Below are 1,153,433 nucleotides of genomic sequence, written 5' to 3'. Positions count from 1 at the left end.
GAAGCACAGTTCCTGCTCAGCCCAGTCAAAACTGTTCGCTGCTCTGGCACCCCAATGGTGGAACAAGCTCCCTCATAACGCCAGGACAGTGGAGTCAATCACCACCTTCCGGAGACACCTGAAACCCCACATCTTTAAGGAATACCTGGGATAGGATTAAGTAATCCTTCTAACCCCCCACCCTCCCCCCCAAAAAAGATATAGATGTACTATTGTAAAGTGGTTGTTCCACTGGATATCATAAAGTGAATGCACCAATTTGAAAGTCGCTCTGGATAAGAGCGTCTGCTAAATGACGTAAATGACGTAAATGGTTTTGGAGCAGTGGCTTCTTCTTTGCTGAGCGGCCTTTCAGGTTATGTCGATATAGGACTCGTTTTACTGTGGATATACAGTGGGGGGAAAAAGTATTTGATCCCCTGCTGATTTAGTACGTTTGCCCACTTACAAAGAAATAATCAGTCTATAATTTTAATGGTACGTTTATATGAACAGTGAGAGACAGAATAACAACAAAAAAATCCAGAAAAACGCATGTCAAAAATGTTATAAAATGATTTCCATTTTAATGAGGGAAATAAGTATTTTACCCCTCTGCAAAACATGACTTAGTACTTGGTGGCAAAACCCTTGTTGGCAATCATAGAGGTCAGACGTTTCTTGTAGTTGGCCACCAGGTTTGCACACATCTCAGGAGGGATTTTGTCCCACTCCTCTTTGCAGATCTTCTCCAAGTCATTAAGGTTTCGAGGCTGACGTTTGGCAACTCGAACCTTCAGCTCCCTCCACAGATTTTCTATGGGATTAAGATCTGGAGACTGGCTAGGCCACTCCAGGACCTTAATGTGCTTCCTCTTGAGCTACTCCTTTGTTGCCTTGGCCGTGTGTTTTGGGTCATTGTCATGCTGGAATACCCATCCACGACCCATTTTCAATGCCCTGGCTGAGGGAAGGAGGTTCTCACCCAAGATTTGACAGTACATGGCCCCGTCAAATGATGCGGTGAATTTGTCCTGTCCCCTTAGCAGAAAAACACCCCCAAAGCATAATGTTTCCACCTCCATGTTTGACGGTGGAGATGGTGTTCTTGGGGTCACAGGCAGCATTCCTCCTCCTACAAACACGGCGAGTTGAGTTGATGCCAAAGATCTCCATTTTGGTCTCATCTGACCACAACACTTTCACCAGTTGTCCTCCGAATCATTCAGATGTTCATTGGCAAACTTCAGACGGGCATGTATATGTATTCTTGAGCAGGGGGACCTTGCGGGCGCTGCAGGATTTCAGTCCTTCACGGCGTAGTGTGTTACCAATTGTTTTCTTGGTGTCAATGGTCCCAGCTGCCTTGACATCATTTACAAGATCCTCCCGTGTAGTTCTGGGTTGATTCCTCACCGTTCTCATGATCATTGCAACCCCACGAGGTGAGAGCTTGCATGGAGCCCCAGGCCGAGTGATATTGACAGTTCTTTTGTGTTTCTTCCATTTGCGAATAATCACACCAAATGTTGTCACCTTCTCAACAAGCTGCTTGGCGATGGTCTTGTAGCCCATTCCAGCCTTGTGTAGGTCTACAATCTTGTTCCTGACATCCTTGGAGAGCTCTTTGGTCTTGGCCATGGTGGAGAGTTTTGAATCTGATTGATTGATTGCATCTGTGGACATGTGTCTTTTTTACAGGTAACAAGCTGCGGTTAGGAGCACTCCCTTTAACCTCTTGGGGCTAGGTGGGACGCTAGCGTGCCACCCGTGGTGCACTCCATCAACAGCAGGTGCATTTCAAGAGCGGCAAATTTGAATCCAAATAAATGTCAAAATTCAAATTTTTCAAAAATACAACTATGTTACACCATTTGAAAGATAAACATCTCCTTAATCTAACCACGTTTTACGATTTCAAAAAGGTTTTACGGCGAAAGCATAAATTTAGAGTATGTTAGGACAGTACATTTACAAGAGTTGTGTGTAATGTTTTGTCAAGTCAAAGACAGGGTCACCAAAACCATAAAACCAGCTAAAATGATACACTAACCTTTTACAATCTCCATCAGATGACACTCCTAGGACATTATGTTAGACAATGCATGCATTTTTAGTTCTATCAAGTTCATATTTATATACAAAAACAGCGTTTTACTATGGCATTGATGTTGAGGAAATCGTTTCCCTCCAATAACCGGCAGTCAAGTCAGCGTCACAAATTAAATAATTAAAATTAGAAAACATTGGTAAAATATTATATTGTCATTTAAAGAATTATAGATTTACATCTTTTGAACGCAATCAACTTGCCAGATTTAAAAATAACCTTACTGGGAAATCACACTTTGCAATAATCTGAGCACTGTGCCCAGAAAAATACGCGTTGCGATACAGACTAGACGTCATGTTGGGGAGATCTAAAATCGAAAATACTATGTAAATAATCCATTACCTTTGATTCTCTTCATCAGATGTCACTTCCAGGTATCACAGGTCCATAACGAATGTAGTTTTGTTCAAAAAAGCTCATCATTTATGTCCAAAAATCTCCGTCTCGTTAGCACATGATGTAAGCCAGCCGGACTTCTCGTCATGAACGAGGGGAAAAAATATATTTCCGTTCGTTCAAACATGTCAAACGTTGTATAGCATAAATCATTAGGGCCTTTTTTAACCAGAACATGAATAATATTCAAGGTGGACGAATGCATAGCCTTTTATAACGTATTGGAACGAGGGTACCCAACATGAAGTAGCGTGCCAGGTGTCTAATGGGACATCACCGTTCCATGGCTCTTGTTCGGTCAGATCTCCCTCCAGAAGACTCAAAACACTTTGTAAAGGCTGGTGACATCTAGTGGAAGCAATAGGAAGTGCCAAAATATTCCTAAACCCCTGTGTTTTTCAATGGGATAGGTTTAAAGTCAATACAACACATCAGGTATCCACTTCCTGTCAGAAAATGTCTCAGGGTTTTGCCTGCCAAATGAGTTCTGTTATACTCACAGACACCATTCAAACAGTTTTGGAAACTTTAGAGTGTTTTCTATCCATATATAATAAGTATATGCATATTCTAGTTACTGGGTAGGATTAGTAACCAGATTAAATCGGGTACATTTTTTTTATCCAGACGTGCAAATGCTGCCCCCTAGACCCAACAGGTTAAGAGTGTGCTCCTAATCTCAGCTCGTTACCTGTATAAAAGACACCTGGGAGCCAGAAATCTTTTTGATTGAGAGGGGGTCAAATACTTATTTCCCTCATTAAAATGCAAATCAATTTATAACATTTCTGACATGCGTTTTTCTGGATATTTTTGTTGTTTTTCTGTCTCTCACTGTTCAAATAAACCTACCATTAAAATAACAGACTGATCCTTTCTTTATCAGTGGGCAAACATACAAAATCAGCTAGGGATCAAATACTTTTTTCCCCCACTGTAGATTATTTTGTACCTGTTTCCTCCAACATCTTCACAAGGTCCTTTGCTGTTGTTCTGGGAATGATTTGCACTTTTGCACCAAGGTATGTTCATCTCTAGGAGACAGAACGTGTCTCCTTCCTGAGCGTATGACAGCTACTTGGTCCCATGGTGTTTATACTTTCGTACAATTGTTTGTACAGATGAACGTGGTACCTTCAGGCGTTTGGAAATTGCTCCCAAGGATGATCCAGACTTGTGGACGTCTACAATTTTTTTCTGAGGTCTTGGCTGATTTCTTTGGATTTTCCCATGATGTCAAGCAAAGAGGCACTGAGTTTGAAGGTAGGCCTTGAAATACATCCAAAGGTACACCTACAATTGACTCAAATGATGTAAATTAGCCTATCAGAAGCTTCTAAAGCCATGACATCATTTTCTGGAATTTTCCAAGCTGTTTAAAGGCACAGTCAACTTAGTGTATGTAAACTTCTGACCCACTGGAATTGTGATATAGTGTTTTTATAAGTGAAATAATCTGTCTGTAAACAATTGTTGGAAAATTACTTGTGCCATGCACAAAGTAGATGTCCTAACCGATTTGCCAAAACGATACTTTGTTAAGAAATTTGTGGAGTGGTTGAAAAACAAGTTTTAATGACTCTAACCTCAGTGAATGTAAACTTCCAACTTCAACCTTTAGCTAGCTAGCTACATGTCTTAAGTTAAAGTGTACAAGACCCGTTGAATATGGCCGGTGTCAGTTCACATCTGCAAAAAAGCGTAATGAAATTGTTGCCAGCTGAGCTGGTTAAGCTGTTCTCCATAAGTAAAGTGTGCGCTCTGAATGCTCCTCAAGCAAAGACTAGATGGGTGGGGCTAAAGTTTAAGAGGGTGTGAACGAAACTGAATGGGTGTAGACAAAGAAGAGCTCTTCACTAGATACCAAAACATTCAATAGCCATTTTCTCAAAAGTGAGAAAGTTTATCAACTTTCAAAGCAGAATTACTTTCCCAGTGTTCCACAAAAATGCAGTGTATGATAAATCATGTTGTAGCTATGAGTCTCTCCTTTTATCCAATGTAAAAAACACAATTTCAAATTTTGCTACATAAGACTGAATCCAGGTGGTGAGTCACATATTATTTATGCATCATCTCAGCTCTGACAGAGTCGAGATGAGAGAGCATTTCCCAGACCGACTGAGTGATTCTCACCCTCCATTGATTGTGGCGTCTCCAGTCACATTTTAAAATGCCAGGACTCTTTTATCCCCTCACTCTTTCATCTACTTCCACCAGAGCTTTGCATTCCCCCTCTCGTCTCTGGAGGAATGATACTATATTTGTTTTGCTTTTCAGTGAAATAACTTTACTCTTATTTGCCCTTGAGATCTATGAATAAAATGATTTCCACTGTCACTGTCCTGCAATATCATTTATTGTGTTTTACAATTTCAGCAAATTTAATGAAAAGCAAACAATTGTTTCAAGATTATTCCTTATACATTTCACAGCATTAAGTCAGTTGACATGGTTGCTATGGAATTGTTACAGTAGCTTTCATTCTTACGGGTTGTCAATACTACATTAAATTATGAAAATCATCATTAAAAAGGTACAGTAATTCAAATACCATTACGGAAAAATAAACCCAAAATTCACAATTTTGCGTCAAAGAAAAACAAAGGCTTTCAGCACAACTACACAGAGTAGTGTCAGGGAACAAAGGCGAAGAAGTTTTGTAGAGGTATAATAGTGAGGTGGAGATGCCAATTGGGGGGGTTTTTACAGCCAGTGTGCGCTGGCTGGGTAAGTCTCTAAGAGCTTTGCACACCTGGATTGTACAATATTTGCACATTATTATTTGTTTAATTATTCAAACTCTGTCAAGTTGGTTGTTAATCATTGCCACACAGCCATTTTCAAGTCTTGCCATTGATTTTAAAGCCAATAAGTCAAAACTTTAACTAGGGCACTCAGGAACATTCAATGTCATCTTGGTAAGCAACTCCAGCGTATATTTGGCATTGTGTTTTATGTTATTGCCCCGCTGAAAGGTGAATTTGTCTCCCAGTGTCTGTTGGAAAGCAGACTGAACCACGTTTTCCTCTAGGACATTGCCTGTGCTTAGCTCTATTCTGTTTCTTTTTATCGTAAAAAACTCCCTAGTCTTTTCCAATGACAAGCATACCCATAACATTATGCAGCCACCACCATGCTTGAAAATATGAAGAGTGATATTCAGTGATGTGTTGTGCTGTATTTGCCCCAAATATAATGCTTGAATGCAAATCATTTGGATGAAAAGGTCGTTTCTTTGCCACATTTTTTGCAGTTTTAATTTAGTGCCTTATTGCAAACAGATTGCATGTTTTGGAATATTTGTATTTTGTACAAGCTTCCTTTTTTTCACGCTGTCCATTATGTTAGTATTGTGGAGTAACTACAATGTTTTATAATAGGTGCCATTCTTTGCGAGGCATTAGAAAACCTTCTTGGTCTTTGTAGTTGAATCTGTGTTTGAAATGCATGGTTCGACTGAGGGACCTTACAGATAATTGTATGTGTGGGGTACAGAGATGAGGTAGTCATTCAAAAATCTTTTATAAACTACACTGCTCAAAAAAATAAAGGGAACACTTAAACAACACAATGTAGGAAGCAACACTGATTGACAATAAATTTCACATGCTGTTGTGCAAATGGAATAGACAACAGGTGGAAATTATAGGCAATTAGCAAGACCCCCCCAATAAAGGAGTGGTTCTGCAGGTGGGGACCACAGACCACTTCTCAGTTCCTATGCTTCCTGGCTGATGTTTTGGTCACTTTTGAATGCTGGCGGTGCTTTCACTCTAGTGGTAGCATGAGACGGAGTCTACAACCCACACAAGTGGCTCAGGTAGTGCAGCTCATCCAGGATGGCACATCAATGCGAGCTGTGGCAAGAAGGTTTGCTGTGTCTGTCAGCGTAGTGTCCAGAGCATGGAGGCGCTACCAGGAGACAGGCCAGTACATCAGGAGACGTGGAGGAGGCCGTAGGAGGGCAACAACCCAGCAGCAGGACCGCTACCTCCACCTTTGTGCAAGGAGGAGCAGGAGGAGCACTGCCAGAGCCCTGCAACATGACCTCCAGCAGGCCACAAATGTGCATGTGTCTGCTCAAACGGTCAGAAACAGACTCCATGAGGGTGGTATGAGGGCCTGACGTCCACAGGTGGGGGTTGTGCTTACAGCCCAACACCGTGCAGGACGTTTGGAATTTGCCAGAGAACACCAAGATTGGCAAATTCGCCACTGGCGCCCTGTGCTCATCACAGATGAAAGCAGGTTAACACTGAGCACGTGACAGAGTCTGGAGACGCCGTGGAGAACATTCTGCTGCCTGCAACATCCTCCAGCATGACCGGTTTGGCGGTGGGTCAGTCATGGTGTGCGGTGGCATTTCTTTGGGGGGCCGCACAGCCCTCCATGTGCTCGCCAGAGCTAGCCTGACTGCCATTAGGTACCAAGATGAGATCCTCAGACCCCTTGTGAGACCATATGCTGGTGCGGTTGGCCCTGGGTTCCTCCTAATGCAAGACAATGCTAGACCTCATGTATCTGGAGTGTGTCAGCAATTCCTGCAAGAGGAAGGCATTGATGCTATGGACTGGCCCGCCTGTTCCCCAGACCTGAATCCAATTGAGCACATCTTGGACATCATGTCTCGCTCCATCCACCAACGCAACGTTGCACCACAGACTGTCCAGGAGTTGGCGGATGCTTTAGTCCAGGTCTGGGAGGAGATCCCTCAGGAGACCATCCGCCACCTCATCAGGAGCATGCCCAGGCATTGTAGGGAGATCATACAGGCACGTGGAGGCCACACACACTACTGAGCCTCATTTTGACTTGTTTTAAGGACATTACATCAAAGTTGGATCAGCCTGTAGTGTGGTTTTCCACTTTAATTTTGAGTGTGACTCCAAATCCAGACCTCCATGGGTTGATAAATTGGATTTCCATTGATTATTTTTGTGTGATTTTGTTGTCAGCACATTCAACAAAGGGGTTGAATACTTATTTACTCAAGATAGTTGAGCTTTTCATTTTAAATGAATTTGTAAGCATTTCTAAAAACATAATTCCACTTTGACATTATGAGGTAGTGTGTGTAGGCCAGTGACGTAAAATATACATTTAATAAATATTACATTCAGGCTGTTACACAACAAAATGTGGAAAAAGTCAATGGATGTGAATACATTCTGAAAGCACTGTACATCATTGTGTTTGGGGTACAGTTATTTTGAGGGCAATTAAATCTTCAATTGCTTATGACTGACCTGCACAGTGGCAGTGGTGGAAAAAGTACCCAGCTGTCATACTTGAGTAAAAGTAAAGATACCTTAATAGAAAATTACTCAAGTTAAAGTAAAAGTCATCCAGTAAAATTCTACTTCAGTAAAAGTCTAAAACTATTTGGTTTAAAATATACTTAAGTATCAAAAGTAAAATTATAAATCATTTCAAATTCCTTATATTTAGCAAACCAGATGGCACCATTTTCTAGTTTACAGAAAGCCAGGGGCATTCTCCAACACTCAGACATCATTTACAAACAAAGCATGTTGGTTTAGTGAGTCTGCCAGATCAGAGGCAGTAGGGATGACCAGGGATGTTCGGTTGATAAGTGCGTGAATTGAACTATTTTCCTGTCCTGCTAAGCATTCAAAATGTAACGAGTACCTTTGGGTGTCAGGGAAAATGTATGGAGTATAAAGTACAATATATTTTTAAGGAATGTAGTGAAGTAAAAGTAAAAGTAGTCAAAAATAAAAATAGTAAAGTAAAGTACAGAGCATCCGACCGCAAGTCACTACAGAGGGTAGTGCGTATGGCCCAGTACATCACCGGGGCCAAGCTTTCTGCCATCCAGGACCTCTGTACCAGGCAGTGTCAGAGGAAGGCCCTAAACTCCAGCCACCCTAGTCATAGATTGTTCTCTCTGCTACCGCACGGCAAGCGGTACCGGAGCGCCATATCAATGTCCAAGAGGTTTCTAAACAGCTTCTACCCCCAAGCCATAAGACTCCTGAACATCTAATCAAATGGCTACCCAGACTATTTGCATTGTCCCCCCCATCCTCTTCTACGCTGCTGCTTCTCTCTGTTATTATCTATACATAGTCACTTTAATAACTCTACCTACATGTACATATTACCTGAATTACCTCGACACCGGTATCCCCGCACATTAACTCTGTACCGGTACCCCCTGTATATAGCCCAGCTATTGTTATTTACTGCTGCTCTTTAATTATTTGTTATTCTTATCTATTTTTTGGGGGGGTATTTTCTTAAAACTGCATTGTTGGTTAAGGGCTTGTAAGTAAGCATTTACCTGTAAGGTCTTCACCTGTTTTATTCGGCGCATGTGACAAATACAATTTGATTTGATTTTAATTTGATACCCCAAAAAATGACTTAAGTAAAAATACTTTAAAGTACCACTTAAGTACTTTACACCACGGCACAGTGGCTATGTAAACCAACTGACAATACTACTGCAGCAAAGCAATTTGTTCTAACATACAGCATGGGGTTAGGTTAATCAAACTACCCTCTGAATTAAAGCTATTTTAAATTGTAATTGTAGTTCATCAGTTTTTTGTGTGTAGTTAATTTAGGCTCTTATCCTGTCCAACATAATTGTAATGTACAACATGTACATGTCTTAGTCATAGGGCTGAATAGCATTTGACATGGGCTTCTCTTTTCCTGACAGGTAAGCAGGATGCTGATGGCCTTAGATATAATGCTGTCTCCATTATTCTTTTTAATTAGGCGGTGATGTTTATAGGCCCCGAACGCCACCTCTAGACAATAATGAATTCAGCTCCAGTTAAACAACATCCTGCTGGAGGCTCTGCCAGGATTACAAAATGTAATTAGCAAACCCATAAATCTTTAGTCTGTGATGCTCGATCAAGGGTGAAAACGCATGGAATGCAACACTCAGAAAGAACCGTCATCGATTGGTTTGTGCAGTAAAGGTGTGCGATAATGGTGTGCTATCCTGTACCTTGTCTTAGACTTAAGAGACCAGAATAAGCCGAGCCAATCAAAGTGCATATGGCATGCTAATGACTACTAACATGCTGTTTGGTCGACACAATGTCAAAGCCAGTCGGTGGCGCGGTGTGTAGCGACAACGCCACCGCAAGGCGTATGCTCTTGTTTGTATTTGTCTCCCTTGGATCTTTGCCTCAGAAACATCAAAGGCTACTAAGGAGAGTACCTGTGAATGCCTCCAAAACCGGTGAGGTGTCGGCGCGCTGAAGGTGCAGCAAGAAAAAAGACATACTCATAAACATAGAATGGCCAAATATTTCATTGGAGTAGGCTAATCAAAATGACACAAATTGTGTTTTTTTCCCTTTCATTTAAGTGGCTTCATTGGTAATGACATTATTTTAGATATTTTCTGGTGAATCTTTTGTCAGCACAGTTTTCAATTATAAGGTGCTATTTTATTTTCACCATAACCTCATCTCTGGACTTTCTATGCCATGAAAACTAGCTACCTTTTCTAAAAGAATTGCATTTCTCCAGCAATTCTAGTCAATGTTGGGGTGGTTTGTTCCATTAATCCATTGCATTCAAAAACACTTTCAAAAACACATACACAAAAATCAGCACACAATCAACTTGGTGATGAAATTGGGGGACAAATAATAATTCTCTGTACCCAAAAATAAATGAATGGCATACTGGTGCAACCTGCATCATCTTGGAATTGGGTCTCAAGATTGAAGTGGTTTTCAAGAAGAGGGATGTCTCCTTCTCAGAAATGATAAGTCACATCTGTATTTATGAGTGGATTAACATTGACCCGGTAGCAGAAAACATAATACGATATGATAATGAGAGATAGCTAGTGCCATAGAAACCGAAGCGCAGAGGAGCTTCCAATCACAGTTTATATTCACAAGCGCATGGATGTTGCCCTACATGATGAGGAATCACCAGCTTTGTGTTTTGCTGTTGCTTTTTACACATCGATTCAATACCTTCAAAATGTTGTATGTGACAGATATGAGAACAGATGTGAACAGATGATTGTGTTCAACTCTTTAAAATGTTGTTTATCTTCAACTGTCTAGGCCTATTGGTTACACTGATGAAGAATAGTTGTGTGGATTGCAATGAAAAAACTCGGGATCAGATTCCATCAGTGAAACCTTCACACAAGTCTTTGATGTCATCCAGATGCTTCCCTTTGTAAAATGTTCAAATGCTCTTCATTATAGTTTTCCCCTCAACCTCAGCAACTCACTGACAGAGTTCACACAGTAGATAGTCAATGCTCAAGGATATGATTATTCCAGAAATCAAATCAAATGTTATTGGTCACATACACATAGAGTTTAAGTCGGAAGTTAACATACACCTTAGCCAAATACATTTAAACTCAGTTTTTCACAATTCCTGACATTTAATCCTAGCAAGAATTCCCTGTCTTAAATCAGTTAGGATCAACACTTTATTTTAAGAATGTGAAATGTCAGAATAATAGCAGAGAGAATGATTTATTTCAGCTTTTATTTCTTTCATCACATTCCCAGTGGGTCAGAAGTTCACATACACTCAATTAGCATTTGGTAGCATTGCCTTTAAAATGTTTAACTTGAGTCAAACGTGTCAGGTAGCCTTCCACAAACTTCCCACAATAAGTTGGGTGAATTTTGGCCCATTCCTCCTGACAGAGCTGGTGTAACTGAGTCAGGTTTGTAGGCCTCCTTGCTCACACACGCTTTTTCAGTTCTGCCCACAAATTTTCTATAGGATTGAGGTCAGGGCTTTGTGATGGCCACTCCAATACCTTGACTTCGTTGTCCTTAAGCCATTTTGCCACAACTTTGGAAGTATGCTTGGGGTCATTGTCCATTTACGACCAAGCTTTAACTTCCTGACTGATGTCTTGAGATTTTGCTTCAATATATCCACATAATTTTCCTTCCTCGTGATGCCATCTATTTTGTGAAGTGCACCAGTCCCTCCTGCAGCAAAGCACCCCCACAACATGACGATGCCACCCCCGTGCTTCAAGGTTGGGATGGTGGTCTTCGGCTTGCAAGCCTCCCCCTTTTTCCTCCAAACATAACGATGGTCATTATGGCCAAACAGTTCTACTTTTGTTTCATCAGACCAGAGGACATTTCTCCAAAAAGTACGATCTTTGTCCCCATGTGCAGTTGCAAAACGTAGTCTGGCTTTTTTATGGTGGTTTTGGAGCAGTGGCTTCTTCCATGCTGAGCGGCCTTTCAGACTATGTGGATATAGGACTTGTTTTACTGTAGATATAGATATTTTTGTACCTGTTTCCTCCAGCATCTACACAAGGTCCTTTGCTGTTGTTCTGTGATTGATTTGCACTTTTCGCATCAAAGTACGTTCATCTCTAGGAGACAGAATGTGTCTCCTTCCTGAGCGATATGACGGCTGCGTGGTCCCATGGTGTTAATACTTGCGTACTATTGTTTGTACAGATGAACGTGGTACCTTCAGGCATTTGGAAATTGCTCCCAAGAATGATCCAGACATGTTGAGGTCTTGGCTGATTTCTTTTGATTTTCCAATGATGTCAAGCAAAGAGGCACTGAGTTTGAAGGTAGGCCTTGAAATACATCCACAGGTACACCTCCAATTCACAGAAATTATGTCAATTAGCCTATCAGAAGCTTCTTAAGCCATAACATAATTTTCTGGAATTTTCCAAGCTGTTTAAAGGCACAGTCAACTTAGTGTATGTAAACTTCTGACCCACTGGAATTGTGATACAGTGAATTATAAAGTGAAATAATCTGTCTGTAAATAATTGTTTGAAAAATTACTTGTGTTATGCACAAAGTAGATGCCCTAACGGACTTGCCAAATCTATAGTTTGTTAACAACAAATGTGTGGACTGGTTGAAAAATGAGTTTTAATGACTCCAACCTAAGTGTATGTACACTTTCAACTTCAACTGTATGTGCTGTGTCAAAAAAGTTAGTGAAAAAAGGGTCAATGCAGATTGTCTGGGTCGCTATTTGGTTAACTATTTAAATAACTATTTAGCAGTGTTATGGCTTAGGAGTAGAAGCTGTTCAGGTTCCTGTTGGTTCCAGACTTCCGGTCAGATTCCAAGCAGTTTCCATACCAATCTGGGATGCAGCCAGTCAAGATCCTCTCAATGGTGCAGCTGTAGACCTTTTTGTGGGTGTGAGGGCCCATGCCAAATCTTTTCAGCCTCTTGAGGGGGAAGAGGCATTGTTGTGCCCTCTTCATGACTTGGTGGTGTGTGTGGACCATGATAGATCCTTAGTGATTTGGACACCGAGGAACTTGAAGCTCTCGACTTGCTCCACTGCAGCCCCGTCGATGTCAATGGGGGCATGCTCGGCCCTCTGTTTCCTGTAGTCGACAATGAACAGCATTGTCACATAGGTGTTCCTCTTGTCCAGGTGGGAGAGGGCAGTGTGGAGTGCAATATAAATTGTGTCATCTGTGGATCTGTTGGGGTGGTATGTGAATTGGAGTGGGTCCAGGGTATCTGGGATGATGGTGTTGATGTGCACCATGATCAGCCTTTCAAAGAATTTAATGACTACAGATGTGAGTGCTACGGGGCGATAGTCATTTAGACAGGTTACCTTGGTGTTCATGGGCACAGGGACTATGGTGGTCTGCTTGAAACATGTAGGTATTACAGACTGGGTCAGGGAGAGGTTCAAAATGTCAGTGAAGACACTTGTTATCTGGTCAGGCATACGCTGAGTATGCATCCTGGTAATACTGCTGCCCCTGCGGCCTTGTGAATGTTAACCTGTTTAAAGTTCTTACTCAAATTGGCTATGGAGTGTGTTATCAAACAGTCCAGAATAGCTGGAGCTCTTATACATGGTTCATTTGATTGCCTCGAAGCGAGACTAGATGGCATTTAGCTCATCTGGTAGGCTTGCGTCATTGGGAAGTTCACGGCTGGGTTTCCCTTTGTAATCCGTGATAGTTTGCAAACCCTGCAACATCCGACGGGTGTTAGAGCCGACGTAATAGGATTCAATATTAGTCCTGTATTGACGCTTTGCCTGTTTGTTGGCTCGTCGAAGGTTGTAGCAGAATTTTTTTTAAGCATCCAGATTTGTGTCCCGCTCCATCGAAAGCGGCAGCTCAAGCCTTTAGCTCAGTACAGGTGTTGCCTGTAATCCATGGCTTCTGTTCCTCAATGCCATAGGATGAATCCTTGAACATATTCCAGTCTGTGCTAGCAAAACAGTCCTGTAGCTTAGCATCCACTTCATTGGACCACTTCCACATTCAGCTCCTCACTGGTACTACCTGTTTGAGATTTAGCTTGTATGCAGGAATCAGGAGGATAGAGTTATGGTCAGATTTGTCAAATGGAGGGCGAGCTTTGTATACGTTTCTGTGTGTGGAGTAAATGTTTTGTCTCTCCTAGTTGCACAGGTGACATGCTGGTAGAAAATAGGTTAGACGGATTTAAATTTCCCTGTATTAAATTCACCGGCCATTAGGAGTGTCGCCTCTAGATGAGCATTTTCTTGTTTGCTTATGACCATATACTGCTCGTTGAGTGCGGTCTTAGTGCAAGCATCGGTTTGTGGTGGTAAATAGACAGCTACAAAATATAGATTAAAACTATAATAAGGTATTCTAACGCAGATGAGCAGAACCTCAAGACTTCCTTAATATTAAAGATCGCACACCAGCTGTTGTTAACATAGAGGCACACCTCAGCCACAACTTTGAGAAACATAGGATATTACCGTCCTTCAAGTCCCGTTGACAGGATAGTCTCGAACGGAGCTTGTCCAGTTTGTTCTCCAGTGATTTACATTCACCAATAGAATGGAGGGTTGAGGCGGATTATTTATTTGCTAATGTAGTTTTGTCGCTATCGAAGTCATTTCAAAGTGTAGGTTTAACAGAGCAAATGAAATATAACCATACTCGTACTCATATATAATCAATGATACTATTTAGGTGTATATGGCATTTGCGAAGTCATCAATAGCTATTGTTTCAATTCAACCCAGGGTTCAACAACAAAAATAGCTAAGAAACAATAAATATAGGCCTAGGGTTTCAAGCTTTGGTTGATGACAAATATAATTTTCAAGTTAATAATGAATATGTTGGATTCACATCTCCATTTCAACCAAAAATCAAAGTTAAAGAATAGGACTAAATCAAATAAAATGTTATTGAAAGTCCGTTTAAAGTTTGATTTGGTTGAGATGAAGACGTGAATCCAACAATTTAAATATTAATTTGTAGACAAACTGGAATTAAACTGGCACAAAATATACATGTCCTTCAAATGATGATGACCGACCACCTTAATTTGGTCTTATGTAGCAAAATGTGACTTTTATTTTTACATTGGATAGAAGTAGACTCAGAGCTTTGAAAGTTGATAAACTTGTAACCCCAGTTTTTAGAAAATGGCCCCTTACTGTTTTGTTTTGGTACACTTACATCGTTCACACCCTCTTAAGCCTTAAGCCTCTCTTTAAGGATTCACATGTGAGGCCATGTGCTAACCAGTGTGAGTGCGATAATGTACTAAACAATGTCTATCGACATGTCTGTAGACAGTTGTTGCAGTGACATCATGAACATTCTGTTGTCGTCTGACATCAAACTTGTTGTTGTTGTTATGAAAAAGTATAAACACAAAAATGACAGGTTGCATGACATCAGCAGCTTGCATGTCCAAAATAGCATAACTGGTGTATTTAAAAACAAAAACAAATGTGCAGGGGTGGATCAGCTTAATATTGCGGAAAGAATATTGCTTCCATCAATGTAATTGTCTGCATCATTTCCAATACCCCATTTATTTTTTTGGTAAATATATATATCCATACACGCATGCATACATATACACATATATACATACCTATATAGACATACATACTTTTTTAAAGAATATACCTTTAGTATTATTCCCCGTAAACCCTACCACCGATCGCCCAATTGGAGTAAACTAATAAACACTTCGGCTTTTACCTTCAATTTATTCATGTTATACACATTTTACAGACAGTCTATTTTACAATAGTTATTTTTGTTTGTTTTTAGTCCTTCCTCTATTTCTGACGTCCATCCAGTTTGATTTCTATTTGTAACTGTGCTATATCACAAACGTTCTGAACCATTTTACAGACCCCGTATGTTTTACATTGTTTATCTTGTTATTAGTCCCACCCTTCAGCGCCATTCAACCCCTCCCATCTATCCATCAACATCATCCATTTCGGATTTCTATTTGCCATATATTTTTCAACTGTGCTGTGATGCTTCACAAAACAATTGAACCTTTCTATTCTCATAGCTTCTACAGATTGTAAATTAAAAATATTTTTTTTTTTGCTAAAATAATTATTATATTATTGATTGATTGATTGATTGACTATGGCTTTTCAAATCACCCAGTATTGCTATCGGCAGCGTTAGTTCTAGGCAAATGTTGCAATTCTTCAGCCATTCCTGGACCTGTGACCAAAAACGAGCTACATATGGACAATACCAAAATAAATGATCTAATGACTTTGCCTCCTCACAGCAGAATCTGCAGAGCTGGGAAGATTGTATCCCCCATATATATAACATTCTATTAGTTGCAAGAATTTTGTATCGTAATTTAAATTGAAAAATTCTAAGTTTTGAATCCGGCGTTGTTTTGCGTATCAATTCATAAACCATGTGCCATGGAATGGGCACATCGAAAATCTCTTCCCAACTATTTGGCAATTTATATGGCACAGCTATCAGTTTTTTGGTCCTTAAATGAAAATGCTATATGTTTTTATTTATCACACTTTTCTTTAACCATTTATGTTCTTCAATACAGGGCCGACATACAAGTTCCTTACTTTTTTCCCCTTCTACTTGCCTCTTCCATTTTTGTGGTAATGCTGCAATTAATTGGTTGTAATTTTGGGTAGAGCAGACATTTCCATATATCTGTGTTAGCTGCATGTGTGATATCACTCCACCAGTCCTATTTATAATATCATTCACTAAAATTATACCTTTTTTAAACATTTCTTCGAAAAATACAGTTTTTTTACTATATTTGAATTTAACCACAATATTTGTTGTATTATTTGTTTTGTCTTTTCAGGTGGATTAAACTGAAATTGAAACCAATTTTCTAAGGCTTGTTTAAAAAATAAAGATATTTTGGAGATTATTTCCTTTTCAAACAACCGAAAGTGGGCAGGTGTAATCTGAATAAAGGGAAAAAGGCTCTTCTTGAACATAGGATTAGACATTTGTACCAATTTTCTAGAAAACCAGTTTGGATTTAAATATAACTTTGGTATGACTAATGCCTTTAGTGAGAGGACTAATGCTTTAATATTTAACCTCTTCACTATAGGGGGCAGTATTTTCACGGCCGGATGAAAAACGTACCCAAATTAACCTCTTATGGACAGACGTTCCGCTAGGGGAACGCCTCACCAATATCCAATAGTAGCTCCTGGCGCGAAATATGAAAAACCTTAAAAATGCTATAATTTCAATTTCTCAAATATATGACTATTTTACACCATTTGAAAGATAAGACTCTCCTTTATCTAACCACATTGTCCGATTTCAAAAAGGCTTTACAGCAAAAGCAAAACATTAGATTATGTCAGGAAAGTACCCAGCCAGAAATAATCACACACCCATTTTTCAAGCTAGCATATATGTCACAAAAACTAAAACCACAGCTAAATGCAGCACTAACCTTTGATGATCTTCATCAGATGACACTCCTAGGACATTATGTTATACAATACATGCATGTTTTGTTCAATCAAGTTCATATTTATATCAAAAACCAGCTTTTTACATTAGCATGTTTTGTTCAGAACTAGCATACCCACCGCAAACTTCCGGTGAATTTACTAAATTACTCACGATAAACGTTGACAATAAAACATAACATTTATTTTAAGAATTATAGATACAGAACTCCTTTATGCAATCGCGGTGTCCAATTTTAAAATAGCTTTTCGGTGAAAGCACATTTTGCAATATTCTGAGTACATAGCCCGGCCATCACGGCTAGCTATTTTGACACCCACCAAGTTTGGCACTCACCAAACTCAGATTTACTATAAGAAAAATTGGATTACCTTTGTGGTTCTTCGTCAGAATGCACTCCCAGGACTTCTACTTCAACAACAAATGTTGTTTTGGTTCGAAATAATCCATAGTTATATTGAAATAGCTCCGTTTTGTTCGTGCGTTCAGGTAACTATCCGAAGGGTGACGCGCCGGCGCGTTTCGTGACAAAGAAATTCAAAATATTCCGTTACCGTACTTCGAAGCATGTCAAACGCTGTTTAAAATACATTTTTATGCGATTTTTCTCGCAAAAATAGCGATAGTATTCCAACTGGGAGACGTTGTTTTCGTTCAAACAGTGAAAGAAAAAAATGGAGTCGTCTCGTGCACGTGCGCACCAGTGTCATTGTCCTCAGAAGGACCACTCACCAAAACCCCTGCTGTTTTTCGCCCAGAGACTGCAGAGCTATCATTCCACGTTCTGGTGCCTTCCTAGAGCCAATGAAAGCCTTAGAAAATGTCCCGTTACAGCACAGAGGCTGTATTTTCGATAGAGAGGCTATAGAAGGACAAGAAATGGTCAGACAGGGCACTTCCCGTATAGAATCTCGTCTACTAATAAGTCTACTAATAATATGCATATCCTACCTTCTGAGTCTGAGTAGGAGGCAGTTTAACCTGTTTGGGATAGGGGGCAGTATTTTCACGGCCGGATAAAAAACGTACCCGATTTAATCTGGTTACTACTCCTGCCCAGTAACTAGAATATGCATATAATTAGTAGATTTGGATAGAAAACACTCCAAAGTTTCTAAAACTGTTTGAATGGTGTCTGTGAGTATAACAGAACTCATATGGCAGTCAAAACCCTGAGACAAATCCTAACAGGAAGTGGAAATCTGATTTGTGGAATCACCTTCTACACTTTGCCTTTGAAACACACCGTGAGTTAGGATTCATTTACAAATTGGTTTGAGTCTTCTATGGTAGAAACTGACCCAAAGAGAGGCTTGGGAAGTTGGTCACAGGGGGAGGGCCATTACTACTATGACGCGGGCGCCCATGGGAACACTTTTGTTCCGAAATGTTTAGTAAGACAATGCAATCGTCCGCCTTGAATATTATTGAAGCTCTGGTTGAAAAAGGCCCTAAAGATTTATGTTATACAACGTTTGACATGTTTGGACGAACGTAAATATATTTTTTTGCACATTCGTGACGACAAGTCCCGCGCGCTTCAATAGATTATGAGTAGCCTTCGGAATGCGCTAACAAGAAGGAACTATTGGAACATAAATTATTAACTTTTTCGAACAAAACTACATTTGTTGTGGACCTGGGATGCCTGGAAGTGCCTTCTGATGAAGATAATCAAAGGTAAGGGAATATTTACAATAGTATATTTGATTTTAGATGGTTCCAAGATGGCGCTAACATGTATCGCCTAGCCTATTTTTCTGAGCATACCACGTCGTTTATTGCAAAGTGTGATTTCCCAGTAAAGTTATTTTTAAATCTGGCAATGCGGTTGCATTCACGAGATGTTGATCTATAATTCTTTGAATGACAATATTACATTTTAACAATGTTTTCGAATAGTAATTTTGTAAATTGTAGCGCTGCTCCACCGGAAGCATTTGAGGGAAAATATTTTCTGAATGTCACGCGCCGATGTAAAATGCTGTTTTTATAGATAAATATGAACTTTATTGAACAAAAAATGCATGTATTGTGTAACATGATGTCCTAGGAGTGTCATCTGATGAAGATTGTCAAAGGTTAGTGCTGCATTTAGCTGTGTTTTGGGTATTTGTGATGCATATTAGTTGCTTTGAAAATGGCAGTGTGTTTTTTTTTGGCAGGGTACTCTCCTAACATAATCTAATGTTTTGCTTTTGCTGTAAAGCCTTTTTGAAATCGGACAACGTGGTTCGATTCAGGAGAGGTGTATCTATAAAATGGTGTAAAATAGTCATATGTTTGAGAAATTGAAGTTATAGCATATAGAGGTATTTGTATTTCGCGTGATGCAATTCCATTGGCTGTAGACTAGGGTGGGACGCAAGCGTCCCACGTTCCCAGACAGGTTAAAATCCTTAGAGATACGGGTGCGGCGCAGTCGTTTATATTGTCTGATGTCTTGCCCTTATCCGACAATACATACTGTGGTTCCAGTGTGTTAGTTCAGGGTATTGAAATGGGTTTTGTCCCAGTGCCATTGCACTTTGTGAGTGTACACTCTGAGTTAATCAGTGGAATATTCAGAGTGGGGGTACGTCCTATGTTGCCAGTAAAAGGTGTGACCTTTATAATGGGTAACGATATTGCCGGAGGAAAGGTAGTACCCGTATTGGAAGTATTGGATAAAAGTGACCACTCTCTCTCCAATGAGCTGGCACAGAGTTATCCACATGTGTTCCCTGCTTGTGCTGTCACTCGTGCTCAGGCATGACAAGTGGGTGACGTGATAGACTTGTTGAACACTGTTCTGTTCAAAGAGTTTGATCAAGAGGATGGGTTGTGTGCTACCTCTGGGAAGCTGATCACCTCTGACAAACAGCCCAGGGAAGAATCGAAGTATGTTGAACTTATTGCTGATGCAATACAGTTACCAGTCTCTCGTGAGCAGCTGATTGCTAACCAAAAGGTTGACAACAGGCTTGCTAAATGTTTTTCTAGGGTTGTCTCATTGGAAGAGATAAAGAAGAAGAACGTGGCTTACTTCATTGATGGTAATCTCCTCATGCATAAATGGACATCCCATGTTGACGCGGGCGGAGTTTGGAATGCTGTTTAACCTCTCTGGGCTAGGCGGGACGAATTCGTCCCACCTACGCAACAGCCAGTGTAATCCAGTGGCGCAATTTTCAAATACCTTAAAAATCCTATTACTTCAATTTCTCAAACATATGACTATTTTACAGCTATTTAAAGACAAGACTCTCGTTAATCTAACCACACTGTCCGATTTCAAAAAGGCTTTACAACGAAAGCAAAACATTAGATTATGTCAGCAGAGTACCCAGCCAGAAATAATCAGACATCCATTTTTCAAGCTAGCATATAATGTCACAAAAACCCAGAAGACAGCTAAATGCAGCACTAACCTTTGATGATCTTCATCAGATGACAACCCTAGGACATTATGTTATACAATACATGCATGTTTTGTTCAATCAAGTTCATATTTATATAAAAAAACAGCTTTTTACATTATCATGTGACGTTCAGAACTAGCATACCCCCCGCAAACTTCCGGGGAATTTACTAACAATTTACTAAATTACTCACGATAAACGTTCACAAAAAGCATAACAATTATTTTAAGAATTATAGATACAGAACTCCTCTATGCACCCTATGTCCGATTTTAAAATAGCATTTTGGTGAAAGCACATTTTGCAATATTCTAAGTACATAGCCCAGCCATCACGGGCTAGCTATTTAGACACCCTGCAAGTTTAGCCTTCACCAAAATCAGATTTACTATAACAAAAATGTTATTACCTTTGTTGTCTTCGTCAGAATGCACTCCCAGGACTTCTACTTCAATAACAAATGTTGGTTTGGTCCCAAATAATCCATCGTTATATCCAAATAGCGGCGTTTTGTTCGTGCGTTCCAGACACTATCCTAAAGGGTAAATCAGGGTTACGAGCATGGCGCAATTCGTGACCAAAAAAATCTAAATATTCCATTACCGTACTTCGAAGCATGTCAACCGCTGTTTAAAATCAATTTTTATGCAATTTATCTCGTAAAAAAGCGATAATATTCCGACCGGGAATCTCCTTTTCGGTAAACAGAGGAAAAAACACAAAGACGGGGGCGGCCAGTGCACGCGCCTAAGCCCACTGTCCCTTGATCGGCCACATGAGAAAGGCGATAATGTGTTTCAGCCTGGGGCTGGAATGACGACATTCAGGTTTTTCCCGGGCTCTGAGAGCCTATTGGAGCCGTGGGAAGTGTCACGTTACCGCAGAGATCCTAAGTTTTGGAAAGAGATGTCAAAGAAAGACAATAAATGGTCAGACAGGCCACTTCCTGTAAAGGAATCTCTCAGGTTTTGACCTGCCATTTGAGTTCTGTTATACTCACAGACACCATTCAAACAGTTTTAGAAACTTCGGAGTGTTTTCTATCCAAAGCCAATAATTATATGCATATTCTAGTTACTGGGCAGGAGTAGTAACCAGATTAAATCGGGTACGTTTTTTATCCAGCCGTGTCAATACTGCCCCCTACCCTCAACAGGTTAACAAATAGTGATTTCTACAGCCTTTCGACAAAATGTGTTATCCCATGCTCATGATATCCAGTGGTCCGGTCATTTAGGAATCACCAAGACTTCTGATCGGGTCCTTCGACATTTCTTTTGGCCAGGTTTAAAACAAGATGTGGCTCAGTTCTGTCGGACATGCCACACATGTCAGATAACAGGAAAACCAAATCAGGTTATTCCTCCCGCTCCTCTTTGTCCAAATACCTGTTATAGATGAACCATTCGAACATGTGGTGGTTGATTGTGTTACCGAAGACAAAAATCGGGTAACCAGTTTCTGTTAACGGTTATGGCTATGGCAACAAGATACCCCGAGGCCATTCCTCTGTGAAGGATTACAGCTCCGGTGGTGAGTAAAGCCTTAATTAAATTCTTCACGACATTCAGGTTACCTAAGGTGGTACACAGTGATCAGGGTACCAATTTCCTATCAAAGCTCTTCAAGCAGGTGTTAAAATCCTTGTCAATTATGCACCGTGTGGCAAGCGCATATCACCCAGACTCTCAGGGTGCGCTTGAACGTTGGCATCAGACACTGAAGTCTATGCTACGTAAATATTGTTTGGAATCTGAGAAAGATTGGGATGAGGGAGTTCCTCTAGTTTTGTTTGCTGCTTGTGAAACTGTACAGGAGTCCCTAGGGTTCAGCCTGGCTGAACCAGTGTTTGGTCACACAGTGAGAGGACCAATGAAAGTCCTTAAATAACAGTTTTTGTCCCAAGAGTTGTGTGCGGGAGATGAGAATGTGTTGGACTATGTTAGTCGCTTTCGTGAGCGCCTACACCAAGCCTGTGCTCTCGCAAAGGAAGTACTGTCTTCCTCGCAGAGAAGTATGAAAAGACACTATGATAAACAGGTTGTTTCTCGTCCACTACAGCCGGGTGACCAAGTACTGGTGTTATTGCCTGTTCCAGGATCTTCACTGTCAGCTCGTTTCTCTGGTCCATATTTAATTGAAAAGAAATTAAGTGCAACTGATTATGTGCTTCAAACTCCTGATAGAAATCGCAAATCTCGTGTGTGCCACATGAACATGTTATAAGCATACCACACCCGACCCATCACCTAGTTAGATAGTTCAAAACAGAGGCAGGTACTACTGTCTCCTCTACTTCTGCTGCTATGATAGTGGGCTGTCATATTGATGATGTTGATGGAGATGGATTGGAGTTGCGCAATACTCAGCAGCAGTGCGTTAGATTGCCCAACTCAGAAATGCTGCTGTCTCTCCAGTCATTTCTGGTTCATTTAACGGACAGACAGGCCGACGATATTGTGAGGCTACTACACAGATTTCCATGTCTCATTAATAACGTTTATTTAACCAGGTAGGCAAGTTGAGAACAAGTTCTCATTTACAATTGCGACCTGGCCAAGATAAAGCAAAGCAGTTCGACAACATACAACAACACAGAGTTACACATGGAGTAAAACAAACATACAGTCAATAATACAGTAGAAAAATAAGTCTATATGCAATGTGAGCAAATGAGGTGAGATAAGGGAGGTAAAGGCAAAAAAGGCCATGGTGGCAAAGTAAATACAATATAGCAAATAGAACACTGGAATGGTAGATTTGAGGTAGAAGAAAGTGCAAAGTAGAAATAATGGCGTGCAAAGGAGCTAAATAAATAAATACAGTAGGGGAAGGGGTAGTTGTTTGGGCTAAATTATAGATGGTTTATATACAGGTGTAGTGATCTGTGAGCTGATCTGACAGCTGGTGCTTAAAGCTAGTGAGGGAGATGTGTTTCCAGTTTCAGAGATTTTTGTAGTTTGTTCCAGTCATTGGCAGCAGAGAACTGGAAGGAGAGACGGCCAAAGGAGGAATTGGCTTTGGGGGTGACCAGAGAGATATACCTGCTGGAGCGCGTGCTACAGGTGGGTGCTGCTATGGTGACCAGTGAGTGGAGATAAGGGGGGACTTTACCTAGCAGGGTCTTGTAGATGACCTGGAGCCAGTGGGTTTGGTGACGATTATGAAGCGAAGGCCAGCCAACGAGAGCGTACAGGTCGCAGTGGTGGGTAGTATATGGGGCTTTGGTGACAAAACGGATGGTACTGTGATAGACTGCATCCAGTTTGTTGAGTAGGGTATTGGAGGCTATTTTGTAAATGACATCGCCGAAGTCGAGGATCGGCAGGATGGTCAGTTTTACGAGGGTATGTTTGGCAGCATGAGTGAAGGATGCTTTGTTGCGAAATAGGAAGCCAATTATAGATTTAACTTTGGATTGGAGATGTTTTATGTGAGTCTGGAAGGAGAGTTTACAGTCTAACCAGACACCTAGGTATTTGTAGTTGTCCACATATTCTAAGTCAGAACCGTCCAGAGTAGTGATGCTGGACGGGCGGGCAGGTGCAGGCAGCGATCGGTTGACGAGCATGCATTTAGTTTTACATGTATTTAGGAGCAGTTGGAGGCCACGGAAGGAGAGTTGTATGGCATTGAAGCTCGTCTGGAGGGTTGTTAACACAGTGTCCAAAGAAGGGCCAGAAGTATACAGAATGGTGTCGTCTGTGTAGAGGTGGATCAGAGACTCAACAGCAGCAAGAGCGACATCATTGATGTATACAGAGAAAAGAGTTGAACCCTGTGGCACCCCCATAGAGACTGCCAGAGGCCCTCCGATTTGACACACTGAACTCTATCAGAGAAGTAGTTGGTGAACCAGGCGAGGCAATCATTTGAGAAACCAAGGCTTTTGAGTCTGCCGATGAGGATGTGGTGATTGACAGAGTCGAAAGCTTTGGCCAGGTCAATGAATACGGCAGCACAGTATTGTTTGTTATCGATGGCGGTTACGATATCGTTTAGGACCTTGAGCGTGGGTGAGGTGCACCCATGACCAGCTCTGAAACCAGATTGCATAGCGGAGAAGATGCGGTGGGATTCGAAATGGTCGGTAATCTGTTTGTTGACTGAGCTTTCGACGACCTTGGAAAGGCAGGGTAGGATAGATTTAGGTCTCTAACAGTTTGGGTCAAGAGTGTCCCCTCCTTTGAAGAGGGGGTTGACAGCAGCTGCTTTCCAATCATTGGGAATCTCAGACGACACGAAAGAGAGGTTGAACAGGCAGGGTAGGGGTTGCAACAATTTCGGCAGATAATTTTAGAAAGAAAGCGTCCAGATTGTCTAGCCCGGCTGACTTGTAGGGGTCCGGATTTTGCAGCTCTTTCAGAACATCAGCTGAATGGGTTTGGGAGAAGGAGAAATGGGGAAGGCTTGGGCGTGCAGCTGTGGGGGGTGCAGTGCTGTTGACTGCAGTAGGGGTAGCCAGGTGGAAATCATGGCCAGCCATAGAAAAATGCTTATTGAAATTCTCAATTATAGTGGGTTTATTGGTGGTGACAGAGTTTCCTATCAGTGCAGTGGGCAGTTGGGAAGAGGTGTTCTTATTCTCCATGGACTTTACAGTGTCCCAGAACTTTTTTGAGTTTGTGTTGCAGGAAGCAAATTTCTGCTTGAAAAAGCTAGCCTTGGCTAGCCCTGCCTGTGTATATTGGTTTCTAACTTCCCTGAAAAGTTGCATATCACGGGGGCTGTTCGATGCTAATGCAGAACGCCACAGGATGTTTTTGTGTTGGGTAAGGGCAGTCAGGTCTGGAGAGAACCAAGGGCTATATCTGTTCCTGGTTCTAAATTTCTTGAATGGGGCATGCTTATTTAAGATGGTAAGGAAGGCATTTAAAAAAAATAACCAGGCATCCTCTACTGACGGGATGAGGTCAATATCCTTCCAGGATACCCGGGCCAGGTCGATTAGAAAGGCTTGCTCGTTGAAATGTTTCAGGGAGCGTTTGACAGTGATGAGTGGAGGTCGTTTGACCGCTGACACATTACGGATGCAGGCAATGAGGCAGTGATCGCTGAGATCTTGGTTGAAAACAGCAGAGGTGTATTTAGAGGGCACGTTGGTTAGGATTATATATATGAGGGTGCCCGTGTTTGCGGCTTTGGGGTGGTACCTGGTGGGTTCATTAATAATTTGTGTGAGATTGAGGGCATCAAGCTTGGATTGTAGGATGGCTGGGTCGTTAAGCATGTCCCAGTTTAGGTCACCTAGCAGCACGAGCTCTGAAGATAGATGGGGGGCAATCAGTTCACATGTGGTGTCCAGAGCACAGCTGGGGGCCGAGGGTGGTCTATAGCAGGCGGCAACGGTGAGAGACTTGTTTTTAGAGAGATGGATTTTTAAAAGTAGAAGTTCAAATTGTTTGGGTACAGACCTGGATAGTAGGACAGAACTCTGCAGGCTATCTCTGCAGTAGATTGCAACACCGCCCCCTTTGGCCGTTCTATCTTGTCTGAAAACGTTGTAGTTAGGGATGAAGATTTCAGAGTTTTCCTAAGCCAGGATTCAGACATGGCTAGGACTTCCGGGTTGGCAGATTGTGCTAAAGCAGTGAATAAAACAAACTTAGGGAGGAGGCTTCTAATGTTAACATGCATGAAACCAAGGCTATTACGGTTACAGAAGTCATCAAAAGAGAGCGCCTGGGGAATAGGAGTGGAGCTAGGCACTGCAGGGGCTGGATTCAACTCTACATCACCAGAGGAACAGAGGAGGAGGAGGAGGATAAGGGTACGGCTAAAAGCTATGAGAATTGGTCGTCTGTGACGTTCAGAATAGAGAGTAAAAGGATCAGGTTTCTGGGGGCGATAAAATAGCTTCAAGGTATAATGTACAGACAAAGGTATGGTAGGATGTGAATACAGTGGAGGTAAACCTAGGCATTTAGTGATGATGAGAGAGATATTGTCTCTAGAAACATAATTGAAACCAGAAGATGTCATAGCATGTGTGGGTGGAGGAACTGAAAGGTTGGATAAGGTATAATGAGCAGGGCTAGAGGCTCTACAGTGAAATAAGCCAATAAACACTAACCAGAACAGCAATGGACAAGGCATATTGACATTAACTCTCTAAGGGTAGTATGTGAGCGTTTGGCAGCTGCTTCTCTAACCCTGAACTTGGCAAAGTGCGAGTTTGGGAAGGCTACTGTTACCTATCTCGGCAAAGAGGTCGGCCATGGACAGGTGCGCCCTGTTGATGCCAAGGTCTTGACTATAACTGCATTCCCCGCACCTACCACCAGACGAGAGCTACGCCGCTTTTTAGGGATGGTTGGCTACTACCGTAGTTTCTGTAAAAATGTCTCTGCGGTAGTTGCTCCATTGACCGATTTGCTCAGTCCTAGATCTAGATTGTTTGAGTGGTCCCCTGATTGTCAGGTAGGTTTTGATACTGCTAAAGCACTCTTATGTAATACCCCTGTACTTGCTGCTCCGGATTTTGAACGACCGTTTAAACTTGAGGTAGATGCTAGTGCCAGAGGTGCTGTTCTACTGCAGCAGGACAAGAGTGGAGTGGATCATCCTGTTTGTTATTTTTCACGAAAATTTAACAAATGTCAGGCTAACTATGCAATTATGTATATACTGACCATAACACCTTAGTGTTTCTCCACCGTATGTACAACCAGAACCAGCGCCTTATGCGTTTGGCACTTATTGTGCAGAATTATAATTTGGAGATCCGCCACAAAAAGGGTTCTGAAAATGTACTGGCAGATGCTTTGTCTCGTGTTTAAAAATGATGATTTTTGTATGTCTCGTCAGGTTGCCTTTGCTTGTTAAACTTGTTGGTCTTCGTTGTAAATACTTTGGTCGCAATCCTTATAGGGTTGCTCTTTTAAGGGTGGGAGTGTTACGGATACAGGTATCCTGTGTGTATTTCTTTTCTCTCCTTCTCCCCTACTCACAGGTGGCAATCATCATTCCCTAATCAGTCGCCAATCAGTAGCTAATCAGAAGACACACCTGCTCCTTTTCCCTTACCCAATCACATCCCCTTTCCCTAGGTTTAAAAGTATCCCAATCAGATCTCTCTTTTGTTTTTGCACCTACATGTCACTTTGTCCGTATTGTATTGTTATGGTGTATGACTGTTTGTTGGTGGGAAAAGGGGATAAGCAGCCAAGTCGCCTAAGGGCCTACATTACCTGTAGGAAAACAGTGTCTAAAAAAACCCTAGTTAGAACTGGGTGGACCACCCACTGTATTTTTGGTTAGTTAGCTAGCTGTTCTTAAAGCAGACTAGACTAGCTTACGGGTTTGTTTGGATATTTCTTATTTCTTTCCTTGGGTCCAGCTCAGCCCCTTTTCCCCCATTTACCGTGTGTTTGAAATAAACCTGAAGTGTTTGACAGATTTAAGTTGTCTGTGGTTTTTCGTTCTCACTGTTACTTTTTCACTGGGGTGATTTGCATGAGATATGATACAGGTCTCGTTTCCATCCCCCCCCTAGACTGCAGGGCAAAAGGGGTTCGTAACACTCACATTGAGGGAGAGGTTGTTGTCCTGGCACCACACTGCCAGGTCTCTGACCTCCTATGGGCTGTCTCATCATTGTCGGTGATCATTTCTACCAATGTGTCGTCAGCAACTTAATGATCGTGTTGGAGTCGTGTTTGGCCACGCAGTCGTGGGTGAACAGGGAGTACAGGAGGGGACTAAGTACACACCCATGAGGGTTCCCAGTGTTGAGGATCAGTGTGGCAGACGTGTTGTTGCCTACCTTTACCACCTGGGGGTGGCCCGTTTTGTTGCGGAAAGACGTTCCGCTGGCGGAACCCCTTGCCAACAGCCAGGGAAATAGCAGGGCGCCAAATTCAAAACAACAAATCTCATAATTCAAATTTTTCAAACATACAAGTATTATACACAGTTTTAAAGATAAACTTCTCGTTAATCCAACCACAGTGTCTGATTTCAAAAAGACCATTAGATTATGTTAGGACAGCGCCTAGACAAGAAAAACCACACAGCCTTTTTCCAAGCAAGGAGAGGCATCACAAAAACCAGAAATATAGTTAACCTGTTATGGCTAGGGGGCAGTATTTTCACGGCTGGATAAAAAACATACCCGATTTAATCTGATTATTACTCCTGCCCAGAAACTAGAATATACATATAATTATTAGCTTTGGATAGAAAACACTCCAAAGTTTCTAAAACTGTTTGAATGGTGTCTGTGAGTATAACAGAACTAATTTGGCAGGCCAAAACCTGAGAAGATTCTGTACAGGAAGTACCCTGTCTGACCATTTCTTGGCCTTCTTTGTCATCTCTATCCATTACAAAGGATCTCTGCTCTTACGTGACACTTCCTACGGCTTCCATGGGCGCTCAGAGCCCGGGAAAAAGCTGAATGACGTAATTCAAAGCCCTGGCTGAAACACACGAGCGCTTTTGCTAAGTGGTCTATCAGAGGACAAAGGGCTTAGCTACGTGCACTGGCCGCCCCCGTCTTTCTCTTTTTCCCTCTATTTACCGAAAAGCAGATTCCCGGTCGGAATATTATCGCTTTTTTACGAGATAAATTGCATAAAAATTGATTTTAAACAGCGGTTGACATGCTTCGAAGTACGGTAATGGAATATTTAGAAATTTGTCACGAAATGCGCCATGCGCGCGACCCTGATTTACCATTTCGGATAGTGCCTAGAACGCACGAACAAAACGTCGCTATTTGGATATAACGATGGATTATTTAGGACCAAACCAACATTTGTTATTGAAGTAGAAGTCCTGGGAGTGCATTCTGACGAAGAACAGGAAATGTAATAACATTTTTGTTATAGTAAATCTGATTTTGGTGAAGGCTAAACTTGCCGGGTGTCTAAATAGCTAGCCCGTGATGGCTGGGCTATATACTTAGAATATTGCAAAATGTGCTTTCACCAAAAAGCTATTTTAAAATCGGACATATCGAGTGCATAGAGGAGTTCTGTATCTATAATTCTTAAAATAATTGTTATGCTTTTTGTGAACGTTTATCTTGAGTAATTTAGTAAATTGTTAGTAAATTCCCCGGAAGTTTGCGGGGGGTATGCTAGTTCTGAACGTCACATGCTAATGTAAAAAGCTGTTTTTTGATATAAATATGAACTTGATTGAACAAAACATGCATGTATTGTATAACATAATGTCCTAGGTGTGTCATCTGATGAAGATCATCAAAGGTTAGTGCTGCATTTAGCTGTCTTCTGGGTTTTTGTGACATTATATGCTAGCTTGAAAAATGGGTGTCTGATTATTTCTGGCTGGGTACTCTGCTGACATAATCTAATGTTTTGCTTTCGCTGTAAAGCCTTTTTGAAATCGGACAGTGTGGTTAGATTAACGAGAGTCTTGTCTTTAAAATGGTGTAAAATAGTCATATGTTTGAAAAATGGAAGTTTTCGGATTTTAGAGGAATTTGTATTTCGCGCCACGCCCATCATTGGATATTGGAGCAGGTGTTCCGCTTGCGGAACGTCTAGATGTAAGAGGTTAATAATGTTCAGAAATGTTTTGCCTCCAAAACCTCCGGTGAATGAGCACATCAATTTACAGAAATACACATCAACTTTGATTAACCTGTTTGGGATAGGGGGCAGTATTTTCACGGCCAGATAAAAAACGTACCCGATTTAATCTGGTTATTACTCCTGCCCAGAAACTAGAATATGTATATAAATAGTAGATTTGGATAGAAAACACCCTAAAGTTTCTAAAACTGTTTGAATGGTGTCTGAGTATAACAGAACTCATATGGCAGGCCAAAACCTGAGAAGATTCTATATGGGAAGTGCCCTGTCTGACCATTTCTTGGCCTTCTGTAGCCTCTTTATCGAAAATACAGGATCTCTGCTGTAACGTGACATTTTCGAAGGCTTTCATTGGCTCTCAGAAGGCGCCAGAATGTTGAATGATAACTCTACAGTCTCTGGGCGAAAAACAGTAAGGTTTTGGTGAGTGGTACTTCTGAGAAGAATGACACTGGTGCGCGCGTGCATGTGATGACTCCATTTTCTTATTTCAGTGTTTGAACGGATACAATGTCTCCCGGTTGGAATATTATCACTATTTTACGCGAAAAATCACAAAAATTGATTGTAAACAGCGTTTGACATGCTTCGAAGTACGGTAATGGCATATTTTTACATTTTTTGTCACGAAACGCGCCGGCGCATCACCCTTCGGATGGTGTCTTGAACGCACGAACAAAACGGAGCTATTTGGATATAACTATGGATTATTTGGAGCCAAAACAACATTGGTTGTTGAAGTAGAAGTCCTGGGAGTGCATTCTGACGAAGCACAGCAAAGGTAATCCAATTTTTCTTATAGTAAATCTGAGTTTGGTGAGTGCCAAACTTGGTGGGTGTCAAAATATCTAGCCATGGTGGCCGGGCTATCTTCTCAGAATATTGCAAAATGTGCTTTCACCGAAAAGCTATTTTAAAATCTGACACCGCGATTGCATAAAGGAGTTGTGTATCTATAATTCTTAAAATAATTTGTTTTTTTGTCAACGTTTATCATGAGTAATTTAGTAAATTCACCGGAAGTTTTCGGTGGGTATGCTAGTTCTGAACAAAACATGCTAATGTAAAAAGCTGGTTTTTGATATAAATATGAACTTGATTGAACAAAACATGCATGTATTGTATAACATAATGTCCTAGGAGTGTCATCTGATGAAGATCATCAAAGGTTAGTGCTGCATTTAGCTGTGGTTTTGGTTTTTGTGACATATATGCTAGCTTGAAAAATGGGTGTGTGATTATTTCTGGCTGGGTACTCTCCTGACATAATCTAATGTTTTGCTTTCGTTGTAAAGCCTTTTTGAAATCGGACAATGTGGTTAGATAAAGGAGAGTCTTGTCTTTAAAATGGTGTAAAATAGTCATATGTTTGAGAAATTGAAATTATAGCATTTTTAAGGTTTTTCATATTTCGCGCCAGGCGCTACCATTGGATATTGGTGAGGCGTTCCGCTAGCGCAACGTCTGTCCATATTAATATGGGTACTTTTTTCATCCGGCCGTGAAAATACTGCCCCCTATAAAGATACGAGTGTTTTACATATTAAATAAACTTCTCCTTAATGCAACCGCTTTGTCAGATTTCAAAACAGCTTTACGGCGAAAGCACATTGTTCAATATTCTGAGTACAGCGCTCAGCTATCAAAGCAAGATTCAAAAGGCACTCGCACATCTGAGCAATCTTGTTACAGGTGCATGGCAACAGTTGAAACAGGATGAATGAAAAAAGGAAACCGCACACTGTTCTTGATAGTATCACTGATATTTAATAAGCTTACGTATCGGCCTAACGGCCTTCGTCAGAGCTTTTGTGAATTTTCAGAAAACAGCACCTCTATGTAGACCTAGCCCCACCCACATCCGTTCCACGTATGGAAAGGGGTTGGAGGCAAAGGAAAAATAAATAAGTGCTACCAAACATAACAATATGCATTTCACAAATATTACAAAAGTGTATAGACAAGACGTACCGAACACGTCCATAAAATCACAACGAGGACATAGCAAGTTTTCATTAATCATTGGGTACATCATACGAAAAAACAAAGTAATCTTAAATAGGAACATATTTTAAATTCACAACATAACATACATAGGCATTTCATCATTAAGTCCTTTAGGAAATAATGTCTGGAGGGTGAAAATCCAAAAACATTCTCTTTTGCTCAGAGTATTATTAATATCACCTCCCCTGTCTGATATCTTGACTTTCTCTATACCACAAAATCTAAAGGTAGAAATGTCATGCTTTTGGTCATTAAAATGTACTGCGACTGGATAATCCCTGTCGTTTCTCCTGATTGAACTTTTATGTTCACTAATTCTCTGTTTGAGAGAGCGGGAGGTTTTACCGACATAGCAGAGCCCACATGGACATTTAATAATGTAAATAACATGGGTGGTGGTGCACGTGATGATATCGTTAATTTGAAACCGTTTTCCTGTGTGTGGGTGGCAGAAATATTCACACTTCATCATATTGTTGCACTGTGCGCATCCTCTACATTTATAGCTACCATTTGGTAGCGGGCGTAAAAGAGCCTATACAGTTACCCGCCAAGTTGTGGAGTCAACAAAAGTCAGAAACAGAGTTATAAATCTTCACTTACCTTTGCTGGTCTTTGGCGGAATGCACTCGAAAGACTCCCAGTTCCACAAATGTTCGTTTTGTTCGATAAAGTTAACTTCTATGGGCTAGTTCACAAGGCGCGGGCAAGTCCAGACGAAAGTCCAGATGAAAAGTCAAAAACGTTATATTACAGTTCGTAGGAACATGTCAAACGATGTATAGAATCAATCTTTAGGTTGTTTTTATTATAAATCTTCAATAATATTCCAACCGGACAATTCCTTTGTCTTTAGAAATGAAAATGAACGCAGCTCGCTCTCACGGCAGTGCGCGTGACTTAGCTCATGGCATTCTGCCAGACACCTGGTTCAAACAGCTCTTATTCTGCCCCCCTTCACAGTAGAAGCCTGAAACAATGTTGTAAAGACTGTTGACATCTAGTGGAAGCCTTAGGAAGTGAAATATGACCCAACAGACACTGTATATTGGATAGGCAATCACTTGAAAAACTACAAACCTCAGATTTTCCACTTCCTGGTTGGATTTTTCTCAGGTTTTCTACAATATGAGTTATGTTATACTCACAGACATCATTCAAACAGTTTTAGAAACTTCAGAGTGTTTTCTATCCAATCTACTTATAATATGCATATATTAGCTTACGGGCCTAAGTAGCAGGCAGTTTACTCTGGACACGCTTTTCATCCAAACGTGAAAATACTGCCCCCTATCCCAATGAAGTTAAAAGGTCTTGCTCACATCGGCTACCTAGAGCGTTATCACACAGTCGTCCAGAACAGCTGGTGCTCTCGTGCATGCTTCTGTGTTGCTTGCCTCGCAGTGAGCATAAAAGGCATTTAGCTCATCTTGTAGGGTTGCGTCACTGGGCAGCTTGCATCTGGGTTTTGGCTTTGTAGTTGGTAGTAGTTTTCAAGGCATGCCACATCCTACGAGCGTGAGAGCCGGTGTAGTAGCATTCAATCTTAATCCTGTATTGACGGTTTGCTTGTTTGATGGTTTGTCTGAGGGCATAGCGGGATTTCTGATAAGCGTCCGGATTAGTGTCCCGCTCTAGCCTTTAGCTAGATGTGGATGTTGCCTGTAATCCATGGCTTCTGGTTGGGATATGTACGTACGGTCACTCTGTGGACGATGTTGTCAATGCACTTATTGATGAAGCCGATAACTGAGGTGATGTATTCCTCAATGCCATTGGATGAATCCCGGATCATATGCGGAAGACACATTTCAGTTGAAGGCATTCAGTTGTACAACTGACTAGGTATCCCCCTTTCCCTTTCACCACTTCCGTATTGAGCGAGTCACTGGTCCTTCCTGCTTTAATGCTTACCCTGTAATAATGCACTAAATCAAGATTTGGCACATCATTACACATCATGAAATACATTGAGCTAAAAAATGTGAGAGTATCATACAAATAGATTAGTAAAACTAAATTTAATTAACATCATTCAAATATATAGTTTTATGTAGTCTTTACTGTGTTTATATTTTAATACAGTCATTTCGGTTTTGATTTGCGGTGTCTTTATATCCTTCGCTTGTTATGCAGTGAAATGGGCAACATTGTACTTGTGACATTCATTCGGAAGTTATCGGTGGTCACAGAAAGACAGATAAACGTCTTGATTTTGTGTTTAGCAGAGATCTTTTCTGTATAAAGTGACGAGGAAGGGCAAAAAAGCATTTAACAACGTACTTCACTGTTCTAGGAGTGGTATGAGGCAGTTGATAAATAACAAGCGTTTTCAAGAGCAACTTTATTAATGATGGTTTTGGGAAACAGCTTGGAGAGAACAATGCTCCTACGATGGTTCTAACAATGAACGTAGCCTTAAGATGCTTTTGGGAAACTGGGCCCAGGTCATTTGGTTGCGATATTAGATGAAGCACAGTGATAACATACTGTATTAAGTTGTTGCATAAATATAAAATATCTGACATTGTATTCCCATTTGAACTTTTTGTGCTTTTAAATGGTTGAAAGCATAGTGATAACAGATTGGGAATTCAACAAACTTATGGCTGTCTTTTTGAGTGGGTGAATAAAGGTTGAAATCTCATTGATCAACGCCTCAACCGAAAATGTCCACATTTCCACGTTGAACTGACACGGTGTGCCCAGTGGGTTTGGCCTGTGAGGCCTAATGCACTGCAAAGAGGGACATTAGAAACACATATCCTGTTTTATTAATGTGGTCAACACAGTCCATTAGGCTGAGGGATTTAAAAAGCTGTAAAGCATTGCCTGCTCTCATGTCCATTAATATTCTCTCTCTCTTTGTCCTATGCTGCCCTGCTTTGTTGAGGAAGGCAACGTTTGCCTTCCGGTTCCCCGAAATGCTCCTTTCAATGTTCAATGGATGTAATATTTAAATGTTGTTCAGCTTTAGTTTAGATTGTGCTGTTATAGGTTACCTATAAAGTGGTTGTTGGAGAGTCAAATGTAAAGTTAAATGTGAAGGCATTCATTGGGTTTGTCTCCTATTCCAACTCCACTGGATTATTCAACTGCATACTAAATCAAGCAAAGGTCATTTGGGTTCACAGTTCAAAAACGTAAATAGTGAAGTGAAGCTACAATCTGTACACAAATCTACAAAAAATCATAAAATATACAAAACATTTTACAGATGTATGTACATAGTAATAGCTAGCAAGGATATATTTAAGCTTTTATAAGCAAACATTATTACATTCAAATCCATTACCACCTGGAACAAAATACGCACACTTTTTTTGTTCTTTCTTACTAGCGCTGGCTTTGTTGATAACTACTTTACTGAGAGAAAATGTACTTACTCTGACTGTGATATGTGGTTGTCCCACCTAGCTATCTTAAGATGAATGCACGAACTGTAAGTTGCTCTGGATAAGAGGATCTGCTAAATGACTCAAATGTAATTGAATGCTAAATACAGTTTTGCGTAATGTATTTTAAAGAATTACACATCACAACAGTAAAACAAGTTGTATTTCTGAGAACTACAATGACAGAAAGCTGGTCTTTCTTCCTCTCTCCTCATAATGAATTCAGGAACGTGAGATGTACCCTGGATTCAGTATCAGAGATGCATGCTTCCAGTAAGGTTTGTCGAATCCAGTGATTCAGCAAAGCGTGACCGGTTTTTGAGAATACCCATGGCTGACATCCACTCTAATCCAAACAGTATTGAACTGACTATTGAACCATTTCTCCAAACAAGGAGGAAAGAAGTTGCAGTTTCACCGTGCACAGTCTGCACACTGTCCTGGGTATGAGGTTTCTATTGTCACACATTGCCGTGTTGAGAGGTATGTTTTTAGAAATTGAGTAACACTAAAGTAACGATCTCTGAAAAAGGTGGACTAAAAGAAATGTGACAAGGAGATGTATTCGATTTTCCATCATTATTGTGTATATATATAATATTTGATATACAGCATTCATTTTGTGTTCCTCATGCTCCTTATTTGACCTTTATGGTTCCAGAGTCCAATGAAAACATACTGTATCTGTATTTTGATTGTCATCGTTGTGTACAAAACAAGATGATGACTTCAGGGGCTGGTTGATAAAAATTCTGTGGTGCCAAACTGGTCTTAAATCTTAATTTTGCTTTGAGAATAGTCTATCATCTAGCCTGCTGCATAAAGACTACACCACACAACCTTATGGTTGATTTTCTAAAGTGTTACTGAACTGAGTGTTCTAGTGTTGTTTGTTCCTTTCTGATCGTGGAGCTTCATCTTTGTCCTGTTTGTGACCAGTTCTATCACCACAGATTCTGCTCAATATTGCCAGTACACCACAAAACACCAAAAGGGTAGAATTGACAGTAAGGTCAAAGTAAACAGTTCTGTACCACTCTATCCTCTCTGACTTACTATGGCAGTACTGACAATATGTTTTTGTTTTTCCCTCCCAGTGTAGTTATTTATAACGGAGGGAGCTGCTCTATAATATTAAAGGTGAACAATTTCCTCAGTTTATTAAGTTGTGTCAGTCAATTCAGTCTCAGTTTCTTGGCAGGCTCTGCCATGGGTAAAGCATGGTGAAGGGAAGTGAACAGCGCTACCTTTCCAATTAACTTTGCCATTGTGTAATAGACTCTTCCTAATGAATATTCACTGGGACTGGCAATCCATTCCCTGGCCTGTTGACAATGTGGCAGAAAGAGAGACAGATGGGTTTACAACAAAGGTCAACGTCTGTTTGTGTCTAGTCACATTTTTCATTGTAGGTTGTTTTCTTTTCACGGAAGATTCACTTGTGCCACATTCATTTGTCCCTACGAGTACAAAAATATAATCTTTGACAGTGCAGTCTTTCAGTGGTTATGGAGAAATAACTGATTCATTATGAACAAATGGGTATGTTATACCCTAATTCAAAAGGTTTATCGATGCATTGATGGAATTAGAATATGAAATTAGGAAATTGACGTGTTTTTCAGTGTTTCAACCAGTTACCAGGCAACCATCTTGCTTCAAGGCCTAGCTCTGAGCTTTAAATGTAAAATTAACAATATGTGCTTGTTCTCTCTAGGAGACAATCTATAAACATGTTTCAATTAAAAAACAAAAACATTTAATAACTCAGTTCGTGCAATTTAAGGGAAACATCATCTAACCAGTATAAATCTCCATAGCCAACGTAGGCTTCTTCTAACCCATCGCTTTTCTACTACATATAATATGATTCAATTATATCTTTACATTAAAAACCAGTCTATCAGAATTCCAGTCATTCTAATAAATGTTATACCCCTTGATCTTCAAGAATAGGACTTGGAAATATGGAATTATAGATTAGCCAAATTGTTTTACCTGAGCATAACCCCAAAACGAAGGACTTATTAACCAGTCCCACTCTGTTGTTTATGATTTTGTTGTCATGGAGGACTGATTGGGCTCATTGATTTGAGTTGAAAAATAAATGCTGCGCTCATGGAATGGCATGCTTTGCCAAGAGTGTGCAAAGCTGTCATCAAGGCAAAGGGTGGCTACTTTGAAGAATCTAACATTTGTTTTAACACTTATTTTGGTTACTACATTATTATTTATGTTAGTTCATAGTTTTGATGTCTTCACTATTTTTACATTTACGTCATTTAGCAGACGCTCTTATCCTGAGCGACTTACAAATTGGTGCATTCACCTTATGATATCCAGTGGAACAACCACTTTACAATAGTACATCTATATCTTTCTTTTTTTGGGGGGGGGGGGGTGCGTTAGAAGGATTACTTTATCCTATCCCAGGTATTCCTTAAAGAGGTTGGGTTTCAGGTGTCTCCGGAAGGTGGTGATTGACTCCGCTGTCCTGGCGTCGTGAGGGAGCTTGTTCCACCATTGGGGTGCCAGAGCAGCGAACAGTTTTGACTGGGCTGAGCGGGAACTGTGCTTCCGCAGAGGTAGGGGGGCCAGCAGGCCAGAGGTGGATGAACGCAGTGCCCTTGTTTGGGTGTAGGGACTGATCAGAGCTTGAAGTTACGGAGGTGCCGTTCCCCTCATGGCACCGTAGGCAAGCACCATGGTCTTGTAGCAGATGCGAGCTTCAACTGGAAGCCAGTGGAGTGTGCGGAGGAGCGGGGTGACGTGAGAGAACTTGGGAAGGTTGAACACCAGACGGGCTGCGGCATACTGGATGAGTTGTAGTGGTTTAATGGCACAGGCAGGGAGCCCAGCCAACAGCGAGTTGCAGTAATCCAGACGGGAGATGACAAGTGCCTGGATTAGGACCTGCACCGCTTCCTGTATAAGGCAGGGTCGTACTCTGCGAATGTTGTAGAGCATGAACCTACAGGATCGGGTCACCGCCTTGATGTTAGCGGAGAACGACTGGGTGTTGTCCAGGGTCACGCCAAGGCTCTTAGCACTCTGGGAGGAGGACACAATGGAGTTGCCAACCGTGATGGCGAGATCATGGAACGGGCAGTCCTTCCCTGGGAGGAAGAGCAGCTCCGTCTTGCCGAGGTTCAGCTTTAGGTGGTGATCCGTCATCCACACTGATATGTCTGCCAGACATGCAGAGATGCGATTTGCCACCTGGTTATCAGAAGGGGGAAAGGAGAAGATTAATTGTGTGTCGTCTGCGTAGCAATGATAGGAGAGACCATGTGAGGATATGACAGATTCTCGCCATGCCACCTGGTAGGAGCGACCTGTCAGGTAGGACGCAATCCAAGAGTGAGCTGCGACGGAAATGCCCAACTTGGAGAGGGTGGAGAGGAAGATCTGATGGTTCACAGTATCAAAGGCAGCAGATAGGTCTAGAAGGATGAGAGCAGAGGAGAGAGAGTTAGCTTTAGCAGTGCAGAGAGCCTCCGTGACACAGAGAAGAGCAGTCTCAGTTGAATGACCAGTCTTGAAACCTGACTGATTTGGATCAAGAAGGTCATTCTGAGAGAGATAGCAAGAGAGCTGGCCAAGGACGGCACGCTCAAGAGTTTTGGAGAGATAAGAAAGAAGGGATACTGGTCTGTAGTTGTTGACATCGGAGGGATCGAGTGTAGGTTTTTTGAGAAGGGGTGCAACTCTCGCTCTCTTGAATGTAGAAAAAAGTCAAAATAAAGAAAAACCCTTGAATAAGTAGGTGTGTCCAAACTTTTAACTGGTACAGTATATATAATCTATACATCCAAAAATGGATGTAGCAACTAAAGATTGCACCTTTTAAGTCTATCAAAAGTTTGAAAGTTAAGCATGTGTCGATTAGGCCTATGGATCTTTTTTGTTATCAGCATGAATTAGACTGAGCAATAAAAGCCCCATTTTTATTCCATAGGCTGGGATCCACACTATGCAGCTGTCCACTGGTTTCAAAAACAATGATTGATAGGTAGTTTAAACTTCTTGAATGCAACCCTTATTGGGTTCAAATACACATTCAAATACACAACCACAATCCGTAATGCGCAAATAGCTAAATGAGAGAGCAGCAGTGTGATTCACATCAATATGCTATGTATATATCAACAATAAGTGATATCCGTCTACCATCATCCTTACCTCCAAGCATTTATTCAAGTTGGATAATCTTTGGATGCCGACAGCAGTCGCACCATTCGAAGACATAGCTTGGACTGTAGCCTACAAAAGCCTATTCATGCTCTTTTCCTGCGATCCATCAAACACATTTGGTGTGTCTTCATAGTGGCCTCTGACTAGCGGTCAGACTTGCTTAGGTGGAACAAACTTAAACTTGTGCCTTCTTTCAATGCTGATTTGAATGTCATTGAGAAAACAGAAGTGTCAGATTTTTTTTTTGCTAACATCTTTTCTGAATTTAAAAGTAATCAAGTTTTTCAAAAGTTTTGGTAATCTGATTACAATATTTTTGCTAGTAACGGATTACAGCTACCGGTTTTTGTAGTCCCTTACATGTAACAGATTACTCACTCTTCACCAACTCTTCACCAAGTTTGAAAATGCTTCAGTGTCTTTTCAGAAGGTGAGGAGTAGCAGACATCATTACTTGACCTTTCCAATAGTTGTGCTAGACTCTAAAGTATTCCCATAAGGTCATTGTTAAGATAGGTTTCTCTGTGGACTGAACTTTATTGGACTACCTCTGTGAAAATTTCACTTGCCAGGATACTTTATAGAAGTTGTCAGAGGAAATGCTGTGAAGTTAGTCTGCCAAACTTATGATTTAGTTAGAATTTTAAATGTCAATAAATTAATAAATATTTATGTTATGAGTTTCAGCCTTCAGCCATAACCTGCAGCTATGCCTTTTGGGTAACGATCAGGCAATTAGGGCAAACTCTGCAATTTTCCATCTATCATTCATGGTCACTGATATTGAGAGGTGTATAATGTGGCAGCATGTTATGTTATGTGCATGTTGAATGTTATTCATAACCATCTGATTAGCTCTAAAATGCAATCCCCTCCCTAACCCTATCCCCATAACAGTCCACAACTGAATCCACTATGACACAGGTCCAATTTCACTGTGCATAGCCTGAACTCATTTAAGAATGATACATCCATAAACTATGCCATACATTTTGCAGTAATGACAAACATGCAATTTCTGAATGACGCTATTGACTCATCTCAGAAATTGCACATTTTAATGGTTACCATTTCAAATCAAAATTTCATGATTGCGATGAAGTATGTTAACTCTTGACGGGCTCGTCCCGTATGCGGGACGGACATCCAGCGAAAAATCCTATCGCTATTAGCATAACGAAATGTAATATATATCTTTTTTGAAATATAGGACTATGTTATATCGTTTTATAGATACACCTCTCCTGAATCGAACCAAGTTGTCCGATTTCAAAAAGGCTTTACAGCAAAAGCAAAACATTAGATTGTTAGAGGAGTATATCGTAAAAGTAGCCACATAGCCATTTTCCGACCAACCACATGCATCACAAATAACCAAAAAACAGCTAAATGCAGCACTAACCTTTGACAATCTTCATCAGATGACACACCTAGGACATCATGTTACACAATACATGCATTCTTTTGTTCGATAAAGTTCATATTTATATATAAAAACAGCATTTTACATCGGCGCGTAACGCTGACTATTTTCCCTCAAATGCATCCGGTGAAACAGCGCTACAATTTACTAAATTACTATTCGAAAACATTTTTAAAATGTAATATTGTCATTCTAAGATTTATAGATGAATATCTCTTGAAAGCACCTGTAATGCCAGATTTAAAAATAACTTTACTGGGTAATCACACTTTGCGATAAAAGGGGATGCGATACTCAGAACAATAGGCTAGCAATACAGGTCAGCGCCATCTTGGAACAATCGCATATCAAATCTAGTCTTGTATACTATTGTCAATAATCCCTTACCTTTGATTATCTTTATCAGAAAGCACTTCCAGGAATCCCAGGTCCACAACAAATGAATTTTCGTTCGAAAAAGTTAATCCTTTATGTTCCAATAGCTTGTTCTTGTTAGCGCGTTCTGAAGGCTGCACCAAAAGTTCCGTCGTGCGTGGGACTCCTCTTTCGAAAAAATGCATTTTTTATTTAGGTTCGTTCAAACATGTCAAACGTTGTATAACATAAATCTTTAGGGCCTTTTTCAACCAGAGCTCCAATAAGATTCAAGGGGGACGATTGCATTGTCTTTCAAAAAGTTTCGAAAGGGGAGGGTAGCCAGGGGCGCCGGCGTCATAATGGTGATGGCCCTCCTCATGTGACCACTTTCCACAGGGTCTCATTCAGTCAGTTTTCACAGTAGAAGGCTCAAATCACTTTGTAAAGACTGGGGACATCTAGTGGAAGCAATAGGAAGTGCTCAATGAACCATTGCTCACTCTGTGAATTAAAGGCAAAGTGATGAAGTTGAGTCCGCAATTCAGAATTCCACATCCTGTTACGATCTGTCTCGGGGTTTTGACTGCCATATGAGTTCTGTTATACACAGACACCATTCAAACAGTTTTAGAAACTTTAGGGTGTTTTCTATCCACAAGTATTAATTATATGCATATCCTAGCTTCTGAGTTTGAGTAGGAGGCCGTTTAAAATGGGCACGATTTTTTTTCAAAAATCGCTGTAGCGCCCCCTATCCTAGGCGACAGTCAAGAGGTTAACCCCCTAGAGTCAATTGTCGCACCGGTGCATCAATCTAAGTTGCATTACAAAAAAATCTGTCAGTTTAAGTTAGAGATATGTTTTTTTGCATTGGATGTGTCTCAATCCACCACTTCAGTTAGTGACTAGTCTGAAGGTCTCAGAGCTTGCTAAATAATTAGCTACAAAGCCTGCTTCTGATGATTCCTCTTTCCAAGAAGAGTTGTTGGACAACATTTTTTAATAATCTTTTACATAGGAACATACAGACCCTATTTATTGGAGCCGGAATACACTGAAAAGGATTTGAGACAGCGAGACCAGCAAGCAGCAGCAGCAACCTAGACCAGCTGGACCAGGACTCAGGAGGGCAAATGACAAACGAGGAAGTTGTTTTACTGTAGGTAGCTAGCGCGTACAGTACAATTTGGTGATCGATTCGGCCATAACTGGGCTTGCTAATACCACTACAAGCCAAGTTTATCTGTGTTTGCTAAACCTAAGTGTACTGTAGTCTAATGTTATTGCTAGTTAGCTAACTAGCCTAGCAAAATACGAGGTCAAATCATGACGTCAGTGATCCCGAATTGGAATTCCGAGTTGGATGACCGTTCAAATAGATTTCTCCCAGTCTGAGCTAATTTTTTCTCAAGTTCCCAGTTGTTTTGAATGCACTGAAGTCGGAAGTCTGATATCTGAGTTCACAGTACAGAATGAATGCCAAATAGCATTTTAGTTTTTCTTTCACAGACAATATAGCTTGGATACAAAAAAGTTGATGACTCTCAAGAGGAAATGTAAAAGGTCCCATAACAACAATCTCCCTTTAATGGTTCCGTAATGACAGACGCTGGGAGATGGGAAGCAAGTACAGAGTGAGGATTTAATAATAAATAGACACGAAACGAAACAAGAACAGTGTCTGGACAAAACAACATCAATGCAGACACGGGAATAAAACAGAGGAAGTGACAGATATAGGGGAGGCAATCAATGAGGTGATGGAGTCCAGGTGAATCCAGTGACGCGCTGGTGTGAGTAACAATGGTAACAGGAGTGCGTAATGATGAGCAGCCTGGTGACCTCGAGCGCCAGAGAGGGGGAGCGGGAGCAGACGTGACTGTACCCCACTCTAGGGGCGCCACCCCGGCGTCCTACCTAGGCGAGCGAGCCCGGCGGGCCGGCCGAGGCATGGAGTGAGAGCCTGCCGAGCCGGCCGAGGCATGGAGTGAGAGCCTGCCGAGCCGACCGAGGCATGGAGTGAGAGCCTGCCGAGCCGACCGAGGCTTGTGAGTCTCTCGAGCCGACCGAGGCTTGTGAGTCTCTCGAGCCGACCGAGGCTTGTGAGTCTCTCGAGCCGACCGAGGCTTGTGAGTCTCTCGAGCCGACCGAGGCTTGTGAGTCTCTCGAGCCGACCGAGGCTTGTGAGTCTCTCGAGCCGACCGAGGCTTGTGAGTCTCTCGAGCCGACCGAGGCTTGTGAGTCTCTCGAGCCGACCGAGGCTTGTGAGTCTCTCGAGCCGACCGAGGCTTGTGAGTCTCTCGAGCCGACCGAGGCTTGTGAGTCTGCCGAGCCGACCGAGGCTTGTGAGTCTCTCGAGCCAACCGAGGCTTGTGAGTCTCTCGAGCCAACCGAGGCTTGTGAGTCTCTCGAGCCAACCGAGGCTTGTGAGTCTCTCGAAGCAGCTGAGGCGTGGGAGCTTGACGAGCCTGCTGAGGCATGGCTTTTGAGCCTCTTGAGCCAGCTGAGGCATGGGAGCCTAACGAGCCAGCACTGGTTGCTTCGGCAGTGGCACCCGTACCCGACGTCACCCAATATATGAAATAAAAATAACTCCCTTATGCTTCCATTTGTGGTGTCTGTAATGGTTCCATAACGACAGACGCTGGGAGACGGGAAGTAAGTACAGGGTGAGGATTTAATAATAAATAGACATGAAACTGGACAAGATAAACAAAACAACATCAATGCAGACACGGGAATGAAACAGAGGAAGTGACAGATATAGGGGAGGCAATCAATGACGTGATGGAGTCCAATGAAGCACTGGTGCGCGTAACGATCGTGACAGGTGTGCATAATGATGAGCAGCCTGGTGACCTTGAGCGCCAGAGAGGGGGAGTGGGAGCAGACGTGACACTCCTCTTGTATTGAACACCTCATTGATCACCCAAAGACACCATATGCAAGTTTTCCCTTTGTAGCTCTGCGTTATTAGTACATTTTTCTTCTACTGTATATATGCCATTCATTGCCATAACTGTTCCTTCATACCGCTGTGTAAACTCACCTCAGTCTCCAGAGCAAATAAACTTTCTCTTGAATGCAAGCCAGGTCTACTTATTTGCTACATTGTCAGACTAATCTATTGTTTTATTGATGCATGTTTAAATGCTTCAATAAAGCATTTAGCTGCACGATTTAGCTGTCAGATTGAAGCTAGTTTATCCAAACACATTTCATGAATATCACAATGAATTGATCCAGAAGTTGAAGTCAACAGTTTATTGATTTCTGATGCAGCTGGAATAATTTAGTCACTTGTCAATACACTTGTAAAATAATATTATATAAAACACCAATATATACATATAGTATGTATGCTAGCAATAAAGTATGCTAGCAATATCTATACCACAATGAATTTGTGAGCATACTAGGCATTCTATATTATTCTACAAAATCAGTCAAACTGGATATGGATGTTGTTGGTTGAGTGTTCCAGGCAGGTTCCAGAATGTTCTTTTTACAACGGGTTGGTCAAAACAAGCATTGTGATTGGTTGAGACGTTTCTAAGCCATACTAAAAAAAACATTTAGCATGGGTAAGCCTGTGATGCAAAATGGGAATCTTGTTCTCTGTTCCTCTTTTAGTCCCCATTTGGACTAATCTTCCAAGAGTCCTTAAACATTAAAATACAATTTATATACGAACACATTTTCACATATAACACACTATTACAAACATACATAATATACTAACATAATGAACCAATAAATACTCAATCAAAAAAAATATTGATTCTTCATCTACTGTAATCCCACAACATTTCTATGTATTATATTTAAATCGTTTTAAAATAATGTTTACATTTATATATTGAAAGGTTTCTGGTTTGCTCAGTTAATTTATTCCATTTCTTTATTGCTCTAAATCGAAATGTTCTTTTGCCTATTTCTCTTTTCTGTCTGGATAACGCATAGATGGTGGACAATCTATTCCTAGTATTTACGGAATGTCTGTCTCTTACCAACTGATTACCGTTGTGAATAGAACTTGGCCGTTTTAAATTATGTATATTATGAAATAAAATAAGCATGTTTTTTTCAATTATCTTGTCGATTGATGACCAACCAAGAACATTGCGCATGACTGCAACAGAAGAACCATATCTCCCCCGTAAAACAATCCTTGCTGCTTTGTTCTGTGCAATCTGCAGCCTCCTAACTTCACTTGATGATGCATTTCCCCAGACCACAGAACAGTAGTTCACCTGACTCTCAATTAATGCTTGTGTTATTTGCTTAAGAATTTTTATGGTAAATATTTAGCTATCCTTCTGATTATGCATGCTGTTTTAATATTTTTTTTTTTTTTACATAGATTAGTTATTTGAGACGACCATGATAAGCGGTTGTCTAGCTGCACTCCCAATAGTTTGGTTTCTGCCACTTCTTCAATTTGTACTCCTCCCATATTTAATTGTATCCCATGCTGTTTTGGCCTTTTCCTAGTGGAACAGACCAACATAACTTTGGTTTTCTTGGTGTTTAAAACAAGTTTGTTCTGGCAAACCCACTCCCTGATATTCTCCAAATCTCCTTGTAAAGCTTGCTGTACCTGTTGAACCGATTGTCTTGCTGCATAAATTGTAGTATCATCTGCAAATATAGTAGCTTGAGTTTCAGCTAAAGCATAGGGAAGGTCGTTGGTATATATTAAATAAAGAAGTGGCCCAAGGCAGCTGCCCTGCGGTATTCCACAGTTTAACACATGAGGGGAAGAAACTGAACCATTGATATAGGTGGACTGTTTCCTGTCAGTTAGATATGACTGTACCCAATTCAATGCTACCTCCTTAAAACCATAATGCATTCATTTTGTCAAAATTATTTCATGATCCACTAAATCAAATGCTGCACTGAAATCTAAAAATGGTATACCCACAAACTTGCCATTATCCATAGCATTGAGCCACTGGTCAGTCATGTCAACCAATGCAGTGGTGGTGGAATTGTTTTTGCAATAAGCATGTTGATTGGCTGTAATCAGATTATTTTCGATGTACCCCCATATTTGTCTACTCACAATACCCTCCAATATCTTACTGAGTGTAGGGAGTAGACTAATTGGTCGACTATTGGCAGGAGAAATGGGTTCTTTGCAGTCTTTCGGAATAGGACACAGTTTCGCATGCTTCCATACATTTGCAAACATCCCCTTTTCCAGTGACCAATTAAATATGTATCTCAGTGGAACTGCAATCTGGGGAGCAGCACAGCGAAGCAAAAAAATTGTCCATAAGATCATAACCTGTAGATTTCCCATCAGATAATGACTTCAATAAGTTTAACACCTCCACTGACACCATTTGCAGACTAAAAGAGCAGATCTTGTTGCTCATAATATGATCATCAATCCATTAGACAATAGCTTGTTTGGAAGAATGTATGTTTACATTGTTTCCAGTAAATTAATTTTCTTTGTAAAAAAAATCTGCAAAATGATTGGCAATATCAACTGGTTTTGTTATTATTCTCCCGTCAACCTCCACACTAGATGGGCACCAACTGTACTCTTTCTTATAGGGGCATGATGGTCCATTACCTCAGTGAGCAAATCAATAAAACATTCTGTAGCGTGATTTAAATCATTCTCTAGATAAATCAGCTCCCAGGGTACAGTAGCCAAATAATTTTGAAATAGCTCATGATTAAATGTTTTAAAATTTCTCTTGACCACAATCCTACGGGGTTTCTTTGGAACCTTGGTGTTCATGGTTATGATCACAATATTATGGTCTGTCCAGCCAACTGGCATTGATCTGGCTTTTAAGCATTGCAATGGTATATTACAGAAAATCAGATCAATGCATGTGTCTGAACGATGACCCAACTTAATTGATGATCTAGTAGTATCATTAACCATTTGTTTCAAACCACAGTTCGCGGCATATCTCATAAATTTTGTTCTATTCGAATTATTATGATCCTTCCAATTTATATTAAAATCACCCAAGATAAATACATCTCTGTTGCTATCTGTGGCCTGGTCAAACCCAGTACATAAGTCATCCAAATAGGACACCTTAGAGCTAGGAGGTCTATACACACATCCCACCAATATGGCTGCCTGGTGAGGCAGATGGACCTGAGCCCATAGTGCCTCTACTTGACATACATTAAGGTCATCCCTCCTCTTAAAAGGTATATGATTCTGAATATACAGTGCTACACCCCCACCGTTCCTATTCCTGTCCCTTCTAAGTAGACTATATCCATGAATGTTAATTTTCCCATCATTTACAGATGCATCTAAATGCGTTTCGGTCAAAGCCAAAATATGAATGTTATTTATGTTGTTCATGATGGGATATAGTTTTTTCTCCTTTCATTGATCTTGATGGGGAAGTGATCATTCATTACAAAATCTGTATTTCTGAGTTCTCTGCCCATGTTCTTCGTCATTTCCTTTTGCTTAAATTTGTCAAAACATGCAATAATAGCCCGTGGCCTATTTCCAGAGGCCTTACCTATTCTATGGACTCTGGAGAAAGTGACATTACGCACAACATCAGTGGGCAGTTTTAGTTGAGTTGACATAAAGTCTCGGAATGTGTCCTCACAGCCTCTGCTGTTGTCATTCTCCGGTATCCCTGAAAATATTAGATTGTCCCGCGTTGATCGACACTGTACATCAAGCAAGATTTCTTTAAGTTGTTTGTTCTCCCTTTGTCCCACCTCCACCTTGCTATGAATAGAGTCTACAGTACCTTTCAGCACCGTGTTCTTTTTCCTTAGATCATCAATCTGATGTTGGCTGAATTCTAGACTAGCACATAATGCATTGATGTCCTCTCGTAATATATCCAAGATATCAAGTTTGGCAAGCCTTTCATTGATGGATTTTAACAAGTCAACATCCATATCCGTAAACCTCTCCCCATTCGCCACACGTGCCCTCTTACTAGGGGATGGTTTGATTCCATCATTGATACCTATTGGCCAACCTGGTTTTGGTTTGTTTTGTTGATTGGGTTGGTTGTCCTTAACAATGCTTGAGTCCTCCGAAGCCAGCGACATGTTTCTAAGAGTTCGTAAGTATCTCTCATCAATGAATCGTTCAAGCTCTACAATGGATTCTGAATCATCCAGCATGTTTGCAGACAGAGTTAAACACACAAACAAATTGTTCAGCCGCAACTGCGGGGCCTAGCGACTGCTAGATGCTATGTTGATGTAACATGCCACTGTGTATGTTTTCCTCCAAGCATCCCAGCTCTAAAAACGTCTATTCATTGACCTATTATGAGACCATAAGTGGAAAAAATACGCCCCAAAAATGCAGGAAATAGAAAAGGAAATTAGTTACAGTTACAGTCACTGTTGCGTCACCAACCACCAAACAGGAAACAGGCTGTCTTCATCGCTTGAACTCGATCGAACATCTCTGGAGAGACCTGAAAATAGCTATGCAGCAACGCTCCCCATCCAACCTGACAACACTTGAGCAGATCTGCAGAGAAGAATGGGAGAAACTCCGAAATACAGGTGTGCCAAGCTTGTAGCGTCATACCCAAGAGGACTCAATGCTGTAATCGTGGCCAAAGGTGCTTCAACAAAGTACTGAGTAAAGAGTCTGAATACTTATGTAAATAAGTATTTCAGTTTTTTATTTTTAATACGTTTGCAAAAATGTCAATCTGTTTTCACTTTGTCATTATTGGGTACTGCTCATGGATTGCTGAGGAATTAAAAAAAAAAAATCGATTTTAGAATAAGGCTGTAATATAACAAAATGTGGAAAAAGTAAAGTGGTCTGAATTCTTTCCAAGCCACTATATATGTTTAGATAAGGTTTGTATCACAACTAAAGTGACCAAATAACTTCTTAAAATTAAGCATGTTAATCCGCTTTACAATGGGTGTAGAGCCTAACTGGCATACATACGGAGCACATGGGTTTCATGTTTGGAGAAGATCATTTTCACCAAAAAAAACACCTTTCTAATAAAAGCATTACATGCATAATCGCATTTGTGGTCACTTTTCAGAATGGTGTTTTCCTGCATTTTGGAAAATTCTTGCTTATACTCTACTGTCATGTGCGCATTGCTGTGCTTATAATATGAAGAAATAGCCTCATAGTTTATCAACATTTTAAGCTAAACTTTCTGATCTGTTACATCAGCATCATTGCTTAGAAAAATAATTATGCTAGTGGTTGTATTGATTTGGGATCTATCGCATCCCACATCTGTCTCAAACTATGTTTAGAATATTTATTTATCGCACAGAATTGACAGGCTAGTGCTTTTACTGTTTGTTAGGCCTACTCATCTTGTTGGCTGACGAAAAGAAAATGTGGACAGTTCTTCCAACATCTTCAACATGCTCCTAGGAATTTGATAACGCACAGTTGTATCCCCCATGTGTCTATATTTACTCATAGCCTGTGAGAAGGACCCGTTCACATGACAGGTATTGGTCAATAACAATTGAGAAATCTGAGAAATCCTTTCAAAACAATCTGGTTTCCTCCAGACCCGACTGCCCTTGACCAGCACAAAAACATCCTGTGGCGTACTGCATTAGCATCGAACAGCCCCCGTGATATGCAACTTTTCAGGGAAGTTAGGAAAGCTAAGAATAGCTTTTTCAAATAGAAATTTGCATCCTGTAGCACAAACTCAAAAAAGTTCTGGGACACTGTAAAGTCCATGGAGAATAAGAGCACCTCCTCCCAGCTGCCCACTGCACTGAGGCTAGGAAACACTGTCACCACTGATAAATCCACTATAATTGATAATTTCAATAAGCATTTTCTACGGCTGGCCATGCTTTCCACCTGGCTACCCCTACCCCGGTCAACTGCCCGGCATCCCCCAGAGCAACTTGCCCAAGCCTCCCCCATTTCTCCTTCACCCAAATCCAGATATCTGATGTTCTGAAAGAGCTGCAAAATCTGGACCCCTACAAATCAGCCGAGCTAGACAATCTGGACCCTCTCTTTCTAAAATTATCTGCCGAAATTGTTGCAACCCTTATTACTAGCCTGTTCAACCTCTCTTTTGTATTGTCTGAGATTCCTAAAGATTGGAAAGCTGCCGCGATTAGCCCCCAGACACTCTAGAACCCTAACTGCTACAGACCTATATCTATCCTACCCTGCCTTTCTCAGGTCTTCGAAAGCCAAGTTAACAAACAGACTACCGACCATTTGGATTCCCACCGTACCTTCTCCGCTATGCAATCTGGTTTCAGAGCTGTCATGGGTGCACCTCAGCCACGCTCAAGGTCCTAAACGATATCACAACCGCCATTGATAAGAGACATTACTGTGCAGCCGTATTCATCGATCTGGCCAAGGCTTTCGACTCTGTCAATCACCACATTCTCTGTATACATCAATGATGTCACTCTTGCTGCTGGTGATTCTCTGATCCACCTCTACGCAGATGACACCATTCTGTAAACTTCTGGCCCTTCTTTGGACACTGTGTTAAAACCTCTTGGGGCTAGGTGGGACGCTAGCGTGCCACCCGTGGTGCACTCCATCAACAGCAGGTGCATTTCAAGAGCGGCAAATTTGAATCCAAATAAATGTCAAAATTCAAATTTTTCAAATATACAACTATTTTACACCATTTGAAAGATAAACATCTCCTTAATCTAACCACGTTTTACGATTTCAAAAAGGTTTTACGGCGAAAGCATAAATTTAGAGTATGTTAGGACAGTACATTTACAAGAGTTGTGTGTAATGTTTTGTCAAGTCAAAGACAGGGTCACCAAAACCATAAAACCAGCTAAAATGATGCACTAACCTTTTACAATCTCCATCAGATGACACTCCTAGGACATTATGTTAGACAATGCATGCATTTTTAGTTCTATCAAGTTCATATTTATATCCAAAAACAGCGTTTTACTATGGCATTGATAAAGAGAAAATCGTTTCCCTCCAATAACCGGCAGTCAAGTCAGCGTCACAAATTAAATAATTAAAATTAGAAAACATTGGTAAAATATTATATTGTCATTTAAAGAATTATAGATTTACATCTCTTGAACGCAATCAACTTGCCAGATTTAAAAATAACCTTACTGGGAAATCACACTTTGCAATAATCTGAGCACTGCGCCCAGAAAAATACGCGTTGCGATACAGACTAGACGTCATGTTGGGGAGATCTAAAATCGAAAATACTATGTAAATAATCCATTACCTTTGATTCTCTTCATCAGATGTCACTTCCAGGTATCACAGGTCCATAACGAATGTAGTTTTGTTCAAAAAAGCTCATCATTTATGTCCAAAAATCTCCGTCTCGTTAGCACATGATGTAAGCCAGCCGGACTTCTCGTCATGAACGAGGGGAAAAAATATATTTCCGTTCGTTCAAACATGTCAAACGTTGTATAGCATAAATCATTAGGGCCTTTTTTAACCAGAACATGAATAATATTCAAGGTGGACGAATGCATACTCTTTTATAACGTATTGGAACGAGGGTACCCAACATGAACTAGCGCGCCAGGTGTCTAATGGGACATCAACGTTCCATGGCTCTTGTTCGGTCAGATCTCCCTCCAGAAGACTCAAAACACTTTGTAAAGGCTGGTGACATCTAGTGGAAGCAATAGGAAGTGCCAAAATATTCCTAAACCCCTATGTTTTTCAATGGGATAGGTTTAAAGTCAATACAACACATCAGGTATCCACTTCCTGTCAGAAAATGTCTCAGGGTTTTGCCTGCCAAATGAGTTCTGTTATACTCACAGACACCATTCAAACAGTTTTGGAAACTTTAGAGTGTTTTCTATCCATATATAATAAGTATATGCATATTCTAGTTACTGGGTAGGATTAGTAACCAGATTAAATCGGGTACATTTTTTTTATCCAGACGTGCAAATGCTGCCCCCTAGACCCAACAGGTTAACTAACCGCCAAACGACCTTCAATGCCATACAACTCTCCTTCCGTTGCCTCCAACTGCTCTTAACTGCAAGTAAAACTAAATGCATGCTCTTCAACCTATCACTGTCTGCACCTGCCCGCCCGTCCAGCGTGACTACTCTGGACGGTTCTGACTTAGAATATGTGGGAAAGTACAAATACCTAGGTGTCTGGTTAGACTGTAAACTCTCCTTCCAGACTCGCATTAAGCATCTCCAATCCAAAATTATAGAATCGGGCTTCCTATTTCGCAACAAAGCATCCTTCACTCATGTTGCCAAACATACCCTCGTAAAACTGACCATCCTACCGATCCTCGACTTTGGCGATGTCATTTACAAAATAGCCTCCAACACTCTACTCAACAAATTGGATGCGATCTATCACAGTTCCATCCGTTTTGTCACCAAAGCCCCATATACTACCCACCATTGCGACCTGTACGCTCTCGTTGGCTGGCCCTCACTTCATACTCGTTGCCAAACCCACTGGCTCCAGGTCATCTACAAGTCTCTGCTAGGTAAAGCCCCGCCTTATCTCAGCTCACTGGTCACCATAGCAGCACCCACCTGTAGCACGCGCTCCAGCAGGTATATCTCTCTAGTCAACCCCAAAGCCAATTCCTCATTTGGCCGCCTTTCCTTCCAGTTCTCTGCTGCCAATGACTGGAATGAACTGCAAAAATCACTGAAGCTGGAGACTCATATCTCCCTCACTAGCTTTAAGCACCAGCTGTCAGAGCAGCTCGAAGATCACTGCACCTGTACATAGCCCATCTGTAAAATAGCCCATCCAACTACCTCATCTCCATACTGTATTTATTTACAGTATCTTACTCCTTTGCACCCCAGTATATCTACTTGCACATTTATCTTCTGCACATCAATCGCTCCAGTGTTTAATTGGTATATTGTAATTACTTCGCCAACATGGCCTACTTATTGCCTTACCTCCCTTATCTTACTTCATTTGCACACACTGTATATAGACTTTTTTAGATACTGTATTATTGACTGTATGTTTGTTTATTCCATGTGTAACTCTGTTGTTGTGTGTCGAACTGCTTTGCTTTATTCTTGGCCAGGTCGCAGTTTTAAATGAGAGTTCTCAACTAGCCTACCTGGTAAAATAAAGGTGAAATAAATACATTTGAGTGAGAAGTGCTTCGGCCATGCAGCCGGGAGAAGGGAATTATAATTATTATATTCAGCCCAAGTGCACAATGGTCACTGGCCGCAAAAGGCTGAATATAATAATTATAATTCCCTTCTCCAGGCTGCATGGCCGAAGCACTTCTCACTCAAATGTATTTATTTATTTTTTATTTCACCTTTATTTTACCAGGTAGGCTAGTTGAGAACTCTCATTTAAAACTGCGACCTGGCCAAGAATAAAGCAAAGCAGTAGTACCATGGTCTTTTTTTCATTACCATGGTACATTTTTGTAAGGGATAGTAGCCTATGAATACATTTATCAAAATAATGTTTCTAATATAATTGGTAGCCCGTTGTAAAAACCCTTTAAAATTGCATAAAATGAGCTGCTCTAATCGAGTGCTGAAGTTGAAGTGACATTTGAATATAGTGTGGATATTGTCCTTCGGGAATAATTTTGCTCCACCATTTTCTGCATCCCTTGGGACAGTGGGATGACCCTGGTAAAACATTACAATAACACGGAAAGCGGTACCCAATCTATTGACCCCAGGATGTAATGTGTAAAATAATTTAATTATCAGGACCTCGAACACACACGCACATGGACATATCCTGCAGTGAGGAAAATGGAGAAGACACACATGGTGCAATAAAGATGTTGGACATGAACCACTTTGTTTGGTAAATACATTTTTTAAATTCCACAATATCATGGCTTAATTCATGCAACAATTACCAATATAGGCATACCATGTTTAAATGTTCCCCTACTCTGGCCTATTTTCAAATATTGCTAGTGTCATCAACTTACTACTTGTTGATTCTCATAAGAGAACTGGGTCATGTTCATTAGAACATGTTTTTAAAAGGAAAATTAACATGAACATTCTTAGGGGTGTTGAGGTAGTGCCTCTTCAGTTTCAAAGTGTTTACTCCCATGCAGTGCCTAACCCTGGTTTCTCTTTAAACCTAATGCCTCATGGGGAAACAATTCTGTTTTAAGATTGCACATACAATTTCAGACAACTTTACTAATCAGGGCATGGTCATACCATTTCATTAGATAGGACTCACATTTTGTAATGCATCATTTACTTACTAAAAAAGGAGGAATGGGAATGAAGGTTTCAGTCTATAACATGCAGAGAAAATAAAGTGGCTATAGAAAGACAACACAAACATTTCTGCACCTATGTAAACAAGAGTCACATTTTAGCCCCATTAGTAAGTCTATTTGTCATGTGTCCCGGCCAAAGCAAAGAGTCCCTCCCTGTACACCTGAACAGATTTAGCATATTAGACATGACTTACTTAGTATGCATTATTCTCCCTATAGGCATAGGAAGGAAAACCTGCCTGCAAAGCATCATTAATCTACATACAAGCATTATTTGCCCCCTCCCTTCTTGTCTCACTGCACTGGCCTGTTTAGGTCATACTGTAACTAACCCTCAACGCAGCCACAGGAGAATTCTCGCCATAGAGAGAAAGCATGAGGTTGCACTTTTTGTTTTCTCCTTTAGGGCCAGATGTGGCTCGTGAAGTTTCAGAGAAGCTTCATGCTGAGAGGCGCTATAAGGTAAAAACTCTTAGGTCAGCGAGTGGAGGTTGGGTCAATTTATGGCACCTTCTCTCAATTTTTGAAATACCCATAGTTTGTTTTAACTGTCAAATGTTCTTCAGTTACAATGTAACATAGCATCTCGTTGACAACGCACTGTTTTATTTGGTCATTGTTTCCCTGAGAAAAATAGACACAATTACGATTCAAGCTCACTGTTCAAACAGTAATCCTAAATGTTGTTGAGTTGAAGAGGAATGAAATCAACCAAATAGACTGAGAAATAACACATGGATTACCCGTAGTGGATCACCACACAGTGCACCAAAGTGTTGTATATTGTATCAGAACAGAATTTGTGAGACCGAATAACACTGAGTATATAAATAATGTGAGTAGATGTATTTTCCAGCTCGGCTGGCTTGTACTGGAAGCAGTGGAATTGAGGCTGTTTGTTTATGCGTTACTCCTTTAATTCTGTTGATAAGACCTGTCTATGACAACAGCAGTTGTCCCCCCCCATTCAAGAATCTCAACGACATCCCCTGTCATCACACACAACATTCACTTTCATAATTCTGCTTTGTGACTGACAGCTCTGCCATTTTGTCTCCATAATTATGGCAAGGTCCCGTATTGAAGACTTAATAATGTCACAACTGTCACTTGGTTTTCAGGCGCAACTAGCAGAGCCTATTCATTGCCCGAGCAGACATCTACTTTGTTCTCTTCGAAATAATTTAATGTCTGTGTCTCTCCACAGCCTACAGCTCCTTCCAAGGATGTTTTATTTCATTGCTAGTGTCTTGGTCCCTGACCACTAGCCTTGGACAGGAAGGTGAATTAGACCTAGTAGGAGGAATGATCACAATGGGGTCTCCGGAGTACACGAGTGTGATTGTGTGTGAAAGTAGGACTTGATCAATTGTTGCTTGACCTTTCATATTTGACCCCCGGAGCCAGAGTCCCACCTCTGACACGGCTGTGACGTAAGTAACATTGAGGCACTGAGTAAATATTGGACATCGATTGCACTATGTTTGGCTCTAAAATCTATAAATTCAATCCAATTTTCTTAAATTTTTTACATCAAACCAGTCACACCGACGCACATAGTTGTCAAGTTGTCACATTGAGCACACACCTATAGTCTGACTTTGAGTTAAATCATATTACATATTATTGAAACGACGACATACTGTATGCAAAATATGACATTTTCATTAAACTGCAATGTTTGATTGTCAGACAGTATTACATGAGTCATGACATTTCTAATTAAGGGAGGGATACAAGTTACAGAATGTAGTGATCTTTAAGTAGGGGATTGTGCTAGAAAAAGCAATTAGATGAACAGAAGAAAGAAACACTACGGCAGAGTTATATGTGGTATTCATTATGGAATAGAACAGACGGGAGCTGTGTGTCAAGCTGTTAGATTGGCTTTGTAATTTCCTGAGAGAACTAGGCAAACACGGACTGCCACTCAGTATCATGCTGTAAGACATGTGGATGTATCCATCGCACTTGAATACAGTTACTGTTTGTAAGATCATGATTTAAAGTAAATGGAATGGTGTGCATTACAAATGTAGGATAGCATGCAAGAAAAGGAGCAGGAGAGCAATATATAGCCTAACAATTTCTAAGTGAACAGATAGTACTGTTCAAAATGTTAAATGGAAGTTTTAACTTGATGAAGCCAGAGCTGAATCACTTTTTGGCCTTACGGAGAGAACTACAACAGGACAAGCCTAGCTCTGAAACATCCATTAATATGCATTCTTATTGAGTATCTGTCAAAAATAATATATTTTCATGGGCAGCGAAGAGAGAGAGAGAGGATGTACACTAACAGAGACTATTGCCCTAAGGCACATGCATAAGAAAGCAAGGACAGCACTCCACAGAATCCGTCTTTCAGACCTGTCACTGCATTGCATTGCAAAGAGAGGAGGGGCCGAGAGGGAAATAATAAGTACTCAGATTTAAAACTGCCAATCTGTCACATTTCAAAAGGATCGAGCATTAATTATGAGCTGTTTGCCTACAAACAGGAGGTCAGTGCTGAACAGGCAAGTCATCTGCCTCGGTGTGTTGCAGGGCCGCAGCTCCAGTAATAAAGACACAACACACAGGCAGGACTGATAGACAGTATCAGGACTAGCCAATCACTGGTAATCCCAAAGAGCCATATTTGCCTTTTGCTGTCAGTGTGAAGTTCATGTTGCTGCTGCAGCAGCAATCTCCTTGCCACTGCTTCCTTGGTTCTCTCCCTAGGAGTGTAGCTACTGGTTGCCTCTGTTTTTAATTATGTTGTCTAGAGTCAGTGTAAAATGTGTGCTGTGTCTCGCAATTACCACCACCACCTAAGTAACTGGCACCTCCATAGGTCGCAAATCTGAATAATTGGAGATGACTCACAAATTCTTATTGTACGTCATGTGTTTGAATTAGATCATATTCTACTTGACTAATTGTTATCATTGTTTTCAAATTAGGTCATTTTCTGCCCAGTAACAATTTATGCTTGTATACAGGGTTTCAGACGTCAGTCGGGAGTTATCAGAGTGGCAGTGTATTTCAGGTTTTTAGCCATGCACAGATTTACACAAACTAAATTAGACATTTCAATGTGCTCTTTTTTTCCGCATAGAGAGGGGGGGGCAGAGAGGGAAATAATAAGTACTCAGATTTAAAACTGCCAATCTGTCACATTTCAAACAGAACGAGCATTAATTATGGGCTGTTTGCCTACAAACAGGAGGTCAGTGCTGAACAGGCAAGTCATCTGCCTCGGTGTGTTGCAGGGCAGCAGCTCCAGTAATAAAGACACAACACACAGGCAGGACTGATAGACAGTATCAGGACTAGCCAATCACTGGTAATCCCAAAGAGACGTATTTGCCTTGTGTAGTCAGTGTGAAGTTCATGTTGCTGCAGCAGCAATCTCCTTGCCACTGCTTCCTTGGTTCTCTCCCTAGGAGTGTAGCTACTGGTTGCCTCTGTTTTTAATTACCTTGTCTAGAGTCAGTGTAAAATGTGTGCTGAGTCTCGCAATTACCACCACCACCTAAGTAACTGGCACCTCCATAGGTCGCAGATCCGAATAATTGGAGATGACTCACAAATTCTTATTGTACGTCACGTATTTGAATTAGATCATATTCTACTTGACTAACTGTTATCATTGTTTTCAAATTAGGTTGTTTTCTGCCCAGTAATAATTTGTGCTTGCATACAGGGCTTCAGATGTCAGTCGGGAGTTATCATGGTGGCACTGTATTTCTGGTTTTTAGCCATGAACAGATTTACACAAACTTAGGCATTTCAATGTGCTCTTTTTTTCCACATAGAAAGGAATAATAGTCAATGATTTGTTTGACATCTAGCTTAGCATTAACCATGGATTTCTTTAGTAGTTTAGAACAGAGCTTTGTGATGCCATATTTCATTCCCAGAAGGACATGCCATTCTCTGTAATATAATTTCAACGATGAAATTTTCAATTAGTACAATGTCTAACTGTTAGGGTCAGAAATTCAAATGATTCACCTTATCAAGGTACAAAGTAACACATGAAGACCGAATGTCATTGAACTTTAACTTAGTCTGAACCCACAGTGTCCTATCTTACATAGATGATTGAATATGTTGACCAGATAAGTTATCAATATTATGTACAAACATTCCTTTTTAATGTTATTTTCCCACCACAGTTGAAAATTCTTTGTATTTTGTTGGATATCTGAGACAAAAGACATAAAGCAAAATCATCAATAGATTTTGAAGTGTTTAAGCCATTAATTAAAACTATGTCTGCATGGCTGTTTGAAGATTAGACTGGAGAGTCCACCCAGCCAATCTCACTAGTCAGGAAAGCTGTTTCCAAGCTGTTGTTTTTCAAGATAGGCAAATACTCTCACAGGCCTTTTAAGTAGCCCAGCCTTAAACACAATAATGCCATTTTCTAACAATCATCATTGGTCAAAAATTGGGAAACAGTGGCTGAACTATACAGTAGATGACCTGATGTGGCAGAGCTTGCAAACAATTACGGACCACAAAGCCGCGAGCTGCCCAGTGACATTAGCCTACCAGATGAGCTCAATGTCTTATATGCGCGCCTCGAGGCAAGCAACACTGAAGCATGCATGAGTGCACCAGCTGTTCCGGACGACTGTGTGATCACGCTCTCCATAGCCGATGTGAGTAAGACCCTTAAATAGGTCAACATTCACAAGGCCACAGGGCCAGACGGATTACCACGACGTGTACTCAGAGAATGCGCTGACCATCTGGCAAGTGTCTTCACTGACATTTTGAACCTGTCCCAGAGTCTGTAATACCTACATGTTTCAAGAAGACCACCATAGTCGTAGTGCCCAAGAACGCCAAGGTAAGCTGCCTTAATGACTACTGACCCATAGTATTCACATCTGTAGCCATTAAGTGTTTTGAAAAGCTGGTCATGGCTCACATAATCAACATCATCCCAGAAACCCTAGACCCAATTCACATACCGCCCCAACAGATCTACAGATGACACAATCTCTATTTGACTCCACACTTCCCTTTCCCACCTGGACAAAAGGAACACCTGCGTGAGAATGCTGTTCATTGACTACAGCTCAGCGTTCAACAACAACAGTGCGCTCAAAGCTCATCACTAAGCTAAAGACCCTGGGACTAAACACCTTCCTCTGCAACTGGATCCTGGACTTCCAGACGGTCCACCCCCAGGTGGTAAGGATAGGTAACAACACATCTGCCACTCTGATCCTCAAAATGGGGGCCCCTCAAGGGTGAGTGCTTAGTCCCCTCCTGTAATCCCTGTTCACCCACGATTGCGTGGCCAAGCATGACTCCAACACCATCATTAAGTTTGCAGATAAAACAACAGTAGTAGGCCTGATCACCGAAAATGAGGAGACAGCCTATAGGGAGGAGGTCAGAGAGCTGGCAGTGTGGTGCCAGGACAAAAACCTCTCCCTCAATGTGATCAAGATGAAGGAGATGAGCGTGGAATACAGGAAAAAGAGGGCCGAGCACGCCCCCATCCACATCGAAGATGCTGTAGTGGAGCAGGTCGAGAGCTTCAAGTTCCTTGGTGTCCACATCACCAACAAACTATCATGGTCCAAACACACCAAGACAGTTGTGAAGAGGACACAACAACGACGATTCCCCCTCAGGAGACTGAAATTATTTGGCATGGGTCCTCAGATCCTCAAAGTTCTACATCTGCACCATTGAAGGCATACTGACTGGTTGCATCACTGCCTGGTATGGCAACTGCTTGGCATCCAACTGCAAGGCACTACAGAGGGTAGTGAGTATGGCCCAGTACAATCTTCCTGCCATCCAGGATGTCTATAGCAGGCGGTGTCAGAGGAAGGCCCTAACAATTGTCGAAGACTCCAGCCAGCCTAGTCATAGACTGTTCTCTCTGCTACCACACGGCAAGCGGTATCGGAGTGCCAAGTCTATGTCCAAAAGTCTCCTAACAGCTTCTACCCCCAAGCCATAAAACTGCTAAACAGTTAATCAAATGGCTACTCGGACTATTTACATTGAAACCCCCTTTTTGTACGCTGCTGGTACTCGCTGTTTATTATCTATGCATTGTCACTTTACCCCTACCTACATGCACATATTACCTCAATTACCTTGACTAACCTGTACCTCAGCACATTGACTCTGTACCGGTACCCCCTGTATATAGCCTCATTATTGTTAGTTTATTTCATAAATATTTTCTTAACTCTTATTTTTCTTAAAACTGCATTATTGGTTAAGGGCTTGTAAGCAAGCATTTAACGGTAAGGTCTACACCTGTTGTATTCGGCGAATGTGAGAAATACAATTTGATTTGAATTGAATGTTATGTTCTCTTGTTTATTTTAATCTTTACAGTATTCTTACCATAAGTGATTAGGTGACATGCAGTGCTTTCAGAAAGTACTAACACCACTTGACTTTTTCCACATTTTGTTGTGTTTTCAAAGTGTGTCACGGATCCCTCCAGTACTGCTGCTCATTGCGTGCACCAGTTCCGGAGTTCTACATCACCGGCTTCTAGGTGTCACTGAACTGGTTCATTACCACCAACCCCGGACTGTCTTGTCTAATTACGCACACCTGGTTCCTATTTCCCCCTGATTAGTAATTGTATATATGTGCCATCTGTTCACCATTGTCTTGTCGGTTATTGTTACCATGTCTGTTGGTCCTGTGAGTACCTGTGTTGTTATTTCGGCTTATGTGTTTTGTGCAATTGTTATCACGGGTCTTGTCCCGTGCAATTGTTATCACGGGTCTCGTCCCGTGCAATTGTTATCACGGGTCTCGTCCCGTGCAATTGTTATCACGGGTCTCGTCTCGTGCAATTGTTATCACGGGTCTCGTCCCGTGCAATTGTTATCACGGGTCTCGTCCCGTGCAATTGTTATCACGGGTCTCGTCCCGTGCAATTGTTATTACGGGTCTCGTCCTGTGTATTTGAGGTTCAACCTCACTCTTTTATTTGGGTTACATCCCTGTGTTTTGTATATGTGTTTGTTTTGGGGTTCGTCTCCGTGCCTTTCATGGCATGTTTTGTAATTTGGGTGGAGTATTAAAGCCCCATATTACGTATTCCTTTGCCTGTCTCCAATCATTCATACAATGTGACAAAGTGGGATTCAAATGGATTTAATGGTCATTTTTTGCCAATTATCTGCAGCAAATATTCAATTCAAAAATGTATACTAACAAATTGAAAAAATAAAACACTGATTAGATAAGTATTCAACCTCCTGAGTCAATACATATTAGAATCAGATTTGGCAGCAATTACAACCCTGAGTCGTTTTGGGTAAGTCTGTTAGAGCTTTCCACAACTGGATTGTGCAACATTTGCCCATTATTCTTGTCACAGTTCTGTCAAATTGTTTGTTGATCATTGCTAGACAACCATTTTCAGATCTTGCCATAGATTGTCAAACAGATTTAATGATTACAAGCACACTCATAACATGATGCATCCACCACTATTCTTGAAAATATGGAGAGTGGTAGTAAGTACTGGATTTTCCCAAAACTTAACACTTTGTATTCAGGACAAAGCAAATTGCTTTTCACCATTTTTTTTGCACTATTACTTTAGTGCCTTGTTGCTAACAGGATGCATGTTTTGGAATTTTTTCATTCTGTACAGTCTTTTTCACTCTGTCAATTAGATTAGTATTGTGGAGTAACTACAATGTTGATCCTTCCTTAGTTTTCTATCACAGCCATTAAACTCTAACTTTTTCAAAGTCACCGTTGGCCTCATGGTGGAATCACTGAGCAGTTTCCTTCCTCTGCAGCAACTTTATTGATGCACCATCCATAGTGGAACTGACAGCGTTTTAAATACTTTGCGGATATGAAACAGACAATCATATGTCAAAAATATAAAATTCCAGTTTATGCTTCAAAACCAACTTATAAGAGGTTGTACAAAAATTGGCTCTATTTGACTCAATAGTCCATGACATATAATGAGGCATTGTTGGCAGAATGGATGTGTCACATCAAGAAGCTGATTAAACAGCATGATCATTACACAGGTCCACCTTGTACTGGGGACAATAAAAGGCCTCTCTAAAAGGTGCAATTTTGTCACACAACACAATGTTTTAGAGAATTTGGCAGTACGTCCAACCGGCCTCAACCGCAGACCATGTGTAACTGCGCCAGCCCAGGACCTCCACATCCAGCTTCTTCATAAGCGGGATCGTCTGAGACCAGCCACCCGGACAGCTAAATGAAACAGGATTTCGGTCTGTAATAAAGCCCTTTTGTGGGGGAAAACAAGTTCTGATTGGCTGGGCCTGGCTCCCAAGTGGGTAGGCCTATTACCTCCCAGGCCAACCCATGGCTGTGCCCTGGCCCAGTCATGTGAAATCCATTGATTAGAGCCTAATGAATTAATTTCAATTGACTGATTTCCTTATATGAACTGTAACTCAGCAAAATCGTTAAAATTATTGCATTTTGCGTTTTTATATTTTGGTTCAGTATACATAGCCTCTCCCGAATGTGTGATGTCATGTAATTTGCATAGCTAACGTTACACCTGACAATGAGGTTTCGGCTCCCGAGTAGCGCAGCGGTCTAATGCACTACATCTCAGTGCAAGAGGAGTCACTGCAGTCCCTGGTTCGAATCCAGTCTGCATCACATCCGGCCGTGATTTGGAGTCCCGTAGGGCGGCGCACAATTGGCCCAGCGTTGTCTGGGTTTGGCCGGTGTAGGCTGTCATTGTAAATAAGAATTTGTTCTTAACTGACTTGCATGGTTAAATTAATAAGGTAAAAGTAATATATTCAAAATTGATAGGATGTAATAATAACCAGCTTGCTATTGATAATGTTTAAACTCAAACTGGCTAGCTAAGAAGATCCCTGCTAGCTAATGTTAGCTAGCTAGCAAATTCATTTCAACCAAAGTATGTGAGCGGAGCGTGCCTAATTTGACTGGAGCGCAGAGCGAGATTCCCAAAGGCTGAAGAGTCAGCCTTCTCTCCCTCTCCAATTTCGCTCCAGTAGTGCTCACTTCACCAGCTCAGGGCAAGCCCGTCCCAGCATGCATTTGTAGTCTACTTGTGTACTGCTATAGCCCCTTGCTTTAGCTACTGTGATGGAGTTCACTAAATATTTTGATAAAGATACTAATAGAACACACAGGTGCTAAATCAAGGTGACGAAAAAAGATGAGGACCAAGACTAAGAGAGGGAGTGTGGCGATGTAGTGTCCACAACTAAAGAATCATTGTGGAATCTGAAAAGACAAGTGTCCCGAAAGCATGATGGTGTACTTATTAATATGTGCACATGCTAAAAGAAAGGAATGAGGTGGGTATATACAGTGCCTTTGAAAAGTATTCAGACGCCTTGACTTTTTCCACATTTTGTTACATTACAGCCTTATTCTAAAATTGATTAAATGAAAAGAAAGTCCTCAACAATATACACAAAATACCCCATAATGACAAAGCAAAAACAGGTTTTTAGACATTTTATCTACATAAGCATTCAGGACCTTTGCTATGAGACTTGAAATTGAGCTCAGGTGCATCCTGTTTCCATTGATCATCCTTGAGATGTTTCTACAACTTGATTGGAGTCAACCTGTGGTAAATTCAATAGATAGAACATGATTTGGAAAGGAACACACCTGTCTATATAAGGTCCCACAGTTGACAGTGTATGTCAGAGTAAAAACCAAGCCATGAGATTGAAAGGAATTGTCCGTAGAGCTAAAAGACAGGATTGGGTCGAGGTAGAGATCTGGGGAAGGGTACCATAAAAATGTCTGCAGCATTGAAGGTCCCCAAGAACACAGTGGCGTCCATCATTATTAAATGGAAGAAGTTTTGAACCACCAAGAACCTTCCTAGAGCTGGCCGCCTGGCTAAACTGAGCAATGGGGGGGAGAAGGGCCTTGGTCAGGGAGGTGACCAAGAACCTGATGGTCATCCTGACAGAGCTCTAGAGTTCCTCTGTGGAGATGGGAGAACCTTCCAGAAGTACAACTATCTCTGCAGCTCTCCACCAATCAGGCATTTATGGTAGAGCGGCCAGACGGAAGCCACTCCTCAGTAAAAGGCACGACAGCCCACTTGGAGTTTGCCAAAAGGCACCTAAAGGACTCTCAGACCATGAGAAACAAGATTTTCTGGTCTGATGAAACCAAGATTGAACTCTTTGGCCTGAATGCCAAGCGTCATGTCTGGAGGAAACCTGGCACCATCCCTACGTTGAAGCATGGTGGTGGCAGCATCATGCTCTGGGGATGTTTTTCAGCGGCAGGGACTAGAAGACTAGTCAGAATCGAGGCAAAGATGAACGGAGCAAAGTACAGAGAGATGAAAATCTGCTCCAGAGTGCTCAGGACCTCAGACTGGGGTGAAGGTTTACCTTCCAACTGGACAATGACCCTAAGCACACAGCCAAGACAACGCAGAAGTGGCTTCGGGACAAGTCTCAATGTCCTTGAGTGGCCCAGCCAGAGCCCGGACTTGAACCCGATCAAACATCTCTGGAGAGACCTGGAAATAGCTGTGCAGCAACGCTCCTCATCCAAACTGACAGAGCTTGAGAGGATGTGCAGAGAAGAATGGGAGAAACTCACCAAATACAGGTGTGCCAAGCTTTTAGCGTTATACCCAAGAAGACTCGATGCTGTAATCACTGGCAAAGGTGCTTCAACAAAGTACTGAGTAAAGGGTCTGAATACTTACACTACCGTTCAAAAGTTTGGGGTCACTTGAAATTTCCTTGTTTTTGAAAATAAAGCACATTTTTTGTCCATTAAAATAACATCAAATTGATCCAAAATACAGTGTAGACATTGTTCATGTTGTAAATGACTTGTAGCTGGAAATGGCTGATTTTTTAATGGAATATCTACATAGGCATACAGAGGCCCATTATCAGCAACCATCACTCCTTTGTTCTAATGGCACGTTGTGTTAGCTAGTCCAAGTTTATAATTTTAAAAGGATAAATGATCATTAGAAAACCCTTTTGCAATTATGTTTGCAGTGCTGAAAACTGTCGTGCTGATTAAAGAAGCAATAAATCTGGCCTTCTTTAGACTAGTTGAGTATCTGGAGCATCAGCATTTGTGGGTTCGATTACAGGCTCAAAATGGCTAGAAACACAAAGAACTTTCTTCTGAAACTCATCAGTCTATTCTTGTTCTGAGAAATGAAGGCTATTCCATGCGATAAATTGCCAAGAAATTGAAGATCTCGTGCAACGCTATTTACTACTCCCTTAACAGAATGGAGCAAACTGGCTCTAACCAGAATAGAAAGAGGAGTGCGAGGCCCCGGTGCACAACTGAGCAAGAGAACAAGTACATTAGTGTCTAGTTTGAGAAACAGACTCCTCTCAAGTCCTCAACTGGCAGTTTCATTAAATAGTACCCTCAAAACACCAGTCTCATAGTCAACAGTGAAGAGGCGACTCCGGGATCTCAGACTGGCCAATAAAAATAAAAGAACACAGACACTGGAACTCTGCCTAGAAGGCCAACATCCCGGTGTCGCCTCTTCACTGTTGACCTTGAGACTGGTGTTTTGCGGGTACTATTTAATGAAGCTGCCAGTTGAGGACTTGTGAGGCGTTTATTCCAGTTCAGAATGAAATTATTTATTGTATTTTAACCGCAACAGTTCCAACCTAGATAGGTTTGTAAGAGTGTTTTTAATGGGGGAAAATAAACAAAATATATTTATGGGTACTTCATTGTTATTTGTTTTGTCTATATATTTTTTTAGGCATAAGGGCAATGAAATATACCAATATTTACATATAGTTGCATATTTTCCTAAGCTTGGGTCCCAGGAAAACACAGAATTTCTCATTTGGGTCCTAGGCTGAAAAAGTTTAAGAACCCCTGGTGGAGAGGATATTCTCCGCCAGTGGCGGAGAATATTAGATTAGATCTTGTTTCTAAAAATGATTTGTAAAAATGAATTCAAAGGCACTAATGAGTAATCTATCATTTAATTTGTATTTAATTCGAAATGTCACAGCCTATAGTAGAAATGTATAGACAATAATTTAATTCAATAAAATGTTGTTTAAATGCTTAGTGCTTTATGTCTTCACCAGCCAGTTGTGTCGCACTCGCACATTTTTCACAATGAATTTCTTTGTAGGCTTTAGACTTGAAATAATTGAGATAATATAGCCTAAATAATTCATTTTCGTTCCTTCCATTCTCATTCCTTAGACTCCCTGTTTGGCTCCTGATCTGTGTTTATATGCTGTTTAATGTCACATGTTGCCTGAATTGATGTGTGCTTCTTACATTCGCCTTTTCATGTTTATTCAAATCAGTTTCATTCAAATCCATATGGTTTGGTTTCAGTACTTTTAAACCAATTGGTAGGTCCAGGTAGTCACAAAAATAGATGGTTAAATTGTGATTTTATTGAATGGAGCTGCAGTTTTTTTCTGTGAGCGTGGAGTGGTTTTTAGCGGAGCGGTTGGAAAGGACATGGAGCACCGGAGCGCCAATCCATGAGTGATAAGCGGGATTTCCAACCGCTCAACTCCGCTCACATGCTCTGATTTCAGCATGTACAAAGATATTGATAATAACGAATCTGGATTTTCAAGTTAGGTAGCTCACTACTTTTATGAGAACAGACATGTTGTTTGGGTTCGTACTTGCTCTCAATAACTCAGGCCCTAGCGGCATTCTGCCTTAACTGTAATGGAACTGGAAGTCATGATCAAGGGCTAGGTTAGTTAACACTAGCTAGCTAGCATTAGGTAACTTTGTCTGCTACTAGTGCTAAAGAAAAACATGCCTGTTCCTATATAAGTCTATTGTGTATTTTCTATGGAAAAAATAAATGAAGGATGGTACTTGTGTAGCCTGGTAGCCTAGCCTACCAGTCCTTTTAGCTAACATGCTACACATACAGTACATGCCAGCAAGCATTCAGCAACATAACATTACACAGCTGGTTGCATAGTAATGGCGTCAATTAGTATAATTCCTTACAAACTAGAGAAAATACATTTTTCTCTCTATATGTTTATTGAGTGATATTTTATTTAATTTCCAAGATACACACAAAACCTGGTGGATTTGTTGTTCAGCGGTGTCATGGGAACCCTCCCTACCATATCAGGAGCATAATTCTGAGGCAGTACTTGGCCAGGCACCAGTTCCACTTCAGGTTGGACACATTTGATGTGGTCATAGGTCAAAATTCTATCACTTGTCTGTCCTGGAATTCATCCAACAACCATGTATAGTCAGTGATGTAAAGTACTTAAGTAAAAATACTTTAAAGTATGTTTTTTGGAGAATCTGCACTTTTTATATTTTTGACAACGTTTACTTTTACTACACTACATTCCTAAAGAAAAGAGTGTGCTTTCTACTCTATACATTTTCCTTGATACCCAAAGTACTCATTACCATTTCAATGCTTAGCAGTACAGGAAAATGGTCCAATTCACGGACATCTCAAGAGAACGACACTGGTCATCCCTACTGCCTCTGATCTGGCAGACTCACTAAACACAAATGCTTAGTTCATAAATTATGTCTGAGTGGTGGAGTGTGCCCCTGGCTGTCTAAAAATTATTAGAATAATAAGGAAATCGTGTAGTCTGGTTTTCTTAATATAAGGAATTGTATAGCATTTACTTTACTCAAGTATGACCATTGAGTACTTTTTCCACCACTGTAATTTAAGTACATTTAAAACCAGATACCTTTTAGACTTTTACTCAAGTAGTATTTTACTGGGTGACTTTCAATTTTACTTTAGTCATTTTCTATAAAGGTATCTTTACTTTTACTCAAGTATGACAGTTAACTTATTTTTCCTCCTGTTTGTCACACCCTGATCTGTTTCACCTGTCCCTGTGATTGTCTCCACCCCCTCCAGGTGTCGCTTATTTACATTTTAGTCATTTAGCAGACGCTCTTATCCAGAGCGACTTACAGTAGTGAATGCATACATTTCATTTCATTTTCATTTCATACATAATTTTTTTCTTTCTTCTTTCTGTACTGGCCCCCCGTGGGAATCAAACCCACAACCCTGGCGTTGCAAACACCATGCTCTACCAACTGAGCTACAGGGAAGGCTTATTTTCCCCACTGTATTTATCCCTGTGTTTCCTGTCTCTCTGTGCCAGTTCGTGTTGAATGTTTAGTCAAGTCAACCAGCATGTTTTTCCCCGTACTCATTTTCAATTCTCTTTTGCTAGTCCTCCTAGTTTTGATCACTGCCTAACTCTGGACTACTTTCCCGCCTGCCTGATCACCCTGCCTGCCCTGACCTTGAATCTGTCTGCCCTTCGGTACCTATTGGACTGGTTTTGACCGTTTGCCTGTACACGACCATTCTCTTGCATACCCCTTTTTTGTATTAATAAACATTGTAAGACTCCAACCATCTGCCTCCTGTGTCTGCATCTGGGTCTCACCTTGTGCCTTGATAGTTTATAATGTAATCAGTGCTGTGTGTATTAACTCAACCTTGTTTTTCTACGAAGGGACAGGAGAGATGGTTTGTAATGGAGTCCCTTGACTAAAAGACAAGTTGATACAGATGTTTGAACTGGACGGGACCTTGCACTCAGCATTACAATTATACAAGACACATCTATTACTTTGTATCATCTTTTGTTATTATTGAATGGTAGGTGTATTCTTCAAACATGTCAGGGAACTCTCTTCTATGGGACACCATATGAAGGGATAACGACTAACATGTACCACCAGACAAAATGTTGATAGGTACAGTATCTGTATCGGCTGTGAATGACAATATGAGATGAAAGACACGTAACATCTGCACATTGTTATATTAGCAGAACACTGCTTCTACAGTATTATGAAGGATGGTTTATTCTACATAGAACTGTTACACTTGAAAGTTATCAAAACACTTTTTAGAATATTTAAATACGTTCATAAATTGCACTCTCCATATATTACTCTGTAGGCTACTGACCGATTCAAAGCATCATCCTGGAGGAAGCGTGATCAGCAGTTACAGAGTGGTATGGGAAGAGTGCCATCTTCCTGCATCTCACATCTGCCTGTACTTATTGAACTCTGCCTACTGGATCCATGAATTGAGGTAAATTCTGTCATATCAAGGATGGAGTGTCATGCACTCTACCCATCCTGCCACCTTACTGCGCCTGTCCATAACCTGTAATTTATTTAACTTTTATTTTTTTATCAGGGAGTCATACTGAGACCAAGGTCTCTTTTACAGATGAGCCCTGAATTACATACAGTGCATTCAGAAAGTATTCAGACCCCTTGACTTCTTCCACATTGTATTACATTACAGCCTTATTCTAAAATGGATTAAATTGTTTTTTCCCCCCTCATCAATCTATACACAATACCCCATAATGACAAAGCAATAACAGGTTTTTAGACATTTTTGCAGATTTATTAACAAAACACTAAAATATCACATTTACATAAGTATTCAGGACTTTACTCAGCACTTTGTTGAAGCACCTTTGGCGGTGATTACAGTCTTGTCTTTTTTGGTATGACATGACAAGCTTGGCACACCTATATTAGGGGAGTTTCTCCAATTCTTCTCCGCAGATCCTCTCAAGCTCTGTCAGGTTGGATGGGGAGAATCGCTGCACAGCTATTTTCAGGTCTCTCCAGAGATGTTTGATCGGGTTCAATCTGGCCTCTGGCTGGGCCACTCAAGGACATTCAGAGACTTCTCCCGAAGCCACTCCTGCATTCTCTAGGGTGTGTGCTTAGTGTCGTTGTCCAGTTGGAAGGTGAACCTTCACGCCAGTCTGAGGTCCTGAGCGCTCTGGAGCAGGTTTTCATCTCTCTGTACTTTGCTCTGTTCATCTTTCCCTTGATCCTGACTAGTCTCCCAGTCCCTGCCGCTGAAAAACATCCCCACAGCATGATGCTGGCACCATCCCATGCTTCACCGTAGGGATGGTGCCAGGTTTCCTCCAGACTTGATGCTTGGCATTCAGGGCAAAGATTTCAAATGCTGCAGACATTTTTTTTGTACCCTTCCCCAGACCTGTGCCTCGATACAATCCTGTCTCGGAGCTCTACGGCCAATTCCTTTGACATCATGGCTTGACTTTTGCTCTGACATGCACTGTCAACTGTGGGACCTTATATAGACAGGTGTGTGCCAATCCAATTCATGTCCAATCAATTGAACTTAACACAGGTGGACTTAACACAGGGGTTGGGTTAAATGCGGAAGACACATTTCAGTTGAATGCATTCAGTTGTACAACAGACTAGGTATCCCCCTTTCCTTTTTGCTAGTTGGCTAACAAACATACTGTGCATATATTGTATATCTACAAATTCACCTGGGTAATTGATAGTTTGAGGAGGAGTGACATGATTCGTTGTTGTTACATTTGTAAATGACCTGGTATAACAGAAAAATTTGCTAAACTGAAACATCTGCTAAATACTTTAATCATTGCATTATTGCAAATGCACAGGCAGCTACCATTTTCCATTGGGGAAACAAAAATGGCCCTGCATTTACCAGAAAAGGAATCTCCACACAACGAATGGTGTAAGAAATAGTTTAAACATCATAGATATCAACTCCCACTGTGACCATGACAAAATGCAATGTGAATTGTGTTATACTATTGAATGAAACTGTGAGGATTGCACTCAGACCAGCCTTTGTGATTGAATTCTGGCAGCCTAGTGTGTGAACTATGTGGAATATTTTTGGACCATTGGCTTCACTGAAACTGACAGGAGGTGCGTTGAGAACACTGATCCAGTGTTCTCAAGACATTTTCAGATGTTTACTGTTGCAGTGCCAAATTTGGGAGCATGTGGTCCTTGAAAAACTCCTCTAGTCCAGCAATATGAGTCTGCCAGAGGTCGTCACGCTGGATGGGATGGTGATGGAGGCTTTGGAGGTCCACACAACGAAGAAGCAGGGCTCCCTTCCAGTGATGTGGAGCTGACCTTGGACCTGGTGCCAGTGAGGATGGTCTTCACGGAGGTTGTAATACCCTTCCTCCTCCTGGATATAGAAATTCTTCCTCCACTGACTGCACCTGGTTGGGCACGGCTGGCTTCCTCCACTCGCATTCCACATCCGTACAGCCGATATTGTGAACCGCAAAAATAGCCAATGCAGCCACATGGCTAAACTGATGAGCTCCACGGGGGCATTCACATTTGGTAAAGACAATCCTCTGGTCACCTATAGAGACCTGCCAAGAGGAAGCATGTTAAGTGCCATATGCCTTTCAATGCATAACTTTGAACACCTTGAAATGCATTTTTTGTAAGAAATGTGCTATATAAATAAAGTTTCATTAGATAGATGACATTAAAGATGTAGAATATTTAATTAACTAATTTTCACGAGGACGAGCAGTTTTTCAATCAGCTTTTATTTGATAACTTGGCATATCGTTCATTTACTGTAATGGGAAGGATCCTATAAATCAAGACTGTGTGAAAGCATGTACCACTCCAAATAAATGAACACTGTGTCTTTTGAAGTCTCTGGTCATGCAAGTAGAATAGAAGTTGGAAGTCTAAATAAAGGTTGCTGAAAGTGTCAGCTAGAGATGACGTGCAGGAGCTTCCTGCAGGAATTTGTAGTCTTGCTGAGGTCTTCTCTGTTGCTAATTTGCATTTAAAAATGTTGAGAGTAAATTGAGGCGAAATACTGATAAAACTCACCTTGTCCAAGAGAGAATTACACAGTTATCAAAACGTCACACGAGGGTAAGCCTACACGAAACACAGACCTTATATGAAGTAGTTCTAAAATCCTAGATGCAAAAATGAATGGTGAAAAAACTATTGGAACCATTACCGGGTTTTACCGCTAGGTTTTATGGGTATAATAACGCATCCACTGTGCCGTACTATTGGACATACAGTTTACATACAAATCAAATACAGTTCCATTATGCAATTAAATTGACTATCTCACCCACCTCCCCACTCCCTCATCATCCTCTCCACTCCCTCCTACTCCCTATCCAAACGGTATGTTGCTAGCATACAGTGAGGGAAAAAAGTATTTGATCCCCTGCTGATTTTGTACGTTTGCCCACTGACAAAGAAAGGATCAGTCTATAATTTTAATGGTAGGTTTATTTGAACAGTGAGAGACAGAATAACAACAACAAAAATCCAGAAAAACGCATGTGAAAAATGTTAGAAATTGATTTGCATTTTAATGAGGGAAATAAGTATTTGACCCCTCTGCAAAACATGACTTAGTACTTGGTGGCAAAACCCTTGTTGGCAATCACAGAGGTTAGACGTTTCTTGTAGTTGGCCACCAGGTTTGCACACATCTCAGGAGGGATTGTACAAAAGCTGTCCTCAATCTTCAGCAAAAAAATATGTCCAGTTAGTTATGATGTTGCCAGGTTATGTTCTTTACTGTATGTGTGTGGTTTCTGAAAGAACAGAATAAGGAGGAATTATTAGTAATTAGAATAAAACATCAGGATATAGCAAGAAAACAATATTATAATGAAGTAACATAATAACTGAAGAGCTCCACAAGAGCACCACAAGGCATCAGGGATGGGCAGCGCTATGCTAAATAGGACAAATTAATACACAGGCCAATGCAATGGTAATGATAAGGCCAGGGCAGCTTCAATGGATACAATACAAGCTAATACTTCTTTGACACCATTAGCATTACAGAATTAATTGAAAAATGTAACTACATAAGAACAATTGAGTATAACACCATAAAGGTTATGAAATCAGTACCTCGCGTGTCTGCGCTTATAAAGGAATACACACAGAATACATTATGCTTCATACATAAATACGGTCTGCTACAGTAGAAATAACATAACACGATATACAGAAACTCATAATGCAATAAGGCACTTACTTTGATAGGAATGCACATAGTAATTATTAATAAGGAAACAACAATGAAGGCAATGCGGGCACCAGCCAGAAAAGGAGCCAGTGGGGAAAAGTTTGGGCAGCTTCTGTTCTGACTGGAGATGCGCAAATGCCTGCATACTTGACCTGAGGAAACACTGGGGTTGTGCGTGGGCTTTCATCAAAGAGAGAAGTTTGTCCAACTCATCTAGCTAATCCTCTTCTTACAGTAGCATAGCATGCCTCAAACGTAAATTGTCCACCACAGTGAAATGGGCTACTTCTATGTGAATGAATGTGGAGGCGGAACGCAACCTCATATAAAACTATTGCAAAAGAATTATGTAAAATGATAAATTGGTAGTCTATAGATAATTAGCAGGCAGCGTGCCTTTGCTTCAGGTCAACTGTGAGGGAACGGTGAGCGAATTCTGACATCATGCTGGGGCATTGTTAGAGATATTTGGAACTCACACAAAAAAGGTGTGGGCAAGTTTTCTTTTACCTGGTTCTGCAACATATTTTGTGTACAGCTCAACTCTATATTACCTCAACATGTTTTTGCCACCTGCACGTTGGGACACATCTGTGGCACATGCTCACCATGAACAGTCCTTACTCTATCCCTTTCGTCGTAATCGCCCAGCGTTTGTGTTTACCTCAGACACTGAACACTGTGTCAAGTCCCCACCCCCTTCCAGATCCTCCATGGCAACCTAAGGGCATTAATTGCTCTTGAATCTATGAGACTCCAGGGATGAGTGGGAGTTAAGGGGTCTGCATATCTGACAGTGTGTGAGCACAGCAGCCTCTCGCCTTCTCATCAATCTGGATTGATTTTCATTACTTCTGTCATGGATGATTTAGATACTAGTAATAGTGTTGTCCACCATGTCAATATGCACAATACTATAGACACGGGAACAATAATACCATGATTTTGCTATATTCATTCACTATACACTGCTTCTAATGTAACATATGATTGCATCTTTCCCAAAGAGCCATGCTGTGTGTGGACATTTTGTTTTCCCGTTACATTGCCTCTCTCTTTGAAGTGTATGTTCCTGGTTGTCAGCTGTAGCAGACAAGCTGCAGTCTCTTTTCAGAGTTACAGAAACACTGCCTTACCCTACATCTACTGTGGGATGTAAATTAAGTTACAGAAGCTTTCTGAGAAAGTTCTAGCACTGAAAGAAGAAAAAACATGTCACACCAACTGTCTGCCCACTTTAGTGTTGACACAATTACGGCTTTCACATATGCAGTTAAACCAACAGAGGAAAGCTGCTATTTTCCCACATGAAGTGTATTTTTGGCCTGATCCTAACAAGAGGGTTCACATTGGAAAGGTTGCACGGTGAGATGGAATAACACATTCCCCTGGTAGCAACAGACGTTCCCCCACGGGAGCATTCAACACGTTACAAATTCCATGGGGATTTAATAAAACAGATTTGAGGGATTGAGGTAATTTCAGACTGTCTATTTTTTTTAATTTTTTTTTACATCATGCAGGGCACACATTTTTTTATCGGCCACAGCTGTGTACACTAAGCTCTCATTAAAAAGTTATGTCACTTGTCTTGACAGTGTTTTGAGAAGCGTAAGAAACAAACTAAACTTAAAAGAAGAAGTTGATATAAATGAACATTTTGAAGCTCTGCTTTCTTGTGAAGATAGCTAATTCCCAAGTGTACACAAAGTAATAACTTGATTCATTATGTGTCACTGGGCAATGACTAAGGGAGAGTAGTGATTGCATTGGCACAATAGTAAAATAATTGTCTGATCTCAGTTGTGATGCTGGAGAACATACAGACAAGATGCAGAGGATGAACTGAAAAAAATAAAAGTTTATATGAATGTTAAATTGTATGGTACTTACACCTGTATCATGAGGACAGGGATCCAGGCATAAAGAAGAGCGTTAACACTTGCTATTCAACAATCACTCTTCCAGCGTGATTTATACATCATTATAAATTATGGTGTTCATATATTATGATCTTTCTCTTAGCTACAATAGTTTTTGCCAATCATTTGGTTTTAAGTGTGAGTGACAGATTGACTTATCTGAGGCACAATTTTAGTCTTTAAATGCATTCAATTAGTAGACAAACTTGATTACTTTGTGGCTAAACCACAATTCAAGTGTCATGCTCTTAAGGGTTGTTATACGGATGCCAATATATTAAAGTATGCTCTAAATATTAAATGAAGCCTTACTCGTTTATTGAATCCCATGTGGAAAGGCACCCAGATCTTTTTATCAGTGCACCGTCACGCCATCTGACTTGCTCTCTTCAAATTCTCTACCAGTCTTTGCCAATAAATGTTAGGTTGCAGTGCAGAGTAGCTTTTCACAGAACAATGCACTAAATCTGCTATATAATTCCTCCCTTTGAAAATGTATAATCTTGCATTCACTGGCACTGCTCAGTTACTTCAAATGCAAATCAAGTATTACCCTAAACTGTTTTCCATTTCAATGGTTTTTGACATGAACTTTGGCAGGCAAAGTATGTTAGTTCTCATTTTAACCATGACTTAATACAATGGGAGCTAATCATTGGGAGTTAAAATACAGTAATGTATAGTTCAGGTCTTTTAATCATTCTTGTGGATCAACAGCTATTTGCTTAGGGGAACAAGGCATTAACTAAAATAAAAGTATAAGCTGGTACATATTAAGATCGCATTGAAAAACAAATGAAAACTGCATGCTAAATTCTGACACCGTAAAGTGACAACATTTCAAATGGAGTGTAGCAATAAGCGTACTGTAAGGATGCTATATTTGAGGAGCCTGATTTTGAATCAAAGCCTAGTCAAAGATTGGGACAGCTTGTAGTCTTTCTTGTGACTTTTGATAGTGAGTCCCAGTTTTTGTTTTCTGTTTCCAAAACAGCCATTATGTTATCAACAAGTTGCTCAAACTCCTCCTTGTTGTTTGTATCCTTACATTTGACAGCTTTCCTTCGCTCCACATCTTACTTACACACTAAGACCTTGATGCTGTCAGTTAGCTGTGGACCCAATGTTCTATCCACCTCCACCATTTTCTGTCACAGTAAAGCGTGGGTATTTGTGACAAGCAAGTAGACTTTTTCTTTGAGAGCTTGTCAAGTGCCAGTCACAACAGATGCAGGCCGTTCAGCTTTGTTTCCTGGGTAAACGATTTGATAGGGAATCTTATAATGAGTCCTGGTAGTTGCTATTTTAGATCTTATATTGTTCTGTGTTGCTGTTCCCTACTTCCTGTCTTGCTGTCCTCTGATTGTCCCCATGCTGTAGTTGTGTAGAACATCTGTTGTGTCACTCTGGTTAACAGTGTCAAAGCTTGTTCACAACTCTGCCATTGACATGACTTCCAGGAAATGTCAGGTAATGGTAGATAAAGTAAACTAACACACTAAAGTGTATAGTATGACATTACAAGATGCCAATGTGTATCAATTCAACTTTTGTGGCGATGGGAATTACATGGAACAGCAAGGTGGATACCATCCGCTTGAGAAATGGGACAACCCATAAGTTCCTTAAAGAAAGACAAGAAAGTGTTCAATTAACTCCTTTTTAATAAATGAGACAATGTATCTTCCCACAAAGTTCCATTCTGTTACTTAGCAACACTTCTAATAATCCACTCTCCTCTGAGAGTATTATAGTAGAGATAGAACAATATCTCATAAACCTCACAGGGAATAATGTTCCTTTCTTCCTGTGTCACGACCTGTCTTTTTACTCACTACTAATCCAAATAAAAGACACCTTCATAGAGAAGCCACAAAATAATATTTGACATGACGTGATGAAACAACATTCCACTGAGGTTCTGGTGAGATTTAATCAGAGATAAACATTTAGTGGTGTATCAGATAAAGAAATAAAGGGTTTTAGCAATGAAACTATATATATTTTTGTATTTCAGGATGAATAACATAACCATTTCACCACTCAGATCATTATTTCCCCGGAGGTCAGGATAAAAACCTGCTATCTATTCTAACAAAGGGATGTTATATTGTTTCACACATCCACATGCATGAATAAAATGCTCATGCCACCAGCATAGCAAAGACATACACATGGTATCATACAAAGGACAAGATATTCTGAAACTGTTCTTACCATTCACGGCTCAGTACAAGACACATATTTAGTAATCAGCATAAGATGCTTAGGCAGAACATAGACACAAATCAGACCCACATCCCTGAGAAGTTAGCTTTAATGTATACCCAGCGGAGGTTTGCCAGGGGGCTAAATGCCTTGGAGCAAAGTTATTGAGAAGCCTGCTGATGAGATTCAGAAGATAAAATCTAATTGAAAGAATTTAAATAGGGACCTTTTAATTGAAAATAAGAATTCACAGATGATGAAACAACACACAGTTGCAAAAAAAAATTGTAAACCAAAGTGGGTTTTTTTGCACAGTAATCCTATACTGTTGAGATCAAAAAATGTATAAATCGCCTCAGGACAATCTCCTACATATTTTGGTGCCCCATATATATCTTGTCCTTCTGACATGAAGATGGGGAAGGGCCTTTCATTGTGGATTGTAGGATAAAATAAGGTATTTTGATGTCCATAGATAGATTCACTGTGGCTGGTGAAGGGGGTGTCTCCGCTGTGGATGATGGCGGGTTTCTGTGAGGTGAAGACATTACAGGAGACAATTCAACAACTAAAACTGCCATACTTTCAATGAAAATAGCTTTCTAGTGGACATTTGTTTTCAAAGTAAATACAAAGGAGTGGACATGAAGAGATTTATTCCAAAATGCTATATATACATTTTATGAAATGTTGGTAAATTTGCTTTTATTGTTTAACCCTCGAATCAATTTCTGCATCCCGCTGAAAATAAATGAGCATAATAAAAATATTCCCATAATAAAATTCCCCATAAGAATCTGTCTTTTTTTTCACAATTTAATCATGGCATGTTTTTTTTTAATGACATTACTTTTTTTATCAATCACTTATGGTTTCATTTCAGAGACAAATAATCATGTTTTTTTGCAAATATATATATATATATATATATACAGTATATATCTGCCTCACTCTCAGAGAAACAAATAGTACTGCTAGGTTTTACACAGTCAAACATAACAAATAACAACAATTTTAATAAACAAATTTACAAATGATACATTTGTGAAATCAATATGCAGTATTGATTCCCAAACTCGGTCCTATGGACCCCAATTGGTGAATGTTTTGTTTTTTGCCCTAGTACTACACAGTTGATTCAAAGAATCAAAGCCTGATGCTTAGTTTATTTATTATTTGAATCAGCTGTGTAGTGCTAGGGAAAAAAACAAAATGTGCATCCCTTGGGTCCTGAGAACCGTTTTTGGGAAATCCTGCAATAAAGTAATATGAGATCTGTATGAAAAGCATTTACTGTACATTTCACATTTTAGTCATTTAGCATATGCTCTTATCCAGTGACTTACAGTTAGTGCATTAATCTTAAAATACCTAGGTGAGACAACCACATATCACAGTCAAATATACAGGATACGAACATTCCATTCCAGCTAAACAATGGATATGTAGTATTTTACACAAAAAAATAAAACATTTTCATACACATCTATGAATAAAAAATCTGAGAACAGTAATATTTTAAACACACATGAAGGAACTCATAAGCATTCATTTCTGATGAAAAAAATTGATTTAAATTTTTTAAATAGCGTTTTGGAAATAAACACTTCACATGTTAAATGACCCATAAGAGTGTGTGCTTGTTAACTAATTACAATCGCATACTGGTGTAAGGTTTATGTTACATAAAATGTGGGAGATATTTCTTATTGGTCCTTTTGCAGAAAACCCATGGGTCGGCGCTTTCGTGTGAAATCAGATGCTAAGAGCGGAAAGTTGGCACTAGTACAAATGTCCAGATCCATGTTACAAGTAATAACAGCTTCCTTTTCTTCAGAGACTTTTCACAGCATTGGGTTGGTATTACGTTTTAATGACTGCAAGTGCATAATCCTCCTCACTGTTTGGAAAAGGCTTAGGGTCCGGTTTACAGCATTTAACTCGCCAAAGCTGACATTAACCGAATGAAGTTATCTGTGACTGCTTCTTTAGCCGCCACACTAATATTCATCCATTAATCTGTATTTACAAGGAGAGAAGTCTCGCTTCATCTAAGGAGCTCCCAAAATAATAAATAGATTCAGACTAGCAAGACTGCAATTTCCCATATATTCAGAATTTCTCACAAAGCTTTTTTTTTCCCTTCCTTATTTCTGAACGTTTGCTGCAATGCTTCAGTGAGTCTGTGAGGTGATTACTGCGGCATGATTTAAAAGTATAAATAGTTCTACTGTTAGCATAGCATATGAGGAGTCACGTCTTAGCAACAGTAATGCATGGATGCACATGAATCCAAGATGTACTTGGTGAGAAGGGAGACATTTGACAATACTGAAACGGTGCACATATAGAACATAACACATAGTAACAGGACTCTGTTTGACGGTCAAACCCCATTCACATGAATACTATATGGTACAGTGGTCATCACTGCTCTCTATGGTCATGAAACTGCTGAAGGTAATGACAGGGAATTTGAATTTCCACATGATTGACTCTCTCCTGGAAATTACACGTTAAATATCCATGGGGAGAAATGAGCGCTGTTCCCTCATCCTTCTACAACCAGCATTCAGACAGACAGTTTCACAACCCTGAGCGGATAATGGACATAAATGGTCCTTGTCCTCTTGACACATAGCAATTTCTACATAACCCAGTGTCAATCTTCTGAAAACTAGCCTTTTGATTAATATGGGAGGCCTACTGTATATTCGTTCTGTATACAGTTTGTATTTGAAACCCTTTTTATATGCACAGTAGTCAGTGAGTTTCAGACCGACCCATGTGTTGCAGAACAGGATGGAGGGAGTAGTTGTGGTGTTCTCAGAAAGAGTGGACATACTTCACACTGGGTGCTGTGCTGACACAGGGAAGGTGTAAGTACAACCAGTATTGGGTGCTTTTCTTAGATTCCCTGGTGGTTACTCTATAATAATGGTAAAAACTTAAATTGGAGTAAATACACAATCAAAGAAGTTGAAGGAACCCAACTGTCACGACTTCTGCCGAAGTCGGTTCCTCTCCTTGTTCGGGCGGTGTTCGGCGGTCGACGTCACCGGTATTCTAGCCATCGCCGATCCATTTTTCATGTTCCATTTGTTTTGTCTTGTTTTCACACACCTGGTTTCAATTCCATAATTACATGTTGTATATTTTCCCTCTGTTTCCCTCATGTCCTTGTCGGGAATTGTTTATTTTGGAAGTACTCGTATTATGTGTTACTGGTGCGCTACGAGTTTTGTACCCATGTGTTTGTTGTTTTGTATGCTGTTAGTTTTATATATTAAACTGCTCTGGCTATTCACCAAGTCCTGCTCTCCTGCGTTTGACTTCCCTGCCACCAGTTACGCACCCCTTACACCAACAGACTATAACACAGTTGGCGATCCACAGTAACGTCGGGCATTCGCTAGCAGTTGGGTCTATTAATCTTCTTTGTCAAATATGCAGTAGCAAGGACTGATAGGTCATTTTTTCCTTTCATATTAATCAACTAAGGCCTGCTGGCAGCAATGAGGTGTTTATTAAGTGAAGCTCGCTAGGTAAGTTGACCATGGGCCTTATTCCTTTACAGAGACTCGGCAACAAAAACTGCTTACCTTCACAACAGATTAGAGCCTCTAATTAATGATTATCCTTCGTAGGAGCACAATCACTCTCACACTAAGGAGAATATTTTCTATTATACTCTCTTCTACCGGCCATCTGCAGCCTGCTCTCCTCCCCTTAGTCAACAATGTATGATGTTCATGCCACGGACCCAGTGAAAACTTTGACTGGTTCCATCTCAACTGGCACTATTTCTCTATGTAGTGACAAAAACCTTCTTATGTTTTATTGTCAGTCTTATTATCCATTGTACATCAGGATGCTAGCCCAGTAAATGAAGTTCATCCCACCACTCCTACCATCTGAAAAACATGTTTTATTGCTTATACAGTGGGGGGGAAAAGTATTTGATCCCCTGCTGATTTTGTAGGTTTGCCCACTGATAAAGAAAGGATCAGTCTATAATTTTAATGTTAGGTTTATTTGAACAGTGAGAGACAGAATAACAACAAAAATATCCAGAAAAATGCATGTCAAAAACGTTATAAATTGATTTGCATTTTTTTTCAACTTGGATGACATCTGACAGAAATTTGAATGTCAATCACATTTTTATTTGGCGTACCCCCGATTCCACATACCCCTGGGGTGGGAATACCTGATTTAGTGGAATAAGCCCGTAGGCCAGCAGTAGACTGGAGACCCTTACTTGTCCAGTGGGAATGGTGTTGTTTAGTGAGGTTTTGCCCAGGAAACAAACAACTGATCACATTTTCTAAATCCCTTAGTCCTGTCCTTGTATATGCACCGAGTGCGTACTGGGCACAACATATGAAACCTGATGTACCGGTCAGGAAATCGGTGGGGGATAAAAAGCTACCAGCTCAAGGGGAAGACGCATCAAAAATGGGTTAATAATCTTAGGGATTAAGGCAGGGTTATGCCGCAATGATACCCTATTGTTACCGGGTGCAAATTGTACACATGACGAGTGCTCTATTTCCTGTAGAAACTACAGGATTACCGGGACAGAGCACTGGAATGGCACTGTCTGTGATTTAGAGCACCGTTCCACAAACACGCGCCATTTACAATTGTAAAGGGACCTGGTGGTTGAGGCTCCACCACTCTGAATAGTCTAAATGACATTTTGGGGAAGCCCGGCAGTGTTCAAGTTGAACCATTCACAGGCCAGGGCCAGAGTGCCAAACATTCTGGATGAATATTGAAAATCTCCCCTTGCGCATGGCACAGTAGGTCCCTACGCAGGGGGAGGGGCCACGGTAATAGTAAGAGGCTTCTTAGACCAGGGGCCCTTAGGGTTCAAGGTTCTGGGGGGCTGGGCGTCTGGGGATCTTAAAGATCGAGGGGGGTCGATCTGCTGCAGCCTGGGCGAAGGTGCGGCGAGGCATAGGGGAGGCACAGGGCTGTGTCTTCTTGGGCAGGCAGAGCTGGAGGGCTTCACCCTCCCTCTTTTTTCCTAGCACCGTTTCCGCATCATCTTGATGGTGGGACAAAAGAGGTCTTTAGGGTCTACTGGAGCATCCAGGATCTTAACCTCTATGGGCTATGTGGGACGCAAGCGTCCCACCCCTGGTACACCCTATCAACAACAGGTGAAATATCAAGAGCGCCAAATTTGAAAACTATTAAATGTCATAATTCAAATTTCTCAAACATACAACTATCTTACACCCTTTGAAAGATAAACATCTCCTTAATCTAACCACGTTGTCCGATTTCAAAAAGGCTTTACGGCGAAAGCATAAAGTTAGATTATGTTAGGAGAGTACATTGACAATAGCTGTGTGTAATGTTTTGTCAATTCAAAGACAGGCGTCACCAAAAGCAGAAAACCAGCTAAAATTATGCACGAACCTTTGAAAATCTCCATCAGATGACACTCCTAGGACATTATGTTAGACAATATATGCATTTTTTGTTCTATCAAGTTCATATTTATATCCAAAAACAGCGTTTTACTATGGTGTTGATGTTGAGGAAATCGTTTCCCTCCAATAATCGCCAGTCAATCAGCACGACAAATTAAATAATTACTATTCGAAAACATTGGTAAAATATTATATTGTCATTCAAAGAATTATAGATTTACATCTCTTGAACGCAACCGGATTGCCAGATTTAAAAATAACCTTACTGGGAAATCACACTTTGCAATAATCTGAGCACTGCGCCCAGAAAAATACGCTTTGCGATACAGACTAACCGCCATGTTGGAGAGATCTAAAATCGAAAATACTATGTAAATAATCCATTACCTTTGATTCTCTTCAGCAGATGTCACTTCCAGGAATACCAGGTCCATAACAAATGTAGTTTTGTTCGAAAAAGCTCATAATTTATGTCCAAAAAGCTCCGTGTTGTTAGCACATGATCTATGCCAGCCGGACTTCTCGTCATGAACGAGGGGGAAAAAAAAATATTTACGTTCGTTCAAACATGTCAAACGTTGTATAGCATAAATCATTAGTGCCTTTTTAACCAGAACATGAATAATTTTCAAGGCGGACGATTGCATTCTCTTTTAAAATGTATTGGAACGAGAGTACCCAACATGAACTCGCGCGCCAGAGTCTAATCGGCCACCACCGTTCCAAGGCTCTTGTTCGTTCAGTTCTCACAGTATAAGACTCAAAACACTTTGTAAAGGCTGGTGACATCTAGTGGAAGCCATAGGAAGTGCTCAACAATTAATAAGCCCCTGTGTGTTTCAATGGAATAGGATTAAAGGTAATTCAACACATCAGGTATCCACTTCCTGTCATAATTTGTCTCAGGGTTTTGACTGCCATATGAGTTCTGTTATACTTACAGACACCATTCAAACAGTTTTAGAAAATTCAGAGTGTTTTCTATCCAAACATGAACAATAATATGCATATCCTAGCTTCTGAGTTGGTGTAGGAGGCAGTTAAAAATGGGCACATATATTTTTCAAAATTCTCAATACTGCCCCCTAGCCCCAACAGGTTTTAAGCTTCTCACTGTCAGATACCGTGGATAGGTTGAGCCATTGAGCCCTCTCCTGCGATATCATGAGCCCCATCGCTCTTCCTGACTCCTGGACAGAGGCTTTAAGGAGACGTAGGTTGAGATCTGTGGCAATACAGATCTCATCCCACAGACCCGGCTCCGGTGTGAAAGCTAGCTCCTCCTGTAGCTCAGCTTGGTATGCCGAGAGCATGGAGGCGGTGCTGAGAGCGCTCACCATTGTGGCGACCGACCTGTATATCTTCTGTGTTGTAGAGGACTGGAAGCACTCATACTTGGTTGGTAAGGTGGGGCCAACTGAGGTCATGGAGGACTTCTGGCTGGGGTGTAGATGAGAAGGCACCAGGGGTTCGATTGGGGGCATGTGGGCAAGCCCAATTCCCACCATGTCAACACAGTCCAACAACGACCCACCTTGGACAGGGTTCTTGGAGGAGAAAGGTGTACTCCAGGGACGGGTACCCTCCTCTGGTAGTAATTGCCTGGCTGCCTGTTTGGCTTTGGGCTTTAGGTAGCCTCTTACCCTCGTAGCGGGATTTGGTGGTTTCTGCTACTTCATTGGGCCAGGGAATCACCAGTTTATTCGCAGCATGTTTGCACACGTCCTGCAGGTTACTAGTACTGTGTAGCTAGTAAAACACTTTTCTTGTCGAAGTAAAACCACAAAAGCTAGCTACAGTAGCATCGTGGCTAGATTGCTAACAACTAGTCACTGTTTGGTTACAACTAACTCGGTTGTGAACAAGTTAGTCGTGTTACAGCTGTACTCGTTCCTCCCTCAAATAATTTTCCTCTAACTATGGTGAAGGAAAAGGAAAATTGTCACCACCTTACAGTCAAGAGAATAGCGCACGGCGAGCGAGATGTAAGCTCATGTCTGTGGACAATTTAGCTAGTTCTGGAAAATGCAGTTGTGTCAAGGTAAGCTTTCTGATGAAAAGCGAGAAGAGGTGTTTGAATGACTCAGAGATTCTGCGTTGGACCTTTTATAGGGTAGAAGGGACACCCTTCCCGACGCACACATCTCAACGTCCAGCCAATCATGGCTGGTGTACTGTAATAAAGGCTTCTGACGAATACGCTGGGGGCCTATTCCATAAGTGAAATACCGAAACTAATACTTGAAAGAGAACTGTCATTGTTTGCATTCGCTGGTCAGCAATTTAGAGCGCACCCATTACTGTTTTTTTATGTCGGAATTTGATTTTATCAAGCTAGAATTTATATGGAATTGATATGGAAATGTCGTTAGAAGCGTATTTATTTTATATATGTATGTAATAATATTTCACATAATATAATTGTGTGTGTTTACGTGTGCCATGCGTTGGAAGGATTGTATATCCATTGTGAAAGGCTTTGGAGTTTGTGTTGCGAACTATTCGGATGAAATGTGTCCATATATTGGTCTTTTAGTGCCACCTATAGGTTGTAACTGTGGATGGCTGCATCGGTCTACAGCTGAGCTGAGTTGAGCAATGTTATTTTGTTGGATGATATGAAATATGCGGCCATCGGAGGTTATCACTTGTGTATCTTGACTACGTTGGTATTTAGGTCTACATTTGTGGATTTTTTTGTTGCTTTAGCTATCTGTTGTGTGGGTTCATCAAGGTTTATTTTTAAGTAAATCTGGCTTTGATAATAGCCAGTGCCTACCCAGCCACCGACCTCACCACATGTCACTGGAGTTGAATGGCTAACATGCCAAAGTGATGTTATAGAGTGATTGACTATCCCATGGAAACTTTGGCCGGAAATAAGTTAAATGTATCTCCGTATTAATTTCTGTTTTACATAAACTAATATGTCAGTTTTGAATTATGTTTTATTCCACATCAAATGAGTGCATGGCAGACTCCATTTAAAAAACTGTTGTCATTTTCACAACACCAGATACGCAAGCTATAAGGCCTCCCCTCAATGACTACCATAACTTGCCTGTTGATTCCTTATCATATGCAGTCATCAAGGTGCAGTCTTTCTGCTCAGCTCCAATATGGTGTCATTAGAATAAGTCAAAATAATGACATTAAACTATTGTAGTTATACACTGAGTGCATAAAACATTAGGAACACTTACCTAATATTGAGTTGCACACCCTTTTGCCCTCAGAACAGCCTCAATTCGTGGGGACATGGACTGCAAGGTGTCAAAAGCATGTTAACTCTAATGCTTCCCAAAGTTGTGTCAAGTTGGCTGGATGTCCTTTGGTGGTAGACCATTCTTGATACACACGGGAAGCTGTGTATATCAAACCGGTGAGCCTGACACCAACTACCAAACCCTGTTCAAAGGCACTTACATCTTTTGTCTTGCCCATTCACCCTCAATGGCACACATACACAATTCATGTCTCAAGGCTTAAAAATCCTTCTTTTTACCTGTCTCCTCTCCTTCATCTACACTGATTGAAGTGGATTTAACAGATTACATTAATAAGGGTTTCACCTAGATTCAGCTGGTCAGTCTGTCATGGAAGGAGCAGGTGGTCATAATGTGTTGTACAGTCAGTGTATATAAGGTCTTCAGAAATAATTCACACCCTTGACTTTTTCCACATTTTGTTCTGTTAGACAGAATTGATGTACCTAACCAACCAGGTTATCTGGCTATAACTAGTCAAGCAAATGTGTCTGAGATTCGAAGAATAAGATCATGCACATAACGTTAGCTAGCGACCCTGCCAGCTAACGTTAGCTTCATTTCAGTACACTTGAAATGAAACCACTTTCTGTCAAAATTAGAAACGTGTAATATCTGAAAATCCTACCAGAATACATCGTGGTTGGACGCGTCTCCTGTCTGATGCCATGCATGGTTGACTTAGGTTTACGATATAATCCAGGCTGGTGTTTTCTCCATATCCTTAGCTATCATAAATGATTTCCACTGATTTCAGAACTCGGTCCTCCAGAAAGTGGTGAGCATACACATAACGTTAGCCAGCAAGCCAGCTGACAGTACACTTTAACTTGACATTAGGATTATGCAGTTTTACAACACAATATATATATTTTTAAAGCAGCGTTAGACAGGATTACCTAAACATACTGACCAGCCCCAATAGATAGACGCGTGCTATATGGTAGACCAATCCAAACTCATCTCTCAGCATTTCCAGCCCACTCATTATCTCAGCCAATCATTTACGTTCAATCAGCTCTCCTGTGAAGTTGTGACATGCGACATAAACCTAGTTTCCTGAATTGGGTCACAAATGTCCTTGTTTTTGAAAGATTTTTTGTAGATTAAAATAACATCAAATATATCAGAAATACAGTGTAGACATTGTTAATGTTGTAAATGACTATTGTAGCTGGAAATGGCAGATTGTTTATGGAATATCTACAGTGGAGTCAGAGGTTTACATGATTTATTTCACCTTTTCTTTCTTTCATCACATTCCCAGTGGGTCAGAAGTTTACATACACTCAATTAGTATTTGGTAGCATTGCCTTTAAATTGTTTAACTTGGGTCAAACATTTTGGGTTGCCTTCCACAAGCTTCCCACAATAAGTTGGGTGGATTTTGGCCCCTTCCTCCTGACAGAGCTGGTGTAACTGAATCAGGTTTGTAGGCCTCCTTGCACGCACACGCTTTTTCAGTTCTGCCCACAAATTTGATATAGGATTGAGGTCAGGTCTTTGTAATGGCCACTCCAATAACTTGACTTTGTTGTCCTTAAGCCATTTTGCCACAACTTTGGAAGTATGCTTGGGGTCATTGTCCATTTGGACGACCCATTTGCGACCAAGCATTAACTTTCTGACTGATGTCTTGAGATGTTGCTTCAATATATCCACATAATTTCCTTTCTCATGATGCCATCTATTTTGTGAAGTGCACCAGTCCCTCCTGCAGCAAAGCAGCCCCACAACATGATGCTGCCACCCCCGTGGTTCACGGTTGGGATTGTGTTCTTTGGCTTGCAAGCATCCTCCTTTTTCCTCCAAACATAACGATGGTCATTATGACCAAATAGTTCTATTTTTGTTTCATCAGACCAGAGGACACTTCTCCAAAAAGTATGATCTTTGTCCCCATGTGCAGTTGCAAACTGTTGTTTCGCTTTTTTTATTGCGGTTTTGGAGCAGTGGCTTCTTCCTTCTGAGCGGCCTTTCAGGTTATGTCGATATAGGACTCGTTTTACTGTGTATATACATACTTTTGTACCTGTTTCTTCACAAGGTCCTTTGCTGTTGTTCTGGGATTGATTTGCCCTTTCGCACCAAAGTACGTTCATCTCTAGGAGACAGAACGCGTCTCCTTCCTGAGCGGTACGACAGCTGCGTGGTCTCATGGTGTTTATCCTTGCAAACTATTGTTTGTACAGATGAACGTGGTACTTTCAGGTGTTTGGAAATTGCTCTCAAGGATGAACCAGACTTGTGGAGGTCTACAATTTTTTTCTGAGGTCTTGGCTGATTTTTTATTTATTTTCTCATGATGTCAAGCAAAGAGGCACTGAGTTTGAAGGTAGGCCTTGAAATATATCCACAGGTACACCTTCAATTGACTCAAATTATGTCAATTAGCCTATCAGAAGCTTCTAAAGCCATGACATAATTTTCTGGAATTTTCCAAGCTGTTTAAAGACACAGTCAACTTAGCGTATGTACACTTCTGACCCACTGGAATTGTGATACAGTGAATTATAATAGAAATAATCTGTCTGTAAACAATTGTTGGAAAAATGACTTGTGTCATGCACAAAGTAGATGTCCTAACCGACTTGCCAAAACTATAGTTTGTTAACAAGAAATTTGTGGAGTGGTTGAAAAACAAGTTTTAATGACTCCTACCTAAGTGTATGTAAACTTCCGACTTCAACTGTACGTAGGCGTACAGAGGCCCATTATCCACAACCATCACTCCTGTGTTCCAATGGCATGTTGTGTTAGCTAATCCAAGTTTATCGAAATGCATGATTTGTCACCAGAACTTGAAAACTTGAAAAATAGTAAATAAAGAAAAATATTGTCTGATATTGATTTATTGATACAAGTGGCCCTTGCCGGTGTTATGATACTGATGATTTGTCGCCATAGATGTTTTGTTTATGTTTCTATCATTGAGGTTAGGTGTCGTAGCTAGGCCTACAACAGCTCTTTCTAGTGGTTGCGTCGGGGACAACAGTTGCTGACAACTGTAGCATTGTAGCAAAGCCTAAACATAACATTTTTCCTAACCTTTACGTCATTATCTTAATTTCCTATGTTAATTCACCTAACCTGCTGTGTAAGTTCTCTTAACCTGCCACATTAATTATCCTAACCTGCCACATTAATTATCCTAACCTGCTATGTAAACAAACCAACTCTGGAGACAAATCATCAGTTACACTCAGTGTTATTGTTTATGTATGTAGCTAGTGGGCTAAGCTGTAGCATTAGCAATGTCTTTCAAAAGAAGACAACTCACAAATTGGAACATTTTGGAGATTTTTGTAAATTCCAAAAATGATTGAGTATTGAGACATTGAGAAATCAGATTCTGACAGTGAGGAGCTTCGCCCCAACCTTGTGTCCATTGAGAACCCTGAATCAGAGGACCCCTTGCCCACCAACAAAGTCCCAGGTCCCTCTGAAGATGCTGATGGAGCCAGACCAACAGTGGATGACGTACTGTACAGTAGGTTTGCGGTAGCTGGAAGGCCTCCAGCCTTTTCACCCCTCCTGGCCCTGCTGTTGGCTTTGATGAGTCCCAGTCTGGAGTGCAAAGCCCCTCCCTTTGAGGCAGAGTGCTTCAAGCTGTTTCTGACATAGGAGCTGGTGGGAGACATACTGGAGGAGACCAATTGCTATGCCTTGGAGCTACAGGAGAAGACCGAACCCCAGGGTAGGTGGACCACCTGACGGGAGAGAGAAAGATCAAATCAGACTGTGTGGTTGACTATAATAGCAAAATGGGGGCAGTGGATAAACAGCTTTGTGGCATGCGCTCAGAAAACCACCAAGTGGTATAAGATTTTTTTTCTTCCATCTGATCATTTGGGCAGGTTCTGTTCTGACTGGAGATGTGCTAATGTCTACTTACTTCACCAGAGGAAACACTGGTGGAGTTCTTGGGCTCTCATCAAAGAGAGAAGTTTGTCTGGCTCATTTACCTAATCCTCACGTTAGCATAGCATGCCTCAAACATACACTACATTACCAAAAGTGTAGTGTACGTCGAACATCTCATTCCAGAATAATTGGCATTAATATAGAGTTGATGCCCCTTTGCTGCTATAACAGCATCCACGTTTTGGAAAGGTGGCAGTCACAGACGTTGAAAGTCACTGAGCTCTTCAGTACAGCCCATTCTACTGCCAATATTTGTCTATGGAGATTGCATGGCTGTGTGCTCGATTTTATACATCAGTCAGCAACGGGTGTGGCTGAAATAGCCAAATACACTAATTTGAAGGGGTGTCCACATACTTTTGTATATATAGTGTAAGTTGTCCACCACAGTGAAACGGGCTACTTCTATGTGAGTTAATGAGGAAGCAGAAAGCCCCTAATTTTAAACTGTTGTTAGAAAATCATGTAAAATTGACAAGTTGAAACATAGCCAATAGATTAGCAGGTAGTGTACCTTGGTTTGAGGGCAGCACAGGTTAACTGTCCTGTTGCGTAATGATTACATTTTGGAACAGTGAGTGAGTTCTGACATCACTCACATAAGAAAACTCACGATGGGAGGACCCAAAAAGATATTTGGTGTGAAAAGGTTAAAAATGAAAAGATGAAATGTCTCTCAGTATTCAACCCCTTTGTTATGGTAAGCCTAAATAAGTTCAGGAGTAAAAATGTGCTTAACAAGTCATAATAATTTGCATGGACTCTATGTGCAATAAAAGTGTTTAACATGTTTTTTGAATGACCACATTTGACATTTTAGTCATTTAGCAGACGCTCTTATCCAGAGCGACTTACAGTAGTGAATGCATACATTTCATTTCATACATACTTTTTTTTTTCTTCGTACTGGCCCCCCAGGGGACTCGAACACACAACCCTGGTGTTGCAAACACCATGCTCTGCCAACTGAGCCACAGGGTGTCTATAACCACCTCATCTCTGTATCCCACACATACTGTACAATTATCTGTAAGGTCCCTCAGTTGAGCAGTGAATTTCACACACAAAGACCAGGGAGGTTTTTCAATGCCTTGCAAAGAAGGGCACCTATTGGTAGATGGGTAAAAATAATAAAAAGCAGACATTGAATATCCCTTTGAGCATGTTGTAATGAAAGTGGAACTGAAAGCGTTTTAGCAACATGAAATATTATAAAAATCTGTTCATATATACCCCAGGAAGAACACCACACTTTTCTTTTTACATTTTCTGAGAAGTAAGCACTTTTCACATTTTCATAAATTCATAGAACGTTTGGGAATTTGGCATTTGTGACCGACCGGCTCGATTTGGTCCTACGTAGCAAAATTAGATAAAAGTAGAGACTAGAAAATGGTAAAACATACACTGAGATAAGATGAAAGTTGATAAACTTGTAACCCCACTTTTGAGAAAATGGCCCTTCAGAGTCCCTCTTTGTATACACGAATTCAATATCGTTCACACCCTCTTAAGCCTTAGCCCCACACCTCTCTTTAAGGATTCATATGTGAGGCCATGTGCTGAACAGAGTGAGTAAGGTAGTGTATTAACAACCAAATATTTCAAGACTAAAAGTGGTGAAAGTAGTAGCAAAAATACACTTCATCTAGTCATTGGCCTATATCCTAATCTGACTTTGGTGCAGGTCATGTTGTTATTAACGTTACCGTCTCTGGTAAACACACACCATAGCAATTACAGCCTCGAGTCTTCTTGGGTATGATGCTACAAGCTTGGCACACCTGTATTTGGGGACTTTCTGCCATTCTTCTCTGCAGACGCTGCCAAGCTCTGTCAGGTTGGATAGGGAGTGTCGCTGCACAACTATTTTCAGGTCTCTCCAGAGATGTTCAATCAGGTTCATGTACGGGCTCTGGCTGGGCCACACAAGGACATTAATAACCTGTTTGAGATAGGGGGCGGTATTTTCAGGTCCAGATTAAAAGTGTGCCCAAAGTAAACTGCCTGCTACTCAGGCCCAGAAGCTAGGATATGCATAGAATTGGTAGATTTGGATAGAAACCACTCTAAAGTTTCTAAAACTGTTACAATTATGTCTGTGAGTATAACAGAACTTATTTGGCAGGCAAAACCCAGAGGACAAACCATCCAGGATTTTTTGTTGTTGTTGAGGTGACAGTGTTTTCAATGGGTTTTTATGTGGATCTAGATTTCTAAGGCACTTGCTTTCAGTTCCTATTGCTTCCACTGGATGTCAACAGTCTTTTGAAATTGATTGATGTTTTTCTTTTGAGTAATGAAGAAGTATTGCTGTTCAGAACGAGGGTCAAGTCTAGTGTACTGTTGTGGTTTTATCGATTATTTACGTTACAAATTCCTTAAAGTTGTACTAGGAAAGTTGTTTGAAATGTTTGGATCAAGATTACAGGTAACTTATTAGATATTTTGTAGTCATGTTGCGCGAGTTTGAACCAGTGTTTTTCTGAATAAAACGCGCCAAATAAATTGACATTTTGGAGATATAATGACGGAATTTATCGAACAAAAGGACCATTTATGATGTTTATGGGACATATTGGAGTGCCAACAGAAAAAGATCTTCAAAGGTAAGGCATGAATTATGTTGTTATTTCTGAGTTTTGTGTCACGCCTGGCGGGTTGAATTATGATTGTCATGTGTTTGTTTGATGGGGTGCTGTCCTCAGATAATAGCATGGTTTGCTTTCGCCGTAAAGCCTTTTTGAAATCTGACATGGTGGCTAGATTAACAAGAAAGTAGGCTTTAATTTGGTGTATTGCACATGTGAATGTATGAAAGTTAAATATTTTTATATATATTTTTTGTATTTCGTGCTCTGCAGTTTCACCGGATGTTGTCGAAACGTTCCGCTAGCGGAACCCCTATCCCAAAACAAGAGACTTGTCCCGAAGCCATTCCTTTTTGGTTACAGTGACCATTCTCTGGCTCAGGAACACATTTGAAACCAATGCAAGTTAAAAGTTAATCAAACTACAAACAAACCAAAAAGACAAGAACCAAAAACGGCACACGGGAAGTGATGCAGCCCAGGAGGCCGACGCCCATTTTCTTTAAACATTTCATATCACAATCTCCAGCACGTGGCAAACAGTGCTCCATCATTCATCTGGACTGCATCCCTTCCTGCATCCCTAGATCAAAAAAGATGGGAGTTTAAATTCAAGTAGGGAATATACAATTTATCCAATGAGATCACTTCCTGTATTAACAAAGAAATGCTCAATAACATAGATTTAAACAAAGATGTACACAACATTTGAGAGAAATTAGCTTTTTGTGCATATGGAACATTTCTGAGATCTTTTATTTCAACTTCTGAAACATGGGACGAAAACTTTAACTGTTGCGTTTATATTTTTGTTCAGTATATTTAGTTACTTACATCACAGTATCAAAGCTAGCTTGCTACTCACCACACACCAGCCTTATTCTAAATGGATTAAATTATAATTTCTTTCCTTCATCAATCTATAAACTATACCCCATAATGACCAAAACAATTTTTTTTAGAAATGGTTGCAAATTTATAAAAAATAAACAACTGAAACATGACATTTGCATAAGTATTCAGACCCTTTACTCAGTACTTTGTTGAAGCACCTTTGGCAGTGATTACAGCCTCGAGTCTTTTTGGGTATGACGCTACAATCTTGGCATACCTGTATATGGGGAGTTTCTCCCATTCTTCTCTGCAGATCCTCTCAACTTCTGTCAGGTTGGATGGGGAGCGTTGCTGCACAGCCATCTTTCCCTCGATCCTGACTAGTCTCCCAGTCCCTGCCGCTGAAAAACATCCCCACAGCATCATGCTGACACCCCCATGCTTCACTGTAGGGATGGTGCCAGGTTTCCTCCAGACGTGACGCTTGGCATTCAGGCCAAAGGATTCAGTCTTGGTTTCATCAGACTAGAGAATCTTGTTTCTCATACCCTGAGAGTCCTTTGGGTGCCTTTTGGCAAACTTCAAGCGGGCTGTCATGTGCCTGGAGCTTCGGGACCATCGGGTTCTTGGTCACCTCCATGACCAAGGCCCTTCTCCCCCGATTGCTCAGTTTAACCAGGCCGCCAGCTATAGGAAGAGTCTTGGTGGTTCAAACTTCTTCCACATAATAATGATGGAGGCCACTGTGTTCTTGGGGACCTTCAATGCTGCAGACATTTTCTGGTACCCTTCCACAGATCTGTGGCTCACAATCCTGTCTTGGAGCTCTGACATGCACTGTCAACTGTGGGACCTTATATAGACAAGTGTGTGCCTTTCCAAATCATGGTCAATGAATTGAATTCACCACAGGTGGACTCCAATCAAGTTGTAGAAACATCTCAAGGATGATCAATGGAAACCGGATGCACCTGAGCTCAATTTCGAGTATCATAGCAAAAGGTCTGAATACTTGTGCAATTATGTTTATTTTTTGTATTTTTTTTAAACAATATTATATTATTTTGAAAACATTCCTACAAACATGTTTTTGCTTTGTCATTATGGGGTATTGTGTGTAGATTAATGAGGAAAACAATGTATTTAATCCATTTTAGAATAAGGCTGAAATGTAACAAAATGTGGAAAAAGTCAAGGGGTCTGAATACTTTCCGAATGCACTGTATGCTGGGATATATGCTGATGTTTGGTTAAAGTTAAACACTTCAATTGATTTATTTTCCTTTCAGGAAGTGACTAATGCCGGCAATAAATACAGAATCCCAACAGCCTTTGCAACTCTTAGTGAATTCATTTCGCAGTCAATTCGCATTCCAAGGACCTGCTCCTGAAGACTTGCTCCTGAAAATGAGAAGCGTCAGGAAAACATCTTCATGGCTCTTGGGATTTTGTGGGAATTGTTTTTGGGAGCTTACAGCTAAAAGAAAATTGCTTACCTAACAATACTTTTAATATCAAGAATCTTCTAAAAATAAAGACCTTAAAATACAAAATGTACAATCTTTTAAGATCCTCAGCAGTCAATCTCATGACAGCTTTATGACTGTATAAAATGTTTTGTGTTACGAGTTGTCTAAAAAACACACTGTCAGTGAAATCATGAACTGCTCCTTCAAAACAATAGATTGCTCAAAATAATGTGCATAGTCACATACGTTATTACATTTATCAAGATAGAACAACAGTATACTGCCGCAGAATCAAGGCCTATGGTGAGCTTCCCCTCCTAACTGGTTGTAAAGTGGCGTCACAGGCGCGGCCTCATTAGGCGATGGGGCGGCACATTTGCTAACACAGCAGTAGATGCTGGCAGATGGGTAACATTCACCAGTCATCATGATCTCACAGGAGGGCACCCGCCTCCATCAGAAAGCAACGTTAATTAGATCAGTGTATTCTCCAGGAGGCCTCAAACAGAAACAAATGAAGGTTAAAATCAGCACACATTCAGCAATTAAAACCAAACACTGTTAAAATTAATTCCCTTAAGCAAAGATTGTGGAACTGTATTATACTCTGGGGTAAGGTAAAACGTTAAAGCCACAGTATCACAATGGGATTGCAAGTAGGGTAATCTGCCATTTTAATGTTTCTGTTCACATTGTGCGTCCGGCCTTTTGTATGATTATAGTACATGGCAACAATTCACATACAGGTACTGTATGAATCAGTACCCACTGGGCAGACACTAGTTGAATCAATGTTGTTTCAATGTAATTTTGTCAACAAATTGTGTTGTAGAATCAATGTAAAAAATACATTGGATTTGAAACCAGTACTGTTTGCATCTCATTTCAACATGCATTGTAAACATTGACATTTAGGTAAAACTTAAACTTAAATACATTGACTTAACCTTAAACAGAACTATGTCTATGTTGAAATTGCATTGAAAATTCCACATAAACACATTAACCTCTTGGGGCTAGGTGGGACGCTAGCGTGCCACCCGTGGTGCACTCCATCAACAGCAGGTGCATTTCAAGAGCGGCAAATTTGAATCCAAATAAATGTCAAAATTCAAATTTTTCAAAAATACAACTATGTTACACCATTTGAAAGATAAACATCTCCTTAATCTAACCACGTTTTACGATTTCAAAAAGGTTTTACGGCGAAAGCATAAATTTAGAGTATGTTAGGACAGTACATTTACAAGAGTTGTGTGTAATGTTTTGTCAAGTCAAAGACAGGGTCACCAAAACCATAAAACCAGCTAAAATGATACACTAACCTTTTACAATCTCCATCAGATGACACTCCTAGGACATTATGTTAGACAATGCATGCATTTTTAGTTCTATCAAGTTCATATTTATATACAAAAACAGCGTTTTACTATGGCATTGATGTTGAGGAAATCGTTTCCCTCCAATAACCGGCAGTCAAGTCAGCGTCACAAATTAAATAATTAAAATTAGAAAACATTGGTAAAATATTATATTGTCATTTAAAGAATTATAGATTTACATCTTTTGAACGCAATCAACTTGCCAGATTTAAAAATAACCTTACTGGGAAATCACACTTTGCAATAATCTGAGCACTGTGCCCAGAAAAATACGGCGTTGCGATACAGACTAGACGTCATGTTGGGGAGATCTAAAATCGAAAATACTATGTAAATAATCCATTACCTTTGATTCTCTTCATCAGATGTCACTTCCAGGTATCACAGGTCCATAACGAATGTAGTTTTGTTCAAAAAAGCTCATCATTTATGTCCAAAAATCTCCGTCTCGTTAGCACATGATGTAAGCCAGCCGGACTTCTCGTCATGAACGAGGGGGAAAAAATATATTTCCGTTCGTTCAAACATGTCAAACGTTGTATAGCATAAATCATTAGGGCCTTTTTTAACCAGAACATGAATAATATTCAAGGTGGACGAATGCATAGCCTTTTATAACGTATTGGAACGAGGGTACCCAACATGAAGTAGCGCGCCAGGTGTCTAATGGGACATCACCGTTCCATGGCTCTTGTTCGGTCAGATCTCCCTCCAGAAGACTCAAAACACTTTGTAAAGGCTGGTGACATCTAGTGGAAGCAATAGGAAGTGCCAAAATATTCCTAAACCCCTGTGTTTTTCAATGGGATAGGTTTAAACTCAATACAACACATCAGGTATCCACTTCCTGTCAGAAAATGTCTCAGGGTTTTGCCTGCCAAATGAGTTCTGTTATACTCACAGACACCATTCAAACAGTTTTGGAAACTTTAGAGTGTTTTCTATCCATATATAATAAGTATATGCATATTCTAGTTACTGGGTAGGATTAGTAACCAGATTAAATCGGGTACATTTTTTTTATCCAGACGTGCAAATGCTGCCCCCTAGACCCAACAGGTTAAAAAAAAATTGGAGTGGTTGATAATATGTTGAATTTCAGATTTTAATAGACAACTTTTCTTGCACAAACTGTATGTGAAAGTAAATTCAGAGTGACATTGTGTTTATGTAGGCTAAATGGACATATGATATGCCCAACAAAGAACACCATAATTTCAATGTGTAGCTAGGTATACTATCATTCATCCATGGTTGACTGGATACACAGAAAATTTGAAAAATCTGAACACTCGTCCAGTGTTTATATAGGTCCACTCTCATCAGTGTTAATTTAACACTTTTTGTAGTGTTAATATTGAAACACTCCGAGTGTTAAGATATAATACTTCAGGTGTTGTTCAAATGACCCATGGGAGTGTTTTTTCAACACTCATCCAGTGTTTATATAGGGTCACTCAGTGTTAATTGAACACTTTTGGTAGTGTTCATTTTTAAACACTTTGAAATATAACACTTTAGATGTTGGTCAAATGACACATGGGAGTGTTTTTTCAACACCCTCAGTATTAACCTGTCTGGGAACCTGGGACGTTTGCGTCCCACCCTAGTCAACAACCAGTGGAATCACGTCACGCGAAATACAAATACCTCATAAATGCTATAACTTCAATTTCTCAAACATATGACTATTTTACACCATTTTATAGATACACCTCTCCTGAATCGAACCACGTTGTCCGATTTCAAAAAGGCTTTACAGCAAAAGCAAAACATTAGATTATGTTAGGAGAGTACCCTGCCAAAAATAATCACACTGCCATTTTCAAAGCAACTAGCATGCATCACAAATACCCAAAACACAGCTAAATCCAGCACTAACCTTTGACAATCTTCATCAGATGACACTCCTAGGACATCATGTTACACAATACATGCATTTTTTGTTCGATAAAGTTGATATTTTTAAATAAAAACAGCATTTTACATTGGCGCGTGACGTTCAGAAAATATTTTCCCTCAAATGCTTCCGGTGAATCAGCTACAATTTACAAAATTACTATTCGAAAACATTGGTCAAATCTAATATTGTCATTCAAAGAATTATAGATTAACATCTCGTGAATGCAACCGCATTGCCAGATTTAAAAATAACTTTACTGGGAAATCACACTTTGCAATAAACGAGGTGCTATGCTCAGAAAAATAAGCTAGGCGATACAGGTTAGCGCCATCTTGGAGTCATCTAAAATCAAATATACTATTGTAAATATTCACTTACCTTTGATTATCTTCATCAGAAGGCACTTTCAGGAATCCCAGGTCCACAACAAATGTAGTTTTGTTCGAAAAAGTTAATAATTTATGTCCCAATAGCTCCTTCTTGTTAGCGCGTTCCGAAGGCTACTCAAAATGTACGAGGCGCGCGGGACTTGTCGTCACGAATGTGCAAAAAATATATATTTACGTTCGTTCAAACATGTCAAACGTTGTATAACATAAATCTTTAGGGCCTTTTTAAATCAGAGCTTCAATAATATTGAAGGCGGACGATTGCATTGTCTTACTAAACGTTTCGGAACGAGAGGGTACCCACGGGCGCCCGCTTCATAGTAGTAATGGCCCTCACTCTATGACCAACTTTCCAGGCCTCTCGTTGGGTCAGTTTTTACCGGAGAAGACTCAAACCACTTTGTAAAGACTGTTGACATCTAGTGGAAGCCTTAGGAAGTGCTAAATGAATCATAACTCACGGTGTGTTTCATAGGCAAAGTGTTGAAGGTGATTCCACAAATCAGATTTCCACTTCCTGCATGGAATCTTCTCAGGTTTTTGCCTGCCATATGAGTTCTGTTATACTCACAGACACCATTCAAACAGTTTTAGAAACTTTAGAGTGTTTTCTATCATTCTATCATTTCTATGCATATTCTAGTTACTGGGCAGGAGTAGTAACCAGATTAAATCGGGTACGTTTTTTTACGGCCGTGCAAATACTGCCCCCTAGCCCCAACAGGTTTTAAGCAGCAACACCTTTCAGTGTTGATGATCAACTCTAGAGAATGCATCCTGCACCTGAATTGACGCTAGGAAAACCATTTTTTGTCTGGTTCTCTCACACTCATAAATCAATCCTGCAAGTTATAGGTGAGTTAAACAGGAGCAATAAAGGATTTGTTACAAGAGTAGTGACTGATTTGTTTAATTTATTTAGGCCACAAAGAGAGGGTGCATCAGAATGAAATCAGTGCATCACAGACACATTAAAATAAAATCAGTGCATCACAGGCGCATCACAATGAAAACAGTGCATCACAGCTGCATCAGAAAGAAATCAGTGCATCACAGGCGCATCAGAATGAAATCAGTACATCACAGGCGTATCAGAATGAAATCAGTGCATCACAGTACATGTACTATATGAGAAAAATAGTATTTGCAGAGTTGCTATTTAACGCAAGGGGAAGACTAGGTATGCAATTTTCTTGACAAAGTTGCCAATAATCTATTACTCAATCATGTCAAACAAAGAAACAACGTAAAGGCTCTCATCAGCACCATAAGCACTTTGAAGGACAAAAGGCTTATAAAATTTCAGATCATCAACTTACACAACAACTTTGTCATAAACACCATCAACCACAGTGAATGCATGGTAATGTCCACTGAAATTATCAGTATGCAACTTGTCAAGCAATAGGTATACAATATTGTCAACCATAATGATCTTCGTTATTTTACAAAAGACTGGCATTTCATGCTCCATCTTATTGCAAACTAACAGTCCCTCTCTGTACTCCGTGCCATCTATCTTAACCAAGCTGATAAAGAAAATGGCTTTCTGCATAGTGACCTGAAGTGAGGCTGCCAACTCCTCACCACTAGTATAATAACTCAGGGGAAAATGCTTTCATCGGTACATACTCAGTTTCTGACAATGGTGATGTCTCCCTAGCAAATCTGTGTTTTTTGGCAAGGGACTTAGTAATGTTCTTGAGATTTTTTAGTGCGTTCTTAAAGAGTTACTGCTTTGCCTCTAACCTAATGCTCCACATACAGTTGAAGTCAGAAGTTTACATACACTAAGGTTGGAGTCAATAAAACTCGTTTTTCAACCACTCCATAGGTTTCTTGTTAACAAACTATAGTTTTGGCAAGTCGGTTAGGGCATCTACTTTGTGCATGACAAGTCATTTTTCCAACAATTGTTTACAGACAGATTATTTCACTTATAATTCACTGTATCAATTCCAGTGGGTCAGAAGTTTACATACACTAAGTTGACTGTGCCTTTAAACAGCTTGGAAAATTCCAGAAAATGTTGTCATGGCTTTAGAAGCTTCTGATAGGCTAATTGACATCATTTGAGTCAATTGGAGGTGTACCTGTGGCTGTATTTCAAGGCCTACCTTCAAACTCATTGCCTCTTTGCTTGACATCGCGGGAAAATCAAAAGAAATCAGCCAAGACCTCAGAAAAAAGATTGTAGACCACCACAAGTCTAGTTCATCCTTGGGAGCAATTTCCAAACACCTGAAGGTACCACGTTCATCTGTACAAACAATAGCATGCAAGTACACTGCTAAAAAAAATAAAGGGAACACTAAAATAACACATCCTAGATGTGAATGAATGAAATAATCTTATTAAATACTTTTTTCTTTACATAGTTGAATGTGCTGACAACAAAATCACACACAAATAATCAATGGATATCCAATTTATCAACCCATGGAGGACTGGATTTGGAGTCACACTCAAAATTAAAGTGGAAAACCACACTACAGGCTGATCCAACTTTGATGTAATGTCCTTAAAACAAGTCAAAATGAGGCTCAGTAGTGTGTGTGTGGCCTCCACGTGCCTGTATGACCTCCCTACAATGCCTGGGCATGCTCCTGATGAGGTGGCGGATGGTCTCCTGAGGGATCTCCTCCCAGACCTGGACTAAAGCATCCGCCAACTCCTGGACAGTCTGTGGTGCAACGTGGTGTTGGTGGATGGAGCGAGACATGATGTCCCAGATGTGCTCAATTGGATTCAGGTCTGGGGGACGGGCGGGCCAGTCCATAGCATCAATGCCTTCCTCTTGCAGGAACTGCTGACACACTCCAGCCACATGAGGTCTAGCATTGTCTTGCATTAGGAGGAACCCAAGGCCAACCGCACCAGCATATGGTCTCACAAGGGGTCTGAGGATCTCATCTCGGGAACCTAATGGCAGTCAGGCTACCTCTGGCGAGCACATGGAGGGCTGTGCGGCCCCCCAAAGAAATGCCACCCCACACCATGACTGACCCACCGCCAAACCGGTCATGCTGGAGGTTGTTGCAGGCAGCAGAACGTTCTCCACTGCGTCTCCAGACTGTCACGTCTGTCACATGTGCTCAGTGTGAACCTGCTTTCATCTGTGAAGAGCACAGGGCGCCAGTGGCCAATCTTGGTGTTCTCTGGCAAATGCCAAACGTCCTGCACGGTGTTGGGCTGTAAGCACAACCCCCACCTGTGGACGTCAGGCCCTCATACCACCCTCATGGAGTCTGTTTTTGACCGTTTGAGCAGACACATGCACATTTGTGGCCTGCTGGAGGTCTTGCTAATTGCCTATAATTTCCACCTGTTGTCTATCCCATTTGCACAACAGCATGTGAAATTAATTGTCAATCAGTGTTGCTTCCTAAGTGGACAGTTTGATTTCACAGAAGTGTAATTGACTTGGAGTTACATTGTGTTCCCTTTATTTTTTGAGCAGTGTATAAACACCATGGGACCGCGCAGCCGTCATACCGCTCAGGAAGGAGACACGTTCTGTCTTCTAGAGATGACCGTACTTTGGTGCGAAAAGTGCAAATCAATCACAGAACAACAGCAAAGGTCCTCGTGGAGATGCTGGAGGAAACAGGTACAAAAGTATCTATGTCCTATATCGACATAACCTGAAATGCCTCTTAGCAAGGAAGAAGTCACTGCTCCAACACCGCCATTAAAAAGCCAGACTACGGTTTGCAACTGCACAAGGGGACAAAGATCATACTTTTTGGAGAAATGTCCTCTGGTCAGATGACACAAAAATAGAACTGTTTGGCCATAATGGCCATCCTTATGTTTGGAGGAAAAGGGGGAGGTTTGCAAGCCGAAGAACACCATCCCAACCGTGAAGCACGGGGGTGGCAGCATCATGTTGTGGGGGGTGCTTTGCTGCAGGAGGGAAAACAGCACTTCACAAAATAGATGGCATCATGAGGAAGGGAAATTATGTGGATATATTGAAGCAACATCCCAAGACATCAGTCAGAAAGTTAATGCTTGGTCGCAAATGGGTCTTCCAAAGCTTATGGAAGGCTACTAGAAACATTTGTCGAAATTTAAACAATTTAAAGGCAATGCTACCAAATACTAATTGAGTGTATGTAAACTTCTGACCCACTGAGAATGTGATGAAAGAAATAAAAGCTGAAATAAATAATATCTACTATTATTCTGACATTTCACATTCTTTAAATAAAGTGGTGATCCTAACTGACCTAAGACAGGGAATTTTTACTTGGATTAAATGTCAGGAATAGTGAAAAACTGAGTTTACATGTATTTGGCTAAGGTGTATGTACATTTCCGACTTCAACTGTATGTAATAAAGGACCTACAGTATTTGTCTTATGCATGCTGGGTAACGCATCATAAAGTGATGTTTGGGTATTACGTTTTTATGTGGGTACAACTGTTTGAAACGTGTGTTCAATTATCAAATGCTTCAGACACACAGTCATGCCCTGGCTAAGAAAATGGGAAAACAGAATGTTGCTTATTTGCAGTAAGATGAGCAGCAAATTCCAGTTCTCATTTCCTGGTTGAACAACATCACCCAAGGGAACATTTCTTACAAGACACAAAGTTTGAATAGAATTAAGTGCTATGCTATTTCTACTGTTCTCTAGGTTGACTTTTGTTGGACTGTCATGCTTTATGTCCACATAAAAATGACTACAAACATGGAAGTGCTGCAAACTGTTTAGCTTAGAATTTGTCTTTACACCATACACAGATGGGAGCTGTGGGTCTGATTGCAACTGATTAAAATGCATTTCAAATTGATCTTTACCATGCAAGACAGTCTTATGGTCATCCTCACTGTAAACCGTCTGAGTCAATGTTTCCAGTATATGAATATATACAACAGTGTCTTTCACTGGGATTTGATCATTCATGTCTGTTTGTTTATTTCGACTCCTATCATATCTAACTACGAAAACTACTTCTACTGGCTTTACAACAACACCCGGTATTGGTTGAAGTACTTTGTTCTCTTGGTTTCTTTATTAAAACTGGCAAATGGGTTTTCAATTTCTCAAAAATATCCTTTTCAGCAGATGTAGAGCAGTTATCCATAGGCATAACTGACAGAACATCTTGTTTAACTTGGGAGTGCATTTCAGTAGTAAGCTCTTCTAAATCACACACTATTGTTAACGCAACACTATTTGCAACCCCGCTAGCTTGCAACTTGGCAATGATGGAGGCACACATATCTTTAGCATGACTATGTCTATTCTTCTCAAACCAGTCACTTTGAGTGTTATCATGTGGGACACCGATGTCGCCACCCATTTGTGGGGCTTCTGACTGGACTGGAGAATCAGCAACATGAGAGGGCCCTTCTAAGCTTAATGCTACTTGACCAATATCCTTCTGAATACTATTCAAATGTTTTCTAAATGTTTTCTGAAACCTGAGTAGGTTGAAAACTTCCATCCACAACCATCTTGAGCACAGACCAATCTAAACTTGGTGGAGGGATAGAAGCTATGCTCAATTCCCAAATGAGATATCAATGACTGGCGATTTCTGTGCAACGCTTAACAACCAAAGCACCGTAACATACATTTATCAAGTTAAGAAGTTTTGTCCTCAACTCTGTCACGCTAGGGGCCTCTCTTGTTTTGCCTACATCAATGTTGTAGATGGTTGTCAGCACATATGTGTAGAATTTGACATTTGATACGTCAGGTTAAAGACAAAGTGGGCTTTGAACAGTTCATCAAACACACACAGACCTATATTTGCCTGGCAGGGAACAAGCCTCTTGTCCACCACGATGTAGTAGTTGTCAATCTTGCTCTGTCTTTTTCCGACGGCAAGGAGGTATGGCTGTCGACCATGGCTCCCATCAAGATGGTCTTCAGTGCTGCATCATGACTGCAACACACAAAGGGCATTTTTAAGTCACTCTCCACATGTTAACCTGTTGGGGGTAGGGGGCAGTATTGACACGGCCGGATAAAAAAACGTACCCGATTTAATCTGGTTACTACTCAGAGCCCGGGAAAAAGCTACTACTCAGAGCCCGGGAGGCAGCCCCAGGCTGAAACACATTTACGCTTTTGGCAAGTGGCCGATCAGAGGACAATGGGCTTAGGCACGTGCCCGAGTCGACCCCGTGCTTTATTTTCTTTCGTCTGTTTACCTAAATGCAGATTCCCGGTCGGAATATTATCGCTTTTTTACGAGAAAAATGGCATAAAAATTGATTTTAAACAGCGGTTGACATGCTTCGAAGTACGGTAATGGAATATTTAGAATTTTTTGGTCACGAAATGCGCCATGCTCGTCACCCTTCTTTACCCTTTCGGATAGTGTCTTGAACGCACGAACAAAACGCCGCTGTTTGGATATAACTATGGATTATTTGGGACCAAACCAACATTTGTTATTGAAGTAGAAGTGCTGGGAGTGCATTCTGATGAAGAACACCAAAGGTAATAACATTTTTCTTATAGTAAATCTGACTTTGGTGAGTGCTAAACTTGCTGGGTGTCTAAATAGCTAGCCCTGTGATGCCGGGCTATCTACTGAGAATATTGCAAAATGTGCTTTCACCGAAAAGCTATTTTAAAATTGGACATATCGAGTGCATAGAGGAGTTCTGTATCTATAATTCTTAAAATAATTGTTATGCTTTTTGTGAACGTTTATCGTGAGTAATTTAGTAACTTTTTTGTAAATTCACCGGAAGTATGCTAGTTCTGAACGTCACATGCTAATGTAAAAAGCTGGTTTTTGATATAAATAGGAACTCGATTGAACAAAACATGCATGTATTGTATAACATATTGTCCTAGGGTTGTCATCTGATGAAGATCATCAAAGGTTAGTGCTGCATTTAGCTGTCTTCTGGGTTTTTGTGACATTATATGCTAGCTTGAAAAATGGGTGTCTGATTATTTCTGGCTGGGTACTCTGCTGACATAATCTAATGTTTTGCTTTCGTTGGAAAGCCTTTTTGAAATCGGACAGTGTGGTTAGATTAACGAGAGTCTTGTCTTTAAAATAGTCATTTTTCAAGCTAGCATATAATGTCACAAAAAAACAGAAAAAAGCACTAACTGCAGCACTAAATGCAGCACTAACCTTTGATGATCATCAGATGACACACCTAGGACATTATGTTATACAATACATGCATCTTTTGTTCAATCAAGTTCATATTTATATCAAAAAACAGCTTTTTACATTAGCATGTGACGTTCAGAACTAGCATACCCCCCGCAAACTTCCGGCGAATTTACTAACAATTTACTAAATTACTCACGATAAACGTTCACAAAAAGCATAACAATTATTTTAAGAATTATTGATATTTTAATTATTGATACTCCTCTATGCACTCTATGTCCGATTTTAAAATAGCTTTTCGGTGAAAGCACATTTTGCAATATTCTAAGTACATAGCCCGGCATCACAGGGCTAGCTATTTAGACACCCAGCAGGTTTAGCACTCACCAATATCAGATTTACTATAAGAAAAATGGTCTTACCTTTCCTGTTCTTCGTCAGAATGCACTCCCAGGACTTCTACTTCAATAACAAATGTTGGTTTGGTCCAAAATAATCCATAGTTATGTTCCAACAGCGACGTTTTGTTCGTGCGTCCCAGACACTATCCCAATGGTAAATAACGGTCGTGCGCACGGCGCATTTCGTGACAAAAGATTTCAAAATATTTCATTACCGTACTTCGAAGCATGTCAACCGCTGTTTAAAATAAATTTTTATGCCATTTTTCTCGTAAAAAAGCGATAATATTCCGACCGGGAATCTGCAATTAGATAAACAGCCGAAGGAAAATATATCACTGGGTTGAATCGGGCACGCGCCTAATTCCATTGTCCTCTGATGGGCCACTTGGAAAAGGCGATAATGTGTTTCAGCCTGAGGCTGCCTCGTCATCGTTCAGGTTTTTCCCGGGCTCTGAGAGCCTATTGGAGCCGTGGGAAATGTCACGTTACAGCTAAGATCCTGACTCTTCAATAAACAGAAGCAAGAACAACAACACCTTGTCAGACAGGCCACTTCCTGCATGAAACCTTCTCAGATTTTTGCCTGCCAAATGAGTTCTGTTATACTCACAGACACCATTCAAACAGTTTTAGAAACTTTAGGGTGTTTTCTATCCATATGTAATAAGTATATGCATATTCTAGTTACTGGGTAGGAGTGGTAACCAGATTAAATCGGGTACGTTTTTTATCCGGACGTGAAAATACTGCCCCCTATCCCAAACAGGTTTTAAGACAATGAGACAACCCAAAAAAAAGAAATTACATAACAATTACTGTATCATCTTACATTATGAAAGTGCACTTGTCTGCCCACAGCATTACTTGTGCTCATCTTCAAATCAAATCAAAGTTTATTTGTCACGTGCGCCGAATACAACAGGTGTAGACCTTACAGTGAAATGTTTACTTACAGGCTCTAACCAATAGTGCAAAAAAGGTAATAGGTGAACAATAGGTAGGTAAAGAAATAAAACAACAGTAAGATTACAGGCTATATATAGTAGCGAGGCTACATACAGACACCGGTTAGTCAGTCTGATTGAGGTAGTATGTACATGTAGATATGGTTAAAGGGAATATGCATATATGATGAACAGAGAGTAGCAGTAGCGCAACAGAGGGGTTGGCGGGTGGTGGGTGGAACACAATGCAGATAGCCCAGTTAGCCAATGTGCGGCAGCACTGGTTGGTCGGCCCAATTGAGGTAGTATGTACATGAATGTATAGTTAAAGTGACTATGCATATATGATAAACAGAGAGTAGCAGCAGCGTAAAAAGAGGGGTTGGGGGGGCACACAATGCAAATAGTCCGGGTAGCCATTTGATTACCGGTTCAGGAGTCTTATGGCTTGGGGGTAAAAACTGTTGAGAAGCCTTTTTGTCCTAGACTTGGCACTCCGGTACCGCTTGCCATGCGGTAGTAGAGTGAACAGTCTATGACTGGGGTGGCTGGGGTCTTTGACAATTTTTAGGGCCTTTCTCTGACACCACCTGGTGTAGCTGTCCTGGATGGCAGGCAGCTTAGCCCCAATGATGTACTGGGCCGTACGCACTACCCTCTGTAGTACCTTGCGGTCAGAGGCCGAGCAATTGCCGTACCAGGCAGTGATGCAACCAGGTTCTCCTCCCTCCTGCTGGTGGTGGGAGGAGATGAAGCAGCAGCAGCAGGGAGGACATATCATTGTCCCAGTCTGAAGGCAAGGAAAGGCAAACACCCCAAATCACATAAAACAATATCGCTGAGTTTGAAACATTGCACTACCAATGAGATAATCCATTTACTGTTTTTCTGCAGACTTCTGGAGGTGACGCAAATTGGTGGTCATAGTCAGGGATTTTGACAGTTTGATAACTTTAGGCTTCAATATAGTGTCCCACTTTTCAAGGAGCTTAGAGGATGTTTCATCGTCGAACATCCTGATTTACCTAAAACAAAGTGGATCAACTCAACTTCATGACCAAACAAAATCATGTTCTCAATCAGACAAATAGCCTGTAGTTCTGATTCCAAGACATATTTCATCACTCACCAATCCTTTGATGCCCAGAAACCTGGGAAAGACTGTGAGGACATCTGTGCTTCTGTCTGGACTATAAACTAGCTCCTGGCGATACTGGAACACTTCCTTCATCTTCTGATAGATTTGTTTTTCATCAGTAGAGTGGACAAGGAATTATATGGCCTTCTTGCAAGCATCACCAACAAGCTGGTGATCCAGGTCAGTCTTCCTCCTATGGGTTGGGCCTCCAGATTGGGTGAAATACTCTTCTTGATGGGTCGAAGTGAGGTCTTCATTGATACCGTCTTCACGCGATAATTCAGAAATCCTTTGCCTGTGTCAGTATCATAGAAGTGTTCCTTAGATGTGGTAAAAGATGACCAACAAGTCAAATTATTATTATTTGTAGACTTGATTCTATGACTGTTTGATGCCCCTTTCAGTCCACAGAACAAGTGTCAAAATATTAAAGCAAGCATGCTCTATCAGCACTTACATAATCTTTGGTGGAAAAAGGATCTCTTAAACCCTCTCTGGGATTTGTGGGACGCTAATCCAACCACAGTGTCCGATTTCAAAAAGGCTTTACGGCGAAAGCACACCATGCGATTATGTTAGGACAGCGCCTAGCCACAAAAACCATATAGACATTTTCCAGCCAAGGAGAAGGCTCACAAAAGTCAGAAATAGTGATTAAATTAATCACTAACCTTTGATGATCTTCATCTGGTGGCACTCCCAGGACTCCATGTTACACAAATGTTCATTTTGTTCAATAAAGTCCCTCTTTATGTCCAAAAACCTCAGTTTAAATTGGTGCGTTATGTTCAGTAATGCATTGTCTCAAATAACATCCGGTGAAATTGCAGAGAGCCAAATCAAATTACAGAAATACTCATCATAAACATTGATGAAAGAAACTTCTTGTTAATCCAGCCACTGTGTCAGATTTCAAAAATGCTTTACGGCGAAAGCAAACCATACTATTATCTGAGGATAGCACCCCATCAAACAAACACAGACAATCATATTTCATCCCGCCAGGCGCGACACAAAACTCAGAAATAACGACATAATTCATGCCTTTGAAGATCTTCTTTTGTTGGCACTCCAATATGTCCCATGAACATCACAAATGGTCCTTTTGTTCGATAAATTCTGTCGTTATATCTACAAAATGTCAATTTATTTGGCGCCTTTGATCCAGAAAAACACTGGTTCCAACTCACGCAACATGACTACAAAATATCTCATAAGTTACCTGTAATCTTTGTCCAAACATTTCAAACAACTTTCCTAATACAACTTTAGGTATTTTTTAATGTAAATAATCAATAAAATTTAAGACGGGATAAACTGCGTTCAATACCGGACGAAAACAAAGTGGAGCATGCTTTCAGGTCATGCGCCTCTAACAAACACTCGACCCTCGTTCTGAACAGCAATACTTCTTCATTAAACAAAGGAAAAACATCAACCAATTTCTAAAGACTGATGACATCCAGTGGAAGCGATAGGAACTGCAAGCAAGTGCCTTAGAAATCTAGATCTCCATAGAAACCCATTGAAAAGAGTGACATCAAAAAATAAAAATCCTGGTTGGTTTGTCCTCGGGGTTTCGCCTGCCAAATAAGTTCTGTTATACTCACAGACATCATTCAAACTGTTTTAGAAACTTCAGAGTGTTTTCTATCCAAATCTAATAATATGCATATCCTAGCTTCTGGGCCTGAGTAGCAGGCAGTTTACTTTGGGCACGCTTTTCATCCGGACGTGAAAATACCGCCCCCTAGCCTAGAGAGGTTTGAAGGAAAAAGGGGCACAATTTCAAGAGCATAACGTTCTCTATGTTCACGTGTGGGAAGCCATCTGCTCAAAAACAGTAAAGCATACACATGTCAAATATGTTTAATAACCTCTTACATCTAGACGTTCCGCTAGTGGAACACCTGCTCCAATATCCAATGATGGGCGTGGCGCGAAATACAAACTCCTCGAAAATCCGAAAACTTCCATTTTTGCTGATGAAGGTACTGTATCTTTCTACAGTCTCATAACGATGGCAAATAACTGTCATGCTAATCACATTTGCGCACGTTAGCTCAACCGTCCCGGTATAGGGACACCGATCCAGGATCAGACCCTTTTTTTCAATTTTCACAAAAAATACCCAAATTGAACTGCCTTTAGCTCAGGCCCTGAAGCAAGGATATGCATATTATTGGTACCATTTGAAAGGGAAACACTTTGAAGTTTGTGTAAATGTGAAAGGAATGTAGGAGAATATAACACAATAGATCTGGAAAAAGATAATAGAAAGAAGAAAAAAACTTTTTTTGTACCATCTTTGAAATGCAAGAGAAAGGCCAAAATGTATTATTCCAGCCCAGCTGCAATTTAGATTTTGGCCACTAGATGGCAGCAGTGTACGTAAAACGTTTTAGATTGATCCAATGAATCATTGCATTTCTGTTCAAAATGTTGTACCAAGGCTGCCCAAATGTGCCTCATTTGTTTATTAATAACCCTGTTGGGGACACCCCTTCCCGTTCTTATCCCGGTAACGGGATTGCTTGACGAGATACATGGCGCGAAATTCAAAACAGCAAAAATCGAATAATTTCAATTTCTCAAACAATCAACTATTTTACACCATTTGAAATAAACATCTCCTTAATCCAACCACATTGTCCGATTTCAAAGAGGCTTTACGGCGAAAGCATAAAGTTAGATTATGTTAGGAGAGTACATAGACAAAAAGTTACACAGCCATTTTCATTACAAGGACAGGCGTTACCAAAAGCAGAAAAACAGCAAAAATTATGCACTAACCTTTGACAATCTTCATCAGATGACACTCCTAGGACATTATGTTAGACAATACATCGAGTTCATATTTATATCTAAAAACAGCATTTTACATCGGCGCGTGACGTTCAGAAAATGTATCCCCCAAAACTGCCGGTGAATTTACAAAAATACTCATTATAAACGTTGATAAAATATTAAACTGTTATTCAAAGAATTATAGATAAACATCTCCTGAATGCAACCGCATTGACAGATTTCAAAATAACTTTACTGGGAAAGCACACTTTGCAATAATCTGAGTACTGTGCTCATAAAAATACACTAGGCAATACAGATAGCCGCCATTGTGGAGTCATCTAAATGCATAAATAACATTAGAAATATTCACTTATCTTTAATAATCTTCATCAGAAGGCACTTCCAGGCATCCCAGGTCCACAACAAATGTTGTTTTGTTCGATAAAGTTCATAATTTATGTCCAAATAACTCGATGTTGTTAGCGCGTTCTGTAAGCTACTCAAAATGTAGGACGCACAAGGAAAATGTCACGACGAAAAGTCAAAAACAAAATCTATTTACGTTCGTTCAAACATGTCAAACGTTGTATAGCATCAATCTTTAGGGCCATTTTAACGTGAAACTTCAGTAACATTTCAACCGGACCATTCCTGTGTCTTGAAAAACATTTCGGAACAGAGGTTCCTCCCCCATGAATGCGCGCCAATGAAGTGATGTCATTCCCTGGGTTACCAACTTCCCAGCCTTCTCATTCGGTCTCTGTTCATCATAGACGCCCCCAACAACTTTATAAAGACTGTTGATATCTAGTGGAAGCCTTCGGAAGTGCAAAATGAATCCTTTGTCACTGTGTGTTCCATTGGCAATGACTTGAAAATAGTACAGCCACAAGATTTTAATTTCCTGCTTGGATTTTTCTCAGGTTTTTGCCTGCCATATGAGTTCTGTTATACTTACAGACACCATTCAAACAGTTTTAGAAACTTCAGTGTTTTCTATCTAAATATACTAATACTATGCATATTCTAGTTTCTGGGCCAGAGTAGTAACCTGTTCAAATTAGGTACGTTTTTCATCCGGCCGTGAAAATACTGCCCCCTAGCCGCAACAGGTTTTAATAACTTTTCATGTTCAAAACTGTGCACTCTCCTCAAACAATAGCATGGTATTCTTTCACTGTAATAGTGACTGTAAATTGGACAGTGCAGTTAGATTAACACACATTTAAGCTTTCTGACAATATCAGATATGTCTATGTCCTGGGAAATGTTCTTGTTACTTACAACCTCAGGCTAATGTGATTAGCATATGTTATCTCAAATGTCCCGCAGGGGACCCACTGATCCTGAAGAAGTCTCTTTTCCAAGCTTAGTATGATAAACATTCAACATTTGCCATGCTGTCAATCCAGCATGACTTCTGCTGTATTCAAAACAACTGGAAACTCAGAAACCTCAGACTTCAGTGAGTTCAAGACAACTGGGAACTCGGGGGAAAAAACGAGCTTCGACTGGCAAAATATGTTTTGAACGGTCATCAAACTTGGAATTCCAAGTTGGGAACTCGGGCCTCTTTCTAGAGATCCGACCTGAAAATCATTAAATGTAGGTTTTTTCCGAGTTCCCAGTTGTCTTGAAAGCAACATAAATCCAGAGAATATCAGACTTTGATGACAAAGTTTGATGACAATATTTGCCCACGAAGGACCGCCATGCCACCAAGGTGAGTCTAAAAAGGACTTGTGTGCTGCTGCATAAATGATGTAATATGCCAGGGAGATTGTCACGCCCTGACCTGAGAGAGACATTTTTCTCTGTTTAGTTAGAAATAAAATACATGCCCACCCCATATCACACCCTGACCTATGTTTTGCCCAGTTATGGTTTCCAATCAGATGCAGCTGTCTATCGTTCTCTCTGATTGGGAACCATACTTAGGCAGCCTTTTCCCACCTGTGTTTTGTGGGTAGTTGTTTTCTGTTTTACCTGACAGAACTGTGCTCTTTCGTTTCCATTGTTTATTTTGTTTTTAGTGTTCAGAAGAAAAATAAATATCAAGATGAACACTTACCACGCTGCACCTTGGTCCCCTCATTGCGACGGTCATTACAGAACTATCCACCACAACTGGATCAAGCAGCGTGCCCGGGAGGAGATGGATTCCTGGTCTCTGGAAGAGTGGGAGGAGAGAATAGACTGGATTTGGGGGCAAGTAGTGGATAAATATAGAAGCCTGCCGGGGAGGCAAGGAAGGAAGCATGAGAGGCAACCCCCAAAAGGATTTTTGGGGGGGGGCACATGGGGAGATTGGCGGAGTCAGGGTTGAGACCTGAGCCAACTCCCCGTGCTTCTCGCACTCTCCCTGTAGTGCGCCTCCACAGCCCAGTACGTCCTGTGCCTGCTCCTCACACTCTCCCTCCAGTGAGTCTATTCAGCCTGGTACGCCCTGTGCCTGCTCCACGTACCAGGCTGTCAGTACGTCTCCTCAGTCCGGTGAGACCCGTTCCAGCTCCACGAGAGAAGCCTCCAGTGATGATCCATGGCCCGGAGCCTGTAGGGATAATCCATGGCAAGAAGCCTGTGGAGATGATCCATGGCCCGGAGCCAGTAGGGATGATCCATGGCACAAAGCCTCCAGTGATAATCCATGGCCCAGAGCCTGTAGGGATAATCGATGGCATGGAGCCTGCAGCGATGGTCCCCAGTCCGGAACCTACAGCAACGCTCTCCAGTCCGGAGCCTCCAGCGATGCTCCCCAGTCCGGCGCCTCCAGCGACGCTCCCCAGTCCGGCGCCTCCAGCGACGCTCCCAAGTCCGGCGCCTCCAGCGACGCTCCCCAGTCCGGAGCCTCCAGCGACGCTCCCCAGTCCGGAGCCTCCAGCGACGCTCCCCAGTCCGGAGCCTCCAGCGACGCTCCCCAGTCCGGAGCCTCCTGAGACGGCCTGCAGCCTGGAGTCGTCAGCAGCGGTCTGCAGCCCGGAGTCTTCAGCGGCGGTCTGCAGCCCGGAGTCTTCAGAGGCGGTCTGCAGTCCAGAGTCTTCAGCGGCGTCCTGCAGCCCAGACTAGTCAGCGGCGGCCTGCAGCCCAGAGTCTTAAGCGGCGGTCTGCGGCCCAGAGTCTTCAGCGGCGGCCTGCGGCCCAGAGTCTTCAGCGGCGGCCTGCGGCCCAGAGTCTTCAGCGGCGGCCTGCGGCCCAGAGTCTTCAGCGGCGGTCGGCAGTTCAGAGCCTCCGGCGATGATCCACGGTCTGGTTCCTCTGGCGACACAGAAGCGGGGGGATCAGCGGGCGGTGTGGGGGCTACGCCCCGAACCAGAGCCGCCGCCAAGTATAGATGCCCACCCGGAACCTCCCCTATAGGTTCAGGTTTGCGGCCGGGAGTCCGCACCTTTGAGGGGGGGGGTGGTACTGTCACGCCCTGACCTGAGAGAGACGTTTTTCTCTGTTCAGTTAGGTCAAGGTGTCACGTCCTGACCAGGTAAAGAGGTCATTTGCCTCTTTACCTGGGGTTGTTTTTGGGGTTTTCTGTTTCTATGTGGGAGTGTTTTAGATTTCTATGTGTTGTTTTTCCATGTTGGGCCGGGTATGGTTTCCAATCAGAGGCAGGTGTCTTTTGTTGTCTCTTATTGGAAGCCATACTTAGGCAGCCTGTTTTCCTGTGGGGTTTGTGGGTTGTTGTTTTCCTTTTTAGTCGTAGTACCTGATGGGACTGTTGTTGGTCAGTTTTTCATTAAAGAATTAAGAATGAGCACTATCCACGCTGCGTCTTGGTCTCCATTCCACGACCCCTGTGACACAGGGTGTGATATGGGGTGGACATTCTATGTATTTTATTTCTATGTTTTGGCCAGGTATGGTTTCCAATCAGAGGCAGCTGTCTATCGTTGTCTCTGATTGGGAAACATACTTAGGCAGCCTTTCCCACCTGTGTTTTGTGGGTAGTTGTTTTCTGTTTTGTGTTTTACCTGACAGAACTGTGCGCTTTCTTTTCCATTGTTTATTATTTTGTTTTTAGTGTTCTGAGTAAAAATAAATATCAGGATGAACACTTACCACGCTGCACCATGGTCCCCTCATTGCGACGGTCGTTACAGAGATATGTATACTGTAGCTAAGAAAGTAGCTAAGAAAGTCTGCTTATATACCCTGCTTTATTTATCCTACAGTTCTGACTTGGTGTACAGGGAGAGCACTGTAAGAACGGCCCATGTTCTGAATTCTGTCGCTGTACATTTCAAAAGTGCTGAATAAATAATTATATTGACTACTTCCGTCCTAGCTCGCTCATTAATGTTGTTGTGGAAATTGTTACACAGGGACACCCGAAGTCAATCTTAAATGAATCATTGTTTATTATCAGTTAACTGGAGAGGTTCCAACAAACTTGATGCACCATAGTGAACGTCTGTCAGGAGCTTTCTCGCAGCAGTCCCGTTAGTTCTCTTATATACTTACACAGAAAGTAATATTTACATGATGTAGCTTATTCATTATTCATAATTCATTTATGATTAATGTTTGCTATCATTCATGTGACCGACCAATACTCGTTCATGCATGTGTAAGACCAAAATCTCACGAGGCTTCTTCTCTCCAAGCTGAGACCATGAAATTGAGATTTCGTTCTCAAAACAAGGGTCTGGGCATACTGCCAAATTGCAGATACTACAGTGAGGATTTCTTCCAGGCATTCAATCAGTCACTTGCATAACACAGAAATTGGTTATTAGAAAAGCATAAACATACACATTCCATCCTCTTATCTATTCAACTTTTCACATGAGCTCCAAATATCTCTAATGGTCGTCCCAGTGTTTTTTACGCACGTGATGTCAGAACGCGCTTACTGTTCCAAAATGTGATTGTTACGCAACAGGACAGTTAATTCACGCTGCCCTCAAACTAAGGCACGCTGCCTGCTTTTATTTATAGGCTGTTTCAACTTGTCAATTTCAAATGTTTTTCGAACAAGTTTTAATTTCTAACAACAGTTTGAATTGAGGTGTAGGACATTTCACTTTTGCGGACAATACATTTTTTAAGGCATTACTGAGCCGGACAAACTTCCCAAGCACTTCCCTATTGTTCCCCAGATCAAATATGCAGATATTTGCGCATCTCCAGTCAGAACAGGACCTGCACAAACTTCTTCACATTATCTGGCTGGTGCCTGCTTCGCCTTCACTGTTGTTTTCATTACTACATGATAATAACTTTTGACATGTGTGCGTTTCTATCAAAGTAAGTGCCTTGTTATGTTATAATAGTTTCTGTATGTCGTGTTTTGACGTTTCTACTGTAGCTCACTGTATGCATGGAGCATAATACAATTGTTTATATTCCTCATAACCGCGGACACTCGCGAGGTAAAGTTACACATTTCATAACCTTCATGGTGTTATACTCAATCGTGCTTATGTAGCTAGCTACAATCTTCTATTAGCTCTGTAAAACAATGTTAATTGCATCAGAGAAGTATTAGCTTGTGTTGTCTTTTGAAGCTACCCTGGCCTTATGACCATGGCTTGTTTTCATTTGGACTGTTTAGCGTAATTCTGCCCTGCTCTGCCCCCTTGTGGAGCTCAACATTTACTGTTTCTTCCTATTATAGAACTCATATTTGTTGTTTTTTAATACAATATATTATTTTTTATAGCAGTGTTATTATGTTACTTCTTTGTAATATTGTTGTATTGCTATATCCTGATATTGTATTATAATTACTAATAATTCCTCTTTATTCTGTACTTTCAGAAACAACATACACAAACAATATTGAACATTATTTGCTAATATCACAAGTGGAACTGGACGTCTTTCGAGCTGAAGATTGAGGCCAGCTTTTGTATGCTAGCGTACACTCCTTAACAGTTTTACTGGATGAAAACAAAGCAAGAAAACACATAGGCCTATATGTAATAGTTGTTTATTTTATTTGAAGTATTGGCGGTGGTTAAACAAAAACAACAACAAAAACTTGTTTTACTACAGGACAAAAAACTGCAAGAAAAGACTGACAATTTAGGGGTTATGCATAACGCATATTTCATATTCATGCAGTGATTGAACAACAACTGCATTTCCACCCCCACCTCTAAAGGCATAATATCATGGCAGATCAGCAGTCATGTCACCTGTCACGTCAGTCAGTAATTGATGCAGATGTGCTCAGTAGTGCTTGAGCATATGGTACCCCCCAAAGCGTGATGAAACACATAGAGGTGTGTCACAAGCTAAACACTTGTACTTTGTCAACTTCCTCTGCTTCCTTGTCCTGGTGCCAGACAGGCAGACTTTGCAGTGCCTCCGTGTGTGACCACCTTGAGCAGCAGTTTAAGGGACTTGCCGCGCAGTGAGGCGTAGGGGATTGTCTGCAGCAGGGTGGCCCCCAGTGGATGGGCGTCGAGGGGTGTTGTGCACCTCCAGCAGCTCTCGCATTAGGTTCTCTGTACTTTTGGTAGGTAATTACTTTACCAATGGGGGAGAGGGAATGGGAGGATGAGGGAAGGGAGAGGATGATGAGTGGGTAGGTGGGTGAGATATTTTCACTATAATTGCATAATGGAACTGTATGTGATTTGTATGTGAACTGTCCAATTACAAAACATACCTTGTTCGGTAATCATTTGACCTGTTAGTTGGAGGTGAACTATGTGGCCATTGAGGCAGCAGTGTCGATCAGATGGGAAAATATCTTCTTGTACCACTTGGCAGTTTTCCAAGCGCATTCCACATAGATATTTATCATGTCGGCCTTATCCGCTGCCCCCATTTTGAAGTTATAGTCAAGCACACAGTCTGGTTTGATCTTTCTCTCTCCTGTCAGGTGGTCCACCTTCGCTGTGGCCGACATGGTTGCTGTATCGACAGTGGGCAAGACGTGGACATCTCGTTTGTCATGCCACTTTACTGCCAGCTGTTGACCATTCTCCTTGAACTCCACCTCCCCTCTCTGCATCTTTCTGCATCCGAATGCCGGCATCCCCTTCCTGTTCGACCTGACTGTGCCACAGACCACTGTGCTGCAGGAGAGCAGATGCTGGAAGTGTGTGGGACTGCTGTACCAATTGTCCTCATATAAAGTGTGTCCCTTGCCGAGATGAGGAGCCAGCATAGTCAGCACCGTAGACCCGGACACCCAAAGCCCATCATAATGTTGGATGTTAGTGGTGGACCCTGTTTAGACTATAATGTCCTGGACAAATCTTGTCTTCACATCGCACATAACAAAGAAGTTGACCCCAAACCTGTGCCTTTTGGAGGGAATATATTGATGGAACGCCAGCCTATCCTTCCATAACATCAGGGACTCATCAATGCATAGGTCCTTGAATGGCACAAAGACCCAATCAAATGATGTCAAGCTGGTAATAACATTTCTTATTTTGTGTAACGGGTCATTTAGGTTGGCAGTGTCCTTGCTGACAAATTACAGGCATCGCAGCAGAACTAGGAAGCGGTCTTGGGAAAAGAGGGTGGCAAAGAAGGGAGTTGCAAACATAGGATCTGTCCTCCAGTATTCTCTTAGGGAGTTATTCTTTACTATTCCCATGACATGGACGACCAGGAAGGTATACATTTCACTAATTGTGGTTGTCACCCATTTAGCGAGTTTCCCCCCCACTCCTGGCTCTCTCTTCTCCTGTAGCTCTAAGGCATAGTGATTGCTCTCCTCTACTTTGTCTCCCACCAGGTCCTCTGTCAGAAACAGCTTGAAGGGAAATGGCAAGGGGCTTTGCACTTCAGACTGGGACTCATCAAAGCAAACAGCAGGGCCAGGATGGGTGAAATGGCTGGCGGCCTTCCTGCTACCACCGACCTCCTGTACTTCATCCATTGTGGGTCTGCCTCCATCACCACCAGCATCTTCAAAGGGACTTTGTCCACTTCGTCAGTGGACAAGGGGTCCTCAGATTCAGGGTTCTCAATGGCTAAAAGATTGGGGGGCAGCTCCTCACTGTCACTGTCAGAATCAGATTCCCGACTTTCAGACTCGTTGTCAGAATTTATAAAAAGCTCCAGAATTTCTGCATTTGTGAGTTGTTTCCTTTTGAAAGACATTGCTAATGCTACAGCTTAGCCCACTAGCTACATACATAAACAACAACACTGAATGGATCAGATTGGGAGTCAGAGGTTACGTGATTGACTGCCGGCACGCTCCACTTGTGTCAATAAATCACTATCAAAAACTGTTTTGTGTGGTAATGGTTTATTTATGTACTGTTGTACATTCCGATTTTGCATAGATTGTAATGGACACATATTATGTATGTAACATACTTTTTTGAAGGTTGTACTGATAATGATGAGCTAAGCTAATTCCAGCTATGTGTGGAGCCATGTTTGTTGATATACAATGTATTCTGGGTTTCATATCAATGTCTGTCGGACGAAAAATTTTATAACAAAATGAGTTAAGTAAACTTCCAGAAGTGAATGATGGGATGTGAACGATGGTAGACAACACACCCCCTTCAACATGCATACTGTAAACAGACCAAACTCATCTTGTTGCAAAAAAACAAACATGGCGGTGTGGACAAATTACCCGTCTTTGGATTACTTTTGATTTCAAGAAAGTGTTTTACTCAAATATTTCTATCAATAGTGAGCTCACCCATGATGTGATGAATTATAAATAGTAATTTCCATTAGCTAATTCATATTGTAGTTTCTATCAGGCGAGAGTTATCTAAATATGACCACTTGTGTTACGTACATTTTTCCTCAGTTACATTGCAGAATAATAGTGAAGACATCCAAACTATGAACTAACAAATATGGAATCATGTAGTAACTAAAAAAGTGTTAAACAAATCGAAATATATTTTAGATTCTTAAAAGTAGACACCCTTTGCCTTGATGACAGATTTGCACACTCTCTCAATCAGCTTCACCTGGAATGCTTTTCCAACAGTCTTGAAGGAGTTCCTACGTATGCTGAGCACTTGTTGGCTGCTTTTCCTTCACTCTGCGGTCCGACTCATCCCAAACCATCTCAGTTGGATTGAGGTCAGGGGATTGTGGAGGCCAGGTCATCTGATGCAGCACTCCTTCACTCTCCTTCTGGGTCAAATAGCCCTTACACAGCCTGGAGGTGTGTTGGGTCATTGTCTTGTAGAAAAACAAATGATAGTCCCACTAAACGCAAACCAGATGGAATGGCGTATCGCTGTGGAATGATGCGGTAGCCATGCTGGTTAAGTGTGCCTTGAAATCTAGATAAATCACAGACAGTGTCACCAGCAAAGCACCCCCACACCATCACACATCCTCCTCCATGCTTCATGGTGGGAACCACACATGCGGAGATCATCCATTCACCAACTCTACGTCTCACAAAGACACGGCGGTTGGAAACAAAAATCAAACATTTGGACTAATCAGACCAAATTACAGATTTCCACTGGTCTAATGTCCATTGCTCATGTTTCTTGGTCCATGCAAGTCTCTACTTGTTTTTGGTGTGCTTTAGTAGTGGTTTCTTTGCAGCAATTTGACCATGAAAGCCTGATTCACGCAGTTTCCTCTGAACTGTTGATTTTGAGATGTGTCTGTTACTTGAACTCCGTGAGATGTGTCTGTGGAGATCTTCACAATTGCCGTAATAATCTGTGCAGAATGCTGAACAGCATTTATCACTTGCACTATATACTTTTAATGTTATCGCAACTGCAATCTAGGTAATTTGGTTGTGCTTTTAGATGAAGCACAGTGATAACACATTAAGTTGTTGTATAAACACAAAATATTTGACATTGTATTCCAATTTGAACTTGGTTGTGGTTTCAAATGGTTGAAAGCGCAGATAACACATTTAGATGACAAATAAAGCAAAAATCGGACATTGAATTTGGTTGTTCTCTTAGATGGTTGAAAGCATAACGAAAACACATTGGGAATTCAACAAACTTCTGGCTGTCATTTTGAGTGGGTGAATAAAGATTGAAATCTCATTGATCTACTGTCTCAACCAAACATTACCCAGAAGTCCATGTTGAAATTATCTGGTGTGCCTTGTGGATTGTTTGTCCTATGAATGTAGACTCCATCAGGTAAAAGCTTGAGAAGGGGAACCCATCCCTCCTTGGTTTGGCCCTGCTGTGCTGTGCTGTTGAATGTGGCAGGTTTGATAAAACAGCATCTGTTTCCTCTTTGAGTCCGATTTTTGCTACCACTGCACACGTCAAGTTTTCATTTACATTTGGTTGAATTGTCAACTAATGTGAAATTATCGTGAAATCAACAACAAATGTTACCATGTCATTGAATTTAGGTTAAAAGCTGGGCAATGTTTTTTTTTAGATACGTTGATTACTTTTTGCAAATCCAATCAGTTTTCCACGTTGATTCAATGTCATCACATAGATTTTGGGGGGTTGAAATGACGTGGAAATAGCATTGATTCAACCAGTTATTACCCAGTGAGATGTACCAACCTGTTAGTCAGGTTAAGTCAATGTATTTAAGTTGAAGTTTTACCCTCATCTCAATGTTTACAAAGCTGGTTGAAATTAGATGAAAACAGTACTGGTTGATTACTTTTTTCAAATCCAATGTGTTTTCCACGTTGATTCCGCTTCACAATACATTGACAAATTGCGTTGAAAGAACATTGATTCAACCAGTGTGTGCCCAGTGTGTATACACTCAGTTGAATAGTTGTGGAGAAGCCTGTCTTTTGCTTTTTGTTGTCTCAAGTTGACTCTCCTAACACTGCTTAGGCTTTATGTTCACTGGAGAAAAGCCAAATAAAGAGTTTTCGCTTAACCCTTCAAATCAGCTGGGATGTCTGTTCAAAGCATTCCTACTGGGAGAAACTTATTTTATATGTTCAGGCCTTAACTTATTCATGAAGTCAACTAACATGGGATGCTCTGTAACATAGCTCAGAGAGACAATAGGTGAGGGCATTTGTTGTTTTAAAATGTCTTGTGTTATGTTATTGATTACTTTCTTTTGGCAGCATACTGTATGTAGGGCTAGTGCGAAGGAGTACCACATGTGATTATGCTTTCTTGTGGTTGTCTTTCTGTGTGTGTGTGTGTGTGTGTGTGTGTGTGTGTGTGTGTGTGTGTGTGTGTGCGTGCGTGCGCAGGCTTTTCCCTTAAGCTGTGAAGGATGCCTCCACTGTAAAGTGTTTGACTTGAGTTTCTGTCTGATTAGGATTTGGTTGCACAGAGCACAGCAGTTGGACATCCAGGCGGATCGGGAGGTTATGAGGTTATGAAGCACAAACAAACTCCCAAAATCTGAGCCATCTTTGACAGTATCCATAGAACATAATGGCATTATTTACACTTTTGTGCCAGCCCAAGGAAAACATTGCCTGATGTTAGCCTACAAACAATAAACACTTCCCAATAAACACATTGAGGAAATATTGTGTGAGTAGATATGTGGGAGGATATGGACAGTGTTAGCTGAAATGACTCACATTAACACCTTGATACAGTATGTAGCTATCACTTATGGAACAATATCAAATGTTTGCTGTCTTTGATATAGTTTTGACTGAAAATGAAATCAACGTTAATTCTCATTGTGAACAATAAGCTTTTTTGGCACAAGCATATTGATACTTTGTTGCATGCTTTCTGGAAAGTCCAAATATTACTTAATTGAAAAAGTTCTCTGGTGAAATTGTACTCATACTGTATATGATTATATATCTTTAGCATATCCCATATCAAACTTCTTACTTTACGAGAATGACAGTCTTGTTTGCCCTTTGTTGATCAATTATTTTGAATGGGTGACGTCAACAACAAGTTTTCATCAGCTTCCTGACTACTTCATGTTTACTTTTGGAAGTTTGGAGATGTAAGGAGGGTGTAAAGGAGTACAATTTGTATTAGGCACCAGGCAGATTGGTAGACACCTAGCCAATTGTCATTCTTGACGGACCACTTGCTGTCATACACTGTCTCCATGGCAACTGATTACTGTCTGGGCAGTGTGTACTCGGCAGTTCTAGGAAGAGAGCTGTGAAATAAAGTGTTGAATCCCTCTGACAGCTTTTCCAAACAAACACACACAGAAGGAAAGGGGAGACAAAACAGGCTGAAGCAATATTCTGAGGCCTGCTGAGTTGTTTCTTCTATATCTTCTGCTGAAAATCTAGAACCGGAAACATGAGGCAATAAGATTAAGAGATGAGGAGACAATCATACATTTTTCAGAGTGGTTGATATGCAGTTAGTACTGTTATTGTTTTCTTTTGAATACATTTGATATATTAGCGCCAATTGAATGAGTTGGTAATGAATTTATGAGGCTTTACTTGACACTTATGTAGCCATCAGATTGATGATGTCGACCATGGTCTTTTTCTTGAAATTCTTAACTTTTGACAAGCTAATTTCACATGGTACAGCAAATGTGACAATGGGGCGGAATTTTAGACATGATCACTTAATGTAGGTTATGCTACGTTTTTCTAATTACTCAACAGGGCTTACTTAAATTGTAGACCTCCACTGGCTCTCACATCAAAGCTTATTTCCTATTTGAACCACAAATTGTCTCACTTGATCACTTCAAACAGAATAACACAGCGGCCACAGCAAAGGGAAATCAATACAAATGAAATACATACCTCCCATTTGCTGAGGTGATGATACCCACCATTTCCCCCTTCGCTCCTCCCTAAACCATTCGGCACAACACAGAGCCTTTTCAGTTGGGGCTGTCAACCACATAAAGCAGCAAATGACGAAGAAGCACAATTTGGCCCCTGGGGGGGCGTGGCAGCCACAAAAACATTTAATTTCATATTTAGCTTCCAGTCAATGTGTCCATATCAAGATGCAAGCTGTTTCTTTCAGATGCAATTGGAATTGAGTTTATAGCTCATTGTTTTCTGAAGTTAGAGCTAAAAGTGGCACCACCGTCCATATTGCCCATTTCAGCCGCCATTTTAGGTCCTACCGGTATGTACAATCCCCAATTTTTCAGCCTCTGATTATCACAGAAACACGACGCTTTGCATAAGAAAGCTTCTATGGAAAAAAATGGAAATAACTGTTCAAAACATGAAAAATATACAAAACGTATATCTTTAAACTTCATCGGGGTAGGCGGCAGTATTTTGACGTCCGGATGAAAAGCGTGCCCGTAGTAAACTGCCTGCTTCTCAGGCCAAGAAGGTAGGATATGCATATTATTAGTAGATTTGGATAGAAAACACTCTGAAGTTTCTAAAACTGTTTGAATGATGTCTGTGAGTATAACAGAACTCGTATGGCAGGCAAAAACCTGAGAAACAATCCAACCAGGAAGTGTGTAAATCTGAGGTTGTAGTTTTTCAAGTGATTCCCTATCCAGTATACAGTGTCATTGGGGTCATTTTGCACTTCCTAAGGCTTCCACTAGATGTCAACAGTCTTTAGAACGTTGTTTCATGCTTATACTGTGAATGGGGAGAGAATAAGAGCCATTGGAATCAGATGACTGAGAAAATGATATGAGCTCAATCACACGCACTCACGCGACAGTTAGCTGTGTTCCTTTTCATTTCTGAAGACAAAGGAATCGTCCGGTTGGAATAATATGGAAGATTTATGATAGAAACATCCTAAAGACCGATTCTATACATCGTTTGACATGTTTCTACGAACTGTAATATCACTTTTCGTCTGAACTCACTGCGCGAGCACAGTGGATTTGGATTAATCGACTGAATGCGAGAACAAAATGGAGGTACTTGGATATAAAGATGAACTTTATCGAACAAAACAAACATTTATTCTGGAACTGAGATTCCTGGGAGTGCATTCTGATGAAGATCATCAAAGGTAAGTGAATATTTATAATGTAATTTTTGTCATTTCTGTTGACTACAAAATGGCGGGTATCTGTATGGCTTGTTTTGATATCTGAGCGCTGTACTCAGATTATTGCAAAATTTGCTTTCACCGTAAAGCTTTTTTGAAATCTGACACAGCAGTTGCATTAAGAAGTGTATCTATAATTCTTTGAATAACAGTTGAATATTTTATCAACGTTTATGATGAGTATTTCTGTAAATTGATGTGCTCATTCACCAGAAGTTTTGGGATGCAAAACATTTCTAAACATTACATTTATATAAATATGAACTTTATCGAGCAAAACATACATGAATTGTGTAACATGAAGTCCTATGAGTGCCATCTGATGAAGATCATCAAAGGTTAGTGATTCATTTTAGCTGTATTTCTGGTTTTTGTGACGCCTCTCCTTGCTTGGAAAATGGCTGTGTGTTTTTTCTTGTCTAGGCGCTGTCCTAACATAATCTAATGTTATGCTTTCGCCGTAAAGCCTTTTTGAAATCGGACAATGTGGTTGGATTAACGAGAAGTGTATCTTTAAAATGGGATATAATAGTTGTATGTTTGAGAAATTTGAATTATGAGATTTTTGTTGTTTTGAATTTGGCGCCCTGCTATTTCACTGGCTGTTGAATAGTGTGTCCCGCAGATGGGATGCTAGCGTCCCACCTACCCCAGACATCAAATTTGACTATACATTTGAGAATTTTTTTAAATATGCATATTAAGGGGAATTAAAACCGTTTACTTGTGTTTAAAAAGGTATCTTTGCAATCATTACCCAGCTGGTGCTTTCAGGGTTATAAATATGTTGTCCCTTTAAGGGTTAACAGTGTTTCTAGCGTTCACACTCACCAAAAGACTGGATTAGCATTCACAATTATATAAGCCTCTTCTGACTTCAGTAGCAAGAAGATTAACCTATCTGAGCAGCAGTTACCTTAAATCGGTTTTGCAGTCAATGTCGAATATGAATGTATTGGTTGTATACATGGTAGTATTTCAATGTGTTTCTCTGTGTGCCTTTATTATGCAAGAATGCATAACACAGACAAACTGGAGAAAAATGGGCAGCCTACCTCCCCTGGTGGGTGGTTGTGAGAGTCTTGACACGGTTCAATTTTAATGATTAGGCATGCTGCAATACATTTCAAATCAAATCAAATGTCTCGGTCACAGACACATATTTAGCAGATGTTATTACTGGTGTAGCAAAATTATTGTGTTCCTAGCTTCAACAGTGCAGTAGTATCTAACAATTCACAACAATACACAAATCTAAAAGTAAAGAATGTAACTAAGAAATATATACAGTACCAGTCAAAAGTTTGGACACACCTACTCATTCAAGGGTTTTTCTTTATTTGTACTATTTTCTACATTGTAGAAAAATAGTGAAGACATCAAAACTATGAAATAACACATATGGAATCATGTAATAACCAAAAAAGTGTTAAATAAATCAAAATATATTTTATATTTGAGATTCTTCAAAGTAGCCACCCTTTGCCTTGACAGCTTTGTACACTCTTGGCATGATCTCAACCAGCTTCTCCTGCAATGCTTTTCCAACAGTTTTGAAAGAGTTCGCACATATGCTTAGCACTTGTTGGCTGCTTTTCCTGCACTCTGTCGTCCAACTCATCTCAAACCATCTCAATTGGGTTGAGGTCTGGTGATTGTTGAGGCCAGGCCATCTGATACAGTACTCCATCACTCTCATTCTATGTGAAATAGCTCTTACACAGCTTGGAGGTGTGTTGGGTCATTGTCCTGTTAAAACAAATGGTAGTCCCACTAAGCGCAAACCAGATGGGATGGCATATCGCTGCAGAATGCTGTGGTAGCCATGCTGGTTAAGTGTGCCTTGTCACCCACAAAGCACGCCCACACCATCACACTTCCACCTCCATGCATAATGGTGGGAACCACACATGCGGAGATCATCCGTTCACCTACTCAGCGTCTCACAAAGCCACGGTGGTTGGAACCAAAAATCAAAAATTTGGTAGTGGTTTCTTTGCAGCAGTTTGACTATGAAGGACTGATTCACACAGTTTCCGCTGAACAGTTGAAGTTGAGATGTGTCTGTTACTTGAACTCTGTGAAGCATTATTTGGGCTGCAATCTGATGTGCAGTTAACTCTAATGAACTTATCCTCTGCAGCAAAGGTAACTATGGGTCTTCCTTTCCTGTGGCGGGCCTCATGAGACCAGTTTCATCATAAGGCATAATGGTTTTTGTGACTGCACTTGAAACTTTCAAAGTTCTTGAAATGTTCTGTTTTGACTGACCCTCATGTCTTAAAGTAATGATGGACTGTTGTTTCTATTTGCTTATTTGAGCTGTTCTTGCCATAATATGGACTTGGTCTTTTACCAAATAGCGCTATCTTCTGTATACCACCCCTACCTTGTCACAACACAAGTGATTGGTTCAAACGCATTGAGAAGGAAAGAAATTTCACAAATTAACTTTTAAGAAGCCACACCTGTTAATTTAAATGTATTCCAGGTGACTACCTCAGGAAGCTGGTTGAGAGAATGCCAAGAGTGTGCAAAGCTTTCATCAAGGGAAATTATGGCTACTTTGAAAATGTTTCTGCCTAAATAGACACTTTTTTTACCTTTATTTAACTAGGCAAGTCAGTTAAGAACAAATTCTTATTTTCAATGACTGCCTTGTTCAGGGGTAGAATGACAGATTTTTACCTTGTCAGCTCAGGGATTTGATCTTACAACCTTTCGGTTACAAGGCCACCACTCTAACCACTAGGCTACCTGCCACCATATCCAAACATAATTATTTTCATGAGATGGCCATAAACAATAACTGGTAATGTTGCTTGGTTTTAGAAACTTGATGAGGTGTACTCACTTTTGAGGACACAAGCTCTAGTAGATAGGATAAAAATATGAAAATCATAAGATTTTTCCCTATTCAACAAAATTAGGGCTTGAAATGACTGAAATGCTTTCTAAATATACAATCAAATGTTAAACTACTTACTATAAGATTTCACATTTGCTATAAGTGTAAAATACAGTGCATTCAGAAAGTATTCAGACCCCTTGACATTGTCAAAATGTTGTTACGTTAGAGCCATATTCTAAAATTGATGAAATTGTTTTTTCCCCACATCAATCTACAAACAATATCCCATAACGACAAATAATTTTTTTGTTTAAATGTTTGCAAATGTATAAAAATTATAAAATGTAAATATCACATTTGCATAAGTATTCAGACCATTTACTCAGTACTTTGTTAAAACACCTTTGGCAGCGATTACAGCCTCGAGGCTTCTTGGGTATGACGCTACAAGCTTGGCACGCCTGTATTTGGGGAGTTTCTCCCATTCTTCTCTGCAGATCCTCACAAGTTCTGTCAGGTTGGATGGGGAGTGTTGCTGCACAGCTATTTCCAAGTCCCTCCAGAGATGCTTGATTGGGTTCAAGTCCGGGCTCTGGCTGGGCCACTCAAGAAAATTCAGAGACTTGTCCCGAATCCACTCCAGCTAAGGGTCGTTGTCCTGTTGTAAGGTTAACCGTGGCCCCAGTCAGCTCTCTGGAGCAGGTTTGCAAGAAGGTTCGCAAGAATCTTTCTGTACTTTACTTCGTTCATCTTTCCCACGATCTTGACTAGTCTCCTTGTCCCTGCCGCTGAAAAACATCCCTACATCATAATGCTACTATAACCATGCTTCACTGTAGGGATGGTGCCAGGTTTCCTCCAGGCGTGACGCTTGGCATTCAGGCCAAAAAGGTTAATCTCGATATTATCAGACAGATGATCTTGTTTCTTATGGTCTGAGAGTCATTTAGATGCCTTTTAGCAAACTCCAAGCGGGCTGTGCCTTTTACTGAGGAGTGGATTCCCACTGGCCACTCTACCATAAAGTTCTGATTAGTGGAGTGCTGCAGAGATGGTTGTCCTTCTGGAAGGTTCTTCAATCTCCACAGAGGAACTCTGGAGCTCTATCAGTGTGACCATTGGGTTCTTGGTTACCTCCCTGACCAAGGCCCTTCTCCCCCGATTGCTCAGTTTGGCCAGCTCTATCAAGAGTCTTGGTGGTTCCAAACTTCTTCCATTTAAGAATGACGGAGGCCACTGTGTTCTTGGGGACCTTCAATGCTGCAGAAATGTTTTAGTACCTTTTCCCAGATCTGTCTCTACACAATCCTGTCTCTGAGCTCTACGGACCATTCCTTTGACCTCATGGCTTGGTTTTTGCTCTGACATGCACTGTCAACTGTGGGACCTTATATATATATATATGTAAATGTTATAATAAATTATCTAAAAATGTTTAAAAAAAATTGTTTTTTTTGTAAATTTTTTTTTAAATCCATTTCAGAATAAGGCTGTAACATAATGTAGAAAAAGGGAAGGGGTCTGAATACTTTCCGAAATCACTATAAATACAGTCATTCTTAGTGACAGTATAATATTGGCACTATTTCTGTCACGCCCCGGCCATAGAGAGGGTTTTATTCTCTATTTTTGGTTAGAATGCCCACCCTAGTCACGCCCTGGCCAATGTCCTTTTTTCTATGTTTTTGTATTTCTTTGTTTTGGCCTGGTATGGCTCTCAATCAGGGACAGCTGTACATCGTTGTCGCTGATTGGGAGCCATACTTAGGTAGCCTGTTTTTCTGTTGGGGTTTGTGGGTAGTTTATTTTCCTGTTTAGTTCTTGATAACCTGACAGAACTGTTGCTAGTCGTTTTTTGTTTATTTTGTAGTGTTCATTCTTCCTATTAAAAGTCAAGATGAACACATTCTCCGCTGCACCTTCGTCCCATCCTTTCAACGGCTGTTACAATTTCATATAAATTACAACAGAACATTTTCTCCTAAACGTCCACTGAGCGGCGCAGAGACACCATTCAGATATGTGCAGACGCGTTATAACTTCAGCTTAATGTATGACGTGATTTTGTCCGTCTATGATCGAGAGAAAGTGTTCTTCTTTCAATTCTATGAAATTTGTTAGTTATTTTTCATGTTTAGAGCTCTAAATCTAGTGGAGAATATGGTAGCGAGATGAAACCACAATGGCTGTAGTCGCTAGACGGTCACCGTTCATATACTATCTTCCAGGCTGTGCTCACTCGCTCAGAGGAAGAGAAAATGTATTATTTGTCTGGATAGGCCAGACAATGTGACACGTCACTCCCTATGCAAATGAAGGGTCTGAAACCTGACACTTCAAGTCAGCTCCGTTAAAACCTGTTGGGGCTAGGGGGCAGTATTTGCACGGCCGGATAAAAAACGTACCCGATTTAATCTGGTTACTACTCCTGCCCAGTAACTAGAATATGCATATAATTGTTTGATTTGGATAGAAAACACCCTAAAGTTTCTACAACTTTTTGAATGGTGTCTGTGAGTATAACAGAACTCATTTGGCAGGCCAAAACCTGAGAATATTCCAAACAGGAAGCGCTCTCTCTGACCATTTCATGGCCTTCTTGATCATCTCTAACCAAAACAGGGGATCTCTGGCATGACGTGACATTTTCTAACGCTCCCATAGGCTCTCAGAAGGCGCCAGAAAGCTGAATGGTGGCTTTGCAGGCCCTGGCTGAAAAACATTAGCGCATTTTGTAAGTGGTCGATCTGAGAACAATGAGACTGGAGGCGCATGCCCAAGCCAACACCATGTTTACTTTCTCTGTCTTTGAACGAAAACAACCACTCCCGGTCGTAATATTATCGCTTTTTTACGAGAAAAAATAGCATAAAATTTGATTTTAAACAGCGGTTGACATGCTTCGAAGTACGGTAATGGAATATTTTGAATTTTTTGTCACGAAACGCATCGGGCGCGTCACCCTTCTTTACCCATCGGATAGTGTCTTGAACGCACGAACAAAACCCCGCTAATTGGATATAACTATGGATTATTTTGAACCAAACCAACATTTGTTATTGAAGTAGAAGTCCTGGGAATGCATTCTGACGAAGACAGCAAAGGTAATCAAACTTTTCTAATAGTAAATCTGAGTTTGGTGAGTACCACACTTGGTGGGTGTCAAAATAGCTAGCCTGTGATGGCCTGGCTATCTACTCAGAATATTGCAGAATGTGCTTTCACCGAAAAGCTATTTTAAAATCGGACATAGCGAGTGCATAAAGGAGTTCTGTATCTATAATTCTTAAAATAATTATGTTTTTTGTGAATGTTTATCGTGAGTAATTTAGTAAATTCACCGGAAGTGTTCGGTGGGAATGCTAGTCACATGCTAGTCACATGCTAATGTAAAAAGCTGGTTTTTGATATAAATATGAACTTGATTGAACAAAACATGCATGTATTGTATAACATAATGTCCTAGGATTGTCATCTGATGAAGATCATCAAAGGTTAGTGCTGCATTTAGCTGTGGTTTGGGTTTATGTGACATTATATGCTAGCTTGAAAAATGGGTGTCTGATTATTTCTGGCTGGGTACTCTGCTGACATAATCTAATGTTTTGCTTTCGTTGTAAAGCCTTTTTGAAATCGGACACTGTGGTTAGATTAACCTCTTACATCTAGACGTTCCGCTAGCGGAACACCTGCTCCAATATCCAATGATGGGCGTGGCGCGAAATACAAGTTCCTCTAAAATCCGAAAACTTCAATTTTTCAAACATATGACTATTTTACACCATTTTAAAGACAAGACTCTCGTTAATCTAACCACACTGTCCGATTTCAAAAAGGCTTTACAGCGAAAGCAAAACATTAGATTATGTCAGCAGAGTACCCAGCCAGAAATAATCAGACACCCATTTTTCAAGCTAGCATATAATGTCACAAAAACCCAGAAGACAGCTAAATACAGCACTAACCTTTGATGATCTTCATCAGATGACACACCTAGGACATTATGTTATACAATACATGCATGTTTTGTTCAATCAAGTTCATATTTATATCAAAAACCAGCTTTTTACATTAGCATGTGATGTTCAGAACTAGCATACCCCCCGCAAACTTCCGGGGAATTTACTAACAATTTACTAAATTACTCACGATAAACGTTCACAAAAAAGCATAACAATTATTTTAAGAATTATAGATACAGAACTCCTCTATGCACTCGATATGTCCGATTTTAAAATAGCTTTTTGGTGAAAGCACATTTTGCAATATTCTAAGTACATAGCCCAGCCATCACGGGCTAGCTATTTAGACACCCGGCAAGTTTAGCCTTCACCAAAATCAGATTTACTATTACAAAAGTTTGATTACCTTTTGTTGTCTTCGTCAGAATGCACTCCCAGGACTGCTACTTCAATAACAAATGTTGGTTTGGTCCAAAATAATCCATCGTTATATCCGAATAGCGGCGTTTTGTTCGTGCGTTCCAGAAACTATCCGAAATGGTAAATCAGGGTCGCGCACATCGCGCATTTCGTGACAAAAAAATTCTAAATATTCCATTACTGTACTTCGAAGCATGTCAACCGCTGATTAAAATCAATTTTTATGCAATTTATCTCGTAAAAAAGCGATAATATTCCGACCGGGAATCTCCTTTTCGGCAAACAGAGGAAAAAACACAAAGACGGGGGCGGCCACTGCACGCGCCTAAGCCCACAGTCCCTTGATCGGCCACTTGAGAAAGGCGATAATGTGTTTCAGCCTGGGGCTGGAATGACGACGTTCAGGTTTTTCCCGGGCTCTGAGAGCCTATGGAAGACGTAGGAAGTGTCACGTTAGAGCAGAGATCCTTTGTAATAGATAGAGATGGCAAAGAAGTTCAAGAAATGGTCAGACAGGGTACTTCCTGTACAGAATCTTCTCACGTTTTGGCCTGCCAAATGAGTTCTGTTATACTCACAGACACCATTCAAACAGTTTTAGAAACTTTGGAGTGTTTTCTATCCAAAGCTAATAATTATATGCATATTCTAGTTTCTGGGCAGGACTAATAATCAGATTAAATCGGGTACGTTTTTTATCCAGCCGTGAAAATACTGCCCCCTAGCCATAACAGGTTAACAAGAGTCTTGTCTTTAAAATGGTGTAAAATAGTCATATGTTTGAGAAATTGAAGTAATAGCATTTCTAAGGTATTTGAATATCGCGCCACGGGATTACACTGGCTGTTGAGTAGGGGGCAAGCGTCCCACCTAGCCCATAGAGGTTAAGAGAGTGGAAACGGAGAGCAGACAGATGGGGCTTTTTGGCACTATAATGCACAATATCACATTTTTGAACAAAACATTTGTCTGAACCGGTCCAGAACCGCTCAAAGTCCCCTATATGGGGGACTTAACATCTAGATCTTACACTGGAACCTCTTGCCGGACTGGAGCATGGAGAACAGTCCAAGTCTCAGGTGACAGAACTGTTTGGCAATTTTTCAGGCCCCCAGTGATGGGCTGGGCCGTCAGCACCACCCTCTGTAGGGACTTCAAGTTGAAGGCGGTGCAGTTTCCATACCAGACAGTGATGCAACCAGTCAGGATGCCCTTGATGGTGCAGCTGTAAAAGTTCCTGAGGATCTGAGGGGACATGTCAAATCGTTTCAACCTCCTGAGGGAAAAGAGGGTAATGGATAAGGGCAGTGAGACAACTGATGCAGCCACAACTGCATCTGGTGAAATGCTCTATCTCTCTGCCAGCATGGTTACTAGCTCTTCCTCAACCCAGAGACACTGTTGCTAGCTCCACTGTCACACCCTGATCTGTTTCACCTGTCTTTGTGCTTGTCTCCACCTGTCTTTTGCCTGCCCCCTGTTTGTGTCAATACACATCATCTGGGTCTTATCCTGAGTTCTGATACCACTGTTAATGGTTTGATAGCTATAACTGAAACATTTCAACAGTTTGCATATCATTACATTATGTTAATGAGGGGCAATACACCTAACTTCAATATCAGTTCATTTGAAAAGTCTGAAGTAATGTCAAAATTGCCATGTTACAGAACGTTTTAAAATGGATTCAGCACAGCTGAAACTATTTGATAGTCTATGCACTTTAGAACTTTGCCCCTCAGCCTTAGTTGTTTCTTTAAGCTAAGTGCTTTGACATGATTTTGTGTACTGAGATAAATGTAATGCTTTTGCTGTTTGTTGTTTTTCACTGGCTCAAATACTCAGTGATTGTCAGGTTCGTCGTAAAGATGGGACCAAGGCGCAGCGGGAATATGTCTGCTCATCTTCTTTATTTAATGAGAAGAAAACGAAACAAAACACTTAATAATACTACGACGACGACGACGACGACGACGACGACGACAACAACAACAACAACAACAACAACAACAACAACAACAACAACAAACAGTCCTGTAATGAACACAACTACACAAGGAACAACTACCCACAAAAACCCATGAAAAAACACCCCTACTATATAGGACCTTCAATTAGAGGCAACGAGGAACAGCTGCCTCCAATTGAAGGTCAACCCAATAAACTACACATAGAAATAGAAAGACTAGAACGAACATAGAAATATACTAACATAGAACATTAACCACAAACACCGAAACACATAAAACAACCACCCCCTGCCACGTCCTGACCAAACTACAATAACAAATAACCCCTTTACTGGTCAGGACGTGACAGTGATATAATATGTACAATTACACATGCAGTATTTTATAATGGAAATATAATGAAAAACCCACATAATGGAAAACTTTCCAGCATTGCAAAACTTTGAAAAACCATTGTGTTGTTTAGAAGTTGACATCTGTCCTTTTTCCAGAAGATTACTTTAGAAACTGGTTTATTTAACCTTTACAACCCAGAGTCACAACAACAATTAAAAAAAAATATTTATTCATCATTATCCATCTTTGTCAGGAATACAACAGTGCACGTTGACAGAATCTACAGCGAAGTGACTCAGACGACAGGGCTAGAACATAACATCACAGACGCAAAATACAGACTCATGGGATACTGGGTGGCATCTAGAAATGACATGTGAAATGTTCTCTCTTTGCCAGCTGGGGCACACTGGCAGAGGAAGAGTGGACAAGAGTTTTCCAGTCAGCTGCTTCCCTGACCAATCTTCTCTTGCTTCTTTCCTCTTCCCTCTCTCCTATCAAAGTTTTTATCATCAGTTGACAAGCAGTGGACTGAACAACACATGGACTACACATCAGGAGATATAGCAAGCAGTGGTGTGCAAAGCAAACCAGGACTCCTGGGCATCTGGCTTTTCATTTTCGCACCAGCAATGATGGCAAGGGGAAGTGAGGGAGAGAGAGACAGTCCCAAATCAAAGATAACCTTGGAGTGGAAATATACAGAAGTAGAGCGGGAAATTAAGATGAAAAACATGAAAAAGACAGACGCTGACCTCGATAGCTTATTTATGTGATGATTACATGGAAATACTGTATGTGCTTATTGCCCATAAAACCTTGGAAAAGAGTGAAGGAAAGCAAATTTATGTTTTATAAGGTAAACATTGAGAAACAACATTTGTATGACTCAAAGATATATATATTTTTTTACTCTTTCTTAGGAAGGGAATTTTAAAGTGGAGCAGAGCCATGGGAGCACTGGTTCGAAATAAGATTATCAAAAAATGCAAGTACTTATAAAGGAGTCACTAGAAAAAAAAGAATGAATCAAAAACCATTAAAGACCTTTTGTATCACAGGATATGGAGATAGGTTGATAAAGAAAAGCTGTCAAACAAATGCCATGAAACCAAATTAATCTCCTGCTCAGGCAGTGGCGGTCGGTGACGTTTAAGATGAGGGAGGAAGATAGCTTTTTTCATGAGCATGGCCTTATTTCTATTACAGCATATTGGATGACTGTCATTCATATTCCATTCACCCAGCTCAATTTAACATCGATAGGTTTAGACTACTACATGATACTCGAATTCTAGAGTGACAGACAGTGATACATTCAATACCGCTTTGCACACTCTTGCCTGCATCTAGCTGATCTGAGGTGTAATCATTAGTCCAACAGTTGCAAACGAGGGTTTCTATTCCAAAAATTCAGCTACTGTATGTTTGTCCCCGTTTCGTTCTGTTTGCTTCTGTTTAAGAAATGTTTTTAACATAATCGATGGAATGAATACAACCCTGATCACACGCATACATAGTTCACTTTTATGGCAGCCACATGATAATTTTGCTCGTTGCATATGTCATGACGTTGGCCTGTTGGGGGAGGTTTATGACCCCCATAAATATCTTTCCCCTTTTCTCTCTCTCTACTTTATAGAGCTGACTCTTGTAAAGCCTTTGTAACATAGAGGGTCTGGTAACATCGGAAGGTGGAAACGGAACCATATTTCCGTAATCCAACCAGTTGAAAATATGCGTTGGTACTTAATATGATCTCAGATCAGTTGTTGTCTGAGACATTACTACTAATGACAGAATGACACAAACTGTATCTTGGAAAGTCGACACATTCTAGTTATCAGATTCACATGGAATTGTTGTGCAATTTAAATGTTTAAATATTAAACTATTTGTGAAAAGATGAAATGTAATTTTAGCTTTCTAAATGAGAGAACGGTTTGTCATAGAGAAACTCTGCTCACTCAGAGCCTAAGTGAACAGACTTTGGTTGTAAACTATGAAACACGCCCTTCTTTCACCACTATAGAAACCCGTTGACGAAAATTTAACTTTCTGTTCCGAGGACGTTAAAAGGGCTCAGATAATAACCTAACGAAATTAGCATCATGTTCAATGTGACGATCGACACGCCGAAAGGATGAATTTCGACTATACCAGCCAGAATATAGCATGAGCTTAAAAGTATGGCATGAACTTTGAACTCTTATTCACTAAAGAAGTGTCACGGCCCCTCCTCTGCAGTGCAGAGGAGGGTCGTTAGTGATTGGAGCCACCTGGGTTCAGGGTATTTAAACTGCTTCACTAACCACTCTTCTCTCTCTCTGCTCCTCCAGGTATGATCCTGTTTTGTCTGTTTCTTTGTAGTTTCCACTCAGTCATATTCACACGCACAGATTCATGCATCCCTGCACTTTACATACACCCTACATTATGACATTTCCACACTTCATTCCTTTTTCTTTGTTTAAATGTAATAGTTTTTGGTTTATAATAAATAACCTTTTTGATTGACCTATACCTGTTGTTCGTGTCCCCTCATTTTTGCCACAGGCTATGAGCCGGCCTGTGACAAGTGGGGGCTAGTCTGTAAGTTAAAGTTAATTGTACTTTAGTCTTACTTTAGTATTTTAGTTTACTTTAACATTTTTGGCATAGTTGTTTAAGGTTTTGTCTAGATTGTCTTTGCTTTATTATTGATGTTTGTTTATTTGTAATTTGGCTTATTTGACTATTGTTTTATAGTTAACTTGGGTTAGTTTAGTTCAGATTGCCAAAATGTTTTGGTTGAGGGGATGTTTTGGTTGGGCCAATATTGTTGAAGAGAGCGTTGAGAGCCATGTGCTCTTTTGGTTCAGTTAGCTTGGTAGCTACATTTGGTTAGCAATTCACTCTAGGTTTTTCTGGGTTTTTGTTCAAGTGGGAGTCCTCTCCTGTTCAGGCTTATCAGCGAGTGTCAATAGGAGGCTCGTGGTGTTTTTGTTTTAGGTGGCAGTGAACGTGGGTAGCGCTTCACTTTTCCTTTTCCCCTACATCAGCTCGGGAGCACCTCCGTGGTTATGGGGGGGCCGCCAGTTCTGGTTGTCTTTTCCACTCCACTGGTTTTGTGTGCATAAAACCCCACCACATATGACTGCACGAAGACGAGGGCCAGTTAGTTGTTTTTGGAGGATAGTGGGGTGTGGCTCCTGTCCTTGAACCCAGACTGACAGCAGGTGAGTTGTGTATTTTGTTTTGGAGCATTTGTAATAGTTGTATTGGTTGAGGAAAATGTCTTCCATTCTGAGTAGTTTTGTTCAAGCTCCTTCAGAGGTAGCCTTAGAGTTGTGTACTAAGGAGCAGTTAATTGAAATTGCTGAACATCGTCAGATTGAGATTGTTGATAAAAAAATTCAAGAGACTGTTAAAGTTAAAGCAGGGTCTTAGGAAAATAGGTGTTTTTTGAGGTCAGTCTGCTAGTAGTGAGGGTACAAGTTTTCAGTCTAGCCCTTCATTAACTTTTTGAGCAGTAGAGGGAGCTGTTGCAAATGCAGTTGGCGATAGCGCGATTGAGAAATGCTAATAGACCAGAAGGACTACCACAGTTTGATGTTTCACAGAATCTGCGTTTGTTGCCTACATTTGATGAGTCAGTTCCAGACACATACTTTGCTTTATTTGAGCGTATTGCGGAAGCTAGAGCTTGGTCAGATTTGGACATGACTATGTTGTTGCAATGTGTACTTACAGGTAAAGCACGTGAGGCATTTGCAGCACTGAGTGTAGCTGACAGTAAAGTGTATGCTAAAGTTAAATCAGCAGTTCTGAAGGTCTACGAGCTTGTGCCAGAGGCATATCGTCAACGTTTTCGTTACAGGAAAAAGTTCGATTCACAAACCTATTCTGAGTTTGTTCGTGATTTGATTTCTGCATTTAATCGTTGGTGTACAGCTTCTGAAGTTAGTACTTTTGAGGGTCTGTCTAATTTGATTGTTAGAACAGTTCAAAAATTCTGTGTGACCAGGTTTCTACATACATGAATGAATGTAAAGATAAGTCTCCAAGTGATGCAGCAGTCCTTGCAGATGAGTTAAGGCTAACACATAAAAGTCATTTTGAGTCAAACAGTGACATGTACCAAAAAATAACTTTACTTCTAAGAATAGTAGGTCACCTTTTTTGGAGCTTCTTTCCAAAGGTCTCAGCAGAAGTTTGGGTCTGGAGGACTTAAAGCACCGGTTAATGCTAATACCTGTCGCTACTGTTAAGTTGAAGGACATTGGAAGAAAGATTGTCCTCTACTTAAATAAAAAAAGTCAGGTCAAGTTAAACCTGCTGTGATGGCAGCTCCTGTTTCCGCCTCTGACCACCAGTCTCAGTCTTCCCATTGTGATTTTTCAGCCTTTATTTCAGATGGTGTAGTGTCCCTGGTAGATGGCAACCAAAATGTTTCAATCAAGATCTTAAGAGACACTGAAGCTGTACATTCTTTTATTCTGGAATCTGTTTTGCCGTTCTCTAAGGAGACTGATACTGGCAGTTGTGTAATGGTACGTGGTATGGGTTTAGTTCCATTCTCTTCTCCTTTACATGAAGTTACCCTAAAATGTGGTCTGGTAGAGGGTGATGTAGATGTTGGGGTTAGACCCCAGTTGCCAGTAGAGGGAGTCCACATGATTTTGGGGAATGGCTTGGCAGGTAGTAAGCTGTGGGCAGATGGCAAACTAAACATCTTTATGAAGCAACCTTCAGTGTCCCCAGCAAGGGTATCTCCAGATCGCAACTGTCTCCTGAGGTATTTCCAGTTTGTGCTGTTACCCGCGCTGCCTCTCATAATAAGGTTGAGAGTAAGCCAGAAAGTCTTGAGTTGCCAGTCAAACTCCAGACAGAACAGTTGACTAGTTCAAGAGATTCATTGATGGCTGAGCAAAAGGCCGATACTACATTGGCTGATCTGTTTGATGAAGTTGTTCCTGATTCAGTGGTGAGGAATAGTGCTCAGTGTTATTTTCTTCTTGATGGGCTGTTGGTTAGGAAATGGGTTCCACACTATAATCAGGGTCTAGGAGAACCAGTCTTTCAAATAGTTGTACCTACTACTTCGCGAAATAAAGTGTTGCAAACTTCACATGGTGATGTGGCAGGTCATAAGTTTTACGAACACCCATATGATCGCATACTCCATTACTTTTTCTGGCCACGTTTAAAGCGGGATGTAGCTCAGTTTATTAAAACTTGACATACGTGTCAGCGCACAAGCAAGCCAAACCAGGTTGTAAAGCCAGCACCTTTGTATCCAATACCAGCCGTAGGGCAACCTTTTGAGCATCTTATTATCGATTGTGTTGGGCCTTTACCACGGTCCAAGTCAGGTCATAGCTACTTATTAACTGTTATGTGTCAAGCAACTAGATATCCGGCAGCTTTTTCCTTGCGTACCATAACTTCAAAATCAGTAGTTAAAGCGTTAACTCAATTTATTTCAACATTTATGATTCCAAAAATCATCCAGTCAGATCAGGGGTCTAACTTAACATCCCATTTATTTGCTCAGGTTCTCAAACAGCTTAAAGTTAAACACAATAAGTCTACTGCATTCCATGTCCAGAGTCAGGGAGCTTTGGAACGTTTTCATCAAACTTTAAAATCCTTGCTTCGTGCATACTGTACAGAACTGTATGCAGATTGGGAGGAGGGGTTACCTTGGCTGTTACTAGCTGCTCGTGAAGTAGTGCAGGAAAGCACAGGGTTTAGCCCAAATGACTTAGTGTTTGGTCATAAGGTGCGTGGGCCTTTAGCAGTGCTGCAGGATGGTTGTTTTCCTGAGGAACCACCTCGGAACCTTATTGACTATGTAAATGGTTTTAGGCTGAAGAACTGGCGAAAGAAAAACTAAAATGTTCTCAATAGAAACTGAATATGACGGACAGGCTGAGCTGCGTGAGTTTAGTCCCGGTGATCGTGTACTTGCTCTTCTGCCTCTTGTAAGTTCACCTTTTCAGGCAAAATACTGTGGTCCTTTCACTGTGTTGCGGAAAGTGTCAGATTTGAATTATCTTATTGAAACCCCTGGTCATAGGAAGTCCTCTAAATTATGCCATGTGAACCTGTTAAAATGTTATCACTCCTGTGATCTAAGCAAAGTGGAAGGCACTCCAGCGGTGAGGTCAGTGTTGACTGCTGCTCCAGTCACTGCATCTTGTGGCTTTAACTTTGGAGGGGGGAGAAGAGGAGGTAGTTAAGGTTTCGGATGAGGTCTTACAAGGTCGGTTGAAAAACTCCCAGACTTTGCAAAACTTTGGGGTTTTGGTAGATCATTTAGACTCCGAAAAACGTGATGAATTGGTAGCTCTTATTAGAAACTACCCTGTTTTGTTTTCTGACACTCTATCGCGAACTCACTTAACCTCTCTGGGCCAGTGAAGTTTGCATCCCACCCTAGTCAACAGCCAGTGGAATCGCGTGGCGCGAAATACAAATACCTCAAATGCTATAACTTCAATTTCTCAAACATATAACTATTTTACACCATTTGAAAGAGAAGACTCTCGTTAATCCAACCACGTTGTCTGATTGCAAGAAGGCTTTACAGCGAAAACAAAACATTAGATTATGTCAGGAGAGTACCCTGCCAAAAATAATCACACAGCCATTTTCAAAGCAAGCATATATGTCACAAAAACCAAAACCACAGCTAAATGCAGCACTAACCTTTGATCCTCATCAGATGACACTCCTAGGACATTGTTATACAATACATGCATGTTTTGTTTAATCAAGTTCATATTTATATCAAAAACCAGTTTTTTACATTAGCATGTGATGTTCAGAACTAGCATACCCACCGCAAACTTCCGGTGAATTTACTAAATTACTCATGATAAACGTTGACAAAATACATAACATTTATTTTAACCTGTTAGGGCTAGGGGGCAGTATTGACACGGCCGGATAAAAAACGTACCCAATTTAATCTGGTTACTACTCCTGCCCAGTAACTAGAATATGCATATAATTATTGGCTTTGGATAGAAAACACCCTAAAGTTTCTAAAACTGTTTGAATGGTGTCTGTGAGTATAACATAACTCATATGGCAGGCAAAAACCTGAGAAGATTCTGAACAGGAAGTGGCCTGTCTGACAAGTTGTTGTTCATCTTGGCTCTTTTTATTGAAGACTGAGGATCTTTGCTGTAACGTGACACTTCCTACGGCTCCCATAGGCTCTCAGAGCCCGGGAAAAAGCTGAATGATATCGAGGCAGCCTCTGGCTGAAACACATTATCGCGTTTGGCAAGTGGCCGATCAGAGGACAATGGGCTTAGGCGCGTGCACGAGTTGACCCCGTGCTTTATTTTCTTTCCTCTTTTTATCTAAACGCAGATTCCCGGTCAGAATATTATCGCTTTTTTACGAGAAAAATGGCGTAAAAATTGATTTTTAAACAGCGGTTGACATGCTTCGAAGTACGGTAATGGAATATTTGGATTTTTTTTGTCACGAAATGCGCCATGCTCGTCATAGTGTCTTGAACGCACGAACAAAACGCCGCTATTTGGATATAACAATGGATTATTTGGGACCAAACCAACATTTGTTATTGAAGTAGAAGTCCTGGGAGTGCATTCTGACGAAGAACACCAAAGGTAATAACATTTTTCTTATAGTAAATCTGACTTTGGTGAGTGCTAAACTTGCTGGGTGTCTAAATAGCTAGCCCTGTGATGCCGGGCTATCTACTGAGAATATTGCAAAATGTGCTTTCACCGAAAAGCTATTTTAAAATCGGACATATCGAGTGCATAGAGGAGTTCTGTATCTATAATTCTTAAAATAATTGTTATGTTTTTTGTGAACGTTTATCGTGAGTAATTTAGTAAATTCACCGGCAGTGTTCGGTGGGAATGCTAGTCACATGCTAATGTAAAAAGCAGTTTTTTTATATAAATATGAACTTGATTGAACAAAACATGCATGTATTGTATAACATAATGTCCTAGGGTTGTCATCTGATGAAGATCATCAAAGGTTAGTGCTGCATTTAGCTGTGGTTTGGGTTTATGTGACATATGCTAGCTTGAAAAATGGGTGTCTGATTATTTCTGGCTGGGTACTCTGCTGACATAATCTAATGTTTTGCTTTCGTTGTAAAGCCTTTTTGAAATCGGACAGTGTGGTTAGATTAACGAGAGTCTTGTCTTTAAAATGGTGTAAAATAGTCATATGTTTGAAAAATTGACGTTTTAGCATTTTTGAGGTATTTGAATATCGCGCCACGGGATTACACTGGCTGAGTAGGTGAGACGCAAGCTAGCCCATAGAGGTTAGGAATTATAGATGCACAACTCCTTTATGCAAACGCTATGTCAGATTTTAAAATAGCTTTTCGGCGAAAGCACATTTTGCAATATTCTGAGTACATAGCTCGGCCATCACAGGCTAGCTAATTTGACACCCACCAAGTCTGGGGCAACCTAAACTCAGAATTACTATTAGAAAAATTGGATTACCTTTGCTGTTCTTTGTCAGAATGCACTCCCAGGACTTCTACTTCAACAACAAATGTTTTGGTTCGAAATAATCCATAGTTATATCCAAATACCTCCATTTTGTTTGTGCGTTCAGGTCACTATCCGAAGGGTAACGCGCGAGTGCATTTCGTGACAAAAGAATTCTAAGTATTCCATTACCGTACTTAGAAGCATGTCAAACGCTGTTTAAAATCCATTTTTATGCTATTTTTGTAAAATGGCGATAATATTCCAACCGGACAACGTTGTACATTCAAAGACTGAAAGAAAAAAATGTAGAAGTATCGTGAATGCGCATCTCAGTCTCACTGTTCCCAGGCAGGCCACTTACAAACTCTGCTGCTGTACTTTGCCCAGAGACAGGAGACACGTCATTCTGCTTTCTGAACGCTTTAGAGAGCCAATGGAAGCCTTAAAGTGTCACGTTACAGCACAGATGCTGTAATGTCGCTAGAGATGCAACAGAAGGACAACAAATTGTCAGACAGGGCACTTCCTGCATGGAATCTTCTCAGGTTTGTTTGAATGATGTCTGAGTATAACAGAACTCATATGGCAGGCAAAAACCTGAGAGAAAATCCAACCAGGAAGTGGAGGATCTGAGGCTGTAGTTTTTTCAAGTGATTGCCTATCCAACACAGTGACTTAAGGTTAATTTTGCACTTCCTAAGGCTTCTACTAGATGTCAACAGTCTTTAGAAAGTTGTTTGAGGCTTCTATGGTGAACAGAGAGCCAACAAAGGAAGTTGGAAGTTGTTGACTCAGGAAAGCACATGAGTTCATTGGCGCGCATTCACGTGAGGGGTAGCTGTGTTCCAAAACGTTTTCAAGATGTTGGAATATTATTGAGGTTCTAAGTTAAAAAGGCTCTAAAGATTGATGCTATACAACGTTTGACATGTTTGAACGAATGTAAATATAACTTTTTTTGACTTTTCGTCATGACATTTTGGCGGCGCTTCCTACACTTGGAGTAGCTTACTGAACGAGCAAACAACAAGGAGGTATTTGGACATAAATTATGGACTTTATCGAACAAAACAAAATTTATTGTGGACCTGGGAATTCCTGGAAGTGCCTTCTGAAGAAGATCATCAAAGGTAAGTGTATATTTCTAATGCTATTTATGATTTTAGATGACTCCAAAATGGCGGGTATCTGTATTGCTTGATATCTTTTTCTGAGCGTAGTACTCAGATTATTGCAAAGTGTGCTTTCCCCGTGAAGCTTTTTTGAAATCTGTCACAGCGGTTGCATAAAGATGTTCATCTATAATTCTTTGAATAACAGTTTAATATTTTATCAACGTTTATGATGAGTATTTTTGTAAATTGTTGTGCTGATTCACCCGACAGTATTGGAGGCAAAATATTTTCTGAACATCACGCGCCAATGTAAAATGCTGTTTTTGGATATAAATATCAACTTGATCGAACAAAAAATGCATGTATTGTGTAACATGATATCCTAGGAGTGTCATCTGATGATCGTCAAAGGTTAGTGCTTAATTTTAGCTGGTTTTCTGGTTTTTGTGATGCCTGTCCTTGCTAGGAAAATGGCTGTGTGCTTTTTCTTGTTGGAACTGTCCTAAAATAATCTAACTTTATGATTTCACCGTAAAGCCTTTTTGAAATCGGACAATGTGGTTACATTAAGGAGACGTGTATCTTTAAAATGGTGTGAAATAGTTGTGTGTTTGAAAACTTTGAATTATGACATTTTGTGGTTTTGAATTTGGTGCTCTGATTTTTCACTGGCCGTTGAATAGTGTGAACCGTGGGTGGGACGCTAGCGTCCCACCTCCCCAAGAGAGGTTAATTGAGCATGACATAGACATCAGAGATGCTAAGCCTATCAAACAGATTTTATCGTGAATCTGAGGAGAAGAGGCTGCAATTGGAAACAGAGGTGCAGTATATGTTGGACAATGGTATTGCGGAGCCATGTTGTTCAAATTGGGCTTCACCTTGTCTTCTGGTCAAAAAGTCTGATTCCACTTTCAGACATTGCACTGATTATAGAAAAGTGAACAATGTTACTAAAGCAGACCTTTACCCTATTCCTAGGATGGAGGACTGTATTGATCAAGTTGGGTCAGCAAAGTATGTTAGCAAATTTGATCTTTTAAAGGGATATATTGGCAAGTACCCCTTACCAAAAGAGCTTGTGAGATTGCTGCCTTTATAACTCCATCTGGTTTGTTCTCTTATACAGTGATGCCTTTCGGCTTGCGGAGTGAATCGGGTGGTCTCAGGTCTGGAAGGGTCTGCCGTCTATTTGGATGATGTGGTCGTCTACTCAGACTCCTGGGAGGAGCATGTCTGGATTGTGCAAGCCCTGTTAGAAAGACTGGTGTGGGCCAGGTTGACTATCAATTTGGCAAAGTGTGAGTTTGCCAAAGCTACAGTCACATACCTAGGCAAGGTTGTTGGTCAGGGTGTTGTCTGTCCCGTGGAAGCCAAGGTCCAGGCTGTGAAGCAGTTCCCACAGCCCTCCACAAAGAAAGAACTGATGCGCTTCCTGGGAATGGCAGGGTATTACCGTGCTTTCTGTAAAAACCTTTCGGTAGTAGTGTCCCCACTGACCAATCTGTTGAAGACCAAGGCTGAATTTATCTGGTCCACCCAGTGTCAAGATGCAGTTAAGGCTCTTGTGTTTGGCACCTGTGTTGGCAGCACCACATTTTGGGAAACCTTTCAAATTGCAGGTAGACGCCAGTCAAATGTCCAGTCAGTTTCTTTTCCTGGAAATGTAATAAGTATCAGCAAAACTATTCTGTAATTGAAAAGGAGGCTTTAGGTCTCATTTGGGCTTTACAGCACTTCGAAGTCTATGTTGGTTCTGGTTTGACCCCTTTAACTGTGTTCACTGACTACAACCCACTTATTTTTCTGAAGTCCCTGCAAAATCCCAACCAGTGCCTGATGCGTTGGGCTTTGTTCTTGCAACCATTCAACCTCGATATTAGACACATTAGTGGTAAGGATAATATCATTGCTGATGCTCTGTCCCGTGCTGTGCTCCTTTAACCTAGTTTGTATTTTCTCTTTGCTGACCCCTGCGGGCTGTCTGCGCCTCTTTCCTCTTAAATTGCTCCCCAGGTACCAGGGCTGCTGAGTTTGAGGGGCGGACAGTCAGCTAGGGGACACTGGAATACTGCTAGGAGCCGGGACTGGTATCTGTATTTTTTTTTTTGGGGGGGGGGGGGACTTTGGATTGTTTTAAGTATGTTGGGTCTAAATTTGGGTTGAGGGTGGGACCCTCATTTTAAGGAGGGGTGGTTCCTCCTGCAGGCAGAGGAGGGTCGTTAGTGATTGGAGCCACCTAGGCTCAGGGTATTTTGTCAGACAGACAGACAGACAGACAGACAGATTCATGCATCCCTACATTATGACATTTCCACACCTCATTCCTTTTTCTTTGTTTAAAGTTAATAGTTTTGGTTTATAATAAAGAACCTTTTTGATTGGCCTATACCTGTTCGTGTCCCCTTATTTTTGCCACAGGCTATGAGCTGGCCTGTGACAGAAGTGATACCTCCTAGCCGTTGCGTAAACAACAGCAGCTGTAAATGTGGGCTACTAGAGGACGGACAGGGTATCCAATCTACCCCGCTCCAGTTCACCACTAGATATTCTTCAGAGGACAAGAGATCCATGCTGGACAACCCGGCCATCTATCTACGACCAATCTACCGAAGCGCAGCTCAGAGTAAATATTTATTGCATTTTCCTTTTTCAAAAGGGCGGTTATTGAGAATGCACAGATACTGTATTTACGATAGGCCCTATAGAGAGACAAAATCTCTTTGTTCCTCAGTCTTCCCGCTCTTTCATTCAAAACCCAACCCCCTTTCTTTGTGTAACCAGCCGTCGTATCTGTTCCGTCCGCTAAGGATGTTTTCCTTTATGACATAATTTGTAATCGATGTATGATCCATTCTGTGTAGATGTAAATCTGTGTGATTATTTAGGTATTTAGTAAATAAATGATTAAACCAAATTTTGTATTGCTGATTCCACTTGTTAGCTAAGGTTCATGAAGATAACCAAGAATTTACTACTTTCAGATGAGACTGAATAAAGTGACGATTAAATATTGACAGCTACTGATAAAATTACTAGGTCTTTAAGAGTTTATTCGGAAGATAACAGCTCTATAAATATTATTTTGTGGTGTCCCGACTTTCTAGTTAATTACATTTACCTGATTAGCTTAATCAGGTAATATTAATTACAGAATAGCATGTCATATCACTTAATCCGGCATAGCCAAAGACACAACACATACATTCCTTCTCGCATCTACTCGCTGTCCTCCTCTCACCTTTTCCCCTTCGCCTGTTGACTTCAGTGCACTACACATCAGCTATCTGTGACCAGCCCCAAAAGACTTTCCAAACCAAACCTTCATATCATAACCGCTACACACAGCTTACATTTGTCACCATATTAACTAACGTCATGGTCAACATAGCTACTAGAACTAATGTGTTAGTAAAACTGTTACAATCATGCAGCACAGTGTAGAGTCAGCAAGCAGTTTAGCGCTTACAGCGGCGGGCTCCGGTGGCAAGAAATGTATAAAACCAACGCTTACCTTGACCTGGAAGAGTTCCAGTGTTGGATACCATAGCCAGCTAGCGAACATAGCATCCCTCTCAGTTTATGCCGGGTGTTTGAGTAGGCTGAACTAGCTAGCTTCATTCGCTATCTTAGTCAAAGTTAAAGAAAAACACAGTGAAATAAAGCTCTCTCTCTTTCTCATGCTTTTCCTTAATTTTTAAAGTTAAACTATGCAGAAATCACTCAGCCATTGCTTGGTTGCTAAAACTCAAGTACATTTATGTCATTTAACAGACGCTCTTATCCAGAGCGACTTACAAATTGGTGCATTCACCTTATGATATCCAGTGGAACAACCACTTTACAATAGTACATCTATATCTTTTTTTTTTTTTGGGGGGGGGGGGGTAGAAGGATTACTTAATCCTATCCCAGGTATTCCTTAGAGGTGGGGTTTCAGGTGTCTCCGGAAGGTGGTGATTGACTCCGCTGTCCTGGCGTCGTGAGAGAGCTTGTTCCACCATTGGGGTGCCAGAGCAGCGAACAGTTTTGACTGGGCTGAGCGGGAACTGTGCTTCCGCAGAGGTAGGGAGGCGAGCAGGCCAGAGGTGGATGAACGCAGTGCCCTTCTTTGGGTGTAGGGACTGATCAGAGCCTGAAGGTATGGAGGTGCCATTCCCCTCACAGCTCCGTAGGCAAGCACCATGGTCTTGTAGCAGATGCGAGCTTCAACTGGAAGCCAGTGGAGTGTTCGGAGGAGCGGGGTGATGTGAGAGAACTTGGGAAGGTTGAACACCAGACGGCCTGCGGCGTTCTGGATGAGTTGTAGGGGTTTGATGGCACAGGCAGGGAGCCCCGACAACAGCGAGTTGCAGTAATCCAGACGGGAGATGACAAGTGCCTGGATTAGGACCTGCACCGCTTCCTGTGTGAGGCAGGGTCATACTCTGCGAATGTTGTAGAGCGTGAACCTACAGGATCGGGTCACCGCCTTGATGTTTGCAGAAAACGACAGGGTGTTGTCCAGGGTCACGCCAAGGTTCTTAGCACTCTGGGAGGAGGACACAATGGCGTTGTCAACCGTGATGGTGAGATCATGGAACGGGCAGTCTTTCCCCGGGAGGAAGAGCAGCTCCGTCTTGCCGAGGTTCAGCTTGAGGTGGTGATCCGTCATCCACACTGATGTCTGCCAGACATGCGATTCGCCACCTGGTTATCAGAAGGGGGAAAGGAGAAGATTAATTGTGTGTCTGCGTAGCAATGATAGGAGAGACCATGTGAGGATATGACACAGCCAAGTGACTTGGTGTATAGCGAGAATAGGAGAGGGCCTAGAACTGAGCCCTGGGGGATACCAGTGGTGAGAGCACGTGGTGCGGAGACGGATTCTCGCCATGCCACCTGGTAGGAGCGACCTGTCAGGTAGGACGCAATCCAAGAGTGAGCCGCGCCGGAGATGCCCAACTCGGAGAGGGTGGAGAGGAGGATCTGATGGTTCAAAGTATCAAAGACAGCAGATAGGTCTAGAAGGATGAGAGGAGAGAGTTAGCTTTAGCAGTGCGGAGAGCCTCCGTGACAGAGAAGAGCAGTCTCAGTTGAATGACCAGTCTTGAAACCTGACTGATTTGGATCAAGAAGGTCATTCTGAGAGAGATAGCAAGAGAGCTGGCCAAGGACAGCACGCTCAAGAGTTTTGGAGAGGAAAGAAAGAAGGGATACTGGTCTGTACTTGTTGACATCGGAGGGATCGAGTGTAGGTTTTTAAGAAGGGGTGCAACTCTCGCTCTCTTGAAGACAGAAGGGACGTAGCCAGCGGTCAAGGATGAGTTGATGAGCGAGGTGAGGTAAGGGAGAAGGTCTCTGGAAATGGTCTGGAGAAGAGAGGAGGGGATAGGGTCAAGCGGGCAGGTTGTTGGGCGGCCGGCCGTCACAAGTCGCAAGATTTCATCTGGAGAGAGAGGGGAGAAAGAGGTCAAAGCATAGGGTAGGGCAATGTGAGCAGGACCAGCGGTGTCGTTTGACTTAACAAACGAGGATCGAATGTCGTCAACCTTCTTTTCAAAATGGTTGACAAAGTCATCCGCAGAGAGGGAGGAGGGGGGGGGGGGATTCAGGAGGGAGTAGAAGGTGGCAAAGAGCTTCCTAGGGTTAGAGGCAGATGCTTGGAATTTAGAGTGGTAGAAAGTGGCTTTAGCAGCAGAAACAGAGGAAGAAAATGTGGAGAGGGATTGAAAAGATGCCAGGTCCGCAGGGAGGCTTGTTTTCCTCAATTTCCGCTCGTCTGCCCGGAGCCCTGTTCTGTGAGCTCGCAATGAGTCGTCAAGCCACGGAGCAGGATGGGAGGACCGAGCCGGCCGGGAGGATAGGGGACATAGAGTCAAAGGATGCAGAAAGGGAGGAGAGGAGGGTTGAGGAGACAGAATCAGGAGATTGGTTGGAGAAGGATTGAGCAGAGGGAAGAGATGATAGGGTGGAAGAGGAAAGAGTAGCAGGAGAGAGAGAGAGCGAAGGTTGCGACGGCGCAATACCATCTGAGTAGGGGCAGACTGAGTAGTGTTAGAGGAGAGCGAGAGGGAAAAGGATACAAGGTAGTGGTCGGAGACTTGGAGGGGAGTTGCAGTGAGATTGGTAGAAGACCAGCATCTAGTAAAGTTGAGGTCAAGCGTATTGCCTGCCTTGTGAGTAGTGGGAGAGGGTGAGGCCAAAAGAGGAGAGGAGTGGAAAGGAGGCAGAGAGAAATGAGTCAAAGGTAGACGTAGGGAGGTTAAAGTCACCCAGAATTGTGAGGGGTGAGCCATCCTCAGGAAAGGAACTTATCAAGGCGTCAAGCTCATTGATGAACTCTCCAAGGGAACCTGGAGGGCGATAAATGATAAGGATGTTAAGCTTGAATGGGCTAGTGATTGTGACAGCATGGAATTCAAAGGAGGAGATGGACAGATGGGTCAGGGGAGAAAGAGAGAATATCCACTTGGGAGAGATGAGGACTCCAGTCCCGCCACCCCGCTGACCAGATGCTCTCGGGGTGTGCGAGAACACGTGGTCAGATGAGGAGAGAGCAGTAGGAGTAGCAGTTTTTTTCTGTGGTAATCCATGTTTATGTCAGTGCCAAGAATTCAAGGGACTGGAGGGTAGCATAGGCTGAGATTAACTCTGCCTTGTTGGCCGCAGACCGGCAGTTCCAGAGGCTGCTGGAGACCTGGAACTCCACATGGGTCGTGCGCGCTGGGACCACAAGGTTAGAGTGGCAGCGGCCATGCGGTGTGAAGCGTTTGTGTGGCCTGTGCAGAGAGGAGAGAACAGGGATAGACAGACACATAGTTGACAGGCTACAGGAGAGGCTACGCTAATGCAAAGGAGATTGGAAAGAAAATTAACTAAACAACTGGGGAAGCTAGAGAGCATGGCCTCCCTCACTAACCATTCACTGAAACACTCAAATATAACTATTCCAACTTCCACTTAGAAATTATAATTGATGAAAACTACAGTGGTTCAATCTTAGTTTATTCAGCTAGATAACTTGGTACAGTATTCTTCCGTGAAACCCACCCAGTGCACCGTGTCTTATGACGCCGTAGCTAACTAGCATGCTAGCATCCTATAACACACGGTTAGCACCAATACTTGGTTACAACAAACTATCAATGGATCATTCGTGTCTGTGTCTAGTTCCTTTCATAACGCAGAAGTAATTAAACGTTGGCTAGCTAACACAAAGTCAGTCCTGCTAGCTACACAAGTGGACTACACAACTCGAAAGCTTACGTTGCAAAAATCGTATTGACTAAAAATGATACAGTGCTGGTAGCTGGTAGAGTTGGCTAGCTAGCAGTGGCTGCGTTTACCTTTATCTTTGATACAAAGACAACTATGTAGCTAGCTAACGTTACACTAATCAAATCCGTTGTAATGTATTTACATAGTTTGCCTAATTTCAGTTGATGTGACAAAATAAGCTAGTATAATGTAGAGAATCGTAGTACCATCTAAACCGTTGTGAAATATATTTTTCATAATCAAAAATATAGTTGTTTCAGCTGTTTGAAGCTGGTGTACAAAAGTAAGAGGCAAACACAAAACTTAATCACGGGAAGCACAGAAATAATGCATGTGGAACAGATCTACCGCTTCTTAGACTTCCTATCAAGTAGAATGATAGATCTATAACTCACACTTCTATGTGAATTTGGTTTGGTCATCCAAAAAGTTACATATTGACACATTAAAGAAATTAATTTGTTTAAAACTGTTCAACTTTTGTCTTTCTCTTTTTGTCAACTACTCACCACAGTTTATGCACAGTGCTAGATAGCTTTAGCTTATGCTTTCAGTACTAGGACAACATTCCAGATCATGCTGCAAGAGCTCTGATAGGTTGGAGGATGTCCTCTGGACATTTTCATAATTACTGTGTAAGTCAATGGAAGGGGGTGGGAACCATGAGCCTCCTAGGTTTTTTTTATTGAAGTCAGTGTACCCAGAGGAGGATGGAAACTAGCTGTGCTACCCTACAGAGTACTGATGAGGCTACTGTAGACTTTCATTGCAAAACAGTGTTTTAATCAATTATTTGGTGACGTGAATATATTTACTATTGTTTTATCTTAAAAGGATAACTATTTAAGTTATTCACTTTTTATTTTTATGAAATTCACTGATGAGGATGGTCCTCCCCTTCCTCCTCTGAGGAGCATCCACTGTGCTCAGCGGTATACTTGAAATCCACTAACAAAATCAAATCAAAATGTCATATGCTTTCGTAAACAGGTGTATACTAAGAGTGAAATGCTTACTTACGGGTCATTATTAAACAGTGCAAAGTTAAATAACTTTTTTTCTTTTTTTAAATAGTGACATGAGGAATAAATACACAGTGAAAAACAATAACGAGTAAAAATAGCATGGCTATATACAGGGAGTAACAGTACCGAGTCGATGTGCAGGGGTACAAGGTAGAGGTAGCCATGTACCTACTGTATAGGTAGGGGTAAAGTGACTAGGCAACAGGATATATAAGACTGTAGCAGCAGCGTATGTCGGGAGTTTGAAAGTGTGTGTGTGCATAGGTGCACATATTATGTGTGTGTGGGTGAATGTAGTGTGTATATGTGTGTTGGTGTCAGTGTAAGTACAGTGCATTTGAAAAGTATTCAGACCCCTTGACTTTTCCACATTTTGTTACATTACAGCCTTATTCTAAAATGGATTGAATAAAAAAAATCCTCATCAATCTACACACAATACCTCATAATGACAAAGCAAAAACAGGTTTTTAGATTTTTTTTCAAATTTCCTAAAAATAAAAACATAAATACCTTATTTACATAAGTATTCACACCCTTTCCTATGAGACTCAAAATTGAGCTCAGGTGCGTCCAGTTTCCATTGATCGTCCTTGAGATGTTTCTACAACTTGATTGGAGTCCACCTGTGGTAAATTCAATAGATCAGACATGATTTTTAAAGGCACACACATGTCTATATAAGGTCCCACAGTTGACGGTGGATGTCAAAGCAAAAACCAAGCCCTGAGGTTGAAGGAGTTGTTTGTAGAGCTCCGAGACAGGATTGTGTCGAGGCACAGATCTGGGGAAGGGTACCAAAAAAATTCTGCAGCATTGAAGGTCCCCAAGAACACAGTGGCCTCCATCATTCTTAAAAGGAAGAGGTTTGGAACCACCAAGATTCTTCCCAGAAATGGCCACCCGGCCAAACGGAGCAATCGGGGGAGAAGGCCATTGGTCATGGAGGTGACCAAGAACCCGATGGTTACTCTGACAGAGTTCCTCTGTGGAGATGGGAGAACCTTCCAGAAGGACAACCATCTCTGCAGCACTCTACCAATCAAGGATTTATGGTAGATTGGCCAGACGGAAGCCACTCCTCAGTAAAAGGCACATGACAGCCTGCTTCGAGTTTGCCAAAAGGCACCTGAATGACTCAGACCATAAGAAACAAGATTCTCTGGTCTGATGAAACCAAGATTGAACTCTTTGGCCTGAATGCCAAGCGTCACGTCTGGAGGAAACCTGGCACCATCCCTACAGTGAAGCACGGTGGTGGCAGCATAATGCTGCAGGGATGTTTTTCAGCGGCAGGGATTGGGAGAGTAGTCAGGTTGAGGGAAAGATGAACGAAGCATAGTACAAAGAGATCCTTGATGAAAACCTGTTTCAGAGCACTCGGGACCTCAGAATAGGGCGAAGGTGGCGCCGCCGATAGAGATGGCCACTTCGCTTCTATTCCTCATGAAACTGAGCAGTATTTTGTTTTTTATGTATTATTTCTTACATTGTTAGCCCAGAAAATATTAAGTGTTATCCAATACTTCTTCCCAGCTGTATGTAATATCAGAGAGATGTCAATTTACCAGCACAACCAGCATTATGACCAGGAATACGACTTTCCCCAAGCGGATCCTTTGTCTGCACCTCCCTGGGCATTTGAACTGATTCCAGAGGCCAGAGGAGAGGGTGCTGGAGCAGTCTTCTAGTGAGGCTTTCGGATGCGCACACACCATCGCGCATGCACTTCCAAGTATATTACTCGCTAATGTCCAGTCCCTAGTTTAACAAAGTCGACGAAATCTTTGCAAGAGTTGCTTTCCAAAGAGATATCCGGGAAATTAACATACTATGTTTACGGAAACATAGCTAGCTTGGGACATGCTGTCAGAGTCAGTACAGCTAACAGGATTTTCAGTGCATCGCACCGACAGGAATAAACATCTCTCTGGTAAGAAGAAGGGCGGGGGATGTATGTTTCATATGTTAAACAACTCATGGTATAATTGTAACAGCAAAGAGAAACTCAAGTCCTTTTGTTCACCTGACCTAGAATTCCTCAATCAAATACCGACCACATTACCTCCCATGAGAACTCTCCTCGGTTGTCGTCACAGCCGTGTATATCTCCCCGCAAGCGGATACCAAGACGGCCATCAAGGGACTTCATTGGACTTTATGCAAACTAGAAACCATATATCCTGAGGCTGCATTTACTATAGCTGGGGATTTAACCTCTCTGGGCTAGGTGGGACGAATTCGTCCCACCTACGTAACAGCCAGTCGAATCCTGTGGCGCGATTTTCAAAACGTTTGAAATGCTATTACTTCAATTTCTCAAACATATGACTATTTTACAGCTATTTAAAGACAAGACTCTCGTTAATCTAACCACACTGTCCGATTTCAAAAAGGCTTTACAACGAAAGCAAAACATTAGATTATGTCAGCAGACTACCCAGCCAGAAATAATCAGACACCCATTTTTCAAGCTAGCATATAATGTCACAAAAACCCAGAAGACAGCTAAATGCAGCACTAACCTTTGATGATCTTCATTAGATGACAACCACAGGACATTATGTTATACAATACATGCATGTTTTGTTCAATCAAGTTCATATTTATATAAATAAACAGCTTTTTACATTAGCATGTGACGTTCAGAACTAGCATACCCCCCGCAAACTTCCGGGGAATTCGCTAACAATTTACTAAATTACTCACGATAAACGTTCACAAAAAGCATAACAATTATTTTAAGAATTATAGATACAGAACTCCTCTATGCACTCGATAAATGGTCTTACCTTTCCTGTTCTTCGTCAGAATGCACTCCCAGGACTTCTACTTCAATAACAAATGTTGGTTTGGTCCCAAATAATCCATCGTTATATCCGAATAGCGTCGTTTTGTCCGTGCGTTCCAGAAACTATCCGAAATGGTAAATAACGGTTGTGCGCATGGCGCATTTCGTGACAAAAAAAATCTAAATATTCCTTTACCGTACTTCGAAGCATGTCAACCGCTGTTTAACCTCTATGGGCTAGGTGGGACGCTAGCGTGCCACCCGTGGTGCACTCCATCAACAGCAGGTGCATTTCAAGAGCGGCAAATTTGAATCCAAATAAATGTCAAAATTCAAATTTTTCAAAAATACAACTATTTTACACCATTTGAAAGATAAACATCTCCTTAATCTAACCACGTTTTACGATTTCAAAAAGGTTTTACGGCGAAAGCATAAATTTAGAGTATGTTAGGACAGTACATTTACAAGAGTTGTGTGTAATGTTTTGTCAAGTCAAAGACAGGGTCACCAAAACCATAAAACCAGCTAAAATGATGCACTAACCTTTTACAATCTCCATCAGATGACACTCCTAGGACATTATGTTAGACAATGCATGCATTTTTAGTTCTATCAAGTTCATATTTATATCCAAAAACAGCGTTTTACTATTGCATTGATGTTGAGGAAATCGTTTCCCTCCAATAACCGGCAGTCAAGTCAGCGTCACAAATTAAATAATTAAAATTAGAAAACATTGGTAAAATATTATATTGTCATTTAAAGAATTATAGATTTACATCTCTTGAACGCAATCAACTTGCCAGATTTAAAAATAACCTTACTGGGAAATCACACTTTGCAATAATCTGAGCACTGCGCCCAGAAAAATACGCGTTGCGATACAGACTAGACGTCATGTTGGGGAGATCTAAAATCGAAAATACTATGTAAATAATCCATTACCTTTGATTCTCTTCATCAGATGTCACTTCCAGGTTATCACAGGTCCATAACGAATGTAGTTTTGTTCAAAAAAGCTCATCATTTATGTCCAAAAATCTCCGTCTTGTTAGCACATGATCTAAGCCAGCCGGACTTCTCGTCATGAACGAGGGGAAAAAATATATTTACGTTCGTTCAAACATGTCAAACGTTGTATAGCATAAATCATTAGGGCCTTTTTTAACCAGAACATGAATAATATTCAAGGTGGACGAATGCATACTATTTTATAACGTATTGGAACGAGGGTACCCAACATGAACTCGCACGCCAGGTGTCTAATGGGACATCATCGTTCCATGGCTCTTGTTCGGTCAGATCTCTCTCCAGAAGACTCAAAACACTTTGTAAAGGCTGGTGACATCTAGTGGAAGCAATAGGAAGTGCCAAAATATTCCTCAGCCCCTGTGTTTTTCAATGGGATAGGTTTAAAGTCAATACAACACATCAGGTATCCACTTCCTGTCAGAAAATGTCTCAGGGTTTTGCCTGCCAAATGAGTTCTGTTATACTCACAGACACCATTCAAACAGTTTTAGAAACTTTAGAGTGTTTTCTATCCATATATAATAAGTATATGCATATTCTAGTTACTGGGTAGGATTAGTAACCAGATTAAATCGGGTACATTTTTTTTATCCAGACGTGCAAATGCTGCCCCCTAGCCCTAACAGGTTAAAATCAATTTTTATGCCATTTTTCTCGTAGAAAAGCGATAATATTCCGACCGGGAATCTCCTTTTCGGCAAACAGAGGAAAAAATCACAAAGACGGGGGCAGCCAGGTCACGCGCCTAAGCCCACAGTCCCTTGATCGGCCACTTGAGAAAGGCGATAATGTGTTTCAGCCTGGGGCTGGGATGACGACATTCTGTTTCTTCCCGGGCTCTGAGCGCCCATGGACGACGTAGGAAGTGTCACGTTAGAGCAGAGATCCTTTGTAAAAGATAGAGATGGCAAAGAAGTTCCAGAAATGGTCAGACAGGCCACTTCCTGTAAAGGAATCTCTCAGGTTTTGACCTGCCATTTGAGTTCTGTTATACTCACAGACACCATTCAAACAGTTTTAGAAACCTTAGGGTGTTTTCTATCCATATATAATAAGTATATGCATATTCTAGTTACTGGGTAGGATTAGTAACCAGATTAAATCGGGTACGTTTTTTATCCAGCCGTGAAAATACTGCCCCCTAGCCCCAACAGGTTAAACAAAGCTAATTTGAGAACAAGGCTACCTAATTTCTATCAGCATATCAATTGCAGTACACGAGCGAGCAACATGCGATGCATACAAGGCCCTCCCCCGCCCTCCTTTTGACAAATCTGACCATGACTCCATCTTGTTGCTCCTCTCCTATAGGCAGAAACTTAAACAGGATGTGCCCGTACTTAGGTCTATCCAATGCTGACCAATCAGATTCCATGCTCCAAGATTGCTTCAATCATGTGGACTGGGATATATTCTGGGTAGCCTCAGACAACAACATTGACGTATATGCTGACTCGGTGAGCGAGTTTATAAGGAAGTGTATAGGAGATGTTGTACACACCATGACTACTAAAATCTTCCCTAACCAGAAATCGTGGATTGATGGCAGCATTCGTGCAAAACTGAAAGCATGTACCACCGCATTTAATTATGGCAAGGCAACTGGGAATATGGCTGAATACAAACAGTGTAGTTATTCCCTCTGTAAGGCAGTAAAACAAGCAAAGTGTCAATATAGAAAAAGTGGAGTTTCAATTCAACGGCTCAAACACGAGACGTATGTGTCAGGGTCTACAGACAATCACGGATTACAAAAAGAAAACCAGCTCCATCGCAGACATCAACGTCTTGCTACCAGACATATTAAACAACTTCTTTGCTCGCTTTGAGGACAATACAATGCCACCGACGCGGCCCACTACCAAAGGCTGTGGGCTCTCCTTCTCCGTGGCCAAAGTGAGTAAAATCTTTTTCTGTGTTAACCCTCACAAGGCTGTCGGCCCATCCCAAGCCGCGTCCTCAGAGCATGCGCAGACCAGCTGGCTGCTGTGTTTATGGACATATTCAATCTATCCCTGTCTGCTGTCCCCACGTGCTTCAAGATGGCTACCATTTTTCCTGTTCCCAAGTAAGCCAAGGTAACTGAACTAAATGACTATCGATCCATAGCACTCACTTCTGTCATCACGAAGTGTTTTGAGAGACTAGTCATTGATCATATCACCTCTACCCTACCTGTCACCCTAGACCCACTTCAATTTGCTTACGCCCCAAAAGGTCCACAGACGATGCAATCGCCATCTCACTGCCCTATCCATCTGGAGAAGAGGAATACCTATGTAAGAATGCTGTTCATTGACTACAGCTCAGCATTCAACACCATAGTACCCTCCAAGCTCATCAATAAGCTTGAGTTCCTGGGTCTTGACCCAGTCCTGTGCAACTGGGTCCTGGACTTCCTGACAGGCCGTCCCCAGGTGGTGAAGTTAGTAAACAACAGCTCCACTCCGCTGATCCTCAACACTGGGGCCCCACAAGGGTGCGTTCTCAGCCCCCTCCCGTACTCCCTGTTCACCCACGTCTGCGTGGCAGTGCACGCCTCCAACTCAATCATCAAGTTTGAAGACGACACAACAGTGGTAGGCTTGATTACCAACAATGACGAGACAGCCTACAGGGAGGAGGTGAGGGACATCTGAGTGTGGTGTCAGGAAAATAACCTCACTCAATGTCAACAAAACAAAAGAGATGATCGTGGACTTAAGGAAACAGCAAAGGGAGCACCCCCCTATCCACATCGATGGGACAGCAGTGGAGAAGGTGGAAAATTAAGTTCCTCGGTGTACATATCACCAACAAACTGAAATGGTCCACACACACACAGACAATGTGGTGAAGAAGGCGCAAAAGTATTCACACCCCTTGGCGTTTTTCCTATTTTGTTGGATTACAACCTGTAACTTAAATTGATTTTTATTTGGATTTCGTGTAATGGACATACACAAAATAGTCCAAATTGGTGAAGTGCAATGTAAAAAAATAACTTGTTAAAGAAATGTAAAAAATGAAAAGTTGTGGGTGCATATCTATTCACCCCCTTTGCTAGAAGCCCCTGAATAAGATCTGGTGCAACCAATTACCTTCAGAAGTCACATAATTAGTTAAATAAAGTCCACCTGTGTGCAATCTAAGTGTCACATGATCTGTCAGACGATCTCAGTGTATATATACATCTGTTCTGAAAGGCCCCAGAGTCTGCAACACCACTAAGCAAGAGGCACCACCAAGCAAGAGGCACTCTGAAGACCAAGGAGCTCTCCAAACAAGTCAGGGACAAAGTAGTGGGGGATCAGGGCTGGGTTGTAAATAAATATCTGAAACTTTGAACATCCCACGGGGCACCATTAAATCCATTATTAAAAAATGGCAATAATATGGCACCACAACAAACCTGCCAAGAGAGGGCCGTCCACCAAAACTCACAGACCAGGCAAGAAGGGCATTAATCAGAGAGGCAACAAAGAGACTTGGGAACAGGAACCCTGAAGGAGCTGCAAAGCTCCACAGTGGAGATTGGAGTATCTGTCCATAGGACCACTTTAAGCCGTACACTCCACAGAGCTGGGCTTTACGGAAGAGTAGCCAGAAAAAAAGTAGCGAACACGTCTGGTGTTCGCCAAAAGGCATATGGGAGACTGCCCAAACATATGGAAGAAGGTACTCTGGTCAGATGAGACTAAAAGGGAGAGTTTTGGCCATCAAGGAAAACTCTATGTCTGGCGCAAACCCAACACCTCATCACCACGAGAACACCAAGCCACTGTATGTATGAGTGTATGGGTAGAGTCCAGTGTGTGTGCATAGAGTTAGTGCAAAAAAGGGTCAGTTCTGGTAGTCCGGGTAGACATTTGGTTAGCTATTTAGCGGTCTTGTTTGGCAGTCTTATCATCTGCATTCTAATCAAATCAAAGTTTATTGGTCATGTGCACATATTTGCAGATGTCATTGCATTGTGTTTCTATCTCCAACAGTGCAGTAATTCCTAGCAATATTCACCTTCTGTTGATGTCTGATCGCTATTTATTTTAGTAAACTCTTGAAGCATTCAGTCCTTGTATAGTGGTGAAACCTCTACATTGCGCAATGTATTTCAAAATACACCAGCTAAACCATTTCGGAGATACAGGTTGTGAGCATAGTGTTTCCGATCGGGTTGACAATTATCTTCCAATGTATTTGTCTAGCTACGATGCCGTCTTTAGCGCACATAATTTTCTGTTTGGTTTCCAGAGAAATTAATTGAAAGAGAGAAACTACTACCAGGTCTAATAGATCTAACTTCTAATGTTTTATGTTTTTTCATTCATGATGCATGGATTTGATCAATGTATTTTTGGTGTATTCAAAATAACTAATTGTAAGTGCCAGTGGCATATCCAGGTGTGGCTCAGGGTTGTCATGTTTTTGGGTAAGCCTGGCTTCCCATGGCATCCATGAATATACATCACTTTGTAGGCTGAATGTCATTCCACGTAAAGTATGTAGATTGTTTGTATTTTGGATTTGTTTTGGAATTTGTTAGATATTAGGTTTTGTTATGGAATTGTTAGATATTTCCTGTTAGATACTGCTGCACTGTCAGATCTAGAAGCATACGCATTTTGCTACACTCACAGTAACATCTGCTAACCATGTGTATGTGACCAATTACATTTGATTTAATTTGAGGTTCACCTTCCAACCAGACATTTCAACCCTAAGCACACAGCTAAGACAACGCAGGAGTGGCTTCGTGACAAGTCTCTGAATGTCCTTGAGTGGCCCAGCCAGAGCATCTCTGGAGAGACCTGAAAATAGCTGTGCAGCGACACTCCCCATCCAACCTGACAAAACTTGTGAGGATCTGCAGAGAATAATGGGAGAACCTCCCCAAATACAGGTGTGCCAAGCTTGTAGCGTCATACCCAAGAAGACCCAAAGCTGTAATCGCTGCCAAAGGTGCTTCAACCAAGTACGGAGTAAAGGGTCTGAATCCTTATGTAAATGTCATATTTCAGTTTTTTACTTTAATACATTTGATATTAATGATGCATGGATTTGATCAATGTATTTTTGGTGTATTCAAAATAACTAATGCTAAGGGCCAGTGGCGTGCTCAGGGTGGCCACATTTTTGGGTAAGCCTGGCTTCCCTTGGCATCCATGAGTAGACATCACTTTGTAGGCTGAATGTCATTACACTTCCAGTACAGTATGGTGTTTGTAATAGATGTCCCTTTTTATTCAAATGGTGGGTGCACAGTACCCTGTTCGGATACCAGACTTATTTCAGAGTAGGTGAACATGCACAGGTACCCTGCTTAACCTAGTTTTTGAAGGGATTTGTTAGATTATCAGGTGAAAACATCACAAATGGTTGTTCATGACACGTTAAAATACATCTCAACTAAGATGGCACATTCAAATGAATTTTCTGCTGTGTGCTAATACTCTTATATACAATCCTGACCTTGAATGCCAAACTGTAAGAATACTTTTGGAATAGATTCATGACTTATTTGAACAGGGAAATGTACCAAACCTAAGCTGAAGCATATAATGTGTTGAACCATCATAATTATATTGAAAAAATCCACCTTGCATTCATTAAGGTTCAACATGTTCTGCACACACCACTGGTAAGAGCATGCAGCCAGGCAATCCCTGGCATGTACTGTACACTACATGACAGGAACTAATGTGTAGATCTCGTGCACTAAAAGATGCCAGGTTAGAATGTAAGGATTCTGTGCCTTTCTCCCCTCGAAGAGGACGGCAGATGTTAAATTATTCATCTATGAGACATACATTGACACTTCAAGTCCAACAAATAACAAGGTTGTTTTCAATCCTCCTTAGTTTCCCTTTAACAAGGTAGTACTTTTCCACTGAACAAAAATATGAACCCACATGCAACAATTTAAAAGATTTTACTGAGTTACAGTTCATATATGGAAATCAGTCAATTTAAATAAATAAATTAGGTCCTCATCTATGAATTCAGATATGCATCTGGTGATCACAGATACCTTAAAAAAAGGTAGGGGCGTGGATCAGAAAACCAGTCAGTATCTGGTGTGACCACCATTTGCCACATGCAGCACGACACATATCCTTTGCATAGAGTTGATCAGGCTGTTGATTGTGGCCTGTGGAATGTTGTCCCACTCCTCTTCAATGGCTGTGCGAAGTTGCTGGATATTGGCGGGAATTGGAACACGCTGTCATACACATCAATCCAGAGCATCCCAAACAGGCTCAAATGTCAGGTGGATGGATTATCTTAGCAAAGAAAAAAATGCTCACTAACAGGGATGTAAACACATTTGTGCATTTGAGAGAAATAAGCTTTTGTGCATATGGAACATTTCTGGTATCTTTTATTTAAGCTCATGAAACATGGGACCAACACTTTACATTTTGTGTTTATATTTTTGTTCAGTGTAATATTAACTAATATTAACTTCTTGTTAGATGAAGGTAGAGATATACTGTATTACATGTGATATTAAGTTACATTTATATTGGAACTATTTAGTACGTGATAAAACAGTGTTACTGTCAACATAGAATCGGGGGAAACAGTTCACTTGTTCTAATGTATTTCTTATTGACAATAAAAGGAACAGTTGACCAGACACTCCATACATGTCCCTGATAATGATTCACCAGCTGATCTCTAGCAGTAGTCCAATTAAGCAGTGATAATTACCGCGACAGGTATTTCCAGATTGACCAGGGCCTCCCCTCGGTTGAGTAAATTGAGCTTTTAAAGTGTATGACAACGTGGTTTACAGCGGAAAAGTTGATGATCTAATCCCACTCTTACTGGCCACAATTGAAGCAGAAGCCCAATATACACATTTAATTGAATCAGAGGCTGAGGCTAAGGGCCTCCAATGAAGGCAAACAGACAGTTAATGAAGAGTAATGGAGGGGATATCCACTTTCAGGGCAGGTAGTCCAAGGACAGATTACATTTGGTCCAATCAGGATAGTCCACTATGCCTAGATAAGAATGAGAGTAGGCTAAGCCACATCAGGGAAAATTAAGGAAGCAGGCTAAATGGTTGGGGAACATTGTGTAAGTTTGGGAATTTTCACTAATTTATACACTGCTCAAAAAAATAAAGGGAACACTTAAACAACACAATGTAACTCCAAGTCAATCACACTTCTGTGAAATCAAACTGTCCACTTAGGAAGCAACACTGATTGACAATAAATTTCACATGCTGTTGTGCAAATGGAACAGACAACAGGTGGAAATTATAGGCAATTAGCAAGACACCCCCAATAAAGGAGTGGTTCTGCAGGTGGTGACCACAGACCACTTCTCAGTTCCTATGCTTCCTGGCTGATGCTTGGGTCACTTTTGAATGCTGGCGGTGCTTTCACTCTAGTGGTAGCATGAGAGCATGAGAGTCTACAACCCACACAAGTGGCTCAGGTAGTGCAGCTCATCCAGGATGGCACATCAATGCGGGCTGTGGCAAGAAGGTTTGCTGTGTCTGTCAGCGTAGTGTCCAGAGCATAGAGGTGCTACCAGGAGACAGGCCAGTACATCAGGAGACGTGGAGGAGGCCGTAGGAGGGCAACAACCCAGCAGCAGGACCGCTACCTCCGCCTTTGTGCAAGGAGGAGCAGGAGGAGCACTGCCAGAGCCCTGCAAAATGACCTCCAGCAGGCCACAAATGTGCATGTGTCTGCTGAAACGGTCAGAAACAGAATCCATGAGGGTGGTATGAGGGCCCGACGTCCACAGGTGGGGGTCGTGCTTATAGCCCAACACCGTGCAGGACGTTTGGCATTTGCCAGAGAACACCAAGATTGGCAAATTCGCCACTGGCATCCTGTGCTCTTCACAGATGAAAGCAGGTTCACAATGAGTACATGTGACAGACGTGACAGAGTCTGGAGACGCCGTGGAGAACGTTCTGCTGCCTGCAACATCCTCCAGCATGACCGGTTTGGTGGTGGGTCAGTCATGGTGTGGGGTGGCATTTCTTTGGGGGGCCGCACAGCCCTCCATGTGCTCGCCAGAGGTAGCCTGACTGCCATTAGGTACCGAGATGAGATCCTCAGACCCCTTGTGAGACCATATGCTGGTGCGGTTGGCCCTGGGTTCCTCCTAATGCAAGACAATGCTAGACCTCATGTGGCTGGAGTGTGTCAGCAGTTCCTGCAAGAGGAAGGCATTGATGCTATGGACTGGCCCGCCCGTTCCCCAGACCTGAATCCAATTGAGCACATCTGGGACATCATGTCTTGCTCCATCCACCAACGCCACGTTGCACCACAGACTGTCCAGGAGTTGGCGGATGCTTTAGTCCAGGTCTGGGAGGAGATCCCTCAGGAGACCATGCGCCACCTCATCAGGAGCATGCCCAGGCGTTGTAGGGAGGTCATACAGGCACGTGGAGGCCACACACACTACTGAGCCTCATTTTGACTTGTTTTAAGGACATTACATCAAAGTTGGATCAGCCTGTAGTGTGGTTTTCCACTTTAATTTTGAGTGTGACTCCAAATCCAGACCTCCATGGGTTGATAGATTGGATTTCCATTGATTCTTTTTGTGTGATTTTGTTGTCAGCACATTCAACTATGTAAAGAAAAAAGTATTTAATAAGATGATTTCTTTCATTCAGATCTAGGATGTGTTGTTTAAGTGTTCCCTTTATTTTTTTTGAGCAGTATATTTATTCCATACTAAGCCTAACCTGTGTGCCAAGTTTATGTTAGTATAAAGAGGCTTGTATGTGTAAGTGCACTTATTTGACATGACAAGGTGCAATAGACATTTAGATAGAGGTTTTCATCTGGCATTACTATTAACAGAGAATTCATGTCACTCGAATAGTTATTTCCAAATTGTCAGGTGGATGTTCATTAACAAGAGTAGAGACATAATATAATAATCTACAGGTAACTGTCAAAATAAAGGAAACACCAACATAAAGTTTCTTGATAGGGCGTTGGGCCACCACGAGCCGCCAGAACAGCTTCAGTGCGCCTTTTGCATGCAACACCATTCTTTCACGAGAAATGCCAGAATTTGGTGTTTTATTGATGGTTGAGATCTGGTGACTGACACACACACAGTTTAACCCCCCCTTTCCTTTGAGAACCCTCTTTCAAAGTTAATGAGATCTATTCTTCTAGCCATGGTAGCCTAATATTTATACACGACCCTAAGCATGATTGAATGCTAATTGCTTAATGAACTCTGGAACCACACCTGCGTGGAAGCACCTGCTTTCAATATACTTTGTATCGCTCTGTTACTCAAATGTTTCCTTTATTTTGGCAAATAAATGTATATAGCTAAATTGATCATTACAAAATGAGAAACGCATTTTATTCCTGCAAGAGTGGAAGATTTGTTATTTTCCAACCTCTGGTCAAATCACATTTAAGTGGATGTTACCCCTTGTCAATGATTTTATGTCATATTAATATAACTTCCATCTTGAACTATCAACAAGAGCTGAGTACCACTTAAGAATCTTTCGACCTTTAACCCCCTAATAGACCGTTATATTGACCAAGCAAAACATACAGAATGAAGGAAAACAAGTCTGAGTTACAAAAAAAACTCTAGAGTACATGCTCCTTATCTATGTACACCTATGGAAGAAAATGGCTTGAAGCAATGAGACTGACTCCAACACAACATCCACAACAACAACAAAAAGCCAGATAGCTTAATAGATTGCTCATCAAGTGAACAGCATCAGGAAACGTGTTGGATGTGAGTTTAGCTAAACAGAAATAAGTAAAAGGTGGGCTGAGGCATGATGCAACTCCTGGGAGGATATAACTTCATTTGTTGGTGATTTATTTTTAGGGAACGTTTCCTTGTGGCTTTTAGTGTATCATTGGCCTTGCTTGTATCTGCTCTACAACTATTTAATATGTATAACTTTTTAACTGACCCAGGCCAAGCTTTGCATGCATCGACCCATGTCTGCCAAGTCAAATCAAAGTGTAAGAGACAAGTGGTGTGTCATAGCCTCAGAAGATATATTCCCCTTTCGGCCATATTAATGCAGATGTAATCCAGAATTAGTGAACCAAAGTGGGTTCCTGACCGAAATGCAATTACACATCCAAACCCTCTGGTGGACTCCAAAACACCATGCAGCTCACTGTTGAATTTCGGACTAAATCCAGAAATATTAGCACCTGATAGAGCAACTTAGCTATTAAAATAACCAGTCTGCTCAGGGATATTTATTTTTCCCCTCTGTCACCAGATCTAATTACTTTTTAAAACTCACTGATGTTTAGTTATTGCAACTCTGCCTTTTTAGAAGTTATGGGTTCAATCATTTAAAAGGTCTCAGCATCCAACGTTATTTCTGGTTGGTAATTGGACTTACAGGATTGATTACTTATTTCTATTCACATATACGCAACGCCTATTAAGAATCTCACCATTAGTTCATTTCTCTGTGGTGTTTTTGCTTATAAGTTGGAAATTTGAAAGGCTAGTCTACAAACTCCCAAATATACTGTTGTCAGCAGTCAAAATAGGAAATATTGGTGCAAAGCAAGCCTGAAATAGGGTTCAAATATGGGTGTCATCTAAACCGAGCGGAACTTCTAACCAGGATTGACATACATTATATCATGCCATTGATGTTTGTTATTTAAACCAAACAAAATAGCACAACAAAATTTGGGCCTGTGTTATTGAGTCATTTCTGGCATGCACACTGTACAGTACTTAAACTACATAGAGCACATTCTTCAATGATGAAACGTGTGTCTGTGGCAATGGAAACAATGGCTCATTGGTCAGGGTTGGGTAATTAGTGACAGCTGAGATAGGAGCAGCTGCCCAGTTGAAAAGGGATTAGTCAGTCTGGCCTGTGTGTGTGTGTGTGTGTTCATGCTGATGACAGGGCTACAGTGTCAACGCATCCTAACCCAAATCAAAGCCAGCCTTGACGCACTCGAACTCTCTAACACACAACTCGGAAACACACAGACTATCCACCCATCTCACGCACGCACGCACGCACTCACTCACACACTGCAGCTGGGATTCGTTTAATCAGTGCCAAACACTGCGGTTAATGTGGCTCAGTGGCAGAAAGGTGGACCCATGTGAGGCTTCCCTATTGTTAGAACTAAACCTCTTCGTACACTCATTTATGAGTATCACCACTGAATGCAAAATACATGCAGTAAACATACAAGGACTTCTGAAAATAGTCCAAGCATAAACGACATGATAAAGTGGATGTTACCATCAAAGTATTATACTAAATTGGAACAGGGCTACTGTGTGGTATATTTTCTGCTGCAGTGAAACTGAATGCTGAATACCATAACTGAAAACAGTCAATAAAGCCATTATTTCCTGCACTAGTGTACTGATACTGTATTCTGATATATTTGCTCATCATATTTAGCCCCTGGGGTTCTAATATCATGGTGCTTGTGCATTCTAATTATGGGTTTTTGCTGCCCCAACTTCTACAGAGTTTCCATGTATGAATGATTATCAGGCACATTCCAGTGAAGGTCAGTGCAGGGAATACACCTGTTTTTCCTGCATGTACACTATTGCTCTATTATCTATGCAGAGAGCTACATTGACCATGTTGCCCCACTCATACAGGACCTGGCTCCAAATGAACTCAATGTAAAAATCAGCATATTTCACAGATGATCACAGAGTATATTCAATACTGACCCCTGCTCCATGAGGCCAAGGGTAAGTAGGTTCAACAGTGTTGTGGGAGGATAATGAATGAAGGGTAATGAAGTCCTGAGTAACAAGAGAGTATATTTAAACAATAAGGTCCAAGGGGTTTGGTATGTTGGCCAATATACCACGGCTAAAGGCAGTTCTTAGGCACAAAGAAAAGCGGAGTGCTTGGATACAGCCCTTAGCTGTTGGTATATTTGCCAATATACACTGCTCAAAAAAATAAAGGGAACACTTAAACAAAACAATGTAACTCCAAGTCAATCACACTTCTGTGAAATCAAACTGTCCACTTAGGAAGCAACACTGATTGACAATACATTTCACATGCTGTTGTGCAAATGGAATAGACAACAGGTGGAAATTATAGGCAATTAGCAAGACACCCCCAATAAAGGAGTGGTTCTGCAGGTGGTGACCACAGACCACTTCTCAGTTCCTATGCTTCCTGGCTGATGTTTTGGTCACTTTTGAATGCTGGCGGTGCTTTCACTCTAGTGGTAGCATGAGACGGAGTCTACAACCCACACAAGGGGCTCAGGTAGTGCAGCTCATCCAGGATGGCACATCAATGCGAGCTGTGGCAAGAAGGTTTGCTGTGTCTGTCAGCGTAGTGTCCAGAGCATGGAGGCGCTACCAAGAGACAGGCCAGTACATCAGGAGACGTGGTGGAGGCCTTTGGAGGGCAACAACCCAGCAGCAGGACCGCTACCTCCGCCTTTGTGCAAGGAGGAGCAGGAGGAGCACTGCCAGAGCCCTGCAAAATGACCTCCAGCAGGCCACAAATGTGCATGTGTCTGCTCAAACGGTCAGAAACAGACTCCACGAGGGTGGTATGAGGGCCCGACGTCCACAGGTGGGGGTTGTGCTTACAGCCCAACACCATGCAGGACGTTTGGCATTTGCCAGAGAACACCAAGATTGGCAAATTCGCCACTGGCGCCCTGTGCTCTTCACAGATGAAAGCAGGTTCACACTGAGCACATGTGTCAGACATGACAGAGTCTGGAGACGCCGTGGAGAACGTTCTGCTGCCTGCAACATCCTCCAGCATGACCGGTTTGGCGGTGGGTCAGTCATGGTGTGGGGTGGCATTTCTTTGGGGGGGCCGCACGCCCTCCATGTGCTCGCCAGAGGAAGCCTGACTGCCATTAGGTACCGAGATGAGATCCTCAGACCCCTTGTGAGGCCATATGCTGGTGTGGTTGGCCCTGGGTTCCTCCTAATGCAAGACAATGCTAGACCTCATGTGGCTGGAGTGTGTCAGCAGTTCCTGCAAGTGGAAGGCATTGATGCTATGGACTGGCCCGCCCATTCCCCAGACCTGAATCCAATTGAGCACATCTAGGACATCATATCTCGCTCCATCCACAAACGCCACGTTGCACCACAGACTGTCCAGGAGTTGGCGGATGCTTTAGTCCAGGTCTGGGAGGAGATCCCTCAGGAGACCATCCGCCACCTCATCAGGAGCATGCCCAGGTGTGGTAGGGAGGTCATACAGGCACGTGGAGGCCACACACACTACTGAGCCTCATTTTCACTTGTTTTAAGGACATTACATCAAAGTTGGATCAGCCTGTAGTGTGGTTTTCCACTTTAATTTTGAGTGTGACTCCAAATCCAGACTTCCTTGGGTTGATAAATTGGATTTCCATTGATTATTTTTGTGTGATTTTGTTGTCAGCACAATTCAACTATGTAAAGAAAAAAGTTTTTAATAAGATTATTTCATTCATTCAGATCTAGGATGTGTTATTTTAGTGTTCCCTTTATTTTTTTGAGCAGTGTACCATGGCTAAAGGCAGTTCTTAGGTACAAAGCAAAGCGGAGTGCCTGGATACAGCCCTTAGACGATTGTATATTGGCCATAAACCCAACAACTAGTTACCAACATAAATAGAACAGTAGTCCAAAAATGTGGCGTCACACCCGTGGTATGTAGTCTGAAATACATACGGCTGAAATCCTGTATCAGCCAATTAACATCCAGGACCCAAACTACCCAGTTTATAATCAGGGTTATCTTGCTAACAACACTGTTACTATGGTTTGTAAAGGCAAGTGTGGTTTTGTTAGGACAAGTGCTGTTATTTTACCTTTTAGCCACTTGCTTCAGCATCTGGCCATGTAGAGCCAAGTAGAACAACTGGTCTATTAATGTCTCCAATCTGATCACTGAAACCATTTTGGACAGTAGTTTGACAGTGGCACCAGCCAGTGCTAAAAGTCCACATGAATACAGTATGGAGGGATGAGACAAGGATGTGCTCATGGACTCTGAGGTTGCAATATCGGCACGCCATCTGTAGTCAATCCACGGGAACTTAAGCAGCACCATTTATTGCACATATGATTACTGAGTGGCATGCTGTCTATTTTACAAGCCATCTGCTCAGGAGAAGCTAGATGCGATCTTGTATAAAACAGCCACGGGGATGCTTGACACAACATTACAACACTAAAATTGTATATTTAACTGCATTTAACACATACATTATATCCTAATAGTTGTGTGGGATCTATTTGCAAAACTGCACAGGTGATGGTTATGGTTTCATTAGATTTAAAACCTGGGAAAGTGTGTTTGATTACAGGATTATTTCATTATGAAATACTATTTTTAGAATTTAAAATCATTTAAAATGTTGTTTGTGGTTGCGTAATATTGACAGATTTGGTATTTTATATTTTATTAGGATCCCCATTAGCTGTTGCAAAAGCAGCATCTACTCTTCCTGGGGTCCACACAAAACATGAAACATAATACAGAATTACATAATACAGAACATCAATAGACAGGAACAGCTCAAGGACAGAACTACATACATTTTTTTAATGGCACACGTAGCCTACATATCAATGCATACACACAAACTATATAGGTCAAATAGGGGAGAGGTGTTGTGCCGCGAGGTGTTGCTTTATCAGTTTTGTGAAACCAGGTTTGCTGTTTATTTGAGCAATAAGAGATGGAAGGAAGTTCCATGCAATTAGGGCTCTATGTAATACTGTACACTTTCTTGAATTTGTTCTGATTTGGGGACTGTTAAACACTCCTGGTGGCATATGGTGGGTAAGTGTGTGTGTCAGAGCTGTGTGTAAATTGACTATGCAAACAATTTGGGATTTTCAAAACATTGATGTTTCTTATAAAAATAAGTGACGCAGTCAGTCTATCCTCAACTCTTAGCCAAGAGAGACTGGCATGCATAATATTTATATCAGCCCTCAGATCACAATTAACAGCAAAACGTGCCGCTCTGTTCTGGGCCAGCTGCAGCTTAACTAGGTATTTTCTTGCAGCACTGGACCACACGACTGGACAATAATCAAGATTATACAAAACTAGAGCTGCAGAACTTGCTTTTTGGAGTGTGGTGTCAAAAAAGCAGAGCATCTCTTTATTACGGACAGACCTGTCCCCATCTTTACAGCCATTGAATCTATATGTTTTGACCATGACAATTTGCAATCTAAAGTAACGGCAAGTAATTTACAAGTATGATTTACAAGTATGACCTAGCAATAGTCATATGTACGTACCGAAATGAGCACTAGCACAAAGAGCACTTGCACACAGCAAAAATAATGTCCAGTGTCGCTTTTAAAAGCTAGCTCTAACAAGGCATGCGTCACACTGTATCTAATGCTGAGAGATAGACAAATATTGTGCAAGAAGCCCACTTTCTGCCCAGCTCTGGGGCTAATACTTTTTGAATTGACTGACAGACTTAGATAAAAAAAATTGTCAAGTGCTAAAGAGGGAGATATCTGCTCATGGTGACATATCTTTCAATCTGCTCCATCTGCTGCACAGAGTGATGGGTTAATGAGGGCCACACATGTCTTGTCCTATTTCCAGCAATCCGCTCACTCAGACATTTTGACAGGAGGCAATTATAGACAGAAAATAGGGAGGAGGGGAGGCTATATCCGTGAGACATACATATACACAGATATCTCTATTTGGATGGTCAAGGCTATATATAGGGGAGAAAGTTCAGCACACCTGATTGGCATAGGGTTGAAAACAAAGCTGTGGAAACACTAAAGAATTTCACCAGATGCATTATGGGTAGGCTACTGTGATCGACTGTGGATAGTGAACATATGGCTAAAAGTGAGTTAGTTGGTTTTGTAGAATAAATACATCTGGTACTTCTCTTTGAAAGAGAGATGGAAACATATTTTGTTGATTAAACGATCAAAGCAACACAACAACATTACATGACATTGTAAGCATACAGCTTCTTTTGGAGAAAATAGAGAATTGTGCCAACAATGGGAAAGCATTACTCTTGTTTAAGGTCTCCTGAGAACTCTCCACTGAATCATCTAGGGTCACCAGGGCCAAGCACAGTACTATTTCATTCCAACAATAAGCATGATGTTGTGTGGTGTCTTTTGTTATAAAATGCAACCAAAGTGAGTTTACAGTCTGACACTATTTCAATAGAGCTAGGATAAAACTGTTGGAAAGAGAGAGAGATTAAAACCTCTCTGGTATCATTGGGACGCTAGCGTCCCACCTCGACAACAGCCACATTGCAGGGCAACAAATTCAAACAACAGAAATCACATAATTAAAATTCCTCAAACATACAAGTATTATATACCATTTTAATGATAAACTTCTTGTTAATCCAACCACAGTGTTCGATTTCAAAAAGGCTTTACAGCGAAAGCACACCATGCGATTATGTTAGGACAGCGCCTAGCCACAAGAAACCATACAGACATTTTCAAGCCAAGGAGAGGACTCACAAAAGTTCAAAATAGCGATTAAATTAATCACTAACCTTTGATGATCTTCATCTGGTGGTACTCCCAGGACTCCATGTTACACAATAAATGTTTGTTTTGTTCAATAAAGTCCCTTTTTATGTCCAAAAACCTCAGTTTAAATTGGCGCGTTATGTTCAGTAATGCATTGTCTCAAATAACATCTGGTGAAATTGCAGAGAGCCAAATCAAATTACAGAAATACTCATCATAAACATTGATGAAAGATACAAGTGTTATACATAGGATTAAAGATAAACGTCTTGTTAATCCAGCCGCTGTGTCAGATTTCAAAAAGGCTTTACGGCGAAAGCACAGCATGCTAGGATAGCGGCTAGCCACAAAACACCATACAGACATTTTCCAGCCAAGGAGAGGACTCACAAAAGTCAGAATTAGCAGTTAAATTAATCACTTACCTTTGATGATCTTCATCTGGTGGCACTCCCAGTACTCCATGTTACACAATAAATGTTTGTTTTGTTTGATAATGTCCCTCTTTATGTCCAAAAACCTCAATTTTGTTGGTGCGTTATGTTCAGTAATCCAAAGGCACAAAGCGCGCTCTCAACATCCAGACGAAAAGTCAAAAAAGTACAATAAAAGTTTGTAGAAGCATGTCAAACGATGTTTAAAATCAATCCTCAGGTTGTTTTTGTCATAAATAATCAATAATATTTCAACTGGACAAAAGCTTCGTCAATGGATAAAGAGAAACAAGAAAGGTGCGCTCCCGATCACGCGCTGGACTCATGTCTGGAAATTTCCACTGTCCACTCATTGAAAGTGCTGTATCTCCCTCATTTTTCAGAGTAAAAGCCTGAAACAATGCCTAAAGACTGGCCACATGTAGAAGAAGCCATAGAGATCGTGAACTGGGTCCTAAGTCTTTGTATGTTGGATAGGCTTTCAATGGAAAAACGGCCTTTCAAAATAATAGTACTTCCTGGATGGATTTTCCTCAGGTTTTCGCCTGCCATATCAGTTCTGTTATATTCACAGACATTATCTTAACAGTTTTGGAAACTTTCGAGTGTTTTCTATCCAAATCTACCAATTATATGCATATCCTAGCTTCTGGGCCTGAGTAGCAGGCCGTTTAATTTGGGCATGCTTTTCATCCAAAATTGCGAATGCTGCCCCCTACCCTAGTGAAGTTAAGGTTAGCTGTCATGCTGTTGACTGGGGAAGAGGTTGGGATCATGAAGGCAGTTAGCCGTTAGGTCTCCATCTCCTTGACTGATAGAATGACAAGGCAGAGCCACTAATGATGCTGGCTGGTCATATATCATCTCAACACTATGCAATATTGTTTCCTCCCTTGGTGGAATTGAATTGAGTATGATGTAGAAAGGCAAGCCAAAATACTAAGACTCAGCATCTCACTATCCTAAATTCAACACAAATGACACATTGGAGAAGCATCTATAGTGGGTTTTGTGGGTCATATTATTCGATTTGGTGATGGCTGTGTACTTGTGCCAAATGGACAAGTTGTCACGGTTGTCGTAGGAATGAGCGGACCAAAGTGCAGCGTGTGTGTCGTTCCACATTTTATTTATAGTGTGAAACTATGCAATACATAAATAAACTGAATGACAAAAAACAACAAACCGTGACGCAGAGGTGAAACATACACTACTCAAAATGAATCTCCCACAAACCCAGGTGGGAAAAACACCAACTTAAATATGACCTCCAATTAGAGACAACAATGACCAGCTGCCTCTAATTGGAGATCATCTCAAATGAAGCCCAACATAGAAATACAAAAACTAGAACAACCCAACATAGAAATACAAAACTAGAAAACCCCCCTGTCACGCCCTGACCTACTCTACCATAGAAAATAACAACTTACTATGGTCAGGATGTGACACAAGTCATGTAATACAAAGGCTGCTTCAAAACATTACATACTTATGCATATACCTTTTGTCTTTCATGAGTAGTGCAATAGTCACTAATTAACTATCAATTAATTTGCTACTGTCTACAGGCAGGTGCTTGCATCTGACTCTTAACACTAACATAATGTCATTATGGCTATCAAAATATATTTAATAGGATTGTTACTTTCTGGAAAGTGTGCCTATGTACATTTCCAATTGGTTGAGGAAAGAGGCACGACAAAAAAGGAAATTGTGAAAGAACAATGTGAAACTGTCTGCCGTCTGACAAGAAACAGATAAAACCCTTTAAGAGTTTTCTAATCTGCCCTCCACCCAGGGCAATCAATCATGATTGACAGCATGTGTGTTCCAGTACAACAACACCAACATCCAATCTGACTGCCGAGGCCCCCAAAGGCATTTAATTTCCACCAATAAGCCGGCTCGGGAGACAACTCTGTGATTACAGGTGCGGCAGAGTTAAAGTTCAGCGCAGCAGGACTCTCTGGTGATTTCCCCCCATTAACATCCAAGACGCTCAGATGATTTGTGTGCACTGTCAGCACTTCACACACTGGCGCCGGCACAGGCGTTCTGCACTGGGGCCAGGGGGCTCACAACCCTCACACCTCTCTGTCTGATTTGCGTTGCTAATAGTGATGGGGTCTGTGAACCCCATAATGGGATGTTGTGGTGGAGATTAAATTGTTTGTCTTGAATAAGATAGAAAAGTATTTGTGGTATTGTTATGATCATTTTAAGACTATAAGATAATCTTAACCCTTTACACTCGTGGGAATTGGCCTACATGGATAGGGCTAAATTGAAATATTTTCTTACAGAAGAAATATGAAATTCATACGCATAAGCATGGTAGCAATTGAAATCGAACAGTTTGGACAATATGGGGAAAATATTTGACCAAAGGTGAGGGCACAACAATTCACCTGACAGAAGACTAATAACAACATTACACTGTTGATGTTATGTGCATTTTACATTTACTGTGCATTTTCCCACATTTGTTGATAACAAAATCAGAAAACTATGTAACATGAAATTAATATTCCTGGAAAATGTGGGGTAGGTGCAACATAAGACAAAAAAATGACAAGGGTTTGAGTGAGAGGACTAACGGGTGTCTCCAAGTGGACACACACCTCTCCAGAGTGTGAACAGTGCCTAAGTAATTTCAATGGACTTTTATGACTGAAAAAAGTCTTCAACTATAAGGTGCTTTTTTGAACTCTCCTAGCTGTGCCATTGAGAAACTAGAGCATGCACACGTGTAGTTGTTTTGTTTGGAGCACAGCCCTGCATCCCTGCCATCACACATTACTGTTGTTGTTTATGTAATCCAAAAATGGCCCATTATAAATCACAATCTGGGTCAGATGGGCGTCATTTGAAAGCTTGTTTTATTGCCAACATGACTAGCTAAGTTATAAAATACAATCTTACAGTGTGTTAGGCTTTCACAGGGCAATTCAGAGAAAACAGATTGTAAATTTGGTGTCCATAGAAAGGAGTCTTGCGTGCATTCAGGTGTGTGTTCCATGGTGAATTTTCTTCACAATAGACAAACAGGCTCATTCTGTTCAGAACAACCCAGGGTATGACACCATGTCATCTTGTAACTGTACATCAAACATAGTGGTCATAAACCTTGACACGACTTTTGGACGCAGTGGTGTTTGGCTTGCTTGTATGGCATCAAAGCAGTATTTATTATAATCCTCAATGTCTCCTCTTTCGAAATACATAGTCATCGTCTTTTACAGAATTTCCCTCACTCAGACAACAATAAATGTTCAAAAGTAGCTCAATTAACGGAGGAGGAATGGGGACAACTTAACTTAAGTTCAGAAAGGCTGTCAGTCTCAAAAAGTTAAATAAATAAAAAATACTATAGTAAGTGCCTATTAAGTGCCAAATACAGTAACAGAGTTGACCATAACAGGGTTGACAATTTCATCTTAAATCAGCCATAAATCCCCTTGTGACAGGGGGAATGGAAGCTTGTTGTATGCAACAGGGAGTGGTATTTAAATGCAAGCTTCACCAAACAATTGAAAAAATTAAAACATTTCTAGCCTGTCTATCTAAGGGCAGCCTTAGCGGAGTTGCCAACAACCGGATGTATCCGGTTTTCAGGGATAAAGCTAATTCAACCTAGCTTCCTTTTCCGCTGAAAACCAGATGTGGGAACTCCACTCAGGCGTTTTCTTTTATGCCTGCTACGTTAGGTTAATGTATGTGTAACAGGGTTGACGTATTATGCTCAACCCACTCAGTTATCCACCACAGTACACCAGAAAAAGCAAAAATGAGTAGAACCAGCTCACCTGCTTTTACGCTATGATTATTATTCAATATTTGAAAAAAATATTTCAAAAGGAATACTTTTACCATATTAAAATGAGCATTCAATTGTTGTTTTTAAAACCTTTATTTTGACAGGGAAGTCAGTTCACATAAAAGGGTTGACCTTAAAATATGGGACAGACATAAATGAATAACTAATCACATTAAATTAATTCTAATCTTCAGAAATGACTTTGTCAAAGCAACAAAACAACTAGGGCTTTACAATGATGGTGAAAATTTGGTGACATTTTGTGGTTAAGTGAGTTAAAATCTTCCTAGAGGTGACATAGGATGAAATGCTGAATTCTGTCACCTTAGCAAGTCTTTATTCATATAAAAAATCAGATGTATTGAATTCTCCATGTTGTATACACTAAAGGGCACTTCATTTAATATAACAGGTTTTTGAAATGCAATATTGGAACACAATTTATATGTAAAATATCAAAGGGTCACAAAAGGCACTCTTTTCATGGAATGACCTAATTATCATAATTGCTTCATCCTTGTTCAATATGTCTGTGTCTCTCTTCAGCAAAGACATTTATTCCGTGACAGGAGGGAGGTGAACTGAGTTTACAGCGAATAACAAAATGTATCCGTTAACTTGATAATTGAAGTGCTTGAGCACACCGGCAGATCTCAGTGCGTCATTCGCTATTTCAGCAGTAGAGAAAGTAGTGCTGACACATCCCCAAGCTTTAATACAACACTGAATCAAATGAGGGCAATTAGGAGGATTTAAGAACACGCTGTCCTTCCTGTCTCCTTCGCTGACTCACCTTTTTAGAATTTGGAGTGCGGCTGTGTCCCTAGACCTGTTGTGATAAACGAGCTCAGCATTTGTAATACATTTGGATGGATGGCTGACTGGAGGGACAATGTTTATGCTAATTTAGCCATAACCTTTCGGTTCACAGATAAGGCCTACAGCTTTTCTTACTCTTATTTTCTCCTCTATTCTCTTCTTTCATCTTCATGCTTGTGGTATCCTCCCACAGTCCAAAGAGAGAAGCATTGGTTTTGTCTCCTGATGTCACATTCATTAACATGCTAGACTAATAATGCACCATTAACACTCATGTTGATGTTGTTAATACTCAGGTTGTTGATGTTTATACTCAGGTTGTTGTTTATACGCAGGTTGTTGTTGTTGTTTATACGCAGGTTCTTGTTGTTATACTAAGGTTTGTGTTGTTGTTGTTTATCCTCAGGTTGTTGTTGTTTTCACATCATTCGACTGCCACAGTAAACTGCAGACAACAGCTGAAAACCAGTCATAGTTCACACCAATATTTACAGTTTACACCATATTACTCATACATGTACTACTCACCCAGAGTGTAATGCTATCCACAGATGTGGCTGTCGGCCTGTTTCTCTGGAATTGCACTATTTTGATCCTTATCTGACACTATTCAGATGTCTTTCATATTTTGTGAGTGTGTATGAGATGTCTGCTCCATCAAGTACTCTGGCCAGCTGTGTCCACTTAACCCTCCTGCTGTGCTCCGGTCGAATTGGACCGATTTACAAGTTTTCTCTCTGAAAAATGTAGGTAATTTAGTCTGATTGTCATGAGGTTCCATGACTTTGTCCACACGGGGCATCTGAACACACAAAATACATGTTGATGATTTTCATAACATTGTGGGTGTTTTATTTAACTTTTGTACACCTGTTGTTCACGGTCAAAAATGACCGGTCATTAGAAATGAATGGGTGAGACTACAATTAGTGTATAAAATTGAGTTTAGGCACATGCCCATTTAATCAGATGGACACACTACCTCTCCCAGACCCCCACATACATGTGTGTGTTTGAGCACACACACCACACACACACACACACACACACACACACACACACACACACCTCACTGCCCTTCTTGGCTTCCATGGCAACTCCCACTGGAACCTTTCCCCAATAGAATCTTTCCCCCATAGGAACCACACCTGTTGACATACTCACAAACAATCGCAACATTGTTTCAAGCCCCCTCGCGGGGGCCCCTTTTTTTTTTTGATTGTGTTGCTTGTCCGGGTTTTGTGTGTTCGTGAAGAACGTGTATTTAGTTTTTCCTTCTGCCAGTGGTTTCTTTTATTTTGTGTACACCACCGCAGAATCGTTCAGGGCTGCGCCCCTATACCTTGTCGACCACGTACAGTGCTTCAAATAAAGAAGGGTGGTCACGAACTCTCTCTGTCTCCTGCGCCTGACTCTACCTCTCCTGTTGTTCCTCGAGCCAGCCCGTGACAGAAATCACGTACCGTAACTAAATGGAGTCAGCAGGAGCTTCAGCGCCAGCCATGTCCATGGAGGAAACCGTCGACCAACACTCCACCCTGCTCCACCGGCTGGGGAACGCCATGGATCAGGTGTTGGCGCGCCTGGAGAGCTGGGACCGACGCGCTCTCGGCCCCCTGAACGCGGCAGGCCAACAGCCTGCGCCCCCACCAGCACCCACAGCACCCAGTACCAGTGGGGTGAAACTCGCTCCCCCAGGGAGTACGATGGAACGGCCGCTGGGTGTAAGGGCTTCTTGCTCCAGTTGGAGTTATACCTGGCGACCGTTCGTCCCTCTCCCTCGGGGGAGGAGAGCGTCAGCGTCCTCGTCTCCTGCCTCACGGGTAAGGCCCTGGAATGGGCAAACGCCGTGTGGGACAGTCCGGACTCAGCCAGGGACAACTACCCAGAGTTCACCCGCCGCTTTCGGGCAGTATTCGATCATCCCCCGGAGGGGAGAGCGGCGGGTGAGCGGCTGTTTCACCTGAGGCAGGAGACGAGGAGCGCGCAGGACTTCGCTCTCGAGTTCCGGACCCTGGCCGCGGGAGCAGGGTGGAATGAGAGGGCCCTTATAGATCACTACCGTTGTAGTTTGAGGGAGGACGTCCGCCGGGAATTAGCCTGTCGGGACACGACCCACACACTGGACCAACTGGTGGATCTGTCCATCCGACTGGACAATCTGCTGGCCGCCCGCGGACGTCCGACCCGGGCCCTGCTCATTCCACCCTCCAGTCCTCCTGCTCCCACGCCTATGGAGATAGGGGGGCAGCAGCCAGGAAGACTGGAGGGGGAGGTCGCTCCTGCACCTCATGTGGTCGCAGAGGGCACACTGTGGACCGGTGCTGGGGAGACTCCCCTAGGAGTCCAGAGGGCAGGCAGAGCGCTCCTTTGACACCTCAGGTGAGTCAGCACCAGCCTCACCCAGAGCCCCCTGTCCGTCACATGTATGTGTCAGTGTCCTTTCCTTGTTTCTCCCCTCACTCCCGGTTTAAGGCGCTAGTCGATTCAGGCGCAGCAGGGAGTTTTATGGACCGTGGGGTCGCGGCTAAGTTAGGGATTCCCCTGGTCCAGTTGGACCAACCCTTCCCCGTGCACGCCCTAGACAGTCGACCACTAGGGTCAGGGGCTGGTCAGGGAGGTCACTGTGCCTCTGGTCATGGTAATGCGGGGGGTCATGAGGAATGGATTAGTCTTTTCCTCATCGATTCCCCAGCATTTCCAGTGGTTCTAGGGATTCCCTGGCTAGCCACTCACAACCCTAAGATTTCGTGGGGACAGAGGGCTCTTAAGGGGTGGTCAAATGAGTGCTCGGGCAGGTGCATAGGAGTTTCCATCGGTGCGACTACGGTGGAGAGTCCAGACCAAGTATCCACCGTGCACATTCCCTCAGAGTATGCCGATTTGGCTATCGCCTTCAGTAAAACGAAGGCGACCCAATTACCACCTCATCGACGAGGAGACTGTGCGATAAACCTCCAGGTGGGCGCTGCCCTTCCTCGTAGTCACGTTTATCCCCTGTCTCAGGAGGAAACAGCGGCTATGGAGACATACGTCACTGAGTCCTTGAGGCAGGGATACATTCGGCCATCTCACTCACCCGTCTCCTCGAGCTTCTTTTTCGTGAAGAAGAAGGAGGGAGGTCTGCGCCCGTGCATTGACTATAGAGGTCTAAATGCCATCACAGTGGGTTTCAGTTACCCACTACCTCTCATCGCCTCGGCGATGGAGTCATTTCACGGGGCGCGCTTCTTCACGAAATTGGATCTCAGGAGCGCATATAATCTGGTGCGTATCCGAGGAGGGGACGAGTGGAAAACGGCATTTAGTACCACATCTGGCCATTATGAGTACCTCGTCATGCCGTATGGGTTAAAGAATGCTCCCGCAGTCTTTCAATCCTTTGTGGATGAGATTCTACGGGACCTGCTCGGTCAGGGTGTAGTGGTGTACATCGATGACATTCTGGTCTACTCCACTACACGCGCCGAGCATGTGTCTCTGGTGCGTAAAGTGCTTGGGCGACTGGTGGAGCATGACCTATACGTCAAGGCTGAGAAATGTGAGTTTTCCAAACCAGCCGTCTCTTTCTTGGGGTATCGCATTTCCTCATCAGGGGTAGTGATGGAATGTGACCGCGTTTCAGCCGTGCGTAATTGGCCGACTCCCACCACGGTGAAGGAGGTGCAGCGGTTTTGGGATTTGCCAATTACTACCGGAGGTTTATCCGGGGCTTTGGTCAGGTGGCGGCTCCCATTACCTCACTGTTGAAGGGGGGCCCGGTGCGGTTGCAGTGGTCCGCGGAGGCGGACAGGGCCTTTAGTCGTCTGAAGGTTTTGTTCACCGACGCTCCGGTGCTGGCGCACCCGGACCCCTCTTTGCCCTTCATAGTGGAGGTGGACGCGTCCGAGGCTGGGGTAGGAGCCGTGCTGTCCCAGCGCTCGGGCGCCCTCAAAGCTCCGCCCCTGCGCCTTCTTCTCTAGGAAGTTGAGTCCGGCGGAGCGTAACTATGATGTGGGGGACAGGGAGCTGTTGGCTGTGGTCAGAGCCCTGAAGGTGTGGAGACATTGGCTTGAGGGGGCACGTCACCCTTTTCTCATCTGGACTGACCACCGCAATCTGGAGTACATCCGGGCGGCGAGGAGACTGAACCCGCGTCAAGCCAGGTGGGCGATGTTCTTTACGAGATTTCGGTTTAACATCTCGTATATCCCAGGTTCCCGGAACACTAAGGCCGACGCACTGTCTCGTCTCCATGACGCCGAGGAACGGTCCACCGATCCCACTCCCATACTTCCAGCCTCCTGCCTGGTGGCACCGGTGGTCTGGGAGGTGGACGCGGACATCGAGCGGGCGTTACGGACGGAGCCTACTCCTCCGCAGTGTCCAGTGGGTCGTAAGTACGTTCCGCTCGATGTTCGCGATCGGCTGATTCGGTGGGCTCACACGCTTCCCTCCTCGGGTCACCCAGGGGTTGAGCGGACAGTGCGTGGTCTTAGTGGGAGATACTGGTGGCCCACCTTGGTGAGGGACGTGAGGCACTATGTCTCCTCCTGTTCGGTGTGCGCTCAGAGTAAGGCTCCCAGGCACCTGCCTAGAGGGAAATTACAACCCCTCCCGGTTCCACAACGACCATGGTCCCACCTGGCGGTGGATTTCTTGACCGATCTCCCGCCGTCTCAGGGCAACACTACGATCCTGGTCGTTGTGGACCGGTTTTCTAAGTCCTGCCGTCTGCTTCCGTTACCCGGTCTTCCTACGGCCCTGCAGACCGCAGAAGCCTTATTCACCCACGTCTTCCGGCACTACGGGGTGCCCGAGGATATCGTCTCAGATCGAGGCCCCCAGTTCACGTCCAGAGTGTGGCGGGCGTTTATGGAGCGACTGGGGGTTTCGGTCAGTCTGACCTCGGGGTTTCACCCCGAAAGTAATGGGCAGGTGGAAAGGGTAAACCAGGAGGTGGGCAGGTTCCTGCGGTCCTACTGCCAGGACCGGCCAGGGGGAGTGGGCAAGGTTCGTGCCATGGGCCGAAATGGCTCAGAACTCTTTGCGCCACTCCTCCACCAACATATCACCATTCCAATGTGTGTTGGGTTATCAGCCGGTCCTGGGGCCATGGCATCAGAGCCAGACGGAGGCCCCTGCGGTGGAGGAATGGGTTCAGCGCTCAAGGGAGACCTGGAACGCTGTGCAGGAATCCCTGGAACGAACCAGGGTACGACAAAAAGCGAGCGCTGACCGGCACCGCAGCGAGGCCCCGGTGTTCACCCCAGGGGAGAGAGTCTGGCTCTCGACCCGGAACCTGCCCCTCCGCCTGCCCTGCCGGAAGCTGGGTCCGCGGTTTGTGGGGCCATTTAAAGTCCTGAGGAGAATAAACGAGGTGTGTTACAGATTACAACTTCCTTCTTATTATCGCATTAACCCCTCGTTTCATGTGTCTCTCCTCAGGCCGGTGGTAGCTGGTCCGCTGCAGGAAAATGAGGTACGGGAGGTCCCTCCACCCCCCTGGACATCGGGGGCCCCGGCGTACACAGTCCGGTCCATCTTGGACTCCAGACGCCGGGCGAGGGGCCTGCAGTACCTCGTGGACTGGGAGGGGTACGGCCCGGAGGAGAGGTGCTGGGTACCGGTGGAGGACATACTGGACCCAGCGCTCATCCGGGAGTTCCACAGCCTCCATCCGGATCGCCCTGCGCCTCGCCCTCCGGGGCGTCCTCGAGGCCGGCGTCGGCGCGCTGCGGGAGCCGCGCGTCAGGGGGGGAGTACTGTCACGACAGTGACGGATGGTGGCGCCCCTCCTCGGCCGGGCGGAGCTCGGCGGTCGTCGTCGCCGGCCTACTAGCTACCATCGATCCCTTTTTGTTTCACTTTCGTTTGGTTAGGTCTAGGTAGGCACACACCTGTTTTGGGTTAGTCATTAGTAAGGGGGGTTATTTAGGTTAGCGTAGGATGTATGTGGTTGTACGTGATTGTGTTGCTTGTCCGGGTTTTGTGTGTTCGTAAGAACGTGTATTTAGTTTTTCCTTCTGCCAGTGGTTTCTTTTATTTTGTGTACACCACCGCAGAATCGTTCAGGGCTGCGCCCCTATACCTTGTCGACCACGTACAGTGCTTCAAATAAAGAAGGGTGGTCACGAACTCTCTCTGTCTCCTGCGCCTGACTCTACCTCTCCTGTTGTTCCTCGAGCCAGCCCGTGACAAATATATAGAACTTTTCTCGCAGCTCTGGTATATAAAGCTTTTTTGAGGCCTTGCTGACAATTCATTCTGTGGCAGTACAATGACCAAACAATATACTGTATGTGAGGCTCTTGATCATATCTTTGATTATGACACTGGTAAGGAGGAGAGAGTCCTTGTTAGACTTTGACACAAAGTAGTCTGTAATAAATAGCACAATATGTTTCTTCTGAGTATTTGTAATATAGTCAAAATAATCCATACATTGTTTTTCTTACTCAAAAAAGAGTTGTATGAGCTCAGGTCAATGAGGCCTACAGGCCATAAATAGCAAACAGAAGTTCAAAACCTGTAATGTTCACAAGAACAGTATTATTATGGATTTATAATCATCTATAATGGGGCGGTCATTTTGGACTGGGAACACAGAATGAATTAACATGAAATGAACACAACAGGAGGGTTAAACTAGATAGGAGTGAAACCCTATTCTGATTAGACTTGCACGTATCAGATCATTCTCGAACCCTTTTATGAAGTGCTGTGTAAAACCCCAACTGATATCAAATGGATTTCAATACATTTTATATCACCCTGACATTGGTATTTGTGCAGGTGTCGAAAAATGTACCAAAACTTGTTATCGCCACACTTTCCTCTCTTTCTCCTCCATAAAATAAACTGTATAGTTTATACTGAAGTTATACCATGTAAGCATATTCACATTTCAGCAGATGAAAATGGAGCACAGTCATGTTCATAACAAATAGTGTTGGTGTCCTCAATTTTGGACACCGACCATAGCCGCGGGAAGTAGGGGTACTTGAGGGTGCTGCAGCACCCCCTGATAAATCACGATTAAAAAAATAATTTATGTTAATTCTTTTTTTTTTTATCACCAAATAAGTGAATTAGGCATTTATTACTCCTGTATGTGAAGAGAAAAATTCTCGTCAGCAGAGTGGGAAGAAAAAGACCTCCCTCGACAGAACCCCCACCCCAAAACATCTTCCCGCGGCCATGACACCAACGACAGACAGTTTTGTACATAATCTTGCATTTGTTCCCTCATCCTATATGGGCCCGTGCTATGTACATACATTTACAGTACCTTATCATAATGTGGTCCTTATCTTGAACAGCCCATGCTGCTGCATGTTAGATACACAGCTGTATGTAAGATAGCATTGTATCATTATTTAATTCACAGTGTGACTGTCAGTGTGGTCATGGTATCTGTGGTATCATATAGTACAAAGAGAGCTCATCAAAAACATTTGCGTGTCAAACATTTACGACATGGGGCAATGACGATCTTAGAATGTGAATTCATCAGACACCACAGAAACGTAACAACACATCAAAGAGAACATACATTCCCATATCTGTGGTAAAACTTGACCTTGATACAACAACCCTAATTCCAACAATAGCATAAACACACACCTACACTCCAGATGTTAATATAGAGACACCAGAAGAACATAGCCTCAATAAGAGGCCCATAATCCATAATTGTTGTCAAGTACATGTGAAGGAAGGCTTAATTACACTGGGAATCCTCTTCCATCCCAAGATGAAAGTCAGCCAGCAATTTACCCCCATATGTGATTAAATAACAACTGTTAATGTTAAAGACCTGGTGAACTGTGCAGGGTTCTCACTCACAAACACTTGAAAGTTCCACTGCCTTGTGTTAGCTTTTGGTACTACTACTACTATTGTAAGATTTGATATTTCTACAAATCATCTCAGCTTTCAATTATAATCCATGTAGACCCCATACCATGGTGAAGCCAACAACCATGGTATGGGGTCCAAATCTTCTGGCTATAGCGTAAATGTTCATGTTGATGAAAGGGAGACCCTGGTTTGATTTATTGGTGACTTAATGTCTAATCCAAAACTTCCCCTGTCAACACATTGTCTGCCAGTTAGCCTACTGGGGTTTTAAGACAGGGATGTTTAGAGAGAGAGTCTTGTCCCTTTTCATAAGAGGATTTACTGAGAATTGGACAGGCCATGTCACACCAGGGGAACCAAAGTTACATTCAGATGCATATTCAAAAGCTCAGCAAGATCTCACTCGTCCTGCCAACTTCCATGCTGTGTCTGTCCATCTCAGCCGACGTACAAGACAGCAAGATGGCTTCCTCTTATCATTGACAACACCACGTAGAGCAGAGAAAAAAGTACTTTTCTTATTTCAGTATGACAGTTGATTCAACTCATTTTGAAACACAAATGCAAGAAAGCTGGCCTTGACTCAGAGTTATCTAAAAAGAGTTATCTAAAAGTGTCTACATTCAAAATGAGTCATATTAAATGCCCTGCCTTATATTGTAGTTGTAATCAATGATGACCACACAATCTGAGTTTTTATAAAAAATACAGCTATACTGAACAAATATGTCAAGCGCTTTTTAAGTAAATTGTACTTAGACATGTTATAGTATGCCATCAGATTCGGAGTTACTTTTTGTCTGAGGCTTATGAAGTATTTATTCCTGACCCATCTTTTGTTTTGAGTTAAACTTCAGATGTGCTCTTTAAAAAAATCCACAAGGCATTGCATTTTGAATCAAATTACAGACTGAAATAGGCCATGCCCATGGTCTATTGAAAGAAAAACAAAAGTCTGCTGCACAATATCTCAATATGAATCACCACCTTAAGATGGAGCCGGAGCAGAAGGCAGACGTTTTACGTGCCCCCAACCGATTGTTTTTTTTGTTCGTTTATCTGCGTTGTTTGTAATTTTTTTTTACTATTTTTGTACATAATGTTGCCGCTACCATCTCTTATGACCGAAAATAACTTCTAGACATCAGGACTGCGATTACTCACCGCGGACTTGCAGAATCCTTTTTATTCTTTCACGACTCTGACGAGCCTGAGGCGGAGGATATACGGCTCCCTCGTGAACAGGCCCCGACCCCAGTGATCTGCGTGAAGAGGAGGCGGAGAAAGAGAGGCCGGAGGGTGGGCTGCCTTATGAAGAGTAGGAAGCAATCGAATTAACCCCCACTCCCCTCAACTCTGCTAGCAAACATGCAATCTTTGGACAATAAAATGGACAAGGTATTGGGAAGATTAAACTACCAACGGGACATTAAAAACTGAAACATCTTATGCTTTACGGAGTCGTGGCTGAACGACGACAATATCAACATACAGCTGGCTGACTATATGATGTACCCGCAGGATAGAACAGCGGCGTCTGGTAAGACAAGGGGCGGCGGTCAATGTATTTTTGTAAACAACAGCTGGTGAACGAAGTCTCAAGCTGTTGCTCGCCAGAGGTAGAGGTTCTCATGATAAGCTGCAGACCGCATTACCTACTGTGTTAAGGTGATGATTATGAGGTAGGTGAAGGAGTCAAGCGCCGGAGAGCAGAGATGTCCAAGGAGCGTCTTTTAACCTGTTATGGCTAGGGGGCAGTATTTTCACGGACGGATAAAAAACGTACCCGATTTAATCTGATTAGTACTCCTGCCCAGAAACTAGAATATGCATATAATTATTGGCTTTGGATAGAAAACACTCCAAAGTTTCTAAAACTGTTTGAATGGTGTCTGTGAGTATAACAGAACTCATTTGGCAGGCCAAAACCTGAGAAGATTCTGTACAGGAAGTACCCTGTCTGACCATATCTTGACCTTGTTGATTATCTCTATCTATTACAGGGGATCTCTGCTCTTACGTGACACTTTCTACGGCTCACATGGACTCTCAGAAGGCGGCAAAATGCTGAATCGTGGCTTTGCAGGCTCTGGCTGAAACAAAGTAGCGCGTTTGGGTAGTGGCTGGTTACAGTACTGTGAGACTCAGGCTCGTGCCCGCGTCGACCGAAAGCTTTGTTTTCTTTCCTCTGTTTAGCTAAATGGAGATTCCCGGTCGGAATATTATCGCTTTTTTACGCGAAAAATGGCATAAAAATGGATTTTAAACAGCGGTTGACATGCTTCGAAGTACCTTAATGGAATATTTAGAAATCTTTTGTCACGAATTGCGCCATGCTCGCGACCCTGATTTACCATTTCGGATAGTGTCTTGGAACGCACGAACAAAACGCCGCAATTTGGATATAACGATGGATTATTTTGGACCAAACCAACATTTGTTATTGAAGTAGCAGTCCTGGGAGTGCATTCTGACAAAGACAACAAAGGTAATGAAACTTTTGTAATAGTAAATCGGAGTTTGATCAGGGCTAAACTTGGTCGGTGTCTAAATGGCTAGCCGTGATGGCTGGGCTATCTACTGAGAATATTGCAAAATGTGCTTTCACCGAAAAGCTATTTTAAAATCGGACATATCGAGTGCATAGAGGAGTTATGTATCTATAATTCTTAAAATAATTGTTATGTTTTTTGTGAACGTTTATCGTGAGTAATTTAGTAAATTTGCGGGGGGTATGCTAGTTCTGAACGTCACATGCTAATGTAAAAAGCTGGTTTTTGATATAAATATGAACTTGATTGAACAAAACATGCATGCATTGTATAACATAATGTCCTAGGGTTGTCATCTGATGAAGATCATCAAAGGTTAGTGCTGCATTTAGCTGTGGTTTTGTTTTTTGTGACATTATATGCTAGCTTGAAAAATGGGTGTCTGATTATTTCTGGCTGGGTACTCTGCTGACATAATCGAATGTTTTGCTTTCGTGGTAAAGCCTTTTTGAAATCGGACAGTGTGGTTAGATTAACGAGAGTCTTGTCTTTAAAATGCTGTAAAATAGTCATATGTTTGAAAAATGGAAGTTTTCGGATTTTAGAGGAATTTGTATTTCGCGCCACACCCATCATTGGATATTGGAGCAGGTGTTCTGCTAGCGGAACGTCTAGATGTAAGAGGTTAATAGGCAAGTCCACAACAAAAAGACAGGTACAATACCAACAACAACGCTCATGACAAAAAGAGAATACAGTTACTCACGGAAGGAGGAAAAAACAACGCTCCTCAAACTTATACACAATCGGTATATACGTGAAATAAACTGAGGCACAACCTCAACGAGCAACCTGAGACAAATAATCCCGCACAAACCTAAGCAGGCAACAGGGGTGAAATATACACACAGAAATGAAAGCAAATGATACCAGGTGTGAAAAAACCAAAGACAAAACAAACAGAAAAAGAAAAATGGATCGGTGACGGCTAGTAGGCCGGCAACGCCAACCACCGAGCACCGCCCGAACAGGGAGAGGAACCACTCTCAGTGGAAGTCGTGACATACCGAGAGAGTTTTCGTCTATATTCTTCGTAGCTGTTTACATACCACCACAGTCAGAGGCTGGCACTAAGATAGCATTAGATGAGCTGTATTCCGCCATAAGCAAACAAGAAAGTGCTCACCCAGAGGCGGTGCTCCTAGTAGCCGGGGACTTTAACCTGTTGGGGGTAGGGGGCAGTATTTACACGGCCGGATAAAAAACGTACCCGATTTAATCTGGTTATTACTACTGCCCAGAAACTAGAATATGCATATAATTATTGGCTTTGGATAGAAAACACCCTAAAGTTTCTAAAACTGTTTGAATGGTGTCTGTGAGTATAACAGAACTCATATGGCAGGCAAAAACCAGAAGATTCTGAACAGGAAGTGGCCTGTCTGACAAGTTCTTGTTCATCTTGGCTCTTTTTATTGAAGACTGAGGATCTTTGCTGTAACGTGACACTTCCTACGGCTCCCATAGGCTCTCAGAACCCGGGAAAAAGATGAATGATATCGAGGCAGCCCCAGGCTGAAACACATTTGCGCTTTTGGCAAGTGGCCGATCAGAGGCCAAAGGGCTTAGGCTTGTGCACGAGTCGACCCCATGCTTTATTTTCTTTCGTCTTTTTACCTAAACGCAGATTCCCGGTCGGAATATTATCGCTTTTTTACAAGAAAAATTGCATAAAAATTGATTTTAAACAGCGGTTGACATGCTTCGAAGTACGGTAATGGAATATTTAGAATTTTTTGTCACGAAATGCATCGTGCTCGTCACCCTTCTTTACCATTTGGATAGTGTCTTGAACGCACAAACAAAACGCCGCTGTTTGGATATAACTATGGATTATTTTGAACCAAACCAACATTTGTTATTGAAGTAGAAGTCCTGGGAGTGCATTCTGATGAAGAACACCAATGGTAATAACATTTTTCTTATAGTAAATCTGACTTTGGTGAGTGCTAAACTTGCTGGGTGTCTAAATAGCTAGCCCTGTGATGCCGGGCTATCTACTGAGAATATTCCGAAAAAAGCTATTTTAAAATCAGACATATCGAGTGCATAGAGGAGTTCTGTATCTATAATTCTTAAAATAATTGTTATGCTTTTTGTGAATGTTTATCGTGAGTAATTTAGGAAATTTCTTGTAAATTCACAGGAAGTTTGCGGGGGTATGCTAGTTCTGAACGTCACATGCTAATGTAGAAAGCTGGTTTTTGATACAAATATGAACTTGATTGAACAAAGCATGCATGTATTGTATAGCATAATGTCCTAGGGTTGTCATCTGATGAAGATCATCAAAGGTTAGTGCTGCATTTAGCTGTGGTTTGGGTTTTTGTGACATTATATGCTAGCTTGAAAAATGGGTGTCTGATTATTTCTGGCTGGGTACTCTGCTGACATAATCTAATGTTTTGCTTTCGTTGTAAAGCCTTTTTGAAATCGGACAGTGTGGTTAGATTAACGAGAGTCTTGTCTTTAAAATGGTGTAAAATAGTCATATGTTTGAGAAATTGAAGTAATAGCATTTCTAAGGTATTTGAATAACGCGAGAAGATTCCATGCAGGAAGTGCCCTGTCTGACAATTTCTTGCCCTTCTTGATTATCTCTATCCAATACAGGGGATCTCTGCTGTTACGTGACACTTCCTACGGCTCCCATGGGCTCTCAGAAAGCGGCAAAAAGCTGAATCGTGGCTTTGCAGGCTCTGGCTGAAAAAAAGTAGCGCGTTTGGATAGTGGCTGGTCACAGTACTGTGAGACTCAGGCTCGTGCACGAGGGCATCCCATGCTTTTATTTTCTCTCTCTTTGTACGTATACACGCTTTCCCGGTCAGAATATTATTGCTTTTTTATGAGAAAAATGGCATAAAAATTGATTTTAAACAGCGGTTGACATGCTTCGAAGTAAGGTAATGGAATATTTAGAAATCTTTTGTCACGAAATGCGCCATGCTCGTGACCCTTATTTACACTTCGGATAGTGTCTTGAACGCACGAACAAAACGCCGCTATTTGGATATAACAATGGATTATTTTGAACCAAACCAACATTTGTTATTGAAGTAGCAGTCCTGGGAGTGCATTCTGACGAAGAACACCAAAGGTAATCAAACTTTTCTAATAGTAAATCTGACTTTGGTCAGGGCTAAACTTGGTGGGTGTCTAAATAGCTAGCCGTGATGGCTGGGCTATCTACTCAGAATATTGCAAAATGTGCTTTCACCGAAAAGCTATTTTAAAATCAGACACCTCGATTGCACAAAGGAGTTCTGTATCTATAATTCTTAAAATAATTGTTATGTTTTTTGTGAACGTTTATCGTGAGTAATTTAGTAAATTCACAGGAGGTTTGGGGGGGTATGCTAGTTCTGAACGTCACATGCTAATGTAAAAAGCTGTTTTTTTATATAAATATGAACTTGATTGAACAAAACATGCATGTATTGTATAACATCATGTCCTAGGTGTGTCATCTGATGAAGATCATCAAAGGTTAGTGCTGCATTTAGCTGTGGTTTTGTTTTTTGTGACATTATATGCTAGCTTGAAAAATGGGTGTCTGATTATTTCTGGCTGGGTACTCTGCTGACATAATCTAATGTTTTGCTTTCGCTGTAAAGCCTTTTTGAAATCGGACAGTGTGGTTAGATAAAGGAGAGTCTTGTCTTTAAAATGCTGTAAAATAGTCATATGTTTGAAAAATGGAAGTTTTTGTATTTTTGAGGAATTTGTAATTCGCGCCACGCCTATCATTGGATATTGGAGCAGGTGTTCCGCTAGCGGAACATCTAGATGTAAGAGGTTAAGCAGACCACCATAGTGCCTGTGCCCAATAACACTAAGGTAGCCTGCCTAAATGACTACCGACATGTAGCACTCACGTCTGTAGCTATAAAGTGCTTTGAAAGGCTAGTCATGGCTAACATCAACACCATCATCCCAGAAACCCTAGACCCACTCCAATTTGCATACCGCCCCAAAGGATCCACAGATGATGCAGTCTCTATTGCACTCCACACTGCCCTTTCCCACCTGGACAAGAGGAACACCTATGTGAGTGCCCTCAAAGCTCATCAATAAGCTAAGGACCCTGGGACTAAACACCTCCCTCTAACTGGATCCTGAACTTCCTGACGGGCCACCCCCAGGTGGTAACGGTAGGTAACAACACATCTGCCACGCTGATCCTCAACACAGGGGCCCCTCGGGGGTGCGTGCTCAGCCCCCTCCTGTACTCCCTGTTCACTCATGACTGCACGGCCAGGCACGACTCCAACACCATCATTAAATTTGCCGATGACACAACCGTGGTAGGCCTGATCACCAACAACAACGAGATAGCCTATAGGGAGGAGGTCAGAGACCTGGCCGTGTGGTGCCAGGACAACAACCTCTCCCTCAACGTGATCAAGACAAAGGAGATGATTGTCGACTACAGGAAAAAGAGGACCGAGCACGCCCCCATTCTCATCAATGGGGCTGCAGTGGAGTAGGTTGAGAGCTTCAAGTTCCTTGGCATCCACATCACCAACAAACTAACGTGGTCCAAGCACACCATGGCAGTCGTGAAGAGGGCACAACAAAACCTATTCCTCCTCAGGAGACTGAAAAGATTTGACATGGGTCCTCAGATCCTCAAAAGGTTCTACAGCTGCACCATCGAGAGCATCTTGACTGGTTGCATCACTGCCTGGTATGGCAACTGCTCGGCCTCCGACCGCAAGGCACTAGTGCGACCGGCCTAGTACATCACTGGGGCCAAGCTTCCTGCCATCCAGGATCTCTATACCGGGCGGTGTCAGAGGAAGGCCCTAAAAATTGTCAAAGACTCCAGCCACCCTAGTCATAGACTGTACTCCCTGCTACAACACGGCAAGTGGTACCGGAGCGCCAAGTCTAGGTCCAAGAGACTTCTAAACAACTTCTACCCCACAAGCCATAAGACTCCTGAACATCTAGTCAAATGGCTACCCAGACGATTTGCATTGGCCCCCCATCACTGCCACTCTGCATAGTCACTTTAATTAACTCTACCTACATATACATACTACCTCAACTAACCGGTGCCCCCGCACCTTGACTCTGTACTGGCACCCTGTATATATTTATATTTTTTACTGCTGCTCTTTAATTACTTCTTACTTTTATCTCTTATTCTTATCCGTATTTTTTTAAACTGCACTGTCAGTTAGGGACTGGTAAGTAAGCATTTCACTGTAAGGTCTACACTTGTTGTATTCGGCGCATGTGACTAATACAATTTGATTTGATTTTGTAATGATATGACATTTTTATCATTATGCAAAGTAATGAGACACAATTGACTGGACAGCTATTGTCAGAGAGGCAGTGAAGTGTGTGTGACTAATCTTAAACAACTGAAGTCAAACATGACTTATAAAAATACTTACAAATGTTTTGGCTTGCTTTAAATCTGTAAGACACATTTTATAGACCGCTCTTTTCCCTTCATAGCACAATATTAATTTGGGCAAAATGGTGGACAAAGGTATCCACTTCACTTAGTTATTATCAAAATATGTTATTCATATTATTAACATCCTAAGAGCACTGACCAACCCACACATGGGAAAGCTGAGGAAAATACCATTCTGTCATACTAGAAAAAAAGTGTTGTGATCTGTGACTTTATTGAGCCTGCTTGTATTTTTGTACTGTATAAATGCAATATGCATGAAGTGGATTCATGCTACATGTTTTTGAATGAGGCTGTTATGTAAATCCAGTCAGTTTCCATACGGGGAGGGTTAACCTGCTTACAAGAATTGCTTTACCGTAAGGTTATTTTAGGTGTCCAAAAATAACACAGCCTCTTCTGCTGAAAACCATACCTGTTGCTGTTAATCTTTCAACATCTGTAAATGTGTCAATTATTGAACATTTATAGTGGAAATTATGGTACATTGCCCTGTCATGTTTCTTCTCAGTTGCATCTATTATGTCCTGCCCTTTGAGTAAAGCACTTATATTGGTGGTACATGAGTCTATTCATCGTATTAATGAGTTACACACAGAGTCTAATGTCTAACACACCTGGTATGATATAACTTGGCAACTAATTACCTTCACACAATTATGTGTACTTTTTCCTCACTTTATTAACCAAGTGTGCTGTTGCTCCTTACTAACCCACTGGAATTGAGCTAAGTAGAGCATTTTGTGATATTAAAAGATACCTGAAGGCTTGGATGAGGACTCCATTGTTTCTACATACAGTACATCCTATACTTTTCCAGTTATGTAACACAGGGATAATCTATCATAGCTAAATAAGGGAAAGGCTACGTTTTCAAAAATAACAAAATGTCTGTTATTAAATTGAACAATGAGTCTCTGCTCTCACTCCACTGAAAGGACTCTGCACGGTGAGCGATGTGCCCTTTTCCCTCCATGTTGGACAGATTTCTAGGAGCACTTTAGCACCCCTAGAGCAGAACCTGCCCCAACATGCCCTTCCACAGTGTCCTAGGGTGGACACCAGAGGGCAAACAGAAATTATAACCACACTGCTGACTGAGACACTGCTGCTGAGTACCAACAGAGGCTAATTTATCCCCTCAGTAACAGGTCCAGGGCCAGTTTTGGGCTCTAAGTTTATCATGGTTAAAGTTCGAACAGAGTTAGAAAAAGCTGTTCCAAGTCAGATGTTACGAAAAGGGATTGATCCAAACAGCCGGGTCTAACTATGCCCTGAGAGAGAGATGGCAGTGGGCAGAGAAACAGCTGAGTGTGAGTGGCATGACACGGTCCTTTGTGGCCTCTGACATTGCCACTCAACAACTCAGCCCCGAGGTACACTGCCAGACAGCTGCATTAAGACAGACCCACTTAGGATGAAAATGGCCAATAGAAAAATGCATGCCAGAAAGAAAAAATGGGAATGTTTATTTTAGGTATATGATGCACTAATCAAGATCATTATCAAGTTGAGTGTATTGTCAGTGTATTGTATTTTAGGCAAAAAGCAACAGAATTTATCTGTAACTTCATTAAGTGTACTCTATTGTACTTTATTATTAAATAGTGGTACAATCACTGATTAAGTCTCTCTCATTGATGTAAATGACATGTAGCTCATGACATTGTGGGCTATGACAAATCCATTAGTCATACAGTAGTTCTCCTTTTCGTTGTAATTAGGTCAGCGAGATGAAATGTCACAAAGAAAGAGTAAAGGAGAGCGAGTAAGGGAGAAATAACTGAAAGTGCTCATTCCAATTATGTGTGTTAATTTTCTCACCAAAAATGTGCTTATTGGGAAATTAGGATAAATGTGATGTTTCATCAAAGCTCACCTCCAGACAATAATTGGCTGGGTTGGCTTTTATTTGGTGAAATTAAAACGACAGACAGCTCGGCCAACAAACACATGACATACACGTGAGTCAAACACTCAAAGCCGCTTATACCAAAGCAGTTTTAAAATTCAATGGGTGTTTTGACACCCAGTTGTCAAGGCAAACAATAGCCGTGGGATTGCCATTTCTGAAGCCACTATGATTCCTGACTATAATCGTAAGCCGATCCGGTAAAGACAGGAACGTTTTGAAGAATCTTCTCGATTGAACTTCAAAGAACTTATTTGACATTAATGTCCACCAACACAAGTTGCAGTACACCCCACTTGCAATTTCTTCATCGTGAGACTTCAGAATAAATTATGGAAATATTAATCCAACATATCAAGCACCAATACATGTTTCATCTGGAACAGATGCATTATGGGTATGAATACATTTTTCATCTGAAACAGCTGCATTATGAGTATGAATTAAACTAATGACCACTGTCTTTTCTAGATACTAATAATGGAAGATCAGGCGGGCACAACTAAGGAGTGGGGTCTGAAATGATTGACACCCTTGATAAAGAAGAGCACACATTATTCAAATATTGAGCTATATTGTATGTAAAAACAAATATGGGGAAATTCTATAATACAATTGCTCAGAGAAAGAGGTTTTGTTTTACAAGTAATATTTTTAAGGTCAAAATTATTAACACCACTGTACCTCACTTTGCGAGGATAACAGCGCAGATCTTTTTTCTAAAATGTTATATGAGTTGGAGGGATCTTAGACCATTTCAGACAGACTCTTTCCAGATCCTTAATACCCTTTATCTGTGCTTATGGATTGCCCTCTTCAATTCAAACCAAAGGTTTTCAATGGGTTTCAAGTCCGGAGACTGAGATTGCCCTTGCACATGTTGATTTTGTGGCAAATGAACAATTTCATTGAGGATTTTGATGTGTGCACAGTTAGTCACTCACCCTTGTAGATAGCTTTAAATAGTCTAACCAGGACGTGTGTCTTGAAGTGACCTATGCTAGCCAACTTTCCTCAGTCAGCTTCAGCCAGCTGGTGTGCGGCCATGTCAAAATTGGTTTGACATTGGATAGCCTATTTCTGGGGCTAGTGAGAGACCGCCAATAAATTACACAAATGGGACAGTCCTTTCATGTTGCACATCTTTTAGTTGCCTCATTAAATGCTTTCAATATTTGTATATGAAGCTATAGACATTTTAAAATATTGTAGGGGAGAGTGGGGTAAGTTGAGCAACCCCTTGTTTCTAGGAAACCATAAACAAAATGTATTATTTGCCCAAATATTTAGGAAGAGTTCATCATTTCATGGAGTCTGTGAAGGAAGACACCATATGGAAAAAGTGGTTCCAAACTTAGTTCCAAAAAACTGCTTTCACCAAGTCAAATTTAAGTTATTGTGTGAAATGTTTCATGATGCTACCAAAGTAGATACTTTTAAGATTGTTCTATATATCAGTTGGGGTTTCTAGAAGCTTCAATGAGGTCCTAAACCTAGTATGAAAGTGCATCCTTGTAGCTGTATGGCCTAATATAGTCAAAATGTTTGCCTTGGGGTAAGTTGAGCCAATAGCCATGGGGTAAGTTAAGCCAATGGCAAGTTGAGTAAATTGAAGTGTTTTCTTCCCAGGCGTAATGCAAGGGATTATCGCTGGGATATGAGGTAACACCACCAGGGCCTGGCCGATGTTAAAAGTTTTTTTTAAAAGCACAAAGTATTAGTAAGGTGTTAAGCCTGTGTTAAAAGGTGCTTAAAAGGTCCCTAATGTGCAGAGTAAATCTGTTTTTTTAGGGGGGTGTAATCACAGATAGAACCTTATGGCTCTGAAATGTTAATCTGGGTTCAACCATGTGTTTGTATCTGGCACAGAATGTTAAAATTGATTAAATTCCAATAGAAAAGTACAGACATTAAATAAAGGGAATACTCTTCTTTCTAATCACATCATCAAATATTTTTTACATATTTGTTAAAGTGATAGTTCCCTAAAATGACAAATACACTATCTCCAGTGGATAATTAGGAACATTCCTAAAGCTTAGCTCGAGATGAGTAAACTGAAATAAACTGTACAAAAATACTTAGCTTCCAGGAATTGTGTACAGATCCTTGCCACATGGGGCCATGTATTATCATGCTGAAACATGAGGTGATGGTGGCGGCTGAAATGCACAACAATGGGCCTAAGGATCTCGTCAGGGTATCTCTCTGCATTCAAATTCCCATAGATAAAATGCAGTTGTGTTCATTGTCCATAGCTTATGCCTCCCCATACCATAACTCCACCGCCACCACGGAGCACTGTGCTCACAACCTTGACATCAGCAAACCACTCGCCCACACAATGCCATTCGCGCTGTCTGCCATCTGCCCGGTACAGTTGAAACCGAGAATAATCCGTGAAGAGCACACTTCTCCAGCGTGCCAGTGGCAATTGAAGGTGAGCATTTGCCCACTGAAGTCGGTTATGACGCCAAACTGCAGTCAAATCAAGACCCTGTTGAGGATGACGAGCAAGCCGTGTGAGACAGTTTCTGACAGTTTGTAACGAAATTCTTCTGCTGTGCAAACACACAGATTCGTCAGCTGTCCGGGTGGCTGGTCTCAGATGATCCTGCTGGTGAGGAAGCCAGATGTGGAGGTCCTGGGCTAGCGTGGTTACACATCGTCTGCAGTTGTGAGGCCAGTTGAACGTACAGCCAAATTCTGTAAAACAACATTGGAGGTGGCTTATGGTAGAGAAATTAACATTCAATTATCTGGAAACAGCATGCCAATTGCACACTTCCTCAAAGCTTGAGACTGTGGCATTGTGTTGTGTGACAAAACTGCACATTTTAGAGTGGCCTTTTATTGTCTCCAGCACAAGGTGCACCTGTGTAATGATGATGCTGTTTAATCAGTTTCTTGATATGCCACACATGTCATTTGGATGGATTATCTTGGCAAAGGAGAAATGCTCGCTAACAGGGATGTAAACAAATTTGTGCATAATATTTTCGTTAAAAATAAGCTTTTTCTGCCTTTAAAAATTTCTGGGATCTTTTATTTCAGCTCATGAAACATGGGACCAAGACCATGTTGGGTTTTATATTTTTATTCAGTGTATTTTTCTGGTCTCTGACACCCAAAGTCAGTAAAATACTTGCTAGTTATCAATAAAATGTGGTAAGTTAGTCATTTTTGTGAAATACCCTTTCCATGGTGGTATTCGTATTGAACAAGACAAAAACAGCAATGCTGCCCCTAAGGGCATTAAACATGCTCTAAGCCACCAGTATTCATTTGTTTTTACTATAAAGACCTTACTAAGGCCATTCTGGAATAGTGGTGGGAAAAAATCTAAGTCATTGAAAAAGAGGACCAGAACCCATGATATGAATAATCAAGGACTTGGGACGATAAGGTTGTATCTGTAAAATATAGTTTCGTTTTGATAATTAGTCATTTTCAAGTCCCAGAGCTCAACTGTTTTGTGATGTCTTCCTCTTTCATGACTCAACAAGTTTATCACTTTATATACAATTATTTTGATTAACAACCCTGCATTGTTTGATTGGATTTCAGATAGAACCTTGTAGCACCAAGTTGAAAGGTGTTTGTGCAGATAGAACTTTCAGATATTAAAAAGATATTGAACATAGTGTATCTCACATTTAAAAGACCACCTAAAGAGTAACTCTATCTGAATGACAAATGTTTTATCAAAATGTCAGAACCAGATAGGTCACCGAATGGAAAAGAAATTGTCTCAACTTACCCCACTCTCCCCTATGCACATTGTGTAATTTACTGATGGTCCCTATCTAGCCCCATAGGGATGTCGAATGTCAAACCAAATTGACCATGGGCATTATGATTGGGTAGCGTGCAGCTACGCTCTGAATTGATGATTACCTGGGTCGGCCAGCTCTGGGCATGGGGCATAATTGAAATAAATTCCACCCAGGGGTTCCATTCATTCAGTGGCATACCATTTTTTCCTAACACCTCGCAAATCTCTGTTTTGGATGATACTGATTTTAAATTGACATTTTGACACTAGAATAAATGTTTCCGACTCATATCAATGACATATAGCCTGTTTTCTGAATGAGAATTTGCTTTTTAGGGGCAGTCGCTCTTCAACAACGGCCCTGGTCGAGTGGGAGCAAAATAGCCCAATAACATCAAAGATCCACCACCATATTTTGCAGTAGGTATGGAGTTATTTTCTGCTTATGCATTCTCATTTTGACGCCAAATCAATCACTGATGTGTGTGGCTAAATAGCTCTATTTTCATGTCTGTGTGTGTGTTATGCACAGAATTATAGATAAACTTCTCCTTAATGCAACCGCTGTGTCAGATTTCAAAAAAGCTTTACGGCGAAAGCAAACTTTGCAATAATCTGAGTACAGCGCTCAGATATCAAAACAAGCCATACAGATACCCACCATTTTGGAGTCAACAGAAGTCACAAATAATATTATAAATATTCACTTACCTTTGATGATCTTCATCAGAATACACTCCCAGGAATCCCAGTTACACTATAAATGTTCGTTTTCTTCGATAAAGTTCATATTTATGTCCAAATACCTCCATTTTGTAAGCGCGTTTAGTCCAGCACTCCAAATTCACTAAGCGCGTGAGTTTAGTCCAGACGAAAAGTCAAAATAGTTCCATTACAGTTCGTAGAAACATGTCAAACGATGTATAGAATCAATCTTTAGGATGTTTTTATCAGAAATCTGCAATAATATTCCAACCGGACAATTCCATTGTCTTTAGAATTGAAAGGAAAGGCAGCTCGCTCTCACAGCCCCGCGCATGTTTGAGCTCATGCCAATTTTCCAGACACACGACTGAATCAGCTCTTATTCTCTTCCCATTCACAGTAGAAGCCTGAAACAAGGTTCTAAAGACTGTTGACATCTAGTGGAAGCCTTAGGAAGTGCAAAATGACCCCACAGACACTGTGTATTAGATAGGCAATCACTTGAAAAACTACAAACCTCAGATTTCCCACTTCCTGGTTGGATTTTTCCTCAGGTTTTTGCCTGCCATATGGGTTCTGTTATACTCACAGACATAAATCAAACAGTTTTAGAAACTTCAGAATGTTTTCTATCCAAATATACTAATTATATGCATATTCTAGCTTTTGTGCCTGAGTAGCAGGCATTTTACTTTGGGCATGTTTTTCATCCAAGCTACTCAATACTGCCCCCCTTTCCTCAAAAAATTTAAAATACTAAATATGAAAGGAAAAGTCATTATACTGTAGTCATTAGTCTTGAGACTGTAACGACGTGTGCTGAGAGTTGGGAAACAAGTTCAGGGAGTAATAAATAATAAATACAAAATAAGAAGCTCGAACAGCAGACATGAAACAGAAACACCTGGGGAAGGAACCAAAGGGAGTGACATATAGGGAAGGTAATAAGGGAAGTGATGGAGTCCAGGTGAATCTGACGACACGTAGGTGCACGTAACGATGGTGACAGGTGTGCGCCATAATGAGCAGCCTGGTGACCTAGAGTCCGGAGAGGGAGCACATGTGACAGTACCCCCTCCCTGAAGCGCGGCTCCAGCCGCTGGACGCCGACCAAAATGACGATCCCGGGTATCAGGAGCGGACCGGTTACCTCTGCTGAGGTGCGGGAAACCTGTCAGTCCGGCTGAAACGCGGGAGCATGGCAACCTAGAGCGCCGGAGAGTGCTTACGTGACGGAGGCGAGATCTAAAAATGCTCCTACATGAAAACCCATTGGGCACAGACGTCAATTCAATGTCTATTCCACATATTCCACTATTCCATAATTTTATTGAAATTATGTGGAAACAACATTGATTCAACAAGTGTGTGCCCAGTGGGAAGGGACTATTTTAGAAACCCTATAATTTTGGACTTAAGGTTTTCTCTCTGAAGAACATACTCTTATATAATTGCTAAATGAAGAACTATATAATGTATTTCCTGACAGAGTAACTATGGATTAATGATGAAGTAGTACTAACACATAAATGTGCATATCGTTTCTAGACAACAGATAATGGATCTAGACAACAGATCATTTGAAAATCGAACACAGCTTGCTTTGTAGACCACTTTTGAGGTATTCTAACATCTGACAAACTAATCCCTTTCATTTCTAAGGTGTTCATCAAAAAAAAGTGAGTCAAACATCAATCCATGATTAAACAACAAAAAACAAAACACACTGACAGACAAATATGTTTACAAGATGCTTTTGAATTCCAATCACACAGAAGAGCGGTTTTGGGAATGTGATACCCAATGATACAAGCACTACTGATTGGCTCATACTGGCTCAGTTATCAGACAAGTGTCTTCTTTAAATTAGATTGGAAACATTTGGTTGTTTGGGTACACAGCTCTCTCCATGTGGCATGGTCCATTGCTGTCTCTAGGGAGAATGATGCAGACCAGGGTAATGGCTGCCAGAGGGTGAAGGACCTTGAGAAACAGCAATCCCCCATAGACCTACTACTGCCTGAGCTGTGTTCAAAACAGAAGCCAGAGGTAAACATATGGAATAAATATGGATGGTCAGTGTACTTGTATGAAAATAAATCTTGAGAGATGTGTGTGATGGGATCCCAAAATCCTAGATGACGTAAACCTCACGAGAATAGTAAGGCAACCAAACCTTTACTGACAATCAGAGTAGAGTAGGCAAAAAGGAAGATAATTGAAGGACAAACAGTGAAAATATAGATTTAGAAGTTGAGCACATTGTCAAATTGTTAGTAAAAGTGAATTATATTTATATTCAAAGAGCTCCAGAAAAAAATAAGTATGTATGATTAATACGTATTTTATTACGTGGCAACAAACGACAGGGTAGACCGACATTATTTAGAAAGCTGTCAAATAGTTTGTCAGACAGGCACACAGAAACATGAGCAGAACAACCCCAGTCTGTAATCAAACAAGACATGAAAACAGTCAACGTTCAACACACTTCCCAATAAACTCCAGTATTTCCTGTCAAAGACAGTAGTTCTGTAACTGATACAGAGATTTCACAATTGCAGGCATCTCTCACATATTCATTAAGTAGCCCCACTGTGTCAACCTATCAGAATAACAAATATAATACACCCACATACACCCCTACACATGCGTACACCTACACAGACACGAACGACACACACACACGCACACACACTGTCCTCGGGGTCAAGGCTGCTAATCAAATACAGATCGTCCCCCTGCATTACCTCTTAACTGACAGCAATTTAAAAAAGGAAAGGGCATTAAACACAGACTATATAGTGTACAGCACAATTCATCTCCTTACATTGATAGGGAATGATAAAGAAAAGATGGTTGGCTATTGGACAGGAGCTTGTTCTGTGGCCACGCCATGCACAATTAGATAATGAGATCACCTGACGAAGGATGACAGTGAGGGGAGAACATCATTGGAAGACGTCATATGCCAACAGTGCAGATCTACTCTGCTCCGTTGGGTAAGAATCATTGGATTTACCCAAAAATCATTCACAGTGGAATCATAATAATAGCATATCAAATCCTGGGCTCCGATGAGGGGGTGTGTCGGTTTCACGACACTTCAGAGTCACACAAAAATCCCAAAGAGTGAGCCTACCTTCCGTAGAGCTCTGACCTGTGTAGAGGGAAGGTGTGTGTGTGTGTGTACATGCGTACTTACATGTGCTTGCATGCGTGGGTGCACATGTGTGTATGAGAGAGAGAAACACAGTGATCAGCACTAGTGGCTGAGAGCAGCAAGGCAGGTGCACATTGTCTTGTGAGCTGTGAAATTCAAGGAGCACTTTCCATCGAATCTTTCCTGCCCTCCTAAAATATAGAGTACTCCTTGATTAGCCGTTTGTACAAATTGAATGTTGATTGATTGATTGTTGAGAGGATATATGACTAAATAAATGGATAAGTGAACATAAAGAAGCAAGGAATGGCTGAGCAATCATTTGTTATTGTCAAGCCAGGCATCCCTCTGCCCAAGAGCAACCAGTGCTGTCTTATAATAGCTGCAGTATGACTGGGTTGAATATACACTGTGCAGGGGGAGTTCCTTCAATGTTAGCCTTGAAGTCAGGCTATCGTTTTGGGGTGAGTGCACTGCTCCATGGAATGATCAATCCCCACCAACTCACACTGGACAGAGTAAGGCCTCCTCCCACCTCTTTCTCTTTTTCTCTCTGCTTCTCACTATCCCAACACCTCTCACACTCCATATATTTTTCTGTCCCATCCACTCACTCTGCCTCTTTCTCCGTGCCCCCCTCCTCTTGCTTTCTCTCTCTCTCACACATACAATATGCACGCACGCACTCCCACATGCACTCACCCAGGCATGATTCAGGAAGATTTATATATATTTCATACAGCGGGCTAGGTTTTTTATTTAGGTTAGCCTTTATTTAACTACTTAAGGTTGGGTGGTATTACAGTAATGTATGCCGGATTAGGCTGACTACAGATTGCTGACATTTACATTTGAGTCATTTTAGTGCTCTTATCCAGAGGGACTTACAGTTAGTGCATTCCTCTTAAAGGAAACATCTACTCAAAAACAATCTTTTAATTTGTCCACTGTTGATACTGTCCAAATTTTTTTTGCATGTCAGCAGTCTGAAGAATCAGTGTCACCAGCCACAACATCATGCATCAGCATTTTGAATCATCATGATGATGTCGCCGCTGACAGTCTAAGATAGTTAGGTGAGACAACCACATACCTGTCACGACTTCCGCCGAAGTTGGTTCCTCTCCTTGTTCGGGCGGCTGTATCTGTATTCCCAGTCATGTGAAATCCATTAATTAGGGCCTAATTAATTTATTTCAATTGACTGATTTCCTGATATGAACTGTAACTCAGTAAATTCTTTGAAAATGTTGCACGTTGCGTTTATATTTTTGTTCAGTGTATGTGTGGGGTACAGAGATGAGGTAGTCATTCAAAAATCATGTTAAACACTATTATTACACAGAATGAGTCCATGCAACTTATTATGTGACTTAAGCAAATGTTTACTCCTGAACTTATTTAGGCTTGCCATAACAAAGGGGTTGAATACCTATTGACTCAAAAAAATCTCCGCTTTTAATTTTTTAATTAATGTGTAAACATTTCTAAAAACATCATTCCAAACATAGTACCACATAATCTCTATTAAATCCAAATTCAGGCTCTAACAGCAAAATGTGGAAAACGTCAAGGGGTGTGTCACGACTTCCGCCGAAGTCGATGCCTCTCCTTGTTCGGGTGGCGTCCGGCGGTCGGCGTCGCCGGTCTTCTAGCCATCATCAATCTACTTTTCATTTTCAATTTCCCACACACCTGGTTTCAATTCCATCATTACATGTTGTGTATTTAACCCTCTGTTCCCCCCCATGACCTTGTCCGGAATTGTTTATTGTAAGTGCTTGTGCACGTATGCTGGTGTGTGACGGGTTTTGTTACATATTGATTGTTTGTTCTATTTTACGGTGGTTTTTGTTATTAAACTGCTCCGTTGGAACACAGTTTTTGCTCTCCTGCGCCTGACTTCTCTGCCGCCAGTACGCACCCTTTACAGAATTCCGGACCAACTATATGGAGTCAGCAGGAGCAGGTACTCCGGGTATAGGAGTGGAGGAGCGTGTCCGAGAGCACGCAGCAATGCTCCACCATCTTGGCACCGCCATGGACAGCGTTGTCCAGACAATGGACCGCTGGGAGAGACAGGGAGTTCTACCAGCGCCTCCACCAGCACAACCAGGGTCTCCATTACGCGCCCCTCCTTCTCCTGGTCCCAGTGGGATTCGTCTCTCCGTTCCCCAGGAATACGATGGGACGGCTGTTAACTGCCAGGGGTTCCTGTTGCAGCTAGACCTATACCTGGCAACCGTCCACCCGGCTCCTTCGGGCCGTGAGAGGGTGTCTGCCCTCATCTCGTGCCTCACTGGGAATGCCCTGGAGTGGGCCAACGCCGTGTGGAGAGAGGGAGATGCGGCGTTGGACCAGTTTGAGGAGTTCACCCGCTGCTTCTGGGCAGTCTTCGACCACCCACCCGAGGGTAGAGTGGCGGGTGAGCGCCTCTTCCATCTGGCAGGGGACGAGGAGCGCCCAGGAGTTCGCCCTGGCGTTTCGGACCCTAGCTGCCGGCGCGGGATGGAATGACAGGGCCCTGATCGACCATTATCGCTGCAGTCTGCGCGAGGACGTCCGTCGGGAGTTGGCCTGCAGAGACACCACCCTCACATTCGACCAGCTGGTGGACCTGTCCATCCGGCTGGATAACCTGCTTGCTACCCGTGGACGTTCAGATCGGGGTCTGTTGGTTCCATCCCCCCGCCGATACCCATGGAGCTGGGAGGGGTGGTGCGCAGGGAGACCGGAGGGATTCCAGCTCGTGCACCATCTGTGGCCGCAGAGGTCACGCTGCCGGTCGGTGCTGGGTTGGTTCCTCTGGGTATCGAGGCAGCAGGCAGGGTGCTCTGGCGTCACCCCAGGTGATCCGGCACCATTCTCACCCAGAGCCCTCTGTTGCACATATGTTTTTGTATGTCACTTGTCCCCGCATTCCCAGCATATGGCGCTCGTCGATTCAGGCGCGGCTTTGAATTTTATAGATAGATCGTTCGCCCATAGTTTAGGAATCCCCATTGTTCCCGTGGCTGTGCCCTTCCCCGTTCACGCCTTAGATAGTCGACCATTAGGGTCAGGGTTGATTAGGGAGGCCACCGTTCCTCTGGGTATGGTGACGCAGGGGGGTCACAAGGAGAGAATTAGTCTCTTCCTCATTGACTCTCCTGCGTTTCCCGTGGTGCTAGGCCTACCCTGGTTAGCTTGTCATGACCCCACTGTTTCTTGGCAATGGAGGGCTCTCATGGAGTGGTCGCGAGAGTGCACAGGGAGGTGTTTAGGGGTTTCCGTTGGTGCTACCACGGTGGAAACTCCAGACCAGGTCTCCACCTTGTGCATTCCCCCTGAATATGCCGATTTGGCTCTCGCCTTCTCCAAAAAGAAGGCGATTCAATTACCACCCCATTGATGGGGCGATTGTGCGATAAATCTCCTGGTAGATGCCGCACTTCCCAGGAGTCACATGTATCCTCTGTCACAAGCGGAGACGGTGGCTATGGAAACATATGTCTCCGAATCCCTGCGTCAGGGGTACATTCGGTCCTCCACATCACCCACCTCCTTGAGTTTCTTTTTTGTGAAGAAGAAGGATGGAGGTCTGCGCCCGTGTATTGACTATCGAGGTCTAAATCAGATCACGGTGAGGTACAGTTACCTGCTCCATCAGTCTTCCAAACCTTTGTAGATGAGATTTTTAGGGACCTGCACGAGCAGGGTGTAGTGGTGTATATTGATGATATTCTGCGCAGGGTGCTTGGACGATTGTTGGAACATGACCTGTATGTCAAGGCTGAGAAGTGCCTGTTCTTCCAGCAGTCCATCTCCTTCCTAGGGTACCGCATTTCCACCTCGGGGGTGGAGATGAAGAGTGACCGCATTGTAGCCGTGCGTAATTGGCCGACTCCCACCACAGTAAAGGAGGTGCAGCGGTTTCTTGGGTTTGAAAATTACTACCTTAGGTTTATCCGGGGATTTGGTCAGGTCGCGGCTCCCATTAACCTGTTTAGGATAGGGGGCAGTATTTTCACGGCCGGATAAAAAACATACCCGATTTAATCTGGTTATTACTACTGTCCAGAAACTAGAATATGCATATAATTGTTTGATTTGGATAGAAAACACCCTAAAGTTTCTAAAACTGTTTGAATGGTGTCTGTGAGTATAACAGAACTCATATGGCAGGCCAAAACCTGAGAAGATTCTATACAGGAAGTGCCCTCTCTGACCATTTCTTGGCCTTCTATAGCGTCTTTATCGAAAACAGAAGATCTCTGCTGTAACGTGACATTTTCTAAGGCTCCCATAGGCTCTCAGAAGGCAACCAGAACGGGTAATGATGACTCTGCAGTCCCTGGGCGAAAAACAGTAGCACATTTGGATAGTGGTCGATCTGAGAACAATGACACGGGTGCGCTCGTGCACGTGAAGAGTCCATTTTACATTTTCAGTCTTTGAACGAAAACAACGTCTCCCGGTCTGAATATTATCACTATTTTACGAGAAAAATCGCATAAAAATGTATTTTAAACAGCGTTTGACATGCTTCGAAGTACGGTAATGGAATATTTTGAAATTTTTTGTCACGATATGCGCCGGCGCGTCACCCTTCGGATAGTGTCTTGAATGCAAGAACAAAACGCCGCTATTTGGATATAACTATGGATTATTTGGAACCAAAACAACATTGGGTGTAAAGTAAAAGTCCTGGGAGTGCATTCTGACGAAGAACAGCAAAGGTAATCCCATTTTTCTTAAATTAAATCTGAGTTTGGTGAGTGCCAAACTTGGTGGGTGTCAAAATAGCTAGCCATGATGGCCGGGCTATCTACTCAGAATATTGCAAAATGTGCTTTCACCGAAAAGCTATTTTAAAATCTGACATAGCGATTGCATAAAGGAGTTCTGTATCTATAATTCTTAAAATTATTTGTATGTTTTTTGTGAACGTTTATCGTGAGTAATTTAGTAAATTCACCGGAAGTTTTTCGGTGGGTATGCTAGTTCTGAACATCACATGCTAATGTAAAAAGCTGGTTTTTGATATAAATATGAACTTGATTGAACAAAACATGCATGTATTTTGTTAACATAATGTCCTAGGAGTGTCATCTGATGAAGATCATCAAAGGTTAGTGCTGCATTTAGCTGTGGTTTTGGTTTTTGTGAAATTATATGCTAGCTTGAAAAATGGGTGTGTGATTATTTCTGGCTGTGTACTCTCCTGACATAATCTAATGCTTTGCTTTCGCTGTAAAGCCTTTTTGAAATCGGACAATGTGGTTAGTTAACCTGTTAGGGCTAGGGGGCAGTATTGACACGGCTGGATAAAAAACATACCCGATTTAATCTGATTACCACTCCTACCCAGTAACTAGAATATGCATATACTTATTACATATGGATAGAAAACACCCTAAAGTTTCTAAAACTGTTTGAATGGTGTCTGTGAGTATAACAGAACTCAAATGGCAGGTCAAAACCTGAGAGATTCCTTTACAGGAAGTGGCCTGTCTGACCATTTCTTGAACTTCTTTTCCATCTCTATCTTTTACTAAGGATCTCTGCTCTAACGTGACACTTCCTACGTCGTCCATAGGCGCTCAGAGCCCGGGAAAAAACAGAATGTCGTCATCCCAGCCCCAGGCTGAAACACATTATCGCCTTTCTCAAGTGGCCGATCAAGGGACTCTGGGCTTAGGCGCGTGACCCGACCGCCCCCGCCTTTGTGATTTTTTCCTCTGTTTGCCGAAAAGGAGATTCCCTGTCGGAATATTATCGCTTTTCTACGAGAAAAATGGCGTAAAAATTGATTTTAAACAGCGGTTGACATGCTTCAAGTACGGTAATGGAATATTTAGAATTTTTTGTCACGAATTGCGCCATGCGCACGACCCTTCTTTACCATTTCGGATAGTGTCTGGAACGCACGAACAAAACGCCGCTATTCGGATATAACGATGGATTATTTTGGACCAAACCAACATTTGTTATTGAAGTAGCAGTCCTGGGAGTGCATTCTGACGAAGACAACAAAAGGTAATCAAACTTTTATAATAGTAAATATGATTATGGTGAGTGCAAAACTTGCCGGGTGTCTAAATAGCTAGCCCGTGATGCCTGGGCTATGTACTTAGAATATTGCAAAATGTGCTTTCACCAAAAAGCTATTTTAAAATCGGACATATCGAGTGCATAGAGGAGGTCTGTATCTATAATTCTTAAAATAATTGTTATGCTTTTGTGAACGTTTATCGTGAGTAATTTAGTAAAATGTTAGCGAATTCCCTGGAATTAGTTCTCTATGCTAGTTCTGAACGTCACATGCTAATGTAAAAAGCTGGTTTTTGATATAAATATGAACTTGATTGAACAAAACATGCATGTATTGTATAACATAATGTCCTAGGGTTGTCATCTGATGAAGATCATCAAAGGTGAGTGCTGCATTTAGCTGTCTTCTGGGTTTTGGTGACATTATATGCTAGCTTGAAAAATGGGTGTCTGATTATTTCTGGCTTGGTACTCTGCTGACATAATCTAATGTTTTGCTTTCGTTGTAAAGCCTTTTTGAAATCGGACAGTGTGGTTAGATTAACGAGAGTCTTGTCTTTAAATAGCTGTAAAATAGTCATATGTTTGAGAAATTGAAGTAATAGGATTTTTAAGGTTTTGAAAATCGCGCCACAGGCTTCAAGTGGCTGTTACGTAGGTGGGACGAATTCGTCCCGCCTAGCCCATAGAGGATAAAGGAGAGTCTTGTCTTTAAAATGGTGTATAATAGTCATATGTTTGAAAAATTGTTTTGGGATTTTTGAGGAGTTTGTAATTCGCGCCACGCCCTATCATTGGATATCCTGTTGGGGCTCGGGGGCAGTATTGAGACATTTTGAAAAAAATATGTGCCCATTTTTAACTGCCTCCTACACCAACTCAGAAGCTAGGATATGCATATTATTAACACATTCGGATAGAAAACACTCTGAATTTTCTAAAACAGTTTGAATGGTGTCTGTAAGTATAACAAAACTCATATTGCAGGCAAAAACCTGTGAAAAATAGATAAAAAAAAATGTGAATTTTGTGACTGTACTATTTAGTGTCATTGTTTTATAGATACCATAGTGAGAAAGGATTCATTTCGCAACACCTACGGCTTCCACTAGATGTCAACGATCTTTATAAAGTTGTTTGAAGCGTCTATGACAAACAGAGAGCAAATTAGAATCCAAGGAAGTTGACATGTCATCACTTCATTTTTTGTGCCTGCGCATAAATCTGAGAAACGTGAGTTTGTCATCATTTTTATCTAGACATAGGATAGGTTGTGTGAAAATATTACTGATGTTTAACGTTAAAAATGGACCAAAAGATTAATGCTAAACAACATTTGACATGTTTGAACGAACATAAATAGATTATTTACTAGGTTTTTTAGCTTTTCGGCGTGATTTTACCAGCCCCCAACCACGTTTTGTGGGAGCATAATGAACGCTAAGTACTTGGTGTTATTTGGACATAAATTATGAACTTTGTCAAAAGAAACCACATTTGTTCCGGACCTGGAATGCCTTCCGGACCTGGGATCCTGCCTTCTGATGGAGATAATCAAAGGTAAGGGGGTATTTACAATGTTATTATCGATTTTAGATGATGCTAACTGTATAGCATAGCCTGTTGTTCTTAGCATAGCACAAAATGTGATTTCCCAGTAAAGTTATTTTGAGATCTGGCCATTCGGTAGCAATTACGAGATGATAATATATTATTCTTTGAATGACAATATTATAATTTACCAATGTTGTCGAATAGTAATTTTGTTATGTTCACCGGAAGCATTTCAGAGAAGAAAAAATCTGAATTTCACGCTACTGTAAAATGCTGTTTTTGGATATAAATATGAACTTGATGGAACAAAAAATGCATGTATTGTATAACATAATGTCCTAGAAGTGTCATCTGATGGAGATTGACAAAGGTTAGTGCATAATTCTAGCTGGTTTCTGCTTTTGGTGACGCCTGACCTTGAATTGAAAATGGATGTTTGTACTTTTGTGGCTATGTACTGTCCTAACATAATCTAACTTTATGCTTTTGCCGTAAAGCCTCTTTGAAAATCGAACAATGTGGTTAGATTAAGGAGATGTTTATCTTTTAAATTGTGTAAAATAGTTGATGGTTTGAGAAATTGAAATTATTAGATTTTTGATGTTTTGAATTTCCAGCCTTGTTAGCAATCCCGACTCGGGGTTCATTGCTAACCTGTAGCCCCAACAGGATATTGGAGCGGAACATCTAGATGTAAGAGGTTATGTCCCTGCTGAAGGGGGGCCCGGTGAGTTTGCAGTGGTCGGCAGAGGCAGACAGGGCTTTTGGTCACCTGAAGGCCACTGTTTACCTTGGCTCCCGTGCTGGCCCGTCCGGATCCCTCTTTGGCATTCATAGTGGAGGTGGATGCGTCCGAGGCTGGGATAGGAGCCGTGCTCTCTCAGTGCTCGAATACGCCACCGAAGCTCCGCCCCTGTGCCTTCTTCTCGAAGAATATCAGCCCGGCGGAGCGAAACTATGACGTGGGGACCGGGAGCTGTTGGCTGTCGTAAAGGCTCTGAAGGCATGGAGACATTGGCTTGAGGGGGTTAAACACCCTTTTCTCATCTGGACTGACCACCGCAATCTGGAGTACATCCGGGCAGCGAGGAGACTGAACCCTCGCCATGCAAGGTGGGCCATGTTTTTCACCCGTTTTGTGTTCACCCTTTCCTACAGACCAGGCTCCCAGAACGTAAAGGCAGATGCATTGTCCTGGCTGTATGACACAGAGGAGCGGCCCATGGATCCCACTCCCATACTCCTGCCTGGTGGCGCCGGTAGTGTGGGAGCTGGACGCGGACATTGAGCAGGCGCTACGTGCAGAGCCCGCTCCCATCCAGTGTCCCACTGGGCGTCTGTACGTCCCGTCTGCTGTCCGTGACCGGTTGATCTACTGGGCCCACACGTCACCCTCCTCTGGTCATCCTGGGATCGGTCGGACAGTGCGCTGTTTGAGCGGGAGGTACTGGTGGCCTACCTTGGCTAAGGACGTGAGTGTTTATGTTTCCTCCTGCTCGGTGTGCACCCAGTGTAAGGCTCCTAGGCACCTGCCCAGAGGGAAACTACACCCCTTACCCATTCCACAAGGGCCTTGGTCGCACCTGTCAGTGGATTTTCTTACCGATATCCCCCCTCACAGGGTAATACCGCGATCCTGGTCGTTGTGGACCGGTTCTCTAAGTCCTGTCGTCTCCTCCCTCTGCCTGGTCTCCCTACGGCCCAACAGACCGCGGAGGCCTTGTTTACTCACATCTTGCGGCACTACGGGGTGCCTGAGGATATAGTGTCTGATCGAGGTCCCCAGTTCACGTCTAGGGTCTGGAAGGTTTCACCCCGAGAGTAATGGGCAGGTGGAGAGAGTAAACCAGGATGTGGGCAGGTTTCTGCGGTCTTATTGCCAGGACCGGCCGGGCGAGTGGGCGGCGTTCGTGCCCTGGGCAGAGATGGCCCAGAACTCGCTTCGCCACTCCTCCACTAACCTCTCTCCCTTCCAGTGCGTACTGGGGTATGAGTCAGTTCTGGCACCTTGGCATCAGAGTCAGACCGAGGTTCCTGCGGTGGACGACTGGTTCAGGCGTGTGGAGGAGACATGGGAAACTGCCCGTGTTCACCTTCAGCGGGCCGTGCTGCGCCAAAAATGGAACGCAGACCGTCATCGCAGTGAGGTCCCGGTGTTCGCACCGAGGGACCAGGTCTGGCTCTCGAAACCTGCCCCTCCATCTGCCCTGCCGGAAGCTGGGTCCGCAGTTTGTGGGGCCATTTAAAGTCCTGAGAAGAGTGAATGAGGTTTGTTATAGGTTACAGCTTCCCCCGATTACCGTATTAACCCCTCGTTCCATGTGTCTCTCCTCAGGCCGGTGGTGGCTGGCCCGCTCCAGGAGTCTGAGGTGCGGGAGGTTCCTCCTCCCCAGGCGTACTCCGTTCGCTCCAGGCGTCGGGCGAGGGGCCTTCAGTATCGCGTGGAGTGGGAGGGGTACGGTCCGGAGGAGAGGTGATGGGTTCCAGTCGAGGACGTGTTGGACCCTTCACTGCTGCAGGAGTTCCACCATCTTTGTCTGGATCGCCCTGCGCCTCACCCTCCGGGTCATCCCCGAGGCCGGTGTCAGCGTGCTGCTGAGGCTGCGCGTCGGGGGGAACTGTCATGACTTCCGCCAAAGTTGGTTCCTCTCCTTGTTCGAGCGGCGTTCAGCTGTCGGCGTCATCAATCCACTTTTCATTTTCCATTTGTTTTGTCTTGTCTTCCCACACACCTGGTTTCAATTCCATCATTACATGTTGTGTATTTAACCCTCTGTTCCCCCCATGTCCTTGTCCAGAATTGTTTTTTGTAAGTGCATGTGCACGTTTATCTGGTGTGCGACGGGTTTTGTACCCATTGAGTGTTTGTTCTGATTCCGGTGGTTTTTATTATTAAACTGCTCCATTGTAAACACAGTTTTTGCTCTTACATTTTAGTCATTTAGCAGACACTCTTATGCAGAGCGACTTACAGTAGTGAATGCATACATTTCATTTCATAATTTTTTTTTTCTGTGCTGGCCCCCCGTGGGAATCGAACCCACAACCCTGGAGTTGCAAACACCATGCGTTGCAAACACCATGCTCTACCAACTAAGCTACAGGGAAGGCCCTCTTCTGCGCCTGACTTCTTTGCTGCCAGTATGCACCCCTTACAATACCGTATAATATTAAAGTAAGTACATTTTTCCTTAATTAATAAAGAAGTAATCAACAAAGTCAGTGCTAGTAGGAAAAGACAGGGGGGGGGGGGTAAGACTGAGATGTCTTATTTAAGATAAATGATTTGTAAAGTTTCAGTAGATGGGCAGGGACTCTGCTGTCCTAGCATCAGGGGGAAGCTGGTTCCACCATTGGGGTGCCAGGACAGGGAAGAGCTTTGACTGGGCTGAACGGGAACTAACTTCCCGTAGTGGTGGGATGGCCAAGAGACCAGTGGTGGCAGAATTGAATGCTCGGGTTGGTATGTAGGGTTTGAGCATAGCCTGATGTTAGAGCCAGGGGCAGTTCCCTTCGCGCCTCCATAGGCAAGCACCATGGTCTTGTAGTGGATGCAAGCTTCGGCTGGAAGCCAGTGGAGTGTGTGGAGGAGCGGGTGACATGGGAGAACTTGGGAAGGATGAACACCAGATGTGCTGCGGCATTCTAGATAAGTTGTAGGTGTTTGATGGCACAAGCAGGGAGCCCAGCCAACAGAGTTGAAATAGTCCAGATGGGATATGACGAGTGCCTGGATTAGGACCTGAGCCATTTCCTGTGTGAGGAAAGGTCGTACTCTACAGATGTTGGAGAGCATGAACCTGCAGGAGCAAGTCACTGAGAACAACAGGGTGTTGTCCAGGGTCACGCCAATATTCTTTATACTCTGGGAGGGGGACACTGTGGAGTTGTAGACTGTCATGGAGAGGTCTTGGAGCGGGCAGGCCTTTCCCGGGAGGAAGAGCAGTTCTATCTTGTGGAAGTTGAGCTTCAGATGGTGGACCGACGTCCAAGCTGAGATATCTGCCAGTAATGCAGAGACGCGCGTCGCCATCTGGGTGTCAGAATGAGAGAAGTAGTTGAGTGTCATCTGCATAGCAAGGAGAGACCATGAGAGGTTATGACGGAGCCAAGTTACTTGGTGTTTAGAGAAAAGAGGAGAGGGCCTAGACCCGAGACCTGGGGACACCAGTAGTGAGACAATGTGGTGCAGACACAGATACTCTCCACACCACGTGGTAGGAGTGACCTGCCAAGTAGGATGCAATCCAGGTGTCTAGATCATTTCCAGTGCTTTTAAAGTATTGGTGTATTTCGGAGGCAGATACATAATTTTTTATTTAAAAAAAATAACATGCTAACCCCATGTATGTACAGTACCAGTCAAAAGTTTGGACACACCTACTCATTCAAAGGTTTTTCTTTATTTTTACTATTTTCTACATTGTAGAATAATAGTGAAGAGTTCAAAACTGTGGTGTTATATAGTAACCAAAAAAGTGTTAAACAAATCAAAATGTATTTTATATTTGAGATTCTTCAAAGTAGCCAGCCTTTGCCTTGATGACAGCTTTGCACACTCTTGGCATGGTCTCAACCAGCTTCATGAGGTAGTCACCTGGAATGCATTTCAATTAACAGGTGCGCCTTGTTAAAAGTTAATTTGTGAAATGTCTTTCCTTAATGCGTTTGAGCCAATCAGTTGTGTTGTGACAAGGTAGGGGTGGTATACAGAAGATAGCCCTGTCTGGTAAAAGACCAAGCCCATATTATGGTAAGAACAGCTCAAAAAAGCAAATAGAAATGACAGTTCATCATTACTTTAACCTCTAAGGGCTAGGGGGCAGTATTTACACCGCTGGATAAAAACGTACCCGATTTAATCTGGTTACTACTCCTACCCAGTAACTAGAATATGCATATACTTATTAGATATGGATAGAAAACACCCTAAAGTTTCTAAAAATGTTTGAATGGTGTCTGTGACTATAACAGAACTCATATGGCAGGCAAAAACCTGAGAGATTCCTTTACAGGTAGTGGCCTGTCTGACCATTTATTGGCTTTCTTTGACATCTCTTTCCAAAACAAAGGATCTCTGCGGTAACGTGACACTGCCCACGGCTCCCATAGGCTCTCAGAGCCCGGGAAAAAGCTGAATGTCGTCATTCCAGCCCCAGGCTGAAACACATTATCGCCTTTGTCAAGTGGCCGATCTGGGGACAGTGGGCTTAGGCGCGTGCACTGGTCGCCCCCGTCTTTCTTTTTTTTCCTCTATTTACCGAAACGCAGATTCCCGGTCGGAATAATATCGCTTTTTTACGAGATAAATGGCATAAAAATTGATTTTAAACAGCGGTTGACATGCTTCGAAGTAGGGTAATGGAATATTTCGATTTTTTTGGTCACGAAATGCGCCATGCTCGTAACCCTGATTTACCATTTCGGATAGTGTCTAGAACGCACGAACAAAACGCCGCTGTTTGGATATAACGATGGATTATTTGGGACCAAACCAACATTTGTTATTGAAGTAGAAGTCCTGGGAGTGCATTCTGACGAAGACAGCAAAGGTAATAACATTTTTCTCATAGTAAATGTGACTTTTCTGAGTGCTAAACTTGCTGGGTGTCTAAATAGCTAGCCCTGTGATGCCGGGCTATCTACTGAGAATATTGCAAAATGTGCTTTCACCAAAAAGCTATTTTAAAATCGGATATATCGAGTGCATAGAGGAGTTCTGTACCTATAATTCTTAATATAATTGTTATGCTTTTTGTGAACGTTTATCGTGAGTAATTTAGTAAATTATTAGTAAATTCCCCGGAAGTTTGCGGGGGGTATGCTAGTTCTGAACGTGACATGCTAATGTAAAAAGCTGTTTTTTGATATAAATATGAACTTGATTGAACAAAACATGCATGTATTTTGTGAACATAATGTCCTAGGGTTGTCATCTGATGAAGATCATCAAAGGTTAGTGCTGCATTTAGCTGTGGTTTGGGTTTATGTGACATTATATGCTAGCTTGAAAAATGGGTCTCTGATTATTTCTGGCTGGGTACTCTGCTGACATAATCTAATGTTTTGCTTTCGTTGTAAAGCCTTTTTGAAATCGGACAGTGTGGTTAGATAAAGGAGAGTCTTGTCTTTAAAATGGTGTAAAATAGTTATATGTTTGAGAAATTGAAGTAATAGCATTTTTAAGGTATTTGAATATCGCGCCACGGATTAGACTGGCTGTTGCGTAGGTGGGACGATTTGGTGCCACCTACCCTAGAGAGGTTAAGACATGAAAGTCAGTCAATACGGAACATTTCTAGGACTTGGAAAGTTTCTTCAAATGCAGTCGCAAAAACCATCAAGCGATATGATGAAACTGGCTCTCATGAGGACCGCCACAGGAAAGAAAGATCCAGAGTTACCTCTGCTGCAGAGGATAAGTTCATTAGACTTAGCGTAATTTCAGGACTATTAAGCGCACCTGAATATAACCCGCACCCACTGAATTTTAAAAAAGTTATTATTTTGAACATAAATAAGCCGCACATGTCTATAAGCCGCAGGTGCCTACCGGTACATTGAAACAAATGAACTTTACACAGGCTTTAACCTCTTACATCTAGACGTTCCACTAGCGGAACACCTGCTCCAATATCCAATGATAGGCGTGGCGCGAATTACAAATTCCTCAAAAATACAAAAACTTCAATTTTTCAAACATATGACTATTTTACAGCATTTTAAAGACAAGACTCTCCTTTATCTAAACACACTGTCCGATTTCAAAAAGGCTTTACAGCGAAAGCAAAACATTAGATTATGTCAGCAGAGTACCCAGCCAGAAATAATCAGACACCCATTTTTCAAACTAGCATATAATGTCACAAAAAACAAAACCACAGCTAAATGCAGCACTAACCTTTGATGATCTTCATCAGATGACAACCCTAGGACATTATGTTATACAATACATGCATGTTTTGTTCAATCAAGTTCATATTTATATCAAAAACCAGCTTTTTACATTAGCATGTGACGTTCAGAACTAGCATACCCCCCGCAAACCTCCGGTGAATTTACTAAATTACTCACGATAAACGTTCACAAAAAACATAACAATTATTTTAAGAATTATAGATACAGAACTCCTTTGTGCAATCGAGGTGTCCGATTTTAAAATAGCTTTTCGGTGAAAGCACACGCGAGTTTTATTTTATTTTCCTCTGGTTCCACATTTAACATGCTGGTAGTTAAAATGGATTTATGTTTCCCTGAAATAAAGTCCTCGGCCACTAGGAGCGCCGTTTTCCTGTTTGCTTATGGCCTTATACAGCTCATTGAGTGCAGTCTTAGTGCCAGCATCAGTTTGTGGTGGTAAATAGACAGCTATGAAAAATATTGACGAAAACTTTCTTGGTAAAATAATGTGGTCTACAGCTTATCATGAGATACTCTACCTCAGGCGAGCAAAACCTAGAGATCTCCTTAATATTAGATTTTGTGCACCAGCTGTTGTTTACAAATATATACAGACTGCCACCCCTTGTCTTACCGGAGGTTTCACGCCCTGACCTGAGAGAGATGGTTTATTTCAATATTTTGTTGGGTGTGGGATGGGCATTCTATGTCATTATATTTCTATGTTTTGGCCAGGTATGGTTTCCAATCAGAGGCAGCTGTCTATCGTTGTCTCTGATTGGGAACCATACTTAGGCAGCCTTTTCCCACCTGTGTTTGTGGGTAGTTGTTTTCTGTTTTGTTATCTGTTACCTGACAGAACTGTTGGCTTTTCGTGTTTGTTATTTTTGTTCTAGTGTTCTCAGTATTAAATAATTATGAACACTTACCACGCTGCGCTTTGGTCCCCTTCTTCTAACGACAGCCGTAACAGGAGGCAGCTGTTCTATCTTGCCGATGCAGCGCAAAACCCGCCAGCTGTATGTTATCCATGTCGTCGTTCAACTAAGACTTGGTGAAACATAAGATATTACAGTTTTTAATGTCCAGTTGGTAGGGTATTCATGATCGTAGCTCATCACTTTTGTTATCCAATAATTGTACGTTGGCTAATAGGACTGATGGTAAAGGCAGATTACCCACTCGCCGTCGGATCCTTAGAAGGCACCCTGACCTACGTCCTCGATTTCTCTTTCTCATGCGAATGACAGGGATTTGGGCCTTGTCGGGTGTCTGAAGTAAATCCTTCACGTCCGACTAGTTAAAGAAAACATCTTCGTCCAGTACGAGGTGTGTAAATGCTGTCCGGATATCCAGGAGCTCTTTTCAGTCATTAGCGATGGTGACAGAAACATTATGTAAAACGGCAGCCATCTCTTCCGGCGCCACTTTCCTACGTCATCCCATCTGGTTTGCCCTTAGTGTGACTATCATTTGTTTTTCAACAGGACAATGACTCAAAACACCCCTCCAGGCTGTGTAAGGACTATTTGACCAAGGAGATTGGTGGAGTGCTGCATCAGATGACTTGGCCTCCACAATCACCAGACCTCAACCCAATTGAGATGGTTTGGGATGTGTTGGACCACAGAGTGAAGGACAAGAAGCCAACACGTGCTCAGCACATGTGGGAACTCATTCCTCATTAAGCTAGTTGAGAGAATGCCAAGAGTGTGCAAAGCTGTCATCAAGGCAAATTGGGAACTGGTGTCATATGCGTCGTAAGGGACAGACCAAGGCGCAGCGGGTATAGTGCTCATCTTCCTTCTTTATTTAGAGTGAACACTCAAACGAACGACCAAACAGTTCCGTAAGGCACACAGCTATACAGAAAACAACCACCCACAAACCCAAAGGAAAAAAGGGCTGCCTAAGTATGGCTTCCAATCAGAGACAATGAAAGACACCTGCCTCTAACTGGAAACCATACTCGGCCACACATAGAAAACGAACTTAGAAAATGACAACTAGAACAAATCCCCTCTAAATAAACCAACCCCAAAACACACAAAAACAACACACCCTGCCGCGCCCTGACCAACTACCATGACAAATGACAACTGGTTACTGAATGAACTTAAGATAAAGACATTACATTCCACCACCAGTAGCCACATTTAAACAACATAACACAACAATATACAATAAAGAATGTGTGTGTGTTCCCCAGCCTTCACTTTCTCTGCCTAATCCACTTTCTCTGCCTAATCCTCCCTCTTCAGTCACTGAAGAATGGTCGCCTTGACCTTTTTATGTTACACCACCTGCTAACGGCCAGTGCCTAAAATGTATTTGTTGGTACACCAGCCACTGTGCCAGGTAGATTTAAAAATCTACCAGCCATTCAGATTTTTTACCAGACCAAATATATTCTATAATAATTTTCTGCTAAAATTACACCAACAAAACACAAAAAAACCCGATGAGCATGCTTTTTAATGTTTCTAAAAAAATAAAAGTATTACTAATAAGCAGTAAACTGTTATATTGTTTAATTATTTAATTACATTTTTTTAACTGAAATGTGACCTGATTCAGGAAACTAGGCGTATGTCGCAAGTCACGACTTCACAGCAGAGCAGTTTGAAAGTAAAAAAGGTTATTTTCTCAAAATGCATGTTTTGGCAGAAATGCCTTCTTGAACATGTGAACTTTCATGTCCTTTAATAACAAACTTGTATGCCATCTGTAAATATGAATACAATTGTTAAATTACGAGCCTTGTTGGTTAAGACACATAAAAAGGCAGCAACCTTCCCACTAGCCATGATTGGCTGAGATAATGAGTGGGCTGGACATGCCGAGAGGTGAGTTCGGATTGGTCTGCCATACAGAAGGCTTTTGTCTATTTGAGCTGGTCAGTCTGTGTTGGTAATCCTGTCGAACGCATTTTTCTTATGTAGCTGCATAAATATTGCTCTCCACTTTCTGGAGGATGAAGTTTTGAAATCAGTGGAATTAGAGTATGATAGCTAAAGAGATGGGAAAACACTGGTTTCTGAATTATGTCTTCAAACTAAGGGCATTTGTGGCATGGATCAGTGACGGGGAGATACGTTTATCATGCATGAAGATAGTCTAGCTAGCTACATGTCTTTAGCTAAAGTGTACAACATCCGTTGAATATGGCAGCTGTCAGTAAACGTCGGCAAAAAAGCATAAGGAAATTGTTGCAGCACAGCTGGTTAGGCTGTTTTCATGTTATCCAGAGGTAAACAAATCTTCGGCCAGAGCGTAAAGTGTGCGCTCTGAAAACAATGAGATGGGTGGGGCTAAAGACTAAGAGGGTGTGAAAGATGCTGAATGGGTGTAGACGAAGAGCTCTCACCGAAACACTAAAATGCAATTCTCAAAAGTGAGTTTACAAGTTTATCAACTTTCTAAGCAGAATTACTTTCCCATTTTTTTCCTCAAATGCAGTGTATGATATACCATTTTGTAGCTCTGAGTCTCAACTTTTATCCAATGTAAAAAAAAAAAAAAGAAATTAAAATGTTGTTACATAAGACTGAATCTAGATATCTGAATCTAAATATCACAGAGACAAAAATGTTCACCTGCCCCTTTAAGGGTTGGAGGTTATTGTGGCAATGCGCCTTGAGTCATGTTTGTACCTGCGAGATTGTGTCTGGCTAGTATTCACATTGCTTCTCATCCCCAGCAGTTGAAACTTAAACATTGAAAACAACCTAGCTTGTGAACAAAATAATGTAAATAGCCAAAGAACACAAGGACAAAGTCTCACTTCAGTAGACTTCTGTTTCAAGTAATTTAAACACACTTATGCCTGTACGCAGCGCTTCTGAAAATGAATCTGTCACCCAGCTTTTCACGTGTGCAAGCACAAACCCCAGTCAGGCAGTGTTGCAGTGTGAGGCAGAAATACTTTGCACATTTAACAGTGTGCATTCAGTTCAGATCAGGGCGATAAACCATATTCTCTAGAATGCCATAGTAGTTAGCCATAGCCTACAGACAATGCAAATGCCACAGCAACTCCCGGCACATTAAACCTCAGCTCCGGGCCAGCGGGCCCACAGACAGGCTGAGAGAGTGTAAAATGTGCATTAATAGGCCTATTTGCCCATCATTGGAATGATATTCTAATATTATACATTTCCATTGTAACGTCTGCTTCCAACTCACACCCTCAAACACCTAGATCCCCTCAATGCAGCTCACTCTCCAGATCCCAATCACCTGTTCACACACCTGTATGTCATTACCACACACTATTTAGTTCAGTTCTTTGCACCCCATCACTGTGAGGTATTGTTTGTTTTGTTACACAAGTCTTTCAGAGCTCTGTTTTTCCAGTGATTTACTCCTCCCGTGTATGATAGTTTTTGCCTACCTCACTAACGACGCCTTTTGCCTATTCACTGCCTGTACTTTAGTCTATCAGATTTCCTGTTATCTACCTATTGCCTGATCCCCCAGACTACGTTAATAGCCTTTTCCCTTCCTGTAATGTTGCCCTTTTGGACACCATGTGTATGACCTTCTGCCTGCCCCTGGACTCCCTCCTCCTGCGGTCCTTTGCAATAAACACCTGCTGCGCCCTGTGCTTGAAACCAGCTCTCTGTCTCAAATCAAAATCAAATCAAATATATTTATATAGCCCTTCTTACATCAGCTGATATCTCAAAGTGCTGTACAGAAACCCAGCCTAAAACCCCAAACAGCCAGCAATGTAGGTGTAGAAACACGGTGGTTAGGAAAAACTCCCTAGAATGGCCAAAACCTAGGAAGAAACCTAGAGAGGAACCAGGCTATGAGGGGTGGCCAGTCCTCTTCTGGCTGTGCCGGGTGGAGATTATAACAGGACATGGCCAAGATGTTCAAATGTTCATAAATGACCAGCATGGTCAAATAATAATAATCACAGTGGTTGTCGAGGGTGCAACAGATGGAAAAAAGCTATCCTTGAAACAATCTTGATATGTTCGTAAAAAGAGAGATCAGTGTACAGAGTAACGGCGAGGTCCTTCACAGTTTTATTTGAGACGACTGTACAACCATCAAGATTAATTGTCAGATTCAACAGAAGATCTCTTTGTTTCTTGGGACCTAGAACAAGCATATCTGTTTTGTCTGAGTTTAAAAGTAGAAAGTTTGCAGCCATCCACTTCCTTATGTCTGAAACACAGGCTTCCAGCAAGGGCAATTTTGGGGCTTCACCATGTTTCATTGAAATATACAGCTGTGTGTCATCCGCATAGCAGTGAAAGTTAACATTATGTTTTCGAATGACATCCCCAAGAGGTAAAATATATAGTGAAAACAATAGTGGTCCTAAAACGGAACTTTGAGGAAAACCGAAATGTACAGTTGTGTCACGTCCTGACCAGTATAAGGTTAATTGGTATTGTAGTTTGGTCAGGGCGTGGCAGAGGGTATTCGTTTTATGTGGTTCGGGGTGGTGTGTTTTGTTGAAGGGGCATTTGGTTTAAGTATTCCGGGTTTTTTGGGCACTGTTTGGTTTTCAGGTATTCTATGATTTTGTCTAGTATGTCTGTTTCTATGTTTGGTTAATTGGGGTTGGGACTCTCAGTTGAAGGCAGGTGTTGTCTATCTGCCTTTGATTGAGAGTCCCATATATGAGGGTGTGTTTGTGTTTGTGGGTGATTGTTCTGTGTTGAGCCTTATGCTTTGCCAGACTGTTTGTTGTTGTTGTTGTTGTTGTTGTTGTTGTTGTTGTTGTTGTTGTTGTTGTTGTTGTTCGTTCTAGTGTTTTGTTATTTTGGTATTCATTTTGAAAATAAATAAACGTCAAGATGAGCCTGCACTTACCTGCTGCGTTTTGGTCCTCCTTCACCGACGACAAGCGTGACAAGTTGATTTGTCAGAGGACAAACCATTCACAGAGACAAACTGATATCTGTCCAACAGATAAGATCTAAACCAGGCCAGAACTTGTCCGTGTAGACCAATTTGGGTTTCCAATCTCTCCAAAAGAATGTGGTGCTCGATGGTATCAAAAGCAGCACTAAGGTCTAGCAGCACGAGGACAGATACAGAGCCTCGGTCTAACGCCATTAAAAGGTCATTTACCACCTTCACAAGTGCAGTCTCAGTGCTATGATGGGGTCTAAAACCAGACTGAAGCATTTCGTATACATTGTTTGTCTTCAGGAAGGCAGTGAGTTGTTGCGCAACAGCTTTTTCAAAATGTTTTGAGAGGAATGGGAGATTCGATATATGCCAAAGTTTTTAATATTTTCTGGGTCAAGGTTTGGCTTTTTCAAAAGAGGCTTTATTACTGCCACTTTGAGTGAGTTTGGTACACATCCGGTGGATAGAGAACCGTTTATTATGTTCAACATAGGAGGGCCATGCACAGGAAGCAGCTCTTTCAGTAGTTTAGTTGGAATAGGGTCCAGTATGCAGCTTGACGGTTTAGAGGCCATGATTATTTTCATCATTGTGTCAAGAGACATAGTACTAAAACACTTGAGTGTCTCCCTTGATCCTAGGTCCTGGCAGAGTTGTGCAGACTCATGACAACTGAGCTTTGGAGGAATACGCAGGTTTAAAGAGGAGTACATAATTTGCCTCCCCTTGTGTTCATTACATCCATAACTAAAATAATTACATATGTGATGCCTAGCCAGCCAAATCATTGTTTGAAACCTGGACATTTTACGTAGCCCATCTTACTTTTAATAACATGCAGACAAAAAAGCAAACATTTCCTGACATGACATTGAAACCAGCATTTCCTCTTCTACTGTCCAAAGTCACGATCATATTGTTGCATCTTCAGATATTGCCTCTTTCAAAGTTTCTACCATTAGGCTGTATATCCATCAATGTCGCATTATAAAAAACGCTTGCATCAAGTGCGTGTTTGAGAGTGGTGTTCTCCCGTAATAGCATTTTGGAACATTCAGTTATATGGCCGAGATGAGTGAACACATTGCTGCTCTTGTAATATGAATTATTCATAGTTTATCAACTTTTAAGCGAAATGTTGTGATCTGTTTCATCAGTCTCATCTTTGTGTTTAAACATTTTAGTGTGGAACCACTGTTGTATGCATTTTATATTTTTCTGGCCTATCGTCCCGCCACAGTCACACATCTGTTTTGAACCATCCCAGACATATTTTTTATCATAGCTAGACGACGAGACGACCTTAATTTCGAGCCCTTCCTGAGAGGGTGGAGAAGAGGATCTGATGGTTCACAGTGTCAAATGCAGCGGATAGCTCTAGGAGGAGGAGAACAGAGGAGAGAGAGACAGTCAGCTTTGGTAGAGTGGAGAGCCTCCATGACACAGAGAGCAGTCTAGGTTGAGTGACCTTGAAGCCTGACTGGTTAGGGTCATGAAGATCGCTCTGAGGGTGATAAGAAGAGAGTTGGTTAGAGACAGCACATTCAAGTGTTTTGCGAAGAAAATAAATATCTGTAGTTTTTTACATCAGAGGCATAAGTGTTGGTTTCTTGAGGATGGGAGCAACTCTGGGATACAGACAGTGGTCAGAGATGAGTAGATGATGGGAATGGGAGAAAGTCTCCAGAGATAGTCTTTAGAAGGGAAGAGGGGGCAGGTTGTCGGGCAACTGGACGTCACTAGTCGCAGGATTTCATTTGGAAAGAGAGAGAGGGGAGAGAAAGGTCAAGGCGTAGTGTAGTTCTGTGTGAGTGGGACCAGTGGACTAAATGAATGAGGAGCGGATGTTGTCCACTTTTTCAAAGTGGTTGACGAAGTCGCCCGCAGAGAGGGAGGAGGTGGAGGATTAAGGCGGAAAGTATTTTCCCAAGGGCTTGGAATTTAGAGTGAAGAGGGCACGACAAAACCTATTCCCCCTCAAGAGAATGAAAAGATTTGGCATGGGTCCTCAGATCCTCAAAAGGTTCTACAGCTGAACCATCGAGAGCATCCTGACTGGTTGAATCACTGCCTGGTATGGCAACTGCTCGGCCTCCGACCGCAAGGTACTACAGAGGGTAGTGTGAACGGCCCAGTACATCACTGAGGCCAAGCTTCCTGCCATCCAGGACCTCTATACCAGGCGGTGTCAGAGGAAGGCCGTAAAAACTGTCAGAAACACCAGCCACCCTGTTCTTTCTGCTACCGCACGGCAAGCGGTACCGGAGTCTAGGTCCAAGAGGCTTCTAAACAGCTTCTACCCCCAAGCCATAAGACTCCTGAACATCTAGTCAAATGGTTACCCAGACTATTTGCTGAAGCCAGCTCACCCATGATACAAGTCAGTATTCGACATCCATCCATATTTGAGGACATCGGAAGATGATGTGGAAATCGCCACTAGTGACAATTGTGAGCGATGTTACCTTCAAGTCGGTTTCAGTTTTTCTACAGCATTGTGGGTAGGGATGGCAGCTGGATGTAAGCATCTGCCTACAATTCTAAAGGTTCCAAGTTTTACTCCAGTAGTAGAAAGTTGTTTGAGATTTTAGTTTCAAGCCTATCCCCCACCTTGTGCATCTGGCCCTTTTATTGTGCATCTAGTGAGTGAGGAATATGCCATCTAATGTGCCTGTCTAGCAATGGTTCTGTGCTAACATTTAATTGAGAAGGTTTTGGGGAAAGTACACTGCATGACCAAAAGTATTTGGACACCTGCTCATTGAACATCTCATTCCAAAATCATGGGCAGTAATATGGAGTTGGTCCCCCTTTTGCTGCCACTATTCTGGGAATGCTTTCCACTAGATGTTAGAACATTGATGTGGGACTTGCTTCCATTCAGCCACAAGAGCATTACTGAGGTCAAGCACTGATGTTGGGCGATTAGGCCTGGCTTGCAGTCACTGTTCCAATTCATCCCAAAGGTATTTGATGGGGTTGAGGTCAGGGTTCTGTGCAGGCCAGTCAAGTTCCTACTCACCAATTTTGACAAACCATTTCTGTATGTGCTTGGTCACGGGGGCATTGTCATGCTGAAACAGGAGAGGGCCTTCCCCAAACTGTTGCCACAAAGTTGGAAGCACAGAATTGTCTAGAATGTCATTGTATGCTGTAGCGTTAAGATTTTCCTTCTCTGGAACTAAGGGGCGTAGCACAAAGCATGAAAATCAGCCCCAGACCATTTTTCCTCCTCCACTAAACCTTACAGTTGGTAGTATGCATATGGGCAGGTAGCGTTATCCTGGCATCCGCCAAACCCAGATTTGTCCGTCGAACTGCCAGATGGTGAAGCATGATTTATCATTCCAGAGAACATTTCCACTGCTCCAGAGTCCAATGCGGCAAGCTTTACACCACTCCAGCTGATGCTTGGCATTACACATGGTGATCTTAGGCTTTTGTGTGGCTGCCATGGAAACCCATTTTCATGAAGCTCCCGTAGAACAGATCTTGTGCTGACGTTGCTTCCAGAGGCAGTTTGGAACTCGGTAGTGAGTATTTGGTATTTCATTAGGATCCCCATTAGCTGTTGCGAAAGCAGCAGCTACTTTCCTGGGGTCCACACAAAACATGACATAACACAGAACATTAATACACAAGAACAGCTCAAGGACAGAACATCAATTTAAAAAAGCACATGTAGCCTACATATCAAAACTATCTAGGTCAAATGGGGAGAGGCATTGTGCCGTGAGGTGTTGCTTTATCTTTTTTTAAACCAGGTTTGCTGTTAATTTGAACAATATGAGATGGAAGGGAGTTCCATGCAATAATGGCTCTATATAATACAGTACGCTTTCTTGGATTTGGGTACTGTGAAAAGACCCCTGGTGGCATGTCTGATGGGGTAAGTGTATGTATCAGAGCTGTGTGTAAGTTGACTATGCAAACAATTTGGCATTTTCAACATATGAATGTTTCTTATAAAAAGATGTGATGCAGTCAGTGTCTCCTCAACTCTTAGCCAAGAGAGACTGGCACGCATAGCATTTATATTAGCCCTCTGATTACAATGACGAGCAAAACGTGCCACTCTGTTCTGGGCCACTAAGTAATTTAGTCTCCTCAACTTGTTCAACAGCCACACCATTCATTACCAGATTCAGATGAGGTCTAGAACCTAGGGAATGATTTGTACCAAATACAATGCTCTTAGTTTTAGAGATGTTACTGGCCACCCATTCCAAAACAGACTGCTACTCTTCATTAAGGCTTTCAGTGACTTCATTAGCTGTAGTTGCTGATGGGTATATGGTTGAATCATCAGCATACATGAACACACATGCTTTGTTTAATGCCAGTGGCAGGTCATTGGTAAAAATAGAACAGATTAGATGGCAAAGAGAGCTGCCTTGCGGTACACAACACTTTACATGTTTGACATTAGAGAAGCTTCCATTAAAGAAATCCTTCTGAGTTGTATTAGATGGATAGCTCTGAATCCACAATATGGCAGAGGTTGAAAAGCCATAACACATACATTTTCTCAACAACATGTTACATTCAATAATATCAAAGGCTGCACTGAAATCTAACAGTACAGCTCCCACAATCTTCTTGTTATAAATGTATTTCAACCAATCAGTCATTTATGTCAGCGCAATACATGTTGAGTGCCCCTCTCTATAAGCATGCTAAAAGTCTGTTGTTCATTTGTTTATAGAGAAATAGCATTGTATTTGGTTTAACACATTTTTGCAACAGTTTGCTAAGAGCTGGCAGCAAGCTTATATGTCTGCTGTTAGAACCAGTAAAGGCCACTTTGCCACTCTTGGGTAGCGAAATGACTTTGGCTTCCCTCCAGGCCTGAGGACAAAGACTTTCCTCTAGGCTTAGATTAAAGATATGACAGATAGGAGTGGCCACCGAGTCAGCTACCATTCTCAGTAGCTTTCCATCTAAGTTGCCAGGTGATTTGTCATTATTGATCGAAAACAATACTTTTTCCACCTCTTCCACACTAACTTTACAAAATTCAAACTTGCAATGCTTTTCTTTCATTATTTGTTTTTTCATGCATGAGTAGGACTACTCATTGTTGGCATTTCCGGCCTAAGTTTGCCCACTTTGTCAAGTAAGTAATCATTAAAATAATTGGCAACATCAAATGGTTTTGTGATGAGTACGCCATCTGATTGGATGAAAGATTGAGTTGAATTTGTCTTTTTGCCAATCATTTAATTTAAAGTACTCAAGTCTTTTTTTCCATAATTATTTATATCAGTGATCTTGGCTTCATAATACAGTTTATTATTTTTGTTGAGTTTAGTCACATAATTTCTCAACTTGCAGTAAGTCAGCCAGTCAATATCACGCCTGCATCTGCTCCCCTTCTCTGGCGCTCGAGGGCGCCAGGCTGCCCATCATTACGCACACCTGTCACCATTGTTACGTGCATCAGCGCTTCATTGGACTCACCTGAACTCCATCACTTTATCGATTGCCTCCTCTATACCTGTCTATTCCTCAGTTTGATCCCCGTGTCAGCATTAATGTCGTTATGTTTCCATTGTCCAGACAATGTCCGTGTTATGTCTTTCAACCATACAGTTTTTCAATTCGTCCTCAATCCATGGAGCCTTAACATGTGGATGATCTTGTTCCTGTAGTGTTTGTAAACACCCTTGTACTGTAGGTTGATTAATAACTTGAACCAGATTACTGGCACTGGTTACAGTGAGAAGCTTCCTCTTGAGCAGACAGCTTGATAGAAACTAGTCAATATTCAGGTCCCCAAGAAAGTAGACCTCTCTGTTTACATTACATACACTATCAAGCATTTCACACTAATTATTTAGATACTGTGTGTTAGCACTTGGTGGCCTTACAGGAACACCCCAAAAGAAAAGGCTTTAGATGTACCAAGTGAACATGCAACCAGAACACTTCAATAACACTTGACATAAGATCTTCTCTAAGCATTACAGGGATATGGCTCTGAATATATATACAGCAATACCTCCCCCATAATCATTCCTGTCTCTTCTATAGATGTTATATCCTTGTATTGCTACTGGTGTATCATCAAATTAATTATTTAAGTGATTCTCAGAAATAGCCAATATATGAATGTTATCTGATGTTAACAAGTTATTGATTTCATTAACCTTATTTCTAAGGAAACGTATATCAATATGGGTTATTTTCAGCCGTTTCCTGGGTAGCTTATCAGAGATAGACATAATATGGAAAAGAGCAAAAAAAGCTAGAGAAAAAAATATACTTTCAGCTGTCAATTAATCAGTTGGTGTGTGTAATGTCTGTGTGTGTGTGTGTGCTGCAGGGTTGAAGCTACGAACCCATAGACTTGGCTCTCTCATCCCTTCCAGGCTTTTGGGAGGGAGGGTTGGTGGACAATGAGCCTGTCATAGCGGATGTAAGCAATGTCCCCATGTGCTCTGGCAGCTATCATGGCTGTGATAAGTTATTTCCTCTTCTGGTGCACAGCTTCAGGATAGTCCTCATTGAGGAAGGTATACATTCCTCTCAAGTTCATGGCTCTTTCCAGAAAAACGACCTTGTCCTTGAACCTCAGGAACTTGACCACTATCGGCCTGGGCCTGTCACCTGGGCCGGTGGTGGGTTTTCTAGTTCTGTGGGTGTGCTCCACCTCAATCGTCTTGTGGTCAATCCTCAGTTTCAGGTCTCGTGGAGATTCTGCTTTTCCGTCCACAACCATGTTGTTCCGCCTTGATTGTCCCTCAATTTAATCTGATTTCTCTGTCATTGTTGTCATGGATTCATATACAGAACTGATGTCCTCTCTCAATGGCTTACAGATTGCTGTCAACTTCGTTCTCCTGTTTAAACTCATCGAGCTGACCCTGGGAGAACTGCAAACTGTTCCTCAGGTCCTGGACCTCTCTGGTCAGGTCGTCCATTATTTTATTAGTTGACTACACCAGTATTTGGACAACACTTGAAGATATTTTCTCGTTGTTGTAACAACTGCTTGTAGAACTATTTTTGTTAATTTAAAGATACTTCACCTATGATAGACACCACTGTCCTCAACGGTACATCCTCCGGTTTTGGTCTTTGTCATGGTAGCAACGTAGGTCATGCTGTTACTCATCGCAGTTCCAGACAGGGCAGGTCACAGAGAAGATTGAAAACAACAACAAACAGCATAGATCTAGACTGCCACAAGCTCAGGACAATCTGGGGTCCTAGCCACAATGGCTAACCAGGTCGCAGGCTGCATTCAAGCCCTCAAGAAAAACCTGCTAGCTTGATAGGCAGCTAGCTAGCAGCTAGGCAAGCTGCTATGCCAAACAACAACTCAGACCTGGCTGTGATCGGCAGGATCACTGGACAGATAGTAGTCCCAGCCACGGGATCCAAACTCAAAAGACAGCTTGCTACTAAGAAACTTTTCAATACACTTTCAAAAAATTCCATAAAACTGAGCTCTCCCTCATTACGCATTCAACAGAAAGTGATGTGATATCAGCTTTGCTACTGAGGACAGATGATTTTTACGCACTACATGCTTCAGCACTCGATGATCCCGTTCTGTGAGCCTGTGTGGCATACTGTACCACTTTGCAGCTGAGCCGTTGTTGCGCCTAGACGTTTCCACTTCACAATAACACCACTTACAGTTGACTAGCAGGGCAGAAATTTGACTAACTGACTTGTTGGAAAAGTGGCATCGTATGACGGTGCCACGTTGAAAGTCACTGAGCTCTTCAGTAAGGCCATTCTACTGCCAATGTTTGTCTATGGAGATGGCCGTGTGCTCGATTAAAATGTTCTCATTTCAAGGGGTGTCCACATACTTTTGTATATATAGTCTATTTCTGTCAACCCACAAGACAGTTATCACATCAACTGGCTACACACGGAGTGATGGACAAAAGTGCACACCACACAGACTGTCACGTCCTGACCATAGAAAGCTGTTATTTTCTATGATAGAGTAGGTCAGGGCGTGACAGGGGCGTTTTTCTAGTTTCGTTTTAGTTTTGTATTTCTATGTTGGGGTTTTGTTTAGGATGATCTCCAATTAGAGATCATACTTAAGTAGGTGTTTTCCCCACCTGGGTTTGTGGGAGATTGATTTGGAGAACGTGTAGGTTAACTCTTCGTCACGGTTTGTTGTTTTTCTTCAGCCAGTTTATTTTGTATGTATTGCATAGTTTCACAGTGAAAATAAAATGTTGAACGACACACACGCTGCACTTGGTCCGCTCCTTCCTACGACAACCGTGACACAGACAGACAGGGGCAATATTGCTGGAAATTATTTTACAGATATTGGTGTTACGTTAGGCTTTTGAAGCCAATAGTGGCTAACCAGGGGTGGGATAATGTCAATGTTGCGTTGATTAGATAGTAGCTGGGAGCTTGCTTTGTCTTGTAAAATTTGTTTATGGCAGTTTTACAGGGAAACGTGAAATTGCATGTACTTTTAGAATTGTTTGGCAAGCTACTCATAAGTGGGCTGCCAGCTACTAGTAGCTCACGATTGACCTGTTGGAGACCCTTGCTGTGGGCTATATGTAAAAAAATATATATATAATAAATAAAATCCCAAACATTCTTATGTTTATTCATGGAGTGCCTTTGTTACAGCTATGAAATATAAAGTGTATGTGTTGGAACAGGGTAACAGCTTATTTAATAATGACAAAATAAAGAAAATACCCCAACCACCAAGATGCACGGTTAGTAAGACACACGGTCAAATGATGACAACATCAGTAGCCTAAACATCATTAACCCAGAAAGTGTCTCCTTGCTCCATGTGTGCCTTAGCCACTGTGTAGTCCCTGAATGCTGTAATGTGTCCATGTCACATAAACAACTAATGCTGGTGAATGCGTTGCTGATGGTTTTTTTGCTTGAGATGTATGGCCTGCTCTCTCAGTGATGACATTTTGTGCTGATAATCAGCCCGTAGCATTGTCATCGGCTTGTTCTATGTAAGTGGTGCCTTCCCTTCCTCTCTCTTGTCTTACTGTTTGATTTGGTAATGGTGCAAGCACCTGCTCAGTGCATACCGTTCTGACTTTTTTACACTTAGGCCTCGGAGGTGTAAGTTATTCAGGCTGAGGCTTGGAATCAAAAGAATAATCATCAGAGATGATTCATTTCTTCCCCATCATCTGAGTTGTTTTCATCCAGATCTTGTTGCAGTGCTAACGTAGCACCATTCGTCTTGGTCTTCGTGCCATTGTAAATTATGCAGACACTCATAGTCTACTCCAAGTAGCCCAGAGTGGACTGATTATACTCCTTGAATTTGGTGGACTGATATACTGAAGGGTACATACCATTTTCAGATTATTATTACAATATACCAATACAATAGAATGGCTCGCCCTGTTTTTCATTCACAATTGGTGATTACATAATTATGCATTGTTCACTTCCCCTTGCTCATCAACTCACCCATTCTCCCCCTTTCTCCCCATCATGCTTTATTTCATCTATTGTTATATGTGTGGAATTAGTTTCGGTATAGTTAAGGTTCAGTTTCTAAGCAATTATTCGGGTGATTATCAACTGGGCGCAGCACCCTCCACAGTCGGGAGAAGAAGTGGAGCAGGCCCTAGTGTCGGGAAAAAGAGGGGCAATGGGGGAAAGCCATTTAAAATTTGACATGCCCTCATAAAACTGGTTATAACGCCAGTTCTGTTTGTGATATTAAGATTCTAACATTGGCAGTGTGTTATATAGACTTAATTAGGAAAAGTCAAGGACGGAGGGGGGCATGACTTGAAAAATGACAGAGTAATAAAAAAAAAATGCAATTCATGAGCAGTCAAAATGACTGCTTTAGCGGATCTAGTGTTAAAGAAATACCACCCATATGGTTTTTGGAGATAATCTTATTCCAACAGAACCTATTTCGCTCACTCCTCCCTTTCCACACTCTAATTCATGATAAGAGGCGGAGCTCCCGCGGTCATCGAACCCCTGCTTTAAAGCTCAGCTCCAGTGGGGAGGAAACTAATATCCTGCTGGGCACTGTATCCCTCATCGTCATTTCTATCTTTATTTATGCAATCGTTTGGCGTTGATACATTGATCCCAGCTGTTGCCCGTGCATGCCGTTTAGTCCAATAAAAATCTCCCACATAATAAAGGAAGAGAAAAAAGCCATTGATCTAGCCCCAGCAGCTGGCGTAACTGGCGGGTCCCGTCAGCTCTGCCGAGTGCTTGCTTTATCTTCTCCATGTACAAACATGTTCCCTACATGTGTTTGACATGCGAGGTCACAGCGCATCCCTGGGGTTGTTTGTATGTAATGGGGATGTTCACCAATAAATTGATTAGAAGGAAGATGTTTTTTTAAGCAGTCATGCACTCGTACCCAGAGCCAGACAAGGCCTGATTAGACGGATGGATGGGTCAAATTCTCGATGGACATAGGGTTGCAAGGGTGATTTAACTGAATAAATTGAATGTGGATAATGGCAGCTGTTGGATTCTAAACTTTGATCATTGAGATATTAAAGATATGATAGATCAGACGCATACTATATAAAGGAGTGAGATCTGTAGAAAGACAGAGTGGCTGTGGAATGTGCTGGGTGGACGGGAGGAGATCACAGGATTGCTATAAGGGAAGCAGATGGACATCTGTGGATTAGGCAAAGGAAGGGTTGAGGTCAGGAGGTCAGGTCAGATTCCCTGAAGGGAGTAATAAGGGTTTAATACCCTATTACCCTCTTCCTGTGGAACCATAAGATGTAAGGATTGGAGAGAAGGAGGAGTGTCTAAAGTGGGATATATATACTTGTGATGGTGAGAAATGTTTTGTTGTCTGAATACAGCTGTGTTGACCCTTTGGGAAGAATTAAACTTGGTTAAGCTTCTCTAGTGTCCGTGAGTTATTTACTCTGAAAAATAAGAACCTAACACAGCCAAGGGTCAGGATTAAGAAAACAGGGGGATCGGGCTACACTTTGTTTCTAATGCTACTGATAAGCCACAACTTTTTGGCCCACGAATACGTTTTGAGACAGCAGTTGAATCTACAAGTATTTTTGGTGTAATTTAATCTCTTTCACCTCTTGGGGGTGAAAATATGACTATAGATCTTCTAACAAAAGTATGACTAAAATGACATGATCAACGGTTTAGAAGTGGACAACAATACACAAACAATGTAGATATAGCAACGCTGAAGCCAAGTTCAATAATTGAAATATCCACCGCTCATGTAACACATTCAAAGTTAGATGCAATACATAACCAAAGGTTTGTGGACACCTGCTCGTCGAACATCTCATTCCAAAATCATGGGCATTAATATAGAGTTGCTCCCCTCTTTGCTGCTATAAAAGCCTCCACTCTTCTGGGAAGGCTTTCCACCAGATGTTGGAACATTGCTGCGGGAGACTGGCTTGCATTCAGCCACAAGAGCATTAGTGAGGTCAAGCACTGATGTTGGGCGATTAGACCTGACTCGCAGTCGGCGTTCCAATTCATCCCAAAGGTGTTCAATGGGGTTGAGGTCAGGGCTAGTTATTTCACATTCGATCTCAACAAACCATTTCTGTATGGACCTCGCTTTGTGTACAGGTGCACTGTCATGCTGAAACAGGAAAGGGCCTGTCATTGTATGCTGTCGCCTTGAGATTTCCCTTCACCGGAACTAAGGGGCCTAGCCCGAACCATGAAAAACAGCCCCAGATCATTATTCCTCCACCAACAAACTTTACAGTTGGCACTATGCATTGGGGCAGGTAGCGTTCTCCTGGCATCCGCCAAACCCAGATTAGTGTGTCTAACTGCCAGATGCCGAAGCGCGATTTATCACTCCATACAACGCGTTTCCACTACTACAGAGTCCAATGGAGATTAACTTTACACCACTCCAGCCGACGTTTGGCATTGCGCATTAGGCTTGTGTGAGACTGCTCTGTCATGGAAACCCATTTCATTAAGTTCTTGTGCTGATGTTGTTTCCAGAGGCAGTTTGATACTCTGTAGTGAGTGTTGCAACCGAGGACAGACAATTTTTAAGTGCCTCACGCTTCAGCGGTCATGTTCTGTTAGCTACTGTGGTCTACCACTTCGCAGCTGAGCCGTTGTTGCCCCTAAATGTTTCCACTTTACAATAACAGCACTTATAGTTGACCAGGGCAGCTCTAACAGGGCAGAAATTTGACGAACTGACTTGTTGGAAAGGTGGCATCCTATGACGGTGTCACGTTGAAAGTCACTGAGCTCTTCAGTAAAGCCATTCTTCTGTGACTGTTTGTCTATGGAGATTGCATGGCTGCATGCTCGATTTTATACACCTGTCCTGTCGCGTTAACAAGTAAGGAATGTTGTAAACAATTTTTTTTCACTAATTGGCCATTGACCAATCAGATCAGCTCTGAAAAATATCTGATGTGACTGGTCAAAATACCAATTAGTGGAGAAAGAAAATCTGAATTGGGCTGCCTGCCTAAATAATGCAGCCGATGAGCCGTCTACAGGGATGGGACAGCTCCGATCCAGCCAAAATCACTAGGGCTCTATTTCACTCACACAGCCCCCGTGTTTGAGAGGCACTTAGTTTATTCGATAAGTTGGATACTTTGGGAAATCACGATCAAAGGAATTAAGCAATACTGAGCCATAATGAGATTTGATTTGGCCCACAGTCTGATCCGTTTGAACCAGCGGCAGAATGTGCCAGGCATCAAATGCATACGGATTTGAATATTAGGGGATCTGGCAGGGCTAACCTAATAAATACAGACACAGGTAAAGACTAAATACTGCAGAGTAAACACAGCTGCCGAGTAAACACAACACAACTTTGTAGGGTAAGACGCTCCGAAAGTCAAAAATGTCTAGAATGTTGGTTAATAAATTATGAGAGGTGGCTGAGCAACTTACTGTTGTTTTCCTGGAAAAATATGGACTGGGGTTTGTCAGCCTCTAGGGTCGCATCCTACTTCTGACACCAACTGTACGACGTGACAACTTTAAGGTCAAAGAAGGCCGTGGAAAATACACAGTGAGAACACTGTGAAGAAATGTTTGGTCCATGGCTGCCAGGATTAGAGGGCTGAGGTAAACACATACATGATCCAGTGGGGAAAAGCGCCTTGGTAAGCTTTGAGAAACCCCTCATAAGCCTGGTTGCCGGTCGGATAAACAGGTACAAGCGATTCACAGACACGCTCAGAGAACTGCAGCAGCCTGCATCCAAAATAGACCAGCATAGCAGAACAGGGGGACTACTGCCATAGAGCCATGACCTTTGTTTTGGGAGCCAGGGATGGAGAGAGGCTTGAATAACATGGAAACTTCCCTAATCTCCCGTTTGGAATTCCGAGCCATGCCTGGGGGACATGGGTATAGTTCTTATTCTTAGCTGTGGAGGACAGGTTGGGGGAGAGGGGAAGTGACCTCTGCCATTTCCACTGTCATCACCCTGCCATTGTTTAGAGTAGACAGAGAGTGGTGGACCATCAAACTAAATATATACAGATGTAGGATCTTAATTTGATCACCCTGTTGCAAGAGAACTTTCCTGCAATGCAGGAAATTGAAAACTTGTAGTGCATTTCAGGTTTGGAAATGCTTCTGAAGTTTTCCTTTAAGGAAAATGTATCAACCCCTACAAAAATGTCCATTAGTTATAAATCACATAATAGTTCACATTCCCTGTTGCTGCAGGATTATTTTCCTGCTGTAGCAAACTGGCATTAATTAAGATCCTACATCTGTACCACACCACTGCTGCAATAATACCTGTAGGCCTAATCTATTTTATAGAGGAGAAAATGTGTTTGCTGTCTTTAAAATATGTGTTCATCAAGGTCACTTTTGGCTACCTTGTCTCTTGTTAATTTGTTTTGTTTCAGGAAACGTCCTCTCTCTCGTCCAATGATGAACCCCTCGGTAGATAGGTGTCCAACTCGTATTCCGTCTGACAGTTTTATGTGCTCCAATTTACCCAATATAACTAGGACACCTCTAATTGGACTTCCTCTCTTTGATATGGAAAGTGTGTTAGTGTACCTGTCAGGATTCTCAAAAAGAGAAGAAACAACACTTAGGCCTGCTATTATGGATGTCCTACTAGATGCTCTGACAAGTGACATGTCTTGTGTACTGATCCACATTAGGGTTCAGTCCTGTATGTAACACTATTGACAATGACAGTTGCAGCTTGAGTGAGATGATGTTCAGTCGTTTTTTCAAAGACAAGGGTTCAGAGGGTTGAATCAATTTCTGTACATAAACATGGATGCGGAAACAACCAACATTTTCTCCCATGGGGGTTTTCGAGAGGAAAGACGGCAACAGTCACCATTGTTTGGAAGACCAAACAGAGCTGATGAACAGTACAGTTATACCCCCAAAGGAGTCATGGCAAAACATACTCAAACTCTTCGTTCAATGTATGGTAACTTTTTACATGTAAAGCATTTTTAAATGTAGGAGCAATATGCAGCATAATGCAAATGGGATTTGTGAAATTCCATTACAAATGGGGTAATCTCACAAGATGGCGCTGACAGACATGGTCGACCTGTTTATAGCGCCTAGCCAACTTTGTAGTATATATTTTTTGTGTGTGTTATTTGTTAAATTTTTTGTTCAGAAAGGTTCTTGCATTATTACCGGCAATAACTTTCAGATAGTATATCGGCGGTCACTCACCAGAAATTCGACTTCCCTGACCTGAATCCTTTATTTGAACTTCCTGAGGCAGCTCTATTCATCCCGGGGCTGCACAAAAATGCAGATCCTGGAGAAGAGGTAGAAGAATTGGGGCCCTAGTCAGGTTCAGGCGGCGTGCATACCATCCACCACTTCCCAGTATATTACTCACTAACTTTCAGTTTCTGGACAGTAAAGTAGATCAGCTCAGAGCCAAGAACTCTTTCCTGAGAGTTATTAGGGACTGTAAGGTACTCTATTTTACAGAATCATGGCTCTCTCTGGATATATTGTCCCCGTGCAGTCAGCCAGTGGGGTATTCCGTTCATCGCATGGACAGGAAGAAAGAACTCTCAGGGAAAAAGAAAGGCGGAAGACTTTGTTTCATGATTAATCTCCCCCTAATGTCGATGTCCCCGTGAAAACCAAATTAGCATTTTACAAAAATCCCCGGAAATCGGTCTGGAGCATCCAAACGGTTTGGCCTACAAACTATTATGACCACTCTAAAAAAAGATGAGACTCACGAAGATGTTCTCCAACTTTGGACTCATCTGATGTTGGTACAGCCAATATAGAAACTTCTGTCTGTAGCGTCCGAACAGTTTGGGCTACACACTAATATGACCCCTCCGTGGAAAGGTGTGACTCATGAACATGTACACTACCGTTCAAAAGTTTGGGGTCACTTAGAAATGTACTTGTTTTTGAAAGAAAAGCTATTTTTTGTATTAAAATAACATCAAATTGATTAGAAATACAGTGTAGACATTGTTAATGTTGTAAATGGCTATTGTATCTGGAAACAGCTGATTTTTAATGGAATATCAATATAGGCGTACAGAGGCACATTATCAACAACCATCACTCATGTGTTAGCTAATCCAAGTTTATAATTTTAAAAGGGTAATTGATCATTAGAAAACCCTTGTGCAATTATGTTAGCACAGCTGAAAACTGTTGTTCTGATTAAAGAAGTAATATAACTGGCCTTCTTTAGACTAGTTGAGTATCTGGAGCATCAGCATTTGTGTGTTCGATTACAGGCTCAAAATGGCCAGAAACAAATAACTTTCTTCGGAAACTCGTCAGTCTATTCTTGTTTTGAGAAATAAAGGCTATTCCATGCAAGAAATTGCTAAGAAACTGAAGATCTCGTACAACGCTGTGAACTGCTTCCTTCACAGAACAGCGCAAACTGGTTCTAACCAGAATAGAAAGAGGAGTGGGAGGCCCCGGTGCACAACTGACACAGAACCCCTCCACTGGTTTCTTGGGCTCAGGGCTAGTGAATGACGCTCAACCTGTCTTCATCATAAGGGAGGTTTCTGAGTCAAAGGTGAACAAGGTGATTAGCTCACTAAAGAACTCTAAATCCAAAGATGTGTTTGGGCTGGACGATACCTTTCTTAAAAACTACAAAGAGTCACTCATTGGCCCCATTACTAAGGTCACCAACACATCTATTGGTCTGGGGGTGTTTCCAAGGGTATGGAAGTCGGACATAATAATGGCCATCTTTAAATCGGGCGGCCCTGCTGACGTGAGTAACTACAGGCCCATTAGTATACTACCTGTGTTGTCGAAGGTTGTTGAAAAGTGTGTAGCAGAACAACTGATTCCCCACCTCAACAACAGACCCTTCATATTACAGTCCATACAGTTTGGCTTCAGAGCGAAACACTCCACAGAAACGGCCAATGTCAAGTCCAAGATGGACAAAAGGGGTGTTGTTGGGGCTGTTTTTCTGGACCTAAGGAAGGCTTTTGATACTGTAAACCATGAGATTCTCATCACAAAATTGTCCAAGTTCAACTTTTCCCCCGATGCCTTGAGATGGATGAAATCATACCTTGAAGGCAGAACTCAGTGTGTCAGAGTGAGCAATGAGCTGTCGCCCACTCTTAGCTATGATGTGGGCGTGCCCCAAGGGTCAATACTGGGGCCCCTCCTGTTCAGCCTGTACATTAATGATCTGCCTTCTGTCTGTACTGGGTCTGAAGTTCAAATGTATGCAGATGATACAGTGATATATGTGCATGCAAAGAGCAAACAACAAGCTGCACAAGAACTCACTACTGTAATGGTCCAGGTTACAAAGTGGCTCAGTGACTCGTGTTTGCATCTCAATGTGAAAAAAACTGTTTGCATGTTCTTCACAAAGAGGGAAACAGATGCTACTGAGCCAGATGTCTATGTGTCAGGGGAGAAGCTCCAAGTGGTATCTGATTTTAAGTACCTTGGCATCATACTTGATTCCAACCTCTCTTTTAAAAAGCATGTGAAAAGGTAATTCAAATAACCAAATTCAACCTAGCTAATTTCCGGTTTATACGAAATAGTTTGACTACAGAGGTAGCAAAACTGTACTTCAAATCTATGATACTCCCCCACTTAACATACTGCTTGACTAGTTGGGCCCAAGCTTGCTATACAACATTAAAACCTATTCAGTCTGTCTACAAACAGGCTCTCAAAGTGCTTGATAGGAAGCCCAATAGCCATCATCACTGTTACATCCTCAGAAAGCATGAGCTCCTGAGTTGGGAAAATCTTGTGCAATACCCCAACGCATGTCTTGTATTCAAGATCCTAAATGGCCTGGCTCCCCCTCCACTCAGTATTTTTGTTAAACAGAAAACCCAAACATATGGCAGCAGATCCACAAGGTCTGCCATGAGAGGTGACTGTATAGTTCCCTTAAGGAAAAGCACCTTTAGTAAATCTGCTTTCTCTGTGAGAGCTTCCCATGTCTGGAATACACTGCCATCAGACACACATAACTGCACCACATATCACACTTTCACAAAATGCATGAATACATGGCTAAAGGTCAATCAGATTTCTGAACATAATCCCGAGCTGTGTATTGCCGCTTTCCATGTTGTCTGTAGCTTGTGAGGTGTGGAAACACAACGCTTTTATGGATTTTGTCTTCTTGCTTTTTGTTCTGTCTGTATGCTACATCTTGCTTGTCCTATGTTGCTCTGTCTGTATGCCATGTCTTGCGTGTGCTCACTGCTCAATGATTGTCTATATTGTAATTGTTTTTAATAACCTGCCCAGGGACTGCGGTTGAAAATTAGCCGGCTGGCTAAAACCGGCACTTTTACTGAAACGTTGATTAATGTGCACTGTCCCTGTAAAAATAAAATAAACTCAATAAACTCAAACAACTGAGCAAGAGGACATGTACATTAGCGTGTCTAGTTTGAGAAACAGACAAGTCCTCAACTGGCAGCTTCATTAAATAGTTCCCGCAAAACACCAGTCTCAACGTCAACAGTGAAGAGGTGACTCCGGGATGCTGGCCTTCTAGGCCGAGTTGCAAAGAAAAAGCCATATCTCAGACTGTCCAATAAAAAGAAAAGATTATGATGGGCAAAAGAACACAGACACTGGACAGAGGAACTCTGCCTAGAAGGCCAGCCTCCAGGAGTTGCCACTCCATTTTTGAATGGTAGTGTACATGTCAGTTGTTTTGCACTAGGATGCCCACAGGCCTCACAAGACTCGTCTGAAGGTGCCAGTTGAAAAAATGTATGGAAGTACAGTACTTTGTCTCTCAGATATAAGACAGACACTTCAGAATAAACTTCCTTTAGATGTTTTTTCCCGGACTATCTGTTGTTCCATGTAGTGAATCTGTTATTCAATGTGTTTGTATGGGATAATAAGCAGTAAGGGCAAATAATTTATTTCACCAATTTTATTATACTTTTTTTTATATACTTCAAGACGTCTTAAAATTCAAAATCAAATAGCAAAATAATCCTTGCTATGACCTTCTTAAAACAATTCCATATAGTTTAGTAGAACGTCTTTGACAGAGCTTGGACTCTTATGGGTTAACAACTCATGGTGTGAATTTGTTTTCCCAATCTGGAATACTTCAACATTACCTCCTGAGAGAGGATTTTCTTTGGTTATCGTCACTGCCGTGTATATCCCCCCAAGCCGACACTGCGACGTCTCTCAAGGAACTACAGTGCATTCGCAAAGTAATCAAATCCACATTTTGTTACGTTACAGTCTTATTCTAAAATTGATTAAATAGGTTTTTTTCCTCATTAATCTACACCCCATAACGACAAATCAAAAACAGGTTTTACACATTTTTGCATAAAAAAAACTGAAATATCACATTTATAGAAGTACTCAGACCCTTTACTTAGTACTTTGTTGAAGCACCTTTGGCAGCAATTACAGCAGTGGATGGTGTGCACGCCTCTGAGTCGGACTAGAAGTCCACTCCGAGTACCTGTTCTCCGCCGGCGGTGTTTTGGAGAAGTCTCTGAAATAAGTTAAATTACCCTGGGGGGTACGAACAAAGGATTCAATTCGGAAAAGTCGTATTGCTGGTCGTTATGCTGGTGAGTTACCACCACTCTGATATCCAAAAGGTATTTCCGGCTGTATATAATAACACAAAAAAACTGGGCTTATAATGTAAGAAATAACACACAAAAATAACAAATACTGCAAAGTTGCTTAGGAGCTAGAAGCAGAGCTGTCATATCTGTCGGCGCCATACTGCAGGATGGTGGCAGCATAATGCTGTGGGGATGTTTTTGAGCGGCAGGGACTGGGAGAGTAGTCAGCATCAAGGGAAAGACGAACGGAGCAAAGTACCGAGAGATCCTTGATGATAACCTGCTCCCGAGTGCTCAGGACCTCAGACTGGGATGAAGGTCCACCTTCTAACAGGACAATGACCCTAAGCACATAGCCAAGACAATGCAGGAGTGGCATTGGGACAAGTCTCTGAATGTCCTTGAGTGGTCCAGCCAGAGCCCGGACTTGAACCCAATCGAACATCTCTGGAGAGACCTGAAAATAGCTGTGCAGCGACACTCCTCATCCAACCTGACAGAGCTTGAGAGGATCTGCAGAGAACAATGGGAGAAACTTCCCAAATACAGGTGTGCCAAGCTTGTAGCGTCATAACCAAGAAGACTCGAAGCTGTAATCGCTGCCAAAGGTGGTTCAACAAAGGACTGAGTAACTGGTCTGAATACTTATATAAATGTGATATTGACCAACAAACTAACATGGTTCAAGCACACCATGACAGTCGTGAAGCGGGCACGACAAAACCTATTCCCCCTCAAGAGAATGAAAAGATTTGGCATGGGTCCTCAGATCCTCAAAAGGTTCTAAAGCTGCACCATCGAGAGCATCCTGACTGGTTGCATCACTACCTGGTATGGCAACTGCTCGGCCTCCGACAGCAAGGCACTACAGAGGGTAGTGCGAACGGCCCAGTGCATCACTGGGGCCAAGCTTCCTGCCATCCAGGACCTCTATACCAGGCGGTGTCAGAGGAATGCCGTAAAAATGATCAAAGACTTCAGCCACCCTGGTCATAGACTGTTCTCTCTGCTACCGCACAGCAAGCATTACCGGAGTGCCAAGTCTAGGTCCAAAAGGCTTCTAAACAGTTTTTACCTCAAAGCCATGACTCCTGAACATCTAGTCAAATGGCTACCCAGACTATTTGCATGGCCCCTCCCCTCTCCACACCACTGCCACTCTCTGTTGTCATCTATGCATAGTCACTTTAATTAACTCTGCCTACATGTTCATACTACCTCAATTAACCGGTGCCCCCGCACATTGACTCTGTACCGGCATCCCCCTGTATATATCGTATTTTTTGTTGTTGCTGCTGCTCTTTAATTACTTGTTACTTTTATCTCTTATTCTTATCCGTATTTTTTGAAACTGCACTTTTGGTTAGGGGCTCGTAAGTAAGCATTTCAATGTTGTTTTCGGCGCCTGTTGTATTCGGCGCGACTAATAAAATTTGATTTGATTCATAATGTTGTATACTGTTTTATGTTTTGATTAATTTCAAATTGTTTGCCTTGCTTCACTAGACTGTGAAATGCACTTTCCTTTTTGTAGTTTTTCAATTTCTATTACTGTAAGTAGTAGGAAATTGAGCAAGAGGGGGGATATGAACAAACTGACATCCATTGTATAATTAAGAGAGTGAAGTATTAATACAGGCAGTAACTTCACCGGGTATAATTCATCATACACATTCTTAATTACATTGTTTACACAGATGTCCGTAAAAATGGTTAGGGCAACAGTCACTCTTTCATTATAATGATATATGACAGCACAGCATCATCATTGGATATCTAAATAATGAAAACAAAGTACAATGTTGTTGTTTGTCTTTACTACATTCCGGGACGACAGAATATTGTATGAAGACAATGGAATGATCGATCCAAGTCAGTACAGGTTTCACCTTCCCCCCCAAAATTGGCATGACATGGGAAAATGTGTTGTATACAATGTTGATTTCTCTCCCAAATCACTAAGGAGATCATTAGCTCATAACAATACAGGTTCAGAGTTTGTACCCAATTGTTATTTTGCTTCTTGCTTCGCTTTTTGGATGGGGGCCCAAGATGCTTGGAGGACCAATGGGGACTATTTTTGGTGTCAAACACCTCCTCGTCAACACATAATCAACACTTGATGTACGACTACTGGCTGAGTGCAATGCTTTACAATCAGTTGATGCTTTGAATGCAGGATACACTTGTGTTGAGTCTTGGGTCATGGTACGGCCTACACTACATATTGTAATAAAAATATATATATTTTATTGTCACATACACCAGATAGGAGTAGTGAAATGTGTTGTTGTACAGGGTCAGCCATAGTAGTACAGCATCCGTGGAGCAAGTTAGGCTTAAGTGTCTAAGCTCAAGGCCACATCAACAGATTTTTCACCTTGTCAGCTCGTGTATTTAAACCAGCAACCTTTCAGTTACTGGCCTAACGCTCTAACCACTAGGCTACCAAACACACACACACACAATTCAATGCCAGTTCTTGAACAACATAAACAACAGAAATTACAGTTTCAGTCATGACTGACAAATAAACCTTGACTTGTAAAAGCCCTACTGTCCAGTGGCACCTATGTGAGGCCTTCAGATCTTAGCAGAAAACACACCCTTGTAAGTAGAGCTTGACTGGGTCTGCCTTTGATGGCAAGCCTGAACAATGCTCAAGATCTCCAGAGCGTCTGAGTCACTCCAAGGGTTGTGGTCAGGAATGTGGCCACAGCCCTGCTATCCGCTCACTTTTATTAGATCAGGGTTCTTTTGTCCCTCCTGTGAAATGTCAGTCGCGTCACCAGCTATGTTAACCTTCAACCTCTCTGCAAGCCCTCAGCTGCTCCCTGCCACTAGTGGCCACTGGGCAGACTATCAGACAACCAGCCAGCCAAGACAGCCTGCCCCCATTCCTGGCTTTATCTCTGGGCTTAAGAGCTCTCTGTCCCTCTCCGCCCTTCCTGCTCGTATTGGCCTGTTCACACATATAATGGACAGATAGGGAAAAAATCACCACCGCCTGGCGTTGAGAGGAGAATGACTGTGGGGAGACGGGGCTTTTGGGATATATGTGGGACTTCTGTGGGACTTCTGATTGTAGCAACTAGGAATAGCTAAGAATAACCATTGCCTAAGTGCTTACAATATTACCACATGACTACTCAGCAACAGTTAACTCTGTCAGTTTGTAAGAGTGGTGTCTCACTCACACAGAACTGAGCTACATTTGTACCATATTCTCTCTGAAAAATAATGTTCAGTGTTATTGTTGATCACAGCAGCCTTCATACCATATTTAAGACAATATTAATATGGTTACCATCTCAAAGAGAACAACTGCCACAGGTTTGTGAATACGGATGGCACATTGCACTTCTGCACATACTGTATAACTCCAAACAGGCAAGTAGACAGAGATACATTTTGCATTCTTATATTTTATCCAGGTGTTGTACAGCCAAAGCTAGAAACGCAGTACACTGTGTTTATGTCAACATTCATCTCCTCAAGACCAAACTTGCACTGACTGAACATTTTAAAGAAGCAAATAGTGGACATACATTGTAGGTAGACTCTTCTAAAAGTACTGCTTGAGTAGCCCAGTGGGAGAACCTGATAGGGTGAACTATCAAATTGCAAATGACCAAACCTACTGCATGGTTGTGTTACTATCGTCTGCCAGGTCCCCAAAACTGAACACAGTTTCTACTAGTAAAACTGAAAAAAAGACAAATAAAGCTCAATAATATATCTTTGTCCTCAAATGAATGACATTCTAAAGCAACATTTAAGAGTGCTCTCGATACTTAGTTTCTGTCAGAAGGTGGGAATTATAATGTCTCTGTCTGACTAACAAATGGAGACAGTTGCTATGAAGATAAAGACAAGGGGGTTGATAGAAGTCACTATTCACAAGACCTCCAATATTAACAAATGTGGAAATTGTAAAGGGGGCATAATTGACTGATGCAATCCCTGCAATAGCCCTGTCTATTGATTAACCTTGGGGTTACCTTGACTTTGAGGAGCACAAATTACTCTTGGCAGAGGACACTTTTCAGAAGCCCTCCGTGATTCTCATATTTGGATTAATCTTAATTCTGAATTATTGTTGGCGAAATGGAAGTGATTATCACCGGCAAATCTATCCACATCTTAGTGAAGAGGTTAGTAATGAGGTTTGACACACTGAACTACAATTTTCTACGTTTATCCCCAATTCAAATCTCTTCATGAATGATGCATGTTCAGATGTAGGATCTTAATTTGAGCCAGTTTGCTACAGCAGGAAATGAACCCTGTAGCTAGAGGAAATGTGAATCCTTATGTGGATTATAATTAATGGCATTTTGAATAGGGTTGGAGGGAAAATCAAGTCTGAAAATTCAGAGTGGAAATAACAAACTTCAGAGGCCTTTTAACCTGAAATACACAACTTTTTTTTTTTTATTAAATTCTCCTGCAACAGGGTGATAAAATTAAGATCCTACAGTACATATACTGAGTGTACAAAACATTAGGAACACCTGCTCTTTCTATGACTTACCAGGGGAAAGCTATGATCCCTTATTGATGCACTTGTTAAAACTTCTTTGGGATCGGTGACCCTTCCACGTGACGGTTGAGCTAACGTAGGCTAATGCGATTAGCATGAGATTGTAAGTAACAAGAACATTTCCCAGGACATAGACATATCTGATATTGGCAGAAAGTTAAATTCACTTCAATCAGAGTAGATGAAGGGGAAGAGACAGGTTAAAGAAGGATTTTTAAGCCTTGAGATAATTGAGAAATGGAATGTGTATGTATGCCATTCAGAGAGTGAATGGGCAAGACAACAAATGTAAGTGCCTTTGAAGGGAGTATGGTAGCAGGTGGCAGGCGCAATGGATTGAGTGTCTCAAGAACTGCAACGCTGAGTTTAAAATGGCGCCGGAAGAAATGGCAGCAGTTTTACGGGCGCCCAACCAATTGTGCTATTATGTGTTTTTTTTCACGTTATTTGTAACATATTTTGTACATAATGTTTCTGGAACCGTATCTTACGGCAAAAAAGAGCTTCTGGATATCAGGACAGCGATCACTCACCTTGGATTAGACAAAGATTTTTTCTTCAACAAGCAGGATGCACAGGACATTCTCCGAACACCCGACAGGGCCAACATCCCAGTTATTTGCAAGAGGAAGAGACGCAGGTACAGAGGACACAGAGCGGGGTGCCTCGTAAGGATCCACGGAAGGCGAGTGGGAAAGCTGCCGTTACCATCAATATTACTCGCCAACGTGCAATCATTGGACAATAAATTAGACGAGGTACGACCACGAATATCCTACCAATCGGACATCAAAACTGTAATATCCTATGTTTCACGGAATCGTGGCTGAATGATGGTATGGATATTCAGCTAGCGGGATATACGCTGCACCGGCAAGATAGAACAGCACACTCCGGTAAGACGAGGGGGGGGGCAGTCTGTGCAAAAGTCTTGAGATTTTGCTCGCCTGAAGTAGAGTATCTTGTGATAAAATGCAGACCACACTATTTGCCTAGAGAGTTTTCAGCAATACTTTCGTGGCTGTTTATTTATCACCACAGACAGATGCTGGCACTAAGACCGCACTCAGTCAGCTGTATAAGGAAAAAAGCAAACAGGAAACCGCTAACCCAGAGGCGACGCTTCTAGTGGCCAGAGACTTTAAGGCAGGGAAACTTAAATCAGTTCTACCTAATTTCTATCAACATGTTAAATGTGCAACAAGAGGGAAAAAAATTCTATATCACCTGTAGTCCACACACAGAGACGCGTACAAAGCTCTCCCTCGCCCTCCAGTTGGCACAATTCACAAAACCACAATTCTATCCTCCTGATTCCTGCTTACAAGCAAACATTAAAGCAGGACGCACCAGTGACTCAGTCTATAAATATTGGTCAGGTGAAGCAGATGCTAAACTACAGGACTGTTTTGCTATCACAGACTGGAACATGTTCCGGGATTCTTCCGATGGCATTGAGGAGTACACCACATCAGTCACTGGCTTTATCAATAAGTGCATCGAGGACGTTGTCCCCACAGTGACTGTATGTACATACCCCAACCAGAAGCCATGGATTACAGGCAACATCCGCACTGAGCTAAAGGGTAGAGCTGCCGCTTTCAAGGTGCGGGACTCTAACCCGGAAGCTTATAAGAAATCCTGTGGGGCCAGACGGATTACCAGGACGTGTGCCCGGGCATGTGCTGACCAACTGACAGGTGTCTTCACTGACATATCACGGCCGTAGCCGTGAAGTGCTTTGAAAGGCTGGTAATGGCTCAAATCAACACCATTATCCCAGAAACCCTAGACCCACTCCAATTTGCATACTGCCCGAACAGATCCACAGATGAATCAATCGCTATTGCACTCCACACTGCCCTTTCCCACCTGGACAAAAGGAACACCTACGTGAGAATGCTATTCATTGACTACAGCTCAGTGTTCAACACCATAGTACCCTCAAAAGCTCATCACTAAGCTAAGGATCCTGGGACTAAACACCTCCCTCTGCAACTGGATCCTGGACTTCCTGACGGGCCGCCCACAGGTGTTAAGGGTAGGTAACAACACATCTGCCACGCTGATCCTCAATACTGGAGACCCTCAGGGGTGCGTGCTCACCCACGACTGCATGGCCAGGCACGTCTCCAACACCATCATTAAGTTTGCAGATGACACAACAGTGGTAGGCTTGATCTCCGACAACGACGAGACAGCCTTTAGGGAGGAGGTCAGAAACCTGGCCGGGTTGTGCCAGATTAACAACCTATCCCTCAACGTAACCAAGACTAAGGAGATGATTGTGGACTACAGGAAAAGGAAGACCGAGCATGCCCCCATTCTCATCGACGGGGCTGTAGTGGAGCAGGTTGAGAGCTTCAAGTTCCTTAGTGTCCACATCACCAACAAACTAGAATGGTCTAAACACACCAAGACAGTCGTGAAGAGGGTACGACAAAGCCTATTCCCCCTCAGGAAACTAAAATGATTTGACATGGGTCCTCAGATCCTCAAAAGGTTCTACAGCTGCAACATCGAGAGTATCCTGACTGGTTGCTCAGCCTCTGACCGCAAGGCACTACAGAGAGTAATGTGTACTGCCCAGTAAATCACTCGGGCTAAGCTGCCTGCCATCCAGGACCTCTACACCAGGCGGTGTCAGAGGAAGGCCCTAAAAATTGTCAAAGACCCCAGTCATAGACTGTTCTCTCTACTACCGCATGGCAAGCGGTACCAGAGTGCCAAGTCTAGGACAAAAAGGCATCTCAACAGTTTTTACCCCCAAGCCATAAGATCTGTTGTATTCGGCGCACGTGACAAATAAACTTTGATTTGGTGGGTTTTTCACGCTCAACAGTTTGTGTATCAAGAATGGTCCACCACCCAGTTTGTGTATCAAGAATGGTCCTCCACCCAAATGATATCCAGTCAACTTGACATAACTGTGGGAAGTACTGGAGTCTACATGGGCCAGCATTCCTGTGGAAAACTTTTGACACCTTGTAGAGTCCTTGCCCCAATGAATTTAGGCTGTTCTGAGGGCAAAAGGGGGTCCTAATGTTTTGTATACTCAGTGTATGTAGCTGGATAGTCATGTAAATAATTGTTCATGTAATTTACGTTCTGCATTATCTAAATGCATAGTTCTTTCTCTCTCTCGTGTTCTCAAAAACACACAAACACTAAAAGAGGACAAACAAGCCTTCAAGCCTGCTGGCCAAGTGACCTCTAAGGGAGATAATGATCTTAGGCATACCCAAACACACACACTCGCACACTGACAGTGTCCCTACTTCACAGTGAAGGATTGAGGAGGACTTGCATGGTCAATAGACTAGGGTAAATGGATAACGCGATCATACCATGCCATGCTTTGGCTGCCACTAGACTGAGATGATAAATTGCATTGTGTAAAATTAAAGTAGCCGTAATAGATTAAAATTCTGGTGCAGTATGGTCCATCCTAAACGTGCCCTCACTCCCGTCAATGAAATGGATTTTGGTTGATTAATTTATCATCTTTGAATTCAGGGAAATTGTAGAGGAGCCACTCATGCTGTGCTGAGGGTCACATTATATATTTATGGGGCATACACACTACAACTGCACTGGTTACTTGACCTTGTAACCCCGACTACCACAGAATATGATCCAGAGAACACATATACGCACAGAGCACTATAAGTGTCTGTGTATGACCGCATGTAGACTTCTGTGCAGTTGTGTTTCCTTTTTTCAGAACTGTGTCTTCAAATGTGTTGCTCTTATCTCAAGCCATTGGCACCTTGGCTAGTGGGACTGAGGTTTATACAACTTTTTTTATTTTCTTAGAACCAGTACTTTGTCTATTATATTGGATGCTACAGTAGATGTGCTTGACTGAGCATTGATTAACCTCTGCATTGAAAGGGAGATTCATAAGGAGGCTGAATGCCTTTTAATGCATTTTCATCAAGCCTTATCTCATTCTCTCGGCACATTGAGTCATTTGAATGTGAACAAAGATGCAGGCTTTTCACCATTAGGAAATAAATATGTATGAAGGCAGCAAGTAGAAGACCGCTCCAAAATCTGTTCAATTACATAACACTTGATTTGACTGCATCCACAGTTTGCTTTCCCTAGGCATTGGGAAAGTATTTTACATACTATTTTGAGGAGAAGAAACCCAGTTTCTTCCTTTTATTATTATTAAATATTTAAAGCAGATATCTGGAGGTCAGTTGTTTATACATGTTTAATACACATGCAATGTATTAGCGTGCCAATAAACATGTAATAAACATGCAATCATTTATATATCCATGTAATATCTCTACCAGTATATATAACAGCTTTTACAGTCAAACTTTTAAAGAGAGACATTTAATTTTTTTGCATAGAATTGTTTAAATAAGTCAATTATTTGATACATTTTAAATGGCCATCAAAGCAGAGAGCCAAACATGTGGACTAAAGACACTTGAATTGATTTTGGAAACTTTATAGCAGTAAATTGTCATATGCCACGGTAAAGTAATGTGGCTGATTGTGATTATTATTTTTGACTGCTTTGTCTAGCTATGTAGTCAAGCTGTCAATTCTCAAAGCCAAACATTTAGCACACCATTTACCCATGAATTCCAGATAAAATGTATTCCTTCAGCAACATTTTAAATAATATGAACTTCAGGATCTAGTGATTGTGATGCATGGCAGATGTTTGTGGGAATTAGTGTATCCTCTGTGGGCCAAAGCTAGATCAAAAGTTAACTTGTCTACTTCAGGAAAGATGATAAAAACTGACCATTGCTGTGTCATAGAAACATTTCATAAGATATTTTTTTCATTTTAATGAACTGCCATAAAGTGAATGGCCACTAAAGCTATTTTGGTCAATGTTCACATGCAATAATACATTGTCTGTGTGTCCTGATCCCTGCCTGCACCCATCAGTGAGACAGAACATTTTGGGCTAATGTATCTGGACCCTGGCCAATGACAGTGGAGAGCCTGTCGGCTTGATGATAGCAGCTGAGAACAATACCTCATTGTGACGCCACGGACAGGCAGATCTATTTCAGGTTTCTTCCTTTTATAGTGTGCCATACGACCTTGTTAATCGGCCCCATCTCCCCTCCCCAGGATAAGTAGATATAAAAGCTTCAGGAGAGGCTCTGACCATCTGTGCTTAGGAATTGCCTCCTCCCTACCTCCGAACTCTCACTCTTTAACGCTGAGCACGTAGACGCACGCACCCCAGCTCAACGCATTCAGCACCATGGCCCCCAAAAAGGTGGAAGCTAAGAAGCCAGAGTCCAAAAAGGCAGAGCTTGCCAAAAAGGAAGCAGCACCCGCTGCCAAGCCCAAGCCCACGCCGACCCCCGAACCTGTGGTTGAGGCCCCCAAGGAGCCCGACTTTGACCCCAAGAGCATCACCCTCGAGTACAGTGCTGACCAGATCGAGGAGTTCAAGGAGGCCTTCACCCTGTTCGACCGCACACCCAAAGGGGAGATGAAGATCACGTTCGCCCAGTGTGGCGATGTGATGCGGGCGCTGGGCCAAAACCCCACCAACTCTGATGTCCTGAAGGTGTTGGGCAAGCCTCGGCCCGAGGACATGAGCAGCAAGCTGGTGGACTTTGAGACCTTCCTGCCAATGCTGCAGCACATTTCCCGCTGCAAGGACAAGGGCAACTTTGAGGACTTTGTTGAGGGCCTGCGGGTCTTTGACAAGGAGGGCAACGGCACCATCATGGGCGCTGAGCTGCGTCACGTGCTGGCCACCCTGGGGGAGAGGATGACAGAGGATGAGGTAGACAGGCTGATGGCGGGCCAAGAGGATGCCAACGGATGCATCAACTACGCCTCCTTCGTAAAGCACATTCTGTCTGGGTGAGCTGGATTTTTACCAGAAGGACTTCAATGATTCTCTATTTTTTTTCTCCTCTGGACCCCGTACCTGTCTCATCAATACCACTGCCACTTTAGTGGTGAGCATGTTCCTAAATGTACTGTTATGTTTGTTGCTAAAAGCAGCTGGTAACAATCATGCCACAGAATGTTGATTATGAGACCTAATTTTCCTTGAATAAAAAATGTACAGTGACAAAAAAAGTTATTTATAGAGAAATGTTAATGAGATACTGAAGCCATGAACATTATACATTTAATAAATATGAATATTATAAATGTAATAAATAAAGCACATCTGATAATTAAGTCTCTAATAATTGTCTTACTCAACATCTGATATCTATCCGCAAAAGCTGAATTTTAATGGTAAATTTTCATTACACTCTGGACATAGAGTACATTGACGTTGCTTCGATTAAAGAGCACGATATTTTTGAGCTCAGAAAAAGACAAGAATTGTCATATTTCCAAGTATTTCAGAGCTCAGTAAAAGCCAGGTATTGTCAAATTACTCCTCAAATTGCCTCCAATTTGAGTCTAATACCTGAACTTTATTGTGTGAGATGGAGGAACAGAACTGCTCAGCCATGGAGGAATCAAGGAGATTTGGCTCCATTTAACAATGGAACAGATTCTATTTTTACCTGCAGAGTCACACTGGATACACATCTCTACAATCTCTCTGAGAGGGGCGTCTCAGGGTATTCTATGTCTGGGTGAGCTCAAGAAACCCACCCCCCACCCACCCACACACAGTGACAGTGATGTCTGGCTGAGTGCTGGTCTCAGTTGGGGGGCAGCTACAGTGAAACTAGAAAAATACCTAGATATGAACAGGTATGCACACACACACACATACAGTATATACTGTACGCATGTACACACTCACCCAAACACACACATACCCACCCCCTCAGCCACCACTATGTCCCCCCTGTCATCCGTCAGACAGGTGCCCCGAGGCTTGCCTCTCTGATCCCCAGTGCTGAGCAGACAGTGGGCTTAATGCTGGCTTACCAGGCTGTAAACACAAATTTCACACTCACTAATACAACCACTACATGGGGAGGAAGATCCTGCCCTGGGTGGCTTAGCAGGTGGCCAAAGTAAATCTGATTTCAGGGAAAATCATAGCAAAAAAAGTAAAATGTCTTGACAGTCTTGGCAGGTTTCTCTAAAATATCTTAGCTTGAGAGAAGCTGAACGGTATTATGGCTGTTTCTTCAGTCATTTTTATGGTGAGTTATAGTGGTTTAAGATAGGAAAGGTATGTGTTTTAAAGTCCATTATATTTGTGAATTAATTTAGCCACAAATGATTTAAAATACTTTAAAGGCAATATATAGTGAAATTTTAATTTAATCACTTTAGAATGTGAATCATAATATAATATATGCCATTTAGCAGACACTTTCATTGAAAGCGACTTAGTCATGCGTGCACAGATTTTACGTATGCGTGGCACTACCAACTGAGCCACACAGGACCAAATAATCAGAAAGTCACGACCAAGCATTTATGTTTCAGAAAAATTCTTATTTTCTTTAGTTTTGCTTCTTCAATTTTTTTCTTGCTTGCAGGGCAATTGAATGTCCAAAACGCATATTTGGTATTCAAGAGCGAACATCTTACCTAACCAAAGTGTGATAAAAGTCCACTCAACCATGCACATAACATATTGGTTCAGAAGGAGCTTTAGATTTTGTGATGGATAAAGCAGTACCATTATTCACCTGCTCCCTTGCCTTGAGAAATTGTAGATGTGTTTGTTTCCATGGAAACGATGAAAAGGTAAGTACTATGTGACTTCTTCAGTATCTGAGAGAAAGCCGTCTGGCAGTCAGACAGAATATCTCAAAACCTATGCAAATCATAGTCTTTGTACCGCAGCTTTATCTCCCTCCATACATCAAAGGATCCAAATGAAATTACCACAACCCTGAAACAACTATGTATTTTTATGGCAACAAAAGGTGTATAGTTATTGCATAATGTCATTATGTAGTATGATGAAAGCTCCTTCTGCCATGATTTCCGCTCAACTATTCTCTGACAATAGATTGTAGACGTACTCCTTCATAACATGTTATTCAAAGCAATAGGCTTTGTTCGATAGATATTTGTGAAATGGGGTGGAAGTATCAGCATAACTGGCTCATAACTTCCATATAAAAAATAGATGGCCAAGTGGGAGAAGCGAAAATGACCCATAGCACACGGACATCCACAGTTATTACAGTCCCAAATACACTATTGCCATTGGATAGCCACAGAGGAGAGAGGCGCCTTTGGCAAAATGCACAAATGTACTAGTTACTCCGCTAATACACTGTCGATCCCACAGATCCCTGCATAACAGAGATACTCCCTTTTCAATTTAGATCTAATTCCTTCCCTTGAGCTGTGTGGATGTGCAGATATGGTCTGGTAGCAGCACTCTGTCACTGTTCCATCCCCACGCTCTGGTCATCATAGCCCCGAGGTGAAAAGCTGCATGAGGAGATATGCCTGGTGTTTGGTGGTCTGAATGTGGACAGCTTTTCCTGGGAATTGGGTTATAACATGTACCGTTGTGCTGCGTGTGGTGTACATTACCCTTACCCTGGCATCATTAAAATCTGAAACTCTTGCAGCGTGCACACAGTGTGACTGTGATTTAACAAGCTTGGGGTAGCTATGGACAATCGGTGGTCTGCTGGTGATGTGCAGAGTATTGCAAGTGTTATGTTGTAATGGGGTCGTTCCACGAATTGAATGTCTTTTGCGTCCCTTTGGTATTTTAGGTAGAAATTGTGTACCAATATTTGATTTTGAAAGCCTGTTATATAATTTACGTGCCCTTTGATGTAGACCACATGGAGAATTCAATATATATTATTTTATATATGAATAAAGACTTGCTAATGTTCCAAAATAATACATTTTCACATGTCAAAAGCAGGGTGAACTGGTTCTACTCTTTTTGTCCATGTTCTGGTGTTATGTGGTGGAAAAGTGAGCGGGTCAAATATACTGTAGCATGTTAAATCTTGATTTAAGACATACTCTGTGTAACCGTTAGTGGTTATTTATCTGACATATTGCTGTCGGTACCCAGCCAGTATTTGCCTTTTGACTCAAACTGAATCTTTCCGCTGCTTTATGATTCGCATCATACTTCAGCCTGAGACTACCATCGCTGAAGTTATTTGTTGTGATGTCAAATTGAGGGGTGTTGTACAAAACAAAGCCATTGGATCCTCTCTAACCAGAGTATCAAAGCCGCTTTACGGACGTTTGTTCTTGCCCAACCCATCCGTTTCTGCGACCAATCAGAGCAGTTAGAATGTGTTTGCATTTTACAAATCATTGGGAAGGTACTCTGCAATGAGTCTAGATCTGAGAAGTAACTAACATCTGTGGGTGTGGCGTAGTGTTTGGTCAGAGCAAAGAGTTTTGGTAGCCAGGCAAAGTCAGTATTACTCTGATGCCACGATGTACAGAGCAGCAGAGTCATTCCATTGACAGTCTTGTGCGGAAGAGAGTGCCTTATTGATCATGGATCCAAATGTAGCTCTTGAACACAAAGAGTGAGATTAAAGCAAAATCTCACAATCTCACGTCAGAATTAAACATTCATCCATGCTTCTCGAATGTCTAATTTCGAAGTGCTTGGTTACTTCTTTATATCGTTCCACGGTTAAGTTTAGGCTTTAACTCTGAATTCTCAAGGTTAGGCACTAACTCCAAATGGTTAAAGGGATAGTCCCCTTTTTTTCCATTTTCGCAGAAATGACATACCCAAATCTAACTGCCTGTAGCTCCGGCCCTGAAGCAAGGATATGCATATTCTTGGTACCATTTGAAAGGAAACACTTTGAAGTTTGTGGAAATGTGAATTGAATGTAGGAGAATATAACACAATAGATCTGGTAGAAGAAAATACAAAGAATAAAACCAACCAGTGTTTTTTTGACCACCATCTTTGAAATGCAAGAGAAAGGTCTCTGTTATAGCCATCACTCTGGTTGTAATTCTGATAGTGTCCACAAGATAACAGCAGTGTATGTGCAAAGTTTCAGATGGATAGCTTGGAGTATGACTGATCCTCAAGACTTTTAGTGTGAAGTCCCCATGTGCATTTGTACAAATTGTGAAGGAGACGTTCGCATTCATGTTCCATTTTTCTGCAAGAATATCGTCAAATCTGTATACTTGGACTTTGATTTAGCTTTTCAAGTATTAGTAGCCATATTATAAGTTCAACATTTGCAAAATAACCAGTTTTCATAACTTCATAACTGAATATCCTTCAAATTTTTGTCAAATGAAAAGGCATGCTGTCGTACAAGGTTAGAAGCTACATTTTACGACATATACATGGTTTCCAGATACTCGCTTTGTTTGACCCCGATTGGTGCTTATTTGACAAAATACAGTTGTTCAAGTGATGGCCGCCCGCATCATCGGCATGCCATGAAGGCGTCGCTCTCTGACCAAATATGGTGTCCTATTGTTACCTTCTAGGATCTCTGAGGAATAGATACGAACATGATTTGACTCATTGAAACAATGTTTAGGGTGAGATTTTCACAGATTCCTTTCTTTACAAATTGAACGAGTGGAAATACAAAAGAATCGATCACGCATGCTATATGAACTTTTTTAGGATATGAAAAATGATTTTATCTAACAAAACGACACTTCATGATATCTCTGGGACCCTTTGGATGATAAATCAGAGCAATATTTCAGAATGTAAGTACACATTTCACCTTCAGAGCTGACTTTATCAAACGTACCGCGGTGAAAAAAACTTTTGTTGTTAGGAGCTCTCCTCAAACAAGGGCATGGAATTTTTTCACAGTAATAGCTACTGTAAATTGGACAGTGCAGTTATATTAACAAGAATTTAAGCCTTCAGTTGATATATGACACTATGTACCGACATTTGTTGTTACTCTAAAATCTGCGATCTTGACATAATTCGCTGAATGATTTGCAACTGTCCCGTTGACGTGACGCCGATCCTTAATTAATTTGTAAGGGTTAAGGTTTGGGATATGCTTAAAACAAATATATATTAAAAAAAAGTATATCGCTGGATTCGAACATGCAACCTTTCAAACCAGAAGCATATGCTTACCTGAAGGGAACACAGTTCACTGTTGCCCCTAGTGACCGGTTTCCATCCTCAGACATGGATGGACGTTGAAAACTGACTTGTATCACGGGTGACATGCCTTAAGGTCTACAGTTGACAAATTGTCTCTCAAAGGAATGGTGATTTGATAAGGATCATTAACGCGTTTGAGCTTACAATTTAAGTTATGATATGAGCTATAAGAGATGATAATAGCTGAAGCCAAAACGATTACGTTACTTCCCCTCAAATGTCTTCTCCACAAAACATCCTTCTGCATTCATACAGACACATCATTGAACTGGATGGCTTCACATTAACATTTCAAATTTCCAGCCAAGATGATACAGCAATCAGTTGGCATGTTGTGAAAAATGTACTCCTTTCTTAATCTCCAACCTCCACAGGTTGACATGATGTGAAATTCAGACTGGATGCAGGAAGTCGAGATAATGCCAAATTAGGTTGAAAATGCAAACTTTTGGTTTAGTGGTAATATATATTTTCCTGGGCTCAGAGCAGTGGTTGAAAAAGTAGGCCATTTTCGTACTTGAGTAAAAGTACAGATACCTTAATAGAAAATTATTCAGGTAAAAGTGAAAGTCACCCAGTAAAATACTACTTGAGTAAAAGTCTAAAAGTATTTGTTTTAGAATATTATTATAAAAGTTAATGCAATTGCTCAAATATACTTAAGCATCAAAAGTAAAAGTATAAACCATAAAAAAATCCGTATATTAAGCAAACCAGATATTAAGCAAACAGATAGCCAGGGGCACACTCCAACACTCAGATATCATATACAGACCAAGCATTTGTGTTTAGTGAGTCCACCAGATCAGAGGCAGGGGATGACTGAGGATGTTCTCTTGATAAGTGTGGGAATTGGACCATTTTCCTGTTCTGCTAAGCATTCCAAATGTAAGTACTTTGGGGTGTCAGTTAAAATGTATGGAGTAAAAGGTACATTATTTTATTTAGGAATGTAGTGAAGTAAAAGCAAAAGTAGTAAAGTACAGATACCCCCAAAAACTACTTAAGTAGTACTTTAAAGTATTTTTACTTAAGTACTTTACACCACTGGCTCAGAGACCCAGACAGATAATGGTAGCATGCAATTTATTGAGATGCTTAATTAGCCTGAGCCATAGCATGCCATTGGCTGAAAATAGCATCTGTGATCAATATGTACAATCTTGATTGCACTAGTAGGTCTCTCTGTATGCTTGTTATTTGAGTTTATATTATTTGAAGTAAAGGAAGTGATATGTTGTCTCTGATACTGTTTTTGATGTGTTTTGGTAATGTATTTGTGAAGATTATGTATAAAACCTGCTCACAGGAAGACAGTTGTATATATTAAGGGGTAGATCTTTTTTTAAATATATTTTTTTGACTAGTGAACAGAAAATAAAATGTCATGCTTTAGCAGGGGGAGAACCAGGTAAATGGTGCCAAATATACAACGGTGGAGATGTTCGTCTGTAAAGTCTATGAAAAGATGTCAGAAATTCACAAGATCACGCAGTTTTCTATAACAGAGGCTAGAGCCTGTGGTTTCTGAGGAAATGTAATAACAACATGATATCATTACACACTTGCTCTAAATGGCTTATAATATCATTTTACAAATATGGCTACACTATTAGAGTTGTGTATTATCATACCCTGCAGTAGCCATTTAAAGATAACAATGTGCATTGAAAAAGGAGAACACAGCACATTGAAATACTCCATAACAATTGATTGTATTTATCCAAGGGCATAGTGAATTGTACTCTGCAGAAATTCAATTATCGCCATTCAATTGTTTGCTGGGTAAAAGTGGTAGTCCACAAACTAATAATCCCTCCCCGTGTTGTAAAGCATGAATATCTCGTCTAAGGTTTTTTTTGGGATGAATATGTGAATGAACGATACAGTATCTCTTTTTAATGAAACTGCTTCAGATCTTCAGAGATTAAATGTCAGAGTGAGCACTGATATGATTCAAATGTTCAATTACACTTTTATTTCTCAATGCAATTGCCACACAGTTACATCATGAAGTTATATAAGTGGATTTAATTAGTTCAATTACATGTAATGTTCCGCTAATAGATCTAACCAGAGGGAGAGATAGGAGTCCCATGCCACCCAAAATTGAGACTCTTGTTTCCCTTAGGATTACACCAGCTGTGACACAGGAAGGCGAGGAAACCCCAGGGTACCATGGAAACCTCAAGGGAGAGTAAACGAGAGAGTCCCTATAAAGTAGGCCAGCAGTGGGTCAAACTTTCAGCCTATAACAATATTGATGATGATTGTGGTGATTATAGTCATGTATAGAAGAAGTGAATAATATGTCACAGGTAATTTAAGAATCTAAGAGCAGCTGTAGAGATAAACATAATTCATGAATCATGACCGAGTGATAACAATTTGACATGGACTAATCTCTTTCTAATGGAATTTTTCAAAGCTATATCCCTCCTTTCCCCAATAGTTGACAATTCCTGTTAATTATGAACTTTCTCTCTCCTCACTTGGGTAGCCATTCTGAATAATTACTTGAGTCAATGACCATAACAAAAGTGAAAAGATTGATAAATGTGGTTTTGATTCAGGCTAGAGATTCAGGCGCACAGATTGATGACGTTGCGGAAAGCTCTTTTAATTGACTGCCACGTGCAGTCAGTCAACTGCTACAATCTTTGCTAGCTGCTTTCTGAAGGGAAAATGGCATATATTATAACTATTTCAAATGTCTGTTTAAATAAATGACCATGTATACCATGAATAATCACAAAATGTTGCAAAAAATGTCCCTAGAATACTTATTGAAAATACTTATTAAAAATTATTGAACATATAGTCTAGCCTCTGTTAAGGCTCAGTGTAGTCTTAGTAGAAGTGCTGGTGTGAAACCAATAAACTGGATTTGTCTTACTACGATAATATTGTGTCTCTTCCTTATTTCCTGACAAAAATGCATGGTCAGATCCAAGTTGGCAAGACACAGTATGATTTAATTTCCCAACTGGTACAAACAAATCCTTGTGTACCTCAACTATGAAATCATAATGCTTCCTCCTGACCCAGAAGGCTGAGCTGAAGTTGAAACGTAAATTAATTGGCATCCTCACAGGAACCGCGGTGAATAGCATTTTATTCATCTTTTGGTCATGCTTTGCAAGTATGACTTATCCAGAGGCTAACACCGTGTGAAGGGAAGAGACCGATTAAAATTGGACTCAAGAAACGTAATGAAGCTGGGCCAAAACACAGGGTAATAAGTTAAGTGAATATGCAGATTTCAGGACAAACAACGGCCTGCTGCTTAATTCCTCGGCATCGCCGTTAAATCCACATCAGACTAAACAGACAGCCTTGTTGCCCTTAGCAACAAAGGCCCCAGCTTGATACTTGTTTTGTTGTGCATTCAAACAATTTCGGAACCTCTGTAGTTTCACTTGGCGACAGCGTCTCATGTATTGCGTAGGAGGTTGTTGGTGATGCATAGGCACATGGCTGGTGAGTTAATTCTTCAGAAATCATCAGGCAGATAAGGTAAGACATCCCTCACTCCCAGCACAGTTGCTATTGTACTTCCTATTTCCCCGAAGTCGGCAACCATCGACAGCAATAATTGTTAAACTGAGATTTGCTAAATAGCAAAGAGACATCACTATTTTATACAGTTCCACCAACACACATAGAATTAATCTGCTGGGATTCTGTGAAAATGTCAGATTACAAGACTGATAATCACGTTACAGAATGAAGCATCCTGACAGGCTTTACCCACAATCCTTCACACCTATTAATGCCTAAAGGGATGCCGAGCCAATGAAGAAACATCTGCCTCTATAATACTAACGTGTGCAGCGACACAATTCAGTGGAGATCCTCCACTGTATTATTTCCTGTCTCATCTATCTGATCATCCCGAACGTTGGCAACCTTAGTGCCATCATCGCCGGTAGCAGTGGTTAATGAGTGAGATATGCCCACACATCTGCCAGGTCTCTAGATGCCTACTCCTCCAACCATTTGATCAGGACATATTTATAACCCACTGTGTCAGACCACAGAGGCACATTAAGCCCAGTCCACTGACAGGCATAGGAAAACAGATGCTGCATCATCAAATGATTGGCAAGCCACCACATCACTCCCTAAGAATTCCCTATCCTTCTATCCATACCGCTTCCCCCAAATCTCTGGGGAAGACATTCACCATCTTGCAGACATGAGATGTCAATTCTGCTTTGATGTCATGTGTTGTAATATCTCAAATATTTTAGACCTGGGAAACAATTGCGTTAGATTATCATCAGCTAAATAAATGAGCATCTGACTAGATGGTTTGTTAAGTTTGATCAAAAGATTGTGTAAAATGACAGCCTATTAGTAAACGACTAGGTATGATGCCAATGCCATCTTATACGGTTGTCAACACAAGCAATATCAGAGCTGCATATGTTGAACAGGTAGCTAGCGATACTTGATGTGATGTTGATGTGATGCTACAAATCCCAGAAGTCTCTCTGGTTAGCTCATTGACAAACGTTCCCCTTTAATTTAGGCAGTATGCCACATTTACATTTACAGTAGGCAGTCACACTGCACTAGTCTGCTTGAATTTATAATTAAGGAAATATGACATCCCTCACAAAATATTAATAACAATGTCCCCTGTTGCTGCATTTCCTGTTGCTACTGTCTAATTAAATATGTCCCTATGTCCATCTTAGAGTGGATTAGGTTTATTTCCTTAATTTCCTATTTTTTCCTGCCTTATGAAAAACAGCTAAAGGCCATTGCTCTCCTTCCTTGTGGCAAATTATAAATTGGACACAAGCCACCCATGGAGAGTCACACTGTTGGAGGTTAAAGGTCCAAATCAGCCATTTCTATCTCAATATCAAATCATGTCACACCCTGGCCATAGAGAGGTTTTTGTTCTCTATTTTGGTTAGGCCAGGGTGTGACTAGGGTGAGCATTCTATGTTCCGTTTTCTATGTTTTGTGTATTTCTTTGTTTTGGCCGGGTATGGCTCTCAATCAGGGACAGCTGTCTATCGTTGTCGCTGATTGGGAGCCATACTTAGGTAGCCTTTTCCCACAGGGTTTTTGTGGGTAGTTGTTTTCTGTCTTGTGTTTTTCACCTGACAGAGCTGTTGCGCTTTGTTCCACTTTGTTTTTGATTCAGTGTTCAGAACTAATAAACATGATGAACACGTACCACGCTGCACCTTGGTCCTCTCCTTGCAACAACCGTTACAGTCTGGGTAACAATTACGTACCTTACTGTGATTGTTTTTTATTTAAAATGGTCAAAAAGATACAAAAATAGCTTCTGAGCAATTTCTCAAGCAATAATTTTGCTAGGACTATCTGGGAGTGGTTTGAGTGGGGAGGGGGAGACTGAAAACTAGCTGTTATTGGCAGAGAGGTTTGGAGCTCTCTTTCTTATTGGTCAATTAACTCATTTACAGCCTGGTGATGTCACAAGACAGGACAAAACTCCATCCCACCAAAGCAGGCTGAAATTTCAGGCGGTCTTTTCAAACATCTCTTACACTAAAAGGGCATTATCATAATCGTCACAATTTCACAGGATTATTCCAACCTCATAGTGTGGAAATATTTATAAAACAAAGGGAAATCACATTTTTGACTACACTGGGCCTTTAAAGACACTGCTGTAAGGAGATCATGGCGCTTTTTATTCCTGCTCATGGCCTGGACCAGGACCCTGACAGCCAGGGTCAGCCTTGGACATGTAATTAAGAGACGGGAGATCCCAAAGGTTGGTCCCTAATGGGAAGAGTGACTGCAGTCTGCAAATAGGCCACTGGGATTAAACCCAGGGTAATGGATCACCTGTCAGTCTGCATTTATACAGGGACATTTTTTGTATGTAAAAGAATGGGTCATGTCAATCTTCACTTTGAAATTACATTTGTATTCCTCATACCTATCTGGTAAAACTGGGTCATACAAGAGTTATGACACATTGTGCTGACTGGGGTCAATTATGTCCTTGATACAGTTACAGTAATCAAAGTGAGAGGATTCTAGTATCTGCAATGTACAGTATATGCCTTCCCTTCTCAGAACTGATTCCACAAATGTGCATGTATTTGGTTTATTTTGGAGATCACAAGGGTTTTACAAAAAAGTATCTTCATATGTAAATATATAAACACTTATATAGGAGAATGTCTCACTTGTAACACCACTATAGTGACATGGGATCTAGGACCATAAACTAGGATAAACCTCCATTATTTTTGACTGTAGCCGGGTGTTAAATCAACATCAGTGGTGTGAAGGGAAAATTGATATTTTATCAAATAACCAGCAGTTCATCACCTATCTCTACTCCAGCACTGTTGTTTGGTGAGGAGTGGAGGAGCGGAGCGGGGACAGGCGGGAACAAGACTCAATGTTCTTCAGGGAGAGGGGAGGGTCAGCAGGTCTCCATTCCACTTATGTTGGCGTGTGACGCTGAATAAATTGCAGAGGCAAAACAAGGGATGGATTCCTCCCCTGTGATTCCACTGCGACCACCATCTCCTGTTCTCCTGTTTGGCAGCTGCTTTTACTTTTGTCCCCCCACCTCGTCTGACCCCATGTTTTTTTATTTTCTTTCTTTTTCTTTTTCCAACTGCAGTTATCTATAGCCTGAAATCGGAGCAAGCAATCAAATGTAGGTACAGGGAGCTTTTGTTGTTTCTTGGAGAGCTCCGGGACCAATTTCTAGTTCCTCATAGTGGACTTTTATCAATTCAACACCTGCACCATAACATCAGAAAGATGGCACAGGGAAAGTATGCAAAGCTCACTCTCGATGTTCTTACTGTTAGAACAGGTGGCACAACAGCATTGGAAGCTGATGAATATCAAATGCTACATTTGCATAAACAGGGACTAAAATCTATTTGTAATTGATTATTCATAACATATTGTCCTACTGTTTAGCTCCAACTGATTCATGCACAATTTATAATAAATGTAATCTGGTATTCACGATTCAAATGGTTTCCCTGTGCTTTGTGGCAGATTTACAAGGATGTCAAAGCCTGTAGTGACTCACCTAACACGCATGCTTTGAATATGCCAAGAGCTGAACTATAAAAGCAACCCAAAAAAAACATTAATTCATGATGAAAATAACCATATTGCAACACAGTTTGACCTGTTCATTTTTTTATACCCCCAAAGTAAGATACAGTCCACCAAAATGATGATGTTGCATGTTGCAATTATGAGGCATAGCACTGTATGTAATGAGTCCAATAGGTTCAGTTTACACTCTGCTAGACACATCAATTACTAATTATTCTGTTAAATGAGAAAAAGGCAAAGTGTTTATTTATTCATAAGCAATTAAATACGTATCAACCCCTGAGTCATTTCCCCCCATTCTCTGACAGTGGTCTAGACATCATCACTTTGCTTTGCTACCCTTGGAAAGATGGATTTTGTTGAAGTACTGATATAGTCTGAATCAAATAAGCTACCGTACAAATGTTGAAAAGGCCAAATGTTCGTAATTGCTCTTTGGCTACCCAATTCCAATCCATCCTTAAATAGACTAACTCTTGCAAAACAAGCAGTCAAGGCTACAGGGGAAGTATTGAATAAACAGCAGGCCTACATAAAGAACTCTCCATCAACGGTCTGCCTCACAATGAGGCCATTTTTCTAAACTTCCCTTCAGAAGTCGCAATTACTGTAGCTTCCAAGATATTGACAATGTCCAGAAAGAAAAATTAAATATGCTCTGTTTTGTGTTTATATTGATGAAATTGAGCTACAAAGACATTGTAACAGAAATATTTCTAATCAAATATGTCTATCGGTATATTACACTGCATTCCTTTACACGACGCTGTATAACATATATTGTATTTGTGTGTAGTAACACTAATTACTGTACTAAAAACATTGTACACACATGGTGTTGCATAGCCATGAAAGCACTGATGCTCTTTCTCTATTAGAACATGGAAATATCATAATAGTTTTTATATGTTACCACATATATAATTTTGAGTGAAAAAGACCAAAGAACAATGCACAGTCTGAGGAATGATTTATGCTTGCATCCTCAGTAGAGGCGAACGGAACAGGGCTTCAAAACCCCAAAACACCTTTATTATGCCATACATATTTAATTTGATGGACATAAAGATTAAGAAAAGCCTTTTTCATGCAAATATAGCCCATTACTCATGGAGACACCCTAGGCTATTTACTGTTGTTGTCCATGGAGCACTTTGCAGTCTACTCTCACCAGGTTTTCTGCACCTTCATATTCCCAGATTCAAATATCAACCAAACAAAACAAAGTTTTCAATTAGGGTAGTGCAAACCTTTTTGCAATATTGCCTTTAAATATTCATTATAATCAACATTTGATATAATATTACTTTTAGTATTAGATATGGTATAGGCAATCTATTGTACTACATTGACTAATCCGCAACTCCATTCCCCTTCAGAATGCCAGCAATGCATGAGTGTTTGTGCATTAAAATATCCCATGCATATTTCAGTGACAATCATTTTTAATTAGGTGTGTTGGTGAATTTATATACTATGACAAGCAGCTCCATTTACGTTAAGTCCTTGTGACGCTTGTTGTTGATAAATGTGGATGCGCACACATGTCATACATATCTGAATCCAACCAGAGATATTTATAAAAAAAACACATTTACATTTATTTATGCACACATAACTTCTGAGGCATACTGCATACATTCATCTCAAGCTCTACAGTTCCATTTTAGAGCCTTCCGTAAATTACACCTTGTTTTCTTGGAATGGCTTAACGATCAATCCAAGCAATCAGCTGCATATTGTTAATTTTCTCTGTGCCATAATGTTTTTCTTGATTCATCTCTAAAGGTCTCAGCAGTATCCTTTCAATAGCACAGCTCTGGGTATGAGTCGCTGCAATCAAGTTCAAAGCGCTGCTAGGCTTTTAGCAAAAACATGATAAAAAAAAAAATATTACTTTTAGAAATTCCTGGACAACTGGAAAATACAGTAAACAACTTACATGAGAATCACTGTAACATCACCTAAAAGCCCGCACAAACTATACAATATTAGCTTTCTTATGCCACAATTTTGCTGTCCCAGATAAAGTTCTACGTTGTGGGCAAATTCTTAGGTCATAAAAGATTGTTGGACGTCTTGGCTCTTTCAGTGTGACAGGGTCTAGGTCTACCAATTCAGTACCACTACAGTACATGCGGTAGTAGGCTCTGACAAAGGTTTGCCAGTGTCCAAATTTCTTGGCCTTTATCATGTAGTGTGGCTGGTGTTACACACTGATCACAGTGCCTGACCAGTAGGAATGGTTTTTTATTGAACATTTTACTATAGAATTCGCACATTGTATAATGAAAAAGTTGTTTAAGTAATGGGCTGTGTCTAGTTAGAAATAACATAAACTCACCTCGAATGTCAAAATTGGAACGCTTGTATTGAGTAATGCCAATGGAGGCGAAGATCACATTCAGGCTATGGGTCTTATATTCAGAGTTTATACCTTTTAAATTTGAGAGTTGAGCTTTCATTATGAGGAGCGCACAGTCACAGAGGAAGGAGGAGCAGTGTCTGTCAATCATCAACATAGCAACAGCTTGTTGTGGTTCTTTTTTTGCTTGATTTTTATTCATTTTATTGAACTAGGCAAGTCAGTTAAGAACAAATGCTTCTTTACAATGACGGCCTACCAGGGAACAGTGCCTTGTTCAGGGGCAGAACGAGATTTTTACCTTGTCAGCTGGGGGATTTGATCCAGCAACCTTTCAGTTACTGGCCCAACAACCAATAGGCTACCTGCCGCCCCGATACGCATGATTCGCATGTCACTGTTGATGTAACCTATGTAGGCTGACGTAGCTTCACAAGCCAATCACAGAATGTTACGACAAAACTGAAGCAAATTGTACAAATCTGGCGAGGTTGATATCAAGATGTAAATTTGGTCACATCGCACAGTGTGACACGTAATAATCAGAAAAGACTGAATCCAACGTACAATGTGGGAAGGCCTTAACCAGAGTGAACCATGGTCATAATTCCAGACTGCAATCACAAAGTATCCAAATAAGTTGAGAGAAAAAATACTAAAGAAAATTACAGGTTTTGTAATCATAGGTTATTCAGTAAAGATAATGCCAATTAATGGTAAAGAAAACAAGATAACTTATGCTGTTTAATCGGACGAGCATCACCATATTTGGGGTCTCAATTGGGATCTATTGCTATGAAGCCCTTTCTTTTTTGACTCCCTGTTGCACCATGTGACCCACATTGGCTAACCCATTACTGAAACCAGAGCTGAACCTCAATCATTGGTCTGGAGGGGAGTGAGTGGGAATACAGTGCAATCGGAAAGTATTCAGACCCATTGACTTTTTCACATTTGTTACGTTACAGCTTTACTTCCCCCCCCCCCCCCCAAATTTTTTTTTTCATCTTTGAAAGTGTATTACAAATAAAAACTGAAATATCACATTTACATAAGTATTCAGAACTTTACTCAGTAATTTGTTGAAGCACCTTTGCCAGCGATTACAGCATAGAGTCTTATTCGGTGTGATGCTACAAGCTTGGCAGACATGTATTTGGGGAGTTTCTCCCATTCTTCTCTGTTTTGCTATCACAGACTGGAACATGTTCCGGGATTCTTCCAATGGCATTGAGGAGTACACCACATCAGCCACCGGCTTTATCAATAAGTGCATCGAGGACGTCGTCCCCACAGTGACTGTACGTACATACACCAACCAGAAGCCATGGATTACAGGAAACATCCACACTGAGCTAAAGGGTAGAGCTGCCGCTTTCAAGGTGCGGGACTCTAACCCGGAAGCTAACAAGAAATCCTGCTAAGCCCTGCGACGAACCATCAAACAGGCAAAGCGTCAATACAGGGCTAAGATTGAATGATACTACACTGGTTCCGATGCATGTCTTATGTGGCAGGGCTTGCAAACTATTACAGACTACAAAGGGAAGCACAGCCGCGAGCTGTCCAGTGACACGAGCCAACCAGATGAGCTAAATTACTTCTATACTCGCTTCGAGGCAAGCAACACTGAGGCATGCATGAGAGCATCAGCTGTTCCGCACGACTGTGTGATCACGCTCTCCGTAGCCGATGTGAGTAAGACCTTTAGCCTGTTAGGGCTAGGGGGCAGTATTGACACGGCTGGATAAAAAACATACCCGATTTAATCTGGTTACCACTCCTACCCAGTAACTAGAATATGCATATACTTATTACATATGGATAGAAAACACCCTAAAGTTTCTAAAACTGTTTGAATGGTGTCTGTGAGTATAACAGAACTCAAATGGCAGGTCAAAACCTGAGAGATTCCTTTACAGGAAGTGGCCTGTCTGACCATTTCTTGAACTTCTTTTCCATCTCTATCTTTTACTAAGGATCTCTGCTCTAACGTGACACTTCCTACGTCGTCCATAGGCGCTCAGAGCCCGGGAAAAAACAGAATGTCGTCATCCCAGCCCCAGGCTGAAACACATTATCGCCTTTCTCAAGTGGCCGATCAAGGGACTCTGGGCTTAGGCGCGTGACCCGACCGCCCCCGCCTTTGTGATTTTTTCCCTCTGTTTGCCGAAAAGGAGATTCCCTGTCGGAATATTACGCTTTTCTACGAGAAAAATGGCATAAAAATTGATTTTAAACAGCGGTTGACATGCTTCGAAGTACGGTAATGGAATATTTAGAATTTTTTTGTCACGAATTGCGCCATGCGCGCGACCCTTCTTTACCATTTCGGATAGTGTCTGGAACGCACGAACAAAACGCCGCTATTCGGATATAACGATGGATTATTTTGGACCAAACCAACATTTGTTATTGAAGTAGCAGTCCTGGGAGTGCATTCTGACGAAGACAACAAAAGGTAATCAAACTTTTATAATAGTAAATATGATTATGGTGAGTGCTAAACTTGCCGGGTGTCTAAATAGCTAGCCCGTGATGCCTGGGCTATGTACTTAGAATATTGCAAAATGTGCTTTCACCAAAAGCTATTTTAAAATCGGACATATCGAGTGCATAGAGGAGGTCTGTATCTATAATTCTTAAAATAATTGTTATGCTTTTTGTGAACGTTTATCGTGAGTAATTTAGTAAAATGTTAGCGAATTCCCCGGAAGTTTGCGGGGGTATGCTAGTTCTGAACGTCACATGCTAATGTAAAAAGCTGGTTTTTGATATAAATATGAACTTGATTGAACAAAACATGCATGTATTGTATAACATAATGTCCTAGGGATGTCATCTGATGAAGATCATCAAAGGTGAGTGCTGCATTTAGCTGTCTTCTGGGTTTTGGTGACATTATATGCTAGCTTGAAAAATGGGTGTCTGATTATTTCTGGCTTGGTACTCTGCTGACATAATCTAATGTTTTGCTTTCGTTGTAAAGCCTTTTTGAAATCGGACAGTGTGGTTAGATTAACGAGAGTCTTGTCTTTAAATAGCTGTAAAATAGTCATATGTTTGAGAAATTGAAGTAATAGGATTTTTAAGGTTTTGAAAATCGCGCCACAGGCTTCAAGTGGCTGTTACGTAGCTGGGACGAATTCGTCCCGCCTAGCCCATAGAGGTTAAACAGGTCAACATACACAAGGCTGCGGGGCCAGACGGATTACCAGGACGTGTGCTCCGGGCATGTGCTGACCAACTGGCAAGTGTCTTCACTGACATTTTCAACATGTCCCTGATTGAGTCTGTAATACCAACATGTTTCAAGCAGACCACCATAGTCCCTGTGCCCAAGAACACAAAGGCAACCTGCCTAAATGACAACAGACCCGTAGCACTCACATCCGTAGCCATGAAGTGCTTTGAAAGGTTGGTAATGGCTCAAATCAATATCATTATCCCAGAAACCCTAGACCCACTCCAATTTGCATCCCGCCCAAATAGATCCACAGATGATGCAATCTCTATTGCACTCCACACTGCCCTTTCCCACCTGGACAAAATGAACACTTATGTGAGAATGCTATTCATTGACTACAGCCCAGCGTTCAACACCATAGTACCCTCAAAGCTCATCACAAAGCTAAGGATCCTGGGACTCCCTCCCTCTGCAACTGGATCCAGGACTTCCTGACTTGCCACCCCCAGGTGGTGAGGGTAGGTAGCAACACTCCAACACCATCATTAAGTTTACAAACGACACAACAGTGGTAGGCCTGATCTCCGACAATGATGAGACAGCCTTTAGGGAGGAGGTCAGAGACCTGGCCGGGTTGTGCCAGAATAACAACCTATCCCTCAATGTAACCAAGACTAAGGAGATGATTGTGGACTACAGGAAAAGGAGGACCGAGCATGACCCCATTCTCATCGACGGGGCTGTAGTGGAGCAGGTTGAGAGCTTCAAGTTCCTTGGTGTCCACATCAATAACAAACTAGAATGGTCCAAACACACCAAGACAGTCGTGAAGAGGGCATGACAAAGCCTATTCCCCCTCAGGAAATTAAAAAGATTTGGCATGGGTCCTCAGATCCTCAAAAGGTTCTACAGCTGCAACATCGAGAGCATCTTGACTGGTTGCAATTGCTTGGCCTCTGACTGCAAGGCACTACAGAGGGTAGTGCGTATGGCCCAGTACATCACTGGGGCTAAGCTGCCTGCCATCCAGGACCTGTACACCAGGCAGTGTCAGTGGAAGGCCCTAAAAATGGTCAAAGACCAGTCATAGACTGTTGTCTGTACTACTGCATGGCAAGCGATACCGGAGTGCCAAGTCTAGGACAAAAAGGCTTCTCAACAGTTTTTACCCCAAGCCATAAGACTCCTAAACAGGTAATTAAATGGCTACCCGGACTATTTGCATTGTGTGCAGGGGGGACTGGTGTACTTCACAAAATAGATGGCATCATGAGGAAGAAAAATTATGAGGATATATTGAAGCAACATCTCAAGACATCAGTCAGGAAGTTAAAGCTTGGTCGCAAATGGGTCTTCCAAAATGGCTTAAGGACAACAAAATGTAGGTATTGGAGTGGCCATCACAAAGCCCTGACCTCAATCCTTTTGAAAATTTGTGGGCAGAACTGAAAAAGCATGTGCGAGCAAGGAGGCCTACAAACCTGCCTCAGTTACACCAGCTCTATCAGGAGGAATGGGCCAAAATTCACCCAACTTATTGTGGGAAGCTTGTGGAAGGCTACCCGAAACGTTTGACCCAAGTTTAAATTGTTTAAGGCAATGCTACCAAATGCTAATTGAGTGTATGTAAACTTCTGACCCACTTGGTATGTGATGAAATAAATAGAAGCTGAAATAAATCATTCTCTCTACTGTTATTCTGACATTTCACATTCTTAAAATAAAGTGGTGATCCTAACTGACCTAAGACAGGGAAATGTATTTGGCTAAGGTGTATGTAAATTTCCGACTCCAACTGTAAATGTACATTACTGTATTGCACATAGGCTGATCTTCTACATTGACTTCAATACAAAACCTTGGAGGCTCATGGTTCTCACCCCCTTCCATAGACTAACATAGTAATTATGACAACTTCTGGAGGACTTCCTCCAACCTATCAGATCTCTTGCAGCATGAACTGACATGTTGTCCATGCAATCAAAGGATCAAATAATTAATCTAGTGAAAGCATAAGCTACTGCTAGCTAGCACTGCAGTGCATAAAATATGGTGAGTAGTTGACTCAAAGAGAGAGAAAGACAATACTTGAAGAGTTTTTAACAAATTAATTCATAAAACAATTAAGGAGAAGCAGCAGAGAGAGAGCTATTTTTTCCACTTTTAGTTTCACTGCTAGCAAATGCAGCTAGCCAGTTTAGCCTACTCAAACACCCTGCTCAGAGGGATGCTATGTTAGCTAGCTGGCTATGACTATCCAACACAACACGGGAACTTTTGTTTTTTCCAATTTAATGCCACCGAGGCCCGTCGGTGTACTTGTTAAACTGCTTACTGACTGTACACTGTAACTTTACTGCACGATTGTAGCGGGTTTACTAATGCATTAGTTCTATTAGCTATGTTGACTATGACGTTACTTTAGCTAATATGGTGACAACGATATAGGCTGATTGTTGTGATATGGTATGGCTTGGAAAGGTTTTTTCGCATGGTCACATACAGCTGATGTGTTGTGCATTGAAGTCCACAACCGAAGAGGAAAGGTGAGAGGAGGGGAGCGCATAGATGAGAGAATGAATGCAACATGACTGCTACAAAAGTGAACCGTGTTTACACATGATCAGTGGTGTATTCATTCCTCCGATTCTGTTGAAAAAAAATTCGTAAAACTTATTATGGCTTGGGGGCAGTATTTCGACATCTGGATGAGAAGCGTGCCCAAAGTAAACTGCCTGTTACTCAGGCCCAGCAGCTAGGATATGCATATAATTGGTAGATTTGGATAGAAAACACTCTAATGTTTCCAAAACGGTTAAAATAATGTCTGTGAGTATAACAGAACTGATATGGCAGGCGAAAACCTGAGGAAAATCCATCCAGGAAGTGGGATTTGTTGATGTGGGTATTTTCAATTGAATGCCTATACAGTATCTAATAGGTTAGGACCCAGATTGCAGTTCCTATGGCTCCCACTAGATGTCAACAGTCTTTAGACATTGTTTCAGGCTTGTGTTCTGAAAAATGAAGAAGAATGAGACCTTTTTGTCAGTGGACTGAGGAAGAATGCAGAGCTGGTTTGTGCGCGTGACCAATTGTGCGTCCTTCGTTGTTTTTCCTTTCTGTTGAATACGCTATTGTCCGGTTGAAATATTATCGCTTATTTAGACAATTGGCAACCTGAGGATTAATTATAAACATCGTTTGACATGTTTCGACCGCCTTGGAGCCAGTGGATTACTGAACAAAACACGCCAAGAAAACTGAGTTTTTGGGATATAAAGAGGAACTTTATTGAACAAAACAAACATTTATTGTGTAGCTGGGACTCTTATGACTGCAACCATATGAAGATCTTCAAAGGTTGTCACGTCCTGGCCAGTATAAGGGTTAATTGTTATTGTAGTTTGGTCAGGACGTGGCAGAGGGTATTTGGTTTATGTGGTTCGGGGTGGTGTTTTTTCTCAAATTTGAGTACCGTCGCCCACGGGAGGAAATTGAGGCAGCCAAGGCAGAGAGGTGGGAGATTGTTTCTTGTTTAGCGTGAGTGAGCCTAACAGGACTGTCTGTAAATCGTGAGTTTATTTTGTTATTTTTGTATGTTCAATTTTGAGTTTATTAAATGTTCAAAATGAACTACCTCAACTCTGCTGCATATTGGTCCTCATTTTCCGACGATGATTTCGCCATATCGTCTGACGACGAAGAAATCCCTGACAAAGGTAAGTGATTAATTTTATCACTATTTCTGACTTTTGTAATTCCTTTACTTGGATGTAAAATGTTTGTATGCTTTTGTAAGCGGGGCGCTGTCCTCAGATAATCGCATTGTATGCTTTCACCGTAAAGCCTTTTTGAAATCTGACAAAGCGGCTGGATTAACAAGAAGTTCATCTTTATGCCGATGTATAACACTTGTATTTTTTATGAATGTTTATTATGACTTTCTGTATTTTGAATTTGGTGCTCTGCAATTTCACCGGATGTTGTCGAGGTGGGTCGCTAGGGGAACGCCTGCTCCAGAAAGGTTAAAGGGAAGCAAATGTAATGAAACGGGATAAAAATACCTGACAAGTGATCACATCCTAGACAAGCTAGATGCAGGCAAGAGTGTAAAAGGCGGTATTGAATGTGTCACTGTCTGTACATGTGTCACTGTTTGTCCCCTCAAAATGTTATCTGTACCTGTGTGCATCTACGTTGTAAACTTTCATTCATAGGCTAGGTTGTAGCAACCTCATGATGGGTGTAGGGACAATTCGAGTATCATGTAGTAGCCTACATCTATCTGGATGAATGGAATATGAATGACAGTCATCCAATATGCTGTAATAGAAATAAGGCCATGCTCATGAAAAGTGAAAATCGTCCGCCTTCATCTTAAATGGCACCGACCGCCACTGAATTGATTACATTAAGACATCAAGTGGTTTGCGATGACGTGATGTGATGATGTGGCTCAGTTGATAGTGAATGGTGCTTCCAATGCTTGGGTTGTGGGTTTGATTCCCTCATCGGCAAAGCACCCCCAAAACAACTTCCCGCGGCTATGCTGGACAGTATGTCCAAAGAGAGCAGGACATGCCGGACTTTTTAAAGTGAAGCTGATTGATCAAATCAGACCATATATCTTAAAAGCTCCAGACATTAAGCATTGGTCATCATGACTAAGGCCCAGAGCCTTTCCTGTCAATGGGACTTGACCAGGAAAAACACCTGGCTCGACTGCTTGCTTTAGCGAGAGTACTGTCATGACTGTCCTGATCAGGTCAGGTTACAGGAGACCACAATCCTACAGGGTCTCTCTCAACCCCCAACAGAGGAGAGATCTAGGGGTATGAGGATGTGGTGGTTTTATGACCCCTCACGCCCAGGATAAATCTTAGGACACAGAGAAATTCCTTTGTCCTCACTATGGAGAACTGGCCTCAGAACATGAAACATGCAATAAAGGGACTTTGGAACAATGGTTTCCGTCATTGTGGTCATGACGAGAGATGGAATATGAAAATGTATGTAATTTTTGTTTTATTATTAAAGGTTAACAGATGACGTTATTATGAAAACATTGTACCTTTAAGAGTTTTCCCAGTATATCCCTGATGTTTATACATTGTACGTTGTGTGGAAAATATCCAAATCAAAGAGAATGTTTTGGTAAAGATGAGATGTGAAGTTAGTGTCTAAAATTGGATTTGAGTAAAATCGAGGCCTTGTTCCTTAACTTGGTACGAACAGAGAACTACCCTAAAGGCGGTTACGCCCACTTCTGACCCGAGGGTATAAAACATGTGACTGAAGAATGAACTGTAGACTAAAAGAGACCCCAAGCTGCAGCGAAGGTCTAAATGGTCAACGAACCTCAAAACGCAACACAAAGTTTGAAGACAAAGAATTATTTTTCTACCCAAGCTACAGATGAGTAGCTGTGTCTAAGCGGGTGAATTCAAGCCGAACCACCTAGCCTCCACTCTTCATCGAATCGTGGTATCTACGCTATTTCATTCACACGCTGTGAGCTCTGAGCTACAGAGCTGTCTGTCCTCAGACGACACCACAGAGAAAAGGGAAGAAATCAGACCACCAAGCCAAAAAGGACACTGACATCGTGAGGACAATCAGAGAGTTGCGTCGGAGCAGTGCGCCCTTGAGAAGCCTAAACGAGCCACGCGGGACGCCCCTCTGAGCTCTCCAACACGTAATTACATCATTATATTCTGACCCATAAGAGCAGCAGTTCGGAGCAAGGCTAGGTTTAAATAAGCATAGCTGTCAAATGAACCCAAATGTATATTTCTCTCGTGTACTTTCGTTGTTTCTCTCTCTTTTAAATCCCCATTTTGGGTAACACGCGCCATAGTGTGTTGGCCCGTTATACTAAGTCCTAATCAATAGCCTAGACTGTGTTTTGTGTATGTGTATTTTTATCATCATTTTAGCTTGCTAGTAAATAAATAATCAACTAAGATTGGTGTGGTAAACTCATTGGTGTAGCCCGGGTTCGTGCAGATTCACAGATTATGCGACGTTCAGACATGAGACTAGAGGTTGATTAATTTAGCGACTGTTGTAAAATCGATATTCTGATATTCTTTGAGTTAATTTAGGAAATAGAAACTCAATAAAACTAATTTTCCCATGGTGCCCCAGGTTAATGAGTTAATAATTGCTTGATTCATTTAATCACGCAATTATAAACAGTTAATCATTCGATGAGCAACAATCGTCACATTAACTAATACAACGTCACGACAGTACTGTATGATGTTGCACTTTCAGGGATATGCTTCACTTTGTGAAAAAGCTTACCAAACATATTTAATTTTGCAGACACACTTATCCAGAGCAAATGACAGGAGTAATTAGGGTTAAGTGCCTTGCTCAACGACACAGACATATTTTTCACCTAGTCCGCTTGGGGATTCAAACCAGCAACCTTTCAGTTACTGGCCCAATGCTCTTAACCACTAGGGTACCTGCCACCTGATGGATTCCAAATGTGGGTCTCAGGCTCATTGTGAAACTACCAGAGCATTATGTTCCAAACAGAATCAAAGATGGTGCTTTATATATTTATGCACTTTATGGTTTTTAATTGGTTCCTTGGGATTCTTATCCTCATTTTCCTTTCAAACAATTTATCAGCAGAACGAACTGTCTTCAGGAAGTGGCAAATGTTCTGCCTTAAATTCAAGTGCTCACCGCCTGCTCCACTCACCTCAAGCATCAATCAACACTAACTCACCTCCCGAGGGAAGACAGGCCGAGACTATTCACACTTTCTCCTTCTGTTCTATTACAAAGAGAGTCTTTTCCGAGTCACATGCCTTTCACCTCGACATGACGAGTTCATCCCAATTTCTGTAGGGCAAAAACACATGACATTTGATGTGATGTCTGCTGATATGTACTTCAATATAAGTGCTTCTTAATATATTTTTTGTGGTCATTTCCTCATGGTTGCTTCCAAGGTTGTTAGCCGTGAAAGGTTAGGGCTGCAATTGAACCATTTGGGGGACATGTTTTTCACATCCGTGTGAAACCCAACATAATAACCAAAAATGTAAGTAAAAAATATACATGCATTTCTGAGTAAAGAGCACCTCATTCATACTGTCCACTAACATAACTGTATGGGAGGAAAATGGTATACATGTCATATACCGTGGGGGAGAAAAGGCATATCCATGAGATTGAAAAAGGGAGCAAATCCACCTTTCATTTCCCATTTCAATCATGTGCAGTCATTACCTCACACCATTTACTCCCTCATTATGTTGACAAAATGGCACCATTATGGACATGACATTACTGAAAAGCAACAGGACTTTTTTCCCAAATTAATTCCAGGTTTCAACCAGAGCCAGAGTTATGAGTGAAAATGTTGCACTGTAGGGCTCATTTACTCTGAGCATTACATGGGGCATAAAAATGACTTGATGCTAGATATATTTATTACATTTTGAACCCAAACATACTGATTTACTATACTGTCTGAGCTGTGGAAAGAGGAGAAGGAGAGTGTTTCAAAGATGCTGAAATACTACATTTCAAAACCAAAAAGGACGGGATTGTTACAGCTTTTATTCTATTTACGTAGAAAGAAAGTCATTCGTATTGATGAGGTATGAGGAGTATTACATCAATAGCAGGTACTAGTAATATATCTACAAGTTACATAGAATGTGTTATATCAATAGAAACAGATTGCATTAAATGAAAGGCTGCAGGATAGGTCAGGGGATATAGCAATGTATCACACAGACAATGTCTAGTTAGGCAAGTGTAGCATTGAGGCGCTGTCTTGTGTTCCTTGGAAGTCACCTTCTTTTTGAAGCTGTCAAGACCACTTCGACTACTGTAGATGTTGCTGTAACCTTGGCAGAAGTCACAGAGGGGATACCCTTAGGAGTTTGCTCTGTCAACATGGGTTGATGTACAGAATGTACATCCTTAACACTATATGTATAATGAAATATTTAGAGATATGTTGTGTTAAGTTATTTAATTGGCACACATGTTGGTTGGAGCATGAAACACTGTTCAATTCCCATGAGGGCCAGTTTCACTTTTCATTGTCTGTGACTTCATCGTTGAAAAGGGGGTTGGGTGAAAGACCAGAAACAGCCACACTGCTGTCATATGCCAATGAAAAATGAACCTAAAATAAAGTAAGACCACTAAAAGATCAAATTGGTCATACAAAACAACATGTACATTTAAATACAATACATTTTAGTTACACGCAATGCCGTCGGGGGTACGCCAAATAAAAATGTACAGTTTTAAATGTATTTAAGAAGAGAAAAAATCTTCATTTTCAAACAGTCCCTTTATATTTTCCAATGGGGCTATACATTTGGGTGAGTTTTTTTCTCTTGCCTGAGTAGCTTGGTTTCACTGCCAAAAATAAAATTAAACCATCTAGTGTTCAGCGAAATAACAACACAATGTCAAATAAAGGTAGCCTAGTAAAATAATTAACATCCAATCACATTAACCATTACTCTCTCACGGGAATTCCATTAACGGTCCGTATGTAGCCAAATGTAGCTGTTGATAATTCCGTTTGCTCTAAAATTGATCAATGGTTAAAAAAAGTAAGGCCCACATCCGATAGAGACATATACTAGCTCTACTGGTAGTATTGCAACTACCAGCAGTACTACACCTGTCGACGACACAAGTTGTTCTGCTTCCATGAGCACATCCAATGCTAGCATCAGTAATTCTACATGTGTTGTTAGCCCAGTTAGCATTGACACTGACAGTTATGAATCTGATGCAGCCGAAGAGCTACTGCCCCCTTACCCGGGAAAGCACTGAACAACAGACAGCGACGTTGGACCATCGAAGAGGCGCAAATATGATGAGAACTACATTGATTTGGGGTTCACTTATATTGGGAGTAGTGCCTTTCCTCAGCCACAGTGTGTTATATGTACTATCTCATAACTCTATGAAACCTTCACTCTTGCGCAGACATTTTGAAACAAAACATGCCAATTTGAAAAATAAGACACGAGAGTTTGAGCTAGAATTAAAATGACGTTTTGAGTAGTAAGACGTGTATAAAAGCAACAGATACCATTAATAAGAAGGGACTGGAAGTGTCTTATATGGTGAGCTACCGACTGGCTAGGACAGGCAAGCCCCATACTAATGTGGATGACTTAATTCTTCCTGCTGCTGTGGACATGGCTGGGACAATGCTTGCGGAAAAGGCCCAAAAAAACTGGTATATGGTATATGTCCTAGTATATGTCCGTTACGTTTATGGGGGGTCAATTAAGGAATACATCCTCTTCTGCAAACCACTGGAAACCAGGATAACAGGAGAGGATCATTTTTAAGTACTGGAAAGCTTTGTGACATCAAATGGACTTTGGTGGTCAAGATGTGTTGGTATCTGTACTGATGGTGCAAAAGCCATGACAGGGAGACATATTGGAGTGATAATGCACATGCAAGCAGTTTTCCCGACGCCACTTGGGTACACTGCAGCATCCACCGAGAGGCTCTTCCTGCCAAAGGAATGCCTGACAGCTTGAAAGATGTTTTGGACACTACAGAGAAAATGGTTAACTTTGTTACAGCAAGGCCCCTGAACTTTCATGTATTTTCTGCACTATGCAATGATATGGGCAGCGATCATGTAACGCTTTTACAACATACAGAAGTGCATTGGTTATCAAGGGACAAGGTATTGACACATTTTTAAAGCTTAAAGTTTTCTTTACTGACCATCATTTTCACTTGTCTGACCACTTGCATGATGATGAGTTTCTCACACGACTGGCCTATCTGGGTGAGGTTTTTTCTCGCCTGAATGATCTGAATCTAGGATTACAGGGACTCTCCGCAACTATATGCAATGTGCGGGCTAAAATTGAGGCTATGATTAAGAAGTTGGAGCTCTTCTCTGTCTGCATTAACACACAGGTCTTTCCATCATTGTATGATTTTTTTCTGTGCAAATGAACTCAAGCTTACGGACAATGTCAAATGTGATATAGCGAAGCACCTGAGTGAGTTGGGTGTGCAGTTACGCAGGTACTTTCCCGAAACAGATGACACAAACAACTGGATTCATTATCCATTTCATGCCCTGCCTCCAATCCACTTACTGATATCTGAACAAGTGAGCCTTATCGAAATTGCAACAAGCGGTTCTGTGAAAATTGAATTTAATCAGAAGCCACTGACAGGTATCTGGTTTGGGCTGGGTTCAGAGTATCCTGACTTGGCAAATTGTGTTGTTAAGACACTGATGCCCTTTGCAACCACGTACCTATGTGAGAGTGGATTCTCGGCCCTCACTAGCATGAAAACTAAATACAGGCAGACTGTGCGTGGAAAATTATTTAAGACTGAGACTCTCTCCAAAACAACCCAACATTTCAGTTATGTGCATCCTTTCAATCAAACCCTTCTCATTAACCTGTGGTGAGTTATTCACAATTTTCAATGAACAAATTATTATTTGTGCCCTGATCCTATACTTCCCACGAGCCGGGTTGTGACAAAGACTCACACTCATTCTTATGTTTAATACATGTATCGTATAGTGTGTGTGTGTGTGTGTGGCAGGCTTACAATGATGGCAAAAAACAACATTTGAGAGAGTGCTAACCCTGGTGCTAGAGGGGGTATGCAGCTGGAGGTTAAATGTTTGAAGGGGTACGGGACTATGAAAAGTTTGGGAACCACTGGATTAGAGAAAATTTGACGTTTTGGGGGGAAGTGACACAAGTGAAGAGATTCATTCCAAAACGCAATGTATATATTTTCTGAAATGTTGGTAAATTCATATTAATTAAAAAAACATATTGTAAAAGACATATAGCTACAATTTTGTAATCTTAACATGACATGGGCTAGTGAAAAGACAGACATGATTTCGTAAAAAATATATTGCAACAATTTTATTTAGAGAGTCAAACAATCATGTTTTGTGGCAAAACGCTATATATCCACCTCAAAGAAAAGAACTCCAATATAAAAAGTATCCAGGGTTGGGTTTTAATACATAAATAAGTATTAAAATAATACATTTCTTGCAAATATTCTTGTATCTGGAGGGTAAACATCGTATAAAATGTATGCTTCCTTTTTGGACATTAAAGCAACTTTTGGAACAATTGTATGGGGTTTTTACAGTAACAAAAAAAATATATAACAAGGCCCGCTTTTCTAGTTTGATTATACAGTGCCTTCGGAAAGCATTCAGACCCCTTGACTTTTTCCAAATTTTGTTAGGTTACAGCCTTAAACTAACATTTTGATAATAGTTTTTTTCTCATCAATATACATACAATACTGTTTTGTTTTGTACGCTTTGTACAAAATAATAAAACGCAGAACCACAGGATGTTTCTTAACATAACTCTTTATTAACTAGTTACAACTACATGTTAGCCTATCTCCAACCACGATCAACTGCCCATGACCTAACCGTCTGGGTGGTCTTAACCAATCACCGCACAGTATGATACGGCGGTAAAATGCATCCAATTATAATTCAGTATGTATTCACATATGAATATTACATCCCCCTTCTTTTAAACAAAATACAAATGTTTTACATATTCTAAGCTTTTCTTTTGGATACATGCTCTGTAGTTTGAACTCAAGGTAAGTAACCATTTATATTGCATAATACACCAACTGAATCAACATAGACTCTGAAACAATGATCCAACTTTTCAAACAAGGGATTCTCAGCAACTCAGCTTTCACTGTAGAAATGACATCTTAACATTTCAAACAAATACAATACCAAAGCATGTCAAGTGAACTTTCAATAACAAGTTTACAGTCTGGAACGCTTTTAGGGCAGCGATCCGCCTACACCCTTTGACATTTCACAGGTCGAGGACAGCTCTGGGCTTGACCTCTCTTCCTGACCTTGTGCGATATGATGTTGAGCATGCTTCTGTGTCAGTCAACAGCTCTTGTGGTGTTGCAGGTAAGTGTGGTGTATGTTGTGCTGTGTGTGTGTTTAGTCCATCACGTTCTCTTTCAGGGGAACAGTTCATCTCATCAGTGTGTTGTTCTTTTGTGTTCAGTAAGTGACGACGATTGCGGCGGTACACTGCTCCTTCTGCTGTGCGGACGTGATATGAACGTTCAGTGTCAGCTGGCTGGATGACGACTGCTGGTTTCCAGAGGCCATGCTCCTGGATTCTAACTGACTCTCCGCCGATCAGTGGTGGCAGTGGTCTAGCTGACCTGTCGTAGTATCGCTTTTGTTGTTGTTGTCTCTGTGCACGTTTTTCATGCATTTCCTTGTAGCTGACGACCTCAGGTTGCAGCTGCTGGTTGGTGCTGGGAAGGGTTGAGCGAAGTCTGCGGCTCATCAACAGCTGGGCTGGTGATTTGAAATTGTCAACTGGAGTGTTGCGGTATTCAAGGAGACTGAGGTAGGGGTCTCTCTTGTCTGCTTTTGCTTTGTCCATGAGTGATTTAGCAATCTGCACAGATTTTTCAGCAAGGCCATTACTTTGAGGGTAATGTGGGCTTGTGGTGACATGTGTGAACTCCCATGCTTTTGTGAAGGATTCAAACTCATTTGATTTGTAACAGGGCCCATTGTCAGATATTAAAGTCTCTACAATGCCATGCCTGGCAAAGGCTGCTTTCAGCTTGTGTATCACAGCTGCAGATGTGGTGCTGTGAAGCTTGTCGAGTTCGAAGTATCTGCTGTAGTAGTCCACTGTTACAATGTAGTCCTCGTTGTTCCAGGTGAACAGATCGGTTGCCACAACCTGCCAGGGTCGGTCTGGGATACAGTGAGGTAACATTGGCTCTTTGGTGTTTGAGGGGCGTCTTTCAAGACAGATGGTGCATCTACCAACAATGTCCTCTATTTGTTTGCACATTCCAGGCCAAAACAAAATGTCCCGTGCTCTCTGTTTGCACTTTTCCATGCCCATGTGTCCAGCATGGATCTTTGTCAAAATCTCTTCTCTGAGACTGGTAGGAATAATGATTTTCTCTCCTTTGAAAATGATTCCGTTGATCTGTGATAGTTCATCACGATGGTTCCAGAATTCTGAGACGCTCTGAGGGCATTTTCTCCTCTCCTCAGGCCATCCATCCTGTATGACTTCCCTCAGCTGTGTGAGTTGTGAGTCCTTGTCTGTTTCAGCTTGGATCTCCTTCAGTTTCGTGTCACTAACTGGTAAGTTGCTGTACACAGTGTGCACTTGCATGTCCATGCCCTCACTGAGGCTGCTGTCCTTGTAGGTAAGAAACTTCCTGGAGAGTGTGTCTGCGACAGGGATGTCTTTGCCTGGACGGTGAGTGATTGTGAAGTCGTATTTTTGTAGTTGAAGGATCATTCTCTGTAGCCTTGGCGGGGCTGCAGCTAGTGGTTTCCTCATGATTGACTCAAGGGGCTTGTGGTCGGATTCCACAATGACTTGTCGTCCATATACGTACTGATGGAAACGTTTACATCCGAACAGAATGGCATAGAGCTCCTTTTCGATTTGAGCGTAGTTGATTTCACAGTCTGTGAGAGATTTGGAAGCGTAGCCGATGGGCTTTCCTTCTTGCAGTAGCACTGCACCTAGTCCATACTTCGACGCGTCCACTTGGAGTCTGAGCTCTTTGTTGGGGTCGTAGTAGGCAAGGATTGGTCCTGGTTCTCTCGTGATCAAGTCTTTCACATTCTGGAAAGCAATGTCGTGTTGCTTGTCCCAAAGAAACTCACTGGACTGCTTTAGCAGTTGACGCAGGGGTGCATTAGCATTGGAGAGGCTGGGTGCGAACTTGGCTAAGTAGTTGACCATGCCAAGCACTGTTTCCAGCTCTGCACGGTTCTTTGGTGGCTCCATTTCTTTTATGGCTGAGATCTTCTGTGGATCTGGCTTGATTCCATTCGCTGTGAGAAGATGTCCGAAGTAGCTGACCTCTGTAGCGCTGACTGTGCTCTTCTCGGGGTTGAGCCGGACTCCTCTCTCGCGGGACCTTTGCAGCATCGCGCGGAGGTTTCGGTCGTGCTCCTCTTTGGTTCGACCATAAACAAGGATGTCGTCCACGATTGCCACAACTCCGTCGAGGCCTTCATATACTTCGTCAATCTTTCGCTGAAACTCGTCTTGGGCTGAGATAATCCCAAAAGGCAGGCGACGGAACCTGTAGCGTCCAAACGGTGTGTTGAATGTTGTAAGCTTAGATGACTCTTCTGTGAGCTTGATAGCCCAGTAGCCTGATCTAGCGTCCATGACACTGAAGTAGTGTGCTCCCGCTAGCTTGTGCGTGATACCATCTAGCGTCGGTAAAGGGTAATGGGGCCGTTTGATAGCCTTGTTCAAGTCTCTTGGGTCGAGGCATACTCGGAGCTTGCCTGTGCGTGGTTTCTCCACCACCACTAACGCGTTTACCCAGTCAGTCGGTTCTGTAACCTTGGTGACTATGTCAGATTGCTCCATGCTCTCCAACTCTTTCTTCAGACGGGCACGGAGAGCAAGGGGAATCTTTCTCGGTGGGTAGACCACAGGGGTTGCGTCTGGGTCAAGGTGAATGGTACATTCTCCTGGGAATAATCCTATTCCTGTAAAGACATCAGCAAACTCCTCCAGTACATTTTCTGTCTCTACTGGTGCTGTTACTGATAAAACTAGCTTGATGAGGTCCATGTCTAAACATGCTTTAAGACCTAGCACTGCAGGTGCTCTAGTGTCAACAACGTAAAAGTCCAACATCATGTCACTTTCTTTGTATTTGCATTTGAAAGTGCATGTGCCTTTACTGGGAGCTGTTCACCACCATAACCGGTCAGTCTGCGCATGGTGGGCTGTAGCTCGCACTCAGATGTCAAGCTGCGGTATTTATTCAGAGGAATAATGTTTACTTGTGCACCAGTGTCTAGTTTGAACTTTAGCTTTGTGCCTTGTGTTCCTATCTCAATGTCAGCAAAGGCTTGCTCTGTCTCTGATATGTGACTTTTCTGTGTCACTGAATCAATAAACAGTTCATCATCATTTGACTCTTTGATTGACATTTCATCTTCACTCACTGTGTGTACTGTTTTTCCACGGTAAGCTCTGCACACTTTTGCAAAGTGATTCCATTTACCACAATTAGTACACTGTTTGCCTTTAGCTGGGCAATTTCCTTGTTCGCCATGCACTTTGTATCCACAATATCCACATGTTTTGGGGCGTTTTGAGTCTGTGTCGCTCTGTTTTGGAGTTATGTCTCTCTCCGTTCTGAAACGCTCTCTCTGGGCACCGGAGGTGTGCTTTGATGTCTGCCTGACTGCGTGCACTGCTTGTTCACGTGATGCGCTCGTGCTGCGGCGCGAAATGGTTTTCATCTGAGCCTGTGCTAGCTCGTGAGATCTGGCTATGTCGATAGCTTTGTCCAGCGTTAGCTCAGACCCAACATTCAAAAGTTTCTCTCTCACTCGCGGTGAGTGTATTCCAAATACAATACGGTCCCTGACCATCTCATCCTTGTTTGCATAATCACAGTCTTTCACAAGCAGACGCAGCTCAGTCACAAACTGGTCAAAAGACTCGCTAGCTCCCTGTACTTTCTCATGGAATTTGTACCTAGCGAAAATTGTATTAGTCTTCGGCACAACATATGCTTCAAAACGATCGTAGTATGTTTTCAGTACCTTTGATTCAGCCTCGGTAAGTGTCCATGTGTTGTAAATATCTCTCCCTTTTTCACCGATCCAGAGGAGCAGGTAGCTACATTTTTCCTCTTCTCCTCTTTCCTTCAGGGGACCCGTGAACATTAGCTCCACATGCTGTTTGTACTTACGCCATGCATCGGGTAAGTTTGTAGACTCCCAGTCCATTCGAGGTGAAGGAACTCCAGAAAAATCCATCTTTTAAGACCATTTACTCTGACACCATGTTTTGTTTTGTACGCTTTGTACAAAATAATAAAACGCAGAACCACAGGATGTTTCTTAACATAACTCTTTATTAACTAGTTACAACTACATGTTAGCCTATCTCCAACCACGATCAACTGCCCATGACCTAACCGTCTGGGTGGTCTTAACCAATCACCGCACAGTATGATACGGCGGTAAAATGCATCCAATTATAATTCAGTATGTATTCACATATGAATATTACAAATACCCCATAATGACAAAGCAAAAACAGGTTTAGGAATGTTTGCTAATTTATTTAAAAAATACAAATCTGAAATATCACATTTACATAAGTATTCAGACCCTTTAGTCAGTACCTTGTTGAATCACCTTTGACACCTGTATTTGGGGAGTTTCTCCCATTCTTCTCTGCAGATCCTCTCAAGCTCTGTCAGTTTGGATGGGGAGCGTTGCTGCACAGCTATTTTCAGGTCTCTCCAGAGATGTTTGATTGGGTTCAGTTCTGGGCTCTGGCTGGGCCACTCAAGGACATTCAGAGACTTGTCCTGAAGCCACTCATGCGTTGTCTTGGCTGTGTACTTAGGGTTGTTGTCCTGTTGGAAGGTGAACCTTCACCTCAGTCTGAGGTCCTGAGCACTCTGGAGCAGATTTTCATCAAGGATCTCTCTGTACTTTGCTCCATTCATCTTTGCCTCGATTCTGACTAGTCTCCCAGTCCCTGCCGGTGAAAAACATCCCCACAGCATGATGCTGCCACCACTATGCTTCAAGGCAGGGATGGTGCCAGGTTCCCTCCAGACGTGACACTTGGCGTTCAGGACAAAGGGTTCAATCTTGGTTTTATCAGACCAGAGAATCTTGTTTCTCGTGTTCTAAGAGTCTTTAGGTGCCTTTTGGGAAACTCCAAGCGGGCTGTCATGTGCCTTTTACAAAAGAGTGGCTTCTGTCTTTCCACTCTACCATAAAGGCCTGATTAGTGGAGTTCTGCAGAGACGGATGTCCTTCTGGAAGGTTCTCCCATCTCCACAGAGGAACTCTAGAGCTCTGTCAGAGTGACCATCGGGTTCTTGGTCACCTTCCTGACCAAGGCCCTTCTCCCCCGATTGCTCAGTTTGGCCAGCTCCAGGAAGAGTCTTGTTGGTTCCAAACTTCATCCATTTAAGAATGATGGAGGCAACTGTGTTCTTGGGGACCTTCAATGCTGCAGAAATGTTTGGGTACCCTTCCCCAGATCTGTGCCTCGACACAATCCTGTCTCGGAGCTCTACGGACAATTCCTTTGACCTCATTGCTGGTTATTTACTCTGCCATGCACTGTCAACTGTGGGACCTTATATAGATAAGTGTGTGCGCCTTTCCAAATCATGTCCAATCCATTGAATTCACCACAGTTGGACTGCAATTAAGTTGTAGAAACATCTCAGGGATGATCAATGGAAACAAGATATGCATGTGAGCTCAATTTCAAAAGGGTCTGAATACTTATGTAAATAAGGTATCTGTTTTTTATATTTAACACATTTGCAACCATTTCTAAAAACCTATTTTCACTTTGTCATTATGGGGTATTTTGTATAGACTACTGAGTTTTTATAAGGCTGTAACATAATAAAATGTGTGTCAGAGTGTCCGGCAACAGTACCTCGTCCAGAGTGTCCGGCAACAGTACCTCGTCCAGAGTGTCTGGCAACAGTACCTCGTCCAGAGTGTCCGGCAACAGTGTCTAGTCCGGAACCGAGTGAGTCTTCCTGCAGTCCGGAACCGAGTGAGTCTGCCTACAGTCCGGAACGGAGTAGGTCTGCCTATAGTCCGGAACCGAGTGAGTCTGCCTACTGTCTGGAACCGAGTGAGTCTGCCTACAGTCCGGAACCCAGTGAGTCTGCCTACTGTCTGGAACCGAGTGAGTCTGCCTACTGTCCGGAACCCAGTGAGTCTGCCTACTGTCCGGAACCCAGTGAGTCTGCCTACAGTCCGGAACCGAGTGAGTCTGCCTACCGACCGGAACCGAGTGAGTCTGCCTACAGTCCGGAACCAAGTGAGTCTGCCTACAGTCCGGAACCGAGTGAGTCTGCCTACAGTCTGTAGCTTCCAGAGTCGGCTTACAGTCCGGAGCTCCCAGAGACACTCTACAGCCCTGAACATTCAGCAGGGGTGGACAGGTTGGGTAGGGGTAGTAGACCTGAGCCTGAGCCACCTCCAGTATAGGTGGGTTGGGGAGGGGGGGTGTAGCACAGGTGCCGTCGTTGACGGCAGCCACCCTCCCTTCCCTCCCTTTAGTTAGGTTTTTTTGGGGGGTTGAGGTGCATACGGGGTCTGCACCTTTGGGGGGGGGGGTACTGTCACGTCCTGACCGGTATAGGGGTTATTTGTTATTTTAGTTCGGTCAGGACGTGGCAGACGGAATTTGTTTTATGTGGTTCGGGGTGGTTGGTTGTTTAGAAGGGTGTTTTATTTATTATTTACAGGTTTTGGGCTATGTTATGTTTTGTATTTCTATGTTCATTCTAGTATTAGTATTTCTTTGTTTAGGTCATTGGGTGTTGGACTCTCAATTGGAGGCAGGTGTTTCCTAGTTGCCTTTGATTGAGAGTCCTATATATAGGTATGTGTTGGTAGTTTGTGGGAGATTGTGCTAGGTATAGCTTTTATGCCTTACCGGCCTGTTATTCGTCATTGTGTTTTGTGTACGTGTTAATTTAGGTTTTTCCTTCTTTGCCAATTTAGTAAAAGAAGATGAGTGCACATAAGCCCTCTGCGTTTTGGTCCGACAATGATGTTTCTTTATCATCTGACGAAGAAGAATGTGACAACTGTATAATAACAATATTACTATTTTGAAATGTTTTTCCATAACATTTTGCTCCCGCAACTGCCCAATGCCCAAATATTATTCTTTGCTCTTCATCCTATCACGTGATGACAAAGGGACCCTCCTTTGTTCCTCCAGAGGCAATGACAGTTGACCTTCTCACAGCGAGGAGGGGTGATGGCGAGGACAAGTGTTCAGGGCATTGATTGAATGCACTGGTTCCTCCCTTTACTGGGGCCACCTATCCTTTCACAGTACACGCAAGCGCATGTGCACGCACACAAATGCATGATGCAACATTGCTGACAACTAGCCTGACATCTAATTAGACAGGGGAAAACAGGCTAGGATTTTGCAGAGAGAATGCTGAACAGAGAGATTGCCTCAAGATTCCCACTGGCTTTACCTTTCCAGCATCTCCAGATCAATATTGTCTCAGCTAATGAGGGCCTTTGATAAATGGGAAGTCAACACAGTTTGCTTTTCCCGCACTTCTGGTGTTCCACCTCCTTTATCAAAACAAAAGTTGAACACTGTGTGTTAATGCAACCAATTTATGAAATAAAATCAAAACAGACTTTCAATTTTTCTAATTGTGAATGCAGGAAGAAAAATGCGTGCAGCTCATCCTGATGTATAAATGTTATGGTAACTATAGGATCTGTAGGATTTTTTATCAAAATAAAAGGATGAAACAGATGAATTCATTAATAAACTGGATGACCTTAAATCTGTCATAGATTCATGACATTATGAAGGAATCCAAAGGTCACATTTTTATGTAAACAAACCAGAGAGAGAAAAGCTGTTTCTGATCTTGCTGTAACAACCACCAACAGAAGATTACATGAATAGAAACATACAGCTAATCTCCAGGGGAAAACATCTTCAATCAGTATTTACTGCGTTTGTAAATTAAGATTGGTTGGACGTAATGCTAAAATTTGATGGGGTATTGGGCTCCTGAGTGGCGTAGCGGTCTAAAGCACAGCATCTCAGTGCAAGAGGGGTCACAGCAGTCTCTGGTTCAAATCGAGGCTGCATCACATCTGGCTGTGATTGGGAGGCCCATAGGGTGGTGCACAATTGGCTGGGGTAGGCTGTCATTGTAAATAAGAATTTGTTCTTAACTGACTTGCCTAGTTAAATAAAGGTTAGAAAAATACATTTCTTTATGAAAATCAATGTAGGCGCCTTCACCTAGTCTCACTTTTCCTTGATCCTCCTTTTCGGTAAACTTTGAGTCTAGCCACGTTGTACTACAAAAAAAATGAACAAGCAAAAAGCTGCTAACAACATGTTTGTCTGGGTGTCCTGCTGGTGTGATGATCAGAGAGAGAAAGCTGTGAGGGGAGGCTGACTGTGTGGCTAGGACCTTCTGCTCTAAGCCTAGCATAAAAGATGACAGGGAAAGACTAGCCAAGGCATTAAAAACAAATAAACAGCAGCAAATAAATAGAATACACAGGCAATAAAAGCGCCATGCATGTAGTGTATAGACAGACACAACCAAAATCATACCGAGAGAGAGGGGGAGAGCAAGAAGACACCATGGGAATATAGTGCATCTCTCAATGTCTTTAACACTAGAACAGCCTGGCCTTTCAGCCTATCAGTACCCGCTATTGAACATTGCCGGCTGTCTTTTTAGCATATGCATCAGATGGATATCAACCTGCAAGGTGCGCAAACATGCTTGATAAGTAAATGCCTGATAAATAGTGCATAAACTATTGTAAATTATTAACTGCATGAAGAAATATTCATGGAAATAAATCAATTAAAAAAAAATAACCATAATTATTTGTTTAGAAAGAGTCAAGGATATGTTTTTTTTTTATATAATTACCCAAAGTTCTAGCAAAAACTTGGCCTATAGCCTATTTTAATTTCCCTTCCAACAAAAACATTACAGTGTAATGCATTTGATCAACTAGAATTGTAGATACGATTAGTAATAGAGTTATAGTAATTAATAAAATACAGTTACAGCTTCTGTTGACAAAGTAGAAACAAAAAAGATGTTAAAAATAATAATAATATAACCAGCCAGGTGCACAGGTGAAATTATTTGCGGTATTCCTAAACAACAGTGCCAGTGCATGAACAATTGTAAAGGATTAACTGCTTGATGAAATATTTGTGGAAATATATTCATGACAAGATATAAAAACAGTCATTTGTTGATTGTATCAGACACTGTATTGTGCCCTTATACCCTTGCCTTCACTCATGAATCAATTGTGTCTTCTCTTTATGCTTCAGGTCAACAGTCAGCACACAGCTTAGGGGCTATGTGTGAGCAAGCCCCACAAACAAATCAACTGCACTGCACACATTTTTCATAGGCCTTGTTTCGTGTGCACTTGCCGACTTGACTTTGTCTTATTTTTCCTGAGTGGGAGCTGTGGTGCTTGGGGAAGAGGGAGAGCAGGACCTGCTGCCTGCTTGGAGCTGTGGTGCTTGGGGAAGAGGGAGAGCGGGACCTGCTGCCTGCTTGGAGCTGTGGTGCTTGGGGAAGAGGGAGAGCGGGACCTGCTGCCTGCTTGGAGCTGTGGTGCTTGGGGAAGAGGGAGAGCGGGACCTGCTGCCTGCTTGGAGCTGTGGTGCTTGGGGAAGAGGGAGAGCGGGACCTGCTGCCTGCTTGGAGCTGTGGTGCTTGGGGAAGAGGGAGAGCGGGACCTGCTGCCTGCTTGGAGCTGTGGTGCTTGGGGAAGAGGGAGAACGGGACCTGCTGCCTGCTTGGAGCTGTGGTGCTTGGGGAAGAGGGAGAGCGGGACCTGCTGCCTGCTTGGAGCTGTGGTGCTTGGGGAAGAGGGAGAGCAGGACCTGCTGCCTGCTTGGAGCTGTGGTGCTTGGGGAAGAGGGAGAGCAGGACCTGCTGCCTGCTTGGAGCTGTGGTGCTTGGGGAAGAGGGAGAGCGGGACCTGCTGCCTGCTTGGAGCTGTGGTGCTTGGGGAAGAGGGAGAGCGGGACCTGCAGCCTGCTTGGAGCTGTGGTGCTTGGGGAAGAGGGAGAGCGGGACCTGCTGCCTGCTTGGAGCTGTGGTGCTTGGGGAAGAGGGAGAGCGGGACCTGCTGCCTGCTTGGAGCTGTGGTGCTTGGGGAAGAGGGAGAGCAGGACCTGCTGCCTGCTTGGAGCTGTGGTGCTTGGGGAAGAGGGAGAGCAGGACCTGCTGCCTACTTGGAGCTGTGGTGCTTGGGAAAGAGGGAGAGCAGGACCTGCAGCCTGCTTGGTGGCTGTAGCTTCTTTCTTGGGGTTCATGTGGTTCTCACAAAGCTCACACGTCAGATCCAGTGGGATGCATAGTGCTGAGGATGCAAACATCTTATTTATTTTACATCTGTACACTGTGAGTGTTGCTTTACCACTCTCCATCACTGATGTGGAATACAGCTCCGCTGGTATGTTGTTTTGCGCAGAGGGGGCAGCGCTCTCCTTTGTTTGTTCACTGTTCTGAGCATGCTAGTCTTCTTTGCAATCAACTTGTCTGCCAGGGCAATTGAAGTGACTGAAGTTGCCCATGGCCACATTTCTGCCTTTGCCAATGTAAGGCTCCACAAGTCTCAAAACCACAGTCTCACACAGTTGCTCACCCGCTGGCCTGGTTTCATCTTTCCCTAAATATGGAAGCCATTGAGCAAGTACTTGGTTTCGACATCGGTGGCTAACCAAAGTCACATGCACCATTATCAGTTTCTATCTGGTTTCCAGCGCCCATTTTACATTTATTATGTTATTCGTTTTTGCTTATAGTAGCCAAAGCAATGCTGCCACGTGAGTGGTCATGTGCTGAATGCATGGACAGCACGGATGTTCTTGGAAAAGTGCAATTTGGAAAAAGAGCTGAACCTCGTTTCTTAATTTTTTGAGTTAAGGTAAGTGTATTAGAAACTGCAGAATATGCTATTTCAGATACTATATATAAATCACAATATTTTACCTGCATGTGACTGCAGGAGGATCTGATAAAGCTCCTTTCCCCGCATCTGTCAATTACAACTGATAGGCCTAATATTGTCACTCATCAGATTATTGTACATTTAATCTTGTCTATAGGCTAACTCTTATGTGTAAAATTAGTTTTGTATGGTGTAGGTGTAGATTTCGATGGGCTGGCTGTGCAGGTTGACTGGCATCATTTGTTTCTCGCACATCTACTTGGAAAGAGTCAAGGATATGTTTCGCTGTCATGATTGTGTGTAGGAACGGACCAAGGCGCAGCATGAATATCGTTCCACATATTTTATTATAATGTGAAACTATGCAAGACATACAACAAACCGTGATGACAGAGGTGCAACATGCACTAACTCAAAATAATCTCCCACAAACAAAGGTGGGAAAAACAACTACTTAAATATGATCCCCAATTAGAGACAACGATGACCAGCTGCCTCTAATTGGGGATCATCCCCCCAAAAAACAACGCAGAAAAACAGAAACTACAACCAAACATAGAAAAATAAAACTAGAATAAATCCCCCCAGTCACACCCTGACCTACTTTACCATAGAGAATAAGAGCTCTCTATGGTCAGGACGTGACATTCGCATTATTCTATAGGTCTACTGCAACAAATAGCTCATGTTCGTTTCCCTTACAATACATTTGATTAGTAATAGAGTTATAGTAAATAAAACAGTCCCCTAACAGTTTATTTTTACAAAGTAAAACGTAAAAGAGAATGGTATCAACCTGCAAGGCGCGCACTCAAATGATTTGATGCTGATAAATAGGCATAACACAAACTTATCACTATTGTCTATCTAAGTTAAATTAACCTCTTCACCCTCCTTATCATTAGGCGCACAATTATCAGCCATTTATCCATTTGTAATTCATTCAGTGAGGAGAGAGAGAGACGCATTAGCGCCTGGCTGGGTAGCAACATCCTACATTGTCTTGGCGGATTAAGTTAGGAATAGGTGTGGGGGGGAAAAACAGGTAAACAACCTCTATACTTTTCTGTTTGTGATTTCATAATTCTGACAAATGAGCAGTGTAAAATACAAACATTTATGAAAAGTAAGGGAAAAGCAGGACGTACAGTGGCTCTTCCTTTAAAAGCCAATGTTGCCGTTAATGGTAGTTAGCACTAGTTTGCCCACCAGAGGGCATCTTTGAGAAGCTAAATCATTGAAATGACATGGAGCTCTAGGCCTAAGAGTCAAAAGGAGCCTTGAATAGAGCAGACCTTATGGGATAGATTTTTAGAAATGTAGCTTAATTAATGTGATGAATATTATTGTTTTTCTATTCCAAAAAAATTAAAATGTATTTCTTACTATAGCCGATGTACTGCAGGCCTAAGGGTTTCTGTTAGGAAAATATGGCACTGTACAACGTGTTTCTATTCCAAGAAAACAAAAACATAGCTGTTTTAGCGTAACTTAATTATTGGCATAAAGGCATACTTAAATATACACTTCATCACTCATTCATTTGTGCATGTAATCACACAGCATAAGTCATCCATGTCTTAAAATACACTCAAGCATTTTAGTTATAAAACTAAATAACAAAGGGAGCCTTGAATAATTTTACAATCACGGCTAACACGATTTTATTATGGGTTTCAGTTAGGAAAATATGGTGCTGTACAACGCGACCGGTCGGGAGCAGGTCTAGGCTACTAAGTGACTGTGTGAAGAGCAAAATAATCCTGATTTATAAAGACCAGTCCCCATGCTCTATCATTCAGTGATATTTATTCCCATAGTAATTCGTTATGCATCCATTCAGATGTGGTTAGAAAACAATGCATTTGGTGGGCTATGCGAAAGATATGGGAGAAGTGACCTGCCTCGCAAACATCTATTAATTCTGTACATTTAAAGTCCCTAAACTCGCTAAGAGTCTATTGTCCTGCTGATAGCCCATCAAGGGTGGATGGCTTCTAGCCCATCAAGGACACACGCCATCTTGGAACCATCTAAAATACTATTGTAAATATTCACTTACCTTTGATTATCTTCATCAGAAGGCACTTCCTGGATTTCCCAGGTCCACAACAAATGAAGTTTTGTTCGAAAAAGTTAATAATTTATGTCCCAATAGCTCCTTCTTGTTAGCGCGTTCTGTAGGCTACTCAAAATGTACCGAAGCCCACGGGACTTGTTGCCACGAAAGAGCAAAAAATATATATTTACGTTCGTTCAAACATGTCAAACGTTGTATAGCATAAGTCTTTAGGGCCTTTTTCAATCAGAACTTCAATAACATTCAAGGCGGACGATTGCATTGTCTTATAAAACGTTTTGTAAAGAAAGGGTCCCCACACGCATGCGCGTCATAGTAGACATGGCCATCCGCCTATGACCAACTTTCCAGGCCTCTCGTTCGGTCGGTTTTTTGCAGGAGAGCACTCAAACCACTTTGTAAAGACTGTTAACATCTAGTGGAAGCCTTAGGAAGTGCTAAATGAATCCTAACTCACGGTGTGTTTCATATGCAAAGTGTTGAAGGTGATTCCACAAATCAGATTTCCACTTCCTGCATGGAATCTTCTCAGGTATTGGCCTGCCATATGAGTTCTGTTATACTCAGACACCATTCAAACAGTTTTAGAAACTTTAGAGTGTTTTCTATCCAAATCTACTAATTATATGCATATTCTAGTTACTGGGCAGGAGTAGTAACCAGATTAAATCGGGTACGTTTTTTATCCGGCCGTGCAAATACTGCCCCCTATCCCCAACAGGTTGGAGGCGGCTTCTATCTTCAATATAGTAATTCGTTTTGAAGGTTAAACCCATAGGTTTTAGGCCTGCAGTAGGTTATAATAAACGGAAAAGTGTGTGTCAATTCATAAACCATGTGCCATGGTACATTGAAAATCTCTTCCCAACTATTTTGCAATCTATATGGCACAGCTGTCAATTTATTGGTTTTTAAATGAAACTGGTATATATTTTTATTTATCAAAATGTTATTTAACCAATTTTGGTCTTTAATGCAGGGCCGACAGACAAGTTCCTTACTTTTCCTCCTTCCACTTGATAAAGATTCCAATTGATTGTTTTTTTTAATCAATTAGTATATTTGAGTTTAACCACAATATTTGTTGTATTATTTGTTCTGTCTTTGCTGGTGGATTAAGCTGAAATTGCAGCTACATTTCTATGGCTTGTTGAGAAAATAACGATATTTTGGTGATGCTTTCGTTTTCAAATAACCGAAAGTGAGCGGTTGTAATCTGAATAAAGGGAAAAAAGGCCATTATTGAACATGGGGTGAGACATTGTTTCTAATTTGTAAATAAAGCCAGTTTGTTATTTAGAATTATTTATTTCTGGATTTAGATGGAGAAAAACCAAAAGCCCACCGTGCCTATTTTTCAAAAATCATCAGTCCACATGTCATGTGTAATTCCCCCATTGTATTTACCCAAGTTCTCTCTTAACTCCAGGACCACCAACAGTTTTTTTTGTTGTTGTCTGATGCAGGACTCTAGTGCCAAAGAAGAGAGATTTCAGACTGAAAACGCCTCCATTAATTTACAAAAAGATAGTCAATTTGTGCCAAAGTTTAGACTACCAATAGATCAGTGTTCTAATTAACTTCCCATTGTTATAGTGTGGTGATATGACAGAATGCCACCATCTACCACTAACGGTCGTGGCATAAGCTCGTAACTTTTAATAAAGGAAGAATCACAGTAGCTTTTTTTGGGCAGATTTTTTTGTTACAAAATCAAATGGTTAGTGGATGTTGGTCTATGGCGGTTCTAGTGTTAAAGGAAAAATCCACTCAAAAACTATATTTTGGAATTTCTTTCATTAGTCCACTGTCAATACAGTCCCAAAATGTTTTTTGAAAAATGTATTTCACCTTTATTTAACCAGGTAGGCTAGTTGAGAACAAGTTCTCATTTGCGACCTGGCCAAGATAAAGCACAGCAATTCGACACATACACAGAGGTACACATGGAATAAACAAAACATACAGTAGAACAAAAGAAAACAAAAAGTCTATATACAGTGAGTGCAAATGAGGTAAGTTAAGGCAATAAATAGGCCATGGTGGCGAAGTAATTACAATATAGCAATTAAACACTGGAATGGTAGATGTGCAGAAGATGAATGTGCAAGTAGAGATACTGGAGTGCAAAGGAGCAAGATAAATAAATAAATACAGTATGGGGATGAGGTAGGTAGATAGATGGGCTGTTTACAGATGGGCTATGTACAGGTGCAGTGAGCTGCTCTGACAGCTGGTGCTTGAAGCTAGTGAGGGAGATATGAGTCTCCAGCTTCAGATATTTTTGCAGTTCGTTCCAGTCATTGGAAGCAGAGAACTGGAAGGAAAGATGACCAAAGGAGGAATTGGCTTTGGGGGTGACCAGTGAGATATACCTGCTGGAGCGTGTGCTACGAGTGGGTGCTGCTATGGTGACCAGTGAGCTGAGATAAGGCGGGGCTTTACCTAGCAGAGACTTGTAGATAACCTGTAGCCAGTGGGTTTGGCGACGAGTATGAAGCGAGGACCAACCAACGAGAGCGTACAGGTCGCAATGGTGGGTAGTGTATGGGGCTTTGGTGACAAAACGGATGGCACTGTGATAGACAACATCCAGTTTGTTGAGTAGAGTGTTGGATGATAGATAGATGACATCACCGAAGTCGACGATTGGTAGGATGGTCAGTTTTACGAGGGTATGTTTGGCAGCATGAGTGAAGGATGCTTTGTTGCAATATAGGAAGCCGATTCGAGATTTAATGTTGGATTGGAGATGCTTAATGTGAGTCTGGAAGGAGAGTTTACAGTCTAACCAGACACCCAGGTATTTGTAGTTGTCCACGTATTCTAAGCCGTTTCAAGAGCCGTCCAGAGTAGTGATGCTGGACGGGCGAGCCGGTGCGGGCAGTGATCAATTGAATAGCATGCATTTAGTTTTACTTGCGTTTAAGAGCAGTTGGAGGCCACGGAAGGAGAGTTGTACGGCATTGAAGCTCGTCTGGAGGTTAGTTAACACAGTGTCCAAATAGGGGCCAGAAGTATACAGAATGGCGTTGTCTGCGTAGAGGTGGATCAGAGAATCACCAGCAGCAAGAGCAACATCATTGATGTATACAGAGAAGAGAGTCGGCCTGAGAATTGAATCCTGTGGCACACCCATAGAGACTGCCAGAGGTCCAGACAACAGGCCCTCCGATTTGACACACTGAACTCTATCAGAGAAGTCGTTGGTAAACCAGGCGAGGCAATCATTTGAGAAACCAAGGCTATTGTGTCTGCCAATAAGAATGTGGGGATTGACAGAGTCGAAAGCCTTGGCCAGGTCGATGAATACGGCTGCACAGTAATGTCTCTTATCGATGTCGTTTAGGACCTTGAGCGTGGCTGAGGTGCACCCATGACCAGCTCTGAAACCAGATTGCATAGCGGAGAAGGTACGGTGGGATTCGAAATGGTCGGTCATCTGTTTGTTAACCTCTTGGGGCTAGGTGGGACGCTAGCGTGCCACCCGTGGTGCACTCCATCAACAGCAGGTGCATTTCAAGAGCGGCAAATTTGAATCCAAATAAATGTCAAAATTCAAATTTTTCAAAAATACAACTATGTTACACCATTTGAAAGATAAACATCTCCTTAATCTAACCACGTTTTACGATTTCAAAAAGGTTTTACGGCGAAAGCATAAATTTAGAGTATGTTAGGACAGTACATTTACAAGAGTTGTGTGTAATGTTTTGTCAAGTCAAAGACAGGGTCACCAAAACCATAAAACCAGCTAAAATGATGCACTAACCTTTTACAATCTCCATCAGATGACACTCCTAGGACATTATGTTAGACAATGCATGCATTTTTAGTTCTATCAAGTTCATATTTATATACAAAAACAGCGTTTTACTATGGCATTGATGTTGAGGAAATCGTTTCCCTCCAATAACCGGCAGTCAAGTCAGCGTCAGAAATTAAATAATTAAAATTAGAAAACATTGGTAAAATATTATATTGTCATTTAAAGAATTATAGATTTACATCTCTTGAACGCAATCAACTTGCCAGATTTAAAAATAACCTTACTGGGAAATCACACTTTGCAATAATCTGAGCACTGCGCCCGGAAAAATACGCGTTGCGATACAGACTAGACGTCATGTTGGGGAGATCTAAAATCGAAAATACTATGTAAATAATCCATTACCTTTGATTCTCTTCATCAGATGTCACTTCCAGGTATCACAGGTCCATAACGAATGTAGTTTTGTTCAAAAAAGCTCATCATTTATGTCCAAAAATCTCCGTCTCGTTAGCACATGATGTAAGCCAGCCGGACTTCTCGTCATGAACGAGGGGAAAAATATATTTCCGTTCGTTCAAACATGTCAAACGTTGTATAGCATAAATCATTAGGGCCTTTTTTAACCAGAACATGAATAATATTCAAGGTGGACGAATGCATACTCTTTTATAACGTATTGGAACGAGGGTACCCAACATGAAGTAGCGCCAGGTGTCTAATGGGACATCACCGTTCCATGGCTCTTGTTCGGTCAGATCTCCCTCCAGAAGACTCAAAACACTTTGTAAAGGCTGGTGACATCTAGTGGAAGCAATAGGAAGTGCCAAAATATTCCTAAACCCCTGTGTTTTTCAATGGGATAGGTTTAAAGTCAATACAACACATCAGGTATCCACTTCCTGTCAGAAAATGTCTCAGGGTTTTGCCTGCCAAATGAGTTCTGTTATACTCACAGACACCATTCAAACAGTTTTGGAAACTTTAACTTGTTTTCTATCCATATATAATAAGTATATGCATATTCTAGTTACTGGGTAGGATTAGTAACCAGATTAAATCGGGTACATTTTTTTTATCCAGACGTGCAAATGCTGCCCCCTAGACCCAACAGGTTAACTTGGCTTTCAAAGACCTTAAAAAGACAGGGTAGATATAGGTTTATAGCAGTTTGGGTCTAGAGTGTCACCCCCTTTGAAGAGGGGGATGACCGCGGAAGCTTTCCAATCTTTGGGAATCTCAGACGATATTAAAGAGAGGTTGAACAGGCTAGTAATAGGGGTTGCAACAATTTCGGCAGATAACTTTAGAAAGAGAGGGTCATGATTTGTATGGGTCCAGATGTTGCAGCTCTTTCAGAACATCAGCTGTATAGATTTGGGTGAAGGAGAAATGGTGGGGGCTTTGGCAGGTTGCTGTGGAGGGTGCCGGGCAGTTGTCCGGGGTAGGGATAGCCAGGTGGAAAGCATGGCCAGCTGTAGAGAAATGCTTATTGAAATTCAAAATTATAGTGGATTTATCGGTGATAACAGTGTTTCCTAGCCTCAGAGCAGTGGGCAGCTGGGAGGAGGTGGTCTTATTCTCCATGGACTTTACAGTGTCCCAGAACTTTTTTGAGTTAGTACTACGGGATGCACATTTCTGCTTGAAAAAGCTAGCCTTAGCTTTTCTAACTGCCTGTGTATATTTGTTCCTAACTTCCTTGAAAAGTTGCATATCACGGGGGCTATTCGATACTAATGCAGAACGCCACTGGATGTTTTTGTGCTGGTCAAGGGCAGACAGGTCTGGAGTGAACCAAGGACTATATCTATTCCTAGTTCTAAATTTTTTGAGTGGGGCATGCTTATTTAAGATGGTGAGGAAGGCACTTTTAAAGAATAGCCAGGCATCATCTACTGACGGGATGAGGTCAATGTCATTCCAGGATACTCCGGCCAGGTCGATTAGAAAGGCCTGCTCGCAGAAATGTTTTAGGGAGCGTTTGACAGTGATGAGGGGTGGTCGTTTAGTCGCAGACCCATTACGGATGCAGGCAATTAGACTGAGATCTTGATTGGAAACAGCAGAGGTGTATTTGGAGGGCGAGTTAGTTAGGATGACATCTATGAGGGTGCCCGTGTTTACGGATTTGGGGTTGTACCTGGTAGGTTCATTGATAATTTGTGTGAGATTGAGGGCATCAAGCTTAGATTGTAGGATGGCCGGGGTGTTAAGCATGTCCCAGTTTAGGTCACCTAGTAGCACGAGCAATCAATTCACATATGGTATCGAGGGCACAGCTGGGCGCAGAGGGAGGTCTATAGCAAGCGGCAACAGTGAGAGACTTGTTTCTGGAAAGGTGAATTTTTTGAAGTAGAAGCTCGAATTGTTTGGGTACAGACTTGGATAGTAATACAGAACTCTGCAGGCTATCTTTGCAGTAGATTGCAACACCGCCCCCTTTGGCAGTTCTATCTTGGGGGGAAATGTTATAGTTAGCGATGGAGATTTCGGTGGTTTTCCTAAGCCAGGATTCAGACACGGCTAAGACATCCAGGTTGGCAGAGTGTGCTAAAGCAGTGAGTAAAACAAACTTACGGAGTAGGCTTCTAATGTTAACATGCATGAAACCAAGGCGTTTACACAAGTCAACAAATGAGAGCACCTGGGGAGTGGAGCTAGGCACTGCAGGACCTGGATTAACCTTTACATCACCAGAGGAACAGAGGATAAGGGTTCGGCTAAAGGCTGTACGAGCTGGCCGTCTAGCACGTTCGGAACAGAGAGTAAAAGGAGCAGGTTTCTGGGCACGATTGCATAGATTCAAGGCATAGTGTACAGACAAAGGTATGGTAAGATGTGAATACAGTGGTGGTAAACCTAGGCATTGAGTAATGATGAGAGAGATATAGTCTCTAGAGACGTATAAACCAGGGGATGTCATCGCATATGTAGGAGGTGGAACAACATGGTTGGTTAAGGCATATTGACCAGGGCTAGAGGCTCTACAGTGAAATAAGACAGTAATCACTAACCAGGACAGTAATGGACGAGGCATATTGATATTAGAGAGAGGCATGCATAGCCAAGTGAACATATGGGTCCAGTGAGTGGTTGGGCTGACTGGGGAAACGGCCATTCAGACAGTTAGCAGGCCGGGGCTAAACAAGCTAACAGTTAGCAGGCCGGGGCTAAACAAGCTAGCAGACTGGGTTAGCAAGCAAGTAGTTGGCAGACCGGGGCTAGCAGTTAGCAGACCGGGGCAGGCAAGCTAGCAGTTAGTAGATCGGGGCAAGCAAGCTAGCAGTAAACAGACCCGGGGCTAGCATGTTAGCCTTTGGGGGACATCGCAATGGGGGTAAGTCTGTTTTTGCCTCTTCGTGCGGTGACGTCGATAGACCAGTCGTGGAATTATTATGGTTCCAAGTAGCTCTAGGTAGCTAGTAGGCCGCGGTTAGCAGAATGGGCCTTAAGCGGACGTCGCGCCTGAGGGGCCTGTTGGAATCCTCGGGCAGATTATGTCGGTATTCCAGTCGTAGAGGATTGGCGGGGTTGCATGCCCCGTACCGGCAGTAGAAGGGGTCCGGATATTGTAGCCCAGGAGTAGGCTTCGGTGGTAGCACAGGAGCCCTGGCCGGGCTAGCTTCAGGCTAATTGGTGCTTGCTCCGGAATGGAAACGCTAGCCAGGAGTAGTCACCCGGGATTGCGGTTAGCTAGTTGCGAAGATCCAGATGAAAATGTTCAGAGTTTGCGGTAGGAATCCGGGGATATGGGGAAAAAAATAAAATAATAATGGGTCCGTTATGCTCTGGATTGAGTCACGTTGTTCGAACTGGCAAGAGCTTTCTGAGCTGATGACCGCTAGCAATGGTTTGCTGACTGATGGCTAGCTTCAGTTGAGGGATTCCAGACCCGAAGTAAATACAAATACTTTAGAAAAAAAAACAGATCCATGCCACATTGGGTGAGGCGGGTTGCAGGAGAGTATTTAGAAGTTGAGGTTAAGGAAAATATTTTTAAAAGATATGCGAAGAAAAAGATGTAAAAAGATATATAGAAGGGACACGACAGGACAAATACGTCTGACTGCTACGCCATCTTGGATTCACAGCATGTCAGCAGTCATGTTTTTAAGATACTGTTACGGCTGTCGAAAGGATCGGACCAAAGTGCAGCGTGGTTGTAGTTCCACATTTGATTAAATCCGTGAAACTTTGCAAAACATAAATAACTGAATTTACAAAACAACAAACCATGACGCAGAGCGAAACAAACACTACTCAAAAGATAATCACCCACAAAACCGAGGAAGAAAAACCCCTACTTAAATATGATCTCCAATCAGAGGTAACGAGGACCAGCTGCCTCCAATTGGAGATCAACCCAAAAAACAACAACATAGAAATAGTAGTACTAGAACTTAAACATAGAAATAGAAAACATAGAAAAACACAAAACACGCCCTGACCTACTGTACCATAGAAAATCACATCTTACTATGGTCAGGACGTGACAGATACAGGATCTTTAAGAAGCAAGGTATCAATTTCTATATCATCATGATGATGCATTATTTATTTATTTAACTTTTATTTTATCAGGGAGTCATACTGAGACCAAGGTCTCTTTTACAGATGAGCCCTGAATTACAGAAATGATTTTAAAAATACACACCTCTAAATATAAACACAAAATGCCTGCAACAATAAAATAAAAAAAGTCATAAAAAACAAACACATTCATCAGTAATAAGGCTCTCAATCAGCTTTCTGAATTGTCCTAGAGGCACCAGACCATTGAATTTAAGAACATTTTGAAGAATGTTCCTCAAATAAGGTGCAACAAAACTAAAAGCTGATTTACTTAACTCCGTAGAGGCCAAAGGAATTTCCAGAGTTAACCATCCCTGAGACCGGGTGTGATAACTTGTATGTCTAAAGTTTAGTAATGATGTTAGGTACAGTGGGACTTTTTGTAAAAGGGATTTACAAATGAAAACAGCAATGTATCAACCAACATGACATTTTGGGTCGGCAGGTAGCCTAGTGGTTAGAGCATTGGGCCAGTAACCGAAAGGTTGCTAGATCGAATCCTCGAGCTGACAAGGTAAAAATATGTTGTTCTGCCCCTGAACAAGGCAGTTAACCCACTGTTCCTATGCTGTCATCGTCAATAAGAATTTGTTCTTAACTGACTTGCCTAGTTAAAAAAAAATCTAAGAAGGCCAACCAACATTCTAAAAGACAATGCAGTGATGACAATGAAAATTGTTGCCTGTAATAAAGCGCAGTGCGTTATGATAAACTGCATCTAACAGTTTTAATGAAGTGGCAGCTGCATTCATATAGATTATGTCTCCAAAGCCTAGGACCGATAGGTACGTCAACCGAATAATCTGCTTTCTACTATTTAATGAGAGGTGGGAGCTATTTCTATTGAAGAACACCATTTTTATTCTCAGCTTCTTAACTAACTCATCAATTTCCTTTTTTAAAGGGAGTTTTTCATCTGTCCAGATGCCCAGATATTTGTAAGCAGGGATACGATCAATATGGACACCATCCAAAAAACATATGCTTAAATCAGACTTATTTTTATGCGCTCAAGAGTACAACATATACTTAGTTTTACCTGCATTCACTACTAATTTCAGGTCAATAAAGTTATGTAATGCAATGACGGCAGACTGTAGTTCAGATAGAGCCTGGTCAACTGTGGGGGCAATAACATACACAACAGTATCATCGGCGTACAAGTGCAGGTTACAATTTTTTTACAGTGAAGTCGATTTTGTTAATGTAAACAGTAAAAAGTACAGGATCCAGGGAACCTGATTTAACAACATCAGTAGATATAGATTGAGTTATATCTGTCAAGTCATTTTTAAACCAGGTACCTGCAGCCTGGTCTAAGCCAATTGAGGAAAGCCTCTGAATTAGCAGTGAGTGATCAACAGTATCGAAAGCCTTTGGCAGGTCAATAAAGAGGGCAGCACAATGTTGCCTTTTATATTCTTACAATTAACAACATAATTTATGAGTAGGGATGCAGCTGAGATAGTGCTATAACCTGGTCTAAGACCCTACTGATGTACATTTAGAAAACATTTCGAATGAATCAAGGACTAATATTTTTAGCTAGGCAAGAAAGTTTAGAACTAGGTAGACAATTATTTAGGTCACAAGGGTCACCACCTCCCAAACCTTTGGGATAGTACCAGATATAATCATCAGGTTAAAAATATGGGTTAATGATTCAGAAATCAGGGTGACAGAGAGCTGCAGCCAAAATGGATCAAGCATATCGGCTCCAGGGGATTTTTTTACATACATTTTAAGCAAGGCATCTAGCACATCACAGATTGTAAATTGTTGAAATGAAAACAAAGATTCACTAGAAGTTGACCAGTTAACAGTCGAGTCAGCTAGAGGCTGGCAGAGGGAAGAGCTGTCAATAGACTGACCAGGGTCAACCACACCACCATTTCTCTCAAATAAAAAGCCTGCAGAGATAAAATTATGATTAAAAGAGTAACTTATCCCAGTCTTCTCAGTTATGATGCCAGATTCAGACAGAACTTGATTAGGCAGGAAAAAATAGGAATTTATACACTTCAGTGCATTTACTGTTTTCCAAAATGTAAAAGGATCACCAGCAGTCAGAGATGGAGCTTAAAATGTAGCTTGATATAGCTTTCTTTAATCGAGATAGTACATCTGTTTCTCATTTGTCTGAAAGATTGCCAGTCCACTGCAAAGTTAGTTTTCATTGCTTTGTCCCAGGCCTGATTTCTCCTCTGAATGAGCTCACATAATTCCGAAGAAAACCAAGGATTCAATCTACTGTATCTTTGACTCTGACTTGTTTAAAAGGGGCTTGTTTATCTGCCAGAAGAATAGATATGGAGACCATTTCTGAGAGCCATCTCAAGGTCAGGAATACAGGAAAAAGTGGCTAAATCAGAGTAGAACATGTAAAAGCCCTTGAGCAGAAAACTTAAAAAAATGTATCTTCTTAATTAAACGAGGATTCATTTTTTGTTGTTTCATATCTCTAATACAGTACATATTATGGGACAATGATCAATGAGGTCATATGCAAATACTCCACTAGACAGATATTTATTGGGGTTATTAGTAAGAATTAAATCAATCAATGAAGAGTTAAGAGTTTTTCACATTTAGCCATGTGGGTTTTGAGTTCAATTGAGTCAGATTAAAATCAATGCATTTACTCTTAAATTGATCTGAGGACGGGGATAGCTAATCCAGATTCAAATCCCCTAAAATGACCAACTCTGATGTTACTTTTATGTTTTTATCTGAGACAGAACCATTTAACCATGTTTCTGAGAGAACCAGAATGTTAATTGTGTCCATTGTTATTACCATACTTAGCACATTTAGGTTCATTAGCCCAAGCTCACTATGAGATTTAAAGTCAGAGGGGGTATTAAGCTAATTCCCATAAGAGTTAACAGGCATAGCTGTCAGGAATCCCGCTTCCTGAGTTTGTTTTCTGCCTGAGCTGACTGTTTTTTTTGTTTTGGAGTCTTTTGTCTGAGGTTCCTGAACGCACCCTGTCTGGTTGCCAGGCGACGAAGCTAGGTGGGAGAACTTTTGATTACCCGCACCTGCATCTCATCAACCATCTGCACACCTGGTCCTGATCATCACCTCTTCATAAGCCCTGACCTGACATCCATTCCCTGCCGGATCGTTAGCAACGAACAGTATGTTGTGCCAGCGTATCAGCCTCATGTTTCATGAGTTTGTTTTGTTATTCTGTACTTGTTGCCGGTTACGCACTACCATTTACTCTGTCTACAGTCATTCTCCCGGAACATTCAACTCCCTTGCCTGGCCGTCGGTGGATTCAGTGACTTCATTGGATCAACCCATTCACTCATCAACTCACCTCCGCTGCCGTTCCGTCTCCTGGATTATTAAATTTACACATCAAGACTACCAATAAATACTCACCTTCATTTTACTCACCTTGTCCTGGTCTTCTTCTGGGTTCTGTCTTAGAGAATCGTGACAGAACGATCCGTCCAGAAATGAACCCAGCGGACCTGGACTCCGTTCACCATGCCATTTCCCTTCAGGAGAAGATGTTGACAACACAGCATGGCGCTACAGGAGATCGCACTTTCGGTGCGGAACTTTTCTTCTAGTCTGACGAGTATCCAGGCTCAGCTCAGTTTGCCGGCAGATCATCCACCACCTACTTCACCTCTCTCACCTGTCGCTTCTGGAGATGTTCCCTTTCGTGAGCCCAAGGTTCCGACGCCAGATAAGTATGAAGGGGATTTGGGAAGATGCCGTTAGTTTCTTATGCAGTGTGGGCTAGTTTTTGATCTGCAGCCCCACTCTTACGCCACAGACAAGGCTAGGATAGCTTTTGTTATTGCACTGCTGCGTGGAAGAGCTCTGGAGTGGGCTTCAGCCATATGGGAACGACAGGACACATGCATAGTGTCATACCAGGAGTTCACCGCAGAGCTGAGGAAGCTTTTTGACCATCCTGTCCGAGGTAAGGACCAGCTAAACATTTGTTCTCTCTTCGCCAAGGCTCTCGCAGTGTGGCAGACTTCATTATTGAATTCAGGACATTGGCTGTGGAGAGTGAGTGGAATGAGGAAGCACTACAAGCGTTTTTTTTACCAGGGGTTGTCGGAGCAACTCAACGATGAGTTGATCTCCTATCCTGAGCCTTGTGACCTGGAATGTCTGATAGCATTATCTATTCGAGTGGATAACAGAATCTGAGAGAGGAGGGAGAAGCAATGGGGCACTTCCAATCAATCAGCTACTCGGGGACCATTCGGGTCAGGAAGTGGACCGGAATGAGTCGCTCATTATTCACCTCACGGGTTAACCAAGGCGGAGCGCCAACGTAGACGTGAGACCAACGGCTGCCTCTATTGTGGTAACTCGGGACATTACATCTCCGCTAGTCCTCAGCGCCCGTTAAACTGTTCGGCTCGCTAAGTTTGGGAGGTCTTTTAGCGAGTCAGTTTCAACCTCTCAACAGTCCTGTTAGACCCCTTTTTCCTGCTACACTCATGAACAAGGATCAGAGTTTAACGATTAACGCTTTGATCGACTCAGGTGCTGATGGCAGCTTTATAGATGCCGACTTGGTGGAACAGCTGGGGCTTTCCAAGGAGAAGTTACCAGAAGCCATTGAAGCTACCACTCTAGACGGCAGTAGTCTGGCACTCATCACTATGAGGACTGAACCGGTTAAGATGTTGTTGTCAGGGAATCATGCAGAGGTTCTCCTTATTCATTCTGCCTTCTCCCCATGTTCCTCTGGTTCTTGGATACCCCTGGCTGAGAGAACACAATCCCACGTTCAATTGGGTGACTGGCAAGGTAACTAGTTGGAGCATTGAATGTCATGCTAACTGCCTTAAGACTGCCTGTTCCCATTCTGTTCCCAGTCAGGTTGTTGAGTCGACTCCCCCTGATTTGTCCCTGGTTCCTGAAACATATCACGATTTGGGTGAAGTATTCAGTAAGCAGAAGGCGCTGTCACTTCCTCCCCACCGACCATATGACTGTGCCATTAACCTGTTCCCTGGAGCTACCTATCCCAAGGGACGGTTATACAGTATCTCTCGACCGGAACGTGAAGCTTTGGAGACATACATAAAGGAGTCTCTAGCTGCTGGTCTCATTCGTCCCTCATCATCACCCCTGGGGGCTGGTTTCTTTTTGTGAGTAAGAAGGATGGCTCACTTCGACCTTGTATTGATTATCGGGGGTTGAATGATATTACGGTCAAGAATAAGTATCCCCTGCCCTTGATGAGCTCTGCTTTCAACTCCTTACAGGGTGCTACTATGTTCACTAAGCTGGATCTACGCAATGCGTATCATCTGGTCCGGATCAGAGAGGGAGACGAGTGGTTAACTGTCTTCAATACACCAATGGGTCATTTCGAGTATCTGGTGATGCCGTTTGGATTGACCAATGCTCCAGCAGTATTCCAGAGTATGGTGAATGACGTCTTGAGAGATATGATCGGTTTGTTTGTGTTCGTTTACCTGGATGATATTTTGATCTTCTCTAAGGAGCCTTCCAGCCACGTCCAGCATGTCAAGCAGGTTCTGCAGCGATTGTTGGAGAACCGCCTGTTTGTGAAGGCTGAAAAATGTGAATTTCACGCCCACACTAGATCCTTCCTCGGGTACATCATCTCCCGGGGAGAGATTAAGATGGACCAAGAGAAGGTTAGGGCAGTTCTGGATTGGGCCCAGCCCGATACGAGATTGCAGCTCCAGAGGTTTCTGGGGTTCGCGAATTTCTATCGTAGATTTATCCGTGACTACAGCCGGGTGGCCGCTCCATTAACTGCCCTGACTTCTAGCACCAGGACCTTCAGTTGGAATCCTGAGGCAGACCGGGCATTTCTGGATTTGAAGAGTCGCTTCACCAACGCCCCGATTCTCTCTAAACCTGACGCTGCTCGGCAGTTTGTCGTGGAAGTGGACGCGTCTGATATGGGGGTTGGCGCCATCCTGTCCCAGCGACGCTCCACTGACGGTAAACTCCATCCCTGCGCCTTCTACTCTCGTCGTCTTTCGTCTGCGGAGAGGAATTCCGATGTGGGTAACCGGGAGCTTCTCGCGGTGAAACTGGCCTTGGAGGAGTGGCGTCACTGGTTGGAGGGAGTGGAGCAACCGTTTGTCTGGACTGACCACAAGAATCTTGCTTACGTGCAATCGGCTAGACGTCTCAACTCGCGTCAGGCCAGGTGGGCTTTGTTTTTTGGACGCTTTAATTTTTCCCTGACGTTCCGACCTGGGTCTAAGAACGGCAAGGCGGACGCCTTGTCCCGGATGTTCTCCAAGACGGATGAGAGTGGGGCCAAGACTGAGACGATTCTGCCCCAGAACTTCGTCGTGGGAGCAGTCACATTTAGGGTTGAGGAGGAGGTTCTGGCGGCCCTTCGGACGCAGCCCGGCCCCGGTAACGGCCCACCCGGTCGGTTGTTTGTGCCTGAGTCTGTCCGTTCTGCCGTCCTCCAATGGTCCCACGCCAGCAAGATGGCTTGTCACCCGGGGGTGGCTCGGACGATGGCGTTACTACGCAGACGATTTTGGTGGCCTGCCATGGGAGAAGATACCCGGAGGTTTGTTGCTGCATGCCCAGTATGAGCACAGAATAAGAGTGCCAATCGGGCCAGCTCTGGACTTCTTCATCCCCTACCTATTCCCCGGCGACCATAGTCGCATCTGGCTCTGGACTTTGTTACTGGATTGCCCTCTTCTGATGGGAACACGGTCATTCTGACTATTGTGGACAGATTCAGTAAGTTCGCCCACTTTGTACCTATCTCCAAGCTTCCATCTGCCTCTGAGACGTCCGAGATCCTGGTTAGGGAGGTTTTCAGGGTCCACGGGTTGCCCAGTGACATTGTTTCCGACCGTGGTCCTCAGTTTACCTCTGCTGTCTGGAGATCTTTCTGTTTGGCCATTGGAGATACAGTCAGTCTCACATCTGGATTTCACCCCCAATCTAATGGTCAGGCGGGGAGAGCCAACCAGAAGATGGAATCTGCGCTGCGCTCTCTCTTCCAACCCCACCTCTTGGGCCTCTCAGTTGCCATGGGTCGAGTATGCCCACAATACTCTCCCTTCCAGTGCCTGTACGGTTACCAACCCCCCTTGTTTCCTTCTCAGGAGAAGGATCTCTCTGTACCCTCGGTCCAGGCCCACATTCGTCGTTGGCACCGGACATGGCATCGGGCCAGAAAGGCTCTCCTTAAAGTTTCTGACCGTTACCAGCTCCAGGCGAATCGTCGCCGGATTCCAGCTCCCGCTTATGCCATCGGTGATAAGGTATGGTTGGCTACACGGGATCTTCCTCTGCAGACTGAGTTAAGGAAACTGTCACCGAAGTTCATTGGTCCATTTGTGGTGGAGAGTGTGATCAATCCTGTTGTGGTTCGACTCAAGTTGCCTAAGACGCTCAGAGTCCACCTTTCATGTCTCCTGCCTCAAGCCTGTGCACCTCAGTTCTCTGCTACCGCCTCCTCCTCCTCGGATGATCGGAGGTGGTCCAGTCTACACGCTGTGCTGCATTATGGATTCCAGACGTCAGGGTTTCCAGTATCTCGTGGACTGGGAGGGGTATGGTCCTGAAGAGTTGGATTCCTCGGCGTCAGATCCTGGATGATACCCTCCTTCGTGACTTCTACCGCCTCCATCCTGGCGCTCCGGGTTGTCCGCCCGGTGGCGTTCGTCGGAGGGGGGTACTGTCAGGAATCCCGCTTCCTGAGTCTGTTTTCTGCCTGAGCTGACTGTTTTTTGTTTTGGAGTCTTTTGTCTGAGGTTCCTGAACGCACCCTGTCTGGTTGCCAGGCGACGAAGCTAGGCGGGAGAACTTTTGGTTACCCGCACCTGCATCTCATCAACCATTTGCACACCTGGTCCTGATCATCACCTCTTCATAAGCCCTGACCTGACATCCATTCCCTGCCGGATCGTTAGCAACGAACAGTATGTTGTGCCAGCGTATCAGCCTCATGTTTCATGAGTTTGTTTTGCTATTCTGTACTTGTTGCCGGTTACTCACTCCCGTTTACTCTGTCTACAGTCATTCTCCCGGAACATTCAACTCCCTTGCCTGGCCGTCGGTGGATTCAGTGACTTCATTGGATCAACCCATTCACTCATCAACTCACCTCCGCTGCCGTTCCGTGTCCTGGATTATTCAATTTACACATCAAGACTACCAATAAATACTCACCTTGAAATACTGTTCCAAAAGTTTTTTTGTATGATGCATTGTAGGATTTTTCGCTGGATGTCCGTCCAGCATACAGGACGAGCCCGTAAAGAGGATAACTACTAAATCCTATCCCCATTAGCATAACGAAATGTAATATATATTTTTTCAAATATAGGACTAGGTTATATCGTTTTATAGATACACCTCTCCTGAATCGAACCACGTTGTCCGATTTCAAAAAGGCTTTACAGCAAAAGCAAAACAGATTATGTTAGAGGAGTATATTGTAAAAGTAGCCACAGCAATTTTCCCATCCAACCTCATGCATCACAAATTACTATTCGAAAACATTTTTAAAATGTAATATTGTCATTCTAAGATTTATAGATGAATATCTCTTGAAAGCACCTGTAATGCCAGATTTAAAAATAACTTTACTGGGTAATCACACTTTGTGATAAAAGGGGATGCGATACTCAGAAAATAGGCTAGCAATACAGGTCAGCGCCATCTTGGAACAATTACATTTAAGTCATTTAGCAGACACACTTATCCAGAGCGACTTACAAATTGGTGGATTCACCTTATGATATCCAGTGGAACAACCACTTTACAATAGTGCATCTAAATCTTTTAAGGGGGGGGGGTTAGAAGGATTACTTTATCCTATCCTAGGTATTCCTTAAAGAGGTGGGGTTTCAGTTGTCTCCGGAAGGTGGTGATTGACTCCGCTGTCCTGGCGTCGTGAGGGAGCTTGTTCCACCATTGGGGTGCCAGAGCAGCGAACAGTTTTGAGCGGGAACTGTGCTTCCTCAGAGGTAGGGAGGCGAGCAGGCCAGAGGTGGATGAACGCAGTGCCCTTGTTTGGGTGTAGGGCCTGATCAGAGCCTGACGGTACGGAGGTGCCGTTCCCCTCACAGCTCTGTAGGCAAGCACCATGGTCTTGTAGCGGATGCGAGCTTCAACTGGAAGCCAATGGAGAGAGCGGAGGAGCGGGGTGACGTGAGAGAACTTGGGAAGGTTGAACACCAGACGGGCTGCGGCGTTCTGGATGAGTTGTAGGGGTTTAATGGCACAGGCAGGGAGCCCAGCCAACAGCGAGTTGCAGTAATCCAGACGGGAGATGACAAGTGCCTGGATTAGGACCTGCGCCGCTTCCTGTGTGAGGCAGGGTCGTACTCTGCGAATGTTGTAGAGCATGAACCTACAGGATCGGGTCACCTCCTTGATGTTAGTTGAGAACGACAGGGTGTTGTCCAGGGTCACGCCAAGGTTCTTAGCACTCTGGGAGGAGGACACAATGGAGTTGTCAACCATGATGGCGAGATCATGGAACGGGCAGTCCTTCCCCGGGAGGAAGAGCAGCTCCGTCTTGCCGAGGTTCAGCTTGAGGTGGTGATCCGTCATCCACACTGATATGTCTGCCAGACATGCAGAGATGCGATTCGCCACCTGGTTATCAGAAGGGGGAAAGGAGAAGATTAATTGTGTGTCGTCTGCATAGCAATGATAGGAGAGACCATGTGAGGATATGACAGAGCCAAGTGACTTGGTGTATAGCGAGAATAGGAGAGGGCCTAGAACAGAGCCCTGGGGGACACCAGTGGTGAGAGCACGTGGTGCGGAGACAGATTCTCGCCACGCCACCTGGTAGGAGCGACCTGTCAGGTAGGACGCAATCCAAGCGTGGGCCCAACTCGGAGAGGGTGGAGAGGAGGATCTGATGGTTCACCGTATCAAAGGCAGCAGATAGGTCTAGGAGGATGAGAGCAGAGGAGAGAGAGTTAGCTTTAGCAGTGCGGAGAGCCTCCGTGACACAGAGAAGAGCAGTCTCAGTTGAATGACCAGCCTTGAAACCTGACTGATTTGGATCGAGAAGGTCATTCTGAGAGAGATAGCAGGAGAGCTGGCCAAGGACGGCACGTTCAAGAGTTTTGGAGAGAAAAGAAAGAAGGGATACTGGTCTGTAGTTGTTGACTTCGGAGGGATCGAGTGTAGGTTTTTTTCAGAAGGGGTGCAACTCTCGCTCTCTTGAAGACGGAAGGGACGTAGCCAGCGGTCAAGGATGAGTTGATGAGCGAGGTGAGGTAAGGGAGAAGGTCTCCGGAAATGGTCTGGAGAAGAGAGGAGGGGATAGGGTCAAGCGGGCAGGTTGTTGGGCGGCCGGCCGTCACAAGACGCGAGATTTCATCTGGAGAGAGAGGGGAGAAAGAGGTCAAAGCACAGGGTAGGGCAGTGTGAGCAGGACCAGCGGTGTCGTTTGACTTAGCAAACGAGGATCGGATGTCGTCAACCTTCTTTTCAAAATGGTTGACGAAGTCATCCGCAGAGAGGGAGGAGGGGGGGGGGGGAGGGGGAGGAGGATTCAGGAGGGAGGAGAAGGTGGCAAAGAGCTTCCTAGGGTTAGAGGCAGATGCTTGGAATTTAGAGTGGTAGAAAGTGGCTTTAGCAGCAGAGACAGAAGAGGAAAATGTAGAGAGGAGGGAGTGAAAGGACGCCAGGTCCGCAGGGAGGCGAGTTTTCCTCCATTTCCGCTCGGCTGCCCGGAGCCCTGTTCTGTGAGCTCGCAATGAGTCGTCGAGCCACGAGCCGGCCTGGAGGATAGGGGACATAGAGAATCAAAGGATGCAGAAAGGGAGGAGAGGAGGGTTGAGGAGGCAGAATCAGGGGATAGGTTGGAGAAGGTTTGAGCAGAGGGAAGAGATGATAGGATGGAAGAGGAGAGAGTAGCGGGAGAGAGAGAGCGAAGGTTGGGACGGCGCAATACCATCCGAGTAGGGGCAGAGTGAGAACTGTTGGATGAGAGCAAGAGGGAAAAGGATACAAGGTAGTGGTCGGAGACTTGGAGGGGAGTTGCAATGAGATTAGTGGACGAACAGCATCTAGTAAAGATGAGGTCAAGTGTATTGCCTGCCTTGTGAGTAGGGGGGGAAGGTGAGAGGGTGAGGTCAAAAGAGGAGAGGAGTGGAAAGAAGGAGAAAGAGAGGAATGAGTCAAAGGTAGACGTGGGGAGGTTAAAGTCACCCAGAACATATCAAATCTAGTCTTGTATACTATTGTCAATGATCCCTTACCTTTGATTATCTTCATCAGAAAGCACTTCCAGGAATCCCAGGTCCACAACAAATGTATTTTCGTTCGAAAAAGTTAATCCTTTATGTTCCAATAGCTTGTTAGCGCATTCTGAAGGCTGCACCAAAAGTTCCATTTTTTTTTTTAGGTTCGTTCAAACATGTCAAACGTATAACATAAATCTTTAGGGCCTTTTTCAACCAGAGATCCAAGAAGATTCAAGGGGGACGATTGCATTGTCTTTCAAAACGTTTCGAAAGGGGAGGGTAGCCAGGGGCCCAGGCGTCATTATGGTGATGGCCCTCATGTGACCACTTTCCACAGCGTCTCAGTCAGTTTTCACTGTAGAAGGCTCAAATCACTTTGTAAAGACTGGGGACATCTAGTGGAAGCAATAGGAAGTGCTCAATGAACCATTGCTCACTGTGTGAATTACAGGCAAAGTGATGAAGTTGAGTCCGCAATTCAGAATTCCACATCCTGTTACGATCGGTCTCGGTTTTGACTGCCATATGAGTTCTGTTATACACAGATACCATTCAAACAGTTTTAGAAACTTTAGGGTATTTTCTATCCACAAGTATTAATTATATGCATATCCTAGCTTCTGAGTTTGAGTAGGAGGCCGTTTAAAATGGGCACACATTTTTTTCAAAAATCGCTGTAGCGCCTCCTATCCTAGGCGACCGTCAAGAGGTTATACGATCAAGATTTTAGAATGATGTCTCTGAAGTTATTGTGATATCTGAATGAGGCTACGGTTTCCTTCTGGACTCATTTTGTCTTCATGCATTTCCCTACAAATCTATATTGTTCACTTGATAGCTAAGCAAATATAGCAAGTAATATATGAGCCATGGTGACATATTACTTTCCTCTGAAGGCATAACTGCCAAAAATGAATTAACCTGCCTGGCCAAAAATAAAAAAGGTGAAATGAGGTGACGTCCTTTTGTCATTTTTTTTATTTCAAATTTTGGAGTGCCTCCATTTCCCAATGTTCTTGAACTTGGGATTTCATTTGAGGGCTTTTTTGGTATTTTCTATTTCACCTTTGTGAAAAATGTTCCCATCATTCAATGTTTGAAAATAGCAAATTCTCTTTCTGATAAAAGCTCCTACAGAGATGAAAATGTCCTGACTCTAGCTTACAAAAGTATGGAGCATTCCTCTTTCATGCCTCTTTGTAGCATTTCACAGCTATTTTATCTGGGAGCTGCCACTCTAGTATTTCAGTTATCCGTCAGTTTCTTTTCCGAGGCTATGCTTTTCCAAATGATGTCATCGATTCATCGTCTATCACAAACAAGTGTTAGACTGTGTAAATTTGAACTTTCACAATCACCATTGTTTGTGAGATCTTCTTAGTTGGCAGTACTTTCAACATGCAGTAGAAACTGGGTCACCAATTAATTATAATCAGTGTCCTTGCAAGACATGGACACTGTATTGATGTCAGTGTCAGTTGACCACTGATTCAATACGCACTTAAAACCTGCAAGAACCCGTGGGCCTCCCGAGTGGCGCTGTGCCCCTAGAGATTCTGGGTTTGAATCCAGGCTCCGCCACAACCGGGAGACCCATGGGGCGGCGCACAATTGGCCCAGTGTCGTCCGGGTTAGGGAGGGATTGGCCGGAAGGGATGCCCTTGTCCCATTGCGTACTAGCGACTCCTGTGGTGGGCCAGGCGCAGTGCACGCTGACACGGTCAACAGGTGCATGTTGTTTCCTCTGTCACATTGGTGAGGCTGGTTTCTCGGTTATGTGGGCATTGTGTCAAGAAGCAGTGTGGCTTGGTTTGGTTGTGTTTCGGAAGACACAAGGCTCTCGACCTTTGCCTCTCCCGAGTCCATATGGGAGTTGCAGCGATGAGACTGTAACTACCAATTGGATACCACAAAATTCGGGAGGAAAACATTTTACATTTTAGTCATTTAGCAGAAGCTCTTATCCAGAGCGACTTACAGTAGTGAATGCATACATTTCATACAATTTTTTTTTTTTGCTGGCCCCCCGTGGGAATCGAACCCACAACCCTGGCGTTGCAAACACCATGCTCTACCAACTGAGCTACAGGGAAGGCTGTAAAACACTGTAAAACAAAACAAATATCCCTCACAACTAACGTGGCTGACATTTTTCACAGAATTTTGGGAGATGGTCGGAATATTAATTTGGCAATTGAGCAATATCACTGGAGCATGAATCATTCAAATGAATTATCTGGGCCAATTCAAATTACAAGGAAATTGTATTAGAGTGTGGAAAATCATCACAATAATGCCTTTCTCCTTCTACAAATGTCAATTTTAGCGTTACTGTGAGAAGACATATGTCATTGTGTGTGACATATTAGTCAATGATTGTACATATAGCAATTATTGAATAAGGCTTGTGACACACTGTGCAGACAAATACATTAACATGATAAGATCATGCAATGATGGAGCCACACAAAGGGAAAGCTTGTCTCTCACTGCAACATTTCTGTGATGTCACTGATATTGGTTACACTATAGTAGTTATTTACTTATTGTTTCCCAAAATAGTTTGATTATGATTACATAGTGTTTTGGAACATTATGGCATGAGAGCATTTATAGGATATTTAAATTCACTGGATAAGTGAACAGTGTAAAAATGTGTTATAATTCCAACAGTACAGATTGTTTCTTGATCCTGTACTGTACGTTTCCACTGCTAAATTAATGGAGAAAAGTACTCACCTCAGCCCCTCCCCATGTCTACCTTTCCCTGGAGTCAATTTAAAATCCCTTGTTCGATCTCCCCCTGTTGCTGTCACTTTCTCTCTCTCTCCCTCTCCCCCTCTCCATCCCCCTCCTTTTATCTCCACCTCAGCACTGACTGCCCTCTCTCTGTCTTTTGTCCTTAGTTTGTCATTAAAGACTTGAGGAGTGGAGGGTTGCACCTGTGCAAGGCGTCTCACCCCAGCAACACTGCACAGAGCGCTGCTTACACGGAAGCCCTCTTTGGTCGAGGGCTTCTGTGTAAGCAATAGATCCCCGGCCTCTTTTCTCCTTCATATCTTGTCCTAGTGTGTCCTCTCCTTTTTAATCTCATTCTCTCTCTGCCCATGCCAATTTTGGATGCATCCGACCTTGCACCGGCCCTTCAATGAAGGCATCAGGGGTTTGATGTTCTTAAGGAGGGCCTGGGAAGCCGCGGTCCGCAGAAAACCAAGACACAGCCGCGTCATCAAAACAACAATTAGGTGTGCATGGATCCACACAGCCGATACCCAACCAGAAATGGCTTCTGATCGAGGGATAAAGGGGAATAAAGAGAGCGAGAAAGGAGAGTTTGAAATGAGGTGAATGGGGGAAAAAAAGGCAGGTGTGAGGTGTCCTGGCTCTCGGTGCCAGCATTATCTTTCAGCTGGTGCCTGCTTAAGTGTGACACTCCATGTGGGACTCACTAAGTAGCCCTGCATGATGACAGCTCTATTTTCAGCAAGGCGCTGTCACTATCTGATACAGTTCCCCATCCTCAGGCACATTCCGGTGATCATGTGATCTCATATGTAAAATATGAGAGATATGAGAGTGAAATCTTTATGATTTCACTCTCAGCACTTTTAGTAATAGATAGTGGAACCTTACCCTTCAGTTACTCATTGTCTGACACTGAAGTGGACATCCCATTCACTCAGTTACACATGGAAAACAATTGAGGTAGTAAACACTGTCCATAGGATCTAATGTAATAAATGTATTAGAATTCTATTTGTATCCAAGTGATTTAATGTCACCCGGCCATAACACATTGATTATTCAGACTGACAGCTGTTTACTCATTTTCATTTTTAACCTTTATTTAACTAGGCAAGTCAGTTATTAAGAATACATTATTATTAACAATAATGGCCTACCCCGGCCAAAACATCCCCTAACCCAGACGACGCTGGGCCAATTGTGCACCGCCCTATGGGACTCCAATTACGGCAGGTTGTGATACAGCCCGGGATCAAACCAGGGTCTATAGTGACGCCTCTAGCACTGCGATGCAGTGCCTTAGACTGCTCCGCCACTCTGGGGATTGAATATGATATACACAGTTCAATTAATAAAACTGCTCTTCGTAGTCTTCTTTTCTTCTACCCCATGCTGTTCCAATCACACACAATTGTCTCTGGAGGACGAAACCTGTACCTTCAGAAATACATTCCATTTTCTTTTTAAAGTTGTAATGTGTTAATTAGCAGGCATATACACCTATGGTGCCGGGTGGATTTCTGGGGATATGTCACTTTAATTTGCTGGGTTTCTGTCAGGGGCGGACTGGCCATCTGCCATTTTGTGCAAATGCCAGATGGGCTGGTCCATTTCTAGCCTAGTGGACCTGTCTAACTTTTTTTGTGTGTGCAAAATTAACATTATCTGACTAATAATGGGGAACTGGTGGAAACAAATGGGCCAGTGTGAGGGCTTCAAATAAGAAAATGGGCCAGTATGTTACAAATGACAGGGCCAATTTCTGTTCCCAGTCCAACCGTGGTTTCTATGAACATGAAGGGGCCTCTGAAACCATGCCACATTGCTGTGATTAATACCTTAAATTTCACACCTTAGGCTGAGAGCTGACATTTGGTCTGGAGACGAGCATATTACTCTTTCACTCCCTCACATATCTCAATGAAATTTTTTGCCTGATGCACTTCTGTTCCAGATAGAGATAATTAAGGAGAAAAGTGGATTTCATCTTTGGCTAACTTTATTTTAACAGTATCTCATTTTGAAGTAACTTTGTTTCAAGTCACCCTGCAATCATTGATTGAGGACTTTTGCTATTAGTTACCCTTGTGTAGTGCCTATCACTGCAAAAAGGTCTCACATTGGACACACACATTAACAGCCTTAAAGATTTTTTAACAAAGTTTTGTCAAGAATTTGGTCTGATGGTGCCTTCTAATGATAACACTAAGGAGCAAACATTCCAAGGTAAGCTAGCACATTAAACAATTCCTTTTAATTACCCTGTAAGTCCAAAATCAGTGAGTGTGAATCTAATTTACCACATTTTCTCGAATTAAAGAAACACATTGTTACAAACAATGGCCATATCTAGCAACTCCACCAAGTTAAGAGTACATATTGCATACTTAGAAATCCTAGCTTAAGTCCAGGGGTAACAATTGATCTTTTATGTTTCAAGAAAGGTTACTCATCACAGCAGAATATGTTTTGTTGAACCACAATCATAATACATGTATAATTATGTCAGTACTCTTGTCATGACAATCTTTCTTCAAACATGACACACACTCATGTACTCATGATACAGTACTTCACAAAACTGTTTTAGATAGCCAATGCTTCACTTGTAGCACATGTTCCACAATGACTAAGACAAGAATGGCAGAGACTTTAGTTGGTGCAAAGGTTTATCTATCTGTCAAGAGTACAGAAAATCTTGTGAAGTGGGAAAAATATATTTATTGCAGAATTAGTTCAACCATGAAGGTAAAGAAAGATTGCTTCCATCTCCAGGGGTGAGTAAGATAGAACATGAACTTATAAGTCAACAGAATTACATTTGAATGGGAAAGGATGCAGGCACTGTGTAACGGCCGTCGTTGAAGAGAGTAGACCAAGGCGCAGCGTGGTTAGTGCTCATCATTAATTTATTAAAGATAGAACACTTTAAACAAAAAAACAAGAAACCGACAGCCAAACAGTTCTGTCAGGTGCTAAACACTAAATCGAAATTAACTACCCACAAACCCCAAAGGAAAACAGGCTGCCTAAGTGTGTCTCCCAATCAGCGACAACAATGTACAGCTGTCCCTGATTGAGAGCCATACCAGGCCAAAACAAAGAAATACAAAGCATAGAAAAAAGGACATAGAATGCCCACCCAAATCAAACCCTGACCACACCCTGACTAAATAGAGACATAAAAAAGGCTCTCTCAGGTCAGGGCGTGACACACTGGCAATTAGAGAAGCTAAATCAAATAAAAATGTATTTGTCACATGCTTTGTAAACAAACAGTGAAATGCTTACTTACGGGCCTTTCCCAACAATGCAGAGAGAAAGACAATTGAGAAATAATAGAAAAGTGATAACATAATAATAAAAGTAAAAATAAATACACAATCGGTAAGGTCAAAATAAGAGTAGTCAGCGATTCTTCAATCTTACTAACATTTAATGTCTGTAAAGAATTGTTCACCATGGGCAATGTGAGAGTGACAGTTGTGCAATTACAAAATCAATCATTTGAGTATTTTAGATGACCTATACAGTGCCTTCAGACAGTATTCACACCCCCGACTTTTTACACATTTTGTTGTGTTACAGCCTGAATTGAAAATGGATTACATTTAGATGTTTTGGTCACTGGCCTATACACAGTACCCCATAATGTCAAAGTGGGATTATGTTTTTAGAAATGTTTACAAATTAATTCAAAATAAAAGGTCAAATGTTATGAGTCAATAAGTATTCATCCCCTTTGTTATGGCAAGCCTAAATACGTTCAGAGTCAACATTTGCTTAACAAGTCACATACAGTAATAAGTTGCATGGACTCACTCTGTGTGCAATAATAGTGTTTAACATAATTTTTTAATGACAACCTCATCTCTGTTGCCACACATATAATTATCTGTAAGGTCCCTCAGTCGAGCAGTACATTTTAAACACAGATTCAACCACAAAGACCAGGGAGTTTTTCCAATGCCTCGCAAATAAGGACTCCTATTGTTGGATGGGTAACAAAAAAAAAGCAGACATTGAATATCTCTTTGATCATGGTGAAGTTAGAAATTACACTTTGGATGGTGTGTGAATACACACAGTGACGACAAAGATACAGGTGTCCTTCTTAACTCAGTTGCCGGAAAGGAAGGAAACCGCTCAGGGATTTCACCATGAAGCAAATGGTGACTTTAAAACAGTAACAGAGTTTAATTGCTGTGATTGGAGAATAATGAGGATGGATCTACAACATTCTAGTTACTCCATAATACTAACCTAATTAACAGAGTGAAAAGGAAGCCTGTTCAGAATAAAAAATATTTCAAAACATGCATCCTGTTTGCAACAAGGCACTAAAGTAATTAATACTGCAAAAAATGTGGCAAAGCAAATAACTGGGGAAAATGTTTGTATAGTGTTATGTTTGGGGAAAATCCAGTACAAAACATTTGAGTACCACCCTCCATATTTTCAAGCATTGTGGTGGCTGCATCATGTTATGTGTGTGCTTGTAATCATTAAGGACTGGGGAGTTTTCAGTATGATAAAGAAACGCAATGGAGCTAAGCACAGGTAAAAGCCTAGAGAAAAACCTGGTTCAGTCCGCTTTCCACCAGACACTGGGAGATGAATTCACCTTTCAACAGGACAATAATCTAAAACACAAGGCCAATTCTACACTAGAGTTGCTTACCAAGAACACAGTGAATGTTCCTGAGTAGCTGAGTTACAGTTTTGACTTAAATCTATGGCAAGACCTAAAAATGGTTGTCTAGTAATGATCAACAACCAATTTGACAAAGTTTAAAGAATAATGGGCAAATGTTGCACAATTCAGGTGTGGATAAACAAATCAAGCTCTTAGAGATTTACCCAGAAATACTCACAGCTGTAATCGCTGCCAAAGGTGCTTCTACAAAGTATTGACTCAGGGGTGTGAATACATATGTAATTAGATATTTCTGTATTTCATCTTCAATACCTTTGCAAACATTTCAAAAAAAAATATGTTTCACTTTGTCGTTACGGGGTATGGGGTGAGAGAAAAAATAAATGATCCATTTTGACTTCAGGCTGTAACACAACAAATGTGGAATAAGTCAAGGGGTATGAATACTTCCTGAAGGCACTGGATATACATACAGTATGTGGCTATGTGAGTATAAGGTCTTGTGAATTAAGACCTAACAGTTTATGAAATAATTCTTATCCAATAAGGTTAATTGAGTGTCAGCACTCACTTGGGTGTGTGGACCACATCCTCTTCAGAGGGACACTAGTGTTTGACAGGGAAATCGTGGCGGTGCAGACAGATGGTCTGGTTCAGGGAAGATAACACTTGGAGAATGAAAGTCATATATTACATTTGAACTTGAATTGGCTGAGGGACTGAGATAGATGGTCAATGAGCAACGTTGGTTTGTGAGCAAGAAATATTTCTCAGTGACAGCTTGCGGTTTGCTGCAGCAGAGTGCTTCTTGCTCAAAGTTGGACTGTCATTAAGTACATCCTGCACTCTATGCATGATCTTACATATACATACTTTCATCTCATGGGATATTAGTAATGGTAGCCACATAAGTTTAAAAAGGAACTTGAGATATGCATCAGTGAGAACTATGCATCAATGAGCACTTCTGAAAGCGTGACATAGAAACAGTGCAAGCAAACTAAACAGCAAATAATTTGAACATGACACAAAAGGGATCTTTTGCTTTTGTCTCAGCTTGAGAATTGACAATAATCCAACTCACATTCTGGTTTACTCCACAGTACATTATCACACATTGTCATGAAGAAGGTGCATGTTTGTTGATTGCTTAAGTTTACTTATGCCAATTGGCAGCAGGAAAACAAAATAACAATTAGCCTTGTGCTTTTCCACAATGGCACCAGATCTTATCAAATCAAATTGTATTGGCCGCTTACACATATTTCGAAGGTGCAGCAAAATGCTTATGTTTTCTAGATTCAACAGTGCAGTAATACTAAACAATTAAAAACAATACACACAAATCCAAAACATTTTAGGAAAGGAATGAAGAAATACCAGAACGAAGCAATGTCAGAGTCCAGAATATAAATATATACAGTCTATAAATAAATATATACAGTATATATATATGACGGTGTGTATAGACAGTATAGTCAGTATGGAGTGCCGCAGCGGTCTAAGGCTCTGCATCTCAGTGCAAGAGGCGTCACTACAGTCCCTGGTTTGAATCCAGGCTGTATCACGTGATTGGGAGTCCCATAGGGCTGCGCACAATTGGCCCAGCGTCGACCGGGTTTGCCTGGAGTAGGCCATCATTGTAACTAAGAATTTGTTCTTAACTGACTTGCCTAGTTAAATTAAGGTTACGTACAGCAGTAGTTGCACTGAGTGAACAAAAGGGATGCTGGCCCATGTTGACTCCAATTCTTCCCACAGTTTTGTCAAGTTGGCTGGATGTCCTTTTGGCAGTGGACCATTCTTGCAGTTCTTGACCAACCTGGTACCTACTACCATACCCTGTTCAAAGGCTCTTAAATCTTTTGTTTTACACAATCCATGTCTCAGACCTTCTTTAATCTGTCTCCTCCCTTTCATCTACACTGATTGAAGTCGATTTAACAAATTACATCAACACAGGATCATTGCATTCACCTGGTCAATCTATGTCATGGAAAGAGCAGGTATTCGTAATGTTTTGTACTCTCAGTATAGGATGAGCCAAAAGTTTGGACACACCTACTCATTCAAGGGTTTTTCTTTATATTTACTATTTTGTACATTGTAGAATAATAGTGAAGACATCAAAACTATGAAATAACACATATGGAATCATGTAGTAACCAAAAACAACTGTTAAACAAATCAAAATATATTTTATATTTGAGATTCTTCAAAGTAGCTACCTTGATTACAGCTTTGCACACTCTTGGCATTTTCTCAACCAGCTTCATGAGGTAATCACCTGGCATGCATTTCAATTAACCTGTTTGGGATAGGGGGCAGTATTTTCACGGCTGGATGAAAAAACGTACCCGATTTAAACTGGTTACTACTCTTGCCCAGAAACGAGAATATGCATATTATTAGTAGATTTGGATAGAAAACACAAAAGTTTCTAAAACTGTTTGAATGGTGTCTGTGAGTATAACAGAACTGATATGGCAGGCAAAAACCTGAGAAAATTCCAAGCAGGAAGTGGCCTGTCTGAGAATTTGTAGTTCTTCCTTTGATTCTCTATCGAAACTACAGTATCTGTGGGGTTATGCAGCACTTTCTAAGGCTTCCATTGGCTCTCTAAAGCCTTCAGAAAGCGGATTGAGGCGTCTTCTGTCTCTGGGCAGAGTATAATAGCTCAGTTTGTCAGTGGTCTGCCTGGTGACAAAGAGATTGGATATGCGCGTTCATGTGAGCACGCTGTTTTTTCTTTGCCTCTTTGAATGAATACACTGTTGTCCGGTTGGAATATTATCGCTATTTTACGAGAAAAATACCATAAAAATTGATTTTAAACAGCGTTTGACATGCTTCTAAGTACGGTAATGGAACATTTAGAATTTTTTTGTCTCGAAATGCGCTCGCGCATTACCCTTTGGATAGTGACCTGAACGCATGAACAAAACGGAGGTATTTGGACATAACTATGGATTATTTGGAACAAAAACAACATTTCTTGTGGAAGTAGCAGTCCTGGGAGTGCATTCTGACGAAGATCAGCAAAGGTAATACAATTTTTCTAATAGTAATTCTGAGTTTAGTGTGCCCCGAACTTGGCGGTTGTCAAAATAGCTAGCCGTGATGGCTGAGCTATGTACTCAGAATATTGCAAAATGTGCTTTCGCCAAAAAGCTATTTTAAAATCTGACATAGCAATTGCATAAAGGAGTTCGGTATCTATAATTCTTAAAATAATTGTTATGTATTTTGTGAACGTTTATCGTGAGTAATTTAGTAAATTCACCGGAAATTTGGGGTGGGAATGCATGTTCTGAACATCACATGCCAATGTAAAAAGCTGTTTTTCGATATAAATATGAACTTGATTGAACAAAACATGCATGTATTGTATAACATAATGTCCTAGGAGTGTCATATGATGAAGATCATCAAAGGTTAGTGCTTCATTTAGCTGTGTTTTGGGTTTTTGTGACATATGCATGCTTAGAAAATGGCTGTGTGATTATTTTTGTCTATGTACCCTCCTAACATAATCTAATGTGTTGCTTTCGCTGTAAAGCCTTTTTGAATTCGGACAATGTGGTTACATCAAGGAGAAGTGTATCTTTAAAATGGTGTAAAATAGTTGTTTGTTTGAGAAAGTTTAATTATGACATTTTGTTGTTTTTGAATTTGCCGCCCTGATATTTCACTGGCTGTGTCCCGCAGGTGGGATGCTAGCGTCCCACGTAGCCCATAGAAGTTAACAGGTGTGCCTGTTAAAAGTACATTTGTGGAATTTCTTTCCTTCTTAATGTGTTTGAGCAAATCAGTTGTGTTGTGACAAGATAGGGGTGGTATACAGAAGATAGCCCTATTTGGTAAAAGACCAGGTCCATTTTAAAGCAAGAAAATCTCAAATTAGCAAAGAGAAACGACAGTCCATCATTACTTTAAGACATGAAGGTCAGTCATTCAGGAACATTTCAACAACTTTGAAAGTTTCTTCAAGTGCAGTTGCAAAAAACATCAAGCGCTTTGATGAAACTGGCTCTCATGAGGACAGCCACAGGAAAGGAAGACCCAGAGGTACCTTTGCTGCAGAGGATAAGTTCATTAGAGGTAACTGCAACTCAGATTGCAGCCCAAATAAATGCTTCACAGAGTTCAAGTAGCAGACATCTCAACATCAACTGTTCATAGGAGACTGAGTGAATCAGGCCTTCATGGTCAAATTGCTGCAAAGAAACCTCTACTAAAGGACACTAATAAGAAGAAGAGACTTGCTTGAACCAAGAAACACAAGCAATGGGTATTAGACCGGTGGAAGTCTGTCCTTTGGTTCCAACTGCCGTGTCTTCGTGTGACGCAGAGTAGGTGAACTGGCGATCTCTACATGTGTGGTTCCCACCATGAAGCATGGAGGACCAGGTCTGATGGTGTGGGGGTTCTTTGCTGATTTTTCTTAATTCAGGGTACACTTAACCAGCATGGCTACCATAGCATTCTGCAGCGATATGCCATCCCATCTGGTTTGCACTTAGTGGGACTATCATTTGTTTTTCAACAGGACAATGACCCCACACACATCCAGGCTGTGTAAGGGCTATTTGTCCAAGGAGGAGAGTGCTGCATCAGATGACCTGGCCTCCACAATCACCCGACCTCAACCCAATTGAGATGGCTTGGGATGAGTTGGACCGCAGACTGAAGGAAAAGCAGCCAACATGTGCTCAGCATATGTGGGAACTCCTTCAAGACTGTTGGAAAAGCATTCCAGGTGAAGCTGTTGGAAATATTGCCAAGAGTGTGCAAAGCTGTCAAGGTAAAGGGTGGCTACTTTGAAGAATCTCAAATATAGCATTTGTGTCACGGATCCCTCCAGAACCTTCATTACGCACACCTGGACCCTATTCCCAGTGATTAGTATTGTCCTTGGTTTACATTCGTGCTGTTGATTATTGTTACAATGTCCGTTGTTGCGTGTGAGTACCTGTGCTCTGTGTTTTGGGCTTTGTGCCCTTGTGGATTGCGTAGATGACTACTGGTCTCGTCCCGTGTGTTAGTCATTGTGCGTGTGTGTTATTCATTCGACTTGCTCCTCGCTTTTTTGTTTGGGTTTCAACCCTGTGTTTTTGTATCGTGTCTGTTTGGTCTTTGTACCCGTAGGCTTTACAGGGCACACCGTAATTTGGGTACAATAAAAAACACTATTACGCATTCCTGCACCTGTCTTCCGAATCATTCATACCAGCGTGACAGTTTGATTACTACTTTTTTGGTTATTACATTGTGTTATTTCATAGGTTTGATGTATTCACTATATGTCATATTCTTCGTCTTCTGATGAGGAGTAAGAAATATCAGACCAATATGCAGCGTGGTAAGTGTCCATACTTATATTTTCATTTTAAACGTGAACACTAAACAAAACAAGAAAACGAACGACAGTCCTGTAAGGTACTACGACTATACAAAGAAACAACCACCCACAAACACAAGAGAAAATAACCCCACTTAAATATGGCCTCCAATTAGAAGCAATGACAACCAGCTGCTTCTAATTGGAGGTCGTTCCCAAAACTAACAAACTAGAAAACCCACATAAACCAAAAACCCCGAAACACACAAAACAAACACACCCCTGCCACATCCTGACCATACTACAATAACAAAATGACCCCTTACTGGTCACTGGTCAGGATGTGACATAACCCCCCCCTCCCCAAAGGTGCAGACCCCGAATGCACCTTAACCAAAAGACCCCAACAATAACCCCCCCAAAAAATAAAGGGAGGGAAGGGAAGGTGGCCACCGTCACCAACGGTTCCTGTGCAAACACCCCCCCTTCCCCAATACTCCCCCCTACGGAGGTGGCTCTGGTTCTGGCCCTAGTCCCCAACCTAACCTGTCCACCCCCGCTGAAGGCTCAGGGCTGAGGCGCGTCGCTGGAAACCTCGGGCTGAGGCGCGTCACTGGAGGGCGACTCCGGACTGGAGGGCGACTCCGGACTGGAGGGCGACTCTGGCGGCTCCGGACTGGGCAGGCGCACTAAAGGCCTGGTGCGTGGGGCTGGCTTTGGAGGTGCCAGACTAGGGACACGCACCTCAGGGCTAGTGCGAGGAGCAGGAACAGGACGTACTGGACTGGGCAGGCGCACTAAAGGCCTGGTGCGTGGGGCTGGCTTTGGAGGCGCCAGACTAGGGACCCGCACCACAGGGCTAGTGCGAGGAGCAGGAACAGGACGTACTGGACTGGGCAGGCGCACTAAAGGCCTGGTGCGTGGGGCTGGCTTTGGAGGTGCCAAACTAGGGACACGCACCACAGGGCTAGTGCGAGGAGCAGGAACAGGACGTACTGGACTGGGCAGGCGCACTGGAGGCCTGGTCCGTGGAACTGGCTTAGGAGGCGCCGGATTATTGACACGCACCACAGGGCTAGTGCGAGGAGCAGGAACAGGGTAAACTGGACCCTGGAGATGCACTGGAGGTCTGGAGCATACGGCCTGCACAACCCTTCCTGGCTGAGTGCTCACCATAGCTTGGCCATACTGAGGAGCTTTCACCAATTGCACCAGCCTTTGAACGCATCTGGGCAATACAGTGCGCATTTCCGCATAGCTTGGTGCTTTCTCGATCTGTCGCTCCCCGTAATAAGCACGAGGAGTTGGTTCAGGCCTATTGCCTGACTTGCTCCAACTCCCCGTGTGCCCCCCAATTTTTTGGGGGGGGCTGCCTCTCAGGGTTCCTTGGCAGCCGTGTTCCCACATAACATTCCCGGTTTTCTCCAGCCTTCTTCCATGGTCCGTCTCCAGCCAATATTTCCTCCCATGTCCACGACTCTACATAGCTCCTCTGCTGCTCCTTCCTCCGCTGCTTGGTCCTCTTTTAGTGGGTGGTTTTGTCATATTCTTCGTCTTCTGATGAGGAGTAAGAAATATCGGACCAATACGCAGCGTGGTAAGTGTCCATACTTATATTTTAAACGTGAACACTAAACAAAACAAGAAAACGAACGACAGGCCTGTAAGGTACTACGACTATACAAAGAAACAACCACCCACAAACACAAGAGAAAATAACCCCACTTAAATATGGCTTCTAATTGGAGGTCGTTCCCAAAACTAACATAGAAAGACAAACTAGAAAACCCACATAGAAATAGAAAATATAGAACATAAACCAAAAACCCGAAACACACAAAACAAACACACCCCTTCCACGTCCTGACCATACTACAATAACAAAATGACCCCTTACTGGTCAGAACGTGACACTATATCAATCGAGTAGGTGTGTCCAAACGTTTGATTGGTACTATACATGTGAAGTGTGTAAAACAGTAAACATGTTTAAAAGTAAACATTATTAAAGTGACTATTGTTCAATGACTATTTGACAGTCTGATGGCCTGGAGGTAGAAGCTGTCTTTCAGTCTCTCGGGTCCAGCTTTGATTCACCTATACTGTCACCTATACAAAAATCTGTCGTTCTGCCCCTGAACAAGCCAGTTAACCCACTGTTCCTAGGCCATCATTGAAAATAAGAATTTGTTCTTAACTGACTTGCCTAGTTAAATAAAGGTAAAATAAAAAATAATAAAAAATAAATAAATACTGTCTCTGCCTTCTAAATGGTTGCGGGGTGAGCAGGCCGTGGCTCGGGTGGCTAAGTTCCTTGATGATCTTCTTGGCCTTCCTGTGATACCAAGTACTGTAGATTTCCTGGAGGGCAGGCAGTGTGCCCTCAGTGATGCGTTGGGCAGACCGCACCACCCTCTGGAGAGCTCTGAGGTTGCAGATTGTGCAGTTGCCATACCAGGCGGTGATACAGCCCAACAGGATGCTCTCAATTGTGCATCTGTAAAAGTTTGAGGGTCTAAGGGGCCAAGCCAAATTTCTTTAGCCTCCTGAGGTTGAATAGGCGCTGTTGCGCTTTCTTCCCCAGTGATGTGCACGCCAAGGAACTTGAAGCTTTTCACCCTCTCCACTGCGGTCCCGTCGATGTGGATAAAGGCATGCTCTCTCTGCTGTCTCCTGAAGTCCACGATCGGCTACTTCGTTTTGTTTGACGTAAAGGGAGAGGTTATTTACCGGCACCAATCCTCTAGGGCTCTCACCTCCTCCCTGTAGGCTGTCTCGTCATTGTTGGTAACCAGGACTACAACTCTTGTGTCGTCTGCAAACTTGATGATTGATTTGGAGACGTGTGTGGCCACGCAGTCATGAGTGAACAGGGAGTACTGGAGGGGGCTGATCATGCACCCTTGTAGGGCCCCATGTTCAGGATCAGTGTAGCGGAGGTGTTATTTCCTACCTTCACCACCTGGGGTCAGCCCATCAGGAAGTCTAGGATCCAGTTGCACAGGGCAGGGTTCAGACACAGGGCCCTGAGCTTAGTGATGAGCTTGGAGGGCAGTATTGTGTTGAAGGCTGAGCTGTATTCGATGAACAGCATTCTTGTCCACATGGGACAGTGTGCGATGGCGATATGCAAATTGTACTGGGTCTAGGGTGTCGGGTAAGGCGGGGGTGATATGATCCTTAACTAGCCTCTCAAAGCACTTCATGATGACATGACCAATAAACTTCAAACTTCAAAATCCCTTCCTCGACACAGACATTGCTAAATTGCTCTTATTTAGACTTTTCAAAATGTCTCCAATATGAAATGTTATCTATTCATGAAATAATAAGAAGGGAGTATTTTATTCTATTGATCATTAGGCATTAGATATACACAACATGGCAATAGTAGCTTCTACATCATAATCCATCATTCAAAACTCTGTGGATCTCAGATCATCAGGGGAAAATGCAATTCTATTTCCACTTCAGTGCTAAAAAGAAGTGCTACTGGTCTTCCCTGAACTTCACTGACAGACAGAGAGAATGTTATTCTTGGTAATCTGCAAATAACACACTGTCACACCACCAAAGCATTAAAGAGAATGCAGTAAGACCATTATGGCAGGCCTGTGCATTAAAAATCCCTGTTTGCTGAATGTGGGGGCATGAAATAGCCATTTCTCTCGGTGTTCGCTTAGCCCTGCAAGAAGATTTGATCATAATAACCATGTCAGCCTCAGTTCTCCTCCAGTTATTTTCTTATTAAAATAAACTGAACCTTTGCTTCTTGAGGGAGCTCTGAGCGGCTCCCTAATCTTTTCTACACCTCTCCCTTTCCCTCAGCTCTGCAGAGTGGTCATAAGCTAGCACAGCCACAGAGTCATAAAATCACATTTTAACCCTAACCCTAACCACACTGCTAACCCTAATTCCTAACCCTAACCTTAAATTAAGATCAATATAGCCAATTTTGTCTTTGCAGCTGACCCATCAAGCGGAAATCGTTCAGTTCTGCCTCCAGGGCAAGTGTCAAGTGTGTACGTACTGGTAGCGAAGTCAGGTGCAGGAGAGCAGAGATTTGTGAACAGGCGCACACTTTATTGAGGCAAAAGTGCAAAACGTGCAAAACAGTCACAAGAATTATGTTTAACAATAAACATCTTTGTGAAATACCACGGAAAAAACAAACCAGTCTGGCGCGTCAACAAATAACACGTAACACAAACAATCTTTCACAAAGACATGATGGGGAACAGAGGAATAAATACGTGTAGAGTGATTGGGGAATGAAAACCAGGTGTGCAGGGAACAAGACAAAACAAATGGATACATGAAAAATGGAGCGGCGATGGCTAGAAAGCCGGTGACGTCGACCGCCTAACGCCGCCCGAACAAGGAGAGGAGCCGACTTCGGCGGAAGTCGTGACAGCAAGGTTCATGCCAATAAACGTCAACCTGCCTCTCTCGCACTCTTTGTCCTTCACCGAGCAGCATCAGAGAAAACCAATAAAAATAAAATAAAGACAGCCACTACTAATCAAATCGTGCCAGAGCTACACAATAACAGTGGATATACTAAATACAGTATAACCACATTAATTTACCTCATCACTATACATGTGTATCAAGTCACCTTGTAAGCATGTGGTTGATTACAAAAGATCTGATTGTACATAGTTATTGCACAGTCCTGCATACAGGATCTTGATACACAGACATCAGTAAGCATTATAATGGTAAATATCAGCAAGAATTCCAAATTGCAAAAGTACCTTTTCCTTTACATGCAAACCCCAAAGCTACCCAATGTTGACTCTCTCAGCAGAAAATGTTGACCATTTGGACCGTGCTTTAATATCTCCAATGATCTATTTATTTTTGATAGCTCAAGAGTTGAAGATACTGTACTGTACAACTTTGGAAGAGCACAGTACAGGCAGCAAAGTTTATCCATCTCTCTAGCACACAAATCCCCCTTTCTCCACAAATCTTGCAGTGGAGAGCATCTCAAGCACTGTTTCATTGGCTTTATCTTTATTCCCTGAGTGTGGTGAAACTTGTTCAAGTAGATTGAATGATTGAGGTTAGGATTTTCAGTCCTTTTCTAATTTGTGTCTTCTCTGTGCTTCACTTGCTTTCTGTCTACCACATTGATACCACCAAAATATACTGCTATAGGAATCTCCATTCTACTAGGGGTTCTTCAACATTGGCAGATTCCACATTTGAAAGAGCTTACCAAGAGTGAAGTACTTAATCAAATCTCATCCATAAACAATTGCACATTTGGATGCTGTGTGATTCTTTTCTACGTAGCCTTGCCTGGCTGCCTCCATTACTGTTGTTTAACCTGTTAAGGGTCAAATAAAAGCACTAAAGGATACATCAGATTTGATACACAGACAGATTAAATATTAGGCCATATGTTGAACCTTGTATCCCACACCCACCCCTTAAAGAGCTGCCAGAGAAAGCACATGCTGCAATTTACATTATTTAGGAGATTCTCTTATCCATAGTGACTTACACTAATGAGTGCATATATGTTGTACTTTCTCATAGTGGTCCCCCAGTGGGATCAAACCCACAACTCTGGTGCAGCAAGTGCCATGCTCTACCAACTGAGCCACACAGGACCATTCCACTTTGTTGTTCATCATGGAGATTGTGAGTATATCGGTGAGGGATGGCTTGCACTTCTGTAAAAGCCCATTAACACTTTTTGACCTTTGGAGGAGTGTTAAATGAAAGCAGTGACACAGACAATCTACCGGCCTCCTTAGAGAGACCAGTTAAGGAGAAAAGGAATGGAATCCTGACCTCATGGCCCCCAAGTCCACATCAGAGATTGTTTTTGGTTTTTTAAATGACACTATTTTAACTGTTTTCAAAGCACAAACACTGGAAAACAGGTAACATAGTAACAATACAGATGGTCGAATTTTAGAATGAACTAGATTTTCTTTTAAAGACATATGTGAAATTCTGTACATTAAACTACAATTACAGACATTGTTCAATATGGAGTCAATGAGGCCAATTATACCAACAAGGGCATCTTGAAAGCTGAAAACAAATGGCTCCAACATTTAGTCACATGCTGCAATTAAAACAAAATTAGTGAACAGCATGGATTTAAGCTTGTTTTAATGGCTGTTAAAGCTAGCAAATGACTGTGCCTTAGCAGGATAGAGTAATTACATTTTTTTCCTCATAATAAATCTCGCACCGAGTTCAGGGAAATCCTACATGATGCAAGAGCTTTTAACCCCATAGAGTCAATGTCCACGCTCCTGCAGAAATCTACTTAGCATAATAAAAAAATCCCCATTAAAAATCTGTCAGCTAGAGATATGTTTTTTTGCATCGGATGTGTCTCAATCCACCACATCTGCCGATGTCGCACTTCCGCATCTCCGGTGAAAGGTGATTTTTAGAAAACACTTAAGGGCTGTGTTTCATGTAGGCTTAACCTGGCATGACGTTTTGATAACCGTGTAAATCTCTCTAGGACAAGGTGCCTTTGATCAATATATTCACCTGTATTTAACCCCCCCCCAAAAATTTTTTTTGCTAATTAACTGCTAATGTGGCTATCATAAAGAACTACAAATGCCATGATGATATGGACAAGACTGCTGAATCAAGGCAATGATAAGAATCTCTGGAATCTCTGGATTAACTATCTAATGTTAGCAAAATTTAGTAATTAATAAATTAGCAACATTTATTTCAATTGGACATTCTGTGAACTGTCTTGTGCAAGTTTTTAATTGACACAATACATGTTAGCAAAGGTGTAAGCTAGGGATGACGTGCTGGAGCTTGCAGGGATTTGTGGTCTTGCATGACGTCTACTTTGATGCTAATTAGTATTTTCGGATCCGAGAGTAAATAGAGCCGAATATATTGATTAAAAAGTCACATTGTCCAAGAGAGATTTACATGGTTATCAGAACGTCAAGCCAGGGTAAGCCTACACGAAACTTAGTCCTTATGTTTAACCTCTATGGGCTAGGTGGGACGCAAGCGTCCCACCCGTGGTGCACTCCATCAACAGCAGGTGCATTTCAAGAGCGGCAAATTTGAATCCAAATAAATGTCAAAATTCAAATTTTTCAAACATACAACTATTTTACACCCTTTGAAAGATAAACATCTCCTTAATCTAACCACGTTTTACGATTTCAAAAAGGTTTTACGGCGAAAGCATAAATTTAGAGTATGTTAGGACAGTACATTTACAAGAGTTGTGTGTAATGTTGTGCCAATTCAAAGACAGGCGTCACCAAAACCATAAAATCAGCTAAAATTATGCACTAACCTTTTACAATCTCCAACAGATGACACTCCTAGGACATTATGTTAGACAATGCATGCATTTTTAGTTCTATCAAGTTCATATTTATATCCAAAAACAGCGTTTCACTGTGGCGTTGATGTTCAGGAAATCGTTTCCCTCCAATAACCGGCATTCAAGTCAGCACCAATAATTAAAATTAGAAAACATTGGTAAAATATTATATTGTCATTTAAAGAATTATAGATTTACATCTCTTGAACGCAATCAACTTGCCAGATTTAAAAATAACCTTACTGGGAAATCACACTTTGCAATAATCTGAGCACTGCGCCCAGAAAAATACGCGTTGCGATACAGACTAGCCGCCATGTTGGGGAGATCTAAAATCGAAAATATTATGTAAATAATCCATTACCTTTGATTCTCTTCATCAGATGTCACTTCCAGGTATCACAGGTCCATAACGAATGTAGTTTTGTTCAAAAAAGCTCATCATTTATGTCCAAAAATCTCCGTCTTGTTAGCACATGATCTAAGCCCGCCGGACTTCACTTCATGAACGAGGGGAAAAAATATATTTACGTTCGTTCAAACATGTCAAACGTTGTATAGCATAAATCATTAGGGCCTTTTTTAACCAGAACAGGAATAATATTCAAGGTGGACGAATGCATTCTCTTTTATAACGTATTGGAACGAGGGTACCCAACATGAACTCGCGCGCCAGGTGTCTAATGGGCCATCATCGTTCCATGGCTCTTGTTCGGTCAGATCTCCCTCCAGAAGACTCAAAACACTTTGTAAAGGCTGGTGACATCTAGTGGAAGCAATAGGAAGTGCCAAAATATTCCTCAGCCCCTGTGTTTTTCAATGGCATAGGTTTAAAGGTAATACAACACATCAGGTATCCACTTCCTGTCAGAATCTGTCTCAGGGTTTTGCCTGCCAAATGAGTTCTGTTATACTCACAGACACCATTCAAACAGTTTTAGAAACTTTAGGGTGTTTTCTATCCATATATAATAAGTATATGCATATTCTAGTTACTGGGTAGGATTAGTAACTAGATTAAATCGGGTACATTTTTTTATCCAGCCGTGCAAATACTGCCCCCTAGCCCTAACAGGTTAAGTGTTTCTAAAATTCCTCATGGGAAAAATGAACGGTGTAAAGATTTGACCGATAGGTTTTCAAATCAAATTTCAAATCAAATGCGTGTGTTAGGAGTCTGTATCGGAGGTGAAGTCAGGTGCAGGAGAGCAGAGTGTAGTGAACAGGCGCACTTTTTATTCCGGTCAAAATGACAGCACAAAAATAACATAAAATGTGCCCAAAACACAGAACGTAGACAAAAAGTAATGCGCGTAACAATATCCACAATATCAAAATACACGTAACACAAACAATCCTACACAAAGACATGATGGGGAACAGAGGAATACATACATATGAATTGATTGGGGAATGAAAACCAGGTGTGCAGGGAACAAGACAAACCAAATGGCTACATGAAAAATGGAATGGCGATGGCTAGAAAGCCGGTGACGTCGACCGCCAAACGCCGCCCGAACAAGGAGAGGAGCCGACTTCGGCGGAAGTCGTGGCAGCGTGAAATGCTTACTTACCAACAATGCAGTTCAATAAATAGAGTTAAGAAAATATTTACTAAGTAAATGAAAGAAAAAATTTTATAAAAAAGTAACACATTATAATAGTAATAATGAGGCTATATACAGGGGTTACCGGTACCGAATCAGTGTGCTGGGGTACCGGTTAGTCGAGGTAATTTGTACATGTAGGTAGGGGTGAAGTGACTATGCATAGATAGAAACAGAGAGTATCAACAGTGTAAAAAAAGGGGGGTATATAGTCCGGATGGCCATTTGATTAACCCTGGTCGGACATCCAGCGAAAAATCCTATCGCCATTAGCATAACGAAATTTAATATATATCTTTTTCAAATATAGGACTATGTTATATCGTTTTATAGATACACCTCTCCTGAATCGAACCACGTTGTCCGATTTCAAAAAGGCTTTACAGCAAAAGCAAAACATTAGATTATGTTAGAGGAGTAAATCGTAAAAGTAGCCACATAGCCATTTTCTGACCAACCACATGCATCACAAATAACCAAAGAACAGCTAAATGCAGCACTAACCTTTGACAATCTTCATCAGATGACACACCTAGGACATCATGTTACACAATACATGCATTCTTTTGTTCGATAAAGTTCATATTTATATATAAAAACAGCATTTTACATCGGCGCGTGCCGTTGACTAACTATTTTCCCTCAAATGCATCCGGTGAAACAGCGCTACAATTTACTAAATTACTATTCGAAAACATTTGTAAAATGTAATATTGTCATTCTAAGATTTATAGATGAATATCTCTTGAAAGCACCTGTAATGCCAGATTTAAAAATAACTTTACTGGGTAATCACACTTTGCGATAAAAGGGGATGCGATACTCAGAAAAATAGGCTACCGTTACAGGTCAGCGCCATCTTGGAACAATCGCATATCAAATCTAGTCTTGTATACTATTGTCAATAATCCCTTACCTTTGGTTGTCTTCATCAGAAAGCACTTCCAGGTATCCCAGGTCCACAACAAATGTATTTTCGTTCGAAAAAATTAATCCTTTATGTCTTCTTGTTAGGGCGTTCTGAAGGCTGCTCCAAAACTTCCGTTGTGCGTGGGACACCTCTTTCGAATAAATGCATATTTTTTTTATTTAGGTTCGTTCAAACATGTCAAACGTTGTATAACATACATCTTTAGGGCCTTTTTCAACCAGAGCTCCAATAAGATTCAAGGGGGATGATTGCATTGTCTTTCAAAACGTTTCGAAAGGGGAGGGTAGCCAGGGGCGCCGGCGTCATAATGGTGATGGCCCTCCTCATGTGACCAATTTCCACAGCGTCTCATTCATTCAGTTTTCACAGTAGAAGGCTCAAATCACTTTGTAAAGACTGGGGACATCTAGTGGAAGCAATAGGAAGTGCTCAATGAACCATTGCTCACTGTGTGAATTACAGGCAAAGTGGTGAAGTTGAGTCCGCAATTCAGAATTCCACATCCTGTTACAATCGGTCTCGGGATTTTGACTGCCATATGAGTTCTGTTATACTCACAGACACCATTCAAACAGTTTTAGAAACTTTAGGGTGTTTTCTATCCACAAGTATTAATTATATGCATATCCTAGCTTCTGAGTTTGAGTAGGAGGCCGTTTAAAATGGGCACGAATGTTTTTCAAAAATCGCTGTAGCGCCCCTTATCCTAGGCGACCGTCAAGAGGTTAATTGTTCAGCTGTCTTATGGCTTGGGGGGTAGAAGCTGTTAAGGAGCCTTTTTTACCTAGACTTGGCGTTCCGGTACCGCTTGCCGTGTGGTAGCAGAGAGAACACTCCATGACTTGGGTGACGGGAGTCTTTGACATCGCCTAGTATATAAGTCCTGGATGGCAGGAAGCTTGGCCATACGCAGTACCTTCTGTAGCGCCTTATAGTCGGATGCCGAGCAGTTGCCATACCAGGCGGTTATGTAACCGGTCAGGATTCTCTCGATGGTGCCTCTGTAGAACTTTTTGAGGATCTGTGGACCCATGCCAAATCTTTTCACTCCTGAGGGGGAAAAGGTGTTGTCATGCCCTCTTCACGACTGTCTTGGTGTGTTTTGAACATGATAGTTTGTTGGTGACGTGGACACCAAGGAACTTGAAACTCTCGACCCACTCCACTACAGCCCCGTCGATGTTAAGGGGGCCTGTTCAGCCCTCCTTTTCCTGTAGTTGACGATCAGCTGCTTTATCTTTCTCACATAGAGGTTATTTACTGGCACCACTCCTCTAGGGCTCTCGCCTCCTCCCTGTAGGTTGTCTCTTCATTGTCGGTTATCAGGCATACCACTGCTGTGTCATCAGCAGACTTAATTATGGGTATTATGACACCTCCATCTCCACTGTGTGGATCTACAGTATATCTCTCAGATATAGAACAGACTTCCTTTCAATTTTTTGGGGGGAGGACTCTCTGTTGTTCCGTGTAGTGAATCTGTCATTCAATGTGTTTGTATGGGCTAAAAGTCCCACCCCCCCCCCGAGCTTAAACAGGGCTTAGACTCTTATGGGTTAAGGACAAAACACTTCCTCTTCAACCTCTGCTTACTTATTGCTGTTATAGTTTTTCTATTATGTGCATAGAGTAAGGTCAGGATGTCTGATGCAATATGAATTTATAACAGATAATTTATAAAATATACACTTACAGTACCCGTCAAAAGTTTGGACACACCTACTAATTCAAGGGTTTTTCTTTATTTTTACTATTTTCTACATTGTAGAAAAGAAGTAAAGACATCAAAACTATGAAATAACACATGTGACTCACCACCTGGATTCGGTCTTATGTACAGTTGAAGTCGGAAGTTTACATACACCTTAGCCAAATACATTTAAACTCAGTTTTTCACAATTCCTGACATTTAATACTAGTAAAAATTCCCTGTCTTAGGTCAGTTATGATCACCACTTTATTTTAAGAATGTGAAATGTCAGAATAACAGTAGAGAGTGATTTATTTCAGCTTTTATTTCTTTCTTCATTCCCAGTGGGTCAGACGTTTACATACACTCAATTAGTATATGGTAGCATTGCCTTTAAATGATTTAACTTTGGGTCAAACGTTTCAGGTAGCCTTTCATAAGCTTCCCACAATAAGTTGGGTGAATTTTGGCCCATTCCTCCTGACAGAGCTGGTGTAACTGAGTCAGGTTTGTAGGCCTCCTTGCTCACACACACTTTTTCAGTTCTGCCCACAAATTTTCTATAGGCTTGAGGTCAAGGCTTTGTGGTGGCCACTTCAATACCTTGACTTTGTTGTCCTTAAGCCATTTTGCAAGTATGCTTGGGGTCATTGTCCATTTGGATGACCCATTTGCGACCAAGCTTTAACTTCCGGACTTATGTCGAGAGATGTTGCTTCAATATATCCCCATCATTTCCTTCCTCATGCTGCCATCTATTTTGTGAAGTGCACCAGTCCCTCCTGCCGCAAAGCACCCCCACAACATGATGCTGCCACCCCGTGCTTCATGGTTGGGATGATGTTCTTCGGCTTGCAAGCCTCCCGCTTTTTCCTCCAAACATAATGATGGTCATTATGGCCAAACAGTTCTATTTTGTTTCATTAGACCAGAGGACATTACTCCAAATAGTACAATCTTTGTCCCCAAGTGCAGTTGCAAACCGTAGTCTGGCTTTTTTATGGTGGGTTTGGAGCAGTGGCTTCTTCCTTGCTGAGCGGCCTTTCAGGTTGATATAAGACTCGTTTTACTGTGGATATAGATACTTTTGTACCTGTTTCCTCCAGCATCTGCACAAGGTCCTTTGCTGTTGTTCTGTGATTGATTTGCACTTTTCGCACCAAAATACGTTCATCTCTAGGAGACAGAAAGCGTCACCTTCCTGAGCGGTATGATGGCTGCGTGGTCCCATGGTGTTTTTGTTGTGTACTATTGTTTGTACAGATGAACGTGATACCTTCAGACATTTGGAAATTGCTCCCAAGGATGAACCAGACTTGTGGAGGTCTACCATTTTTTTTCTGAGGTCATGGCTGATTTCTTTTGATTTTCCAATGATGCCAAACAAAGAGGCAGTGAGTTTGAAGCTAGGCCTTGAAATACACCCACAGGTAAACCTCCAATTGACTCAAATTATGTCAATTAGCCTATCAGAAGCTTCTAAAGCCATGACATAATTTTCTGGAATTTTCCAAGCTGTTTAAAGGCACAGTCAACTTAGTGTATGTTAACTTCCGAACCATTTACATTGACATTTAACCTGTTAGGGCTAGGGGGCAGTATTGACACGGCTGGATAAAAAACATACCCGATTTAATCTGGTTACCACTCCTACCCAGTAACTAGAATATGCATATACTTATTACATATGGATAGAAAACACCCTAAAGTTTCTAAAACTGTTTGAATGGTGTCTGTGAGTATAACAGAACTCAAATGGCAGGTCAAAACCTGAGAGATTCCTTTACAGGAAGTGGCCTGTCTGACCATTTCTTGAACTTCTTTTCCATCTCTATCTTTTACTAAGGATCTCTGCTCTAACGTGACACTTCCTACGTCGTCCATAGGCGCTCAGAGCCCGGGAAAAAACAGAATGTCGTCATCCCAGCCCCAGGCTGAAACACATCATCGCCTTTCTCAAGTGGCCGATCAAGGGACTCTGGGCTTATGCGCGTGACCCGACCGCCCCCGCCTTTGTGATTTTTTCCTCTGTTTGCCGAAAAGGAGATTCCCGGTCGGAATATTATCGCTTTTCTACGAGAAAAATGGCATAAAAATTGATTTTAAACAGCGGTTGACATGCTTCGAAGTACGGTAATGGAATATTTAGAATTTTATTGTCACGAATTGCGCCATGCGCGCGACCCTTCTTTACCATTTCGGATAGTGTCTGGAACGCACGAACAAAACGCCGCTATTCGGATATAACGATGGATTATTTTGGACCAAACCAACATTTGTTATTGAAGTAGCAGTCCTGGGAGTGCATTCTGATGAAGACAACAAAAGGTAATCAAACTTTTATAATAGTAAATATGATTATGGTGAGTGCTAAACTTGCCGGGTGTCTAAATAGCGAGCCCGTGATGCCTGGGCTATGTACTTAGAATATTGCAAAATGTGCTTTCACCAAAAAGCTATTTTAAAATCGGACATATCGAGTGCATAGAGGAGGTCTGTATCTATAATTCTTAAAATAATTGTTATGCTTTTTGTGAACGTTTATCGTGAGTAATTTAGTAAAATGTTAGCGAATTCCCCGGAAGTTTGCGGGGGGTATGCTAGTTCTGAACGTCACATGCTAATGTAAAAAGCTGGTTTTTGATATAAATATGAACTTGATTGAACAAAACATGCATGTATTGTATAACATAATGTCCTAGGGTTGTCATCTGATGAAGATCATCAAAGGTGAGTGCTGCATTTAGCTGTCTTCTGGGTTTTGGTGACATTATATGCTGGCTTGAAAAATGGGTGTCTGATTATTTCTGGCTTGGTACTCTGCTGACATAATCTAATGTTTTGCTTTCGTTGTAAAGCCTTTTTGAAATCGGACAGTGTGGTTAGATTAACGAGAGTCTTGTCTTTAAATAGCTGTAAAATAATCATATGTTTGAGAAATTGAAGTAATAGGATTTTTAAGGTTTTGAAAATCGCGCCACAGGCTTAAAGTGGCTGTTACGTAGGTGGGACGAATTCGTCCCGCCTAGCCCAGAGAGGTTAAGTCATTTAGCAGACACTCTTATCCAGAGCGACTTACAAATTGGTGCATTCACCTTATGATATCCAGTGGAACAACCACTTTACAATAGTACATCTATATCTTTTTTTTGGGGGGGGGGTTAGAAAGATTACTTTATCCTATCCTAGGTATTCCTTAAAGAGGTGGGGTTTCAGGTGTCTCCGGAAGGTGGTGATTGACTCCGCTGTCCTGGCATCGTGAGGGAGCTTGTTCCACCATAGGGGTGCCAGAGCAGCGAACAGTTTTGACTGGGCTGAGCGGGAACTGTGCTTCCTCAGAGGTAGGGGGGGCAGCAGGCCAGAGGTGGATGAACGCAGTGCCCTTGTTTGGGTGTAGGGTCTGATCAGAGCCTGAAGGTACGGAGGTGCCGATCCCCTTACAGCTCCGTAGGCAAGCACCATGGTCTTGTAGTGGATGCGAGCTTCAACTGGAAGCCAGTGGAGAGAGCGGAGGAGCGGAGTGACGTGAGAGAACTTGGGAAGGTTGAACACCAGACAGGCTGCGGCGTTCTGGATGAGTTGTAGGGGTTTAATGGCACAGGCAGGGAGCCCAGCCAACAGCGAGTTGCAGTAATCCAGACGGGAGATGACAAGTGCCTGGATTAGGACCTGCGCCGCTTCCTGTGTGAGGCAGGGTCGTACTCTGCGAATGTTGTAGAGCATGAACCTACAGGATCGGGTCACCGCCTTGATGTGAGTGGAGAACGACAGGGTGTTGTCCAGGGTCACGCCAAGGTTCTTAGCACTCTGGGAGGAGGACACAATGGAGTTGTCAACCGTGATGGCGAGATCATGGAACGGGCAGTCCTTCCCCGGGAGGAAGAGCAGCTCCGTCTTGCCGAGGTTCAGCTTGAGGTGGTGATCCGTCATCCACACTGATATGTCTGCCAGACATGCAGAGATGCGATTCGCCACCTGGTTATCAGAAGGGGGAAAGGAGAAGATGAATTGTGTGTCGTCTGCATAGCAATGATAGGAGAGGCCATGTGAGGATATGACAGAGCCAAGTGACTTGGTGTAAAGCGAGAATAGGAGAGAGCCTAGAATAGAGCCCTGGGGGATACCAGTGGTGAGAGCACGTGGTGCGGAGACAGATTCTCGCCACGCCACCTGGTAGGAGCGTCTTGTCAGTTAGGACGCAATCCAAGCGTGGGCCGCGCCGGAGATGCCCAACTCGGAGAGGGTGGAGAGGAGGATCTGATGGTTCACAGTATCAAAGGCAGCAGATAGGTCTAGAAGGATGAGAGCAGAGGATAGAGAGTTAGCTTTAGCAGTGTGGAGAGCCTCCGTGACACAGAGAAGAGCAGTCTCAGTTGAATGACCAGTCTTGAAACCTGACTGATTTGGATCAAGAAGGTCATTCTGAGAGAGATAGCAGGAGAGCTGGCCAAGGACGGCACGTTCAAGAGTTTTGGAGAGAAAAGAAAGAAGGGATGCTGGTCTGAAGTTGTTGACATCGGAGGGATCGAGTGTAGGTTTTTTCAGAAGGGGTGCAACTCTCGCTCTCTGGAAGACGGAAGGGACGTAGCCAGCGGTCAAGGATGAGCGAGGTGAGGTAAGGGAGAAGGTCTCCGGAAATGGTCTGGAGAAGAGAGGAGGGGATAGGGTCAAGCGGGCAGGTTGTTGGGCGGCCGGCCGTCACAAGACGCGAGATTTCATCTGGAGAGTGAGGGGAGAAAGAGGTCAGAGCACAGGGTAGGGCAGTGTGAGCAGGACCAGTGGTGTCGTTTGACTTAGCAAACGAGGATCGGATGTCGTCGACCTTCTTTTCAAAATGGTTGACGAAGTCATCCGCAGAGAGGGAGGAGGGGGGGGAGGAGGATTCAGGAGGGAGGAGAAGGTGGCAAAGAGCTTCCTAGGGTTAGAGGCAGATGCTTGGAATTTAGAGTGGTAGAAAGTGGCTTTAGCAGCAGAGACAGAAGAGGAAAATGTAGAGAGGAGGGAGTGAAAGGATGCCAGGTCCGCAGGGAGGCGAGTTTTCCTCCATTTCCGCTCGGCTGCCCGGAGCCCTGTTCTGTGAGCTCGCAATCAGTCGTCGAACCACGGAGCAGGAGGGGAGGACCGAGCCGGCCTGGAGGATAGGGGACATAGAGAGTCAAAGGATGCAGAAAGGGAGAGGAGGGTTGAGGAGGCAGAATCAGGAGATAGGTTGGAGAAGGTTTGAGCAGAGGGAAGAGATGATAGGATGGAAGAGGAGAGAGTAGCGGGAGAGAGAGAGCGAAGGTTGCGACGGCGCAATACCATCCGAGTAGGGGCAGAGTGAGAAGTGTTGGATGAGAGCGAGAGGGAAAAGGATACAAGGTAGTGGTCGGAGACTTGCAATGAGATTAGTGGAAGAACAGCATCTAGTAAAGATGAGGTCAAGCGTATTGCCTGCCTTGTGAGTAGGGGGGAAGGTGAGAGGGTGAGGTCAAAAGAGGAGAGGAGTGGAAAGAAGGAGGCAGAGAGGAATGAGTCAAAGGTAGACGTGGGGAGGTTAAAGTCACCCAGAACTGTGAGAGGTGAGCCATCCTCAGGAAAGGAACTTATCAAGGCGTCAAGCTCATTGATGAACTCTCCAAGGGAACCTGGAGGGCGATAAATGATAAGGATGTTAACCTGTTAGGGCTAGGGGGCAGTATTGACACGGCTGGATAAAAAAACATACCCGATTTAATCTGGTTACAACTCCTACCCAGTAACTAGAATATGCATATACTTATTACATATGGATAGAAAACACCCTACATTTTCTAAAACTGTTTGAATGGTGTCTGTGAGTATAACAGAACTCATTTGGCAGGCAAAACCCTGAGACATTTTCTGACAGGAAGTGGATACCTGATGTGTTGTATTACCTTTAAACCTATCCCATTGAAAAACACAGGGGCTGAGGAATATTTTGGCACTTCCTATTGCTTCCACTAGATGTCACCAGCCTTTACAAAGTGTTTTGAGTCTTCTGGAGGGAGATCTGACCGAACAAGAGCCATGGAACGATGATGGCCCATTAGACACCTGGCGCGCGAGTTCATGTTGGGTACCCTCGTTCCAATACGTTATAAAAGAGTATGCATTCGTCCACCTTGAATATTATTCATGTTCTGGTTAAAAAAGGCCCTAATGATTTATGCTATACAACGTTTGACATGTTTGAACGAACGTAAATATATTTTTTCCCCTCGTTCATGACGAGAAGTCCGGCTGGCTTAGATCATGTGCTAACAAGACGGAGATTTTTGGACATAAATGATGAGCTTTTTTGAACAAAACTACATTCGTTATGGACCTGTGATACCTGGAAGTGACATCTGATGAAGAGAATCAAAGGTAATGGATTATTTACATAGTATTTTCGATTTTAGATCTCCCCAACATGACGTCTAGTCTGTATCGCAACGCGTATTTTTCTGGGCGCAGTGCTCAGATTATTGCAAAGTGTGATTTCCCAGTAAGGTTATTTTTAAATCTGGCAAGTTGATTGCGTTCAAGAGATGTAAATCTATAATTCTTTAAATGACAATATAATATTTTACCAATGTTTTCTCATTTTAATTATTTAATTTGTGACGCTGACTTGACTGCCGGTTATTGGAGGGAAACGATTTCCTCAACATCAATGCCATAGTAAAACGCTGTTTTTGGATATAAATATGAACTTGATAGAACTAAAAATGCATGCATTGTCTAACATAATGTCCTAGGAGTGTCATCTGATGGAGATTGTAAAAGGTTAGTGCATCATTTTAGCTGGTTTTATGGTTTTGGTGACCCTGTCTTTGAATTGGCACAACATTACACACAACTCTTGTAAATGTACTGTCCTAACATACTCTAAATTTATGCTTTCGCCGTAAAACCTTTTTGAAATCGTAAAACGTGGTTAGATTAAGGAGATCTACTTTGATGCTAATTAGTATTTTCGGATCCGAGAGTAAATAGAGCCGAATATATTGATTAAAAAGTCACATTGTCCAAGAGAGATTTACATGGTTATCAGAACGTTAAGCCAGGGTAAGCCTACACGAAACTCAGTCCTTATGTTTAACCTCTATGGGCTAGGTGGGACGCAAGCGTCCCACCCGTGGTGCACTCCATCAACAGCAGGTGCATTTCAAGAGCGGCAAATTTGAATCCAAATAAATGTCAAAATTCAAATTTTTCAAACATACAACTATTTTACGATTTCAAAAAGGTTTTAAGGCGAAAGCATAAATTTAGAGTATGTTAGGACAGTACATTTACAAGAGTTGTGTGTAATGTTGTGCCAATTCAAAGACAGGCGTCACCAAAACCATAAAATCAGCTAAAATTATGCACTAACCTTTTACAATCTCCAACAGATGACACTCCTAGGACATTATGTTAGACAATGCATGCATTTTTAGTTCTATCAAGTTCATATTTATATCCAAAAACAGCGTTTCACTGTGGCGTTGATGTTCAGGAAATCGTTTCCCTCCAATAACCGGCATTCAAGTCAGCACCAAAAATTAAATAATTAAAATTAGAAAACATTGGTAAAATATTATATTGTCATTTAAAGAATTATAGATTTACATCTCTTGAACGCAATCAACTTGCCAGATTTAAAAATAACCTTACTGGGAAATCACACTTTGCAATAATCTGAGCACTGCGCCCAGAAAAATACGCGTTGCGATACAGACTAGCCGCCATGTTGGGGAGATCTAAAATCGAAAATACTATGTAAATAATCCATTACCTTTGATTCTCTTCATCAGATGTCACTTCCAGGTATCACAGGTCCATAACAAATGTAGTTTTGTTCAAAAAAGCTCATCATTTATGTCCAAAAATCTCCGTCTTCTTAGCACATGATCTAAGCCCGCCGGACTTCACTTCATGAACGAGGGGAAAAAATATATTTACGTTCGTTCAAACATGTCAAACGTTGTATAGCATAAATCATTAGGGCCTTTTTTAACCAGAACAGGAATAATATTCAAGGTGGACGAATGCATTCTCTTTTATAACGTATTGGAACGAGGGTACCCAACATGAACTCGCGCGCCAGGTGTCTAATGGGCCATCATCGTTCCATGGCTCTTGTTCGGTCAGATCTCCCTCCAGAAGACTCAAAACACTTTGTAAAGGCTGGTGACATCTAGTGGAAGCAATAGGAAGTGCCAAAATATTCCTCAGCCCCTGTGTTTTTCAATGGCATAGGTTTAAAGGTAATACAACACATCAGGTATCCACTTCCTGTCAGAATCTGTCTCAGGGTTTTGCCTGCCAAATGAGTTCTGTTATACTCACAGACACCATTCAAACAGTTTTAGAAACTTTAGGGTGTTTTCTATCCATATATAATAAGTATATGCATATTCTAGTTACTGGGTAGGATTAGTAACCAGATTAAATCGGGTAAATTTTTTTATCCAGCCGTGCAAATACTGCCCCCTAGCCCTAACAGGTTAAGCTTGAAAGGGCTGGTAACTGTGACAGCATGGAATTCAAAGGAGGCGATAGACAGATGGGTCAGGGGAGAAAGAGAGAATGTCCACTTGGGAGAGATGAGGATTCCAGTGCCACCACCCCACTGGACAGATGCTCTCGGGGTATGCGAGAACACGTGGGCAGACGAGGAGAGAGCAGTAGGAGTAGCAGTGTTATCTGTGGTAATCCATGTTTCCGTCAGCGCCAAGAAGTCGAGGGACCGGAGGGTAGCATAGGCTGAGATGAACTCTGCCTTGTTGGCCGCAGACCAGCAGTTCCAGAGGCTGCCGGAGACCTGGAACTCCACGTGGGTCGTGCGCGCTGGGACCACCAGGTTAGAGTGGCAGCGGCCACGCGGTGTGAAGCGTTTGTATGGCCTGTGCAGAGGGGAGAGAACAGGCATAGACGCTACGCTAATGCAAAGGAGATAGGAATGACAAGTGGACTACACGTCTCGAATGTTCAGAAAGTTAAGCTTACGTTGCAAAATTCTTATTGACTAAAATTACTAAAATGATACAGTACTGCTGGCTGGTGAAGTAGGCTAGCTAGCAGTGGCTGCGTTGTTGACTTTGTTTGAAAGTGTAGCTGGCTAGGTATCCTCGATAGTTTCAGTACTACACCTTATCATGATACAAAGGCAACTATGTAGCTAGCTAACATAACACTAATCAAGACGTTCCTTTGTAATGTATTTAGTTTCTACAATGCTGCTCGTCGGTAATAGTTGGCTAGGTTTGGAAAAATGGCGTCGCGTGGGACGAAAATAGCTGGCTAGCTAACCTCGATAATTACTCTAAACTACACAATTATCAAACTATGACAAAGACAACTATGTAGCTAGCTAACACTACACTACTCAAATCGTTCCGTTGTAATGTATTAGTTTCTACAGTGCTGCTAGTCGGTAAAGGTTGGCTAGCTATCAGGGGGTTTGATGTTGACAAGGTGTGTTGACTAAGTCTGGGGAACGGCGTCGCGGCGGACGAAAATAGCTGGCTAGCTAACCTCGATAATTACTAAAAAATACACAATTATCTTAGATACAAAGACAGCTATGGCAACTATGTAGCTAGCTAACACTACACTAATCAAATCGTTCCGTTGTAATGTATTAGTTTCTACAGTGCTGCTAGTCGGTAGAAGTTGGCTAGCTAGCAGTGTTGACTAAGTTAGGTGAACGGCGTCGCAGCGGACGAAAATAGCTGGCTAGCTAAGCTCGATAATTACTCTAAACTACACAATTATCTTTGATACAAAGACAGCTATGTAGCTAGCTAAAAAATTGCTCAGATCAAACAAATCAGACCGTTGTAATGTAATGAAATGTAATATTACCTGCGGAGCGAAGTGCAGCACGACTACTCGCTCCAAACTCGGAAGTTGATACACTGGAATTATAATACAGTGAACTATAAGTGAAATAATCTGTCTATAAACAATTGTTAGAAAAATTACTTGTGTCATGCACAAAGTATATGTCCTAACCCGACTTGCCAAAACTATAGTTTGTGGAGTGGTTGAAAAACGAGTTTTAACTTCCTAAGCCCAGTCCAACCTAAGTGTATGTAAACTTCCGACTTCAACTGTAGCAAAATGTGAAATGGTGTTTTTTACATTGGATAAAAGTAGAGACTCAGAGCTACAAAATAGTATTTCTTACATTACTTTTGAGGAACAATGGGAAAGTAATTCTGCTTTGAAACTTGTAAACTCACTTTTGAGAAAATCGCCTTTGAATGTTTTGGTATCTAGTGAAGAGCTCTTCTTTGTCTACACCCATTCAGCATTGTTCACACCCTCTTAACCTCTATGGGCTAGGTGGGATGCTTGCGATATTCAAATACCTCAAAAATGCAAAAACTTCAATTTTTCAAACATATGACACCATTTTAAAGACAAGACTCTCGTTAATCTAACCACACTGTCCGATTTCAAAAAGGCTTTACAACGAAAGCAAAACATTAGATTATGTCAGCAGAGTACCCAGCCAGAAATAATCAGACACCCATTTTTCAAGCTAGCATATAATGTCACATAAACCCAAACCACAGCTAAATGCAGCACTAACCTTTGATGATCTTCATCAGATGACAACCCTAGGACATTATGTTATGCAATACATGCATGTTTTGTTCAATCAAGTTCATATTTATATCAAAAACTAGCATGTGTCTAGCATGTGACTAGCATTCCCACCGAACACTGCCGGTGAATTTACTAAATTACTCATGATAAACGTTCACAAAAAACATAACAATTATTTGAAGAATTATAGATACAGAACTCCTCTATGCACTCGATATGTCCGATTTTAAAATAGCTTTTCGGTGAAAGCACATTTTGCAATATTCTCAGTAGATAGTCCGGCATCACAGGGCTAGCTATTTAGACACTCAGCAAGTTTAGCACTCAACCAAGGTCAGATTTACTATAAGAAAAATGTTATTACCTTTGCTGTTCTTCGTCAGAATGCACTCCCAGGACTTCTACTTCAATAACAAATGTTGGTTTGGTCCCAAATAATCCATTGTTATATCCAAATAGCGGCATTTTGTTCGTGCGTTCAAGACACTATCCAAAAGGGTAAGTAAGGGTGACGAGCATGGCGCATTTCGTGACTAAAAATGTCTAAATATTCCATTACCGTACTTCGAAGCATGTCAACCGCTGTTTAAAATCAATTTTTATGCAATTTTTCTCGTAAAAAAGCGATAATATTCCGACCGGGAATCTGCGTTTAGGTAAAAAGAGGAAAGAAAATAAAGCACGGGGTCGACTCGTGCACACGCCTAAGCCCATTGTCCTCTGATCGGCCACTTGCCAAAAGCGTAAATGTGTTTCAGCCTGGGGCTGCCTCGATATCATTCAGCTTTTTCCCGGGCTCTGAGAGCCTATGGGAGCCGTAGGAAGTGTCACGTTACAGCAAAGATCCTCAGTCTTCAATAAAAAGAGCCAAGATGAACAACAACTTGTCAGACAGGCCACTTCCTGTTCAGAATCTTCTCAGGTTTTTGCCTGCCATATGAGTTCTGTTATACTCACAGACACCATTCAAACAGTTTTAGAAACTTTAGGGTGTTTTCTATCCAAAGCCAATAATTATATGCATATTCTAGTTACTGGGCAGGAGTAGTAACCAGATTAAATCGGGTACGTTTTTTATCCGGCCGTGTCAATACTGCCCCCTAGCCCTAACAGGTTAAGGTTCATCCTCACCCATCTCGTTTCGCTCTCGGAGTGCACACTTGACGCTCTGTCCGATGACTTGTTTACCTCTGGATAGCATGAAAACAGCCTAACCAGCCCTGCTGGCAACAATTTAATTTAACTTTTTTGCAGATGTTTACTGACACCGGCCATATTCAACGGGTGTTGTACACACATTAGGTAACCTTGGCTAACGAGCCAGCCAACTAACGTTAGCTAGTTAAGCAACAATGAACAAAGTGCCAACAATGCCTAACATTAGGCTCTAACTAGAAAAGCAAACAGCTCTGGGAAATGAATAATGACGTCCATTAGGTAGCCAGCCAGCTAATGTTAGCTAGCTAGCTAACAGTACACTTTAGCTTAAGACATACAGCTAGCTAGCTAGGTAAATAATGAACCTAGCTATGTAAACAACGTTTAAGATCACACACATCACGTAACTTTAGCTAACGAGCCAGCCAGCTAACATTAGCTAGTTAAACAACAATGAACAAAGTGCTAACAATGCCACAGTCCTGGGAGCTAACCAACCAGGTCCAAAGTTAGCTAGCTGAATCGGGTCACACATGGAATCATGTAATCACCAAAAAAGTGTTATATATTTGAGATTCTTCTAAGTACCCACTCTTTGACTTGATGACAGCTTTGCACACTCTTGGCATTCTCTCAACCAGCTTCATAGGGTAGTCACCTGGAATGAATTTTGAATAACAGGTGTGCCTTGTTAAAAGTTCATTTGTGAAATTTCTTTCCTTCTGAATGCGTTTGAGCCAATCAGTTGTGTTGTGACAAGGTAGGGTTGGTATACAGAAGATAGCCCTATTTGGTAAAATACTTAGTCCATATTATGGTAAGAACAGCTCAAATAAGCAAAGCGAAAATACAGCCCATCTTTACTTTAAAACAGGAAGGTCAGTCAATCTGAAAAATGTCAAGTACTTTGACCGTTTCTTCAAGTGCAGTTGCAAAAAAACAAGTACCATGATGAAACTGGCTCTCATGAGGACAACCACATGACAAGAAGACCCAGAGTTACCTCTGCTGCAGAGGATAAGTTAATTAGAGTTACCTGCCTCAGAAAATGCAACCCAAATAAATGCTTCACAGAGTTCAATTAACAGACAAATCTCAACATCAACTGTTCAAAGGAGACTGTGAATCAGGCCTTCATGGTGGAATTGCTGCAAAGAAACCACTTCTAAAGGACACCAATAATAAGAATAGACTTGCTTGGGCCAAGAAACACGAGCAATGGACATTAGACCGGTGGAAATCTGTCCTTTGGTCTGATGAGTCCAAATTTGAGATTTTTGGTTCCAACCGCTGTGTCTTTGTGAGACACAGAGTTGGTTGAGCTGATGATCTCTGCATGTGTAGTTCCCACCGTGAAGCGTGGAGGACCAGGTGTGATGGTATGCTTTGCTGGTGACACTGTCAGTGTTTTATTTAGAATTCAAAGACACACTTAACCAGCATGGCTACCACAGCATTCTGCAGTGATACGCCAACCCATCTGGTTTGCGCTTAGTGGGACTAGCATTTGTTTTACAACAGGACAATGACCCAACACACCTCCGGGCTGTGTAAGGGCTATTTGACGAAAAAGAAGAGTGATGGAGTGATGCATCAGATGAACTGGCCTCCACAATCTTCCGACCTCAACCCAATTGAGATGGTTTGAGATGAGTTGGACCGCAGAGTGAAGGAAAAGCAGCCAACACATGCTCAGCATATGTGGGAACTACTTCAAGATTGTTGGAAAAGCATTCCAGGTGAAGCTGGTTAAGAGAATGCAAAGAGTGTGCAAAGCTGTCATTAAGGCAAAGGGTGGCTAATTTGAAGAATCTCAAATTTAAAATATTTTTGATTTGTTTTACACTTTTTGGTTACTACATGATTCCATGTGTTATTTCATAGTTTTGATGTCTTCACTATTATTCTACAATGTCGAAAATAGTAAAATTAACCTCTTGATGTTCGCCTAGGATAGGGGGCGCCACAGCGCATTTTGAAAAAAATTCGTCCCCATTTTAAACGGCCTACTACTCAAACTCAGAAGCTAGGATATGCATATAATTAATACTTGTGGATAGAAAACACCCTAAAGTTTCTAAAACTGTTTGAATGGTGTCTGTGAGTATAACAGAACTCATATGGCAGTCAAAACCCAGAGACAGATCGAAACAGGAAGTGGAATTCTGAATTGCGAACTCAACTTCATCACGTTGCCTATTAATCACACCATGAGCTATGGTTCATTGAGCACTTCCTATTGCTTCCACTAGATGTCCCCAGTCTTTACAAAGTGGTTTGAGTCTCCTACTGTGAAAACTGAATGAATGAGACACTGTTGAAATTGGTCACATGAGGAGGGCCATCACCATTATGACGCCGGCGGCCCTGGCTTCCCTCCCCTTTCGAAACGTTTTGAAAGACAATGCAATCATCCTCCTTGAATCTTATTGGCTCTCTTGTTGAAAAACGCCCTGAAGATTTATGTTATCCTCTCTGGGCTAGGCGGGACGGAATCGTCCCACCTACGCAACAGCCAGTGTAATCCCGTGGTGCGATTTTCAAATACCTTAGAAATGCTATTACTTCAATTTCTCAAACATATGACTATTTTACACCATTTTAAAGACAAGACTCTCGTTAATCTAACCACACTGTCCGATTTCAAAAAGGCTTTACAACAAAAGCAAAACATTAGATTATGTCAGCAGAGTACCCAGCCAGAAATAATCAGACACCCATTTTTCAAGCTAGCATATAATGTCACAAAAACCCAGAAGACAGCTAAATGCAGCACTAACCTTTGATGATCTTCATCAGATGACAACCCTAGGACATTATGTTATACAATACATGCATGTTTTGTTCAATCAAGTTCCTATTTATATCAAAAACCAGCTTTTTACATTAGCATGTGACGTTCAGAACTAGCAGACCCCCCCGCAAACCTCCGGTGAATTTACTAAATTACTCACGATAAACGTTCACAAAAACATAACAATTATTTTAATAATTATAGATACAGAACTCCTTTGTGCAATCGAGGTGTCCGATTTTAAAATAGCTTTTCGGTGAAAGCACATTTTGCAATATTCTCAGTAGATAGCCCAGCCATCACGGCTAGCTATTTAGACACCCACCAAGTTTAGCCCTGACCAAAGTCAGATTTACTATTACAAAAGTTTGATTACCTTTGATGTTCTTCGTCAGAATGCACTCCCAGGACTTCTACTTCAATAACAAATGTTGGTTTGGTCCAAAATAATCCATCGTTATATCCAAATAGCGGCGTTTTGTTCGTGCGTTCAAGACACTATCCGAAGTGTAAATAAGGGTCACGAGCATGGCGCAATTCGTGACAAAAAATGTCTAAATATTCCATTACCGTACTTCAAAGCATGTCAACCGCTGTTTAAAATCCATTTTTATGCCATTTTTCTCGTAAAAAAGTGATAATATTCCGACCGGGAATCTGCGTTTAGATAAACAGAGGAAAGAAAACAAAGCATTCGGTCGACGCGGGCACGCGCCTGAGTCTCACAGTACTGTAACCAGCCACTATCCAAACGCGCAACTTTTTTTCAGCCAGAGCCTGCAAAGCCACGATTCAGCTTTTTGCCGCCTTCTGAGAACCTATGGGAGCCGTAGGAAGTGTCACGTTATAGCAGAGATCCTCAGTCTTCAATAAACAGAGGCAAGAAGAACGACACCTTGTCAGACAGGCCACTTCCTGCATGAAATCTTCTCAGGTTTTTGCCTGCCATATGAGTTCTGTTATACTCACAGACACCATTCAAACAGTTTTAGAAACTTTAGGGTGTTTTCTATCCAAAGCCAATAATTATATGCATATTCTAGTTATTGGGCAGGAGTAGTAACCAGATTAAATCGGGTACGTTTTTTATCCAGCCGTGTCAATACTGCCCCCTACCCCTAACAGGTTAAACAACGTTTGACATGTGTGAATGAACCTAAATGGAAAAAAAATTCATTTTCTCGAAATGGCTGTCCCGCGGCCGACGTAGCATTTGGATCAGCCTTCAGACGCCCTAACAAGAACAAGCTCTTGGAACATAAAGGAGTAATTTTTTCGAACGAAAATACATTTGTTGTGGACCTGGGATTCCTGGAAGTGCTTTCTGATGAAGGCAACCAAAGGTAAGGGATTATTGACAATAGTATACAAGACTAGATGTGCGATTGTTCCAAGATGGCGCTGACCTGTAACGTTAGCCTATTTTTCAGAGTATCGCATCCCCTTTCATCGCAAAGTATGATTACCCAGTAAAGTTAATTTTAAATTTGGCATTACAGGTGCTTTCAAGAGATATTCATCTATAAATCTTAGAATGACAATATTACATTTTAAAAATGTTTTAGAATAGTAATTTAGTAAATTGTAGCTCTGTTTCATCGGATGCATTTGAGGGAAAATAGTTAGTCAACGTTACGCACTGATGTAAAATGCTGTTTTTATATATAAATATGAACTTTATCGAACAAAAGAATGCATGTATTGTGTAACATGATGTCCTAGGTGTGTCATCTGATGAAGATTGTCAAAGGTTAGTGCTGCATTTAGCTGTTTTTTCGTTATTTGTGATGCATGTGGTTGGTCGGAAAATGGCTATGTGGCTACTTTTACGATATACTCCTCTAACATAATCTAATGTTTTGCTTTTTCTGTAAAGCCTTTTTGAAATCGGACAACGTGGTTCGATTCAGGAGAGGTGTATCTATAAAACGATATAATTTGAAAAAAAAATTGAAAAAAAAAAATTATTACATTTTGTTATGCTAATGGCGATATGATTTTTCGCTGGATGTCGCACAGGGGTTAAGAAAAACCCTTGAATGAGTAGGTGTGACCAAACTTTTGACTGGTACTGTATGTGTTAGCTAGTTAGCTTGATGATAATTATCATATCAATATAGATAAAAAGTTGGCTTAACAATCAACAGCAAACTCAATGTTTTCGCAAACATACCACAGGCACCGTACTGCTGCAGTTTAACACCTTGTATTGTGAGCACAGTAGTCTCTCTTTTGAGATAAACTAAAGAAAATGGAATGCAACCAATATTCCCAAGGGTCAGAGATACATACAGCTTGTGGGGTGTATCTCCCTGGTAGCTACCTCTGTCATCTGTCCTACCTGTCACTATACTAGAGTAATTTACTTCCCTCACCATTACCTGATCTGCTCCCCAACACCAGTTATGTATGGAGGCTATTTCTCAACCAGTGGGTTCCATGTCAGATGCCACAGTTGGGAAGAAAAAAAAACTGAAGAAAAGCCTTAAGAAATCTGGGAGCATGCTGTGTATACATTTACAGTACTTAGGATCCCTGGTGGCTATGCCAGATGCTTGGAGGGTGTGAGAAAGCTCAGAGCACAAAATAAATGGATCCCTAATGGATAATGTAGAAAAATCCACATACAGTTTCACTGTAATGATGCAGCAGTTAATCTCCTGATTATAGTCAGCTTAGCTCTATCTTTAAGCACCTGTGTGCTTCTCCGGATGGATTACACTGCTTTACCTAGCCTTAAAAATATGTCCCTAAATGGTCTGGGTTGGCTATTGGTGGTGGTTGTTTGCACATTTTAAGTCCATTTTTAGATTAATGCTCACCTCACAAATATTTCAGTGGCTGAGTAAATCAATTAACATTGCCATACAATTCAAAGCAGAATCAAACCAAGTGGATTTGAAAGTAATGGAGAAAGAGACTTATAAGCAACACTATTCTCCTATAGTTACTCAGATGTTTTTTGCCAAGGGCTGCGTCTACATCAAATCAGCTTCCAGGTTTGGGCAAGAAAAGAGGAAAAGCACACTCCTTTAGGATTAGACCCAAGGACATGCAACGATTAGGAGAGTGTGTTTTTGTAGAACTGGAATAGAGCAAAGCAAAATAAATGTAATTACTTAATTCCCTGTGATTGACATTGAAGGGAGCAGCTACTGATAACTTTTGTCTTGTGAGATTTCTTTACATTTTGCGGGTATTTGCAATGGTGGGTGTCACTTTGGAAGCCACTGTGTTGCTTTAAATTAGTAGAAACTTTGTTGATGCAGCATCAGGAACACTTACATTTTATTTTCACTGTTTTTGTTATTTTTCTCCACCACTTTATTTTACCTCATTCATTATGGGTTGTGGGAGTAAGTCCCCTGCAGTTCTGCCTGCCAACGTCCCTGAGTAGGACCACAGATCACTGAGGAATAATAGGCCTATAGAACTGGGGATGGACAGAGATAACTAGGGAGACCCCTCTGGAGGTTTATGCTTGGGACTCACCTTCCCTGTAGGCAGGCTTGATACTAGCAGCAAACATTGTCCTCCCTTACAGCCACTCTTTATTTATAGGCCACCATTATAATGAATGTCAAACAAAGGACCTTGTGTTAAGTTAGACAGAACTTCCCTCTATTATTGCAGTATAAATGTTGTGAGGACCAAACGCTGTGGGGGAATATTGAATAACCCCCAAGAGATTATGTGTCATACAGTCTTTTCTAAACCAGATTGTAAATTGCATACTGTAGAAGTCATCGGAAGACTAAAAAGTGAAATATGTGCCAGTGATAAACCTTCAGTGTACAAACATTTATCCCATTCTATTTAATCCTACCCTCTAAAGGACCAATTTAAAACCCTTTACAGCGAATGTCATGTTCTTAATCATGTTCTCCACTGCTTCAGTTCTAAGCCACAAAGAGCCTAGAATAAAAAGAAATGGGTTGGTGGTGGGCCACTGCCTACAAGTTGGGGAGTGGTGTCATTAAGCACTCTGATAGATTTCCAGGGGGAGGACTAACAGATGACTGCGCAAATGAGCATCCAGGACATGTATTTTTATTTAACCTTTATTTAACTAGGCAAGTCAGTTAAGAACAAATTCTTATTTACAATGGCGGCCTACACCGGAAGACGCTGGGCCAATTGTGCACCGCCCTATGGGACTCCCAATCACGGCCGGTTGTCATATATCCTGGACATTACAGAGAGAGAACCAGTTAGGGCTTAAGTTATGTCTGCCTTTGAACTTTCTGTGGTTCTCTCCCCCTCAAACTCCAAAAGTTAAAGGCATAACAATTAAAAAAGCCCAGAAGCCTTTGTGCCTGTGTGCACCGCCGTCCGCCACCCTCAGCATCCATAATGCATCGAAGCATCAGGGCCCTCTCGGTAAACATAAACAAAATGTTATTAGTGCCAAATCATCTGTCCTTGCTTTCTCCCAACAGGTCTGTCAGTAGATCATGAAGTGTTCCGGTGCAGAGAGCAGAGAGTAGAAACACCTCATTATTGGCCTCTCTGCAGCTCCTAATCGGGTTCATTTGCAGCACAAGGCTATGGGTATTGATCACCAAACACTGAATGTGCTGAGAACGCTAACGAAACTGGGCATTGGAGACAGATCTTGTTATTTATGTCAATGAAAGTACACTCCCATGTGTGATTTGTTGTAAAGGATCAGCTTTTCTACTTTCTGCCAATTGTGGGATTCCTTGGTTGGGTACATTACCATTTTGCAGAAAGGGAAATATTACGGTTCTGTGATGCAAACTGTATTTGAATAGCATATATTGTTCAAGTTTGTTTGGTTTTAATGTAATGTAAGTGCGTTTGTTTCCTGTGAATTTAATTTGCAGCAAATTGAATTGCAAATTGCAACCGCAGGAATAGCTATACTTGCTGCTTTGGAGTTCATGGAAGCACATTTTGGAGCATACAGTGTTTAGCCCCATTGGATTACATTACTGAAAGCTAAATGGCACCCAGAGACTGCTGAAAGTTGTAACATCTACAGACTTCTGATTACTATGCAAACAACATCCAAACGGCAACTGGCTCTATTCACCTGTGACATGCTGATTGACCTCTATCTGTTTGAAATTAATTCAAGTTGTAAACTTCCATTGGCGTACTTGGAATATGAATATGTATAGCATGTTATTGCCCCCGTAGAGTACCAGGAATTTTAGTAATCCACCTAATTGTTAGGGTTCAAGAGCTCAAAAAGCTACACAAGAGGATGGCGCTATTAATATTTATGGCATTTATAAAGCCCATCCGAAGGAATCGTGGGGTTACACGTATCCTAATTGTAATTCATTTTAAGCACAAACAGCATCTGTGTGATTACTTAACAGTCATCAGTCAACAGGACACAACCAGACTAATTTCATTAGCGCTAACAAGCTTGGTTTTATGAATTCTAATGACAATATTAGCAACTCGTGAATATGTTGATAGTGCTCTGCTTTAAATTTTGTTTCTCCTCTGCTTGGAATTGAGAGCCACAATGACCCAGTGTTCTCTATAAAGCCATCGGGGAGGAAACAAATAAATATGCAATTGTGGTCAAACTCTCCCATGATGCTCTCTGCCTGTGGAGGTGACTGCTCGGGTAAATAGCATTGATCAATACATTCTCACTGACAAATCTCCCTTGCACCACAAACCTGTCCCTCAGGTTGCCTATCATTACAAACTCAATTTAAATGAAAACCCCATCTACCATCTAGCTCTGCTGTTATGAAGGAATGTAAACATTGTCCGATTCGGAACAGCCTGAGAAACATAAACATTCTAGGAATCATAATAAAGTTAGTGGTTAAGGATATTGTAAGGTTAGGTTTAGGCATGTCAGGGAGTGTGATGAAATCACATACCAATTTTTTCAACAGGGTCAAATTTATGGAGGGAAGGAGCACTAGAATCACATCAACACATGTTATGCTGCCCACTGCTCTGAGGCTAGGAAACACTGTTACCACCGATAAATCCACTATAATTGAGAATTTCAATAAGCATTTCTCTACGGCTTGCCATGTTTTCCACCTGGCTACCCCTACCCCGGTCAACTGCCCGGCACCCTCCACAGCAACCCGCCAAAGCCCCCACCATTTTCCCTTCACCCAAATCCAGAAAGCTGATGTTCTGAAAGAGCTGCAACATCTGGACCCATACAAATCAGCCGGGCTAGACAATCTGTACCCTCTCTTTCTAAAATGATCTGCCGAAATTGTTGCAACCCCTATTACTAGCCTGTTCAACCTCTTTCGTATCGTCTGAGATTCCCAAAGTTTGGAAAGCTGCCGCGGTCATCCCCCTCTTCAAAGGGGGTGACACTCTAGACCCAAACTGCTACAGACCTATATCTATCCTACCCTGTCTTTCTAAGGTCTTCGAAAGCCAAGTTTAACAAAAAGATTACCGACCATTTCAAATCCCACGGTACCTTCTCCGCTGTGCAATCTGGTTTCAGAGCTGGTCATGGGTGCACCTCAGCCACGCTCAAGGTCCTAAACGACATCATAACCGCCATCGATAAGAAACATTACTGTGCAGCCGTATTCATCGACCTGGCCAAGGCTTTCGACTCTGTCAATCACCACAGCCTTGATTTCTCAAATGATTGCCTCGCCTGGTTTACCAAGTACTCCTCTGATAGAGTTCAGTGTGTCAAATCGGAGGGCCTGTTGTCCGGACCTCTGGCAGTCTCTGGGTGTGCCACAGGGTTCAATTCTCGGGCCGACTCTCTTCTCTGTATACATCAATGATATTGCTCTCAGCTTAAACGCAGGTAAAACTAAATGCATGCTATTCAATCGATCACTGCCCGCACCTGCTCGCCCGTCCAGCATCACTACTCTGGACGGTTCTGACTTAGAATACGTGGACAACTACAAATACCTGGGTGTCTGGTTAGACTGTAAACTCTCCTTCCAGACTCACATTAAGCATCTCCCATCCAAAATGAAATCTACAATCGGCTTCCTATATCGCAACAAAGCATCCTTCACTCATGCTGCCAAACACACCCTCGTAAAACTGACCATCCTACTGATCCTCGACTTCGGCGATGTCATACATAAAATAGCCTCCAACACTCTACTCAACAAACTGGATGCAGTCTATCATCCGTTTTGTCACCAAAGCCCCATATACTACCCACCATTGCGACCGGGACGCTCTCGTTGGTTGGCCCTCGCTTCATACTCGTTGCCAAACCCACTGGCTACAAGTCTCTGCTTGGTAAAGCCCCGCCTTATCGCAGCTCACTGGTCACCATAGCAGCACCCACTCGTAGCACACGCTCCAGCAGGTATATCTCACTGGTCACCCCCAAAGCCAATTCCTCCTTTGGCCGCCTTTCCTTCCAGTTCTCTGCTGCCAATGACTGGAACGAACTGCAAAATCTCTGAAGCTGGAGACTCATATCTCCCTCACTAGCTTTAAGCACCAGCTGTCAGAGCAGCTCACTGTACCTGTACATAGCCCATCTGTAAACAGCCCATCTATCTACCTACCTCATCCCCATACTGTATTTATTTATTTATCTTGCTCCTTTGCACCCCAGTATCTCTACTTGCACATTCATCTTCTGCACATCTACCATTCCAGTGTTTAATTGCTATATTGTAATTACTTCGCCACCATGGCCTATTTATTGCCTTAACTTACCTCATTTGCACTCACTGTATATAGACTTTTTGTTTTCTTTTGTTCTACTGTATTATTGACTGTATGTTTTGTTTATTCCATGTGTAACTCTGTGTTGTTGTATGTGTCGAATTGCTACGCTTTATCTTGGCCAGGTCACAGTTGCAAATGAGAACTTGTTCTCAACTAGCCTACCTGGTTAAATAAAGGTGAAATAAAAAAAAAATAATAATAATTACTATAGCGAGATGAAGTTAACTTTCTTCCAGTCTTCAGAAAAATGTCTAATCTAAATCCAGCACCGCTGTGGATTATATGTGAACAATATATCACATATCTGATAAGAGCTCTAAAATTAAGAATCACATGTACATATAAAGTAATCAAATCAAATGTATTTATATAGCCCTTCGTACATCAGCTGATATCTCAAAGTGCTGTACAGAAACCCAGCCTAAAACCCCAAACAGCAAGCAATGCATGTGAAAGAAGCACGGTGGCTAGGAAAAACTCCCTAGGAAAAACTCCCTAGAAAGGCCAAAAACCTAGGAAGAAACCTAGAGAGGAACCAGGCTATGAGGGGTGGTCAGTCCTCTTCTGGCTGTGCAGGGTGGATATTATAACAGAACATGGTCAAGATGTTAAAATGTTCATAAATGACCAGCATGGTCAAATAATAATAATCATAGTAGTTGTCGAGGGTGCAACAAGCACGTCCGGTGAACAGGTCAGGGTTCCATAGCCGCAGGCAGAACAGTTGAAACTGGAGCAGCAGCACGGCCAGGTGGACTGGGGACAGCAAGGAGTCATCGTACCAGGTAATCCTGAGGCATGGTCCTAGGGCTCAGGTCCTCCGAGAGAAAGACAGAAAGAGAGAATTAGAGAGAGCATATTTAAATTCACACAGGACACCGGATAAGACAAGAGAAATACTCCAGATGTAACAGACTGACCCTAGCCCCCCGACACATAAACTACTGCAGCATAAATACTGGAGGCTGAGACAGGAGGGATCAGAAGACACTGTGGCCCCATCCGATGATACCCCCGGACAGGGCCAAACAGGCAGGATATAACCCCACCCACTTTGCCAAAGCACAGCCCCCACACCACTAGAGGGATGTCTCCAACCACCAACTTACCGTCCTAAGACAAGCCCGAGTATAGCCCACAACGATCTCCGCCATGGCACAACCCAAGGGGGGGCGCCAGCCCAGACAGGAAGACCACGTCAGTGACTCAACCCACTCAAGTGACGCACCCCTCCCATGGATGGCATGGAAGAACACCAGTAAGCCAGTGACTCAGCCCCTGTAAAAGGGTTAGAGGCAGAGAATCCCAGTGGAAAGAGGGGAACCGGCAAGGCAGAGACAGCAAGGGCGGTTCGTTGCTCCAGCCTTTCAGTTCACCTTCACACTCCTGGGCCAGACTATACTTAATCATAGGACCTACTGAAGAGATAAGTCTTCAGTAAAGACTTAAAGGTTGAGACTGAGTCTGCGTCTCTCACATTGGTAGGCAGACCATTCCATAAAAATGGAGGTCTATAGGAGAAAGCCCTACCTCCAGCCGTTTGCTTAGAAATTCTAGGGACAATTAGGAGGCCTGCGTCTTGTGACCGTAGCGTACGTGTAGGTATGTACGGCAGGACCAAATCGGAAAGATAGGTAGGAGCAAGCCCATGTAATGCGTTGTAGGTTAGCAGTAAAACCTTGAAATCAGCCCTTGCCTTAACAGGAAGCCAGTGTAGGGAGGCTAGCACTGGAGTAATATGATAAAAAATGTTGGTTCTAGTCAGGATTCTAGCAGCCGTATTTAGCACTAACTGAAGTTTGTTTAGTGCTTTATCCGGGTAGCCGGAAAGTAGAGCATTGCAGTAGTCCAGCCTAGAAGTAACAAAAGCATGGATTAATTTTTCTGCGTCATTTTTGGACAGAAAGTTTCTGATTTTTGCAATGTTACGTAGATGGAAAAAAGCTGTCCTTGAAACAGTCTTGATATGTTCTTCAAAAGAGAGATCAGGGTCCAGGGTAACGCCGAGGTCCTTCACAGTTTTATTTGAGACGACTGTACAACCATCCAGATTAATTGTCAGATTCAACAGAAGATCTCTTTGTTTCTTGGGACCTAGAACAAGCATCTCTGTTTTGTCCGAGTTTAAAAGTAGAAAGTTTGCAGCCATCCAGTTCTTTATGTCTGAAACACAGGCTTCTAGCGAGGGCAATTTTGGGGCTTCACCATGTTTCATTGAAATGTACAGCTGTGTGTCGTCCGCATAGCAGTGAAATTTAACATTATGTTTTCGAATGACATCCCCAAGAGGTAAAATATATAGTGAAAACAATAGTGGTCCTAAAACGGAACCTTGAGGAACACCGAAATTTACAATTGATTTGTCAGAGGACAAACCATTCACAGAGACAAACTGATATCTTTCCGACAGATAAGATCTAAACCAGGCCAGAACTTGTCCATGTTGACCAATTTGGGTTTCCAATCTCTCCAAAAGAATGTGGTGATCGATGGTATCAAAAGCGGCACTAAGATCTAGGAGCACGAGGACAGATGCAGAGCCTCGGTCTGACGTCATTAAAAGGTCATTTACCATCTTCACAAGTGCAGTCAGTGCTATGATGGGGTCTAAAACCAGACTGAAGCGTTTCGTATACATTGTTTGTCTTCAGGAAGGCAGTGAGTTGCTGTGCAACAGCTTTTTCAAAAAATTTTGAGAGGAATGGAAGATTCGATATAGGCCGATAGTTTTTTATAATTTCTGGATCAAGATTCGGCTTTTTCAAGAGAGGCTTTATTACTGCCACTTTTAGTTAGCTTGGTACACATCCGGTGGATAGAGAGCCGTTTATTATGTTCAACATAGGAGGGCCAAGCACAGGAAGCAGCTCTTTCAGTAGTTTAGTTGGAATAGGGTCCAGTATGCAGCTTGAGGGTTTGGAGGCCATGATTATTTTCATCATTGTGTCAAGAGATATAGTACTAAAACACTTTAGTATCTCCCTTGATCCTAGGTCCTGGCAGAGTTGTGTAGACTCAGGACAATGGAGCTTTGGAGGAATACCCAGATTTAAAGAGGAGTCTGTAATTTGCTTTCTAATGATCAGGATCTTTTCCTCAAAGAAGTTCATAAATTTATTACTGCTGAAGTGAAAGCCATCCTCCATTTGCGAAGGCTGCTTTTGAGTTAGCTTTGCGACAGTATCAAAAATAAATTTCGGATTGTTCTTATTTTCCTCAGTTAAGTTGGAAAAACAGGATGATCAAGCAGCAGTGAGGGCTCTTCGATACTGCACAGTACTGTCTTTCCAAGCTAGTCGGAAGACTTCCAGTTTGGTGTGGCGCCATTTCCGTTCCAATTTTCTGGAAGCTTGCTTCAGAGCTCGTGTATTTTCTGTATACCAGGGAGCTAGTTTCTTATGACAGATGTTTTTAGTTTTTAGGGGTGCAACTGCATCTAGGGTATTGCGCAAGGTTAAATTGAGTTCCTCGGTTAGGTGGTTAACTGATTTTTGTCCTCTGACGTCCTTGGGTAGGCAGAGGGAGTCTGGAAGGGCATCAAGGAATCTTTGGGTTGTCTGAGAATTTATAGCACGACTTTTAATGCTCCTTGGTTGGGGTCTGAGCAGATTATTTGTTGCGATTGCAAACGTAATAAAATGGTGGTCCAATAGTCCAGGATTATGAGGAAAAACATTAAGATCCACAACATTTATTCGATGGGACAAAACTAGGTCCAGAGTATGACTGTGGCAGTGAGTAGGTCCAGAGACATGTTGGACAAAACCCACTGAGTCGATGATGGCTCCGAAAGCCTTTTGGAGTGGGTCTGTGGACTTTTCCATGTGAATGTTAAAGTCACCAAAAATTAGAATATTATCTGCTATGACTACAAGATCCGATAGGAATTCAGGGAACTCAGTGAGGAACACTGCATATGGCCCAGGAGGCCTGTAAACAGTAGCTATAAAAAGTGAGTGAGTAGGCTGCATAGATTTCATGACTAGAAGCTCAAAAGACGAAAACGTCATTGTTTTTGTTTTTGTAAATTGAAATTTGCTATCGTAAATGTTAGCAACACCTCCGCCTTTGCCGGATGCACGGGGGTATGGTCACTAGTGTAACCAGGGGTGAGGCCTCATTTAACACAGTAAATTCATCAGGCTTAAGCCATGTTTCAGTCAGGCCAATCACATCAAGATTATGATCAGTGATTAGTTCATTGACTATAACTGCCTTGGAAGTGAGGGATCTAACATTAAGTAACCCAATTTTGAGATGTGAGGTATCACAATCTCTTTCAATAATGGCAGGAATGGAGGAGGTCTTTATACTAGTGAGATTGCTAAAGCGAACACCGCCATTTTTAATTTTGCCCAACCTAGATCGAGGCACAGACACGGTCTCAATGGGGAAAGCTGAGCTGACTACGCTGACTGTGCTAGTGGCAGACTCCACTAAGCTGGCTTGCTGTCCAACAGCCTGCCGCCTAGCCCGCACCCTATTTCATTGTAGAGCTAGTGGAGTTAGAGTCCTGTCTATGTTCGTCGATAAGATGACAGCACCCCTCCAGCTAGGATGGAGTCCGTCACTCCTCAACAGGCCAGGCTTGGTCCTGTTTGTGGGTGAGTCCCAGAAAGAGGGCCAATTATCTACAAATTCTATCTTTTGGGAGGGGCAGAAAACAGTTTTCAACCAGCGATTGAGTTGTGAGACTCTGCTGTAGAGCTCATCACTCCCCCTAACTGGGAGGGGGCCAGAGACATCTTTCTAGCTGATTTACACGCTGAAGCTATGTTGCGCTTGGTGACCTCTGACTGTTTCATCCTAACATCGTTGGTGCCGACGTGGATAACAATATCTCTATACTCGCCAGTTTTAGCTTTAGCTAGCACCGTCTTTAGATTAGCCTTAACGTCGGTAGCCCTGCCCCCTGGTAAACAGTGTATGATCGCTGGATGATTAGTTTTAAGTCTAATACTGCGGGTAATGGAGTCGCCAATGACTAGGGTTTTCAATTTGTCAGAGCTAATGGTGGGAGCTGTCGGCGTCTCAGACCCCACAACGGGAGGAGTAGAGACCAGAGAAGTCTCGGCCTCCGACTCCGACTCGCTTAATGGGGAGAACCGGTTGAAAGTTTCTGTCGGCTGAATAAGCGACATCGGTTGAGCATTCCTACAGCGTTTCCCTCCAGAAGCCATGAGAAAGTTGTCCGGCTGCGGGGACCGTGCGAGGGGGTTTATACTAACGTTACTATCTGTACTTACTGGTGGCACAGACGCTTACCCTTGCCTAACGATTGCGTCTGAAGCTGGGTTTGCAGCACAGCTATCCTTGCCGTAAGGCGATCGTTCTCCTGTATATTATAAGTACAACGACTGCAATTAGAAGGCATCATGTTACTTAGCTTCGGCTGTTTGAAGTCCTGACGAACCATGTCCAGATAAAACCTCCGGGGTGAAAAAGTTGAATGAAAAAAGTTGAGTGAGGGAAATAGTAAAAATATACGGTAATGAAAAAGTAAAAAACCGTCAGGTAGCAAAGTAAGATCGGCAAAAAAACACACAAAAAAAGTACATGACAAAGCAATAGGTCAAGGAAAAATGTATATTGCCATGCATAAAAAACATTGATCAATAAAATATGTTATGGAGAGGATGTTGGCTTGGGTGTTGTAAACCATGCCAATATGTGCTCCAAACACCGGCTTTGAGGGCATTGTCACTTTTATACAACGGGTTACCAACATATTCAAATAGCGATTGATGTATTTTCATGAAAAACATTATTTTTATGAATTTGTTCATACCATTTCATCCTTACACAAGATATAGTCCCGACACAAATCTAGGGTTATTACCTAAGCTGGCTGGTCGTTCGTTCTATCGGTTCGGTTGCCATAGACAAGACCCAGTCGTTCAGTCTTTTGTTTTGTATCTATGGACGCGAACCAGTCGTTCATTCTAAATGTTCCTTTGCCATACTGGCTGGCAACGTTCTTATACCTTGCTTGCTAGCTAGCCAACTATGGCTAACTTACAGTCACGTCAAACAGTGCAGCCAGAATAACAGCGAAGTAGCTGCATTTGTGTTTGTTTAAGCTGTTTTCTAGTGTTTATTTGGATACATCGATAACAATGAGCTAATGATGCGCGATATTGCCTGGCACAGAAAATGTGCTCTCTCATCAGGACACTGTTGTTCAGAGGATCTAGCCAACAACACAGCTATCACTTCAAAGTGAAGCTGGAAAGACTACTAATTAGCTGCACTTAATTTTGTTTTACCTGTTTTCAATTGATAGTTCTTTGCATATATCCATAAAAATGATGCTGATTCATGATTTCGAATGGCTGAGAAAAGCTGCCTGCCTGTCTCTCATCCCGACATGATCAACATTACTATGGGACAGCTGAAGATTGAATTTGAATAATGAAACAATGTTGCAAATGTCAGAGAGACAGACAGCAAGGTTTATACAAATCTCCGCTGTTGAAAACTAAATGTTAGTCTAAAAGAAATGTGAGATAATGTCTAGATGTTTTTTATAGTGGAGATCAAGTTTATAAATTGCCTGGCTGGGCTGATGAGACAGTGGATTGCGCAGTCAGATGGAATAGAGTAAATAGGCATTTAACGTCATAGATTTAGCCAGTGGTAACTTGCGGATTAGACCCCGGGTGGAATGTAGTTTTAACCAATCATCATTCAGGGATAGACCCACCCATTGTATAAATAAAAAATATAACAACATCACCATCCAATCTCCATTATTATTCTGGCAATAACCACAACACATCAAACAAAACTGCAATACATTAACACATGCTGTAGGTGGGACAACCACAATCTGTTAGCCCCATTGGATTACATTACTGAAAGCTAATGGTACCCAGAGACTGCTGAAAGCTGTAACATCTTCAAGTGATCTTTGTGCCACACTACAGGTGCATGGGAGGTGTTTAGTCTCGAATGTTTATGGAACAAATGGGCTGCTGCTTCAAAGTTAACTGATTGTGGTTTACTGCCTAAGACTTACATTTTTGATTGATCTGTCCACAGAGTCTTACCAATCTAAGAGTTTGATGGGGTTTGTGGCCAGTGGGGCTATGATCACTCTTTATCAATCATTTCTCCTGACAAGATAGATTCATCTGTTGTTCCTAATACACTCAAGCCTCATCCAGCATGAATCAGACCTGCACTTTTAATTCAGTCCATTCAGACTCCTTAATAAATGAAATGAGTTAATCCATTCTTAATAGAGAGCTCTGAATTTGCCATTGCACACTATAGAGAATTGATAAGCCAGCATCAAATAATGCAGGCCTCTCTTGACCTTGGAAGACACGCTGGCTTTGTTTCTCTGTGTTTCTGTATTACTGATTAATAACCAATCTCATGATGCATTTCAGTCAATACCTTCACTCTGGAATACAACTTATGTACTGGTCTAAGTGCATTGCTGTGTGTATAATGCTAAACAACCAAGTGCTCATCTAGGAGAGAGGTCATTCTAAAAATGGATGTGCTCAACATGAAGGTTGTCTTGTTTGTATTATCCTGTCTACTTGAATTTTTGTTTTTTTCTCTGCTTGGAATTGAGAGGCACAATGACCCAGTGTTCTTTATAGAGCCATCGGAGAGGAAACAAATAAATAAATATGCAATTGTGGTCAAACTCTCCCATGATGCTCTCTGCCTGTGGAGGTGACAGCTAGGGTAAATAGCATTGATCAGTACGTTCTCACTGACAAATCTCCCTTGCATGACAAACCTCTCCCCCAGGTTGCCTATCATTACAAACTTAATTTGCTATGAAAACCCCACCTACCATCTAGCTCTGCTGTTATGAAGAAATGTAAACATTGTCTGATTTGCAACAGCCCGAGAAACATAAATATTGTCAGAATTATAATAGTGTTAGTGGTTAAGATTAGGGTAAGGTTAGGTTTAGGCGTGTTAGGTAATGTGACAAAATAACATTCAATTTCTTTCAATGAGGGCAAGTTATGGAGGGAAGAAGCACTAGAATCAGTTTAACACATATTATTACAGGGAGGAGAAGTTAACTTTCTTCCAGTCTTCAGACGCATCTCTAATCTAAGTCCAGCACTGCTGTCTGACAGAGGGCTTCAGAAAACTTGTCTTTTCACTGTTAGAGAGATAATGCAAGGTGCAGGTGCAGAGTTTTGGATGAGTGTTGCCTCACACTAACCCATACAATTACGAAATGTAGTGTTGCCTCACACACTAATCCATACAATCCATACTAATCCATACAATTTTGAAAGTGACATACCTTGAAAAATTGATTGCTGACAAGCAAAACATTTTGGGACTATGTCAACAATGGACTAATGAAACAAATACCAAAGTTTTCCTTTAATTTATGAAGCACATCACACATTTTACAAGTGAATGCTAAACAATTAGCCAGAGGCTGCATGAAGTCAGAATGGGGAAGTGCGCTCAATTGAACGCTGTATGATAGAGATGTTGCATGTAGAGATGTTGCATGTCACACTCAAGTACACTCATAAGAACTCAGTCACATACAGTACAAATATTCAGAAAGAGAAAAAGACAGTAACAAGCAGTCACACACACCCACACACAGCAGACCTCAAGCTTTGAAAGCTTTGGATGTTCTCTTGAACATTCTCGTCTCATCTCTCTCTTGCCAGAACCCAAAAGGATGGAAAGCACAAGAAAGGGAAAAGGGTGCTGTGATCACTGCGCCTGCTTCAGATAGTACCCTACTGCTGGGCCAGGCACTGCAGGGGTGGAAGGTTCTGCCTCCTACATCAAAGGGGCCAAAGCCATTGGCTGCCTTCACACACCAGCACCACAGACTCATTAGATATTCACAAGAGCTAGTGCTGTGGCCGGTGCTAATGTTTAACTGAGCTGATTGGCAGATTAGCTTGTCAATCAAATGCCATATTAGGGCTTAACCTCTGAAAAGATAGTCATTCCATGGATCATTTAGCTGTTTGATTTAGAATTTTAGGACCCCTGCAGGTATCAATAAAAAATAAAATATTGAATTTGGCCTTTACAACCCATAGAAATGCATTGATGTGCGAGAGTCTCATCTTTCCATAGAGTGATCATATAATTTTGTAGGCCAAACTGTTTGGACGCTACAGACATTTGTGAGAAGACATATTTTCCCAATGTCTCCTGTTCTGACAAACAGCGCTGTAGTGCTCCATTCACATTAACCATAAGCACACCTTTCCATTGCATCCGATGTCATTCATTTGAATGGGTACCGTCCACAACGGAGTGGAATCGCAATGCCCCGTTGCAGTTTGAAGGCTGCGTTGAGAGACAGACACCGTGTACTTTGAATTTTTCCAAACTCTGCGTCTTCTTCAGTCTGACCAGACTCAGTCGAAGAACAGGAAGTTACCAAACCACTGAAGAATAATGATACTTTATGACTGTTGCCTCCCATTTTAGTTTATTGTGATGGTAATGAAGTTTGTTTTTGATTATAATTATTAGGTGGAGGTCGCTAGCTACAGTATAGCCTATCTTTTAGCTTGCTGTTCTGAAAGCTAGCTTGACTTGCTAGAAAGTTATAGAAACAAGTTGAGGAAAAGTCACTAAATGAAACATGTTTTTATTATCAACTGAAACAATAGGTTTCTCCTATCTTGAATGAAAAGGTAATATTTTACAATCTCCCCAAATAAAATGTGATGCCTGATGAGAAATGCGGCTCATCTCTATCTTGTCTTGTGTTTGAAACCTTCCCTATGCTCTACGTCCAGTAGCTGAACGAGATTGCATTAAGATGACGTATGGCGTAATGAAACACGTCACAATGTAAACTGAGCATGGCTCTGCAAGTTTTCACCGCAAATGCGGAAGGCCGACATAGGCGGAGGCTGTGGATTGAGATCTCCAGCTTAAACAGACCTATTTTGATGAGGATTTGTTCATTATGTTCTTTCGATTGACACAAAAAGCATGAACTGAGTAACATCTGCCAATAGAAATGGATTCCCGGCAGATCAATGTTAAGTCCCCTCCTGGCACTTGTCAATAAGCACATTCTCTATCCAGTGGCTGTGTCCAACAAGGTTATTTCAATAATGTAACAGAATATTGCTATGTTATGCAATGGTAGCCCACAGTACAGCAGGTATTCGTCAGCATGGTTCATGCTAATCATGTTGTTTTCTTATTAGCGATGTGTCAATCACACTGTTGACATCAGGCATCCAATCTATTTGATGGACTGCAAACAAATGCTATGTGATTCAGTGACTGAAATGTTACGTGATTCAGTGACTCACATGCTGAGGAGAATACAGATACAAACAAACATCTGAGGCTCCAAGATGCTCTTTGTTGAATCTTCCATAGGTTTCAATGTAAAGTAAGACCCGATGGTGAACGCACAACTTTCCCTAGTGGATTATTACGTTCAAATTCCATGCATCAAGATGGATTAAGCCACATAAAACAATAGTGACAGTTAATCAACAAGCAAAAAAGGTGATTTGCGTTTATATCTGATATTACAGTGGGGTCCAAAATTATTGACACCGTTGATAAAGATGACTATATAGAATAAATAATTCAAATACTGAGCTATATTGCATGCTCACAAAAATGGGGAAATTATATTAGTCTAATACAATTTCTCAGAAAGAGATTTAGTTCAACAAGTAATACAACAAATAAATGAAAAGGTAGGAGTCAAAATGATTGACACCCCTATTTTTCTTATTATTTTTGTATTTGACCCCCCTTTTGTGAAATATCCAATTGCGATCAAATTACGATCTTGTCTCATTGCTGCAACTCCCCAATGGGCTTGAAACAAAGAAATGGTCAATTGGCCACAACCTTTCTTTTGCAATGGCCATCTCACTACAGTATGAAACAAAGATAAATTATATAAAGAATGATAGTAAAATGCTTTGGGGCACCTTAAATTACATTTTGGGGAAAAAAGCCAACTCGGCTCCTTCATTTATTGAATCAGATGGCTCATTCATGACAAAGCCCACTGATATTGCGAACTACTTTAATTACTTTTTCATTGGCATGATAGGGATAACATGCCAGCAACAAACGCTGACACTACACATCCAAGTATATCGGACCAAATTATGAAAGACAAAAATTGTACTTTTGAATTCCGTAAACTCGGTGTGGAAGAGGTGAAAAAATGATTGTTGTCTATCAACAATGACAAGCCACCAGTGTCTGACAATCTAGATGGAAAATTACTGAGGATAATAGATGATATTGCCACTCCTATTTGCCACATCTTCAATTTAAGCCTGCTAGAGAGCGTGTGCCCTCAAGCCTGGAGGGAAGCTAAAGTCATTCCACTACCCAATAATATTAAAGCCCCCTTTACTGGCTCAAACAGCCAACCAATCAGCCTGTTAACAACCCTTAGTCAACATCTGGAAAAAAATGGTGTTTGACCAGATTCAATGCTATTTTACAGTAAACAAATTGACAACAGAATTTCAGCATGCTTATAGGGAAGGACACTCAACAAGCACAGCACATACACAAATGACTGATGATTGGCTGAGAGAAATTGATGATAAAATGATTGTGGGGGCTGTCTTGTTAGACTTTATTGCAGCTTTTGACATGATCTATCATAGTCTGCTGCTGGAAAAACTTGTGTTACGGCTTTAGACCCCTTGCTATAATGTGGATAAAGAGTTACTTGTCTAACAGAACACAGAGGGTGTTCTTTAATGGTAGCCTATCAAATATAATCCAGTTAGAATCAGGAATTCCCCAAGGTAGCTGTTTAGGCCCCTTGCTTTTTTCAATTTTTACTAACAACTTGTCACTGACTTTGAGTAAAGCCAGAAATTCTATGTATGCGGATGACTCAACACTATGCACGTCAGCTACTACAGCGACTGAAATGACTGCAACACTCAAAGAGCTGCAGTTAGTTTCAGAGTGTGTGGAAAGGAATAAGTTAGCCCTAAATATTTCTAAAACTAAAATAATTGTATTTGGAACAAAACACTCACTAAACCCTAAACCTTGTAATAAATCATGTGGAAATTGAGAAAGTTGAGATGACTAAACTGCTTGGTGTAACACTAGAATGTAAACTGTCATGGTCAAAACGTATTGATGCAGTAGTAGCTAAGATGCGGAGAAGTCTGTCTATAATATCAAATCAAATCAAATGTATTTATATAGCCCTTCTTACATCAGCTGATATCTCAAAGTGCTGTACAGAAACCCAGCCTAAAACCCCAAACAGCAAGCAATGCAGGTGTAGAAGCACGGTGGCTAGGAAAAACTCCCTAGAAAGGCCAAAACATAGGAAGAAACCTAGAGAGGAACCAGGCTATGAGGGGTGGCCAGTCCTCTTCTGGCTGTGCCGAGTGGAGATTATAACAGAACATGGCCAAGATGTTCAAATGTTCATAAATGACCAGCATGGTCAAATAATAATAATCACAGTAGTTGTCGAGGGTGCAACAAGTCAGCACCTCAAGAGTAAATGTCAGTGATGCTCTGCCTTGTTAACAACACTATCAACAAGGCAGGTCCTACAGGCCCTAATTTTGTCACACCTTGACTACTGTTCAGTTGTGTGGTCAGGTGCCACAAAAAAGGACTTAAGAAAATTGTAATTGTTTCAGAACAGGGCAGCACGGCTGGCTCTTGGATGTACACTGAGAGCTAATATTAGTAATATGCATGTCAATCTCTCCTGGCTGAAAGTGGAGAAGAGATTGACTTCATCACTACTTTTATTTATGAGAGGTATTGACAAGTTGAATGCATCAAGATGTCTGCCTAAACTACTGGCACACAGCTCGGACACGCATGCATACCCCACAAGAGGTCTCTTCACAGTCGCCAAGTCCAGAACAGACTATGGGAGGTGCACAGTACTACATGGAACTCTATTCCACATCAAGTAACTGACGCAAGCAGTAAAATTAGATTTAAAAAACAGATTAAAAAACACCTTATGGAACAGTGGGGACTGTGAAGCAACACAGACATTGGCACAGACACATGCACACACACACACACACACGATAACATACACACACATGGATTTAGTACTGTAGATATGTGGTGGAGTAGGGGCCTGAGGGCACACAGTGTGTTGTGAAATCTGTGAATGTATTGTAATGTTTTAAAATTGTATAAACTGCCTTAATTTTGCTGGACCCCAGGAAGAGTAGCTGCTGCTTTGGCAGCATCTAATGGGGATCCATAACAAATAGAAATACTTTCTGGACTTGAAGCCCATTGAAAATCTATGGCTTAAATTGAAGACACGCCCTAAGCGCAGATGAAGGATATCAAGGATCTGGAAGTATTCTGTATGGAGGAATGGTTTTAGATAAACTTATTAGATAAAGGCTCCATGCAGTTAACCTATAAGGGCACAGGGCGAGACCCAAATGCAGACACGAGGCAGATGGTTGAGCTCCAATATTTATTATAACAAAAGGGGTAGGCATAAGGCAGGTCGGGGACAGGCGAGAGTTCATAAACCAGGTCAGAGTCCAAACGGTACCAGGCAATAGGCAGGCTCGAGGTCAGAACAGGCAGGGGTTCAGAGATCAGGGCCGAGTCCAAACAGTACAAGGGGATAGGCAGGCTCGAGGTCAGAACAGGCAGAGTGGTCAGGCAGGCGGATTTGGCGTCAGGACAGGCAAGGGTCAAAACCTTGTTTTTATTATCAACTGAAGCAATATGTTTCTCCTGTCTTGAATGAAAAGGTCATATTTTACATTCTCCCAAAATAAATGTGATGCCTGACGAGAGACGAGGCTCTCCTCTATCTTGTCTTGCGTTTGAAACCTTCCCTATGCTCTACGTCCAGTAGCTGAACGAGATTGCAATAAGATGACGTACGGCGTAATGAAACACGTCACAATGTAAACTCAGCATGGCTCTTCCAGTTTTCACGACAAATGCGTAAGGCCAACATAGGCGGATGCTGTGGATTGAGACGCAGCCCATGCAAAATATCTCTAGCTTAAACAGACATTTTGATGAGGATTTGTTCATTATGTTAATTTGATTGACACAAAAAGCCCGAACTGAGTGACATCTGCCAATTTAAACGGAATCCCGACATAAATGTTAAGTCCCCTCCTGGCACTTGTCAATAAACACATTCTATATCCAATGGCTGTGTCCAACAAGGTTAGCAGGGCTAGGAAAAAACAGAGACTGGGAATAATAGGAGCTAGGAAAAACGCTGGTTCACTTGGCAAAACAAGACAAACTGGCACAGAGAGAGGAAACACAGGGATAAATACACCGGGGACTAATGGTGAAACAAGTGACACCTGGAGGTGGGTGGAGACAATAATAAAGACAGGGGAAACAGATCAGGGTGTGACATAACCTCGCAAGGTGAGGCATTGAAAGGCATTGAAAACAGGGGTGTCAATAATTTTGACCAACATCTTTTTGAGAAAAAAGCATTACTTGTTAAACAAAATCTCTTTCTCTGAGCAATTGTGTCAGTATAATATAATTTCCTAATTTCTTTGCAAACAATATTGCTCAGTATTGGAATTATCTGTTTTATACAGTTATATTTGCTCTTCTTTATCAAGGGTGTCAATTTCTGACCCCACTATATATAATGGAAGAAAATATGACAAACTATGGTAGAATTTTTGGGGGTGTTATTTTCAGACAGGATAAAGATAAAGCACACAGGAGCAGCGACAGAACATTATGGAAGCCAAGCACGTACACCATTCCTTAGAATAAAATAAGCGGCAGAAGTTTGCAGACGTAAACTTGTGTCTGTTCTTTTTACTATTACAGGTATGTAACAGAACTTCCAAACTTTCTAATATCGAAAGAATATGTAATAACATGCTATTTAACAACTTAGTCAAGGTATTATCACGTTAGGAAAGGTTTTGTGTTGTTTTTGTGTCGAACTGAGTGAGAGAAGAACGCGATTTACAGTGAGTGAGTGTATATGTTAGCTTGATGCTAGCTGAGGTAAAAAAAAGATTTACAAGTCACAGTGACTGTTTACTGAGTAGCTTACTTGTACTGGATTTTGTCTAGGAGATTTTATAAAGAATTTTGAATTCATTTTACATGATTGGTTTTGTGTAAAATTGTGCTCACAAGCTGGTAAACTGTGCAGACAGTGTGGGTGCATGAGAGAGAGACGATTTTACAGAAGTGCTACTATCTTAAAGCTGAATGTATTGTTGTCAGTATTCTGTATTGGTGGTGGTATATAGAAAACATGCAGTTATTTTTGTCTTCATATATGTGTTTCTATTGTATGAATATGAAATACATTTAGATTTTCATGTGAAATCATACAGTAAGACAGGGTATTTGTGGATAAAAAAAATCTGCTTCACAGTGGTTCCTCCTTTAAAAGTTGCGTCATACTGTGGCACACCTTGTGTGCTGCCACATAATTCTGTGGCACGTCATTAAATTGTCAGGCATTATTCTGTTACTGCAAGTTATTGCTAGTTTGACCACCAGAGGGCATCTTTGAGAAGCATTTGATAGTATTTTGTATTGGCATTACCAGAGAATTTAAAACCTTTTTTGTAACAACAAATACTGCTCAAAAAAATAAAGGGAACACTTAAACAACACAATGTATCTCCAAGTCAATCACACTTCTGTGAAATCAAACTGTCCACTTAGGAAGCAACACTGATTGACAATAAATTTCACATGCTGTTGTGCAAATGGAATAGACAACAGGTGGAAATTATAAGCAATTAGCAAGACCCCCCCAATAAAGGAGTGGTTCTGCACGTGGGGACCACAGACCACTTCTCAGTTCCTATGCTTCCTGGCTGATGTTTTGGTCACTTTTGAATGCTGGCGGTGCTTTCACTCTAGTGGTAGCATGAGACGGAGTCTACAACCCACACAAGTGGCTCAGGTAGTGCAGCTCATCCAGGATGGCACATCAATGCGAGCTGTGGCAAGAAGGTTTGCTGTGTCTGTCAGCGTAGTGTCCAGAGCATGGAGGCGCTACCAGGAGACAGGCCAGTACATCAGGAGACGTGGAGGGGGCCGTAGGAGGGCAACAACCCAGCAGCAGGACCGCTACCTCCGCCTTTGTGCAAGGAGGAGCAGGAGAAGAACTGCCAGAGCCCTGCAAAATGACCTCCAGCAGGCCACAAATGTGCATGTGTCTGCTCAAACGGCCAGAAACAGACTCCATGAGGGTGGTATGAGGGCCCGACATCCACAGGTGGGGGTTGTGCTTACAGCCCAACACCGTGCAGGACGTTTGGCATTTGCCAGAGAACACCAAGATTGGCAAATTCGCCACTGGCGCCCTGTGCTCTTCACAGATGAAAGCAGGTTCACACTGAGCACGTGACAGATGTGACAGAGTCTGGAGACGCCGTGGAGAACGTTCTGCTGCCTGCAACATCCTCCAGCATGACCGGTTTGGCGGTGGGTCAGTCATGGTGTGGGGCGGCATTTCTTTGGGGGGCCGCACAGCCCTCCATGTGCTCGCCAGAGGTAGCCTGACTGCCATTAGGTACCGAGATGAGATCCTCAGACCCCTTGTGAGACCATATGCTGGTGCAGTTGGCCCTGGGTTCCTCCTAATGCAAGACAATGCTAGACCTCATGTGGCTGGAGTGTGTCAGCAGTTCCTGCAAGAGGAAGGCATTGATGCTATGGACTGGTCCGCCCGTTCCCCAGACCTGAATCCAATTGAGCACATCTGGGACATCATGTTTCTCTCCATCCACCAACGCCACGTTGCACCACGTTGCACCAAAGACTGTCCAGGAGTTGGTGGATGCTTTAGTCCAGGTCTGGGAGGAGATCCCTCAGGAGACCATCCACCACCTCATCAGGAGCATGCCCAGGCGTTGTAGGGAGGTCATACAGGCACGTGGAGGCCACACACACTACTGAGCCTCATTTTGACTTGTTTTAACCTTTTGGGAATAGGGGGCAGTATTTGCACGGCCGGATAAAAAAACGTACCCGATTTAATCTGGTTACTACTCCTGCCCAGTAACTAGAATATGCATATTTGGATAGAAACCACCCTAAGGTTTCTAAAACTGTTTGAATGGAGTCTGTGAGTATAACAGAACTCATATGGCAGGCCAAAACCTGAGAAGATTCCAAACAGGAAGTACCCTGTCTGACCATTTCTTGGCCTTCTTTGTCATCTCTATCCAAAACAAAGGATCTCTGCTGTAACGTGACATTTTCTAAAGCTCCCATAGGCTCTCAGAAGGCGCCAGAACGTTGAATCATGACTCTGCAGTTACTGGCTGAAAAACAGTAGCGCATTTGGTAAGTGGTCGATCTGAGAACAATGAGACGGGTGCGCGCGTGCACGTGAATAGTCCATTTTCTTCTTTGAGTCTTTGAACGAAAACAACTTATCCCGGTCGGAATATTATCGCTATTTTACGAGAAAAATCGCATAAAAATTGATTTTAAACAGCGTTTGACATGCTTCGAAGTACGGTAATGGAATATTTAGAATATTTTGTCACGATACGCGCCGGGCGCGTCACCATTCGTTACCCTTCGGATAGTGTCTTGAACGCACGAACAAAACGCCGCTATTTGGATATAACTACGTATTATTTGGAACCAAACCAATATTTGTTATTGAAGTAGAAGTCCTGGGAGTGCATTCTGACGAAGAACAGCAAAGGTAATCCAATTTTTCTTATAGTAAATCTCGTTAATCTAACCACACTGTCCGATTTCAAAAAGGCTTTACAACGAAAGCAAAACATTAGATTATGTCAGCAGAGTACCAAGCCAGAAATAATCAGACACCCATTTTTCAAGCCAGCATATAATGTCACCAAAACCCAGAAGACAGCTAAATGCAGCACTCACCTTTGATGATCTTCATCAGAGGACAACCCTAAGACATTATGTTATACAATACATGCATGTTTTGTTCAATCAAGTTCATATTTACATCAAAAACCAGCTTTTTACATTAGCATGTGACGTTCAGAACTAGCATACTTCCGGGGAATTCGCTAACATTTTACTAAATTACTCACGATAAACGTTCACAAAAAGCATAACAATTATTTTAAGAATTATAGATACAGACCTCCTCTATGCACTCGATATGTCCGATTTTAAAATAGCTTTTTGGTGAAAGCACATTTTGCAGTATTCTAAGTACATAGCCCATGCATCACGGGCTCGCTATTTAGACACCCGGCAAGTTTAGCACTCACCATAATCATATTTACTATTATAAAAGTTTGATTACCTTTTGTTGTCTTCGTCAGAATGCACACCCAGGACTGCTACTTCAATAACAAATGTTGGTTTGGTCCAAAATAATACATCGTTATATCCGAATAGCGGCGTTTTGTTCGTGCGTTCCAGACACTATCCGAAATAGTAAAGAAGTGTCGCGCGCATGGCGCAATTCGTGACAATAAAATTCTAAATATTCCATTACCATACTTCGAAGCATGTCAACCGCTGTTTAAAATCAATTTTTACGGCATTTTTCTCGTAGAAAAGCGATAATATTCCGACAGGGAATCTCCTTTTCGGCAAACAGAGGAAAAAATCCCAAAGGCGGGGGCGGTCGGGTCACGCGCCTAAGCCCAGTGTCCCTTGATCGGCCACTTGAGAAAGGCGATAATGTGTTTCAGCCTGGGGCTGGAATGACGACATTCTGTTTTTTCCCGGGCTCTGAGCGCCTATGGACGACGTGGGAAGTGTCACGTTAGAGCAGAGATCCTTAGTAAATGATAGAGATGGAAAAGAAGTTCAAGAAATGGTCAGACAGGCCACTTCCTGTAAAGGAATCTCTCAGGTTTTGACCTGCCATTTGAGTTCTGTTATACTCACAGACACCATTCAAACAGTTTTAGAAAATTTAGGGTGTTTTCTATCCATATGTAATAAGTATATGCATATTGTAGTTACTGGGTAGGAGTGGTAACCAGATTAAATCGGGTATGTTTTTTATCCAGCCGTGTCAATACTGCCCCCTAGCCCTAACAGGTTAACTAGGAGATCGGGGCACCAAGGAGAATATTCAGATTACAAAGCTATAATTTTCCTAATATAACTTTCCTGTACTATAATATTATATTCTATTATAGTATAGGCCGATTATCTTCTGGTTTAAATGGTGTATTTTACCTCTAGTCCAGTCTCATTCCAAACGTCGTAAATTGTTGTATCTGCACGAACCCAGTCTTTACTAAAATCATCCATACATCAATTGTCTTAAAATCATTGATTTACTACACTAAGTAATTAACAGAAAACATACAAACAGTAATTATCATCACAAAGGATTGGTAGAGGAATGTGCCCTTGTGGGCTAAACAGGCAGGTCGGCCTGTTGAACAATGGATCATAAAAGGTCAGCTGTGGCACACAGAGTTCATTAATATTAACAATTGACAATTGAAGGCTCACTCATTCGGGAACAATTGCAATCAATATATATTTACGCTCAGTGTGTCGTTCTGATTCTTGTTGGAGAGTAGTTCTGATGGAGAGTCTCTCTCTCGGTTAGAATGGATCTTTCAAAGCGACATTCATTAATGTCGTCATGGAATGGTTGTTTCGTTGGTCTTCGCGTTCAATGATATAATTTACTTAGCTGCAGACTAATAATTAATATCAAAGACTTGTTCTTATTCTGTCGGTATCAATAGTCTAAAAGTTAACCACGTGGTATGGTTCACTTTCAGTAGAGGAATTGGATGGTAAAACCTATTGGCCATGGAGTGTAGGCCTGGTCTGAAGAAATGTAAATCACGGGGTGTTTTATAGTGCCCATCGAACAGGCTTGTCAAATGACGCCTGGTCCTGTATGTGTCCCTGGGGCGTGCCTATGACTGAGCTAGACTTGGTTACAGAAATACAATTCTATCACATTACATCAGTACATAGCATCTCAATGTCTTACAAAAGCTTTATCCTTATTAATACATTCTATACAACCATTATGATGCAAGTCTCAAGCTGATGCTATTATATAAACAGTTTTATGGTAATATGGCTATATTGTCTCTTCTGAGTATCACAAAATTGTACCAAGCGGATCAGTTCGTAGCTGGATTCTTCACCAATCTTCCATACCTTCTCCAGCACACACATGTCGCTCGGTTCTCCAATTCTATGAGTTGGAAGAATTTCCTTTGTCTCTCTATGGGCCATGTGGCCAGAGACTCTCCTGGAATTTTTGAGTTTTTACAACCCTTTACACACAGGGTGGATTGGGGGGAAGGTAGGTTGGGTGGTGGTGCAAAAGGGAGGGGGTCAACTGTCCTCCCTGTACCAAAAGAGGCCAACGTCATGACATACCCCCCCTGGTGTTTTGGATCATGTTTATCCTGCAAGTTACAAATCAACATAAAATCATGACTACGTGATGTCCCATTGGTAGATCATCGTTGCAGTCCTCTCTGGTGGTTGAACTTGGTAGGCTCTCTGAAAGCGGAGCCGTCCACCACAAGGATGGGCAGTTGATGTCCGGTTGGTGATCGCCGTTGCGGTCTCCTCTAGTGGTGTACCTTGGTAGGTTCCCTGGAAGCTGTAAAGTACCCCAGGAAGGGCCAGGGGATGTCCTGGTTGGTGATCGCCGTTGCGGTCCCCCCCTCTGGTGGTTTACCTTGTTAGTCTCTCTGACAGCGGGCATGCCGCCACAAGGATAGGCTGTGGGTGTCCGGATTTGGGGTCGCCATTCCGGACCCGTCGTCCAGACTGGAAGATCTGGGCAGTAACTTAGGCAGATGTTAACAACGCACACACACTCATGAAATATATATAATTACATTCATTCCCCAATGAGCGGCGTTGTGGCACTAAGTGATGGTTGTATGGGGACTTTGTTTATGGCTCTATCACTTCCTAAGTGTCAAAGGAACTGAACCGAAAAGGAATGAAAGCATAAACAAAACAAAAAAATATAGAAAATATAGTTCACACAAAAAAAACCATCTAATTGGACTGTATTCTATATACGTCCAATGTTCTGGCAAAATGATTATCATGGCATTGTCTCTAATGCCATATCTAGGGTTTTTCCTACTTGGTGTGTTGCTTAGGCGCTATCCTAAGTTGATAACTATATGATAAGTGAGTGCTGTAGAGTCAAAGGCCTAGAAGTAAATGTTCAACTTTACTAAGGCTGGTATATTGCTTGGGCCCTTAAGTGGTCCTAGCATAAATCCTAATTGGATGTTCCGTTGTGCATGTGCGTTTATGCTTACACAAGCGCGCATGTCAAGGGAAGAAAACCAAGTATCCGGGCAGATTACAACTTGTTCAGAATGAGTCTGACGTAGTCAGGTAATTTTCAGGTCAATGCCTGGAGGTCAGTCAGAATTGGTGTCAAGGGAGTCTGTAGTAGTTTTCTACAAGTCACTGTTTCTTCCACTTTTGTAGTGGTGATAGGTATGAAGTCTATTTCATAGCTATGTTATCCACGGAGGAGCTAACCTCACGACGGAAGTACTCTTTAAGTATTGGACCAGTCATACGTGGTGTGATCATGGTTCATGACTTCTAATAATTTTCCTCCTGATTGGAGGGTCCTATTTATTAGTGACATGTGTGTTAACAATTGGAAGAGTGCACTGGAGATTCCCCTCCACGTGTTGCACTCTGAGTGACTCCTATGTCGCTGTTGTCAATGGTAATTTGATTGGTTAAGTCTCTAACCTTCTTACTGATTGTAGCTGGACTGACTGTTGCTAGTATTGGTACTGGTACTCAAGGGGACCAGTTATCCTACCGATTTATTCTGAAATATTATCTACCGGAACACATGATTGGAGCATTTTACTAGTTGTATTGTAGTTGAACCTACGCATGGCGAAGAATGATTATTGATGCCATTAGTTTTGGAGGTGGACAAGTCCACTGGACTTCCTTTACGACCAGTGTGGTACACCTCAGTACTATCTTAGATGTCTTCTAAGATAATCCCCGTCTAGGGGCCTGTCTGCTCCTCACTGTTCTCATAGGAGAGTTTACAACTAGATTTGATTTATGCTCTGGCGGCCTCGTACGGTGTTGTCCGTAGTCTTGACCCCCCCACCGGCCTCGATGAGGCTCATCATGGGTCTGGGCTACTATTCCCCCCCTTTGTGCCTCGGGACCCCCCCACCAGCGGGTGGTGTTGGTGTCCGATGCGCAAACGAGAAGATCGGACCCTACGTACGAGTTTTCAGCGGCCGCGTTGTTATGAGAATGGCTGTAAACTTTCAACCAAATCTCCTGGTGTTTGTGCTTCAAAACGCTCAGTGGCTGTCGAGGCATGTCAGTCACCACCGCGTCCGCGTGTGGCAACCTCTTCATTACCTGCAAACTGAGACGAGGATAACGGTCTGTGATATCGCAAAGTGTTTCACCAGTGGGAGTCATCGGGTCAGTTGCTGGACTGACGCCATTAGTGTCATTGTAAGGGGTGACAGTCCCCAACAAAGCGGAAGGTGTATCATCGGAAACAGAGTATACTCTGCGCATCAATGTTTTTCTTGCTGAGACGGCCGCAGTGCTTGCGGAAGTGTCCAAAGGGCAAGAGAAGTTCATCTCAACTATCGTCTTGCACGACTGCAAGGAGGAGGGAAGTTGCTTATTCACAGAGACAGTTGTCTCGAAATCATGAAAAGAATGGTCAATCAGATTGGCTGATGGAATGTGTCGAGATATCGTAATATCTCCGTGGATCGGATTCTGTACCAAGAGGTTTCTAAACGTCTTTTTCCCAAGGGGTGCTTTCGACAGATACCCCTCGTGAAGGACTGCGTTGCAGCTAGCGTTAGGGGAAGACAGTGTGGTCAGTGGAGAAGGCACTGTGGCCTGTGACCATACCTGGTTGGTTTTCCAATCCATCAATGGGAGTAACCGATCCATCAAGTCTGCTCCAAGTAGCAGGGTTACAGTTTCGAGGCTGGTAACATACACAGGGTGAACGAGCGATACATCCTGGAAGTGTAGTTTCAGCATGACTCTCAATGTGAGAGGCGAGGTAGTCTGAGTGACCCCTCGCAGTTTAGTGTCGCATCGTTCCACTTTTAACCAACGTTTAGTTGGCTTCAAAGCCCTTTTGAGATCATCAAACAATGTTTGAGAGATGAGTGATATTGTCGCACCCGAATCAATTAGCGCATGACAAGCTAAGCAGTCCTCCAGGACTGTTTCCAGGTATGGCCGTTTAGATTCGTGGTTAGTGGACATATTCCCCACAAAGTGGAGTGGTCGTTCGCAACGACGTGATGTGCCATGTCTGTTCAAGATGTAAGCAGATTGACTTTAACGATTTTGAGTGGGCTTGGCTTTAACGAAGCGTTTAACCTTTTTCTTCGCAACTTTTGTATCAGAGTCTATAGACAGAGCCCGGGGGCTTGTTTCTTGATCAAGCGGGCCCTGGAAAGGATCTTGAATGAGTGCGGGAGAAATTTGAACTTTAACGTCCATGCTATGGGTGTTAATTCCTGCGGACCTGGTGTCCGGTAATTCCCCGTCTAGCCCTTGTGACTTATCTTTTACCCTTTTATCAAATTGTTCTCGCTTAAGTTCTTCCCGTAGTGGGACTTCTGGAGAACATTGGTCTACATTTTGATCGTCCTTCAACCCTTTGTTACCCTTGTGCTCTGACACTTTTTGTGGGTTGGGTGCAGGAACGTAGCGAACGGGTCGATTGTAGCGGTAGTCATTTTGATGGCTACGTACTTTACAGTTATTTCGACCGCGGAGGTTATTGGAATCATGGTTTCGTGGTAGAAACTGTTGTTGTGCGTCATCTCTCGACGCTCCAATACCTGATAATGCACCCTCTAACTGGAGTGAGTGCTCCTGGTAAAACTTCAAAACTGAGTGGTCAGGGCTCTTAGCGTTGTGAACTTTTGATGCCTCAAAAGCTGTGCTTGCAAGCTCTCTGAGTTGTAAGATAGGCAAGCCAACATGGGCTGCAGGGCCCAAGTAGGTAATGAAGGTGGGATACATGTTTGACAGAAACATTTGTTTGAATGGTAACAGCTCTTCCACTCCTGTTTCAGTGAGTAGGCCAAAGTAAGCCGAACGAAGCCTATGATATTAAGCTTGTGGGTGTTCGTTCCGAGCTTGTTTGACGGTGTTAGCCAGTGAGCTATCGTGTTTGCGAGTCGCAGAACCACTGAATTCTAATTTCAAAGCTGTGGCAAGTTTAGCATAGTCATTTAGCACCTGTTGCTGTTGTAGACGAATGAACCTCGTCACGTGTCTATTCGACGTTCGCTTCAACAGGTAAACCCTGTCAGAACCCGTAGCATTCGGGTAGCCACCCAACGCGTCCTCTGTCAGCTAGGAACGTCTCAGTATCGTTTGGCTGACCTGGAACGGGGTCAAAGTTGGGGAAATTCTTGACGAGTTTGTCAAGGTATTCCGCGCCAAGCGGGCGGAGAGGGTTGGCTTCATCCTGTGGAGAGATTGGGGCCGAAAGGCCATGAGAGGAAGCCAAGCCTTGTTGTTGTTGGCCAAGAGGCGCCATATTACTCAGTGCCGAAGGGCCAAGAGGAGAAGACTGAGGGACACATGAGGGAGGCAAGGTCTGAAACCTATTGTCTTCACTCCTGTGAGTACAGGGCTCTGGTTGCTTGGATGGGAAGTCGCGCTGTAGAGCGTGACTATTCTGGATTTCCTCCAGATGGTACTTAAGGGTGGAATTCTGCTGCATTGCAGAGTCCACTTGAGCGCTTAGAGTACTGATTTTGGACACGTGAGTGTCACACCTGCTCCTTTCGGTCTCAAACGTATCTGTCATGGTTTGCAGATAGAGGTCTTGAGTACGGAGCGAGAGATTCAGTGATGAGATTTCCTCTGCTTGCTTAGAAATCAATATTTCCAACCTCATCACCTGAGTTCTCTCATCATTCATTTGGTCAGCGACTTCAATAAGTTCTGCTGATTTATCATCCAACTTTGTCATTGTGTTCATTAACTGATCGTCTTTGGTTTGCAGCGCTTTGAGGAGTACCGTGTTATTTTGAGTAACATTCAACAAAACAGCATGCATGTTGTCAAGTTGAGCGCTCCTGTTTGTAGATAACTCCTCAGATTTATCTAGTTTGGCATGGACATCATCGTATTTAGTTTTGGCTAAATCGAGTTGTTCCTGTAGCATATGATTTTGTTGAAGAGCTTGTGCTTGTTCATCGTCATACGTTTTTGCAATTACATTTAATGGTTCGGTTTTCAAGCACAGTTCCATAGCTAGCAGAATTTTTCAATTTTCTGCATTTGTCATTGGTTTCCCGGTTCTCTCTACCTGTCCCTTTATGTCTACCGTTACCTGCTCGTGCTTCAGCTGTGCACTGCAGTATTGGACAGATGGCAATCTCGGAAGGCAAGACATCAGAGCTAGACTGGAGAGAACCTTTACGAGGCCTGCGCCCGATGGTTGATTTTGGAAAACATTGTTGTCTGCTTTTCCACTAATGGCATAATTAGGGTTGTTATCGCTGCTGAGGTCAGAGATCAATCCATTTACGGATGGAGGTTCACTAATTAGCGGGCAAGTGGGGACCACCCCCTCTGATAGCCTGCACATTATTAGAACATTTGAAAGGGAAATGTTTTTTTTCTAATTTTCCAAAATTTTGGAATGTGGGGTGTGGGGAGCTGCAAAGACGATTTTAACCTGTTGGGGATAGGGGGCAGTATTGACACGGCTGGATAAAAAACGTACCCGATTTAATCTGGTTACTACTCCTGCCCAGTAACTAGAATATGCATATAATTATTGGCTTTGGATAGAAAACACCCTAAAGTTTCTAAAACTGTTTGAATGGTGTCTGTGAGTATAACAGAACTCATATGGCAGGCAAAAACCTGACAAGGTTTCATGCAGGAAGTGGCCTGTCTGACAAGGTGTCGTTCTTCTTGTCTCTGTTTATTGAAGAGTGAGGATCTTAGCTGTCCCGTGACACTTCCTACGGCTGCCATAGGGTCTCAGAAGGCAGCAAAAAGTTGAATCGTGGCTTTGCAGGCTCTGGCTGAAAAAAAGTAGCGCGTTTGGGTAGTGGCTGGTTACAGTACTGTGAGACTCAGGCTCGTGCCCACGTCGACCGAAAGCTTTGTTTGCTTTCCTCTGTTTAGCTAAATGGACATTCCCGGTCGGAATATTATCGTTTTTTTACGAGAAAATTGCATAAAAATGGATTTTAAACAGCGGTTGACATGCTTCGAAGTACGGTAATGGAATATTTAGATTTTTTTTGTCACGAATTGCGCCATGCGCACGACCCTTATTTACCCTTTCAGATAGTGTCTTGAACGCACGAACAAAACGCCGCTATTCGGATGTAACGATGGATTATTTTGGACCAAACCAACATTTGTTATTGAAGTAGCAGTCCTGGGAGTGCATTCTGACGAAGAACAGGAAAGGTAAGACCATTTTTGGTATAGTAAATGGGATTTTGGTGAAGGCTAAACTTGCCGGGTGTCTAAATAGCTAGCCCTGTGATGCCGGGCTATCTACTCAGAATATTGCAAAATGTGCTTCATCCGAAAAGCTATTTTAAAATCGGACATATCGAGTGCATAGAGGAGTAATGTATCTATAATTCTTAAAATAATTGTTATGCTTTTTGTGAACGTTTATCGTGAGTAATTTAGTAAATTGTTAGTAAATTCCCCGGAAGTTTGCGGGGGGTATGCTTTTTCTGAACGTCACATGCTAATGTAAAAAGCTGGTTTTTTATATAAATATGAACTTGATTGAACAAAAAATGCATGTTTTGTATAACATAATGTCCTAGGTGTGTCATCTGATGAAGATCATCAAAGGTTAGTGCTGCATTTAGCTGTCTTCTGGGTTTTTGTGACATTATATGCTAGCTTGAAAAATGGGTGTCTGATTATTTCTGGCTGTGTACTCTGCTGACATAATCTAATGTTTTGCTTTCATTGTAAAGCCTTTTTGAAATCGGACAGTGTGGTTAGATTAACGATAGTCTTGTCTTTAAATAGCTGTAAAATAGTCATATGTTTGAGAAATTGAAGTAATAGCATTTCAAAGGTTTTGAAAATCGCGCCACAGGATTCAACTGGCTGTTACATAGGTGGGACGAATTCGTCCCGCCGGTCCCATAGAGGTTAATCTATTTATAGACGTTAATGAACCATCAGTACTGTACAGTACTGTGGAAGTTGGACGTGAATGAATTTGCCAAAGCAAATTGAATTAATCAAATGCCAATGATTAGTCCTACCTGGGTAGGCTATCTGGGTATTAAACTTGAATTACCTGAGAGGTTGCTTCATCCCGGTTAATATGCAAAGTTTAAGTTGTCTCATTTAATTGGAAGAACCTAGAAAGGTATGTTCGACAATTTAACTAAATAAATTGAATGAGACGATAATCCATACAATCTCCATTGATTGGATATCATAAGTGTAAACCGTAGTTCAAATGTTGCGACCCTTCACCACTAGGGTACGCTCCTCCCTGGGGCTGAAGCCACATGGGATTCACTCCCGTCAGTAATGGGTTTGGTGAATGTGCTTTGCTAAAGCAGATTTTACTGATTAATCTATTTATGATATATCAAACCTGTATAGGCTATCTGGGAATTAACTTTGAATTACCTGAGAGGTTGCTTCATCAAGGTTAATATGCAAAGTTTAAGTTGTCTCATTTAATTGGAAGAACCTAGAAAGGTATGTTCGACAATTTAACTAAATAAATTGAATGAGGCAATGATACCCAAGCAATTCAGATTGCGGGGTTATCATAACAGTAAAGTAGTTTAAATGTTTAGGGTACATTCACCACTATACTTTCCCTTAAGGCCGAAGCCACATGGGGTTCACTCCAGTCAGTAATGGGTTTTACTGACTGTGCCTTGCTAAAGCAGATTTTACTGATTAATCTATTTATGATATATCAAACCTGTATAGGCTATCTGGGAATTAACTTTCAATTAACCTGAGAGCATTGCTTCATCTAAGTTAAGTTTGGAAAAAGTTAATCATGTCTCATTGTAGACGCCCAATCAATTTTGGATATTATTTGAAAGATCCACTTGAAAAGGTAAATCTGGCAATTTCACTTGTTAGTTAAATTGAATGAGACGTGCTCCACGTTTGAATTTCCCCTAGAGATGTACTGGCAATTCTTCACCACCAGGGTGCAGAATGCAGAAATTAAACGGAAGTACAAAGGTCGGACTTCCGTCGCGCTACGGAGGAATTTTAAACGTGGTACGGAGGAGGGTAAAAGGTTCCCTCTGTTAGCTTACCCGTAATGCTAAGCTATTGCTACTTGGTTCAGGAGTATCCTTCCAAGCACCAAAATAGGATCCTTTCACTATCTAAAGGGTGGGTTTTCTAGTGATGTCTCACCTTAACCCCATTCTGCATATTCTGCTAGCGTTTATGCTGACCGGAGCGACACGGTACTTAACCTGTTAGGGCTAGGGGGCAGCATTTGCACGTCTGGATAAAAAAAATGTACCCGATTTAATCTGGTTACTAATCCTACCCAGTAACTAGAATATGCATATACTTATTATATATGGATAGAAAACACTCTAAAGTTTCTAAAACTGTTTGAATGGTGTCTGTGAGTATAACAGAACTCATTTGGCAGGCAAAACCCTGAGACATTTTCTGACAGGAAGTGGATACCTGATGTGTTGTATTGACTTTAAACCTATCCCATTGAAAAACACAGGGGCTGAGGAATATTTTGGCACTTCCTATTGCTTCCACTAGATGTCACCAGCCTTTACAAAGTGTTTTGAGTCTTCTGGAGGGAGATCTGACCGAACAAGAGCCATGGAACGATGATGTCCCATTAGACACCTGGCGCGCGAGTTCATGTTGGGTACCCTCGTTCCAATACGTTATAAAAGAGTATGCATTCGTCCACCTTGAATATTATTCATGTTCTGGTTAAAAAAGGCCCTAATGATTTATGCTATACAACGTTTGACATGTTTGAACGAACGGAAATATATTTTTTCCCCTCGTTCATGACGAGAAGTCCGGCTGGCTTAGATCATGTGCTAACAAGACGGAGATTTTTGGACATAAATGATGAGCTTTTTTGAACAAAACTACATTCGTTATGGACCTGTGATACCTGGAAGTGACATCTGATGAAGAGAATCAAAGGTAATGGATTATTTACATAGTATTTTCGATTTTAGATCTCCCCAACATGACGTCTAGTCTGTATCGCAACGCGTATTTTTCTGGGCGCAGTGCTCAGATTATTGCAAAGTGTGATTTCCCAGTAAGGTTATTTTTAAATCTGGCAAGTTGATTGCGTTCAAGAGATGTAAATCTATAATTCTTTAAATGACAATATAATATTTTACCAATGTTTTCTAATTTTAATTATTTAATTTGTGATGCTGACTTGACTGCCGGTTATTGGAGGGAAACGATTTCCTCAACATCAATGCCATAGTAAAACGCTGTTTTTGGATATAAATATGAACTTGATAGAACTAAAAATGCATGCATTGTCTAACATAATGTCCTAGGAGTGTCATCTGATGGAGATTGTAAAAGGTTAGTGCATCATTTTAGCTGGTTTTATGGTTTTGGTGACCCTGTCTTTGACTTGACAAAACATTACACACAACTCTTGTAAATGTACTGTCCTAACATACTCTAAATTTATGCTTTCGCCGTAAAACCTTTTTGAAATCGTAAAACGTGGTTAGATTAAGGATATGTTTATCTTTCAAAGGGTGTAAAATAGTTGTATGTTTGAAAAATTTGAATTTTGACATTTATTTGGATTCAAATTTGCCGCTCTTGAAATGCACCTGCTGTTGATGGAGTGCACCACGGGTGGCACGCTAGCGTCCCACCTAGCCCATAGAGGTTAAATACCGATACGCATACGGTCTGCCCACACTGTCTTAGTGCGGTAGGCAAATTATTCGGCTCGGTTACCGGACAGTTAACTTCTAATTTCTAACCTTACTCTAGAAGTTAATATTGACCGACAGAAATAGTACCGTTTGGCCTAACGGACTAAAACTGGAATTTATCCCTCACTGCTATCGACATAAGACCGGACCTACTCTAAATAGCTTCTCTCAATGGAAAACATACAATCATGGTTTAGATAGCAGGCTGTTTGTACAATTCTGTTTGCACAATTGATATATAGAATTTCACAGCAAAGTCCAATTCTATCTTAGATTCCCCACAGGGGGCACCAATATGTCGTGTCTTCGGGGGTACCATTAAACTGAAGATATGTTTATCAATTAGCTCCCTGTAATTATTATCACGCGATTAAACAGATTAATCGTTTAATTGTAATTAACTAGGAGATCGGGGCACCAAGGAGAATATTCAGATTACAAAGCTATAATTTTCCTAATATAACTTTCCTGTACTATAATATTATATTATATTCTATTATAGTATAGGCCGATTATCTTCTGGTTTAAATGGTGTATTTTACCTCTAGTCCAGTCTCATTCCAAACGTCGTAAATTGTTGTATCTGCACGAACCCAGTCTTTACTAAAATCATCCATACATCAACTGTCTTAAAATCATTGATTTACTACACTAAGTAATTAACAGAAAACATACAAACAGTAATTATCGTCACAAAGGATTGGTAGAGGAATGTGCCCTTGTGGGCTAAACAGGCAGGTCGGCCTGTTGAACAATGGATCATAAAAGGTCAGCTGTGGCACACAGAGTTCACTAACCTCTATGGGCTAGGCGGGACGTAATCGTCCCACCTACGTAACAGCCAGTGTAATCCAGTGGCGCGATTTTCAAATACCTTAAAAATCCTATTACTTCAATTTCTCAAACATATGACTCAAATCAATTTTTATGCAATTTATCTCGTAAAAAAGCGATAATATTCCGAACGGGAATCTCCTTTTCGGCAAACAGAGGAAAAAACACAAAGACGGGGGCGGCCGGTGCACGCGCCTAAGCCCACAGTCCCTTGATCGGCCACTTGAGAAAGGCGATAATGTGTTTCAGCATGGGGCTGAAATGACGACATTCAGGTTTTTCCCGGGCTCTGAGAGCCTATTGGAGCCGTGGGAAGTGTCACGTTACCGCAGAGATCCTTTGTAATTGAATGAGATGTCAAAGAAAGACAATAAATGGTCAGACAGGCCACTTCCTGTAAAGGAATCTCTCAGGTTTTGACCTGCCATTTGAGTTCTGTTATACTCACAGACACCATTCAAACAGTTTTAGAAACTTTGGAGTGTTTTCTATCCAAAGCCAATAATTATATGCATATTCTAGTTACTGGGCAGGAGTAGTAACCAGATTAAATCGGGTACGTTTTTTATCCAGCCGTGTCAATACTGCCCCCTAGCCCTAACAGGTTAATATTAACAATTGACAATTGAAGCCTCACTCATTCAGGAACAATTGCAATCAATATATATTTACGCTCAGTGTGTCGTTCTGATTCTTGTTGGAGAGTAGTTCTGATGGAGAGTCTCTCTCTCGGTTAGAATAGATCTTTCAAAGCGACATTCATTAATGTCGTCATCGAATGGTTGTTTCGTTGGTCTTCGCGTTCAATGATATAATTTACTTAGCTGCAGACTAATATTTAATATCAAAGACTTGTTCTTATTCTGTCGGTATCAATAGTCTAAAAGTTAACCACGTGGTATGGTTCACTTTCAGTAGAGGAATTGGATGGTGAAACCTATTGGCCATGGAGTGTAGGCCTGGTCTGAAGAAATGTAAATCAGGGGGTGTTTTATAGTGCCCATCGAACAGGCTTGTCAAATGACGCCTGGTCCTGTATGTGTCCCTGGGGCGTGCCTATGACTGAGCTAGACTTGGTTACAGAAATACAATTCTATCACATTACATCAGTACATAGCATCTCAATGTCTTACAAAAGCTTTATCCTTATTAACCTCTATGGGCAAGCGTCCCACCTACGTAACAGCCACTTGCAGCCTGTGGCGCGATTTTCAAAACCTTAAAAATCCTATTACTTCAATTTCTCAAACATATGACTATTTTACAGCTATTTAAAGACAAGACTCTCGTTAATCTAACCACACTGTCCGATTTCAAAAAGGCTTTACAACGAAAGCAAAACATTAGATTATGTCAGCAGAGTACACAGCCAGAAATAATCAGACACCCATTTTTGAAGCCAGCATATAATGTCACCAAAACCCAGAAGACAGCTAAATGCAGCACTCACCTTTGATGATCTTCATCAGATGACAACCCTAGGACATTATGTTATACAATACATGCATGTTTTGTTCAATCAAGTTCATATTTATATCAAAAACCAGCTTTTTACATTAGCATGTGACGTTCAGAACTAGCAAACTTCCGGGGAATTCGCTAACATTTTACTAAATTACTCACGATAAACGTTCACAAAAAGCATAGTAAATATGATTATGGTGAGGGCTAAACTTGGTGGGTGTCTAAATAGCTAGCCCTGTGATGCCGGGCTATCTACTTAGAATATTGCAAAATGTGCTTTCACCGAAAAGCTATTTTAAAATCGGACATAGCGAGTGCATAGAGGAGTTCTGTATCTATAATTCTTAAAATAATTGTTATGTTTTTTGTGAACATTTATCGTGAGTAATTTAGTAAATTCACCGGAAGTTTGCCCCATCCTGGTATGCTAGTTCTGAACGTCACATGCTAATGTAAAAAGCTGTTTTTTGATATAAATATGAACTTGATTGAACAAAACATGCATGTATTGTATAACATAATGTCCTAGGCGTGTCATCTGATGAAGATCATCAAAGGTTAGTGCTGCATTTAGCTGTGGTTTGGGTTTATGTGACATTATATGCTAGCTTAAAAATTCGGTGTCTGATTATTTCTGGCTGTGTACTCTGCTGACATAATCTAATGTTTTGCTTTCGTTGTAAAGCCTTTTTGAAATCGGACAGTGTGGTTAGATTAACGAGAGTCTTGTTTTTAAAATGGTGTAAAATAGTCATATGTTTGAGAAATTGAAGTAATAGCATTTCAATAACTCGCCACGGGACTAAGCAACGGAGGAAGGAGCAGTGCCAGGAGGAGCAAGAATCCTGGACCAGGGAGAGAAAAGACTGGACATGGGAGGACATCCTGGAAGGCAAGGGATCCTACACTTGGGAGGAGATCCTGGTCGGAAGGGATCGCCTCCCATGGGAACAGGTAGAGGCACTCAGAAGAGTGGAGGCAGCAGGAAAAAAGGACCAATGGTATGAGGGAACACGGCTGGGTAGGAAGCCCGAGAAGCAGCCCCAAAACATTTTTTGGGGGGGGCACACGGGGAGTGTGGCAGAGTCAGGTTGGAGACCTGAGCCAGCTCCCCGTGCTTACAGGAGGCAGCACAGTACTGGTCAGACACCGTGTTATGCGGTAAAGCGGTGTCCCCAGTACGCGTGGAGAGCCCGGTGTACTACATCCCAGCTCCTAACATCTGCCGGGGGAGGTTGGGCATCGAGCCAGGACTAGGCCTCCAGTGGGTCTCCCCATCTTGGTTAAGCCTGTGCCTCCTCCTCGGACCAGGCCTCCAGTGGGTCTCCCCATCCTGGTCTGTCGTGTCCCGCCAGTCCGGAGCCGCCAGAGCCGCCCGCCAGTCAGGGGCCGCCAGAGCCGCCCGCCAGTCAGGAGCCGCCAGAGCCGCCCGCCAGTCAGGAGCCGCCAGAGCCGCCCGCCAGTCAGGAGCCGCCAGAGCCGCCCGCCAGTCAGGAGCCGCCCGCCAGTCAGGAGCCGCCAGAGCCGCCCGCCAGTCAGGAGCCGCCAGAGCCGCCCGCCTGTCCGGAGCCGCCAGAGCAGCCCACCTGTCCGGAGCCGCCAGAGCGGCCCGCCTGTTCGGAGTTGCCAGAGCGGCCCGCCTGTCCGGATCTGCCAGAGTGGCCCGCCAGCCGGGCGCAGCCATCGCCGCCCGCCAGCCGGGCGCAGCCAGGGTCGTCCGCCAACCGGGCGCAACAAGGGTCGCCCGCTAGCCGGGCGAAGTCAGGGTCGCCCACCAGACCTTCGACGCGGCCAGGTGCGCCACCTAAGAAGGCGACGCCAAGGGTGGAATAGAGGCCACGTCCCGCACCTGAGCTGCCGCCGTAAGAAGGCCAACACGGACCCTCCCCTTCAGTGTCAGGTTTTGCGGCCGGAGTCCGCACCTTGGGGGGGGGGTACTGTAACGCCCTGGCCATAGAGAGGGGTTTTTGTTCTTTATTTTGGTTAGGCCAGGGTGTTACATTGGGTGGGCGTTCTATGTTCTTTTTCTATGTTTTTGTATTTCTTTGTTTTGGGCCGTGTGTGGCTCCCAATCAGGCACAGCTGAAATTCGTTGTTGTTGATTGGGAGTCACACATAAGGAGCATGTGTTTCCTTTGGGTTTTGTGGGGGATTGTTTCTGTTTAGTGTTTTGCACCTGACAGGACTGTTTGGCTGTCGGTTTACTTGTTTTGTTGTTGTATAGTGTTCTTGCTTAATTAAATTAAAAGATGAACACTAACTCCGCTGCGTATTGGTCCACGTTCTCAGACGATGACTTCTCTGTTTCATCTGATGAAGAAGACAGCCGTTACACTGTGTCAGATTTCAAAAAAGCTTTACGGTGAAAGCAAATTTAGCAATAATCTGAGTACAGTGCTCAGATATCAAAACAAGCCATTCCCACCATTTTGGAGTCAACAGAAATGACAAAAATGACATTATAAATATTCACTTACCTTTGATGATCTTCATCGGAATGCACTCCCAGAAATCCCAGTTCCAGAATAAATGTTCGTTTTATGTCCAAATACCTCCATTTTGTTCACGGGTTAGGTTCACTATTCCAAGTCCAGACAAAAAGTCTAAAAAGTTATACTACAGTTTGTAGAAACATGTCAAACGATGTATAGAAGCAATCTTTAGGATGTTTTTATCATAAATCTTCCATAATATTCCAACCGGATGATTCCTTTGTCTTCAAAAAAAAAGGAATACAGCTAACTATCACGTAAGTGTGCGCCACTGAGCTCATGTCATTTTCTCACTCATCTACTTCCAGGAGCTCTTATTCTCTCCCTGTTCACATTAAAAGCATGAAACAATGTTCTAAAGACTGTTGACATATAGTGGAAGCCTTAGGAAGTGCAAAATGAACCCTAAGTCACTGTATACTGTATAGGCAATCACTTGAAAAACTGCAAACCTCAGATTTCCACACTTCCTGGTTGGATTTTTCTCAGGTTTTTGCCTGCCATATGAGTTCTGTTATACTCACAGACATCATTCAAACAGTTTTAGAAACGTCAGAGTGTTTTCTATCCAAATCTACTAATAATATGCATATCCTACCTTCTGAGCCTGAGTAGCAGGCAGTTTGCTACGGGCACGCCTTTCATCCGGACGTCAAAATACTGCCCCCTACCCTAGAGAAGTTAAGATAACCTTCGGGCCAACTGGGGGCCCTTGGCTGGTTAGGAGACACCGCAATTGTGATGAACTGAGAGAATATTAGGGTAGCACTGTAATTCCTTAATTGTATGCTGCTGCCGCTGTTCTTACCGCATTCCCTTTCTGTCTTCTACACCTCTCTCCCCACCTCGTCTTTCTTCCGTGTTTTAAAATGCACATCATATGTGCATTGAAGTACAGATTGAACTTGTATTTATAATATTACAATTATCATAATTATAATGTGTGTATTATGTATTTATAACACCTGGACAATGAACGTCTTTCAATAAAGTGTTTCACATTCTCCACTGGTTGAAATTAAGTATCTCATTGAAAAACTATCCTGTGTCCTCAGATTAATGCAGATGATGGGAGTTAGATATGCATAGTATTTTTCTGTATATATGAATTACAAATCAGCCTTTACTTAAATCATGTTTCTGGTCTATTGCATAGTTACAATGTGTAATCATTGCTGTCCCAGGAGCAGGAGTGGTAAACACTGTTGAAGTGTATAATTGTAATGCATACATGCAGACACAGCATCATTCAAATAATGGAGTTTGATATGACTGAAAAAGAATGTCTCAGAGAGTCATACCTGAACCACACCTTTATTTTCCAGGGAAGAGTACATGATCAGTGAATATATTCAATGTACAGGCTACAATGTGGGAATCTCATGCGTGGTAATAACTACAGTACATGTATATAGGACTTGCATCCTTGGCACAATACAATTCTTATATTCTACTCTATCCATAGGCTTCATTAATGCCATTCAGACTTGAAGTTGATACAACAACTATGATAGCTGAGGTTCATAGATTGGTATGAATATTAGTTCAGAAGCTAACGTTTTAGGATCCATACACAGATCGGTTACATACTGTAGCTAGCTACACATCCATAGGCATACAGTTATTTTTATCCTCCACTACACAATAAGCAAGTAAGTAGTTAGCTAGCTATGTTAGCTTGCCTTGCAATGCAGTTGAAGTTACACAATTGTACATTCAATTTGCAGTAAATACTTTAGCTAGCTAAATTCTTACATCCACTGTTTCACAAGACGACAGCCTGGTTTGCTGGTTTTCTCAGGAGTCCCTAAAACATTAAACAACACAAATTATAAATTCATTCTCCTGTCATAACACTAGCTAGCTAGTTAGCTAACTTGCTAAATATACATTTTTGTAAATTAACTTTATGACAAAAAAATATGCACCAACATTTGTCTCTACATTAACTAACATATTTCTCTCAATTGTACATGTTTTGCTTGACTCATTATGACGTTATAACTACTTACATTTGGTTCCACCATAATGTTTTGTCAGCCATCTTCACCCAGGGACGGGTGGCTCGCGTCAAATTCGTTATTGGAACCACTCGATATGATTGGTCATATAAAAACCTTGGGACCCAAATGCATAATGAGTGCTCTAACTCCCACTTGTGGTGGTCTGGAGCAATGAAGCCGTGACGCTGGGTACCTCAAAGTCCCGCGGTGCAAGCTCCCAACTTTTAAAGGAGGAACCACTGTAGGTAAAGTGCATTTATGTTGTGTAATTTAAAGTGTGCACTTGTTTGATATGAATGTTTTAAAAGTACGAACAAGAAAATAGACAATTGACAAAGAGAAAAAAAAACGTTATTCAAAATAAAGAAAGTGCCAGAACATTGCAGACGTAAACTTGTGTCCATTCCTTTTACTATTACAGGCCACCTCAGCTACAGACTGAGGCCAGTAACTCTTCCACTGGTCCTGGGGCCCTTGTTAAGGTCAACGGCCTCATGAACCTTACCCAGTAGGAGGACATTTTAGCCAAAAACCTGGTTGCCTCTGCCAGGGGGCAGAAACTTGTCTTTAACTGGATCTTCCATTAAGACAATAAGCCCAAGCTCACATCAAAATCCACAAAGACATGTCACAAAATCTAAATGTTGCAATGGCCATCTCAGTCTCTGGACTTGAAATCCATTGAAAATCTGTGGTTTAAATTTATGAAGAAACCTCATAAGCGCATATGAAGGATATCAAGGATCTGGAAGTATCTGTATGGAGGAATGGTTTAACCTGTTGGGTCTAGGGGGCAGCATTTGCACGTCTGGATAAAAAAAATGTACCCGATTTAATCTGGTTACTAATCCTACCCAGTAACTAGAATATGCATATACTTATTATATATGGATAGAAAACACTCTAAAGTTTCTAAAACTGTTTGAATGGTGTCTGTGAGTATAACAGAACTCATTTGGCAGGCAAAACCCTGAGACATTTTCTGACAGGAAGTGGATACCTGATGTGTTGTATTGACTTTAAACCTATCCCATTGAAAAACACAGGGGCTTAGGAATATTTTGGCACTTCCTATTGCTTCCACTAGATGTCACCAGCCTTTACAAAGTGTTTTGAGTCTTCTGGAGGGAGATCTGACCGAACAAGAGCCATGGAACGATGATGTCCCATTAGACACCTGGCGCGCGAGTTCATGTTGGGTACCCTCGTTCCAATACGTTATAAAAGAGTATGCATTCGTCCACCTTGAATATTATTCATGTTCTGGTTAAAAAGGCCCTAATGATTTATGCTATACAACGTTTGACATGTTTGAACGAACGGAAATATATTTTTTCCCCTCGTTCATGACGAGAAGTCCGGCTGGCTTACATCATGTGCTAACGAGACGGAGATTTTTGGACATAAATGATGAGCTTTTTTGAACAAAACTACATTCGTTATGGACCTGTGATACCTGGAAGTGACATCTGATGAAGAGAATCAAAGGTAATGGATTATTTACATAGTATTTTCGATTTTAGATCTCCCCAACATGACGTCTAGTCTGTATCGCAACGCGTATTTTTCTGGGCGCAGTGCTCAGATTATTGCAAAGTGTGATTTCCCAGTAAGGTTATTTTTAAATCTGGCAAGTTGATTGAGTTCAAGAGATGTAAATCTATAATTCTTTAAATGACAATATAATATTTTACCAATGTTTTCTAATTTTAATTATTTAATTTGTGACGCTGACTTGACTGCCGGTTATTGGAGGGAAACGATTTCCTCAACATCAATGCCATAGTAAAACGCTGTTTTTGGATATAAATATGAACTTGATAGAACTAAAAATGCATGCATTGTCTAACATAATGTCCTAGGAGTGTCATCTGATGGAGATTGTAAAAGGTTAGTGCATCATTTTAGCTGGTTTTATGGTTTTGGTGACCCTGTCTTTGACTTGACAAAACATTACACACAACTCTTGTAAATGTACTGTCCTAACATACTCTAAATTTATGCTTTCGCCGTAAAACCTTTTTGAAATCGTAAAACGTGGTTAGATTAAGGAGATGTTTATCTTTCAAATGGTGTAAAATAGTTGTATTTTTGAAAAATTTGAATTTTGACATTTATTTGGATTCAAATTTGCCGCTCTTGAAATGCACCTGCTGTTGATGGAGTGCACCACGGGTGGCACGCTAGCGTCCCACCTAGCCCCAAGAAGTTAAGATCCCTCCCAAAGTATTTTCCAACTCATAAAACGTTTTAGGAAATGCAAGGTGAGGTATTGAAAGGTATTGAAAACAGGTCTGTCAATAATTTTGACCCCTACCTTTTTGAGAAAAAAGCATTACTTGTTAACCTGTTATGGCTAGGGGGCAGTATTTTCACGGCTGGATAAAAAACATACCCGATTTAATCTGGTTACCACTCCTACCCAGTAACTAGAATATGCATATACTTATTACATATGGATAGAAAACACTCCAAAGTTTCTAAAACTGTTTGAATGGTGTCTGTGAGTATAACAGAACTCATTTGGCAGGCAAAAACCTGACAAGGTTTCAGGCAGGAAGTGGCCTGTCTGACAAGGTGTCGTTCTTCTTGTCTCTGTTTATTGAAGAGTGAGGATCTTAGCTGTCCCGTGACACTTCCTACGGCTGCCATAGGGTCTCAGAAGGCAGTAAAAAGCTGAATCGTGGCTTTGCAGGCTCTGGCTGAAAAAAAGTAGCGCGTTTGGGTAGTGGCTGGTTACAGTACTGTGAGACTCAGGCTCGTGCCCGCATCGACCGAAAGCTTTGTTTACTTTCCTCAGTTTAGCTAAAAGGAGATTCCCGGTCGGAATATTATCGCTTTTTTACGAGAAAAATGGCATAAAAATTGATTTTAAACAGCGGTTGACATGCTTCGAAGTACGGTAATGGAATATTTAGATTTTTTTTGTCACGAGTTGCGCCATGCGCGCGACCCTGATTTACCATTTCAGATAGTGTCTGGGACGCACGAACAAAACGCCGCTATTCGGATATAACGATGGATTATTTTGGACCAAACCAACATTTGTTATTGAAGTAGCAGTCCTGGGAGTACATTCTGACGAAGACAACAAAAGGTAATGAAACTTTTATAATAGTAAAGCTGATATTGGTGAGTGCTAAACTTGCCGGGTGTCTAAATAGCTAGCCCGTGATGCTTGGGCTATGTACTTAGAATATTGCAAAATGTGCTTTCACCAAAAAGCTATTTTAAAATCGGACATATCGAGTGCATAGAGGAGGTCTGTATCTATAATTCTTAAAATAATTGTTATTGTTTTTGTGAACGTTTATCGTGAGTAATTTAGTAAAATATTAGCGAATTCCCCGGAAGTTTGCGGGGGGGTATGCTAGTTCTGAACGTCACATGCTAATGTAAAAAAAACTGGTTTTTGATATAAATATGAACTTGATTGAACAAAACATGCATGTATTGTATATCATAATGTCCTAGGGTTGTCATCTGATGAAGATCATCAAAGGTTAGTGTTGCATTTAGCTGTCTTCTGGGTTTTTGTGACATTATATGCTGGCTTGAAAAATGGGTGTCTGATTATTTCTGGCTTGGTACTCTGCTGACATAATCTAATGTTTTGCTTTCGTTGTAAAGCCTTTTTGAAATCGGACAGTGTGGTTAGATAAAGGAGAGTCTTATCTTTAAAATGCTGTGAAATAGTCATATGTTTGAAAAATTGAAGTTTTTGTATTTTAGAGGAGTTTGTATTTCGCGCCACGCCCATCATTGGATATTGGAGCAGGTGTTCCGCTAGCGGAATGTCTAGATGTAAGAGGTTAAACAAAATCTCTTTCTCTGAGCAATTGTATAAGTATAATATAATTTCCCCATTTTCTTGGACGCAATCTAGCTCAGTATTGGAATTATTTGTTTTATACAGTTATATTTTCTCTTCTTTATCAAGGGTGTCAATAATTTCAGACCCCAATGGGAGAAAATATAACAAACTATGTTAGAATTTTTTTAATTATTATTTTCAGACGGGATGAAGATATCTGCACACAGGAGCAGTGACAGAACATTATATTATGAAAGCCTACTGGTTTCCAGTCTTCTTGCAGGGCTGGAAATTCTGTATTCCTCCAGCGGCAGGGGATGTGGTCTGGCTCTTTGTTGTTACAAGGGCCAGAGTAAGAGGGGGCTGTGTTCTGTGTATTAGCCCTTGGTCCTGGTGTTTATAACAACTTACTTACTTTAACCTTTTTTTTGTTTGGAGAGAACTGTATTCCATGACTCGTTCACTGCAACCATAATGGAAAATAGAACAAATGCACTGAATAAAGACTAAGTTCTACTTCATCCCTTTCAGACTGTCAGTACAGTTGGAAGTATGGATTATATCCCTTGCTCAGCGCGGTTTGAGTAATTGTAATAACAAAGTCATGTTAGTGTTTGGACAGCGTGGGAATTCATGCCCCTACGGTTCATTTAAATCCAGATTTCATTCCACACATATGTCAACTATGATCATTTCACAGACATTAACTCTAGAACTGAATGCTGTGAAGTTGGACCAACATTGAAATCTTATTCCAGGCAGTAGATCTGAAAGCATCCCCAACCTGAATAAAACCTAGAATAGTCAGTGCTGCAGGCATAGACAGACACTATCATTATCCTCCTACACGGATGCTCACTTGAAGCCTTGATTGGGCCCCTCTCTTTGAGGTCTCGACAGTACAATACGGTACACTCCAATCATCCTTCCAGTAGCTATCCCTGATGACTGTGTCCTCCAGCCTCCTTTCTCTCTTCCCCTTCTGTACGCCGCCACAGAGTGCAGAAAGGATAAAGAGGTGTGGTGCTCGCCGGCCAGACGCCTGCTTATCTGCCTTTCATCAATTACCTCTAATTAAAAAAGCCAGAACCGAGGCCCAACACGTGCCCCGAATCATAATGGCTTCTTTGATGTTTATTTATCTATTTAGTTTGACACAGTGTCTTCCCTCCTGAGGATGACACCACTATGAGGCTATGAGTCATAGTCTATGAGCCTGTAACTTTAATGTATCTATTCTAAGGCATCCCCCCAGATAGCCAGCCAGGTGTCCCTTCCTAGCAACTTCAGTGAGAAAAGTTTTGCATCATTAATTTGAGAAGGATATTAACAGTGAGATAAGTAAATGTCTGTCTTCCTGACTGTGTGTCATTTGTTAGAGTTATGTCAACTTCTCTGAACATGTCTGTCTATAAAATTAAGTTAATATGTGAAGTAAGGCCATATTATGTAATTGTCCCCAAAAAGTGAATAAATAAATGGAAACTTATAGTGTAACACATACGAATGCTCACTTCTCGCTGGAGTTTTTTTAGTTTAAAAGCTTATATTAAATAAATATAAGCACATCATTTTTGAATTGTTGTCTTCTGCTCCCATGAACTTGAGCGATTGGAAGCTCATTTTAGAAGATGAGATAGTAAATAGAAGCAGGTTTACAATTGACCTGTATTGACTTGGCTGTTAATGAAATTGCATTGTAGGTTTTTAAAATGGCGCCAGAGGATGGCTGCCGTTTTACGGGCTCCCAACCAACTGTGCTATTTTGTGTGTTTTTTTTGTTGCATTGTTTGTAAATTATTTTGTACGTAATGTTTCTGCTACCATCTCTCATGACCGAAAAGAGCATCCGGATATCAGATCAGTGATTACTCACCTCAAACTGGACAACATTTTTTTCTCTAATGAGTCTGACGCAAAGGATATACTGTTTCTTCAAGAACAGTCCCAAATCCCTGTCATTCACGTGAAGAAAAGACGGAAGTACAGGGGATGGAGATCGGGGTGCCTTGTGGGAATTTTTCAGCAAATGGGTAACCCGCCTCTACCATTCGCTCTATTGGCCAACATGCAATCACTGGACAATAAACTGGATGAGCTCCATTCGAGACTAACCTACCAACATACTGTAATATTTTATGTTTCACTGAGTCGTGGCTGAACGACGACACAGATAATATACAGTTAGCTGGGTTTTCTGTGCATCAGAACTGCAACATCCGGAAAGACGAGGGGTGGTGGTGTGTGTCTATTTGTCAATAACAGCTGGTGTGTGATGTCTAATTTTAAGGAAGTCTGAAGTTATTGCTCGCCTGAGGTAAAGTACCATATGATAAGCTGTAGACCACACTATCTACAAGAGAGTTTTCATCTATATTTTTCGTAGCCGTCTATTTATCACCACAAACCGATGCTGGCACTAAGACCGCACTCAACGAGCTGTATAAGGCCATTAGCAAACAAGAAAATGCTCATCCAGAGGTTGCGCTACTAGTGGCCAGGTACTTTAATGCAGGCAAACTTAAATCCGTTTGAACTCATTTCTACCAGCATGTTACATGTGCAACCTGAGTAAAACAACTCTAGACCACCTTTACTCCACACACAGAGACGCATACAAAGCTCTCCCTCAATCTCCATTTGGCAAATCTGACCATCCTACTGATTCCTGCTTACAAGCAAAAATCAAAGCAGGAAGTATCAGTTACTTGCTCAATACGGAAGTGGTCAGATGACATGGATGCTACGCTACAGGACTGTTTTGCTAGCACAGACTGGAATATGTTCTGGGATTCATCCAATGGCATTGAGCTGTATTCCATCTCAGTCACCGGCTTCATCAATAAATCTGAGCAAGGCAGTTAACCCACTGTTCCCAGGGCGCTGTGGACATCGATTAACCTGTTGGGGATAGGGGGCAGTATTTGCACGGCCGGATAAAAAAACCTACCCGATTTAATCTGGTTACTACTCCTGCCCAGTAACTAGAATATGCATATAATTGTTTGATTTGGACAGAAAACACCCGAAAGTTTCTAAAACTGTTTGAATGGTGTCTGTGAGTATAACAGAACTCATTTGGCAGGCCAAAACCTGAGAAGATTCCAAAACAGGGGATCTCTGGCATAATGTGACATTTTCTAACGCTCCCATAGGCTCTCAGAAGGCGCCAGAACGTTGAATGATTACTTTGCAGGCCATGGCTGAAAAACAGTAGCGCATTTGGAGAGTGGTTGATCTGAGAACAATGAGACTGGGGCGCTCGTGCACGAGCCTCCACCATGTTTACATTTTCAATCTTTGAACAAAAACAGGGTTTCCCGGTCGGAATATTATCGCTTTTTTACGAGACAAATCGCATAAAAATTGATTTTAAACAGTGTTTGACATGCTTCGAAGTACGGTAATGGAATATTTTGAAATTTTTTGTCACGAAACGCGCCGGGCGCGTCACCCTTCTTTAACCTTCGGATAGTGTCTTGAACGCACGAACAAAACGCCGCTATTTGGATATAACTATGGATTATTTGGAACCAAACCAACATTTGTTATTGAAGTAGAAGTCCTGGGAGTGCATTCTGACAAAGAACAGCAAAGGTAATCCAATTTTTCTTATAGTAAATCTGAGTTTGGTGAGGGCCAAACTTGGTGGGTGTCAAAATAGCTAGCCTGTGATGGCCGGGCTATCTACTCAGAATATTGCAAAATGTGCTTTCACCGAAAAGCTATTTTAAAATCAGACATAGCGATTGCATAAAGGAGTTCTGTATCTATAATTCTTAAAATAATTGTTATGTTTTTTGTGAACGTTTATCGTGAGTAATTTAGTAAATTCACCGGAAGTGTTCGGTGGGAATGCTAGTCACATGCTAGTCACATGCTAATGTAAAAAGCTGGTTTTTGATATAAATATGAACTTGATTGAACAAAACATGCATGTATTGTATAACATAATGTCCTAGGAGTGTCATCTGGTGAAGATCATCAAAGGTTAGTGCTGCATTTAGCTGTGGTTTTGTTTTTTGTGACATATGCTACCTTGAAAATTGGGTGTCTGATTATTTCTGGCTGGGTACTCTGCTGACATAATCTAATGTTTTGCTTTCGTTGTAAAGCCTTTTTGAAATCGGACAGTGTGGTTAGATTAACCTCTTGGGGCTAGGTGGGACGCTAGCGTGCCACCTGTGGTGCACTCCATCAACAGCAGGTGCATTTCAAGAGCGGCAAATTTGAATCCAAATAAATGTCAAAATTCAAATTTTTCAAAAATACAACTATGTTACACCATTTGAAAGATAAACATCTCCTTAATCTAACCACGTTTTACGATTTCAAAAAGGTTTTACGGCGAAAGCATAAATTTAGAGTATGTTAGGACAGTACATTTACAAGAGTTGTGTGTAATGTTTTGTCAATTCAAAGACAGGGTCACCAAAACCATAAAACCAGCTAAAATGATGCACTAACCTTTTACAATCTCCATCAGATGACACTCCTAGGACATTATGTTAGACAATGCATGCATTTTTAGTTCTATCAAGTTCATATTTATATCCAAAACAGCGTTTTACTATGGCATTGATGTTGAGGAAATCGTTTCCTCCAATAACCGGCAGTCAAGTCAGCGTCACAAATTAAATAATTAAAATTAGAAAACATTGGTAAAATATTATATTGTCATTTAAAGAATTATAGATTTACATCTCTTGAACGCAATCAACTTGCCAGATTTAAAAATAACCTTACTGGGAAATCACACTTTGCAATAATCTGAGCACTGCGCCCAGAAAAATACGGCGTTGCGATACAGACTAGACGTCATGTTGGGGAGATCTAAAATCGAAAATACTATGTAAATAATCCATTACCTTTGATTCTCTTCATCAGATGTCACTTCCAGGTATCACAGGTCCATAACGAATGTAGTTTTGTTCAAAAAAGCTCATCATTTATGTCCAAAAATCTCCGTCTTGTTAGCACATGATCTAAGCCAGCCGGACTTCTCGTCATGAACGAGGGGAAAAAATATATTTCCGTTCGTTCAAACATGTCAAACGTTGTATAGCATAAATCATTAGGGCCTTTTTTAACCAGAACATGAATAATATTCAAGGTGGACGAATGCATACTCTTTTATAACGTATTGGAACGAGGGTACCCAACATGAACTCGCGCGCCAGGTGTCTAATGGGACATCATCGTTCCATGGCTCTTGTTCGGTCAGATCTCCCTCCAGAAGACTCAAAACACTTTGTAAAGGCTGGTGACATCTAGTGGAAGCAATATTCCTCAGCCCCTGTGTTTTTCAATGGGATAGGTTTAAAGGTAATACAACACATCAGGTATCCACTTCCTGTCAGAAAATGTCTCAGGGTTTTGCCTGCCAAATGAGTTCTGTTATACTCACAGACACCATTCAAACAGTTTTAGAAACTTTAGAGTGTTTTCTATCCATATATAATAAGTATATGCATATTCTAGTTACTGGGTAGGATTAGTAACCAGATTAAATCGGGTAAAAAAAATTTATCCAGACGTGCAAATGCTGCCCCCTAGCCCTAACAGGTTTTAACGAGAAGCTTATCTTTTAAAATGGTGTAAAATAGTTGATTGTTTGAGAAAATTGAATTATGATATTTTTGTTGTTTTGTATTTCGCGCCCTGCTATTCCATTGGCTGTTGGCTAGGGGTCCCGCTGGCGGAACGGGGTTCCACTAGCGGAACTCCTGTCCATAACAGGTTTTAATAGCAAGCCATAAGACTGCTGAACAAATCATCAAATTGCCACTCGGACTATTTACAATGACACCCCCCCCTTGTTTTTACACTGCTGCTACTCGCTGTTTATTATCTATGTACAGTCACTTTACCCCTTCCTACATGTACAAATTACCTCGACTAACCTGTATCCCCGCACATTGACTCGGTACCGGTACCCCCTGTATATTGCCTCGTTATTGTTATTTTATTGTGTTACTTTTTATTTCATTTTTTACTTTAGTTTATTTAGTATATATTTTCATAACTGTATTTCTTGAACTCCATTGTTGGTTAAGGGCTTGTAAGTAAGCATTTCACGGTACGGTCTACACGTGGTATTCGGCGCCAGTGACAAATACATTTTGATTCGAATTGATTTGATCAGTGAAGCAGAATTAATGAAACATTTTCCTTTAACTTGAGTAATATTTTATCCAATAGACATGAGTGACAAATAGGAGCAGGCAACAGAACAGTCCAAATAACTTCAATGAATGCACTACAGAGGAAGGAGATGGTGATGATGAAAACAAATATGATATTTTATTGATAAGGATATTAACCATAGTGATAGCGATAGATATATTCGTTTTGGGTAGACCATAGACCATGCCTACCAATGTAACTTATTTTTGTTAAAGTTGGACCAGTGAAATGTATGTGTGTACTTATTATTTGTGTTGTTGTTAGGCTGTTTCCAGAGAGCCTAGAAAGCACAATAGCAGTTAGCAGCCATATTGTGTCTTCTCCTCACGGCATCCATTTGCAATCTCATTCAAGTGAGCCAGGAGCAAGAGGGAGGCTTCATCCATTTCAGATTCTAATTCCTCTCATAATGAAAATATGCTCCTGCCTTTGCTCTTGTGCTTTTGTTCAGAGCCCTGTGGGGACTTCTCTAAAATAAAGGCATAAGCAATTCCACCCAACATAATGATATGAAAAGAGAGAATCTCAGGGTCATTATTAAGGCTGCACGATGCCTTGCACTATGCCTTGTTGCAGGCTATACATCTCTCAAGCTGCCTTTTGAGATGCATTTAACAAATGAGTCAACGTTTAACAAATGACATTTCGACCTCATCCCAGCAATAACCCATGTAAGCAATCATTTTAGATGTATGTGGGGTAGTAATGGTTGCCAGCGCTGCTCTCTGCTGTTTTAATGAGACTGTCCACTTTTCCCTTTCATCTGAAACAATTCTCGCCTTTCCCTGAGGAACACTTGGAGAATAATTGCTTTGTGTCTCTGTGAGTATAACACCCCTGGATTCCTCAAATATTGTTGGTCATTCATCTAAAGAGCTTAAAATGTTTTACATATTATTTTATCAAATATAAATGTTTTGAATGTTTTCAGGGGCTGTTTTCTGAGTAGGTGTACAGTCAGAAATGTGAGTCTTGGCCTCTTCAATACTACTGGATTGATTGGTAGGCACACTTTATATTGAGTCAGTGCATACATACAGTAATTTGTATGAGTACATGTACAGTATAGGTCTGTGAAAGTAAAGTATGGTAAGGCTTTATGTATATACTACAATATGTTAGAGTACCTATTACAGACTCTAAGTTCATGGATTTAATTAGTACACATACAGTACTACCACACATTGTAAGAATGTGTCTATGTTTTGTTGACACCAGAAGCATTTTCAGTACAATGTTCTGCATAGTGTCCGTTACCTTCATCAGATCAATCTATCAGAGAGTGAGCTTGGAGGTATTGACTATTTGCGCTTCAGTGGTTGTTTGACCTCATATTTATTAGTGGTCATACAGCCAATGAAAACATATACAATGTAAGTGTGAGGTGTCATTTTTACTTCCTTATTTCTTGTTTTTTTTAGGATAAGAATGAAAACACGACCATTTAAGATAGTATATATTGTAAACGTGTTTCTGAGTGAATTAACTTAACATATACCGGTTGTTAACGTATTTGACAGCCAAGAAGAAGCACGAAGCCGAAAAGTTATTCCGTTTCATTAAAACTACACAAATGAACTACACATCTATCGACAGCGCGCCGGTCTACAAACAAGCTCAAACACAACAAATGGCCTGTAACTAACGGTTCTCACCATCTTGTAAATCCTCAGCACAAGCAGGCACACTGGCATGCTATCAAAGCAGCAGGAGATGTTATCCACATGAGACTTTTCAAACTTTCGGCGATGTGTCTTATTTCTTGAGCATCAAATATTTTAATAGAAGGCATCGTGCATGACTAACTCAATACATGAAAATGTTTTTATATATATATATATATATATATACACATTTTCATGAATTTATTATGTAATATAAATTTATTATATTATGAATTTATTATGTAATATATATATATATACACATTTTCATGAATTTATTATGTAATCTTGAAGCCAATTCAAAAGAGTCGGGACATGACCCGGAAGTATGACTTGGGATGACATCACTTGCAAAGGGTATTGTGAACTCTAAAGCTGATCAGCAAATGGAATATAGTTTCAGTAACATGAGTTCTAGCTGTTTTCTCTTCAGTTTGTTTCTATGTATTTTTGATGTCCCTTACTTATACCATAGATAATAGAAAACGGGAGGAATTTGTCATGAGCTATGTGTTGCCTTGAGTGGAATTAAAATACAAATTTAGTCCAACCTGTTGCCAGAACTGTCTATTTGGGAACACTCAAATCACATTTTAAGAATCCGAACACTTTTCACCACAGTTTATGTCTTCTTTGATTGATTTATTTAATCATGTATGCTTTCAGAAAGTATTCACACCCCTTGGCTTTTTCCACATTTTGTTGAGTTACAGCCTGAATGGATTAAATTGAGATGTTTTGTCACTGGGCCCATAATGTTACATTATTACAAATTAATAAAAAGTGTAAAGTTGAAATGTCTTGTCAATAAGTATTGAACCCCATATTATGACAAGCCTAAATCATCTCAGGAGTAAGATTTGCTTAACAAGTCACATAATTAGTTGCATGGACTGTGTGCAATTATAGTGTTTAACATGATTTTTGAATGACTACCTCATCTCTGTACCCCACACATACAATTATCTGTAAGGTCCGTCAGTCGAGCAGTGAATTTCAAACACAGATTACACCACAAAGACCAGGGAGGCTTTACAATGCCTCGCAAAGAAGGGCACCTATTGGTAGATGGGTATTAATTACACTTTGGATGGTGTATCAATACACCCAGTCACTACAAAGATACAGACGTCCTTCCTAAATCAGTTGCCGGAGAAGAAGGAAATCACTCAGGGATTTCAACATGAGGCCAGTTACAGAGTTTAATGGCTGAGATAGGAGAATATTGAGGATGGATCAACAACATTGAAGTTACTCCACAATACTAACCACAATACTAACCAGATTGAAAAGAAGGAAGCCTCTACAGAATAAAAAGATCCCAATACATGCATCCTGTTTGCAACAAGGCACTAAAATAATACTGCAAAAAATGTGCCGAAGCAATTCACTTTTTGTCCTGAATACAAAGTGTTATGTTTGGTGCAAATCCTATACAACACATTACGAAGTACTACTCTCCATATTTTCAAGCAAATTGGTGGCTGCATCATGTTATGGTATGCTTGTAATCGTTAAGGACTGGGGAGCTTTTCAGGATAGAAATAAAAACTAAATGGAGCTAAGCGCAGGCTAAATCCTAGAGGAAAACCTGGTTCACTCAGCTTTCAACCAGACACTGGGAGATTAATTCACCTTTCAGCAGGACAATAACCTAAAACACAAGGCCAAGTGTACACTGGAGTTGCTTACCAAGAGGACAGTGAATATTCCTGAGTGTCTGAGTTACAGCTTTGACTTAAATCTACTTCTATGGCAAGACCTGAAAATGGTTTCTAGCATTGAAGCTGTTTTGGGCTTGTGTTGGCCCAACACCCTGTTGACACCCTTTATGTTGGTGTTTCCAGGTAACTGCCAAAATAATGAAAACACTTGAGTAAATGAGGGATACAAAGTATATTGAAAGCAGGTGCTTCCACATAGGTGTGGTTACTGAAATTATTCAAGTAATTAACATCCCATCATGCTTAGGGTCATGTGTAAAATTGCTGGGCAGGCCATTATTTTGGTTAGCATGGTTATGCCCCCATAGGATGACAATGCCACCATCCATTGGGCATGAAATTCACTGAATGGTTTGATAAGCATGAAAACAATGTAAACCATATGCCATGACCGTCTCAGTCACCAGATCTCAATTCAATAGAACACTTATGGGAGATTCTGGAGTGGCAGTTTATGTATGCTCTTTATGTATGCTCTTTCCATGACATAGACTGACCAGGTTTGTGTCAATAACTGCAACGCTGCTGGGTTTTTCATGCTTCCCATGTGTATCAAGAATGGTCCACCACACAAAGGACATCCAGCCAACATGACTTAACTGTGGGAAGCATTGGGGTCAACATGGGTCAGCATCCCTGTGAAATGCTTTCGACAACTTGTACAGTCCATGTCCTGACACATTGAGGTTGTTCTTAGGGCAAAATGGGGGTTGCAGCTCAATGTTAGGAAGGCGTTCTTTATGTTTTGTAAACTCAGTGTATGTACAGTATATATGTATATTCATAAGTCTACAGGTACGTTAGCATATGCTAGCGTACTTGTAGACTTTCAGACATTAGTTATCATTGGATCGCAAAACTACATCTAACTTCCTTCATACTGAAACCAGAAACATAAAAATGGTATCCACCAATTCATTACATTAATTGCCATACTTCCATAATATCCTTGAATAAATTAAATTCAGCTGGAAAAATCGATTTTGGAATGCTCCTTGGCCCTTTGCATAGTACTGTGGCAAGCTGAAAAGTGAGCATGAGGTACTGAAAAAGACGAGGCACAAACCCATGTGGGAAATTCACTGCCAGCTCATAGCAGAGCATGTCCCACTCCGAAGGCAGGTTCTATGAGTACTAGCCTTGGTGAGATTAAGCATTCTTAAAGCTCAGAGGGTTATGTTATTGAAGGGACAGTATAATATGTCATTATATATGCATTCTGGGTTTGAATCACTCACAACATGGGAATTACTGTATGTATGACCCTATTGAATATCACTAACCAACACTCTCACACTCCTGACCACTAGAGAAAATTGACATTTCTCAGATTCCCATTTTGTGTAGCTGTGGTCAGTGCTCTACTTAAGTCTTCCCCTCAACTCCAGCCAGCATGACTACTGGGAATCTAACTCTCTCAGAGCTGCAGATCAAATGGCCAGGGATGGAGAACTCCTGCTGATGGGGGGGAAGTGTTGAAATCCATGACCTAATATGAAATATGAAAACTAGTCTCCAGTCAAAACAGCAAGGACTAATTGGGGACTTATTAGCATAGGGAACATTTCCGACGTAGGATAACTTCAGCAGTGCATAGGGAAATAAGCAGCAGAACGATCCAAGCGTGTCGGAGAGGCAACAAAATAGACACACACACACACACCAACGCACACACACACAAACCAACACACAGACAAAGATTCATAGAGCTAATTAAAAATAGTGATTGGGTTTGGATGAGGCAGACTTTATGCCTCACTCTGTGCAATAAAAACATCTACTTTGTGTCTGAATATACTCAAGGCCTGTCTACTGTGCTGCTCTGACGTTTTAAAACAACTGTTTCAGTTAGGTGATTATGATGGAAAAGAGTGCTAACAAAACAACATAACAAAATATATATATCTTCATTGCCTGAATCACAGCCTGAAACCTTTAAAAGGTGTTCAACAAAGAAAAGAAACTCAAGAAAATGGAATGACTGTAAATCCATGAGAGCAAGGATATCATTTGACAGTACACCAGTCACAGATCAAGGTTTCAGCCCTAAATCCTTACCCAACATCAATGTCAACCCTCAGTGCCATTGTCTCACAATTATTGTTTCATTCTCTGTGTTTCATCTCTTTCTGTACGAAAGTTACAGTAGCAGTATTCAGTCTTTATCTCCTCCTGTGAGATGTCTTTGTCTCAGAGCAAATGAAAAAAAGTATACTGAAAAACACTGGGGGGATCCACACTGAATTTTTATTGTGTTATGTGTGATTGCCTTGAAATGGGCTTGCAACCAAGTTGCTTCCCCTTCTACGGTAAATCAGAAGGGGAGGAATTTCATAGCCATTTTCTCCACCAGAGAGATATGTTAGGGCCGCTAACTTCTAACACGATTTCTAACTCATATCATACCCCATTTTTTTATAGGAAATCCTCTTTGGACTTTCACCCTGCGATGGGGAAAAGACAACCGTCAGTTTGAGAAAATGTGCTTGATAAATACTGTTCTGATGTTGTGCGTGAGTACAAACTGAGTCCATGACCATTATATTTGTTTAGGTGGTTTACTAATGATCAGCTTCCAAGGTAAATAATATAGAGCACTAGAACTGTCTTATACAGGGTGTAGACTAGTAGGGCTAGCTATCTTGGGCACAGAAAGAGGCGATCCAGCATCCATGCAGTGTGATATCAATCAACTAAAAATGGGCAACTGTGGGAACATAACAATATAGTGAACAGCCCTGCACTCTAGCCAATAAGAAGCGTGTACCTTATGCAAAACACTTGAGCATACATAACTGGGTGGACAGCACTACAATACACTTATCTTCTCATTTGCAAATTAAATGGTGTCTGCCCTTCGCTTGGTAATTTGAATTTCCTTCACAGCACTGCATTATTTTCTGAAGCAGACAGACAATTTCATTACTCCACACAGTTGCCACCAGCAGTAAATTATAGCTAGTATTGCAAAGAGCAGCCAGCCAGCCACTCAGAGAAAGCCTGGGGCAGCAGCAATCCTCCCATATGTTATCTATAATCCATGTTGTCTCACTTCAACATGTCTCTTGTCTTGTGGAGGAGAAGAGAACGAGGGTGGAAAAGAGAGAAGGGGAAAGACAGGCTTATCCGTACTTTGGAAATGATCGCAATGGAAGATGGCACCCTGATAACTTTGTGTCCTAATTCAGATCGGAGCTCACTTACTGTGACAGTTTTTTCAACTGTAGAGTGGGACGCCAATGCAACATGCTTGGGGGCTGAGCCACTATGTAGCCAAATACAATAAGTACTGGTGGGAGACAGAAGTGTATCTTACTGATTGGCTTAGGGTTTGAATATTTGTTTGCTCATTTATCCTGGTGTATGGATTTCTCTTAGAAAGCAATTATTATATGTCCAGATATGTTGCCAAAATGTGTTTGTCTCCTAATGCCTTGTCCCTAATGTGGTAGGTAGTCACATTTATTAATTTCATTGACATTTATTCTGGTACAGTAGGTGAAAATCCATCACTCCTTGTCCCCTAACTGTGCTCCCATTTATCTGTGCTCTCTTGCTACCTTCCCCTTGCCAAATCAGCCTGACTCGATGCTGCAAAACCACTGATTATGCTGAAGCGAATGCTTTTCTCCTTGCTCTTATTTGTTAAATAGGCCACAGAGGCTGGGCCTGACTCTGCGGACTGCTCGGTGACAAAGTGCCTATTAACTTTATTTTGCTTGACTCACACTTTGTTATGGCTCGTCCTCCGAGCCTCTGAAAATATATCAGATAACAAGCAACTCATTAACCCTCCCTCCTTCACCAGATTACAGTAATCTCTTCTGCTGTTGCTGTCCATGTACTGTTTCTGTCTACATGATTTGCTTTTCTGTGTAGACATGTTGTTTTTCTCTATGCATGTAAGTGCCTGTGCATGTGTGTGTGTGTGAGTGTTTGTCTGAGAGAGACTGAGTGTTTGTGTGTGTTCTCGTATTCAAATCACCACTCTGTGGCACCCAGCTCTGAAGCTTTTCATGGCTGTTAGAGAGCAGACAAGGGGAGGAGGGACCTGCCTATGGCGGAGCTGCCGCATTATTTTTGGCTGTTGCAAGAAAAACAACATAAATCACTGCCTGAGCAGCCGCAATAAATATGAATTTCCAGTCAAGGGCAGGTTAACGCCTTAGGATTGTAGAAGCACTCCTATTGAAAGGAATACCCAGTCAATGATGGTTAAGTACAATTTATGATCCACCTCTCAGACCTCTCAATGCTTTCTTTTCCTTTCTTGAAAGAATGCTAGCTTGAGGATGTTTCAGGAAGTAAATTGCCCGAGAACTGACTGTGATACAAAGAACAAGATTTTCCTCTCGGCCCAAGTGAATGCCAATGCTAAGGCTAGTTTATACTTCTGCCTCTATGGGGCATCCCTGTGGATTAACTGTCATGAACTGTAGGAGGGGCCTAGAGAGAGAGATGACAGGTGAGACATCACAGGCTGACCAGGCTTTGAACCTACAGACAAAGAAGAGGCATATCTTACAAGTGAGAGGGTATTTATCTATTCACTCTTTGTATCTGTGAATCCAGGCCCTGCGGGAGAATAGGACGGCTGACAGGCTTGAAACACAGTTATTCCCCTGACAGTAATCTCATGAATCAAGGGGTTTCAAACTCCAATTCACTGGTCTTTGACAAATTGGAGGCTGTCGTCAGGCGGATTCCATGCATTCCAAGTAAATCCACCATCTGTTCTGTAAATAGCACATGATCTACAATACAGCTTCACTCGCAGGTTGGGAAAGTAGATAGATGAAAAGTAAATACATAAACAAGGTAAATCCAAGACTATAAATCTCCTTGATATCTGTATATACTGTACCTACACACTGTCCATATTAGGACAGTCACATGTCCATGCTTTTCTTTATGTCCCTTAAATGTTCCATATGTACCAGGATGTGTAACTATGGTTTAAGTTATTCAAGGTGTGCCGTCAGTAAGACTATGCATCAATCCTGTGTCTCACAGCAGGGATCTGTTTGGTTGTCATTGTGACTTACAGAAGTTTCCAATTCAAATCATGCCCTCACCTCCCGTTCTCCAGCTGAGCAACTGCATTTGTCTGACACTAGCTGGTGCCAATTGCAGCTATACTTTATTCCCTTATACTTTTGTGATTCATATCCAAAAACCAAGCCCCCTAAAAAAAATACTGAGAATAAGAATCCAATATTGTCTGGTGTGTTTCATTTTTAGGGCATCTTCGAACCACCAGAAATTCTGCGAAGTTAAAAGAAAAGTTAAGTATGATAGTACTAAGTTATGTATGGATGTTTGTCCATATTCCATGTGATATCTACTGTAATAAGCACTGTTGAGCAGTATGGAGTCAGTGTACATGTCCATGAAAAATTCCTTATGATTTGGCATATATGAGTTTTGTTTTAGTCTGATCCAAGATATTCTGAGGGCATCCATACCAAGATATGTATGATGCCCTTTTACTACAAAGCTGCATCATGCATCAAACAAAAGTACAGACGATTCCTATATATTTCCAGATTCCTTTCATCTGTTTCTATCCCAAAATAAGCTAAAGATGGACCAGAGTTTCAGCAAACTTATCAGTGAAATGAATTAACAAATCGTAGGACAATGAAAGGCTAGTTATTAAATAAAACATTCTACTGAACTTTGATATCATAATTTTCCATCCATCATCTACGTGAGTCATCATTGTTCCTCTCAGTGAGAGTGCCAGCAGGTGTGTTATCAGCTTTCAACGTTGTACATTTGTTTCCCCCCCCCCATTGAATAATACAAATTACATTTGAATACATGTTTTTTATTTTGCCGTGATTCTCCATTAAACAACAATTAACCCAGAATGCACCTTCCTCATGGTTGGAAAATTGGAAGATAATGAATTGTAAATTGGTCCTGTGAAATTAAGTAAATCCAATTAAAACGAGCGGTGAGAAAACCCGTTTTTATTACTTCAAGAAATGTTTCACCCTGGGAAAATGGTAAGTAAATAAACATTCACACAACCTGAGAGGGACATGACATTTTAAGCTCTGCGATTTTGGCAGAGAAAGTCAACCGAGTCCAGCAGAAAAGTGTCCAATCAATTTCACATGAAAACCCAGGATGGTTGCTCACCCAATTACAAAATACTGTAAACTTCTAGATAAAACGTTGCTGTGACTGTGGTGTAATGTTATTCTAGTAAAATTCAGCCATGTCATGAATCAGACTATTCGAAGGACAGTTTGTTTTTAGGATTGTTAACATCAGAGTCTAAATATGGAAATAATTCTACTCACGAAAGATCATATCTTGTCCAAAAAATGTATCAGAGGTTATTCATCAAAGTTTGTTTGCACTGTCCTAAAGACACCTGAATTAAGGATTGGTGACTGCGAAGGGTAACACAATACAATATCTGAATTGTGAGACCAAATTATAAATCTTGTTCACAACATTTCAATTACCCTGACACTATCCATTTGAAGAAGTGTTCTACGTTAAGCCAGACAGTTCTTGATATCTTTGGAACAAGATGTTATTAACAGATTATGGCCATTTTGTTTTATCATCTACATCAGACATATATTAAATAATTGGGAGATGAAATGGATGAACCGCCTGTGTCTTGCCATTCTTGTAATGGAATTCAAATAGGCAATTAATAATAAACTATGCTCATTACCGGATTAAGCCAAAAGGGGAATTATATAATGTAACTAGAACTTTTAAAGCAAGACGTCTAATTTAAAGACACCATAGCAAGTGATTGGATGGCGTCTTAGACAGTTGTGAATATGATATGGTTACTGCACTACAAACAGTATGTTTTGTTCTTCACTTGGAAAGCAGACAGTTGTGAATATGATATGGTTACTGCACTACAAACAGTATGTTTTGTTCTTCACTTCGAAAGCAGACAGGTGTGCAAGTCCTCTACTACAGAGTAAAGTCTTACTGAAAAATAGGTATTTTTATTGTCTGAAAGACTTTCGGTATCCAGATATTATTTAATACAAATAGTAAGATTATCAGTGTACATAAACATCTTTGAGTGAAAACAACAACAGACGATGGAATAAATAATTGGATCTAGCATTAATCTGATATAGTGCGAGCATAATTCAATCTCACACTCATTTATCCTTCAAGGCATCTCTCATCCATGGGATAGTGTGCTAATTGAATTCATTTTCAGCAACACACAATCAGACACAGTCATAAACTCACTCCCCAGGTCTCTACAATGGTAGCAAGAAGAAAATAGTCCTGAATCTATAACCTTATTCTGCCACTGTTTTTGGCTGTCTACCCAGATGTCACTCACGATGTCTCTTCGTTAGTACTCTGTTGTGAACAGTGCCATCTTCTGGATCTCAGGATTCATGGGTGCTGTAGATACACATAGGGTTATGGTATGCTACTCTAGACATCATACTTATCTTAAATGGCATATAATCCTTGTTCTGGATTCAGAAATATTAGAGCCAGATTATACGCATTTTGAGTTCCTTTAATAGAACAGCTGTTACTGGCATTTTGAACTTTCAGTAGCAATCCAATAAGAGCACAGTTATCCATCATTAAAAATATATATTGACATATCATGTTGACTCGGTTATTTAATTTGTTTTGGAAATCTTGAGAGGTGATTCAATCCATTAAGAGAAGCAGGGAAGTTGTGCTCTCTATTCTCAGCCAATTATAGCCACCATGCAGATACAGCTCGGAGCTCTCTAACCCCTACTGTTGTTTATCTGAGACTGCAGTTTTATCACGAGGCACCTTAAAATCATTAGCTGGAATAAACATGCCCTTTTTACATGAAGGTGTCAGGAGGAAGTATAAAATTGCAACGGGGTTTAGGTCTTAAGGCCAAGGAAAAAACATTGATAATTTTATCAAGCTGCAGATGCAAATAGGCTACATTTACAACGAGACATTGTATTCCTGTAACTTGTTTGTTTGTTTAATAAACCACCACAACCTCTTGTTCGAAGAAAAAGTTTTAAATGAGTAATTTCATTAAGTTAAAACTTAATCGGAAAAAAGTATGATACGTGTCTAGTCTAGGTATCTGGAGAAGTTTCATGAGTTCCAGAGGAACTCGTGGGCTGAGTTCCAAACTATCCAGTGGGCATGGAGCGCCAAACAAGCTGTTCTCCAGAGTGGGTATGTAATAAATTGCAGTGATTCCCCTTGGATTTGCTGTTGAACAGGTGGTGCCTTAGCGAGTGCAACACACCGCAATGAATTTACCTCTTCCAAACCCTCCATCTGACCATAAATCTCCCAGTCTGAGAAATGGCACATTTTAATGACCATGTGACTGAATTAATTCAGATGAGAATATCCTGGGAGACAACATATTTTGTGGATTTTTTTTTACAGAAAGTTGCTGTTCCAAAGTGTTTAATAATAAATTCAAGAGATTATACGGTGACATTATGACAGCAAGAATTTGTATCTTGTTTGTGGTTGATGCTGCAAAAAGACAAGTTATTCCCTAGCCATATTCACAGCCATTTGAATGCCTGCTTATTCAAATTATGAGCACTGTGCAGGTAAACATGCCAAGGGCGGGTGGTTGGGTTTGAGAAGTGGTTAACATTATTTCATTGTGATTCACACTAGACATGTACAACCTCTGCTGCAATTAAAATGATTGAACAAAGATAGAAAGATCAGACAGACAATTAGTATATTAATGTAACTTGTATGTATTGTATACAACGCATTGTGTGGGTGCGTGGGTGCTTGTCTGTCTGCGTGCTTGTGCATGTACAAACAATCATGGCCAAAAAAGTCAGGATAAAAAGCTTTAAAAGGACACATCATAGGGGCCGGAATGATGATTCCCTCACCCTAACTCTCGCCCCTTCTGGCCCCCCATGGCGCACACCACCTGTCCATAAGCCGCTCTGTTCCTGTTCCTGTTTAGTCACTTCCTTACAGGTGGCCAATCCCTGCGGGGCTGAGGCAGTCACCCATAATGGCCATCCCCGCTCCTTCAGGCTCTGACAGACAGTGAGCTATGAAAGCCATTAGCTGGAAGAGGAGGAGGTGAGGCTTGCTAAGGTAAAGCACTCTGGGTTCCTGCACTGCTGCATAAGGAAGGGCTTTTTTAATCCTTTAGTCATTCGCAGGCGGCTATCGAAACCTCTCCACTCAAAAGGGGAAATCATTGGAAATAGCTTTACTGTGAGCAGGCTTTTTTGGGCTGCATTACTGTTGGTCTTCAGATAGATATTACATTTGTAGCCTAGCCAGCCCTCTTTCTCTGATTGGAGGATGGGTAAAGAAATTGGTTAGAGCAGTGCAAGAATGTTTAACTTGTTCTACTATTGGTGCAAATCACCATTGGTTTCTTGTTTAAGTGGTATACTGTATATGCTTCCAAGAGTCGCATTTATAACATTTACATTGAACATTTATAAAATGTTCTGAACACATCACATTTTTCTTGTGAAGAAATCATGTTCCAAAATGTTCACAACATTTCTCTGTAGATTTTCACTGTACTGTACTTCTGCTCTCTATTTCTAGCTGGATAGATTCCCATGCAATTAAAGCTGCCTAGTCAAAGTATCCAGTCTTAATGAGGACAATCAATGCCAACACAAACAGAGTAACTTTCTTTGAAATACTTTTGCTGTTGAACAGTCACTATCTGTTAGATTCTATTATTGACTCGCCACACTGTTTGCCTTTGGTCTTTCTGGATGTCCTGGATATGCAAATTAAATCATTAAACAGGTGGGTACACAGGCTTTCCTTTGTAATGCCCCCCCCACACACACACACTCGCTCACACAAATTGACTGAAAAAATATATATATATTTTTGAAATATAACACAAACCCCTAAAAACACAGACACACACAAATCCACACACACACACACACACACACACACACACACACACACACACACACATACATAAACAAACAGGAAAACACAAACAAATACACACACACAAACAAGGTAGCAATAGCTACAGTATATTGGAATCACTGATAACTTGTCAATGTGGGAGTTGATATGCCCAGACTCTCTCTCCACTGCAAGCTGCTGTTGAGGGTTCATAGGCATAATTGTGTTTATTGTAGCATATCTTCACTGAATTATTCCACCTACACATACTTTGAAAAGCTCATTTATTTTCCATGGCCATATGCAAGTCCTCCACAATGAACCTGGTGAACTAAACAGTCCTGAGATCTGACACACAATACAGAACCTGAAACTTTGTGTTATTCTTTTCTTCTAAATTGAGATGTAGTTGAGTATATTCATATAAACTCAACTCATAAAAAAAACATCCTCTCACTGTCAACTGCGTTAATCTTCAGCAAACTTAACATGTGTAAATATTTGTATGAACATAACAAGATTCAACAACTGAGACATAAACTGAACAAGTTCCACAGACATGTGACTAACAGAAATTGAATTATGTGTCCCTGAACAAAGGGGGAGTCAAAATCAAAAGTAACAGTCAGTATCTGGTGTGGCCACCAGTTGCATTAAGTTCTGCAATGCATCTCCTCCTCGTGAACCAGATTTGCCAGTTCTTGCTGTGAGATTACCCCACTCTTCCACCAAGGCACCTGCAAGTTCCCGGACACTTCTGGAGGGAATTGGCCCTAGCCCTCACCCTCCGATCCAACAAGTCCCAGATGTGCTCAATGGGATTGAGATCTGGGTTCTTCTCTGGCCATGGCAGAACACTGACATTCCTGTCTTGCAGGAAACCACACACAGAATGAGCAGTATGGCTGGTGGCATTGTCATGCTGGAGGGTCATGTCAGGATGAGCCTGCAGGAAGGGAACCACATGAGGGAGGAGGATGTCTTCCCTGTAACGCACAAGCTCCGTCCAATGATGCTGTGACACACCGCCCCAGACCATGACGGACCCTCCACTTACAAATCGATCCTGCTCCAGAGTACAGACCTCGGTGTAGCGCTCATTCCTTTGACGATAAACGCAAATCCGACCATCACCCCTGGTGAGACAAGTGTGTGCAGGTGTTGTTACACGTGGTCTGCCACTGCGAGGACGATCAGCTGTCCGTCCTGTCTCCCTGTAGCGCTGTCTTAGGTGTCTCACAGTACGGACATTGCAATTTATTGCCCTGGCCACATCTGCAGTCCTCATGCCTCCTTGCAGCATGCCTAAGGCACCTTCACGCAGATGAGCAGGGACCCTGGGCATCTTTCTTTCTGTGTTTTTCAGAGTCAGTAGAAAGGCCTCTTTAGTGTTCTAAGTTTTCATAACTGTGTCCTTAACTGCCTACTGTCTGTAAGCTGTTAGTGTCTTAACAACTGTTCCACAGGTGCATGTTCATTAATTATTTATGATTCATTGAACAAGCATGGGAAACAGTGTTTAAACACTTTACAATGAAGATCTGTGAAGTTATTTGGATTTTTAAGAATTATCTTTGAAAGACAGGGTCCTGAAAAAGGGACGTTTCTTTTTTTTTGCTGAATTTGTATGTTAAACTGGTCTCTGAATCCTTAGGCAGTTTGTAGAGACAGCATTTGTTTGAGAGCAAATAAAGATTAGTCTTGACAAACCAACAGCTGCATAGGAACAATGGAATACCAAACCAGTTAGTTACTTTAATATCTCAAGCTTCTACTTATATGTTCATGTGGATACATGTCAAACACTTTCCCAAATGTGTCCTGAGAGATTTTTTTTTATGTGCAAAAAAGTAGGCCAGTTGCTATAACAAATGCATTTTAGTAAGTATTATCTGAAAAGTGAGAGGAACACAAGAGATCAATGTAATTTGATTAATGGTCATGTTCCCAGTGTACCCTTAGTCACCTTTAGCAAGTTATAGATAAGAATCAGAATCTATTGGCATTTTCTAATAAAAATGCTAATTCCCACTGTATCAATATTGCACCTCTTGCTCTCAAGGCTTCTTGGACGATAACCTTGGGTGTTTCTCAATATGAATACTACTGTGCTCCGAGCACGCAAATCGTCCAAATCAAAGTATGCAAAACTGAGCACAGACGGCACTTCTCGGATGCATACTCCGCTTGTACACATTTTGAAGCATGAATCGATGCAAGCTTCAACGGAAAGTACGTACAAAAACGCAACCATGCAAAAAACAATGCAAAAATGATTTAAATCAGTGGCAGACATTATTTGGGCTGAAGCAAGAGAAATAAACTCTGACTTCGAATGAAATGTTGCCTATTCACATCTCAAATGTTGCCCGAGTACAATATTTTATCTTGATACATTAATAAATTCATACTGTGTTAGTTTTGTCATGTTTACCTACCTAAAACACCCACTGTAGTGTGCGTAGATCGCAACCCCATGGTAAGTAAATAGGGCTAACCAGCTAGCTAGCTAGACACAAAGAATTGGTAGCTATCTAGCCATGAAGAATTGACAGCTAGTCATCTCCCTTGCATAACATTAGTTGTAGGTTGTTTTTACTGCATATCACTCAATTTGTTGCCTGCCAGCCAGCCAGTCAGGCGAATGGCAATACAAATGACACAAGATAACTACATAAACAAACGTTTAACTTCATAATTCTAGTACATTCGGAAAGTATTCAGACCCCTTTAATTTGGATTAAATTGTTTTTTTCCATCATCCATCTACACACAATACCCCATAATGACAAAGCATTATGGGGGGGCAAATGTATCGAAATTAAAATATGAAATATTACATTTAAATAAGGATTCAGACCTTTTACTCAGTATTTTGTTGAAGCACCTTTGGCAGCGATTACAGCCTCGAGTCTTCTTGAGTATGACGCTACAAGCTTGACACACCTGTATTTGGGGAGTTTCTCCCATTCTTCTCTGCAGATCCTCTCAAGCTCTGTCAGGTTGGATGGGGAGCGTTGCTGCAAAGCTATTTTCAGGTCTCTCCAGAGATGTTAGATCAGGTTCAAGTCCTGGCTCTGGCTGGGCCACTTAAGACATTCAGAGGCTGTGTGCTTAGGGCCATGGTCCTGTTGGAAGGTGAACTATTGCCACAGTCTGAGGTCCTGAGTGCTCTGGAGCAGGTTTTCATCAAGGATCTCTCTGTACTTTACTCCGTTCATCTTTCGCTCGATCCTGACTAGTCTCTCAGTCCCTGCCGCTGAAATACTTCCAGTGAAGGGAAATCTTAACGCTACAGCATACAATGCCATTCTAAACTATTCTGTGCTTCTAACATTGTGGCAACAGTTTGGGGAACTTCCTTTTTCAGCATGACAATGCCCCCGAGCACAAAGCGAGGTCCATACAGAACTGGTTTGTCGAGATCAGTGTGGAAGAACTTGACTGGCCTGTACAGAGCCCTGACTTCAATCCCATTGAACACCTTTGGGATGAATTGGAACTCCGACTGCGAGCCAGGCCTAATCACCCAACATCAGTGCCCGACCTCACTAATGCTCTTATGGCTGAATGGAAGCAAGTCCCTGCAGCAATGTTCCAACATCTAGGGGAAAGCCTTCCCAGAAGAGTGCAGGCTGTTATAGCAGCAAAGGGGGACCAACTCCATATTAATGCCCATAATTTTGGAATATTCAACACACACTATATATACAAAAGTATGTGGACACCCCTTCAAATGAGTTGATTTGGCTATTTCAGCCACACCCATTGCTGACTGTGTAGAAAATCGAGCACACAGCCATGCAATCTCCATACAAAAACATTGACAGTAGAATGGCCTGACTGAAGAGCTCAGTGACTTTCAACATGGCACCGTCATCTTTCCAACAAGTCAGTTTGTCAAATTGCTAGAGCTACCCCGGTCAACTATAAGTGAAGTGGAAATGTCTAGGAGAAACAACGGCTCAGCTGTGAAGTGGTCGGCCACACAATCTCACAAAACAGGACCGGCGATTGCTGAAGCGCGTAAAAATCGTCTGTCCTCGCTTGCAACACTCACTACTAAGTTCCAAAGCTGCCTCTGGAAGCACCATGCCCATGATTTTGGAATGAAATGTTCAACGAGCAGGTGTCCACATACTTTTGGTCATGTAGTGTAAGTGGGTTATGTCACATTTGACATTAGTGATTATTTCACATAGTTATGCCACATTTATTAACCCTTTTTACAGCATGACATATTGTTTTAGATGCCTTGTAACACATGTATGTTGTGCTTATGCAGGCATTATGAATCCTTTATAAGCTGAACGTCATTTAAAGCGGGACCCACATTTTTATGAAGCTAAATAATACAAAACACAAATGGATTAACAGTCTCAATTGCTTTACTGACAATAATGCAATATTAAACTAAATCAGATGTTTAGATCTACAAATGTTTGACATAACATTAGTTACAGATGGTAGTCGTGATCCAGAAAAGTCCAGCATGGATAGATGAGCAGCCGACATGCCTATGGGTTATGTTGATGGGTGTTATCCGGAATCCTTGGGACGTCCCTACCCTAAACCCGAACCCTAATCTTAACCCCTACCCTTATCCTAACCTAAACCATAACCCTTACCTAATCCTAACCTTTAACTTTACTTTTTTACATTTTCAGCTTCAATGGGGTGACTTTAGAGTTGGGACTGCAAAAGAATCCCAGTTAGACTTTTCCCATGTGGATGACGCAATTGAAAAAAAAACCAAAGGTAATGCAATAGCACAGGAGTGCGCAGTGCTTCTCAAATGTAAAATGTATGCGTTCTCCACACTCTCGTCCTAACAAGAACATACTCAAAGAGAACGCCCTCGAAGAACTCACTCGGAGCATGGGAGTGTTGATCACGGTAGTATGCATATTGGGAAACACCTCTTGTGTCCAGCCATCTTCCCTGTCTCATCTGGTGTTTAATAAAAGTGAATGCTCCATGTAGTTAAACTAGTTCCTTGGCAAAGTAAATTATTTTCTGTATAAGGTCAAATTGACTTACAGTCATGCATACATAGATTTTATGTATGGGAGGTGACAGGAATCAAACCCACAGTCCTGGCTTTTCAAACACCATGCTCTACCAACTGAACCGTACAGGACCACTATAAATTCACTTCATTTAAAACAAACATGGAGAGTGTTTTTCACCCATTCGTCAATACGCTACTCTACCATCTGAAACTGTTCCTGTGTTTAATGGCTGTATTTGCATTTGTAAAGGCAATTTTAGGAAATTATTAATGAAATGAAATCCATTATTCTCAATGCTATCAGTGGTGCTTCTTGATGGTTGTCCATCCTGTTAACTTCTATGATAGAGCTCAAAATACTCTGTAAATGTTTCTTGGGGCCGTGGAGCATTTCGGAGTTGATAAATCAGAACCTTTGGCGAAGCAACATACATTCTGTGGGAGAGACTGTCTCTACAATGACAGCCGTGACCTTTCGCTAATTGTTTGATACCACAACAGCTTAGTGCTAATGAGCTGGAGTATAGGCCGGCCCAGAGTGGGCTATGGTTCAATGCTGCAACTAGCCAGAAGAAGAAAGCTAAATATACTGAAAGTTATAGACAAAAGTTGAATTCCCCATGGAATGACCACTACATGTACTTTGAAGCCAGAGTGTATGTTTGAACTGACTTAAAGTAGCAAGGTTAAAATAACGCAGTGCTAATGATGTAGCTAGGTTCCTGTAAGTCATGTTGATATGATTTCATGTCAATATGTCAGAATTAAGTTGCATGTTTAACTAAATATTACAGGGTTTAAGATATGTATAAATACAAATCATATCAAGACCAATTATGGAAACACTGTAGGCCTGATGTTTGGTCACAATAATTTCATTAACACCACAGCTCACTCAACTACAACCTACACTTGAGCACAGGGCCATTCAGGAGCACAGCGCCACATTCATCACAACTCATTGCAGTTGCTCATTGTTTGCCCACAAACTAACTTAAATTAACAAGGCAACAGTAAACAATTGCGGAAAATGTAACTGGCCGAGCTTATAGGTCCTTTTGGGAACTTGTTTCACACCTGTTGCAAAGTCTTCACATTACATCTAAAAACTAAATACAAATTAATGAGCTTGAGCAATTTTGACAAAAAGTTGTGCATAGTTTTTTATTTTTATTTATTTCACCTTTATTTAACCAGGTAGGCAAGTTGAGAACAAGTTCTCATTTACAATTGCGACCTGGCCAAGATAAAGCAAAGCAGTTCGACACATACAACAACACAGAGTCACACATGGAGTAAAACAAACATACAGTCAATAATACAGTAGAAAAATAAGTCTATATACAATGTGAGCAAATGAGGTGAGATAACCTCTTGAGCGTCTCGTCCCGTAAGCGGGATCAACATCCAGCGAAAAACTCCTAGCGACATTAGCATAACGAAATTTTTTTATTTTATTTTTTCAAATATAGGACTGTCTCATATCGTTTTATAGATACACCTCTCCTGAATCGACCCACGTCGTCCGATTTCAAAAAGGTTTTACAGGAAAAGCAAAACATTAGATTATGTTTGGGGAGTACATGGTAAAAGTAGCAACATAGCCATTTTCCGACCAACCACATGCATCACAAATAACCAAAAAACAGCTAAATGCAGCACTAACCTTTTACAAACTTCATCAGATGACACACCTAGGACATCATGTTACACAATGCATGCATTCTTTTGTTCAATAAAGTTCATATTTATATATAAAAACTGCATTTTACATCGGCGTCTGACGTTGACTAACTATTTTCCCTCAAATGCATCCCGGGAAACAGTGCTACAATTTACTGAATTACTATTCGAAAACATTTTTAAAATGTAATATTGTCATTCTAAGATTTATAGATGAATATCTCTTGAAAGCACCTGTCATACCAGATTTAAAAATAACTTTACTGGGTAATCACACTTTGTGATAAAAGGGGATGCGATACTCAGAAAATTAGCTAGTAATGCCATCTTGGAACAATCGCATATCACATCTAATCTTGTATACTATTGTCAATAATCCCTTACCTTTAGTTGTCTTCATCAGAAAGCACTTCCAGGCATCCCAGGTCCACAACAAATGTATTTTCGGTCGAAAAAGTCCATCCTTTATGTTCCATTAGCTTGCTGTTGTTAGCACGTCTGAAGGCTGTATCCAAATGCTCCGTCGGGCGCGGGACAGCGGTTTCGAAAAATAAAATTTTTCCCCCATTTAGGTTCGTTCAAACATGTCAAACGTTGTATAACATAAATCTTCAGGGCCTGTTTCAACAAGAGAGCCAATAAGATTCGAGGGGGACGATTGTATTGTGTTTCAAAACGTTTCGAAAGGAGGGGGTAGACAGGCGTCATAATGGTGATGGCCCTCCCCCTGTGACCAATTTCCACAGCGTCTCATTCATTCAGTTTCGACAGTAGAAGGCTGAAACCACTGTATAAAGACTGGGGACATCTAGTGGAAGCAATAGAAAGTGCTCAATGAACGATAGCTCACGGTGTGATTAATAGGGAAAGATGTGAAGTTGAGTCCACAATTCAGAATTCCACTTCCTGTTTCAATCGGTCTCGGGGTTTTGACTGCCATATGAGTTCTGTTATACTCACAGACACCATTCAAACAGTTTTAGAAACTTTAGGGTGTTTTCTATCCACAGGTATTAATTATATGCATATCCTAGCTTCTGAGTTTGATTAGTAGGCCGTCGAAAATGGGCACAAATATTTTTCAAAATGCGTTGTGGCGCCCCCTATCCTAGGGTGAGCCCAAAAGGATAAGGGAGGTAAAGGCAAAAAAGGCCATGGTGGCAAAGTAAATACAATATAGCAAGTTAAACACTGGAATGGTAGATTTGTAGTGGAAGAAAGTGCAAAGTAGAAATAGAAATAATGGGGTGCAAAGGAGCAAAATAAATAAATAAATACAGTAGGGGAAGAGGTAGTTGTTTGGGCTAAATTATGGATGGGCTATGTACAGGAGCAGTGATCTGTGAGCTGCTCTGACAGTTGGTGCTTAAAGCTAGTGAGGGAGATAAGTGTTTCAAGTTTCAGAGATTTTTGTAGTTCGTTCCAGTCATTGGCAGCAGAGAACTGGAAGGAGAGATGGCCAAAGGAGGAATTGGCTTTGGGGGTGAACAGAGAGATATACCTGCTGGAGCGCGTACTACAGGTGGGTGCTGCTACGGTGACCAGTGAGCTGAGATAAGGGGGGACTTTACCTAGCAGGGTCTTGTAGATGACCTTGAGCCAGTGGGTTTGGCAACGAGTATGAAGCGAGGGCTAGCCAACGAGAGCGTACAGGTCGCAGTGGTGGGTAGTATATGGGGCTTTGGACAAAACGGATGGCACTGTGATAGACTGCATCCAGTTTATTGAGTAGAGTATTGGAGGCTATTTTGTAAATGACATCGCTGAAGTCGAGGATCGGTAGGATGGTCAGTTTTACGAGGGTATGTTTGGCAGCATGAGTCAAGGATGCTTTGTTGCGAAATAGGAAGCCAATTCTAGATTTAACATTGGATTGGAGATGTTTGATGTGAGTCTGGAAGGAGAGTTTACAGTCTAACCAGACACCTAGGTATTTGTAGTTGTCCGCATATTCTAAGTAAGAACTGTCCAGAGTAGTGATGCTGGACGGGCAGGCAGGTGCGGGCAGCGATCGGTTGAAGAGCATGCATTTAGTTTTACTTGCATTTAAAAGCAGTTGGAGGCAACGGAAGGAGAGTTGTATGGCATTGAAGCTCGTCTGGAGGGTTGTTAACACAGTGTCCAAAGAAGGGCCAGAAGTATATAGTATGGTGTTGTCTGCGTAGAGGTGGATCAGAGACTCACCAGCAGCAAGAGCAACATCATTGATGTATACAGAGACAAGAGTTGGCCCAAGAATTGAACCCTGTGGCACCCCCATAGAGACTACCAGAGGCCCGGACAACAGGCCATCCGATTTGACACATTGAACTCTATCAGAGAAGGAGTTGGTGAACCAGGCGAGGCAATCAATTGAGAAACCAAGGCTATAGAGTCTGCCGATGAGGATGTTGTGATTGACAGAGTCGAAAGCCTTGGCCAGGTCAATGAATATGGCAGCACAGTATTGTTTCTTATCGATGGCAGTTACGATATCGTTTAGGACCTTGAGCATGGCTGAGGTGCACCCATGACCAGCTCTGAAACCAGATTGCATAGCGGAGAAGGTGCGGTGGGATTCGAAATGGTCGGTAATTTGTTTGTTGACTTGGCTTTCAAAGCCCTTAGAAAGGCAGGGTAGGATAAATATAGGTCTGTAGCAGTTTGGGTCAAGAGTGTCCCCTCATTTCAAGAGGGGGATGACAGCAGCTGCTTTCCAATCTTTTGGAATCTCAGACGACACAAAAGAGAGGTTGAACAGGCTAGTAATAGGGGTTGCAACAATTTCGGCAGATAATTTTAGAAAGAAAGGGTCCAGATTGTCTAGCCCGGCTGATTTGTAGGGGTCCAGATTTTGCAGCTCTTTCAGAACATCAGCTGACTGGATTTGGGAGAAGGAGAAATGGGGAAGGCTTGGGCGAGTAGCTGTGGGGGGTGCAGTGCTGTTGACCGCGGTAGGGGTAGCGAGGTGGAAAGCATGGCCTGCCGTAGAAAAATGCTTATTGAAATTCTCAATTATAGTGGATTTATCGGAGGAGACAGAGTTTCCTATCCTCAGTGCAGTGGGCAGCTGGGAGGAGGTATTCTTATTCTCCATGGACTTTACAGTGTCCCAGAACTTTTTTGAGTTTGTGTTGCAGGAAGCAAATTTCTGCTTGAAAAAGCTAGCCTTGGCTTTTCTAACTGCCTGTGTATATTGGTTTCTAACTTCCCTGAAAAGTTGCATATAACAGGGGCTGTTCGATGCTAATGCAGAACGCCACAGGATGTTTTTTTGTTGGTTAAGGGCAGTCAGGTCTGGAGAGAACTAAGGGCTATATCTGTTCCTGGTTCTACATTTCTTGAATGGGGCATGCTTATTTAAGATGGTGAGGAAGGCATTTAAAAAAAATAACCAGGCATCCTTTACTGACGGGATGAGGTCAATATCCTTCCTGGATACCCGGGCCAGGTCGATTAGAAAGGCTTGCTCGCTGAAATGTTTCAGGGAGCGTTTGACAATGATGAGGGGAGGTCGTTTGACCGCTGACCCATTACGGATGCAGGCAATGAGGCAGTGATCGCTGAGATCTTGGTTGAAAACAGCAGAGATGTATTTAGAGGGCAAGTTGGTTAGAATGATATCTATGAGGGTGCCCGTGTTTACGGCTTTGGGGTGGTACCTGGTAGGTTCATTCATAATTTGTGTGAGATTGAGGGCATCAAGCTTAAATTGTAGGATGGCTGGGGTGTTAAGCATGTCCCAGTTTAGGTCACCTAGCAGCACGAGCTCTGAAGATAGATGTGGGGCAATCAGTTCACATATGGTGTCCAGAGCACAGCTGGGGGCAGAGGGTGGTCTATAGCAGGCGGCAACGGTGAGAGACTTGTTTTTAGAGAGATGGATTTTTAAAAGTAGAAGTTCAAATTGTTTGCGTACATACCTGGATTGTAGGACAGAACTCTGCAGGCTATCTCTGCAGTAGATTGCAACACCGCCCCCTTTGGCCGTTCTATCTTGTCTGAAAATGTTGTAGTTAGGGATGAAGATTTCAGAGTTTTTGGTGGACTTCCTAAGCCAGGATTCAGACATGGCTAGGACATCCGGGTTGGCAGAGTGTGCTACAACAGTGAATAAAACAAACTTAGGGAGAAGGCTTCTAATGTTAACATGCATGAAACCAAGGCTATTACGGTTACTGAAGTCATCAAAAGAGAGCGCCTGGGGAATAGGAGTGGAGCTAGGCACTGCAGGGCCTGGATTTATGGGGGCGATAAAACAGCTTCAAGGTATAATGTACAGACATAGGATGTGAATACAGTGGAGGTAAACCTAGGCATTGAGTGATGATGAGAGAGATATTGTCTCTAGAAACATCATTGAAACCAGAAGATGTCATAGCATGTGTGGGTGGTGGAACTGAAATGTTGGATAAGGTATAATGAGCAGGGCTAGAGGCTCTACAGTGAAATAAGCCAATAAACACTAACCAGAACAGCAATGGACAAGGCATATTGACATTAAGGAGAGGCATGCTTAGCCGAGTGATCATAAGGGTCCCATGAGATTCAGACAGCTAGCAGGGCCATAGGTAGCAAGCTGGCAGAAGATGGAGGGAGGTCTGTTTTTAGCCACCTCGTGCGTTTCCGTCTGTAGATTAGTGGGGTTCCGTGTGGTAGGGGGGACCAGTCCAATTGGCAAAATAGTTATAGTGGCCCAAGAAAATTGTCCGATAGACCTATTCAGATGGCAGCCGATAAGACAGCTAACGATTAGCAGGCCGCAGATGGGCGTTCAGGTTACGTCGTGACGGAGGGGACAGGTGGATAACTCCTTTGAGCAGATAACGTTGGTAGTCCAGTCGTGAAGGCCCGATGGGTCTCCGCATCGGCAGTAAAACGGGTCCGGATAGGTGACTGTAGCCCAGGAGTGGCTGATAGAACTCTTCAGCTGGCTAGCTCCGGAATAATTGATGTTAGCTCCGGGACCGACGTTAGCCAATAGTCACTCGGGTAGCAGCTAGCTAGCTGCAAGATCCAGGTGTAAATGTCCAGAGCCTGCGGTAGAAATCCGGGGATATGGAGAGAAAAACATGTCCGGTATGCTCTGGTCTGAGTCGCGCTGTACAAAACTTGCGATAGCATTTCGAGTTAAAGGATAGCTGATGACCGCCAACCGTGGCTAGCTGAACTCCAACGTTAGCCAGTGAACTGGCCAACCTCTGGCTAGCTTCTGTTGAGGATTTCAGATTTCAGATTTGAGGTAAATAATACTTTTTTTTTAATTGGTGAGGTGGGTTGCAGGAGAGTGTTTTGAGGTTGAGTTTTTAGAAAACAATATATAAAAACACATGCGAAGAAAATATGTAAATATATATATATATACACATGGGACACGACAAGACGAAGGACAAAGACTTCTGACTGCTACGCCATCTTGGATATTCGACTTTTCCATACTATCATGTATCTGACTTTTTGCAGTGTATTGATGGCTCCTCTCCCTGCCTTTTTAAATGTTAACATGTGTTTTATCTGTTTTCTGTCAACAGGTACCAGCAGATGCTCAACAGAAATGTAGTTTACCTGGCCACAATAGCAGACTCCAATCAGAACATGCAGTCTCTGCTCCCTGCTGTGAGTATGGGTCCATTCGGAGAAGGGAAGAGTTAAAAAAAAGTTGGTAGAATCCTATTCAAAATGATTCAGAACTGTAATAACTTCCAATGGTGCTTCCATTAAGTATTAACTATGGGGTGTGAAGACATACGCAATCGAGACATCTTCGGGGTTTTTTTTTGGGGGGGGGGGGTTAAAATGTTCTAGAATGTTTCTTTCACTTAGATAATGTGGAGTAGGTTGTATAGATCAGTAAGAAAGAAATCAAATGTAAAAACATTTCTGATGTCATTTTAATCCACAAAATGTGAAGACTGTGCAAGGGGTGTGTAGACTTTCACTAGGCACTGTAGGTACAGAATTTACCTCAAACGGGACAGGAGATATGCTTGTTCAAAGTTTGGAATTTCCGTTGATTACTGTAGAGCCCCCCTTGGGCCAATCAGTGTAATTCTGTAAATGCCGGATCTCTATGACAAGACGGATCATTCACCCAAGATTTGTATAAAATCGGGCCAGCGGTGTCTGAGGTTTTCCATGGAGATAGTCACCCACAGCGTGATCCTGGTTATGAAACCCAGTCTGACCTGATTCATGCAGTGGTTAACAGAGGATGTGCACCTTTATCTGACACTAATGATGATACTGTACCTAGTATCTTGCACCATAGTGCACACCGTACCTTTATTTGTCTGTGGCACAATGATTCTCTCTTTGTAAGATCTTCATAAATAATTAGTTACGGTAAATGGCACTTGAAATAAACATACAGTATGCCTCAATATTTTCAACGGCAATTCTCATGATATGACAGCAAGAAACTATAGGTTTCTGAGTGATGGGGAAATGAACATGTGGAGCAAATGTTCTCCAGCTTTAAGAGACACTTCCAATTAATGACAGAATACCATCCCTTACTGTGAAACACAATCACTAATTAATTAAAGACAATTAGATCATCTGATTGGTATCCTCAGTCAACAAATGTAGGCATCTGAGTTTCATGAGATTATCCTTACAACCACACTGACAACTCAAGCTGATCAGTGCCAGCACACCATCAAATGACAACATTCAACATAATTACACACGATGTCTTTTCCCTAATGCAGCTCCTGGAGAGGTGTGTAAAGATAATATATGAATGAGGGGTTGCCACTGGATGCACACCACACCCACGGAGTCCCGAAAATCATGGAAGCAGAACAGCTACTATACCAGTCACTACTCAGTGTGCCAGGTAATTACAATGCACTAGAGGAAAATTTCAGAACCATTCCCCACTGCCTATCAATTGACTTGTTCCCTCTCACAAAACAGAGATGCCAGCTCCATCTAAATTGTCAGAGGTGGTGGGATCCATTTACAAGTTCTTCTCAGGTAATGTCGATGCAAATGAGGTCCTCTAAAGACAAATTAGCTTCCCTGAATGCAACAGGCACTGGCGGAGCTGGTCGGCCGAGTGGTCCGGAGGAGGTGTGTTACTGTATAAATTGCCTCGGCTATGATTAATAGAACATGATTTTGTGTCCGGCTGATCTGTATGATAGACACCTTTGATCTCCATCCCTGGGGGTGTCAAGCTGAGAGTAAAGTAATGATGGACTGTTGTTTCTCTTTGCTTATTTGAGCTGTTCTTTCCATAATATGGACTTTGTCTTTTACCAAATAGGGCTATCTTCTATATACCAACCCTACCTTGTCACAACACAAGTTATTGTCTCAAATGCATTAAGAAGGAAAGAAATTCCACAAATGTATTTTTAACAAGGCACACCTGTTAATTGAAATGCATTCCAGGTAACTACCTCATGCAGCTGGTTGAGAGAATGCCAAGAGAGTGCAAAGCTGTCATCAAGACAAAGGGTGGCTACTTTGAAGAATCTCAAATATAAAATATATTTTGATTTGTTTAACACTTTTTTGGTAACTACATGATTCTATATATGTTATTTTGTAGTGTTGATGTCTTCACTATTATTCTACAATGTAGAAAATAGAACAAATAAAGAAAAACCTTGCAATGAGTAGGTGTGTCCAAACCTTTTACTGGTACTGTATATACAGTATATTATAATGTTTTGCTTGTTATTTTGGCATTAATATGTGTCACATATCAGTTTGCAAACAATATGAAAATAAATTAAAAATCATTGAGTTAATAATGCCGCATACAGACATTTTTTTTTTGCTTTCTTGAGTAAGGCAGCTCCGAAATGCAGGTGTTTCAGTCTAGCTCAGTGCTTTCTGTTGTGGTGGGGCAGCCAGCGGAAAATACGGAGCTTAGGGGTTGGTGATGTTCTCTAGTTGCGCCGTGATTGGCTCAGTATTCTGTCACTCATGGGGACACTACATCGCCGCAAAATCTACGTGGAGAGCTCAAAAATTCAAGCCCCTTGGGTGCTGCCATAGAGTTACATTAGACGTGCCCATGCAAGAAGGCTCAAGTTCATTGGCCACAGATAAAATAACATCAAATCACGTTATATCAACAGTAGCTTTGATTGGACTCATCATGCCAACATCAGACTTTCAACATCTTAGCTAGCAAGCCAGCAGTCATCATTATGAATGAAGTCGACAATCTACTCGCAAATACTTTTCAATTCTTGTCATATGAAGAGAAATTAGAGAAATTAACAAGTTGGAAATTGCAAATCCAACAATGACTAGTTTGGAAGGAATCAGTGGCTAACTGCAAGCATTGTAAAGCAATCACTATTGGAGTTCAAGTCTGGGTTTAAGGGTCTCTTTTCCAAGTTTAAAAGGATATACATTCAACATTGGCCATGCTGTCAATGAAGCATGATTTGTGCCGTGCTCAAACCAACTGTTAACTCGGAACTGCGAAAACTTGACTTCAGTGAGTTCAAGATAACTGGGAAGATAACTGAACAGTCATCCAGCTCGTAATTCGAAAACTCAGGCCTCTTTCTAGAGCTCCGACCTAAAGATCATTAACATCAGGATTCAGGAAGTTCCCAGTTGTCTTGAAAGCACAATAAATCCAGAGAATGCCAGACTTTGATGACAAAATTTGCCCGCGAAGGACCGCCACGCCACCTTCCTGTTCAATTTAGCACAGCACAACAAGGTGAGTCCAAAAATGTATGCTGCTGCATAAATTATGTAATATGCCAGGGAGATATGTATAGCTAAGAAAGTAATGCTAAGTGTATGTTGTGTAGTAAGCTGATAGTATCCCATGTGCCTCACCCTAATAATTTGGTCCCTTTTCCCCTCATAATTTAGCCTACTGTTCTGACTTGGTGGTGCACATGTAGCCTATAGTCTGATTTATAGAAATGTCATCATCAAAAATCGTAAGAGCTTTCACCGTCTGCTTATATGCCCCCTTTATTTACCCAACGGTTATGGATTGTTATACAGGGAGAATACTGTAAGAACCCATGTTCTGAATTGTGTCGCTGTACATTTTAAAAGTGCTGAACAAATAGTTATTTTGACTACGTCGTCCTAGCTCGCTTATTAATGGAAATTACGGATTGCCTCTTATGCCACAGTTTGTGCATCTCAATTGTCAGTAGTAAACACATTTTTTTAAGCAAGTCAGCCATATCAGCTATGTTTTTTTAAAGGCAGTAAATGAGGCTGAATTAACTGTTTGGCTGCCAGAGAATCCTCCGTAGATACCACTGTTAAACCTGGCTAAGATTTTGGGACTGCTGTTGGGACTTTGCTGTCTTTGAATGATAATTATGTGCATACCAACATTATTATAATAAACAATTTAGTAAAATTAAATAAAAATAAAAAACATTTGAATAACTTAAATGTTACTGAAACTATTATATTTGAATACATATATAATGCTGAGATTAGGAGCACACTCTTAAAGGGAGTGCTTCTAACCGCAGCTTGTGACCTGTAAAAAAGACACCTGTCCACAGAAGCAATCAATCAATCAGATTCCAAACTCTCCACCATGGCCAAGAGCCAAGAGCTCTCCAAGGATGTCAGGGACAAGATTGTAGACTTACACAAGGATGGAATGGGCTACAAGACGATCGCCAAGCAGCTTGGTGAGAAGGTGATAACATTTGGTGCGATTATTCGCAAATGGAAGAAACACAAAAGAACTGTCAATCTCCCTCGGCCTGGGGCTCCATGCAAGATATCACCTCGTGGAGTTGCAATGATCATGAGAACGGTGAGGAATCAGCCCAGAACTACACGGGAGGATCCTGTCAATGATCTCAAGGCAGCTGGGACCATAGTCACCAAGAAAACAATTGGTAACACACTACGCCGTGAAGGACTGAAATCCTGCAGCGCCCGCAAGGTCCCCCTGCTCAAGAATACATATACATGCCCGTCTGAAGTTTGCCAATGAACATCTGAATGATTCAGAGGACAACTGGTGAATGTGTTGTGGTCAGATGAGACCAAAATGGAGCTCTTTGACATCAACTCAACTCGCCGTGTTTGGAGGAGGAGGAATGCTGCCTATGACCCCAAGAACACCATCTACACCATCAAACATGGAGGTGGAAACATTATGCTTTGGGGGTGTTTTTCTGCTAAGGGGACAGGACAACTTCACCGCATCAAAGGGACGATGGACAGGGCCATGTACCGTCAAATCTTGCGTGAGAACCTCCTTCCCTCAGCCAGGGCATTGAAAATGGGTCGTGGATGGGTATTCCAGCAATGACAATGACCCAAAACACACGGCCAAGGCAACAAAGGAGTGGCTCAAGAAGAAGCACATTAAGGTCCTGGAGTGGCCTAGCCAGTCTCCAGACCTTAATCCCATAGAAAATCTGTGGAGGGAGCTGAAGGTTTGAGTTGCCAAACGTCAGCCTCTAAACCTTAATGACTGGAGAAGATCTGCAAAGAGGAGGGGACAAAATCCCTCCTGAGATGTGCGCAAACCTGGTGGCCAACTATAAGAAACGTCTGATCTCTGTGATTGCCAACAAGGGTTTTGCCACCAAGTACTAAGTCATGTTTTGCAGAGGGGTCAAATACTTATTTCCCTCATTAAAATGCAAATCATTTTATAACATTTTTGACATGCGTTTTTCTGGATTTTTTTGTTGTTATTCTGTCTCTCACTGTTCAAATAAACCTACTATTAAAATTATAGACTGATCATTTCTTTGTAAGTGGGCAAACGTACAAAATCAGCAGGGGATCAAATACTTTTCCCCCCACTGTATATATACAAAAGTATTTGGACACCCCTTCAAAATCTGTGGATTCGGCTAGTTTAGCCACACCTGTTGCTGACAGGTGTATAAAATCGAGCACACAGCCATGCAATCTCCATAGACATACATTGGCAGTAGAAAGCTCTGTGACTTTCAACTTTCACGTTTCCAACAAGTCAGTTTCCAACAAGTCAGTAGCGCATAAAAATTGTCTGTCACTCACTACAGAGTTCCAAACTGCCTCTGGAAGCAACGTCAGCACCACAAATGTTCATTGGGAGGGTAAGATCACCATGCGCAATGCCAAGCTGGATTGGTGTAAAGCTAGCCTCCACTGGACACCGGAGCAGTGGAAACGCATTCTCTGGAGTGATCAATCAAATTTTATCATCTGCTAAAGATAAATCTAGGTTTCTTGGATGACAGGAAAACACTACCTGCCCGAATGCATAGTGCCAACTGTAAAGTTTGGTGGAGGAGGAATAATGCTCTAGTGCTGTTTTTCATCGTTCGGGCTAGGCCCCTTAGTTCCACCGAAGGAAAATTTTTATGCTACAGCATACAATGACATTCTTGATGATTCTGTGCTTACAACTTTGTGGAAACAGTTTGGGAAAGGCCATAGAGTTTGTGGAAGAACTTGACTGGCCTGCACAGAGCCCTAACCTCAACCTCATCGAACACCTTTGTGATCAATTGGACCTCCGACCGCGAGTCAGGCCTAATCGCCCAACATCAGTGCCCGACCTCACTAATGCTCTTGTGGCTGAATGGCAGTCCCCACAGCAATGTTCCAACATCTAGTGGAAAGCCTTCACCAGAAGAGTGGAGGCTGTTATAGCAGAAAAGGGGGGACAAACTTCATATTAATGCCCATGATTTTGGTGTTTGACGAGCAGGTGTCCACAAACTTTTGGTCATGTAGCGTATCTTTATCTATATATTTCCTGATATGTCATTTTATTAGATATAAGAAATAGACATGATCCAAATATGCATTTCCTTAATTTCATAAATGGAGCTAGGATGTTCTCTGTAACGGGACAGTATCTACATGCATTCAATCCGGACCTCAGAAATCTCCCTGCTAAATCAAATCAAATCAAATCACATTTTATTGGCCACAAACACGTGTTGAGCAGATTATATTGCAGGTGTAGTGAAATGCTTGTGTTTCTAGGTCCGACAGTGAAGCAATATCTAACAAGTAATATCTAAGTAAAGGAATGGAATTAAGAATATACAAATATATGGACGAACAATGTCAGAGCGGCGTAGACTAAGACACAGTAGTACAGAATAGAATACAGTATATACAGATGAAGTCGGAAATTTACATACTTATTTCACTTATATATATCACTGTATCAATATTCCAGTGGGTCAGAAATGTACATACACTAAGTTGACTGTGCCTTTAAACAGCTTGGAAAATTCCAGAAAATGATGTCAAGGCTTTAGAAGCTTCTGATTGGCTAATTGACATAATTTGAGTCAATTGGAGGTGTACCTGTGAATGTATTTCAAGGCCTACCTTCAGACTCAGTGCCTCTTTGCTTGACATCATGGGAAAATCATAAGAAATCAATCAAGACCTCAGGAAAAAAAATGGTAGACCTCCACAAGTCTGGTTCATCCTTGGGAGCAATTTCCAAAATGCCTGAAGGTACCACATTCATCTGTACAAACAATAGTATGCAAGTATAAACACCATGGGAGCGCGCAGCCGTCATACCGCTCAGGAATGCGACACGTTCTGTCTCTTAAAGATGAATGTACCTTGGTGCAAATTAATCCAAGAACAACAGCAAAGGACCTTGTGAAGATGCTGGAGGAAACAGGTACAAAAGTATCTATATCCACAGTTAAATAAGTCCTATATCGACATAACCTGAAAGACCGCTCAGCAAGGAGAAGCCACTGCTCCAAAACTGCCATAAAAAAGCCAGACTACACTTTGCAACTGCACATGGGGACAAAGATCGTACTTTTTGGAGAAATGTCCTCTGGTCTGATGAAACAAAAATAGAACTGTTTGGCCATAATGACCATCGTTATGTTTGGAGGAAAAAGGGGGACGCTTGCAAGCCGAAGAACATCATCCCAACCGTGAAGCACGGGGGTGGCAGCATCATGTTGTGAAGATGCTTTGCTGCAGGAAGGACTAGTGCACTTCACAAAATAGATGGTATCATGAGGGAGAAAAATTATGTGGATATATTGAAGCAACATCTCAAGACCTCGGTCAGGAAGTTAAAACTTGGTCGCAAATGGGTCTTCCAAATGGACAATGACCTCAAGTATACTTCCAAGGTTGTGGCAAAATAGCTTAAGGACAACAACGTCAAGGTATTGGAGTGGCCATCACAAAGCCCTGAAGTCAATCCTATAGAAAGTTTGTGGGCGTAACTGAAAAAGTGTGTGCGAGCAAGGAGGCCTATAAACCTGACTCAGTTACACCAGCTCTGTCAGGAGGAATGGGTCAAAATTCACCCAACTTATTGTGGGAAGCTTGAGGAAGGCTACCCAAAACGTTTGACCCAAGTTAAACAATTTAAAGGCAATGCTACCATATACTAATTGAGTGTATGTAAACTTCTGACCCACTGGGAATGGGTCATCATTCTCTCTACTACTATTCTGACATTTCACATTCTTTAAGTAAAGTGGTGATCCTAACTGACCTAAAAGAGGGAATATTTACTCGGATTAAATGTCAGGAATTGTGAAAAACTGAGTTTAAATGTATTTGGCTAAGGTGTATGTAAACTTCCGACTTCAACTGTACATATGAGATGAGCAATACAAACATATTCAATTGACTAGTGTTCCATTTATTAAAGTGGCCAGTGATTTCAAGTCTGTATTTTGGCAGCAACCTCTAAAGTATTAGTGATGGCTATTTAACAGTCTGATGGCCTTCAGATAGAAGCTGTTCTTCAGTCTCTCAATCCCAGCTTTGACGCACCTGTACTGACCTCGAACTCTGGATGATAGCGGGGTGAACAGGCAGTGGCTCAGGTGGTTGTTGTCCTTGATGATCTTTTTGTCCTTCCTGTGACATCGGGGTCTGTAAGTGTCCTGGGGGGCAGGTAGTTTGCCGCTGGTGATGCGTTGGGCAGACCACACCACCCTCTGGAGAGCCCTGTGGTTGCAGGTGATGCAGTTGCCGTACCAGGTGGTGATATAACCCGACAGGATGCTCTCAATTGTGCATCTGTAAAAGGCTCTGGCTGGGCCACTCAAGGACATTCAGAGACTTGTCCCAAAGCCACTCCTGCGTTGTCTTGGCTGTGTGCATAGGGTTGTTGTCTTGTTGGAAGGTGAACCTTCGCCCAAGTCTGAGGTCCTGAGCGCTCTGGAGCAGGTTTTCTTCAAGGATTCCAAATCATGTCCAGTCAATTGAATTTACCACAGGTGCACTCCAATCAACTTGTAGAAACATCTCAAGGATGATCAATGGAAATAGGATACACCTGAGCTCAATTTTGATTCTCATAGAAATGGGTCTGAATACTTTTGTAAAAAAGGTAATGTGTTGTTTTTTTTGTTTGTTTTTGTTTTGCAAAAATGTTTAAAAATAACGTGTTTTCGCTTTGTCATTATGGGGTATTATGTGTAGATTGATGAGGACTTAAAAAAAATCAATTTTAGAATAAGGCTGTAACGTAACAAAATGTGGAAAAGTTCAAGGGGTCTGAATACTTTCTGAATGCACTGTATTTTCAGAAACGTATCATATCTGTAGTCATTACCTGATCATTTATGTATCGTATTTTTTTCAAATTATAATAATTTCAATACATATCCTTCCATGAGATGTAATTTTCCTCCTCGCATGTCTGATCGAAAATGTCCTAAATCAGACTCATATGTAATCTCCAAGGGCCAAATTATTTAACCAATTCAGGCGCCGAAAATAATTTATCATTTTTCACATGAAGGTGTCATATCTGAGCATACATTTGCACCATATTCAGTAGTAGTCTATACATGGTATGTGAAGGCAATCATCGTCATATTTAATCCAAGTTGCTATTTCCAAAACACATCTCTACTATTTCTGTTTCAAAATGTAGCTTAGCAAATCCAGAGCCCCAATACAAACACTGGCCAATTTATTTAACTAAAAATACGAGTTGCACACCCTCAATAACTCTACGTGCCCTGTTTGTTATGGGCAATGAATGTGATGGGTGCAGATTGGGTCGTCAGTGGCAATCCCTCACAGTCCAGACCCAACGTAGTGGTAGTATTGGTCTGTGATCCACTTCAAACAGTCAATGCATAAATCATGAATCAAAAATGTGTCAATATTGCAAGAAAATATTGTCATTTCACATAATCATACCACAAGGTACCTTCTCTATCTGCTTCATTCATGATGAGAAAACTAACTGAAACAAGCAAGCTAAGTTAGTTAGCTAAGTTAGTTAACGTCTGTTAGATTGCGTATATGAAGTGGTAATACAACATTTGCCTAAACATTTTAAAATGTTAGCTGTCACCTTGAAGCTTTATGGGGGTAAAATTAAAATCACTGAAGCAAAGAAAATGTTGTTATTTGTTAGCAAGCTAGGCTACCAGTTAGCTTATAATGTTACCCTCCGATCAAGCCTAGCTAGCTAGCCCCACTGTCTGCTGGCCAAATTAACTAACATTATTAAAAACGTGTTGTGTAAAGATATCTCCTGCAAACTCAGCAAAAGAAGAAACATCCTCTCACTGTCAACTGTGTTAATTTTCAGCAAACTTAACATGGGTAAATATTTGAATGAACATAACAAGATTCAACAACTGAGACATAAACTGAACAAGTTCCACAGACATGTGACTAACAGAAGTGGAATTATGTGTCCCTGAACAAAGGGGGGGTCAAAAAGTAACAAAAAAAAAGTAACAGTCAGTAAGTATCTGGTGTGGCAACCAGCTGCATTAAGTACTGCAGTGCATCTCCTCCTCATGGACTGCACCAGATTTGCCAGTTCTTGCTGTGAAATGTTACCCCACTCTTCCACCAAGGCACTTGCAAGTTCGCGGACACTTCAGGGGGTAATGGCCCTAGCCCTCACCCTCCGATCCAACAGGTCCCAGACGTGTTCTAAGGGATTGAGATCCGGGCTTTTCGCTGGCCATGGCAGAACACTGACATTCCTGTCTTGCAGGAAATCACGCACAGAATAAGCATTATGGCTGGTGGCATTGTCATGCTGGGGGGTCATGTTAGGATGAGCCGGCAGGAAGGGTACCACATGAGGGAGGAGGATGTCTTTCCTGTAACGCACAGCTTTAGATTGCCTGCAATGACAACAAGCTCAGTCCAATGATGCTGTGACACACCGCCCCAGACCATGACGGACCCTCCACCTCCAAATCGATCCTGCTCCAGAGTACAAGCCTCGGTGTAACGCTCATTCCTTCGACGATAAACGCAAATCCGACCATCACCCCTGTTGGGACAAAACTGCGACTCGTCAGTGAAGAGCACTTTTTGCAAGTCCTGTCTGGTCCAGCGACGGTGGGTTTGTGCCCATAGGCGACATTGTTGCCGGTGATGTCTGGTGAGGACCTGCCTTACAACAGGTCTACAAGCCCTCAGTCCAGCCTCTCTCAGCCCATTGCGGACAGTCTGAGCACTGATGGAGGGATTGTGCATTCCTGGTGTAACTCGGGCAGTTGTTGTTGCGAGGATGATCAGCTGTCCATCCTGTCTCCCTGTAACGCTGTCTTAGGCGTCTCACAGTACGGACATTGCAAGTTATTGCCCTGGCCACATCTGCAGTCCACATGCCTCATTGCAGCATGCCTAAGGCACATTCACGCAGATGAGCAGGGACTCTGGGAATCTTTCTTTTGGTGTTTTTCAGAGTCAGTAGAAAGGCCTCTTTAGTGTTCTAAGTTTTCATAACTGTGACCTTAATTGTACCGTCTGTAAGCTGTTAGTGTCTTAACGACCGTTCCACAGGTGCATGTTCATGAATTATTTATGGTTCATTGAACAAGCATGGGAAACAGTGTTTAAACCCTTTACAATGAAGATATGTTAAGTTATTTGGATTTTGAAAGACAGGGTCCTGAAAAAGGGACGTTTCTTTTTTTTTGCTGAGTTTAGCTCTCACAGTTTCATGTCAGAATTAGATGTTCATCCATGTTTCTAAAACATCACGTTTCGAAGTTGATGCAAACATCAAATTTCAAAGTGTTTAATTAAGGTTAAATTTAGGCATTAACTCAGAATTGTTTTATGTTAGGGTTAAGATTAGGCATGAACTACAAAATCTTAAGGTTAGACATTAACGTCAAATGGTTAACTTCTTGACGGACGTCTAGGATAGGGGGCGCCACAGCGTATTTTGAAAAAAATTCGTGCCCATTTTAAACGGCCTACTACTCAAACTCAGAAGCTAGGATATGCATATAATTAATACTTGTGGATAGAAAACACCCTAAAGTTTCTAAAACTGTTTTAATGGTGTCTGTGAGTATAACAGAACTCATATGGCAGTCAAAACCCCGAGACAGATCAAAACAGGAAGTGGAATTCTGAATTGCGAACTCAACTTCATCACGTTGCCTATTAATCACACCGTGAGCTATGGTTCATTGAGCACTTCCTATTGCTTCCACTAGATGTCCCCAGTCTTTACAAAGTGGTTTGAGTCTCCTACTGTTAAAACTGAATGAATGAGACGCTGTTGAAATTGGTCACATGAGGAGGGCCATCACCATTATGACGCCGGCGGCCCTGGCTTCCCTCCCCTTTCGAAACGTTTTGAAAGACAATGCAATCATCCTCCTTGAATCTTATTGGCTTTCTTGTTGAAAAACGCCCTGAAGATTTATGTTATACAACGTTTGACATGTTTGAACTAACCTAAATGGAAAAAAAATGCATTTTCTCGAAATGGCTGTCCCGCGGCCGACAGAGCATTTGGATCAGCCTTCAGACGCGCTAACAAGAACAAGCTCTTGGAACATAAAGGAGTAATTTTTTCGAACGAAAATACATTTGTTGTGGACCTGGGATTCCTGGAAGTGCTTTCTGATGAAGACAACCAAAGGTAAGGGATTATTGACAATAGTATACAAGACTAGATGTGATATGCGATTGTTCCAAGATGGCGCTGACCTGTAACGTTAGCCTATTTTTCAGAGTATCGCATCCCCTTTCATCGCAAAGTATGATTACCCAGTAAAGTTAATTTTAAATCTGGCATTACAGGTGCTTTCAAGAGATATTCATCTATACATCTTAGAATGACAATATTACATTTTAAAAATGTTTTCGAATAGTAATTTAGTAAATTGTAGCTCTGTTTCATCGGATGCATTTGAGGGAAAATAGTTAGTCAACGTTACGCACCGATGTAAAATGCTGTTTTTATATATAAATATGAACTTTATCGAACAAAAGAATGCATGAATTGTGTAACATGATGTCCTAGGTGTGTCATCTGATGAAGATTGTCAAAGGTTAGTGCTGCATTTAGCTGTTCTTTGGTTATTTGTGATGCATGTGGTTGGTCAGAAAATGGCTATGTGGCTACTTTTACGATATACTCCTCTAACATAATCTAATGTTTTACTTTTGCTGTAAAGCCTTTTTGAAATCGGACAACGTGGTTCGATTCAGGAGAGGTGTATCTATAAAACAATATAATTTGAAAAAATAAATAATAAATGTTGTTATGCTAATGGCGATATGATTTTTCGCTGGATGGCCGCACAGGAGTTAAGGTAAGGGTTTGGATGGATGTCGAATAGTGACTATCACGGGTGACGTGGCTGGATATGGACCCTTTTTCGCCCAGTGGGTTTTCAAGCTTTTTTCTTATAATGGTGTTTTCAGTCTTCTGAATCTGGCGGCTAAGTGCTGCCAGTCGATGCTGATGTTTCAGATAGTGATAGTGATGCACAAGCTATGCCTATCTATCACTAGCTAACAGGGAAGAAATCAGAGGGATAACACGCAGGGGACTGGGCAAAGTTAGAACAGCTTGTGAAGTTTCTAGAGCCATTCACAATCCACACCAACCAACTTGCTGACCAGTGACTGGGCCAAGCTTGAGCAGCTTGTGAAGTTCTTGGAGGCATTCGCAATCCACACCGACCAAGTTCAAACTGACAGCCAGACACTGTCTGATGTGGTGCCTTCTCAACCTTGAGGCACACAAGCAATCATCCACTGTTACAAAACAGTTGGCTCAGGTCCTCCTGAAGGTGATGAACTGATAGATTTGTGAATAAGTGTTGTAATGCTTATGTTTTTTCTGTTTTTGCAGGTATTTTTTTACCCTATTTGAAGAGGTTAGTCAATCAATCAATGAAATGTATTTATAAAGCCCTTCTTACATCAGCTGATGTCACAAAGTGCTGTACAGAAACCCAGCCTAAAACCCCAAACAGCAAGCAATGCAGGTGTAGAAGCATGGTGGCTAGGAGAAACTCCGTAGAAAGACCAGAACCTAGGAAGAAACCTAGAGAGGAACCAGGCTATGAGGCGTGGCCAGTCCTCTTCTGGCTGTGCCGGGTGGAGATTATAACAGAACGTGGCCAAGATGTTCAAATGTTCAGCAGGGTCAAATAATAAGAATCACAGTGGTTGTAGAGGGTCCAACAGTATCATCACCTCAGGAGTAAATGTCAGTTGGCTTTTCATTGCCGATCATTCCGAGTATCTGCTGTCTCTAGAGAGTTGAAAACAGCAGGTCGGGGACAGGTAGCATGTCCAGTGTTCCATAGCCGATGGAGGAACAGTTGAAACTGGAGCAGCAGCACGGCCAGGTGGACTGGGGACAGCAAGGAGTCATCAGCCAGGTAGTCCTGAGGCATGGTCCTAGGGCTCAGGTCCTCTGAGAGAGAGAAAGAAAGAAAGAGAATTAGAGAGAGCATACTTAAATTCACACAGGACACCGGATATGACGAGAGAAATACTCCAGATATAACAGACTGACCCTAGCCCCCCGACACAAACTATTGCAGCATAAATACTGGAGGCTGAGACAGGAGGGGCTGGGAGACACTGAGGCCCCGTCCGACGATACCCCCGGACATGGCCAAACAGGTAGGATAGTCAGTGATACATGTTTAATACTACGTAAACATAACATATCAAATGTGCCAAGACTATTTGTTGTTTTTTCCTCTCTTTCTGTCAGATGAAGGTAAAGGTACTTGATTATTCTTACATTTACTACTAAAGTTAAAAAAAGCATTGGATTGGTGTAAAGATGGGAAAAAGAGCTTCCTTCCACAATATTTGTTGTCCCAGTCTACGTGCTTATCCTTTAAATCCATTAGGGCTGATTTTGGTCATACCAAATATCATTTAGCTATTTGATTTAGAATTTTAAGACCCCTTGAAGTATAATAAACATATATACAAAAATGCGATGATTTTTTTTGTTACCTTACTGCTATTAGCCCATACAAAGACATTGAATAACAGATTCACTACATTGAACAACTAATGGTCCCCCCCAAAAAATCTAAAGGAAGTTCTGAAGTGTCTGTCCTCTGAGAGACGTAACTGTCACGGCTCACTAGTGGCGCAGGAGACCAAAGATGCGTAGTAGGGTGTTTTATTTCCTAATTCCAACAAATCCAATCAGGAAATGAACAAGGAAAACGAACCAGGCAAAAATATCAATGTCCACCTCAACAGGGTCGGAACACAGTCCAGAAACAAAAATAACATCTTCCACAAAATGAATCATGAAAACAAAAAACACCCCCCCCATAAACCCCACGACAGGCAACAACAAACAATCCCGCACAAAAACCTAAACCCAGACAGCAAGACTAAATACCCCACTAATTACCTAACTCAAAACAGGTGTAACACAAAACCAGACAAAACCAAACGAAAAGGAAAAGAGGATCGGTGGCAGCTAGTAGGCCGGTGACGACGACCGCCAAGCGTCGCCCAAACAGGGAGAGGAGCCACCTTCGAAAGACTTTGTGACAGTAACAAATATTAGGAAACATTTTTTTGTATTTGACCCCTTATTTTTGGCACTAAATATATACTTCCATTCATTTTTTCAACTGGTACCGGGGGACGTTCAGACAAGTCTTGTGAGGCCAGTGGGCGTCCTAGAGCAAAATGTACGTTTGTTAGTCTCATCTTCCATATTAGCTTTTTGACCAAACTGTTCGGACGCTGCAGATGATTTTCTGAGAAAACCTATTTTTGGGACGTCTCATGGTCTGACAAACACAGCTCTAGCTCTGTCATCTTTGACCGCAGATACGGAAGTGCGACATCAGCGGTTGCTATTGATTGAGACCCATCCAATGCAAAAACAGATATTTCTAGATTAAACTGATGGATTTTTATGGGGATGTTTTTAATATGCTAATTAGATTTCAACGGGGGCGCAGACATCGATTCTAGTTTATTGGTCACCGGACTATTTACATTGACCCCCCCCTCCATTTGTTTTGTACACTGCTGCTACTCATTGTTTATTATCTATGCATAGTCACTTCATCCCCTACCTACATGTAAAATGACCTCGACTAAACAGGACCCCCGCATATTGACTCTGTACCGGTGGTCACACTAGATCCTGACAGGTTATCTGATCCACGTCCCTACATTTTTTGGTATCGTGAAATGCTTACTTAAAAGCCTTTAACCAACAGTGCAGTTTAAGAAGAGTTAAGAAGTAAGAAGTAAAAAATAATCAAAAGTAACACAATAAAATAACAATAACGAGGCTATATACCCCCTTTTTTAAGCATACTGAGTTGTAGTGTTATCACTGATACACACTCCCCTCACCAGCTTAGAGAAGCACTTCAATTAATTAGTTCAGCAGAAGTGGGGACATCCAAAGATAGCAATCTCAACAAAGACGATGAGTGTAGGCTATGTGGTGTGTGTGCGCGCGTCACGTGTTGCCATCCCTGTTTTTCCAATAATTGGAGACCAGCCTTTTTGTGTGTATTAATTACTTATTTTGAGTTTGCATTGATCTTTTATTTAACATATCGTGCATGCCTAGTTATAATCTGCATGAATTTCAATGATTTTGCAGTGCCTCTCTTTCTCCCTTTTGTGCTTTTTAATAGATTTATTAAAAAGACCCTTTGGCTAGTCTCCTTGGAGACGGGAGTTGGCTGTGTGCCACAGACGCATGATGACAACAGGAATCACTGCCAAATGACTACCGACGAACAAACAAACCAATAGCAGATGAGCGACCGACGGGCGGTAGCGGCGGCCATTTTGAGAACCTCCAGCAACATGAACTATAGCTCTAGGACTGAACGTTTGGACAGGTGTGAGTGTATGTGAATGGTGTGAACACAGAGCTTCTGTTATATTAAAATCCATTTAAACCTGTATAACCTTGTCTGTGTGGTGGCCTGGGATCTTAGGAACCTGCAACCTGACACATGCACTGATGAACTTCACTAATGAGCTTTGGAGTGGTTGTTACCAAGTATAATTTCTTTGGCAATTGGCCTAAGTGAAATGTTAACTACACAGAACAAAAATATAAACACAACATTGAACAATTTCAAATATTTAACTGAGTTCATATAAGGAAATCAGTCAATTGAATTAACTTCATTAGGCCCTAATCTATGGATTTCACATGATTGGGAATAAAGATATGTATATGTTGGTCACAGATACTGTACATAAAAAAGGTAGGGGTGTGGATCAGAAAACCTGGCAGGATCAAGTATGACCACCATTTGCCTCATGCAGCGTGACATTTCCTTTGCATAGAGTTGATCAGGCTGTTGATTGTGGCCTGTGGAATGTTGTCCCACTCCTCTTCAAAGGCTGTGCAAAGTTGCTCGATATTGGCAGTAACCAGAACACACAGTCGTACACGTCGATCCAGAGCATTCCACACATGCTCAATGGGTGATATGTATAGTGAGTATGCAGACTGTTGCTGAAATTCTTACACAGGGACACTTGAAGTCAATCTTAAGTGAATCATTGTTTATTTGTCAGCGCGCTGGAGAGGTTCCAACCAACTCAATACACCAGAGTAACCATGTCAATCAGGAGCTCTACCTGGGCAGTCCCAGCAGTTGTTATATACAGTATACGGCTATACACAGACAAGTTATATTTGCAAGATTTAGCTAAATGAATTAATCATTACCATTTTGTTTCATCCATGTGACCAATCAATACTGGTTCATAACACGTGACAGACCAATACCTCACGAGACTTCTTCTCTCTAAGCTGAGATATCTTTCATTCTTAAAAACAAGGTCTGGGCATACTGCCAAGTTACAGCTACTGATAGTGAGGATTCGTTCAGTCAGCCACTTGCACGAACACAGAAATTGGTTTATAGAACAGAACATGAATAGAACACAGAAATTAGTTATAAGAAAAACAAACATTAAAATTCCCATTACAAGACCATCGAAGAACTTCCAGCTTCCAGAAATTGTGTACAGATCCGTGCGACATGGGTTGTGCATTATCATGCTGAAACATGAGGTGATGGCAGCGGATGAATGGCACGACAATGGGCCTCAGGATTTCTTCACGGTATCTCTGTGCATTAAAATTGCCATCGATAAAATGCAATTGTCTTTGTTATCAGTAGCTTATGCCTGCCTATACCATAAACCCACCGCCACCATGGGGCACTCTGTTCACAACGTTGACATCAGCGAACCGCTCGCCCACACTACGCCATACACGCTGTCTGCCATCTGCCCGGAACAGTTGAAACAGGGATTCATCCATGAAGAGCACACTTCTCCAGCGTACCATTGGCCATCGAAGGTGAGCATTTGCTCACTGACCCTGGTCAACGAGCACGCAGATGAGTTTCACTGAGATGGTTACTTAGTTTGTGCAGAAATTCTTCGGTTGTGCAAACCCACAGATTCATCAACTGTCTCAGACGATCCCGCAGGTGAAGAAGCCGGATGTGGAGGCCCTGGGCTGGCGTGGTTAAACGTCTGCGGTTGTGAGGCCGATTGGATGTACTGCCAAATTCTCTAAAACAATGTTCAAGAATGCTTATGGTAGATAAATGAACTTTCAATTATCTGGCAACAGCTCTGGTGGACATAATAAATTCCTCACCTTTTCTGTGATGGTTTCATACTCACAAGGTAGACTATAGGCCTACAAGTTAGGATACCATTCATCCCATCTCTCGTTTAATTTGGCCCACTTCACAGTAATAAATAGACAAGCAATTTCAAGTATTTTGCTCTATTCCATCCGATCCGGAGCACAGTTTATTAATGCTGGAACAGACAGGTGCAGGCTACTTCTTTGGCTTACGTCTGAATACTGTAATTTCAAATGTCTCGAGTAGACAAAATAATTAATTTAGAAACATAATAGCCTACATATTTTCAGAACCATTGCAGAATAAATAGCTTACCTTTTCTGACCATGATGGATTCATATTCCCGAAGTAGACATAGCTTACAAAAATGGACCATGTGCATCTCTCAATTAATTGGGCCTATTAGATAGGCTATTATTTCAAGTATTTTGCTCTATGCAGTAGAAAGGAAGTGTGGTTTATAACTACAGTGGAATTTAACAGTTGAACAGACAGTTGATATTTTGCATTGAAACATGTATGGCTACCACTGTAAGCAGACAATGTTTCAGAATTCGCTGGCAGTGTAGCCTATAGAATTGAGAAAAATAAATGCAAAACAATAAGCCCTATTAAATAAAACAATCTGTTTACAGGTCATAGTTTTGAATGTCAGATAGCCTAGGCTTACAGCAAATGTTACTGCAAAAGTTTAGCATTCTGCCATCACCTCCACAGACATTTGATCAAGTTCACCATTGCTATTTCCTTTAGAAACCGCCTTGGACTAATTCCAATACTTCCAAAGTATACAGCAAATAAGGGCATTTTTGTCACCATAAAATGTGAATGAGGGGCATTTTTCAGGTTTTAATGCTCATTCACAAGCCTACAGTTTCAGGACGGATCTGATTTATAACGGGTAAACATTGGTGTGCGCCAAGTTTTAAAATCTCAATATTTGTGTACATGTGCAGTCTTTTCAGAAATGTCACAAGCAGATATTTCATGTTAAATGTAACCAAAGATTATAAATGAGGCGCCTGGTAACAACAATTGTAACAAGGCGCATCCTGTCGTTAACTATCGGTCATTTTCAATTTGTTATGACCAAGCTCAAAAGCTATACTGAATCAAGTGTAATGTAAGAACATTGTAGTTACATAAGACATAGTTGTAATTACCATGTACTTACCCAGGAGCAAGCAACTTAATGTAAAGTGAAACCCAGTATGGTATAACCTTCATACCTACTATGTAGTTTTACATTTTTTTAATTTTTAGTAATTTAGCAGACGCTCTTATCCAGAGTGACTTACAGTAGTGAATGCATAAATTTTATTTCATAACTTTTTTTTTCTTCTGTGCTGGCCCCCCGTGGGATTCGAACACACAACCCTGGCATTGCAAACACCATGCTCTACCAACTGAGCTACAGGGAAGGCTAGTTACAATGTAACAACCTTGCAGACAATAGGCTAACCAGGAGAAGTTAGGAGACAGGAGGACATTTTTCAGTTTGACTTTTCTTTAAGAGATAAAGTTTGATATTCAAACCATTCAAATTAATTTCCCCATTTACAACTCAAAGCATTAACTAGTTAGTAAAACATACAGGGTAGTAACGCTAGCTAGCCAGCATGCTTAGCATAAGAACAATGTCAACACGTTTTCCAACTCAGTTAATAAGTGTTACAAATTCATCATCAATTATTTAGTTAACAATGTTATTTTGCCATTTTTGACACTTACATAGCATTTTTACACATTACAAGCCTTTATAAACACAACAAATTAGGAGACAGAAATAGCATGTGGAATCCATTTTGGCTGCAGAGAAGAGTGTGGGAGGTAAGAGGTCAGTGTGACATCACTTGCTGGTGAACTCTCACTTCAATAAAATAAAGCCTTTTTCTTCACTACTTAGTGACTGACATTGTACGTTTACACATTCAAAAGAAGAAAAAGATGAACACTGGGCTGTCACCAGGAAGTGACATCACACTGACCTCTCACCTCTTACACTGTTCTCTGATTTGGTATAGGCTTTGAGCAAGATCATCACATAGATATAAACTTACTGAAAATAACCGTTAGTTAATGACAGGTTGTGCCTTGTTAAAATCGTTGTTACCAGGTCCTAGCCTATTTATCAACCCTGGTATTATATTTGGATGGTTGCATGTGACAAAGTCAGATTTTGGTTCGAGTTATTAACATGGTAATTCACAGGTGATGTACAAACATGTAATTACAAAACATTAGCTACATAGAGGAAAATAAAAACATGTATTAGCATCAGTAATTACACGTGGACTAACCTTCAGCAAGTGGATGTGTAACTAAACCGTCCTTGTTCTAATTGTGTAATAACTGATAGCACAACAACCTTTACCTTATAATTACATAGTAACACCTATGTAACTACTATGTTATTACTAAAATTATTATTGTTCAGTTATAGTAATAGGGGCAACTTAAGGTAGTGTTACTAAATTTTAAAAGTCTGTTATATTAGATGAAGTGCCCTTTAATATAGACCACATGGATAATTCAACAAATATGAATATCTAATATGAATAAAGACATGGTAAAGTGCCAAAATTCTGCATTTTGACATAACCCTCCGTGACATATCCCTCTGACTCATAGGAAGATTTTAACCCACTCAACACCAACATTTCTCAAAGTTTTCACCATCATTGTAAAACCCTAGGTTATTTGTTGCTTTGAGAAAGTCATTTCTGAAGATTATTAATATTTCATGTGATTAGTTATTCATTTATGTTTGTCCTTCATTTTAAGGTCAACCCTGTTACGTGAACTGAACTCTTGACTTTAATATGGTATTAATATTCCTTTAAAAATATATTTTTTGGAAACGTTGAATATCCAATATTCAAATCATAGTGTAAAAGCGGTGAGCTGGTTCTACTCTTTTCAGCCATTTTATGGTGTTTTATGGTGGAAAACTGAACGCGTCGAGCATAATACACCAACCCTGTTACCCATAGATAGACAGGCTAGACATGTTTTAGCAATGGCATTTTTTGTGAAGCTTGCATTCAATTGCCACTCCCTGTTGCACACAATAAGCTTCCATTCCCCTTGTCACAAAAGGATTTATAGCTGATTTAAGATGAAATCGTCAACCCTGTTACAGTCAACCCTGTTACTATATCTGGCACTTTAATAAGCATTTACTATAGTCATTTTTTCATTTAACCTCTTGAGATGGTTCATTCGTTTTTTTATGAAGTTAAACATGTGCTGTTTATGACAGAATTTTAAAATTAGGTGTATTTTTTTTACCAAGTTACATTGCTGGAATGATCAATTCTGTATGGCACACCATTGAAGAAGTGCAGGGTATAGGCATGCAAATCACAATTATAGAGATTGTACCAAATCACGCTGTTGGCTTTCCAAACACTTCAATATTGCTCTTAAGACGGGTCAGAAGCAAGTGCTTTATATTTATTATAAATTGAGTCGGTTTATTTGCCTATTCTATAAGCGTAGATGTGTATTCCTCTGGTCTGCTTGTGCTTGTATACTAGCACACTTGACCGCCTTCCCGAAGCGTCTTACCAGTTTCACCACCCCATGTGCTACATTCACCCCTCAAACTTACTCAACAGCGACCCCAGCGTTGAGCTGAGTGCAACTGCAGATCTGGGTCACGGCACCATTATAACATAGCTAGTATCACTATGTCCTGATTCAGCTCACACCGATGCTCGTACCCAGGACTTCTGCTTTGCTAGCACACGTGACCGCCCTCCTGAAGTGAGGGTCAGTCATGGTGTGGGGTGGCATTTCTTTGGGGGGCCGCACAGCCCTCCATGTGCTCACCAGAGGTAGCCTGACTGCCATTAGGTACCGAGATGAGATCCTCAGACCCCTTGTGAGACCATATGCTGGTGCGGTTGGCCCTGGGTTCCTCCTAATGCAAGACAATGTTAGACCTCATGTGGCTGGAGTGTGTCAGCAGTTCCTGCAAGAGGAAGGCATTGATGCCCGCCCATTCCCCAGACCTGAATCCAATTGAGCACATCTGGGACATCATGTCTCGCTCCATCCACCAATGCAACGTTGCACCACAGACTGTCCAGGAGTTGGCGGATGCCACCTCATCAGGAGCATGCCCAGGCATTGTAGGGAGGTCATACAGGCACGTGGAGGCCACACACACTACTGAGCCTCATTTTGACTTGTTTTAAGGACATTACATCAAAGTTGGATCAGCCTGTAGTGTGGTTTTCCACTTTCATTTTGAGTGTGACTCCAAATCCAGACCTCCATGGGTTGATAAATTGGATTTCCATTGATTATTTTTGTGTGATTTTGTTGTCAGCACATTCAACTATGTAAAGAAAAAAGTATTTAATAAGATTATTTCATTCATTCAGATCTAGGATGTGTTATTTTAGTGTTCCCTTTATTTTTTTGAGCAGTGTATATACACCACATGGGTATGCAACTCGATGGATTCTCCATTTATTTATTTTATTTATTTGCAAAAAGAAAACAAGTGATAGACAATAATACAGATAAAAACACTTTTTTAACAGTGTGCTGGTGTGCTTATATGAAAACCACAGCACAAAAAAACAATATGCATTTCGTAAGTACAACATGATAAAAGGTTTGTTAAAACAGATTACAAAACCTACTAATTATAGATGTATAACTGAATTGATCAGTTATCACAAAAAATATATATTTGTTTTGTTTAAATGTGTGCGTGTGCATGTGATTGTGTGAGAGTTAGGCTGTATGGAGGAGATTACTGTGTAGTTTGGTTCATCAGGCTGACCCCCAGTCTTCACTTGAAGTTACTGAGGGATGATGATGTTTGGCAACGTAAAGATAAGAATTCCAGAGTACCTCTGTATCTGATAGAGAATTGACTTTGTGAAGTGTGGATGTGGGGAGGGTGAAGGTTATCACAGTGTCTTGTGTTATATAGATGAATTTCAGAATTAACCTGGAAGAATCCATTGAAGGGTTTAGGTAAACTGTCTGGGAGATATGAGTATTTCACCAAGCGGATGGAACAATGGATTCAGGGAAATAGAGACTCTAGCGCAGTGGATGTCTCGACTCATTGTTCACCTGTCTTGGCATACCTGACGGTCAAATGCCGACCCTTCTACCTCCCAAGAGACTTTTCAACTGTTATCGTGACTGCTGTAAATATGTGACCGACAGGCTCGATGTAGCAACATTTGTAATGGTGTTTTTTTAATGGTGTTTTTTTTACATTGGATAAAAGTAGAGACTCAGAGCTAGAAAATGGTACATCATACACTACAGTTGAGGAACAATGGGAAAGTAATTCTGCTTCGAAAGTTGATAAACTTGTAACCTCACTTTTGAGAAAATGGCCTTTGAATGTTTTGGTACACCTAGTGGAGAGCTCTTCTTTGTCTACACCCATTCAGCATCGTTCACACCCTCTTAAGCTTTAGCCACACCCATCTTTTTAAGGATTCACATGTGAGGCCATGTACTAAAGAACCAAAGATTTCAAGACTAAAGGCTGGTTACTATGGGTGTGTTTGTACATTTTATCTGGAGTGCCAGAGTGTGCTCTGGGCATTCATAAACTCAGAGTGTTGTCAGATTGTCCATTTGTAAATTCAGAGCGGTTCACTCTCGGAGCATTCAGAGCGCACACTGGATGCTCTTGCCGAGGAGTAGGGTTGATCCGAATGTTCTGTCCTAACAACAACAGTCAAACACCCAAGCTAGCTTGCTAGTTACTTCCAGACACAAATGAGAGAACAGCTCACTCTGACTATTTTACTCGCCCTAGCAGAGGCTGTTTTTATGTTATCCAGAGCGTTGGTGAGAGCAACTGTGCTGCTGGCAACAATTTAATTACGCTTTTTTGCCAACATTTACTGACACCGGCCATATTCATAATATTACTTCACAGATCATACACGTAACATTGGCTAGCGAGCCAACCAGGTAACATTAGCAAGCTAGCTGACAGTACACTTTAACTTGAAAGGAAAATGACTTTCTGACAATATTAGAAACTTGTAATATCTGAAAATGTAGCTAGCTAGACTATCTTACCTGTATACGTGGATGGACGCTTCTCCTTCTGTCATGGATGCCATGGTTGCCCTTAGTTTGAAGATGTAATCCGTAGACAGGTTTTTTCTCCATGTCCTTAGCTATCTTACTCTAAATCCACTGATTTCAAAACTAGGTCCTCCAGAAAGTGGAGAGAAGCAGTTCTACTATGTGATAAAACAGCATTAGAAAGGATTACGTACTGTCACGACGTGGCTCTTTTGGGTGAATATCGTGGCTCCCCCCTCTCTCACTCTCTCTCCCACATCAGGTTTTACAATGGTCATAAATTCCTGGTAGAAACTCTCAGTATGGAGGGAGAGAGCCTATGGAGAACAAAGACATTATCCTTGCCAAAACTCCTAATCCCTAAAATAGGAGAATTAAACAATATTTGTATTTTTTAGAATGTGGGAATGGTCCGTGGACACTTAAGGGACAGTCATGTCATGTGTGTCTCATTTGGTGATCTCATGAAGGACAGGAAACACACATTACTGTGTCTTCGGTTGTGTACACTTCTCAATTATGGGGTTTGTATCTGAATATGGTATAAAATATCTGATTGAACTATTTGTGAGAAGGTGTGACATGATGTTGGCCTTCTAAACGAGATACTTGTTTAGGTATAAAGCTTTAACCACTTACATCTAGACATTCCGCTAGCGGAACACCTGCTCCAATATCCAATGATTTACAGAAAAGGATATTCCCGGTCGGAATATTATCGCTTTTTTACGAGATAAATTGCATAAAAATTGATTTTAAACAGCGTTTGACATACTTCGAAGTACGGTAATGGAATATTTAGACATTTTTTGTCGCGAATTGCGCCATGCTCGTAACCCTGATTTACCATTTCGGATAGTTTCTTGAACGCACGAACAAAACGCCGCTATTTGGATATAATGATGGATTATTTGGGACCAAACCAACATTTGTTATTGAAGTAGAAGTCCTGGGAGTGCATTCTGACGAAGACAACAAAGGTAATAACATTTTTGTTATAGTAAATCTGATTTTGGTGAAGGCTAAACTTGCCGGGTGTCTAAATAGCTAGCCCGTGATGGCTGGGCTATGTACTTAGAATATTGCAAAATGTGCTTTCACCAAAAAGCTATTTTAAAATCGGACATATCGAGTGCATAGAGGAGTTCTGTATCTATAATTCTTAAAATAATTGTTATGCTTTTTGTGAACGTTTATCGTTAGTAAATTCGGGGGGTATGCTAGTTCTGAACGTCACATGCTAATGTAAAAAGCTGTTTTTTGATATAAATATGAACTTGATTGAACAAAACATGCATGTATTGTATAACATAATGTCCTAGGGTTGTCATCTGATGAAGATCATCAAAGGTTAGTGCTGCATTTAGCTGTCTTCTGGGTTTTTGTGACATTATATGCTAGCTTGAAAAATGGGTGTCTGATTATTCACAGTATTTGCACGGCCGGATAAAAAACGGCACTTCCTGTATGGAATCCTCTCAGGTTTTGGCCTGCCATATGAGTTCTGATATACTCACAGACACCATTCAAACAATTTTAGAAACTTTAGAGTGTTTTCTATCCATATCTACTAATTATATACATATTCTAGTTTCTGGGCAGGAGTAGTAACCAGATTAAATCGGGTACGTTTTTTATCCGGCCGTGAAAATACTGCCCCCTATCACAAATTAAGCACCAGCTGTCAGAGCAGTTCACTGCACCTGTACATAGCCCATCTGTAAAAAGCCCATCCAACTACCTCATCCCCATACTGTATTTATTTATTTATTTATCTTGCTCCTTTGCACCCCAGGATCTCTCCTTGCACATTCATCTTCTGCACATCTATCACTCCATTGTTTAATTGCTGTATTGTAATTACTTCGCCACCATGGCCTATTTATTGCCTTAACTCCCTTATCTTACCTTATTTGCACACAATGTATATAGACTTTTTCTACTGTATTATTGACTGTATGTTTGTTAATTCCATGTGTAACTGTGTTGTTGTATGTGTTGAACTGCTTTGCTTTATCTTGGCCAGGTCGCAGTTGTAAATGAGAACTTGTTCTCAACTAGCCTACCTGGATAAATAAAGGTGAAGTAAAAAAATAAAAAAATAAAAAAAATGTACGAATGGTACTCTGAAGTATCCATTGTAAAAACCTACGACTTTGATCTCTGGTGGACAAACCAGAGGCTTTCTGTCAACTGACTATCCAGCAGATGGACCGGCAAACACAGAGAGAGACAACAAAGGCATTTACTCGTAAATATGTAAATTGCTATTTCTTTTCGAATGAGTGGTTGTTCATGTTCAAAGTATTGGCATTTCCATGAGTTTAGTGCAGTCAACTGTATGTACTTGAATCCACTCTGAGTTTCCCGCTCTTGAGCGGTCCCCACCCCCTTTTCTTTGTCTACCAAGCTGTCATATCGGTTTCATCCGCTAGGGACTTTTTCTTTGAATCATGCAGTAACCAATGTATGACCTATTGTGTGTGTGGTTATGTAATTCTGTGATTGATTAAGTTAGCTAGTAAATAAATAATTAATAAGTGAATCGATAATATATGAAAATATTTGAAGAGTTAATTCGGGAAATAAAGACTCTTTAAACATTTTTCCGTGATGCTCCGACTTCCTAGTTAATTAAAGTTACATGATTAGTTTAATAACGTAATTAAATTACAAATAGAGAATTGATTAAATATAAGTCTCCACATTTAGTGATTGTCCAACGCTACGACACTACACATACTGACCAGCTTAAATAGACAGAAGCGAGTTACATGGCCCACTCATTATCTCAGCCAATCATGGCTAGCGGGAAGGTTGCTGTCTTTTTATGTGGCTTAACCAACTAGGCTCGTAATTTATCAATTTTATTCATATTTACAGATTGCATACACATTTTTTGTTATTAAGGCACATGAAAGTTCACATGTTCGAGAAGGCAATTTTGCCAAAAAACACATTTTGATTTAAAAATGTTCAAATGGCTCTCTTTTGAAGTAGTGACGCGTGACATACGCCAAGTTTCCTGAAATAAGTCACATACTTGACCGTAGGACAATAAATACGAATAGCTGGCACTTAACTGTACAAGGATGTAAACAAGCAGGAAACCATGCACCCGGAGGCTGCTTTTCTTGTCACCAGTGATTTTAATTCTGTGTCATTAAGACATGTGATGCCCAATTTCCATCAACTCCTCTCCTTCGCCACTAAAGGCGATAAAGTTCTAGACAACAGTTACTCTACCCACAAGCAAGCATACAAAGCCCTCCCTCATCCCCCTTTCGTCAAATCAGATCATGACTCTATACTCCTGCTTCCTGTCTACAAGCAGAAGCTCAAACAGGAAGTACCCATGACACGCTCCGTAGAGAAATGATCCTTCGAATCGGAGGCTATGCTACATGACTTTGCTGCATTGCCAAGAATGCTGTTCATAGACTACAGCTCAACATTCAACACCATAGTCCCCTCCAAGCTAATCACCAAGCTGGGGACCCTTGGACTGAACACCTCCCTCTGCAACTGGAATGTGGACTTCCTGACGGGATGGCCCCAGGTGGTGAGGGTAGGCCACGCTGACCCTCAACACTTTGCCCTACAGATGTTTGTACTTAGTCCCCTTGAAAAGATGAAAAGATTTGGCATGGGCACTCAAGTCCTCAAAGAGTTCTACAGCTGCACCATTGAGAGCATATTGACTGCATCACTGCTTGGTATGGCAACTGTGCTGCCCTCGATCACATGGTGCTACACACGGTGATGGGGACAACTCAGTACATCCTTGGGGCAGAGATCGCCACCCTCCCTGCCAGCTCCCTGCCAACATGCGGTGTGAAAGGAAGGCCCGAAAAATGGTTAGACTTTAGCCAAGCCATAGACAGTTCTCTCTGCTTCTGCATGGAAAGCAGTACCCAAGCAACAAGTCTGACACCAATCGGCTCCTGAACAGCTTCGAACCCGAAGCCATAAGACTACTAAATAGCAAACAAATTGGTATTGACCCTTTTATTTTATTTTTACACTGACCCTATGCACACACTCACACATATTCATACTGACTGTACACACACACACTCACATATAATCATCATATATGCTGCTGCTACTCTGTTTATCATATATCCTGATGCCTAGTCACCTTAACCCTACTGTACAGACTACCGGGCAAAAGCTTTAGAACACCTACTCATTCAAGGGTTTTTCTTTATTTGTACTATTTTCTACATGGTAGAATAATAGTGAAGACATCAGAACTATGAAATAATACATATGGAATCATGTAGTAACCAAAAAAGTGATAAACAAATCAAAATATATTTTATATTTGAGATTCTTCAAATAGCCACCCTTTGCCTTGATGACAGCTTTGCACACTCTTGACATTCTCTCAACCAGCTTCATGAGGTAATCACCTGGAATGCATTTCAATTCATATTTGTGCCTTCTTAAAAGTTAATTTGTGGAATTTCTTTCTTAATGCATTTGAGCCAATCAGTTGTGTTGTGACAAGGTAGGGGGGTATACAGAAGATAGCCCTATTTGGTAAAATACCAAGTCCATATTATGGAAAGAACAGCGCAAAGAAGCAAAGTAAAATGACATTCCATCGTTACTTTAAGACATGAAGGTCAGTCGATACGGAAAATTTCAAGAACATTGAAAGTTTCTTCAAGTACAGTCACTAAAAACATCAAGCCCTGGGATGAAACTGGCTCTCATGAGGACCACCTCATTAATGGAAGACCCATAATTACTAGTTAGTTTCTAGTTTCTAGTTCCGCCCATGCAGGTGTCACGCCCTGACCTGAGAGAGCTGTTTTTCTCTGTTTAGTTAGGTCAGGGTGTGATATGGGGTGGGCATTCTATGTATTTTATTTCTATGTTTTGGCAGGGCATGGTTTCCAATCAGAGCCAGCTGTCTATCGTTGTCTCTGATTGGGAGCCATATTTAGGCAGCCTTTTCCCACCTGGGGTTTTGTGGGTAGTTATTTTCTGTTTTTTTATTCTGTGACCTGACGGAACTGTTTGGCTGTTTTCGGTTTGTTTCTTTGTTATAGTGTTTTCATTGTCTAAATAAATATAATGAACACTCACCACACTGCGCTTTGGTCCCCTCCTTTCGACAGCTGTAACAGCAGTAATATCTAACAAGTAATCAAACCTAACATTTTCACAACAACTACCTTATACACACAAGTGTAAAGGAATGAATAAGAATATGTACATAAAAATATATGAATGAGTGATGGCTGAACGGCATAGGGAAGATGAAGTAGATGGTATAGAGTACAGTATATACATATGAGATGAGTAATGTAGGGTATGTAAGCATTATATAAAGTGGCATTGTTTAAAGTGGCTAGTGATACACTTATTACATCAAGATGGCAAGATGCAGTAGATGGTATAGAGTACAGTATATACATATGAGATGAGTAATGTAGTGTATGTACATTTTAGTGGCATTGTTTAAAGTGGCTAGTGATACATTTATTACATACATTTTTCCATTATTAAAGTGGCTAGAGTTGAGTCAGTATGTTGGCAGCAGCCACTCAATGTTAGTGATGGCTGTTTAACAGTCTGATGGCCTTGAGATAGAAGCTGTTTTTCAGTTTCTCGGTCCCCGCTTTGATGCACCTGTATTGACCCTTGCCTTCTGGATGATAGCGGGGTGAACAGACAGTGGCTCGGGTGGTTGTTGTGCTTGATGATCTTTTTGGCCTTCCTGTGACATCGGTTGGTGTAGGTGTCCTGGAGGGCAGGTAGTTTGCCCCCGGTGATGCGTTGTGCAGAACCCACTACCCTCTGGAGTGTCTTACGGTTATGGGCGGAGCAGTTGCCGTACCAGGCGGTGATACAGCCCGACAGGATGCTCTCGATTGTGCATCTGCAAAGGTTTGTGAGTGTTTTTGGTGACAAGCCGAATTTCTTCTGGAGGTTGAAGAGGCGCTGCTGCGCCTTCTTCACCACGCTGTCTGTGTGGGTGGACTTTTCTGGTGGAATTTATTTATAATTTAATGCACACTTAACCAGCATGGCTAACACAACATGCTGCAGCGATACGCCATCCCATCTGGTTTGGGCTTAGTGGGACGGTCATTTATTATTCAAAAGGTCAATGACCCAACACACCTCCAGGCACACCTCCAGGCTGTGTAAGGGCTATTTTACCAAGAAGGAGAGTGATTGAGTGCTGCATCAGATGACCTGGCATCCACCATCCCCCGACCTAAACCAAATTGAGATGGTTTGGGATGAGTCCGACTACGGAGTGAAGGAAGAACAGCCAACAAGTGCTCAGCATATGTGGGAACTCCTTCAAGACTGCTGTTTGAGAGAATGCCAAGAGTGTGCAAAGCTGTCACTATTCTTTTTTTATTTGTTTAATAATATTTTGGTTACTACATGATTCCATATATGTGTTATATGTGTTATTTCACAGTATTTATATCTTCACTATTATTCTACAATGTAGAAAATAGTAAAAATAAAGAAAAACCCTTGAATGAGTAGGTGTTCTAAAACTTTCACTCCAGTTTCCCTGCACGTTGTAAATATGGTATTGGCGCTGATCCTGGATCTGACCTTGTACATAGCTTACTTACTTTCTTGTGTTCTTCTTATTTAGATTTCTCGTCATTTTTTGTTCTACTTCACTTCATTTTATAGTACTACTGATATTGATTACTGTATTGTTGTAAAAGAGCATGCAAGAAAGGCTTTTCACTGTACTGTGCAGGTGACAATACATTTTTTAACTTGAGTTACATTTCTACGGTAAAAGTGTCTTGAGATGGTCATAACATGGATCATTTAGCAATTCGATTTTCAATTTTAGGACCCCTTTCGGTATAAAAAAAATATGAAAAAACGATTTGATAAATATAGAATTTGGCCTTTACTACTATAGCCCATAGAAACGCACTGAATAACACAGTCATGGCAAAAAAGACAGTCAAAAAATAAGTTTCTGTCCTATATCTAGGAGATAAAAGAAAGCTCAAGAGGTTTTTTTTACACATATTTAACCCCTTATCTTTGTTGTCACAAAACTACCTTCATACCTCCATTAATTTCTATGGGTTACCTTCAGACGAGTCCCATGACACTTGTGGGGGTCGTAGAAGACGTTTTCATGAGAAGACCAATTTTCGGGATGTCTCATGGTCTGACAAACACTGCTGTAGCTCGGCCACCTTCCACCACAGATGCGGAAGGCCGGCGGTTGCAGTCGATAGAGACACAGATATCTCTAGCTTAAATGTAAGAATTTAGATGGGGATTTTTTTGTTATGTTACTTAGATTGACACACAGGATTTTAATGAATCCACAGATGTTCAGGACATACACTTATTGGTGTTGATAGAAAATTATTGCGGCACCGATGCAAAGTAATCCATTTCAGGATTACTACAAATCAGAGTTGTTTTGATTATCCAACCAGTTGACTAAGAAAATAGTATTTTGTTCTGTATTACAGAGCAGGTCTTCAATAAGTGTCTAATTTTACGCCTTTCAAAATCCTACTCATTGGACTGTTACAGTATTATCAGCAAAAAAGGTAATTACAATTCACATATATCATTTATATCACTTACACAAACAAAAATAAAGCCTCAACTTATTTTCCCCTCGGTGTCCTCGATGCTTTACAGTGGCAAAATGTATGAGTGTACTCTTTTCGAGCATTGTTTATCAACTCTTAAGAAGTTTAATTATTTACAGCAGTGAAAAAGTCAATATTTTCTTGGCTCCGCCATCTCTTTGCCCAGTGTGACTGGGCCTCTTGGGCCATCCAGTGTTCCTGTCCTAACAACTCCAGGCAATGGGCATCCATCCTTTGGCAGGGCTCCTGTGCCAGCTGCCTTTGCCAACCACCGGAATGTCCTGTCCTCCTCCTCTTCTGGCTGCCTGGGTAGTCTTCCCTCTTCTACCCCCGGTTGGGGAGTAGAGCAGGAGTAAAAATGCACTTTTAATTGGCAAATGTGGGTCTGTTTGGCTCATTTCCTTGTAATGTGAACTTCCTATGTCTCTTGGCAATAAGCTGGCAAGGCACAATCCTCAATCGGGCCTGGTCCTCTTACTCTTGACATTTCTCTTAAATAAGAGATGAACAGCACTGGTCATGTTCGATAAAGGTAATTAAAGACGAAAAAAAAATGGGCAGATGTAGTGTTTGTCGACTTCTGGTTGGTTAGCTTTCAATTAGTGTACGCTGTTTAGAGAGTGTATAGTTTGTTGCATTACTTAAAAGGGTAGAGCACATTATTCACTCATTCCTTGGATATTCCAGAGGCATCTAAATGTATACAGATATGAGTCACTGTCATATCAATGTATGACAGGACGGGCCTATAAAGAAACAGAAGGATATCACTCCTTGTACAGAGATGTCATACGGGATAGAAATACCTCCCGTCCACCAGAACCATACTGAATTAGGAGGAGACAAATTATGTACAAGTTAAATGAAGGCTGCTCTGACTTGAGTCCCACCGGCTAGGCAATATGTATTATTCCATAAATCTGAGCATTCCCAATTCAGCCCCTGACAGAGCCTATTGTATAAAAGCATTTTACGGTCACCGCTGAATAATGAAAAAGGCCCAAACACCTGGAAGGATGTCAAGCTCGGTGGCCAACATTTTGAGCTCACCCCTGTTCCAGGGGATTGAGCTCATACTCTGAGGAGTGTCACCGTCGCCCCTCTCCAACATCACCACCACTGCTGTCCTGCCGTACATCCTCCTCAGACGCACATTAGTCCCTTCTCAAGCTGTGCCTAAAAGCCTCAGCGCTAATTTGGCAAACATCCGACAACACCTGCACTCACCGCACAGAGCGCCCAGGTTCTGAGGCGAGGAATGATTCACCGTGTTCTTCCATTTGTAATGGAAGCAGTGGGTTTGGAGTGTTGCGAGATGGTCATTCCTTTCTGCAGAGCATGTGCATTAGGATTAATATATTTCCTGAAGACTGCTGGGTTGCCTTCCAGTTCACTTGAGCATTAATTTAATGCTGCATTAGCTGGGAAATGTAAAAACATCACATACTGATGCAATAATTGGATGTAATAATTGGAATCAGTGTATACCTGGCATTACTGATGTAATAATTGGAATCAGTGTATAACCTGCATTTGCCTGACCTGCCGCAAACTACTAGAATGTTATTAGCATTGGATCATGCATGGTGAAAATAAGCTGCAGAGCAATATTCATGTGTGAAATTCAATATGAGAGGGGAGGAGGGGGAAAGGTGAAAGGAGGAACGACTAGCTTATCAAGATGACAAGAGAGAAGCAAAGGAGACGGAAAGGTGCACAAATCATCAAACTCGCTGAACCATCATAGTGCGAAGGACACAGTCTTATTGCACTTATGCAAAGATGCGGCTAATAATAAAATGATACGCGTGCTTAAGGATGCACCGCGATCCCCCGAGGATCCAATACACAGCTGCCTCCACCTGCTGAGCAGCGTCTCCCTCAGCTCTGCTTTGTCTTCTTCACTGCGTAACCATACCTGTGAACACTAGAACATCCTGCAGGCTATAATTAGCTCCGTCACCATGCACTCAAAAGCAGGAAAAATGCTGTGAAAAAAATTATAAATGCCTCGCTCATCCCCCATTTTTTGTGATTTTTCTGAATTTGCTGCCTCTTTCTCCCTCTTTCCCTCTCTTTGTCTTTCCCTTCGTTTCTGTCTGCCACTGAGGATAAATGACGTCAAGTAAACCTTGTAAACACTAATGACAGCAATCATGAAAACACAGACCTGTTCCATATTGAGAGGGTCGCTCAACTTGCACCCTGACAGATGGGCTGCAGTGAGAAGAGCTTTGCGTTGTTAATGCAAAGGCAAGGTGGGGGTAGAGCCAGAGAGACAGAAGCCACATTTGAAATAGAAAAAATAACAATAGCAACAGTACATGTGGCAGAACCAAATCCCAAAATGAGACATCGAAACATATGTCTGATTTCAGTTTAAAGAAACAACAATTTACAAAACACTACAGTATTTTTCTTTACTGGCTACTTTAGGCTGCTAACTGATACATTATGACAGCCTCTGCCATGTACGTACAGGAAAACTGGAAGCAGTACGTCATGTTGAACACATCTTAACCCTTGTGTGGTGTTCGGATCTATGGGACCCATTTTATATATTTACAAAAAATATGACACAATTATTTTTTAAACCTGAGACTCATTGGCCTTGGCTCATTTTCTGTGTAGACCATATAAAATAACACATTGTCATTGAGTGCACACTGTGCACCCCCCTACACATTTATATTACATATGTGGCGTTTGGGTCCACTGGACCCGAGGGTAATAAAAGTGTGGAAAATGTGTGTGTAGGTGAAAACAAGTAAAAATGAAGCAAAAAGGTTTGTGTGTGCCTTCACTCTGTCTTCCTCCTCCCTGTGCCTGCTGTTCGAACATAGCACCAAGAAGCTGTCTGTCTCCCTGCCTGCCTGCCTGCCTGCTTTTCTTGCACTTTTTACACGTTGTAGTGGGTGGAACTACACAATGTCTTGCGAGAACCTGCACAATGTTATTACAATACATTATTTCGATACATTGTAAAAAATTCTGTATTTTCCCACACTACCCCAGCCAGGTGCAAATTGGGGGAGGGACACAATAAATAAATAGCTTTGCATGTGTGGCTCCTTAACACAAACAATCAGTATGGCAAAAATAATCTCTGCTCAAACGGCCTTAAAAATAATGTTTGCAGAGAGAGAAGCTAGTGCTAAGCTAGTGCGTCTTCCACTTTGGACGATGAAGAATTTTTCAGAATATGAGGATCATGTCTGGAGTCCGACAGTGAGTTGGAAAAAGAGGATGAGATTGACCCTCAGCAAGCCCCAGGACCAGCCCGTCAGCAGCCAGCCCGTTAACAACCCGCTCATTAGCAGCCTGCAGGACATGAAATATGGATGTAAAAAATTTGTGAAATTGAATGGTCTTCTTGCCCAAGGAATGAGCCACCCCGCATGGCTGCCAATGTGATAAGGATGCAACCAGGGCCGACGTGGATGGCGGTTACTCATGTGCAGGACATAAAGTCATCTTTTGAACTGTTGATCCCAGACACCATCCAGAAAATCATTCTGGACTGCACTAATTTGGAGGGAAGGTGTGTTTTTGGAGAGAGATGGAAGGAGATGGACCAAACTCATTTACATGCATACTTTGGGGTTCTTATCCTTGCTGCTGTTTTCAGATCCAATGGGGAATCCACAGAATCCCTGTGTGATGTAGAAACTGGCAGAGAACTTTTCCATGCAACAATGTCTCTGGAAAACGTCCACATTGTTTCCAGGATTATCCGCTTCGATAACCGAGACACTAGACCAGGTCGGCGGCAGAGAGACAAGCTAGCTGCAATCAGGTCAGTGTGGGGATTGCCTTCCCCTGTTTTACAACCCTGTTGATGAGCAGCTTATGCTATTTAGGGGCCGCTGCTCCTTCAGACAGTACATACCGTCTAAACCCGTAAAATATGGAATCAAGATCTGGGCTGCCTGTGATGCTGCTTCATCATATGCATGGATACAGGGAAGCCAGATGGAGGAGCCCCTGAGAAGATGCGGGTTGTCCTGGATGTGACACAGGGACACCGTGGCCACAAATCACATGCAATAACTTTTTTACTTCGCACAAGCTGGGACAGGAGCTTCTCAAGAGGAAGCTGACGATGGTAGGAACAGTGCAAAAAAACAAGCCAGAGCTTCCGCCTCAGCTGTTGAATACACGGAAATATTCCTCTAAGTTTGTGTTCACGGCCAACACGTCCCTAGTGTCGTACATGCCAAAGAAAGACAAAAATGTGGTACTCATGAGTATGCTGTATAGGGATGGGAGAGTCTGTGGCCAGGAACATCAAAAACCAGAAATCATAATGGATTACAATGCCAGAAAAGGAGGGGTGACAATTTAAACAAGCTGGTGACTGGTTACAGCTGCAAAAGAAGAACCCTACTCTGGTCACTTGTGATATGCTTACATCTTGGACATCTCGGCATACAACGCGTTTGTCAACTGGATGGCGTTGAACCCAGATTGGAACAGAGGGAAACTCTGTTCTTTCTCGAGGAGCTGGGCAAGGCATTGGTAAGACATCAAATCCATAGGAGGCAACATATCCCAAGGACCCCAGCTTCTGCAGCCATTGTGAGGAGGATTCAGGAGGCAACAAGAAGAGGCACTGCGATGTGTGTGGACCCAAGAAGGACAGGAAGACACAGTACACATGCATCAAGTGCAAGAAATACATTTGCAACACACAAACACTGTCCCTCATGTGGTGGTGTTTTGTTCAAATGGGGCTCATTTATCATTTCCATAAAATACTGTATGTAAAATCTGTCCTTCCAATTTGTTCAGTTCAAAGCAATAAACATCAATATTGATGAAAACCTTGTTTCATTTTTATTTGTTCAAGATAAACATTATTGATTCCAAAAATCACATTTAATAAAAAAAAATGTTTTATAGCACTTTCATTGATAAATACGATCTAGTAGAGGAAAATGGCAACTATTAACCATGTATGGTGTCTATATTGCTTGTAATTGATGTAAGTCAACATCTAAGTATTATGTATTTTTACATAAACTGTTATGGCTGTATTGTTTTAAAAACCCAATAATGTTGTGGGTCTATCAGACACGTGAACATTGGGTGAATAACAAAAACATGAACACTACACAAGGGTTAAAGGAGATCTCTGTAGTCTGTCATACTAACAGAGGAACCGTCGTCATTTGAATCAATGTAGCTCATGGATGTAGCCTATTTCACAACAAAATATAATAAACATGGGTTCGGATTAGAAAGGTGGAAGAAATAAGTGTTTGATGTCAGCTGCCATGCTGATTGCCACAGTTCTCATCTCTAATGGCCATAGCAGCTAAACACAAGGTGCCACAGGGGCGTCCTCTTGTCGACCAAGTACAAGAGCATAAGAAATCAGCTGCTGAAATATGGATGTGCCTGTGTGGCCTTGAAGATACTGGCACCCGCTCACAGTGCAGAGAAAAACAGGTTCTCTCTATTTATAACAAAGGAACACAGGATGGGGAGGAGTTTATGTACAGTAGGCCTACAGTATGGAAGGCCTACTGTACATAGATGAGTGAGTGACTTACTGACAGGCAAGATGCCGTCAGTAAGTACGTACGATACATTGTGACTCATCAATTTCTTACATTCACCAGCAAAATCAATGTTGTTCAATTCAATATAACTTTTCCAAAGACTTGCGTTTCCTTTTGTTTCTTCTCTTTTCAAACTCGTTTTGGAGTCTAAAAAGGACAATGGTTTCTGTCAGAGAGAAACACTGCTTCCTTTCTTGTGTTCCCCAACCCCAACCTCATAATCCTTGGTTCAATGTGAGCAATAACAGGCAAAGTATCAACGAGCAGATGATGGAAGTTCTAATTCTGTTTGCTTCACAGGAGTGCAGAGGGAATTGGGAAGACAGTCACACTGCTGCTACAGATGAAACAGCTGGCCCTGGTCTCGCACTAAGAAATATTAGTCAGTAATATATTGCATGTTTCTCAATAGGAGTCAGCCATCAACTCTATTTTCTTCAGATTTACTCATAGATTCAACAAATTTTTACCTCTGACTCATATTCAGTGGAAGCCCATCTACTGTAAAGGTAAAGCTCTAACAAACATTATCCCCCATGGGGAATCAGGTAAATAAAAAATTGAAAAAGAACAGGTTAATCTGAAGGTTATTTTCATGTTTATTGCAATAGTTTGATGCTGGTCAATATAAAGCCACTGTTGAAAATATTAAACTGCTTGTCAATGGAAGGAGAGCTGCTTTGAAGTCTGGTCTTATCAGCCAAATCATTGTCGATTGTATCTGTGTGATAGTTCTGTGTTGGCAGACTTATTGAACTACCATTGGGCAGAATCAATCCCCCACCTGGCACTGAACAGCTGCAAGGATTCTCACTTTAAACCCAACTGGCTGCTTGAGCTTTTGTGACAATTAATTGGCTACTCAATAATAATAATAATTATTATTATTATTATTTTACCTTTATTTTAACAGGGAGTCATGCTGAGACTAAGGTCTCTTTCACAGATGAGTCCTGTAAAGCATTGAACATGCAAAAGAAGGGGCATGTTACAGCAATCAGTTGTTTCCTTTTCTGCGTTTTAATTGAATGGAAAACATTCTGCTGCATCCCGAGTCTCCATGGTTACATGGAGGAAATGAAATAGTGCTGGATTCAGTGGTGCTGTGAGACTTGAGCTTTTGTAAGTACTCCTGAAATGTCAAATAGAACATGAGGTTGCAATCTGAATTTGAATAGGAAATTACATGGAGAAAATCTCATACGAAAATGCTATTTTCTTTTCTTTGTGATCTTCCATTTTGACCATTTGACATTATTAATTTTGACTGGCACATTTTGGGACAGCATAAAGTCAAAACACACATCGATTTTCATGTGGTGCTGGGCTGAAACTTACAACTACATTATGGCATTCAGATAATAGAAGTATGGTCTCCCGGTATACATTATGTTGTAGGCCTATTCTCAAAGAGCTGTTTTGTGTCTGACTTTTTGAAGACCTTGTATAACAAAAGGAGACCTTTTCTGGGAGAGAGCACAGTTCAAATGGCCTTGAGCATTTAAAGGAAGAGGACTTGGCTATTGACTAGGCATAACCTTTATCTTATTTTATATAAGGCAAAAAATCTATTTGGTTGTTTTCCGCACTCTATTTACAGTGGCTTGCGAAGTATTCACCCTCCTTGGCATTTTTCCTATTTTGTTGCCTTACAACCTGGAATTAAAATGTTTTTTGGGGGGTTTGTATCATTTGATGTACACAGCATGCCTACCACTTTGAAGATGCAAAATATTTTTTATTGTGAAACAAACAAGAAATAAGAAACTTGAGCGTGCATAACTATTCACCCCCCCCCAAAGTCAATACTTTGTAGAGCCGCCTTTGCAGCAATTACAGCTGCAAGTCTCTTGGGGTATGTCTCTATAAGCTTGACACATCTAGCCACTGGGATGTTTGCCCATTCTTCAAGGCAAAACTGCTCCATCTCCTTCAAGTTGGATGGGTTCCGACGGTGTACAGCAATCTTTAAGTCATACCACAGATTCTCAATTGGATTGAGGTCTGGGCTTTGACTAGGCCATTCCAAGACATTTCAATGTTTTCCCTTAAACCACTCGAGTGTTGCTTTAGCAGTATGCTTAGGGTCATTGTCCAGCTGGAAGGTGAACCTCCGTCCCAGGATCAAATCTCTGGAAGACTGAAACAGGTTTCCCTCAAGAATTTCCCCGTATTTAGCGCCATCCATCATTCCTTTAATTCTGACCAGTTTCCCAGTCCCTGCCAATGAAAAACATCCCCACAGCATGATGCTGCCACCACCATGCTTCACTGTGGTTTTATCGGGGTGATGAGAGGTGTTGGGTTTGCGCCAGACATAGCGTTGTCCTTGATGGCCAAAAAGCTCAATTTTAGTCTCATCTGACCAGAGTACCTTCTTCCATATGTTTGGGGAGTCTCTCTCATGCCTTTTGGTGAACACCAAACGTGTTTGCTTATTTTTTTCTTTAAGCAATGGCTTTTTTTCTGGCCACTCTCCCGTAAAGCCCAGCTCTGTGGAGTGTACGGCTTAAAGTGGTCTTATGGATAGATACTCCAATCTCCGCTGTGGAGCTTTGCAGCTCCTTCAAGGTTATCTTTGGTCTCTTTGTTGCCTCTCTGAATAATGCCCTCCTTGCCTGGTCCGTGAGTTTTGTTGGGTGGCCCTCTCTTGGCAGGTTTGTTGTGGTGCCATATTCTTTCCATGTTTTTTATAATGGATTTAAATGGTGCTCTGTGGGATGTTAAAAGTTTGATTTTTTTTATAACCCAACCCTGATCTGTTCTCTACAACTTTGTCCCTGACCTGTTTGGAGAGCTCCTTGGTCTTCATAGTGCCGCTTGCTTGGTGGTGCCCCTTGCTTAGTGGTGTTGCAGACTCTGGGGCCTTTCAGAACAGGTGTATATATCTTGAGATCATGTGACAGATCATGTGACACTTAGATTGCACACAGGTGGACTTTATTTAACTAATTATGTGACTTCTGAAGGTAATTGGTTGCACCAGATCTTATTTAGGGGCTTCACAGCAAGTAATTTTAAACAAGTAATTTTTTTCATTTCACTTCAATTTCAACTATTTTTTGTATGTCCATTACATAACATCCAAATAAAAATCTATTTAAATTACAGGTCGTAATGCAACAAAATAGGAAAAACTCCAAGGGTGTAACACCCTGATCTGTTTCACCTGTCCTTGTGCTTGTCTCCAACCCCCTCCAGGTGTCACACAGCTTCCCTATTATCCCCTGTGTATTTATACCTGTGTTCTGTCTGTTTGTTGCCAGTTCGTCTTGTTCGTTCAAGCTTACCAACGGTTTTCCTGTCAGCTCCTATCGTTACCCAGCCTCTCTTTGCTAGTCCTCCCGGTTTGACCTTTGCCTGTCCTGACCCTGTACCCGCCTCCCTGATTTCCCTGGCTGAGCCTGCCTGCTGTCCTGTACCTTTGCTCCACCTCTGGATTACTGAACCCTGCCTGTCTCTGACCCCGAGTCTGCCTGCCGTCCTGAACCTTTGCCTTACCTTGGATTTTTGACCCCTGCCTGCCCTGACCTGTCTTTGCCTGCCCCTGTTGCTACAATATCGTGTTACTTTGACAGTCTGCATCTGGGTCTTACCTTGATTCCTGATAAAGGGGGGTGAATACTTTTGCAATGCACTGTACCAATCTACCATTTCAATTATGACATTGGTTTTGCTTACTGTACCTTAAGAAGACACAGAACACAGAATCCTTTATTTGCAAACACAAATTGAAAAGTTAGAAGCAGTGTGCACTTCAAACACCTGAATAAAAACACATTTCAAGCAAAAGGAATGTATCTCACCACCATCTCAGGGACTCTATTAAAGCTAGAATCCTTAGTTGCTACATCAATTTTTTTACTTATAAATTAATGACATATACCCTTTTGATTCTTGAAGAATAGAACTTATAAATGCCTCATGAGATGTGTGCTCGTTCTGTGTTGCAGACTTATTGAACTACCACTGTGCAGAATCAGTACCCCACTAGCAACTGAACAGCTGCAAGGATTCTCACTTGTAAACCCAATTGGCAGCTTGAGGTTTTGTGACACGAAAGTCAATTTGCTCCTCAATTAGCATCGAACATGCAAAAGAGGAGGCATGTCAGGTGTTTCTCTTTCTGCATTTTAATTGAATGGAAAACATTCTGCAGAAATTTGTTAAAGATCCCAGCCACCCAAGCCATAGACTGTTTTCTCTGCTTCTGCATGGCAAGTGGAACCGGAGCAACAAGTCTGACACCAACAGGCTCCTGAACAGCTTCTATCCCAGAGTCATAAGACTGCTAAATAGACAACAAAATGGCTACATGGACTATCTGCATTGAGCCTTCTATTTCATTTACATCCTGATGCCTAGTCACCTTACCGTTATACATATCAAACCCTACCACTCCACTATACCTGGACATTGTAAATATGGTATTGGCACGGACACTGTATATAGCTTACTTACTTCCTCTGTTCTTCTTATTTCTATTTCTAATGTGTTTTGGTTCTACTCAAATGGATTTATTTTCTTGTACTATTAATATTGATTACTGCATTGTTGGGAAAGAGCAAGCAAGAAAGGCATTTCATTGTACTTGTGCACATGACTTGAAACTTGCATCCCAAGTCTCCATGGTAACATGGAGGAAAGGAAATAATTCTTGAATCAGTGGTGCTGTGAGACTTATGCTTTGTAAGTACTCCCTAAATGTCAAATAGAACATGAGGTGGCAGGAGTCGTCCACTTAACCATATTAAACGGCAATCTGAATTTGAACAGGAAATACGAGTATGCTTTTTTATAGGATTTTTTATTTCCTTTGTAATCTACCATTTTGACCATTTGACATTGTCCATTTTGACTGGCACATATTGGTACAGCATAAAGTCAAACGCACATCACTTTTCATGGGGGGCTGAAACTTACATGGCATTCAGAAAATATAAGTATGGTCTGCTTTAATATAGGCCTATTCTTAAGAGTTTTGTGTATGATTGTTCGAAGACCTTGTATAACAATAGGAAACCTTTTCCACAGCTCATGGCCTTGAGCATTCATAAAGAAGAGGACTTGAACCACAAAACACCATGGATAGGCATAACCTTTTTCTTATGTTATATAAGGCAAAAAATCTATTTGATTGTTTTCTGCACGCTCCATTTAACAATATTCCATTTCAATTATGACAATGGTTTTGCTAACCTTAACAAAATGATTAACTCAGAATAACTTACTGGCAAAAAAATATGAAGGTAAAAAGCATTGTGCACTCCTTCAAATACCTGAATAAGCAAAATGTATGTATTTCTTCATTACCTCCATCTCAGTGACTCTATTAATACTAATCATTGCTTTTTGATAAATCTAGCCTATCCAGCTGATAGGATAACAACACCTATATTCTCTGCTTTTTCAATAACTGTGAATATGAGACTTCGAAATGTACAGCTAGTAGAAAACATAGTATTCCTGTACATGTAAACATACACTACATCAAAACATGATCTGTGACTGGATCTCTGAGTTACTACATGCATTTGCTATTCTGTTCTTGTACCAAAGTTATGGCTGATAATACATTGAAGTAGAAAGATTGGGGGAGAGGGTGGAGATATTTTCTGAGATGATTTGCGGTGATTTTTATAGCCATGCTAATCATAGCATCCTGTAGATTTGAATTTGCGTCCCACTTTAGTCAATTTTCACTTTATCTAATGATTGGCATGTTTCACAACTTCTCTTGTAATCACAATTTACCAACAAAGCTATTTCTAATTCTACGGACATTAAGTAATCTCTGTTTTTCTCCTTATTCTTTCAATGACTATCTTATCTCCCAGACAATACAGGGAAGCCACTGACTGATGTGACAGAGCAGGCCATGGATTATATTAACAGCCGACTCTAGATGCCACTGAGCTGTCACTTCACATCTCGTCCTACCAGCTAGCAGAGACAGTGCACAGGGTAAAGGGACGGTGACAGAGCCACTGTCCCTGGAGCCTGTTGCCAATATTCCCCTGTCTGCTATTAATCAAGAGCCCCTGTCATCCCTCTCCTCTCCTCTCCACTTCCTCATGTGGAAAGATGGGGGTGGCTTGGGATGTCCATTAAAAGACAAGGTCCAGAGAGCACTTCTTACCACCCTCAAAGACAAGCAGGACAACTTATCTTAACGTTTCTGTGGAGATGCCTTACAGTAATGGCATTCTGTGGGTAAGGGCCCACCTCACAACTCTAGCAGCTTGCAAGCCATTTAAGTGGTTGTGGTCCGAGGATGACTACTCTTGTACCCGATTGGCAATGCCTTAACTTCCTGTATGCCAGAACAAAACACTATGGGTAAAGGCATTGATGGAAGAGAGGATTAAAGATCAAACCTTTAGTGATAGCTTCAAGGATAAGGGAACAGGCCTTTTCAACTGTGTGATTTACAACATGTCTCCTCTTCTGATTATAACTAATAGCCCACTGCCACAATCACGGGGCATACTGAAGCACATTCTCTCTCATCCCTACCCCCAGGACAGAGCTGGTTATTGTGTTGGACACAGGGCTACAGTAGATGACAGTTGTAAGAAGCACTTCCAGGGGAGTATTTAGTCATTTCTTTAAGAGGTCTTGTCTCATCAGGACAAATCAATGGGTCTTTCCCAGACTGTGTTTTGTGTGTATGAGGACCCATACTTCTTACTGTAGAATAAAACAACCTGCCTAAAAGATAAGCTTTAAGAAAGAAAGAAAAAAGTGTGAAGTTAATGTATAAACATCCCGCAGGTTGAGTCCAAAGAATGAGGGTTGTCATCCTTCACGACTTCTTTCTTTCTTTTTATCAAGATTCCCCCTTCTCTTTTGATGTGTTTCGTGCTGCCTGTAATTGATTCCACTCACTTCCGTTATGCTTTTGCCCACAATTTGGGGTTGCATTATAACGGGCTGAACTTTTTTGAACCCGCAGCATAATGGAAGAGCTGTAGGGTATGTGAAGTCTGCATTATCACCTTGGTCTTGCACATAATTCCGCTGGCACAGGAACAGGAAAGCATTCCGCTCAGCAGTAAGAATAGACGTGGGGTGGGTATGAGAGAGAGAGAGGGCACCCGTGCTTCCCTTCTGTAAGTCAGACCAGATATGAGTTGCAACTCATTAGTTTTCTCTTTTAACTGAACTGGTACCTAGCTTGGATTCCTTTTTTATTTCCTGACCCAGCCTCCTCCATCCATTCTATAAAGGAATCAATTTTTTATATCCTAGCCATTGATTGCTCTGCTACAGGAACAGAGGCGGTCTCTCCAGCAAGCCTGGTTCATTCCCAAACTCTCAGCAGAAAGCGCAGGCAGAAATACGAATGCCGCTGCCGCCTAGTCATGCATAAGGACTCTGGTATAGGTGCTGATATGATACTTAATAATACTTTTTTTTGCACTGAGCTTGGGGAATGTCAAAGGGCAAAATGTCTGAGGCATGTTCATAACTGTTAGTTTACATTACCCCCTTAATGTTACAGCTGCAAATGAGAGGAGATAGGCAGCCATTGTAAGTTTTGTATCATTGTAAATAAGAATTTGTTCTTAACTGACTTGCCTAGTTAAATAAAGGATACATTTTTTTAAATTACAAAATAAAAGCGGTAAACTGTTCTTTGTTTCTGCGTTAAAAAAGACTAGTGTTATTCGCCAACACTAAAAGCATCCATGGTCTGTTTGTGCTAATGTTGACTGCAGTTAATTCTGAACTTTTATGACAGCATAGAATGTCTACTGCCACGGTAATGTATTTGAAATGCATAAATAAGTAAGTACTGTTGTGTTTAGATGGCAATTTCTCTAATTGCTTGGATACAGTGATATTGGAAATTTGGAAGATATGGAACACAATATTATGTTTTGGAAAATGTGTTTATTATTCTCTTTTTTTCTTCTTTGCATAAGCAAGAGCTGCCTTGCAAACATTTGTGTGATTAATAAAGAAAATGTGACGGACATTCAAAACATTTCAGTGATTCCAAATTAACGATCAGTGAACCTATTTCAGATGTATGAAGTGAGTAAGTAAAGCTGGGTAAAATATCATAATATGTGACCCTCCTGAAGAATGGAGTGTGGGATTTAGCAAGCCAGGATGTGGGCATAGGTATTGTTTATTTTACCTGGATTATTAGCATTGATTCACCACATGAATTTTTCATGCAAAGCCATTGCTCATTGTTTTGGCATTAATCGAAAAATGGGTATCATATTGTCAACCCTTTCTCTATTTTGATTTCCATTGTTTCCTCCCTAAAGTCCGGGTAAATTAAAAATAATTGCATGTAATAATCTGCTGAGATTTCAAACAGAAATATTACCATTTCTAAACCAAAAAAGTGAAAATTGTACAGCAATATGATAATAGGTCCTGGTAAAGTGACCTAAGGTGTGTAAAGCATGTGTAGTTTCATTATACGCACACACTGTGCAATGAGTTCTCTCTCGGTTTGTTAAGTTACAATATCTTAACACTACACTTTGCGGCAAAACCAACACCAATGGTAACCCAGAAACAAACACAGGCCAGAGGGGAGTGGAAAGATTAAACAAAGTGAATACAGTGCCTCCAGAAAGTATTCAGACCCTTGACTTTTTCCACATTTTGTTACATTACAGCCTTATTCTAAACTGGATTACATTTTTAAAATCCTTAGCAATCTACACACAATACCCCATAATGACTAAGTGAAAACAGGTTTTTAGACATTTTCGCAAAAACAGAAATACTTTACTTACATAAGTGTTCAGACCCTTTGCTATGAGACTCAAAATTGAGCTCAGATGCATCCTGTTTCCATTGATCATCCTTGAGATGTTTGTACAACTTGATTGGAGTCCACCTGTGGTAAATTCAATTGATTGGACATGATTTGGAAAGGCACACAACTGTCTATATAGGGTCCCACAGTTGACAGTGCATGTCAGAGCTAAAACCAAGCCATGAGGTTGAAGGAATTGTCCGAGACAGGATTGTGTCGAGGCACAGATATGGGTAAGAGTACAAAAAACATTATGCAGCATTGAAGGTCCCCAAGAACACAGTGGCCTCCATCATTCTTAAATGGAAGAAGTTTGGAACCACCAAGACTCTTCCTAGAGCTGGCCAAACTGAGCAATCGGGGGAGAAGGGTCTTGGTCAGGGAGGTGACCAAGAACCCGATGGTCACTCTGACAAAGCTCTAGAGTTCCTCTGTGGAGATGGGAGAACCTTCCAGAAGGACAACCATCTTTGCAGCACTCCACCAATCAGGCCTTTATGGTAGAGTGACTAGACGGAAGCCACTCCACAGTAAAAGGCACATGACAGCCCGCTTGGACTCTTTGGCCTGAATGCCAAGTATCATGTCTGGAGGGAACCTGGCACCATCCTTACGGTGAAGCATGGTGGTGGCAGCATCATACTGTGGGGATGTTTTTTAGCAGCAGAGACTGGGAGACTAGTCAGGATCAAGGCAAAGATGAACCGAGCAAAGTACAGAGAGATACTTGATGAAAACCTGCTCCAGAGTGCTCAGGACCTCAGACTGGGGCGAAGGTTCACCTTCTAACAGGACAACGGCCCTAAGCACACAACCAAGACAATGCAGGAAAGGCTTTGGCACAAGTCTCTGAATGTCCTTTTGTGGCCCAGCCATTGCCCGGACTTGAACCCGATCAAACATCTCTGGAGAGACCTGAAAATAGCTGTGCAGAAATGCTCCCCATTCAACCTGACGGAGCTTGAGAAGATCTGCAGAGAAGAATGGGGGGAAACTCCCCAAATACAGGTGTGCCAAGCTTGTTGTGTCAAACCCAAGATGACTCGAGTCTGTAATCGCTGCCAAAGGTGCTTCAACAAAGTACTGACTTGTTAGGGCGAGGGTCCTTTTTTCTCAATTTCTGCCTGACTGACATGCCCAAAGTAAACTGCCAGTTAATCAGGCCCTGAAGCCAGGATATGCATATAATTGGTACCATTGGAAAGAAAACAGTTTGAAGTTTGTATAAATGTTAAAATAATGTAGGAGACTATAACACAATAGATATGGTAGGAGAAAATCCTAAGAAAAACCAAACCAATTTTTTTTTTTGGAGAGCCCATGCTCTTACAATGGAAAGTGTATGGAAATAATGAATTCTAGCTCCCAGGATGCAATTCCCATGGCTTCCACAGGGTGTCAGCAGTCTATGTTCAAGGTTTCAGGCTTGTAACTTCCAAAACGAGTAAAATATTAGTTTTAGTACAGGGACACACTCTTGGACATTTGTGTTTGGGTGCGCGATGAAGCCAAAACGCACCTGCTAATACTTCTTTCCGTATGAAATATTATAGTTTGATTATATTTTAGGGTATCTGAGGAGTCAATAGAAACTTATTTTGATTTGTTTTAACAAAGTTTAGCGGTAGATTTTCGGATTCCTTTCTCTGCATGTTGAAAGACTGGATTACTGAAATCGATGGTGCCAACTAAACAGACTTATTGGGATATAAAGAAGGATTTTATCTAACAAAACGACACTACATGTTATAGCTGGGACCCCTTGGATGACAAATCAGTGGAAGGCTTTCAAAAAGTAAGTGAATATTTAATCGCTATTTGTGAATTTATGAAACCTGTGCCGGTGGAAAAATATTTTGTTGTGGGGCGCAGACCTCAAACAATCGCATGGCATGCTTTCGCTGTAATGGCTACTGTAAATTGGACAGTGCAGTTAGATTAACAAGAATTTAAGCTTTCAACCGATATAAGACTACATGTTTAATATCCATAATTTGTATGATTATTTATTTGAATTGCGAGCCCTCCAGTTTCACCGGAAGTTGTCCCGCTAGCGGGGCGCCTAGCCCTAAGATAATGTGATATCAGTTTATGATGTTTAATAAATTAGCAAAAATGTAAAAAAACCTGTTTTTGCGTTGTCATTATGGGGTAGTGTGTGTAGATTGATGATGAAAAAATTAACTTTAATACATTTAAGAACAAGGCTGTAACCTAACAAAATGTGGAAAAAGTCAAGGGGTCTGAGCACTTTCTGACGGCACTGTATGTTCTTAGTGCTAATAGTATACACACTATTATCCGTAGTGTTCCTCAAAGTCAGCTCTGGAGTGAAGAGTCATTTATTTAATGATTTCTGCCCAGCTGGAAGTGGACTATTTTTAAAGGGACACTATTGGGATGACACACCTTTCACTACACCCTGCATAATTTAGCATATCCTCAAACAGCCACCCAAAAAAAGTAAAGCCACTAAATTTGAATATCATATCTACCAATTCAATGAGGACATTTCAGAGGAGCTACTTTCTGAACAGCTTAATTTCATGGTGATTAGGAGGGGTGTGAAAGAGAGAGAGCGAGAGAGAGACCCTTCATTGTACACACAGCTGAGTCTGTGTTTGACTGCATCAAAGTCCCTCTCCCCCCACAGCTCGTTCCCCCAGTGTGTTGGTGCTGTATGTGGTCTTGGAACGTTTCTCACTGACCTCAGTGTGGTGCAGTACAGCTGCTATTGGCTGGCTGGGAGTTATCTTTCTCCATCTGCATAGACCTCTGCTACCCCCTAGAGGTCACTGTGTTCTCTCATCAGTCTAGAGGATATAAATTAATTAATTTATATTTTCAGCTCTGAAAAGTTGCTGTAATAGACAGAGGCTGATAAGAAGGATATTGGTTATTGCAGAATGATACCTGCTTGTCACTGATAGTGTACTTTAAAAAAAAATAATAATATTAAAACATTGTTCCTAACTGCAGAGTTAATACGGTAAACAAATTGTTTTCAGAAGTCTGGCACCTTTGTTCTAGCAGAACATTCTCTATTTTCTGCCAGAATATCCTTGAGCATTTTTTTCCTGCAATATGCCCTGTCCAGCTGGTGAGTCTACATTACAGGGATACAGACCATTGCTCAGTATGGAGGCATTTCATGCAGCATCAACTCCCTTCTAATGGAAGTTGTGGACTGAAGCCATGTCAGATAAATGTGGCCCAAACACTTATGGAGACGCCACAGCCTTTTAGCACTACAACCAGGAAATCTGGAGTGACCATTGGGACCAGAGGTCTTTAGTTCACTGAGTTGCTTGCACACACAAACACACACGCAAGCAAGTATACACACACACACACACACACACACACACGTGTGCACATACACAAGAATGTATAAACTCATCCACACATAAAAGCAAGTACACTCACACGCTCACTCACACAAACACACACACACAGGCATCTTATTCACACAAACTCTCCATAATCACACCTTATTGTGTGATGGGCAACAGCTCCTGGGGCTCAGCCCTATAAAGTATACTGCATAGGTAGCCATTTTCTCCTCTCAACTATTACAGGTAAGTATAGGGAACCATACAAACAGTGGGAAGTTTTATCAGCAGGCTGGTTGGCCAGTGTTCCCGAATAAAGCCAATGCATGGCTCTCTGGAACGGCTGTGTGAGGAGATAAAACTTCTGAAGTCAGGTAGCTAAGGTAGTTGGGTAATAGGATTGCCTAAAGCTGGACATATCGACATGAGTAGCAGGGATGATAATCTCACTCCAGAGTTCCCTGTATCGCTCCTGGCCCCCTCTTCAAACTGGCAGACATGATTGGTAAGTGTCCCTCCGGGCATCATAACACTCGTTGGAGAACTCAATGAGAACTCAATACAAAAGTCACTTGGTGGCTAAATGGTTGATGAAAGTGGAAAAGCATTGTCTCTGAATGGGTGGCAATGAGGCTCCTTTTAGCAAACTGAAGTGGCTCCCTTGGGGACAAGGGTTATAGTAGGAGGAACACCTGGTTTTACAGTCAGCACACGCCTCGCATTAAAGTGTAAATTGGTTAGAGTGTAACCAAAATATCTGAATGTATAGATAGCTTTGTCAGACGTTGAAAAATAGTTGGATTTCGAGAGAGATATGAAATTAGTTACAGTGCATAACTAGAACAAAATAAATAAGCAATCGATTTCTACAGTGTAAGTTGACTATTTTAGTCAACAACCTCATTCCATGTGCTCCAAAGACAAAATGGGACAGGAGACAGTCAACGGAAATGTTAGGTGAGTGGCATCAGATCAAATCCGAACAACAATCTCCTCACAAATGATTCGCTCTGCATCTCAGGCCTTTCTCATTGACAGCATCTTGCCGGAAACTGAAGAGTGTAGAGTGGTTTACATTTCATATAATCTCCTAAGGAATAAATAGAAAGCAGGACCAGATCAGAAAACAGAGCTGTGCGGAAAATGGAAACCATGCAGAAACAGATCAAAAGAGAACAGAAGCAAACAACAGAAACACAATTACTTCTTCCTGAGAGGCTCTGACCTCACCATAACCAGAACATGTCTTACCGCTACACTGACTCTGTCTACCAGGGCAAGAGGTGAGGTGTGACACAGTCCCCACAGTGCAAGATCATAAGAAACATGGTCTTTCCTTATTTTATTCTACAATCATTCTGACCCTCCAGACAAATTGGCACAGTACATAAACTACAGTAGTATTGTTTTGTTGTAATGTAATGTAAACACAAACTGAGTCCATGTAACTTATTATGCAAATTGTTAATCAAATTTTTACTCTTGAACTTATTTAGGTTTGCCATAACAAAGGGGTTGAATACCTATTTACTCAAGACATTTTAGCTTTTCCTTTTTTATTATTTTGTACAAACATAATTCCATTTGGGCATTATGGGGTATTGTGTGTAGGCCAGTTACAAAATAAATCAACATTTTAAATTCAGGCTGTAACACAACAAAATTTGTAAAAAGTTAATAGGTGTGAATACTGTTTCAAGGCACTGTATATGGCATGAAATCTTTTACCAGCATTTGTTTTGTTTTTTGCTTTCGCTTGTGTTTGGATACATTTTTCCACCTTGACCTCTTGAGATAAAATTACTTCACAGTCTAAACTATACCTCCTCACTGGACCAGAGTCCATGACCAGGATGAGGTGAAATCCACGCTTCATTCAACTGTCAATAATAACGCACAGTCAAACAGTCCAATCTATATGGATCTTAAACAGATGGAAGCCCTCTAGGGCACTGTCAAAATGCTCTGAAAAAAATTTATTGGGCCCAGTCTTTGCCAAGATCAAACAGTGACCCACCAGTTCATCAAATACACGAAACCCAGCATTCATAAAACATGCTTCCCCGGGCAAGCTCTTGGCATACATTCAGATGTAATAATTCACATACTGTATATTTTATGACCTGACTGGTTAGGGGTTGTATTAAAGGGATGTCAGCACTCTGAAATATTGGAGAATAGTTGTCAATGGATCACTGAGGATATATGAGGAGTGTAGTAATGGTTTTATAAGGCATTACTGACCACCAACAGCATGGAACACAACATGTCTCATCCAAGCAGATGTGATCATAGACATGGTGGATGGGTTTCATGTGGGGTTTGGGAGGATTAGAGGCACTGACAGCTGTGCTGGAAATGAGTTCCTAGAAGTTGCCCAAGATTTCATTAAAATGTTGAACTTTGACAAACAATACATCGATTTGAACTATTTCACATTCTCTCACACACACAAACAAGCGTGCGCACACACACACACACACACACACACACACACACACACACACACACACACACACACACACACACACACACACACACACACACACACACACACACACACACACACACACACACACACACACACAAAAAAAACAGTGCCGTGAATAAGATTGTAAAATGTTGCAGTTATCTGAGCTGGCCCAGTAAGGTAGTTGCAATGTATTTCCAATTACTGTATGTGGGTGAGAGGGAGGAGGGCGGGCAGGCTGTGGAGATGGAGAAAGGAGGGGTGGGGTTGAGTGAGAGCAGAGGTACTTTGTATGGAACGCAGGGCCAGGTTATAAGGAAGACAAATAGCGTGACAAGTTAATGGATCTCTACAGTTATCCGCTATGAATAAAGTAAGATTGCTTCATAAAAGTAGCAGGGCCAGCTCCAGGCATAAGCGACATAAGTGGTCGCATAGGGCCCCCAGCCACTAGGGGGCCCCCACCCCAATTTTGACATAATTCCTGTCTTATAGCAAAAATTCTCATTTTGGTTCCAACTCGGAAAAATAATGCAGACTGCTGATACATATTCACGAACTGTGGGTTGGAACGTTGTGGTGATTTCCACGTAGAGTGGAGAAATAACAACAACTAGGGGACTAACAGCTGTCAGTGTATCTAGCTAGCATGCTAACCTTATCTAGCTGGCTGATGTTATCTGTTGTTGCTACACCGTATTCAAAAGATTAGCCAGCTGGCTGGGCTATGGCTGGTTCTGGAGCTGGATTTGTCATAAGCATTTAGGGAAAACTTTGCCACAGATGGATAGGGGAAACCAGTATGTTTGACTTTGCCATCTATTGTTATTTTCCATAAATTGCATCCGTGATTGCGTCATAGAAATAGAATACATTGTAATGGACACGATGCAGCCTTTGGTAGGCTGCTGGCAGGTTATTCAGCTGCACCACAACAATAACAAGCCCTAGCTCATGCCATGGTTCTCACAGGTAGGGAAGTGAAATGATAGGCTGCAATGACTTTGCTCATGAGTCACGCCACAAATTATATGTTACAACACCCTGACTGCATCGGACACGAAACGTAACACCAATAGAAATGTAACAGCACAAAATAAACAGCACGGGAAAGATATTATTAATTTTGTGCTGTTGTTGTTACATTGGTATTGGTGTTTCGTTCCGTGTCCGATGCGGTCAGGGAGTTGTAACATATCATATGCGTTGTGAATCATGAGCAAATTCATTGCAGCCTATCATTTCACTTCCCCTACCTGTTAGAACCATTGTGGAATTTTCTTTCGTGGGTACCATTTCATTATAGGATAGACACTTTTGATTTCAAGCAGCAACAATCTGGAGTTGGAGCGTGGTCAAAACCATTAATCTTGGGGCAACGGGGCGAACTGGGTTCCAAAATGCAATCATTTGCTGGTAAAAAAGAGGAGGTGCAAAAACATGTTTGCACCCCCTATTCTAATTTGCTCCATGGCCCAGGCGGCCAAGTGTAGGCTACGGTGAAAATCTATTATATTGCTCAGCTCATTCACGACTCATGAAGAGGAAGAACTTTGCAGGCGTTTCTGATTAATAAATAATGCCATGCTGGTTGGTGGTAACGTTCAAATAAAACCCAGCCCTGAAAAGAAACACTAAAAACTATTAGCAGAGGTGGAAAAAGTACCCAACTGTCATACTTGAGTAAAAGTAAAAGATACCTTAATAGAAAATGACTCAAGTAAAAGTATCCCAGTAAAATTCTACTTGAGTAAAAGTATTTGGTTTAAAATATACTTAAGTATCAAAAGTAAAAGTATAAATCATTTCAAATTCCTTATATTAAGCAAACCAGACGGCACTATTTCCTTACACTCAGACATCATTTACAAACAAAGCATGTCGGTTTAGTGAGTCTGCCAGATCAGAGGCAGTAGGGATGACTAGGGATGTTCAGTTGTGAATTTGACTATTTTCCTGTCCTGCTAAGCATTCAAAATGGAAGAAGTACTTTTGGGTGCCAAGGAAAATGTATGGAGTAAAAAGTACAATATTTTCTTAAGTACTGTAGTGAAGTAAAAGTAGTCAAAAATATAAATAGTAAAGTAAAGTACAGATACCCCCAAAAATGACTTAAGTACTACTTTAAAGTATTTTACTTAAGTACTTTACAGCACTGACTATTAGCATGTCACATCATAGGAAAAACACACGGCAGTGGCACGGAAAATATCTGACCCCCCATGTCTCAATTGTCTCAAGGCTTAAAATTCCTTATTTAAACGGTCTCCTCCCGTTTGTCTACACCAATTGAAGTGGATTTAACAAGTGACATCAATAAGGGATCACCTGGATTCACCTGGTCAGTCTATGTCATGGAAAGAGCAGGTGTTCTTAATGTTTTGTATACTCAGTGTATATCATACTTTGACTTAAACAATGACTTATTGACTTAAATCGTTGTGCAACATCACAAGTAAGCTATGGGCATTGTCTTTGCAAAAATGTCTCCACCCCATTGCAAAATGAGTAGAAGTGGAGGAACTTAGCTATAAAACTGCCCTTTTTTGCACTCTGCCCCATGGAAAATGATTCGATTTGCATTAAATTTGTAATAAAATGTCAGGATTTTCTCTCCGCCCCATTGCAAAATGTGTAGAATGGCAGAAAATGAACTCTTTGAACGTAATGTTTCTCTCTGCCGTCAAGAGAAAGGCCTCTAAAATGTTTTGCCGCGAGGTGGGGTCCCTCCAACCAAATCTCGCTTAGGGCCCGAAAAAAGCTTGAGCTGGCCCTGAAAAGTATCTTCAATTTATGATAGCTCTGAAGCATTCGCATAGCTCCTGGAGACAAAGGACACACCAGTATTTACTACATTTAATCTTATACTAAATGGCATTGTAAAACCTGACCACAAGTTCAATAAAGAGACGTTCTAAAGGGAATTAGAAAAAGGCCTCTGGTGGAGAAGTCTATTACTGTATTCATCTAGCCTACTTTCTAGGTGGATGGGAGGGGATTGTAATATAATCGATTTCTGCCCACAGTAATTTGTGATGTCTCCATAAATAGACACATCTGTCTATGGGAGGGACAATGGTTGTGTGAGATAGTATGACGACATCTAACTGAGATGCTGTAGAGATTGTAATGGCTCATCCAGACAACAGCTGAGTGTTGTTGCAGAGAGTGGTTGGGTACAACACAACCTCCCCTTCCCAATACAATTGGCTATCATGGTCAAAAGTCTTCTGTATCTCCATTTAGCTACTACACTCAGATGATCTCCTTTCTCCCATCATGGGGTTGACAGCAGTTAGTTACCAGTGATAGGATGATAGCTGGCTGCAGTACGGGCCTTTATCCTATCCACCATAACTATCCTATCCATAGGTGTGCCTAATAAAGTGATGCTGGGCCCAGGACCCTGTCACTGGCACCTATTGTGGCAATGATCAATGGGTGGAGACCCGGGACAGATCAATGGTCTCCGGAGGCCTTGATGAACCCTCGTTCGATAGCCGCAGGTCGACTAGGAACTCGCTCTATGATCCCAGCCTGCCTCGCCTTGCTTCACGGTTACTGGTTCACATCCTGGCAGTAGTCCCAACTCAGCATGGTTAAGTCCTGAAGCGTTTTGACAGAGATTGAAGGGGTTATTATAGAATGTTGTTGTGGTGGACAGTTCCTGGGAAAGAAAGGTGTCCTGGGATCGATATACATACAGAGATAAGTGGTGGGCTGTTGGGGTCAACACAGCCAGGAAAGAGCACATCATGCTTTCTAATGTCATTGTGTCAGAAGGAGGGCAGGAGGGAAGAAGAGTGGTTATTGTATGTAACGTGGGGTAACATGGGAATACTGAGATGTATTTAAACGCTAACTTGGATCTGAATAGTAAATAAGTCAGGTTTTATTCATACTCATTGTTTTTTCTTCTTCTTCTGATCACTCTATAGCAAAATTACACTTTTGTGTACTTAACCAAATCAAATTTTATCTGTCACTTGCGCCCAATACAACAGGTGAAATGCTTACTTACAAGCCCTTAAACAACAATGCAGTTAAGAGAAATAAGTTTAAGTTAAAAAAAAAAAATAAATAAACTAACACATAATTAAAGAGCAGCAGTAAAAAACAATAGCGAGGCTATATACAGGGGGTATCGGTACAGAGTCATGGGGGCAACGGTTATTCGAGGTAATATGTACATGTAGGTTACAGAGGTGTCATGTCCCCTCAGATGTGTCCTATTAAAAAAATTATCAAAACAATAATAATTATCTGTAATAATACTAGCTACCTAGCAATTTTATGAAGTTGGCTTTAGCTAGTCCAGAACCTCATAACTTTCTACCAAGAAACCATTTCAGGCTGTCAATAAAGTTAGAGTAACTACCTTGTCTAACTACAGGAAACTTCCAAAATAAAAGAAACGCTAACATAAAATGTCTTAATATGGTGTTGTGCCACCGCGAGCCAGAACAGCTTCAGTGCACCTCGGCATAGATTCTACAAGTGTCTGGAACTCTATTGGAGAGATGCGACACCATTCTTCCACAACAAATTCTCATCAAACCATTCAGTGACCACTTGTGCCCTGTGGATGGGGCATCGTCATCCTAAGGGGGCATAGCCATGGTAGCCTGCCAAGAATTTTTATGCATGACCCTAAGCATGATGGGATGTTAATTGCTAAATCAACTCAGGAACCACATCTCTGTGGAAGCACCTTCTTTCAATAAACATTTTTCCATTATTTTGTCAGTTACCTGTATTTTAGCTGGCATGCCTGCTGGCAAACATTTGCGACTTTAAAAAAGCAAGCTATAACTAAATGTAATGAAGACTCACATTCCTTTCAATTTTTTACCCAGATTTTAGCAGAGATGCAAAGAAGCATATTAAGTTTATTTTAAAGAAGAACCACCAGTCAGGATACAGACAGCTCAAGAGGTATGCTTAAATATGCAGAAGAATTTCCTTCTTTTTTTTTTTTACATAGAGTTAAGCAAACTGATTATGGCTCTAGATTACAGGAAAAAGCTGTTTCATGTGTTTGACAAATGCAAAATTCTCCAATTTATGGACGGCGGGATTAGCCCCCCTGTGGACCACCACCCAGCCATCCTCACGTACTTTGTGCCCCTCAGATTTTTGGGGTGCATGATGCCCCTGACTGGTTATAATGTGTAAATTACAAGGTCCATATTTGGAAAAACATTACCATTCCTCTCCACTTTTCAAACCATTCCAATAAAAGATAAAGTTGCATAGGCTGAAGGAGTTGCCATAAAGAAGGGAATAGGACATAATTGCATTTGAATTGCAGATCTAGTGGCTAATCCAGAGCTCCTAGGCTTTGGAACCAACATTTTCAGCCCAGAAAAAAAGCATGGTCAGCTAGATGACTGCATGACACTCGACACTAAACAGCTGACACGATATGTTGCCATCCACGGAACCCTCCCACTGCTTGCCTATAAATTACACTTTAAATTCATCAATAAAGATTGAGGGTGACATTCTACAAAAAAAAATTGGTAATACCCACAAAAATGTCCAGTGTGATGTCTCAAACATATTTATGCAGAAAATGCATAAATATGCAGCGAACATGCAGTGTTACACACGATGCAATGACGAGCTGCAATTTTCCAAACTCAATTTCAGCGTAATGTTATGCTTAATTTGAGCACAGCCTGTGCGTTTAGAAGTGTCCTTACACTAAAGATGAACCTAACACCATATCCCGGAACCTTGTTATTTCTGAGATCACAAAGGACAGAAGAGTGCACCTAAGAGTGGTGTGAGTAGGTCTTTGCAATCATCTCAGGCAAGAGATTTCAATCACTACACTCCACAAATACCCTCTACTACAACAATCTGCCATTGTGAGTGTCTCACGCTGCATGCTTTGTATATTTGCTGTCCCTCTGTACACTTACAGTAGGCCCAGGATATAGTTGGAACGTGCTAGGCACAAATATTATGGTCTGGTGAATTCACATAGAAAAGGAAACGGAGAAAAACTCGCTCACCATTAAAAATGAAAAAAGCAAAGTTAAAAGATTAACATTTCGGCCTTCATCAGAATTCACATTCTCCATGGAAACGGTTGCTTAGCACAGAAGCAGTCATCTTCAGTTTCCAATTCTAGTTTATCGATCCTCCACACCTTTCCACCGTTTTGATAGTGTATACGTATATCATTGGAAGACAGTTCACCTTTCTGTTAACCATTGTTGTTCTGGTTCTATTCAATGCACTTCTCTCTCAGTTGGGATCCTGGCTCTCACTGTGTACTGTGTGTTTCACACTATTTTAGACCTGTGTTCAATCATTTGTGAGCGCAAGTAGGAATTTCTATCACCTGTGGTGTAAGCTGTAATCCTATTGAAAGCTCAATCACAGTCTGATGCATTCGGAATCCTGAGGTGTGTCAAAGTTCCCCCCATGAAATATACCCCAGTGTGAATCAGTGGTAACCTGGCCCCCTAAACCCCCCTACCTGTGTGCCTAAACCTGACTCCATGACAGTACCTAATATCAATATCAGAACACCTTTACTGTGTCCCTATATCATCTTTAACTGCTTCCTAAGACCAAAATAAGTTTCCACCATTACTGTTTTTACCTGTCTTTGCAAATTCATCTGTCAAGTTCCTCAAGATCTATTATCATGGAGGAAAAAAGGTGAGGAAAGACAATTTCACTCTTCTGGGACACATCATATGTCTGTTAAAACCCAGTCAAATATGAAATCAAATCAAAGTTTATTGGTCATTTACACAGTTTAGTAGATGTTATAGTAGGTGCAGCCAAAATGTCAAACAAGTACACAAATAATAATCAAAAACAACAAACAAATCACAAATGTCAGAACGAATCCAAATAACACTATCAGTAAATCCAAATGCAATATATATCTATATACACCAAAATGATATACTTACAATGATATTCACAGCAGTAGATATATTATTAAGTTGAGTCCAGTGTATAAATAAACAGTGTAACAAAATGCAATGTACAATAGTAGATATATTAGAATGCGCCATTTGAAGAATGCATATGAATACACAGTGTGGAAAACAGTATAAAAGAAATGGTCCAGTGTCTCTATATACATGAGATAGCACCATTGGCTGTGTGTGTTTGTGTGAGATGCAGCTCGACAGAATGCTCCCAATGGTGCATCTGTAGAAGTTTGTGGAGCCATGCTGAATTTCTTCAGCCGCCTGAGGTTGTAGAGGCGCTGTTGCATTTTCTTCACCACGGTGTCGTTGTGGCAGGACCATTTCAGGTCCTCAGTGATGTGCACGCAAAATATCTTAAAGCTTTTGACCCTCTACACCGCGGCACCTCGATATGGATGGGGGTGTGCTCCCTCCTCTGCAGTTTCCTGTAGTCCACGATCAGCTCCTTTGCTTTTTGACGTTGAGGGAGAGGGCATTTTCCTGGCACCACTCCGCCAGGGTTCTAACCTCCTCCCTTTACGCTGTCTCGTTGTTGTTAATCAGGCCTACCACTGTCGTGTCATCAGCATGCTTGATGACTGAGTTGGAGTCGTGCGGAACCACACAGTCATGGGTGAACAGGGAGTACAGGAGGGGGCTGAGCACACACCCCTGGGGGGCCCACGAGTTGAGGAGGTGTTGTTGCCTATCTTCACCACCTGGGGTCAGCCCATCAGGAAGTCAAGTACCCAGTTGCACAGGGAGTGGTTCAGACCCAGGACCCTGAGCTTAGTGACAAGCTTGGATGGCACTATGGTGTTGAAAGAGCTGTAGTCCCCCTCTTGGGGGATAGGGCGGTGTGCAGTGCAATGGCGATTGCACCGTACGTGGATCTGTTGGGTCAGGCAAGGTAGAGGTGACATGGTCCTTCACTAGCCTCTCAAAGCCCTTCATGATGACAGAAGTGAGAAACCGGAAGGTTGCTGGATCGAATATCTGGGCTGACAAGGTAAAAATCTGTCGTTGTAAATAAGAATTTGTTCTTAACTAACTTGCCTAGTTAAATTAAATGCGGGGGTTCACGCTTTCAGTTTTGCGCGAATGTGGCCCTTAAGCCACAGACTTTGATTTGGATAGGTTGTAAAAATCACTGTAGGAACAACATCCTCTATGTATCAGTCATTATCATTGCATCTGTGGAAAAAGGCTGTTTGGAACAAAAGTGCATTCAATAATGTGCCTCAACAGTATTTCATAGAGGAAGGAGAGTGTTGTTCCATAGCCACTCAACGTGAGCATTGATGTGCAAATCATGCCTTCCAAGTTGCCTTGGGGAGTCTGATTTATATTAAAGGCCCAGTGCAGTCAAAATGTAATTTGCTGTATTTTATGTCTTTCCACACTATGAGGTTGGAATGATACTGTGAAATTGTAAAACGTATGACAATGCCCTTTTAGTGTAAGAGCTGTTTGTAAAGACCACCTGACATTTCAGCCTGTTTTTGTGGGATGGATGGAATTTTGGCCTGCCTGGTGACATCAACAGAAGGTAGATTAGTTAACAGACCAATAAGAAAGAGTGATCCAAACCTCTCTGCCAATAACACCTTTCTGCCACTCAGACCCCTCCCAGACAGTCGTAGCAAAATTCTTGCTTGAGAAATTACTCTTTGCTAAAGATGCTATTTTTGTTTATTTTTGACTATTTCAGTAAGGTACTTAATTGTTACCCAGAGAGGATTTGATACTGAGATGAAAATGTCTGCATTGGACCTTTAAATAAATAGCTAAATAAATATATAAACAGATGAATTTGGAGAGAGCTTCCACCGAGGGTCTAAGATGTTATGGTCCAATATTTCCGTTATTCCTTTCAAAGTGTTTTACAATGGGCCACAGAGACTTGTCTTCAAAAGAGCAGCCACTCTCCACTGAACTGCTCTCCTGACTCTTGGATCTCAGTTACTGTATTCCAGCCAGGTCCTGAGAGGTAGCTACAAAGCCACTAAAGTAAAAACCAAAGCAAAGAATTGCTGTTAACATCGCTCAATGTTTTATTCATACTCGCCACTTACTTTCATAGATAAGAGGTGTCATTGTTATTGTGCCCGGCAAAGTTGCTGTAAGTGTTTTATAAATAAGGAAAAGTAGCTTTCACCTTCAGTGTTCACTAAAAGCCATATACTTTGAACTTAGCATTTGAATGCATTTGTCTTTGTGTGAGAGCCACCAACATACCACTTAAAGGAGATGTTTTTCTTTTACCAAATTTCTATTTTTGATGTTAATGGCATGCTGTAGAAGTTTCCAAACATTGAACCTGTACTTTATGTGTACAAGGTTGTATTACAGTCAAAGGGACTGATGCTGTTGTATATAGTAATAAAGTGTCAGCCTTTGACTGGCTTTTTCTTACAAAGGTACATTTTGATGTTTTCAATAGTAAAGCACAGAGAACACTGGAACCCTGTGTAGAGATTTGCTTGGTTAGAGCGTCTATATTCGCAGGGTCAAACCAAACACATTAAAGGGCAGATCGGAATGAGAATAGCTGGCCCTGTAATTTGTCATGCTACAGTATACCTGCATCTAATGCCCTATGCTGATATACAGTGTGTACTGTACTCTGACATTTGTGCTAACCTTACTATATTCCCCAATTATTGAACAGTTTCAGCATTAAACCCAATTCAAAGTTTCCAATGAAGTTGACAAATAGCATATGGTTGGTTTTAGCTGGAAAACAGATTTCTCTCTTATGCAGTTCCATTTTTTTAGTTTTACTACTTTACCCTGTTTTTAACCATCTCATTGTATGGGCAGTAACCGAGGGGCCAGGGTTCTGGTCTAAAAACACTGTTTCGACTGCTCCTTCAGTTCTGCTTCGGTACTGCAGTTTAGCTGATGCCCGGCCAAGAAAGATCATTTCCGTACACGGCCACATAGAGAAGTCAGATTTGAAAATTCTTAATAACACACTTTAGTCATCACCGTTGTGCACAAAACATCCATTGAATTATGAAAATAATTGTCGCCAAGGCTGATTTTATAATCATACAATGTCTGCCATGTTTTTGGATGACGTGATGACATCGTTGCTGCTCGCGCTGCTCGCTGTGCGCACTGAGTGCTAGTGTGCATGTGACTTTGGTCTGTATAAACCGGATGCAACCCAGATATAAACGGTCCATAAATCGGCATATGCGAACATGAATAGGTTACCTTAAAAACAACAGTTGGACATCTTGGAGGCAGTCTCCAGTTCTTAGTATACCTCAGTGGCAGTAACACTGCGCTACAGAGGAAGCAGCACAGTGCATGGTGCTGAGACGTTTAAACATGGGACCACACTGCCCTCTGTTGGTTACAACAGAGACTTCCTCTCAGGTCACACTACTTACAGTATACTATCATGTTATGAGTAGAAGCTGTCCTATTTGAAAGGACATTTTTATTTTTGACAAACAGCTGAAGGCCGGCATAGTTATACAACTGATTACGTTGACTGGCAAAGTGAAACATTGGCTCGTTCCACAAGAGGAAAGATGGCTGATAGCATTTCAGAAAGATCTTCATTCAGATCGCTAACTTCATCATCAATTAGTTTGACTTTTAGGTAACCACAAATCTGTGCTCTTTGAAGGGAAAGTGTCTGAGGAACCCTAACAGGCAACCTGTTGGCACGACCATGCCTTTACTCTAACTGTGTCACGGTAATTGATTGATGAGCAATATCAACATTTTAGAAAAAAATATATAATGACAACAGCATATTAAGGACTCCTCATAAAATCTGATTATCGATCCAGTCAATATTCTGACTGACTATATGAATGTGGCTAAATCATACACAGCATGACAAAAGTATAACCACCTAATATTAGGTTACTCCTTCACGGTCAATACAGTCACCCATTGCTACAGATCTAATTTGATAATTTATTTATTCAGACACATAAGAGGCATCAGCCGTCATAAATCTCAGTCGGACATATTTCAAATTGATACCTTCTCAATTGGCACAATAAATAGCCGGTGACCCATTGGGAGTTTTCACTTCACTTTGAGTCACGTCTGTTTACTTTTCTTAATCCCTCAAGTGTGGACAACGACAGATTAGCTTCACATTTTTTCTGAGTGCATTTTACGTCTGCCATCCCCCAGACTGTTCGGTTCTATTGGTTTACTCTCTCCCTCCTTGCTGGCTGTTTTAATTACCTCTTAAGGATCGGCCCCTTTTTTTTTCAGTTTTCGCCTAAAATGACATACCCAAATCTAACTGCCCGTAGCTCAGGTCCTGAAGCAAGGATATGCAAATTCTTGGTACTATTTGAAAGGAAACACTTTGAAGTTCGTGGAAATGTGAAAGGAATGTAGGAGAATATAACACATTAGACCTGCTAAAATATAATACAAAGAAAAAACAACCTTTTTTTGTACCATCATCTTTGAAATGCAAGAGAAAGGCCATAATGTATTATTCCAGCCCAGGTGCAATTTAGATTTTGGCCACTAGACAGCAGTAGTGTATGTGCAACGTTTTAGACTCATCCAATAAACCATTGCATTTCTGTTAAAAATGTATCAAGACTGCCCAAATGTGCCTAATTGGTTTATTAATAACGTTTCATGTTCAAACTGTGCACTCTCCTCAAGCATGGTATTATTTTACTGTAATAGCTACTGTAAATTGGAGAGTGCAGTTAGATTAACAATAATTTAAGCTTTCTGCCAATATCAGATATGTCTGCCCTGGGACATTTTCTTGTTACTTACAACCTCATGCTAATCGCATTAGCCTACGTTAGCTCAACCGTCCCACAGGGGACCCACCAATCCTGATTAAGGAATATATACACTGAACATTTTTGTAATTTACCAGACGCTCTTATCTAGAAAGACTTACAGTAGTGAGTGCATACATTTTCAGCCTTTTTTCTGTACTGTTCCACCGTCGGAATTGATCCCACAACCCTGGCATTGCAAGCGCCATGTCCGTGTTGAAGTATTAGAGACCGTTCTTGAGACCACATATTGAGTGTCTCGGTCTTCTCTCGCCGTTGGATAAATGTGTAGTCGGTCTTGACTTGAAGAGACCAGCAGAGTGAAAAACTCAGTCATTCAGTCAGCGCATTAAACCGCGTCGCCAGGACAAATATATACACTCCTTTCTTGAAACATTATCATTAATAGCCTTTATATCTATTATTGACATGTTTGCGCAGTGGAAAAAGTATAGGCCTTCAGTGTGGTTCGTGATTGTGAAAGGACAGAAACTGTAATACCAGCGGACTCATGTGCCAGTGGTGTTGTGGAGGCTATACGCAGGTATAAACCCAATACCCACTTTTTTTTCAGTGGGCATTGCTTAAACTCACATCTTAATCGCTACTGATGCGTATCAAAGTAGTGTAGTGGAGGTATATGATTTATCAATTATGTAGTACAACAAACGAATCATGCACAAAGTAGCCTGCACAATCGCAAAGCACATGAAATATATTCATGAGTGCCACATACATAGCCTAGTATAAACGTAATATCATCTGCAGGCAGCAAAAGTGTGCAGTAAGCTCTCAAATTGTTTTGGCATGGAGCAGCTTACAGAAGAATGACATCAGTAGCCGGTAGAGTAGGAAAGACGTTTCAACGATATCTACCAGTACATGATAAATAAGGCAACAATGGGTATGCAAACCAGGTATTGAAAAAGTTTAGTCCAAAGTGTTGGTTAGTAGGCTATTTGTGATGCGCAATTGTCATCACGGGCTGTTTGCGTCAGGGACTTAGACATGGATGGCCCTGGGTGGACAGAGGCCCATGCACTGGGGAGCCAGGCCATGACAGGCCCACCCAATCAGATTGATGTGGTTTAAACATTGTTGTGGACTTAGACCATACATTTTTGCTATTTTTATATAAAAATGTGATTGAGAGTGAACATCTGAAAAATCTATAGGAAAACAAACAAAAAAAACATACGAAAACCTAGGATGATTCACATAGGGTGCCTTTCCTTCACTGGGCGGGCCGTTTGGGAGAGTATACTTCTTCAGGCACCATTCTTCAGGCACCATTACACCATTGCAGAGGGCTGATGGAAAGAAAGCAGTCACACACAGCATGGTGTTAAAGGATAAGAGGTCCAAAAACTCAGACATAATGTAATAAGCCAGTAGGTCCCAATCATAAGTCATAATCATATCACCTCTACCTTACCTGACACCATAGACCCACTTCAATTTGCTTACCGCCCCAATAGATCCACAGACGATGCAATTGCCATCGCACTGCACACTGCCCTATCCTATCTGGACAAGTGGAATACCTATATAAGAATGCTGTTCATTGACTATAGCTCAGCATTCAACACCATACTGTAGTATCCTCCAAGCTCTTCATTAAGCTCGGGGCACTGGGTCTGAACCCCACCCTGTGCAACTGGGTCCTGGAATTCCTGGCAGGCTGCCCCCAAGTGGTGAAGGTAGGAAACAACACCTCCACTTCGCTGATCCTCAACACAGGGGCCCCACAAGGGTGCGTGCTCAGCCCCCTCCTGTACTCCCTGTTCACCCATGACTGCGTGGTCACGCATGCTTCCAACTCAATCATCAAGTTTGCAAGATGACACAACAGTAGTAGGCCTGATTACTAACAATGACGAGACAGCCTACAAGGAGGAGGTGAGGGCCCTGGGAGTGTGGTGCCGGGAAAATAACCTCTCACTCAATGTCAACAAAACAAAGGAGCTGATTGTGGACTTCAGGAAACAGCAGAGGGAGTACGCCCCTATCCACATCGATGGGGCAGCAACGGAGCAGGTGGAAAGGTTCAAGTTCCTCGACGTACATATCTCTGATGATCTGAAATGGTCCACCCACACAGACAGTGTGGTGAAGAAGGCACAACAGCGCCTCTTCATCCTCAGGAGGCTGAAGAAATCGGTCTTGGCACCTAAAACCCTCACAAACGTTTACAGATGCACAATTAAGAGCATCCTGTCGGGCTGTGTCACCGCCTGGTACGGCAAGCCTATTCCCCCTCAGGAAACTAAAAAGATTTGGCATGGGTCCTCAGATCCTCAAAAGGTTCTACAGCTGCAACATCGAGAGCATCCTGACTGGTTGCATCACTGCCTGGTATGGCAACTGCTCGGCCTCCGACCACAAGGCACTACAGAGGGTAGTGCGTACAGCCCAGAGCATCACTGGGGCTAAGCTGCCATCCAGGACCTCTACACCAGGCGGTGCCAGAGGAAGGCCCTAAAAATGGTCAAGACCCCAGCCACCCCAGTCATAGACTGTTCTCTCTATTACCGCATGGCAAGCAGAACCGGAGTGCCAAGTGTAGGACCAAAAGGCTTCTCAACAGCTTTTACCCCCAAGCCATAAGACTCCTGAACAGGTAATCAAATGGCTACCCGGACTATTTGCATTGTGTGTGTGTCCCCCCCACCCCTCTTTTACGCTGCTGCTACTCTGTTTATCATATATGCATAGTCACTTCAACCATACATTCATGTACATACTACCTAAATTAGCCCGACTAACTGGTGCCTGTATACAGCCTCGTTACTGTTAATTTTCACTGTCCTTTTTACTGTTGTTTTTATTTCTTTACTTATCGATTGTTCACCTAACACCTATTTTTTTACTTAAAAATGGTACTGTTGGTTAGAGCCTGTAAGTAAGCATTTCACTGTAAGGTCTAAACCTGTTGTATTCGGCGCACGTGACAAATAAACTTTGATTTGAAGTGCACTGCCCACAACCGCACGGCTCTCCAGAGGGTGGTGCAGTCTGCCCAACGCATAAACGGGGACAAACTACCTGCCCTCCAGGCCACCTACAGCACCCGATGTCACAGGAAGGCCAAAAGGATCATCAAGGACAACAACCACCCGAGCCACTGCCTGTTCTCCCCGCTATCATCTAGAAGGCGAGGTTAGTACAGGTGCATCAAAGCTGGGACCGAAAGACTGAAAAACAGGCTGACAAGGTAAAAATCTGTCATTCTGCCCCTGAGCAAGGCAGTTAACCCACTGTTTCCCGGGGGCTGAGGACGTGGATGTCGATTAAGACAGCCCCCCGCACCTCTCTGACTCAGAAGGGTTGGGTTAAATGCGGGAAAACACATTTCAGTTGAAGCTCGCATCCGCTACAAGACCATGGTGATTGCCTACGGAGCTGTGAAGGGAACGGCACCTCCATACCTTCAGGCTCTGATCAGGCCCTACACCCAAACAAGGGCACTGCGTTCATCCACCTCTGGCCTGCTGGCCCCCCTACCTCTGAGGAAGCACAGTTCCCGCTCAGCCCAGTCAAAACTGTTCGCTGCTCTGGCACCCTAATGGTGGAACAAGCTCCCTCACGACGCCAGGACAGCGGAGTCAATCACCACCTTCCGGAGACACCTGAAACCCCACCTCTTTAAGGAATACCTAGGATAGGATAAAGTAATCCTTCTAACCCCCCCCCTAAAAGATTTAGATGCACTATTGTAAAGTGGTTGTTCCACTGGATATCATAAGGTGAATTCACCAATTTGTAAGTCGCTCTGGATAAGAGCGTCTGCTAAATGACTTAAATGTAAATGTAAGGCATTCAGTTCTACAACTGACTAGTTATCCCCCTTTCCCTTTCACAAAACATGTGTATGTGACCAATACATTTAGATTTGATTTGAAACAAATAGACAATCACAGTATCAGTGAAAAATATCTAAATCCCAGTTTATGCTCAAAACCAACTTCATAAGAGATTTTAAAAATAGGTTATATTTGACCCAAAGTTCCATGACTAAGGCATTGTTGGCAGAATAGATGGATGCAATTCAATGCATGATTAATATAATTCACCAATACATTTCTTAGTCCCAAAAATATTGCTATCAGGTTGTAAATCACAGCTGGCCTGGTACATGGTTTGCTGCCTCTATTCAGGATGCACTGTTTCAGTTTCAATGGCTCAATATTCTGGACAAAAACGAACAAACTTAACTAACGCTGGGAATGTCAAAACAATCAAACTAGCAAGGTCAATGATCACAAGTCAGTCATAACGTGGCTAATAGGCTAGCATATCTACTTATGTAGCAAGCTAAAATCATGGAGCCTAGCGTTAGCTAGATAGCTGCTAGGAGGATGACATGTCATGCCATTGGAGGAGTGGGTAGGTAGGTGACTGACTTTTTCCCCTCATTTTGTTTTTCAGTGGCTACAAACAGCTAGAGATGCAGGTGTCATTTGGTTAGCTAGCAAGAACTTTAACTATTTATGCATATCTCTTGCGTTTGCAAATTCACTCTGGCTATCTACTCCGATTTCAGAGCACTCTCGTCTGAGTGTGCCAGAGCGCAGAACAACTGATGAATTTACGAACACGCAACACCCGCGGAATATTACCGTGTCAGTAAACGTAGGCAAAAAAAGTAATAGTTAGTCAAGAACGCTCTAGATAACATGTAAACAGCCTAACCAGCTCTGCTATAGCGAGTAAAATGGTCAGAGTGAGGGGTTCTCTCATTTGTGTCTGGAAGTAGCTAGCTAGCAAGCTAGCCAACTTTAGCCAGTTAGCTTGGGTGCTCGGTTGGGACAAGCATGCATTTGCAGGCAAGCTGCAGAAGGAAGAGGAGGCTACAATCCTCATCGTTTATTGGTGCAATTTTGACGGCCAACTAGCTGAAAACGTTTGAGAGGGTTTATTTAATGTTCCTTCATTAGATTTTAGCTCATCTTGCTATGGCTACCTTTAGTTGTCGATATTGTTGTTGTTGATTGGCATACCTGAGGGAGAGAGAGCCTACCTTTTCAGGGTTGTTTGATTAATAGGACTGGAAAGTTTCCAAATGTAAGAGGACTCGTACATATTTGTAGGAATCTATTCAGGTGTATTTTGTGGCTTTTGGCGAATGCGTTCTAATGACCTAAAGTCTCACTGTTGCAACTGCCTGTAAACACACAGTAAGGGTCAAAGTGAATGATGGCAAGCCTGTGTGGCAAATGAATTCTTTGTATAATGACCTCGGATTGGCTATGGCACATCGGTCTGTGTAGACTCCAGTCCTGGACAAGACAGATGTTTTTAATTCTGTTTTATTTATTTAACCTTTATATTCTCCACTGTCTATTACTTGTCCATATGCACAGCCACTTTTCCACTTTATGTTGCTATAGAATATTCACAAATGCCTTAGTTTACATAATTCCCCCACATTCTAAGAATTTATGAAAACGTGCAAATGACCATAACTAAGTGGTCACTGGTCAGAAAATGTTTTTTTAAAAGTGTCATGTCTTCCGGGGGGAGTATATAAACAGATTTTAATAACATTTTATGTTACTAAAATACGGTCAGTTCCACTTTAAATGCAAAAAAATTTTTCACACACAGAAGTTATTTTCAACGAGATGGCTAAGAATGAAAAACACAGTTCCACTCACCAGATGATGATCAATTGAAACGTACTCTTGTTGAAAGTTATTCTTGAATAGGGAGAAGCTAACAAATTAGCAACAACATCCTCTTTGATAACACCTGCTGCAGCCGCTGAAAACTAGCCGACAACAAAAGGTAACTAGCTAGACCATGGGAAAACGACTGTTGGCTATTGTGCAGTGACCTGTTGACCTTCAAGAAGCCAGAAGTTCCCAGTTTTTGTAAAAATTGTCCAACCCATTAAGTCAAAATGTAATTGTTTTTTTCCACTGTCACTCCAAAATATTACCCTAATACAGTTGAACGGGCAGATGCCTTAATCTAGCTTCTGATGGCTTAGCCAATGGCTGATTTAGCTAGCAAGATTTATCTCCCCAGAGACCAGCAAAGAAAAATTTGATTTTTTTATCTTCTGTGTTAACCCTTTCCTTTCCAAGAAAAACTGAAGAGATTCAGAACATCATTGAAAATAATAATATAATTATCATTATTATTATATAATTATAATCATTATTTTATAAATCCTTAGCCCTTGTCTGAAGGCATAGAACGCCCATTGTTCCCCACTGTTTGGGTTAGTAATAACTTGTAGAGTGGCTCTATTTTCCTTCAGCATGCATTCCTTCACAATTCGTTATGTCTAAAGAATCCATATGTTGTTCTGAAATATGAACACAGAAACACTCTTTATATGCTGGTGATTTGACAAAATTACAATCACAGGTGGACTCCAATCAAGTTGTAGAAACATATCAAGGATGATGAATGAAAACAGGATGCACCTGAGCTAAATTTCAAATTTCATAGCAGAGGGTCTGAATACTTATGTATACTTATGTTTTTTATATATATTTGCAAATATTTCTAAAAAACTGTTTTTGCTTTGTAATGGTGTATTTTGTGTAGATTGAGGGAAAAAAATGTATTTAATCAATTGTAGAATTTATTTTACCTTTATTTAACTAGGCAAGTCAGTTAAGAACAAATTCTTAGTTTCAATGACAGCCTAGGAACAGTGAGTTAACTGCCTTGTTCAGGGACAGATTTTTACCTTGCCAGCTCGGGGATTCGATCTTGCAACCTTTCGGTTACTAGTCCAACGCTCTAAACACTAGGCTACCTGTCGCCCCCCAAAAAAAAGGTTGTAATGTAACAAAATGTGGAAAAAGTCAAGGGTTCTGAATACTTTCTGAATGCACTGTATACCATTTTTTTCTCCTCGCCCTGCTCTGTACATTTTTCTGTTCACAGGTCAATTTCAATGTAGCCAATCAGAGGTATGTCAATCTTCTTTTTGGTCTCTACTTTCAGTCACTATACAATGCTGCTAAGGTGAAAGAATGCAAAGGCCCACACTGTATAGTGAACGATTCTAAAGGACTATCGTTACCTCTCTTCTACATTTCAGACATCTGTAAAGAAAATAATTCTGAATTAATTTCCATTATCCAGTAGATGGAGGTAATACGCTCCTCAAATCTAACAAGAGTCTTATCTATGGCATCCAGTATGACATGTATATAAATATGACGGATCTGCCATTTGAAACAAACTGAACAAAGCACTATATCCTTGCCAACGCTACAATTGTATTGAACATACTTGTTTTGCTTTATGGCCTTTCTTATACTGTAGCATGCTATCCAACTGAAACGGACAGTGTGCATACAAAAGATGTCACACAGTATCTACTGCCCTTTTGAGTGGCATAGCAAACAATTTAGCAGTTACAAACAACATGAACAGATGTCAGCAGCCATACTACTGTACTACTGCAAGAAACATTGCACTATTACTTAGACAACATGTGGAGATTTTATTTTTCCTCGCTTGGGTGCCCTTACCAATTGCTGCGTTCCCAACACAAGTCAGTTCTGGACGTGCCTGACATCAAGGAACATGGACCTCAGATGTAAAGATAGAGCGACAGTACAGAAGAGAGCATTGCAGTGGCCAGCCACCAGACCCTAATTAAAGGATATAAACCAGACTGTACTGCCTTGTATGAAGTGACTTCACATTGTCCAAGCATTTTCCCTCCCGAACAGAATACTGCATTGATCAGAGCAGTCAGGGGCTTGTTCATCATGGGTTGGTGTGGACAGAGGACATATTCGGTAATCAGCAACAAGACTCATTAAGTGGGAGGACCTTCAGGCACTGTGGACGTGACTATCTAATCAAACAAACTGGCAGACAGACACGTTCAGATGGCACTATACACATGCAACATGCTACTGTTATGCCGCTACTGGGGATGACAAGGTGTATTGGCACTACCTTACAGACAAACACAGAAAGTGTGTCACCCCTGGACAAACAAATCTATGTCATACTACAGTATGTTCTATTGTATTTGCCCATGAAGTGTAGCTCCTTTTCCATTGTATGTTTTTTCAGTATTCATTATTCACAGTGCAAGGCCCGTAAAGTCCCCTTTCCTGTGGTGGGGACTTTACGGCCCTTGCATTGTTGAATACTCGTACAGAATGAACAGAACGGATGCACTCATCCCGCTTATACTACAATTGCCAAAGAAAACAATATGAAAGCACACATTTACCGGAATAAATACTTTTTTCATTGATATTTTCATTTTTATAAGCAAATTCATACTTTCTCATCTTTTGGTTGCCAGAGATTCGACCCAGTTGTTTGTTCGATTAGTTTGATATTTACGGACGCCACCCAGTTGTTTGTTATTTATGTTCCATTGCCATGCTCAGTGGCAACGTTCTTATCCCTTGACTGCTGCTAGCTCGCCAACTAGCTATCACTTTTCAATACAAGTGAAAGTGCTTCAAATCATAAAATAAAAATACTAACAAAGAAACAAAGACATGAGAAAAGAGAATGAAAAAAATTGCTAATTAAAACCATACATTGAAATCATACAACAAGGATGTTATGATCAATAGTATCAAACAAGGCACTTAATGAGTATTTTGGGGTGTCAAGGAAAATGTATAGAGTAAAAAGTACATTATTTTCTTTACAAATGTAGTGAAGTAAAAGTTGCCAAAAATATAAAAAGTAATGTACAGATACCACACAAACGACTTAAGTAAAAATACTTTGAAATATTGCTTAAGTACTTTACACCACTGCCCAAATGCCTTCGCATGGGTACATTAGCATACTTTATATACTGTTACACATGCACATAGTATTCCATACATAAGTTAAGGCCATGCAGCCTGAGTTGAAACCTGAGTGAGATGCACATGTACAGTACATGAACAGATGCATGTGACATATTTAAGTAGTGGACACTTGATACGGTCACATGATATTGTTGTGGTATGTCACAAAATCATGTTACAACCATACATATCAATATTCATTTTATATATCAATGTTTTGCTAAGTCTTGATAAGTGGATGGTCTCTACAGAAGTTGTAAACGGTACAGCCAAATGGTTACTTGCATAATAGTAATATCAGAAATAGATAGTGTCAATATAAATAAAATATACAGTATGTACAAGAACAATATCAGTGATAGACGAGGTAGTTATATGCATACAATCGGGTAAAGTCGCTGAGCAGCAGGATCCCCCCAAAAATTGCAGCAACGTATTGCATGTGTGTTAGGAGAGAGTAATGTGAATAGAGACACTGAAGATAGTGTTGATGACTGGTCCATCCAAACCACGCATGAACAAGGGAATCTATATTCGGAAAGCCTGTTTCTGTCCTGCCCTTGACTTTGGTGCAGGGCATGTGATGTCCATAGACTCTTCATCGCAAAACTCCCTGATCTTGTCAAAAATATAGTTTGTCTAGCTGTGTCCAGTCCAAGTGGTGCTTGTACAGGCAAACCATCTATGGGAGGAAGGATGTCAGCGTTGCGCAGCAGCTGAAACCTGGTCCCGACAGTCTGAACGCTCCTTGGCGACAACACCAGGCTCCAGAGCATCGAAGCTGTAAAACAGGGAATAACAAAAAATCTGAAGACATTACAACCCTGCACAACATCAATTCACCTCCCAAGTTTAGATAAGAATAACCTCATAGAAAGAAAATAATGTTTTACCTGAAGTGCTGGTACTGCTTGATCTGTGGCAGCGGCCTGAAGTACAGTGTCAGGTGTTGTTGTCAGCCATAGCTTTCCACTAGCACCGTACCATCCTCCAGTCTAACCAGCTGTGGGATGTTGACCCCTATCACAGTGCTGTCTTTCACAACACCAGCAGTCTCAGACAAAGTGTTCAATCTGGTCTTTCTGAACCGCTGCTTGATGAGGCCGAAGCACCAGTCAGGGGCAAACTTGGTGTGGCCTGTGATCAAGAAGTGAAGGTCCAGATTGTGGTGGAGTTTGTGCATGGTCCACGAGGCACAATACCAGAGCACAAACTTGTTCTTGTTTTGGCCACTGCAGTTATCACAATTCAGGTCCACACGTGTTTTCCCAACTCCGTAGTTGGTGAAGAAATGGTGCATGTAGTTGATGACTGCGCTGCTGCCTTTGCTTGCTTGGGCCAGCTCTCTTTTTGATGACTGTATGACTGGTGGATTAGAGTCGGGCGTGTTTTACTGATTAATGCTGAAAGACAAATTCCAGATACAAATATTCTAAAATTATTATACAATAGATGTGAAATGGCATTCTGAGATATCACTACACACAGTTCATACAGGCAATGTTAGCTACTGTAGCTAGCCAGCCATCTAACATCAGCTGGCTAGCTAACAGCAAGCTTTAACTAGCAAAACTAACTGATTGTCATAGCTAGCTAATTATAACCAATAAGTTAACTGTTAGCTAGCTAACATTAGGCTATAACTAGCAATGTGAAATGTTATTCTGAGAAAACATTGTTAACGTTACACACGCTTCATACACATAAGTTAATGTTAGCTAGCTAACAGCAAGCTTTAACATGGGATATTTTGTTTAGACATGTCACGTTAACATTAGCTAGCTAGCTAAAAAATTGACTATAATCCCAATCCATAGAGTACGTTACTAGCAATTCAAACCGATTGTCATAGCAAGCTAAAGTCAACCAAATAACATTAGGTTAATTGTTAGTTAGCAAGCCAGCCATTGAACTCCAGCTGGCTCGCTAACAGCAAGCTTTAGCTTGCAAGGAAAACAACTTTCTGACAAAATTCGAAACGTATAATATCTGAATCTGTAGCTAGATTCTTACCTGTATGCATGGATGAAAGCTTCACATTAAGTTCATTGTTAATTAGTTCATTGTTAGTTAGCCTAGTGGTTACTGCATTGGAGCAGTAAATGAAAGGTTGCTGGATCAAATCCCCAAGCTGACAAGATAAAAGTCTGTCATTTTGCCCCTGAACAAGGCAGTTAACCCACTGTTCCCTGGTAGGCCGTCATTGTAAAGAATTTGTTCTTAACTGACTTGCCTAGTTAAATAAAGGTTACATTTAAAAAAGCAAGCCAGCCATCGAACTCAAGCAAGCTTTAGCTTGTGATGAAAACAACTTTCTGACTAAATTAGAAATGTATAATATCTGAATCTGTAGCTAGATTCTTACCTGTATACATAGATGAAAGCTTCATGGCAGACTGCAACCCCTTTTATAAGACATCCTGTGCTGTTTCCGTTTAGATTGCACAGCTTGTTTGTCCCGTTGTGTTCCACTGATTTCAAAACATGTTATGAAATGAGTGTCAGCATTGCATGGCACAATCGTAGTCCAGAAAGTAGTCCATCACAACTTTTTCCTACTGACCTTTGTAGATAGTGCCTGATAAATTCAGGGCCGCAGTGTTACTGAGCGCAGTGGCAACATATTTGCAGTTCTCCATGGCTAACATAATATCTTTAGAGAAACTGCAGTAGAAATGATTATTTACTCATTACGAGCAGCTCATTTTACAGACACAAGACGCAACACTGCAGACCAATCCAAACTCATCTTTTCGGCATGTCCAGCCCACTCATTATCTCAGCCAGTCATGGTTAGCGGGAAGGTTGCTGGCTTTTTCTGTGGCTAAACCAACTAGGCTTGAAATTTAACAATTCTATTCGTATTTACAGATGGCATACAAGTTTGATATTGAGGCACATGAAAGTTCACATGTTCGAGAATGCATTTCTGCCAAAAAAAACACATTTTGATAAAAAAAAAAAAGAATTACTTTCAAAAGGCTCTGCTGTGAAGTTGTGACTTGCGACATATGCCTATTTCCTGAATCGGGTCAAATATGCATGTCAGGTAAAATAACAACCCAATGTTCATCTCCCAGGACAAACTAGCTAGCAACAGCTAGCTAGCCAAATGTCCATGAATGTTTGTGTGTTAGTTTGCATTTGCATCTTTAACCACACCATTGTAATTTCTCATCAGACCCTTCATTATCTCATAGAATACTTGAAGTTTGCAGGCATTCCTTCCATTTTTAGCATTTGTGAAACAAATCCCATCCAAGTCCTGGTACCGATATTAGCATTTTTCGCGCATCATGTTCAAATAATCTGAAAGTATCTAAAATGTATTGTGAAGCTCAACAAAGTCACTTATAGATGATTTGAACATGATGCACGGAAAATTTTAATATCAGTACCATGACTTTGTGGCATTTGTGGCACAAATCCCTTTAAAAGACGCTTAATGATGGTAATAAGTGCTGAGTGACGTTCATAATTGTTTTGGGAGGGGGTAACTCTGTTGATGAGACACACCTGTTCCTTATGTAACAGTAACACTGCTACTCCTACTGCTCTCTCTTCGTCTGCCCACGTGTTCTCGCATACCCCTAGAGCATCGAGCCAGCGGGGTGGTGGCACTGGAATCCTCATCTCTCCCAAGTGGACATTCTCTCTTTCTCCCCTGACCCATCTGTCTATCTCCTCATTTGAATTCCATGCTGTCACAGTTACCAGCCCTTTCAAGCTTAACATCCTTATCATTTATCGCCCTCCAGGTTCCCTTGGAGAGTTCATCAATGAGCTTGACGCCTTGATACGTTCCTTTCCTGAGGATGGCTCACCTCTCACAGTTCTGGGTGACTTTAACCTCCCCACGTCTACCTTTGACTCATTCCTCTCTGCCTCCTTCTTTCCACTCCTCTCCTCTTTTGACCTCACCCTCTCACCTTCCCCCCCTACTCACAAGGCAGGCAATACACTTGACCTCATCTTTACTAGATGCTGTTCTTCCACTAATCTCATTGCAACTCCCCTCCAAATCTCCGACCACTACCTTGTATCCTTTTCCCTCTTGCTCTCATCCAACACTTCTCACTCTGCCCCTACTCGGATGGTATTGCGCCGTCCCAACCTTCGCTCTCTCTCTCCCGCTACTCTCTCCTCTTCCATCCTATCATCTCTTCCCTCTGCTCAAACCTTCTCCAACCTATCTCCTGATTCTGCCTCCTCAACCCTCCTCTCCTCCCTTTCTGCATCCTTTGATTTTCTCTGTCCCCTATCCTCCAGGCCGGCTCGGTCCTCCCCTCCTGCTCCGTGGCTCGACAACTCACTACGAGCTCACAGAACAGGGCTCCGGGCAGCCGAGCGGAAATGGAGGAAAACTCGCCTCCCTGCGGACCTGGCGTCCTTTCACTCCCTCCTCTCTACATTCTCCTCTTCTGTCTCTGCTGCTAAAGCCACTTTCTACCACTCTAAATTCCAAGCATCTGCCTCTAACCCTAGGAAGCTCTTTGCTACCTTCTCCTCCCTCCTGAATCCTCCTCCCCCTCCCCCCCTCCTCCCTCTCTGCGGATGACTTCGTCAACCATTTTGAAAAGAAGGTTGACGATATCCGATCCTCGTTTGCTAAGTCAAACGACACCGCTGGTCCTGCTCACACTGCCCTACCCTGTGCTTTGACCTCTTTCTCCCCTCTCTCTCCAGATTAAATCTTGCGTCTTGTGACGGCCGGCCGCCCAACAACCTGCCCACTTGACCCTATCCCCTCCTCTCTTCTCCAGACCATTTCCGGAGACCTTCTCACCTCGCTCATCAACTCATCCTTGACCGCTGGCTACGTCCCTTCCGTCTTCAAGAGAGCGAGAGTTGCACCCCTTCTGAAAAAACCTACACTCGATCCCTCCGATGTCAACAACTACAGACCAGTTCCCTTCTTTCTTTTCTCTCCAAAACTCTTGAACGTGCCGTCCTTGGCCAGCTCTCCTGCTATCTCTCTCAGAATGACCTTCTTGATCCTAATCAGTCAGGTTTCAAGACTGGGCATTCAACTGAGACTGCTGTTCTCTGTGTCACGGAGGCTCTCCGCACTGCTAAAGCTAACTTTCTCTCCTCTGCTCTCATCCTTCTAGACCTATCTGCTGCCTTTGATACTGTGAACCATCAGATCCTCCTCTCCACCCTCTCCGAGTTGGGCATCTCTGGCGCGGCCCACGCTTGGATTGCGTCCTACCTGACAGGTCGCTCCTACCAGGTGGCGTGGCGAGAATCTGTCTCCGCACCATGCACTCTCACCACTGGTGTCCCCCAGGGCTCTGTTCTAGGCCCTCTCCTATTCTCGCTATACACCAAGTCACTTGGCTCTGTCATATCCTCACATGGTCTCTCCTAACATTGCTATGCAGACGACACACAATTAATCTTCTCCTTTCCCCCTTCTGATAACCAGGCAGCGAATCGCATCTCTGCATGTCTGTCAGACATATCAGTGTGGATGACGGATCACCACCTCAAGCTGAACCTCGGCAAGACGGAGCTGCTCTTCCTCCCGGGGAAGGACTGCCCGTTCCATGATCTCGCCATCACTGTTGACAACTCCCTTGTGTCCTCCTCCCAGAGTGCTAAGAACCTTGGCGTGATCCTGGACAACACCCTGTCGTTCTCCACTAACATCAAGGCGGTGACCCGATCCTGTAGGCTCATGCTCTACAACATTCGCAGAGTACGACCCTGCCTCACACAGGAAGTGGCGCAGGTCCTAATCCAGGCACTTGTCATCTCCCGTCTGGATTACTGCAACTCGCTGTTGGCTGGGCTCCCTGCCTGTGCCATTAAACCCCTACAACTCATCCAGAACGCCGCAGCCCGTCTGGTGTTCAACCTTCCCAAGTTCTCTCACGTCACCCCGCTCCTCCGCTCTCTCCACTGGCTTCCAGTTGAAGCTCGCATCCGCTACAAGACCATGGTGATTGCCTACGGAGCTGTGAAGGGAACGGCACCTCCATACCTTCAGGCTCTACACCCAAACAAGGGCACTGCGTTCATCCACCTCTGGCCTGCTGGCCCCCCTACCTCTGAGGTAGTTCACAGTTCCCGCTCAGCCCAGTCAAAACTGTTCGCTGCTCTGGCACCCCAATGGTGGAACAAGCTCCCTCACGACGCCAGGACAGCGGAGTCAATCACCACCTTCCGGAGACACCTGAAACCCCACCTCTTTAAGGAATACCTAGGATAGGATAAAGTAATCCTTCTAACCCCCCCCCCCCCTTAAAAGATTTAGATGCACTATTGTAAAGTGGTTGTTCCACTGGATATCATAAGGTAAATGCACCAATTTGTAAGTCGCTCTGGATAAGAGCGTCTGCTAAATGCCTTAAATGTAATGTAAAAAGTAACGGCAGGTCAAACTCCTCTGGGACAGGGTTCTTATTAACACCATGACCATGGACCATACAACATTGAATCAGGGCCTGTCGAGAGGTTACGCCACTAATATCCCATTGGACCAGTACCAAAGCAGCTCACAAATTCTAATCTTTTTTTCTCAACTTCACATTTTGGAGAGGTTTTTGTAAGCTGCTTTAGACATTAGATTTAAATGCACTGTCAACAAAAGAATGGATTGTTAGGCATCGATTGGACGTTTTCCATTGACCCACATGGTTTTGGAGATTTCATCCAGGTCAGAGAACTGGATGATAGGGTAATAAAGAAATTGAAGGGTTAGCGGGAAGCTATTGAGGAGTCGTTTTGAAGTAATTCCAGGATAATATATTAAATAGTGATTGTAAAGGTCTTGAGTGTTACAGGAAAGACAAAATAAAGAAAAGAATGAACACATTTGAAGCAGTAAGACCTAGGATATTTACATTATTTATTCCAATTCTGCTTTGACCTATTTTAGACACATTTTTTAAGGCATTTATACAATACAGTACAATACATATATAAATAACCAAAATAAGGTATTTGACATAATTCTCAAAACATTTTACACAACCATCTGGGTCAGACCATTGTATGGTTGTAATGTATGCAATAGTTACTGTATATAGTGACCGGTAGTGCTCCAGTCCTCCATATCATAATTAGCAATAGACGACATGGAAAGCATATTATGTCCCGTACTGCGGTTAATGTAAGTAACCTAATTTATGTTCTTCTAAAGGTGTCAGCATGCTACAGTTCGGCTGGTGCCTAGCCGAACTCCATTAAAAGACATTCGCTTGAAAAACCAGAAAAAAACGGCAATACTACTGTTTGTCCATTTTGAGACGCAATAGCCAGCATGCAGTTCCTCAAAATAGTCCAAATGAATCTACACTGAACAAAAATATAAACGCAACATGTAAATTGTTGGTCCCATGTTTCATAAGCTGAAATAAAAATCACAGAAAAGTTATATACACACAAAAAGCTTATTTCTGTCAAATGTTTACACCCCTATTAGTGAGCATTTCTCATTTGCCAATATAATCCATTCACCTGACAGATGTGGCACATCAAGAACCTGATTAAACAGCATTATCATTACACAGGTGTACCTTGTGCTGGGGACAACAAAAGGTCACTTTAAAATGTGCCGTTTTGTCAAACAACACAATGCCACAGATGTCTCAAGTTTTCAGGGAGCATGCAATTGGCATGCTGACTGCAGGAATGTCCACCAGGGCGGTTGCCACAACTGTCATTAATTTTGACGTTTTTGCCAAGGAGATCTTTCTAAGATGTTTGGAGCAGTATTTCTCAATAAAAAAAATGTGCAGGAAAACATGTCATCTCTCTCTGAATGACAACAAAGACTTTACTGAAGAATCCCTATTGTTGACCAATCACCAATGAAGGGGTGTAGACTTTGACTATCGACCTCGGCTTGCCTCAAGAAATTGTATTATTTCCAATAGCTAGGTGTCCATCCAATTGGCGACGGATTTTATGTGAATATGTGAATTTTCCCACCAGTGGTGTGTTTCCACCAAGCAGACTTGTTGCGGATAAAAGTCAGTGGGTGATGACGTAGTACACACATAAAGTACTTTTTCTCGTAAGTTTTCATGTACCGAATCTAAAGTTCAATGTGTTTCCATTGCATTTTCAACTCTACCAATAGTTTTTGTCACAAAAACTGTTGCATTAAATTGCAAATGTGCCTAGTCTGGTCTTGGCACGTGCACTCTAGCCAACAGTGGATAGTCTAGTCTACATGATGAGATTATTATGGATAAGAATATTTGTATTTGTCAAATGGCAGTCAAGTATCGATCATCATGTCACCAGAATAAGACCCTCGATATTTATTCGAAAGAAGCATCAAGATCACCTGTGAAGTTCATCATAACTTATTTCATTTGTAGCCTGAACTGCATGGTTTCTCCGAGTCAAAGTGGGAGGACCATACACCATATCGTCGCTTGACTCCAAGTTTACTTCTATTTGATGGTTATTATATCTATATTTGCACATAAAGACGTTTTCACCACCATTTCTCGCATAATACATTTTACAGATACAAAAAGATCCCACCATGTCAAACGAACAAATTATCTGTCAGATTTATAAAATTGTACCGAAATGCCCTGTTTCCATCATAGCTATCATGATTTGTTTTTATACGGTACTTTATTAAAAACTGTGGATGGAATCATGGTTAGAGACATTGATATTTTCATGCTTACTGAAACCTGGCTTAAGGCTGAGGATTTTAGTTCTCTAAATGAAACTACCCCTCCAGGCTTTTCTTTTCTACAGAAATCCAGTATAAATGTAGCCCTGTGTCATGGGGTGAATTTTCCTCATTTGAGAGCCTTATCTTTTGCTTGAACAAGAAAGAGCCCACCTTGTATAGTGTAGTGTACCGCTCTCCTAAACCAAATCATTTCTTTATTGCAGAATTCTCTGACCTGCTATCTTTGGTTAAGCCTAAATATGAACGGGTTATTATTCTTGGAGATCTAAACATTCATGTACAGTATGTTACCCAAATAATGGAGTTTCTTAACCTGTTAGAATCTTTTAACTTTGTGCTACATGCCACAGGGCCTACACACAACAAAGGCCATTCTCTTAATCTCATGCTGTCCTATGGTCTGAATATTGATAACTTGGAAACTATTGATGTGCGTGTCTCTGACCATCTCACTATTGTTTTTAAAATGCTTTCTCCTCCTCCTCCTAAACATTTGTCTGTGCCCACTCACTTTCGCATCATTAATTAACTTCACAACTGCTAGTAAATCTACACATGCTTTTTATCCTACTGAATCTGTTTGTCATCACACCGATGATTTCCTGAACAGTTTCAATGACATATGTCAGGCTACTTTAGACTTGAAACCAATAATAAAGTGTCTGCCAGAGTCTCACCTTGGTTAAATAACCACACCCGTGCCTTAAAAAGTGAACTTAGAAAGTCTGAACGTAAATGGAAGGAATGCCTGCAAACTTCAAGTATTCTATCAGATAATAAAGTTAAACAGGGATTGCATTTGGAAACAGTGCCAGGGAAATAAAACCAAATCATGGATTGCTTTCATACCTTGCCCATAGACTGCTTACAAGGTAAGGAAACCAATGTGTCATCTTGTAATTTGGGTGAACTATTCCTTTAAGCAGATATCCTCTCAGGAGTATTATTGTTATCTGCTATGGGCACAGATAATTTTCTCCTCACATTGTTGACAGTCCAAATGTGTTTGGTGCTTTTCATTGTGGATGTAAAAAAAAAAAAGCAATGAATGGGCTTGCATACTTCAAGAACGACAGACGGCTAACAAAACTATCTAGAGAAGATGAGCATTGGCTATTCCAATAAAGCAATAAGGACTGGGGCATTCTACAAAGTGAGTTGTTATTCCTCAGTCATCAGTCATCCATCCAGTTGTATTGCTGTCACACTGAGCACAGGGAGGAGGGGTTATCCTGACACACTGAAAGCTGCATTTCAACACATGATATCTAATTGGCAGGAAATTTGACCATGACCTACAGTCTTTGTAATTAAGGTCACACAATTTGTTTTCCTTAGCACCTGTATCCCTTTCTACAGCCACAGATACTTCCATACACACACAGTCTATCCTCCCCCAGCCTATGTTAAATGCAGTTGCCTCATATTTTCTATGTTGTAGGTGGTAATCCTTCACAAACTGTACCAATTAAGTAGCTAATTATGAAGAAACGCAGCCCCGCTTACAACCTGTCAAAACATGAGGAATCTTCTAGAGTATTTTCATCAAGGTCCTTTTTGTATTGCCTAATTTATAAAAAAATTCTGAGGAAGGCAAGTGTAGCTGTCCATCCACACTGGTAGTGCAGAGAGAGGGCATAGCCAGGGACGGCTTATGTCTACCTTTTTACTGTGCCTCTCCCTCCTGCATAATGTGATTGTTACCATGGTGGCGTGGTAATCCTTTCCTGGGGCCTTAGCTATTTCATGGTAAAAGTTAATCTCAAATGCCAACCCAGTGCTTTCATTCAACTATGAAGCACAATTTCAGGGTGCAGCAAAAATGCCACTTCTGGGAAAAATATATTTTTTTAAGGAAAAATAAATAATTAAAAACGGATTCATTTTCTGATTGGTGCTCCTTCATCAGCACCTGTGTAATAAGCAAGATAATAATTTAAAGTGACTCGGCCTGAATATTGATTTTGCTAGGCGGTTTGAACTTTAAGGAAAAACCATAAACCAGGGCTTATCTATCAAAAAGCATAATTACTAATTATAATAAATCAGTATCACAGCCTATTGTGAATGCAAATGTCTGTTACAATACATAGTATGTGCTATATATCCAAATGGCTGTGTACTGTGTGTACAAGTTTTAATTTTGCCTATTGATCGATTCTGATTGACAACAAATCATTTCACAAGTCCCTCGATTATAAGATTAAAATGTGTATTGATTTACAATATGTGCAAATTAAGGAAATAGCAATGGATGAATGTTGGATGTTTCTACATCCTATTATCTACATTATCATTGCTTTGAGGATATCACAACTCTGGTGTGTTATACAAATGAGAAGTGTTTGCACTATGATACAAGTTTAAAGTAATTATTTTTCTTTACTGTGAATACTTTCCTAGCCAATGTAATGATGGAACGAGCTGTGACAGATTTGACACTTCTATTTTAGAAGGGAACAATGTAAACAATCTAAGTCATAATGAAACAGCCACCAATATTATTTGAAGTCTCTACAGTTAATTAAGAACAACATTTCAACTCTTGGTTACGTTTCAGAAAGGAAACGCCACATGTACAGTACCAGTCAAAAGTTTGGACACACCTACTCATTCCAGGGTTTTTCTTTATTTTTACTATTTTCTACATTGTAGAATAATAGTGAAGACATCTAAACTATGACATAACACATATGGAATCATGTGGTAAGAAAAAAAAGTGTTATACAAATCAAAATATATTTTATATTTGAGATTCTTCAAAGTAGCCACCCTTTGGCTTGATGACAGCTTTGCACACTCTTGGCATTCTCTCAACCAGCTTCATGAGGTAGTCACCTGGATTTCAATTAACAGGTGTGCCTTCATTGTCAAATTGCTGCAAAGAAACCACTACTTAAGGACATCAATAATAAGAAGAGACTTGCTTTGGCCAAGAAACACAAGCAATGGACATTAGACCAGTGAAAATCTATCCTTTGGTTTGATGAATCCAAATTTGAGATTTTTGGTTCAGGCTTTGTAAGGGCTATTTGACCAAGAAGGACAGGGATGGAGTGCTGCATCAGATGACATGGCCGTCACAATCACCCGACCTCAACCCAATTGAGATGGTTTAGGATGAGTTGGACCGCAAAGTGAAGGAAAAGCAGCCAACAAGTGCTCAGCATAAATCTCAAATATATTTAGATTTGTTTAACACTTTTTTGTTTACTACATGATTCCATATGTGTTATGTCATAATGTTGATGTCTTCACTAGTATTCTACAAGGTAGAAAATAGAAATGATAAAGAAAAACCCTGGAATGAGTAGGTGTGTCCAAACTTTTGACTGCTACTGCAGGTTTAAACATTTATTAGAAAATATTACAATGCATAGTCTTGGCATTAGGCTTTGCATCTTCAGGGTAGCTCACTGCCAGAGCTTAGCGTTATAAGATGATACAATAACTACAGGCATTGAGCACAATATTCTATACCAAATCCCCTGAAGGAAGATATACAGAAACCAGACAGGTGGAGGCAGGGGTGGTGGTGGGATTTGGAGGCTGGGGTATCAGAAAACAGCAAGCATAGCGAGGAACAGCTACTGTAGTTACAGCAGCAATGGCAATGGCAGTAAGAGACACTAGCGCAAGTATGCATGTGATATTCGGCATCAAGGAAACGTGTAGAACTGGTCAACTTAAATAGACCGCATGTACTGTAAGTAGAGTGCGAGTCCAATTGGTGCGATCAGCTGATGCCACCATACTCAGGTTTCCCCTTCTGAACTGGCTTCGGTTCAGGAATACAACGTTTTAAAAGGAATGTTTGAATGTAAAAGTTTTGTAACTGATACTGATGACTCCCATTTGAATGTAGACACACAAGTGAAGCAATGCCCTGTCATAAGAGGAGTGACAGCGACTATTCCATAAAAAATTATGAAACATGGAACTACTAGTCCCTCAACCAAGATATGTATTTAGTAGGCCACAAGGACGGACGCTTTCGTGCCGATCGAGCTCACATACGCCATAATCAAATGTTGCTAGTGTAAGCTAATTCCTACACTGAATTTAGAACTGATTGACGAAGTTATTATATCAAATCAATGTCCCATGGAGGTTAAGCCTGTATATGACATGTCCACCTGAAAAGTGATCCCGTTATAACTCTTCAGACTCAACATGTTTATAGAGCATGCAGGTGAAGCGGCATAGGCAGATAGAGCAGGGATACTGATCCTGTATATTGTATTGTTTTATTGTGTTCTTCTTATTTGTATATATTGTGTGTTTTTGTTCTACCTTGTTATTTTTAGTATTACATTGTTACTGATTACTGCATTGTTGGGTTAGAGCTTCCAAGAAATGCATTTCACTGTAATTGAAACTATTAGAAAAGATTCCATTCATTGGGCAGTAAACTTCACACTGGGCTCAGTATACATATAATTTCAACAAAAACATTCAATGTGTTGATGTTAAATCAATAGGAAATACGGATTGGATTTGCCCTAAAGTTATCAATGTAAATGAATATCGGGATTTTAAAAAATCCCACTCGATTTAACCTAAATCCAATTATGTGGTTCATATGTTTGAGGATTTCACGTTGAATTCATGTTAATTGACAACTTAATCAAATGTTAATCAAAACTAGACATTGAACTGAAGTCTGTGCCCAGTGGATTGTGCAATGTTTCAACAGTCCATGATAGCTTCGTGTCTCTCTCCTTCATGATTACTGATCTGGAGAGAGACAAGAAGAAGAGGCTATTGAAGTGTTTTGAGACACAGCTCTGATCCAGTGATACATCCATCTTGGTTGTTGAACCACAACCTCGTTGAGCAAACTAAAGAAAACCAACAAACCCAGAAGCTGTATAATTGTGTTTGCTAAACCATGCAGCAAGGCCATCATGCTGTTTCTTGTTGTGAAAGAAGTTGCCCTTTGTGACAGCAGTGAAAGGCAAAACATCCTAGAAATATACACACTATCATTTGAAACTGTTGTTTACAATTTGTATTATATTTTTATAACTAGGCAAGTCAGTTAAGAACAAATTCTTATTTACAATGACGGCCTAGGAACAGTGGGTTTACTGTCTCGTTCAGGGGCAGAACAACAGATTTTTACTTTGTCAGCTCAGGGAGTCGATTTAGCAACCTTTCGGTTACTGGTCCAACGCTCTAACCACTAGGCCACCTGCCGTCCCACTATTGCAATTGAATAACTATGGAACAAAATACCTTTTATCCATTTTAACATCGGAAACTTACAAAGGAGAGGGAATAATGAATGCAACCTCTGAGCCAGTGTTGGGTTGGTTGTTGTTGGAGCCAGATGTAGGCCAAATTATATCATTTTTAAAAAAGGCATCTAAATGGTCCTCTAATTAGGATCCTTGACCATGAGCCCAATGCAGTATTGTTTCTGGGTTAGGCAATAGGGCCAGGGATCATGTTTATTTTCCACTTCATTTGAGGTTCTCCCCTTATTACCTCATTTAAGTTGGGAATACTATTTGTATTTCTTATGGATCTCCATACTATACTATACAAGACAGAGTGCTATAAGAGTGCAAATTACACCATGACGTGCGGGTGAGTCTCTGTATTGAGTGCACTCGCTTGCAAACATTTTTATGGGCCTAATAATACAGACGTCCTTTAAACAGTAAACATTTATTAGCATTGAATGTGGCATGAACATAACCAGTCATAATATTTTCCACTGATTGTCAAATCACTTAAAGTAGGCTATCTGTGCACGTTAGGCCACTCCAAAATAATTCCAACTTCCAAACTGTTTGTATAGCCTACTCAAGCCATTTGATGAATGGAAATAGACATCTGTTACAAAACACCAAGAAGCGTTCCCTATGACATTCAGCTAGGCCTACATTAATTGATGCTTCTTGCTGACAAATATAATTTTTTTGTAGCTTGAAAAGGTAGGACACCTGAAATGGTTCTGAAACAGGGATGCTCACCCTAACACACGGTCAACTTACTAGACTAGGCTACAATGTGTAAACAATAGGTGGTTAAACTCCGATTGCTGGTCGCGGTGAAAAAGCTAAGCTCCTTATGCTTTCAATGCGTTTTTCAGAAAAAGGTGGGTAAACAGCGTTTACTTGCGTTTAACCTCAACTAGGCCTAAACCTCTGCCAGGAGCCTACCTGCTCAGCCAAAGAAATGTTAAACACATGAACACACGCAGAATAGGTGGCCCACATTCAATATAATACATGAGTTGAATCAAAGCAGGTTTTACACCGTATTTCATGAGTTGTCCATAATTCATGGGTGAATGCTTGGAATCTTCACATATCATGTGACATAAAACACTACCTTTCTTTCCTTACATAATGACATTTATGACAGTGTTATTTGTCATTAATAAGCATTTAACAATTGAATTAGAACATTGAACTTAAACCCTGTACGAATCATGGATCTAGGAAATCTCTGAAAATGAATTGTAATTGTAACTATGCCTACGTAACAGTTCTCATTGGCATACAAGTACCAAATAATGTAGGCCTATGCCATTGCAAAATCAAATGCTTCTAACCGAAAGAGTCAAATACAGGCCTACTGTCATTAACATCTACTTGTTGGATAGATTGGATGCGCATTGGTGTCTAGCTGTAGGCTAGTTGTCTAGCAACTAAACCCCTACTTCCTTCCATTCTGCTAGCAAACGTGTAATCTTTGGAAAATAAAATCGATGACGTACGCAGAAGATTAAACTACCAACGGGACATTCAAAACTGTAATATCTTATGCTTCACGGACTCGTGGCTGAATGACGACATTATCAACATACAGCTGGCAGGTTATACGCTGTATCGGCAGGACAGAACAGCGGCGTCTGGTAAGACAAGAAGCTTCGGGCTATGCATTTTTGTAAATAACAGCTGGTGGACGATATCTAAGGAAGTCTCAAGGTTTTGCTCGCCTGAAGTAGAGTATCTCATGATAAGCTGCAGACCACACTATCTACCTAGAGAGTTTTCATCTGTATTTTTCATAGCTGTCAACATACCACCACAGACTGATGCTGGCACTAACACCACACTGAATGAGCTGTATTTCACCATAAGCAAACAGCAAAACACTCACCCAGAGGCGGCGCTCCTAGTAGCCGGGGACTTCAATGCAGGGAAACTTAAATCCGTCTTACCAAATTTATATCAGCATGTTAAATGTGCAACCAGAGGGAAAAAAACTCTGGACCACCTTTACTCCACACACAGAGACACATACAAAGTTCTCCCTCGCCCTTCATTTGACAAATCTGACCATAGTTATATCCTCCTGATTCCTGCTTACAAGCAGAAATTAAAGCAGGAAGCACCAGTGACTCGATCAATAAAAAAGTGGTCAGATGAAGCAGATGCTAAGCTACAAGACTGTTTTGCTAGCACAGACTGGAATATGTTCCGGGATTCCACCAATGGCATTGAGGAGTACACCACATAAGTCATTGGCTTCATCAATAAGTGCATCAACGACATCGTCCCCACAATGACTGTACGTACATACCCCAACCAGAAGCCATGGATTACAGGCAACATCCGCACTGAGCTAAAGGCTAGAGTTGCTGCTTTCAAGGAGCGAGACTCTAACCCGGAAGCTTATAAGAAATCCCGCTACGCCCTCCGACAAACCATCAAACAGGCAAAGCATCAATACAGGACTAAGATCGAATCATACTACACCGGCTCTGATGCTCGTCGGATGTGACAGGGCTTGAAACACATTACAGATTACAACGGGAAGCACAGCAGAGAGCTGCCCAGTGACACAAGCATACCAGACAAGCCAAACTACTTCTATGCTCACTTCGAGGCAAATAACATTGAAACATGCATGAGAGCACCAGCTGTTCCGGAAGACTGTGTGATCATGCTCTCTGCATGAGTAAGACCTTTAGACAGGTCAACATTCACAAGGCCGCAGGGCCAGATGGATTACCAGGACGTGTACTGCGAGCATGCACTGACCAACTGGCAAGTGTCTTCACTGACATTTTCAACCTCTCCCTGTCCGAGTCTGTAATACCAACATGTTTTAAGCAGTTCACCATAGTCCCTGTGCCCAAGAACACTAAGGTAACCTGCCTAAATGACTACTGACACATAGCACTCACATCTGTAGCTATGAAGTGCTTTGAAAGGCTAGTCATGGCTCACATCAACACCATGATTCCAGAAACCCTAGACCCACTCCAATTTGTATACCGCCCTAACAGATCCACAGATGATGCAATCTCTATTGCACTCCACACTGCCCTTTCCCACCTGGACAAAAGGAACACCTATGTAAGAATGATGTATTCATTGACTACAGCTCAGCGTTCAACACCATAGTGCCCTCAAAGCTCAACAATAAGCTAAGAACCCTGGGACTAAACACCTCCCTCTGAAACTGGATCCTGGACTTCCTGACGGGCCACCCCCAAGTGGTAAGGGTAGGTAACAACACATCCGCCACGCTAATCCTCAACAAAGGGGCCCCTCAGGGGTGCGTGCTCAGTCCCCTCCTGTACTCCCTGTTCACTCATTACTGCACGGCCTGGTATGACTCCAACACCATCATTAAGTTTGCTGATGACACAACAGTGGTAGGCCTGATCACTGACAATGACAAGACAGCCTATAGGGAGGAGGTCAGAGACCTGACCGTGTGGTGCCAAGACAACAACCTCTAACTCAACATGATCAAGACAAAAGAGAAGATTGTGGACTACAGGAAAAAGAAGACCGAGCACGCCTCCATTCTCATCGACGGCGCTGTAGTGGAGCAGGTTGAGAGCTTCAAGTTCCTTGGTGTCCATATCACCAACAAACTAACATGGTCCAAGCACACGGAGACAGTCATGAAGAGGGCACGACAAAACCTATTCCCCCTCAGGAGACTGAAAAGAATTGTTATGAGTTCTCAGATCCTCAAAAGGTTATACAGCTGCACCATTGAGAGCATCCTGACTGGTTGCATCACTGCCTTGTATGGCAACTGCTCGGCCTCCGACCACAAGGCACTACAGAAGGTAGTGCGTACTGCCCAGTACATCACTGGGGCCAATCTTCCTGCCATCCAGGACCTCTACACCAGGCGGTGTCAGAGGAAGGCCCTATAAATGTTAAAAGACTCCAGCCACCCTAGTCATAGACTGTTCTCTCTGCTACCGCACGGCAAGCGGTACCGGAGCACCAAGTCAAGGTCCAAGAGGCTTCTAAACAGCTTCTACCCCCAAACCATAAGACTCCTGAACATCTAATCAAATGGCTATCCAGACTATTTACATTGCCCCCCTCTCTCTTTTACACCGCTGCTACTCTCTATTGTCATCTATGCAGAGTCACTTTAATAACTCTACCTACATATACATATTTCCTCAACTAACCGGTGCCCCCGCACATTGAATCTGTACCGGTACCCCCCTTGTGTATAGTCTCGCTATTGTTATTTTACTGCTGCTCTTTAGTTACTTGTTTTTTTTAACTGCATTGTTGGTTATGGGCTCATAAGTAAGAATTTCACTGTAAGGTCTACACCTGTTGCATTCGGTGCATGTGACTAATAAAATGTTATTTGATTTTAGTGATATTGTCAACGATCATCAACTGATCCATGAAAGAAAACAAATATTGATAGACATTAATAAAGCTACATAAATGGTCTACTACTTCTGTCCACTGCATTTGAAACAAATGGGAGAATAGTCAAATTAGCATTATTATTAGAGACCTCCCAAAGTTTTGTTGCATTTAGGGAAGCTAACGTCTCATTCAGGGGAGCTGAGCTTCCCCCCTGGCTCCCCCTTAATTCGCACTATGGTAACATGCTTAAAACAAGAAACTTGTCCATTTACATGTGTAAACCACATAATACTCTTTCTACATGACACAGAAACGTTTCATTGATCAAAGCTCCATACCAAATTCTTACCCCCTCGACACATCTGAACTCCACTGATAGAGAGTAGAATATAAAGCAAGGAAATATGTCAATGTCTGTGAAGTTCACACAGCTTCCTTTGTGCGTGCTTGTGAGCTAAAAAAATGTGATGGATTTTATGTTGAGCAGTGTGATTTTTGACAACACCTATAATTTATTTTGTTTCTAGACTTCCAATCTTCAAATATATCCTCACTAGATAGGAAAGAGTTAATAAAATAATATTGTGATTAAAAAAACTACTGAGAGAACACTCATTGTAACTTTTATGAAACTTACCAAATACATATTCATTCCCAAAATGATATTTTGTTTGGGCACTGGTATACACACATATTACAATCACCCTACTGCAACTTAGGTTAACCACATTCGGGACACATTTCTTTCTTCAACATAATTAATTGGCTCTTGGGTGTTTATGTCAAGCCTGGCTCACTCAGTGAGCTGGCACCGAGAGGTTCAGGATGTGGAGATGTTTCTTATGAGATAATAGATATTTAGATTGACAAAAAGATTTGCCATTTGCGTCTAAATCTTAACTGATTGTAAAGTATATGGTCAGTAATAAACTAAATTCATCCATCCCTCATTCTTCCCATTCTCTGTAACTATCCGGATAGTAGCATCACTGTTATCCCAAGATATGGTTTCCCAATTTGCTTCAACTGCTTTCCAGTGCTCATAAACTCAGAGTACAACGTGTGTATCCTCTTCATGAGAGTTGTGCATCAGGTAAGGTCCTGGGGGTAATCAGAGTGCTGCTGGCAAAATGTGCTACAGAAAAATTCAATTGGATCGGCTTTCACCCAGGGGCGGACTGGGACAAGAATTCGACCCTTGCATTTTATTCACACCAGCCCACATCACCGTGTGCCCTGCCAACCCCCCACCCCCCCAGCCATACACATACACCCCATCCCCACACATACACCCTGACCCTACACACCCTACTTAGACACAGAAAGTAGTGCAGACAAATAACATTGGCAGGACAGTACAGCGCGTTTCTCAACCATTTCTGTACCAATGACTGGCAAGACATGGTCCTCCTCTTTTTTAACCAGCTCATGTTTAAAACAAATACAATTATGTAAAACACCACTGGAGATACAACTCACCACTATAACTCAAATCAAATCAAATGTTATTAGTCACATGCGCCAAATACAACAGGTGTAGGTAGACCTTACAGTGAAATGCTTGCTTATGAGCCCATAACCAACAATGCAGTTAAAAAAATACAGATAAGAATAAGAAATAAAAGTAACAAGTAATTCGAGAGCAGCAGTAAAATAACAATAACGAGACTATATACAGTCAATGTGCGGGGACACCGGTTAGTTGAGGTAATATGTACATGTAGGTAGAGTTATTAAAGTGACTATGCATAGATGATAACAACAGAAAGTAGCAGCAGTGTAAAATAGAGGGGAGTCGGGGGGGGCAATGCAAATAGTCTGGGTAGTCATTTGAATAGGTGTTCAGGAGTCTTATGACTTGGGGGTAGAAGCTGTTTAGAAGCCTCTTGGACCTTGACTTGGTGCACCGGTACCACTTGCCGTGCGGTAGCAGAGAGAACAATCTATGACTAGGGTGGTTGGAGTCTTTGACAATTTTTAGGTCCTTCCTCTGACACCGCCTGGTAGAGAGGTCCTGGAAGGCAGGAAGATTGGCCCCAGTGATGTACTGGGCCGTACGCACTACCCTCTGTAGTGCCTTGCGATCGGAGGCCGAGCAGTTGCCATACAAGGCAGCGATGCAACCAGTCAGGATGCTCTCAATGATGCAGCTGTAGAAACTTTTGAGGATCTGAGGATGCATAGCAAATCTTTTCAGTCTCCTGAGGGGGAATAGGTTTTGTCGTGCCCTCTTTATGACTGTCTTGGCGTGCTTGGACCATGTTAGTTTGTTGGTGATATGGACACCAAGGAACTTGACGCTCTCAACCTGCTCCACTACAGCCCCTTCGATGAGAATGGGGGCGTGCTCGGTCCTCTATTTTCCTGTAGTCTATAATCATCTCCTTTGTCTTGATCACGTTGAGAAAGAGGTTGTTGTCTTGGCACCACACAGCCAGGTCTCTGACCTCCTCCCTATAGGCTGTCTCGTCGTTGTCGGTGATCAGGCCTACCACTGTTGTGTCATCAGCAAACTTAATGATGGTGTTGGAGTCGTGCCAGAACGTGCAATAATGAGTGAACAGGGAGTACAGGAGGGGACTGAGCACGCACCCCTGAGGGGCCCCTTTGTTGAGGATCAGCATTGCGGATGTGTTGTTACCTACCCTTACCACCTGGGGGTGGCCCGTCAGGAAGTCCAGGATCCAGTTTCAGAGGGAGGTGTTTAGTCCCAGGGTTCTTAGCTTATTGATGAGCTTTGAGGGCACTATGGCAAGTGTTGAATGCTGAGCTGTAGTCAATGAATAGCATTCTCACATAGGTGTTCCTTTTGTCCAGGTGGGAAAGGGCAGTGTGGAGTGCAATAGAGATTGCATCATCTGTGGATCTGTTGGGGCGGTATACAAATTGGAGTGGGTCTAGGGTTTCCGGGATAATAGTGTTGATGTGAGCCATGATCAGCCTTTCGAAGCACTTCATGGACACAGACATGAGTGCTACAGGTTGGTAGTCATTTAGGCAGCTTACTTTAGTGTTCTTGGGCACAGACACAATGGTGGTCTGCTTAAAACATGTTGGGATTACAGACTCATACAGGGAGAGTTAATAAATGTCAGTGAAGACACTTGCCAGTTGGTCAGCGCATGCTCGCAGTACACGTCCTGATAATCTGTTTGGCCCTGCGGCCTTGGGAATGTTGACCTGTTTAAAGGTCTTACTCACATCGGCTGTGGAGAGCGTGACCACACAGTCTCCCGGAACAGCTGGTGCTCTCATGCATGTTTCAGTGTTATTTGCCTTGAAGCGAGTATAGAAGTAGTTTAGCTCGTCTGGTAGGCTCATGTCACTGTGCTTCCCTTTGGCTGTGCTTCCTTTTGTAGTCTGTAATGGGTTGCAATTCATGCCACATCCGACGAGCGTCAGAGCCGATGTAGTACGATTCAATCTTAGTCCTGTATTGATGCTTTGCCTGTTTGATGGTTCGTCGGAGGGCATAGCGGGATTTCTTATAACCTTCCAGGGATAGAGTCCCACTCCTTGAAAGCAGCAGCTCTAGCCTTTAGCTTAGTGCGGATGTTGCCTGTAATCCATGGCTTCTGGTTGGGGTATGTACATTTGGTCACTGTGTGGACGACATCATTGATGCACTTATTGATGAAGCCAATGACTGATGTGGAGGAATCTCGGAGCATATTCCAGTCTGTGCTAGCAAAACAGTCTTGTAGCTTAGCATCTTCTTCATCTGACCACTTTTTTATTGATCTAGTCACTGGTGCTTTCTGCTTTAATTTTTGCTTGCAAGCAGGAATCAGGAGTTTTTTTCCCCTCTGGTTGCACAATTAACTTGCTGATAGAAATTTGGTAAAACGGATTTAAGTTTCCCTGCATTAAAGTCCCCGGCTACTAGGAGCGCCGACTCTGGGTGAGCATTTTCTTGTTTGCTTATTGCAGAATGCAGCTCATTCAATGCCGTCTTAGTGCCAGCCTGGTGGTATGGTAACTAACGTTAGCTAGCTAACAGTGCGCTTTAACTTGAAATTAAAACTAATTTCTGACAAAATTAGAAACGTATAATATCTGAAAATGTGTCTAGCTAGACTATCTTACCCCATACATGGATGGACGCTTCTCCCTCACTGTCACAAATGCCATGGTTGCCCTTAGTTTGAAGATGTAATCTGGAGACAGGTGTTTTATACAACAACCTTCTGTGTGTTCTTTTTTTCGAGACCCTCTGCATATTTGCAATCAAATGCCAGAATTTTCTCCATCTCCATACTCTAATTCCACCGGGCATTCCACTGATTTCAAAACTCAGTCTTCCAGAAAGTGGAGAGCAACACTTTTGCAGTTCTACTATGTGATATCTTTCAAAAAGCCACGTTAGAAAGGATTAACTACTGACCAGCTCACATTATAGACAAAAGCGTGCTACATGGCAGACCAATCCGAACTCATCTCTCAGCATGTCCAGCCCATCTATTATCTCAGCCAATCATGGCTAGTGGGAAGGTTCCTGTCTTTTTCCGTGGCTAAACCAACTAGGCTTTTACTTTAACAATTGTGTTTGTATTTACAGATGGCATACAAGTTTGTTATTAAGGCACATGAAACTTCAAATGTTCCAGAAGGCATTTCTGCCCAAAAAAGATTTAAAAAAGAAAATGTTTATGTTGAAATGCCTCTCCTGTGAAGTAGTGGCGCGCGACATATGCCTAGTTTCCTGAAATGAGTCTCAATTAGACTATAGTTGCTATTTTAATGTCAAAATAGGACTCCAATTTTTTTTTCAAGAGGTGAATTACATGTGCACTAACTAATATCATAGGCTAATTAATTTGGGGTTCAATACCTGAGGAAGTGGAAACTCAAAACACATCAACTAGATCGATAACTCTAAATATATGACCTACTCCTTGTAGCCATGTACAGTATTTATCCAACAGTAAATGTAATGTCCTAAAAAAACACACTCGCAATGGCCGGTGAGGATTTTACGTGTGCGCCGCTCCATATCTCAAAGCCATATCAAATATCTTAGTTAAAAAAATAGTTGCTATTGAGCTGAATATTGACAGTTGGACATTTTAAATCATACCTACAGAAAGCTGAGACCCTCTTCTCTTCGACAGGGACAAGGGCACAAAGCTTCCAAAGTTGTGGTTTTCCCGCAATTGCATTTTGAAATGTTACACAATCGGAATGCATTTTTCTCTCAAGCACATGGAGCGAGAGGAGAGTGGCTCGCTCATCACAGCAGAAGCACGATCCATGATCTTGACTCTCTAACTGATGACGGAGTCGGAGCAGGTATCTTTGCTGATGCCGCATTTGACTGTGAATGTTAGGCTGAGATGAGGTCACGCAAACTATCAGAAAACCATCTTGTTGCCCACTGATCAGCCAAAGGCTCATTATAGATTAGTATAACAGAGAAATTGCGCAAAATCTTAACAGTCCTTTAGGCCCCCGGCCATGTCACCTTTTTCATTGTTTTATTTTTATATTAAAAACATGTGTGTGTGTCTCAATTCGACCAGCCCACCCAACTAAAAAATGGTCCAGCCCATCTGGCATTTGCCAGAATTGCCAGGTGGCCAATCCGCCCCTGCCTTTATCACACAGCCCTTGGGAGAACACAATGTGAAAATAGTCGAGAGTGGAGGTTGTTTTAGAAGCAATGCAAATCCGGATATAAATGAAGGAAGGTCGTCAGACAGAAATAATGTTGGCCTCTTTTCATGATAATTGATACCATTGCTCATGTACTAAAGATTCAGTATAGTGAGAAGGGACTGAACTTCCATTTACACTGAGAGAGCTAGATTGTGTGAACACAGAACACAACACTATCTGCTGTGAACAGAAACGTTTCCTATTCCTATTATGAATCCCAGTAACCACAACAAAATTACCTTTTCACATCACCGTATAGTATGTGATATAAAAGATTACAATAAATGTTGACAAAGTCCTCATTATTTATCCTCTGGAGCTGTGTGAGGTGCTGTTCAATGACAAATCCGCTGCTAAATGAGACACAAAAGAGGGGTTTTGGATCCGACAGATGCTTATTAACATATCCAGTAGTTCTCCAGTGAAACAAATGCTCATTGTCAGACTAGCAGAGATAGCAGTACGCCAGGGGTGGATCAGGGGCCCTCGAACTAAAGAGAAACACAGCTATCTCCAATGTATTTCATCTTCATCATGTCTCCAGCCTCGGAACCGGTCGGTTTGTCAGTCTGCCCCCTTTTTCTGTTTTCCCAAAATTTTAAGCGATGTATTGATGTATTGTGGCTCCTCAAAGAGGTCCCATAAGTCAATCTGACTGCGGATCATATAGAGACAAGGACGGCTTTACATTAAATCCATCATAGTTAAAGGCTCAGAGAATGCCGGGGCCTGCATGTTATGCATTCTCCTTTTTTGCTCCAATGCTAAAATTGGCCTCATCAGTGTGTTTTTGGGCCATTTTTGGGACACCGGCCTGGCTATGGGCTCATCACAACGCTCACTGAGGTCTTGTCAGACTAATAGTGGCCGGGAGAAGAGCCAAGATTCAGGTTCTATCAGAGCTTCGTCCTTATAACCTGGCAGTTAGCCCACCTAGCATTTGCCCTGAACCAAGATCCAGCCCCTGGCCTTAGTGGTAAGAGAACACTTTAAATCACCCAGCAACATGTTACACTGCCACTCAACACCAAGGATGACCAGGGATGAGTCAATCGATTACCGATGCGATTAATTAGCTTGAGCTAAATTTGATCCAATAGCAATGTCGAGAGTGAGATACACAGAGTGGGAAGACAGATAAATAGAGAGAGAGATACAGATCAAAAGGGAAATAGAGAAAAAAAGAAAAGTGAAAGACAGAGGGAGAGGTATACTGAGACAGGCACAGAGACAGAGAGGGTGATCGGCAGGAGGCTATGGATTGCATTACCCATTGCACATTGCCCAAATGCGAACTTGAACATATTGAGATATCTTGTGTGCTTTCTGCTGATTCTACAGATTAAACTGACTGCAGGATCAAAGACAAACATGGATACACAGATCAGGAAATGAGTAGTAGACAATCCATCCATCTCTAGGCTTATCTCCCTGAGTAGATGATTGTTATCCCCCAGCAAAGTGTGTCCTGCTACTTCAATCCTTGATAGGTCCACATGGCAAAGTGACATTTTCAACTAAATTCACGCAAACAGGGATGAGCGGGGTATGGAAGCAATCTTTCCCCATAGAAAGCAGACAGATTTCAAGCAATAACAACACAAAGTAAAAACAATTATATTATAACTGGATTATAGATCCCTTCCAAATGTCGTGAATGATATGTTATAGTCATGTTATAGTCACCAGTCAATTCCATTACACTCAAAAATGACTTAATCTTCAACCATTGAATGCTAGCGTTGGCTAGCTATGCTAGCTATTCTACCTGTCTGTCATATAAAGTGTTAGCACGTTAATAGTACAGCTTGCACATGAAAATATACTTTTTTTAGGGGTATGCAGTATGTTGATAACAATATCAACAAGTATTTTGTATCAGAAATTTCAAACACACCCAGCTGATGAGAAAACAGTCATGATATTTAATTTAAGAGAAGGAACAAGATTTAACAAGGCAACCTTTGGGCTAATTTGAATGGGAGCCAATGGCAGATTTTTTGTGATTTTACATCTGAACCCCGGTACGACCCACGTGACCTCAGTGACAAAAATATAATACAATATTAGGTATCCCAAACTTCTGCTCAAAGAAGGGTGAAAGTGCAGAGCTGCAATGTCTACAGGCAGTAAACAGACATCCTTATCAAAATTGACACATTGGGGTTTGTTTGATAAGTAAATTATTCACAGTCATCTCCCTGTGCTGCTGAGATATTGTGAGTTAACCTGCTCTCCTTTCTTCGGTAGCTACTGTAATAAATAGCATGAGAGAGTAGACATGGGATTAATTTAGCTTTGTTGGACAAATCCAACAGACAAATAGCACAGGAAATCATAAACCTTTCATAAACTACACACTCTCTATTCAAACACTAACTCAATAGACAACAACAACCACTATACCTATAACAATGACCGTATGATAATAGAAGGCTTTGCCCTGTTTAGTGTAACCATTGATTTGGCTATGCCATGCAACATGATGGTAAATTGAACGTTCTGTATATTTCAAGGGCCCTTAACTCTTGAACATTATGGCAAAATAAAGATTTCCTCCTAAATAGACATACCTAAAAGTAATTATTTTTCATGAGATGGCCATAAACAATAACTAGTAATGCTGCACAGTTCTAGAAAGGTCTGGAACTCACCGTTCTGGTAAAAAGTGTTATACATTTCTGAAGTGGACTCACTTTTGAGTAAATAGTAAATAAATAGTACAAATATTTGTTAAATATTTAAATATAACACAAATAATATAGTAACAATCAAATTATAAATTACTTTTCACCTTTCAAGTCGATTTGTTGTCACACCCTGATCTGTTTTACCTGTCTTTGTGCTTGTCTCCACCCCCCACCAGGTGTCTCCCATCTCCCATCAGTATCCCCTGTGTATTTATACCTGCGTTTTCTGATTCTGTTGCCAGTTTGTCTTGTCCCATCAAGTCCTACCAGCGTGTTCCCTTGTATCCTGTGCTCTAGTTTTCGATTTTCTTAGTCTTCCCAGTTCTGGCCTTTCTGCCTGTCCTGACTCTGATCCTGCCCGCCATCCTGTACCTGCCTGACTCTTTGCCTGTCCTGTACCTGCCTCACTCTGATTTGGATTACGACCATTTGCCTGCCTTGACTTACCTTTTGCCTACCCCTTGAATTATAATGAACTCTGAGACTCATACTATCTGCCTCCTGTGTCTGCATCTGGGTCTTAGCCTGAGCCGTGATAGTACGAACTGGTCATGACTGATCCAACAGACTCAGACCAGCTCTCCCAGCAAGGAGACACCATTGGAAGACACGGGGAGTTACTGCTATGCCTTATGGAGGAACTCCAAACCCTTGCAGAACGCCATCACCATTTGTCCGATACATTGCTGGAGCAATTCCCTACTAGGCAGCAAACCACACCAGTAATCCCCCAGACTCTCAGCAACCCAGCCACCAGCTTCTTCCCAGCCTACCCCGGTGTCCCGAGAGCCTCGCTTACCTCCTCCGGAGCGCTGCGCCTAAGATTCTGGAACCTGTCGGGGCTTTCTCTCCCAGTGCTCCCTCATCTTCGAGCTGCAGCCTTCTTCGTTACCCTTGGACCGCTTGAAGATAGCATACCTCATAACACTGATGTCTGGGAGGGCACTCACCTGGGCTACGGCAGTGTGGGAGAAATAGTCAGCCATTTGCCTCAGTCTGGAGGAGTTTGTGGCGGAGGTACGTAAGGTGTTCGATTCCCCGTTGTCTGGCTGAGAGTACCTCGAGCCCGGAAGCCTTGTTCAACATGTTCCTTCGCGGATTATCGGAGGTGATTAAAGATGAGCTTGCAGCCTGGGAGCTGCCCATGGACCTCGACTCCTTCATAGCCTTGACCATCCCGATCGATGGTCAAGGCTATGTCGCCCTCGCTCGTCCTCGATTCCCACCTCGCCTCAGATGAATCCCGGAAATCCCCGAAGTGAATCCGATGTGAATCCAATGTCACCCGAGTTCTCTCGGGAATAACAGAGGGCTGCCGACTCGTCTCCTTCAGAGCCCATGCAACTGTGCAGGGCTAGATTGTCTCCTGCTGAGAGCTTACACAGACTAAACACCAAGAGCTGTCTGTATTGTGGAGCTACGGGACATGTCCTATCTACCTGTCCATTAATTAACTTCTTACAGCTCTTTAAGGATAGGGGGCAGTATTGACAATTTCGGAAAGAATATGTGCCCATATTAAACTGCCTCCTACTCAAACTCAGAAGCTAGGATATGCATATTATTAGTAGATTTGGATAGAAAACACTGAAGTTTCTAAAACTGTTTGAATGATGTCTGTGAGTATAACAGAACTCATATGGCAAGCAAAAACCTGAGAGAAATCCTACCAGGAAGTGGAAATCTGGATGCATGGGCTCTCTTCAAGCCGTTTCCTATTGAACACACAGTGACATAGTAATAATTGTGCACTTCCTAAGGCTTCCAGTAGATGTCAACAGTCTTTATAAAGTTGTTTGAGGCGTCTACGATGAACAGAGTCCGAATAAGAAGGTGGGGAAGTTGGTGAGCCAGGGAATGACATCACTGCATTGGTGCGCATTCATGAGGGTGGATCCTCTGTTCCCAAACATTTTTCAAGACACAGGAACCGTCCGGTTGAAATATTACTGAATCTTCACGTTCTAAAGGCCCTAAAGATTGATGTTTTACAACGTTTGAACGAACGTAATTACAACTTTTTTTTACTTTTCGTCGTGACATTGTCCGCGCGCTTCCTACATTTGGAGTAGCTGAACTGAACGCGCGAACAACAAGGAGTTATTTGGACATAAATTATGAACTTTATCGAACAAAACAACATTTATTGTGGACCTGGGATTCCTGGAAGTGCCTTCTGATGAAGATCATCAAAGGTAAGGGAATATTTGGTGAAGCCCCAAAATTGCCCTCGCTAGAAGCCTGTGTTTCAGACATAAAGAAGTGGATGGCTGCAAACTTTCTACTTTTAAACTCGGACAAAACAGAGATGCTTGTTCTAGGTCCCAAGAAACAAAGAGATCTTCTGTTGAATCTGACAATTAATCTGGATGGTTGTACAGTCGTCTCAAATAAAACTGTGAAGGACCTCGGCGTTACTCTGGACCCTGATCTCTCTTTTGAAGAACATATCAAGACTGTTTCAAGGACAGCTTTTTTCCATCTACGTAACATTGCAAAAATCAGAAATTTTCTGTCCAAAAATGACGCAGAAAAATTAATCCATGCTTTTGTTACTTCTAGGCTGGACTACTGCAGTGCTCTACTTTCCGGCTACCCGGATAAAGCACTAAATAAACTTCAGTTAGTGCTAAATACGGCTGCTAGAATCCTGACTAGAACAAAAATTTGATCATATTACTCCAGTGTTAGCCTCCCTACACTGGCTTCCTGTTAAGGCAAGGGCTGATTTCAAGGTTTTACTGCTACCTACATGCATTACATGGGCTTGCTCCACCTATCTTTATGTCCTAGACAGTACAAGAATTACTAATTGTCCCTAGAATTTCTAAGCAAGCGGCTGGGGGTAGGGCTTTCTCCTATAGAGCTCCATTTTTATGGAATGGTCTGCCTAACAATGTGAGACGCAGGACTCAGTCTCAAACCTGTTAGAGTCTTTTACGGAAGACTTATGGCGCTTCAGTAGGTCCTATGATCTTAAGTATAGTCTTGGCCTGGCCCAGGAGTGTGAAGGTGAACGGAAAGGCTGGAGCAACGAACCGCCCTTGCTGTCTCTGCCTTGCCGGTTCCCCTCTTTCCACTGGGATTCTCTGCCTCTAACCCTTTACAAGAGGCTGAGTACTGCCTACTGGTGTTCTTCCATGCCGTCCATGGGGGGGTGCGTCACTTGAGTGGGTTGAGTCACTGACGTGGTCTTCCTGTCTGGGTGGCGCCCCCTTGGTTTGCCATAGCGGAGAAGTTGTGGGCCATACTCGGCCTTGTCTTAGGACGGTAAGTTGGTGGTTGGAGACATATCCTCTAGTGGTGTGGGGGGCTGTGCTTTGGCAAAGTGGGTGGGGTTATATCCTGCCTGTTTGGCCCTGTCCGGGGTATCATCGGATGGGGCCACAGTGTCTTCTGATCCCTCCTGTCTCAGCCTCCAGTATTTATGCTGCAGTAGTTTATGTGTCGGGGGCTAGGGTCAGTCTGTTACATCTGGAGTATTTCTCTTGTCTTATCCGGTGTCCTGTGTGTATTTAAATATGCTCTCTCTAATTCTCTTTCTCTCTTTCTGTCTTTCTCTCGGAGGACCTGAGCCCTAGGACCATGCCTCAGGACTACCTGGTATGATGACTCCTTGCTGTCCCCAGTCCACCTGGCCGTGCTGCTGCTCCAGTTTCAACTGTTCTGCCTGCGGCTATGGAACCCTGACCTGTTCACCGGACGTGCTTGTTGCACCCTCGACAACTACTATGATTATTATTATTTGACCATGCTGGTCATTTATGAACATTTTAACATTTTAACATTTTGACCATGTTCTGTTTTAATATCCACCCTGCACAGCCAGAAGAGGACTGGCCACCCCTCATAGCCTGGTTCCTCTCTAGGTTTCTTCCTAGGTTTTTGGCCTTTCTAGGGAGTTTTTCCTAGGGAGTTTTTCCTAGCCACCGTGCTTCTTTCACATGCTTTGCTTGCTGTTTGGGGTTTTAGGCTGGGTTTCTGTACAGCACTTTGAGAATATCAGCTGATGTACGAAGGGCTATATAAAAATAAATTTGATTTGAATTTTGATTTGATTATTTCTAATGCAATTTATGATTTTAGATGACTCCAAGATGGCGGCTATCTGTATAGCCTAGTGTATTTTCTGAGCTCAGTACTCAGATTACTGCAAAGAGTGCTTTCCTCGTGAAGTTTTTTGAAATCTTTCACAGCTTTAGCATAAAGGAGATGTTCATCTATAATTCTTTGAATGACAGTTTAATATTTTATCAACGTTTATGACAAGTATTTTTGTAAATTGTTGCGCTGATTCACCGGCAGTAGTTGAGGGAAAATATTTTCTGAACGTCACGCGCTAATGTAAAATACTGTTTTTATATATAAATATCAACTTTATCGAACAAAAAAATGCATGTATTGTGTAACATGATGTCCTAGGAGTGTCATCTGATGAAGATCGTCAAAGGTTAGTGCTGCATTTAGCTGTGTTTTGGGTATTTGTGATGCATGCTAGTTGCTTGGAAAATGGCTGTGTGGTTATTTGTCGATGTACTTTCCTAACATAATCTAATGTTTTGCTTTCGCTGTAAAGCCTTTTTGAAATCGGACAATGTGGTTCAATTCAGGAGAGGTGTATCTATAAAATGGTGTAAAATAGTCCTATGTTTGAGAAATAGAAATGATTAGATTTGTGGTTTTGAATATGGCACTCTGATTTTTCACTGGCTATTGTCAAACTCAGTCCCGCTAACGGGATTGGCGTCGTAAGAGGTAAAAGACCAGGCTCATCAGTAGGTACGAGTACACTGGTGAGCCATACGGGGAGTTTCCAATCCCTTACTACTCGTAACCCCCTTTATGCTACCCTGTTGTGGGGAGGCAAGTCCAAATCCATCTGGGTGCTCATTGACTCTGGGGCCGACGCGAGTTTTATGGACACTACCCTGCTGTCAGAGCTGGGCATCTCCACTCAACCCCTTTCCATTCCAATGGACGTCAGAGCGCTCTATTGGCAGAGTCAACCACAGTACGGTTTCTATCCACCTGCGAGTGTCAGGCAACCAGTGAATCCATGCAGATTCTGCTCCTAGAGTTTCCTCATGTACCCATGAGGTTTTCATGGCTCCAGAGGCCCAATCCCCTTATCGACTGGGCTCCGGGCTCCATCGAGGTTGGAGCCCATTTTGCCATGCTCATTGTCTGAAGTCAGCGTGGCCTACCCTTGGGTCGTCTCCTTGCTGGCTTGGGAAAAACCTTGGATCTCTCCTCCATTCCCGCGGAGTACTAGGATTTACAGGAGGTTTTAAACTCTGCCGAGCCACATCTCTTCCGCTGCATCAGCTACTCAGGCCCAAAAGCTAGAATAGATAGATAGAAAACACTCTGAAGTTTCTAAATCTGTTTGAATGATGTCTGTGAGTATAACAGAACTCATATGGCAGGCATTAAGGAGAAGGTTATCTTTAATTCTATGCATAACAGTTGTATATTTTACCAACGTGTATGATGAGTATTTCTGTAAATTGATGTGCTCATTCACCGGGGGTTTTGGAGGCAAAACATTTCTGAACATTACACGCCAATGTAAAATGGAGGTTTTGGATATAAATATCAACTTTATCGAGCAAAACATACATGTATTGTGTAACATGAAGTCCTATGAGTGCCATCTGATGAAGATCATCAAAGGTTAGTGATTCATTTTAGCTGTATTTCTGGTTGTTGTGACGCCGCTCCTTGCTTAGAAAATGGCTGTGTGGTTTTCTTGTCTAGGTGCTGTCCTAACTTAATCTAATGATATGCTTTCGCCGTAAAGCCTTTTTGAAATTGGACACTGTGGTTGGATTAACGAGAAGTTTATCTTTAAAATGGTGTATAATACTTGTATGTGTGAGAAATTTGAATTATGAGATTTTTGTTGTTTTGAATTTGGCGCTCTGCTATTTCACTGGCTGTTGGCGAGCGTCCCACATACCTCAGAGAGGTTAAAAACCGTTACCCGCTACCACTCATCTCTTCAGCTTTCGAGCCTCTACAGGGGGCGATCATCTTCTCCAAGTGGGACCTTCGGAACGCCTACCATCTGGTTTGGATATGGGAAGGAAATGAGTGGAAGACTGCCTTTAACACGGCTAGCGGGCATTACGAGTACCTGGTAATGCCGTTCGGACTGACCAACCTTCCCACAGTGTTCCAGGCCCTGGTCAATGATGTGCTCCGAGACATGTTGCACCGATTTGTGTTTGTCTACCTCGATGACATCCTCATCTATTCCGGTCAGCTCGAGCACATCCTCAATGTCCGACAGGTCCTCCAGCATCTCCTGGAGAACCAGCTTTTCGTAAAGGCAGAGAAATGTGAGTTCCATCGCTACACCAGCTCCTTCTTAGGATATGGCATTGCTGCAGGGAATATTCAGATGGACCCTGACAAGGGGAGAGTGGTGGTGGATTGGCCTCAACCCACATCCAGAGTGCAGCTGCAATGTTTCCTGGGGTTTGCACATTTCTACCGTTATTTAGTCCAGGGTTACAGCACCCTTGCTTCCTCCCTCTCTGCACTCACCTCTCCCAAGGTTTCGTTCATATGGTCTTCATCAGCTGACCGGAAGTTCTCAGACCTCAATCAGCGAATCACTACAGCCCCCATCTTATTAATCCATCCGGACCCGCTCCGTCAGTTTGTGGGGGAGGTCGATGCCTCGGACATTGGAATGGGGGCTGTCCTTTCCAAGCGTTCTGCCCAGGACCAGAAACTGCATCCCTGCGCCTTCCTTTCCCATCGCCTTAACCCCGCTGAGAGGAACTATGACGTGGGGAATCGAGAATTACTCTCTGTCAAGATGGAGTTGGAGGAGTGGAGGCACTGGGTAGAAGGGGCGGAACAGCCATTCTTGATGTGGACGGAGCATAAGAACCTGGAATATCTCCGCCCCGCCAAAATCCTCAACTCCAGGCAGGCGAGATGAGCCCTGTTATTTAATTGTTTCCATTTCACTATCTCCTACCGCCCGGGGTCCAAGAATGTGAAGCCTAACACACTCTCACATCATCCCCAGTCTAATGGCCAGTCGGAGCGAGTCAATCAGGACCTGGAGGCGACTTTTTGCTGCCTCGGCTCCACCAATCCCACCACCTGGAGCAAGCAACTCGTGTGGATGTAATATGCCGCAACACTCTTCCATGTTCTGCTATGGGTCTCTCATCTTTGAGTGTTCCCCGAGATATCAGTCCCCGCTCTTCCCGTAGCAAGAGGAAGAGGTCAGCAGACCATCTGCCCAGATGTTTGTCTGACCTTTCTGCCTGTCCTGACCCTGATCCTGCCCACCGTCATGTACCTGCCTGACTCTGATTTGGATTACGACCCTTTGTCTGCCATGACTTACCTTTTGCCAGCCCCTTGAAATATAATAAACTCTGAGACTCGTACTATCTGCCTCCTGTGTCTGCATCTTAGCCTGAGCCGTGATAAATGTATAAATTCAGAGGCGACTCCGGGATGCTGGCCATCTAGGCAGAGTTCCTCTGTCCAGTGTCTGTGTTAATTTGCCCATCTTAATCTTTTATTGGCCAGTCTGAGATATGTCTTTTTCTTTGCAACTCTGCTCAGAAGACCAGCATCCCAGAGTCGCCTCTTCACTGTTGACGATGAAACGTGTTAACCCTCGCGAGGCTGCCGGCCCAGACGGCATCCCTAGACGCATCCTCAGAGCATGCGCAGACCAGCTGGATGGTGTGTTTACGGACATATTCAATCAATCCCTATCCCAGTCTGCTGTTCCCACATGCTTCAAGAGGACCACCATTGTTCCTGTTACCATGACAACTAAGGTAACTGAGATAAATGACTATCGCCCTGTAGCACTCACTTCCATCATCATGAAGTGCTTTGAGAGACTAGTCAAGGATCATATCACCTCCACCCTACCTGACATCCTAGACCCACTCCAATTTGCTTACCGCCCCAATAGGTCCACAGACGATGCAATCGCAATAACACTGCCCTAACCCATCTGGACAAGAGGAATACCTATGTAAGAATGCTGTTCATCGACTACAGCTCAGCATTTAACACCATAGTACCCTAAAAACTCGTCACTAAGCTCGAGACCCTGGGCCTCAACCCCGCCCTGTGCAACTGGTTCCTGGACTTTCTGACGGGACGCCCCCAGGTGGTGAGGGTAGGAAACAACATCTCCACCCCGCTGATCCTCAACACTGGGGCCCCACAAGGGTGCGTTCTCAGCCCTCTCCTGTACTCCCTGTTCACCCATGACTGCGTGGCCATGCACGCCTCCAACTCAATCATCAAGTTTGCAGACGACACTACAGTGTTAGGCTTGATTACCAACTATGACGAGACGGCCTACAGGGAGGAGGTGAGGGCCCTCGGAGTGTGGTGTCAGGAAAATAACCTCACACTCAACGTCAACAAAACAAAGGAGATGATCGTGGACTTAAGGAAACAGCAGAGGGAGCACCCCCCTATCCACATCGATGGGACAGTAGTGGAGAAGGTGGACATTTTTAAGTTCCTCGGCGTACACATCACTGACAAACTGAAATGGTCCACCCACACAGATAGCATGGTGAAGAAGGCGCAACAGCGTCTCTTCAACCTCAGGAGGCTGAAGAAATTCGGCTTGTCACCAAAAACCCTCACAAACTTTTACAGATGCACAATTGAGAGCATCCTGTCGGGCTGTATCACTGCCTGATTCGGCAACTGCTCTGCCCACAACCGTAAGGCTCTCCAGAGGGTAGTGAGGTCTGCACAACGCATCACAGGGGGCAAACTACCTGCCCTCCAGGACACCTACACCACCCAATGTCACAGGAAGGCCAAAAAGATCATCAAGGACAACAACCACCCGAGCCACTGCCTGTTCATCTGCTATCATCCAGAAGGCGAGGTCAGTACAGGTGCATCAAAGCTAGGACTGAGAGACTGGAAAACAGCTTCTATCTCAAGGTCATCAGACTGTTAAACAGCCACCACTAACACTGAGTGGCTGCTGCCAACAAACTGACTCAAGTCTCGAACCACTTAATAATAAAAAATGGATGTAATAAATGTATCACTAGTCACTTTAAACAATGCCACTTTGTATAATGTTTACATATCCTACATTACTCATCTCATATGCAAATACTGTACTCTATACCATCTACTGCATCTTGCCTATGCCGTTCGGCCATCGCTCATTCATATATTTATATGTACATATTCTTATTCATTCCTTTACACTTGTGTGTATAAGGTAGTTGTGAAATTGTTAGATTACTTGTTAGATATTACTGCATGGTCGGAACTAGAAGTACAAGCATTTCACAAGACTCACATTAACATCTGCTAACCATGTGTATGTGACCAATAACATTTGATTTGATTTGCGGATACTATTTAATGAAGCTGCCAGTTGAAGACTTGTGAGGCGTCTGTTTCTCAAACTAGACACTCTAATGTACTTGTCCTCTTGCTCAGTTGTGCACCGGGGCCTCCCACTCCTCTTTCTATTCTGGTAAGAGACAGTTTTCGCTGTTCTGTGAAGGGAGCAGTACACAGCGTTGTACGAGTTTCAGAAGAAAGTTTTGTGTTTCTAGCCATTACGAGCCTGTAATCGAACCCACAAATGCTGATGCTCCAGATACTCAACTAGTCTAAAGAAGGCCAGTTATATTACTTCTTTAATCAGTACAAGTTTTAAGCTGTGCAAACATAATTGCAAAAGGTTTTTTAACAATCAATTAGCTTTTTAAAATGATAAACTTGGATTAGCTAACACAACTTGCCATTGGAACACAGGAGTGATGGTTGCTGTTAATGGTCCTCTGTACGCCTATGTTGATATTCCATAAAGATTCTGCCGTTTCCAGCTACAATAGTCATTTACAACATTAACAATGTCTACACTGTATTTCTGATCAATTTGATGTTATTTTAATGGGAAAAAATTGCTTTATTTTCAAAAACAAGGACATTTCTAAGTGACCCCAAGCTTTTGAATGGTGGTGTGAATATATACTGCTCAAAAAAATAAAGGGAACACTTAAACAACACAATGTAACTCCAAGTCAATCACACTTCTGTGAAATCAAACTGTCCACTTAGGAAGCAACACTGATTGACAATAAATTTCACATGCAGTTGTGCAAATGGAATAGACAACAGGTGGAAATTATAAGCAATAAGCAAGACACCCCCAGTAAAGAAGTGGTTCTGCAGGTGGTGACCACAGACCACTTCTCAGTTCCTATGCTTCCTGGCTGATGTTTTGGTCACTTTTGAATGCTGGCGGTGCTTTCACTCTAGTGGTAGCATGAAACGGAGTCTACAACCCACACAAGTGGCTCAGGTAGTGCAGCTCATCCAGGATGGCACATCAATGCGAGCTGTGGCAAGAAGGTTTGCTGTGTCTGTCAGTGTAGTGTCCAGAGCATGGAGGCGCTACCAGGAGACAGGCCAGTACATCAGGAGACGTGGAGGAGGCCGTAGGAGGGAAACAACCCAGCAGCAGGACCGCTACCTCCGCCTTTGTGCAAGGAGGAGCAGGAGAAGCACTGCCAGAGCCCTGCAAAATGACCTCCAGCAGGCCACAAATGTGCACGTGTCTGCTCAAACGGTCAGAAAAAGTCTCCATGAGGGTGGTATGAGGGCCCGACATCCACAGGTGGGGGTTGTGCTTACAGCCCAACACCGTGCAGGATGTTTGGCATTTGCCAGAGAACACCAAGATTGGCAAATTTGCCACTGGCGCCCTGTGCTCTTCACAGATGAAAGCAGGTTCACACTGAGCACGTGACAGACGTGACAGAGTCTGGAGACGCCGTGGAGAACGTTCTGCTGCCTGCAACATCCTCCAGCATGACCGGTTTGGCGGTGGGTCAGTCATGGTGTGGGGTAGCATTTCTTTGGGGGGCCGCACAGCCCTCCATGTGCTCGCCAGAGGTAGCCTGACTGCCATTAGGTACCGAGATGAGATCCTCAGACCCCTTGTGAGACCATATGCTGGTGCGGTTGGCCCTGGGTTCCTCCTAATGTAAGACAATGCTAGACCTCATGTGGCTGGAGTGTGTCAGCAGTTCCTGCAAGAGGAAGGCATTGATGCTATGGACTGGCCCGCCCGTTCCCCAGACCTGAATCCAATTGAGCACATCTGGGACATCATGTCTCGCTCCATCCACCAACGCCACGTTGCACCACAGACTGTCCAGGTCTGGGAGGAGATCCCTCAGGAGACCATCCGCCACCTCATCAGGAGCATGCCCAGGCGTTGTAGCGAGGTCATACCGGCACATGGAGGCCACACACACTACTGAGCCTCATTTTAACTTGTTTTAAGGACATTACATCAAAGTTGGATCAGCCTGTAGTGTGGTTTTCCACTTTCATTTTGAGTGTGACTCCAAATCCAGACCTCCATGGGTTGATAAATTGGATTTCCATTGATTATTTTTGTGTGATTTTGTTGTCAGCACATTCAACTATGTAAAGAAAAAAGTATTTAATAAGATTATTTCTTTCATTCAGATCTAGGATGTGTTGTTTATGTGTTCCCTTTATTTTTTTGAGCAGTGTATATATATTATTGATCTGACTGTGATTGTTATGGATGTCATCCAAAAGCTTGCAGTGCAGTATTAGAACTTGTCATTAATTACTAGTTCCTTTTAATTTCATTTATTGTCAATCTAATTAAGTAAGGCAGTGGTTTTACAACAGGCTGCAGCGTGTGGGAGATTTGTGTCAGGAATTGAATATCAGGTTCGGGTTGATCGTTGAGTAGCTAAGGGTATTCTGGCAAGACAGCGTGGACGGAGAACAGCACATCACACTCTAGTTACCCTCCCCCATATCTCCTTCTCTCCCATCACTACCTCCATGTACCCCTCCTCTCCTTACCCCCTTTTCAGACCCTCATCTAAACCCCTGTACAGTTACCTCACGTCTCTGAATCTCAGGGCCGATACACTCTTGGAAAAAAGGGTTCCAAAAGGGTTCTCCGGCTGTCCCCATAGGAGAACCCTTTTTGATTCCAGGTAGAGCCCTTTTGGGTTCCATGTAGAACCCTTCAACATGGAACCCAAAAGGGTTATACATGGTACCATAAAGGGTTCTTCAAAGGGTTCTCCTATGGGGACAACCGAGGAACTCTTTAAGGTACTAGATAGCACCTTTTTTCTTAGAGTGTAGAGGTAGATTCTACATATGCCTATTTCAGACAGGATTCCTGATATGTTTCCCTTAAAAACAAATTATCCAATGTTTATATGACCCCCTTTCAAACAGTCCCTTTATCTGCCACTTTCTTACCTTTTATACATATTGGTGCGTAGCCACCATTGGTGGAAGTAGCCTAAGGGTGAGCTGATCTGTCCATAGCCTACTACTTTTATTCCTAATCGTATCTGTAATTGACAGTTGATAGTCAGATTGGATAATAATCTACACGTAATCTGAAAAGACGTAAAGGCCCAGTGCAGTCAAAAACATGAATTCCCTGAGTTTTATATATATTCCACACTATGAAGTTGGAATAATACTGTGAAATAGTACAACATTATGATAATAAACTTTAAGTGTAAGAGCTGTTTGAAAAGACTGCTTGAAATTTCAGACTGTTTTGGTGGGATGTAGTTTTGGCCTGCCTGGTGACATCACAGGAGGTAAATTAGTCAATAGACCAATACGAAAGAGAGTTCCAAACCTGCCAATAACAGCTAGTTTTCCGATTTCCCCTCCCTCCCCACTCAGACCACTCCAAGACAGTCCAAGCAAATATCTTGCTTGAGAAATTGTTCTTTGCTAAGAAGTTATTTTTGTTTCTTTTTGACCATTTTAATTGAAAACAATCACAGTGACGTACTTAATTGTTACCCTGAAATTATTGATATTGAGATAAAAAAGGCTGCATTGGACCTTAAAGTAAGAAAAATATTATGCTTAAATAGAGGATGGCAAAACATAGGCGAACTGTCTCCCTGCACATTGATATAAACCAAGGAAGCAGCGGATCAGGAGCAATGGACTTGTGTGTGTCTGTGTGTGTTCTCAAAACTTGCAGTGGGCAGATGATCTGCTGTCACGCAGATCGGCATTTCATCTTTTAATTCCTATACTCTCTCCATTTGTTAGATGTTGTGCACGTTGACAGCTTGCTAGCAAATATCCTCTCGAACTAATTTATAATAGTAGCCTAGCAACAGACAGTAGCAATCGAAATGGTCGGTGCAAAACATACGAGAACTTGAAGTGACCAGTGAAATTCTCAAGCAATGAAGGTAACGGAGAGAATCAATGCCAAAGTATTTCTGTTAAGCTTTGTGATTGGTTCACTCAAGTGAGCGTCGTCCCAAAGACGGATCATGTTTTACGGCTCGGTTTTCACGGAGCCGTAGGCAGAATTCTTTAAGAAAATACCACAACGATGACTAGGTCTCAAGGCAGATTTTAATGTACTGTATTTTTAACCCCCTACCATTTTCAGATATAAAGAAAAGGCTGTATAGACGGTATTGTAAAGAAGGGTGTTTTTTGTCTAGATATAAAAGGGATAATAGAGTGATGCCTAACACTGAATGCAAGAGAGGTGGCTGATGTTTCTTTATATTTGTAGTGGTAACTTTGAGATGAACTCTGGTTGAGCAGAAATGTGACTACCTGGGCAATTCTGCTATCGTCAATCTTACTTGAAAGCTGCCCTACCCTCGGAATTTGCCAGTCAAAAAAGAGGTTATTCAGTACACATAATATACTAAACTGCAGTAGGTTACAGTGCCTTCGGAAAGCACTCAGACCCCTTGACTCTTTCCACATTTTGTTAGTCACGACTTCCTCCGAAGTCGATCCCTCTCCTTGTTTGGGCGACATTCGGTGGTCGACGTCACCGGTCTTCTAGCCATCGCCGATCCACCTTTCATTTTCTATTTGTTTTGTCTTATCTTCCCACACACCTGGTTCCAATTCCATTCATTACATGTTGTGTATTTAACCCTCTGTTCCCCACATGTCCTTGTCTGGAATTGTTTATTGTAAGTGCTTGTGCACGTTATGTCTGGTGTGTGTCGGGTTTTGTACCCATTTATTGATTGTTTTGTTTTCCGGTGGGTTTTTATTATTAAACTGCGCCATTGGAAACACAGGTTTTGCTCTCCTGTGTCTGACTTCTTTGCCGCCAGTACGCACCCCTTACAGTTACGGTACAGCCATATTCTAAAATTGATTGAATAGTTTTTTTCCCTCATCAATCTACATACAATATCTCAAAATGACAAAGCAAAAACTGCATAATTAGATTTTTTTTGCTAATTTATTAAAAACTGAAGTATTACATTTACTTAACTATTCAGACCCTTTACTCAGTACTTTGTTGACGCACCTTTGGAAGCAATTACAGCATTGAGTCTTCTTGGGTACGTTGCTACAAGCAGGCGCACCTGTATTTGGGGAGTTTCTCCCATTGTTCTCTGCAGAGCCTCTCAAGCTTTGTCAGATTGGATGGGGAGCTTTGCTGCACAGCTATTTTCTCTCCAGAGATGTTCCATCTGTCACGTCCTGACCAGTAATAGGGGTTAATTGTATTGTAGTTTGGTCAGGACGTGGCAGGGGGTATTTGTTTTATGTGGTTCGGGGTGGTTGGTTGTTTAGAAGGGTGTTGGATTTATTATTTCCGGGTTTTGGGCAATGTTATGTTTTGTATTTCTGTGTTCATTCTAGTATTAGTATTTCTTTGTTTAGGTCATTGGGTGTTGGACTCTCAATTGGAGGCAGGTGTTTCCTAGTTGCCTCTGATTGAGAGTCCTATATATAGGTATGTGTTTGTGTTGGTAGTTTGTGGGAGATTGTGCTAGGTATAGGTTTTATGCCTTACCAGCCTGTTGTTCGTCATTGTGTTTTGTGTACGTGTTTATTTTGGTTTTTCCTTCTTTGCCATTTTAATAAAAGAAGATGAGTGCACATAACCCCGCTGCGTTTTGGTCCGACAATGATTTTCTTTATCATCTGACGAAGAAGAATGTGACACCATCGGGTTCAAGTCTGGGCTCTGCCTGGGCCACTCAAGGACATTCAGAGACTTGTCCCGAAGCCACTCTTGTGTTGTCTTGGCTGTATGCTTAGGGTTGTTGTCCTGTTGGAAGGTGAACCTTTGCCCCAGTCTGAGGTCCAGAGTGCTCTGGAACTGGTTTTAATCAAGGATCTCTCTGTTCTTTGCTCCGTTCATCTTTGCCTCAGTCCTGACATGTCTCCCAGTCCCTGCCTCTGAAAAACATCCTCACAGCATGATTCTGCCACCACCATGCTTCACCGTAGGGATGGTGCCAGGTTTCCTCCAGACACTTGCCATTCAGGTTAAAGAGTTCAATCTTGGTTTCATCAGACAAGAGCATCTTGTTTCTGATGTATTTAGGTGCCTTTTGGCATACTCCAAGCGGGCTGCCATGTTCCTTTTACTGAGGAGTGGCTTCTGTCAAGCCGCTCTACCATAAAAGCCTGATTGGTGGAGTGCGGCAGAGATGGTTGTCTTTCTGGAAGGTTCTCCCATCTCCACAGAGGAACTCTAGAGCTCTGTCAGAGTGACCACCGGGTTCTTGGTCACCTCCCTGACCAAGGCCCTTCTCCCTAGATTGCTCAGTTTGGCCGGGGGGCCAGCTCGAGGAAGAGTCTTGGTGGTTCCAAACCTTTTCCGTTTAGAATGATGGAGGCCACTGTGTTCTTGGGCACCTTCAATGCTGCAGAAATGTTTTGGTACCCTTCTCCAGATCTGTGCCTCAATACAATCCTGTCTTAAAGCTCTAAGGACAATTCCTTCGACCCCATGGCTTGGTTTTTGCTCCGATATGTACTGTCAACTGTGGGACCATGTATAGACAGGTGTGTGCCTTTCCAAATCATGTCCAATCAATTGAATTTACCACAGGTGGACTCCAGTCAAGTTGTAGAAACATCTCAAGGATGATCAATGGAAACAGGATGCACCTGAGCTCAATTCCGAGTCTCATAGCAAAGGGTCTGAATACTTATGTAAATAAAATATTTATGTTTTGTATTAAAAAATTGCTAACATTTTTAAAAACCTTTTTTCACTTTGTCATTATGGGGATTGCTGATGATTTTTTTAAATACTTCATGAAGGCACTGTATATGCAATGTGATGAGAAGAAGAGAAGAGATATATTGAGATAATACGGCCCAAGGAGGTGTGGTATATGGCCAATATACCATGGCTAAGGGCTGTTCTTAGCCGTGGTATATTGGCCATATTTCACAAACCCCAGAGGTGCCTTATTGCTGTTATAAAATTGGTTACCAACTTAATTATAGCAGTAAAAATGTATGTTTTGTCATACCAATGGTATACGGTCTGATATACCATGGCTGTCAGCCAGTCAGGGCTCGAACCACCCAGTTTAGAATATTAACACCAAAGGTGCGTGGCTAAGAGCAGACAGGCAGGGCAGTGAAAGGATGCACATGTTTTATGTATTTTCAGTCCACTTAAGTCTTTATATTCTCTTTTATTCCAGAGAAATAGTTTCCTGTTTGGCACCTTCTGTACCTTTTCCCTTTGTTCCAAGTAGAAAAAGTGTGAATAAAGAGAAAACACGGCTACATTCATGCATAACACATGACTGTTTTCCTTTTCATAGACAGACCAGACACAGTGGCCAAAAAAATGGCAAGCCTTTCAAGTGGATGAGAGTTTGTTCTGTATGTGTTTCTTCTAGTTGAATATTGTATCATCAAATATGATCAATACACATTGTTTAATCAAAGCACAGAACATGTTTGGAGATGAAAGTTGCCCTAACTGTCTTATGAACAAATGGTAGGCCTTCTGAAGAGTTGGGAAGCTAATTGGTCAGTCTTCACAGGCCTTTTTCATAAGTATCCGTATGATCCTATAGCTCATGATCAGTATTTACTACATTTTTTTACATATCATCTTTGGTTTGGTTAGACTGCTGTCAAGGACGTCGTAGTGAATGGACCAAGGCGCAGCGGGTCAAGTGCTCATCTTAACTTTATTTGTGAACACTTAATAAACAAAACAAGAAACAAACGAACTAACAGTCTTGCAGGCTAAATACAGCAGTGCTAAGAACAACCTCCCACAATTCCCAAAACAAACATACTCCTAATTATAGGACCTTCAATCAGAGGCAACGATACACAGCAGCCTCCAATTGAAGACCCCAATCCCAAATACCTAAACATAGAATTAAACACCCTAGAACAGACATAGAAAGATACAATATAGAACCATACCAAAAACCCCGGAATACATAAATCAAACTCCCCTCTACATAAACACACACTCAAAACAAATACCCCCTGCCACGTCCTGACCAAACTATAATAACAAATAACCCCTTTACTGGTCAGGACGTGACAACTGCTCACCATTGTATGCCGCAAGGGAGTTAAGACATTGTTAATATTGCCACTGTTTTCAAAGATGAGCTCCAAGTATTCAAAGATAATACATTATTGGTTCCTATTTGATCAATGCATTATGCTGCTGATAAAAACGTGGATTTATTTGATTCCGGTGGATGTTGTTTCACTAATGGTTCAGTGAGCTGCAGTAAAATATGAATCAGGCATGATTCCATTGAGCAGGAAATAGTCATGCAAAAAATCTGCTGTTACTGTAATGTTTCTAACCTGTATGATTTCTACTCTTGTGTTTTAGCCTACTCTCTCACAAGTTACACTAGCCTATCTTATTAATAAACAGTCTATATTACAAAGCAAAATCAGTAAATACGGTATGATATCTAACAACAACGGTTTGGAAGCCAGCAACACTGTGCACTTATTTATAACATAGGTATGGCATTTGCAACAAACTGAGGCCTTAATTGTTGCAGCTCCAGAATAAAGCCATCAGAAGCATGTGTGGCTTACCTTCCCTGTACACCTGTAGACCTCTCGGGATTCAAGGTGGATTATCTACATCGCTTCAGTCTCTGAGGCGCTCTCATTCTGAATGGGCCGTGCTGGCAACCTGAGTGCAGTGGATTTAGCCATCATTTCAATGGCAGGGAATTGAAAAGTGACAAAAGCAGGACTCATTCACTGATTAGCCTGCGACAATACAGGGAGGAATGTATACCTGTTCCACTGTGGCATTCCGGCTCAGTGCTCAACCCCATGTGAATGCACTAATTTCCCCTCTCTCCCCTCCTGTTTTGTCCAGCCAGGTGCTGGTGGGGAGGTTATTTGTGCTTTTAGTGTTGTTTAGGGGGTAGCTGTGGCACTGCCCATGAACGTCGCTGGTAGAGGCTGCCAGGCTGTCATTGTTTATCAAGTGATGGGGAGATGGGCACATGGCTATGCAGATGCAACACACCACGCTTCGCATGCTGGAGGACATGTTCAAATACAGCCATCTGTGCTTCAGTTAAAGGCATTCAGTGAGGGTGGCAAACCCATGAGAACATCCAACCAAGACTAATCCACTGTAAGCAGGTTAGAGCACTCTAAACTAGAAGGAATGTGAACTTCATTCTCGCTCTGGTGGGATTTCGCGCCAGGGGTGGTCTTTTGTAAGTTCCCATTTGCAATTAATTCAAGTTTTTAAATGTGACATTTTTTACCTTTTTGTTTTGTTGTCACTCAAACTGTCTACCATTTAGTTGTGGGTGGTTATGAGGAAATGTTTCTAACATTTTAGAATGTACAACATTCATTACTGAGACATTATATGGATTTAACAATCTTGTTCCACAATCTGCTTTGCACTTTCAGTTATTAACCTGGTATTAACCTTGAGTTTTCCTGCGGTCGGTGTTCCAGTTTTTCTGGCATGATATGTTATGAATGATATGCTTCGGTAGCCTTGAAATAGCACTTATTCGTAAATTGAATATATTTGTTCCACAATATGGAAGCAGTGCAATAGGAATAATAAAACATTTTTTTCTCTAAGTGTTCAACTCAACAAAACATTCAAATTGTTTGTCCTTGCAATAATCTAAGTGGCTATGTAATCTAAAGAAAAGCTTTTTAGCCATGGTTTAATTGAAAACGGGCTGGAATAAGTATACATTTGCCGGAGCTCGGAATGGCCAAAAGTTTATATAATGGAAATTGATTAGGCTTGGGTGATTATCACTGAGTCAAGGTTGAGGTTTCTTATTATTTGTCGAGATGTAATTATATTGCTCAAATGTCCATGCTTTCGTATCCCTATTAGGACAGAAGCAATGTGTTTTGGAGCAATAAAATATAATTTAATGGAGGAAGAATTGTCAGGTTTTTAGAGAACATTCAAGGTCACTCAAATGCACTTTAAATTAAGAACTATTTAAGCGGGAATGTGCAATTAGACATGATTATTGACATGTCATTTATATGGGTTTATTAATTGCATGACAGAAAATATATAATTGAAAGTTGATTCTGAAAGAACCCAGTAGAAAATAGATGTTGAATTTCCTTCCCAGGGAAATGTGAGAAACTGTTCATCCTTATCGTGCTCTGAATTGGATTTAATTGCGGCAGCGCTTTTTAAAAGTGGAGCCCTGTTGAAAGAAACACAGAGTAAGTATTAAATAAAATATAAAAAGCTGTATTACATCAAACTGTCTAAATAAATTGACTTCTGGAGCCCAGCATTGGAAAATTACAAGAGAGAGAACTGTTTCTTCTAATGCAATGAACTTAGCATCTTGCTATTTGAGATTATAGTTTTGGCTCTCCTTGCACATTATGATTCCTAGCATGAAGAGAAAAAGGAAATTACTTGATAAAACAATACACTTAAAAACAGGCAGATATACTCCGTGTTCAATTTGTAGCAGATTTTTTCAAGTGCCATGAACACGCTTATTATGTTTTTCTTCTTTTTTTTGCTGCTTAGACACTTCAATATGAATTTCCATTGTCAATTGGCACATACATTTTGGTTAAACGGTTAAGTGTCTCAAACTGTTAATGTCATTTCCCAAAACCATATATACAAATGAAGATACGTATACAGTACCTTCACTACATTTTACATTACATTTTAGTCATTTTAGCAGACACTCTTATCCAGAGCAACTTACAGTAGTGAATGCATACATTTCATACATTGTTTTCTCTGTACTGGTCCCCCGTGGGAATCAAACCCACAACCCTGGCGTTGCAAACACCATGCTCTACCAACTGAGCCACACGGGACTTACTACATTCCTTACTGAGACTTTTTCCACCTAGCTTAAATGTGTTAACACAGTGGTACTTCTATGTGAGTCTTCTTCTCAATTGGATGTAAGCCCTTTACTTGGATAAAGACACACAATGGTTCCTTGTCATTTCTGAATGATAATGACATTGGGGTTAGGGAGAGAGCTAATAAAAGAAGAAGAAAATCTTAAGATGGTGAGCGGGATGCTCTAGTGAAAACATAGTAGAATATACAGTAGTCTAACAAGCCCAGATAGGCCTGTTGGCTGTAGAACATTTATGAGGGAGATGTCATTCAACAAAAACGGGAAAATAAAATAATTATCAGGGCACTAAAATGACCAAAAGTCAAATTTGTTTTATAAATATATAAATTTATAAACCATACAAGGTTTCACAGTAGTGTATAATGCTGTCACGACTTCCGCCGACGTTGGTCCCTCTCCTTGTTCGGGTGGCGTTCGGCGGTCGGCATCACCGGTTTTCTAGCCACCACAGATCCACTTTTCATTTTCCATTTGTTTTGTCTTCATTGTACACACCTGGTTTCCATTCCCATAATTATGTTCCTTATTTAACCCTCTGGTTCCCCCATGGTTTTGTGCGTGTTTGTTCATTGTAAGATGGTCTGTATTTGTGAGCGTGACTATTTTCCTTCGTGGAATATTTGTTGTTTTGAGTAAAGTTACGTGAATTACTCATCTCTGTGTTCTGCGCCTGACTCCGCCTTACCTGCTACACCTAGACGCCTTACAAATGCTGCAAGGTTTTGGGCTCCATACTGCAATAAAAGTGAATTTGTTATTTCAAGACTGGGCTGGAGCCATCCTAAAAGTGAGGTAGACGTGTGGTCTGAATAGTTGGAGTGCAAGGTAGGAGCCTTGGTTCTTTACAGTTTGACTTTCAAGGCCTTTGAATTACAGTCAGTTTGTCACGACTTCCGCCGAAGTCGGCCCCTCTCCTTGTTCGGGCGGCGTTCGGCGGTCGACGTCACCGCCGATCTATGTTTCCCTGTTCGTTTGGTTTTGTCTTAATTGTACACACCTGTTTATGATTCATTTTACATTTACATTTAAGTCATTTAGCAGACCCTAATTATGTTCATTATTTAACCCTCTGGCTTTCCTGTTTGTCTTGTCCGTGATTGTTTCCTGTTTTGTGGTTGTTGGTGTTTCTCCCAACCATGTATTATTGCTGTGGGAGAAGTTTTATTGTGGTTTTGAGTAAACACGTTTTGTTTGCACTCATCCCTGTGTCCTGCGCCTGACTCCGATACTTCTCTAAACGGAATCATTACACAGGTATAGGAATCAAGGTTAAGAACTCTTAGTATTACACTCTACTTTTAATGTTGGTAATTTTTGCAAACCTTGGAAGTACTTTTACAGCAGGCAACATTGTCTTTTACATGCTTTTTGCTACAGCTGTAGTTTTGGTTTAGAATTATTAGGCTATGTTATCAAAAGTATAGACAACGCATTTCTGTAGGCTGTCACTTAGGCTAGTATAGGCTACTCAACGGGCCTTATACAAAGTAAAACGAGTCATTGATAAAAAAAAGTTTGGTCAGAAAGCAGGCAATTGTTTAACGGCAAAAACTGTTGTTTCTCGCAGCAATCCCTGTTAGCAAAGAGCACTTGAGTGGTTGAGCGCTGTGCGACAGCTTTTTGCCCATCGGCCTCATTCACGGGGCACCTGAAATAGACCACTTTGTCAAGCGGCAGCCATACTACTGCCGATCACGTACTGTTTTCCTCACACAGCCCACCCGCCCTTCATCCACCCATCTCCTGACTGGCAACACTACAGCTGCCAGTCGGAGGCAAAACGCTTTTTTTCAACGTCAAGCCAGCGGCATGCTTGCTCCGTCACCACTTATTTCTATATATTTATAGATTTTTATTATTTAGGATACATTGGATATCATTTTTAAAATATTTGTGGAAAAATAGTGTATTATTGTGTGTAAAATATATCAGATAAAGGTCCTGTTCACCTGGACCCACTAACAGGGCCATAACTACATATGAGGACACCAAGGTATGTGCCAACAACCAATACAAAGGAAAACAACAACAAACCAAAAGACATCAAGGACAATACAAACTTATAAAAGCAAGAGCAACTGTTTATGTGGGGGGGTGGCATCAGCCTCAGACAAACATGCATATCGGTAGTCTTATCTCGATCGCCCCCTGGAGTTTATAGTTTACCCATTACCCACCTTTTTTTTACCAATACATCAGCTAGATTGCGTTATTGTCCTCATTGACCTTAACAATACACAAGTAAAACTACATGCAAATTAAAGAAGCAGTAACATTACTTCCTTGAACTTTGAATTCCAATCTGGTGCATGAAGAGATGCTAAAACTAGAAAAATGTTCAAACACTTTTTTTTAGTAGCTAGCTAGCTAACAAGGTCTATTGTGTCCGGCGAATGATTCCACTAGTTTCTCCATGCGTGATTCAAAATCCAGGCTAGCGAATGGGTGCCCCATCTATCTATATCTACTGAATGGGTGCCCCATCTATCTATATCTACTGAATGGGTGCTTCTAGTGTATTATTGTTCAGTATATTAAAATGTGCGGTGCTTATAAATACGAACAAATAAACTGTTCTTTAGTTCCAAAACCCTCTGGGATTTTATTTTCCAATAGCTACTGGCTATTATCAAGTATTAAAGACAGATTTGAAAACTCAATTGATGAAGGAAACAGAACTTCCTGTTGAAGGCTTTTTGGCTTCTTCTGTGGGGTTTAAGAGATGCCGCCACCTACTGTACGAAGTGATCAACACAAGTGTTGAGGCGGTTTAGGGAGTGGCATTTATTGTTAGAAAGGAAATGTTTGAATTGCCTTAAATATAGTATATTCAATTAATGGCAAAAATGTAGGTCATTTTTAAACCATAAATGATTAGGTGTTTCACTTTTTATGGTTGTATTGTGTTTTTAAAATGGCAAATAAATCGAATCAAATTAATATCACAACAAATGTAAGGTATTTATAGAAACAAGAAAAACACTTACAGCCTTTGGCTGCTTTGGTCAGGTGGAAAGGGGCAAGCCGAATTTGCTATTGTCTTTCGAATTAACTCATGTTTAGATGGCTTACAAAGGGCTTATTAGCTGTCCTCTGAGTGAAGGCTAAACACCAGAGATGTAGATGCGCCCTACCAAGGGCTTATAGTGGTCTTATGAGTGGAGGCTACCTGACAAAGATGCTAATCATGTCTTGAACAGCAAACTCTGCTCGCACGCTAGTTGTAGGTGTAGGGAAAGCCGAAAATAGCAAGTGGGAGGACATTTTTTGCATACTGAGATATTACTATTTCGAATCATGCAATAAATTATGAAAAGCTACAACTATAGAGTGGATTATATAAGGAATAAACTTGCAAAGATTATATCATGAAATATACCTCACATTGCCTCGTTATTGAAGAGGGTTACTGTCTGCTTCTTGGTCAGAGGTATGATTGTCAAGAGTGCAAGGTTCAACTGCGCAAGGTTTATCCTGTATCTAGTTCTAGTTAAACTGACAACTTTTTTAACTACTTTGAAGATATGAAACAAACAGACAATCATAATATCAGTCAAAAACAAATTCCCAGTTTGGCTACAAAACCTACTTCATAGGAGGTTTTTAAAAAGGTTAAATTTGACTCAACATTCCATGACATACACTAAGGCATTCTTGGCAGAATAGATGGATGCAGTTCAATGCATGATTCATATAATTCACCAATACATTTCTTAGTCCCAAAAATATTGCTATCAGGTTGTAAATCACAGCTGGCCTGGTACATTGTTTGCTGCCTCCATTCAGGATGCACTTTCAATTACTCAATATTCTGGACAAAAATGAACAAACTTAACTAATGCTGGGAATGTCAATAATGTCAATCAAACTAGCAAGGGCAATGATCACAAGTAAGTCAAAATGTGGCTAATATGCTAGCGTATCTATTTATGTAGCAAGCTAAAAACACAGAGCCTAATGTTAGCTAGATAGCCAACTAGCTGCTATGAGGATATCATGTCATTGGAGGAGTGGGTGAGTGACTGACTTTTCCCCTCATATAATTTTTTTGGGTGGTTACACAGCTAGAGATGCACATGTAATTTGGTTAGCTAGCAAGAAATGTGAATCACTATCTAGCTATCTATGCTGAATGACTGTTATCCAGTTAGCATATCTTGTCTTTGCAAATTCACTCTGGCTAGCTATGTACTCGAATTTCAGAACACTCTTGTCTGAGTGTGCCAGAGCACAGAATAACTGATGAATTTACAAACATGCAATTGGTACAATGCATGCATTGGCAGGCAAGCTGCAGAAGGATGAGCAGGCCCCATTGTTTATCAGTGCAATTTTGACAGGCAACTGGCTGAAAAAGTTTGAGAGGGTTTATCTAATGTTCCTTTATTAGATTTTAGCTCATCTTGCTCTGGCTAGAATTAGTTGTTGGTCTTTATGTTGTTGATGTGCTCAAAGGAAAAGAGAGCCTACCTTTTTAGGACTGTAAAGTTCAGAAATGTAAGAGGACTCCCATGGTATTAACCTACATAATTGCAGAAATCAATTCAAGTGTATGTTGTGGCTTTTGCCGAGTACGTTCTAATGCTCTAAAGTGAATTGTCCTGTCAATTTATTTCCTGTACTGTCCTGATCCCGCAACAGTTCTATAACCCTGGAACTTTCCTGTCCCTTCCTGATAAAAATAATTTCATCCCCCCCCCCCAGCTAGCACAGTGGATCTGGGCCGATTCCAGCTGAGAGTGGGGGCACTCTGCTGAGAGTCAGACTCGGCCGATGTCATGTGGCCTGAGTCTGGGCCGCCTTCGGCAGTATTACTTATGGCTAGGATGTGGGGATTGAGCTCGGGCCGATTCCGGTGTGAGTTATCTGGCCCAAATGTATTACTTGGGGCTCGGGCCAATTCCAGTGAGATCAATCTGGCCCAAATGTATGACTTGGGGCTCGAGCCGATTGTGGCTACTCTCTGCCAGATGATTACACGGGCTGCTTTATATAATTAACATTTCATTATTTATTTTTCCATATTTTCTCATTGTTTCTGTGATTCAAAAATACTTTTTGTGGATGGGTATAAATTGTGTATATATAACAGTAATATTTAAAATGACTAAATCGGGTAATTTTGTATACATTTATTTCAATTTGCATTGGGCCTCTTCTGAGGGGATTCTGGTAAGATGCCGGCAAAAATGCCGCCAAATTACCTAAATGTAGATTGTTTAAGGCCGGAGGATGAGGACAGAGACCACAGCAGGATAAGCCAATCTATTTTTATTTCACTAATCACCTCAAATGGCACGGGTTTAGTTAAATACACAAACAATTGGGCTTGTTGGCAAAGTTGTTACAGCCTGTATAAACTAGCAAATGATAAATTGCTTCGGCCGCCCAGAGTGGCTCGCTTGTGGGCGTGCTGGCAGCATATGGCAGCATATACTGTAGCAGCAGTACGGTTGTGCGTCACGAATTCAGCAGAGCATGTTTGTATGAAGGTCTGGTTATTAAATGGTGTAAATAGTTTAATCCATTCTCCATTTCATAAATTTATTCAGGTAATAGTAATGCACTCTAAACCACTCTGGTGACAAACACATTTCGCTGCACTGTGTCCAATCATCCACGTGGCTGGGAGAACTTATTAAAGTAAGTAAATACATTTTTAAAATGTAAAAAACATTATTAGCCAACTTGCTACAGTGCAGGCTAAATCAAATGAGCTGCTAACGTAGCTAGCTATCTATCGAACTTTACATACTGTATACCTAGCTATTTTGATGTATTCCTAATTGTAAATTAAAAACAAACTCCAAATTCATTCAGAGAGTGGGCTATTCTGGATAGAGCAGGTACATTTGTGTAGTTCCAGTCGCAAGAAAGAAAAAGAGAGGACGGAGACAATAGTAACATCATATTCAGACTGTCTAATTTGAGCTTAATGAAGACAGTTTCTTGTGATGTTTTTCTGTTCTCAGATACAGAGAGCTGTGAAAGCCTGTCTGGAGATGAAGAGGTCCCAATGAAGCACAGTGGTTCTCAGTCCTGGTCCTCAAAGGGCTGCACATTTTTGTTTTAGCCTTAGCACTACACAGCTGATTCAAATGATCAGCTCATCAAGCTTCAAGTGGTATTTACAGGGCATTCAGAAAGTATTCAGACCCCTTGACTCTTTCCACATTTTGTTACATTACAGCCTTATTCTAAAATGGTGCTGGAAATTGATATCAGGTGCATCCTGTTTCCATTGATCATCTTGAGATGTTTCTACAACTTAATTGGAGTCCACCTGTGGTAAATTCAATTGATTGGACATGATTTGGAAAGGCACACACACTGTCTATATAAGGTCCCACAGTTGACAGTGCATGTCAGACCAAAAATTAAGACATTGTCCTTAAAGCTCAGAGACAGGATCGTGTCCAGGCACAGATCTGGGGAAGGGTATGAAAACATTTCTGCAGCATTGAAAGTCCCCAAGAACACAGTGGCCTCCATGATTCTTAAATGGAAGAAGTTTGGAACCACAAAGAATCGTCCTAGTGCTGGCTGCCCGGCCAAACTGAGCAATCGGGGGAGAAGGGCCTTGGTCAGGGAGGTGACCAAGAACCCGATGGTCACTCTGACAGAGCTCTAGAGTTCCTCTGTGGAGATAGGAGAACCTTCCAGAAGGACAACCATCTCTGCTGCACTCCACCAATCAGGCCTTTATGGTAGAATGGCCAGATGGAATCCACTCCTCAGTAAAAGACACATGACAGCCCGCTTAGAGTTTGCCAAAAGGCAGCTAAAGGACTCTCAGACCATGAGAAACAAGATTCTCTGGTCTGATGAAACCAAGCTTTAACTCTTTGGCCTGAATGCCAAACAGAGCAAAGAACAGAGAGATCCTTGATGAAAACCTGCTCCAGAGCACTCAGGACCTCAGACTGGGGTGAAGGTTCACCTTCCAACAGGACAACGACCCTAAGCACACATCCAAGCCAGTGCAGGAGTGGCTTCGGGACAAGCCTTTGAATGTCCTTGAGTGGCCCAGCCAGAGCCTGGACTTGAACCCGATTGAACATGTCTGGAAAGACTTGAAAATAGCTATGCAGCGACGCTCCCCATCCAACCTGACAGAGCTTGAGAGGATCTGCAGAGAGAATGGGAGTAACTCCCCAAATACAGGTGTGCCAAGCTTGTAGCGTCATACCCAAGAAGACTCAAGGTGCAATCCCTGCCAAAGGTGCTTCAACAAAGTACTGAGCAAAGGGTTTGAAAACGTATGTAAATGTGATATTTCATTTTATTTTTAATGCATTTGCAAAAAAATACAAAAAAAACGTGTTTTTGCTTTGTCATTATGGGGTATTGTGAGTAGATTGATGAGGAAATAAACAATTGAATCCATTTTAGAGTAAGGCTGTAACGTGACAAAATGTGGAAAAAGTCAAGGGGTCTAAATACTTTCGGAACGCACTGTATGTGTTCATTTATGATGCTATCCTTGATATGATCCTGTTGTCACATGCTACACATGCATATGTGTGTGCACCACTGGCGGTTTGTGGGAGGAGCTATAGGAGGATGGGCTCATCGTAATGGCTGGAATGGAATAAACGGAACGTTATCAAACACATCAGACATATAAAAAATACATATGACTCCATTCCAGTAATTAACAATGGTTTAATAATCCAACAGGGGCAGGCAATAGACAGGTCAAGGCAGGCAGGGGTCAGTAAACCAGAGGTGGGGCAACAGTACCGGACGTCAGGCAGGCTCAGGGTAGGCAGAGGTCAATAATTCAGAGGTGGGAAAAGGTACAGGTCGGCAGGCGGGCTCAGAGTCAGGACAGGCAAGGGTCAAAACCAGGATGGCGAGAAAAAGAGAGACTGGGAAAAGCAGACGCTGAGACACAAAAACACTGGTTGACTTGACAACAAGACAAACTGGCAACAGACAAACAAAGGTATAAATACACATGGGATAATGGGGAAGATGGGCGACACCTGGAGGGGGGTGGAGACAATCACATAGACCGGTGAAATAGATCAGGTTGTAACAGAAAGATCACTTGGTCGGGTCAACAGGAATTATTATTTAAGAGATGCTTACGTTGAAATATAGATAGAGATGTAGTTGTCCCAGAGTTAATGATCCAAGGTCAGTTATGCATTTCACCTCCTGATGACTGACAGTGTAAAAAAAATATTAATTTTATTTAAAAAAACACTAGGCTTAATCATGCTGTCTCTCTCCATCTGTCTCTCATCTGCAGGTATGTTTTGATGTGAGAGAGGATGCCAACCCTAAGTCCCTGACACCACACCTGCTCTAAGATAACCCTTGGGCCAACTGAAGCCCAAGGCTAGTTAGGAGACAACGCTAGAGACACTATTATGTAATTGTGATGACCTGAGAGAATATGATGTTTAGTGGCACTGTAATTAATTAATCATATGCTGTCTTCCCTGCTCCTCTCTTTCCCTTTCTGTCTTTGACACTTTTTCTCACACCTCTCTCCCCACCTCTTCTTCCTTTCTGTTTTTATAATGCACACCAGATGTGCATTGAAGTACAAATTGAACTTGTATTTATAATATTACAATTAGAATATTTATAATGCATGTATTATGTGTTTATAACACATGGATAATGAACTTCTTTCAATTAAGCTTTCCACATTCTCTACTGGAATTGGTTCACACTCTACTGGTTGAAATTAAGTCTCTCATTTGATGAAATACCACACCTATCCTGTGTCCTCAGATCAGTGCAGATAAAGGAAATGGGATGACGAGATGAACCTGTTTTAGAGTATTTACATGATGCATAGGAAGTGTAGTGTTCTGTTTTTTTAAATTCTGGATCTGTATATATGAATTACAAATCAGCCTTTAACTAATTAAATCATGTGTTCTAGTCTATTTCAGAGTTACAATGTGTAATCATTGATGTCCCAGGACCAGGATTGTTAAACACGGTTGAAATGTATAATTGTAATACATACATGCAGACACAGCATCATTCAAAGACTGGAGTTTGATGCTCCTGGTATTGGATAGGACTGAAAAATAATGTCTCACACACGTTCATACCTGAACAGCACCTTTATATGCCAAGGTAGAGTACATGATCAGTGAATATATTCAATGTACAGGCTACAATGTGGGGAACTCATGCTTGGTAATAACTACATGTATATACGACTTGCATCCTTGGCACAATATAGTTACATTATAGTGTACTCAATCCATAGGCTTCATTTATGCCATTCAGACTGTCTGGAAGTCGATACAACCGGCTAGGATAGCTGAGGTTCATAGTTAGCTAGCTAATATTTACATTATAATATTGACATGTAAAAATCCTCTGTGTAACAGTAATTTTCAGCTATTTCTTGGGGATTAATGATTTAAGTGGTGGGTGCAATTAAAACCACTGTTCTGAACGAATATTTATACCAAACGTATTAGGGTGCATACACAGTGTCACAGTATCCACAGAAAATGGTGCCCCTCCTCGGCCGGGCGGCGCTCGGCGGTCGTCGTCGCCGGTCTACTAGCTGCCACCGATCTATGTTTCTGTGTTCATTGTGTTTTGTCTGTCTAAGTCCGCACCTGTTTTCGTTTCTGTCATTAGTGGGGGGGGGTATTTAGTTTGTTCCTGTGGGTGTTGTGTGTTGTGCGGGAATATTTTTGATTGTCAGCGGGCAGTGTGGTTGTACTTTGTATGTTGCTCCAGCATTTTATTATTTGGAGTATCGATTTAAGCCGGGCTGCGCCCCGTGCGTAATTTCGCCTCTTCATCTGGATTACCTGTTTCCCTTTTGGGGTTTTCTGCCTTCTCTGTGTTGTTGATACACCTAGCGTGTTGAGTGCCATTAAACTTCGGCCTACTGAACTATCACATCCTGCATTTGACTCTGCTCTTTCCTCCTGCCCTACATACCCGTGACACACAGATCGTCTACATCCATAAGCATCAATAACGAAGCTATATACAGGGGGTACCGAGTCAATGTGCAGGGGTACAGGTTAGTCGAGGTAATTTGTACATGTAGGTAGGGGTAAAGTGACTATGCATAGATGATAAAAAGCGAGTAGCTGCAGTGTAAAAACAAATGGGGTTGGGGGGTCAATTTGATTAATTGTTCAATTCTTCAGCAGTCTTATGGCTTGGGGGTAGAAGCTGTTAAAGAGCCTTTAGGTCCTAGACTTTGAGCTCCGGTACTGCTTGCCGTGCGGTAGCAGAGAGGACAGTCTATAACTTGGGAGACTGGAGTCTTTTTAACAATTTTTGAGCTTTCCTCTGATACCACCTAGTATATAGGTCCTGGATTGCAGGAAGCTTGGCCCCAGTAATGTACTGGGCCATACGCACTACCCTCTGTAGCGCCTTACAGTAAGATGCCGAGCAGTTGCCATACCAGGCGGTAATGCAATCGTGCAGGATGCTCTTGATGGTGCAGCTGTAGAACTTTTTGAGGATCTGGGGACCGATGCCAAATCTTTTCAGTCTCCTGATAGGGAAAGGGTGTTGTCGTGTCCTCTTCACGACTGTCTTGGTGTGTTTGGACCATGATAGTTTATTGGTGATGTGGACACTAAGGAACTTGAAACTCTCGACCCGCTCCAATACAGCCCCGCCGATGAGAATGGGGGCCTGTTTGGCAGGGAGTACAGAAGGGGACTAAGCCCCAGTGCTGAGGATCAGTGTGACATACGTGTTGTTGCCTAAACTTACCACTTGAGGGAGGCCCGTCAGGAAGTCCAGGATCCAGTTGCAGAGGGAGGTGTTTAGTTCCAGGCTCCTTAGCTTAGTGGGCACTATGGTGTTGAATACTGAGCTGTAGTCAATGAACAACATTCTCGCATAGGTGTTCCTTTTGTCCAGGTGGGAATGGGCCATGTGGAGTGCGATTGAGATTGTGTGTCATCTGTGGATCTGTTGGGGCAGTATGCGAATTGGAGTGGGTCTAGGGTATCCGGGATGATGCTGTTGATGTGAGCTATGACCAGCCATTCAAAGCACTTCTTGGCTATTGACGTGAGTGCTACAGTACGTGGCGGTAATCATTTAGGCAGGTTACCTTCGCTTCCTTGGGCACAGGGACTGTGGGGGTCTGCTTAAAACATGTTGGTAGTACAGACTCGGTCAGGGAGAAGTTGAAAATGTCAGTGAAGACACTTGCCAGTTGGTCCACGCATGCTTAGAGTACACGTCCTGGTAATCCGTCTGGCCCCGCGGCTTTGTGAATGTTGACCTGTTCAGCTACCAAGAGCATTACCATACAGTCGTCCGGAACAGCTGGTGCTCTCATGCATGCTTCAGTGTTGCATACCTCGAAGCAAGCATCAATGGCATTTAGCTCATCTGGTGGGTTCGCATCACTGGGCAGCTCGTGGCTGGTTTGTAGTCCATAATAATTTTAAAGCCCTGCCACATCCGACGAACGTCAGAGCTGTTGTAGTAGGATTCAATCTTAATCCTGTATTGACACTTTGCCTGTTTGATGGTTCATCTGAGGGCGCAGCGGGATTTCTTATAAGCGTCCGGATTAGTGTCCCGCTCCTTGAAAGCGGCAGCTCTATCCTTTAGCTCGATGCGGATGTTGCCTGTAATCCATGGCTTCTGGTTGGGATATGTAGGTACGGTCACTGTGGAGGACGATGTCGATGCACTTATTGATGAAGCTGATGACTGAGGTGGTATACTCCTCAATGCCATTGGATGAATCCCGAAACATATTCCGGTCTGTGTTAGCAAAACAGTCCTGTATTGTAGCATCTGCGTCATCTGACCACCTCCATATTGAGCGAGTCACTGGTACTTCCTGCATCAGTTTTTACTTGTAAGCAGGAATCAGGAGGATATAATTATGGTCAAATTGTCCAAATGGAGGTCGAGGGAGAGCTTTGTATGTGTCTCTGTGTGTGGAGAAAAGGTGGCCTAGAGTATTTTTTTCCTCTGGTTGCACAAGTGACATGCTGGTAGAAATGAGGTAAAACGGATTTAAGTTTGCCTGCATTAAAGTCCCCGGCCACTAGGAGCCCCGTTTCTGGATGAGCATTTTCTTGTTTGCTTATGGCCTTATACAGCTGGTAGAGTGTGGTGGTAAATAGATGGCTACAAATAATATAGATGAGAACTCTCTTGGTAGATAGTGTGATCTACAGCTTATCATAAGGTACTCTACATCAGGTAGGCAATACCTTGAGACTTCTTTAATATTAGACATTGCGCACCAGCTGTTATTGACAAATAGACACACACCCCCGCCCCTCGTCTTACCAGACTTAGCTTCTCATTCCTTACTCACTTGCCTACGAATTCTCAGAAGGCAGCCCAACCTCCGCCCCCTTCTTCTCAGTCTTTTCTTCACTCAAATGATGGGGATTTGGGCCCCCTTTCCTGAGAAAGCAGTATATCCTTCGCATCGGACTCGTTAAATAAAAAGTTGTCCAGTCTGAGGTGAGTAATCACTGTTCTGATGTCCAGAAGTTATTTTCGGTCATAAGAGACAGTAGCAGCAACAGATACAAAATAAGTTTCAAAAAAACAAACAAAATAGCACAGTTGGTTAGTAGCCTGAAAAACGGCAACCATCCCCTCTGGCGCCATTTTCTATTGTACACTAAATTTGCAGTAAATGCTTTAGCTAGCTAGATTATTTACATCTACTGTTTTACAAGACAACAGCCTGGTTTTCTGGTTTTCTCAGGAATCCCTAAAACATTAAACATCACAAATTACAATTTCATACTAGCTAGCTAGTTGGCTAATGTAAGCTAGTCAGCTAGCTTGCTAAATAGTGATTTTCGTAATTTAACTTTGTGAAAAAAATATGCATAATCGTTGGTCTCTATATTAACAAGCATATTCCTCTCAACTGTAAATTTTTGCATGATTCGTTATGACGTTAAAATTACTTACATTTGCTTACATCCTAGTATTTTTGTCAGAAATATTTGAAGAAGGTCTCCAGCGTTAGGTCACAGAACATGAAATTCATCATGGGATGCACTCGATATGATTGGTCATCGCCCAGCATTCGCCACTGGTGATTTGCATAAATTTGGGAAATGCTGATCTTTTTCAAGGCATCCCATGCCACGTTCACGCCGTCCAATGGTCCCCCACCCACTCCGCTTCTCACTGCTTTTCTTCCATTTAAAATGTATGGGAAACAATGTTTCCCTAGTGTACATGGACCATCACCTATTTCCTTACATTGAAATTCAATGGAAGTGGTGTTTCTCAGCACAGTGCCGGCCAGTGGGCCGCTTGTAGCCTATTTGATTAAACCACAGCAAGCCGTGTACTTGGTTACTGCTTTGTCAAAGACAACTCCATCAAATTTACGGGAGGGGGAAATTAACAATAATTTATTTATTTTTATTAGGTAAACTACATTACCAGACAAAAGTTTAGACACACCTACTCATTCAAATGTTTTTCTTTATTTTTACTACTTTCTACATTGTAGAATAATAGTGAAGACATCAAAACTATGAAATAACATATATGGAATCATGTAGTAACCAAAAAGGTGTTAAACAAATCAAAATAGATGTTATATTTGAGATTCTTCAAAGTAGCCACCCTTTGTCTTGATGACAGCTTTGCACACTCTTGGCATTCTCTCAACCAGCTTCATGAGGTAGTCACCAGGAATGCATTTCAATTAACAGGTGTGCCTTCTTACAGGTGAATTTGTGGAATTTCTTTCCTTTTTAATGCGTTTGAGCCAATCAGTTGTTTTGTGACAAGGTAGGGTTTGTATACAGAAGATGGCCCTATTTGGTAAAAGACCAAGTCCATATTATGGCAAGAACAGCTTAAATAAGCAAAGATAAACGACATTCCATCATTACTTTAATCCTCCTTACAGGTTTTCTCTCTGAAAAATGTACTTAATTTAATCTGATTGGCATAAGGTTCCATGACTTTATCCACACAGGGCATCTGAACACACAAAATACATTTTGATGATTTTCATCAAATTTGGGATTTTTATTCCCAGGCTTTGAACCTCGCGGCTTAAACACTGACACGGCTACTATATGGATTTTACCCGCTTTTTATTTTTTAATTTATTTTTTAAACACATTCTGTTACGTGCTCAGTTTTTTGGCGGCATGAAGCTTTCATTAGACCAATGAAATTGCCAAACGGGTTAAGGTCAAACAACTTTTTTGTTTACTGTTTAGATTAAATCGAGCGCTCTCAAACTTCACATCATTCTGATTACGGTAGTCATTTTGTCACCCTCATGGCAAAGACACGGAGAAATGCATATGATGCAGCTTTCAAGTTGAAGGCGATTGATCTGGCTGTTGGAAAGGAAATAGAGCTGCTGCACGGGAGCTTGGTCTTAATGAGTCGATGATAAGACGTTGGAAACAGCAGCGTGAGGAATTGACTCAGTGCAAAAAGACAACTAAAGTTTATTGCTATTTTTTTTTTTTGTTACAAGCCGTGTTTCGTTAAAGCCTATTTATTTTTGTTACAAGCCGTGTTTCGTTAAAGCCTATTTATTTTTGTTACAAGCCGTGTTTTGTTAAAGCCTGTGTAAAGTTAATTTGTTTGAATGTACTGGTAGGCACCTGCAGCTTATAGACATGTGCGGCTTATTTAAGTTCAAAATAATAAATACAAAAATTAATTCAGTGGGTGCGGCTTATATTCAGGTGCGCTTAATATTCCGGAAATTACGGTAACTTTTGTACACATATGGGGTTCCTGGTCAACAATGTATAAAATTGAGTTCAGGCACATGCCCACTCATCAGATGGACACACATCCTCTCCTAGACCCCCACATGCATATGTGTTTGAGCGCACACACACACACACACACACACCTCACTCCCCTTCTTCGCTTCCATGGCAACCCCCACAGGAACCTTTCCCCAATAGAATCTTTCCCCCATGGGAACCACACCTGTTGACATACTCACAAACAATCGCAACATTGTTTCAATAATATATAGAACTTTTCTCGCAGCTCTAGTATATAAAGCTTTTTTGAGGCCTTGCTCACAATTCATTCTGTGGCAGCACAACAACCAAACGATATACTTTTATGTGACGCTCTTGATCATATCCTTGATCATGACACTGGTGAGGAGGAGATATTTCTTGTTATACTTTGACACAAAGTAGTCTGATAAATAGCACAATATGTTTTATTCTGAGTATTTGTTATAGTCATAATAATCCATACATTATTCTTTTTTTTACTCAAAAACGAGTTGTATGAGCTCCGGTCAATGAGGCCTACAGGCCATAAATAGCAAACAGAAGTTCAAAAATTGTAATGTTCACAAAACGATCTAACACAACTTTAGGTGATAATATATGTATTAGTATGGATTTATAATCAGCTATAATGGGGCGGTCATTTTGGACCAGGAACACAGAATTAATTAACATGAAACGAACACAACAGGAGGGTTAAGACATGGTCAGTCAATTCGAAAAATGTCAAGAACGTGGACATTTCCTTGAAGTGCAGTTGCAAAAACCATCAAGCGCTAGGATGAAAGTGGCTCTCATGAGGACCGCCACAGGAAAGGAAGACCCAGAGTTACCTCTGCTGCAGAGGATAAGTTCATTAGAGTTACCAGCCTCAGAAATTGCAGCCCAAATAAATGCTTCACAGAGTTCATGTAACAGACACATCTCAACATCAACTGTTTAGAGGAGACTGTGTGAATCAGGCCTTCATGGTCGAATTGCTGCAAAGAAACCACTACTAAAGGACACCTGTAAGAAGAAGAGACTTGCTTGGGCCAAGAAACACAAGCAATGGACATTAGACCGGTGGAAATCTGTCAATTGGTCTGATGAGTCCAAATTTCAGATTGTTGGTTCTAACCGCCGTGTCTTTGTGAGACGCAGAGTAGATGAACGGCTGATCTCCGCATGTGTGGTTCCCACCATGAAGCATGGAGGAGGTGTGATGGTGTGGGGGTGCTTTGCTGGTGACACTGATTTATTTAGAATTTAATGCACACTTAACAACCACAGCATTCTGCAGCGATACACCATCACATCTGGTTTGCACTTAGTGGGACTATCATTTGTTTTTTAACAGGACAATGACCCAACACACCTCCAGGCTGTGTAAGGGCTATTTGACCAAGAATGAGAGTGATGGAGTGGTGCATGCGATAACCTGGCCTCCACAATCACCCGACCTCAACCCTATTGAAATGGTTTGGGATGAATTGGACCGCAGAGTGACGGAAAAGCAGCAAACAAGTACTCAGCATATGTGGAAACTCCTTCAAGACTGTTGGAAAAGCAATCCAGGTGAAGCTGGTTGAGAGAATGCCAAGAGTGTGCAAATCTGTCATCAAGACAAAGGGTGGCTGCTTTGAAAAATCTAAAATATATTTTGATTTGTTTAACACTTTTTTGGTTACTCCATGTGTTATTTCATAGTTTTGGTGTCTTCACTATTATTCGAAAATATAGAAAATAGTAAAAATACACCTTTCGACACCCTGTAGAGTCCATACCCTGACGAATCCATGCCCTGACGAAAGGGGATGTGTCACAATTGTCGTAAGGAGTGGACCAAAACGCAGCGGGAAAATGTATACTCATCTTCTTTTTTTATTTGAGAAGGAAAAACAAAATAAACACGTATACAAAAACAAACGACTCCAAACAGTCCCATCAGGTGCAACAAACACTAAACCAGGAAATAACTACCCACAAACCCCCATAGAACAAACACCCCTATAAATAGGACCTTCAATCAGAGGCAACAAGAAGCAGCTGCCTCCAATTGAAGGTCAACCCAATAAACACCACATAGAAATAGACCAACTAGAAATAACATAGAAATACACTAACATAGAACATAACCCAAAACAACCCCGAAACACCCTAAACAAACACCCCCTGCCATGCCCTGACCAAACTACAATAACAAACAGCCCCTTTACTGGTCAGGACGTGACAGGATGCAACTCAACATTGGGAAGGTGGTCCTAATGTTTTGTACTGAGTGTATACTGTACACAACTAAATTAATAAATAAACAACTATTTAAAATACACAATACAAGGTACTGGTGTTTATGTTGACTAATGATTACTTAATGTTTTATGATAAATTCATCTCTTTGTGGCACTGCTATGATCTTGAATGTTTTCTGTACAGTTCTATATGATCAGTTTCAAGAGACATTGTAGGCCTACTGTACAAAGTTCTCCCCTATACTATGTATTGGTCAATCTGTTAAAACAAACCAGGGACCTACATCATTTGATATACTGTAAATGGAAAAGCCTTTGACATAACAAGGGGTACAGAGTAGGCCTAACTCTTCATCAATTGCTACTGTTCAAAATGCATGACATTGATGTGGAACTATATATCGTTTCACCATGACACCTATGGTCAGTTGATGAATATGCTCTTTGTCACAAGCAATGATGTTTCACCTCAAACTGAGGGACACTGTGAATCGCAAGAGCCTGACAGCGCAAGTCAACTGAAACAGAGCTTGATGAAGGTCAGGGCATGTAAATGTAATTTTCTCTGCACTGCTGGAGAAAATGTACATTTTGACCTCCAAGTGTTTCAAAACAAAAACTATCAAAAATACATTGTTTAATGCCAGGTTTTGAAATATGATATCCAACATGTGTTTCAGCAGTTCCAGGGTACCAAATAATGCTGTAAATGCATACTCCTACTTTATGCAGGAATTCTCATAGATTGTGTTGGTATGTCAGTGTCACCCTGATTAAAGACATCTCTATTGTCCCTTTTCCATCAACAATGGACATTATGAAAAAGCCTTTTGAGGACTTGATAATTATTTAGTGATGATTTGCTTTTGACAGGCTTTAACTGTGGGAATAAGTCTCCTTTAAGATCAGTACTTTTGAATAAAAGTATAAATCTTATACTATGTGCAAGTCTCCACGCCTATTGCCTTTCAACAGCCTGTACAAGCACTCACAAGTGCACCTTTTTAAATCAGTGGTTAGTTTTTAAAATCATCTCACAAGAAGATATAATGATAGTGCATGGTAGTTTTATGACAGTAGGGGAGAGTGGGGTAAATTGAGCCATTTTTTACATTAAGCATCACTCCATCAAGGGAAATACACTGTGTATACGAAACATGCTATTTCTATAACATAGACTTACCAGGTGAATCTAGGGGAAAGTTGTGATCCCTTATTGATGTCACTTGTTAAATCCACTTCAATCAGTGTAAATGAAGGGAAGGAGAAAGGTTAAAGAAGGTATTTTAAGCCATGAGACAATTTAGACATGGATTGTGTGTGTGTACCATTCAAACCGGTTGAATGGGCAAGATTTAAGTGTCTTTTTTTCAGTTGGATTAACACTCCAAACAGATGTGCCCCTGGTAGTAGGTGACAAGTACTGCAAGGCTGCTGGGATTTCACGCTCAACAGTTTCCCGAATGTATCAAGAATGGTCCCCCACCCAAAGGACATCCAGCCAATTTGACTCAACTATGGGAAGCATAGGAGTCAACATAGGCCAGCATCCCTGTGGAACGCTTTCGAAGTCCATGCCCGATGAATAGAGGCTGTTCTGAGGACGAAAGGGTGGGTGTAATGCAATATTATGAAGGTGTTCTTAATGTTTGTATGCTCAGCGTATAACATTCTTTATAACAAAGATATATACATATATTTCAGGATGTTGTGTAATACTGGAAATAATCAGAATTATTGTTAACATTACAGTTTTGAAAACAGAGCTTGCTCAAAATAAGTGGTCTCTTGGCACAACTTGTCTGTACAGAATGAATGTAACGATCGTCCAAAAGATTAGACCAAGGTGCAGCGTGGTGAGTGTTCATCTTTATTTTAAACCGTCGCTGAAGACTTGGGGCTGCAGGCCGTCGCTGAAGACTCCGGGCTGCGGACCGTCGCTGAAGACTCCGGGCTGCGGACCGTCGCTGAAGACTCCGGGCTGCGGAGCATCGCTGAAGACTCCGGGCTGCGGAGCGTCGCTGGAGGCTCCGGGCTGCGGAGCGTCGCTGGAGGCTCCAGCGTCGCTGGAGGCTCCGGGCTGCGGAGCGTCGCTGGAGGCTCCGGTAGGAGCGTCGCTGGAGGCTCCGGGCTGCGGAGCGTCGCTGGAGGCTCCGGGCTGCGGAGCGTCGCTGGAGGCTCCAGGAGCGTCGCTGGAGGCTCCGGGCTGAGGAGCGTCGCTGGAGGCTCCAGGAGCGTCGCTGGAGGCTCCAGGAGCGTCGCTGGAGGCTCCGGGCTGCGGAGCGTCGCTGGAGGCTCCGGGCTGCGGAGCGTCGCTGGAGGCTCCAGGAGCGTCGCTGGAGGCTCCGGGCTGAGGAGGGTCGCTGGAGGCTCCGGGCTGAGGAGGGTCGCTGGAGGCTCCGGGCTGAGGAGGGTCGCTGGAGGCTCCGGGCTGAGGAGGGTCGCTGGAGGCTCCGGGCTGAGGAGGGTCGCTGGAGGCTCCGGACTGGAGAGCGTCGCTGGAGGCTCCGGACTGGAGAGCGTCGCTGGAGGCTCCGGACTGGAGAGCGTCGCTGGAGGCTCCGGACTGGAGAGCGTCGCTGGAGGCTCCGGACTGGAGAGCGTCTCTGTAGGTTCCGGACTGGAGACCTTCGCTGCAGGCTCCGCGCCATGGATCATCACTACTGGTTCCGCGCCATGGATCATCACTGGAGGCTCTGGGCCATGGATCATCACTGGAGGCTTCGTGCCATGGATCATCACTGGAGGCTTCGGACCATTGATCATCACTGGAGGCTTCCTACGGGGAGCTGAAACCGGTCTCACCAGACTGGGGAGACGCACTGAGGACCGCGTGCTCAAAGCAGGCACCGGCCGTACTGGGCTATGGAGGCGTACTAGAGGAAGAGTGCGAGGAGCAGGCACAGGACGTACTGGGCAATGGTGGCGCATCGGAGGGAGAGTGCGCGAAGCAGGAACAGGGTACACTGGGCCTTGGAGGCGCACTGGAGGTCTGGCGCTTAGGGCTGGCACAACCCGTCCTGGCTCGATGTTGACTATCGCCCGGCAAGGGCGGAGCACTGGTACAGGATGAACTGGGCTGTGCTGGTGAATGAGAGGTACCGTGCGTAGAGCAGGTGCAGGATAACCTGGGCCGTAGAGACGCACTGGAGGCCAGATACGCTGAGCCGGCGCACTTCTTCCTGGCTGCCGGCCAACTCTAGCATGGCAATGGTGAGGAGCTTGCACCGGGCTGTGAGTACTCACTGGCGACACAGTGCGTATCACCGCTTAACACGGTGCTTGCTCGGTCACTTGCTCCCCACGGTAAGCACAGGGAGTTGGCTCAGGTCTTAAACCCGCCTTTGCCAATCTACCCGTGTGCCCCCCAAAAAACTTTTTTGCCGCTGCCTCTCGGGCCTCCGTTGTTGCCTTGCCTGTTGATCACGTCGCTGTACCTCCCTCGCTGCTTCCACCTGTTCCCATGGAAGGCGATCCCTTCCGGCCTGGATCTCTTCCCACATCCAGGATCCTTTGCCATCCAGGATGTCCTCCCATGTCCAGTCCATCGGCCCACGCTGCTTGGTCCTTTGGTGGTGGGATCTTCTGTAATATGGGCAGTACAAAATCAAGATCCCACAAACACAGGTGGAAAAAGGCTGCCTAAGTATGGCTTCCAATCGAAGACAGCGATAGACACCTGCCTCTGATTGGAAACCATACCTTGCCAAAACATAGAAAATAACACATAGAATGCCCACTCCACACCCTGACCTAACCACATAGAGAAACAAACCCTCTCTCTCAGGTCAGGGCGTGACAATGAAATATGTGACTCGTTTCAGGACACTATGCTTATGTCGCGCATCACGACTTCACACCCGGGTTAAGCCATCTAAATACGTCTATACTGAATCGAATATGTGACTCGTTTCAGGAAACTAGGCATACTGTATGTCGCACATTACTACTTCACAGGAGAGGCATTTGAACCTAAACATTTTTTGTTATCATCAAAATGTGTTTCTTCCCAGAAATGCCTTCTGGAACATGTGAACTTTCATGTGCCTTAAAAACAAACTTGCATGCCATCTGTAAATACAAATAAAATTGTTAATTTACGAGCCTAGTTGGTTTAGCCATGAAAAAGGATGAACCTTCCCGCTATCCATGATAGGCTGAGATAATGGATTGGCTGGACATGCCGAGAGATGAGTTCGTGTCACATGGGATGATGCTGGAGAGACGAAGCAGGTACGGGGAGTAAAACATTTAATAAATAAGACTTGGAACGAGACAGGAACAGCGTCAGCAAACAGGTCACAAAAACAAAAGACAATTAATGCATCAGCAGGGAACAGAGCAGGGAACTGAAAAATATAGGGGAGGAAATAAACAGATGAGTAAGTGAGTCCAGGTGAGTCCAATATCGCTGATGCGCATGACGAGGGAAGGCAGAACCGGCAGGAGCATGAGAGCCTGGCGAGCCGGCTGAGGCATGAGAGCCTAACATCTGGCTGAGGCAAGACGCCTGTCGATCCCGCTGCAGAGAGGGAGCCCGATGATCCAGTGGAGAGTGATGTGGGATGGGATGCCGCCGAGCCAACCGAGGCAAGGAAACCTCTCGAGCCAGCTAGGTCGTGAAAGCCCGACGGGCTGGCTTAGGCACCCCCGGTTCAATCAGCGGCGGAATCCACCCCGACGTCACCAACAAAACAAAAGACAAACAAAAAAAGAATCCTGGACCGGCTGGGCGAACAAGAACTGACGATCCGGCTGAGGCCCGACGTGGGATGGGCGCCATCCGAGCAAACCGGGGCAAGGAAACGTCTCGAGACAGCTAGGGTGTGGAAGCCTGACGAGCTGGCTAGGCACCCCTGGTTCCATTGTTGGGACCCAGAGCCGATGCCACCATACCAACTGGAACACCAGTGCTCCCCGATGCTTCATTTGTTGGCTGATGCATTCTGTTACATGGGATGACACTGGAGAGACGAAGCAGGTACGGGGAGTAAAACATTTAACGCACAAAATCAGCAGGGGATCAAATACATTTTTCCCTCACTGTAAGAATGACTGGTATAACCAAGTCAGTAAACGTTGGGTAGTTAGATAGCCTATACTTAATATACTGGCAAGTTTGATGTATACAGTGAGGGGGAAAAGTATTTTATCCCCTGCTGATTTTGTACGTTTGCCCACTGACAAAGAAATGATCAGTCTATAGTTTTAATGGTAGGTTTATTTGAACAGTGAGAGACAGAATAACAACAAAAGAATCCAGAAAAATGCATGTCAAAAATGTTAGAAATTGATTTGGATTTTAATGAGGGAAATAAGTATTTGACCCCCTCTCAATCAGAAAGATTTCTGGCTCCCAGGTGTCTTTTATAAAGGTAACAATCTGAGATTAGGAGCACACTCTTAAATGGAGTGTTCCTAATCTCAGTTTGTTACCTTTATAAAAGACACCTGTCCACAGAAGCAATCAATCAATCAGATTCCAAACTCTCCACCACGACCAAGACCAAAGAGCTCTCCAAGGATGTCAGGGACAAGATTGTAGACCTACACAAGGCTGGAATGGGCTACAAGACCATCGCCAAGCAGCTTGGTGAGAAGGTGACAACAGTTGGTGCGATTATTCGCAAATGGAAGAAACACAAAAGAACTGTCAATCTCCCCCGGCCTTGGGCTCCATGCAAGATCTCACCTAGTGGAGTTGCAATGATCATGAGAACGGTGAGGAATCAGCCCAGAACTACACGGGAGGATCTTGTCAATGATCTCAAGGCAGCTGGGACCATAGTCACCAAGAAAACAATTGGTAACACACTACGCCATGAAGGACTGAAATCCTGCAGTGCCCGCAAGGTCCCCCTGCTCAAGAAAGCACATATACATGCCCGTCTGAAGTTTGCCAATGAACATCTGAATGATTCAGAGGACAACTGGGTGAAAGTGTTGTGGTCAGATGAGACCAAAATGGAGCTCTTTGGCATCAACTCAACTCGCCGTGTTTGGAGAAGGGGGAATGCTGCCTATGACCCCAAGAAAATCATACCCACCGTCAAACATGGAGGTGGAAACATTATGCTTTGGGGGTGTTTTTCTGCTAAGGGGACAGGACAACTTCACCGCATCAAAGGGACGATGGGCGGGGCCATGCACCGTCAAATCTTGGGTGAGAACCTCCTTCCCTCAGCCAGGGCATTGAAAATGGGTCGTGGATGGGTATTCCAGCATGACAACGACCCAAAACACACGGGCAAGGCAACAAAGGAGTGGCTCAAGAAGAAGCACATTAAGGTCCTGGAGTGGCCTAGCCAGTCTCCAGCCCTTAATCCCATAGAAAATCTGTGGAGGGAGCTGAAGGTTCGAGTTGCCAAACGTCAGCCTCGAAACCTTAATGACTTGGAGAAGATCTGCAATGAGGAGTTGGACATAATCGCTCCTGAGATGTGTGCAAACCTGGTGGCCAACTACAAGAAACGTCTGACCTCTGTGATTGCCAACAAGGGTTTTGCCACCAAGTGCTAAGTCATGTTTTGCAGAGGGGTCAAATACTTATTTCCCTCATTAAAATGCAAATAATTTTATAACATTTTTGACATGCATTGTTCTGGATTTTTTGTTGTTGTTATTCTGTCTCTCACTGTTCAAATAAACCTACCATTAAAATGATAGACTGATCATTTCTTTGTCAGTGGGCAAACGTACAAAATCAGCAGTGGATCAAATACTTTTTTCCCTCACTGTAACTACTAACGTTAGGTAGCTAGCTAACATACCAGTACATACTGCTGTAGTGATGTGCTATGTGGTTCGTAAGGACAGCGTGGCTAACAAATTGTCAGCCAACATAACATGTAAGGTAACTTATTTGAAAAGTCATTACTTTATTACATTGAGTAGCAAGCCACCCCTTGGCCGTGAGGGTAAATCTGGTCTGTGATAGGTTATTTTTTTTATACCTAGCTCGGCTATTAGACTATTCTAACTAACTTCCGGCTCCGACAAAGATGGCTGCCTCGCTTCGCGTTCCTAGGAAACTATGCGGAATTTTTTATTTTTTTAATGTGTTATTTCTTATATTGTTACCCCAGGTAATCTTAGGTTTTACTTAATACAGTCGGGAGGAACTATTGGATATAAGAGCAACGTCAACTCACCAACATTACGACCAGAAATTAGACTTTCCCGAAGCGGATCCTCTGTTTGGCCCACCACCCAGGACAATGGATCGGATCCCAGTCGGCGAGCCAAAACAACGGCGCCGCAGAAGGGGCAGACGGAGCGGTCTTCTGGTCAGGCTCCGTAGACGGGCACATCGTGCACCGCTCCCGAGCATACTACTCGCCAATGTCCAGTCTCTTGACAACAAGGTAGACGAAATCCAAGCAAGGGTAGCATTCCAGAGAGAAATCCAAGACTGTAATGTTCTTTGTTTCACGGAAACATGGCTCACTCGAGACATGCTATCTGAGTCGATACAGCCACCTGGTTTCTTCACGCATCGCGCCGACAGAAACAAGCATTTCTCTGGTAAGAAGAATGGTGGGGGTGTATGCCTTATGATTAACGAGACGTGGTGTGATCATAACAACATACAGGAACTCAAGTCATTTTGTTCACCTGACTTAGAATTCCTCACTATCAAATGCCGACCGCATTATCTACCAAGAGAATTCTCTTCGATTATAATCACAGTCGTCTATATCCCCTGAAAGAACTTCATTGGACTCTATGTAAACTGGAAACCACATATCCTGAGGCTGCATTTATTGTAGCCGGGGATTTTAACAAGGCTAATCTGAAAACAAGGCTCCCCGAATTCTATCAGCATATCGGTTGTGCTACCAGGGCGGGCAAAACCCTAGACCACTGTTATTCTAACTTCCGCGACGCATATAAGGCCCTCCCCCGCCCTCCCTTTGGAAAAGCTGACCACGACTCCATTTTGTTGCTCCCAGCCTATAGACAGAAGCTAAAACAGGAAGCTCCCGCCCTCAGGTCTCTTCAACGCTGGTCCGACCAATCGGATTCCACGCTTCAACATTGCTTAGATCACGTGGACTGGGATATGTTCCACATTGCTGCGAACAACAACATTGATGAATACGCTGACTCGGTGTGCAAGTTCATTAACAAGTGCATCGGTGATGTCGTGCCAACAGCGTCTATTAAAACATTCCCCAACCAGAAACCATGGATTGATGGCAGCATTCGCAAAACTGAACGCGCGAACCACTGCTTTTAATCAGGGCAAAGTGACCGGAAACATGACCAAATATAAACAGTGTAGCTATTCCCTCCGCAAGGCAATCAAACAAGCTAAGCGTCAGTACAGAGACAAAGTGGAGTCGCAATTCAACGGCTCAGACACAAGAGGTATGTGGCAGGGTCTACAGTCAATCACGGACTACAAAATAAAAATCAGCCCCGTCGCGGATCACGTTGCCTTGCTCCAAAACAGACTAAACAAGTGTTTTGCTCGCTTTGAGGACAATACAGTGCCACCGACACGGCCCGCTACCAAAACCTGCGGGCTCTCCTTCACTGCAGCCATCGTGAGTAAAACATTTAAACGTGTTAACCCTCGCAAGGCTGCAGGCCCAGACGGCATCCCCGGCTGCGTCCTCAGAGAATGCGCAGACCAGCTGGCTGGTGTGTTTACAGACATATTCAATCAATCCTTATCCCAGTCTGCTGTCCCCACATGCTTCAAGAGGGCCACCATTGTTCCTGTTCCCAAGAAAGCTAAGGTAATTGAGCTAAGTGACTTCTGTCCTGTAGCACTCACTTCCGTCATCATGAAGTGCTTTGAGAGACTAGTCAAGGACCATATTAGCTCCATATTAACCCATCTGGACAAGAGGAATACCTATGTAAGAATGCTGTTCATCGATTACAGCTCAGCATTTAACACCATAGTACCCTCCAAACTCGTCATTAAGCTCGAGACCCTGGGTCTCGACCCCGCCCTGTGCAACTGGGTCCTGGACTTCCTGACGGGCTGCCCCCAGGTGGTGAGGGTAGGTAACAACATCTCCACCCCGCTGATCCTCAACACTGGGTCCCCACAAGGGTGCGTTCTCAGCCCTCTCCTGTACTCCCTGTTCACCCACGACTGCGTGGCCATGCACGCATCCAACTCAATCATCAAGTTTGCAGACGACACTACAGTGGTAGGCTTGATTACCAACAACGACAAGATGGCCTACAGGGAGGAGGTGAGGGCCCCTGGAGTGTGGTGTCAGGAAAATAACCTCGCACTTAATGTCAACAAAAGAAAAGAGATGATCGTGGACTTCAGGAAACAGCAGAGGGAGCAGCCCCCTATCTACATTGACGGAACAGTCGTGGAGAGGGTGGAGAGTTTTAAGTTCCTCGGCGTACACATCACTGACAAACTGAAATGGTCCACCCACACAGACAGCGTGGTGAAGAAGGCAGGCGCAGCAGCGCCTCTTCAACCTCAGGAGGCTGAAGAAATTCGGCTTGTCACCAAAAACACTCACAATCTTTTACAGATGCACAATCGAGAGCATCTTGTTGGGCTGCTCCGACGATAACCGGAAGGCTCTCCAGAGGGTAGTGAGGTCTGCACAACGCATCACCGGGTGCAAACTACCTGCCCTCCAGGACACCTACACCACCCGATGTCACAGGAAGGCCAAAAAGATCAAGGACAGCAACCACCCTAGCCACTGCCTGTTCACCCCGCTATCATCTAGAAGGCGAGGTCAGTACAGGTGCATCAAAGCTGGAACCGAGAGACTGAAAAACAGCTTCTATCTCAAGGCCATCAGACTGTTAAACAGCCATCACTAACATTGAGTGGCTGCTGCCAACATACTGACTCAACTCAAGCCACTTTAGTAATGGGAAAATTGATGTAATCAATTTATCACTTGCCACTTTATATTATTTATATTATTTATATTAGATAATGTTTACATAACCTACATTATTCATCTCATATGTATATACTGTACGCCATACCATCTACTGCATCTTGCCATCTTGATGTAATTAGATATATCACTAGCTACTTTAAACAATGCCACTTTATATAATGTTTTCATAACCTACATTACTCATCTCATATGTATATACTGTACTCTATACCATCTACTGCATCTTGCCATCCCGATGTAATGTATCACTAGCCACCTTAAACAATGCTGCTTTATATGTTTTTATACCCTACAATACTCATCTCATATGTATATACTGTACTCCATACCATCTATTACATCTTGCCTATGCCGTTCGGCCATCACTCATTTATATATTTTTATGTACATATTCGCATTCATTCCTTTACACTTGTGTGTACAAGGTAGTTGTTGTGGAATTGGTAGATAACTTGTTAGATATTACTGCATGGCATTAACACCTGCTAACCATGTGTATGTGACATTTTTTTTTGATTTGATTTGATTCTTTAGTAAAGGTTGAATAGTCTATTGTACAGCTATTAGCCCCCCTCCCCAACTTGCAACAAATTGTTGTTGTTCCAATCTCGTTCCTTTCCCTCTTCCACGCATTATCATTCTGCGCCTGAGTGGCTCGCTTGTGGGCGTGCTGGCAGGATATGGCAGCATCTTCAGTTTGCAGAATTCTGCAAACAGTAGCACGTTTGTATGTAGGTGTGGTTATTCACAGGCCAATTGTTATATGCTATGGAGGTACATTTGTGTCTTTTTGTTGAGAGCAAATCTTTTTTTCTTTCCAATCAAAAACAATTGTTCTGAAAGCAACTTTTTTCCGACACAAAGGAAGTCATAGTGGACACCTACGAAGAAGGACTGTGTGATGATGGCATCTCAGGTAAGCAGCACTAGCCGTTCTTCCATCCAACTTTTACATAGCTAGTAGTTAGCTCCTACGATTAAGTGTCGGTTCATAACATTCTACTATATTACATACATACCGTAGAATGATAAATCATGCAATTATTATTCTCAAGCTAACCAAAGCATTTAGCTATGAACACCTGTACTCAATAAATCTAACTTTCTTTCATAGCAACTCATAAGCAGACCATGTCATATTTGTTTCATAGTCGATATATAATCATATTTCATGACAGTGTAACGGTTAGCTTTTTTACAGAAGGATGAAAGAACACAATATGTCTGTCACGAAGAGTTATGGAGTCTTTGCAGCGTGTAGATGGTGCAGGTATCATTGCATATTTCCCATCACCTAATGAACAGCCACAATACCAGTCTGGTGTTAAGCTTTCTGTGCTGTATTGAGGTATCATGAAAATGACATCTGCTGCTTTAGATTGGGGCTGCAGGTAGCCGAGTGATTAGAGCGTAGGGCCAGTAACCAAAAGGTTGCTAGATCGAAATCCTGAGCTGACAAGGTCAGCTCATATCTCAGTTATTGTTTGCTAATCTACAAAAAATAAGCATTTTTTTTTTACTTTCGGAGAGCGAGCTGGGGTCGAAAATGTAGATATTGCCAGATGTTCACTGTCAGAGGAACAGGCCATGGAAGCGTTATTGCTGGCAAAAGTGTCCATAACCAGAGGTGATTAAACTGTTCTGTGTTCTATTTCTCTCTTCATCTCTGCCTGTCTTGTTGTACATGGAACCTGTCTCACATGCATTAATTAAAAAACCCTTAAGATGTCAGCTGCTACAATTGTACATTCAATTTGCAGTAAATGCTTCAGCTAGCGAGATTCATTACATTCACTGTTTCACAAGACGACTCGAGTGGCTCGAGTCAAATTCGTCATTGGAACCACTCGATATGATTGGTCATATAAAAACCTTGGGACCCAAATGCATAATGAGTGCTCTAACTCCCCCTTGTGGTGGTCTGGAGCAATGAAACCGTGACGCTGGGTACCTCTAAGTCCCGCGGTGCAAGCTCCCAACTTTTAAAGGAGGAACCACTGTATACTGAGATCATGTGACAGATCATGTGACACTTAGATTGCACATAAGTGGACTTTATTTAACTAATTATGTGACTTCTGAAGGTAATTGGTTGCACCAGATGTATTTAGGGGCTTCATAGCAAAGGGGGTGAATACATACGCATGCACGACTTTTCCGTTATACATATTTTTTTTTTTTTAAACAAGTAATTTTTTTCATTTCCTTTAACCAATTTGGACTATTTTGTGTATGTCCATTACATGAAATCCAAATAAAAATCCATTTAAATTACTGGTTGTAATGCAACAAAATAGGAAAAATGCAAAGGGGATGAATACTTTTGCAAGGCACTGTAAAGGCTCTCCACTTTCTGGAGGACCTAGTTTTGAAATCAGTGGAAACCCTGGAGGAAGCAGAGCACGATAGCTCAGGAGATGGAGAAAATTCAGGCATGTGATTGCAAATGTGAGGGAGTCTTAAAGAGAACACAGAAGGCTGTTGTATCAAACACCTGTCTGGATTACGTCTTCAAACTAAGGGCAATCCATGAAGAAAGGGATAAGCATTCATCCATTTATACGGGTAAGAGAGTCTAGCTAGCTACATTTTCAGATATTATACATTTCAAATTTTGTCAGAAAGTATTTTTCATTGCAAGTGAAAGCGTACTGTTAGCTAGCTAGCTAACGTTACGTGTATGATTGTAGTAATGTTATTCTTATCTCAGAACCATTTGCATTGTTAGTTATTGAATTGCTAGTTAGCTATTTTAGAAAGTTGATTTTAGTTGCCTGGTTTGCTAGATTGACATTGCTGGTTTGCTATTTTGGACCTCCAGGCTGCTAATGCAGCCTGTTGTTTTTGTGTTTATACTTTTTCATAACAACAACTGTATACAGACATGTCGGTAGAAGTAGCATAAACCAGCCTTCAGTCTTCAAATCTTTGGTTGTACACTAATGTACTCACTGTTTAGCACATGGGTGGGGCTAAGGCTTAAGAGGGTGTGAACGATTCTGAATGTGTGTAGACAAAGGCAAGCTCTCCAGTAGGTGTCCCAAAATAGTCAAGAGACATTTTCTCAAAAGTGGAGTTACAAAATGATCAACATTCAGAGCATAATTACTTTCCCATTTGTTCCTCGACTGCATTGTATGATGTACCATTTTCTAGCGCTGAGTCTTTTTTCCAATGTAAAAAAAAACACATTTTCAAATTTTGCGACATAAGACTGAATCGAGGTGGTCAGACACACATTACCACTACCTTTTAAAACCATGTCTATCTTTATTTCCAAACGCAATTCAAAACAATCACAATCGCTTTTTTGTTTTTTAATAATTTTAAGAATATTTTAACACAGGCTTAACACCTAAGACACATGACCATTGGCTCAACTTACCCCAAGGCCAAAATGTTGACTACACTACCGTTCAAAAGTATGGGGTCACTTAGAAATGTCCTTGTTTTTAAAAGAAAGCAATTTTTTTTTGTCCATTAAAATAACATCAAATTGATCAGAAATACAGTGTAGACATTGTTAATGTTGTAAAGGACTATCGTAGCTGGAAACGGCTGAATTGTAATGGAAGATCTTCATAGGCGTACAGAGGCCCATTATCAGCAACCATCACTCCTGTGTTCCAATGGCACGTTGTGTTAGCTAATCCAAGTTTAGAATTTTAAAAGGCTAATTGATCATTAGAAAACACTTTTGCAATTGTTAGCACAGCTGAAAACTGTTGTGCTAATTAAAGAAGCAATAAAACTGTCCTTCTTTAGACTAGTTGAGTATCTGAAGCATCAGCATTTCTGGGTTCGATTACAGGCTCAAAATAGCCAGAAACAAATAACTTTCTTCTGAAACTCGTCAGTCTATACTGGTTCTGAGAAATGAAGGCTATTCCATGCGAGAAATTGTCAAGAAACAGAAGAGCTCGTTCAACGCTGTGTACTACTCCCTTCACAGAACAGAGCAAACTGTCCCTAACCAGAATAAAAAGAGGAGTGGGAGGCCCCGGTGCACAACTGAGCAAGAGGACAAGTACATTAGAGTGTCTAGTTTGAGAAACAGACGCCTCACAAGTCTTCAACTGGCAGCTTCATTAAATAGTACCCACAAAACTCCAGTCTCAACGTCAACAGCGAAGAGGCTGGCCTTATTTTACTGTGCTTTTCTTTAAAAAACAAGGACATTTCTAAGTGACCCCAAACATTTGAACGGTAGTGTATATTAGCCCAAAGAGCTAGAAGAATATACTTTCATGGTAGGTTTTGGACCTCCTATTGAATTTTATAGAGACCACAACTGAGGATAAGAACAATTTTAAAATGTTCTATTTTGGTTTATATGCAAGCATCATGAAACATGTAACACAATAAATTCATTTGACGTGGTGAAAATCATTTTTTTCACAGACTCCATGAAATGATGATCTTCTTCCTAAATATTCGTTCAAATTATTAATTTTGTGTATGAAACAAGGGGTAGCTCAACTTACTAATTTAGTTCAACTTACCCCACTGTCCCCTAGTACCTATCCACTTAAAATCTCTACTTTATTAGTTATAGGCTACAGCACTTATTTTATACTGTATATTGACTGTGTTGAACCTCAAGTCCAGCTTTGATGTATACGGGATGTCATGTAATTCAAACATTGTTAAATTGTAAATTGCAGCTCTTATCTGTTAATGAATTAGTTCATTAGTAATTCAAGTGCCATTATTAGGTCCTCAAAATACAGTATATATTTATTTCTCAAATAAAGGACATATAACCAGTGGCTCAGAAGCTCAAATAGAGACAGTGCCTTCAGAAAGTATTCATACACCTTGTGTCACGCTCTGATCTAAGAGAGCTGGTTTTTCTCTGTTTAGGTAGGTCAGGGTGTGATAGGGGGTGGGCATTCTATGTTGGTATTTCTATGTTTTGGCCAGGTATGGTTTCCAATCAGAGGCAGCTGTCTATCGTAGTCTCTGATTGGAAGCCATACTTAGGCAGCCTGTTTTCCCCTTGGTTTTCGTGGTTAGTTGTTTTCTGTTTCGTTGTATTTACCTGACAGAACTGTCGGCTGTCATTTTGTTTATTTTGTCTAGTGTTCGTTTTCATTCAAATATAACGATGAGCACTCAACACGCTGCGCCTTGGTCTCCTCTATATGACGCCCGTTACACCTTGACTTATTTCACACTTTGTTGTGTTACAGCCTGAATTCAAAATGGATTAAAATTAGAGAAAAAAAAATCACCGATCTACACACAATACCCCATAATGACAAAGTGAAAATATGTTTTTAGAAATGTTAGAAAATGTATTGAAAAATGAAAGTCAGAAATATCTCATTTACATAAGTATTCACAGCCTTGAGTCAATACTTTGTAGAAGGACCTTTGTCAGCAATGACAGCTGTGAGTCTTTCTGGGTAAATCTCTAAGAGCTTTCCACACCTGGATTGTGTAACATTTGCCCGTTATTCTTTTTTAAATTCTTTATGCTCTGTCAAATTGATGTAGTTCTGTCCTTGAGCTGTTTTGGTCTAATAATGTTCTGTATCATGTCATCTTTTATGTTTTGTGTGGACCCCAGGAAGTGTAGCTGCTGCTTTCGCAACAGCTAATGGGGGTCCTAATAAAATACCCACAAAATACCAAAATTGGTTGTTGATTGTTGCTAGACAACCATGTTCAGGTCTTGCCATAGATTTTTACATGTAGATTTACTGTAATTCAAAACTGTAACTCGGCCACTCAGGAACATTCACTGTCTTCTTGGTAAGCAACTCTAGTGTGCATTTAGCCTTGTGTTTTAAATTATTGTCCTGTTGAAAGGTGAATTCATCTCCCAGTGTCTGGTGGAAAGTAGACTGAACCAGGTTTTCCTGTAGGATTTTGTCTGTGCTTAGCTCCATTACGTTCCTTTTTTATCGTGCAAAACTCCCCAGTCCTTAACAATTACAAGCATACCCATAACATGATGCAGCCACGACTATGCTTAAAAATATGTAAAGTGATACTCAGTAATATGTTTGGGGCAAATCCAATACAACACAACACTGTGTATTCAGGACCAAAAGTGAACTGCTTTGCCAATTTTTTGCAGTATTACTTTAATGCCTTGTTGCAAACAGGATGCATGTTTTTTTCTGTACAGGCTTCCTTCTTTTCACTCTGTCATTTAGGTTAGTATTGTGGATCCATCCTCAGTGTTTTCCTATCACAGCCACAGTGAAATCACAGTGAAATCCCCAAGCAGTTTCCTTCCTTTCCGGCAACTGAGTTAGGAAAGACACCTGTATCTTTATAGTGACTGATTGTATTGATACACCATCGAAAGTGTAATTAATAACTTCACCATGCTCAAAGGGGTAGTAAATGTCTGCTTTTTTTACCCATCTACCAATAGGAGCCCTTCTTTGTGAGGCATTGGAAAAACCTCCCTGGTCTTTGTGGTTGAATCTATATTTGAAATGCACTGCTCGACTGAGGGACCTTACAGATAATTGTGGGGTATAGAGAGGAGGTAGTCATAAATAAATAATATTAAACCCTATTATTGCACACAGAGTGAGTACATGGAACTTATTATGGTACTTGTTAAGCACATTTGTACTTGTACCTGAACTTATTTAGGCTTGCCATAACAACAGGGTTGAATACTAATTCATTCAAGACATTTCAGCTTTTAAATGTTTTTTTTTTTTTAAGCACAATTCCACTTGACATTATGTGTTATTGTGTGTAGGCCAGTGTAGGCCAGTGACAAAACAATCTCAATTTAATACATTTTGAATTCAGGCTGTAACACAACAAAATGTGTACTTTCTGAAGACACTGAAGGCAACCAGCATTGACTGAAGTGTTCCTACGCTGACACATTATGATTATTGCAGACAGGGTAGAAAATGGATGAGCAACATTGCTGAGGTCAGTACAGTGCATAGGATACAGCATTGACACTAGTGTCCTTGCTTCCTTCTCATGTGTTATAGCATGACGTTTGTGCAAATAATTTCCAATTGGAGAAGGCTTATCAGCAAGCAGGCCACAGTGGAGACATGGGGAGAGAGGCAATCATAGGAAAGTATATAATCAAGAGGATAGCAAAGTAATGAAATACATTATAAGGAAAATAGAGGACCTAGGATAGCTACTCAATGAAGTAAAATTGAAATTGCATCAACTTTCTCTGAAAATCTTGACCATAATTTTCAAAGTTGCCTTGACATTGTGATATGTAATAAGTGGAAAGAGCTCTGTGTTTTGTGTTTTACTCTCTCTGTTATTGACACAGATTTTCTGTTATAGCCTAAGGGTGACTTGACCCACATGCTTTTTAAAATTAATTTAACCCTTATTAAACTAGGCAAGTCAGTTAAGAACAAATTCTTATTTACAATGACGGCCTACCAGGGAACAGTGGGTTGACTGCCTTGTTCAGGAGCAGAACAACATATTTTTACCTTGTCAGCTCAGGGATTCGATCCAGCTACCTTTTGTTTACTGGCCCAACACTCTAGCCACTAGGCTACCTGCCGCCCCGCCCCGGCAGGTAGCCACTTCACTTATGGCGAAGTGGAAAAACAATAAATAATCAGCTTTTTGTCAAGTGACTTTTTTATGGATCCAATCAAGCAGGGGGCAGGCAACAATAGTATTTTACCGCGTTGTGGCTGTATATGGTATTTGATGGCTGAGGCAGAGAACCATGCATGTGTGCGGCATCTCTTATGCCTTTATGAGAGCAATAGAGCTGAAAATGTCAGCCTATGTTCCCAGAGATTTGTTGTGCCTTTGAACGGGGCCACAAAAGGCATTTGGACGATTTCACTCTAATACGGCGACTCATAGTGTGTGAAATCTTGTATCTTGTGGTTCTGCACTTTATATGACACCAGGTTGTTGAAAGCTTGTATTTTCTTAAGGTACAATTGGAGGAGATCAAATGCAACACATTGTTGGAAGTAGGCATAATCTTTGCAGTGAGACACATGCATGTGTCCTACGCAATAGCAGCATTTCTTACAATAACGTTGTTTTGTGTAGTCTGTGCGATAGGCCTACTAACTCTGATGTGTTTTCAATTGAGGGAATAGTCAAACATGCTCCCTCTGAAGGTTAAATTCTGTAATTAACATGTTATGAATAATTGATTTCAAGCTTGATTTCTTGATTTCTAAAAGAATTCTATGAGTTAGCTGGGATAACCCCCTTTATGTAATGTTATGACCTCATTCAAACATCCCCAATCATTGGGTGTGGTAACTATTAATAAATGCATATTTGGAGTTCATCTTTGTAGTGAACTCTTGTAAACATTGTGGAAATAGATGGTCTATAACATATTGATGGATGGTTTTCCCTACAGCAGTGAGGTTTGAGGGGACCAACGTCCCTGGTAGCGATGACTGTAGGATGCACTCATGTTTGCATAACGTAGCACTAACTATCCACTGGGCAAAAACTGGTGAATCAATGTTGTTTTCATGTCATTTCATCCAAAAAATGCAATGTGATGACGTTGAATCAACTTGGAAAACTATTTGGATTTGCAAAAAGTCATCAATGTAAGGGAATTTTGTATTTTTTTCACCCAACTTTTAACCTTAATCTAATGACGGAGTGACATTTTTTTATTTATTTCACGTTAGTTGTCAACTCAACCAAATGTAAATCAAAACTAGCCATTTAACTGGCATCTGTGCCAAGTGGGTAAAGTAATTTATTAGCGGGAGCCACCTGTGTGTCCTCCAGGTGTAACCCAGTTTCTGGTAGAGGAGCTTTCTGATAAGCCCTTTATTTACACCTACAAACTGGGTCAGAGCCTCCTTTCCAGCTAATAACTTTAACTAATCAATTACGTGAGAATACAGCAGCTGCCTCCAGGACAAGTATTCTCTTGCATGATGTTCTAGAGAGTATTACACAACAAAAGTAGCTATTAGTAGAAATCTCTGTAGCTTTATTGAGAAAATATGAAATAGCGCTTGATTATAAAGGTTTATCATGACCTTGACACAATCATAGTTTAACACAAACATGGAAAATAAATCTACCACCACTTATCAATACCACTGAGGTACAATAGTTCAAGCGAAGAACATATTCTAAAGAAAAGTGAAAAAAGTTGAAAATAATTTCAAGGCTGCATCATTGAAAACCCATTTACTTTGCTTTTAGTGAAGACTTATAGACTGCCGCCATCATGGAAACTTACATGCTAAAAGATAATTCAATAATAGGTTTCTTCATTTTTACCTTGATCAAAGTTCCAAGAGGGAAGAAAGCAGACAAAGAAGCCATTATCATCAATTCTATGGGAGGAAATTGTATGAACTAAAATCAAACTATTTCCTCTGCAGTAGCCTAGACAACCTCCAACCAAAGATTCCATTTCGGATGTGATGTGATCCACACTCTGGAGAAGGTTTCCCTTTTTTCCCCTGTGCAATTCGCAGGTTGACGTTTATTGGGATGAGTCTTGGCTATATATCGTACAATTCCTTTTTGCTTTTGCTTTCTGGTCTTAATTTAAGGTTAGGTTTAGGCATAAGGTTATCAGTGAGGTTAGGGTTAAGGTTGGGTTTAGATATTAAATGCGATTTTATGACTTTGTGGCTGTGCCAGCTAGTGACAACACTGCAGAGCTGCCTCCAGTATATGAGTCATCCCAATAAATGCCAACATGCTGTGCAGTCTCACTCCTCTCTCTCTGCCCCCTCCTCTCTCCCTCTCTCCATAGATTAATCTGAGAGCCTGGCTTTACATCGTGCATGTAAAATCCTGACCTGTCTACTAGGCCTATGAAAAAATGATATCTTATTCAAATATTAAGTAGTTTAACAGATGCTGGAATCCAGGCGTAGCTACCTTAGAGTGTGTACGTCTTTCACATCTTCTATTGATATAAAGGATGGCAATGGAATAAACTTTGGGTAAGTGCCAGGCTGCATAAAGGGGACAACAATTTGATTTGAAGAAGCAACAGCCTGGGTTCTGCTGTGTTCATGGTCAAGTGGAATGTGGTATTTACCAGCTACGACCTGGAAAAATTGTCATGAACGCATCTCCAAATCATACTTACTAGTGAGAAACTCGTCTATCGTCCCTGAGCTCCGACTATTCCCAAGTGCTGACCTCTGATGTCACCTACTAATTAAATGACCTTGATAACAAAATTATTTATAAAGAGCTATTTAGTAGTATGGTTTTTTTAACACTATAATTTGTTAAGCAAATCAAATTAAAGTTTATTAGTCACGTGCGCCGAATACAACAGGTGTAGACCTTACAGTGAAATGCTTACTTACAGGCTCTAACCAATAGTGCAAAAAAGGTATTAGGTGAACAATAGGTAAGTAAAGAAATAAAAACAACAGTAAAATGACAGTGAAAAATAACAGTAGTGAGGCTATATACAGTAGCGAGGCTATAAAAGTAGCGATACAGACACCGGTAAGTCGGGCTGATTGAGGTAGTATGTACATGTAGATATGGTTAAAGTGACTATGCATATATGATGAACAGAGATTAGCAGTAGAGTAAAAGAGGGGTTGGCAGGTGGTGGGTGGCGGGACATAATGAAGCATGATAGCTGTACATTTTAGTTTATGGCTGACACAGCTTCTTGTCCATTAGCCAATCGGCTTTTCTAAACTAGTTCAAAGCACGTGAATGCATCCAACTGGTATTGCCAACATCACAACTGGTAATTACCACCTTCCCTCTTGGTTATGAACACAGCGTGAATCCCACAGAGCTCTGCATATCAATTGTCCACTGCCTGCAGGAAAATTATATTAGGAAGTCCCCGCACATTGTAATCATGCTCTGCCTCTTTCCGACACAGCTGTCTGAAATATAATTTAATTCTTAATGGATTTAATAAAAAATTATATTTCCATCATGCATATATAATACATGGTACTTATTTCATGAACACTTTGTGTCAAGAATTACAATTTCAGAACCTATGTTTGTGTTATATGATGTTGGTGACATGGGGCACTCTCGGCCATTACATGGTGGGTGTTGACTGCACAACTCCTGGAATTCTGAAAAGGGGAGACAAATTGTTCATTTATTTGTAGTAAATCAGCACACAGCCATAGCTATCTTGTTGAAAGAGAAAGGGTAGAGAGGGAAGAGAGGAGGCCCGGACTCATTACGCTGTGGAAACCTGTTTAGCGTCTCCGTCTAGTCCAGCGGCCGTTACCTTGTTGTCTGTCAAATTCAATTTTGGGGAATCAGAAGACGCCTTGGCATAGAGGTCGAGGCAATTTTGCTGGAAATAAATCTCATATAACCAACAAGGGACTGTGTTTAACACACACACACACTTAGATATCTACCCTCAATGGCTTTGACCACTTACCCACAAAAGGCCTACAGTGTTCTGTACAATCCAGCTGCTAAAGTCATGTCTGCAAAATATATGCGCTCTGTTGGCACACTGTGTGGGGTCGCTGTAGAGTCGTTTCTACATTGTGTCAGCACTTTGGCCATGAGAAGATGAAAACATGTCAGATTGGCCCTTTAGGCTATTCTTTGTAGTCAACGATGCGATGAAGAGATACTGTGACACTTGAATTCGCCAACGTATTTTAAGCAATATTGGGATGAATAAAGGAAGCCATTAAAATAGGACTGTAATAGTGTTACTACATTGAACAATAGTAAATATAATCCAAAATCAATTCAATATGGATGAAATATAAGGCTAAACTTTTGGACATAGGTTATCAAAAAGACACATGGACATGCCATTATAGTTTAACCAAAGGACCAAGGAAATCTTCCCAGAATGTTGACGCAAAGTAAGCCTAGAAAAACGGGACACCCATATGGAGACGTTAAAAACAACCCTAGCAGACCACTGCTGGACTAGAACCAGATGGGTTATAATGAAGTGAAACGGGTAAATAGAGGTTGATCTGAGCCAGGTCACACAGGACCGGCTCCTGTGGGAGAAAACATGAAGACTGACATATCTGATAACTCTCTGTTAGGGTTGCAAAGCTATTGGCAATTTACTAAATTTACCGGAATCTTCAGTAATTTTGGTACAGAAAATCTATCTAGTGTAACTTTGAAAATATATAATTGAATAACTTCAAAAATGTTTTTATTCATATATACTATTCATGTATTATATATGTCCATATTGCCCATGAGTTTCTAATAGATAGACCATATGGTTAAAGAGAAAATAGCCTAATTAATGAAAAAAGCAACAAATCAACAACGGCATTATTTTCACTCTGCAACTCTTACAACTATTGACTTTTTTCTCAACTGCCACCAGTTTGACACCAAAATATAGACAACAAATACATATTGATATAGTAAAACAAATAAAATTGTGTAAAAAAAAAGAAAATCATATTAAACACCAATAGTATTCATTAAATTGATGGTTTATATTTAAGATAATGTTTTACAGATTTGTCATTCAATAAAAAATTAAATAATAATAATCTTATTTAAGGCGAGGCACCACACCCTATAGGGTAACTTTTTCTCCCCTTAATCAGATCATAATTAACTTTTATCAGATGAATATAGACACCTATATAATACTTTTTTGTATTAGAAATTTTCTGAAATATTGTATTAAAATATGCAAATGAGGCGATTTCTCATTGCATGAGATATCCCCTCCCGCAACCAGAAGGCCCTAAGGTGGTGTGGACGGCCCAGTCATCCAGGACGTACACGCCAGGCAGTGTCTGAGAAATAACCTGAGACCACCTGAGACATGGACTGTTCTCCATGCTCCCCTCCGGCAGGCGCTACCGGTGCATCAAGGCTCAAACAAACAGACTCCTAAACAGCTTCTATCCTGTGGCCATAAGACTGTTAAATGGCTAACAACTACTGCTCTCTCTCTCCAACACACTATCTAGACTGACTCTATGCCCATCCACAGGTCTCTACCCACTCAGACACAACCTATGCTGCTGCTACAATATTTATTGATTAGATTTATTACTTACATTGAATAAGGTACGGGCACTGACCTGTATATAATTGCATTCTCATGTTTCTTTAACTCTCATCATAATTCTTGTGTGTTTTTTATTCTATTTTCTTTTAAGTATAGGCTATTATTATCACTGTATTGTTGGAAAAGAGCTCTCAAGGTAAGGTTTTACACCTGTTGTATTCTGTGCACGTGACAAATAAACTTTGAAACTTAAAATATGCACATATTTGCATATACCACAAATCCCTTTTTCTGGACACTGGATGAAGTCAGCCTTTAAGCTGTTCTTGCCATAATATGGACTTGGTCTTTTACAAATAGGTCTATCTTCTGTATACCCCCCCCCCCCCCCACCTGAAATTACCTCCAGGTGACTACCTCATGAAGCTGGTTGAGAGAATGCCAAGAGTGTGCAAAGCTGTCATCAAGGCAAAAGGTGGCTATTTGAAGAATCTCAAATATAAAATAGATTTTGATTTGTTTAACACTTTTTTTTGGTTACTACATGATTCCATGTGTGTTATATCATAGTGTTGATGTCTTCACTATTATTCTACAATGTAAAAAATAGTAAAAATAAAGAAAAACCCTTGAATGAGTAGGTGTGTCCAAACTTTTGACAGTGTATAGTCCAGTTTGTAACATTTTCTATAAAATGGGCTTTTAAATGATGCATGTAGTGAGCCTTGCATTTATGGATTTATGACCATTTGAATGTGGTTAAAATTCATAGTAATACAGATCTGACTACACCTGTGCTGCCGCCTCCTGGACAGACATGACTTCCGTGCGCGTGCTGTGGCTGTAGTATAAACGAACAAGCAGTTTATGAGCCACACTCAAAGCTAGAGTACCGCGCAAAGGGATCGGGATGGCAAGGAGACTATCGCACCACGTCGTCCTCCTCCTGGGGCTCTTGCTGACAGGGACCGCTACAGTCCGGGCAAACAGAGGGGGAGCGATGCTTGAAGAGGAGAGGGAGAAGGAAAACGACGAGAGCCATTGTGAAGTTAAAACCGTTACCGTTTCTACCCTTCCTGTACTCCGAGAGAATGAGTTCAGTTTCACCGGCGTTGGCTCGGGGAGCGTGGCCGGAGGAGGAGGGGAGTCCCGGCTCCTTTTATTCGTTAGAACAGACCTGCCTGGAAGAATTTCCGTTATGGATGATCTCGACAACACTGCTCTCCCATACTTCACACTGGGTAAGAACATTGTAATGTCATTGTATGATCACTGTCCCCCATTACGCAATAATATCCGTTACCAGCTTTGAATTGGCTGGCATGTGCCTGGCCGGTGGTAGGTTATATTACCGAATTACATTACATTTCCGTACATTCTCTTTAAATATTTATTCTACACTGTGAAGTATAATCTAGGGTTGAAAATAATGGCATTTTAACATGCAAACCAAAGCAGAGGCGTGTGGGCTAATCAAGGGGAAGAGCAAGTAAAACAGTGTTGCAAACTTATACTGTAACTGGACACCACTCGTGTAATGAAAACGCAACAACCAAGTCAACAATGTACTCGTTTGCTGTACTCTCTCTCTCTCTCTCTCTCTCTCTCTCTCTCACACACACACACACTAATTAGGTCTCTCTTGTGTCCTATGACAAATTATGACTGTGTCATATGCATAGCCTTAAGTATCAGGCAGTAAGGGAATGCATGGATTGCAATTTAGTCATGCAAATCCTCATGAAATTGGTATTTTGTCTTTTATCAACACATTATTCATAGCAAAGACTAGGACAAATGCAGTTTTGAAGGAAGTGTGATTAAGAAATGCATAATAATGTAAGATTGCTACAATGTCATCATTTTGTCATTGCAGTTTGCAAGAGTTTAGGCGATGGCCCACATATGAGGTTGACTCTGCCTTGCATCGAATGAGTAGTGTACCATTTCTGTCAATCTCTTTGGCTGCCCTTACACAGGCAGCCCAATTCAGATAATTTTTTTCACTAATTAGTCTTTTGATTAATCAGACCAGCTCTGAAAAATATCTGCTGTGAAAAGGTCTGATGTGATTGGTCAAAATACCAATTAGTGGGAAAATGATCAGCATTCTGCTGCCTGTGTAAACGTAGCCTTTTTAGGACAGCAGTGTTGGACCATAGTTGTCAATCTTAAGGTCACATACACCTAGTGAATCCTATAAGCCAAACATTAACACCTCCCACCCAATGAAATAATATACACTGACTGTACAAAATATTAGGAACACCTTTCTAATATTGAGTTGCACCCCCTTTTGCCCTCAGAACAGCCTCAATTTGTTGGGGCATGGACTCTACAATGTGTCGAAAGCATTCCACAGGGTTGCTGGCCCATGTTGACTCCAATCCTTCCCACAGTTGTGTCAAGTTGGCTTGATGTCCTTTGGGTTGTTGAGCGTTCTTGATACACACGGGAATCTGTTGAGCATGAAAAACCCAGCAGGGTTGCAGTTCTTGACACACTCAAACCAGTGCTCCTGGCACCTACTACAATACCCCGTTCAAAAGCACTTAAATATTTTGTCTTGCCATTTTACCCTCTAATCCTTCCATTCATCTACACTGATTGAAGTGGATTTAACAAGTGACATCAATAAGGGATCATAGCTTTCACCTGGATTCACCCGGTCAGTCTATGACTGTTGACTGTAGGCTGTGTTATTGCAATGTGAAAGCAAACAGCAAGGTTGTTTTATATTCACATTCAGAGGTAGTAGTCATCTATTGTATGTGTGTAGGGCAACAAACGGTGATAAACTGGTTGATATGTACAACAGTGGCCTGCCAGAGAATCTCAAGCTGCATCCTGGCTCGTAGGGAGATAAAAGATCAGAGATATAGGTTGGGGCTAAACCAAGCCTAGACTTAAATGTGATTAATAAAACATTTAAACACACACAGCTTGAAACACACACAGATTTAAATGTTTAATTATTCACATTTAAGTCCAGTTTTGGTTTAGCCGCATCCTATATCTCTGATCTTTTACCTCCCTACGAGCCAGGACACAGCATGAGATCCTCTGGCAGGCCACTGTTGACCATTCCAAAGACTAGGTTAAAAACAAAAGGATATCAGGCATTTTCCATTAGGGCCCCTAGAATTTGGAATGGTCTGCAAGAGGAGATCAGGTTTGCAGATTCAGTGCCCCTTTTTAAATCCCTGCTGAAGACACACTTCATAAAGATGATTTTAATGTATGATAATTCGCTATATTTTTTAATCTTCCTTTTTCCTGTCTTTGTTTCTTTGTTAGTACTTTTATTTTAGGATTTGAAGCACTTTGTTACTTGTATTGAAAAGCGCTATACAAATAAAGTTATTATTATTATTATTATTCCCTATGTTTATGAATCATATGGGAGCTCATTTACCTGAAACAGAACTGTTCTGGTTCATACAATCGCAAAGATTCATACCGTACATTTTTTACTTGAACCGTGCACAAAAATTGGATACTATAGTAACCCGGACGTGTTGTGGAACATCTCTCTCTCTCTCTCTCTCTCTCTCTCTCTCTCTCTCTCTCTCGTGCTCTCTCACAACAACCAAGTCAACATTAGTCACCATTTGCTGCATTTGCCATCTCTCTGTCTCTCTCTGTTTCTCAGCAGCATTGAGACTGCAGACTAAACAGACTGCAGGGTCTGGAGCATAAGCTTGTAAATCGCTTTCTTTTCCCATTACGGACATGCATCGACTCTTGAGTTAGGACTCTGTGTCCTCCCATTCAGCCCACCAGCAAATTTGCCGCGCTCTCGCCATGACTGCTCTTTGTATAGGGGGAGGAGATGGATTTCGTCAGGTCTTGATTTAAGTTAGTATAGAAGCTCGATCACTGGGCTGCCTTGCTGCCTGGCTGGGACAGCCAAAGGGGACTCCAAGGTTATTTTTACGAAATGTATAGTAACTGTATCCAAACTGACAGTTGATATCCACTTTCACAATAGTATGTCAGGTTTTCATGTTGAACTGAAGGGCCCTTCTCAGTATGACAAGTCAACATGAAGATGGCCATAGAGTACAGTGATATTTTGTGTCAACACTGTCCTTTTTCCCATGTGGTGGTATTCCTGACAGTTTGTACTTTCTAAAATAACAACAATTTGTTGACGTCACAGGATGATACCAAGCCTTAGGCCTTACTGCACACAATATGAAACCCAGACAGAGACACAGATGGACACACACACACACACACACACACACACACACACACACACACACACACACACACACACACACACACACACACACGACAGAATAGTGAGACTCCTCTCAGCCCCCTCAGTTTCCTTCTCTGTATTTGAATTTATCAGTGGAATATGGCGGTAGCAGGCAGCCCTAGAGACTGGAGGGGGAGTGTTTAACTGACTGGTCTGTCAGATACTCACCCCCCTGGCCACAGGGCCCAGTTGTGATTTATTACCACAAGTGTCACTGAGAATGGATGAGCATAGAGGGCAGAGAGGATAAAGGACAAAGTGGAATCCTTCCCTTTATTTCGTCTCCGAACATGATGTGTTCGAGCATGATTTGAAAGCAGGTCGACACACCAGACGTATTTCATATGCAGCGACCACTGCTCTGCTCTGTGTTGGCCTCTGCAAGATGGTGCATATTGTTATGGTTGAGTGTTTTTGGTTAGATCTGTGTGTGGGTGTGTTTGTGTATGCAGTTTTAAGTTTCCTGCTCCGAATGAAAGGTTATGTTTAATTCACCTTATGTACTTCTTACTTGCAAATCCAGATGATGATTTCTACTCAATTTTAGAGATACTTGGATTCAAAGGAAATAAATGTGTTCAGTACTGTACTTGTCTGATTTATTAAACACCTCATTACCAGCTAACCTTATAAAACATTGAGGAACCTAGTGGAAGAGCAAAAGCTCAAATCTAATTCTCCTTTATCGTCTCTGTCCATCGCCCATCCCAGACGACTGAGCAGTAGACATCTACACTGTTTCCTTTCCAGCACTCATCATGTTTCTGTATGCCATCTTATCACACTATTGGCTTGTCCTCGCCAGGCCTTTCCACTTTCCCATCCTCATCTCTCTCTCTCTTTCTTTTCTCTCTTTCTTTCCCTTTCTCTCTCTCTCTCTCTCTTTCGCTCTCTCTCTCTCTCTCTTTCTCTCTCTCTCTCTCTCTCTCTCTCTCTCTTTTTATTTCACCTTTATTTAACCAGGTAGGCAAGTTGAGAACAAGTTCTCATTTACAATTGCGACCTGGCCAAGATAAAGCAAAGCAGTTCGACACATACAACAACACAGAGTTACACATGGAGTAAAACAAACATACAGTCAATAATACAGTAGAAAAATAAGTCTATATACAATGTGAGCAAATGAGGTGAGATAAGGGAGGTAAAGGCAAAAAAAGGCCATGATGGCAAAGTAAATACAATATAGCAAGTAAAACACTGGAATGGTAGATTTGCAGTGGAAGAAAGTGCAAAGTAGAAATAGAAATAATGAGGTGCAAAGGAGCAAAATAAATACAGTAGGGGATGAGGTAGTTGTTTGGGCTAAATTATAAATGGGCTATGTACAGGTGCAGTGATCTGTGAGCTGCTCTAACAGCTGGTGCTTAAAGCTAGTGAGGGAGATAAGTGTTTCCAGTTTCAGAGATTTTTGTAGTTCGTTCCAGTCATTGGCAGCAGAGAACTGGAAGGAGAGGCGGCCAAAGGAGGAATTGGGTTTGGGGGTGACCAGAGAGATATACCTGCTGGAGCGCTTGCTACGGGTGGGTGCTGCTATGGTGACCAGTGAGCTGAGATGAGGGGGGACTTTACCTAGCAGGGTCTTGTAGATGACCTGGAGCCAGTGGGTTTGGGAAGGGGTATGAAGCAAGGACCAGCCTAAGATAGCATACAGGTCACAGTGGTGGGTAGTATATGGGGCTTTGGTGACAAAACGGATGGCACTGTGATAGACTACATCCAATTTATTGAGTAGGGTATTGGAGGCTATTTTGTAAATGACATCGCCGAATGTCGAGGATCAGTAGGATGGTCAGTTTTACGAGGGTATGTTTGGCAGCATGAGTGAAGGATGCTTTGCTGCGAAATAGGAAGCCAATTCTAGATTTAACTTTGGATTGGAGATGTTTGATGTGAGTCTGGAAGGAGAGTTTACAGTCTAACCAGACACCTAGGTATTTGTAGTTGTCCACATATTCTAAGTCAGAACCGTCCACAGTAGTGATGCTGGACGGGCGGACAGGTGCAGGCAGCGATCGGTTGAAGAGCATGCATTTAGTTTTACTTGTATTTAAGAGCAGTTGGAGGCCACAGAAGGAGAGTTGTATGGCATTGAAGCTCGTCTGGAGGGTTGTTAACACAGTGTCCAAAGAAGGGCCAGAAGTATACAGAATGGTCTCGTCTGCGTAGAGGTGGATCAGAGCCTCACCAGCAGCAAGAGCAACATCATTGATGTATACAGAGAAAAGAGTTGGCCCAAGAATTGAACCCTGTGGCACCCCCATAGAGACTGCCAGAGGCCCGGACAACAGGTCATCCGATCTGACACATTGAACTCTATCAGAGATGTACAGTGAGGGAAAAAAGTATTTGATCCCCTGCTGATTTTGTACATTTGCCCACTGACAAGGAAATGATCAGTCTATAATTTTAATGGTAGGTTTATTTGAACAGTGAGAGACAGAATAACAACAAAAAAAATCCAGAAAAACGCATGTCAAAAATGTTATAAATTGATTTGCATTTTAATGAGGGAAATAAGTATTTGACCCCCTCTCAATCAGAAAGATTTCTGGCAATCCCAGATGTCTTTTTTACAGGTAACGAGCTGAGATTAGGAGCACACCCTTAAATGGAGTGCTCCTAATCTCACCTTGTTACCTTTATAAAAGACACCTGTCCACAGAAGCATTCAATCAATCAGATTCCAAACTCTCCACCATGCTAAGACCAAAGAGCTCTCCAGGGATGTCAGGGACAAGATTGTAGACCTACACACGGCTGGAATGGGTTACAAGACCATCGCCAAGCAGCTTGGTGAGAAGGTGACAACAGTTGGTGCGATAATTCGCAAATGGAAGAAACACAAAATAATTGTAAATCTCCCTCGCCTGGGGCTCCATGCAAGATCTCACCTAGTGGAGTTGCAATGATCATGAGAACGGTGAGGAATCAGCCCAGAACTACACAGGAGGATCTTGTCAATGATTCCAAGGCAGCTGGGACCATAGTCACCAAGAACACAATTGGTAACACACTACGCCGTGAAGGACTGAAATCCTGCAGCATCCGCAAGGTCCCCCTGCTCAAGAAAGAACATATACATGCCCATCTGAAGTTTGCCAATGAACATCTGAATGATTCAGAGGACAACTGGGTGAAAGTGTTGTGGTCAGATGAGACCAAAATGGAGCTCTTGGGCATCAACTCAACTCGCCGTGTTTGGAAGAGGAGGAATGCTGCCAATGACCCCAAGAAAACCATCCCCACCGTCAAACATGGAGGTGGAAACATTATGCTTTGGGGGTGTTTTTCTGCTAAGGGGACAGGACAACTTCACCGCATCAAAGGGACGATGGGCGGGGCCATGTACCATCAAATCTTGGGTGAGAACCTCCTTCCCTCAGCCAGGCATTGAAAATGGGTCGTGGATGGGTATTCCAGCATGACAATGACCCAAAACACACGGCCAAGGCAACAAAGGAGTGGCTCAAGAAGAAGCACATTAAGGTCCTGGAGTGGTATAGCCAGTCTCCAGACCTTAATCCCATAGAAAATCTGTGGAGGGAGCTGAAGGTTCGAGTTGCCAAACGTCAGCCTCGAAACCTTAATGACTTGGAGAAGATCTGAAAAGAGGAGAGGGACAAAATCCCTCCTGAGATGTGTGCAAACCTGGTGGCCAACTTCAAGAAATGTCTGACCTCTGTGATTGCCAACAAGGGTTTTGCCACCAACTACTAAGTCATGTTTTGCAGAGGGGTCAAATACTTATTTCCCTCATTAAAATGCAAATCATTTTATAACATTTTTGATATGCGTTTTTCTTGATTTTTTGTTGTTGTTATTCTGTCTCTCACTGTTCAAATAAACCTACCATTACAATTATAGACTGATCATTTCTTTGTCAGTGGGCAAACGTACAAAATCAGCAGGGGATCAAATACTTTTTTCCCTCACTGTAGTTGGTGAACCAGGCGAGGCAATCATTTGAGAAACCAAGGCCATTGAGTCTGCCGATGAGGATGTGGTGTAAGACGCAGTCGAAAGCCTTGGCCAGGTTAAGGAATACGGCTGCACAGTATTGTTTCTTATCGATGGTGGTTACCATTTAGGTTATTTCTCAAACTAGACACTCTAATGTACTTGTCCTCTTGCTCAGTTGGGCACCGGGGCCTCCCACTTCTCTTTCTATTCTGGTTAGAGCCAGTTTGCGCTGTTCTGTGAAGGGAGTAGTACACAGTTTTGTACGAGATCTTCAGGTTTTTGGCAATTTCTCACATGGAATAGCCTTGATTTCTCAGAACAAGAATAGACTGACGAGTTTCAGAAGAAAGCTCTTTGTTTCTGGCCATTTTGAGCCTGTAATCGAACCCACAAATTCTGATGCTCCAGATACTCAACTAGTCTAAAGAAGACCAGTTTTATTGCTTCTTTAATCAGAACAACAGTATCAACTGTGCTAACCTAATTGCAAAAGGGTTTTCTATTGATCAGTTAGTCTTTTAAAATGATAAACTTGGATTAGCTAACACAACGTGCCATTGGAACACAGGAGTGATGGTTGCTGATAATGGGCCTCTGTACGCCTATGTAGATATTCCATAAAAAATAAGCCGTTGCCAGCTACAATAGACATTTACAACATGAACAATGTCTACACTGTATTTCTGATCAATTTGATGTTATATTAACGGACAAGAAATTGTCTTTTCTTTCAAAAACAAGTACATTTCTAAGCGACCCCAAACCTTTGAACGGTAGTTTACACTGAAAATGATACTGTTGATACTTCCTGTTGTCTTTTTGATTCATGGCCAAGTGTCAAAACACTGGTTTTATTATTCATAATCAATATGCTGAAATAAGTCATGATAGACCATTACATAAAAGTTACTTTCTATACACATGTCGCACTTGTGTTCAGATAACTTGTAATTTTGATAAATTAGTACCTTATAAACTGCACACGCACCAGACTGGAATTGATAAGCTTGTTCTACTGTAATCGGTAGCGCGTGCAAATTAATCACTCACATCGATATTGTATTGAAATCAATGTAACTGGGACAATAACTTATCTCTGTGAGAAAATTATTTTTTGTACATCGCCAACACGGAAATGGAAACACTTTTTTGACTGGATATTTTCCCATGAATCACCACCTCACATTGGTTTCTAAATAGCGACAGGTGTTGGCTTTCATTTGAACGCTATCTTAACCCTCAAATCCATCAATTCATGTGAGGCCAGAGACGTTTATGGGAGGACCATTGATTTTTTTCTTGCCACCGTGGTCTAAAAATTACAGCTGCGTTCTAAGTTCCACTACGGACTGGCGCGTATGATAAAAAACACTGGATGTGTTTTAAGCACTACATTTTGTGAGATTGTGATGACTATAAACTTTAATAATAACAACACTAATCTGAGGTAAAAATGATGTGTATTTCCTGTAACTCTTGTGGTGAAAACTAGTGTAGTAACACTTTCTGTCCACCATAGGTAAATTAGCGTAATATAACATAATTTAATATGTCAAAGTAATTCAGTATTTGAATATATTATGATAGTAAATGTAGCACACTCACACATTTTTACATCAGTGACATATTTCTTCCTACTTTAACCATGGAGAGAGTTTAACACAATTTTACCAGGTGCTCTAGACTAGCGCGTCCATTGGGCCTGTGCAGCAGGCTAAACGTGACAGTTTTCTTTTTCCTTACAACCGGTCAAAACTGATGTCATTTTGACATTTTGCACATAAAATCGTTCCTGTTTCTTTTTTGCAGTATTATATTTTCTCCCCAGTTCCTAAATGTCTTTGCTCTCCGAAAGATGACAGAGAACTTTACCGATGTCAACTAGATTGAAGCATTCATTCTATTGATCTATTACATTATTCTGTTGGGCAAGGGTTTCTTTAGTCTTCTAGGGCAACATATAATGACATATAATGTCATATAATGACAAAAGAGAAGCTGCATGTATCTAATTAAGTTGACTAACAAATAGCCTACCAAAATGTCGGAAATTTTCTGCAGAAACATATCTAAATCACCATATGAAAATCCTGCCCCACCTGTTCAAAAATCGTTCTGCCGTCTTTGACTGTAGCCTTTCGCGCATTTTCTATATTTGCTGGATGCGGGCCTCAGATTTTCACTTCATCACGTATAGTCGGGTGGTTGCGAATGGGTTATTAGCAATTGCGGGCGGGTGCGGGTGAAGAAACAGCTGACCCGCACACCACTAGTCCCTATAATTAGTGTCAAGGCTCAAGCTCGTAGTTAATGTGACAATTTAACCAGGCTGCGACGTTTGGATGCATGTTGAGTAGAGCTACAATCATCACGGGTTGCAGACCACAATTCCTTCTTGATGCCTTGGCTGAAGCCATCGCTTAGCCGATGATATTAGCGATGGCTTCAGCCAAGTCATCATGAAGGAATTGTGGTCAGCTTGTGTTGGTATGGAGTGTGTTACAGGAAGCACCGCTCGCTGGTGTCACTGGCCAGTTGTGGTTGGCGTTCAAATCTGGAATCAGCTGGTTCTTTAGGCTATGTTGCAGTGTTTGTTGTTGGCACCATTGTACCATCTCATCACATGTTGGTAGCAGTGTTAGTTTTCTAATTTTGTATTGTGCCTCAAACTGTTGTTTGTTCCTTTCTCTGTCCATCTATAAAAAAAAATGATCTGCGTTGATCTGACATTTATCTTGAAATCAGCTATTTGTCAGATGTCTATAATAGCTTAATATAAGCATAGCGTATTAACAGTAGGGAAAGCTAAAGTTTTCTCTATGTGTACAGAGACGCCAAGCAAACCCTATCTGAATGTCATCTAAAACATTGTGCTCATCTCTGAATTGTTTTAATTGCACTTGTCCAATGAGTACTGAGTGTGCTATGTCAATGTACAGATCGAGTTCCTTTGTTCCAGTGTCCCTGCTTTCAACTGTTTTACATTTGTGTTGCATTGCTCATGTGTTTGCTGCTGACAAGATGTCTATTTGCTGTTGGGTAATCTGACTGCAGAAAAACAAATGAGTCAGTGTACAAATGGAATAAAATTGCTAGCTATTTCTGCATTTAGATTAGCATAAAATTAGTTTGAAATACTGCTTTGTGTGACTGAGGCCAGAATTCAGTCATAACATATTGAGATATGGCGTAGGAGTAGACTTTGTAGGAGTAGAGAAGACTTTGTTCCCTTTCATCACCAGTCAGTTGCTGTGCAGCTAAAACTTTGTTCCACATCCAATCATAGGGTTATATGACTGTCAGAAAATATGTAACTGACACTCAATCACATTAGACATACAGTATAAACTCAAACTAATGATAGGCTATAGACTGAGATGTGCTGTTTAGGCTAGAACTAATGATAGGTTGCCTGTGTACTAATCAGGTACCATTGTGTCCATCTGTATTTCACAAAGAGAGGCTCTTCTCCGTCCCTGCTCTGAATGCTTCCAGAGGTTCAGTGACAGCCCCAGGGATGGAGCAGTATAGATCGTCTTCCTGTCTCCTCCTATCTTGTTTTTGTTTGGTGTCAATTGAAACCAGGAGTCCATGTTATTATCTTGACATCAACAGAGAAATAAAAGGCGAACCAATCTTTCTTCTCCTCCCTCGCTGGATGAGTCCAATACTGACAGTCAGTCCTTTGATAGATTTCTGTTGGGCTTTGTTGCTGCGGTTTTCATATAACGTAGTGCCGCTATCCCGTTGTAATCGTCTCTATCCAAGACCCGATCGGTTTCACGCTTCTGTTTTTATGGCCAACTTTCAGATTCACAGTAAGTAACTTATCTTTTTCACTTCTTACTCTGGATTATTTCAGAAACAGGCAGAGTGGTACGTCTACTCTATCGGAATGTATTCTATGAACCAATTCCCCAAAGACTTATAAACTTTCTATATACATTTTATAGAGCTGTGCAGTCTGTGGTTAGTAAATGCATATTAACATGACACTGATTTATACAAGTCATTCAATTTAGTTGCTCAGCTTGCTCTTTGGTCTGTTCTGGTGTACCCTGCCCCCCAATGTGGTGACTTCCTAATGGAAGCCCTCTTAAAACAAAAACATTTTGGTAATAGAAGCCAAGGGATAAGGACATGATGTGGAGTAGAGGGGGGAAGGCGGTGTGCTGGGCTGAATTCTGTCACTTTGCATTGAGGCTGTAGAGTGTCCGTCCTCAAACAAGATGTTGAATTATTTAATAGTTTAAATGGTGCTTGTACTGTGTTTTGGGTTTCCTCTAAAGTACTATCACTGCTGCAATGACAATTTGATTTGGGATATGACACAATAGTGCTTTTGAGATAACAAATGACAAACCTGAGTGGGAGGCAGAGAGCAGAGTACGGAGAGGGGTTGGGGCTTTTGGGGGTGGGGTTTAGAACCTAAAAGGTAAAATGATAAAAAATTATGAAAACGTAATTAACAGTAAAACCGAGGACCTCATTTCATTACTTGGGAGGTTTAAAATGAATGGAAATATGTGGCTTCGACGCAAAGTCATCCAAGAATTTGATTGACCATGGCACAGATTGAAGCCTGCACTTGAAATGTACAGTACTATTAAACCCACTGACTTGTCCTCCATCGATGCCATTTGATTAGGGTTATTGTTTTCTTATTCCTATAACGCTCTGTATATTTATTTCACCCAAAATCTGTCTTCGGCAGGCAGATTGAATTGCCAGTTGTCTGCAGCTTGGAATAATGTGATACGCATGACTGTGTCAGGTGATTGAGTTTTAACGAAGTCAACTTCATTTGTGTCTGCTCTACTCGCCTCCTTTGCCCTAGACCTGATGCTCTGGCATGTTGATAAAGCCAAACTGGAATGCTGGGGGTAAAATGCCCCCTAGTCTCCTCGTAGCCCTTCTATAGCTGAAATATATAAGGCCTGTCGAACATGATAAACTGGCAATAAAAGGCCAGAGCTGGAGACAGAGAAAGAGAGAGCCCCTGCTATAACACATCCATCCGGCCTTGGCAGGGGAAGCGGACACCTCTGCCAGTCTGCAGCCATCCCTCCGTCCCCCTGCTGATGCCCGGCCTGCAGTGTTTCCTGTGCCACTCTGCCTGGGAGTCGAATGTACTCACAGACTGCTGTGTCAGTGGCACCTCGCCACATGCCGTCATCACAAGCTGCTACTTCTAAATAGCAGAGCATGCCACTCTTTCTTTTATATTGTCAGTTTTTCAAATGTTAATGGCAACGTTCCTCTGTAATCACAGTGCCTTCAGAAAGTATTCATACCCCTTGACTTATTCCACATTTTGTTGTGTTGCAGCCTGAATTCAGAATGGATTAAATATATTTTTGTTCTGTCACCAATCTAAACACAATACCCCATAATGACAAAGTGAAAACGTATTATTACATTTTTTTTGCAAATGTATTGAAAATGAAATACACAAGTATTCACACAGCTGAGTCAATACTTTGTAGAAGCACCTTTGTTGGCAATTACAGCTGTGAGTCTTTTTGGGTAAGTCTCTAAGAGCTTTGCACACCTGGATTTTACAATATTTTCACATTATTCTTTTTTAAATTGTTCAAGCTGTGTCAAGTTGATTGCTGATCATTGCTAGACAGCCATTTTCAAGTCTTGCCATACATTTTCAAGCTGATTTAAGCCAAAACTGTAACTAAGCCACTCAAGAACATTCAATGTAATCTTGGTAAGCAACTCCAGTGTATATTTGTCCTTGGTTTTAGATGATTGTCCTGCTGAAAGGTGAATTTGTCTCCCAATGTCTGCTGGAAAGCAGACTGAACCAGGTTTTCCTTCACAATTTTGCCTGTGCTTATCTTGTATTCTCTTTTTTTTATCCTGAAAAACTCCCCAGTCCTTGGCGTTGACAATATTTTTTTATTTGATTTATTTCACCTTTATTTAACCAGGTTGGCCAGCTGAGAACAAGTTGTCATTTACAACTGCGACCTGGCCAAGATAAGCAAAGCAGTGCAACAAAAATAACAACAAAGAGTTGCAAATGGGATAAACAAACATACAGTCATAACACAATTGAAAATCTGTATACAGTGTGTGCAAATGAAGTAAGGAGGTAAGGCAATAAATAGGCCATAATGGCGAAGTAATTACAATTTAGCTATTAACACTGGGGTGATAGATGTGCAGATGAGGATGTGCAAGTAGAAATACTGGTGTGCAAAAGAGCAGAAAAAAAACAGAAACAAATATGGGGTGAGGTAGGTAGTTGGTTGGATGGGCTATTTACGGTGTACAGCTGCAGCGATCGCTAAGCTGCTATGACAGCCAATGCTTGAAGTTAGTGAGGGAGATATAAGTCTCCAACTTCAGTGATTTTTGCAATTAGTTCCAGTCATTGGCAGCAGAGAACTGGAAGAAAAGGCGGCCAAAGGAGGTGTTGGCTTTGGGGATGACCAGTGAAATATACCTGTTGGAGTGCGTGCTACGGGTGGGTGTTGCTATGGTGACCAGTGAGCTGAGATAAGCGGAGCTTTACCTAGCAAAGACTTATAGATGACCTGGAGCCAGTGGCGAATATGTAGCGAGGACCAGCCAACGAGAGCAAACAGGTCGCAATGGTGGGTAGTATATGGGGCTTTTATGACAAAACGGATGGCACACTGATAGACTGCATCCAATTTGCTGAGTAGAGTGTTGGAGGCTATTTTGTAAATGACATTGCCGAAGTCAAGGATCGGCACGATAGTCAGTTTTACGAGGGTATGTTTGGCAGCATGAGTGAAGGAGGCTTTGTTGTCTAATGGGAAGCCAATTCTAGATTTAATTTTGGATTGGAGATGCTTAATATGAGTCTGGAAGGAGAGTTTACAGTCTAGCCAGACACCTCGGTATTTATACTTGTCCACATATTCTAAGTCAGAACCGTCCAGAGTAGTAATGCTAGGCAGGCGGGTGGGTGCGGGCAGCGATCAGTTGAAGAGCATGCATTTAGTTTTACTAGCGTTTAAGAGCAGTTGGAGGCCACGGAAGGAGTGTTGTATTTCATTGAAGCTCGTTTGGAGATTTATTAACACAGTGTCCAAAGAAGGGCCAGATGTATACAGAATGGTGTCGTCTGCGTAGAGGTGGATCAAAGAATCACCAGCAGCAAGTGCGACATCATTGATATATACAGAGAAAAGAGTCGACCCGAAAATTGAACCCTGTGGCACCCCCATAGAGACTGCCAGAGGTCCGGACAACAGGCCCTCCGATTTGACACACTGAAATCTGTCTGAGAAGTAGTTAGTGAACCAGGCGAGGCAGTCATTAGAGAAACCAAGGCTATTGAGTCTGCCGATAAGAATACGGTGATTGACAGAGTCAAAAGACTTGGCCAGGTTGATGAAGACGGCTACACAGTACTGTCTTTTATCAATGGTGGTTATAATATCGTTTAGGACCTTGAGCATGGCCGAGGTACACCCGTGACCAGATCGGAAACTGGATTGCTTAGCGGAGAAGGTACGGTGGGATTCGAAATGGTCGGTGATCTGTTTGTTCACTTGGCTTTCGAAGACTTTAGAAAGGCAGGGCAGGATGGATATAGGTCTGTAACAGTTTGGTCTAGAGTGTCTCCCCCGTTGAAGAGGGGGATGACTGCGGCCGCTTTCCAATCTTTAGGAATCTCAGACGATACGAAAGAGAGGTTGAACAGACTAGTAATAGGGGTTGCGACAATGGCGGCAGATACTTTTAGGAAGAGAGTGTCCAGATTGTCTAGCCCCGCTGATTTGTAGGGATCCAGATTTTGCAGCTCTTTCAGGACATCAGCTGTCTGGATTTGGGTGTTGGAGAAGCGAGGGGGGCTTGGGCCAGTTGCTGCAGGGGGTGCAGAGCTGTTGGTCGAGGTTGGGGTAGCCAGGTGGAAAGCGTGGCCAGCCGTAGAGAAATGCTTATTGAAATTCTCGATTATCGTGGATTTATCGGTGGTGCCAATGTTTCCTAGCCTCAGTGCAGTGGGCAGCTGAGAGGAGGTGCTCTTATTCTCCATGGACTTTACAGTGTCCCAAAACTTTATGGAATTAGTGCTGCAGGATGCAAATTTCTGTTTGAAAAAGCTAGCCTTTGCTTTCCTAACTGACTGTGTATATTGGTTCCTGACTTCCCTGAAAAGTTGCATATCGCAGGGACTATTCGAAGCGAGTGCAGTGCGCCAAAGCATGTTTTTGTGCTGGTCAAGGGCAGTCAAGTCTGGAGTGAACCAAGGGTTATATCTGTTCTTACTTCAATTGTTTTTGAAAGGGGCATGCTTATTTAAGATGGTGAGGAAAGCACTTTTGAAGAACAACCAGGCATCCTCTACTGACGGGATGAGGTCAATATCCTTCCAGGATACCCGGGCCAGGTTGATAAGAAGGGCCTGCTCGTAGAAGTGTTTTAGGGAGCTTTTGACAGTGATGAGGGGTGGTCGTTTGACTGTGGACCCATAACGAACACTGGAAATGAGGCAGTGATCGCTGAGATCCTGGTTGAAAACAGCAGAGGTGTATTTAGAGGGCAAATTGGTCAGGATTATATCTATGAGGATGCCCATTATTATGGATTTGGGGTTGTACCCGGTAGGTTCCTTGATCATTTGTGTGAGATTGAGGGCTTCTAGTTTAGATTATAGGACGGCTATCCCAGTTTAGGTTGTATAAGTGTGCCCTTTGGTTTCTCTTGTCTGTCGATTATTGTTACAATGTCCGTTGGTGCATGTGAGTACCTGTGCTGTGTGTTTTGGCTTTCGTGCCATTGTGGAATGCGCAGATGATACGGGTCTCGTCCCGTGTGTTAATCATTGTGCGCGTGTGTTATTTTTTTGAGGTACTCCTCACTCTTTTATTTGGGTTTCAGCCCTGTGTTTTTGTTACGTGTTTGTTTGGTATTCGTCCCTGTGCCTTTACACGGCACTCCGTAATTTGGGCTTAATAAAAAAAACTATTACGCATTCCTGCGTCTGTCTCCCGAATCTCTTCATACCAACGTGACAGAATAATCGACCATTAAGGGAGAGAGCGGGAATGGCCCGTCAGACGACGCTGCGACTGGTCCGTCCGGCGGCGCCGGAACTTCGGCAGCTGCAACTGGGTCGTCCGACGTCGCCACAACGGGTTCGTCCGACGACGCAACTTCAGCAGCTACAACTGGCCCGTCCGACGCCACTGCTACTGGTCCGTCCAACACCACCGCAACTTCGGCTGCGGCATCTGGCCCGTCCGACGACAACGCAACTTTGGCAGCTGCATCGGGTCCTGATTGACCCCCACCGCGTTCCTGTGATTGTCCTCGAGGACGGTGCCGTTGCGCTGCTAGTACAGTACGTCAGGTGGGGGGGGTTACTGTCACGGATCCCTCCGGAACTCTCATTACGCACACATGTCCCCTATTCCCAGTGATTAGTACTTGTATAAGTGTGCCCTTTGGTTTCCATTGGGCTGTCAATTATTGTTACATTGTCCATTGGTGCGTGTGACTACCTGCGCTGTGTGTTTTGGCTTTCGTGCCATTGTGGATTGCGCAGATGATTACGGGTCTCGTCCCGTGTGTTAATTATCGTGCGTGTGTGTTATTTATTCGAGGTACTCCTCGCTCTTTTGTTTTGGGTTTCTACCCTATGTTTTGTTACGTGTTTGTTTGGTCTTCGTCCCCGTGCCTTTACACCGCATGCCGCAATTTGGGCTTAATAAAAAAAACTATTACGCATTCCTGCGCCTGTCTCCCGAATCATTTATGCCAGCGTGACAATAACAAATGGGTTGAATACTTATTGACTCAAGACATTTTAGCTTTACATTTTCTACAAACAAAATTCCAGTGACACAATCTCAATTTATTAAATGTTTAATTTAGGCTGTAACACAACAACATTTGGAAAAAGAAAAGGGGTGTGAATACTTTCTGAAGGCATTGTATATACTTACTCTTTTTTTTCCTATAGTCTTTTTTTGAAGTATGCTACTCTCATCTAAGGACATTAATTTTCAGCCTATGAAAAAAACCTGGTATTTTATTCTGTTTGAGTCTTTTTTGGTTGTTAGAGTAGCTTTCCTTTCTCTGAAAAGCCAATGGCACCAGGAAAAAAAGGCCAATCCAACTTTACAGGATTAGGAGGAAATGAGAAATTAAAGTGGAATAGAAAATAGCGCTTTGCCAAAAGCAATAATCTTACATAACACCATTTCAGATGATTACTTTTACAATTACATATAGATTCACAGATTTTTCTTTCTCCCGTTTGCATTTACATATAGCCTGCTATTCGGCTTCAATACTGAACATATTCTGTCATTTTTTTAAATAAAGCCCATTAGATAAGCATAAGATCCAATATGTTTCCAGTATCCAGTATTTTCATAGTTTATTTTTGTCATTGACGATAATAATCCTAATCCTTTTGAAATTAGATTTTGTCTAGACAACAAAGTAACCACGAATAAACAACATAGATTTCGGATAGAGCATACACTGTATTAGTACACCATCAGCTTCACCACACCATAAGTATGGACAGTTAGCTAGACAATGTCTCATGTTGAATAAAGTATGGGCTTTCCACCAGAATCAAAGGCACAGTGGCTGACTCACTCAGTTAGATCATCACCTCCATCTCTGGCATCAAAGTTACCAAACGACCAGCGAATGTCTTCCTCCGGGCTGCCAGGCCCCGGTCGCTACAGCACGGCCAGGATGAAAGACGCTGCATCATTCTGTTTTTGGGCTCCAGTTGCTTTTTCGCTTTTCTGATGTGCACTCCGTTTGAAGGTGACCTCTATCTGTAGCCTAGCTCTATTTTAGCTTCACGTCCTCCTCCTTTCATTTTATACTGCCGAGAGGTGTGCTGTATACCAGAGTAAAAGTATGATTCAGGGGGACAAAGTGTATTTTTTTAAAACAAAATGTCCCCTTGACTCTTCATTTTTGCGTGTAATGTAATTGCAAAATTAAATGGTTACACTTTATACATGTTTTATCTAACAGAGCTTAATTAATTCAACTTGGTAAGAATTTACATTGGCTTTTAGACAAGCACTGAGTCAAGAATCTCAAATGTGATTCATAATTTAATTTGATCAGTATCTTGCCTTAGATACATTTTGGTTTATTTATGAAAAATTACAATCGAAAAATGTGCTCTGAAAAATGAAAAAAGGAGGCATTGTTTAAATAAGCCCGTGACAAAAATATGTTTAAGAACCTTAAAATTTGATTCCCTCCAGAATTCCCATAACACCTTGGAGCGCAGCCGCCACAACACATTCTCCCTATGATCACGGATCCCACCGACACACCTAAACCTTTTATCTATGCTTGTGTATTTCACAAAGACTTCCATTCTCCATTTTCTCATGCATCATTCTCTACCTACCCCCAGATCTTTGTACCCTGGCCTGCCTCATAACCTTCTATTTCAATTACCACAAGAACAACTAAGATGTTGTTTGTATTATTGTCACATATACCAGATAGGTGCAATGAAATGTATTTTTTTACAAGGTCAGCCATAGTAGTACGGCACTCCTGGAGCAAATTAGGGTTAAGTTCCTTGCTCAAGGGCACATCGACAGATTTCTCACCTTGTCAGCTCTAACCGCCAGGCTACCTGCTGCCCTAAGATTCAAACATTGAACTGCCTTAAACCTCACTAATTTTAAATGAAACCGAGAACAAAGGATAGCTAAGAGGCATGAAATTAGATTCACATCAGCATTCCTTTCACACCTTGGAGCAAAGACAGCGCCATGTGGTGAGGTACCGAGGTGTTTAAGAAAGTTCACAACCTTCGAAGCGTTTCAACAGCGCTATTTTACAGACTCCCATTTCTATTTCCCCACTCACAATATGTTTCTGTCAGATTCCATCTTTACTGTAATTCAACACAGCCAACACTACTGTAAAGAGTCCCACCAAACATGCAGTTCTGATAAGCCTTGAGGGAAATTGGCAGTTCGACCCCAAACACGATTTATACATTATCTCTGATTCAGTGTCATTAGTATGCTATAAACTCACTCAATCTCACTCACTCTCTGTCTGTCTGTCTGTCTGTCTGTCTGTCTGTCTGTCTGTCTGTCTGTCTGTCTGTCTGTCTGTCTGTCTGTCTGTCTGTCTGTCTGTCTGTCTGTCTGTCTGTCTGTCTGTCTGTCTGTCTGTCTGTCTGTCTGTCTGTCTGTCTGTCTGTCTCTCTCGCTCTCTTTCTTTCTCCCATTCTGAAGCTCACTGCACACATGCGCGCACACACACACACACACGACACTCTCCCGTTTGGCAGGTATTGTGTCTGCCTCTGGATAAGCTGGGATCCTGCACTAATTATCCCGTAGAAGAAGTGTTTTAGTGCAAAGCCATGTAATACCCAGGTCCTTTAGGTCACACGTGTTTAGAGTGGGCTAAGAGCCGTGTCAAGGTGAGCGACGGTATCATGCATAGCATGGATTTACAGCTCTCTGTGCGTGTGCGTGTGTGTGTGTGTGTGTGTGTGTGTGTGTGTGTGTGTGTGCGTGTGTGTGTGTGTGTGTGTGTACGTGCGTGTGTGTGTGTTGCTGAGGGTAAGAATACAGATCGGTGATAGAAACGGCTGTGTTTCTTTTTAGGTTCATGCATATTTATCACGCTTATCCTTCATCAAGCACTCTATTGTGTCGAGGGTTGTCATGTTTGTGAGTAATATGTATACAGGGCATGGTGGAAGCTGTACACAAACACACAAAACAATTGGCAAGCATATGTAGGACATGTGTTTGAGTAAATTATGATTTTGTGTAATATCTAAACATACTGCGTTGATGCAAGCGCAGACATGCAGACAATCATTCGCCGTCATATTCTCTCATATTTCTCATCTCTCACACACTTGGGAGGCAAAAACAACATTGTTTTTCTCCATCTGGCTTGTCGTTTTGCCGATTGATTTATATATACACTATATATACACTAGATGACTAGAAGCCACCGTGCCTCCATTTTGGTACTGTCTGACCATTGTGGCACTCTCCGACCATTGTGGCACTCTCCGACCATTGTGGCACTCTCCGACCATGCCTACATTTGTTTTTGCCACATTTATTCTGTTACATAAATGTTAATGCATACTTTGAAATTATATTATGTGAGCTAAACATAAAATAAATAAAAACATTTCCTTAAAGTATACTTTTTAGGAAATACTAATGTTACTGTCACCACTACAACAACAAAAATACTTAAATACATGTAATTTTGTCCATGAAACACTTTTATGAAATACTGTCAAATTCCATTCATTCCTATGGAGGACTGCTTTTCTGATAAGTGCCGATATGGCCCACCGGTGGCTTCAAAGCCTCTCCATGGCCAAAACATAGTATCAGCAATCCAGGGTTTATATACATCATTGGTTTTACCCAATATAAATCATGGAGAAAGAAATATTATCTGCAGTATTCAGCATGCTTTGCAATGGCAGAAAAATGCATTCCAACACGAACAGGAAGCCAACTGGGCTCAATTAAACAGTTATTTCCTGCTTCTCTCGCCCTGAATTGCCCAGTTTGTAAAGTGTTTTGGCCCAGTTGCGGCGTTGTTGTGACCACTGGCTATTTTGGCTCTGTCATCCTAACAGGTGTCTTTTTGTACTAAAATCCCCATGGCGAGAACATCTGTGACTTTGATAGTGAGGAGAACAGTGTTCATCTCCCAGTCCTACTGCTAGAGGGTCTTTAGCTGCAGTCCTACTGCTTTATTATCATTTCTTTTTTTAACCCCAATTTCATGATTACGATCTTGTCTCATCACTGCATCACTTAACAGGCTCGGGAGAGGCGAAGGTCGAGTCATGCGACCTCCAAAACATAACCCGGCCACGCTTTTTAACACGCGCCCGCGTAACCCGGCAGCCAGCTGCACCAATGTGTCAGAGGAAATACCGTTCAACTGACGACCAAAGTTAGCCTGCAGGTGCCCGGCCCACCACAAGGAGTCACAGGAGCACGATGAGCCAAGTGAGGCCCCCCCGGCCAAACCCTCCCCTAACCCAGACAACGCTTGGCCAATTGTGCGCAGCCATATGGGACCCCCGGTCACGCCGTGGGATCGAACCCCAGGCTGTAGTGACGCCGGAACACTGCCTTAGACTGCTGCGCCACTCGGGAGGCCAGAGTACTGCTGCTTTAACCAGCATTTGTCTTTTTAGTTTTTTTGTGTTTTTGTATATACCTTCCGCAACAGCATATTTGTGAAGACAGGCAAATAAATATTTGATGTCAAGATGGAGATGAATCATCATGTAATGTAAGTGATAATGAATTGATGTGAGTTAGTCAAGAATTAGGTTAACAGAACAACATGTCATCCAAGGCAACTTGGCAGGTTCTCATTTAAAACAAAAAGACCCCACCTCCCACGCATATCAAATCCTATCTGTGGCGAGACGAACTGAGGCTGAAGCAGAGGCATGTGGTAATCGCGTCATGTGCCACTTAGGCATGCAATCAAACAGTGACCCGGAGCTATGAACCAGAGCAGGAACTGCCATGATCAGAAAGTAGTAGAATTCACCACCCTTCAATTACTATTCAGGTGAAAAGAAGGAGTGAAGACCGTAGTAATATTAGACTTGCTGCTCTAATTCCTAGCTACTAGGTAACAAAATGCTAGTGGCATCAGCACACAGCAGAGTGCAATTTGGTCTGATTGTTGTTAAACATGAGGGCTAGCTGGTGGACACAATCAAGCAGTATATTTTTTGAATTTTTTGCGTCTTGGTTTAATGAGGTGGTGGAAATGTGGAGGCTGTTAACAGGTTGCAATGACTGGCAGACATGTTCATGTGGATTGTCCTCTCTGACCATAATTACTTCTGTATTCTAATGTTTCTGACAGCCTTGACATTAAACTGACATTATTATACTGACACAAACAATGGCAATACCGTGATAATGGCTATGCACTCATATGCAGGAATGAAAATATTTTATGTAAATACTTAGTTAATGACATTCACTACAGCATGTCTTATTAAGGGACATTATTTTGAAAGATAGGTATTGTCAATAATACTGAGATTGAGGAAAATATGTTATCTCTAGCCCATTCCTAGTGTAGCATGCTGTGAATATACTACACTGTTGCCCTTATAAGCCCATATAAGCTTCTGTAACATTGAACGTGCAGCATTCACAGTCAGCATATTTCCCCAGGATGAATAACCTATTTGCAAATGATCTCCTTTCATACATAACGTGATTGTAAGCCGATCCAGAGCTTCCTCAATGTCCTGTTAGCCCACATCATTTTTTCTCCCATTCATCATTTCCTGTAACATTCTTTATGTGCTTTGAATTAAAATGGCTGAATGTACTGTAGTAAGCGTGATATGTTGAATTAGGTACAGTAAGAATGATAACGCCTGGACTTCAAGGATACAGAAATACCATGGAAAATAACAGCTGAAAGAGATGTAAAATATAGAATAAAATACGTTTCTATCAGACTTTGATTTAAACCAATTCTAAAATCGTTTACTTTTATCTCAAATATCCTTGCATCCTTTTATTGAGCCATTAGCCAGCAGTAATATACAAACTCTTGAGAAGAACCCAAACAAACAGAAACAAGCTCTATAGTTATTTTCACAGGTGGTTGTACAACATGTACAGTGTCTCCTGCACATCAGCACCCAGCAAACGTGTGAGCACTCTTCTGCAGCATGAGCACAATCAGTGCTGTTAACTGTGTAATGATCATGGGTTAATACACAGAATTAATGAGACAATTCGTAATGGCAGTCTCGAGTGATCGTCACTTAGTTAGGCTGTTAAGCAGATGACAGAGTCAGAAACAAAAAGATGGAGAGAAAAGAGATAAGCAAAAGAGGAAGCCTAACTACCTTATGACTGACTGGCGCTGGCACTGTTTGTGCTGGCGTTGCACTGCGGACAGGGTTTTGTGTAAACTGTGAATGCTGGTCTTGCAGCAGTTAAAGAAGAACTGTTAAACCTGCAGAGAAGAGCATAGTCTTTGATAGAGCAGAGAAGGTTGGCAGTGTTCAGTTGCTAGGCTAATCATGCTGAGAAATACAATGTCGAGGCAGACCTGAACACAAGCTGATCCAGCACATTTCACCTCCTGTCCTTCTCTTTTCTATTTTCCACTTTTTTTTTATCTGGGAGCCATGTCAATGCATACCCTCCCGTCAAACATATAGGAATTACTAATGAAGGTGGAAGTTACACCTGTCTCCACAGATCTGCATTCTTCTTTTATAAAAGGATATTTATTCAACCTTTGTAGCAAGGCTATTAAGTCTTTGCTTCGTCACCAAAAATATTTAACCCTATGTATGCTAACTGTGTAAGGAAAGTATTCCCTTTTGCTGATCTATACAGTAAACATCTCTTAAAATAAGTAGTCAAAAGTTATTGCCTACACAGTTTGCTACAATATTTGTCTACAGTATTTGTCTTGTCTATAGAAATGATGCATACCCTTGTGAAGAACACGATCACTCTTATTCCGACCACTTTTGCATTGATTCCGATGAGAGAACACCTTTTGGCTTATCCAGCACACAGACAATAGCCTGCATCATTCTGCTCTATGTCCTTTCCTGTTTCCTCAGTGCTGTACTGGAACTGTGGGATCTGTGTCCCCTAATTGTCACTCTCCCTTAAGCTTGCACTCTCTTCCAATTGGTTTCACTACATATTTTACACCTGAGCTGTGAGATCTTGTGCTCTCAACCAATATACTGTAAGTTCCTTGCTCAGAACATGAGAACATATGAAAGCTGCTGGTTCCTTTTAACATGAGTCTTCATTATTCCCAGTTAAGAAGTTTTAGGTTGTAGTTATTATAGGAATTATAGGACTATTTCTCTCTATACCATTTGTATTTCATATATCTTTGACTATTGGATGTTCTTATAGGCACTTTATTATTGCCAGGCTAATCTTGGGAGTTGATAGGCTTGAAGTCATAAATAGTGCTGTGCATCCCAGCATTGCTAAGAGCTGCTGTTTTAATGAATGCTTACGAGCCTGCTGCTGCCTACCACCGCTCAATCAGACTGCTCTATCAAATATGAAATCATATACTTAATTATAATAAACACACAGAAATATGAGTCTTTGGTCATTAATATGGTCAAATCCGGAAACTATTATTTCGAAAAACAAAACTTTTATTCTTTCAGTGAAATACGGAACCGTTCCGTATTTTATCGAAAGGGTGGCAACCCTAAGTCTAAATAATACTGTTACATTGCACAACCTTCAATGTTATGTCATAATTATGTAAAATTCTGGCAAATGAATTAGTCTTTGTTAGGAATAAATGGCCTCTCAACAGTTCACAACGAGCCAGGCGGCCCAAACTGTTGCATATACCCTGACTCTGCTTGCACTGAACGCAAGAGAAGTGACACAATTTCCCTAGTTAATACTGCCTGCTAACATGAATTTCTTTTAACTTCATATGCAGGTTTAAATATATACTTGTGTATTGATTTTAAGAAAGGCATTGATGTTTATTGTTAGGTACATTATTGCAAGATTGTGCTTTTTTTGCGAATGCGCTTTTGTTAAATCATCAAGTTGAAGTAGGCTGTGATTCGATGATAAATTAACAGGCACCACATTGATTATATGCAACGCAGAACAAGCTAGTTGACCTAGTAATATCATCAACCATATGTAGTTAACTAGTGATTATGTGAAGATTGATTGTTTTTTTATAAGTGTAATAGCTAGCTAGCAACATACCTTGACTCCTTGCAGCCACAAGGTCCTTTTGATGCTGCGCTCGTGTTACAGGTGGTCAGCCTGCCACGCAGTCTCCTCGTGGATTGTACTGTAATTGGCCATAATCGGTGTCAAAAAAAGCCGATTACCAATTGATATGAAAACTTGAAATCGGCCATGCCGATTAATTGGTCGACCTCTACTTTCCACACTGTCACGACTTCCGCCGAAGTCGATCCCTCTCCTTGTTCGGGCGGCGTTCGGCGTCACCGGTCTTCTAGCCATCGCCGATCCACTTTTCATTTTCCATTTGTTTTGTCTTTGTTTTACACACCTGGTTTCAATCCCCCAATTACTTGTTCATTATTTAACCCTCTGTTCCCCCATGTTTATTTGTGAGTAATTGTTTGTATGTAAGACGGTCCGTTATGTGGGCTTGCTTTATTGTATTTGTCTATTTTGAGTAAATTACATTTATTTACTCATATCTGCTGTCCTGTGCCTGACTCCTCTACACAAGCTACACACAGACCACATTACACACACATTTTCAATGGGATTCAAGTCTGGGCTTTGGCTTGGCCACTCAAGGACTTTCACATTCTTGTTCTGAAGCCATTCCAGCTTTGCTTTGGCTGTATGCTTGGGGTCATTGTCCTGTTGGAATGTAAATCTTCCCCTCAGTCTAAGGTAATTTGCACTCTGAAGCAGGTTCTCATCAAGGATTTACCTGTACTTTTATACATTTTTATTTAACCAGGCAAGTCAGTTAAGAACACATTTCTATTTACAATGATGGCCTAGGAACAGTGGGTGAACTTCCTTGGGGGCAGAACAACAGATTCTTACCTTGTCAGCTCAGGGATTCGATCTAGCAACCTTTCGGTTACTGGCCCAATGCTCTAACCACTAGGCTACCTGCCACCTTGCTGCCCCGATTCTGGCTACATTCATTGTTCCCTCTATACTTACCAGTCTCCCATTCCCTGTCGCTAAAAAGCATCCCCTTAGCATGATGCTGCCACCACCATGCTTCCCAGGTGGGATGGTGTTAGACGGGTGATGAGCTGTGCACGGTTTTCTCCAGACATAACACTTTGCATTCAGCCCAAAGCTGTATATTCAGACCACAGAATATTTTCCTTTATGCTCTTAGTCTTTCACATGCTTTTTTGCAAACTCCTGGCGTGCTGTCATGTGCCTTTTTCTCGAGAGTGGCTAATTTGTTGCAATTCAAGAATCATGCACCACTCATAAAACATATTTAGAGCTTTAATTACTCAGAAACATGAAACACCGTCAAAAATGTGACAAATATTGTGATATGATATTTTGACGATATCGCTGAGCCCTAGTGGAGTAGCTTTTCTGTTACTGACTTGGGTAGGGTGTGCTATCAGGGGAGCCCCCTCCGATGACATCGACACACCCCACAAGCTGGAGAAGGACAATTAGCATAAAGCATGCTTTGCTCTGCAGCCAAGGTGGTGACATTTCCAACACAGCTGACTGCTACTAGGTGCTCGCTTGTCTTTGTTCATGTCAAATCAATATGGAACTGAGACTGGGGGTGGTGGGGGGTCGTCATGGGTTTGCTAAGGGTGGCAGGATTTGAAGGAAAAGTTAGATTAATGTTTATCTTTCATCCAATGGTCAATTTTTAAGTTAAAGTGTTATTGTCACAAGCACAAGTACAGTGAAATGCTTAACTTACAAGCTCTACCCAACAGTGCAGTATTTAATATCAAAATAGTATAACTAATACATACAAAAATGTTATAAAGAAACCAGGAGAAATAAGACAAGAAGCTATATACAGGGTCAGTGTCAATACCAAATGTACAATGTGCAGGGATACTGGAGTAGTTTGAGGTAGATATGTACAGTACATGTAGGCGGGGGGGATTGGAAGAAAGTAACTGGTTTCAGGATAAATAATAATAATAAACAGTATGGCAGCAGCATAAGTGGTGAGTGGGTGTGTGTGTAAGTGCGAGGGTGTTTGAGTGAGGGTGTGAGTCTGTGTAAATGTGAGTGTGTGTGTGTGCAAAATGTCAGTGTAGGCGTGATAGGCAAATATACATATGTTAACGGGGCAGAAAAGTGACTGGTAGCAGGAATATATCAAATTGTATTAATCACATGTGCCGAATACACCAGGTAGACCAGTAGCAGGATAAGTTAGATAAATACTAGTGGTAATATATACATGTAAACAGGAGTAATAATGACCAGTAACAGGATAAATAGATAGATACTAATGGTAATATATACATGTAAACAGGAGTAATAATGACCAGTAGCAGGATAAGTTAGATAGATACTAATGCTAATGGAAGTCGATAATCAAGTATGGCTATTGAAGCTAATCATTTTTGTTCCTGGAATGTTTCTGGTGCAGTAGGTTAGGGATAATGTTCGTATGTCTAAATTTGCTGATTTTGGGTTGAACTATCAGTTTAAAAGATGTTCACTCTAAAATGAGGTTCGCATCAATTCTACACAGATTCCCAAACATGACAAGTGAATGGAGCATGGCGGATCCTTCCACTATTTCGGTGCCTTTTTGGAAGTGGAATTTTGGTTAAAAAAAAATGTAAATGGAATGGAAGCTTGTTGTGTGCAACAAGGAGTGGCGATTGAATGCAAGCTTCACCCCAAAAATTGCATTCTTAAAACATTTCTAGCATGTTTATTTAGGGGTAACAGGGTTGACGTGTTCGGCTCGACCCACTCAGAAAATGGCCGAAAAAAAGAGTATAACCAATTCATCTGCTTTTACACTATAATTTGACTATAAATAATGATCTTTAGAAATGACTTTGTCAAAGCAACGAAATAACTAGGGATTTACAATGAGGGTGAAAATGATGGGGTTAAGTGAATTCTGGGACTTTAGAAAGTCTTCTCATTTTAGGTATTCAGATTTATTGAATTCTCCATGTGGTCTATATTTAAAGGCACTTAGTTTTATATAACAGGCTTTTCAAATTCTATATTGGTGCACAATTTCTACTTAAAAAGGACACAAAAAGCACTCTTTCTTTCTGTGGAATGACCCCTCTACATTCATTCATATCCTTTTCTATTCTTACCACTCATTCTGTATAATTCCTCTGTCACAAGGGATAATTGTCCAAGATCCCTGATTCAACAAAAATAAACTCTGTGACACAAGCATGCTGGATGCATTCCTGTGAAATTCCATTATTACATCTACTGATCTAATGGGACTAGACTGACTATGATGATGGAGTCAAATGATCATCAGGATGTTGTTGCCCATCTGTCATATTAATTGCATTTATACATCGTTATCTCTGCTCTGTAATGGAAGTTACTCATGGTGTGTTTTGGTCTCCACAGCTGATGTACAGTAATTTAGTTAGAAACAAAGTTTCTGTCTGTAGCAAACTGCAAAAGGAGTACTATGTTTTCTCATCTCTTGTCAAACATTCACTTCCCATACTACTAAATGTCATTTGTCAGTGTATTTATTAATCATTCGTCTTTCGTTTCCGACCTATCGATTCGGTGACCACGAAAGGTTACGTGGCTTAAAGAAGTCTAATGGATTGAGATGATCAAAACATTTTTAAGAACAAACATTTTGAGGTTATTGATTTTTGAACTGAAATGATATGTCTGCAGGACAGGAAAAGAGACATGCTGCTTGTTTTTCTCTTTACTTCAGTTCAAAGTCATTTTCAGTAATAGTGAACTGCCAACTTTTGGCGGAAATAGAGATGTAATGAACCCCAAACAGTGTTTCAGTCAGTGCAGCACTGCACTGCAACTATCCACCTGAGGGAATTCAAGACTTGTTTTTAGTTGAGCTGAATGGACTGAAGGTCATCTGCAGAATCCTCTAGTTTTCAGCATGCCGAATACTTCCATACTGTTCAGAATAACTATCTTGCTGAACAGCATTCCAGCTATGGCTTCGTTCTGCCTGTTGATTGGCAGAAGCCATTTGATTTGCGATGGCCATATTCACACTAATATCATATACAGTAAATTCAAAATGAGGTGTCACATGGTTTTATAGACCAACTCCTCCCCTGGGCAGTGATACACAGCAGTAATGAGGCTGACACTGACGCTGGTCTCCCCATTAGACACAGTAGATATTCATATTCATTTAGAGAAGAGAAAAGTTGTAAACAGGTCGTAACCTTGGAAGCTAATTTGATTTGCTCATAAACAATTAACCCCTTTAGTGCAAAGCGATTGAACTCATCCACATAAATGGAAATGCTTGGAAACGACCATGGGTGCATGTACACAGCACAGGAGGTTGGTGGCACCTTAATTGGGGAGGCTCGTGGTAACGGCTAGAGTGGAATGAGTGGAATGGTATCAAATACATGCCATTCCATTTGCTCCGTTCCAGCCATTATTATGAGCCGTCTTCCCCTCAGCAGCCTCCACTGATACGTAGCCTTGGTCACATAGGTTCATGGATCACATCGGAATATGTCTTTCCTAATTTCTCCTATATAGATTTTATGTCTACTCCTGTTCTGCCAATTAACAATTACTGTCATGTAACTGAAACCATGAAACTCTTGTCAAGTGTCGGTAGTATTATGTATTGTCTTAGGATGGACCTTGGATGCACATACAGAAACAATGGACCACATTTGTTCAGGGATCACATGATTGTTGTAGTACAGATTTGACCTCGCTTGTGTTCTGCTGATAGAGAATTGGTGTCATGTCAATGAACTCGCTGTCATCATGTGAAGATGGATGGGAGAGATGTATCAGTTGTATTTTTATCGATATTCTTAGCATGTCGAAGCTGCCAGAACAATGCGTATGTAGGAAAGGATCCATCCTTCCTTAACCACAGGTTTATTTATGACCGGCGCTTCAGCTTTGATTTGCTCAGCTAATCCCTCTCTGTGGTGACTGTGAAAGCTCCTGTCATTTAAAAATAGACAATCAATGTGGCCATAACGCACCACAATTGAATTGGCAAGCCCTACACCTTCTCCCTTTTCCTTATCCGCTTAGTTAATGATTATTTTTCCAGATTGCTAGCTTCCATTTAATCTGGGAAATATACAGTATAACAGCCACCAGCTGGTGATGAGAGATGAGGTGCCAGTTTAAAGAAGGGAGGATCGCTCCGGGTACCCGGTTTGAGACACAATGATGGACAGGACACAGACTCAAGTTGAAACTGTTATTGCCACAGATACATGGCCTTATAGAGATTTGATTTGATTTATTGTTTATTTATTCAGGGAAAACCCGATGAGACCAGGGTCTCATTCACAAGGGTGCCCCGATCACAGCAATACAACAACCAAATACAATGTAAAACAACACAACCATTTTTAAGAATGTAACTGTTTAAGAAAAACTAGGTCCTCAATCAACACCCTAAATTGCCCGAGCATCATCAGAACATCCAATTGTAATGAGTTCTGCATATTCCAGCTGTGAGGCGCATTAAAAATAAAAGTGTATTTACCAAATTCGGTGGAGATCCGAGGAACCACTAGAGTTAACCAACCCTGTAAACGGGTTTGGTAACTCGTGTTTTTATACTTCAACAAGAAAGTTAGGTAAGGCAGAAGCGTGTGTAGTAGAGCTTGTAAACAAAAAGAGAATCATGAAGTGATCTACAGGACTTTAATTATAACCAGCCATCCTTTTGATAGGGGATGCAGTGATTAGTATTAAAAACGATCACCTGTGATAAAGTGAAGAGCGCTATCGTAGAGGGCATCAAATGGTTTAAGAGCAGTAGCTGCTGCACTGTGGTAAATTGTGTCACCATAGTCAAGAACTGGCAGGAAAGTTGACTGTACAATCTGCTTTCCTGCTGTTTAGGGAGAGGCAAGATCTATTATATTTCTAGCTTTTTAACTACTGTACCTCATCAGTATATTTTTTTATGTTAAATCCTTGTCAGTTCAGATATTTATACACGGGAACCCGATTGATGGGAGAACCATTCAATTAATAAATATGTAGTTGATCTAAAAAAAAATTGCGAGAATTGGACAACACACTGTATATTAGTGCCGTTGAGTTAATGGTATTATGGCATCTACGCATTCTCTACACCAGGGAATGTTTGGAGTTCTTGCAGTCCAGTTTTGGAAAATAATAGTCGATCCTCCACCAAATTTCACAGTGGGTGCGAGACCTGGAGAGGCCTACAAGCCACAGTGTCTCGCACCCACTGTGAAATTTGGTGGAGGATCGGTGATGATCTGGGGGTGCTTCAGCAAGGCTGGAATTGGGCAGATTTGTCTTTGTGAAGGACGCATGAATCAAGCCACGTACAAGGTTGTCCTGGAAGAAAACGTGCTTCCTTCTGCTCTGAAAATGTTCCCCAACTCTGAGGATTGGTTTTTCCAGCGGGACAATGTTCCATGCCACACAGCCAGGCCAATCAAGGTGTGGATGGAGGACCACCAGATCAAGACCCTGTCATGGCCAGCCCAATCTCCAGAACTGAATCCCATTGAAAACCTCTGGAATGTGATTAAGAGGAAGATGGATAGTCACGCCATCAAACAAAGCGCTTGAATTTTTGCGCCAGGAGTGGCATAAAGTCATAAACATCAATGTGAAAGACTGGTGGAGAGCATGCCAAGACGCATGAAAGCTGTGATTGAAAATCAGGGTGATTTCACCAAATATTGATTTCTGAGCTCTTCCTAAATGTAAACGTTAGTATTGTGTTGATTAACAATTAATATGTACTTATTTTCTTTGCCTTATTCAAGATCTGACAACACTGCATTTTTGACCAGTTGACCAGTTGTCATTTTCTGCAATATTTTTAGTTGGAATTTGGGAGAAATTTTGTCAGCAGTTTATAGAATAAAATAAACATTTTAATTTTAACCAAACACATACCTATAAGTAGTAAAACCAGACAAACTGATAATTTTGCACTGGTCTCTTAATTTTTTCCAGAGCTGTATATACACTACTACTGTCTACACTGTATTTCTGATCAATTTGATGTCATTTTAATGGACAAAAAAACTTGCTTTTCTTTCAAAAACAAGGACATTTCTAAGTGACCCCAAACTGTTGAACGGTAGTGTATATATGCAGTTGAAGTCGGAGGTTTACATACACCTTAGCCAAATACATTTAAACTCAGTTTTTCACAATTCCTGACATTTAATCCTGGTAAAGATTCCCTGTCTAAGGTCAGTTAGGATCACCACTTTATTTTAAGAATATGAAATGTCCGAAAAATAGTAGCGAGAATGATTTATTTCAGCTTTTATTTGTTTCATCACGTTCCCAGAGGGTCAGAAGTTTACATACACTCAATTAGTATTTGGTAGCATTGCCTTTAAAACTTCTTGGTGACATGGGACAGTATTCAGATGAATAACGTGCCCAAATTAAACTGCCTGCTACTCGGGCCCAGAAGGTAGGATATGCATATTATTAGTAGTTGTGGATAGAAAACACTCTGAAGTTTCTAAAACTGTTTGAATGATGTCTGTGAGTATAACAGAACTCATATGGCAGGCAAAAACCTGCGAAAAAATCCAACCAGGAAGTGGCTTGTAGTTTTTCTATCTAATCCCTATTCAAACTACAGTGTCTGTGGGGACATTTTGCACTTCCTAAGGTTTCCACTAGATGTCAACAGTCTTTAGAACCTTGTTTTATGCTTCTACTGTTACTGGGCAGAGAATAGGAGCTGACTCAAGCCTGGGACCAACGAGTTCTTTACTGCGCAGGCACGCAGGTGCACCCTTCCTTCTTTTTCCTCTGTTGGAATATTATCTAAGATTTATGTTAAAAAGACCCTAAGGATGATTGTAAACATCATTTGACATGTTTCTACGAACGGTAATGGAACTATTTGGCTTTTCGTCTCTGGTTTTGCGCTCGCGCGTTATGCCTTTGGATTAGTGATCTGAACGCGCGAACAAAACGGAGGTATTTGGACATAAATATGGAGTTTATTGAACAAAACAAACATTTCTTGTGGGAGTCCTGGGAGTGCATTCCGACGAAAATCAGCAAAGGTAAGTGAAGATTTATAATACTAATTGTGAGTTTAGTTGAATAGTGAAAAATGTGCTTTCGCCGTAAAGCTATTTTAAAATCTGACACAGCGGTTGCATTAAGGAGAAGTGTATCTATAATTATTTCAATAACTGTTGTAAATTTTGTCAACGTTTATGATGAGTATTTTTGTAAATTGATGTGCTCATTCACCGGGGGTTTGGAGGGAATACATTTTCTGAACATCACGCGCCAATGTAAAATGGGGTTCATGGATATAAATATGAACTTTATCGAACAAAACATACATGTATTGTGTAACATTGAGTCCTGGGATTGTCATCTGATGAAGATCATCAAAGGTTAGTGATTAATTTTAGCTGTATTTCTGGTTTTTGTGACGCCTCTCCTTGCTTGGAAAATGGCTGTGTGGTTTTTCTTCTTTAGGCCCTTTCCTAACATAATCTAATGTTATGCTTTCGCCATAAAGCCTTTTTGAAATTGAACACTGTGGTTGGATTAAGGAGAATCTTATCTTTAAAATGGTGTTTAATACTTGCATGTTTGAGAAATTTGAATTATTAGATTTTTGTTGTTTTGAATTTGCCGCCCTGCTATTTCACTGGCTGTTGATAGTGTGTACCGCGGGTGGGACAGGTTACATTTTTTAACTTGGGTCAAACATTATGGGTATTCTTCCACAAGCTTCCCACAGTAAGTTGGGTGAATTTTGGCCCATTGATCCTGACAGAGCTGGTGTAACTGAGTCAGGTTTGTAAGCCGCCTAGCTTTTTCAGTTCTGCCCACAAAATCTTCTATAAGATTGAGGTCAGGGCTTTGTGATAGCCACTCCAATACCTTGACTTTGTTGTCCTTAAGCAATTTTGCAAGTATGCTTGGGGTCATTGTCCATTTGGAAGACCCATTTGCGACTAAGCTTTAGCTTCCTGACTGATGTCTTGAGATGTTGCTTCAATATAGCAACATCATTTTCCTCGCTCATGATGCCATCTATTTTGTGAAGTGCACCAATCCCTCCTGCAGCAAAGCACCACCACAACATGATGCTGCCACCACCGTGCTTTATGGTTGGGATGGTGTTCTTCGGCTTGCAAGCCTCCCCCTTTTTCCTCCAAACATAATGATGGTCATTATGGCCAAACAGTTCTATTTTTGTTTCATCAGACCAGAGGACATTTCTCCAAAAAGTACGATCTTTGTCGCCATATGCAGTTGCAAACTGTAGTCTAGCTTTTTTATGGCGGTTTTGGAGCAGTGGCGTCTTCCTTGCTGAGCTGCCTTTCAGGTTATGTTGATATTGGACTCGTTTACTGTGGATATAGATACTTTTGTACCTGTTTCCTCCAGCATCTTCACAAGGTCCTTTGCTGTTGTTCTGGGATTGATTCGATCTTTTCGCACCAAAGTACGTTCGTCTCTAGGAGACATTTCGCATCTCCTTCCTGAGCGGTATGATGGCTGTGTGGTCCCATGTTGTTTATACTTGCGTACTATTGCTTGTACAGATGAACGTGGTACCTTCAGGTGTTTGAAAATTGCTCCCAAGGATGAACCAGAATATTTTTTCTGAGGTATTGGCTGATTTCTTTTAACTTTCCCATGATGTCAAGTAAAGAGGCACTGAGTTTGAAGGTAGGCCTTGAAATACATCCACAGGTACACCTCCAATTGACTCAAATGATGTCAATTAGCCTATCAGAAGCTTCTAAAGCCATGACATTATTTTCTGGAATTTTCCAAGCTGTTTAAAGGCACAGTCAACTTAGTGTATATAAACTTCTGACCCACTGGAATTGTGATACAGTGAATTATAAGTGAAATAATCTGTCTGTAAACAATTGTTGGAAAAATGACTTGTGTCATGCACAAAGTAGATGTCCTAACCGACTTGCCAAAACTATAGTTTGTTAACAAGAAATTTGTGGAGTGGTTGAAAAACGAGTTTCAATGACTCCAACCTAAGTGTATGTAAACTTCTGACTTCAACTGTATATAGTGCCTTCGGAAAATATTCAGACCCCTTGACTTTTAAAAAATGTTGGTAGGTTATAGCCTTATTCTAAAACTGATTCAATAGTTTTTTCCCTCATCTATCTATACACAGTACCCCATAATGACAAAGCAAAAACAGGATTTTTTACTTTTTTGCTTATTTATTAACAATAAAAAAACGGAAATATGACATTTACATAAGTATTCAGACCCTTTACTCAGTACTTTGTTGAAGCACCTTTGGCAGCGATTACAGCCTCGAGTCTTCTTTGCTATAACGCTACATGCTTGGCACACCTGTATTTGGGGAGTTTCTCCCATTCTTCTCTGCAGATCCTCTCAAGCTCTGTCAGGTTGGATGGGGAACGTTGCTGCATAGCTATTTTCAGGTCTCTCCAGAGATGTTCGATCGTGTTCAAGTCTGGGCTCTGCTTGGGCCACTCATGAACATTCAGAGACTTGTCCCAACGCCACTCTTGCATTGTCTTGGCTGTGTGCTTTGGGTTGCTGTCCACACCAGTCCCTGGGAGACAAATTCACTTTTCAGCAGGACAATAACCTAAAACACAAGGCCAAATATACAATGGAGTTGCTTACCAAGATGACATTGAATGTTCCTGAGTGGCCGAGTTACAGTTTTGACTTAAATCAGCTTGAAAATCTATGGCAAGAATTGAAAATGGCTGTCTAGCAATGATTAACAACCAACTTGACAGAGCTTAAATAATTTTTGAAAGAAGAATTTGCAAATATTGTACAATCCAGGTGTGCAAAGCTCTTGGAGACGTACCCAGACAGACTCACAGCTGTAATTGCTGTCAAAGGTGATTCTAACATGTATTGACTCAGGGGTGTGACTACTTATGTAAATCATTTATTTCTGTATTTCATTCTCGATAAATGTGCAAACATGTCTAAAAACACGTTTTCACTTTTTCATTATGAGGTATTGTGTGTAGATGGGTGAGATTCTTTTTGCTGATTTAAACCATTTTGAATTCAGGCTGTAACACGGTGTCAAACTCATTGTCAAACCCGAGTGCCTGCAGGTTTATTGTTTTTTTACTTTCAATTAAGACCAAACAGGTGAGGGGAGTTCCTTTCTAATTAGTGACCTTCATTTATCAATCAAGTACAAGGCTGGAGCGAAAACCAACAGACACTCAGCCCTCCGTGGAATTAGTTTGACACAATAAAATATGGATTAAGTCAAGGTGTATGAATACTTTCTGAAGGCACTGTATATATATATAGTTTTGCTATTCGAACGGTTATGACGGTACCCACACTCATTTGACTGGATGATTACCGTCATCTAAAATTTTATGACCGTCACAACCTTAATCCCAACACCTGTACACAATTACATGATGAAGGGAATGCAAACATTTCCACTCTCTTTTTCTTGTTCTTACTTTAGAATGATCACATTATATCTGTGGTAGTTGCTGGGTGTGTCATTTCATCTCTATTTCATATGCAAACTGTCTTAGCAGCAGCCTTATTAACGGAGAGTAGTTCAAAGTGCTGTCCAGTAAAAGCCTAATAAAAAGTCAACCATGTGTTATTTGGCTTCGATGGAAACATCCTTACTTTTTAACATACTGTATTTGCAGCATCAGAGAAAGAGTATGGACATTATACTATGTTAATCTCCACACAAGAGTTTAGATTTACTCCTCCTGAGTGATCGTGACTTGGGAAAGCTTTATCCGCTCATGTATTCTTGTGGACTGTTTGACAGAGACTGGGAAAGAAAGGGGGTTAGGGAAAGCACTTTATTAAATATTGATAATGAAGCTGCCATCGCTCTCCGGTGGTTGACAAGCAGGTTTTGTCAACCTGAGTGTTGACAGGGTGATAAGACCCCGGTCTTCCTCTCATGTAGAATCTCAGCCAGTTGTATTAGATTAGGAGGATTGTGGTACAGTACACTGCATACAGTCCTACTTATTCAACGCCTGAGTTTGGTAAGTGAGGCAAGCTAAGTTCCTTCTATTGGAGTAGATTGGTTGACATACTTCTCCAGTCTCTGTTACAGAGCTGATGCAAAAGATGTTCATTTCTCTTGGTTTTAAACAAATATTTGGTCTGGTGACTTTTACTGACTGAACTGTTTTTGAGATTTTCTCTTGTGTTTAATTTTTGTGAATCCATTGTAGCTAGATAACGTTTATCCTCAAATTATGAAAATACATACTGTATACTGTACAATAGGTCACTGCTACTCCAACTGTCTGTATCCTCAGAAAACCTAGGCCTTTTAGGATGTTGATATAAAGACTTAACATCATCATGCTTTACTGTGCATCATTATGTATGAGGGTAAAGTTTTCCCTAGACTGACACTCATCTTTTACCGTCTCATGGTCCTTTAGCCCTTTAACTGTTCAACTCTCTCTCCCGTATGTGGCAGCATCTTACACTATCAGCTCCAAACACATTGCCTTGCGTACCAGTTATGGCGCTACAAAGCCCCCAGGTGGCCAAGAGCCATGTGACTTCCTGAAGGTTAGCTATTAGCGTTTAGCGCTTCTTTCACAGATTAATCTGTGATGCACTGTGTAGGTCTGGCTGCAAGGCCCTCTTTTTTCAAATCCAACCCAAACACTTCCCTGTCTGTCTGGGATGTTATTCTTTTCTTACCGTTTGGAATGTGAGTCCCTGCAGCCAGAGTTGGGCAGTATTTCTGTTACATGTATTTGAAATACTTATTTTTATTACTTCCAAGTATTTTATATGTTGTCTTACACTGGACTGAACTACACTCCAATGTATTTTGTAACTAGATACTTTCAAAAGCTGGAATTTGTATTTTCAAAATACAAAATACTTTTCTATACCATTTTTTTCTATACCCCCTTTCACCCTACATCAAATGTCTGATGTCACTATGGTGTAATAAGAGTGTCTGCTAAATTAACTAAATGTAAATATATATGTAAAAATGTATAATTGAAAAGGATGCTGAGTATTACTCTAATGAGCTCTGCCCCGAAACAAGGCCAATGACAATACCCAGTGTGCTTTGCAGTTGTTCATTTTCACAAATACAGTATATTTACATTTTGGTCATTTAGCAGACACTCTTATCCAGAGTGACAGTGCGTTCAACTAAAGTAGATAAACAACAACATTTTTACATTTACATTTTAGCAGACACTCTTATCCAGAGTGACTTACAGTAATGAATGCATACATTTTTTTGTACTGCCCCCCCCGTGGGAATCAAACCCACAACCCTGGTGTTGCACACACCATGCTCTACCAACTGAGCCACAGGGAATATCACAGTCGCAGCAAATAAGAAGTTCTGCAACTGTTACTGAGAATGTTGTTGCTGTTTGGCCGGCTACTTGCTAATGTATTTTAGTTAAATACAATACTTAGCAAAAGTATCTTATTTTATTTTGATACATTGGTCTTTAGGGTATTTTGTAGTTGTATTTTGTAATTATAATTTGTAATTTATGCCCATCCCTGCCTGCAGCAATAGTAAAAAGACAATGGGCAGACTGGCATTATCTTTATTATGGCAGCATCAGAATACCAAATTGCTTTTGGCCCCATAGCATTCCCTGCCATGTCAGAAGGTGGGATTGACCCGTTTTGTCTGCCTGTGTGTCTGTGCTCTGAAAGGGAGATGAGGTTGTTTATATTTATTGAAACGTTCAATAAATGTTTTGTTCTTAACATAATAATAAATGTATGTTGCTGTGTGTAGAATCATGCAATTACTTGGAATCCGAATAAGCTCATATTTATAATAAAATCAAATGAAATAAAATGTTATTTGTCACATGCGCCGAATACAACAGGTGTAGACCTTACCGTGCCCACTTACAAGCCCTTAACCAACAATGCAGTTTTAAGAAAATAGAGAGCAGTGTGTCAAGAAGCAGTGCTGCTTGGCAGGGCCGTGTTTCAGAGGACGCATGGCACTCAACCTTCGCCTCTCCCGAGTCCATATGGGAGTTGCAGCGATGGGACAAGACTGTAACTACCAATTGGATATCATGAAATTGGGGGAGAAAAAGGGTAATAAAATAAAACAAAAAAAACAAAGAGGGCGGGTCAATGCAAATAGTCCGGGTTGCCATTTGATTAATTATTCAGCAGTCTTACGGCTTGGGGGTAGAATCTGTTAAGGAGCCTTTTGGACCTAGACTTGGCGCTCCGGTACCGCTTGCCGTGCGGTAGCAGAGAGAACAGTTTATGACTTGGGTGACTGGAGTTTTGGACAATTTTTTTAGCCTTCCTCTGACACCGCCTACTATATAGGTTCTGGATGACAGGAAGCTTGGCCCCAGTGATGTACTGGGCCGCACGTACTACCCTCTGTAGGATGCCAAATCTTTTCAGTCTCCTGAGGGGGAAAAGGTGTTGTCGTGCCATCTTCACGACTTTCTTGTTGTGTTTGGACCATGATAGTTTGTTGGTGATGTGGACACCAAGGAACTTGAAACTCTTGACCCGCTGCACTACAGCCCTGTCGATATGAATGTGGTTGTGTTCTGCATTCCTTTTTCTGTAGTTCACAATCATCTCCTTTGTCTTGCTCACATTGAGGGAGAGGTTGTTGTCCTGGCACAACACTGCCAGGTCACTGACCTCCTCCCTATAGGCTGTCTCATCGTTGTTGGTGATCAGGCCTACCACCTTTGTGTCATCAGCAAACTTAATTATGGTGTTGGAGTCGTGCTTGGCCACGCAGTTGTGGGTGAACAGGGAGTACAGGAGGGGACTAAGTATGCACCCCTGATGGGCCCCCGTGTTGAGGATCAGTGTGGAAGATGTTGCATACCCTTACCAACTGTGGGCGGCCAATCAGTAATTCCAGGATCCAGGGAGGTGTTTAGTCCCAGGGTCCTTAGCTTAGCGATGAGCTTTGTGGGCACAATGGTGTTGAATACTGAGCTGTAGTCAATGAACAGCATTTTCACGTAGGTGTTCCTTTTGTCCAGGTGGGAAAGGGCAGTGTGGAGTGAAAATGAGATTGCGTCATCTGTGGATCTGTTGGGGTGGTATGGGAATTGGTGTGGGTCTAGGGTTTCCAGGATGATGGTGTTAATGTGAGCCATGACCAGGCTTTCAAAGCACTTCATGGCTACAGAACTGAGAGCTACGGGCGGTAGTCATTTGGGCAGGTTACCCTTGCTTTCTTGGGCACAGAGACTATGGTGGTCTGCTTGAAACATGTAGGTATTATAGACTCAGTCAAGGAGAAGTTGAAAATGTCAGTGAAGCCACTTGCCAGTTGGTCAGCGCATGCTCTGAGTACACATCCTGCTAATCCGTCTGGCCTCGTGGTATTGTGAATGTTGACCTGTTTAAAGGTCTTGCTCACATCGGCTACGGAGAGCGTGATCACACAGTCATCCGGAACAGCTGGTGCTCTCATGCATACTTCAGTGTTGCTTGCCTCGAAGCGAGCATAAAAGGTATTTAGCCCGTCTGGTGGGCTCTCGTCACTGGGTATCTCATGGCTGGGATTCCAATTGTAGTCCGTAATAGTTTGCAAGCCCTACCAAATCCCTGCCACATCCGACGAGTGTCAGAGCCGGTGTAGTAGGATTCAATCTTAATCCTGTTTTGCCTGTTTGATGGTTCGTCTGAGGGCATTGTGGGATTTCTTCTAAGCATATACTGTAAGCCATTAGTGTCCCGCTCCTTGAAAGAGGCGGCTATTTGAACAAAATAGTTCTGTACGGTACAGCTGGGGTAGATCACTGCAGGACTCTTTCCGGTATGTTATGATCAATGTTTTTTTTGGACAGGATGAAGGCTATTTTTTTCATGAATTAAACATAAAGGGTATACTTTATTTGCTAAGTTAATAGGTTGTGTGCTTTATGCTTGATGCTAAATTTACATTCCAGTTAGGAGGCCACATTAATTTTCAAATCTGGGTCACATTGACTTGTAATGAAGCTGGGTTCTCAAGTTACTGCTTCAATGACATGTCCAACACTCTACAGATGGAGTTGTGATCATAAAGGAAGTCTTGTGATAAATTGTTTTTTTTCACATTTATGGATAGGAGATAAATACTACCATACACTGAAGTATCAGTTTGGCACTGTATGCGTTATTTCAAACCTGCTTTGTAAGAGGCACTACACTTCCCCTGGATGTTTTGGGTAAAAGATTGGGCAAAATATCAGAATTGGCTGCCTGTGTAAACACAGCCTCTTTTATTCAGAAGTTACATTTCAGGTATTGATTGCTTCCAACCAAAGTACAGAGTCTTGGTGCAGTATAATACTCCCCCCACTTACAAATGGTTATCTATATTTTTTATCCCACCATAGTTTTGATCACTTAAATAAATAGAGTTAATCAGATAGGTCCCTCTAAGTTAATTCATGAGCATCAATTACGTCCAATTAAGACACACCCATACTATTATGCTTGTGTTAACTTGAATTAAGCAGAGGCATTGGGAGATACAATCCAGTAATTATGTTTATCGTTATCAAATAAATCATGTATGAACATTTTTGGGATTTATTGTATCCAGTCTGTTGACACAACAATCCTAATTACAGTGCTTGCAGTAACAAAATACGTAATCTGCCTATGGATAATTACAGTATTACGATTGAGTGATTCCTTATTATTATTTTATTGTAAATCCCTTTAACTGTTGATAAGATAAGATGCTGCTGAGTTTCCCTGTATCACCTCTGAGTTCAATGTGATATGTTAAGGTTACTAGATGTGTTTGCTATGATTGCGCCCATGGATGGATGTTTGCCTGGGGACATAGGAGGAATTCAGTGCCTTTAGCTCTCTGGTCTACAGTGAGCACAATGAGCAGTAAGCACTACTGCTGATCCATATCAATACAACTCCTCGGGATCGCCCTAATACATCCTACATCTGTAGGTTTGGTGTGTGCGTGTGTAACACAGATTTACTTTCACCCTGTTATAATGTAGGTGGGTAGAGTGGGTGACCTCCTCCTAGTTAGTAGGTAGCACTGTAAATCCAGCTCTGACTCTGCCCTTACTACTGTAACGTTCCAGTATGCTCTCACTGGTTCCTTATTACAGTGGTTCCTACTTCAAAAGTAGCGTCATACTCCGGCACACCTTGCGTGCTACCTCAGCATTCTGTGGCACGTCATTTAATTCTTAGCCATTTTTTCTGTTACTGCAAGTTATTGCTAGTTTGACCACCAGAGGCCATCTTTGAGAAGCATTTGATAGTATTCCCTATTGGCATTACCAGAGAATTTCAAACCTTTTTTGTAATAACATAGTATATGGGATTGATTTTAAGAAATTTGATTAGTATTATGGTGTTTCTATTCAGAGAAAAACGAAAAACTAAACCCTCAGGGTTTCTATGGTGCTGCACAACGTGACTTCGGGAGTAGGCTACAGGATCGGAGGATTCTAAATCGTTTGCCTTCATTAGACAACTTTGTTCCAATATTTCTGTAAATCAGTGATATTTATTCCCATTATTAGGCTACATTATTAGGCTATTGTCCAGTCTACAATAAATACTGTAGTAATCATGGGAAGTGCCTAATTCCTTACATAAGAGAGAGCATGCCATGTCTGTACTACAGGATGCAGGGCATGCGGGAGACCGGTGTTATTTCATAGTTGTGATGTAGAAATAGTAAAAATAAAGAAAAATCCTAGAATGAGTAGGTGTGTCCAAACTTTTGACTGGTACTTGCTTAATTAATTTGATTAATATTATGGTCTTTCTATTCCATGAAAAACGAAAAACCCTCTGGGTTTCTGTTAGAATGGAACGGAAAATATGGCGCTGTACAATGTGACGGTAGACAGTACAGTACTGGGCTATTTATCTATAGAATCCCTGTTTCCTGTGGACGGGAGACCAGGTTACGGGGAGGAAGGAGTAGGCTGTCTTTGTTCTTAACTGATTCCATATGTGTTATTTAATAGTTGTGATGTCTTCACTATTATTCTACAATGTAGAAAATAGTAAAAATATAGAAAAATCCTGGAATGACTAGGTATGTCCAAACTTTTGACTGGTACTTGCTAGAACAGAAAATGACGGTCGGCAATATAGTACTGGGCTATTTACGAAGAATTAGGCTGTCCTTGTAAATAAGAATTTGCTCATAACTGTCTTGCCTAGTCAAATAAAGGTTACACTAACAGCATAACATTTCTGCACCCTAATTTTCTAATTATTTCCAACCAATACCCAAATGGAGATTAAGTGAAATGTAAACATCTGCATTTAAATGTCATTTTTTTCTCGTTATTTTATTTTATTAACAAAAGCATAAAGATGTTGATGAGGAAATACTATACTGCTGTTTTGAGTTACAAATGTAACACTTTAGAGTACTTAAGCATCGAATACATTGCAAGTTGAGTGATTTTCACAACAGTAGCCGAGTTATAAAAAGTCTATTGTCCTGCTAATAGGAAACATTTGCATGATGGGCTACACCTGCTATAGTTGTGATGTCTTCACTATTATTCTACAATGTAGAAAATAGTAAAAATATAGAAAAAACCTTGAATGATTAGGTGTGTCCAAACTTTTGACTGGTACTTGCTTAATTAATTTGTTTAACATTATGGTGTTTCTAGTCCATGAAAAAGGAAAACCCCTCTGGGTTGCTGTTAGGATGGAACGGAAAATATGGTGCTGTACAAAGTGATGTCCATCAGTACAGTACTGGGCTATTTAGCTAAAGAATCCCTGTGTAGTGCTAGTCTCAGAGCAGCGCAAAACAGTCCTAAAATAGTTGTATGCTTTTGCTTCTAACTTCAATATGCTCTTTAAATAAGACCTAGACCATTTCTAACAGTATATCTAAAAAAAAATAATAACTATGATGTGACTCTCCGCCAATAATTACATTTAGAGGATTGGAGGACTCCATATTAATATCTAAGGGTCATTTTCCGTTAGGATCTGTGAGAATATCGAAGAATATCTAAGGGGCTTTTATATAATTCTAAATGAATTAATAATGATAATCGCTTTGTTTAAAAAGTAACGCTATTTTGGAGATTTTCATGTTCATTTAACCTAGAGTGAGTGAGAAAAAGGCAATTCTTGAACATGGGGTGAGACATTCTCACTAATTTGTAAATAAAGACAGTTATTTAGAATAATTTTTTTATGGAGAAACCTAACTTGATTATTTAGCAGACATCACTTGCTTATATTCAGTCAACACATATCTTAAGAATATCATGGAATATTTGAACATTTTCGTTTTTCCATGCTTGTCTCAGAGCAGCGCAAAGCGGTGCTGAAATAGACGGCCACAGCGGGAAGGCTATGTATTCTGTGCCCACTCGTGGTATCTCTCTTCGGTTACACATCCTTGGAATAGCAGAACAGCATAACAGTCCAGGCGGCCTTTGCTGTGCCCGGTGAGCAGTTGGTCAAGTTCTGTTGTCAGAAGAGGAATGGAAATGTCAGGGTGAACTGTAAACCTGACAAACCTGCCACGTACTGTAGGTTGACTCTGCCTGTCGGAGGTGGAGTTCCAGAGCTCACAGGTGTGCCTGGCATGGATTGTGACTCCATCTCGTTCCTTTTCAATGTGTGAGTGAGTCAATGACTATTCAAGCCATTCACTCACTGAAGAATGAAGATGATGAGCGATCGGCAAAGGCAATCTGTAATCTGCGGGCATCACGGCTCGGTAAGAAGTGTTTTTAATATATATATATATATATATATATATATATATATATATATATATATATATATATATATATATATATATATATATATATATATATATATATATTCAATTCTCAGAACATTAACCATGTGGGTTCGCTTGCTTTGTACTGTTCTGTAGTTTCAACCCAATAATTTGTCTGACAAACAAAGAACTTTGCTTCCTGCAGGCCCAGGCATGGATCAAAGCTGGCGAGACATTCCATAACATCATCTTCACAAACGAATCAACAGTGGCCCTTGAGCAATTTGCTTGAAATTCCTACAGAAAGATTAACGAAAGCATACAGATGTTGATGAAGAAATGCTGTTTTGAGTTAGAAATGTAACACTTTAGAGTACTTAAGCATCGAATACATTGCAAGTTGAGGGATTTTCACAACAGTAGCCGGGCTATAAAAAGTCTATTGTCCTGCTAATAGGAATAATTTGCATGATGGACTACATTCTTTATTGTAACCACAATGTCACACATAATTAGTATTTACCTTTCCAATTACTTTTATGGTTTGGGAATTACAAATGTGTGCTTTCTTTTTAGTTACATTGTTTTAGTTCGAATGTGCAGACTTATTTTCTTTAAATGTAGGATGCTACATTTTTGACCAGTTGCAATTGTAAGTAGGCCTAATAAAACAAATCCTACTTCTATTAAGCTGTTCAGCCTCATAGCCTACCTCAGCCAGTGAAGTTATTTTATATAGGTCTAGGCTCTGAAGAAATAGACTCCAATTAAGCCCTCTTGTTGTTTGGAAAGTTCAAAATTCAAAAGGCACTCGCACATCTGAGCTATCTTTTTTGCAGGTGCATGGCAACAGCCGGATAAGATGAGGAAAAAGAAGAAGGAACCCGCACGCTGCTCTCGATCGTATCACTGATGTTTAATAAGCTTTGCGTATCGGCCTCACGGCCTTCGTCAGAGCTTTTGTGAGTTTTTTAAATTATCGCCTGTTGGATTCGGAGTAAACTTTGAACATTGAGATATTAAAGACATGATAGATCAGAGGCGTAGTATATAAAGGAGTGAGATCTGTAGAAAGGCAGAGTGGCTGTGGAATGTGCTGGGTGGACGGGAGAAGTCACGGGAGTGCGATTGGTGATATGAGAGGACATGGCATGACTGCAGTAGAGATCTGTGGGGGCTCATAAATTAAGATCATGGTGAGAGTAGAAGAGATAGTGGTGGCATTTCAGACACTGTGGTAAACTTTCAGGAAACCTGTGACTCAGAGTTTTGTTAGGTTGGATATTTTTCCCAAATCATTAACCTTTTTCCCAATTTCTAACAGCCGGCTAACATTTGACAGATTACATGCAGGAGTTATTCTCATGGCAGTCGCGGTAGGGACAGTAACTGAAGGAGCAGTACTAGTAGTGAAGGATGCTATATTGACAGCATCAAACTGGACTACTGCGCAAATGAGGGGTATTGTGAGACTAGTCATGGGCCATGTTAGTAGTAGTAGGGGTTACTTTAGTAGCATTGTTGGGATATCAGTTTATGAGGACTCGTGCCACATGGATTGGTAACTGGTAACTGGGAGACCGATGGGAGTACAGGGGAGGCTGTTATTCAAATGTCACAAATTAGTGATCTTGCCATAGGAGGAGAATTTATGTTGTCAGGAAATTGACCATGTGTTACAGTGTGTATATCCTCAGGTGAAAGCAGAGATAACCAAGGGCACAGGCTGAATTCTGGAGATTGAGTGTACATCAAGAGACACCAGGCGGGGGTGTTGGGACAGCGGTGGTTTGGGCCACACACACTACTCCTTACAGCACCTGCGGTGGTAAAGATCTTCATGTCTCTCCTTGGGGGGTGCATAGTTCTCACGTGAAGTGAGGTCCAGCTGCATAATGGGTGAGCTTGAAGACACCATGACAGAGGTAGCGGAGCGAGAGAGAGAGAGAGAGAGAGAGAGACTAGATTCCATTGTAAGACATGCAGATGGGTTGGGTCTGGGAGCTAATTTAAGCATCATGGTTGGGTTGTGGTTAGCTGCTTTACTGGTTAATGCATCATATGACAGAGGATAGATGTTGAGGTAATTGTACTCTAAACAACATGTTGATGACATTGATGTGAAAGCATATACAGTGCTGAGTTACCTCAAAAGGATGTAACGTTGATTAAGGATACACAATTGCATATCAGGTGACGTGCCTATCATGTGAAATGGAGGAGATGGGGAACAAAGTGAAAATGACATGACTTGGGAACACCTCTCAGAACCTGGGGCCGAAAGGGGAAGACTGGGCGAAAGCATGAGGAAGCTTTTTTAGGGCTTCCATTTTTGTGGAATCCAGCAGAAAAGTATCCTGGAGGCATAGAGTCAGGTGAAGGTAGAGTGGGAATTGTCATGGTCTCAGACTTTGGTTTTCATGCATATATAATTATGCATGGCTCATCACATTGTTAATACTGTTATGTTTTGTGTGTCTTTTTGTTGCTTTCCAAGTCTTATGCTATCACTTTCTCAGGAACCAGAAGGAGAAAGTGGAGAAACAATAAGCGTTCCATCTGACATGGAACAAGACAGCAGATTAAGCTGGAATGGCATTTTGTTGTGTGATGAGAGATGGAAATAAAATTGTGTATGGTGTGATCATAGAACAGAGGCTATAAGTCTCTGAGGTTGTAAACCTCACAGGGAATGTCTGTTATCATTGTTTGTTCATTTATAATTGTTTTGTTTTATTTATTCATGTTTTGTTATCATTGTTTGTTTATTTATAATAATTTGTTCGTTTTTTTAATTCATGTTTTATTATCATTGTTTGTCCATTTAGAAGTAATTTCCAAGTTTATATAAATTAAACATTAGGACACTATTGTTCAAGAGGATGGACTGTTGGATTTGCGGTAAACTTTGAACATTGAGATATTAAAGACATGATAGATCAGACGCATAGTATATAAAGGAGTGAGATCTGTAGAAAGACAGAGGGGCTGTGGAATGTGCTGGGTGGACGGGAGGAGATCACAGGATTGCTATAAGGGAAGCAGATGGACATCTGTGGATTAGGCAAAGGAGGGGTTGAGGTCAGGAGGTCAGGTCAGATCCCCTGAAGGGAGAAATAATGGTTTATTATCCTGTTACCCTCTTCCTGTGGAACCATAAGATGTAAGGATTGGAGAGAAGGAGGGGTGTCTATAGTGGAGTATATATAATTGTGATGGTGAGAACATGTTTTTTGTCTGAATTACAGCTGTAACGACCCTTTGGGAAGAATTAAACTTGGTTAACCTCTATGGGCTAGGTGGGACGCTAGCGTGCCACCCGTGGTGCACTCCATCAACAGCAGGTGCATTTCAAGAGCGGCAAATTTGAATCCAAATAAATGTCAAAATTCAAATTTTTCAAACATACAACTATTTTACACCCTTTGAAAGATAAACATCTCCTTAATCTAACCACGTTTTACGATTTCAAAAAGGTTTTACGGCGAAAGCATAAATTTAGAGTATGTTAGGACAGTACATTTACAAGAGTTGTGTGTAATGTTTTGTCAATTCAAAGACAGGGTCACCAAAACCATAAAACCAGCTAAAATGATGCACTAACCTTTTACAATCTCCATCAGATGACACTCCTAGGACATTATGTTAGACAATGCATGCATTTTTAGTTCTATCAAGTTCATATTTATATCCAAAAACAGCGTTTTACTATGGCATTGATGTTGAGGAAATCGTTTCCCTCCAATAACCGGCAGTCAAGTCAGCGTCACAAATTAAATAATTAAAATTAGAAAACATTGGTAAAATATTATATTGTCATTTAAAGAATTATAGATTTACATCTCTTGAACGCAATCAACTTGCCAGATTTAAAAATAACCTTACTGGGAAATCACACTTTGCAATAATCTGAGCACTGCGCCCAGAAAAATACGCGTTGCGATACAGACTAGACGTCATGTTGGGGAGATCTAAAATCGAAAATACTATGTAAATAATCCATTACCTTTGATTCTCTTCATCAGATGTCACTTCCAGGTATCACAGGTCCATAACGAATGTAGTTTTGTTCAAAAAAGCTCATCATTTATGTCCAAAAATCTCCGTCTTGTTAGCACATGATCTAAGCCAGCCGGACTTCTCGTCATGAACGAGGGGGAAAAATATATTTACGTTCGTTCAAACATGTCAAACGTTGTATAGCATAAATCATTAGGGCCTTTTTAACCAGAACATGAATAATATTCAAGGTGGACGAATGCATACTCTTTTATAACGTATTGGAACGAGGGTACCCAACATGAACTCGCGCGCCAGGTGTCTAATGGGACATCATCGTTCCATGGCTCTTGTTCGGTCAGATCTCCCTCCAGAAGACTCAAAACACTTTGTAAAGGCTGGTGACATCTAGTGGAAGCAATAGGAAGTGCCAAAATATTCCTCAGCCCCTGTGTTTTTCAATGGGATAGGTTTAAAGGTAATACAACACATCAGGTATCCACTTCCTGTCAGAAAATGTCTCAGGGTTTTGCCTGCCAAATGAGTTCTGTTATACTCACAGACACCATTCAAACAGTTTTAGAAACTTTAGAGTGTTTTCTATCCATATATAATAAGTATATGCATATTCTAGTTACTGGGTAGGATTAGTAACCAGATTAAATCGGGTACATTTTTTTATCCAGACGTGCAAATGCTGCCCCCTAGCCCTAACAGGTTAAGGCTCTCTAGTGTCCGTGAGTTATTTACTCTGAAAAATAAGAACCTAACACACCCTTATGTGGACCTAGCCACACCCACATCCGTTCCACGCATCAAATGGGGTTGGAGGCATTAGGAAAAACAAATAAGTGCTACCAAATATAACAATATCCATTTAATAAATATTCAAATAAAGTGTGTGCATAAAACCTATTAAACACATCTGTAAAACCACAATGAGGACATCAACCAACCAAGCAAGTTTTCATAAATCATTTGGTACAGTGTAAGAAAAACGTCAGAGTAATCTGAAATAGGGGCATAATTCATGTTCAAATTTACAACATAACCTACATAGGCATTTAATCATTAAGACCTAATGTCTGGAGGGTGAATAATGTCTGGAGGGTGAAAATCCCAAAACATTCTGGCTGATTTTATTTTGTGGCTGGCAGTTGGCACGGACCAATTTTTTGCGTAAATAAAACATGCCAGTGTTTCTTGACCGCATCTCCCACTTTTCGCGAGTTCAAAGTATATGTAGTTGTGAACATTACAGAGTGTTCTTTAGCTTTAGGGGGTCCTTTTTATAGCAGTTCATCTCGTGTTTTCCCCAATGCTAAATTAAGAGCTTCATCCACACATTGTGGAGAATAGCCTCTTCTTAGAAACCTATTGCGCGTCTCCGCTGCTTTTTCTATGAAAATGATTTGTTGCAAGTTGGGGAGGTGGGGGGTTTCACACCTAGCTCAAGTTGGGGAGGGGAGGGGGGTTCACACCTAGCTCGGCTATTAGACAATTCTTTAGTAAAGGTTGAATAGTCTATTGTTCAGCTAATAGCCCATCCTGCTATGCATGTGAACAACTAATAATAATACTTTTTCCCCTTTCCACACGTTAAAGATTCCAGTTGATAAAGTGTTTTGAGCCACAATCGGCCCCAACCCCAATTAATACATTTGGGCACAGTCGATAGTGTGCTGGACTTCGGGCTAGAATGTTGAGGGTTTGAAACCTGCTCCCTGCTTGCTATAATGAATGAGTTTGATACACCTGGTATTGGATATGGCTGAAAAAAAACTTGCTAAATAGCGATTTTTGTAAGTTAACTTTATGACCAAAAAATATGCACAATCATTTGTCTCTACATTAACTAACATATTCCTCTCAATTGTATTTTTTTTTTTTTGACTCTTTATGACGTTATATTTACTTAGCTTCTTATGGCTTGGGGGCAGTATTTCGACGTCTGGATGAGAAGCGTGCCCAAAGTAAACTGCCTGTTACTCAGGCCTGGAAGCTAGGATATGCATATAATCGGTAGATTTTGATAGAAAACACTCTAAAGTTTACAAAACTGTTAAAATAATGTCTGTGTGAATAACAGAACTGAAATGGCAGGCAAAAACCTGAGTAAAATCCATCCAGGAAGTTGGATTTTTTGATGTGGGTATTTTCAATTGAATGCCTATAGAGTATCTAATGAGTAAGGACCCAGATTGCAGTTCCTATGGCTTCCACTAGATGTCAACAGTCTTTAGACATTGTTTCAGGCTTGTTTTCTGAAAAATGAAGAAGAATGAGACCTTTCTGTCAGTGGACTGTAGAAGAATGCAGAGCTGGTTTGCGTTCGTGACTGAGTGCGCCCCCTTCGTTGTTTTTCCTTTCTATTGAATACGCTATTGTCCGGTTGAAATATTATCGATTATTTTGACAATTGACAACCTGAGGATTAATTATAAACATCGTTTGACATGTTTCGACGAACTTTACCGGTACTATTAGGATGTATTCATCTGCATGCTTTGACCGCCTTTGAGCCAGTGGATTACTGAACAAAATGCGCCAACAAAACAGAGTTTTTGGGCTATAAAGAGGGACTTTATCGAACAAAACAAACATTTATTGTGTTGCTGGGACTCTTGTGACTGTAACCATATGAAGATCTTCAAAGGTAAGTGATTCATTTTATCGCTATTTCTGACTTTTGTAATTTCTTTACTTGGTTGTAAATGTTTGTATGCTTTTGTAAGCGGGGCGCTGTCAGATAATCGCATGGTATGCTTTCACCGTAAAGCATTTTTGAAATCTGACAAAGCGGCTGGATTAACAAGAAGTTAATCTTTAAGCCGATGTATAACACTTGTATTTTTTATGAATGTTTATTATGACTATTTCTGTATTTTGAATTTGGCGCTCTGCAATTTCACCGGATTTTTTTGAGGTGGGTCGCTAGCGGAACGCTTGCGCCAAAAAGGTTAAATTAGCTTCCCGTAATGTTTTGTCAGCCATCTTTGCTGAAGTCACCAGGGACGGGTGGCCCACGTGTAATCCATCATTGGAACCACTCCATATGATTGGTCATATAAAAACCTTGGGACCCAAATGCATAATGAGTGCTCTAACTCCCCCTTGTGGTGGTCTGGAGCAATGAAGCCGTGACGCTGGGTACCTCTAAGTCCCGCGGTGTAAGCTCGCAACTGAATAAGCCATGAATACACTGCTTATTCAGTGTAGTTATATTCTACAACACTACATTTTCTACATCGTAAATTGGCTGGTTGGTTGTTCAGTTTGAGATTTGGGCTTATTTCCATGCGCTCAGTGTCATATGATGTGCATCTCCCGCCTTCTCTATATTGCCCATCAGGAGTAGCGGCGAGTGTCATATTTGCCTTATGTAAAGTATTTGCTCGTTAGACAGCTGTTGCTTGCGAGAGATTGGCTTGAATTAAATTAGACTTTTTGTACATTCAGCGATGTGAGACAGACTCTGTAACATCTGTGCATGGACACCAGCTCCCATCACCACATCCTTAATTAACACACCACACACACACACACACACACACACAGACAGACAGACAGACAGACAGACAGACAGACAGACAGACAGACAGACAGACAGACAGACAGACAGACAGACAGACAGACAGACAGACAGACAGACAGACAGACAGACAGACAGACAGACAGACAGACAGAGAAAGAGAGAAACACACACACCTCTCAATTAGATGCTATTCTCTCCCAAGTAACTGCACCTATATGCTATATGCTACACAGCTCACTGCACATGGTTTTCCTCTAGATTATGTTAAAGGAATGGTCCTAAAGCAATATCCAGCTTCCGATCCTATAGCTTTAAAGAAAACCAATTCCTTTTGATCATTATGTTTGAAGTCGACTGGCATTTTCCCCCATGGAGCTAGACCTCCCCTCTATAATGATATCTGTAATTTTCCAACCTGCTGTATGTGAGGACATGGTTTTCCCCGCAGCCTGTGCATTCTCTGCAAATAACATGTAGTTGACTTCTGTCTATTTGAATGGTTCCCAACTGTTTTAGCAGTGGACAGCTCCCTTCCCGGCCATTACAACTGCTGGTTTGCATTTCAGAATCGGACAGCTCCTGTGTCCACAGGAAAGCTGGAGTGAATTTCAGCACCGGACAGTTCCTGCTGTATCTGTGACATGTGAGTGGAAGGGCCAGTTGTCAGCGCTTCTGTATGGACAGCTCCTGTCTCACCTCTCTCCTGCAGAAATACATGAGAAAGATGATGAACGATAGAATGGAAATTAAATATTACATAACACACTCCATCATCAAATTACATTTATACTGAGTGAATTACATAACAGTTGACAGGAATAATCATTTTTGTTCTGGAGATATGTTCTGGAGATATGATGCAGCATCACATTATACCCCTGTCCATGTGCAGTGAAAGACAATACATTCAAATGGGAAGTTTCAAATAGGAAGTTTCAAGTCTTCAAGAAGTTACTTCCAACAGGTGCAAGAAGCAAGTCTAATTTATCTCTTCTGTTCACTAAAGTGGCCAGACGATCCATTTATTATGAAGGCGGAAAACAACTGTGTATTGTGGGATGTGTCAGGACAGCAAGTGTGTGCGTGTGCGTGTGTGTGTGTCTCTGTGAGTGTGTGACTCAACTCTAATGTCTAAAGGAAATAGAGTGGCTGGCTAATGACGGTTGACAGAAGCCATATATTGTGGTCATGTGATACAGAGGCTCAGAGTTGCTGAGGCCTACTCAATATGCCGGGTGAAACCACACAAACTTCCACGTCGAAAAGCAGAACACCAACCCTGATACATCCGTAGGAGGACTGATTGAATACATTACACAACATAATTCAGACCACAACAGCATGTTGCATACTAAAAGAGAGTGTTTGAATACCGTCGTTGTTGTCATGCCCAGGGCCATTCAGGGTTATTTTCTATGCTCATGTCATGTAAACTCCTGGCCTTAGTCATACCATTTGATGTGTCAATAGTAGTGGGGCTAAAAAGCAGTTGATAATGTAGACGTTTAATATGTGTTTCTTCTTTATCTGTTCATAACTGTTCATATCACCAAGACTGACTAGATGTAATCAAGAGCACAGTAAATGCACACGCATACTCCGTCCCGCAGGAGCGTTCTATCTGTAGATTTGAATCAATGGCCATTGAAGTGTATCCAGGTAAGATGACAGTCAGAGATATCAATCTATGTATCTAAGTATGAATCTATGTTTCGACTCGGTGTATATAGCCAAGTTATTGTTACTTATTATTACTTTTATTATGTTTTACTTTTCTATGATTTCTCGATTTTCTTTCTCTCAGCATTGTTGGGAATGACTGTAAGTAAGCATTTCACTGAAAGCAAGTGACAAATACAATTTGATTTGATTTGATGAATCAGTTTATGATCCTCAGATCTCAGTCAGTGTAGTGGAAGACTCCTGGCAGCAGTTTCAACTTCAATTCAAACCCAAAGCCCCCGCAGACCCAACTGTGTCACGATGGGGGACCACAGTGAGAGAGCCAGGGATTACATCCCTGAAGGTGTGCACTCTGCTAGGGGGCTCTGACTGTGGGGCTGGGTGCTGTGTAGAACCCATGGGGTGGCTGGATTAAAGGGTATTGGCTAGGCTTGGGCGGTATCGAGATTGTCATACCTTCATACTGACTTTGTGCCATTCCGGGATATTCTGTAATACCCGCACTAAACACAAGAGGCGGTGTTTTCAAACCCCACTGATACTCTGTAATCCGAAGGTTAGCAATGCTAAAAGGTACATGTAAAATCCCATAGAGAATGCTAATGAGTACATTGTGAACATTTTGCACAGTTTCTGACCTAAACTATATAAATTATACAAATATATGAGTAACTTAAAAATGCTACTCACAGTTTGCTGCACACGCAAAACAAATATTAGCCCACAAGGCTCTCGATTCAGGAGGGGATTCTCTGCTGTTACCAAGAAAATGTTTGATTTTGGAAGGAGCTAATCTCTTAGCTAGATACCTAACTAGCTACTAAATTAGCAAACCAAATGCACAACTGCAGAGCACTTTGCACATTTTAGAGTGACTAACACAGCTTCGGTCTCTCGTCGTTGTGTGCTTGTAAACAAACACCACATGACACGTAAACGGGGACTAAGCGTCATAATAATGTGACAGGTGAAATGAAGAACGCAATGTTCTTTTATCTCTTAACGTATTGCACAAGTTGACTGCAGGCATTTACTTAAAAAGTAGCTACAAATATTCAAATGTATTGAAAAATGTGAAAGAAATCGTTTCAACGATATTGATGATATTGAAAAATCATCCCATGGCTTTTTCCAAATATACGATATACCACCCAACCTAGTACTGGCACTTTAGATTGAAAGCAGGTCTTTAGGCAGGTGCTTTGGTCTGGCAGGTGGTGTTAGTGGTGCAACACATAGATCGCTATTCAGGTACTTGCAGTTGCACGCTGGTTTTATAAAGGAACGCATGGGGTTGTAGCTATATGATGCTGTATGCTGTGGCCCCATGTGGCTCAGTTGGTAAAGCATGGTGCTTGCAATGCCAGGGTTGTGGGTTCAATTCTCATGGGGGACCAGTATGAAAAATGTAGGAAATGTATGCACTCACTACTGTAAGATTCTCTGGATGAGTGTCAGCTAAATGTCTAAAAAGTGTGCCACTGACAACATGGAGCTTGATTGTGGAGAGACAGTGTGTGGAAAGGGGGAAGTCTACAGCTTCAGCCAGGTATGGTGCTTCTCTGTGATGTGTTGGAACACAGGAGTCCAGATGGTAATGTGTGATGTTGTGAGAACATGGTGTGTTGCTTTGTTTGGGGCTGTGTGTGGTGTTTGGACATAGGTCTACAGTTCATGGGGCATGGATGATCAGGTGTAGTGCTGGGCCCTCTTTGGGAACACCTGGGGGTTCTGACAGGTGTGATGCTGTGTGGTATAAAATACTAGCACAATAATTCAGTTGTGATGCTGTTTTCAACAAAGAACCCTAGGATACACAATGATGAGTCTCTCTCAAACATTGAGGCTTGATTCAAGTGTGGTGGTCTGTGCCACTGCCTTATAAAACCACATTAGCATGTGTATAAAGGGCATGGGTTCTGGTATGGAACTGTGTGCATGGGGACTAAACCCAGTCTTGGTGCTCTGTACTCTGCAGCAGTCCTCCATGACGTGCTAGGGTTCCATACTGAGTCCCCACTCCCCACGCTACTCTGCTGTGTTGTGTTGGGAGGCCTGCTGTAATCTAAGAGAGGATGCAACAGCCAGGGTTCCCCAACAGCCTGCAGGGGACCAGCTCATTATTAATAGCCGCCTGCCTGCCTGCCGGAGAAAAAAGGAGAAGAGGGAAGGGGAGAGGATGGGGTGGGGGTGGGGGTGGGCAGTGTGCATTGAAGCCTGTGGCCGACTGGAGCTAGGTGACTGACTCACCTTGATATCTAACCCCCTGCCACTCTACCCTTCGTGAGAGCCAGGAGTTTTTCTTTCCAGTGACAAGGAAAATATCTGGCCCACAAGGTAAAAATTGACTTTGTCAGGAACTCCTGGCCCCATACTCTAAGAGAGTAGTGCATGGTGAGGTAAACTAAATGAGCTCTATACATGTTATTGCATTTTACACCTACACATATGGTCTGGGAGATATGGCTTGGGGCACTGTTGCCACTTAGTAATGAAATGGGTACACGGTCCCCTGCTTCAGAAAACATCTATCAGAAGTCAAAATGCATCACATTCAGCCATAGCCACTAATGGAAAATGAAACTCACACTTCGCCAGGTATCTAGAATCTGCAACCTAATGCAATGTAAGAAGGCCTTGATACAAGGCTATACACGAACATACCTCACACAGTCTGCTGCACACTACATGGACACACTGTGCAAATGTGTGTTTTTGTAAGTTGAGGTGTTTAATATAAGATGTGTACCACTGTTTGGTAGGGTTAGCCTGTTATCTGTGGTTGCCAGGCAGGACGTCACATAAAGAAACTTACAACTTTCTGAGAAATAGAGCATGCTGGGAAAGGTTCTGGCCCACTGGCCGGCACAGTGCAACAACATTAATAATGTGTATTGTGCATATTGGAAGATACTGCACCGGGAAAGGGATTTGTGGATTTCTGCTAAAAGTAGTCCCTGTGTGTACTTAAAACGAGATGGATGGAATGGGGTTGTGCAGAGGTTTGAAACACAGCAGTGTGTTCAGTGATTTAGCAGATAAACCTTTACTGACCCATTTTGCCACCACTACTAGTACTACAGCTATGAAGAGTGCAGTGAGCCTGTGGGAGAGAGAGTGAAGGTGATGCAGGGTTGTACTGTAACTCTCACATCAATAACCTAACATTTACATTTTGCCCCTGATTTATTTGTGCCTAAATCCAAATCAATGTACCGGTCGCTTGGTACTACTCCTCAAGCCCAGCAATCCAATGGGCCTGTCAGTCAATACTAGACCACCGTTAACGATCGGTTACCATGGTAGCCATTGTGCTAATGAGTGATAACATTTACATACCATTCACATAGTACATGGAAAATAATGCTTTTAATTAATGGGAAAATGATACTAAATTACTTAAGGAATTGAAAAGGATGTTCCTTATAGAAGGATAGTTTTTATTAATGGCATTTATACAGAAACTGGTTTTGGCAAGCTTAATGGTAAGGTAAATGTATCCATTAGTTTGCCTGGCTACCCAGACTCCTTGCACAAACCAAATACTACACTGCCCACAGACATTAGTTTCTTCTCTGCAATGAGTTTGGATCAGAGTACCTCCTCGACCCTTCACCGAATACGAACACATTGGTCCAGAAACTGATGGGTTGGGCCAGAGTCAGAACCCACGTGGGTAAAGGGGCGGTTTGAAAATTCATCATTGGCTTTGATACTCTGATTGGTTAGAGACGATCCAATTGCTGATTTACTTTTTGTACAACGCCCCGCCACCACAAACAACTTCAATGATGGCAGTCTCAGACTAAAGTATGTAGCGAACGACAGAACAGCGGAAGAATTTAGTGAGAGTCCTCAGGCTATCCGTTAGTATCATCAGGGGTAAATGTATTGATCCACTGGTTAATCTTGGATTAATGAATTAATGGTTAAATTCAAAATGATGACAGGGATATTAACAGTAGCACAGGTTGATGTTTGATGAATGAGTATACTTTGTGTCATTCATAGCTCTGGTCCTGCTGGGTATCAACACCTTTACAGGTTGAATCACAGTAACACTGGTTGAGTAGCATGCAGACTGAAGCTTACAAGTAGAGGGGAGGGCCTTACGTTGAATATAATGCAAATGTTACAGGAGCACTTGTTCAGTCACAGGAAGTTGGTTTACTACTTTATATACGTGTGGTATTGGTACCACCTACCTACAAGTCTACATGTGACATTGATTGCAAAGTGGAGCTTCCTTCTGAAGTGCCAGTACGTACAGTCAACATGGTATAGGGAATAGCAAAACTGGGGAAATCCATTGCTGAATAATGTAAATTCATGACATTAATAAGTGATTCATATAACAATTTTTCCAAATTCGTTGAAATGGAACATATAGCTCATGAGACTTGCAGTTCATTAGCTGTTTCTAACGATACATTATGATTGGTTGTTTGCTAAGTGTGTCTTTTCTGTCTAATGAGGCTACCACATGCTGGTTTCCATAGCTCCCTGAGTCCATATCAGTCACATTGCATCTTTTTTTAAGTTACATTGCATTTCATTCCATTGTTGTTATTGTCACTGATGTTCTGAGCTGGGTGAAAGCTTATGGCGTACTGAGTGATATTGAAGCTGGGCTTGGATACTGACGATAAGCTTCTTAGCCTAATAAAGTCAGAGTGAGTAGTAACAAGCCAAGTCGACTCCTCTTATTTATTTAGCTAGACAGGCAATACAAAAACAATTGAAAGGCATTAGGTTTTAATCCAGCTAGTGTTTTTTATTCATTTGTTTCTCAGGGAGGTGGATGGAGAGTTAGTGACAGAGGGTGCAGTTCCCTGACAACTGAAAAATCTTCATAGCTGCATTTGCCTTTAATCTTTTTTCATCCATTTTGTAAGCTCTTTTTTGAACATCTTAAACGTTCTGTTTTGAGGGAGTGCGTCACTACATGGTCAATTACCTCTGCATTTCACTGTGGTCATGTTAGATAATATCACATCCATGAATCGGTGAACCATACTCGGTTAATGTTTCACAAGCCAGATTTCAGAATTCAACATAAGAAACTGCATTACCTTAAGTTCACGTGAGGTTCAGGGACTAGTAGTGAGTGACTGTCCTAATATGGACGTCGTAGTAGAGAGTGTTCCCTGACCATGTTAGGTTGTGGTTGGCCCCCTTCACATCCTGGGTCATGAATCCAGCCAGAGTGTGCTTGTTGGACATGGTCAGGGTGTGACGGCGTACAGTGTACTGTTGATTTATCTCCTCGGACAGAGGGGGCTTGGAGATGCATGGCAATTGCATCGCTGTCGTTAATCATGGAAGACCTCGCCCGGTGCCACAGAAATTAATTAACGCCTAACAATCAGCATAGGGTTGATGATTCACACTGTATAGCTTTGACAAGGAAATAGCCTTCCTGGACTTTGCAAAGGTGTTAGGAATGAAGTCACAAACAGGTGGTCAGTCAGAAAGAAGGATGGAGAGATATACACTACTTGACCAAAAGTATGTGGAAACCATCTCAATTCCAAAATCATGGGCATTAATATAGAGTTGGTCCCCCTTTGCTGCTATACCAGCCTCCACTCTTCTGGGAAGGCTTTCCACTAGATGTTGGAAAATTGCTGAGGGACCTGCTTACATTCAGCCACAAGAGCATTAGTGAGGTCGGGCACTGATGTTGGGCGATTAGGCCTGACTTGCAGTCGGCGTTCCAATTCATCCCAAAGGTGTTCGATGGGGTTGAGGTCAGGGCTCTGTGCAGGCCAGTCTAGTTGTTCCACACCGATCTCGACAAACCATTTTTGTATGGACCTCGCTTTGTGCATGGGGGCATTGTCATGCTGAAACAGAAAAGGGCCTTCCACAAACTGTTGTCACAAAGTTGGAAGCACAGAATCATCTAGAATGTCATTGTATGCTATAGAGTTAAAATGTCCAGTCACGTGGAACTGAGGAGCCTAACCCAAACCATGAAAAACAGCCCAAGACCATTATTCCTCCTCCACCAAACTTTACAGTTGGCACTATGCATTGGGGCAGGTAGTGTTCTCCTGGCATCCGCCAAACCCAGATTCGTCCGTCGGACTACCAGATAGTGAAGCGTGATTCATCACTCCAGAGAATGCATTTCCACTGCTCCAGAGTCCAATGGTAGCGAGCTTTACACCACTCCAGCCGACGTTTGGAATTGCTCATGGTGATCTTAGGCTTGTGTGTGGCTGCATGGCCATGGGAACTCATTTCATGAAGCTCCCGATGAACAGTTATTGTGCTGACGTTGCTTCCAGAGGCAGTTTGGAACTCAGTAGTGAGTTGCTTCAGCACTCGGCAGGCCCATTCTGTGAGCTTGTGTCTCCTACCACTTCGCAGCTGAGCCATTGTGGCTCCTAGACGTTTCCACTTCACAATAACAGCACTTACAGTTGTCCGGGGCAGCTCTAGCAAGGCAGAAATTTGATGAACTGACTCGTTGGAAAGGTGGCATCCTATGACGGTGCCACGTTGAATGTCACTGAACTCTTCAGTAAGGCCATTCTACTGCCAATGTTTGCTATGACGATTGCATGGCTGAGTGCTCGATTTTATACACCTGTCAGCAACGGGTGTGGCTGAAATAGCCAAATCAAGTCATTTGAAGGGGTGTACTTTGTTCATGGTGCCGGCTAATGACAGGAAAGTGAAGAAATTGTCCATGGTGATGTTTCTCCCCTTGCCAAAGTAAGGTTACACAAGCCTCATCACCACATTCTCTGACACTCGCTCACCTGCTGCTCGGTATGGATCTTTTCCCAGATATTGAAAGCCGTTTAGCATGTAAAATTATGCACGCTCTCACTGTGTAGGCCACTCCAGGTAGGCCAGAGTAGACTGATAAGACTGTTAGGATTCCGTGAAGTGATATAGGATACATACCATTTTAAGATTATAATTCAAATAGATCAATACAATATAATGGCCCGCCCTGTTCTTCATTCACAATTGGTGATTACATAATTATGCATTGCTCTCTTCCCTTCGTTCATCAACTCACTGATTCTCCCCCTTTCTCCACATCGTACTTTACTTCATTTATTTCATTTGTTGTTATATGTGTGAAATTAGTTTCAGCATAGTTTAGGTTCAGTTTTGAGGCCGTTATCAGGATGATTATCAGTTAGGCACTGCATTTTTAACTGTCGGGAGAAGGAGGGGCAATGGGGAAAATCATTCACAAATGACATGCCCTCCTAAAACTGGTTATAACTCCAGTTCTGTTTGTGATATTAAGATTCTAACACTTACAGTGTGTTATATAGACTTAATTAGGAAAAACCAAGATCGGAGGGGGGCATGACTTTAAAAATGGCAGAGTAATACTTTAAAAAATGTGTATGAGCTGTCAAAATGACTGCTTTAGCGGTTCTAATGTTAAACCTCCCGTTCTGGACTCGTTGTGTCATTGTATGGCTCATACATGCATATTAAACAATTTACAGTCCTCTCCCAGCAGAAAAGGGCACAGAATCCTTACATTCTAACATGTCATCATTTAGTGAATGAAATCTACGTGCTTGTTCCTGTCATGTAGTGAACACACGCTCTGAAGCAACTGGGATGAGTGGCTGCATGCGTAGCCACACAAATACATTAGAAGATAATTGTCAACCCGATCAGAAACACTATGCCCACAACGTGTATCTCCTAAATGGTTTAGCTGGTGTATTTTGTTAGAATTTTGGAATATATTGTGCAATAAGCTATACGATTTTTTACCACAGGCGCGCGTCCATCCATTTATCACCAACATAGTCATAAAGAGGGCACGACAACACCTCTTCCCCTCAGGATGCTGAAAAGATTCTGCGTGGGCCCTCAGATCCTCAAAAAGTTATGCAGGTGCACCACTGAGAGCATCTTGACTGGCTGCATCACCACTTGGTATGGCAACTGCTTGGCATCCGACCACAAGGCGCTATAGAGGGTAGTGCGTATGGCCCAGTACATCACTGGGGCCGAGCTCCCTACCATCCAGAACCTCTATACCAGGTGGTGTCAGAGGAAGGCCCTAAAAATTGACTCCAATCACCCAAGTCATAGACTGTTCTCTCTGCTAACGCACGACAAGCAGTACTGATGCACCAAATCTGGAACCAACAGGACCCAGAACAGCTTCTACCCCCAAGCCACAAGACTGCTAAATAGTTAGTTAAAAAGTTAACCAATAGCTACCCGGACTATCTGTATTGACCGTTTTTGTACTAACTCTTTTGACTCATCACATTCACTGCTGTTACTGTTTATTATCTATCCTGTTACCTAGTCACTTTATCCCTACCTACAATCTAAACACAATACCCCATAATGACAAAGCGAAAACAAGTTTTTAGAAATTCTTGCAAATGTATTACAAATAAAAAAGAATACCTTATTTACATTAGTATTCAGACCCTTTGCTATGAGACTCAAAATTGAGCTCAGCTACATCCCGTTTCCATTGATCATCCTTGTGATGTTTTTACAACTTGATCTGAGTCCACCTGTGGTGAATTCAATTGATAGGACATGATTTGGAAAGGCACACACCTGTCTATATAAGGTCCCACAGTTTACAGTGCATGTTAGAGCAAAACCAAGCCATGAGGTCGAAACAATTGTCTATAGAGCTCAGAGACAGAATTGTTTCGAGGCACAGGTCTGGGGAAGGGTACCAAAACATGTCTGCAGTATTGAAGGTCCTCAAGAAGAAAGTGGCCTCCATCATTCTTAAATGGAAAAAGTTTGGAACCACCAAGACTCTTCCTAGAGCTGGCGGCCCGGCCAAACTGAGCAATCGGGGGAGAAGAGCCTTGGTTAGGGAGGTGACTAAGAACTCAATGGTCACTTCCAGAAGGACAACCATCTCTGCAGCACTCCACCAATCAGGCCTTTATGGTAGAGTGGCCAGACGGAAGCCAATCCTCAGTAAACGGCATCTAAAGGAATCTCAGACCATGAGAAAACCATTTGCAAAAATATCTAAAAACTTGTTATTGCAAGGTCATCATGCGTTATTGTATGTAGATTGATGAGGAAAAACAACAATTTAATCCATTTTAGAATAAGGCTGTAACGTAACAAAAGGTGGAAAAAGTCAATGTACCTCGTACCCCTGCACATGGACTCGGTACTGGTACCCTGTATATATAGCCAAGTTATTGTTACAAATTATCTATTTATTCCTTGTGTTATTATTTATCCAAATCTCTGCATTGTTGGGAAGGGCCCATAAGTAAATATTTCACTGTTAATCTTCACCTGTTGTTTACGAAGCATGTGGCAAATGAAACAACATTTTATCAAATTTGATTGGACGCACTCCAGAAATGTATACTGCAAACTTTCACCCACCTTTTAGATAAGAAAATATAGGCCTACCTTTATGTTGTGTCGACTATCCATCCAAATCATTCCATGTTTCCACCTTTTGTCTTTATAAACTTTTCACACAGGTATTCCCTGTTATGAGGTAATCTAATGTGGGCAACACTGCAGCTGTTGATTGCCAGCGATCATCATTCATTACTAGGCATATGATATAATTAATAAATTACTTTTAAGGTGTAGGACATTTTATACATTTTCTTTTAATCTTTATTTAACTAAGCAAGTCATTTGATGCAAACAAATAAGTATACATTTTCCGTTGTATATAATGACGTTATTACACTTGCTTGTTTGCCATACTAGTCTGAGGAGACAATGCATGCTTCAACAGGAACTAGCCTACAACAACCAAACTAATGGACAATGTTGATTGGCAGGTGGAATGATGTGTAATGAGGTTGCAAGTTAAAGTGGGACGGAGGATCAGGTCAGCACAGCACAGAGGATCAAGCACAATGACGTAATGACGTTGTACACAACTGTGCACAATTTTAAGGGACCAGTTTTGGCTCGAGTGCTACTTTCAAAACTACTAGCTGAAATTATACAAAACCATTAGAACGCATCTTTAATCGCTGACATTATACTTCTCGATGTACTTCTCAATTTCCCTCCATTACAAGGTTGAGCACAAATGATGCGCTGTACGAAATATGTCGACTGGCGCTCTCTCGCTGAAGACTAAATAAACAGCAAAACAAAATTTACCCGCCAGATCAAAGTATTCAATTGAATTGATTAGTTTCGTCTTTTATGTCTAGAGATATCCTTCATGTGAAACGAAACTCTATTAAAGTCCTTGAGAAAGTAATGTTCAAAATTACTGTCAGGCTCACCCTGTAAGATTTCAGCCCTTTAATTTAAATGGACTATCATTCTAAGGTTTCAACATTCGGTTTTTAATTCTTCCTCTGATCTCATTGTCCTAATAGATTTCATTACCGAGCTAAGTGGATAGACCACCGTTTTCCAGCTAATGGAAAAGTATAATATCTGAACTGGCTGACCCTCGAGGACAGGTACTGTCTGATAATCTCATCGCTCATACTGTCTGAAAGAAGTCATTCTGTATTCTCTACCTTATTTCCCAGGTACTTATGTCCAGAGAATGGTCAACGACTAAGCGAAAGCGTAGTATATATTCAGATATAATTTTATTGACTAGAGAAAATTACTTTTGACTGATACGAGGTCTTAAAGTGAATTTATTGGTACTTAGTCCCTTTTAAGAGGACTTTCCCGAGCTGAATTGGAATTGGACAAGGACAATGTTTTAGTGACTACAGCTAGAGGACACTTCACATTGACCATTGTAGTGTGGTGTCTGATAAATGGCTTTCACTCATTTCTTTAGTCTGTGGAACTAGATGAGAGTATGTTAATCACGTCTTTCTGAATTCAGGTGCCTCCTGTGGATAAGGTTAACATGAACAGCGGGAGATAATTCCTTTAGCTGCAAATACTTGACAAGTGACTCAAATGTTCTGACTAAGATAGGAAATTGTTTTATTAACGTCACACCTAGGGTGCAAGATTGTTAACTACTTTTATCCCCATACGCACCCCTGCCATTTTTACTTAACTTTGTTCTTATCAAAATGTATAATAACATGCAGTGTTTGTTTACTTATTAATGCCATCATTGCTGTCACAAATACAATAGTATTTCTAGTTGTAATATTGTTTTAAATCTACTATATCAATGATATCCTGACAAATATACAGACCTTTGGTGCAATTATTTAATACAAATTCAAACTTTGGAGGAACAAGTTTAAAAGTAACAACACGAAAACAACATCTAAGTATGTAGAATGGCGGTCTTTATTTTCATTAATCTGCTACTGTAGGTCCATGAGCAAGCAGTCGGTACAGCTTTGAAAATGTTAAAGAGCTTTGATTCCTTTGTTGTCATGTTCGAATATTTATAATTAATTGCTATGGAAGGACAACACTCAAGTCATTAAAGATCCCACGCATTCAGTTTCCTAAAAACATACCCTCAATAGGAAATTGGAAATTGCAATTACAGGAAGTGTGTCCTTTGGAAGTTTCAGCACTAAAAGCAATCAAATTCAGCTTCTGGGGGTTTCCAAAAAGTTACGGACTTATCCGGAAATGGAATGAAAAGTGAGGTGTCAAATAGATTCAGCCAGTTTCAATGTAGCAATGACTTTTGATAATTACTATCTCCCCTCCAATAATGCTGCAATTGTACCTTTGATTACTACCACATTGTGTGTGTTTTCTGTGTTATTTGTAACTTCTACATAATGTTTCTGATACCGTCTCTAATGACCGAAAAGAGCTTCTGGATGTCAGGACAGCGATTACTCACCTCGTACTGGACGAAGATTAATTCTTTAACTAGTCGGATGCGAAGGATTTACTTCAGACACCCGACAAGGCCCAAATCTCCGTCATTCGCATGAAGATGAGACGGAGATATCAGGGTCTTTGGTTGGGGTGCCTTGTAAGTATCTGATGGCCTATTAGTCATTGTGCAATCATTGGAAAAACAAAAGGGATGAGCTCTGATCAAGACCATCCTACCAACGGGACATTAAAAACTGTAATATCTAATGTTTCACCGAGTCGTGGCTGAACGACGACATGGATAACATATATCTGGCAGGGTTTTCGGTCCATCGGCAAGATAGAAAAGCTGCCTCCGGTAAGACAAGGGGTGGAAGTCTGTCTCTAGTTGTAAATAACAACTGGTGCACAAAATCTAATATTAAGGAAGTCTCTAGGTTTTGCTCGCCTGAAGTAGAGTATCTCATGATAAGCTGTAGACCACACTATTTACCAAAATAGTTTTCATCTATATTTTTCGGAGCAGTCTATTTACCATCACAAACCGATGCTGGCACTAAGACGGCACTCAATGAGCTGTATAAGTCCATAAGCAAACTAGAAAATGCTCATCGAAAGGCGGCGCTCCTAGTGGCCGGGGACTTTAATGCAGGGAAACTTAAATCCGAATTACCTAATTTCTACCAGCATGTTAAATGTGCAACTAGATAAAGAAAACTTCTAGACAACCTTTACTCCACACAGAGACACGTACAAAGCCCAACATTTGGCAAATCTGACCATAACTCTATCCTCCTGATTCCTGCTTACAAACAAAAACTAATGCAGGAAGTACCAGTGACTCGCTCAATAAGGTCAGATGACGCAGATGCTAAGCTACAGGACCTTTTTGCTAGCACAGACTGGAATATGTTCCGGGATTCTTCCGATGGCACTGAAGAGCACACCACATCAGTTACTGGCTTCCTCAATAAGTGCATCGATGACATTGTCCCCATAGTGACCGTAATTACATACCCCAACCAGAAGCCATGGATTACAGGCAACATTCCCACTGAGCTTCCACTTTCAAGGAGCGGGACTCTAACCTGTACGCTTATAAGAAATCCCGCTATGCCCTCCGACGAACCATCAAACAGGCAAAGCATCAATACAGGACTAAGATTGAATTGAACAAAACCGGCTCCGACGCTCATCTGATGTGGCAAGGCTTGCAAACTATTATGGACTACAAATGGAAGCACAGTCACGAGCTGCTCAGTAACACGAGCCTACCAGATGAGGTAAATAACTTATATGCTCGCATCAAGGCAAGCAACACTGAAGTATGCATGAGAGCATCAGCTGTTCCGGACAACTGTGTGATCACGCTCTCCGTAGTCGATGTGAGTAAGACCTTTAAACAGGTCAACATTCACAAGGCCGCTGGGCCAGACGGATTACCAGGACGTGTACTCCGAGCATGCGCTGACCAACTGGCAAGTGGCTTCACTGACATTTTCAACCTGTCCCTGACCAAGTCTGTAATACCAACATGATTCAAGCAGACCATCATAGTCCCTGTGCCGAAGAACACCAAGGTAACCTGCCTAAATGTCTACCGACCCATAGCACTCACGTCTGAAGCTATGAAGGGCTTTGAAAGACTGGTCATGGCTCACATCAACACCATTGTCCCAGAATCCCTAGACCCACTCCAATTTGAATACCGACCCAACAGATCCACTGATGATACAATCTCTATTGCACTCGATTCTGCCATTTCCCACCTGGACAAAAGGAACACCTATGTGAGAATGCTATTCATTGACTACAGCTCAGCGTTCAACACCATTGCGCCCTCAAAGCTCATCACTAAGTTAAGGACCCTGGGACTAAACACCTCCCTCTGCAACTGGATTCTGGACCACCTGACGGGCCTCCCCAAGGTGGTAAGGGTAGGTAACAACACATCTGCCACTTCTGATCATCAACACAGGGGCCCCTCAGGGGTGCGTGCTCAGTCTCCTCCTGTAGTCCCTGTTCACCCATGACTGCATGGCCAAGCACGACTCCAACACCATCATTAAGTTTGCCGATGACACAACAGTGGTAGGCCTGATCATCGACAACGATGAGACAGCCTATAGGGAGGAGGTCAGAGGCCAGTGTGGTGCCAGGATAACAACCTCTCCTTCAATGTGATCAAGACAAAGGAGATGATTGTGGACTACAGAGAAAGGAGGACTGAGCACGCCCCCATTCTCATCGATGTGGCTGTAGTGGAGCAGGTTGAGAGCTTCAAGTTCCTTGGTGTCCACATCACCAACAAATTATCATGGTCCAAACACACCAAGACAGTCGTGAAGAGGGCATGACAACGTCTATTCCCCCTCAGGATTTGGCATGGGTCCTCAGATCCTCAAAAAGTTATACAGCTGTACCATTGAGAGCGTCCTGACTGGTTGCATCACAGCCTGGTATGGAAACTGTTCGTCCTCCGACTGCAGGGCACTACAGAGGGTACTGCGTACGGTCCAGTATATCACTGGGGCCAAGCTTTCTGCCATCCAGGACCTCTATAACAGGGGGTGTCTGAGGAAGGCCCAAAAAATTGCCAAAGACTCCAGCCACCCTTGTCATAGACTGTTCTCTCTGCTACCGCACAGCAAGCGGTACCGGATCGCCAAGTCTAGGTCCAAAAGGCTTCTTAACAGCTTCTACCCTCAAGCCAGACTCCTGAACAGCTAATCAAATGGCTACCCGGACTATTTGCATTGTCCCCACCCCACTCCCCATTTTAGGCTGCTGCTACTCTCTGTTTATTACCCATGCATAGTCACTTTACCTCTACCTACATGTACATATTGCCTCAATTACCTCAAGTAACCGGTTTGATTTGAACATATAAGTTCAGTATGACAGGTTTTTCATAGTGACTTGGCAAAAAGCAATAAAAAGCTCCTTTACCAAATTACTAGTTTACTCCTGCTCAAAACACAGATGGAAAGAGGCATTTTATAGTAACTTCTTCCCAATTGATTGGTGATAGCATTATGACGTGCCTTTAGCATTTGCAATATAGTGAGCAGAGGTCAGCTTTTTGTACTGTAGTGCTGCTACCTGATTACATTTAATGTTAGGCCATAAATGTTAGTGGTAGTATATTTAAAGGAGGACGTTTTTAAAGGCTATAGTTTTATATACCTTAAATAGTGTAATTAGACCAGAGCCAACTCTTTTATCAGGGTTGTTACTGTATTCATAGGGGTGGAACTGACCCCTATTGCCAAGGTGTAATATCTATTAATATGAACTATAATACTAGTAAACCATACTATGGTATGGTGAGTATATCCAATAGTGTACTCAAGGTTAAGCTTTTCTTTCCGTCATCTATAGAACTATATATCCATTATGTTACACAGAAGATAAATTAATAATCACCCTACAATAAGTGTTTAAGACATGCTAAAATACATAATGGATGTAGCTATATGTGGGCTTTACAATTCTGATACAGGTAAATAATCTATTGGTGAAGCACTGTACATTTTGAGTTTCTTATTCATCATACTATATCCTTCTGTGATATCACTTTCCTTTGTGCTGATATATATCCTCACGTTCTTTCTTTCAAAACTGATTACGTCGCTAAATGAAAAGACAATAGTAAAGTTCTGAATTAACATACAGTAATGTAATTAGAAGAGAAATGAGAAATCCAATAACTTTATGAATCCATCTGGGAGAGAAGATGACAAATGCATTACAAAAGGCTGAGATGTGTTTGTGTGTGTGTGCATGTGTGTGTGTGCTATTTGATTCTCTGCATGTTTGTTTTGCTTCTCTGTATGTCTGGAGGTTTGTTTGTTTAACCTCTGTTTAACTAGGTAAGTCAGTTAAGAACAAATTATTATTTACAATGACGACCTACCAAGAGGCAAGAGGCAAAAGGCCTCCTGCGGGAATGGGGTCTGGGATTAAAAATGTAGGACAAAACACACATCACTACAAGAGAAACACTACAACACTACATAAAGAGAGACCTAAGACAACAACATAGCATGGCAGCAACACATGACAACACAGCATGGTAGCACCACAACATGACAACAACACAGTAGCAACACAACATGGCAGCAGGTGAAGGGCACACACCATTGTCATGTCCTGTCTGCATATGCTCCCATGCTGATGAATCATCTTACACAGTAACTATCAGTAACACCACTTACAGTATATGAGTCTGGCCTGTACAATACACAACACATTCTGGCCAGCTTGCAGTATAGGCATTAACTGCCGGGTCCTCCTGCTCACTAGGGCTTTGTGAGTACACTACACCATCCCTGCCAATAGATTTAATCCGTCCACCTCTACAAGATCAGAACAGGAAGAGACATTTGACCGAGGTGTCATTGGGGAGAATCCAGAACAATGGATAAGTTCATCTTAATGTGTGTATGATTACCCCCAGCTTCACTCTTTGGCAGGAGGGCCGACGGCCGGAGCATGAGAGCAGAAGATGGTGCAATCATTTGGAGAATGGTCCCTTTAATGGGATTGGAGTATTTAAAAAAGTCTATGTACTTTGCAGATAAGGGGACTGTTTATCCTGTTAATGTGTCACTTTAAATACATTAGGCCCTTTTTGGCTGGCTGCCTCCCTAATCCCAAATAGCATGAGACAAACCATTTATAGATCCTCACATAAATTAGAGTGGCATTGTTTTGGGTAATGAAACTCAATTTCCTTGTAAGAATAGGGTTTTTGGTTGAAACCAAATGATATTACTACTCAATTGTATATTAAATCCCTTAATTTGGGGGCACTTTGGGTTTTACAGTGTTGTTAAGGTGCTGGGGCTTATTATTGGATGTAAAACAGAGGTGACCTTGGGCTGCTGGGCTAGAGACAGAGAGATGGCTTAGGAGGAGTTTGTGTGCTCTCTATAGAGGAGAGAGATACATAGGGCTCAATGCAGCATGGCAGCAGCGGTAGATAGCAGGCCACTATTAGTTTACTTCTATGTGCTCCTAAAGGTCAGTCAGTTCTACCATAAAAATAACACCCACTCTGTTCTATAATTCATGGGCCTCTATGCACTTGTCTACCTCTATGTTTTAGTGTTCATTATATGAATGGGAAAGGAACCAGGATCTGTTGTAACATGGTTGTAAACTATCAAAAAACATCTACGGTAGGTTTTATTTGTATGAATATATTATCATATCATTTGTTTTCTCTCGTCCAGTTTTATACAGCAAGGCCATAAACTTGAGTTAATCTGTACGTCCCTATCTTGGACGTCCTCTGTAAAGCTCTGTTACCTAGGTTACATCATAAAGCACCTATTTTATAGTATAAATCAGATGGTCCCTTACGGAGTGAACCTTTTTATAAGTAGAGTCTGAAATGTGTTTGGTTCCTGCTAGAGGCGGTGGGCACTGCCATGGCTAGCTGCTGGCTTGCTGCTGGCTCTGTGATTGAGCACAGTTTGAGTTGGCGTGGGTGTTGGGGTAAAGATGGACCTTTGGTCCCACTGGCACAACTGATTGTTAATACCTGATTCTCACCGGACCCTAGCCCCAGGGGAAGTCCTAGACACTAGTAGAATCCAATTATTCCACGAGACCTCCTGTTTTCTATTTGAAGTGATTGCTGTCCTTTGTACCTCATCAGCAATAGCAGCAGAGCCCGAAAAACATTCTGTGGCATAGGGCAGACATATTTCAGCATGATTATATCTTGGAGAAATCCCACTGTCGGTGTTGCAACAGTAATGCAGCAGTACATTACTAAGATGATTAGGGTCAAGCAGCTTTAAAAATTAATCTGTGGAGATGGCAGATGGTAATAGTGTGCGGGTGGTACAGAGGTCACGACCAGGTCATCCACTAGGAAGTGATGAGTCGTCAAAATTGGAGACCGCTGTGCTGACTGTGTTGAGTAGTACAGCAGGCAGTACAGAGACAGCTGTCACAGCAGAAGGAGCCCTCAAAGACCCCTCTGACAGGGAGAGACACCTGGTGACAGATCTTTTTGTCTGGGAGACAGAGGGTAATTTTGACTGCCTTTGTGCAATGCCCATGTCATATGTCCATGTCATATAAGGGAATAGTACTTTGTCATATAATATCATTTTATGGTATATTGTATTCATCCTGATTCTATTTGCCTGTGCTGTAGATTTAGCTTGCACATATCAAATGATTGCTCTTTCAACTAACTAGCTTACTTGATCACAATACAATAACATCAAGCCCATTGTTATATAACCTCCATGAATCTTTGTATTTACTGCTTGTCTCCTGACCCTTAATTAATGATGACTAGCCAGGACCTGAACATGACATTGATGGCCTTCCTCATGCCCATGATCTCTCTCTCTCTCTCTCTCCCTCTCCCGCTCCCTCTCCCCCCTGGTTGACATTATTAGCTGTTCAGTCCTGACTGGGAGAATATGATCTCTCTCTTCACATAGATGGCATGGCAGGACGTTAGGATCCAACTGCGCCGCCGGAAATTAGCACATTTCAATGCCTTGAAACATGCTCCTTCTCCTCACTATGCATTTTTATTGTCCATGAATGCCAACTATTTAATTAGGGAGTGTTATAAAGACATTGGGGTGGCTTTAAGTTGTTAAGTGTTTAATTTCTTTGAGAAGTGCACAGTGTTGGGGAAGCTACTCTGAAAAGATAGTTTACCAAGCTACCAATTACTTCACACTGAAATAAGTTAAGCTACACTAAAGCTACCCCTATGGAAAAAATATACTTTACTTAACTAAAGTTTATTTTGTTAGGTTCTAATTCTCAGAGTAAAAAACTCAACAGACACTATGAAAGCTTAACCAAGTTTAATTCTTCTCAGAGGATCAATACAGCTGCATTAGACAAAACATGTTTCCATCAACACAAGTATATATTCTCCAATTTAGATGTACTCCTCCCTCTCTCCAATCCTTACATCTTTTATGGTTTGACAGGAAGACGAAGTGATGGGGTAATAAGCCGTTCCTTCTTCCTTAAGATGACCTGACCTGACCTCAACCCCCTTGATGCCTAATCCAAAGCTCTCTCCCCTTATCAATACCTGCCACATGTGATCACTTCCCTGCCCAACTCACGGCTGTCATGGTGCCTGATACCAGACTGTGTCTCTTCTCCTCCCAGAGGATCCCCCCCAAAAGGATCCCTGATAGCTAACAATATCATATCCTGACATAATGTAAACGTTATACATGACCCTCTCTCCCTCAGTGACATGAATAAGTATATTTCATATTCTCAGAACCCAACACTTTGAAAAAGTAATTTAGTTCATCCAAACTACTTTGTGAAACTATGTATTAAGTGAAAATTAGGCATGTCTGATGCTGAAAAAGAAAGGAAATGATTGCCTACTGTTGGGTTCTAGCTTGAAATATACTCATTCATGTACCATACTAAAACTTATTGATTACTTTACATGTATAAGGAATTTATATGTTGGGGTCAATGGAGGGTGGATAAGAACTAGGTGTATGGAAAGTTATTGAGTGAGGAAGGGGGTGCAGAAAGTTTACATTCTGTCAACATGTTATTGTTCATTCTCATGGCTCCTAAGGAGGGTGTCAAAGGGGAACAGTCTGGTTTCAGTCAATGATAAAGTAGGACAGTCGTGGGTTTGGGAGGAGCGAGGAATTTGTCCCGAGTTCAGGTCATATGAAGTGAGAAGGAACAGCCTATCCCACACACATATACTTCCACACCCATAAAGGTTCTTGCATGAGGCAGGGCCATGACTACACCATTGAGAGGAACCAATTAAGTTCCTGACTAGCAACAGAGATGTATTGGCTCTCTAGATGAGCAAGGAGTTGACTCCACCTAGTACGAGGATATAATTATAGGTACTTGTGTAAACATGTTTTTGTCTTTGCAGCTGTATGACCCAGTGGGTGAATAAACTTGGTTTGAGCTTTTTCTAGTCATCTGTGAGGTTTTATTCTGTTTGGTCAGAACCTACAGTAACACTATTTAACCCAAACCACACCCATAGTGTGTAGTGCCAGTAGTTAGCCACACCACTACATGGCAGAAAAAGTAATTATCTACTGAAAACACTACCTAGATTTGAATTTAGTTTAACTACCGCCAAGCTAATGCAAAATGTAATTCAATTACTAGTTGAACTACATGTAGTTCACTACTCCTCAACACTGGAAGTACGGCAGCCTTTCGGTAATGTCGTATTTGTCTAAATATCCGATATCTCACGTCAACTCGTTTGGAAATGGTAATTGGTCAATTCTTAACAGGTATTAGCATTTTCTGAATGGGAGTCGTGACAACCCCCCATTTGGTGACTAATCAAATATGTATTTCTACGAGCGTATTCAAATTTTCTCCTGATACAGTATGTGGGGAAGGTTTTTGTGTGTTGAAAGTAGACTTTACTCTCAATACTCAGTTTCAAAAGTGAGGCCGTTCAGAGTGGACATTAGAAACGTCTAAAACCTAAACACTGTGAGATATGTTTGATATGTGTATTGAATCAGGCAATAGGCTCTGACAGTACTGATGAGGCGCTGACTGACACCGTCTTCTATCCTCTCTGCATTTTGAGCTGATATATTTAGATGAATCTAAAAGGTTATGGAAGTCTATCATTATTGTCGCTTATGAATTATTAAACGTGCAGCTGCCCATAATATTATGACGGGCATGGCAGGCTGAGGCGCTAGGCTAGGCAGCAGCGTTATCGGAAGGCTCGCTGGCTGGCTTGCCATCGCCACATGGTTAATGACAAGCAGCATAGTGCCTTAAGGGTGCCAGCTTTCATCAGGGTAAGCAGACGACACAGTCTTGTTACTGAGCTGACAAACTGTCACGGCACTGTCAGCCCACGCAGTTACTGACTCCATGCAGCTATGATCACCTTTAAACTGATGAGAACGACCTTTGGGGAGGACGTGTGTGTGCGTATGTACGTGTGTGTGTGTGTGTAGGTCACAAAAATCTCCTTGTTTAGTGTATCTCACTCCATTTGTATCTATGTGCATCTGTCTTGTCTGTGTGTATCTATAACCGTGACCTCCTCTTTACAACGATAATTCAAAACATTGTTTTACAGCATGTGTGCTACCGGTATTCATTTTTTTAAAGAGAGAGATGAATAATCATTATAACCTTCACAAGCATTCTTCAAAATCCACCTCAGCTACAACACCGGGTGCTTCCTTAGTTGCTGCCACACTGTTTTTATTCTAGTACGAAATAACATTTCAATTGCCGTTATGAACACTGATCAAGGTAAAGGTCACATTTATGAATGATAACTAACACATTTCATTATTCTAACAAAACAAAGGTCAGCCTGCTGACATTAACGCAATGCTGTGTTCAAGGATTTCTAATGGTAGTGTGGACAAAGAGGACTTTAACCATGTAGGTCACAGTAGCTTTGGTGTTATTCTGCATCCCAGTATTTCACACCCTCGGGAGAAGTGGGTTATTCACAGCTCACTAGACAACACTCTTTGTATCATCATAAACTGTTGCATTGTTCATTTTTAGAGGGAACAGATTGTTCACTGGCATCTAAAGTAAAATGCATATTGGCGGAGATTAAATCAGTTCTTATTTTCAGAAGTACTTATAGTTATTTCACAGTGTGAATTTCATTCTAACAATGGAAACAAACTTGTACGACTGGGTGCTACATTTGAAAAGTAGCTTCAATGAAAGTCAGTTAAAAATAATACATGTATTTTGTCCATTCTTCCTTCATAATAAAATCTTGCATGTTGATTTTAGAGAAACGTCATCTCTTCAAAACGCCTAACATGGTGGACTAAAATGAGCGAAAATTAAAATCAATGGCTGAAATACAATATTACATATTCTATACGAACAGTCATAACAACTGTGATTGGGTACTGTGCGTTGAGCCACTTTGAGACAGCCCTGGTAATAAGTGGTATACTGAGTGTTCAGTAGATTTCACTCAGGGTCATCTGGGCTACCTTCAGATGCATCCGCCTAGAATAACAGGGCTTTATCAAAGATTTGGGCAAGCTCCAAACAATCCCGTCTGCTCTGTTCTGCAAGCTTAATGCGATCACAAGTGGGTAAACTGGAAAAGGATGTTACTCTAAAAACAGTTTGTCTTTTTTTTTTATGTTTTGCTATAGGTTTTACTGTAACATAGGTAACTATTGGTACCTTGGTCGGTATTGATGCGATACGGCATTCGCCTCACTCTTGAGAAGAGAGCTCTAATGGTTCAACCATTTCTCTTTCTCATTCTCTTTGTGTAAAATCAGCCATGCTTCTCCCCTGCTCTCAGGGGCTTGTGTAATGGCTGCAATGACACACCTCAGGGTTGTCCTTTTTCTCCGCTGGGTAGACATTCCATCCCTGACGCCCTTGCTGGGAGCTTACATGCTTCAACCTCGTCTTCCCACAGACAGGCATGCAAACTAACCAACACACACACACACACACACACACACACACACACACACACACACACACACACACACACACACACACACACAACAGCCTCTGTATCCTGCTAACATCTCAATGTTTGCCCAATAACAACACTCATGGCAGGCTTTTGGCTTTGTACAGTGTCCACCCAAGTGATTACCAGCCAAAATGGCTCTGTTATATCTGTCCCTCTCTATTCGTTTAAATGGCTGCCTCTGATGAGTGTCACCTCTTTGTTAGACCTGAGAACATCCTCTTTCAAGCTCAATAGCCAAATCTCCAAATATGAGAAGCTGCAGATTAAACACAGCAATATGCTTTCGATGGGTGCTTGAAATTTCACAGCCTACTAATTTTAATCCTACTATTGCACAGTCAGCATCCATTTATGAGAGAGAAAGATGCTGAAAGAGGACTTTCTGGAGGCTTTTGAAAAGTTTCCCACCTGATTGTCCCACGAGGAGCCAAAAATGTAGATCCCTGTACAATAATACAGTGGTTAGCATATCCTCCAGCTCATCCTCTGTTATGGCTGTTTTAGTGTTCATGGTAGATGATCATACTGCCCTTGTTAATGAAGTTCTGATACAGTGAGGGCACACAGGAATAGAAAATGAAGGACTTGTCCACAAATCTGTTAAAGAATCTGGACTCTTTAGTGGGGTGTCAGAGAGCATCCCATACCATACTGTGCCATATCAAGTCACTCTACCTCTCCCCCTGTCCTTGAAGCCCTAGCGCTCCTGATGTATGTGAATGCCCTGTACTGGAAGGTCAGTGGCAGTGATGAGGGCAGCTCACAGAGTACTTCTCTCCTGCCGTGTCCACTGACCCAGAGTCAGTAGGTTAATGACCAGCGCCACTGAAAGCCATCCCTCATTCTGTACCTGCCACTGGTCTGGGAGCAGCTCCCGTCCCCCTGTCACTGCCCTTGTCACCCACCCCTGACAAATACTGTATCAAGCACATAGCTCCCAGAGGCTGTCTCAGTACCCAGCGACCACATAGCCCCAGTAGTCGATAGCATCACAGTCCTGTGCTTTGATCCCTATCTGGCCAACTTGGCTTTTTTCCTCCCTGCTTTTATTTCTCCCACCAACCTGCCCACTAAATCTAATCTCACTTGGCTTTGTTAAAATCTTTCAAGGTTGCGCCTGGTCTTTTTGGATTTTTTTCTCGCTGCCTTCTTTCCTTTTTCAATTGATCCACTTCCCCTCTGGTGTCGTAGCTCTTTATGCTAATGCCAATGTCCTGTTCATGCTAATGTATTCATTAATTTCTCCGGCACTTCTGATGATTTGCAGAGAGCGTAGTGAGGCAACGTTTTCTCCAGTACTATTGACAATAAAATGGAATCCTAGGTGACGGTTAATGAACGGAATGACACCCATTGTCTTATCCCCATGTGTTAGTACACTACTAATTTTAATTGTTTATACAAATAAGCAGCATGCAAGCAAAAGTGTAAGCTATCTACTGTCTGTTGATACATCTACCTCTAGGGGGGCAGCCGAGTCTTGACCTTAAGAGAGAGCAAGCACTTCACTGGAATGTTAATGAAAACTTATCACAGACTTCTGAGTCACCACTGAACTTTCACTTCACTTTCCCCACAGATGCATGTTCCTCTCACAGACACAGATAAACACACACATAAGTGCTGTCGTATCTTTGGGCATCATTAAACTGAAGATATGTTTATCAAATAACTCTCTGTAATTATTATTACGTGATTAAACTGATTAATCGTGTAACTGTAATTAACTAGAAGGTCGGGGCACCAAGGAAATATAATATAATATTCAGATTACAAAGTTATAATTTTCCTAATATAACTTTCCAGATATCATAATATCTGATCTATGAGTCTTCTGATTTAATGACTTATTATTTTTTACATCGTGTCAGTCTCATTCCAAACGTCGTAAATTGTTGTTTATCTGCACGAACCCAGTCTTCACTAAGTCATCCATACATCAATTGTCTTAAAATCATTTATTTACTAAACTAAGTAATTCACAGAAAGCATACAAAACAGTAGATATCGTTACAAAGAAATGGTAGAGGAATGTGCCCTAGTGGGCTAAACCGGCATGGCGGCTTGTTAACCTGTTAGGGCTAGGGGGCAGCATTTGCACGTCTGGATAAAAAAAATGTACCTGATTTAATCTGGTTACTAATCCTACCCAGTAACTAGAATATGCATATACTTATTATATATGGATAGAAAACACTCTAAAGTTTCTAAAACTGTTTGAATGGTGTCTGTGAGTATAACAGAACTCATTTGGCAGGCAAAACCCTGAGACATTTTCTGACAGGAAGTGGATACCTGATGTGTTGTATTGACTTTAAACCTATCCCATTGAAAAACACAGGGGTTTAGGAATATTTTGGCACTTCCTATTGCTTCCACTAGATGTCACCAGCCTTTACAAAGTGTTTTGAGTCTTCTGGAGGGAGATCTGACCGAACAAGAGCCATGGAACGATGATGTCCCATTAGACACCTGGCGCGCGAGTTCATGTTGGGTACCCTCGTTCCAATACGTTATAAAAGAGTATGCATTCGTCCACCTTGAATATTATTCATGTTCTGGTTAAAAAAGGCCCTAATGATTTATGCTATACAACGTTTGACATGTTTGAACGAACGGAAATATATTTTTTCCCCTCGTTCATGACGAGAAGTCCGGCTGGCTTAGATCATGTGCGAACAAGACGGAGATTTTTGGACATAAATGATGAGCTTTTTTGAACAAAACTACATTCGTTATGGACCTGTGATACCTGGAAGTGACATCTGATGAAGAGAATCAAAGGTAATGGATTATTTACATAGTATTTTCGATTTTAGATCTCCCCAACATGACGTCTAGTCTGTATCGCAACGCGTATTTTTCTGGGCGCAGTGCTCAGATTATTGCAAAGTGTGATTTCCCAGTAAGGTTATTTTTAAATCTGGCAAGTTGATTGCGTTCAAGAGATGTAAATCTATAATTCTTTAAATGACAATATAATATTTTACCAATGTTTTCTAATTTTAATTATTTAATTTGTGACGCTGACTTGACTGCCGGTTATTGGAGGGAAACGATTTCCTCAACATCAATGCCATAGTAAAACGCTTTTTGGATATAAATATGAACTTGATAGAACTAAAAATGCATGCATTGTCTAACATAATGTCCTAGGAGTGTCATCTGATGGAGATTGTAAAAGGTTAGTGCATCATTTTAGCTGGTTTTATGGTTTTGGTGACCCTGTCTTTGACTTGACAAAACATTACACACAACTCTTGTAAATGTACTGTCCTAACATACTCTAAATTTATGCTTTCGCCGTAAAACCTTTTTGAAATCGTAAAACGTGGTTAGATTAAGGAGATGTTTATCTTTCAAATGGTGTAAAATAGTTGTATTTTTGAAAAATTTGAATTTTGACATTTATTTGGATTCAAATTTGCCGCTCTTGAAATGCACCTGCTGTTGATGGAGTGCACCACGGGTGGCACGCTAGCGTCCCACCTAGCCCATAGAGGTTAAACAAAGGGTGATAAGGGTCAGCTGAGAAGGCACTACAGAGTTGATAAATATTAACAATTGATATGCTAACCCTTTGCACATGAACGTTCACTCATTCGGAAACAATTGCAATCTATATATATATTTACGCTCAGTGTGTCGTCGGGATCCTTGTTGGAGAGTTCTGTTCTGTTGGAGAGTTCTCTCTCTCTCTCTCTCTCTCTCTCTCTCTCTCTCTCTCTCTCTCTCTCTCTCTCTCGGTTAGAATGGATCTTTCAAAGCGACATTCGTTCATGTTGTCATAGAATGGACCGAATTTGAATTCCTAGCTGCAGACTAGTTATTAATATCAAAGACTTGTTATTATTCTGTTGGTATCAATAGTTTAAGAGTTTAACCACGTGGTATGGTTAAAGTTCAGTAGAGGAATGCATGGTCAAACCTTGGCCCTCTCATTATTGAGGTAAGCTGGTCTAAAGAAAGAAACCCTGGGTGGGGGTTTATATACTGAACGTAAAAAAGTCTGTCACATGACGCCAGGTCCTGTCTGTGTCCCGATGACTTAGTTAAGACTTTGAACAGAAATACAATTCTCTCACATTAACATCAGTACATAGCATCTCAACATATTCCAAATAGCTTTATCCTTATTCATTCAGTTGATACAACCATTGAGATGTAAGTCCCATAGCTGAGGCTATTATATAAACATTATTATGGTAATATGCTTGTGAGTGTATGGCCAGGTAGTGATGTGTTGTATCATGCAGCCTTATTTGAACTTTTTTTTTTTTGTCTCTCATGAGTTTCACAACATTGTACCAAACGGACCAGTTCGTAGCTGGATTCTTCACCGATCTTTTATACCTTCTCCAGACCATAAATGTCGTTCGATTCCCCCGTCCTGTGAGGTGGAAGAATTCCTTTGTCGCTCTATGAAACCACTCTGTCTCAAAGCTGTGGCCATGAGGCAGGACATTCTCCTTCGGAATTTATGACTGCACTCACTTAGCCTGGGTTGGAGACAGAAGGAGGGGGATGGTGCATAGAAAACCCAAAGAGGCCAACGTCATGACAGTGCACACACTTGTTTTCAAAAACACACGCGCACACACACACACACACACACACACACACACACACACACACACACACACACACACACACACACACACACACACACACACACACACACACACACACACACACACACACACAGTGCCAATTGTTTATTTCACAAAATCTCCCTTTCTCTCTCTCTTTCTATCTGTAGAGATGTCAGGTACTGGGGCAGATATATCTCAGGTGCATTGGAAGCAGCAGTGGTTGGAGAACGGGACACTGTATTTCCACGTGTCCATGAGCACCTCTGAGCAGCTGATCCAGACCACCGTGCCCACGGCCCGGGAACCTGCTCACATCCTGCACGAACACATGCACCTGCTGCACATCTCTGTTATGGTAAGAAACACATACAGTCGTGGCCAAACGTTTTGAGAATGACACAAATATTAATTTTCACAAAGTCTGCTGCTTCAGTGTCTTTAGATATTTTTGTCAGATGTTACAATGGGATACTGAAGTATAATTACAAGCATTTCATAAGTGTCAAAGGCTTTTATTGACAATTACATGAAGTTGATGCAAAGAGTCAATATTTGCAGTGTTGACCCTTCTTTTTCAAGACCTCTGCAATCTGCCCTGGCATGCTGTCAATTAACTTCTGGGCCACATCCTGACTGATGGTAGCCCATTCTTGCATAATCAATGTTTGGAGTTTGTAAGAATTTGTGGGTTTTTGTTTTGTCACAGTTGTTGTTGGTAAAGGAGGACCAATATGCAGCAGGACTGTGTATGCTCATCTTGATGTTTATTTAAACTATAATCAAGTGAACACCAGAACAACAAACAAACAAACAAAACGAACTTACGATCAACAGTCTTGAAAGGCTCACTCACGCTAAACAAGAAACAATCTCCCACAAAATACAAACACAAACACACCCTAATATATGGGACTCTCAATCAAAGGCAAATAGACCACACCTGCCTTCAATTGAGAGTCTCCACCCCAATTACCTAAACATAGAACCAGACTCACTAGACTAAACACAGAATTACATGAATATCAAACAGTGCCCAAAAACCCCGGAATACATAAATCAAATGCCCTCCTAAATAACACACCACCCCGAACCACATAAAACAAATACCCTCTGCCACGTCCTGACCAAACTACAATAACAATTAACCCTTATACTGGCCAGGACGTGACATGTTTGTCCACCTGCCTCTTGAGGATTGACCACAAGTTCTTAATAAGATTAAGGTCTGGGGAGTTTCCTGGCCATGGACCCAAAATATTGATGTTTTGTTCCCCGAGCCACTTAGTTATTACTTTTGCCTTATGGCAAGGTGCTCCATCATGCTGGAAAAGGCATTGTTCGTCACCAAACTGTTCCTTTATTCATTCTTTATTCATGGCTGTGTTCTTAGGCAAAATTGTGAGTGAGCCCACTCCCTTGGCTGAGAAGCAACCCCACACATGAATGGTCTCAGGATGCTTTACTGTTGGCATGACACAGGACTGATGGTAGGGCTCACCTTGTCTTCTCCGGACAATTTTTTTTCTGGATGCCCCAAACAATCGGAAAGGGGATTCATCCGAGAAAATTACTTTAACCCAGTCCTCAGCAGTCCAATCCCTGTACCTTTTGCAGAATATCAGTCTGTCCCTGATGTTTTCCTGGAGAGAAGTGGCTTCTTTGCTGCCCTTCTTGACACCAGGCCATCCTCCAAAAGTCTTCGCCTCACTGTGCGTGCAGATGCACTCACACTTGCCTGCTGCCATTCCTGAGCAAGCTCTGTACTGGTGGTGCCCCGATCCCGCAGATGAATCAACTTTAGGAGATGGTCCTGGCACTTGCTGGATTTTCTTGGGCGCCCTGAAGACTTCTTCACAACAATTGAACTGCTCTCCTTGAAGTTCTTGATGATCTGATAAATGGTTGATTTAGGTGCAATCTTACTGGCAGCAATATCCTTGCCTGTGAAGCCCTTTTTGTGCAAAGCAATGATGACGGCACGTGTTTCTTTGCAGGTAACCATGATTGACAGAGGAAGAACAATGATTCCAAGCACCACCCTCCTTTTGAAGCTTCCAGTCTGTTATTCGAGAGTCTTGTCTTTAAATGGCTGTAAAATAGTCATATGTTTGAGAAATTGAAGTAATAGGATTTTTAAGGTTTTGAAAATCGCGCCACAGGCTGGCAGTGGCTGTTACGTAGGTGGGACGCAAGCGTCCCACCTAGCCCATAGAGGTTAAAGGATGTGTGTGTGTGTGTGGGTGCGTGTGAACATGCATGTGTGTGTACAGTCGTGGCCAAAAGTTTTGAGAATGACACAAATATACATTTTCACAAAGTTTGCTGCCTCAGTTTGTATGATGGCAATTTGCATATACTCCAGAATGTTATGAAGAGTGATCAGATGAATTGCAATTAATTGCAAAGTCCCTCTTTGCCTTGCAAATGAACTGAATCCCCAAAAAACATTTCCACTGCATTTCAGCCCTCCCTCAAAAGGACCAGCTGACATCATGCCAGTGATTCTCTCGTTAACACAGGTGTGAGTGTTGACGAGGACATGGCTGGAGATCACTCTGTTATTCAAACTCAATCAGCAAATTTTTCAAACATACAACTATTTTACACCCTTTGAAAGATAAACATCTCCTTAATCTAACCACGTTTTACGATTTCAAAAAGGTTTTACGGCGAAAGCATAAATTTAGAGTATGTTAGGACAGTACATTTACAAGAGTTGTGTGTAATGTTTTGTCAATTCAAAGACAGGGTCACCAAAACCATAAAACCAGCTAAAATGATGCACTAACCTTTTACAATCTCCATCAGATGACACTCCTAGGACATTATGTTAGACAATGCATGCATTTTTAGTTCTATCAAGTTCATATTTATATCCAAAAACAGCGTTTTACTATGGCATTGATGTTGAGGAAATCGTTTCCCTCCAATAACCGGCAGTCAAGTCAGCACCACAAATTAAATAATTAAAATTAGAAAACATTGGTAAAATATTATATTGTCATTTAAAGAATTATAGATTTACATCTCTTGAACGCAATCAACTTGCCAGATTTAAAAATAACCTTACTGGGAAATCACACTTTGCAATAATCTGAGCACTGCGCCCAGAAAAATACGCGTTGCGATACAGACTAGCCGTCATGTTGGGGAGATCTAAAATCGAAAATACTATGTAAATAATCCATTACCTTTGATTCTCTTCATCAGATGTCACTTCCAGGTATCACAGGTCCATAACGAATGTAGTTTTGTTCAAAAAAGCTCATCATTTATGTCCAAAAATCTCCGTCTTGTTAGCACATGATCTAAGCCCGCCGGACTTCACTTCATGAACGAGGGGGAAAAAATATATTTACGTTCGTTCAAACATGTCAAACGTTGTATAGCATAAATCATTAGGGCCTTTTTAACCAGAACATGAATAATATTCAAGGTGGACGAATGCATTCTCTTTTATAACGTATTGGAACGAGGGTACCCAACATGAACTCGCGCGCCAGGTGTCTAATGGGCCATCATCGTTCCATGGCTCTTGTTCGGTCAGATCTCCCTCCAGAAGACTCAAAACACTTTGTAAAGGCTGGTGACATCTAGTGGAAGCAATAGGAAGTGCCAAAATATTCCTCAGCCCCTGTGTTTTTCAATGGCATAGGTTTAAAGGTAATACAACACATCAGGTATCCACTTCCTGTCAGAAAATGTCTCAGGGTTTTGCCTGCCAAATGAGTTCTGTTATACTCACAGACACCATTCAAACAGTTTTAGAAAATGTAGGGTGTTTTCTATCCATATATAATAAGTATATGCATATTCTAGTTACTGGGTAGGATTAGTAACCAGATTAAATCGGGTACATTTTTTTATCCAGCCGTGCAAATACTGCCCCCTAGCCCCAACAGGTTAAACACTCTTGAAAACAGTATTGAAAAGGGGATAATGTTGGAGAAAAAAGTGCATTAGGTCTACTTACCACTATGTTTAGCAAACTGTACAAGTCTCTACTGGCAGCTTGTAAAGTAAATGCACCCTTTTGCTGCTTGACAGGCAGAGCCCAAAAAGGATGGGAAATGAACCTAAACCACTCATACTGGTCAGGTATAGTTCACTTTTATTTTATATCACTCAAATAGCCAATATTTTGAGATATTGTGAGGCTACCCTCACGTATTTGAAATTACATGATCAATTGATGTTTACTGATCATGAAAAGCATACAGTTCATTTCTGTATAACTCTGACGATAGAGGTAAATTTGACAATTATTTTGCATGGAATAATCTGAAATGTGTAGTTCTATGCTCTTCAAGAGGTGATGATGATATTACAACCAAATAGTTCCGATTTATTTAACAATCCCTTGAAAACGGCACACAGTTGTCAATGGTTTTAGCGGCGCTGGGGATCTCCTTGTCCCCCAGCAGGCAAATCGAACACTGCACCTTATTGTGACATTTTATTGATAACAACCTATACACCTACACACATCTCTCTTCTTCAGTCCATTAGACACCTCTCCACTGGTATGTCCTTACAAGTATTCTCTCCGTTCAACTATCTCCTCTCGCACGTCTCCAGTCCCCTCTCTTCACTTCTCCACACTCTTTTTGCTCTCCTCTTTCTCATGTCTCACTCCTCTCTTTCTTTCTTATATTATCTCTATTCCTTGCTCCAGACGTCACTTCTCATCTCTCCAACTTAATCGCCTCTCAATACACTCCTCTTTTCTCTGCCCCTTTTGACCCCTCTCTCTACTTCCACCCCATCCTCACATCTCTTCACATTCGCTTCTCTCTGCCTCTCTCTTTCTCTCTCTTTCCCCCTCTATCTTTCCTTTTTTCTTTGCCTCTTGACTCGCTGTCTTCAGGGGAATTAGTGCTGGCCAAAATATCATATCACGGTATTGTAAAAAAAAATTACGGTATGACGTTATTTGACAGTATTTTATGTTTTTAAATTATACCATTTCTAAATTTGCTTTATAAGTAGTGCATGACCTCAGGGTGGCAACACATACCTTCTAAGTGATTTAAATGGGTCTTCCTCCATTCTGATTGTTTTATACTGTTCAATTCAACTTCAACCCCAATTTTCTTTTTAGCATTTTCATACATTTCTGTATTTCCTGCACTCATTTGAGAAAATAATCTTTGGCTACATTGACTGTCCACACTGCCATGTAGGGCTGCACGGTATGGGCAAACAATCTAAACCTTATTTCGAACCAAATGTTGCAATAGCGATTTTACTTATGATTTAGAGCAAAACACTTGGGTGAAATGTTGGAATCATGAAAATGGAATGATTATTATAATTCGGAGGAAAATGCCAGGGAGGAGTTATTGTGATAGGGTAAGAACCAAAGTGTTTTTTTAAGAACCAAAGTGTTGACAATTGTTTCCTAAGGGACCCTATAATCTTTGGCTACATTGACTGTTAAATCTTAGCTACTTCATGTAGCTAACATATTAATGCTTCTTGTATTCTTCTTTGATTTAGAAGGTACTGTTGCACAAACAACATGCTGATTTAGGTCTACACCATCACTGGTATTATCAGGCTGTATAACTAATTATGTTTGCTCTGACTCAGTACATTCATTAGCAAGCTACCTAGCGTTTAGCATTAGCGGCTAACAAGATTTAGGCCCAACTTGCAAAGAAAATACAAACTAGCTGTTTTCAGATGTAAGCAACACAAACTAATAGTGTAATTTTAGAACACTACTGGATTTATATGAAGAAGCAAAGTGAAAACAGCATTGTCATCAACATTGTTGCATGTGCTGCATTGACCATGCAGACTGAACGCAAGTGTCTCGTGGTCGAGGAACAACAAAGAGAGAGAACGGAGAGAGATGACTCAAGTAGCGAAGTAAACTATAAAAATGGACGTTAAACACAGCGTACCACATTTAACAAACCAAACATTCACATACTGTTATAGAAGGTAAAGTAAAAACCCAAACCGGTCAATGCATCAATACCGGTATATCGTAAAATACGCTATGCTGCCCAGCCCTAAGGGGAATTGCTGTATCATGTGCATCATCCATCCATGCTGTCCGATGCAAATCTCTCACCCACCCTCAATGTGTCCCTCTGCTGACTAGCACTGTTTCAGGGCATAAACATTAGCAGGCTCTGTTTTTAAATATCACTCCACTGAGTGACGAGCCAGAGGTTATTCTGGGCAAGCTGGTTGTGCGATCTAAAGTGGGTTCAAGCTCAGAGCAGACCTTATTTCATGCTTTCAGTCACCCCTCTTGGTTTTCTTTTGATACTTCCACTTGGACTTGATGTGAATGGTAGCATGTGTGTTTATCCGTGCGGAATCTCATCATCTGTGAAATTGGGGAAGGATATTGAATAGGAAGGAAGAGGATCAGGAAACACGGTGTATGCGTCTGGCCTCGGGGCCCAGGATGTCTCCTGGCTCTTTGCATCATTAAGTGTAATTCTGTCAGTTCTGTGACAGGTTCAAGTCTGAGTGCTCTATTCTTTTGACATTGAGCTGTCGGTTTCTCTCTCCCCATTCCTCCTACGTTCAGTCTCTCCATCACATACGTGGAAAGGACATCTTATTGACATGGAACTCTGATAACCTTTTGAGTTGTGCAGTTTATTCTGATTTGTTTAGATCAGTGTCCATATTATTGGAATTTCAATTGCTCTATTAATATATACATTACCAGTTTTAGAACACCTACTCATTCAAAGGTTTTTATTTATTTTTACTATTTTCTACATTGTAGAATAGTAGTGAAGACATCAAAACTATGAAATAACACATGGAATAATGTAGGAACCAAGTGTTAAACAAATCAAAATATATTTTATATTTGAGATTCTTCAAATAGCCACCCTTTGCCTTGATGACAGCTTTGCACACTCTTGGCATTCTCTCAACCAGCTTCATGAGGTAGTCACCTGGAATGCATTTCAATTAACAGGTGTGCCTTATTAAAAGTTAATTTGTGGAATTTCTTTCCTTCTTAATGCGTTTGAGCCAATCAGTTGTGTGGTATACAGAAGATAGCCCTATTCGGTAAAAGACCAAGCCCATATTATGACAAGAATAGCTCAAATAAACAAAGAGAAACGACAGTCCATCCTTACTTTAAGACATGAAGGTCAGTCAATATGGAACATTTCAAGAACTTTGAAAGTTTATTTAAGTGAAGTTGCAAAAAACATCAAGCTCTATGATGAAACTGACTCTCATGAGGACCGCCACAGGAATGGAAGACACAGAGTTAAGAAAATGCAGCCCAAAGGACACCAATAAGAAGAAGAGACTTGCTTGGGCCAAGAAACACGAGCAATGGACATTAGACCGGTGGAAATTTGTCCTTTGGTCTGGAGTCCAAGTTGGAGATTTTTGGTTCCAACCACTGCATCTTTGTGAGATGCGGTGTGGGTGAACGAATGATCTCCGCATGTGTATTTCCAACCTTAAGGCATGGAGGAGGAGTTGTTATGGTGTGGGGGTGCTTTGCTGGTGACACTGTCTGTGATTCATTTTGAATTCAAGGCACACTTAACCAGCATGCTTACCAAATTATTCTGCAGCGATAGGCCATCCCATTGGGCTTAGTGGGACTATCATTTGTTTTTCAACAGGACAATGACCCAACAATTTGGCTCCCGAGTGGCACAGCGGTCTAAGGCACTGCATCTCAGTGCTAGAGGCGTCACTACAGACCCTAGTTCGATTCCAGGTTGTATCACAACTGGCCGTGATTTGGAGTCCCACAGGGCGGCACATTTAAAAAAACAGTTTTAAAAACACCTTATGGAACAGCGCAGACTATGAAGCAACACATGCATACACGATAACATACGCACTATATATACACATGGATTTAGTACCGTAGATATGTGGTAGTGGTGGAGTATGGGCCTGAGGGCACACAGTGTGTTGTGAAATCTTTGAATGTATTTTAATTTTGCTGGACCCCAGGAAGAGTAGCTGCTGCTTTGGCAGCAGCTAATGGGGATACATTAGCTGCTCCATACAAATATAATCGGCCCAGCGTCGTCCGGGTTAGGGTTTGGCTGGGGTAGACCGTCATTGTAAATAAGAATTTGTTCTTAACTGACTTGCCTAGTTAAATAAAGGTTCAATCAAATATACAAAAATACAGAAAACACACCTCCAGGCTGTGTAAGGGCTATTTTACCAAGAAGGAGAGTGCTGCATCAACCCATACAACAATTTTAATTAATTATAATACACACAATAATTTACATTTCTTGTTACTGCAGGGTTATTTTCCTACTGTGAGAAACGGATCAAATTAAGATCCTGCATCTGTATAGAGTGCTAGCATTCAAATTAAGAAGCATTTCACCTTAAATAATGTGCAGTATGGAGCTCACAAAGGCACATTTACTGCCCCAAGGTAAGCATTACTTTCAGCAGACAAAATAAATGTATGATCTTATGTGCTCAATAAAATGCTCTTGTATTTTCAAAGTACACTTAGCTTTTCACCAAACATGACCCTACAGTGATCATAACTAAAATGTGTATATCCCTATTACCATATCATTAAAAACATAGACATTCACTGTATGATCTTAACATTAAAATTAAATTACTATTTAAACACAAAGACATGTTTCTCCTTTTTTGAACTGCCTTGCCAAAAATAACACGAAACGCACAACTTAAAGTTCCTTTCAAAAAGCTTCGGGCATGGCATTAAACTCACTTAAGTAAGGAACAAGGACGAGCTTTCATTCTTCCACTCTAATTGGCTGACTTGTCAATCATGTCGAACAAGCGAAAGCATGCCAGGATAATGATGATTTTATAGGTTACACTTAGACCTCTGTGTCTCAGATGATAGGCTGCTGCCAGCTGTACTAGCCTCGAGATTCAGATAATGAGCTTCCTCTTACTCATGATGAAGAACAAATAAGGGAATTAAATACAGGTTGTGAAAATCGCCGACATGAGGGCCAAAAGGTAAATGTTTTGTTATTCAATGAAGAAAAAGTAGAGTTGGATCAGGGGTCTGTGACCATTAGCTGTGCTTCCACCACCAGCTTCTCTCATTAGCCTCTCTTAACTTTTCCAGTTATTTGGAAAGATTTGATTGGGGGAAAGTGTGCATGACACATGCATAAATTACGTCTTTAGGGAAATGGTCAAATGGATGTATACCTTTGAATTGGTATTCAGTATAGAAATGTGGTCGGGAGGGCTGTGTTTTCCATGGCTCTGTTTTAAGTGCTCATTGGCATATTTAAACCCATTGACTATCAATTCCAGGAAACTGTTCCAGCATTACCGAAGAACTTTCCTTCTGCTGTTATGCTGGTCAACCAGGACCAGTCACACTAAGAGCCCCTAGCTTGATCAGTCCTGACTCAGACCCCCATCACGACCTTCTATGCCCCTGACTCCCCCCTGTCTGGCCTTGCTACATTACCGTGTCTGGTCCGAGACCGTCTGGTCGTAGGGGGTACATTAGCATGCGCCGGGCACTCGTCGGCTCCCCTTACATAAGCGTTTACAGCAACTCCGCTCCCTGCATGGCTAATGTTGTGTCTGTTCCAGCAGCCTTGCCTGGAGGGCTTTATGTGACACCACTGATTCGAGCTCTCATCCTCAACATCGAGTGATCAAACACTTGCGTTGAAGGTACCACACAGAAAGTATAATGGTGGTCAGCGAAGCTTTTGTTTTTTTTCTGCTTTTTGGGTGGTTATCTTAGGGTGTTTGCTGACAGGTTTTAGGATAACTCACACTGGCCTATAGTTATAAAGCAAGAATGAGCCCATTGGAAATCAACCCACTAATAGTTATAAAGCCAGAATAAGCCCATTGGTTATCAACGCATTAATAGTTATAAAGCCAGAATAAGCACATTGGTTATCAACGCATTAATAGTTATAAAGCCAGAATAAGCCCATTGGTTATCAACCCACTAATAGTTATAAAGCCAGAATAAGCCCATTGGTTATCAACGCATTAATAGTTATAAAGCCAGAATAAGCACACTGGAAATCAACCCACTACTGTGTTATTAACATGTAATAATAGCTTCAGAAGCGCCTTGGTTGTCTTAGCATAGGGACTAAGAAGAGGATGGCTTGCTTTGCACTCTCTTGTCATTACCATTGATCCATGCCGTTTACCAATAATTGGGCATTATGCTAACCCAGTTGCTCTGGTGGCCTACGTACTTATTGTGCAAAGGCTGTGGGAGATAATTGCCAAACCTTGCAGAGCAGCTAGTGCCAAGCTTACAATTCGGGCTCTCAAACAGAGAAGGAAATGGAAAAGAGAGGAAACAAAGGCATACTGTAGAATGTTATCCTCCTGCATCCTATCTGCCAGAGCCATTCATGCACAAGTCGGAATTAAATGGAATCGATAGTGATGAAGCAGTCTCTGACAGATCCTTTTACATTCCCCCTCAGAGCCAGAGAAGGAAGTGTGGCGCGTGGAATTATTAACACCTAGTGCTAACCACTTTGCCGCCACAAAAGAGTCACAGTGGCTGTTTGATCAGGCTTGCGAGATGTACTGCGCCACGCATTAAACAAAACCACCCGGCAACCGAGAGAGAGAGAGAGAGAGAGAGAGAGAGCAAAAGCAATTTCCCTGCCTCATTGGAACCCCCATTCCCCCCAGAACAGAATCCATCCATGTTTTAGGAATCTCAAGCTAAGACATATGAGGATAGGAGGACTAGGCACAGAGTGTGTGCATCTGTTTCTGGCACAGTAAGGATGGGAATGAAATATAATACTCTGCAATACTATTGTCAAGTTTCAAAGAGAAAAAAAATACAGATTTCTTGTCAGCCATAGTAGTGGTAAGGTGGATATTTCTTACATAAATGACGACACGTTTGGGTTCGCATGGAGGACAAGTAGTATTTTAACTCAATGGGACACAATAACGGCTGGCAGCTACCGAGCCTTTCATATGCCATGTAACGGAACATAATCTTCCCATTCTCTCAGATCTTGGCGTGAGTGCTGGGTGTACATATCTTGCAAAGCAGAAAGCAGAAATAAGAAATTCAGCCATTCATAAACCATAAATATAGATATGTGTGAAATGCTACTTAAACCATAAAGATAGATATGTGTGGAATGCTACATAAACCATAAATATAGATATGTGTGAAATGCTACATAAACCATAAAGATAGATATGTGTGGAATGCTACATAAACCATAAATATAGATATGTGTGAAATGCTACATAAACCATAAATATAGATATGTGTGAAATGCTACATAAACCATAAAGATAGATACAGTATGTGTGAAATGCTACATAAACCATAAAGATAGATACAGTATGTGTGAAATGCTACATAAACCATAAAGATAGATACAGTATGTGTGAAATGCTACCTTTTAGACAAGCACTAAAGACAATGAATAATCTATCGTTTAGAACCATGAACCTATTCATTTTCACATCACTGCATCCATTACTAGGCTCATTCATTCCCATTACGTTTGCGGTGTAAGGGTATAGGAATAGTATCCTTCTCATCGCTCTCCTGCCAGATATGCATAGAGGGGCAGTGCACACTACACGCTAGGAGCCACCACTTTATAATTAACAAGTCAGTGGTTATGGATGGTCAGAGAGTGGAGGGTCACTGAGGCACATAGAGCTCACAGGTCCCTACACACACAGTGTCCGCCCATAATTGCGGCTCTACCGGAATCAAATTAATTTCCTAGGCTGGTACAAGCTGACATAATGTAGCTACTCTGGGCACAGACACATTTAATTATAACATTTAACTCAGAGTGAGTTACATTTTAATTGTTCCCTGTTTAATTGTTCTGGCCACCTTTCGGTTCCTTTCATTTTACAAATGTGCACGTTATAGAGCCATGAATACAGTATCAATTCTAATTAAAACACACACAGTACCCAGCAGCTGAAGGAGACCGGGGTGGGAAGTTCTAGAAGGAAAAGTTATTAGGAAAGTGATTTACTCAGAGGAGATAATTGTACTTCAGACCTATGCCTAAAGTTTATCTTCATCATCTCACTGAATGAATATGCATACAGTATCTCTTGTTCACAGTCTCTGACTTCCGATATGTCTATAACTGGGTGAATCATTCAAATTAGGTGGTTCTTTGATTCAACGTTTGTCATTTAATGACTTGTTAGCAACCAAGTTTCTATTGTAGATGGATGGGATTAAGATGGCCATTTTAGGGTTTGTCTTTTAATCAGTAGCATGAAGGCAACAGTATCAGTCATTGAAGTTGGAATGGTATCAATACTGCAGCCAATGCCAAGTTGTTGTGTGCCATTGGTCAGAGTGAGAGCCAATGGTGAGAGCCAATGGTGGCAAGCTCAAGCTCTGCAGTCAATAAAGGCATCGTTTGCTTCCACACTTTTGTTTACACTCTGGTAGTGTTTGATTACAAGCTTTGCTTGGGCCTTGACAGGAACAGATGACAGGACAGTGAGAATGAAATGACTTGTTGTGGAATAGGGAGAGAGGAGAGAGCTAGCACATGGAGTCAGCCACTGAAGGAGACATTTAAATTACACTCTGCCAAATAAACACATTAATGTAGTTCACTTTGGCAGTGCCTTTCGTTCCAACAGCACAATATTGAAAGTATCTGTGCTAGCTCGCAGCCAAAGCAGGAATTTTTTGGTGTCACAGTCAGAATTGCAAAGTCTATTCCTATTCTCTCTAACGTCTCTCTTGGACAGATTCAAATGACACTGCTTGGTAAGAAACTCTCTCTCTCTCTCTCTCTCTCTCTCTCTCTCTCTCTCTCTCTCTCTCACTCTCACTCTCACTCTCACTCTCACTCTCACTCTCTCTCTCTCTCTCTCTCTCACTTTCCTCACTTGAAATAATGTTGTATATTGAGAGCAAAGGGAAAGGAATAAATATCCCCCTGACATCATTACAGGGAAATACAGCGGTGGTATTTCAGCGGACACCGTGATAGGCTAATGTTAGTGAATTTATCAAATGTCAAGCCTGTATAAGCCAATGAGGCGATTAGATTCAGTTGGTGATTTACTCAGTGCTGGGAGGGAAGTAAGGGTTGATCACAATTCCAAAGACAAATGGACGTTCCTAACAACAAGACACACATCACGCCATGTCAGCAGCATTACCTCTACAGCCGTTTAAACAAGCATTTCTCTACACCCGCAATAACATCTGCTAAATATGTGTATGTGACCAATACAATTTGATTTGATTTGAACAATAGATTTTTGCTCTCCCGGGAACATTTATAAGCATATATCACTCTCATTCTGTGATAAATAGCAAAATATAAACATGAAATACCATGCTCACATATACTGTACAACATAAATGCCAATAGCATTATCAAAAAGGGGCAGCGGAAACTTGCTATTTACAGTATATTTCCCCTTGGATATTTACAACTTCTGTAGAGTGACGTATTCAGTGCTTCATAGATCATTGGGTACAATACCATACCGAAGAGGCTAGATTTCACAAGCTTTGAAGATTTCTATAGGTGGTTTGTTTTCTTGAACAGGGCATTTTAGTGTATGTGATTACAGAGACAATTCCCTTGTCACGTTCTGACCAGTAAGTGGGTTATTTGTTATTATAGTTTGGTCAGGACGTGGCAGGGGGGTATTTGTTTTATGTGGTTCGGGGTGTGTTAGAGTATGGTTTATGTAGAGGGGTGTTTGATTAGATTAGTCCGGGGTTTTTGGTTAGGTTCTATGTTGTGTATTTCTATGTCTGATCTAGGGTGTTTAGTTAATTGGGATTGGGGCCTTCAATTGGAGGCAGCTGTTTCTCGTTGCCTCTGATTGAAGGTCCTATAATTAGGGGTGTGTTTGTTATGGAATTGTGAGAGGTTGTTATTGCATAGCTGTGTGTAGCATGCATTACTGGTTGTTGTCCGTTCGGGTTGTCTTGTTTTTGTTTAAGTGTTCAATAAATGTTAAAAATGAGCACTCAACCCGCTGTGCCTTGGTCCACTTCCTACGACGGCCGTTACATCCCTTGCTTAAAAGCTGCCAAACTTTAACTGAAACACAAGTAAGATTTTTGTACGACAGCCAAAATCTGAATGTGAATATATCTCCCTTTTTAATGTTCAAAGTAAAAATAAAGCAGTAGACATTCTGCTGAAATGTAAAGAGCAGTGTCACTTTTCTACCTAATCCACATAAATGTATCATCATTCCCCATGCTGCCTTTCAGTGGTGATCAATCTTTAAAACTTTGCCATCGCATTTTTTATGCTAGCGCTGCGACACACAAAGTGTGTTCCTCTGTCTTTCCACTGTGCTGAGCAGCTAGGTTGTCTCCGTGTCTCCGATTCCAATGACTGGAGACATTTTGACAGTGTCACTATGCCATGAGAGAGAAAGCAAGAAATTCTTTCAGAAAGCACTTTCATTACCTGGTTAAAGCATACTGCCCCAGACGAAGTAAGGAAAAGAGAAATAAGCCATCTGGTATTTCCTCCTTTGTAAGATAAGCCTTTTTCTGTTGCTCATGCTCAAAGCTCACATTTGTTACTGGTCTGATGTCTTAGTTCAAATTGAGGGCAAACAGAATATTATATTTTAAACCAATATTATGAAAACTGGTAATTTAGGTCATGGGAGGTAGCAGTTACTTTGAACAACCTTGCATGAGACAGTAGAAGTGCTCTGTTTTGTGGGTTATCTTTTTCTGAAGCAGGAAGCATAATCAAAGCAGTGTCAAACAGTATCATCATAGCTGTATCCTTTTCATATGCATATATGAGGCCACAGATACCAGTGGGACAGGTGTAACTGCCTAATTACCCGTAATTAGCCTGCAATGAGGACACGAGGAGCTGCCTGCCTCCAGTCAGTGCTCTCTCTCTCTTCCCAGCGAACAGCACCATATGTGGGGAGGACAGGGGGTCCTGCAGGGCCTAGTGCTCTGGGTACCAGGTAATAATCGTAATAATACCAGGGGCTCTCTGTTAGAAGGAGGGCCTGGCAGGGTTCCCATGCACTGTGGCTCCACTGCGTTCCCTGTCCAAGCTCAAAGCAGGGCCTCCAACACATGTACAGGTGCTGTGGAGCCACTTCAAGGGCTGTTGCTGTGGTGATGTTAGTTCAGCTACTGCTCGAGGGCTGTACTCTGTGTTCTCAACAGCACAGGGGATACAGAGAGAAGAAGGTGACTTTCAATGGCATTGAAACCACTGTAATGCTAGCTACTCACTGTTAGCCGTAAATAGTCGCTAAAAGTAATGGTAGCACTGTAGATTCAAAGCTAGGACTACCTGGTAGCATCTACTTGATTAACCTCATCAGAAGTAATGTACGCAGGGGATGTAAAATGGTGTATTCTGTCTCGCTTTAACTAGGCATTTCAACATGAAGTCACACACTAGGTTTAAAAAAAGCACAAAATCCAATTTCTGGGGCTGCAAACTTTGTTGAAGCCTTTCACCTTGTATTCTCAATTCAAATCCAGAGTTTTTCTCACCACGAGTTATTAACTTTGCACAAGGCTTAAGGTGCTTTTAGAAAACAGCCCCCTGTGGCCCACTGTGTTATTTTTAATTGACCTCCTTTAATGCACAACACATGATTTTCCTCCCTCTCTGCATGCCTCTTCCTGTACTCCCCAGGGAGGGCGTGTGTGGATATCTAAGTAAAGAGCTTATATATTAGACATATCTATGGGGCAAATTAATATTTTACTGGATCATTGTGGGGGATGAAATATTCATGTTTGACTTAAGCAGGAGGGAATTTGATGCGCCACTTTAATATCCACTATTATCAGATGCACAAGACATCGGACAGACATGGAAATTACGTTTTTCCTTTTTACATCCTTCTTACATCTGTTGTAGACCGTCGGATCCCATGCTGCCTAGAATTGAAACCTTTGGTGTTTCATTACTAGTCATTCCCTCACACAGATATTGTAAGTGTACTTAGCATACGCCTATATAACAGCACTGTGTTGTTTTAAGAGACACTTATAGAAGGACTACATGGGAGATGTACCATGTTTATTATAGGAGTGGATTTACAATGGGAAGGCTGTGGTTATGGAGGAGGTAGCTTTACGTGTCCCTTAGGGGGGATAGGAGCAGACTGCTTTAAGTCTCAGTGAACATGCAAGAATTGGACCCCCACAGGCTTATGGTTGCCGCCTGCAAAAAGGAACCGGGGGAATCAATAGTTGGAGGGAAAGAGAATGGGGGGAGTAAGAGAGAGCGAGAGAGAAAAGAGAGAGAGAGAGAGAGAGAGAGAGTAGAAAAGAGAAAGAAAGTGTGGGTGGAACACAGCGGGGTGCTCCAGTGAAGCGTGGGCTGTAGGATATATGGATGGAGGGAAGAAATTGAAGAGAGCCCACATAGAAAAAGAGAGGAGTGAAAGGAACAGCCCTGTCTCCTCCCATTAGGGCACAAGTAGTGTCATCTGACAGCCCCAGACCAGCCCACTCAGACCTGATGTCATGGCACTTGATCTGCAAAGAATTACCCTTACTTCCATTAGAGTTCATGAAAACAAAGATATAAAAACAAGCTAATTCCATTGCTAATTAATGGTTTACTTTCAACAATCAAGGCTATACCCATGGCTATATGGCCAATATACCACGGCTAAAGGCTGTTCATAAGCACGACACAACGTGGAGTGCCTGGATACAGCCCTTAGCCATGGTATATTGGCCATATACCACAAACCCCTTAGGTGCCTTATTTCTATTATAAACTGGTTACCAACGTAATTAAAATAATTAAAATAAAAGTTTTGTCATACACGTGGTATACCACGGCTTTCAGCATATCAGTGTTCTGGGCTCGAACCACCCGGTTTATAATGTGCATTTGGGTATTGCATCACATTTTAGAACAACTTCAAATGTCTTATATCTGCCTTTCCTGTTATTGGCTCCTACTGTGTGCATGATGAACAGAGATGGGTCAGCAAAATGCTCATTGTTTTGTCTGGATAGCCCATTGTTTTGGTGCAATACGCTGAGACAGGTGCACCTGCTTTGGTAATGCCTCAGAGCACTTTGATTGATTCTCTCTCTCTCTTTCTCGCTCTTTATTTCTTTCTCTCTCTCTCTTTCTCTCTCTCTCTCTCTCTCTCTCTCTCCTTTATCTCACACAGTCCTCATTTCCAATTCAGAATCTTATTCACTGCCGAGGCTTGACAGTTTTAGATATGAAGCCTTCCTGCACTGCAGCTCACATCAACAGTATATGATGGGTATGTGTGTGTGTGTGTCTGTGTAACTGAATCACAGCACGTTTTGGGACTCATTCAGCAGTTTTTACCTGATTAAGTACAATACCATTGGCATTTGATGTTGAATGTTCAATTTATATTCCTAAAACTTCGCTCAAAATGATGCTGTCTCTACTTACTGTTGACAAGAGATATTGATAAATAGCCCAATGTCAAAAAAGTTTAAAGTGTCCAAATCATATATATATATATATATATATATATATATATATATATATATATATATATATATATATATATATATATATATATATATATATTGAAAACCTAAACATAAAATGTACTAGCTACATATACATGTGCAACAATAGTAATCATATTATTTGTAGTTTTTTAAACAGGGGGGAATCATATTATTTGTAGTTTTTTAAACAAGGGGGGGGGGAATTCTCTGTTGAAACTACCACAACTCAAAAACCACATAGACGCTGGATATATTTGTAAACTCTGCAAAAAAAGAAACGTCCCTTTTTCAGGACCCTGTCTTTCGAAGAGAATTCATAAAAATCAAAATAACTTCACAGATCTTCATTGTAAAGGGTTTAAACACTGTTTCCCATGCTTGTTCAATGACACATAAACAATTAATGAACATGCACCTGTGGAACGGTCGTTAAGACACTAACAGCTTACAGACGGTAGACAATTAAGGCCACAGTTATGAAAACTTAGGACACTAAAGAGGCCTTTCTACTGACTCTGAAAAACACCAAAAGAAAGATGCCCAGGGTCCCTTCTCATCTGCGTGAACGTGCCTTAGGCATGCTGCAAGGAGGCATGAGAACTGCAGATGTGGCCAGGGCAATAAACTGTCCATACTATGAGACGCCTAAGACAGCGCTACAGGGAGACAGGATGGACAGCTGATCGTCCTCGCAGTGGCAGACCACGTGTAACAACACCTGCACAGGATCGGTACCTCCGAACATCACACCTGCAGGACAGGTACAGGATGGCAACAACAACTGCCCGAGTTACACCAGGAATGCACAATCCCTCCATCAGTGCTCAGACTGTCCGCAATAGGCTGAGAGAGGCTGGACTGAGGGCTTGTAGGCCTGTTGTAAGGCAGGTACTCACCAGACATCACCGGCAACAATGTCGCACAAACCCACCGTCGCTGGACCAGACAGAACTGGCAAAAAGTACACTTCATTGACGAGTCATGGTTTTGTCTCACCAGGGGTGATGGTCGGAAGGAATGAGCATTACACCGAGGCTTGTACTTTGGAGCAGGATCGATTTGGAGGTGGAGGGTCCGTCATGGTCTGGGGCGGTGTGTCACAGCATCATCGGACTGAGCTTGTTGTCATTGCAGGCAATCTCAATGCTGTGTGTTACAGGGAAGACATCCTCCTCCCTCATGTGGTACCCTTCCTGCAGGCACATCCTGACATGACCCTCCAGCATGACAATGCCACCAGCCATACTACTCGTTCTGTGTGTGATTTCCTGCAAGACAGGAATGTCAGTTTTCTGCCGTGGCCAGCGAAGAGCCCGGATCTCAATCCCATTGAGCATGTCTGGAACCTGTTGGATTGGAGGGTGAGGGCTAGGGCCATTTCCCCCAGAAATGTCCGGGAACTTGCAGGTGCCTTGGTGGAAGAGTGGGGTAACATCTCACAGCAAGAACTGGCAAATATGGTGCAGTCCATGAGGAGGAGATGCACTGCAGTACTTAATGCAGCTGGTGGCCACACTAGATACTGACTGTTACTTTTGATTTAGACCCCCCCTTTGTTCAGGGACACATTATTCAATTTCTGTTTGTCACATGTCTGTGGAACTTGTTCAGTTTATGTCTCAGTTGTTGAATCTTGTTATGTTCATACCAATATCTACACATGTTAAGTTTGCTGAATATAAACGCAGTTGACAGTGAGAGGACGTTTCTTTTTTTGCTGAGTTCATATCACTGGTTAGAGGACAACCTGCAAAACACAGTCAGATACATTTTGGAATGTTGCAATTTGATACGGGGGTCGCCAAAGAGAAAAGAGAAACGTTTTGTCACTGCTATCGATGTCACGTAAAAATAAATTGCGCGAGAGGGAGGAGATTGATTTTTTTGTAGAAGACAGCTAGCTACATTTTGAAGTGTTGCATTTTGATTCAATTGGGTCGCAAAAGCGGTAAGTGTAACGCAACACTTTTTTTGTTAATCACTTCCATGGATATCGCTCTGAAATTAATAGAACAGGAGGGAAACGTCTGAGGTGTAGTGATGTTTAAACTAACACTAGTCAAAGGCCACATGGAAACTTGGAATAACCTATACATGCATATGATAGTTTGACTGTCAAGTGTGTGTATTGGTGTGTGGCCAGCAACTTTAATAGAGAAACGGCCCCGAATTATCCGTGCCATTTGAGAAGCAGGCAATGATAGCTGTGTTCTAAACCCTGCGATCCCCAGTGCGAATGCAAAAATCTACAGCACAAAACCAAAGATGTTTATCTGTTTTAAGCAATTTATCTCGTGTCATCGTGTTGACTATAAACTTTTTTACAAAGAATTTGATGTACAAAGGATGTATAATTCCCTCCAGTTCGATGTGGTCAAAACGTCAGCTTGTGTAATGTACTATGTAGCATGACATTCATTAATTACATATGGCAAAATAATAAAATATCTTAATGTAGGATGACAGTTAATGAAGCAATAATCACATATATTATTTGCGCTAGTTTAACCATTAGAGATGCTCCTAAGCACAATTTAACCTAGGTCCTCTAGACTAGAGCATCCATAGGGTCTGTGCACCGGGCTGAATGTTTGATGTCGCCACTTTTACATCGAGGAAGGCTACATGCAGTAGGCCGATGTAGTGGCTGGATACTGTAGGGATTGATACTGTAGGGATATTTTGTTGCTCAGCTTCTTTCTTCTAAACCTAGGCTTGTGAGCACAGTGTTGGTTCCAAGTTCCACTCAGCCCAGTCTGGCATTGAATGAGTAGCTCCTTGTGTGATCGTCTGGCTGGCATGTCTTAAAGGCTCTATGGAAGATCTAAGATGCAGGGATTGCTTCTTCCACTCACTCCCGCAAACGCATGCACACACACACACACACACACACACACACACACACACACACACACACACACACACACACACACACACACACACACACACACACACACACACACACACACACACACACACACACACACACACCACTGCTACAGCTGCTGCTACCACCACCACTGAGAAGAGTGCCATTGTGGTGCAGCTGGATCTATGGCCAAAACTAAATTAGTTTCCACAATGCCATTCATCTCACATAAAGTAGTTTTCATTACCATACCATTGTGCCATTGCTGCTTTGTCTTGGGAAAACCTTGGTCCTGGTCTGACTGTTTTTCTCTCCACCCTTCTCTCTCTCCCTCCCTACACTCCTTCTGCCTCACCGCTCACCTTTACTCTGTTCTTTCCGTTGCCTGGGTAACGGTTACCGATGGAGACCAGGAGTTCAGGAATACATAGACAGGGACTGGTGCTCGAGGGAGAGGAGAGCTTACTATAAAGCTGCATGTGATATATTGGGAATCACACACTGACAGGGTGAAATTAGCTGTGATTTGATTTGTAGAGTGGCCCAGCTATGCTGGTAACAGTGTGTGTGTGCACACATTCATGAGTGTGTTTGGAGCACAGCACTGTCCCAAAATTAATCTAAGGAAGCTGCAGCTTTCAGTGGGGCTGACAACATACTTTATGGCATATCACTTCCAACTGATAGGCCTACAGAAATCAATCACAGATCGAATCACAGATGGAAACATACATGACTTGGTGACTATTTTCTGTATTTGGTATATAAACATCTAACACTGCTGATGTTAAATCATAGGCATTAATATGGAGTTGGTCCCCCCTTTGCTGCTATAACAGCCTCCACTCTTCTGGGAAGGCTTTCCACTAGATGTTGGAACATTGCTGCGGGGACTTGCTTACATTCAGCCACAAGAGCATTAGTGAGGTCAGGCGCTGATGTTGGATTATAAGCCTGGCTCGCAGTTGGTGTTCCAATTCATCCCAAATGTGTTCGATGGAGTTGAGGTCAGGGCTCTGTGCAGGCCAGTCAAGTTCTTCCACACCGATCTTGAAAAAACATTTCTGTATGGACCATGCTTTGTGCACGGGGGCATTGTCATGCTGAAACAGGAAAGGGCCTTCCCCAAACTGTTGAAAGCACAGAATCCTCTCGATTGTCATTGTATGCTGTTGCGTTAAGATTTCCATTCACTGGAACTGAGGGGCCTAGCCTGAACTATGAAAAACAGCCCCAGACCATTTTTCCTCCTCCACCAAACTTTACAGTTGGCATTATGCATTGGGGCAGGTAGCGTTCTCCTGGCATCCGCCAAACCCAGATTTGTTCGTCAGACTGCCAGATGGTGAAGCGTGATTCATCACTCCAGAGAACACGTTTCCACTGCTCCAGAGTCCACTGGCGGCGAGCTTTACACCACTCCAGACGATGCTTGGCATTGCGCATGGTGATCTTAGGCCATGGAAACCCATTTCATGAAGCTCCCGGTAGTGAGTGTTGCAACCGAGGGCAGACAATTTTTACGTGCTTCACGCTTCAGCACTCGGCGGCCCTGTTCTGTGAGCTTGTGTCACCTACTACTTCGCGGCGTTGTTCCTTGACATTTCCACTTCACAATAACAGCACTTACAGTTGACCTGGGCAGCTCTAGCAGGGCAGAAACTTGACAAACCTTTGACGAACTGACTTGTTGGAAAGGTGGCATCCCATGATGGTGCCACATTGAAAGTCACTGATCTCTTCAGCAAGGCCATTCTACTGACAATGTTTCCCTATGGAGACTGCATGGCTGAGTGCTCGATTTTATACACCTATCAGCAACGGGTGTGGCTGAAATAGCCGAATCCAGTTATTTGAAGGGGTGTGCACATACTTTTGTATAAATAGTGCATCTAGATAGTTCCCTGGGGGTTAATGTGTGCTCTCTGGTTTTAATTAACCCTGTTTGGTGAAACATATGGAGTAATAAAATGCTATAGTCTGTTAAATGCCTCCATATGTTTCCTTTTAAATCTATTTCCATTTTTTTTGGGACAAAAAACAGAAGTCAGTAACGGTATAATTCTCCATTGTAAGAGAAACTATTTTGTTCCTTCGACCACATTTTAATCTCCTGCACGGTTTCACAAGCCCCCTATCTCTTCCTCGCCCCTTCACCAGCAGATAATTCACAGTCCTGCTCTGTCCTTAGACACAGGCAATCCCATCCTGACCATCCCAACCTATCCACAGATTAAAATGTGACAAATGTGACCAATCGACACATTGATCACAGGGAGAGAAGATATGTGGAGGGCAGTATACGCTCTCACAGTCCACCGGTGCACCTGAGGAAGAGTAATGAAGTAGCTATTGAATGTCACTCAAGCATAACCCCCAGCACAGCACAAAGAACAGCACAGAGAATTCTACTTGGTGGTGTGTTTATAATAAGGGGCAATATGACTAGATAACTACAGGAATACCCCCAGCTATTTGTATGTAGTACTAATCTGGTCGGGACATGAAACAGAGTGTTAACAACAAAGCTCGATGTCCTATATGACACTGCAATCAACATGAACACAATATAATATCAATCAGATGCCAGAGTGACTGCACTGGGTTGGGCTGGATAATACTGGCAGCTCAATTATCTTTAAACAATTGTTGAGTTAAAAGACATGAAAGTAAGCTAATTTTGCACCTGCCTGAACCAAATGAAATATTCTGTCAGTGAAAGTCTGTGACTGACACCCAAAGTGCAGCCATCCGATGACCATGGTGAGTGACAGTCATTTCATTATAAAACCTTTGTTTTCTCCAGGCTTCTATTGTTGCGTAATCCCTCTGCAATGTATTTAGGATTCATCTTGTGTACTGTTTCATATCACAATGTCTAAAGAGAGATGAGATAAAGGGAAGCGCAAGAGACAGGGCATTGAATTAGTTAGTGTGTTGTGTGTGTGTGTGTGTGTGTGTGTGTGTGTGTGTGTGTGTGTGTGTGTGTGTGTGTGTGTGTGTGTGTGTGTGTGTGTGTGTGTGTGTGTGTGTGTGTGTATGTATGTGTGTTTGAGCTCGTGTGTGTATGCACTTGTACATGCATGTATGAGTATTGTACGTGCTTGTCTCCAGCTCCCCTATGTCCGTGGTGTGTGTATGCTCGTTGTTATCAGTGTACTGTAAATATAATTAGTTCTGCACCAAAGTCTTCCATGCATAAATACAGCAGCCTACTTTGCATTTTCAGCCTGGCTTTTCATCATGACTCAAAGGCCAGAGACGAAGCAGCACAAGGCTACTGGATTCAACCCTTACAACACCTATCACCCTCAGAGAAACCAACATTCATTTCCTTAATTAACAATAACCTTGAAAAGTCAGTCTAGCTGCCCCTTACAGTGCAACAATTATCTGCCTCACTGTACATCCCCCACTTAATGCCTAAACGGTTATAGCTTGAAAAAGCTCTGAGGTGATTTCTAGTTCATTCTGCTAACTCCCAACTGGGTTATTTGGAGTACGTGCCTTTTGGATGGATTCTGTGAAGGATACCCAAAACCTGAACAAGGTTGCTGTCTAATTGTCCATCTGGCTATTCATCTTACCATCTGCAGTATTTTACCCTTTTCATGCTATACTGCCAACCCAAACTGTATTGTATTGTACTTGCTCAGATATTTTCCGTTATGATTCTTTCCAGCTCATTTCCATTAAGGTGGATGCAGTACCAGGCCAGCATAGTACAGCTCAGCTTGGTTAAGTATTATTAAAAGGGCTTAAGTGATAGGTAAAGTGACTGCGCTATTATACACAGACATGGCTTAAAATGCCATACCTGCCTACTTGAAATAATTACTATTTATTCCTGGTTCTTTTCTGAAGGAACAGTGATTTACCAATGTTGTTTACTTGCTGCCGATGTAGTAGCAACAGACGATACCGTATATCCTTATTTAGTCTGGCCTTCACTGGCCTCCATTGCAATTATTAATGCATACAAAGTGTTCTGCCTCGTGTGCTACAAACAGTCCTGGCACCATGTTTGCGAGACAATCCAATGATATTGAGGTAGATATTAATTGTTGGCAAGTGTGCTGGCGATGGGCCTGATTTATTTGTTACAAATTAGTATGCATTTCTCTGCCCTGTTGGGATGTTGTTAATTCAATGCATCCTTTTCTGGACGTTTAGAGCTAGGAAATCAGTCCGAGCCTGGCTCCATATCTCATTAACCTCTCAAAACCCTACGATAACACTGCGGTGCTAATACCATCGCGCCGTCTACGCAGACTTGGTGCCGTCTTGTCTCTCCTTCGGGAAGACTTTTATATCTATTGATTCATTCCGATTGGTTTTTAATGGCTTTGTTCAGCTGCATCGATTAAAGCTTTTTCGGAATCTCCCGTTAATGTTTCCCAGACACTTGTTTTTCTCCCTAAACATTTATAATACCATATGTGGGTGCTACCGCACATGAGTGACTCCAATAACTGCCACGTTTCAACATCTATACTCTTAAAAGTCAATTGAGAGGTTTTTACTAGGTACCATTTGATCATGTTTACATTATGATCCCACAAGCCTCTTTGTCACCTAGTTGTTTAACCTTATTGTCATAAATCTGAATATAATTCACCAAGTGTGAGATGTAATGTAATACATCAGCAAAGTGTTTCATTTGACCTATTCATGCAGCAACTCTAGCTGACTCTCTTTCCATCTGGATTATTCTAACCTTGGGCCAGGAAAAGTGTTAAATGAAACAGTGTATATACACACTATATACAAAAGTATGTGGACACCCCTTCAAATTAGTGGATTCGACTATTTCAGCCACATCCATTGCTGACAGGTGTATAAAATCTAGCACACAACCATGCAATCTCCATAGACAAACATTGGCAGTAGAATGACCTTCCTCAAGAGCTCATTGACTTTCAACGTGGCACCTTAATAGGATGCCATCTTTCCAACAAGTCAGTTTGTTAAATTTCTACCATGCTAAAGCTGCCCCGGTCAACTGTAAGTGCTGTTATTGTGAAGTGGAAATGTCTAGGAGCAACAACGGCTCAGCCGCGAAGTGGTAGCCAACACAAGCTCACAGAACGGGAAAAAATTGTCTGTCCTCGGTTGCAACACTCACTACCGAGTTCCAAACTGCCTCTAAATGCAACATCAGCATAAGAACTGTTCGTTGGGAGCTTCATGAAATGGGTTTCCATGGCTGAGCAGCTGCACACAAGCCTAAGATCACCTATGCAATGCCAAGCGTCAGCTGGAGTGGTGTAAAGATCGCCGCCATTGGACTCTGGAGCAGTGGAAACACATTCTCTGAATCACACTTCACCATCTGGCATTCCAATGGACAAATCTGGGTTTGGCGGATGCCAGGAGAATGCTACCTGCCCCAATGCATAGTGCCAACTGTAAAGTTTGGTGGGGCTGTTTTTCATAGTTCGGGCTAGGCCCCTTAGTTCCAGTGAAGGGAAATCTTAACTAGATAGCATACAGTGACTTTCTAGATGATTCTGTGCTTCCAACTTTGTGGCAACAGTTTGGGGAAGGCCCTTTCCTGTTTCAGCATGACAATGCCCCCGTACACAAAGCAAGGTCGATACAGAGATGGTTTGTTGAGATCGGTGTAGAAGAACTTGACTGGCCTGCACAGAGCCCATAACTCAACTCCATCGAACACCTTTGGGATGATTTGGAACGCCAACTGCGAGCCAGGCCTAATCACCCAACATCAGTGCCCGACCTCACCAATGCTCTTATGTCTGAATGGAAGTCCCCGTAGCAATGTTCCAACATCTAGTGGAAAGCCTTCCCAGAAGAGTGGATAGCAAAGAGGCGGGCCAACTCCATAGTAATGTCCATAATTTTGGAATGAGATGTTCGACGAGCAGATGTCCACATACTTTTGGTCATGTAGTGTGTGTATATCTATATAACATGACATAGATATAAGTTTAGCGGTGTAGTGCCGAGCTGCCTGCCAGGGATTTGAGTGGAGATTGCGGTGAGGAGCAGGGTGGAGAGAGAGAGAGAGAGAGAGAGAGAGAGAGGAATTCATTTTTGCTGTGAATGGACAAAGATTCCCCTTCAGGTGCCAGCATTGCCTGACAGGTCTACTCTGGCAAGCTGTTCCAGCAACACTTGGCTGACAGCTGCAAAAACAAATAAAGGCCTCTCTTCAACCAAAGCGACAGGGAATATAACAAGGGCTGGGGTCCCAGCTGCCTCTAATTTAAACACACAGACACATACACACACATGTGGACAAACGCACACACAAATTCCCAAGAAAATGCATAAGGGGTTTAAACCCTTAAAATTTTTGGGGTTATACTCTCTCCATTGGCAAGGTCACTGAGCTCATATTTTTGTAGCAGAGTCACTTGAACAAACACCCAGTAGTCTTCTCAACAGCAATGACACTTTGGAATGTTATGTTCTGCGGTGGCCTTTACAAGAATTCCGACACCTTTAATGTCACAGCATTCTATGCCATTTGACCTCTGATTATCTGGTCAGAGCATGTACCAAAATGTTGTCAGAAAATAAAACTGTCAGAGATAGTTGTATCTTTATAGATTGAAACACAATGGAAATCTCCAACCCTAGTCCCAAATCTCCTTCATTAGTCCCAAATCTCCAACCCTAGTCCCAAATCTCCCTCATTAGTCCCAAATCTCCATCCCTAGTCCCACATGTCCTTCCTTAGTCCCAAATCTCCTTCATTAGTCCCAAATCTCCTTCGTTAGTCCCACATGTCCTTCCCTAGTCCCAAATCTTCTTCATTAGTCCGAAATGTCCTTCCCTAGAGCCAAATCTAAGGCCTCTCTTCAACAATAGTGACAGGGACTATAACAAGACCGCACTGAGCTGTATTAGGAAATAAGCAAACAGGAAACCACTCACCCAGAGGCGGCGTTCCTAGTGGTCGGGGACTTTAATGCAGGTAAACTTAAATCAGTTTTACCTAATTTCTATCAGCATGTTAAATGCGCAACCAGAGGGAAATAAATTCTAGATCACATTTACTCCACACACAGAGACGTGTACAAAGCTCTCCCTCGCCCTCCATTTGGCAAATCTGACCATAATTCTATCCTCCTGCTTCCTGCTTACAAGCAAAAATTCAAGCAGTGACTCGGTTTGTAAGAAAGTGGTCAGATGAAGCAGATGCTAAACTACAGGACTGTTTTGCTAGCACAGACTGGAATATGTTCCGGGATTCTTCCGATGGCATTGAGGAGTACACCACATCAGTCTCTGGCTTTATCAATAAGTGCATCGAGGACGTCGTCCCCACAGTGACTGTACGTGCATACCCCAACCAGAAGCCATGGATTACATTCGCACTGAGCTAAAGGGTAGAGCTGCCGCTTTCAAGGTTCGGGACTCTAACCCGGAAGCTTATAATAAATCCTGCTATGCCCTCAGACGAACCATTAAACAGGCAAAGCGCCAATACAGGACTAAGATTGAATCGTACTACACCGGCTCTGACGCTCGTCGGATGTGGCAGGGTCTGCAAACTATGACGGACTACAAAAGGAAGCACAGCCGCGAGCTGCCCAGTGACACGAGCCTACCAGACGAGCTAAATCACTTCCATGCTCACTTCGAGGCAAGCAACACTGAGGCATGCATGAGAGCATCAGCTGTTCCAGATGACTGTGTGATCACGCTCTCCGTAGCCGACGTGAGTAAGACCTTTATTGTGTCCCGCCACCCGCCATCCCCCACCCGCCAACCCCCTCTTTTACACTGCTTCAACTCTCTGTTTATCATCTATGCATATTCACTTTAACTATACCTACATGTACATATTACCTCAATTAGCCCAACCAACCAGGGCCTCCACTCGTTGACTCTGTACCGGTACCACCTGTATGTAGCCTGTTATTTATAGCTACAGTTATTTTCACTGTCGTTTGACTTTTTATTTTTTATTTCTATACTTATCTATTCTTTACCTAATACCTCATTTTTACTTAAAAATTGCATTGTTGTTAGGGCTTGTAAGTAAGCATTTCACTGTAAGGTCTACACCTGTTGTATTCGGTGCATGTGACAAATAGACTTTGATTTGATTTGAAATCTCCTTCCCTAGTCTTTCCTAATAAGAGGCACCCCCTAGGGCACCATTTTCTTGTCAATTTTATTGCCTTGTTATGAACAGCTGTTTCAGTCCGTATTGGCCCCTTGTGCCACGGCCGCAAATATTAGCATTAGCTTCCTAATCACATTCTTTCCTCCGAATGTCACCGAGAAGGGCACGTCTGTTTGCGGCTGGCTCGCACTGCTTCAACTCTAAGATATCATTTATCTTTGGACGAAAAAAAAGAAGGGAAGGGGAACGGCATAAGGTTCTGGAGAGACGCACAGTCACTGAGTCGCTGTACCAGCACTAATTTGCCGCCGTAATGAGCAAGCAGCTATGCATGATCATCGGGCAATTATATTTGGTTACCATGCAAACAGGGAGGATCATGGGAAGTTATTAAAGGGGAAAAAACACCCTAGCTCGGTTACAATAGGAGAGAGAGAGAGATGGAGAGAGATTATCTAAACAGTCTCTTTCTTTTGGTTTTTCTATGAATACTAAATCCATAATGTTCCTTCGCCAGTCTGGCCCAGGGATAACGAATGGAGTCAATTGGTTTTTCAGTCAGATGTGAATTATGATTACCTTCAAATTAAGCTATTGGATGGGTAGGACTGGGCCAGCTCTGGATGTTGTAATTGTTTGTAAACATACACAAATGGGTCAATGTCTTCGATTATGTATCATGATAAAAGTAATCTGAGTCAACAGTAGTTGTACAGTAGTTGTGTAAACATACTAACTCGTATGAGTCTTAACTGTCGTGAATCGTGATAGTACTTTGCTTCAAGCCTCATACTGTATCGCGAACATTTTTGCCAAAACAACTATAAGCTGAACCGATACTGTTTAACATACAACCACAACCCTTTAAATTCCTACACTCTTAGAAAATAAGGTTCCAAAAGGGTTCTTCAGCTGCCCCCATAGGAACACCCTTTTTGGTTCTAGGTAGAACTCTTTTGGGTTCCAGGTATATCAGTTTTGAGTTCCATGTAGAACCCTCTGTTGAAAGGGTTCTACATGGAACCCATAAGGGTTATACCTGGATCCAAAAATGGTTCTTCAGTGGGTTCTCCTATGGGGACAGTTGAAGAATTTTTTTAGGCTCTAGATAGAAAAAAAGGTGCTAAGAGTGTACATACAGTACACTGTACAGTGTGTTCTGAAAGTATTCAGACTCCTTGACTTTTCTCACATTTTGTTACAGCCTTATTCTAAAATGGATAAAATAGTTTTTTTTCTCTCATCAATCTACACACAATACCCCATAATGACAAAGCAAAAACAGGTTTTTAGAATCTTTTGCAAATTTATTTTAAAAATAAACCCTTAAATTTCACATTTACATACGTATTCAGACCCTTTACTCAGTACTTTGTTGAAGCACCTTGTGCAGCGATTACAGCCTGAGTCTTCTTGGGTATGACACTACAAGCTTGGCACACCTGTATTCTCTGCAGATCCTCTTAAGCTCTGTCAGGTTGGATGGGGAGTGTTGCTGCACAGCTATTTTCAGGTCTCTCCAGAGATGTTTAATCAGGTTCAAGTCCGGGCTCTGGCTGTGCCACTCAAGGACATTCAGAGATTTGTCCCGAGGCCACTCCTGCTGTGTGCTTAGGGTCCTTGTCCTGTTGGAAGGTGAACCTTCACCCCAGTCTGAGGTCCTGAGCGCTCTGGAGCAGGTTTTCATCAAGGATCTCTGTACTTTGGTCTGTTCATTTTTCCCTCGATCCTGACTAGCCTCCCAGTCCCTGCCGCTGAAAAACATCCCCACAGCATGATGCTGCCACCACCATGCTTCACCGTAGGGATATTGCCAGGTTTCCTCCAGATGTGACGCTTCGCATTCAGGCCAAAGAGTTCAATCTTGGTTTCATCAGACCAGATAATCTTGTTTCTCATGGTCTGAGAGTCCTTTAGGAACTCCAAGCGGGCTGTCATGTGCCTTTTACTGAGGAGTGGCTTCTGTCTGTCCACTCTACCATAAAGGTCTGATTGGAGTGCTGCAGAGATGGTTGTCCTTCTGAAAGCTTATCCCATCTCCACAGAGGAACTCTGGAGCTCTGTCACAGTGACCATCGGGTTCTTTGTCACCTCCCTGACCAAGGCCCTTCTCCCCCGATTGCTCTGTTTGACCGGGCGGCCAGCACTAGGAAGAGTCTTATGGCCACTGTGTTCTTGAGGATCTTCAATGCTGCAGAATTTTTTTTGTACCTTTCTCAAGATCTGTGCCTCGACACAATCCTGTCTCAGAGCTCTACGGACAATTCCTTTGACCTCATGGCTTGGTTTTTGCACTGTCAACTCTGGGACCTTATGTAGACAGGTGTGTGCCTTGCCAAATCATGTCCAATCAATTGAAGGTGGACTCCAATCAAGTTGTGAAAACATCTCAAGGATGATCAATGGAAACAGGATGCACATGAGCTCAATTTTGAGTCAACAGTCTGAATACGTATGTAAAGTAAGTATTGTTGTTGTTTTTTTATACATTTGCTAAAATTTCTAAAAACCTGTTTTCACTTTGTCATTATTGGGTATTGTTTGTATTGTTTGATGAGAAAAAAACACAAATGTAATACATTTTAGAATAGGGCTGTAACATGACAAAATGTGGAAAAAGGCAAGGGGTCTGAATGCTTCCCGAATGCACTGTATAATATCAACAAATCAACCAATTTCAGTTTATCACAAGTATTACAATACAACCATGTCATACTAGTGCTTCTGTATCATAGACATCATTCCTCTCCATCTGTGACTCAGTCAGTGAAAGCTGTGTCAGATGCCCTGACAGCTGAGCAGTCAGATGGTGTATTAGACTGCTAAATAGCTAACTAAATAGCTAACAAAATGGTTACACAGACTATTTTTGTATTTTGTTCTTATTTTTGCACTGTCTCTATGCACACTTACAGGGCCCTACACACTGCTCACACTGATACTCTAACACACGTACAAACACTCACTCCATAATTTTCTCACTCACACATATGCACATAAATTTAAACTGACTCTACACACACCCACTCACATACAATAATTATATACGCCGCTGCTGCTCTGTTTATCATATATCCTGATGCCTAGTCACATTACCCCTATACACATCTACCTCTATCGATCCAGTATGCCTGCACATTGTAAATATGGTGCTGGAACTGACCCTGTATATAGTATGCTTACCTACTTTATCGTGTTCTTATTTTTTGTTCTACCTTGTCATTTTTAATATTACCTTGTTATTGCTGCATTGTTGGGTTTAGAGCTAGCAAGAAAGGCATTTCAGTGTACTTGTGCATGTGACATTAAAACTTGAAACTCTAATGTCCTGACTCACCCTACCCTGTTCAACTCACACCACGGAGCACATTTACACATCACTGGCATCAGGGACAAAGTAGGCGATACAACACCCAACACGAGGCTCAAACAGAATACAACACCCAACACGAGGCTCAAACAGAACACAACACCCAACACGAGGCTCAAACAGAATACAACACCCAACACGAGGCTCAAACAGAATACAACACCCAACACGAGGCTCAAACAGAACACAACACCCAACACGAGGCTCAAACAGAATACAACACCCAACACGCGGCTCAAACAGAATACAACACCCAACACGAGGCTCAAACAGAATACAACACCCAACACGAGGCTCAAACAGAATACAACGCCCAACACGAGGCTCAAACAGAATACAGTCTTCATTTATACTTTACCTTAATACTGTATCCCTTCTCACAAGCACTGTTTACTGATACATTCGATGTTGAATTTACTCTGGGGAACCAAACATGATTCATGCTTTTGCAGTGTTGCAAACGCTTAGTAAATCAGTTATATAATAACTGGCTATTTTCCTCTGATGCATGTGGTCTTACAGCCTGTTATGTAGCTATGGTGTCTGTTACAAGTCTGCTGAGTTATGACCAGCTCTGTGACAGCTTGGAAGTTGACAGCATGTCCTCATTTTTGTTCTGTTCGTTTCCCGTTGCTATCTTGATCTGCTTTTCATTCCTTTTCATTCCTTCTCCCTGCACATAGAGTCCCCTGAATATAAATAAAACATTATCTATCTCAATGATCTATGTATGCAGGGCATCCCTCTGCATATGAGGACACCCAGAGAACCAGAGAGCCAGGGCTGGCTAGAACTGCTTGGCTGAGGAGGAGGAGGAGGAGGGGAGGCAGTGTGAGATGCAGGGTGGGTGTGAGGCAAAGCAGTAACTCAGGCCTAATTCCCTGCTGTAATTAAGGAGGGCCAGGGCCAGCAATAGGCAAATCTACCCACAAATCTCTCACCTTGCCCAGGGACCAGTTCAGGGCCAAGGGGGGCGACATGGAGAGGTATGGGGAGGCGATGGGGGCTCGGGGGTGGGTGGTGATGGGACTGATAGCCAATCAGACAGAGCCAACCAATACGCCTGCCTTTCTGTAGCCATACTACGAAGAGGAACAGAATGTGGAGGTCAACCTGGTATTTTCAGTTAAGCATGTGGAGATTTTCCATTCAGTTTTCAACCAGAGTTTAATCAGATTTCATGATTAAGTAGGGCCACCGAGGGTCAATGTCATTTCCCTGATGATTTCATGGCTCAGGTTGTGGGCTTTCTATATTTCATTTTTCAATTATCTTGGAACTATTTTTATGTTGGCTGTGAATATTTTTATTTATTCAGCAATTCACTTTCTCTGTTTTGATTGTATGTACAATTAACTCACCACATGCAGTGTACTTCATGGTTCATTTAATTAGTCATTTTTCTGAATCACAATTACAATTGTTAACTCTATTCTTCTCACTCACCTAGCTTCATTGAAAACGTCATAGGGGACAACTCTAGGCTCACAGCACATGCAGCTCTTTTCCCCTCCAACTCCTCATCTTGCCACACTACCTGTTTGAGACCACACTCCTGGTGACATCACTTCCTGACCCTGGTGGGTGATGGGAAAGGTTCCTCTGTGGGCGTAGAATAAAGTGGCCACAGTAACCAGTGAGCCGAGTCTTCCGTCCCTTGGCTCTGGGAGTTGCAGTTGGATGGGGGAGAGTAGATAGCAGCTGCCTGGACACATGGCACTTTAACTTCATGTGGGGAAGAGGGGGATGAGGGAGAGCGAGAAAGAGAGAATGAGAGAGAAAGAAAGAAAGGGTGAGGCAGGCCCTCAGGTCCACTCCACTGAGGTTTCATCTGATATAGGCTACAACAGTTGCTCACCCAGAAACAGGCCTATGAGAGCTTCCATTCGTTGTGGTACAGCACTGTTAACACCCTCGCTGATATGAGAGGTACACACAGTCACCACTCTGGATCAAATACATCTCAGAATTGGTATTGCATTGCCTCAAGGCACGTAAATTGAGCAGATGTTTGAGTGTATGTGTGTGGGGGGTGTGGATTACTTTTTTACTTAATGCACAGTACATGGGTGTGTGTGTGTGTGTGTGTGTGTGTGTGTGTGTGTGTGTGTGTGTGTGTGTGTGTGTGTGTGTGTGTGTGTGTGTGTGTGTGTGTGTGTGTGTGTGTGTGTGTGTGTGTGTGTGTGTGTGTGTGTGTGTTGTAAAACACTGTGTGTGTGTGTGTGCGCACAGATGTACCCATATCAAGGCACGGAAATTGAGCAGATGTTTGAGTGTATGTGTGTGGGGGGCATGGATTACTTTTTTCTCTCATGTACAGTACATGAGTATGTTTGTCTGCGTCTGTGCATGTGATAAATTAATCTGTTACTATGTACACAGATGTACGTATATGTATGTGTGGATACATTGTTTGTTCAATGAGTTTCCTGAAGATGAATGTACTACAGCTATGTCATTTCTCAATGTGCCTGCCAGGAAGAGAGCTGCTTCCCTTGTGCCAAGATGGTGGCTACAGAACTGAACAGGTGCATGGTGGGTTAGCTTAGTGTTTTGTTGTTTTTATTCCACAGTTTATCCCCGGGGCAAAGCTTATTATGATGAAAATCACTGACAAGAGCTTGTCTTTATTTCAGAGCCTCTTCAGCAGAGCATGATGAGATTCAGGTTGATGTTTATTGTAATGAGTCTTGTTCTGGAGGCAGAACTGCACAATTTCCTGTTAGTTAAGCCAGCTGCAAAGTCAAAATTGGCTATATTGTAAAAATTCATGAAAACAAAAATGTACTAACTTAATGTAATGTAAAGGTTAGGTGTTAGGGTTAGCAGTATGGTAAAGGTTAGGGTTAGGCAAAAATATTATAACATTGTGGCTGTGATAGCTAGTGACCACTGCAGCGCTGCTTCCAGAACAAGATTCATGACAAAAAAACGCTAACCTGCTGATGAGAGGGGTAATACTTGTGTCAGCTGTACAACACATTGATGCTTCATTTTTGATCCACTCATCCCTATTCGTTATTGAATACATGGATATTGGCTTTCAGTATGACGATGAGAAATAGGATGCATTCATTGTGGCTCAGTGTTGATGTAGCAGCTTGGTTGCATATTCAACTCTGCCAGATGGTTTTAGCTCTCAGTCATTTGTTAATCTATTCATTTATTCTTAATTGGTTCTAAAGGATGTTGAAAAAAACGTCAGTGCTGTAAGCCGTGAGTTTGTGGGCAGATCATGCGCCATATGAGTAGGTGGTAATCTGTGAGGGAGAGAGGGAGGGACAGAGGGAGGGAGAGAAAGCTGAAAGGGGAGCAAAAGGGAGTGATGACGGGAGGGAGAGAAAGGGAGTGATGAAAAAAGAGAGCGATGGAGAGGGAGAGAGTTGAATCCTCCATCTCTTGCCTGTGGAGTGACTCCAGAGCAGCAGGGATATGTAGGGTCTTATGATGAATGAGAACCACATCTCCCTCATGGATACATCCACCACTATGAATTAACATGGCTCTTGTTTGAATGGAAGAGAGTACAACAGTATAACTACCTAATGTTACATTTTAATAGTCAGTAATGATTATTGGGCCAGATCTTTTATTTTACAGCTATGTTCACTGACCGTTGTTTTTGAAATGCCCAGGTCTTACTATTTGTATTATTTATTCTGTTTCTAATTTCACATTGCCAGTCTCAATTCCATTTCTACACCATCCTTTTAGCCTTGGGAATTTCTGAAAAGTTTGGAACAGTTTCCCTGGAGTTCTGTAAGTTTTATGAAACAGGAGCTCTCTCTTCTGTTGTTGCCGGGCGACTTTGTTTCAGAGGGGGAGTGTATTTCTCAGACGCTGCTCTCCTATTGGAGATTAATGAACACATTTGTCCAGAGGACGTTCCTCTCTTTGGAGTTGCCCATCTCTACCTAGTGTGATTTATGGCCTCCCAGCAGTGCATGAGTTATAATTTGAGAGAGGTTTGTTTTTCCTCATGAAGATGGAATTTTAAATGTTGTGATGAATAACCCTCTCTGCTCTTGTTATGTATCATACAGTAAGCACAGGGAATTGTGGGAAGAGTGTAGCGTCAAAATACGGTGACTGTGCTTTTTTGGTGTCTGGCTGCAGTAGAAGCTGGATGGCATTAGGGTGGTCACGATTTGTCTGATTCTCCATTGACCACTAGTGTAAAGATTTGTTGGTTACTCTTGGAATATGTCCGCTCTATCATTCTATACACCCTGTACACAGGACGGTATGTGTATGGATTAAGTGTGCTATTCACTCTCAGATTGGCTGCTAGAAGGTTTTTGATGTGTCTGTTATGTCATGAAATGGGACAAACCATGTAGCAATGGATGTGCCCTGCTGAATTTACATGAGCAGGCTTTGAGGGGTAGGCTATGGCTTGGAGACGAAGATCGGCTTTAGTTAGGCTAGTAACACCCTTATCACATTGGCATGTGTAATTTCTAGGGCTGTGGGATTAACTTGCTTTGTGTGTGTGTGTGTGTGTGTGTGTGTGTGTGTGTGTGTGTGTGTGTGTGTGTGTGTGTGTGTGTGTGTGTGTGTGTGCGTGTGCGTGTATGTGTCTTTGACAAGGAAAGAGGAAGAGATAGAGGAGAGAGCTCTTCTCTCCATTTCAGCGCCAAGGACAGCGCTCTATTTGTTGACTCACTGAACCAAACAGGACACCTCTGCTCTGGAGAAACTTGACCAACTTGTTCTCACTCAGACTAGATTCACTCATAATCTCTAATAGTGTCTCTCTTTTTGTGCAAATGCATGCATGTCTGTCTCACTCTCACGTCTCTCTCCCTCTTTCTTCCAGGGAGGCTTGATCGCTCTCCTCCTCCTCATCCTCCTCTTCACCCTGGTGCTGTACACTCGTCACCGCTGGTGCAAGCGCCGACGTGTCCCCCAGAAAAGCGCCAGCACCGAGGCCACCCATGAGATCCACTACATCCCCTCTGTGCTGCTGGGGCCCCAGGGCAGGGACAGCTTCCGGGGCTCCCGGCAGCTCCAGCACAGTTCTGTCATTGGCATGCCCATCCGGGAGACCCCCATCCTTGACGACTACGACTGTGATGAGGACGATCAGATGGGACACACACACACCTCCACACCCAACCAGGTCCACAACCAGCTGAGCGATGGGAAAGTCCTGGGCTTGGAGGAGTATGGGCCCAGCCAGGGGACACTGACCCACAGCCAGCACACTGACAGCCTGAGGAAGGGGGAGGACAGCCTCCAACACAGTCTGGATAAAAGAGGTGGGTACTACTGGAGTATGTTACAGTCCACCATAGTCTACAGATTAGACTATAACACAGTTGTTGAAACAGATTGAGAATATAATATATTTCTGTTCAACATTTTTATTGAAAAGCAACCACTTTTGGTGACAAATCATCTACCTATGAAATCCTTATGTATTCCCCGTCCTGTGCTCTACGTCCAAAGGAATGTATGCTACACTTCAAATATTCTACACACAACTGGTTTTGCTTAGTCGCTGTTCATATTTTATGACTCAGATAGGATTAGCTCAAAAAGTAGAAATCTACCAAAAGTATGTATGTGTTTTCCTCTGAAACACTGTCTCCGTCCTCTTGGTTAATCCCATGTTAGAAAATGGCCATTGGCCCCGTGTTTCTGTCAACCACAAATAATGACTACAAGTCAAGATGGAGAAGGTCGTTGACATTGGTCTGGCCTCTAACTAATGGGGGTGATTCGATGAGTCAAACTCATTGACCCTCGCTAATCGCAATCCAGTGTATAGTCCTGGAACTGTGTTCTATATTATGGACTCAAAGCTTTTATTTTTTTTATATAATGTGTTGAAAATTGATGTGAAAAATGGAATGTGTTATCTGAAAAAAGCCTAATAGTAGAATTTAATGAGTTGTTCTCCACAGTTAATTCTGGTTGTGGATTAAATGTGACTGCAGGTCACTGTAATAGCTGTAGATTACATCATATCCACGTTGAACCACACTGTACCCCAGGGAAGTTCAGCTTTAATAATTGAGGGGTGGCGGATTGCAGGGGTGGTTTTTCAATGTGAGCGCTATTCGTGTCATGTTAAATTATACATGGCAAAGTTTAACATCTCGTTTCCCGGGGCTACCCTCCTCTCTCTACTAGTATTTATCATTCAGCAAAAAGCAATTTAGCCAAACTCAACTTCCTGAACCCACAACACCGCTCCCGGTGAGGAGAGAGGGACCAGGACACAGCCATCCTTTCATTTCATGTGATACATTTTCTTTTGGGAAAGGAACTTTGCATTATTCATCTGTAGCTGAAAGGGTAATACTTTGGTGCTCACAGTGTTTTGTGTTGGTGGAGGGAGGCTTTCTCTGTAAAGCCAACAGCAGTAGGGCCAGATTGCTGTGCAAAAGAGAGTCAAGTGTAATGCCACTGAACACGTAATGTAATTGAAAATGTACCTGAATATTTATTTTTTCAAAACAGCAGCAGCATGTTTTTAAATGGCTTCAATGTTTGGCTTGATTGAATCATTTACAGACTGATATGAAGAATCACAGGGAAATAGTAGTTGCCTGAAGAAATCATTCCATATGCTAACATTTAAATTAAAAAGCAGCAGGTTTTCTTTCATGAAGCAGTGTTTTGAACACACTTTATTAGCTCTTGGAATGTCCTTGGTCTAGTTTAATATTTTTATATAATATCACCTCCCAGATTTTCTTTAATGATGCTCAGTATATACACTGCACAAAAAAATAAAGGGAACACTTAAAGAACACAATGTAACTCCAAGTCAATCACACTTCTGTGAAATCAAACTGTCCACTTAGGAAGCAACACTGATTGACAATACATTTCACATGCTGTTGTGCAAATGGAATAGACAACAGGTGGAAATTATAGGCAATTAGCAAGACACCCCCAATAAAGGAGTGGTTCTGCAGGTGGGGACCACAGACCACTTCTCAGTTCCTATGCTTCCTGGCTGATGTTTTGGTCACTTTTGAATGCTGGCGGTGCTTTCACTCTAGTGGTAGCATGAGACAGTGTCTACAACCCACACAAGTGGCTCAGGTAGTGCAGCTCATCCAGGATGGCACATCAATGCGAGCTGTGGCAAGAAGGTTTGCTGTGTCTGTCAGCGTAGTGTCCAGAGCATGGAGGCGCTACCAGGAGACAGGCCAGTACATCAGGAGACGTGGAGGAGGCCGTAGGAGGGCAACAACCCAGAAGCAAGACCGCTACCTCCGCCTTTGTGCAAGGAGGAGCAGGAGAAGCACTGCCAGAGCCCTGCAAAATTACCTCCAGCAGGCCACAAATGTGCATGTGTCTGCTCAAACGGTCAGAAACAGACTCCATGAGGGTGGTATGAGGGCCCGACGTCCACAGGTGGGGGTTGTGCTTACAGCCCAACACCGTGCAGGATGTTTGGCATTTGCCAGAGAACACCAAGATTGGCAAATTCACCACTGGCGCCCTGTGCTCTTCACAGATGAAAGCAGGTTCACACTGAGCATGTGACAGACGTGACAGAGTCTGGAGACGCCGTGGAGAATGTTCTGCTGCCTGCAACATCCTCCAGCATGACCGGTTTGGCGGTGGGTCAGTCATGGTGTGGGGTGGCATTTCTTTCGGGGGCCACACAGCCCTCCATGTGCTCGCCAGAGGTAGCCTGACTGCCATTAGGTACCGAGATGAGATCCTCAGACCCCTTGTGAGACCATATGCTGGTGCGGTTGGCCCTGGGTTCCTCCTAATGCAAGACAATGCTAGACCTCATGTGGCTGGAGTGTGTTAGCAGTTCCTGCAAGAGGAAGGCATTGATGCTATGGACTGGCCCGCCCATTCCCCAGACCTGAATCCAATTGAGCACATCTGGGACATCATGTCTTGCTCCATCCACCAACGCCACGTTGCACCACAGACTGTCCAGGAGTTGGCGGATGCTTTAGTCCAGGTCTGGGAGGAGATCCCTCGGGAGACCATCCGCCACCTCATCAGGAGCATGCCCAGGCGTTGTAGGGAGGTCATACAGGCATGTGGAGGCCACACACATTACTGAGCCTCATTTTGACTTGTTTTAAGGACATTACATCAAAGTTGGATCAGCCTGTAGTGTGGTTTTCCACTTTCATTTTGAGTGTGACTCCAAATCCAGACCTCCATGGGTTGATAAATTGGATTTCCATTGATTATTTTTGTGTGATTTTGTTGTAAGCACATTCAACTATGTAAAGAAAAAAGTATTTAATAAGATTATTTCTTTCATTCAGATCTAGGATGTGTTGTTTAAGTGTTCCCTTTATTTTTTTGAGCAGGATATCTCAAATTATAAACTACATAGTTTGAGCCCTGAATTCTGTTTGGCTGACAGCTGTGGTATATCAGACCGTATACCACGGGTATGACAACATATTTATTTTTACTCCACTAATTATGTTGGTATCCAGTTTAAAATAGCAATAACTCACCTTGGGGGTTTGAGATATATGGCCAATTTACCACGGCTAAGGGCTGTATCCAGGCACTCCGCGTTGCGTCGTGCATAAGAACAGCCCTTAGCCATGGTATATTGGCCATATACCACACCACCGTGTCCCTTATTGCTTAAGTAATAAAGACAATTCAAAAGGGGCCTTTGCCTTGAATAAATCATGAAGTGTATCCTCTTGGCACGGGTTCAGCTCCCGCTTGAACACATCCACCATACGGCCGGCTAGCCTGCATAAGTAATCGCCTCAATTAATTCAAAACTGGGGATATCTGCATCCTGATCTTGTGTGTGATTTATATTGTAATCTGTGGAAATCATCACATTGTTAAAATCACAAAATCTTTTTTTCTGCGTTCTCTTTTTTGCTGCATCGTATCGTCTGCTTTTAAAAACCTGTCCTTGTGCTAATCACTGGCTGTAAGGTATTATCACTGCACAGGGAAGCAGCTGCAGGACTCACGGTCCACTAACAGCAGGTTTGGGACACTGGTTTTAGTTGACATCAAAGGCTCTCCATCAGAAAAAACATACTTGTCGTCTCCTCCTGGTCATCCTGTGCATTTTAAATTAGAAGACATGCTAATTTATATATTACACCCTTTGGCTGTATACAACAGACAGTCTTACGTCTCATATTAATGTTCGGACTTGAGTGTATAATTTATATGCAGGTCCATGAGTTTTTCCTGACTAACGTGACCTTAGCAGGAAAACCACCAAACCCTAGAAATAGCCCATAACTGGGTCCTGGAGTTTTCCAAGGTCAGGTCACAAGGTCAGTAAAGAGTCCTGGCTCTAAATACTGAAACATCCTTCTCCCAACAACACAAACCTCCAGGCATTTCCAACAATCATGTATCCACCAACTCACACCTACAAAGCCATATAATTTGAATACAGAGCCGATTAACTCGCTTTACCTTTTATATGTCAGCGTGCCTCCCAAAGGTCTCCAAATACCAGGCGCTCCTTTATCTGTCTGTCTCAGCTAACAGATGACCCCATTCTCAGCCTGCTGAATGGGCCTATCTGGAGGCATTATTGAGCTTGCCTCAGAGGTTCCTGTGTGTGTCTGAGTCTTTAAGCCCGGTGTAAATTTGTCATTTGGCTATTCAGTGGGGACCTGGCGCTCTGTGCATGCGTTGGGCAGCGGCATTCCATAAATCAGGTGCCACATAATTCCAGACGCCAGGACAGCAATTACCATCAGCCCGTAGTGAGGACCACCATTCGTTCTCAATGTCCTCGTGTTGTGTCTGCTACTTACGTTACGTCACCTGCAATTAAACCAGTACGCTTGGCTACAGTGAATTAGTTGATTCATTTATTTACAGAATTAAGAAACGGAAGATCACAGTTTATTGGGTCTGTGAATTATCGTGGCATTTGTCAAAACACTTCCCAATAAATGTTTATTTTTACTTGTGTATTTACATTCCCACTTGTATTGAAGTTGTAGGCCCTAGGCAATAACCATGAAAAAGTACTGTGTGCATCCTATAATTCATCATTGAATTGTGCGTACTGAATAGGGTATCTGTCAGGTTGTATACTTTACACCAGTAAATAACCACAGGGAAAGAGCATCCTGTCCTCTATTTCCCACCCGATGTACAATCTCTCTTCTCCACAGAGTGGAATAGATTGCAAGCAGTTGTTTTCAATATAAAACGGTTTGGCAGTATGTGTTTTGTGAAATATTAGAGAGTACCGAGGGATAGCTGTGTTTCCCTGTGTCCTTTGCAGAGCAGCATTGGCCACTTGGACAGGGACTCCCTGACGAGTCAGCCACCCAGGCTCATTGGGACTGCATAAACACTGCTAATGGCAGCTTGGGTGGGTCCCTGCCTGATGTGTTCGCTGCCTGTCAAGTAAAATAACTTCTCTGGCTTGTATTATCGCTACAGGTAGTCCCTTTTGAAATGATGGCTGAAACTGTAAGGAGCGTTACACATAGTTACACAAACACTCACAATGGTACACACACAAACTTGCACACACACACATTTACACAAGTAAACAAGTTCACATGAGAGAGAGAGAGAGATAATAGAAAATACCCTGTTGCATCTCTGCCTTTATAATCAAATCTCAGATGAGTGTCATGGGGTGGCCTTGGCCTCAGATCTTATGGAAGAGCAAGGAAACAGAGGAAAAACAAAACATCTCCCAGTCTGCAGGTTTCTATTCTCATCATGATATCTTGCATGATCTTAAAATGTAGAAAAATAGGCCATGAATCATAAATTGATGTCAACAGGAGAGTTGCACTCACGTTTGACATCAATGGGGGTAGAAGGTCACACACCTCAGCACTGCTTCCTGCTATACGAAGCATCCCACACTAAAGACTCCCAAGTGGATATGTTAAGGCACCTGCCTCTTTTGCAGCTTACAGAGAAAAAAGACAATGATGATATTGAATGCTAGTATCTCCTTTAGCATATCCGACTTCAACTAATTCCTTGACTGTGTTAAAGATGCACTATGCAGAAATCTCTCCACCATTTCCTGGTTGCTAAAATTTGAATAGATCGCCTAATTTCAGTTTATGCGACTTAACAAGCAAGTATAGTGTAGAGAATCATTGTACCATCTAAACTGTTGTGAAACATATTTTACATAAGCAAAAATATTGTATTTTCATCTGTTTGAAGCTGGTGTACAAAACCCAAAATAAAAGACACAAACAATTTACTTAAGAACTGGAAGCATAGAAATATTGCACATAGAATATATCTACCGATTCTTAGACTTGCTTTCAATGAGAATGATAGATTTATAACTTACATTTCTGAACTTGGTCGGGTTGCCCAAAAAGGAACAAGGATTCCCTTTAGCATTAATACCAACCTGTGTTGTCTCTCTTATTTTTATCTTTGGTGAAAGAGAGGAGCATCCATCCATCCACCAGCTTGTATCAATCACCAGTGTCTGTCTCAGTGCTGCCTCCAGTGTCACACACTGAGCTTTCCAATTAATCCTGTCACCATGGCGATGCCAGTCATCCACCATAAGTGACAATGGCTGGCTGATTTGTGGCGTCCCCGCTGGCAGGGTTTATGCCTTTATCACCTGGCGTTCGTTTGTCATCAGTTATCAACCAGCACTGGCGTGGTGTTTACAACGATGAGGGAAATAAAAGGAGAGAAATGAAGAGCGAACAGGGGGAACACAGCCGTAAATGCACATCAACTGCTCCCTCGGATTGGCCCGGAGTGAAATGAGGCCTCATCGCCTTTATTTACGGTGAATTAATCGGTCCGTTGTCCTATTTACGGTATCGTTTAGCTGTCCTTGCAATAACAACGATTGATGTTTAATGATGTCTCTCAACATAAAAAGTGAATGCTGTCGAATCAGATGGTGTTGGAACATTTCACCTCTGGTAAGATCTAACACAATTACCCCAGATGCCATGAAGGAGATCTGGCCACGGCCAATTAATATGAAGAATGTGCTCAGTGGTCCTATACGCCACAGTGATTCCTCCTCTGTGTGTGGATATGGCCAGCGAGGTGGTGACATTTGAAAGCATGCCTGCATTAAGGCCCATTTACATGAAAGATGAAAGGCCATCTGATTCACAACTGACTCAACGGTCCTCCCTCCCCAATGCCTAAGATGACAGGGATGGAAGGGTAGGCTCGCATTATCTCCTGATTGGCTTTCTGCTAATTGAAAGAATTTAGAGATTAATTAAGGCTTCAGTTGGCGACAATGTCAGCTGTGGAAATTGTCACGGCTGCTTTGTATGCCGCTGGACTTTTTTTTGGTTACCACTGAGTTAAATGGGATGATGATTTAAAAAAAAAAAAAATTACACAAAGCATCAAAGTGTCCTTTTGATCACTGGGGTTGTCCTTTTATATCGCCATAGCTTGAAAGAAATAGTGTCATCCGCATTGAGTGGCTAACTTAAACAGATTGAAAACCATTAATTAAGCTCAGCCGAGTTTTTCTGTATGGACTTTAAGGATAGCAATGTCTTAGTTTCCTTCTCTTTTTCTTGATGTTTAAAAATGTATCTGGATCATTTCACATTGAAGACATAAATTGACCCTAGTCCTTGAGCTATCCTCATAAAAATAAGATATACTGCATGTGAGCTGGCCCCTCCATCTACCTCTTTCCCACCTTTTACACTCAAATTGTATTTTACTATTAACAACACTTTTTTCCAGACTTCCTGTCTCGACGTCAGAACTCATTACACTCTACCTGACTGTCTTTGCACTGTCTGGAACCTCTTCAAACAAGCCATCCACCCCTTTAACATTGAATGAAGCGACCCATCCTATCTTCCTCTGTTATGTATTATTCATCATGTTAAATAGCCTGTTTTTCAATTAAAGAATGGGAATTCTGTGTGCCCTTCTCTGGAAATTGGGCATTGTCTCACACCTACAGGATACACTCTATTATTGGCTGGCCCTGACCTTAGTAGAGGCCAACACATAGAAACAAGATGAATAGAACAAATCGTATTCTCTCTTGGACTTGTCTACATGGACATTCCATGGGAATTAGCACTACCATTATTGTTGATTGATGTAAATGCCTGATGCACAACATGTTGTAAAACTATGGTGCTGGGATTTTGTTAGTGCAGTCATCATGAAACATTCCATACACATTCATGCAATCTATCCATGCTATTGATTCCAAATGGCCTTCCTTTCCTTTCCAATTCAGTTTCTATGGATTGGGCCTGGGCTCTGTGGCCTTGACAGGGCTGATACTGTCAGAATACTCCACTAGGCTCCACACTAACAATACATAATATGAACCAGTAGTCTGTCTTTGGTTCCTCACAGTACCACTCAAGACTTCAGCTCTCGTTCTGGTCTAAATGATCTCATAAGTCGCTGTACTTGGCCCAGTTCATTTGATGCTCATTGAGGCTTTATAAAAGGCATGTTACACTGGAGATTGTTGCTGTTGTTATCGATCGAAATTGATGCTGTTAAGAAAGCCTCAGTGCAGTGGAACCCTGGCCCATCATATTGCAGTTGACGGAGATAGAGAAATGTATAGTATGTTTATGGGATATGTGGCTTTCAATTGCAAAGAGGAATGCATTAAAGTGAACCTTTTTGTCATTTATCATCCTGGTTTTCACACAAACACATACGCAACAAGCTACTTTTCACACTCTCTCACACACACACAAACATACTGAACTTACACTTTTTGTCAGTATTGGTGTGTTTTTAGGTTGCAGTCATTTTGAAGAGTAGATTGCATACTAATGCTGAGAGCCATGTTTTGTGTGTGTGTACGCACGTATACTCCCATAAGTAAATTAACAAAATAAAAGCCCACCACAGTTAATTGTCCTTGAGTAAGTTCAGTAGAGTTAGAGAGATTCCCCGAGGAAGCAACAGTAAAGTAGGGAAAGTCTCTATTGTAATGAGCTCCCAGCCATTTGTCAAAGTGAAGGTTGACAACCCTGATTAGATATGAATCAAAGCGTTGCCCTGAGCTGCCTGAGAGTTGCCAAGTTTGGCAGCCATTTTTCTCTACTGATGTCACATAGGGGTGGTACTGTTGGCTCACTTGCACTCATAGAAGTTAATGGGAGGACCCTCATGCACGATAATGCCAAACGATTAGGAGATGTTATTGAGATGATGATGATGGTGGTGATGATGATGGTTATGGTGTGTGGGAGAACACCTCTTCTGCCGTAAATTAAAGGAAAATGAGGACATTAGAAGAAGAACAGTGGGGGCTGGTGACTTGAAAAACTGAGGAGGATGAGAGACCCACGGCAAAGGTGTGGACCACACGGAGACGACAAAGCGTTTCAAAAATTGTCTAAGACTAATTTTATTTCAACTTAAAACATTTAATATAGACATTTATAGTACAATATTATGGGGAATGGGAATGAGAGGGATACTTTCAGTGTTGGTAAAGGATCACAGCAGTGATTGAATGAGGGTATGAGGCATGAGTTGAGGTATTCAGAGGCATCAGTGCAAGACTGTCTTGTCATGGATGGATGGTGTTGGGGAAGAGTTCAACTCGTCGACTGAGGGCAGGATAGGATTTGACTGGGAAGACAGAAAACAATAACACAACATACTACACAGTTAGACAAAAGAGCTAAGTGTGAGTTAGTCCAAGCATCGACTAAAATCATTGATGTGTAATAATGTGTTTGTGTTACAGTATAGTAGTAGTAGTTTGTGATTGACTCTACATACAGTATTGAGAGAAAATTGATAGGGGTACTCACAGTGCTTGAAGAGGAAAACGTTCAATGTGCCAGTGGATGAATGGGCACATGAGACGTGGCTTCAGTTCATGTCAGGAGAAAATTGACAATGGTAGTGGAGTGGAGTGGTCATCACCTCTTAATCAGGGAACAGCAGGGGACTAAGCTTTACATTCAAATATCAGATACATTCCTTTACAGCAGTGCCATCATAGATTTGGGTTTGGGATGAATCAGTTGTAAGAAGGTTTTATATGAGCTATGATGGGACCAGTTTTTCCTAATCAGGTCACATGGTCTTAAACTCCTGGAAAAAACTCCTGGGCTTGGGGAAGATGAAAAACCTGTCAATCTGCAGCAACCTTATACTTGTTCATATGAATTATATTTAGACTAAACTAACAGGGGGGTTTCCTCACAGAGACAACAACTGATAGACAATATAACTCACACGATTGAGGTTGCTTTATTTATTTATTTATTTATTGTATCATGAAGACCTATGCAACTGTAGGCCTACATTTTTTTTAAAACTCACAGTCTGTCATCACGCTTATGTTGATTGATTAATTCCAGTTAATCCTTTTTAATTGGCAAGGTTGGCAGCCTTGCCAGCCCAAGTTTGATTATAAACCAAATGTGATCACATTCACATTCACATTACCAATTTGTTTAACCTGACCAGATGGACAGGGATGCATAGGCTGTATGCAGGTGCTATTATTAGTAGCCTACCGTTGATCAGACTGAACATTTGTCTCGTTTTCTTACAATACAGCAGATTTCTAATGTTTTTGTGTAGCTTAGGCTCCTGCAACTTTTATGTAATGAGGTATTGGTCATGTCTGTCCGGAGTGATTATGTCTTATCACCTTTGCTAAATAGATACCGGAGGAAAGTGAAAAGCCTACTTGAGCGTGCACGAAAAAATGTGCTGCGTCAACCTCTCTTTCTAATCTCACTTTTAATGGATGATGCGTTGGAAGTTATCAAATTATTCTGAATAGATTTCGACATCCCAGAAGAGACAGTAGAAACTTCCATATGCTCAGCAAGTAAAGCATCCTAATGTGCAATTACCTCTGCAAGCTCCTTGTAGTTGCCCTTGTTAGCTGAACTTTCCCTTTCATTTTGCCCCTAAGTAAAAGCCAACTCTTTCCGATAAGCTGCTTGTGACCCTGTTTCTTCTTACCGTCTCGTGTTGCGCAGTTTGAATAGGCAGATGTTAGTCCATCACATGATTAATGCAACTTTTTCCAAGAAGCTTGAATCTGATGTAGGCAATGAGCAGGGTTCCTTAACAAAAAATCTACTACATTGTTGTTAGCAATAGCTAGCCATTCTGATGGAGAAAACTGCACACTGGTAGCTAGCTAAAGTTAGCAAGGCAAAAATAAACTCCACACAACAATAAAGTCCTAAAACCAAGAAAACAATATTATATAATCTACCTCCTCTGTCTCCTGTAGTTTGAAGAAGCTAATTTGAATAATATACAAAAAATACTCAACTATCACTCTTCTCAACACATAGAACTCTCATAATACTCTCATAATGTGGCACAACCTCAATACATCACACTAGGTTTGTTCTCTGATCATAATCCTATGATTGAATGAACACCATGTCAGTTCACATTGCATAAGCTTTGATTTGTATTTGTATTTATTATGGATCACCATTAGTTGCTGCTTTGCAGCAGCTACTCTTCCTGGGGTCCAGCAAAATTAAGGCAGTTTATACAATTTTAAAAACATTACAATACATTCACAGATTTCACAACACACTGTGTGCCCTCAGGCCCCTACTCCACCACTACCACATATCTAGAGTACTAAATCCATGTGTGTGTATAGTGCATATCTTATCGCGTGTGTGTGTATACATGTGTCTGTGCCTATGTTTGTGTTGCTTCACAGTCCCGGCTGTTCCATAAGGTGTTTTTAATCTGTTTTTTAAATCTAATTTTACTGCTTGCATCAGTTACTTGATGTGGAATAGAGTTCCATGTAGTCATGGCTCTATGTAGTACTGTGCGCCTCCCATAGTCTGTTCTGGACTGTGAAGAGACCTCTTGTGGCATGTCTTGTGGGGTATGCACTGGTGTCCGAGGTGTGTGCCAGCAGTTCAGACAGACAGCTCGGTGCATTCAACATGTCAATACCTTTCATAAATACAAGTAGTGATGAAGTCAATCTCTCCTCCACTTTGAGCCAGGAGAGATTGACATGCATATTATTAATATTAGCTCTCAGTGTACATCCAAGGGTCTGCCGTGCTGCCCTGTTCTGAGCCAACTGCAATTTCATAAGTCCCTTGTTGTGGCACATGACCACACGGCTGAACAGTAGTCAAGGTGCTACAAAACTAGGGCCTGTAGGACCTGCCTTGTTGATAGTGTTGTTAAGGCAGAGCAGCGCTTTATTATGGACATACTTCTCCCGATCTTAGCTACTTTCGTATCAGTATGTTTTGACCATGACAGTTTACAGTCCAGGGTTAGTCCAAGCAATTTAGTCATCTCAATTTCCACATTATTTATTACAAGATTTAGTTGAGATTTAGGGTTTATTTCTAAAACAATGCTTTTAGTTTTAGAAATATTTAGGGCTAACTTATTCCTTGCCACCCACTCTGAAACTAACTGCAAGTCTTTAAGTGTCGCAGTCATTTCAGTCGCTGAAATAGCTGACGTGTATAGTGTTGTGTCATCTGCATACATAGACACTCTGGCTTTACTCAAAGTCAATGGCATGTCGTTAGTAAAGATTGAAAAAGCAGGGGCCTAAATATCTACCCTGGGGAATTCCTGAATCTACCTGGATTATGTTTGAGAGGCTTCCATTAAAGAACACCCTCTGTGTTCTGTTAGACAATAAACTCTTTATCCACATTATAGCAGGGGGTGTAAAGCCATAACAAATATGTTTTTCCAGGAGCAGACTATGATCAATAATGTCAAAAGCTGCACTGAAGTCTAACTAGACAGCCCCCACAATCATTGCATCATCAATTTCTCTCAGCCAATCATCAGTCAATTGTGTAAGTTATGTGCTTGTTGAGTGTCTTTCCCTATAAGTGTGCTGAAAGTATGTGGTCAATTTGTTACTGTGAAATAGCATTGTATCTGGTCAAACACAATTTTTTCCAGAAGTTTACTAAGAGTTGGTAACAGGTTGATTGGTCGGCTATTTGAGCCAGTAAAGGGGGCTTTACTATTCTTGGGTAGCGGAATGACTTTAGCTTCCCTCCAGGCCTGAGGGCACACACTTTCTAGTAGGTTTAAATTGAAGATGTGGCAAATAGGTGTGGCAAAGTCGTCTGCTATTATCCTCAGTCATTTTCATAAATGTCTCAAGTGCAGCGTCTGGTTGCTCCTCATTACACACCACAGACTAGCAAATATTCTTTACATCATTAACATATGAATCACTACAAAACGTATTGTATGACCTCTTATAAACTATATTAGGCCCAGCCTTTGGAACTTTGGTTTTCCTAGATATGGCTATTATATTGTGATCACTACATCCTATGGATTTGGATACTGGTTTAAAGCAAATATCTGCAGCATTAGTAAAGATGTGATCAATACATGTTGATGATTTAATTCCTATGCTGTCTGTAACTACCCTGGTAGGTTGACTGACAACCTGAACCAGGTTGCAGGCACTGGTTACTTTTTGACGTTTTTTCTTGAGTGGGCAGCTTGATGAGAGCCAGTCAATGTTTAAATCAACCAGAAAATATACTTCTCTGTTGATATTTCACACATATTATCCAGATACTGACTGTTAGCACTTGGTGGTCTATAGCAGCTTCCCACAAGAATAGGCTTTAGGTGAGGCAGATGAACCTGTAGCCATATTACTTCAACAGTATTTAACATTATATTGTCTCTAAGTTTTACAGGAATGTGGTTCTGAATATAGACCGCAACACCGCCCCTGTTGGCATTTCTGTATTTTCGGTAGATGCTATAACCATGAATTGCTACCACTGTATCATCAAAGGTATTATCTAAGTGAGTTTCAGAGATAGTCAGAATATGAATGTCATCTATTCCAAGCAAGTTATTGACTTCATGGACCTTGTTTCTCAGGCTGCATATGTTAATATGAGCTATTTTTCACACTTTTCTGGGTTGCTTGATTCATTTTAGTGCTTTACTGGGAAGCTTATCAGAAGTAGACTTGCTCATGTTATTTATATTGGAGCTGATAGCACAGGGTGAGCTGCACAAAGTGATCTTCCTACTAGGGCACCGCCTCAGTGTTAACAGTGTAACTCTGGTTCATAGGCTCATGATTACAGCATACAATAGCTGTAGGATAAACAGAGATATTCGGTGCAATTAGGGACACAAATTAAGTTGTGTCAAAGTTACTTACATTGTGTTTGCCAATGCCCCTAGGATCATGTACATTTGATGCAGCATTATGACGACTCATTGTCACAATGGTAAGGATTAACTAAGCTGGTCTTGGATCATTGAAAAGTCAAGATGAGGAGCCAAGATGATTTGGATGGACCGTCATTCCTGTAGAGTCTCATCTGTTTCCAGAAGGTGTCAGTTATCTTTAAAAGTGAGTCCAGCAAAGCTACAGTAATCTTTCAGCCAGATATGTAATGCCAGCAGTCTGCTGAATCTTTCACACCTGCGGCCCAACGATGGTACTGGACCTGAAAGTATTGTCCGTTTTTTGGAGTCATTTAATGCTAAAATCAGTTCTTTAAAATACATTTTCAAATGTTCCTAGCTAGCCCTCCTGATGTTGTTTGACCCCACATGGACTACGACAGTGTCAGCTCCCGGCATCTGTCGTAGAACAGTCAGAAGCAGCCTTGTGATGTCCTGTACTCAATGTAGCCAGGGGAGGATGGGGAATAGCTGTCCTCTGGCTACCAGCTACACCATGGTCCTAGCCTATAGTGTGTTGTTGAGACTACTGTACTGTAGATCTTCATTGCAAATCAGTGTGTTTTAATCAGGTATTTGATGATGTGAATATATTTAGTATAGTTTTATCACGTTTCATTATTTTTATGGAAAATTCACTGAGCAGGATGGTCCTCCCCTTCCTCCTCTGAGGAGCCTCCACTGAAGCAGAAGTATAGGTTGTGTCAAAGTAGCAGCTACATTTCAATGTAGTGGTATAGGTTTTACTGAATATAATCAACATAATGTAGCGTGGAGCAAAATATCACACTTACCAACCCACACATTTAACATTAATGGGCACCTCACGGATCATGATATATGATATCTGTGTTGTTTTAAAGGCATGTTGATATTTCTCTCTCAACTGTTGAGTGTCTAACTGCAGGTCAAGAGCACAGACAGGTCCTAGTATGAAACATCACACCTCAGCATCCTCAGAGGACTCAACTACAGCACAGCACAGTGAGCAACTGCAACACAGGGGGGTGGGGGGGCACAAAATGGACGTTTCACTGACTCCACATGCCCTAATCTGGTCTACTCCATTTAGCAATATTATACATGATGAGCTTTTTCCTAAAGGTATTAATCCTATGACAGCAGATCAATCATTTCCTCTCTCGTTGTATCTTAAAGACAGAGAATATTGGTTTTACAGCTATGCAAATTCACAGTGGCTGATGTATCCATGAGGGAGATGTGCTTTTTATTCATTTTAAGACCCTAACAATCCCTGCTTCTTTAGTCTGGAGTCACTCCACAGGGAGGAGAAAGTCTGGGAGCCTGAGGATTCAACTCAGAATGAGACTTGTTGTAGATAAGCTATTGCATTTCTGTCTAGCATTAGTTCTGTTCAAAAAACTCTTATACAGCTGCATTTCAACAACAAAAATCCAGAGGAAGCAATTGAGAATCTTTCTAATCAAATTATAGAGCTTCCTCAATTGTAGCACTTCAAATACCTGTAAACACATAAACACAACGCTAAAATAAACCTCCAATCTTATAGAATCAAGGATGTTAACAAACACATCTTTTTTTGCTGGCTTCAGCTATTGATTTTGTTTCAAGTAGTGATGGTTGTTTTGGTGGAAGATACAGTGACAACATGCCAATAGCCTAGTGATTTTCTGTTGTTGTATAGAGTGGTCGAGGAGAGCGCCTGAAGCTGCTGCTTTTACTCCGCCAACCCATTCACTCAATATGCAATTGAGGAAAAAGCATTATATTTTATGGCACATTCCATTAACTGAATTATCTCAGAGTGTGATGAATTGGCACACTGTAATAATTACATTTACATAATGTCTTTCCTGGTTCATTTCCGCCCTTACATGTGCTAGTAATTACTGAGTATCACTGTTGCAGGACCCGGTGATATTTCTCCACAGTTGCCTTCTACAGTAAGTTATTGTTTATGAAGCTGAGGGAACTCGGGATGCTTCACAACTCACAGTGACTCAGTGTAAACTTGTCATTAATTTGAATTATGGTTCCTGCCATGTGATGCTGCAAGCATGTCATCCATATTAGGAACACCCTAAATTATGTCTGGCTGTAGGAGTTTCTAAAATGGATACCGTATGTCAGGCTTCAGTCAGGCACTCCAATATCAAATGTAATCCTGAGCTCCCAGGAAAGCGGTGAGTTACAATATATTTTTTTGACATGTTTCTGGGTTGGGCACTGAAACTCCATTACATCTGTCCCACGAGGAGGCAGTCAGCCTGGTCAATATGTTTTAGCTGTCTGTGACAATATGGTCTGACTATGATCCGCATCCTCCGGGCAAGACCAGGGAAGAACGTAGCAGGTTAGGATAATTAACGTGGCAAGTTAGGAGAACTAAATCAAATCAAATTTTATTTGTCACATGCACATATTTAGCATGTGTTATTGCGGGTGTAATGATATGCTTATGTTCCTTGCTCCAACAGTGCAGAAGTATCTAACAATTCACAACAATACACAAATCTAAAAGTAAAAGAATGTAATTAAGAAATATAGAAATATTAGGATGAGCAATGTCGGAGTGGCATTGACTAAAATACAGTAGAATATAATACAGTATATACAGTTGAAGTCAGAAGTTTACATACACCTTAGCCAAATATACTGCTCAAAAAAATAAAGGGAACACTTATACAACACATCTGAATGAAAGAAAAATTCTTATTAAATACTTTTTTCTTTACATAGTTGAATGTGCTGACAACAAAATCACACAAAAATAATCAATGGAAATCCAATTTATCAACCCATGGAGGTCTGGATTTGGAGTCACACTCAAAATTAAAGTGGAAAACCACACTACAGGCTGATCCAACTTTGATGTAATGTCCTTAAAACAAGTCAAAATGAGGCTCAGTAATGTGTGTGGCCTCCACGTGCCTGTATGACCTCCCTACAACGCCTGGGCATGCTCCTGATGAGGTGGCGGATGGTCTCCTGAGGGATCTCCTCCCAGACCTGGACTAAAGCATCCGCCAACTCCTGGACAGTCTGTGGTGCAATGTGGCGTTGGTAGATGGAGCGAGACATGATGTCCCAGATGTGCTCAATTGGATTCAGGTCTGGGGAACGGGCGGACCAGTCCATAGCATCAATGCCTTCCTCTTGCAGGAACTGCTGACACACTCCAGCCACATGAGGTCTAGCATTGTCTTGCATTAGGAGGAACCCAGGGCCAACCGCACCAGCATATGGTCTCACAAGGGGTCTGAGGATCTCATCTCGGTACCTAATGACAGTCAGGCTAGCTCTGGCGAGCACATGGAGAGCTGTGCAGCCCCCCAAAGAAATGCCACCCCACACCATGACTGACCCACCACCAAACCGGTCATGCTGGAGGATGTTGCAGGCAGCAGAACGTTCTCCACGGCGTCTCCAGACTCTGTCACGTCTGTCACGTGCTCAGTGTGAACCTGCTTTCATCTGTGAAGAGCACAGGGCGCCAGTGGCGAATTTGCCAATCTTGGTGTTCTCTGGCAAATGCCAAACGTCCTGCATGGTGTTGGGCTGTAAGCACAACCCCCACCTGTGGACGTCGGGCCCTCATACCACCCTCATGGAGTCTGTTTCTGACCGTTTGAGCAGACACATGCACATTTGTGGCCTGCTGGAGGTAATTTTGCAGGGCTCTGGCAGTGCTCTTCCTGCTCCTCCTTGCACAAAGGCAGAGGTAGCGGTCCTGCTGCTGGGTTGTTGCCCTCCTACGGCCTCCTCCACATCTCCTGATGTACTGGCCTGTCTCCTGGTAGCGCCTCCATGCTCTGGACACTACGCTGACAGACACAGCAAAACTTCTTGCCACAGCTCGCATTGATGTGCCATCCTGGATGAGCTGCACTACCTGAGCCACTTGTGTGGGTTGTAGACTCCGTCTCATGCTACCACTAGAGTGAAAGCACCGCCAGCATTCAAAAGTGACCAAAACATCAGCCAGGAAGCATAGGAACTGAGAAGTGGTCTGTGGTCCCCACCTGCAGAACCACTCCTTTATTGGGGGTGTCTTGCTAATTGCCTATAATTTCCACCTGTTGTCTATTCCATTTGCACAACAGCATGTGAAATGTATTGTCAATCAGTGTTGCTTCCTAAGTGGACAGTTTGATTTCACAGAAGTGTGATTGACTTGGAGTTACATTGTGTTGTTTAAGTGTTCCCTTTATTTTTTTGAGCAGTGTACATTTAAACTCAGTTTTTCACAATTCTTGACATTTAATCCTAGTAAAAATTCCCTGTCTTAGGTCAGTTAGGATCATCACTTTATTTTAAGGATATGAAATGTCAGAATAATAGAAGAGAGAATGATTTATTTCAGCTTTTATTTCTTTCATCACATTCCCAGTGGGTCAGAAGTTTACATACACTCAATTAGTATTTGGTAGCATTGCCTTTAAATTGTTTAACTTGGGTCAAACGTTTCGGGTAGCCTTCCACAAGCTTCCCACAATAAGTTGGGTGAATTTTGGCTCATTCCTCCTGACAGAGCTGGTGTAACTGAGTCAGGTTTGTAGGCCTCCTTGCTCGCACACACTTTTTCTGTCACACTGGTCGTGGAATGGAGACCAAGACGCAGCATGTATAGTGCTGATTCTGTTTCTTTAATGAATACACTTAGACAACAAAATGACCAACAACAGTCCCGTCAGGTACTCTAGACTAAACGGAAACAACCACCCACAAAACCCCATGAAAAACAGGCTGCCTAAGTATGGCTTCCAATCAGAGACAATGATAGACAGCTGCCTCTGATTGGGAACCATACCTGGCCACAACATAGAAAATGACAACATAGAATGAAACTCTAGACAACCCACATAGAAAACAGAAAACCCAAAACACATAGACGAAACACCCCCCTGTCACGCCCTGACCAATCTACTAGGGAAAAATGACCTCATACCAGGGTCAGGACGTGACATTTTCAGTTCTGCCAACAATTTTCTATAGGATTGAGGTCAGGGTTTTGTGATGGCCACTCCAATACCTTGACTTTGTTGTCCTTAAGCCATTTTGCCACAACTTTGGAAGAATGCTTGGGGTCATTGTCCATTTGGAAGACCCATTTGCGACCAAGCTTTAACTTCCTGACTGATGTCTTGAGATGTTCAATATATCAACCTAATTTTCCTGCCTCATGATGCCATCTATTTTGTGAAGTTCACCAGTCCCTTCTGCAGCAAAGCACCCCCACAACATGATGCTGCCACCACCATGCTTCACGGTTGGGATGGTGTTTTTCAGCTTGCAAGCCTCCCCCTTTTTCCTCCAAACATAACAATGGTAATTATGGCCAAACAGTTCTATTTCTATTTCACCAGACCAGAGGACATTTCTCCAAAAAGTACGATCTTTGTCCCCATGTGCAGTTGCAAACCGTAGTCTGGCTTTTTTATGGCGGTTTTGGAGCAGTGGCTTCTTCCTTGCTGAGCAGCCTTTTCGGTTATGTCGATATAGAACCTGTTTTACTGTGGATATAGATACATTTGTACCTGTTTCCTCCAGCATCTTCACAAGGTCCTTTGCTGTTGTTCTGGAATTGATTTGCACTTTTCGCACCAAAGTACGTTCATCTGTAGGAAACAGAACGCGTCTTCTTCCTGAGCGGTATGACGGCTGTGTGGTCCAATGGTGTTTATACTTGCGTATTATTGTTTGTTCAGATGAATGTGGTACCTTCAGGTTTTTGGAAATTGCTCCCAATGATGATCAAGACTTGTGGAGGTCTACAATTTTCTTTCAGAGGTCTTGGCTGCTTTCTTTTGATTTTCCCATGATGTCAAGCAAAGAGGCACTGAGTTTGAAGGTAGGCCTTGAAATACATCCACAGGTACACCTCCAATTGACTCAAATGATGTCAATTAGCCTATCAGAAGCTTCTAAAGCCATGACATAATTTTCTGAAATTTTCCATGCTGTTTAAAGGCACAGTCAACTTAGTGTATTTAAACTTCTGACCCACTGGAATTGTGATACAGTGAATTATAAGTGAAATAATCTGTCTGTAAACAATTGTTGGAAAAATGACTTGTGTCATGCACAAAGTAGATGTCCTAACCGACATGCCAAAACTATAGTTTGTTAACAAGAAATTTGTGGTGGTTCAAAAATAAGTTTTAATGACTCCAACCTAAGTGTATGTAAACTTCCAACTTCAGCTGTACATATGAGATGAGTAAAGCAGTATGTAAACATTATTAAAGTGACTAGTGTTCCATTATTAAAGTGGCCAGTGATTCCAAGTCTATGTATACAGGGCAGAAGCCTCTGAGGTGTAGGGTTGTGTAGCCGGGTGGTAGCCAGGTAGTGATGACTATTTGACAGTCTGATGGCCTTGACCTTTTCAGTCTCTCGGTCCCAGCTAAGATGCACCTGTACTGACCTCGCCTTCTGGATGATAGCGGGGTGAACAGCCCGTGGCTCGGGTGGGTGTTGTCCTTGATGATCTTTTTGGCCTTCCTGTGACATCGGGTGGTGTAGGTGTCCTGGAGGGCAGGTAGTTTTCCCCCGGTGATGCGTTGTGCAGACCTCACTACCCTCTGGAGAGCCTTACGGTTGTGGGCGGAGCAGTTGCCGTACCAGGCGGTGATACAGCCCGACAGGATGCTCTCGATTGTGCATCTGTAAAAGTTTGTGAGTGTGTTGGTTACAAGCCAAATTTCTTCAGCCTCCTGAGTTTTCAGAGTCTCTGTTACGCCTTCTTCACCACGCTGTCTGTGTGAGTGGACCATTTCAGTTTGTCCGTGATGTGTACGCCGAGGAACTTAAAACTTCCAACCTTCTCCAATACTGTCCCGTCGATGTGGATAGGGGGGTGCTCCGTCTGCTGTTTTCTGAAGTCCACGATCATCTCCTTTGTTTTGTTGACGTTGAGTGTGAGGTTAATTTCCTGACACTCCGAGGGCCCTCACCTCCTCCCTGTAGGTCATCTTGTCGTTCTTGGTAATCAAGCCTACCACTGTAGTGTCGTCTGCAAACTTGATGATTGAGTTGGAGGTGTGCATGGCCACGCTGTCATGGGTGAACATGGAGAACAGGAGAGGGCTGAGAACGCACACTTGTGGGGCCCCAGTGTTGAGGATCAGCGGGGTGGAGACGATTCAATGAAATACCAATCATAATTTGATGTTGATCTGACATCTGCTACGTAGGATGGTACCTCTTAAAGAATGGTAAGAAGGACCCACTAATCACTTGTTAATTAATCTTATGGAAAACAAGCTAATTAATTAACTAGTAGCTACCTCAAAGTGCATCAAGCTGTTTCTATTAGTCCTGCCTTGTGTACTGCAGGCTGTTGGGTGGGTAGATACACACTCTCCAAGAGCCCACTGGGTTCTGACCGACAACATACACAACTCTGCCCACCTACTTAACCCACTACCCCCTGTAGATAAACAGAAAACCCTAGAGTGTATGTTGTATGTGTGTTTTTCACACATATGTCTACAGTATAGAAGTCGCCCCTTGCCCAAGTGCTTGAGTAGAAAAGCACTGGCCGTGCTACAAACTGTGTTGCTGGGAAAAGAGGTACCTATCTTCACTCTTTGCCTTTGAAAACGGGATGACAAGAAAAATGGACTGAATAGAGAGCTCCAAATGGGTCCAATTGGAACTTTTCTGGAGCCTTTCACTCCTTCCAAATGATGCCCAGAGAAAGAGAGAGGTGTTGTGGTGGGTGTGAATGTTTGCCCTGCTCTGCCCCACTTACCTATCCACCTCCTGTGTCATGCACTTATCTGCTGGGTTTTGTCCCCTGTAATGATCGGCAGAAGAGGAAAGCAAGCGAGAGGGGGGCAGGAAAAGACTCAGCTTGGAGCTTTAAAACACATAGACTGTCTCAGACATCCAGGGAAAGGACTGCTGTTCGAGAAATACCAAGCCACAGACACACAAACACACACACATATGCACACGCACGCACGCACACACAGACAGACACTCTCTCTTCTCCTAAAGACTTTCTCTCCAGGGCTTGTACTTATTGTCTAATTTCTGTCATTTCCTGCCTCTCAAGAGCTTGTAGTGTTCCAAGTCAAACGATTTCTTTTTGACTACCACTGCCTTCCTTTGTATTTCCAGCCTCTGCTGGTTTTTTCTGCATAGTCTCTTGCCACGGGCCTGTATGAAATATAAATGTGTTTCTTCCCCTGCCTGTGTGCCAGCTGAGGCGTTGCGGGTCATAGTCTGATCTCATGCTGCTCCAAGAGAAGCCATGCCAGGACTCTACTGCCACAAATTGGCTAAGATATACACCCGTGTAGCCCAAAATATTGAAATATATTTACATTCACTTATCTACTGTGATCTACTGGAGAATTGCTGGGAATATTTATGGCCACATTACAGCTACTTTGTGCATATGCCTGTGAGAGGTAACCTGGCAACAAGGATTTATGTGTCACCCTTGGCAAGAGGAACCTGGCCCCAATATTGAAGGCTTTAGACACTTTCCAGCTAAAGAACAGACCTGCACATTTGGTTCCCTAGCATCTGTCCTAAAGATGCAGTTTCAGTTAAAAACTAGCTCCAGTTAAAAACAACTAGCATTCTGGCAGACAAAGTACTTGTGTGGCTCAGTTGGTAGAGTGTGATGCTTGAAACGCCAAGGTTGAGAAGTCAATTCCACTAGGGGACCAGTACAAAAAAATATATATATATATATGAAAAGATATGCTTTGGATACGAGTGTCTGCTAAATGACCCCACCCCACCAAAAAAACACATATATTGAAAATGAAATCTCACCATGACTGGAATGTTTATGTATCATCAGGTTGATATAACATTATCCAATTGTTTCGCCCTCCTGTTGTTCATTTCTATTTTAACTCATACAATCTCCACCCTTCATGGAACTCTAATGGCTTCTTATCAGTGCATGTGTTGAAGCACCATGCATATAAGTAATGCTCTTCACTTCAAGTGTAGAGCAGCAAAATGAGATACAAACAGCCCATCGAAGGAACTCATTGCCTGAAAGGAACGCATTGAAGTACACCCCCTCTTATCAAAATCAAATAAAGGAAGAAAAACACGTATGATTTCTCATGCGTTGTGCCTCTCAAGCGCTCACGAACTGCCCAACTGATGTGATCTCACAGCCTGTGAGACATTTACATCCCCTGAGACTTCAATTCCCAGCATTCATCAATGACCTCACTTCATCTGTGACCTTGGATACACCAGATTGATCACATTTGGCTCTGTGGATGAAATTCAGGTCCATACAACGTCATGAAGTTAGGATCCATTACTTAAAATTGTATCTACTTAGTCAATTGTTCAGATGGAAACGGTTTCAAGTGTATGCCCATGTCTAGCTACAGTAGCCCTATTCTTGCTGGCTAGTTTTAGAAGGTAATGAAGTCTATGAAAAATCACATCACCCACAACAGCTGAGAAGGGTCTGTCTGCAACCCGCGTCCTGGCCAAGGCCAGGGAAGAAATTCCCAGGGAATAACCTCCCAGGGAAGAACAACCCAGGCAAACCCTGCCCCCTCTTCTATTGGCTCTTGGCTATTTCCTTATAGCATTTTAGCTAATAATAACCCTTATCCTAACATTAACTTCTTTCTCCTATTCTGATACGTTAGTTCTCCTTACATGCCCCGTTAATAATCCTAACCTGCTACGTCAATGGCTCAGACACGAGACGTACAGTTGAAGTTGGAAGTTTACATACACCTTGGCCAACTACATTTTTAAACTCAGTTTTTCATCATTCCTGACATTTAATCCTAGCAAAAATTCCCTGTCTTAGGTCATTTAGGATCACCACTTTATTTTAAGAATGTGAAATGTCAGAAAAATAGTTGCGAGAATGATTTATTTCAGCTTTTATTTCTTTCATCACATTCCCAGTGGGTCAGAAGTTTACATACACTCAATTAGTATTTGGTAGCATTGCCTTTAAATTGTTTAACTTGGGTCAAACATTTCGGGTAGCCTTCCACAAGCTTCCCACAATAATTTGGGTGACTTTTGGCTCATTCCTCCTGACAGAGCTGGTGTAACTGGATCAGGTTTGTAGGCCTCCTTGCTCGCACACACTTTTTCAGTTCTGCCTACAATTTTCTATAGGATTGAGGTCAGGGTTTTGTGATGGCCACTCCAATACCTTGACTTTGTTGTCCTTAAGCCATTTTGCCACAACTTTGGAAGAATTCGAGAGGTCTATAATTGTTTTTCAGAGGTCTTGGCTGCTTTCTTTTGATTATCCCATGATGTCAAGCAAAGAGGCACTGAGTTTGAAGGTAGGCCTTGTAATACATCCACAGGTTCACCTCCAATTTACTCAAATTATGTAATTTAGCCTATCAGAAGCTTCTAAAGCCATGATATCATTTTCTGGAATTTTCCAAGCTGTTTAACCTCCCTGGGCTAGGTGGGACGTTTGCGTCCCACCCTAGTCAACAGCCAGTGGAATCGCGTGGCGCGAAATACAAATTCCTCAAAAATGCAATAACTTCAATTTCTCAAACATATGACTATTTTACACCATTTTAAAGATAAGACTCTCGTTAATCTAACCACGTTGTCCAATTTCAAGAAGGCTTTACAGCGAAAGCAAAACATTAGATTATGTTAGGAGAGTACCCTGCCAAAAATAATCACACAGCCATTTTCAAAGCAAGCATATATGTCACAAAAACCAAAACCACAGCTAAATGTTGCACTAACCTTTGATGATCTTCATCAGATGACACTTCTAGGACATTATGTTGTACAATACATGCATGTTTTGTTCAATCAAGTTCATATTTATATCAAAAAACAGCTTTTTACATTAGCATGTGATGTTCAGAACTAGCATAGCCACCGAAAACTTCCGGTGAATTTACTAAATTACTCATGATAAACGTTCACAAAATACATAACAATTATTTTAAGAATTATAGCTACAGAACTCCTTTATGCAATCGCGGTGTCAGATTTTAAAATAGCTTTTCGGCGAAAGCACATTTTGCAATATTCTGAGTACATAGCTCGGCCATCACGGCTAGCTATTTTGACACCCACCAAGTTTGGGACAACCTAAACTCAGAATTACTATTAGAAAAATTGGATTACCTTTGCTGTTCTTTGTCAGAATGCACTCCCAGGACTTCTACTTCAACAATAAATGCTGTTTTGGTTCCAAATAATCCATAGTTATATTCAAATAGCTCCGTTTTGTTCGTGCATTCAGGTCACTATCCGAAGGGTGACGCGCGAGCGCATTTCGTAACAAAAAAATTCTAAATATTCCATTACCGTACTTAGAAGCATGTCAAACGCTGTTTAAAATCATTTTTTTATGCTATTTTTCTCGTAAAATAGCGATAATATTCCAACCGGGCAACGTTGTATTCATTCAAAGGCTGAAATAAATAAATGGAGTAGTCTCCTGAACGCGCATCTCCAGTCTCACTGTCCCCAGCCTGACCACTCACAAACAGAGCTGCTGTTCTTTGCCCAGAGACAGCAGACTCCATTGCACTTTCTGGCAGCTTTAGAGAGCCAATGGAAGCCTTAGAAAATGTCACGTTACAGCATAGATGCTGTATTTTCGATAGAGATGCAACAGAAGGACAACAAATTGTCAGACAGGGCACTTCCTGTAGGGAATCTTCTCAGGTTTTGGCCTGCCATATGAGTTCTGTTATACTCACAGACACCATTCAAACAGTTTTAGAAACTATAGAGTGTTTTTTATCCAAATCTACTAATTATATGCATATTCTCGTTTCTGGGCAAGAGTAGTAACCAGTTTAAATCGGGTACATTTTTTATCCGGCCATGCAAATACTGCCCCCTAGCCCAGACAGGTTAAAGGCACAGTCATCTTAGTGTATGTAAACTTCTGACCCACTGGAATTGTGATACATTGAATTATAAGTGAAATAATCTGTCTGTAAACAATTGTTGGAAAAATTGCTTGTGTCATGCACAAAGTAGATGTCCTAACCGGCTTGCCAAAACTATAGTTTGTTAACAAGAAATTTGTGGAGAAAGCACATTTTAGAGTGTTTTCTATCCAAATCTACTAATTATATGCATATTCTCATTTCTGGGCAAGAGTAGTAACCAGTTTAAATCGGGTACGTTTTTTATCCGGCCGTGCAAACACTGCCCCCTAGCCCTGATAGGTTAAAGGCACCGTCATCTTAGTGTATGTAAACTTCTGACCCACTGGAATTGTGATATAGTGAATTATAAGTGAAATAATCTGTCTGTAAACAATTGTTGGAAAAATTACTTGTGTCATGCACAAAGTAGATGTCCTAACCGACTTGCCAAAACTATCGTTTGTTAACAAGAAATTTGTGGAGTGGTTGAAAAACGAGTTTTAATGACTCCAACCTAAGTGTATGTAAACTTCCGACTTCAACTGTATATACGAACGAATTCAATCAAATATTACGTTAATGAAATATGGTGAAATAATATTGTTTCAATGAATGTTTGCCTGGTGGGTGTTTACTGTCATATCCAGTGAAACTAGAACACTTTTCTGTAGGAGGTAGGACAGCCACCGTGGGTGTCATATTTACCTATTAATAGTCCAATTAGAATGTACAAAATATTCATCTTTATGGAGAGATTCGATTTGGTCTTTTACATCAAGTTCCAGATGGCTTTTAGAAACACTGCTTTCATCATAGTGATGGGATGTGCAATGTTTCATTCCCTAAAATATGTCCATGTTGGTTGTGTTTGAGGATTTCTCCGGGTCTCATCCCTGTTCCTCTGTGCACACCTTCGGGGTTTTTGGTTTTCTTTTATTCTTCCTGAGATGTTCCGGTTCTTGATCTCTTCTATCGCCCTCCTTTGCCCTGCCCTCTTGATCTGTTCTCCCTTTGGTCTTGCCTTTCTTCTCCTCTCTCTCGCTCTCTCTCTCTCTGTATGGTTTTCTTTCCCCCCAAGTCCATTCTCCATCTCCTCTTTCTCTCTCATGTTGCTGTCTTCTTTCCCCCATCTTCCCCTTCATTCTGGCCTCATCTCTGTCCGTCTCCCTCTCCCCTGTTTCCTGCCTCCCTCGCCCCACCGCTCCAATTCTCAGCCCACCCCAATTCTCTTTTTTAGCCTTCTCTCTCTTCTCACCATTCTTTCTCTTCTCTCCATTCTCTCTCGTCACACTCCCAGAGGCAGCACTGTCACGGCTGTGCCATCCCAGGGTGCAGGCTCAGACTGCCCCTCCAGACTCGCCTTGAAACAACAGTAAATTGAATAAATCACAGAGGGAATCAGAGCTGGGGAGTATTCCCATTTCCCTTCCATTTATCTCCGTCTCTTTCAATCCCTCAGCCAGACATGGAGGGAGATATGGGGGGGGGGAGAGAGAGAGAGAGAGAGAGAGAGATGTATTTGGGCTCCCATCCTTTCTCTTCCCCGTGGACTGACTAGAGACTAAAGCAGCAGGGATTTGTAGGCTCTTAAGATTAATGAGAACCACATTTCCCTCATGGATACATCCGCCACCATGAATTTGCATGGCTCTTGTTAGATTTGTTTTGTTCCTCTGAAGTCCAAACCTGCAGTGCCTTCGTAAGCTGGCCTCATAACTGTTGTCACTCTAGCCTTGCCTGGTTTCCTAGCAGCAAAACCCACCTGAGTGAATGAGAAAAAGTGTGCCTGGTCTGTTGTATGACATCTCATTGTGAATAGATATATTGTGCCTCTGTATCAGCATAACAGTCTGATATGGGGATAATTGGCATAGCCCTGACAGATAAATTGCCTGACAGTCGGATGTCTTGTTAGCAGTGTTACTGTACTTCGCCCTAGCTACCCAGTGTTTTCATGTAGTCGTGGTGGACATTGAATAAGGACAGTTACCACCATGTCCCCACTGGAGAGTAGAGAGCACTGATCCCCCTGCCATCTTCCTCCTCACTCTCTTTCTGTATCAACGGGTTTCTCACTGATGAGATCTCGAGGGAGGGCTGAGGAAGAGTGGAAATAAGGCAGAGAGGGAGAGAGACAAGGAGGAGGGAAGAAAAAGAGAGGGAGGAGAGCTGGCTGTTTGAGATGTGGAGCGGCCACTTGAAGTAAATCCCCTTCACCTTTCCAGTCTTCCGCACTCCTAGCAGACATATTGAATGTGAGAGCCCATTGAGGGCCAGTGTTATGCCAACAAACACTAAATAGAATACTAACTCCCATGACTGGTTTCTGTTGCCCAACTTTGATCAGGCGGATGCACATATACAGACAAACACGTGAGCATACAATAGGCTTGGGCGTTATACCGTATACAGTAATGCCATATACCGGGGTATTTGGAAAAAGCCACAGTATGTTTTTTCAATACCGTCAATACCGTTGAAACTATTTCTTTGAAGTTTTTTAATAAATGTGAATATTTGTAGCTACTTTTAAGTAAATACCTGCAATCAACTTGTAATACTTTAGAAAATAAAAAAAGATAGCATTCTTAATTTCACCTGTCACATACTTTTTCATTATGAAGCTTAACTGTGTCTCCAGTCATGTGGTGTTTGTTTACAAGATATGAGCTACATGCTCTGTAGTTGTACATATGGTTTGCTAATTTAGTAGCTAGTTAGCTATCTATTTAAGTGATTAGCTTCTTCCAAAATCAAGCATTCGCTTGGTAACAGGAGATAATGCCCTCCTGGACCAAGAGCCTTGCTGGATAATATTTGTTTTGTGCGTGCAGAAAACTGTGAGTAGCATTTTGGACTTACTTGTATAGTTTAGGTCACAGACTGTATAAAATGTTTGCAAAGCGCAAGTTAGCATTTAGTTAGCATTCTCTATGGAATTTTACATGTGCTTGTTAGTATTGCTAACCTTCGGATAACAGAGTATCAGTGGGGTTTGAAAACCGTGCCCCTTGTGTTCTGTGCCGCTATTACCAAATATCCCAGTATGGCACGAGGTATCACAATCTGTATCCTAGCACACATACACACAAATTTGCATACACAGATGTGCCCACACGCATGCACAAATGCACACACACACGCACACATACACACAAACACACACAGCTGCTGTGTGGCCGTAAGGTTGTCTTCTGGTGCTGGGAGGTGTGAGACAAACAAAAAGGTTTAATGGGTGGCTTACTTCATTATTCGATGTGTGAGCCCATGAGATCTACTCATGGACTGGGGCACTGCGCAAGTGGCTGTCCAATGCTTCTAAGACACTGTTAACCCACTGTCACTGCAGATAAGGGACTAGGGGAGATAAGGAAGATGCTGAAGGGGACACAGAGGCTTTGGCTCATATTGAGCTGCAAGTGAGAAGCTAGCTTGGGCGTTCAGTGGAGAGAAAGACCCTCGGTCCCAGAAGTGCCTCCAACATTGTCCTAAGGAAAGGAAAGTATAATATGTAAAGTGTCAAGTCAAGCATCATGAAATGTGTTTCCATGGCGGAGCAGTCGCTCACAAGCCTAAGATCACCAAGCACAATGCCAAGCGTCGGCTGGAGTGGAGTACAGCTCGCTGTCATGGACTCTGGAGCAGTGAAAACGCATTCTCTGGAGTGATGAATCGCACTTCACCATCTGGCAGTCCGACGGGCGTATCTGGGTTTGGCGGATGCCAGGAAACGCTACCTGCCCCAATGCATAGTGCCAACTGTAAAGTTTGCTGGAGGAGGAATAATGGTCTGGGGCTATTTTTCATGGTTCGGCCGAGTCCCCTGAGTTCCAGTGAAGGTAAATCTTAACTTAGGTATCGGCGTCCCGTCAACGGGACAGTTGTAAATCATGCAGCACCTTGTGTCACGATCGCAGATTTTAGAGAAGCAACAAACGTTGGTACATATAAGTGTCTTATATCGGCTGAAAGCTTACATTTTTGTTAATATAGTTGGACTGTCCAATTTACAGTAGCTATTACTGTGACAAAATGCCAGGCTATTGTTTGAGGAGAGTTCCTAACAACAAAACACTTTTTTCACCGCGATAGGTTTGATAAATTCACCACTGAAGGTGAAATGTGTACTTACATTCTGAAATCTTGCTTTGATTTATCATCCAAAGGGTTCCTGAGATAACATGAAGTGTCATTTTGTTAGATAAAATCCTTTTTTCACATCCTAAAAAGGTCCATATAGCATGCACGATTGATTTTGTATTTCCACTCGTTCAATTTGCAAAGAACGGAATCTGTGAAAATCTAACCCTAAACGTTGTTTCAACCTGTCAAATCACATTTGTATGTATTCCTCAGAGATCCTAGAATGTAACCAGACTTCACTATATCATTAGGGGTGTAGTATATCCTATAGGACACCATATTTGGTCAGAGAGCGACGTCTTCATGGCACACCGATGACGCGGGCGGTCTTCACTTGAACGACTCTCATTTCGTCAAATAAGCACCAATCTGGGTCAAACAAAGCTAGCTAGATAGCCAATGAGCTGGGCTTTACGGGAGTATCTGGACACCCTGTGTATGTTATAAAATGTAGCTACTAACCTTTTGCGACAGCATGCCTTTTCCTTTTGGACAGAAATTATAAGAATATTCAGAGTTGTGGAGTTATGAAAACTGGTTGTTTTGCAAATGTTGAACTTATAATATGGCTACTAATACTGTAAAAGTTAAATCAAAGTCCAAGAATACAGATTTGACGATATTCTTGCTGAAAAATGTAATACGAATGCAATTGTCTCCTTCACAATTTGTCCAAATGTAACTGTGTGACTTCACACTAAATGTCATGTAGTTCGCTCATGCTTCAAGTTATCCGTCTGAAGCTTTGCACATGCACTGCTGCCATCTTGTCGACACCATCAGAATTACAACCAGGGTGATGGATAGAACTGGGATCTTTTTCTTGCATTTCAAAGATGGTGGTAGAAAAAAACGTTTTTTTTCTTTGTATTTTCTTCTACCAGATCTATTGTGTTATATTCTCCTACATTTAATTCACATTTCCACAAACTTCAAAGTGTTTCCTTTCAAATGGTATCAAGAATATGCATATCCTTGCTTCAGGGCCTGAGCTACAGGCAGTTCGATTTGGTATGTCATTTTAGGCAAAAATTGAAAAAAAGGGGGCTAAGAAGTTTTAACTCACGCTACAGCATACAATGACATTTTAGACGATTTTGTGCTTCCAACTTTGTGGCAGCAGTTTGGGTAAGGCCCTATTCCTGTTTCAGCATGACAATGCTCCCGTGCACAAAGCAAGGTCCATAAAGAAATTATTTTTTGGGATTGATGTGGAATAATATTTTTATTAGGACATTTTCTTTAATTACTTTTTCTCCCGAATTTCAAGATATCCAATTGATAGTTACAGTCTTGTCCCATTGCTTTAACTCCCATACGGACTCGGGAGAGGTGAAGTTCGAGAGCCATGCGTCCTTCCGAAACACAACCCTGCCAAGCCGCACTGCTTCTTCACACACTGCTTACTTAACCTGGAAGCCAGCCGCACCAATGTATCGGAGGAAACCCCGTACAGCTGGCGACCGAAGTCAGCGTGCATGCACCAAGGCAGCCACACGGAGTCGATAGAGCGCGATGGGACAAGGACATCCTGGCCGGCCAAACCCTCCCCTGACCCGGAGGACGCTGGGCCAATTGTGCGCCACGGTCTCCCGGTCGCGGCCGGCTGCGACACAGCCTGGGATCGAACCTGGGTCTGTAGTGACGCCTCTAGCACTGCGATGCAGTGCCTTAGACCTCTGCTCCACTCAGGAGGCTCAGTGTGGAAGATCTTGACTGACCTACACAGAGTCCTGACCTCAACCCCATCAAACACCTTTGGGATGAATTGGAACGTCGACTGCGAGCCAGGCCTAATCGCCCAACATCAGTGCCCGACCTCACTAATGCTCTTATGGCTGAATGAAGCAATTCCCCGCAGCAATGTTCCACATCTAGTGTAAAGCCTTCCCAGAAGAGTGGAAGCTGTTATAGCAGCAAAGGTGGGACCAACTCCATGTTAATGCCGATGATTTTGGAATGAGATGTTCGACAAGCAGGTGTTCACATACCTTTGGTCATGTAGTGTGTCTCATACCTGTATCTCCAATCCCCCAACCATTTTCTGGTATGAAGGAAATTGACTTCCAGTTTGGTAGTTCAACTTTTGAAATTATATAATTTTTTCTTGCTGACAACCATTCCTAGCTTTGTGTTTTGTAATTATTAGAAACCTGTTTTGTCTGTAGATTTGATCAATTCAGAGCTTTGCTGTAATGGCAAAAAAATAAGAAAAAAAGCAACACAATTATAAATGGACAACATGCATCTTTCCCTTAAGTGATATCAATTAGAGTGTCTTTGGATGATATCTTCATACAGAGACAAGAGAGACAAACAGAGGCTCAGCACACAGGCATGATTTAAAGCCAATCTCAACAAACATATTGGATTTAGAAGACAATATCAATAGCCAGTCACTGTGTGTGTGTGGTGTGTGTGTGTGTGTGTGTGTGTGTGTGTGTGTGTGTGTGTGTGTGTGTGTGTGTGTGTGTGTGTGTGTGTGTGTGTGTGTGTGTGTGAGAGAGAGAGAGAGGGAGAAAGGCAGTTACAGAGAGAGGTGGAGCGAGAGAGAGCATGATAAAGTATATGGATAGCAGTTGCCGAACACACTAAAGAGACAAACGATTTGTTTGAAGAGGTGCGCCACGGGGCCTCACAGGGCTTATTTGGGATAGCATCTCCGCCTCCCCGATAGAACAAAGTGAGCGCCAAGGGGCCATGCAATATGTATGGGCCCAGTTAACCTCCTTCCCTCACACATTCAGGCAGGCAGCCACTCCTCAGTCATGGCAGGTCAGGGCTTAAGTGGCTGCTGCCCACATGGCCCGCCCAGTCTGTTTGTTTTCTGAGCTTAGGCCCGTGGATTAGCCAAGTGAACTGTCGAAGGCCCAATGGGGAATTCTCAGTGCATTTACTGTCTTAGTGTAGCACTCTTGCTAGCTGGCTAGTGCTTCATATGCAGCGTCTCACTGTCATTAGATGAGCCGTCTCATTGAGTCTTCCCAGGCTCATCGAACCCTCCGCTGGGGTTTCTACATGCCACACTCATACATTATGTGTTCAAGTGGACGTGAAGGAGCCAAGAGTGAGCTGTTCGCTATATGCTATATCATTCCTTGTTCAAGATGTGGGCATTAGTAAAGGACATGGTGCATAGTATAGTGTGTGATTCACCACTGCTAAGTGGATTTTAAAGGGCAGAGGGCATACTCTAGTGTACTGTATGTATGGCCACTGTTTAAGATGTGGAGGTTACATAATGTAAAGCACTGGGTAGTAAAAAGGCGTAAATGCATTCTCTGTTTATGTTTGCCCATTGTTAAAGAAGCACAAATACACTAATCTAATGTTAAGAAGCTGATAGACAGTAGCATTAGTTGGAGCTTTGTTCTGAAGTGAGATGGGCTGGTCATTGCTCTTTTGTGTTCTAATGGTTTCCCAATACAAGTTCTTAATCACAAGAGATCTTGTTTAGGAGCTTTAAAATACACGTCTTTGTAGATTGTTACAATTTTCTCTTCTGGGAGACAAGGATTCTCTTAATTGTATTTTTTTTTACTTAAATCTTTGTTTACGAGAAAATGTAATCTATTAAAGTCATTATCACATTCTGATCATTTATTAGTATGGCTAACTGGAAAACATAGAGCACATTTTCAATTAAGATTGTAACACACATTTCAAATTATTTTTATGGAATGAAAGGACAATGGTATCCTGGTTATGCAACTCACCTTCATGTTCATATAACTTCCACATTTCATGGTGGCTTAATTCTTAATCTGTGTAACTTCAAAACCAATATATATTTGTTTTTGAGGAACCAAATTACAATATGAACTGATACAAACTGACTGAACCATACACATGAATGTAACACTGTTTCTATTCTACTACAAGGAAACATAACTTCCAACTTTAATGCTATCTGACTTTTATTCTACAACTTTTTATTTCAGCACTTTAGTTATTTCTCTCATTGGCATTCCCTGAGTGTTCCCGGCAAATATATGTTTGATAATAATTCATGATGTGAGCACACCTGAGAGACAGACTGACAGACAGAAAGACGAAGCTGGGGAGGTTGAGAAATGACCCTGTCTGTGTAGTGCGCTATACCGCTGTGAGCCGGGCCACATCTATCTCCGAACCCCCCTCTCTGTCGCTCACTTTAGGCCGCTCCGCTCCTGCACACACTGCACTGCGAGTAAATAGCCCATGTCCAGACGTATCATCGCTCCTCCGAGAGACTCCCAGGTCTACATATCTCACTTTAATTGAACTTTTGATGCATTGCGGGCCATGGGGGAACAGCACTCCGCTTGGTAATGGAGGCTCTAGATAAATGGTCGCTTCCCTCTGTGTTTTTTAGGGATAGATTTGAGTGTTTTTTGTTGTGCTGAGGAAACAATGGGAAGAATATTCTCTCTCATTTCTTGTCTCGGTGGCGCAAATGGGGCAGAACATGTTTAGATGGGTCATATGAGTCCCCCGAGGGTTGGTGATTTTCTGCCGAGTAGAAGGAAATGTGCCTGAGCCGCACTGCAACTCCTCACTACATCTCATATTGGTTTTCAAAGGGGGCTATGCAAACAATGCCCATTACCTATTGTAAACTGGAGCGCTCCATTTTGGAAGATTAACTGGAAAGAAATGTGCCCATTTTTTCTTCTCATCTGTAGTCCTTTGTGCTTTGAGTCTATTACAGCAGCCCGATTCAGCAGTGATACCCACTTTGAAATAGTGCAAAGCTTCTGAGGTATTTTCTTGTTCAGATGTGAATTGCACAACTGCTTTTTCATGCCAAACTTGACAACATTCAAAGAAGGTTATTTCTTCAGGGGTTGAAATGTAATTTACGAAAGTTTAACTTCATCCAGTAAGCATAACATAATTCACTTTGTTTTTTATTCTAGGGGCATAGTGGGCATGAATACAAATGTATCATCATCAGCATAACTTCCTGTTTCTTCTCCTCTTTCCTATTAGACATGTGCGGAATGTCATTAACCTATTTACCTTATAGCCTATGAGCATGGCACAGTAATGCACATTCCTCAAGCTTGATGTTTAACCTATGGACTCACTTTTGCAATTATCACCTTCCTCTCTATCAACCAATGGGTGTAAATCTTGGGATGTATTTATATGTCAATTTACCCATGTTCTCTTACTTGCTGTTTTTCAGCAACAGTTTTCAACAACCATCCATGTCCTGACCAGCTATATACACTGCTCAAAAAAATAAAGGGAACACTTAAACAACACAATGTAACTCCAAGTCAATCACACTTCTGTGAAATCAAACTGTCCACTTAGGAAGCAACACTGATTGACAATAAATTTCACATGCTGTTGTGCAAATGGAATAGACAACAGGTGGAAATTATAGGCAATTAGCAAGACACCCCCAATAAAGGAGTGGTTCTGCAGGTGGGGACCACAGACCACTTCTCAGTTCCTATGCTTCCTGGCTGATGTTTTGGTCACTTTTGAATGCTGGCGGTGCTTTCACTCTAGTGGTAGCATGAGACGGAGTCTACAACCCACACAAGTGGCTCAGGTAGTGCAGCTCATCCAGGATGGCACATCAATGCGAGCTGTGGCAAGAAGGTTTGCTGTGTCTATCAGCGTAGTGTCCAGAGCATGGAGGCGCTACCAGGAGACAGGCCAGTACATCAGGAGACGTGGAGGAGGCCGTAGGAGGGCAACAACCCAGCAGCAGGACCGCTACCTCCGCCTTTGTGCAAGGAGGAGCAGGAGAAGCACTGCCAGAGCCCTGCAAAATGACCTCCAGCAGGCCACAAATGTGCATGTGTCTGCTCAAACGGTCAGAACCAGACTCCATGAGGGTGGTATGAGGGCCCGACGTCCACAGGTGGGGGTTGTGCTTACAGCCAAACACCGTGCAGGACGTTTGGCATTTGCCAGAGAACACCAAGATTGGCAAATTCGCCACTGGCGCCCTGTGCTCTTCACAGATGAAAGCAGGTTCACACTGAGCACGTGACAGACGTGACAGAGTCTGGAGACGCCGTGGAGAACGTTCTGCTGCCTGCAACATCCTCCAGCATGACCGGTTTGGCGGTGGGTCAGTCATGGAGTGGGGTGGCATTTCTTTGGGGGGCCGCACAGCCCTCCATGTGCTCGCCAGAGGTAGCCTGACTGCCATTACGTACCGAGATGAGATCCTCAGACCCCTTGTGAGACCATATGCTGGTGCGGTTGGCCCTGGGTTCCTCCTAATGCAATACAATGCTAGACCTCATGTGGCTGGAGTGTGTCAGCAGTTCCTGCAAGAGGAAGGCATTGATGCTATGGACTGGCCCGCCCGTTCCTCAGACCTGAATCCAATTGAGCACATCTGGGACATCATGTCTCGCTCCATCCACCAACACCACGTTGCACCACAGACTGTCCAGGAGTTGGCGGATGCTTTAGTCCAGGTCTGGGAGGAGATCCCTCAGGAGACCATCCGCCAACTCATCAGGAGCATGCCCAGGCGTTGTAGGGAGGTCATACAGGCACGTGGAGGCCACACACACTACTGAGCCTCATTTTGACTTGTTTTAAGGACATTACATCAAAGTTGGATCAGCCTGTAGTGTGGTTTTCCACTTTAATTTTGAGTGTGACTCCAAATCCAGACCTCCATGGGTTGATAAATTGGATTTCCATTGATTATTTTAGTGTGATTTTGTTGTCAGCACATTCAACTATGTAAAGAAAAAAGTATTTAATAAGATTATTTCTTTCATTCAGATCTAGGATGTGTTGTTTAAGTGTTCCCTTTATTTTTTTGAGCAGTATATAATAACCTTAAGGTCTGTCATGGGGGGGGGGGTTATGCCAGCAGTCCCGCATAGGGCTACCTGTCATCACATCATATGGCTCCGAGGATCTTCCCTCAGTTAAGCGTGTATTCGATTGAACTAGGAATGGAGTGTTCAACAGAGCGGCAAGGGGCAGCCCATTGAAGGGGGATTCCTGTAGAGATGAAAGGTTGTTGAACTGAGGCAGTCAGAAAGTCAGAGCCCATCTTCTTTTCAACAACCTATGTACTTATAGGAGGCGGAAATGTACTGAAAACGGTGCACCAAATAAGTACCAATTTAACTACTGTGACTAGGCTTTGTAATTTACACAAAATGACACAAAATGCATGTTGATTTAGACTGAGCTAGCGTGAGTCAGCTGTTCAGTCTAAAATACTCTAAATGATTCAAACTCTGCAAACTTGTTTTGTCAACTACTCTGTTCCAATCAATTGGGGTCCAAAAGTAAAATGACCTTCCTGATAACTGCCCAGATGTATAGCCCTCAAAGTCATAGTCAGTAATCAAACTAGAGTCAAGGTATTTCATCATATTTATTATATATGCATTCTAAATGCTGCTTTGATGCAAAGCAGGTGTTTTTTAATATACATCTATTAATATATGAATTGCACTTCAAGGAGACTGCTGAACAAAGTATTTTCACAACCCGGCTCTCATTCAAATGTGTTCGTTTGCTTTAATCTTCCCTGTTTTCATTTACAACGTACCAGTGCCTGTTTCTCATGCTTTGTAACTAACCCTCTCTAAGTGTGAAACCTTTTAACAGATCTCACATCTCGTTGTTTTATTCCTCCCACAGCCCTTGACCCCAAGCAGGAGACGGTGGATGCATTGATGCGGCGGTTTAAGGAGAGTTTCCGTACTAACACCACCCCGGAGATCGCCCACTTTCAACACAACGTCACACACAACTCTTCTACAGGACGCAACAGAGGCCCAAGCCACACCAGAGGTAAGACTAATGCTCATTAGTCACTGTTCTGACTTGCCTAGTTAAATAAAGGTTAAATAAATAAAATATTTAGTATGAAAGTTTTTTTATCACTGTACAGAGAGCACATTTCTGTCAAGGTTGACACCCACCATGTACACTACTGTTCAAAAGTTTGGGGTCACTTAGAAATGTCCTTGTTTTTGAAAGAAAAGCACATTTTTTGGTCCGTTAAAATAACATCAAATTGATCAGAAATACAGTGTAGACATTGTTAATGTTGTAAATGACTATTGTAGCTGGAAATGGCATATTTTTTATGGAATATCTCCATAGGGGTACAGAGGCCCATTATCAGCAACCATCATTCCTGTGTTCCAATGGCACGTTGTGTTAGCTAATCCAAGTTGATCATTTTAAAAGGCTAATTGATCATTAGAAACCCTTTTGCAATTATGTTAGCACAGCTGAAAACTGTTTCCTGATTAAAGAAGCAATAAAACTGGCCTTCTTTAGGCTAGTTGAGTATCTGGAGCATCAGCATTTGTGGGTTAAATTACAGGCTCAAAATAGCCAGAAACACAAAGACCTTTCTTCTGAAACTCGTCAGTCTATTCTTGTTCTGATAAATGAAGGCTATACCATGCGAGAAATTGCCAAGAAACGGAATATCTCGTACAACGCTGTGTACTACTCCCTTCACAGAACAGCGCAAACTGGCTCTAATAACCAGAATAGAAAGAGGAGTGAGAGGCCCCGGTGCACAACTGAGCAAGAGGACAAGTACATTAGAGTGTCTAGTTTGAGAAACAGACGTCTCACAAGTCCTCAAGTGGCAGCTTCATTAATAGTACCCACAAAACACCAGTCTCAACGTCAACAGTGAAGAGGTGACTCCGGGATGCTGGCCTTCTAGGCAGAGATCAACTATTTTTATACTTTAGAACCGGAACCCCCATCAGAAGCTAGCCAGCTAACTAGCTACAAGCTAGTAGGCAGTTAGCAGATGCTAGTAGTCCTCACCGTTAACTCAGACATCAGCCAGCCTCAACCCGGTCAATTCCTGCCAGTCTGCACAGCGCGCTATCAAACCAGAGCATATTGGACTGCTTTTTCTCCACCACATCTCCGATTCCTACCGCAAGCTCTGAACCTTTATACCGGATCATCACAGCTAGCTAGCTGCTATCCGGGTGGCAACTCCTGGCTAACATCTCTGTCCCGAAGCAAGCACCAGTTAGCCTGGAGCTAGCCTGGAGCTAGGCCCATCTCCCAGCTAGCCAAAGAGGTCCACCAGCCAATTCTCCTACAATACCTCTTTTGCCAATTGGCCTGGCCTGGGCCCTTTACTAGCGCCACGGAGCCCCGCCGATCCATCACGACTGGTCTGCCGACGTAACTGTCCGAGGTGGTATATAATATATATATAATGTCCATGCTGATGATAATTTGGCTTGTTATTCTAGCATGCTGTATCCCTTTACTTTCTGGAGGCTTGTGTGTGTGATGCAGCGTCTCAGTACAATGTCTAGATTGTAGTCACATCCATGACCTCAGTGCTCAGGACCATAAATTCAGACCTTGGCCATTGCCGTGCACTCAAATCATATATGACAGTAAAAGACCCATCAATGTCATTGACATTACCCACTACTGGAAGAGACTGAGTGGCCACTGTGGAAATGAGACATTAACCTTGGACAGCTTACCCCATGCCCTTGAATACACACTTCATCACCCCCTCACGCCGCCTCCTCTATATGCTAAGTAATGTAGCGTATTACACAGAGCCTAGCTGTGAGATACTGTAGAGCAGGCCCTAACAATTGGCTGGGGGGTTGCTAGATGTCCAACCAACTTAACTAACAGGAAGGCTATGTCTTTGTGTTTGAAAAAAGTGTTTTTATATTTTCTGTTAACCCACAAGTTAGAAGTTTTTGTCATTGAAAGACCCTGAGCGAATAGCCCAGGAATTAGCTTTGTCATTGAATGTCGGCTCTGTGAAATCAAATCCTTTCAGTGGTCCAACTGTCTAACTTTCAAATCCTAAAGAGTCTCAGTGCAAGTCGCTGGCGGGAGATTTCCTCTCTGTGACTCAGAGAGAAAATAAACTATTTTTGAGACCTACAGTTGAAATTGTTTTTCTCAGCACAAAGAGGGACCCAATCCAGGATAACAAACATGCTAATTGGACTGGCGCTTTTACGTAAGGGAAACTCAATTTGCCGAGAGAGGGAAAGGGAATTCGACGGCTAGGCTCTGAGATTAGGCCACGCAAGGAAATTAATGCGCAGTCAAATTATACGCAAGATGGAGAAGGCAGGAACTGGGACTGTACGAGACGAGAGGGAGGCTATGAAGGACTTTTCTATTTCATTTGGGCTGGCTTGAAACAGCGTTTTATGCAGTAAATTAGTTCCCTTTTCTGCCGTCTCTCCACATTTCCCCGAGCCCCACTGAACATTTGTTTTACATGGATGCCAGTTTTTAAACAGATTAAGTGTGAGTGCAGCTGTGAAGTTCTCTTTATTTCCCCCGTTGTTGTTGTTGCTGATTACTTTTGCATTGTAATGAGAGGCCATGGCGGAGACAGGCCCTTTGGCACGGTGGCACAGTGGCACGAGGCCCCATACTGCGCAGGGGCGTCTCAGTGACACCAGACAGGCAAGGGGGAGAGGACACCATCTGTGTAGTTTATAAAGAGTCTTGCTGATGAGTGAAACTAATGATAGGGGCATACATTTCTTAGAATTAGATTGTGGGGAGAACTGAGGGGGAACAGTTCTAGTTGTGGGATCCATTTGTTCAAGTAGTTATGTTTCCCTTGTATGCGAGTACGCTTGTGTTTGAGAAAGAGAGCGACAGAGTAGAGAGAGAGATAGAGACTGCTGTAACCCACTTCAGCACCAAAGACAGTGTCTCTGCCATTGTAGAATAGAGTCTGAAAAGAGAGACACTATTAGAGATTATGAGTGAATCTAGTCTGAGTGAGAACAAGTTGGTCAAGTTTCTCCAGAGCAGACGGCCTGTTGAAGTGTCCTGTTTGGTTCAGTGAGACTCAACAAATAGAGCGCTGTTCTCTCTCCCACTACTCTCTCTCTTTTTCTTTATTCTATTATCTTTCTACATGTCAAACACACACAAATACGCATGCTCGTGCACACACAAACAACTACATCAGCACGCAAAGACACAAATCTCTCCCCTTCAAGTTCAGATTTTCATATTTCATTGTCTGTTGTCTCTATTTCACCGTGCAGTTTTTGAGGGCTCCAAGATTGGGCTAGTTAACATTCTGCCCAAGCCACCATTCAAAGACACACTTTGAAGTCTTTTCACAATTAAGTTTAGTCTCAAATTGAGTTTCTGGTTTCTGTATTCTGTCCCCACTGTATGTGCATACACCTTTGTGCACTGCGTTTCCCTCTGTAATAATGTTTGATGTGCTACTTAGGAGCTATGGAACTGTTTTGATGTGTCAGAACTCATATTTGGCCCACTATGACAGTCTAACCTTGTTTCTATTATCCCACTTATCTGATATGAATTGATGCTTTGAAGTTACAGATGAAATTTTCCAGTGTTGTGTTTGTCTCTACTCAGTAGATTCCCTAAATGTAGAAACAGGATGTGGAGACAGAAAAAATGGTGTTGGCTGAATCAGCAAAGCCTGTTACTTACCCTGACCTGTGTGTGTGTGTGTGTGTGTGTGTGTGTGTGTGTGTGTGTGTGTGTGTGTGTGTGTGTGTGTGTGTGTGTGTGTGTGTGTGTGTGTGTGTGTGAGAGATTCAGGGAGTGTTGATGGCTGGTGAACGCATTCTGTGCTTTGCTGCACTTTCAGCACCCTTCAATTTTCCCTCTAGACAATACACCATGATTGCAGCTCTGACCCTAAGCCTTAGGTTATCTATAACAGGCCTGATGATCTGCAGCCAGACAACAATGTGTGTGTGTATGCTTGTGTGCATGCGTGTGTGCATCAGTGGCACTCAGTGCCGTTTATGATGAGGAAGGACAATATTGTTTTTTTATGAGCATGGCCTTATTTCTATTACAGCATATTGGATGACTGTCATTCATATTCCATTCACCCAGTTCAATTTAACATCGATAGGTTTAGGCTACTACATGATACTCAAACTTTCCCTATACCCATCATGAGGTTGCTACAACCTAGCCTATGAATGAAAGTACGGTACAGTACTAGTCAAAAGTTTGGACACACCTACTCATTCAAGGGTTTATCTTTATTTTTTACTATTTTCTACATTGTAGAATAATAGTGAAGACATCAAAACTATGAAATAATTCAAAAAAGTGTTGTTTTAGACTTTAGATTCTTCAAAGTAGCCACCCTTTGCCTTGATGACAGCTTTGCACACTCTTGGCATTCTCTCAACCAGCTTCATGAGGTAGTCACCTGGAATGAATTTAAATTAATAGGGGTGCCTTGTTAAAAGTTAATTTGTGGAATTGATTTCCTTCGTAATTCCTTTGAGCCAATCAGTTGTTTTGTGACAAGGTAGGGTGGTACACAGAAGATAGCCCTATTTGGTAAAAGACCAAGTCCATATTATGGCAAGAACAGCTCAAATAAGCAAAGAGAAACGACAGACCATCATTACTTTAAGACATGAAGGTCAGTCAATCCAGAACACTTCAAGAACTTTGAAAGTTTCTTCAAATGCAGTTCCAGAAACCATCAAGCGCTATGATGAAACTAGCTCTCATGAGGACCGCTCCAGGAAAGGAAGACCAAGAGTTACCTCTGCTGCAGAGGATAACTTCATTGGAGTTAACAGCACCTCAGATTGCAGCCCAAGTAAATGCTTCACAGAGTTCAAGTAACAGACACATCTCAACATCAACTGTTCGGACGTAGACTGTGTGAATCAGACCTTCATGGTCGAATTGCTGCAAAGAAACCACTACTAAAGGACACCAATAAGAAGAAGAGACTTGTGTGGGCCAAGAAATACGAGCAATGGACATTAGACCGGTGGAAATCTGTCCTTTGGTCTGATGAGTCCAAATTTGCGATTTTTGGTTCCAGCTGCTGTGTCTTTGAAGATGCAGAGTAGGTGAACGGATGATCTCTGCATGTGTGGTTCCCACCGTGAAGCATGGAGGAGGAGGTGTGATGGTGTGGGGGTGTTTTGCTGGTGACACTGTCTGTGATTTATTTAGAATTCAAGGCACATTTAACCAGCATGGCTACCACAGCATTCTGCAGCGATACGCCATCCCATCTGGTTTGCTCTTAGTGGGACTATCATTTGTTTTTCAAGTGGACAATGACCCAACACAACTCCAGGCTGTGTAAGAGCTATTTGACCAAGAAGGAGAGTGATGGAGTGCTGCATCAGTTGACCTGGCCTCCACAATCACCAGACCTCAACCCAATTGAGATGGTTTAGGATGAGTTGGACCGCAGAGTTAAGGAAATGCAGCCAACAAGTGCTCAGCATATGTGGGAACTCCTTCAAGACTGTTGGAAAAGTATTCCAGGAGAAGCTGATTGAGATAATTTCAAGAGTGTGCAAAGCTGTCAAGGCAAAGGGTGGCAACTTTGAAGAATCTCAAGTATAAAATATATTTTGATTTGTTAAAAACTTTTTGGGTTACTACATGATTTCATATGCATTATTTCATAGTTTTTATGTCTTCACTATTATTCTACAATGTAGAAAATAGTACAAATAAAGAAAATCCCTTGAGTATGTGTGTCCAAACTTTTGACTGGTACTGTAGGTGCACACAGGTCAAGAGAAAAATGTGAGATGACAGACAGTGACACATGGACAGACAGTGACACATTCAATACCGCCTTGCACACTCTTGCCTGCATCTATCTTATCTAGGGTGTAATCGTTAGTCCAAAAGTTGCAAACATGAATTTCTATTGGACAAATTCAGGTATTTTTATCCCCGGTTCGTTTGCTTACGTTTAAGAAACGTTTTTCAACAGAATACCACCCCGAATGCAACCCAGAATACAACCCTGATCATGCGCAAACACAGTTCACTTTCATAGCAGCCATGTTGTATTCCTTCTCGCATCTATACACTCTCCTCCTTTCACCTTTTCCCTTTGTTTGTGGACTTCAATGAAAAACACATCAGCTGTATGTGACCAGGCAACAAAAAAAATCTAAGCCAAACCATGTCATAACCGCTACACACAGCCTACATCATTGTCCCCATATTAGCTAAAGTAACGTCCTAGTCAACATAGCTAATAGAACTACTTCGTTAGTAAACCCACTACAATCATGCAGTAACGTTACAGTGTATAGACAGTAAGCAGTTACTCCGGCAGGCCCCGGTGGCAATAAATTAATAAAACCAAAAGCTTACCTTGAATCGAAAGAGTTCCAGTGTTGTGTGGGATAGTCATAGCCAGCTAGCTAACATAGCATCCTTCTGTTTGAGCTGGGTGTTTGAGTAACTAAACTAGCCAGCTGCATTTGTTAGCTAAGTAAGAGAAACTGAAAAAAATGACAATCTCTCTCTCTCTTGCTTCTCCTTCATTTTTGAAGAAATTAATTTGTTGAGAACTGTTCTACTATTGTCTTTCTCTCTCTTTGAATCAACTACTCACCACATGTTATGCACTGCAGTGCTAGCTAGCTGTAGCTTATGCTTTCAGTACTATATTCAGTCTCTGATCCTTTGATTGGGTAAACAACATGTCAGTTCATGCTGGAAGTTCATGCTGCAAGAACTGACATGCTGTCTACCTCTGGAAGTTGTCATAATTACTGTGTAAGTCTATGGAAGGGGGTGAGAACCAAGAGCCTCCTAGGTTTTGTATTGAAGTCAATGTACCAAGAGGAGGATGGAAGCCAGCTGTCCTCCGGCTACACCATGGTGCTACCCTACAGAGTGCTGTTGAGGCGACTATAGACTTTCATTGCAAAACAGTGTGTTATAGTCAATTATTTGGTGTAAAGTGTAACTTTTTCAATGTTTTACCATTTTAATTTTTATGAAATTCATTGAGGAGGATGGTCCTCCCCTTCCTCCTCTCAGGAGCCTCCACTGGTGTGCATACTCCTGTCCAGGCTCTTACATCAATGGACTCATGCTTAACTGAAAGTCGAGCAACGTGTTTCTAACATCAATGTAATTACTGCACAGTCTGACACTGACTGTTTCTCCAGGCCAGAGGAACATGATTGCTATTCATCGTATGTCATGTATCTCATATGTCAGCCTGACTGCGTAGCCCTACAACAGTTATTAATGTGCCATATATTTTGTCTCACTGGTTGATAATCTTACAGGAATGGGATTCAATTGACACCTCCTGGTCTTAGGCGTGACACATCCATTTTAGATGGCCCTAACAATCCATGGTATCCCCAGCCTCACTGTCAATCGTACAGGGTGGATAGAGGTAATCATAGGGGAGGTGCAACAATTACCCAAGATGGAGGAATGAAACCCTGTGTGGCTGGTGTTAATAATCCAAAGGTGCCATGGTGCTAAGGGTTCTGAATTTGAGCCCCCATTTCAGCCAGTCATCAGTCATACCCTATGGGATCGCATTTACCGAAGTACTCTCTCCCTGTCCCAGCCATTTGCTGATTATAACCGGAGTGCTGTGTGTGCCATTTATATGCTCGTTAGTCTAAACGATCCATTAATCATAATGGAATATGTGAATAAACGTCCAGGGGAGATAGAGGTAGACAGTAAGGCCACTTGGGTGGGAGTGGTGACCATTAAAACTCCCACCTGTTCCAATGTTTTATCCTGACCCGTGTCACAGATATATGAGGACATGAATTTGGGCTGTGGGTGCTTATATTGTGATGCTGTCAGCAATTTCTTTATGGCACTGCAATTTTAGAAGAGTCTTGTTTTGAAAGCCTTCAGGTTCCATAAACTCAGAGATGATTGTAATCTGTTCGATTGTTGTAAAATGCAACTGTGCTGCCACCTGTTTGCCAGTTTCAAAACCCTATATCAAGTGGTTGGATATTTAATTGGATGCAGTTAGGGTAGAGAGAGATGGAGTGAGAGAGACAGAGACAGAGAACTTGAGAGGGAGGGAGGGAGAGAGAGAGAGAGAGAGAGGTGAGCCACAGGCAGACAGAAACAGAAAGACTCTGATAGAGGGCAGAGACAGAAACAGAGAAATCAGTGACAGAAACAAAGAAGTGATTCACACAGATACACATCGACGTACCTTGGACCAGTATTGGACCGAATGCAGAGTTGTCTTCCCTGAGCTCAATTCCGCGTGAGTGAGGAGAAAGGGGCACCCGCCTGGGGAATCTAGGGCTGGTCAGGGATCAGTGGAGCCACTGAAGAGGTGCTTCTTCCTGATGTGCACTTGGCTGGAAGTGGGGTGCCTGGGGCACTATGGCATGGGCGTCTGGCACTCCCGCTACTCTCTTACCCCACTTGGACTCCACCTAATCAGCCCACCATGATTTCCTGCCAAGGCCAGACTGCAAACAAAAGCCAGTTAGAATGAAGCATGGTGGAATATAATATAGTGCCGCTGCCCACACACATTCATTTTGCTAGAATACTGTATATATTAAATACATTCTATTCATTACATTTTCTAGACTAGGCCTATATTAACTTTTATCGCGAGTCCAAATTAACATCATGACATTTTCAATTCAACAAGCTTTGAAAATGTGTTATCGCAGGTAAATCACCTGGTTCACTGTTATCACAATGAAATATCAAGATCAAGCATAACATTTCTTAGTAATCAACAATTCAGTCTTATTCACATCAGTCCTACCACACTAGAAAGCATGTTTATCAGCAAACTTCACTCTGGAAGCACCCTTGTTGACTAGTAGAAGTACCCTTGGAGAATATAACAAGCAGCGTGTTGGGTTTTTAATCTGGCCCCCATTATGGCTTCAGAAAGGACATGTACTGTATATCTGTCTCCATAGTATTACCATCACTGTCTTGGATTGCAGGCTTTACTATTAGATGACACTATTGACTATGCCAAATATCGAGAGCTAGTGCTCCTCCAGAAACATTAGAAATCTCAATCTCAGAGGTAATTTCTGCTAGGATTTCTGTCAAACAGGCAGTTTGAAGCATCACATTTTAGCAACTTGCTCCATCACCATCTGTGATCAGGGATGTAGTGGAGGGGAAACACACATAAAAGGCGTTTATGCACCTTTTTGTGAAATAGCGTTTACTCACCTTTTTTATTTAGTTAATTATCGTTTACCCACTTATTGCGTTCCCAGTGTTGATCAACGCTCAGAACGCTAATATTCTTGATCTGAGCTCTAATCGTACCTGCCTCTCTGTGAACGAGTGGAATCATGATTCAGATATGCTCATTATGTTCGCCTACTTATCCCAGATTTGCCTTGTTAGCTCTCATTCATTCACCACTCTGTCCAACAGCGAACTCCGCCCACGGCTAAGGCCGAGACATCCCCCCCCCCCCCACACACACACACACACACACACACACACACACACACAATAAAAAGATCTGGGAGAATTTGTCTACAACTGGTAAATAGTCGCGGATATTTCAGTCTGGTGGCTAGCTAGCTTTACAGAGATTAGTGAGCCAGACACTGATGAGCAGACAGTGGTGAGGCTGAGGCAGGCTGCAATGCAGGAGGCAGAGAAGACAGAGAGAAGGACAAAGCAAGCAGATGGAGAGGCCATCCAAGCATTTGGACAGTAAAGTAAAACCTACACAAAACCTAAAAAGACAATTAGTGCAAGTAAACAATACAGTTCTAAGAATTCGAATAGCATATGGTCTATATCGGTGGTTGTTCATCTTATCTCGATCGCCCACTGGAGTTTATAGTTTACCCATCTTTTTTCACTACTACATCACTGTCTGTCATATTTATTGACATGAGGATAGAGACAAGGTTTTAAAGAGGATCTATCCTGTCTCAATGTTATTTTTTCACTTTTTTTATTTCACCTTTATTGAACCAGGTAGGCTAGTTGAGAACAAGCTCTCATTTACCACTGCGACCTGGCCAAGATAAAGCAAAGCAGTGCGACACAAACAACAACACAGAGTTAGACATGGAATAAACAAGCGTACAGTCAATAACACAATAGAAAAAAAAGAAAGTCTATATACACTGTGTGCAAATGACGTGAGGAGGTAAGGCAGTAAATAGGTTATAGTAACAAGTAATTACAATTTAGCAAAATTAACACTGTAGTGATAGATGTGCAGATGATGATGTGCAAGTAGAAATACTGGTGTGCAAAAGAGCAGAAAAGTAAATAAAAACAATATGGGGATGAGGTAGGTAGATTGGATGGGCTATTTACAGATGGGCTATGTACAGCTGCAGCGATCGGTTAGCTGCTCGGATAGCTGATGTTTAAAGTTAGTGAGGAAATATGTCTCCAGCTTCAGCGTTTTTGCAATTCGTTCCAGTCATTGACAGCAGAAAACTGTAAGGAAAGGCGGCCAAAGTAGGTGTTGGCTTTGGGGATGACCAGTGAGATAAACCTGCTGGAGCGCGTGCTACGGGTGGGTGTTGTTATCGTGACCAGTGAGCTGAGATAAGGCGGAGCTTTAACTAGCATAGACTTATAGATGACCTGGAGCCAGTGGGTCTGGCGACGAAAATGTAGCGAGGGCCAGCCGATTAGAGCATACAGGTCGCAGTGGTGGGTGGTATATGGGGCTTTGGTGACAAAACGGATGGCACTGTGATACACTGCATCCAGTTTGCTGAGTAGAGTGTTGGAGGCTATTTTGTAAATGACATCGCCGAAGTCGAGGATCGGTAGGATAGTCAGTTTTACTAGGGTATGTTTGGCGGCATCAGTGAAGGAGGGTGTGTTGCGAAATAGAAAGCCAATTCTAGATTTAATTTTGGATTGGAGATGTTTAAAATGAGTCTGAAAGGAGAGTTTACAGTCTAGCTAGACACCTAGGTATTTGAAGTTGTCCACATATTCTTAGTCAGAACTGTCCAGAGTAGTGATGCTAATTGGGCGGGCGGGTGCGGGCAGCGAACGGTTGAAAAGCATGCATTTAGTTTCACTAGCGTTTAAGATCAGTTGGAGGCCACGCAAGGAATATTGTATGGCATTGATGCTCGTTTGGAGGTTGTTAACACAGTGTCCAAAGAAGGGCCAGATGTATATAGAATGGTGTCGTCTGCGTAGAGGTGGACTAGGGAATCACCCGCAGCAAGAACGACATCGTTGATATATACAGAGAAAAGAGTCGGCCCGAGAATCGAACCCTGTGGCACCCCCATAGAGACTGCCAGAGGTCCGGACAACAGGCCCTCCGATTTGACACACTGAACTCTGTCTGAGAAGTAGTTGGTGAACCAGGCGAGGCAGTCATTTGAGAAAACAAGGCTGTTGAGTCTGCTGATAAGAATACGGTGATTGACAGAGTCGAAAGCCTTGGCCAGATCGATGTACAGTGCAGCCGTATTCAATCTTTTATCGATGGCGGTTATGATATCGTTTAGTACCTTGAGCGTGGCTGAGGTGCACCCATGACCAGCTCTGAAACCAGATTGCATAGCGGAGAAGGTACGGTGGGATTCAAAATGGTCAGTGATCTGTTTATCAACTTGGCTTTCAAAGACTTTAGAAAGGCAGGGCAGGATGGATATAGGTCTATAACAGTTTGGGTCTAGAGTGTCACCCCCTTTGAGGAGGGGGATGACTGCGGCAGCTTTCCAATCTTTAGGGATCTTGGACGATACGAAAGAGAGGTTGAACAGACTGGTAATAAGGGTTGCAACAATGGCGGCGGATAATTTTAGAAAGAGAGGGTCCAGATTGTCTAGCCCAGCTGATTTGTATGGGTCCAGGTTTTGCAGCTCCTTCAGAACATCTGCTATCTGGATTTGGGTGAAGGAGAAGTTGGGGAGGCTTGGGCAAGTAGCTGTGGGGGGTGCGGAGCTGTTGGCCGGGGTTGGGGTAACCAGGAGGAAAGCGTGGCCAGCCGTAGAGAAATGCTTATTCAAATTCTCGATTATCGTGGATTTATCGGTGGTGACAGTGTTACCTAGCCTCAGTGCGGTGGGCAGCTGGGAGGAGGTGCTCTTGTTCTCCATGGACTTTACAATGTCCCAAACATTTTTAGAGCTACAGGATGCACATTTCTGTTTGAAAAAGCTAGCCTTTGCTTTCCTGACTGACTGTGTGTGTTGGTTCCTGACTTCCCTGAACAGTTGTATATCAAGGGGACTATTCGATGCTATTGCAGTCCGCCACAGGATGTTTTTGTGCTGGTTGAGGGCAGTCAGGTCTGAAGTGAACCAAGGGCTATATCTGTTCTTATTTCTACATTTTTTGAAAGGGGCATGCTTATTTAAGATGGTTAGGAAATTACTTTTAAAGAACGACCAGGTATGCTCGACTGACAGGATGAGGTCAATATCCTTCCAGGATACCCGGGCCAGGTCGATTAGAAAGGCCTGCTCGCAGAAGTGTTTTAGGGAGCGTTTGACAGTGATGAGGGGTGGTCGTTTGACCGCGGACCCATAGTGGATGCAGGCAATGAGGCAGTGATCACTGAGATCCTGATGGAAAACAGCAGAGGTGTATTTGGAGGGCAAGTTGGTCAGGATAATATCTATGGGGGTGCCCATGTTTACGGATTTTGGGTTGTACCTGGTGGGCTCCTTGATCATTTGTGTGATATTGAGGGCATCTAGCTTAGATTGTAGGACTGCCGGGTTGTTAACCTGTTGGGTCTAGGGGGCAGCATTTGCACGTCTGGATAAAAAAAATGTACCCGATTTAATCTGGTTACTAATCCTACCCAGTAACTAGAATATGCATATACTTATTATATATGGATAGAAAACACTCTAAAGTTTCCAAAACTGTTTGAATGGTGTCTGTGAGTATAACAGAACTCATTTGGCAGGCAAAACCCTGAGACATTTTCTGACAGGAAGTGGATACCTGATGTGTTGTATTGACTTTAAACCTCTCCCATTGAAAAACACAGGGGTTTAGGAATATTTTGGCACTTCCTATTGCTTCCACTAGATGTCACCAGCCTTTACAAAGTGTTTTGAGTCTTCTGGAGGGAGATCTGACCGAACAAGAGCCATGGAACGGTGATGTCCCATTAGACACCTGGCGCGCTACTTCATGTTGGGTACCCTCGTTCCAATACGTTATAAAAGGCTATGCATTCGTCCACCTTGAATATTATTCATGTTCTGGTTAAAAAAGGCCCTAATGATTTATGCTATACAACGTTTGACATGTTTGAACGAACGGAAATATATTTTTTCCCCTCGTTCATGACGAGAAGTCCGGCTGGCTTACATCATGTGCTAACGAGACGGAGATTTTTGGACATAAATGATGAGCTTTTTTGAACAAAACTACATTCGTTATGGACCTGTGATACCTGGAAGTGACATCTGATGAAGAGAATCAAAGGTAATGGATTATTTACATAGTATTTTCGATTTTAGATCTCCCCAACATGACGTCTAGTCTGTATCGCAACGCGTATTTTTCTGGGCACAGTGCTCAGATTATTGCAAAGTGTGATTTCCCAGTAAGGTTATTTTTAAATCTGGCAAGTTGATTGCGTTCAAAAGATGTAAATCTATAATTCTTTAAATGACAATATAATATTTTACCAATGTTTTCTAATTTTAATTATTTAATTTGTGACGCTGACTTGACTGCCGGTTATTGGAGGGAAACGATTTCCTCAACATCAATGCCATAGTAAAACGCTGTTTTTGTATATAAATATGAACTTGATAGAACTAAAAATGCATGCATTGTCTAACATAATGTCCTAGGAGTGTCATCTGATGGAGATTGTAAAAGGTTAGTGTATCATTTTAGCTGGTTTTATGGTTTTGGTGACCCTGTCTTTGACTTGACAAAACATTACACACAACTCTTGTAAATGTACTGTCCTAACATACTCTAAATTTATGCTTTCGCCGTAAAACCTTTTTGAAATCGTAAAACGTGGTTAGATTAAGGAGATGTTTATCTTTCAAATGGTGTAACATAGTTGTATTTTTGAAAAATTTGAATTTTGACATTTATTTGGATTCAAATTTGCCGCTCTTGAAATGCACCTGCTGTTGATGGAGTGCACCACAGGTGGCACGCTAGCGTCCCACCTAGCCCCAAGAGGTTAAGCATATCCCAGTTTAGGTCACCTAACAGAATGAACACTGAAGATAGATGGAGGGCAATCAATTCACATATGGTGTCCAGGGCACAGCTGGGAGCTGAGGGGGGTCTATAACAGGCTGCAACAGTGAGAGACTTATTTCTGGAGAGACACATTTTTTATATTAGAAGCATAGACCTGGAAAGTATGACAGAACTTTGCAAGCTATCTCTGCAGTAGATTGCAACTCCTCCCCCTTTGGCAGTTCTATCTTGACGGAAAATGTTGTAGTTGGGGATGGAAATCTCAGAATATTTGGTGGCCTTCCTAAGCCAGAATTCAGACACAGCAAGGACATCATGGTTGGCGGAGTGTGCTAAAGCATTGAGTAAAACAATCCTTTCTCATAGTCTTCATGTTTTTACATCCATTGAGAATAACAATAGTTCCTCAATGTATTTGAAAAATCTTTCCAGCTCTCTCCCTTTCGACCACTCAGCGTGAAAGGGAAAAATGGCATGCTCTGATCCAGTGGAAACATCATAAAATAGGCCTACCTGATTACTTCTTATCAGTGCTTGACTTGAAATAGGTTCCGGTACTCATTTTGGGTGCTGGTACTGTTTATATTTAGGTGCAGGAGCTCCACAATACTTTTGAGCTAATATTCTATAAGAGGAAAAGGAGCTCAAGCAGTAGAAAATTGGAGGTGTCGGTACTCAGCTCTGGTGAGCTCCTACCCAAGTCGAGTACTACTTCTTATCCCTTTTGCAAATAGCCTACAGCTGTCTCTGTCCCTAGCTCACTGACAGATGAAACTCTGAGGGCCCAGATTATTTTTTACAATGTTGCAAATCGCTAGTCGGACCCAAGTTAATAGTTGATGCAATGTTTTGAGTTCTTTGCAGACAGGCCATATGTAGTCAATGTGATTTACAGGACATTTATTTTTATCAGGGGATTATCTGCCCGCAGGCTGCAATGTTGGCTTTATCTAGGCAATTTTTTACATTGTTGGCAATGGAATTAAATATTTAGGTTTGTATCATTTAAAATTTTGATTTTGATATCCTTTTGATTAACCACATGACAATGATTTTGAGATATGCAGACGTTATTATAAATTAAATGAAACTGTGGCACGAAAATGTGCACATGAAAACCATAACTGGCACGCAGATCGGTAGAAATGGTAAGAACATTGGCATTCCACATGAGAAAGGTTGCCGCCTCCTCATGTAGCCTATGACCGGCAACTTCAGCAGAGTAAAGCCAGAATCTGTGAAAGCCAGTAGGAGCAGGAGAAGGATGGTCGGGTCAAGTTAAGATTTTTTTCTTCTGGCTATCAAGATCTCTGGCTCCCTCTTGAGGAAGTTGTCTTATATCACCAAACCATAAGCTTTATGCATCAGACAAGATCAATGCATATCTTTGATTTTATTATAACACGTAGGGTGTGTCTATATATGGAAAAATACACTTTTAAAATGTTGACCAATCGATTGGTCAAAAGAACAGACGACCTTTGGTCAACTAAGAATTTTTTGGGGTCGGGTTAGGGTTAGACGATTCTGTGCTTCCAACTTTGTGGCAACAGTTTGGGAAAGGTCCTTTCTTGTTTCAGCATTAACGCCCCGGTGCTCAAAGTGAGGTCCATACAGAAATGGTTTGTTGAGATCGGTGTGGAAGAACTTGTCTGGTCTGCACAGAGCCCTGACCTCAAACCCATCGAATACTTTTGGGATGAATTGGAACACCGACTGCGAGCCAGGCCTTATTGCCCAACATTAGTGCCCGACCTCACTAATGCTCTTGTGGCTGAATGGAAGCAATTACCCGCATCAATGTTCCAACATCTAGTGGAAAGACTTCCCAGAAGAGTGGAGGCTGTTATAGCAGCAAAGGGGGGAACAACTCCATATTAATGTCCATGATGTTGGAATGAAGTGTTCGTCAAGCAAAGTCCACATACTTTTGGTCATGTAGTGTATTGTCCCATCTACGTACATTGTGTAATTTGCTGTTGGTCCTTAACTAGCTCCATAAGGATATTGATGGTCAAACCAAGTTGACAATGGGGATTACGATCGGGTCGCGTGCAGCTGTGCTCCGAATTTATCATTACTTGGGTGCATTGTGGGCATTGTGGGCAGGATTCAAATAAACCAAACCCACGGAAAACTTTTACGGTACCCTTCATTTAGTAGTATTTAGTTACACTTTGTAGTGAATTTTGACACTGGAATAAATGTTTCTGACTCATGTCGATGCCACATGGGCCATTTTCAAAACGAGAAGTAGCTTTTTAGGGGCAGTCGCTCAGCCATAGCTTGAATGCAGCCTGAATTTGATTACCATTGGCAGAGCAGGATAACCAGCAATCATGCACTTACTATACACACACACACACACACACACACATACACGTTGAGTGTGTTAGCTGTACTCATCCGCTTGTCATGCCATGTTATATTTTCTGCTTCTCCCTGGTGCTTTCACTGCTGAAGTACGGAGAAGGCGTTTGTTTACCCACATTTCTGTATAATTACAGCCTGTATTATTTTGGGTAAACCACACTTAACCTTTCAGGTTTAAACAGATGCAGAGGGGGTCACGGGTAGGGGCAGCAATAGATAATTTATGCTGTCCCTCACAGACACGCAGACACAGTCATGTAGATACAAACTACCACACGTCTTTGCACATACTGACTCATTCATTCACACACTCTATCTCACCCCTACACACAAAGGCAACAAAAGTGGCCTTGGCAAATAGTCACTGACTTGTTAGTTGTGTATGTTAGTTGTGTTCTCAGTAATTCCCTTCCCTGCTTTCATACAAACACATGAAGAGCACACATACATACATGTGCATGCATGAATACACCTCCCTCCCCACACACACACAGGTTTGTACTTCAGAGGAACAAAACAAATCTAACAAGAGCCATGCAAATTCATAGTGGCGGATGTATCCATGAGGGAAATGTGGTTCTCATTAATCTTAAGAGCCTACAAATCCCTGCTGCTTTAGTCTCTAGTCAGTCCACGGGGAAGAGAAAGGATGGGAGCCCAAATACATCTCTCTCTCTCTCTCTCTCTCTCTCTCTCTCTCTCTCTCTCTCGCTCTCTCGCTCTCTCTCTCTCTCTCTTGCTCTCTCTCTCTCTCTCTCTCTCTCGCTCTCTCTCTCTCTCTCTCTCATATACACACCATCACTCACACTAGCCCACCTGAGCTGAAGTCCATTAGGTGTGGTACTGTGTTGATGTGATGGCGTGCGTGGCAGAAGCAGAGGGTGATCTGTGCTCCCCGACAGAAAAATGATTAGCTTTTATAGTGCAGAATGAACTCATCTCTGCCTCGCCTCCCAGTGCCTGCACCACCTTAATCACTCCCATCACAGGGCAGATTGAAAAGCAGCTCCCGCTTTCTTTCCCCATGTAACCTTTCCCCCCACCCTATCCTCCCTATCTTCACTCGCTATAGCCCTTCTCTCTCTCTCTCTCTCTCTCTCTACCACTGTATCATCCCTCACCTCCCTTTCTTTTAAACCTCTGTCCCTCACTTTCTCCCTTTCCACCCACCATCACCCTTGGTCTCCCTCACTCCCTCTCATTCCATCCTCACTTCCTCTCACTATGTCCTCCAACACTCTCTCCGCTTGTCTCTCTCTCTCTCTCTCCGCTTGTCTCTCTCTCTCTCTCTCCGCTTGTCTCTCGCTCTCTCTCTCCGCTTGTCTCTCTCTCTCTCTCCCTCACTTCCTCTCACTATGTCCTCCAACACTCTCTCCGCTTGTCTCTCTCTCTCTCTCCGCTTGTCTCTCTCTCTCTCTCCGCTTGTCTCTCTCTCTCTCTCTCCGCTTGTCTCTCTCTCTCTCTCCGCTTGTCTCTCTCTCTCTCTCCGCTTGTCTCTCTCTCTCTCTCCGCTTGTCTCTCTCTCTCTCTCCGCTTGTCTCTCTCTCTCTCTCTGCTCTCTCTCTCTCTCTCTCTCTCTCTCTCTGTGTGTGTGTGTGTTTCATCCCTCATATTTCTCCATCCTGCCTTGTCACTTGCTGCAAACGCGATCTATCTGGGACTTTGTCAATGCAGTATGAACGACTCTTCTGCTGCGAGTAACAATGCATTATTGGAACTACTACGTCCACGTTGCGCTCAGTGTTGGTGAAAGTCAGTGTGACGTGCAAAGACAGAAGCTTTCACTATAGTAATTGACATTAAACTTATAGAGAATGGCAAATAATTAGACTTAGAAAAGGTGTGGATTGAACCATTTCAAAATTCAGGGAGAATTTTAATTGGTATATGTTTCATTTTGAACAGCATATTTTAGTTAGGAAGGGTGTGAATCTACTGCACACACACACACACATACACACTGTTTAGGAGAGAGAGGCAGATGGAGAGTGGTTGAAGGTGTGACACAACTCAGATAGGCAGGCAGCCGGACTAATGAAAAACTTTACCGTCTTCACCCTATAGTTTAGTTTCAGCCTCCAGAGTCAATGCTTTTTATGGAAGTGTGTTAGACACCAGTAGTGCCCTTGACATGGAAGAGAGAGCAGGCATAATGACGACAAGAGAGGATAGGGAGGTGATGCATTTCACAGTGAGGGAGAGAGTGTGGGTATGTGTGTGAGAGAGAGAGAGCGAGAGAGAGGGGGAGAGAGAGACAGAGTTGACACATTTCAATAAGAGGTCGGAAAAACCTCTGTTCTTTGTCACAACCATGTCCTGTCTGTCTGGTACAACACCTACAATAGAAACACATGCACTGTGTGTGTGTGTGTGTGTGTGTGTGTGTGTGTGTGTGTGTGTGTGTGTGTGTGTGTGTGTGTGTGTGTGTGTGTGTGTGTGTGTGTGTGTGTGTGTGTGTGTGTGTGTGTGTGTGTGTGTGTGTGTGTGTGTGTGTGTGTGGGTGTGTGTGGGAGTGTGGGAGTGTGGGAGTGCGTGCGTGCGTGCGTGTGTGTGTGCGTGCGTGTGTGGGAGTGCAGTGGTTTTCCTGATAGGCTTGTTAGGCGCTAGTGGCCTCTGTTTTACCACCTCATTTGTAACACAGGACTGCAGCCTTCAAACTTTCAATGCACATGTTCCCTTACTAACTTGTTTTACTCGCTCTTGGAAGTCGCTCCACTTAACCATATATCTGCATGAATATCTCAGCATGTTAATGGAGTGATATTTCTCCCTCCTTCTATCTATTTTTCTTTCTTGTCTTCTCTCTCCACTTTCACAGTTTCATCAAGCGTCCGTGCTGTTTCGGCAGTCGTCTCTTGAGCTCAATTTGCAAATCAAACTGGAACACGACCCCAGTGTGTGTGTGTGTGTGTGTGTGTGTGTGTGTGTGAGGGAGATGGTGTGTGTGTGCATGTGCGTGGTCTGTACGTGCGTTCCTGGGTGCGTGTGAGTGTGTGTATCCGTGTGTTTGTGTGTGTGTGTGTGACTGAACACCTCTCCTCAGCACTGCCGTGCCACCATGACATTAAAGCCCTGATAAATGCACGGAGATTGAAAAACAAAATGCATAATGAAGGGATTTAAAGCCACTGCAGGATAAAGCCGCCTAGAAATAGTGCCATTTAAACTAAGTCAACTAAACCACCCTCAAGAGAAAAAACTGTGACGAGATGAGAATCCTCCAACACCTGTTTTAAATGCACGTTCTAAACGTCTGCTTTGCCAGAAGTCTAACGTGATCTCTGTACAGTTATAAACCTACCCCAGAGATAATTCACTGTCATTACTTCCCACACCTCAGAGAGTTACATCAGACAACAGTGGGATACTTCTTTTATATAGTCACACTATTGCTTTTTCCCAGTACTGAAGGCCTATACATCCTCATTGTCTTCAAATACCGAAAGAACATGGCTTGTATGTGTCTGTGTTTTTTCAGCAGCATGGGCAGAGTAAGCATCTACATTATTATTATTATTATTTATATTTTATTGCAGTGTTAGACACGATTTAGCAGCGGTGGTCTCCATCCTAGTTTCCTCTTGGGCTTATGGATGTTTGGCTTGTTTGATCCTAGGGATCATGGTGATTAAATCTCTTAATCGTTCTGATTTGTAAAAAAATAAAATGAAAATACATTTCACTTCTCCGCCGATGGAGGGCTTCCCCACTGGGCACAGACGTCAATTCAACATCTATTCCACATTGGTTCAATGTCATTTCATTGAAATGACATGAAAACAACATTGATTCAACCATTTTGTGCCCAGTGGGTCCCAACAGAAGCCAGTCAATGGCCCTTCGAGAGCTTTCCAAATAATTTGGCCTCTGATTGGGTTTTGTCTGCTGTGAACTAAACCTCAGAAATACTTTACATTGTCCTGGAGGGCTATTGGAGTACCTAGAGCAGGGATGGCAACTTTGATGGGGGTAGGGGGCGCAATTGTATTAGTCATTTCATGCAATTCTACACATTTGCCATAGGGTGGAGAGAAATGTTTGCAATTTTTAACATGATATCTGAGTGAGACTGACTAACAAAATCGAAATTGCACCTGTTCTAACTTGCAACAGTAAGTAGAGAGACAGACTGAGGTGTATCCGAGAGCCTTCAAAAGGGGCCTCCACTCATAAAGACAAGAGAAACACAGGTGAATGAGCTAGCATTTCAGAATGCCTTGACAGTACTAGGACATGCATAAGGCCCCTGAGACATGTGACATATAGGATAATGGATAATGGCTCTATGACATTTCCCATTCCATCAGAGGTAACAACTTATAGGTCTGGCCTCAGCTATCCTTTCCATTCCCTGGATACTCACAATGAAACAATTAAAGCCCTCATCAATCCTCCCCCTAATTGTACGTGACAGAAATCGAAATGCAGACGGCAGACGGTGCTTAAGGAAAAATAAGGTATTGGTCTCTAACTGAATTAAGCAGCTCAGGGTGATGAATTTCCACTCACATTATGTAACCAAGGCCAGAAAAAAGCATGACGTTTGAGTTCTTCAGGAACACCCCTCTAAATGTTCCACCAACATTTGCTGGTTGAATAATGTATTTAATGTTATCATCTCTTTTGCCCACTGCTGTAGGCTATTTGTTTTTCTCAACTATTTTGAGAAAGGGAGCACAACACTGTATTGGTGTAATAACGGAAAAGATAAAACATCACACTGACATAAGTTACCTATTTTTGTTGTCAGATGTCACAGTTGGACAGACACGTAGGAAATTGTGTTTCTCCTGATCTGAAATACGCCTACTGTTCCTCTAAAGCGTAGCTGCTTTTATTGCCAATGATGGAGAGGTATTTTATCACTAAGTCTCACCCAAACCTTTTTTTCTTGGCAAACGTCAAGCAAAGGTAGATTAAATACCTTATTTTATTGACTGCATGAATATTACAAGCCATAACTCGTGAAGGACTGTCTGTGTCATAAAGATTTGACTTGTAGTTAAAAGTTTTTTCGGGAAAAGTTTGAGTCATTATTTTGCTCTGTTGCCTACAAACTGGTTTGTTTGGAAAAGGACTCAATGTGCTGTAAAATTGGGTATAAATGTATGCATCATGTTAGAATACGGTGTGTTAAACATGAACACTGTGGGATGGAAAGCATGAGAAAGAAATGTTCAGAGAATGAGGGAACATGCCTATGGTTTAGGCTACCAAGGTGAGATTGAACTAGGCAGACTCAAATTTCTATCTAAAGGTTTCGTTCCTATCCTGTACTGGAGTGGATGCAGTGTTGAGGAGCTCATAAACATTCACCAATAGTCTACTGACAAGGTCAATGTTTTCTTTATTTCATTTAATCTCTTTTCATTTTCATATCGTTCTTTTTTTTTGTTTACGTTGCCGTGCTTCACTGGTCTGTCCTGTCCCCTGCTAATTAGTGAATATGTTGTTAATACACGTACTCCACTGTATATACTGTATGATCGGTATATGTGTTTACCCAGTGTTGTGTCTGCCTTAGGCATGGTTATGATTCACAAAGGTATTTTGCCTATCTTTTAAATGAAAACAATTAATTCCCGCTAGATTGTGGGCCATTTTGGAATGCTCCAAGATGTTTACAAGGCCATGGGGGAGGTGAATATATACCTGTGTGAAGACAATTGGTCGATTTTGCCAAATACAGAATTGGTCATGGAATGCCTACTTACTGTAGGTCTAATCCTTTACATTTTGGACCCTTTGGTTTGTTGTTGTCTTGAATTGTTTTCTAACTTTGTATCACAATCATTTAACTTGGCTTCCTGCTAATGTTGAACAGTGGGATATAGCCTACTGTATAATACTGTAATGGGGGGGTTACATTCAGGGGGTTGCCCTAACCTGGACTTGAACCCCAGTCCAGCTACTGACAAGCCAACACCTCAACTATTCCGCCATGAGGTCTGAACCGCTTAATGAGATTGCAAGGTGTTTGGTTAAGGTCGCTACATCTCACTGAGCTCTTTCCATGACATAGACTGGCAAGATGAATCCAGGTGAAAGCTATGATCCCTTATGATCCCCCCTACCACTAAACTCTTCTGAAGTCAAATCTCGTACCCCCAAGTACTTCTCTGCAGCTGCCACCACAACATCTACATGTATTTTGTGTGACTTCTCTGCGGTGTTGTTGATAAACATTGCTATGAACGCTAAGAAGCCAACCTTACTGAAACATTCAGTACCCATCAAAAGTGTGGACACCCCTACTCCTTTGTCTTTATTTTTTACTATGTTCTACATTGTAGAATAATAGTAAAGACATCAAACCTATGAAGTAACACATGGAATCATGTACTAACCTAAAAAGTGTTAAACTAATCAAAATATATTTTAGATTTTAGATGATTCATAGTAGCCACCTTGATGACAGCTTTGCACACTCTTGGCATTCTCTCAACCAGCTTCACCTGTCTTGAAGGAGCTCCTACATATTCTGAGCACTTGTTGGCTGCTTTTCCTTCACTCTGCGGTCCAACTCATCCTAAACCATCTCAATTGCGTTGAGATCGGGTGATTGTGGAGGCTCGGTCATCTGATGCAGCACTCAATCACTCTCCTTCTTGGGCTAATAGCCTTTACACAGCCTGAATGTGTGTTGGGTCATTGTCCTGTTGAAAAAACTAATGATAGTCCCACGAAGCGCAAACCAGATGGGATGGTGTATTGCTGCAGAATGCTGTGGTAGCATGATGTTTTTTAATTTATTTATTTATTTAATTTTTATTTCACCTTTATTTAACCAGGTAGGCTAGTTGTTCTCATTTACAACTGTGACATAGCCAATATAAAGCAAAGCAGTTCGTCACATACTACAACACAGAGTTACACATGGAATAAACAAACATACAGTCAATAATACAGTACAAAAGTCTATATACAGTGTGTGCAGATGAGGTAAGATAAGGGAGGTAAGGCAATAAATAGGCCATGGTGGCAAAGTAATTACAATATAGCAATTAAAAACTGGAGTGATAGATGTGCAAAAGATAAATGTGCAAGTATAGATACTGGGGTGCAAATGAGCAAGATACATAAATAAATAAATAAATAAATACAGTATGGGGATGAGGTAATTCTAAATGAATCACCGACAGTGTCACCAGAAAAGCACCATCACACCTCCTCCTCCATGCTTCATGGTGGGAACCACACATGCGGAGATCATCCGTTCACCTACTCTGCGTCTCACAAAGACACAGCTTTTGGAACCAAAAATAAAAAAATTGGACTCATCAGACCAAAGGACAGATTTCCACCGGTCTAATGTCCATTGCTCGTATTTCTTGGCCCAAGCAAGTTTCTTCTTCTTGTTGGTGTCCTTTAGTAGTGGTTTCTTTGCAGCAATTCGACCATGAAGGCCTGATTCACACAGTATACGTCCGAACAGTTGATGTTGAGATGTGTCTGAACTCTTTGAAGCATTTATTTGGGCTGCAATCTGAGGTGCTGTTAACTCCAATGAAGTTATCCTCTGCAGCAGAAGTAACTCTTGGTCTTCCTTTCCTGGAGCGGTCCTCATGGGAGCTAGTTTCATCATAGCGCTTGATGGTTTTTGCAACTGCATTTGAAGAAACTTTCAAAGTTCTTGAAGTGTTCTGGATTGACTGACCTTCATGTCTTAAAGTAATGATGGTCTGTCGTTTCTCTTTGCTTATTTGAGCTGTTCTTTCCATAATATGGACTTGGTCTTTTACCAAGTAGGGCTATCTTCTGTATACCCCCCCACCTTGTCACAACACAACTGATTGGCTCAAAGGCATTACGAAGGAAAGAAATTACACAAATTAACTTTTAACAAGGCATACCTGTTAACTGAAATGCGTTCCAGGTGACTAACTCATGAAGCTGGTTGAGAGAATGCCAAGAGAGTGCAAAGCTGTCATCTAGGCAAAGGCTGGCTACTTTGAAGAATCAAAAATATAACATATATTTTGATTTGTTCAACACTTTTTTGGTTACTACATGATTCAATGTGTGTTATTTCATAGTTTTGATGTCTTCACTACTATTCAACAATGTAGAAAATAGTAAAAATAAAGAAAAACCCTTGAATGAGTAGGTGTGTCCAAACTATTGACTGGTACTGTATTTCACTCATTTGCCTATCCCTCTGTTCTGGCACAGATCTACTATTCACATACTGTTGATCCACTCAGAATCCCTCACCCTTGATCCACCCTCCCCTCCCTTCTTCACTGCCTCAGAATACGACATCTTCTGCACTACTCTGACCCTGGCCACCTCAACCTGCCTCTCTGACCCTGGCCACCTCAACCTGCCTCTCTGACCCTGGCCACCTCAACCTGCCTCTCTGACCCTGGCCACCGCAACCTGCCTCTCTCGCACCGGACACCTCCGATCCCCAGCAACATGGGCACCCTACAGTTGACACACACAACCTTTTCCATCAAAGAGTACCACATGAGTTATAATACCCATACAACCTAGCGGTCAAAGAGGGAAATGGTTCCAATCGTTTCTCTACCATATTTTTTTCCTTTAGGGGATTTTAGAAACACTTAAAATAAGGGCTGTGTTTCGTGTAGGCATACCCTGGCATGACATTTTTCACACAGTTAATCTCTCTCGGATAAGGTAACTTTTATAAATACACTGAACAAAAATATAAAAGCAACATGTAAATTGTTGGTTCCATGTTTCATGAGCTGAGGAGTATTTCTGTACTAAAGCCCTTTTGTGGGGTGAAACTCATTCTGATTTGCTGGGCCCACTCATGGCTGCACCCCTGCCCAGTCATATGTGTGCTGCAATAGCTTTATTCAGTGGTTAAAGGGGAGCATGCCTTTCAAGTGCTCCACTCCATAACACACCTTGAAGTGTGCACCTAGCGAGCCCATGCAATCAGGCAAACAGCTTGTCTATTCCAAAGCGTTCAATTGTCCTGCCAACCTGAACATTTCACTAAGTGAGACATCTAAGAAAACCTTGCCATCAAATTCCTAATTGATGGAAAGGCTAATTTTGTTTTCCCTAAACATAATTAATTCCAAGGACCCGCGTGTGAAAGCTCTATGCGCTTCTGTCTCTTTGGTGCGCTTTTCCGCGAGGCGGCAAATTGGCACATTTAATCCGGTGTTTCAAGTAGATTTACTAATTCACAACACAACATGAAACGGCTTGCCCCAAAGACAGGTAAGCCTAGGCATTTTGTGGTAATTGTGCTTTTAGTTTCTCACAGCCTTTCTTCTTTACGGAGAGATTGTGTTTGTAGTCCTTGAGAGATTAGATTTAAGCAAAATGCTTTTAGGATGAGTTGAGAAACTTTGAATAGGCCTTAGAGTAAACACTTAGTAGAGTTTTAATGCAGTTTACTTTCAATGGCCTGCAGGTAGCTTAGCGGTGAAATGAGTTTGGCCAGTTAACGAAGGGCTGCTCGTTCAAATCCCTGAGCCTACTAGTTGACAAATCTGTTGATGTGCCCTTGAGCAAGGCACTTAACCCTACTTGGTCCTGTATAAGAGCATCTGCTAAATAACTTAAATGTTGTGAGTGGGAAATTCAGGGTCATTGGAAACTAAAGAATTATGTTTGCTTTATTGTAGTCTACCATTTGTTTTGGATAAGTGGATCTTGATGGGTCAGGGAGTATTGTATAGGCGTAGTTGGTGGCTGAGGGAAGAAGGAAGAGGGAACATTGAAAGAAAATTGGTTTAATGTGGTGTGTTATTGATTGAAACTAGCTCCAAAAATACATTGTGTGAGTCCATCCCAGACAGACACTGTAATGGCAGTTTCAGTCATGGCACAGCCAATGGTTTTGAACGGGTGTCTGGGTATTCCAATCTCATTCTGTTCACCTCAGTCCTCAGTTCACCTCATCTTTCCCAGGATGGATAAATAACTTCCCACCTGTCAAAACATGATATTACTTCTCAACCATTCTCCATTACCACGCCACTGCTCTTTTCAATGGTGAAAATAACTGAATTCACTGTCTTTCATAAGTTCTCAAGTTGTCATTGAGATAATGTCAAGAGCCTCATATTCTTTCCCAATGATGGAAAGAATGTGTTTCCCAATGATGTCCTGCTTCTAGATTATATTGAAGCCTCTTGTCAGTGATGGCACACAATACATTTTTGACCCAATATAGTCCTCCACACTGTTCATCCTCCTCTTTTTCTCCCTCTTCCTCTCCTCTTCCAGTGGCTGGTAGTGTGTTTGGTCGCCAAGGAGACTCTGGGTCAGATGGTGACGATGAGACCCAGCTGAAGTTCTACACAGAGCAGCACAGGGGACGCCGGCGCAGCAGAGGTGAGACTGGAGAAGGCCTTGGTGTGTCTGTATGTGTGTGCGTGCGTTAACGTGTGTGTTTGTGAACACGCATGTGGGTGTCATTGTTCATAAATGTGTGTGGAAAGGTGCGACTACGACTAGAATTCAATCAAAGTGGATTTCAAAAGTAATTTCCCATTTTCTGCTATGTGCTTTCTTAAACACCCACAAGAGTGTAAATGCACTTTTTTTTCAACTGAAAGACAATGCCCATAGCTTACCCACGATGTTGCACAACGATTTAAGTCAAGTCATTGTATGATATATTTGAGGTTGAAGTGGGAACTCTGAAATGGTAACTTCATATAATTTCTGTGCCAATGCAATGTTTTCCCTATGATATGACGTGCTAATAGTTTTCAGTGTGTTTTTTTCAGGGCTGGGTTTTATTTGTATGTTACCACCCACCAACATGGCATTGTTTATTAATCAGAAACGCCTGCAAAGTTCTTTCTATTCTCGAGTCGCGACTGAGCAATATAATAGATAATCCTTAGATCATTTGTCAAGTTTCACTTATTTTTTAGCTAGTGTGTATAAAAAAAAAAACCATTATAAATGGTAAAATTGCTTGTGATATGATTACATTTTGGAACCCCGTCCCCCGTCGGCCCAAGATGAATGGTTTTGACCACACTCCACTGCCTTTATCTCTGCCTTGATTGGTGCAGCTAGAAATCACAAGTGTCTATCCTATAATGAAAAGGCACCCGTGAAAGAAAATTCCACTAACTTGTTCATTTCTTTTGTGCTGTTGTTACATTTGTATTGGTGTTTCATTTCGTGTCTGATGCGCTCAGGGTGTTGTTACATATAATTTAAGGCATGCATCATGAGCAAAGTCATTGCAGCCTATCATTTCACTTCCCCTACCTATGAGAACCATGGCATGAGCCAGGGCTTGGCATTGCTGTAGTGCAGCTGAATAGCCTGCCAGCTGTCTACCAAAGGTTTCACCATGCACATTACAATGTAGAAAAACGTGTCTCTAGTCCAAATCGTTAAATAGTTTGGCTATTCATATTACTGAACTTCATCTTATTCCTTCTATTTCTATGGCAGATTCACGGCCACAATGTATGGAAAATCCAACAATAGATGACAAAGTCAAAGATACTGTTTTCCCCTATCCATCTGTGGCAAAGTTTTCCATAAATGCTTATGACAAATCCAGCTCCAGAACCAGCCATAGCCCAGCCAGCTGGCTAATCCTTTGAATATGGTGTAGCAACAACAGATAACATTAGCTATCTGGATAAGGTTAGCATGCTAGCTAGCTACACTGACAGCTATCAGTGCCCTATTTCTTGTCATTTCTTGTTATTTGTTGTGATGTGGAAATCACCACAATGTTCCCACCCCCAATTCGTGAATATATATTAGTAGCCTGGATCATTCTTCTGAGGTGAAAGGCTTCTGATGGGGGCCTTTTGTCACAAGTCAGGTTCTCCCTTGAGTGTACTACCTGAGGTTGCCACTGGAGAGCACCCTTTGGTTACTTCTAGTTCCCAGGTGACCCTGATTGGGCTTATTGGGATCACCTGTTGGATGACTATTTAGGTTCCTCTGTGGGCTGGGCCAGTTGCTCAGGTCTCATGTTTTGTTCAGTGTTCTTGCTTTGTTGTTTTGCTATGAAGACCTTAAGTAAATATTCTGGATTTACCCTTACCTCTGCCTGCTGTATTTCTCTGTGCCTGGGTCCGAGTTCGTACTAGCACGAATGTCACAGTAGACCTGAGCCACAAAATGGACCCAGCAGAGATTTCTCCGTCATCCGAGGGACACTCCGAACACCACTTATGGTTGGCTCTCACTCACCATGGAACAGTGATTGATTGCCATGAAGCGTGCCAGAAGACATTGTCGGAGGATTAAGGAACTCTTGTGTTCACTCTGCAGACAGGACAGACAGGAGCAGCTGCTGCTGCACCTGTGGCTGTTTCTAACCCTCTGCTTCCTACCAGCTCATCATCTTCCTCTCCTCGGGAGCACTATGACGAGCATCCTGGGAGGTGTCGTGGGTTCCTGCTCCAATGTTCGTTGGTCTTCGAACTGCAGGCATCTACGTTTCCCTGCAGGAGTGGGTTTTTTCTTTGTTGGGAAGAAGGATGTGGGATTACGTCCCTGTATCAATTACCAGTGTTTAAATAACATTACCATCAAGAACCGTTACCCCCTTCCTCTTATGTCATCAGCTTTTGAGAGACTCCAGGGAGCTACGGTTTCCTCTAAATTGGATTTACGGAATGCGTATAATCTGGTGCGCATCAGACAGGGAGACGAGTGGAAGACAGCGTTCAACACTCCTAATGGACATGAGTACCGGGTCATGCAGTTTGTACTTACTAATGCTCCAGCCATTTTCCAGGCCCTGGTTAATGATGTGCTGCGTGACTTCCTTCACCAGTTTGTGTACCTAGATGACAACCTCATCTTCTCCAAGTCCATGATTGAACATGTCCAACATGTCCGCCAGGTTCTTCAAAGACTCCTCGCTCATCACTTGTTCGTGAAGGCCGAAAAGTGTGAGTTTCACGTTCCTCAGATCTCCTTCCTCGGGTACATCGTGTCACAGGGCTATGTACTGATGGACTCCCCAAAAGGTAGGAGCCTTGATCAACTGGCCGTGACCCAGCACGGTCAAGCAAGTTCAGCGTTTTTGGGGTTTTGCTTATTTCTACCAGAGATTTGTGAGAAACTTTAGTGCTGTGGCGGCGCCATTGACAATGCTCACCAAGGGCTCGGCTGGGCATGTATGCTGGACCCCTGTTGCTGGGAAGGCATTCCAGGGCATGAAATGTCAGTTTTTTTCTGCACCCATTCTCGTTCATGCGGATCCTTCTCTTCCCTTCGTGGTAGAGGTGGATGCCTCTGATGTTGGGGTGGGGACGGTTCTGTCTCAGTGCTAGGCGAAAGACCAAAAGCTTCATCCCTGTGCCTTCTCCTCCAGGCGTCTCACTCCAGTGGAGAGAAACTATGGTGTCAGCAATCGGGAGCTTCTTGCGGTCAAACTGGCTTTGGAGGAGTGGCGGCACTGGTTGGAGGGCTTGGAACATCCCTTTACAGTTTGGACTGACCACAAGTACATGGCCTACATCCAGGAGGCTAAATGCCTCAAACGCCAACAGCCTCGTTGGGCTCTCTTCTTCACTTGGTTCAGATTCACGTTATCTGACCGTCCAAGGGTCTAAGAATGTGAAGCCGGATGCCCTTTCTCGCCAGTTCCCCAGCTCCAGTGAGGATCGGCCGCTTGAATCCATCATCCCCAGGCCGCTCATCCTCACGCAAGTGTCCTGGGGTATGGAGACTGTAGTGAGGGAGGCACAAGGTAGGGAGGCAGTTCCAGATGGCTGTCCACCTAACAGACTTTTTGTTCCTCTTGGGGCACGGTCCAAGGTACTTCAGTGGGCTCACTCGTCGCGTCTCACCTCTCATTCGGGAGGGCAATGAATGCTAGAGTTTGAGGAGGAGGTTATGGTGTCCCTCGTCGGAGGTGGACAATCGGACCTTTGTGGCTGCCTGTCCGACATGCGCCGGAACAAGACTCCTTGTCAGCAGCCTCTATGGCTTCTTCATCCACAGCCAACACCTTCTCGAACCTGGTCCCATCTCTCTATGCATTTCATCATGGGCCTTCCATCCTCAGAGGGGGACACGGCCATCCTGGTCATTGCGGACCGCTTTTCCAAGGTGGCACATTTCATTCCCCTGCCTAAGTTTCCATCTGCACGTGAGACTGCTCAGCTAGTCATTCAGCATGTTTTCCACCTACATGGACTTCCTCTGGACATACTCTCCGACCGGGGACCCCAGTTTGCCTCCAGATTTTGGAGAGCATTCTGTACTCTTCTGGGGTCATCAGCCAGTCTGTCCTCGGGTGATCACCCTCAGGTCAACGGTCAAACTGAGCAGGTGAACCAGGATCTGGAAACCGCCTTACGGTGCTGTGTGTCCGCCAACCCTGCCACTTGGAGTCAGCACCTTCCTTGGGTGGGGTATGCACACAACACACTCCAGTGTTCCTCCACTGGCCTGTCACCATTCCAGGTGTTGTACGGTTATCAGCCCCCCCCTGTTTCCAGATCAGGAGATTGAAGTGACGGTACCTTCCGCTCAACACCTCATCTCTCGTTGCCGCTGGACCTGGAAGAGGGCTCGGTCATCGCCACCCGAGTCACCTCCTGCATCCAGGCCAGATGGCCTGGTTGTCTACTAGTGATCTGCCTCTACGCGTAGAATCTAGGAAGTTGGCTCTCCTGTACGTTGGGCCCTTCAAGGTTCTACGGTGCATCAATCCAGTGGCCTGTCGTCTTCATCTTCCCCGGTCCATGAGGGTTCATCCCACCTTCCACAACTCCAGACTCAAGCCTGTGGTGTTCAGTCCTATGGTTCCGGCCACTCGGACTCCACCTCCACCTCGCATGATAGCGGGACAACCAGCCTACACGGTGTGACGCATCCTCTCCAGTCGTCAGTTCCGGCGAGGGACTCAGTATCTCGTGGACTGGGAGGGTTACGGGCCTGAGGAATGTTCCTAGGTTCCAGCCAAGGACATTTTGGATCCCGGAATCATTCGGAACTTCCATCGACGTTCAGCTACCCCTGGTGGAACGCTTGGGGGGGGGGGGGGGTCAGGTTCTCCATTGAGTGTACTACCTGAGGTTGCCACTGGAGAGCACCCTTTGGTTACTTCTAGTTTCCAGGTGACCCTGATTGGGCTTATTGGGATCACCTGTTGGATGACTATTTAGGTTCCTCTGTGGACTGGGCCAGTTGCTCAGGTCTCATGTTTTGTTCAGTGTTTTCGTGTGCCTTTGCTTTGATGTTTTGCTATGAAGACCTTAACCTGTTGAGGACAGACGTTCCGCTAGCGGAACCCCGTTCCGCCTGCGGAACCGCTAGCCAACAGCCAATGGCATCACACGGCGCAAAATATAAATCCAACTAAAATACCATAATTCAATTTTCTCAAACAATCAACTATTTTACACCATTTTAAAGATAAGACTCTCATTAATCTAACCACATTGTCCGATTTCAAAAGGGCTTTACAGCGAAAGCAAAACATTAGATTATGTTAGGAGAGTACATAGACACAAATAATCACACAGCCATTTTCCAAGCAAGTATATATGTCACATAAACCCAAACCACAGCTAAATGCAGCACTAACCTTTGATGATCTTAATCAGATGACACTCCTAGGACATTATGTTATACAATACATGCATGTTTTGTTCAATCAAGTTCATATTTATATCAAAAACCAGCTTTTTACATTAGCATGTGATGTTCAGAACTAGCATACCCACTGAAAACTTCCGGTGAATTTACTAAATTACGATAAACGTTGACAAAAAACATAACAATTTTTTAAAGAATTATAGATACAGAACTCCTTTATGGAATGGCGGTGTCAGATTTTAAAATAGCTTTTCGGCGAAAGCACTTTTTGCAATATTCTGAGTACATAGCTATCACATAGCCATCACGGCTATTTGACACCCACCAAGTTTGGGGCTCACTAAACTCAGAATTACTATTAGAAAAATTGGATTACCTTTGCTGTTCTTCATCAGAATGCACTCCCAGGACTTCTACTTCAACAACAAATGTTGTTTTGGTTCCAAATAATCCATAGTTATATTCAAATAGCTCCGTTTTGTTCTTGCGTTCAGGTCACTATCCGAAGGGTGACGCGTGAGTGCATTTCGTGACAAAAAATTTCAAAATATTCCATTACCGTACTTAGAAGCATGTCAAACGCTGTTTAAAATCATTTTTATGCAATTTTTCTTGTAAAATAGCGATAATATTCCAACCGGGCAACGTATTCATTCAAAGGCTGAAAGAAAAAAATTGAGTAGTCTCGTGAACGCGCATCTCCAGTCTCACTGTCCCCAGCCTGACCACTTACAAATTCTACTGCTCTTCTTTGCCCAGAGACAGCAGACACCCCATTCCACTTTCTGGCGGCTTTAGAAAGCCAATGAAAGCCTTAGAAAATGTCACGTTACAGCACAGATGCTGTATTTTCGATAGAGATGCAATAGAAGGACAACAAATTGTCAGACAGGGCACTTCCTGTATGGAATCTTCTCAGGTTTTGGCCTGCCATATGAGTTCTGTTATACTCACAGACACCATTCAAACAGTTTTAGAAACATTAGAGTGTTTTCTATCCAAATCTACTAATTATATGCATATTCTAGTTTCTGGGCAGGAGTAGTAACCAGATTAAATTGGGTACGTTTTTTATCCGGCCGTGAAAATGCTGCCCCCATCCCAAAGAAGTTAAGTAAATATTCTGGATTTACCCTTACCTCTGCCTGCTGTATTTATCTGTGCCTGGGTCCGAGTTCGTACTAGCACAAATGGCACACCTTTAAGTGCATTTGCACAGTAGCTTGCTCTCGAGTGGACAATTGATAAAAATGTGCCTGCTGATGTTCTCAGTACTGACTACAAACTTTGCTGAGAAGCTTGAGGATTTCAAAAATCCAGTATCAACTCCCTTCACTCAGCCCTGGGACAGGCTGCTATGCAAATGACTCTCATTTTCCAAATTCAACCAGATGTAAACCCCATGAGCTAATTTTCTATCACTGACAGAACCAAACCATAGTTTAGATAGACCGGTGAATGAACATTTCTCTGTCTAATATAAAATATTGAGTCTCCATGAACTTGAGCTAAATTTGCACTGAAGCAGCCGAAGCCATTGAACAAACAAAATCCTACCACCAGAGAATCTTTCACCATTGGGTGAACTCCAAATCTACTTTAAAAACAGAACAATTTAGTAACAGCAAAAATAACAGTGCAACTGCAAATATGGCTGACAGATCAATTGATTGTTTCTGACAGCGAAGGAGATGTTAAAATGCAACGCGACTGTTGGGGAGCATGGCAGGGACTAAGTCGACTGAAGTAGAAATATATATATTTGGATTTGTTTGTGTAGCTGGAAGCAGTGAGGACGTTGTTATCCCCAGAGTGGTGTTAGAGGGATCTCTAGCACCATCATGACACTCAGCAGATACATGAGCTGAAGAAAATGGAGTCTGAATGATAAGCAAGCTGAATAAGATGCCTTAATGGATGCCATGATTTAGTCTGCATAACCAAACTGCCATTTGATAGCATTGTGTGTGCGCCTGTGTGCCTGTGTGTGTGTTTGTGTTCTCGAATGTCCTTGTGAATGTGCACGCCTTTCTTTTTTGTATGTTTGTGAGTGTGTGCCTTTGCATTATAAGGAATGGACAGTTTTTGTAGGGGTTGGTCCATTTTTCATTATGTTAAATTAAACCTTAAAATCACTACAAGTTTGCATTTCCTGCTGTGCAGGGAAATTCTCAGCAACAAAAGAGTGATCAAATTAAGATTGTTAATTATTATCCTTATTATTAGCAACGGTCATTGAAATTGTTAAAAGGTTTTAAAAACAATTTTAATAAATGCAACAGTTGGACAATGGATGCAGATACTCCAAACTTTTTGAATTTATAATCCACCAGATATTGATTTAATTATAGCACACCAAACACTTTACTGGCACGGACAAATAATGAATGGAGTTCAGGGATTTTGGTGGTATTTCAGGTATTCAATTTATTGTAAAATGTCACCTTTTTTATGCAATCATACACTGCTCAAAAAAATTAAGGGAACACTTAAACAACACAATGTACCTCCAAGTCAATCACACTTCTATGAAATCAAACTGTCCACTTAGGAAGCAACACTGATTGACAATAAATTTCACATGCTGTTGTGCAAATGGAATAGACCTGGACATGGTGGAAATTATAGGCAATTAGCAAGACACCCCCAATGCAGGTGGGAACCACAGACCACTTCTCAGTTCCTATGCTTCCTGGCTGATGTTTTGGTCACTTTTGAATGCTGGCGGTGCTTTCACTCTAGTGGTAGCATGAGACGGAGTCTACAACCCACACAAGTGGCTCAGGTAGTGCAGCTCATCCAGGATGGCACATCAATGCGAGCTGTGGCAAGAAGGTTTGCTGTGTCTGTCAGCGTAGTGTCCAGAGCATGGAGGCGCTACCAGGAGACAGGCCAGTACATCAGGAGACGTGGAGGAGGCCGTAGGAGGGCAACAACCCAGCAGCAGGACCGCTACCTCCGCCTTTGTGCAAGGAGGAGCAGGAGAAGCACTGCCAGAGCCCTGTAAAATGACCTCCAGCAGGCCACAAATGTGCATGTGTCTGCTCAAACGGTCAGAAACAGACTCCATGAGGGTGGTATGAGGGCCCGACGTCCACAGGTGGGGGTTGTGCTTACAGCCCAACACCGTGCAAGACGTTTGGCATTTGCCCGAGAACACCAAGATTGGCAAATTCGCCACTGGCGCCCTGTGCTCTTCACAGCTGAAAGCAGGTTCACACTGAGCACGTGACAGACGTGACAGAGTCTGGAGACGCCGTGGAGAACGTTCTGCTGCCTGCAACATCCTCCAGCATGACCGGTTTGGCGGTGGGTCAGTCATGGTGTGGGGTGGCATTTCTTTGGGGGGGCCGCACAGCCCTCCATGTGCTCGCCAGAGGTAGCCTGACTGCCATTAGGTACCGAGATGAGATCCTCAGACTCCTTGTGAGACCATATGCTGGTGCGGTTGGCCCTGGGTTCCTCCTAATGCAAGACAATGCTAGACCTCATGTGGCTGGAGTGTGTCAGCAGTTCCTGCAAGAGGAAGGCATTGATGCTATGGACTGGCCCGCCCGTTCCCCAGACCTGAATCCAATTGTGCACATCTGGGACATCATGTCTCGCTCCATCCACCAACACCACGTTGCACCACAGACTGTCCAGGAGTTGGCGGATGCTTTAGTCCAGGTCTGGGAGGAGATCCCTCAGGAGACCATCCGTCACCTCATCAGGAGCATGCCCAGGCGTTGTAGGGAGGTCATACAGGCACGTGGAGGCCACACACACTACTGAGCCTCATTTTGACTTGTTTTAAGGACATTACATCAAAGTTGGATCAGCCTGTAGTGTGGTTTTCCACTTTAATTTTGAGTGTCTCCAAATCCAGACCTCCATGGGTTGATAAATTGGATTTCCATTGATTATTTTTGTGTGATTTTGTTGTCAGCACATTCAACTATGTAAAGAAAAAAGTATTTCATAAAATTATTTATTTCATTCAGATCTAGGATGTGTTGTTTAAGTGTTCCCTTTATTTTTTTGAGCAGTATATATACATTTGCTTATTTTACCAGGTATTTGGTTTATATTTGTATGCAACATTTGATTAATACACCGTGCTATATTTGCATATATGAATGAACACATTTACATAAATGGGTGGAATAGGGCTGCATCCACCAAACACTTGCTGTCTACCTGCATACCTCATTAAATACTGTTCTCTTGCGTAATTCAGCAAATGTGTCAATAGCATGATAGCCTCGGATTACACCTATCTATACATACATTACATTGTTTGCGAGATCAGTCATAATATCACTATAATCCGAGTGTTCATTTTTGGAAGTTTCTCTCATTTCAGAGCATCCAATTTGCAAATATTTCAACTGTATTAAATGATTCCTTTTGAAATTCCACAAAAATTAATACCCATCAAAATAAAGTTCTTTCTTCTCGTTCTTGTGATATAAGTGTCGAGATGATATGTTAAATCCCCGACAAAGCTTTAACATTCTTATAGATTCAACGGTAAGACAATGTATTCCACTGAGCCCATTTCAGCCATTACTGGAGTGTGTTTGACAGGTCATTACAAACATTTCCATGGTTGTTACGTTAACGGGAAAAAAGTGTCAGGCACAACCAAGAGTATGAAAGAGTCACAGGCGTAAAATGAAAGCAATCAATATAGCCACATTTAACTGACAAGTGGATTCGGCACCCCTCAAACACAGGAAATAGATTGCTGAAAAGGACCTCAGGTGGGTGGAGCATGTGCGTTGCTTGTAAGCTTATCTTAGCTGTTGGCTGCACTACAGACTTCTCTATAAAAGGACTCTTGTTAAAATGCATTAGCTGGAGGCTGTGGGCACACAAGTGTGAAGGGCGGACAGAGGGAGGGACTCAAGTCAGAGTGAAAGAGAGATAGAGGGAGTTGATTGAGTGTGGTAGAAATTCAGATTGTTTGTGTGCGTGTGCGTACCTATTGTGCATGTGTGCATTTAGCATTATGTAGTTATGTTGGCTAGTGTGTATGTGTGTTTGTGTGGTTGCTTCCCTTTATGCCATTTTCTGTGTGTGAATGAGTGTGTGTATGAGTGTGTGAGCATCCATATATATGTTCCCAACCTATCATCCCTTGTGTGGATGTGTGGGCGTGTGGCCGTGTGTGTGCATCTGTTAGTGTACTTTGTGGGCTTTTACAGTAATTGAGGGCCTCCTCACAGACCTAATCATTCCTGAGTGTTCACACAGATGAGATTAGTTGCCGGGGAGCTGTTGTCATAGACACCCACGGCTCCAGTCCGGCTGAGATGGCAGGGTCATTAGATACATCCAGATCTCTCAATTTCTGTCCCTCTCTCTCTATCTCTTTCTCCCTCTTTTCCTCTTGTCCTGTTTCTATCTCTGTCCTTACTCTCTGGCTCTTTTCTCCCTCTTTGGCTCTCTACTCACACACACACACACACACACACACACACACACACACACACACACACACACACACACACACACACACACACACACACGAGTCCAGTGAATGTAGGCAGTGGGGATCATTACTGTCTATCCACCCAGGTGATTGAAGTGGTTTTTTATCAGCCTCAGTCTAAGAACCTCACAGCATCAGATCCATAGATCCCCATTGTCTAACTTCTCCACTCCCCCACTGTACTGAGATTCTCATTAGTGGGTGTTCTGAATCTTTTTTCACTTTACTTTCCTATCCTTTCCTATGAAATTAAGGTGAAAATCTCCAGCACTTCCATAGCAACCATTCCCCCATTTGCTGGAAATAGCAGCTACTGTAATGTAACACGAGCACTGTATGAGCCATATGTGTAAGGATGTTTTCAGAAATGTGATTTCAGGAGTTGAAATTAGATATAGGTCAAGGGAACAAGCTATTCTTTAACTGGAAGGAAAAGTAAAGTGGTGTCATTACACGTCATTGAGAAGCAAAGAGCAGGCAGTTAATTGACTCTCAATAACAGTTCTGCCCTCACCTTGGTGACTGGTAAGCTAGCACTTAATATGACACCTACCTGCTAGGATAAATGTCACTCTATGGGAGATAGGAGCTCATTCCAGCTCCCTTTCTCCCCAAGTGCATCCAAAACAAGCCATCTCTAACACTGTCAGAGGTGATGGTGTCATTTATCAGCGACACTAGATGTCGTACTGGTGGAAAGAGGCTGGGCCTTCTTAACTCATCTTTTATCATGGCAATGAATTGCCTCTGCTGGACTCCAGCCATTGTACTGTTCATAAATCAGTTTAGAAAGAACCCTGGATGGTTCAGAGCTCATGGCCAAAACTCCAATCAAAACACAACAACTCAACCTAACTGTGTACATCTACAGGAGCCGGAAGCTAACGGGATTATCTGCTGTGTTTTTAGCTTGTTTGTTTTTCACAAAGCTAGAATGAATCAAATCAAACTTTATTTGTCACATCACCGAATACAACAGGTGTAGACTTTACCGTGAAATGCTTACTTACAAGCCCTTAACCAACAGTGTAGTTCAAGAAGAGTTAAGAAAATATTTACCAAGTAGACTAAAATAGAAAGTTATAATAAAAAGTAATACAATAAGAATAAAAATAACGAGCTATATACAGGGGGCACCGGTACCGAATCAGTGTGCGGGGCTACAGGTTAATCGAGGTCATTTGTTCATATAGGTGGGGGTGAAGTGACTATGCATAGATAACAAACAGTGAGTAGCAGCAGTGTACAAAAGGGATGGGGGGAGGGGTCCATGTAAATTATCCGGTGGCGATTTTATTAATTGTTCTGCAGTCTTATGGCTTGGGAGTAGAAGCTGTTGATGAGCCTTTTGGTCCTAGACTTGGCGCCCCGGTACCGCTTGCCGTGCGGTAGCAGAGAAATATATAACTTGGGTGACTGGAGTCTCTGACAATTTTATGGGCTTTCCTCTGACACCGCCTATTATATAGGTCCTGGATGGCAGGAAGCTTGGCCCCAGTGATGTACTGGGCCGTACGCACTACCCTCTGTAGCGACCAGCGTTAGTTGTGTTATAAAGTACATTTTTGGTGTTAAGAAGATTGCGTGTGAAAGTAAACTGTTTGATAGTTTTAGACCAACTACAGCGGTTTTGACATGTTGGTGATCCTTTTAAGCCACAGTGCAGATTAAAGAGGCATTTTCAGAAAAGAGAAGCGTTCATGTTCCAGTTTTTTGTGTGCGTTTGAATACATTTCTTGTTGTGTCTTAACAGCTGAAGTCATATTTTGCATGTTTTCTCTGCATTTTCCCAGAGTTTTTTTTCCCTGCCCTCAGGTTGTCCACACAGTCCGATGAACAAAGCCACTCTGACGTTGATCACCATCAGTACGTGTGTCCTGGCTGTGGTTTACGGCACGCAGCTCTCCTGCTCTCTCACTGTCAAGGTCACTCTCCACGTGCCTGAACACTTTGTCGCCGACGGTCAGTATCCCCCATCAACTCTCTCTCTCGCTCTCTCATAAACATGCCCACTGTGTCAAAACTGCATCAGGGAATACATGCTGACAGAATAAGCAAATATACTAGATAGTCTACAGTGGAAGTAGCATCAATACCTTCATTAAGCATGCTAATTGTGCTGTAGATAACATTTTCATTGAAATGTATCTTCAAAAGACGAGACTTATAATATTGATATTTTTTAAGGCTCATTATTTTCAAATTGTAACTAATGCATAATTGAATATCCAGTTTGAATATCCAGTTCTATGGCATATCCAGCTACTGTAGTAAGAAGAGAACAGCCAGGTTGTTAGCAGTAGAAAATCTTCACTCTAATAAACCTGGGTATGTTATACTGAGCAGTGAATGATGGATGATCCTGTAGTACTTCACACTACATGATCTGCTGAGATAAATGTGATGAGTAAAAGTGTGTTCTATTCTCTTTTGGTTCCAGGAAGCAGTTTTGTGGTGAGCATGGGCAGTTTCCTGGATGTGTCTAACTGGCTGAACCCTGCCAAACTGACCCTTTATTACCAGACAAACTCCTCCACCCAGTGGATCAGAGACTACTGTGGCCAGAGGACCACTGAGCCCTGCGAACAGCTGTGTGACCAAGAGACAGGTTAGTGTAACACACACACACACACACAGAGAGCCACGTATATGTCCCTGCTGCAATCCCCAGACAGTTCCCTCGGAACAGAACATTGTCTCAAGGTTTGGTGGTATATAACACGGCTGGACTGAGGGTTACCCGCTGATGGGATCTCTTCGGCAAATACATTTATTTGCTCTTGACCTTCAGTGCTAATCTCAGGCTCTGGGTCTCATTCAACCCCTGCCAACCCCTGTTAAGAATCAAACAGATAAGAGTGGCCAATGTCACAGAGTACTGTGTGGAGAATATTACCCTCCTCTCCACATCATCTCAATGTGCTTTTAGCACAGCATCGGGCTTGACATTTAGACTTGCTGTCTGATAGCTTTGATACTTCCCTATCGCAGACCCCTTTCTTTTCACACCAATACTGAAGTCTATAGACTTTTAAACATCTTTCCTTCAACCTTAAATTTCTTAAAGGAGCCCCCTGAGACCCTAAAAGGTGTTGTCAGACGTGAGATATTATGAATGATGATGAATTAGCGCTGCGACTAAGCTAAGTAAACAGTAAAGGTTAATAAAAGTGAAGGTGAGGCAAGGAAATGGGGTGTCACACTCCACGGGTTTATGCTACATTCGTGGAAACCCTGGAACTCTGCTGAGATCTATAGAATAGGGCTATTGAATGCTGTATCAGGGATATCAGGAATATTTGAGGGGTCTAGGAGGGCAAGTGGTCTCTTTGAGAGATGGCAGGGACCCAAGAATGATTCCAATAATGGTTTGAGGCTAGACAGGAATGGTGATGTCATTTTGATGGCGGGTTGACTTGAAGTTCCTGTTTGATTATAATTAGGGCCTAGAGTTTTTCCTGGCATCTTGACAGGATCAGGAAAAACACGGCCCTAGTAATAACTATAACTTGACTATAAACTCGCCTTGCACAGTTGCATGGACTATATTTTTGGTGCTGTAGGAACATGTCAGCATCGAGAGCCGTTCAACATTACTATCCATTGTGTGTTTAAACTATTTGACACCTCCACCGTCGAAACAATCACTTGCCGTTTTTCAATGGATAAATGTCTGTGAAGAAAAACACACATATTTAGCATAACCACTCCATCACTCACACACACAGCCAACCGCACATGGGGCAGATGCCTGGCCAACTGTAGTAGGATTCTAATTTGAACAATTGCTCTCCCTTATTAAATCATTCAATATGGGCCACTGTGGTCCAACCTAATGGCTCATGCTCCTGTATTTATGGGCTTTAATCGCCATCAGCCAACAAAAAGGTAGAAGACCCCTTGGTAATGACCATTAGAGTCAATAGGTTGGAACGCTATCAAAGCCCTATCCCTCACTAGTTCACTAGAGTCAGGGTGCAGAATCACTGATTTGCCAGATGTGTTTTGTTGATTCGTTCCTCTATTTTTCTTCATCAATTACCCCCACTTAGTGACTAGTGTGCGTTGAAGGGCCAGTGTCATGTAAATGTGAAGTGTTACTTTAGTTTTTAAATCTAGTTCTCACAGAGTGAGCAGAGAGAGGCTTTGCATTGTCCAAGCCCCTGTACTATAGAAACTCAGCCAGGTAGAGAAATCTTCTCACCGGGGTGGAAAACCATCACTTCAGAACCATCACGTTGTGTTATAATCATCAATCTGGATGCTGTGTCTCGGAAAGGAAGTTGTCTGATATCAGATTAAGGAGGACATATTCCACCACAGGCCTGTGGAGTCCTGGGTGGGGGGCCTAACCGACATGTATGTGGGTTATAATGGGATGTTTGTAACAGTCTGTCAGCACCTGGTCCATGGGGGGCCAGTCTGGCGGATATTGTTGTCTGGAGCATCAGTAAACCAAATGATGTCGGTTTAATCAGTATTGAAGTTGTAAAGACCTTCAGTCAAAACTGGCTTAAAGCGTTCTGTCTCTTTATATAAAGAAAGACATCTGAGGAAATTAAGTTGAACATCTTGTTCTGTTCCACAGTTTATTTGAAACCACATGAAACCCACAACACAAAAACAGTTTTCATTAAGCTATTCCTCAAATGAACTTTTTTATGCTGACCCAGTCCCCAATTACTAAAGAAATATTTATATTTTTAAATAAGACCGTAAAAGTCCAGATGGTGGAACATGTCTGGTCCCCTGGGTGGGATACTTCCCCCTGTCATAATGTAGAGGAGCCAGTCTAAGCTTATTAAAATGAATTACATGCTGTATTGTATGTGCAATTTATATCACCCCAGACAAGGGTATGTTGAGGACTGATGCATAATGGAATCTAGTAGGAGGCCACTCAACATGCCAGACATGAACTGATGAACTTGGCACTGGCAGCACCCTCTGTCTGTGTCAGTTGGTAAGAAGGCCAACTGTTTTATTCAAATCTTGACCGGCAAATCACTATACTATGTCCTGCACATACAGTGCCATCAGAAAGTATTCATACCCTTTGACTTATTCCACATTTTGTTGTGTTACAGCCTGAATTTAAAATGAATTTAAATATTTTAAAATATCTAACCCATCTACACACAATACCCCATAATGACAAAGTGAAAACATGTTTTTAGAAATGTGAGCAGACTTATAGAAAATTAAGTACAGAAATATATCTAATTGACATAACTATTCACACAAGTCTCTAAGAGCTTTGAAGACATGGATTGTACAATATTTTTCTTCAAGCTCTGTCGTTGGTTGTTGATCATTGCTAGACAACCATTTTCAAGTCTTACCATAGATTTTCAAGTCAATTTAAGTTAAACTAAGCCACTCAGGGACATTCAATGTCCTCTTGGTAAGCAACTCCAGTGTATATTTGGCTTTGTGTTTTAGTTTATTGTCCTGCTGAAAGGTGAATTAATTTCCCAGTGTCTGGTGGAAAGCAGAGTGAACCAGGTTTTTCTCTAGGATTTTGCCTGTGCTGAGGTCCATTGCATTTATTTTTTATCCTTAAAAACTCCCAGTCCTTCACGATTACAAGCATACCCATATAATGATGCAGCCACCACTATGCTTGGTACTCAGTAATGTGTTGTATTGGATTTTCCCCAAAGATAACAAAAAGTGAATTGCTTTGCCACATTTTTTACATTATTACTTTAGTGCCATGTTACAAACACAATGTATATTTCGGAATATTTGTTATTTTGTACGGGCTTCTTTCTTTTCAATCAGTTAGGTTAGTATTGTGGAGTAACTACAATGTTGTTGATCCATCCTCAGTTTTCTCCTATCACAGCCATTAAACTATGTAACTGTTTGAAGTCCATGCATCTTATTAAGCAAATATTTACTCCTGAACTTATTTAGCCTTGCCATAACTAATGGGTTGAATACTTATTGACTCAAGACATTTCAGCTTTTCATTTTCTATTAAATTAGTAAAAATGTCTGAAAACATAGTTTCACTTTGACATTATGGGGTATTGTGTGTAGGCCAGTGACACAAACACGTTTAGCCATTTTAAATTCAGGCTGTAACACAACAAAATGTGGAAAAAGCGAAGGGGTGTGAATACTTTCTGAAGGCACTGTACAGTACCTAAACGACTATTCTGCTAAATTGGGAAACATAGGGTAGACAGATTTTAAAGGTTAGCATTTTAGTCAATACAGCTATTACTTTTTCAGATAATCTGAACTGCTGTATGTAATGTTCTTGGCATGCTGTTTTCTTGTGCTGTTATTAATAATATGGTAATGAAATGTTAGCTTTCTATTTCCCGTAGGATGTTCTATTACCCATAGACATTCAGCCTACCAAAATAGCATGCTTCAATTTATCTGCTGTTTTTCCTCTGCAATTTAAAAGCCAATGTTTTCACGATGGTTAGGTACACTGCACAGAGCATTTTCTCTTGCTCGCTCTCACTCTCTTTCTCTCACTCTCTCTCTCCCTCAAAAGGAAAAGGACTGTTCGAGTCAGTAATTGGCAACAAATGCACTATCTCTTTGGAGGCTTCTCATCTCTTCCTAGAGGGAATTTAAAGTCGTTCCTCAAAAGAGCACATTCTCATGTTTTCATCTGCGTCATCCAGTGCACAAGTAGACCCAGCAGAGAGGAAATGGAGACACACTTTCTTTATGCTGTTTTTCTCTCAAAGTGTGTCTTTGTTCCGCTCATCTGGGCCTAGAACCTGGATGGCGTTCTGTGTGTGTGTCTGTGAGAGTGTGTCCACAAAAGCGGAATTGTGGCACAGAGAAGGAAGGGGAGAAAATGGAGATGGGAGAAAGAGAAGGGGATGTGTTGACATAATTGAAATGATAGCTTTCAGCGAGCTAGCCCCCTTTTTGATACACAAGCAGCCGAGCATGTGTGAGATAGAACTCTGAGGATATATAGAGTACCAGTCAAAAGTTTGGACACACCTACTCATTCCAGGGTTTTCCTTTATTTGTACTATTTTCTACACAGTAGAATAGTAGTGAAGACATCAAAACTATGAAATAACACATATGGAATCATGTAGTAACCAAAAAAGTGTTAAACAAATTAAAATATATTTTATATTTGAGATTCTTCAAAATAGCCAGCCTTTGCCTTGATGACAGCTTTGCACACTCATGGCATTCTCTCAACCTTTCCTTCTTAATGCGTTTGAGCCAATCAGTTGTGTTGTGACAAGGTAGGTGTGGTATACAGGTGTGCCATAAAATGCCAAGTCCATATTATGGCAAGAAAAACTAAAATAAGCAAAGAGAAACGGCAGTCCATCATTACTTTAAGACATGAAGGTCAGTCAAAAATTTCAAGAACCATCAAGTGCTATGATGAAATTGGCTCTCATGAGGACTGCCACAGGAAAGGAAGACCCAGAGTTACATCTGCTGCAGAGGATAACTTCATTAGAGTTAACTGCACCTCAGATTGCAGCCCAAATAAATGCCTCACAGAGTTCAAGTAACAGACAAATCTCAACATCAACTGTTCCGAGGAGACTGCGACCATCGTCTATGCAATTATCTCATGGCTCCTAAATCACAGTCCTATCTTAACAAAACATACTTTCATCATTTGTCATATGCAATGTAGAGGATGGAGACTTTGTACATGTAGTGTATATACTTTCCAAGTTACAGTATTTATTTTATAACACTTTTAATGACATCACAAAATAAAAAACAATATGACATTAGTTTTCTATAGCTCACCACTGACCATTCCCCACGTTCTTATGTTAGCAATATTGTTCCAGTATTCGCTTTAGAACGTGTTAGAGTTTCGTCGGGAAACCTCTGTGTAGACAAAGTACATTTCTCTGTGAAATTTGTGGTGGGATGTACTCCCTCCTTGAATTTACAACAGGGTGTGAACTGTCAACCCCCCAGCAGCTCCCTCCTCCCCTCTGTGGGTGAGAGAGGGTCTGGTTACTGTCATCCATTGCCAAGCTGATCTGACCCATTCGGATCCTCACAGGACAGTCATGACACCATGCAATTAGAACAATGTGGACTGCAAACATGTTCAAAATATTGAAAAAATATGGGGCAGGCTAATTAACTAACTACAGTGTCTTCAGAAAGTATTCAAACCCCATGTCTTTTTCCGCATTTTTTTGTGTTACAGCCTGAATTTAAAGTGGATACAATTTCAATTTTTTTGTCACTACACACAATACCCCGTAATGTCAAAGTGAACATTTACTTAGCAAGTAACATAATAAGTTGCATGGGCTCACTTTGTGTGCAATACTTTTTTCATGACTGCCTCATTTCTGTACCCCACACATACTGTACAATAATCTGTAAACTCTCTCAGTTAAGGAGTGAATTTCAAACAGATTCAACCACAAAGACCAGGGAGGTTTTCCAATGCCTCACAAAGAAGGGCACTTATTGGTAGATGGGTAAATATACAAAAAGCAGACATTGAATATCCCTTTGAGCATGGTGAAGTTATTAATAACCCTTTTGATGGTGTATCAGTACATCCAGCCACTAGAAAGTTACAGGCGTCTTTCATAAATCAGTTGCCGGCGAGTGGAAACTGCTCAGGGATTTACCATGAGGCCAGTGGTGAGATAGGAGAAAACTGAGGATGGATCAACAATGTTGTAGTTACTCCACTATACTAACCTAATTGACAGAGTGAAAAGAAGGGAGCCTGTACAGAATACAAATATTCCAAAACATGCATCCTGTTTGCACCAAGGTGATAAAGTAATAGTGCAAAAAATTTGGCTAAGAAATTAACTTTTTGTCCCGAATACAAAGTGTTATGTTTGGGGCAAATCCAATACAACACATTACTGAGTACAACTCTCCTTATTTTCAAGCATAATGGTGGCTTCACCATGTTATGGGTATGCTTGCAATCGTTAAGGACTGGGGAGTTTTTCAGGATAAAAATAAATGATTTGGAGCTAAGCACAAGCAAAATCCTAGAGGAAAACCTGGTTCAGTGTGCTTTCCACCAGACACTGGAAGATGATTTCACCTTTCAGCAGGACAATAACCTAAAACACGAGGCCAAATCTACAATGAAGTTTCTTACCAAGAAGACAGTGAATGTTCCTGAGTGGCCGAGTTACAGTTTTGACTTAAATATACTTGAAAATCTATGTCAAGACCTGAAAATTGTTGTCTAGCAATGATAAACAACCAATTTGACAGAGCTTGAATAATTTTGAAAAGAATAATGGGCAAATGTTGAATAATCCAGGTGTGCAAAGCTCTTAGAAATGTACCCAGAAAGACTCACAGTTGTAGTTGCTGCCAAAGGTTCTTCTACAAAGTTTTGACTCTGGTGTGAATACCTGTGTCAATGAAACTTTTCTGTATTAAATTTTCTATAAATTTGCAAAAATGTCTAAACATGTTTTCACTTTGTCATTATGGGGTATTGTGTGTAGATGTGTGAGCAAAACATATATTTAATCCATTTGGAATTCAGGCTGTAACACAACAAAATGTGGAATAATCAAGGGGTATGAATACTTTCTGAAGGTACCGTGGGTTATGAACGGACTAACATTCAAATTGGAGTTGATGACAATGCAATACATAAAAGATCTTAAATACACAACTTGAAGCAACCACATATTTAGCCATGGAGCACGTTCTGATTGGTCAGTGAGGGGACAAGCCTCGACACTCCCACAACGTATTTATTCATCCAAATCCAGCCCTTTCACAAAACACCTCCAGCTACTGTGCCCATAATTCCGGTTGTGAAAATAGGAAAAATGTTTCTGACACAACCCCGAACCTATAACGCTACCGCCAGCGCTAAGATTTACCATTGCTTCAGGTTTGTCAAAATAGAGCCCCCTTTGTCTTTGTACAAAGTCTCACTTCAATGTTCCCTTGCAAAACACCTCCCTTCATCCACCTACAGTACCACTCCTCTTTCCATAACCTAAAAATGCACACTACACTAAACCAAAAAGAAGTCCCGCCACCCCTAGCCTCAACATCATTTGTGCTCACTCATTTTCTTGCCAACTTGTCTTTACTGGCTCACGGTAAGGTCTGGGAAACAATCGGTGCAATGTGCAGTGTTGTAAACTAACCACTGCTGGAGAAAGAGGAGCACCTGATAAGCAAGCTGTCATGGAAAAAAAAGAAAGCGAGCGAGCGGATCTAAATTAATTTCCTGCCCCTGTGAACTTGCCTCTGCACCGAATGAAAGTCAAATGCCTGAGAGGGAGATAAAGCCCAGAGACTTTGAAGGAAGCAAACAAACGCCACGTGATAACACATCTATTATGAAAACACTACGCAGCGGAATTATCTGAGGCGGTGGTTCCGAACGCATGCCTCAAAGCAAAAGTCAATATTTGTGGTGATGAGGCTTCAATAGAAACCTGATAACAGAGAGGGCTAGTGTTTGGACTTCTCAAATGCAGTTAGAAATGACTGTTTTAATGATGCATTACATTTTAGTTTCCCTCCTTTTAACATGGTGATGTGCAAGTCTAATTTTGTGAATCAGAGTTGAGTGGAATAACTTGTCACGTCAATCAACAAACAACTAAAGTCCTTCCAAAATAAGTTATTTACCCAACAAGGGGTGCGAGTGCCAATTACAAGGATACTCCTATGCACCTACAAGAACACACATTTCACTTTACATCCCCTCTCAGTGTTATCACCAGCAAGGCCAGCTGCAGTCGTTTTACTCAGGTACCTCGAACACTGTCTCTGTCTCACTCCACCACCCCCTAATGCCACATCACGGTCATTAACACAACATTGTGTCACCCTGGCTTGTTAAACAATCTCCTGGCCTCCTCCCTCCTCCTCTTCCTTCCTCCTCCTCCTTCATTCTCCTCTTCCTCCTCCGTGCCTTAACTATCCTCCTCCTCTCATGTGAGGTATCACAGTGGAAGTCAATGGATGAAGGACCTCCACTGGCCCCGTGTATACGGATCTCTCCTTGAGCCCCAGTGGTGTGTGAATGGGTTTGGGCCGGAGCCAGCTCAATCACACACAGGCACAGGCACCTGTACACACACGCAAAGGCATACGCGAACCCACCTACCCACCCACACAGTCAAACACACACACTCCCACCGGCTTATCAGCAAGACCACAACACCTCCTCTTCCAGCCATCGTCCATGTTAGCACATCTGAGCACGGGGAGGATACATGTGAAATAACACGATCACTCTCGCTCACGACTTCATATAAAGCCAAGCCCAACCTCCTTTCCGCCCTTTATTTTCTCCCCGCCAATAAAAAATACTCCCAGGTTCCTACCGCAACTAATAGGTGCTGAAATGTCCGGGTTGTTCTGGCTTTATCAGCCCTATTTATCCAACCCACCGCCCCACCTGCCCTTCCAGGACATGGTGTCGATGATGAATCTCCTCAAGGTCCCAAAACAGAATTGCTTCCCCCCTGGAATGGTGTAACAGTAGAAATATGCATCAGGACAACAATATCTCTTTCCCCTGCCCATGCTGTGAACCTTGAAATGTGAAAATTGCCCACATGGCCTGTGCAAGATAGGAATAGCATTCTAATGAAACGTGTCATTAATCACTTCAGGTCGGCTGCAGGGAAAGAGGAGGAGGGAGATGATTAGTTACTGGTTTCTAGTGAACGCTCCCGCTACTTTTTTTCTTCATTTTGGCTTTAATTTAGAAAACAAGAAAAGAGGAAACAAGAAATGTGCTGATGATGAGGGATTTTTGTTGCCAGTAGCATTTGTAAAATAGTTTGTTGTGAAGATTTTGTTTAGAGGTTTGGAGTGGGAGATGAAATGAGCGAGTGAGAAATGCTGGGCCAATTGTGTGTGCGTGTGTGCATGTGTGTGAGAAAAGAGAGTGAGAGATAGCAAGAGATCCAGTGAGAGAGAGATGCAGGAGCGAAGTATGTTTAACAGCAAGGGGTGGCTGAATTGGCGAGAAAGTGGAATGTGTGAAGATGAAGGCCTATTCTGGCTGAGAGGGCTGATTTGACTATCTGCTGTTTGGTTAACAGAAGCTGGGAGCTGTAAGTAGCAAGGCGTTTCTGAGCTGTTAGCTGTAGGAAGGATAGCATCATCTCTTTCCTCTCCATGGTGCACCATCTTACAATAAAACCACCTGGTATTGTTACTAAAAAAGCAGTGTTTCTATTAGTTTGACTTTTATGACTCGATGCCAACATCGTAAAAAAAGGCATTCATCATAAATACAAACTTTGAAGTGATATTTCATTTAGTTCTTAAAATAAATAATTGTGAAATGCTAGAGATAATTGCTTTCAATTTCCCTTTCATCAGGTAGCACATTCTCACATTATTAAGGCAGTAGCTGTTCCCTGCTAGCCGGTGTGCTATGTCCCCGGCTCATAAACTCACTTAATGAATTATTAAGGACTTGGTGATAAAATGTGAATGGCATTTCATGACTCCGGTTAATATGTTTCTTCCAATGTTATGCCCCTCCGAGGGACCATAGGGACCAGTCAACAGGAGGGTTACTCTGTGCAATGCTAATGTTATGGCCGACTCTAACCCACAATGACTATGCATTTTATAAGCTTTTCGCACCATGGGGCAATGCATTTGAACCCTGCACAAAGCTCCATAAATGCAGTTCGACCATGTAAAATCAATGGTGACCATGAATTCATTGATCTGTGAATTTAGTTGTGGAGGGAATAGGTAGTCTGTAAAGGGCTTTGAACAGCAGACGTGAATGCTCAGGTCAATATACTGTTTTATGCTGATAGGACTAATAGGATCAAAACTCTTTTGATTATGGAGAGAAAGTTTGAGGTCACATTCTTGTTATGCTTCTGTAGATACCAGGAGCGCCATAAATACATTTACAATACATAAATACATCATATTCCCAGTTGATGTGTGACTAATAATTTTTCATTTGTCTTGTTGCATACAGTTGACTAATGTGTGGGCAGTAATGATTAAAGACTCAATCTTCCATAGTTACGATTGTTTTAAACAACCAAGTTTAGTATTTTAGGCCTCCGTTGGCTCACTGGCCCTTATGAAGGTAATGTAAGAAATGCTTCATTTAGACAAACTAGCTGGAAATGAAACGTCAAGCTATATGACTTGTTGGCATGAATTCCAATGTTTGTCCCAAGTGTGAATGCAGACGGCTGAATAATTGGACAGGGCAATCCAAATTTAAATGAATGCACAATTTACATCCTGAATGAACCCATGCTGTTTACAATTTACTTCTGAAATGTTTTAGTTTCATAACCTGACATCACTTTTGTTTCAATTCCTTGCAGTTGTATTTCCAATGTGGTTGCACCAATGCAATATGGCACACACAAAGTCTCTGCATCATTGTTTCTATCCTGAAAAACAACCGTTAATAAGCTACTGAGTAAGAACTGTTGTTTTGTCTTCTGTTTACTCTGACTACCATTCAAACATTGCCATACAAATTAGATGAGGTTAATGAAGAAAATAGCATTGAATAAGGGAAATTGTAGTGAATATCCCATATTCATTTCAACAAGTAAGAGGTGAGGTTGAGAATATAAAAAGTAGTAAGGTATTCTCAATGAGAAAGAATTGAACCGCAGTAAGATGACAATGTGATCGTCATGTTCTTGTCAGCATTTTTGTAAGACTCAAGTGCACCTAGCGGGGGTCGTTTAACAACAGACACTTGTTACTCAATCCCTCGCTCAAAGTGTTACATAGGCCTACAGCAAAACACTGAGCATTGTTCTGTAGCAACCGAGCAACGTTCAGGAAGGAAACATTTAGGAGTGGACTCCGGCTGGGGTGGATGAGACAGTAGCTTAAATCACAAAGCAGCGATAATGCCTGCATTTGTTCCTCTCTCCGCTGGTCAAAATGTTCCATAGGCGCATAGAAAACAATTTATTTCTGTAAGGACGGAGGAGTGTTCACAAACACAATGTTATGCAGTAAACTCACGGCTGGGTCGGGGTGAGAGGTAAACCACAGAGCAGCGATAATGCCTTCATGGCAGGAGACACAGAGGGAGCTTTCCCCTCATTCAATGTTTGCTTTTTCTATTTGTTTTTGTGTTTTATGAATCTGCCGCCTCATATCTTCTGACAGATCATAAATCAGCACCCTGAGGCATGGGCAGAAAACCCCTGGCGCTTTAACACTACTTTGATTCTGTATGGATTAAAAACATGGAGGGTGGGAAATGAAAGGGGGGGAAGAGAATACAATGAATATAATTAGCCTCCTTTGACTCTTTTCCCATTTTTTTAAGACTGTGTTACTTCTTTGTTTTTTGTTGTTGAGTTTTGTAGATACAGTGTTTGCGGCTTTATACTTTATGCTTTACACCTTTGCTTTCTTTGTGTCATAACTTGTCATTCCACTGTTTATGCTATCTTATTTAAATATACCATTTCAAAGCACCACCCCCTTATCCTTGGCATATATGCTGAGTGTACAAAACATTAGGAACATCTTTCTAATATTGAGTTGCACCCCCTTTTGCCCTCAGAACAGCCTCAATTCGTCGGGCTTGGACTCTATAAGATGTCGAAAACGTTCCACAGGGCTGTTGGCCCATGTTGACTCCAATGCTCCCACAGTTGTGTCAAGTTGGCTGGATGTCCTTTGGGTTGTGGACAAATATTGATACACACAGGTGAACTGTTGAGTGTGAAAAACCCAGCAGTGTTGTAGTTCTTGATACACTCAAACCGGTGCGTCTGGCACCTACTACCATACCTCGTTCAAAGGCATTTAAATATTTTGTCTTGCCCATTCACCCTCTGAAGGACACATACACAATCCATGTCTCAAGCCTTTAACATCCTTCTTTAACCTGACTCCTCCCCTTCATCTACACTGATTGAAGTGGATTTAACAAGTGACATCAATAAGGGATCATAGTTTTCACCTGGATTCACCTGGTCAGTCTATGTCATTGAAAGAGCAGGTGTTCCTAATGTTTTGTACACTCAGTGTATCTATGTTGACAAAGGCTCTATTGTCATCATATCAATGCTTTTGTCATACCATCCAAGCTATACATTGAATGGTTTCTTTCTGCCTTTGAAAATGTCGGGTCCAAAGTGAAATCGTAATGGGTGTTTATAGTAGAGGGATGCATCAGGAAATGGTAGTCCGGCCATTTCAAGTGTACATCAAATCAATAAATCCCAGATGTACCACAATAAAAGGTTACATAGTTCTTTATAATGGTACCACAATCCTTAAGTTCCTACAGATCAGTGGCGGTCGGTGCCATTTAAGATGAAGGAGGACGACTATTATTTTTAGAAGAATGGCCTTATTTCTATTACAGCAGATTAGGTGACTGTCATTCATATTCCATTCACCCAACTCAACTTAACATCAAGAGGTTTAGGCTACTACATACTCACATTTTCCCTATTCCCATCATGAAGTTGCTACAACCTAGCCTATGAATTAAAGTTTACAACGTAGGTGCATAGGTCGAGAGAAATTTGAGTAATCAAGGTGACAGACATTGACACATTCAATAACACTCTGCACAATCTTGCCTGCATCTAGCTGATCTAGGGTGTAATCATTAGTCCAACTGTTATAAACAAGGCGTAAACGGGGAAGGGCACAGCCACAATGGAGATACCTAAACTATTGGCGAACGATTTGTCTATAAAATTCCCAGCCGCGCCTGAATCGATGAGCGTCTTATGCTGGGAACGCGGGGAAAATTCCGGAAAAGTGACATACAAAAACATGTGTGCAACAGAGGGCTCTGGGTGAGAATGGTGCCGGCTCACCTGGGATGACACCAGAGTGCCCTGCCTACTGCCTCAATCCCCAGAGGAACCAACCCAGGACCGACCAGCAGTGTGACCTCTGCGGCTACAGATGGTGCACGAGACGGAACCTCCTCCGGTCTCCCTGCGCACAGCACTTCCCAGCTCCATGGGCATCGGAGCGGTGGTGCTGGGGGATGGAACCGACAGACCCCGATCTGGACGTCCGCGGGTAGCCAGCAGGTTATCCAACCGAATAGACAGGTCCACCAGCTAGTCGAAGGTGAGGGTGGTGTCCCTGCAGGCCAACTCCCGACTGACGTCCTTGCGCAAACTGCAGTGCGCAAACTGATTGCTCCTGGATGTGCTTCTCGACCCCTATACCAGGGGCACCTGCTCCTGATGACTCCATATGGTGGTGTGGGATTCTGTAATGGGGTGCATAACTGGTGGCAGGGAAGTCAGACGCAGGAGAGCAGAACTATGTAGTAGCCGGAGCAGTTTAATCCAAAAACCAATGGCATAAAAATATAACACAATATGGGAACAAAAAACCCGACGCGCACCAGTAAACAAGTGCACAAGCACTTACAATAAACAATCCCACTCAAAGTCATGGGGGGGAACAGAGGGTTAAATACACAACAAATAATGAGGGAAATGGAAACTAGGTGTGAAGGAAAACAAGACAAAACAAATGGAACATGAAAAGTGGATTGACGATGGCTAGAAGACCGGTGACGCCGACCGCCGAACGCCGCCCGAACAAGGAGAGGAAACAACTTCGGTGGAAGTCGTGACACATAGTTTAATTCAATCACGTTAATCAATTAAACACTAGGTAATCGATTTGATAAAATAGCCTGTCATCTCATCATATGTTTACAAATAGCGTGATCCCTTTGATCGTTGGATAATTCCTTTTCGCATTTACGTGCTCTCTCCTCCTCTCACTTTTTCCCTTTGCTTGTGCACAAAACATCCGCTGTCTGTGACCAGGCAAAATAACTTTCCAGGCTAAACCATCACATCGTAACCGCTACACATAGCCTACATCATTGTCACCATATTAGCTAACGTCAAGTCAACATAGCTACTAGAACTAACGCGTTAGTAAACCCGCTAAAATCATGCAGTGCAGTGTACAGTTAGCAAGCAGTTTAGGCCCGTGGCAATGAATTAATAAAACCCAAAACTTACCTTGACTTGGAAGAGTGCCAATGTTGGATAGCTATAGCAAGCTGGGTAACAGCCTCTCTGTTTGTGCCAGGTGTTTGAGTAGGCTAAACTAGCTAGCCTCATGGAAAAAAAATATATAGCTATCTCTCTCTCTCTTAATTCAATTCAAGGGCTTTATTGGCATGGGAAACATATGTTTACATTGCCAAAGCAAGTGAAATAGATAATTAGAAGTGAAATAAACTATAAAAAATAAACATTACACTCACAAAAGCTCCAAAAGAATAAAGACATTACAAATGTCTCTCTCTCTCTCACTCTCTGTCTCTTGCTTCTCCTTAATTTTGTCAGAAATTAATTTGTTCAAAATTATTCAACTATTGTCCTCTGGAAGTTATAATTACTGTGTAAGTCTATGGAAGGGAATGAGAACCACAAGCCTCCTAGGTTTTGTATTGAAGTTAATGTACCCAGAGGAGGACGGAAACTAGCTGTCCTACTGCTACACCAGCCTACAGAGTGCTGTTGAGGCTACTGTAGACTTTCAATGCAAAACCTTGCATTTTAATAAATTATTTTGTGATGTGAATATATTTAGTATAATTTTATCTAAAAAAAATCAATTGATGGTTTCATTTTAGAGGGACAAATAATAATGTTTTTTTTGCAAAATGCTATATATATTTCCACCTCACTCAGAGAAATACAGTTAGTTACTGCTAGGTTTTACACAGTCCAATGTAACAAATCACTACATTTTTAATAAAGAATTTAGAAATGAATTATACAGGATAACAAACATTCCATTCCAGCTAAACACGTTTTCATCTCAAATCTATGAATTAAAAATCTGAGAACAGTAATGTTTTACACACACATGAAGGTAATAATTTATGATGAAAAAACACAAATGTGAAAAATTGTTATCATTTTGGAAATAAGCATTTCATATCTACACTATAAGGCCTCTGCAGATGTGTGATGCGTTGTAGAGGTAAATACATGCTTTTTTCTTAGACTGTCTTTGATGGGTGTCATTAAGAGGGTACAGGGGTTGAAGTACATATGATGCCAGGTGAGAGAGGGTTGGGGAATGGGTGGTGGTAGAGCAGGGTGGTTTGTTTTAGAGGAGCATTGTTAAAGATGGAGAGAGTGGGAATTAGAGGATTTGAGATGGAGTGGGTGGAACTAGATGAGTACTATTTCAGGTACAGTTGAAGTCTGAAGTTTACATACACTTAGATTGGAGTCATTAAAACTTGTTTTTCAACCACTCCACAAATTTCTTGTTAACAAACTATAGTTTTGGCAAGTCGGTTAGGACATCTACTTTGTGCATGACACAAGTAATTTTTCCAACAATTGTTTACAGGCAGATTATTTCACTTATGACTCACTGTATCACAATTCCAGTGGGTCAGAAGTTTACATACTAAGTTGACTGTGCCTTTAAACAGCTCGGAAAATTCCAGAAAATTATGTCATGGCTTTAGAAGCTTCTGTTAGGCTAATTGACATAATTTGAGTCAATTGGAGGTGTACCTGTGTATGTATTTCAAGGCCTACCTTCAAACTCAGTGCCTCTTTGCTTGACCTCATGGGAAAATCAAAAGAAATCATCCAAGATCGTAGATCTCCACAGGTCTGGTTCATCCTTGGGAGCAATTTACAAATGCCTGAAGGTACCACGTTCATCTGTACAAACAATAGTACGCAAGTATAAACACCATGGGACCACACAGCCATCATTCCGCTCCGGAAGGAGACGCGTTCTGTCTCCTAGAGATGAATGTACTTTGGTGCGAAAAGTGCAAATTAATCCCAGAACAACAGCAAAGGATCTCGACCTTCGCCTCTCTGTACAGGTGTTTTAGAAATGGGACAAGACTGTAACTACCAATTGGATAACACGAAATTGGGGAGAAAAAAAATCTCTCGGGCTGGATTGAAGTGCCCGGCGGGCCGGATATGGGCCTTACTTTTCCCCCCCTTGGTCTAGACCTTGGTCTAGACCGTTTCAATTCAATATACATATTCTGATAGCAGGAGTCACATGTAAGTGTCAAGTGTAGACACGGCCTGAGTGGATTGTTTTTGTTTTAAAACTGTTTTATAATTTAAAAAAATATTCGAACAAAGAAAGTCAAACTGTCTCTAGAATGGTAAGACTGTGACTTTTTTTTTGTTAATCAGAGCATGGCAGGGGTGGAGAAGGGAGTCTTAAGGTTTTAGGTGGGCGTATTGACTTCAGTTTAGAGTTTCAGCATGTCTGAGGTGGAGATTGAGGTGAGGCTAGCTATAATTAGAGACGGGGCGGGAGGTTGAGCAGTAACTGCCAAATTATGTCCGGTGCCAACTGATTATTGGACAGGGCCTGCCTGCTGATGGATGACACGTGGATACATGTATTTGTCACTTTGTTCCCTCCCTTCCCGCAGGAGAATGCAGCTGTCACGAGGGCTATTCTCCCGACCCGGTGCATAAACACCTCTGTGTTCGCAGCAACTGGGGCCGCAACGAAGGGTAAGTCCAGCCGGCTCTGCCCTACACACGGACTGTCACCTCACTGATGAGACAAAAGGAGAAGAGGACAGGAGAGGAAGAGTGAGAGGGCGAGGGAGGGAAACAAAGGGTGAGCGGGGAAGGAGATGGAGCGAGGGAATGATAGTAAGTATAAGGAGAGAAAGAGAGCGGGAGAGAGAGATGAGGCCTCCATCACCTCGCCATGTGCCCAGTCAAGTGCAAGCCCTCTTCCTGACTTGGACTGCATGCTAATTAACTCAACTAGCTCAACAGCTGGGCAAATAAAATACCAGCCCCCATTAGCTATGTAAATCCCCCATCATCAGTTGGACTCAGTCCCTACCTGCCAATCACAGATCCAATCCCTCTTCACCAATTCAGGAGCAATGGAGGATAATCTTTGGTATTTAAAGCCAGACAATATTGTATAGCATGACCTTGCAACTGTTTTGTACTGTGCAGGTATTTTTGCATGGTGTATTAACATTTCCCCGCCTCTGACTTTTAGAAATGTAGAGAATTGCATTAACTTAACTTTTTGCATGTTTTGTTCTTGCATGAATGTATAAGGAGTGTGTTAATAAATGTGCATTGTTCAGTGTATTGTGTATAAATGTGCTTCCCTGCTCTCTCCCCAGTCCCTGGCCCTACACCAACCTGGAGAAGGGTTATGACCTCGTCACAGGGGAGCAAGCTCCAGAAAAGATCTTCAGGTGAGGAGACATGTGAATCCAAGCACCCTCGCCTGCGTGCTGGTGGTCTGCCAAAATAATGTATTTCCAGTCAACTACACTGAAGTCAGGGAACCAGGGATGTATACACTACCAGCCATCAACACACACTATGGGAACTGGGACCGTGCGATTGTCTTCTCCATACACCTGCCTCTGTGCCTGTTCTGAGCACAATAGTTCACACACACATACACAGATGCACGTGTACAAATGCACACAAACACACACACACACACACACGCATGCACGCACATACACGCACGCACACACACCCCCAGAGGCAGCTGTATGTACAGTGTGAAGCCCTGTTAAGAAATAGCCAGAGGGGATGTTATGGACAGGGCTTTCAAGTGCTTTTAGTGCCTGTCTTTGTGCCAGGGCTTCTCCTGACAAGGACATTCTCTCTGACATTTTCCCGAGTAGTGTTAACACAAAGGCACCATACAGGTAGATGCAGCTGTGCCAGTCACTAGAGCCTTCCAAGGGCTACAGAACCCTGCTTTCTACTTCTTCTTTGTCCCTTCTGGGTGTGTTCTAATTGGGAAGGTCATGATCACTCCAGAAAGAGGTGCCAGAGTAGGTATTTTACAACAACAACAAGGGTGAAAGAGTAAATACTATGAAATGAGACTGTGAGTTATTATGGCACCGCATAATAATTGTAAATCCTATGATGAATTTGTAGCTCGGAGCCACTGCCTTGCAGATGAGATACATCATTATATTTCACATCTCGCCTTTCAGTCACACTGTTGTAAGAATCCCTACAGATCTATATGCAACTTTTCATGTATAAGCTGTTTTCCCTGATATCATCAAATGCCTGGTGTGGACGTTTAGGGGGGAAAAAATCCTGAGAATAATTCATATTCATTTTACTTACCTGAGATGTTATCATTTTCTGCTTCTCTCCTGCATGCACACACTAGCACCACCAACAGACACACACACTCAGCACACACACAAACATACACACATCTTTGGTAAAGCCTACCGATGTGTGTGTGATGAATGTGGAGAGGAGCAGGGACCGATCAATGGGCTCCAGAGTGAGAGGTCGGAGGGAGCGGGGGACTGGCCGTCAGTGTCTTATTTATGAGTGGATATGGCTATTGATCAGGCCTGAATCATTGTGTTCCTGTCTATATCCCAGGTCAAGGCCGGTGGCACGCTGCCCACTCCTCCGAGAACCTCTCTAAAGGACTACTGACAAAGAGCTTATAAAATTAGATATTGGCTGAAGTCCCCATATCATAATTCTGGGATGGCAAGGGTTTAATGTCAGTCATAAGGCCCATGACAGCCACCCTAAGCCACACTGAGTAAACCATTAGCAGATGTTATGATTCATAGTAGATATATTTCAGTCTTTGATAATGATACACAATATACATTAGATTTTAAAACAATTCTCTGAAATGTAATTATTATCTTTGTATTCAAGACTTCCGTTTTAACCTTATTTATGGTTGTTGTTCTTATTCACCGATAATGAATGGAAAGGCAGTTTTGATTGAGCCCACAATTTTAGCACATTTTCACTTCATATTCCCAGGTCCATTAGCAGAAAGAAACATTTGCAGCTCTAGCTAATGACCCACGTTTTTCAGAGAACATTTGGTGCTTGATCAGCAATCAAACTGCACACTTAGAGTTTACACACAGACATTAACAGTCATAAACTGGATGTAAAATGTTTAATGATAATTGTGTAATATGGTATAGTGTTACTGCTGTAGCACTGTTGAATGACGGATGATACTGATGGAACATAGCATTGGTCAGGTGGTCAGAATTTATTTTTAACATTGTGCATAGTAGCATGGCTCAATATCCTCTTATTTCAACTTTCCTCATGTAAGCACTAGCTTTTTAGTTTAATGCTAAACATTATTTAATTATATGCATTTTGATGCCACCTTCACATTGCTATCGATCCAGATGGCACTGACAACAAAGAAAAACTGTAAATTATGACACTGGCTCAACGTCAAAAGGACAAGCCCTTACCAGCTGTTATAATGCTGACTGATTTACATTTAGCTGACTGTTCAATATGGAGGCTGAGGACGTTGTCGTCTTTTTTGACACTTTAACATCTCGTTGTCTCTGTGTCAACGCAGGTCGTCCTACAGCCTGGGCCAGGGTCTGTGGCTGCCAGTGAGTAAGAGCTTTGTGGTGCCACCGGTGGAGCTGTCAATCAACCCCATCGCCAGCTGCAAGACTGACGTGCTGGTGACAGAGGACCCTGGGGACGTCAGGTCAGTTTACCTCTAAAGATACCTATGTGTGGGAGGATATTTCTTTCCTGAGACCAGATCTAAGGTCAGTTTACTTCTAAAAGAACCTCTGTATTTGTTTGTTGAAATGTCAGATCTCTGGTTTCCGACAAGTTCTTCCGTTAGCAAACACCTCAAACGCAATTTGTCTATCATTCTTTCCCAATTTCCATAAGGAGTCTTACCATTTACTTTTCATTCTGTAATTACAACATGATTGATAGACACACACGTTATTTCATATTCAAAACGTTCATGTCCAGGTGTCACTTGGGTCATGTTAGTGTGCATAGCATTGTAGATGTAACCTGTCATCTCACAACAGAGAACAGCTAGCCACAGCACAAATGCCGTCACTGACATCAGCAAATGATGTCAATAACTAAGTGGTTGTTGATGGATAGATATGGTTATGCATTCAATCTAACACGGTCTGACACACTGTATATTTAAGTGATAATGCTCGAGAAGCCGGAGGATATATTGGCACGGGTGTTGTAAGGCCTGAGACGAAGTCAAGGGCCGGTATACCGTGCCAATATATCCTCCAATCACCGACTTCGAGGGCATTATCACTTTTATACAACGGGTTACCAACACATTCAAATAATGATTGAAATATTTTCATTAATAGTTATTTTACTGAATTTATTCATACTATTTCATCCTTCCACAAGATATAGTCCCCATACAAATCTAGGGTAGCTACCCAAGTCGGCTGGTCATTTGTTCTATTGGTTCGGTTGCCAGAGACGTGACCCAGTCGTTCAGTCTATGGACTCGACCTGGTCGTTCATTCTAAATGTTCCATTGCCATACTGGTTGGCAACGTTCTTATCCCAACTACGGCTAACTTACAGTCACGTCAAAAAGTGCAGCCAGAATAACAGCAATGTAGCTGCATTTGCATAAGCTGTTTTCTAGATATATTTATTTGGATATATCCATAACAATGAGCTAATGAGTCGTGATTTAGCCTGGCATTGAAAATGTGCTCTCTCGTCAGAATTGTTATTCCGAGGAGTTAACCAACAACACAGCTAACACAATCACTTCAAACTGAAGCTGGAAAGATGGCTGTACCTTTTTTCAATTGACATTTCTTTGTATATATATCCATAAAAATGATGCCAGTCTGGCTGAGAAACGCTGCAAGTCAGTCTCGTCCCGACACGTTCATTATGTAATGAAACAGGCAGGGAGCAGGCCTCGAAACCTCGGCCTTCTAGCCTGATGTCCAGCGCGCTATCGACTGTGCCCCATAAGCCTGCTCGAGCGGCAGAGTCGATATCCGCACTTATAAACCCAGGGTCATTACACTACTCTCTCCTTTCAAAGAGCGCATCCTCTCGCTAGCTTGCGTCTCGCCGTCTTATAGAAATGCGCTCACTGGCCAAGCACACGCACTGTCGTGGATGCAAGGTCCGATCACTTCTGACACCAATGTAATGAAAAAGGCAAGGAGCAGGCCTCGAACCCTCAACCTTCTAGCACGAAGTCCAGCGCACTATCGACTGTGCCCCAAAAGCCTGCTCGAGCGGCAAAGTCGATATCCGCACTTATAAACCCAGGGTCATTACAATTACTATGGGACAGCTAGAGATTGAATTTGAATATTGAAAAAATTTTGCAAATGTGGGAGAGATAGACAGCAAGGATTAGACCCACCCGTTGAATAATCCATAATAGTGCATAGGCAGGCAACATTGATAAAACCACTTTCCAACAATTTGTTGTTTTATAATTGTTTGAAAACTATTTTAGTGTGTGGTCCATAGGTGATACAGTACATGTACTAATTGTCACAACATAAACATATGGAAGTAACATGGCGACAGGCAGAAATTAATTTGTTATTCTGGCGGAGATGCCTAATTGAGAGTCGATCACTCCCTTGGCAATAGTGTACATCTGTGCTTACTACTGCAAAGTTCCTATCCCAGAAATAAGATTACTATAACAATGCCAATTATTTAGGACATGCGTTTGAATCAGCTTGAATTGAGGAGAATGTGGAGAATAATGTTGAGTTCTATAGCAGTGTCACTTACCGTGCCTTACATTTAATATTGAATAATGTTCTTTCAGAACCTTTCTCAGGAAGCTACATTCACCAAACACTTGATCATACCTTATATAACCGGGCAAGTCCATTAAGAACATATTCTATTTACAAAGACGGCCTAGCAAGAGGCCTTAAGAGGCATTATTGAACCTATGAACAAACAGGTAGAGGGATGATTTGTATTGGTCGTTTTAGAAAGCTGGTGCTGCTTGGTGATAGTTTTCTCTATTTTTAACCGGGGGGAAAAAAAGGTAATTACTCCATAGTGCGGTTTCTATATCTTGACGGCCTATCACTCAGTAGTAGTCCGGTGATGAATAGATTTAATTACAAGTTCAATTCTGGTTCCGAAGTAGAACACCAAATTCACCAGATAAAATGGAGTGGGTATCAAGGCACAAGGCGAGACCCAAATACAGACACAGGAGGCAGATGGTTGGAGTCTTACAATGTTTATTAATCCAAAGGGGTAGGCAAGAGAATGGTCGTGGACAGGCAAAAATGTAAAAACCAGATCAGAGTCCAGGAGGTACAGAGTGGCAAACAGGCTCGTGGTCAAGGCAGGCAGAATGGTCAGGCAGGCGGGTGGGTACAAAGTCCAGAAACAGGTAAAGGTCAAAAACCGTGAGGACAAGAAAAAGGAGAATGAAAAAGCAGGAGAACGGGAAAAACCGCTGGTTGACTTAGAAACATACAAGACTAACTGGCACAGAGAGACAGGAAACACAGGGATAAATACACTGGGGAAAATAAGCGACACCTGGAAGGGGTGGAGACAATCACATGGACAGGTGAAACAGATCAGGGCGTGACAGTGGGAACTTGCCATTGTGGCTGCACAGTAGAGAGGCTACAGCCATTTGGGTTACAGCAATTCATCTCGGAGCCAATATGCCTTTATGAAAGGACAGTACATGTTCCCTGCTCAATTCCGGTGGCATCATTTCAGAAGACTGTGACTCTCAGAGGGACTGTGTGCGGGCTGTGTGGGCTCTGTGTGTGTGCATGTGCGCATGCATGTACAATCACCTCTAAAATGACTGGCACCATTAATAAAGATAAGCAAAAACTACTGTATACAATAAATAATACAAATACTGAGATAAATTGAATGCAAATAAATCCTTTAATTCCCGTTTTATCCACTTTTCTCTCTATGAGTATTCTGACCTTGAATAGCATGCTATTCACCCGCTATTAGCTCGGGTGCAGATCTAAGAAATTAAAGGGTTAGCGAGGTATGTTTACCGATACGCCCAAATCTGACCTTGACTTAATTCTCTCATACTTCCACCACTTTCACGCGCGAGGAAACCATGAATAAGGTCGCGCGAACCTTCCGGTTCCTGTAATTTATAAATTGATAAGCACTATTGATAAGCCAGGTAAATTAGTAAATTAGAGCCAGGTAAATTAGTAATCTGTTTGGAGGAGGGGATTGTAAATAGATATAGCAATTTAGATAATTTTTCCTTATGAGACCAATGTGAAACCAGTCATATGGAAGCAAACTGAAAATCATATCAATATGACCAGTGGCAATTTTAGCATGTAAATCTTGGTGGGGTAAACCCAAAAATGTTTTGGGGGGATGCATGCCAGTAAAGCCACTACACAACACAACACTAAACAATACATGAATTGCACTATAACGGTGACAAACGGTGCCCACAAAAATCTGTCCCACCACAAAGTCCCAACAGCAGTCCGAACACCTTACCAATGCTACATCTGGCTATCAGCGGACCCTTGTCTGGCAGCGAAACAGTTCATTCAGCCTAATCCATTGCCTTTAAAAAAGCATAGCTGATATGGCTGACTTGCTTAAACAAATGTGGTTTCTACTGACAATTGAGATGTACATACTATGGCATAAGGGGACGACAAGAGGATAAGAGGCAATTTCGATTAAAACTTTAATGAGCAAGCTAGGATGGACATAGTCAATATAAATATTTGTTTAGCACTTCTGAAATGTATAGCGACAGAATTCAGAACATGGGCCATTCTTAAAGTGTTTTCCCTGTACACCAAGTTAGAACCGTAGGATAAATAAAGGGGGCATATAAGCAATGAAGCTCTTACAGTATTCAATGATTACATTTCTCTAAAACAGGTTATAGGCTACATGTGCACCACCAAGTCAGAACATTAGGCAAAATTAAGAGTTGGAAATAGAGCAAATTATTAGGGTGAGGCACATGTGCTACTAACAGCTTACTACACAACATACACTTCGTATTACTTTCTTGGCTACAGTATACATATCTCCCTGGCATATTACAGCATTTATGCAGCAGCATACAAGACATTTTTGGACTCACCTTGTTGTGCTGTGATCACTTGAACAGAAAGGTGTCGCGGCGGTTTGTCATCAAAGTCTGGCATTCTCTGGATATATGTTGCTTTCAAGACAACTGGGAACTCGGATAAATACAAGGTACAATCATGATGACTTCAGTGATCATCAGGTCGTAGCTCTAGAAAGAGGCCCGAGTTCCCGACTTACAATTCCGAGTTGGATGACCGTTGAAAACGTAGTTTCCCAGTCGGAGCTCATTTTTTTCCTGAGTTCCCAGTTGTCTTGATCTCACTCAAGTCAGATTTCCCAGTTCTGAGTTCATGCAGGATTGACAGCATGGCCAAAGGTGAATGTTTATCATTTTACCCTTGGAAAAAGAGACCCACACACACACTCCACTGAATAGCAGGCTAGCGATTGCTTTGAAATGTTCACAGATAGTCACTAATTCCTTTCAAAACCACTCATTGTTGAATTTGTGATTTCCAACTTGTTTTGTAATGTTTATATCCAATAGCCGATGAGCACTGATACGTTTTATCTATAAATTCACTTCATTATTTCTCATCATATGATAAGGATTAAAAAGTATCTGCCAGTAGATTGTCGACTTGATTCATGATGATGAGTGCTAGCTAAGATTTTGAAAGTATGATGTTGACATGATTAGCCCAATCAAAGCTACTGTAGATATAATGTGATTTTACATATTTTATCTGTGGCCAATGACCTTGAGCCTTCTTGGATACGCACTTCTAATGTAACTCTACGGCAGCACCCAAGGGGCTTGCATTTTTTAGCTCTACCCTTAGATTTGGCAGTGACATAGTGTCACTGATTGACAGAACACTGAGCCAATCACAGCACCACTAGAGAACATTACCAAGCCCTAAGCTCCGTATTTTCCGCTGGCTGCCCCACCACCACACGAAGCACTGAGCTAGGCTGAAACACCTGCATTTTGGAGCTGCCTAACTCAAGAAAGGAAAAAAGAGACCATGTTTGTATGGAGACTTTATTAACTCAATGTTTTTTAAACTTATTTTTACATTGTTTGCAAACTGATATGTGACACGTATTAATGCGAAAATAACATGCAAAACAGGCAACCCCCCCACCCCATTTTTGTTATTTTATTATTTTTGTTATAAAAAATGTGGGCCTCAAAACAGGTGAGGGCTCTGCATCATTCCATTCTGTTTACCTTTCTTTCCTCTGTCACATCAGTGTAGTTGTTCCTGAGGGTCACTAGCATTAGTGGATCATATTAGGCCAATGTTGTGCAATAATTTGGGACATGTAGCCTATTTGAATCATTATAGAACTCAGACCACACCTATGAAGTTAAACCTGGAGCCTGACTCACGGTTCACAATGACTGGACCTTTGTCATACAGTTCCATAACTAGTGAGGAATAGGGTAGATTTGTAGGATTGTTCAACCCTTATTTAAAAATGTTCCAAAATTTCATGGATTGCACCTGAATATGACAACTTTCAGGATGAATCAAACAACTGTATTTTTTATTCATCAATATATTGTATGTGTAAAAGCTCTACAAACAATTTTTTTTGTGATTCATACATACTTTCCTAACTCCAAAATTGTAATTAAAGGAATGCCGTATTTAAAGGGATGGCTTAAGATAAATGTACTGAAACCCTTATTGAATGAAAACTCCACACAAAATTCTGTAGGCCAGCAAGTGGGATGGTTTTCAGCGGTTTAATTACATGTATTCAGCGTGTGCAAGAGAACCACGCCTGCAAAGCCTGTTAGGAACCTGCATAAGGTAAAACCAACTACTGAGAGGTGCGTAGGAAAGGCGTGCTTAGGAAAGGCTTACATTTCCTAAGACGAAATCGGTCCCTTGCTGAGAGAAAGAGATTTTGTTTGACAAAAAGATTAGCTACTTTGTGCACCCTCACCTTGCGAGAATAAAGACACTGAGCCTTTTTCTTTAATGTTTTGATAATGGAGAACACATTAGGAGGGATCTTAGACCATTCCTCCATACATAATCTTTCCAGATACTTAATATCCTTCAGAGTGCTCTTATGGACTGTGCTCTTCAATTCAAACTACCTTTTCAATGGGATTCAAGTCCGGAGACTGAGATGGCCATGGCAAATGTTTTACTTTGTTGTCAATTTACCATTTCTTTGTGGATTTGATGTGTGCTTGGGGTCATTGTCTTGCTGGAAGATCCACTTCTGAACAAGTTTGAGCCTTCTGGCCAGGGCCTTGTCTACATATGAGAACACCGAGGTCCGGACCTTGATAATTATTATGAGCATAGTTTTTTCGAAACTTCGGGGTCTCAACTGACTGATGAGTTAGAATAGTAGAATACACAAGGTGCAATTTCAAAACATGGTTGTTCATCAGCAATTTTCCTCATATGCAGGTAACTGACAAAATAATGGAAGCACTTAAGTAAATGAGGGATACAAAGTACACTGCCATTCAAAAGTTTGGGGTCACTTAGAAATGTCCTGGTATTTGAAAGAAAATCACTTTTTTTTGTCCATTAAAATAACATCAAATTGATCAGAAATACAGTGTAGACATTGTTAATGTTGTAAATGACTATTGTAGCTGGAAAAGGCAGATTTTTAATGGAATATCTACATTGGTGTACAGAGGCCCATTATCAGCAACCATCACTCCTGTGTTCCAATGGCACGTTGTGTTAGCTAATCCAAGGTTATCATTTTAAAAGGCTAATTGATCATTAGAGAACCCTTTTGCAATTATGTTAGCACAGCTGAAAACTGTTGTTCTGATTAAAGAAGCAATAAAACTGGCCTTCTTTAGACTAGTTGAGTATCTGGAGCATCAGCATTTGTGGGTTCGATTACAGGCTCAAAATGGCTAGAAACAAATAACTTTTTTTAAATATTTGTCAGTCTATTCTTGTTCTGTGAAATTAAGGCTTTTCCATGCGAGAAATTGCCAAGAAACTGAAGATCTCGTACAATGCTGTGTACTACTCCCTTCACAGAACATCGCAAACGGTCTCTAACCAGAATAGAAAGAGGAGTGGGAGGCCCCTGGGCACAACTGAGCAAAAGGACAAGTACATTAGAGTGTCTAGTTTGAGAAACAGACGCCTCACAAGTCCTCAACTGGCAGCTTCATTAAATAGTACCCACAAAACACCAGCCTCAATGTCAACAGTGAAAAGGCGACTCTAGAATGCTGGCCTTCTAGGCAGAGTTCCTTTGTCCAGTGTCTGTGTTCTTTTTCCCATCTTAATCTTTTATTTTTATTGGCCAGTCTGAGATATGGCTTTTTCTTTGCAACTCTGCATAAGGGTTTTCTAGTGATCAATTAGCCTTTTAAAATGATCAACTTGGATTAGCTAACACAACATGCCATTGACACACAGGAGTGATGGTTGCTGATAATGGGCCTCTGTACGCCTATATAGATATTCCATTAAAAATGTCCAGCTACAATAGTCATTTATAACATTAACAATGTCTACACTGTATTTCTGATCAATTTTATGTTATTTTAATGGACAAAAAAATTGCTTTTCTTTCAAAAACAAGGACATTTCTAAGTGACCCCAAACTTCTGAACGGTAGTGTATATTGAAAGCAGGTGTATCCAAACAGGTGTGCTTCCTGGGTTAATTAAGCAATTAGCATCCCATCATGCTTATGGTCATGTATAAAAATGCTGGGCAGTGCATTATTGTGTCTACCATGGCTATGCCCCCATAGTATGACAATGCCCCCGTCCACAGGGCACCAGTGGTCACTGAATGGTTTGATGAGCATGAAAACTATGTATACCATATGCCATGGCCATCTCAGTCACCAGATCTCAACCCAATTTAACACTTATGGGAGAGTCAGGAGCAGCACTTGAGGCAGCGTTTTCCACCCCCATCAACAAAATAACAAATTATGGAATTTCTCGTGGAAGAATGGTGTCACGATAGAGTTCCAGAAGCAGTTCTAGCTCATGTTGGCCCAACACCTTATTAAGACACTTTATGTTGGTGGTTCCTTTATTTTGGCAGTTACCTGTATATCACTCACTGACAGTCACTCAGTTAGCCCATGCAAGTAAAACATTTTTAGATTAGTAAATTAGTCTAGTTAGTCTAGCCAGCTATCGACAGTAAACTTGTAGTAATCATGGCCAAATTACCGACCGGGCACGCACCTCCAGGGGTCCCCCATGTATTTTGTTAGTCACTCTCACTCAGATATCATATTAACATGGCATAAGTCATGGCAAAATGTGTAGCATTGCAGTACATTTGCTTTAAAACTGCTAAAAAAAATTGTTCTCTAAAGCAATCTTCTTTCTTTACCTTTTGTTTATAAAATACTGTTACTACTAACAGATCCCTCTGTAAGTATTAAATTAAAGTTTTTGGTCCCAGTGCTGAGTTAATGTGAGGCAATGTGTAGTGGCTATTTGTATAGCTACTAGGCTATGTGTTTGAAGATCAACTGAGGTGAATGAAGCTACAGCAAACAATGTGATAATGTCTGGGGCCATTTTTGGCTTGTTTTTGCTGTTCTCCAAACAACATTTAGAGTTTTTAAATGTTATAGAAATTCAGAAATGAGCTTCAACTTTATTTCAACACCCCCCCTCACTAAAACTCTGACCCTGGCTATGGCCCTGCTCCTGGCTGAGGCAATCAGGTTTTTGGCTAAAATGTCCTGATTCTTGGTAGAGTTCATGATGCCGTTGACCTTAACAAGGGCCACAGGACCAGTGGAAGCAAAATAGCCCCATAACATCAACGATCCACCACCATAATTTACAGTAGGTATGATGTTATTTTCTATAAATGCATCCTTATTTCGACGCCAACCCCACCGGTGGTTTGCATGGCCAAATAATGATATTTCCGCCTATGCTATTTAGCGAACTCCAGGCATTTATATTTGTTGGTCACTCTCAATTAACTATTCCAGAGAGCCTATTGGCATTGAGGGGCCGTCTAATTGTACATTTGGAACTTGATGACCCCAAGATGCGACCGAGTTCTGTAATTCTCCAACTGAACCATCTTCCTCATTGTGCGTGGAGACAAGATACGCTTGCATCCTCTACCAGGCAAGTAAACACCAATGTAAAGTGTCTTAAGGGTGTTGGGCCACCACGAGCCAGAACAACTTCAATGCACCCTGGCATAGATTCTACAAGTGTCTGGAACTCTATTGGACGGATGCGACAGCATTCTTCATAATTTGGTGCTTTGTTGATGGAAGATGTTGTCTTGGGTGCCGCTCCAGAATCTCCCATAAGTGTTCAGCTGGGTTAAGATGACTGAGACGGCCATGTCATATGGTTTTCATCGTTTTCCTGCTCATCAAACCATTCAGTGACCACTCATGGCCTGTGGTTGGGGGCATAGTCATCCTTTGGGGGCATAGCGAGGGTAGCCAAAATTATTTTGGAGGTGACTGTATGCGTCTTGTGAAGGTCTTTGTGTGTGTATGTGTGTGTGTGCGTGTGTGTGTGTGTGTATGTGTGTGAGTGTGAAAAACAAGCATGTCTAATCTCTCCTCACTAATATAGCTGTCAGCTGCGTGAACGGACATCTGGGCCCAGCAAATTAACTCATGTTGCAGGCACATGAAAATGCCCTTCATGCTCTAGTTACCTACTCTTGAAAACTTTGACTTGAGACCACAGTCTGCGCATAGTGAACAATGAACACTGTATGACTAAGAAGGAATAATAATCCACTATAGATCTTATCTCTGTTTTTAAACAGATACTTATTGTAAACATTGCTGCAGTACTATTCAGTGAAAAATAGATCATTCTGCTGTAGTCCTTTCCACTCACAGCCCCTGTCATCCCATATACGGGTTGAAAATGGCAGATTGTGTCATTGATAAGCAGCAAAATTGGAACGCAGTGGCTGTATAGTAACATACTATTCATGACGTCAAAGCTCAGGTTCTCTGCTTCACAGCTCTGTATGGGTTTTTGACTGACAGTTGTTATAAACTTGAGCACCGCACGGGACAAGATGCCCCTATCCCTCCCGCTAATTGCATATTTGTTGTTGTCTGAGTGAGGGAAATGCTGTAAATCGAGAGGAGTTGATGTGTTCTGAAAGATGAGACTTTGAGGATTATAATAAATACCTCTTTGACATCAACAAGCAAACTACACACCCGTGAGTCCAAATGTGTACTTCACATTTCGTATTTGAAAACTCATTTAATTTACAGTATCAACGTTTATGATCGCTATGTTTGATCCACAGTTATAAGGATGACATGCGTTATACCCTGGGTTGTCCTGAACAGAATGAGCTTATGTTTGTCGTATTGTGAAGAAACTTTGCAGCTGCATACTTGAATGCACTCATGAGTCCATTCTATCCACACCAAAATGACAATTTGTTTGTCTGAAGTGCCTTCTGAAAGCCTAACACTGTAAAGATCATATTTTATAACTTAGCTAGCCATGTCGGCAATAGAATAAGCTATCAAATGATGCCCACCTGACCCAGATTGTGATTTATAATGGAACATTTTTGGATCGCGTAAACATCAACAGTTATTGTGTGATAGTGGAGATGGAGGCTGTGTTCCAAATGAAAAAATGTCCTTGCTTCAGTTCCTCAATCGCAAAACTAGGAAGCTCAAAAAAATCACATAGTTGAAGGCTCTTTCCTTGAGTCATAAAAGTGCATTGAAATTACTTAGGCACTGTGCACAGTTTGGAGAGGTGTGTTGCCACTTGGAGGCACCAGTTAGACCTCTCACTCAAACCCCTGTAATAATTTTTTATTATCTTGTACCTACTCTAAAATTTCAATGAATATTCATAAATATATTATGTATATTATATTACTGAATGTATCCAGATTATTTTCAGATTTCGTTATTGACAAATGTTGTGGAAAGTACAGTAAATGTAAAATGCACATAAAATCAAAAGTGCAAAGTTTGGATTCAGTCTTGTGTCAGGTGAACTGTTGTGTCCTCACCTTAGGTCTGATAATTTCCCCATAATCTCCAAAGTGTTCTCTTTCAATTGCGACCATGGTCATACATATGCTTTTTATAGTTCTTCTGTTAAAACATTTCAATTTGGCCCTATCCATATAGGCCCGTTTTCACTCAGGAGTGTAAGGGGTTAAACAAACCCAACCAACTGAGCTGTAGCAGTGATTGTTTTCTTCCGCTGGGAGCGCAGGCATACTGAATGATTAATCAGTCTTAATTACTATTTAACATCACACCAGGAACTACATAATAACTTTGAGAACATTAATGAAGGGAATGTATCATTGTATGAGTGATTAGATCGAGTTTCTGCTGAATAAATCTAATGAGTTATTGTATCGGGCTAATGATGAGTTCCTGCAACACGGGGAAGTGTCTGTCAGACCTCATGAATAATGGAGTCTGATAATTATGCAAAGTGTTTTGGTTGGGGCAAATTCCTGTAGTGCCGAGCTACCCACTGATGCTCTCCGAGAGTCAGTGACTGCATCAGTCAGCCGTGATAGTCATGATGGATGTATTGATGTGGAGCATGAAGACATTGCTCCAAGACTCCAAGGCTGAATGGAATTCAGTCGAACTCGTGTATTTGTTTATTCTTTGGTTTTATTTGACCACGGGAAAAAGATACTGTGTAAATATCACAATCGAGGTAGAAATTACTTGAGGCCTATGTACTACATTTGTTTTTTCACCTTTATTTCACCAGGTAGGCAAGTTGAGAACAAGTTCTCATTTACAACTGCGATCTGGCCAAGATAAAGCAAAGCAGTTCGACACATATAACGACACAGAGTTACACATGGAGTAAAACAAACATACAGTCAATAATACAGTAGAAAAATAAGTCTATATACAATGTGAGCAAATGAGGTGAGATAAGGGAGGTAAAGGCAATACATAGGCCATGGTGGTGAAGTAAATCCAATATAGCAATTAAAACACTGGAATGGTAGATTTGACAGTAGATGAGTGTGCAAAATAGAAATACTGGGGTGCAAAGGAGCAAAATAAATAAATACAGTAGGGGAAGAGGTAGTTGTTTGGGCTATTTATAGATGGGCTATGTACAGGTGCAGTGATCTGTGAGCTGCTCTGACAGCTGGTGCTTAAAGCTAGTGAGGGAGATAAGTGTTTCCAGTTTCAGAGATTTTTGTAGTTCGTTCCAGTCATTGGCAGCAGAGAACTGGAAGGAGAGGCAGCCAAATGAGGAATTGGCTTTGGGGGTGACAAGTGAGATATACCTGCTGGAACGTGTGCTACGGGTGGTTGCAGCTATGGTGACCAGCGAGCAGAGATAAGGTGGAACTTTACCTAGCAGGGTCTTGTAGATGACCTGGAGCCAGTGGGTTTGACGACGAGTATGAAGCGAGGGCCAGCCAACGAGAGCGTACAGGTCGCAGTGGTGGGTAGTACATGGGGCTTTGGTGACAAAAATGGATGGCACTGTGATAGACTGCATCCAATTTGTTGAGTAGGGTGTTGGAGGCTATTTTGTAAATGACATCGCCAAAGTCGAGGATCGGTAAATTAAATGACTACAATGTTAATGCAGTATAAACTATGGATAAGACTACAATGCAAACAGATGACTAGTCATAACGGAAAGTCATTTTAAAGAGAACCTGAGCTCTGTAAGTGAGTATACCCAGGTACTTTTCATTAATCCTGTTCTCTCTTGTAGCGATTTTAAAGAGCAGAGGAGCCTTGCTCTAATCAATGATTAGCTAATGAGCTAATTCTATTTCTTCCCAATGTTTCTGAGAGGCTATGAGAAATGTTCTGAGTTAAAAAGTGGATAAATATTAATTTGACGGGCGGTCTCTGAAACGTTTAAAATTTCTGGTCTGTTTTGTAATATTTTTTTACCCCTTTTTCTCCCCAATTTTGTGGTATCCAATTGGTAGTTACAGTCTTGTCCCATCGCTGCAACTCCCGTACAGACTTGGGAGAGGCGACGGTCGAGAGCTGTGCGTCCTCCGAAACGCAACCCTGCCAAGCCGCACTGCTTCTTGACCCAATGCCCACTTAACCCGGAAACCAGCAGCACCAATGTGTTTGAGGAAACACTGTACACCTGGCGACCGTGTCAGTGTGCATTGCGCCCAGCCCACCACAGGAGTCGATAGTGCGAGATGGGACAAAAACATCCATGCCGGCCAAACCCTTCCCCTAACCCAGACGATGCTGGGCCAACTGTGCACCACCCATGGGTCTCCCAGTCGCGGCCAGCTGTGACAGAGCCTGGACTCAAACCAGGATTTCTAGTGGCACAGCTCGCACTTGCGATGCAGTGTGTTAGACCACTGCGCCACTCGGGAGGCCCTACATTTCTGGTCTGTATTAATTAAGTCCCAGAAGCCACTTATATCCGGTGAGAAGGCCCTGGCATTTAAAACCAGATAGTAATCAATTGTGGGGGAGAATCCTTCTCTGAATGAAATACACTACACCCCATTTCTTTATTTCATTGGCTACCAAAATGGCTCAGGTGTAGACACGGGAGACATGCCGGCATCCGGGTGAAATTTTAACAAAGAGAATATCGACCAGCACTCCCCTCCTTTCAATTGGCAAATGTCCAGTCACTCGAGAATGAGATGAATGAGCTTTTTTCGAGATTCTCCTATCAGAGAGACTTGAAAAATTCCAATAGTATATGCCTTGCAGATCAAATCAAATCAAATTCGTGACATACATAAAATAGTCCAAATTGATGAAGTGAAATAAAAATAATAATAACTTGTTTAAAAAATGTAAAGAAATGTAAAACTGAAAAGTCGTGGGTGCATATGTATTCACCCCCTTTGCTATGAAGCCCCTAAATAAGATCTGGTGCAACCAATTACCTTCAGAAGTCACATAATTAGTTAAATAAAGTCCACCTGTGTGCAATCGAAGTGTCACATGATCTGTCACATGATCTCAGTATATATACACCTGTTCTGAAAGGTCCCAGAGTCTGCAACACCACTAAGCAAGGGGCACCACCAAGCAAGCGGCACTATGAAGACCAAACAGGTCAGGGACAAAGTTGTGGAGAACAGATCAGGGTTGGGTTATAAAAAAACATCCCACGAAGCACCATTAAATCCATTATTAAATAATGAAAAGAATAAGGCACCACAACAAACCTGCCAAGAGAGGGCCCCCCACCAAAACTCGCGGACCAGGCAAGGAGGGCATTAATCAAAGAGGCAACAAAGAGACCAAAGATACCCTGATGGAGCTGCAAAGCTCCACAGCGGAGATTGGAGTATCTGTCCATAGGACCACTTTAAGCCGTACACTCCACAGAGCTGGGCTTTATGGAAGAGTGGCCAGAAAAAAAGCCACTGCTTAAACAAAAAATAAGCAAACACGTTTGGTGTTCGCCAAAAGACATGTGGGAGACTCCCCAAACATATGGAAGAAGGTACTCTGGTCAGATGAGACTAAAATGTAGCTTTTTGGCCATCAAGGAAAACACTATGTCTGGCACAAACCCAACACCTCATCACCGTGAGTACACCCTCCCCACAGTGAAGCATGGTGGTGGCAGCATCATGCTGTGCAGATGTTTTTCATCAGCAGGGACTGGGAAACTGGTCAGAATTGAAGGAATGATGGATGGCGCTAAATACATGGAAATTATTGAGGGAAACCTGTTTCTGTCTTCCAGGGATTTGAGACTGGGACAGAGGTTCACCTTCCAGCAGGACAATGACCCTAAGCATACTGCTAAAGCAACACTCGAGTGGTTTAAGTGGAAACATTTAAATGTCTTGGAATGGCCTTGTCAAAGCCCAGACCTCAATCCAATTGCGAATCTGTGGTATGACTTAAAGATTGCTGTACACCAGCGGAATCCATCCAACTTGAAGGAGCTGGAGCAGTTTTTCCTTGAAGAACGGGCAAAAATCCCAGTGGCTAGATGTGCCAAGCTTGTCGAGACATACCCCAAGAGACTTGCAGCTGTAATTGCTGCAAAGGTGGCTCTACAAAGTATTGACTTTGGGGGGGAGAATAGTTATGCACGCTCAAGTTTTCTGTTTTTTTGTCTTATTTCTTGTTTGTTTCACAATAAAACATATTTTACATCTTCAAAGTGGTAGGCATGTTGTGTAAATCAAATTATACAAACCCCTCCAAAAATCTAGTTTTATTCCAGGTTATAAAGCAACAAAATAGGAAAAATGCCAAGTGGGGTGAATACTTTCGCAAGCCACTGTACAGGGGGTACCGGTGTAGGGATACATGTTAATTGAGGTCATTTGTACACGTAGGTAGTGGTAAAGTGAATACTCATAGATAATAAACAGCGAGTAGCAGCAGTGTAAAAACAAATGGGGGCCTTAGTGGGGGCCTTAAATAGTGGCATTTGATTAATTGTTCAGCAGTCTTATGGCTTGGTGGTAGAAGCTGTTTGGACCTAGATTTGGCGCTCCGGTACCACTTGCCGTGAGGTAGCAGAGAAAACAGTCTGACTTTGGTGACTGGATTCTTTGACAATTTTTTTGGACCTTCCTCTGACACCACAATATACAATACCCCTCAAAAGTTTGGACACACCTACTCATTCAAGGGTTTTTCTTTATTTTTACTATTTTCTACATTGTAGAATAATAGTGAAACACCTACTATAAAATAACACATATGGAATCGTGTAGTAACCCAAAAAGTGTTAAACAAACCAAAATATATTTTATATTTCAGATTCTTCAAAGTAGCCACCCTTTGCCTTGATGACATTCTTGGCATTCTCTCAAACAGCTTAATCTGGAAGGCTTTTCCAACCGTCTTGAAGGAGTTTTCACATATGCTGAGCACTTGTTGGCTGCTTTTCCTTCACTCTGCAGTCCAACTCATCCCAAACCATCTCGATTGGGTTGAGGTCGGGTCATCTGATGCAGCACTCTCACTCTCCTTCTTGGTCAAATAGCCCTTACACAGCCTGGAAGTGTGTTGGGTCATTGTCCTGTTGAAAAATAAATTATAGTTTTTTTAATGTATTTTTAATTGAACCTTTTATTTAACTAGGCAAGTCTGTTAATTAAGAACAAATTCTTATTTACAATGACGGCCTACCCTGGCCTAACCCGGACTATGCTGGGCCAATTGTGCGCCACCCTACGGGACTCCCAATCACAGCCAGATGTGAATTCTAAATAAATCACAGACAGTGTCACCAGCAAAGTACCCCTACCCCATCACACCTCCTCCTCCATGCTTCACAGTGGGAATCACACATGCAGAGATCATCCATTCACCTACTCTGCGTCTCACAAAGACACAGCGGTTGGAACCAAAAACCTCAAATTTGGACTCATCAGACCAAAGGACAGATTTCCACCAGTCTAATGTTCATTGCTCGTGTTTCTTGGCCCAAGCAAGTCTCTTCTTATTGTTGGTGTCCTTTAGTAGTGGTTTCTTTGCAACAATTGGACCATGAAGGCCTGATTCATGCAGTCTCCTTTGAACAGTTGATGTTGTTATGTGTCTGTTACTTGAACTCTGTGAAGCATTAATTTGGGCTGCAATTTCTGAGGCTGGTAACTCTAATGAACTTATTCTCTGCCGCAGAGGTAGTTCTGAGTCTTCCTTTCCTGTGGTAGTCCTTATGAGAGCCAGTTTCATCATAGCGCTTGATGGTTTTTGTGACTGCACTTGAAGAAACTTTCTAAGTTCTTGAAATGTTCCAGATTGACTGACCTTCATGTGTTAAAGTATGATGGACTGTCATTTCACTTTACTTATTTGAGCGGTTCTTGCCAATATGTAGTCTTGGTCTTTTACCAAATAGGGCTATTTTCTGTATACCACCCCTACCTTGTCACAACACAACTGAAGCTAGTTGAGAGAAGGCCAAGAGTGTGCAAAGCTGTCATCAAGGCAAAAGGTGGCTACTTCTCAAATAGGGTAGGGTTAACACTTTTTTGGTTACTACATGATTCCATATGTTATTTCATAGGTTTGATGTCTTTACTATTATTCTACAATGTTGAAAATAGTAAAAATAAAGAAAAAACCTTGAATGAGTAGGTGTAATATAACTTTTGACCGGTAGTATGTTTTTCTTCCCTTTAGTTTAGGCAAGTCAGTTAAGAACAAATTCTCATTTACAATGATGGCCTAACCCAGACGATGCTGGACTAATTGTTCTCCGCCCTATGGGACTGTGGTTGTGATTCAGCCTGGAATTGAACCAGGGTGTGTAGTGACACCTCTAGCACTGAGATACAGTGGTACTCCTGACCGCTGCGCCACTTGGGAGCCCCATATATATATTGGGAATACAATCATCCCAGCTCTGCAGAATTTACTGCGAAGAGACAGAATCATTAGATAATTTGTTTTGGTACTGTCAACATGTAGCTTGTTTTTGATCACATGTGCCTTACGGTCGGAGGCCGAGCAGTTGCCATACCAGGCAGTGATGCAACCCGTCAGGATGCTATCGATGGTGCAGCTGTAAAATCTTTGGAGGATCTGAGGACCCATGCCAAATCTTTTCAGTCTCCTGAGAGGGAATAGGTTTTGTCATGCCCTCTTCACGACTGTCTTGGTGTGCTTGTTAGTTTTGTTGGTGATGTGGACGCCAAGGAACTTGAAGCTCTCAACCTGCTCCACTACAGCCCTGTCTATGAGAATGGGGGCGTGCTCGGCCCTCCTTTTCCTGTAGTCCACAATCATCTCCTTTGTCTTGATCACGTTGGTCAGGTCTCTGACCTCCTCCCTATAAGCTGTCTCATCGTTGTCAGTGATCATGCCTACCACTGTTGTGTCATCATCAAACTTAATGATGGTGTTGGAGTCGTGCCTGGCCATGAGTCATGAGTGAACAGGGAGTACAGGAGGGGACTGAGCATGCACCCCTGAGGGGTCCCCATGTTGAGGATCAGCGTGGCGGATGTGTTGTTACCTACCCTCACCACCTGGGGTCAGCCTGTCAGGAAGTCCAGGATTCAGTCTGTCAGGAAGTCCAGGATCCAGTTACAGAGGGAGGTGTTTAGTCCCAGGGTCCTTAGGTTAGTGATGAGCTTTGAGAGCACTATGGTGTTGAACGCTGAGCTGTAGTCAATGAATAGCACTCTCACATAGGTGTTCCTTATGTCCAGGTGTGAAAGAGCTGTGTGGAGTGTAATAGAGATTGCATCATCTGTGGATCTTTTGGGGCAGTATGCAAATTGGAGTGGGTCTAGGGTTCTTGGAATAAGATGTTGTGAGCCATGACCAGCCTTTCAATGGATTTCATGGTATACAGACATGAGTGCTACGGGTCGGTAGTCATGACCAGCCTTTCAAAGCATTTCATGGCTACAGACGTGAGTGTTATGGGTCGGTGGTCATTTAGGCAGGTTACATTAGTGTTCTTGAGCACAGGGACTATGGTGGTCTTCTTGAAACATGTAATTACAGACTCAGACAGGGAGAGGTTGAAAATATCAGTGAAGACACTTGCCAGAATGGTCAGCGCATGCTCGAAGTACACGTCCTGGTAATCCTTCTGGCACTGCTGCCTTGTGAATGTTGACCTGTTTAAAGGTCTTACTCACATCAGCTGCGGAGAGCGTGATCACACAGTCATCCGGAGCAGCTGATGGTCTCATGCATGTTTCAGTGTTACTTGCCTCGAAGTGAGCATAGAAGTTATTTAGCTCGTCTGGTAGGCTCGTATCACTGGGCAGCTCTCGGCTCTGCTTCCCTTTGTAGTCTGTTATAGTTTGCAAGCCCTGCCACATCCGACAAGCATCGGAGCCAGTGTAGTATGATTCGATCTTTGTCCTGTATTGATGCCTTGCCTGTTTGATGGTTCGTCGGAGGGCATAGCGGGATATCTTATAAGCTTCCGGGTTAGAGTCCCGCTACTGGAAAGCGGCAGCTCTACCCTTTAGCTCAGTATGAATGTTGCCTGTAATCCATTGCTTCTGGGTATGTACGTACAGTCACTGTGGGGATGACATCGTCGATGCACTTATTGATGAAGCCAATGACTGATGTGGTGTACTCCTCAATGCCTTCGGAAGAATCCCAGAACATAATCCAATCTGTGCTAGGAAAACAGTCCTGTAGTTTAGCATCTGCTTCATCTGACCACTTTTTTTTATAGACCAAGTCACTGGAGTCACTGCTTCCTGCTTTAATTTTTGCTTGTAAGCAGGAATCAGGAGGATAGCATTTTGGTCAGGCGAGGGAGAGCTTTGTAACCGTCTCTGTGTGTGGAGTAAAGGTGGTCTAGAGTTGTTTTCCCTCTGATTGCACATTTAAAACATGCTGATAGAAATTAGGTAAAACTGATTTAAGTGTCCCTGATTTAAAGTCCTCGGCCACTAGGAGCGACGCCTCTCTGGATGAGCGTTTTCCTGTTTGCTTATGGCGGTATACAGCTCATTGAGTGCGATTTTAGTGCCAGCATCAGTCTGTGGTGGTATGTAGACATCTTCGAAAAATACAGATGAAAACTCTCTATGTTGATACTGTAGTGTGGTCTATAGCTTATCATGAGATAAGCCGTAGACTTCCTTAGATATCGTGCACCAGCTGTTGTTTACAAATATGCATAGGCCCCCGCCCCGTGTCTTACCAGAGACTGCCGTTCTATCCTGCTGATAGTGTATAATCCACCAGCTCTATGTTATTAATGTTGTGGTAGGATATACATGCTCTCAGTTCGTCCCATTAATTTTCCAGCGATTGAACGTTAGCTAACAGTACGGATGGCAAAGGGAGATTAGCCACTCGTCGCCTGATCCTCACAAGGCACTCCAATCTCTTTCTGCGAAATCTCAGTTTCTTTCTCTAGCGAATGAAGGGCCTGTTCGGGTGTTTGGAGTATTTCTTTGCTGTCCGACTCGCTAAAGAAAAATTATTTGTCCAATTCGTGGTTAATAATCGCTGTTCTGATGTCCAGAAGCTATTTTCGGTCATAAGAGACAGCAGCAGCAACATTATTTACAACATAAGTTATAAACAATGAAGAAGAAAAAAATAGCACTGTTGGGTTAGGGTTAGGGTTAGGTTAAGAGCCAATAAAACGGAAGCCATCCCCTCTGGCACCATCTCTTCCTAATGTTTGGTATACTAAATCTATATTAAAGAAATCTTTAAGATGGTTTTTGGTAATTGTGGTCATACTACGCCTGTGATGTAAACATTGTGATGCAACTATAACAAATGATTTGACTACCCAAGGTAATCATCTCTACATCACTGCTACAATACATTTGACTACATAACATTAACATGGAATAAGAAGGAGATACTGTACACGGTTTTCACCCACTCTCCATTGAGCTCCTTTACCAATTATATGCCCGCTTGTACTGTATGTAGGAGAGGACAGAGGCTTTCTCTGACAATCTCCTCTTATTTGCCATCTCTAGCCACTGTGATGTACGATTAGATCAGCTGATCGATACCTTCACAAACACTACGCTATACATGCTAGCCTGAGTGACCTTCAGTCAGCTATGCCATTGGAAGCTGAATACCAAGCGGGGTTGCCTTTAAAGAATACCGGAGGTACTCTGTGTACTGTATTCAAGGGGTTATAAAGTTCGCCAACTTGTAGGCATACAAACAGGTAACGAGTTCCCTCTGGTTTGTGCAGCCATTCCTATGGGGAATATTAATTGGGAAATAATAGGGTTTTGGGATAAATTACGAAAATAAGGTCTGAGGATAATGCAGGCTTATGAGATCTTATACATTTTGTTATATGAGATATCAGTCAGTTAACATGACCTTTATTAATTATGAATCCTTTATGTGCTTTTTTATTACATAAATCCTTCCAAATTCACAGAAAGTTATGTTAGCCAATTAATATTATCTCGTAGAACAAAATGTATAAGATCTCCTAAGCCTGTGTTTACCACAGACCATATTTTCTGCGATTATCCAAAAACCCTACAAAAACGTCATTAATTTCCCTATAGGCTTTGTCCAACGAGCCATGGCGGAGTTAGTGCCTACAAAAAGACGCTATTACTATTGCTCACTATTGTTGGGTTTGCAAATGAACCAGCCAACAAACCGTAATTCCATAAAACATTTTGGGATGAGAGAAATTCCATTGCAGTTTTTTCGTGATCAGATTACACAGGAAAATGCCTTACCCTGTTAAAATACCATATTCTAGACTTCTCTGGGCTAGACTTTGATTGGGTTGCATTGGGTCAATCTGGGCTGTGTTGGGTGTGGCTCACCTAGTCTAAAATCTGATTGGCTCATCACAAACCTCAATGAATCATCACCCCAACAAAACAGAGATTGGTTTTATTTTAAATGTTTCTTCCAGCTGAGCCAAATAAGACCAGGCTGTTGAAAAAACACTTCATGAATCTTCCAATCAATGGCACTTCAAGCTTTTGAACAGTACTCAAAGACCAGTGCTCTATCAATACCAGGTTGCCGATAACGTGGAGAGGCCTATGGCAGCCCGGACTGGTGAGGAATAGCCCAGTACACATGATCAAGCCAACCTCAAACACTCCATCTCCCACAATCCCTTGCAAGGCCATAGGTTACCTCAGGAAATCGGCACCTGGGACCAAAACAAATGAATGAACCAACTTTTAATTTTAAACCTCTGTCGAAAAATATGCTTAATGGGCCACCCACAATCAAACTAAAGGACCTTAGTTCAATCTTTGTTTTATCACTTCGGTTTGCCAAATGTTTCATTCATCCCAGAGCTTTCTATTAAGATTAAAGAAAGAATGGGATTGGGTTATGCACTCACGATCTGACGAAAGTATCTGATGAGACTCAGGCCGAGCAGGAACAAATGCATTAATCAAGTGTGTGGCACACCAATAACGGAGTCACTGCACAGGCACTACTCTAACTTTAGTCCCAGCGTTAGTCATGTGATTCATCACCCAGTAGGGGGAAGGCCAGATCACAGATTAATAACAAGTAGATTAGAGTCACTGTTTAGATGCTACTGCTTCCAGCATCTGCACTATGTGGCAGAAAGGATATTCCTGACATAATAATGGCTTAGATACAGAGGCGAATTTAGAAGTAGACTACCTGTATTTAATTGATCAGTATTCTCTGACATATGACACAAGCTCAAAGGCAGGACAGCCTCATTGATCATATACAGGCAGTTACATTTGAAGTATTATGTGACGTAGAACAATTACTCATTTCAAATGCAAGCACATCCAAACATTGTGTAGTGCAACATAGGGCAGTACATGCATTTGGATGACTTCTGTTTGTGTTATGTTTTTATTTTAGAAGATTTTACATTAGCTGTCTTTGCATCAAGTTGATTTATTTCACTATAGAAGCTCAGCCATGTGTGAGGAGAAGTGTTAGCATTCTCCACACGGCCACACAACCCATTATTTCTTTCTGTAGCAGCTCACCTTCCTCCTTCAGTATTTTCTTCAGAATTTAGGAGTCATTTGTCAATGCTTTGTGCGTAAGTCAAGCTCAGATGACGCACAGAAAGCCATGTGCTACTGTTGCAGGATGCAAGCTAGCCTAGAAAAGAGAGCTGACAAAAATAAAGAGAAAGCGAGAATGGGGGGTGAGTGTGTGGGAGAGAGAGAATCTGAGGGAGAGAGAGTCTGAGGGGGAGAAAGAGAGAGGGGGGGTTTGAGGGAGAGAGAGAGAGACCCAGGCTAAGGGCAAACTTGTTGTTATCATGGATTTGTTGGCTTTCAGCAAGGTGCTACTGTGAAGCATTTCAGTGTGATAGTGCCGTAGATGCGTAAAGCATGACAGGGCTATGCGAGGTCACACATGACTAATGATTCTTTATTAACTTTAAACCGGCGCCAGTAAGGGCAGATAAGAGTGGCAGCGCCCCCAAGGGAGTGCTGACGAGAGGTCCCACATACCATGTTGGTGTGTATGTGTACGTGCGTGTGTATGTGGGTTTGTGTGTGTCAGAGCAGAGAAATTTAACTTGGCCAGGTACAGAATGAGAAGGGGCTAAATATAGCAGGGTGGTTATATATGCAGCATTTGGGGTTTTCTAGGACGGCACAGATTGGGTAGAGGGCAGGGAGGTATACAAGTATGAAAGGTTACTAGCTGGAGGTACATTTCTCAAGTGCTTTCGAGATATATACACTGCTCAAAAAAATAAAGGGAATACTAAAATAACACATCCTAGATCTGAATGAATTAAATAATCTTATTAAATACGTTTTTCTTTACATAGTTGAATGTGCTGACAACAAAATCACACAAAAAGAATCAATGGAAATCCAATTTATCAACCCATGGAGGTCTGGATTTGGAGTCACACTCAAAATTAAAGTGGAAAACCTCACTACAGGCAGATCCAACTTTGATGTAATGTCCTTAAAACAAGTCAAAATGAGGCTCAGTAGTGTGTGTGGCCTCCACGTCCCTGTATGACCTCCCTACAACGCCTGGGCATGCTCCTGATGAGGTGGCGGATGGTCTCCTGAGGGATCTCCTCCCAGACCTGGACTAAAGCATCCGCCAACTCCTGGACAGTCTGTGGTGCAACGTGGCGTTGGTGGATGGAGCGAGACATGATGTCCCAGGTGTGCTCAATTGGATTCAGGTCTGGGGAACGGGCGGGCCAGTCCATAGCATCAATGCCTTCCTCTTGCAGGAACCGCTGACATACTCCAGCCACATGAGGTCTAGCATTGTCTTGCATTAGGAGGAACCCAGGGCCAACCGCACCAGCATATGGTCTCACAAGGGGTCTGAGGATTTCATCTCGGTACCTAATGGCAGTCAGGCTACCTCTGGCGAGCACATGGAGGGCTGTGCGGCCCCCCAAAGAAATGCCACCCCACACCATGACTGGCCCACCGCCAAACCGGTCATGCTGGAGGATGTTGCAGGCAGCAGAACGTTCTCCATGGCGTCTCCAGACTCTGTCATGTCTGTTACATGTGCTCAGTGTGAACCTGCTTTCATCTGTGAAGCGCACAGGGCGCCAGTGGCGAATTTGCCAATCTTGGTGTTCTCTGGCAAATGCCAAACGTCCTGCACGGTGTTGAGCTGTAAGCACAACCCCCACCTGTGGACGTCGGGCCCTCATACCACCCTCATGGAGTCTGTTTCTGACCGTTTGAGCAGACACATGCACATTTGTGGCCTGCTGGAGGTCATTTTGCAGGGCTCTGGCAATGCTCCTCCTGCTCCTCCTTGCACAAAGGCGGAGGTAGCGGTCCTGCTGCTGGGTTGTTGCCCTCCTACGGCCTCCTCCACGTCTCCTGATGTACTGGCCTGTCTCCTGGTAGCGCCTTCATGCTCTGGACACTACGCTGACAGACACAGCAAACCTTCTTGCCACAGCTCGCATTGATGTGCCATCCTGGATGAGCTGCACTACCTGAGCCACTTGTGTGGGTTGTAGACTCCGTCTCATGCTACCACTAGAGTAAAAGCACCGGCAGCATTCAAAAGTGACCAAAACATCAGCCAGGAAGCATAGGAACTGAGAAGTGGTCTGTGGTCACCACCTGCAGAACCACTCCTTTATTGGGGGTGTCTTGCTAATTGCCTATAATTTCCACCTGTTGTCTATTCCATTTGCACAACAGCATGTGAAATTTATTGTCAATCAGTGTTGCTTCCTAAGTGGACAGTTTGATTTCACAGAAGTGTGATTGACTTGGAGTTACATTGTGTTGTTTAAGTGTTCCCTTTATTTTTTTTAGCAGTGTATTTGTTTATTTTTTAGAATCTTCCTTATCAATTGTATCTTCTTTAAGGACATCTTTCCAGTTGCCCTTTCCACCTGTTATATTTACAGTAGTGCAGACATTGTTATACACTTGCTATTTTTAATATTACATGTCTTTTTATCACGTTATTTGCCTTCAAGGGGAAGCTAAAAGCCTCATACTGTCACGCCTGCTCCCACTTCCCCTCTCTGGCACTCACGGGCACCAGAGTGCCCTTCATTAAGCACACCTGTCACCATCATTACGCGCAGCTGCGCAATATTGGACTCACCTGGACTCCATTATTTTTTTGATTACCCCCTAAATATCTGTCTGCTCCTCAGTTTATTCCCTGTGTCAGCATTAATGTCGTTATTTTTTCCCTGTCCAGACGCTGTTCCTGTTCTGTTTCATGTCCGTTGTTCATTAAATGTTCTCTCCCTGTACTTGCTTCTCGGGTCTCCAGCGTCTGTCCTTAAACATATCTTGTCTGATTCCTTTTGCTGAGGGCATTTCTCTGCCATATATTACTGCCTGCAGTGGACCAGCCTCAAATGGAAATAGAACAGTCATTGAGTATATAAGCCAGGGCAATAAATTGCAATGTCCGTACTGTGAGACGCCTAAGACAGCGCTACAGGGAGACAGGACGGGACGCTGATTGTCCTCGCAGTGGCAGACCACGTGTAACAACACCTGCACAGGATCGGTACAGCCGAACATCACACCTGCGGGACAGGTACAGGATGGCAACAACAACTGCCCAAGTTACACCAGGAACACACAATCCCTCCATCAGTGCTCAGACAGTCCGCAATAGGCTGAGAGAGGCTGGACTGGGGGGTTGTAGGCTTGTTGTAAGGCAGGTGCTCATCAGACATCACCGGCAACAACGTCGCCTATGGGCACAAACCCACCATCGCTGGACCAGACAGGACTGGCAGCTGATGAGTTGCGGTTTTGTCTCACCAGGGGTGATGATCGAATCCGCGTTTATCGTCGAAGGAATGAGCGTTACACTGAGGCCTGTACTCTGGAGCGGGATCGATTTGGAGGTGGAGGGTCCGTCATGGTCTGGGGCGGTGTGTCACAGCATCATCGGACTGAGCTTGTTGTCATTGCAGGCAATCTCAACGTTTATTGTTACATGGAAGACATCCTCCTCCCTCATGTGGTACCCCTCCTGCAGGCTCATCCTGACATGACCTTCCAGCATGACAATGCCACCAGCCATACTGCTCACTCTGTGCGTGATTTCCTGCAAGACAGGAATGTCAGTGTTCTGCCATGGCCAGCGAAGAGCCCGGATCTCAATCCCATTGAGCACGTATGGGACCTGTTAGATCGGAGGGTGAGGGCTAGGACCATTCCCCCCAGAAATGTCCGGGAACTTGCAGGTGCCTTGGTGGAAGAGTGGGGTAACATCTCACAGCAAGAACTGGAAAATCTGGTGCAGTCTCCTCCTCCGAGGAGATGCACTACAGTACTTAATGCAACTGGTGGCCACACCAGATACTGACTGTTACTTTTTAATTTTGACCCCCCCTTTGTTCAGGGACACATTATTCCATTTCTGTTAGTCACATGTCTGTGAAACTTGTTCAGTTTGTCTCAGTTGTTGAATCTTGTTATGTTCATACAAATATTTACACATGTTAAGTTTGCTGAAAATAAACGCAGTTGACAGTGAGAGGACGTTTCTTTTTCTGCTGAGTTTATGTGGATTGATTGTTGTTATTCCATTTTCTCATGCTATTCTATTCCAGGAGCCATTTACAAGGCAGGCAATGATAGAATCAAAAAAGAAATTGCGGCACTAATGTTATGATGTCAGCTGCCTACCCTGCAAACGCAACACTACACGGCATAAATAGACAACATGTACGTATGCATCTTTGGCTTATTATTTTCCTTTCTCATGAGAACTGTGAAATAGTTTTTATCTTCTTACCAAAATACTAGTCACAGACCAGTGTATTGAAATAGCTATTCGAAAATACTTTTTAGAGTAGTTCTTGCAGTACAAGTTGTTTGTGGTGATGTCAAAATGAGGGGTGTTGTAAAAACCTAAGTAATGAGCGATTGGATCATCTCTAACAAATCAGAGTATCAAAGTCAATCAAACATGTTCTTGCTCTAACCCAACCTATTGGTTTATGGGATGAATCAGACAGTCTAGAATGGATTTCCATTCACCACCTTCCGGAGACACCTGAAACCCCACCTCTTCAAGGAATACCTGGGATAGGATAAAGTAATCCTTCTAACCCACCCCTTAAAAGATTTAGATGCACTATTGTAAAGTGGTTGTTCCACTGGATATTATAAGGTGAATGCACCAATTTGTAAGTCGCTCTGGATAAGAGCGTCTGCTAAATGACTTAAATGTAAATGTAAATGTAAGATATCATCAGGGAGGTACTCAGATCCAGACTCATTGCGGAGAAGAAGCTAAGGTATGTGGGTGTAGAATAGTGTTTGGCCAGAGCAAGTCTGCAGGACCATGTAACCTGTCTCTACTCTTCAATGCCCCTTGATGCAGAAAAACCTAATAAAAAAGTTTTTTCCACTGTGGCCTTGCTCTTTTATGTGTGGAGTTGAGGTGATACCTGGAGGACTTTACATTGAAATCTGAATCTGTACAGTTAACAATGAAGACTGAATGATGCTGCAGTAAGGGACAAGGCCTGTCCTCTTTCTTCCCCTCTTTTTCCTTCCTCCTTTGTGTTTTCATTGTAAAGCCTATTTAATCTTACCATATGTGAGGTTTGAAATGCATATATTCTGTACTATTCCGTATGATTTCAGACACCAAATGGTATATACTGTATAAGCAACAACAAAAAATGTAGGGCTGTCAGTTCATATAGGTCAAAGTTATTCACTTGCGCATTGACTGCATCCATACAAACAAATTGGCGAAACACCACCTACACTCAAACAAAGCTGCTGAGCCATTCCAAGCACTTTACCATGGCCTTCAAAATGCATTGGAGAAAAACAAAACCATTTTCTATATAATAAATGTAGAGAGCTACAGTGCCTTCACAAAGTATTCACACCTCTTGACTTTTTCCACATTTTGTTGTGTTACAGCCTGAATTTAAAATGTATACAATTTAGATTTATTTTGTCACTGGCCTACACACAATACCCCATAATGTCAAAGTGGAATTATGTTTTTCAACATTTTTACAATAATGAAAAATGTCAAGCTGGAATGTCTTGAGTCATTAAGTATTCACCCCCTTTGTTATGGAAAGCCTGAATAAGTTCAGGAGTAAAAATGTGCTTGACAAGCCACATAATATTTGCATGGACTCACTATGTGTGCAATAATGGTGTTTAATATGATTGTATAATGCATTGAATTTCAAACACAAATTCATCCACAAAGACCAGGGAGGATTTCAATGCCTTGCAAAGGACACCTATTGGTAGATGGGTCAAAATTAAACAAGCAGATATTGAATATCCCTTTGAGCTTGGTGAAGTTATTAAATATACAACAGATACAGGCGTCCTTCCTAACTCAGTGACCGAGAAGGAGAAGGAAACCTCTCAGGGATTTCACCATGAGTCCAGCAGGACAATAATTTAAAACAAAAGGCCAAATCTACACTGGAGTTGCTTACCAAGAAGGCAGTGAATGTTCCTGAGTGGCCGAGTTTTAAATAAATATACTTGATAATATATGGTAAGACTTGAAAATTGTTGCTAGCAATGATCAACAACCAATTTGACAGAGCTTGAATATTTTTAACAAGAATAATGGATACATGTTGCACAGCTCTTCGAGACATACCCAGAAAGACAGCTGTAATCACTGCCTAAGGTGCTTCTACAAAATATTGACTCAGGGGTGTGAATAATTATAGTACCAGTCAAAAAGGTATTTTTTTCCCCATGGTTTTTCTTTAGTTTTACTATTTTCTACATTGTAGAGTACTAGTGAAATCAAATCAAATGTAATTGGTCACATGCACATTGTCAGCAGATGTTATTGCAAGTGTAGCGAAATGCTTGTGCTTCTAGTTCCGACAGTGCAGCAATATCTAACAAGTAATCTAACAATACCACAACAACTACCTAATACACACAATCTAAGTAAAGGAATGGAATAAGAATATACACATATACATATATGGATGAGCAATGACCGAGCGGCATAGGCAAGATACAATAGATGGTATAAAATATGTAAAATACATATAAGACGAGTAATGCAAGATACAAGTCGGACATTTACATACACTTAGGTTGGAGTCTTTAAAACTCGTTTTTCAATCACTCCACAAATTTCTTGTTAACAAACTATGGTTTTGGCAAGTTGGTTAGGACATCGACTTGGTGCATGACACAAGTCATTTTTCCAACAATTGTTTACAGACAGATTATTTCACTTATTATTCACTGTATCACAATTCTAGTGGGTCAGAAGTTTACAAACACTAAGTTGACTGTGCCTTGAAACAGCTTGGACAATTCCAGAAAATGTTGTCATGGCTTTAGAAGCTTCTGATAGGCTAATTGACATAATTTGAGTCAGTTGGAGGTGTACCTGTGGATGTATTTCAAGGCCTACCTTCAAACTCAGTGCCTCTTTGCTTGACATCATGGGAAAATCAAAAGAAAGCAGCCAAGACCTCAGAAAAAAAATTGTAGACCTCCACAAGTCTAGTTCATCATTGGGAGCAATTTCCAAATGCCTGAAGGTACCACGTTCATCTGTACAAACAATAGTACGCAAGTATAAACACCATGGGGCCATGCAGCCGTCATACCACTCAGAAAGGAGACACGTTATGTCTCCTAGAGATGGAAGTACTTTGGTGCGAAAAGTGCAAATCAATCCCAGAACAACAGCAAACCTGAAAGGCCGCTCAGCAAAAAGGAAGCCATTGCTCCAAAACGGCCATAAAAAGCCAGACTACAGTTTGCAACTGCACATGGGGACAAAGATCGTACTTTTTTGAGAAATGTCCTCTGGTCTGATGAAACAAAAATAGAACTGTTTGGCCATAATGACCATCGTTATGTTTGGAGAAAAAAAGGGGGAGGCTTGCAAGCTGAAAAACACCATCCCAACTGTGAAGCACGGGGGGGCAGCATCATGTTGTGGGGTTACTTTGCTGCAGGAGGGACTGGTGCAATTCACAAAATAGATGGCATTATGAGGCAGGAAAATGATGTGGATATATTGAAGCAACATCTCAAGACATCAGTCAGGAAGTTAAAGCTTGGTCGCAAATGGGTCTTCCAAATGGACAATGACCCAAAGCATACTTCCAAAGTTGTGACAAAATGGCTTAAGGGCAACAAAGTGTAAGGTATTGGAGTGGCCATCCCAAAGCCCTGACCTCAATCCTACAGAAAATGTGTGGGCAGAACTGAAAAAGCGCGTGCGAGTAAGGAGGCCTACAAACCTGACTCAGTTACACCAGCTCTATCAGGAGGAATGGGCCAAAATTCACCAAACTTATTGTGGGAAGCTTGTGGAAGGCTACCCGAAACGTTTGACCCAAGTTAAACAATTTAAAGGCAATACTACTAAATACTAATTGAGTGTATGTAAACTTCTGACCCACTGGGAATGTGATGAAAGAAACAAAAGCTGAAATAAATCATTCTCTCTACTATTATTCTGACATTTCACATTCTTAAAATAAAGTGGTGATCCTAACTGACCTAAGACAGGGAATTTCTACTAGGATTAAATGTCAGGAATTGTGAAAAACTAAGTTCAAATGTATTTGGCTAAGGTGTATGTAAACTTCCGACTTCAACTGTATGTAAACAATATTCAAGTGGCATTGTTAAAGTGACTAGTGATCCATTTATCGGAGGGCCTGTTGTCCGGATCTCTGGCAGTCTCTATGGGGGTACCACAGGGTTCAATTCTTGGGCCGACTCTTTTCTCTGTATATATCAACGATGTTGCTCTTGCTGCGGGTGATTCCCTGATCCACCTCTACGCAGATGACACCATTCTGTATTCATCTGGCCCTTCTTTGGACACTGTGTTAACAAACCTCCAAACGAGCTTCAATGCCATACAACACTCCTTCCATGGCCTCCAACTGCTCTTAAACGCTAGTAAAACTAAATGCATGCTTTTCAACCGATCGCTGCCCGCACCCGCCCGCCCGACTAGCATCACTACTTAGGACGGTTCTGACTTAGAATATGTGAACAACTTCAAATACCTAGGTGTCTGGCTAGACTGTAAACTCTACTTCCAGACTCATATTAAACATTTCCAATCCAAAATTAAATCTAGAATCGGCTTCCTATTTTGCAACAAAGCCTCCTTCACTGACGCCGCCAAACATACCCTTGTAAAACTGACTATCCTACCAATCCTCGACTTCGGCGATGTCATTTACAAAATAGCCTCCAACACTCTACTCAGCAAACTGGATGCAGTCTATCACAGTGCCATCCGTTTTGTCACCAACGCCCATATACCACCCACCACTGTGACCTGTACGCTCTCGTCGGCTGGCCCTCACTACATATTCGTCGCCAAACCCACTGGCTCCAGGTCATCTATAAGTCTTTGCTAGATACAGCTCTGCCTTATCTCAGCTCACGGGTCACGATAACAACACCCACCCGTAGCACGCGCTCCAGCATGTATATCTCACTGGTCATCCCCAAAGCCAACACCCCCTTTGGCCGCCTTTCCTTCCAGTTCTCTGCTGCCAATGACTGGAACTGGAACTTTAAACATCAGCTATCTGAGCAACCTACCGATCGCTGCAGCTGTACACAGCCCATCTGTAAATAGCCCATCCAATCTACCTACCTCATCCCCATATTGTTTTTATTTACTTTTTTGCTCTTTTGCACAGCAGTATTTGTACTTGCACATCTATCACTCCAGTGTTAATTTGCTAAATTGTAATTACTTCGCTACTATGGCCTATTTATTGCCTTACCTCCTCACGCCATTTGCACACACTGTATATAGACTGTTTTCTATTGTGGTATTGACTGTATGTTTGTTTATTCCATGTGTAACTCTGTGTTGTTATTTGTGTCGCACTGCTTTGCTTTATCTTGGCCAGGTCGCAGTAAATGAGAACTTGTTCTCAACTGGCCTACCTGGTTAAATAAAGGTGAAATAAATGACATAAAACTTTTTTTTAAATTAAGTGGCCAATGATTTTAAGTCTGTATGTGGGCTGCAGCCTCACTGTGTTAGTGATGGCTGTTTAACAGTCTGATGGCCTTGAGATAGAAGCTATTTTTCAGTCTCTCGGTCCCAGCTTTGATGCACCTGTACTGACCTCACCTTCTAGATGGTAGCGGGGTGAACAGGTAGTGGCTCGGGTGGTTGTTGTCCTTGATGATCTTTTTGGCCTTCCTGTGACATCGGGTTCTGTAGGTGTACTGGAGGGCAGGTAGTTTGCTCCGGTGATGCGATGTGCAGACTGCACCACCCTCTGGAGAGCCCTGCGGTTATGGGCTGTGCAGTTGCCATACCAGGTGGTGATGCAGCCCGACAGGATGCTCTCAATTGTGCATCTGTAAAAGTTTGTGAGGGTTTTAGGTGACACTTCAAATTTCTTCAGCCTCCTGAGGTTGAAGAGGCGATGTTGCACCTTCTTTACCAGACTGTCTGTGTGGGTGGACCATTTCAGTTTGTCCGTGATGTTTACACCGAGGAACTTAAAACTTTCCACCTTCTCCACTGCTGTCCCATCGATGTGGATAGGGGGGTGCTCCCTCTGCTGTTTCCTGAAATCCACGATCATCTCCTTTGTTTTGTTGACGTTGAGTGAGAGGTTGTTTTCCGGACACCACACTCCGAGTGCCCTCACCTCATCCCTATAGGCTGTCTCATCGTTGTTAGTAATCAAGCCTTCTACTGTTGTGTCGTCTGCAAACTTGATGATTGAGTTGGAGGCGTGCATGGCCACGCAGTCATGGGTGAACAGGGAGTACAGGAGGAGCTGAGCAGGCACCCTTGTGGGGCCCCAGTGTTGAGGATCAGCGAAGTGGAGATGTGGTTTCCTACCTTCACCACTTCTGGGGGCGGCCTGTCAGGAAGTCCAGGACCCAATTTTACAGGGCGGGGTTGAGACCCAGGGCCTCAAGCTTAATGATGAGCTTGGAAGGTACTATGGTGTTGAATGCTGAGCTGTAGTCAATGAACAGCATTTTTACATAGGTATTCCTCTTGTCCAGGTGGGATAGGTATTCCTCTTGTCCAGTGTGATGGTGATTGCATCGTCTTTGGACCCAGCGAATTTAAGTGGGTCTAGGGTGACAAGTAAGTTGGAGTTGATATGATCCTTGACTAGCTTCTCAAAGCACTTCATGATGACAGAAGTGAGTGCTACGGGGTGGTAGTCATTTAGTTCAGTTATCGTTGCCTTCTTAGGTACAGGAACAATGGTTGCCATCTTGAAGCATGTGGGGACAACAGCATGGCTACCACAGCTGACCATCCTGGTCAGCCTCTGGATTCAGTTCCAATGCCCTGGATGGTTCGGTCAAAAGATCTGCTTCGGGAAAATCGTATTGCTGGTCGTTGACGTCGCTCTGATATCCAATAGTTCTTCCTGGCTGTATGTAATAACGCATAATATTTTCTGGGCTAACAATGTAAGAAATAATACATTAAAAAAATGAAATACTGCTAAGTTTCATAAGGACTAGAAGCGAGGTGGCCCTCTCTGTTGGCGCCGTCTGGAGACATCACAACTATGAAATAGCGCATATGGAATCATGTAGTAACCAAAAAGTGTTTAAACAAATCAAAAAATATTTTATATTTCAGGTTCTTTAATGTAGCCACCCTTTGCCTTGATGACTGCTTTGTACACTCTTGGCACTCTTGGCTCTGAAACCCACGTTTCAGAGCCCTGGTTCTGGTGCATTTTAATTGGATTTATTCAGTATTGCTAGTATGAGAGGAGGTCCTCTCAAGCATCATTGATGAATTTCATCTAATCCACCCAGATTAGTAGATTGGATCTAATAATGGATGTCAACATGTAAACTCTGTATTCTATTTTGACCATTGCTTCAGGGCTCCCTCTTCATGGGTGCTAATATGGTTATATTTTCTCATTTTGTTAAGGCCAAAAATGTGTTTCTGACTCATACAGGCATTTCGTTAGAGTTTTTCCTCAAATAGTGAAGTAAATAGTTTCTACTGTTATGTGTTCAGCTTTGTGGTGAGAGTGTATTACATACAGATTGTTTCCTCACAATGTTGGAACCTGTTTCCTTGGAAACTAATGGACCTCATTTATTTATTTAATGCAGTTCGAAAGATGGGACTTTAAATGGAATTAAGTACATTACCTGTTTTGAAACAAGAAGGTAATAGCAGAAATAGACGTTTTTGAGGTATCTTTAAATACAGCAGTGCTACACGATCCAAAAAGTATTTTCCATTAAAAAAAACTATTCTGATCCATTTTTCCCTATAACTAGCAATGGATTTTTGTCATTAATGGCCTTATTCATAACATAACATACGGGACTTCTACTGGTACATTGAAATGCCATCTGCTCTCTGTCTCAGTACCCAAACAACACATCATAGTTTAAACAACAGACACTGTATACATCAGTGCCACTTTGGGCTAAAATGATCTGCAGGGCTGAAGCTGTGCTGGTTTTGTAATTGAACTCAAGTTCCTTCAAGCATAGTAATACCATGAGAGCGAAAGACAAAGCGAGAAAAAGGAAAGTGAGATATAGAGGAGAGAGATAGAGGAGGGGGAGAGAGAAAGTACAAGACAACAAGAGAGAGGGAGAGATCTTTGAAGAGAAAGGACCTTGGTAAACATGATTACCATGTTTACCAATGCCAGCCATAATTATTAATGATTAGAACCTGTTGATATACAACATAAGTGCTGTTGAGGCAACCCTTGCTTTGCACCAGGGCTTATTAAAAGGTGTAGGGATATGTACACTCAGATACAAGTCCAGGGAAACATCAACACCGGTCTAGTGCAGTGCACACCGTGCTAGTGGCACGACAGGGAAGTGAGTAGCAGCTCCTGATAGTGGGACAGGGAAATGATTAGAAGAGGCCACTTTCATAGGTCATCCCCACTGCTGCTAGAAACAAATTTTACAAAACATCAAGAAGCAACCGCACGGACGGCCCTGGGAGTCTGCTTATGTGTGACTGTTCCTGACTTGGTCTCGGTCATTCTCTCTATCACTCTCTCTCTTTCATATTGATTTATTTTATATAAGTGAGGAGATGTGCTTTGAATAGAGAGTGATCAACTCACTGTATTACTCAGTACTAGCTTGAGCTTGTGTATGAGATAAAGATTTATATGAAACTGATTTTTTTAACAAAGTCTGGAGAAGGGCTGGGGGGTAAAACCATATTTTACTCCATGCACGGACCAGCTTGGATTTGTACATTACCTTACATAACAATATTTCAGTGTTTGGTTTGTTAAATGTAATATAAATCTAATAATGATGAAAATAATCCGTTCTTATCACCAGTAAGGGACTGCTAACAGTTGAGAACTGCTAATTTGCTAGCAAGAGCTTCGGATGCGCACATGTGAATGTTTTTGTCATGAACAGTGGGACGGAGAGATCAGTATGTCAGGCGCCGATGGTGCGCACATGTACTTTTTTGCCATGCATCTTGTCTGTGCTGCAGTGCGGGTACCAAATGCACCTTAGAAATCGGCAGAATACACCTTGTGGTGAAAGTAAGAACTGCCATTGAATCCATTGAAAATGCTGTAAAATAATAATTATTCTTGTAAAGGAAAAGTTACTTTTTCACAAAATAGAAATATACAAAGACAAAACAAATGGGGTATAGTGTGGAAATGATAACAAATGAGTGAAGGAAATGCAGAAATTGATAAATGCTGAAAGTTATTTTTGGTTGAAGTTTGATTTAACAGTATTAAAGAGATGAGAGATGGTCCCAATTTAACATAAAATAATGTTATACTGTCAAAAATGTGAAACATATTGTGAAATTATATTTTGGCCATATCGCCCAGCCCTAAGAAGAAGAATGTTTGAAATAATCTCACCAGATATGTAAGGCAACCTGTATGTAAGATGTTGAACATGTTTGGTCTTTTAGCTCTCGCACGGTGCATTTTGACAGAAAATTAATATAGCCATATCTTAGTAAGTGAGCATATAGACAAGTTGCCTGACAACGTCACGAAAACGATGCATGCACATTGCAGAAGCAGAAGGCTGTGTGTTGTTGTGATTTTGGACGGTCAGATAGCTAGGAACAATGACAAGAAGCTGCCATGTGGGGAGTCGTAGGTGGCTCATTTCAGCTTGTTGAATCTTGTTCTTAATACCATTTGTTGTTTTGAGGTGTTTTGACTTATGTCATGTCTATGCTTATATGGCAAAAATTCGCTAGCTAGCTAACCAACAACTGTAATGATGTATTTGAGAGACAACAATTTTTTTTGCAAATGTATTTATGTTTTCAATAAACATTTGAAGAGGAAAGATTTATATGTTTATATGTCAACAATTATTTGATTCTTAGCCAACCCTGTCTGTTTTGCCCAAAGGGTTGCGCATGCATCGGTTTTGTTGCTAAACAACCCACCCGTCTATTGCTTCCTTCACCAAGAAAATAACCAACCACCCATCCCCACCCCCACACTTCACAAATCCCACACGAATAAAAATGATTCACATTTTCTTTATTGAGTGTATTATTGGGTTATATTTAATTGAATGTGGGCCAGAGGTAAATATAGGTCAGTGAAAAGGTTGGTCTATAATGTGTAGCAATCAACCCCTAGTATTCATTGCAGGTGCAATTTAGGGTTCCAATGTTTTGGTTCTCTGTTGGCACCATTTGATTTGTTAATTGCATTTCTCTATTACCACTGGTGGTGCCATCCTTATTAACAATACATTTCCATTCTTTGACCATCAATCATTTCTGTCTAAGACTCTATTGAATGAAAAAAGACCATTCATTCCCATGACAGTATGCGTAGGTAGTCAGATAATTCTCTTGTAATTAAGCTGTTTCAGTTGCGCTCCAGAGCTGGAGGACTTGTTATACAGGATGTGACATGAGAGGACGGAATGATATCTTGCATTATTCAAATACTTTGTTTATAGATTGAGGTTCCATTTTGCAGTGCATCTGTAAATGAATGTAGTTGTCACGACTTCCGCCGAAGTCGGTTCCTCTCCTTGTTCGGGTGGCGCTCGGCGGTCGGCGTCGCCGGTCTTTTAGCCATCATCGATACAGTTTTTTCACCATATCCTATAGACCAGGCTCCCAGAACGTGAAGGCAGACGCACTGTCCCGGCTGTATGACACAGAGGAGCGGCCCATGGATCATACTCCCATACTTCCGGCCTCCTGCCTGGTAGCGCCGGTGGTGTGGGAGCTGGACACGGACATTGAGCCCGTGTCCCGCAGGGCGTCTGTACGTCCCGTCTGCTGTCCGTGACCGGTTGATCTATTGGGCCCACACGTCACCCTCCTCTGGTCATCCTGGGATTGGTCGGACAGTGCGCTGTTTGAGCGGGAGGTGCTGGTGGCCTACCTTTGCTAAGGACGTGAGTGTTTATGTTTCCTCCTGCTCGGTGTGCACCCAGTGTAAGGCTCCTAGGCACCTACCCAGAGGGAAGCTACACCCCTTACCCGTTCCACAGCGGCCTTGGTCGCACCTGTCGGTGGGTAACACCGCGATCCTGGTCGTTGTGGATCAGTTCTCTAAGTTCTGCCGTCTCCTCCCTCTGCCCGGTCTCCCTACGGCCCTACAGACTGCGGAGGCCTTGTTTACGCACGTCTTCCGGCACTACGGGGTGCCTGAGGATATAGTGTCTGATCGAGGTCCCCAGTTCACGTCGAGGGTCTGGAAGGTGTTCATGGAACGTCTGGGGGTCACGATCAGCCTTTCACCCCGAGAGTAATGGGCAGGTGGAGAGAGTAAACCAGGATGTGGGCAGGTTTCTGCGGTCTTATTGCTAGGACCGGCCGGGGGAGTGGGCGGCGTTCGTGCCCTGGGCCGAGATAACACAGAACTCGCTCTGCCACTCCTCCACTAACCTCTCTCCCTTCCAGTGCGTACTGGGGTACCAGCCGGTTCTGGCGCCTTGGCATCAGAGTCAGACTGAGGCTCCTGTGGTGGACGACTGGTTCAGGCGCGCGGAGGAGACATGGGAAGCTGCTCGTGTTCACCTTCAGCGGGCCATGCTGCGCCAGAAAAACAGAGCAGACCGTCACCGCAGTGAGGCCCCAGGGGACCGGGTTCGCACCGGGGGCCCGGGTCTGGCTCTCGACCCGAAACCTGCCCCTCCGCCTGCCCTGCCGGAAGCTGGGCCCGCGGTTTGTGGGGACATTTAAAGTCCTTAGGAGACTGAACGAGGTTTGTTACAGGTTACAGCTTCCCCCCGATTACCGTATTAACCCCTCGTTCCATCTGTCTCTCCTTAGGCCGGTGGTGGCTGGCCCGCTCCAGGAGTCTGAGGTGCGGGAGGTTCTTCCTCCCCCCCGGACATCGAGGGGGCCCTTGCGTACTCCGTTCGCTCCATACTGGATTCGAGGCGTCGGGCGAGGGGCCTTCAGTACCTCGTGGAGTGGGAGGAGTACGGTCCAGAGGAGAGGTGCTGGGTTCCGGTCGAGGACGTGTTGGACCCTTCAATGCTGCAGGAGTTCCACTGTCTCCGTCCAGATCGCCCTGCGCCTCGCCCTCCGGGTCATCCCCGAGGCCGGTGTCGACGCGCTTCTGGAGCCGTGCGTCAAGGGGGGGTACTGTCACGACTTCCGCCGAAGTCGGTTCCTCTCCTTGTTCGGGCGGCGCTCGGCGCTCGGCGGCGCCGTTCTTCTAGCCATCATCGATCCACTTTTTGTTTTCCTTTTTTTTTGTCTTGTCTTCTCACACACCTGGTCTCAATTTCCCTCATTACATGTTGTGTGTTTAACCCTCTGTTCCCCCCATGTCTTTGTGCGGAATTGTTTATTGTAAGTGCATGTGCACGTTTTCTCTGGTGCGCAACGGATTTTGTACCCATTTGTTTGTGGTTCTGGTTACCGGTGGTCTTATGAATAAAACTGCTCCGTTGATTACCAAGCTTTGCTCTCCTGCGCCTGACTTCCCTGCCGCCAGTTACGCACTCCCTTACAGTAGTAGTTGTGCCTCTGTGTTCTATGGCATTATGCACTATATGGTGCTTCAAAGTAATGTGCTATCCTGCTAGAAAGTGAATATGGAGGTAGCCAGTGGAAGAATGTGAGTGACTGAAGTGAGGTGGGGATATTTGCACTCCTGCTATGACTAGCTACGGTCAAAAATAATTAAGTTTGAAGTTTGTATTGTCACGTGCACAAGTATACTGAAATGCCTTTCTTGCTTGCTCTTTCCCAACAATGCAGTTATAAATATCAGTAGTACCATCAAAAATACATCAACAAATAAAGTAGAACAAAAACACACAATAAATATAAAAAATAATTATAAAGTATGTCAGTTTGATTTATAATGACTTGATGTTGTACCAATAGAAAAGCTCCAGTTCTATCACCCACCAGTAAGGTACTACTACTACTACTATCAATCAAATTCAATCACATTTATTTATAAAGCCCTTCTTACAGCAACTGATGACACAAATTGCTGTATAGAAACCCAGCCTAAAACCCCAAACAGCAAGCAATGCAGGTGTAGAAGCACGGTGGTTAGGAAAAACTCCCTAGAAAGGCCAGAACCTAGGAAGAAACCTAGAGAGGAACCAGGCTGTGCGGGTGGAGATTATAACAGAACATGGCCAAGATGTTCAAATGTTCATAGATGACCAGCAGGGTCAAATAATAATAATCACAGTGGTTGTCGAGGGTGCAACAGGTCAGCACCTCAGGAGTAAATGTCAGTTGGCTTTTCATAGCCAATCATTCAGAGTATCTCTACCGCTCCTGCTGTCTCTAGAGAGTTGAAAACAGGAAAACTCTCACATGAAAACTCTCACATGGATAGGCAGACCATTCCATAAAAATTGAGCTCTATAGGAGAAAGCCCTGCCTACAGCTGTTTGTAAGGAGGCATGCGTTTTGTGACCGTAGTGTACGTGTAGGTATGTACGGCCGGACCAAATCGAAAAGATAGGTAGAAGCAAGCCCATGTAATGCTTTGTAAGTTAGCAGTAAAACCTTGAAATCAGCTCTTGCCGTAGAGAGGCTAGCACTGGAGTAATATGATACATTTTTTGGGTTCTAGTCAAGATTCTAGCAGCCGTGTTTAGCATTAACTGAAGTTTATTTAGTGCTTTATTTAGTTCTTTACTACTACTACTACTACTACTACTGTTGGAGCTAGAAACATAATCATTTTGCTGCACCTGCAATAACATCTGCTAAACGTGTGTATGTGACCAATAACGTTTGATTCGATTTTATTTACTACTACTACTGCTACTAGTAATAGTACTACAATTACTAATACTACTACTACTACTACTACTACAACTGTTCTTATGAAATTACCCTGTATGAATACATCAGCTATTTACATTTTTACTAGCAATATTATTTGATTGTACTTTTGGGTGCAAACACCTCTTGGCTCAGCCTCGAGTCATATCAGTAGCATTGGGCCTATAACAGTCTCTCTCTCTCTCTCTCTCCCTCGCATTAAAATGCTCAAGCCATTTCTATGGTATTACCAAGATCACTCAAAGGCAACCAGAATTAAACTTCTCAAACTCAGAGTCATACAGCTTTTAGCGTGAAACAAGTTATTTGAATTATGAAGTGTAATATTACAAAAAAAGCTTACATTAATCACGCTACAAACATTCCTTTATTGTATAATTGTCTGAATTCACACAAAATCCATATATTTGGATTATGTGTGAACTGGCCTGTGAATTTCATACATAATAATTTTCTTTCTTACGCCCTTCTGTTTGTTTGTGTTTGAAGCCATTATGTTTAATATGTATCTGTCCTTCCCAGAGGGACCCTTCTGTTCAACAAAGGTCTGCTTTGACTCAACATGGTGTTGTGATCATGGGAAGCCTAGGGAAACAGTTGCAGTGTGAAGGGAGAATAAATTTAGATGAGGAAAATGGGACACCCTCTGGATATTGTTCATAGAAAAGAAGATGTAAAGCCAACTGTTGAAAGATTGTAACTGAGATGGTGATATTGGACATGATGTTTTAGATGCTCCCCTGGCATCGTCCTCAATGCCTTTTACACGGATGCTCATAACATACCTTTTGAAATAAAAGTTTGTACAAATACTTCTAATTTGAACACTTTCGTGAACTATGGCAATATTCAATTATAGTGCCAATTCTATTTCACAGCACAATGAGGAAGTTATGAAACACTAAAATAAGAATTTAGCACTTAAAGAAAATGTGCTTTTATATTAAATATGTAGCGTTAATGCTGTCTTGATCTTGTTACAGTACAGCTCACGCTAATTATGCTCAGTCAGTTTAGCATGCTTTCATTTCCTCAACAACATCAAGGCTGTTTTGAATAAAATGGCTGTGATTTTGAAGAGCGTGTGCTTGATGCTATCTCAGAACAGGCTGTCAGAGTCCCTAGACTGCAATTTGGGGAATCAGGCCTTCTCCCGACTGCTAAGCTGTGTGCACAGCTGCACATGAAAGCCCATACAGAGCCACAGTCTTCCTTCAGTAAAGACTCTGTGAGACTGGGAGAGATAGAACAATAGAAGAAAAAAGACCTCTTCAGCAAAAGACGTTTAATTTCAGAGGAACCAGATCACATATCCTCTGGCTATCTGACTGAACGCCAGAGTATGTTTTAATCGCACTATGATGTGTTTGATAGCACTTCCCATGTTGCCATTCTTTCTTCCCCTTTCTCTTCATCTACTTTTAGCTCCTCGTCTTGTTATCCTTGCACTCTATTTCTCCTCTCCCTCCCTCCCTTCCCCTCTTCCTCTCCTTTCCTCCTCTCCACACACCCCTTCTCCTTTTATTTGCTTTCTCCCAAAGAACTGGGCTCTCTGTTTTTATGTACTCTGGAAGCAGTTCCACTATGTGTATGTGTAGGCTGTTAAAAATAAAGTATTAATCTCCAGACTGGGTTTCAAACCGAGTTGCTAAGCCCCTTGATGTCTGTCTTGATGTGCAGCTGTTTCACTCTAATCATTCATTAAGGCAGAGAGTGGCTTGCTCCGCCTGGATTTTTTAACAAACAAATATTCAGCTAAAACACTAGCTAGCTTGAGGATAGCTGTGGTGGGGCATTTTAAGTATGGATACAGCCTGTGTCAGAAGAAATTCTAACAGTTTATTTGAATCATATGAGCACATCCCCTTCCATCACACCTCAGCACATTGTATAATAATAACTTTTCACAAAACGTTTGGCTCCTGATAAGAGCTCTTATAAAGGCTTACATGCCTACATTCATAATTATTGGTGGAAAGTGCTGTTGAAGAGATATATTGTCAGTGTCATGGAAAAACCTTGTACAGTATCTCCAAGAAGTAAACTTTTCATAGATTGAACATAAATTGAACATAAAAGACAAAAATTGACACATAAGGTTATTCCAGGACGCTGAATATGTTACATAAGGTCGGACGCCTTATCGTTTTGTTTTCCAAATTAGTTTATTTTAATCTAGTTTCATCCCTTGAAATAATTGGATTTGCAATATGCATCCCATTGTTCTCATTCAGTGGCATGTGTGTGTACTTTGGAGGCTTCTTGGTATGTTAACTGGCACATGCCCAAGGTGTTTTTCACTTGTTTATTTGTTTGTGTCTCTTAATTGCCACTGCGATATGAGTGCCACACACAAAGCACTAGAAAGTGTGGTTTGTTAGCACAGCGTGGCACCTATCTTCCTGTCACACAGTCTGTTCCCCTGTACACGTTTTTCCTCCCTGTGTGCTCAATTCCCCACGGCCCTGTTCCAAAGAATACACTTTTGTTCCTATTTTATGTCCCACAGGGGTTCCTTATCCTCACGCTCACCCCGCAGTGGGCATGTGGAGTTCAATACCCATGCTTGGTTAAGCAGCCAGAGCTGGTCCCAGCATCCAAACATGTAGCTACTGCCGGTCAAGCTAACATGTTATGTTTTCCCAGTGGAAAATATCGATGTATTTTTTCACACATTCTGTTTTTCATTATATTGTTTTCATAAGGAGAAGCTGAGGTGGTTTGAGTGTTGACTGACAAGAGACTCGTAATACGGCACCAGATTTGTCTACCTCAGAGCCAAAGTGAAAGAAAATAGTTCAAACTTCCAACAACGTTCATAGATAGATGGTGGATCGACCCTTTCTTCATCTCTCGTTTTATTATCTAGCCTAATTTTTCTTATTTATTTCTCACTAAAGCTTGATTGGCAGTTAAGTAGTTAAGTAGCGCTACAGCACAAAGATTCAGATGACAAAAACATTGTTGAAAGCATTGGCTTTCAGTTTTAATGATGGTTAGATTTTTCCTCAGCCAACCTCGAACCCATGAAAGTATAAAGGAATTGAAATAGGTAGAGATTGGATGCTGATGATATAAGGTTGCCACAGAAAAAACAACAATACCTACTTCTCTATTCAAATGTTGTTAGTTATTGTGACAGGACTGCACAAGGTTATGTCTACTGAATAACTTAATGTCTTTAGCCTTTAAAAAGCACACTGCATATTCAGGCAGCGACCAGCGAATAGCAACCATCAATCCTCAGCTTTTTTCCTCAGAGGGACATGTTGCCATGTTGTCCGTATTATTTCTCTCCACTCCTAACACATTGTCAGGCAAGGCGAGGTGTTGAAGCCAAAGTGACCTCCCGGCTTGCGGTGCCGTGGTAAGCTAACACACCGTTCTTCTTCCTTAGCAACACTCTGCTATAACATTGAGGAGTCAGCTCCTTAATGCACCACTTAATAGTACACAAAGTGGGGCCCTCAACCCCACTTGTAGCGTGTGTGTGTGTGTGTGTGTGTGTGTGTGTGTGTGTGTGTGTGTGTGTGTGTGTGTGTGTGTGTGTGTGTGTGAATGCACACTAACAGACTGAGCAGCTGAATCCAGGTGAAAGCTATGATCCCTTATTGATGTCACATGTGAAATCCACTTCAATCAGTGTAGATGAAGCTTGAGACATTTGAGACATGGATTGTGTATGTGTGCCATTCAGAGGGTGAATGGCCAACACAAAATATTTAAGTGCCTTTGAACGGGGTATGGTAGTAGGTGCCAGGAGCACTGGTTTGAGTGTGTCAAGAACTGCAACCCTGCTGGGTTTTTCACCCTCAACAGTGACCTGTGGCTATCAAGAATGGTCCACCACCCAAAGGACATCCAGCCAACTTGACACAACTGTGAGAAGTATTGGAGTCAACATGGGCCAGCATCCCAGTTAAACGCTTTCGACACCTTTTAGATGCCATGCTCTGACGAATTGTGGCTGTTCTGAGGGCAAAGTGGGATGCAACTCAGTATGAAGGTGTTCCTAATGTTTTGTACACTGTGTGTATGTTTTTTTGCCCTTTTTCTTTGAGCGGCTGCAGTACCTCGTAAAGGGCGGCTGTATGTGACAATGCCAGCGGGCGGTGCCTGTTCGCTTTATTAGCAACTTAATGGATAGAGCATGCCGGCGCTCCAATTAGCCTCGGTACGCCACATGCCATCAGCCCTTACCCCCGATGCCTCACAAATGACAGCTTCATACATAGTAAATTGCCATCGGATCAACTTCATAAACATTTTAATTGCAGTGATTGTGCGTGATCGCACTTCCTCGTGAACTGACCCTGCTAAATTGTGTACCCACTCACTTTCCATAGAAGAATGTAAGGCCAGAATGATAGTTTGTCATAACGGTGATTAAGGGGAAAAAAATTCAATGAAAGGCTATTTTCAGAGATCGGTCCTGCCATTGTTTAAAACCACACAGAGAGAAGCCATATTGGTTTCATTAAAATGTAGGACTGTTTTTGTCTCTATTCACATTCCACCTCAGTGGCAAACGGTGACATATCGATGGAGAGGTGAAGTACATTAGGGGATGCAGCATAATTTAAGCCTCTGTTTTGACCTTATCTCCCCACAAATCCTTCCTGGGGAGTCGGATGCAGCAGGGGGGCAGGCCAGGCCAAATACATCAAGAATTCACCCTTCACATGAATTATGATATCCACTATATGAACTATTGCTCCCTCCCCCTGCATGCCACATTCACCACTAACTCATCTCCCCATCTCTCTCAACACTCTTCTCACAAAATGACTTTCTCGCATGTGGTCCAACTGGAAATTGCTGTGTGTGGGTGGGTGTGTGTGCATTTGGCGCAAGTGTATTTGTTGTCTGTGTGTGTTTCCTATTGCAAGCAGAGCGGAGGTAGAGAGATGAAAATAGAATAATAATGTCAACTACATGTTTTAATAACTGTTGGGTATTTGAGCTTCAGTGAAATCACCAGAAAGCCTAGTGTTAATTTAATAGGAAACCGTAGCAGTAAGACATTACTAGCAATCTATAATGTCACTAATGAGTTTGTATATAAATTGTATTTTAATGTTTAAGGACTCTTGGAAGATTAGTCCAAATGGGGACTCAAAGAGATCCAAATAAAATAAAATAAAATAAAATTAATACAAAAGTGGAAACATTCCACAGGGGGACCATGGCAAGATCTTTATATAGAGATGTGTAGGGCTTCAGTGAACTTTAGAGAATTAAGCTATTTCCTTACATACATACCGTACCATTTCCATACTTATTGGAATAAGAACTCTAGGTGAACCAAGTCTGTCACAGTGATACTGTATAGCTACAGTAAATAAGACTCTGCAATATTGTCACGCTGTCCTATTTTTTTCTGTTTTTTTAAACCATCTTTTACTGTTGGTCGAGATTGCTTTTTGTTTTCTGGCAAAGGAATGCAATAAAGAAGGAGCTCAAAACAATATCCCCTTAAGATGTATCTTATTGTGGTGTGTGTTTCTCTGCAGATTGTCGTTGTGGTTGGCTACTCATTGTTTTGCACTGGCCAAGATGGATGCCCTGTCATCATGGACGCTGTTGACCTTATTGTCTCTTTTGAAAACCTTGTATCACCTTTGTAGAAATGTTAAAGTTCCCTGACATCCCAGAGTCGCCTCTTCGCTGTTGACGTTGAGACTGGTGTTTTGCGGGTACTGTTTAATGAAGCTGCTAGTTAAGGACTTGTGAGGCATCTGTTTCTCAAACTAGACACACTAATGTACTTGTCCACTTGCTCAGTTGTGCACCGGGGCCTCCCACTCCTCTTTCTATTCTGGTTAGAGCCAGTTTGCACTGTTTGCACCCTGTGAAGGGTTTGCACCCTGTGAAGCCAGTTTGCACCCTGTGAAGGGAGTAGTACACAGCGTTGTATGAGATTTTCAGTTTCGTGGCAATTTCTTGCATGGAATAGCCTTCATTTATCAGAACAAGAATAGACATGAGTTTCAGAAGAAAGTTCTTTGTTTCTGGACATTTTGAGCCTGTAATTGAACCCACAAATGCTGATGCTCCAGATACTCAACTAGTCTAAAGACGGACAGTTTTATTGCTACTTTAGTTAGAACAACAGTTTTCAGCTGTGCTAACATAATTGCAAAAGGGTTTTCTAATGATCAATTAGCCTTTTAAAGTGATAAACCAGGATTAGCTAACACAACATGCCATTGGAACACAGGAGTGATGGTTGCTGATAATGGGCCTCTGTACGCCTATGTAGATATTCCATAGAAAAATCTGGCGTTTCCAGCTACAATAGTCATTTACAACATTAGCAATGTCTACACTGTATTTCTGATCAATTTCATGTTATTTTAATGGACAAAAAATGTGCAAGGAAATTTCTAAGTGACCCCAAACTTTTGAACAGTAGTGTACTGTACATGTAACCAAGCCAGCCCAGGACCTTCACATCCGGCTTCTTCACCTGCGGGAACGTCTGAAGAGGAGGGGGGATGCTGAGGAGTATTTCTGTCGTTAATAAAGCCCTAATCTTATTGGGTGGACCGGGCTCCGAAATTGGTGGGCCTATGCCCTCCCAGGCCCACCCATGGCTGCACTTCTGCCCAGTCATGTGAAATCCATAGATTAGGGCCTAATGAATTTATTTCAATTGACTGATTTCCTTCTATGAACTGTAACTCAGTAAAAATCTTTGAAATTGTTGCATGTTGCATTTATGTTCAGTATAGAATTAAGAAAGGACAGCCAGATGGCACTACCATGTTGAAGCCTGCATGGCACTGTGTCTTAGCTCAGATTAAACACAGAGAGTGCTGATGGCTTCATTATTTGCCATTACACCTCTAATGACTTTTGAATTTCCCTGTGGGCTGGGCAGAGCGGGCACAGACACCTGTGTGAAGCAGAGTGCTATCAGGCATCAGCCTATCAGGCAGCCCCCTGTACCTAAGCTGGCAGGCCCTGGCAGGCCCTCGTGCTCTGCCAGATCTCTGGCCATGGGAAATCATATCCAAACACATTAGGAGACTTTCGAAGCGACTGGACCAAAAAGCCACTATTTGTAATCCCCCTTGTCACTTTCACGCCTGCAGACTCCCACCTGCTCCCCAACACCACAGGCCAGAGGAAAGGCACTAGCACGGCAGCTTTGGTGGCTCTGAACAAACTGGTGGTGGTGACACGGTGACACACTCACACAATCTCACCCAACTACACAGGCATGCTTCTGTTGTTTGCCTCTAGTATTGCACAAGGGAACCAGTGTCCTTGGGCATTTTCATTTTATATTTACATTTTAGTCATTTAGCAGATGCTCTTATCCAGAGCGACTTACAGTAAGTGCATTCATCTTAAGATAGCTAGATGGGACATATCTGTCATAGTAAGTACATTTTTCCTCAGTAAAGTAGCTATCAGCAATGTCAGCGCTGATAAAAAAAAGTCAAGGTGGAGTGTTGATTCAAGAAAGGCATGTTTTTAAGGTAGAACAAAAACACACGAGAAATAAAAATAAGAAATAAGAACACGAGAAAGTAAGAAGCCTCAGTATATATACACACAAGAAGCTATTCACAGGTTCAGTTCCAATACCATATTTAGATATACTACATCACCAAAAGTATGTGGACACTTGCTCGTCAAAGCTAGCTTTAAGCACCAGCTGTCAGAGCAGCTCACATATTACTGCACCTGTACATAGCCCGTCTATAATTTAGCCCAAACAACTACCTCTTCCCCTACTGTATTTATTTATTTATTTTGCTCCTTTGCACCCCATTATTTCTATTTCTACTTTGCACTTTCTTCCACTGCAAATCTACCATTCCAGTGTTTTACTTGCTATATTGTATGTACTTCAACACCATGGCCTATTTATTGCCTTACCCTCCTTAACTCACCTCATTTGCTCACTTTGTATATAGACTTATTTTTCTACTATATTATTGACTGTATGTTTGTTTTACTCCATGTGTAACTCTGTGTTGTTGTATGTGTAAAACTGCTTGCTTTATCTTAGCCAGGTCGTAATTGTAAATGAGAACTTGTTCTCAACTTGCCTACCTGGTTAAATAAAAGTGAAATAAATAAATAAATAAATAAATAAAAAGATCTCATTCCAAAATCATGGGCATTAATATTGGTCAACCCTTTCCTGCTATAAAAGCCTCCACTCTTCTGGGAAGGCTTTCCACTAGATGTTGGAACATTGCTGCAGGGACTTGCTTCCATTCAGTCAGAAGAGCATTAGTGAGGTTGGGCACTGAAGTTGGCCGATTAGGCCTGGCTTGCATTCAACGTTCCAATTCATCCCAAAGGTGTTCGATCGGGTTGAGGTCAGCACTCTGTGCAGGCCAGTCAATTTCTTCCACACCGATCTTGACAAACAATTTCTTTATGTACTTCGCTTTGTGCACGGGGGCATTGTCATGCTGCAACAGGGAAGGGCCTTCCCTAAACTGTTGACACAAAGTTGGAAGTCTAGAATCATCTGAAATGTCATTGTATGCTGTAGCGTAAAGATTTCCCTCCACTGGAACTAAGGGGCCTAGCCCGAACCATGAAAAACAGCCACAGACCATTATTTCTTCTCCAACAAACTTTACAGTATGCACTATGCATTCGGGCAGGTTAGAGTTATCCTGGCATCCGCCAAACCCAGATTCATCCGTCGAACTGCCAGATAGTGAAGCTCTCGACTAACAGTTCTTGTGCTGACGTTACTTCCAGAGGCAGTTTAGAACTCGGTGTTACAACCAACGACAGACACATTTTACGGGCTAAGCGCTTCAGAACTCGGCGGTCCTATTCTGTGAGCTAGTGTGGCTAACCACCTTGCGGCTTAGTCGTTGTTGCTCCTAGACATTTCTACTTCACAATAACAGCACTTACAGTTGGCCAGGGCAGCTCTAGTAGGGCAGAAATTTGACGAACTGACTTGTTGGAAAACTGGCATCCTATAAATGTGCCACGTTGAAAGTCACTGAGCTCTTCAGTACGGGCCATTCTACTGCCAATGTTTGTCTATGGAGATTGCATGGCGGTGTGCTCAATTTTATACACCTGTCAGCAATGGGCGTGGCTGAAATAGCTGAATTCACTCATTTCAAGAGGTGTCCACATACTTTTGTATATACAGTGCCTTTGGAAAGTTTTCAGACCCCTTGACTTTTTCCATATTTTGTTACGTTACAGCCTTATTCTAAAATGGATTCAATTGTTTTTTTCCCCCTCGTCAATCTACACACAATACCCCATAATGAAAAAGCAAAAACAGGTTTTTAGAATTTTTTGCACATTTATTAAAAATAAGCTGAAATATTACCTTTACATAAGTTTTCAGACCCTTTACTCAGTACTTTGTTGAAGCACCTTTGGCAGCGATTACAGCATCTATTCTTCTTGGGTATGACGCTACAAGCTTGGCACACCTGTATTTGGGGAGTTTTTCTGCAGATCCTCTCAAACTGTCAGGTTGGATGGGGAGCGTTGCTGCACAGCTATTTTCAGGTCTCTCCAGAGATGTTCAATCGGGTTCAAGTCCGGGCTTTTGCTGGGCCACTCAAGGACATTCAGAGACTTGTCTTGAAGCCACTCCTGAGTTATCTTGGCTGTGTGCTTAGGGTCGTTGTCCTGTTGGAAGGTGAACCTTCGCCCCAGTCTGAGGTCCTGAGCGCTCTGGAGCAGGTTTTCATCAAGGATCTCTTTGCCTCAATCATGTCTCTCAGTCCCTGTCGCTGAAAAATATTGCCACAGTATTATGCTGCCGCCACCATGCTTCACCGAAGGGATGGTGCCAGGTTTCCTCCAGACGTGACACTTGGCATTCAAGCCAGAGTTCAATCTTGGTTTCATCAGACCAGAGAATGTTGTTTCTCATGGTCTGAGAGTTTTAACTGGCCTTTTGGCAAACTCCAAGCGGGCTGTCATGTGCCTTTTACTGAGGAGTGGCTTCCATCTGGCCAATCTACCATAAAGGCCTGATTGGTAGAGTGCTGCAAAGATGGTTGTCCTTCTGGAAGTTTCTCCCATCTCCACAGAGCTCTGTCAGAGTGACCATCGGGTTCTTGGTCATCTCCCTGACCAAGGCCCTTCTCCCCCAATCAGTTTGGCCAGGGGGCTAGTCTTGGTGGTTCCAAACTTCATCCATTTAAAAATTATGGAGGCCACTGTGTTCTTGAGGATCTTCAACGCTGCAGACATTTATTGGTACCCTTTCCCCAGAGCTGTGCCTTGACACAATCCTGTCTCAGAGCTCTACGGACAATTCCTTCAACCTCATGGCTTGGTTTTTGCTCTGACATGCACTGTCAACTGTGGGACCTTATATAGACAGGTGTGTGCCTTTCCAAATTGTGTCTAATCATTTGAATTCACCACAGGTGGACTCCATTGAAGTTGCAGAAACATCTCATGGATGATCAATGGAAATAGGATGCACCTGAGCTCAATTTCGAATGTCATAGCAAAGTGTCTGAATACTAATGTAAATTATTTATGTTTTTTATTTTTAATACATTTGCAAAAATGTTGTCTGTTTTTGCTTTGTCATTATAGAATATTGTGTGTAGATTACAGAGGATTTAAAAAAATCTATTTTAGAATAAGGCTGTAATGTAACAAAATGTGGAAAAAGTCAAGGGGTCTTAATACTTTCCAAAGACACTTTCCGAAGGAATTGTATAGTGTATGTGCTGTATAGGGGGTAAGGTGACTAGGCATCAGGATATATTATTGTTATTGTTCAATGTATCGAACCTTGATTATTGTTGTTAATGTTGTCCCGTTGACAATATTCATTATTATTATTGTAATTATGTTAATATTGTAAATCTCCAAAGTAAGCTTTGGTAATATGTACATTGTTATGTCATGCCAATAAAGCAAATAGAATTGAATTGATAAACAGAGTAGCAGCAGCGCAAATTATAATTGTATGTTATGTGTGTGTTGGAGTTTCAGTGTGTGTTAGTGTGTAGAAGTCAGTGCAAAAATGTAAATACACTGCTCAAAAAAATAAAGGGAACACTTAAACAACACAATGTAACTCCAAGTCAATCACACTTCTGTGAAATCAAACTGTCCACTTAGGAAGCAACACTGATTGACAATAAATGTCACATGCTGTTGTGCAAATGGAATAGACAACAGGTGGAAATTATAGGCAATTAGCAAGACACCCCCAATAAAGGACTGGTTCTGCAGGTGGGGACCACAGACCACTTCTCAGTTCCTATGCTTCCTGGCTGATGTTTTGGTCACTTTTGAATGCTGGCGGTGCTTTCACTCTAGTGGTAGCATGAGACGGAGTCTACAACCCACACAAGTGGCTCAGGTAGTGCAGCTCATCCAGGATGGCACATCAATGCGAGCTGTGGCAAGAAGGTTTGCTGTGTCTGTCAGCGTAGTGTCCAGAGCATGGAGGCGCTACCAGGAGACAGGCCAGTACATCAGGAGACGTGGAGGAGGTCGTAGGAGGGCAACAACCCAGCAGCAGGACCGCTACCTCCGCCTTTGTGCAAGGAGGAGCAGGAGGAGCACTGCCAGAGCCCTGCAAAATGACCCCCAGCAGGCCACAAATGTGCATGTGTCTGCTCAAACGGTCAGAAACAGACTCCATGAGGGTGGTATGAGGGCCCGACGTCCACAGGTGGGGGTTGTGCTTACAGCTCAACACCGTGCAGGACGTTTGGCATTTGCCAGAGAACACAAATTCGCCACTGGCACCCTGTGCTCTTCACAGATGAAAGCAGGTTCACACTGAGCATGTGACAGACGTGACAGAGTCTGGAGATGCCGTGGAGAACGTTCTGCTGCCTGCAACATCCTCCAGCATGACCGGTTTGGCGGTGGGTCAGTCATGGTGTGGGGTGGCATTTCTTTGGGGGGCCGCACAGCCCTCCATGTGCTCGCCAGAGGTAGCCTGACTGCCATTAGGTCCCAAGATGAGATCCTCAGACCCCTTGTGAGACCATATGCTGGTGCGGTTGGCCCTGGGTTCCTCCTAATGCAAGACAATGCTAGACCTCATGTGGCTGGAGTGTGTCAGCAGTTCCTGCAAGAGGAAGGCATTGATGCTATGGACCGGCCCGCCCGTTCCCCAGACCTGAATCCAATTGAGCACATCTGGGACATCATGTCTCGCTCCATCCACCAACGCCACGTTGCACCACAGACTGTCCAGGAGTTGGCGGATGCTTTAGTCCAGGTCTGGGAGGAGATCCCTCAGGAGACCATCCGCCACCTCATCAGGAGCATGCCCAGGCGTTGTAGGGAGGTCATACAGGCACGTGGAGGCCACACACACTACTGAGCCTCATTTTGACTTGTTTTAAGGACATTACATCAAAGTTGGATCAGCCTGTAGTGTGGTTTTCCACTTTAATTTTGAGTGTGACTCCAAATCCAGACCTCCATGGGTTGATAAATTGGATTTCCATTGATTATTTTTGTGTGATTTTGTTGTCAGCACATTCAACTATGTAAAGAAAAACGTATTTAATAAGATTATTTCTTTCATTCAGATCTAGGATGTGTTGTTTAAGTGTTCCCTTTATTTTTTTGAGCAGTATACATACAAGGGTCAACTACTTCTCTCCTCTCTTCTCTCCCCTCTCTCTGAACAATGGCCCAAACATCCCAGTATATCTTTTGGAGATGGATTCCACAATGGGATTGAGTTAAGATACAACTTGAATAGCTGAATTCCGTCTGTACCAGTTGTCCTCAGACCACAGCACAGCAGCAACATATCCAAACAGAAGTAACGTGACTGCACACCAAGGACAGAATGGACAATGTGGCTCCTTTTCAAACTCTCTCTTATTCAAATGAATGATTCTAGTATTATTTGTCTTGCAACAATATGATAGTGCTAATATAACCTTTGCAGAATTACAAGGGTCACCACAATAGGAAATTCAGCTAATACAGATTTTGTTAGGAAAAAAAAGATTGGGTTATTGTGATAATAACATTACACAGAGCAGACCTTTGCTTTATGCTAGATATGTGGACCTTGAAGCATCCCCCCCAAAATAACCCCAACACACCTGTATTTGATCTCCTTTTCTTTATGTACAACTAACCAAACCTCATATGCATCAGAAGTACCGCCAGTGTGTTGTCCATATTAGGACATCCTCAGACACATGTTCAGCTGAGTGCTCAGTCTATTGATGACAGTGTCTTCTTCTTCTCTGTCCATCATAGGGAGGAGGCCATCATGTCCACTTACTTTGAGGCAGTAGATGATCTCCTGGCGTCTTTCGGCCCGGTCCGAGACTGCTCAAAGGACAACGGGGGCTGCAGGAAGAACTTCAAGTGTGTGTCGGACCGCAGAGTCGATTCAACAGGCTGTATGGTGAGTTACTGTCACCTCTTTAAAACCTCTAGAAAGAAATGTAGTAAGACATAAACTCAGCAAAAAATGAAATGTCCCTTTTTCAGGACCCTGTCTTTCAAAGATAATTCGTAAAAACCGGTCATTAAGACACTAACAGCTTACAGATGGTAGGCAATTAAGGTCACAGTTATGAAAACTTAGGACACTAAAGAGGCCTTTCTACTGACTGAAAAAAAGAAGAAAGATGCCAAGGGTCCCTGCTCATCTGCGTGAACGTGCCTTAGGCATGCTGCAAGGAAGCATGAGGACTGCAGATGTGGCCAGGGCAATAAATTGCAATGTCCGTACTGTGAGACGCCTAAGACAGCGCTACAGAGAGACAGGACGGACAGCTGATCGTCCTCGCAGTGGCAGACCACGTGTAACAACACCTGCACAGGATCGGTACATCCGAACATCACACCTGCGGGACAGGTACAGGGTGGCAACAACAACTGCCCGAGTTACACCAGGAACACACAATCCCTCCATCATTGCTCAGACAGTCTGAAATAGGCTGAGAGAGGCTGGACTGAGGGGTTGTAGGCCTGTTGTAAGGCAGGTCCTCACCAGACGTCACCGGCAACAACGTCGCCTATGGGCACAAACCCACCATCCCTGGACCAGACAGGACTGGCAACTGATGAGTTGCAGTTTTGTCTCACCAGGGGTGATGGTCGGATTCGCGTTTATTCGTCGAAGGAATGAGCGTTACACCGAAGCCTGTATTCTGGAGCGGGATCGATTAGGAGGTGGAGGGTCCGTCATGGTCTGGGGCGGTGTGTCACAGCATCATCGGACTGAGCTTGTTGTCATTGCAGGTAATCTCAACGCTGTGCGTTACAGGGAAGACATCCTCCTCCCTCATGTGGTACCCTTCCTGCAGGCTCATCCTGTCATGACCCTCCAGCATGACAATACCACCAGCCATACTGCTCATTCTGTGTGTGATTTCCTGCAAGACAGGAATGTCAGTGTTCTGCCATGGCCATTGAAGAGCCCGGATCTCAATCTCATTGAGCACGTCTGGGACCTGTTGGATCGGAGGGTGAGGGCTAGGGCCATTCCCCCCAGAAATGTCCGGGAACTTGCAGGTGCCTTGGTGGAAGAGTGGGGTAACATCTCACAGCAAAAACTGGCAAATCTGGTGCAGTCCATGAGGAGGAGATGCACTGCAGTACTTGGCTACACCAGATACTGACTGTTACTTTTGATTTTGACCCCCCCTTTGTTCAGGGACACATTATTCAATTTCTGTTAGTCATGTCTATGGAACTTGTTCAGTTTATGTCTCAGTTGTTGAATCTTGTTATGTTCATACAAATATTTACACATGTTAAGTTTGCTGAAAATAAACACAGTTGACAGTGAGAAGACATTTATTTTTTTGCTGAGTTTATAATAATCATTTTTGAATATATTTAAATGTGATTTCTCACCTTGAGGATTCCAGATTCATAAGCTCCCTTAACTTTGAATATTTATGTGATTCAGTTTGACTTTATAGTGAACATGCTTTAAGCAGTTGAATATCTGCTAATTAGCACGTACACATTGATACAGAGCAAAGGTGATAGACACCAGTCGTTTACCACTACATTCTCAATGTTGTTATTTTCTCCATGATGATGATTATTTTGATCTTGGGATATTTCTTTACATTTGTGATTGGCAAAAGTGTGGATGTTCACAGCACCTGCTTGCGTATGAAAAGGAAGTCAAACACGTGTAAAACCACTTCATCATGATTCTTGAAACACAGCCTCAAATTTCCCAAAAAAGGAAATGAAAATGAATGCTCGGTAGTAGATTAATTGCCACACCTATTAAAAGTAACATGCTGACATACTGTAGCCCTCTGTAGGAAACTTATTTGATAAGCAGTACAGTACATCTGTGTGAAGGAGGTTGGTTGTTGGCGTATTTACAATGGGAGGAGAGATGGAGAGACAGGAAAGGTCCAATGCCAGAGGTGTGATGGGAGTTTGGGAAGGCTCGAGTTTGTATCCAATTAAATTAATGAGCCAGTTGGGTAGCTATGTGATGTATGGCTTGATCATTAAAGGGTAGGGTTGTAATTTGACTGGCCTGTGAGCTGTTTGTCACAAAAAATGAGAGCCAAACACTGATACTGCAATTTCCCCATGCATTTTGACTGGGACTGTTTAAAGAATTGCTGAATCGAGAGAGATTTTCCCTATAGCCCAACTGTTGCTGTGGTACTCTGAGAGACATCCTAAAAGGAATTGTGCCAGTGATGAATACAGTCCTGAATGAAGAACTCACACAACTATCAGAGATAAATTGTTTTGCCCACATTTCATTTATTGTTTAATATTGCCTTATACCACTTGGAGGTCTTTCACATGGTGATTCACCAACAACGTGGGCAATTGTGTCCTTAAAGTGCAGCTTTGTGTTAACCCGTTTCAGCTTACATCACTTTACATGCCTCTGATTAGTAAAGAGATGGAAAATTACATATTTAATTTATACCCATATACAATGGGGGCAGCAGGGGGTCAGCGGTAGCCCCAGAGGGTTGCTGGCATCAATATCTCAGGTGCCACCTACTGCCGAGGTTCCCTTGAGCAAGGAACTTAACCCACTAAACTGCTCATTGAGCGCTCCACTGCAGCTGCCCTCTGCTCCAGTCTCTCCAACCTAATGTGTGTTTGTGTGTATGTGTTAGTGCTGAGCAATTCATATTTTAGTTTTTTTTATTTAACAACTAATTGACCGACGTTGGTTCAATAACATTAATTCCATTTAGTTGGGTTTTTTGTGAGCTCAACACGCCGTTTCTCTAGAGATAAATCAAATCATTCACTAGAGAAATTGGCCATGTTCGAGAGCACCAAATCCATGATGCATTGTGGGTGAATGGTGATTGACTGACTGATCTACAAATAATAATGAGTAGTTATTTATGATCCAAGTGATTTGTAGATCAGTCAGTTGTTAGTCGTCTGCAATGTCAAATAAGTCCATTAAGTCAAGAACTATGTGAGAAGCTGGGCTGATTGAAAGTTGACGTTTTCATTAGGCAAATATTCATCCAAGTTCAGAACAGAAACGTGGTAATTAAAAGTAACATGCTGACATACTGTAGCCGACTGTAGGAAACGTATTTGATATGCAATACAGTACGTCTCTGTGTGAAGGAGGTTGGTTGTTGGCATATTTACAATGGGAGGAGAGATGGCGAGATGGGAAAGGTCCAATGCCAGAGGTTTGATGGGAGTTTGGGCGGGCTTGAGTTGTCAACCAATTAAATTAATGAGCCAGTTGGGTAGCTATGTGATGTATGGCTTGATCATTAAAGGGTAGGGTTGTAATTTGACTGGCCTGTGGGCTGTTTGTCACAAAGAATGAGAGCCAAACACTGATACTGCAATTTCCCCATTCCTCTGCTCCAGTCTCTCCAACCAAATGTGTGTATGTGTTAGTGCTGAAATCAAATCATTCACAAGAGAAATTGGCCATGTTCGAGAGAATCAAATCCATGATGCATTGTGGGTGAATGGTGATTGACTGACTGATCTACAAATAATAATGAGTAGTTATTTATGATGCAAAGTGATTTGTAGATCAGTCAGTTGTTAGTCGTCTACAATGTCAAATAAGCCCATTAAGTCAAGAACTATGTGAGAAGCTGGGCTGATTGTAAGTTGTCGTTTTCATTAGGCAAATATTCAACCAAGTTCAGCACAGAAATGTGGTAATTAACTACAATGACCATAATCAATTGTGGCGCATACGCACAGACCATATGAGAGGAATGACATAACAAAACACAACGGCTATAGGAATTGAGACATTTTGTGAGGTAGCTTTACCCGATTGATTCTTGTGTTATTGGTAATAAGCAGTCGTGAAAGTATGCCTTATCTACTTCGAAGAACCAAATTGAAAAATGATTCAGTCAGCCTGCTAGCTACTACAGACTAGCCTAGCTAAATATTATGACTCGTTCAATGGGGAGCACAGAGCTAATGTTAGATGGTTGTCTGGCTGGCTACTACTACCTGAGCAGAGATGGTGACTTTAAATAATGAAAAATAATAAAGTAATCAAATAAAAACGAAGTAATATACACAACTGAAATATTGTACAGTATTAAAGTAAAGTAAGTCATCTGAAAAAATGATGATTAATAAGTGATAAGTAGTAATGGCCATTCAATACCATCATGGGACTTTTATAAATTGTTTTATTCTGTGTTACAACATTCAACCCAGTGTCAGTTTCAGAAAAAAGGCAGGTGATAGCTGAGGGAAACTCACAAATCATTTTAATGCCATTATTTCATAACATATTTAATGTTTTTTTTTTAAATGATTTAAAGATTTAAAAAAATATGAATTTCTTTCTCATGTAACCGAACCAACCTCAAAAAAAAATAATCTCTCAGCATGTGTGTGTGTATCGGAGGGGTTAGGAAAAACGCAGAAGACACATTTCCATCTCTTATGGATTAATACAAGTATATTTTTATTTTATTTCTTTATTTCACCTTTATTTAACCAGGTAGGCAAGTTGAGAACAAGTTCTCATTTACAACTGTGACCTGGCCAAGATAAAGCAAAGCAGTTCGACACATACAACAACACAGAGTTACACATGGAGTAAACAAACATACAGTCAATAATACAGTAGAAAAACAAGTCGATATACAATGTGTGCAAATGAGGTGAGATAAGGGATGTAAGGCAATAAATAGGCCATGGTGGTGAAGTAAATACAATATAGCAATTAAACACTGGATTGGTAGATGTGCAGTAGATTAATGTGCAAAGTAGAAATACTGGGGTGCAAAGGAGCAAGATAAATAAATAAATACAGTAGGGGATGAGGTAGTTGTTTGGGCTATTTACAGATGGGCTATGTACAGGTGCAGTGATCTGTGAGCTGCTCTGGCAGCTGGTGCTTAAAGCTAGTGAGGGAGATAAGTGTCTCCAGTTTCAGTGATTTTTGTAGATCGTTCCGGTCATTGGCAGCAGAGAACTTGGCCTTCCCTGTAGCTCAGTTGGTAGAGCATGGTGTTTGCAACACCAGGGTTGTGGGTTCGATTCCCATGCGGGGCCAGCACAGAAAAATAATGTATGAAATGAAATGTATGCATTCACTACTGTAAGTCGCTCTGGATAAGGGAGTCTGCTAAATGACTAAAATGTAAAATGTAGAACTGGAAGGAGAGGCGGCCAAAGGAGGAATTGGCTTTGGGGGTGACCAGTGAGATATACCTGCTGGAGCGCGTGCTACGGGTGGGTGCTGCTATGGTGACCAGTGAGCTGAGATAAGGCAGGGCTTTACCTAGCAGGGTCTTGTAGATGACCTGGAGCCAGTGGGTTTGGCGACGAGTATGAAGCGAGGGCCAGCCAATGAGAGCGTACAGGTCACAGTGGTGGGTAGTATATGGGGCTTTGGTGACAGAACGGATGGCAGTGTGATAGACTGCATCCAATTTGTTGAGTAGAGTGTTGGAGGCTATTTTGTAAATGACATTGCCGAAGTCGAGGATCGGTAGGATGGTCAGTTTTACGAGGGTATGTTTGGAAGCATGAGTGAAGGATGCTTTGTTGCGAAATAGGAAGAAAATTATAGATTTAATTTTGGATTGGAGATGTTTGATGTGAGTCTGGCAGGAGAGTTTACAGTCTAACCAGACAACTAGGTATTTGTACTTGTCCACATATTCTAAGTCAGAACCGTCCAGAGTAGTGATGCTGGACCAGCGGGCAGGTGCGGGCAGCGATCGGTTGAATAGCATGCATTTAGTTTTACTTGTATTTAAGAGCAGTTGGAGGCCACGGAAGGAGAGTTGTATGGCATTGAAGCTCGTCTGGAGGGTAGTTAACACAATGTCCAAAGAAGAGCCAGAAGTATACAGAATGGTGTCATCTGCGTAGACGTGGATCAGAAACTCACCAGCAGCAAGAGCGACATCATTGATGTATACAGAGAAGAGAGTTGGCCCAGGAATTGAACCCTGTGACACCCCCACAGGGGGTCAGAGACTGCCAAAGGCCCGGGCATCAGGCCTTCCGATTTGACACACTGAACTCTATCGGAGAAGTAATTGGTGAACCAGGCGAGACAATCATTTGAGAAACCAAGGCTGTTGAGTCTGCTGATAAGGATGTGGTGATTGACAGATTTGAAAGCCTTAGCCAGGTTGATGAAAACGGCTGCACAGTATTGTTTCTTATCGATGGCGGTTATGATATCGTTTAGGACCTTGAGCGTGGCTGAGGTGCACCCATGACCAGCTCTGAAACCAGATTGCATAGCGGAGAAGGTACGGTGGGATTCGAAATGGTCGGTACTCTGTTTGTTAACTTGGCTTTCGAAGACCTTAGAAAGGTAGGATAAGATAGATATAGGTCTGTAGCAGTTTGAAGAGGGGGATGACCGCAGCTGCTTTCGAATCTTTGGGAATCTCAGATGACACAAAAGAGAGTTTGAACAGGCTAGTAATAGGGGTTGCAACAATTTCGGCAGATAATTTGTCTAGCCCGGCTGATTTGTAGGGGTCCAGATTTTGCAGCTCTTTCAGAACATCAGCTAACTGGATTTGGGAGAAGGAGAAATGGGAGAGGCTTGGGCGAGTTGCTGTGGGGGGGGTGCAGGGCTGTTGACAGGGGTAGGGGTAGCCAGGTGGAAAGCACGGCCAGCCGTAGAAAAAGGCTTATTGAAATTCTCAATTATAGTGGATTTATTGGTGGTGACAGAGTTTCCTATCCTAAGTGCAGTGGGCAACTGGGAGGAGGTGCTCTTTTTCTCCATGGACTTTACAGTGTCCCAGAACTTTTTTGAATTTGTGTTGCAGGAAGCACATTTCTGCTTGAAAAAGCTAGCCTTGGCTTTCCTAACTGCCTGTGTATATTGGTTCCTAACTTCCCTGAAAAGTTGCATATCACAGGGGTTGTTCGATGCTAATGCAGAACACCACAGGATGTTTTTGTGCTGGTCAAGGGCAGTCAGGTCTGGAGAGAACCAAGGGCTATATCTGTTCCTGGTTCTACATTTCTTGTATGGGGCATGCTTATTTAAGATGGTGAAGAAGGCATTTTTAAAGAATAACCAGATATCCTCTACTGACGGGATGAGGTCAATATCCTTCCAGGATACCCTGGCTAGGTCGATTAGAAAGGCCAGCTCGCTGAAGTGTTTCAGGGAGCATTTGACAGTGATGAGGGGAGGTCGTTTGACCGCAGACCCATTACAGATGCAGGCAATGAGGCAGTGATCACTGAGATCTTGCTTGAAAACAGGTGTATTTAGAGGGCAAGTTGGTTAAGATGATATCTATGAGGGTGCCCGTGTTTACGGCTTTGGGGTTGTACTTGGTATGTTCATTGATCATTTGTGTGAGATAGAGGGCATCAAGCTTAGATTGTAGGATGGCCGGGGTGTTAAGCATGTCCCAGTTTAGGTCACCTAGCAGCACGAGCTCTGAAGATAGATGGGGGTTAATCAGTTCACATATGGTGTCCAGAGCACAGCTGGGGGCAGAGGGTGGTCTATAGCAAGCGGCAACGGTGAGAGACTTGTTTCTAGAAAGGTGGATTTTTAAAAGTAGAAGTTCAAATTGTTTGGGTACAGACCTGGATAGTAGGACATAACTCTGCAGGCTATCTCTGCAGTAGATTGCAACACCGCCCCCTTTAGCCGTTCTATCTTGTCTGAAAATGTTGTAGTTGGGGATGAAGATTTCAGGGTTTTTGGTGGTCTTCCTAAGCCAGGACTCAGACACGGCTATGACATCCGGGTTGGCAGAGTGTGCTAAAGCAGTGAATAAAACAAACTTAGGGAGGAGGCTTCTAATGTTAACATGCATGAAACCAAGGCTTTTACGGTTCCAGAAGTCATCAAAAGAGAGCACCTGGGGAATAGGAGTGGAGCTTGGCACTGCAGGGCCTGGATTAACCTCTACATCGCCAGAGGAACAGAGGAGGGGTAGGATAAGGGTACGGCTAAAAGCTATAAGGGCTGGTCGTCTAGGACGTCCGGAACAGAGAGTAAAAGGAGCAGGTTTCTGGGGGCGATAAAATAGATTCAAGGCATAATGTACAGACAAAGGTATGGTAGGATGTTAATACAGTGGAGGTCAACCTAGGCATTGAGTGATGATGAGAGAGATATTGTCTCTAGAAACATAATTGAAACCAGGTGATGTCATCGCATGTGTGGGTGGTGGAACTGAAGGGTTGGATAAGGTATATTGAGCAGGGCTAGAGGCTCTACAGTGAAATAAGACAATTAACACTAACCAGAACAGCAGTGGACAAGGCATATTGACATTAAGGAGAGGCATGCTTAGCCGAGTGATCATAAGGGTCCAGTTAGTAGTGAGGTTGGTTGGGGACACGATGAGATATTATCTTACATCATCTAAAGCATCGACCACAGCTGAATTTCAGGTAATAAATAGGTTGGGGTTGTATCCATATGTTTGTATTTCCATCATGTTTTAAATGTTTATCTCTTTGGAGGGCTAGGTAGTGTCACTGCATTCGGGAGTTGCAGCGATGGGACAAGACTGTAAGTACCAATTGGATATCACGAAATGTAGGAGAAAATGGGTAAAAAAGTACAAACAAATACACTGCTCAAAAAAATAAAGGGAACACTTAAACAACACAATGTAACTCCAAGTCAATCACACTTCTGTGATATCAAACTGTCCACTTAGGAAGCAACACTGATTGACAATAAATTCCACATGCTGTTGTGCAAATGGAATAGACAACAGGTGGAAATTATAGGCAATTAGCAAGACACCCCCAATAAAGGAGTGGTTCTGCAGGTGGGAACCACAGACCACTTCTCAGTTCCTATGCTTCCTGGCTGATGTTTTGGTCACTTTTGAATGCTGGCGGTGCTTTCACTCTAGTGGTAGCATGAGACGGAGTCTACAACCCACACAAGTGGCTCAGGTAGTGCAGCTCATCCAGGATGGCACATCAATGCGAGCTGTGGCAAGAAGGTTTGCTGTGTCTGTCAGCGTAGTGTCCAGAGCATGGAGGCGCTACCAGGAGACAGGCCAGTACATCAGGAGACGTGGAGGAGGCCGTAGGAGGGCAACAACCCAGCAGCAGGACCGCTACCTCCGCCTTTGTGCAAGGAGGAGCAGGAGGAGCACTGCCAGAGCCCTGCAAAATGACCTCCAGCAGGCCACAAATGTGCATGTGTCTGCTCAAACGGTCAGAAACAGACTCCATGAGGGTGGTATGAGGGCCCGACGTCCACAGGTGGGGGTTGTGCTTACAGCCCAACACCGTGCAGGACGTTTGGCATTTGCCAGAGAACACCAAGATTGGCAAATTTGACACTGGCGCCCTGTGCTCTTCACAAATGAAAGCAGGTTCACACTGAGCACATGTGACAGACGTGACAGAGTCCGGAGATGCTGTGGAGAACGTTCTGCTGCCTGCAACATCCTCCAGCATGACCGGTTTGGCGGTGGGTCAGTCATGGTGTGGGGTGGCATTTCTTTGGGGGGCCGCACAGCCCTCCATGTGCTCGCCAGAGGTAGCCTGACTGCCATTAGGTCCCAAGATGAGATCCTCAGACCCCTTGTGAGACCATATGCTGGTGCGGTTGGCCCTGGGTTCCTCCTAATGCAAGACAATGCTAGACCTCATGTGGCTGGAGTGTGTCAGCAGTTCCTGCAAGAGGAAGGCATTGATGCTATGGACCGGCCCGCCCGTTCCCCAGACCTGAATCCAATTGAGCACATCTGGGACATCATGTCTCGCTCCATCCACCAACGCCATGTTGCACCACAGACTGTCCAGGAGTTGGCGGATGCTTTAGTCCAGGTCTGGAAGGAGATCCCTCAGGAGACCATCCGCCACCTCATCAGGAGCATGCCCAGGCGTTGTAGGGAGGTCATACAGGCACGTGGAGGCCACACACACTACTGAGCCTCATTTTGACTTGTTTTAAGGACATTACATCAAAGTTGGATCAGCCTGTAGTGTGGTTTTCCACTTTAATTTTGAGTGTGACTCCAAATCCAGACCTCCATGGGTTGATAAATTGGATTTCCATTGATTATTTTTGTGTGATTTTGTTGTCAGCACATTCAACTATGTAAAGAAAAAAGTATTTAATAAGATCATTTCTTTCATTCAGATCTAGGATGTGTTGTTTAAGTGTTCCCTTTATTTTTTTGAGCAGTATATAAATAAAAGAGTCACTGCATACAGCTCAGGGCTAATCCCCAGGCCTTACCCCATACATGGTTACCATGACAACCTTCCATGATTAATAATCTGAGGTGCTCTCTGAACCAGTACATTCGGTAAGTATTCAGACCCCTTGACTTTTCACACACTTCTAAAATTGTTAAAATGTTATATTGTACTCAATCTACACACAATAACCCATAATGACAAAGTGAAAAACAGGTTTTGAGAAATCTTAGCAAATGTATTAAAAATAAAAACAGAAATACCTTATTTCCATAAGTATTCAGACCCTTTGCTATGAGACTCGAAATTGAGCTCAAGTGCATCCTGTTTCCAATGATCATCCTTGAGAAGTTTCTACAATTTGATTTTTATCCACCTGTGTCTAGGCACAGATCTGGGGAAGGGTACCAAAACATGTTCGCAGTGGCCTCCATCATTCTTAAATGGAAGAAGTTTGGAACCACCAAGACTCTTCCTAGAGCAGGCCACCCAGCCAAACTGAGCAATCAGGGGAGAAGGGCCTTGTTCAGGGGGTGACCAAGAACCCGATGGTCACTCTGACTGAGTTCTGGAGTTCCTCTGTGGAGATGGGGAAAACCTTCCAGAAGGACAACCATCTCTGCAGCACTCCACCAATCAGGCCTTTATGGTAGAGTGGCCAGACGGAAGCCACTCTTCAGCAAAAGTCACGAAAACCCGCTTGGAGTTTTCCAGAAGGCACCTAAGGACTCTCAGACCATGAGAAACAAGATTCTCTGGTCTGATGAAACCAAGATAGAACTTTTTGTCCTGAATGCCAAGCATCACATCTGGATGAAACCTTGCACCATCCTTACAGTGAAACAAGGTGGTGGCAGCATCATGCTGTGGGGATGTTTTTCAGTTTCAGTGGAGACTAGTCAGGATCGAGGCAAAGATGAACGGCGCAAAGTACAGAGAGATCCTTGATAAATACATACACCAGAGCGCTCAGGACCTCAGACTGGGGCGAAGGTTCACCTTCCAACAGGACAACTACCCTAAGCACACAGCCAAGACAACTCAGGAGTGTCTTCGGGACAAGTCTCTGAATGTCCTTGAGTGGCCCAGCACGAGCCCGGACTTGAACCCGATCTAACATATCTGGAGAGACCTGAAAATAGTTATACAGCGACGCTCCCCATCCAACTTGACAGAGCTTGAGAGGATCTGCAGAGAATAATCTGTGCCTCGACACAATCCTGTCTCAGAGCTCTACAGACAATACAGGTGTCCCAAGCTTGTAGCGTCATAACCAAGAAGACTTGAGGCTGTAATCTCTGCCAAAGGTGCTTCAACAAAGTACTGAGAAAAGGGTCTGAATACTTATGTAGATTTGTTTTTTCAGTTCATTATTTTTTATATTTTTGCAAAAAATTCTCAAACCTGTTTTTGCTTTGTCATTACATTACATTTTAGTCATTTAGCAGACGCTCTTATCCAGAGCGACTTACATTTCATATATATATTTTTTTTCCGTACTGGCCCCCCGTGGGAATCGAACCCACAACCCTGGCGTTGCAAACACCATGTGTTGCAAACACCATGCTCTACTAACTGAGCTACAGGGAAGGTCATTATGGGGTATTTTGTGTAGATTGATGAGGGAAACAATTATTTAAATCATTTTAGAATAAGGCTGGAAGGTAACAAAATGTGGAAAAAGTCAAGGGGTCTGAAAACTTTCCGAATGCACTGTATCATAAAAATTATGCCATGCTGGAGAAAAAGGCGTCTTTAGTGGCTCAGGAACTTTAGATGTATAGATGGTGATATCGTGCTTGCTCTTTGCTTTTTTAATCATGGAAGGTGAGATTTTTCATGAGTGCATTAGATACAACCGCTTGAATTAAGCTCCTGTGGTGGAAACCTCAAGTTAATAGATATAGCATAACACATCATTGCACGTGCGATAAAACAGCAGTATATGTACTACAATTATTTTTTACCACGATGTTGGATGCTAATTTCCTCTAAACAAAAACAAAAACAATAGAAAATGCATCTGGGGCGGCCAGTGTTTCACCTATCGCGGATCCCAGCTTTAACATCAATCTTTAGATAACCATATTGCTCAAATAATGTTGATTATTATGGAACAGATCACAAATCTCATACAGATACATCAATTGAGTTATGATGGTACTGTAAATTATTCTCATGAAGACAACATTTGTATCTGATACTGCTATGGTATTTCATTTATACCATGGTACTACTATGGTACTTAAATGTTTACCATGGTACTACTATGTTACTTTCACTTATACCATGGTGCTACAGTACTATGGTACTTTCATTTATACCATGGTACTACTATGATACTTTCATTTAAACCATGTTGCTACGATGGTACTTCATTTGATTTGATTTATACCATGGTACTACTTTGATACTTTCATTTGTACCATGTTACTATGATGGTACTTTCACTTATACCATGGTGTAGTCTAAATCATGGTAATGTACCATGGTTTTAGCCTTGATGTATGATGGTACTACCATGGTACTGCCATCGTATCTAAATAATACAATGGTATTGCATAATTTATACCATGGTATAGATGTGGATCATAACCTGCATTATACATTCTACCATGGTAATGCACAATTATGATAAATGGTATCCAAATGTATCATATGGTACCATCTTTATTAATTGTACATTACTGTGGTGCAATGGCAGTATAATGACTTAAATAAATACCTTAGCTTCACGGCGAGCGAGTTAAAAAGCATAGGATATGGAACACAAAGTTTAGCGGAGTGTAATGATGTTGTTATTTTTTGTTGACATTTTGATAGTTTAAATCATTTATAAAAGTCTGTTAGCATAGAAGCTAGCTTTGGCTAGCGTTAGTTCTAGTCAAGCTAGGCTGTTGTAGTCATGGCGACAGAGGACTCCAACGAATGTTCAGACAGAGTGTAAACAAAGGGAAACATTGTAACTTGCTGTTGTTAGGGATATGTTGAGAATGAAATGATGAAAATGTATTTATGAGATAAGGTGATTATTAATACCTTTTCACAAATAGTTTTTTAGTATGTTGGCTATTTAGAAATGTATAAGAGTAGCCTAGTCAGTTGAATGAGAGAGACAACTGAAAAATGTATTGAAGGGAGAAGCACCAGATAAGATTTAAAATAATTTGTTTATCAAGGTGTTAGACTCCCTTCATTCTTCTCACCATACCCTATCCAGGTCCCAAGGTTTAAGAGGGTTCACTATCTTTACAAAAAATAAATAAATGCAGTCAGATTGCAGTATAACTGCAGTTCAACTGCAATACACTGCAGTTATTCTGCAATTACTGTCTACCAAATACCACAGTGGACTGCAGTTACTGCACTTTTACTGCAGTTTCAAAACTGAAATCTTTTTTTGGAAGGGTAGGCCTACACTTTGCCATTGCAGAGCAAGAAGTCACTGTTGTATTACACACACTCATTTGACTATATAGACTGTACACACACCATATACACTCCAGTGGCGCTCAGTGCCGTTTAAGATGAGGGAGGACAATTTTGTTTTCATGAGTATGGCCTTATTTCTATTACAGCATATTGGATGACGCATTCATATTCCATTCACCCAGTTCAATGTACAAGCAATATGTTTAGGCAACTACATGATACTCAAATTTTCCTTAACATCATGAGGTTGCGACAATCTAGCCTATGAGTGTAGATGCACACAGGACGAGAGACAAATTTGAGGTGACAGACAGTGACACATGGACAGACAGAGACATTCAATACCGCCTTGCACACTCTTGCCTACATCTAGCTGATATAGGGTGTAATCATTAGTCCAACAGTTGCAAATGAGAGTTTCTATTGGACAAATTCAGGTATGTTTATCCCCGTTTTACAATCATGCAGTAACGTTAGTGTACAGTCAGTAAGCAGTTACACCGGCAGATCCCGGTGGCAATAAATGAGTAGTACCAAAAGCTTACCTTTTACTTGGAAGAGTTCCAGTGCAGTGTTGGAAAGTCATAGCCAGCTAGTTCACATAGCATCCCTCTGTTTGAGCAGGGTTTTTATTTTTTATTATTATCATTATTTATTTCTTTCTCTTTTTTTATTATTATAATTTGTTTTATTATTATGAACAAAACAAATACAAAAACAGAAACATACAAACAGGAGTACATAAAGCTAACAGACAAGGAAATGACATATCGAGATACATTTTGAAGTTGTCAAAAAGTTGGTACGTAGTGCTTTTTTGTTTTTACACTTACTGATAATTTCAAAATAATATTTCAATTATCTTAAACAAGGTGAAGAAGGGTTTGTTCTCTCCCCACTTCCTTTTATGGATAAAGAATCTGCCATGAAACATAAACAAATGAACAATGAAAGTTAAATCAGGGTACATATAATTTGGATCAAAATAAAACATAGAGTCTCTCAAATTAACATGAATAGTTGTTTCTTTTAAAATAAAGTCTTCTAACTCACTCCAAAATCTTCTGACATAAGAACAGTACCAAAATAAATGGTCAATAGTTTCTGGGTCACAACCACAAAATACATTTGTTATCAATAGTTATTTTTGAATCTGTGTATAATTTTATTTTTTATTTAACCTTTATAAAGACCTTTATAAAGGTCTTTATAAAGGTCTTTACAGGGTGGATTCTATGAATGAGTTAGTATGAATGAGTTAGTATGATACTTCTTTCACCTTATTAGATATACAATATTTGCCAGACAACAACAAGATTTTGTTCCAGTTCACTTGTCCTAGGGCTGCATTCCAGTATATTTTAGCAGAGGGAATAGTAACATCTTAACATAGTTTTATTATGTACATGTTATTACATTTATTGTTAAAATGTCAATTCCTTCTAGCTGTGTTGAGGCTACAAAATCCTCAACAGTTGCACTTGGAGTACTGTTATATTTATATATTCACTTATCTCCTTCACTAGCTTTAAGCACCAGCTGTCAGAGCAGCTCACAGATTACTGCACCTGTACATAGCCCATCTATAATTTAGCCCAAACAACTACCTCTTCCCCTACTGTATTTATTTATTTATTTATGCTCCTTTGCACCCCATTATATCTATTTCTACCTTGCACTTTCCACTGCAAATCTACCATTCCAGTGTTTTACTTGCTATATTGTATGTACTTCGCCACCATGGCCTTTTTTTGCCTTTACCGCCCTTATCTCACCTCATTTGCTCACATTGTATATAGACTTATTTTTCTACTGTATTATTGACTGTATGTTTGTTTTACTCCATGTGTAACTCTGTGTTGTATGTGTCAAACTGTTTGCTCTATCTTGGCCAGGTCGCAATTTTAAATGAGAACTTGTTCTCAACTTGCCTACCTGGTTACATTAAGGTGAAATAAAACAATAAATAAAAAATATTCTCCTAAAAGAAGAATAGCACCTTTAAGGACAGCCCTAACAACTATTTGAAACTCCTCAGGAGTGAATGTAACATTGTGTGTTCTCATGAATTCTGGATAATCATATAGCTGTCCATCATTATTCAATAATTGTTTAACCCATATAATGCTGTTGTCAAACCAGTTCTGGAAAAACAAAGCCTTATTTTTGTATTTTATGTCTTTATTATTCCAGATTGTATATCTAGGTGGGGAAAAGTATGTTTGTACATGAGGTTCCATGTTAGAAATACTTGTTTATGAAAGTTAGCAAGCTTAATAGGAATCTTACCCACTTCAAAGTTGCATTTGAGTGAGAATTCTAGACCACCAATGTGTTGGAATATTAAATTAAGGATTATATTCCAAATGCAATCCTTATTTCTTAAGTAGTTTTGTATCCATTTGATCTTAAATGTTTTAAAATACAGAGCATTCAACCCTCCCTCACTTTGGGTGCTACATATTACCACTTTTCTTAAATAATGAGGTTTATCCCTCCATAGGAAGTTAAATAATTTAGTATCAACCATTTTAATAACTGACAGAGGAACATCCAAGGCAAGGGAGGTATAAACTAATCTGGAAAGACCCTCAGATTTTGACAAAAGTACACGTCCAGATAAAGAAAGATCTCTTAATAACCAGAAGTTAAATCTCTTTCCAATTTTCTCTACAATGGGAGATACATTTAAGTTGGCCCTTTCTTTCTGATCTTTGCTAACTTTAATACCAAGATATGTGATCACATCTTTTACAGGGATATTACATACTGAGTTTAAGTCACATCTTTTCAATGCAAATAATTCAAATGTCCTAATATTCAGAGATAAACCTGATACATGTGAGAAGGCATTAATACACTTAATAGCTTTCCTGACTTCATTATGATCTTTCAAAAAAAATGGCGGTGTCGTCAGCCAATTGTGAACATTTTACCTCTTTATCTTCTATCTGAATACCCCTAAAAATATCCTTATTGATATGAAGTGCCATAACTTGTGTGACCAATAAAAATAAGAAAGGAGAAATTGCGCATCCTTGTTTCATTCGGCGTCAAATGTAGAATCTCTGTGAAGTTCCATGGGATCATATAACAGAGCTGTTACTATTATTGAAAGTGTCTTAATTACACTTTGAAAATATTGACCAAAACCCCAAAAATTAAAGAGTCAAAAATTAAATCAAGTTAATCTGTATCAAAAGTCTTGTAAAACTCTACAAATAAAATAAAGCTAGCTTCCATAATGTGCTCATTGTAGTCTATCAAGTCCAATACTAGTCGAATATTATTACATATATGTCTGCCCTTCATTAAACCAGACTGGGTATCATCAATTATTTAGTCAAGAGCTTTTTTAAGTCTTTCTGCAAATGTAGATGCAAGTAGCTTTCCAACATTGTTCATTAATGTGATTGGTCTCCAATTCTCTAACAACATAGGATCTTTGTTTGGTTTGGGGATTACAGAAATGAGGCCTTGTGTCAAAGAAACAGGCAGGACCTCCCCTACATTGTTTTATTTCATTAATAGAAATACATTCCTCACAAGACTTGGAAGTCTTCAACTATGAATTTTGCATAGTCTTTGACAGAGTCTAGAAAGGCAGATATGTCACTAGTAGGACAGGCATTACTGGTGTAAAGATCACCATAGAATTCTTTGGGGTTTTCATTTTCTTTGCCATCTATATTAAGCTTATGAATTTTCACCTTCCTCAAGCCATCTCCTTCTTGATCTTACAAAAGCCCTTTTTGTTCTCTCTTCATATATTCGGCCCATTTCTAGTTCTAAAGAAAATAACTGACCCTTTCCTTCTTCATCAAGGTCCTCCATAGAGATCAGAGAAATTATTTACTTAACAAGTTTATCTTCCCTCAATCTTTTAATTTCAGCAATTTATTTACCTCTATGGTTGTTTGTCTTATTTCATACTTCATTAATTCCCAATATTTCCCATAAGACTTAAGTAGTTTGGCTTTCCTCCAATTTTATTGGATAATATATTTGGCATCCATCTTGAAATTATCGAGTTTCCAATAACTTCGATTCAGTTTATTAACTTCAGAGCCATTCATATTTAAAGATAAGAATATAACTATGATCAGAAAGATTTGATGGTTCAATTTATACCTTGACTACAGTGTTATCTAATGAATAAAAAAATCAACCAGAAGTCAATTCATGACTGTCTGGGACATGTTCTTGTTACTCCAAGTGAAGTCCTTTTTATCAGGATATTTAGATTTTCAAATATTGAATAATCCAAAACCAATTCACTGTTAAAGTTAACCAACATCCAGAGTGATAAGTCTTACTACATATTTTTTATTGAACCTTTATTTAACTAGGCAAGTCAGTTAAGAACAAACTCTTATTTACAATTATGGCCTATGAAACCATGGAACGAGGTCTGGAAATATGGCCAAATATAAATAGTGTAGTTATTCCCTCGGCAAGGCAATCAAGCTGCCACGTCCTGACCAGTAAAGGGGTTATTTGTTATTGTAGTTCGGTCAGGACATGGCAGGGGGGTGTTTGTTTTATGTGGTTCGGGGTTTGTTGATATATGTGTTTATGTAGAGGGGTGTTTGTTTAGAGTATTCCGGGGTTTTGGTTATGTTCTATGTTGTGTATTTCTATGCTCTATCTATGTTGTGTATTTCTTTGTGTTGGCCAGGTATGGCTCTCAATCAGGAACAGCTGTACATCGTTGTTGCTGATTGAGAGTCATACTTAGGTAGCCCTGTTTTCACCTGTCCCTTGTGGGAAGTTGTTGTTGCACTGCTGTGTTAGCCTGCAATACTGTGCGTTCGATCGGTTTCTTGTTTTGTCATTTAAGCGTTCTAATAAAAGTTAAGATGAGCACTCAACCCGCTGCGCCTTGGTCCAGTATATACGACGACCATTACACAAGCAAGCATAATGTCGGCACAGGGACAAGGTGGAGTCGCAATTCAATAGCTCAGACAAGAGACGTATATGGTAGGGTTTACAGGAAATCACGGACTACAAAAAGAAAACCAGCCATGTCACGGACACCGACGTCACGCTTCCAGACAAACTAAACACCTTCTTTGCCCGCTTTGAGGATAATACAGTGACACCGTCACGGCTCGCTAACAAGGACTGCGCCCCCCCCTCCTTCTCAGTGGCTGATGTGAGTAAAACATTTAAATGTGTTAACCCTCGCAAGGCTGCTGGCCCAGACGGCATTCCTAGCCGCGTCCTCAGAGTATGCGCAGACCAGCTGGCTGGTGTGTTTACGGACATATTCAATCGCTCCCTATCCCAGTCTGTTGTCCCCACATGCTTCAAGATGGCTACCATTGTTCCTGTACCCAAGAAGGCAAAGATAACCGAACTAAATGACTACCGCCCCGTAGCACTCATTTCTGTCATCATGAAGTTCTTTGAGAGGCTAGTCAAGGATCATATCACCTCCACCTTATCGGCCACCTAAGACCCACTTCAGTTTGCATACCGCCCCAACAGGTCCACAGATGACGCAATCGCCATCACACTGCACACTGCCCTGTACACATCTAGACAAAAATTATATCTATGTAAGAATGCTGTTCATTGACTACAGCTCAGCATTCAACACCATAGTACCCTCCAAGCTCATCATCAAGCTGGAGGCCCTATGTCTCAACCCCGCCCTGTGCAATTAGGTCCTGGAATTTCTGACGGACCGCCCCCAGAAGTGGTGAAGGTAGGAAACCACATCTCCACTTTGCTGACCCTCAACACTGGGGCCCCACAAGGGTGTGTGCTCAGCTCTCTCCTGCTCTCCCTGTTCACCCACGACTGTGTGGCCATGCATGCCTCCAACTCAATAATCAAGTTTGCAGACCACACAACAGTAGTGGGCTTGATTACCAACAATGACGAGACAGCCTACAGGGAGGAGGTGAGGGCACTCGGAGTGTGATGTCAGGAAAACAACCTCTCACTAAATGTCAACAAAACAAAGGAGATGATCGTGGACTTTAGGAAACAGCAGAGGGAGCACCCCCATCCACATTGAACGGACAGCAGTGGAGAAGGTGGAAAGTTAAGTTCCTCGGCGTATACATCAGACAAACTAAAATGGTCCACCCACACAGCCAGTGTGGTGAAGCAGGTGCAACAGCGTCTCTTCAACCTCAGGAGCCTGAAGAAATGTGGCTTGTCACCCAAAACCCTGACAAACTTTTACAGATGCATAATCGAGAGCGTCCTGTCTGACTGTATCACAGCCTAGTACGGCAACTGCTTCACCTTCAACCCACTCACATTAAAATCTGCTAACGATGTGTATGTGACCAATAAAATTTGATTTGAGAAATACTGGTCATAAATTAACCAAATTATTCTTACTCCCAGAAGGGGGAGACATTGTGTTGACCTTACAATAAGCAGTTATTCACCCATAGTTCATTTTTAGTTTATCAGTTTTCAGGTCAGCCTTTTCTCGTTAAAGTGTTTGTGTAAATTCTTTACAATAAAAGGCTGCTTTTCTCCTGGCAATTAGGCAGTATTTAGGCCTACCAGTTCTGTCTGAGTTACTCTGGCTCTCTCTCAGATGTTCTGATTTGGCCACATTTCTTTCCCATCGATAATCACTTTTGCACCAACAACAAAAAAGTTTTCCCTGCCTTTCGAGCTGCAGCCACCATCGGCCACAGTTTCTCTCGTGTCACTTTGTCCGCTGAGGTCAGATCCTCTGTGAACCTCGATTTTTGCTTGATGAGGAACTCGCAGTTCTTCGCTTGCCTCCATAGAAGATTCCGTGTAGATCTGTTGGTGAACTGGATGATGGTTGTCCTCGGTCTCGTCTTGATCCTTGAGTCTTCCCAAACAATGAACATTTTCCTGAAGTTTGGCTTTTGATTCGGGAATAACAGCTCCACAGATGTCAACAACTCTGCATTTGATGTTCTCAACTGCTCTGGAATTCCATGGAGCCTAAGGTTCCACTTGTGCTTGTATCTCTCTGCCTCATTCACCTTTTGCTCGAGTTCAGCCACCTTCTTTTCATTTTCATAACTTCCACTTACTTCATGTCACTTTTGAGGGTTTTCACTTCTCCATATATAAAGTTAACAGATTTTTTTATGGCTGCATTTTTAATCGTATTCTCCCTAACCATGTCCTCCAAGCCATTTGCCCTTTTATCTATTTTTGCTGTCAAAAGCATCACAATATTATTTTGCATCTCAAGAAGTGACACCCTCTTGCCCTCTCATCTTTTCCCCCTGGGGCTTGACTGGAATGCCGGGGTCGTAAGGTAACAGCCTGAGCTGGGGACTGGATGAGCGCAAGTTGAGAGCATTGTTGTCCATGCTCACCAAATTTTCATCCCCCATATCAGTATTTCTCCCCACAATTACATTCTGAAGAGGAGTACCCAAAACCATACCATCTTCTGCTATTAATTGTCCATCTGATTATTTCTTTTCTTTTGGTTCTGGTCCCAGCTGGCCAACATCCGGTGAAATTGCAGAGCGCCAAATTCAAAATACGGAAATAGTCAAATTAAGCATACATAAAAATACAAGTGTTATACATCGGCTTAAAGATTAACTTCTTGTTAATCCAGCCGCTGTGTCAGATTTCAAAAAGGCTTTACCCGCGAAAGCATATCATGCGATTATCTGAGGACAGCGCCCCGCTTACAAAAGCATACAAACATTTTACAACCAAGTAAAGGAATTATAAAAGTCAGAAATAGCGATAAAATTAATCACTTACCTTATGATCTTCATATGTTTGCAGTCACAATAGTCCATGTTACACAATAAATGTTTGTTTTGTTCGATTAAAGTCCCTCTTTATGTCCCAAAAACTCCGTTTTGTTGGCGAGTTTTGTTCAGTAATCCACTGGCTTAAAGGTGGTCACGACATGCAGACGAAAACATCCTAATAGTACCGGTAAAGTTCGTCGAAACATAATTAATCCTCAGGTTGTCTATTGTCTAAATAATTGATCATATTTCAACTGGTCTTCAATAGAAAGGAAAAACAACGAACGGCGCGCAATCGGTCGTGCGCAAACCAGCTCTGCTTCCTTCTTCAGTCCACTGAAAGAAAGGTCTCATTCTTCCTCGTCTAAAGACTGACATCTAGTGGAAGCCATAGGAACTGCAATCTAGGTCCTAACCCAACAGATACTGTATAGGCATTCAATAGAAAGTACCCACATCAAAAATATCCCACTTCCTGGATGGATTTTCCTCAGGTTTTTGCCTGCCATATCAGTTCTGTTATACTCACAGACATTATTTTAACAGTTTTGGAAACTTTAGAGTGTCTTCTATCAAATACTACCATGCAAATGCATTTCCTAGCTTCCATGCCTGAGTAACAGGCAGTTTACTTTGGGCACCTAATTCATCCAAAATTCAAAATACTGCCCCCTACCCAAGAGAGGTTATTAAACAAACTAAACCATATTCATACATGGTTTTATGACCTTAGAAATGACCAAAGTGTCATTTTGGTCAGTAGTGGTAGTGACCAAAAAACATGATAGTACCATGGCATTTCTTTCATTGTACTACCATGGTACATTTTTTAATACTTTTGATACTCGCATGTGGGTTTTTTTTCCTACGTTTTTTTCAATTGTATCACTCTTTTCCCCATTTACCGATTTTCATCCAAACATTCAAAGTGGGATGTGTGCTACAATTCAACTCCACTAAGAAAGAAATTGTCCTCAATGTTTGATAATCCCCTCAAAAGTGGGGCTAGCTTTTCATTTAATATTTTCCGTTGACATTGAATTATGGCTTTATATTTTATGGGATTAAACTATGGCATTTTCTTCAAAGAGTAAAGGCACTAGTTCATCCATCATAGGTAACAGAAGGGGGTATTATTTTGACAACTTGTCTTATGCCATATGGTTTTCATGAATATGAAGACAGATTTAACATTTACTTAAGTGGTGACATTACAATCAGAGAGGAGAGGACACTTGGAATAAAAGTCAAGGAAAATAGTTTTGATTGACAACAAAGCACATTGTGTGGGTGACTAAGCAAAGTGAGATGCAATAGGTATCTCTGCCTAGAATCAAGCTATGTAATTGTTGTTTAAATACAGTAGGCCATTATTAACTTTTTTATATTTATTTAGCCTTGATCTGTCCAGGTTAGTCTCATTGAGAGAAAATACATTTTTCAATAGAGACTTGATCTTATTTTACTGTATTATGTTATTATAGTTCTAGGTCATTTTAACAACCCATAACACAACATTCTAAGAATTCATTGGGAGTCCTTGTCATCTCCAAATTACTTAGGTGATTGCTACAAAGAGATGAGTTCTCTGCTAAAACAATCATATTTGGACTGTTTTTGTGAAAACTAATCCTTTTAAGTGTATATTCCACCTCTGTCTAAGCTGTTATTACTGAAAGAGTGGATGAAAGGCAGATAGGTAACCCTCTTAAAAGGGCGAATTTGAAGGGGTCAGGGTGGGGAAAGCTATAGTAGGTGGCTTTGAAAGACACACACAAATAATAACAAAAACAGGGGAGGTGACGGAAGGGCAGGACGAAAGGAGGTTGAGACCAGATGAGCCCGCTTCATTTAACAGAATTAATCAAGCTAGAACTCTCTGCCATTGTCTAAATTGCCTTACATTCTGTTACTTTCTGATTCAAATACCCTGCAACGGGCCAAATTTGTGACCAAATTAGAATTATAATAAATATTATTGATCTTTCCCTGGTCCCTTTAGTTTCATGTTTTAATGTCACGTGCACAAGTACAGTGAAATGACTTTCTTGAAAGCTCTAAACATAGCAATGCAGTGATCAATATCAATGTAGTACTAAACATTTGTATAAGGTAGAACAAATAAATAGAAATAAGAAGAACACGAGAAAGTAAGCTACACTATATATACAAAAGTATGTGGGCAACCCTTCAAATTAGTGGATTCAGCTATTTCAGCCACTCCCGTTGCTAACAGATGTGTAAAATTGAGCTCACAACCATGCAATCTCCATATACAGACATTTGTAGTAGAATGGCCTTACTGAAGAGCTCAGTGACTTTCAACGTGGCACCGTCATAGGATGCCACCTTTCCAGTAAGTCAGTTCATCAAATTTCTGCCCTGCTAGAGCTCCCTGGTAAACTGTAAGTCCTGTAATATTGAAGTGGAAATGTCTAGAAGCAACAGTGGCTCTGCCGCAAAGTGGTAAGCTACATAAGCTCACAGAATGGGACTGTCGAGTGCTGAAGCGTGTAGATTGTAAAAATTGTCTGTCTGTTGCAACATCAGCACAAGAACTGTTCATCGGGAGCTTCATGAAATGGGTTTCCGTGGCTGGGCAGCCGCACACAAGCATAAGATCATCATGCGCAATGCCAAGCGTCGGCTGGAGTGGTGTTAAGCTCACCGTCATTGGACTCTGGAGCAGTGGAAACGCGTTCTCTGGAGAGATGAGTCACACGTCACCATCTGGCAGTCCGACGGATGAATCTGGGTTTGACAGATGCCAGGAGTGTGCTACCTGCCCCAATGCATAGTACCAACTGTAAAGTTTGGTGGAGGAGGAATAATGGCCTGGGGCTGTCCTTCATGGTTTGGGATAGGCCCCTTAATTCCAGTGAAGGTAAATATTAATGCTACAGCATACAACAACATTCTAGACGAGCACAAAGCAAGGTCCATACAGAAATGGTTTGTCGAGATCGGCCTAATCACCCAACATCAGTGCCTGGCCTCACTAATGCTCTTGTGGCTGAATGGAGGAAGCAAGTCCCCACAGCAATGTTCCAACATCTAGTGGAAAGCCTTCCAGAAGAGTGGAGGCAGTTATAGCAGCAAATGGGTACCAACTCCATATTAATGCCCATGATTTTGGAATGAGATGTTCGACGAGCAGGTGTCCACATACTTTTGGTCATGTAATGTAAATGCAGGGTCAGCTCAAGTACCACATTTACAATGTGCAGGGATACTGGAGTGATAGAGGTAGATATGTATTGGGGTAAGGTGCCTAGGCATCAGGATATATGATAAACGGAGTAGCAGCAGCGTAAATGAAGATTGTATTTGAGTGTGTGTAGAGTAAGTATAAATGTGTGTGAATGTTATGTGGTGTGAGTGTGCGTGAGTGTGTTAGAGTCCTGTGAATGTTTATAGAGACTGTGCAAAAATAAAAGGGTCAACTCAGTCAGTGTAGCCATTTTGTTCGCTATTTAGCAATATTTTGGCTTGGTGATAGAAGCTGTTCAAGAGCCTGTTGGTGTCAGACCTGATGCACCTGTACCGCTTGCTGTGTGGAAGCAGAGAACAGTCTAACGATTTTCTGGACTTCCTTTCACACCGCCTGATATAGAGGTCCTGGATGGCAGAGAGCTTGGCTCCAGTGATGTACTGGGCTGTCCACACCACCTTCTGTAGCGCCCACGATCGAGGGCAGTGCTGTTGCAATACCAAGCAGTGATGCAGCCAATCAAAATGCTATCAATGGTGAAGCTGTATAACTTTTTGAGGATTTGAGGGCCAATGCCAAACTTGTTCAACCTCCTGAGGGGGAAGATGCGCGCCGTGTGTAAAATCTTAAGTCCTTAGTGATTTAGCTCCACTGCAGTCCCATCGATGTAGTCCACAATCAACTCCTTGGTCTTACTGACATCGAGGGAGAGGTTGATATTTATATTTTTAATTAACTTGCATGTCAAGCAGAGGTTTATTTACTTCCAAGAAATTGTTTAAAAATTACTCTGTTTCTTGGCATCTGGCTTTGGTTCCTTTAGTAGCCTTTGAGTGATTGGAGTGCTTTGTCTACAAAACATCATGTTGTTTTTCAATAGCGCTCTGTAACATAATATTGTCTGATGACTGTCTGAGGAAATATGATGTTCTTTTCTCCAGTGGCCATGATAATTCAGTGTAACTAACGAAACCCAGAGCAGCTATGCATCATTAGCACCGTAATGTAGCGAGGCCTCACAGGTCAACCAACCAACCTGCTCTTTATTTATTGACATGATTTCATTTCCCAAAGCACCGCCATGACATTGCAATAGCACTGGTTCAGTTTTGACACTAGTGACTACCCAACCAAGGCCCATGCGGTGGGGTACAGGACAGTAACACACTGGTCTCAACCTGTCACTGCAGAGAGAGGAAATAGAATGACCAATAACTAGCATGTTTAATTGCATCACACTTTTTGTGTGATGACAAAACCCAATGTTTTGTCATGGTTTCAATTTACTGTCAGAAGTGACTTTTTTTTAATAGTGTATTAGTGTAGCCTATATTCTTCAGACATGAGGGAATCTAAACTGTCACCTTGCCAATTAAAATCAATATGCCTGACTTTCAAGGAATAAAAATATATCAGAATAAAAGCTTATCTGGTGTACAATATTTCCCTCCACTAAAATAATAATTATCAAGTATTCATACAGTAATCTGAAATAGATGATTCCCGATGGTCTTGGGAATTTGATTATGAAGTAAAAGAGAAAAGCAACACAATATTGAGGTGCAATAAACTGAGATGTAGCTTTGGCTTGATGAGGATCAATCTGGTTCCTATGTGAAATTCTAATTCATTTACTTAGAAAATTCAGATCTCATTCGGAATGTTGCTGAATGGCACTGTTCAAAGGCACTTACATATTTTGTCTTGCCCATTCACCCTCTGAATGGCACACATCCACAATCGATGTTTCAATTGTCCCAAGGCTTAAAATTCCTTCTTTAACCGGTCTCCTCCTCATCTATACTGATTTAAGTGGATTTAACAAGTGACTTGTAGACATGTGCATCAGGTAGAGTCAACTTGGTTGCTATACATGAAAAGGTAGCATGTTGTTGTCAAGCTGTTTCAGACTTTTAATCTGTCGTGTGTAGGAGTGTAATGTATTTTGAGAACTGCAGCTTATTCTTCCAAAGTGAGTCGTAACCCTACCGATTCACACAAAACCTTGAGCATTGCCTTCTGTATTTCACCTCATCCTGCTATATCGATTTAGATTAAACTGCTCTATAACAGAGACATCTTGGTCTTACTCAATGTTTCTGTCTTCATTTGCACACCAATGAGTTTGATAGAGATTAATGTTGAATATAAAAGGATTTGATGTTCATGTCTTTCTTAGATTAGAAAGAAAATAATTCCTTGTTTATTACCAACTGAATAAAAGGTTGCCCCAACAAAGCTGATTGGTCCCTTTAAAGGATATCTAACCGTTTCAGCTAAAATTGTAAATATATTCTAAGCATGCCCTTTAAGGTGCTGTAAAGGTGGCAGTCTTATTGATGAGAATAAATAACAAGGTTCAAAGGGTACGCTGGTCGTTTCAACTGCTGCTCACGCTGGAAGCTAATTATCCTCCCACTTTCTAGGAAGTGGGCTGCTATTTGATTTCTGCTTTGTGTTGCCACAAAGACAAGGAGCCAGCAATCAATAGTGGGTTAAAAAATGAATAGTTATAAAATCCAGCAATGACTATATGTTTTACTGTAGCAAAGAAAAGCTACCAATCACTCTCGGCCATTTGATTTCCTTGTAAGTACTTGCACATATTTATTGAATAAATTCATCATGCTCCATATCCCAGTAGGACACAACCATGTCAGGTAGCTTCTTCCATAAAGTACACAGTCTCAGTAGCCTGGTTGTGAAGCTCTGATTGCATACAGCGATTTTGTTTAAAATTCAGATACCAGCAAAATTAATATTTTATTTTGGGCTATGTCAGTGAAGACTGAGTCCAGCTGTGAATGAAGTATAAATGAAGCAGGACTAATATGATGGTGTTGTCCCAGACTAGCCCACATGGAGCCCCAGGGTATATGTGTGGACCAGCGGACAATCTTATTAAAAGTTTCCACGGACTGCTGCCTCTCTCTCCCCTCCACTGTCAGCATTCAAACTGACTTCTAACAAACTCCATAGCAAAGGGTTGATTTGCAAAGATGATAGACACCAGTATTGATGTGACTAATGCTGCCCATCACAGCTCATTGAAATACAGACACAACTTTATCAAAGGCCCGGAGAGCTGTGTTCAACCTCTGAAGTAAAAACTAAAAAGAGAAGGAAGAAAGAAAGAAAAAAAATATAGAAACAGTAACATGGCCGTCTTGTTCAATTTCCTCTCATCCTGAGTCTGGACTTCAGGCCGTGAGTCTCCAGCTAGGAGGGTGTTAGTTACCCCACCACTTGTTTGTACTTCCAGGAAATGGAAATGCTCTATTAATTGGTATTCTGAATAAACACTGTTGGAGAAAGCTCCCTGCCTGTGCCTACGTGATTAATGCACATTTGCGACGGATAAAAACCTCCCCCTGCACCGCATGTCTCAGAGGGTCAGAGTTGTGGCGGTATTATTTTCTCTTTGATTCTTTTAATTCTGCTTTGCAACACCCCATGTCAGAATGGAGCTAGACACACAATGGTGTTGCCCGCCACACTGGTGCTTAAATTCCATTAAGTGACTCATTTCTTTACCCTGTCTGGAACTCAGGAGACCCATTTAATGCATTATGGAAATAAATCCATGCAGAGGTCCATGCAGAGGTTTTGAAGTCATCGTTCATGTTTTTCTTTCCCTTTATTGTTCCCTGTAAACGAGGGAAATGCGGGTTCTCATTTATATAGGAAATTTACTGGAAGCATCTGCATGTAAGAGGAGTCAACTAGGTCTCTCTACATTAGGCCAAAACAAAACCACTTTACAAATATGTATGCAGCATCAATGTCCTCCCCCCACTCAATGTACAGATAATCTGAGACACACAAATATAATATTCCCTTTAGTGCATGTTACACAAACACACAATAGAACATAATACAATCACAGAGGCACGTAACTTATGTGCTGTTCTGTCACAGTTTAAGATTGAGTTAAGGCAGACTTTTCCCCTTCTGACAGACAGGTGTGAGTGCCTGCCTGGGGGTGGGAGTCAGTAGAGTGCCAGCCCTGACACAGTCAAAAGGCCAAGCTAACCTTTAAATCTGTGAAGTTCGCTCCAAGGAAGCACACATTGATCTGTGCTGAAGTGCACACACACTCCTCCACCTACACACTCTTGATGTGCTCAATAGTCTCGCTGGGGAAGCCAGGAGAAGTTCATGTGGCTCTGTCAACTCTGTGGTTGTGTTGGTAGAAGTTCACCTGTTCCAGCTGAATTATTCTCCTGAGATAGTTCTACTCCATTCATTGTAGCTACAGATAAAGTATCCATCTTCTTAATGGGTGTAGTCAAGGAAAGAGCAGATGGCATCATTTTATCGGCATATCCCTCATCATTTCACTTTTCCTTTTGGGACGTCTTCTGGAATATTGTTTGGGATGCAGTATGGCACTGATGCGTCATTGATTTCAGACTCCATCTTAGACTTTTATTTGGCTGTCAAATTCTAATTATTTTCGGAAATGATACACAAGTCTTGGTTTGCTCTTTATGTATTGCTAAGCAGTTTTCCCATTATATCACACACCATTATAATGTGGAGCACACTTTGGAAGTCAAAAATTAAATAATTAGTTCTGAGCAAGTAGCAAATCTGTGCTCTGTTGCCCTACTTAGTATTATATTGAAGAGACGTCTGGGGGAAAACATTGCAACTCCCCCTCACCATGAGCTGTGTATTTTTCCTCATCCCCCTATCACCGCTTGTCCCTGTGGTCCAGCGTTCTGTAAATATGCACATCACCACTTTTCCTGTCCCACTGAACAGTTCAACTCACTACCATACATTTCAATGGTTAGAATTTCCTTCAAATGCCTTTTCATAATTTCACTGTGGTTATGGTGGTTAAACGGGGGGATCGGCCGTGTCATTTATCATACCGGGGGTATGCTTTTTAGGGGAGACAGTCTGCGTGAAGCGTTTACATTAGTCCTTTCTGCAATGTCACTGAGGCTGGAGTTAAATCAAACCCCCACTGTCTGAAAATAGCATTGCTCCTGCTTTAAGAAAATGCACTTGTGTTTGAAACTAAACGTAAGTCATATTTTGACCCACAGTTTTTGGTAACCTCCAGACATTGATTGAATTCCAAACAAAGTCATGCTCCATGGCAAACATACTTTGATTCTGGGTGATGTCCTTAATATTAACTTAGGCCATGTTCTCTCCTGTCTGGAAGACACACATATTGGTGTTCGCTGGGCTCAAAGGGCAGAGATAAGCCTTTAGGCCGACTTTTATTAAAGTTTTTCAAGTTGAAGTGTATTGTCTGAAAGTTGATCATTGTGATGTATAGTGGCCATAACTCCATTGACCATATCAAAAGGCCTATTATTTTTTGCTTGGGTTAGTAGTGGAGTCATTCAAAAACAAAATATTTTCAACTATTTTGAATACAATAAGGTACTGCATTGTCACTTTCTATTATCGTAAATATCAGGCTTTTGAAAAAGAAGTCCGCACAGATAATACACCCTCCCTGTTCCTTGAAATAACAGCAATACCACCTCTGTCTATGTAAAAGCATTGATTATTCAGGCGCCACATGCAGTAAGAGGGACAATTGAATCAGTGCTTTTGTTTGATGTCATAATCACAGTATAATCTAGGAGTCAAGGCAGATCTGCCATCCACTGTTGGGCTGTGTTTTATGTCTTCACTGATAAGATCGTGTCAGGGTTAAAAAAGAGGAGCAATTCAATTTGGCTCAGTCACAGCCCGACTGCACATTAAACCGGTGGGGAAAGTATTAAATCCAGAGACTATTCCTGACTGGCAGAGCTTTGCTGAGTTAGATATTAGGGCTGGGAATTGCCAGGGACTTCACGAAATGATATTATCACATACTGTGGTGCTGATACGATATGTATTGCAATTCTCACAAATATATGTATTGCAATTGGATACTGTGATTTTATTGTGATTTTATGTTACAAACACATTGCTCTGTACAGTACACTGACTGTACAAAACATTATGAGCACCTGCTCTTTCCTGTTCTTTGTTGGCTCACTATTGAAAAGAAGATGGAGAACAAGTTATAATTTTGGGACTAGTTTAGATTGGAGGGAGAATAACAACGTGTCTTATTGAATTGAGCTCTAGCCACACTTTCTCTCTTCTTGTCCTTTTGCTCTCTGTTCTGTGAGTCTGTTAGTGTGTGTGAGGCATTGGTACTTGACCATTTGTTCTTTAAAATTTGAAGAGAAGTCATGGACAAATCCAATGAATATTTAATTTCAGAAAAAGGCTCAGCAGTTTTTAATTAAGAAACCTTACAGGTTGTTCCAAGGCTCTGGAACTCCCTTCCTCCATCTTTCAGTCCCTCCTAAAGCCTCACCTCTTCACCTTGGCCTACCACCAAGCCCCCCCCCCACACACACACACACACACACACACACACACACACATCTGCTCACTCACTCATAATGTACAGTGACAGATCACACTCTTTTCCCTTCTTTAAGCCCATCCCCCTTCTCTTTGTTTCATGTTTTGGTTTCTTCCTGCTGTTCTGGCATTGACTTGTTTTAATCTCTGTTTTTTGTTTAGTTTCTTCAATAAAGCGACTTTGGGGTCATTGAAAATATATTCATGTATTATTAATATTAAACACAGCGGTGTCATTTCACTTTGAAGATTAAGCATTGGAAGAATTAAAATGAACAACGTAACAGCTGGAAGAGACTTCATATTTCTCTGAGGGGATCGTCAGTCCTCAGTGTTTTGGCACTCGTGGAATAAAGCTGTTCCATCACTCTAATTTCCAATTCATAGGAGAAATAACAAAGAATTGGGCATACGTCTCTGTCAGCTCCAAATCGAATCAAGCTGTCAGATAGATGTCCAAATGTGTATCTATCACCAGACGATATGATTTACCTTGTATCGTTCTCAAAGTGTATTCTACCTGGTGTATATGTTACTTAAAAATCCTACTACACATTAATTACTTATCAACCCACTAGTTCTCTTCTGTATTTCCTCTTTCTCCCCCATCATTGCTGATTCCTTGTTTTTCCATTCAGCTCATATGGCGGTCTCTGGTGTATGATGACACATGGGGGTCAACGACTGCAATCGCCTCCTTGACTATTACCTCATCCACTGAATAGATATGCCAGGCGCTAAGATTAATTACAAAAATTTTACATTTGAATGTGTATGTCAGCCGAGGCCCCAGTCATTAAGGAAAAGGATCTCAGTAAATTGCACGGAAACTGATTAAAACTTGGGGTGTGAAAGGTGATTAGAACAAACTAACAAACTAATAACTAATAGCTTCCAGTCACATGAGGTGGTGAATTTAGCCTCTGAGGTATGTGTTTGTGTTCTCTAAGTCCCCATATTAGGCTATTGATAGATACGAATATAACACTGTGCTGTCATTTATGGACCGGCCATTGGGCGTTTACTGTTGCCCTTTAGGAGTGCTGGGTAATTGTTTCACCATGTTTTATTTGTTTTCTTAATCTGCCTCACCGACACCATCTCCAACGCTGATCAATATCGCAGCCTAACAGTCTCGTAAAACAGCACTTCCAAGGCTCTCCAGTGTAAGTGAGGGAGCTCTCCCTATTCCCCATCTCTCCTTCCCTCCCGCTCCCCCTCAATATCTTTCTACTCCGTCTGAGTACTTCATTTATTCTCCCCTGGTCATTATAAATTCTGATCAGACCCATGTGGCCAATGATAACATCAAGAAGCCTGTATGATCTTTTGTGGAATCTATTATTGTACAGATGCCATTATGACAAGTTCTAACGGTAAAGATCCAGATTGATACTGTGGATGACAGACACCCATGGGAGCAGTGCAGTATTGATTGGTTTAGCTGCAGTGGATTGTTTGTGTGTGATGTCATTCTACGGTATAGTCTCGTTAACACAGGAACACACCACAGCTACAGGGCTACTTTATCTACATTACAAGTCTATCGCTACACACAATGTATCATGGCCGGTATGTATTTATCATGGCCGGTATGTATGAGTAATAACCACAATGCTTACAACTGAAAAGGGTTCACCAGAAAGATCAAGTCCACTTCCTGGTAAAAGTAGTGGTTCAGAAATGTCTCACTCTCTGAAATTGAGTGACATGACATATCAATGCTCTATATTGAACCCCATATATACACTACTCTATACTAAAATCAAATGTAAAATGCCCATTTTAACCAGAGCTGGTCAACCTATGCATCTATGGTACTTCGTCACATGTTTAGACCATCGCACGGTTAGCAGCCTTGAGATGTCGGTGAAAGGGCAATGTCACACTCTGTATGCTATCCCACAATCCCCTGGGGTGACACGCCACTCTGGCCTTTGGGACATCTGGCCATCCATCAGGATCGAAATGTCTGTCAGCTGGTATTATGTCTGACATCAACATCACTCTCCTGTTATGGCTGCCCGTCATCCAAATAAGATAAACCCCAGATATGTCCTAACAACGACAACAGCAGCCACTACGATCACAGAGCAGAGATGTCACCGGGTTGTGTAGATTTATCAGATAAGAGAGATTTGGGGGGTTTGCATGTGGTAATACACACGTTCAGTGTGATTGTGTGTAGTAGGTGTTGGATCAGATTGGTTTTGGATTACATGAAAGGATGGTGGTCCTGGCAACTTCACATAAAATAGCAGGCAAAACCTATTGTTGTATTGGTTTTTCTTATGTAATGGCCACATCGTGATTATAGTGTAGGCCTACACTATAAAGAGGTGCAATTGACAGTTAATTAAAACGTGTCTGAAATGACTACAACATTTAGGATTAATTTACTTCTGAAAGCTTTTGAGCAGTTGGATTGTGCAGTCATCTTATCACTAAAACATCAGGGACTGTCTGCTACTACCACTGTGCGATAGCAACACTGTCAGGTTATCACAACACTAACTCCCTAAACTGTACTCTGCTCCAGCAGCGCTTTCAGATCAGTCTACTAATCTAGAGTAAACACACACCATAGGCCTCAAGTCATTATAAATAAGTCACTTTTTGTCAGGCCATTTTTTTAAAATGATGTCTAAATACAACCGTTTGCTCATTTGAAAAGTATTTGGAGGAGCTGTATGCGCTTATACTGCGTACTTGCGCTGTAAACAATATGCCTTTTCCGAGTGAGTTGAGTCTCTGGTGAAGTTTACGCATGTGGTTGAGACTCATTTGGGGAGCTCTGCTCTGACTGCTTTCCCTGATTTGCCAAACACTTCATCAGGGATGCAAACTAGTCGGCTTTCGGCGAAATTCGCCGTTTTGAATCCAAAATAGGTGACCTGCGTGATTCGTGTAGATGCGATGAGAAAAGTTGTGGTGGTGGGAGGGTTGGATCACTACTGGCTGTAAGCGTTCGAGTGATGCCCGTTTGGCGCAATACTGGCTGTATCCAAGGCTCAGCCAATCGTTCACATAACAACAGAATGCAGAGCAGCACGCGACTGAAGAAAGAACCAGTTACTAGTTCTCCGGAAAGGCAGCGTGTCAGTTACAGCAGCGCGTCCCCTGAACGACAACGCAAAGGTAAGGTTAGGTGAGAAGCCTGACCATGGAGACCGGGGTGAGAAGGTGATGAAGCTTACTTCATGAGCTGTAACCAAAAAACAACTGGCATTTGGGAAGTTTGAGGTGAGGGAGAAAGTGTGGTGGAACAAGTTTTAGCATTGTTAAGTATCTTGCCAGATGTATCTTATTGTCCGTTAGCTAGCCAGAGAAATGTTGAGCAACATTAGCAAACTCATCTGATCAAATAATTGAGTTTATAGTGTGAAAATTAGCTTGCTAATAAAGTCAGACAGCTAACGTTAGCTAGCTAGCTCGCTAACGTTACAACATCAGATGAGCTAACATTAACGTTAGAAACCTAACCAATTCGCTATAGTATTCACTGCGTATACGACTCCTTGCCGTTCCTCACGTTATAACGCGTTAGTTGCTTACTGGACCCTGGCAATCTGTGTGAAATGTTAACTAGCTAACAAACTACCCACTATCTGTTAACTAATGTTTTCCCGCTACAGTAACGTTATGTGGTTAATTTTCAGAATGAGAGAATTAGGTGAACATGAGGCGTTGCTTGTTAAACAAGTGGATTCAGGGATCAAGTGTAGCTGGAGCTGGGCCTGGCTTTAGCTGGATGCCACTATAGAGGTGAAAGGAACACCACACACTTTCCCGCTTTCTCACTTTTGCTTGCACATTGTAGAACAGATGTCCACAGGCAGAAATTGTACAATGTAATAATGTGCAGTGTGGCCCAACGATAGTTTTTGTTGTCGTGAATTTGACAGTAACACGTGTGTGTGTGTGAGCTAGGGGGATTATTTATTTGTTTACTCGGTGAACGTTATTTTTACACACATGTAGCCTTGTGCACTTGATCGATGTCTATAGTGGCCACTATAATAGAGCAACATTCCAATGTCTGTTTGTTTCATTCTATTTCTACTTAAGATGTTTTTCCAAGTGTAATATTTGTGTGGTCACAAGCGTTCTATTATAAAGGCTGTCGTGGCTAACTGCAATATTAGTGTATTGTTTGTTTCTCAGGACTTGAGTGCCATTTGCAGTAAAGTCAAGGCAACAAATAACATTGGATTGCTTTCTTTACATTTTTTAGCTGTGAGTTAGGTTCACATTAACGACTTTTTATTTTACACACAGACTGATCATGTAGATGTTCTTTTGTTGTTTTAATGAGTTAAAACCAGCATTTTCCCCTAGCAGGATTTTTTTTGCATGTTTCAGTGGGGCGGGAAAAGTGTCACCTTTTTGGACCCTCACCAGTTTGCATCCCTGCTTCATCAGATCCCCACTGACTCTAGAGGGGAACTCTGGGAGATGAAGTTCTCTGTTGTTGTTAATTGGAGCAGACCATGCTCTGTCTGTCTCCTGGGTCCTGATCTGCATACATATGTTGACCCCTACTTATTCTCTCTCTCTGTCTGTCTGTTTCTCTCCCACTACTGTGTCGATCTCTTGCCCCTCCAGTGTCCCGACGGGCTGCGGCCAATGAAGGACGGCATGGGTTGCTATGACTACTCAAAGGGCACGGACTGCACGGATGGCTTCAACGGTGGCTGTGAGCAGCTGTGTCTCCAACAGCTGGTGCCCCTACCAGACGACCCCACCTCCAGCAACGTCCTCATGTTCTGTGGGTGAGTCAGTCAGTGATCAGAATTGAACAGTTAAAGGGTAAAACAAAGCTAGAGCCTTTTACCTAAACAGATGGCCAAAACAACTGTTAGAAACAACTGTTACACAACTCTACTGTAAGATTGATCCTCATTCACAGATCTCAGCTGTGGGATTGAGCCTCATTTTCACCTCCGCGTTGGCAGAGTACAGTGTAGAACGCGGATATGGTATTCTACTATAGGCTAATTCATGAGACTGCCTGTGTGTCTCTGTGTGTTTCATTAGCATTAGGTTTGTGCATCTCAGCCATTTCTGAAGTAGAAAATGCTGAATGTGCAACTCCAACGACAGTTTGTCTTTAATGCAGACAAGTCCGGATTTAAATGTTTGCTCTGCTTACACAAGGGCTTTCATTTGAAATATTAGACCGCTAAACCATACATACTCCTGCAATCTATTATTTCTATGAGTTGGGTACACTTTCTCTACTGTGTGTGTGTATGCTGGTGTGTGTGTGTGCATGTATTACCGTGTGTACAGTGCCTGAATGTATACACTATGATTTTATGCATGTCCATTGACACATGAATTCCCCTCCCCACTCAGGTGTGTGCAGGAGTACAAGCTGGGGTCAGACGGACGCTCATGTGTTCTCCAGAAAGAGAACTGTGAGGGGCCAAAGTGCCAGAGACAGGATGTCCGCTTCAATGACACCCTGTTTGGGGAGATGCTGCATGGCTACAACAACAAGAGCCAGCAAGTAAACCTGGGACAGGTCTTCCAGATGACCTTCCGGTAAGTTCTCCCCCAGAGGAATATATGTCCTTCATATCACTGCTGTGCAGTACTTTGTGGCATGTGGCTGTGGCTATTGGGATGTACAGTAGTTAGGTAGCAGAAGCTTTCCCAAGAGGTTTATGCCACCTGTGCTGCCACTTGGTGAATGTGTTGGGACTATTTTTACCTGTATTTCTACCACTTGGTTTTTAGCTTGGGTTGCATGACAAAGACAACGCTCAAACAGAAACAGACTGGTTTGTGTGGTAAAGTAACTCTACGGACCCTTTTTGTTAGTTTTTTTATTCTTTTGTATGGTTTAAGTCAGAATACACATTTCCAAAACCAATGCATCCAAGTTGGATTCTGGGAAATTTGTTCTCATCAGTCCCTGCTCACAAAAATAATCTTAATGAGAACTTGGCGGTTTGAATTCTCTGGACTATTCCAGAGAGAAATCTCAGAGGACGTGTCAACATCATGAAAAAGCAGTGTTTCCTTTTATCAGTGCTGGTGAGTGAGATATCTACACAGTGGAACATCTTATGTGTATCAGCAGCTCTCACATAGCACAGTGCAGCTGGCTGGGGAGGAATCCCGCAGTGCTGTGACAGACAACACTGTCAGCCCTCTCAAAGCCCCAGTGTCTGGCTGATAACAAAGACAAATGTTAGGCTGCAGGGGGACGCTGCCATAATCAAAGACAATGAGGCAGGAACTCATACTAGAGGTCGACCGATTATTATTATTTTTCAACGCCGATACCGATTATTGGAGGACCAAAAAAGCCGATACTGATTAAATCAGACGATTTTTTTTTATTTATAATAATGACAATTACAATAATACTGAATGAACACTTATTTTAACTTAATACATCAATAAAATCAATTTAGCCTCAAATAAACATGTTCAATTTGGTTTAAATAATGCAAAAACAAAGTGTTGGAGAAGAACGCCAAACTGCAATATGTGCCATGTAAGAAAGCTAACGTTTAAGTTCCTTGCTCAGAACATGAGAACATATGAAAGCTGGTGGTTCCTTTTAACATGAGTCTTCAATATTCCCAGGTAAGAAGTTTTAGGTTGTAGTTATTATAGGACTCTCTCTCTATACGATTTGTATTTCATATACCTTTGACTATTAGATGTTCTTATAGGCACTTTAGTATTGCCAGTGTAACAGTATAGCTTCCGTCCCTCTCCTCGCTCCTACCTGGGCTTGAACCAGGAACACATCGACAACAGCCACCCTCGAAGCAGCGTTACCCATGCAGAGCAAGGGGAACAACTACTCCAAGTCTCAGAGCGAGTGACGTTTGAAACGCTATTAGCGCGCACCCGCTAACTAGCTAGCCATTTCACATCGGTTACACCAGCCTAATCTTGGGAGTTGATAGGCTTGAAGTCATAAACAGCGCAATGCTTGAAGCATTGTGAAGAGCTGCTGGCAAAATGCTGTTTGAATGAATGCTTACGAGCCTGCTGGTGCCTACCACCGCTCAGTCAAATCATAGATTTAATTATAATATAATAAACACACAGAAATACGAGCCTTAGGTCATTAATATGGTTGAATCCGGAAACTATCATCTCGAAAACAAAACGTTTATTCTTTCAGTGAAATACATAACCGTTACGTATTTTATCTAACGGGTGGCATCCCTAAGTCTAAATATTCCTGTTACATTGCACAACCTTCAATGTTATGTCATAATTACGTAAAATTCTGGCAAATTAGTTCGCAACGAGCCAGGCGGCCCAAACTGTTGCATATGCCCTGACTCTGCGTGCAATGAACGTAAGAGAAGTGACACAATTTCACCTGGTTAATATTGCCTGCTAACCTGGATTTCTTTTAGCTAAATATGCAGGTTTAAAAATATATACTTCTGTGTTTTGATTTTAAGAAAGGCATTGATGTTTATGGTTAGGTACAGTCGTGCAACGATTGTGCTTTTTTTCGCAAATGCGCTTTTGTTAAATCATCCCCCGTTTGGCGAAGTTGGCTGTCTTTGTTAGGAAGAAATAGTCTTCACACAGTTCGCAACGAGCCAGGCGGCCCAAACTGCTGCATATACCCTGACTCTGTTGCAAGAGGTGACACATTTTCCCTAGTTAAAAGAAATTAAATGTTAGCAGGCAATATTAACTAAATATGCAGGTTTAAAAATATATACTTGTGTATTGATTTTAAGAAAGACATTGATGTTTATGGTTAGGTACACGTTGGAGCAATGACAGTCCTTTTTCGCAAATGCGCACCGCATCGATTATATGCAACGCAGGACAGGCTTGATAAACTAGTAATATCAACCATGTGTAGTTAACTAGTGATTATGATTGATTGTTTTTTATAAGATAAGTTTAATGCTAGCTAGCAACTTACCTTGGCTTCTTACTGCATTCGCGTAACAGGCAGGCTCCTCGTGGAGTGCAATGTAAAGCAGGTGGTTAGAGCGTTGGACTAGTTAACCGTAAGGTTGCAAGATTGAATCCCCGAGCTGACAAGGTAAAAATCTGTCGTTCTGAACAAGGCAGTTAACCCACCATTCCTAGGCCGTCATTGAAAATAAGAATGTGTTCTTAACTGACTTGCCTAGTTAAAGGTGTAAAAAAAAAATGAAAAATACAAAAAAAATTACAAAAAAAAAAGCTAATCTGTGTCCAAAAATACCGATTATGAAAACGTGAAATCGGCCATTCCGATTAGTCGGTCGACCTCTAACTCATACACACACACTAACTCTTACCTCTCATTAACTTGTTCACTGCTCTACCCATTCCCTGACACATAACATGGCAAGAAAGTGCATTTCAATCATAGCCATGTCCAGTTATAACAGTGATGATAATAGCTGCTAGTCTAAGCACTCCATACGACTAGCTTCCCCCGTCAGATCAACGCCGTCTGCCCCTCCTGACTCTTATCGATCTGACTGATTTGTTCGAGGGATTATATGGGCGCTCCCATCTCTGCCAATTATGGCCACAGTCTTAACAGCTTTCTCCCACTCTATAAAGATTGTGTGAATGACTGTGTTAGTCCAAACAAAGGAAAGTCTCGAATAGTTTCTTGTTAGATTTTTTTGTTGCTGTTCTGAATGACTCTGATCAGGATAACTAAATATGGTCATAACAGACTAACTCAAAAGGATAAAGTAGGATGGCTGCTATTGTATGATATACTCAGTTATTATAAGTGTCACAATATTACAGCCAAGCTGAGGTATCATAACATTTAAGTCCATCATTTTGTCCAGAGCCTATTTGTTGCATGTAGCAGTAACGTTATGCGTGTTTTTGACAAGTTCAGAGAACTGATCCTAATTAACCCCCGGATAAATAAGTGTTTGGTCGTAATTTTTGTTGTTATTTTCAAGTATGTGCTTCATTATGTTTCCTAAAACAAGGATACCTTGATCATGTGGGTGGCTAGGAACCTGAAAGAGTAAGAAAGTTGGATAAAAGGAGGGCAATTCAGCAATAACTTATTCATAATATCTCATTTTGTGCCATGCTTGTATCCTCCTCAGTGATGGATTTTTTTTCAGACAAAAGACTCAATGGCACAGCTTTTCTCTATGCATCCATTTTTAATTCTGAGGAATTTACAGTGAAGCTAAAACTTTTAATGTGGGTCTAGACTCCAGAATTTTGGATTTGAGATCAAATGTTTTATATGGAGGTGACAGTACAGAATGTCACCTTTTTATTGGAGGATATTTTCATACTTACCTGTTTTACCGTTTAGAAATGAAAGTACTTTATGTATCTAGTCCCTCCATTTGAAGGTGTCATAAGTATTTGGACAAATTCACTTAGTGTATTATATTTAGTAAAACGTTTAGTATTTAGTCCCATATTCCTAGCAGTCAATGACCACATCAAGTTTGTGACTATACAAACTTGTTGGATGCATTTGCAGTTTGTTTTGGATAATGCTGTGCCCAATAGAAATTAATGGTAAATCATGCATTGTCTCCTTTTGGAGTCATTTTTATTGTAAATAAGAATGGAATGTTTCTGTACACTTCTACATTAATGCTAACTTTGCCTGTTATTGGTAATGGTAAGAGGTTAGCATGTTTTGGGGCCTGATCTTTGTGCATCTGTAGCGGGGAGCCGTGAGTTTTTTTTAGATAATCTTCAAAGAGGTAGGGTTTCAGACGTTTTCGGGAAGATGGGCAGGGACTCCGCAGTCCTGACTTTAGGGGGAAGTTTGTTCCACCATTGGTGGCAGGACCGAGAAGAGCTTTGACTGGGCTGAGTGGGAGCTGCTCTTACGTGGAGGTAGAACCAGAATTGACTTTGGTAGATTCATTTTCATCCAGTTAGAATGGGTGTACCAGCGAGCCACAGGGCGATGACAGGGGGCAAGTTCTCCTTTAAGATGGCCGCCGGTGAGGATTGGTGTCGGTCATGCTTTGCTCTGTATGTGCCATTTGAATACAAAAGCATTATCCGTTTGGTGTGGCAGAGTATAACAGCAGAGTACAACAGCAGCACCAACCAGTGTGTCTTCATTTGGAAGGAAACATGTTGTACTGCCCTAAGGGTGATATTCACTTAGAGTGCAGTGTTACTTCGCTGTTTGTCTAGACAATGTAATCATTAATAAAAGGCCACCAGCTATCCAATTAAATAAATTAAAGGCGTGATGTTTTATTCAAAGGCTATATTATGTCAAGTGTCGATGTAATTTTGTGACAGTTTGAACTACAGATGAAGGATAGTTGATATCAGATGGCAAGTTGAGAAAAGTAACATTTTCAATTGACATGTTGCCTTTAGGGTATTATTGTTGTGTATTTATGGATTTAAAGACAGACACCAAGGAAACTAAATGTATTATCTCAAATCTGTCATTTCTTCAAAGTGGCTTTAATCTTTGAGGTCGTTCCAGCTTTTGTTTCTAAAAACAAATACAAACCACCTTAACATTCTCATTTTCTTTCTGTGGCTTAAAGTATTCACTCGTATAACAGACATTTCTCTCAGAATGATGGTAATGCACTCATGTCCTTCAAATTCCCCCTATAAAATATTTTCTATATAGATTGACCCCACTGCCACCCCACCCATCCCCCTTAGCTTCCTCCTCACTCCCTTGCATCAATAGTGCAGAGGGAAATGTGGGAGATAGAAGTTAATCTAATTATCTAGTGATCACAGGTAGCGTGTTATATTAAATATTGCCTCTGATATATCAGGGCGTTTGCCATACATTGTGAATTGCTTTCACTTTACCACACTTCTGAGTGCATGCATTTGCAATTGGGTTTGGATTTGTAAATCTGCTTCCTGCAGATATGCTGTAATACATTTTTTTTTTAAGCATATGCCCCGGCAATCAGTGTATACAGAATGTAACAGGAATGTTATGACTCAAAATTGTTTGATTATAAATTTACTCCTAAAACAATTCCCTGACCTGCAAATAAACGCTGATCTGAGCACATAAAACAGTTAGCTGTCAGATTTAATCATAGTCACTGGACATAGAGATGAGTTTGAGCTAGATAGCAGGAGCTGATATGCCCTAATATATGGAGCATGATTTGAACAATGTGCCTGGTGCCCTGAACCGCAGACTACCGCCTCCTGTAGCTTACCAATGGACTTAGGGGAGCTTCCTTCCACCTGTTTGTTGACACCTATCCACTTCCTTCAGATATGAAAACGCTAAAGGGGCTAGGAAAAACACTGCTAGGCAGCTAGGGGATGTGACTAAGAGATAGGAGACTAAGGGTTGTTTTCCAGACCAGGTAATTTTCTCCGTCAGGGCAAAGTCCCAACAGAAGCCCAAGGCTGTAGGGTTCTTCCTAACATATGCTGCTTCATGAAATGTGTTTCCATAGCTGAGCAGCCTAGGATCACCAAGTGCAATGCCAAGCGTCTGCTAGAGTGGTGTAAAGCTCACCACCATTGGACTCTAGAGCAGTGGAAACGCGTTCTCTGGCATGATGAATCGCGCTTCACCATCTGGCAGTCCGACGGACAAATCTTGGTTAGGCGGATGCCAGGAGAACGCTCCCTGTCCCAATGCATAGTGCCAACTGTAAAGTTTGGTGGAGGAGGAAATAATGGTTTAGGGCTGGTTTTCATGGTTCGGGCTAGGCCCCTCAGTTCCAGTGAAGGGAAATCTTAACGCTACAGCATACAATGGCATTCTAGATGATTTTGTGCTTCCAACTTTGTGGCAACAGTTGGTTGCCGCAAAGGTCCTTTCTTGTTTCAGAATGACAATGCCCCCATGAAGAAAGCAAAGTACATAAAGAAATGGTTTGTCTGTCGAGATCGTGTGGAAGTACTTGACTGGCCTGCACAGAGCCCTGATCTCAGCCCCATCGAACACCTTCGGGACGAATTGGAACGCCCGAATGAGAGCCAGGCCTAATCCCCCAACATCAGTGCTCGACCTCACTGTTGCCCTTGTGGCTGAATGGAAACAAGACCCTGCAGCAATGTTCCAACCTACAGTGGAAATCCTTCCCAGAAGAGTGGATGCTGTTATAGCAAAGAGGGGGACCAACTCCATTTTAATGCCTATGATTTTGGAATGAGATGTTCAATGTTACGACCTGGCTCATAGTTCCCAACAAAGGGATTCCACCACAAACAGAAACAACCCCCCCCCCACAAAAAAGCCTTATTGCATCAGTTATTACCAAACAAAACAAACGCCCACCTGTATCACCTGACCCACCTCTGCCATCCAGGCCACCCCTCCCTCTCCCACCTCAGCAACCTCAGTTTCTAAGGTGCACTTTAAGAGAAAGAACTGGGGAAGCAAGCGGGAGACAGGAGATCACAAGCAAGTTATGCCAAAACAATAACAAAACTACGGCATGGAGGCCCGGGACAAGGCATCGGCAAGGACATTTTATTTGCCCTTAATTGGGCGAATTTCCAAATTGTACAGCTGCAAAAACAGCGCCCACCTCATAAGCCTCTGATTTGGGTTCTGCAAGGACCGCAGAAACGTCAGGGGATTAGTATCTGTGTACACCACGAGAGGTACCACCTGAACCAACATACACATCAAAATGTTGGAGCCCAAATAAGCGCAAGCGCTTCCTTCTCTACCACAGAATAATTGAGCTGGTATGAATTAAACTTAGAGAAGTAACTCATCTGCCTGCAACAGAACCACACCAACGCCTACATTACTACCATCTACATGGAGTATGAATGGGTCATTCAAACGAGGGGCAACAAGCACTGAGCAGAACACGTCTTTACATTCTCAAATGCTGCTTGACATCTGTCCGACCAAATATACTTCATCTGAGCCTTAAGCAAGTCGGTCAGGGGTGCTACCACTGAGGAGACGTTCTTACAGCAGCATCGATAACCAACCATGCCAAGAAAGTACATAAGCTCCTTAGTCGTCGGTGGCAGACACTGCTCAACAGCTTCAACTTTGACATGCACTGGGCGAACCATATGGGAAAAGTGGTCAGTCAAGCTAAGTGACCGTTGCTTTATCAAACTCACATTTGGCCAGATTAACTGTCAAATGCGTCCAAGCCAACCTATCAAACAGTGCTTGTATACATTGGACATGCTGAGACAAGGTGTCACTATAAATGACCATGTCATCCAAGTACACCACACATCCATCCAAACCACAGACAGTTCATGAGGTGCTGAAATGTTGCAGGTGCATTACGAAAACCAAAAGGCATAACTTTATAGGAAGTTGTGATGAAAGCACACATTTCCCTTGCTCTAGGAGACCTTTTAGAAGATTGACCTCGCTCACATTTTTTGCAGAACCCACTTGATCAACAATCTTCCATACAAGGAAGAGGAAAGTAATCAGGCTTTGTAATGTTAACTTTACGACAGTCTGTGCATGGCCTAAAAGATGCATCAGGCTTCTTGACTAACAGACAAGGTGAAGCCCAACTGGAACAAGAATGTTCAGCAATATCGTTATCCAAAATGTACTTGACTTGCAAACCTTCCCAATCATGATCTAGCTCTGTACAGTATGCATGCAGGTGAGACTTCAGGGTTTGATAAAACACTAACGCACCCCGAGAGGACTGGTTATGCTAGACACAGCTGCTGTAGCACTTGTGCAAACATGTGAGAGGTAAAATGAGAGCCTTGGTCACTCTGAATGACCTTAGGAATGCCAAATACAGAGATGAACTGCGATTAAAGCCTTCACAACAGACTTAGTAGTTATGCATAGTGGATAAGCAGGATACCTGGTTGCTTGGCACATCACTGTAAGCAAATAGCTACTGACCGACTTAGAGCGGGCAAAGGACCAACACAGTCAATGACCAAATGGTCAAAAGGCTGATCAACGGCAGGAATAGGATACAGAGGAGCAGGTTTAATTGACTGATTTGGCTTACCAGTCAACTAGCATGTGTGACATGATTTAATGTAAGCAAAAATGTCACGTTTCAACCTTGACCAGAAAATGTAATGCAAAATACGGTCATACGTTTTTCTAACTTCAAAATGTCCAGCAACATTAACATGGGAGGTCTAAAGTACTGTGTGGTGAAAGTTAGAGGGCACTGCAATCTGCATGATAGGATCACCTACAAAGTTTTCCCCATAAGGCACCCACCTGCGAACTAGCACTGTTCTGAAACGAGTAACCTTGTGCAGAGCCTTCTATCCCATCAGCTGGCAACACTGTCAAACAGCTCCTTCAAAGACGGGTCATCCTGCTATTCTTTCACCAAGTCATCATGAGAAACAGACGAGATGCTTAGGCAAAGGCAAGTCAAACAGTTCTGTAACAGACAATTTTGTTCAGTTACTGACACCTCATGGCACATGTCGCTGCACAAGCCGGATAGATAACTGGACTATCTGAAGAGTTCTGACTCCTCAGGAGCAGGGAGAACAGGGGTTTGCTGTGTAACCACAAGGTGGGGGTTACCCCAGCCCAGACCTGTACACCAGCTAACTGGTTACCCAGAATGAGATCAATACCCTTAACTGGTAGATGAGGATGCACACCAACACGAACCTTTTACAAGATCTGAGTCAAGTTGCAATGTATGCACAGGAACAGGAAAAATGAACATCCCACAAATTATTATAGAATCACCTTTATCTGACTCAGAAGACAATACGGATTCATAAACAAATGATTCCACAGAGCCTGTGTCTCGCAAGATTTTGACTGGCACTTTCTCATCACGTCATACCAGGGAGATGTAACACTCAAATGTATGCAGCATAGTCAGAAGCAGTGGCTTTGCCAAAAGGTTCTGCATGCTTCTCATGCTGATATACAGTACTTGGACTAAGTGACATTGCTAGGCCAGAAAACAACTTTTGAGTTGCCACCAGAATTGTTTGCTTTAAGGACAGGACATTCATTTTTGCAGTGTTCCTTACCTTGGCAGTTAATTTCTACCTGGTATGCCACGATCAACCTTAGGAAAACATTGATCTGCTCCCAACCTTAAACTTTTGGCGAGGGGAGAAGTACTCTTTACAGGCATGTTCAGTATGACTACCAGGATCCATAAAAAAGCTTTTATGGATCAAGACACTCATCTGCTAGAACTGCTGCCTCACTAGGAGATTTCACCTTGTGCTCACTAATATAAGTTGCAATACACTCTGGTACTGAATTCTTAAACTGCTCAAGTTACCACCAGATCAGACAGTTAAAGGTATCTACCTCTGAGGCAGAGCACCAACAATTAAACTGAGACACTAAATGACATGCAAATACCATAGGTTTGCTTGTCACCTTTTCCAATTGTGAAAACACTGCCAATAAGTCTCTGGGACCAATTTGTAGGCTTGTACACTTCCGTTTTCACAGACCTGACTCAGCATAACTTAACGCTGAATAGGCCTCGAGCTTTACCAGTTCACACACTGTAGCAGTAAAGTACGATCTGCATCAGACCAATCTCTAGATTCTGCTACTCGCTCAAACAAAGAGGAAAATGTTTCTTACAATGTCCTCAGTTGGATAGTTTATTACTGGTGAAACTGATGACCCTTGCCTAAGCGTACCCTCTGATTGGGTCTGGCTTATACTGCTCCATATGTCATTTTGCCAACTCTGTTTAATCTGCTGTTTTTCTAGTTGTAGAATTAACAAATCTTGTTGCTCAAAACTTAAACCAGCGACACCTGGTGATGCAACTGAAGTAACAAATTGGATCTCGAACAGTTCGGATTCCTTCAACTAGTTTGGCTTTTAGACTGGCCTTCATGTCTTTCAATTGTTTACGATACAATATTGTAGTGCTCAGCAATTTGTGCCATCTGCTTTTTAGTGCACTGCTCTAAAAGTGCTTCAGATGGTCACTCAAACTTGTCTACATTACTAGCCATGATAAACTCAACTAAATTACCAATTTAGATTGAGACAAAAGCCTGCACGACTAGTATGGTACATAGTGTACACTGATAAATGTGAATTACCACCAAGAAGAAAATGGAACCTCCCCGGCCCAATTCTAACTAATACACCTAACCTCAACTCTAGTATTCATGCAGATACTGGCAGGGGGTATTTATGCACTGGTTCAATCGTAAACAGAAATGCAACCGGAAATCCAGTGACTGATCTGAATCCAAGAAAGTGCTCCTGAGCCAATTAATTTATCACAAATTGGCACTACCCACGGTCTCCAACACACTAGAGAGAACTAAATGACTCATCTCCTTTTGAAGTCACTGAAACCTACAAGGGGATGTGTGGCTCTTACCAACTCAAGTTGCTACCCTTACCAAATCAATGTAACACATACACCAGCACACAAAACCCCAATGATTTGGAAATAGTCACAAACAAATGGATTTGTAGACCAACACAGGGGACAAAAGCTACTTCCCTTCCAGCATCCACCAAAACAAAACCCCTAAGGAAAAACAAGTAATGCATGATTCTCCCAAACTTAGGCTCCCAAACAAATAGTACCTCATCGCGCTCTAAGAATTGCAGCAACACAGATACATTTGGCACCAATTACTATCCCTACACAGGGCTCCAAACTTATGCACAGGGAGTCCAAACCAAATTCTCAAATTTACAAACAAACTACCATATATCCAAAATCTCCAATTGGAAGAGCCCCCAGTGTGTTACGACCTGGCTCACAGTTCATAAAAACAAAGGGAGACCATGCATGACTTAGATGTGAAAAGGAATACCTCTATTAAACAAAATAATAAGTACAAATATATAACAAGCTATGCACATCTGTAGGATCAGTAGTGTATGTCGAGGGCGTTTTATGGTGCAAACAAACCAAGAACCCAAAAGGTGGTGGAAGCCAGTCTGCCAGTCAGGGAAGAAAGTGTTGACTGATGTGGCCACCCTTTATAGCCTGCAGGCCAATCATGCCCAGGTGCGCCACATCAGCTGACGATCCTCCCGGCTCTGGCCTCTAGCCTTCTGCAACAAGCAGACTACCAAACAGGAGATCCCAGAAGACAGATTGGGAGGGATGTCACATCAACAAGCAGGTGTCCACATACTTTTGGTCATGTAGTGAATTATGCACCAACAGGTTTATGTGCCCATGCACCACAAACAATAAACAAAACATACCGACTTCGAGCACTTCAATATCATGGTTTGCGTTTTCAACACCACAATAAATAGACTATATCAATCTTGACAAACAGAATACACATCCCTCCATACCTTGAGGAAGGCCCAAAAAATGATCAAAGTCACCAAAGTCATAGACTGCAAGCGGCACCAGAGCGCCACATTTAGGTCCAAAAGGCTCCTTAACAGCTTCTACCCCCAAGCCATAAGACTGCTGAACAATTAATCAAATGGCCACCCGGACCCCCCACCCACTTTGTTTTTACTCTGCTGCTCCTCGCTGTTTATTATCTATGCATAGTCACTTTACCCCTATTTACGTGTACAAATTACCCCAACTAACCTGTGCCCCCGCACATTGGCTTGGTACCGGTACCCCCTGTAGATGGCCTTGTTATTGTTATTTTATTGTACTATTTAATTTATTTTTTACTTTAGTTTATTTAGTAAATATATTTTCCTAACTCTATTTCTTGAGCTGCATTGTTGGTTAAGGGCTCATAAGTAAGCATTGTATTCGGCGCATGTGACAAATAAAATCTGATTTGTAGGTTTACCCAGTATCGAAGGCTTGACAATCTTTGAATGCATTAAACGTTTTGGTGTTTTGTAACAGATGTCTCCATTCATCAAATTGCTGCTGCACAGGTTGGATTGATTGATTGATTTTGTTTGTCAGTAAAAAAAATACATATACAGTTGAAGTCGGAAGTTTACATACACTTAGATTGGAGTCATTTAAACTCGTTTTTCAACCACTCCACAAATGTATTGTTAACAAACTAAAGTTTTGGCAAGTTGGTTAGGACATCTACTTTGTGCATGACACAAGTAATTTTTTGCCTATCAGAAGCTTCTAAAGCCATGACATAATTTTCTGGAATTTCCCAAGCTGTTTAAAGGCACAGTCAACTTAGTTTATGCAAACTTCTGACCGACTGGAATTGTGATACAGTGAATTATAAGTGAAATAATCTGTCTGTAAACAATTGTTGGGAAAATGACTTGTGTCATGCACAAAGTAGATGTCCTAACCGACTTGCCAAAACTATAGTTTGTTGACAAGAAATTTGTGGAGTGGTTTAAAAATGAGTATTTTTAGTGTATGTAAACTTCCAACTTCAACTGTAGATGTACAGGAGGAGGCTAATTTGTTATTTTTGTATCAGAATATTTTGTATAAAGATAAGCATTATATTGTAGCTCTGTTAGGCCTGAAACATTCTTCCTCACCTTAAGTTCAACCGTCGGAGTCAGTTGAAGCGTTGGTGCACACTGCCTTCTTATCATAGGCTTGCGGTAGCTAAAACTTTATTATGTTTATCGGTAAAATACGAGCAGGCTTATATTGCGGGAAACACAGCATTACATTTGGAACTTAATTTGGCCAAAGAAAATGTCTCAACAGAATGAAACAAAATACTTGCCAACTGATTAAACCTTCACAAAAGTTTTGAGCAGGCTATATTACAGCAATTACCAACAAAGGCAAGTGCCTACCATACACAATAATTGGCATAAATAGGCTGGTGTTATTTATTTTACAAAATAACTACTTTTAATCTATCTTAAACTAAATATAGAGCACACAATTAAAAAGACAAATTAAATTACATTTAGCGAATGAAAAAGTCTTAACCTCTCTGGGGTATGTGGGACGCTAGCTGGACACACTATTCAACAGCCAGTGAAATAGCAGGGCGGCAAAATCAAAACAACAAAAATCTCATAATTCAAATTTCTCAAACATACAACTATTATATCCCATTTTAAAGATACACTTCTCGTTAATCCAACCACATTGTCCGATTTCAAAAAGGCTTTACGGCGAAAGCATAACATTAGATTATGTTAGGACAGTGCTGAGACAAGAAAAACCACACAGCCATTTTCCAAGCAAGGAGAGGCATCACAAAAAACAGAAATACAGCTAAAATGAATCATTAACCTTTGATGATTTTCATCAGATGACACTCACTCCCAGGACTCAATGTTACACAATACATGTATATTTTGTTCGATAAAGTTCATATTTATATAAAAAAAATAACATTTTACATTGGCGTGTGATGTTCAGAAAATGTTTTGCCTCCAAAACTGAATGAGCACATCAATTTACAAAAATACTCATCATAAATGTTGATACAATTTTAGATACACTTCTCCTTAATGCAACCGCTGTGTCAGATTTCAAAATAGCTTTACTGTGAAACACATTGTTCAATATTCTGAGTACAGACCTCAGCCATCAAAGCAAGCTATACAGTTACCCGCCAAGTTCTGGAGTCAACAAAACTCATAAATAGTATTATAAATCTTCACTTACCTTTGCTGATCTTCGTCGGAATGCACTCCCAGGACTCCCACTTCCACAAGAAATGTTAGTTTTGTTTGATAAACTCCATATTTATGTCCAAATACCTCCGTTTGTTCGAGCGTTCAGATCACTATTCCAAAGGCACAATGCGTGAGCGCAAAACCCTAGACGAAAAGTCAAAAAGTTCCATTACCGTTCGTAGAAACATGTCAAACTATGTTTACAATCATCCTTAGGCGCAGTAAACAACTCATTGGCCTCAGGCAGTCCACTTGTTGAGTCAGCTCTTATTCTCTCCCCAGTCACAGTAGAAGCATGAAACAACGTTCTAAAGACTGTTGACATCTAGTGGAAGCCTTAGGAAGTGCAAAATGAACCCTAAGTCACTGTATACTGTATAGACAATCACTTGAAAAACTACAAACCTCAGATTTCCACACTTCCTGGTTGGATTTCTCTCAGGTTTTTGCCTGCCATATGAGTTTTGCTATACTCACAGACATCATTCAAACAGTTTTAGAAACTTCAGAGTGTTTTCTATCTAAATCTACTAATAATATGCATATCCTACCTTCTGAGCCTGAGTAGCAGGCAGTTTACTACGGGCACGCCTTTCATCCAGACGTCAAAATACTGCCCCCTACCCTAGAGAAGTTAACAGAATTAGACCAAACAGGTTTAGCATATTTAAAAAAAAATGGTTTTGATTAATAAATAGGCTTACAATAATAATAATGATAAAACAAATTAATATAAATAAATGTACGTTTCAAAATTGTATCCTGCATGAATAGGGAGTTGCTCCGTAGCCTGCGTTCTTCTGATCTTCGTCCACTACAATATTAAAAGTTAAATTCCCCTTGTAGGCTTTTCACTTTTTGGCATACTCTTTTTCCTCTAAATTTAGTTTTACTTGAATTAAAAAGGCCTCCTTCGCAATCAACAGTAGCCTAGGTTAAGGTGCTGAAGCGCAAATTTGGGTGTAGGCTATGATAGGCAGCCTCTCCTGTACAATTTGGCCCACTACAATTTTATTTATCAACTTTTATAAAAACAAATATCAACCAATTGCCAGCAATTACCAGCTAAAGGAAACCCTTGCCCATTTTCCCACCAGAGTTGTGTTTCCATCAAATTGACTTGTTGCAGTTAAAAGTCTGTGTGTGAATACGGAGGCCACGTAAAAATAACTTTTGAGGTTAAATTCCCATGTACCGAAGAAAAAATACAAGTTAAGGGTTTCCTGCAATGGAATTCTGGGGAAAGGCTGTGTCCTGATCGAGCTCTGTGTCAATTTTGTTAAAAGTACATATTTGACCTTCTAAATCGGACTGGAAATGAGTAAAGATAACTGTTCAATTGAAAGACTGCATCAAAGAGAAGATATTCCGCTATATTTAATGTGTTTAAGTCACTCATCGAGCCCAACTCCACGAGATGGTAGAGGCCACCATCATAGCCGAAACATAGACAGAGATGGCGGAGGTTAATCTGTCATGGCAGAACTATAGTTATTTCGATGAGAAACATCCACCTCACTCGGCAAAATGCAAACCTCTATCAATGTCATGAAGGCTACGCTAGAGAAAAATGATAAATGAATGACCCACATTGAAGAAAAAAAATTAGGAACATGACAAAAAGCCAATACAACTAGACCAGGCTATTAATTACCTGATGGGCCAGGTAGAGGAAATGCAAAAGAAGGGAGACTTGTTGGAAAACTTTTTGCAATGTAGTAATATTCATATTTTTGGGGATCGAAACCAATGCAGAAAGGAGGCAGACAATGTCTATATTTGTGGACAAGATGCTGAAGGAGGTCTTGTAAATACATGCTGCTACATCTTTGATCATAGAGAGGGCCCACAGAATCGCACCTGCAGCCCAGAGCAGGCCCAGAGTGAAGGACACACAGAGGCCCAGCGCTATAATCATGCTTCTTCTCAACTTCTCAACGAAACAGGAGATAATGCAGTTGTCGAGAACCAAGGGAGAACTATTCTACAAGGACAAGCGCATATCTATCTTCAATGACAATGCTGCAGAGCTGTTGTGGAAAAGAAAAGATTATGATGGGATCAAGTGAGAATTAGCAGCCAAAAACATCACATACTTTCTGATGTCCCCTTTGAAGCTGTGCGTCACCCATGAGAGCAAGACCCACATCTTTGATTCTGTACCTGATGCCGAGTCCTTCCTGCGCTCTATTGGGATTACACCACCTTCCAGACCCGAGGACAGGTTCCGAAAATATATGGCAACTGTGGCAAGTTGTTGGGCCCAGAAGGAGTGAGAGACAGAAGGACTCAAGGCCCAAGAAGTAGCCTAAATCTACTGCGGAAACATTGTTCAGTCCACATTAACTAATGAAGCGACCCCTTCTTCAATGGACTTGAAACTACCTGGATTTATGCTCATAATTGGGACCTTATTGCTGGACTAATTCATCAATGTTTTTTTTTTTTCATCTTACCCCTTTTTCTCCCCAATTTTGCAGTATCCAATTGGTTGTTAGTCTTGTCTCATCGCTGCAACTTCCATACGGGCTCAGGAGAGGCGAAGGTCAAGAGCCATGCGTCCTCCCAAACACAACCCAACCAAGTTGCACTGCTTCTTGACATAATGCCCGTTTAACCCGGAAGCCAGCCAAACCAATGTGTTGGAGGAAACACTGTACAGGAGTTGCTGGAGCGCGATGGGATGAGGACATCCCTGCCAGCCAAACCCTCCCTTAACCCGGACAATGCTGGGACAATTGTGCACCGCCCCATGGGTCTCCCGGTTGTGGCCGGCTGCGACAGAGCCTGGACTCGAACCAGGATCTCTAGTGGCACAGTGGTCAAAGGCACTGCATCACAGTGCTAGCTGTGCCACTAGAGATCCTGGTTCGAGTCCAGGCTCTGTCGCAGCTATACTTGTAGTGGACGAAGATGAGAAGAACGCAGGCTACGGTGCAACTCCCTATTCATGCAGGATACAATTTTGAAAACTTACATTTATTTATATTAATTTGTTTTATCATTATTATTATTGTAAGCCTCACTTGGGAGGCCCTAATTCATCAATTTTTGACCCACAGTTTGTCGGGATCAAAAAGTAATGATTTAATCTGGAAAAAACAGAATAGCCTAGTTTCTTCATTTCCACTTTCTCTCTTAGTAGGCTATAGAGTAAATATTATTTATTTTTACGTTGTTTTATGGCAATTACATATAGGCTACCCAAGTGTAGGTTACTGAAAATATGACCCTAAAATTAGCTGATCCTTTATTGAAAGCCTGCTTTGGAAAGAGAGACAGTTACTATGCCTGCCCGCATATGCTTGTATTTATTTTTTGCATTCTGTTTTCTAATATTATTTGAGTTGGGAAAACATTTAATAGGCTATGGGGCTTTATTTAATTGTTTATTCACCTTTATTTTGTGGGGGACTTCCGGTTAAGCACTTCCTGCCAATAGTTCGCAGCTAGCTAGCTAACTAACACTCTATCGCTTCTCCCAACTTCGCAAACATGGATTCATGCAAAACAGGCATTTTATGTTCGGTAACGGAATGCCACAATAACTGGCAGAAACGGAAGATGTTAATAGAGCAGGAGTGTTTTGACCTCCAAACTTTTTTGAGGAGGGAGTGCAATTGTGAGGCACCTTCTTTACATTACATTACATTACATTTAAGTCATTTAGCAGACGCTCTTATCCAGAGCGACTTACAAAATGGTGTATTCACCTTATGATATCCAGTGGAACAACCACTTTACAATAGTGCATCTAAATCTTTTAGGGGGGGGGGTTAGAAGGATTACTTTATCCTATCCTAGGTATTCCTTAAAGAGGTGGGGTTTCAGGTGTCTCCGGAAGGTGGTGATTGACTCCGCTGTCCTGGCGTCGTGAGGGAGCCTTCTGATTTGGCTCAAAGTATTGAACTTGAAGAAACCACCGAACCGACCCTATGTGTGTTCCTATCACTTCGTGGTCAAGAGGCTGACTGAAGAGCATCCTTTCTCTGAGAAGTGGCTGGGCTATGATGCAGACAGTACAGGCCAGAAGGCAACATCTCATCAAGACATCATCATATACAGGTAGCTGTTAGCTAGCTGCTACTCACTAGCTATCGTCACAGATGGGATGTCCTGAATCAAGCAGTACTTAGCCAGCTTAGCTAAGTATGTTAGTAGTAGGTAGCCACTTCTAAGTCCTAACATATTGTAAGCTATCTAACTGTTGCCTAGCTTACTCACTTAGCTAGTTAGCTTGAGGGCAGCTCATCTGATACAGTGTTGCTAGCTAACTAGCCTAGCTAGTTAGTCTCTACATTGTTAGCTATTCAACAACTTCTGTCTGACTATGTCTCCCCCATGCCATAATTATCCCCATCATTACTGGCATGCCACTGGTGATGCTCATGACATGTCTAACTAGCTAAATTATTAAATGTTGAAGGCTGTCTGTGTATTTTATTTTGTTAAACTTGTGGTCTCCCATGTTTGTTTGACAGATGAAGAGTCTGATCTAAGTGTGCCAATGACATCGCAGCATAAAGATGCTGATACTCAGTGGGAGGTTCTAGCACTGACTGATCACAGCTACGTGTCAAGAGAACCAGTCAACAAGCCCACCTGCAATGAACAAACCCAATGTGGTGGTGCAGAGCCATTGACCCACACCATCCTGAAGACTCATACTAGCTCAGGGTTTTATACTGGCCTTCCTATTAGTGTTTTCTTTGACCATGTAGCATTTCTGCAGAAATTCTACATGGCTAACTTGAAAATGCATATCACTAACCTTGATGAAGCTGAATCTACTCCAGGGTGATCTTGCTGAACTCTTTGCTGTGTCCCAGGGTGTAGTGAGCAGAATACTTCCCTACTGGAGGGAGACAATCCAGAACACATTGCCTCAGTGCTTCAAAGAGAAGTTCCCCAACACCACTTGCTTCATCGACTGCTCTGAAACCACTCTTCAGAAAGCACACAATATTGATTCCAGAGGGCAGTCATTCAGCCACTATTATTCCAGCAATACTCTTAAGTATTTGGTTGCCATTGCTCCATGTGAACTCGTTATGTTAATTTCTCCTGCATATGGAGGCAGATGCAGTGACAAGTTCATCACCCAAAACTCTGGCTTCCTGGAATACCTTAGGCCTGGCGATGATGTTATGGAAGACACCATCCGAGATCTGCTGTATGAGAGGAAGGTAAACCTTGCCATACCAGCCTTCACTCAGAAAGGAGGCCAGCTGTCTGACAAGGATGTCACAATCATGAGAAGAATAGCTCATATGTGTATACATGTTGAGAGTGTTATCAGACATCTCAAGGTGTTCAAAATCCTCTCCTAGACTGTTCCCATCAACATGACACACAAAATGGACCATGTCCTTAGAATCTGTGCAGCACTTGTTAACATGCAGGTTGAGATCCTCCATGAGGATGCCGAGTAAGCAGTGAGAATGTTCATACATTTGAAATGTTACTTTATACACTACCATTTCATCCACATGAGCTACTGTGTGTATAATAGTTTCCTGTTTAATCTGAATAATTGGAATGTTTCAACATTTGAAATGTAATGTAACTTTGCCTGTTCCTGATAATTACAGGCATCAACTAGGTGCTGTTATCATGCCTTCTTAAATCTATTTAAAATAAATGTTCTTCAACACTAAAATGTCTCTAACAGACCAAGAGGGAAGGCAACTGTTTATCAAGTGCCACACTGTTTTCTTAATTGGTGTCTTTGAAAACCAAACCCAGAATCAATCTGAAAACACATTTGAAACCCTTAGACATGCCTCCATGCCTCCTCGTCTTATCAAATTCATAGTGTTTTTATTAACACCATAATTTGCAAAGTGCACTATGAGTTAAGGTATGCTTAGATAAATTCATGAAGTACCATATGAAAAGAAAGAGCTATTTAAGGTACAGTAAAACTATTCATAAATCATAAGGAGTTATCCGTAGGCATTAGATGAACATGTATGAATAGAGCTGTACAAGGCAAGACATAAAAAAAACCCAAGAAGAATTATGCAAATATAATAAGAGAACTGTGCAAGACAAAAAATAAACACCAATCAAGAGTTATGCTTAGATAATAAGGTAGAGCTGACACAGAGAGCTTTACAAGGCACAACATATAAGAACTATTTAAAAACACAAAGTAGGGCCCCGAGCCTAGATAAATCAAATTGTATTGGTCACATACACTCATATTTAGCAGATGTTATTGCGAGTGTAGCAAAATGCTTGTGTTACTAGTTCCAAAAGTGCAGTAATGTCTAACAATTCATAACAATACACACAAATCAAAAGTAAAAGAATGGATTTAATAAATATATAAATATTAGGATGAGCAATGTCGGAGTGGCATTGACTAAAATACAGTATAAAATAATACAGTATGTAAACAAAAGTTTTAGAACACCTACTCATTCAAGGGTTGTTCTTTATTTTTACTATTTTCTACATTGTAGAATAATAGTGAAGACATCAAAACTATGAAATAACACATGGAATCAAGTATTAACCAAAAAAGTTAAACAAATCAAATAATACTTTATATATGAGATTCTTCAAATAGCCACCCTTTTTCCCTTGATGACAGCTTTGCATACTCTTGGCATTCTCTCAACCAGCTTCACCTGAAATGCTTTCCCAACAGTCTTCAAGGAGTTCCCACATATGCTGAGCACTTGTTGGCTGCTTTTCCTTCACTCTGCGGTCTGACTCGTCCCAAACCATCTCTGTCAGGATTCCACCTGTCACCAGAGGGTGGCAGAGACCATCTTAGAGACAATTATGACACTCAGGTGTGTTCATAAAAATTTAAGTATGTCTAGGGTGTCAGGTAAGGTAGAGGTGATATGATCCTTAACCAGCCTCTCAAAGCACTTCATGATGTGAGTGAGTGCTACGGGGTGATAGTCATTTAGTTCAGTTACCTTTGCTTTCTTGGGTACAGGAACAATGGTGGACATCTTGAAGCAAGTGGGGACAGCAGAATGGGATAAGGGTTGATTGAATATGTCCGTAAACACACCAGCCAGCTGGTCTGCACATGCTCTGAGGACGCGGCTAGGGATGTCATCTGGGCTGGCAGCCTTCTGAGGGTTAACACGTTTAAAGGTCTTCCTCACGTCTGCCACGGAGAACGAATTCTGCCATCTATCCACAGTTTCAGATTTTTTAAATATTTTTATCGTCACAGTGGGAACAACATCCTCTATATACTTCCTGATGAACTCAGTTACTGTGTCAGTGTATATGTCAATGTTATTCTCAGAGGCTACGGTAACATATCCCAGTCCGTGTGACCTTAACAACCTTGAAGCATGGATTCCGATTGGTCAGACCAATGTTGAGTAGACCTTAGCACGTGTACTTCCTGTTTGAGTTTCTGCTTATAGGAAAGTCCAGTGTAGTTCCTAGAGGGCCGTCGTGGTATCGGCTTGAGGGGGAATATACACGGCTGTGACTATAACCGAAGATAATTCTCTTGGGGGTAATAAAGTTGGCATTTGATTGTGAAGTATTCTGAGTCGGGTGAACAAAAGGACTTGAGTTTCTGTACGTTATCACATTCACACCATGAGTAGTTAATCATGAAACATACATCCCCACCTTTCTTCTTCCCAGAGAGTTCTTTATTCCTGTCTGTGCAATGTACTGAGCACACAGCTGGCTGTATGGACGGGGACAGTATATCCGGAGAGAGCCATGATTCCGGGATTCCGAGTATGTTACAGTTCCTGATGTCTCTCTGGAAGGAGGTCCTTGCCCTGAGCTTGTCTACTTTATTATCCAGAGACTGAACTTTAGTGATTAATATACTCAGAAGCAGTGGATGGTGTGCACGCCTCCTTAGTCGGATTAGAAGTCCACTCTGAGTACCTCTTCACCGCATCTGGGATAAGTTCAGTTGCCCTGGGGAGTACGAACAAAGGATACAATTTGGGAAAGTTATTGCCGCTCTGATATCCAAAAGTTATTTCTGGCTGTATGTAATAACACAAACTTTCTGGGCTAATAATGTAAGAAATAACTACAGAAAAAAAACAAAATACTGCAAAGTTGCTTAGGAGCCAGAAGCAGAGCTGCCATGTCTGTCGGTGCCGTCTTCTCCACATAGATTAACATGTTTGGAGCACAGAGTCGGTCTGCCTGACTGGAACTCACATACTATCCTTGGCAGCATATGTGTGAAATTGAATTTCTTCAGTTTAGGGATAACATCAGCACAGAACCTCACATCAAAAGGCACATCAATAACAACCTGCTCAGAGGAGCCCAGACAGCAGTTTGCATCTCTCCAGTCCTGTGCAGAACGGGCCCATTTGCACCTGCATGTAGTACCCAAGGGCTCCATTAGGTTGCAGCTGAGGAACCCCATCCACCAGCTTCACATTGGTGAGTTTGCCAGAGAACAGTTCAATCAGAGACTCACACTTCTTACTCAAGTCCTTGAGAGTTTAACTCTCAATCTGGGTTTGCAGAAAGCCATGTCTCCTTGACACCCACTACTGTGCCTCTACTCTCCAGACTAAACCCACAGCTCTCCATCCATGTGTAGGCCACCTGCTCATTCTCTTTGCCATAATGTGGTTGCTGAGTTCCAATGGAACCAGGGGAAGAGATTCTCCTGCACAAAGTTGTCGGGATTTGTTGAAGTGCGCAAAGGAACCTTCTTTGCCGAGCTAACAGTGATCCGAAGTTTACATGCTTCATACTGCACATGGGAAGCATTCTTTGCTTTAGTGACCTCCTCCAAGCTGGCACATTTACACTCCTCCAGCTTAACAAGCATTTCTGACACTGTATGTTAATGCCGTGTTCACCATGAGGTTGCTGTAGCTGTGTGACTGCTGCTGGAACTAGATGACTGTTTGGTTTAGCTTGGATGCACTTGTGAAGAAGGCTCCCCACTGGAACATTGGCCCCTTCCAAACTCTTCTTAAGTGGGTTTTGGGAGTGGTACGCAGGAGTTGGAGGTAGAGATGGAGAAGCAGCTGGGGTGCTGGCAAAGAACTCGTCACTTGGTTTGTGACATTTGAAACAGATCTCGCTGAACCTTTTTTGAGCTAAATTCTGCTGCGTCCCTGAGTTCCACTGACATTGCTTATTACATTTACATTACATTTTAGTCATTTAGCAGACGCTCTTATCCAGAGCGACTTACAGTATTGAATGCATACATTTCATAAAATGTTTTCCGTATTGGTCCCCCTATCTGTACAAGACACCCCGTCAACCCTCCATACACAGCATTCTGCACCTTCAACAAAAAACGACTGTTAGAACTAGAACACTAGTTTACATGGTGTTCACAGTTGACTAGTTTACACAGTTCCCTTTTAACTAGTAGGTTTAGGTTATGCTGGTAATATCCTATTTCATTGTAAAACTCATCTTGATTCTGTACCTACCTTATTGCCATTCAAGATTAGACTGATATAACCCGATGGGTTCCCTGATGGGTTCCCCTGTGAGTTCTATAAAACTTTTAGTAAATAACTAATACCGTCGATCAGAGGGGTTCTTCATGAGGTTATAAAGCGCAATAAATACCCAGATACTTGGTATGAAGCAACCATTATCCTCTCAAAGAAGCCAGGGTCTACTGGTCTATGGAAACCACTCGACTGGTTCCCATAGAACAGTAAGTTCACAAAATTGTGACTTTAAAATCCTTACTAAGGTTTTAATAAAATTGAGGAGGTAGTAACAAAATTAATCAGTCCAGATCAGCCGGGGTTCATTAAAGGACGTCACTTCTGAATACTATCAAGTACTCTAAGACCCAACTCAAAGAAACAGTTATACTATCTCTCAATGCTTAAAAGGCATTTGACCACAGCGACTGAGTCTTTCTTTTAGCAACGTTAAAGAAGTTTGGATTTAGGGAGCGCTTTTTGAAATGGATAGAGTTGATATATTCAAGTCTAAAATCATATATTAGAATAAATCAAATAAAATGTTTTTGGTCACATACACATTATTAGCAGATGTTATTGCGGGTGTAGCGAAATGCTTGTGTTCCTAGCTCCAACAGTGCAGTAATGTCTAACAATACACACAAATCTAAAAGTAAAATAATGGAATTAAGAAGTATGGAAATATATATAAATTTTTATTCAAAAGTACATACAGAACATGTACCATACATACACAACATATATTTGCTGTATTTCCAACATTCTCATGTTAAGGGTACATTTTGGCTGTATAGAGCAAATATTTCAAGTCTGAAAAGGAATACAATTTGGATAAAGCCACAGAAAAACTCAAAGAAACAAACAAAAAACCCAAGAAATGACACAATAAGACACGTACGATATGTCAGAAACTCTGACCAGATACCTTCATACATATGATGTCTGTTGCAAGATTGATGTAATTCTCTCCATGTCAGCAAGTTCCCAGCATAGACCTGTCGTGTCTTTGGCATCATTAAATTGAAGACTGTTATTTTATCAAATCAATTCTCTGTAATTATTATTACGTGATTAAACTAATCATGTAAATGTAATTAACTAGGAAGTTGGGGCACCAAGGAAAATCTTCAGATTACAAAGTTATAATTTTCCGAATATAACTCTTCAGATATTTTAATATCTGATCAATTAGTATTTTTATTTTTATTTATTAATTCTGTACCAAACGTTAGTCTCATTCCAAACGTCGTAAATTGTTGGTTATCTGCACGAATCCAGCCTTTACTATGAATCATCCATACACCAATTGTCTTAATAATTGATTTACTAACTAACTAAATAATCACAGAAATGCATAAACAAACAAACAATGTTTACAAGGAAATGATAGGGGAGGTTCCCTAGTGGGCTAAGCCGATATGACGGGTTGGTGGACAAAGGGAAGTGGGTGTGGACTGAGAAGGGCGCGAAAGACAAAAGAGTCACTACACAGTTGATAATTATACTAATTGAAATGCTAATCCTTTGCACATGAATGCTCACTCATTCGGGAATAATTGCAATCAATATATATTTACACTCAGTGTGTCGTCGTGATCTCTGTTGGAATCGTCCGTCTTTCTGTTGGAAAGTTCATCCAACCGTCTCTCTCCTTCCCTGGAGTCTTTCGTGGTTAGAATGGATACTTCAGAGAACCATTCAGAAATGTTCTTATAGAATAGATGTTTCGGCGGTTGTCGGTCTTCGCATTCCAGGTCGACATAATTTCTAGCTGCAGACTAGTAATTAGTATCGAAGATTTGCTCATATTCTGTCGGGATCGATAGTCTCATAGTTTAACCATTTCCACCAGTGTAGCCAATGCTCGACGTGGTATGGTTAGGAATTCAACAACCATTACAACCTTAGCTTATACTGAGGTTTTTGTGGTCTCTACTCCAACCTTTGCCCCTTCGGTGATCGAGGTACGCATGGTCTCCAGTGGATTTCTTCAGGTGGGGGTTTTATTCCTAACAGTAGAAAAGGGCTGTCCCATGAGCCAGATCATGTCTGTGCTCACGGGGGTGGGCCAATGACTTAGTTAAACTTTAAAGGGAATACAATTCTCTCATATTAACAGTTTAAAATCACATTACATAATTTCGCAAATAGTTTCATCTTTACTCATTCATTTTATACAATAATTAGACGCAAACCTCATAACGGAGGCTCCTGTATAAACAGAGTTATGGTAATGTGGCTGTATTGTCTTTCATGAGGTCACAAACATGAAACAAAACAGACCGAGCCGTAGCTGGCTTCTCCACCGACCGTTTACACATTCTCCAAAACATGGATATTGTTCAGTTCTCAAGTTCTGTGATGTAGAAGAAGTTCCTTTGTTCTCTCCATGTGTCTCTTTCTGCATGGCCAGGAGGAGAGAGTCTCCTCCAGGAATTTACGACCTGAGATAACAGAACCTGGGTGTTGGAGGGAGGGGGGGAAGCCACTCGCTATACCCAAAGAGGGCCACGTCATGACAGACCTAACCACATATCTTTTGAGGATGCATGTTCATTTTTCCAGCATTCTGTTACACATTCCCTTGCTGCTGCTAAAAGATAATCTATCAATTTAAGTGGAGAGGATTGTAGTGTATCCACAGGAACAATACCTAGGAGGAGATGAAATGGGTCTGGTTGAATAATAATACCTGTGATGTCCTGTATAACATGGAGTATTTCAGACCAAAAAGGCTGGATTTTCGGACATTGGCTAAATATATGTGATAAAGTACCTATTTGTCCACACTGCCTCCAACATGTGGCGGATATTCTTTTTTTCATTTTCAAAAATTGATCAGGGCTCATTAAAAAATGATGTGGTACTTTGAATTGAAACTCCCTTGTTTGGTTACATGTAGTGGCTTTATAAAGTGTTTTCATTATATTTCGTTATATAACTCTCCTCTGATATCTGCACCTGTAATTCAACCTGCCATTATTTCCTAAGATTATCTGTGTTATGAAAATGTGCATTTTTTGTAACAATCGTTTTTTAACAATGAATTGGCTTACTTGAAGGTGCCCATAAAAAATTCTCGCTACAACGCAGAAATTGTCAAGGAGATTGTCTCTCACCACTTTTATTTGCACTCTATTACACCCTGATCTGTTTCACTTGTCATTGTGCTTGTCTCCACCCCCCTCCAGGTGTTGCCCATCTTTCTCCATTATCCCCAGTGTATTCCAGTGTGTTCTCTGTTTGTCCGTTGCCAGTTCGTTTTGTCCGTCAAGCCTAGCAGCGTTTTTCCCCTTGCTCCTGTCTTTTTCTATAGTTCCTCTTTTTTAGTTTTCCCGGTTTTGACCATTCTGCCTGCCCTGAGCCTGCCTGCCGTTCTGTACCTTGTCACACTGCCCTGGATTATTGACCTCTGCCTACCCTGATTCTGAGACTACCTGTCGTTCTGTACTTTTTGACTCTGATCTGGATTACTGACGTCTACCTGCCCTTGACCTGTCGTTTTGCCTGCCCCTGTTCTAGTAATAAACTTGTGTTACTTCGACACTGTCTGCATCTGGGTCTACCCTAAAACGTGATAGTATGAACAGGCCATGACTGACCCAGCAGACTCAGACCAGCTCCGCAACGCCATCTCCACCCAAGGAGCCACCATCGGAAGGCACGAAGAATTGCTTCATGATCTTATGGAAGGGTTCCAGACCTTGGCCGAATGCCATGACCGAGCGTTGAACACATTGCTGGAGCAATTCCACGGGTTGCCTATTAGGCATCCTACCACAATGGTAACCTCCGAGCCCCTCAGTAACCCATCTGTTAGCTGCGCCGCCACCCCGGTTTCCCGGGAACCCCGCTTACCTCCCCCGGAACGCTTCGATGGAGAGTCGGGCACCTGTCGGGTGTTTCTCGCTCAGTGTTCCCTCTTCATCGAGCTGCAGCCCTCCTCCTTCCCCTTGGACTGCTCTAAGATATCGTACCTCATCATGCTGATGTCCGGGAGGGCTCTCGCCTGGGCTATGGCAGTATGGGAACAGCAGTTGTCCGTATGCTTCAGTCTGGAGGAGTTTGTGGCGGAGGTAAAGAAAGTTTCTATGCTCCATTGTCTGGGAGAGAGGCTGCCCGGAAGTTACTCCAGCTTCGACAAGAGTCCCGCAGTGTGGCAGACTATGCAGTGGATTTCCACACGTTGGTAGCTGAGAGCGGAAGCGCTGTTCGACATGTTCCTGCACAGAGTATTGGAGGAAGTTAAGGACGAACTTGCAGCCCGGGAACTACCGACGGATCTCGACTCGCTCATCGCCTTGACCATTCGGATCGATGGGCGACTACGGGAACGAAGGAAGGAGAGGAGATTTGATTTCACTCGCCCGCCCGAGGATTCCACCTCGCCTCCGAGGCGTCCCGGAAGTCTCCAACGGCTCCGTTGCCGAGAGAACCCGAGGCGATCCGAGTTCCCCCAAGAATATCCGAAGGCTGCCGATTCACCTCTTCCCGAGCCAGTGCAACTAGGCAGAGCTAGGCTGTCTCCAGCCGAACGGCTATACAGGATTCATACTAAGTTGCCTGTATTGCAGGGCTACTGGTCATTTCGTCTCCACCTGTCCACTAAAAGACCAGGCTCAGAGGTAAGAGTGAGTACTCTGGTGGGCCATACGGTGAACTTTTCCTCTCCCCTTACTCACACCCCTTTTCATGCCATTTTGCTGTTGGGAAACCAGTCGAAATCTCTCTGGGTACTCATCAACTCTGGGACCGATGAGAGCTTTATGGATGCTACCCTGGCGTCCGAGTTAGGCATCCCCACTCAGCCCCTCTCCATTCCCATCAACCTATGGGTATCAGGGAACCACAGCGAGACGATCCAATTCCTGCTCATTAAGTCTCCTTAGGTTCCCGTGGTATTGGGATTCTCTTGGCTCCAGCGACACAATCCCCTTATTGACTGCTCTGCTGGTGCCATCATGGGTTGGAGCCCATTCTGCCACGCTCAGTGCCTGAAGTCAGCATAGCCTGCCCAGGGATGTCTTCCTGTGGGCTCGGAAGTTGCCCCGGACCTCTCCACCATTCCCGTGGAGTCCCAGGACCTCCGGGAGGTATTCAGTAAGGCCTAGGTCACTTCGCTTCTGCCGCACCCACCCTTTGACTGCGGGATTGACCTTCTCCCAGGCACCACTCTGCCCTGGGGATGACTGTACTCTCTGTCGGGTTCGGAGAACAAGGCTATGGAGACCTACATTGAGGACTCCCTAGCTGCAGGGTTCATCTGTCCTTCTGCCTCCCCCTCCGGCGCAGGGTTCTTCTTTGTAGAGAAGGACAAAACCCTGGGCTAGTGCATCGACTACTGGGGTCTCAACGACATCACAGTGAAGAACCGCTACCCGCTACCTCTCATCTCCTAGGCCTTCGAGATACTTCAGGGGGCCACCGTGTTCTCCAAGCTGGACCTACGGAACGCCTACCACTTGGTGCGGGTACGGAAGGGGGATGAGTGGAAGACTGCCTTCCACACGGCCAGCGGTCACTACGAGTATCTGGTCATGACATTTGGCCTTACCAACACCCCTGCTGTGTACCAAGCTCTGGTTAATGATGTTCTCCGCGACATGTTGAACCGGTTCGTCTTCGTCTACCTCGGTGACATTTTCGTCTTCTCCCGCTCCGCCCAAGAACACGTGTTCCATGTCCGACAGGTTCTCCAACGCCTCCTAGAGAACCAGCTTTTTGTGAAAGCGGAGAAGTACGAATTCTATCGCTCCACCATCCACTTCCTGGGTTACATCATCACTGCAGAGGGTGTACAAATGGATCCCGGGAAGGTGAGAGCGGTGGTGGATTGGCCTCGGCCTACGTCCAGGGTGCAGCTGCAACGTTTCCTGGGATTCGCCAATTTTTATCGCCACTTTATCCGGGGTTACAGCAACCTGGCTTCCCCCTTGTCTGCACTCACCTCTCCCAAGGTTCCGTTCACATAGTCCCCAGCTGCTGACCGGGCATTCCGGGATCTCAAACGCCGTTTCACCACAGCTCCCATCTTGGTTCATCCTGACCCATCCCGCCAGTTCGTGGTGGAGGCCGATGCTTCAGATGTCGGAGTGGGGGCTGTCCTGTCCCAGCATTCTGCCCTGGACCTCAAGTTACATCCCTGTGCCTTCTTCTCCCATCGCCTCAATGCCACGGAGAGGAACTACGATGTGGGGAATCGTGAGCTTCTCGTGGTGAAGATTGTGTTGGAGGAGTGCAGGCACTGGCTGAAGGGGGTGGAACATCCGTGGACCGACCACAATTCAACCATCGGTTTCTTGGTCACCTCCCTGACCAAGGCCCTTCTCCCCTGATTTTTTTCAGTGTATCTGGGTGGCCAGAGTCTTTTGTTTTCCAAACTTCTTCCATTTAAGAATGATGGAGGCCACTGTGTTCTTGGGGACCTTCAAAGCTGCAGGCATGTTTTGGTACCCTTCCTGGGATCTGTGCATCGGCACAATCCTGTCTCGGAGCTCTACGGACAATTCCTTCGACCTCATGGCTTGGTTTTTGAACATATATTGTCAACTGTGGGACCTTATATAGACAAGTGTGTGCCTTTCCAAATCATGTCCAATCAATTCGATTTACAACAGGAGGACTCCAGTTAAGTTGTAGAAACATCTCAGGGATGATCAATGGAAACAGGATGCACCTGCACCAGGATGCACAATTTCAAGTCTCATAGCAAAGGGTCTGAATACTTATGTACATAAGGTATATTCTTTTATTCAATTAATTTTAGCATATGGCTGTAACGTAACAAAATGTGGAAAAGGTCTGTGGGTCTGAATACCTTCTGAATACTCTGTATGTATGTGGCCACATTATTATAGGATCATTTGGGAGAATGATGATCTGCAAAAGTGAAAATACAGCCAGACTGGCCTGCTACTGTGCCTTTGTAGACCTCATGAACTGTCAAGAGTAGACTCACAACTGATCCAAATGGAATGAAACATTCAAATCACTGTACTTTTGCAACGTTATTCAAATGACATTTTCACTGCAGCCTAGAGTAGAATGTTGCACTCACTTGAAAACAATAATGCAGTTATTCATTGCATTGTGGTGTTGTAGGCTAGACTAGGAAGGATAATTGTATTGTCCATGAACAAGATCAATAGGGGAGATTTTTGAGCTGTGTGTCCGAGGTCTTCACTGTTTTTTTCATGCGCAATGATGCACCTGGACTCTTTGCTGCCTGTCAGCTATTACTATTTTTTTCTGGTCTATTCATCGAAAAAGTATACAGCTTTGGATGTTTTTATGTGCGGTATGATTGCTAGTTAGTCTATTGCAGATCTGGACAAACAATCCACCTACCACTATTGTCAGTATGAATGGTGGATAGAGGGCAGGATAGATCATTAGACTGGTAGACTATGCTGACCAGTATAGTAAAAGTTAGCACATGGAAAAGCTTCCTGCATAAGTGAAGTACCAAAACACCTTGATATAGGGGAGGCGCATGCAAGCAGATGAGGAAATTTGGCTAGGATGGAAGAAATGATATAGTAAAACCTCCGAAAGAGCGAATGTAAACTCCTGTGCCCAATAAAAAAAAACACACAACCCCAAAGCAAATAAAAAGTTTGACAACTCTCCCCTATTTTGGACCAACCCTCCCCCCAGTAAATTGCGATATGTCCCTTACTTACTGAAGTCTGCATAAATGAATAAAGCAAAAGACCAACTGTGAACATAAATTGTGTCTAAGCTCTGTAGCACAATCTCCTTGTGTGTTATTCTGTAGCTTCACTTTTCTGCTGCTTTTATGGTTTCCCTGTCTGTGTGTGATTCCGTTACTGTCCTAAACCGTCCTGATACCCACCCATACAGCTATTCTATCCTGTTCCATCACCACAAGTGGCCGGTCTGGGTCTCATAATGCCAGGAGGTGTTTCAGCCTTGTCACTGCCAACCCCCACTCCTTTTACTGCCGCCATTCTTGGGGACATGGGCGATAAGAAAAAGTCAGAGCACATCTATAATAGCAGACACTCAATCACCTAGCACTCGCTCAGGGGGTGGGGAGACAAATACACACACACACACACACACACACACACACACACACACACACACACACACACACACACACACACCGATACAAACGCATGCATGTATGAGCTCACACACACACACACATACACACACGCATACATACACATACATCAACGTTCTAGAGGCTGGCAACCCACTCCCAGGAAGTAGTATAATGCCTGCCATGTTCCCAGCTAATTTCCTGCATTCATCTCCTTAGTGCACAGTCTCATCCTGAGGAGTTTAGTCAACACCAATTACCAGCAGCTATCGTACTCTCTCTCCAAAGTAATAAGGCGGCCGTAGACTGTTATGCAGACGTTTCAGGGTTGAACTTGAGCATAGAAGGTATACTGCTTCACATTGCCCCTTGCACTTGCCTGGACTCTACTTGGATAAATATCCATTCTGTTTGTGTTCTTTTCTGTGTTTGTATTTCTCTCTTTTCTTATCTCTGTTGTCCCAATGCATATGTCCTGGTAGTCTCAGAGCACACAAAGAAACCCATTGATTCTGGGGTTCATGCTGTGAAAGTTGCAGAATGCAGATACTGCAACAACAAAAAGTACAAAAGTCAAGCTTCTTCCCTTAAGCCCTGACATTGCAACCTCTCTAACAGGCTGTCTGTTCGTGCCAGCACATCTCGTCAGTATCGTCCTACACTATTAACCAGTTCAGGACGAGCTGTCCTTTTCCTGCATTGGCTTTTTTTCCCTGCTCCTAATCTTGGGAAAACAGGGTATGTCTTGAATGGGACCTCAGACAGATGTGCTCAGTGCAGTGCTGTGAGGATGCAGGTTTGGAGCTTTGGAAGATAGCAGAAGCAGTGGTAGGCAGTTAAGACAGCCTCATAGACCACGAGGCTAAATCACACTCCAAGGCTAACCTAATAGACCTAATGTCAAATGAGCTTAGCTGACTGCCTGCTGTCACCCAGAGAGAGAGAGGGAAGGTGGGAGAGAGTGAGGGAGGGAGAGGGAGGGATACGATGGGGGAGGGTAGAGAAAGAAATCTGGCATGAACGAGCAATACAGAAAGGATGGAAAGCGAAAAGGGGAAGGGAAGGAGAAATGAGAGAAAGAGAGAGAGAGGAGAGAGAGGTGTGAGTGTACTCGTCCGGCAGTAGCCAAGCGTGCCTATCTGTTAAGGAGTAGCTGTGCCTTAGCGGCCCAGACCTGGCCAAGTGCTTTAACCTCTAGACGGGGGCTTCGCTGCGGTAATCCTGTTTTTCTAAATGGAAAAGTGGCTGGGCTATTACTCTTCACCCACCGCAGGACCCAATGGCAATATAAGCGGATTCAGAATTACACTGAGAAAGCGTTCTACCCATGGTGTTCTCAGAGGGTGCAGTTTACCATAGGCCAGGGCCTTTGTTATGTTAATGTTAAAATGGGGTCCTACTCAAACCCTACAGTAACCCGTAAACTAACCAGATGCTTCTGTTATAAAATAAACAACATACTGTACTTCCAGTGCTGTGAGAATGTACAGTTGAAGTCGGAAGTTTACATACACTTAGGTTGGAGTCATTAAAACTAGTTTTTCAACCACTCCACAAATGTATGGTTAACAAACTATAGTTTTGGCAAGTCGGTTAGGACATCTACTTTGTGCATGACACAAGTAATTTTTCCAACAAATGTTTACAGATTATTTCACTGTATCACAATTCCAGTGGGTCAGAAGTTTACATTCACTATGTTGACTGTGACTTTAAACAGCTTGGAAAATTCCAGAAAATTATGTCATGGCTTTAGAAGCTTCTGATAGCCTAATTGACATAATTTGAGTCAATTGGAGGTGGACCTGTGGATGTATTTCAATGCCTAGCTTCAAACGCAGTGCCTCTTTGCTTGACATCATGGAAAAATCAGAAGAAAGCAGCCAAGACCTCAGAAAAAAATTTGTAGACCTCCACAATTCTGGTTCATCCTTGGGAGCAATTTTCAAATGCCTGAAGGTACCACGTTCATTTGTACAAAAAATAGTATGCAAGTATAAACAACATGGGACCACGCTGCCGTCATACCGCTCAGGAACATGTTCTGAACATACCGCTCAGACGTGTTCTGTCTCCTAGAGATGAATGTATTTTGGTGCGAAAAGTGCAAATCAATCCCAGAACAACAGCAAAGGACCTTGTGAAGATGCTGGATGAAACAGGTACAAAAGTATCTATATCCACAGTAAAACGAGTCCTATATCAACATAACCTGAAAGGCTGCTCAGCAAAGAAGAAGCCACTGCTCCTAAACCACATCAAAAAGCCAGACTATGGTTTGCAACTGCACATGGAGACAAAGATCGTACTTTTTTGAGAAATGTCCTCTGGTTTGATGAAACAAAAATAGAACTGTTTGTCCATAATGACAATCGTTATGTTTGGAGAAAAAGGGAGAGGTTTGCAAGCCGATGAACACCATCCCAAATGTGAAGCACGGGGGTGGCAGCATCATGTTGTGGGGGTGCTTTGCTGCAGGAGGGACTGGTGCACTTCACAAAATAGATAGCATCATGAGGACGGAAAATTATGTGGATATATTGAAGCAACATCTCAAGACATCAGCCAGGAAGTTAAAGCTTGGTTGCAAATGGGTCTTCCAAATGGACAATGACCCCAAGCATAATTCTAAAGTTGTGTCAAAATGGCTTAAGGACAACAAAGTCAAGGAATTGGAGTGGCCATCACAAAGCCCTGACCTCAATCCCATAGAACATTTGTAGGCAGAACTGAAAAAGCGTGTGCGAGCAAGGAGGGCCACAAACCTGACTCAATTACACCAGTTCTGTCAGGAGGAATGGGACAAAATTCACCCAACTTGTTGTGGGAAGCTTGTGGAAGGCTACCTGAAAAGTTTGACCCAAGTTCAACAATTTAACCTGTCTGGGCTAGGAGGCAGTATTTTCACGGCCGGATGAAAAATGTACCCAAGTTAAACAGGTTACTACTCTGGCCCAGAAACTAGAATATTCATATTATTAGTAGATTTGGATAGAAAACACTCTGAAGTTTCTAAAACTGTTTTAATGGTGTCTGTGAGTGTAACAGAATTCATATGGCAAGCAAAAACCTGAGAAAGATCCAAGCAGGAAGTGAAAAGTCTGAGAATTGTAGTTCTTCTTTTGATTCTCTATCGAAGCTCCAGTGTCTGTGGGGTGACGTTGCACTTCCCAAGGCTTCCATTGGCTGTCTAAAGCCTTCAGAAAGTGGTTTGAGCATTTTCCTGTCACTGGGCAGATAATAGGAGCTCAGTTACTGAGTGATCTGCATGGCAACAAAGGGATTGGATATGCTCGGTCCCGCGAGCACGCCCCTCCTTTTTCTTCTTGAATGAATATGCTATTGTCCGGTTGGAATATTATCGCAATTTTACGTTAAAAATACCATAAAGATTGATTTTAAACAGCGTTTGACATGCTTCTAAGTACGGTAATGGAACATTTTGACTTTTCGTCTCTCGTTCCACGCTCGCGCGTTATGCCTTTGCATAAGTGATCTGTACGCACGAACAAAACGGAGGTATTTGGACATAAATATGGATTATTTGGGAAAAAAACAACATTTATTGTGGAGTAGCAGTCCTGGGAGTGCATTCTGACGAAGATCAGCAAAGGTAATACAATATTTCTAATACTAATTCTGAGTTAAGGTTGCCCCGAATTTGGGGGGTGTCTGAACAGCTCGCCGTGATGGCTGAGCTATGTACTCAGAATATTGAAAAATGCGCTTTCTCCGTAAAGCTATTTTAAAATCTGACACAGCGGTTGCATAAAGGAGTAGTCTATCTATAATTCTTAAAGTAATTGTTATGTATTTTGTCAATGTTTATGATGAGTATTTTTGTAAATTGATGTGCACATTCACCGGACGTTTTGGTGGGAATACATTTTCTGAATATCACACGCCAATGTAAAATGCTGTTTTTGGATATAAATATGAACTTTATCGAACAAAACATACATGTATTGTGTAACATAATGTCCTAGGAGTGTCATCTGATGAAGATCGTCAAAGGTTAGTGCTTCATTTCGCTGTGTTTTGGGTTTTATTGACACATGTCCTTGCTTGGAAAATGGCTGTGTGATTATTTTTGTCTATGTACTCTCCTAACATAATCTAATGTTTTGCTTTCGCTGTAAAGCCTTTTTGAAATCGAACAATGTGGTTAGATTAATGAGAAGTGTATCTTTAAAATGGTGTAAAATAGTCGTATGTTTGAGGAAGTTGAATTATGACATTTTGTTGTTTTTGAATTTTCCGCCCTGATATTTCACTGGCTGTGTCCCGCAGGTGGGACGCTACTGTCCCACCTAGCGCATAGAAGTTAAAAGCAATGCTACCAAATACTAATTGAGTGTATGTAAACTTCTGACCCAATGGGAATGTGATGAAAGAAATAAAAGCTGAAAGAAATAATTTTCTCTACTATTATTCTGACATTTCACATTCTTAAAATAAAGTGGTGATCCTAACTGATCTAAAACAGGGAATTTTTACTTGGATTAAATGTCAGGAATTGTGAGAAACTGATTTTCAATGTATTTGGCTAAGGTGGATATACACTTCTGACTTCAACTGTATACACTTATTTTATTAACTTCTCTAGGGCCAGTGGGACGATTTCGTCCCACCTACGTAACAGCCAGTGGAATCCCGTGGCGCGTTATTCAAATACCTTAGAAATGCTATTACTTCAATTTCTCAAACATATGACTATTTTACACAATTTTAAAGACAAGACTCTCGTTAATCTAACCACAATGTCCGATTTCAAAAAGGCTTTACAACGAAAGCAAAACATTTGATTATGTCAGCAGAGTACCCAGCCAGAAATAATCAGACATTTTTCAAGCTAGCATATAATGTCACATAAACCCAAACCACAGCTAAATGCAGCACTAACCTTTGATGATCTTCATCAGATGACAATCTTAGGACATTATGTTATACAATACATGCATGTTTTGTTCAATCAAGTTAATATTTATATCAAAAACCAGCTTTTTACATTAGCATGTGACGTTCAGAACTAGCATACCCCCGCAAACTTCTGGTGAATTTACTAAATTACTCACGATAAACGTTAACAAAAAACATAATTATTTTAAGAATTATAGATACAGAACTCCTCTATGCACTCGTTATGTCCGATTTTAAAATAGCTTTTCGGTGAAAGCACATTTTGCAATATTCTAAGTAGATAGCCCGGCATCACAGGGCTAGCTATTTAGACACCCACCAAGTTTAGCCCTCACCAAAGTCAGATTTACTATAAGAAAAATGTTACTACCTTTGCTGTTCTTCGTCAGAATGCACTCCCAGGACTTCTACTTCAATAACAAATGTTGGTTTGGTTCAAAATAATCCATCGTTATATCCAAATAGCGGCGTTTTGTTCGTGCGTTCAAGACACTATCCGAAAGGGTAAAGAAGGGTGACATGCCCGACGCGTTTCGTGACAAAAAAATTCTAAATATTCCATTACCGTACTTCGAAGCATGTCAACCGCTGTTTAAAATCAATTTTTATGCCATAATATTCCGACCGGGAATCTGTGTTTTAGCTCAAAGAGAGAGAAAATAAAAACATGAGGTCGCCCCGTGCACGCGCCTCAGTCTGATGGTCCTCTGATAGACCACTTACCAAAGGCGCTAATGTTTTTCAGCCAGCGGCCGGAATTACATCATTCAGCTTTTTCCCGGGTTCTGAGAGCCTATGGGAGCCGTAGGAAGTGTCACGTTACAACAAAGATCCTAAGTTTTCAATAAACAGAGCCAAGAAGCCCAAGGAATGGTCAGAGAGGGCACTTCCTGTTTGGAATCTTATCAGGTTTTTGCCTGCCATATGAGTTCTGTTATACTCACAGACACCATTCAAACAGTTTTAGAAACTTTAGGGTGTTTTCTATCCAAAGCCAATAATTATATGCATATTCTAGTTTCTGGGCAGTAGTAATAACCAGATTAAATCGGGTACGTTTTTTTATCCTGCCGTGTAAATACTGCCCCCTAGCCCTAACAGGTTAACAAAGTTATGCACTTCCAATTCCCCTGTGTGAAAAAGTTGTTACAGTCAATAACTGGTTGTGCCAACTCTATGACTGCAACCAAATGCTTCCTGTAGATGTTGATCAGTCTTCTCACATCGCTGTGGATTAATTTTGGCTCACTCTTGCATGCAGAACTGCTTTAACTCAGCGACATTTGTGGGTTTTCAAGCAAGAACTGCTCATTTCAAGTCCTGCCATAAAATGTGAGGAATTGTGAAAAACTGAGTTTAAATGTATTTGGCTAAGGTGTATGTAAACTTCCGACTTTAACTGTATGTTGGTTTATTTAATCATCAAAGTACAGTTTGTTGCCAGACAATGTAGCATGTTTTCTTCCAAACCAAGTGGCGGGGCTGCAGTTGGACTTAAACACAGACTTTTTACTGTGCCTTAAAAGCCAATAGCAGGTACCAGTCAAACCAGTCTTTTAACAATGGGGTTACAGTAGATTGAACACCAATAATGAAAGCACCATTTTACTAACTGTGTTATTGCTTGCCTTTTTTTGCCGGTCTCTAAAAGTGTGTGATCCCTAAGAGATGGATTCATCTTTCCCCATAAGGAGGTGTAGACTGTAGAGAATGAAGTGAGATTGATTGTTTTATAGGCTGCTATCAGCCCTTAGTGCCCAGTCCCATTTTTAACGCACCACAAAACCTGACCATGTCTTTTGAATGGATTGAACAACCTGTTCATTTCCAACTTACACCCTTTTCAATGATGTCCCCTAAAATTGAGAGATTTTACATGCTGTTTGATTTTACCTTCTGACACGTTCGCTCACCCTCTTGTGCAAAATCCTTTACACCTGGAAATATGCCAGTCTCTAGCCATGTCAGTTTTTTGTTTTTGTTTATTACGGAGCTCATGCTCTATATTCTCTGTATGGCACCCACTCATATAGAAAGAATTTGTTTATTTTCAGTAATTAACCCAGTTAGTCAGAAGCACAGGCCTGCACACTAATCTGATAAAACAACCAAGCCTGCAGGAAGCACTAAATCAATAGAAAGCTTGAGACAGAAGGAGAATTTGTTGTATAAATGAACTGTCATGCCTGTTAGCATTATGCTTGCCATCCAAAACAGCCTTAACCCGTTCAGGGTGCTAACTGCTGAGGGTTGTGGGTAACTCTCAGGGCTACGGCTCTCCCCAGAAGGGAAAGGGGGATACCTAGTCAGTTAATGGTGCCTTAGTTTCTTGATTAAGAAGATTAACCAGAGAAGATTAACAACGCCTACGCTCTGCTTTCGCTGGCTGACCCTCCACCACAGAAAGCACTGAGCTAGGAAACACCTGCATTTAGGAGCTGCCTTACTCAAAGAAAGATACCATGTATATATGCTCCTTTATTAGCTAAATAATACAAATGTTTTACATTGTTTTCTAAACTCATGTGACACTAATTAATGCCAGAATTACATGCAAAACAGGCCACATTTGTATTATTATTATTATTTTTTGTTTCATGAATTTTTATTCAAGTGCACATAAAGAACATGTACCATACATACACAACATATATTTGATGTCTTTACAAAGGAGCGTAATTACATTCACATGTTAAGAGTACATTTTGGCTGTATAGAGCAAATATTCCAAGAGTCTGAATAGGAATACAATTTGGATAAAGCCACAGAAAAACATCAGAAACAAACAAAACAAACTGAAATGACAGAATAAGACCCGTGCGATATGTCAGAAACTCTGACCAGATACCTTCATACATATGCTGTCTGTTGCAAGTGTCACGTTCATCGTAATAACATTCGGACCAAAGCTCAGCGTGATATGGGTTCCACATGTTTATTGAATGAAACACACACAAAAAAACAAATAAAGAACGAAACGTTAAACAAGATCCCACCAAAACACAGTGGGGAAATGGCTGCCTAAATATGATCCCCAATCAGAGACAACGAAAACAGCTGCCTCTGATTGGGAACCATACCAGGCCAACATAGAACTAAACAACCTAGATTACCCACCCTAGTCACACCCCGACCTAAACAAAATAGAGAATAAAAAGGCTCTCTATGGTCAGGGCGTGACAGCAAGATTTATGTAATTCTCTCCAATGCAGCAAGTTCTCCGCATAGCCCTAACCACATATATTTTGAGGGTGCATGTTCATTTTTCCAGCATTCTGTTACACATTTTGTTGCTGCTGCTAAAAGATAATCTATCAATTTAAGTGGAGATGATTGTAGTGTATCCACATGAACAATACCTAGGAGGAGATGAAATGGGTCTGGTTGAATAATAATACCTGTGATGTCCTGTATAACATGGAGTATTTCAGACCAAAAAGGCTGGATTTTCGGACATTGGCAAAATATATGTGATAAAGTACCTATTTGTCCACACTGCCTCCAACATGTGGCGGATATTCTTTTTTTCATTTTCAAAAATTGATCAGGGCTCATTAAAAAATGATGTGGTACTTTGAATTGAAACTCCCTTGTTTGGTTACATGTAGTGGCTTTATAAAGTGTTTTTTATATATTCCCCCAACTCTCCTCTGATATCTGCACCAGTAATTCAACCTGCCATTATTTCCTAAGATTATCTAAAGATAATATTTTAATGTTAAGGATATTGTGATAAAAAAAAATTGTAATGGTTCCAATGTTTTCCCATTGATAAAGTCATTCAATCATCTCGTCAATAGGATTAATTAGCTCAGACATTTTTTGTAAAAAAAAAAAATATTGCCTTACTTGAAGGTACCTATAAACATTTATTTGGGATGTAATGAATTCCTCCTGGATATCTTGAAATGATTTCAAAATGTTGCCTTTGAATAGTTGAGAGACTGTACAAACCCCTCTCTTTTCCAATTCCCTAATTCCTTGGGACGTAGTAGCAGGAGGAAAGGCTGGGTTGTGGAATATAGGCCAGTGTCTAGAAATGTCATTACTCAGTTTATATTGGCGCTGAACCTCCCTCCATGTCTCAATGGAAGAGTAATAATTGGGTTTTGTTTAATCCTGTCAATATAAATAGGGTCGACTATAAAGAGTAGACAAATAAAGGCATATCACAAATGATTGACCCTCAATTTCAGGCCATGACAAATCCTTCGGTTGTTGAATCCATGATGCTATGTGATTAAGTTGCGCCGCCCAGTAATATGATTTAAGGTTAGGAAGGCCAAGCCCACCCAATTCTTTGAACAGCTTTTGTTTTTCATAACTCATATGAGCCTTTTTATTTTGCCATAAAAATGTGCCTATTGCTGCGTTTAGGCGAGTAAAGGTTTTAGTAGGAATTTTAAGAGGAAGCATTGAAAACAGATAAAGCAGTCTTGGTAAGACATTAATTTTCACTGAAGCAACCCGACCTGCTAGAGATATAGGAAGGGGCATTTAACGGTCTAGATATTCAGTGATTTTACTAATCACAGGGGGGGGGGGGAGTTCAAAGCATATAGTTTCCCATAGTCTGACGTAATATTATCACCCAAGTAATGCATGCTTGTATCAGTCCACTTAAATGCGTAGTTGTCTTTGATACTTGAGGGTGCATCACCAAATGTCATCATTGCAATAATTTTTCCAACATTAATTTTATAGCCTGATGTAGCACCATATTCATCTATTAATTAGAATATATTTGGAATTGTTGTCTCAGCCTCCGTTATGTACAGGATGACATCGTCTGCATAGAAATATATTTTGTTAATTGGCCCCATCTGCAGACCATGAATGTTTATGGCACTTTGAATAGCTTCCGTCAGAGGTTCTATACTAAGGGCAAATAAAAGTGGCGAGAGACAATCTCCTTGAAGATTTCCTCGTTGTAGCGAAAAGGAATGTGACATAGTCCCATTTGTTCTAATAGATGATTTTGGACTTGAATATATCAACTCTATCCATTTCAAAAAGCGCTCCCCAAAACCAAACTTCTTTAACGTTGCTAAAAGAAAGACCCAGTTATTAGTTCTTTACTGAACGTTTTGTAGAACTCACAGGGGAACCCATTGGGACCCAGACACTTCCCATTTTGCATGCTTCTGATGGCTGCTTCTATCTTTGAGTCAGTAATGGGGGCGTCTATCATTTCCTTATCTTCACGCGATACCTCTGGAAGCTTCAAATGTGTGAAAAAGTCCTCCGGAGAGGACATTTTTTATAACGTTTCATGTAAGACCCAAATGCAGACTGTGTTGAAGTAACAATGTTTATTACGGCAACAGGGGCAGGCAAACGACAGGTCAAGTCAGGCAGGGGTCGATAATCCAGAGTGGTGAGGCAAAGGTACAGGACGGCAGGCAGGCTCAGGTCAGGCAGAGGTCTGTAATCCAGAGTAGGGGCAAAGGTACAGGACGGCAGGCAGGCTCAGGGGCAGGCAGAGTGTTCAGGCAGGCGGGCTCAGAGTTGGGACAGGCAAGGGTCAAAACCAGGAGGGTGAGAAAAAGAGAGACTGGGAAAAGCAGGAGCTGAGAACAAATACGCTGGTTGACTTGACGAACAAGACGAACTGGCACAGACAGACAGAAAACACAGGTATAATTACCCAGAGGATAAGTGGGGAAGATGGGTGACACCTGGAGGGGGTGGAGACAAGCACAAAGACTGGTGAAACATCAGGGTGTGACACATCTTTTAGGTTTCTTATATAGCGTCTCGTAGTACTCAGCAAAGTTTTATTTATTTATTTGGGACAAGAAGTAACTGCCCTACACAGTTCTGATATTGGGAATACATCGTTCAGCTGCATCCTTTTTAAGTTGCAGTGCAAGAAGTTTCCCTGGTTTGTCTCCCTGTGTATAGTATTTATTTGGGGCAAATCGTATAGAGCCCTCAGCTTTATAAGTAAGATGTGTATCAAGCTCCCCTTTCGCTGCAGTCAACTGAATTAGTGTCCCCACCCCTTGTTTCTTATGTCTTTCTTCTAATTGGGAGATTTCTCTCTCAATATTCTCTTGTTTTTGTATACATACTTTTTTGAGCAGAGATGAATAATCTATGATTTGACCACTAAAATAAGCATTAACACTCTCCCATAAAAAGGTTGGGTTGATACCTTCAGTTGAGTTAAATTCCAAAAATGTAAGTTCAGCTTGAATAACCTTTTGAAAACTAGTTTCTCCAAGAAGAGAAGCGTTTAGCCTCCACCTGTATGTATCAGGTTGTCGATCTTTTAACTTTAGTTTTAGGGATACCGATCTGAGATGGTGATGTTATTAATAATACTACAGTTCTCTACCTGATGAGCTAAGGTCTGAGTGATAAGAAAAATATCCTAGAGTAAATGCCATGAGGATTTGAAAAGAAAGTATCATATTTTGTTGTTGGGTTTAACTTCCTCCAAGTATCAATAAACCCCTGTTCTTCACAGTGAAGTTGAACGCTCTAGACATTTTTAATATGGGACCACCTCGTTGTGACTTGTCCAAATATGGAGATAATGTCCAATTAAAGTCACCTCCAACTACACAATTTGTATTTGAATGCTTAGCAATCTCTAGAAACATCTATTAATAAATTGTGGGGAATCATGATTTGGTGCATACAAATTAGCAAAAGAAAAATGTATGCCAAATAATAGGCACTGAAAAATTACAAACCAACCCTCTGAATCAGTTACCTAATTTTTCAATGTGAAAGACAACCTCTTATTAACCAGTATACAAACACCATTTATTTTTGAGGAGTGAGAGGAGAAAAAGGTCTGACCTAGCCATTCCCTTTAAAAGCTTTTTGTGCTCGTCTGATAAGTGGGTCTCCTGGAGGAGGGCAATGTCACAATCCATTTGTTTTAGCTGTGTCAATGTTTATTTCCATTTAAATCACATGGTTTAAGCCATTCACGTTATAAATCAAAATGTTAAGAGGATTTCATTGTCAGTATAAAGTGTTAATATAAAACACTACAGACCTTGATTTAAATTGACCTTTTCCTTGTACCCATAACTGCAAACAGAAATGATCCTTTGTTTTTCATTTCAATGCTGAACACACAGAAACAACAAGAACATCAACACAAAAATAAGTGTTACCACTAGAACGAAGACTGAACAGTGAAATTAAAAGTAGAACACAGAAGATTGCCACATTCCTGGTTGGCAGATCTTGGGGGTGTTGTGTTCTTTAATTAAACAAGGAGGGGGTCCTCACAAGACCAAGTAGGGGGGCAATTGTGGAAACAAAGTGATAGTTCGGCCTATATTATAATATATATACTATATTATAATATATCTTTCTAATTTCACTTCAGCGACCTATCATTTATAGAGTAGCCTGGATGCAAAAATGATAAATAAATATGAAACAAAAGGGAGGAACCAATAAACAAACCCGCATGGATGAGACGTTCCCTGCACTCTGTTATAAACAAGAAAATATAACCCATAGCCTATTAAATGTTTTCCCAACTCAAATAATATTAGAAAACAAAATGCAAAAAATAAATACAAGCATATGCAGGCAGGCATAGTAACTGTCTCTCTTTCCAAAGCAGGCTGTCCTAAACAGAAAGGGTTAACCTCTATGGGCTAGGCGGGACGAATTCGTCCCACCTACGTAACAGCCAGTCTAATCCAGTGGCGCGATTTTTGAATCGTTTGAAATACTATTACTTCAATTTCTCAAACATATGACTATTTTACAGCTATTTAAAGACAAGACTCTCGTTTATCTAACCACACTGTCCGATTTCAAACAGGCTTTACAACGAAAGCAAAACATTAGATTATGTCAGGAGAATGCCCAGCCAGAAATAATCAGACACCCATTTTTCAAGCTAGCATACAATGTCACATAAACCCAAAGCCACAGCTAAATGCAGCACTAACCTTTTATGATCTTCATCAGATGACACACCTAGGACATTATGTTATACAATACATGCATGTCTGTTCAATCAAGTTCATATTTATATCAAAAAACAGCTTTTTACATTAGCATGTGACGTTCAGAACTAGCATACCCCCCGCAAACTTCCGGTGAATTTACTAACAATTTTACTAAATTACTCACGATAAACGTTCACAAAAAGCATAACAATTATTTTAAGAATTATAGATACATTACTCCTCTATGCACTCGATATGTCCGATTTTAAAATAGCTTTTCGGATGAAGCACATTTTGCAATATTCTAAGTACATAGCCCAGCCATCAAGGGCTAGCTATTTAGACACCCAGCACATTTAGCCTTCACCAATATCAGATTTACTATTATAAAAGTTTGATTACCTTTTGTTGTCTTCGTCAGAATGCACTCCCAGGACTTCTACTTCAATAACAAATGTAGGTTTGGTCCCAAATAATCCATCTTTATATCCAAATAGCGTCGTTTTGTTCGTGCGTTCTAGACACTATCAGAATGGTAATCCACGGTCGCGCGCATGGCGCAGAATGTGACAAAAAATGTCCAAATATTCCATTACCGTACTTCGAAGCATGTCAACCGCTGTTTAACCTGTTAGGGCTAGGGGGCAGCATTTGCACGTCTGGATAAAAAAAATGTACCCGATTTAATCTGGTTACTAATCCTACCCAGTAACTAGAATATGCATATACTTATTATATATGGATAGAAAACACTCTAAAGTTTCTAAAACTGTTTGAACGGTGTCTGTGAGTATAACAGAACTCATTTGGCAGGCAAAACCCTGAGACATTTTCTGACAGGAAGTGGATACCTGATGTGTTGTATTACCTTTAAACCTATCCCATTGAAAAACACAGGGGCTGAGGAATATTTTGGCACTTCCTATTGCTTCCACTAGATGTCACCAGCCTTTACAAAGTGTTTTGAGTCTTCTGGAGGGAGATCTGACCGAACAAGAGCCATGGAACGATGATGTCCCATTAGACACCTGGCGCGCGAGTTCATGTTGGGTACCCTCGTTCCAATACGTTATAAAAGAGTATGCATTCGTCCACCTTGAATATTATTCATGTTCTGGTTAAAAAGGCCCTAATGATTTATGCTATACAACGTTTGACATGTTTGAACGAACGTAAATATATTTTTTCCCCTCGTTCATGACGAGAAGTCCGGCTGGCTTAGATCATGTGCAACAAGACAGAGATTTTTGGACATAAATGATGAGCTTTTTTGAACAAAACTACATTCGTTATGGACCTGTGATACCTGGAAGTGACATCTGATGAAGAGAATCAAAGGTAATGGATTATTTACATAGTATTTTCGATTTTAGATCTCCCCAACATGACGTCTAGTCTGTATCGCAACGCGTATTTTTCTGGGCGCAGTGCTCAGATTATTGCAAAGTGTGATTTCCCAGTAAGGTTATTTTTAAATCTGGCAAGTTGATTGCGTTCAAGAGATGTAAATCTATAATTCTTTAAATGACAATATAATATTTTACCAATGTTTTCTAATTTTAATTATTTAATTTGTGACGCTGACTTGACTGCCGGTTATTGGAGGGAAACGATTTCCTCATCATCAATGCCATAGTAAAACGCTGTTTTTGGATATAAATATGAACTTGATAGAACTAAAAATGCATGCATTGTCTAACATAATGTCCTAGGAGTGTCATCTGATGGAGATTGTAAAAGGTTAGTGCATCATTTTAGCTGGTTTTATGGTTTTGGTGACCCTGTCTTTGACTTGACAAAACATTGCACACAACTCTTGTAAATGTACTGTCCTAACATACTCTAAATTTATGCTTTCGCCGTAAAACCTTTTTGAAATCGTAAAACGTGGTTAGATTAAGGAGATGTTTATCTTTCAAAGGGTGTAAAATAGTTGTATGTTTGAAAAATTTGAATTTTGACATTTATTTGGATTCAAATTTGCCGCTCTTGAAATGCACCTGCTGTTGATGGAGTGCACCACGGGTGGCACGCTAGCGTCCCACCTAGCCCATAGAGGTTAAAATCAATTTTTATGCAATTTATCTCGTAGAAAAGCGATAATATTCCGACCGGGAATCTGCAATAAGCTAAACAGCCTAATGAATATACTCCACGGGGGCTAATCGCGCACGCGCCTCATTCAATGGTCCTCTGATCGGCCACTTGGATAAGGTGATAATCTGTTTCAGCCTGAGGCTGCCTCATCATCCTTCAGGACTTTCCCGGCTTCTGAGAGCCTATTGGAGCCCTGGGAATTGTCACGTTACAGCTAAGATCCTTACTCTTCAATAAACAGATGCAAGACGCACGACTCCTTGTCAGACAGGCCACTTCCTGCATGAAACCTTGTCAGGTTTTTGCCTGCCATAGGATATCTGTTATACTCAGACACCATTCAAACAGTTTTAGAAACTTTAGGGTGTTTTCTATCCAAACCTGAACAATAATATGCATATTCTAGCTTCTGAGTTGGTGTAGGAGGCAGTTAAAAATGGGCACATATTTTTTCCAAAATTCTCAATACTGCCCCCTAGCCCAAACAGGTTAAGTGCTGGAAATTAAATGTAATCCAAAATCATTGTCTAAATCAATAAAGGATCTGCAAATTTTAGGCTAATATTTTCAGTAACCTACACTTGGGTAGCCTGTATGTAATTACCATAAAACAACGTAAAAAATAAATAATCTTTAATCATCTACTAAAAGAGAAAGTGGGAATGAGGAAAGCAGGCTATTCTGTTTTTTCCAGTTTAAATAATTACCTTATCATCCCGACAAACTGTACAGTAGGTCAAAGATTTATGAATTAGTCCAACAATAAGGTCCCAATTATGAGCATAAAACCAGGTAGTTTCAAGTCCTTAAGAAGAAGGGGTCGCTTTAGTAGTTAATGTGGACTGGACAATGTTGCGCAGTAGATTTAAGAGCTGAAAGAGCCGCAAAATCTAGACAATCTGGACCCTCTCTTTCTAAAATGATCTGCCGAAATTGTTGCAACCCCTGTTACTAGCCTGTTCAACCTCTCTTTCGTATCGTCTGAGATTCCCAAAGATTGGAAAGCTGCCGCGGTCATCCCCCTCTTCAAAGGGGGTGACACTCTAGACCTAAACTGCTACAGACCTATATCTATCCTACCCTGTCTTTCTAAGGTCTTCGAAAGCCAAGTTAACAAACAGATTATCGACCATTTTGAATCCCACCGTACCTTCTCCGCTATGCAATCTGGTTTCAGAGCAGGTCATGGGTGCACCTCAGCCACGCTCAAGGTCCTAAACGACATCATAACCGCCATCGATAAGGGACATTACTGTGCAGCCGTATTCAATGACCTGGCCAAGGCTTTCAACTCTGTCAATCACCACATTCTTATCGGCAGACTTGACAGCCTTGGTTTCTCAAATGATTGCCTCGCCTGGTTTACCAACTACTTCTCTGAGAGTTCAGTGTGTCAAATCGGAAGGCCTGTTGTCCGGACCTCTGGCAGTCTCTATGGGTGTGCCACAGGGTTCAATTCTCGGGCCGACTCTCTTCTCTGTATACATCAATGATGTTGCTCTTGCTGCTGGTGATTCTCTGATCCACCTCTACGCAGACGACACCATTCTGTATACCTCTGGCCCCTCTTTGGACACTGTGTTAACTAACCTCCAGACGAGCTTCAATGCCATACAAATCTCCTTCCGTGGCCTCCAACTGCTCTTAAACGCAAGTAAAACTAAATGCATGCTATTCAATCGATCACTGCCCCACCTGCTCACCCGTCCAGCATCACTACTCTGGACGGCTCTGACTTAGAAAACGTGGACTACAAATACCTGGGTGTCTGGTTAGACTGTAAACTCTCCTTCCAGACTCACATTAAGCATCTCCAATCCAAAATTAAATCTAGAATCGGCTTCCTATATCGCAACAAAGCATCCTTCACTCATGCTGCCAAACACACCCTCGTAAAACTGACCATCCTACCGATCCTCGACTTCGGTGATGTCATCTATAAAATAGCCTCCAACACTCTACTCAACAAACTGGATGCAGTCTATCACAGTGCCATCAGTTTTGTCACCAAAGCCCCATACACTACCCACCATTGCGACCTGTATGCTCTCGTTGGTTGGCCCTCGCTTCATACTCTTCGCCAAACCCACTGGCTACAGGTTATCTACAAGTCTCTGCTAGGTAAAGCCCCGCCTTATCTCAGCTCACTGGTCACCATAGCAGCACCCACTTGTAGCACGCGCTCCAGCAGGTATATCTCACTGGTCACCCCCAAAGCCAATTCCTCCTTTGGCTGCCTTTCCTTCCAGTTCTCTGCTGCCAATGACTGGAACAAACTGCAAAAATCTCTGAAGCTGGAGACTCATATCTCCCTCCCTCCCTCACTAGCTTTAAGAACCAGCTGTCAGAGCAGCTCACAGATCACTGCACCTGTACATAGCCCATCTGTAAACAGTCCATCTATCTACCTACCTCATCCCCATACTGTATTTATTTATTTATCTTGCTCCTTTGCACCCCAGTATCTCTACTTGCACATTCATCTTCTGCACACCTACCATTCCAGTGTTTAATTGCTATATTGTAATTAATTCGCCACCATGGCCTATTTATTGCCTTAACTTACCTCATTTGCACTCACTGTATATAGACTTTTTGTTTTCTGTTGTTCTACTGTATTATTGACTGTATGTTTTGTTTATTCCATGTGTAACTGTGTTGTTGTATGTGTCGAATTGCTACGCTTTATCTTGGCCAGGTCGCAGTTGCAAATGATAACTTGTTCTCAACTAGCCTACCTTGTTAAATAAAGGTGAAATAAAAATAAAATAAAATTTAGGCTACTTGAGTCCTTCTGTGTCTCACTCTTTCTGGGCCCAACAATTTGGCATATATTCTGCATATATTTTCGGACCCTGTCCTCGGGTCTGGAAGGTGGTGTAATCCCAATGGAGCGCAGGAAGGACGCGGCATCAGGTACAGAATCAAAGATGTGGGTCTTGCTCTCATGGGTGACGCACAGCTTTGCAGGGAACATCAGAGAGTATGTGATGCTTTTGGCTGCCAATTCTCTCTTGATCTCGTCGTAATCTTTTCTTTTCCGCAACAGCTCTGCAGAATAGTCATTGAAGATAGATATGCGCTTGTCCTTGTGGAATAGTTCTCCCTTGGTTCTCGACAGCTACATTATCTCCTGTTTCGCCTCGCTCCGGGCCTGCTCTGGGCTGCAGGTGCCATTCTGTGGGTCCTCTCCATGATCAAAGGTGTAGCAGCATCGATTTCCAAGACCTCCTTCAGCATCTTGTCCACAAATGTAGACCTTTTCTGCCCCCTTTCTGCATTGGTTTCGACCCCAAAAATGTGAATATTATTACGACGCGAAAAGTTTTCCAACAAGTCTGGAAAACGTTTCAATTCCTCTACCTGGCACATCAGGTAGTTAATAGCCTGGTTTTGTTGTAATAGCTTTCCATCATGTTTTCTTTTCAATGTGGGTCATCCCTTTATTATTTTTCTTCAGTGCAACCTTCATGCCATTGATAGATGTTTGCATTTTTCCAATTGAGGTGGCTCTTTCTCGTCTAAATAACTTCAGTTCTGGTATGAGAGATGAACATCCGCCATCTCTGTCTCTTTTTCGGCTGTAATGACGGCCTCTACCATCTTGTCTAGATGTGCTCGGTGAGCGACCTAAACACGGTAAACATAGCGGAATATCTTCTCTTTGATGCTGTCCTTCACTTGAATACTTATCCTTACTTATTGCCAGTCCGATTTAGAAGGTCAAACATGTACTTTTAACTTGTGAAGTTCAATTTAGGCCAAAATTGTCAGAGCTTGATTTGCACACAGCCTTTCCCCAGAATGACATGCAGGGTCCTCTATTAGATTTTTTTTTTAAACAGGTGGGGGTCAAAAAAGGTGGGGCTCCAAACAGGTGGACCTTTTCATGGATCGCCACTGACTGAAGGAGTCGGAGTCTGAGAGGGTTTTCAACAAACTTGTTTCATGTAGCTGAGAGTCGTAACTAACCTTTCACTCTAAAGAGAATAAGTGTAAAGTTTATCCAGTTAAATTCGTTTTTTTTTATGCTACTTTGCCATTGGGTATAATGATACACATAATCCCACTTCAGTTAGTACCATCACACTGAGAGGCAGTATATTATGTGACATAATCACATTTAACCACACCGTAAGATGTCACTCTGCTCCTTCTGTAATGAAACGGCCACCCCAACCAGTTCTTAGCTGTCTTGGCCCATTACTATGATCAAACACATGGCAGTTTGTGTGTGACTTGGTAGAGTTGTGCAGTGACTTAGAAATACCGCATGTATTAGGATGCATAACATGAAAATATGAACTCCCTTGATCTTATTCTTCTAGGACATTCAACTCGAGTCCTTTCATACAACTCACCAATTAGAAGTACTTTAATGAAACGCCTACGGATTCCTACCGCATATGTCCCAGTCCTTACTTGTCTGAAAAGATACACAGCATGTGAGTTTCTATTCCTCTTGTCTCCATTGAACCTTCAATAAGGACAAGCAGCACTCCAAAATGTGAATTAGCAGTGACCTCTATTGATCAAAAGAAGTACTACTTTCAATTTGCTTTTTTGCCCACTGCGATGCTGCTCTCCTTGCCTGTTAACCGGCCTCTCTGTTTAGAAACAGCAATTTACTACAGTATATAGGCTACAACGAGAAAACACTGGTGTTAGCTAGGTTACCACTCATTTGATTTCATTCCCTCTCCCCTCTTCCTTTCTTCCTTGGAGAGAATGAATGCTCTGAAGCACTCCTCATTGCTTTGAGTGTAATGAAGAGGCAGTGTGTCGGGACAGAGGACACTAACCACCGGTCATGGATCCCCAGCCCCCTCATGGCTGATTGCACTGCCATCTGTGAGAGAAAGAGAGAGAAGGAGAGCAAGAGAGAGGGAGAGGGTAGAAGAGGGAGGTTATAGGCAGGCTAAGCCCATTTAGCCAGTTAGCCCACCCCATCGCCTGCTCTACTCTGCTCCTCATCTCTATGGACGTATGTGGGCTGCCAGAGTTCATCCAGCAGCCTCAAACTCAGGCGGAATGAGATATGATGATGTAAAGGCAGAGACTTGGAGAAGTGAGACACGGAGAGGAGAGCGAATGGGTGGAATAGGAGAATATAGGCCCATGTGGACCGATGCTAATGATGTTTGCATCCGTTTCCCAGGGGGTGATGAAGAAGGAGAGGAGAGTACAGTAGAACTTGAATTATACATGATGGCAGCTGAGGTTCTTATTAGCATTTTTCACCTAGATGGAGCTCGCAGAGTGTATTTCGCAAGTGAGTAGTTTGCGTGCACCATGACAGCTAACGTTAGCGTTACAAGCTTACAACCACTGACTGTAGCTAAAATTAGTCTAGCTATCTGCATGCGCATTATCTGTCCGCCTCTGTCATGTTTCCGAGGGGATTATTTTTCACAAGCACAATTCCCACATGCATTTTAAGCTCCACCTCCCCAAACTTGTGATTTGTTGGGAGAGTTGTCTGTCTGAAGAGCACCCTCCCTGAATTTTTTTTCTCCCCTTTTCGAAGTGGCCAATAGCATCCAATATGATCCCCAGACCTAGTGCTGTTGCTCTAGACTTCAGATTTCCAAGACAACCTGTTCCTTATGGACTACTGTTGTCATTTCAATGTTATGTCTTCCCACCATAGAAAAAACAACCTCAACATAATTCTCCTCTCCATCAACAACTCACCTGCAACACACACTTAGTCAATGGCACCAACTGTTGAGCTTAATCAACATTGACAAGTTTCAGTGATACGCTTACATGAAACAACTCTTTACGGGCGGGGAGAGTTAAATTGACTTTAATTAGTCTTACACACGGTAAACGGCCCTGATTGTTTCATTATGGCTTGACTTAGTCAGTATTCCTGAGGCATTCTCCTAATAACTCTTTAATTCTTAATTTTGGGCATTGATTTGTCTTTTATGAGGGTGATAAAGTGGAGAGTGTGCCAAAGCTCATTGTGGAAGGGTACTCTGGGGTGACATTGCTGCTTTATCATTGTTATGGTATGGCTGCCGGCCCTGTCTCATTACCCATTCATTCAAACAACAAGATATTAAAGCTATTAAGCATATTAAACAGCATTCGGATCCAGCTCTCCACCGCAAGACTCATAAATCTCATATGGTAAAAATCATGGCGGTGTATTGGAGGATTGTTCTCAAGGGCAAAGTTGGGAAAACTCAAATCAATAGGATGGAAAAAGAGGATGGACTTTGGAGCTAGTTCTTACTGTATGCTCATCGCTTACAATATTAGCGGAGCAGCCATGGGACCCATTATATGATCATTTCTGTCGCGTAGGCAAGGGGTAAAACAATATATATTTAAATGTTGTTTATGAAAATCGCTAGCAATAACAGAATAAACACATTTTAAATGACATACCTACAGTAAAAATAGGGGAATATCTTGTAATGATGTGAACTTTATTTTTCAACTCCTAATATTAAGTTAATTATACTCATTGGAGCTCATTATACTGACTGGTGTTCAATCGAGTTCTGGCTTAACTGAATGAACAACAAAGACAGAATGCAATAATACATTTTATTTAATAGTCTTGGGAATGGCCTCTTCTCCGAGGGAAAATCCTCAGAGCCAGATGATGTGATGGCAGGTATTTCAAAAATATCACATTTACATAATTATTCACACACCTGACTCAATACATGTTATAATCACCTTTGGCAGTGACTACAGGTATGAGTCTTTCTGAGCTTTGCACACCTGAATTGTACAATATTTGTACATTTATTATTTTTTACAGTTCTTCATGCTCTGTTGGTTGTTGATCATTGCTAGACAGCCATTTTCACATCTTGCCATAGATTTTCAAGCCGATTTAAATCAAACTGTAGCTAGGCCACTCAGGAACATTCAATGTCGTCTTTGTAAGCAACTCCAGTGTATATTTGCGTTTGTGTTTTAGTTTATTGTCCTGCTGAAAGGTGAATTTGTCTCCCAGTGTCAGTTGGAAAGCAGACTGAACCAGGTTTTCTTCAGGGATTTTGCCTGTGCTTAGCTATATTCTCTTCATTTTTATTCTAATGATGATGCAGCCACCACCATGCTTGACAATATGAAGAGTGGTACTCAGTGATGTGTTGTATTGGATTTTCCCCAAACATAATGCTTTGTATTTAGAAAATGAAGTTCATTTTTTACAGTTTTATTTTTATGCCTTATTGCAAACAGGATGCATGTTTTGGAATATCTTTATTATGCAGAGACCTTTTTTCACTCTGTCATTTAGGTTAGTATTGTGGAGTGACTACAATGTTGTTGATCCATCCTCACTTTTCTCCTATCACAGCAATTAAACTCTGTAACTGATTGGCTTCATGGTGAAATTCCTGACCGCTTTCCTTCCTCTCCGCCAACCAAGTTAGGGAGGACGCCTGTATCTTTGTAGTGACTGGGTGTGTTAATACACCATCCAAAGTTAAATTAATAATAACTTCACCATGCGCAAAGGGATATTAAATGTCTGCTTCTTTTTTTTTTACCCATCTTCCAATAGGTGCCATTCTTTGTAAGGCATTAGACAACCTTTGAGGTTGAATCTGTGTTTGAAATTCACTGCTCGACTGAGGGACCTTACAGATAATTGTGTGTGTGGGGTACAGATATTGAGGTAAACACTATTATTGCACACAGTGAGTCCATGCTATTTATTACTGTATGTGATTTGTTAAGCACATTTCTACTCCTGAACGTATTTAGGCATTCCATAACAAAGGTGTTGAATACTTTTTTTGAAAAATAATTCCACTTTGACATTATGGGGTATTGTGTGTAGTCCAGTGACACAAAATCTCAATGTAATCAGGCCGTAACACAACAAAATGTGGAAAAAGTCAAAGGGTGTGAAACTTTCTGAAGGCCCTGTAGATATGGTATTACATTACTATGAGCTGGTGGTGGTGGGGAGGTGGATGGTTGTCGAAAACTGTTGCTGAAAACAGCAAGTAAGAGAACATGGGTAAGTTGACATATAAATGCATCCCGAGATTTAGGCTCTTTGGCCCAAGATGATAATTGCAAAAGTGAACCCATAGATTAAACAACAAGCGTGAGGAAAGTGCATTATTGTGCCATGCTTATAGGCTGTAAGATAAATACAGTGCCTTCGGAAAGAGTTTAGACCCCTTGACTTTTTCCACATTTTATTACATTATTGCCTTACAATATAATACATTTTAGAATATTTTTTCCTCATAAATCTACACACAATACCCCATAATGACGAAGCAAAAATAGGTTTTTAGACATTTTTGTAAGTGTATTACAAATAAAAAACGGAAATATCACATTTACATATGTATTCAGACCCTTTATGCAGTACTTTGTTGAAGCACCTTTGGCAGCTATTACAGCATCGAGTCTTCATGGGTATGACGCTACAAGCTTGACACACCTGTATTTGGGGAGTTTCTCCCATTCTTCTCAGCAGATCATGTCAAGCTTTGTCAGGTTGGATGGGGAGTGTTGCTGCACAGCTATTTTCAGGTCTCTCCAGAGATGTTCGATTGGGTTCAAGTCCGGGCTCTGGCTGGGCCACTCAAGGACATTCAGAGACTTGTCCTGAAGCCACTCCTGCATTGTCTTGGCTGTGTGCTTAGGATTGTTGTCCTGTTGGAAGGTGAACCTTTGCCCCAGTCAGGTCTAGAGCGTTCTGGAGCAGGTTTTCATCAAGGATCTCTCTGTACTTTGCTCCCTTCATCTTTGCCTTAATCATGACTAGTCTCCCGGTCCCTGCGGCTGAAAAACATCCCCACAGTATTTTGCTGCCACCACCATGCTTCACCGTAGGGATGGTGCCAGGTTTCCTCCAAACGTGACGCTTGGCATTCAAGCCAAAGAGTTCAATCTTGGTTTCATCAGACCAGATAATCTTGTTTCTCATGGTCTGAGAGTCTTTAGGTGCCTTTTGGCAAACTCCAAGCGGGCTGTCATGTGCCTTTTACTGAGGAGTTGCTTCCGTCTGGCCACTCTACCATGAAGGCCTGATTGGTGGAGTGCTGCAGAGATGTTGTCCTTCTGGAAGTTGTCCTTCTGGAAGTTTCTCTCATCTCCACAGAGGAACTCTAGAGCTCTGTCAGAGTGACCATCGGGTTCTTGGTCAACTCCCTGAACAAGGCCCTTCTCCCCCGATTGCTCAGTTTGGATGGGCGGCCAGCTCTAGGAAAAGCCTTGGTGGTTCCAAACTTCTTCCATTTAAGAATGATGGAGGCCACTGTGTTCTTGGGGACCTTCAATGCTGCAGACATTTTTTGGTACCCTTCCCCAGATCTGGCCCTCGAAACAATGTTGTCTCGGAGCTCTAAGGACAATTCCTTTGATTTCATGGCTTGTTTTTTGCTCTGACATGCACTGTCAACTGTGGGACCTTATAAAGACAGGCGTGTGCCTATCCAAATCATGTCCAATCAATTGAATTTACCACAGGTGGGCTCCAATCAAGTTGTAGAAACATCTCAAGGGATGATCAATGGAAACAGATTGCACCTGAGCTCAATTTCGAGTCTCATAGCAAAGGGTCTGAATACTTATGTAAATAAGTTATTTCTGTTTAACATGTTTAATACATTTGTTAAAATAAAAACTGTTTTCACTTTGTCATTATGATGTATTGTGTGTTGATTGTTGAGAATATATTTTTATTTATTTAATCCCTTTTAGAATAAGGCCGTAACGTAACAAAATGTGGAAACAAAATCACATAACAAAATATGAAAACAATCATGGGGTCTGCATACTTTCCGAAGGCACTGTAGGTGAATGACATTCTGCACATGGCTAATGGGAAAGAGGAGAAGAAGCAAGACGCTATGTTGATGATGATATGTTTGTTAACAAAGTAAATTATGTTATGCTTACAGGTTGAAGTTAAATGAGCATTCAGACCAGCCTTCCTGATTTACCTTTTCTTAAATGACATTATCTTACATAGGCTTACATACGGGTCACAGCAAGTGCTGCTGGCTAAAACTTTCTGGACTTGGGACTTTCATTTTTGCCAACACATGGCTCATCTTTATTTGTGTGGCTCAGTTGGTAGAGCATGGTGTTTGCAACTCCAGGGTTGTGGGTTCGATTCCCACGGGGGACCAGTACGGGGGAAAAAATTTATGAAATGTATGCATTCGCTACTGTAAGTCGCTCTGGATAAGAGCGTCTGATAAATGACGAAAATGTCAAATGTAAATGATTTAACCAGCTAAACAGCTGCTTTTAGTGAAAATGTGTTTGGAATGACCTTTTTCCAGCTAATAGGCTCTGTTCGAGTTTATACCTCCTCTTCCAATCGTAATGTGGGGAGGTCAATATAATGAAAAATGATCTACTAAATCTATTCACTTCTTCTCCTTGCCATTAAAAACCTGATAAGACAAGACGTGACATTTTTTAGGGCGGTTAACATATGATGGGGGTCCCTGTGTCGCCAGTTTGCCTCAGTGGGAGTCCCCTGCAGGCAAGAAAATGTTGAATACCCCTGATGTTTGCTCAAATCTTAATGGATTGCCAGAGCATATGTTTATCAGATATTACTTTTTTGTGTATACAGTTGAAGTCGGAAGTTTACATACACTTAGGTTGGAGTCATTAAAACTTGTTTTTCAACCACAAATTTCTTGTTAACAATCTATAGTTTTGGCAAGTCGGTTAGGACATCTACTTTGTGCATGACACAAGTAATTTTTCCAACAATTGTTTACAGATAGATTATTTCACTTATAATTCACTGTATCACAATTCCAGTGGGTCAGAAGTTTACATACACTAAGTTGACTGTGCCTTTAAACAGCTTGGAAAATTCCAGAAAATAATGTCATGGCTTTAGAAGCTTCTGTTAGGCTAATTGACATAATTTGAGTCAATTGGAGGTGTACCTGTGGATGTATTTCAAGGCCTACCTTCAAACTCAGTGCCTCTTTGCTTGACATCATGAGAAAATTCAAAGAAATCAGCCAAGACCTCAGAAAAAAAATTGTGGACCTCCACAAGTCTGGTTCGTCCTTGGGAGCAATTTCCAAATGCCTGGTACCACGTTCGTCTGTACAAACAATAGTACGCAAGTGTAAACACCATGGGACCACGCAGCCGTCTTACCGCTCAGGAAGGAGACGAGTTCTGTCTCCTAGAGATGAACGTACTTTGGTGCGAAAAGTGCAAATCAATCCCAGAACAACAGCAAAGGACCTTGTGAAGATGCTGGAGGAAACAGGTACAAAAGTATCTATATCCACAGTAAAACGCTCAGCAAGGAAGAAGCCACTGCTCCAAAACCGCCATAAAAAAGCCAGACTACGGTTTGCAACTGCACATGGGGACAAAGATCGTACTTTTTGGAGAAATGTCCTATGGTCTGATGAAACAAAAATATAGCTGTTTGTCCATAATGACCATCGTTTTGTTCGGAGGAAAAAGGGGAAGGCTTGCAAGCCGAAGAACACCATCCCAACCATGAAGCACAGGGGTTGCAGCATCATGTTGTGGGGGTGCTTTGCTGTAGGAGGGACTGGTGCACTTCACCAAATGGATGGCATCATGAGGACGGAAAATGATGTGGATATATTGAAGCAATTTCTCAAGACATCAGTCAGGAAGTTAAAGCTTGGTCACAAATGGATCTTCCAAATGGACAATGACCACAAGCATACTTCCAAAGTTGTGGCAAAATGGCTTAAGTACAACAAAGTCAAGGTATTGGAGTGGCCATCACAAAGCCCTGACCTCAATCCCATAGAAAATGTGTGGGCAGAACTGAAAAAACGTGTGCGAGTTAGGAGGCCTACAAACCTCTCAGTTACACCAGCTCTGTCAAGAGGAATGGGCCCAAATGCACCCAACTTATTGTGGGAAGCTTGTGGAAGGCTACCTGAAACGTTTGACCCAAGTTCAACAATATAAAGGCAATGCTGCCAAATACTAATTGAGTGTATGTAAACTTCTGACCCACTGGGAATGGGATGAAAGAAACAAAAGCTGAAATAAATCATTCTCTCTACTATTATTCTGACATTTCACATTCTTAAATAAAAGTGGTGATCCTAACTGACCTAAGACAGGGAATTTTTACTCTGATTAAATGTAAGGAATTTTGAAAAACTGAGTTTAAATGTATTTGTCTTTGGTGTATGTAAACTTCCGACTTCAACTGTATAATCAACCCATCAGTAAAAAGAAGAAATAGAAACTGCTAGGAAATAGCTGATTTCACTTATTTATTTATTTATTTGTCATTTCTGCTAGCTATTTCATAGCGCTGAAATGTTTCTGTATGGCTGGCAGAGCGGAATCTGGCCAACAATCTGGCAACCCAGAGCTTATGTTATCTTCCTCACAAAAGCCTGTCTGGCTGGGATGGCTGGCTTGTGTTGTCTGGATGCCCATTTGGGCGCCCTGCTGCCTGAATGAAAGGACCAGACAGCACATCTTCTTCCCACTGTTCATTCAGTGTTCAGTCTGTGGCAGCTCTTAACAAGCCCTTTCCACACTGCCTTTTGTGCTTCTCTTCCTCTATGAAGGATAATAATTATTCAGTTTTGGCCTACATCAAAACACCATTGCAACCCAGGATTTTCAAAGGCTCTGTACTGCACAATATGTCATATTTCTGTGTGCGGGACTTCGGACAGTCTCTATGGGTTCAGTGGGATGTGTGGTGTTTGGAATGGGCTTATTTTGTCTGATTAACACAATCTCTACATAGTATAGCTGCTAGTTCTAGTCTCAGCCATAAGACTTCTGGCAAATTAAAGCTGGGTTTTACAGAGCTTCTGTATTTCAGTGGAATGTTTTTTGTTTGTCTGTTTCTTTCCCCGTAATGCAATGTACTGCACTTTTGTTATTATCTTCACAATAGGAACTAGTCTGGACCAATTATGGTCTTTCCAATAGGTCCAGACTTTTAAAGGTTGATACTTTGGATGAAGGAAATAATCTATTTCCTAGACAAAGCAACAGAGGTGGAGTTATTGTCTCCCTGTCTGAGAGGCTTGTACAGGGACATGCTTTATACAGAAATATCTGGTGAACAAATCTCTCTGGTGAGAATTTGGTTTCAGCTTGTCTGTGGTAATACGGGCTGTCAAGTGGTTCTGCCCACCGCAATTGGCAACCGTCAAGCTCATGACCGGAGCCTTAGATCTTTAACACCAATCAGGAAAAGTATCCTAAAGAAATTGTAAATATCTGGCTCCGGTGAGTGACAGCCGCATTAAATGAGAAGAGTGCGATAGACAGAGGGGGAGAGAGAAATAAAGAGAGAGAGAAAATTAGAGAACTATACTGAACAAAAATCTAACGCAATATGTAAAGTGTTGGTCCCATGTTTCTTTACCTGTGGGATCGTCTGAGATCAGCCACCTGGACAGCTGATGAAACTGAGGAGTATTTTTGTCTGTAATAAAGCGCTTTTGTGGGGAAAAACTCCCCAGTGGGTGGGTCTAATGTGTGATGGCCTATTAGGGCCTAATGAATTTATTTCAGTCGACTGATTTCCTTATATGAACTGTAACTCAGTAAAATCATTGAAATTGTTACATGTTGCGTTTATATATTTGTTCAGTATTTAACCAAAACGAGACTCACTCCTCAAATTGTAGTTAGAATCAACAGGGATTGTATACAGTATACACTATCTGCTGCCATATTCCACCATCTGATGGAGTTGATCCAGACCGTAACAGCCCCCTCTCTGTTCACAGTGATAACACCCAAACTGAAGAGGTGTTATTCTGAGGGGTTTGGAGCAAGCATCCCCCTTACTGTGAGACTGAGAGAGCACCCACATCGTAAGTGCTTTATTTAAGCTAGGATCACTTTAGAACAGCATGACGTGGGTCTGGTCTCGGCTGCTTGCTTATAACATAGTTTCCCTTTCTGTTCCTTGAACTTCAGTAGGGCATTAGAATGGTCTGTACTGAAGTTAATTATGATCCTTATTGATCTAATGGTCCAATTCGCCAGGTTGAGAAAGGACACTGTATTAGATCTGGGTTCAGATAGTATTATCAGATTATTTTTAGTTTTAGAATACTTTGAGCGTTTTCTTGAGCCTGCATGAAGTGCCAGATGGGTGAGGTTGGTACTTTTGGGAGTATTCCATTGGTTCCATTGCGCCGGGAATATTCAAATAATATTTTAACCCGAGTGACCTGCATTTGGCTGTCATGAAGTATGCATGTTAAGTATGCATGTTGCTGACTTCACTCATGCCCTAAAAGCCAAACTTCACCCTGGATCCCCTCTCGTTCCACTGACTTCTCATTCAGTCAGATTCTTCATGAGGCACAAGAGGGAAGTCAGGAGAGGATGTCACCAAACAGTACGACTTATGGGAGATAATGTGGAAAATATTGTTTCAACTTGTACATAATCTGGTTAAACATTGCATTTTGACAGTAGTAGATATGTAAATATTTCAGCATTGCGCCCCATGTTGATTGTGTTCTCTCATAATTCATAGGCCTGGCTATTTAAATAAGGTAGTCAGTGTTAGGAGTCATTCCAAACATGTCTACACAAATAGTACAAATACAAGCAGCCAGCTAGAGAAGCAATTCCCGCGAGCTAAAGAAGTGAACAGGAAAGACAGAGATTTCGGACTCCATGTGTGAGTAATATCCATTTTTTATTATGGTAATGTGACGATGAATTAATATGTATGATATTGGTCTACTCTATCCTAAGGAGCAAAGCAACAAATTGTAGTATTGCGTCCCGGCTGCTAGGTAGGTGGGTGTGTGACTAGATTCAGGTCTCTCTCTCTCTCTCTCTCTCTCTCTCTCTCTCTCTCTCTCTCACTCTCTCACTCTCTCTCTCTCAGAGAAGGGATGTGTAAATTGACACATACAATTTGGGAGTGTTTATCCCTCAGCTTATGCCATTGTTTAAGTTCACCATGAGGTTGAGGCTGGCTGAAAGATTTGTAATTCACTCTCCAAATAAAAAGCACAGCCAACAAATGAATCCCAGTTTTTTTTATTTATTTTTAGAACTCATAGCAATATAGTATTGTGTCATTATGCTAAGATAGTCAGACTGCAATGCGATATTGTATTGTGATTCATTCCACTATGCAGTAACGGTGGGGGAGGTTAAATTAACTTGATGAGAATATACAGTTAACTGTTAAAATAAAGGAAACACTTGATTAAATGAGGGATACAAAGTAGAATCTATGCCAAGGTGCATTGAAGCTGTTCTGGCTTGCGGTGGCCCAACGCTCTATTAAGACACTTTATGTTGGTGTTTCCTTTATTTTGGCAGTTACCTGTTTACATTGAGTATACCAAACATTAGGAACACCTTCCTGATATTGAGTTACACCCCACTCCCCTCCACACTTTGCCCTCAGAACAGCCTCAGCATGGACTCTACAAGGTGTCAAAAGCGTTCGACAGGGATGATGGCCAATGTCAAGTTGGCTGGATGTCCTTTGGGTGGTGGCCCGTTCTTGATACACACGGGAAACTGTTGAGTGTGAAAAACCCAGCAACATTGCAGTTCTTGACACAAACTGGTGTGCATGGCACCTACTACCATACCCTGTTAAAAGGCACTTACATGTTTTGTCTTGCCTATTTACCTTCTGAATGGCACACAAACACAATCCGTCTCAAAGCTTAAAAATCCTTTAACCTGTCTCCTCCCCTTCGTCTACACAGATTGAAGTGGATTTAACAAGTGACATCAATAAGGGATCATAGCTTTCACCTGGTCTGTCTGTCTATGTCATGGAAAGAGCAGGTGTTCTTAATGCTTTGTACACTCAGTGTACTTGTATTCACTAGATGACTGACAGGGGACGCTGTTCTGAATTCACCAACCACCGTAATGATATTCCTCAACCGCCGTAATGATATTCCTCATCAACCGCCGTAATGATATTCCTCAACCGCCGTAATGATATTCCTCATCAACCGCCGTAGTGATATTCCTCAACCGCCGTAATGATATTCCTCATCAACCGACGTAATGATATTCCTCATCAACCGACGTAATGATATTCCTCAACCGCCGTAATAATATTCCTCAACCGCCGTAATGATATTCCTCATCAACCGCCGTAGTGATATTCCTCAACCGCCGTAATGATATTCCTCATCAACCGCCGTAATGATATTCCTCAACCGCCGTAATGATATTCCTCAACCGACGTAATGATATTCCTCAACCGCCGTAATGATATTCCTCATCAACCGCCGTAATGATATTCCTCAACCGCCGTAATGATATTTCTCAACCGCCGTAATGATATTCCTCAACCGCCGTAATGATATTCCTCATCAACCGCCGTAATGATATTCCTCAACCGCCGTAATGATATTTCTCAACCGCCGTAATGATATTCCTCATCAACCGCCGTAATGATATTCCTCAACCGCCGTAATGATATTTCTCAACCGCCGTAATGATATTCCTCATCAACCGCCGTAATGATATTCCTCAACCGCCGTAATGATATTCCTCATCAACCGCCGTAGTGATATTCCTCAACCGCCGTAATGATATTCCTCATCAACCGACGTAATGATATTCCTCATCAACCGACGTAATGATATTCCTCAACCGACGTAATGATATTCCTCAACCGCCGTAATAATATTCCTCAACCGCCGTAATGATATTCCTCATCAACCGACGTAATGATATTCCTCAACCGCCGTAGTGATATTCCTCAACCGCCGTAATGATATTCCTCATCAACCGCCGTAATGATATTCCTCAACCGCCGTAATGATATTCATCAACCGACGTAATGATATTCCTCAACCGCCGTAATGATATTCCTCATCAACCGCCGTAATGATATTCCTCATCAACCGCCGTAATGATATTCCTCATCAACCGCCGTAATGATATTCCTCAACCGCCGTAATGATATTCCTCAACCGCCGTAATGATATTTCTCAACCGCCGTAATGATATTCCTCAACCGCCGTAATGATATTCCTCATCAACCGAGGTAATGATATTCCTCATCAACCGACGTAATGATATTCCTCATCAACCGACGTAATGATATTCCTCATCAACCGACGTAATGATATTCCTCAACCGCCGTAATAATATTCCTCAACCGCCGTAATGATATTCCTCATCAACCGCCGTAATGATATTCCTCATCAACCGCCGTAATGATATTCCTCAACCGCCGTAATGATATTCCTCATCAACCGCCGTAATGATATTCCTCAACCGCCGTAATGATATTCCTCATCAACCGCCGTAATGATATTCCTCAACCGCCGTAATGATATTCCTCATCAACCGCCGTAATGATATTCCTCAACCGCCGTAATGATATTCCTCATCAACCGCCGTAATGATATTCCATCAACCGCCGTAATGATATTCCTCAACCGCCGTAATGATATTCCTCATCAACCGCCGTAATGATATTCCTCATCAACCGCTGTAATGATATTTCTCAACCGCCGTAATGATATTCCTCAACCGCCGTAATGATATTCCTCATCAACCGCCGTAATGATATTCCTCATCAACCGCCGTAATGATATTCCTCAACCGCCGTAATGATATTCCTCATCAACCGCCGTAATGATATTCCTCAACCGCCGTAATGATATTCATCAACCGACGTAATGATATTCCTCAACCGCCGTAATGATATTCCTCATCAACCGCCGTAATGATATTCCTCATCAACCGCCGTAATGATATTCCTCAACCGCCGTAATGATATTTCTCAACCGCCGTAATGATATTCCTCAACCGCCGTAATGATATTCCTCATCAACCGACGTAATGATATTCCTCATCAACCGACGTAATGATATTCCTCAACCGCCGTAATGATATTCCTCATCAACCGCCGTAATGATATTCCTCATCAACCGCCGTAGTGATATTCCTCAACCGCCGTAATGATATTCCTCATCAACCGCCGTAATGATATTCCTCAACCGCCGTAATGATATTCCTCATCAACCGCCGTAATGATATTCCTCATCAACCGCCGTAATGATATTCCTCAACCGCCGTAATGATATTTCTCAACCGCCGTAATGATATTCCTCAACCGCCGTAATGATATTCCTCATCAACCGCCGTAATGATATTCCTCAACCGCCGTAATGATATTCATCAACCGCCGTAATGATATTCATCAACCGACGTAATGATATTCCTCATCAACCGCCGTAATGATATTCCTCAGGAGGAACAGCCTCCTTAGGAATGAATTTGAATTTACAGTATTTCAATGTAATGTTTCAAGGACAAAAATCCATGCATTTAAGTATTTATTTTTGCAGTGGGGACTGCAACAAAAGAACTCTATTAAAAATTCAAAAATGTTTTTCTATTTTTCACTTTTATTAAAAAATGATTGGCTGCTGTTCAGTTCATATAATACTATGTATTGTTTAAAAAAAGCATGTAATACAAATTTTAAAAAACATTTATCAAAACCTGTAGCTGTTGAAGTGCAAGCATTTAGCTTTCCTCTGTACATTACAAAGCAACACAATGTCGATTACAATAATGTAAAGCTAGAGGAGTTAATGCATGATCCCATAATAATATGCTTTCAATATTGCTGACCAATTTAAGATCAATCTGATGTTAAGTTACTCCCCCACGAAGCCAGTAAAAATAAAATAGAATAGTCAAGGTCAATAAATGACTCTTAGTACAATAAACCTAGGAACTGGTTCACTCATAGACTGTAAAAAACCTTGGGTTCACTGGCGACCTTTTTCTATACATCATGTCGTGTAGTACTAGGCCGGCTGCTAGCTTTAACTACATTCATTGTCAATGCACAATATTTGTTCAACAGTTGTAAAATGACTATTAGAAAAGCAGTTCAATTGTACACACGTATCACCACTTCATCCATGCTAAATAACATCAACAATGGGTTATCATTTTGTAAGCTAGCTAGCATACACTGACTTTTGCTTACATGCCCTGCTATGGTTAGGCTACACAGTACCACAATCTGTCAGGAGCAGTCTGTCTCTCAAAATAGACCAAAAAGTATTTAGATGCTTACATATAAAATGTCTTCTTTACATCCCTTGAATTGATGCTGGCTGCATCGATATGCCTCACATCGTTGCCTTGTTGACAAGTTGGCTATTTTAATGTGGGGATATCATTTCCCCCTGATTCACTTCCATTAATCAAAGCCTTGAAAGGAGTCTTTGATAATGGCAGTATGATAACAGCATACCTAACACAAACATGGGCACAGACACATGCATACACACACATGATTATACACACACGTACACATGGATTTTGTGTTGTAGATATGTGGTAGTGGAGTATGGGCCTGAGGGCACACACTTAGTGTGTTGTGAATTCTGTAATGAATGTATTGTAATGTTTTTAAAATTGTATAACTGCCTTAATTCTGCCGGACACCAGGAAGAGTAGCTGCTGCCTTGGCAGGAACTAATGGGGATCCATAATAAATACAATACAAAAAAGGCTCTTATCAAGACATAGCATCAGCTATCGAGGGTTTAGAAACGTCATTGGTGATATTTCTGATGGTTTCCATTGGGGCCTGAGTGCTGCTCTGATCCCACTGCCAGAGCACATGTGGTTTAATCAGGATTCACAACCAGGGTCCCTTGTTCACACGGCCATTTGCACAACGACTACAGCTGTCGGCAGCCATAGTGATCATTGCCCTCGTTCTGCTTTGAATGGGTGCCAGTGTGTGGTTTATGAAGAGACAAAGCTCCTTCAGCACAGCATTGTAGTCATCTGACTCTGTAAACATTCCATTCACTGTGAAGAAAGTGGTTATGATACAAAGTGGTATTTAAGAGTCCATTAAAGGGTCAGGAATTTGACTTCCAATGGATTAGCACAGCTCCCATACAGAAAAGTAATATATGGCCATATACCAAAGAATGTGACATACAGTATATTTTAAGATATATGATCATATATTTAAAACCCATATATAAATGTGACATACATTTTCAAATATATAGTAATATATTTCAATAACATACACTAAACAAAATATAGACGCAACATGTAAAGTGTTGGTCCCATGTTTCATTAGCTGAAATAAAAGGTCCCCAAAATGTTTCATACGCACAAAGTATATTTCTCTCAAATGTTGTGCACAAATTTGTTTACATCCCTATTAGTGAGCATTTCTCATTTGCCAAGACAATCCATCCACCTGACAAGTATGGCATATCAAGAAGCTGATTAAATAGCATGATCATTACACAGGTGCACCTTGTGCTGGGGACAATAAAAGAACACTCTAAAATGTGCAGTTTTGTCACACAACACAATGCCACAGATGTCTCAAGTTTTGACAGAGCGTGCAATTGGCATGCTGACTGCAGGAATGTCCACCAGAACTGTTGCCAGAGATTTTAATGTTCATGTATCTACCATAAGCCTCCTCCAATGTCATTTTAGAGAATTTTACAGTACGTCCAACGGCCTCACAACCGCAGACCACGTGTAACCATGCCAGCCCAGGACCTCCACATCCGGACTTGCTGAGGATTGTCTTGAGACCAGCCACCCGGACAGCTGACGAATCTGTGGGTTTGCACAACCGAAGAATTTCTACACAAACTGTCAGAAATCGTCTCAGTGAAGCTCATCTGCGTGCTCGTCGTCCTCACCAGGGTCTTGACCTGACTGCAGTTCGGCATCGTAATCGACTTCTGTGAGCATATGGTCACCTTCGATAGCCGCTGGCACGCTAGAGAAGTGTGCTCCTCACGGATGAATCCCAGTTTCAACTGTACTGGGCAGATGGCAGACAATGTGTATGGTGTCGTGTGGGCGAGCGGTTTGCTGATGTCAATGTTGTGAACAGAGTGGCCCATGGTGGCAGTGGGGTTATGGTATAGGCAGGCTGAAGCTACGGACAACTAACACAATTGCATTTTATCGATGGCAATTTGAATGCACAGAAAAATCTTGACGAGATCCCGGGGCCCATTGTCGCAAGGATCTGTACACAATTCCTGGAAGCTGAAAATGTCACAGTTCTTCCATGGCCTGCATTCTAACCAGACATTGAGCCTGTTTGGGATGCTCTGGATCGACGTGTACGACAGAGTGTTCCAGTTCCTTCTAATATCCAGCAACTTTGCACAGCCATTGAAGATGAGTGGAACAACATCCCACAGGCCACAATCAACATCCTGATCAACTCTATGTGAAGGAGACGTGTCGTGCTGCATGAGACAAATGGTGGTCAAACCAGATATTGACTGTTTTTGTTGATCCACCACTACCTTTTTTTTTAAGGTATCTGTGACCAACAAATGCATATCTGTTTCCCAGTCATGAGAAATCTATTATGACCTAATTAATTGATTTAAATTGACTGATTTCCTGATATTAACTGTAACTCAGTAAAATATTTGAAATATTTGCATGTTGCGTTGACATACACTTAGGTTGGAGTCATTAAAACTCGTTTTTCAACCACTCCACAAATTTCTTGTTAACAAACTGTAGTTTTGGCAAGTCAGTTAGGACATCTACTTTGTGCATGACACAAGTACTTTTCCCACCAATTGTTTACAGACAGATTATTTCACTTATAAATTCACTGTATCACAATTTCAGTGGGTCAGAAGTTTACATACATTAAGTTGACTGTGCCTTTAAAACAGCTTTTACAATTCTAGAAAATGATGTCATGGCTTTAGAAGCTTCTGATAGGCTAATCGACATCATTTGAGTCAATGGAGGTGTACCTGTGGATGTATTTCAAGGCCTACAATTCAAACTCAGTGCCTCTTTGCTTGACATCATGGGAAAATCAAAAGAAATCAGCCAAGACTTCAGAAGTCTCCCAAGGGTGAACCACAAGTCTGGTTCATCCTTGGGAGCAATTTCCAAATGCCTGAAGGTACCACGTTCATCTGTACAAACAATAGTACTCAAGTATAAACACCATGGGGCCATGCAGCCGTCATACAGCTCAGGAAGGTGATGTATTCTGTCTCCTAGAGATGAACGTACATTGGTGTGAAAAGTGCAGATCAATCCCAGAACAAGAGCAAAGGACCATGTGAAGATGCTGGAGGAAACAGGTACAAAAGTATCTATATCCACAGTAAAACGAGTCCTATAGCGACATAACCTGAAAGGCCGCTCAGCAAGGAAGAAGCCACTGCTCCAAAACCGCCATAAAAAAGACAGACTACGGTTTGCAACTGCACATGGGGACAAAGATTGTACTTTTTGGAAAATGTCCTCTGGCCTGATGAAACAAAAATAGAACTGTTTGGCCATAATGACCATCGTTATGTTTGGAGGAAAAAGGGAGAGTCTTGCAAGCCTGAGAACACTATCCCAACCGTGAAGCATGGGGGTGGCAGCATCATGTTGTGGGGGTGCTTTGCTGCAGGAGGGACTGGTGCTCTTCACAAAATAGATGGCATCATGAGGATGGAAAATGATGTGGATATATTGAAGCAATTTCTCAAGACATCAGTCAGGAAGTTAAAGCTTGGTCGCAAATGGGTCTTCCAAATGGACAATGACCCCAAGCATAATTCCAATGTTGTGGCTTAAGGACAACAAAGTCAAGGTATTGGAGTGGCCATCACAAAGCCCATAGAAAATGTTTTGGCAGAACTGAAAAGGCGTGTGCGAGCAAAGAGGGCCACAAACCTGACTCAGTTACACCAGCTGTCAGGAGGAATGGGCCAAAATTCACCCAACTTGTTGTGGGAAACGTTAGACCCAAGTTCAACAATTTAAAGGCAATGCTACCAAATACTAATTGAGTGTATGTAAACTTCTGACCCACTGGGAATGTGATGAAAGAAATAAAAGCTGAAATAAATCATTCTCTCTACTATTATTCTGACATTTCACATTCTTAAAATAAAGTGGTGATCCTAACTGACCTAAAACAGGGAGTTTTTACTCGGATTAAATGTCAGGAATTGTGAAAAACTGATTTTTTTATGGATTTGGCTAAAGTGGATATAAACTTCTGACTTCAACTGTATATACTTATTTTATTAACAAAGTTATGCACTTCCAATTCCACTGTGTGAAAAAGTAATTACAGTCAATAACTGATTGTGCCAACTTTAGCGGCTATGACTGCAACCAAATGCTTCCTGTAGATGTTGATCAGTCTTCTCACATCGCTGTGGATTAATTTTGGCTCACTCTTGCATGCAGAACTCAGCGACATTTGTGGGTTTTCAAGCAAGAACTGCTCATTTCAAGTCCTGCCACAACATCTCAATTGGGATTAGGTCTGGACTTTGACTAGGCCATTCCAAAACCTCAAATGTTTTGCTTTTTAGCCATTTTCATGTAGGTTTGATTTTGTGTTTTGAATCATTGTCTTGCTTCAGTTTACAGACGGATGGCCTGACATTCTCCTGTAGAATTCTCTGATACAGAGCAGAATTCATGGTTCCTTCTGTTAAAGCAAGTCGTCCAGGTCCTGAGGCAGCAAAACATCCCCAAACCATCACATACCACCACCATGCTTGACCGTTGGTATGAGGTTCTTACTGTGGAATGCAGTGTTTGGTTTTCGCCAGGCATAATAGGACCCATGTCGTCCAAAAAGTTGACTCATGTTTGCCAAAAAGCACCTGGATGATCATCAAGACTCTTGGAAGAATATTCAATGGACAGGTGATTCAAAAGTATAACTTTTTGGATGACGTGGGTCCCATTATGCCTGGCGAAAACCAAACACTGCATGTTAAAGGCGTAGTTCACTTTTTTTAGACCTTATAGTTAGATGGCTAACAAAAAAACTGTGGGTGGTGATTGGTGCAATTAGTCAAAGTTCAATGTTTGTGGCCAAAATCCCCTGAAGTTAATAGTGGCTATGTAAACAACTCTAAATCATGGATTACAGTTTTTCCTGGCCTTACTTTCAGGGTAAGGAACCATCTGACTAAAGGTGTAAAAAAGTTAACTATCCCTTAATTGAATTTACAGATCAATCATTGCAAATAGGGCATTAATGGCCAAGGATTTGTTATTACATTTAATCTGCTAAGTTTTTTACGTATTTATATGGATTTTTTTTAATTAAAATTTTATGAGCCCAAACCCAACCCCTTACTGTTTTTTGTGCTTTTTATCTTCTAGTTGTTGCTTTCCCTCCACAGAGGCTGTCATGAAGCGTTTCCCGGATGCAAAAAGGGGCAAGTGGACATGGCTTAAAACAGTGAAATGGCTGAATTGAGAAGTGATGAAAAAATCTAAAAAAGGAATAGGATTAAATTATCTTTTTAGTGTTTTGTGTCGTTTGTTCTAATGTTTTATTACCACGAAATGGAGGGAATCAAATATTCTATATTTTGTAATAATTACATTTCCTCTGAATTCAACAGAAATCATTAAAGATTATACATGTATGGGTGATGTGTGTTAGTTAGAGAAAGACAGAAATAGAAAAGGAAAGAGAAAGAGAGCGACAAAAAAAAATAATAATAATATAACAATGACAATATTTATTTCTGTCTGGATGTGATCTCAGGTTGCCCAAACGTTGAAACTGTATTATTGGCCCAATTGTTGAAACCTATTAGGGCCTTACTGTGGACACCATACAGAGAAAGAGTAGCCTCTAGTGGCCGAGACACACATTGCACCACATTGAATCCACCCTCCCTCCCCTATCCCTTTTTCTTCTCATTAATTATGTATTAAAGGAGTGTATAAAGAGTTGGTTTTGGACTCTATGATTATATACCCATGAGAGCACATCATCCTTCGCCTTTGCCAATATAATCTAATAAGGGTGGGTATTAGGATGCGGGACCAACATAATTTGGCAATGGATCATTTCACCAATGCGTGGGAGGACATCTTATGAGGGGAATGACTGTGTAGTAATGGAGTTTGAAGATATAGCACAGAGGTTCTCGAACTGGGGGCCCTAACCCCCAGGGGGTTGTGAGGAGGTTTTGGGGGGTTGCGAGTGTGAAACTGAAGGTGAAAAAAAACATATTTTTCATAGGCTACATATTCCATTTGGATTTTATATTTACATCTTTGCCTATTTGATCTGGTTACTAAACATACGCCCACGGTATTGCACAAAATTCATGTCTCAATAACATCTAATTTGTGCTTCAGAACCAAAATGTTGGGCATCTTGACTGTTGACCAAAGACCAGTCATAAGCATTTGCGTGCAAAGGTGGGAGCGCATATCCAGATTAGTGAACAGAAAACACTTGTTTCATATTCTCTGGTTTTGCCTGACAAAAATACAATGTTTATATTTTCAATATGAAATACAGTTAAGCAGTCTGCTGCGGACGCATCTTTGCCAGAACAATAGACTTCCTGGCAATTCTATTGATAATTTTCATATTTCAGATAGGCCTAGTTTGGGAGGCTACTGGCTATATAAGAAAGCTGTAACATTGCACTACCTTGAATACTTATGGGATGAAGATGTAATAAACTAGGCAAAAAAAGAAACGTTCTCGCTCTGTCAGATGCGTTTATTTTCAGTAAACTTAACATGTGTAAATATTTGTATGAACATAACAAGATTCAACAACTGAGACATAAACTGAACAAGTTTCACAGACATGTGACTAACAAAAATTGAATAATGTGTCCCTGAACAAAGGGGGGGTCAAAAGTAACAGTCAGTATCTGGTGTGGCCACCAGCTGCATTAAGTACTGCAGTGCATCTCCCCATGGACTGCACCATATTTGCCAGTTCTTGCTGTGAGATGTTACCCCACTCTTCCACCAAGGCACCTGCAAGTTCCCGGACATTCCTGGGGGGAATGGCCCTAGCCCTCACCCTCCGATCCAAAAGGGCCCAGACGTGCTCAATGGGATTGATATCCGAGCTCTTCGCTGGCCATGGCAGAACACTGACATTCCTGTCTTGCGGGAAATCACACACAGAACGAGTAGTATGGCTGGTGGCATAGTCATGCTGGAGGGTCATGTCAGGATGAGCCTGCAGGAAGGGTACCACATGAGGGAGGAGGATGTCTAACCCTAATGCTGTTGTAGCCATGATGGTTAAGTGTGAATTCTAAATAAATCGCAGACAGTGTCACCAGCAAAGCATCCCCACACCATAACACCTCCTCCTCCATGCTTTACGGTGGGAAATACGGATGCAGAGATCATCCGTTCACCTACTCTGCGTCTCACAAAGACACAGCGGTTGGAAAAAATCTCAAATTTGGACTCAAGACCAAAGGACAAATTTCCACTGGTCTAATGTCCATTACTCATGTTTCTTGGCCCAAGCAAGTCTCTTCTAAGTATTGGTGTCCTTTAGTAGTGGTTTATTTACAGCAATTTGACCATGAAGGCCTGATTCACACAGTCTCTGAACAGTTGTTGAGATGTGTCTGTTACTTGAACTCTGTGAAGCATTTATTTGGGCTGCAATTTCTGAGGGTGGTAACTCTAATGAACTTATCCTCTGCAGCAGAGGTAACTCTGGGTCTTCCATTCCTGTGGCGGTCCTCATGAGAGCCAGTTTCATCATTGCGCTTGATAGTTTTTGCAACTGCACTTGAAGAAACTTTCAAAGCTCTTGACATTTTCCATATCGACTGACCTTCATGTCTTAAAGTAATGATGGACTGTCATTTCTCTTTGCTTATTTGAGCTGTTCTTGCCATAATATGGACTTGGACTTTTACCAAATAGGGCTATCATCTTTATACCACCCCTACCTTGTCCCAACACAACTGATTGGCTCAAAGACATTAAGGAAAGAAATTCTACAAATGAACTTTTAAGAAGGCACACCTGTTAATTGAAATGCATTCCAGGTGACTACCTCATAAAGCTGGTTGAGAGAATGCCAAGAGTGTGCAAAGCTGTCATCAAGGGAAAGTGTGGCTACTTTGAAGAATCTCAAATATAAATAATATTTTGATTTGTTTAACACTTTTTTTGTTAATACATGATTCCTTATGTGTTATTTCATATTGTTGATGTCCTTACTATTATTCTACACTGTAGAAAATAGTAAAAATAAAGAAAAATCCTTGAATGAGTAGGTGTTCTAAAACTTTTGACCGGTTGTGTACATTGTGCTCGTATTAATTCCCCCTCCCTAGATATAAAATCAATATGGACACACACACACAGACTAGCTCTAGTATGGTACAGAATGCTGGAGTTGGTATGGTTACTCAGAGCCCCAAGGAGCCTGTGTGCCTATTACCAACAGGCCCAGTAAAGGTGGAATGTGGGAGGAGAGAGAGAGAGAGAGAAGGAACAGCTCAGAGCTCAGACAGCGAGATAGAGGGAGTCACCAGGGAGCGTGCTGAGACAGCAGAGAACAATCGCTGCACACTACCCTCATCCACTCAAAGTGGTTATCTTCTGTGTTTAGTAGGAAGAGGAAGGCTTTGGTGGGTGGTGGGAAATGTCTAGCACAAATAGTACAGCTTCAAATAAGCTATTATAGTCAGGAATCTTAAGTGCATTTGTGTGTGTGTGCGTGCGTGCGTGAATGTGCTAGATAGAAAGGAAGTAATTCAGAGAGAAAGAGTTGCAGCAAATCAAGAGAGCAATGGAGAAAGTTGTTCATATTTCCACATCGACGCGTGGGCCTGATTATTTATAAACACTGGACCTATTGTCTGTCTCATTGCAACAGCAACTTGTGCTCAACTCAACATGGAGGCCCTTATTTAAATGGGGAGAGTTTAGCCCATTTGGAGGCATGTAGGCAGCACAAGGATAAAGCTTGGCAGGACAGCTTAGTCTCAGTCCTCCTAATGAACACACAGGGGTACTGAATGAAACATACAGGATGGTAACATACCATGCTCACAACAGTGGAACGCATACAGACTACACTATAAACCTCACAGGTGTGTGTGTGTGTGTGTGTGTGTGTGTGTGTGTGTGTGTAATGGTTCATCAATAACTCATCATCCCTCACTCCATCCTGTTGTCTGCTTTGTTATGTATATTTTTTATTGTCTGCTACTTACAGACATTCTGGTTTTAAAGCTAATATTGTAATGAGTAATTGTTGCTCCTGCATTTCAGCTTGGAAACAGCTTTTCACCAACAATATTGCTAAAATGACTTATTGAACGGATAGGGAAAGGGAAAGATAGAGCAGATACATGTTATAAATAGCCAACTGGAAGTGTTTTGAAAGCTGGGTTAATTCTTCTCCTTAATCCACCATTGTGTTTCATCCATGTTGGCATCTCCTCCGTCATGTTTCAGAGCTGACGACAGCAAGCGAGAGTCTAATCACACTATAGTGATCACCACTCCACTGTATCCACTTTTCTTTAGAGAGAACGGCGCATCTAGAATCTACGAGTGCCACTTCCAATCTCATTCTCATTCTTAACCCAATTTTCCACTTCTCCAGCAGTGTAATGATACAAAACAATAACACTTTTCTCCAATAATGAGCAGCAAAAAGACCTCTCGCTCCACTGTTGCTCTCCTGGCCAAAACACACTGCAAAGTAAATAAAGGAATGAATAAGGCGCCCAGGTGGGTGACAAGGACACAGTCTTGTTTGGGTGTGAAAAATCCATAAAGCTTCATATTGGAGGGGACATGTCCCTCCAGGTTCTCGTTCCGCACCGAGCTCCCAACTCTCTCTGACTTAATTTGGTAATCGATATGGTTTCTGTGAGCACAGCAGGGGGATCTTTTTCTTACGGCACCTCTCTCTGCCCTTGAGTTTCCTCTCCAGTCCCGGGGTAAAAGGAGGCTGTGATTGCCTCTAACAGCCTCTGCGGTTAGGGGGAAAGCTCTCCTGAAAGACAATGAGAAGGGAAGGTGGAGAGTAGACAGAAGTAGACAGAACTCCAGACAGAACACATGAAAGTGAGAATCAGATAGAGCGAGAAAAGGAACAGCTCAGAGCTCAGACGAAAAGATAGAGGGAGAGTCACCAGGGAGCATGCTGAGACAGCAGAGAGCAATTGCTGCACGCTATCCTTGTCCGCTCAAAGAGGTTATCTTCTGTGTTTTCACAGGAAGATGCAGGCTTTGGTGGGTGGTGGGAAATGTAAATGTCTAGCACAAACAGTACAGAGATGTAAAATGAATGTAAAAGAGAATTTGACCTCTCTTTTCTCTGAGACATGTTTCAGTCACCATGAAAGAGTATTATGGGTCTATGTCTATATGTCTGTCTGTGTGTCTGCTGTCCTCCATAACCCAATAATGTTCAGCACAATAGCATGTATTACCATGTGTATAACATGAACTGCATCACACTCACTTATGTTTTTCAGTCTGAAACTGGAAGGTCAGATTTAAAGAAGGGGCGTAGCCAGAAAAAAGCTTGTTTATGCTCTGATTGGGTGGGCCTGGCTTCCCAGTGGATGGCTCTGTGTCCACTCAGGCCCACCAATGCCTACACCCCTGATTTAAAGAAAGGGTCAATTCAATTGAGAAGTATGAAAGCTGGGAATGTAGAAGTATGAAGTAGAAACACCATTTTCTAGGTTAGAGGAGTAGACTGGATTGTGGCATTGGACTTGCCTCTTCCTCCCTTTCTCCCTCCTTTCTTTACTTCTCTCGCTTTCCATCTGATTTCTCGACATCTCCCTCCATCCATATCCCTTTCCCTGCCCCCTTCCCTCTCATTCCTTCTCCAGCTGAGAGAGACAGAAGTACAGAGGATTCCAGGGCAGAGCTTATCTCTCCCTGCAGGTCCCTGTCCTGTTACCAGTCTTTTAAAGGGCAGCCAACCGGCACACTCTCTCACATTCTCCACACAGTCAGTCAATTCCCCCATACTACTGCAACCAGACACTGGTCTCTTTCTCCCCAGTTAGACCTCTAAACTATCACACTACAATATATCTCCTTACTATGCTGTTGAGATACTTGATCCAACCAGCGAGTTGTGGTAACGGTCCCAAGCCATTACATATCACTCTTCAACTGTATCTAGTAGTTTCAACTCAACCTGACAGAACATCCCATTTCTTTATAGCCTCTGTAATCCTTCCAGCAGCCCCTTGGTGCAAAGGAACATCCTGTTGCTGTCTGATAAACCAGTCATTGTCATTGTAATGAGAGAATATGAAGGTGTTGTTTGATGCAGAGTCAGTAGTAGGGTTGCAAAGGGAGGGTATATTACTGGAAACGTTCTACGTTTACCAGTAAACTACCATCATTTTGGTAGCTTTCAAGTTTTTGGGGGAATTTTATTAGATGACATCTAGTGGCCTTTTTGGGGTACTTCAGATGATCACATGTGTCTGTAATTATCTCTGGCCCTCTGTGTGGCCTTATCGCATGTAAAATATACCGCTCAAAAAAATAAAGGGAACACTTAAACAACACATCCTAGATCTGAATGAAAGAAATAATCTTATTAAATACTTTTTTCTTTACATAGTTGAATGTGCTGACAACAAAATCACACAAAAATAATCAATGGAAATCCAATTTATCAACCCATGGAGGTCTGGATTTGGAGTCACACTCAAAATGAAAGTGGAAAACCACACTACAGGCTGATCCAACTTTGATGTAATGTCCTTAAAACAAGTCAAAATGAGGCTCAGTAGTGTGTGTGTGGCCTCCACGTGCCTGTATGACCTCCCTACAACGCCTGGGCATGCTCCTGATGAGGTGGCAGATGGTCTCCTGAGGGATCTCCTCCCAGACCTGGACTAAAGCATCCGCCAACTCCTGGACAGTCTGTGGTGCAACGTGGCGTTGGTGGATGGAGCGAGACATGATGTCCCAGATGTGCTCAATTGGATTCAGGTCTGGGGAACGGGCGGTCCATAGCATCAATGCCTTCCTCTTGCAGGAACTGCTGACACACTCCAGCCACATGAGGTCTAGCATTGTCTTGCATTAGGAGGAACCCAGGGCCAACCGCACCAGCATATGGTCTCACAAGGGGTCTGAGGATCTCATCTCGGTACCTAATGGCAGTCAGGCTACCTCTGGCGAGCACATGGAGGGCTGTGCGGGCCCCCAAAGAAATGCTACCCCACACCATGACTGACCCACCGCCAAACCGGTCATGCTGGAGGATGTTGCAGGCAGCAGAACGTTCTCCATGGCGTCTCCAGACTCTGTCACGTCTGTCACATGTACTCAGTGTGAACCTGCTTTCATCTGTGAAGAGCACAGGGCGCCAGTGGCGAATTTGCCAATCTTGGTGTTCTCTGGCAAATGCCAAACGTCCTGCACGGTGTTGGGCTGTAAGCACAACCCCCACCTGTGGACGTCGGGCCCTCATACCACCCTCATGGAGTCTGTTTCTGACCGTTTGAGCAGACACATGCACATTTGTGGCCTGCTGGAGATCATTTTGCAGGGCTCTGGCAGTGCTTCTCCTGCTCCTCCTTGCACAAAGGCGGAGGTAGCGGTCCTGCTGCTGGGTTGTTGCCCTCCTACGGCCTCCTCCACGTCTCCCGATGTACTGGCCTGTCTCCTGGTAGCGCCTCCATGCTCTGGACACTACGCTGACAGACACAGCAAACCTTCTTGCCACAGCTCGCATTGATGTGCCATCCTGGATGAGCTGCACTACCTGAGCCACTTGTGTGGGTTGTAGACTCCATCTCATGCTACCACTAGAGTGAAAGCACCGCCAGCATTCAAAAGTGACCAAAACATCAGCCAGGAAGCATAGGAACTGAGAAGTGGTCTGTGGTCCCCACCTGCAGAACCACTCCTTTATTGGGGATGTTTTGCTAATTGCCTATAATTTCCACCTGTTGTCTATTCCATTTGCACAACAGCATGTGAAATGTATTGTCAATCAGTGTTGCTTCCTAAGTGGACAGTTTGATTTCACAGAAGTGTGATTGACTTGGAGTTACATTGTGTTGTTTAAGTGTTCCCTTTATTTTTTTGAGCAGTGTATATAAAATAATCAAATACAATAAAAAAAATGAATGACAAAGCTGTAAAACATTATCCTAAGTATAAGCCATCAACTTAGTGAATACCATTGGCGTTTAATATGAAGGTTTAAGCATAATATATATATATTTTATTATGTCAATATGTCTTTGTTGTAAATGTTTTGGCGCCAAACTGGTGGCAGTTGTGAAAAAAAGTCAGTAGTTGGAAGAGTTCCAGAGTTAATTGAAAATAATAGCATTATTGATTAGATGATTTTATCATTAATTAGCCAATTCTCTCTTCACCCACATGGTCTATTCACTAGAACTCCTGGATATCTCCTGGATACAGATAGAAAAATGCATTCTATATATGAATAATTTTTTAAAAAAGTTATTCAAGTCTAAATTACCAAAATTAACATAGATTACCTGTTCATTACCAAAATTACTGAAAATTCCGGTAATGTTGGTAAATTACCGGTAGCTGTGCATCTCTAGTCAGTGGTCTTGCACTGTGTCTAACACTATCAGGTAGCACCACCTGTTTCTCTGTTGGAGCACCTGAAACACAGTGGAATGAAGCCACACTATCTTACTACAAACTCTGATGGAGATGAAAACCCAATGTTGTCTGACAGGGCTGACTGTTTTGTGTGTGTGCTTTTCTTTCTCTCTTTCTCTCTCAGGGACAACAACTTCATCAAGGACTTCCCCCAGCTAGCAGATGGACTGATGGTCATCCCGTTGCCTGTGGAGGAGCAGTGTAGAGGAGTGCTGTCTGAGCCACTGTCAAATCTACAACTCCTCACAGGTTTGTGTGTGTGCCTCATTCTTTGGACACTTATACAAGTGTATACGGAACATACACTGCCGTTCAAAAACAAGGACATTTCTAAGTGACCCCAAACTTTTGAAAGAAAAGCACATTTTTTTGTCCATTTAAATAACATCAAATTGATCAGAAATAGTGTAGACATTGTTAATGTTATAAATGACTATTGTAGCTGGAAACGACTGACTTTTAATGGAATATCTACATAGGCGTACAGAGGCACGTTATCAGCAACCATCACTCGTTTGTTCCAATGGCACGTTGTGTTAGCTAATCCAAGTTTATGATTTTAAAAGGCAAATTGATCATTAGAAAACCCTTTGGCAATTATGTTAGCACAGCTGACATTTTTGTCCTGATTAAAGAAGCAATGAAACTGGCCTTCTTTAGACTAGTTGAGTATCTGGAGCATCAGCATTTGTGGGTTCGATTACAGGCTCAAAATGGCCAGAAACAAAGAACTTTCTTCTGAAACTCGTCAGTCTATTCTTGTTCTGAAAAATTAAGGCTATTCCATGCGAGAAATTCTAGGCAGAGTTGCAAAGAAAAAGCCAAATTTCAGACTGGCCAATAAAAACAAAAGATGGGCAAAAGAACACAGACACTGGACAGAGGAACTCTGCCTAGAAGGCCAGCATCCCGGAGTCGCCTCTTCACTGCTGACGTTGAGACTGGTGTTTTGCGGGTACTATTTAATGAAGCTGCCAGTTGAGGACTTGTGAGGCGTCTGTTTTTCAAACTAGACATCTCTAATGTACTTGTCCTCTTGCTCAGTTGTGCACCGGGGCCTCTCACTCCTCTTTCTATTCTGGTTAGAGACAGTTTCCGCTGTTCTGTGAAGGGAGTAGTACACAGCGTTGTACGAGATCTTCAGTTTCTTGGCAATTTCTCGCATGGAATAGCCTTCATTTCTCAGAACAAGAATAGACTGATGAGTTTCAGAAGAAAGTTCCTTGTTTCTGGACATTTTGAGCCTGTAATCGAACCCACAAATGCTGATGCTCCAGATACTCAACTAGTCTAAAGAAGGCCAGTTTCATTGCTTCTTTAAACAGTTTTCAGTTGTGCTAACATAATTGCAAAAGGGTTTTCTAATGATCAATTAGCCTTTTAAAATTAGAAACTTGGATTAGCTAGCACAATGTGCCATTGGAGCACAGGAGTGATGGTTGCTGATAATGGGCCTCTGTACGCCTATGTAGATATTCCATTACAAATCAGCCTTTTCCAGCTACAATCGTCATTTACAACATTAACAATGTCTACACTGTATTTTTAATCAATTTGATGTTATTTAAATGGACAATAAATGTGCTTTTCTTTCAAAAACATGGACATTTCTAAGTGACCCCAAACTTTTGAACGTTAGTGTATACGTTTCTACATTTGTTTGTCAAGGATTTATTTTCCAATTATTGCAACATTTCCTGTAAGCTCAATACCTAGAAATACTGCAGCATTCTCTGCTTTATAAACCCATAAGAGTGGGACTCCAAGTGTGAGGTCAGCTAGAATGATACTGTTCATCCCCGTGCACTGTACTGTGATATTGCTCCTGACATCCCCATGCCTCTGCAGTAGGCACACACGTACACACACCTCTCCAGGCCCTCTAAAAGCTGACACGTGCACCTTCTTCACCCCACGTGTTCCCCTCCCACGACCCCTTTGGGGGCCGTGACTACTCTGTCAGTTGGCTTGAAACCGCACCTCAGGACTACTACCTCTGTCCATTAGCTGAATTGGCTGCAGCACTTTGCTTCTTGTTGACCTGTGACTAGTTTCCAGAAGGGTCTGCTACTCTTCTCCGAACACAACTGGGAATAAATGAATTATTTAGGTTTAAGTGGGAATTATGTTGTTGTTCTCTTCACTCCTGTGTTCTAATGGCCCTGTGCTGACCCAGACTCATATGATAGTTTGGTAATGCAATTACGGAGGTGAGATTGCTCACGCCTTAATGCTGGAAATCGAATTGGAGCTATTGCGGCCGTCTGCCATTGATTACGCACGGGGTGGGAACTTTCGTGCCGAGACAAATAGTGTTGTTGGAAACAACAGGATACACACTGTACACAGACAGTGTTTGTGTGAAAGAGAAACAAAGCTAGCTAATGCACTTCGGACAGTTACAAATGTGCCTGTGTAACTAAAACTCTGACACAAATTATCCATAGCTTTCAATGCATGAACAAATTTGGGCCTACTAAAATTGTGGAAGTAATTCATGACTATATATATGTGTCTATGTCCATTGCAGGCGATGCCCAGTTTAATGAGGCTATGGGCTATCCCATGGTTCAGCAGTGGAGAGTGAGGAGCAACCTGTACAAAGTCAAGCTCAGCGCCATCACCTTGTCTACAGGTATTAAGTGTCAATTTACTGTCATATATTTCACTATTTTACAAGCTTACCACTACTAAACTATCATACTGCACGGAAAACACATACAGTAAATCATACAGCATTTACAAAACAACTTTTTTTTGCTTCAGCTATAACTACCATTCAATTTGTTCCAAATTATTTCCCCTCCACGGTTCCCAGGTTTCTCCAAGGTTCTGAAGACGCTGACTGCAGAGAGCACCAGAGAGGAGCTGCTGTCCTTCATCCAGCAGTACGGCAGCCATTACGTGTCTGAGGCCCTGTACGGCTCCGAGCTCAGCTGCACCATCTACTTCCCCAGCAAGAAGGCCCAGCAGCAGCTCTGGCTGCAGTACCAGAAAGGTGAGCAGGGAGAGGGGGAAGCTGCATGGAATGCAGGTGTCCTGTCAGTGATCAATTTAGACCCAGGGATCCAGGTGAGCGGACTATCAATAGTCTTAATTGGTTAATTAAATCCCAGACAAAAGAGCAAAAGTGGGGCTTATTCAATATGGTGCAACGTTCAGGACGTTGCAGATAGAGATATGATTCATAGCATGACAGACATGATTCCTGATTTTATAAGTGGCCATTGCCCCTGAGACAAAGCAAAGAGAATAGCCTCTCAGAATTCCTTCAGTTGCATTTCATAATTCAGTTTTTCCTGCAACAGAAAAATTAGGTAAGACCTGAAGGGGCTTTTGTACTGTACTATGCTGCACCACTGAGAACTTCACAATGGAATTGGTCTGTTACTGACTGGGTGAGGGCTGTGGATAGCATGAAAAGGATGTTTAATGTTTTACCAAATAAATGGGTTCAAAGTATGCATGGTAAACACTGCAATACAAAGAGACATGCTTTGAATAAATTAATTTGCTACACTGCAGATACTTCCAAAGAATTTACAACAGGTAGGCTTATAGTACACAGGGCTGTTGACCGGAGAGGTGCAGTGAAATGTGTTGTTTTTCAGGGTCAGCCATAATAGTACGGCGCCCCTGAAGAAAGTTAGGGTTAAGTGCCTTTCTCAAGGGCACAGATATGTTTCACTTTGTCAGCTCAGGTATTTGAACCAGCAATGATTCGGTTACTGGCCCAACGCTCTAAACGCTAGGCTACCAGTCACCCCACATTTTTCACATTTCCCCAACGGCCAGTGTCATCTACAATAAAGAATAAATCTGAAACCACAACATGCAGATCTTCATCAATGTTGGGTTTATTGCACTCAATAGATAATCAACATTACAAACATGAAATTGACTCAAGTTACGCAGAAACTCATCTAATGCGATAGTAACACATACTGTAAAGTCACTGCCTCCACCGAAGGCCACACTTCTGAAAGACACATAGGTTGACTCAACACACATAATGCACAGAAACAGAACATCCCAGAAGACCCAGTAGTGTGTATATATATATTTTTTTAAACTAACTCAGAGGAAATAGGAAATTACATGTAAAGAAATCTCTCTCCAGTTAAGTCCAGTGAATAAAATCACATTTAGAGAGCAACAGTTTTGCTGTTCATCACATTGAAACAAGGACACTTGATTTTTATAGCATTTTATGCCTTTTTATATTGTAAATAATGTAATAGATTTGGAATATCTGTAGTGATTTGTCAGTTCGGCTTAAAATATATGTAGTGTGGTATGTCAGTTAAGCAGGGAATAGGCCTACCTGTGGTGATCATTTTAGAAACTATTTTGTAATGAGAGACTATTGCAGTGACATGGTTAGCATGCTGTCTACCACAATATATTGAATTTAAATCCTTCGGTGATTCCAAAAACATGGTTTCACAATAAATTACCAGAATTTCACCTATGTACTCATCTGTATGTTTTCTTTGCCTCAGATTAATAAAGGATGTCATTTATTATAGCACAATGCAATCCCTGGATATGTGATTGGAAGTTACAGAATAGGAAGTTCCCCCACTAATGGTTCAAGGGAGGGTAAGCTGATCCTAGATCTGTGTCTACATGTAACTTCACTCATTTGTAGGTTGAAGATGGAACCCCCTGGGAGTCCAACACTACAGTCAGCAACTTGAACTACATGATATACGTTTTATTGATGGCTGGGTTATAGTGATCATGCCCATGATCCCATCCTTTACATTTAGGTTTGAGAAGTTTTCGATTAGACATTCCTTCTAAACCGATAAGGCCTGTAAGCGCAATTTATTTTCTTGCCACGTCATTAGGCTTAGAAATTCTCATAAATCTCCTCTTTTGTATAGTACATCAATTAAAATATAACAATTTCACACGTTGATTGACATACCGGTTTCCCCCACCCCCAAAGTGACAACACTGATGCATTATTGCTGTCTTTAGTGCTGTGATTCATTAAAAAAAAATCAACCGAGGCAGCTCAAATGTTAGATAGACACAGGCTTGGTTCCAGTCTGCTCCTAACCAGTCCCACTGACTGACCAGGGATCAGTGATTAGAATATGGGCTCATTATATGAACTGCTAAGCACTGACCAGAGATCAGATCATGGAAGAGCACGAGTTGTTTGGAATGAAGCCATTTATTTTAAAGTGACAGATCGACAGTTCACCGTCTCTACACACACCCCCATACACACACACTAGATTTGTAGTTTCTTAGCCCCTAGCAGGTGGAGGAGCGTCTCCTCTGTAGGTACGTGTAGACTTTTACACAGTGGTCCCAGCAGTCCAGCACCATCAGCTGTCCTTTCTGTGTGACGGCCACTCCCACAGGGCACGTCAGTCCCTCCTGGATGAGCACGTTGAAGCCACCCTCTTTGGGGAACTGCAGGATCTCCTTCCTGCCGCTGTCTGTCACCAAAAGGTCCCCGTTTGCGTCCACGCACATGCCCGTGATGCAACGGAAGTCCTCAGTCTCCGAGAAGAAGTGGCTGAGCTGTTTGCCCAGCTGGCCATCCGTGCCCACCGAGCCGATGGAGAAACCCCCCTCTAGGTGGTGCTCGTTGTGGCGGTTCTCAATGTTCAGGCCCAACCCCTGGGTGAAGTAGACAGTGCCTGCCGCGTCGCACGTCACAAACTTGGGCCGCACGGCCGAGCATAGGCGGTTGTAGTTGACAACACCCACGTTGCGATCCACCGCCAGGCACCAGAGCTTGCCGCCCTCCACGTCAGACACCACAAATTGACCCGAGGGCATGGCGGCAATGCCCCAGGGCTTGATCAGCTGATTCTTGTGGCAGGCCACACAGTGGCCGTCGGTGGTGTATACCTTGACCGAGTTGTCGTAGTTGTCGGTGACCCCGATGAGGCCCTGAGGCGTGATAGCGATGGACAGTGGGATGAGGTTGGGCAGGTCGGCGCCCAGGAAGCTCAGGACGAAGTTGTCGATGCTGCTGGGGTTGCGGCGGATCTCCCTCTGGAAGCCTTTGCGGTTAAAGATCTGGATGCGGTAGTTGCCCCGGTCAGCCACAAGGACCTCACCCTGTGAGGTGACGCAGATGCTAACTGGCAGGTTGAACATCCCCGGCAGGTTACCCTTGCAACCCATCTTTTTTACAAACTGGCAGTGCTGTGGCCCCGAGCCAGCCCTGGCATCACCGGGAGAGGAGGGCCCCCCTTCATCCATGGACTTCGATTTAAAGCTGCCCGGTGAGGCACACACCTCATCAACAGGCATTACTATATCAATGTCTCTGTACAGGTCCCCCACCGCCCCTGCAGCCCTGCACATGGCACCAACCCCAAACTCCAGCAGCCCCTCATCCTCATCAGTGTTGACGGTGCAGGGTTTGGTGGTGAGCTGGGCCACGTCCAGGGCCTCTGGGTGCTCCGTAGTCACCAGCTCAGGGTCCTGGAGCTTGATCAGAGTAGGCAGGTCCAGGCTACTCCTTAGGTCCAGCTCCTCCTCGTCCCTCACCCCTCCGTCCTCCTCCAACAGGGCAATGTCACTCTGCTTCACCTGCATGGTCAGGTAGTCGCAGCGGGACACCACCTGCACCTCGGCCAGGTTCAGCAGGTATGTCTGCTCCTCCAGGATCTGACTATTAAGCTTCTCCACCTCGGCCATGGAGGCAGCGAAGGCCCGCCGCTGGCGCCCCAGCTCCTCCTGCAGACGCAGCTCAGCCCGGGTGTACTCCTGCTGCACTGCCCGGTACTTTACCCGCATGTTCTTTGTCAGACTGTCAATGGCTGCCCTCTTTTTCTGGATGTGGTCCATGGCTTCGCGGAGGGATGCCAGCTTACCACCCAGGTCCTTCCGGCGCTGCTCAGCGGCCACCCGGATGGACTGGACGGTGTGGCCCTGCTGCTGGTGGCCCTCACCCTTGCAGAGGTCGCAAAGCACTGTGCCGCAGTCTAGGCAGTACTGTCGGGGTAGGCGGTTGCGGCAGGACTTGCACATGAGGGCACCGGCGGTGGTGCAGGAGCTGGCACAGTCCAGGATCTTGAGCACAGTGAGGTTGTCGGCCAGCTGGGAGATGCTGCTCATGCGGGAGACCCTGCTGCAGAAAGGGCAGCGCACGCCGTTAATGGTGTTAGCCAGCAGCTTTTCCAGACACTGTCTGCACACGGTGTGGCCACACTGCAAGAGCTTGGGCCGCAGCTGCTCCTGGTTATACGTCTCCAGGCAGATGGGGCACTCCAGGACCTCCCGTAGCAGGTCCGGGTCCAGAGCCGGCAAAGCTGCCGCCATCGTGTTCACACCTGTGAGAGGATTAAAAATGGAAATGATTCATTACTCAAAGTATCAATGACAATGACTTATGTTGGAAAGAGGTTGCATTGCTAACAACTGATATATAACAAGCAGAGTAAAGATGCTTTGTCATGACTTCTCATTAAAATGGCTGCATTGCATTTTGACCACGAGTAATAAACTACTAGACTCTAGTTACCAGAGTCACCTCTCAGGAACATTGGAAGAATAAACTCCACTGTGGGAAACTTAAACGTACACTTACTGTAACAGATACAGTGCACTTTAGCTGGTCATATAATTAAGGGGAGTGTAGCACAAGCAGCAGCAATCTATCATTCAACAGATGAAGCTAGCCTGCTTTCAAGTAGTGATACCACTTCTCATGACCACATTTAGCTAACTAACTACTGACTTACTTGCTTATCTACGCTAACTAACTAGCTAGCTACCTAGCTATACGAATGCTGCGACGTTTGTGTTATTGAGCTGTCAATATGTTAGCTAAATGCTAGCTGTTAGCTAGCAAGTTAGCTAACGTTAGCATAACGGATATTTCTCAAATCAAGCGGTCACTACATGGCCAGTTATTTGCAAGCAGACGACGCATCTCTGCACAGTTGTACTACACACAATGAATAATTGATAATCTCGTGGCATGTTGATGTTTTGTTTGCTGATGCTAGCGCGAGTTATGTTAGGCAGCTTGCAGTTGGAGGCCTCCCCAAATCGCGGTGTGACTTCCAGTTTGGGGCAGTCACGTAAGAATTCATGATCGAGTGGATTTTCAAAGTCAAGTATATACATGCTATGATCCTAAAGGTCTAGGTTTATTCGGTTGACATCTTAAACTAGCATAAAATCTTACCTTGGTTTCAATGTCAGATCTGTCGTGGTACAGGGGCGTTTAGTGGGTGTGCTGCTGCCACTGAAGCGAGACTGCGGTGTTGGCGTAACTTTACGTAATACTTACGCCTCGATCCCACCGACAGTACTTGGTACATCAGAAGAAGTACATTAATTTCCAATGGAACGCTGCGTTTTGCCTTGCAGCATTGTGTTGCAGAGGCAGTTGCTGTGCGTTATGTGTGGTGCATACGTTGGATTTATCGAATGTATGCAACAAACTGTATGTGTAGACGGCTTGACAGAAATGGTAGCAGAAAGCGAATGTTGAAGTTTCATTGCACACATATCCAGATGATGCTACGTACCATTTGGCGCAAAATACTGTGGGTGGGATCGAGGCGTTATTCTCCAACCACCTCTATTTTCATTGGCTCTTGCATCTGCATCTGGGACAGGGTCTCAAAGTGGTTGGCAGTTATTTTTTGTCAATCAGTTTGGAATTATTTTATACAGGGATATATGGGAAATTAAGTTTTATAAGATCATGTATTAAATAATGTAGCTAGTATTAAATGGAATGTCTGTTTATTAGTACAATACAACACTGTCTCTAGTTTTAGCAAAGAAAATATATTATTCTAATTTCATGGGCATTGCATTATACACCATTTGATGATTCCTCCTTTCTGAATAACGGCACACCTCTTAAAATCCTGTACCAGATAATAAATTATTCAAATCATTTATCATGAAATTATGTGGGCCATTTGAGAGCAATGCAGGATTTATAGACATGCCTTCCATGAAATGTAATACGATGCTCTTACATCCTGTAGTAACAGGATGAAAATAAATGAGGACAGTAAGAAGACATATCCTTTGAACCGTGAAAAGTATCCATCTCTAGCAGTAGCCTACAGTTATGTACAGTCATGGGCAGATGTGTGCAGATGCTGCAACCCATGGAAAATAGTATATCAGCTGACCCCTAGATGGCAGCAAAGGTCTTATTACAAAATGTATTTGTAGTGAGCTACAGGGTTGTAATAATAGAGTAATAATGAAATAATACCTTGTATGATGTATTGTTTTATTTATGATGTAGGTGGTTGTTGTGTTTTGTTGTGATGTAATTGTTTTAACCCTGTTGGATCCCAGGAAGAGTAGCTGCTAATGGGGTAATGAGGATACTAATAAATACAACAAAATACAACAACAAACAAATTGCAGTTCAGAAAGTGAACTACCTGCACATTAATATAAATTAAAAGTTAATTCGCAATTTGAAGATTTTCATAACGCAATCATAATGTTAAGCTATGCATAACTAAAAGGTAAATGGAAATGAAAAAGGATAGGCTATATGCTTGCTTTAGCTATGCATTAAAATGTTTTACATTTACATTTACGTCATTTAGCAGACACTCTTATCCAGAGCGACTTACAAATTGGTGCATTCACCTTATGATATGTTTTCTCTAAACATTCTCAGTAAGCTTAAAATATATTTTTGATTTATCAAGGCATTTGTAAAGACAATCGGCTTTTGACTCACAGAACAGAAACCTTTTGTGCTGTTGCTGTAATTGTGCTGCAGCTGTGCCATATTGATATTGTGGAATTTAGGAAGCATGAGTTATCTTTGCTTACCTAAACGTCGCTGTCTACATATATTCATCTGACACAATGGGCCTTGAAAAAAAAAACGTCAACAGCACTTTGTTTTAGTTTTGAATATTTTCGGGGACTTTTGCATCAATCAGTGTTTAGTTCATGGCTTCTACTATATTGCTTCCACCCACAACCCGGATTGATTCAGATGGAGGATAGGCTAGACGAGGGGATGTAGCTACTCACTTTATACTACTGAGATGCACCCTCTCTCTCTGTGTCTTTCCCTCCTCATCATGTGTGTATTTCATTGCAATTTCCCTTGATCTTGCATTTCCACTAAGAAAATGCAGAAATCAACTTACTGAGGAGAATAAATAGGGGATATGATCTTGACGAGTACCAGAGTAGTTACAAAGGCCAAATTGCATGTCAAAAAACTCCTGAACAGAGATATTGTATGGGGCAATAATAACAATGCCAACACTAACAATCTGACAACATCTGTGTGAAATTACCACTGAGATATCTGACACGTTGCTGGTGTTGCCAGGGACACGATCATGACCAGAGTGTAGCTTCTAAGAATACACTGTATCAACAAAGACTCATTATTTAGAGAGAGGGAGAGACAGAGAGAGAGGGAGAGAGAGCCCCCGTTGAAGCCGTCCGTGCAGTCCGTGCCCTTTGAGTAGTCATAGCAACCCGTGCCGTCCTTCATCGGCCACAGCCCGTCAGGACGTTGGAGGGACAAGAGAGAGACACCGGAGAAGGAGAGAAACAGAGAGAGAGAGATCAATGTTTGGGAAATTCATTCATCCTTTATATACTGCTCAAAAAAATAAAGGGAACACTTAAACAACACATCCTAGATCTGAATGAAAGAAATAATCTTAAATACTTTTTTCTTTACATAGTTGAATGTGCTGACAACAAAATCACACAAAAATAATCAATGGAAATCCAATTTATCAACCCATGGAGGTCTGGATTTGGAGTCACACTCAAAATTAAAGTGGAAAACCACACTACAGGCTGATCCAACTTTGATGTAATGTCATTAAAACAAGTCAAAATGAGGCTCAGTAGTGTGTGTGGCCTCCACGTGCCTGTATGACCTCCCTACAACGCCTGGGCATGCTCCTGATGAGGTGGCGGATGGTCTCCTGAGGGATCTCCTCCCAGACCTGGACTAAAGCATCCGCTAACTCCTGGACAGTCTGTGGTGCAACGTGGCGTTGGTGGATGGAGCGAGACATGATGTCCCAGATGTGCTCAATTGGATTCAGGTCTGCGGAACGGGCGGGCCAGTCCATAGCATCAATGCCTTCCTCTTGCAGGAACTGCTGACACACTCCAGCCACATGAGGTCTAGCATTGTCTTGCATTAGGAGGAACCCAGGGCCAACCGCACCAGCATATGGTCTCACAAGGGGTCTGAGGATCTCATCTCGGTACCTAATGGCAGTCAGGCTACCTCTGGCGAGCACATGGAGGGCTGTGCGGCCCCCCAAAGAAATGCCACCCCACACCATGACTGACCCACCGCCAAACCGGTCATGCTGGAGGATGTTGCAGGCAGCAGAACGTTCTCCACGGCGTCTCCAGACTCTGTCACGTCTGTCACGTGCTCAGTGTGAACCTGCTTTCATCTGTGAAGAGCACAGGGCGCCAGTGGCGAATTTGCCAATCTTGGTGTTCTCTGGCAAATGCCAAACGTCCTGCACGGTGTTGGGCTGTAAGCACAACCCCCACCTGTGGACGTCGGGCCCTCATACCACCCTCATGGAGTCTGTTTCTGACCGTTTGAGCAGACACATGCACATTTGTGGCCTGCTGGAGGTCATTTTGCAGGGCTCTGGCAGTGCTTCTCCTGCTCCTCCTTGCACAAAGGCGGAGGTAGCGGTCCTGCCGCTGGGTTGCTGCCCTCCTACGGCCTCTTCCACGTCTCCTGATGTACTGGCCTGTCTCCTGGTAGCGCCTCCATGCTCTGGACACTACGCTGACAGACACAGCAAACCTTCTTGCCACAGCTCGCATTGATGTGCCATCCTGGATGAGCTGCACTACCTGAGCCACTTGTGTGGGTTGTAGACTCCGTCTCATGCTACCACTAGAGTGAAAGCACCGCCAGCATTCAAAAGTGACCAAAACATCATCAAGTAAATGCTCCAACAGAGATGATGATGACTGATGGATGATAATGGTAATGACAAAGATGATGATGCAAAGGCATGACAGGCTGTTCCCATTTATCATAGGAACTGAGAAGTTGTCTGTGGTCCCCACCTGCAGAACCAGTCCTTTATTGGGGGTGTCTTGCTAATTGCCTATAATTTCCACCTGTTGTCTATTCCATTTGCACAACAGCATGTGACATTTATTGTCAATCAGTGTTGCTTCCTAAGTGGACAGTTTGATTTGGAGTTACATTGTGTTGTTTAAGTGTTCCCTTTTATTTTTTTGAGCAGTGTATATTAACTGTCTGTTTTACAGATTGCCCAAATATAAAACACATCTTCACTGCTAGTCTACCAAATCAAATTAAGCTACCCATTGATACATTTTCTTTAGAATCCAGACAAAATAGAATTTTACACAGTTGTAAGCCTCCTACACACCTGTAATTAATGTATAAGGGATGTGCTATCCAGTGTCCAGTTGTCACCTCTCAATCCCATCTAAAACTTTGGGATTAATATTAACTATCAGAAATGATTGTCGCAGGCTTACGGATGGAGTTGAAGGGGAAGGAAGTAACGCAGACGGCTGTGATGTGAGCAGCCCTGCGAAGCCTGCAGTAAACCTGGGATAATCATAGGGCTTTATTGCGAGGGCCAAGTGATGACAGCTCCTTTCTGTGTCTGTGTTGACTCAAGAAGTGCGTGTAATTGGGCTCTTAGGGCCACCCCTTGAGCCTGTTTACATAGGATATGGAGGAGAGTATCCCTCCCCTTTCACTACTCCAGTCCTTTCACACTCTCTCTGCTCTGCAGCTGGGTCTGTGTTTGGAGCCCACAGTCTCACCACAACATCAGCCTATTATCAAACTACACATATACACTGTCTGATGACGTATATCTCACACACTTGCATGTGTTGAATGAAAGAGGGAATTTATTGACTGTCACGCTTCTCACCTCTGTATTTTGCATTTTTACTACAGTGTATATATCTAATTTGAGCTAGTGTTACAGTATATGGGTGGTGATTCCTTGTGGCAGTGGAATGTTTGTTTTTGCGTAGAAGATTCATTTGGAACTCTGTCACTGACTAGTCCTCTTATCCTGAAAATGTCAGATAATCTGCACCTGCGTTACATTTAAGCTTTTTCCCCAGCTGCTCCAGTGGAAGCTATTTTTCACAGATGTTCTGTGAGAGAGTCCAGCTCAGAATGTGTTTGTGTGTATGAGGAATGGAAGCAGAAGGCATAACAAGCTTTGTCCTTGGCTCAGCTTTTAAAGAGCCGTCGAGAGAGAATGCGAGACTAGTGAGTTTAAGAACGGACACACATGCTGATTAAGTTCACGCGCTGTTCATGTTCTTTTTGTTCTGTAAAATATTCCCGAAGGCTGCTCTATTTCAATTTGATTAAATGCATTGCAGAAAATGAATCATTTGGAAATTAATCATGTGAAATCTTTTAAATGACTTTTACCCTAAGCTGCTGCCAATTGCTCTATCGGGGCGGCAGGTAGCCTAGTGGTTAGAGCGTTGGACTAGGAACCGAAAGGTTGCAAGATTGAATCCCCAAGCTGACAAGGTAAAAATATGTCGTTCTGCCCCTGAACAAGGCAGTTAACCCACTGTTCCTAGGCCGTCATTGAAAATAAGAATTTGTTCTTAACTGACTTGCCTAGTTAAATAAATATTTCTTTTAAAAAAAATGTTCCCCTCTTCCTCCTCTGGTAAAATGTAGCTAGCACAAACTGTGTGAGTTTGGCCTTTGGTTAGGGGGGTAGCTAGTTAATACATCTCACCTCTGGCCCTGCCTGGTGTTCTCCTCCCTCTGTTGATTCAGCTCTAGCACAGACCTTTTCCTAGAAGTCTGGATATGAGACGGATATGACTGAGTCAGTTAATTGCTCTGCAGTTGGAGTAAACCTGTAGGCCTCTTAATAGCAAACAATTAGAGACTATGGCTGGAAATCATTCACTCATAGTCAACCACGGCATTGCTCCTGTGCAGCAAAAATGTACAGGTTAGGTAATGGAACTACTTAGACAAGGCATGCAGATTGAACAAAACAATATTCATTCTGATATGCCATGAAAACATTCATACCCACTTGGGGTTATGAAGACCCCCCACAATAAATACACATTTGGAAGAATTAAGCAAATTCATCCATAGCACATGATGAATAGAATTTCCTTCCATCAGCAGTTTGCAACAGTGTACATTTGATTGAATATTGCTGTTGCTGAGAGACCCTCACCACTCAGTCAGAGCTCCTCTCTCCAGCCTGCACAGCGAATTGGCAGGTGTTTAAATCTCGGTGTTGAGGTAAAAAGTGTTGTGAGTGTTATATCTGAGAGTTGATTCTAGTGAGGTTATCACTAGAGGATTTAAATTGACGCCACCTGCGGTGAACAGTGTTAACCAGGTGGTGGTGTTGTTACTCGACTGTAACTTCCGTAAACTCTCTTAGAGTGGAAAAGGTGTTATGGCAAAATTTTTATGTTCCTATCAATCAATGCAGTAAATGTCAACAAGCACACAATAATCAAACTTTTTTTTAAATAATCCCCAAAAAGCACAGCAGTTGATATATATATATATATAAGCATTATTAAAGTGACCAGTGTTCAATGACTATGTACATAAAGCAGCAGTCCCTAAGGTGCTGAGTAGAGTCCCCTGGGGTAGCCGGCTGGTGACAGTGACTGAGGAGCAGAGTACAGGGTTTCAAAAGGTTTCCTCGGCTGTTCCCTTAGAATAACCATTTTTGGTTCAAGGCAGTAGAAAGGGCTCTACATGCAACCCAAAAGGCTTCTACCTGGAACCAAAAAGCTTTCTTGAAATGGTTCTCATATGGGGACACCCGAAGAACCCTTTTATGTTCTAGATAGCACCTTTTTTTCTAAGCGTGTAGGGTACTGGGCAGAGGTCGTCTAGGGATGGCTTTTGAACAGTCTGATGGCCTGGGGAAGGAAGCTGTTTATCATGGAGGGTGCAATTTCCGTACCAGGCGGTGATACAGCCCAAAAGGATGCGCTCAATGGTGCATCTGTAGAAGTTTGTGAGGGGAATTGCTTCTGCTTCCGGAGGTGTCCGCAACGTGTCTGGCTTTCCCTTTATAATCCATGAGTCCCTGCCACATGCATCTATTGTCGGAGCCATTGAATTGCAACTCCACTTTGTCTCTGAACTGACGTTTTGCCTCTTTGATTGCCTTATGTAGGTCATAATTGGTCTGTTTGTACACGTCCATGTTCCCAGTCACCTGGCCGTGGTTATCTCCGCCACATGGCAAAATGTGCAGAATTGCGGGAAATTAGCTTTAAAACAGAGACATTTTGTCATGCGGCCAACAGGAGGGCCTCTAAAGTCTTTGGTCGGCGACCGCACCCATGGCCACACCCATGGCCATGCTCCCATGAAGCCTACCACATAAACCCCATTTTGATCCAGAAAAAACTCTGTGATTGATTCATTGATCTTATACTACACAAAGATAAATAACATACATTTTTCTAAACTAATCCCATCTGTAAGTGATTGGACTTATTTCACCCATTATTGAGATGGTTTTGGTAGTTTCATTTTTCACTGACTGGATTCCAATAGGAATTATATAACACTTTGCAAGCCAGCATAATATGACTTGCCGATGTGGCCTGTAAACCAGGAGTTTCAAATCACTGTGAGTAAAACTAGGCTGTCGAAGTATGGTATTGTAAAAAAAAAAAAAAAAGTAATGGATTGTCATAATTGTTTTTATGATAAAATATTAACTTAGGGACTCATTTGGTGAAGAATATGGAATGAAAGCCATTGATTGCAACAAACATGTCACTGTCACTAGCAAACACAGTCATGAGTGGTACAGGTACCTCTAAAATTCACTCGAAAGGCAACCTGGGAAATAAATATGCAAATAAGGCTTTAAACCATACAGTGATAAAACAAAAAACACGCAAAAACAAATTACTGTAACACCACAGGTGTTAATTCCCTAACACTGAGATTGTGTAAAAGCATCAGCGCCAATAAAATGTTAATGTTAGTCGGAATTTGCAACATCCATGGTTTTAGGGACCTAAGACTCTTGGGGTGTTCGTTTATCAACACTTTAAAAAGTGTTAGTTTAACACTATTTTGGTGGGCTATATATACACAAGAAAGTGTTACATTTAACACTGTGGGTGTTCAAATTCTGATCGCAAATTTGCTGTGTGTCCGGTCTCTCCTCCCATCAACACTGACAGACAGCACATCTGCTGCTTTCCCAACACATGGCTGTATACTTCCCTCCATGCCTCCATCCTCTCTTCCATCCAGGGAAACGCTCAACACTCAATAAACATTACTCCCTGTTTCACTTCTTTCCAACGTAGCATTGTTAGCCCACTGGCACGGTACGTTATGCGCAAGGATCCCCCTGTCGATGACAAAATCAAACAATGCTTATTTACACTATGCAGGAATAAGTCATCAGCCTCCGTTCATTCCCGGTGGAGGAGTGGATGACAATGAGGGATTATTTTGTTTGACCGGAATAGAAAGTAGATCCAGATGGTGGCACATGTGATGTGAGGCGGCCATGTGAAACTCCCCTATCACTGGCTGTGTATTTTGATATGAGCCGTTTTGGGGGAGTGGAGACGGAGTGGATAGGAAGACGTGAATGCAGCTGTCAGCCCTGTGTTATGGGCGATTCAGGACATGTGGCGGACGTACGTCGATGCAGGTTTGCATGTGTCAGTGTGTATGGGTTTGGCTGTGGTCCTTTGTCGTTCAGACACCGTTCTATCAACAATGATGAGGTCTCTCTTGCGAAGAGATTTAATCTCAAAATGAGACTAATCTGTGTAAATAAAGCTAAACGAAAAGGAAAGTCTCTTGTCATTCACACAATGTGTTTTTTGGGATAGGTAGATGTTGCTCCCAACCACTGACACAGGGTCAGCTATTTCTCCATGTCCCTAATGATTAAGGTTAGGACTGATACAATCTGATGTTAGACTATAGACTGTTTTTCAGTTGCCCTCTCTCCTTCTCTCTATCTCTCAGAGGCGACAGACCAGGGAAGCAGGCGCGAGCTCAAGTCCATGCCCTTCATCAGCTACCTGTCTGGGCTGCTGAAGACCCAGCTGCTGACAGAGGACCTGGTGAGTGGCGTGGAGATCCGCTGCGAAGAGAAGGGCAGCTGCCCGTCGGCCTGCCACCTGTGCCGTCAGGCAGGCCGCGAGCAGCCCTCACCCATCCCCGTCCTGCTGGAGGTCAGCCGCATCGTGCCCCTCTACAACCTGGTGCAGGACAACGTCACTAAGGAGGTGAGGGGGGATGGAGGGAGAGATGGATGAAGGGGCAGGGAGATGGAAGGAGGGGAATGGACTGTCTGGTACAGAGGACAACACCACCAAATAAGTGAGGGTGGAACAAGGAACAGATGAAGGGAGGGGGGAACAGAGGGAGAGAAGGATGGTGGGAAAAGAATAGGGATGATGGGGGGAGACCCCTTTATAGTCTGGTACAGAACTACGTCACCAAAGAGGTGAGGGATGGAGGGGAAAGAGGCAATGGAGAGAAGGAAGGAGGGGAACAGTGGAGATAGATGGAGAGAAGGTAGGAGGCAGTGGAGAGGGATGGAGAGAAGGTAGGAAACTGGAGAGGGATGGAGAGAAGGTAGGATGCAGTGGAGAGAGATGGAGAGAAGGTAGGAGGCAGTGGAGAGGGATGGAGGGAGGCAGTGGAGAGGGATGGAAAGAAGGAAGTAGGGGGGGCGGTGGAGAGGGATGGAGAGAAAGAAGTAGGGGGCAGTGGAGAGGGATGGAGGGAAGGAGCGGGGCAGTGGAGAGGGAGGGAGAGAGAGAAGGAAGTAGGGGGGCAGTGGAGAGGGAGGGAGAGAAGGAAGTAGGGGGCAGTGGAAAGGGATGGAGAGAAGGAAGTAGGGGGGGCAGTGGAGAGGGATGGAGAGAAGGAAGTAGGGGGGCGGTGGAGAGGGATGGAGAGAAGGAAGGAGGGGGGGGCAGTGGAGGGGGAGGGAGAGAAGGACGTAGGGGGGAGGTGGAGAGGGATGGAGAGAACGAAGTAGGGGCAGTGGAGAGGGATGGAGAGAAGGAAGTAGGGGGCAGTGGAGAGGGATGGAGAGAAGGAAGGAGGAAGGCAGTGGAGAGAGATGGAGAGAAGGAAGTAGGAGGCAGGGGAGGGGGAGAAGGAAGGAAGGAGGAAGGCAGTGGAGAGGGATGGAGAGAAGGAAGTAGGGGGGCAGTGGAGAGGGAGGGAGACAAGGAAGGAGGGGGGGCAGTGAAGAGGGATGGAGAGAAGAAGGTAGGGGGCGGTAGAGAGGAATGAAGATAAGGAAGGAGGAAGGCAGTAGAGAGAGATAGAGAGAATGAAGGAGGGGAGCAGGGGAGAGGGATGTTGTGAAGGAAGGAGGCAGTGGAGAGAGAAGGAATGAGGGAAGCAGTGGAGATAGATGAAGGAAAGGTGGGTGGTAAAGAGAGGGCGATGGGGAGCTCTCCTCTGTTTGATAAATAACTACAGTACCAGTCAAAAGTTTGGACACATCTACTCATTCAAGGGTTTTTCTTAATGCTCAAACGCATTAATTAAGGAAAGAAATTCCACAAATGAACTTTTAACAAGGAACACATGTTAATTGAAATGCGTTCCAGGTGACTACCTAATGAAGCTGGTTGAGAGAATGCCAAGAGTGTGCAAAGCTGTCATTAAGGCTTTTGACTGGTACTGTACGTCACCACAGAGGTGGGTGGAAAGGGGGGAGGAGAAAGGGAGAGAGAAGGATGGTGGGTGAAGGATAGGTGACAATGGGGGGATTGGGGAGACAGCCATGTCCAGAATGACATCATCAAAGAGTTTAAATGGGGGAAAGGCAAAGAGGAAATAGAGAGATATGTGGAAGTGTCAAAACAACAGTACAGTTTACTGAGTGTAAATATGAATTAAAGCAATTTTATAGAATAAAATTATATTTCAGTAGAAAATAAGATGATAAAAATAGATGTGCCATCTGGTCAAAGGGTTCAACCGTTCATTTGCATCAACCGTACAGGAAATTCGAGAACAGGAAACATATTTGTATAGTTTATGTGATTTATTCACACATCCGTTTGTAATTTGGCTGCTTTGAGAATATAATAGTATACAGTATAAGGATATTTTTGTTTTACCACAGTGAAGTTGACACAATCGTGCTTGGCTGTAATGTCAGTCAGGGTTGGGCTTTGAATTAAAGGCAGTCAAATCAGGAAGTAAATACAAATTACAATTCAATAATCGAAAAAGGGACTTTTTTTTTCAATCACTTCTCAATAAACTGAAAAGCAGAAGCTATTTATTTTAAGAGTTTTAACATTTCTGAATTTTAAATTCAAATAATTTCCTGAATTGACTGCCTTCAATTCAATTTGAGCCCAACCCTGGTAGATGTAGTTACCAAAATCCCCCCTAGGTGGAGTAAGTGGGTTAACTTTCACTATTTAAAATACACTGTGGTGTGGGGAATAGAAAAAGGTGACGTCATGGTTCTCATCTTGTGGGGATAAATGCAGAGAGTTATGTTTGTGCGTGCGGGCCGGCGTGCGTGTGTGCGTGTGTTTGATTGTGTATAATTTCTGTAGATTCAACTGTATTGTCTTGTCATGACTGTGTTGCTGTTTTGGCTGATGTTTCCCCCTTGAGAGGAACCTTTGATTATTAGATACTGGAAGCTAGTCATGTTTGGAATCTCATCCCTAAGGTGATTTAGCTGAGGGTCTGGCTCCGCTTGACATTTAGTTTACACCATCTTCCCTCAGCTGGGCTCAATCTGAGGAGAGGGAGATGCAATTAGGAGGTCCACTGCACTTGTTTGTGTGTGTGTGTGTGTGTGTGTGTGTGTGTGTGTGTGTGTGTGTGTGTGTGTGTGTGTGTGTGTGTGTGTGTGTGTGTGTGTGTGTGTGTGTGTGTGTGTGTGTGTGTGCGTGTGTGTGTGCATGTGTGCATGCATGTCCAGTACTAGTCAAAAGTTTGGACACACCTACTCATTCAAGGTTTTTTCTTATTTTTTTTAACTATTTTCTACATTGTAGAATAATAGTGAAGACATCAAAACTATGAAATAACTCATATGGAGTCATGTATTAACCAAAAAGGGTGTTAAACAAATCAAAATACACTGCTCAAAAAAATAAAGGGAACACTTAAACAACACAATGTAACTCCAAGTCAATCACACTTCTGTGAAATCAAACTGTCCACTTAGGAAGCAACACTGATTGACAATAAATTTCACATGCTGTTGTGCAAATGGTATAGACAACAGGTGGAATTTATAGGCAATTAGCAAGACACCCCCATTAAAGGAGTGGTTCTGCAGGTGGGGACCACAGACCACTTCTCAGTTCCTATGCTTCCTGGCTGATGTTTTGGTCACTTTTGAATGCTGGCGGTGCTTTCACTCTAGTGGTAGCATGAGACGGAGTCTACAACCCACACAAGTGGCTCAGGTAGTGCAGCTCATCCAGGATGGCACATCAATGCGAGCTGTGGCAAGAAGGTTTGCTGTGTCTGTCAGCGTAGTGTCCAGAGCATGGAGGCGCTACCAGGAGACAGGCCAGTACATCAGGAGACGTGGAGGAGGCCGTAGGAGGGCAACAACCCAGCAGCAGGACCGCTACCTCCGCCTTTGTGCAAGGAGGAGCAGGAGAAGCCCTGCCAGAGCCCTGCAAAATGACCTCCAGCAGGCCACAAATGTGCATGTGTCTGCTGAAATGGTCAGAAACAGACTCCATGAGGGTGGTATGAGGGCCCGACGTCCACAGGTGGGGGTTGTGCTTACAGCCCAACACCGTGCAGGACATTTGGCATTTGCCAGAGAACACCAAGATTGGCAAATTCGCCACTTGCGCCCTGTGCTCTTCACAGATGAAAGCAGGTTCACACTGAGCATGTGACAGACGTGACAGAGTCCGAAGACGCCGTGGAGAACGTTCTGCTGCCTGCAACATCCTCCAGCATGACCGGTTTGGCGGTGGGTCAGTCATGGTGTGGGGTGGCATTTCTTTGGGGGGCCGCACAGCCCTCCATGTGCTCGCCAGAGGTAGCCTGACTGCCATTAGGTACCGAGATGAGATCCTCAGACCCCTTGTGAGACCATATGCTGGTGTGGTTGGCCCTGGGTTCCTCCTAATGCAAGACAATGCTAGACCTCATGTGGCTGGAGTGTGTCAGCAGTTTCTCCAAGAGGAAGGCATTGATGCCATGGACTGGCCCGCCCGTTCCCCAGACCTGAATCCAATTGAGCACATCTGGGACATCATGTCTCGCTCCATCCACCAACGCCACGTTGCACCACAGACTGTTCATGACATGCGGATACTTTAGTCCAGGTCTGGGAGGAGATCCCTCAGGAGACCATCTGCCACCTCATCAGGAGCATGCCCAGGCGTTGTAGGGAGGTCATACATAGATATGTCATACATACATACATAGATAGGTCATATATAGAGTACGACCCTGCCTCACACAGGAAGCGGCGCAGGTCCTAATCCAGGCACTTGTCATCTCCCGTCTGGATTACTGCAACTCGCTGTTGGCTGGGCTCCCTGCCTGTGCCATTAAACCCCTACAACTCATCCAGAACGCCGCAGCCCGTCTGGTGTTCAACCTTCCCAAGTTCTCTCACGTCACCCCGCTCCTCCGCTCTCTCCACTGGCTTCCAGTTGAAGCTCGCATCCGCTACAAGACCATGGTGATTGCCTACGGAGCTGTGAAGGGAACGGCACCTCCATACCTTCAGGCCCTGATCAGGCCCTACACCCAAACAAGGGCACTGCGTTCATCCACCACTGGCCTGCTGGCCCCCCTACCTCTGAGGAAGCACAGTTCCCGCTCAGCCCAGTCAAAACTGTTCGCTGCTCTGGCACCCCAATGGTGGAAGAAGCTCCCTCACGACGCCAGGACAGCGGAGTCAATCACCACCTTCCGGAGACACCTGAAACCCCACCTCTTTAAGGAATACCTAGGATAGGATAAAGTAATCCTTCTAACCCCCCCCTTAAAATATTTAGATGCACTATTGTAAAGTGGTTGTTCCACTGGATATCATAAGGTGAATGCACCATTTTGTAAGTCGCTCTGGATAAGAGCGTCTGCTAAATGACTTAAATGTAAATGTAAATGTATACAGGCACGTGGAGGCCACACACACTACTGAGCCTCATTTTGACTTGTTTTAAGGACATTACATCAAAGTTGGATCAGCCTGTAGTGTGGTTTTCCACTTTCATTTTGAGTGTGACTCCAAATCCAGACCTCCATGGGTTGATAAATTGGATTTCCATTGATTATTTTTGTGTGATTTTGTTATCAGCACATTCAACTATGTAAAGAAAAAAGTATTTAATAAGATTTTTTCTTTCTTTCAGATCTAGGATGTGTTGTTTAAGTGTTCCCTTTATTTTTTTGAGCAGTATATATTTTAGGTTTTAGATTCTTCAGAGTTGCAACCCTTTCCCTTGATGACAGCTTTGCAAACTCTTGTCATTCTCTCAACCAATTTTAGCTGGAATGCTTTTCCAACAGTCTTGAAGGAGTTCCCACATATGCTGAGCACTTGTTGGCTGCTTTTCCTTCACTCTGCGGTCCAACTCATCCCAAACCATCTCAATTGGGTTGAGGTCGGGTGATTGTGGAGGCCAGCTCATCTGATGCAGCAGTACATTGCTCTCCTTCTTGGTCAAATAGTCCTTACACAGCCTGCAGGTGTGTTGGGTCATTGTCCTGTTGTTTTATTTCATAGTTTTGATGTCTTCACTATTCAACAATGTAGAAAATAGTAAAAAATAAAGAAAAACCCATGAATGAGTAGGTGTGTCCAAACTTTTGACTGGCACTGTATGTGTGTATGATTATGTTTATGACTCACCTGTTAACTGGATTGCATTGGCACTGGCTGACAACGGATGTCCCTTGTCCCCTCACTTACATAGACACACACAGACGACACAGACGCACGGACACACGCGCACACACGCACACACACCATTACCCGTTCCCCACCACCTCCACCGGGACCAGAATGGTCAAGCATCTAATTACTCTGCCTGACTGAAATTACAGCATGCAGCACAGCAGCAATAGCACTGGCAACACACACGCACACATGCACAACAACAAAGACCCCAGCCCATACGTGCCGCACATACCAAGCGCCTGTCTCAGCCACGAAGAAAAGAGGCACAATCGATAGCAGACAGCCCCTAGTGGGCTCAGTCGATACATAAACGTAAGGAAGAGCAAAGTGTCCTATTTTTCTCCTCCTTCTAGTCTTCTGGGGACAGGGGGGGGGCAGACTGCGGTGGGTCACTGGCGAGGGTCGGCCCTCCGAGGTAGCGGGATTATTAGCTTGGTATTGATGCATCGACCCTACAGGGAGAAGCTAGTGCTGCTCTTGGCCAGCTCTCTGAAAGACTCCTGCTCCTATTAGCATAGCAGACACAACGGCCTGGCCATATATCTCTACTACACGATAAAGGCAGTACACTGATTGAAACTGTGCCTTGACTACCCCTCTCCCCCACCAGGAAAAAGACGGCTACGCAAAAAGCTTTCACTAAGATGCTACAATAAATAAACAAAGGGAAATCATGGTTGTTTATTGTGAAGCAAAAAGGAAAGGATGTTGCCCTTGTGTGCGTGTATGTACAAACCCAGTTTGTATCTCTAGCCATGCAAAACTACCTGCGGCTCTCAATGCCAAGCTGCCGTCTTGCCTCCGCTGCTGCTGCCCCTGCTGTCTGCCTATGACAAGGCTTGTCATGTTCCTCCCATTTCGATCTGCCCATTACAAAAGTAGACAGGTATTGTGTTACTATCTGGAATTATCCGTCTGTCTGCTTCCTCGAAAAACAGCCCTACTGGAACAATAGGGCAAAGGATTAAAACAACAAAATTCACTGCCCCCCTCCTCATCTCAACAACACGGTTCCAGGAAAAAATTTTTGAGAGAAAGTAAAAGTCACTCTCCGACTCTGTCTTCAATGCTACGATTACGACAGGGCTAGTTTAAGGATTTGACGAAGAAAACGGGAGAAAGAAAAGATGATCTTTGAAGTGGTTTTACATTACATGTTATGTACGATGTTTATCTCTCAGTCGGATAATGACAGAGAGACCTCTCACCACCTCTTTGGGGAAGTGTTGAGTCAGGCCTGTTATGAATGTATGTTTCATAACCCCAGATCCTACCCCACGCTGAGACTATACCTACCTACTGTATTTGGAGCCTAACTTTAAGCAGTTAGCTACTCTCCCCCTAGAAGGACCCTCCCCTGGCCCTGTTTCAGTGACAGAGCCCAATACCTCAATGGATAAATAAATAAACTCATGCCAGTGGAGGTTGCCAGCAGGCCTGAGTCCTGCATGGCCCTGATTGAATTATGGCAGAGCTATTGAACAAATTGGCTGTGAGGCTAATGACTCAGAACACTGTGTATCTTGCTGAGTAATCAACCCCCCCAACCACCCCAACCTCCGCCCCCACCACACTCCCACCATCCACCCCCCTCACACGTCTTTTCTGTTTTCCTAAATGGCGTTTCCTGCACAAGGTCGGGTGCAGACCCAGGTTTGACTCATGCAGTCTCCTTAAACTTGTTAAACTCAGGGCTTGAGGAAAATTAACGAGTTTACTGGAGCGGCCTCTCAACTTCTTTTTGTGTGCTTTCTGGATTTGGGATGGGTGATTGGATGTGGATGGTGACTGTGTAATTGAATGGAAACTGTTTGGATCTCCTCTTCAAAAATGCCCCCTGGAAACGGTTTACCCCCAAGTGCATCAAGGCTGCAGGTTTATCCAATAAGCTCTAAGCCTCTCTAAGAAAGGTTATGACAACAGACCTGGCCACCCCTTGCTCAAATTTGTCACCGGGGGGAAAAAAGTGTGAAGACACGCTTTTTACCAAATTGATTTATTTGAACACGAAGAGGCTGGAAACCCACAGCACAGAGCCATTCAAGTTGCCATTTAGCCTGGATCAAATTAGCTTAGAGCATCCTGAGACCAGGTTGACTCTCTTGAAACTCAATATGGGTTAGGGTTCCTTAGTGACCCAGCCGCCACCCCAGCCGCCACCCCAGCCCCCATCAAACCTTCTGTGAACCACCCTGCAATTGGCCCCAATGTCCCCTAGTTCCTGGAAGTCCTCCGCTTGATGGAGTTCCTAAAAACTGGAGATCTAGATGTTCTATCCTTTGTTAACAGGATGGAGAGGGGTCCTTGCCACCCACACCACACTGCACCGCTGTCACCGCTATCCTGCTATTCTGCTCCTCGCTGACTCTCACCACCCTGGATCCTCCAATAAATCAATAGTGCAGGCCAGCTGGCCAGTGTTTTCACAAATTAGCCAGAGGAGATGGACAGTAATGTGGCCGGCGTAGATTAGCCAAACAGATTAATATGCTAGGAGGTCACCATGATCCCCTGCTCTTCTTGTAAGTGATGGCTTTCTGCATAGTGAGCCAAACCAGGTGCTACATTGTCTACTGGCTAGTGTGATGTCAGCGGATTTGGTGGCGTAGGCAGGACAGGGGGGACACTGCTTGGGGCCAACCGGCAGAGCTATGTCACACTGGTCAAAGTGGAGAGGAGTGTGCAGAATTGAATTTCTCCCAATGAAATATATAAAGTAAAAAAAGTTTACTTTAAAAACTACATTTTAAAAACTCTGATTTTCAAACACTATGAGATTCGCAGTGACAAGAATACCGTCTCTTGAGCTAGAAACTCGTTGCAGGTTTTAAAAATCACCGTTTTTTTCCAATTTTTTTTTTAACACAGATCATAGAACCACTCTGTTTTCACATATGTAGACACTGGTTTGGTGCTGGAAATTATGATTATGAGGTTGAAAAGTGGCGGAATTGCCCTTTAAGAGGGAAAAAATACTCTCCTAAATCTACAGTTGAAGCGGGAAGTTTACATACACTTAGGTTAGAGTCATTAAAACTCGTTTTTCAACCACTCCACAAATTTCTTTTTAACAAACTATAATTTTGACAAGTCGGTTAGGACATCTACTTTGTGCATGACACAAGTAATTTTTCCAACAATTGTTTACAGACAGATTATTTAATTTATAATTCACTGTATCACAATTCCAGTGGGTCAGAAGTTTACATTCACTAAGTTGACTGTGCCTTTAAAAAGCTTGGAAAATTCCAGAAAATTATGTCATGGCTTTAGAAGCTTCTGATAGGCTAATTGACATCATTTGAGTCAATTGGAGGTGTACAAAAGTATCTATATCCACAGTAAAACGAGTCCTATATCAACATAACCTGAAAGGTCGCTCAGCAAGGAAGAATCCACTGCTCCAAAACCACCATAAAAAAGCCAGATTACGGTTTGCAGCTGCACATGGGGACAAAGATCGTACTTTTTGGAGAAATGTCCTATGGTCTGATGAAACAAAAATATAACTGTTTGGCCATAATGACCATCGTTATGTTTGGAGATAAAAGGGAGAGGCTTGCAGGCCGAAGAACACCATCCCAACCGTGAAGCACGGGGGTGGCAGCATCATGTTGTGGGGTGCTTTGCTGCAGGAGGGACTGGTGCACTAAACAAAAAAGATGGCATCATGAGGAAGGACACATATATTGAAGCAACATCTCAAGACATCAGTCAGGAAGTTAAAGCTTGGACACAAATGGGTCTTCCAAATGGACTACTATTATTCTGACATTTCACATTCTTAAAATAAAGTGGTCATCCTAACTGACCTAAAACAGGGAATTTTTACTAGGATTAAATGTCAGGAATTGTGAAAAACGGAGTTTAAATGTAGTTGGCTAAGTGTATGTAAACTTCCAACTTCAACTGCTCCACCATTCCAGCTATTAAACTTTTATTTTTATTTTTTTTGTCTTTTTTTTTTTCTTCTCTCAGGCATGATGTTTGCCTGCAATCCAACCCCCTTAAGGGGCCTCTCTGTCCAACCCCTTTTTCTTGAAGTGCAAACAGTAGGCTATCGCTTCTTACCCACCCCCGGCAGCACTGGCCACTACTTATATGGATCCATCAGTGTTCTGGGAAAAGCATAATCTACTGTTAATCAATACGAGATAGTGTATCATCCTATCCTCCACTGCCGTACCATGGCTCAACTAACAGGATTGGACAGTAGTTTCTCCCTGCGTTTCAGCTGTGTGCAGAATTGTGCCAGGCCATGTCATGGAGGGATTTTCCTGTTGTGTGTGTTTCTGTGTACATGTCTGTGTGTGTCACGTATTTTGTTTTATACTAAACGTACTTGACATATTAACACTTACCATGTATCCATAACAGGCTCATGTCTGTTCTGTTGTTGTTTTTTCATCCTGCCCCTGAAGGGTATACTACAAAGCAGGCTCAATGAGTTAGCCTGCTAACTTGCCTAAATATTCAGAAATAACTTATTATGGGGAAAAAGAAGCAGTGCTTTCAGAAAGTATACAGACTCCTTGACTTTTTTCCACATTTTGTTATGTTACAGCCTTGTACTAAAATGGATTGAAGAAAAAAAATCATCAGCAATCTACACACAATACCCCTACTGCGGTCAACAGCACTGCACCCCCCACAGCTACTCACCCAAGCCTTCCCCATTTCTCCTTCTCCCAAATCCAGTCAGCTGATGTTCTGAAAGAGCTGCAAAATCTGGACCCCTACAAATCAGCCGGGCTAGACAATCTGGACCCTTTCTTTCTAAAATTATCTGCCGAAATTGTTGCAACCCCTATTACTAGCCTGTTCAACCTCTCTTTCGTGTCGTCTGAGATTCCAAAAGATTGGAAAGCAGCTGCTGTCATCCCCCTCTTCAAAGGAGGGGACACTCTTGACCCAAACTGCTACAGACCTATATCTATCCTACCCTGCCTTTCTAAGGTCTTCGAAAGCCAAGCCAACAAACAGATTACCGACCATTTCGAATCCCACCGCACCTTCTCCGCTATGCAATCTGGTTTTAGAGCTGGTCATGGGTGCACCTCAACCACGCTCAAGGTCCTAAACGATATCGTAACCGCCTTCGATAAGAAACAATACTGTGCTGCCGTATTCATTGACCTGGCCAAGGCTTTCGACTCTGTCAATCACCACATCCTCATCGGCAGACTCAATAGCCTAGGTTTCTCAAATGATTGCCTTGCCTGGTTCACCAACTCCTTCTCTGATAGTGTTCAATGTGTCAAATCGGAGGGCCTGTTGTCCGGGCCTCTGGTAGTCTCTATGGGGGTGCAACAGGGTTCAATTCTTGGGCCAACTCTTTTCTCTGTATACATCAATGATGTCGCTCTTGCTGCTGGTGAGTCTCTGATCCACCTCTACGCAGACGACACCCTTCTGTATACTTCTGGCCCTTCTTTGGACACTGTGTTAACAACCCTCCAGACGAGGTTCAATGCCATACAACTCTCCTTCCGTAGCCTCCAACTGCTCTTAAATACAAGTAAAACTAAATGCATGCTCTTCAACCAATCGCTGCCCGCACCTGCCCGCCCGTCCAGCATCACTACTCTGGACGGTTCTTACTTAGAATATGTGAATTCCTATTTTGCAACAAAGCATCCTTCACTCATGCTGCCAAACATACCCTCGTAAAACTGACCATCCTACCGATCCTCGACTTTGGCGATGTCATTTACAAAATAGCCTCCAACACCCTACTCAATAAACTGGATGCAGTCTATCACAGTGCCATCCGTTTTGTCACCAAAGCCCCATATACTACCCACCACTGCGACCTGTACGCTCTCGTTGGCTGGCCCTCGCTTCATACTCGTCGCCAAACCCACTGGCTCCAGGTCATCTACAAGACCCTGCTAGGTAAAGTCCCCCCTTATCTCTGCTCACTGGTCACCATAGCAGCACCCACCTGTAGCACGCGCTCCAGAAGGTATATCTCTCTGGTCACCCCCAAAGCCAATTCCTCCTTTGGCCGTCTCTCCTTCCAGTTCTCCGCTGCCAATGACCGGAACGAACTACAAAAATCTCTGAAACTGGAAACACTTATCTCCCTCACTAGCTTTAAGCACCAGCTGTCAGAGCAGCTCACAGATCCCTGCACCTGTACATAGTCCATCTATAATTTAGCCCAAACAACTACCTCTTCCCCTACTGTATTTATTTATTTAGCTCCTTTGCACCCATTATTTCTATTTCTTCTTTGCACTTTCTTCCACTACAAATCTACCATTCCAGTGTTTTACTTGCTATATTGTATTTACTTTGCCACCATGGCATTTTTTGCCTTTACCTCCCTTATCTCACCTCATTTGCTCACATTGTATATAGACTTATTTTTCTACTGTATTATTGACTGTATGTTTGTTTTACTCCATGTGTAACTCTGTGTTGTTGTATGTGTCGAACTGCTTTGCTTCATCTTGGCCAGGTCGCAATTGTAAATGAGAACTTGTTCTCAACTTGCCTACCTGGTTAAATAAAGGTGAAATAAATAAAAAATAATGACTAAGCGAAAACTGTTTTTTATACATTTTTGCAAATGTATTTAAAAAAAAACTGAAATACCTTATTTACATAAGTATTCAGACCCTTTTCTATAAGACTCGAAATTGAGCTCCAGTGCAACTTGTTTCCATTGATCATCCATGAAATGTTTCTACAACTTCATTGGAGTCCACCTGTGGTAAATTGAATTGGTTGGACATGATTTGGAAAGGCACATGCCTGTCTATATAAGGTCCCAAAGTTGACTGTGAATCCAAAAACCAAGCCATGAGGTCGAATGAATTGTCCATAGTGCTCCGAGACAGCATTGTGTCGAAGCACAGATCTGGGGAAGGCTACTAAAAAATGTCTGCAGCATTGAAGGTCCCCAAGAACACAGTGGCCTCCATCATTCTTAAATGGAAGAAGTTTAGGACCACCAGGACTCTTCCTAGAGCTGGCCGCCTGGTCAAACTGAGCAATCAGGGGAGAAGGGCCTTGGTCAGGGAGGTGACCAAGAACCCGATGGTCACTCTGACAGAGCTTTAGATTTCTTCTGTGGAGATGGGAGAACCTTCCAGAAGGACAACAATCTCTGCAGCACTCCAACAATCAGGCCTTTATGATAGAGTGGCCAGACGGAAGCCACTCTTCAGCAAAAGCCACGAAAACTTTCAGACCATGAGAAACACGATTCTCTGGTCTGATGAAACCAAGATGGAACTCTTTGGCCTGAATGCCAAGCGTCACGTTTGGAGGAAACCTGGCACCATCTGTAAGGTGAAGCATGGTGGTTGCAGCATCATGATGTGGGGATGTTTCTTAGCGGCAGGGACTGGGAGACTTGTCAGGATTGAGGCAAAGATGAACAGAGCAAAGTACAGAGAGATTCTTAATGAAAACCTGCTCCAGAGCTCTCAGTACCTCAGGCTGGGGTGAAGTTTCACCTTCCAACAGACCAACAACCCTAAGCACAAAGCCAAGACAATGCGGTAGTGGCTTCGGGACAAGTGCTGAATGTCCTTGAGTGGCCCAGCCAGAACCCGGAATTGAATCCAATCGGACATCTCTGGAGAGACCTGAAAATAGCTGTGCAGCAACACTACCCATCCAACCTGACAGAGCTTGATAGGATCTGCAGAGAAGAATGGTAGAAACTCCCCAAATACAGGTGTGCCAAGTTTGTAGCTTCATACCCAAGAAGACTCGATGCTGTAATCGCTGCCAATGGTGCTTCAACAAAGTACTGAGTAAACGGTCTGAATGTTATGTTTCATTTTTAAATATATATATAAATTATATATATCTAAAAACCTGTTTTTGCTTTGTCATTATGTGGTATTGTGTGTAGATTGATGAGGAAAAACAAAATTTTAATTAACCTAACAAAATGTGGAAAAAGTCAAGGGATCTGAATACTTTCTGAAGGCACTGTAAGCTTGAAATGGGCATGGTCTAATTGACACAACAACTAAAAACACATATCTAGGTTTTGCATTGTTAATCGGCCAGAAGTAATTTTTTATCAAAGCTGGCTAACTCATTGATCCTGTTTTGTAGTATACCCTTCAGGTCTTACCTCTCCTACCCTCCTCCGAGCCACAATTAGACCACCCCCCCTGTTTACCCAGTTGAGGCTGGATTGCATTACTCTTTGAAACATAAACACAGGGCCGTAATCGGTTTGTCTATTTTTCAAATGTGCAGCCGTGCAGTCAAGCAAAACCGGCCTGGCTGGGGGGTTTTCTAGGAATGTGAGGCAGAGCTGTGGTCTCCCCCCAGCCTCCCCAGCATTAGAGATAATTTCCCATGTTTGTCTATGGGTCTGCATGCATGTGCTCCCCAAAGGCTTCCTGTTGTGTTTGCTGATGATCTGGTTCCCATTGACTGAGTTGCGGACTGTGGAGGAGTCTCTCTCTTTCTGTCTTTTTGTGTCTCGTCTCTTTCTATTGTTCAGCCAACATTTAGCCACATGGTTGGCGGGGATCTCATAATCTCAAGAAATGCAATCACTTTCTTCCACATTTTTTCCCCCTACCTTGCCTGTCTCTCTCAGGAAAGTCATTATTTGTGGATTGCAGTGTTGGCTAGGCTGAGTGGGCTTCCCACTAATAGGGGCTCATTCAGCAGGCTCATTTAGAGGGGGTAGTGTTGGAGGGTAAGTAAGGGGAAAGACCTGACTGACTGACTGCTGGAGGCCTGTTGATCCTATCGCCTAGCAGGGGGGCCCTCGCTGAAGGGAGGGAGGCATCCCAGCCCAGGCTCCCTTACTGTACATCGCACTACGTTTTATTTTATGATTTTATGATGTGAAGCACTTTGTAACTTGTATCAAAGTGTTATACAAATAGTTATTATTAACACAATTAAAGTAATTATTAGAATACACACTCCTTTCTTTGTTTCTCTCTGCCTTTCTGTTTCTCTCTCCATCTCCTCTCCTTTTCTCTTTTCCTCTCTGCTCCTCTCTTTCTGTCTGCCTCTTTCTTGCTGCACGGTCTGTCTTGCTGCTGCACGTTCCAGAGCTGTATACACAGCACTGAGTGAGTGAGGGCTGGGGAAGTCAGTCCCCATGAAGGACTGTCTGGGCTTTTAGCGCTAACGATGCAACCACTGTTTCGGGGGATGGCAACATCGGCTTCTGGAGGCATTCCACTCTCAGTGTCTGTCTCTATATGGCCAGAGCTTTTCAGAACAACTACTCGGACTGCCTTGATTTAATCTCAATCGCCATCTCAAATACTGAACCATGGTTTTCCAATGCCTCGCAAAGAAGGGCACCTATTGGTAGAAAAAAAAACAGACATTGAATATCCCTTTGAGCATGGTGAAGTCATTAATTACTCTTTGGAAGGTGTATCAATACATCCAGTCACTACAAAGATACAGGCGTCCTTCCTAACTCAGTTGCCGGAGAGGCTTGGTGACTTTAAAAAAGTTACAGAGTTAATTGGCTGTGATAGGAGAAAACGGATCAACAACATTGTAATTATTACACAATACTAACCTAATTCACAGAGTAAAAAGAAAGAAGCCTGTACATATTATAAATATTCCAAAACATGCATCCTGCTTGCAACAAGGCACTGAAGTAATACTGCAAAAAATGTGGCAAAGCAATTAACATTATGTTTGGGGCAAATCCAAAACAACACATCACTGAGTACCACTCTTCATATTTTCAAGCATGGTGGTGGCTGCATCATGTTCTGGGTATGCTAGTCATCTGCAAGGACTAGGGAGTTTTTTAGGATAAAAGAAACGGAATAGAGCCAAGCACAGGGTAAATTCTAGAGGAAAACTTGGTTCAGTCTGCTTTCCAACAGACACTGGGAGACAAATTCACATTTCAGCAGGACAATTATCTAAAAAATAAGGCGAAATATACACTGAATTTGCTTACCAAGATGACATTGAATGTTCCTGAGTGGCTTTGTTACAGTTTTGACTTAAATTGGCTTGAAAATCTATGGCAAGCATTGAAAATGGCTATCTAGCAATGATCAACAACCAACTTGACAGAGCTTGAATAATTTTTTAATTATGGGCAAATATTGTACATTGCAGGTGTACAATGCTCTTAAGCAGAAATCTTATTATTTTGCATATCCGATTCGAATCTGTTATTTTTCCTGCAGTCTGAAAAGCCAATTATTATTATTTTTTATTTTTATTTAACCTTTATTTAACTAGGCAAGTCAGTTAAGAACAAATTCTTATTTACAATGATGGCCTACCAAAAGTTCTCCTGCGGGGACGGGGGCTGGGATTAAAAAAAAAAGTTGAAGTGAGAAGTTTACATACACCTTTACATACACCTTAGCCACTCAGTTTTTCACAATTCCTGACATTTAATCCTAGTAAAAAAATCCCTGTTTTAGGTCAGTTAGGATCACCACTTTATTTTAAGAATGTGAAATGTCAGAATAATAGTAGAGAGAATGATTTATTTCAGCTTTTATTTATTTCATCACATTTCCAGTTGGTCAGAAGTTTACATACACTCAATTACATACACACTTTTTCAGTTCTGCCCACAAATGTTCTATAGGATTGAGGTCAAGGCTTTGTGATGGCCACTCCAATACCTTGACTTTGTTGTCCTTAAGCCATTTTGTCACAACTTTGGAAGTATGCTTGGGGTCATTGTCCATTTGGAAGACCCATTTGGAACCAAGCTTTAACTTCCTGACTGATGTCTTGAGATGTTGCTTCAATATATCCACATAATTGTCCTACCTCAAGATGACATCTATTTTGTGAAGTGCACCAGTCCCTCCTGCAGCAAAGCACCCCCACAACATGATGCTGCCACCCCCGTGCTTCACGGTTGGGATGATGTTCTTCGGCTTGCAAGCCTCCCCCTTTTTTCTCCAAACATAACGATGGTCATTATGGCCAAACAGTTCTGTTTTTGTTTCATCAGACCAGAGGACATTTCTCCAAAAAGTACGATCTTTGTCCCCATGTGCAGTTGCAAACCGTAGTCTGGCTTTTTTTGTGGCGGTTTTGGAGCAGTGGCTTCTTCTTTGCTGAGCGGCCTTTCAGGTTATGTTGATATAGGACTCGTTTTACTGTGGATATAGATACTTTTGTACCTGTTTCCTCCAGCATCTTCACAAGGTCCTTTGCTGTTGTTCTTGGATTGATTTGCACTTTTCGCACCAAAGTACGTTCATCTCTAGGAGACAGAACGCATCTCCTTCCTAAGCGGTATGACGGCTGTGTGGTCCCATGGTGTTTATACTTGCGTACTATTGTGTGTACAGATGGACGTGGTACCTTCAGGCGTTTGGAAATTGCTCCCAAGGATGAACCAGACTTGCGGAGGTCTAAAAAAAATTTCATGAGGTGTTGGCTGATTTCTTTTAATTTTTCCATGATGTCAAGCAAAGAGGCACTGAGTTTGAAGGTAGGCCTTGAAATACATCCACAGGTACACCTCCAATTGACTCAAATTATGTCAATTAGCCTATCAGAAGCTTCTAAAGCCATGACATCATTTTCTGAAATTTTCCAAGCTGTTTAAAGGCACAGTCAACTTAGTGTATGTAAACTTCTGACCCACTGGAATTGTGATACAGTGAATTATAAGTGAAATAATCTGTCTGTAAACAATTGTTGGAAAAATTACTTGTGTCATGCACAAAGTAGATGTCTTAACCGACTTGCCAAAACTATAGATTGTTAACAAGAAATTTATGGAGTGGTTGAAAAACCAGTTTTAATGACTCCAACCTTAGTGTATGTAAACTTCCAACTTCAACTGTATATAGGACAAAACACACCTCACGACAAGAGAGACACCACAACACTACACAAAGAGAGACCTAAGACAACAACATAACATGGCATCAACACATGACAACACAGCATGGTAGCAACACCACATGACAACAACATGGTAGCAACTCAATATGGCAGCAGCACAATATGGTAGGAGCACAAACGATGGTACAAACATTTTTGGGCACAGACAACAGCACAAAGGCAAGAAGGTAATACAATACATTACACAAAGCAGCCACAATTGTCAGTAAGAGTGTCCATGATTGAGTCTTTGAATGAAGATATGGAGATAAAACAGTCCAGTTTGAGTATTTTTTGCAGCTCGTTCCAGTCACTAGCTGCAGCGAACTGAAAAGAGGAGCGACCCAGGGATGCATGTGCTTTGGGGACCTTTAACAGAATGTGACTGGCAGAACGGGTGTTGTATGTGGAGGATGAGGGCTGCAGTATGTATCTCAGATGGGTGGAGTAAGGCCTAAGAGGTTATTATAAATAATGATCAACCAGTGGGTCTTGTGACTGGTATACAGAGATGACCAATTTACAGAGGAGTTTAGAGGGCAGTGATGTGTCCTATACGGAGCATTGGTGGCAAAGCTGATGGCCAAATGGTAAAGAACATCTAGCCGCTCAAGAGCACCCTTACCTGCCGATCTATAAATGAAGTCTCTGTAATCTAGCATGGGTAGGATGGTCATCTGATTACGATAGAGGAAACCAAGTTTAGATTTAACCTGAACCTGCAGCTTTGATATGTGCTGAGAGAAGGACAGTGTACTGTCTAGCCATACTCCTAAGTACTTGTATGAGGTGAGTACCTCAAGCTTTAAACCCTCAGAGGTAGTAATCACAATGGTGGGGAGAGGGGGCATTCTTCTTACCAAACCACATTACCTTTGTTTTGAAGGTGTTCAGAACAAGGTTAAGGGCAGAGAAAGCTTGTTTGACACTAAGAAAGCTTTGTTGTAGAGCGTTTAGCACAATCTCCAGGGAGGGGCCAGCTGAGTATAAGACTGTATCATCTACATACAGATGGACGAGAGAGTTTCCTTCTGCCTGAGCTTTGTTGTTGATGTAAATTGGGAAGAGCGTGGGGCCTATGATCGAGCGTTGGGGTTCTCCCTTGGTGACAGGCAGTGGCTGAGACAGCAGATGTTCTGACTTTATACACTGCACTCTTTCAGAGAGGTAGTTAGCAAACCAGGCCAAAGACCCCTCAGAGACAATACTCCTTAGCCGGCTGACAAGAATGGAATGGTCTACCGTATCAAAAGCTTTGGCCAAGTCAATAAAAATAGCAGCACAACATTGCTTAGAATCAAGGGCAATGGTGACATCATGAGGACCTTTAAGGTTGCAGTGGCACATCCATAACCTGAGCGGAAACCAGAGTGCATTCCAGAGAGAATTCTATAGACATCAAGAAATCCAGTCAGTTTATTATGAACAAGTTTTTCCAACACTTTTTATAAACTGGGCAACATAGAAATTGGCCTATAACAGTTAGGATCAGCTTGATCTCTCCCTTTAAATTATAAATGCACAATGGCTGCCTTCCAAGCAATGGGAACCTCCCCAGAGAGGAGAGACAGGTAAAAAGGTCAGAGATAGGCTTGGTGATGATAGGGGCTGCAACCTTATAGAAGACAGGATCTAAACCATCTGACCCAGATGTTTTTTGGGGTCAAGTTTAAGGAGCTCCTTTAGCACCTCAGACTCAGTGACTGCCTACAGGGAGAAACTTTGTAGCGGGGCAGGGGAAAAAGAGGGAGGAGCATCGGGGCTAGTCACATTAGAAGGGATGGGTGGGAGATGAGGAAATGATAGACAATGAGGCATGACTGAGTCAAATAGGAATCATGACTTAATGAAGTGGTGATTAAAGAGTTCAGCGATGTGCTCCTTGTCAGTAACAATCACATCATCACCATTAAGGGACATGGGGATCTGTGAGGAGGAGGGATTATTCTCCAGGTCTTTAACCATTTTCCAGAACTTCTTGGGGTTAGACCCACAGAGAGAGAACTGCTCCTGAAAGTAACTAACTTTGGCCTTCCGGATAGCCTGAGTGCACTTATTTCTCATTTGCCTGAACGAGAGCCAATCAGCCTGAGTATGCGTGTGCCTAGCCTTTCACCAAATGAAATCATTGAGTTGGAGTAACCCTGCCAGATCACGGTGAAACAAGGGGCTGAACCTGTTTTTAATTCTACATTTTCTTTATGAGGGGCGTGTTTGTTAACAATACCACTGAAAATATTATAAAAGAAGGTCCAAGCATCTTCGACAGAGGGGATCAAGCTGATTCTTTCCAAATGTACAGAGGCCAGGTCATGAAGGAAGGCTTGCTCATGAAAGTTTTTTAGCAAGCATCTATGACATATCTGGACAGGTCATTTCACTGAGCAGCCATTACGAACACAGGCTGTAAAACAGTGATCACTAAGGTCATTACAGAAAACACCAGATTGATTTATGTTAGGATTATTTGTGAGGATAACATCAAGGAGAGTAGCCTTTTCTGGGTATTTGGAGTCATACCTTGTGGGATTGGTAATAATCTGAGAAAGATTTAGGGAGTCCCGTTGCTTTAGGACTTGGTCAGGTGGTTTAATCATGTCCCAGTTTAGGTCACAGGACAAATTCAGACTTAGTGTAAGGGGCCAGGAGAGAGCTTAGGGCAGGTAGGGTACAGGCTGGTGCTGATGGTGCAACAGTCAACAAAGAGCTATTTGAATGTTTAATGCTTAAAACCAGCAAATCAAATTGTTTGGGGACAGATTTGTCGGAGACAACCGAGCACATGTGTTCCTTGGTAAAGATTGCCACTCCACCACCTTTGGAATATCTGTCTTGCCAAAAAAAAGGTTATAACCAGAAAGGTTAACAGCAGTGTTCAAAACACTCTTTCTTAACCACGTCTCAGCAATGACAAACACATCTGGATTGGAGCAGTGAACCCACACTTTCAATTTGAGGTAATAAGCTTCTAGTGTTAATGTGCCGAAAACCCAGGCTTTTACAAGAGCAGAAATCAGTGAAACAAATATCAGAACACAAGTCAGAATTGAGGCTAGCAACAGTAGATGGGCCAGGGTGTACATGCACATTTCATCAGCAGTAATACAATCAATCAATAAATAGTAGGCCTATACTAGTTAATTAAAGTGTTTCTGAGTAAGCTCACATAATAAGCTTCACAAGTTAATTAGCCTACCTAAAAAGTCTGCGTGTGTGTGTAAATGCATGTGTGCTGGAGGCGAGTGAAATCTCGGGAGAGAGGGGGGAGTGTGGCTGGGGTACCTATGCCAGACAGGGAGAGACAGGGGGGCAGATTCCTTGTAGAAAATTCCAGCTAGCTAGCTACGTAGCTAGCAAGTCTCTGTCCACAATTTTTTTCCCCACGTGCAAAAGGAGGTTGTTAGCTAGCTATATCAGTTTCGGTGAATGGTCCTTTACGACGGGCAAACAAAGTTGTCTTGTGGCTGTTGTATTTTGGAGATTGCGAGGAGGATAACATTCTCTAGAATTCAGTCGTCCCTGGCGACAGCGGTCCATGGTGATGGTGCTGCCCCTCTGGGCGAGATCTCAAAGCACACCAGCTGGTGTGTGTCCTTCCCCATTAGACTGGTGTAGTTCTCCTTGTCTGAGGTCAGGCTCATTCAGACCAGGAAGCTGATTTAACCTAAAACATAATTGGTGCAGTATTTGGGGATTCCTCTCTGCTCCTCATGTATCTGGTCGAGCAAATATAAGCTGTGAATGAGTTTGGACCTGACCATCTATTCTCTGGGAAAGAACTTCTCATCTGTTGACTTGCCCCTCTCATTCTGACTGTTGTAGGACATGGAATCTGATATTTCAAGCCACATTTCAAATCACCTAGGTGGTTTGAAGTCTGATACAATTCTGATTATTGGCCATGTGACTTGTGTCTGAATGGTCAAATCTGATTTATTTGCCGTCAAGTGGTTTTTAGACTGTTATTTCGCATATCCAAAAATAATATTTTTGAAAGTTGGATCATCTTATCCTTCGATGTTTTAAAGGTCTTCTTACACTATGATTTTGAACATTCTAAGCAACTGGGAAACATCCATGGCAGACATTGTTGTCACCTTAGCTTGCTACATAACTTCTGAGTGATAGGAAGCACGATCACCACCAATAAGCCTATACCACTGCGCACACACTCGTCGTTACTATGACAACTAGCTTAGGCATGTCAGCAAATGACTGCTGTCTGAACACACACAAATCCGATTTGGTCACTTGTAACTTGCTGTCTGGCATTTGGTATTTGATTAGGATCCCCATTACCTGTTACGAAAGCAGCAATTACTCTTCCTAGGGTCCACACAAAACATGAAACATGACATAATACAGAACATTAATAGACCAAAACAGCTCAAGGACAGATGTTTGGACAGTCAGTAGTCCAAAGCAAATTTGAAAAACAAAACTGACAATGCCTTTAAGACACATTCGGTGACCTCTCCTCTGGATGACTGGATTCTGGATGTTTTCTGGTGTCTCTGTGCAGGTGTTTGATGACCTCGATCAAGCGTGTCCCTCAGCAGTCTGCGCGGGTCGGCGCAGTCAACCAATTGCTTACATAAATAACTAAGTGCTCCATTGATTGGCCGGTGTGACAGGGAGCCAAAGTGCCTGCGAACTCCCCTGAACTCTCCTTTGCCAAAGCACTGACGTCACCTTATTTGATCACTTTAACGGTAATATTGGCATTTGGTTGGCCTGATGAAACAGAACAATTTAAAAAGGAAAGGAAGATACCTAGTCTGTTGTACAATTGAATGCCTTCAACTGAAATGTGTCTTCTGCATTTTACCCAACCCCTCTGAATCAAAGAGATGCAGGGGGCTGCCTCAAATCAGCATGAACAGCGCCCAGCGAACAGTGGGTTAACTGCCTTGCTCAGGGGCAGAACGATAGATTTTTACCTTGTCAGCTCAGGGATTCAATCCAGCAACCTTTCGGTTACTGGCCTATCGCTCTAACCACTAGGCTACCTGCCAATTAGTTTGAGTTGAAGTGGTACACACTCATGATCTTGACGATGTTTCAGTTTAATGAGATTGAGGAAATGCATATCTTTTTGGCCTTTTGACCTCTTAGAGAAGTAATATTCTTTCTCTGTTTAACTTGCTCTCTCTCTCTCTCTATCACACACACACACACACACACACACACACACACACACACACTGACCTTTATGTGTCACCATTCCCAATTAAAACAAGACATGAACATGACATGTTCTCCAAGGCTACTCACTCACATATCATCAGACCCTCGCCGCCGCGACTCTTCCGGTGGCGGAGGTGACAAAACCTGTGAGCCCCCAGTGTGTGACTGTGTGATGATTCCGGGGCAGACATCGGTGGGGTGGGGGGGTCGGGGTGGTTGGGACACGTACAGGGGTAGCAACAGGCATCTTGGAGCCTGGATAACTCAAGCCGTTACAGAAGGGCAATGTACGGAAGATAATTGCATTTGTCTCACCTGTTACCTTTCACAGGCCTTCAAGAGTGCCACAATGAGCTCATACTGGTGTGCAGGCAAGGGAGATGTCATCGACAACTGGTGTCGCTGTGACCTGAGTGCCTTCAGCAAAGACGGCCTTCCCAACTGCAGTCCCCTGAGGCAGCCTGTGTAAGTCAGAGCCTACCTCCCATCTATCCAAGCCTAGGGAGAACTGTTGGAGTTGTAACAACCATCCCTAGGGCTGGGACCAACCTTTAATTGCTGTAGGCCAGTCCAAACACCCCAGTGCTCACTCTCAAGAAATAATAGTGTATCTTGTTCTCTTACCCCAGCTCTGTTTTGAGTCATCATACACCCCAGCTATTGAAACCATCAGAACTTTTGGAGAGAGATACAAGGCATTGGATGAGCAATGGCTCTCCGGTGGATTTCCACATTAAATTGAATGGACCTACTTGCTTGTTTGATTTGTCGAAAGGATGCATTGATGATTCCAACTTGCTCCCTATATCTGGTCTCAACATTTTATTAACAGACTCGTAGGGTTGCTTTCCCCGACACAAAGTAAGCCTAGTCCTGGACTAAAAACACTTTTAACTGAGATTCTCAGGAGTAAGCTTAATGTTCCCGGGAAACTAGTCCTCAGTGCTGTTGACTTCAAATATTGTTATTGAATTAAGGTGACCCACCTCCTTCCTCTCTCTGTCTGTGTCAGGCTCAGACTGGCCCCTCACCTAGAGCCCTCCAGCACCATGGTGGCCCTGGAGTGGCTGGATGTGGAGCCCCTGATTGGCTACAAGGTGTCTGATTACATCATCCAGCATAAGCGGGTGGAGGACCCCTCGGAGGCAGAGATCTACACAGGTAGGTAGGCCGCTAGTATATTTCACTTTGGTCCAACCTACATCAGTTATTGACAATTGTTTATCCTATGACAAAGCCAAAGGGACATTAATGAGCTTATTTACCAGTGACGAGCCACATTATCTAACTGTTTGCTCTGCTGATCTGTGGAGGCCTGCTCTCACAGACAAGGTTAGACACTTGGTGGGTGAACCGGAGGGAAGAACGGGGGGAAAGGAGGTGGGTGGTGTGTGGGAGGGGGAAGACAGGAGAGGATGAGAGGATGAGGCTAGGCTATGTGACAGGGGCCATAATTAACGCTGACCCCTAAGTGTGTAAGTCTGGGGTAGTGAGTCAGAGCTTTGGGTGATAGGGATTTAATAAAGGAGAAGAGAGGAGGTGCGTTGGTGGAAATAGCCAGCTTTAGTCATCGGCCACGCGGACAGGTGATCATTCACACCTGGGAGGAGGAGAGGAGGAGAGCTGATGAGCCGGGCCCAAAAGCCAGAGCGGGCACAGATAGGCATCCTGGCAGGGGTGTGGTAGGGACAGGGCAGATGGCGTTTGTGTGACTCACCTCTGCGTCAGAGCAGTCCAGGATACAGATAAGAATGTGAACAATATCTTTCTCTCTATTTACCTCTTTATCTTCTATCTCAATGTCTCTCTCCTTCTCTGTTTTCTTAGTCTATAGTGTGTCTCTTTCACTGTTATTGTCTCTCATCTCGCTCTTGTTCTCTTTCTCTCTCTCTCCAACTCTCTCTCAAACTCTCCAAATTCCTCCAGAAAGCCAAGAAAAGTTGGACTGACATTGATTTGTCTGTAGTAAAAAAAAAGCCCTGACTTTTATTGTATGTGTGTGTGTGTGTGTGTGTGTGTGTGTGTGTGTGTGTGTGTGTGTGTGTGTGTGTGTGTGTTCCCTGAAACACATGTTGCAATCACAACAAAGGATTTCATTGTTGTGGGAGTCTTGGATTCCCAGATATCATCTTGGTGTGTGTAATCAAGGTGAGAAGGGGAGAGAAGCGTTGGCATGGCATCGCTCAGGTTCTCTCTATTGGAAACTTCTTCTGGGTCGTCTATAATAAACCATCAAAACAACCCTTTGAGTGGCTCCCAGTTTTACAGGAGGGACAGAATCAAACCCTCCATTGTTCTCCAAACTGGGGGATCTACCGTGCTGATACAAAGTTGGACGTGGTCGGAGAGGGGGATTTATGGAATAATGGGGACTTATTATTCTTATTATTCTCTCCAAGACTTGGGAAGAGGAGACTGTCTGCCCGGCCAGTGATAACCTAACCTGCTTAGGGGAAAGACAACAAGTGTCAGCGAGTTCAGATGGCTACGCAAATCCGGACTAGTATTGTTTTTTCACAATGTCCAATTCCATCCATGGAAATTCATATCTTCTATACCCATGGCGAATCGTTTGGTTTCAAGACCTTGCATTGAAGTCCTTTCTAGGGGAAGAAAAAGTTGTTTTATTTTAAAAACAGAACCGGGATAGATATAAAGAGCCCCAGTCCCTGATCACCTGGAGGCTTTAAACCACAGATGAGACTTCCACAGAGAAGCACCGGATGATCAAAAGCAGACCGCTCCGATCTGGGCCACACCCCAGCTTTCATACACCTGCCAAGTGAATTGAGTGCTCTTTAAAACTGGAGTCAGTTTAATACCTCATATATCTGAAGTTTTGTAGCAGGTATGTGTCCCTCTAGTAGTTAAATCCATTGGAAACTAAATGGCTTTTGCATTAAAAAATATACCTACATCGGCAAGATATGAAAGTCCATGGGCTTTAGGCGGTATTGGGTTGGTCAGGTGAAGCAACATCCAGATCAGGTTGTTTGATACAGATAAAATCAGTAATGTCAAAAGGATTCATTAGGCTTGGAATGACTTTGGAGATATTGAGGAGGTATTAAGGTAGGATTGGATGGATTGCACCTTGGGTTAAAAACTCAAAAATGCAATGATCTTCTAGTCTTCACCTGACCCGCACCTTGGGATTTTTTTTTTAATGTACATTATCCTAAGCATAACCTTCTACAACTCCTTATTTTGTATGATCCTATTCCTATGTTCCCTGTTGACATACAGTACCATTCAAATGTTTGGACACACCTACTCATTCCAGGGTTTTTCTTTATTTTTACTATTTTATACATTGTAGAATAATAGTGAAGACATCAAATCTATGAAATAACACATATGGAATCATGTAGTAAGCAAAAAAGTGTTAACCTACTCAACAGCCAGTGTAATCCCGTGGCGCGTTATTCAAATTCCTCAAAAATGCAAAAACTTCAATTTTTCAAACATATGACTATTTTACACCATTTTAAAGACAAGACTCTCGTTAATCTAACCACACTGTCCGATTTCAAAAAGGCTTTACAACGAAAGCAAAACATTAGATTATGTCAGCAGAGTACCCAGCCAGAAATAATCAGACACCCATTTTTCAAGCTAGCATATAATGTCACATAAACCCAAACCACAGCTAAATGTAGCACTAACCTTTGATGATCTTCATCAGATGACAACCCTAGGACATTATGTTATACAATACATGCATGTTTTGTTCAATCAAGTTCATATTTATATCAAAAACCAGCTTTTTACATTAGCATGTGACTAGCATGTGACTAGCATTCCCACCGAACACTGCCGGTGAATTTACTAAATTACTCACGATAAACGTTCACAAAAAGCATAACAATTATTTTAAGAATTATAGATACAGAACTCCTCTATGCACTCGATATGTCCGATTTTAAAATAGCTTTTCGGTGAAAGCTCATTTTGCAATATTCTCAGTAGATAGCCCCGCATCACAGGGCTTGCTATTTAGACACCCAGCAAGTTTAGCACTCACCAAAGTCAGATTTACTATAAGAAAAATGTTATTACCTTTGCTGTCTTCGTCAGAATGCACTCCCAGGACTTCTACTTCAATAACAAATGTTGGTTTGGTTCAAAATAATCCATAGTTATGTCCAAACAGCGGCGTTTTGTTCGTGCGTTCAAGACACTATCCGAAAGGGTAAATAAGGGTGACGAGCATGGCGCAATTCGTGACAAAAAAATTCTAAATATTCCATTACCGTACTTCGAAGCATGTCAACCGCTGTTTAAAATCAATTTTTATGCCATTTTTCTCATAAAAAAGCGATAATATTCCGACCGGGAATCTGCGTTTAGGTAAACAGACGAAAGAAAATAAAGCATTCGGTCGACTCGGGCACGCGCCTAAGCTCATAGTACTCTGATCGGCCACTTGCCAAACGCGATAAAGTGTTTCAGCCAGAAGCTGCCTCGATATCGTTCAGCTTTTTCCCGGGCTCTGAGAGCCTATGGGAGCCGTAGGAAGTGTCACGTTATTGCAAAGATCCTCAGTCTTCAATAAAACGAGCCAAGATGAAACACAACTTGTCAGACAGGCCACTTCCTGCATGGAATCTTCTCAGGTTTTGGCCTGCCATATGAGTTCTGTTATACTCACAGACACCATTCAAACAGTTTTAGAAACTTTAGGGTATTTTCTATCCAAAGCCAATAATTATATGCATATTCTAGTTACTGGGCAGGAGTAGTAACCAGATTAAATCGGGTACGTTTTTTATCTGGCCGTGTCAATACTGCCCCCTAGCCCTAACAGGTTAAACAAATCAAAATATATTTTATATTCTTCAAAGTAGCCACCCTTTGCCTTGATGACAGCTTTTCACACTCTTGGGATTCTCTCAACCAGCTTCATGAGGTGGTCACCTGGAAGTCATTTCAATTAACAGGTGTGCCTTGTTAAAAGTTAATTTGTGGAATTTCTTTCCTTCTTAATGCCTTTGAGCTAATTAGTTGTGTTGTGACAAGGTAGGGGGGTATACAGAAGATAGCCCTATTTTGTAAAAGACCAAGTCCATATTATGGCAAGAACAGCTCAAATATTCAAAGACAAATGGCAGTCCATCATTACTTTAAGACATGAAGGTCAGACAATCCGTAAAATTGCAAGAACCTTGAAAGTTTCTTCAAGTGCAGTCGCAAAAACCATCAAGCGCTATGATGAAACTGGCTCTCATAAGGCCCGCCACAGGAAAGGAAGACCCAGAATTACCTCTGCTGCAGAGGATACGTTCATTAGAGTAACAGCCTCAGAAATTGCAGCCCAAATAAATGCTTCACAGAGTTAAAGTAACAGACACATCTCAACATCAACTCTTCAGAAGAGACTTGTTTGGGCCAAGAAACACGAGCAATGGACATTAGACCAGTGGATATCTGTCCTTCGGTCTAATGAGTCCAAATTTGAGATTTTTGGTTCCAACCGCTGTGTCTTTGTGAGATGCAGAGTAGGTGAACGGATGATCTCCGCATGTGTGGTTCCCACCGTGAAGCATGGAGGAGGAGTTGTGATGGTGTGGACATGCTTTGCTGGTGACAATGTCTATTATTTATTTAGAATTCAAGTCACCCTTAACCAGCATGGCTACCACAGCATTCTGCAGCAATACGCCATCCCATCTGGTTTGCGCTTAGTGGGACTATCATTTGTTTTTCAGCAGGACAATGACCCAAAACACACCTCCAGGCTGTGTAAGGGCTATTGACCAAGAAGGAAAGTGATGGAGTGCCGCATCAAATGACATGTCCACAATTGAGATGGTTTGGGATGAGTTAGACCTCAGAGTGGAGGAAAAGCAGCCAACAAGTGCTCAGCATATGTGGGAACTCCTTCAAGACAGTTGTCAAAGCATTCCTCATGATGCTGGTTGAGAGAATGCCAAGAGTGTGCAAAGCTGCCATCAAGGCAAAGGGTGGCTACTTTGAAGAATCTAAAATATAAAATGGATGTTGCTTTGTTTAACACTTTTTTGGTTACTACATGATTCCATATGTGTTATTTCATAGTTTTGATGTCTTCACTATTATTCAACAATGTAGAAAATAGTAAAAATAAAGAAAAATTCTTGAATAAGTAGGTGTGTCAGAACTTTTGACTGGTACTGTATACTCCCATATCTTCTGCTGTACTACTCCCTTCTTTTATCCGTCTCATCTTGTTCTTTGGGAGGCTTAGTGAGAGCAAGCTGTAGCACCACCCTGATCTGATCTCACATCTGCACGAACCATCAACACCTATCTCCCTTTTCAATTCTCAATCCTCAAATCTATCTTTTACTCAAATCGAACCAGAGAGAAAACCTACTCTCCCTGGCAAGGTCAAGAGCAGCAGCAGTGATGGTCTGAGATGGACTGACTCTCTTTGAAATGCTTGGACAGTGGCCTAGTCGGCCTAGACCTCAGTACATAAACACTACCGTTTATATGCTCGTGATCCGCCCGATCTACGATCCCCACCCGGGCAGACCATCAGTAAGCCTTGGGTCTCCACAGGTAAGGGCATGAGGCCCAGTCTCAGAGCCTGAAGGAGAACCTAAAAGCCCCCTATCCTTTGAATGGCAATAAGCACCCACATCCCCCTTCCTCTCTGATTGTTTACCTCTTCTCTTAGAGATGTTATTGTTTACCTCTTCTCTTAGAGATATTATTGTTTACCTCTTCTCTTATAGATGTTATTGTTTACCTCTTCTCTTAGAGATATTATTGTTTACCTCTTCTCTTAGAGATGTTATTGTTTACCTCTTCTCTTAGAGATATTATTGTTTACCTCTTCTCTTAGAGATGTTATTGTTTACCTCTTCTCTTAGAGATATTATTGTTTACCTCTTCTCTTAGAAATGTTATTGTTTACCTCTTCTCTTAGAGATATTATTGTTTACCTCTTCTCTTAGAGATGTTATTGTTTACCTCTTCTCTTAGAGGTGTTATTGTTTACCTCTTCTCTTAGAGATATGTATCATCCCCTGGTTCTTAGATCAACAACAAATCAAATTAAATGTTATTTGTCACATGTTTCGTCAACAAAAGGTGTAGACTATCAGTGAAATGCTCACTTACCGGCCCTTCTGAACAAAGCAGAGATTAAAAAAGAGAAATAATAGAAAAATAATAACACAAGGAATAAATACACAATGAGTAACGATAACTTGGCTACATACAGTGCCTTCGGGAAAGTATTCAGACCCTGTCACGAGTGCTGTCTTCAAATTCCCTGTCATAAAGGAGCCAAGGCACAGCGTGCTGGTAATTCCACATCTTTATTGAAGGAAAACAAAACAATAAACAGGTACGCAGCAAGAAACGTAACGCACTGTGCCGTACACACACAGAAATAACAATAACCCACAAACACAGGTGGGGAAAAGGCTGCCTAAGTATGATTCCTAATCAGAGACAACGATAGACAGCTGCCTCTGATTAGGAACCATACTCAGCCCAAAACAAAGAAATACAAAAACATAGCATGCCCACCCCACACCCTGACCTAACCACATAGAGAAACAAACCCTCTCTCTCAGGTCAGGGCGTGACAGACCCCTTCAGTTTTTCCACATTTTGTTATGTTAATGCCTCATTCTAAAATGGATTTAAAAAAATGTTTACCCTCCTCAATCTACACACAATACCCCATAAAGACAACGCGAAAACAGGTTTTTTGAAATGTTTGCAAATTTATGACAAATAAAAAACAGAAGTACCTTATTTACATAAGTATTCAGACCCTTTGCTATGAGACTCGAAATTGAGCTCAGGTGCATCCTGTTTCCATTGATCATCCTTGAGATGTTTCGACAACTTGATTGGAGTCCTCCTGTGGTAAATTAACTTGATTGGACATGATTTGAAAAGGGACACACCTGTCTATATAAGGTCCCACAGTTGACAGTGCATTTCAGAGCAAAAACCAAGCCATGAAGTCGAAGGAATTGTCCGTAGAGCTCCGAGACAGGTTTGTGTCGAGGCACAGATCTGGGGGAAGGGTACCAAAACATTTCTGCAGCATTGAAGGTCCCAAAGAACACAGTGGCCTCCATCATTCTTAAATGAAAGAAGTTTGGAACCACCAAGACTCTTCCTAGAGCTGGCCACCCCAGCCAAACTGAGCAATCGGGGGAGAAGGGCCTTGGTCAGGGAGGTGACCAACATGCTGATGGTCATTCTGAGAGCGCTCTAGAGTTCTTCTGTGGAGATGAGAGAACCTTCCTGAAGGACAAACATCTCTGCAGCACTCCACCAATCAGGCCTTTATGGTAAAGTGGCCAGATGGAAGCCATTCCTCAGTAAAAGGCACATGACAGCCAGCTTGGAGTTTGCCAAAAGGCACCTAAATACACTCAGACCATGAGAAACAAGATTCTCTGGTCTGATGAAACCAAGATTGAACTCTTTGGCCTGCATGCCAAGCGTCACGTCTGGAGGAAACCTGGCACCATCCCTACGGTGAAGCATGGTGATGGCAGGACCTTGCTGTGGATATGTTTGTCGGGGGCTGGGGACTAGTCAGGATCGAGGCAAAGATTAAAGCAGCAAAGTACAGAGACATCCTTGATGAAAACCTGCTCCAGAGCACTCAGGACCCCAGACTGGGGGCGACGGTTCACCTTCCAACAGGACAACGACCCTAAGCACACAGTCAAGACAACGCAGGAGTGGCTTCGGGACAAAACTATGAATGTCCTTGAGTGGCCCAGCCAGAGCCCGGACTTGAACGCTGTCTAACATCTCTGGAGAGACCTGAAAATAGCTGTGCAGCAACGCTCCCCATCCAACCTGACAGAGCTTGAAAGGATCTGCAGAGAAAAATGGGAGAAACTCCCCAAATACAGTTGTGCCAAGCTTGTAGCGTCATATCCAAGAAGACCCAAACCTGTAATCTCTGCCAAAGGTGCTTCAACAAGGTACTGAGGAAAGGGTCTGAATACTTACAGTTGAGGTCGGAAGTTTACATATTGAAGTCATTAAAACTTGTTTTTCAACCACTCCACTAATTTATTTTTAACAAACTATAGTTTTGGCAAGTCGGTTAAGACATCTACTTTGTGCATGACACAAGTAATTCTTCCAACAATTGTTTACAGACAGATTATTTCACTTATAATTCACTGTATCACAATTCCTGTGGGTCAGAAGTTTACATACACTAAGTTGACTGTGCCTTTAACCTGTTGGGGCTAGGGGGCAGTATTTGCACAGCCGGATAAAAAACGTACCCGATTTAATCTGGTTACTACTCCTGCCCAGTAACTAGAATATGCATATAATTATTGGCTTTGGATAGAAAACACCCTAAAGTTTCTAAAACTGTTTGAATGGTGTCTGTGAGTATAACAGAACTCATTTGGCAGGCCAAAACCTGAGAAGATTCCTTACAGGAAGTGGCCTGTCTGACCATTTCTTGCCCTCCTTGATCATCTCTAACAAATACAGGCGATCTCTGGCATGACGTGACACTTCCTACGGCTCCCATGGGCTCTCAGAAGGCGGGAAAAAGCTGAACGATGTAATTCCATCCCCAGGCTTAAACACATTAGCGCGTTTGGCAAGTGCTCTATCAGAGGGCCATTAGACTGAGGCTCGTGCATGAGGGGATAGCATGCTTTTACTTTCACTCTCTTTGTAATAAAAAACGATTTCCCGGTCGGAATATTATCGCTTTTTCACGAGAAAAATGGTATAAAAATTGATTTTAAACAGCGGTTGACATGCTTCGAAGTACGGTAATGGAATATTTAGAATTTTTTTGTCACGAAATGCGCCATGCTCGTCACCCTTATTTACCCTTTCGGATAGTGTCTTGAACGCACGAACAAAACGCCGCTATTTGGATATAACAATGGATTATTTGGGACCAAACCAACATTTGTTATTGAAGTAGAAGTCCTGGGAGTGCATTCTGACGAAGAACAGCAAAGGTAATAACATTTTTCTTATAGTAAATCTGACTTTGGTGAGTGCTAAACTTGCTGGGTGTCTAAATAGCTAGCCTGTAGAGTTCTGTATCTATAATTCTTAAAATAATTGTTATGCTTTTTGTGAACGTTTATCGTGAGTAATTTAGTAAATTCACCGGCAGTGGTTGGTCGGAATGCTAGTCACATGCTAGTCACATGCTAATGTAAAAAGCTGGTTTTTGATATAAATATGAACTTGATTGAACAAAACATGCATGTATTGTATAACATAATGTCCTAGGGTTGTCATCTGATGAAGATCATCAAAGGTTAGTGCTGCATTTAGCTGTGGTTTGGGTTTATGTGACATTATATGCTAGCTTGAAAAATGGGTGTCTGATTATTTCTGGCTGGGTACTCTGCTGACATAATCTAATGTTTTGCTTTCGTTGTAAAGCCTTTTTGAAATCGGACAGTGTGGTTAGATTAACGAGAGTCTTGTCTTTAAAATGGTGTAAAATAGTCATATGTTTGAAAAATTGAAGTTTTTGCATTTTTGAGGTATTTGAATATCGCGCCACGGGATTACACTGGCTGTAGCCCATAGAGGTTAAATAGCTTGGAAAATTCCAGAAAGTGATATCATGGATTTAGAAGCTTCTGATAGGCCAATTGACATCATTTGAGTCAATTGGAGGTGTACCTGTGGATGTATTTCAAGGCCTTCCTTCAAACTCAGTGCCTCTTTGATTGACATCATGGGAAAATCAAAAGAAATCATCCAAGACCTCAGAAAAACATTGTAGACCTCCACAAGTCTGGTTCATCCTTGGGAGCAATTTCCAAACGCCTGAAGGTACCATGTTCATCTGTACAAACAATAGTACGCAAGTATAAACACCATGGGACCACGCAGCCGTCATACCGCTCAGGAAGGAGATGTGTTCTGTCTCCTAGAGACGAACGTACTTTGGTGTGAAAAGTGCAAGTCAATTCCAGAACAACAGCAAAGGACCTTGTGAAGATGCTGGAGGAAACAGGTACACAAGTATCTATATCCACAGTAAAACAAGTCCTATATCGACATAACCTGAAAGGCCGCTCAGCAAGGAAGAAGCCACTGCTTCAAAACCGCCATAAAAAAGCCAGATTACGGTTTGCAACTGCACATGGGGACAAAGATCGTACTTTTTGGAGAAATGTCCTCTGGTCTGGTGAAATAGAAATAGAACTGTTTGGCCATAATTACCATCGTTATGTTTGGAGGAAAAAGGGGGAGGCTTGCAAGCCGAAAAACACCATCCCAACCGTGAAGAAACAGTGGTGGCAGCATCATGTTGTGGGGGTGCTTTGCTGCAGATGGGACTGGTGAACTTCACAAAATAGATGGCATCATGAGGTAGGACACTTATGTGGATATATTGAAGCATCTTTTCAAGACATCAGTCAGGAAGTTAAAGCTTGGTCGCAAATGGGTCTTCCAAATGGACAATGACCCCAAGCATTCTTCCAAAGTTGTGGCAAAATGGCTTAAGGACAAGAAAGTCAAGGTTTTGGAGTGTCCATCACAAAACCCTGACCTCAATCCTATAGAAAATTGTTGGCAGAACTGAAAATGTCACTTCCTGACCCTGGTATGAGGTCATTTTCCCCTAGTAGATTGGTCAGGGCGTGACCGTGGGATTTTTCGTCTATGTGTTTTGGGTTTTCTGTTTTCTATGTGGGTTGTCTAGAGTTTCATTCTATGTTGTCATTTTCTATGTTGTGGCCAGGTATGGTTTCCAATCAGATGCAGCTGTCTATCGTTGTCTTTGATTGGATGCCATACTTAGGCAGCCTGTTTTTCATGGGGTTTTGTGGGTGGTTGTTTCCGTTTAGTCTAGAGTACCTGATGGGACTGTTGTTGGTCGTTTTGTTATTTTGTTGTTTAAGTGTATTCATTAAAGAAACAGAATGAGCACTATACATGCTGCGTCTTGGTCTCCATTCAACGACCCGTGACAGAACCACCCACCGTAAAAGGACCAAGCAGCGTGAGAGGAGGTACCTGGAGTCGTGGACGTGGGAAGAAATCCTGGATGGGAAGGGACCCTGCAGCCAGGCTGGCTGTCGCCCGAAGGAGGAATTGGAAGAAGCCAAGAGGGAGCGACGGTATTATGAGGCACTGTATCCTCCAATTGGGGAGGCGAAGAGGCAGCCCCCCCAAAATACGGAGAGTTTGGCGAGGTCAGGGGGGAGCCCTGATCTAACTTCCCGGGCATTTCGGAGAGAGCCATGGAGTAAACCGGAGCCTCTGGCTTTTTTCCTACTTTGTTACCTTACAACCTGGAATTAAAATTAATTTTTGGGTGGTTTGTATCATTTGATTTACACAACATGCCTACCACTTTGAAGATGTAAAATATGTATTCTTGTGTAACAAACAAGAAATAAGACCCCAAAAAAACAGAACTTGAGCGTGCATAACTATTCACCCCCCAAATTCAATACTTTGTAGAGCCACCTTTTGCAGCAATTACAGCTGCAAGTATCTTAGGGTATGTCTCTATAAGCTTGGCACATCTTGCCACTGGGATTTTTGCCCATTCTTCAAGACAAAACTGCTCCAGCTCCTTCAAGTTTAATGGGTTCCGCTGGTGTACAGCAATCTTTAAGTCATACCACAGATTCTCAATTGGATTGAGGTCTCGGCTTTGACTTGGCCATTCCAAGACATTTAAATGTTTTCCTTTAACCACTCGAGTGTTGCTTTAGCAGTATGCTTAGGGTCATTGTCCTGCTAGAAGGTGAACCTTTGTCCCCGTCTCAAATCTATGGAAGACAGAAACAGTTTTCCCTCAAGAATGTCCCTGTATTTAGCACCATCCATCATTCCTTCAATTCTGACCAGTTTCCCAGTCCCTGCCAATGAAAAACATCCAAACAGCATGATGCTGCCACCACCATGCTTCACTGTGGGGATGGTGTTTCTCGGGGTGTTGAGAGGTGTTGAGTTTGCACCAGACATAGCGTTTTCCTTGATGGCCAAAAAGCTACGTTTTAGTCTCATCTGACTAGAGTACCTTCTTCCATATGTTTGGGGAGTGTCCCACATGCCTTTTGGTGAACACCAAACATGTTTGCTTATTTTTTTCTTTAAGCAATGGCTTTTTTCTGGACACTCTTCCGTGAAGCTCAGCTCAGTGGGGTGTATGGCTTAAAGTGGTCCTATGGACAGATACTCCAATTTCCGCTGTGGAGCTTTGCAGCTCCTTCAGGGTTATCTTTGGTCTCTTTGTTGCCTCTCTGATTAATGCCCTTCTTGCCTGGTTCGTGAATTTTGGTGGGCCGCCCTCTCTTGGTAGGTTTGTTGTGGTGCCATATTATTTCAATTTTTTAATAATGGATTTAATGGTGCTCCGTGGGATGTTCAAAGTTTCGGATATTTTTTTATAACCCAACTCTGATCTGTACTTCTCCACAACTTTGTCCCTGACCTGTTTGAAGAGCTCCTTGGTCTTCATAGTGCCGCTTGCTTGATGGTGCCCCTTGCTTAGTGGTGTTGCAGAGTCTGGAGCCTTTCAGAACAGGTGTATATATATGGAGATCATGTGACAGATCATGTGACACTTAGATTGCACACAGGTGGATTTTATTTAACTATTTATGTGACTTCTGAAGGTAATTGGTTGCGCCAGATCTTATTTAGGGGCTTCATAGCAAAGGGGGTGAATACATATGCACCCACAATTATTTGGAGCAAGTAATTTTTTTCATCTCACTTCACCAATTTTGACTATTTTGTGTATGTCCATTACATGAAATCCAAATAAAAGTCTAATTAAATTACAGGTTGTAATGCAACAAAATAGGAAAAACGCCAAGGGGGTGAATACTTTTGCAAGGCACTGTTGAAAATTAACAGTAGCAGAAGTGTACGTGATGACTCTAAACAGTTAGTGCAGAAAGGGCCAATACAGCTATGTGGCTCACTATTTATCTAACTATTTAGCAGTCTTATGGCTTTGGGCTAGAAGCTGTTCAGGGTCCTGTTGGTTCCAAACTTGGTGAATCGGTACCACTTGCCGTGCGGGAGCAGAGAGAGTCTATGACTTTGGTGGCTGGAGTCTTTGACAATTTGTTGGGCCTTCCTCTGACATCACCTGGTATGGGGTCCTGGATCACAGGGAGTTCGGCCCCATTGATGTATTGGGCCGTATGCACAAACCTCTGTAGCGCCTTGCGGTCAGATGCCAAGCAGTTGCATACCAAACGGTGATGCAGCCAGTCAAGATGTCATCAATGGTGCAGCTGTAGAAGATTTTGAGGATCTGAGGGCCCTCCTGAGGGGTAAGAGGCATTGTCATGCCTTCCTCAGTGATGTGGACACCGAGGAACTTGTTGCTCTTGACCCGCTCCACTACAGCCCTGTTGATGTGGATGGGGCGTGCTCGGCCCTCAGTTTCCTGTTATCTTGCTGATGTTGAGGGAGAGGTTGTTGTCATGGCACCACACTGCCAGGTCACTGACCTACTACCTATAGGCTGTGTCATCGTCCTCTGTGATCAGGTCAACCACTTTGTGTCGTCAGTAAACTTAATGATGGTGTTATAGCCGTGCACGGACACGCAGTCGTGGGTGAACAGGGAGTACAGGATGCGACTAAGCACGCACCCCTGAAGGACCCCCTTGTTGAAGATCAGCGTGGCAGATGTGTTGTTGCCTACCCTCACCACCTGGGGGCAGTCCGTCACGAAGTCCAGGATCCAGTTGCAGAGGAGGGTGTTCAGCTTAGTGATGAGCTTAGAGGGTACAGCGGAGTTGAACGCTGATATATAGTTAGGGTTTCCCTTTGTAATGCATGCTAGTTTGAAAGCCTAGCCAAATCCGACGAGCATCAGAGCAGGCGTAGCAGGATTCGATCTTAGTCCCGTATTGACGTTTTGACTGTTTGACGCAGCCGTCATACAGCTCAGGAAGGAGACGCGTTCTGTTTCCTAGCGATGAACGTACTTTGGTGTGAAAAGTGCAAATCAATCCCAGAACAACAGCAAAGGACCTTGTGAAGATGGTACATATAGGTACAAAAGTATCTATATCCACAGTAAAATGAGTCCTATATCGACATAACCTGAAAGGCCGCACAGCAAGGAAGAAGCCACTGCTCCTAAACCACCATAAAAAAACAGACTACGGTTTGGAACTGCACATGGGGACAAAGATTGTACTTTTTGGAAAAATGGTCTGATGAAACAAAAATAGAACTGTTTGGCCATAATGACCATCGTTATGTTTGGAGGAAAAAGGGGGATGCTTGCAAGCCGAAGAACACCATCCCAACCGTGAAGCACGGGGGTGGCAGCTTCATGTTGTGGGGGTGCTTTGCTGCAAGGGGGACTGGTGCACTTCACAAAATAGATGGCATCATGAGGAAGGACACGTATGTGTATATATTGAAGCAACATCTCAAGACATCAAGAAGTCAAGAAGTTAAAGCTTGGTCGCAAATGGATCTTCCAAATGGACAATGACCCCAAGCATACTTCCAAAATTGTGGCAAAATTGCTTAAGGACAACAAAGTCAAGGTATTGGAGTGGCCATCACAAAGCCCTGACCTCAATCCCATAGAACATTTGTGGGCAGAACTGGAAAAGAGTTTGCGAGCAAGGAGGCCTACAAACCTGACTCAGTTACACCAGCTCTGTCAGGAGGAATGGGCCAAAATTCACCCAACTTATTGTGGGAAGCTTATGGAAGGCTACCCGAAACGTTATTCGAAATTTAAACAATATAAAGGCAACGCTACCAAATACTAATTGAGTGTATGTAATCTTCTGACCCAGTGGGAATGTGATGAAAGAAATAAAATCTGAAATAAATCATTCTCTCTACTATTATTCTGACATTTCACATTCTTAAAATAAAGTGGTGATCCTATCTGACCTAAAACAGGGAATTTTTAATAGGATGAAATATCAGGAATTGTGAAAAACTGAGTTTAAATGTATTTGACTTCAACTGTACATACGGTCACTTGGGTTTTTGTTTGTCTACCTGCCTCTTGAGGATTGACCACAAGTTCTCAATGGGATTATGGTCTGGGGAGTTTCCTGGCCATGGACCCAAAATATCGATGTTTTGTTCCCCGAGCCACCTAGTTATCACTTTTGCCTAGTGGCAAGGTGCTCCATCATGCTGGAAAAGGCATTGTTCGTCACCAAACTGTTCCTGGATGGTTGGGAGAAGTTGCTCTCGGAGGATGTGTTGGTACCATTCTTTATTCATGGCTGTGTTCTTAGGCAAAATTGTGAGTGAGCCCACTCTCTTGGCTGAGAAGTAACCCCACACATGAATGGTCTCAGGATGCTTTACTGTTGGCATGACACTGGACTGATGGTAGCGCTCACCTTGTCTTCTCCGGACAAGCTTTTTTCCAAATGCCCCAAACAATCGGTAAGGAGATTCATCAGAGAAAATGACTTTACCCCAGTCCTTAGCAATCCAATCCCTGTACCTTTTGCAGAATATCAGTCTGTCCCTGATGTTTTTCCTGGAGAGAAGTGGCTTCTTTGCTGCCCTTCTTGACACCAGGCCATCCTCCAAAAGTCTTTGCCTCACTGTGCGTGCAGATGCACTCATACCTGCCTGCTGCCATTCCTGAGCAAGCTCTGTACTGGTGGTGCCCCGATCCCGCGGCTGAATCAACTTTAGGAGACGGTCCTGGCGCTTGCTGGACTTTCTTGGGCGCCCTGAAGCCTTCTTCACAACAATTGAACCGCTCTCCTTGAAGATCTTGATGATCCGATAAATGGTTGATTTAGGTGCAATCTTACTGGCAGCAATATCCTTGCCTGTGAAGCCCTATTTGTGCAAAGCAATGATGACGGCACGTGTTTCCTTGCAGGTAACCATGGGTCGACAGAGGAAGAACAATGATTCCAAGCACCACCCTCCTTTTGAAGCTTCCAGTCTGTTATTCGAACTCAATCAGCATGACAGAGTGATCTCCAGCCTTGTCCTCGTCAACACTCACACCTGTGTTAACGAGAGAATCACTGATCACCTTTTGTGGCAGGGCTGAAATGCAGTGGAAATGTTTTTTGAGATTCAGTTCATTTGCATGGCAAAGAGGGACTTTGCAATTAATTGCAATTCATCTGATCACTCTTCATAACATTCTGGAGTGTATTCAAATTGCCATCATACAAACTGAGGCAGCAGACTTTGTGAAAATTAATATTTGTGTCATTCTCAAAACCTTTGGCCACGACTGTATATGCATCAGATGCATGAAGAAATATTTGCGGAATATTTATTACAAAAAATAGTTATTGGTTTAGATAGAGTCAAGGAAAAGTTTTGTATAATTCTGCAAAGTCGTAGAAAAAATTTAGGCCTATAGCCTATTTGAGTTTCCCTCACAGTAAACACATTACCCACAGGGGAGCCCACAGAAATGCTTCTCAACAATCCCCCATCCTTCCTCAGATGATCCTGCAGGTGATCCTGCAGGCTCCTGGGATGGCGTGGTTACACGTGGTCTGCGATTGTCAGGCCGGGTTGGACGTACTGCCAAATGATCTAAAACGACGTTGGAGGCAGTTTATGGTAGAGAAATTAACATTCAATTCTCTGGCAACAGCTCTGGTGGACATTCCTGCGGTGAGCATGCCAATTGCACGCTCCCTCAAACCTTGAGACATCTGTGGCATTGTGTTGTGTAACAAAACTGCACATTTTAAAGTGGCCTTTTATTGTCCCAAGCACAAGGTGCACCTGTGTAATGATCATGCTGTTTAATCGGCTTCTTGGGAAAGGAGAAATTCTCACTAACAGGGAAGTAACACATTTGTGCAACATTTTTAAGAGAAATATACTTTTTTGTGCATGTGGAACATTTCTGGGATTTATTTTTTCAGCTCATGAAACATGGGACCAACACTTTACATGTTGTGTTTATATTTTTGTTCACTGTAGTTTTTGTTCAGTAGCCAGAGCTATGCTGCCGCACGAGTGGTCATGTGCTGAATGCATGGACAGCACAGATATTCTTGGAAAAAGTGACATTTGAAAATAGAGCTGGGCCTCTTGAATTTTGAGAGTCATTTGACAAAGGTAAGTGTCATAGAAACGGCAGAATATGCTCTTTCTGTTACTATATAGAAATCATGTTTTACCTGCATGTGACTCTGAAGGATTTGATGAATTGATGCTCCTTTCCCTGCATCTGTCAATTACAAGATGCGCCCATCCCTTCATGTACAATATGACAACTGATAACTCATCAGATTATTGTCAATTTAATCTTGTCAATAGGCTAACTCTTATTATGTGTTAAATTAGTTTCGCTATAGTTTAGATGTAGTTTCGATGGGTCGGCTGTGCAGGCTGACTGACATCGTTTGTTTCCCATCCATCAACTTGGATAGAGTCAAGGGAATGTTATGCATTATTGTAAAGGCCTACGGCAAAATGTTGAATGTTTTCATTTCCTTAACAATAAATTTGATTAGGAATAGAGTTACAGTAAATAAAACAATCCTGTAACACGAAAGTAAAACGTAAAAGAGAATCAACCCGCAAGGCGCGTGGCCAAATTATTAACATGAGCGCCAATGCTCAGAAATAGGCATAACACAAACTAATCATTACACTGTTGTTCTAAATGAAATCAACCTCTTCACTCTCATCATTCAGTTAGGCCTAATTTAAGTTTGATTGTGAAGGAACTTGCACAATTATCGCCCATTCCATCCATTTGTCATTCATTCAGTGGGCTGGCATCGTTTGCTTCCCTGGATAGAGTCATGGATATGTTTTGCATTACGCTTAAGGCCAAATGCAACATGTAGAATGTTTATTTTATTTCCCTTATAATACATTTGATTAGAGTTACAGTAAATAAAACAGTTCCATAACAGCTTATTTTTACAAAGGCATCAACCAGCAAGGCGCGCGGTCAAATTATTTGCAGCTGATAAATAGGCATAACACAAACTCATCATTACACTATTGTCTTTCTAAATAATATTTCACCCTCCTTATCATTCAGTTAGGCCTAATTTAGACAGATGCATTAGTGCCTGGCTGGGTACAAATGTCCTACTGCACATTGTTTTGGAGGTTTAAGTTGGGAAAAGGTGTGTCAATGGTGTGCGTACTGGTAGCGGAGTCAGGTGCAAGAGAGCAGAGAGTTGTGAACAGGCGCACACTTTATTGAAGTAGGAGAAACCAACAGACGGACGCCACCGCGTCAAAACCTCCAGCCAATTGGCAAAAGTGCAAAATGCGCAAACAGTCACAATAATTATGTTCAAACAAATAAACATACCTCATGACAAAACACGGAATATACGAACACCAGTCTGGTGCATCAAAATTGACACGTAACACAAAACAGTTTCACACAAAGACATGAGGGTGAAGAGAGGAATAAATACATGCAGTGTGATTGGGAAATGAAAACCAGGTGTGCAGGGAACAAGACAAAACAAATGGATAAATGAAAAATGGAGCGGCGATGGCTAGAAAGCCGGTGACGTCGACCGCCGAACACCGCCTGAACAAGGAGAGGAGCCGACTTCAGCGGAAGTCATGACAGTACACCTCCCGACGCGCGGCTCCAGCGGCGTGCCGACACCGGCCTCGGGGACGACCCGGAGGGCGAGGCTCAGGGCGATCCGGCCGGCGACGGTGGAACTCCCGCAGCAGTTCAGGGTCCAACACATCCATAACCCAGCCCCTCTCCTCCGGACCAGCAGACGAGACGTACTGATGCCCGACACTGGAGGGGAGCGGGCTCTGTGCGCAACGCCTGCTCAATGTCCGCGTCCAACTCCCACACGACCAGCGCTACCAGGCAGGAGGCCGGGAGAAAGGGAGTCTGATCCATGGGCCGCTCCTCTGTGTCATACAGCCGGGACAGTGTGTCTGCCTTCATATTCTGGGAACCTGGTCTGTAGGACAGGGTAAACACAAAACTGGTAAAGAACATGGCCCACCTTGCCTGATGAAGATTCAGTCTCCTCGCTGCCCGGATGTACTCCAGGTTGCGGTGGTCAGTCCAGATGAGGAAAGGGTGTTTAGCCCCCTCAAGCCAATGTCTCCACACCTTCAAAGCATAAATCACAGCCAACAGCTCCTGGTCCCCCACATCATAGTTCTGCTCCACCGGGCTGAGCTTCTTCGAGAAGAAAGCATAGGGGCGGAGCTTCGGTGGCGTGCCCGAGCGCTGAGAGAGCATGGCTCCTATCCAGCCTCGGACGCATCCACCTCCACTATGAACGCCAAAGAGGGATCCGAATGGGCCAGCACGGGAGCCGAGGTAAACAGTCCTCTTAGGTGCCCAAAAGCCCTGTCCGCCTCAACCGACCACTGCAGACGTACAGGACCCCACTTCAGCAGTGAGGTAATGGGAGCAGCCACCTGGCCAAAACCCCGGATAAATCTCCGGTAGTAATTGCAAACCCTAAAAAGCGCTGCACCTCCTTTACCGTGGTGGGAGTCGGCCAATTACGCACGGCTGCAATGCGGTCACTCTCCATCTCCACCCCTGATGTGGGGGTGGAGGTACAAACAGGTGGACAACAGAGAACTCTGGATGAGAGTGGTGCAACCCTAGGAAGGAGACGGCCTGCTGAAAGAACAGGCATTTCTCAGCCTTGACGTACAGTTCATGCTCCAACAGTCGTCCAAGTACCTTGTGCACCAAGGACACATGCTCGGCGCGTGTAGAGGAGTATATCAGAATGTCACCGATATACACCACTACACCCTGCCCGTGCAGGTCCCTGAAAATCTTGTCTACAAATGATGGAGCATTCATCAACCCGTAGGGCATGACGAGGTACTCATAATGCCCTGAGGTGGTACTAAACGCCGTCTTCCACTCGCTTCCCTCCCGGATACACACCAGGTTGTACGCACTCCTGAGATCCAGTTTAGTGAAGAAGCGCACCCCGTGCATTGACTCAATCGCCGTGGCGATAAGAGGTAGCGGGTAACTGTACCTCAACGTGATTTGATTGAGGCCTCAATAGTCAATGCACGGGTGCAGACCTCCATCCTTCTTCTTCACAAAAAATAAACTCGAGGAGGTGGGTGAAGTGAAGGACCGAATGTACCCCTGATGCAGGGATTCGGAGACATATGTCTCCATAGCCTCCATCTCCGCTTGCGACAGGGAATACACGTGACTCCTGGGAAGTGCAGTGTCTACCAGGAGATTTACCGCACAATCCCCCCGTCGACGGGTGGTAATTGAGTCGCCTTCTTTTTACAGAAGGCGAGAGCCATATCGGCATATTCTGGGGGGATGCGCATGGTGGAGACCTGGTCTGGACTTTCCACTGTGGTAGCACCAACGGAAACCCCTATACACCTCCCCGAACACTCTCGCGACCACCCCGTGAGAGCCCTTTGTTGCCAGGAAATGGTGGGGTTCTGACGAGCCAACCAGGGAAGGCCTAGTACCACGGGAAACGCAGGAGAGTCAATGAGGAAGAGACTGATTCTCTCCTCGTGACCCCCCTGCGTCTCCATGGCCAGGGAGATGATGGCTTCCCTGATTAGCCCGGACCCTAATGGTTGACTATCCAGAGCATGTACCGGGAAAGGTCTAACCACAGGAATAATGGGGATCCCTAAACTAAGGGCGAACGCTCTGTCAATAAAATTCCCAGCTGCGCCTGAATCGATGAGCGCCGAATGCGGGGAAAACTCAGGAAAACAAACAGGTACAAACAGGTGGACAACAGAGGACTCTGGATGAGAGTGGTGCAGACTCACCTGGGGTGACGCCAGAGTGCCCTGCCTGCTGCCTCAACTCCCAGAGGGACCAATCCGGCACCGACCGGCAGTGTGCCCTCTGCGGCCACAGATGGTGCACGTGAAGGCCCCTCCTCCAGCCTCCCTACGCACAACCCCTCCCAGCTCCATGGGCACCGGATCGGGGGTGCTGGAAGATGGAACCGACAGAGCCCCCTCTGGACATCCGCGGGTGACCAGCAGGTTATCCAACCGAATGGCCAGATCCACCAGTTTGTCAAAAGTGATGGTGGCATCCCTGCAGGCCAACTCCTGTCGGACGTCCTCGCGCAGGCTGCATCGGTAGTGGTCGATGAGGGCCCTGTCGTTCCATCCTGCTCCGGCGGCCAAGGTCCGGAATTCCAGGGCGAACTCCTGTGTGCTCCTCGTCCACTGCCTCAAATGGAAGAGCCGTTCCCCGCTTCTCTCCCTTCGGGCGGATGGTCGAAGACGGCCCGGAAGCGGCGGGTGAACTCCTCGAAGTGGTCCAACGCCGCGTCTCCTTCTCCCCACACGGCGTTTGCCCACTCCAGAGCTCTCCCCGAGAGGCATGAGACGAGGGCGGACACTCTCTCCCTTCCCGTGGGAGCTGGGTGAACGGTGGCCAGGTATAGGTCCAGTTGTAAGAGGAACCCCTGGCACTGTGCTGCCGTCCCATCATACTCACTGGGAAGGGAGAGACGCATCCCACTCGAACTGGATCCGGACGGGACGGGTAGAGGTAACCTCGGTTGCGCTGTTCGAGGCGCTGGAGAGCCTTCCTGTCTCTCCCAGCGGTCCATGGTCTGGACAACACGATCCATCATGGCACCGAGATGATGCAGCATTGCTGAGTGTTCCTGGACGCGCTCCTCAACTCCTCTGACCTCTGGTGTGAAATTCTGTCAATGGTGTGCGTACTGGTAGCGGAGTCAGGTGCAGTAGAGCAGAGAGTTGTGAACATGCGCACACTTTATTGAGGCAGGAGAAACCAACAGACGGATGCCACTGCGTCAAAACCTCCAGCCAATTGGCAAAAGTGCAAAACGCGCAAACAGTCACAATAATTATGTTCAAACAAATAATCATACCTCGTGACAAATCACGGAATATACGAACACCAGTCTGGCGCGTCAAAATTGACACGTAACACAAAACAATTTCAATTTTGCCATCAAGGCAAAGGGTGGCTACTTTGAAGAATCTCAAATATAAAATATATTTTCATTTGTTTAACACTTTTTTGGTTACTATATGATTCCATATGTGCTATTTCATAGTTTTGATGTCTATTATTCAACAATGTAGAAAATAGTAAAAATAAAGAAAAACCCTTGAATAAGTAGGTGTGTCAAAACTTTTGACTGGTACTGTATACTCCCATATCTTCTGCTGTACTACTTGGTATTTTACTAAATAGGGCTATCTTCTGTATATCCCCCCTACCTTGTCACAACACAACTGATTGACTCAAACGCATTAAGAAGGAAAGAAATTCCACAAATTAACTTTTAACAAGGCACGCCTGTTAATTGAAATGCATTCCAGGTGACTACCTCATGAAGCTGGTTGATAGAATGCCAGGAGTGTGCAAAGCTGTCATCAAGGCAAAGGGTGGCTAATTTGAAGAAATATATTTTGATTTGTTTAGCACTTTTTTTCTTACTACATGATTCCATATGTGTTATTTCATAGTGTTGATGTCTTCACTATTATTGTACAATGTAGAAAATAGTAATAATAAAGAAAAAGCCTTGAATGAGTAGGTGTGTCCAAACTTTTGACTGGTACTGTATATATATACTGTAAATATTATACACACAATATTCAATTAGGGTTTAATGAAAACAGTCGTTTGGAAGAGCCATTTTGGACATTTTGGAACTATAAATATAGTTTTCGAACTCCTCGTTAAGGCCAAGAGGAGATAGTGTGTTCAGCCTGTGGATCCAGAAATATTCCCTTTGAAGAAGTTTCCTCTCAATGTCCTGCATGACATCTTGACCATGTCAATTCCAATATATCTCAGAGAGCTAATAGGATCTCCAGCTTGTGCAAAATTAACAGCAACAGGGTTTTTGGTGTCACCTGTCCGTATATTGCTGTGGTGCTCGCCGATCTGGGTCAAAAGGCTTCTGCGGGTTTGCCCTACATACGACAGACCACAGGGACATTTCAACATGTAAACAACATTGGTGGACATGCAGGTAATCAGGCCTTTGATGTTAAATCTTTGTCCTGTGCGGGGGTGGGTGAATGAGTCACATTTGTACGTGAAACTGCATTGAGCACATTGGCCACATTTGTAATTACTCTCCGGAACCTTGTCCAAGAAAGTTTCCCTTTTCTCTGGTGGATAATCAGATTTGACCACAATGTCTCTCACGTTTGTGGGTCTTTTAAAGACCATACGTGAGGGATATTTAAATATGGCTTTCAGATCAGTGTCAATAATGTACCAGTGCTTCCTGATAATGTCCTTCAATGTCTTCCCCGATGGTGAGTATTGGGTAAAGCATGAGACGACACGTTCTGCTGGTGGAAATGATGGAGGAAATATTATGTACAAAATAATGTTTCTCTTTTTAAATGTTTAGGTAATGCCATGACATATTGGCTTTGTAAATGTTAACACGGTGGCAAAGTTAAAGGTAGGTAGGCCTTGGCTAACCGAAACAGAAGCATTCTGGGTATTATTAAAGCTGGTTTGTTGAGGTATTTGGTTACCCCCATGTATCTTTTCTTAATGGAGACGGTTGTTCGTGTTTTTGAGTTCGGATTCCGTTTTCTTTTAGATGCGAGTGATAACTTCGACATCAGACCCTTGTATTGGCTTTCTCGTTGCTTAACGTCCATATGCCCTTGGAGGACAGAGAATTGGAGAAGAAGGAAAGAGTGTGGTAAGAGAAGATTCTGTTTGTCCTCCTTGTGCTCCATGTAAAAGGAGCACATCACTTGTCAATGGAGGAAATATCTCCCCCTCATCTTGAAAGCCTCCCATTTCCACGTCCTAAAGCTGTGGACTTCCTCCTCACAGGCACAGCCGACAGGTACACGATCCTGATAAGCCTTGTTAACTCGTCCAGATCTTAGCCACGCTGGAAACCACCTCATCACCATTAAACCCAGAATGCAATCTGAACCCCAGCCCACCACTTAGCAGCATCGGATCTAAGAGAACTGAGGACTTGGGAGCCCACATGCTACAGTACAGGCCTGGACTCAACAAATTACTTATATAGATGTTAGAATTTAGAGCACTTTCAGTCTGGTGTTTAAGCCTGAATCCCTCTGCTGTGACCTTTGACTCAAAGCTAACAAGCTCCGGGGGTTAATGCGAGTCAGACAGGAAGCATTTGTTGCATAATCTCAGTTGAGGTATTACTGCAGTTATGTGCCTTCCTAAAAAAGGGACAGCTAAGTCTCTCAAGGAGGAACTCAGAGCGTCAACTTGTAACTCTGTGGACTGGCAAAACACCCTCTTCCCCTTTCTTCCCTCCATCTCCACCGCCCACTTTCCCCACATATTGTTGTGATATTGGCGCACATTTCACAACAAATCCGTGTGTGCACCTAAGGCTATTGGACTGGCTGCCCACAAATATGTTTTGCATTTACTGATCAAACTGAGGTGAATGTTTTGCTTTGGAGCTGACCAACGCTGGGGAAAAGCACAATGTTCTGCTACCACCATCTATAAACAGCACTTTATTGTGTTGTGTTGTGTTTTTGGTTAGGTTTTTGTTTTGAAAAAAACCTGGTACCTACATTAGGGGGCAGGCTTACTGGAAGTGGGGGCAGAGAGGACTCAATGTGCTTTTCTCCTGTCCTCCCCTCTATCCCTCTTTCCTTCTCTCCCTCTTTTTATATACGCTTTGGGCCCAGGGAGCGCAGCTCCCCTTTGATATAGTGCTGCTTTATGGTCCCAGCCAAAGGCCCTGTGGGTTCATGCGGGTCAATATTTATTGTTTCAGTCCGAGGGACTTATTGAAATTCATGTTCGTATATTTTACTATAACGTACGTCTAAATATTTGAAGCAATGCACCAATGGCCTTTGGCTACACTTTGGAGTCCCCACCTCCCCGAGCACACAGAGAGAGAATAGGACAGTCTGCACCTAGTATGTCTGTTATGCAGGAAGATAGCCCAAATACTGGAAAGGGAGGGGGACTGTCACTTCAATGCTAGACCAACTAGAAACAGCTGGAGAGGTAAAGCGAGAAACTGAGATATCTCAAATACATTGAAAACATAATTTACAGTATATTCTATTATTTATCAGTTATATGTATTTAAGCAGTGTTAGATTCTGTATATGTTGGTGTTATTTTCCATTAAACATACAGTTTATAATTGTGAGTGATCAGAAGTTGATGATCATTCAGGCCTGTAGAGACCTCTAGATGGCACACCAATGCAGGGGCAGAATTTCTACTAGACAACATTATCTAACGAGACAGCCGCTTTGCCTGAGGCTGATTCATAATGGGATAGTAGGATTGACACAGCAGGGCTCAGCATTCCCATAGGGCCTACTATTTGTGAAACTTAGTCAAACCTTTTGACTGCTGAGGGGTGAGACATTTAAGTAGCATAAAACAGATATTGTATAGACATTATAAAGAGGTCACTTTAAATCACTTAATGTGGATATAATGAGGTCACTTTAAATCACTTAATGTGGACAAAAAGCTTCTAAAATAATGACTAGTACTTGTAATTATTATAGTAGTACTTGTAATCATTGTGTAGTATGGGGGCCCCGAAAAAAAACATTAACAAAGGCTCCAAAAACACCGAAATGTATCCTTTTAGAAACGACAAAGCTCTCAGTATAGTGATGCAAGTCTTTTAGATGTTGTACACATGAAATTGTGTCCGAACTTTATCCGCAACGTTAAAATTCCATTAAAAACATATATATATATATTTTAACCTTTATTTAACTAGGCAAGTTAGTTAAGAGCAAATTCGTATTTATATTGACGGCCTAGGAACAGTGGGTTAACTGCATTGTTCAGGGGCAGAACAATAGATTTCTACCTTGTCAGCTCGGGGATTCAATCTAGCAACCTTTCAGTTACTGGCCCAACGCTCTAACCACTAGGCTACCTGCCGCCCGACAGGTGATTTTGTTGCGACTTGAGCGAAACGTTCTGTCCATTCTACAGGTAACTGCTAAAATAAAGGAAACACTTGAGTAAATGAGGGATACAAAGTATATTGAAAGCATGGGGTGCTTCCACACAGGAAGTTCCAGACACTTGTAGAATCTATACCAAGGCGCATTGCAGCTGTTCTGGCAGCTCGTGGTGGCCCAACGCCCTATTAAGACACTTTCTGTTGGTGTTTCCTTTATTTTGGCAGTTACCTGTAGCAGCAGGCTACACAGATAATGGAATTGCTGGATAGGGGAAACGGCTACAATAGGGAATATAACATTGCGTATAAAGTTCAGAATGACACAATTCAAATCAAATCACATTTTATTTGTCACGTACACATGGTTAGCAGATGTTAATGCGAGTGTAGCGAAATGCTTGTGCTTCTAGTTCCGACAATGCAGTAATATCTAACAAGTAATCTAACAATTCCCCAACAACTACCTAATACACACACATCTAAAGAGGTGAATGAGAATATGTACATGTAAGTATATGGATGAGCGATGGCCGAGCGGCATAGGCAAGGTGCAATAGATGGTATAAAATACAGTATATACATGTGATATGAGTAATGTAAGATATGTGGACATTATTAAAGTGGCATTATTTAGAATGCATAGTATGAAGTGACTAGTGATCCATTTATTAAAGTGGCCAGTGATTGGGTCTCAATGTAGGCAGCAGCCTCTCTGAGTTAGTGATTTCTGTTTAGCAGTCTGATGGCCTTGAGATTGAAGCTGTTTTTCAGTCTCTCGGTCCCAGCTAAGATGCACCTGTACTAACCCCGCCTTCTGGATGGTAGCGGTGTGAATAGGCAGTGGCTCGAGTGGTTGATGTCCTTGATGATCTTTTTGGCCTTCCTGTGACATCGGGTGCTGTAGGTGTCATGGAGGGCAGGTAGTTTGCCCCCGGTGATGCGTTGTGCAGACCACACAACCCTCTGGAGAGCCTTGCAGTTGAGGGCGGTGCAGTTGCCATACCAGGCTGTGATACAGCCCGACAGGATGCTCTCGATTGTGCATCTGTAAAAATTTGTCAGGGTTTTGGGTGACAAGCCAAATTTCTTCAGCCTCCTAAAATGGTCCACTCACACACTCTGTGTGAGTGGACCATTTCAGTTTGTCTGTGATGTGTATGCCGAGGAACACCTTTTCCACTGCTGTCCCTTTGATTTGGATAGGGGGTGCTCCCTCTGCTGTTTCCTGAAGTCCACGATCATCTCCTTTGTTTTGTTGACGTTGAGTGAGAGGTTGTTTTCCTGACACCACACTCTGAGTGCCCTCACCTCCTCCCTGTAGGCTATCTCGTCGTTGTTGGTAATCAAGCCCACTACTGTTGTGTCGTCTGCAAACTTAATGATTGAGTTGGAGGCGTGCATGACCACACAGCTGTGGGTGAACAGGGAGTACAGGAGGGGGCTGAGCAAGCACCCTTGTGGGGCCCCAGTGTTGAAGGTCAGCGAAGTGGAGATGTTGTTTCCTACCTTCACCACCTGAGGGTGGCGCGTCAGAAAGTCCAGGACCCAATTGCACAGGGCGGGGTTGAGACCCAGGGCCTCCAGATTGATGATTGGCTTGGAGGGTACTATGGTGTTGAATGCTGAGCTGTAGTCAATGAACAGCATTCTTACATAGGTATTCCTTTTGTCCAGATGGGATAGGGCAGTGTGCAGTGTGATCGCGATTGCGTCGTCTATAGACCTGTTGGGGCGGTATGCAAACTGAAGTGGGTCTAGGGTGGCCGGTATGGTGGAAGTGATATGATCCTTGACTAGTCTCTCAAAGCACTTCACGATGACAGAAGTGAGTGCTACGGGTAGTCATTTAGTCATTATTTCAGTTATCTTTGCCTTCTTGGGTACAGGAACAATGGTAGCCATCTTGAAGCATGTGGGGACAACAGACTGGGACAATTTCATGTGTACAACATCTAAAGACCTGCATCACTGTACTGAGAATGTTGCTGTTTCTAAAAGGATACATTTGGATGTTTTTGGAGCCTTTGTTAATGTTTTTTGGGGGCCCCCATACTACACAACGAGGATGAGGAGTTATTTGCTGTTTTGGGTAAGTTTCTAAAAAAAACAAAATCACAAAAAAGGTGTCTGGACCCATGCATTTTTATAAAAAAAAATAGATTTGGTTGTAAAAAAGAAAAATGGCTCCTTCAATTCCTTTGTTTTGAATGAACCTTAGAAAATAAGTGAATATACGTATAGATAATTCATGTATTTACCTTTCACTTCAATGTCATAGTTCAACTAAAACCTACAGTAACTGCCTAGCTACCTATTTCTCCTCTCTCCTCTATGTATCAATACTGTGCTGAAGCATTTTGCATGGTTTATTTCAGCAATGGCCCACTTCATTTCAGTACACCTTTCTCTGTCATTCTGGGTATTGAGAATCCCTGTGCTATTTCTAAGATTCCCCTAAGGCAGGGGTCCTCAGTTACATTCAGCCGTGGGCCAATTTATTCTTGAGCGGATGGTCGAGGGACCCGGAACGTAGTTATAAATAATTTGTACACTGCAAATTGACTGCAAGAATCCCAAACAGATATAGTATTTCAGAAAAACAGAATAATTTCAAACCTTGATTAAATTGGGATACGATTTCTCATATGCCTCTCTATTTACAGTATGCGTGTGACTACTTGGGAACAGATTTCCTAAATTAAATTCACTTTGAGCTCATTTACTGGTGATTTGACCGTCTTTTATGTCATGAATGAAAATGATATATACACTACATGGCCAAAAGTATGTGGACACCTGTTCATCCATCATCTCCTTCCAAAATTATGGGTATTAATATGGAGTTGGTCTCCCCTTTGCTGCTATAACAGCCTCCACTATTCTGGGAAAGCTTTCCACTAGATGTTGGAACATTGCCGCGGCGACTTCCTTTCATTAAGCCACAAGAGCATTACTGAGGTCAGGCGCTGATGTTGGGTGATTAGGCCTGGCTCGCAGTCGGCGTTCCAATTCATTCCAAAGGTGTTCGATGGGGTTGAGGTCAGTGCTCTGTGCAGGCCAGCCAAGTTCTTCCACACCAATCTCGACAAACCATTTCTGTATGGACCTTGCTTTGTGCACGGGGGCATTGGTATGCTGAAACAGGAAAGGTTCCTACCCCAAACCGGAAGCACAGAACCTTCTAGAATGTCATTGTATGCTGCAGCGTTAAGATTTCCCTTGACTGGAACTAAGGGGCCTAGCCTGAACCATGAAAAACTTTTCAGTTGGCACTATTCATTCGGGCATGTAGCGTTCTCCTGGCATCCGCCAAACCCAGAGTCATCCGTCGGACTGCCAGATGGTGAAGCGTGATTCATCATTCCAGAGAATGCGTTTCCACTGCTCCAGAGTCCAATGGCGGCGAGCTTTCCACCACTCCAGCCGACTCTTGGCATTGCGCATGGTGATCTAAGGCTTGTGTGCGGCTACTCGGCCATGAAAATCCATTTCATGAAGCACTCGAGGAACAGTTATTGTGCTGACGTTGCTTCCAGAGGCAGTTTGGAACTCAGTGGTGAGTGTTGCAACCAAGGACCGCCGATTTTTACGCGCTTCAGCACTCGGCGGTCCCATTCTATGAGCTTGTGTGGCCTACCACTTTGCGGCTGAGCCATTGTTGCTCCTAGACGTTTCCACTTCACAACAGCACTTACAGTTGACCCAGGCAGCTATAGCAAGGCAGAACATTTGACGAACTGCCACAATGAAAGTCACTGACCTCTTCTACTGCCAATGTTTGTCTATGGAGATTGCATGGCGGTGTGCTCAATTTTATACACCTGTCAGCAACAGGTGTGGCGGAAATAGCCAAATCCACTAATTTGAAGGGGTGTCCACATACTTTTGTATATATAGTGTATATCTAAAACACAAGAAATCACATTTTTGAGGGTACTGGGCCTTGGTCAACAGTAGTCATTCTGGGTCCCTACGGTCATTTGTCACTGTGCAAGTGTGACAAAAACTTTACTCACTCAACTCAACATGGAAGATGTGTATCATCTCCTAATGAATATTAGATTGACCAAAATCATAAAACTAATGCAGTGAGTGTTCCTATCATGAAAACTAGACATGCTTCATTATTATTAAATTACCCTTTGTCCATAAATTAGGGTGTTTCTGAACTGCTGAACACATGTAAGTGGGTATGAGTGGGCTCACACGTGTGTGCATGCAACTGATTGACCTCCCTCTGTATGGTCATGGTCTATATGTGTGCATGTGTGTGCGACAGTTAGAGAGGGAGCAAGAAAGAGAGAACAAGCAAGCATCAATGAGACATCTGCGAGAAAGAGTTACCTTGCCCACACAGAGAGAGAGAGAGAGAGAGAGAGAGTAACTATGTGTGTGGCACACACACACAGACAGAGAGAAAAAAAAGCCTGTCTTGGCCCCCTGCCTGCTCTCCAATCTGCTGATGGTGAAGCTCGTGATGAGGAGACAACCGCGTCCATTTTTAGCGATGAGGTCATCTTTAATTAACAAAACAAAGAGAGTCAGCTGTGTCAGTCCAATCTGTTATCTGCACTCATCCTCAAGGACACTGTTTATCTCCTTTTAATTGAATCTCTTTGAATGGTGGCTTATCTCCACGGAGCAGCGCATTCCATTTGAAGCAAATAATGGAGTTGTTGCGTAAACGGGGAGGGAGGGGAGGACTGGAAGGGATATGGCTGACCCCATGAGAGAAGAGAGGGATGGCGGGATAAGCTGCCGGGAGTGGTAGAGGGATGAAACTGGGACTAAAATAAAAATATCAAATGGCTCGTCTCACAGTCTGACAGTGCCGTGTGAGATGACATCATCGGTGGCGGGTGACTTCTAGCGCCATCCTCTCCTGTACTGTCCCCCCTCTACCTCCTCCATCCTTCTCTCCTTCTCTTCTCTCCTCTCATCTACTCTGTCCTTCTATCCTCTACTCTCTCATCTCCCCTCTTCTCCCCTCCATCTCCCTCTTCTTATACCTCCTCTCTTCTTCCTCGCTTCCCTTCCCTCATCCTCTCCTCTGCCAGCTGCACCGTTAAATCATGTGTCAAACGGCGTGATGGGACATAAATAGACTCCCAGGTTTTTAATTAGGAATGTGTGTGTGTGTGTGTGTGTGTGTGTGTGTGTGTGTGTGTGTGTGTGTGTGTGTGTGTGTGTGTGTGTGTGTGTGTGTGTGTGTGTGAGAGAGAGAGAAAGTGAGCGTGAAAGGAGAGAGTGCTACGCTGTCTAATGAGCGCATTCACAGGAACGTGCCAGCGTGTCACCTTAACCTGGGTGTGATTTCAGGACAGGCAGCCAGTGAGGAGAGAGAGAGCCACGGTGAGTCTGGAAGTGGAACAATGAAGACTTAGGGCAGGGTTCCCCAATAGGCGGCCTGCTGGCCAAATTTGACCCTTGTGGGATTATATTTGGCGCCCGCATTTTTTCTTGCAAATGAAATGCAAATGTTTTTATGTACACTACATGCCAAATACACTACATGCCAAAAGTATGTGGACACCCCTTCAAATTAGTGCATTTGGCTATTTCAGCCACAGCCGTTGCTGACAGGTGTACAAAATCGAGCACACAGCCATGTAATCACCATAGACAAACATTGGCAGTAGAATGGCCCGTATTGAAGAGCTCAGTGACTTTCAACGTGGCACCGTCATAGGATGCAACATTTCCAACAAGTCAGTTCGTAAAATTTCTGACGTGCTAGAGCTCACAGAATGGGACTGCTGAGTGCCCTTGGTTGCAACACTCACTAATCTTAATGCTACAGCATACAATGACATTGTAGACGATGCTGTGCTTCCAACTTTGTGGCCCTTTCCTGTTTCAGCATGACAATGGCCCCATACACAAAGCGAAATCCATACAGAAATGGTTTGTTGAGATCGGTGTGGAAGAACTTGACTGGCCTGCACAGAGCCCTGACCTCAACCCCATTGAACACCTTTGGGATGAATTGGTATATTGACTGCGAGCCAGGCCTAATCACCCGACATCAGTTGCCGACCTCAGTAATGCTCTTGTGTCTGAATGGAAGCAAGTTCCCGCAGCAATGTTCCAACATCTAGTGGAAAGCCTTCCCAGCAAAGGGGGGACCAACTCCATATTATTGCCCATCATTTTGGAATGAGATGTTCGACGAGCAGGTGTCCACATACGTCTGGCCATGTAGTGTATATATTATGTGCACATGGTGATAGCGCTAAACTGGACTACTATAGCAAGGACTTACATAAGTAATTAATTATTTAAAGGTCCAGTGCAGGCAAAAGTGTGTTTTTCATGTGTTTTATATACATTTCCACACTATGAGGTTGTGCTCCGACTAAGATGGCGCCGGAGCAGAAGGCAGACGTTTTACATACCCCCAACCGATTGTGTGTTTTTGTTTGTTTATCTGCGTTGTTTGTAATTATTTTTTAACTCATGTTGTACATAATGTTGCCGCTACCGTCTCTTATGACCAAAAATAACTTCTAGACATCAGGACTGCGATTACTCACCGCGGATTAGCAGAATCCTTTTTCTTCTTTCATGACTCTGACGAGCCCGAGGCGGAGGATATACGGCTCCTTCGGGAACAGGCCCCGACCCCCTGTGATCTGCGTGAAGAGGAGGTGGAAAAAGAGAGGCCGGAGAGCAGGCTGCCTTCTGAGAATTCGAAGGCGATCGAATAAACCCCCACTTCCCTCAATTCTGCTAGCAAACATGCAATCTTTGGACAATAAAATCAACAAGTTATGGGGAAGATTAAACGACCAACGGGACATTAAAAACTGTAACATCTTATGCTTCACAGAGTCGTGACTGAACGACGACAATATCAACATACAGCTGGCTGGTTATACGATGTACCAGGAGGATAGAACAGCGACGTCTGGTAAGACAAGGGGCGGCAGACTATGTCTTTTTTTAAATAACAGCTGGTGCACTATATCTAAGGAAGTCTCGAGCTATTGCTCGCCTGAGGTTGAGTATATCATGATACGCTGTAGACCACACTACCTACCGAGAGAGTTCTCATCTGTATTCTTCATAGCTGTTTTCATACCACCTCAGTCAGAGGTTGGCACTAACATTGCATTGAATGACTTGTATTCCGCCATAAGCAAACAAAAAACGCTCACCCAGAGGTGCCGCTCCTAGTAGCCGGGGACTTTAATGCAGGGAAACTTAAATCAGTTTTACCAGATTTCTGTCAGCATGTTGAATGTGCAACCAGAGGGAAAATAACTCTGGACCACCTATACTCCACACATAGAGACGCATACAAAGCTCTCCCTCGCCCTCCATTTGGCAAATCTGACCATAAGTCCATCCTCCTGATTCCTGCTTACAAGCAAAAATTAAAGCAGGAAGCACCATTGACTAGATCAATAAAAAAGTGGTCAGATGAAGTAGATGCTAAGCTACAGGACTGTTTTGATAGCAGAGACTGGAATATGTTCCAGGATTCCTTCAATGGCATTGAGGAGTACATCACATCTGTCATTGGCTTCATCAATAAGTGCATCGATGAAGTCGTCCCCACAGTGACCGTACGTACAAACCCCAACCAGAAGCCATGGATTACAGGCAGCATCCGCACTGAGCTAAAGGCTATAGCTGTCGCTTTCAAGGAGTGGGACTCTAACCCGGAAGCTTATAAGAAACCCCGCTGTGCCATCCGATGAACCATCGAACAGGCAAAGCGTCAATACAGGACTAAGATCGAGTCATACTACACCCCGTCTCTGACACTCGTCGGATGTGGCAGGGCTTGCAAACCATTACACACTATAAAGGGAAGCACAGCCGAGAACTGCCCAGTGACACGAGCCTACCAGACGAGCTGACAAGCTAAACTACTTATGCACTCGCTTCGAGGCAAATAACACTGAAACATGCATGAGAGCCCCTGCTGTACCGAAAGACTATGTGATCACGCTCTCTGCAGTCGACGTGAGTAAGACCGTTAGACAGGTCAACATTCACAAGGCCGCAGGGCCAGATGGAATACCAGGACGTGTACTGCGTGCATGCGCTGACCAACTAGCAAGTGTCTTCACTGACATTTTCAACCTCTCCCTGTCCAAGTCTGTAATACCAATATGTTTTAAGCAGACCACCATAGTCCCTGTGCCCAAGAACACTAAGGTAACCTGCCTAAATGACTACCGACCCATAGCACTCACGTCTGTAGCCATGAAGTGCTTTAAAGGCTGGTCATGGCTCACATCAACATCATCATTCCAGAAACCCTAGACCCACTCCAATTTGCATACCGCCCCAACAGATCCACAGATGAAGCAATCTCTATTGCACTCCACGCTGCCCTTTCCCACCTGGACAAAAGCAAGACCTATGTGAGAATGCCATTCATTGACTACAGCTCAGCGTTCAACACCATAGTGCCCTCAAAGCTCATCAATAAGCTAAGGACCCTGAGACTAAACACCTTCCTCTGCAACTGGATCCTGGACTTCCTGACGGGTCGCCCCCGGGTGGTAAGGGTAGGTAACAACACATCCGCCATGCTGATCCTCAACACAGGGGTCCCTCAGGGTGCGTGCTCAGCCCCCTCCTGTACTCCCTGTTCACTCGTGACTGCACGGCCAGGCACGACTCCAACACCATCATTAAATTTGCCGATGACACAACAGTGGTAGGCCTGATCACGAACAACAACCATGTGGTGCCAGGACAACAACCTCTCCCTCAACGTGATTAAGAGAAAGGAGATGATTGTGGACTACAGGAAAAAGAGGACCGAGCACGCCCCCATTCTCATTGACGTGGCTGCAGTGGCGCAGGTTGAGAGCTTCAAGTTCTTTGGTGTCCACATCACCAACAAACTAACATGGTCCAAGCACACCAAGACAGTCGTGAAGCGGGCACGACAAAACCTATTCCCCCTCAGGAGACTGAAAAGATTTGGCATGGGTCCTCAGATCCTCAAAAGGTTTTACAGCTGCACCATCGAGAGCATCCTGACGAGTTGCATCACTGCCTGGTATGGAAACTGTTCGGCCTCCGACCGCAAGGCACTACAGAGTGTAGTGCGAACGGCCCAGTACATCACTGGGCCAAGCTTCTTGCCATCCAGGACCTCTATACCAGGCGGTGTCAGAGGAAGGCCCTAAACATTGTCAAAGACTCCAGCCACCCTAGTCATAGACTGTTCTCTCTGTTACCGCATGGCAAGCGGTACCGGAGCGCCAAGTCTAGGTCCAAGAGGCTTCTAAACAGTTTCTACCCCCAAGCCATAAGACTCCTGAACATCTAGTCAAATGGCTACCAAGACCATTTGCATTGCCCCCTCCACACCACTGCCACTCTCTGTTGTCATCTATGCATAGTCACTTTAATAACTCTATCTACATGTACATACTACCTCAACTATCCGGTGCCCCGCACATTTACTCTGTACCGGCATCCCCCTGTATATATTGTTATTTTTTACTGCTGCTCTTTAATTACTTGTCACTTTTATCTCTTATTCTTGTCAGTATTTTTTTTTTAACTGCACTATTGGTTAGGGGCTTGTAAGTAAGCATTTCAAGGTCTACACCTGTTGTATTCGGCGCATGTGACTAATAACATTTGATTTGATTTGAATAATACTGTGAAAATTATGGCAATGCCCTTTTAGTGAAAGAGCTGTTTGAAAAGACCTGCCTGAAATGTCAGCCTGTTTTGGTGGGATGGGGATTTGGCCTGCCTGGAGACTTCAGACTTGTCAATTAGTTACAAGACCTTTCTGCCAATAACAGCTAGTTTTCAGTTTCCCCCTCTCCACTCAGACCACTCCCAGACAGTCCTCGCAAACTTCTTGCTTGACAAACTTCTCTTTTATAAGATATATTTTTGGTTCTGTTTGACCATTTTAATTGAAAACAATTACAGTAAGGTACTTAATTACAGTAAGGTACTTAAAAACAGTTGCATTGTACCGATAATTATAAATTATAACATCGGGATCCATCGTTTTGCCATTTACAATGATGGTTAGCTGGGCTCTTTCTGGGGGAATGTAGGGAGCTAGTCTACAGCGACCATGACAGAGCTGGCTTTCTCTTGCTTTTCCTTTTAGCCTCTCCAGAGAGCTTTTAATCAATGAGTTAGTGTCGAAGGAAGGCAGCAGCGGCTCAAATCTCTGGGTTGCAGCCATAATGGTGATTGTGTCCTGGGTAATGAATTGAATAGACCCAGTGATGTCAGATTAGCAAATGGCCTTTTGAAATTTAGACCTATGGGTTCAGCCTATGTTGGAGCTCTCTCCCTCCTTTTCTCCATCTTTCTCTCTCTCCATCCCTCCCTGTTTCTCTCCCCCGACTAGCCCACTCTTGTTCAGCTCTTATTCGAAAGGTCATCCTGTAATTTTTTACTTTGTCAATGGGCGTATTTAGCAGTGAGAGAGAGAGAGACGAGGGAGAGAGGGAGAGAGAACTCAGAAATAAATTACATCTATGCAGCTCAAGGTTTAGGAATGATATTCCAGTCACCATGATTTTTCTAATGGCCTTTTTGCTGTTATATTAACAACCATAAATACCCTTTAAAAACACACCATGAACTGTATAAAAATATCTTCAGTGAGAGTCATTGATTATCTTTGTTGTTAAGGCAACATGTACCAATTCCTGTCTTTTCCAAAATCGTAAAGAGTAACAGATGAATGTATGCTGTTTAGTTTAGCTTAGAATCTGGCCGACAGCACCTTATTTTTGTCAAAAACACAAGTATTGTTGCTACCTTTGCCATGTCTGCGTTACTCATGGTTGGATGAGAGAGGAAAAGGGGAAGTCTCCTAATCTTTTCTTCTTTTCAAGTGTTTTTTCTTCCTTTCACTTTTAAGCTCCTTGTTTGTACTTTCTTTGCAGTGGTTTTTGGGGCCCACTTCAGGTTGTTTTTAGGGCTTCTGGTGGTTGTGGCTTGGCCCTGTACATGGGAAGTATTAGGTGGGTTGGAGCTTTCGTCTTAGAGAACATTCTTTAAGGCCCCACACCAAGTGTTCCTTTTTTCAACCCCATATCTGTGAGGTCTCGTTTGTCTCCGACTTGACACGGTCTAATTGTTAAAACAACACTCATGCTAGGCAATTGCAGAGCTTCTGCAGTGTGTGTGTGTGTGTGTGTGTGTGTGTGTGTGTGTGTGTGTGTGTGTGTGTGTGTGTGTGTGTGTGTGTGTGTGTAACCATGTGTGCACAGGTGTGTGTGTTGGAATCTGTGCATATATGCAGTGTATTTGCATGCATGTTGCATGCCTGTTTTAGTCGGTATGCATTTTGTAAGCAGACTAATTTAGCAGAGATTTCCTTTGTGTTTCTAACTAGATTAAGAAACACAAATATGTCTCCTTTGTTTTCCTTTTAGCCCTCCATCTCTCCTTGGTGTTTTGAGCGATTCCCATTACACACTGTTTCAACAATAAATACTGCATCCTCCTGCCAATGTGTTTCTCTCTCTCAGCAAGACACTCCAAAGATTCGTATTCACCTCCAAAGAGGGCTGCACTCTATCTCTTTCAGACATCTCCTCAGCGTGATTAGAAAAATATGGAGAATTATGTGCAACTTGACCTTTTTGGAGCGCCATTCATCCTGCTGAGACCCGTTCCCATTTCCCAGGGTTCCTACCTCTCCTTTCACCTCCCTCCTTAAATATCATAAGTTGATCCCAAGTTGATCTCCCCCAATACCAAGTGTTTTATCTATTCTGTTTTTCCCCCTAATTTTAGTATCACTTTGGCCACAAACAGTTGACTGTGTTGTGGCATTTCAATGTACTTTTTTTTCAGGACTGGGCAGAAGGCATAATTTTGTTGTGTCTTTACCGCCTTCTCCTCCTCATCTTTTCTCCTGTGGTCAGGTCTGTCTCTCCTTTTTTATGTCTTGAAAGTGAATGTGTGTGACAGTGAGCGTGGGCAAAGCAATGGGGGAGTGGTGTGTGCCTTTCAGGGGTGTGAGTTGGGGAAGACAGAGAGAAGAAGCGGCCCAGACGGAAGAGCGAGAATTAAATCAGCATATATAGACAGGCAGTGATACGAACTTGACTCTTAGCCTGTCTAAGAACACCTTTGGGTACGAACCCAATTATGTTTGCCCTCTTGTTTTAACTAAGAGGCTAGCAAGCCCAAATATATGATGGCAGTCCATGCTGACCAGATGGGTGTCCTCACAGACTGTGGTGAAAGTTTGACTGCTCCAGAGGTAGCTGGTTATTTAGTGGTCCCACATTGGAGATTCATGCAAAGAGCCCATTCTTCTGCAAGGCAGGGGTTTTTTATTTTACCAGGTAAATTGACTGAGAACACATTCTCAACAACAACCTGGGGAATAGTTTCAGGATGAATGAGCCAATTGTAAGCTGGGGATGATGAAGGTGGCCATGATGGTATGAGGGCCAGATTGGGAATTTAGCCAGGACACCAGGGTTAACACCCCTACTCTTACAATAAGTGCAATGGGATCTTTAAAGACCTCAGGACACCCATTTAACGTCCCATCTGAAAGACAGCACCCTACACAGGGCAGTGTCCCCAATCACAGCCCTGGGGCATTGGGCATATTTTTTAGACCAGAGGAAAGAGTGCTTCCAACTGGTCCTCCAACACCACTTCCAGCAGCATCTGGTCTCCCATCCAGGGACTGACCAGGACCAACCCTGCTTAGCTTCAGAAGCAAGCCAACAGTGGGATGCAGGGTGGTATGCTGCTGGTTAGGTGAGGGAACAATGCTAGGACAGTATCTCTCTTGCAGGGTCTGCTACGGTCTAGCTCTGCTCAACTAGTTTGACAAAGACAAATGCCATTGGGGTAACTGTATCATAGATTTCGATAGGCAACCATTTTTTTGCTTGTACTGTTTTGCAGTATGCCAGATTAAAACATTACAATCAAATTTATAAAACAAGACTCACAGAAAGGGGAGTATAACATTGTAATATGAATGTTAAGCTAATAAAATGGTATCAAAATCAGTCTTGCATTGAAATGTGTACTCTATGTAACATGGTACATAGTATATGGAATCCATTATAACAAAAAGTGCTGAGTCACCCCAGAAACTCATTGATCAGGGTGAACTGGAGGAGAGATGCATGTGAGGGCGCCCTGACATGTCAGAACACTCCCGCATGTTTCTCACTCACTCTCTCTCTCCATTTCTCTTTCTCCCTCCCTCGCTCTCCCCTCTTCTCTCCTCAGCCCTCACTCTCTGGACGCTGGATTACTCAAGACAGCCTGTGCCAAGGTTTTTGAGTGGGAGGAGGGCAGTCCAGGTCCTAGTTCTGTGGTCAGTCACTGTGGCCCCTGCATGGGCTGTGGGGGTCCCTGGTGGCCTCCAGTCAGTGGGAGAGGTTAGGAGTGCTTGGCTCTCTGCCCCAGGCTGAGATCCCTGGAGGGGCTGTGCGCTGTGCGATGGCTGACCAAGCCTCACTGCAGATAAATCAAACAGGCCATGCTAGACTCTCTCTGCTAAACTGTAGTAGGCTGCTCTAGTCTTTATTACCTGGGGCTTACTCAGGAGAGGAGAGTAGAGGGAGAAGAGGAAGGTTGTGATAATGCTTTCCGCAGATGACTTCACTGTAGACTGTTTCAAATTCTTTATCTCTGTTTCTAGCTGTCTTCAATCCCTCTCTCCATCTACTCTCTCTCACTCCAGTTTCTAACCTTTATCATGTCTCTCTTTTATCCCTCCCTTTCTCTCATTTGTAATGGGCCCAGAAGGCCAGTACTGTATACTGTACAGACCCAAACCTCCCTCTTTACCTGCTGACTTGTATCTGTTCGACCACCACCATGGGACAGACAGGGCTGCAGGAGAGAGGAGGTGTGTTGTGTGATGCAATGCAAAAGTGTTGGCAAAGAAAGTCAATTAACCAGAGTTTTGAAGATGCCAGTCCATATAGCTTAGTTTGGGTCAACTTTCAGTTAATATCATTGCAGGGCATTCGTCCCCACTCGGGTTAACTGCAGTGTACTAGCTACTCAAAATAACGTCATTGCAATCCATGTAGATCTTCAAAGGATCTCTTGCACTATGCTGGTCTTTACTGACAGTCTGCTGTGAAAGGCCACAACGTTCTGAAGGGATATGCTAAATCCTTTGGTACACCGGGCATATTTCCAGGCCACCATGTGATGACGGGGGTGTATTTCTTCTTGTGGTCTCTAATGAATGTGAAATCGTTGGGCGTCCCTGAGCCCCCGCATTGATCTCAAGTGAAATGAAAACCAACACGTTGTCTGAAAGCATTTAAACCGGCAGAGAACCAACGTAGGGTTAACTTGCCAGTACAGATGAAAGAGGGAGCCCCTTGGACACTGGGGAAAAGTGTCTGTGGCTGCATCAGCATAAGTGAATGAAAACTCTCTGACTGATTAGTATACTAAACAGTAAAGTCAGGGAAATCGAGAGGGTGAGGGGTTTGCCTCTTCATCAACAACAAATGGTGTACTGACTCAAGCGCAGTGGTAGTCTCGACCCATTGTTCACCCGTTTTGGAATACCTGATGGTCAAATGCCAACCTTTTACCTCCCGAGGGAGTTTTCAGCTGTTATCTTGACTGTTGTATACATTCTACCTCAGGACAAGAAATATAACAAGCTGGCACTTAACCAACTGTACAAGGCTAGAAACAACCAGGACTAGGGCTGATTGGTATATGTCCCAAGACTCCGCCGATAACATTGATGAGCTAGACACCTCCGTCACCGGCTTCATAAGGAAATGCATTGGCGACGTTGTACCCACAGTGAAGGTTTGCCGCTTCCCCAATCAAAATCCCTGGATTAACACAGAGGTTGGTGCTAAGCTAAAGGACAGGACTATTGCAGACAACCCAGAGGCTACGGTTGAGGACAGGCACCAGCACCAGAAGTCCCGCTACGACCTCTGTAGAGTCATCAAACGAGCAAAAGGACAATATAGGAATAAGTTAGAATCATACTACATAGGCTCCAAAGCCTGCAGCATGTGGATGAGGCTATAGTCCATTACGGATTACAAAGGAAGACCCAGCCGTGATCCACCCAATGATGCTTCTCTTCCAGACGAACTCAATGTATTTTATGCATGCTTTGATAATAACACCACCGTACCGTGTGTGAGGACCCCCACCAACTCAACAGATCCATAGACAACGCAATCTTAAATGCACTTCACACTGCCCACACCCACCTACTGTGGCAAGAAAAATTATGTGAACCCTTTGGAAATACCTGGATTTCTGCATAAGTTGGTCACAACATTTTATCTGATCTTCATCTAGGTCACAACAATAGACAAGCAGAGTCTGCTTAAACTAATAACACACAAACAATAATACGTTTTCATGTCTTTATTGAACATACTGTGTAAATATTCACAGTGCAGGGTGGAAAAAGTATGTGAACCCTTGGATTTAATAACTGTTTGACCCTCCTTTGGCAGCAATAACCTCAACCAAATGATTTCTGTAGTCAGGAGTAATTTTGGACCATTCCCCTTTACAAAACTGCTTCAGTTCAGCAATATTCTTGGGTTATCTGGTGTGAACTGCTCTCTTGAGGTCATGCCACAGCATCTCAATCGGATTGAGGTCAGGACTTTGACTGGGCCTCTCCAGAAGGTGTATTTTCTTCTGTTGAAGCTATTCTGTTGTTGATTTACCTCTCTGTTTTGGGTCTTTGTCCTGTTGCATCACCCAACTTCTGTTGAGCTTCAACTGGCGGACAGATAGCCTAACATTCTCCTGCAAAATGTCTTGAACACCATTCTTGTTTAGTGTTTTACGTATCGTAGACTCTTCAACAGAGATGTTAGCATGTTCCAGAGATTTCTGTAAATCTTTAGCTGACACTCTAGGATTCTTCTTAACCTCATCAAGCATTCTTCGCTTATCTCTTGCAGTCATCTTTGCAGGACGGCCACTCCTAGGGAGAGTAGCAACAGTGCTGAACTTTTTCCATTTAAATACAATTTGTCTTACCGTGGTCTGATGAACGTCAAGGCTTTTAGAGATACTTTTGTAACCCTTTCCAGCTTTATGCAAGTCAACAATTCTTAATCTTAGGTCTTCTGAGATCTCTTTTGTTCAAGGCATGGTTCACATTAGGAAATGCTTCTTGTGAATAGCAAATTCAAGTTTTGTGAGTGTTTTTTATAGGGCAAGGCAGCTCTAACCAACATCTCCAATCTCGTCTCATTGATTGGACTCCAGATAAGCTGACTTTTGACTCCAATTAGCTTTTGGAGAAGTCATTAGCCTAGGGGTTCACATACTTTTTCCAACCTACACTGTGAATGTTTAAATAATGTATTCAATATAGACAAGAAAAATACAATAATTTGTGTGTTATTAGTTTAAGAACACTATGTTTGTCTATTGTTGTGACTTAGATGAAGATCCAATCAAATTTGATGACCAATTTATGCAGAAATCCAGGTAATTCCAAAGGGTTCTCATACTTTTTCTTGCCACTGTAGATAAGAAGAATGCCTATGTGAGAATGCTATTCATTGATTACAGCTCAGTGTTCAACACCATTTGTCCCTCCAAGTTCGTCACCAAGCTTAGGACCCTGGGACGAAACACCTCCTTCTACAACTGGATACCGGACTTCTTGACGGGCCCGACCCGAAGTGGTGAGGGTAGGCAACATCACCTCCGACACGCTGACCCTCAACACGGGGGCCCCACAAGGGTGTGTGCTTAGTCCCCTGCTGTAGTCCCTGATGTTGCTAGGTGTGATCACTGGCGACGATGAGACAGCCTACAGGGAGGAGGTCAGTGACCTGGCAGGGACGACAACCTCTCCCCCAATGTCAGTAAAAACCAAGGAGCTGATCATGGACTACAGGAAACAGGGGGGAGAGGCGAGCATGTCCCCATCCATCCACATCGATGGGGCTGCAGTGGAGCTGGTCTAGAGCTTCAAAATGCTCCACTAACACACGCACAGTTGTGAAGAAGGCGTGACAGCGCCTCTTCCCTCTCAGGAAGTTGAAAAGATTTGGCATGGGCCCTGAAATCCTCAAAACATTCTACAGCTGCACCATTGAGAGCATCTTGACTGGCTGCATCACTGCTCTATATGGAAACAGCAACGCCCTCGATTGCATGCCGCTACAGAGGGTGGTGCGGACAGCCCAGTACATCACTGGGGCCGAGCTCCCTGCCATCCAGGACCTCTATATCAGGTGGCGTGAAAGGATGCCTCCCGAAAATCGTTAGACTCCAGCCACCCAAGCCATATACTGTTCTCTCTGCTTCCGCAAGGTAAGCGGTATTGGTGCATCCTGTCTGACAGCAACAGGCTCCTGAACAGCTTCTATCCCCAAGCCATAAGACTGCTAAATAGCTAATATAATGGCTACACGGACTATCTGAGTTGACCCTTGTATTTTTTTTTCTGAGCTGTCTATTCACACTCACAGGGCCCTACACACTCATGCACCCTGACACTCACTTAACCTCTCTAGGGTAGGGGGCAGTATTTTCACGGCCGGATGAAAAACGTACCCAAATTAAACGGCCTACTACTCGGGCCCAGGAACTAGAATATGCATATTATTAGTAGATTTGGATGGAAAACACTCTGATGTTTCTAAAACAGTTTGAATGATGTCTGTGAGTATAACAGAACTCATATGGCAGGCAAAAACCTGAGAAAAATCTAACCAGGAAGTGAGAATTCTGGTGCTTGTAGTCCTTTCAAGTCATTGCCTATCGAACACACAGTGACTTAGGGTTCATTTTGCACTTCCTAAGGCTTCCACTAGATGTCAACAGTCTTTAGAAAGTTGTTTGAGGCGTCTATGATGAACAGAGAGCGAACAGAGGAAGTTGGAAGTTGTTGACTCAGGAAGGTACTGGCGTTCATTGGCGCGCGTTCACGTGAGAGTTAGCTGTGTTCCAAAACGTTTTTCAAGACATTGCAATCGTCCGGTTGGAATATTATTGAAGTTCTAAGTGATAAAGGCCCTAAAGATTGATGCTATACAACGTTTGACATGTTTGAACGAATGTAAATAAAACTTTTTTTTTACTTTTCGTCGTGACATTTTCCGCGCGCTTCCTACACTTGGAGAAGCTAACTGAACGCGCTAACAACAAGGAGCTATTTGGACATAAATTATGGACTTTATCGAACAAAACAACATTTATTGTGGACCTGGGATCCCTGGAAGTGCCTTCTGATGAAGACCATCAAAGGTATGTGAATATTTCTAATGCTATTTATGATTTTAGATGACTCCAAAATGGCGGGTATCTGTATTGCCTAGTGTATTTTTCTGAGCGCAGTACTCAGATTATTGCAAAGTGTGCTTTCCTCGTGAAGCTTTTTAAAATCTGTCACAGCGTTTGCATAAAGGAGATGTTCATCTATAATTCTTTGAATAACAGTTTAACCTGTTGGGGGTAGGGGGCAGTATTGACACGGCCGGATAAAAAACGTACCCGATTTAATCTGGTTACTACTCCTGCCGAGTAGCTAGAATATGCATATAATTATTGGCTTTGGATAGAAAACACCCTAAAGTTTCTAAAACTGTTTGAATGGTGTCTGTGAGTATAACAGAACTCATATGGCAGGCAAAAACCTGAGAGGATTCTATATGGGAAGTGGCCTGTCTGACAAGTTGTTGTTCATCTGGGCTCTTTTTATTGAAGACTGAGGATCTTTGCTCTAACGTGACACTTCCTACGGCTCCCATAGGCTCTCAGAGCCCGGGAAAAAGCTGAACGATATCGAGGCAGCCTCTGGCTGAAACACATTATCGCTTTTGGCAAGTGGCCGATCAGAGTACTAAGGGCTTAGGCGCGTGCCCGAGTCGACCCCATGCTTTATTTTCTTTCGTCTGTTTACCTAAATGCAGATTCCCGGTCGGAATATTATCGCTTTTTTACGAGAAAAATGGCATAAAAATGGATTTTAAACAGCGGTTGACATGCTTCGAAGTACGGTAATGGAATATTTAGAATTTTTCTTGTCACGAAATGCGCCATGCTCGTCACCCTTATTTACCCTTTCGGATAGTGTCTTGAACGCACGAACAAAACGCCGCTATTTGGATATAACTATGGATTATTTGGGACCAAACCAACATTTGTTATTGAAGTAGAAGTCCTGGGAGTGCATTCTGACGAAGAACACCAAAGGTTATAACAATTTTCTTATAGTAAATCTGACTTTGGTGAGTGCTAAACTTGCTGGGTGTCTAAATAGCTAGCCCTGTGATGCCGGGCTATCTACTGAGAATATTGCAAAATGTGCTTTCACTGAAAAGCTATTTTAACCTCTATGGGCTAGGTGGGACGCTAGCGTGCCACCCGTGGTGCACTCCATCAACAGCAGGTGCATTTCAAGAGCGGCAAATTTGAATCCAAATAAATGTCAAAATTCAAATTTTTCAAACATACAACTATTTTACACCCTTTGAAAGATAAACATCTCCTTAATCTAACCACGTTTTACGATTTCAAAAAGGTTTTACGGCGAAAGCATAAATTTAGAGTATGTTAGGACAGTACATTTACAAGAGTTGTGTGTAATGTTTTGTCAAGTCAAAGACAGGGTCACCAAAACCATAAAACCAGCTAAAATAATGCACTAACCTTTTACAATCTCCATCAGATGACACTCCTAGGACATTATGTTAGACAATGCATGCATTTTTAGTTCTATCAAGTTCATATTTATATCCAAAAACAGCGTTTTACTATGGCATTGATGTACGAGGAAATCGTTTCCCTCCAATAACCGGCAGTCAAGTCAGCGTCACAAATTAAATAATTAAAATTAGAAAACATTGGTAAAATATTATATTGTCATTTAAAGAATTATAGATTTACATCTCTTGAACGCAATCAACTTGCCAGATTTAAAAATAACCTTACTGGGAAATCACACTTTGCAATAATCTGAGCACTGCGCCCAGAAAAATACAGCGTTGCGATACAGACTAGACGTCATGTTGGGGAGATCTAAAATCGAAAATACTATGTAAATAATCCATTACCTTTGATTCTCTTCATCAGATGTCACTTCCAGGTATCACAGGTCCATAACGAATGTAGTTTTGTTCAAAAAAGCTCATCATTTATGTCCAAAAATCTCCGTCTTGTTAGCACATGATCTAAGCCAGCCGGACTTCTCGTCATGAACGAGGGGAAAAAATATATTTCCGTTCGTTCAAACATGTCAAACGTTGTATAGCATAAATCATTAGGGCCTTTTTAACCAGAACATGAATAATATTCAAGGTGGACGAATGCATACTCTTTTATAACGTATTGGAACGAGGGTACCCAACATGAACTCGCGCGCCAGGTGTCTAATGGGACATCATCGTTCCATGGCTCTTGTTCGGTCAGATCTCCCTCCAGAAGACTCAAAACACTTTGTAAAGGCTGGTGACATCTAGTGGAAGCAATAGGAAGTGCCAAAATATTCCTCAGCCCCTGTGTTTTTCAATGGGATAGGTTTAAAGTCAATACAACACATCAGGTATCCACTTCCTGTCAGAAAATGTCTCAGGGTTTTGCCTGCCAAATGAGTTCTGTTATACTCACAGACACCATTCAAACAGTTTTAGAAACTTTAGAGTGTTTTCTATCCATATATAATAAGTATATGCATATTCTAGTTACTGGGTAGGATTAGTAACCAGATTAAATCGGGTACATTTTTTTATCCAGACGTGCAAATGCTGCCCCCTAGCCCTAACAGGTTAAAATCGGACATATCGAGTGCATAGAGGAGTTCTGTATCTATAATTCTTAAAATAATTGTTAGGCTTTTTGTGAACGTTTATCGTGAGTAATTTAGTAAATTCACCGGAAGTTTGCGTGGGGTATGCTAGTTCTGAACGTCACATGCTAATGTAAAAAGCTGTTTTTTGATATAAATATGAACTTGATTGAACAAAACATGCATGTATTGTATAACATAATGTCCTAGGTGTGTCATCTGATGAAGATCATCAAAGGTTAGTGCTGCATTTAGCTGTCTTCTGGGTTTTTGTGACATTATATGCTAGCTTGAAAAATGGGTGTCTGATTATATCTGGCTGGGTACTCTGCTGACATAATCTAATGTTTTGCTTTCGTTGTAAAGCCTTTTTGAAATCGGACAGTGTGGTTAGATTAACGAGAGTCTTCTCTTTAAAATTTCTAAGGTATTTGAATAACGCGCCACAGGATTCCACTGGCTGTTACGTAGGTGGGACGATTTCGTCCCGCCGGCCCTAGAGAAGTTAATATTTTATCAACGTTTATGGTGAGTATTTTTTGTAAATTGTCGTGCTGATTCACCGGCAGTATTGGAGGCAAAATATTTTCTGAACATCACGCACCAATGTAAAATGGGGTTTATGGATATAAATATCAACTTTATCGAACAAAAAATGCATGTATTGTGTAACATGATGTCCTAGGAGTGTCATCTGACGAAGATCGTCAAAGGTTAGTGCATAACTTTAGCTGGTTTTCTGGTTTTTGTGACGCCTGTCCTTGCTAGGAAAATAGCTGTGTGCTTTTTCTTGTGTTGGAACTGTCCTAACATAATCTAACTTCATGCTTTCGCCATAAAGCCTTTTTGACATCGGACAATGTAGTTACATTAAGGAGACGTGTACCTTTAAAATGGTGTAAAATAGTCCTTTGTTTGAGAACTTTGAATTATGACATTTTGTGGTTTTGAATTTGGCGCTCTGATTTTTCACTGGCTGTTGAATAGTGTGAACCGCTAGCGTCCCACCTGCCCAAGAGAGGATAACATGCACACACATGTTTACTGACTCTACACAGACGCACACACACTCACATACAATCATCTTTACGCTGCATCCACTCTGTTTATCATATATTCTGATGCCTAGTCACCTTAGCCCTATACATATCTACCTATCACTCCAGTATCCCTGCACATTGTAAATAAGGTATTGGAACTGACTCTGTACAGTGGCAAGAAAAAGTATGTGAACCCTTTGGAATTACCTGGATTTCTGCATAAATTAGTCATAACATTTGATCTGATCTTTGTCTTAGTCACAACAGTAGACACACACAGTGTGCTTAAACTAATAACACACAAATTATTGTATTTTTCTTGTCTATATTGAATACATAATTTAAACATTCACAGTGTCGGTTGGAAAAAGTATTAATGTCTGTACCTTTGTGTGTGTCTTCACAGTCTGTTCTGTTCCTTAATGTGTATTTTTACCTGTTTTTTAAAATCTGATTTTTAAAAAATCTGATTTGACCTGATTTTTAAAATCTGATTTTTTTTAAAATCTGGTTTTACCTGGTTTTTTTATCTGCTTGCATCAGTTACAGTACCTGATGTGGAATAGAGTTCCATGTAGTCATGGCTCTATGCAGTACTATGCGCTTCACATAGTCTGTTCTAGACTTCGGGACTGTGAAGAGACCTCTGGTGGCATGTCTTGTGGGGTATGCATGGGTGTCTGAGCTGTGTGCTTGTAGTTTAAACAGACAGCTCGGTACATTCAGCTTGTCAACACTTCTTACAAAAACAAGTAGTGATGAAGTCAGTTTCTCTTCTATTTTGAGCCATGAGAGATTGACATGCATATCATTAATGTTTGCTCCCCTTGTACTTTTAAGGGCCAGCCGTACTGTCTTAGGGTGTCTTAGAGAGAGGGACAGACATGAGGGAGAGACGTCTGGGCCAAGCCCCAGAAATGCTGTCTGTCTGTTTAATCAGACAGACACATTACAAAACTTTTACACACTTAGGAGGACGCTACTCAAGCAAATCCTGCATCCCGGTTTCTCCGGTTAGGGTGAAACATTTATCTTATACTGCAAGAACATGTTTTAGCGCACAATAAAGGAGTTTTGCAATGTGACAACAATAGGAAATGTGTGTTAACTCCAACATGCGCTCACCTAAAATAATAAACACAATTTAAGAGAATTCCAGAAATTTTCCAAATTCAAGAAAGTTACCGAAAATGTGAAGTTCAAGAGAATTTCCAGAGCTGTTTAAACCACACATGACTGAACAAGCATCGACTCCCTATTTGTCTTTATAGTCACAGTACTTCTCTAGTTTGGACTCCCCGCTCCTCCGCTTTGGGAAGAAAAAGTTAATGAGTGAACCCAACGACCCCAGGGCACACACACTACACCGACCGAGGAGGCACACACAGCGAGCTAATGGCTAGAGCAATTATATTCTGCCTGCATTGAACAGTGTAATTGAAATGATATGTCAGGCAGGCTCCGCTCTCTGAAGAGGAGGTCTGGCCTTCCAACGCAAAGCAGCAGGCTAACATGCACCACACCCTCACCCACATACATTAGAGACAAATAAGATCAAATTGGTGGGGTAGGTGGGGGAGTCAGGAAGTGGGGGGAACTGAAATGTTTCCAGTCTCCCAGTCCATACTCCTCCGTTCTCCCTCGCGTTCCCCAGCGATGACTTGTTCCTCTCTCTGCTTACTTTAAGGAGAAGTCACATGTAATTTGTCATGAGGTTTTAATCACCATGTAAACTGGAGATCACGCAATATGGTTTCTCCCGTAATAGAGTTTTGGGGGGCCTAAACTTTGCTAGCTCGTGCCTGGTTTCGCCTTGGTATTGACAGCCAGGTTGACAGGGAGCAGACCAGAGCCCCTCTGAAGGCCACACAATCCCAGAGCTAGGTTTGGGCGGTATCCAGATTGTCATACCTTCATACCGACCTTGTGCCATCCCGTGATATTCGGTAATACTGGCACTGAACACAAGGGTCACTTATTTTCAAACCCCACTGAACCTCTGTAATCTGATGGTTAGCAATGCTAACAAGTACATGCACAATCCCATATCAAATGCTAGCTAACTGCTAATGAACACATTTGAGAACTTTTTTATACAGTCTCTGACAAACTATTTGCAGGACAGACAACTCAGCTCATAAAGTTATACAAGTAACTTAGAAATGCTATGCACAAAATACATGTTAGTCAGCAAGGCTCTTGATCCAGAAGGGGTTCTCTGCTGTTAACAAGAGAAGTTTGATTTAGCAAAAAGCTAACCACTTAGCTAGATAACTACCTACTAAATTAGCAAACCAAATGCACAACTGCAGAGCATTTAGCACATTTTAGACAGTTCATTAAATAGTCGGAAGATATTTTGCAGGTAAAACATTTAGTTGTGAATTCCATACTGTAACTAGATCCCCTGGCACGTGCTGCACAATAGTGAGTGACTTACAAGGCTCTGGTCCCTCATTGTTGTGTGTTTGTAAACAAAGACCATGTGACTAGCGACTACCGGTAAGCTTCATAATGAAAGATAATGTGACAGGTGAAATGGAGAATGTAATATGCTTTATTTCCTAATGTATTGCACAAGTTGCCTGCAGGTATTTCCTTAAAAAGGAGTGCGGTTAAGCGGGTCATGTTTTGGAGGACACACCTTCACCTCTCCCGAGCCAGTTGGGGAGTTGCAGCAATGAGACAAGATCGAAATTGGGGAGAAAAAGTGGGGTAAAATACAAAAAATGTAAAATAATACATAAAAAAATACCTACAAATGTTCAAATGTATTAAAAAACTTCACAGAAATACAGTACCAGTAAAAATTGTGGACACACCTACTCATTCAAGGTTTTTTATTTATTTTACTATTTTCTACATTGTAGAATAATAGTGAAGACATAAAAACAAAGAAATAACACATATGGAATCATGTAGTAACCAAAAAAGTGTTAAACAAACAAAAATATATTTGATATTCTTCAAAGTCGCCACCCTTTGGCTCGATTTTTTTTTTTACCTTTATTTAACTAGGCAAGAACACATTCTTATTTACAATGACTGCCTACCGGGGAACAGTGTGTTAACTGCCTTGTTCAGGGGCAGAACGACAGATTTTTACCTTGTCAGCTCAGGGATTCGATCCAGCAACAAATCGGTTACTGGCCTAATGCTCTAACCACAAGGCTACCTGCCTCCCCAAATGACAGCTTTGCACATTCTTTGCACATCCAGCCACCTGTGACTGAAGGAAAGGCCTAATATTGTTTAGTTGCCTTCCAAAGGCAGATCCACTGTCACGCGACAGGAGTGTGGAAGGAGTGTTTTGGCAATGGGGGCCAAATTAATTAAGTTTCCTTGTTAACAGGTTCCATAATCATCAGTGCCTTATTATTCCTGTCCTGAGCTGTTTTGGACTTGATGACAGTTGTTGTAGGCCATACCGAGTTGATGTCATCTGCTCCTCCATAGGCGAGGGTTAGTTGCAAATGATGAATAACAATCTCCACAAGACACTGTGGTTGTTTGCAATATTTGCAGTTACATTTGTGTGTATTGTCAGGGGTGAATCCAGTGTGTCTTGAAGGGCAGGCCACATAATTCCCATGTCTGTGACCCAGACATACTGTAATGCCTGACCAGAATATGTAACACACACACGCCCTTAAAGGCCCACTGCTTCCAAACCCACCTTACTCAGAGAGAGGGGAGCCCTCCCTAAGTCCCTCCCTCACTTGTATAGGTTACATACTCTACCTCTTAGCTGCTGTGTTCTCTCTCACTGTGCAGTATCCCTTCTATACAGGCACTTTAGAACCATCCCTGGCTGTGTGTGTCTATGAGAGAGTGTAAGTGAGTATCTGTGTGTTTTAGTGTTACCATCTGTGAGTGTGAGATGGAGAAAGTGCAAGTGTGACTTTCGAGTGGTGTATCCATCTGAGTGTGTGCTTGTGTGTGAGTGTGTATCCAGCTACGCTTGAGTGTGTATCCCTCTGTGTGTGTATGCCTGCATGTGTGTGTGCGTGCGGTATGTGCGATTGTAGGCTCACAGGAAAGCGAGGTTCCCCCTCCCTTGTGGTGTGGTGTGGTGCTGCCTGCTTTTCGCGCCCCCGTCGCGGAACCCCACAGGACTGGAATAAAAAGCAGCAGCGGTGCGTAACCGTGCTGGCAGCCCGCCGCCACCCTACCCCTCCCCTACACTCCTCCATCCCTCTTTCCCTCCCTTCTCCACCCCTCCTTCTCCCTCTGTCCCTTCCCTCTCTGCGCTGAATGAATGAAGGCAGGCAGGAGCGCTCGTGCTGCGCTCTGTACTTTCTCGTACAGTGGGCTGACAGCAAAGTTTTGGCAGGGCTGAGGTGTTACCTAAAAGGGGTGAGCTAAGGTAAACGAGGCCCCTGACAGCGCCAGGCTAGCTACTCACAGGAGAGAAACCAAGAGGGTAAAGGGGGTAAAGGAAAGGCGGCTAGGGATGGGGATGGAGAAAGAGGATGGGTCTAGCGCTGGGGAAGGGGTTATAGGCTAGGTCTTAGGCAGGACTAGAGGCCAGGTCTAGGGCTGGGGCTGTTAGGTTGTTCATTGTTAGGCTGCATATAGGGAGGGGCCTGAGACTATGCATAAGGCTGGGGACAGTGTCTCAGGCTGATGAAAGAGGTAGATTTTTGAACAGGACAATTTACATTGGGGCTGGGTAAGGTGCTGCAGCTGTTAAGATGTTTCACTACCAGTAGCAGGGAGAAAGGATGTTAAGGTACTTTGAATGGGCCCATACAAACATATCTGGTCTCTCTTTTTTTCTCTTGTCCTCCTGTTTCCCTGGTTATCTGCTGAAGAGTCTAAAGATAAACTGCTGGTCTTGACCAGTCATTAGAGAGCAATGTCCTCAGAGAGAGATGATGATTTTACCATCTGGTATGTGTTGAATACTGTGCATGAATAAACACAGCCCTGACGGTGGGAAACAACCTGCCTGCCGCACACGTGTCCCTTATTTTCTATACCCTCCTTATCTTAGCCTTACATGCTGACTACACCGGGCACGCGTGTGAGTCGCCTGCGCCATTGTGCTTATGTTGATTTTATCCATCCATACCAGACGCGATCAGGACACTCAGGTTGAAATATCAAAAATAACTCTGAACCAACTATATTAATTTTGGGACAGGTCAAAACACATATGAAACATTCATGGACATTTAGCTTGCTGTTGCTATCTAATTTGTCCTGGGATTGGAGTGTGTACCTCATTCATCTTTCAATCACCCATGTGGGTATATGCTCCTAAAAACCAATGAGGTGATGCGAGAGGCAGGAATTGCAGTGCATCAAGCGTCTAAAATAAAACCAAGTTCTTTTTCAGCGCCTGGCTACGCAGACACTCATTGACATGTGCGAGCAGTTTGTATGAAATGATTGAATAACATGTACAGTGGCAAGAAAAGGTATGTGACCCTTTGGAATTACCTGGATTTCTGCATAAATTGGTCATCAAATTTGATCTGATCTTCATCTAAGTCACAACAGTAGACAAACATCGTGTTCTTAAATTAATAACACACAAATTATTGTATTTTTCTTGTCTATATTGAATACATCATTTAAACATTCACAGTATATGTTTGAAAAAGTGTGAACTCCTAGGCTAATGACTTCTCCAAAAGCTAATTGGAGTCAGGAGTAAGCTACAGTAACCTAGAGTCCAATCAATGAGACAAGATTGGAGATGTTGGTTAGAGCTGCCTTGCCTTATAAAAAACGCACATTTGAGTTTACAATTCACAAGAAGCATTGCCTGATGTGAACCATGCCTCGAACAAAAGAGATCTCAGAAGACCTAAGATTAAGAATTGTTGACTTGCATAAAGCTGGAAAGGGTTACAAAAGTTTCACTAAAAGCCTTGATGTTCATCAGTCCACGGTAAGACAAATTGTATTTAAATGGAAAAAGTTCAGCACTGTTGCTACTCTCCCTAGGAGTGGCCGTCCTGCAAAGATGACTGCAAGAGTTAAGCGAAGAATGCTAGAGTGTCAGCTAAAGACTTACAGAAATCTCTGGAACATGCTAACATCTCTGTTGGCGAATCTACGATACGTAAAACACTAAACAAGAATGGTGTTCATGGGAAGACAACACAGAAGACGCCACTGCTGTCCAACAAAAAAAAAACTCTGCACATCTGAAGTTAGCAAAAGTGCAACTGGATGTTCCACTTCGCTACTGGCAAAATATTCTATGGACAGATGAAACTACAGTTGAGTTGTTTGAAAGGAACACACAATACTATGTGTGGAGAAAAAAAGGCACAGCACACCAACATCAAAACCTCATCCCAACTGTAAGGTATGGTGGAGAGAACATCATGGTTTGGGGCTGCTTTGCTGCCTCAGGGCCTGGACAGCTTTTTATCATCGATGGATAAATGAATTCCCAAGTTTATCAAGCCATTTTGCAGGAAAATGTGAGGCTATCTGTCCGCCAGTTGAAGCTCAACAGAAGTTGGGTGATGCAACAGGACAACGACCCAAAACACAGAAGTAAATCAACAACAGAATGGCTTCAACAGAAGAAAATACGCCTTCTGGAGTGGCCCAGTCAGAGCCCTGACCTCAACCCAATTGAGATGAAGTGGCATGACCTCACGAGAGCAGTTCACACCAGACATCCTAAGCATATTGCTGAACTGAAACAGTTTTGTAAAGAGGAATGGTCCAAAATTCCTCCTGACCGTTGTGCAGGTCTGATCCGCAACTACAGAAAACGTTTGGTTGAGGTTATTGCTGCCAAGGGCGTGTCAACCAGTTATTAAATCCAAAGGTTCATATACTTTTCCCACCCTGCACTGTGAATATTTACACGGTGTGTTCAATAAAGACATAAAAATGTATAATTGTTTGTGTGTTATTAGTTTAAGCAGACTGTGTTTGTCTATTGTTGTGACCTGGATGAAGATCCGATCAAATTTTATGACCAATTTATGCAGAAATCCAGGTATTTCCAAAGAGTTCACATACTTTGTCTTGCCACTGTATGTGTACATTTATTTTGCAATCCCTGCGCATGCAACAGACCGGTGTGGTCTGCGTTTTAGGGCTCCTGTGAGATTAACACAGTGGAGGACAGAGTGGCCCAATGTTGTTTCCAGGTCATTTCAACAAAACAGTTCAATGTGATGACGTTAAATCCTCGTGGAAATTGGATTTGGAAAAAGTCATCAACGTATGGGAATTTTTGTCTTTTTCTCACCTAACTTTAAACCTAAATCCAATGTCATAGTGACTTTTTTGATTGATTTCACTTTGAATTCAGGTTAGTTGACAGCTCTACCAAATGTAATTCAAATCTAGATGTTGAACTGCTGTGTGTGCCCAGTGGGGAATGTGTGTGTGTGTGTGTGTGTGTGTGTGTGTGTGTGTGTGTGTGTGTGTGTGTGTGTGCGTGCGTGCGTGCGTGCGTGCGTGCGTGCGTGCGTGCGTGTGTGCGTGCGTATGTGTAAGGGTGTGTTCGTGTGCCTGTGTTTGTACATGTGTGTTTGTGCATGCGTGCGTGTGTGTAAGGGTGTGTTCGTGTGCCTGTGTTTGTACATGTGTGTTTGTGCATGCGTGCGTGTGTGTAAGGGTGTGTTCGTGTGCCTGTGTTTGTACATGTGTGTTTGTGCATGCGTGCGTGTGTTTGTGGCGGTTAGCCTCAGTGCAGTGAGCTCTCTCACTCTCTCTGGTGGGGTTCAGTATTTTGTGAGTGGACAGGACAGCCATGGGTGGTGGGCAGGCTGGCTGAGAGACAGGATCGTGAGCCCTGCTGTTTGTCTTTGGACTTTTTGAAACTCACAATTATGTGATAATTACACATCAATAATTGGATATCCTTGATCCAGACTGCCCCAAAGTCACTCATCAGCCCCTGATTTATTCTGATTATCAAAATACAAAGACATCATTCCTTCACAGACCACATCCAGAAACATTAAACTTCCGACTTTTCACTCTCCCACCCTCCCTCCTTCTTGCACTCTCCTCCCTCCTCCCCCCTTTGCCCTTCGACCTTCCTTTTCTGCGCTGTCTCTTTCTACTTTTAGCCTGCATGAAACAGCAGATTTATGGCTTGTCCGGGGTATTCCTTTCATAGTGGTGCCATTGAAAGGGAAGAATAGACTGGAAAGGCATTCTGAGGCAAGCTGTATTGGGTCAAGAGTCAATCTTAAATACATCATTATGGTTTGTTTATGCAAAAGATCAAGTGGTCTGATAGGGACAATTTACTGTTTCACTAATAATTTGACTGTTAGCATACTTGGCTTTCAGAATATGCTAACTGCAAGGAAAGGTAAACCTGAACGCTTCCGTAATCCTGCCTTGTTATTACTTTTGTAAAACTTTATTTTTTTTGTCTGAAAAATGTAACATTCTTGCTAGGCTAAGACATTCTAAAACACATTCTATCCCATTGAACATCACCAAATCATTCTTCCAGTTTATGGTAGCCCCTAATGACACTTTGTCATCGCTTCGCTTGCATCGCAATTAACTGTTAACGCGAAACAGGTGGCCTACCATAACAGTGTAGACGAACTAATGAAAAAGCACAAAAAAAAAAAAAAACACTAAAGAGATAAGCAATTAAATGAGAGGAAAACGGTGAATGAAGAGCTGGGCCTGGTTTCCTGAAAGCGATGGAACTTAGGCTTCCGTGTGTTTTAATGATGCATCTTTCCTACAACGGCCGTGTATGTAACATGCATTTCCAAAAACACCACACAGAGAGAATGTTTGCTAAGTGCGTCGTTGAGGCATCGAAAGGATCGAAAGAAGAAAGCACTACTTTTGGATCAGTGTTCTCCCTTTACAATCTCACCTTAACATTCAAATTATTCCACAATACTGATGACAGATCAGCTCATAGAGCGATATCCCCTGTGGCTACAAATATTGAGGTGGCTTATTCCAATGTTTACCCTATAATAATGAACTAAATCAAGATTTGGCACATCATTACACATGATGAAATATATTGAGTCAAAAATTACAGAGAGTATTGTACAAATAGCTTTAAAAAAAAAAAACGAATTCAATTAACATGAAATTCATTTCAATATCATTCAAATATACACTGAAGATCCATGTGCCTACACTGCAGGGATCATCAATAGATTCAGCCGCGGGTCGATTTATTTCTTGAGTGAATGGTCAGGGAGCCGCAAGAAGCCCAAACAGATACGGTATACAATTTTACTTAAACATAATAATTTCAAACCTTGCTTACATTTGTATACGATCACATATACTTTATCTCTTTTATGTGTGGGAATACTTTGGAACAGATATCCAAAATTAAAATCACTTGGAGCTGATTTGCTGGTGTTTTTACCGTCTTTTATGTTCAACAATAAATACAAAAATCTGAAAGCTTGGGGGGACAAATAAAATCACCCTGCTATACTGTATTTATCTTTGAATACATTCATCTCGGTTTTCATTTGAAGCATCTTTCACTGTCACATTCATTCTGAAGTTATCTGTGGTCACAGAAAGACAGATAAACAACTTGATTTTGTGTTTAGCTGATATATTCTGTGTATAAAGTGACGCGGAAGGGCAAAAAAATGATGTACTTAGCTGTGGTCTAATAACGACTGGTTTCAAGAGTAACTTTAGTAATGATGGTTTTGGGAAACAGCTGGGAGATCTAACGATGCTCCTACGAAAGTTCTAACTATGAACGTAGCCTTAAGATACTTTTGGGAAACGGGGCCCAGATCTGTTCCATAAATCGTGAGCAGCAGCAGCTTGGTGGTATGCGGGCCAAGGCCACACATACGGTGGAATCATAAGGACCATGTTGACTCTGCCTGAAGACGGTGCAGCTGCGACCCCAGTATCAAAGGGACTGCTCAGCTATGCTAAGACAATATGGCTTACCCATACTTACCCATCCCATCCTCCATAAAAACATGGTCAAGCATGTAAACACTTTTACATGGTTTCGGGACAGTAAATGACCGTGTGCCGAGCACCATCCGCTTCCAGAGGTCTATGTCATTTTAAGTGTTATTTTTGCCAAGTGCTCTTATTAAACAAGGTATCAGCCTTTATGGACAAAGCCTGAGATGTGTAAGCATAGTGTGTTTGAACTAGTGTCGATGTGCTCTCTTATTTCATTTTTGGTTGGATTAACATGGATTTTTCAAAGAAGGATCTGGCAATGTATTGTTTGCTGAGTGTGCTGGTGGTCTCCACCAGAGATTGCGTGGATGGTGTTCTGGGAACATGTCAAATCTTTCATTCGTTCACTTCTTTCCTCCTCTCTTTTGCAACCCTCCTTACCATCACCTCCTGCCCCACCGGACTTCATTTACTATGAAGGTGCAAAGACTGCTTGCTTGTATGTACGCTTTCATTCACAACATGTGGACTGAATATACGTAAAGTAATTAATCCCAGAGAGAAAATGTACGCAAGCCTAACATAAACTTTCAAGTAAATCATCAATTATATCGGTAGAGGATCAAGAAAATTCCAAGACAATTCCAGTTAGGCCTATTTCAGCATGTTTCTCAAAAGAGGATTTCAGTCCAGCAGGAAAAACAACCTATAGTGTACTTGTTCTGCTGGCTCTCCTCCTGTGAATAAATAAAGGTCCAATTTGCATTGCATGTTTAGAAAGAGAAAACCTTCGAAATAGTAAACCTGGCACAGGGAGACTCGAAGTATCGGAATGTGTTTGGGAAACCTACTATACACAGACCCCTTTCTGGGAACATGTCAAATCTTTCATTCGTTCACTTCTTTCCTCCTCTCTTTTGCAACCCTCCTTACCATATCCTCCTGCCCCACCGGACAGACATATTCCCTGTGTTTATAAGTTGGCCTGCATGTCATAAGCTGAAGCTAAGCTCCCTTTACATCTTGTAGAAATCATTTGAAATCCCCAACATTTTAGAGCTTTTAAACTGTTTCGACAGCTCTCTCTCTTTTCCACCACCCCTCTGAGCGCTGGAAACGGTTTGGTGCATGTCTGAATGAACAAGTGTGTCATTATTTTCCCTTAAGCTGACATGAAAGATATTTCACAACTTGTGAACTGGTGTTTGTGAGACACAGGGGTTCTCAGTGAGATATCATTGTAACAGTACCATGTGGCCATACAGGAGAAAAGTCCTGTTTTCTTACGGTTCTATAATGTACCGTGTAGGGCCGGCTGCCAGAGGAAGTCTGATTTCATTTTGCCTCGGGGTTTGTGCTGCAGAAATCTTTCCCTCTGGGCTGAGCTGAAGTGAAACTCGGAATGACTTGGAACACAATTAAGCGCCAAGTGGAAGGATCGATGCTGGAAAGAATCTGCCTCTTAAAACTTAATTCATTACTTTTCATTGCACTTGTGTCTGTTTTCTGTTGAAACATGTGCCATGTGACCCAAGGCTAGCTTGGCATGTGTTTGTTTTGTAAAACATATCACTGAAGAACAATAGGTGGAGTGCATGTTAGGACAAAACAGCAGACTTGTGGCCTTTCTGGTAGATTTGGCACTTTATTTAAGAGGGACAGGACATGGGTTCCAACCTGGTCAACGTACAGTAAGTCTATTAACCCTGTGACTGTCTCTCCATCTTTCTCTTCCTCTCCATACATCTATTCACTCACTTTCTCTCATTCTACATCTCCTGTCTCTTTCTTTCTTTCTCTCTTTCTCCTCCCATCTCCTGTAGGTGAGGTGTTAAGTCTGGTGGATGACCTGTTCTCAGGTTTGGGTTCGTCCTGTGTGGTGGCGGGTCGGAGGAATGGAGAGCATCCTCACTCTGTGCTCTACTCGCTGGTCTTCAAGTGCCTGGAACCCGACAGCCTCTACAAGTAAGATCCCCCAACCTAAAATACTTTGGACCTGGGCCCGTATTCATAAAGCCTCTCAGAGTAGGAGTGCTGATCTAGGATCATGTCCCCGCTGTCCATGTAATCTTATTCATTATGATCTAAAAGGCAGAACTGATCCTAGATCAGCACTCCTACTCTGAGACGCTTTATTAATACGGGCCCAGATTTACTATGGCTTTGAAAAGTAGGATAAACAACAAGGTAGAAATTAAAGATAAAATAGGAGAAAAGACAGATGTTTTTGTTCTGTTGTTCACTTCTCTGTGGTAAGTGTTGCTGTTGCCCTTTACATCAACCTCAGAGACTGAGTCTGTTGAGTTGTTGCCACGTTAAAACCCTTCTCACCTCTACTGTTGTCTTCTTACCTATACATTGTTCTCCGTTTGACTCGCAGCTCGTTCTAACCAAATTGACCATGCTTTCATGAGTTCAGAATTCGCCTTCGCATTACCATAAAAAAAAAAACATTGTTAACCAGTGGCATTGTTGTAATTTTTGCGTCTTTCCTAAACAAGAATGACTTGACAAATATCATCCGGCCAGCACCACATACTTTCCCTGAGTGTCTGTACTCCCATTGGCAATGGGACTTGTATAGGCCATGTTTTAATTCCCCCCAGCCAGAACACAGCTGGCTCGTATTAGGCGGGCGGCACATATTTTGGTCTCACCAGGGTGGAAGTGGTGGATGCTAGTATTATTGTTTCCGTTATTGTTTCGTTTGTCATGAGGCCTTTTGCAATGGAGGAAAACGTGGTCATGGTGAATAACGAGCATCACAACCAACCAACCGACCATCGTGGTGTTTGTGTCACACAGAAACTGGAGGAGACTGGAGCCATTGACCAGTTGGTCTGTCTGGTGCACTTAGTCTGGGGCGGTTAGCAAACAGTCAGACAGACAGACCACTCCTAATCCTTCTATAGACATGACAATTAGTCATAAAGACTCAGAACCATAGCACATTAAGCAGCACGGAAGACATGCATGGAGGAAACACACACACACACACACACACACACACACTGGCAGGTCAATCAGTTGCATGCACACGTCCGAACCCACTGACACATACTAATATGTTCAGCAGTTGAAGCACTCCTTAATTTATGGACAGACATAAGTACAGCCTTGAGTCCCTCACATGAGAATGTGTGAGGGGTATAGTCAACCCTACATCCCATTAGGGTTAGCAGAGAACACAGCTGTTAGTAAACTTTGCAGGTGTTTCATTATGGAAAGGGGATTCACTTAGTTGAGTCCTTGTCTTGGGTGAGTATCAATTTCGAGTAAAAAGAAAAGCCTATTAGTGGGAAAGTGAAGAGATGAAATTAAATCAGCTGTGTCCACATGGAGGCTGAGTCCACATGAATGTTCCATAAGCGGCCCTGCTGCCAACAGAGACTATGCTGTTTATGTTTGTCTGTGGCCCCGGGTAGCCTCGACAGACGCACGCTAAGCATGCCTTTATGAATCCATCATCACAGTTGGAGACTTTTATGTTGCGCTGTTCGGAGGAGATCTCAGAGAGGCAGTAAATTAGTCTTCAGAGGGTCCAGGGGTCTGCAGCCCGCCTTCCCAGGGACCATCGCTGTGATGTGCATTTGATAGCAGCACTTTGTTCTCCTTGGGTATAATTTCCCTGATCCCTCTACCTCTTGTCTCCACATCTTGAAATCAAGTTAGATGGGCACAGTGTGCTCTGAAACCAAACAGGCCCCAGATGCAAACAAAGAGGGGACACTCCGATCATCACACCGTGTTTCTCTCCTCTGAGCTCTCTCAACTTTTGTTTGGTGTTTTATGTTTGTGGCCCCGTCTAACTGTTTTTCCACCTTGTTTATTTTGGGAAGCGGGCCTCTGCAGCTGTGCAAGACACAGATAGGTCATTGGTGCTTATGTTATCGGTGCACTATGCAGAAATCGCACCGGCATTTTCTGTTTGCTAAAATTGTAATAGTTCGCCTAATTTTTGTTTATGTGACAAAACAAGCTATTTCTATGTGAATTTGGTCTGGTCCCCAAATAGTTACATATTGCAGCTTTAAACATGGGAATCGGGGAGGACTGTTGGGGGCAGCACTCCAGCAGAAGTCATAACAGCATGATTGTGAGAGTATATTGAGAGGGATGATGTATTCAAGCTTAAGGTAGTAGGAGATTCCTGTGCAACCGGTTGCAACTTCCCTTCTTTCCCACCATCTGCCTTGAGCAACCTGGAGGTCAATCCAAACAAGAGAGAGATGAAGAGAGAGAGCTTACTAGACGGTGAAACTTGGAAGCCTCTGCTTCCGCTTTTCTGAGCATAGGGAGAGAGAACACTGCTTTGTATACGTCCACCTATACAAGGCAGTAGTGCCCACCTTCGCCCGGACCCTAAAGGACATCGCCCTCAACCGCAGCCCCAACACCTCACACAGGAGCAACAGATCAACAGACACCACGCCCAGACCAGCGAGACACTCGCCCAGACCTGCGGGACCCCCCCCGGACCTACACATAGAGGACCCACGCCGAGAGGACCTACATCCAGACCACAGCACCACCAGCAAGTCAAACACCCCATTTAGGCCCCCTCAGATCAGACCTATGCCCCTCCTGCTCACCCTATGCCCCCTACTCCCGCAAAGAGGGCCTCAACATGAAAGTCACAAATACGCCCAGGCTGTGAGCAGGCAAACAGGCCCAACCCCAACTCTTACACTAGCCCAAGCTAATGGCATGTACCTGATGCTCAGCAGGCTCTGCTCACACTTACTGGTCTGAGGCCAAACCACACGACCAACAACATTGGACACTTTATGGAACACAAAGCCTTCACTATCTCATCCTGGAATATCCAAGACCTGAGGTCATCTGCCTTTGGCCTAAAGAGCAGGAACCTGGACTTCACCAAAGAAGAAATACATTGCAATCCTACAAGAAACATGGTATGAAGGAGATGGACCCACTGGTAGTCCCAGCCACCAAACTACCAGGTGTGAAACAGGGAAGGGACCCAGGGGGTATGCTAATTTGGTATAGAGCAGACCTAACTCACTCTATTAAATTTATAACAACAGGAACATTTTACATTTGGCTACAAATTCAAAAGGAAATGATCTCAACAGAGAAAAATGTCCTCCTGTGTGCTACCTATATCCTCCCACTAGAATCCCCATACTTTAATGAAGACAGTTTCTCCATCCTAATGATTTCCAGGCGACCCAAATCCCAGAACTGGACAAGAACCTGACACACTCAGCACACAGGGGGACAAACACCTACCTGGAGGTGACAGCATTCCCTCCCCCATATATCCCCCTAGGCACAACTACGACAACATAACCAGCAAAAACGTGTCACTACTCCTGCAGCTCTGTCGCATGCGGGGTATGTACATAGTCAATCGTAGGCTTCGCGGGGACTCCTACAGTAGGTACACCTATAGCTCATCTCTTGGCAGTAGTACTGTAGACTACTTTATCACTGACCTCAACCCAGAGTCTGTCAGAGCATTCACAGTCAGCCCACTGACACCCCTATCAGATCACAGAAAAATCTGTCTACTTGAACAGAGCAATACTCAATCATGAGGCATCAAAGCCAAAGGATCTGAATAATATTAAGAAATGCTATAGATGGAAATAAAGTAGTGTGGAAACCTACCAAATAACAATTAGGCAACAACAAATTCAGTACCTTTTAGACAACTTCCTGGACAAAACGTTTCACTGTAATAGAGAAGGTGTAAACTTGGCAGTAGAAAACCTAAACAGTATATTTGATCTATCAGCTTCCCTATCAAATCAAAAAATATTCAAACAGAAAACCTAAGAAAATTAACAACAATGACAAATGGTTTGACAAAGAATGCAAAAACCTAAGAAAGAAATTGAGAAACCTATCCAACCAAAAACATAGAGACCCAGAAAACCTATGCCTTCACTATGGTGAATCACTAAAACAATACAGAAAAAGAAGGAACAGCACGTCAAAAATCAGCTCAATCTAATTGAAGAATCCATAGACTAACCACTTCTGTGAAAATTGGAAAACACTAAACAAACAACAACAGGAAAGTTATCTATCCAAAACGGAGATGTATAGGTAAACCACTTTTCCAATCTTATTTGCTCTGTAACAAAGAACAAACAGCAAAAACATATACATGATCAAATACAAATCTTAGATTCAACTATTAAAGACTACCAGAACCCACTGGTTTATCCAATTACTTTGAATGAACTACAGGACAAAATGCAAACCCTCCAACCCAAAATGGCCTGTGGTGTTGATGGTATCCTCAATGAAATGATAAAATATACAGACCACAAATTCCATTGGATATACTTAAACTCTTTAACGTCATCCTTAGCTCTGGCATCTTCCCCAATATTTGGAACCAAGGGCTGTAAAGCCCCAATCCACAAAAGTGGAGACAAATTTGACCCCAATAACTACTGTGGGATATGCGTCAACTGCAACCTTGGGAAAGTCCTCTGCATTATCATTAACACCAGACTCTTACATTTCCTCAGTGAAAACAATGGACTGAGCAAATGTCAAATTGGATTTTTACCAAATTACAGTTCAACAGACCACGTATTCACCCTGCACACCCTAATTGACTGAATAAACCAAAACAATGTCAAAGTCTTCTCATGCTTTGTTGTTTCAAAAAATCTTTTCACTTAATTTGGCATGTGAGTCTGCTATACAAATTGATGGACAATGGTGTTGGGGGAAAAACATCCGACATTATAAAATCCATGTACACAAACAACAAATGTGCGGGTAAAATTTGCAAAAAAACCCACACATTAATTTCCACAGGGCCGTGGGGTGAGACAGGGATGCAGCTTAAGCCCCACCTTCTTCAACATATATATCAACAAATTAGTGAGGGCACTAGAACAGTCTGCAGAACCCAGCATCACCCTACCAGAATCTGAAGTCAAATGTCTACTGTTTGCTGATGATCTGGTGCTTCTGTCCCCAACCAAGGAGGGCATACAGCAGCACCTAGATCTTCTGACAGTAAATCTCAGTAAGACAAAAATAATGGTGTTCCAAAAAAGTTTCAGTTGCCAGGACCACAAATACAAATTCCATCTAGACACCATTGCGTTAGAACAGTGGTTCCCAAACTTTTTATAGTCCCGTACCCCTTCAAACATTCCACCTCCAGCTGCGTACCCCTCTAGCACCAGGGTCAGCGCACTCTCAAGTGTTTTTTTGCCATCATTGTAAGCCTGCCACACACACACACACACTATACGATACATTTATTAAACATAAGAATGAGTGTGAGTTTTTGTCACAACCCGGCTTGTGGGAAGTGACAAAGAGCTCTTATAGGGCCAGAGCACAAATAATAATATAATAATAATCAATCATTTTGCTCTTTATTTAGCCATCTTACATATAAAACCTTATTTGTTCATCAAAAATGGTGAATAACTCACCACAGGTTAATGAGAAGAGTGTGCTTGAAAGCATGCACATAACTCTGCAATGTTGGGTTGTATTGGAGAGAGTCTCAGTCTTAAATCATTTTCCACACGTGGTCTGTGCCTGTATTTAGTTTTCATGCTAGTGAGGGCCGAGAATCCACTCTCACATAGGTACGTGGTTGCAAAGGGCATCAGCGCGATTTGCCAAGGAAAGAAACTCTGAGCTTAGCCCTATCCAGATATCTGGCAGTGGCTTCTGATTAAATACAATTTTCACAGAACCGCTTGTTGCAATTTTGATGAGGCTCTCTTGTTCAGATATCGGTAAGTGGACTGGAGGCAGGGCAAGCAAGGGATAACGAATCCAGTTGTTTTTGTAATCTATTTCGGGAAAGTACCTGCGTAATTGCGCACCCAGCTCACTCAGCTGCTTCGCTATATCACATTTGACATTGTCTTTAAGCTTGAGTTCATTTGCACACAAAAGAATCATACAATGATGGAAAGACCTGTGCTTTGTTAATGCAGAAGAGCTCCAACTTCTTATTCATACCCTCAATTTTGTACCGCACATTGAATATAGTTGCAGAGAGTGCCTGTAGTCGTAGATTCAGATAATTCAGGCGATCACCCAGATAGGCCAGTCGTGTGAGAAACTCGTCATCATGCAAGCGGTCAGACAAGTGAAAATTATGGTCAGTAAAGAAAACTTTAAGCTCGTCTTTAAGAAGCTAAAACTTCTTTAAAAAATGTAAATGACTGTGGTACAGCGCACTTCTGTATGTTGTAAAACCGTTACATGGTCGCTGCCCATATCATTGCATAGTGCAGAAAATACACGATTGTTCACGAGTGGCCTTGCTTTAACAAAGTTAACCATTTTCACTGTAGTGTCCAAAACTTCTTTCAAGCTGTCAGGCATTCCCTTGGTAGCAAGAGCCTCTCGGTGGATGCTGCAGTGTACCCAAGTGGCGTCGGGAACAACTGCTTGCACGCACATTACCACTCCACGATGTCTCCTTGTCATGGCTTTTGCACTATCAGTAATGATACCAACACATCTTGACAACCAAAGTCCATTTGATGTCACAAAGCTTTCCAGTACTTTAAAATGTCCTCTCCTGTTGTCCTGGTTTCCAGTGGTTTGCAGAAGAGGATGTCCTCTTTAAGTGACCCCCCGTAAACGTAACAGACATATACCAGGAGCTGTGCCAGGCCCCCCACTTCTGTTGACTCATCCAGCTGTAACGCATAGAATTCACTGGCTTGTATAAGAAGCAGTAATTGTTTCAAAAAATCTCCTGCTATGTAATTGATGCATAGTGAAACAGTGTTGTTTGATGAAGTCATTGTCTGTATAGTTTTTTGGGCCTTTTCCCCCAGCACTGTCCCAGCTATATCTGCGGCAGCAGGAAGAATTTATTTATTTATTTCACCTTTATTTAACCAGGTAGGCTAGTTGAGAACAAGTTCTCATTTACATCTGCGACCTGGCCAAGATAAAGCAAAGCAGTGCGACACAAACAACAACACAGACATACACATGGAATAAACAAACATACAGTCAATAACACAATAGAAAAAAGTCTATATATAGTGTGTGCAAATTAGGTACGATAAGGGAGGCAATAAATAGGCCATAGTGGTGAAATAATTACAATTTAGCAATTAAACACTGAGTGATAGATGTGCAGAAGATGAATGTGCAAGTAGAGATAATGAGGTGCAAAGGAGCAAAATAAATAAATAACAGTATGGGGATGAGGTAGTTGGGTGGGCTATTTACAGATGGGCTATGTACAGGTGCAGTGATCTGTGAGCTGCTATGACAGCTGGTGCTTAAAGTTAGTGAGGGAGATATGAGTCTCCAGCTTCAGTGATTTTTGCAATTCGTTCCAGTCATTGGCAGCAGAGAACTGGAAGGAAAGGCAGCGTGTGATAGACTGCATCTAATTTGCTGAGTAGAGTGTTGGAGGCTATTTTGTAAATGACATCGCCGAAGTCAAGGATCGGCAGGATAGTCAGTTTTACGAGGGTATGTTTGGCAGCATGAGTGAAGGATGCTTTGTTGCGAAATAGGAAGCAGATTCTAGATTTATTTTGGATTGGAGATGCTCAATGTGAGTCTGGAAGGAGAGTTTACAGTCTAACCAGACACCTAGGTATTTGTAGTTGTCCACATATTCTAAGTCAGAACCATCCAGAGTAGTGATGCTGGATCGGCGGGCAGGTGCGGGCAGCGATCGGTTGAAGAGCATGCATTTAGTTTTACTTGCATTTAAGAGCAGTTGAAGGCCACGGAAGGAGAGTTGTATGGCATTGAAGCTCTTCTGGAGGATAGTTAACACAGTGTCCAAAGAAGGGCCAGAAATATACAGAATGGTGTCGTCTGCGTAGAGTTGGATCAGAGAATCACCAGCAGCAAGTAAACATCATTGATGTATACAGAGAAAAGAGTTGGCCCGAGAATTGAACCCTGTCGCACCCCCATAGAGACTGCCAGAGGTCCGGACAACAGGCCCTCCGATTTGACACACTGAACTCTGTCTGAGAAGTAGTTGGTGAACCAGGCCAGGCAGTCATTTGAGAAACCAAGGCTATTGAGTCTGCCGATAAGAATGTGGTGATTGACAGAGTCGAAAGCCTTGGCCAGATCGATGAATACAGCTGCACAGTATTGTCTCTTATCGATGGCGGTTATGATATCATTTAGGACCTTGAGCGTGGCTGAGGTGCACCCATGACCAGCTCTGAAACCAGATTGCATAGCGGAGAAGGTACAGTGGGATTCGAAATGGTCGGTGATCTGTTTGTTAACTTGGCTTTCAAAGACCATAGAATGGCAGGGTAGGATAGATATAAGTCTGTAGCAGTTTGGGTCTAGACTGTCTCCCCCTTTGAAGAGGGGGATGATCGTGGCAGCTTTCCAATCTTTGGGAATCTCAGACGATACGAAAGAGAGGTTGAACAGGCTAGTAATAGGGGTTGCGACAATTTCGGCTTATAGTTTTAGAAAGAGGGGGTCCAGATTGTCTAGCCCTACTGATTTGAGGGGTCCAGATTTTGCAGCTCTTTCAGAACATCAGCTATCTGATTTGGTTGAAGGAGAAATGGGGGAGGCTTGAGCAAGTTGCTGTGGGGGGTGCAGGGCTGTTGACCAGGGTAGGGGTGGCTAGGTGGAAAGCATGGCCAGCCGTAGAAAAATGCTTATTGAAATTCTCAATTATTGTGCATTTATCGGTGGTGACAGTGCTTCCTAGCCTCAGTGCAGTGGGCAGCTGGGAGGAGGTGCTCTTTTTCTCCATGGACTTTACAGTGTTCCAGAACTTTTTGGAGTTTGTGCTGCAGGATGCAAATTTCTGTTTGAAAAAGCTAGCCATTGCTTTCCTATCTGCTTGTGTATATTGGTTCCTAACTTCCCTGAAAAGTTGCATATCGCTGAGGCTCTTCGATGCTAATGCAGTACGCCACAGGATTTTTGTTTATGCTGGTCAAGGGCAGTCAGGTCTGGAGTGAACCACGGGCTATATCTGTTCCTGGTTCTACATTTTTTGAATGGGGCATGCTTATTTAAGATTGTGAGGAAAACGCTTTTAAACTATAAATAGGCATCTTCTACTGACGGAATGAGGTCAATGTCCTTCCAGAATACCCGGGCCAGGTCGATTAGAAAGGCCTGCTCGCTGAAGTGTTTTAGGGAGCGTTTGACAGTGATGAGGGGTGGTTGTTTGACTGCAGACCCATTACGGACGCAAGCAATGAGGCAGTGATCGCTGAGATCCAGGTTGAAGACAGCAGAGGTGTATTTGGAGGCAGGTTGGTTAGGATGATATCTATGAGGGTGCCTGTGTTTACGGATTTGGGGTTGTACCTGGTAGGTTCATTGATAATTTGTGTGAGATTGAGGGCATTCATCTTAGATTGTAGGATGGCCGTGGTGTTAAGCATGTCCCAGTTTAGGTCACCTAACAGCACGCGCTCTGAAGATGGGGGGCAATCAATTCACATATGGTGCCCAAGGCACAGCTGGGGGCTGAGGGTGGTCTAAAGCAAGCGGCAACGGTGAGAGACTTGTTTCTGGAAAGGTGGATTTTTAAAAGTAGAAGCTCAAATTGTTTGGGCACAGACCTGGATAGTAAGACAGAACTCTGCAGTAGATTGCAACACCGCCCCCTTTGGCAGTTCTATCTTGTCGGAAAATGTTATAGTTAGGGATGGAAATTTCAGGGTTTTTGGTGGCCTTCCTAAGCCAGGATTCAGACACAGCTAGGACATCCGGCTTGGCAGAGTGTGCTAAAGCAGTGAATAAAACAAACTTAGGGAGGAGGCTTCTAATGTTAACATGCATGAAGCCAAGGCTTTTTCGGTTACAGAAGTCAACAAATGAGAGCGCCTGGGGAATGGGAGTGGAGCTAGGCACTGCAGGGCCTGGATTAACCTTTACATCACCAGAGGAGCAGAGGAGGAGTAGGATAAAGGTACAGCTAAGGGTTATAAGATCTGGTCGTCTAGTACGTTCGGAACAGAGAGTAAAAGGAGCAGGTTTCTGGGCGCGGTAGAATAGATTCTGACCTGACCTCAATCCTATAGAACATTTTACAAACCTGACTCAGGTACACCAGCATTCAGGAGGAATGGGCCAAAATTCACCCAACTTATTATGGGAAGCTTGTGGAAGGCTACCTGAAACGTGTGACCCAAGTAAAACATTTTAAAGGCAATGTTACCAAATACGAATTGAGTGTATGTAAACTTCTGACCCAGTGGGAATGTGATGAAACAAATAAAAGCTGAAATAAATCATTCTCTCTATCATTATTCTGACATGTCACGTTCTTAAAATAAAGTGGTGATATAACTGACCTAAGACAGAGAATATTTACTAGGATTCAATGTCAGGAATTGTGAAAAACTGAGTTTAAATGCATTTGGCTAAGGTGTATGTATACTTCCGACTTCAACTGTATATGTATATATTTTTTTTTATGTCAATCACATTTTTATTTGGCGTACCCCCGACGGCATTGCACGTACCCCTGGGGGTACGCGTACCCCAATTTGGGAATACCTGCCCTAGAGCACACAAAAAAAACTATATATACCTCAGCCTTAACCTCTCTAGGGTAGGTGGCACCAAATCGTCCCACCTACGTAACAGCCAGTGTAATCCCGTGGCGCGTTATTCAAAAACCTCAAAAATGCAAAAACTTCTATTTTTCAAACATATGACTATTTTACACCATTTTAAAGACAATACTCTCGTTAATCTAACCACACTGTCCGATTTCAAAAAGGCTTTACAACGAAAGGAAAACATTAGATTATGTCAGCAGAGTACCCAGCCAGAAATAATCAGACACCCATTTTTCAAGCTAGCATATAATGTCACATAAACTCAAACCACAGCTAAATGCAGCACTAACCTTTGATGATCTTCATCAGATGACAACCCTAGGACATTATGTTATACAATACATGCATGTTTTGTTCAATCAAGTTCATATTTATATCAAAAACCAGCTTTTTACATTAGCATGTGACTAGCATTCCCACCGAACACTGCCGGTGAATTTACTAAATTACTCACGATAAACGTTCACAAAAAGCATAACAATTATTTTAAGAATTATAGATACAGAACTCCTCTATGCACTCGATATGTCCGATTTTAAAATAGCTTTTCAGTGAAAGCACATTTTGCAATATTCTCAGTAGATAGCCCGGCATCACAGGGCTAGCTATTTAGACACCCAGCAAATGTAGCACTCACCAAAGTCACTCCCAGGACTTCTACTTCAATAACAAATGTTGGTTTGGTTCAAAATAATCCATAGTTATATCCAAACAGCGGCGTTTTGTTCGTGCGTTCAAGACACTATCCGAAAGGGTAAATAAGGGTGACGAGCATGGCGCAATTCATGACAAAAAAATTCTAAATATTCCATTACCGTACTTCGAAGCATGTCAACCGCTGTTTAAAATCAATTTTTATGCCATTTTTCTCATAAAAAAGCGATAATATTCCGACCGGGAATCTGCGTTTAGGTAAACAGACGAAAGAAAATAAAGCATTCGGTCGACTCGGGCACGCGCCTAAGCCCATAGTACTCAGATCGGCCACTTGCCAAAAGCGATAATGTGTTTCAGCCAGAGGCTGCCTCGATATCGTTCAGCTTTTCCCGGGCTCTGAGAGCCTATGGGAGCCGTAGGAAGTGTCACGTTAGAGCAAAGATCCTCAGTCTTCAATAAAAAGAGCCAAGATGAAACACAACTTCTCAGACAGGCCACTTCCTGCATGGAATCTTCTCAGGTTTTGGCCTGCCATTTGAGTTCTGTTATACTCACAGACACCATTCAAACAGTTTTAGAAACTTTAGGGTGTTTTCTATCCAAAGCCAATAATTATATGCATATTCTAGTTACTGGGCAGGAGTAGTAACCAGATTAAATCGGGTACGTTTTTAATCCGGCCGTGTCAATACTGCCCCCTAGCCCTAACAGGTTATCATCAGCACCACAGGTAACTTCCACAAAGCTGTGAACAATCTGAAAGACAAGGCAAGAAGTGCCTTCTCTGCCATCAAAAGGAACATAAAATTTGACATACCAATTAGGATCTGGCTAAAAATACCCATTGGCCTTTGTAGTTGTGAGGTCTGGGGTCCGCTCACCAACCAAATATTCACAAAATGGGACAAACACCAAATTGAGACTCTGCATGCAGAAACCTGCAAAAATATCCTCTGTGTAGAACCTAAAATTCCAAATTATGCATGCAGGGCAGAATTAGGCCGATACCCACAAATGATCAAAATCCAGAAAAGAGACGTTAAATTCTACAACCACCTAAAAGGAAGCAATTCCCAAACCTTCCATAACAAAGCCATCACCTACAGAGAGATGAACCTGGAGAAGAGTACCCTAAGCAAGCTGGTCCTGGGGCTCTGTTCACAAACACAAACAGACACCACAGAGCTCCAGGACAGCAACACAATTAGACCCAACCAAATCATGAAACAACTAAAAGAAAATTACTTGACACATTGTAAAGAATTTACAAAAAAACAGAGTGAACTAGAATGCTATTTGGCCCTAAACAGAGAGTACACAGTGGCAGAATTCCTAACCACTGTGACCCAAACTTAAGGAAAGCTTTGAATTTGTACAGACTAATTGAGCATGGCCTTGCTATTGAGAAAAGTCGGCGTAGGCAGACCTGGCTCTCAAGAGCAGACAGGCTATATGCACACTGCCCACAAAACGAGGTGGAAACTGAGCTGCACTTCCTAACCTCCTGCCAAATGTATGACCATATTAGAGACACATATTTCTCTCGGATTACACAGAGCCACAAAGAATTCGAAAACAATTCCAATCTTGATAAACTCCCATGTCTATTGGGTGAAATACCACAGTGTGCAATCACAGCAGCAAGATTTGTGAACTGTTGCCACAAGGGCAACCAGTGAAGAACAAATACCATTGTCATTACAACCCATATTTATTTATTTTCCCTTTTGTGTTTTAATTATGTGACGCCTCTAGCACTGAGATGCAGTGCTTTAGACCGCTGCGCCACTCGGGAGCCAACGTGGTGTTGTCAGTGTCAAGGCACCCCCTCCAGTCTTGTTGTTCCCAGATAAGGGCTCCATTTACGTCGTCATTAATTCTGCTGGCACACCTCAGCGCAGCCAACTGGGCATCTCCTAATTGACAGACTAGATAAGGCTGGCACACCTCAGCGCAGCCAACTGGGCTTCTCCTAATTGACTGACTGGATAAGGCTTCCTGCCTGCTGGGGGTTTGGTTTACATTTCATGTACTCCACAGTTGTCAGACCTTAAGGTTTCCTGATATAGCTTGGCTCTCTCTCTCAATACAATTCAATCCAAAGGTCTTTATTGGCATGGGAAACATATGTTTACATTGCCAAGCAAGTGAAATAGATAATAAACAAAAGTGAAATAAACAACTGAACAGCGGAAGCAGAGGCTTCCAAGTTTCAATGTGTAGTAAACTCTCTCTCTCTCTTCACTGTATTGTTTGAGAGGGATGTTCTGTGGGAGAGTCGACAGTCACACCTCCTACTTTGCTACATCACAAGCGAAGGAGCGTTATCAGGCTTTCAGCACTATAGTACTGTAAGGAACATTTGGAAATGTTGCCAAGACTGTAGTTGAATGGAGTTTTAAACATTGCAATGTTAGTAGAGTACTGAGTTTATTCATTATGATTGATGACTTATCTTAATAAACGTGGTATCATGAAGCTCTACATACCGCTGCGTAGTTGTATATAGTGCATTCGGAAAGTATTCAGACCCCTTGACTTCTCCCACATTTTGTTACGTTACTGCCTTATTCTAAAATTCATAATAGTTTTTTCCCTCATCGATCTAAACAAAATACCCCATAATGACAAAGCAAAAACAGGTTTCTAGAATTTTTTGCGAATGTATAGAAAATAAAAAACTTAAATATCACATTTACATAAGTATTCAGACCCTTTACTCTGTACTTTGTTGAAGCACCTTTGGCAGCAATTACAGCTTTGGGTCTTCTTGGGTATGACGCTACAAGCCCTCCAACTGCTCTTAAATGCAAGTAAAACTAAATGCATGCTCTTCAACCGATCGCTGCCCGCACCTGCCCGCCCGTCCAGCATCACTACTCTGGACAGTTCTGACTTAGAATACGTGACAACTACAAATACCGAGGTGTCTGGTTAGACTGTAAACTCTCCTTCCAGACTCACGCATCTCCAATCCAAATCTAAATCTAGAATCAGCTTCCTATTTCGCAACAAAGCATCCTTCACTCATGCTGCCAAACATACCCTTGTAAAACTGACTATCCTGCCGATCCTTGACTTCGGCGATGTCATTTACAAAATAGCCTCCAACACTCTACTCAGCAAATTGGATGCAGTCTATCACAGTGCCATCCGTTTTGTCACCAAAGCCCCATATACTTCCCACCATTGCGACCTGTATGCTCTCATTGGCTGGCCCTCGCTTCATATTCGTCGCTAAACCCACTGGCTCCAGGTCATCTATAAGTCTTTGCTAGATAAAGCCCCGCCTTATCTCAGCTCACTGGTCACCATAGCAGCACCCACCCGTAGCACGCGCTCCAGCAGGTATGTTTCACTGGTCACCCAAAAAGCCTATTCCTCCTTTGGCTGCCTTTCCTTCCAGTTCTCTGCTGCCAATGACTGGAACGAATTGCAAAAATCACTGAAGCTGGAGACCCATATCTCCCTCACTAACTTTAAGCACAAGCTGTCAGAGCAGCTCACAGATCACTGCACCTGTACATAGCCCATCTGTAAATAGCCCATCCAACTACCTCATCCCCATACTGTTATTTATTATTATTTTATTTTTATTTATTTATTTTTCTCCTTTGCACCCCAGTATCTCTACTTGCACATTCATCTTTTGCACATCTATCACTCCAGTGTTTAATTGCAAAATTGTTATTATTTTGCCACTATGGCCTATTTATTGCCTACCTCCCTTATCTTACCTCATTTGCACAAACTGTTTAGAGACTTTTTCTCTGTTGCGACTGTATGTTTGTTTATTCCATGTGTAACTCTGTTTGTTGTTTGAGTCACACTGCTTAGCTTTATCTTGGCCAGGTCGCAGTTGTAAATGAGAACTTGTTCTCATCTAGCCTACCTGGTTAAATAAAGGTGAAAAAAAATGAAAAAAAGCTTGGCACACCTGTATTTGGAGAGTTTCTCCCATTCTTCTCTGCAGCTCCACTCAAGCTCTGTTTGGTTGGATGGGGAGCTTTGCTGCTCAGCTATTTTCATGTCTCTCCAGAGATGTTAGATCAAATTCAAGTCCAGGCTCTGGCTGGGCCACTCAAGGACATTCAGAGAATGTGTGGCCCACTCCTGCAATACAATTCCTGCGTTGTATTGGCAGTGTGCTTAGGGTCGTTGTCCTGTTGGAAGGTGAACCTTCGCCCCAGTCTGCGGTCCCGATCTCTCTGTACTTTGCTCCCTTCATCTTTGCATTGATCCTGACTAGTCTCCCAGTCCGTGCAGCTAAAAAAACATCCCAACAGCATGATGCTGTCACCACCATGCTTCACCGTAGGGATGGTGCCAGGTTTCCTCCAGACGTGACGCTTGGCATTCAGGCCAAAGAGTAATATATTGCTTTCATCAGACCAGAGAATCTTGTTTCTCATCATCTGAGAGTCTTTAGGTGCCTTTTGGTGGAGTGCTGCAGAGATGGTTGTCTTTCTGGAAGGTTCTCCCATCTCCACAGAGGAACTCTAGAGCACTCTCAGAGTGGCCATCGGGTTCTTGGTCACCTCCCTGACCAAGGCCCTTCTCCCTCGATTACTCAGTTTGGCTGGGCGGCCAGCTCAATGAAGAGTCTTGGTGGTTCCAAACTTCTTCCATTTAAGAATGATGGAGGCCACTGTGTTCTTGGGTACCTTCAATGTTGCAGATATTTTTTGGTACCCTTCCACAGATCTATGCCTCGACACAATCCTGTTTCGGAGCTCTACAGACAATTACTCCGACCTCGTGGCTTGGTTTTTGCTCTGACATGCACTGTCAACTGTGGGACCTTATATAGACTGGTTTGTCCCTTTCTAAATCATGTCCAATCAACTGAATTTACCACAGGTTGACTCCAATCAAGTTGTAGAAACATCTTAAGGATATTCAATGGAAACAGGATGCACCTGAGCTCAATTTCGAGTCTCATAGCAAAGGGTCTGAATGCTTATGTAAATAAGGTATTTCTGTTTTTTTAATACATTTGCAAACATGTCTAAAAACCTCTTTTCACTTTGTCATTATGGGGTAATGTGTGTAGATTGCTGAGGATTTGTATTTATTTAATCCATTATAGAATAAGGCTGTAACATAACAAAATGTGGAAAAAGTCAAGGGGTCTGAATAATTTCCGATGGCACTGTGGTTTAGTGCTTGCAATATCTACTAACTCAAATATGTTTTATTGTAGAGCAAAGGTAATGTGAGTGAGCACCATTTTATTATCTAAATGACAAGATGAACATACAAAGAATTACAGCAGAAGATTTACAGCAAGGTGCAGAAGTTTAACATAGAAAACACATGGATACATCAAAAACAGTGTGAGGTGTAAAGGAAAAGGAAAAACCCAGACTTCAGACAAAAAAAAATAATAATAATAATCCTGAGACCCCCCAGCAGGATGTCCCCCCCACCCTACCCCTCCCACCCCACTTTTCCCCACATAGTCCTTCCCCTCCTCCCCCTCCCCACACAACCCCATACCCCGTATCTTCCCACCCATCCCCCTCAGCTCCTTCCACGTGTTCATATCTACCTCTTCCCTAAATGTCTCCCTCATCACAGACATGCTGACACAGAACCAAGACATATAACATGACAGACAGGCAATATGGCAGGAAGTAAATCCCTAACACCTCTATCATGGGTGATAACTTTATACCTTCGCCATATCCGAAAAAGCTATTGCCTAAAATGAATTTCGTAAAAGGCTGTCTGACGATTCAGCAATACCAGTCAATATAGCATTTCACATCATATTTGCCTCGCATGGCATGAAATCCTCTTACAGGCATTTGTTACAGTATAATCTCTAGATTTAATTGGTACAATTTCAAGCCGTGGTAAAAATTGCCTTCAATTTCTCTACCAACACCCTCCCAAACAGAAACATAATCAATTTCACAGTGATACTATGGTGATTTTTCAGTAGAATATTGTGAAATATTAATGTAATAAAACAGAATTATTAAAAGCATTAAAGGAACCTGTAACCACAGCTGTATAGCATAAGAAAAGTCAATATAAAAAAGAAATAGACACACATTGTATTCCAGATGCATGCCTGGTTAAGAAGTGTCAGAATCAATATAATGAATGTACTTATGACTATAGCCTGGTGGGTGCTGATATAATCTATATAATGAATGTACTTGTGACTGCAGCCTGGTAGGGGCCCCTATTATTGTTCAACCAAACTGTCACAGTTGTGCCACCAATATAATCGGTTCAGTGATTTATAGAGTGTTAAATGATTTGTAGAGGTGGGAAAAAGCCCGCCTCAAAGAAAAAACTTAGGGTGAGAAACAATAGTGGCGCGAAGCCAAAAAGAGTTCATCATTTACATAGAGAGGAGTGACTATGTATGTGATGTAAGGATGAAACTGTGTAAAATGAGTGTGCTGAGGCTGGGAAAGACCGTTGATCCATGGACCGGCTTGGCTTGTTACTTTGTAATAAAGTCTATTTGAATTCACAAGTTCCGGTGTCTGAGAAATATTATGGGACCAATATTTATACGACAATACCAGTCACTATATCTATTTCATATGACTTATTCAACCTGCATAACATTCATTCCATCCTGACACATCTGATATATTCAGGAAATTACATCCAGTATCAACTCCAACCTTGATTAGACATGCAAGGGGCCAGTATGCTAGCGAAGGAGAGGGCCTGTATCTGTTGGTTGGTTCTTTTTTATTTCTTTATTTTTATTAGGGGGTGGATCAGCTTTAACATTGCAGATAGATTGTGGCTTCCATCAATGTAATTGTCTGAATCATTTCCAATCCCTCGTATATGTAACGGCTGTCTTCTGTAAAAATGGACCAAGGCGCAGCAGGTATGTGAATACTCATCTTTAATAAAAATAAAGGAGTAGAGCATCCACTTAACAATTCAAACAATATATAAGACAGGAACAGTTTTGCAGGCACACAACACGCAGTGCAAAAACAACTACCCACAAAACCAAGTGACAAACATACTCCTACATATATGACTCCCAATCAGGAACAACAATCCCCAGCTGTTCCTGATCAGGAGTCACAAGACCAACACAGAACAATCACACACACAAGACTGCCACGTCCTGACCCCAAAACTACAACAACAGCTCCATCTGCTGGTCAGGACGTGACAGTACCCCCCCCAAGGTGCAGACCCCGGAATGCACCTAACAACGAAAAAAACACCAACAAACAAAATCCCCAACAAAACCCATAAACAATAACCCCTAAACAATAAGGGAGGGAAGGGAGGGTGGCTGCCGTCAACGACGGCACTGTGCTACACCCTCCCTCCCCAACCCACCTATCCTGGAGGTGGCTCCGGTGCAGGACGTGGACCCTGCTCCACCCTCGGCGTCGCCCACTTCGGTGGAGCCGATAGCTGCGCCAGGCAGACGGACCCCTCGAGCCGGGCCGGAGGACAGGAGGGCCCCTCGGGCTGGGCCGGGGGGCAGGAGGGCCCCTCGGGCTGGGCCGGGGGGCAGGAGGGCCCCTCGGGCTGGGCCGGAAAGCATGCGGGCCCCTCGGGCTGGGCCGGAAGGCATGCGGGCCACTCGGGCTGGGCCGGAAGGCATGCGGGCCACTCGGGCTGGGCCGGAAGGCATGCGGGCCACTCGGGCTGGGCCGGAAGGCATGCGGGCCACTCGGGCTGGACCGGAGGGCAGGAGGACCACTCGGGCTGGACCGGAGGGCAGGAGGACCACTCGGGCTGGACCGGAGGGCAGGAGGACCACTCGGGCTGGACCGGAGGGCAGGAGGACCACTCGGGCTGATCCTGACAGGCCGGGCACCCTGGCAGATCAGGGCAGGCGGGCACCTCTGGCAGAACCGGGCAGTCTGGCCACTCTGGCAGAACAGGGCAGTCCGGCCACTCTGGCAGAACAGGGCAGTCCGGCCACTCTGGCAGAACAGGGCAGTCCGGCCACTCTGGCAGAACAGGGCAGTCCGGCCACTCTGGCAGAACAGGGCAGTCCGGCCACTCTGGCAGAACAGGGCAGTCCGGCCACTCTGGCAGAACAGGGCAGTCCGGCCACTCTGGCAGTTCAGGGCAGTCTGGCCACTCCGGCAGTTCAGGGCAGTCTGGCCACTCCGGCAGTTCAGGGCAGTCTGGCCACTCCGGCAGTTCAGGGCAGTCTGACCTCTCTGGCGACTGTTGACTGGCGGGCAGCTCTGACGACTGTTGACTGGCGGGCAGCTCTGACGACTGTTGACTGGCGGGCAGCTCTGACGACTGTTGACTGGCGGGCAGCTCTGACGACTGTTGACTGGCGGGCAGCTCTGACGACTGTTGACTGGCGGGCAGCTCTGACGACTGTTGACTGGCGGGCAGCTCTGACGACTGTTGACTGGCGGGCAGCTCTGACGACTGTTGACTGGCGGGCAGCTCTGGTGACTGTTGACTGGCGAGGCTGGGTTGACACACTAGACTCCTGATGCGTGGGGCTGGTATAGGACGTGCCAGCCTGGAGACACGCACCTCCATGCTAGTGCGTCTGGCGGGAAACACCGGACCGAAAGGGCGCACTGGCGGTCTTGAGCGCAGGGTTGGCATCACCCGTTCCGGCTCGATGCCTACTTCGCCCTGGCACATGCGGGGCGCTGGTACCTTGCCTACCGGCCTGAAAATCCCAGGACTCACCACAGCCCCAACCCCAAAGCACGGGACCTGTCCAGTCTGCCCTACAAGGGTACGGGGAGCTGGCCTGGGGCTGTAATCTCGCCCCGCCAAATAGCCCTTGTGCCCCCCCCTAAAAAATTCTTGGGGCTGCCTCCAACATTCCTCCCTCACTTGCCTCTGTCCTCTTCTCCGCTGCTTGGTCCTTTGGTGGTGGGTAGTTCTGTAACGGCTGTCTTCTGTAAAAATGGACCAAGGCGCAGCAGGTATGTGAATACTCATCTTTAATAAAAATAAAGGAGTAGAGCATCCACTTAACAATTCAAACAATATATAAGACAGGAACAGTTTTGCAGGCACACAACACGCAGTGCAAAAACAACTACCCACAAAACCAAGTGACAAACATACTCCTACATATATGACTCCCAATCAGGAACAACAATCCCCAGCTGTTCCTGATCAGGAGTCACAAGACCAACACAGAACAATCACACACACAAGACTGCCACGTCCTGACCCCAAAACTACAACAACAGCTCCATCTGCTGGTCAGGACGTGACAGTATATATGTACTGTATATATATTCCCCTAACCCTACCACCCCTCCCCTAATTTGAGTAAACTAATGGACAACAACACTTAGGCTTCTACTTCCAGCTTATACATACTATATACATTTTACAGACACAGTGTATTTTACAATAGTTAACTTTTGTTTGTTTTTAATCCCATTCTTCAGCTAGCCTCAACCCTCCCATCTACCTGAAGACCATCCAGTTTTGATTGCTATTTGCCATATATTTTTAACTGTGCTGTTTCACAAATGTTCTGAACCTACAGTTCCTTCGGAAAGTATTCAGACCCCTTGAATTTTCCCACCTTTTTTACGTTACAGCCTTATTCTAAAGTGTATTAAATAGTTTTTCCCCCCTCATCAATCTACACACAATACCCCATAATGACAAAGCAAAAACTGTTTTTTAGAATCTTTTGAAAATGTATTAAAAAAAAACTGAAATATCACATCTACGTAGGTAGTCAGACCCTTTGCTCAGTACTTTGTTGAAGCATCTTTTGCAGCAATTATGGCATCGAGTCTTCTTGGGTATGACTCTACAAGGTTGGCACACCTGTATTTGGGAAATTACTCCCATTCTTCTCTGCAGATCCTCTCAAGCTCTGTTTGGTTGGATGAGGAGCGTCGCTGCACAGCTATTTTCAGGTCTCTCTAGAGATGTTTGATCGGGTTCAAGTCCGGGCTGTGGCTGGGCCACTCAAGGACATTTAGAGACTTGTCCCGAAGCCACTCTTGCCTTGTCTTGGCTGTGTGATTAGGGTCGTTGTCCTGTTGGAAGGTGAACCTTCACCCCAGTCTGAGGTCCTGAGTGCTCTCAAGCTGGTTTTCATCAAGGATCTCTCTGTACTTTGCTCCGTTCATCTTTGCCTTGATCCTGACTATTCTCCCAGTCCCTGCCATTGAAAAACATCCCCACAGCATGATGCTGCCACCACCTTGGTTCACCGTAAGGATGGTTCCAGGTTTCCTCCAAATATGACGCTTGGCATTCAGGCCAAAGAGTCTTTTGGTGCCTTTTGGCAAACTCCAAGTGGGCTGTCATGTGCCTTTTACTGAGGAGTGGCTTACGTCTGGCCACTCTACCATAAAGGCCTGATTGGTTCTGCAGAGATGGGTGTCCTTCTGGATGGTTCACCCATCTCCACAGAGGAACTCTAGAGCTCTGTCAGTGACCATCGGGTTCTTGGCCACCTCCCTGATCAAGGCCTTTCTCCCCCGATTGCTCAGTTTGGCCAGGCTGCCAGCTCTTGGAAGAGTCTTGGTGCTTCCAAACTTCCTCCATTTAAGAATGATGGAGGCCACTGTGTTCTTAGGGACCTTCAATGCTGCAGAAATGTTTTGGTACCCTTCCCCAGATCTGTGCCTCGACACAATCCTGTCTCTGAGCTCTACGGACAATTCCTTCGACCTCATGGCTTGGTTTTTGCACTGAAATGCACTTTCAACTGTGGGACCTTATATAGACAGGTGTGTGCCTTTCCAAATCATGTCCAATCAATAGAATGTACCACAGGTGGACTCCAATCAAGTTGTAGAAACATCTCAAGGATGATCAAATGAAACAGGATGCACCTGAGCTCAATTTTGAGTCTCATAGTAAAGGGTCTGAATACTTATGTAAATAAGGTATTTCTGTTTTTTATTTTTAATACATTTGCAAAAATTTCTAAAATCCTGTTTTCGCTTACTCCTTGTGGGGTATTGTGTGTAGATTGCTGAAGATTTTTATTTATTTAATTAATTTTAGATTAAGGCTGTAAAGTAACAAAAAGTGGAAACCGTCAAGGGGTCTGAATATTTTCCGAAGGCACTTTATTGTATGTACATTTTACAGACATAGTATATTTTACATTAGTAATCTTGTTGTTTTTAGTCCCACCCTTTAGCTCCACTCAACCCCTCACATCTATCTCTGAACACTATCTAGTTTTGATTTCTATTTGCCATGTATTTTTCAACTGTGCTGTGGTGTTTCACAAAAGTTCTGAACCTTTCTATTCTCATAGTTTCTACAGATTGTAAATTAAAGATAAACATTTTTGCTAAAATTATTATTATATTATTGATTGATTGACTATGACTTTTGAAATCCCCCAGCAGTGCTATTTACAGAGTTAGCTCCAGGTAAATGTTGCAATTCTTCAGCCATTTCTGAACATGCGACCATAAACAAACTACATATGGACAGTACCAAAACAAATGATCTAATATTTCTGTCTCTTCACAGCAAAATATGCAGAGCTGGGATGATTGTATCCCCCATGTATATATACCGTAATTTCCGGACTATTAAGCGCACCTGAATATAAGCCGCACCCACTGAATATAAAAAAAAGTATTATTTTGAACATAAATAAGCCGCAGATGTCTATAAGCCGCAGGTGCCTACCGGTACATTGAAACAAATGAACTTTACACAGGCTTTAACGAAACACGGCTTGTAACAAAAATAAATAGGCTTTAACCAAACACAGCTTGTAACAAAAATAAATAGGCTTTAACCAAACACGGCTTGTAACAAAAAATTCAAAATTAGCAATAAACAGTAGCCTACCAAGAAAGTCATTGGTCACTATCTTCCTCCTCCTGTGCACTGAAACCACTGAAGTCATCTCCTTCGGTGTCGGAGTTGAATAGCCTCAGAATTGCTTCATCCGATATTGGATCGTTTTCATTGTCGCTCTCGTCACTTTCATCCGGAGGCAAATCCCCCGCTGAGCCCTCTTCAATGCGCAGCAGTCCAGCCTTTCGAAACCCGTTGATGATAGTGGATATTTTGACAATGCTCCACGCTGTCAGGACCCACTGGCAGACTTGCCCATAAGTTGCTCTTTGCATGCGGCCCGTTTTAGTGAATGTGTTTTTTTGGGGGAAAAAAATTGAAAGAAGGAAAAATACATATATTAGCCACGTCATTGTTTAAGCCGCGAGGTTCAAAGCGTGGGAAAAAAAGTTGCGGCTTATAGTCCGGAAATTACGCTATATATAAAATTATATTTGTTGCAAACATTTTGTATAATCATTTAAATAGAAAAATTATACGTTTTTGAATCCGGCGTCGTTTTGTGTGTCAGTTCATAAACCATGTGCCGTGGAATTGGTACATCTCTTCCAAACTATTTTTCGTTGGTTGGTTCTTTCCTTTACTACTCTATTTACTCCACTAAATAGGGCAAGGTTCAGCACCTGCCTCCCAGTGCTTTGGATGTTACTCTAGGACCAGAGCTGAGGTTCAGAGCCCTGAAATAGAAGTCATCAGAGGCAGGTATAAATCACAGAAAAAGACACAGCAAAACATGATAAACCTGACATGACCCAACCTGGCTGGAGACTTATGAGGTGTTGCCTTTATACTCTAAGCTCTGAAACACTCTGCCAACTATCCCTCAGAAGAACAACATTTATTTCTTCTACACAGGCGCCATACCAGCCTATGGGAGATTACGACCTGACAAAGGCTTTTTGAAAGGCCAGCTAAAGCTTTCTTTCTTCATACAAAGAACCTGTATGTTATTTCCAACCCACAGTCAATCCTACCAAAACGATCTATTTGTTGTTGTCCAATTGGAAAAAGCAACACAATAGTTGTAATCTAGTTGAGTTGGTTTAGCCAGGAGTTGCTGAAACTGCAAAGACAAAGAAATTGTAAAGATGAAAAATAATGGATACCTTGCCAGCAAATGAGGAAACAACTAAGTGTCTGTCTTTCATCATGTGTATTATGTCTTATTTAAGATGTGAAGACCTGTAGACCACACAAGTGAAAACACTATCTGGTCGACCCAACAAGTAGGACATAGTCTTTCTTTGTTTTTATTAACATGACCAAAGGGGGATTTATTTACTGTATGCCCAGGGTTGGGGAGGAACTGATTACATGTAATCCTTTACTTTCACACTTTATTTGGATTGTCCTATATAGATGATGTAATCAGATTACAGATACCTTTGAAAACCTAAGATTACTTCATGGATGACTTTTAAATTCAGAAAGGATGTTTGCGGAAAAAACAACAACATTGACACCTTTGTGGTTTCTCAATGACATTCAATTCAGCATTGAAAAAAGGCACAAGTTTAAGTTTGTTCCACCTGAGCGAGTCTGACCACAAGTCAGAGACCACTATGATGATACACCAAATAGGTTTGATGGATCCTTTTTCTCTTCTTCAAGTTTCAAGTTTTTGAGGTCAGGTGAACAAGTACAGTGAATTGCCTTCATACAGGCTCTAACCCTAACAATGGAGTAATCAGTAAGTAATGTAATGCAGTAAGATGAAGATGGTGCCGAAGAGGATGGCTGACGTTTTACATGCTCCTAACTAACTGTGCTAACTAGTTTTTTTTGCCTTGTTTGTAACTTGTTTTTTAACTTATTTTGTACATAATGTTGCTGCTACCGTCTCTTATGACCGAAAAGTACTTCTGGACATCAGAACAGCGATTACTCACCTCGAAACGGGAGAAGCTTTTTCCTTTAACGAGTCCGACGAGAAGGATATACTGCTTTCCCGGAAACAGGCCCAAATCCCCGTCATTTGCGTGAAGAAAAGGGGGTGCAGGTCGGGCTGCCTTCTGAGAATCCGTAGGCGAGCGAGTAAACTCCCACTGCCATCCGTTCTACTGGCTAACATGCAATCATTGGAAAATAAAATTGATGACCTACGATTAAGATTATCCTACAAACGGAACATTAAAAACTGTAATATCTTATGTTTCACCGAGTCGTGGCTGAACAACGACACGGATAATATAGAGCTGGCGGGATTTTCCATGCACCGGCAGAACAGACAAACTACGTCTGGTAAGACGAGGGGTGGGGTGTGTGTCTATTTGTCAATAACAGCCGGTGTGCGATGTCTAATATTAAACAAGTCTTGAGGTATTGCTTGGCTGAGGTAGAGTACTTATGATAAGCTGTAGACCACACTAAATCAAATAAAAAATCTAATTTTATTTGTCACATACACTTGGTTAGCAGATGTTAATGCGAGTGTAGCGAAATGCTTGTGCTTCTAGTTCTGACAGTGCAGTAATATCTAACAAGTAATCTAACAAATTCACAACAACTACCTTATACACACAAATGTAAAGGGATGGAATAAGAATATGTACATATAAATATATGGATGAGCGATGGGAGTTAGGCAAGATGCAACAGTTGGTATGAAATACACTATATACATATGAGATGAGTAATGTAGGATATGTAAACATTATTAATGTGGCATTATTCAAAGTGACTAGTGATACCTTTATTAAATCAATTTATTAAAGTATTAATTAATTAATAATTTATTAAAGTGGCCAGTGATTTGGGTCTGTATGTTGGCAGCAGCCTCTCTATGTTAGTGATGGCTGTTTAACAGTCTGATGGCCTTGAGATAGAAGCAGTTTTTCAGTCTCTCGGTCCCAGCTTTGATGCACCTGTACTGACCTCGCCTTCTGGATGATAGCGGGGTGAACAGGCAGTTGCTCGGGTGGTTGTTGTCCTTGATGATCTTTTTGGCCTTCCTGTGACATCTGGTGCTGTAGGTGTCCTGGAGGGAAGGTAGTTTGCCCCCGGTGATGCGTTGCCCAGACCGCACTACCCTCTGGAGAGCCTTGCGGTTGAGGGCTGTGCATTTGCCGTACCAGGTGGTGATACAGCCCGACAGGATGCTCTCGATTGTGCATCTGTAAAAGTTTGTGAGGGTTTTAGGTGATACGCCAAATTTCTTCAGCCTCCTGAGGTTGAAGAGGAGGTGTTGCGCCTTCTTCACTACGCTGTCTGTGTGGGTGGACCATTTCAGTTTGTCAGTGATGTGTATGCCGAGAAACGTAAAACTTTCCGCCTTCTCCACTGCTGTCCCGTCGATGTGGATAGGGGGGTACTCCCTCGGCTGTTTCCTGAAGTCCACGATCATCTCCTTTGTTTTGTTGACGTTGAGAGGTTGTTTTCCTGACACCACACTCCGAGTGCCCTCACCTCCTCCCTGTAGGCTGTCTCGTCGTTGTTGGTAATCAAGCCCACTAGTGTTGTGTCGTCTGCAAACTTGATGATTGAGTTGGAGGCATGCATGGCCACGCAGACATGGGTGAACAGGGAGTACAGGAGGGGGCTGAGCACCCACCCTTGTGAGGCCCCAGTGTTGAGGATCAGCGAAGTGGAGATGTTGTTTCCTACCTTCACCACCTGGGGGGTGGTCCGTCAGAAAGTCCAGGACCCAATTGCACAGGGCGGGGTTGAGACCCAGGGCCTTAAGCTTAATGAGGAGCTTGGAGGGTACTATGGTGTTGAATGCTGGTCTGTAGTCATTAAACAGCATTCTTACATAGGTATTCCTCTTGTCCAGATGGGATAGGGCAGTGTGCAGTGTGATGGCGATTGCATCGTCTGTGGACCTGTTGGGGCGGTATGCAAACTGAAGCTCATCACTAAGCTACGGACCATGGGACTAAACACCTCCCTCTGCAACTGGATCCTGGACTTTCTGACGGGCCGCCCCCAGGTGGTAAGGGTAGGCAACAACACGTCTGCCACGCTGACCCTCAACACTGGGGCCTCTCAGGGGTGTGTACTTAGTCCCCTCCTTTACTCCCTGTTCACCCACAACTGCGTGGCCAAACACGACTCAAACACCATCATTAAGTTTGCTGACGACACAACAGTGGTAGGCCTTATCACCGACAACGATGAGACAGCCTATACTGAGGAGGTCAGAGAACTGGCAGTGTGGTGCCAGGACAACAACCTCTCCCTCAATGTGAGCAAGACAAAGGAGCTGATCGTGGACTACAGGAAATGGCATTCTGAACAGGCCCCCATTAACATCGACGGGGCTGTAGTGGAGTGGGTCGAGAGTTTCAAGTTCGTTGGTGATGTGTTCGTTGGTGACCAGTACATCACTGGGGCCAAGCTTCCTGCCATCCAGGACCAGTGTCAGAGGAAAGCCCATCAAATTGTCAGAGACACCAGTCACCCAAGTCATAGACTGTTTTCTCTGCTTCCGCACGGCAAGCGGTACCAGAGCACCAAGTTAGGACCAAAAGGCTTCTTAACAGCTTCTACCCCCAAGCCATAAGACTGCTGAACAATTAATCAAATGTTCACCGGACTATTTACATTGACACGCCCCCCCATTTGTTTTGTACACTGCTGCTACTCGCTGTTTATTATCTATGCATAGTCACTTCACCCCTACCAACATGTACAAATTACCTCAACTAACCTGTACCCACACATTGACTCGATTCCGGTACCCCCTGTATATAGCCTCGTTATTGTTATTTTGTTGTGTTACTTTTTATAATTTTTTACTTTAGTTTATTTGGTAAATATTTTCTTAACTCTTCTTGAACTTCACTGTTGGTAAGGGCTTGTAAGTAAGCATTTAACGGTAAGGTACACTTGTTGTTATTCGGTGCATGTGACAAATACAGTTTGATTTGAATCAATATCATTGTAATGCTAGGAATAACATAAGGAAATAACATAACAAAGGAGAAATACAAATAAGAAATCAGAAGAACACGATAAAGTAAGTCATTATACTGTATACAGGGTCAGTTCCAGCACCATATTTACAATGTGCAGGCATACTGGATTGATAGAGGTAGCTGTGTATAGGAGTAATGTGAGTAGGCATCAGGATATATGATAAACATAGTAGCAGCAGCATATATGATGATTATATGTGTGTGTGTGTGTGTGTGTGTGTGTGTGTGTAGAGTCAGTATAAGTGTATGTGCATATTATGTGTGTGTGAGCAAGTTATGGAGTGGGTGTTTGAGTGTCAATGTGCGTGAGTGTGTAGGGCCCTGTGAGTGTACATAGAGACAGTGCAAAAATAAAAATGAAATACAAGAGTCAACTCAGATAGTCCGTGTAGCCATTATATTAGCTATTTAGCAGTCTTATGGCTTGGGGATAGAAGCTGTTCAGGAGCCTGTTGGTGTCAGACTTGATGTACTGGTACCGCTTGCCTTGTGGAATCATAGAGAACAGTCTATGGCTTGAGTCTTTCACAATTTTCTGGGCCTTCCTTCCACACCGCCTGATATAGAGGTCCTGGATGGCAGGGAGCTTGGACCCAGTGATGTACTGGGCTGTCTGCACCACCCTCTGTAGCGCCATTCTAATGCCTCTTAAGGGGAAAGTAATCAGATTACGTTACTGAGATTGGATAATCCAAAAGTTACTTTACTGATTACAATTCTGAACAGGTAGCTAGTAACTGAAACAGATTGCATAGAAAGTAAGCTGCCAACCTTGCTTATGTCAAGTCCAAACTATTTGCTTGTACAGAAAACCTGAATGAGCAATCAATTTTATGGCAGGGCTTAGAGAGATAAAACACAAAAAAGGCTTATTTATTGGTGCAAATTACATATTTTAACTTTTCCCTTTTTTGTTCAAAAGGCATGTCTTTTATTGGGTGATTTCATGTTTGTCACTTAAAATCACCTAATCACAACATGTGTAGACGGAGCTTTATTTAAGATATAGGTAGAAAATCCATATGGCACTGCTACGGCAGTATAATCATATTTCTGCTCAAGCCTCCAGTGATATGTGCAGTTGCCAACAGTCAGTATATAAAGTTAACCTGTAATTGATAGAAAAGGGAGTAGAGAAAGTATATTACGTTGTTAGCGCGGTGAGTCCTTTCTTACAGACCTGACCTAAGATTTTAAATCAAAGTCGTAAATTAGTTTTGTGGCCGTAAATTCTTGGGTCACTCAGGAATCATATTCTCCTGGTGCATTTGATTGATTTGTGAACCGGCTCAACTGATCTCGACCCAACGTCTGATGTCATCGACCATGAATCCCTAGGCTGCCTGGCTTCCCCTCTCCCTAACATGCCAGAAATACTACCATAATTGCTCTCTTTCTTTCTCTTCCCTACCCCCCTCTCTATCTCTCTCTCTCTACCTCTCTCACCGCTTCCCTTTTTCTCTTTCTGTCTCCTCTCAACTTTCCTTCTTCCTCTCTCTATGACTCTCTCTCCCTCTCTCACTCCTGTCTCATTAAATTATAAGGCAACCGTTACTTTATGGCGGCATTGCTAATTCACACAAATATCCATCCACCGTTTGTTCGCCTCATTGTTTGTTGAGCTTTCAAAATGATAGCACAGGGACAAAACCATGGGATTACAAACAACCAAGTAGCAGCCAGACAGCCTTTGAGGGGAGCGAGGGAGAGAACGAGAGGAAAAGACAAAGGGAATCAGAGAGGCAAGTTATCCTGCCTCTCGCTCGTCCATAAAGGGTTCTCCGAATCCTGTGAAGCGTGGGAGTGGGCAGATTTCCTCGTCCTTCTCGCCAGCCGTGATTTTGGGAAGTTCCATGGTAAGAAATGTGACCGTTCCTGGTGCAAAAACAATGTCTTATCCCGGAGCTTGTATAAATTATATTACTAAGCTGCTCCTGAATATACTACAACAGAACATGGAAAGCGATTCTATCATAGTCCATGTGGGTTTTAATGATATTATGAAGGGCAGCTCTGAACAGTTGAAACTGGATTTTAAAGAGCTGATTGACTCTCTGCTAAAATACCAATCATATCTGGCTCTGTGCCCTCTATGAATCGTGTCATTGAACGCTTTAGCAGGATTCTTTCTCTTCACAACTGGCTACGTGGTTATTGCAGTTCAATGGGTGTAACTTTTCAATTTCAAATTCGATACCTTTTGGAAACAAAACACGTTTTATAAGTAGGATGGTATCCACCTAAATCATTTGGGTTCCTGGATCCTTTCATAGCATTTTAAGGCTGCGTTGAGACAATGACTTATCAATGACCCAAACTCAGCTCAGTTAATCCCTACCATTGTGACGTTGATTTGTCATAATGCTTCAGCAAATGTACATTATACCAGGGGCGTTGGTAGACACAATATTCCCAGTAAAGCAATGAAAACAAGTAAGCATCCCAGAAGAAAAGTGCTCAAAATACAGTCGGAAGTTTACATACACCTTAGCCAAATAGAGTTGAAGTCGGAAGTTTACATACACTTAGGTTGGTGTCATTAAAACTTGTTTTTCAACCACTCCACAAATTTCTTGTTAACAAACTATAGTTTTGGCAAGTCAGTTAGGATATCTACTTTGTGAATGACACAAGTAATTTTTCCACCAATTGTTTACAGACAGATTATTTCACTTATAATTCACTGTAGAATTCCAAAGGGTCAGAAGTTTACATACACTAAGTTGACTGTGCCTTGAAACAGCTTGGAAAATTCCAGAAAATAATGTTACGGCTTTAGAAGCTTCTGATAGGCTAATTGACATAATTTGAATCAATTGGAGGTGTACCTGTGGATGCATTTCAAGGCATACCTTCAAACTCAGTGCCTCTTTGCTTGACATCATGAGAAAATCAAAAGAAATCAGCCAAGACTTCAGAAAAAAAATTGTAGACCTCCACAAGTCTGGTTCATCCTTGGGAGCAATTTCCAAACGCCTGAAGATACCACGTTCATCTGTACAAACAATTGTACGCAAGTATAAACACCATGGCACCATGCAGCTTCCCTGTGGCTCAGTTGGTAAGAGCATAGTGTTTGCAATGCCAGCATGGTGTGTGCAACGCAAGGGTTGTGGGTTAGATTCCCACGGGGGGCCAGTATAAAAAATGCATGAAATGAAATGTGTGCTTTCACTACTGTAAATCGCTCTGGATAAGAGTGTCTGCTAAATGACTAAAATGTAAATAGGGCTCAGGAAGGAGTCACATTCTGTCTCCTAGGGATGAATGTACTTTGGTTTTGAAAATTGCAAATCAATCCCAGAACAACAGCAAAGGACCTTGTGAAGATGCTGGAGGAAACAGGTACAAAAGTATCTATATTCACAGTAAAACAAGTCCTATATTGACATAACCTGAAAGGTCGCTCAGCAAGGAAGAAGCCACTGCTCCAAAACTGCCATAAAAAAGCCAGACTGTGGACAAAGATTGTACTTTTTGGAGAAATGTCCTCTCATCTGATGAAACAAAAATAGAACTGTTGGCCATAATGACCATCGTTATGTTTGGAGGAAAAAGGGGGGTGCTTGCAAGCCGAAGAACACCATCCCAACTGTGAAGCACGGGGGTTTTTCACAATTTCCGACATTTAATCCTAGTAAAAAGTCAGTTAGGATCACCACTTTATTTTAAGAATGTGAAATGTCAGAATAATAGTACAGAGAATGATTTATTTCAGCTTTTGTTTCTTTCATCACATTCCCCGTGGGTTAGAAGTTTACATACACTCAGTTAGTATTTGGTAGCATTGCCTTTAAATTGTTTAACTTGGGTCAAATGTTTCAGGTAGCCTTCCATAAGCTTCCCACAATAAGTTGGGTGAATTTTGGCCCATTCCTCCTGACGGAGCTGGTGTAACTGAGTCAGGTTTGTAGGCCTCCTTGCTCGCACACGCTTTTCAGTCTGTCCACAAATTCTCTATGGGATTGAGGTCAGGGCTTTGTGATGGCCACTCCAATACATTGACTTTGTTGTCCTTAAGCCATTTTGTGGCTGATTTCTTTTGATTTTCCCATGATGTCAAACAAAGAGGCACTGAGTTTGAAGGTAGGCCTTGAAATACATCCACAGGTACACCTCCAATTGACTCAAATGATGTCAGTTAGCCTATCAGAAGCTTCTAAAGCCATGTCATCATTTTCTGGAAATGTCCAAGCTGTTTAAAGGCACAGTCAACTTAGTGTATGTAAACTTCTGACCCACTGGAATTGTGATACAGTGAATTATCTGTCTGTAAACAATTGTTGGAAAAATGACTTGCATCATGCACAAAGTAGATGTCCTAACCGACTTGCAAAACTATAGTTTGTTCACAAGAAGTTTGTGGAGTGGTTGAAAAACGAGTTTTAATGACTCCAACCTAAGTGTATGTAAACTTCCGACTTCAACTGTAGCCCACGTTAACATACAGTGTAAACTCCATCAAGACTTGGAAAAGCATTTCGGGTGAAGCTGGTTGAGAGAATGCCAAGAGTGTGCAAAGCTGTCATCAAGGCGTAGGGTGGCTACTTTGAAGAATCTAAAATATATTTTGATTTGTTTAATGCTTTTTTGGTTACTACGTGATTCCATGTGTGTTATTTCATAGTTTTTGAAGTCTTTATTATTGTTCCACAATGTAGAAAATAGTACATGTAAGGAAAAACCCTTGAATGAGTAGGTATGTCCAAATTTTGGCTGGCACTGTGTATTTTCTGGTTGATTTCAATATTGACTGGCTTTCATCAAGCTGCCCATTCAAAAAAAAAGCTTCAAACTGTAACCAGTGCCTGCAACCTGGTTCAGGTTATCAGTCAACCTACCAGGGTAGTTGCAAACAGCATAGGAATGAAATCATGTACAAGTATTGATCACATCTTTACTTATGCTGCAGAAATTTGCTTTAAAGCAGTGTCCAAATCTATCGGAAGTAGTGATCATAGTGTAGTAGCCATATCTAGGAAAACCAACGTTCCAAAGGATGGGCATAATATAGTGTATATGAGGTTGTACAATACGTTTTGTAGTGATTCCTATGTTGTTGATGTAAAGAATATTTGTTGGTCCGTGGTGTGTAATGAGGAGCAAACAGACGCTGCACTTGACACATTTATGAAATTGCTTATTCCAGTTAGTAATAAACATGCACCCCTTTGGAAAATGACTGTAAAAACTGTTAAATGTGGATTGATGAGAAATTGAAAAAGTGTATGGTTGAGAGGGATGAGGCAAAAGGAATGGCAAATAAGTCTGGCCTCACAACCGATTGGCAAACATATTGCAAATTGAGAAATCATGTGACTAAACTGAATAAAAAGATGAGGAAACTACACTATGAAACAAAGATAAATGACATAAAGAATGATAGTAAAAAGCTTTGGAGCGCCTTAAATGACATTTTGGGAAAAAAGACTAACTCAGCTCCATCGTTCATTGAATCAGATGGCTCATTCATCACGAAACCGACTGATATTGCCAATTACTTGAATTATTTTTTCATTGGCATGGTTAGCAAACTTAGGCATGACATGCCAGCAACAAGCGCTGACACTACACATCCAAATATATCTGCCCAAATTATGAAAGACAAGCATTGTAATTTTGAATTCCTTACGTTTATTTGTAATGTTTTTGTACCTTCATCTTTGAAATGCAAGAGAAAGGCCATAATGCATTATTCCAGCCCAGCTGGAATTTAGATTTTGGCCACTAGATGGCAGCAGTCTATGTGAAAAGTGTTTGACTGATCCAATGAACCATTGCATTTCTGTTCAAAATGTTGTGTCAAGACTGCCCAAATGTGCCTAATTTGTTTATTAATAACTTTTAATGTTCAAAAGTGTGCATTCTCCTCAAACAATAGCATGGTATTCTTTCACTGTAATAGCTACTGTAAATTGGACAATGCATATATATTAACAAGAATTTAAGCCTTCTGCCAATATCAGATATGTTTATGTCCTGGGAAGTGTTCTTGTTACTTACAACCTCATGCTAATCGCATTAACCTACGTTAGCTCAACCGTCCCGCAGGGGACCCACCGATCCTGAAGAAGCAGCACTATCAACAAGGCAGGTTCTACAGGCCCTAGTTTTGTCGTACCTGGACTACAGTTCAGTCATGTGGTCAGGTGCCACAAAAGGGACTTAGGAAAATTGCAATTGGCTCAGAACAGGGCAGCACGGCTGGCCCTTGGATGTACACAGAGAGCTAACATTAATAATATGCATGTCAATCTCTCGTGGCTCAAAGTGGAGGAGAGATTGACTTCATCACTACTTGTATTTATGATAGGTATTTACATGCTGAGTGCATCCATGCATACCCCACAAGACATGCCACCAGAGTAGAGGTTGACCGATTATGATTTATTTTATTTTTTTCAACGCCGATACCAATGCCGATTATTGGGGGCCAAAAACCCGCTGCCGATTAATCGGCCATTTTTTTATTTATTTTTATTCGTAATAATGTAAATGTACAACAATACTGAATTAACACTTATTTTAACTTAATATAATACATCAATAAAATCAATTTAGCCTCAAATAAATAATGAAACATGTTCAATTTGGTTTAAATAATGCAAAAACAAAGTGTTGGAGAAGAAAGTAAAAGTGCAATATGTACCATGTAAGAAAGCTAACGTTTAAGTTCCTTGCTCAGAACATGAGAACATATGAAAGCTGGTGGTTCCTTTTAACATGAGTCTTCAATATTCCCAGGTAAGAAGTTTTAGGTTGTAGTTATTATAGGAATTATAGGACTATTTCTCTCTATACGATTTGTATTTCATATACCTTTGACTATTGGGTGTTCTTATAGGCACTTTAGTATTGCCAGTGTAACAGTATAGCTTCCGTCCCTCTCCTCGCTCCTACCTGGGCTCGAACCAGGAACACATCGACAACAGCCACCCTCGAAGCAGCATTACCCATGCAGAGCAAGGGGAACAACCACTCCCAAGTCTCAGAGTGAGTGACGTTTGAAACGCTATTAGCGCGCACCCGCTAACTAGCTAGCCATTTCACACCAGCCTAATCTTGGGAGTTGATAGGCTTGAAGTCATAAACAGCGCAATGCTTGAAGCACAGCGAAGAGCTGCTGGCAAAACGCACAAAAGTGCTGTTTGAATGAATGCTTACGAGCCTGCTGCTGCCTACCACCGCTCAGTCAGACTGCTCTATCAAATCATAGACTTAATTATAACATAATAACACACAGAAATATGAGCCTTTGGTCAATAATATGGTCGAATCCGGAAACTATCATCTCGAAAACAAAAAGGTTTTCCTTTCAGTGAAATACGGAACCGTTCCGTATTTTATCCCTAAGTCTAAATATTCCTGTTACATTGCACAACTGTCAATGTTATGTCATAATTACGTAAAATTCTGGCAAATTAGTTCGCAATGAGCCAGGCGGCCCAAACTGTTGCATATACCCTGATACCCTGACTCTGCGTGCAATGAACGCAAGAGAAATGACACAATTTCACCTGGTTAATATTGACTGCTAACCTGGATTTCTTTTAGCTAAATATGCAGGTTTAAAAATATATACTTCTGTGTAATGATTTTAAGAAAGGCATTGATGTTTATGGTTAGGTACAGTCGTGCAACGATTGTGCTTTTTTCGCAAATGCGCTTTTGTTAAATCATCCCCCGTTTGGCGAAGTCGGCTGTCTTTGTTAGGAAGAAATAGTCTTCACAGTTCGCAACGAGCCAGGCGGCCCAAACTGCTGCATATACCCTGACTCTGTTGCAAGAGAAGTGACACATTTTCCCTAGTTAAAAGAAATTCATGTTAGCAGGCAATATTAACTAGATATGCAGGTTTAAAAATATATACTTGTGTATTGATTTTAAGAAAGGCATTGATGTTTATGGTTGGAGCAATGTGTACCTAAGCGATTATATGCAACGCAGGACAGGCTAGATAAACTAGTAATATCATCAACCATGTGTAGTTAACTAGTGATTATGATTGATTGATTGTTTTTTATAAGATAAGTTTAATGCTAGCTAGCAACTTACCTTTGCTTCTTACTGCATTCGCGAAACAGGCAGGCTCCTCGTGGAGTGCAATGTAAAGCAGGTGGTTAGAGCGTTGGACTAGTTAACCGTAAGGTTGCAAGATTGAATCCCCGAGCTGACAAGGTAAAAATCTGTCGCTCTGCCCCTGAACAAGGCAGTTAACCCACCGTTCCTAGGCCGTCATTGAAAATAAGAATGTGTTCTTAACTGACTTGCCTAGTTAAATAAAGGTCTAAAAAAAAAGAAGAAGAAAAAAATTGGCCAAATCGGCGTCCAAAAATACCGATTTCCGATTGTTATGAAAACTTGAAATATAATACAAGCGTCCCACCCCTGGTACACCCTATCAACAGCAGGTGAAATATCAAGGGCGCCAAATTTGAAAACAATTAAATGTCATAATTCAAATTTCTCAAACATACAACTATCTTACCCCCTTTGAAAGATAAACATCTCCTTAATCTAACCACGTTGTCCGATTTCAAAAAGGCTTTACGGCGAAAGCATAAAGTTAGATTATGTTAGGACAGTACATTGAAAATAGCTGTGTGTAATGTTTTGTCAATGCAAAGACAGGCGTCACCAAAAGCAGAAAACCAGCTAAAATTATGAACTAACCTTTGACAATCTTCATCAGATGACACTTCTAGGACATTATGTTAGACAATACATGCATTTTTTGTTCTATCAAGTTCATATTTTTATCCAAAAACAGCGTTTTACTATGGCGTTGATGTTGAGGAAATATTTTCCCTCCAATACCGCCAGTCAATCAGCACAAGAAATTAAATAATTACTATTCGAAAACATTGGTAAAATATTATATTGTCATTCAAAGAATTATAGATTAACATCTCGTGAACGCAACCGCATTGCCAGATTTAAAAATAACTTTACTGGGAAATCACACTTTGCAATAATCTGAGTACTGCGCCCAGAAAAATAGGCTTTGCGATACAGACTAGGCGCCATGTTGGAGAGATCTAAAATCAAAAATACTATGTAAATATTCCCTTACCTTTGATTATCTTCATCAGAAGGCACTTCCAGGAATCCCAGGTCCATAACAAATGTAGTTTTGTTCGAAAAAGCTCATAATTTATGTCCAAAAAGCTTCGTGTTGTTAGCGCGTCCTGTAGGCTACTCAAAAACATGAACGACGCCCGCCGGACTTGTCTTCACCAAAGAGGGAAAAAAAAGATTTACGTTCGTTCAAACATGTCAAACGTTGAATAGCATAAATCATTAGGCCTTTTTCAATCAGAACTTCAATAATATTCAAGGCGGACGATTGCATTCTCTTTTAAAACGTATTGGAACGAGAGTACCCAAACATGCACTCGCACGCCAGAATAGTATCGGCCATCCGCTTATGACCAACGTTCCAAGTCTCTTGTTCGGTCAGTTTTCACAGTAGAAGACTCAAACCACTTTGTAAAGACTGGTGACATCTAGTGGATGGCGTAGGAAGTGCTCAATGATTAATAAATCCCTGTGTGTTTCAATGGCATAGGCTTAAAAGTAATTCAACACATCAGATACACACTTCCTGTTAGAAATTGTCTCAGGGTTTCGACTGCCATATGAGTTCTGTTATACTTACAGACACCATTCAAACAGTTTTAGAAAATTCAGAGTGTTTTCTATCCAAATTTGTTAATAATATGCATATCCTAGCTTCTGAGTTGGTGTAGGAGGCAGTTAAAAATGGGCACATATTCTCAATACTGCCCCCTAGCCCCAACAGGTTAATCGGTCGACCTCTACAGAGGTCATTTCACAGTCCCCAAGTCCAGAACAGACTATGGGAGGCGCACTGTACTACATAGAGCCATGACTACATGGAACTCTATTCCACATCAAGTAATTGATGCAAGCAGTAAAATTTGATTTAAGAAGGTAGAGTAGCGCTTTATTATGGACAGACTTCTCCCCATTTTAGCTACTGTATCAAAATGGTTTGACCATGACAGTTTACAATCCAGGGTTACTCCAAGCAGTTTAGTCACCTCAACTTGCTCAATTTCCACATTTTTTATTACAAGATTTATTAAGGTTTAGGGTTTATTTAATGACTTGTCCCAAATACAATGCTTTTAGTTTTAGAAATATTTAGGAGTAAATAATTCCTTGCCACTAACTGCAGCTCTTTGTTAAGTGTTGCAGTCATTTCAGTTGCTGTAGTAGCTGATGTGTTTAGTGTTGAGTCATTCACATACATAGACACACTGGCTTTACTCAAAGCCAGTGGCATGTCATTAGTAAAGATTGAAAAAAGTAAGGGGCCTAAACAGCTGCCCTGGGGAATTCCTGATTCTACCTGGATTATGTTGGAGAGGCTTCCATTAAAAAACAGATTAAAAAGAATACACCTTATGGAACAGCGGGGACTGTGAAGCAACACAAATATAGGCACAGACACACACGTACACATGGATTTTGTATTGTAGATAAGTAGGGGCCTGAGGGCACACAGCGTGTTGTCAAGGCAGCAGCTAATGGGGATCCATAATAAATACAAAATAGATGGTGTGGGAGATGGATGGACGGAGAGAGTAAGAGAGAGAGAGAGGGGTTGTGTGGAGGGTTGGGTGTATGTTGCCAGTATGTTACCCTCTATTTTGACATGCTCGTGGCAAAGCAGCCAAAATACCTTTTGTGGTCATCTTTGGGGAAAAACACAAAGGCTAGAGAAAGTTTCTGTTGTAGTTTCCTTTCACTATAATAATGAGAGCTTTTGTCTCACTCTTGGTCTTTGAGAGGCTTAATTTTTTTTTTACATAATAGCACTGTGATTAGCCTGCGGAGCAAAGTACCTGTCTTCGATGCCAACCACAACCAAAAACAGCAACGCGCTGGCAAGCTGTGTCCGGGGTCCTAAACTAAACTTTACAAATTGCATGATAAATACACCCTGCCCCCCCCCCCACCAATTCACTGGCCAGTGACGTGGCCACATAATTTAAACAATGTGATTGTTATATGCAGTGTTGTTTTGTTGGGCAGAGGTTCTACAGCGAACTTCGGACGGACTCTGGCTCCTCGACTTCTGTGAGGTTCTTGGGAATACCAATATACCACACATCTCTCTAGATGAATAACAAGTTTGGACAAACTATGCAAACAATGTCGTAACAGGCTGTATTACAAACAAAACAATCAGTTGGTGGTATTAAAACACAGGCTCTTCAAACAAAAGGCAGACTTACAGAAAGCAAGACATTAAAATGGGGCTCTGCCAGTGAAATAGCATTGTGAAACAGTGGAAGAAAAATGCATGATCGGCTACATGACCAAAAGTATGTGGACACCTGCTTGGCGAACATCTCATTCCAAAATCATGGGCATTAATATGAAGTTGGTCCCCCCTTTGCTGCTATAACAGCCTCCACTCTTCTGGGAAGGCTTTCCACTAGATGTTGGAACATTGCTGCGAGGACTTGCTTCCATTCAGCCACAAGAACATTAGTGCGGTCGGGCACTGATGTTGGGCAATTAGGCATCGGCATTCCAATTCTTCCCAAAGGTGTTCGATGGGATTGAGGTCAGCACTCTGTGCAGGCCAGTCAAGTTCTTCCACATCAATCTCGACAACCATTTCTGTATGGACCTCGCTTTGTGCACCGGGGCATTGTCATGCTGAAACAGGGAAGGGCCTTACACAAAGTGTTGCCACAAAGTTGGAAGCACAGAATCATCAGCTGTACCATTAAGATTTCCCTTCACTGGAACTAAGGGGCCTAGCCTGAACCATGAAGAACAACCCCAGACCACTATTCCTCCTCCACCAAACTTTACAGTTTGCACTATGCATTCGGGTAAGTAGTGTTCTCCTGTCATCCGCCAAACCCAGATTCGTCCGTCGAATTGCCAGATGGTGAAGCGTGATTCATCACTCCAGAGAATGCGTTTCCACCATTCCAGCCGACACTTGGCATTACGCATGGTGATCTTGGGCTTGTGTGCAGCTGCTCGGTCATGGAAACCCATTTCATGAAGCTCCCGATGAACAGTTCTTGGGCTGACATTGCTTCCAGAGGCAGTTAGAGTTGTGAATGTTAGCGGGTGTTGCAACTGAGGACAGATGATTTTTACTCACTACACGCTACAGCACTCGGTGGTCCCGTTCTGTGCGTGTGTGTGGCCTACCACTTCGCAGCTGAGCCGTTGTTGCTCCTAGACGTTTCCGCTTCACAATAACAGCACTTACAGTTGACTGGGGCAGCTTTCTTCTGAACATCCTATTCCCAGCTATTTTGCAGTTTAGATAATTCCCAGCTGTTTTGCAGTCATTTTTGATGGTTCACAGAAATGGTTCACAGAAAAGTAAATAAAAACAGTCAGTTCACAGAATAATGCTGAGACCAGGAATTTTTTAGAACATGACTTTGTTTTCATTAATCTTCCCCAATACACTTTTAGCGATGATCCACCATTTCAACTTAAAATATAGACCCTAGAAATAGAATGCAAAGAATGACAAGTACCACTTGACTTTATCCATGCGAAAGGACCATCAAGGTATGGTTAATTTGGGATTGTCCAATCAGCTCTGGCTGGACATCCCAGCATCCTTACATGCACATATCCATGTATGCACATTGGTAGTTCATGTCTCATAAACAGCCATCATGTCGCTAAAAGTTACTTATATGAGACAGACTAGACTACCTACAGTACAGCGCTTCGCAGGAGACCATCTCTCCAATGATCTAGCAGCACCCCACTGGGAGGTCCTGGGGAACTCTAGGTACTCTGAGGCCTTAATATGTGAGCAGGAACTTCGTCTTCAGAGGAAGTGGGAGTTTCATTTAAGGGAGTTATTAGGTGTAATGGCCATTGCTGCCAACCGGCTGGTCTGTCCTCTGCTGTAGCTTCATGTAGCAGGCAGGGCCACTTACTGACGTAATCGTTCCTCTGGAATCCTCACCCGCTCCTGAGTCCTGGGCTTTTTTCAAAAGAGAGTTCAGTGGCTGTCAACATTGGCTTATAGAAACGCTGTGCAAAGTGTAGGAGCCGGGTACACTGGGTAAACTCTGTACATCTAGCTTTGAAAGAAGGTTGGGATGGGATGGCTGAAGCAACATAGTTTTTTTTTCGGTGTCAAAAGAGGCCTGTTTCTTTCCCTGATACGGTAAGAGTACATATGAATGTGGTTTAAAAAAGGTTGTTAATTGTTGTAGACAGATTTAAGATGTCAGCTCTAATATTATTTATATTCTTTGTTAATTCTCTCTCTCAGGTTCACTCTATATGCTGTGGACAGTCGAGGGAGTCGTTCAGAGTCTAGCTTCGTCTCAGTGCGGACCTCTTGTCCCATGGTAGACGATAGCAGAGCAGAAGGTACTCCTTCTCACACTCCCCTTTCACACTTCATTTTCTCTTCCTATAGTCTGTCCATCCCAAAACCTTTCCATTCATCCTTTACACATTGTCCTTTCCCGTTCTCTCTAACCCCCCCATTCATCACCATCCATCCCTATCTCTCTCCAATAGACAATATCACTTTTTAAAATCTTTTTACATTTATTTAAATGTAAACTTTATTTAACTAGGCAAGTCAGTTAAGAACAAATCATTTCTTTACAATGACGACCTACCCTGGCCAAACCCGGACGACGCTGGGCCAATTGAGCGCCGTCCTGTGGGAGCCCCCGTTGTTGGCATACATTTTATTTTTTTTGCACCAAAGTTTTCACCAGCACCTAGGATTTACTTGTGATGGTGATCTTGGGTTGACTTGCCCACCTTAATATGATATCCTTACCACAAGTTCACTTGTGTCTTTTAAATTAGTGTTTTCTAAATGACTTCTCCCCTCTTCCACCTCCTGTGTCAGAGATAGCAGACAAGGTGTATAACCTGTACAACGGCTACACCAGCGGCAAGGAGCAGCAGACGGCCTACAACACTCTGATGGAGATTCCCCCTCCGCTGCTTTACAGGGTGCAGCACCACTACAACTCCCACTACGAGAAGTTTGGAGACTTCGTCTGGCGGAGCGAAGATGAACTTGGACCCAGGTAAGGCTCGGAAAGGCTTGGAGGCTTGGACACATCTCTGGTGTCACTGTTTGCTTGGCATCAGTGTCACTTCAAATGTCATCTTCCACTGTCTGTGTGGGAAGTATCTGAGAAAACGGTGACATGTTGTTTTCTGTGTCCAAAGGTTCCTTATTGTGGATCAGGTAAAATATTTAATTAGTAACAGATTCTCCCATTGGCACACAGATTTCAAGTATAAGCAACAGTCTACGTAATTGGTCCAGATACTTAATCTGTTACTGGTCTTAGTTGAACTATTTGAGCTAGCAGAACTTCATTGTTTATGATCATGAATTAAAAAGGCAATAATCACAACATTCTCAAGAATGCCTTAGGGTTCTTGGCAGCCTTTGCCAAAAACATCATTATCTTTTTCCCCGTCATCTTCAGTTTTCTGAAATGTTGAATCTTTCCATTCCAGTGGATTTCAGAATGGCCGCCTTCCAACCCTGTAACACGAGGTTGTTTTTACAGAAGTCTCATATGTCCAGTCAATAAGTTGAATGTCTGTTGCTGGAGCTCCATTGTTTCTTCATCCATCTTCAAAAAGGTGGATCGCACCAGGCACACACACACACACACACACACACACACACACACACACACACGTGCAAACCTCATGCACACACAAACACACAAACACCTTGGTCAGCAGTAATTTTGGACAGCAAAATATTGGTTTAGGCTTTCACTGCAAATCCTGGCCCATAAAACCAATCATGAACAGGTTTGTTCCATTGGAATACCAAAGAATCCACACGGCACAGCCATATATTTTCATTTTCATTTACTCAAGTTCATCAGATGTTTTTATTTCCTCTCATTTACCTTTTTATCAGATTGTGGACCCAATTGGTGACTGGACTAAAGTGCTAAATCTAGAAATTACAGCCTTGCTATAACAAGGGAGCCTAGGGCGTAGCAAATGGTCTTGGGTACATGGAATGGGACTGGTCCGGTGTTGGCATTTCACGAGTGTTGCGGTTAATAGGGACTGCACTGTTTGTGTATAGTGTGGGATACTCATTCATAAAACCAACTTCTCTGGTTACTTGTAAAGGCATGAAGCCCCCAGTAAACTCAGGAATGATTTCATAACCATGTCAGGAAAGCATTGCTCCGTTTCCCCGGGCTAGGACTAGACTCTTTACCCACACAGAGCTGGACAATTAGACTGAACACAAGGGTTCCTTTCAATCCAACCTGCACCGTGGTATTTGCGGGTTTGTTTTCTACAAGTGTTTTCAAAGAGTTTGCAGTGGTCTCCTGGAGCCAATGAGAAGCGGTTTGTTCCTGTGAATGATTACCCAATCAACCAATTGAGAAGCCTGTATTTCTCGTGATTAGCCAGTCAACGGATTGCTTACTGTTTAGTTTGGAGTCAACCCTCAGGCTCCCTAACTTCAATAAAAGCTTAAACTTTTGAATCATGTGATTAATGAGCATACAAATGCTTAGTTGACCTGAAAAGACCAGGGAAAATATATAGTATGAGGGCTGAATCCAAGGCATTTAGATGACTGACAATGGAATGTTATTTACTCCCTGAAATTGGCAGGGCTTGTTGGGTTATGTACACATGACATTCACTTCTGACATTCACATCAATCAGGGTAACATTTCACATGAATCCTTTTAAGATAATACAGTGATTGATGTGAGATTTGCATAAGATTTATGAGATGCGTTTACGACTTGATGTGTGTCCTCAGAATGGACAGTGTAATGTATTTGCTATCTGTTGTTATGGGGGTTAAATGGGGTTCAATGCACATTGGGCTGGTAGTGTCTGGCTCGCTCTCTATTTTAGATGATAGCACTCAAGACAGGCGTTATCTACTGGGACTGCCTGGGGATCCAGGGTATCACCGAACTAAGGGCATTCATGTCATACCAGGCATGTGTGTGCACGCAAGCACACACATAACCAGACCTCCACTCGCTGCGGTTATCCATTATGGTGGTCTTCCAGCCTTACCTCATCACTGTTCACTGGCAGGGCTAGAATAGAGATGAAGGTTATCAAACTGGACAGTTTTATCTCCATCTCTTCATTCAAATACTCAATCATGGACACTCTTACTGACACTTGTGGCTGCGTTGTGTGATGTATTGTTATCTCTACCTTCTTGACCTTTGTGCTGTTGACTGTGCCCAATAATGTTTGTACCATGTTTTGTGCTGCTACCATGTTGTGTTGCTACCATGTTTTTGTTATGTTGTGTTGCTACCATGCTGTGTTGTCATGTGTTTCTAACCTTGCTATTTTGTTGTCTTTAGGTCTCTCTTTATGTAGTGTTGTGTTGTCTCTCTTGTCGTGATGTGTGTTTTGTCCCATATTTGTATTGTATTTATTTTAATCCCAGGCCTCAGTCCCCGCAGGAGGCCTTTTGCCTTTTGGTAGGCCGTCATTGTAAATAAGAATTTGTTCTTAACTGACTTGCCTAGTTAAATAAAGGTTAAATAAGATACAAAATAAATAGAGACAGATGTAGACAATGCATGTGTCGTAATCATCTCCAGTGGTTGGCACTTTGAACAGAAGGGTACTTCAGACACGTACAAATGGTATATCCTTTTCTCTCTACCAAATTGAATGTCCTGGTACAGCATTTTTTCAATATAATATAAAATGCTAAAATAACTTTTGAATGTACAAATCCATAAACACTTTTATGTACAGTATGTGGTCTGTGCATGTGTTGATTTGTTTGATAACTAGTGTCAGTAACAGTTATTTAACTCTTACATAACGAGGGCATAGATGTCCCCAATGACTTTTGAAGATTAGGGTATTTGGGTTTTCCTATCTATGCATGCCTTCTGTAAGCAGAAGCCGATTTGTGCAATCAGCCTTTTTTAAGTGTTTATTTGGGGAAGTGAATTGGTAAGGTCAGCTTTGACTATGAGGTTACATACTTGTTTCGAATTACAGCCTCTATGCCAAACACCGCTCTTACGCCAAGCCAAACACTACATTTGACAGTCAACGAACACTAACTAAACTTTCAAGTCCATTTCCTCCTCATTCTCATAAAGATTTCCTGCTGAACCCTGCCTCGGTCTGCCCCCCGAAACAGACCACCCCCGACAAAGCAGTTTTATGTGAATAGACACAGGGGACATTAGCATGACATGGAGATGGAGAAACTTAGACTACCGGCCGAAAAAAATAAAACATTTGGACAGACACCAGGTTAGAACTCCAGCAGTTCAATAGTTTTGCGATGATGGCAACATTAGGTTTAAAGTTTCAGGCCCTGTGTTTTGTTTTGTCCACACCCATTGCCTGGAAGTGCTCTCCGGCAGCCATAAATAATATCATACATTTGGAAAAAGTTTGTCTTAAAGGAAGATTATGTTTTTTCTTTCTTCTGTGATTTGGAAATTGAAGGTGGCTTTTGCGGGGACCGAGGGGGAGAGTAGGGGGTATGTTGGACTCCTGAAGAAGGCGTTTGGATAACTGACAGTGTAGGGTTATTTACTGGCCGAAATTGGCAGGGCAGGGCCTTGTTGGGTTAATATACGAGTTTGCTCTATCGGTGGTGCCTTTTAAAAGGTAACAGTGTGGCCAAGTGAAATGTGACCACTCAGCATTTACTCACTATGTCAGAAAATCTCGGAGACCGACGGAGCTACACTGAGACCCAGCCACCGACCGCTAGCATTGTCACAGCACAACCAAACATATTTCTTGCTCTCGCCATACTGTGCATGTACTGTACAGTGTGTTTATATCGATGCATTATTTTAAATTGTGCTCAATGTTATTGTGTCTTTATGCAGGTTGTTTTTCTTCTTTGGTTTCCATACAGATGTATGATCTTAATTTGAGCCAGTTTGCTACAGCAGGAAAATAATCCTGCAGCAAGGGGAAATGTAAATTATTATGTGTATTATAATTAATGGAGTCTGACAATTTCAAAGTAGAAATTACAAACTTCAGAAGCCTTTTTAAACCTCAAATACACTGCAAGTTTTACATTTCCTGCATTGCAGGATAGTTCTCCTCCAACAGGGTGATCAAATTAAGACCCTACATCTGTATGTATTCATATTCAGTCATTTCTGCTGTAGCAACAGTTTTGTCTTGAGTGTTTTATTCTCTTGGAAAGGTGCTACTGGCTTACGTTACTCTATTTTATTTATTGGATGAACAAATGGGCTTTTATTCAGAATTGTATGATCATCTTTCACCATCCTGATAAGATAAATGAATACAGCTGGAAGAAAACAAAAAGGGCTGCCTCTCTGTTACTGTAGCTTTAGGACTTTGTGAGTTATGATCTCCAATATGAACCTCTCTTGATGAATATGTAGGCATTCTTAACCACCAGTCCTCAATTCACCCTCTTGCACGAGGCCCACTTGCTCATATGTTTGATGTTATGTTGTTGTAGGCAGTGGAATTTGAAGAGAGAAAGAAGGAAAAACGTTTGCCCTTTTTCTAACAAGCAAGTGAAAAGGTTGTCTGTGCTCCTAGCTTAACCAAAGACTGATGCTGATGCTTAACAGACACCCACTTCTCCAAACAAATGGAATATGCTTCCTCTTCAAAGCTATCTATTTTTGATATTTGTATCTGTTCATATCTACCTAACAACACGTCACACAGAAGAGCTTAATCTTCACTGCTGAGAATGAAGTATGTGAGAATGTCAAGTACTGTAAGGGAATGAATCCAAGTGTGTGTGTTCATGTGTGTACATGCACACTGTTTGCGCTGCCTGTGTGTGTGTGCGTGCAGGCACGCTTACAGCAGTTTGTCTGCCTGTCCTGTCTACCTTGAGCTGGCCTCTAGCATACCCACCTCTCGCCAGGAACATGAGCAGGCTGCCAACACAGACTAGAGACAGACCTCCTCTCTACTCTAGTCTGGAATTCAATCAAACCTGCTCTGCAACTACCCCACACTGCAGATACACATGAATGAACCTGTTTGTTTTCTAGACTGCTGTTGAAGACTTATTTGAGAAAATAATAGTTACAAGTAAATGTGCAGGTATAGTAGTTTGCCAAGTTACTGCAGTGGTATCGGTGATGATGATGAGGATGATGATGATGATGATGTTGGTAGTGGTGGTGATGATGGGGGCACGGGGTGTGGCATAATTATATACACTACCTGACAAAAAACACACACACATCACAGGCTGCCATAGCAGTGCCACTGGAGCAAATATGGCCTTGTTTAAGGGCAAAACGGCAGTTGATAGTATACAGGATGTTGAAGCCTCCAGTTGCCGGCTCACTCCCTGCAAATTTCCCCCCAACCAGCTTGGGGATTCGAAACGGCAATCCTCTGGTTACCCTGTTATTACCGAGCTGTAAAGTGTGAATTGCTACCGGTATTTATATCACCATGAAGAAGAATAAATGATGACAAACAATGCCAGTGCTGCTGATTCTGACATTAATACTAATAATGACTGTTATGCGTCCCCCCCCCAGAAAAGCCCACCTGATCCTGCGCAGGGTGGAGAGGATCAGCCGGTACTGCCGTGCCCTGCTCCACAGCGCCTACATCCAGAGCCGCACCGACACCATGGCCTACATGTTCTGTCGCAGCGAGGAGGTTCAGCCCCCTAGCAGCGTGTGGCATGGCTCCCTGCAAGAGACCCGCACTGCCTGCATGGAGAAACTGATCTCAGTACAGCGCAACACATACGGCAACGCCAAGCTCCGATGAGACAGGCCGCGAGACGACACCACGGTAGCCTGCTCCTCCTTGCTTCTGGTCTCTCCACTGACTGGTGTTTTTCCAAACCAGGAGAGCCCTGAAACCTCAACCCCACTGGACATTGTTAGAATAATTACTGTCAAACGCCCTCAAAAATCATTTTTGAAATTAGAAAAAAGTGCTAAGAACAGCTTGAAGAGGAAAGACGTTTTGGATGTACATGCCAGTGACTACTGACCACTACTATCAATGAGGAGGAGCGGTGTGAGCATGTAAATTATCATTCAACCCAAAGCAAATTGGTTGGAAAAAAATACTGAATGTAATATTGCAGTTTGTCATGGTGCTTCAGCTCTGGAGGCTTACCAGGGAAACAAACAAACAAACGAAAAACAACTCCCTGTAAGTCTCTCCTCTTGGCTGGCGCGATGGGAAGGAGACCGTTAAGAGTGGTATTATCATTTCGATTTTATTTTGATCATTTGTAATACTTGAGTATATCACCACTTAAACAACGCTTTATAGTCTTTTTACAGCAGACAACATAGGATTTCTCTGTAGTCTTCATTATAAACACTTCGAGCTGGATTGTGATGTTATCAGCTGTATTGTATGGTGTGTGAATAATGCTTGGCAGTTAGAAAAGTCCTTAACTAGCCATGTTTCATTTTTTGTTTGTTTGTTGTTGTTTATCTCCTCACAAGTTGACAGACATGGAGAGCTCCAAAACCGCAGGGAAAATACATATTTATAAATAGTCCTTTATTGTGGTCATCTGGTAAAGAAAAGTGAAGAAAAGAGAAAAGCAAACATTTTTATAGGAAAATCTTTTAAAGAATTTCAAGAGTTTATGCTAAATGTATGGATTGTTTGATTGTATGGATCTTTTAGGATCCCTTCCTTCAAGGAAACTTTTACTTGACTTTCCATCGCTCAAGAGCCATGGACATAAAAATCCAACTCATTGTTTTTTAATTGATTTGCATTTCATGTTATATCAATTGTGATAGTAAATTATTATATTGTAAATATAAAGTTGTACATAACATATGTATTATTATGTGGCTTTGATTGTCTTTTTTCGAAAGAATGCGAAATATTAAATACTATACCACAAGCATCAGCATTATTTTCCACAAGAAGGAGAAATGAGCTCTTTTTAACCAATTGATTCACATCTGCAATATAGGCTACACTACAGTCCCTGGGCTGGAGAGAAAGTGAAAGATTATAATGAACCCAAAACACATGCATTCTCTCATGGAATTATTCAAATACAACAGCTGCAAATGTGAACTTGTATGTAAAGTCCCTCAGGATTAGCTGTGAATACTTTCCTACAACAGCTAGCCTTTCCCTCTGCTTACGGTAGGTAAGTAACAACATGCACTGGAGGTTTTCTACCGTCAATAGTGACCCATTATACTAGTGGACTTCGTACTAAATATTTACATTCATTTCCAAGGGGTAAAATCTCTCTCTTTCTCTCGCCCTCTGTGTGTGTTTGTGCTGGGAAACGTTCTATTTTTCCATCTCCACGCCACAAACTATTCCTTTACACTCAAGTCCAGTCTCTTTCCACTCATGCAACATTAACTGTGCTTTAAGAATCAGTAGCCTGATGTTCATTCTCGCAAATTAGGCCATTAATGTCACTGGGATGCCAAGAACAGCACTCAGGTTTCCATGTCAAGGAATGAAGGCCCTAAATTTGGATTCATACTTCATTCATTACTACTGTTTTGATAGTAGCTCTTGACATTTTCATATCCATAAAATCAAATTGAGGATGGCCAGGTGCGTAACACTTCAATGCACATTTAGGTAAACATCAAGGGGTCATACAATACAAGGTTTGTAGTATGATCTCTAGGAAATTGGCTATGTATAGTCATCTATAATATTAGACAAGGTTATCATGAGCCTAGTATCGGAAAATGTCAGGTTATATGTAGAAATGTATATTTCTTTTCAAATGTATTGGAAACTCATAAAGGACAAATGGACAACACTTAACCAGTGTTTTATTTCTACACAATACATGACATGGAAATTAACATGATAGTCATCGTGAATGAAGATCCATTCTTATGAAAATATAGTACGGCTCATCAGACACCTGCTTGCCATGTACCAGAGCACCGGAAGTATAATAGCAACCGAAAAAACAAAGAATATGAGGAAATATCGTCTGAAACACAAAAGTCTGATCTGTTGTATGTTCCTGCAAAAGTGCATGCTGTGTATGGACCTAACAGAATGGATGGGAGAGAGAGCGGTACTGATGGATACCTTTACAGTGTGGGGGAGGGTCAGTTCTAAATCCATTGAAAAGTGGGAAAGAGTAAGCAAATACCTGTGGTATTGAGGAAGGATAGGTGAGGTGTTGTTTGGTTGGTGCCATTCAGTCCATGAGAGTGAGTTCAAGGGGAATGGTGTTCACTGTTATACAACGGGTGGGTCTAATAATGGATGCTGATTGGTTAAAACCGCATTCCAGCCGTTGTCTATTCCACAAGTTACCACCGGCTAAAGCTATGACGTTGAAATGCTTATTTACTCTGTTCCATCTCACTGCACAATCCACTGTCTCATCAGCCCAGCCAGGCAATTTATAAACTTGATCTCCACTACAGAAAGCATCTTGATATTATCTCCCATTTCTTTTAGACTAGCATTTGGTTTTTAACAGCGGAGCTTTGTATAAACCTTGCTGTCTGTCTCTCCGACATTTGCAACATTGTTTCAATATTGAAATTGGATCTCCAGCTGTCCCATAGTAATTAACGTGTCGGAAGTCGGGACGAGAAAGACAGGCAGACAGCTTTTCTCAGGCAGTGGAAATCATGAATCAGCTTGTATAATTTTTATATATAAATATAAAGGAATGTCAATAGAAAACAGGTAAACGAAACGATATGCAGCTAGTTTGCAGTCTTTCCAGCTTCAGTTTGAAGTGATTGTGTTAGCTGTGTTGTTGGCTAGCTCCTCAAACAACAGTGTGCTGACGAGAGAGCACATTTTCGATGCCAGGCGAAATGGTGCATTGTTATGGATGTATCCAAATAAATGTCACTAGAAAACAGCTTAAATACACAGTGGCTGCACTGTTTGATGTGACTGTAACTTAGCCGTAGTTGGCTAGCTAGCAAGCAAGGGATATGAATGTCGCCTTCCCTGTGGCTCAGTTGGTAGAGCATGGTGTTTGCAACGCCAGCATGGTGTATGCAACGCCAGGGTTGTGGGTTTGATTCCCACGGGGGGCAAATACAAACAAAATTATAATTGTATGAAATGTATGCATTCACTACTGTAAGTCGCTCTGGTTAAGAGCGTCTGCTAAATGACTAAAACGTAAATGCAGTATGGCAATGGAAAATTTAGAACGACTGGGTCACATCCACGGATACAGAACAAAAAGACTTAATGACTGGATCGTGCCTCTGGCAACCAAACCAAACTACCAGCCGGCTTGGGTAGCAACCTGAGATTTGTGTCGGGACTATAGCTCATGAAATAGTATGAATAAATTCATCAAAATAACGTTTTTTATGAAAATATGTCAATCATTATTTGAATATGTTGGTAACCCGTTGTATGAAAGTGATATGCCGGTGTTTGGAGGACATATTGGTACAACACCATGCCAATATATCCTCCAAACTGGCTTCTCTGGCATTATCACTTAATTAAAATCCTCCAAGTCTGATAAGAAGAATGTGTTGTAACAATATATTCTCCCCAAATGAATGCTTTCCTCTAGTTTTGTTTGTTTTCTCTCCCAAAAAAAGAAGGAACAGTTTGGTCATTTATTTTCAACTGACTGCTCCGAGACCCAGAAACTGACCACATGACGCTTTATTCATCTTGACAACAAATAAATTACGTTTGATTTTGTATATGACTGTTTTAAGACAATTGACAACAGTGTTTGTATAAAGCCTGTGTTGTGCATTATGGTATTGTATTATTTTGTACTTTCAGGTGGTACTTCGATGGTTGACAATGCACAATGTATTTTTCTTATATTGCCTCTGGTAAAAATCCAAGAGCTACCCCAAACAGATAATACATGGTTTTGCAAATACAATCATCATAGAATATAATTATTTACATCTTAAAATATATATGCTGAACAATAGGGTACGAAACATTGCAATAATACCACTAAATATCCACATAATATGTATATACTAGATTTTATACTTTCCACTTAGAAAAGGACCATTCATTTTTCATTTCAGTGCGTGGGAATAAGAAATAAACACAAGTGGACCATTCTTTAATCAGGAGCCTGTGAGAGGTACTTGAGGTACTTAAAGTTTACTGCTTTTAGCAAAGCTAGCTAACACCACAGAATTTCAACTGTTTACTCATGCCTGGTATGTAGCTAGTTTGTGTTGGTGAGAATCCCCTCCCATTCACAATAATGGGCTAAAATAAGTTATGTCTACTGTATGTAAAGCGGTGGTGTAAAGTACTTAAGTAAAAATACTTTAAAGTACTACTTAAGTCGTTTTTGGGTATCCGTACTTTACTATTAATATTTTTGACAACTTTTACTTCACTACATTCCTAAAGAAAATAATGTTATTTTTACTATAAATATATTTTCCCTGACACCCTAAAGTACTCGTAACATTTTGAATGCTTAGCAGGACAGGAAAATTGTCAAATTAACGCACTTATCAAGAGAACGTCCCTGGTCATCCCTACGGCCTCTGATCTGGCTCTCTAAACACAAATGCTTCATTTGTAAATATGTCTGAGTGTTGGAGTGTGCCCCTGGCTATCTATAAAGAAAAAAGAAAATGGTTTGTCAGGTTTGCTTAATATAAGGAATTGTAAATGATTTATACTTTTACTTTTGATACTTAAGTATATTTAAAACAAAATACTTTTAGACTTTTACTCAAGTAGTATTTTACTGGGTGACTTTCACTTTTACTTGAGTCATTTTCTATTAAGGTATCTTTACTTTTACTCAAGTATGACAATTGGGTACTTTTTCCACCATTAATTTAAAGACATTGAAACGGACTCTCTGCCATGCATTTCAAATGTTGATTTATTTTACTCCTCTGGTCTGAGAGTGAAGGACAGGGCAGTTCTTCAGCCTGCTGCACTAGGGCTCATATGTTAGGTAGTATTCCAATTATCCCTCCTCCCTGCTCTTCCATGTGGCCCACCTAACCTCCAAGGCATTCCCTATCCGACCTGACCGCTATGCCAGCCTGCCGTTTCTTCTTCCTGACAGTGACGGATGGCCCGGAGTGTCAGGAGGAGAGTGCTGCAGTGATCAGCCGCCACCTCCAAGAGAAAGTTAGACTCATCGGTCCTGGCCCAGGGGCAGCTCTGTGTGTACACAGTTTTTACACCTGGACAAATACCCAGGCCCGCCAGGAAAAGCAGCCCACCTCCACCCATCCTACCCCTTCCCCTCCTCTACCCCTCTATCATCAACCCACCTGGAGCACCCTGGCTGCCTGACCACTCCTCAGAGTTCATGGAGTATGGATCTACCTACTTCAACATGATATAGGTTCTCCCCTTTGAGCAAGTTCAGCTTACGATTGAAGAGTTATCGAATAAAATAAAATGTGGAAAATGACAGAACATTCTGGATTTGCAATATAGAAATAAAAAAAATTATACTTGTGCACTGCATAAACATGTGGTGAATCCTCATTGGACGAGAGTAGTGTCTATCTACCCCAGTGACCAATGAGACAACGACCTTGACCAGCGCTTTGTGACAACATTGTGACAGAAATAAAATGACAATAAAGGAAGAGAAAAAAACGTTTTTAACTCACAACCAATATGTCTGTTTATAAGAGCAATGTAAAAAATAATTTACATGAACATTAAATATAACTTAAAAAAGTATAACACTCTCAATAAATAGTTCTACTATTTACACCATTGCTAAGAGATGCAAAAAATCACTAAATACCAACACATAGAAGCAGCAAACATTACAGGCATGAGGTACAGCAAAGGTATCCTGTGGTGGCTTACAGTAGAGAGGTGATGTTCTCGTATACAAAACATCACATCTGAAACTTCATTTCATAACATCCTGGCTTTATGGCTTTGGAACAGTACCTTGTCCAGTACAGAGAACACATCAGAAGACTAAAGCCAGACCATATATCATGGGCTGTGTACATGTTGACACAGAAGCAGTCACATTCTGTAAAGACTGTCATATCCCTTTCTCAGAGAGTCACTGTTTCTGGTCTCCGGACTTTGTAATGACATTGATGAGGATGACGACACAAGACAGTGTCAAAGACAGGAGCTGTAGATAAGTGAAAGAAGGGGGGGGGGGTGAAAGAGATGACAGGTCTATAATGTTTGTCCAGTTTGAGGGAAGGGAGGGTCCAATGGCAAGATAACCCTTGGGTTAGTCTATGGATGGCTTTTTAGAAATCCTGTGGGAGTGTTGGCAGATGATGATAATCCAAAGTACGGTTGTTGGCTTTGTGTAGTGCTGTTAAATCTCTCCCTACTAGTATTATCTCTAATGAAAGCAGCAGTATTTGGAGTATTATTTCATACCATTTGATTATATCAACATAACACAGTTCATTTTACCAGGGATATATATTGTATAAAGTGTTAAATGCACAATTGTCAAAGCTGATGTAGGCTATATAACAATGAATGTAGTCTCCACAGTTCCTTCACTCAGGTTTTTAAAGTCTTTAAATTCTGCAACTTTCTAGAGTCACTTTTTTTTGGGTAGTTTCTTCATTTAGTTATCCGTTCTCCATGGTTCCATGGTTTCCACGCCACAATTTGCATCAAATACATAAGATGTTGCATTACACAAACCATGGAGAAAAAATGTAAAGTTTGTCTCCTAACCAGGAGGAACACAAAATACATTAATGCTTTCATATCATGTATAATAATTCAAAACGTGTACATCTGACTTTTTTATATTTGAACCTACATTTTAAAAAATGGCGCAAGTCCCAGGTTATATAGCCTTGATACAATAATATCGTAATCATATGATAATGGATACGAGTGGGAATACAACGATGCTAATCACAGGAAAGCTAATAGTAATAGCATAGGAGTGTCAAATGACAAAAACATCATACACTTTTTCAAATCACCTTTCTGACAATAGCAGCTTCTAAACGTTTTGACTTATATTTTTCTTCTTAAAAGGCAACCTAAAAGTGCAGTAACTGAGGTAAATAATACAAATACTGATGAAATATTACGACATTTTGTAAAAATGAAACAAATGAGAAAATTTAACAGGAGAACAATTGTAAAGTTTTAGTTTTTTTTTCACCTCTACGGGCGTAAAAAGCAGTATTACACTGAAAATGTCATATTTACATTGTACATTTGACGTTGAAATGTCTCCCTACTTTACTGTGTGATGTGGTATTGTCCTACTATCTCTCTACTCAGTCTGTATGATGACCAGTGATTGGTCAGAACTGAAAGGTGTATGGGAATATTCTGGAATGCCTTATAGCAGCCTATGTTGAGGAGTCAAAGGGACCATCCCATTGGTCCATACCAGATGAGAGAGTTTAGGGCTCTATTCAAGGGCTCTAAGCGTTACAGATTGTGCGCTAGAAAAATGTAAAGGTTATTTCCCGATTGAGTCGATATATGCAGCGTTTACAGTGAATGCAGTCTCCGCTAACACGGGAACAAATGCCTTTAAATTTCAATCAAGCTGTGACGCTGAACTTCCGAGATATGGACTGAAAAAAGCCCTAAGGCTGCGTTTAGACAGGCAGCCCAATTCTGATATTTTCTTCACTGATTGGTCTTTTTCAGAGCTGATGTGAAAAGACCTGATGTGATCGGTCAATTAATGAAAAAAAGATCAGAATTGGGCTGCCTGTGTGAACGCAGCCTAAGAGGAATACACAGGGTTGTATACATTTATGACCAGATAGCCCAGCGATGGCTGAAACATGGAGCAGCAGCCTGTGGACCTTATGCCAAGCAGCCTTCATGACAATATGCTGATGAGGAGGACTCAGTTATACAGGTGTGTGTGTGTGTCTGTATTTGCACATTTTGTTTATGGGCTATGAAAGGTGAGTCTATTGAAGTAAAGGTTGTTGTGTGGTTAATGGGGGGATAGGTACAAAAGTCACACTACTAGTGCCAGGGATGGCACCTCCAGCACTAATGCAGGTAAGAAAAGGCCAAGCTGGGCTACTAAACACATGCAGTCTGTCAAGCCATTGGGCTCAAGAGAAGAAGACAACAGTGTCTTCGGCATAAACTGTACTACTACTACTGCTGTTCTAAATGCTACTTGTTGACAACGAATACATCCAGATGTCTATACTAAAATGAGGAAAGCCTCCATGTTGTTTGTATGTGTATGTACTGTTTAACTAAGCCTATTGAGGTGAAGGCTATGCTATGCTGCTGGAAACCGTTTGAGGATGTAGTTGTGAATGAACATTGACTACATTCACCAGGTTCTAACTGTGTTTTCAGTGTCAATCACATTCTTGAAGTCATTTTAAACTCAGTAATAAGTATTGCAATTTTGTATTGAGTCAACATTGCTTTTGGTGAGACATTTCTGGTATATTCTCTGATAGACAAATAACCTATGAAGTCTTAGGCCTATTGGACTGCATAAACCAAAAGGGTATGATGGAAATGTGAGGTGTTATGTTTTCTGAGGTTAGACATCAACATTATGGGGCAATTGCAACTGTATTTTTTCTCTACTAACCATTTGCAATGTTGCAGGAGTGTTTATTCTAGGTTCGAGTTGAGTGTACTGTACATGCAGATACAAGTGTCCACTAATGCATGGTGTTAGGAGGTAAGCGTTAAGGCAGACGGGGCTGGCTCCGTCCAACCTCACTGGGTAGTAATAGTATGCAGTTGGTCATATGGCAAAGTAGCAGCAAAAGTAGTAGCAGCAGGAGCAGCCATACTAACCGTTTTTTTTTTTTTTTTTTGCATTGCAATATGTCTTCATTGCATGTGATGTCACTTCCTGTAATATGTTAGACTTCTCTGGTTTGAATCTCTTTATCAATATGGCCGCCTATATCCTATTTCACATCTGTGTAAGAGCAGAGCTTCTAAGCCTGTGATATATGAAGAAAAAGAAAAGGCATTTCCATCAAGAGAAGGCAGAGGGCACGAACTGTCAGCCTGATCCCTGTGCTGTGATATCTCCAGGAATGGCACTCTCACCAGCTCTGGAGCAAAACAACATGAGGACACGTCAAGTGCGTTCATACACTCTGTTATTTTGGCAATAGTCCTTCTGTCTGTCAATCAGTGCCACCATTGATGACTTCAGCATACACCCCCCCCCCAAAAAAATAAGATTCCATATGGATAACATATCTCACTTTCTTTTGGGGGGTAGGGGGGAACTGAAAGAGAATCATATGAGATTGTACGGTATTAAATGGACACGGAAGATGGCACCAAACTAAACAAAGGCATGCTATCCAGTCTGGGTTTGTTTTGGGGTCATTTTTTATATATATCGTTCATTCCAAAAAATGTTTGTATTTGTGTTTTCTTTTTTTCTCTTGCTGTAGATGTTTTGGTGGTTGGTGACTTTGCAGATTCTTTCCTTTCTTTAAGAAATGGGTTTTCCCTTATAGCCTATCTAGTCTGGTCTGTTCATCTTTCCCAATGTGGAGAAGTCGGAGGCAGGTGTCTGTTAGGGGGGTGCAGTATGGGTGGAGAGCTACTCCTGTGAAGCAGCATGTGGAGGAGGTTAGGGCGAGGAAGGGGACGGCGGGTCGCCTTCGGTCCCAGTCCAGGTTTGGGTGATTTTGGGGAGAGGGTTCGGGGGTCGGGTGGGGGGCAAGGAGGTGGTGTCACCCCAGGGAGTGAACGTGCTCATCTTTCCTGTTCTCTGCAGCTTTGGGGTCTCGGCAGGCACAGTCTTCCCGTATGTCACAGGACATGGGGAACGGGATTACCTGGCAAGGACACACAGAGAGACACATACAATGTTACATCTATAATCAAAAACAAAGACAATTAAATTTCTATGAATAATGCTTGGGTGTTACAGGATTTGTACATACGTAGTGTGAATGATGTTTATAGTATTATTATACTAGTATAATAGTCCGTAATAGTCTGTATTACATTTATCCAGGGTTCCAACCCTTTTAGGAGGACTGTGGCACTGTAGGAGTGCTGATACATTCCTAAAGAGCCATTAACAACAGTGGTAATAGTGTTAGATGCCTCAGCGTCAACTCCACTAGCGGGAAACGCCGCTTGACAAACACCAGCCAACTGCTGCCAGCCAATCCCGTCGCGGTATGTGGTGGAGTACTACGAGTGTTGTGAAGTGTCAATCCTCCATGAAGTGACGAGTGCCCAGAAACACATTCTAAATAGACTCGGCCTACCATAGGCCTCTGCCAGTGTGTAGAGTTTGACGTCACAGGCGCACATCGCCGGTGCGTCAGCAGCACCAGCTGCTGCTGTGTTGCCTCTCCAAGGGCCTGCTTCAGCTGTTTGGGTACACACAATGCATCCCCAGTCGCTCGAAACTAGGAACACATGTGTCTCCAGCCAGCGCCTGGCGGATTTAGACCAGAGTACGTCTGCATTCTGCACCCCCCCCCCCAGCTTATCAGAAGGATGTGGGTGTGCTGCTTGTGTCTCGTTTTCCTATTAGGGTTCTAAGTGGTGGCTTTGACAGAAGGGCCAGAGCAGTGACGGTAGAGAAACATTGGCTACCGCAACAAATAAAGCAGCAATGGGGTAACAAATAAACTGAGTCATTAGGAAAGACTAGGCCTATTAGCTAGCACAATCAGGAAGGCTGTTGGCTGGCATGGGATGACTTCAGACTTCAGCAATCAGTGTCTCATCCTCCTATTATCTGAAAATGGAATTGTTTGTTGTTACGGCAACATACTGGACAACTTAACCTTGACTACGGTAATAACATCAAATTCACTAAGTCATGGGCCAACACAAGTAGCTTGTTTATTGTCTGCTAAGAAGGACATACAGTACAGAACAGTAGAGCAAAGAACAGCAAAAGTGCAAGATTCTTCAGAACATCATTGGACAGAGGATCCCTCGAGAATCAAGACTTTCCCCTATGGCCTCCAATGTCGTGGTAACCCTGGGTGGTATATACAGTACAGTAGAGAACTTACATCCAGGGAAGCCCACCAATAGCCTGTCTGGGACTCAAGGCCTTCAGGGGCATGGGGTTTATAGAGTAAACATTGGGGCACTGGGGCTGAAAGAGGGAGAGTGCACCAGTGGCTGAGGCACGATGACGCAGGTCCGTCTTTGAAATGGAGTATTAAACCAAGTTGTTTGTGAGAGGGATTTCCTAATGGGCGAGGGTTGGGCGGCCAACACCAGGCTCTTCTGAGAAAACGGGCCCTCCATGTGATGACTTTACAAGCACAGGCCGGACACACTTCAGAAACAGCTGTCAATCGCATGAACAGGGTTTACTCTGTGCCTCTTTAGATCTAGGCATGAGGCAAAAAACACACTGCCCCAATTCCTCCTCCTCCTCCCTTTTCTCTCTCGCGTTCCTCCATACCCTCTTCTGCTGTCTGCTTCACACTTTCTCTCTCTCCCTCCTGTCTCTCCCTCTCTGTCAGTTTAGCCCCCATTCTCTCTCTACTCGCTCCCCCCCCCCCCCACCCAATCCCTCTCTCCCACAATCCTATCACCACACCCTTTTTACTCCCTCCCTCTGTGTGAGGATCTCTCTATCTGGTCAAAAGAGATGGTGGGTGTCAAATTTGATATGGGTTCCTGTGACCTTGACCTCCAGGGTGGCTGGACCAGCTGCCACATCTGGCCCTGATCAGTGATCTCAGAGGGTGGCTGGGAACGGGGGGGCTGAGTGGGGGCCAGGGGCCCCGTGGAAGTCCCAGGAAGACACCCACAGAAACATGAAAGCCCCTGTGAAAGAGCAGGCACATCAGAGCCCATGACCCCCACCTCCAGAAACAGACTAGAATCATGCCAGGCCCCACCTATGTGCGTGTCAGTCTATGCTCAGGGGTGGAAAGTGTTTGAGGGGTAGGGAGGCTGTGGAAGGGAAGGACTACTCTCAATCTTGTGTGCACAAACACACACAAATCTAATTTTACACACACACACACACACACACACACACACACACACACACACACAATTAACAACAACAAAACACCCAGCCCTGTTCATTAGGTAACACATTCAATTGATAACAAAATATATATATAACATATCAACTTGGTGGTTCGAGCCCTAAATGCTGATTGGCTGACAGCCGTGGTATATCAGACCATATACCACAGGTATGACAAAACATTTATTTTTACTGCTGTAATTACATTGGTAATCAGTTTATAATAGCAATAAGGCACCTTGGAGGTTTGTGGTATATGGTCAATATACCACCGCTAAGGGCTGTGTCTAGGCACTCTGCGTTGCGTTGTGCTTAAGAACAGCCCTTAGCCGTGGTATATTGGCCATATACCACACCTCCTCTTGCCTTATTGCTTAAATATGTATCATTATATAAGCTACATTTTTCCTGTCAGTTCTAAGTGGCTCGTTTAGAGATCGTGAAAAAGGGAATCTCACATATGAAATCAAGCTTTGTTTTGGTATTTAAACACATTGAGTGTAATGGTCACCTCTCTGTATCATTATTATCCACATAACCTCAACTTCTATGAACACAGGCAAGCTGATAAAACAAACCAGCACTAATTGTGTTATTCCAATGAGAACCACTGGTGATCACTCTTCACTACACAGAGATACATGTTGTTATAACAACAAACACAGGAGAGATGGATAGAGAGTGGGAGAAAGGGGAAGGGAGAAAGTATACATGGAAGAGGGAGAGAGTGGAGAGAGCATGAAAAACCGAAAGGGAGAGATAAAGAGAGAAAGAGAGTGCATACAAGAGAGGGAATTAGCAAGAGAGGAGAGAGCGAGAGAAATAAAGAGAAAGAATGAATGAATGAAAGAGAAAGAAAGAAAGACATATCCAATGAGAGAGAGAAGGGCAGGTTTTGACTTCGATAGCGCCCGGCACTCGACGTGAGCAAACAGCCAAGGCTCCTAAACCTGCTGGGAGCGTGTTTCCCCTGGAGAGTTCCTATCTTTGCTCAGCTGTGGAGAAACCCCATCCTCCCCCATCTTCCCACCTCCCAGAAGCTTGTTTTGTTCAACAATCCTCTCCATACCTCCATCCTACTCTCCCCCACTCCTGGTCCGTACCATGCCTCCTCTCTTCCCCCTTTAAGACCAGTATTAAAGGAAACTATTTGGAAGGCCTGAGCTGCTCGTTTAGGGATGGGGTTTTATTGCTGTAAACATTGCGTGGCAGCAAAGGCATACGTTGATAATTAAGTCTTATAAAAAGAAGGCAGGTACGGAACCAACACTTAATGCTTGCCGACCAGAATTGGTCGGCAAGCATTAAGTGTTGGTTCCGTACCTGCTGGGCCCTGGCCCTGGGCCCCCGCCATTGCTTCTCTTCCCTTAATTGCCTTGGCAGGGTCTTGGCACAGGGAGCCGAAGTCAAACTCGGTTGCCCTCAGACATTTAAAAATAAGAGCTGTTGATGCAGCGCCCTCTCTACATGCAGTTAGCCAATATACGCTGTGACCGCAGTGAAACTGAATGGGGCATGATAGGGCTGGATGCCCAAGGACTTGAGAGCACAAGATGGTTTAATCAAAGACACTTCAGTGATGCTCAGAGCTTCCATTGAGAAAGAAACTGACAGCAGTCTATCTCTTCTGAGCAATGGTTCACAATAGAACTGCCCAGGTAGTTGTGTCCTATGCAATCATGTCATTTCCCAGAATGATCAGTTTCCAGGTTTCAAGGCATCCAGAGTAAGTGGAAGTGGAACCTTGTGTGGTTGCAGCCTAGCCCCAAACAAGGTGAGACACAGAGGAAGGACCAGTATGGATGGGCTGGCCTTTTTATTGCCTGAATTGCATATTGCATAAGGAAAGTCAACAAACAGGAAACATTTTCTGCCCTCTACACACTTCCAAGGTCATCAATTCAATCACTACTGCTTCATATAAACTGAACAACCTTGATAGGATTATAGAAGTGATGCAGAATCCCAGAACAATAACACTGCATTATGGGGTAATTGGTTGAACTCTTGCCTTTAAGATCTGAGAGGGTCATTTCCAGGGGAAACAATAGAAAGTGTACGAAAACCCCAAAGAACTAAGAGAAAATGTATGTCGGTTGTTATTGCTAAATTTGACTCAGTCATGACCTTTTGGTAAAGGTGTGATGTGTCAGTCTAAATTGGTGTTTGTTTGAGTAGAAATTTAGCAGAGCGACAAAAAAGTTCAGTCATTTTCACGGAACAAACCTCACCTGGCCTGACATATTTATTTAGCTGCATTTTTTTCTCTCTTTAATTTGGTGTATCAACATTTTCGTTAAACTTCAAAAGGTATGTCTCTTTGAAGTTTCTCCCTGGTGGAACTTGTAGAAGTTAGAGTAAATGTAAACACAGCAACAGTCACTAGTAGCAATGTCTAGAGAAAAACACGGGCTGCAAAGTGCATGTTTGGGAGAGGAGCAAAACGCCCCGTCTCAGTGAATAAACCAATGGAAAGGAAGAGTTCTATGAAACTGGAAGGAGACAAACAGAGCAATAATGACACAGGGAAAACAAGGCCATATTATGGAAGAATATGGGTCATGGAGGGAATGGGAAGGTGTAGGCGTGGGGTGGGGGTGCTCCCAAAAGTTCACTTAAGTCACCAAAGTGGCACAGTCCACAATACAAAAACAAACAGCCACAGTATGATTGTGGAGGAGGGAGGGTTGCTTTGCCTGGTGTCTCCCATTTCCCAAGAAGGAATTCCTTCTATGGGGTTCTGGGAGAAAGGTAAAGGGCCCAGGCAGGCAGAGAGGCAGGCAGGCAGTCTCAGCCATACCCTCCCTTCATCCCTCTTCCCCCCCCTTCTCCCCCTTTGCCTGCCAACAGCTTGAAGTCATTAGGGGGATCCTGTGGTGACCTTTTGTGCAGCCTGCCTTGCACCTTCAAAGTCCCTGATCAGAATAATACACAGCAAGTCATCCAGAACTCCTTAATATGCAAATCTCCAGGAGAAAGAAAGAAGGAGGGAAAGAGAAAAAGTGGAGATAAGGAACAAAAACAAACACGGGGTGGCGGGGAAGTACTTTAGCCCCTCCCCCTTCTCCTCTCTTTCAGTTATTGCGCTCACACGAAAGAACAGAAAAGAACAGAGGGAAATTAAGCTGGAAGGTTTTGCCTGGAGGAGAGAAGGAGGAGGAGAAGTGGAGGAGGGGGTGTTCTGATGTTATCTTCAGTAAGCTGGCAGGGCTTTGTTATCATGTGCTGTGTCACAGCGCTAGGAACAACAACCCTGAGTAGGATTCCAGCTGAGTCACTGCCCCCACAGGCACAACAAGTTGTGGTGGTAAATACTGGTGGGATGATACTGTGCGTCACTCTGTCTGTGTGTCACTCTGTCTGTGTGTCACTCCGTCTGTGTGTCACTCCGTCTGTGTGTCACTCCGTCTGTGTGTCACTCCGTCTGTGTGTCACTCCGTCTGTGTGTCACTCCGTCTGTGTGTCACTCCGTCTGTGTGTCACTCTGTGCGTGTGCGTGCGTGGTTTCCAGAGAGCCTTTCCGGGGACTCTCCCTATTACCACAGTGTGGTTTGCCAGACTCTTCAATACCATACTGCTCACTTTATCACTCTCTGTGTGTGGTGTTCCCTTTAGAGCAGTGCCATGGCGGTAAGGTGGCATGCCCAAAGGAATAACAGAGAAAGTAGAGGTTCTGTGGAGAGATTGGCAGTGGGGGTGGTTTCCCTTGACCTCTGACAAACACAGAATAGTCAGACCAGCACAACAATCCCAGCCAGCTCACTAAGTACTACAAACACCCTTTTGTGAATGTATGGGGGGGGGGGGGGGGTTATCATTCAGTTGATCCAATGGGGTCTCTCCACTAACCTGAGTGCTTGAGTGACAGGACCTAGATACATGGGGTTGAAATCTCTGTTCTTACAAAGACAGTCTATATTCCCAGCACCTATATTCACACTGGTAGCCTACAATCTAGCAGGCCTGAATGGGTCCTGGGCCCCTATTTGACCATCACTGGCCCAGACAAAACAAAGCTACATCTAACAGACCTGAAGGGATGGAATCTCTGCCTGTGGCTGAAACAACAACACTAACTTCCCACAAGGAGAAAAACAGTGTGTGACTGACTGTGCCTGTGTGTCACCAGCGGGCAGAATAGATGGAGACTGTCGCAAAAAGAGGTCTGAGAGTTATTTGTCATTGTCTGTGTCATGTTGTTTTGTTTTTGAGGGCTTACGCAAGCCTTTGGGCTGGTGGCCATGTGTTCCTTCAGGAAAATGAGAATCAGGTGAAAGTGAAGTTAAGTGTTCTGTTGCTGTTTTGATTGGGGTGACCAGACGGAGGAGGGTGAGGATGAGCTCTGCCTCGAAGGAACACCAACCACATCTAGAAGGCTGAAACAACTAAAGCCAGCTACACGTCTACAAGCTTCAAACAACAACAACAGTCCATCTGCATGAAAGAAATATGTATAGTACTTTTCAAAGGCAACACCATTTAGGTCCGGACTGTTTTCACAAAGTCAGATGAGGGATTAAAATGTGTCTTTCAGCAGTCTTCGTACTGAATTTGGATGCCACATGTTCTATTTCATGACATTCTTGATAAGAAATTAGAACATTTCCCATGTTTCATGCCTCTCACATCTCACATTCACGTCAGACCCTTTTCTCCTCCATATATTTCCTTCTCATTTCTTTAACTCCGGTAACCTCTTTAGCCATTCGCTCATGGCAGCCGATAAATCAAATTAGGATCAGTTATTTCAGAGCAATTTTCTCTATCTTTCCCAAATCCTAACCATTTCCAGGGAAGTCACTTTTGAAATACCAGATGAAGTGTTTGCTTCAAAGGCTGGCAGGCTGAATGCCTGGGAGTAGCGCCTGGCTTCGGGGCTTGAGCCCAGGTGATCCTCTTATCATTGCGGCTCAGCGGAAATGGCCACCGTTCAGAGACACGCTCCTAGAGATGGACCCAATCCTCTGTCTGTCTGTCTGTCTGTCTGTCTGTCTGTCTGTCTGTCTGTCTGTCTGTCTGTCTGTCTGTCTGTCTGTCTGTCTGTCTGTCTGTCTGTCTGTCTGTCTGTCTGTCTGTCTCTGTCTGTCTCTGTCTGTCTCTGTCTGTCTGTGTCTGTCTGTCTCTGCCTGCCTGCCTGCGTCTGGTATTCGGTATCCAAGGACACTAACCACAAAACCTCAATATTATGCAGCTTACAATTGTTTGTTGGACTTTTTTTTAATCACAGGTACAGTGCTTTGGGAAAGTATTCAGACCCCTTGACTTTTTCTACATTTTGTTACATTACCGCCTTATTCTAAAATTGATGAAAAAAAACGGGTTTTTATAAATGTTTGCACATTTATAAAAAATTTAAGAAATACCTTATTGACATAAGTATTCAGACCCTTTGCTATGAGACTCGAAATTGAGCTCAGGTGCAACCTGTTTCCATTGAACATCCTCGAGATGTTTCTACAACCTGATTGGAGTCCACCTGTGGTAAATTCAATTGATTGGTCTTGATTTAGAAAGGCACACACCTCTCTATATAAGGTCTCACAGTTGACAATGCATGTCAGAGCAAAAACCAAGCCATGAGGTCGAAGGAATTGTCCGTAGAGCTCCGAGACAGGATTGTGTCGAGGCACAGATCTGGGGAAGGGTACCAAAACATTTCTGCTGTATTGAAGGTCCCCAAGAACACAGTGGCCTCCCTCAATCTTAAAAGGAAGACGTTTGGAACCACCAAGACCCTTCCTACAGCTGGCTGCCCAGCCAAACTAAGCAATCGAGCAATCGGTAGGTGACAAAGAAAATGATGGTCACTCTGACAGAGCTTTAGAGTTCCTCTGTGGAGTTGGGAGAACCTTCTAGCAGGACAACCATCTCTGCAGCACTCCACCAATCAGGACTTTATGGTAGAGTGGCCAGACGGAAGCCACTCCTCAGTAAAAGGCACATGACAGCCTGCTTGAAGTTTGCCAAAAGGCACCTAAATACTCTCAGACCATGAGAAACATCTGGTCTGATGAAACCAAGATTGAACTATTTGGCCTGAATGCCAAGCGTCACTTCTGGAGTAAACCTGGCACCCTCCCTATGGTGAAGCATGGTGGTGGCAGCATCATGCTGTGGGGATGTTTTTCAGCTGCAGGAACTGGGACGAGGGTCGAGGGAAAGATGAACTGAGCAAAGTACAGAGAGATCCTTGATGAAAACCTGCTCCAGAGCGCTCAGGACCTCAGACTGGGGGCAAAGGACAACTTTCCAACAGGACAATGACCCAAAGCACACCGCCAAGACAACGCAGGAGTGGCTTTGGCACAAGTCTCTGAATGTCCTTGAGTGGCCCAGCCAGAGCCCGGACTTGAACCCGATCAAACATCTCTGGAGAGACCTGAAAATAGCTGGGCAGTGACACTCCCCATCCAATCTGACAGAGCTTCAGGGGATCTGCAGAGAAGAGTGGGAAAAACTCCCCAAATACAGGTTTGCTAAGCTTGTTGCGTCATACCTAAGAAGACTCGAGTCTGTAATCGCTGCCAAAGGTGCTTCAACAAAGTACAGAGTAAAGGGTTTGACTACTTATGTAAATGTAATATTTCCTTTTTTAATTTTTAATACACTTGATAAAATGTCTAAAAACCTGCTTTTGCTTTGTCATTATGGGGTGTTGTGTGTAGATTGATGATTTAATCCATTTTAGAATAAGGGTGTAACGTAACAAAATGTGGAAAAAGGGTTCTGAATACACTGTACGTGCATTATTTCACACAGCCTTCCTAAGCGTTTGAAGGCCAACAGAGGCCGAAAGTCACCTGAAGTACATGTGAAGTTCGGTTCCCCCCCCCCCCCCGTCATGGTCTGTCAGTACAGTGAGTTACGCAATGTTCTGTTATAAGCCCCCTGGCCCTGAGTCTGGCCAGCAGATAGAGAGTAGAGATAGAGTGAATCAACATAGTCCAACCAGCCACTCTGGGGTGAAGTCACTTACCATTGGGCTGCCTAGTGACTACATCACTGTGTCTTTCGAACACTCGAGTATGGATTTAAGACTCTAAAAACAGTAAAACACTCAGCTCCTGTACTAATATGCAACAGATAAGTGAAGGACAAAAACAAAGCACTAGGGCCGTTTTTATGAGGCAACATGTCTCTACATACAGTAAGTAGTACATGACTGACTGATTGATTGAAAGGAAATGAAAGGAAACATTCTTCTAAGACTGATGGAACATTCCCAAGTAGGCTACAGAATGAGACTGGTGACTGGCTGTTTAATGGCATACTAGTTCTGTTGACAGATACCAGACAATAAAAACCAAATATTAAAATTTTTGGTCAGTCCACCTACAGCTGTTTTTCCATGTCTAGAGACAGAACATAGACACAGAGAGGTGGTGTAAGACAACTTGTTCTTGGTGCTGCGGAACAGCTTCTTACTGGAAGCCCTGGTCAGTCAATGGGCCAAAACAGCTACTCAACAAATAAAGCAAAACAAGCCAAAACAAATACTAAAGATGATGCAACCGGGTTAAAACCACTGTCTTCATCCTGGTTTTGCCTCTTTGTTTTTGACTTACAAGTAAGTTCTAATTTTACCAGGTTGGTTTCACAACAGAAGCCAAAAACCTTTTGTTTTTAACAACAAGAACAGAGCGAGTGGAATAGGTAAAAGTGGAGGAGTCTGAGAGGAACAGGAAGGGTGGAGAGTATGGAACTGTGAGGATAAAACGTTGATTAATCCTGATACTGTGGAACACTGATGTTAGAATAGTGAGGGAGGAACAGTGAAGGTGGAACGGAAGCAATCACACACATTCTGATTGGACTCTGTGGAGAGCGGACACATGGGCCGACTCCCAGCAGGAAATGAAGAGACTCCGGATCCAGACAGACAGACAGACACATGCTACAGTGCAAAACGAGCCAGACAGAGAGACAAACAGATACACATACTACAGTAAAAACCCAGCCAGATACACAGAGGAGCATAAGGAGCCAGAGAAACAGATTACAGTACAGACTTCTAACCCAGAGAGCCAGACACAGCTTGGGTAACAGACCACAACACACACACCATGCTAGAGAAACAAGGAAGGGGACCTTATCTGGATCATAGAGAAAGGCAAAATATCAACCTCAACCATCTAGCAAGGGACAATCATGAACACCAAATGATAAGGCACTGGAAATGTGCAATAGAAAAGGGAAGCTTAATGTTGCTTATCTTCAAAATGTCAAGATCAGAAAGATATGTCAGCGAGCATAAGTTCACAAACAAATTACTCAAATTACTCAGTAGCCACAGTGACAACATAAGAATACATTTAAGATAATTCCCATTAACTTTGTTAAGGAGTAGCAACTTAACTGCTATGTTAACTTATCTTAAACAATTTCAAAAGGCAGATAAGAAGAGGCCATTTTGTCTTGAGAAGGTTTAGTGAATCCAGGTCCAGATGTTCTGTACTACTCACCTTCTTGGTCTTGACGGTGGAGTGGCAGCAGTCCCCTCCGTCGTAGTTACAGAAGGCTCTGTTGTTGACCGAGTCACAGTAATTGTCTCCAATGAACGGCTGTGACAGAGACAATAAGAGGCAGGACATCATCAACAACCTACACAGTGTACTGTACATACACATATGGACAACATAGATGAAAACCAAACTGATTCTCTCTGATGTGTTTGATTACCCCATTTAAGTGCTCTATATTCAAGTTTGATTTTATTCATATTGTATTGTTTTTTTTGTCTTATCCCCATCTCACCCAGTGCCATTTTTTAGATTTTGTTCTGGATTTGCTGATTAATCTGGTACAAAATGTTCACCTCTTCCAATGTGACTTTTTAAGCAGCGGGAGGTCCAGACATGTAAACGTGAGTACACCATAAACTATATGAGGCTAAGAAACACTCCAATCATGTGCTTTATGAGGCTAGCCCCGCCCTACCCTTCCTGGTTTATCCAATTGGCTTAAGCTGTGTGGATGATGACATCATCCTACTACCAACACCGATTAGAGGGTGAATAGTTTCTTTACAGTAAAATCGACCAACTTAAATTAAACGCCGCTTGTCCCTTTTAATAGTCTCGCATCGGCACACATTTCAGAAAATAAATGCCTGTTTCAAATAAACACCCGGTCTAAATTAATTGTTTATGAGGTTACCATGGACACCGCTCTGATATTCCCACAGTGATTTGCATATTTGTATTTATTCTATTGCCGTTGCCATGACACCACCAAAAAGAAAACACAACATCAAATTCAAACTAGCCGTGATCAAATTCACAGAGCAAAAATTGTGCGAGGCAACAGCCAGGCATTTTGGAATTGATCCACTACAAGTGAGAGAATGGTGAAAAAATAAACCATAAAAAATAAACCAAAAGTCAAACTTCACTGTTTGTCTGAGATGGATCAGAAGAGGGCGAGACTGCAAGGTAGGGGGAGGAAAAAGGTAAGCTGTGTGTATTAAGGAAATAGACACCTGGCTCAAATAGAAGCCTGTCTCTAATAAGTGCTGGTTGTGTTCAGTGATTGATGCAAATAAATGCCTGGGATATTAGTTGAAGTTTTACGATAAATATATATTTTGGAAAAGAGGAAAGAAGAAGTTTTGTTAACCATATTATTGGATCTGAAAATATTGGCATACTACAATATCAGCTACATAGGGTGTGTAGACAAATTGTTAGGCTACTATAGCCCAGTATCAGTTCTTTCCTGCTTCACTTCTCTAGTGGTGGGATTGTCTGAAACAGATCCAGGTCCCCATGTGGGTAAAGGGTTTCATTTTGGAGACAACATGAATCAAACCTGACTAATTGGCTTCTCCGCTTGTGCCGGTATCCACGGTAACTGACGTCACTGGAGCAGAGCATCTCCCCAGAGAGAACAATTAGCTACCCATGCTCTGAAACAATGTTATATTTCAACCTTCTCCCGAATGAGCTCACCTGCTGTTAAAAGGCTTGTCTCTCTGATAGGTAGCTAGCTACTTCACTGGCTGGCTGGCAGTGTATTCAGGGCAGTGTGTGTGTGTGTGTGTGTGTGTGTGTGTGTGTGTGTGTGTGTGTGTGTGTGTGTGTGTGTGTGTGTGTGTGTGTGTGTGTGTGTGTGTGTGTGTGTGTGTGTGTGTGTGTGTGTGTCTGTGTGTGTGTCTGTGTGTGTGTATGTGTGTGTGTGTGTGTATCTATGTCTGTATTTGTATCTGTGTATCTTTAAATCTTGACGGCTCCTGCCAGGCTAGTGTCTGCACAAACTCCATGGGGAGTAGAACAAATTGAAAAAGCTACATATCTGGAAACTTAAGGTGATGTCTGATCTGATAACATTTAGAAAATAGCAGGATACATAAAGAAGCATTGGTTATAATCCTGTTCTGTGACAGTGTTTATACTCCTCACATCATCACCACTGGCCTCCATGACGCATGGCACGTCCTCTTACCTCACTTCCTCTCACGCAATTGAATCAGAGATACTGTATTTAATGACAAGATGGTCTCTGCCCTAACAATGGGAGTCGTGAAGGCATATGGTCTGCTTATTAGTCTGCTTATCGCTGTATTCCCACATGGACAGATTTGGACGGGAGTGGACCCTCTTGTTTCACCTCGTCCTCTCTGGTTGAAGCCCTTACCTCTCTCCCTCTCATGCAAACCTATTACCCCACTTCCTGTAACTCAGGTGAAGACCTTCCCTCACATCCTCTCACACAGATTAGGCCCTTAGCCCATATACTTAATCTCAGGCAAAACCTTTATCTCATAGATAAACTACTATTCTCAGAAAATTCATAGAAGTTCTTACATCACATCTTTTGATGCAGTGGAGCACCTCTGGATGTGGATACCACTTCAGTCCCATTGTACACACTATATTCTGTAAGGAGACAAAAGGAAAAAAAGTCAGTAGGAGTTCAGACACTCAAAATATCTCTACCGTATATGGATGAAATGTCAATCTGTGAGCTGTGGAATAAAACATATTGATTAAAAAATAGAAATGATAGGGGGAGATGTAGTTGTAAGGATGGATATTATAGCCATTTTGGTCATTAGAACAAGTAGTAGTAGTACCAGTCATGATTTTGGGGTAAGAAAATGTCCTGCTTTCGATATCAGACTTTGGAGTGAAAGTATTTCATGTGGAATGGCATGTTGTTACCACATGCTGTTAATGCATCATTGTGTTGTCCCCAGAACCCACACAAACATAAACAAGGAATCATACGGCAAGACTACCAACTGGGCACAGACGTCTAGTTTTGATTTACATTTGGTTGAGTTGTCAACTACTGTAAATTCAAAGTGAAATCAACAAAAAAATGTCACCATTGCATTGGATTTATGTTAAAAGTTGGGTGAATAAAAATACGAAATGCCCTTATGTTGATGACTTTATGCAAATCTAATATCATCACGTTGATTTGCATGGGGGGGTTGAAATTATGTGCAAACACACGTTGATTCAACCAGTTTTTGCCCAGTGGGTAGGCTGCGCACACAGATTCCACCAGTCAACATCGAAAGGAACGCTGGCACAGAACTCCAAAAAATAAACCGCCTAACCCTGGAACTGATACTGTAAATCTCTCTTTATACAATATAAGGCAACATTGATATTGTCAAATATAAACTTGTCCTGAAGCTAGAGAGGAGGCTCTTTGAAGTCTGCCACCTCAGTGTCTTGTTTCAACAGATCCGGCTCGCAGTGACGTCTGATCACAACCACAAGCACATTTCACTCCTAGTTGATTCACTTGCACAAAGGTAGGTTGCAGCAAGTGCTTCTACAGGTCAAATAACTTGAAATACCTTACAACGAGATGCTTTTACCAAAGCGACTGAAGCTGATTTAGACCTATCCTGCTCAACCACGTCATGCCTCCACCTCATTCCAACGTTACCAGCTTACCAAAATCAAACAACTTTTGTCATAAATCTTTTTTTCCTCTCTCTCATCACAATACATGTGCCTATTTGGATAACACATATTGTGACAAATCCTGGTCTGTGAGGAAGGCAGGGTGCCAACACTCCAGTGGAATGACCATGTTTCTTGTTATGTTGTTACCTTAACTCACTCCACATTCAGGAAGAGCTAAGTTCATGGCATTTTCCATATGAATAAATGAATGAATGTTTTCAACGGTGGTGAAGGCTGCTTTTGATGGATTACCCCTCCACAGATCGCTGAATATATCTACTTGACATGATATAACTTGATCCTTATACTGTATAAAGGTGCTCTTTCATACCAGGGCCCCGAGAGATTGAGTACGAAACGTGTTCTCAAATATCTCCACAGTATGTGTGGAATCTGCTCTCTTGCTTTCATTGTCTGCTCTCACTTGGGATACATAAAATACACACATTTGTTCTAGGGGGCTTCTGAGGTGATTTGAATGTAATGTGTGTGTGTGTGTGTGTGTGTGTGTGTGTGTGTGTGTGTGTGTGTGTGTGTGTGTGTGTGTGTGTGCGTGCGTGCGTGCGTGCGTGCGTGCGTGCGTATCTGTGTGTCTCCGTGTATGTGTGTAATGTATGCGGGCTGAGAGAGTGTATAAAAGAATGTCTTCCGCAGGGTCTGTCTGTGTGAAATGAGAGAGCAGAGAGGGTTTTCAGGGGAACGTGATGTCCCAAGACGAAGGCAGTCCAGTACATGCAGTAAAACCTACCCGGTGCAGACTGGGACCAAAAGTGCCATCCACAGCAAAGGGACTGGCTGACCTCCGCCGGAGCATTTTTTTCCCAGCCCTGCCATGTCCCAATAACACACGAATTGACACGCTTTTTCACTGCTGCAAACTAAGGTATTTTTCATTTCAGTGCCGTCAGCAAATCAATGGCAGAAAAAAAGAGGAAGGGAGAGAGGGCAGAAAGAGAGGGATCGGCGGACAGAGAGAAAGAACAACAGAGCATTTGAGGACAGTTGGATACTGGGTAGCACCACGTTCCTTTCCCAGCACGCTTCTGTGAAGTGGGTGAGCTCACTTAAGTGGGGTGGGAGGTGGTCAAATAGACTCCCCCCAGGCAGGATGACCATAGTAAGATTGGCTAGACTTTGGTACATGTACTCTACATCTGAAAAGGGGGTTGCAGCTGGGAGGGGGGGCTAGAGAGATTTAGTTGTAAAACTTTTTGCTGCCACTTTCGACAAGAAGATGATGTCACCGAACAACCCGCTAGGCATGACCGGAAATCAAAATAATCCACAACTGTGGGCTCACTCCCCCCCGTGCACGGGATCCTCGCCCAAGCACCTGCCCCACGTGCACTGATATCATACCAAAATAGATTCATGGTGAGGTCATGTCTCTCATAGATATTATTCACACAGAAATGACTGATTCTAAATGTAGCAGTGTAATTTCTGCTGATGCAAGGAAAGAGAGCTACAGAAAGTTAGAGAGAGGAGGAGTATGGTAGCCTAAGTGGGTCAAACCCCCAAACTAATGGGTCGGAAGGGTGATACATCACTATAAGTGATGAAGAGACTAAACCCCCTGGCTCAGCACATATGGAAATGCAAAGTGGATTTCAGCCTGTATTCTAAAGAAAATGGCTGCATTTTTAATAGTGAATCAAGAGTAGCTCCACGATAAAGATTTGAAGGTAAAATGACATGAGAATACTACCACGTAATCTAATCATGGGTTATTAGTGAATCATCAGTCATATTTGATGGTTCTCTACTTATGCAACTATATTTCCCATAATCAGTCTTCTATTGAGTTTTTGTGATATTGTAGGTGGTACGGATCACATGTGATTAGAGATAGGAGGTATATTACGCATCACTCATTTGAAAACCCTTATAGGCCAGGATTCAATCAATTGCAGATACCAGGGTGGATTTCCAGATAGGGCTTTCAGAAGTGTGTTCAGGTTGAGTTGACACTTTAATTTAGAAACTGGATGTCCCGTGGTGTGAGCCATCAGTTCTGAGGGCAAACCTGACTGAGTAGTCGTCCGCTGCACACAACCAGACTGACAAAGTTGAGATATTTTTATTCTAGAGGTGAGGGGGGTGTCCTGTTGTTGTCAGGTAGCCAAAGAGGTGGAACAGGTTGAATTGGAATTCACATGCATTGATTGACATGCAGCAGCAGTATACGCTGCTGAGCACACTGGAACAGCCTATTGATTTCACCTCATCCAACCCTCGTGTAGCCTCTCTATGCTCCATCAATTCTGTTTCCCTTTCCCCCTTTTGCCTCGTCTCCAGACTCACATTACATCAGCGTATAAATCATATCAATTACACAAATCAATTACAAACAGATCATTTTATTTCCTCCGCACCGCCACAAATGGCTGACTCAGTGCGACTTGTAATGAAAACAAAACACCACTAGAAAAACATAACGCTCTCAATCCCAACTCCCAAGGCCCTCATTGGCTAGTGTAGCCCCTGGCCCTATTTATGGTCCGCCTCCATCCAACTGTAGCTAAAAACCTTCAAAATAGCTTTTAACTGAAATTGAATAATTAAGTCCCATTGACTTAAATCAAGTAAAATGAAGCGAGGAAGCGGTGGAATTCACGGACAAATACATTTCGAGACAACAACATCATTATGGTTCTTATCGTAATGTATTTCATTACTCTTCATGTGAATTACGCGCACAGGGGGGACAACGCTTACACAACGCT

General features: G+C 42.1%; 4 protein-coding genes across 7 annotated transcripts in view; 2 read left to right on the top strand and 2 right to left on the bottom strand.

The window, feature by feature from the left end:
* The first annotated feature begins 252,420 nt into the window (after positions 1 to 252,420).
* Positions 252,421 to 253,476, top strand: LOC106563267 (myosin light chain 4). The gene has a single exon (XM_045689989.1). It carries the CDS (start codon positions 252,540 to 252,542, stop codon positions 253,155 to 253,157), a length of 618 nt encoding a protein of 205 aa, XP_045545945.1. The 5' UTR covers positions 252,421 to 252,539; the 3' UTR covers positions 253,158 to 253,476.
* Positions 253,477 to 593,970: 340,494 nt separating this feature from the next.
* LOC106563268 (astrotactin-2) lies at positions 593,971 to 1,127,765 on the top strand. The gene is made up of 23 exons (XM_014128700.2): positions 593,971 to 594,364; positions 674,965 to 675,152; positions 711,409 to 711,850; positions 749,333 to 749,485; positions 776,210 to 776,317; positions 788,814 to 788,960; positions 789,439 to 789,606; positions 806,383 to 806,467; positions 807,106 to 807,180; positions 809,325 to 809,462; positions 863,150 to 863,300; positions 898,889 to 899,055; positions 899,642 to 899,830; positions 978,666 to 978,790; positions 981,072 to 981,176; positions 981,360 to 981,539; positions 995,538 to 995,800; positions 1,018,793 to 1,018,926; positions 1,019,474 to 1,019,622; positions 1,078,778 to 1,078,919; positions 1,120,166 to 1,120,266; positions 1,120,763 to 1,120,946; positions 1,126,419 to 1,127,765. The coding sequence occupies exons 1-23, from the start codon at positions 594,034 to 594,036 to the stop codon at positions 1,126,654 to 1,126,656; spliced, it is 3,963 nt and encodes a 1,320-aa protein (XP_013984175.2). The 5' UTR covers positions 593,971 to 594,033; the 3' UTR covers positions 1,126,657 to 1,127,765.
* trim32 (tripartite motif containing 32) lies at positions 982,383 to 987,048 on the bottom strand. Its single transcript, XM_014128708.2, has 2 exons — positions 986,709 to 987,048; positions 982,383 to 985,848 (listed from the first exon to the last, which is right to left on the bottom strand). The coding sequence occupies exon 2, from the start codon at positions 985,835 to 985,837 to the stop codon at positions 983,810 to 983,812; it is 2,028 nt and encodes a 675-aa protein (XP_013984183.1). The 5' UTR covers positions 985,838 to 985,848; positions 986,709 to 987,048; the 3' UTR covers positions 982,383 to 983,809.
* A 4,671-nt stretch (positions 1,127,766 to 1,132,436) lies between the features above and the next one.
* Positions 1,132,437 to 1,153,433, bottom strand: part of LOC106563270 (pappalysin-1) — a 124,782-nt gene continuing 103,785 nt past the window's right edge. For all 4 annotated transcript variants that reach the window (XM_014128709.2, XM_014128710.2, XM_014128711.2 and 1 more), the window contains exons 20-22: positions 1,149,589 to 1,149,660; positions 1,147,249 to 1,147,347; positions 1,132,437 to 1,136,603 (exon numbers count right to left, since the gene is read on the bottom strand). In XM_014128709.2, coding sequence (XP_013984184.2) covers positions 1,136,499 to 1,136,603; positions 1,147,249 to 1,147,347; positions 1,149,589 to 1,149,660 — 276 coding nt within the window. In that variant the 3' untranslated portion in view covers positions 1,132,437 to 1,136,498. The remainder of the gene's footprint in view (positions 1,136,604 to 1,147,248; positions 1,147,348 to 1,149,588; positions 1,149,661 to 1,153,433) is intronic.

This window comes from Salmo salar, chromosome ssa11, assembly GCF_905237065.1.
Source record: "Salmo salar chromosome ssa11, Ssal_v3.1, whole genome shotgun sequence".
In the NCBI taxonomy this organism is placed as follows: domain Eukaryota; kingdom Metazoa; phylum Chordata; class Actinopteri; order Salmoniformes; family Salmonidae; genus Salmo; species Salmo salar.
Note: the sequence above shows the minus strand (reverse complement) of the source record. Positions and strands in the feature narration are given on the sequence as shown.

What these genes read in the sequence shown, in the direction of transcription:
- LOC106563267 (XM_045689989.1), top strand. Translation starts at nt 252,540, where the DNA reads ATGGCCCCCAAAAAGGTGGAAGCTAAGAAGCCAGAGTCCAAAAAGGCA.
- LOC106563268 (XM_014128700.2), top strand. Translation starts at nt 594,034, where the DNA reads ATGGCAAGGAGACTATCGCACCACGTCGTCCTCCTCCTGGGGCTCTTG. An exon ending in CGCCATCACCTTGTCTACAG is followed by an intron (nt 981,177 to 981,359) that starts GTATTAAGTGTC and finishes CACGGTTCCCAG; the next exon opens with GTTTCTCCAAGGTTCTGAAG. An exon ending in GAAGATGAACTTGGACCCAG is followed by an intron (nt 1,120,947 to 1,126,418) that starts GTAAGGCTCGGA and finishes TCCCCCCCCCAG; the next exon opens with AAAAGCCCACCTGATCCTGC.
- trim32 (XM_014128708.2), bottom strand. Translation starts at nt 985,837, where the DNA reads ATGGCGGCAGCTTTGCCGGCTCTGGACCCGGACCTGCTACGGGAGGTC.